The sequence below is a fragment of the Lineus longissimus genome, chromosome 7 (assembly GCF_910592395.1).
Source record: "Lineus longissimus chromosome 7, tnLinLong1.2, whole genome shotgun sequence".
NCBI lineage: Eukaryota > Metazoa > Nemertea > Pilidiophora > Heteronemertea > Lineidae > Lineus > Lineus longissimus.
In genome coordinates, this window is record NC_088314.1 from 3064345 (window position 1) to 4205178 (window position 1140834).

Consider the following 1140834-nt stretch of genomic DNA (forward strand, 5'->3'; position numbering starts at 1 on the left):
GCTATTTTGTTGCCAAGCTGAGTCAAGGATCAGGTGTAACCTTGAGACACTCCCTCAGGTTGGTTGGGAGGGTCGTTCTTCGTCATCCCAAAGGCAGCGACAATACCGAGACTTGCAACCTCTCACCTAAGAGACCAGTTGAACCTATAAAATATGGAATCAGAATGAGGCATTTCAATCAATCCTTAACAAGACGTCTTAAACGTTGCAGAAAAATCTCCAATCCGAGCAAGATGTATTAAATCTGGCCGCAAAATCTATGGCATTAAAATAGCAGACTGTCTGCGCCATTTTGTGGCCAAGTGGGGTCAAGGATTGGGTCTAACCTTGAGGCTTTCCCTCAGGTTGGTTGGGAGGGTCGTTCTTCGTCATCCCAAAGGCAGCACCAATACCGAGACTTGCAACCTCTCACCTGAAAGACTAGTTGAACCTATAAAATATGGAATCAGAATGAGGCATTTCAATCAATCCTTAGCAAAATGTCTTAAACCTTGCAGAAAAATCTCCAATCCGAGCAAGATGTATTAAATCTTGCAGAAAAATCTATGGCATTGAAATAGCAGACTGTCTGCTCCATTTTGTTGCCGAGCTGAGTCAAGGATCAGGTCTAACCTTGAGGCTCTCCCTCAGGTTGGTTGGGAGGGTCGTTCTTCGTCATCCCAAAGGCAGTGATGATACCGAGACTTGCAACCTCTCACCTAAAAGACTAGTTGAACCTATAAAATATGGAATCCGAATGAGGCATTTCAATCAATCCTTAGCAAGATGTCTTAAACCTTGCAGAAAAATCTCCAATCCGAGCAAGATGTATTAAATCTTGCCGAAAAAGCTATGGCATTGAAATAGCAGACTGTCTGCTCCATTTTGTTGCCGAGCTGAGTCAAGGATCAGGTCTAACCTTGAGGCTCTCCCTCAGGTTGGTTGGGAGGGTCGTTCTTCGTCATCCCAAAGGCAGTGATGATACCGAGACTTGCAACCTCTCACCTAAAAGACTAGTTGAACCTATAAAATATGCAATCAGAATGAGGCATTTCAATCAATCCTTAGCAAGATGTCTTAAACCTTGCAGAAAAATCTCCAATCCGAGCAAGATGTATTAAATCTTGCCGAAAAATCTATGGCATTGAAATGGCAGACTGTCTGCTCCATTTTGTTGCCGAGCTGAGTCAAGGATCAGGTCTAACCTTGAGGCTCTCCCTCAGGTTGGTTGGGAGGGTCGTTCTTCGTCATCCCAAAGGCAGTGATGATACCGAGACTTGCAACCTCTCACCTAAAAGACTAGTTGAACCTTCAAAATATGGAATCAGAATGAGGCATTTCAATCAATCCTTAACAAGATGTCTTAAACGTTGCAGAAAAATCTCCAATCCGAGCAAGATGTATTAAATCTTGCCGAAAAATCTACGACATTAAAATAGCAGACTATCTGCGCCATTTTGTGGCCAAGCTGAGTCAAGGATCAGGTCTAACCTTGAGGCTCTCCCTCAGGTTGGTTGGGAGGGTCGTTCATCGCCATCCCAAAAGCAGTGATGATACCAAGACTTGCAACCTCTCACCTAAAAGACTAGTTGAACCTTCAAAATATGGAATCAGAATGAGGCATTTCAATCAATCCTTAGCAAGATATCTGAAACCTTGCAGGAAAATCTCCAATCCGAGCAAGATGTATTAAGTCTTACCGAAAAATCTATGGCATTGAAATAGCAGACTGTCTGCGCTATTTTGTTGCCAAGCTGAGTCAAGGATCAGGTGTAACCTTGAGACACTCCCTCAGGTTGGTTGGGAGGGTCGTTCTTCGTCATCCCAAAGGCAGCGACAATACCGAGACTTGCAACCTCTCACCTAAGAGACTAGTTGAACCTAAAAAATATGGAATCAGAATGAGGCATTTCAATCAATCCTTAGCAAGATGTCTTAAACCTTGCAGAAAAATCTCCAATCCGAGCAAGATGTATTAAATCTTGCCGCAAAATCTATGGCATTAAAATAGCAGACTGTCTGCGCCATTTTGTGGCCAAGCTGAGTCAAGGATCAACTCTTACCTTGTGGCTCTCCCTCAGGTTGGTTGGGAGGGTCGTTCATTATCATCCCAAGGGCAGCGACAATACCGAGACTTGCAACCTCTCATTATTGATTATTAATTATTATTGTTATTATTATTATTATTATTATTAAAACATTTGTATAGCGCTTAATGTTGTTAAAACTTCTAAGCGCTTTGCAATTTATAATAAAACATTAAAACATCAATATAGGATAAAATAAAAGTCATTACTAAAGCAAACGTGCAAGTGGGATTTAAAAATAGGATTCTAAAGAAAAACCTCCCGATACCTGATATCTAGGCCTGCACTTCCAGTTGAACTGTCTGCAAAGATAGAAGAAAACAATCTCATCAACTGTCAAACTTTTTTACTTTACAAACTAATATCTATTCTAACCTTGTGACTTGCCTCCAAACTAGACCCTCCTTCGGTTGAAGAACCTCCTGATACCAGATATCTAGGCCTGCTCTTCCAGTAGAACTTTCTGCAAAGATAGAAGGGTAGAATTTCATAAACTTTCAAACTTTTTCACTTTACAAACTAATATCTATTCTAACCTTGTGGCTTGCCTCCAAACTAGACCCTCCTCCGGTTGAAGAACCTCCTGATACCAGAAATCTTTGCCTGCACTAGGCCTGCACTTCCAGTTGAACTGCCTGCAAAGATAGAAGGATACAATTTCACAAACTTTCAAACTTTTTCACTTTACAAACTTATATCTATTCTGACCTTGTGGCTTGCCTCCAAACTCCACCCTCCTCCGGTTGAAGAACCTCCCGATACCAGATATCTAGGCCTGCTCTTCCAGTAGAACTTTCTGCAAAGATAGAAGGGTACAATTTCATAAACTTTCAAACTTTTTCACTTTACAAACTAATATCTATTCTAACCTTGTGGCTTGCCTCCAAACTAGACCCTCCTTCGGTTGAAGAACCTCCCGATACCAGAAATCTTTGCCTGCACTAGGCCTGCTCTTCCAGTAGAACTTTCTGCAAAGATAGAATGATACAATTTCATTAACTTTCAAACTTTTTCACTTTACAAACTAATATTTATTCTGACCTTGTGGCTTGCCTCCAAACTAGACCCTCCTCCAGTTGAAGAACCTCCTGATACCAGATATCTAGGCCTGCTCTTCCAGTAGAACTTTCTGCAAAGATAGAAGGGTACAATTTCATAAACCTTCAAACTTTTTCACTTTACAAACTAATGTCTATTCTAACCTTGTAGCTTGCCTCCAAACTAGACCCTCCTCCGGTTGAAGAACCTCCTGATACCAGAAATCTTTGCCTGCACTAGGCCTGCACTTCCAGTTGAACTGCCTGCAAAGATAGAAGGATACAATTTCACAAACTTTCAAACTTTTTCACTTTACAAACTTATATCTATTCTGACCTTGTGGCTTGCCTCCAAACTCCACCCTCCTCCGGTTGAAGAACCTCCCGATACCAGATATCTAGGCCTGCTCTTCCAGTAGAACTTTCTGCAAAGATAGAAGGGTACAATTTCATAAACTTTCAAACTTTTTCACTTTACAAACTAATATCTATTCTAACCTTGTGGCTTGCCTCCAAACTAGACCCTCCTTCGGTTGAAGAACCTCCCGATACCAGAAATCTTTGCCTGCACTAGGACTGCTCTTCCAGTAGAACTTTCTGCAAAGATAGAAGGATACAATTTCATTAACTTTCAAACTTTTTCACTTTACAAACTAATATTTATTCTGACCTTGTGGCTTGCCTCCAAACTAGACCCTCCTCCAGTTGAAGAACCTCCTGATACCAGATATCTAGGCCTGCTCTTCCAGTAGAACTTTCTGCAAAGATAGAAGGGTACAATTTCATAAACCTTCAAACTTTTTCACTTTACAAACTAATGTCTATTCTAACCTTGTAGCTTGCCTCCAAACTAGACCCTCCCTCGGTTGAGGTACCTCCCGATACCAAAAATCTAGGCCTGCTCTTCCAGTAGAACTCTCTGCAAAGATAGAAGGGTACAATTTCATAAACTTTCAAACTTTTTCACTTTACAAACTAATATCTATTCTAACCTTGTAGCTTGCCTCCAAAATAGACCCTCCTTCGGTTGAAGAACCTCCCGATACCAGAAATCTTTGCCTGCACTAGGCCTGCTCTTCCAGTAGAACTTTCTGCAAAGATAGAAGGATACAATTTCACAAACTTTCAAACTTTTTCACTTTACAAACTAATATCTATTCTAACCTTGTAGCTTGCCTCCAAACTTGACCCTCCTTCGGTTGAAGAACCTCCCGATACCAAAAATCTAGGCCTGCTCTTGCAGTAGAGCTGTCTGCAAAGACAGAAGAATACAATCTCATATGGACAACAAGATTGATGTCAACCCTGTGCAAAAATCGGTCTGGTGTTTAGGAAACATCACTAGTCACTGGTGTTGATATTAAAGGGAGAATATAGGCAGCAGCTAGGCAGGCAAGATATAGTTACACAAAGCCGCCAATAGGGGCCTCTTACATCTCAAAGTAGGTCGAAATGATTCACGAGGTCAAATTGAATGGAAACGACCAATTTTGGGACCAAAACTTGTGTCCTTAATAGAGAGGTTGTCCTTAATAGAGAGGTGTTCGCTAACAGAGGTTCCACTGTATTTGGATGGAAAGCGTTCCTCATTAACTAAAGCCTCTGGGAAAAAGTTATGAGTGTGGCGGATTGTCTTTATTCAACTGAAATATGGCTTAGACGTTTATTACGGGTACGTTACCTAAAACATAACAATAAAAGACGATATTAATATGCGTTGGAGGTGCAAGGTCAAAGATGGAAGCCTTCGGTACATCTCCGCTTATTTGGTTCGAACCCACAACACGAGGCATGCATGCAGTGTATTGATTGGTATACACCGCAGTACCTTTAGAACATAATATTTCGGCCTGAAAAATCAACAGTGACTAAATACGCCTAATAAACAGTAACAAAGAACATCGTACTTACATTTGATCTCGCTTTTTGACAACGTCAACATGGTCTAACATGAGAAATCGGGAGTGTTTGTTGACCACGCAATTTCAAAATGCCCTGGCCATCACAGTGCCATTCCAAAGACATGCGCAAATGGGCTGATCGTGACATGGTCATGCGCAAAGGGGCTAATCATGGCAGGGACATGCGCAAATCGTCGAAGAAAGGGCAAATCAAACTCCACAAAGTGGTCGAACAACTTTCAGCAGTTGTGGCGCGTTAGCTCAGAGCATAGAGCGTCAGACTGGCATGACCTGTGTTGTGGGTTCGAATCCTACCAAGCGCAACTTTTATAATGCTTTTTTGCCTTTTTGGGCGACGATTATTTTTTGATGGTATCAAAGCAATTAGCATAAGTCCAGCTGGACCAGGCCGTGTCAGCAGAATCGTGCACTGGCCGCCTTCTCGCCCTTTTCAGGGAGTTGCAACTCCCTGAACCTTCCCATGGTCCATAACCGGATCTTGGGAGATGCAAAAGCTTTTGTGGTCAAGATGAATCTGCCATGTCCTTCACTGCTGACCAGGATTAGGACTTTCTCGATTCAGAAACATAGCAGGTGGTTTCACTGTCGTTTTCCGCCACGTGTCAAATAAAGTCCTCGGATAAATGTGGCGAGTATTTTCCGCAACCTAACTGGTTTAATCTATACTTACAAATAAACTGGCGAGACGCTTATAAATCACTCCGATTTTGTCAGCATTACTCCCATCAGTAACAAGTTTGTCTACATCTAAAGCCATCCTGAGGAAATCCGGGGTCAATGTTCGCTGTTCGTTTCTCCGACCCAACGAGCAGGGTCACTCGAACATCTAATTAATTGGTCATCAGGCGTCCTAAAGCACAGGCCAACATTCGACACTATTGACCGAGCTTGTGTACAGAGGGAGGAGGATGGTCATCGGGCAACAAAGTAACCCGCATCCTTAAAACACAATGTCGGACTGAACTAAGGACTGGCGTGGGTTAATACAAAGGTAATCAAGAAAAATATTGATTTGAATTATAGACTAGTATTCAATCTTTCATAAAATATTGATTTCAGTTCTATGGTCCCCTGAGTATTTTCAGGAGGGCAGAACCAGTAAGGGGTTCATTTCTGGAGACAAGCGGCTTGGAAAGTGAGAATCTGAGAACTGTTTTTCCAAAATAGGATTTTCTCTAGATTTTCGTGGTGAACCCTATACGCCATTGCAGTGAGGGATGTCCCAGTCCCACCCCAAGCTCAAAAACCACTTGGAGATGGCACTTTTTTCGATTGTTCCTCGACCAGACCACATGTGTACGGTCGGGGACGATGCCCCGCATCGCCTCATACCACTCTCGTTCCTAGGTGTGACCCGAATTTTTCAAAAATATTTTTAAAGTAAATTTTCCTTTTTTTTTCTTACCACCCCAAGCAAGGTAAATTTGGTGGTATCGGGCTATGTGGGGCATCGTCCCCGACCGTACACATGTGGTTTCGTCGAGGAACAATCAGAAAAAGTGCCATCTCCAAGTGGTTTTTCAGCTTGGGGTTGTAAGAAAAAATTAGAAATTTTACTTAACAAAGATTTTTTTTAAATATTCTGGTCACACCTAGGATCGAGAGTGGTATGAGGCTATGCGGGGCATCGTCCCCGACCGTACCCATGTGGTTTGGTCGAGGAATCAGAAAAAGTGTCATCTCCAAGTGGTTTTTGAGCTTGGGGTATTAAGAAAAAAAAATGGAAACTTTACCTTTAAAATATTTAAAAACAATTCTGGTCACACCTAGGAACGAGAGTGGTATGAGGCTATGCAGGGCATCGCCCCCGACCGTACACATGTGGTTTGGTCGAGGAACAATCGGAAAAAGTGCAATCTCCAAGTGGTTTTTGAGCTTGGGGTGGTAAGAATTAAAAGGTCACACCTAGGAACGAGAGTGGGATAAGGCTATGCGCGGCATCGTCCCCGACCGTACCCATGTGGTTTGGTCGAGGAACAATCAAAAAAAGTGTCATCTCCAAGTGGTTTTTGAGCTTGGGGTGTTAAGAAAAAAAACGGAAAATTTACTTTAAAAATATTTTTTTTAAAATTCTGGTCACACCTAGGAACGAGAGTGGTATGAGGCTATGCGGGGCATCATCCCCGACCGTACACATGTGGTCTGGTCGAGGAACAATCGGAAAAAGTGCCATCTCCAAGTGGTTTTTGAGCTTGGGGTGTTAAGAAAAAAATGGAAAATTTACTTTAAAAAGATTGTTTTAAAAATTCTGGTCACACCTAGGAACGAGAGTGATATGAGGCTATGCAGGGTATCGCCCCCGACCGTACCCATGTGGTTTCGTCAACAGGGTCAAAAGAAATAGTTTTTGGCGCCAACGATGTCGGCAATGGCAGATTTGAATTAAAGATTCGAGTCGATTCTTTTGAAAGCCGAAAGTGCGGATGCACAGGGCAATTGCATTTAGAAAGCTCCGCCGACTGATAGTCAAACCATTCCCTGGAGTGCTCCAAAACCTGGAATCAGTGTGTACTTCAGCTTGAAAAGTTCGTGGGTGAAGGGGTTTTCTTCATGATAATATTGATAATGATAATAATGATGATGGTCTAAGAGCGCTAGCGGATCCAGGAACTGGAAGAAAAGGGTGCGTGCACTGCATTTCTCATCAATTCAGTGCTGCACTACAGGTGTGTTCCAAAATTTCATGGTCAATTTAAAAGATTCTATAACAATCAGGGGGCGTGTCTCTGGTGCACCCCCTTGGATACGCGCCTGATAAACGTTCATGGATGAAAGTAGATAGAACGCCTTAAAAAAAACGATATAAGATTCGCCAGGGTTTGAATCTAATTCGAATCCGCGCCTGATAAACGTTCATGGATGAAAAATGGAAAGAAGACCTTTTAAAAAAACGAAAATATACATTCGTCGGGGCTCGAACCCGTGACCACCCAATCAAAGCGCAGCGCTCTAACCGCTGAGCTATCGGGGCGTTCATGTTTGACGTGAGATATTCGGCAATCTGAAGACAGGCCTTAGGGTACGCGCCATGATTGTGGCTAGGTCACGCTGGCGGAAGAGTTATTGGGTGCAAATAGTTCCAAGGTAACCGTATAACTCAATATTACTATAGATATTTCTTAATATATCGTATATATATAGCTCGGTGATTTTATTGAAAATGTTTGCAGTTGATTAAAATGTTTGAATGGTTTAAAAACTAAATTTTTAGAAGCGAGGTCAACAGGGTCAAAAGAAATAGTTTTTGGCGCCAATGATGTCGGCAATGGCAGATTTGAATTAAGATTTGAGTCGATTCTCTTGGAAGCCGAAAGTGCGGATGTTGGCCCTCTCTCAGCTGCTCAGAGCCATTTTCTTTGATCACAGATGGTGGCTCTGGGTACATCATACGTTAAGGTGTAAACTGTGGACGAAAGTGTGGACGAAAGTGTTCAGTGGTGCCGCCCTCTTGGATCAACGAAAGTTGGTCTGAGAGAGGGCCAACTATTTTTGCCTACAACTGAATGATATTGTCATTGTCATTGAAATAAAAGTAGTTTTTGTGAAAGAATATCATTTGGACTAGTTATAGAAATATCACAGTTTCAACAAATTCTTTGATAATTAGTCCACATTTGGACACTAGACCTCGCATTTCCCCGTACACAAAATCAAAGGAAACTGCGAAAACCTTCAAAAAAGGGGCTAAAAATCCTGTCCACTCATTGATCAAAATCACCCATCAAAATAATTTTTTTTCTTTTTTTCTTTCGCTGACCCATTAAAAAGATTATAATGCATTAATATTCTGCAATTTCTTTTAAATATATTGAAAGACAAAGAAATGCCAGCCCACCAAACTTAGAGGGCCGCTGTCCACACTTTCGTCCACACTTTCGTCCACAGTTTACACCTACCCCACTATGTGCGGTCAGTCTGGAAATGGGCTCAAAATACACCGGGTACCGACGTAACAAAAACTTTTGCGGAGTCAAAAATTAAAAAAAAAAGAAAAGCGGAGCACGAAATTTTCAATGATTTGTAGAAAAATATTCAGAATAAATCAATGAAATACGAAGAAAAAGAGATATGTCGGAACTCGATACCAAATGGCAGCTACCTCCTGTTAGACCTGGCAGACTTTGGAATGTTTCCAGCAGACTGGTGATAAGCAGTGTCTCGATATTGAGCAAAATTTGGGGAGGTCAGTTTAGACTTTTGCATGATTGCAGGAGAGGATGGAGGATGTTGACAACTCAGTGGTAATAAACATGATACAAGAATGAGTGACAGCATTTTTATTATTACACTTGCAGGTTACCTGAATAGTACCAAGACGCACAATGTGGAAATTCTCCATGAAGCTTTAGAACGTCCAGTAGATCAACCCTTAATCACAGTGTGCAATCATATGTCATGCCTCGATGACCCTGTTCTTTGGGGTAAGCGGCAGAGAGGTGAAAACCTTGACATCTTAAAATCATCCTAATTTAAGAGCCTTGTAGTTGTAGCCTACCAGCTCATACCGTCCAAGCAAACAGGGCAATCAGTAATTACCATTACTACACCACTCCTTAATTTGACTGTGTTTCGAGAAGATGAGGGCAAATGTTATCACGACCAGAAACAGGACTTGGAAGATTCAGTCAAGCCTTCTGTTTACTTTCAGGTATACTTCGATGGAGACATCTCCTCCTGCAGCCCATGCATCTGCGCTGGGGACTGGCCGGTCACGATATCTGTTTCACAAAGGAGTGCCATGCCTTGTTTTTCAGTCTGGGTAAAACGGTGCCAATCATAAGAGGAAATGGTGTCTACCAGAGATCTATGAATTTTGCAGTTGAACAACTTAACAAAGGAGATTGGGTGCACGTGTACCCAGAAGGTAGGTCAAATTAAATGCTAATAATGAGGAAGTAGACTCTTGATAAAGTCTCAACTAAAGTTCCATTACAGCGAGTTGTGGTTTCCAGCATTCTGCATGCTTTGTGGTCAGTTACAATAGCCGTGCCAATAACTTACATTGAATTTTTAATCCAATCAAATGCCTGTGAAAACCATGAATTTTCTTACGTTGCCAGCGGTTCCTGCAGTTGTGGAATCAGACCTTTGAAGCATGTCAAATTATCCACTTGAAATGTCTTCAAGTTATTTTTCCATATTTTCAGGGAGAGTCAACATGACAAATGAACTCATGCGATTTAAGTGGGGTGAGTAAGTTTGTTCTATATTCTAAATCAGTGGCATTTGTTTACAGTGCAAACAAGCCCTTGCACAGCTTGCTACACAGCCATGCTCCTACTGCAGTCCAAGTCCTGGACCTACATATACTTCTGGCGCAGCTCAATGTTCAGCAAGTATGCAAGAGACCCTTTTGTTTTTGTGGTCTTATAACCTTCACTTTTCCTATTTCAGGAGTTGGGCGTTTAATAGCTGAATGTAAAAATCTTCCTCTGGTCATACCATTTTGGCACATAGGTCAGTATTAAGAAAATGATCCTTGTGGACAATGCATAAGTCTGAGGGCCTACCTAAGGGGTCCATGCATGAGCCAATGAAAGCAAGATACCTCCCTCTCAAAAAGATATCCGATCACCCACTGACTGGTAGGGTCTGTGTGGAAGAGCCACCACAAAATGAATATGTTGATGCTGATGCCATGTCACATGAAACCTAATTTAAAATATCGAAAATAAGTGTAAATACTTTAGAGTTCATCTGTATAAGCTGGCCCCGCTTGAATGATATAATCATCACCCTTGGCTTAGATTTGTATTTGTTCATTTCAGGCATGGACGACATTCTTCCAAATTACCAGTATATGCCAAAAATAGGAAAAGTAAGAGCTTAATAGTCAGCTGTTGATGCTGTTAGTGCCCAAGTCAATTCGACTTGGGTTGCATCACTTCATCTTCAGTTGTATAGACACCTTAATTGGCTCCAAAAAGTAAACATTACACAGCATCACAGGAAAAACTATTGCAATCAGAATATTTTGTTTCAGTGGGCTTTGGCTGCTTTCTACGTATGTTTGTTATGTTCGTCCTGCTCAGCTAATTTACACTTTAATTGTTTATTCCAGAAAGTGACAGTGTATGTAGGGCAGCCAATCGACTTCAGGGAACAATTGAGAAATCTTCGAGAATCAAAGAAAACTGCTGTAAGAGATTTACCTTTCTCTTCTACAAATGTAGTGCCCACGGAACTGGTTGTTCCTTTTTGACATGCCAAGTTACTGCTATTTCAAAATAGTAGCTTTGATACTTGGAGTATGTTTATCCAACTTGGCAGAGCCACTTTTTGGATAATGAACTGTATACTAGCAAATGTCACATTGATTGGAAATAACCTGCATGGACCCAGGAGAGGAAAAATAGATTTCATGGCCATGGTTTCCATAAATGGAGGCAGTTATTCAAAACAATTTAACCTCTTCTTTTTCCTGATACAGATTGAAATACGGAAGCAAATCACAGACAGGATACAGGAGGAGTTGCACTCAATAAAGCCAATTGCTGAAAAGCTTCATTTAGAATTCAAAGCTGGAAAGAAGTCATGACGAATGGCATAGAGACATTTCATATTCTACAACTTACTACTGACTAATTTTACTCTTTGAGTCATTTGTCTGTTGGGTCAGTGATGTGCCATATACCAAGATTTTTAGGACTTGTGTGTCTGTTATTGGACAATTAGTGTGAGAAAGTGTGTGCTTAGAATTAAAGAGGATCCAACTACTAGAATAGAGGCCAGGAGCTTTCATGCATACACAAAGTGCCAGTGACATCTGACAAAGACTTCTTGGACTGGTTTCGTTATCTGTCCATCTGGAGGCAGTGGGATTTAGATATGGCAGTGCAGAGTCATTGTCTCGACCTATTCACACGGAGAAGACAGAGAGTATTATGTATTGAGATTTTATGTATTGTGTATTAATTTGCTGCGTTTGTGCATTTCTAAACATCATCTTGAATAAAATTATTTAATTAGAAAATATGTTCTGTTCTTGTTCCCCTTCTATAAAGTTGAAGAGGAAAACAACTAAAGAAAAAAGAAACTGAAATTCAGAAACAGCTACAAGACCAACACAGCAGTTGGTTGTGATGTCATTCTAACCTGGTTGAACACATTGTTTCCATCAGATTATCACATTATGATCAGCCCCTGACCTGTTGTGATGACTTGGTTTCTAGCACCTGATCTAGTTGTCACATTGTTTCTACTGTTCTAGCCCAAGAACTAACAAAGTCAAGTATAATCTAAATCTTGCGAGCAACTGGTTGTGGCATTGTAGTGTGACATTTTTTTGAACATTTAGCCTGGTTGTGAATCTAGTCCTGATTGTGGCGTTATGAGCATCTGACATGTGTGACACAGGTATTTGCGATTGTCTTCGGGGATGGTTGTTCCTCGGTCATGGGAGTGTCCCGGCCGGGGTGGAACTGTGTACCACGTTCGCTCAAACTACGGGAAGGATCAGTTCCACCCCGACCGGGACACTCCCATGACAGAGGAACAACCATCCCCGAAGACAATCACATTTTCGCGCCATTGTTTTACACAGGAAGTGATGACCGGCGGGCAGAAAATGCATGCTGATTGCATCAGTGGCAGGATCTTGGGGTCATTGCGCACGGATATGCTATGAACGGATGTCTGTACGGATGGGGGATCATCTCATTCAGCATACTTGATTACACAGTAGTATTATGTTTTTTTTAATACTTTTTCTTTATTTCTTACCACCATCTGTCATAAATGTATATTTTTAATAAATCTTATTTATCTTTGTGATGAACCCTATCTAATAGATGCTGAAGCATCCATGAGAATTCACCTTGACAATTTCTTTCTATTTCTTTGCGCCAACCATCTAATAGATCCTCTATCATCTTGAGACGGACCCCCATCCGTACAGACATCCGTTTATAGCATACGCGTGCGCACCAATCCCGAGATCCTGCTATATATAGATTGCAGACTACAGACCGAGGGTTTTCTCAAGAATCAACAGAAAAGGTCAGGAACTTAAGGGACCATTTCGTATACGATGTAGGACTAGGAGTATCAAAAACCTGTATCTCAGGATGGGAATTCCTGGCTTTTTCGAGGTAGCACATAGGCTCGATGTACAGCGTACCGGGTCGAGGCTATTTAATGGGCGAGCAATTAGCATGTATTTTCTGCCCGCCGAAATAATGACTATGAAAACTATCCAATGAGTGGTTCATTCTATTTTTAGACTGGTAGCAAACGTCATATTTATAATGATAACCAATGGCTAAGCCAGCATTCGGATAATTTGTTCATTGAAAGCATATCGCCGCGCTCAGATGAGTGTGTCTTGGATACATAAAATTATAGCATCTGGACTAACTTACAATAAAAGGATTGTAAGTAATTATTTCTTTGGAAATCAATTGCCATTATTTGTTTTTTTTAAGGATAGAAATAGAATGATCAAAGAATGATTATTATATTTGGTTGCGGGATAAAAGTCAAGTGTCGGGTGCGGAAAACAATACTGTATATAAAATCTGATCAAAGTGCATTTTCGATCATTTTCAAGAGAAGTGTACGGTTTAATTGTAACTTGCTATTAGTCATACCAAAACTGAGTGACTGGATTTAATGGCATTTGAAATTTCACAAACTGCTAAATCCAATCTCCACTCTTATTTCTCTAAAACGTCATCTTGAAATGTTATTTGGACCATTCATGTAAGAGAAAAATATGGTTGAAACCAAAAATAAATTTGGTCTTATCACTATGTACAGGTTTAGTATTTTAATTTATCAGAAACAATGTATTACTCTATTTCACTCTCAGTGCCTGTGATCGAATGAGACGATCGGAAATGACGTACCGGTACATTCTCAATTGTTCTACCCCTCTAGGATGAATTGAGGTGTGGTCGTAACAAATCGAGAGAGTTTAGGTCTGAAATAGCGGAAATAAGGGTTGATTTTAGGCAGTATTTGACAGGTATGTGTCTTAATTGTCTTCATGAGATACAGAGGAAACGTTAAGTACGCCAGTATTGGGCATATTTTGTGTAAATTCGGTGTGAACGCCCTTGTTTGGTTTGATTGATGAGAAGGTGTGACCTCTTTGTTGCAAAATCTGGCCGATTTCTTGATTTTTCGACCGTGCTATCTCGGCATTTCTGATGCAAGTGTGTCACTAACTGCATTAAATTGGTCATTGTATTGTTTATTTTTGCTAAGACGAGCTCATTCTTGCATATTATTGGTTTTGAGGCCTTCAATATAGGTGAGAAAACCCAGAGAAAATTTCCTACATTCCTCGACGGCCATATTTGATGACATCATGGTTTCCATAAGCTGTACATTTTGTGTACATAAGGTTGCACAATGTACTGTGTAGTGTATTTCATGTACACATTATTCACTAATATACCGTTCATAGCAGTGTAGGCCTATTCGTTTGTATAATAGTGCCAGGCAAGGATATGTAGGCCATGTAAACTAGACACCGCGGGGTTGCACACCACATGATCTTTTGTTCGTTGTGCTTCACTGCCTATATATTTATAGGTTTGTTCGGCCCCGCAATGACTTCCTCCACCTGGTGTAAACTAAAACGCCGGGTTTGGCATTTTGGTGAAGTCCTAATTAACTGAAAATATTCACAAGTTAGACACTGTCGCAGTGACACAGACTGAGTCACAGACATCCTGACTTATGGTTGTACTTGGTTATTAGAATTTGGTTCTGTTTGCTTGTCATCCGGATCCATTGAGAAGTACACAAGAACTCCTAAATCAGTAATGAGTAATGGCCTGCAATTGCCGAAAAAGTCTGGGCGTGAATGCCTGATTATGGGAATCGCATTTGTTTTTAATCAACGTGTGTTTCTTCTCTTTTCAGCTAACTTCAAATGGCTGCAATTAGGAAGAAATTGGTCATTGTTGGTGATGGTGCTTGTGGTAAAACTTGCCTTCTTATAGTATTCAGCAAGGACCAGTTCCCTGAAGTATATGTACCCACAGTGTTCGAAAATTATGTAGCAGATATAGAAGTAGACGGCAAACAGGTAAGTCAAAGATAAACAGCTTCTTCAGTCACATTAGCATTCTTTGAAATGCTTTGGCTTTGGGTGACTAAACTAAAGTGAAAAAAGCATTGGATTAGAAATTTGGAGTGTTTGACTAAACATGAAAAGTAGCCCTCAAACTCAGAGTCCAGGATGGCTACTGTCTTAAAATGTAGAGGTCAGTTAATGGCCCTTGGCCTTACAATACATGTATTGCAAATTGACCTTGTAGCCAGTCAGTTTTTGTACTTCTCTTATGTCACCAAGACACCAACATGTAAGGACTTCAGTGAATTCATTCAGTTCAGTGAACAATCAATGTTTTTACCTTATTCTGGCCTGCCCGTGAAGAACTTTGTATTATTTTTTGCAGTTCATCGTATTCAGGTTTATTTTCATTTTGAGTTGTTCATTATTCATTGATTTGATTTTTGTCATGATTTAAAGGTTGTGACAATGTAAATTATTATAGTTTATTAATCCATCAAAAACGAAGAAGGCGTGGCATGTTGAGGAATCAAATTGTGCCAAAGTTCTTCAGAGCTTTCTTGAGCTTGGCGGGAGTTCCATCAATTTTGGAAAGACTCAATGAGTAAATCCAAATGGAATGACAAAATAATCCAGCAGCACACTTTAAGGCAAGAAATCAGGGGAGATATGGCAGCCTGTTCTGATGGAAAAAGCCCTACTAGAAATGACTGGTTGTCAATAATATTATTGTTTGTTAAATTTTTCAAGTCATTTGCTTGAATTGAAGCATACTAAAATTGAAATGAAATGATTGATATCATGATACTTTGTAAATTTGTGTATGTGTATGTGATTGTAAGTATTGCAGATCATGTGTGGAATGAAATATATTTTGCAGCTTTCTATCTATCGGTATACCGGTACGCTGGTGCATGTGCCAAATAAATAAATGTGCAATAGTGCTGGTGCTGATAATAAACTGATCAGCAATGTACCACAATTTGATAGTGATTGTGCAGTGAAATTCATTGAGAATGATGCCTTCCTCAAGATGTGTTTTGTGACATAGTCTGTCGTGCTCCAAACAGTGATATTGTGGAATGCGTTCCTTGTTGTTTACGACGAGTGCCTCCGATCCGGCAATCACTTGGTGTCTCTGCGATCCCATCCTGCTTCCTGTCCGACCTTGGGCAACAGGCTTTTCTTTTGAACTATTTCTAATGGTGAGTGGACTTCAGTCTATGCACTGCATGCTTTCAGATCATTTCAGTTGTTTGTTTCTCACCAAATTCACATCAACTTTTGTGTTGTTCCTTTTTGCCATTTTTGTTCTTTCAGTGGCACTTCCACTCCAGCATGTTGTCAGTTCCTGTTACGTTTATTCCTTGTTCCGAGTTCTGTTCCTTTGCATGCGCTTTTCAAGTTAATCCACTTTGTTTTGATTTATGAATGATTTGTCTTGCAACGTATCATCCCATTCCTGCAAACTGAAAACTCCGTGTAGCCTATGCATGTAACACATAAATAAGAAGGATACATGTAGTGGATGGGATAGCTTGAAATTGCTTTGGGGTATTCAATGCCTTGTCGCAGCAGCCATAAGTGGGGCCTTATCTTTTTCCTCTTTAGAAAGATGTTACTCTCTCTCAGTAATTTGCATGACCATGGAGAGACAGATCTGGTCCTGTTCAGTTTAGCCACTGGATTTTTCTAGATGAGATCATAAAATGAGGAATACTTCCTTGTCCTTGAGTTTGCATGAGTGTGTATTGTCACTAACTAAATTTGAGCAGTGTATTTTTTGGTGAATTATAAAGATAATTGGAATTGACAGGGGCTCAGTGACTAACCTGTTTCTGTTAGGTAATTACTACATTATACTGGTGATCAATCAGCTGGAGCCATAGCTAAAACTCAAACTTAGCAAAATAAATGAATCAAAAGATAGCGGGAGTATTTTAACTGGATTTGGTACATAAGAATTGCATTGGTTTGGCTGGTCAGCTTCAAACTGGGTGGAGTACATCCCTGTCATGCACCACATATCAAACAAGTTTTCTCTGGCCATGCTTGTTCCTCTCGCTGTCAAGAGTCTCAGACAAGGTACATAGACATACCAGTCTCCTCCAAACATTTGAAAAAATGTAGTACTACAGAGGTTGTGTTTTACTCAACTTTAAGGCAAATCTGGGTCAGTGCTGTGACTCTTCAATAAGAAAAGCAAGGTGAAGCATTGATGCTTCTTTTCAGTGCCTTTTCTATAAGATATCAGAAGAACTTTCCACACAATACAATTTCATATTAGCTGACTTGGTATGTACATGTAGATCATACAGTCTACATACTGTGCAGTGTGTGTAATTAGAGGGTGGGGTCACCATGTCCATATTGATCTAGAAATGTGGAACAGCTGTAGGTTGTTTTGGTTTGAAATGCAGTAGAACCTCGTTAAGGACAAATCTTGATTATAAAGGCATTGATTGAATGGTGATGTCTATGTCACAGTAGGTGTCGCCACACCCATTGAGTCGGGGGGGGGGGGGGGGTTCTCAAAGTCAAACATATTGCTTGTCCCAGTTTAATTTTGCTGAATGAAAGTCACCAAGGGCAGGACTCATGCTGGTTTAATCTGGTATTTGTGGTGAGCTGGTACTAAGCTATTTTAGCACTAACTCACAATAGAAGTTTGTTTTTTTTGTCTTACAATCATATGTGTTCTTGGTTTAATTGGGAGGTACATTTGTCTATTTGATACTAAGCTAGATGTTAAGTTAAGTTGAAGTCTGTTGGGCTTTAGCCCGAGCCGTAAACGGCTCATCCGGCTGGAGCTTATCCCGGTTTCCGAAGCATTTAAAAGCGACTAGGCGTAGTATTCCCCCTGGAAGTGGAAGGTGTACAAAAATGACATCATGTGGTGTGGTATGTAAATTACTACTGTAGAAGGTTGAGGTGCACATTATTGGAAATTGCTGGCATCTTGTTCATGTTGTTGGATTGGGTGTGGTAGTTGTTGGAATCCAGGGACTTGTTGTTCTTCCTCTTAAAACTCGGTAGGAAAAAAAGGCATGGATCAATGGTCTTTGGATTTCAGTCTCTTTGAGAGGAAATCTGTGTCCTTGAGTTTTTGAAAATTCTTCAGCACTCATTCTTCTATGATAATGCTAAGGATAATCTATGATATTCTAATTCTATGATAGGGACTGGCATGACTAGGTTGTCGAACCAAAGTTATCATGGATGTCAAGGAAGGCTCTGCGATCACATTGACGTCATTGTATGATTTCTATAAGTCCCACGGTGGTGAATTTTGACTTCCTGGTATACTACTTTTAGATGGGTTGTCATCGAAAAGCACCTACTCACATTTTCGGGATCATAAATGAACGATAAATTCTTGATAAATTTTTGTCACATTGTCTGTCTGAAAGTTCTTGTGTTCTAATAATGGACTGATCCTTTGGTGATCATTCCTGTTATGTTCCCCTTGATGTTTACTTGCACTTATCAAATCTGATGTTCACTATGCATGAATTACAATACCAAATAGTCTCACTCGGTGACTAACTCAGCATTTCTTGTGTTAGGGGTTGTAAACATTTATGAAGTCTAACCCTTTTCAAAAATAGGCTTTTTAGTTGAGTCACTGTCACATGTATATACACACATACTATACAGTTACAATCGGGAAACGATATGGAAGACCCTTCAAATTTCATCCAATTTCACAAAAACAAAAACTTTCCACATATCCCTTGAACTTTTTACTAAGACCGTTCATAATGATATCTGGCAAAATATTCTTCGTTTCCCAACATAGTATAATATTGTAGTATGTGAGTACATACAGGTGTATAGTGGTTGAGTTGAAATCACAAAGCATGGGTGTGACTGGATGGGTCATGTAAAATTTGGCATGAAATTGTTCCGCTGTGAACACCTTTTAGTTGTTATGTATGCTATCAAGTATGGATTGATCTACTTGATTTTATGTGCATACATTAGCTGCGCTTACACCACGAAATATTGGTGGACCAATTGCACTTACACCACCACATTGCCGCGACAAATTGGTTCGGCAATCCATTGCCGATACAAATTGCCGAGCGAATTTGTCCCACCAAGCTTGATGGTCCAAATTCGCCCGGCTTGTGAAAAGCTCGGCTTTGTCGTGGTGTACGCGCAAATGGATCGGCAATTAGCTAGTTAGATGGTTCGGCTCCAGGCGGCGCTTTCGAAATGGCGCTTTCTGCGCATGCAATTTATTGTTTGCGCGCCATCTGTAGCCGGATTTTATAACTAGCTGCAGCGCTGGTGTAAGCGCTTGGTGGATTTTCGATGGTGCGGCATTGGTTCCCGAACCAAGATTGGTGGTCCATTTTCAGGTGGTGTAAGTGCGGCTAGAAATACTATCCTTGTTTGTTTAAGTGATAACATCCTTCCAATTTACATATGCCTTCACTGTTGATGTTATCGTATCTAAGCACACACTAAGTCCGTGTTCTGTGTGATGTAAACTATTCAGTGATATTTGATTGAAGTGCTTTGAAGATATAAATTGTTGAAATATTTTTTGATGACTTTGGTAAAAACACAGTTAGCTTTGTCATGTGGCTGATCTTGTGGCTCTTTGAAATTGTCCTTGTTGAAGATGATGCTCACAAGTATCTGCTGAAGAACAAAAAAAAATTTTGTTTCAAATAACTAGTGTTTGGATTTGTGAAGGCAAAAGACCCATTCTGGTTTGGAGTCGGTTCAGAAGAACCTAAAATAAAACTTCTTTTGCTGGTAGTTGTGTGTGGTCCCAAAGGCAACTTTTGAAAAGTATTTTTTTGGCATCCAATTTCATGTTGTCCTCTTTTTAATCTATTTTCAGGTTGAATTAGCGCTATGGGATACAGCCGGACAAGAAGATTATGATCGCCTGCGACCACTCTCATACCCTGACACGGATGTCATACTGATGTGTTTCTCCATAGACAGCCCCGACAGTTTAGAAAACATCCCAGAGAAGTGGACACCAGAAGTGAAGCATTTTTGTCCAAATGTCCCTATTATCCTTGTTGGAAACAAAAAGGACTTGAGAAATGACCCCAATACCATGAGGGAGTTGGCAAAAATGAAACAGGAGCCAGTAAGAGGGGAGGATGGCCGAAGTATGAAGGATAGAATAGGTGCATATGCTTATTTAGAATGTTCTGCAAAGACAAAGGAGGGAGTGAGAGAAGTTTTTGAAACGGCCACCAAGGCTGCTCTGCAAATGAAGAAAAAGAAGAAGCGTGGTTGCAAGATTCTATAGACAATCTGTCTAATGCGTTCATCATATAATATAATAATGCATAAGAAAATGCATGCTGCATCTCTGCACTTTCATAACGTGCCCAAGCCTTTCAAATCTACTGTGTATGTTACCTGTTGTTTTGGATCTAGTAGCTAGTCACCATGTCTCAGAATATGCATGTCTATTTTATATGAAAGGAAAACAAGCCACATGTAAATTTGAGGATCATTTACTATTTAGATGATTGACACAAGCATCATGAATAGGCATATTTTAATGATATAAAGTAATGTGTGTTAAAACTTCTTTTTAATGCCACTCTTTGAATATTCCATTGAAAACCAATTACCATGACCAGGGATATGTAAACACTGTTGATAGCCTCCTTTCAAGTGGATTATTGTAGACTTTGGCTCATGTCTAGCTATCAGAACCACTCATTAGCACATAAATCATTCCAGAATGCTTCTGGAGACATGACACTGGACCGGTTGGCTGTACAAAGATTGGAAGAGTGCTTATGATACATGTAAAGCAAAAAAGAGCTGGAAGTAAGAAAAGTCAAACATTTACATTTGAGCCAACTCTTTATAGAGGCTAGTGTTGCAATCAGTGCTTATGATTGTTTCCCAAGTTGTGTTAGGTTTCAAAATTAGCTAATTTTATGATCATAAATTTCTCCTCAAAACAGATTTTGAAACTAATGCATCTTAATTCAGAAAAATCAGACATCTCTTTTTGGGATGTGTTGATTTGTATATCATCCAAAGCCATTAATTTCAAAATTTGGAAGGTAACTATAAATTTTCGTTTTTGCTCAAATCTGAACGAAAGAAAAACTCGAAGAACTGTAGTAGTTGTTCTATAAAGAGTTTGCACTGTCATATACATGCAGGACTGATGAATTATCTTTGACTTGGAGGGCTATCCCTGTCTTTAAAATGACCAAACTAATCATCAACGCCAGCATTAATGAGGGATAAGTGGCGATGCTACAAATGTATTTCTGAAAGTATGCAGGATATTGACCCCTGGTCTTAGGCAAGCCATTTTTGGTAAGCCTTTGCTCAATGTTGGGGGTGGCATGATCATTATGAAAATGGGCAAAATGTTGTAGAGATCAGTCTCTGGTATCACCCTCATCATGGGCCCAGGACTCGTAAGGCTTGAGAAGGCTAAAGCTAGCTATTGATAATCTTTTTGGTGAAGTTTATAACACTGTAAATTGTTTTGTATCTGCAGACTTGAGCCTTGACTGTATTACAATTATATACTCTACAGTTGTAGTTCTGTGTATTGATGGTCAGCAACAATTATGTTATTAATTTAAAAGACAGTACTGTACATGTAGGTGGGCAAATGCTTGATCATAATAAGGATGGGATGTGGCTTTTCATCAAATTCTGTTGTACACTTTATACTAATCATGGCAGGTTGAAATGGCATTTGCAGTAATAAAATCTGTTTGTTCCCCAGGACACTTGCAGTCTTCACCATTCACATCTTCATGCATGGTAAAAATGTTATTGTTGACACTGTTGAAATTCAGTGAATGGGTACTGGCCGTTCCCTCGTTTTGCTTTGCCAAGGTATTAAACACCACAGAGTTGCTGGAGTCATTTTACAGAGTTGCCGTCTCGACCTTACATGTATAAAGAAAATGCACAATGCAAAAAGTTGGTGTCTGTGCTTGTGATAATCTTCAAACATCTCTGTTGTTTACTTTGGCAGGCAAATCATGCATGTACCAAACCTTTTAGAACTGGAGACCAATTTCAAAAGAAGAGCGTCACTAAGAAGAGGACCTCCCACTCCTACACTCACTCCTTGAACGCTACATTTCCATGTCAACTGCCACTGCATCCACCCGGCATGAGGTTCCTGATGAGCCGTCTGTGTCGGCCACTCTCTTTTGACCCCAGTGATACAGCATCCTCTAGTGTGTTCTCCGGCATTGTCCCCTTTGTCGTCTGCAACATGAGGACCTTAGAGTAGACAGTCTCAGCATGCACATTTCGTGATTGTGACACAGAACACTGCATCCCAAAATATTGCCAACAATTTGAGGCCTCTGGTTCTGAAGGGTTAATAATATTAAGAACACAGTTTATCAATAACAGCATCCTCAACCTATTTATTTAGTTTTGAACATTTTATATAATATTATTTTTTCATGTAAATGTATTAAAATCAATCATATTCCTCGGCTAACCAATATTTTTTGTATGACTACTGTATGCATGTACGAGTAGCGGCATCATCATTTGTAGAAAAGGCGATGTCATGTTATTTTGAAATTAAAATGGTGAGTGGTTTACATACACGTAACGCTTGTATTAACTCTGTGTTGACTGTGAAAATTTGATCCCTATTTTATTTTCATAGTATTTCAGATTTATGTACAAGTGCTAGTACAATGGAGAAGTGATAATATATAATAGTACTGGATTGAAGTAATGATGAATTCCAAAATATTGAATATTCCTGTTGGTAAAACCATTTGTGTTGATATCGGAAATAATCTTGGATTGTGTCGTAGCTCATTTTCTGACTACTGGTGAAAATAAGTGTTGCAATTTTTGTAATGAGCGTAAAAAGCTAAATTGATGTCTATGTATACAAATGTATGTTTGTGACTTAGTTATAGTGCCTTTTATTGATGTTGCATGCTATGTATCCCAACTTGTATTGGTTGTTTGAAACCAGTCGCTAATAGTTTGTATGAGTTAATAATTACCTTTTGAAGACTCCGAGCAACATTCTTCATTGGAAAAATTTGCAAATATTAAGAACTTGTTGAAATTTTTCCTCTAAGATGAGTATGTAATAATACTATTTGCTGCTTGTAATTGAACTTGCATCACAAAGTGCAAAAAAATGAGTGATTTTATAAATTCCTGAGTCTTCAGTTGGTTGAGGAATGTCAGTGGGTGCATTCATAAAAAACTTCCAAAAATATTAAAAACAAAATTAAGCTTCTGGATCAAATCTCCAATAACTTTCAGCATGCTTTGCTTTCGGAGTCTTGGATGAGAAAGTTGGTAGTTTATTATTTTATACCAGTTTCATTGGCTTATGCATGTTTTCCCTTCGTGATATACACTCCATCGACTTCCTCAATTAACTCATTTAGAAATACAGTTACAATTGGGGAGTATTCTTTCATAACCAGTCTGTTCTCCTCCAATGGTCGGTAGTCGTTATTATGGGTCAGCATTGAGCAGTTCGATTGTTCTCAACGTACACTTCCTTCTCAACTTCAGACTTTTAATTTGATATATTCTGAGTTGAGATTCTGTGACAAGTATGAGTTGTTGGTCCATGTAAGATGTTAGTGCTGCCACTGATCTGCCCCATTCCAACAGACAATCTGACTAACCTTGAGACTCCAACCCAAGTACAAGTATGTCTTTACAATCACAAACTGCAGAGGATCTCACTCTGTTAGACTTGTACATTTTGATTTGCTCTTCCCTTGCATCTTCATACAAATGATTATGTAGTGGAAATTAAACTAGCTTTCTTAATAATAAAAACCCATTTTACAAGCAACCAGTTCTTTGTGTTATTCTTTCATCTGCCCTTCAATGTATGTCTTGGTGATGGGTTCTTGCAAAGCTTGCCAGCCTCCAACTTGACATTCGTTTGCTCAACAATGTGAAAGTTGGCTGCTGTATTTCTACTGTTTTGATAGTGCGAGAACTGCTGTTCAGAGTTGCTCACAAATTCCACCAAACTAGTCTTGACAGTGACACTTTGTCGAAAGAAATTTGGGCAGAACTTTCACACTGGAAGCAATAGAGTGGCGGAGGAGACAATCTGCTTGAAAAGACATCAGTTTATGAAGAGGTTGCTTCTAATGAGGGGACTGTGCACATACTATATGGAAAGGAAGTAGCGTCACAGAGGCATGCCCAATGAACTTTCTATAGAACTTTGCTATAGCTGCTGATGGTGTTTTACCGTGTTTCAAATTTTATACGCCCATTGTAAAGTGTTACAGTTACGATGGTATCGACTTCTTGTAATCCAGAAAATAAAACATTTCGGAAATGATTGTCTCTGCCTTACGCTACACCTACGTATACCAGTTCAGTGTATAGTGCATCACTGGTGGAAATGGGTGGAGCTGTGTGTTTCTAGATTGCCTATGGTGAAAATCTTTTGATGGTATGATAAATGATGCCAGGGTATGGAATCTAGGTGTATAATTTCATAGGCAGATATATGATCAATGATGTAAACAGTGCGTTGGGTGTGTGTATATAGATCATTGGTAGACGTACAATATAAAGGCAGATTTGTTTGAATTTTTTTTGTCAATAATTTGTTTGTATTCTCTGGTGTTGTTGGGGTGGATCCTTGAGTATGTGGATGAGTGGGCGTCAATTCGACACAACACCAGCCTTCAAAGGATGGCCTAATAAGGCATGCTGTAAAAAAGTGATATTCCACTCTTCTTGTTGAGCCCTTCAAGAGCGGTCTACCACCACGTCTTTCTGGCCAGCACTTGTCCTCCGCAAGAGAAGAACAGATGAAAAGACATGTGGACAAGTATCCTAGTCTGTGATTAGAATGGCTCATCTCGAGCCCTGAAGGTGACAATAACGTCTCCCAAGCTTTTTGTCTTGAAGACAGGCCCCTGTTATGTGACTAGTCAAAGGTCTAATCTGCATGGCTTCAAACTCATTGTTCACCATGTAATAACACAATCTTGCATCGAAGCGTGTTTCAGGAGTACCCTGATGATGGTGATGATTATGGCGCTGACCAGTTAGCTTTGATCTCCTCAGATCAGAAGTCTCATGTTGTTCTCTGTTGATCTATTTTCAGGTTGAATTAGCGCTATGGGATACAGCTGGACAAGAAGATTATGATCGCCTGCGACCACTCTCATACCCTGACACGGATGTCATACTGATGTGTTTCTCAGTAGACAGCCCCGACAGTTTAGAAAACATCCCAGAGAAGTGGACACCAGAGGTGCGACACTTTTGTCCCAACGTTCCAATCATATTAGTCGGGAACAAGAAAGATCTTCGCAATGATGAAAACACGAAACGTGAGCTGATGAAGATGAAGCAGGAGCCAGTTCGCCCAGAAGAAGGGCGGGCAATGTCAGAAAAAATCAATGCCTATAGCTATTTGGAATGTTCTGCTAAGACCAAGGATGGGGTTAGGGAAGTGTTTGAAACAGCCACACGTGCAGCACTGCAGGTCAAGAAGAAAAAGAAGGGTGGTTGTCTGCTGTTGTAAGCTCTACTTATACCCACGGGTGAAGCAAGCTATGCATCACTCAAATGCACTTGGTTCTATTGGACTTTGTAAATGATTTGATGGTCACTGGGGACACTAGTATTTTGAAAGTTGAGGGGTTTGTCAGTGGATGCTTAAATATTGGTAGATGTGACGCAGTCGCCGTGTGTTTCCTGTCTTTTCATGACTTAGGAAAGATGTCCTCTTGACCCTGTGCATGCAATACTCATTTGTCTTTGCCCATCCATTGGTGTTGGCATTATGCACCTCATGAAAAAGGCTTCGACTATTACTCGGGCATCTTGATGTTTCAAGGGTTAAAATTCTCACAATTTTGATGTCCTCATTACAAATCGTGAATGTTAACCCTTGATTGGTCCAGGTGTTCTCTACGTGTTCCGTACATGTCTTGATTCATTACATAATAGGCTACAGTACAGACTGTGTTATTGTTTTTTGTTTTGTTACGTGTTGAAATGGGGCAATGTCTGGGTGTGTAGTACCTTGCATGAAAGCCAGTGTTCGTGTACCATACTTGAGTGTTTATAGTCACTAATTAAAGTTGACTTTCTCTCATTAGTGACGAGATGATAGGACATGCTCCTGCAGTGCTGAGCAAAAGTTACACCAAGTTAGGCACAGCAGCGGTGACTCAATATTGCACAAGTACTCTGAGACACTAGAGATGATAAAACCAGGCCATTGCCCCTTTGAACTGCGAAATCATTAGTGTTGGTTTAATGAATCGATAATTACTTGTCTTGGTTGTTAAGATATAATTTTCATGTTTGATTTTGTGATCATGAGTATTACTCTGAGAAAACAGAAGTCACTCATCCATTTCAAAATTCATGTACTACTCTAAAGCCCAGAAGAGAAGTTTAAACTATCGTCTTGAATGTCATTTGCTTGATTTAGCCTATTGCCTGTAATTATGTTGTACATTGTACTTCTACAAGGTTATCAAATTCTGTCATTGACTTGTGCCATTTAATGTGGTGATGATAAGTAACAACAGTGCTTTGTCTAATACTCTTACATCTGCTGTTGACAGATCAAACTTTGGGTTGGATTCAACTTTGAAAGTGTGTTTATTAGTTTAGGACACTGGTGATATATTCACCACCGTAATCGATTCGTTTGGCATTATGTAGAGTTTTGTTATTGGAACTTGATAATCATCTGATACCAGCATCAGTTCTGCTTCTATAAACCATGACAGGTTGTGTTGATTACGAGATGAAATTGGGTGTCCACCTTGTAATTAAATGTGGTTGGCAAGCTTGCTGTTCCTGTATTAAGAAGACCATCATCTTTGATGAGAGCAAGTCAAGTCTGTGTTTATTGTAAAAAACTAATGCATTTGATGTGAATTTATGTTTGTACCTTGACACTGATCTGTAGTGCTTTCGAACTGATAAAAAACTTGAAGTAACAATTGGTTAGGTTTGAGCTTTGAAGGACAAATCACATTGGTTTTGTGCTGATTCCTTCGCTGATGCAGCCTCTAATTATCCTAATAGTTAGAGGCCATCCAATGACATTCTCGGCTTGTTGATGGAAATACCTCTGACTCATAACCTTGTGTTGTGTTGCGTTGCGAGGTAGGACGCGTACATGTATGTCTGGAGCAGTTATTCGTGATTGACCATGACACGTAGGCATGACACGTAGGCATGAAATGGTGCCTATAATTTTCATTGCAAAGCCCCTTTTTCGAAACCTGGTGATGCCAGACCCTTTTCTTTTGGTAATGTGATCATTTATTGAATGAAGGTGATGGTGATTATGAGTGCTCTGAATTCAGTATCTTGATATATATGTATCCAATAGATTTAGCTCTAGCCATTAGATTCTTAAAGACAACAAATGCCTTGTTTTAACAAAGCATAGTTTTACAAGGTATATTCTTCATGTGTGTCTTTTATAGGTAAATGTGAAATAATCCCAAAAAGAATTGTGTGTGCTTAGCTGCTAGGTCCAAGATATTGAAGTTCAGAGAGAACTTGATAAGAGAACTCGACCCACCCAGTTTAAACTTTGTGTTTGTCACATGTGATTAATGACAGGGGAAAATATTCTGAGGAGAACAAAGGATGAATCTTTTTGCCTGAGAATAATTTTGTATTCCTTTTTTTGCACCATGCACCTCGTTTTCATTGAGTGGGTCACAAATAACTGTGGTTGTAATTCTTATAAAAACTGTAATATGTATCATAATTTATAACCCTTAATAGTGTAAAAATTGTATCCTTGTCATGCAAGTATAGCTTGCTCCTTAACACATTTTCTGTCAAAGATAAAACAAAGCAAGGCAATGATGTAAAATAATGTTGCTTTCTTTCATTTCAAAGAATATATGGAGGTACATGTAATGCTGGGTTGGCACTTACGAATCTTAGGATATCTCTGCATGCCCCTTTGAAGTCGATAAGGGTGTGGCTGCGATTTCAGTGTTTTGTTCCAAACCTCGTGCTTTTGGTGAATATGTTCAAAATCACACTATTGAGTAGACCAGTTTTCATCAAAGTTTACTGGTTTTCTCATAGTTTCAGGATGGGTTGATAACAAGAATAGCTTTATATTTGTTTCTAATGAATACACTGTAAGTGAGCCATGTGAGGCAGGATCAACAGTAACACAGCTTTCTTTCGTCTGCGATCAAATTTCTTAGTGATGCTTTAAGTTAGACCACAGCCAGTACATGTATCAATGATTTCATTATCACCAGTTGCCACGCGTCTCCACCCATGGGCGACCCCTGGTGGGTTAGTTCAGATCCTGTAGTGTAGTGAATAGATATATCGGTTGTATCACAATAAATTCACATTTTGTTTACTTATAGGTTTGTTTCCTGAATAAAGAAAATTTAAAATCAAACTGCAAAAACTTATCAATTTTATGTTTGCTTCATTTCATTTCATGAACTGGTATGAAGGGTTACACCCGGGTTGATGTTTTACTTTCACACCTACACATCTGATAAAAACTAGCATTCTCTCATGCAGTTAAATGTAAATGTATTGGAAATGTGTTCAAGCTTCTCTAATAAAGTTTGATTTGACATTATCAATTTCTTACTTCTTTTGTTGAAAATATATCTAAGAGACTTTGATTGTTTTCTTTATTATACTGAGATTAAATGGGTCATTGGAAGTCCCAGGGAGCGAATTGATTTCGATTTGGAGCGAAATGACTGGGGGCGAAAAGGTCAGGGAGCGAAACGACCGGATACCCCCGGTAGCTGGACAATCTCCCGGGCGCCGGGCCGCCGGGCCAAATGTCCAATTTACATGCACCCGCTGAAATTGTCACTGGCGAGCCAACTGTGGCAGAGACAGTAGGTCGAGTGAGACTTGGCGAGGATGATCAGCCAACTGTGGCAGAGACAGTAGTTCGAGTGAGACTTGGCGAGGATGATCACCATTGATGATCGCCATTGATGACGCTTTGAGAACGGTAGCTGGACTGTCTCAGCCGGGTGTCTTGGGGGTCACAACCAGGTCTGGCAGAAGGAAATATCAGACAAAAGCCTTTGGGAACATGAAATCAACGACAATGGGAAGATTTAGCATTATTTACGCCCTTACAATTGTCTCGTCTTCAAATCGGCTCCACCACTGGTTTGAAAATTGCCGCCCCTTCCCCAACTTCGCGGGTAGGTGTAAACTGTGGACGAAAGTGTGGACAGCGGCCCTCTAAGTTTGGTGGGCTGGCATTTCTTTGTCTTTCAATATATTTAAAAGAAATTGCAGTATCTTATGCATTATAATCCTTTTAATGGGTCAGCGAAAGAAAAAAAGAAAAAAAATTATTTTGATGCGTGATTTTTATCAATGAGTGGACGGGCTTTTTTAAAGGTTTTCGAAGTGGCCTTTGACATTGTGGACGGGGAAATGCGAGGTCTAGTGTCCAAATGTGGACTAATTATCAAAGAATTTCTTGAAACTGTGATATTTCTAACTAGTCCAAATAATATCCTTTCACAAAAACTACTTTTATTTGAATGACAATCACAATATCATTCAGTTGTAGGCAAAAATAGTTGGCCCTCTCTCAGACCAACTTTCGTTGATCCAAGATGGCGGCACCACTGAAGCCCTGTTGAAAGGTTACTGTAAGAGTAATTGGGTGCAAATAGTTCCAAGGTAACCGTATAACTCAATATTACTATAGATATTTTCTTAATATATCGTATATATACAGCTCGGTGATTTTATTGAAAATGTTTGCAGTTGATTTAAATGTTTGAATTGTTTAAAAACAAAATTTTTAGAAGCGAGGTCAACAGGGTCAAAAGAAACAGTTTTTGGCGCCAATGATGTCGGCAATGGCAGATTTGAATTAAGATTCGAGTCGATTCTTTTGGAAGCCGAAAGTGCGGATGCACAGGGCAATTGCATTTAGAAAGCTCCACCGACTGATAGTCAAACCATTCCCTGGAGTGCTCGAAATATTGGAATCAGTGTGCAGCTTGAAAAAGTTCGCGGGCGAAGGGGTTTTCTTCATGATAATATTGATAATGATAATAATGATGATGGTCTAAGAGCGCTGGCGGATCCTGGAACAGGAAGAAGAGGGAGCGTGCACTGCATTGCTCATCAAAATTGCTGCACGACAGGTGGGTTCCAAAATTTCATGGTCAATTTCAAAGATTCTATAACAATCAGGGGGCGTGTCTCTGGTGCACCCCCTTGGATACGCGCCTGATAAACGTTCATGGATGAAAGTAGATAGAACGCCTTAAAAAAACCCAATATAAGATTCGCCAGGGTTTGAATCTAATTCGAATCCGGGCCTGATAAACGTTGATGGATGAAAAATGGAAAGAAGACCTTTTAAAAAAACCAAAAAATACATTCGCCGGGGTTCGAACCCGTGACCAACCAATCTAAAGCGCAGCGCTCTAACCGCTGAGCTATCAGGGCGTTCATGTTTGACGTGAGATATTCGGCAATCTGAAGACAGGCCTTAGGGTACGCGCCATGATTGTGACTAGGTCACGCTGGCGGAAGAGTAATTGGGTGCAAATAGTTCCAAGGTAACCGTATAACTCAATATTACTATAGATATTTCTTAATATATCGTATATATATAGCTCGGTGATTTTATTGAAAATGTTTGCAGTTGATTTAAATGTTTGAATGGTTTGAAAAAAATTTTTTTAGAAGCGTGGTCAACAGGGTCAAAAGAAATAGTTTTTGGCGCCAATGATGTCGGCAATGGCAGATTTGAATTAAGATTCGAGTCGATTCTTTTGGAAGCCGAAAGTGCGGATGCACAGGGCAATTGCATTTAGAAAGCTCCGCCGACTGATAGTCAAACCATTCCCTGGAGTGCTCGAAAACCTGGAATCAGTGTGTACTTCAGCTTGAAAAGTTCGCGGGTGAAGAGGTTTTCTTCATGATAATATTGATAATGATAATAATGATGATGGTCTAAGAGCGCTGGCGGATCCAGGAACTGGAAGAAGAGGGAGCGTGCACTGCATTTCTCATCAAAATTGCTGCACTACAGGTGCCTTCCAAAATTTCATGGTCAATTTCAAAGATTCTATAACAATCAGGGGGCGTGCCTCTGGTGCACCCCCTTGGATACGCGCCTGATAAACGTTCATGGATGAAAGTAGATAGAACGCCTTAAAAAGAAAACGATATAAGATTCGCCAGGGTTTGAATCTAATTCGAATCCGCGCCTGATAAACGTTCATGGATAAAAAATGGAAAGAAGACCTTTTAAAAAAACCAAAAAATACATTCCCGGGGTTCGAACCCGTGAGCACCCAATCTAATGCGCAGCGCTCTAACCGCTGAGCTATCAGGGCGTTCATGTCTGACATGAGATATTCGGCAATCTGAAGACAGGCCTTGGGGTACGCGCCATGATTGTGGCTAGGTCACGCTGGCGGAAGAGTAAATGGGTGCAAATAGTTCCAAGGTAACCGTATAACACAATATTACTATAGATATTTCTTAATATATCGTATATATATAGCTCGGTGATTTTATTGAAAATGTTTGCAGTTGATTTAAATGTTTGAATGGTTTAAAAGCAAAATTTTTAGAAGCGAGGTCAACAGGGTCAAAAGAAATAGTTTTTGGCGCCAATGATGTCGGCAATGGCAGATTTGAATTAAGATTCGAGTCGATTCTTTTGGAAGCCGAAAGTGCGGATGCACAGGGCAATTGCATTTAGAAAGCATCGCCGACTGATAGTCAGACCATTCCCTGGAGTGCTCGAAAACCTGGAATCAGTGTGTACTTCAGCTCGAAAAGTTCGCGGGTGAAGGGGTTTTCTTCATGATAATATTGATAATGATAATAATGATGATGGTCTAAGAGCGCTAGCGGATCCAGGAACTGGAAGAAAAGGGAGCGTGCACTGCATTTCTCATCAAAATTGCTGCACTACAGGTGTGTTCCAAACTTTCATGGTCAATTTCAAAGATTCTATATCAATTAGGGGGCGTGCCTCTGGTGCACCCCCTTGGATACGCGCCTGATAAACGTTCATGGATGAAAGTAGAAAGAAGAAAGCTTTTAAAAAAAAACGATATAAGATTCGCCAGGGTTTAAATCTAATTCGAATCCGGGCCTGATAAACGTTCATGGATGAAAAATGGAAAGAAGACCTTTTAAAAAAACCAAAAAATACATTCCCGGGGTACGAACCCGTGACCACCCAATCTAAAGCGCAGCGCTCTAACCGCTGAGCTATCAGGGCGTTCATGTTTGACGTGAGATATTCGGCAATCTGAAGACGGGCCTTGGGGTACGCGCCATGATTGTGGCTAGGTCACGCTGGCGGAAGAGTAATTGGGTGCAAATAGTTCCAAGGTAACCGTATAACACAATATTACTATAGATATTTCTTACTATATCGTATATATATAGCTCGGTGATTTTATTGAAAATGTTTGCAGTTGATTTAAATGTTTGAATGGTTTAAAAGCAAAATTTTTAGAAGCGAGGTCAACAGGGTCAAAAGAAATAGTTTTTGGCGCCAATGATGTCGGCAATGGCAGATTTGAATTAAGATTCGAGTCGATTCTTTTGGAAGCCGAAAGTGCGGATGCACAGGGCAATTGCATTTAGAAAGCTCCACCGACTGATAGTCAAACCATTCCCTGGAGTGCTCGAAATATTGGAATCAGTGTGCAGCTTGAAAAAGTTCGCGGGCGAAGGGGTTTTCTTCATGATAATATTGATAATGATAATAATGATGATGGTCTAAGAGCGCTGGCGGATCCTGGAACTGGAAGAAGAGGGAGCGTGCACTGCATTGCTCATCAAAATTGCTGCACGACAGGTGGGTTCCAAAATTTCATGGTCAATTTCAAAGATTCTATAACAATCAGGGGGCGTGTCTCTGGTGCACCCCCTTGGATACGCGCCTGATAAACGTTCATGGATGAAAGTAGATAGAACGCCTTAAAAATACCCAATATAAGATTCGCCAGGGTTTGAATCTAATTCGAATCCGGGCCTGATAAACGTTCATGGATGAAAAATGGAAAGAAGACCTTTTAAAATAACCAAAAAATACATTCCCGGGGTTCGAACCCGTGACCAACCAATCTAAAGCGCAGCGCTCTAACCGCTGAGCTATCAGGGCGTTCATGTTTGACGTGAGATATTCGGCAATCTGAAGACAGGCCTTAGGGTACGCGCCATGATTGTGACTAGGTCACGCTGGCGGAAGAGTAATTGGGTGCAAATAGTTCCAAGGTAACCGTATAACTCAATATTACTATAGATATTTCTTAATATATCGTATATATATAGCTCGGTGATTTTATTGAAAATGTTTGCAGTTGATTTAAATGTTTGAATGGTTTAAAAACAAATTTTTTAGAAGCGTGGTCAACAGGGTCAAGAGAAATAGTTTTTGGCGCCAATGATGTCGGCAATGGCAGATTTGAATTAAGATTCGAGTCGATTCTTTTGGAAGCCGAAAGTGCGGATGCACAGGGCAATTGCATTTAGAAAGCTCCGCCGACTGATAGTCAAACCATTCCCTGGAGTGCTCGAAAACCTGGAATCAGTGTGTACTTCAGCTTGAAAAGTTCGCGGGTGAAGAGGTTTTCTTCATGACAATATTGATAATGATAATAATGATGATTGTCTAAGAGCGCTGGCGGATCCAGGAACTGGAAGAAGAGGGAGCGTGCACTGCATTTCTCATCAAAATTGCTGCACTACAGGTGCCTTCCAAAATTTCATGGTCAATTTCAAAGATTCTATAACAATCAGGGGGCGTGCCTCTGGTGCACCCCCTTGGATACGCGCCTGATAAACGTTCATGGATGAAAGTAGATAGAACGCCTTAAAAAGAAAACGATATAAGATTCGCCAGGGTTTGAATCTAATTCGAATCCGCGCCTGATAAACGTTCATGGATGAAAAATGGAAAGAAGACCTTTTAAAAAAACCAAAAAATACATTCCCGGGGTTCGAACCCGTGAGCACCCAACCTAATGCGCAGCGCTCTAACCGCTGAGCTATCAGGGCGTTCATGTCTGACATGAGATATTCGGCAATCTGAAGACAGGCCTTGGGGTACGCGCCATGATTGTGGCTAGGTCACGCTGGCGGAAGAGTAAATGGGTGCAAATAGTTCCAAGGTAACCGTATAACACAATATTACTATAGATATTTCTTAATATATCGTATATATATAGCTCGGTGATTTTATTGAAAATGTCTGCAGTTGATTTAAATGTTTGAATGGTTTAAAAGCAAAATTTTTAGAAGCGAGGTCAACAGGGTCAAAAGAAATAGTTTTTGGCGCCAATGATGTCGGCAATGGCAGATTTGAATTAAGATTCGAGTCGATTCTTTTGGAAGCCGAAAGTGCGGATGCACAGGGCAATTGCATTTAGAAAGCATCGCCGACTGATAGTCAAACCATTCCCTGGAGTGCTCGAAAACCTGGAATCAGTGTGTACTTCAGCTCGAAAAGTTCGCGGGTGAAGGGGTTTTCTTCATGATAATATTGATAATGATAATAATGATGATGGTCTAAGAGCGCTAGCGGATCCAGGAACTGGAAGAAAAGGGAGCGTGCACTGCATTTCTCATCAAAATTGCTGCACTACAGGTGTGTTCCAAACTTTCATGGTCAATTTCAAAGATTCTATATCAATTAGGGGGCGTGCCTCTGGTGCACCCCCTTGGATACGCGCCTGATAAACGTTCATGGATGAAAGTAGAAAGAAGAAAGTTTTAAAAAAAAAACGATATAAGATTCGCCAGGGTTTAAATCTAATTCGAATCCGGGCCTGATAAACGTTCATGGATGAAAAATGGAAAGAAGACCTTTTAAAAAAACCAAAAAATACATTCCCGGGGTACGAACCCGTGACCACCCAATCTAAAGCGCAGCGCTCTAACCGCTGAGCTATCAGGGCGTTCATGTCTGACATGAGATATTCGGCAATCTGAAGACAGGCCTTGGGGTACGCGCCATGATTGTGGCTAGGTCACGCTGGCGGAAGAGTAAATGGGTGCAAATAGTTCCAAGGTAACCGTATAACACAATATTACTATAGATATTTCTTAATATATCGTATATATATAGCTCGGTGATTTTATTGAAAATGTTTGCAGTTGATTTAAATGTTTGAATGGTTTAAAAGCAAAATTTTTAGAAGCGAGGTCAACAGGGTCAAAAGAAATAGTTTTTGGCGCCAATGATGTCGGCAATGGCAGATTTGAATTAAGATTCGAGTCGATTCTTTTGGAAGCCGAAAGTGCGGATGCACAGGGCAATTGCATTTAGAAAGCATCGCCGACTGATAGTCAAACCATTCCCTGGAGTGCTCGAAAACCTGGAATCAGTGTGTACTTCAGCTCGAAAAGTTCGCGGGTGAAGGGGTTTTCTTCATGATAATATTGATAATGATAATAATGATGATGGTCTAAGAGCGCTAGCGGATCCAGGAACTGGAAGAAAAGGGAGCGTGCACTGCATTTCTCATCAAAATTGCTGCACTACAGGTGTGTTCCAAACTTTCATGGTCAATTTCAAAGATTCTATATCAATTAGGGGGCGTGCCTCTGGTGCACCCCCTTGGATACGCGCCTGATAAACGTTCATGGATGAAAGTAGAAAGAAGAAAGCTTTTAAAAAAAAACGATATAAGATTCGCCAGGGTTTAAATCTAATTCGAATCCGGGCCTGATAAACGTTCATGGATGAAAAATGGAAAGAAGACCTTTTAAAAAAACCAAAAAATACATTCCCGGGGTACGAACCCGTGACCACCCAATCTAAAGCGCAGCGCTCTAACCGCTGAGCTATCAGGGCGTTCATGTTTGACGTGAGATATTCGGCAATCTGAAGACAGGCCTTAGGGTACGCGCCATGATTGTGGCTAGGTCACGCTGGCGGAAGAGTAATTGGGTGCAAATAGTTCCAAGGTAACCGTATAACTCAATATTACTATAGATATTTCTTAATATATCGTATATATATAGCTCGGTGATTTTATTGAAAATGTTTGCAGTTGATTTAAATGTTTGAATGGTTTAAAAGCAAAATTTTTAGAAGCGAGGTCAACAGGGTCAAAAGAAATAGTTTTTGGCGCCAATGATGTCGGCAATGGCAGATTTGAATTAAGATTCGAGTCGATTCTTTTGGAAGCCGAAAGTGCGGATGCACAGGGCAATTGCATTTAGAAAGCTCCACCGACTGATAGTCAAACCATTCCCTGGAGTGCTCGAAATATTGGAATCAGTGTGCAGCTTGAAAAAGTTCGCGGGCGAAGGGGTTTTCTTCATGATAATATTGATAATGATAATAATGATGATGGTCTAAGAGCGCTGGCGGATCCTGGAACTGGAAGAAGAGGGAGCGTGCACTGCATTGCTCATCAAAATTGCTGCACGACAGGTGGGTTCCAAAATTTCATGGTCAATTTCAAAGATTCTATAACAATCAGGGGGCGTGTCTCTGGTGCACCCCCTTGGATACGCGCCTGATAAACGTTCATGGATGAAAGTAGATAGAACGCCTTAAAAAAACCCAATATAAGATTCGCCAGGGTTTGAATCTAATTCGAATCCGGGCCTGATAAACGTTGATAGATGAAAAATGGAAAGAAGACCTTTTAAAAAAACCAAAAAATACATTCGCCGGGGTTCGAACCCGTGACCAACCAATCTAAAGCGCAGCGCTCTAACCGCTGAGCTATCAGGGCGTTCATATTTGACGTGAGATATTCGGCAATCTGAAGACAGGCCTTAGGGTACGCGCCATGATTGTGACTAGGTCACGCTGGCGGAAGAGTAATTGGGTGCAAATAGTTCCAAGGTAACCGTATAACTCAATATTACTATAGATATTTCTTAATATATCGTATATATATAGCTCGGTGATTTTATTGAAAATGTTTGCAGTTGATTTAAATGTTTGAATGGTTTAAAAACAAATTTTTTAGAAGCGTGGTCAACAGGGTCAAAAGAAATAGTTTTTGGCGCCAATGATGTCGGCAATGGCAGATTTGAATTAAGATTCGAGTCGATTCTTTTGGAAGCCGAAAGTGCGGATGCACAGGGCAATTGCATTTAGAAAGCTCCGCCGACTGATAGTCAAACCATTCCCTGGAGTGCTCGAAAACCTGGAATCAGTGTGTACTTCAGCTTGAAAAGTTCGCGGGTGAAGAGGTTTTCTTCATGATAATATTGATAATGATAATAATGATGATTGTCTAAGAGCGCTGGCGGATCCAGGAACTGGAAGAAGAGGGAGCGTGCACTGCATTTCTCATCAAAATTGCTGCACTACAGGTGCCTTCCAAAATTTCATGGTCAATTTCAAAGATTCTATAACAATCAGGGGGCGTGCCTCTGGTGCACCCCCTTGGATACGCGCCTGATAAACGTTCATGGATGAAAGTAGATAGAACGCCTTAAAAAGAAAACGATATAAGATTCGCCAGGGTTTGAATCTAATTCGAATCCGCGCCTGATAAACGTTCAAGGATGAAAAATGGAAAGAAGACCTTTTAAAAAAACCAAAAAATACATTCCCGGGGTTCGAACCCGTGAGCACCCAATCTAATGCGCAGCGCTCTAACCGCTGAGCTATCAGGGCGTTCATGTCTGACATGAGATATTCGGCAATCTGAAGACAGGCCTTGGGGTACGCGCCATGATTGTGGCTAGGTCACGCTGGCGGAAGAGTAAATGGGTGCAAATAGTTCCAAGGTAACCGTATAACACAATATTACTATAGATATTTCTTAATATATCGTATATATATAGCTCGGTGATTTTATTGAAAATGTTTGCAGTTGATTTAAATGTTTGAATGGTTTAAAAGCAAAATTTTTAGAAGCGAGGTCAACAGGGTCAAAAGAAATAGTTTTTGGCGCCAATGATGTCGGCAATGGCAGATTTGAATTAAGATTCGAGTCGATTCTTTTGGAAGCCGAAAGTGCGGATGCACAGGGCAATTGCATTTAGAAAGCATCGCCGACTGATAGTCAAACCATTCCCTGGAGTGCTCGAAAACCTGGAATCAGTGTGTACTTCAGCTCGAAAAGTTCGCGGGTGAAGGGGTTTTCTTCATGATAATATTGATAATGATAATAATGATGATGGTCTAAGAGCGCTAGCGGATCCAGGAACTGGAAGAAAAGGGAGCGTGCACTGCATTTCTCATCAAAATTGCTGCACTACAGGTGTGTTCCAAACTTTCATGGTCAATTTCAAAGATTCTATATCAATTAGGGGGCGTGCCTCTGGTGCACCCCCTTGGATACGCGCCTGATAAACGTTCATGGATGAAAGTAGAAAGAAGAAAGTTTTTAAAAAAAAACGATATAAGATTCGCCAGGGTTTAAATCTAATTCGAATCCGGGCCTGATAAACGTTCATGGATGAAAAATGGAAAGAAGACCTTTTAAAAAAACCAAAAAATACATTCCCGGGGTACGAACCCGTGACCACCCAATCTAAAGCGCAGCGCTCTAACCGCTGAGCTATCAGGGCGTTCATGTTTGACGTGAGAGATTCGGCAATCTGAAGACGGGCCTTGGGGTACGCGCCATGATTGTGGCTAGGTCACGCTGGCGGAAGAGTAATTGGGTGCAAATAGTTCCAAGGTAACCGTATAACACAATATTACTATAGATATTTCTTAATATATCGTATATATATAGCTCGGTGATTTTATTGAAAATGTTTGCAGTTGATTTAAATGTTTGAATGGTTTAAAAGCAAAATTTTTAGAAGCGAGGTCAACAGGGTCAAAAGAAATAGTTTTTGGCGCCAATGATGTCGGCAATGGCAGATTTGAATTAAGATTCGAGTCGATTCTTTTGGAAGCCGAAAGTGCGGATGCACAGGGCAATTGCATTTAGAAAGCTCCACCGACTGATAGTCAAACCATTCCCTGGAGTGCTCGAAATATTGGAATCAGTGTGCAGCTTGAAAAAGTTCGCGGGCGAAGGGGTTTTCTTCATGATAATATTGATAATGATAATAATGATGATGGTCTAAGAGCGCTGGCGGATCCTGGAACTGGAAGAAGAGGGAGCGTGCACTGCATTGCTCATCAAAATTGCTGCACGACAGGTGGGTTCCAAAATTTCATGGTCAATTTCAAAGATTCTATAACAATCAGGGGGCGTGTCTCTGGTGCACCCCCTTGGATACGCGCCTGATAAACGTTCATGGATGAAAGTAGATAGAACGCCTTAAAAAAACCCAATATAAGATTCGCCAGGGTTTGAATCTAATTCGAATCCGGGCCTGATAAACGTTGATGGATGAAAAATGGAAAGAAGACCTTTTAAAAAAACCAAAAAATACATTCGCCGGGGTTCGAACCCGTGACCAACCAATCTAAAGCGCAGCGCTCTAACCGCTGAGCTATCAGGGCGTTCATGTTTGACGTGAGATATTCGGCAATCTGAAGACAGGCCTTAGGGTACGCGCCATGATTGTGACTAGGTCACGCTGGCGGAAGAGTAATTGGGTGCAAATAGTTCCAAGGTAACCGTATAACTCAATATTACTATAGATATTTCTTAATATATCGTATTTATATAGCTCGGTGATTTTATTGAAAATGTTTGCAGTTGATTTAAATGTTTTAATGGTTTAAAAACAAATTTTTTAGAAGCGTGGTCAACAGGGTCAAAAGAAATAGTTTTTGGCGCCAATGATGTCGGCAATGGCAGATTTGAATTAAGATTCGAGTCGATTCTTTTGGAAGCCGAAAGTGCGGATGCACAGGGCAATTGCATTTAGAAAGCTCCGCCGACTGATAGTCAAACCATTCCCTGGAGTGCTCGAAAACCTGGAATCAGTGTGTACTTCAGCTTGAAAAGTTCGCGGGTGAAGAGGTTTTCTTCATGATAATATTGATAATGATAATAATGATGATTGTCTAAGAGCGCTGGCGGATCCAGGAACTGGAAGAAGAGGGAGCGTGCACTGCATTTCTCATCAAAATTGCTGCACTACAGGTGCCTTCCAAAATTTCATGGTCAATTTCAAAGATTCTATAACAATCAGGGGGCGTGCCTCTGGTGCACCCCCTTGGATACGCGCCTGATAAACGTTCATGGATGAAAGTAGATAGAACGCCTTAAAAAGAAAACGATATAAGATTCGCCAGGGTTTGAATCTAATTCGAATCCGCGCCTGATAAACGTTCATGGATGAAAAATGGAAAGAAGACCTTTTAAAAAAACCAAAAAATACATTCCCGGGGTTCGAACCCGTGAGCACCCAATCTAATGCGCAGCGCTCTAACCGCTGAGCTATCAGGGCGTTCATGTCTGACATGAGATATTCGGCAATCTGAAGACAGGCCTTGGGGTACGCGCCATGATTGTGGCTAGGTCACGCTGGCGGAAGAGTAAATGGGTGCAAATAGTTCCAAGGTAACCGTATAACACAATATTACTATAGATATTTCTTAATATATCGTATATATATAGCTCGGTGATTTTATTGAAAATGTTTGCAGTTGATTTAAATGTTTGAATGGTTTAAAAGCAAAATTTTTAGAAGCGAGGTCAACAGGGTCAAAAGAAATAGTTTTTGGCGCCAATGATGTCGGCAATGGCAGATTTGAATTAAGATTCGAGTCGATTCTTTTGGAAGCCGAAAGTGCGGATGCACAGGGCAATTGCATTTAGAAAGCATCGCCGACTGATAGTCAAACCATTCCCTGGAGTGCTCGAAAACCTGGAATCAGTGTGTACTTCAGCTCGAAAAGTTCGCGGGTGAAGGGGTTTTCTTCATGATAATATTGATAATGATAATAATGATGATGGTCTAAGAGCGCTAGCGGATCCAGGAACTGGAAGAAAAGGGAGCGTGCACTGCATTTCTCATCAAAATTGCTGCACTACAGGTGTGTTCCAAACTTTCATGGTCAATTTCAAAGATTCTATATCAATTAGGGGGCGTGCCTCTGGTGCACCCCCTTGGATACGCGCCTGATAAACGTTCTTGGATGAAAGTAGAAAGAAGAAAGCTTTTAAAAAAAAACGATATAAGATTCGCCAGGGTTTAAATCTAATTCGAATCCGGGCCTGATAAACGTTCATGGATGAAAAATGGAAAGAAGACCTTTTAAAAAAACCAAAAAATACATTCCCGGGGTACGAACCCGTGACCACCCAATCTAATGCGCAGCGCTCTAACCGCTGAGCTATCAGGGCGTTCATGTTTGACGTGAGATATTCGGCAATCTGAAGACAGGCCTTAGGGTACGCGCCATGATTGTGGCTAGGTCACGCTGGCGGAAGAGTAATTGGGTGCAAATAGTTCCAAGGTAACCGTATAACTCAATATTACTATAGATATTTCTTAATATATCGTATATATATAGCTCGGTGATTTTATTGAAAATGTTTGCAGTTGATTTAAATGTTTGAATGGTTTAAAAGCAAAATTTTTAGAAGCGAGGTCAACAGGGTCAAAAGAAATAGTTTTTGGCGCCAATGATGTCGGCAATGGCAGATTTGAATTAAGATTCGAGTCGATTCTAGGGTAGACGTAATAAAGGCACTGGAAAAAAAGGCACTGGAAAAAAGGCACTAAGTAAAAAAGGCACTAGGAAAAAAAGGCACTGGGTAAAAAGGGCACTAGGTAAAAAAGGCACTGGAAAAAAAGGGCACCAGGAAATCGCTATACTTGGTAAAAAAGGCACTGGAAAAAAAGGCACCAGGAAATCTCTAGGTTAAAAGTTCATTTGGGGTGCCCCCCCGTGCATTTCTATATGTGTAATGTGCTATGTGTAATGTGCTTCCAAGTCTTTCTCACCAATAAAACTGCAATGAGACTCATCAAGAATGTTTTGCTAGATGTCAATAGCCACTCTTGTGAAACTATTGTATCTTGTAGAAATAGGTTATTGGTGAGGGAACCCTGAATCTAACTTGATTAAACTACTGGACCAAATCGGATGATCTTTGTATTAATTTTTATAAGGATTCCCTGCCTATCCAAGCTAGTTTTTCTGGTCGGAGGGTACTGAAAATAGGCTGTTCCGTTTTTTGGACCACCCAGTATTCTGTTGATGTAGAAAAAACTACACATAGAAATGCACAGAGAAATTTTTATTTTTATTTTTTATCTATGTAGTAGAGATTTCTCAGCGATTTCCCATACATTTTTTTTGGTGCCATTTTTTCCATTGCCTTTTTATCCAGTGCCTTTTTTACCTAGCGCCTTTTTTTCCGTACCTTTTTTTCCAGTGCCCTTTTTTCCAGTGCCTTTATTACGTACATTCGATTCTAGTGGTGCCGCCATCTTGGATCAACGAAAGTTGGTCTGAGAGAGGGCAAACTATTTTTGCCTACAACTGAATGATATTGTCATTATCATTCAAATAAAAGTAGTTTTTGTGAAAGAATATTATTTGGGCTAGTTAGAAATATCACAGTTTCAACAAATTCTTTGATAATTAATCCACATTTGGACACTAGACCTCGCATTTCCCCGTCCACAAAATCAAAGGCCACTTCGAAAACCTTCAAAAAAGGGGCTAAAAAGCCCGTCCACTCATATTGATCAAAATCACCCATCAAAATAAATTTTTTCCTTTTTTTCTTTCGCTGACCCATTGAAAAGATTATAATGCATTAACATACTGCAATTTCTTTTAAATATATTGAAATACAAAGAAATGCCAGCCCACCAAACTTAGAGGGCCGCTGTCCACACTTTCGTCCACACTTTCGTCCACAGTTTACACCTACCCCAACTTCGCCAAGACACACATGAGTCATGACACGGTGTATTGTAATCTTGACACTAGAGGCGCTGATGTCGTTCCTAAGAATTTTAATTTCGGCACTGTGCGAGTTTGGGTGTATTGTTCGTGGCGATTGGCTATTGGATGATATTCCATACATGGCCGCAGCTGATCTGAGCTGGCTCTGATACCGGCGTTATATTCCATCAAATATCGGTAAGATATGAGTAGATTTTAACAAATATCGTGAGCCGTGTGATGTAATTTGATCAAGCGGATGTTATAGACATATTTGTAGCTTTGTTGGTTGCGAAATAAATGCATATGCAGTGAATATGGTGAATGTTGATGTTAAACATTTCTGTATAATGCATGGTTTACAATACATGTACACTGGACTATGTATACATTGTATATAGGTAATTTGTACAAAGTGGCTATTCTTACGACTAGTCGTAACTTAGGATTTATGCGATTTCAGATATTAAACTGAGGATCTAGGGAGATAAGACTAGTGTAAAGGAAGGGTTAGGGTTATGGTTGGCGCTAGGAGTAAGTGCAAGGGTCAGGGTGAGCGTCAGGGTTAGGATTAAGGCCCAAAAAGGTGAAAATGATCGTCGTAAGAATAACCAGCAGTTTGTATGTAAAATGCATTAGGGATCGTCGTAAGAATAGCCGCGGCCTAATTTGTTATACTGCTGTATTCTCAAGTCTTGCTCAACGCTTAGGCTGGATACTGGGCCCGATGAGCTCAGGAAACAAGTCTTGTTCTTTTAGCCTAATACTCGTACTACTAGCACGGTCGACCTTGTCGTTATGTTCAGTCTGTATGACCTTATTCCTCTACAACCATCTTTCAGATTCTCCAGTCACCATGGATGCGCTATGGAAACACATCGCCCAGTCCTGCCTTGTCCTGCTCTTCCTGCTCGCTGCTGGACAGAGTACGACCAAAATGAAGGAGAAGTGTGGCACTTGTCGTGACATCACTGAAGCCTTTGCAAAGGTATAACTAACTATGAGCATGATTCCCAAATGTTAGGTATAAAAGAACTTTCAATAGTTCCAAATGTTTAGGTGCCTGGTATGATAATATTTTAAGCAACCTGAATTAGTGAATATGATACAATTGCAAAGCATTCTTGAACAACTTAGGATCATAAATAATTCTGGAACTGTTTTGTTTTCAGGGCATAAAAAGAACAGAAAAGTCCAATTTTGGAGGCGGTAACACAAGATGGGAGGAAAATTCTCTGGGATCCTGGCGCTTTAGGTGAGTTGTCTCTTGGTCCAATCTAAAGGAGAGTTAAAGAGGTTGAATAGCGCCTCCAGAAGCAAGCAACAGCGCCACCCGTAGCAGAAATAAGCACTGCTTAGTGACGTCATGGTTTCCATATACGGCATCTCATTTGCATATTTTTACAACCTTATTTACTACGAGTTATAAATATGCCAGTAGCACGTGGATCATGCCGGGCGGCGCTGTCAGGTGTTTCCACTATGGGTTACATAATCGGCTACAAAGAGGCCAGTGTTCTAGTAAATGAAGTTAGCAATGATAGCAAAAGAATGTTAGTGTATGTTACGCAGTCAATAGCGATAGTAGTGAGTTGGAGAGAGGAGAAAATGGAAAATGGAGAGAATAGCAGTATGGATTTCGAGTCGCCGGTGGATTCTGGGCCGGTGGAGAGCGATGCCCCTGATTCGAACAGTACGGAAGAAATGGAGCAGCATATTATCCAAGACTTGTTTGACAACCATGACGACTCAAGATATTTGCCAGAATTGCTGGCAATGAACATGAGTGAAGAGGAGATGGGGCCATTCCAGCCAAGTGACCTGTCACTGCTCATGGCGAATGTCGGAGCCTCTAGAGACGCTGGTCTCGTCAGTACGCCAACGGCATTGAGGTGTTCCCGAAGGGTGGTGCAGACGCCAAGACGTGAGACTAACACCGGCGCGGTGACAGCTGTAGCAGATGGAGCCACGCCACTAACATTTTTCAAGCATCCGAATGGTACCTTACAGATCCGCAAGGGGCGCGTTATCGAAAATGTTGCAAAAATCAATAACGTGATCGTAAATATTGTCATATTTTTCAAGATGAGAGTATGTAAATGATACGCAAACGGTAAACCAATGAAAGGCCAGTATCTATTGAACCTTACAAGTAATTTGGGGGCCTTGAAACTCCTTATATTTATCAATGAAACCTTATTCCCGCCTAAGGTTTTGACCGGGCCGTCCAAAACTCCCCATTTTTTGGCGGGCCCTTCCCTTTAAGCACTTGACCTACTCTTCATAGAAAACCAGTTTTTGAATACCCAAGTAGCTCTCGTGTCTGTTCTCTATATTGGGTGCGTATTCAGTTCAACTAATCAACTTGCTAGTTGAGTATGAGCCTTTATGTTTCATTCATTGAATGGTGAGATGGATGTGACCTTGGTTTTCTGTCATTTGCTTTCCTTACTGAATAATCTAAATGTTAAAATTCTTTTCTTCAGCGAAACTAGATTTGTAGATATTCAGGAAAAGTTATGTGACGATATATCTGAGGAAAAAAAGGTAGGGTCATGGACAGTTGTCTTTTCAATAATGGTACTCTGCTACTGTTGCTTCTGACTGATGACTGATAACAGTTTTATGTTGAACAAACAGAATAACAAACTCCTTACCGATCTACAATTTTCTTATCCCGTCTTATTAGTAAAGTTCTGCTTTTGTCTTAAATAATTCTTTCTTTTTTGTTCAAAACCCTTTCTTATCACAATACCATTTTCTTTGCTAAACACTTCCAGCCTGTCATTACTTTACGAGGACGTACCACTGCCAAACTTGCTGTATGTAACATAAAATTCTTGGACCTCAATTGGTTGAACACCCACTTTTAAACTTCTACGGGCGATGAATTTTTTAAATTTTGTGTCAACTTCAGGCGTCCTCAAGTCTTCTAAACTTTACTTCCTACCCAACTGGTGGGATTCATCTAGTATGTAGTATATGACTTTTCTTTCCCTCATCTGTACATGACCAAGACTTTTAGATAGATTATATGTTTTGGAATTTATTTCATCCCATTCCCTCTATAGTCCTTGACCTTCTGTAAATCTTCTATATAAATTTTTCTTGTAAAGACCTGATGTTCCTTAATTCCATATTTTGGGTTATTCCTGATTTCTTTACTCTTCTACTTGCTTCTGCATTAACATAGTCAAAAAAGGATAAAGCTAAGAGTTACACTCAGGTGGGTCTAATGGTGATTGTTTTCATGTACGGTTCGCCAAATGATTGATATGATCTTAAAACCTAGTCAAATCTGTTGAAAGACCAGGACCTGGTTTACCACTGCCTTTGGCATTAGATTTGTTTCACAATACTGTAGACGACCAGGTAATTTCGTGAATGTTTTGTTTTTGCAATTTGGGAGGCATTACGCAAACAGTTGAACTGATGAAAATTTCATCTCTAGTGAATGAATCATTAAATTTCGACAGCTAACACAGAGTTTAGTCAGCTTTCAGGTGTTTTCAGAAAAGATTATTTTTTCGTTCCAGTGCCATGCCATGGTAGAAGAGCATGAGGAGGACCTAGAGAGTTGGTGGTTCAACGATTTCAAAAAGGGGACGGAAAAATTTTTATATGATCATTTATGTTTGGAGAAAATGAAAGGTACTATTAGTATTGATTGGCTCTCAAGAGAGTGATCAGTATTTGGAAATGAGGGAGGTCATCTTCAAGCCATAATGCCCAAAATAAGTTGTGTTGTGTGAGTTTGTTAAAAAAGACCAATTGACATAGTCTATATTATAAGCAAGATGCTCAGTTACTATTTTGCCATGCCGTGTGTCAACCTGATTTTCAGTGATATCTCTCTAATTTTCAGTATGTTGTGAAAACGGTACATATGGTGCTGATTGTTCACCCTGTCCTGGTGGGAAAGATAAACCATGCAATGCTCATGGTGACTGTGATGTAAGTTGGCTTTGCAAACTCCTCCGTTATTCAGATCCAATCAATATCTGCATATGAGATGTGAATAGGGAATGACCATTTAGAGCAGATGACCTAATGTTTTAACCTGACCAGCAGTTTGTGCTCCAGAGTCCCAAAAAGATACAGATGGACACTTTCAAATAGCTTCATGTTGTCCTATATCCTCTTATCAAGACCAATTGGAATTATTACTGAGGAAATTGACAACCATCATTCAATATCGAAGTGGTTAATACTATAGAAACCTATCTGATGCTTTTCAACTGATTAGCCTTGCTCGGGCTACCACCCAGAGTTAGCATACCACGGTATATAGATATCTTTCATTTCTTCTTGCAGGGTATTAGTACCAGAGGTGGCACAGGACGTTGTTTATGCCACGCTGAATATGCTGGTGACCAGTGCACGGAGTGTAGGGAAGGTTATTATGAAAAAGAGAAAAATGATACTTATTTAGAATGTGCAGGTACGTTATGGTTCTGACCAAATTTTCTTTCAGTATTCGTAGCTCATGAAATTTCAAGGGTGTGGACATCTAATCAATGCCCACAAAAGTGGATGCCGAGAAGTTCATTGAATGTTCAAAGATTCAAAAGTTTTGATATTTTCTTACAGATTGCCACGTATCGTGTAAAAACTGCACAGCTGGTGGTCCAAGGGACTGTATAACATGTCGCGAAGGCTATAACCAGACAGAGGAAGGCTGTATAGACTTTGATGAATGTTCTGTGCAACCAACTCCCTGTAAAGACAATGAATACTGCTCAAATACAGTAGGATCATTTTTGTGCATGGGTAAGTTTTTTGCACAACTTTCAGTTGGATAGACCACAGGGTAAGAGACTTTGGAGTTCGAAAGAATTGTAAAAACACATTTAGGCCTCCCTTTCAAAATAAGGTTAACCTTTAGAAAGAAGTGTTTTTTAATTTGTCCTTTCATAGTCCTCTCTCTCTTTCAGCTTGTAATGCAGCCTGTGATAGATGCCTCGGTGATGGTGATGACAAGTGTGTCAAGTGTAAAGATGGGTACGAGATGAAGGAGGGAAGATGTGAAGGTACGTTTTGAGAGCTTGAGAAATGGGAAGCCTGATTGAGGTTTCCCTCTGTGGCTAGAACATCACACTCACTGCCAATCTCTCTGTGGAATCAACTCAAAAGTCGTCAAAGTATTGTTCATTGGTGACTTCAGGCTCTGTCAATGTTGCACATTGTTTATCTGAAGTGAGACTAATCTTAATTCTTTGGTATGGGCCAACATCTGGACCACAGATTGTTATAGAATTGTTACCAAATCATCATCTTTTGCCTGACTTTGTATGATCCCTCATATTTCTTTTTGTAGACATTGATGAGTGTGAAGAGGATGCAACACTGTGCCAAGCTGATCAGCAGTACTGTGTCAATAAGCCAGGCAGTTATAACTGTGCCTGCAAGAAGGGCTACGAGTTAGTTGGGAGCCAATGTGTGCCAAAGTCAAGTAAGTCAAAAATTTTGCAATATTTAATCAAATCACTGGTGCTGGTGGTCTCAGAAGATGTTCTCATCTCACAGCATAAAGGAAGCGTGCAACAAGTTCGAACTAGAAAGTGAAAGATGTTGAAAATGTACAAGCGTCATTGAACAGCTGACTATTGTGAGGTGTCCCCTGATCAGCTGGATCAAGGTTGTCCAGAAAGTATTGGTCTGCCGTGTTTTGGGTTTATGTCCCTTTCAGGGAAGTGTTCGATTATGAAATTCTCTCATTAGATAAGATGGATGCATGGGAAGTTTGGTTTCCTTTCTGATGAAATTATAACAAAAATGCGGTGGCGGTATTATTGACACTGTTTTCAAATAAACCAACAAATATTTCATGTTCTTCCTCCAATTAAGCGTTCTGGTATGTCTTCCTGCAAGGAAGTGTGTAACTTGCCAACTTCCTCCAAATGTCAAGTCTTTTCCTGTACTGTAAATCAGCCTGTCCTTGAAGACGAAATATTTTGTTATCCTCGAATATGCAATGAAATTTACTGGATTTTCTCAACTTCCAGGTGGAAAACTTCACACAGGAACACGATTTATTCTGTTCTCTCTTGTCCCTTTGAATTAGCTTGAAAGCCCAGGTTAGAAAAAGTTATCTAATGATATTACCATCATCAGTTTCAGGAACCCAAGACCTTGCAGTTACAGCACAGATTTTCTTTAACAAATCTATTCTTTATTCTCACTAAACGTCAACAATGGCCCTTCTCTCTATTTTTCCCTTCAGTGCTCGACAATAACGAGAAAAAGAAACAAACCAAGAAAAAACAGAAGAAGTCTAAAGGCCTTTATGATGAAGCTCCCCCACACACCGACATCATCTATGGTGGTGTTCTAGTCCTCTTCTGTATAACAGGAAAACTATTAAAAGGCCATGTGCCAGGATCCATGTTGCTTTGTATAGCTATGGGGTTCATGTTCTTTAGAATGGGGTCCTACTATGGATAATTGACTTCGGTGATAAGAGCTGAGAGATTGAATAGAAAACCAGACAAATGTGCAGTCGATTTTGATAATTCCTGCATATTCTATGATCCGAAACATTTCAAATTACTCAACAGTTTAGCAATGCCAGTGGAATTAGGTCTGACTGAACTGGATCTGCTAGTACTTGGCACAGTCGGGTTTAGTCAGAAGCCTGAGGAAATCCAGAATCTGTGTGATAGACCACATATACTTTCTTTTCAATGTCTCGGCTGCTTTTAAATTGATGACTCGTTTATGCAATAACCCATCCTTTGAATAGTATTTCTTGTACATGTTCAAAACAAGAGCAAAACTCAATCTAAAATCTCATTAGAAGAAAAAATTAATCAAACTTAGTTGACCATTTTTACAGGTGTCCTCTTCAAATTTTTTTATTAGTATGCATTCCTCTCTATCTCATATAATCATTGAAACTCATAAAAAAACGTTGTTGAAGTCATTCATCTGCTACTTATAATCAAAATGATATTGAGTAAGGAAACGATCTAACCATCCAAATTTCCATCAGCCAGTCTATGTGTGATGGTACCCCAGATATTGTCATGAGACTAGCTGATGAAAATTTGGATGGCTAGATTTATACCGCTATGGTTTAATGAATCTACTCTTATCATAAAACCCATTGCATTTCTATTGTTTTGTTATATTTTTTGTTAGATTGTCATAATAGTTTGAACATATATAAATGTAGCTTGCTCATTTGTTAACAAAGCAATAATGACTGTAGACTATAATCTTTGACAGTTGGAATATGAAACTGTTTGACCTCTTTGTATCTCGTGGTTTGTTTGTGGCATGGTGGAAAGAGATTTTTTGGCCCAATTCCGTCAGCCCGTTTTATGTGGTGTAAATTATAATAAATTTGAAAACAAAGTCTCTGTAAAATTCTGGCCATTGAACTTCTTGTGTTTTGTGATGAACCAGGCTGTCGCTTCTGTAAATTGTACCCGGTAGCCCTCCCCTCCCTTGGGGTAGCAAACTAATATCTGCGCTGTTTGACTGTTATTTGTTTGCTGCTGATATGTTAATGGTAATACACTGTTTGCTAGATGCCTAACGTGTATGTCTCTCCTGGGCATTACTGTTTTAAAGTTGAAGACAAGTTTCATGTACCTTAGACTTACAGTCTTGGGGGTCAGCATTTCTATGCAAATATGCATGTCTACATTCCTTGGTTCTTTAATATGCTGAGTGGCTGAAATGTATAGTCAGTGAATTGAAACTAGAAAGTCCTTTGTGGTCATGAAGCTTGCCTTGAGATACCATTGTGAAACAATTGATACAGCTCTCATCCTGCTCAAAGCACGGGACAAATCTTGACAGCTATAACTGGCCTCACTTGACTCGCCAAAATAAGCAGCCGAGGTATGCCAACAGAAAGAGATTTTATACCATTTCGTAGAACTTGCCTCCACGACAATCTACATCCAATTTTTCTATTTATTGCCAGAGTGATCGATGTCGGGAGTGGTGTTTTTTAAATAAATTGATAAAACGATAACCATCTTTTTTAAGTTCTTCATGTTAGTGTGGCTGTGTGACATCAACCCCCCCCCCCAGTTCATTTTCAGCCTCATGCAATAAATAAATGAGACATATCTAATATAACATTCAAGCCGACTGTACTTCCTAAATCCATGAAATTTCCTTATACTGTTGACTGTGTTGGTTCTCAATTTTACTCCCAATGTGTTGTTTTGGCAGCTACTCATTGTTTTCGGGAACACCCTGTTTCTACTTCTTCCTCCTTATACCCCTCAACTTCTCTAACTATCAAACCTCTGAAAGTCAGTAGGATGCCTTGCATGTGCCTTATGTTTTTGTGCTTGTGCCCGGAATGGTCAATAATGGAAACTGGACTATTATAACTTGTGACAGTCCAGCTGCAAGTGTCCAAGGGAGGAGCAGACTGTGTCCATCTCTGGATGAAGTTAGCACTGTTCTTAAACCCAACTTTGTCTGCCTTCTGATTATTTGTGTGACAATTCATGTGTGTTTAAAGTAGACTTTTTTCAAAAGTGGTGGAAATTGTGATGATGAGACACAGACTTTGTCTTTGACTAAATTTCGACCACTTTCCTACTGAGTACATGTAAGTGATTAACTCTTTCTGTTTCTTGTAGTGTGCTGCTTCTGTTGGCGTTGTATGTTTTCATTTGGTGTATTGCTGCACGTTTCTGTTGGTGCCACCTATGGCAAGGATCTTGTCTCAGTGACTTTAGAAAGTACAGTTCTGGAATGAGTTTGGTTTCAATTAGATATGCCTTGTTTATTTCAGAAAAAGATGGTGACACAGAAGAGGAGGAGGAGGCTGAAGAGGAAAAAGAAATGGAGGAACCCCCTGGTCCATCGGCAGAAGATATGAAAATCGAAGCTGAAAAGGAGAACATAGACTCTGATGACAAACTGAAAGATGAATTATGATGTGGATTTTTCATAGTTTTAATATGTGCTAAATTTTCTGCAATGCAGTTGCATCAATTTCGTTCATTTCCAATGTTTACTAAGTCACTGCATCCAGAGTACAGGAAGACCTTGGGACGTCTGTTTTGGTTACTAAAAGTTGAAAGATGAATCCATTGGAAGGGTTTCCGAAGCTGAGGCCAATCATGACAAAAAGGTTTGGTTTGTTTTAAGTTGGTCCTTGAAATTTAATTTGTTGTTTGTCAGAATAGGTACAGGGTTTTTCCAGTATTATGTCTTTTCTAACTTTTTGAGTGCTAATTCATGCATCCACCATGATTTTCATAACTCGTCATCGAAATCATTAATGATAAGAACCAAAAGGCACTGAAGGCCAAGTTACAGTCAGAAATAAGTCTAGAAGCAATAGCAACTTTTCTATGATTAACATTTGTCGCCAATTACTTTATGAATGAACACTCATGTTAACACTTCCTACATGTTTTTGGAGAGTAATTGCAAACATTCTCGGTACATATAGGACAACTTTCACTTTCTGCTCAAGTTATTTCATGAGTTTCTAGATGGCAACACCTTCGAATATAAGGCGAATCAATGAAAGTGATGTACATGTACATGTAGATCCATCTATTTGTGTGTCATAGTTCACATAACAGATGAAGATATACTTAACTGTGGGTTAACAGGACAATATTGTAGCAGGACTAGAACAACTCTGTAATTTAGGTGATGGTTGATATCATAAGCACATTTGGTGTGCACCTTCCATTATGAATCTTTCCTGTCCAACGACTTTTGGTTGTTTGTCATCATATCAATTATTTTGGATGATAAATTATTTATTATAAACTCTTTTGTTACTTTTGTTTCTTTCGTTTTCGTTTTCATTTGCCATTTTCATTTATCCTAACGTCTTAATTGATTGATTAAGACCCTGTCCCAACCTGGTCCGAACATTTTCCAACAGTTACTCATTACCCTCAATTGGACAATAATCACAACGAGGGAGTGGCATTCTTAGAGACCATCTAATTGGACATCGCCACAACCTTGGATGGACATTCTCAAACATCACCGGGAAAGAGCACTACATGTAGTTGAACATGCACTTTTGTTCATTAGGGATTAGTCTGTTCGCATGTTTAACTTCATTTCTGTAGCGGAGATGAAGTGGCTTTTCCTTTCATCTTGTGTAATCCACACAGCTTTTCCTGGGCATGGGTGTCTGCTGGCCAGAATCATTGGCTTATATTCTGGTGCATGGGACAATCTGGTATCTGGCATTGGCATTCAGTTGTATGAGCAGTTGGTACCACTGGTTTTGCTGCAGGTGATCCCGGTAAATGTACTTCCAGTCATCCTGTAGCTGCCTCTTGTAGCATGGGATTGGGTTCTTTGAGGCTGAACACACCACATCTGTACAGGCATGGTGACTGGCTCGCCAAAAGGTGCAAGTTTTCTCCTACACTGTGTCTCAAGTACCAAACGGCCATAAAGACCTATAGGCTGGATTAGTCTGGATCAGACTCTAGCTCAAATGATTTGACAATGTTGCACTGATGGTCCACCTTTCCAAAGATTTGACCAGGACATCCACAGCTTTTCCATTTGACATATGTGGTTGTGTGCCTGACCAAGATGGCTTTTCAGTCCTGGCCATTGGTGTCTGCTGGCCAGAATTGCTGTTGCATATCCTGGTCCAGGAGACATTCTTGGAGATGTTCACTGGTCAATTCTGGCATGGATTGAGCAGTTAGTATATGTTTGGTACCAGTGGCATTGATACAGGTGATCTTGGTACTTCCAGTCATCCTGAAGCTGCCTCTTAGGCCGAAGTAACATAGACCTCATTCGTTCATTTACCACGAGTCGCTTTCCGGGTTTTTCTTTCATTCCTCGGTGCATTCACCGAGGAATGAAAGCAAAAGGGGAAAATGAGTCCTGGGAAATGAACGAATGAGGTCTATGTAACTTCGGCCTTATGGCATAGGATGGCTGCCTTTGAGGCTTGAGGCCTTGGCGTCCTAACCTACCAGTTGTTGAACAAGACACCACATCAGAACAAAGTAGTCTGTGTACTGGCATTTCGGCTGGCTGGCCAGAAGGTGCATGTTTTCTCCTTCACTATGGTCTCCACTCCCAAACTGCCATCAACAATCTGTAGTCTGGATCAGTCTCTTGTTCAACTTACATTAGAGTTGTAAGTGGCTCTTGGCCGATTTTACAGTGTTCCATTGATGGTCAATTCTTCCAAAAAATTCCACAACCTTTTCATTTGACAAATGTGGCTGTGTGCCTAACCAGGTATAAAAAATGGCATTTGATATTATCCCTCAGCTGCATGGGTAAGGAGCCAAGAGAAATAACCTTAATGACCCCAAAGCTTGTCTTCGATCAATTCCCATACATGAACATGATATATGTACTCACAGAGGATATCCAATCTCCTCTTGAGTCTCAATCCAAAGTCTCCTAGTCATGGATTACATCGTGTATGGTACTTGAGTAAGATGAAAATATTGAAGACAAGGTTTCATTTTACTATATGATCATTTATTTAATATCTACATAGTACAGTTCGCAGAATACACAAAATCATCGTTGGAGAAATTCAATATATAGTTACAGAAAGATATTCATGCATACACTCCAGTTTCATTCCCAAGTCGGTATAGTCTAAAAAAATATTTTTTCTTGGTACACTCATTGTCCATGTTTGAGTGAAGCATTTGTCAATGATAGTTTACTTGTTTTACTACAGTCCTTGCCATTGTCTCAACATGCAGTACAGCTCTTCCCATTTTGAACAACTTATTCTCAGTCTTACAAAATTAAAGCACCACACGATATCTCAGTCCTAAACCTACTGCTGTTTGCACTGATCGTTCTCATTCACTTGACTTGACACATATTTCACATTATGATGCACTTTGCCCTTGACCTTTGTCTTAGGCACATCACCAATGGCCCCCTCCCTCTCCTCCCCAGGAACTTTCTGTTCATGCACTGACGCATCATTAAAGCTCATTTCCTTCACGTCCACATCATCCGAAATGCTAACAGTTTTTCTGACAGTCAATTTTAACTTCGGTTTGTTTTCCTTTTCGTCGACTGTTTCTCTCTGTTGTTTCTTAATTTGCGGTCTGTCCACGAGTCCCTTGACTGGTCGGCGTTCTTCTGTGAATGTCACTGCTGATTCATCCGGCATTGGGATTTTCTCGTAATGCCTCCTTTCCATTTTCTTACCAACTTTTACTGAATCTGAAACAAAGTAGAAATGGTTTGAAAACTGCCACAACTGGCACCAGTCATTGTAATGTTGTTGAATTGCCAAGAGGACAATCAGGAGTCCACTACTTCAAAAGACTGCTGGTACTACACTTACCAGGCTCATATTTTAGTTTCAGTTCCTCAATTTTGAGTTTGAGTTTCGTGGTGTCGATGGCTGCCTGATCCAACTGTGTCTGCACTTGATAGGCCTTTTTTTCAGCAATGGCCTTACTGTCCACCTCCAGAAGGAGTTGGAGTTCTTTCTTCTGCAGGGATTCCTTTAGTCTGGTGATCTCCTCACTGAAAATCATAATGATACTCCCAAGTTAATTCCTCATTATCATTATGTCACAGAATGTGGAGAATATTTATGATGAATTGGCAGACCTCTCTCAGAGTCTTCTTCGGCTCTAATAATTACATTTCAAATCCTATGACTCCATCCATGACTCTATCTCTGGAAGAACTTTGATTTTCTTCATCTATCAAACTGGACATTGAGCCTACTATCCAGTCTTTCACCCAATCAAACAACAGCCATTTGTCCAAAGCCATAACTGACTAAAAAGCCTGTTAAAGCATCCTGATGTAGACTCTTAGATGTTTACCTTTTTACTGCAAGTAGGCCTTGCATGAATTCTGAGTATTCCCTGTTGTTCTTATCACTGTTGAACTTGGTCAATTCTTCACGGACTTTGGACTCGACTTTTTCAAGATCCAATTCAAGACGTCCAGATTTCGTCCTCAACATCTCATTCTCAGCCTTCACGTGAGCAATGCGTTTCTCAAGACTTTCCACATAAGCCGAGTCGCCACGTCCTACATTGGCCTGAAGCAAACTTGGTATCCGCATCTGAAGACAGAACAGAAGATGCACTTTGAGCTTAAGTCAAGAAAAATAACTCAGGTAGCAGGGAATGGATGCGAACAAAAGCCATTCTTGAGCTGCTTCTGTGGATATGATATTTATACACAAGACTGAGTGCAACTGATGTACAGGTTTGGGTGTCTCACTCAGTAAATACTCAACCTCAGAAAATGGATTGAGTTTAGAACCTATTATCATCTATCAATCATACTACATGTACCTACCTTTAGTCGGTGGAGCTGCTGTTTCAGAATCTCATTGTTCTTATGCTCTGTCTCATATCGTGACCTCAATGACTTCAGTTCCCTCTCCGCTCCACAGCGCCGGTCATCGACTTCAGCAAACAAGGAGTTTCCTTTTTTGTTCAGATCAACGTTTTGAGAACGGGCAGCATCCAGCTGAGCCTGCAGGTCTAAGATTTCTACTTTGAATTTCTGAAACAGAAGTTGAAAATTGCTTTCCAGTTTTCTCTGTAAAATACATACTGTTATGGAGATTGTTCAGACCAAGTTGAATTATAGACTGGAGAGATACCATCCGGATAAAGAGTTCCTTCATGGACATCCCACTGCTCTTTCAAACCAGGGACATCTCAGCTTCAAGTCTGAATGACAAGTAGGCACTTGAACTCCAAATTATTCACTTACCTCAATACTGTTTTGAAAAGAGCAGACTTGACACTCCTTCTCTTCAAGTTCTTCTCTGGATGATTCAAATCTTGCCTGCAGATGACGCACCTGCATGTCGTATTGTTCCAACTTTGCCTGCGAATCCTTTAGATCATTTGTGACTTCACACTACAAAACATGACAGAAGACCACATTAATTATCTCACTCTTTCTCATCCAATGTTCCACTATGCTGCAGACCCATATCTTTTTCTTTGGTTTCTATCATACTCGGGCCAAAAATACAACAAATATTTACACAAAGTGATTCTGACAGTTCACAAGAGAACTCCTTAACACAAAACCTGCCTGGATATACTAATCCTCAGTTACCTTTTCTTTCTGTAAATTAGCGACCTCAGACAATAGTTTTGCCATCTCCTCACTGCAGGTATCATTGAAGCGACTCTCCTGCAGCGAAAGCTGGGATCGTAGACTCTCAACTTCTTCACTCAGATCATTGATTTTTTCCAATGACTGCTTCTCTGACAACTGGGTCTTCTCTAACTCTTGCTGGAGATATCCATTCTGGAAATCAAATGGAATCAAGAATAAATACTTCTTAGATTTCTTTTTTTGATAAAACTCTATGTTCTGATGTGTCAGCTTTACAGGTCCTTTATATTGGAATGGATAGCTACATGTTTCTATCTATTTCTACCAATGGAAAATTACATACATCGCACATGTCTGGTCCCAAACTCACCTGTTTCTTTAGTTCTGCTAGTTTAACTTGTAGTTCTAGTTCCGCAGCAGTCTCTTGATTATTCCGGTGTTTCCTCAATTCTGCCTTCATCTTCTCAATATCATCAAGGTAATTTTGTTCCATGAAGTTCTTGCTTTCCAATTTCTTCTTGAGGGTGTAACATTCCTGGTTGATTTCCTGAAAGAAAACGTAAGCTAATAGAGCTGGCATACTTCTCTATACGTGCAACGTAATGGGGTCGAATTTCAAAATATATATATAATGGCACCTAGGACAGTTGCATTAGGTGTCACTGTCCTCGGTACTCCTTGATGGAGCTGCCCAGATGTTTTTTTTGTGCAAAGTCAAGTGCTCAAAGTCTGGCTGATTAAAATGATACAATTATAACTTTTCTGATTAATTACCATGGATGAGCCATTTCTAAGGTCCTCCCAGCTATCATCTCCTACATACTTTCATTAACTTACATCTATTTTCAACTGATTATCCTTCTGTTGCTTCTCCATTTGTTCCTCCAGGTCTTGATTGGTTTCGAGCAAGCACTTTCCAATTTCTGCAGCTCTGGCTACATCTTTCTCCTTTTGGGCTAGTTCTTCCCTCAGGAACTCCATCTCTGCTTTGTAGGCCTCCACCGACATTTTTGCTGATCAAGGTCCCAAGGAAGGACAGGTCGTAGTCAAGTAAGTACGACTACGTAGAGAATCTCAATGTATCTGAAATCAGAGACAAGTAAGACAGCATCAGTGGGTGAGTGTCACTGTCAAAAAGTCATCACTTTTTTGTCCGTCAAAGTTCAAATTTGACAATTACTTCAAAAGTTGTTGTTTTTTTTGGATACACCCTGTGTCAATGTAAACTCCAATGTTTTGTTCTGAAATCACCCATTTCAAATGCTTTGTCTCAGCATGATCACCATAAACATGCATTAATATTCAAGATTGCTTTACTAACCGACAAATGTGTGACAAATGAGTACAATATTTGCTAGATTTGTGGACGAAACTGCGACTTTTGTGAGAGATTTTTCGAAATTATTTTTGAAGTGACCGCCATACTGTTGTGGTCGTCGGTGAAGCAGATACATTCAGTGCTGCCATCTATGTTTAAAGATATCAGCTAAACGTTTGTTGAAGACGGTCATTCAGAACCATTTTGTCTGTCTCTGTAATTGAGAACTTGTTCGGTAGAAACAAACGACAGTTACTTCTCTTACATGTACTGTGCGTGGGAAGAGATAGTCATAAGTGACATGAGGATGGGTTGGGTGGGTGACTTGCATATTGAATACCACTACCAGGGATAAATTGGTTGATTGTCCCAGGGATGTCCTATGGCATTGCAACCTCAAATTAGCTTGAGATGATTTAGTGTCTTGTTCAAGCCCAAAGAATCTGATGATGCCTTCCCACAAACCAAGTTAGTGGTACTATCATTATCATGGTTCCAGGCCACGCGGCATCCTTTCCAAAGTCGGGACGGCTCTTAGCTGATTTTACAGTACTCCGGAGTCCGGCACATGGGTAATCATTTCTATGCCCGTTGTCACGCTCAAAAGTTACTTCATGCAGCGGGATAAAGAAAAGCATCCCCTATTCTAAAGGAAATTGTTTTTTCATTAAATAGTACCAAGAATATAGTCTTTATGAATTCTTGATCGTACTTCTGGCAAAAATTAATGCCCTATTTTTTTCTCAAATCCGTGTGTTCCGACCCGCCCGCCGAAGACGCCGCGGCGCTGTATATCGAATCTCCGATCATCAACGCGTAGATCATCGATTGACTCTGGCGCGTGGTACGTCAGAGTCAGAATCACATGCAGCGTTTATCCAGATACTTAGTAGTGGTATAAGCGCCAAAGACTGATGAGAAAGCATGGGCTTTCGTTCGGACCAGTTTCTTAGCAGTATTGACGACCAAAAGCGATGCAGTTTATGTGAAGGGGTTCTGGATAATCCTTTAGAGACACTGTGTGGCCATGTCTTTTGCTCGGGTTGCATTTTACCGTGGATATTTCGTCACCGGCAATGTCCGAAAAACTGCCAACCTCTGACAACAAGTGACCTAAAAAACAACTTGGATCTTCGTCGGACGATTCTAAATATGCAAGTAAGATGTAGTTATCATTCTTCAGGATGTGAAGAGGTGTTTACACTCATTAATTTGCCGGAACATACCGAGATTTGTCCCTTTAAACCGTCTCGATGTAGGAATATGGGTTGTCCTGAGGTGGTTGTAATTTCGGAGCTGTCGCAACATGAGACGGACACGTGCGAATTCAGACCTGTCGGTATTTGCGACAAGGGTTGTGGGCTGGTCCTCCTGTACAATTCAATGGACAAGCACAGTTGTTTAGAGGCCCTTAGGACCCATTCTACATCACAGGAAACAAGGATAGATAATTTACAAGAGGAGGTGAAAAGGTTGACGACGAAATATCTCAAGAGGGAAAGGTCCTATCTAAATCAGATCACAAATTTGCACAACAAGCTTCAAAATCAAGCACAGGAGTTTCAGAAAAAGTTGGATGATTATCGAATACAACTGACTGGATTGTCATCTAAATCATGTTGTTACAAGGTAGGTTGTCCTCAACTGCAGATTGTCACAACCAGCATTTTCAGGATGTCACAACCAGGCTACTTAGTTGTTGTTTCGCCCAGCCAAGCATTGTCAGGGTAATGTTCATTGAGTAGGTCCCATCATTGAGAGGCCTGATCAGTGATTTCATGATAATGTCTTTCAATGATCTCAACCTTCACTGTCTGAAGAAATCCTGGATGTTCCATTCATATCCTAATTGAAGGACTGAGATATTGTTCTTAAAATGAGCACAGAATCTGCATTGAAAAACAGCCTGTCTGTCATGTCTGTATACAGATGATTTCTAAATTGAGATATAGGCATTTGCCTTCTCAATAATTTCATTGCATTAGGTTGTGAGAAATATCTCATTTGTGTTTTATGAGGATGGACTTTATAATGTAAGTATGTCTTTAGATATCAACTCCATCATGCATCAATATTTTGCGAGACTTGGGGTCGTTATCATATGACAAGGATGCTTGAGAATCTGCTTTATTTGCTCAGCGATGGGAAATAGAAAGTTTTTTGAATACAAATATAAGTATAGGGAGGATGTACAGCATAGAAGTTTTGTAAGATGCTATGGCCATAGGGGCCCACTGTACATGAAAATAGTGCCTCATGCCAATGTGTAATACAGTGGATACTGCCTATTCCTATTCAAGAAAGCTGTAGTCACAATAGGCCTGTCTTATCAGTTTCTTGTTATATAAGTCCTGACCCAATGGATTCTCAGGTCATTGCATGAGAGCATCATGGGAGAGCATTGCACTTCAGTATGAAAGATCATTCTAAACCATTTACAATGTAGACCTTCTTCATTGGGTGGTTCTGCTCAGAATCATGTGACCTTACACATACAGATTTCAAAATGCCTCTGATATTTTCATTCATTCTCATCGTTTTTTTGTAGCACGAGGAACAGAAGCTCTCCATAATCCTTGAAAGGGATAAAGGATCACTTGGCTTTAACATAATGGGAGGATATTCTGTAAGTAGCCCAGGCCTTTACTCCCTTCTTCCCTGCCCAATACAGTATGTCTTTTTTATGTATCTTTTAGAGAGTCATAGCTCTGATTCTAGTCTCTCTAATCAGCCACATCAAAAAGGCATTTCTCCTAAATTGCTGCAGATAATTCAGGACTGGACAGAGCTTTGCCAGTATCATGAGACTTCAATTGAGGTCCTCCAACCCAGATCTGGTTGTAAAATGGACAAGCAAAGTTGGTCTATGCGAAACCTGCCAAGATTTTTTTGAGGTGATGGTTGCAGGTGGTACCAGTATCTCAACCCAACTTGCCTAGTTGAATTCACCTTAGGTATCTCTGTGTATTCTTCTGTGAAAAAAGGTTCATTTTACTGTTTTACTCTGGTTTATGCATTTATCCATGAAATAGATGGATAACAGTTGCTATCTGTTCAATTCTGGCATCCTTCGATACTTCACGGTGAAATCTATCACTCCTTTTTCTGTTGATGTTTCTGTTCCTAAAACTAACCATTGTCCAATATTGATTTTGAAAATAGTTCATTTTGTTCTGTTTTCAACACAATGGTAAAGCTAAACATTGATAAGTTGGAATCAAATATTCATTGACACAGTTTCTGTGCGTCTGCATTCTTTGAGAGGATAAGGGAATAGTTTAATTAGAGATTGATAGTAATTAGTGGATTTGGAGTTTTGTCCTCGGTTTAAGAGGGGTTGAGGACCATCAAACAGGCAAATTTAGTAGATGCTGTTTCAATTAAAATGGTTTTGCTTATTTGAAATGGTTCTATCCACTTCATTTTACCACTATCTGTTTTGAAATGTAGTTTACATGTACATGTATTCTGATTCATTACTCATCATCACCAAACTCGATTTTGCTTGTTCTTGCAATTAGATTGCTTGTTTTAGCTCTAACAATCTTTGAAAATTTATCCTTGTGGAAATGATTTGATTTAACTTGGACAAGGACGACATGATGAAAGTTGTTAGGACATATCAATTTATGTCGTAATGAGTTATCATATCCCCTTTATGAAACAGGTTTGATCCTGTCACATACATAAAAACCTTTTTTCCAGATGATGGGGGGGGGGGGGGCTGTTTAAGTTATAGAAACCATTGGCAAATCAAATGGAAATGATGGTACATTGCTCCAAGAGTTGTTTAAACAGGGGAAATGATCGAGTGAAACTTGGCAAGTAATGAGATCTAAATGATAGCATGCATCCCCCATCCCACACCTCGCCCCCCTCATCAACTCATTTCCCTCATCCAAGCAACAACGGAAATCGCCACAATGAGGCAATAGTGCCAACAAATCAAATTGACACCTTCAAAGGAATCGTTTCCGATCTATTCGGCCAACAGATGGTCATCAGTAGCGGTCGTAATGACCTGTCTTGAGGGAATCATCCTGGATGCGCAAAACTACCAGGGTGTGTGATCGGAGCAAAAGTTTTGCATCAAACTGCTTTGGAATCTTATGTTTTCTCTTGATGGTCATCAGATTACTTTCTAAGCTGTTTTGGATTGTTGAATGATGTGCAAAAGCAATCAGTCGAGCCTCTAAAGAGGAATTTTCATGTGAAGGGAGAAGGCGAAAGGTGAATGAATAGTGGGTTAAATTATGGATGAAACAACATATTTTCTTTGTGAATCAGAAGCAAAATTGTCTCATGGATCCTTCTGATGTACTGAGCAGGAGACAGGATGATGGTAGAATGGAGACTTACAAATGACCCCGCTGTCCCTTCCCAACCAAACACCTCTAACTTCAAGACTATTAGAGGCAAATCCAACAAAAGTCTTCCAAACATTTTGCATTGATTTACATCCTTTTCTACAAAAATATTTGGTTTACCTAATCCTCTTCATTTATGATTCATATGCTAATTCAATTTATAAAACATTCCAAAATTTAATCAAATTTACCACAGCCGACCATTCTGCCAAAAGGGAGTACTATGTCTGTCGTGAAATATGATTGAGACGGATAGTATGCATAACAAACAAAGACAAATTACTGAATTCTAATCAAGCAATAATTATTATGAATCAAAATCTGAAAATTATCATTTTGATCAGCTTTGCTTGCACAAATCTCAGCATCTTTAACTGAGGCTAAGCCAAGTATCTTCTTTGAATGAATAAAAGAAGTAGACATTGTGAAGAAAACATCACATACTGTACATTCACTTTTGAGCAATTCCTGACCTGTATTCTTGCATATTCTGGTTCATTTATGAGCTGTATTTGTGGAATTATTCATATTTTATTCCTTAACTTGAGACTCCCAAGTTAAAGTTATGGTAAGGCGAGTTTGTCCTCGTTAGCATGCATTGATTCAGCATGATAACGAGCTGAGTAAATTTTTCCCCTAATTGATATTGATAGCCTGAATAAATCAATTAAAATTTCATGAATGACGAGGTTAGCTAAGACATGCAGACAAATGCACAAATCTGATAGTGTTTATTCATCCTGAGGGATTATGTGGTTTATTATTCAGTTTGGTCTTTAAAGTAGAGAAAATGAGTTTGTTCAGATTATTAATCAGTTCTAGTCTTAAAGGAGAAAAGATGATCAGTTTGTTCAGCTTGCTACTGTATGGTTTAGATGATTGAGAGAAAAGAAAGTTTCCAACTGTCAGTGCGAATGCCAGCGCTATTTGAGTATCACAGCAAAAGATATACCTGCTAGTATGCATAAACAATTAGTATTACTCAAAATCAGCTAATTTTACGCATGTCACAACCTCCAGCCTCAGTCATGACAGCTTTTCTGATGATTGATTATCTGCATGGTCAGCAAATATCTCAGTTCCGGAGTCGTGACTGGGCTCAAATGCTGACAGCAAATCAGTCCTTGTGTATGACACTGAAGCCATACCTAGACAAGCCAGTGACTGGTGATTTGATGGATAACTCAATGAATCAGACACCAATGTCTCCCTGGATGTTGACTCAACAGGCTGAAAGGGTACCCTGAATTCTGAGTAGATCAACAAGTTCCGTAATCAGAGTGTTGCTGCAGTGTGTCCCTTGCAGTTTTGCCTGGGCAGCAGGGTGAGTCAACAGGGTTGAAGGATGCAGTGACATTCATACTCATAACTCTCCTTTTACTTGTGTCATTTGTGTGTGCCTGATTAAATATCAAAATCAGCACAACATAATTTGAGAGATGCTGTCCGATTTCAAACAGACTTTATGAGCAGCTCATCTGCCCAAGTTGTTGATGAATCAGAGGATGAACGAATGCGCAGAATACTGAACAGCTCAACAAGTTTCATAATCATCCAGCTCCTTGAGGGTCCCAATAGGTAAAACGGTTTAATCACCATGTTCCCAGAAGACGTTTTGAAGTTTAATCTATCCCTCAAGTAATCAATCATACCAATCAGACAATTCATTTGATATGGTAGGCAAGCTGTTACTTGACAAAGTCTTTTGGTACGGCATTGCTTTGGGGGAGCCACAAACACTTAAGGCAGAAGAAATATTACTTTCTTGAGCAAAAGGTCAATTTCCTTCAACACTGACTAAGAAAACCAAATTGAGCCACCCTAATATACTTGTCAACAGCAGGAATCACAACCATGATACTGTAATCCTGCTGACTTTCCAAGTATCTGAACTCCCGTCACCCGTAAAACCCTACCACCTGTGGTTATGAGACCAGCCAATCAGTTCCATTCTTAGCAATTGCTGGGAAACGGACCTTTCGCTCTTGGCAAGATATGGTGCAGCCAATTAGGTATGACATGGTCAACAAATTGCTTCTTTGATTAGAAATTGAGAAAGCTTCAGAGGTGGGGAAGTGCCATGCCAGGTTGATGCTGTTGATGCAAGGATGTGGTTTTGGAAAGAAAGCAATGGCTTGAAGAAGTTTTGGTTGGTCAAGAAATTGCTTCTATTACTGAGAAGTTCAAGAGGCAACAGTAAAAAGGCCAATGTTGATGCTGGTTTTGGTCTCTTAGAGCCTAGCTTGCATTGATGCAAAGGCATGGACATGGACAAAGATGAGAATGATCAACAGTTCAGCTTGCTATAGCATGCACCAAAGTTCCAGCTGATAAGGAACGAGGATGGCTTTCCCTAATGTTGATCTTAGGTCTTCATTCATATGCCACCCATGGACTGTTGATGATTACTGGAGTTGACAAGGCAATATCCTTAGATTTGTTGATGCTCCCTAAAGGCTTGTGCCTTGAATAAGGGAAAGAAGAAGCCGTACAAGTTATCTATAGTAGTTTGAGGGTATGTGAGCTGTGGGTTAATCATTGATAGTATTTATTCATTTATACACCTGAACTAAAGGTCCAGTAAAGGAACAGACAGAGGTGGTCAGAAGCAGCTATTAGGTCTATACGGTCCATTTCATGAGAAAATGGCCCTTAAATCTTTGGTGATTTCAATCAGAAAGTGTAGCACAGAAAACAGAAAAACTTTTCATGAAATAGTTTATAGGAGTGAATAGTCTAGGATGGCTGCTAATCCAGGCCATCTTGAAACAAATTTCAGCCCTTATTTTAGAGTATACATCCATCTGTACCATCAAAATATACCATCATCATCATCATCATCATTGAAAAATACAACAGAAACTGCAGAAAACGTGTTTCATCTACAACTCTACAAATATCTGTTTTGATTTCAAATTGACGGACAACTTTCTGATAATGAAACATAATTAGATGGTTCGGTAACATAATTTCATCGGATCCTTTGATCTTGGGCTATGCGGCATTCATTCACTACCAATCTTCGCCACCATACTGTGACAAATTGGCACAGTGCTTTTAAGAGGTAAGATTGGCACTCCATGCAGCCATTCATAAAAGCCATAAAATTTTAGCAGTATGACAGAAGTGTTGCATACTTTGATGCCCATGCTTGTGCAGACACAAGTCTTCTGCTAGTGCTGGTGCTATTTTCAGATAAAAATTTGATGTTCTGAAAATGAGAGTCTGATATGGATTCGGTGTAGTCGAAGGTCAGATTCCTTTGGCCATAACTTTTACCCATACTGCCCTCTGGTTATGACCCACACCCATTTCACTGTTGTCCGTCGACATCATGATAAAATGAATCTTGAAAGAGCCATTAATTTCATCTTGTTATTTTCCCCATCAGACGCAATGTCCACTTTTAATGGTTGGCTAGTTTTTGTGCATCTTTTGAGTCACGACCCTAAATCAACACAAGATTGGTCTGATTCGTAATAAATAACTAAATCTGATAACGAGTAGCAATTATAAGGGAGAATAAATCGGTCATGATGGCAAAAATGGACATTGCATCCTGTATGGTACCTTAGTTATTTGGTTGTTTATTTGTATTTATGTGATTTGGAACACTACGGATGTCAATGGGACATCAACGTTGTAACTGCCAGCCAGTGCCACTCCAGCTTTCCAAATATCACTCATTGCTTTCATTTGATCAAACTCTCCGGACTTTACCATCATCCAGATTATTCAGAGGAACCTTTCCCCAACCTCACCGTTTCTGCCAAGAAACTGCAGGATCATTTACAATTGATGAATGTTCTTTACGAATTGGATGTGCGATTATCTTATAAAAGATCCAAGCATTAGGAAATCATTAAGAGTGCCAATAAAAATATGCTGACTCACATGACATAATCTATTAGATGAATTGCTTGATGATAAATAATTTTCTGTGCCTTCGTTGACAAATGAAGTTGTCCAGGTTGTGTTGTGCATGCGTCCTGGTCAACTGACCTGATTGATAGCTTGACTTAACAACTCGCTGCCAGTAAAAGAAATCAATTTTGCTTTGCCTCTGGATGTGCTTACATTCCAATTAACACCATCTACGAGAGGATTTCATCAAAGCCTTTTAACTTGATATCTCAAGTTGTCTCGATGTCAATCTTCTTTTCTGTTTAACTGTACCTTTAAGCTTTTTTCTTGTGAAATGAAAGTGTTTGCAATGTTACTGTCAGTATCGTGCAAGATTTCCTGATTTACATCATTTGAGGGACTGGAGGGTTCCAAGTAACAGTAATCGACAATCAGGTCTTACACTGCCCCTGGACATGCTTAAATTCCTATTACCAACATTCAGCAAAGGATTTCATCAAAGCCTCTCTTACAGTTGACTCAAGCTGTCTCAAAGTGAGAGGATGAAGCCATGCATGCTGGTATACTTTGTCATGAGGTGAAAACGTAACATCAAGAAACTTGGCTGCGAACCCTCAGGGTCCTATCCTCTTACCCATCCTTTCAAAGAACTGACATTGCTTTATGAAGCGTGCTTGATGATGGGACAATCTAATCGTTAATTACAATTGTCTCGCTACTCCAGAATACTATCGTGATCGTTATTGTCAAGGTTACTGGTGTATGTTAGACACCTGGGTGACTTCCCACTACAAACATAGGGAGAGTGGCATCTCAAGTGATTTGTCCCTGGCCAATGCATTTCAATTTCATGAAAAAAATGTTGGGGAAAAAACAGTGGTGTTGACAAATTAGAAGTCGGCACTAAAAGTGATGCTGTATGTAAAGTACTTGCCACGCTTATCATCTGCGTCTAGCAGTATCTGTTTTGGAACTTCTCCAGAGTCTTGATTTGGGAATGTGTCCAGATTTATAAATCTGTCTCCTTCACTATACTTACTGGTAAATCTAGAGCAGCAATGTTGTCCACAAGGACCACTGACTTTCAGACCAATTCAACTTCGTTGACAAGACAGAAGTTGGCACTTGCACACAGGCTGTTGATTGCAGATTCATGCTTGGTGCGCTCATCGCCATGTCTTACATAACATAATATCTGTTTTGGAATCTCTCCAAATCAACGATTTTTGCACTGGAGTTGCATCCAGACTGGCTGTCTTACTGGATTAAATCATCGGGAAACCAGTTGAGAAACCAATAAAGTATTCATATGAGGAAATAGAAATGTTCACCTCTGTTAAAAGGGTTCAGAGCAAGTGCATTGACGCCTGCTTTGAGTTTTCTTCCATGTCTCCCTTCCGATATCTTAGTGGTATTAAAAAAGGTGCTTCTTTCACTTTTTGGGTTGACAAATATTTACTCGAGTTCTTTCAAAATCTGTCAAAAATACTGGAAACGCTGTGAAACAGGATCAGAGGTGAATGGCCTCACTAAACTTTCTCCCAGAAATACATAGTTTATGTACTTTATCATGGTTGACAGTTGTAACCAACTCGAAGAAGAAGAAACTGTATCACAGAAGATGAATGGCAGTCTTTCCTTCAATCATCCATTCATTTGTGTTCAGTCAGCACTTTATTGCTTGCCATGTTGTCAACTCGACATGCTGGCAGAAGAAGCCTAGATTGTTCCGTATGAGTCGATGTTGTACATCAAGTCATCGAAGCGTTAGATTTCTCGGATTATCGCCTGCAACAAGACAACGTGAGAAAACAAACCTTCATCCTCGTAAGAATGGCACAAAAGATTGTGTCGTGTTTGCTCGTCTTTTGAGCTTGATGTAACGGATGAATAAGATATTTGATAACAAAATGAAGCATTTGTTAAAGACGCTGCCATCTCTGATTCATTTCTAGAGCTTTTCTTGTGACTGACGGAATGATAGCAGTGCTTTTGGATGATTAACCCTCTTACTATCAACACAACATCACTAGGTAAAACAAATTTCTCTTTCACAGTTTGCCAAAAGGTCAACTGGAGATGATGCTATTAGGACATTTGCTTTCACTGAAGCGTGATCCATATGATTTAGTTATATGCCTGGGCCCCTTGCAAAGATGAGTTGGGGTGACATCAAAAAATCGATTTAGGTACAAAAACATGATGTGATGGTGGATGAATAAGGGTCAATGGCTAAGGTGTGGCGACGAGGCATAATGATTCCCCATTACAGCAACTATTATGAAAGCATGTACTGTCACTGAAGAGTAAAGAAATGGACACCTCTGTCACTTTTAAAAAGATGAGCATCAAAAGCCCAGAGAAAAGAGGATCATAACTTCCCCTTATTCTCCGAATGTGGCTAGAATGTATGTTTATGGCACCTTTCAACAGATGTGGCAGACCAGGTTTGCTTGGCAAAAACTGGACGGATTATACCCAAGGGGGTTGTGTTGCAAAGTCTTACTGCCACAGCCCCTGTCCAGCACCTGAGCCAAGAGCAATGAGTCACTGAAAAAATGACATCTTAAAAAACGTGCCACTCTCTTTGGGTTCGATTTTTTATGATTAGGGTATATGATACAGAGAAAAATGTGAATGGATATAACTTGTTTGGAAACATGTCATCTTTGGGATAACAAAGCGCTTTGAGCAAGGATTTGTCTTTGGAAAAGCGCTGTATGAGAATCGAACTTGAATATTTTTAATAGAACTGGTGGCTAAGAGTGTGGATCATAAGCCATTCCTTGATTCTTCTATGATTGATACACAATTGCTTTTCATGGTTGTCCATGTTGGCTGGAAGAGTGATGATAGCGATATGTGGTGTCAGTCGAGTACGAGTGGTGTGATATACGTATCCCAAAGGATATTCGAGGAAACAACGCATTCTGAGTGTGAACATGAAATATGACCACTCTTTACAGAAATTATGTCTCTTGTGAAGACATAATGCATCACTTGTCAGGAAAACATTGGCCATTCTTGGGATTGTCTGGTAACTTCTTTGTCTGGTTGGCGGAGGAGAGACATTTTGGTGGATTGACTTGATAAGACAGTGACCGTTATATGATATCGCTTTTGACAAACAAATTGTGAAAAAGACGATATGATATGATTGTTAAGCGAGAATTTTTGTGCTTTTTTTCTCGTGAGAAGTTAGGTTATCAGATACCTCTTGGTACAGGCAGTGAAGAGACTGCCTGTACCAAGTATACTGTATGAGGGTGGAAGGGGGTACCAGTCTTGTTATCCTGTTATTGGTCCAATGAGTAAATACGCTGGGTTATGATGTCTTGGCATGCCCTTCTTTTGGGGTTTAGTGTGTAAGAGGTGGCAATTGAAAGTCGAAAAGAGACCACACTTCCATCCAAATTGACCCTTTAAACCTTCTAAACCAAAGCAAGTGCCTAGATTTCATGAACTAAATTCTGTGAACTGATCCTTAAGATTTGATATTTGTAGTAATGAATAAATGAAAAGTGACCAAGGTCCACTGACCCCTCTTTGAAGAAGTAGAGACCAAGCAGAAGGTGACTCAACCTCCCAATTCCTTCATAAATGCATCAAATGATGTGGACAAAACCAATATCTTATCAAAGAATGACCCATAATCACTGCTGCCATATTTTCATCATCTTAACCGAAACTATCACAAATTAATCTTTCATAATGTCAAGGAATATCCATTTGTCATCACGATTATTGCAAAGTACATGAACCGTGCAAATATTCTGACGATCCTTGCAGAATGATTTTGATATTACTTTCACAAATTGAAAGATATTACTCTTGCCCAATGATGATGACTTCTTACTATATTCATTGTGTTTTTCAGCCAAACAACAATAATGAGACTGAAGGAATCATAGTGTCAAGATTAACGGAAACTGGGCCAGCTGATAAACAAGGGATGAAAATCCATGACCAGATTCTCAAGGTAAGAAATGTACCCCAACCTTTGGTTTGATAAAATATGGTAATTTTTTAACATTAAACCATCACATACCGTCAAGGAAGTGACCAAAGCCGGCATTATCACACAAAACGTGACAAAACACAACAAATGTCACAGAATGTTTTGTCCGAGGCATCAGTGAATCACACAACAACCAAAAGAGGAAGCAAAATAATGCGAAAAATCAAATCTAGATTGACAGGCACTTTCATGTCACATGATAGATCGTGACATAATCTCAACTTGGAAAACAATGGCGCAGACATCAAGACGGATAGATCGTTGCATCATCTGTCATTTTTGTCACGTTAGTCTGACATCAGGCGGCACGATATGACCGAGTTGACCTCTGTGATATCATGATCTGTTGGAAAATGGTGGCAATGAACACTAAAATAGCGAGTTATGCTGTGCTTGTAAACTGTAAAGCATCTCAAAGTGCGCTGTATGGTGAAATTCCATGATGGCTCAAATGTCTATCGCACATCCTGAATCTTTTACTCTGGCTTACATGTAGGGATAACCCTCCAGCCACCCTCTGGGTTGTCAGACCTAATTTGAAACAACCTGTAATCAGTATGATTTTATCTGATTTTGAGTCTGTCAGTCATGTTTCTCAGTAGGTGACATTTTGCATGACTTGGTTTTTACAGACCTAACAGAACCGGCTTTCCACTTGTAGCACAGTAGAAGAAGACAGGTTCTTTTTCTCTCATTCTCTGATCATAAACTATTCATGTGTGGTTGATGTACTAGCAGGTGCATGCAATGATGACAAAAATCATCTCCACAATGTTTCCACTCTCATGGGTCTTCAACAGGTTAGAAAAAAGATGCTTCTGAGGAGACGAGTATTGTCAGAGATTTGCTTTAGAAGGCTGAGAAGGCTGAAGAAGGTGGACTGTACTCAGTCAAGAATCTAAAGTTTGGATGAGTAATCAGAAAACAGCGGTTTATTCCAGGTATCTCCAATGGGTGTCTGTTGATTAAATGGTCTTATTCAAAGCACTCCAGGGGTAATTTTATATATCTTTAACATAGTATTTTCTTAAGCATCATGTTTTCTGCAAGGTGCCATTGATGCATAACATGTTTCTCTTTAGCAAGTTCTTACATGTAATGTCAGAAAAGCAACCCAGAACTCTGAATGTTAATTGCTATAAAATTTCATCGCCATTGGATTAAGTCGGGTATAGTAACTGGGAGTTTGGATCTATCCCGAGCAAAAGGAGTTTGTGATAATCACTGTCAATCTTAATTGATTGGAGTTATAACTTGATTTAAAAGTTCAAAATGGGAGTATCCACAGAGTTCCTAGAAGACAATTGTCTGAAAATTATCATAGATTTTAAGGTAGGAACTTTTATTCCATTCTGCTGTTAACATGGCTGTCAGTTTAAACAACCACCCAGGCAACGAGATTTGGTCGCAGAGACCTGCATTCATTATCACACCACTATTACTACTGGTGTCACTTTGTGAGAATCTTTTGTTGGTGATTCTAACATTTGAGTAATGTTATATCAAGCAAGTGATAATTGTAGTATTGTCAACGAAAATAACTTGTCCATAATTCACGGATTAGTCATGATTCATCTGGGATGACACCAGTGCCCGTGGATTGAAAAATATCGCATTACCCACAATGCATTGTTGTCCAAACAGACGCTGAATGATCTATTTGATAATCTTGGCATCGATATGAGCGATGATTTTGTAGATTTCGTTCATTGCGAATTATTCTTGTCTGATTATAAAATCTAGGCATGGATTATGTTATGAATCCATAGTTCATTCTAATATTGGTTTCTTTTCATTGAAATGCTTTCCCCAGTGAATAAACTCAGCGTTAGTTTTGCAAAAGTTAGTCTTTTTTTTAACTGATTGCTCTTTCTGAGGTTAAAGTATGATCCCTCAATTTTGAAAAATGTGACATGTCCGAGCTTTTGAAAATTGAATTGTTATGATATGTGGATTGAAGATTTATATGTGTGGGTCATGAGTCAATTTCTGAGTAGAATAATTAGAATTTTGAAAAGAATTTGGTGGACTTATTAGAAGTCAACAGAAAGGGTTCTATTTCTTGAACTGACTTGGGGGTTGAGAACCCTGACAGTTTCAATTCCTGTGAAATGAGTCACCACCATTGGTCATGACCAGACATGGACCTCGGTGACTTCCAGAGAAATCTTCATCTGAATGAAGAAATAACTAATTATTGCCTGATAATTGAGTTCAAATTGGTTGCTTTTTCTTCGGTTTGCTCGATGGTGGGCTTGAAGGAAACTCTGATAGTCAGCTTTTCCTGTTATAATCCTGGATGCACGTGTCCCTTAACTGGTGGGCACTGTTATTTTCAGTTCAGTTAACCAACTTGTGCAAAATGTCATAATGCCCAAGAAACAGCGTGCAGTGTCTTACAATTGGGATGAATTTCCACCATAGGATAGAAACCTTCAGTCTCTAGTGTAAACTGAGCCACCTCTCACCCCATTGAACAAACTCAATAATTGTTTGCATGACAGAAAATGCAAGGTGCCCAAAACTTATCCTTGTGTAATTACGAGTCAATATTTTACTTCTTTGATGTCGGTTGCGTATATTTCGTTGACCGATCGTCCGTTGAGGACAGCGATCCATCTGTGAAGATGAAATGAACAAACACAAGTTGAAATCAATATGGTGGATTGTTATGAGATCATGCGAGATGGTCTTGGATTTGTGAGTCACCGTGTTTGGACACAAAACATCGGGGACAAATTATGCAAAGTTCTGCCAGTCTCCAGCAGAAACAATACATGTAGCCAGCACTTAATGTGATTGCATCGTTCAGAGTTTTGATGTTAAATCTTGAAGTTGCTTCAGAGACAACATTTACTGAGATAATGAAGATCTGTAAAGTATGTATCATACCGTTCTAAAGTCTCACGAAACACTTTTTTCTAGCCAGTGAAGTTTTATCATCAGTCAGTCTGTTACATTTAGTACAGAATATTGAAATTTTATGAAAAAGCTGTTGACTTAGGGTAGATTTTCACATCACTTGAAATAAGTTTTTGAGTCATTGTTTAGCTTAAACTTGAAGACACTTGGCGTATGTGTTTTCATTTCTGAGTATTTCCCCTCAGGACTGAGAGATAGATTTAGACGTTTTTCTGTGTTTGCCTGTCTCTCTCACCATCTATCACTGAACAGTGAGGAACAACCACTGTTATTACACCAGACCCTCTCAAAAACAGACCCTCCCCCAATTGCCTTTGGAATTACCACTGCCTGGTTTGAACAAATTGTTCTTAGCTACAGCGAGCACTTCCGATGGCATCCCTGCAACCAAGTCCTCAAAGCATAAATCACAAATTGTCCTGGTGCCAACATGGTTAACCCATGCAATTAATTTGTCATCATACCAGCTTACCCCTAATCACCCTCCCTTGTAAAATAAATTACAGCATATGATTATTGAAAAAAACTTCTTGATTTATGTCCCAAATATTTATGAGGGTTTATCAAAAAGTGGTCCTTTATCTACAGGACAATATGAGATGAGTCGGTTATTCGGACGTAAAAAAGATTTGTTTGGACAATGGGGATATGAATTGATATGAGTTGATGTGGATTATGTACCAATTTTTCATTTCTGAGAATTAGTTTGTGGTGCAGGAGTTTAATGTGGTCTGGTGCTGTGTCAGGGCCACAGGATGGATTAGTTGTGTCTGGCTATCAGTGAGAAAAATAACGTCATTGCACCACTGGAATTATAATCGAAGTGATCCTTGAAAGAACCACTAACCACATTGCAGGGGGGTTATCCATGTTTGCTAGAGCCGGCTGAACATCAACCATGCCATCTTTTGGTTGGTCACCTAGGCCGGCCTATGCATTAGCTATGATAATGATCAAATGTTCATATAAAATTCGGAGGATTGAAGGTTACTAACCACTCAGCCATGTGTGCAAATTATGCAGGTAATTTCTGAGGGGAACTGTTTATAAGCCGCACTTACACCACCTGAAAATGGACCACCAATCTTGGTTCGGGAACCAATGCCGCACCATCGAAAATCCACCAAGCGCTTACACCAGCGCTGTAGCTAGTTATAAAATCCGGCTACAGATGGCGCGCAAACAATAAGCAGAACGCAGAAAGCCTAGGCAGAAAGCGCCATTTCGAAAGCGCCGCCTGGAGCCGAACCATCTAACTAGCTAATTGCCGATCCATTTGCGCTTACACCACGACAAAGCCGAGCTTTTAACAAGCCGGGCGAATTTGGACCATCAAGCTTGGTGGGACAAATTCGCTCGGCAATTTGTATCGGCAATGGATTGCCGAATCAATTTGTCGCGGCAATGTGGTGGTGTAAGTGCAATTGGTCCACCAATATTTCGTGGTGTAAGCGCAGCTATACTCAACTCTCCAAACGGGATTATGATAACCTGCAGGGGCCAAATCATTGCATGTTCCCCTGAAGTAGTCATCACTTATAATAACACCATCAACCGCTTTGCTACCCTTACCCTTCTCAGGTTTTCGATTGACACAAGCTCTGTCTCAGGTGGTCAGCAAGCGGGGCAGTAATTGTCCAGTGGTCTTAATCTGATTGGTCAACACCTCGGACATGGTTCAACGCTGAGTCAGTCGGATCCAAGGATTATGGGATCCGACTCACAAGCTTCCTGTGGTACATTAAAGGATGAGACTCTCCTTATCATGTTATCCTGTCTCCTGGTAATGACTAACTTGTTAAGATGTTATGAATATGTATTCACTGGTAATGGTCAATTATTGTTGTATGGATGTCAACTCTTCCTTCCTGATGGTGTAGCAGTGTCAAATGTTTCTTGATGAGCAAGAAAGCAGTGACACAGGGTGGTATCATCACACTTTCCCCTCAAAATTTCTTTCTTGTTATGTAGTGTTTTTAGCAGTGCAGATTTGTACTAATTTCCCCCTCAGTTTGATTCTGTGAACGATTTTGAACCATGGCAATAGTAAGTCATTGCCCTAAAGAAGGAAAATGTTTGCCGTCTCGCCAACTGAAAATTTTAGAATTTTTATCAAATCACCTTTCCATCATATAATTCGAAAAAAAACACCTTGGAAAGGCCTGCGGTGACAAAAATACAAACTTACTGTCTTGTATTACTTGATGGCGATGGGAGCATGGTAGAGATGCGCTGGGTCAGCAACATCCTCCTCCCTTCTGTGGGATGGCTCATCATGCTGAAAAGAAACAGATAACATGAAATTAAGCTACCATCAGTGAAATAACTGATGTAGAGGAAGTCATTCATTTCTACAACAGTGAGGTTAAGATTTGAATGAACTAAACGATCAACACCCGCCAGCTGCCATCATCAAAGCATGAAATTAAGATTTTCAAACAAATTACCCATTCTCTGGTCTAACCAAGGCGAAAAACTGAAAATTATGCAATTAAAAGTTTGTAAAGATAATCCCTTGTGTGGCCAGGAATAATTGAAGTTGATCGAAACATTAAAACATGATTTCAGAACAATAGATGTTTTATTTCGTTATTGTCAATGTTATTCTTATTAAGTGATATCTCATAAGGCATGACAACTTAATCCTAAGTCCCCCCACTGATTATTAGTCACATGGTCACAGAGAAGTCTATGACAATCAATGGTCACTACAAACAAGAGAGTTTTGTTGCAGAGACATGATAATCATGGTGAGGGTATCAAAAGCAAACAGAAGATTTGCATTGCACTTTCAGGTTTTATACTTAGCAACATTAATGAAAAAGGCCTTCCTCAGAGATTTTGGCCTGGCAATGATGAAGGGAATAAGTTTCAAATGCAATTAAGAGTGTGGGACCTCTTCATTAATTCTGGCCATTTTATGACCCAATGACCACACAGATTGGTCACTTTGATGTGCGTTAAAGTCGAGCGAAATAGACATTAACGCCCTGAAATGACAGTAACTTGGTCCATTATTGTCTTGTCATAGGCTAATTAGAACGCTGTCCATTGTTCGTTGTGTCCACTCTAGCATCTGGTCCCTGATAGGACCAGAGGGCTTAAGGGTTGTTAAACAGGGGTCGGTCACCGTTAGGGGTCAATGGAGCATGGGAGAGTGTGACAAAAGTCAACTCAAAACTTCATCGCCTAGTCAATGAAGTACAACAGGGGTGTTATTCGTTAAAATCTCAGAGGACAGCTTCTAAGATTCCTGTAAGGAACCTTGACTATTGATAGTAATATCTCGTGCAAGTCACTTAGCTTTTAAGGTAATGAATTACCATTATAGTTAGCAGGGAAATGTTGCGATGCCATGCCAAAAGTGGGTGAATATCCTCATTTTCAATTGGTGGTTGACAAAATTCAGCATGATCTACTAAAATCTTACGGAAGACAACTCTGACCATAATACCACCAAACATCGATAACATGATGACAAATAACACTAGTTTTGAAATGGAAATATAAATTAAAATCTCTGGAATTTGCAATCAGGCAATCTGGAATCTGCACCAGCCAGATTTCAACCAAGAAGGATTATCACAAGATTAACACCCAACAGTGTGATAATAGCAAGGAATGTTTTCCCTAAACATTATCAAAATTATGCAAATGAGATGTCATTTCTTATCTGTGTAGCATCGTTGGTGATGAACGCAGATCGGACAGTGATCTGATTTGGCGCAGTCGCACCGAATCATAATTAAAACTTGTCTAAATTTAGAATGTAACAATGCCCTGTGCAATAATTGTCAAACTGACCTAAACTGAAGACAAGGAATTAGTTCTCAGCAGAGAATCAGCCACATGGTCATCAAATTGGGCAGATAAATTTCTTGCTTGACCAACTAATAGTAGTTAAATGCCATGTAAAATGACAATGTCGATGGACAACCGGGGCCTGGATTTGTCTTGGAGGTCTCCCTTTTAAACATTTCATGTGCTCCCGAAACTCAATTTCATAGTGTAGCTAGTCAGGCACTCTCAGACATCCCATCCCTGTCAAGGGGTTAATAGTGAAATTACATCATTGACTTGACTAACCCACCCGCAATCCTACCCTCCGGCTGTTTCAAGACAATACGACATAGGCCACAACATCCTCTCATACTAATTAAGCTCCCCCGAGAATATTAAGAAAAATAATCAGCGCTATTTTTTTCATGTGGACCGGATCATCTGATTATGTGTAAGATACTTTATAGAATGCATGAGGAAGTCAGAAGCCCTGAGGGATGTAGTTGCAGGGAAGATTTTTGTCCGTCTGACTTCAACGAGAAAAAAATCTTTTTGTAATACCTTGAGGGACTGGGTCTGCAGGCTTCGGAAAAAGAGCATATCATATCTTACCTGAGGTATTCGGTTATCAAAAGGATGCTAGTGGAAGCATGTTGGCTTCTGGGGAGACCTAATGACTTGGAGATCTGACCTCATCCAAAAAGTTTCGTTCTTAGCAGCGTATTGGATAGGAAGACACTGACATGATAGCATTGTGTACACAGAAAGATTCACAAAGTCATGATATGAAATGAATCGAATGACAAGAGTAGTAAGACCATAGGAAGTAGCCTTGGGGTATTTAAACCTTAGTAATGCTGTTCAATCTGAAATGATGAATGCCATTGTTTAAACTCAACCAGGTGGGATGACAAGCTAGTTTGACTACTTTTAATAGTCATCGTTCAAAATTTACTTTTCATCATGTTTCTTAATTAGTCTTTTGGAGGCAAACAGAAAGCTAATGTTGAGTTTTTCTGTACCACTACAATCTTGAAAGCAGGTGGTTGGTATTGGAGAGACACAGAGGGCTGGTCCTTTCCCTTGAAATATCTTGATAGTTGACAACATATTTTGGTATAAACATGATAAAGTTCAACCAAAACACCTCCAAGCTGCTAAGGTTTTTTAAAAATATTAAATGTCCCTCAACCGAAATAAAAATCACTAATTCCAGGCATCAAATTTTGCACCTGTAAATACCTTTTTGTAACCATGGTAACTGAGAAACACTTTGATTGGCACTTCTCCTAATGTGAGTGCCCCGAGGGAGGGGATTTCATCGTTAGCCCCCAGGTCATTTATTAATATTTTAGTCTGATCAATTGTTCTTATCAGAGATGACAATTTTAACTCGTCTGCGGTGTGAGGCAGAAAAATGATGCTTAAATGCTGATGACTTGTCTGACAGTGTCCGTCATTGAGATCTTGGCACTTTGGGGAGGGGGGAGTTCAGCTGTGTTTTCCATTACACTGAACTGCTACCATTTAAGGTGCCAGATGCATTTCAATGTCTCTCCAACATTTAATCAAATATTTCACTGATGGCCCTGAATGATTAACTTGCCCATGGTCAAAATGTTAAGTAAGTTTTGCAAAAAGTCCTGCTAATTAGGTTAAGAAATTGCATAGAAAATGCTACATGAATTCAATAAGTCAAAGAAAATCCTTTTTACAAGAAAATTTTTCATCACCGGCACAGCATGAGGGTTCATTCTTTCTCATCATTGGTATTGTGTTAACCAAAAGCATGTTTAACGAAATTAAAAATGAACCCAACTCTACATTGTGTCAGTTAATAAGGATGCAAAAGATATTCCAGTTGGATTTTTTATTGCATGTTACTTTGGGTGATGAAATTTAATTATCATTGCTATTGTCAAAAATGTCAAGTTTCGCTGTAAGCTGATTGAATTCTTGCTGGTAACTTCCTTCGAGAAATTAATTTTTATAACCCGTATTTGAATAAAGATGAGAACAGTATTACAGTATGACACAATAACTAGGCAAGGTACAGAAACTATACTTCAAAGTGCACTGATCTGAAAGCAGATTACATTGTATATACATGTCCAATTGCAGTACCTGTGATATTGTTGGATTAAGTTCTGTGGTTAAAAATAATCCGAAAATGTGAGAAAATGTAGACACAGTTATTCCACAGATGACTGTACAGTGTAGACTAGCAACACATGTATGTGGGGGCCACATACACTAAATAAAAATCCAGATTAAAACATTACATCACAACAAGAACAAAACTATATGATCTATAAGTACCTTTGGTCAGTTTCAGCCAATCACTGTTTGTAGAGTCACCTTTCTATTATTCAAACACAATGCTTTTGTCTGTTCCACTGTTCCACAAATCAAACTCAATAAGAGGCCTTGGATCCAGGGCCCATATGACCATCCATGAGCATGAATGTATAGGACTGAAAAGCCTGTAAGACCTGGGCACAAGGTATTTTTAAAGTGGTCTGCATCCGCAAACCGTGCGTGATATAAGGCTGAAAATGCGGGATATTGATGATAGATACATAATCTGATAGATGTTAAAGCGAATTTTTTATATCAATGCTGGTTTGGCAGTAATTCTTCAAAATATCACGAAAAGATATTCCCTCTCAATCAACTAGACTTTGATGTTTTCACCCCAAATCTTGGTTCAGTACTCAGACTGACATTGTCTTTTGTGTCATCGAGAAAATTTTCAAAAAATGTTGCTATTTTGAGAAATATCAACTGCTATACCCAAGGTGAGCACATGGTCCCTGGACCATATCATTGAAAAACCATATCTGACACCAAATCTTTGTGATGGTTTCCAGGACAATAGCATTTCCCCGCTTATTCATGTGATTATTATGCCCAGCATGCGGTCAGCATGACCAAGCCACCTAATCAGGTCGAATAGGTCGAACCAATCTAATCCAGGGGATCACAAAACTTATTGTCACCTAATCATATTCCATATTGCCACGCCAATTCTGATATATTTCCATAACTTTTCACCAATGATGATATTACAGTGATAAGCTGGGTTAACCATTTCTTTTCTTGGTCATAGGAATGTTCAAAATGTGCAGCAGGATTTTCATTTACTTAGTATTTGATGGCGCGATTAGAAATCCAGGGATTTATTTATCTCAAGCCTGCATCCATAAATGAAGCACCCCTTCTTAAAGAATTACTCAGAAATGATTTTTCAGTCTTCACTGTTGATGTCTGCAATCAAGGCTTTGAATGCCATTATGATTGCCTGCTCAAATTCTAAACTTGAATCCAAAATGAGCGACAAATATGAAAAGCTTTCCTAAAGAGTTAGTCATAATGACATTCGGATTGTAATTCCAAGATGATTAAAGGTGTTGCAATTCTTACCTTTGGGCATCAGAAGATGATGTTGCTAATGACAAACTATCCTTTTCTTTTCGTGATCAAATTCCATTGCTTACACACGATATTCCAACCACCGGCAGCATGTCAGTTACCTATCAATTTGGCGATTGAATTACAAGTGTCTTTTCCGTTCATCAAAAAGCTATACGATTATCTGATGACAAATACGGACCTACTATTTCTTTCTGAATCATCAATGTAAAGGAGTTGGGTGTAAATGCTAGATGGACCAAACATGTTCTTAAAAAGAAGAAATTCTCTCTTTAATTGTTAAACTAGAGTGGAACCTCTCTTAACAGACACCTCTGTTGGCTGGACACCCTCTGAAAACACCGGTTTTGGTTCTAAACTTGTCATTACTGTTCAGGTTAACTTCTGTAATCAAGGCACCTCTCTTTTAAGGACAGCATATCATGTGACAGAGAAGCAGCTGAAATAATCTGCAGACATGATTGCAATAGGCATGAAAGTGCACTCAAAATCTTCACCTCCCCAATCTGCAATTTGACCCCTTTTGTTGATTGCATCCACTCTTTAGTTTCACCTACCCCTGGGAAAAAGTGTTAAAGTTCAGGAAGTGATGAACCCTTATTAACAGAAGGACCTTTTCTCTTACTCAGATGTCCCTTGATGAAAGGGATGAAGGGATTCAGTCGACCCCCTGCCGTTCAAAAATCTTTTTGCAGAGTCACTCTCCCTCTGTTCAACAGTATTGTTTACCATTATGAGTCATTTCCCAACTCGGGGAATAAGTTGATGTCTATGTTAATCAGATATTTTAAAATTGCCAGTAGGTTTTGGCATCTTTTGTCCATCGGCTACTGCTAAATGATATGTTCCTTGGCCAACACCAGAAAAACCCGACCAACGCCGTCCGATAGAGGCCGCCAGTGTAATCAGTCACGTGCCGCCATTGACGAATCAGCTCGCAGCAATCAATCACAATGGCAGCCTCAACGAGACGGGGTGTATTCAGAGAATTACCTTCTGTGTGAGGACACCTTTGAGAGAGGACAGCATTATTTGGTCCCTTGGTCTAAATTGATATCGTATTATACCGCGGAGACACAATGTACCTCAAAAGTACGGCTGACCCGCTCGCAGTATGTTTTGGCTAAACGATCGTACGTCTTGTGTTCGAGGACACAGGTGATCATAATCAGGACACCTCTTTATTTAGGACAGCGTCCCTGATGTCCTTGTTTGTATGCTCCCACCTGATATGACTGTTCACCAGAGGATCTAACAAATTTGCAATCAAATTACTGGAATGCCTACATCAATTTCAAACCTGGATGCCAACAAGACCAACCTCCACCCCACCCCACCCCCACCCCACCCCCACCCCCAAGGTAGGAGAGGCCAAGACCACAGTACACCCCCCACAAAATGCCCAACTTTTTTACATTAGACAATTAGATATAGGAAAGCTACCATCAGTAATAAACTTTGGGTGCAGGGAAACTGGACTCATGCAGTCATGATTAGCATGATCATCAAGTGAAAAATGAATTTTCAAACTTCATTTAAAATCTAGAGTGAAAAATTTAAATCTCAGTAGTATCAGAATGATGGTGTTTCACATTAGCATGAAACAAGCACGATTTAAAACTAGGTATATTGCATAGATCAACCCCCCAAGCTCCCTAGTGACCCCCTCGCAATGACCAATTCAATTTTTTGCTGTCACATCATTAAAACCTCCAATTTCGGCATGGAAGTGGACAAAGAAAAAAATGTTCCAAAACACCAGAAGCAGTGTTATTATGACTCTAGATGGTATTGCCCTCTCGCGGATCTATCGGCAACTAAAATATTATCGCTAGAAATGCCAGTTTTTGAGCCGTAAAAACGCCTCAAAGGCTTATTTTCCTGATTTTCCCTGTTTGAACTTCATCAATGCATGCAAAGCGGCGGTACAAAGGTGGACAAAGGATTTTTTTGACTAAATTCACTGAAATTTCGCACAGTATTAGCTAGACATTAGAGGAAACCAATGGGCTATCGGCAAAGTGCGTAATGCTCCCCACCGCCTGATTAACTCTTCTTTTTGAGATTGCCCTAAGCTAAGCGCACTACTGCGTTGATCGGCCGAGATGGTAATTAGTGCGCATGCGCAAGTTCGAGGTCGGGGATTTCTGGTATTGCTTTGTCTAATTACTAACCTCAGTAATCAAGAGGAAACTACTGTGGATGAGAGATGAGCAAATTTTTCATTAATTCACCCTTTTGTCTTGTCTTAAAACCTTTGTCTGTGACTATAGTTTGACATAGTTCAAACTCATCCTCTTCAGGGCTGTGTTGTGTATATAGCTCGAAGCCATTCGTCATATTGATGGGACTTGACACGAATGACAATGTTAACAGAATCTTTAAACCCCTGTCCAGTCTCTCCTATAGACTGAACCACAAATTGGACATGAATATGGCCGGTTATTTTTGAAAGGTATTTCTATAATGACATCACCAACATCTCAACCCAGATATAATGTACCATTTCCACACCATCATCAAAAAGATTATTGAACAATAGCCTACAGCTCATCCATTTGCCTGGCGGTCATGTTATCTGCCCGGAGATCACAACTCTTTCTGCCCAATGACCCCAGCCCGATGGTTGACAGAACCCAACCTAATGCAGCCCAATTTGAGTGTTTCGTCTTCCCATTGTGTTAAGGCATTGAATTCATTTGGTCGAATGGATTGCGATTTCTTACTCAGACTTATTGATCTCTTAGGTAAAACATATCGTTTTTAGGTAGTCGATTCGTTACATTCTCTGACTTCATAAGACATAAAAACAACTGTACATTTCCTACAGAATTGCACAGTGACATAGGTTCTTGTAAGGGTGACATACATGGAGATGTTAATGGTACCAAAGAGAAGAATTGATACAAACTGATTCATGCAGTTAAAAGACCAATTTCTTGCTTTTTGCAGGCAATGTTTAAGTGATTTCCTGATAGGTTCATTTGAGTGTGTAATTGGGAAATGGACATTAACCTCAACAAAATCAATGCTATGACAGTCATTTATTGAAAAGTTGGCATTTCTGCGCCCAACACAGCTCAAGAGTTGCAGAAGCAGGGAATCCTTCAAGAAGATGCTGACACTGACACTGACCTCTGTTATTGATCACCGAGGCTTTCATTTAGAACGTGGTAGAGCAAAGACAAATTGACGAAACTATTTGTAACTTTAAAAATGATGAACACTAACATATCACTCTAATTTCTTCGATTTATCACCAAGTTGGTCTGGAAATACATTCTTATATATGTGGTTTGCTAATTTTGATGCAATAACTTATTTATTCAAATATGATATTTCAATATCAATCTCATGGAAATCTCAAATTCAAAATCTCAATTAGAATGTATTTTGAGAAATATGAGAAAGTATTTGGAAACCAACCGGATAATAAACTGAAGAAACTAGAGTGACATGTTAGCATTTATTATTTTTAAAGCTACAAAAAGTTTGGTGAATTTATCTTTGCAATACCATGTTGCAAATGAAAGCCTTTTTGGCCAAATTGAGATTTGTACAGAATTGGTCCCAACCCAAGTCAAACAACCAATCACATCGCAAGTCACATATAAGAAGTATATTCGCCTAATTCAAGCATTTGACACAGACATTTAGGCACTTATGTTATTAGTGTGACGATATTGATGTTAACACACCCAGACACGTCTGGCAGAAGGTCACAGACTCAACTTGTCATATTCTTGGGTCAACCCGCTCAATGCTGTTAGAACAAAGGTTACAGCAGACTCATCATTTCTGACCTTATGGTCCCACGTACCAACCCATCACCTCACACCTCTGGCACTACACAAGTGAAGCCCAGAAATGATCGCAGCTGTCCCCCTCTGGGCTACACACCCTTGGGGGATGACAAACCAGTATGAAACCCTCAGGGCCAAACTCTGCCAACAACTTCACTAATTTTGCTTCATTTTGCTCCCTAAATGAGGTTGATCCTGGTCATTACGACTCACCCCCGAGACTCATGTGCCATCTCAAATCAGGGTGCATTATCCCTGTATTCAAAATGACAGTTAATTTGACACTAACACCTTAAATGCTGTAGTGACTTCAACTCACTTTTTCACAGTTCACTTTATGACTCTTAACTCCTCATATGTCTACTTGATTAACTTTAACCCTTTCAGGATTGGAATTGAACTGGCTTTCATTATCCCTGAATTCAAAATGAAAATAATTTGACACTAACACCTTAAATGCTGTAGTGATTTCAACTCAGTTTTTCACAGTTCATTAGCTCACCTCTTAGCAGAGGTGAGCTTATCCCATACCGTGGCGTCCGTCGTCCGTCGTCGTCGTCGTCGTCGTCGTCGTCGTCGTCCGTCGTCGTCCGTCGTCCGTTAGCAGGGCACGTTTCGTAACTGTTAGAGCTATTGAGTTGAAACTTGGTACACATGTACCCTTATGTAATGACACCTTGGAGACCAAGTTTCGGTCCGATTCGTTTCATGGTTTGGCCACCAGGGGGCCAAACGTTGAAAGTGAAAATATGCAATATCTCCCTTAATAGTAGTCGGGAAATTTTGAAAAAAATATGGTAGGTACTTCTAGCAAAGGTGCATCTTATATCCTCCGGGTTTTTGATTTGACCTCCTTTTCAAGGTCACAGAGGTCAAATGGTGTAAATTGGCCGTTAGGATGTAACGATGGCACGTTTCTAAACTGCAATGACTATTGATACCAAATTTGGTACACATTTACCCCTTAGTCAGGTGATCTCAGGGACCGAAGTTTGGTCCAATATGATTCACCACTTGACCACCAGGGGGCAAAATCCAAAAACCTTAAAAATGTGATTATTCCTTAACTTCTTGCCCGATTGCCACCAATTTGATATCATGGGTACATCTAACCACCATACAGTACATGTCACACAGGTTTTCAATTTGACCTTCTTGTCAAGGTCACAGAGGTCAAATGACGTAAATTCGCCGTCAGGCCGTAACTATGGCACGTTTCTTAACTGCAATGACTATAGATCACAAATTAAGTACGCATGTATCCCTTGGTCAGGTGATCTCAGGTACCGAAGTTTGGTGCGATCTGATTTGCCGTTTGGCCTCCAGGGAGGGGGCCAAATCCTAAATTCATCAAAATGCCATTATTCCTTGTAATGACTTGCCCGATTGGCACCAATTTTATATCATAGGTACATCTAATTCTAACAACCATTCAATGTGTCACCCGGGTCTTCTTTGATTTGACCTACTTTTCAAGGTCACAGAGGTCGAATGTACTGTAAATTGGCCATTTTGGGGAAATTGTAATTGCTTGGACCTACATCAAACCTAACACTACATGACACAATACCATGCTCTTCATCCATCTTTCCTCCACATGAGGTGAGCACAATGGCCCTGGCCATTTCATTTTATGATAACTCCTCATATAACTACTTGATTTAACTTAAACCCTTTTCAGGCTTGGAATTGAACTGGCTTGCATTATCCCTGAATTCAAAATCAGATGTAATTTGACACTAACACCTAAATGCTGTTGTGATTTCAACTCAGTTTTTCACAGTTCATTTTATGATAACTCCTCATATAACTACTTGATTTAACTTAAACCCTTTCAGGCTTGGAATTGAACTGGCTTGCATTATCCCTGAATTCAAAATCAGATGTAATTTGACACTAACACCTTAAATGCTGTAGTGACTTTGACTCAGTTTTTCACAGTTCATTTTATGAATCGTTACTCTTCATATAACTACTTGATTTAACTTTAACCCTGTCAGGCTTGGAATTGAACTGGCTTGAAACTGAATAGTCTGTTAATATGATAACGTGAAGTCAGCAGCAATTTGACTATAGATAATACAAACATTGCCATCTCTTCTGAACATGCTGAAAGGATTTCGCTGAAAGCAGTTCTCCCAGAGACCATAAAAGATAGTCCTTGCTGCCCAAAAAGAGATTCAAGGTATGGTTGTTCACCTAAAACAATGCTTTCAGTTTTTGACATGATGTCAAGTACCAAGTCAATCTCTTTTGATGAAATAGTAATTTTAAGTCCAAAACTGAAAGAAACATGACCACCAGGTTCTCTCTTTAACTTCTGTCCTGAGGCGTACATCTGAAGGAGTTCCCAGCGAAACCCCCCAAGCTCTCTGATGGTGCACCCACTCCTAGGCAAATCACTGCAGGGTTCCTAGCCTAAGGTCACAGTATACTTGCCTCGGGGTTGACTGCATGTTTCCGAGTTTGCTCAGCCAAGCTTCTAACATCCTTCAGACCTCCCCATCTTCCCTTTAACACAACAGTAGAGACATAGACACCTGTATTTTCCTAAGGTTTGCCATGGAGTTTCCTGTGGTGGTTTAGTTTAAATAACAGACAGTCAATAGCAATCAAAAGAAGACCTGTCACCCCAGGGGATGCTCAAAGGCAAGTCATAACGAGTCAAGAAACTCCCTCTTAGACTCCTGGATCCCCCAGTTTTGTAAACCCTCATTTTATGAGTGTGTGGGATTGACCATTTCCACAAGCCCTGTATGTCACTATTTCCCTTTGCACACTGCATCTTGCATCAGCTGGCATTGATGTATCTTATTACCGGAAGAAAGCAATGTCCCCTCCCCGTGGCAGGTCTATTTCTATCTCTGTAACCACCATCTTCAACTTTTTATTGAGCCAAGGCTATTTGAGGCAACAGGTGTGCGACCTTCGTTACAAGATGTGACATCCTGTCTCCTCATGACCATCCAAGCATAAAAGAACACAGCGCTAAGATTTTTGCTAGTGTGTGCCTCTTGCATACATATTGTCACTGTCTGTCGAAGTGGCTAACCCACTTTTGTCACTTTTGAGATAAAGCATTGACGCCTAATTGGAGGTTTTGGTTATCTCATCAAACACTGCAGGGATGGAGCTGAAATGAGGCGCGCCATTGTTTTGGGCAAAATGACGGCTCCGCCAGAGTAAGAAAACCATTATCAACAGAGAGTCAATTGCTATTCTAAAACACCTCAAACTTGACATTTTTTCGGCAAAAATAAACCAACAATCTGCACTCGACTCATTTGGACGATTTGCCCTTTGACTGTATACCTATCAGTGAGGTGGTGCCTGATCTATTGGCAAATGATGTACATCCCCTGATGAAAGAGACATGGCTGACCTAGCGAGACGTTAAAAAAAGGTCAATAAAGTCTGCAGGTGGAAGGTATACAAAAAAATATCGATGGGGTGTTGAAGTTAAGGCCCCACACGAGATATTGGCTATTTGGTATTGGCCATGGAAGTTGATGGGGAAAACGAGATTGGGAATCAGCGCAGCGATTCACAATTAGATACATTTTTACAATCCCAGGGAAGCTCTACCAAAAACAGCAGTAAATGATGGCTGAAATCTCCAAGGAAGGTAAAAACATGGCCCAGTAATGGCAATTTATAGCTCGATACTCATTAACAAAATTAGACCTTGCCCAATAGAAAGATTGCAGGTTGTCACCAAATTAGATAGAAATTAGGACAAGGGTTGAGGGAGCTGGAATTGGGTTATAGACGAGCCAAGGATGACTTTTTTGCCTCTCTGGGATTAGTGCTGAAGAAATGTAACATGGGAGTAGCCATTTGCTTCAGCCTGACTTGATTACTTTGCATAGAGAATGGCATTTCGTCACTAAATTGGCAGATCAGAAAAATGCTGTTAAATGTTTTTAGCATTTTCCACTGAGAGGTGCAATCTCATGGTGGCAGCATCCTTCCTAATCATGACACAATAGCACTAGTAACATTTCAGCTAAAGACTCCCAATTGCTTTTTGCACAATTCCGGCAGATTTTTAGCACAAGAGACTATTTGGTAGACAGCGAACATATAGGATTGGGCGACTTTGAGTATTATTCATTCAAGTCAGTGGACAAAGAATCTCAGAACAAAAGATAAAAATGAGATTATCTAGTTACATCTTGGCGATGGTGGATCCAGCCTCCCGAGGGGTATGGGATGAATATGGAATGAAGATTCCACCATTGGGTTCTCGATGATCCCCAAGACCTTTTAAGGAGTTAGTATGATCATTCAAAAAGGTTTCCGCATGAAGCATTACCATGCATGACCTGGAATGCATCATTTCACAGCAGAGTTGATTAACGCTTTCAGTGGTGTTACGTCTGAGGAAAAGTATCATGCAAGTTTTTTTTAGCGCAAGCAGGATCTTCATTTATCGATTAGATTTTTTCATGGTGTTCCTGTCTCTGTATCCTGTTATAAAAAAGGCCGGAACCCAATTCCTAGTTGTGAAGTAAGATGATCAGAAGGGCAAAGAAAAAGACTGGAATGATGAGGTCACACAAAAACTCACTCTTGTATCAAGACCGGAAGATGGCCACCGACAAATGATGGTTTGTTCTTTCATTCTTCAGAAATCTGTCCTATTTGACTTAAATCTACCGTGACTCAAATGACAATAAAATCTGACTCAGGAAACTGAAAAAACTTCATGGACCTTGATGCTGACAATAGAAGTGTCGCTCATGTTATGAGAAATGATACAACGACAGGGCTACTCCAGAGCTCCGAGCTTAGATGTAAATCAATCGATTCCTGGAGTTGATTTGAGACGTTGTCATTGTTCATTGTGAGTGTCATTTTACGAAGGTTCTTGTCTTTTTTATGAAACCACATTTTAATTAGGTCTAAATGTGTGGCTAGGTCACGTAATGCCTTTGGGAAATCTTTAGGATGCGGATTGCGGAATTCAATGTTTCTGCTCTGTCAATTTTTTTGACTGACATGGACAAAATAGATGGGATTAGCTAATTGTCTGGATTGCTCGACAGTTGTAGATATCAGATACTGATGTTTGAATCTTTAGCATGGCTTTGTAGTCGGGCAAACTCTCCCCAAGGGCATCTTACCATGGTCTCATTCGGATGTTTGGTCCTCTGTCACAATCTAGTCTTCTGTCTAAAGGGGACGAAAGTGATTGAATTACCCAATTGTGGGAACTACAGTGGAACCTCTCTATTGAGGACACCTTCGGGACTGACAAGTGCTGTCCTTAATAGAGAGGTGTCCTGATTAGAGAGGTCAAATTGAATGGAAACAACCAATTTGGGACTAAAATGAGTGTCCCTAATACAGAGGTTGTCCTTGATAGAGAGGTGTCCGCTAAGGGAGGTTCCACTGTACCTGACAATACAGGTACATGTAGCTGACACTGATGTTGAATCTCCTTTCCATGTGTTTGTGGCCAAAGAAATGTCCCTAAGGACATCGTTGTGAGGTGACATTTGTGCATATTGTCCTCAGTCACAACCTTGTCTTGTGATGTGTGTCTGAAGCGGACATAATGTGCCAATCAAAGGCATTGCATTACAGAGAAGGATGTATTTGCTGTTATAAGTTTTAGAGTTGGCAGTTTTTTGTCCCAAGTCATAACCTTGTCAGGATATTCATCCAAAAGAGACATATTCTGTCAGCCAAAGACATTGCTTGATAGGGGAGCAGTCATTTCACTATCATGTGTGGAGTTTCTTTTACTGTTGCTCTTACTCCTTCAATTTGAAAAAGGAAGCTCAGTCAGCCAAATTCAATAGAGTTAACTCCTGAGGCATCAAAACCTTCACGATCTTGATGTATACTTCTGACTGTACGCCACTCAACTTGCACTCATTATAAACTCTAGAATTCATTAACAAACTCCATTTCCTCTGTTGTGTTTTATCAAGAGTATGTAAACAAAATATTATGTTGTAAGATGACACTGGATCACCCGTATTTTCTATCATGCTCCACTTTATTCATTTGGTTGAGTCATCTGGCTGTATGCTAGGATGACAAATATTCACTCACAGTTTTCAATGTTTCCTGTTTTAATACTTCAAAAGCAGATACTTGTGTACAGCTCCCTGGTAATTAAGTCATCACTGCACTGGCTCTTGGGTTAGGATGGGTAGTGACATCTAAAAACATTTGTGTGAACCATGATATCATGAGTGCTGGCTTGATCATGTTCTGGCGAGTCATTGGGGTGACTCTCTGGTACAGAGTATGGAGAAGGCTTTTTTTATTGTTGGAAAAGTGTTGAACTATTGAAACCCTTCGGATAGAATTATTGTTGACATAAAGAATGGCATTGTATGATTTAATAAAAAAATCAAGTGAGTAAAACGAGAGATGTGATTTGAACACCAATTACTTCCAGTTCATTTGTCACCCAGCACTTGGTGACCAACGTAATTAGTACGAGGACGAGCCCTGATGAGTCTCAATTTTTCCAGCGTAGTTTACTCCTACTAGTGCACACCCTGCGGCTGGACCAAAATACTGAAATCTATAACTTACTAATTGGGACGGGAAAATGCCCAGTTTGTCACTATGAACATGTTGCTAAGCTTGAGAAAGGTCCTGGGAAATTTTCCAGTTGGTGGAAATAAAAGTGCAATTCTGCAGGGTATGCTTGCACAGCAAGACATTAGAAGCAGGGTTTCATTGTTCATAAAGGGGCTGGACCCTCTCTTGAGGCAATGGTGTGGCTTTTGCAATGGTGGGCACAAATTTCCGAAGGCATTTTTCTTCTGACTGTGAAATCAATTGAAGAGAGCAATTAGAAAGAAAGGATTGAGGTGTGTTTGGTGCTTGCTTTGTTGGAAGGAAGGGTTTGCAAGTTGTCATAACTTCCAATATTCTACTTCTTATCAACTAAAGTAGGTTAGAGTATATCTTGCAGACCTATCAAATTTCCGAAGGTATTTTTCTTCGGACTGTGAAGTCAATTGAAGAAAGCAATTGGGATGATGGATTGAGTTGTGTTCGGGGCTGGAGGACTGGATATTCCAGTCACCCAGCCCCAGAAAGAAACAACTTTGCCTCAAAATTACCCCAATGACCTGATAACAACCAATAACCCTGAAAATGCAAATCGAAATTTCGCTAAGTGACATGCATGAATCATCTTGTAGGGTATTAAAGGGATTCACTTCTACACAGCCCCTCCCCCCAGGGATGTGTTGGCCATCACCAGATGAGGGTAGGAACATGACCCATGGCAGCAAGTCCCTGGGGAGGGGGGTTTTGTCTGACAAGTACGCTGTTTACATTGCTGTTCATCTTTCAATAGTACTTGGGAGCTGAGTGGGGACTTTATTGACTCATCAAACATTTTAAAGTGGCTTTCTAAGTGTGATGTACAGGATTGACATGCTATATCAGTCCAATATCAGCTATAGGATGGCAGTAAACATAAAAAGGCTCTCTAGAATTTGGTCATATAGTTTATTTCATTTAGATTATTGTTTCTAACCAATTGGGTTAACCTTCCATCCCCCTTACAGGTATCTTGGTGAGACTCTTGATGGTCATGAAGGGGACCAGAGCGTAGGAGTGCTCATAGTGGTCTACACTGCTTTCATGTGGCCAGAGGCCAGAGTTAATCTCTCCCAACCTATCAATACCAAACCTACCAATTCTTTACAATTTACTCAAAAAACTTTTTTTCATCCAATTGGTTTTTGTAATGAAGTGGGTCATTTATTCTAGTAATCTGTACACTAAAGTGGGCTGCACTTTTTGCAATATTTTGTGATATTTCAGTAAAGGACAATACTGTCTACATTTCTGTGACTTTTAAAATATAATTTTTTTCAAGGCTTATAAAATTTTATGTTAAGGGCAGCAACATGGCCCGATCTTGGCCCAAGGTTGGCCCAGAATATCAGCTGAACCTTGGCTTGAGTCTGGCAAAGAAACATACTGCTGAGACTGGCCCGATATTGATCCCATGTTCCTTGCATGCTACCAGGTCCCATATATGGACCACTTCTCGTAATGAGCTATGACAAAAGGTTCAGAAAATTCAGAGATTTTAAAATGTTCAAAATGTCACTTTCGCTATCTCTCGGTAGGATCGGTGACAATACGCAACCCTGATGCAATCAGACTTATGACAACATCAACGTGACAACAATGCAAATTATGCTGCTGTGACAAATACCCATAATTCCACTTGATTCAAATGGACAGCGGAGATTTACCCTTGCATCCGTGAACAATAGAATTTACGGCACATGTCTAATTTTGGTAGGATCTCACCAGAGGAGAAGGAAGACCCAGTGAATCATCAGGATCCCGGAATGATTTTATTTCACTCGTGACTAATGTCACCAGTGTAATGAAACAATGATTAAGCGAAGACGGTCCCACCCCAGAGCAGATCTCAAATCGGAGCGACAGATCCACTTTTACTAGGTGTCACCTCATTTTAAACCTAATTTGTGGTCGTATCCTTATTGCATAACGAATTGACGATTAGTCGTTTATGGTCCTTAATCTCTCCTGGGTCCCCTAATGGTTGTCCCTTCCTCTTACGATTAAGACACAATAAATTTTGTGGCGGATCTGCTAATGAGCACAATGCATTCTTAAGATACAGTAATGTGTTTTTTCTTGCACAAAGCATTATACATGTAGTTTTCTTCTGATACACGAATTGCTTTTGCCATATGATTTATAGTTATAAAAAGGTATGTGGCCCCATCCTGATAAAAAATTCAGGTTTTTAAAAAAAAAGAAAGAAAAGAGGATTTTATAAAAGCTTTAATGATACCAGTATAGTCAATCACTATTTTCATTCTAGTTTTCTTTGTCCATATTCATTACATTTAAAAAACCTCATGTTTATTCAGTTCTCATTAGGTCATGGGGAGTGTGTTGCCTCCAGGGGTACAAGTTGCACCAGCACTTCCTATCAGTGTACCTCTGACATGTGTTATTCTTCCATTGTCATCTTCAACTAATGATGGGGTCGCTGATAGATTTCAGAAGATTTGATTGTCTGTGAGATTTTCATATTGAGACTAAGCTTGATAAGACTTTTGTTTAGTGCAGAGTGCCTTGATACCTTATAATTTATTTCCTCTAGACCTACCTCAATAGGTTTCATCTTGATGTAAATCCAGAGATCAATTACACTAATAAAAAATAAGGTCTATCCACAACCATCCATATCCAAGTATCGGCAATCAAAGTTCTTCGGTTGCCAAACAATAAGAAAGGAATTTCTTTCCATTGCTCATCAACTGATATAATTCATGCCACGTTTCTGGATTCATCTCTTCCTTTGACAGGTGTCTTGGCTATCATTTGTGATCAATTCACCAGAAACTAAAGATAGGACAGAAGCAGACGTCTATAATCTACTTGTCAACATTGACACTAACATTTTCGGTCGCAGCGGGCCATATCCGACCCGACAGAGAAACCCCCGCAGATGTCCATGGACACTGGACTCTCATAACAACTGAATAAGATTACCAACATGATAAAAAACTGATGCATTGTAAAGGGTCAGACACTGGAAATTGGCATCTCAATGTGTGATTATCATGGAAACTTAAGAGTCAGGGTTAAACAGCAACATTAATATTGAGATGGGCGTTTTTCAAGGCTATTAGGAGTTGATAAGTAAGAAGAAAACTTCAGGCAGGAATGTTTGCTTTGAGGTAGATGTTTTTAGTTCATCTATGAGCAGAACAAGTATTAGAAGGGTGTGATGCCCTTGAAGAAGATCATGTGATATGGGATGATAAGAGCTTGGAAGCATATTTGCAGTATTCTGACAAGACAGAGGTAATCACCATCTTGCCTAGCAATTCTTTAATACTCTTACATCAACTCTGAAACAAGACAAGATTTGCAGAATATTTTCTCAGCTTCCAACAAAAACTTTTTGTCATAAAAAGATATTATCTGTGCATGAAGCACCTGAATGCAAGGTTTTTCTAAGATTGATGATCCCGGCCCCAGGTCAATCCAAACAAATAGCGCTAGAAAAAATTCGCGCTGATCTTTCACCCATGTAGCGTTAAGATGGCATTGTTCGGTCCGGGGATGCTTCCTTGCATCTCTGATAATTGTATTGTTCCGCTGTCCACTGGTAGCACCTTCGGTGTTAATTTTGCCTCTGACCATGAGGCAAGATCATCTCAGAATCATCCTCTTGCCCTTAATGGAGGAAGGTCATTTGATAACTTAGCAGATGACCTGGCGACGATAGTGCCATGAGGCTAATACCTCTAATTATGCCACCTCGGAAAGATCAAAGACGTTAGCCTAGAGTACAATTCAGCCCAAATTTGAAAATGCATCTGTACATAGAAGTACACGATTGTGTTGCAGATTCTGTCAACATTGGTGAAATGCACCCTCATTGACCAATACAGGTGTATGATGTGATTGGCATACACCACATTGTGCGAGGCGAAGAAGATGGGTCAATTTGAACAATAGTCAATGTTTGCTGAGTTTTGCTCATGCCCAAAAAGGTTGATTTCTCTTCTTCGGGTACTGATGCTGGCTAAAGTTATGCTGGTCTTGGGTAGAGTTCTGCAGCTGCACATACAGGATTTTGGAACAGTAATTGGACAAGTGATATTTGGGGATAAATTCTCACCTTGTCTTGTCTTGAAAATGATAAAAAGTTTAAAAAGTCTTAAGAATAACAAACTCTTGTATGTTATGAGGAAGTAAATCCATTTGATGGCAAGACAGTTGAGTTTCTTTTCATGGCCAATGCAAACCTCATTAAGACAACACCATGAAAGCTTTTGGTAATTCATATTTTCAAATGATATCAAACGTCATTTCACAGGATGTTTCCATGTAATCAGCGAACAGGTCAAAAAGCAAGCAATTAATCACAATAATGATATGGATCTCTGAGAAATAATCGGTTTCACCTTAGTTCACTTTTCTGGTATGAAAACTGACCTCCTAATAAGCTCTGAAAAGGAACATGAGTGACTCCACCCTGAAAAATGCTTTGCCCACTATGCTATTGAGTTTATGTTCCAATGCCAGAGTGTGTTTTAACTCTACTCTTCGTGATATAAAAAGAAAAATTTCTGAACTTTTTGGGAATAAGGAAAGCTGGAAGGTCAGTAGGGTGGTGAATGATAACTGAAGTGCACAGTTTTGCAAAAATGAAAAAGGAAAAATAATGACAATGTTTTTGTTGATGAGAATTCTTAGCAAGGGAAGGTCTTGTTATTAAGTATTTAAGCCTAAATTATTGCTGATATATTTGCACATGATTTTTTTCCACATTTTTACCAACACTGCTCCTTGTTTTGGCCATCTATTCATTGGTGAATAATGAATTGGCTGATGAGTTAATGCCGATGTAGATTATTAGTGAAATAATGATGAATGGAGGTGAAAAACACTACTTGTATATATTCTGTCTCTGTGATCAAATTTTTCCATATTCGAAGCTGGAAACTCCTGATATACATGTAGTGTCGATTTGTTTGTTTCATGAAGAGATAGGTTTGTTTAACAGCATTTATGTCTTCTTCTGAAGATTCGTGTCCGAGAGCGTGTTCAATTTTCAGAGTTACTGAAAGGAATTGTTGGCCTTGTTCTGAGGCAAGTATCATCTTTTAAAAGGCATTTCCATTTCCATGCTTTAGTGACAGTTGCAAATTGAAAATATGTATCATGGTGTTTTATAAAGTTGTATGGTAATTTGTAATTGATTAACGTATCATTCATCTTTTTCAGGTAAGTGTTTTTCCAAGACCTGAAGAACAAGGCAGGTAAGACTGTTATACTCAAAACGTCTCTTTTATTCAAGCATTATAATACTAAAGATAGAAAAGAAGGCTTTCACGAGTCAATGCTTTTGGTGAAGCTGGGCTGCAGATTGAATTAATCAGTGCTGCCATCTACTCTCTTGGGGCTAAACTGTTGGTGATCCTGCCGCTGATGGTTATCGTAACATTTACGGGATAGCGCCAGGTCTTCATTATATTTATGCATGTATTGATTTGGTTGAAAAACTTTCATGATGTGGATAATGACTGGAAAGGATGATATAGGATCTATTAGATGGTTTGCGCAAAGAAATAAAAAGAAGTTGTTTAGGTGAAGTCTTATGGATGGTCCAGCATCTATTAGATAGGGTTCAAGACAAAGACAAATAAGATTTATTAAAAATATACATGTCTAAGATGTATGGATGATAGAGGATCTATTAGATGGTAGGCGCAAAGAAATAAAAAGAAATTATCAAGGGAACTGCCTTACAGATGCTCCAGCATCTATTAGATAGGGTTCAATCCAAAGATAAATAAGATTTACCAAAAATATACATGACTAAGATGTGTGGATGATAGAGGATCTATTAGATGGTTGACGCAAAGGAATAGAAAGAAATTACCAAGGGAACTGCCTCACGGATGCTCCAGCATCTATTAGATAGGGTTCAATCCAAAGATAAATAAGATTTACCAAAAATATACATGTCTAAGATGTGTGGATGATAGAGGATCTATTAGATGGTTGGCGCAAAGAAATTAAAAGAAATTACCAAGGGAACTGCCTCACAGATGCTCCAGCATCTATTAGATAGGGTCCAATCCAAAGATAAATAATATTTCTTAAAAATATACATGACTAAGATGTATGAATGATAGAGGATCTATTAGATGGTAGGCGCAAAAAAAATAAAAATAAATTATCAAGGGAACTGCCTTACAGATGCTCCAGCATCTATTAGATAGGGTTCAATCCAAAGATAAATAAGATTTACCAAAAATATACATGTCTAAGATGTATGAATGATAGAGGATCTATTAGATGGTTGGCGCAAAGAAATAGGAAGAAAGTATCAAGGGAACTGCCTCACGGATGCTCCAGCATCTATTAGATAGGGTTCAATCCAAAGATAAATAAGATTTACCAAAAATATACATGACTAAGATGTGTGGATGATAGAGGATCTATTAGATGGTTGGCACAAAGGAATAGAAAGAAATTATCAAGGGAACTGCCTTACGGATGCTCGAGCATCTATTAGATAGGGTTCAATCCAAAGATAAATAAGATTTACCAAAAATATACATGTCTAAGATTTGTGGATGATAGAGGATCTATTAGATGGTTGGCGCAAAGAAATAAAAAGAAATTACCAAGGGAACTGCCTCACGGATGCTCCAGCATCTATTAGATAGGGTTCAATCAAAAGATAAATAAGATTCATTTAGAATATACATGACTAACATGTATGGATGATATAGGATCTATTTGATGGTTGGTGCAAAGAAATAGAGAAGTTGTCAAGGTGAGGTCTTATGGATGCTCCAGCATCTATCAGATAGGGTTCAAGACAAAGATAAATAAGATTTACTAAAAATATACATGTCTAAGATGTATGGATGATAGAGGATCTATTAGATGGTTGACGCAAAGGAACAGAAAGAAATTATCAAGGGAACTGCCTTACAGATGCTCCAGCATCTATTAGATAGGGTTCAATCCAAAGATAAATAAGATTTACCAAAAATATACATGACTAAGATGCATGAATGATAGAGGATCTATTAAATGGTTGACGCAAAGAAATAGAAAGAAATTATCAAGGGAACTGCCTTACGGGTGCTCCAGCATCTATTAGATAGGGTCCAATCCAAAGATGAATAAGATTTACCAAAAATATACATGTCTAAGATGTATGAATGATAGAGGATCTATTAGATGGTTGGCGCAAAGAAATAGGAAGAAAGTATCAAGGGAACTGCCTCACAGATGCTCCAGCATCTATTAGATAGGGTTTAATCCAAAGATAAATAAGATTTACCAAAAATATACATGACTAAGATGCATGAATGATAGAGGATCTATTAAATGGTTGACACAAAGAAATAAAAAGAAATTATCAAGGGAACTGGCTCACGGATGCTCCAGCATCTATTAGATAGGGTTCAATCCAAAGATAAATAATAAAAAATATTTTTCATCTTTCAGAGTTGAATTTATTCAGTTCACAAGTTCAAAATTAAAAAAAAGTGTTTGGGACTGATGATGTTTCTTAATTTTAAGCAGAAAAAATACATGTGAAAAAAAATATTTAGACTTAAAAATTTTTTATCTGTAGCATGACAAATTTGCTGCAAAGAAACATTCATCTTCAGTCAGGATCCACTTATTAATGTCCACCAGCAAGAGGTCTTGTGGGCTGTAGGGCTGTAGGCTGTTTTATACCTTGGTTAGCGTTCAGTGGAAAGTTGTCAATGTCCTTGAGCAGTTGCTGATACAAGTACTCAAATTCAAATTCTGAGCATGATGGGACTGGAAATGTTTTCATCTTTCTGAGTTGAGCATGATGGGACTGTTAGGCTTTATTATAGCTTGGTTAGCATTCAGTGGTAATCTGTCGTCCATTGTCCGTCGTTGTTGTCGTCGTTCAAAAACCATGGACAGTGTGAAAAGGCGAGACTTTTTTACTGTCCACCAGCAAGATGTCTTGTGGGCTGTAGGGCTTGACTGAAAGGCTTTAATGACCATTCTCTGGAAAGCTGTCAATGTTCTTGAGCAGTTGCTGATACAAATACTCAAATTCAAATTCTGAGCATGATGGGACTGTTAGTGTTAGGCGAGGCTCTTTTTATACCTTTTTGGTTATCGCTCAGTTGTCGGTCGTCCATTGTCCGTTGTCCGTTGTCTGTCCGCTGTCCTCTGTTGTCCGTCATCCCTTGTCCGTCCGTCGTCCAGTGTCTGATACGTAGACACCTATTGGTCACTGTGCCCTAGTAGGTCAGGACATAAAACCCAATGTCGGTCATGTATCAAGAAACCGTCACTATGTGATCCTCAAATGTGCATCACTGATTGATCCTTAACATAGTGCTTTTAACAATTTGACCTTGACCTAGTTTCCAAGGTCAATTCAATTCAATTTATTCAATTTATAAAAGGCCTCCGGCCCATACAAATCTTTACACAAAAGCTAGTATACACATGAAACCATGATGGCTGTTGATGAGATCCTGCGACACGTAAAACATGATGGCTGTTGATGAGATCCTGCGACACATAAAACATGATGGCTGTTGATGAGATCCTGCGACACGTAAAACATGATGGCTGTTGATGAGATCCTGCGACACATAAAACATGATGGCTGTTGATGAGATCCTGCGACACATAAAACATGATGGCTGTTGATGAGATCCTGCGACACATAAAACAGTGTCAAGTGCACTAACATTAAGTACTAGTGCACAACACACTAATTTACATGCAGCAGGAACTCATCTCTCATCTCTCTTGCCTTATACAATAAAGGGCTACCTTTCTAAGCATAAAAACAGACCCAGATTGCATTACATTTGCCAAAAACTTCAAATTTGGTTCCACCATAGGTATACACATTCGCCCTACATCTTCATGAAACGAACATCTGCACAAAAAAGTGGAAGTCGTCATCCGGCTCTCCACTGTCAAAAAAATATATGGATTAGCCGCCTTCCCATTTTACTAATAAAAGTCCCAGAACGAAAACTGGCCAAAACCATACCTTAAATTGTTTGCCATAAGAACATTTGCATACAATACCGGTTCAAATAAAGATTTTAAAAGTCTATAGTGAGCTAATGATGGCGAGTTATCTAAATTGCTGGTCCTTTTCTGGAGTTCACAATCTCTTAGCCTTTGCTTGAAAATTTAAACAAATACCTCCTTACTTTCCACCCCCTGATATAACAAAACAAACTGAAAACCCAAATTACACAGTAAGTCGCAACCGCTGACGCCCAATTAGTCATCCCATCACGAAAATCATCAAACTGTCTTTCATGGGCCATCTTAGTATACCTTGTAGCTGGCATCTCTAATAATCTCAACCTATACTTAAGACCCTGAACCCGAGTATCACAAACCAACTACCACAGTCGCCCAATACTGCGGCATTATGCGAATACATTGGTACCTTCAAGTAGCGTTTACAGCAGTATACTTGAATACTTATATCCTCACAATACAATCAAACTCCCGATGACCCAAAATTTCCCTACCGTCACAATACACTTTATCTTAGTATCAAAAATCTCAAAAAACAAATGATGCATCAATGTAAGCGTGACAGAAATAAAAGAAGTAGACTTTAGTACATCATAAAAGACAATTTTTGACATTTTTGATAAAAAAGTTGACTAGACATTACTAAAACATTTTGAATAAATAAATACATTCATTCACAATCTCTTACTCCTACCCATCGTACCACAATCTTTCATTTTGTGCTACCCTACCATCTTTCTTTTGAAGACCATAACCTTTTTTTATTTAGAAAGGTCAAATTCTAAAATTTCACTAAAGGTGGTACCTTTCACTACTATTTGACACAGATTCTCCAAATTTTATATGTAGACGCCTATTGGGCATCTGTACAAGTTGACTTTATTTAGGTCAATTTTGTCCTAATTTTGACCTAGTTATCAAGGTCAGAGATCAAACTCTATAAGTGTCACTGAAACTGCCACATTTTGTCATAATACAAAGTCAATTTTTGAGCACAATGTTCCCAGGACATTTCAGTATAGTTTAGAGACTGATACTGATATTGACATGGTTGAACGGAGTAGCACAAGTTAATACCAGGCTGGTACTGCAGACTTCCTATACTGCAAACACCAAATTTTCACACCAATTTATTTTTTTTCCTATTTGCGAAAATCTCTCTAAAAGTCTTAAAATGTTCATTACTTCATTTTTACAGAATCCAAAATGTTGTTTGATTTCTCAATCAAGAGATTATTTCACAATCTTTACTTTTCCACAAACATTTTGCCGTTTCCAGTGTAACTGGTGCTTGGCCACATTCGGAGTAGGCCTACCAGCTACAACTTTGTGCTGCTCTCAATTCTTGTTTACTTTCCAGCTCTCCAGCAGGTTTGATTTTTGTCTCTTTTGTTAATGATTTGAATGATTAAATTGTTAAGTTTCTATTCTGTTCGTTCAAAAAGTTGTGTTAACTTATGTCCTACAAATGCCAAGTTTCAGTGAATTTGCATGCATGATAGTTCCCAATTCTTGTTTACTTTCCAGCCCTCCAGCAGGTTTGATTTTTGTCTCTTTTGCCAATGATTTGAATGATTAAATTGTTAAGGGTCTACTCTGCTTGTTCTAAAAGTTGTGTTGACTGATGCAAATCCTACAAATGCCAAATTTCAGTGAATTTTCATGCATAATAGCTGCACGATGGCATTGTTAGTATCTATTTTCCTGAACCGTAAGAAAATACAATGAACACAACAATGTAGGCCTTTAAGAGAAAGACAGGTTTCAGGGTGGAGAAGACATGTCGCAGAATCCACTAGAAGCTTAATCTTCAAATGATTGATTCCATTCATGGTAAGTCAAGGACATATTCGCCTGTATCTTTCCCCGATAATCTCGAGTCAATAATTATCATTTATGCCCCTAACTCGATCCCTTTGATCTTTTTCCAACTGATTAGTCATTTAATTATGTTTTAATTAGCGCTGTCAATGCTGGCCAATTAATGTATGGATTAAAGGAGGGTAGGATATGCGATGATGGTTGTGGCAGATTCTTTGAAATAGGTTTGTGCTCATTGTCACTCTCCATGACCCATAGCGTTAACCAAGTAAGGTTCATGAGCAGAAGCAAATTATATTAATACACTTGTTCAAGCGTCTTCTTTGATGATGAGCTTATTTAGGATGACATCAAGACCCAGTTTGAAGTTTTTTTCTCTTGGTTCCAGATCATTCTCACTAAAGAAGTTAAATTCCTTGCTTAAGGACACAGATGAATAAGAAGAACCTGTGCATACTGGACACGGATGGATGTGTTGATTCTGTGCATACTGGACACGGATGGATCGGTTGATTCGGTGCATATTGGACACGGATGGATCGGTTGATTCGGTGCATATTGGACACGGATGGATCGGTTGATTCGGTGCATATTGGACACGAATGGATCGGTTGATTCGGTGCATATTGGACACGGATGGATCGGTTGATTCGGTGCATATTGGACACGAATGGATCGGTTGATTCGGTGCATACTGGACACGGATGGATCGGTTGATTCGGTGCATACTGGACACGGATGGATCGGTTGATTCGGTGCATACTGGACACGGATGGATCGGTTGATTAGGTGCATACTGGACACGGATGGATCGGTTGATTCGGTGCATACTGGACACGGATGGATCGGTAGATTCAGTGCATACTGGACACGGATGAATGAGATGAACCTGTGCATATTGGACACGAATGGACGATATGAACATTTGAATATTAATGATAATAAATATAATAATGTCTATTATTTATAAAGCGCTACTCAGTACGCAGTGCTGTTTAAGCGCTATTTGTTAATTCTCCACTCATTGTCACTGATAATGCCTCTCGAATATTGGACACGGATGGGCGAGATGGCAATTGCAACTACCTGATTATTCTCAAACCACAGTGCATTACATGAGCAAAGTACAGGACTTAGTATGATAAGGGTCAGAACGGAATCTTGGTGGAAAAAGCAACAGAAAAAAAGACAACGGGAAAAAAGCCCGGTATAAAAGACAACAGGAAAAAAAGGCAACCGAAAAAAGACAACAGTTAAAAAAGCAACAGAAAAAAAACAACAATCTAGGTAAAAAAGACAATGGGTAAAAAAGAAACGAAAAAAAAGACAACCATCTAAGTAAAAAAGACAACGGGTAAAAAAAGGAACAGAAAAAAAGACAACCATCTAGGTAAAAAAGACAACGGGCTTGGTGCATGCTTGGTGCATACCACAATAATTTCATCCAATAGATGTAACCCTCCCCCTACTCAGGCGTGCATCTCAGGGGTGCTTGTAACCGTATGTACATGTACATAATCTCAGGTAACTAAGCCTGAGGGTTGAATAAAAGTTGTCAATAAGAAAATGTCAGTCATTAGTATTGTACTGGCATTGAATACCTGTCACCGTCGACCTCTTCATCATTCTAATAGAAAGTTAGTTGCTCCAAATCAGTTCAACCCCTGACAAAATTTCTAAATGAATTTATAGGGTCGAATAAGAATTCAAGCGTGAAAAGTTATTATTCCTAAATGATAGTCTTTTTTCCCATTGTCTTTTTTACCTATTGTCTTTTTTACCTATTGTCTTTTTTACCTATTGTCTTTTTTACCAAGATGGTTGTCTTTTTGTCCATTGCTTTTTTACCTGTTGTCTTTTTTAACGGGCTTTTTTTTCCATTGTCTTTTTTTCAGTTGCTTTTTTTACCGTATACCGTCAGAACTATGTCTTTTTTGCACCATGCATCATAAAATTGAATTAAAAAATAGTCGGGTCCTCATTGGAAGCCCAGTCCAAGAGATGGGTAAAACTTCACTATGAACACTAATTACTACGGAGTACCTATGCTTTGAATCCCACCCTCCCAGCAGTGTCGCGTTTCAGAGATGCAACCTGCCATAGTTTAGTTGCAGTCATTTTAAGGACAGTAGCAACATCCAGAATAGAAAGGTCCATCGAGACCTAATGAACCAGGCACCAAAAGCTGTGTTAATGCCACAGCACTGAGGTACACCAAATGAACCTTTTAATAACGCCAATTTAAATGTAACCAGGCGTGTGGACGCAGAGGGTGGTACAAGAATTGACAAAACCTTTAAAAAACCGCACCAATTATCAATTAATGTAAAAGAGATTTCTTGTCTTTGAAGTACCGAAAGAAAAACGTTCCCTCTGTGTGGGGAAGTCGCTCGTGCGATAATCTACGCAGATGAGATCGTCTAGAATTCACTGACGGGATATCGTCACCGGGATGATCAGACAGAGTGTCGTTGCCGCCGACGAACATGCCGCAAATTCAAGTGTCTGGAATTATTGGGTATGCGTTTATTGCTGCTTTGAAGTTCGTTACGAATGCCTTTGCTGAGTTGATGACAAAGTGAGTGCGCTACGATCACAAAGTGAGAGATTTTGGAGACCTTTGGCGACAATCAAAATTTTATCTTTTTTTTCTTCTTTCATGGACTTCACAGGGTTGGGGTTGATTTGCCACGACTTTGAGCAAGCTCTCATGAATTCGCATCAGCGACGAGTAATTGGTGTAGTATGCTGATGCACTTTCTGGCTTTCTCTATCCCTTGACTTGGTATTCAAATCATCCTGACAAGCTCCTTGAGCAGACAGTCTGATGTTTTTGGGCATTTGCTTGGTGTAGTTTTCAACTGTCAGAGAAGATCTTTGTTTGCCAAGATAAGAGGCTGCTGATCACCAGAAACTGTGATGCAGAGATAATCACACCTTTTGCTGAAAGTAGGACTAGCCCGCTATTCAAGATAGAATACCCCATTATCAAAATTTACTTGCCCACAGAGATACATGAAATTTCAGTCCTTTGTTGATATCTCTCAATGGCGAGTTGGTGACAGAAGCCTTAACGGGGACATAAACTCAACTTTACCTAAGTCAACATACAATCTCAAAATTGAGTTGTAACATTTGAAGCAGTCCATTAAAAAGATTACCCTAAAGCTTTGTCGAATGTCGACTTGTCGCAAGATGTTTGCTCGCTCTCTCATGTTCAAATGTTCAAAGTTTCTTTTTGATATATTTTCCTTTTATTGCAATCAATTGAATTCTGGTTGACATATCATATTTCCTGGGAGCGATCTCTCCCTTTTCTGTTAAATTTAACCTTGAAAGCACGGCTGACTCACTGTTGGAGAATCTCTAAATGGCTGAAAAAATACTGGTAATTGAATAATGGTCTTGAATACACTTTATGGGCAAACAGTTTAATTTTTGAGGCAACGCGCTACATTTTTAGAATGATTCAGACATCATGACATGACAATGAACGATCCTTCTACGTTTGTCCTCATTTTTCGAGTCCCATCACACACCAGTGTTCCGTAGATACTCTGAAATCAAAATGTGAATTATTATTCCCTGCACATGTGTGGTTTATGATTTTCACAGCCTCGAGGCATGCCCCATGATATCACAACCCGATGGCTTGGGGTTTGAAAATTCGCACAATGAAGTTTTAAAAGAAAACAAGAATTGTTCGTAATTTCTTTCAAAATGTTGGGATTAGAAAGACGAGTGTTGAGTAAACTTTAAAGACAATTGAAACCAGTGAATGAACTGATGCCCCAAAAGAATGTACAACTTAACATTATGCAATTTTCTAGAATGATGCGGCAAGGGTACATTACAGCGTAATGTTTTGATTGGTCGGATTGCCTTACGCCATTCATTCTCTGACAGAATTAGGTTTCATCAAAGTAAACAATGAGTCCGCACATCAAACGCGCCGCTCTCTTCTTTCGATCGAATCCTGAATAAATACAGATGAGAACAAGTAAGCTTTGATCGGATTGGATGAGAGTTACGCTATTGATTTGAGTTCTGCAAACATCTGCTCCTGTTTACCGAAATATATTCTCAGCAAATTCTGCTGCAAGATTCAAATGACTGAATTGGAATTCGATAGTTTGGTCTAATCATGAAGGTGAGTGTACAGCTACTGTATTCGTGGTGGTAGTCATGAACCACACCCGGTTTACAGTATGTAGCTAAAACTTGTCAGACAGCACCACACATCCCATATATTACAAAAACCAACTTATTGCTTTCTATTTTTTTCTAATTTCCTTCAGTCTGATGAGAATTATATGAATGCTCAACAAGATGTCTTGTCCCAATCAGTATTACTCATACGCATGCTATGGAACTCACTAATCCGATCGCGATGACAACTGACTTAATCACTGCTTGAAACAAAGTGTCATCTAAGCTAATATTTCTAAAATCCCGTTCAATCAGCGCCCAGTCGCCCTTTATCCTGGCGGTCCCTTTGATCGTTGCTAAGACTCAATTAAATCCCCTGACAATACATCCTCGAGTGGCCCAAGCGCGTTTTCGCAGACAGCCTCCATTGATTTGCCTGCCACTCCATCGAAGCCTAGTCATGGACCACTTGCCTCTTTAGTGTACGTATCACTCTTTCCAAAACTCCACCACCTCTACATCAACCATTACCATCCTATTACAGCATTGAGTCTTCTTGGGTTGAAATGCTCCCAGCTCTATCGATGCTCCAGGGCATGGCTTGTGGTGCAGTTGTTTCTTTACGGGTTCCCCAAAGTCGCCCTCGGCATTTGGAAGTGGTGATATCTGGAAACCATTCTGCCAAACCAAGCCTTACATGTTGTGAATTGTTCCCTAGAATGAGCGACCAACCTCCTCTAGGAAAAGATATTGTGGTTCCTAAAGTATAAACCTCCAAGGTATAATGATGTTTATCATTTTACCCGCTTATTAACACTTTGAGATGCTGGTGATATGATGCGTTTCAAGATTTATGCTCGAAATGATGCGATATGAATTAACTCATCGTGGCTCATATGTTTTCACCTAAAGTCACGGTTTTGGAAGATAATGGGAAAATACAATGTTGGTAAGGCTGAGAAGTAAATATAGAGATTAGCAGGGGAAAACAGTCATTGGTGTATGATGCTAACACCATTATGATCCTACAACTTGAAGACAGTGCCACATCTGTCTCCAAAGGTTTTTTTCAGCAAATCTTCAGCCAACTGGTGATGCAAAATATGATATGAGGAAATCATGAAAACTCAATTTATCAAGAGCTATTTTCTCAACCTTCAGGGTTACCCTTGGGTCAAGTCTGAAATGGCAAAATTTGTGAAGTTACATGGTCAACGGGCCACTTTTAGGGCACCATACACTGAGTATCTCCTCAAACTTAGAGTGGAGCTGATATTGAGACAAAAATGAATCCACATGCTAGCAAGTCTTAACTTTCTCTAGGGTGTGTCCCGTTTGGCTATCCAGGCTTGATCACGCTGGAGGGTCCTTTCAGTATCGTAATAGAATACTTTAAGACCTCCAGGCAGATTGTGCCAAACCTGGCGCTTTCTCCATGTCATCTTTTTGACGTAGCAGGGTAAAGGTTTGTGTCAAAAACATTAGCTATATCAAAAGTGCCATTATGAATGCCAGAGGACTTACCTTAGGGGCCGGTTTAATGAGAAGAAAAATTGATGAAATTTTGTCCAAACCGTTCACATGAAATGAAATCTAATGAAGTTTTCACCTGGTTTAGATTTCACAGCGAGTGGTAACGTACCCCCACATGTTACTTTTACTGTGGTGCCTCTCAACTTGGTCTTTGGATACCCTGGAGCAAGCCTAGAAGGGCAAGTTGCATGGAAATTTTGAAAAAGACTAAATGTAAAACATTAATGGACTTAAAAGTATGAAATCGAATGTAATATGAACCACAAAACCAATTATGGTGTAATATCATAAATTCTTGCTTTTGGGTATTATCTTGACCTGGTTGCCATCAGCAACATTTCTTTATTTGCCTCAAGCCTCAGTCCGAGAGGGTATGGTTAATACACAGTTTCTAGTTGGAACCAGTTCTGGCTCAATCATTGACCAGAATTTTGATGGCATCTGAAGTGTTTTGAAGTGACTTGCTCATGATCACAAGCAAACATGTACGCATTAGCCAGAAATTGCAGCGATACTGCCCAAACCAATCAGGAGGATGGAGATAATAACTATGGAAGTCTTTACCCATAATTGGGCCTCAGCTTAACAATAAATGTGGGCAGGTCAATTTTCTTTGCGAGTCTGTGTTTTGGCACGAGCTCATCGGAGCAGAACCAAAATTGTAGCTGCTCCTGCCCTGCGGCATTGACCTGTGGCGATTGAATATCGTACAGAATTCACTGCACGATTACACCATTGTTCCAAGAAAGAATGTTCGCAGAAATTGCGAAGTCCCGTCAGCGTAGAGAACAAAGAGACGGATCTTTCGATTCATTTGATGTTGGGATGAGATTTTAGTACATTTCTTACATAATGTATTATAAAGTTGTACATAATTTAACACAATTTAGGATGAAATCTGCAGAGCCAACCGATTTGTCTAGCTGAATTATCTGCATATGAAACCAGAAGTCATTATAACAACTGGAGAAAAGTTCAAGTCAAGATGACATATTGTTGGTTTCCATTTAGTTAGGGAAAGTCTACATGATTCTAGCAAAGAGGATATGAAATGTGTTCCTGATTTTGATCCAGTTCAAGATGGCTCAAATAGTTCTAAATTTTTGTCAATTTCATATTATGACTGAGTTGAGCGAACTTAATCTATAAGGGTTTATTGTTATTGTTTTTCTCCAATATGTCACTTAAGACATTTCATGTTGACTTGGCTGGGTTATAATATACATGTGTGTGTATATGTAGAGTAGGCATAATCCAATTCGACCTGAAACAGAGCATCTGATTGGTTCAAAAAAGAAGGGAAAGGCCATTGCTGGCACAGCTGCCAAGAAAAGTAATGATAAGGCAAACTTGTAAAAAATCATCCTTTCTGTCATTCTCAGAGTTGAAGAGTGACAAAAAATAGAATATTTTTTTCTGTTCGTGCTAAAGTGCAATTAGATGATTGTGTTAGGTGATTTCAGGAAGGATGCCTCTTTTCTCAGTCTTGTCTTTTGATGTTGTGGGGCGATGCTTCAGGCAAATCTTTCTGTTGCTGTTTTGCTATTTTGACAGTCTTAAATAATCCATTGAATGTTTTCTTGTGTTAGTGTCTGATTATCAAGATTGTTCTGACTTCTTTTTTGAAAGACGATGTCTATTTTTACAGTTGGATATGCTTGTTAAAGTTGATTGCTCCAGGCATCGTCTGCCCTGTTCTGCTCGTTTCTGTGCCAGTACAAATACTTTATTGAAAATTCATCAGTTTTTTAGGTGGTTGATTAATTTTTATTTTTGGAGAAAAATGACTCTTTTCATAGCTGGTTCATCTTGCAGAGATGGGACGTGGAGTGCTCTGGGCACTTTTGCCCTTTTTGGCTCACCGTAAGGGGAGTCTATACGATAGCGCTGTGTCCGTCGTCGTCGTCGTCGTCGTCGTCGTCGTCGTCGTCGTCGTCGTCGTCGTCGTCGTCGTCGTCGTCGTCGTCGTCGTATCCTAACAGTGGCACGTTTCTTAACTGCTAGGGCTATGAACTTGAAACTTTGTACACAGAATGCCCTAGGTCAGCTGACCTCTGACACTGATTTTCGGTCCGATCTGATTCTCTGTTTGGCCACCAGGGGGCCAAATGTCGATATCTAAAAAGTGTGATATCTCGCTTATTAGTGACTTGTTTTCGATAAAACTTTTGTTGTAGGTACTCATAGCAAATATACATTTTATATTATACGGGTTTTTAATTTGACCTTGTTTTCAAGGTCACAGAGGTCATATGGCGTAAATTGGCCATTAGAGTGTAAACTATGGCACGTTTCTTAACCACTAAAGCTATGAACTTGAAACTTGGTACATATAACCCCCTATATCACATAGCCTCTGGTGCTGAATTTTGGTTTGATCTGATTCTCCACTTTGCCACCAGGGGGCCAAAAGTGGATATCTAAAAAGTGTGATATCTCGCTTATAAGTGACTTGTTTTCGATAAAATTTTTATGGTAGGTACTCTTAGGAAGAATACATCACATATCTTACGGGTTTTCAATTTGACCTACTTTTCAAGGTCACAGAGGTCATATGGCGTAAATTGGCCGTTAGAGTGTAAACTATGGCACGTTTCTTAACCACTAAAGCTATGAACTTGAAACTTGGTACATATAACCCCCTATATCACATAGCCTCTGGTGCTGAATTTCAGTTTGATCTGATTCTCAACTTTGCCACCAGGGGGCCAAAAGTGGATATCTAAAAAGTGTGATATCTCGCTTATAAGTGACTTGTTTTCGATAAAATTTTTATGGTAGGTACTCTTAGGAAGAATACATCACATGTCTTACGGGTTTTCAATTTGACCTACTTTTCAAGGTCACAGAGGTCATATGGCGTAAATTGGCCGTTAGAGTGTAAACTATGGCACGTTTCTTAACCAGTAAAGCTATGAACTTGAAACTTGGTGCATATAACCCCCTACATCAGATAACCTTTGATGCCGAATTTTGGCCTGATCTGATTCTTTATTCGGCCACCAGTGGGCCATAATGGAAAAAGGAAGAAGTGCAATATGTTGCTTATTTGAGTGAATTGTTTTCGATAAAATTTTTATGGCAGGGACTTCTAGCAAGGATACACCACATGTCCTACGATTTTTGGATTTGACCTCCTTTTCTAGGTCACAGAGGTCAAATGGCGTAAATTGGCCATTAGAGTGTAACTATGGCACGTTTCTTAACTGCTGAAGCTATGAACTTGAAAGTTGGTACATGTAACCCCCTACATCAGATAATCTCTGACACCGAATTTTGGCCTGATCTGATTCTTGATTTGGCCACCAGGGAGTCAAAACTGAAAAAGTAGGACATGCAATATCTCGCTTATTAATGACTTTTTTTCGATGAATTTTTTATTGCAGGGACTCTTAGCAATCACACGATATTGATCTTGTTGATGTCATAGACAATTATTGGTTGGATCATAAACTTATATATACTGCCCTGTCTTATTACTTGACATCAATACACATCTAAAAAAAGTCTTCATGCCTGATTGTGTTCACCATATTCACCTCTAAACTAAGCATGATCCTGCCTACTAAAAGATGTATACGGTGAGCACAATGGCCCCTGGCCGTTTCATTTTGCTGGTGTCTTCTTTCTTCTGTAGCAATACGAACACATTATTGAAAAGTAATCAAAATGTTTTTTGGTGTCCGATCGTCATGGGAAAACGAACCATTTGAAGCGAATTACTGACAACTTCCCCCAGTCATAGAAGCTTGTTTTGCTTGCAGTGGCATATTTTCATAAAATGAACTATTGGATAGTAAATACCAATATATATTGTATGCGGCTCAGGAATATGGTATCTGGGCAGGTAACAAATTAGGCCTAATCCCAGAAAGAACGTGTCCCATCTTATGAATTACCAGATTGCTTACCGATAAAGCTTCTTTCTCATCTCATATCAGCTCTCCAGGAAATATTTTCTAATTTGCCCAACAATCTGCTCAAACTTCCCTTGGAAATCAAGAACAACAAAAGGCAGCAATTTCTGCAGCATTCCACCTGAATTATTCATCCCGCAAATAACAAAATCAAGTTAGCCTGCCTCTGACTCGGCTAAGTAGAATTTGTTGTTCATTCTATTGATTCTGCCTTTGACCTCTTCACTCAAGTAAAGACAATGCGAAGTAATGCTATTTAGCATTGACATGGTTCTTTCATCTTGTGTACGACGTTTCGGGGTGTTCGATGACATCACCAAAGTAAGAGTCATCCTGCTAAAATGGTTATCTCCGCCACAAACGCTGCTTTCCTTTTAAGGTTTACAACATACAGATTGGTAAAAGTGAGCAATCTCAAATTTTTAACCCGCAACTATACTCCCATTTCAAAAAGAAGGAGAGGTCTTATAAACGGAGCTAAACGGACTGATCTTATCAGCAAAATTCTGCACCTGACATTGCCCTTTAGAAATGGACACTATTTTTCAAACTACTGGTCAGGAACACTGTCCAGTAGCCAGTAGCAGCCACTGACGCTCTTTGTTGGATCGATGACAAAGATATCATATTGCAATTAACTAAGATAAAAGGTAACATAAAAAATGGGAAAAATTAGATTTCATGACTGCGTGAATTCGGACGCAGGAACGGGATTAACGGTAACAAGACGGTAACGCATAACGATTACTGCCTTCCAATGTAATCGTCAGAAGTACCTCCTTCACTTTGAAGTCCGTCTGGCTCAATCTTGCCTCAAACGTCCGACACCTAATTGACGTAAACTTGAGCCAATTTGTCATAATCGGTGGCGATAAAAACGTGGAGGTGGCGGAAATCGTGCTGTAAGTAAGAGCGCTAGGTCATTAGGCGATGGTCAGTTGGAACGCTTTTAATCCTATTCTCTATGGGGATTGGGGAAAAAATGTCAAGGGAAGTTATTGGACAAAGGATTGTGAGATGTTCGATCTTGGCTGAGTCAGGTTGACACTTATTGGATTACTTGGCTGAGCTTTACGAAAATTAATGGAAAAGACTTTGATTTTGTTTTACTGTACATTATTTATTCTTGTGCTGCTGTGCACTCATAAGACATCAGATTCAGTAAACTTCAAACCTAAAACACAAAATGCTGATTTCTGAATAATCTGTTCTCAACATATTTCATACCAATATAATGAGATTAAGTTTTTTTTTGTTTTCAAACCCAATTGAAAGGTCGGTCTAAATCAGTTCCTATGATAAAAAACCATTAAATACCAGCTAAATGCAACACTGTAATGAAATGATAAAAAAGTGAAAGAAATCCCCCTCCAATCAAATGATCATAAATCTTGATGTACTGACTTTTCCTTTCATTGATTTTGGCTGTAAATCAGGAGAGAGAACACTATCTCTCAATGGGGCTGTTGAACAAAACGAGAGGGGTGTTGCAGTGATCTTGATAATGGCCATTAGGGGTTGAGTTAAACTGTAATAAATAACTATCTTTTTATGTTCGGTTTGCATTGTCGGTCGAGGGATGTGTAAAGCTGTTTGAACAATCATTACAGTGAGTTTGCTGCAAGGGATTCTAAAGATTACTAAATTTAAATTTGCTTGCCTCCCCTTCCTTGTAAGGGGATCATTTTAGTCTGCTGATGTTTTTGAGCGCAACATTTTATAAAGTCCCAACCATGCTTATCACCACAAACCACCACCATACCATAAAACACACTCCTTATAGAAATTCAAAATTCATTCTAAAATGCATATTGTGCCATATGGAATAAACTAAATGGTTAGAATCCATACACGATTGCAATTAATTCGAAAGATTCTAGTGATTCAGCCGATTAAATTGTCACTGGCATGGCCTGAAGAGAATAACGATCAGTCATATCTGGTGTCATTGTGATGTCCTTTCCCTTTCAAAACACATAATTAGCAGTCACTTAGATGACTCGAGAAACTGAAGGGTTCACTGATGAAAAAGCAATGTTGGTACACTGAGTGCTTCGTGCTAGTGCGCCAGTGTAATTGTTACAACAAATACACAAGACCTGTAACAACGTGGCCTGAAGCGGTCCGCTGAACATCAAAGACACCCGACTGACAAGTTTATAATAGATCAGTTTCAAAAAAGCAGAAAATGTTAAATGATAGTGAATATATTGGAAAAGAGTGACGATGATGATTCACCTGGGTGACATGGTTAGAGAAAGATCCGACGGCTGTGTTCAAAGCGTTACAAATTGTAACCGATATCTGTGCTTTCGAGCAATTAGGGATTAGTTGTAATTACGATTTGCTCGTTGTTGAAATGTAGGCAAATATCCATTAGCTACTGAAATTGTTTGGAAAGTGTTGATTGCAATATGGCTAGTTTACACCACATCATGAAATTGTTTGGAAAATTTGAAATTGGGTCCGTTCCATATCGTCATGCTCCTAAACAAATTACCTTACTCAATTTTTTGGAGAAAGTTAGATATCTGCCTATCTCAACTCCCAACCACGTGATACACCTTCTGTAAAAATGTCTATCTCATTGGCAATATATTGGTGTACAAAATACATGGAATGTAAATTTTGCCTGGTAGAGATCATGACATTATGTTGCTGTTTCTGATAGGTCAGGGTCGGAATAGGTTTTGGTCACTGATTCAACATAAAAACAATGGCAGTATCAGCAGGCCTGTAGTTAGCTTTTTAGTGGTTAGTTCGGTTCCTTCATCAAGGGTCACTTTCTCCTTACAGACATCCATCTTTGAAACTGCAAACAAAATTCACATTCAATAGCGAATTTGAAACCACAATCCTACTCAGCAGCTAATCGCCTCCCCAACAAAGATTTACATTGACATCTTCACTGTCATGACAATGTTTGCAGAGCAATTGTATTTGCTTGTTGTGAGCCTATCCCGCCCCTGATTGTCAAGCACTTGTCATGGTGTCATAAAGTCAAGAACATGCCATTTCACTATCAGTTTGATGTGCAGACTATCTTTCCAAATTCTTTCAAAGCAAAGTTGAATTTGGAACTTCATGAAGTTTGCCTGTTTGTCTTTGAACAAGTATACATGTAGTTAAATATAGACGATGAACCATATGAATATTAAGTAAATGACAAACTAAGATCTCGCCATCAACTTCTGCAAAAACCAGCAGCACAAACTGATCATTTGTTCGATGACTAAGTGGGGATTCAGGTGACGAGATCAGATAGTGCTGCAGGGATAAATTTGTTTACCCACGATCCCGTTTCTGATTTGCCCTTGGGTAGATGTTCAAATTATCGACCAAGGACGAGGGTCTTGGGTACCTTACTTCATTAACTGTTGGTTATTTGCATGGTTGGTCGTGACTTCAATTTCCAGTGGCATGGTAGGTTGTCATGTAGTGTTAATTTTGTACGTTTCGTGTCCAACTTGAGTCAAAATGCACTTGTAATAGTTGGCGGATTAAAACAATTCTGCCAGTGCACAAGTAAAAGAGACAGTTACCCAAAACAATGTTTAAATGACTAAATCGGCAAATTTTAAGCGCCATTGGTGGAAAACGGTTGGCATGGATGGGCAGTTATATGTTTTAATCTCCATAATGAGATAATATCTGACCAAATCTTTAAGACAGTTTCATCAGTATCTCATCTTCCTATTGTTGCTGAAGCTGCTAATGAGGATGGGTAACTGGCCAACACAATGGATTATCCCCAATTACGAAGTCACATCATACTGGTATTGTCTCCTGCTTTGAAAAAAATCTGGACGTCTTTTGCAGGAAATCGTATGCAACTAAATCTTGCTGCAGGATGGGAAACCTTTTGTTCTTTCCTAGGCAGTACTACAAGAAAATGGGTCCTTGAGTTGGGTGATTGTCTACCATTAAGAATGTGTTGGTCTTTAAGTTCCCTTTGGAGACTCTTAAATAGGGATTGAGCAGTAGAGGAAATGAGCTGAGAAAAGTAGATGGATATCTCTTTTAAACTGATAACTTTGCCACTAACAATCTCTAGATAAGCCATATCTTTTCAAAAGACCGCAAGTGGGGAAAATTGATGGATTATTATTGAAGTAAAAAATATCCCAAATGTTGAGTATGCTTGGACTCATCTCCTATTAAGTGACTATTCTTTAGACGTGTCAGAGAAAATAAAATCTTGTGCTTGACAATAAAGGTATCTTTCACTCTTCTCGCATGTTTTTGTCACTTCATCCTTCAGAATGCTCATTTCTCAGGCCATTTTGTTTGGTTTCAGATAATGGACCAATAACACTAGATTGGTGATGAACGATGAAAGTGAAAGTTTTGAAAATGCATTGATGTTTATCCTTTGATTCGGATGCATTTTACGGCAGGCTTATTTCCACCAAGTGATTCTGTAAGCAAGTCAGTATCACAGTATAGCACTGGCAGTGGTGCATAAAAAACCCCCACAACTGTTATGCAAGTGTAGAACAGTTGCTATAACAGTTTCACATTGCTACAGCTATTGTGTTAAGTTTGATATTGCACCAACTGAACGTTTTTTTACCGAGTGTTCAAATTTACAGGACCTAATCCTTACCCATCACTTCGACACCTGGAACAATACCACCTCATCCAGACATCGGCTACTGTGTGGAGTAAATGCTGACATTTGACACATCGTGGATTCAACTGTCAATGGCGCTTCCATCAGCCAATGATCAGTCATTAGGTCGTATCGATTGGAATCCGCATGTAACAATGGATGGCCAGGTCTGATGGCTGTTTGACAGCTCAAGGAAAAACGTAGAGTGATAATGCATCAGGATGGCATTGTACTTTATAAGCAATCTTTGTCGATAATTCTCGCCTGTTTTCTGATCGAATCTTTACTGCGTTATTTTAGTATTTCTCGTAAAGTACGGAAATAGCTTGGACGAAGATAAGTTAAATGTCATTCGTTGATGACAGAAGTATTTCTCTTATCTTTGCTGATTGCTCCTTAAATATACACCCCCTCCTATGTAAAAGGTTAATGTCTGGCTTTTACCATATTATCAGCAGTATCAATGTGGTCTGCCTGGAAAGTCTGCTTCAGAGGCAGACCCCTTAAACTCCTCCTTTTCCAGAATCACCAGGGAATTTGAATGCTAAGAGCTGGGGCGCATCCTCTCTCTCTGAATTTTTGGTCCACTATATGCTGTTCACTATATGCTGTTATTCCTTTATAATGCAAAAGAATTGTTGTACTCTATTCTGAGGTTTGATATATTACAACTGTCATTGCATCCCACCATTGTTTCCCCTTGAGTATATATTTTCCAAGAAACTAAGACTGCCAGTCAAAGAACATGAACCCATTTCCTGAAGTCTGACTGATTCACTACTGACTTCAAGGCCTCCACTACCACCCCTTAAAGATGTCAAAGATCTTCCTCAAAAGAAGACAATTTGATCTGTCTGTACCATAACTATATTTTCCCCGTCTGCTCTGCGATTCACTTTCAAGATCTAACAAATGCCATACGACCACAAAGGATACGTACAAATTAGCTAGAGCGTTATCGCAACATTATTATCTTAGAGTATTACGCTACCCTGTGAAGTGACCATGCAAAGGGCAGCGTAGCATGAACACAAATCTGATGACATCATCATCATCAGTATTCGTTTCCGCCGAATCCCTTAACGTAGAATTTACATAACTGCTAGCGTAAGGCGAGCGTAGAACCCTAGCAGTGAGTGCCACCATAGGACCCTGGCGCTGCTATTCACTTGTCAGTTCATCAGTCTGACGAGCACATGAGCACACGTGGGAAGATTGGGATCATCAATTATTCGAAGATTCGGATGCTTTAGGATACGAATTATAAACAGGGTTCTGTATCTGCTTAGAATTCGCGGATCTTAGTCTTTGTCAGTAGCATTGATGTTGCATAATACAAGCATTTGTGCATTTGTTCTCCTATCTGTGGCCTCCGTCTATGTCAAATTCTCACTGAGGATTTTGTCGTTTTCCCCTCGCTCCTGAGGCAGCCTCTAGGACGGTGTAGTGTTCAGGACAAGGATCTGCATATTGACAACAGTTTCTTGAGTGGCTAGGGTGTATTCACCACACTTTGCATCCATTCTTTTCGGAGGAGACTGGGTTCTTTTATGTGACAATGCGAGATAATGGAAAGTTAGTGTGTCTGACTGACCCCATCATGGTGATTTCGGGACATGATTTAGATAATAACTTGAATAAGGTAGGAAGGGTTTGTTATACTTTTCTCGTCATTACGTCTAAAGTAAATATGTGGCAAGAAGAAATGAATATGGTATCTGCTTTCGAAACTTGAGGTTAGCATGCATTTTTGTTTTCATGTAAAAATTTGGTAAAATGATTACAGTTGATAGTGACCAGAAATGGCTAAGTATAGGACAGTCGGTGTTCTCTTTGGTTCCTACAGATAGGTTTCATTGAATTCTCGTCATCCTGCTCGGGACTGAAGGCAAAGTGATGTTTTGAACTGGCGATAATGTAACATGTATGTCCTGACGTCCCTTAATAGCATGCTGCGAATTTTATAATTTCTTTGAAGTTCTTCTTTTAAAGTCGATGATGGTTGACCCACAACCTTTCACTGAAGAATTTTACAAAAGTACCCAGTTCATTTTCTTACAAAGATAACCAGTGTCCTAATTTCTCTGAATCACCCACTGAGAATTTGATCATCTCTCGCACCAGACTTTCTTGACATGAAAAGTAGCCACTCTGGTCCTCAGTTCATTATCTGCAATTGACTGGTCTTCACGTCGTGATCAGTGGCCAAATTGACTTGTCCATCTTTTTCCCTTGCGTCCAAAGCAGCTTGGGGTCGGAATTAGATTCGTTGGTGCCAGTGATGTTGTTGTGTCTAGTCCTGGATGGGTGGAAGTACTGATTGTGTCAGTGTGTCAGTGGGTGAGATACCAGTGCCCTTGGTTGAATTGCAAACATTTGTGCAGGTGTTTTAGTTTTGTGAGTACGATTCAAACCCTTGTTTAAAGATATATTTGTTTTTGATGACCAAAGGAAAGAAGATTAACACACTGGATTGATTAAATCAAATAAATTTGGATATAATGGGTATTTAAAGACTTTTTTACTAAAAATTTTGTTGATCTGATGTAGGTAATTATGTTATCTGATGAGATACTGGTATGAGCTTCAGGTTGGTCAATTTTTCTACAGATTAGAAATAGATTGTTGTAATGGATTTAACACTGATCCATTGGAAAACAAGAATAGAATGACTTTTTTGAAACATATTTTGCATTCCTTGATGAGGAAGATAACTAACAATGTGATAATTAAAGAGAGAATTTCATTTTGAATAAAAAAGGACTGATTAAATTTGGTGGCCAGAATTCAAATGAGGAGATTACCTTGTCCGGAAAATTAAAAAAATGCCACAGGCGAAAAGTAGAACAATTGACATCAGCAGTTAAAATAACAGACTCACTTTCTCATTAACTGTGGTTACCGACATCACAATTGCGACGTCCTCTTTTATGCCCCACAATTTGCCTTTATCTGTTGTAACTGTTACTTTAACAAAAAGTTAAACAATCAACCTCATGAAAATTCCAGTTTCTATTTTAACATAATTTTGATTCAGAGAATTACAATAGGACCAGTTTGGTTTTGAAACTCTTTGGTATGTTGGCCAGGCAGTTTCATCACCAGGATTTCTATTGATTCGTGTTTGTATTTGAAATTAAATCTTGCCCAGCGCTTGATAATCTCGATTTATTGTGTATAATAATAGATCCAATTAATCGAACAAAGGCAAGCTGCACGATTGTCCAGTTGATTGAGCAGACGCTGGAGCCATTGTCCTTACTAGCGTTTGAATGAAGTTGTCGTCTGTTATCGTAAGGATTGACATTTGCTTAAGATGGTTGTCTCGACCTGGTGAAATCTGGTCATGAATGGCTCGGGCTTGCTTCCTGCTGCCTACTCGACAAACTGGAAGCACAACTTGCTCGAGGGGCCCAAAACGTTTCAAGTAGTTTGTTTTAGAGCTTTTTCTAAGAGGTTGTACTTTCAATTTCTGTTCAGTTCATCTATTCTGTTGGTAACGTTGTGGTTGTAATAAGAGTAGGGGACCAAAATGATTGAAAAGTGCTAGTTTTAGATGCTGTCGTGTTGAATAAGACTTGTTTTATTAAGTTTCAAATCTTCTAAGCCTGCAGTAATATTCTTGCATGTCTCGATGTGACTGGTCTTCCTACAACATCTTTGAAACCACCAGCCATCACTTACTAAAAATGGAAGATTTCGGAACCTGTTTTATACTGATCTTGTATGGGTCTGCCACAACAACTTGTCTAAATACTAGGCAACTAGTGATATTATTGAGCATCACCTGAGCCAGGAATGAGGCTGTGGTGTTACACGCTGACCAGAAAAGGGTTTTAACTCACTGCCCATTATTTCAGAGACAGACAACTTCACATCTACACCACCTTGCTCCAAATATCAGTAGACTTAGCAGCCAAAGGAGATTTCTATCCATGTATTCAGATCAGTGATTTTGATATTCCAATCTGTCAGAATGATAAAGATATAATCCCTAGCAGAACTGAATGCCTTCTGAAAACAAGGGAAACGTAGTCATCAGAAATTCATTGAGGAATTATCACTCTTCCTTCATTACCATTTCTTATTGTTTTTAAAGATAGTAAGGGAACAGCTAGTCTCAAACGGATATTTAGTACTTTAACCAGTCATTCTGCCTCCGCTCGGCAAGAGGTGATTGTCAAGCATGAGATGATACATGATTGAAAGTATGATAATTCTTGGAGAAAGTGACCCTTCTTGACAAGGGGCATGGGACATTATCAACAAATTTCCTTCTGCCTCGAGGGAACTGACCAATTATGGGCAGGTGTGGAAATATCCTGAAGAGGGAAGTGAGCTCGAGGGGCTTAAAGCACAAGCCGAGTCGATTCGGTTCAGCAGGTGTGACCTGATGGAAAATGCAAATTTTGATAATTCATAAAGGGTATTTGGGTAAGGGTAACAATGGGCACATGATAAGATGGTGCATTTCCCTGGTCAGACATGAGATAAACCTTGACCATGAATACTTCTTCTGTCGCAGGGAAGTTTTGATCACCAATCTAGGAAGTTTTCTTAGGAAGTTTTCTTGTTAAAGTGATTATGAGTCCTCACAGTAACACTGAACAGTACAGTAGAACTGTCTTTGTTCTTCCTGCTTCAAGCCCAAGGTATATAAAATATGTATGGTCAGCTTATTTAAGAAGAGTATGCAGGTCCTTGGAAAACATCCAATCTGACAGGAATGGTATTTTGGTGGACATACTTTATCAGGACATCACGAAACTTCAAATGTGGTAGTTTAGACTTGAAGCTGTGCTCAATCTCTAAATAAAAAAAAACAAACCACATTGATGATACAGTTTTAATTGGCAACATCCAAAGACAATGCTTCCCTGCAGTCATCCTTCTTTTGCACTAAAAAAGTAATTTAAAAATTGAATTATTTTGGAGCTCTTTGAAGTCCATGTGTACACCCTCAAGGAACTGAAGCCTTGATCGCCTTGCCATTCTGATGACGAACCAGTGTCCTTCATCGAAGAATGAAAAATCACAAGTTAACTCGATTATTTTAAAATAGTCCAATCCGCTCGTGTCCACCCTCGGGATGATGTGCGTCAAACGCAAACATTTTGATTAAAATCAATGCTGGGGGTATGGCCATTGTTGACAAACAATGTGAAGGTCAGAAGATTGGTGGTGTCGTCTGTGACAAAATCTGTCTGGCCAAGTCAACCAGGCTAAAAGTCCTTGATGACAAAATAGAAATTGAAAATGGATTCCACTTGTGTGTGCATCTGCCTCAAGTGAACCAGCCAACTGTTAATTTTTCATCTTCTTGTGAAAAAAGAATAGAAATGGACCTGTCTTTGCTTGATAAGCCAGTTGCATGGCCTTGAGCAACTAACTTAAAATCACTGCCTTTGATTACAAAAGATAGGAATGACAAGATGTACTGGCCTAATTTGGCAGATAAGCAAAGGATTACTTCTTGATCTTGACAAACTTGGCCTTGATTTCGACCTCATCAGCTTAAAATGGCTCCAAAGAATGTATCGAGCCTTTGTAGGTGAAAGAATAGATTCTGAAAAAGGTTCCAAAATTAATACACTAGGCCTTGCTTTTTCGGATAAACCGAGGCATCCTTCTTCCACTTGGCCTTGTCTTTGACCAAACCAGCTGAAAAATTCTGAAATTGATACAACGTACCTTGATTGGCTGGATAAACCGCGGAATCCTTCTTTGACTTGGCCTTGACATTGACCAAAGCAAATGAATACAAACTCTTCCTGTACTTTTGCTTTGAATCTGACTATCCAGCTGAAAAACCTCCCCCTTCAAATGAAAAAGATCCCCACTTGCATGGCCTGCCTCTGGGTCAGTTTACCAATTCGAGATGTCCTTCCGGACAACAAAGGATTTGTTTCAAAGAATTGTCAGGCTTATTACAAAATGAAAAGTGTGCAGCAATCTTTGATGCCTGCCTCTTGGCTGGGTTGCTCTCAAATGGATTGCCTTCGCTTGTAATCAAAACTATTGTTTTTGAAGTGGCGCGACCGTAACATTTAGGGAATGAAAAATGCAGGGTACATTAGCTCTGTAAGAGGGACGCAACCATCTGGAAGCGGCCTTCATGAGAAATCATGTTGCGTTTTATTTGAAGAAGAATGGCACAAGACTTGTGGCTTGATGCCTTTCTTTGCCATCATACTTAATATCAGGCATCAATGCACTTGCACATTTTCAATATTAGTGAACTGGAGGTTCACCTACCCTATCAAATTAGTAACTGACCGAAAGCGTATTAAAGTTATTCAAATGTGATTTCTACACAGTTGGTGGTCGGTATTACAAGGGCTCTTATACGGGTTTTAAATTTGGGACCTTTGCTTTTGAATAGTATGTCAAGCAGAAGTATATGAAAGTTTTCGTTTCATAGTTTTCACTTGAAAACTTTTTGGTGTGAAAATTAGACTGTGAATCGAGAGGATGTTGTTGCATCCCTTCAGATGTCAGTTAGGCAAGGTTCATCAATCACAACTCTTCTCAAAACTTTTGTGGCAAACCTCATCACATCAGATTATCTATAGTGACATCAGATGCTATTTGGATGTTGTGTTCTCAGTTTTAAGTCTTTCTGTTACAAACAGTAAAATGGAACAGAAAACTATAACCTACTTCGGGCTACACCAAACGGACTTTATTGTGGAATCAGCTGATGATAATGGATGATTATCACAGTTGTGTAAAATAGTAAAGACAACCTATGGACTCGACGCAATCATAATCATTCTTTCACTCACAATGAACACCTATGGTGAAAGCAATTGTTCCTCGAGCTTCTTTCCCCCAGGGCGCACTTGTCTTATGTAAATATTGAAAGTGCTTCAAAATCATAGCATGTCCCGTTGGTGCCTTTTGTGATGATGAATACAGGGATGGGGAACTACCACATGTCGATTCTTTTCTTAAAACAACAATTTTGATTAACTCTGAAGATTGCTTATGGATGGCTAGAGATTTTGACACCAGTTAGGTAGTGCTCCCAAAAGAGTAATTCATTGGCTAGGTTTTATGATATCCAAAATCGAGACACAGATGGATGAATATTGGGAAGGTACAGTGCCATGAGAACCACATGTCGACTATTTCCTAAAAATGAGAATTAGGTTCTCTTCAGGCATTACACTGCTTCGTATCATTTTAAAAGAACCGAACAATTCGTTATTGGTGAATACAAAAACCTTGATTCCATTCACGATATCTGTTCTCTTCTAAAAGAACCTAGAACAGAGACAGATATAGAATGCATGCATCCGTAGAAAGTTTAGTTCAACTTGACGTGACCTGGACAGTGCTTTGACCTTGAGATTGGAGTAACCTTGAAACAGGCTTCTGGTCATGTTTCCTCAGGTGGAGACCCTCCGCAGTGGATTTAGGATTTTCTGTCCTGCCCCGAGGCGTGGTTGTGGTATTTCAATCTTCCCGAAAGCGGAAATCGGCATTTGATTTCAGGAAAAGGCTCCAGGATCTATTGCCGGATACACTTTGGGTCTCAGTCTTCAAACGTTTCTAGGTGTTGCATTGACTCTCTTTGCCGGTCAGACTAGAGGGTGATTGTAATTAACTCCCTGAGCAGGTAATTATTTTGTTAGGAAGAGCTACGTCAATATGTGGTGTAGAGTTGTGGTTCTCCGTGAAGTTGATGAATCAAGTTATTACAGTGTTTTACTTTCTTACGCACTCTCCAGACACCAAACTCTGACAAGCCAAGCAAACAATAGGTATTCAATGTTGAGGCAATATTTGCACTGTTAAGACCTTAACACTGCTGTCTATTAATATGAACTTTCACTGTCTTATTACTGGTTTATCTATAAAAAATTATACCTTGTGCGTGAAAGCAAAATATTTCCTCCCCTGCAAGGCAACAGTAAAAAGGGCAAAATGGTGAACAAATGATGATGCTAGCAAAGAAAAGTTACAACGAGCAAAAATTTCATCATTTTCAGCATCAAATGAGCAGGATGAAAGTGTTTGTCAATTGGATTTGTGGGATCAAACCAAAATACCATGATTACTAATATTTCTCTGACCAACTCTTAATTTACCAGATGTTGAATCCACCAATATTCTTTCCAAACACCGCCGAGATGAAGACAAAATCTTCAAAGACAATGACAAAGTCGTATCAAAGTTAAAGTCTGCTTTCAAACACCGCAAAGTTGTGGACAGAGTGAATAAAAACAATGGAAATTTTCGGTGAATTTTATATTGAAATGGATGTTCGTTTCGCAAAAACTTGTAAGCTTGTCAACCTTGACGAGTTGCAAATATGCCGCTGGCAGAATGTAGACTTTAGGTATTAAGCTTTTGACTGTGTTGACAGGTTTGAACCTCACGATAATGCAGTTACAAAGAGGAGATGGGACACCACTCCATTGTGTTTCCAAAGCTCTTGAAAATCTCAAAATTTGCAAAATGGTAGAGTTTAAGGTGACAATGGTGCGGTGAGGAAGGTTCATAAAATGTTTGTGACCCCATTAACTGGAAAATTGAGCTCTTTGATAAGTTGGGACAAAGAAGTTGGTGCCATGTTGAAGATGTATCATTCAATACTCTCAATACCAGATTTGTGAAAGTCTCGCCCCTGGACCATATTCTACAACGAGACAGTCTCCTGCGGTCTGGGACTATGGGTCTCTTGAGGGAAGTCAGTCTACTGGTAGATGGTAGGTGGAGCATGCCCATCAAAAGATATTGTTGACCTTAGCATTGACTTCAGCATGTGGAGAGGATTGTGTTATGATGCAAAAATGTTAATGGGCAATTTCTAAATTGTCTCAACCTGACCAATGACAATTTTGTGTTGTTGGAAACAGAATTAAGTATATTCATGATATTGTGCCATATTTCAGACAGGAACTTGCCTGTGGGGTTAAATGGGCAGATGATGAGAGATGTGGAGCAGATTGCCTCAACCCCCACACTGTTCCCCAATAATGCACAAACAATGAACTCATCTGCATTGTATTACAATGAACTTGACACATCACCAGATCTCGTAAGCTGAGCAAAGTTGCTCCAAGCATGAACAGATCTGCTCTATGTCTGCCTGGATCTTCTTCTTTGAGCAGGCTCCACCCATGATATGTTTTGAGTGTAATAGAGAAGCTTCTCTGGATAAAAGAATGAGAGGACCAAATAAGAGAGGTTCTTGGATGAAGTGATCTGTTCTGTGATCATTCATAGCCAACTGAAATGGCCCCAGTCTCCCGATCTGGTGAGCTATTCAGGTATTACAAATCAGCAGTGAACGAATGCTAATCTAGAAGGGATATACCTTCTCCCTCTCTGCTGCATTATGTCAGAGCTGCAATGACTCCACATCCTTAACAAGCGAATATAACAAACATGCCAAGGGTAATGGGAAATTGACAATTTTCTCGTAAATACGGTTACAAAGGACGTGTATCCCAACTTCATTCCTAGCCAATTACAGGTTGAGTCACCACCTTCACTGGGTTACCTAGTCCACTCGCAGCGACAGCCAAAATGAAAGCAATATGCAATGTTGTCTGTAATTATCAGGTATTGCTTGGTTAGTTTTGAATCGGGTGCTGTGGCTGGATATATTGTCATATTGTCATCTGACGAAATCCTTGTTTCATTACTGTAATGCATAAATAAATGATTAACACGAACCTTTCCTTATAATAGTTCATTGAGAAGTATTGTTGGTAAAGAACTGTAAGGAATCATTACAGAGTGGTTTCGGGAATGGGTTTTCTGAAGTAGCCAGACATTCTTCTGCAATCTGGAGAATATGGAGAATAATGTAACTACATTTGTCAGTTAGTCATCCTTGGGAGGGATGACAATTTATATCATGAATAATACAGTCACAATTCAAATATTAATGATATACTTAAGATTTCTTTAGGGTAATCATGAAGGGGCTTTAAATTGCAGGGTAAGTAATCCCACGGAAATTAGGGATTCGAGGGGGGGGGCTGCTTTTTAAATATCGGAAGGATTGCATCCCTTGTTGATGTGGAGTAATATGTCTGTCAATGATGATGTGTCACAGAATCTAATCTGTATGCGGGGTAGTGGATTTCAATTCTTCCTTTGTTACGATGTTTCATTTTGGCCTACATTTTAGCTTCGCCATTGTGAATTTGGTGAGACACGATATTTCCAGGCCGGAATCAGTTCTTTAAATAGCAATTGGAGGGTAACTGTCTTTCGATGTACAGAGGGGGCCTGGCAATACTGTCATTTTTTATTTGAACTGAAAGTGTGCAGTGGCCAGTGAATGACATTACCTCATAGATGTTTCCACTAGATATCCTCTAGTCTTCAACTAGGTTTCAAGTCACTAAACCACCTCTCTCTCAAAAAATGACAGAAATCATGAATACGACAAATGTAACCCACGAGACATTTAAATTCATGATCAGTTCAGCATAACTGAGGCATTGCAAATGGCTTACTCATTCTAATTAGCAAAGATAAGTGTTCGCCAGAAGTTTTTTTGGGTGATTGCAGACAGAATAGAGATGCTGCAAATAAATGGCTTCACCTGTCCATTTCATTGGCCACTAATTAATTAAGTAATAATTGATTAATTATTTCCGAGTCTGACCGCTCATCCGCTATGAAAACCATGGGATGGCTTCTGTGTGGCTGACAGCGTTCATGCTTAGTCAATTGCACACGTTTGTATAAGTCTTGTTGTGATGAGCAGTAGACAATTTCGAATATAGTCCATTTCCCGAGAAAAATAACACTGCATGGAGAAAGCCTAGAATGACTGGAAAAATATGTCGGTATTTTGCTCTAAATGGCTCGTTCTCGGTGGTATATTGTCGGATTCTTGCTAATTCTGTTAAAAAAACCCACAACTTTGGACTGTGAAGTTTGAGATGAAATTCAATATTTTGTTTAACTGCTGTTGTAAAATCGACTTTAGTGGATCACCAAAAGATTACCGGACTTGCTAAATTGTGTTTCTAGTGAATAGTTCACAGAAGGTGTGCAACAACCACTTTCAAACCATGTACTGATGACATATCCTTCGTGCTGACTCGGCATCTACCAAGCCTCAGTGGAGTTCCTGATAGATCGCTACGGACTTTTACAAAAAGTCATTCCCTGAGTTTCTTTGCTAAGTAACCTGTTCAAGTCATTATGACTGTGGCTTTGCCATGCCACCATGGAGTCCTGATGGATCATCTGGGACTTCACAAGAAGTCATGCCAAGAGTTTCTTTGCTAAGTAACCTGTTCGATTCATTATGACATGTCAAGGGTGACTCACCTGTCTTGGATCCCATGTGAAAAATTCACGGCTTCATGATCTTTGGTGGAACGAGAAAAATTTGAAGATGATGTCACCAGTGTTGCACTTTGAAAAGAAACCACACTGTTGATACTTCAGAATTCCGTCTTTGTTGGCACCCACAATCTTGAAGAAACTAGCTACCCTTCAGGACTCGAAATTATATGACAACTGCATGTTTTTAGGTCCATGTTTTCAGTACTCTTGGTTTATGAGAATTGACGATGTACCGATGGGACTACCAGTAAAGCCAACTAGGAGACAGCTCTTTCAGTATACTTCTTCCGCATGGCACAGCAAATTGGGTTCAGTGACTATCTTTCAGAGCAGCTACACGTTCTGTCGTCATTGCGTTTGGCAAATTTCATTTTCCTTATTTTTGGTGTGTGTGCGCCAAGGAAATACCAAGGGAAAATTGTACGAACGCTTGAAAACTTTTTCAATGTTGCTCATCATCAATCATGTCCTTTGCTTCTCTTCAATGATGATGCATGCGGGAATTGCTCAACTATTTGATGTTTTTTTAACAACATCAAATATTCATAGTTGCTTCTGCCGATGACTTCTTGAGTTAGAGGACAATGTTTGCATATGAGAGATAGTTAAGCAGTTGGCAAGCCTCCAAGCAGATTAATAGGGTGAGCAAGTATATTTTGATTTTGGGCGACATGAAAGGAAGGTATTGGGTTGTTAAATGCACCTGTGAGTTCATTTATATATTTCAAATCATTTTCACAGGTCCCTGTTCACATGCAACGTGTTAACAAGTTCTCTTACGCATTTCATATCTCTCTATCAAATCACAGAGAGAAACTTTTGTGATAGCCTTTTATTGTGAGCATAGCAAGATGTTATTACAGACTCCCAGTGGTCTTACGGGCTGCAACTCAATCAGTGGAGATTAACTTTTTAGTGATGCAGTATTACAAGATGCTGTGACAGTGGGTTGCTGGACAAGTGACAAGTTTCTGACTCTCCAGATTTCTGTGTGCTTCCTTGTGTTATTCGTACAGTTACCAATACAATATCCATCCATTGATTGACAAGTCTTTCATTCTATGAGTCGGTTTTCGATGACCAGATTGGAGAAGATTTTGTCTGGCTAAATTTAACAATTTGATGCTGTAAGTTTATGGCTTTGACTAGTCACTAAAGGGATAACTGTTCCGAAGAGTTAATTTTGACCACCGTAGGATGTCTTGTGCAGAAAAAATTGACATAAAAACAATGCCAGGTGTTTTCTGCCACATTGGACATGACCATGTCTCAGTTCATGAAGGGAAACAAAAAAAACGGGTAACTGGGGTCTCGGGTTCCACATGTCGATCTTCACCCAATACTCGAAAATGAATCTTTGTGATTTCTACCTTCTTGATTGGCATGGATAATTTAATTCTACATTAGCGATCCGGGGGGTTTGGGACATCGTTTAGTATTGATTCTGATGTGCTTTGATCTTTTCGGCCAAGAGCCGCCCAAGGGGTAGCTGTGTGCACCTCTCGTTCCATTTTGCTCTTGGCTTTTGTCCCTAGGCACTCTCGAGAACGCATCCCAGAATCGCCAAATCACCCACGTAACGCGAACATCTACGGCCTCATTTTCTGAGCTAGTTAAGGAAACACATGCCCAAGGGCATTATGGGAGGAGCACCCGAGGCTTGCAATCCCATAATGCCTTCTGTAGCTTTCCCTACGGCAGCTGTCGAGCCTCCGGCCTGGATCGCTCCTGGGAGATCTGGACACACAGACTACACAACTACCTTTTCAAGTCTAATTGCTAAGATAGAATTCTGATAAAGCTGTGACATCATGCAACCCCAAAACCTGATACTCTTGACTGAATTGCATTACTGTTATATCCGTTAGAATAAAATCTCCTTCTGTAGTCCGATAATCTATTTGGATTGCTTCACTTCGACAGTAGAAATTTTTAACAACTGAAATTCAAAGAATTTAAACCAGCATGAGATACAATTTGTTCTTTGAGAATTTTTTTTGAAACGGATTAAAAATGCGATGTCTTAGGTTGCGTGTTTGCAAAAGTAAAACACCCTGTGTGCTAATTGGAGATGAGTAAGCACATCACCTGTGTATGTGTCCTTTAGTTTACGCAGTCATTCCTTGTTTAACCCCTCATTTCTAAAGCAGTTAAAGCTTCAGTCTGCTTAACTTCGATAATCCATGCACCGATTCGAATCATCCTAGGGGATTCCTGCCTTGAATGAACGTCTGAAATCTGTGAGTTCTTCAGTTTGTGTTTTTCAGGTTCAGGGGACTGCGTCCATCAATCTCGCCCCAAAGACTAGAACTGTTCACAAGCCAAACAAAAGACTGGCTGAGGGCGATAGTCTACTTGACATGTTTTAGTTAACTTTATCAAAATGAAATTGTATATTGGGTTTCAAAAGACGGGGTCGTTTTTGCTTAAATCCCTTTTAAAGAACATGAATACCCAACATATTTAGCAATCCCTACATCTGTACAACTTGTGCTTAACTCGTGACGAGGGTATTGGTCCTTTTCCCAGCTGGGATATTTTGAGTCACCCTTCCTCCACTTAATCATAAACTAGTCTGTGTTTGAAGACACCAAGCTATCTCTATCATCCTTGATACACTTCCAATCAACTTCTGACTCAAAAATGATAACAGTTCAGTTTGAAATAGCCGATAATCGTTTAAACAATTGGATGGTAATTGAGGTAATGACTGACCTTGAGCAATTTTGAAGGTCATGACTTCTCGCAGGATGACAAAGTGCACCTTCATTTCCTATGATAGCGGCGATAATTGCTCTAATCATCTTGAAGAGTTTAACGAGCAAAGGAAACTTCAAATTTGTTGGTAGTTATGGTCATTTTAATTAAATTGTACCACTGACAGTCTCCACAATATAAATGACTTGCGCTGGAAAGGAATTATATGTATTGGAGTGTATACTTTCTGTTTGCCATCAAAACTATATTTAGGAATTTTGACAAAGTACCAAGGAGAAGCTCCCCAATTGTATTTTCCTTGCAATCTGAGGAATGCCCAGAACTCGGGATTCTGTAGGCCTACCGAAAGCTTCTTATAAAACAAATAAAACATGTTTCTCATACTGAACTTCCAGCGGTATTGCCTCCGTTACCTCCTCGTGACTTGAACAAACACCGGACAAAGCAACCAACAAAACCTCAAATCTAACAAACTTTTTGAACAGGTGGCCTAAGGGTTTGAACTCTTCGAAATCTTCACTGACTTTCCCTGAGTGACACTGACGGGAATAATCGCCCTGGATTTCAATTGCTCTCAATGGCTTACCGGAGTCATTGAATGGACCTAAATGATGCTGAAGATGGCCTGCTTGTCATGGTGATGTCTTTGATCTGTGCCGACCAAGCAGATTTCCATTTTGTTTCTGTTAAAAATGATGTTAAAGTTAAATGTTACATTTATAGGTGGGATTTGGCTTCCAGGAGTTTTGGTGTAGTTTTCACTTTGGTAGAGTTCTAGAAAGCTTTCTAACAAATTCTCACATGTTTAGATTTCACAAAACCAGTTTCATAATCCAGATTGTTTTTGTGTGCCCATTGAAGATAGCGTGCAGAATATTTCCTGTGCTCCAAAGCTGGAGTTAGAAGATAAAACTTTCAGACATTGGCTTCAGCAAACATACCTTATGATGCATCAAATTATGTCGCAAAAATTACTGAAATGCCAAGACTTTTTAAAAGTAGAATGAGTCCACAATGCTAAAATAATCTGCTTTCATATTCAGTAGAAACAACATTCGACATAACAGGTGGATGAAAGAAAAGATATTCTATCATGGTACAACTGACAGCAATATTGTCAGCCAGTTGTAATCAGTAGGCTAAATTGGGACCGGACAAACACCTACGTAGAGGCCGGACTCCTACTTGTCTCATTTATCAAAAGTCTCGGAGGGGACAGCTCAGCAAATACGTAATGAGTGACTGTCCAGCCCTGACCATCTGCTACAAGGAGATATGACTTTGCCAATCATTTGTTTTGAATGGTCTTCTGGCTGATTTGAAGATGCAAGCTTTTCCAGGAAAGGATTCAGCTCCCTTTTAACCCTTATGCACGTGATCACCACTGTTATCTTGAGAAAAGCTATTTCCCAAAACATCCTTGGCCAGTTTTGGTGATTTCAAAATTGATGAAAAATTCGAAATCTGGGCTAATCTGCTGACCCCTTGACCCGCACTTTTACAGATAATCCGTTCTCATAGAAAATTCTTGCCATTATAATTCCGCTGCTTTGAAACAAGGCCGAAAATTCCCGGAGGTCAGCACGACTTGGGGAAATTAGTTTAGGATGACCGCTACATTCTCTAGGGAGATCAGGGATGACCAAGGGGCCGTTTGGACGTGCGAGTTATTCCAATATCTCCAACATGAATTTCCATTTGCATCGTATTAAGATGACTCAGGGTTTCCCATTCTTCTATATGCATTAGTAATTTAAGAAATTCCCTGATCGCCTGGACTTCACAATAGGGACAAATTTTTCATGCTTTTTTCACGACTGGTTTTCTATTTTGTTCGTTGGGTATTTTGCTGCCTGGATTATCTTGGATGCTGTTGCTAAACTCTTCTGACACGCGAAAGATGGTGTAATGAGAAGTCTCTTTAATTATGTGCTTTAGCAACGGACTTGTCATATTTGATTGCATGAGTAAAGAATTGTTGGGCAGTATCGATTATGGAATGTGTGTGTTGGCGAGGGGAGGGGAGGGGGATTGGCAGGCTATATGTATTAAAAACAAATTCATACATTGAATCATCCATGTAAGCAAACAACCTTGTATCTCCAACTTACGCGGTCCAGTTGTTAGAAAACATGATATTATAAGCTAACACGCTTTTTAACAGCCGGGCCCAGATTCATCAGAACAGAAACAAATTTCAACTACAGGCTTGGCAGAAAGAAGAAATCCCAATCATTACTTTACTTCTGGACAAACAAATTTCTGCTTGCAGTTATTTCTCAAGTAGTCCCCGTCACTCTGATGTACTGTAAACCTGGTCGTGTTCGCTTGAAGCCAATTCACTCTGCATATAAATAAATTAACACAAGATGACTGACAGCTCCTGTGTCATGACAGATGGCTCAGAATATACCTTCGTTCAATATCTCAACTGAAGATGGCGACACCACCTAGCATTGTATTGTCTCGTAAGTCCAATATTAATCAATAAAGAAAATCACATCTATCGACCGGTGAAAAGCCAAGTTATGGCTAAGCTCATAAATGGATAATTTTGGAGGACTACAGGCCCTAGATGAGGATACCCTTTCGGAAGATACGTCTGACGACACCATGGTAGGTGATGGGTTTTGTTGGGCGTTATCTGCAGGAACGTCTTTTGATCCTGGCGGTGATTTATAGGGAAATGATGTGGGTTTGACATGAATGGGACCTTGATGATCAATGCTGTGTGCTGCGTGCATGCTGCACGTTTATGTGCACTGCATGGTGGCATGGTCAGTTGATCTGCGTTAACGTGTCAAGAAAATGCAAAATACTTTGCTGTTTGATAAGATTAATGTTTCGGTGCTGTATGTTGGGATAGTTTTGTGAAACTTACTCTGAAATGCCACTTTAGTTTTCTGGCCAAAGAAAGAATTGATTTCATGCAAGAAGAGGGGTTGTATTAGGATGCAACATCTGTGTATTCCTGTCTTATTTAACTTCCATTCTTCTTAACTAAATGTAGTGTTTTTTCTCTTGTGCAATAGTTTGCAACCTGTCTTGGGTAAACCTGGAAAAGAATGTTCGAACTCAACCCTAGGAATCCTTAACTGAAACTATAAAGTTATTGATTATAATCTATAAAAAACCTATAAAAAACTCAGTCTACTTGTCCCCATAAGTTTATCAACACTGCTTAATAATCATTAAATCATCCGCCCCTCATGACATTAATGGCCATTTAATGCTTCTTATTTTCCGCATCGTGATATGTGTTGCACATGCTTGGGTTGTGGATGCAAGATTATTTCGAGACTGCATTTGATTTGGCTTTTGGGGTAAGGATATCGATTGGAAAACGATTTTAATCTTAAACAGAACAAATGACCTGTAAAAATATCCATAAAGTGTTGATTTCAAACTACATACAAGGTTGATTTAATTGCAGCACTTCTGCTATTTGATTCGGAGAATTTGATGGGAATTTGATCCCCCACCCATTCCTGCTTAAAATACATGATAACTCAGTTTCAGTAGTTAGAGCTGTATTTAAAATCAAATTGCACAATTTAGAACTCGTCATCAATTATTGATTTAATGGCAACATATTTCGCCCCTTCTGGGATTTGCACATGTCCCAATGTATCCAGGGCCTTTTTGTACACTATGCGCCGAGACAGTGTATTTTTAGCTCCTCAATAGAATTTAGGACGTCTCGCCTCGTGCAGGGGCTGTCGTGTCCTGTCACCAGGCGTGTGTGTTTGCATCATCTGACAGTCTAAATTTGCATTGTCCGTGTTAATATTGCGATGACGTTTTGGGGGTTCAGAAATCTTGCAGCCGAAAATAACTCTCCTTTTGAGATTGTCCAGGAAGAGAACAAATTACTTTTTTCAGTCTGAATGGTGGAATTGTCATGTTGGTGTAGTTCAAGCTATCTGTGGTATGGCAAGCACTATATCCCTTAATGACAGTACTGAACAAACCGCCCCGGTGATCCTGCCTCCATGCGATCCGTGTCAATTTGAGGTTAATCTGTCTGTCCACGAATATTCATGTTACAAACTTTTACACACGTTTGACAGAATTTGAAATGCAAAAAAACATCAAAGATAATACCCCGGGGTAACGCATGTGGAGCATCCTTGTAAAATGTGTGATTGGGGACACTTAAATCCAACAATGCACTGAGATTACCAAGACAGCTTCAAAGTATGTATCGAGATTTTATGTGAACTTTTCATTATGACTATAGTAAAAATTATATTACTCATGTAGATGTCTTTGGCACTAAAAGTCTCCTGCTATATACTCTGGAGGCAAAATAATTTACCATTTTGTATATTTTTGACTTATGGGGTACAGGACAATGCAAAAGATGTCCACTATTTAAGAAAAGCATGGAACTGCATAAAAAATCCAACATCAAATGACTCCATATTCATAGATTATGAAGGTAACTCCTGTCTCCATCAAAAGTATCTTGGATGAAAGATTGAATATCTCATACTTTCAATCTCAACTCGGACAGAAAACCATTGTAAAACAGAAACCTTAGAGGGACAGAAACTGGTACAGTTTTGATTAAATTATTGTTTCACTCTAAGATATTCTTCAGGAAGTGCTACTCCTCTGTACCGACAAAACAAAAAATGCATCTTTGTTCTTTGATTTAAAACCATTGTGGCGCAGTCTCCCTCGAGCAGACTAAACAAAGTGCTGTGATTGTCGACTCATCGCATCTTCGATTAAGAACAGGCCGAGGGCATCTCGTGAATTTTTTATGTAAAATGGAATAATCTTTACGGGTCCTTGAAACAAAGGATTTTGAATTTCAAAATGTGCTTAAATGTAGCCAGTAGCATTTTGGTTGTATTTTATTGAGCCTAGCTTGGCTGCACCTGCATGGAAGTTCTCCAGTAGACCATATTTTCTGTCATCCTTCGACCCCACCCAGGGGTTTTTCCCGGTGAAATGACACATTTTTGACACATCAAAGATTTTCTGCCGCCAAATTGAATTATGAGTTTGAAATGGCATTGGCATATTTTTTGCATTAACCTGGCAAATTCTAAGCAAATTTAAAAAGGTTTGGGGGAAATTTTGATGTTTTCTTTGTCACTGTTGACCCCAGCCAATTTAAGATGCTATTTTCAATGGATTTTCTGTTCACGACGTCTTCATGAGCTCTGCAGTCTACGCAGATGAGGAGACAGATTTAGTTTAGTTCAAGAGGTTCTTTGCAGACGTCACTACTTGTACTGATGGTGGTCGTAGCCCCAGGTGATGAATAATTTCCAGGGCTCGGAGCAGTTATGGGGAAATAATCAAGAGGTCAATGCCATATATTTCTATGTTTTATATCATAAAAAGGTAAAGGCACTGTTTCAAGGGAATAAATCAAGGAGGTGAATGAAAAAAAAATTGAAGCAGGCTTGCCTTGAGACTTGTAAATTTTAAATCATACAACAACAACAAAATTAATTCATTACACCACAGTTTCTATTTCAGAGCTGATACCTTTTAAATGCTGTTTCTGATATTTCTGGGTTTGCTATCATTAAACTCTGACATGTTTCTGTATTTTTTGTCTTCTTGCTGCTTGGATAAACAGGTAGGTAGTTCTTTCTATAAGATATCACTGTGCTTTCATTTAAAATTGCATTTTCACAGTGTCGCTTTGTGAGAGAAAATGATTGAATAACGTGGCCTTTATGTAAAAAATGGTATTATAGCACAAAGAAAGAATGATGAACACACATCAAAGAGTTCTCTGGCCTTCTCCTGCCATAGTGCGCTACGATTTAAATTTGCATCGTCATATTCTTGCCTAAGGTTGCAAAAATCTTCACAAATCTATGAAAATGTCCCACGTGTCTCCGTGAGACATAAGACACCTCTCCTTGCTATGCGAGAATAGAAGGTGGTGAAATTGGCCTAACGAGTCGATGATATTTTCAATAGATTCAGAATTTCTTTATTTCTTTAGAAGTTTAACACCCTTGACACCTTTCGTTCAATGAACTCGCACCTAAGTTCAATAATTACGAAAAAAGTGTTCAGTTTCGATTTTATCGTAATTGCAGGGTGCGAAACGCCTTTTCTCTTTGATCTGAAGAGCATCGCACTCTTTTTGTCAGGTTGGCGGAGTTGTGATACTGGAGAAGTTATGCTATCATTTAAAAAAATCTTGATTAATTATTTAAGCGATGCTATCTTTGTTTTGATCAGAATTTGAATATGCCCAGCGATGTGAATTGGGTGCAAATTGAGTTGTTCCGATCTCAGAAAAAAATCAATTACAAATTTTCATCACCTTCGAATTTCTTCTTCAAGAGAATTAGTCATCCAAGGTATGGAGCTAAATATGTTCCGACATGATACTAAGGCACCCAATTAATGATTTCTTTGGTAGACTTTATCAAGAATTTGGGGTGGGTTCGGTAAAAATTCAGCCTAATAAAAATTGCGGGTGTGATATAATTGATGTGTCATATTTGCTCATGTGGAAGTTGATCGAGAATGAAGGACAAGATTGTGCAGATAGATGACTCCGATTCTTTTGTAGTGGACCAGGTTATTTGCTGCAGAGCTGCACCTTCAAACCTTTGGAGCAAAGCACGTTACATGGGTGCTGGTTCCCAGATCTGTCGGCCTTCTCCAAGGCTGAATGAGATGTACAGCTAGACTAATTTAGTTAGATTTTGTATCACTTTGTATCAATTCTTGTATCATAGAGTTTAATCAGCTGTTTCTTTGTAAAAAGGAGTAGCAGAAAAAACTCTATTCTCATGAATGGCTCTGCTTTATCTAACATGCCAACACTACCATGACTTCCTGCCCACATTGATGCTGTTGTGCAGCATACGTCACACGGTCAAAGCATCGCTGTGAGGCATCATTTCCTCTTCTGATTGGCTCATTGGATTTCCACTCTCCTCGACGAGATTGTGATCAACGAACCAAAGGTACTTGCAACGATATTTCCCGTCTTCTAACGGAGCGCTGCAATTTGTGTTCCCTTGATCGACCCGAGATGATTCATATGGTACTAAGGATGCTGAATCCCCGTATCACAGAATAAAATTTAATAAGCCCAGAAATTACTTAATTTGCTTGCTACTGAGTGTTTGCATCTGTGCAACTCAGTTTCAATAGAGTTGTTGCATCAGTTTGGTCCAATGTGAGTTGGTCCGAAATGTCAGTGTACAAATACACTCTCTCATGTATAAAACGTGCAGCTATGTTAGCATGGAACTGAACAGTTCGTTTCATCGCAGAAATGCCTAAAAACAAGTTGCATCTAGACACAAATTTCCTGCATGACGTTGAGGGTGTTTTGGCAATGTTTGCATGAAATTTGGAATTGTGATTTGCAAGGTCTTAGCCTTAGGCTACGTGTTGATCTTACAAGGATGGCATCGGACTCCCTCTAGTTAGCCCTACATGGTAGAGGTAGAACTAAAAATGATGATTGGGAGGCAAGATAGTTATTCTGGGTAGACAAGGTTGTAGACGATGCTGATGAGGAACTTCTTGCTAGAGGCAGAGATTGTGTATGTTTAGGTTGTGTCGATCGTGAGGAATTCCTGTGGTGGTTGAAACTAACATGTATGTTATACACTTTCAACTGTTCCTTATATGTCTTTCATATCAAGTTTTGTTGATGGGCTGGTGACGTGTTGCTGAGAATCTGGTGTAGTCATGTAATGAAAGACAATATAGACCAGCCACCAAGGTGAATAGAGGTATCAGTTTTGTCAATAGTGGAAGTGACAGAACACTGGGTGCAAGAGCCAAATACAGAATATATTTATTACAGAAAGAAACACGATGGTTAATGCTACGGTGTGTGTCAAACCCTTGTAGGGGCATGTACATGTAGCATGATGATTCTAATCGCACACTTGGTTCCCCAAATTAGTCCACAATCTGGAGGGTCTCGTCGGAGGAGATATAGCCATGGGCTGAAGTGGTCTTAGGGATACCATCACTAAGCAACAGCTGTGTAAGCAACTAATTGGGCCAATTAGGGTCCCCTGCAACACCCTGGGTGCAAGGGTGAGTCTGGGTAATTGGTTTTAAGTGTGGATGTACATGTATGTCGGTAGGGGTTTGGCCATATCATTAGAGCACACAGAGTGTGAACCACATCACATTTGGGGATTCTGTGTTGTCAATCAGTTGGCACATTTTGACACGATCGAATTGTGGATGACCTTTCTGTGCAACTGTGGACATTGCCAAAACCACATTTCTGATTTTATCTGATTTTCCCATTTTGTTGGTCCAAATGTCAACATTGTTGAGACTTAAAACCTTTGGTTAATGCAATCTTCTCTTCATTGGACCTATATAATACTAGTACAGTAAAATAAAAGTAAGTGGACAGTTTCACTTTTGAGAACTTTTCCTGCAACTAAGAAAGAAATGCCCCTAAGTTCTCTTCTTTAGGAAAATATTGCTTTAATTCATATTCAAGGTAAGTCAGAACAGCCGATTTTTGAGATATTTCCTGTGTTTTGATATTTTGTTGTTGGTAATTCTAACTCATTGGCGGTTGTAGATCTGTAGTATTCCTTGTTGTACAGGTGTGATACTTGATTCTGGGTTCAGTGCCCCTTGTTTGGTACCTGATGCTTTGGTCACTGACCCCATGTTTGTGTTGATGGAAGGTCAGTGTACGTGGTGTTAGTTGTCAGTTGAACTTTCTTAAGTTCAAATTGCCTTATTTTATACCCTTGCTGAAATTGGAGCTACCACATTCTACCAGCAGTATTCAGCTGGGATTGTAAGAAATTTGAAAGATTGCCCATTCCTCTTTACTTTCGATCTATTCCCAAATCTGTTTAACAGCTTAGTGAGAGGCCTGCTTGACCTCTTGTGAAGCGCAGTGTTTCTCCTTTGGCAGAACATGACTCCTTCATAATTTTTTAACTATTTAAGTCTTTGATTTAAATCTTAATCCAAGGCTGAAGATGCCACCATCTATTAGTGTCACCATGTCCTCCAGAAGGCAAACATAGATAACCAGCTAGGACATAATTCATTTCAACCACTTTTTGTGCCCTCCAGCAAAAAAATCTTAGATGAGTAATGTGGAATAAATTCTTGTTGAGAATGAGTAATCTTGCCTGATAGGAGCGTGTCACCATATGGTCGGTTAATAATAAACTATCGACTCGGTGTTCAAATCGATACCATCTTGAAATTTTGATCAGCCCCACCCCAGGGGTATAACGCAGGAGATGTGCAGATCTGGGCCTGCTCCTCTGCAGCTGATGACATCACATGTGCATCGGTAGCATGACAAGATTTTGAAAGATATGGCCGACTCTTCCAATGAAGCTAAAGTGATATCTGCCAATTAAGTGGTAGATGTCGATTGTCTGAAGAACTTTGGTATTGCTGGCTTTTCTTAATGTTTACTCTGAATCATTATAATTTTTCTGAATGAAGCACCAGATCACAAGTTAGTGCATGCCTATCCTTCAGTTACAAACATGCCACATACCAAAGGTAGATTAATCTATCATTGCTAAAATCACTGATAGTTTATTGGAAGGGGCCTAGCTGTTGCTGATTCTTTGCTTCTCGAACAATCATAGATACTCCTGTCCCAGCCCTACTGCAATATTGACTACAAAACTTGACTCACACAGCCGACACAGCCTTCATATATTTTCTGTGATTGCCTCAGTTGACTTCAATGTCAAGTTAATTATCTTTTCCATGATAAAATGACGGTCATCAAAACTTAGGAACTAGATGGACCTCCGCATTGCTGCACATTTGTGTCACAGATTGCAGCAAGACTGAGTTCCCAGTGATGACACAGCCCTGCCCAATTCCCATAATTGACTTAATGGCCTTTCTGCCGGCCAACATCCATGTTGTTTGGCATGGGTTATCTCCAGAAATCGTAATGCACCTACCACATTCCTGCACATTTGTGTCGCAGATTTGCTCAATATTGACTCCAAATCTCTTCCAAATGATGACACAGCCGTCATATCTCTTCCTGATTCCTGCAATTGACTTCAAAGCCTTTCTTCCATCACCCATGCTGATTGGCGAGGGTTATCTCCGCAAATTGTAATCACCGTGCAGTTTGATGCATGTAATTGTCTAATTGTTGATGTTATCGGCTGGCGGTGGTTACGTAACACGGAAGGACTTGATCAGAGTCTTGGTGAATCACTCAGTGATTGCTAGATGATGAGCATGATGGGACTGGGATAGGGATTGATTCTCCAAGGTTGACCAGAATCATACTGATTGGAATAGCTGTAACTCGTGTCAAGGCGAGGTGAGTAAACATCACTGTACCTAGTAAGTTTTGTTTGCTTCCAAAAGATATTCTTGGTTTTAGTTTTCTTTCATACATTCAGAATCTTGGTTGATTGACAATGCCTTATTAGTCAGTTTATTGATGAAGGCTCTCATAAGTTTCATTGCTTGCAAATATTCTCAACCCTCAGGTATGCGAACTATTGCCCAAGGATATTCACCTTCTTCAATGGGTTTCCATTATTCTACTTGCTTAGTCAATGCTAAAGCAGTTAAGCTGATACCAATTTCTTCTTAAATTCATGTCTCAACTCCACCTTATCATCTGCCTCGTTAAATGTTTTTGTTGGTGTTTACATTTCAAGTTCATACTCTCTTTTAAATCCAGCAAAAAGATCACACTTTGCCTGTGGGTGTTTAGACTCTTCTGTTTCATTTGAATCTCACAGCAATTAGATCAAACTAACGAACATAGGAGGAAATAACGTGTTGCTTCTATGGTTGAACTTCATCAAATTAGAAGAAATCACTTGAGGGTATTTTTGTTCTGGACGGCCAACAGGTGCCTGTTGTTTCATTAAAGAAAATTGTGGTTTCATTCACAGACTATTTGCTTTATAAAAAGGATTTTCAGTATAATTGGTCAGATTGATTACTATCGGCAAGAGGTGCATACTGGTGCTTTTAAATTGATCTGTTAAAGAAATCAGATAATTGGGATGATATTTTTTACTCTTGACATCTAGTTTAGGTGCAGGAATGTTGTAAAGGTCCATGATAGTCTTTACTTTGATTTAGGTGCGGTTTTAAAGATTAAAGTTATCAGCAACCTAGCAATTATCTGAACAGAGTCATACCAATATTGCCAAGCTAACCAAAATGAACTTTTATCAAGTTAGATAAAGCCTGTGGGAATAGTTTGGTTTAGTTAAGCCTGATAAGAACTTTATAAATCAACTTTGCAGTTTTAAGTGATGTGCATGCAGGCTCGTGGTTCACCTTTGAGACCTTTGAAGAACAGAATAAAATGAACTGGTATGGTTCCTCTTGAGGTTGAATTTACGTCTGAAAAATACATGTAAATGTAAGTTCGAAGTACATTCTGACAGTATACGATGTGAGTTGCAGCCAGTATTCACAGATCAATACCAAGCAGGAGCTCAGCTGTAGCAGCCATTGGAGTCTGACGACGTCAGTTCTGCCGTTTTGGAACAGAGGGAAGCACAAGGCATGTTTTGTGCCGTACCAAAATTGCAGCGTTGTGCGCAATGAAGATTTCTGAATCTTGATACAGTGGAATTAGTATTTGTATTTTTAACTGCAGTTACCTCAAGTTATTTGTATTATTCCAAGGACTACAATTAGTCGATTAAACTTGATTTATTTGCAATAAAGATAGCGGACATTTGCCAGCCTCTGCCATAAGAGCGATACTGTGGTCATAATTACCCGCTCTTTCTCTTGATAAAAGTTTTAAAGCTCTTTTTTTGCTAGATTTATCAGGTTTTAGGCCAGGGTTGTGCACATCTAATAGAGATTTCACGTGTACTGTAGATTTGCAGAATGTTTATCTTAGGAATTTGTGGATGAGCAAAAAAGCATTGATTGATGGGCGAACTCATTTCAGCTTTTTGGTAGAAAGCTGGCTTCTGTTGCAAATAAGAACCCCACTGAGATGATAATGCATATCACTGTAATGTCCAATAATGCATTAATAATGCATAAATTAGGGTTAAGTCATTTCAATATAACTTTCTGGCTGCTATTTGCCTGTGGAATATCTCAGGTGTGGCCATTTCACTAACACTCATGAAATACAAGACGCAAAGTTTTTTTCGCACACCTCTGATTCTAAGCAGCCGACTTCAACAAGAACAATGTCATTAATATTCGGTTGACAAAGTCACATTGTTTACCCATTTTTTTCTTGGGCGGTAGCAATTTCTGTTGAAGAATGATTCAATCTGCAAACAAATAATAAGGCTAACATGCTAACCTTCACAGCTTTGATGGTTGCCATGATAGCTGCAGACCGACAATATCAACAACAACAACTAAACAATCAACAAAAGAAAGGTTGCAATAAAATTTCATGATCGAAGTTGCACCTGCTTTGCAAAAACTGCAGTTCAGAAAAAAATCAAGGTTCAATATTGCAGAGCCGCCAAACGAAGGTGAGAACCAGAACACCCAAAATATTTACAACAGAAATTCCCCTTTCGATATTGATGCTTACCACGATAGCTCTTCTTGAGAAGTGCCAGAACCAATAACCAGGAAAAAATCTGACAGAACCACGAAAATGACATTGCTTCTTAGTCTCGTTAATAATTTGTGTAATGGGTGTGAGAATATATTACATCCTCACTTAGTTGTCTGCGGCACATTAAGAGCATAAATCTCACAATGCTAACACATTAAGACAATCTGGTGCACGTTTCATCGGTCGTTCATGAACTCAATGATCATTTACAGTCTGTTCCATGTTAACTTAGACATGGAATCTACATGATAGACCGTATGTAATGCAAAGCTTGTCTAAGTTTATAGAGGGTTTATAGAGACTTACTTGAGAGGTGTGATATAGCTCACTGCGATTTAGAGGGAAAACTTGGGTGTGGGATTTAGGTGACCAGTATTTGCCTCCATGCGCCCTCTCGATGTAGCATGAGACTAATTGCTGATCACTAATAACGATTTCCGCAAGTGTTGTGAGGTGATTTTGGACATGTCTAGAAAATCTTATAGTTACATTCAGTTTTGGTGAGATGTTCGTTGCAGTCTGAAATCAGTGCGTGTTATTCAGTTTGTAAGTTCGGGTTCAGGGGTTTTCAAGATAAAAATGATAATGATAATACTAATAATAGTGTACATGTATGTACATGAATGAAGAAAAAAAGTAAATGAAGATAAAAAACGTTGAGGATACACGGGGAGTCGAACCCGTGATCACAAGATCGAAAGTCCAGCATTCCAACCGTTGAACCACAGAGGTTTGTTATGTTAGGTTGTAGATTTTCCTGTAATAGCCAAGCTATGGCGATATGAATCTTGTGTGAAATAGAGCGTCATTTTATTTCACACAAGCTACATATCACCATGATGTTGAATTCGTTCACCATTATGACCATTTTGTAGTAGTCTGTACTTGGTGAACCTTGGCTCACGATTTTTTCCCACAACAGACAACATCAAAAGAAAGCGGGAGTTTAGGAGAGAGTTAAAAAGGCGGACTTCACACTGAGACAGGAATAGCCGACCACTGGTTCCTTGGTGCGACAATCTGAGATTTTCCACATGATTTCTTTCTAAATGCAAACAGTCCTTTTATAAAGACATCTAAAATCAAATTAAGTTCATTATGCGCATGCAGCGGGCGATTAAAATTTTAAACCTTTGTCTTCTGGTTGCACTGTCAGACTTCACAAATTAAACAGCATGTTTAGCCTCTTTAGTGTGAGCATATCAAAAAGAATTTACATTTTAGTAATGAATTACGAGACTTGAGTCAAAGACCTGAAACCCTATGGTTTCCATGCTAAGAAAACTGCAGCAATTATCAGCAATCTTTCAACCTTTGAGTTGAAAGTGTCGCTCTTTTGATCGAGATGTTTCCATTGAATTTAAAGTTTACATCGGAACAAGAAGCAGATGCGAGTTTTGATGACAAAGTAAAGACTGAAAGTTGTCCATCAGGGGATCTTTCATGTTTTCTTAAATTTTGTAGATCAAGGAAAATAACAGGTTACCTTAATCTATATTGCCAGGGCCCTTCTTCTCATTGACCAGCCTCTTGGACTTCCCAAGACATCTAAAAAGTAGTCACTTTTTAGTTGGTTGAAGTTGAACCATTAGGCGACCTCAAAAACTCATAGGAGACCAGGTAACACGGTTTATTCATAATCCAGTGCAAGAAAGCTGTGGGTCATGACCATTTTACGACATTGGGCTGTCTGCCACACTTAGAAATGTAATCAAAATTATAATTCGAATTATCTGTACTATCACATATCTTTCTGGATGAATTCAGATCCCAACAAAGATGATGACGAAGCAGAACCCACCATCTCAGTGACACCGTTATCAGAAAATTGTCTCCTAATATCGCGACATTCTTTTTAATTTCGATCGGGTAACCCGAGGGTATATGATAGAAAACAGGCTGATAAGTACTCATAGACAAAGCTGTGGTGCTCCCGGAAGGAGTCTATGATTCATTCATATTGGGTAACTGAATTTGATATTGGCAGAGACAACATGATTACAAATCTGTGAACAGTATCAAAACAGAAAAACAGCGCTTAGGGAAAAGGATACAGATCCGTGCAATTGACTTTGTTACTCATTGTTGGTCTGTTGCATTAGAACTTTACTATTACACTCTGTAGATTTTCTACAGATTTTACATGAAATATACTGGTAAATTTAGATCTAATCGAAGTGTAGCAATCGCTGTTTCCTTGGATCATATTGTGAGTCCATTGCATTAGAACTTTACTGCAACATCCTGTAGATTTTCTACAGCTCTCGAGATGAAGTGTGTTGAAAATTGGAGCAATTTTAGTGTGGATCAAAATGTAGCAATTGTCGATTTCTTGGGTTATCAAGGTTATGCAGCAGCAGTGGTGCATGCCGAGCCTCATCTTCAGTAATCGATGGACTGTCTTGAAGATGCTCACTGACAAAGGCGTAGCTATGAATTTGATTAAGTTTTGTTTCAATGTTTGCTGCTGTCCCCTTGGGTCAGGGCATGGATTAAATTGATCAGATATGGGCGTCTTTCTGATGAATATGATCAATTATCTTGGTAATATCTCATGATCATGGTAGTGTCTTGAGTCAAAATGCATGCTACTATATACTTGAAGAAACGTGAAGAAATCCATTTCAAATTACATTAGATCAGTCTGAAAGAATCAGTGAAAACCAACACATTGGGCATTCCCGAATGATTCCACCTCCCCAACATCGTGATCACACATCTAACCCGCTGCTTCCTTTCAAATGAAGAGTAATCCCTCTCAGGTGAAAGTTCACCTGTCCGCGTGAAGAATCATCGTCAACTGTCATCGTAAACAACGCTGGCGATGTTTGCCATCTTATGAATGTTTCATGCGCATGTAATGGCAATTACGTTAACAAGGTATAATTCTTCCGAGTTTATCTGGCGGCTGCAGTGGGGTTTATTCCTGTCATTTGTCACCTATCGCAGTGTCGGGAGAGAAATTTGTCTATTAACTTTCACCTTGCTCGGTGAGTCATGGTTCATTTACTCGAAGACAGGTATGGTGTCAGAAGTCCCATAAATTCTTATTATTGTATTCCGAAGAAAAGAAGAAAAACTTTGAAATTGGGTTGAATTTTCATTGTAATGTTGACTAGAGGTAAAAATGTTGTAGTCTTGATGAATATAAACCTCTTCAGGTCTCAGTGAACCATTTCAAGAGAGAGGGCATTGAATTAAAAAATACTTACTTAAAAGTAATATCAGTTGCAAAGAAATCTTCTATCTTGATTATCCGGAAAAAGCCACTTGTAAAAAAACAGTACCAGGGAGATTTGCATACTCATCCCGGCGATGCTGAAAGACCTTGACCTTGTGACATCTGGTACGTTTGAGTCATCCATCAAGTCCAGCCTTCGATCTAACTTTTGACTCACTGCTTCCTTTGGAAAGAGGTTGTGGTCCACTAAGATGTCATACATGGACTTCATTTCTGTGTTTTGAGGTGATGAGCGTTTTAACTTTCAAAGGCCCTAGTACATAAGTTGGGAAAAGTACTTGAAGAGTGACACTGACTATATTTTTTCTTTAGATGAGTCCATCCTGATATTTAGAAAAGCTGTGCACGAAACAAAGTAAAATAATTTGCTAGCTCATACTTAGGAAAAAGGCTTTAATGGAGTGTCACACCTTGCTCTTTCATTTATCCTGATATGATGAATGCTGTCTCTACACGTTACCAACCTTTTTCTCACATTTCTATCATCATTGTTCATTGTTATATCTTCATCATTCTAATAGAAAGTTAGTTGCTCCCAATCAGTTCAAACCCTGACAAAATTTCTGAATGAATTTATAGGAGCGAATAAGAATTCAGGCGTGAGAAGTTATTGTTCCTAAATGGTTGTCTTTTTTTCCATTGTCTTTTTTTACCTGTTGTCTTTTTTACTTGTTGTCTTTTTTACTTGTTGTCGTTTTACCTGTTGTCTTTTTTACCTGTTGTCTTTTTTACCTAGGTGGTTTTCTTTTTTACCTAGATGGTTGTCTTTTTTTCCGTTGCTTTTTTTACCCGTTGTCTTTCTTACCGATGCTTTTTTGTACCTGTTGTCTTTTTTACCGTTACTTTTTTTACCTCTTGTCTTTTTTTTCCGTTGCCTTTTTTACTTGTTGTCTTTTTTCCTTTGCTTTTTTTACCGTATACCGTATTCTCCATTCAGTTGAACTTGGCTGGATAAGGGGAATGTAATCGATAGATACTGTGAGAAAACAGAGGGTAAATATGGAACAGGATTGAAGGTGGTGTCGACCCAAGGTCAAGAGGACAAACAGTAGTTGGTCAGCTGATGCCCTTCAGCCACTGACTAATTACATGGAGAAGATGACACATCAATCAATTTTCATTACTGTTGACTACTTGATACATTTCCAATTACATCCTGTTAAAGTCAGTATCACTTTATATAATTCGCGTTTAATCTCCTGGCTGTATTTCTGTGACTAAGACAACAGTGGCTGCATTGTGATGGACAGATAGCTAATTCTGTAATCATGCTAGTATTGAAAGAGTTCAACAGCTTTGGGCAGCTGGTAAGCTAACGTTGTGGCAAAGGTGTAGGTGACACATTCACTTGCTGAGAGTTACTTCTTTGAAGGCTTGTGATCTTGGCAGTGGCTTGAAGTCATCCAAGCATGTCTTCTCGTTCCTTCGTTTGCCATAGGCCAACTGATTGACGATGAGTCTTAGCTGTGATATGCCAAGAGAGTTTCAGGTTGAAATTGCTGATCTGTTGATATGACGATAGTGACACACTTATCCCTTATTCTACTGAGCTAAGCTAAGTTACTGTTCCATATTGATGTAAAGGTGACATCTGTAGAACTTTCAGGGCTCAGTTTTAGATGGACATCACCATCAACACACAAGACCAGTGAAAGATTAACAAGGGTTAAGCAGTTAATCTTTGACATGGCCATTATGACAACAGATGAATCAAGGTGTGAAGATCACCTGGCTAGGTATGACAATAGACCTTTCATTCATTGGTGCACATCACTGGCCGTTTCCCCTGCACCAGCAGCCAGTGCCTAATGGTAAATCAATTACCAGTGGTCTAATTGCTGACGAAGTGATTGATCTGTGTCCAGGATGAGGTTATAATGAGGGTGATTCATGGCTTAGTTGCCTTTTGCTGCTCAGAGTGGTTGGTCAGTTTGGTTGCAGGGCTGAGTTGCTTAACTGACCAGTACGCTGCCCTTTGACTCATCAATATTATAGTATTACCAATTCTCAAGTGACCCAGAGCCTTTCAAAATATCTAATTACTTATTCATATTACACAAAGACTAATTTTGCATGGTCGGGTAATAATTCATTAAGGACCATTACACTTAAATGATATCTGTGCATGGTCATTTGTTCTTGGAATTTACAACTGGTGGTCATATCAAAACTGACCAGTGGAGTTGGTTCATTTACTCTTTGGTGCTCTGTTTGACTGTTCATATTCCTGTTATGCCTCTCTACTAGGTCATGGTATGAATTTAATGAAATATGCAATACTGAGGCGCTGTGTGGTGCTGTGGTTCAGCCTTGTCCAATAATGTCTAGTCCTGAGTTTGAAAGGAAAAGAAGTCCATGTTCCCATCGATATTGGGTAGTTGTCTACTCTAGTCCTTTGACATCTCCTTCAAGATGTGCAAACAAAAGATATAAAAGTCTCGCTTTAACATGAAGAAAATGAGAAGTAATTGTATCATGTACGCTTTACGTAATCCTGCATCTTACTAGTTCCAGCCTCACCCGTAATCCACCCCATTTTCCATCTTTGTCGCGACTGGTATGGCATGTATAGGAGAGACCCTATTGGCGATTTCGTGTCACTTAATCTTGCCTATACCTGTCTATCTTGGCTGCTGCCTTTAGTCTCCCTTTATGGGTCAGCTAAAACTGGCTTGATTTTTTTCAATAAACCAGTCCGGACTGATTCCAAAAAGTTTTAATCCAGCTTAGCTCATTAGTGGACAATATTGAGGGGCAAGTTTGAGCTAATGACATAATCCTGGTTTGTTTGATCCTCTCATTATGTAATCAAGCGATAATTGCCATTGTTTAGTTCAAAGAATTTGATATGGTCATCAAAAGAAGGCAAATCTCATTGCCACCTTTCTCTGTGGGAAGGTTTCTCAAAAACACCCTATAATCGCAAACGTGACACCATATTGTTTTGGTGCCAATCGAATTTGCGTGAAAACTTTGATGTTTTGCGTCAAAGGGGAAGGGTCTAAATGGATTAGCTATTGCTTTGTTTAACAGTGTAATGTCTCTTTGTCAAACACGTGAGCCTTTTGATGATGGGGGGTTTGTGCCATCGATCATATACTCTTCTGAGGGGATGGGCATTCCGGATGCTCTTGGCACAGTTTTCTTTGAAAATCCAATTAAACAAGAACTGTTACCCAACTGGCGGAGGTGGTCTAGCTAAAAGTTAGTCATGTGTGCCTTTGCCAGTCAGGCTGTGACTTTCTCTGGCAATCACCCTGGTAAAACAAATCATGTGAAACCTTGGAAAGAATGATTTGGTGTCAATATAAAGGAAGAGAACTGATGCAGTCTCACTGCTGACATGACTGACTAATGTGAAATACTCCATCAATTTCTCCATCTCCTGTCCCCAGGTTGAGTGCCACTCTCAGGCTTCATGCGATTGGTTCCTTGTTTCTTGGTCTTCTATCTAAGACTTATGTTCAAGTTGGGTGCTGTCATCTGGCCATGTGTGGCCAGTTTCCTGTCTTATCTTTTCCTGTAATACTTACATCAGTCATGAAACAGTTTAAAATTAGTTAGGAAGGTTTTTATTTCTGAGTGACTGCAGTGGTATTGAACCCACGAAAGTTGAAGTTTGTGTCTCCTCCCAAGCCTGAACTCAAGTCCAAATGTACTGGTTTACACTATTTGCACCATATGGAATCTTCAGTTGTGTCATCAACCTGTGCAGATGTTGCAACAACCCACCTGCAGAAACTTGCTGATGTCTCCCTGCAGCAACCAAACAATCTACTTCGCCATCCTTCTGTGCCGTTATGTGATGGAGAAGCCTAATGATCGGTAGATAATGAGGTTCCTAAGACTGATTCACACAAGACTTTTTAATTGGATTTTTTTGATAAATAGCCGTATGGCAGGACATTGGGTGCATGTGCAGATTTATTGCATTTGGGGTGTCGTTTGCAAGCACACGATAAAATACCATTCACATTGAACGCATGTGCAATAACGAGTACAGTTTTGTGTTAAGGACTTTTGGGCCAACTTTCCTAATTGAAAACATTGCTTAATGTTTGCAGTTGTTGTCGCAGTCTAAGCTATAGGCTAGTTTTGGTTTCAGATTTGTTTCCCTTACTGCCGAGAAGGCAGATTTCAATTAAACGCTCTAATCGTCAAATTGATAGGACAAATTTATAAGGACACAGGCAGTAATAAAGTTCTTGCCCTAGCGGTATTCACTCCCAAGTATGCTGCCCTTTCGCTATACTTCTCAAACTATTGATCACTTTGATAACATTTTCAAACATTACAAAACCTTGTGTCAGTAATTACACTGTCAATATGCATTACCTTTCGGCACATGATTGGATCAACTAGAAGTGTTGTGCTGGTTTAAATGATGCAAGTGCCTTATTTCTCCTGATAAAATCTATAAGAAATACATTAATGACTATAAAGTTTCAGCCTGCAAAAGGAAGGTAGCTGCTCCAAATTTGATTTTGAAGAAGGATTATCAGTTATCTTGAACAAGTTGTGGTATGGGACGAACATCATGCAAAAGAATGACTTTCGTCATGAGTATCGGAGTTTGGCAGGTGTGCAGCTACTTTCTCCTTTCTCAGTGCGATATCAAAACACCATAGCTATGAGAATATTGATATAGTTAGCCCCTTGAGTGTCTGCCGGGTTGGCGGTCGACCAAAATAAACTTATCAATGATATTGATGTGAAAATTTGCGTGTTCATATACATGTTGTCTGTGTCAATGAGTGTTAATTATTAATTATGGTACGAATTAATTGGAACCCTGTGTAGCTGTTTTAACACACTGGAATATTCTGTACTTTGGACTCTATGGTGCTTCTCTGATTCAGCTGGGTAATAGATATGTTTTTCTAGTTCAGTTTTCCCTTTTGGGATGCAATGTCTGGATTGTTCATATCTGATTCCTGTGACTGATGTTGAATGTTTGGGAGTCCCCTTCCCTTGTGCCTGTATCAAAGGTTTGTAATGGGAACACTAGTAATGTCTTAGACAAACCAACTAAATTACTATGATGATTAGAAAATGGCCCCCAGTCCTTCGGTACAAAAGTACAAGATGATCTTCATGTGACTCATAACACACACTTCTCAGATGGAAACTTCATGGATTGATCTGAGTGATTCTAATTTCTGGGAGTTGGAAGATGAACTGGAGGTAAGTTTTTTGATACCCTAGCTAGTTTGCTACATTATTTCTTCTTTCCGGAAGGCTGGCTAAAGAACTATGAATATGATGAGCCAGAGTGGTTTAAAATATCCTAGGATAGTGTGTTTGGGGGAGGGGAGACTTAATTCTATTGATCTCGGATGTATTGACGTTATCCACCATCATACAATAAGGACCGACACTTTTCTTTGCGTTACATGTTAGTCTGCTGGAAGGTGACAGCCAGCATGGAGACAGCACTCCCTCACTGAGAAATTTCTGTGGCCACCCAGGAACAGCCAAAACAATTCACACACATAGTGTTGGATATTGATTTCTTCATAATTCAGTTAAATAGTCATGGTACTGCACCCAGAAAATAATTGTGACTGTATCCACTGAAACAGAAATGACTTCACCGACAGCCTGGCTAAAGGCAACCATTGTGACAGGTTTATCCATTAGTACAGGTGCCTCCCACCAGGGCGTCTCACTTGGTTCATCCATCCTAAAGCAAAAACCCTAGCAATCGTCTCCATTTCGATTAATGACTGAGCACTTTGTTTCCGCAAGTGCCCCATCACTTTAGAGATGGCTCAGTGTTAATTGGTTAAAAGCTATAGCATGTTGGTTCAAAGAAAAATAACTGATGATCTCATTGCTGATGGCAAAACTGTTGGAGCCCGCAACGAGCGTTTTCTTTTGCCGTCCAATGTCTTGTTTCTACCAGGCCTTTTTGCCCATGATGGCTGTACTTTCCATAAGATTTCTTAGGGATGAATTGTTTTCCAATCCTTTGTTGCCCTCTGCCTAGCATATGCTCAACTTGTATGAAAATGTTGTTTTGCTTATTCAACATTGTTATTCTGAATCTTGCTCCTGATGCTCTTGCACAAGATAGCTAAATATCTAGAAAAGATGTCCAAAGCAGCTTCTTCCTTGTCAGAAGGGTTGCGCAATAGTAGCTCCCAATTTTGAAAGTCTGTTTTGGAATTTTTTTCAAGATTGAGTTAACATTGACGTCGTTATCCTTTTTTTTGCTTTTGCCACAAACATTGTTATGCTTGAGAACAATGTAAGCCAACCTCAAGTGTTCTTAAGCACACTACCCCTGGAGTTGGACTGAAAACTACATCTTGTAAACAAGATGATGTTGGTCGTGAAAAGGTTAGCTTTGTTAGCAAGGTGGTCGTTTTAATGAGAACCTTTTTCTCAGTATAATTTGTGCCTGGAGCAGGAATCCCAGTGGTTTTCCAGTTACCCGTGGAATATGAGTTTCCATACTTATTGGGTTTCCTGGCTTTTCAAAATTAGATAGCTGAAGAATTAATTGGGGCTGGCTCCTTTCAAATGGACTGTCTGGATAAGTCCATCTGCTGCCTCAGGTATGCCTAATCATCCTTGCTTATCAATTTCAATCTGTCTTCCAAAGTAATAAATGCAAGTATTATTGAAGGCATCATGGCCACTCACAATAGGTGAAGCACTTGCTTTCTGTTCACTGTTTCTAAAGATGAGACCAAGACGAGCTTGGTAGCTTCCAGCAGTTTGTCTCAACATTAGTAGCTTCAGTTTGGCGGTTGGTTCATTTTGCAGAATTGGTGGCTGTTGTTTATCAATAATGAGATTTTTAGTCTACCAGGCAATTTATCATGCAATATTCCTATCAAGTTCTACTTGGTATGGTACAAAGCAGTTTCTTCCTGAAGGATTGTTGCAACAGTGTCACCCTGCTGCTACCTGTAGGTCTTCCCTCCTTCACCACTTTCTCAGACTTGGCAATCGCAACCTGTTCCCGCTGAGGGGAAAATTGCTTCAAATTGGTTGCAATATATGCTTCTGCCAATCACGTGAATATCCTATTCCAGCTAATTGTTCAGAGCTGCAGATATGTGCTCAGAAATATGTTTCAAAATAAGTTTGGTTGCATCCCCTGTGGATTCTTGTACAAAATGTATGAGAGATGGGCAAACTGGTGATGGAGTTGACTTTCTAACTAATTGCAGCTCAACTTGGCAGTACATTTCAATAGATTGATATATATATACGTCGAAAAAAAGTTATTTTGTTGCAGTTTGGATGAAATCCACTCGTGCTCATTTGCTGCCTTCGGCTTCCAAACGGCAGGTAATCTGTTGAGAAACTTGAAAACTGGGAACATTCTAAAGTTGCAGTTTGGAGTTTGGAAAGTTTGAAGGACGTGCCTAGTAACCGAGTTCGGGTCCTAGGCCTTCTGTCTTTTTGCCTCAACATGCTTCTGAATGGATGATTCACATTTGCGTTAAGGAGTATCTAGGCCTTTTTCGTTTGATTACATTTTCTCTGATCACGGGGAGTGCAAATGAGCCACAGCTGGTATGTTCGGAGGAGTTCGTTTAGTCAGGGACTCTTGGGATGACTTTTGCAAATTTACCATTACAACGTGTAAAGGAACAGCTCGAGGTCATAGCGGTAGTTTTGGAATTTCTGACACATCTTTAGTCACGGATAATAACTGACGTTTAAAAAAATTATAGATTATCAATGCCAGTGCTTTGCGCAGTTGCAGCTTTCTCGCACCAATTTGCCTTCAAGGACTTCAACATGTTGTTCTTCTATTTACGGACTTTAACTCTTGTTGAGACATTTCAAAATGGCTGAAAAAAACTATGTTTTTTTCATAAAAATGTGATGTGTATCAATTCAAAACATGGAACATCATACGTAACTCTCTCAAATTGTATTCAGACTTGCAAACCAATGATTTCATAAAACAATGCCATAGACAAATTTGATTATCAGGTTTTTTAACTTGCATTAGTTTTTGTCGATTTTTCACAATGTGAGGATCAGCATTTCATTTCCTTGTGTTACATTTTGGAAGAATCCTTGATGGATTGGCTGGGAATATTCACCTATTGTTTCTGTCGAAGGCCTAGATCTTGGCAGGTAAGGAATAGTTACTTTTTTGAAAATTTAGGTCAGATTCAGATTTGTCATTGTTTAGACATATCTAAAACCTAAAAACTGTAGTGGATTTCTCTTATTAAAAGTTCAAATTGAATGCTGCATCTTTTCTCGAAGAATCAAGAATCTAGTCAGACCTGATTCCTCTTAAAGGTGCCCTTCAAGGAATTGGCATCATTTTACTGATGGGGACTATCCACCAATGGAACGGGAGGAAAAAAATATAAACGTCAAGTAATTTCATTTTATTGTCTTTTGGCCAGGTTTTTAAAGTTTCAAATGCCTTCTGATTATAATATCAACTCACTTCCAGCTTGTTATTTTGTGCTACACCCTAGTTTGCATTTATCTACAAAGTCATTTTTGAAGGAAAAAAATAGAGCACATCAGGTATTCATCCAAGTCAGTGGTAGGCTAAGAAGGTTTCTAACTTTGAACATGTGTCTGTTGCTTTTTGGCCCACCCTCTGTGGTACAATTCTTCTCAATCTTTCACCAAGGTAACTACTTAACAAATTGGTTAAGAGCTAACATTTTTCTGAAAAAACTGGATGAATTCGGGTTCTTTCACTTCATGTAGTTACCTGTTGAATTTGGTACTAACAAAAGTGTTTCAATCTAGTTATCCAGCATCAATTTTGTGTTTTCCAGTAGTGTTTTGGTGCAAACCAGTGGCGTGTCTGGGTTAACTAGAGGTAGTTCACTGGTAGGTCCTACTCATTCCAAGCAAAATATTTGAAAATTGATTGTATCAAGAGAACAAATGTGTGATGTCAAGAAGCACTTGGAGAAAATAAAATACAACCACGTTGCTCCTCAATGTATATTAGTTATTCTCATAACAACAGCAGTATCTCAAATTATAATTCAATTGCCATTATTTAGTGAAAGTCAAGTTGCTCTTTCGAAGTAAAAGAACCTTGAAGGGGTTACATTTGTGAGAATTACACTTCAGGAATAAAGATGTCAAAAATCTGCCAAAAAAATTTTTCAGAATTTCTAAGTCTGGGTCTCTGAGACTTGAGACTTGATACTTGACTTTGACCATGCCATGGGAGGCACTTAAATGCAAATAGAAACACAACAGTTGTAGAAAACATCTTTCAGGGAAATTTCTATACAGTTCAATGACCAGGAATACATGAATTCAAGTTGGAACATTCACAGTAAACCCAGGGGCAAAATTGATCTTGACATATATCTAGAAAACACTAAACTAATGATATTCTAGTTCTGTGCAATTAATTCGGCACACGCCAGTCTTACTTTTCCTCTATGCAAATAAAGCGATGATATATGTACTTGATATAACTGAAATTGATATGCATGGCCCAAACTTGTTATACCGAATGCATGAGAATTGCCTAATTGGTGCAAAAAAACCCTTCAAATTACCCCCAATCCTTCATACACTAAATAATCAACTACTTTCAATTCCAATCAACAGTTGCAGAGGACCTAAATTGGTTTCCACCAATCTTGTCTCGTTTGTTACTGATAAATTATCATTCTGAGCACATCCATATAGTACCATTGTTTCTATCACTAGACTAATTTCACAACAACAGGTTTCTGCAAGATCTCGTTGACTTACCATTAGTTACCCTGACTGAAAAGCAGTGTTAGCATGTGCCTTTCATATCCAAGAACACACCCTGTAACGAAGGTTCAGGATGAGACCATATCATTGGGCCAAACTTTTTTAAAAGCATTTGAAAGTACCGCAGGAATGGAGGTTTAACATTAATTTCGGTAACTGAAGCACAAAACTTGCTGGAACTGTAATTGAAGCAGACTCCACAGTCCATTTGTTAACATGAATATTGACTGGCACCAATAACATAATCAGTGCTGGTGTGCCAGTGTGTTGACAATTAGTTACTGCATTCCTCTCATTAGAATCTACATTTGCATCTCCTTATTCAATCAGGAGTTTCAGATTCTGGTCTGACTTCACCACGGTGACCGCCACAGCACATTTCCTGGCAGGCAGGCACTTAGTACTCCCTGAAGTTCTGCTAGATAGGAATATTGCTTCAGACTTTGAAGGTGCTTGCCAATGCAAAATTAATATCAAAAGGTTTAACTGTGCATTGAATCTTCTCAAGTGTGATTGGAATGTTGACTCTATATGCAAACAGCTAGATATTTGCCACTCATGCCGTGACTTTGGTCAAAATATGTCTGGGTCACAAACAACTCACAAGAGGAAATAAGCCGCCAAGAGTACTTCTTGTCTGGTTTTACTCTAAAACCTGATGAGGGCAGTCCATTGGAACTAAGTACGCGGAGCAATTGCCATCTGACCAGAATACAAATAAGGGTCGGGACTTAACCGAGATAGGTAATGACGTTGATGTGTCATCCAGGTTAAATTAGGTACCAAATGATGATTTAGTGATTGTAATGGCTAATAGCTTGACTGTTAATCATGTAACTAGGAGGTGGATGTGGACGTTAATGCATGATATACAAATATTTCTGACATAGTACATTTATCTCCTATAAAAACAAGATATCTTGTATCACTATTGATCGTCACAGATGTGTTTTAGGTCTATGGAAAGAAGGATAAGAACAACAACAATCTGATATGCGAATGATATGTCCAGTTTGCTAAAAAAACAGTGGGATGACTGTCCTAATATAGGATGGCTTAAGCGCCCACTGAAATCAAAAAGTAATATCACTGAAATGGTGGTTGAATTCCTGCTGATGTCAAAAGCAATGTGGCTTTCTTCTGAAGAAATTTTTAATTTCTTTCAATGCTATTGCAATGCTTTATGTGAGTCACCCAGGGTGACCCTGAGTCCTTGTTGCAGCAGCCCTGCCGTAAACCATTAGAAAGAATACTGCAGGCTCATGCTGCCATCTATTCCAGTCTCTAATTTACTAGAACTAGGAGATTGAGAAAGCTTCAGTGCTTGATGGACTGACGTGATAAATTACATGTGCACTAAAAGTGCAACTATTGTTTGGACACTGGATAGAATCTTTACTTTTTGAACATACTTCAATGGTTAATTGATGGCCGATGTTTTTTTTAGAAATCACAACTTTGTGTAAAAAGATCACAGAACCAATCTGAAAGATGTGTAGCGATGTGTTTGCACTCTGCGGTCACTTTGAGTAAATGCTTTAATGAAGAGCATGGACTATCTGAGTATTTCTCATGGTGTTTGTTTCCTTAAATATCCTGAAGTCAGTGTGACTCCAATGATAGACTCCGACCAGTCTGAGACGAGTGTCAACAAAATAGCCTTACATCTCTCGAGTGCTAATAATACACTAATATGGACATGAAACGGCCATGTTATGAAGTGAACCCATAACACAGGAGCCCTTGACTTGCCCGTTTGGTAGCCATGAGCACAGATGCCCTTGTTGACTTTCTGTCAGCTTTGACAGATTTCATCGTTAGAAGTTTAATAACTGTTGGGCGAGCTCTTTGCCTTGGTGGTGGTTGAAGTAGTCCTTGACTCTGCTACTTGCAGGATGCTAGGGAATTGTTCGGGATCATGAGATACGGGCTTATTCCATTGGATGACTAAACCAAAAGCCTCACCCATCTATAAGGTTCTACAAAACTTTTGCTAAGGCTTCTTGCAAGCTGCTGTCTTGCCAAGCAGGAGTTGCAGAACCCACCTACTGCCACGTTATGTTTAGTCTTGTTCGGATATCATGTAAGAAACCCAAGTTCATCAAACTAGACACGAAAAATGAACTTGGATAATAAAACAATATCAAAATAAATTCCAACTTATTTTGATGGATGAGATATATTTGGATATCTATTCATTTCTATTGAGAACGACATGCGTTTATATCTATATTCTGCGCCTAACCAACCATATTTTTACTGATATCCTCCAAGAGCCTCGACATTCTTCCAGACAACACCAAAATATTGGTATCCATCTCGGAGCCAGCGCAGCATGAAATAGACATATTACTCTCGTTAACTCCAGCCGGTGGATGATTGAAGTCGCATTCTCCCCCATTATCTCCATGTTCCATCCGTGTGCACGGTAGAGAAGGTTTGGCGATTAAACTTGATGGGGAGAGCTTCTCGACCAATAAGTTGTCCGTTATTTGTCTTGCTCTCTGACAGGCAGAAAATGGATGGGTTACCCCGAGGTTTGACCATGATGTTAATGCTTGACATTGGAATATGAATTATGTTCTACTGATGGACATCAGCTGTGCCCTGGTGTGGTGACGTGTCATTGCAGCAATGCGTGCCAGGTCAGAGTCATACTTGGTTTGGATGGCCAACGTGGAATAGGGAGCATGTGGTGTGGGAGGGCAACTTGGGACAGGAGTATAACATTTTCCTTGTCTTAGTCAATGAGGATGAACAAAAAAATGGCTGTAATGCAACCATACTTGATGGCAACAAAAAAATGTTTCTTCATCATCTTAGATTCCACTTTCTAAAATTGGACTCCTCAAGTGTATATCATCATGGTTTTCCCTCCCTGTTTTCTCGCCCAGTTCAGCTTGTTTGAGAAGTCTGTCCGGAATTCACCAAGAAGACCTGGCTCTCGAACTCAAAGCTTAAGGAATGATGAGGATAATGTTGTGTATCTTGTTCACCCAGCCACTATCACGTACGCAGTGGGTCCTCCTCAATTTGTCTAAAGTTCACCCACGAGACCTGACTACTTTCAGAAAGCAATAGAATCAACCAAGATGGCTCCTCATCTCGTTTGTTCATCATTCACATCATCTAATGTCATATTGTGTCTTGGGAATTTCATCAACTTCTCATCCAACTTTAGATAAAGTTCTTTGATTGCTTTCTCATGCAAAGTTAAACAAGTCTACTTGGCCCAACTCTGCCCCAATGAATTTCACTGAAGGACATTCACAGCTCACTGGTTCCTTTATCAGGTTCAAGTCTCATGGAATTGTAGATCACTGTAGCTTGGACATTTTTAACCATGACCCATGGCGTGTTTGAATAAGAGGAGTTGAGTATTCCCTGAGCTGAATCTCGGGGAGGATTCTTCCCCAAAAGAAGTACCGGGTATTACTTGTAAAAATATCAGCAATTAGAACCCCCTCCGACACTGTTATGTGTGGCTTTCTTTATGCGCGTTGCTGATTTATGTGTTCGGAAAATGCAGTTGTGCCAGTGGTAGGAATTGGCTGTACTGATTTATGTTGTCAGGTACAATTATGAGAAGTACAATGGCTCGTAGTCATGCAAGGTCATGGCAATTTCAAATGCACCTGAGGGATTTGCACCAATGGTAGATTAAAATTATTGAATATCTTTCAAGGTAGAAAAACAAAAAGCACCGAGAAAACGTCGATGGCCTTGGTATTTTGCAGGTTCCGCCTTTTTGAGAAATAAAATCCAAAATGTATTTGGAAATGGGAGTATTTTCATTGCACAAAATGTTGCATGTAGTATGCGGCCAGATCACCAACGTCCCTGATCAAATTTTATCTGCTTATATCCAGCTTTTTTCTGCTTCTATCCGTTTTTGTGCAAAGCGTGCACATTTCGAAATACAACAGCAAGTATATCTAGGGAATATAATCAAGGGATATAGTCAACAGTGACAAATCCTAGCATGCTCCAATCAGAAGGAGACAAGAGATATAGTTCACTGATAGCCAACAAACTTAATTAAAATCGGAGGCGGGATTGTGCGCAATGTCATTCTTGTTATGGCATGAAATCCCTGTCTCTGACATGGCTGACACTCTTGTATACACAAAGGACTCAAGCCGTCACTGATATGTAACCGTGTCTACAATCATTTTAACCCTTTGAGTCTCATCAGTGTTACAAAGTACCAATTGCCTTTTCTCTTTCACATCGGAGTTCAAAATTGGAAAGTGCCATCTTGTTTTACTCAGGTTTCCGAGTATGGCCAGACCTGCATAAGTTCACCTCCTCCATAGTGTTCTTTCTTCACATCCTCAACTTCATTAGTAGTGAATTACGATGCTGCCGTAAACTATATATAGCCCCGGTCACGTCAGGCACATGCTAACAATATGAAACATGCATCAAGTTAATGTCTAAAATATTCATAAAATCACCCGACAACTGCACTTTTACCATGTTTTGATTTCATTGTCATAGCAACTGGATATAACAATAATTAATGAGGCTTGTTAATTGCCTGTGTGACCAGTGTTGGAAAGGTATCTAAGTCACTTATTCTCACTGTAAGGGCATTTAGCTGAAATGTACTGAAGATTTATGATTATATATATTTAAGTTGGCTCACAGTTTGTAGCACAGGTAATTATTCTGGAGCAATGCCACAAGGATGAGCTTTGCTTTGAAGGAGTTTCACCCCCCAATGTCCTTGATACTGACAGAAATCCTGCAATTAATTTTCACATCCAATGACTTTCTATACTTTCCCCATTTAGCTGAGAGTAATTGGCAGTTATTGATTGTGTTCTACACCTATAATTACAAAAGATAAGAACACTGATAGAAAATGTTATCCTAGTAATGACATCACTTCAATCAAACATGGCGAGATGAAATTTACTGATTTCTCTCTTCGAGCAAATGACATTATTTCTCAGTCGATTTCTTTACAGTTATTCACTTTATCAATTTTGATATTTGTAGAATTTCACAAAATCAGATATTTGGTGATGCTCGGAGTGTTTTAGCGATTTATTTGTTATTTTGATTAGATTTATTTGGGATATGACAAAAAACAACAAATTCTTGAACTTGTAAACGAAGATTTTCCAAAAGTTTTGATTCAGAATTATTTGAATGGCCAAAAGTATCACTGACTCAATCAAAAATCAAGTTGAAGATATTTCAGAATAAACACTGTCAGTTCCTTTAATTCGTGGTAGAATTTTATGACTTATGCTTGGTGATAACATGTGGCATATCAACAAGTAAGGCTATATCCTAGCATCATTCAGCAATGATGTATCATATCAAGAATATCCAATATGTGACTTGTTGGTGCCCACTTTCTATTCAATTGTTGCTGAGACAGGATCTGGTCAGTTGGTCATTTAAGTCTCTGCAAAGATGATGTATATGAAATTGGTATGTTCCTCTCTCTCTTATAACGTTCAAGTATGAAATATTGGTCATACTTGTACAAGTTATGTTATATCAAATCTTTGTTATGAACCAGATATCTGTCGCGGGTTATGTATCGTTTAGTGTTATTCACTTCCGTCCTGGCATTGACTTCAGTTGTTCCTCCTCAGATCTGAGGATGGTGAGCTGTCGGATCTGAGCGGCCTCTTCAGAAATAGTTGGAGTATGTGACTGGTGGTAACAGTCGTGCCCAAAAATATCTGATTACATATATGCCTGGATGTCATATAAGTGACAGAACCCATTTAAAGACTGGCCATTATAAGTTTGATATGGAGCTTATATCTTCGATAACACCAAGGTCTCTATGTACTGTACAATGTTTTCCATCAATGAAATATCAAATACAGGGAATGTTGGTGTCAAAATAAGACAGTGTAAGACAATAAAGGAGGCAGGTTTGATCACCTATCAAATATGATGGTCATTGGGCTTATGTCTTCATTCTGAAGGGTATTTGGTATTGTTTGAAACAAGTGATGTCTCGAGTTATCAGTTGTATATAAATCTTAGTCAAACTTAAAAAGAAACAGTAACATTAATGCAAGAGTGTTCTACAATGGTAAGGAACAAAAGCCTGGATGAATTAACTCAAAGTTGATACATTTGATAACGGAGTTATGAAAATTGTATTGGGAATCACTGCATTACTTGAACGATTTTAATCAAGACAACTTCGATATTAGCCAATTATGTGCTGTTGAGATATGAGAGCTGGGAAACAACGTGGGACATTTGGGAGCCATTGATTGTCATTTTGATGCTCCGTTTATTGATATAAGAATGGAATTTTAGAGCTGAGATCAGTTATTTTGATAGATATTTTGAGGCAATGTTATGAGCATTCATTCATACGTCAAGTTCTAGAGCATGATGGGTGTGAGTTTATTCCCGAGTATTGTTATGTAACGATGTGTTTGATAATGCAGAAGTCATCAGTGTTGCTGTCATTTAGGTTTCCGTATCGGTCAAACAAGTGGGTTATTGATATCGATGCAGGACGAAGAGAATCCTTGGAGCAGTTCTTCTTAAAGTTGAACAAACAACTTACAAAATCGACACATAGACTATTGAAGAAGCAACTTTACACTTTACCATTACCGCCGTGTGTTTGTGTTGTGAAGTAGGAGTGCATACATTTCTGATACCACAAACTGTTAGCTTTAATCTATCATCAATAGAACCCAAAAACTGTTGCAGCTTTTCGAATGTAAAAGCGTTTGAATATGGCAAGTGTTAGTATAGCCATAGCGTATGAAAACGGAGCCATCCCTTGGTAACCCGGCGGCAAAAGCTGTCAGTTTCGATCTATTATCAGCAGTCTGCAGAAGCCATCGCATGATATGGTTGGTGAGACCTAATGGTCCAAAACAAATGCTCGAGATATGAAGAACTCAACCTCATGGAATATGGTGCCAAGCATCAGAGAACCGCTTTTATGAAAGTGGCAAAATTTTGAGAGATTAGCCTGTCGAGACTTAGCGACCAGCCTCGAGGGATTGATATGTTTAGTAAATGATGTTTGGGGTGTCAGAGCAACAGCCGCTCTGGCCTTATCTGTCAGGTCTGACCTTTTCCGAGGTGTTATGATGACCACTCTGGGCGTATCTGATAGAAAGGTGGCAGGGGCTTTAGCACTTGTGCTTCCGACTTGTTTTAGACATCTCAATGTACTTTGAGAGAGGTTGTGTGTGTTGATGGTTCAGGTCACGGTTTTCTGATTGAAAGGTTGTAGTTTGGTTGCCTCATTCAGCAAATCAGTCATTTCTCCTTTAAAGCGGAACATTCTGCACCCATGGGTATACCAGAGAGAATCATGGAAAGTTACTTGCACCCAATCCCTAGACGGAGTGCAAGGAATCCGGCATTTGTCTAGCAAAGAATACCCCGAAAGCTCACTGTGCTGTGCTGTTTATATGCAACATCTCCTTTCATGGGGATAATATTCCATCATCACCACAACAGCGTGCTGCATTGATCGCCCTGATCATCTCGTTAATCATCCAACCTACCATACGAGATAATCACCTACACAAAGGGTTAACCGGGGGTCAATTACCGTGGTCCTTGGACACACTTCCTAAGATCCTTTGAGATCTAAGGACTCTAACCATTTGTTTACGTTCCTTAGCAACTTAATTGTCTTGTCTTGGTCGTGGATGCACTGACGATCATTGCTCGATTAAATTTTTCTGATCCGTATCTTTCCGTCAGAGGTGATCTTTATATAGTTGGTGGAAAGTGCGGCAACTGGTGGCTGTCCCGCACGATAATGGCTGATTAGTACCAGCGGGGCGAGTGAGGTTTATGGTACGGTGCAGCGGACAACTCCATGGTTCCACGCTGGGTGAAATCTATCAAGAACGACCTGTTTAATTCTGTGTAATGGATATATGCTGCAAGGTGCTGCAGATGGAGAACTATTTCAGGCTAGCGACTGCCAAGGTAGGGATTGAACAATCATCCTCTTTGCAATAATAATGGATATCAACTCCAAACTATTAAGTGGATGGGTATTTCTTGGGTTTTCCCCATTAATCTGTTTGTGCCTCTCAAATCCATTCAAATTATATTTGGTATTGAGATATCAGTAGGTTCATTTGAATTACCATTTTAATTTAGATGAGTCATTCAAAGCTTTATGATAATGAGAGAGCTGAGGGGCCATGTTGTTCTGATATTCTACATTAGATTAATCGTTTAAATGTAGAACTCCTTGGCTTCATGTTATGTGGCATAGTACATATAACATCATGTTGATTTATCGTTACTTTTACTGTTGGATTAATTTATTCTTCCTTTTCTTCCTTTAATTCAATATAAACTCTTAACATGGGCTCTGAACCTGCAAATTATGAGGAATACAAAAAACAGTCATGTCCTTGAGATTTTTATTGTTTTGAGCAAATCATATGCTACTAAATAATACTTTTTGCCAGAGTTATATAAGTGTTAACTTCGGCTTATAGTTATCCCATCATCTGTTGAGAAGTGTTGGTAATTATAGCTTGTCACTGTGAATTATCTTGGAGCGCTGATGAGGCGGTTTTTTGTTAATTTTTTGCTAGTTAATATTGATTTGTTGTGGCTTAATTGGTGTATCCTGTCATAAACTTGTTGCGTGATGGATTTAGGGACTTGGAGAGTGAGTCACTGATATTAAGGTCGGTCCATTGGTTGGTTGGATAGGGGAAGGGGGTACGGTTAGTCTCGACGTTTGGTCAGCGTGACATCTGGCACTAATGTTACAAGTAGTTTTCTGGTGGAATTTAGGGATCAGAATTGTGAGTCACTGCTAGTCCATGATGTTGGTTCATGAGTTGGTCATGTTGGTGGTTGCACAAAGCTGATTGAGCTTTCTGGTGGAGCAACAGGCTTCAGTTTGCCATTTGACAGTTTGATGCGAGGGGGATGAGTGACTCATATTGCATGGCTTTTGTGGGGTTTTAGTACCTAGATCCTCGGTTTGAGAGTTTGGGGAGCATGTTGCTAAAACGTTGAGGCTAAAGTGTTAAATTCTTTGGCAGCTGCCTCATCTATTACAATCCATTACATTACCCGCCGAGAAAACTATGCGCAAATAATTCAATTTTTCTGTCACGTTCCCAGTTGGTAAATAATAAATAACAACATCGATCAAGTGTTTCATCTATGTCAATCTTTATTACTGATTGTACAATGATCCACAACAGATAACTAGTCATTATAAATATGATCACATCAAGTATTCATGAATAAATAGTTAAGAGTACGGGTGTCCTTTCCTTGAGCATCGGATTGAAAGATCAAGTACTGAGAGCAGGGTAATGTTCACCACCACTATATTACCGGGACTTTTGCAATTTTGGAGGGAAACTAAAAAAAACCTCTTACCACATCAACCATTAACTTTTGTCAGCAAACACGGAATTTAGTGAAGTACAATTGAAAAATGAGCAAACTCGCTCACTTTGGGCTTCAGGAACATTACCTAGTTTACAGTAGCAAACATGCAGATGCTATTAGCAAAGCCCTAAGAGATTTGAATAAGGGTAACCTAGTTGCACCCCAAAGCAGTTTCAAAAGTGCTATTTTTCGATTGCAACTTCATATCAGATGAGACTGCATGCATATTACAAATATTAACTGTTCAGTGTTTATCTTTGAAATAAAGCACGTGAAGGAAGAAGCCAAGGACTTTTTCCAGACTATGGATTTGTGCTATTTTCGAGCCTCTCTAGAAAGAAAGTATTTGCTTCATGAGGTGACATGATTCAGATCAGCTTTTCCTCCTATTTCTAATAATGACTTTCTTCTCATTCTGGTCATGTCGTCACATTGTATGAGGTGTGGGATCGGTGTGCAACGAGGTAATGAAGATAGAAAGTTGAGTGTACCCTGATGACCGATAGAGGTGATTGAATAGCGGCTATGGGCTACATTGGTTTCTAAAGGAGTTTGGCAAAGTAATGGAAGAAAGATACACTGAATACGCAGACTGTGATTGCACATTCAGCAGAATTTCATATTCTTTTTCTGCGTTCGATATTGTCCATCCCATTGCAATTCTGATGGCAGGTTGTGGTCCAGGCAACTTTATCCACACAGCTTGGTCTTCAGCTCTGCTCCCTCTCATCTGACCATGTCTTTAGTCGCTGGGCTGGGAAGGAATGTGGGTTGGCGTTATTGAGCAGGACTATATCCTTACACAGAGTGATGAAAGTTAGCACCATTTCAAAGAGCTGGTATTTTGTATATTTGGTGGCCATCTTGAGTTTAATGCAAATAGGTGGAAGCCACAAAACTTACTTGTAAACTATTGTTTCAAGATGACAAATCCAAGACAATAGTCACGGGGAAAAATAACAGTTTCACACTCACCAAGTTGTTTCATAAGCAATCTTTCTGACATGTCTGACCCCAAATACAGCATTTGTTTTCAATGGGGAACGATTATTCAGTAACAAGTTATCAAAGCTGTATTTAAAAGTGACCTTAAGGTATTACTTGACCTTGGTGAAACATGATGTTGAAACTATGATCACCACCATGACCACAAGTAGAGGTTCTCATTTCCTAATAGATTTTACTTTGATGAGTTGACAGCCCATCCATGCAATAGGTCATCGTTTGTTTACATCAGAATTTGTCACAATTTTAAATGGATAAAATGTTCATTTCATAATTAGTTTTCTACCCCCACTTTGCCTGGCAAATCCCCTTATCAATTAACTTCGTGGGTTTTAAACAATGGACGTTGCCCAAGATTAATACACATAAATCATGAGAGAAACCATAAATCAGAAGAGTGTTGGTTGTTCTATTGATGAAGTTTCAAGACAGGTGTTGAAACTTCACATCTATTGTTTGCGATGAGAGAGCCATGGATGAAGGTTGCGCGTGAACTGGACTGGTTGAATGCACAAATGTATCACGTGGGTCGTAAAAAGATTTGTGTGATTTATTTCCAGGAAAATGCAAATAATTTGCAATAATTGTCCCATATATCAAAATATTTTCCAATTCATGCTATTGCCTTCAATAACTGGATTTGGTCATCATTTGTTGAGTCCATGGAGTATTGCAGATTCACATGAAGATTGTTAAAATTGTACTAAAGGACCCAACAGGGAATTAAAATCATCAGTGATTAATGATATATGACTTGATACAACGGATTTGGATGATTTAAAAACATTAGATTGAGGTAATAATATATCAACATCAACCTGTGAAATCCTCACAGGTTGATGTTTGTAAAGTGCATCAGCCAATTAAATGCTATTGATTTAACCGCTTGTACATTTAAAACATCATTCATATTTATATCAGGGAAATGTATTCATTATCATTACACGAACCTCGGGTAATTTAGGTTTCGTGCAAATGAAGTCATAGTAAGTAATGGTTACTTGGACGTCATCACATTTCCCAGTATCTACTGCAGGCACAACACTACTTTTTGACTTTTGCTACGGTCAGTCTTTAGTTATTTTTCTTTTCAGTACAACTTATGGTCAAGAATGGCAGTTTTGTTTACCATCTTACTTGGGCACCATATTGAGCTAGCTAGCATTCCATTACTAAACACATTCTGCAGGACAAAGAATATCACTATTTGTGATTGTCAGTTGAGATAATCTATGGTAACACTCACAGCATCATCATCGCCACAAATCGTGCTTCTTCTTGGGATACACCAGGTAATTGCCCAGCATCAGACTCTGGCGTGAATAGCCAATTTTCAATATTTCACCCCAAAGACCACTCACACAGCGACAATTGCCATCAAATTTCCATTCTTGGGAATAATGCTGGGATTTTAATGTTGTATCCTCTGACTCACGTGGTGTCTATGGTTAGAACCCAATCCAACATAACTTAGACAACATTTCCTGTACAAAAATATACTTCACACAATGTGTTTCTGAGCTTGGAATTGATTCGTGTCGCGCTGTGGGCATGCTCACTACACATGCTACTTAACTGTGATATATATCGTCAATTGGGTGATAAATATCCTGTCTGCTCAAGAATCTAGTGAATCAAATATTCTACTCGCGTCACCAAAAGGTGCAACGAAATAGACAAAAATGGTACATTTCTCAGACTTTATTGGCGCTCTGACACTGCACTGGATGAAATTGTCAGTGGTGAATAAATGGAGCTCACCTATTTGCAATACTGTGGGAATTGTGTAGAGTTGCAAAATGACACCAGTTAAGCAAGGATTCTTGAACAACGACTTGTCGTCAATTTTGACGACAACGCCTCAGAACTGGACAAGAGGAAGAAATCCTGGCTTTATGATGTCACAGTGAATGTGCCCGGTGGGTTATCCATATATGTCTGTTAATGCTGGCTTGACAAGCCAAGTTACTTGTGACAGAACTGCAACATGTCTCTTCAAACTTTCACTATGGCACCAATAGCATTACCTTGAGAACAACTCCCATTGACTCATCGTCATTGGTAAATTGGGCAATAAAATCTGATAGCATCTTATCCCGATATGTGCAAGTTCATTACAGAAATGGCGGACATGTGATAATTGCGTGTTAATGACGACATAATGGTGGCTAGTCTGATACTAATTCTTTAATTGACAAACCAAATGATTCATCCCTACAAACTACCCACAAACTACCTACAAACCTATACGAGGAGGGGAATTAGTCAGGGTAATTGAAGGAATAGGTTGAAAGTTAAAAAAACTTATTGGTCTGGCTCCAAGAGATCGAAGTTGGTTAGTGGTGCCTGCTGTCTCACTGCAAATCGGGAGTATTCACAAAAAAACACTTAACATCTTCTTTTACATTTGGTCATTGTCATCTCACAACATATATCATAGTAAAGAAATTATAAAAAATGTTGCTTAGGTTGGTGATTCTGCCAATATCAACCTGTCTCTATCAGCATCATCTTGATGATTGTTGCACAACTTAGGCATGAACCTTGATACGCATTCATCACTCAGATACACCCTGACAAATTGTCTCCCGGATGTTCACAGATTTAATCTCATCCTTAATGGCCTGTTCGATGTCACCACGATCGTCATGTGACATCTATCAACCCATGCAGCGGAAACGTGATGGATGTGAAAAAATGCTCGGTGTGTTTTTTGGCATTATTTCTGTGTATCTGGAAATCAACCATGAAGACAGGGTAAATTGTTTGAATTTGGTTACCATACATTTACTGCTAATGCACAGAATGGAAGTTGACATGCACATGAACAGATCAAGATCGTTGATATCCTGCACTGAGACTGAAATGAGTTGATGTCAAAGTACAGTCACAGTCTGTTTTGTATTATAACTGACAGAATTATGATATTAATTAAGAATTAAGAATGATGTTATGCCTTAGCAAAAGATGACAGACCTGTACAACTGCCTATCTGGAGAACACCAAGACTAGATGAAAATTGTACTTCTTGTTGTTATTTTGATATCTTGGCAAAACATTGAAACAAAGTTCTTGATGCTTCTTCATCAGCATGTACCTGCCACACTCCAAGGTTACAACCAACTGAACTTACATCATTTATAGCACTGAATCCATCCCATCTAATCTGTATATAATTGAAATAACTTACACTTTTTGGTTAGTCTCTAGCGAAAGTGACATGTGTCACTCAAGGCTCCAGCGAGTCTAGAATTGATTGGATCGAGAAAAAGTACTTGATGCGATCAGATCAAGTGAATGGAAAGCATTATCTTTACTCCGTTGGGATGGCTAAAAGTTGGGTAATGTTGTGCTCAGAGCAAAGATGGAGAGGGTAAGGTTTTTGTGGTTGTCACCATCAACAATAATTTTGTTGGTTGTGGTGGGTTGTACAGTTCTCTATGGAAGATGATGTCATTCTAGCCATGTTTTCAAAGTCATTCTTCTGTCACATTCACTGAAGGAAGAAGTTTAGGTTGTTGCATGGTCTGTCATGATTGGAAGAAGAGAGAACAATGATACAGTGTGTGAGACCTCTCTTGGGAAGATTCTGGCTCTGATGGTTCTTGCTATTTCAGAGTCATTCATGTGGCTGTGTGAGTTTGTCCATGGGTCGAAAATAGCGATGATGAAGACACAGACAAAACTAGTTTCAAAACCTTAATTTCTAAGTGTGAATATTATTTGTGTTTGGAAGAGATGCTATTGCTGAATCTTATATGCAGGCGTCTGAATTCTGGGACAACTCATCAACAACTTCTCGAATCAAGTTCCCACTGATGAATCTCAATCAATACCTTTTAAAACAACTCTAAAGTGTCTTAACTTTCAAGCAGTCCCCAGTGTAATGCCCATTCAAGAGACCAGTGCAAGAGACCCTCCAGCACAGCTTAGGAACTCTTAATCAGCATTAGAAAGCATTTAACTTTTCAAACCATTGCAAGATTTCCTCCTAAGGGTTTGTTAATTCCATTAACAGAATTTGGCTTCAAGCACCAGTTATTGGCAAATTCTGAATCCCATTGGAGAATTGTTGAAATGCTCATTTAACTTGTTTAAAAGGGTCAGATTGTGCTGAAATGATTTCATGATGTTTTAGTTTATTGAATTAAAAGTCGGAAGAAACCTGAAGGATTTGAAATTTGAATACGGCTTCTATAAGCTTCTTTAATCATGGGATGATGTTTTGTCTTCTGAAGCGAAATTAAGAATACCATGTCCATGCCCAGGATAAGATTATTTTCAGTCTGCGAAAATCATTTATCAATTTCTGTCTGCGAAAGTCAGTAAAGGTAGTAAAAAAAAGAAGGTTAAGGCCAGTTCCACTACAGAAGCAAAAGCAGGAAAGCGAATCACTGGCATTCTATTGTGTAAGTTCTTGGCTCGGCAATGGTAACTGACAACGCAGCCTCTGAGAACTGTAACCGTTACAGTTCTCAGAGGCCGTTACGGTAAACCTCTCCTATGGAATCAGACCTATATTGATAACAGGGTCCCAAATTGTTATGATGTCAGATGAAATACCCATACACGCAAATCTATCTTTCAAGAGGAAAATGTTGGGCTGTATTATTAACCATGATAAAAATTCCAGTATATGACCATTGTTCTTCGAATGCAATCCTATAAACATTTCATGTTGGTCTGATTGAGGATAGTTGAGAAACACAAGTATTTATTCATGTGTACAATCTTTTCATTCTCGCAACAGGGTGTCGCCGATAATATGATAAAAATAAAGACAGCTATTTCCATGTGAGCGATTCCCATGAATTGTTAAGTATGATTTTGCATGGATGTATTGTGGGGTGTAATCTATCAGATGATTCTTATTTCTGGTCCAGCTGAGATTACTGAGAGTAGGAATTCGAGCAAAATTCCTTGGGAATTGAGGCAAAAATAAACAAGGGTCCTTCAGGTGTATTTCTAGATGGTTGCATGACTGAGTGAGCAGCGGCAGTACCGATGTGAAACCGACAATGAGCTGTATTTGAAGAAGATGTTTGCAGAAAGATAACTTGACAACTCTTGGTGGCACTGTGAGAAATTGTCCTGCAGTTGCTGATGAGTATGATATGGAACAAGAGCCAACACCGTTGAATTGAATGAGCCAAAGCCTGGTGATTCTGCATGGAGTAGGCTGAAAATGTTGGTCAATCTTGCTGAAGGACATATCAGGGATATTGACTACCCCGGAACTTGGGAGTGTCTTTGCTACTTAACAACTGCATCATTGCTGATCTAAGATATCATGTCCAAATGAACACAACTTCCTCGGCAAATTCTGCAGCAACATCAACAACAAGTGATGTGCAATGATGCAAGCATGACAACATACTGCATCACCAGAACAGTTCTCATGTCTTTCTTGCTTGAAAGACTTGTGCGGTTCTACGTGTAATTCTCGTAGCACAACATTTCCTCACCTAAATGCTTCTCATTGGTCTAACCAGCAGTGTATGTAGCACTTCCTAAGAACAGCGTGTTGTATACAGTCCAGAAAAACGTCAATTAATCTGAAGCGTCAAACGAGCCAAGCCTTTTCTAAATCGATAGAAATCGAATCTCAAGATACAATATTTGATACATCTCGAAACCATCATACCAGCGACACGAGTCAACTTCCAGTCGCCAGACAAATGATATGATTAAAACCCATCGCTCCCTATCAGTGTCTCATACTTATATCGGATAGCAACTTTAAATTGCCTGAGTATCGTTGCATTGCTCTAAATTGAGTGTGTCCAAGTAATGAAGTTGGTTGTTAACCAGGATGGATCTGTAGGCATCAATAACACGGTGTTTACTGAATCGATGGTTGCGCAGTATCTTTGGCAAAATCAATGGTGGTTGCAAATGGAGGAGTCTTATTATTGAGGTCATTGTTGGTTTTCCTACTTTGCCAAGTCAAAATGAGGGAATTACCATTTGAAGAAATCGCAAGTTTGGCATCAATGACCATCATGTCTCTGTAGTATTGTGTTGCACCAAAAATCAAAAATCTACTGGAGTTTCTCAATGTTCATGTTGGAAATCCGAACTGTGACTTAAATAGATGGTGGATGGTGGCAGTCAACAAAAAACAAATCAATATGCATTGACGAGAAACCAAAGTCCCGAGGGGAAAAATTGGACAATCGAATGGCACAGAATAATGGCCTGTGATCGGATATTCCTCTGAGAAATTTTATGATTGGTTTGCTCTTGCAAGAAAATGCTACGAAGTTTACACAGACTCAGCATTGGACCTATCCACAGCAGACCTACCCTACCCATTTGAAATATAAAAATCTTTATCTCTCAGTTTCTTTTGACTCGAAGTTATCAAACCAAGAAACCTTCCAAATTACCTTATCTATTTCTAACTCCTTGAGTTTATTTTGATATCGCTGATGAAAATCTTTAATTAGTAACCCAGGAAAATCTACGACTTCTAAATCATGACTGTTGCTTTTTGAGCAGATGAACATTTACAACATTGCTAGACTGGTTGATATTTGAAACTGACATCTAAAATACTCAAATTGTCTTCTAAATACTAATGTCTGCTTGTGTTGTCTTTTCCTGTGTGTGAAATGACATTAATACGACCTCCCAGAGGAAGGTAGGATTTTGCCATACATTTCCCAAGTAAAAAAGCTAACTTTGATCGAATATCTCCCTAAACATATCGTCTTTACCACTTTACAATTTACCCTAAGCCTTGATAGAATTTGAAAACTATGTGGCTTACATGCATTATACAGCTTCATTCTTGACGTGTGCCATAATGCGTAACCAGTTTCCGATGCAACTTTCCTAATCATCTAATTTTCTCCGTTAATTCTTTTGATTAGTTTCCTGAATACCACACCACACTATAGGCTATTGACTTTTCGATCGAAATGTAGTGGGATGCGATGCCAATCTTAGGGAGATCGACTCCTTGTTTGCCTTATCTTGGACAGTCACCAGACAGGTCATGGTAATTTACCATTTCCTTCTGAGGATGTTTAAGAACTGTTGCGATAGTTTGGGATAATGTTGCAATGGGTCTCAATTCTCACTATAGCGATGCTCTGCCGGTTGCAATGACTAGTATAGTATATCATGTGGCCTCTGAAATAACTTATTGATGAGCAAGTTACAAGTTCAGCAGCTTCTTCAGCAGAGTTCACAAGTTTTTTTATGCTTTGGGAATTCTTTGCAGAATAATTTATAGATTCTGTATCTTGTTTTACGAGTTATCTATCTCTCACTTCTATGGAGCAATCATTGCTTGAAATGTACTGCCATGTTCCTGTCAGTACTACATAGCATTCTCCGACTGTTGACATGATTTTGGATTCATTTGCAATTAGGATCTATTACAAGTGGATTGATAACTGAAAGCACTATAAAATATCGCTTCTTCTTTCAAAAGGCGAACAACTCCGATCAAGTTGTGATAGTAGTGTTTGCTGTTTCAGTACAGCAAGGATTTTAAGGCAACGTCCTCACTCATCAGAGGATTGGTGTTACTCATTTCATGACTCCTGGGATACTCAAACCAAATTGGGTTGTCTTCTTTGATTGGGACTACTTTGCTCAGTTATTCTTTCTAGGAGCAGAAGCCTCAGGATAACCAAATTCCCAAGGAATTGCCATTTCACACAACATTGACTACAAAAAGGATACTTTATTTATAAATTTCTTTGGCAGTCATAGAAAGCAATTATCCATCAGTTGGTTTCGAAAATAGAATCTGCTGTAAAATACACCAAATGTCCTCTCTCTATAGTTTTACTTTTCCTAACAAAGCTGGGCTGTGTCTCTTTTTGGAAGGTTTGGTATAAGTTCAGTTTTCTTGGGTTCTGTTGGTTTGTTTGCTTTTCAAGAACGAAAAATGGGTTTAATGCGTGCTCTTCTTTGCGACTTGGCAGAAAAACACCGGATTATGCCAATCCTGAGGAATTGCCGTTGGCACTTACAGAAGGATTCCGCATTCTGATGTTTCTTTGCCAATCACGGAAAAATCCCATCAATCAATTAACACAAAACACAAGGATTTGGTAGGCGAACAGAAAAAGCACTATTTCACGCCACCAATGGATTTCTTGGCTTCTTCTGTGCCACCTTTGCATGATTTAGGAGTGTTGGGCAAAAAGTGGATTACTGGTTTCCTGTCTGTAGGTTATGTGCTGGTTATTCTTGTCAAAGGTCTTCTGAATGGTTGTTCAGATCTTGCAGAGACCCACCAGGTCTGAGTCTTCTGATTCATTTGCGCTTGGTGATTGTAACTGTGGTCTCTGGTTTTTGCTTGATACCCTGTATGGCCTGTCGTTCGGTATTTGAAATGCATTTTGAATAGATACTGGGTGTTCTCGTTGGTATTTTTTCGAAAAAGTAATTGGAATTACATATTCAACATAATTTTAATTTTGATGAAATGATCCTGACAGTATGCACATTGTGCATGCATAATACATTTCGTAGGTCATCATGGCAAGTCAAATTCAATTGACTGGCAAACTTCAGATGAAGTTTCCAGAAACCTTCAGCTCTGACCTGTTATTGCCAATGGGTGAACATCATCCATCACTTAGAACTAATGTGTGGATTTGCTGCAAGTTTAGCACAGATCCCTTGTGACCTCTAGCATTCTGTGCCTGCACTGGCAGAAAACAAGGAAATCATTGCATCAACCTCGGCTTTGAATTGAAGTTCATTTTAAGTATTAAACTGCTGTAGCTCATAAGATTGGTCTTCTATGGCTAGGAAAGCTGACCAAGGCCGAGTTCCTGCTCTTTCAGTCGGGAAGTTGCAGTAAGAAATTGTGCAGTCCTTTGACGACAGCATACCATGAGAGTTTCTTTTGGTTGTTTTCCTGAGTGGTTCCTCAGGAAAAAAAACCTAGTTAGTTCTAATTCCTGTGTTGCTGAATAGTGTGTGTTTGAGGAAGGAAGAGCATGTGATGAATCTGACATTCGGGGAAGCGCCCCATCAATCAATTACTTACTGAAACTTTTTTGGTAAAAGTAACGGAGAATGTTAAAAAACCTAAAATGTTCCGAGTTGGAAAAGTTCGATGCCTTTTAATAGCCCATCTGCTTGAGGGATCGATAGAATTGGACTAATATTATCTTGTTGTTGCTCGTGACTATAACGAAATTAGAATTCATGAATTCATGAAACCATTTTTGCCTTAGATCCATATGGTCCCACTGGTGATCAGGCACGAATACAACATGCAAAATTTTGATTATAATTTCTGTATTCTTACTTTTTTAAAAGATAGTAAAGTCTCAAAATTCACGAATACTTGTAATAGGGCTTCACCTTTGATGTCTGTTAGAAACTGCTGTAACACACCACACTGAACGAGGAGATGTGGCGTGGAAGGGAAATTGTTGTTTACGAGAAGTCACTTGGTTTTTAGCTGATTGCTCTTTTTTGCTTGATGAGGAAGCGAGGATAACCAGTGCTCATGAAGTCAGAAACAACCATTTGTCATTGATGATAAATTGTTTGATTGCCTTGGAGGAAAACCAAAACCAGATTACTTCCTAGTTTTGCTGTTTCTGATTGTTTGCGGATATTGATTGTCAACTACACATTGGATTGTTTCTTGCCACATATAGGGTACCAGCAATGTTTTGGCTGCATGTAATGGCACCGAGTGTCAATTTGTATTGCATTGTTGTGGCAGAAGCGTAACATCCATTTTGTTTGAGTTTTGACGTCATTTGGACACATACCTTAGTAAGAGTGAGCACAGCCTATTGGGATGCCAATACCATATTTCATTCTTGAAACTTATGAATATTGCCGTGGTGATAGCCAAAGCTGGTGTTTCCTGAATTAATTATTACTGACGAAAAAGGTTCATATTTAAGTTGAAACATAGAAAGTAATATGTTATTGCGCAAACGAGATAGTGGACTATAACAGTTCTCTAACCTCTCTCAATTGCCGAACTTCTTTACACATGTAAAATTACTTGGAAAACAATTACACAGCCAGCAGGAAAAATAAGGTGTTGCTGCCTAATGTTTGTGTTGTAGTTATTTGAAAGTTCCCTGCATCTCAAGGATAGGTTCCCCGATGTTGGTCATGCTATTCAATGATAATTGATCTGGATGGACAGAAGCAGCCTTGATGAATGCTGAATTATCTCATATGAGTGAATAATACATGTTGGCGGTCGACTTCAAACTGCTCATCGGGACAGCCCCTTGGAATAACCATATCATTTTGGTTGAGTTACAGCAACTCTCCCTTGGGATTTTTCCTCATTTTGGTAACCTCGGGCCCCTGGCTTTCCTATGATTTTTACCAAACTATATAAGCTGTAAGCAAGTTTTGTATACTTTTCTAATACCAGCAATAGATTACTGCTGCTAACATGGATAATAGCGGACAAACTGAAAAATATAAATTTAAGTCTCAATTAAAAGGATTATAAGACACTTCCTATCGGAAAAATAACTTTCTTGAGAAATTTGGATTTAACTCTGACGTCTTTGGCTGTGGTTGGCATATAGAAAATATCAGTATGAAGTCAATGAGGATTAAGAAGGTGAGTGATTGGTTTCTTTCGATTTTGATACTGAATTTTTTTACCATTTGATAATCATTCTGCTTTGATGATTGCTCACTCTGCTCTGATGATTGTACTGCCGCATAAGCAAGAAAGTACACTCACAGCAATTGCTGCTATGTGCTACATAACCTGCAGACATTGTAGTGAGTAGATTAAAAAAAGCAAACCTAATATCAGGCATTGGCTCCTGGCACTATTCATCCAAACGTCCATATCTTCGGCTCTTCCACGACATCATCACAACTGGATATGACTAAACCAAATCATAAATGATCATATACATAATCGTTATTGTCATCTTTGTGAATATGAAACCGTCTGACGGGGTTCTTGGTCAGTGGGTGAGGCAAACCAGGCACCCGACACCCTGATGAAAGTTTAATGTTTCAGCCCTGTCAGTTTATTTTAAGTGTGATCCATCTGAAGTGTGAATCTTATTGGATCTATTACCGTAGGATGATGTGATATCTTGTTCGTGATTGTGATCGATTAACCCTCTGAACAACATCCCTGATAAAACTATCATGAGTAAGCATCATCAGTGCCGAAATGATGATTCCACTGAATGAATATATATAACTAAATCAAGCTGGGTGAGGTGACAGATTTGCTGCTGCGTTTTTCGGCCATCAATCCCCAGCTCAAGTCTGCCATCTCACCACTGGTCCCCCTCACCCATGGTGGTTAGTTGGTGTTGTAAGTCAAGCCCATTAGCTTGAAGTTAGCAGGAATCTAAATGCGTAGGGTGATCCACCCAATTGGCAAACCATTACAGGAAAACAAATGGCACATTAGACGACCATTTTGTGTTTTAGTGCTGCTACTATATTCCTGGAAGCTTTGCCATGATTTGTTCTAGGTGGAAATTCACCAAGTCATGAAGATATATTCCCTTCTCATCCATCACTTGATTAGGACTTTTGTGATCCCATTGGATTTAGCTCCAGATCAAGATGCCATGTCTATGTACAGTGTCATGTATAGTATAGTAGTTGTATGTGTAATTGCATGTATTGAAAACAACGAAATGAGCTAATAGGGAATTTTTCTCCACATTGCAACTTAACAATTTTCATCATTTTCACAAAATACACTCATCAGTTGTGACATATCAGTCCTGGGTGTGTCAGCGTTGATGGATAATGAGATTCTCTTGAGTTGGCTGATTTTAACGTGATCTTATTCGATTTTCCCAGTCCAACATACATTCACACCGCAGGGGATGAATTGTCAACAATGCTTTGCTGATATGTAAAATGCTCATGATATGTAAAATGGTTCAGTGAGATTATGAAGGTACTCAAGATACTGTAAAATATCTAATTTCCTGTCAGTCCTATTTTCATGAACTTTGCAGTTTTTTAATTAAAGAAATCACACTCGCAAATAATGAAATTACCTGAAAGAGTTTCTATTACAACTTTTAGGCTGGTGTGAAAGGGCCAATTAGTAAATCAGTATATTACATTTTTGGAAGATGAGTTACAAGACTAGCTGTGCTGCATACTAAACCATGAAGCTACATAGGAACATGGCTGGGGTAGGGGAAACCCAGAGGTCTAACAATATTAGCGGCCCCTTTAAAATATCTCATACAGTTTCGTAGATATTCCTACTTCCACAGAAAAATCGAAAATACTTGTTCTGGCATTCAGATCCAGAAAGCATATGAATCATTCTTAACTCCAGCACCGCTAACGGCTGCATTATATGGTAATAGGGAAATGATGACAAAACTGGGAATTCCACGCAGAATCATAGTCGGGCCGGTTAATCAGGTGAGAGAGGTCTTAAATCAAACTTAACAACCTAGCTGACAGTCGAAGCTATCAACTATAGAAACGTGGACACGCTGTTTCCCGAGTGGCTTCATGGTAGCGTAGAACGACATTTCTCTGCAAGAATACGCCACACGGGACCCATGCCATCACTCCAAGTAGAAAACTCCATTTTCTGACGTTGCCGTACATAATTAGGTCCGGGATTGCGGCGGATCGTGGCATAAAATTCCCATAAATTTGTCATGGTTGTTCTCGGATACACCTTTAGGATGGTGTTAATAGTTGCGTCACAATTCTCGAAGGTAGTCAAACTCAATGAAACGTCGCTTTACAGACTCTTGTTTGGAGTGTGAGTAATGCAGGCTATCAAACTTGCAAGGTTGGGCATCATTATTCACTATTGTGCCAATACCAATATGTCTTGTGGAAATTGGTCTGAGATGTAGAGAAATATGTATGCTGGCTCAGAAGATATGAGAACAGCTGAGCTCTGCAGAGTACAAATCAAGCATTTTAGAAAGATGCCCGTCATTGAAACAGCGAAGTGATAAATGGGTTGGTCTAGGATGCACCTTTTTCAACACAGAAGGTAATTCAAAACACAGCAGCAATCCAAATACATGTAGATTCCTTTTGTAACAAGCCGAGACACAATGATTGGGTCAGGATAACCAACTGTTAATTCATATGTTATTCATAGAAAACTGCAAGCATCCTGGCAATTATTGAATTTGGTTAAGTTGTTCCGTTTCCATTATGTCTTCCCTGAACAGATAGTCCTTGTTATTTGTATGTATACGAAATGTAATTTGACAGTTAGTACCAGATAGCTGGAAAAAGTGCCACCCATCAGTTCTGACCATACATATGGTGCATTGTCATGATATGATATTCTTCTCGAATTTTGCACCTCCAACTTGCAACGATAATACTAAAAGGGCATCCCGCCTCTACTCTAACATGACTGAACAGTGTTTGCTCCCATTGTTAGAAACCCTTGGTGTCGGCTACTGATACTCCTGCCCTCTTTCTCATGACCAGTTATGTGGAAAACCTGGTTATGAACATACAATGTGAAGTAGAGCTCATTAAAATCTTTCAAATTATCCAATCTTCACTGAAAAGATCAAAGAATGAACATATCACCCTGTTATTAAATGCTTAATCTGTGTAACTAATTCAAAAGAGCTAGGTACTCATGTTGAACAAGCCATCTGGGTCGGATGAAGCGTTTGCATACAAATTTTCATCAACAGAGTCGGTATCTTCAAAGGATTACCCATCTGCATGAAATTCACGTCCCGGGAGAGATCGGTTGTTTGTCAACGATAACGATCTTATCAAACTGTTCAATTGTTATGGTGATACGATGCCAAAATTGTTGACAGTAATTTTTGCGAAAGGGTCGTCTTATCTTGCGTGAATTGTGTGGCATAGAAGTGTGGCAAGGGTCTTTTTGAATTGCAATATGCCCGCATGCGGCCATGTTTTAATTAAGGGCAATCATGTGGTGTGGTGATGGATTGACGACCCATGACGCACTTTGAGGCACCGTCTTTGATATCAACTGCCAGTCCATAAAATTGAAATTTGGTAAAGATTGCTCGGATGTAGTAATGTATACAAGCAGTTTTGAGAGTGTTGGGTGCCCCACTCACAGACTGAGAGTTTAGTAAGTGCTATTTGTATAGCTAACTTGGTTGTAACATATGTCTTTACAATAACTAGCCTCTCATCTTCTACTTCAAATGACTTTTGATTGTGATAAGGACAAAATCCCTCCAGCTGCGTTCTTTCTGAATTAACCATGTCAACAAAAACCTCTGCTGCACAAAGTACTGTTATGGTGCGCCCTGTATGAAAAGCCATAGTATGAGGTGTTTTGACTGTGATTAGTACAAACCCCTTCGAGTGTTTTCTTTCTGAATTAACCATGGTCATTGTCAACAACAAGAGGCTGGACTATGGAAAACCTAGATTGGAGAATTATGGTGCATATTGTCATTGACTACCGGACTGAACAGCTGTAGCAAGGTGGTACTGGACAATTTGCAATAATTATCAGATCTTTATTTCCCCATTTCTAAATTTGGACCTGGTGAAGATGCTCTCAGTTCTGATGTGCGTAAAACCTCAGGTAATGTTTTATACTGATTTCTAAAGTTATTTCCAATCCTCTGAAAACCTTAAATGTGGGGCTTCCTATCTCCCAAAATCTAATTGTTTGTATCTTGGTCAGCATACCCGCAATCACATGTCAGGTCTGCAGCCGTAAGGATGATAAATACCTTTTGCCATGTTTTTCATTGCACATATTGGTCATCAGTCATCTCTAATGACTTTATATATCTTTTTGTTTAAGTTTGAAAAAGGTTTTAATTAATGGGACCTTCTTATCAGTTTCGAGTTCGACGACCATCTGGTGGTGATTTGTTTAGTTGAATGTCTCCTAGGCCGGTTTAGTTTGCCCCTTCTTTGTCCTGTGGGTCTCGAAGTTACTACTTCTGAAAAAAAATATGAAGCTTTTTGCAAGAGCGGTAAGACACATTTTTCGAAATTAATGAAATTTGTCACTTCTTGCGACCATTTTTAAGTGCGGAACTACTTATGTAGCTATATTTCGGAGACCAAAACGGATAATTGGTGCAAAATGTCTTGCATATAATTAGGCCTATAATCCATCAAACTGCACAGAATCGTGTCACATCACCACGATCTCTAAATCCCTATCCTAACCAAAGTCAATTTGCATGCTCTGTTTCATGAACTGTCCGACCCCTCTTAATGAATTATCATGTTAGATTAATGATACCTATTGTTTAGGCATTCGTGCAGTGATTAATGCCACATTAATTGTGAAACAGTTGGTTTACAAATCTGGTCAGGGGTTTAAACTCTTTGTTGCTTTTTACTCAGATAACTATCATTAGGCAAACTGTGTTTGGGCTCGGTGATATTAAGTTTGTTTTGCTTGGGTGAAATAGGAACTCTGTCGGACTTGGGTCTTCATCATATCATTAAGGAATTGTCTTGCGGTAATGGCTTGGAAGTAATGTGAAAAATGAATAATGACCATCCTTGATTGAAAAGTTTAAATAACACGGTCAGCTCTGACTCGGTTATCAAAGACTTATATTTGATAGATTTCTTTCTTATCTTTCCACTATGTTTATCTATGTGGAACATTTGAAATTCATCAGTTGTCGAACTTCTTTCAACTTTACTCGAGCAGAAGAAAAAATCTCTGTTTCTGCTTTGATCCGTAGAAATTGTTGTATACCTGTAGTTCTTTTCAGTTGGGGAAACAGAATTTACTTCTTCCTGCCGGGTCCTGGTGTTGACAACAAGCTCATGTTTTATCCCTCTTTTCTCTTTCATATTTATGATCACCCATGAATCTGGAAATAATAGGTTTGTACAATATTCGATTTTTCGAAACTTTTTGTGTCAATTCTGGCTGTTGTGTGATTTTCATGTGATATACTTGTATAGTGCAATGCTAACTTAAAATAGGTCAGGTTAGTTCTGAATATTCAAAGGCATGTTCTTTTGTCTAACACTTGTTTTGCCATTGACATTGTCATGCTTTTACATGAATTAGTAAGTGGTTTCCAGAACCTCAAATGCATGACTTCTATCCTCACCAGCCAATTCAATGGTCTTTTCCACCCTATTTCCCCAACCACAAAAGACCAATGCAACATTTTCTTTACCATAATCACTGCCACTTGATTGGAGCTGCATTTTTCCTCGATTGAATTTTTCAATTTCCTAACTTGGAAGTTCGATGGCATTGGGCAATTGCAAACTTCCTGTGAGAGTTTCGAATTAATTTCCAGGAAATTGGAAAATCACGCAGTATTTCTTTTCCACATGATTGATATGATGGAGTAAATTTCGACCAATCGGTGTATCCTGTGATCTCCGACATGTGCCTCACTTTCATTTCCTCCCTCTCTTTTCATCGTCAATTCAAAATAATCAAATTTCTGTGCCGTCTGTCACATTTTTAATGATTGTTGTATACACTTGTAATTGAATGTAGTTGTGATTTTTTGATAGGTTGTTGTGCTAGAGTACATGGTAATATCATCTTGTTAACTCTTTTAAAGCTAGAGTTGCATGGAATGCCGTTGGGATAGAAAAATCACCATGTTGTCATTGTGATTATGTTCAAATCTGAGTTTCAAATTCAAACATAAAGGAGTTAAGTAAATTAGGAAGTCGAACATGGCTTTGACCGCTAACATGTTTGATATTTAGGAAGGCCACCTCCGTCCCTTAATCGGTCTGTTCATCTTTCGGTCCTGGCTTCATACATACCATGATAACAGTGTGACATGAAAACAGGATGACCAAGCCCCAATTAGCCCTGATGACATTGAGCTATGTCACCTTTGGCCAGAGGTTGACATTTCATGTCCAGCATCAGTGATGTTAGCCGTTGAGCAAGAGTATACCTTCATATCCATCACAATTAAGTCCAACCCAATCTTACTTAACTTGTGTATATCTACATATTGCTGTGCAAAATGCATTGTATGGATTTGGCAATCTTGGGGTGATATTGATACTAATCAAGCTAACTCATCAGATGGCCTGATCGGAGAACGGCAATCTGAAAACTGACCATTAAGGTCGTGTTGTCATCACCAATGTCTGATGCCTTATTTCCCTATTTATTGCTTTCTAATCCGTTAACTAGTCAATGGAACATTTATCATAATTTGTACCAATAGCTTGGCCAGATATACTTAACTACAAGTAATAAGTGTTGATAGGTCAACCGAAAACTGTCTCACAGTTCTCCCCAATACCAGGTCGATGGGAAGAAAGGGTAAAGGTTGTGGTTTATACTGTTGTTCGATATCAATAGCAGTTCACGTAATCAATCGACTTTGCACAACCTCGCCGTCTCTCCTGAAACTTTCCAGGGGTGCCGATTCTTAAGGAGCTACTCATGTACAGTGCTGTACAACTGATCCGTTCCTATATCAACCCATTCATACTCCTGGCTGAGAGCAGCAACTGAGGGGTTAAGCGTCTTGGTCAAGGATGCTGTATCAGTTAGTGTAGAATGAGTTGAACCCATGACCTGCGGGTGATAAGCCTGGTAGTAGTCTATGCTGCTGCCTGTACTCGCTCATTTCGCCCCAAGGTATTGCAGTGGCGATGCAGTGTTCAGATCTGGAACGACCAGGCTGATTGAAACCCTATGAACCACTCTCATCTTATTTGTGCATGAATTAGTGGGAATTAGGAAGCATATGACAGCAAGTCCCCTGATCATAAATTCATAGGATTAAAACAATTACACAGCAGGCTTCCTCTGCACCACAGTCGGATTATCCATTCTTTGCCTGAATGGATGATTGAATCGTTTTAACCCTGCATTTGGTAAAAATGTCTGTGAAATGGCATATGGAAATCATTTACTGAACAGACATATTATTTGATAATGGGACTTCTTAACTCCCAGCAACCAACGAGCCGCATTCAGCCGTTGCCCTCTTGTGATGGGTGGTAAACAACAAACCTTTTGAAGTCATGCTTAATACTTGATGCTGAAGTGATTCTCCAAATAGTTGGGTCCCAAAAATATGGGGCCCCTCATGTAAGGCACTTGTCTGCCCCCATCTCTTGAGAAGTTTTGATGGTTAAAATATACTAAGTAGGTCTCTAACATACAGTTAGATTTTCATTAATGTTTTCAAATTTGTCTGTCTGTGGACAGTGGTTGTCAAAAGGGTAGGTGTGCTGTGCTGTGCACCCGCTTGGTTCCCACTATCAGCTGCCTATAGCTTCCCTTGATGTCACTCTCATCAGATGTACAGCTCTGATCGCGGTGTGGTCCCCTCTCATCCATCTCAAGTCTGAAGAACTTGTTGAGAGCCCTTACAAAAACACTTCAGAAAATGTTCACTGTTATCATTGGTGATATTGCAAGTTAGGTTTTCTGTCATATTTCATGGAGTGCCTCAAAGTGTTTTCCTTTGATGTTGGGGTGGTCCTTTCTCACTCATTCTAATATCTGCAGGGTTGACATATATCCTCACCCACAATTTTCAAAGAATGAGCAATATTCCAATAATTTTGATTACCAACCATTGAAAATTCATGTAGCTCTCCGTGTGATACCTGTTGAATTAACTTTTATTACCGTAGTCTATTTGTTGTATATACATTGAAAGTCTTGATAACCAGCGAACCATGACATGTATTGGAAGTTGCTTAAGATCTAGATGCTGAATCACACTATTTCACACTGTCAAAAAATGATAAGACTGAAAATTTCGAGATGTAAATCCTTTTCGGTTAAAAAAATTATAATTGGTGTTTAAAATTCTGAAGGTTTCAGGGAGATCTCCCTGATGAGTTGTTTTAAAATTCATCAAAATGTCCAATGACTCATTTTCGAATATTATGATCTTGCTTTAATCGTTTCATGATTTTTTGGCATCAGATTCTTAGTGTGCCATAAATATCTTGAAGCATTTAACACCCAGGAAAAATTACTCATGCGAGTTATGGAGTGATCTGCTATGATTTGAATCCTTGGAAAATCTGACATAACGCAAAATGGGATTGCAGCCTTTGAGTATGATTTACAGATGTTAACCCATAATACTCAAACTCGATTATTAATTGACAGCTTTAATGTGATAAAATCTGAAGCGTTTTAAAAAAATCGATGAGAAGGTTTGTGGTACTGCTGGTGGTATCTTAGCTCTTTGAACCTTTTTGAGTCTTTGCTGGAATAGCTAGTTTAAAACCTAACATTTTGATTGCCAATTTCCTGCTGTTTCTCTCATGCTTCCATGCACGGAAACTAAAGACTCAACATTTTAGTTCCACTGTTTTCCACCAGGAACTGTCTTGGTCAAGTGACGCCTGCATCAATTCTACATAGCGATGCAGGCTTCACTTTACTAACTGAGGTGTTCAATTCATCTGTTCAACCTCAGTTGAAAAGAACTTTAACCAAAATTGTGGTCTCTCCGATCTTAAAAAGGGGGCTGATGAGCAAGGCAAATGCAAGTTTAGTCTCGTGTTCGTGAAACGATCCAGCGTTAGTTGAATATGTAATTATTGATTCCAAGTCCCCTACAATTGGTTCGAGTCCCGAGGGCTGATGAGAGTACCCCTACAGTTGATATCATTGTCACTAGGTTGTTTACACTGGAAATTAGGTGTTATTTTCAATCTCGCCCCTTCAGAAATTAGCTGATCGCAACTGATCGCAATTGGATGGAAACTATTGATAATCGCGATCGTGGTGCTTGTCTCGAAATTGATCGCGGCAGTTATCTTCCGCGGAGGCATGTCACAGTGATATCGCCCGGGTTATTTACAGCAAATCAACCATGATAGTGATTTAGAGTAGTTAAATTAACCCTTTGGTTGCTGTGGATGAGTTTGGCTGTCGTGTAATTGACAAGATAAATTTGGCGTCCACCTCTTTTTAGACCTGATTATGGCTGGGGGGGGGGGGGGGGGGGGGGTCAGCTCACATTAAGTATCATGCTCGGGTCACAGGTATGCAGGGTTCTTCCAGAGGTAAGTTCCCAGAGATAGGTCAGAGATGGGACTTGCAGAATCCCATTCAATTTTACAAAATATACTTGTGCCTATGGGCAAATGTGACACTAACTATTAATAAGGGTCACACTCTACTCTAAATGCAGATGGAGAAATACTGTGTCTGTGTTTGAACGAAGACTCTTCAGATCAATGAAGGGAAAGTGGCCCTAATGGTCTAGATGCATGTTATCCATCATTTGTTTTAGGTATGTATGCATGCATGAACTGCCTTTTATGAAGGCAGATGAAAAAATACCCTGTCAAGCCAGAGAAAGACGACCCTTTTAAATTCTTTCAGGCAAAGTGGCCCTAATGGGTCTAGGTGTTCCTGACACCCTTTCTCATCTGTCAAGCTGACAAAAAGAGGAAATATTGCACACAGCACCGACACGGCTAATGACTAGTCATTTATTAAAATCCGTCTCTGGCACTTAAACCAATTCAATTCAACGGAAATCATCCCAAGGTCTCGGTGATTTTCACCAACTTCAGGATATCATCGACAAAGGACGAACAGTCTTTGACATTGGTATTCGACGACCTTGGATGGCTCCATAAATGACCTCATTGATTCATTGCCTTAAAAGTCTTTGTGTCAATCCGAGATATCAATTAATATCTGCTAAGGACAGAACAGGTTAATTAAGAAATCAATTAGTATTATTTGTATATTGACAGATCAGCAGAAAGGGAGATTTGCAGCCATAATTTTCGACACACCCAGGAATTGCCTAACAACAATCCTGATGAGTTTATCTCTTGCACACAATCAAAACTTCGTCTTTACAGAAGTCAAATTTAAATAATGTGCCGTATTCTTAATTCATCATGCAGTTCCAATTTGATATCTAGAGTAAACAGAAACTGTCAGTGGGAGAAACTTTCAGCAGCTGTTATATTTGCATAATCCGTCTTAGAGGGAAGTGAATTAAGAAATGGAACTGATGACCAGAAATCTTAAGATGAATTTGACTTTCGCTTTGACAGTTGACATTGTATGAATGATGGTGATATTTCCAATCAGACATTTTGAGATCTAATGTCAACACATGACGGATGACATCTTGGCTAGATTGTGTGGGAACTATAATTGTCAAATAGAGTTTAGAACATCCGTCTCTTCCTTCCCTTTCCTGTACTCAGTTCATACAAGCTAACTATAGATACTGACATGATTGACATTGACTCCGTTAGTCTAGACTGAGAGGTGGATGAGCTGTACCCAGTCATGGTCCTGTTCTGCTGAACGACTTAGGCCTCCTCGATTATAATTCATCAGTTCATTGTAGTTAGTATATAATTCTTCTACAGGGATTTCAAGGATAGATTTTCGGGTTTATTTCCGGTGAGTGCCATTTATGGTTCGGTGTAAATGCCACATGAGTGGCTGGACATCAAGCCACCTGAGAGCACCTGGCTGCCATGAAGGACCCTCTCCAGTTCCACTTCATGGGCCAGGATATCCTTGTCAATCTGTTGACCAAACCATAGACTACTAGACCATCTGTCTGGCATTTTCAACTCGAAGGTCAGTTGAATCCAAACACAAGTACAAAATATACTTCAATCAAGTTGTTGTTACCTCGTCTGTGGAAGCCGCTGCAGCATCACCCCTTGTTTAACAACATCAACAAAAAATGATGGATATTATAAAAGTGCTGTCTGGACCAGTGGAACCAAAATAGTTTTAAATATAGGCTGGCCACACATGATTTATCTGAATATGTATATGACAAAATATTTTATGTGCCCTATTTGCCTTGTATGATTCTCGTGATAATTGCATCATTATTTGCTATTGTTAAACATGTTAAACTGTCAATCATCACGTTCTGTACTGAAAGCCTCAAACCCAATTGTTTCCTTAATAACATAATTAGAAACAAATCAAAAATCAGTGTGAGTACTTATGAGTTGTGTATTAATGTACCCCTATATTACAGAGCATTTATCGTTATTGAATGGTGCAAGTTTGGACAGGTTCTTGATATATTTCGGAAAGCACAATTGCATACCCAGAGCACATTTCTACGGCATCAGCTTGCCATTATCAACAAGGTTCATGAAACCATGAGAAATCTTTTGTTGAAGCGATCACTGTGGCATTTTAATTCTAATGACCTGTAATTACTAAAAAAGAGTCAATTGAATTAAATTCAATTTAAAAAGTTCAAACTACTTGTTTGCTCTTAAAAGTACAGATCGGATGAAACCAAGGTCAGAACCTAACCGCGCTACCAAGGGAGATTCGTTGATTCCACTACCATTCCCAATTAGGAATGACAGTTTAAGAGTTTTATACGGTGAAAATGTGGTCTCATGAAATCTATCTCGCTTCTGAGACATGTTTCCCCAATTGGGGTGAAAACAATAGCAATGCCCAATTAACCTAAAGAAACGAATTGTATGTTTTATATTTGGTATCACAGAGTGTTGTCATGGTATTGTATATTATTGTGGAGAGGTAGCAATTGGCCTCTGTAAAAAAGTGTGCAACCTGTGACCACACAACAAAACTCAAAAAAGGAGGGCATGTGCAAATTGGTATGCGTTTCGAGGGATTGTACTTCCTCACTAAGCCATTATTGATTACAGCTAGAGAGCACAGTGATATACATCAATGTTCCAGATGATGGACAAAGAGGAAGGAAAGTGCATAAGCTAATTAAAAAAAGTTGAAGTCTTCTGAAACTCGTCAGCAGGCTGTTGTTCTTCATCTGAAGGTCAAGTTTTGTTTCATTCTGCTAAGCCGAGGATGTCCTGCGCACTTGTGTAGAGGTTGTAAGCATAGTGCAACCCACAGCTCAGGGTGGAGCACAATCTATCAACAGTTTGACTATGACAGGCAAGAGATAGCTTAAAGAGATTTCAGCTGAAAAAATAGATGGTGGGAATAATAGAAAGGCTGGCCTGGTGTTCCCCACCTGCGAATTTAGTTGGCATGAAATAAAGCCCAGTCTACAGCCGCTACATGGTCTGAAACAACATAATCGTCCCGCCAGGGATATCGTTTTTCTTGAAGGTCATCTTGTGGTATTTGAGCAAATTGATTTTTGGATAAGTGACAATGGAGAGAGGATACAAGATTAGATCTGTCACTGCGGTCTGTAACGAAAGAAGTCAGGTCAGAGGCGGTCATCCTTTTGATTGTTGCTGGTGTCGAGGTGTTCTGAAGTGCTATGATATTTCAGTGAGAAATTCTGCTTGCGAGAAGTACTGTTTCAGACCAGGTAAAGAAGTGTTGCTTGACAACATCTACAAAAAAGCAGGTATCCCTTCTTCTACAACATTTCATTTGGTTAGATTTGACCTGTTGTCTTACTTTGCCCTATCAAAGGATGTCAATCATAGATAATTGCCATAATTGCCACAGGTTCGACTAGTTCTCCTTCTTCCTGCCGAAGGGTCACTGCAATTTCAACCCCTCAACAACTACCCCATCCCCATCCCCTCCCTTAAACCCACCAGGGTACTGTAGTTCAATGTGTAAGTGCTGGCCAGCTCCAACTGCTTCCCAAATAACCCAATATCAATTAATCGTGGATAGGATTTGGGGACAAAAGGCGATGGTCATTTGCAGGTTTAATATAAGTCTCTCAGATTGCCTTTCTAGTGCTTTGTTCCCTGATTAGAGGGGTCGGCAGCTCAAGTGACAGTTTGTGATACCCTGGGACTAGCACAGGTGAAAGAGGGCAGCTAGAACAAGGGAAAGGGACAAAGACGGGGAGTCAGAGGTGTGATGGGGTATGATTAGATTATCAAGCAGATGGCATCGAGTGACCAGTGGAGACTCTTGTTCGGTAACACCTTTATAAAGGCAGGGAAAGTGGGTCTTTGATGTTGGGATCATCCAGCTCCAGGGCAGGACGAGAGACGCTACTGCCCGAAGTTGGGGAGATATTGAATGAATTCAATGTCCTGGAAGAAAAAGATGAGGCTTCGATATCTCTGTTACTCTTCTACATGATGTATGTAGGGCGTGTCCATGTCGAATCTGGTCCTAGGGTGAAGATCGGCAGACAGTGAAAGGGAATGGGAAGGCTTTGATAATGGGCGACATTGCTGGCAGGCATATTGAAAGGTTGCTCTAGATCAGTGAGTGACTTAAGGATTTTGTTCGGCATGTCATATATTTGCTGGTAGGCTTCATTGTGTAGGTACTTTCATCAGTATATCATAACAAACTTACTGTGATACCCACTTATGATGATGTGGGGTCTCTGTAGATATAGAGACAGACATAATGCTATGACAGTACGTAAACAAATATGCGAAGAGTCATGAAATTTGGTGACAGCCACTGGTATCATATTTGTAAATATTGCATTTTCTCCGAATCCTGGCCGCATTGGAAAAAGCTACGAACGGGGCTTGAACTTTTAACCTATTGTTCGCAGCTAGGCCATTGGGATCGCTACCTGTATTAGTCTGTAAATTTTACGTTTCGGAGAATAGGCGTTAAAACTTAAAAATTAGCATCAGCTTATTTTTTTGTTTTGTCGATTTGCGGATATGCAAATAAGGGTTCACAAAATAATCTGCTGATATCCAGTTGATGTTGATCTCCAATTGCACGCCAGGGATGGACTGCTAATCTCAATCAACACCCAACAAAGAGATCGAAGTGACCATAAAGTAAAGCTTAATAATTACAGAGGTGCAAATTATATCATTTATACATTTGTTCAGACATTAAGGGTACCAGGGTGGGGCAGGATATGAGGGTCCCATTAGGACCCATCGGGAGTTGTTCCTCAGATTAATCTTGTTAACTATCAGGGCTATTAGGGGTTAGGACAATAGCCTTGTTTGAGACAGATGTTAGGGAAAGGGTCCAAGTACTGATGCTTATGACACCTATGGGAAGGAACTCCCAAGGGGGTGATCTGGTAGGAAAGTTTGCACAAATAGGGATTAAAGCAGGTCTGGAGTTTACTGGAAATTTCTCTTTGAGTTCGGGATAGGGGCATAGTATTTGGTCTTCCACATGTAACTCCCCCCCCCCCCCCCCATATACACCCTAACACAATCAGGTTGTAAACAACACCTATTTCTATCTAACATGTACCCACATATAAACAAATCACTTTCAGCTTAACTCAACCTGATTCTGTATTGAAAGATGGCAACAGATTTCAGCCTGTGGGGTAGAAATGTGATATATTGACAAAATTCATCAGGTGTCAAGATTAAAAAGTGAAAAATCTGATATCATGAGAAGTTACACTGACTGAATTCTGGTCTCACACCTTTACACCAAGCTTGGCTGGAGATAGCTTTACCATAACTTCTCCTTTCCTTGGTATCATGTCAGGCATATACACCTTCACAACATACCAAGTTGGAATGTTTCGGGATCGTATGAAGGTTGAAATAAAACATGGTCATTGCCTCATTCTTGGTTGCAGTTGAAGGCAGTGTGTAAGACAATGCTGTTTCCTTCAAGGAGACTTCTGTCTCCGCCAACTTTAGCTTTGCAAACATTTCACATTTTACAGTACTTGAAGAACTTGGAGAGGAACTTGTCTCGACTTCTGCCTGTTTTAGATTTGAGGGATCCTGAACCTACCTATCTTGACTTTCGAGATTCCCTAGACTTTAGGGTCAACATCTTTATCTCTCTGGTCTGCATCTTTCAACCTAGGTTTGACTTTTCAGAATAAGTGGTCATTATCAGTTATCTCCTTAATTATCAACTCCAGCACGAATATAAATATATCTTCAATATAGATAGGATGCTACAGGTGTTTGACTTTCCTAACAGATATCGACTGAACAAGCAGGTTGTGTTAAAACTTGCATGCTGAGAAATTTTAGAATCTTATCACAACTAAGACTGGTATGCTGCTGAGTTAAAAGAAAAAAAAAATCAAGTGGTGATCATATAAAGCGCCTGACAAAATAACTGACATCAACAATTTAGGGTCAGGACACTCACTTTAAATTCCTTGAAATAAGATCTAAACTCATAATGATAGAGTGCAGTGTAGCGTAAAAGCAAAAAGCACAGCGACAAAAAACTTATGAATTATGTCAATCTTCTTCAAGGACCTCGGCAATGGTAAACAGTCTATTGACTTGCTATTGAAGAAACTCTTAAAAACTAATCCCAGCTATCCCGTTACAAAAATATGAGGTCAAGATGTACTCAAGAGACAGAGAAATAAGAAATATTAAAACCGATGAAGATGGAAGGAAAAAATACCAGTAATGAAAAGTTGTCTAAAAATTACACTGGGCTGTTATTTGCCCTGTGGCACTGTCCCAGATGATCTTCTGAATTTCTCTCCTTTCTTTCGTATGAATTAATGCCAAAAACTAAACTGAAAATCACAAGTTTTTTTCAGTTTCAGTGTGACCTGTTACAATTATCTGATGTAAAATGCTACCAGCATCTCGAAAAATATATTCAAATCTCTTTGTTAAGTGGCTCAAATTTTCTATGTCACCATCAAGCTTCAGGCAAAGTCTGATATGTTCCATTAATACGTTGCCTCTCTTCCTCATCCGCCCATTCTTAGCTATAAATGAACCAGATATAATTTCATCAGTTTCTTTATGATATTCGTTCAAGGCCTCGGGCAATTCACTTTTGAAGTGAATGACTCGCATCAAAATCGCATCAAAAAGACATATCATTATAAAACAGAAAAAATTCAAATCTAGGTCTCTTTTGCAACCTGATCACATCTAATTCGGACGTTTCGTTGTCAAAGTCAGAATTTTCTCATTCCAGTTTGAATCGGACAAAGCAGTGAGGTTCCGTAAATGGGCGTCTTTGGGGTGTTCTGACACAAAAATGATCATAAAGGTTATTGTTCATATCTGAGGTATCATTATGAACATATTGAAATGTACTTTTATTATTTAGGTGGCATTACCAACTATTTTGAAGAGAATATGGTTGTTTGGTCTCCCACTACCTTGGACTTAAAGAAGGGATGTCGCCAGATTATGAAATCTAACATTACTCTATCAGGCAGTTACTGGGTCATTATTTTGAAACTTTCCATCTTTATTAGCATGTAGTTTTAGTGAATGGATGTTCCTCCTCTGGCCTTTTCAGTACTCACGTTACTGAATCCAAAGTACTTGATGCCTTGCACTTGCACTGATTGTCCTGTAACGGACCTATTACTAGTAATTAGACCTTCCAAATCAAATACCGGGAAATCGTAGTACACTTTGATTGTCTTCTCAGGCAGTGCAACCTGTAGCCACATTAAAGCACATCTTATCATCACCAGAGCGATGTTAAAGTACAAAGGGATCCTTGATGGCTCCACGAACGCTGATTGTCCTGTAACCTAATAATTACTCTTTAATGTCTTAACCTGTTTGTAGCGGAAAATCAAGATCCTTCTGGAGGCATGATCAAAGCATAACTTGCCGTCAATTCATCAGATCCCGGACTTGGTGTATATCACAGGTTTTTGTGGCTCCATGTCAGCTGTGATAAAGTCCTTTTGCTTGGCATTCGCTTCGTATAATTAGGCCTACGTATCAATACAATGATAATCTTGATTCTTGGTAGTATATATACTTTAAAGTTTCATTGGAAACGTTACTATTGTGCACGGCAGTTGTGATCTAAAGGTTCATTCGAGGCAAAGACAGGATATCATGGTAAGTTTTTCTTCAATTGTTTTATTGTCTTTATTCAATGATTAGACCCTTTTGATAAAAAATAGGTCTGGGATTAGGCCCTCCAGAATAATCATCTTGAGTCCAAGTGATATCAACTCGCTGGTTGTGGTGGGCCTAAATCAGTAACATATGCCCACAGCAGGCATCTTCAGTTTGAACAACATTTTCTGATGAAGGAAACAGACCCTCAGGCCTTCCTTTACTCATGCTTTCCCCTCATCAATTCTCTCGACAAAGAGTCCATGGAGAGATAGGATCCCTGTAATCCATTTGGGGTTACAACTTTTACCAACCATCCCATCAGTTGTACCCCCTAGCATAGCGAGGTCCAAGGATACGTGAGTTAGACCCCCTGTTCTGCACCAGTATTTGTGGTCGCATCTTCGCGCTATCCTCCCATCTGTTCAATTGCCCTTAAGCGTCGATTTCAATTTTCAAATAACAGGACCCTGAAAAGCAAAACATCCAGATCTTGTTTCATCACTGACAAATGTACTACTGTAGACATGACGTGTATCATCATGCGTGTATGTATGAAGTCGCGAAATGAGCTCCTTTTGGAATGGATATTGTCATATATCCCCTGGGCTACCTCCCAGCACTGCACAGTCTATAATTGAACCAAACCCTGGGTTTTTTCCATTGTTAATGCCGGCTACTCTAGTGTCATACTCAACTAATCAAAAAGTGAGGTGATAAAAAACAGCGCAGCAAGACATGATGGAAGAGATCCCTATTTACTCATTTATGCCTCAAACTGATCGCTCGCCCATGAAATTGTCTGGGCGAGTTTTTATTGGATCATGCCCGGATAGTGGGTAAAGTGTCCGTAATCGGCCTTAGGGAATGTCCCTACATCTCACCACTGCATCTTTGGCCTTCGGGGACAGGCCTTCCTCCTACCCATCTGCCGGGGACCCGAGATCAAAGTCGCCGAGCATCAGAGCTACTTAATCCTGAAGTTGACTCCAAGGCTTGTACGGGGTCTGGTACTCCCTGGGAACTTCAACAAGCATGCTTCACAGCAGTCCTGTGGCAGTAGGCTGCGGGGTCTGTGCTTTCCATTACAACCCCACGTCCGTCTTATATCGAACAATACCTTCATGTCGCGCTTGGGTTTTTGTCTCCAAATAACCAGAATTCATCAAGTTCCGATTAAAAAACCTCAGGAAGCTTGCACAGCACGATCTTTGCCTTTGAAGTGTCCGTATATTTGATATCATTTGGTGAGGAATTATTTGGAACAATCCGTAATAATAACAAAACGGTGGCTGGGAAAGGATATCACATGATTTTTTTTTCAACATGAAATATTTTTTCAAGAAATATATATCGATCGATGGACTTATTATCTCGATTGCTCGAGATAAATATATCTCGATCGCTCGAGATAAATAACTCGATCACCCGAGAGAACATCTCGATGGCTCGAGTTATTTATCTCGAGTGATCGATCGTGGTTGGATGTGAGGTGATAGGGGGCATCCTGGACTAACATCCCATACCAGTCGCTACAATAAAGAACTCGAATTTTTAGTTCCAGCCTCACCCGAAATCCACTCCATTTCCCATCTTTGTTGGTTTTAAAAATGACAATTGCGGGAAAAAACGGGATCTAAGGGGGACGTGGTTGGAGTGAGGTGATAGGGGGCATCCTGGACTAACATACCATACCAGTCGCTACAATAAACAACTCGAATTGTTAGTTCCAGCCTCACCCGAAATCCACCCCATCGAGATATCTCGAGCAATCGAGTTATTCATCTCGAGCGATCGAGTTATTCATCTCGAGCGATCGACATAATATCTCGGGCGATTGAGATAATAAGTCAATCGATAGAGATGTTTCCTGAACAAAGAATGTTTATATTTTGACGCTACGCACATTGGAAATTAATTTTGGTGATGGAATATTCCTGTCCTACTACTTGGAGAACAGAACCACATTATAGTCATCTTAGCAAGGTATTATGTGGCAATATCTTCATTGGGGCCTTCCACCAAAGAACACGTAATTGTGGCCTTAAGAACCAATTACCACATTCCGACAAATAGTTGTATCTTTTTTTCAGGCGTCCATGACAGGACAAGACCTCCATGACATTGGTATTTTGATATTACATTGTTTTCAGTTTCACTGACGCCAGCATCAATACCTCACGTCAAGTTTGGTTTAAAAAACTTACCATTTAATTATCTATCTCACTGTTTTGGGGGGGAGGGGGGGAGTCACAATTGTAATTAGTTGCCGATCATGGTAGAGTCATAAGGTATTCCCTTGCTCGAGATTTACCCGGGCTACAAATATACTATAGTCTAATGGCACTAAATCTGTAACTAAATGAACTCCTCGACTTTGGTTGCTACGACCCCCAATCATTTTCTCATTCCACTTCTTACGTTCTTACCTACAATTAGCAATGTATACAGTGTCGCAATTCAGCGAGATGACTGAAGGGTTAAAAACCTGGCATTCTATGTAACTCAATCAGAGAGTTTACCTGGGTCTTGTTTCCACAATCACCTTCTCTAGTGTCAACACTATCAAGGTATGTTATTGCTAAAACAATGCCAGCTGCACTCATGTTATGAGTGCATTGATTGCATCTTCTGCTATTATATCAAGGAGAAATTGACAAGCTTTGATTTCTGTGCTGTTGTCTGCTACGATAACACCTTTGGACACTGGGAGGAATCTCTTGGTGTGATGGACTTAATTGTTAGCAGAATCATATAAGTGTTTCGGAAGGGAAGGACACATGTTTGGAGCTGAATATTTTGAAGTTATTGAGGAATTAAAGAGGTAGTGTAGCCGAGGTTTTCACATTGTGTGTATTTGTGTCAGTTAATGTTGTTCAGGAAATAATGTCCACTTATTATTGGGCAGAAGTTACTTCTAGATTGCATGCATGACATTGTGTGATGCCAGGAAGCTTGCAAGAAGTGGATTAGGCATTGTCCAAATTATAAGGATATTATAGTGGTTTGTCAGCTCGTGTCTTGTCATGTGATAATCAATGGGGTTTCTAACCAACTGAAATGGTGAAATATCATCAATTAAAGACTCCATAGTGTGAGGTGGATTGTTGATTATAAAGGACATATGATCAAAGGTCGGTTTCCTTGAAGATTAAGATGGGTCCCAGTGGGTGATTGGCGACAGGTTGGTCGAATCTTGGCACCATATTGCACTGCTATCTCTCATCATATGCAGTGTATTATGTTTCTCATATTGTATTCATCAGCAAATTTCTTTGGCCAGCATGAAGGGTAAGAAAAGCTGTAGACGCTAAAGAGGATTGTGTCTGACGTTAGCTCCCTACTGTCTTGTCCTTTAGGACCTTTGTTGATTTGATAAGTTGAGTTATCAATCATCCAAATAGCTTGACAGTATGAATTTATAAAATACCCAAAGATAACCCGCATTGTTATGACTAAGTATTAGGCGATTCTCACTGTGGCAAATAATGGCAACCCTGATAGTATTTTGGTAATGTTCTCTATATAATTTCCTGGCGGTTCTAACTGGTGCACCATTGTTGAATTCATCCACTTCAACCCAGGAACATCCTCGACTCCTTTTGAAACTGATCGTCAAAGATTGCCGCCGGCGTCCCCTGCTGGGATCTTACAGAATGAACGACTGTGACTTGTTCATAAGTGATGTGTTTGGTTTTGCGTGAATGGGGGTCTTGGGTCGCGACCATGGGAAATTTGATAATGGTGTGAAATAGTATGAAAGGGACCACAGTTCTGAATGTAGGAAATTGTCAAAGAAGTAGGGTTTCGTTTCCGGAGTTGCAATCGTTTAATTCACCCCTGCTGGTACCTCTCCGATTTACTATAATTTGGCTGATTGGCCTATTTCTAGATTATTTTAATTTGAAGTTTTTAAGGTTGTGTTGTATTTCCGTTTGTTTTGACCAGAATAGGAGGATCTGAGAATCATTGATATTCTCAGTAAATTTCGTACTCGGCTGTTAAAAAACTTAAAGCCAGTCTCACTGCCTTTCAAAACTTCCCCTGCTGTACACGTCCGTTTGAAACATGATGATTGTATACCTTTGTAGATTCTTCAGCTTACCACCAGGAGGCATCCAAGATTTTTAGTTGAGTATTTCAACTGATCCTTGCAAGTTTCTCTCATCATCAAATTGACCTAGTGCATTACTTGGAACCAAATCAAAGATATTCCATCAATGGTAATATTATTTGGCAACTTTCTCTAAGAATTTTTTAAAGAATAAATTTGTACCTAATGCTAGTTGACACTTATTGATTTTTACACTTGTTTGATCCATCGGAAATCGACACCGTAAAAATCGACTTTTGACTTATCAACTGTTCTCCACACTGCCAAATCAAGTCATGCAGACCATAATACGCCATAAAAAACAAATTAAGTGCTCGTTATGAGCTTCGAATGGTTACAAATTAAGCCAGAATTTAATGACTAAGTATGGAACAGTGGAATGGCAATCCCAAGAGTCTGAGCAATACGATGCTAGTCTAGAACTTGAGCGGCAAAGATCGTCGTCTCCACGATCAAGATGTATGAGTCATGGTGTAATACTGGTCGTTGGCAATGATCAGTTTGCTCAGAGAAAGTCGGGTTCATATTGCTCTGATATCAGAGTGTTGCATATTTCTGTGTTGTTGAGTTGATGATGTAGGTATGGTGTATTAATCAGTATGTTCCAATTCTCTTGCTGTGCTGCTCAAAAGGATTGTGTAGAATTGTATGATGTGCTCGTTTTTGCATCGAGAAAAGGGGAAGAGGGTCCCTCTTTCGATGTCCCGTTGAAAGTGCCCCTGTCCTGATTCCATAGAAACAATTTCCGACGAATCCCAGTGCAGTCTGCTGTTCTCTAATCTCATTAAAATACGGGTGTAATTTTTGGCCTTTTCCGGTGTCCCGAAATTGACCATCTTCTTCGCAGTATTTGCTATTTAGAATACACCACTGACTAAAGACTGCACTAATTCGCACGATAACCTACCAAGGAGTATTCTGCTTCAAAACTATTTAACTGATCTGAAATACCCAGATCTCCATGGAGCAAATTCCAACGCTTTTGCTCAAACGTTCAATAACATCACCAATCTCCCATTGGCATTTTAGGTAACTTGTACCATTTGGCTTAGACAGCTCTCAGGGCCCCCTGGGACATTATTATAACACCGCTGAATCAGAAAGGAGCCGCAAGCTTCACCAGGGAAGTAGTCCTTTTCATGTGGACCCTTGGGACCACAGGATAAAATCTTTCCATCTGAGTTCAAAGGACCGGCTACTTATTATGATGTTCCAAATGTAAGCTTTTATTGACATATTGACCATCAAAACCCTCATAATGAATAGAAATAATTTGTAAATTTACACTTATTTTGGGTACTTTAGTTTATATCGCAAGAGTTAAGTCCAAAGTTGAACAGAGGTATTCTATTAATGAAGAGGAAAGGCAAATTACTTGATTCTTCCTATGATTCTGGCTGTAGTCATTTGTGTTACTCCCCCGGTCATTACTGATATGCTTTCGCTCCGTATGCTCTTTCGCATGATGTAAATTCTCAGTTCAGAAAGAACGTCTTATACTTGCAGTGGGTTAACTGCGATATCTATTCAGGTTTATTCACAGATATTTTTGTGTGTATTCATTTGATATTATCAGCTGATTGTAGAAGTCCAGCCGTGAGGCCATGGCCAATTTTCACTCATTCATAGTAACCTTTTGACCTCCACATGCTGCCATCTACCAGGCTAAAATGGTACCGTGTACACCATTAGCCATGGCTCAAATGTCTGCACGATTACCATATTACCCACGATGCTTGTGCATGATGAATGTGGCATCACATGCACGGTGTGTTGGGATGGGATAGGAGCCCACGAGTATGTAGGGTGCTACTAATGTCAAAATCGGGTGTAAGGAAGATTTAAAATCATGACTGGAACTTAGGATAAATTTATATCAATTCTGAGGGAGTTTGTAACTTTTCCTTTAACGTCGGCCTGTCCCATTCATAAGTGCGAAAAGTTTTTAACTGGGACCTTCTGATTGGAGGTTTCTGTAGGAATATATTTGTGATTATCATTAGGGATCTATGTGAATATGTACATTGGGGAACTAGATTGAATTGGATACTTTTTAGGATACCCTGGGATGAAATAATGTTGGGATACTCTGAGATGCTTCCCGGTCAATTCTGGCCTTTGATGACTTAAATAACAAATTGAAGAAAAATTACTACAATTACGGGATTTCTCAGCAATGGCGGATTTTATCATCTTAAAAGTAAGTTTTATTTCTTTCAGAAAGTTTTTCTGTATGTTTAGAGTCTGTTTATTATCTATGCGATTGTGAGATTAGCATAATGACATGATAATGTTGGCCCTTTCAGAATATCATAATGTACATTGGATGATTTGACTGCATTCATGTGGGACAAGGGTTATTCAGTGGTTAAGCAGAACACTGTTTAATTTCAACTGTTGACATGTTGTCACGCTTAATGATTATTTGCAAGTAGGTCTATGTCTGATTTGATAGGAATATTGTCATTGATGAATTACATTTAACAGAAAGTTCGCTTCCATGATAGCAGTTCACTTATTCTTGTATTTGGAATCATCGTTTGAATTTAGGGACAGTTCTTTGTATTAAGATATGCTCTCATAAATAATGCATGAAATTGTCACGGGGACCTACTGATGCTGATGTTGTCTGGTGGCCCCAAATGACTTATTACATTAGGCTTGTACTGTTTGTCACTGGGATATGGCAGTGAATTGTCTTGGCTCATAAATCATATCAATCTGCAGTTGCAAGATAACTGAAAAAACATTCTCGTAAAGTTTACCTAAGATGTTTTATTAACTATTTGTCAACTACAGATTGTGTAAGGCAGGATTTGTTCACTTATCAAATATTGGATACTTCATCTCCATTGTCGGTATTAATGATAATGGAATTATTAATTGCTATCCAATTGTAAAATTATCAAATGTGTCACCAATATTTATCACATAAACTTAGACTTCAAAGAAACTTCCTAAAATCACAAGGTAGTAATCCTGTCCTATGCCTATCAGCTGGGCCTTGACCTGTAGATAATCTAGATAATCTCTACAATTAAAACTAGGACGTACTTTGATAGTTGTAACAAGAGGCTTTTCGAAAAGTGTATCTGCTAAAATATGTACTATATAATCCCAAGCCGGAAATGCCCCAGGCCTTCTGATGTATCAAGACTTACTTGATGATTGGTGAAAACCTCAGGATCTCATGGAATTAGACGCAAATTTCAGTTCGTTACGATCCATTTCCAATGCTTTGTATTACCACCGAGTAAGAAAACACAATTTGCAAAGGCCTACTCAAATCATCTTTTAAAAATCTCCGAGACTTAGCTGGCCAGCAAAAAAAAGACCTAAAGATACTGACCATAGATATAGGAATAGTTATGTAGATTGTACCAGTAATGTTAAGGTAATTGGTCTTGGTGGAAAACAGCTCCTATTCGTCAGCTAGTCACTTTGTCAGTCTAGAGTTTTGAAGAATGCATGCAGGGTTAGCATATCCTTCAGCCCTCAACTTCCATGAAATTTCCATCAGCCTTAGGGTACACATTGCTATGCCATTTTACTACAAAAGCCTAGTCTAATTCCCATTGCTTGGAGACCTTTGTGATTTCCATAAATCCCGTTAAGGAAATAAGGGCCCTTTCAAGGGCTCCTTTAACCCCTGCAGCTTAGCATTCAGACCACTGCATTGCTGAGAGCTAACAGCTGATTTAAAAGCAACAGAACTAGAAAATGTCATAATTTGCATGTTGAGCAATTATTTTGGGGGTGACGATGTTGTGGTGATAATGTAGAAAGTATATACAATCTGCTAAAAATTATGATCTACTTCACTGGAACAAGCACGCCAGGTCAGCTGCTCGAATTATCATTGTTATTGTTATGAATTTGAGAAGGGAACCCCATGCCCCGGCTATCATATCAAAGCATGCATTGCTATGTGAAGAAAGCGGCTTTGGGATAGAACATCAAAGCTATGGTCGAACAATAGCAATTGAGAACTGTTTTTACTGGTATTCACTCCATGGACAAATAAGCTGTTATGAGCTTGGCACTTTGAATGGCCGTGGTTTAGCATGTGGTGCCCGGATACAGCTGGTCACTTGCCTGACTTGCTAAGACAAGAATGGGCGGGGAAGATGAGAGGATAGTGGACCAGATTTCATCCCGGCAGGCCTATTCAGAAATTATCGATTGGAGCAAAGTTGTCAATCATAGGTGATCTTTGATCTTTTTTATATATTCGAAAGTTATTTTTATTGCTGTTGATTTTTGCAGCTGGGTTTCGGTTACATTGTCGAAGAGATATTTTGGCTGTGGATGTCTGTAGACTTCCTCGTCAAATGATTCCTGCATGATCCACCTATTGTATTCTAATAGGTCATCAAAACGGAACCGAAGCTAACCCGAATGGTGGCAGGGGATGGAAGCCAAAAAGCCCCTTTGTGGACGCAAAAGCATGTTCTTTCATGCAGATTTTGGACGATTCGAAGACTAATTGAGGCCATTGGAAAGACGCAGATTGTACTAACTGATTCGTTAGACAAGAGTATCAAGTCCATAGCACAGTTTGCGTTCACTGAACCCATATTGTGAAACACACTTACTTTAGACGACAGAGCAAACAGCAAGGTTTACGCTTTTGCCAACAAATATTTTGTTGTTCACCCTTCACATTGATAAGACAATAAGGGAAGTAGAATGTCACACAGGTACTAACGTATTCCTGTGACAAGTATATCAAACCCCTATAGTACTGTTTACAATTGCTAAACCAAATACGTTTCTCACAAATATACCAAAATGATTGAACTCTTCAACACACATCAAAGAATAAATATTGAATAGCAATATTGTTGACCCATTGAGTGGTGCACCATATGGGTGATAAGCAAATGACAATTTCTGGTTACTGTCACCAAGACTTGAAACAAACATGACTGAACAAATCGATTTTTATATCCGTAAATGAAAATGTTGCAATTTCGTATGTAAGTTTGAACTCTTACCGAGTGCTAGGGTTTTGACAAGAAATATTTAAACTTTGTTCGGGGTATTTTATCTCCACTCCTTTTACACTGACTTAAGTGGAGGTCTGTGCTCAAATAAAGAAACAAGCTGCTATTTCTGTGTTTCTGAAGCAAAGCATTCAAGTCAATCTGAGTCGCGAAATCTAAATAGGTTTTTTGTGGCAAGTGTTTTTCTTGGCCCAAGCCATACCAAGTCTTTAAGTTTATTAAGTACCATAATATGACATTAAATTGCCAATTTGTTGACTTTTCAATCTATTTTAAACAGCTTTTATAGGCATAGATTATTGCAGGAGACACTCGGTGGCCATCAGTCTCGTTAGTTCTTGTGATATGTGTAGATAACGCATGAATGATTCGCCTTGTGCATAAAGTCATAATCTGGAATTAACAGATGAGAAGATCTTTTGATCTAGAATGATCTGCAGAGAAGATATTATAGGTGTAACATTTGTGCGAACTTGTAATATCTACAAGTTGTCTCGAAAAAAGGACTCGGAGTCAACCTCGAATCTGCACTTTTACAGGACGCGATATGCATACATCATAATCATGTGTAGAAATATTCTGAAGCTATAAAGTGCCATCTGGCATTGTTAGATGGTCCTGCAATTATCATCACCAGTTATTCAAGGGTAGCTTAGCCTTTGGCGGCGCATTGAAGCCTGGGTCTTGTTTAAGTTGGTTCCTGCATTGCAATGCTATTGTTGTGTTGATATCGGATACCCATGTGCCATTCCCGTTAACTGAGAAAAAACTTGAAATTCTCCCATCCTGAAATATGAGTGATTGAAGACCATATTTTGATTTTGCTTAGAATCCAATATTATTTGCAAACATACCCTTTCACACACATCTTCATTTATTCTACAGTTCTCTTCAGAGTATCCAAACTTGAACTAGTGCAAAAATAGAACCGTCAGATATTTTAACGGAAGATAGACATTGCAAGGCAGCCTTCTGTCTAGGTTGCTGGTAATGGGGTGAACCGGAGCAGAAACGTATAAGAAATCGAAGAAGTTTGATTTATTACTCAATCCGTTGGATTTCTTTTACTTGATTTCACCACTTAATCGGCAAAAGATGTCCGAGAGGCTTGAGTTAGTCGACTGTACATTCTGTGTTCGAGACCTTGTTAGAGTATAGATAGAGGTGGTAATATTAGAGTGGAACTTGGCTTTGAAATATGGTTCAAAAGGAGTTCTAAATGTTCTAGTTGGATTTACCCTGGTCTTATCCAGGCCTTACGATGTACACAGTGGTAATTTTTCTTGATCCCCCTTTTGGGTCAAATGAATAAGATACAACGGACTGTAGTTCCCGTGCATATTGTATTTCTGCGTGTAGTGCATCTCATAATGGAAGAGTCGTGTCTATTCAGTTATGTGAGTTCATGATGGTAAACTTTGGCTGCCCATCCATGGTCATCAAACCTCTCGTTTTGACTGCCAAACTAATAGGCAAATAAAAACTGCAATTAATGTAATTAGCAGAATAAGCACTCCCATGAGTTTCAGTCATTAAGTGCAAGAATGAGTGAAGAATTGAAAGGACATTTTGCGATAATAAAATAAATTATTTTCTGAAGTTGGAAGTATTTGGAAAAGATAAAAGTTTTGTCTGCGAGAAACTTTGCTTGTTGCATGTCTGAGTACAATCTACAGTTGTGAGACTACTTTGGATAGACCATGTGTGAGCGTTTCGATCATTTGACATTTCAAAGACACTTTCGACCACCTGGAAACTTACAACTCCCGGGCAAGCACGCATTTTATTTTTCGATGTTGAAAAACTTTTAAATCTGCAAATAGTTACATGCAAAAGTCCAATTCAGCTTAACTTGACTAAGATCGCTGTAGATTCCTATGCATTATCTACAAGTTCAAGGAACAGGTGATTCTCACAAATTCTGTTTAAGATTTACTTTATTTGCCGCAGGATGTGGATGGAAAAAACGATAGCGGCATGAGGCCCATGTTGTATGTCAACATTAGGCAAACGATACCCCAGATCAGAAAACATGCGGTGCATTTTTCTCAACTGTTAAGCAAAGTTGCATTCAACTTAACTATCCAGATTACCTGTGCATTGCAGATATGCAAAACTAGATTAATGCATCAGCAGTTCTTGTTCATATAGACTGGAATGGCCAACTGTTTTCACCGTTCTATCCACTAGCTCCCGGGATCAGAACTGCGGGTTACGGCACAGCTAACGAGACACGCATTGCTCACTATTAACCCGAGAACTAGCGCAGGTAAAACAAGTAAAACATCGTAGCCTTTGAAGTTGGAGAGTAATTCAGGAGAGACCTAGAAAGCTGTGTAATGTAAGATTCAGTTTGTACCAAGATTTCGGTATCACCAGATCATTCTCTGTACATTTCTGTACGGTAACATACATGAGTGAATGCAATTTCATGTTGGAGTGGTTGCCTCTGGCAGAAGTTGCCTGCCTATCTTCTGTGAACTATTAGACCCCCAATAGGTGTTAGGATTTGACTATTGCAGGTGTATTAACTCATCTTGGTAGTAAAGGAAGAAATGCAATTCAGAATATCTCGTCTTCATTAATGAACGCTTGGACAATTTTTCTTCATATTAACCCAATGAAGAATTTGATCTGAATGCAATGAATTTATGGCACCCTTGTTTTATTTGACAGTTGACAGACTGAACTATCACACAGTTACTATCAACATAACCAACATTTCCCTTGCCTAAAAGTGATCACGATCTTGTAACAGTCATTGGCAGTGGTTGGGTGTGGCCCCACTGCTGTCTCTCAGATCATGACCCCCGCCCCCTCCCCACCAGTGCTTCAGCAAAAACAACAACAGTTCAGTGCACTAGAATGTAGAGTATGCACTTGTCATGATTCTGACAAATACAAATGAACAACACAACTGGTACGCGCCATCACCCGCAATGTGTCTGCACTTAATTACCCTCTTTCTCGGCCTGGATTCCCAATCACTTGTTCAAAGTGCATTATTGGTTCACTGGTCGGGCCATAAAGCTCTCCATGAATTCCCCAAAGATTTCAATTTGACAACTGGGACGATAAATTGTCTTCCCATCAGATATGGCTCATTGATGGTGCAACTAAGGTGGCTATGAAATCAACATGCTTTGGGTGTGTTGGGTGTGCAACATGCACAGATTCGTCATCACGTGCATTGAGGGGCCGGCGAGGGATAATGTGTGTCTCGTCTGATAATATGAGTCCTGTCAGAAGTGGTGAAATTACACAGGTCTTTGTCATAAAAATTAGTCTGAACTTGCATGGATATACACTTGTTTTTGAATTCGGGTTAAGTTTTTATGGACTAGTCACAACACACTGTTTGTCCAATGAGCTACAGGGATTCGAATGGTCATGTGATAAAAGTTATTGATCCTTTCCTGAATGTGAAACAGTTAAATCACCAATTCTCAATTGCAACATCCCCAGCAGACCCGAACTTCCTACAAGCTGCCGATAACGCAGGGAAGCATGGCTCGTCCATGATGGATGACATAGAATCATCCTACTGTGCGGTCATCCTGGAATTGTGGAACACACCCAGCATGCCATAAACCATCCCGCCGGACACGACTTGGGCTATAGAGTAAACAACTTCCCAACTAGCTCCAGACATTTTTTTGGTTCTGTTTAGGAATTTGCACTTTGGCATGAAGTTGAAAATTCCCCAAATATTCTGCAGAAAACAATGATGTATCATATGGTCTATCTTTAAAAAAAAAGTAATTCCGCTCAATTATGTCATTAGCTGCATTCAATACCTTGCCTATGCCCGAGTATGAGAGTATTGATATGAGGGGGGTAACTAACCTCCCATGCAGCCGCCATTATACACTTTTTCAGTCCCAAGCTTTTTGCAAAAATGGTATTTTGCTGATAACTTCATGCTCTCTCTGCATCATTGCAATGGTTGCATTAAAATGATTAGTATCATGTGCTTATTTATTCTAGCAGGGTTGATTTGGGCAGCATTGAGCCAACCAGCAGCTTCCATTGATCACTCAGGCACACTATTATACATGTTGTATGGAGCTGCTTGTTATCATACCTGATCTTACACCTGAGGGGCTGGTTCAGAAAGAAGGCAAAGCCATCCCTCTGGTCATTGCAAACACATTACTAACTACATCTACAACTGCATCTACCTTTCAACAGGATTTCTTTCTTTTGCTTTGCTTAGGCTTGCTTTCTGCTACAGTTTGGCCTTTCAGCATTTCAGCCAATAGTTAAACATACTTCTGACCTGTTGACCTATTTTCCGAGCTGAACATTGGATCTCCTTCTTATGAAAAGGTGTTGAACAATATGGTAGTAAGTAAGACCCCATGACTTATCTCTTTTGAAAGAAGTTAGGGGTTGAGCCAAGTCAAAATAGAGGATGACAACGAAATATTGTATCAACAGTGGCACTGCGTCCCTTTCCGTTCCCCAAAAGTCCTGCATTGTGACCCCTTTGATTTACACTTTGCCTATAAGTTCTATGATGAAGTTTAGCAAGGTAGCATCTCTCAATTTCGTTTATGCGCTCTCACTCATTAATCGTGCCCCATACTGACAGACCTAACATCTTCTCCATCCAGCCATCTCAGCATGGATCAATCACTGTAGTCATATTGATAGAAACAGAAAAAGATTCTGTTTTATCACTATTTACATGGTTACTACTATTTTTGTTGACCATCCAGCTAGAAAATACTGTGCTTCTTTGCAATGGAGCATGATAGTTCAATGAAAGGATGTTTTTCTCACTTTGTTCAAATATGCGGCTACACTTCCATTTCCTAAATAAGAGGTGGTAGGTTTTAGAGCCTGGGATCTATTTGACCTATTCTTTGTCCTCAATTATAAAGTGTAAGACCATTGGGCTTAAGGAAACTAGAATATCCATCTAAAAGTCATAAGCCACCAAGAGCAAGTCCGAGGACAGTAGATGCACGCTGGGTTACTTGGGTTGATGAAATTATCAGCTATTGGCACAACTTGCCTGCAATCTAAAAATCTATTGCAATGGGAGAAAAAAACAGCTCTCGACTTTACATCAGATAAAACCATAATTTGACAAGTTGCAGTGGTTGAGTGACAGTTTTAATCAAACTTAAGAACAAATTGATCATTTCTGGATTAAAGCGATATCGTTGGAGATATCTTCGTACACCTAAACAACATCCCTACTGATTTCATTTCAGTTTTTTGGCACGTCTTTATCAGTGGGAGATTAGTTCTAATGTGGAGCTGGTGCAGCACGATGAACTTTGGAAAAAAAATTAAAATGTAATGAAGGCTGATGGTTGGAGTTGGAGGCTGAAACATTCTTCTGCATGTATTTCTGTGTACTGCTGGTTCAATCAGGCAATTTCTAACAGATTTGCCTTCGAAGTCATTCGAGCAGATTTTAACCTTGTCACCACTTGACATGTTGGATGCATAAAGGGGGAGATTCTTTTCCTGTATAGCTTAGTTTATATTTGTATTTGTTAAAGTGAGTTTGGCTGTCATGTTGTCAATTCTGAAAGTCATCTCCTCTAAACAGCCCATCCTGCTCTCTGTGACACCTAGTTCCTCGGGCATGTTGAGATAGTTCGCTGATGAAGTTATCAGTACAGGTCCATATTGCCACTTCATCTGCTGACCCATAACAAGGTTTGGTCAGGTGTGCTGCATGGTGAAGGTAGGACTCCCGCAAGTATCTCTCCTGAGATGTCATGCAGGTGTACATCAATGGCTAATTACCATCCCAATCTAGGATATTAAGATGGTAGAGTATTCTTTCCCTTTAGGCTAGTATTTCTGTTTGCTTAGTACTCCAGCCAGGACTATTCAAAAGTGATCCATAGCTACATTCCAAGATACAGGAATCCCCTTATCCAATGACGGAAACATTTGCAGTTTTGGGAATGTCTTCATTTCTTTGATATTTTGTGAATTTTACCACATTTCCAGATAATGATGAATCCAGTTACTATGGCTCTTGTTGTGGATTCACATTCAGATTGAATGCTCTTGGTTTAGCATCCATTAGGCCAGGTGTATGAATCAGGGGTGACTGGAACTTAACATACCTGTAGACTCCCAAGATTATGTGGGCTTTAAAGGGGTAAACACAGGACTGATCATAGCATCACGGTGTCTCATCGTTAGCTCCAATTACACCTGACCAAACCCATGTTATGGGTCATGAGTCTCCGATGGTCAAACACATGTAAATATTGATGTGAAACACTTAGCAAAGTTTACTTGTGAAAGGAATGGCTCCTAATTGGTTAACCAGACCAATTCTGAAATTGTGCAAAGATGCTGCTGCGGACGTGACTAGGTACAGTACATGATGCATCCATAAACCTCAAAGTCTCTGGGCTTCGGCTGGTGTCTATTTCCCCTCTCGTTGATCTTCCATTTTGTTTCATATCACAATGACATGGACTACTGTACAGTGACTGTACCCAGTCGAACACTCAGCCTGCCAGGACATACATTACACATGTATGCCAGCATCCTGATGACAACATAATGACAATATTACCAGGTACTTGATAAGACTTACAAGTGTATTTACCTTCCTATCCATTAAAGTCGAAGCTGTTTGCCGTCAGATCTATATATCACACTGTACAAAAATGCACAGTGATGATATAACAAATTACACTGCTGCTAATATCTACATTCATTTTCATACGTCAAGGATTTGAATAGATGCTTGTGAAACATCAGTTCAGGTGGTCAGAGGCGGGCGTTTGTTGACACACCTTGGGATGCGTCATGCCGGAAGTTGTACAATGATCGTTATTTACAAGTTACATAATTATTAGAGTGAAGTTTCAAATGAACTTTTTAAAATTGCTTTGTACATTATGAAAATGTTACTGAAATTAATAGTGCCAGAATTGGGAGCTTGATTGCAAGCGTATGTGACAAGCTTCAGTTTGGGTGATATAGAGTTGTATCAATGAAGTTATATACTTGCACTATAATATACTTGCAATGAGGGGAAGTGCATTTATGAGGCCTTAGCAGAAATGATATTGACAGCATTTAACCAGCCAACCAGCAAACCAACCCACCCTCTCCATCACATCCATCATTTCTTGATGATACAGAATTGAAATGGATAAGGTCCTGACATTTCCCAAGCATGAAAAAACACAGGATTTAATGAGACAACCACCATTATAAAACTTGAAAGTCAAAAGCTGTGTCTTTCCCCAAAGGTACACAACAGTCATCGCAATGCTCAGAAATTCTCTCAATAGGCAATTTACAACATTTTCCCTTTTTTTAGTGAGATGAACATAGATCTCCCTCTTGGCAATAAGACCTCGAAGATAATCCTGCAAGCGCTCATATCCCTAAAATCAAGTCCCATGTGGACGTGGCGTGTTCCAAAATGAGAAAAATCAAGTGGAGAAATTATTGAAGCTTTAATAGGAATTATCGTCATCGTGATGTTGTTTAATTGACATGGCATCACTTTGGCAGCATGTTAGAAAGCAAATGCTTGAGTACTCTTGTTATTGAGTAGTTGTGGTGCATGTCAGGCAATATGAAACATGCAGTGGGAGAAGATGTTGACCTTGGAAAGACACGAGTTCCTTCGATTTTTCCACAGTCTTGCTATAAAGGTGGAATTGTACAGCACGACTACGTCATGGCTAAATTACTTTTGTTAGAAACTCATATTAATTTTTGCATGTGTGACCTGGCCATTGAACGAATTGCTGATAGCGAATGGTCACCGGGTCCTAAATTTTATATTATAGCATTTGTTTTCGGTACCCCAAAGTTGGCTGTCGAGTGAAACTAGAAATCTTGCTACAAGATGACCTAGAAAATATATGGAGGTCAACATAAAATGACCCCTCGACCTTGGGGTACAAGAAAAAGGGTCTTCACAAGATTGTTTCACTGCAGAAACAACCCAACGTAGAACCTAGGACAGCTGAGGTCACACTCCACAACAAGGGTCCCAATTACTTTCAAGCACCCTGATCCAAAGTTAAGTGGCACTTTAGATCTTTACCGATATCCCACACCAAAAACAAAAGGGTAAAATACTTGAAAATAACATACTTATTTTTGTTATTTTTTGCTTAAAAGTTTACACCTGATTAAAGATCAAAGGCACCCGCTCTTAGAAATAACTCATAACATTTAAAAGCTATAATCTTTTCGGTATTAGGTCCATTAATGGCCTAGCTGCTTTGTGTTTTAATTTCATGCTTACTAATTAATCTTTTCAGTAATCATAAGCTTGTAGAATATTTTCCGTGGACTAAATCTCAGAGAACAAGGTTCTGTCCTGCCAAGCAAAGGATAAGGGTTGCTCTGTTCTCAATAGCGACACACCAAGTTGAGATGCTACTGTAAACTGCTTGTGGTTTTTGTAATAATGCAACAAATAAAATCATGCATAGCAAACAATTCAAAATAAAAGCTGTGAAATTTATGATTTTGGAAAACGAACGCAAACAATTGGCACTTCACAGTACGCTCTCATCAATAAAGTACAGCACATCACGACAGACATGCCCGATCGCCCAGTTTTCCTCAATATCAGTTACAATGATATAATGAAATAAGTCGATAGAGGCAGTTGTCCTTGGACTTCTTACAAAGACAATTAAAAGCACTGCAAATGAATGATTGGACATATTCAGACAATGCCAACTTTCCACCTAACTCGTTCATATTCATGCCATGGATCATGAAAATGAAAAATTGAAATATCGCAAGTAGCCTTAGGATTGTTTTGTGCCCGCGCCTGCAATATATCAGTTTCATTGTCAACATGAAAATTAATGACCCATGTTCCTTATCAATAAAGATTTAACTGCCGGTGCACATGCATCTGAGTGCATCTGAGTGCACGTGAATGTAAAAATCCGTCCTCGCAGGTTGCATGGACTGTTATGGTCCCCAAAGGCCAGGACGAATTAGTTCTCTGAATTATGTGTCTAAACGGGGAATGAGGGTGACGATATACAGGCCAGGGAGCGTGTTTTCAGTTTTGATATAGTAGGTTTGCAGAGATAGGTCAGATACACACATTGGACTAGAAGCCTGCCTTTTACTTTCAGACAATAGAAATTCCCTGAATTGAAATTTGAAATTATTTTTCCCTGGTTGCAGGCCTTGTGCAAGTTGGGTGCACTCATTGCAGATTGTACGCTACACAGGCAACATCAAAGTGAGATCAGCTGCGATCTGTTCACATGTTCACATGTGCATAGGCCTGATAATCGATTTAATTTGCTTTTCTGATTTTATCACGGTGGTAATTTGTCATTGTGAGCATATCATCTGGAGCTATTCTAATAAAGGCCTTCGTATACTCAAGGTTGACTATGATAACATCCTGTATCAATCATGGAAGACACGATAGTATTAGAATTGAATTTTACATGTGCAAAACCTCAGCGCATGGAGACATGTGGCTATTGTATGTTAAATGTTTCAGAATTACATCAGGCCTACTAGGCACCGTTTATTTGGTTGCCAACCAAACCATAAATCAGAGTATCTTAGTCGCTTTGGTCCCGACTGTACAATGCATGATACACTTGCATCCTTGGCTTGCATGTAATGAACAGCACAAACACTTGATCTTGTTCAGAATGACACTGTCATCACTTGGCATTTGCCCATTGTTCTGGCGGTAGGCTAACCTTATGCTGTTGTTTGCTAGTAAACTTAGCATGATAGGGGACCACCCAATGTAACAGCACAGTAAATGGAAAAAGGTGAAATTGACACTGGATGAATTCAAATTGACACAGGCGGTATGCGTTCTTCAAATTAACTAAAAATGACACAATGTAATTGAAAAAAAATTTGACATGCACCTGGGTGATAATGTGACACTTCCTTCAAAAGATATTCAAGATGTTTCCATCTTTTTTTGAAGCTTTAGTAGGTTTTTTTTATGACTGCCTGACGTGATTGACTTTGAAATGTGTTCATGTTAAAAGCAGCAAAATAAAGGAAAGCAGAACTTTCTCAATTTCCAAAAAGGAAAAAACTGTCATTGATACAATTGGAGGCAACTCCTCTTAAGTACCAATAGCGTCAATGAGATTTCTTTGTTGTTCGCTGCAACCATTAAAAAAGTAAAGCTAACTTTAAAAAGGCTTATATTACCAAATTGACTGTTTTCTTTTTTTCTTCTAAAATTACTGTTGATGGCAATCTAGATATGGTTAGAAGAAGACAATAAGCCATGTAGCAGCTAGGTCGACTGTGAATCAAAATATATTTTCTCAAATTGTATATTTGCATATCTATGTGATTTGCAAAATCCGTGAAAATGAAAAACTCGCAAAAATTAAGTAATTGAACAGTTAACATAAAGAACATGGACATAGGAAGGCATCAAATTGAGAAGATGGCCTGATATCACTTGCATTTAGTGTCAAACTGCACCATAATTGACCAGGCTCCATAACTGATCCAGCAAAGTGCTATTGTCTCAACACTGTAACTGAAATAGTGGCAGATGATCTGATACAATAGAAATGCCATGTGTGCAGTGGGTCGGAAACCAAATTATGGCACGGGAGGTCCATTTAGAAATTAAGCTCGATTGGGCGATAATTTAACTCGAAGGAAAATGAGTTGGTGATTAGGTATTTTTAGCGCATTTGAGTTCTTGTGAGATTCGTTTACAAAAAAACTTAACCGAAGTGAAATATATAACCAACAAAATTCTTTGCTCATTTACTTAAAATGAATCATTGAGATAACTGGAGGATAATGCTAGAAGTTTCCTGCTTGCCAGTACTTGGAAATAGGAAGAATACAGACATAAGCTACTCAAGCATGTTTCATGTTTTTGTCGCTAGTGTGCCTGTATGTTGCATCATATTATAACTAACTCTTTGCATGGGATGGCATTTGATATCTAATAACTCATACCAGTGAAAGTTCAATTAGCACCTAGGGTTTTACACCATGGGTTGCCTGGGAGGATTTTCACATGTCTGGGCAAGTTTGATGGATACCTCCTGGGACATTGAATAATCAACTTGCTTTTCATATGAGTCAATGAAAATAACTCTATGTGCAGATGACAGCTTTAAGCCCCACCTAGCTTCGTCAGACATGACTTCAACAAGTATTTCTCAATACTGAACTTGCTCCAAATAAGGTATTGTCACTTTTAAACATCACGCTGAAGCACCAACAAGTGCCTATTCTTCGGTATCTCCCCCCTGTTGAAGCATGTGGTTAAACAAACACCAACATAGATTCCAAACGATATTCAAGAACTCTTTGCAAACACAACATCCCAGTTATTGGCGATATCACTACATAAGTCTTTTAAGATCGTCATAAATGGACATCTTGGTGTGGAAGATCGAAACACCCTTGATCTTGGAAATGCACATGACTCAGAGTCTCCTCAACAACTCACAAAGTGGTTGACATGATTTTGCGTGTAGTTCTCTCGGAAAAACTTGCAATATACCATTATGCATCACAGTGCATCTCTCTTCAGCTAGTTTTTCCGTCACTGTAATTGGACTAAATAGCACTAGGTTAGCAATATTGATGGTAGTTGACTGGCCTTGTACATTCATAATGGTGTTTAGCTGATTTTGGAGCAAGATTGGCATGATTCAATGCAGTGAACGAATTGTGATTCTAAGTTTTTCATACGCAACACTTCAAGGCTGTGTAACGTTGGGGCAAGTCTGAAATGCTGACATCAGACTTCCATATTGATGTTTTGATTTCTGCGAACATGCATACCTTGAAGTCATTGAAGGCTTTTCAGAGCAGATTGTCTGACAGACCTTGGTTGTGATTGAGAGCCTGGACAGGGGTCTGTATTGCCCTGATTAGCCATGAATGAAACTGGAACAATCGTCAGATGTCAGAAGTACCATTGCTGTCTCTAGACCACAGATTGATAGCCCTAGCATCCTCCAAACAATAGCTGCTCTCTCCATGCATTGTTCTTGAGATCCTTTCCATGAAGACCACCATATGCCAGTCGGCAACACACACAGAATTTGCGGAAATGCACTTCTTGGTTGCAGATCGATTAGATTTTAAACCTTATCAGATGCTTGTTTTCTTTTGTTTGATTCAGAAATACACCAGGAATAGAAAGAGGGTGAATAAACTGACCACAGATCGGGTGATAGAGCATGTAGGACAAGTTTGTTGCCTTCTAGAGATATAAACAGCATCCATTTTGAGGTGCATTTTGTTTGGGCAGTGTCGGTCAACTTCAGCTGACCTTGATGACTGTTCTGTCACAGACAGTAAGCTATTTGGAGTTCTTAAATATTGACTGGTCTGGATACATTGAGGAATAAATACCAGGTCCTTTTACTGCCTATTCGACAACACTGGTTTTTCCCATCAAGTCAGAAAGTCCAGTTCCCTGCATGATATGTTGATCATTACAGAGTTCATTGAGCAAGTAGGCTGACTCAGTGGTCGTGAAGACAAAAATGTAAACAAGAATGATCATCATTTAACTGGGAATTTGGCATCACCACTGTCCAAACAAGTGGTTAACCACATTTCAAACTTGGTCCGAGATTGGTGACTCAGATGCAGGACTTGCTGCCCTGTCTCTGGCAGATACAGGAAAGTACGGAAGAATCTCTGAATGAGAATGATCAGCGCAGCGCAGCTTTTCTAGTCACGCACGTAAGAGATTGATCTACTATACCTCTGGATCATCAATGATTGTGTAACTAAACTTGTGAAAGGCAGTGAGATTCACCAAGGTAATCGTTTTTGTTGGTTGACACTTGCTCAATATAGATCCCTCGGTTTACTCTTCATTTTGTTCTGCTGTGTCATCCTTTCAGCTTCAGACAAAATTCTTATAAAAGCATCCCTCTCTTAAATCTCCCCAACGATCAACGGCCAAAATACCGCACAGGAAAAGGAAGTTCACCGTTTAGGGCTTAGCTGTCATGGTACCTAAATTGGCCTAAAATCAGACGCTAAACCGCCTCTTCAACCCATGTTCTGTCAAAGAGCTTTGCTCAATCAGTTATAAGAATCTAGAGAAAATCTCGAACTGCATTTAGAGAGAGACCGGTCCAATACCCTTTGATCGGTTTGACAGTATTCACTCGGATCAGTCCTTCAGGAACTGATTTAGGATGGACATCTGTCCCTTCCGACCAGTCCTGTCATGTTTACCATAAGTTAAAAAGAGTCAAGGGCACCCTCTTTAACAGCATTTAGGGAGTTTGGCAGTCGGGTCCCTTTGATCAGAGTGACAGTATCCCCTCAGCCGTGCTTGAGAAACTTGTGTTGTGGTCGACTGTGGATTTGTGGAGTTAAAAATCCAAGGACCATCTGTTCTGTCCACTTGTGCCCAGCGAAGCGACCAGCGACCAGGCTGGTCAGTGCAGATACAGTGAATGCGTTAATTAACTGGCCACTCCGTTGGATGCTCTGTACTCCTCCTGCGTGCATGTTACATCATGATTAATCAACTCCCTCGATAACATGCACCACTTCAAAGCGAAAGGGCGGCTCCTGGGGATGGACGGATGTCAATGGTAGAAGGGTCAAATAGCTCCTTGAGAGTTGGTGCAGTCATCGTGATTATGGCCTGTCACCATAACACCCTCAGGGGAGAGAGTCAAAGGTTTTCTGCTCCATTGTGACCCTAGGGATCCAAGGTGACTTTCAGAACCAGGATGTCAGTGAAAGCACGTCAACAGGACCAAGACTCAGCAGGGACCTAAATTGAACTCCGTTGATGCCAAGGTTGAAAGTAGTCTTAAAGAAACCATCGAGGAATATTTGCCTGGGTTAGAAGGCTTGGCACTCATTAATAATAGCTCAACATGGGAACTGGCCAAGGTGTACTGGATAAACGGCCAAAGTGTACTGGATGAATGCCAGTCCGTCCGATCAAACTGCTTGACTTAGTTTTGTCCAGTCAATATTGATACACCTGTTGTCTTTGATGTGAGACTCTTGTATTGCATGTCTTGCCTAAATGTTATCATAAATTGTGAGTTTTTAGGATACACCATGGGTATGGGTCAAACAGGGCTGTGAGATCATGTCAGTTTAGACTAAGTTGTTTTCCATGTAGGCCTATGCAGTCTAGCAGTTTTGTCTGTCATATCAAGTGTTCACAAGGTCTACAAAGCGGTGTCCATCTTGAACCTTCAGAAGTTAAAATTTTCATATATAGGTCATTCTGATTTGCTCATTGCCTTGGAAATGAGCAGATCTGTTCATGATTATGTTAACCCTTGAAGGGTCACGACGAGGGTTGTTGTTCAATACGGATATCATGTCACTTAAGTGGACGGTACTTTCTGACATTATGGTCCCTAGTGGTTAGGATGTGATGCACTGACATAAGGTCACTAATGTGTCCTTGAAAACGTCATTTTGGACAAATGTTATCATTAATTGTGCCGAGTGGTGTCACTGAGGGCATGCGGAACTGTCCCTAATCTTATGTTGTAACTCGGATATCCTGTTGCTTACTGGTCAGGAGAGGAAGCCGATAGGTGCAGCTGCATCTGAGAGAAAACGTTCTTAAACTGGACAGATTCCCTCTCACAGTCTGATTTGTCCAGATTGTTTGGTAGCTCTTCATCTATCTTGTCTCCCTTCGAACAGCCCAGGGCTACCAAGTATAAAGTATTTCTACAATTGTCCTACTTTTAGATTCCAATGAAAACATAAATGTTCCAGCCCTGTTGTCATCGATAGCCCACACTTTCATCTCGAGGCAAGATCCACAATTTTTTTATCACCTCTCTGTCTTTCTCACCCGGATTTTGTTATTTTTTATCTGAAGCTTCTGCTTTTCAATCTCATGGGACCAGACATCATAACATTGAAATCGCTTTGATGTTTCTTTGATCTGTTGTAATTCGCTCTTCACAATAGGATTGCCCATTTTTGGCTAGGTTTTGGACTACTGGCAAAATATTTGTCCTGTTAGCTCATGCCTGGATTAAACTAATCGACACTTGGATTTTAACAATGTCGTTAAGTGAAAACATATACTGTGTCTTTGTATGGCATTTGAGATAATATTCTGGCTGATTGGATTTTGAGTAGTTCAAACATTTTATTCTGTTTGAAATCATAGCTTTTTTAAAGGACTGGTGATGCGACTGACGCCGTCATCCCTTGTGAAAACTTGTAATCTCATTTCACTTCGGATGGAATCACAGAAATAGCTGTAGGCAGAAATTCACTGAGAATTCATTACAGACTATGTATTCAAAATGAAGTGAGAAGACCAGCTGCAGGTGTCTGGAGACCCTGCTCGAGGACACTATAAACCTGCCAAGGGTTGAACCTAGACTGAAATTCTCTAAACATTTGACCACCGGTTCACCTTGATTGCTATAAATGAAGGGAGATTGTTAACCCTCACGTTAATATGCATTAACCGAACTCTCAACACAAGCCTTGAAAAATTCTCCAGGCCAGTTAAAATATCTTGGTGTGCCAAGTGGCCAAACACACAGAAAGTAACTTTACACTTTAGAGGCTTTATTGTGCCTGACTTTCCTCAAAGTCACCTTACACCTCTTCAGTCTAGGAACAGTCAGAGGTAGGACTTTGAAAAGCCGATTAACTCAGCAAGTGATCGAAGAAACGTATTTGTTAACATCACAATCGAATCCACTCAGTAAAATCGTTTATTATGGAAAAGGTCATGTTATGATATTTCTAAGTCATACTTTTCATTCTGATTTGAACAAGCATTTTGCATGAAGCATACTGGGATCTTTTTGTGGTGAAATATGAAATACTAAATGACTCTTCAAGTGTCAAAGCACAAAGACCACCATTTCCGGCTCATTCTTGTGAAATCCTATCAGAACAGGTCCAACCCTCTACTTGATTTGAAAATGTGGGTTCAAAGCCAATGTAAGCTTTTACAAAAGACTTAATATTGAAGGACCAACTAAATATAGGTTGTTTTGGTTCTACACAAAAAGTTAGGAACACCTGATTTGGCTTTCTGTGAAGGATTTGAAGACTTCTTTCTGGTATTTTAGGCAGGGTACTTCAAATTCGAAGGCCATGTCCCTCATTACTTCTGCGTATTTAAGTTCTGACAAGGCAGGTGCCCTCTCCAAGAAATATTGATGAGAAACTTTTGTCTTTGTCAAAAGGATTTCGGTGCCCATAATCTGGATGAATTCAAGCTGACTCTTGGTTTTATACACCAAAAAACCTGCACAGGGCAGCCCAAGTAGGCCTATATCACTGGTGGGCTCACTAATTTTGGGCACCTCAGGAATTGGTTACTTATCCAGTTTTTATCCTTAACGAAATCCAAGACATCCAATATATTCATTTAAGAAAACACTTAACCTGACATCAAGGCTACAGTCACTACATCAAGTATTCTTTTGCAAGTCCAATGTCAATATTCATATAGAAGACCAACTAATACTGATGTTTTGTGAGTGATAGTAAGGGGCACTTTCGTATTATTAGAACATACTACATCTTTGGCTGAGTTCTGAAGTATATCTCGCACACTTTGATCTTAGTAACTACTTCACAAGTACCACATCTGTCGGTAAGGTTACAAAAAACATATTTTATTTGCTATGTGTGACATATTTTTTCTCTGCCTTAAACTGGCTTTGAAGTAACCGCAAGCTTAAAAAGGTGTCTGGACACAATGGGGTCTAACAGAGTTTGATCGATTTAGAGTAATCATTTCTAAGATCTTATGCCTAAAGGATTATTCTTCGATATCGGCACCTTAATCGAAGTTTACAAGGAAATAAAGCCATCATAAGATCATGGCAAGGGCTTGATCATAGACCCTGGCACTTTAAGGTGCCCCTGGTCAATCATTGGTGGTAACTGGCAATAAGAGAGACGATAACGTCAACAAAATCAGCGTTATTTGTCCACTGTTGTTCATGATCCACAATTTTAGTCCTACCTTATGTCAACGGAGGTTTGGGACTAAATTATACACCATGGTGTGTCAACTTGTCAACAGTGGGGAAAAACATAGAAAAGAAAAGTCTTTGGAAAGTGTCTTTGTCATGTACTTCAGAATTGATAAAAAAAGGCAAAATACATAGAAAGTGTCTTTTCTCAGTTTACTCTTAGGCATGTACCTTGCAATAACATGAAGATGGAAAAATGATTTAGAATTTGTGTTCGTGTCTGTATACTTAGGCACAAGTTGCTTGAACAATTAACATTGAAAATAAAAGTCTTGACTTTCGACTGCTCATGGCAAGAGCCTAACTGGACAATCTTGGCATCACTGTAGGCAGGTGTGTGTTAAGGTTGTCTTGTAATTAGGCGTAGTTGGACTGCATTCCCCAATGTTGAGTGCTTGGGATTTCAAACAATAGCCCCCCAATCTAGAAATAGAATTGGGAAATGGCAGGTGTTTCATGGTAAAGCGCCCCAAGTCAGTTCGTTTCACGTCAAATTTAAGTACTCGTCATATGATGGGAAACTGTGCATACTGTACATGATTGAGGCCAACAACTTTGATCAGGATGAACTCTTGCTATGCTAGTGCAGTATTGAATTGAACAAGTCATGAAAACATCAGAGTAATCATGGATAAAGCACCATTGTTGTTATCAATTCACCTTGAGATCTGAAACGGGAGGCGATGAAATCTCTGCCCGAGTTAAGCCCCACCTCCCAATCATGCAACCATTGTTGTGTATATTGCATGATTGTGTCCTGGCGATGATACTTCATCTTAGCATAACTGAGACAGCTGGGTGTGGAAATTGGATGTATTATGCAAAGTTTGGGACTGATTTTATAACATAACTTTGTTTGTGTTGGTTAAGTCATGCAGATGAATTCACCCTGATGACTGGTGTGACTTAGATTTTCAAATTGTCTGATCTGATTTTGCATCTGCAGTCATGGTTTTCTTTTGGCAAGTGCTTTGAGAATGAACATCGTTGAGAATCTTGATTTGTTAGTTGTGTCAGTCTAAAATGCGCTAGCTTATCCTTTTGTCACTGGCTCGTCGACTGGTCTAAATGCCACCCCGGCCCCATGTATGCGCCCAACCTCAGGTGAGTAATGATAACACCATTGTACCTGCCTGAGCCAGATCGAAGTTTCCAAGCATCTGCAAACCCAGGTGCTCACCGAACCAGTCAGCCCCATGGTGATAGATAGCATCCATGGTCACTGTGACACAACTTCAACATGGAAACATTGTCAAAATCAAGGCTACTACGACAATAAGAAGATCTCCACCTTTTCTGAGCACCAATGTCTACAAACCCCTGTCCACAGATCAACGGCTAGGATGAACATTGCAATGATAACTAATAATATAGACCCACCAGTGGATAATGGGGCCTACAGGGCCAAATTAATGGGGCCTGACCGTGCCTTTGTCCAGTATGTTTTGTCTCTGACACTTTGATGTCAGGACCATCGGACAGCTCTCTGTGGGATGCCGTGTCATCTTTGTCTGACCAGGACTGTACACAAGAAAGGTGGTCTCCGTTAGATCCCATAGACTCCAAGTAATTGGCATTTTGTGTCCAGGATGAGGTAAAGGGCAGACTAACCAGCCACTACAGCACTATAATTGGCGTTTGTCTCCTGAACAAACAGTGAGTGTCCTGATTAGCATGACCCTTGTCACCCTAGCCATAGAACTTGCCCTGGAAACTACTTTTTGGTAACGTATTGGTATTCTTCATGCCAGTTGCCATGGGTTTATTTTGTGGGCATATTTTGTACTTCAAGAGTAGAACCCATCCTAATGATTCCCCTTATCCTGTAGATGGGTCTCCCCTGACGTTATAGTTATCAGGGACCAAATATGGAGAGAGGACGAGGATCATTTTTTCATGTTCGTGAACCAAATTGCCAGTTACCAGTGACTTCACAAAAGAGGAGACCACAAGACATGATTTTAATCAAGACATATGCCTCGCTTGATCAGTCTTTGGTCTGGCCTGTCCACAAGGAGAAAATTCCTATCAGAGGTCATTAATGTGACCTACCAAGGGACCTCAAGGCAGACTAATTGACAGGAAACAAATTGCCTCAGCAGATATCAGAGTTTGGCTGCTTTTAGGTTTGATTTTTCCGATCCCGACCCACTCATCAAGCAAGAAGGGGTATAAATAAATGCTGTTCTCTTTCATTCTCGACAACACTCTTGAAATAATTGGATTCTTGGAACAATTCTGACACAATGTCTGTCGGGTGATGTGCCAAACTTTGGAGCAGAAGAGCCAATATCTTACAGGGAAGCGACATAGATGTCTCATTCTTGCTGCTAAGAAGTACCCTTGAACGGTCATGACAAAGGTGAAAGGTATGTGCTGGAATATCTCCTGGTGCCAGTTACTGCACTGAATATGAAAGACATGGGCAAAACAAGTCGTAAGGGACAATGCTATCAGTTGCTCCGAAGTGGCCCTTATTAGGTGAATGGGTGCTTGAGAAAGACAACAAGATGATCAATGATGATTAGTATCAGGCCGCATAGTTTTAGTTTTAGTCATTGACTTGATTATCTAAGATCTGAACATTCTCCATGATCGGCTGAAGACAGAAGGACAGAAGGAACAATACTGTCTTTGTGTCTAATTGGCCCTCATTAGGTAAAGGGGCTCTTGAAGTAGACAAGAGGTGCTGATTGGTATCTGTCTGTGTAGTTGGGTGCCAGTAATTATGGACTGTTTTTTTAACAACATTGTCGAACCTCGGCGACCAGTCACTCTACATGACTCTTACCCACAGAAGGACTGCACGTCTTGATTCTGAGGTGTGCTTCAATTCAAGTCGATCTAAAGCCTAATACATGAGGATTTCATTGAAAGTATGGTATTCCAAAGAGAAATTGACTAAACTATTTGTGTCTTTAAAAATAATCGTTGCCAACTTGTCACTCTAATTTCTATAGTATATTATCAGATTGGTATCAAAATAAATTCTTAAATTTCTCAAAGTCCCTTCTAAATTGATCCCAAATTTGAGATTTCACAGTTACAGCATTAGAATTGGCAAACCAAATATGTTAGAATGTATTTCGAGACCAAGTTGATAATAAACCAAATAAATTGGAGTGATATGTTAGTTATAATTATTTTTAGAGCTACAAATAGTTTTGTAAATTTATCTTTGCACTACCATGTTATAAATGAAAGCCCAGTGGTACAGTTCGGGGGCCAGTTCTTGAAATATGCTCCGTCTGTATCGTCCACATCTTTACTGTACTGATCTCTGGAAACTGGTGTCTGCAGAGAGTGCTCGGCTTCAGCCTTACTCGCGAATGTATCTTTGACCTGTTAGCTTTAAGCAAGTTTTTCAGAACCAAGTGTGCAAACTCGTTGGTCATGATCACTGGGCATCTGAGTGAAGGACTGGATTGGGTCTGGTGGAGCCCGGTGAATCAACCTTACACTACGCACTTTTCTCCTGAGGATGGATTTTCAGTTCCCATAACAGAGCTTCCTCAGTCGAATATGCAAATGCTTTTCTTCTCAGCATCACTTCCCCTGAACCTGCTGATATATCATAAAGATGTCTGATTGGCTTCATCAGAATTCCTCGGTTGTTTTTCTTCTTGACCCTTGACGTGTGTTGTTTTTGAACACCATGAAACGCAACTCATTGAAATTTAACGAAGACGTTAATGGGACTCAATTAAGGTTATTATCCTGCATGATTTCATTAGAATGTTGAATCATCACCAAATGGTAGAGACCAGTCTTCGGGAGGCAGACATTGAGTAAATACTAGTAGTCAAAATGGCTGTCATGCACAGCTGTCAGAAAGGACAATCTTGATTTGAAAGTAGACCATGGCTGCAATAATTGTACTTTGGTGTACTCCTTGCCAAAAATTCATCATTTTCATGGATCGGGGATGGGCAAGGAGGGCGAGTGGCGTAGAGAATTTGCGTACAGAAGCCTTTAGGAGGATATTTTGTGTGTTACACAGAGAGTCCAAAAAGTGAATGGGGCTGGGAAAAATCAGCTCCTGGGACCTTGATCAGTTAAGATTGGTTCCCAGAAACTACTTACAATTAACTGACCTTGCTTTATTTCATTGTTTTCAAAGAGTGTTACTATGATGCTCTGGTGGCTGATGGAATATTGATGGCTTTCAACTAGTAGTAGATGAACAACATTACATCCTTGGGCAAGATTTGAGATAAATATAGGAATGTGATTTCGACGTCTGCTGAATTTGAGAAAATGGAATATCATCCTGACCACTTAGCTTGGTTGTGTACCCTCGACAAAAGCTATTGTAGTCGAAAGTGCCTAGAAGAATGGGATCAACACGCTCAACAAGCAAAAACAAATAAAAAGCTGTCCCTTCTAAGTACCAATTAGATTGTATTTTAAGTGAACATGGTGTTAAATTCACGTCTGTTTGCCCAAATAATATTTAACTTTGTGAGGTGTATTATTCTATGGTACTGAGATAAGTCTGCATATTGTACTTTTTGAGTTTCAGTGGTTTAGCAGTAAGGATGAGCGGAAATGATTTAGACAGAACAAATAGTATGACATTATTATGGAATCTGATTTCAAAACCACAAACAATGGTCCATATTGAATATCAATGATTCAAGACTGATTTGCATGGTTTGAGGCATCAGCAGCAGTGTATTAGAGCAGTGAGTGATAAAATTGAATGCAATAAAAAAAGATTAACCACAACGTCACGAATCTGAAGGATAACGAAGGATAGAGAAAATAATTGGATTGTAAAAATGGACGATTTGACAAAGATTGCATTGAAAGTAACTGTCCTCAGCATCAGGTCATTTCCATCAGAATCATACAAGGGAAGGTGTAAATGTATGGTTATGACCCAGGTTAGTGATAATGGCGCATTTGTCTTCCTGCGCATGCAACATCGGACTGTTTAATGTAACATTTGAGTAACATTTGACGCTAACCATAAAATCCCCTTACTGCTACATTATGACCAAGGAATAGAAGGGTTAATTGATAATACAATAGCCTGTCACAAAATGGTGTACAAATGATTCATCATAGCTTCATATGATCATTATAATGTTAGGCTATACCAAATGTTATATCACTAAGTCAAACGTTATCTAATTTGGGTCAAGACACCTAATTAGGAACCAAATGTTACATTGAACGAGTTACTCAATGTCCGGTAATTGAGGCTACATGAAAGCATGACACTTCACTTACTAATTGTGTCCTCGCTAGATGCAATTTAACCCACTCCGGTCTCTCAGTTTCCATAGCAATTTGTATAAGTGATATGAAATGATAAAAAATCGCATCCCAGGGTAGTTGGGGGGGGGGTTATACCCCAACAAGTCCGATTCTTCTTAAAACTGCATACTTATGTGAATGTGGATGTGTCTCGCCCCAGCAAAGACTTGAGCTTGGCTCTCCACCATACAGAACTTTAAGGTGAAGCCAGCATTTTTAATAACCCACAGGCTGAAGTTCAGCATGCTCAAGTTATTGCGCATGTGTTAACGTCTGTCCCAACGGGAGCACTGAGAGAACACTGAGTCAACTCCTTGACTCTCCCTCAATGAGTTCGCCCTTCTCCAAGGTGACACCAGCATTTATCTGAGCAAGCTGCGAAAAACACTTGAAGCCCTGACAAAACAGACCATCAATAAGAAATGTCAGGGATCGGAAACTCAAGATGAAGAAGTTGAGAAATTGACAAGGAGTGAGGCATTAATGGTATTGACTCAGGAATGTAGCGGTATGTTGCACAGAGGCATGCTTTCCAAGTGAATGAAAAGTGCATCTTGTAGTACACTTATACATGTAGTATTCCCAAGAAAATCATGAAAATATAAAAAAGCGAATATCAGCATTTTCTGCAGGAATAATGCATGGTGAATGATAAATCATAGGAAATTAACAGTAAAATTCGATAGAAGCGGACAAATCAGTCTCCCCTGGGAGGTCATTATATCATTAATTTAATTCTGTTTGGATCAGTTATGTTTTTTTTTTTAAGATGATGAGCTTGCATTGGATATTATCAGTTGAACATATGTTCATGTAAAGGCTAGGTTCATGTAATGGACTGTACCATGTAGCATGGAGAAGTTCAGAACAGTGTCATCATGAAAATAAGATGTAATGAAGGCAGGATTGAAGTTTGACACTCTTATAGATGAGGGCACAGGAAAGGGGAGTTCAGACCCTGTATTGCGCCAAGAGTATTGCACTTTCGGTATCCTTATGCAAATTCAAAACTTACTTCAGCTCCGATCGATGTTTTCAATCGACTTTTTGCCTCTTGAGGAAGCTGACTAATCACTCTCCATTGCAATTTCATCATTAAAACTTCAAAATAATACAAACAAGTGCACCGGAAACAACTAATTATTGATTTTCTTGTCCAGCTATACATGTGTATGTGTTTCGGACGAACATTTTTGTGCCAGGGGTTATTATGTTTATTGTAAGTTGTGGCAGTTGAGTTCTGCCGATTTCGCCGGATTCAGAAAATATCATATATACCCAAGAGATAGTGTTGGAAGCTGTTAATTCTAAATCAAACATGGCTAGTGTTTGGTATTCAAACTCACCCTGGAGTATTGCATAGTGTCCCACCGAATCTCTGGACCCTATCCCTTAATTTTCAAGATAAGGCTTGAAGGTCATGTTGCAGTCTCTGCATAACATGTCTCATAGTGGCTTAAAATAGATTATGACTTGGAAATGAAATACAAAAAAACATTAACAGGATATAACTGCAATCGTGCTCCATTAATGTTTATACATCATGTAATTCAACTTCACTGAGTAAAACATCACTTATTTCATCAATAAAATTCTCAAGTGTGTATGACTCACTTCCTAATGGTTAGAATTTCTATGTTTGAAAATATGGATAATATGTCAAATTGTGACAATTATTTCACAATGACAGCTAAATTGGCTTTCGAACTTGTGGTTGACGGAAAAGTGTGTTTGTACCTGTCCGATTGCTAGTTTTCAACTCCTTGAAAGTTTATGATTAGGAATAACATGTGCTCATTGAAATGGAAGGAGTGGGTTACTTAAAAGGTTTTTTGGGAATATTCTATAAACAACCGTGAGCACCTTTTTGTCTTTTTCGAATGCGCACATTAGGTCGGCGACACCAAGTTGTCTGATGGTCATGACTTCATGTTTCAGCTATGCCTTTGTTTTTATGTTTTATTGATTCATCAGCTGGTCTTTAATCAGTGAAACTAGAGTATTTATCTCTTCTAAGTGTTTGGATCAGTAAACCTTAAAATAGTACTGGCTTTTTGCGCAGTTGGGTAAAAATAGGAAATAGGAGATAGCATCTAAAAGCTTTGGTCAGATGGTGGTGATTACTTGAATTGCTTACACACACACCTGTACCTTACATCTATCATTTAGGGGTAAACAACATCATAAAATGGGAGAAAATTGGCACATTTCTTCTGCCTTCTTCAGAATGTCATGAATGATAAAAGGTAGTAAGGACTCTTAGGTATGATTACTTTCCTTTCGATTTCTCTTTGATTCGTTTGTAATATTCATTTGCAATACCGTATGTATTTTATTGCCTCATGTCTATATATTTGTTTTTGCAGAACTTGTTTTTATCATAATAAATCAAGAATGTTAAAGAACCTTTTTCTGTTATCGACATCGTCATCGGATCAAAACCAATCATTCTATCAAACAGTCCACCACCAGAGCTGGTATGCCTATAGGTAACCTAAAAGCATAATAACTTGATGGGATGACTGTCAGTGTTGAATTCCTGCCCCAGTCAACCTTAGTACAAAAAGCAGTAACACATGCTGGCTTACATTTAACATTAGAAAACAAAAATTATTGGGAATTGCCATGGCTTTTGTTCCACAGCCTCATTTACCTGAGCCAAACAGATAGGATAAATCAGAAAAAGTAAAACACATTGATAATGTTTGTCAGTAGTTTCTGAAGGTTGGGTGAACAGTAGGCAGAAGCTTTCCACAGGTTCTGAATACTTTGATGTATTGCCTCTTCAAATTGTAAATTTCGCCAGGGCCGTTCCTGCGCCAATCTTCAGCTGCCTTTTCCTGTAGAACATGTCATGTCATATAAACATGATGTTCCTCTGCTTGTTGATGTTGCTGAAGTCATGATTAACAAATGTGTAAGATATTGCGAATTTTTGCCGCGTAACCTGTCGGCCATTACTCATTGACTCATGGGAAAAAAGTGGCAAGATCGTTCATGCTTGATTCAGTAAGTCACTCAGCCATCTACTTGTAACTCTGAAGATGTACACAGAGTGTCTTCATCATGGCTAAAACTGAGATGCTGTCATGATGGCAGTGGGGAGTAAAGTGTGTATACCACCGGCTCAATACCTTGTGCATTTTATCAGTAAACGACAGAAACAGACAGTGCTAGTTCAGAAATGGGAACCTGTAGGCGCTATTCCATATGCATCATTATGTATAATTTCATGAACTTGAAGTTACCATCGAAGTATGGTACAGTATGTCATTCCTGCCAGGCCTTTGCATTCTATAGCTATTCCCCATCAGGACACAATCATTGTTAACATGATTCACCGAAATCTATCTTGCATTTGCATCCCTTTGCTCAAAATGTAGTGAAGTCTTTGAAGATTTTGATATCAGGCATGTCAGCTGGCTTTCTTTTGATGACAAGACTTCTGTGAGGATAATGTAGAGATACATCCCTCGGGATGTCACGTCTTTAACCTGTGTATTCTGTTCTTCTTTGAACTTTGTCAAGTTTTATCATCTATTAGTTTCATAATCCCAAGATTAAGAAAGGTCTTCTTTTTATGCTCAAAAGACATTATTGAATGTTTTTGCTGAAACTGGTGGCATCTGTCCCATGAGGGGTCTGCCATCCAGTACCTGTTATAATGAAGTGAAAAACAGCTTTTGTTCTGTCTAAGAGGATTTTCCTCACAAACTATCTACTACATCTTGTAAACTTTTGTCCACACATTTTCAGTTCGGCATATTTCAGTGTATACGAGAAAAAGCCTCTTTAGGCCGGGTGAAAATCGCGAAATATGACGAGATACATAGGTGCATAGCCCAAATTCTTGTGCTTCTGCCTGTTGGGAGAAGTTGAATGTAAGCACATGTCAAGAAGTGCAAATACATCAAAAGTTAAGTCAAGTGGCAGAATTCTTCCAGGTCTTGTTTTCGCCATATGCTTTGGCTAGTATCGCCTAGCCAGGAACTTCTTGGGGCCTAAGTAGTGATCCCTGTGTGAACATGTACATAGGTTAGCTGCCGGCTGTTTTAAATACCGTCGAAAATCAATATAGAATGCACTTGTGACTTTCTGTGTCTTTGCAACTTTCAGAAATGTTGAAACATGTCAAGCATTGCAAACTTTGCCCTTGATTTTGACAAAAGGCATTTCCTTGCTGTAGAGGGCCTACTAAAGGTCGCTCTCCTTCGTTGCCAGATGGTGTCTATTTAGGAGCAGAAAGGATGGTCCAGAACTCTCTTTTTTGTTGTTTTGGAGTAGATTTTGGGTCATAAGCACTAAGATTTTTCAGTCTTTGGATTTTGGCAACTCTTCAAAGACATGCCTCAAGGCAAGCATTTTGTGAGCATTATATAGTACTAATGTCTTTGATCAATATTAGACAAATTTAAGTTCTTTGATGAGCAGGGGCACATTTACAGGCTTTGCCTCTTTTATTAGACAGCACAAATATGTGCTTTTAGCTAGCGTATAGTCCACTTCTGAAGGCTAACGTTTTTGACATACCATGAGGGACTAGAGTCAGTGGTGCGTTGAACATTGCTGTTCTGATACTGATTAGTCAAACTGTCAGAGAGAAGAAACACCAGCTCAACACATATCCTTGTGTGCATTCTAGGCGGATTGTGGTTGAAGCAATGCATTAGGGTTTAAAGAGATATAGTGGCCATATTCACCTGTACAACTTGCTGTAGATTCTACACCAGAATGTACAAGATAGCTGTGCTAAGTTAATTTGACCAAGACTTTATCTGGCATCATAAACATCTCTGCATTTTAGATGTTTGGCGGTAAATACTACCAGTTATTCGATATACCCATGCTAGCTTAGTCAGAACACTATTCCAGATTACTCATTCTCTGTTTTTGGTGAAGGAAGCATCTATCGAGAGGCGAGAGAAAAACTTAACTTGTCAGAACCTTATTTTTATGCCATTCGTCATAGTTGAGCTATTGGTGATCAAGTGATGTTCATTTCGTATCATATTGACCTGGATATGATGAAGATTTTTGCAGGGTGTAGTGAGGCAATGACTGCATGGTGCTGTCAAAATTGAGTTGAAATCTCTTTAGCGTTTTCTTGTTGATATCAAAACTTGACGCCAAAGCAGATTGTGACCGCAAAAGAAGCAACTGACATGTCTTGCTGTCTTCAAGACCATCATGTTTGACTCTGTTCAGCTGGGACGAGATCACTGAGTCTGCTGTGTTGGTCAAATTGAAGAGAAGTTGGAAGAATGAATCCCTCCCATTGCTTTTAATGCTGGCAAGGCAGTTTGGCATCCAATGTGGTCATAGATTCCTTGCTTGCTTGCAGACCAAATTCAGAGAAATTTGTCCAAGTATTGCTGCTTGATGTGCATCTCTGAGCAGTTTTAAAAATGTAGCTAAAGAACATTGATATTTACACCTCGAAACGCTCATTGTATCAGCAGGGTAATAACCATGCCTCATTTGTTAATTCATGATCATCTTTCTCCATTTTAACTTGTCTCTAAATGTCCATTAACGCCAGCTGATGTCAGCGCGAATCGTCAGTTATATGTATTGAAAGTGTAAGGGGGTGATTCCCTGGGGGTGTTTAGTAAAGCATGTTTAAGATACTGTCAGTGTTTTCTTGAAGGGTTATTAGGCATTCTGAGATTCGCATCCGGTAAGCAGCATGTGTGTCTCATTGAAAACTTTATCTGATTCTAATAAAGTGCTGGAGGGGTCTGCTGAAGAGGGTGGAGGTCAGCAGTGATTTATGTGAAAAACGGAAATTGCTAGGACTTTCCTTGACCACTCTCACCTAATCTCAAAACCAGGTGGAGCTGCCGTTTGTACCTAAATGTCAATTTGATTTTGTCGTCTCCTGTGCAGTCATCATCGTCCGTCAAGAGAGCAGACGTTCATCTCAAAAGGGTACTGAAATATTCATAGTGATCGTGGGTGACAAATTACGGAGTGGGACCAAAAGGCACGTGGACTATGTCGCCAAAAATGCTGATGTCACTTTGGAACTTTGATGATTAATGTCTTTTATAACTGATGAGCTTTACTGGAACAGTTGGGGAAAGTTAGGTGTCGGATGTCACATGTGATTAATTACCAAGGAATCGGTAATCTTATAGATTTTATCCATCTCAAACTTCTTTGGCATTGTTGGCAAAACTATAAGTTACTTCACCCATAGTTTCTTTGTGATGAACAAAATTCATTTTGTTGTAATATGGGAAAGTGAATATCATTGTGATGGTAGAAAACTATGATATTGTAATAACAATGCGTTTGAACTGATTGGTCAAGGACAATGATTAATGACGGGTTTGTTAACTTGGTGATCGTGCCACAAGTTATTTAACGATTAGGCTATATGACCCTGAAGCCCGGATTTGTAGTGGATTTGGTCACATTGGGAAAACAAGTTGATGGTTTCAGTAGCAAGGGACCCTATGGAAATCAGCATCTAAGATCAGACGAAGAAAAAAATATCTAAGATCAGACGAAATGAGCTTTGTAAGAAGTGCTAATCGTGCAGATGATGGATGACCTATTCCTTGATGAGAATTCTCCAGAATCCTGTAATCGTTGGCAGCTGTTTCGTCCCTGAATGCGTCCTTGGGAGACTAAGGCGTTATTTGCCCCTTCCTCAGTACATATTTGGTTAGGGGTCACCAAAACAAAGGCAAGTGAGCAAGGGTCTGGGAAACAATTGTAGACCTTGACTGGGACATGCATCATTCATGTAATGGTCTTTTCAGCATCAGGTTCAAAGGATTCTAGCCGATTGCCGCCGAAGCTACGACAATTAGGTGCATCGACTGTGTCATCAATCATTATTGAGCATTGTTTGAAAAGAGAGGTGGAAACGCATTGCGGAGAGTAATTAAAGGATCACTGGGGAGAAGACTAGTCACCCAACTTGTAATTGGTCATGTTTGCTACCGCTTCACGGAACATCGTAAACATGCATGAACACAAATTGATGACTTTTGAAATCCATCCAAAGTCTCATGTCAATATATCCTGCTTCAAAACAAATATGGAGGCTGCGGTAGGCTGTTTGATTATATGGCTGAATTTTCATAACTTCCAATCTTTCTGTCAAATTAAAGGTTTCATTCACTTGAGGGTGGCTGCAGTAACTTCTAAGAAGTGAATTCAGTTTTATGAAATAAGTGATATTGAAAACACTGCTATTATCATCTTCGTCTTTCTATTCAAAAGGATTAGAGATAGTGATACTCATGTAGTACCATCAACAGAGCAACAGGAGATAAAAATATATTGTTTGGTTTTTTACAAATGTCTGGTATTCATTCCTGAATGACGTGTCAAAACAGTATGGTTTGACGCCATATGAAATAATTCCCTGTACTGGCCAGGCAACATGATCCAGTATTCCACAAAAACAATGATATTTAGACCACTTTGTTTAGCCACGAGACCATACAGTAACTATTGTTTTCTCTCATAATTCAAATTCAGTGGTTAATATCCCCGAATGAATGCTGAACGTGCTTAATGAAAACTGATCTATTATCGTTCTATTTGCTCGCAGTGTTGTTTTAGGATCATGGAATCCGTTAAAAAATGCTATGAAAATATTGTAGTTATTTGCATGAGTGTCTGTACCGTTTCATTGGGGATTAGTAACTGTGCATGGTGTTGCATCAATACACTTCAAAGCTTCATTGGGATGTTATGGGTTACATTAAGAGAGATAAATGATTTTTTACTGAATTTATGATTGGCTCCCAATTTATTCACCAACGCAAGGGTCTATGAATAGCCAGGGGCAAAAAGGACCTCCTTTAGAGTGTGAAGTTTTAGTCTCATTAACTGGTGTAATGATTTCATTTTAAATTTGACGTACAGATTGATTTAGCCTCTGGCAGGTGGGTTGTCATACCCAGAGGATATTGCCTACCCAGTGGCTATTGAGATATTTGTAGGGGTCCTCCAATTGCGGAAAAGGGTCATAATCACTGGCGTCATGAATATACAAATGTTTTCACAGTGATTAATGATAAGGGACACAGGGCACCGTAGTCCCATGATTCTAAATCACCCAGGGATGATCAGGGCATATCACGTGCCAGTACGCTGCACCTTTCCTTTGTGACGGTCTTTGAGTCCCACCCCTTTTCTTTGCGAGACACGAGATGGCCATTTTGTATCTCCACACTTAACCACCTGCCTTGGGTTCCTAATGTGGTAGCTTTCTTGCAAACACATGAAATTTACCAATAATGTGAGTTAAGTCATTTTTCACCTTTAATGATAGCCGCGTTTCATTGCACCCTATGTCGATCAAAGATTCATGTGTATAAACTTACATCTGAGTGGTGAAATATGTTGAGCCACGGTTGAAACGACTCGAGTTGAGACAAATGATGATGACTATAATGATGATGATGATGCTGGGAGTCGCTTGTTCTTCAGTGCTGTAAATCATCTCGACTTACGCCCCTCCACCTTGAAAAGGACAATGGTATGAACTGTCATCAAGATCAATTTATCCTTCAGTTCAGTCATATAAATCTTGAGATTTCTCTCAGTTTTTGTTTGTTTGTGCATCATCTGAAGCAATTCATGGATGTCAAACGATATGCAATTTCATGTTCTCTTAAACACCTCTCTATGGAGATGGGTGTCACCAGAAATGTCACATGGAGACAGACAGCAACTATTAAGATGAACAACAAACAACCAAAGTAAGAGCAAGTATGTATTATTTAATCCATACTTGCTAAGAGCGATAGCCATTCTCCGTGAGACATTACAGCCAAGAAAACCTCAGCCATCCAATAAAACTAATGGTGTGTATCTCTCTCGTTGTTGCGCCAGACGAGCAACAATATCTCCTAAATCTCCCTTGGTGACTCCTGGGACAACCGATTTATCAAGACTTTATCAACAAAACAACCAATTGACGCTGTGAGAAGGATTCTTTAGATTCATGTTTGATTTTGTAGTTCCTCTATGCCGTTGGATTGTGAAGAGGTTCTAGATCTGGTGCGGCTGAGAGGAGAACGTCTAGAGTAGATCTATTGTTTTTGTTTATGATTTTGTCAGTTTACATGGTGCCAAGGGTACCATGAATATCTTGCCATCATCCCTGGTTCATGTGTTTTTAAATTATGTCTGATCTGAACAGTTGATTTAGTGAGGGATGTCCGCATGCACGAGATACTTCTTTAGCTTAACTATTTGATTAGCTTTATGATGTTTAATTTCTCGCATACTAACCATCTGCAACATTGGCAGGGGTCCGACTCAAGGGTCCAATTCCAACTAAGTCCTCAAGCTACCAGCAGGAGGTGTGATTTATGCCTCTTCTTGAGTTTTATTGGCCCTTTCATTGGCTATTATACTATATCATAGTGGACATAGAATTGGCAGTTGATGTCCACTCGCTCAAATTCCTGTTATAATCAGGTGGATAATTTCATTCGACATTCGATATCTATTCGCAGAAGTCAAGAGACAATTGGTTTTATGATACTAAGGGTGCCGTGGAATTTATGACTCCCTGCCACTTTAAATCTAATTGTAGTGACCATGTGCGAAACATGTCGCAGATAATATGCCTCAAACTTATCTTTAACCAAACCGGTAAAGTGTCGGTAAAATCGTTTTCATCATTGCGTTATTCACATCGTGAGTCGGAACGACAAAAACCGGAGCGAGTTAAACATCTCAGTGATCCTGTTTCTATCGATCTTATCAGAAAAACATGTTATCAGCCATTGCAGGTGAAATCAAAGGCTCGTGAGGGCAGTCCATTTCAACTGACTCTGCTGAACATAGTAATGTGTATGCATAGTGCGAAGTAATGTGTGATGGACTGATTAATGTTATCCAGCTCAAGGTGAAGTCTGCTTCAGAACTTTCGTGCCTTGGCTCCTTTGGATTCGATCTGTCTGTTTAAAATCGCCATCCCTCTGTTTAGTTGATATCAGGATGAACATATCGGTTATTCACATGCATTTGTATGCAATTCCCTTTTTGAATTGAAAGGAAATGTTGGTATTCTCAGGTAGGAGTGAACTACATGGTTGTACTGTGCATTCCAGCAATTAAGTCATTTGGGTTGGGAGATGGCTCCGCCGATATTAACCCTGAAGGTGGAGATTGGAAAGATTGTTGTTGCTTGCTGCAGGATTGATGCCAAGTGAGACAGGCAAGTTGTTCCTCTTGCTTGGGCTGCTTCGCAACTGTCAGTCTATAGTTTTGGCTATTGCTTAGAGGTGCAATAACCATAGAACTGCCTTACTGCACGTAACAAGGACATGTCATTGTTGGTGACTCTTCAAAGAGATGCCGCCCTCTAGTAAAGCTTGTAAGTTTATAGCCCTGATCAAGCACATAATTGACTGCCTCATCACCGCTTATTATCCCCTTATTGGCGGCAGTAAATGGTAGAGAGTGTTAGTGACCTCGTTGTGGGGTCAACAAAGACCTCTGCATCTGTGTTTACGTCTGAAAACCACTGAGAAAATCAAATCAGGATTTGAAGAAGGAATGTACGATCGAAACGAGTTGAAAATCATTTGAGTGAAATGTTTGAACATTTGTTCAAGTTTGTGGTCTAAGGTTCTCTCATTGGAAAACATCTGGTTACGCAAGTACTGTGGCCCACTTGTTCGAAGTTAAGTTCACATTGCTTTGACCAGCAGGCAGTTGTCCTGTGCTGTTTACATTGGGCCCTAAAACAGCAAATGACCTCCCCACTAGTGGTAGAAAATAACAGATTCCACCCACAACCTGATATGAAAAATAATTAACAAAATTTCCACTGAGGCAGATGCATAATATAAAATGTCCTTTTTGGATGAAATTGGGTGGGAAAGGCCTGCCCCGCCAGGCTGTCATCTGACTTAACGATGACGGATCAACCGTCCCCTTCAACAGATGAAAGAGAGTTATTGATAAAAACGACCAGGTCATTAATATGAGATTAGGGATTGGTGTCCGACAACATGAGGCAAACAAGGGACAGGTGAAGTGCAAAATTGATGACGGTTCAACTAGAGTTTGTACCAAGTCAAAGTGGATGTAATTTACCATACATTTGATTGTAAATGCACTTGTAATACTGGTTTACTTGGGAAGAATTGGACCACATGGCAGGACCTTACTCTTATCCCTTCTAATCAGTCGATGAGGAGTTTGTATCAGTTGTGCATTGGATGGAGACTTGTTAGAGGAACATCATAACTTCTTGAAGGTGCCTATGTTTATGTCCTTGTTGGATTTTGTAGTGTGAGAGTTTGCTTGTGTCCAATTTGGAAGTACAGTGATATTCTCTATATTTGACTTGGAGCTGAGGAAAAGGTATGATTTTCTTCATTTGATAAGATTTTCGCTTTTGCATTTCACAATTTCTATTACTGCAGTAATCAATATGCTTGAAATGTACTTATTTTTGAGTTATTATTGTCACCTCTGTGATTGTCTTATCTATGATTACTCTAAAACAAAGTGGCCGTTGTTCCTGATAAAGTTTTCAAAAAACTGTAAAAAAACTTAGAAGAGAGTAGTGTTTGTTCTGAAGTAAGTGCTAACCAGCTGTCAAGTGGCCTTAACAACTTTTTGCAAAATATTTACCTTTCAGGTGTAAACAATGAATTTGTCCAGGCAGGTTCCATTTGGTGTTGACATGGTTCTGGTCAAGTGTTATTAGTAGCAAAAGTATATAAGCGAGGGATTGAATGTAATGCAGTGCCTCGGATTATGCGTAGCATCTGCTAAACAATAGAACATTTTGATATCGTGATACCCCTGTTAAGTCTGGGGTCAATAACATCCTGAAGTATCATTTCTTGACATTTCCTTTGAATGAAGACCCTCGTTTATTGCCCTGTGGGTGTGCACAGAATGTAACAGGGCATATTTGATCGGAAGGCCCCAAATTTGGAAATCATGACACCAGAAGCAATACTGGCTCAATATTGTTTGAAGTAACATTGTCACAACCCGGTCCAGAGCACCTCTACAAATATAACGCGAGTAGACACAGGATAATGTTTGGGAATCCTTTTCTACAAAAAGTGGAGAAATAGAAAGAAAAGCCCTGTCCCAAGTTTGTTTAGGTTAGGAACCCATAGAGTAGGTTGACCAAGATGCTTTTCAAATAAATGTATCGTCCCTTCATAAATGAAACAGTTCAACATGAATTCCATATCGACTGGGAGAAGGTCCCTTAGTTCTTACTTTATAAATTGGCCAGGGTCCTTGGCTATATTTAGATCAAGGATGCTAATATTTGGTTTAAGATTATTAAGGTACCATCGGCCACTCTGGTAAGTCAATAGCAATAGGTTGGTCCGGTGTGAACAATAAGACAATGAGGGTAGATAAATCAGGAGTCTGTGATGTTTGCCGCCAACCTCCGCAGTTGCTTCATGTCCTGTAACAATGAATGTCTCGATATTTGGGGCGATCCCAGTGATTCAGTTGCAGCTGCTGTCTCTGTGAATATTTCTAAAGGCTTTACACAGTAGGCAGTCCTGTAGTACCTGGCACAAGGTGCTACTATTGCACAAGACCATCTTTTTAGTTAGGACACTTCCTCCAAACTACTTCAGTGCAGTTTTAAATGAAAAGGCACCACAAGATAACAGTAAAAGTAAAATGAGGTTTGTAATCCATTAATTTGCATACTGACACAAAGAGCAGCATCATTAGCACATTGAAGTCTTTGCGTTATGAATATGTATGTTGGAGAAATGTAGGACCGTGGGGAAGGGCTGAAGGTCCGCTTTGTAGGCTCATTAATCACCTCTTGACAAGGTGGTGAGGTCTTCTCAGGATGCTCATGGGTATGTAAGGTCTTCTCGGGATGTTCATGGGTTTGGGTTGACTTCCTTTCTGAAAATCAGAGATTACGCTATGAGCCTCTCTTCAGCCATAGACTGAAATGCCTTCTGTTTGAGTGGGTTAACCTGTTCTGTAAGTTTAAATTACCATTGGTAAATACCTGTTCAATATTTGTTGGCACTGTGACCACCAATCCATTTGGTTATGGAATCTCAAGAAATGAAAGTGTTTCCCTGTAAATATTGACAACATATAGCCACCTTTGATCTCAGCTTTGAAGTGGAACGCAAAACCAGCCTAGAAATATTGAATATTCGCTTGGACAATAGGTCAGGGAATCACGCCGTTTATTCGTTATTGATTTAGGAAGCTAAATCTTGCGGCCATATGAGCTAGACGATTTGTGATTGTCGCTCTGCCGACAAAGGGAGATGTCCTGAACGGTGTTTGTTATTAAGAAATTTTATTTTTCTTTCCCAGCATATTATTGGCTGGCAGATTTGAGAGTGTGAGATGATTTTATTTGTCAAGTGGTTTGGTGTGTTTTTGAAGATAGGCCCCGCTGGTTTTCTTGAGACGGTGACTGGTCCGAGTTTCTGTTGTTATGGTACCAATTTCCATAATCACAATCTCTTTGAGGTGCTATCCTTTCTTGAAATACTAAAAATAATCAGCCCCTCTCTGGTCGTAGGTTTGAGTCCCGGTCTGGCTGTGCACAGCTTCGTGAGATGGAAGACTTCTCCCTAACAACGTAGGTTTCCTCCAGAGTCTTTGGTTTGCTCCTATATAATATCACAGATCAGTCCAATGTCCTTCTTGAGGCTCAACTCAGTATCATAAAAAAACCAGACTAGATCTTGTTGGTGTATATGTACATGTAATTAGAATACCTATCTGTAACCCAACCCCACTATTCACCTCTTACTTGCTAATGTTTGTAGCTTGTTAGGATGATTTAGTAAACACCAGATGATGGAAGCCTTTCGGGAGATTGATGATAGTGTTAGGAGAAGTCAGTTGCAATTCCTGTTGCCCTTCATTTAAAGGGGATACTTGATGAAAATGCACCTTCTGTTCAACATCCCATTCCCCTTTGTTCTGGACCGTAGGCTTTCTCTAAATATGATGTACCGGTATTGGTAGTGGTGTTAAATTATGATTTTGTGGTACTCTAACAACTCAAACTCAAAATACTTATTGAATGAAATAATGAGCTAATTTCTGTAAATATCATAAATACTTCCCATCTTTGATTATCAGCCAAATGGCTTACTCGTGCAAGAACATATTGATTGGACAAGCCATTCTCAACATGCATCAAGTGAAGTGCGAGCAAGTACTTGTCAATGAACAAGCCTCATTGCTTTCATTTCTTTGGCATCTCGGTGAGAGTTGGTCTCAATAACGGGTTGCTCTTGGGCTGATCGAGCATCCCTGTTTGTAATAACCAACTGTTGAACTAATGAGAAAGCCCCTGAAAGTGATGTTGATATAATGATCATTGAGTGTGGAACTAGCTTGCTTGAGGCACCAAAGTGATAATGCTTCGACTCTCTTCCACTGCTTGCTCACAATGACTCATCCCACAAGCAAATAGTCGTAGATGTTTCGGTGGGGCATGCATTTCGTGCACATCAAACAGCAGACTCAAGATCGACACGAGTGTTTTTCTGCTTTTGAAATTTTTGAACAGTTGGTTGGTGAAAGAACATCTATTGATATGTTTTAACTCAAGTGACCTGCGAAAAGGTTCTGAAGCTGCATAGAAAATATACTGTTTTGTGTAGGAATTTGGGGCCAACTTAAGGCGGTTTAGATTTCGGTCCATTTCAAAAGAAATTAAGTGGAGAAAGTATCATTAACGTCAGTCTCTGCTTTGGACCACTTAGTATGGTATTGAGTTCATATTTGAAAAGTTACACCTGCATTTTTTGAAAGTTCACAACCTTGCCGCTAGGCTAGCCCTAACAAACTGTAATAGACCTAGCATGGGTGGAAATGATACTAATTGGACGGTATGGTATTCCTCAACAATTTGATATCTGTTTATGCAAAGGTCATCAAGGCTGGAAGAGTGTGGCAGTTTACCGATCTGAAATGAGTTGGACCTAGTTGTCAATATATCAACAAACGCAGTTTGTTATTTCGAACATGAATAGATCGATGAAACTGGAGTAAGTCTCAGATATTGGTCCAAAGTTTGCATCTGTATCCTTCTTATTTGGTTGTCTCTTTCAGAAAATGTAATTTTGATTGAAAATTTTTAGGTTGACCATGGAAAATGAATTCGTTGGTCAATTTTCATATCTCAGCACTGGTGGCACTGCGCTCTGACCATTCTCACATTCTAGTGTGCAGGTGTCAAATTCACCTGGCGAGGCTCCCTTTTGAACACCAAAAGGTTAACTGTGGCTGAGCCATCTTCGTAAATCTGTTGGAAGATGCGAGATGTTTCTCTCCATCTGCTGACCTCTCTGATTGTGCAAAGATTGATAGCTGAAGGAAGTCTACAGGAATCTGAAATGTATATTCGAACACACCTTCGGTCTGGGTACAGGTGAAGTGAAAGTAACCAAGGGAAAGTGGGGCAAATGGAAGATTTCTTAATGCAAAGATGCTTAGTTGCGCACTTAATATTGACCAAACTGATATAAGCTGGCCAAGGCTTTATCTGCATGGCCATAGACTTAGTGTGGATGGACTTCTCTTTGGGACCCCTTACCGATTGTGAAACTAGGCCATTATTTCCGATATAAGTCCTACTTTCTTTCTTTTTAATGGCATTCAACAATGTTATTACAAACCATTCTGCCCTAGGTTCGTAGCAGGTCTGTTGATCAAAGAAATGACGAATTCCCTGTCTGAAAGTTGCTGAACTGGCTTACTCTTCCTTTAAGATACTGATAGTCTCCCTTGTCAGATATGATCTTCTCAGTTCCACACATTAGCACTAGGTGGCTACCAATCCAACAGGAATGTTTCTGTCGATGTGTCATCAGCAGAGAGCTGTCAGTGAAGCGTTGCAATGAATTAACTTATTATAGACATAAGAATCTCCTAACTTTAAAGATGATTTGTTTGATTTTAATTGGAATTAATTTCCTTTATTGCCTGCTAACTACCTGTATTATACACCGGATCAGAACATTTTGGGTGGCTTATCAGAATCCGATAATACAAGAAGATGTTAGTAACCTGGCTGCTGTGCTATGTGACATTTCTAATACCAGTATACAAAGTATCGGGTCCACCTGCCACGCCTATTTTGTCTGGCTAAATAGTGACATAGACATAGCAGTCATTGTTTCAAACCTGACCACAACATAACCAGGCATATCTGGTTAACATAACGAGGTGGTCCAGTGGCCATTTATAATTCTCCACAGACCCAAATTGAAGAGGAATGACCCTTCGAATGGTAATTAACATTGGTAGCATTGTCGATTGCATGGACGCTATCCTAGTATTATATCCCTCATAGGGGATCATTAGATACCCTTGTGACGCTGGTTACTCATTCAGACTTTACACAAGCTGTTATTTGGTGTCAGTCGAGATGGTTGAAGTTTGATATTGATGTTGGGTATTACCTTCAGTTGTCAGGTCTGACCTTTGCGGTAGGTGGTGGCGGGGGGGGGGGGGGGGGGGAGTAATATGAATAGTCGTTGACTGGACGCTAACACTTTTTTTCGAGTGTACTTGGGTAAGTATGGGGGACAAGCTGTCAAATTTTGCAGTATTCCAATTGGCGATGAGACAAAGATCTAAGTATATCTTAGGTCATAAGCATTGGGCAATATGCAGTAAAAGTGCTTTTGATTGACTAGCTGCGACTGGTTGCTGGAAAAAATAGTAAATTGAGCACACTTTAGTGGAAAATTATGAATTATCCAGAGATTGTCACAACAAGAATCAATGCAAATACATGTTCTAATAATCCACTGTCGATACATCACGTACAAAACTCTTGACAACAAAATTGTTTATTGTTATGTCTCTCGTTTCCAATAACTGTTATTTGCAGTTTGATACTCTATCAGAAGCAACGTAAATCGTTAGTTCATTTGTGATTGGAAGGCAGGTACTCTGTCCCAATAAAGCACTGCAGTTGTATTGATTACAGTGACATTTATCAGGTTAATAAGGTTTATTTCGTGATACTTGGAAAATATTTATGAAAAACACAAACTAAAAGGTTTTGAATAGTCTGTGATTTGTAGCAGCAGTTAGTTTGGGCTGATGGCCCTTACAAATACAATTGAAGAGGGTGGGAGGTTTCTGAAAACATGCAGTAACATTGGTTGTTGTTTTTTTTTTACAGTTTTAGATGTATTTTGTGTATCACCCTCAAGGAATTGTGTACGACACATTGATGAACACCAGAAGTAATTTCCAACTGACTATGTGCATGTGCATGTACTTCATAACTATAACCATAAGATACCCTTCATATATTTATTAAAAACACATCAGAGTATGAACCGTATGAGTTAACTCATAAAAATTAAATCCATTATATCAAGCAAACCAGTTTATCGATTCCATAGGAAAAAATTAAACCTGTCATCCAACATCAATATAAGTATCTATATTCATCCCAATAATGTGTTTCTATAACTAGCAAGGACTCTTATTCCCAAACTGAAACAAGCCGATTTTCTACTCAATAAACCACTGAATTTGCAATATCTGTTGGATTTATCTGACCGTCTCTGTATATTCCACTGCTATTCATGGAGCCCCTGTCTGACCATTATGTATTTTACAAAAGATCCCTTTCAAAACATATCGATAATTGAGCACCTCGGTGCCCTGCTGTCGTCACATCGACCACCTACCCCACCTGTACGCGTTCTATGAAAGGATAACCAAGAGACCCCGTTGCCACGGTAACGAAGATACACAGCAGCATGGCTGCTTTCTCAGCTGTGTTGATCGCGAGTGGGGTTACCTGTGCTCGTAGCACGTAGTCAGTTCAGTACGAGCATGCAGTGAGTGCACGTCGTCGCACATTTCAAATTTAGCCATCGCGACATCCGTCTGTCATTTTCTGGACTATTGCATCCATACACTCCCACGATGTAATGATACTTTGCGTTTTTCATCAATATTTCACCCGCAATCTATTATTGGAAACTGCAATATAATGTGCATGTCTTTCATTGAGACCGGCAGTATAGTGATGCATTCAATACCGTGTGGAGGGACGTGCAAGGATGTGCTCAATGGACTACAATGGAGCCCTCGCCCTGTCCAGCCCTTAACTGATTGTGATTTGCGCGCTGTGTTACTCCTGATTCTATCGGAGCAGTGGGACTAGTCTTTTGTTGCCTAAGGTAGTTTCAGCATGTTACTTTCATGCCACTAGATCTTGATGTGGCTAGCTTGATACAATTGGACTGCTTGGACTGGTGCTTAATTGATGCTATAATATTCTCACTTGATATACATGGACTAACTTAGTTTGATATCATTTGGACTACTGGTGCTAACTTTATACTCTTGGATTACTTCCTCTCAGTTCCTTTGAGATTAGTGTGGCTCAACATTGATATTTGACAAAACAATATATCTCTACACAATGCCTTCCCAACATTCCAGTTGTCTAATTTTACAAATCCACATGTCAGAGTTACCGGTATGCTACTTCGGAAAGTTTAGGTCATGTGACCTAGCATCAGGATCAGCTGGTGGTTGTGCCAGCGTCTAGATTGTGTCTTTGTCGTTAGCCGTCTGATGGTATGTTTGGATAATGAGCAGTCAGGAGTCTAGCGATGATAGCACGGGCACACTCCATGCACCTAGTGATATCGAACTTGTGGTGAGTTTCCCTTACTTCTTTCCTTCTTTTCCCTTTCTCCCAAATTTTTCTAATAACCACTCCATTCAACAATGTTAAAGTTTGCTTTTGTAGAAAACTTTATTACTTTATCCGATCCCATAATCGATAGTACAAGAGTTGGGAAATCTTTTAATATTTGAACTACCATACGGTGCTCTCTTGGTGACAGGTCTTTGTTTTAGCCACTTCATGGGACACCTTTGACCTTCCAGAGTTGCTTCCAGCCTGAAAATCAAAATATGAAAAACTTCTTATGTTTGAATTCCTAAATGTTGCAACCTACTTAACAAACTGTTCAAGTATTCTTATGGTCATCATCTTTCCTCGGGACAGTTACATTTCTCAAGAGAGAAACCACCTGTTACAAAACTCATTTGTCTTGTTCCCTGACCAGACTCCCATCACCCTAAACGAACTACTCCACGACCATGTTTGTTGCTCCCAACGGCCCCCTAAAACCGTTGATGGAACTTTGATGGGCTTCTGCCTCATCAATACACCAGTGATTGATGTTAGGGCCATTATGAGCTTTGTTTAAGGATATACATCCAAATTAGAATCACATTCAACAACAGTGTGTTTAGCTATGCTGCATGATGATTTTGATCAATTTTCCTGGAGATCGTGGTCCATTGATCCAGTGAGTCAAACCGAACAGGCAATTTCATGGTGTGACTTCGACACGAATTGTTGATGTGTTTCAAATTGCATTTTGTGCTGCTCTAGCCCCCTGATTTGAAGTGCAGCTGAAAAGTCTGTTGATACTGACCAGTATGATGTTAGGCATTCGAAGCAGGGCACCCTCTCTTGATCCTTTTCTCTCGCTGACGTTGCCTGTCTCTGCAAGTGCTACTAAAAAAGAACATTTTTGGTGCTGTGTAAGAGGAAAAAGTGTAAGAATGTAAAAGAGTCCCAAGATCATCATTCAGTTTTCTTTGCTTCAAAGCCACATAGTCATTGTCTTCTTTCGACTAGTTATACTTGCCAAGAAAAAATGCAAATTGGTACAAATGCAAAAAAATATGAATCTCAGTTGTAAGGCTAATCGGGCGGAATGTGTTGCCGGGGAATGGCTCGCTTTTCACACATGTACATTTACTTGCTGGTGCTGACAGAAAAAGAAGAAAGAACCTTTCAGGTTGGGAAATGGGCCCCAAACGTATAAAATATAGATTTTTGCAGGGAAGGCGATGGTTATGAAGAGTTGAATTTCTCTAGGCAGTATTAAGTACAACATCAGGTTTATTTTGAATAGAACACAAGGTATTGTATCAGAAAACGGAAAAGAGCAGCAGTGATAACACAGACAGTGCCATGCCATCAACAGATCCTTTGTCATGATGATTTCAGTATCATGTTTTTCTTTCAGAAAAGCAAATGAATACTCCCTGTTCACCTGATCAGACTGTTTGTTTGGTTGACAGAGTACCTGACAAATTTCTCATAAGCCTCCTGAACTCCAATGCGACTGATGTGCTTGTTCTTATTATACATTAACCGCGTAAGATTGTCTTTTAGTTTCCAATGTGCCATAGCATATCATGGATGACACATTCAAACCACCAGGCAAACAAACTTTTAAATTTCACCGGGTTTATTGCATATCGGATTTTTTAGAAAAACTAAATCTCGTGCAACTAGTGAACATTCGCACAGACAATCAGGCAGCATTACGGATATTTTTCCAAACTAATTTTTCCCCTGAAGTTTTCTCGTTTTCCCATGACTCAGTGGTTGTCGAAAAGAAATCTGATATGAACCAGTATGGTCGTTTTTAGACGGATTCCTCCTGTTTCCATGGATATTCTATTCCATTAACCCTTATTTTGTTCAATTGAAATACTTGTACGTGAATTTGATTTTGCATCTCATCTGGTCCATCTCACACAAGATGACGTGGATGATGCTTACAGATGGGGCTGGGCTTGGTTCTATCAGTGCTCTGATCTGATCAGTACCCCTGCCCCGGCCCAAGTAAAGTTTAGCGAGCAGTATCAACGATGGATGTTCAAAGTACTCCAATGCAGATTATCAAGAAGCAACTGCTACATTCCTCCTCTTAAACCAAAGCTAAATGGCCACTCTTGAGGAATTTTATGGGCTCACTTTATCACTTAAGAAACCACCGGGGAATGTAAATCTTCATCGAAGGAGTTTTTGTCCCGTAAATTGCTAATAAATTTGTTGTGGATGTGGATAATAGATTACTGATATTTGCACAAGGTTGATGCATTTACAGCTATAAATCACATAAAACTAAGATATGTGTCAGCACAAGTGCTACTAATGAATCCATACTGAGATGTTCAGGGCAGGGAAAATGAGTTGGCATATATTCGCAGATCAGTTCAAAGATTTTGTTAACATCTTTGATACAGATTTTCCTTTTGGTTATCCATTGTCCAAAACAGTTCTAGTTTGTACGTAATTAGAATGTTAATTTTGAAATATACCACTATAGTTGTATTTTGCTAGCTAGGCGGACCTTCAATAATTGGCAACCTTAGTGTCAGTTGAGGTCATTGATATTCAGTTCTGGGAATAGCGTGATGGTTCCGGAAATGGTTAAAGCCGGATATAATACTGTTCATTTCAGAGATGCTGGGTAAGAGGAGACATATTGTCAGATTTGAGTGGGCTACTAGGGTGCTATTGATTTCTGTATTATATACTGACACTCACGAGATATACTGTGATACATTAGCAGCACCACGAGGGACTGTCAATAGTGTTGAAAAGACGTTCAAACCATGGAAAGATACGTGTGCATGAAGATATACATCTGTGAAAATAAAATATTGCAATATGCGTTCAGACTATTGAGTCCATTGCCAAAATCACTTGTTTCTGGAATTCAAATCAGATTGCTGGCACAGGAGCCTCCTCCTAGGATGAAACTTTCATAGGTCTTGCCACCCACAACTCGGATGTAGTCCGTCAGTTCATGATGTCAGTGTTCTTCAACATCGAACGGAGGAAATGTTTTAGCAAGTGTGGGCAGACATGTAAACATTACAATTGCAGTACAAATCATTGTGCATCAACAACCAGTTTTCTGCTTGGTGTGAAAAGAGACAGATTAAGCCGCTTTCTCACTACTCTCTGATGATCGTGTGAAGCCAACAGTTTGTCAAGTGATGTGTGTCTTCTTATTTATCATGAACCTCAACTGGTTTGGTAAACACTTGAAAAGCATGTCGAAGATGGATAATCTATTCATAAGAACATGAGAGAATGAGAATGTTAGCAAATTCTTGATGGTGTGTTTTGATATGAAAGACATGTATGCTACTTTATAAAATTGGGCCACCGACTCTTCCGGCCTATATTCATCCCTGGATGGTAGCTGCAGATGCTGCAAAAAGAAACTGTTTCCCTCCGGTCTAGCAGCTTTGGATGAACATTTGTAAACCTTTGTGTAAAGAGGATTAGTAAAAATCTTATTTTACATAGATTTTCGAATGATTTAAAAATCTTCGGTAGAATCCAATGCTGTCATTGTATCCACAGTTTTTCATCCTGGTACAATTCTGAAGGACAGGTCAGGCAATTGCATCATCTTTTTGCCTTCTGGCTGCATGCTCACTTTGTCACAATGAAACATCCAGCGGGGATACAATTAAGTGCCATTTGCTTGTACTGATGAAATAAAATGAACATAAATTTATTTTCAAGCTGTCTCAGCCAAAATAATCAACTTCGAGCCCCTGTAATGTGTTTAAATCGACTCCTCTTTGAGTTTCCACTTATAGAATTAAAATGTCTTTGATGCATAATTAATGGTATTCATGCTCTTAATTAGCTTGTTCTTTTGTTCGTCATGGCTGTAGATGCAAATTGGAAAGTGTCTGTATCAACTTTGTAGAATCTCGATATCAGTTTCAGCTGATACAGCTGAGAAGATCAACCGTATCATTCAGCAAGGAAAGGATGTTTGGGTGTTTGCTCCTCCAAGCAACCATCCCGTCAGCCCTTCTCTGTCGATCAGCACCATGACCAATTGTAAGAGCATGCTATCAGTATTTCTTTATCAACAACGTCTATTTTGCAACTAAGGGTGCTATCTCAGTCAATTTCTGCTGATACAGCTGAAATGATCAACCCCATGCATCAGCAGCGAAATGATGTTTGCTTCCCCTAGCAAGCATGCCATCAGCCTTTCTCTGTTGATCAGCAACATAAAATGTATAACTAAGGATGCCATCCCTGTCAATTTCTGCTGATGCAGCTGAAATGATTAACCTCATGCACCAAGTAAAGATGATTCATCCTTGGCAGGAACATGCTGTAATGACAGATTGGTGAAATCAGACGCCAGCACGAGTCCTAAGGTTCCTGCTTCCGTGCAACAGGAAATGACTGCAGCATCCCTAGGTTTCTTCATTGGCACATTCCATTATGACAAGCGGTCTCATAATGTTCATGCAGCATTAGAAGCCATATTTGCCACAGTTGAGCCCATTTGCAAGATTATTAGTAATTGTGGTGAAATTCAATGGGCAAGGTTCATGTTCAGGTTGTCATCAATCCAGTATATATATGATAACCTGTAAGCTTCTTCTACTGCCTCTTTTATACTATTCTTAAATATATGGAAGGAGTCCCAGCTCCAGCCTACACCTCCATATGAAGAAGTCTCTGTTGTTGGAGGGATGGACCAAAGGTGTGGCGCTGTAGATGCGCCTCCTTATTTCAGAAATTTGAAATCTACCATAAAATGTTAAACGTTTGTACGAAGTAGACCAGGATTTTGAGTTTGAAGTGTCCAAGTAACCCCATCTTTCTCTGAATCGTAGATCCGCGCCTGTCACATTCCACTTTTCACGAACTTATCAGTTGCCAATCAATATCAATTATACACTCTGAGTAATCTCTTTCTTCGCTAGGACCCATAGCCTGCGCGTTGAAGGATCGCTCAAGCATCTGAGGTTACTAGTTTTAATGTTACTTTCAGTCACAGATGACCACTTACCGTGTGAGAATGATTCCTTCCCTTCTCCTCGATCTCTCCACTCTCATCCTAGCGTTGCAAAGGGTATGACTCACAACTAGTAATACCCTTCAGACAGTGGCTGAGCCGGGCTGTTGGCACTTCTGCTATGCATGCAGAATGCCTGGTGGACTGACATGCTGTACTTAATGGTAGCAAATAAATACCGGAAATTTTTTGAAATGATGGTGGATAGGTTTGGTTATTCATTGTAAGTTCAGAGGAATCTCTGAGACAAGTACTCTTTTATCAAAAGCTTCATCTGAATTGCCCAGCTTCCATTATAAGGAACCAAATAAAACCTAAATCATGACGAGATATGTAAAAAAACAACTATGATTAATTTTCCTTTATGGTTCCTGTATGCGTTTCGATATCACAAAATTGAATTGCTTTAAAAACCACCTTGATGGCATATTAGACAAGACATTCGTTGTGTGTAGACTTTGAAGTGCGCTGTCTTGCTTTACCGTGTCCCTCTAATAAAGTCTTCCCAACAATAGAGAACCCTTTTGAAATTTATCTGAAAACTCGGAAATGTTCTTATGGTGCATTAGATCGCATAATTACATTTTTACCTAAGAAAAACACCTGATGATTTCATCTTTGATCATTGCCCGCTTTGGAGACAGGTGGTATTCTTGTAAGGATGCACAGCTTTTAAGGCTGTGCAATTTGACAAACGCACCCCTCGGAGATAATTTGTGGAATGGAAAGCACTTAAGGAAGATGGCTTGCCAGATTTGTCTCTTCATTCGTTCTATCTTCCAATCTTGAGTAATGTATTCTGGTATTTTAAGTTGGTTCCGGCTCTACTTGAATACATTACCCAAGGCACCGATACACTATATCATGTAGAGCTGTTAGTACCAGTTGAGTTGGAATGAACTTTAAGTGTTTCTTTTTTCCAATTGTGGATCTCATGTGGAGAGGATTTGAAATTTTATCTTGAACAAGTTTAGATTATTCAACAAAGTTTGGTTTCAATTTAACTATCATAATTTCAAAAGCGTTTGTTCTTCGAATTAAAGTATAAAAAAGGAAATAATTGCAAGCAATTTGTTTGCCATCTGCTGGATTGCATAATCTTTGAAGATCACAATGTACATAATGTATTCATAGGCAAAAGTTGCAAAATGTTACCAGCACACTTTGCATCCAGTTTATCATGAATTCTTGCCTCCAAGTCCCTAATAAGAGGTCAACAAAGTAGAACTATTCGAATAGTTCTACTTTGTTGACCTCTTATTAGGGGTTAAAGTCGGCATGTCTTCTGGCTTCCAGTTAAGGCTGAAGATGATGATAGATATGGGATGAGCCGTTGATTAAACCCAATGATTCATCGATCACAGACTTTAATCACAAAGACAATGGGTCTGTGGTTTTGTTTGATCTTGCGCCATCACGCTCTCAGATGATCAATCTGACGACACTCAATATGCTTACAGACCCCTCATTTAATTACACAATCATTTTCTCACAATTACATAGTCTTCAAAGGCTCCCGAGCCACTGAGTTCATTTGGCATCGCAAACACACCAAATGCAGTATTGTGTACCTTCGTTTTTGATCCGGCAACTGTTTTGCCCGTCTCAGGCCAAATTGCGGGCTCCAGTTTCAAGTTGAATGGCCGAGATTTGTTACACATCTGAAATATGATAGGTTTGGGTTGATTGGGCAGCTTTGTCGGTGTTTGGCATTGTCTTTCTGAGTAAATAATAGACCACCAATAGCTAATCAGTATGGGGCTGAATATCATGTTAACCACTCGCTCCTGATGGACAGTCGTAGAGTTTTGTAAATGCACAATGTTGGTTGGTGTGTGCAGTTATTGGCAAAGCACTGACCCCATAATTGACTTCTATTATCCTGTTTTGTTCTTAAAGCTGGGTGTATGGAATAATGCATTATTTGTTGCACAAGAAGAACCTCTCTCTCTTAAGCTATTAGAGTGAATGACATGTGATATGTGCATATATCTGCTCAGGTTTAAGCCAAAGTTTTAATATTCTTGAACTTTACATCGATTTTTCATCTTAAAGTCATGCTCCTGGGACACAAAAAAAGCAATCTGATATCTATGTCTGTTATCACTCTTAATTCCTATCGAGCTGGGGGGGGGGGAGGCTGGCTCTTCATCTCTTTCAAGTTACATTGTAAAATTTGTCTATATTGTCTAAAGCTGTTGCTCAGCCTCAATTGTATAGCTTTGATAAGTTGTAAAATTGCATTTGTTTCTCTTTACTCCTTTAAGAGGTCTCACTTAATTCATTCTATTTGTTATGGAAAGAAAGACAAAAAATGAAGCGGTAGAACATTTCGCTTAATCATTGAGAAACATGATGAACAATCACGCATCTCTTTGAGTGTCGTTTCTCAACCATAAATACCCCATCAAAGAATTTTTTCTCGTAGATGCTTCAAAGGAGACAAGCTTGTTCCATAGTAGCAAATGATTGTCCGTAACATCAGTGTCGTATCCAAAGTAAACGCATTGTCAAGGCACTGAGGGGTGTAATTATAAATACTTGAATCTTTTCGTGTACAAAGCCCGTTTGAATGCTTGAATAAGCTTGTTGATTGTTGTTCATTTGTATCATTTGGACGATTTGCCGACTAAACGGAACACAAGATGACAAAGTTAGCCATGGTCATGATCAAACAGTAGTGAATATAACCACTCGAATCCAATGGCAAATGATGTTCAATATTCAATATCCGCTTCTTTGATTGGACAAAGAGATTAATCCGCGTGCAGACAACGAGACTGGCCAGAGCTGATCCTCAAAGACTGATTTATATATATGAATGGATTACATGACCATCACAACAAATAATCCCCCCATGAGATGATACATTTATGTCCAATCAGCTACAGTTCCTGATTTGTTCCTTTCAGATTTGTTTACGTTGAGTAAACACAGAGCCTGGATGAAAGCACCCGATTTCAAAAGATTTGCTATAATATATAGAATCATGGAGTCTCTCCTCTCTCTCATCTTTCGTTCAAAGTTGACATCGAGTTCAAAATTTTTATAGATTTGGCAGCAGAGCTGGTTGGTCTCGTCGACGCCATCAACTAGTCAGCGTCAGGAAAGATTGTCGGATCTCTAGCGTGACTCGCTAGGGTCAATTGACTTGCCAATAATATTTCAAATGAGACGTGTATCTCTGATTTGTTGAAATAGTGATATTGCTGGTTAATCAAGTTGCTTTGAGAAATCAATATCTGTTGGTTGGCCATGAGGCGAGAATGTTTGAGATTTTGAACATTATCTTCTGTGCGATACCATTAAGGCGTGGTCATTTTTAAAGTCTTCGCAAGTCAAATAGTTAATTCAAAACAGGAGGAATTGCTCTGAAACTTGGCCACTTAGACCACTGAATCCAAAGTCGTTTAGAATTTTCCCAAGTCTGCCACGTTTTTCATGCTCAAAGGTCCATCCTACAAAAACCGTTCCCTCGACCCTCTCCGATTCCAAATCCTATCCACACCATATCTTTTCAAGGTCAAGTGAGCAATCTCTATGAAAAAGCACACAGACGACGCTTTGTGACACATAATGTATTTTCAATCCTGAAAGATTTGTATCCATGATCCATCGACATCGAGTCATCACCGGCAACATTTCATATCACGTTACAGATCGCTGTTGCAGGATCCATTTCACAAGGTCGTGTTGCATCGCCGAACCCAGCATCAGAACGTGCAATGTTGTCATCGCCAATAGCCATGGTTACCAGTGCTCTACTTTCGCGATGATGTCATCTTCAATAACTCTGAATCGGTGCCTAAGGTTCCAAGCTAATTCATCATCAATAACTCGAACGTTATCAAGTATCTCCCACCCATTCGCGATGATTTCATCACGATCTTCATACTTGATCTAAAATTAGTTTCATTTCAAGTTGACCTAAAGCAGACAGATTTTGTGAAAGTGTGAATTGATATGTAGATTTGTTGGCAAAGATTAGATGTAAGATCAATTTGAGCGTGTCCTTTGCTCTGAAACAGGAAAACAAGAAACCTGTCAGCGATGATGCTAAGTAATGTGGAGTCTACAACAACCAGCACTTTTGTATTGATCACTGACAATCTCCAATCTGTAATCTGTACTGCAGACATGATGGAACACACTTTTTCTCCTTCATTCACGCAAAATACACCGGTGGCTTCATGGCATCGTTTTTGCCCTGTGCCGCCTGTGTAATATGATGTTGGTTTGATATAGACAGCATCAGTCATACATGTAATAAGATCATGGTAATTCTCTCACAGAATAAAACTATTGTATACAGTTTTTATCATCCTTTCTGTATTCATCATACGTTGTATGAGCTTTTAGCATTTTCATTAAAAGGTGTAGTCTGCTGCCTATTTTTAAGGAAAGGTCCTTTTGGGGAATTTTTTAAATTGTCATTAATTTGAGAAGTTTTACTTAGGTTTCACCTCGCCGTTTCGAGTATCTGGCTGGCTCTGTACTCTAAATTGAAACAACCATGATTTGGTATCTTTTTTTAATCATTCAGCAGGGTTTGGCTGCATGAAGGGCCAAGCGGTGTGTGGGAGTTGTCAACCCGTTGGCATCACATGTCTGTATCTTGTGGTGAGATCAGGACCAAACGTTTTATGTATGAGTAGCCCCAGGCTTTTGGTAAATTCGATCCTGAAAGTGTTAGTTACACGTTTACAGATACCTGAGTGTGTATGCTTTTGTAAATATGCATGTTCTTTGTGATGCTTTTCGCCGAATGTTTGATGATAGAGTTTCAAGTTTAGAGGAAGGTGATTAAGTGCAAGGGTGTGTTGTGATGAAAAATAAGAGAGTATTCGGATTTTGCTCGCGGCGTACATGTAGCAGAATATCAGCAGGATTTGAGTTTGAATTATTTCAGGTGTAAGTGATGTCATATTGACCGTTAATGAAATTATACGAAAGAAAAGTCAGTTATTTCCACTCTAAGTTTCACCACGCATACTGTGATGGAGCCATAAAAAACACAAAATTCCATTTCCCACATATCAGACTTTATCCTTATGGACAAATCGGCACAATTCAATTTGCCAGTGTTATCTATTGCGCAGTGGCACCGGCTTCCTGAGCTAGATGGGTCTTACCACACACACAGACAGATAAATGACAAATTAGATCCGAGATGATCAAAAACTGAGTCAATTTACGTGTCCCAAAATTGAATTTCTGTACTGATGAAATTTGGTGTTGAAGCAACGTCTATGATCTGTGAGAGATGTAATCTTAGAGACTCCGGTGAGGTTATTAATATGTCTCAAAGCTGGCTGAAACATGTGCTGTGGTCTTTATCATTCTACACAGTTAATACAGCAAATTTCCAATAATGGAAACATTAAGAAATCATGGTGTTTGTACATTGTCATGATTAACTGTGCATGGAAGATTGATGTAGTAGATAGAGGTGGTTATTCGTAAGATAAGGCAGGCAATCTTAATGTGGTCAGACGATGTTGTCACTCTGGTAACCGTATTTCCCCAGGCTGAAAACTAATGTTGCCGCCTTGAAGTCAGTCTGCCACCAAGGATCTTACCTACAACCCCCAGAATCATAGGAGGCACACTAAAACCTTCCTTTGCAACCAAGAATGCGCTTACTTCAATTCTGTCGAACATTACGATGGGAACTTTAAATGTCTGTGTCCAAGACACCAAATTAGGCCAGACAAGCAAAGTTTTTGAAATGTTTGAATGAATTGCTGAACGCAATTTGCTCTGATTAATCCTGATTGGAAAAACAATCATCTGTGATCTGAGGCACACATTTTTTGATCGATACATTTTAATTAAAATGACTCAAGATTCTGATTGGATGACCCTTGAATGCAAGTTTGAGAAGAGTTTGAAGCAAGACTTCTTTGTCATTGTTTGGTTCTGATGTCAATGAGTATGCAGTACATCACCTCTGTTGCATCTTCACTCTCATACCTCTGTATAATGGCCCTTTATCACCCGGTGACGAGGCATCAGGTCCATTGTGAACGAGATTGAATGTGACCAATGTTATGTTGAATAGCGCAGGGGAGGAAGCATGTTATTGCATTGTGTCGGGTAGATGGGGACCAATTTGGAATGGGAAGGATGCAACAATGAGCGGTAATCGGTATAAAAGTGATAGCCAGCAACAGGAAATGATTTGAAGAATATAAGGTCAAGAGATGGTCAAAGATAACAATATGATTAACTTGTTCTTGATATTGATGAGAGGCTGTGATGTGTCATGTTGATGGCTTCTCCGTCAATTCCTCTTTTGATAATATTTCTATTTTGCAGTCATTTTGGGACTATTTCCTCCTGCTTGAGAAGTGTGCGTTTCAGACATAAGCGTATTCAAGAAGACAGAAACCTAATTCAGTTGTCGAATCACCCCACTTTTGGATGTGTGTGCAACATGTTCAGGGTGTTGTTTTTATTCTTGCTAATAAATTGTAAAAAATTCTCTAAACTTAATTCCTTTACAAGGTTGTAACTTCTGTAAAACTAAATGGTAAAGCCATTTGATTAAAACCTTCTGATCACGATGTCCTGATCACAGATACATGATGTTTCAGTGACAGCCCAGCCAGCTACATCTCAATCAATCTTAGTTAACATTGAATACGACTTGCTCCTCATATAGTCCCATCGTGTCCATATTGTCTACAAGATCATTGGTTTAATACCATCATCTGGTAACATCACGTCTACCAGAGTTGTCACCTTGTTCACAATCTCAGAGGTCGGTCGATCGCTTGGAGGGCTCGTTCAGAGAAGCAATTTACTAATTGACGTTGTGAACAAATTGAAAATGGATAAAGATGAGAAGTTGTTTCAGTGGATGCATTGAAGATCATGTTTGGGTGTTTAGACTGCAATGTTAAGAACTGTTTTAACTGATTGGGTTATGGAAAATACAAAGAAAGTAAAAGTGCAACTTGAAAATTGAATGTGTGTAAGAAAACCAAGTTTTGTCCACTTTGATACCTTGAATAATATTACTCATACAATTGCAAAGTTGATACACATTGTGTTCAGAGTATAAAAAACGAACTATATTTAGTCTTCTCTGTCTGAAAACTTTCGGATTGGAATTCGTGGAAGTTATGTTGCTTAGGAGAAGGCTTGTAACATGAATCACCGTGTATTGTGTGTGCCTGTCCTCGGGTGTCCCCATCCCTGTCCAAGAATATCATGTCCAGCCTGTCAAGTCGCATTACTTTAACAACATAATAATAGCTACATTTTTATCCATGACTGTGCTAATCAGCGGCTTAATGTACCATTTTCCGAGGGCAGAGGTTACTCCAGCATTTCTAACACTGACGTATGGATAATGGGGATAAGTCATATAGCGGTATCGAGTGATGTGGCACTTTTTTCCATTGCCTGTGGGTGACCATCAGTATGCGTGGACACTGGAACATAGTGTTATCGTCATGAATTTGTAGTAGGTGTGCTGTATGATTTTGTTAAGGTAACATGGGTGTAGTTGTGTACCTCTTCTTCAGCGTTTTTTTTTATCTCCATCAGTGACATTTGTTGTTCTATATAAACCTATAATAGTTTCTTGCATTCCTACGATTTCAAAGGCTTGTTTTATCAACAAACATTGAAAAAAATATTCAATCTCTGATAATCCCTTTGACATATAGACTAAATGATGTATGCATGATATGCCTCTAGCTTCTATTTTATCACTTTCTTTTGACTCATGAGCTTGCCTTTGAAATATGAACTCCTTTCGTAACTTATGAGGTGATATGAAAGACTCTTGTTTTTCAGAACAGAGCGGAAAACACTAATTCACAAACTTATGTATGAAAGCACTTACTTGGTTATCGGTTGGAGACTTTGTCTAGACATATTCATCCTACCAAGAGCCATCATTGTCCCCTGTGCCTTCTATCTCATATAGACAGTCTTTCATCTTGATCGAAGCCAATGTTTGTAATCGTGCAATCCTCTTGGACATCTGTGCCTTCCCACCACTCCAAATGAGTCTCAGCCTTTTGCATATTAAAGGATGAAAATTAAATCAAAGTACTCTTCATGTATTAAGAACTGCATGATAAGTGGTGATGAAGCGATGGAATGGGTTCCAGATTGCAGTTCACATGAGCTTCCTAAGACGTTTCAACTCAAGTTAACTCTCGATAACTTTCTTTTGGTTTATTGGCTTGTTATAAGTCCAAGAGAGCACTTTTTGCAGAATCTAATTTTCTTGCCGTTTGTGAACAATTTGTGTAGCAATTCTGTTGTGTTGGTCTCGAAGAAGTGCTGAATCAGGTTTGAGATACCCGGAGATGTGATATTTCAAAACCCTTTGAGCCTACTTTGAGAAGAAAATAGTCACCTCTAAAACGTCTTGTCTCCCGTTGGGGCAAGTCATTAACAATGTGCCCCTCGCCTTGGACCACATTCGTCTTGGGAGTGTGGTGCTTGTAGAAGCTTAAGCATACAGAAATCATTACCAAACCCTTTGGGGTAGCAGCTCCTCCACGAAAGAAAAAAAACTTGTTCTTTGCGTTAAGACAAGTACCTTGATACCTGTAGCTCAAAGTGTTCTTTCAATGGATGCCTTTTGTTGACGACTCTGTCTGATCCTCCTATCAGGACTTAGTGATGAGGGACAGAGGTCAAAGAGATTGTCTCTCAAGATATAGCTCGATTGTTCATTAGAATGAGTCCAAGTCTTAGATATGATATCACCATCTTTGTAGCTGCTCTATGTTGTTTGTGTGGCTTTGTCTGGGTCATTTAGGAGAGGTTCTGATTGCTCTTTGGAGAGTTGTGGGATCCTGATTGGGTCTTGGTGGTCTTGACTCATCTTTTGATATGGCCAGTTGGGATAGGGTTGTACTCCATGATGTCTTTGTTCCTGTTAGCTTTCATCATACTTTGCCTTTGGGTGGTCAATTAGTCCAAGCGAATGGGAATGGCTACTGCATTGCATTTTTCTCCAGATTCCTTCATTTTGATACAGAACACTCTTAGATCACGAGTCATTCTATCGATATCAAAGCATTGTCTGTTCAGGTGGGTATTGGATGGATTTCTCTGACGACCACAAAACTGTAGAATGGTTTGCATGATCTACTTGCAAATCAGTGAATAACTTTCTTGGTCAACCTGAAAAGTCTCGACCAGTCTGAAACTGACCCAAAGGTAGATGAAATACACCAGGGCTAGTGATGATATTTCCCTATAGCTTCCTCTGGCATGTATGGCTTCCATGTAATATATTACACATACTTAGAATTTTGCTGAAGTACATGGTGCAGCTCTAACCTGCTGTTGATGGAGCCACTTTGATGTGGTCTCTCCACTTCACCTTCTTGGATCGACTGACTTGTTGAGCATTTTTTGCATTTCAAGGATACCTTTGGCTGATCTGGCAAGAAATCACTTAGCTGGTGAAGCCCATGGCTTGGAATTTGATCATTTAAGGAAGCATACCGGTGATGGTCAAATCTGGTCGATAGACTTAGCTTAACCAGGTCAAGGTTGCGATGGTACACAAGATGTCGCTTATTCTAGCAGCAATCTGAAAAACGTTCAGCTCACAAAAGAGGTGCTCTATTGAGGGAACCTGGCAACATTCTATCGATATAACGTCTTTACCATTTTCTTGACAAAGACAGGAACATCTTTGCTACCATCTTGTCTTACCTCAAGGGTCTGTCAAAAATGAATGACATCAAGCCAGCTTTAGGAAAAGACAGGTTTAAGTAAGATTTTCCAAATGCATTGATGTCTTTGGCTTAGCTTTAGTCTGTTGATGGATGTTGACATTCCTTGACATCCAGGGTTCTTTTCTAAATCCTTATTGCAAGATGGGGAGATTGGGAAACACTTTATGAAATGCACAATATGTTTATGCTGTGCCACGGGGATAGGATTTAGGAATACAACATTTGTATTGTCTTTACAGTTTCGAATGGAAGATTTTCATATCATTTTTTTGGCACATAACTCTGTTAGTTAAAGGAGGAGAAAAAGAACCAGCTGAAGAAGTTTGTGCGTATTTCTATGTGCGTATTTCTATTTGTGCGTATTTCTATGTGCGTATTTCTATGTACAAACTACATTATTATAATGATACTGATACCATGGCTGCTCTTACTTAAAACCTTAAAATTCCTTTTTCGGTTTCTTTATCGCTCATAAAATAAACACTTGAAAACATGAAAAAGTGGTGGGAATTCCGCAAATCTTTCTGATCCGAAAATGTGGTGAAAAACTCAGTGTGAGGTATGGGATCTGTAGCTACATCCCCATGGTGCAATACCATCCCTAAAGCATCATCAAGCAATAACTTGAGTACACGCACCAACATTACTGGCATTCTTTCTCCTTTATTAAGTTGGTCATCAAGTAGGTGACCACCTGTATTAAATGATATACACTTGATCCTCTCAGTCTCATGATACAGTTAGAAAAGGAAGTGATACGTTAGAAAAGCAAGCAAAACTGGCCTGTGCTAAGATATTGAAAAAATGGAACCACTTATAGGTGGTAAATAATCATAAGTGTCACAAAACTTTGTTCTATACTAATCAAGAAAGTTCTAGAGAAATTATCTTTACACCACAACTACCACCAATCTTGTTTATACTTTGATCGCAGTCATGCTGATCAAGCCCAATAACAGCTGCGATTTGATTTTCTTTGACGAATGATCGCATTCGATTGCCATAGAATGAAAGATCAACACAAATTTGCCTCACAGTGACAAGGAGCTCCAAGCACTAATTATCTTTTACACTATTCTCTCTTATTATATTGGCATATTTCCTTGATCGCCTCCACGGTGTTTGCTTCCAATAGCATCTGTGATGTGATTTGCTTTGACAAATGAATGTCTTGAATGGCTTCCTTCTCATCCCGGCGATTCCTTCACACCTCACAATCACGACAACAGGTCGTTCCCGATTGATGGTGTTTGGATGATGATGATATGATTAGTTCAGCCTGCATTTCTATTGGTTCCTGAATGATGTTATACATTCTGTATTTAAACCGTTCATAAGTTCATCTATAAATGTGTCTGGTGTCAATCATGGATCTCTTTCGTTCACAAAGTTTTTTTATATTTGCTCACCTTTTCACAGAACTTATCAATTTTGCTTCTTCTCTTTGCAGGTAAGTACATGTGACAATCTCAGGGTCATTGAAGTCAAGGTTGTATCATTATAGAAGCTCACATTCAGATAGGATTAGTCTGATTATAGTTTAGTTAAGAAAAATGCTGCAGCACACAAAAAAAGGAGATATATTTTCAATCTTAAACCATCATAACTGAACAGTTGAACTGGGAGACACTTTACCTTCTCATAGCTTTCTTTACCCACTTTACCTTTCATCAACAAATTGCTAATAGGATCCAGACTGAAGAGCCAGTTACAGAGGCTTAACCTTTCTGCATCGATCCCTCTATAAAGTGACTTAAAAATGCAACAGACTCAGCCATGTTCCCATTATCCACAATCTGTAAAAGAAGTGGCTCTTCTTTAGGCAGTTTCCTTCAGTAATGGAAGCTTTTCCTTCAGGTTCTCCTTGTGTTTGTCTGTGGATGACAGGTCACCGAGACAAGCTCTTGTGTCAAGTGGACCATGATATATATAGTCTGCAGCCCTGTTTGATCTGCTGTCTCAACTCACTTTTATATTTTCCATGTCTGATAGAATTTCGAGTGAAAATGTCTGTTTGAAGATTTCAATAACTCTATAGCTCTTTTCAATTGCATTATTTCTTGTAAGTAAATATGGTATGTCTGCTAATGGAAAACAAGTATGTCTCTATGATTTCCGTTGAAAAACCATTAACATCAAAGGGAGTCTAGTTGGATGGGGTATGTGGAATGTCTCAGAAATTATGAAAAGTGATTCTATACAATATAGCAATGAAGACTCCCTTAAAAGCTAACAGAATGCCTCTTAAGGTGTAATGATCAGCTCTATTGAAAGCAATTTGAAGGGCAAACTTCAATAAAATATCAAAAAGTTATGAAATTCAAATGAAAAACCTACTTTGTTACAAGAAATGGTGTTATGCTGTCAATTAGCACCACAATCCACGTTAGATTTTTGACATGAGTGATATTGTGTCAAATTTATAATGTGGCCTACGATTTGATGAAATTGATACAGAATAGGGACACAGAACTTATATTTCTTTCATTGACAATGACAATTACGATAAGTTACAGTTAGAATTTCATCAACTGGAATCAGTTCTTTGATCATATTGTAATCATTCAGAGATGGTTGAAGTTACAAAAATATGATTCGCTGTCTCGGATTTCTCTGTTGTCTTATATAAACTTGACATCAGTGTCAATACGAGACCCTCCCACCACACTTTAGTGCGTGTATGGATTTTCACAGTAGTTTGAGTCTAAAAGTAGAAAATGATCTTTATTGCCCGATTTGCCTGATTTGCCTGATATCATTACCAAGTGTATCCAGATCAAGTTACTTATCATTCACTCATTAGTAGGCGAGGGATATAAATGTGCACTTCTATTTTAAGAATCAGTATTCACACCCACTTTGCCTCATTGTTTGTTTTACACTGAGACCATCACTAAGTAAAGTTAGACAGTTTGCATGTATGTGTCACTTGCATGTGTCAAAAAGGTGCACTAAATACACTTGGCACTCCCGACCATCCTCATCTAATAAGGGTTAAAAGACTATTGCGTATAGTGCACCATACTCCTTCATCACTAAACCCAATGACAATTACTGCCAAGTCCTTCTGACTCAGTTTATGCAAGCTCACAGGTAGATCACTAAGCACCTACCCCTAATTGAAATTAATGCGAAGCATAGCTAATAAGGGCAATTCCTATTACCGTCTTGCACCCCTTGTTTGTGCAGTCAAATGCATTGGTTGAAAATGGTGGCAGGTTTGGGATGGAACAGCAAAATGGGATGTTGATTCTAATGCGGAGGTTTTAGATACTGAGGCTGGAAATAAAAGTTTAACAAATAAGCAAAGATATGACACACCCGCTTCACTGTCTTTGCGTGGATGGATTGTGATTTCAAAGTAGGACAGTTTTGGTTGATGATGTCATTTGGTCAGGGTCTTCATTTTACTCCCAAAACTGACACTGGACACTGTGGATAACTGGGGTGAGAAAACCATAACTGAAAAGTACAGGGTCCAGATTGCAAAGTCCTACCAAATGATCTAAATCATTATTTCCTGTTTCTTAATCAAAATCTGGTCATGTTTTGGTAACTATCAAATATCAGCTATCAGTTAATTCATATGGATGCCATGTGATTTTATTTATCATCCTGTTAAATTAGCTAGTTTTATCCAGACGGTAATGGGAATTGCCCTTATTATATTAAAATCTGATTGACAGAGGTCAAGTCTATTGATTCCTGAGTTGATTCCTGGGCGAGTAATTATCGTGGAAACGGTCAATTATTTCATCTCCGATTCACTCCTGCCCCCGCCAAATGGTAGAAATTAACCATCCTATTTATTTGTCTTTAATTAACGTCCATGACCAGGGTTTATTAAATGTCCACTGAACACGGACAAGTGTCCAGGTCAGAGTGACTATCTGGAATTGCCGGTTAGATTTTCAATTTCCTATCAAACCTTATTTCATCTTTAATTAGCCTTTGCTTGACCCCTAGGTCTTGGAAGCAATGATTCAGCATTCTGTCTGAACCATCCAAGTAACTTCCTATCATTTTGTTCAGAATGACCAGTCATCTAAAATTGATCAAAGGAAATTGCGAATTGGCTATTACTGTAAGTTGAAGAAGAAAAGTCATCATTAAAGCTCATAACTGTACACATCACTCATCAACAGGCCTAGTCAAGTGGCTTGCCTTGATGTCACGCTGCCACAAGTTCACAGGTTTTACGCAAATTGAAAATGGAAAAGGCAGTAGTTCGATATCTTAAACCCTCCTCCAGACTGTTGGCAATGGCCTGTTTATCGAGTTAAACATATTTGTTCTGTCTGTGGCCTCTTCTTTCCTGACCACAAGTTTACATGCTTTGGACAAAGGGAGTAAGAAAAAGTCAAGTAGTTTGATGTTAGAACTTTGGGTTACTGACAGTTCCCTAAACTATTGACAATCAACACTAAATCATGGTTAAATATTTGCTCTAAATGTGACCTTCAATTGACATGGGACTATCGAATTAAGTGCCCTGCAAGAGTGATCGGTCCTGAATGTTGTCACCGAACGCCTTGGGAAATTGACATTATGACAACAAATGTGTATATGATTTGATCAACTCGTGTTCACACAAGTCAGATATCAGATAGAGTCGCAGCGGGATGCATCACATACAGATAGTGGCAAGGGGCAATATTTTATAGATTGGTCTCAATCATCATGTTACAATATTTGTGCCAAGATGAAATTTTCACTTCTTGGGATGTTTTCGTGAAATGTAAAAGCAAAAAGAGTTAATCATTGTACTGGGTTGATAAAAATCTGCGTGGCCACATGTTGATTCTTTTGAGAATAATTGACTGAGAACATACAACGCAGTGCTGACCGCAGCTAAAGTTTATGCAGGAAGCCAAATCGGCAAGAAAAATGCAACCTCTGCTAATGGCATGAGGCAGATCAGAGATACAAGATTTTCCTAACACTCCTTGAGAGCTTGTGCTGTCCTTGATGTGGTAACGGCAACATGTTACTTTAGAACTGCAAAAGTATTATATCCAGAGGAAGCACTCCGAGTGCTCTGACGAAAAGAGTTGGTTGGTTGTTGTCTTGGGAATGCTGTAAGGCTTGACCTCTTCTTTAGCTTTTACTAGTGGCTTTGTCAGAGTTGCAAACAGCTTTCTTTATTGTTGCTGGTTTGGGTTGGTTAAAGTTAGTAGCAACAGCCTTCTTTGGAACTTCCTTTAAGTTCGTTAGTTTCCAAAGCAGCAATAGCCTTCTTTATATTAGTATTGATGGTATGGTTTGGTTAAACCAGCAACATCTTTCCTTAGTGCTGATGGTGGAATAGCAACATCAACCATGCTTCAGCTTTCTTATTTGATTCTTCATGATGCAAAAACTAAAAAATTGCTCATACAGATCACGCGCATACTTTGATAAAAATTGCATGCTTGCACAACAGGTTCATACAAAGAATTGATTTTGTAGAAGAAGATGTGCATGTCAGATCCCCCAGGGTCGATATATGTTTTTAAGAAGATGAGAATATTTCTGAAGAATATCTCAAAGTGAAACTGCTTATTCTCCCGCAGTATCGTAGCTAAAAGGTTTATTGACACCATCTGTAAGAGGGGAAGGGGATGGGTTTAGTATGCCTTTATCTTGAAAGGTTGTGGTTTCGAAGTAAAATATCTTAAAGTTTTCTTTAAAGTAAGCTTATTGTGTTTCATCTTAAAGTTTTTTTGTTTTTTCTTTTATATCCAATAGACTACTAACAAATGGCCAAATACTTTTAGGTGTGAGATTTGTCTGTTAAACCTTCCTACTTTACTCTGCAATATTCTCATATAATCACTCTCGATATCCGTGACATTTGCCCTGATGACCAGTAATTACCAAAATCAATTCGAGATGGGAATCTGAAGATTGATTAACGATCACGCTTGCCCTGTAGTGCTAATTAGTACGGACATTTTGTCATATAAAGGCCAATTTATTGGGACATTAGGTGCAAACTTGTTGTGATGGGAAAGGTTGAGTAACTGCAGAGTAGGTATGCTTAAACCAATTAACTGTTGCTCTCATTCTAAAATAATCTGATGCGGTGTTACAATTGCTGCTGTAGCATTTGTATTATTTCATTTATGGAGCTGGGATCTCTTCCTTTCTTAAGCAAATGGTTAGGGTTATCACAAAGTTAGCAGCAGCGCCATGCCTCCACCTGTTGAGATTGCATCTGCTTGATTCTGCTGGTTCAATATGAGAACCACATCCAAGAATTCTACTCTACTATTGCCTGAAAAACTCTAGCCTGAGGTTGGCCTACCTGCTGAGGAAAACCTGAATCCCCATCATTAGAACTGCCTTGTTCTCCGGTTCAGGCACTGTGTCCCGAGGGCTTCTTCCCGCCATGAAATTTCTTCTGGAGCCAGAGAAATTAGTTAGGGATGCCACCTCGGTCGATTTCAGCCAGAAAGGTGTCCTCGGGCTACCAATCCATTTGAGCCCTAACCCGGCCTCAGTGGAGAATTAGTTTTTGGCGAACTATCATCAGCACAGTCAGTTCAAACCTGCATGGTTTGTATAGTTCAGGTGGTCCATAAATAATAAGTCTACTTGTATTCATGCTCTCGAATTGCTTATGTTTAAAACTATCATATTGTACTTCACGGCAAATCTTAGTATTTAGAGGAATTAAGCACCCTCAGGCTACTTGGGTTAAGTTCCTCCTGGAGCCAGAAATTATGGTTTATGCAAACTGTTTAGCAGATATACACTTACCATTCTACTTGAATAATAGCTAGGGCTTGGGGTTACCTCTGAGTCAAGACACCTTTTCCAATGAACTTCTTTACATCACAATTGCCAAAAGGCATCTGGTAGTCATCTTCAACATTTAAGCTAAAGACTATAGATTAACTAAAGATTTTCATGTCTGACCTTTTCAAAGAACATCACCGTCATTTTGAGGGATAATGGGTGTGACACTTCACACTTGTCTATCATGGATGTTCTACAAAAGTGCCTTCTTTTACAAACAACAGGGTTACAAATCATCCTTATTCCAATTGACCTTTACAAATTAACACCATAATGATTTTTTCTCATGCGGTCCAGCGATATGAGCTAATCCACCATGTCCATCTTCTTCATGTTGGCGAATAATAGGATTGTCTCTGAGCAGGACGTGAAAGTCTTGTCTGTGCTCAGCTTTCTTTAGGGATTACTCGACAAATACATCATACTTCACTTACTGCATTGTACCAGGATTAGTGCCTTGGTTCTGAACCTTTGAGTTGTAGATTTAGATGGCCTCAAGAATACAGGCACATCTTCCCTTGCAGAGATCTGTCTTGAGTCTGTTGGATTGACTCAAAGTAGATTGAAAGTGGAGCATCATATACAGCCTCATGTGTTTGAATGCCCCCTTGCCAGAAATGGCCGAGGTGTCCATGATTTGACCAGAAGTCACTGGTGTTGTCACCATTGGGCATCAGGTGATACTCGGGTATGAAGGCGACAATCAGAGTGATAGCCACAACTTTCATATCTCCTTTGGGAATGATCTTACTACTTCAGGCAAATGCTATAATGTTGTCCCACACTAAAATCTGACAACATTTGGCTGGTACGTTTTGTAGGTTTTTCAGAGAGCTCCAGTTTGGTCAGGGCAGGTCACTCAGACTTGCTTACATTGCCTTGTCTGGGGGTGGTGGATATTCTACCAATCTAGCTGCAAAACTGCCAGGTCAGCATCCTGACCTGATACCGAATTCAGATAAGCTCCCAATGACACTGATAAAGTTCTCAAATAATCCTTCAATCCGCTGGACCTAAATAACCCTCAAAATCAATCTTGAAAGTACAGGATAGTGATTTCGTTTGGATTGCTGTAAATGTGATAGGTTTCTTGTGGGAATTGAGCAAATGGTCCACGATGGTTATCACAATTGATACGGCCATGTTGATGATGCTAAGTGCAGGTATATCAATCGTGGAGATGGGCTTGAGTGCCTCTTTGATGTCAGTTGTTTCAAGGATGACCATGCTCAACAAGTATTAGGTTTGTAAAGGTTACCGTCCTCAGAGGAACTTTTTCTGGGTGGGCTTCCCTCAGCAGGAAAGGTTTCAGCACTTGACCAATTAAAGAAATGTGCTGCAAAACCAATTATCTTAACATTGGAAATAATTTCTTTGCCCACCCAAATGAGATTTCTGCAGGATAAGACTAGCTTATCATGGTAAAACGGAGCAAAATAACTTGATGTTGGTCTTCCATGACAACAAGGTGTTTCTTAAGGGTTCATGTACTTTTGCTTTGGCCGTCAACAATCCCTGTGTCACCAGTTGAACCGAAGTATCTATGACAATATGATGTTGATTACTTATCTTTGATAGAGTCAGCCCTGTGAGGGTTAAGGCCCCTACTTTCCCTAATGACCTCCCGGATTCCCTATTTAATATCCTAGATAAAGAACACTGTTTCTCCATTATCTTCAGTTCTATCAAATACCCCTGATGTTTTTCTTTCAAGAGTCCCTACGCATGTCCTGAGGGAATCGAATAGGGTTGATATTTGGTTGACCTCATCGCTCACACCCCCTCGTCTATAGGTATTGATCAAATCAATACCTTGCTTTGATCAGTAGTGGGAGATGAGAGGAGAACAGATGATCAAACAGGCCACATCAATCGCTCTAATGAAGAAGTGGCAGTTTGAAACAACCGGGATTCTATTAACCCATTTAGTTTTTTGTTCAGGTGGACCTGATGCAGTGAATGTGCCTTGGTTTAGGTGTGCCTTCTGTGTCTAAAAGGTGGACTGGGAAGGGGTGACAGCTATATGTTTGTATTCGTAATTGACGGAAGAGAAGATAACTCAAAAATACATTTTCGACACACTCGAAGTAAATCATCACTTGTTGAGTCCTGGTGCTCTACAAAGGTGGTCCAGAATCCAGTCGACGCTTGGCAGGTATGGTAATATTGAAACGATTAAACTCCTTCACACTTTTTGCATCCTGGTGCACTGGGAACCCGTCAAAACGTACTTGCATTGGTATGACGATAATAGTTAGATGGTATTGATCAATACGAGTCATGGTTCCCTTTTCATTTTTTTCTTGTGTGGATGTCACAATCTAATACCCCGTAATCCCTTTTAACTTGTTGCATCCTGGTGCACTCCAAGGGAGGTCCTGATCTTGTCATCATATCATTCTCATACCAATACCAGTGAAGGTTATTATTTCCCTTGAATATATCCTGGTACTTTGTCAATTTCTGGTGAACCAATGATCCATCAATCGCAACCTTAAATGTAGATGTTATATATTGATATTTTTCACAAGAAAGATTATAGCAATCCGCAACTTGGCATTCTTGCTGTTCAAAGAATGCACTTAATGACAGTATTAGCGATCGATACTGCGTTGCCTACATTGCCTCACAGCATGGACATATGCAGCAAATTCGTCAAGAATTCTTATACACAATTCATACTCTATCGATATTACCTAAGGCTGCGAATTGATTTCTTAGTGTGGGAATTTGTTCTCAGTTGTGTATAAACCAGGTTTGATCATTTTATATTGATGCTATATCATAGTGATTGACATGTCAAGTAGCTCATGTCGACTTGGAACAAATTTGATACACATTTGGTATATCATTTATGTAGTCTTCTGATCTTGTTTAGGCTGAATGATGGTTTCCACTACCTGTGATTGGTTAAATGTACATGTTTTTGAATGTCATTGTACTGTGTTCAGATCAATGAGGTGGGGAGAGGATCGTTGTAAATCAGTTCATAGAAAAGGGTAGTGGGTGCAGTAGTCTAGTAACCTTTAAAAAGCCATGTCTCGGCTATAAAACATGCTAGAGATCTGAATTAGATTTGTACATCGCTTTGTTTCAAGCTGCTGTGTGGTCTGGTAATTGCTGAAGAAAGAGAACTGATTTGAGGTGACTGTATCTCAATCTCTCTATTGGGCATCCTATCAATAAACTGCCGCTATCAGCACAAAGAATCCTGCCAACATTACAACTCCTCAAAGGTTGAAAGGAGTAACTTTTTTTCAATATTCAAGAAAACGATGCTGTCAGGCTGTAAAGGGTATAGTTTTTGAAGTGTAGATTTACTCATATCTCCAAAGGAAACATACAAAGTTCACCCTTTGAAGAAATTTGAATATTTCCTAAACATACAGAGAAGGTTTCAGGAATACACACCAGCATTACAAGCGATAAGCAACATCCCTACATATCTAATGGATATCAATATTAACAACATCGGAAGAATATTGGCAGGTCTTAGCACATTGAGTACAAAGGAACGAATGCACACACAAAACCACTCTCATGTTTAGTGCTTCTAAGCCTGTTGGAAACTGGTGTAGCTTTACAAGGCGACAATGGATCTGGGATAAAAGGCATATGAACCACAAAGGAGTGCAGAGTCTTTGAACACAATAATAGTGTTTCGTTGGTAATAAAAAACCTTCAGATGTAGAATGTTTGAACTGTGCCAAAATAGAGATCTGTTTTTGGTGGTGGGGATGGGGGTGATGGTTGGATGTTAAAGTGATCTTGCAGCAACGAAAATTGACAAAGTTTATAGCAGTCGTTGTGGAAAAACAACTCAAACTTAACTTCTCCTGGCCTTTTCCAAAGACACTTAGCATACACAATATCAAACACAGTCGTCAGTCAAAACAAGCATGGTTATAGCTGCCCCTCTCTGCCAATTAGCAGTGCATCCTTCCTAAAAGATAGCACCACATCCTCAATCTGTATCAGCTTGACAAATAAATTAGCTATTGCCGACCATGAACAGTCATTCAGACGATCGATCTTTGGCTCAACAGACGGTTATGAAGTAATTACATTCCTACTGTTTTATGGCAGCGTGGAACATAGAACTTTATCAGAAGATGGTGAGGCTTGAATGCGAGATGTTGTGCTTCTTTGACAGCTGTTTTAGAGGCTATGCGAGTTTGATAGAGAAAAAAGTGAAGGTCAGACTTGAGTAACTGATGTGACAGGGAAATCACTGGTACAGTGGTTAAGAGTTTGTCTCATTATAAGGAAGTCATGGGTTTGAGACCTGGAAGGATCATCACTGTTTCGTCTCAGGTTAGTGTTCTAAAGCAAGACATATCAATTGCTGCTCGCTTTGAGTGAGACGTAGAACAGAGGTGCCTGGCTGTTTTTATGCCAGGGGATCCAAGATGCTCGTCTAAGCGGACAGTAGCTTGACATGGAATCCACCTTTCCCTCGTGCCCAACCATAGTGGCAGGCAAAATGGTCTAAAGTCCCGACAGTGTGATACTTCTTGAAGTATCATTCCTCCTGGTAAGAGTGATAAATAGAGATAGAAAAGAATATGACAAATAATAGATTGTCAACCCATGCATTTGTCTGTCAATGACTTGCAAAACCTCCCGACTTAATTAGAAGCAGACTGGTTGTCCTATTCTTGCAATAAACCATCATTTTTCAAAATTCCATATACAGGAGCTTGCTATTTAGTTAAATAGCTTTTTAGAAAATTGAACTATTTCACTTGAAAATGGTTTTTAGATTACCTATCTTAAAACACCTGCTCAAATTTGCTACTCCATCACTCTCGCTGCCATCAATTATGTCAAGTACATGATCCAGAGTTAGAAATTTGCAAATTACCTTGTCAAGATTTTGATCGGGACATTTCAGGAATGGGAGTGGCCTGTCATGGGAAACACGGCACCAAGTTGTAAAAGACGATGAAAAATGTGAAAAAGATGTAAACTATTGCAAAGTCAGAATTTTCAGAATTGACAGATGGAAGTTTTATGCAGGTATGGGCATAAAAAGTGCCGCTTTCAGTGATTCTTTTTGTGGTAGATATCAAACTCAGAAAAAAATTATAGATTACGGGAATGATAAGGTTGCGTTTTTCTGGCGAGTATCAGGAATTACATGCTTGCAAGGTGCTGGAGTGGAGATAAAACTGTCATGTTTTAAGATTAGCGCTATCAAACTTTTCTTATCTCAAGTTTTAGTTTGAAATAATGACAATTTGAGTTCATTAATTTTGTATTGGAAATGTTTAAGGTTGATGGGTTTTCAATTTGAGGTGAGAGAGAAACCACCTGTTGTTTCAAAAAACAGGTTGGAAAAATGAGGTTCACGATGAGAAAATTGACTGTAGTTACTGAATTGTAGCGATGAAACGTTGTCATGTGTTGTGAGGTTTTCAGTTTCTTTTGGATTTCAGTTACCCAATACTATTTGATTAAAATCAAGGAATTTCAAAATGTTTTATCAAAATCGTCTACTGATCCCAAATGAAATTGCTGGGATATCAGAATTTCTAGAATGAGCAAGTGGTAAAATGTGTGAAAATAACTTGTGCTTTTTAAGAGTGATGTGCTGTATATCAACACACTGTCTTTCTTGCTCCAGTAAGCATGGTATACTGCAGACTTATTATTGAACCCGAGAAAGTACTTGCTGATCAAAATTCTGTGGCAAGAAATCAATTCAGGTCGCTCAAGATGTGCAGAAACGGGATATCCCAGTTCAGTGATGCATTGACTGCGTCAACCATTGAAGCGCACAAAATAAGATGAATGGCGATTTGCTGGAGATGATCGCCACGACATGTGGATGACGGAGGAGCACTTGTGAGCCATGCATCATCCTCAGGTACCTGCGTCTCGCCAACTGACTCGTGGGGCGTATTCCTCATCGGAAATTTGAATAACCTGTTTAACTATTCTAGTTCTAGTAAGTTATTGGAGTCTAGTCGGGCAGATAGGTCTATCGCCAAATAAGCGTTTCACTCAACGTATCATGCAGACACACTGAAGGGCTTTGTCCTTTTATGACACATTGCCACTAACCATTGACTTATTAAAACTTAACTTGAGATAGACCTTTTAAATGTGATTTCAACTGGTAAACATACTTGGGATGTCTTCTCAGGTACCCACTAACCTGTGTCACAGCCAGTTTCTATAATGGCAAGGTAATGTTAAATGTCAACATGAAGAAGAATGTGCTCCTCTCCATCCCTGCCCATTTCCTTGCTGAAAAATCTTCCATAAATACTGCAATCAGATGCTTCCTGAGCCTTCTCCTATTTGCCGGGCAGATGTCAATTATTGTTGGGCATAGCAAGATGGTAATCTTTCCTGATGAAATGTCGATGAAACCTCATCATGTTTGCTTGACAATCTGTGGTGTTGAAAGGCATAGATGTGGCAATGTGTGAGAGACATTAGAATACTACTGCACTTATGGTTATGTGCTGATACAATGACGTGGACTATATTTATTGACCACAAGCGAGATTGAGTTTGGTGTGTGAAAGCGGAATGATTCGTGAATATTGTAAGCAGTACTGGCTTGCTGAAGCTTTCCATTTTTGTAACTGTTGACATCGCAAGACTGCTATTCTCACGCCAGTTCAGTTGCTTTGTCAGCTTTGACTTTGATACAGAGGTTTTATCATGTTTGCTTGCATGAAACCTTTCAGGACATTCATGATAAAAAAAATTGGACGTGAAATCTTAACTCTTCATCCCGTGCTTCGCATTTTCTGGATTTATAAAAATATGTGCGTAGAATTCTATCAATTGATCTGCACATTAATTTCCCGTGTAACCTGCAGTCGTGTGGATTTCCTCTGCTCTAAAAATAGATTTCAAAGGGTTAATCAGATCATTGCTATGGTTAATTAAACACCTAATGAGTGATATGCATTGCCAGCAAACGCCTTAAGATACAGATGCTACTACTACTGTTATCAGCAGTGTACACTGCTGGTGGTATGCAAGTGCTAACTTATTTACCCAGCTAGCTTGGTTATGTAACCACAGCCTCTTGACCTGTTCTAGCATACCTATTGCCCTTGATATTGATAAAGGCATCAGTTGTGATTTCCAAGGCTCTCCTTGGGAATTCCTCTCACCATTCCATCTGTATTCTTCCTTCAGGGTTGAGGCCCATATTTCTTGTTAAGAGACAGTGTTGTTCACAGCAGAGCCAATCAGCAACTTACTTGATGAAAGCATTATTTCTTGTTTCTAAGATTTTACTCTTTCTAAGAGTCCCAAATGCGCAAATTCTTTTTCCAAGTGTCTCATCTGAATTGCTTGAAGATGACTAGTGTGGTGCTCATTCGATCTTTGCTACAAAACTGAGGACAAAAACATGGTCGTGGTTGCGAGCCTCGGCAAGTTCCAATAGGTACAGTATGTACACTACTTGATTTCTACAACATGGTTTCTGGATTTGGCTGGGGAAAATAACTTTGCAATAGTACTGTTGTCAAGTACTGCAGTACACTTAACGTGGGAATAGTACTACAGCAACTGAGAAATTGGCCTATCAATCAATAGGCCTGAATCCTATCTGGGAATACCTGTGGAAGATATCTTACTCTATCATGCTATAAGAATGGCTCATGGATTCCTCTAGCACATAACTTGGGGTAATGTTCCATGATAGCCTTCGGTATCATAGTTGCTTACAACATAGGTTATGTAAGGATGAAATATTGGTAAATAGGCCTTGCATTCTGAATGATAGTTAACAAGGCGAGGAGTAGGGAAACAATAGGTAGGATGTTCATGATGATATGACTGACATGGTTCCCTATTGTTGATGTAGATCCTTCCCTTTTCTTTCCTCACAAAAATGATCTTCCACTTTTAGTATCGGGAACATTTAGTGATCTGAACTATTTCTGTTGCTCTAATTGCCTTCGTAATGATCTTGGCTATTTCTCAAAAGTCTTTGTCTTTGTAATTTCAGGTGAATGGTCAGGATTTATCCAAGTCATCCCACGAAGAAGCAGTTGAGGCCTTTCGCACAGCCAAGGAACCCATCGTCGTTGAGGTTCTGCGGAGAGTGTCACCACCAGGCTCACAACCAAAGACCAACTCAAAGATGAAAAGTCGATCGCCAGCGTTGGTGTCAATTGGCACGCAAACAGATGAGCTCATTGAGAACGGAGCGTTTTATGGGTTGTCCAGGCCACCGACACCTCCACCTGCCTTATACAACTTTCAGGGAAATGGGTATGTATGAAACCAATTGGAAAACTGAAAGTATTCATCAACAGCTTCCGAACTGCTGGCGTTGACATTTTAAAAAAGAAATTTTGGTCTTATCAGTTTGCAATATATTCGTTCCGTCAGGATCCCAAAACTCTATTTCTGTCCATTGTCTTATCATTTCTCTGTGTATGTAGATGCATCATGGATTTTGGCATAAAACAAACTCGCCAGTTCCAATTAAGACATGCCTGTACATTCACATCACGTTACATGTATCTGTCAGAATGCACAGCTTCATGGCTTCTTGCGGCGTGAAACTGGATTTGAGTATGTTTCCTGTTGTTTGCTGATGTTATTTCCTTTGGCTTTTATTTGTTGTCTTTCCTGTTGCTGGTGGAAATATGGAATAAGAAAAGCGATAAAAGAAACAGGTAGAATTTTTGAATCACCACTTTTGAAATAGTTGCTCTGACTTCTAAGGGAGATCAAATCTGTAGTAGTTCAGTGGATATTCTTTCTTAATGCTCATATAAAAGGATGTGAAACTCAAACATGAGGAGAAGATTTCAACTCAATGGGATTGACCAGTACCTAGTGAAAGGGTGTGGGTGTCAGTTTGAGATAAGATGATAAAAAATTGAAATGAGGCAACAGGACTGCTTTGAATTCCTACCCTTCATCTTTGCTGTTTGGTGTACTTGACAGTCATAGACTGAGAGCTTTTGTTCTTAAATTAACTGGAAGACAAATTGGAATCAGTTCTGGTAACGACTTGAAATCTGCTTGCTGCGTTCTAGCTCTGCACTCAGCAATACCTTCTTTCTGCGCTCCTGACAAAAAGGAATGCACCAGGAATGCAGACTTGTGCACCAAGTTGATGGGCTCCAACATTTCAATTTCGTGTTTGTCATGATGTGGCCGTAAACAGGTGGATAGTTCACCACAGCGTTGTATTGATTACTTCAAGAAATCAAGGTAGCCATTGGCTAGTGGTATTGATACCTTTGAAGTCAGATAAGATTTTTCAGATTCCAAGAAATTTATGACTACGGGCATAGGTGCTTTGATTATGTTTGGTTGGCCATGAAATTCTCTTTCACACCTCATTCTCATACTCACCCATGGGTCAGGTCAGTAGGAGGGTTTACTTCTCTGATGACCCCAATATTAAGGCAGGTTCTTGTAGCATTTGTATGTAACAGTCTGAAGGTGGCTTGTCGAATATTGAACATTATAGCAATCATTGCCAGATCCAGGAAATGGACTTTAATTCTCTTACAATCGGCATGGTGTGTTTGCTACTACCATGGCACATTAAGAAAGCAGTTGGAAATGGTGATGTGAAAGTGACTTTGATGCCATATCTCCTCTCTGAGGAAGACCTCTTGTCAGTTGGTCTGTGGGGTTGGAAAGGAATGCTGAATTCTTTTCCTTCATCTAACCGACATAGCTTCATCAACAAAACTTTCCTTTGATGAAAATGAGCTAGCCATTTAACCATGTTGTGCAGCCTTTTAGCAGTGGCAGGTAAACTTTTAATTGGTGTTTTGCTGAAAAAAATCCAGGGGTTCTTTTATGAGCAATATTTACGTGGGAAGTATACGAAGATCCCACAAGCATTCAAAGTCAATTCCATGCCATCTCTGCAGATTCAGATGAACAATGATGTGTACATTCTTACACAGGTGATTTGGCTTTACCTAGGATGGACAGAATCATTCATATAATGCTCAGTTAGATAAGATGACGTAGCAATATGCTAGGAATGATGATCGCCAATCGACCATGATCTACCATTTAACAGAACTCTCCAGAGAAGATGAAAGGCTGACAAAGCCTTGAAGATTACCTGATTTTCTTGAACATCAGCAAAGGTGTTGAGTTCAGCTTTTGTATATACTACATAGGTCTAAAATGATACTGCAAACTGCTTAAGTTGGTTGAACTTGGAGGTAGCTGGTTCACTTTCGAATGTTCCTTGGGTGAAGTCAAAATCAGAACTTTCAAAATCAATGTCAGTTCCATGTGTGTTGGAGATATCATCTGTTCATTTTTCAGACGTTAAAGTTGGTGATTTGAAGAACTTTACTGGTGTCACTTGAGAACTTCTTTCATTTGACATTCTTGTGGACCTTGAAGAGTGCCAATTTAGCCAAGTTGAATCTGTTGTAGAGACTTGAAGTTGCCATTCTTTGGAACTTAAAAGTGGTTAGAATTTGTATACCTTGATGAATACTGGTCATTGAAGTACGAATCGGCTGTTCCTGGAGAAGTACAGCTGGCACTTCGGTTTGCTTTTGAGGAAGACTCGTTTGGCAGGTATTCCTTGGGATATACTATTGTGATAACAGGTACTTTGAATAGTGGCTGGAGCCATAGCCGCAATGGACAGGCCATGTACATTGGCAAATCTCTTGAGGTAGGTTGGAATGCTCTGGAGCATGTTTTCCCATTACTTTCAAGTGTTTTCTTGGTTGTGTTGGTGAATTTGATGCCTAGTTTGAAGGAGATGAGACTTTTTAGTTCGTTCATTGAAGTCATCAAAATTCCCTGCTCTTGTCTTGGTTGTTACGTTTACCTCCCTGTGTGCCTTCCTTCCTATATCCTACGTCGACTGACGCTGAGGGCTGCCGAAAATCCTACCTCGGCATATTGGTTTGTCCGCTTTTGTAAAAGAAAGGGATGCTGCAGTTTTCCAGTCTGTAGCAAACTGAGCCTCTGTTTAGTTCGTCAATTGAAACCCGGCACACTACCTTCTAAGAGATTTTCTTTATGAGTATCGTCATACGTAATGGGATCTCTGGTCTGTCTAAAGGCTGGATGATGGCTATTATCCATCTCAGCTAATGTGTTCCTTCCTTGAGAGGGCAATAATCAAGAAAGATTGACGGAACACAATCTGTTGGAATGGTAAGGAAGTACAATAATAAGTAATGATAGGCAGTTTGGACATATCAATTAGTGAAGGGTATTGGTGAAGTATGTGCTTCTTGAAAGATTGGATGACAAATCACTTGCTGTAAGTTCTTGGCTGCACCTGATTAGACTCTCTTAGTTGCAAGAAGCGCAGTGACGAAGTGGTTAGAGTGCGAGACATCTTTAAGAGATTGTGAGTTCGAAACCAACCGAGACGTTTTGTTTTTCTGCCAATAGAGTCAAAACATTAAGGGATACTTCTAGTCCCTCCCGGGAACTCTTCGTTGAATTTCTACACCTGAGTTCAACTTCACCTTCGATAGGCATACTTGTCACTTCAATAAATCTATCATTAGTCCTCATTCATCGATTTTTGAGCCCTTGAGACAGTACTAAGGATGGCATGATTTGAATGTTTCTGCTGTAAAAAGAGATGACTTCATCTGAAAGATAAACCCATTTCAGTCAAGACCGTGTAAACCCTACTTGTGACTATCTTAGCAGAATACAAGCCGTACTCTTATAAGACTTGGTATACATGTAATCTCAAGCTGACGGCAAGTTAATTCATTGCCCGTATACCACCTGAGGTATCGATTCACGAAAACTCCATCATTACTCTGACAACTTCTCTTGTTCACGGCTAATTTACTCAGATCTGGTGACAACCTTTTTCCACCCTGTTGCAGCGCGTCGGATTGCGCTGACAGTTTTGAGCATTGCGCTGCAGCACTTGACTGTTTCGCCACATGCTCAATAAAACATGTCCTCGGGGGCTAACCAGGAACATTCCCTTAAGAGCAATTATGGTTGTTCCATCAACAGTGTTGCCTCCATGGTAACCAAGCATCATCTCGATGGACACCTCTTAAATAGACTTATTACAATTAAATAACACCTCGGATTGAGCTTCTTTTGCTTAGCATTCTTTCGTCGTCGTGCGTGCTGTCATTGCTGTGAGATTCTGAAGTAATTTCTTGGTTACAAGAAGAAAGTGTCATTTTGGTAACAAAGACTGAGTAAGAATGACTTGAATGCCATGATACTATGACTTTATCAATTTGCCAATTCCCGAAGCGTTCAACTAAACCATACCAGCTCTCATGAAAACTGCATTAAGCAAGAACTACCCGTTCTTTGAGATAACTTCTAGTTATTTTTGAACTACCCGTTCTTTGTAGATAACTTCTAGTTACTAACTCTGATTGTGGTGCTCTGATTCTGATTCTCTGATTCTAAAATATCGCTGCTTGAGAAAGTGCATTACATACTACAGGATTTATCCCAATGGCTTTACAAAAATCACTGAACCATAAAGCTCCAAGTGTGTGACTGTTGTTGTTGCCTTCTTCTCTGGAACCAGGGATCAACTTGCCGTAACAAACCATTGTAATTTTTGATATCGCACACCATAATGTGATTGCTTTCCTAATACGCGTATGATATTGGATTGGGGAATGAACATTCGTGACAACAATCATGTACACTGGAAGCATCTCATTATCCTCTAAAATGTTGCCCTTAAACAATAATAGTTATGGTCTGATTCGAGACAAGTGTCTTGACCTAATGGGATGGAATCTTGCTTCCAAACAAATTTCTCTCTGGTCCCAGATAATGGATGGGTTGACATTTAATTCTGGCCATCTTAAGTAAATTGTTCCTCATCATGTTAAGTGCTGGGGGTATTTGACTGGTGAGAAAATTTTCAACTTTTGGTGTTTATGTTTAGATAAGATGTCAGGCTGGCGCCTTTGACTCTGAAAGCTTAGACACATACTTGAAATATTGTTTGGTCAACTGAAGAAGATAATGGGCAATTTGTTTATATCCACAAAAAATAACAGCTATCTATACTGATGAGACTTATTTTATCTGATAGTGGGAGTAAATAAGATCTGATGGTGCTACATACTTTCAAAAATGTTATTGAAATCCTACCTTGGCATTCCTTCACATGTCTTTGTGTATACTGGAGGGAATTTCGCTGCATCAAGTTTGTGTACCAGAGGGTATTTCTCTGCATCAGCTTCTAATTTCCAAGGCCATTTGCAATTATTTGGCAGATAAGGGGCATGATCAAAAGAAAGAAGTGGCATGTGATGGTATAAGTCCTGGGAATGCGCTGTATTGCAAGGATATCATTCCATGGGATTTCCAGTTCCAACTCCATCTTCATCTTCAAAATTCAACACCCTTCTTAACCACTGCTTGAGGCTTTCTTTCTTCACCATTCTTCAATTGATTAAGTGGTGCTAGCCTCCTGTGGACTCAAGCGCACATCTTTAATGTCCATGATAACACCCAAGAACCTGAAATGTTTTTGGCCTCTGGTACTTTTCGTCTTGGTAGATTCGTAAAAGCTTTCGTACAGGTATTTGCAGTGATTTGACCAGCTCATTGAAGCATGATACACCCAATATCCTGAAATGTTGGCCTGTGGTCTATTGCCCAACGTGTTACTCTAATGGTAGTAATTTCCAATGGTTTGACCATCCAAGTGTTATAGCAGTACCGTAGTGATAGTGAAGTCCGACTGTAGGCATCTCCTTCACCCTATGACCATTACAGAAGCTGCTAATTTGGTCGCTGTTGGCACAAATGAACATAGAGTTGTGATATCGGAAAAACGGGCTAATCTTTGACCATATGTCGAGTAGGAAATCTTCCCAGGTCGTGGCAAGTCTAGTGTTGTATGAAAGTAGGGCCTCGTGAACTTAAGCATCCATCAAAATGAGCAAGATGCATTCTGGTCAATTGCTGGACAAGAGATATTAGGATATTAACAGACCTGCTGTAGACCTGCTATGTTGCCATTAACAGAATAATATCATTCCTGCATTATGATGTTTCCCCCACCTCCCCAAAAGAAATCACAAAAAGTGATGTGTAACTATTGGTTTCTATGTTGATACCTGGAGGTTGGCCAACCAATTCGGCCAAAAAACTGTTCATAAACTATCTGTTTATCAATTCTTTCCACTGGTATGATATACCTTTACACCTCAGCAAATTGAGTGCATGTGCTGCAAAAGAAATGAGATTCCGTCTGTAAGCTTGGTTTAATGTTGCAGGATCAGTATCAGTGGAAAATGACAGGAATGTACTGGTGGTCTCATGCTATCATGCACCTTATAGTACATCATTTCATGCGAATGTGTCATTTTTTTATCTAGTTCACCTGGAATACCTAGTAATTAGTTCCTTGCTAATTTACTAGTTGCAATATTGCTAGTTAAACAGTGATACCAAAGCATTGTATTGTACATTTTAGGTCATAAAGATAATATCTATTTGTCCTTTGCCTCACTTAACCTTGTTGTATTTGTGGTTATGAAGTTGGTATACTCTTCAGATAGTTGTGGGAGAAACCATATCCAAATTAGTATTAACTTATGTTGGATGAGTTGCAAGTGACCTATCACATGCAGTGTGGGGCTAAGTCAGGCTCTAACGAATGTGTCAACTCCACTGTACCAAGAATGGACCTCCCTTCTCAGTTTTCAACATCTACCCCACCAACTAACCTTGTTGAAATCTACCATCTTTCAATGCTCACCATTCCCAGTGGTTGAAGTTGGAAGTTTACTCATAGCTTGCTCTGCGGTGGGTGCTGTGTACCTGTATTTATGTTGAGTCAGGTTAAAAAGCGCCACCAGAGAACCTGGCGTAGGATTGAATTCAGTTTGAAATGTTTTATCATTTGCATAGCCACAACATTGCTCAGTTACCGACCAGAAAACACCAGTGCACTTCTGAAAGTCAGTAGGAGTAGATGAATCCCGTATAGTGTTCTGCTTTCAATAACTTTCAATTTTCTTCAATAACTTCCAAGATCATGATGTGGTTTTTCCTCCTTTTTTTCATGCTGTTTGTACCACCCGCTTCCAAAGGTATGCCTTCTAATTATTGTCGGTCTACGCCCCGCTGGGTCCACCATCCAACAAGTACCTGCTCCACTGACAACTAAAAATACATCCAATGATCGTAGGAAGTAGTTTCTTAAGAACCTTTGGGTGAACACTTGCTAATGTTCAAACTAAGTTGCAGTTCACCTCAAGCTGTCTGTCAGTTAAACTTTGGTATTGTATCTGCCACCAAATTCATTACAAAGATTTTGAGTTGAAATGCCATGTTTGTACTCCATCTTTTGCTTGAATGTCCTCAGTGAATTCCTCCACAGATGAACATCTTGCATAATAGTCCTGTTTCAACATCACTACCTTCCTATTTCAACTGGTATATCATTGGGCAAACCTGAGTGACCTGAAGGTGCCTTCCTACATCAATCTAAAGCCTTGCCTTGATGTTTTGCGAGGCTAGCAAGTCAAGATGTTTTGCTAGGCAAGTTATCTGGATTTACTGGTGTAGTTGTCTGCTGCTTTATGATACGGTGGCTACATGTTGGTTAATACCTATGCTAGCCTTATTATAAGAGACTTAACTGATAAATGATTGTGACCTTCCCACAAACAGCAACAAAACTGCCTGCTTCAACCTCGTCAGTTGAGCCTTGGAGTAACCAGACTGGTTTTTGCGAACAAGCAGCTGTCAGAGAGTTCTCCTGGTACAAGTGTTGCACACCTACCAACAGTAAATGCTCATCAGTGACGTCCGGAAATTATCATTAGTGGAAGTTGGCAGTGTTTCATGCATCGTAACCAAAATGGAGGACCCGAAGTCACCCAAGTGCTTTCTGATAGACTGCATGTTTCCTGTGTGTTATACAGTTCCCAGTAAACGTTAGTCCCCTTGCAATACTGGCTAAACACGACAAGTGTACTTGGCGACAGATTTCCGATAATGAACTTACTTTCTTTCCACTTGATAGATACTTGTGTGTCTTGATATATTGACTGTGGTGGCAGGAGGTTGGAGAAGCATACTTCAACACCAAATTACCATCTAACTAGCAATATATATCCGGAGGTTAGCCCATTGTCCTTGGTGTTTTATTCAAAAGATGGGGAATGGTAATCTTGGTCAACCTCTTTTATTTCCTTCTGTCTGTTCAGTCTCCTTTTGGTAACTTTTGACTCGAGCTTTGTTTGCAACATTAAGGGTACAATACTGCCTGACCAGCAGTCTGAGAGAGAAGCTTGCAGAACCATGTGAGTCAAGATGCGGTATCATGAGGCTGTTCAGGAATGTAGTCTTTCCTTTACCTTCATCCAGTTGTCAAAGCAATATTTGATGCATACAAGCATACAAACTCTTTACCTTTCATGACGATATACATTAGCGATTAGAGCTACATGTACTCAGAAACTTGATAAAACTTCACACATCAAATTTCAAAAGTGCTGTATCTTTGTTGTGATGCAATCTCTCTTGGGTTTCATTTGTGCAATATCTTTATTGCTCTTGAACCATACCAGAAGCTAATATATCCCAGTAGTATAATGACTTCTTTTCTCCAGTTTGTTTACTCACAGTCTTGTTTATGATATATATTGCAGTTTAGTCTATTCGCTAGGGCCCTCTCAGGTCTTCCCTTATATTGATTCCGTGTTCAATGTGCTGGCAAACGTTGCTTGTGGTATAAACCGGTATTGCTGCGGATGGTAGGGATCAATGTAACATTGAAGCATCACAAATCAACACTAGTGTGGTTACCCTCAACTCCAAAGAACTACAAAATGCCTTGATGCATTGCTTATATTGAGTTTCAGTCTTTATTGCCCTCAACTTGTTGGTGGACACAACCCATACCCTTGAGACAGTATACTTCGCATACTTTCCACGCTATTACTATTGCCCCGCTCTGCTCACAGAGGCTGAACTGATTCCGTCATAAATCTGAATTCCTTTTAACCACTGGTACATCTCAATGCTCAATGGCTCAGAAAATTGCTACACAGTCTACGGTTTGCCCATCTTGACGCTTTCGTTCTGCCAAATATAGACTTGTAGCGTAACGCAGCGTCGCGTTCCACAGTGTCTTGGCGGTGAACTGAATGGAATTGTCGGTACACTCTGATAGATTGCTGGTTTATCGGGCTTAATGTAGTATATGGATCCGAGTAGTGGCTGGGTGAGTTTGTAGGAGTCTCATTATTTTCTATTGATTAAAGCCAATAAGAGGATTTTAGGTCTGATATGAAGTAAACCTTAGCTATTGCTAGGCGTACTGTATCATCATTATTGACTGTCGTATCGGCTGAATCAGTTCACTTCCTTTTCCATTATTATTTGCTAATCTTTGTTTTGGTGTCTGGTGTTGGTGCAGTTCTTTGTTGCCGTGATGGTGCCAGATAGTCTGGCTGAGGATCACAAAGTCTGGTGGTTCAGTGCTCATATGGTGACAGGGTGTGACAGAGGATCATACTTGAGGTTTTGTTCATGGGAGTTGTTTGTTGCCGGATGGTTTCAGGGTTGGACATTTTGATCTCTCCAGTTATTCTTTTGCCGTGTTCTTGGAAGGGTTTAGCCACACACCTACTTAACCATTCTAATTTTGTGTCCTATGTTATCCGGCTGCTCGTGAGCCAATTCTTTCCAACTGTGGGCTGCACATTTCAGGGCGTGTGTCTATCATACAGCCTAGCCTACAGTGCCTGTCCCACAGTCTAATCCAACTCCGCACACAACACAAATTAATGTCCTATGGTATCAATTTACTGTACCTCTATCACTGTTGACACAAATCATCAAAAAGTATCTGTACCCTACAATCAGCATCGGTGTCACTATACACCCCTGCCTCTACCTTTCATCAAAAACAAACCCAAGCCATTTCATTTCCACCAGTCTATAATCATATTTTTTCGAAATTTTCTGATGTCTCTAATTTGTGCTGACTGATTATACAAAATTGTTCACGGACATGCACACTTGACAAAGGCGGACTTCCGATAGGTGCTTTTGTGCACGGACCTGCGGCGTTTGATTAGCCCGGCATGACATTATCGGCCGCCGGAGCTTGTCCAATGTGACAAATAGATGGGGTAAAACGACAGTGTTTCGTCTCTTGGTATCAAATAAATTGGATCCAATGGGTTTGTTAGGTCAAGATGCAAATCCAGTTCTTCAAACCTCAGCAAGACTGAGCAAGTGGGGACTGCAACCACGTGGTTGTAGTCGCTGGCTGCAACAAGAGAGCTGAGAGCCCAGAGGAATACAAATGGTTGTCAAGCCAAATTTTTCCCATTTTGCCCCTTATCAATAAAGCAGCTCATGGGTCCTTAAGTGGTTAAAGCGCTATTCCCTTGTCTATATAGCTATCGGAGGAAACAGCTTCGAGTGACTCACAGCACAAACATGAAACATGCCTCTTTGAACTCTCTAACATCAAAGCCCATGCAGGTTGACAATCCCAGATTTTTTTTATCACAAGGTTTATATCTGTTGATATAAAAGGAGAAATAATTAGATGGACAGACAACACCCTGTAATTATCTCGACTATAGTTTCCATGTGTAATTCTGTAATGTGTGTGTTTGTCGGTTTTGCGTCGTCAACATCAAATGAAAGTTGTATTCATGGTATTATGCTTGATCGAGATCACAGGTCGAGTTAGTCAATCAAATGTGTGTGTTTCTATGAGAAGTGTATGATATACATTCGCTTATACTTTATTTGGTATAATTGTTTTGCGTGATTTTTCGAGAATTGCGAATGATTGGACTACTTTCACTTGGTAGCTGACAAATTAACAAGAATCAAGTGTTCATCTGTATAATTTGTTGGAAATATCATGGCGTGCCAAATATTTTACTTCTATATAGTTTAATGTGGTATAATTGTTAGCACTTAACTTCTTGATGTTGATAAGACAATAATTCCAAACCCATAGTCATATCTCATTTCTCATCATTACTGAGGGAGAGGTTCTTGAGATTGATACTGTACTAAAATCATGTACAATGCTGATTCTTATTTCTCATGGAAAGAGGAGGCTGGCTTCGACGTAACGGGGGTGTAGTTCTGTTTAAATGGGGGAAGCAATGAAACCCTGATTTCTGTACCCTAGCATTCATCCTGGGGTGGCAACTTGAACCAGCGCTCTCCAACAAATTGACGTTTCAAAGATAATGGGCTAGTTTAACATCATGCGCAAGTTCCTACGAACCTGGCAGGTAAAATCCTCCCAGATCGAAAACAGGATTACTTTCTTAGTCTTCTAATTTAGTTTGATTGCATCAATCAATCAGAGGACGGAAAGCAGCAAGGAAGTGTTCTCTAAAGGCGGACACATTAGGAGAACAATATCCATACCTCTGCAGTGTCATTTGGTGTTTTGTAAATCGTGGAAGTCGAATCAATCACTTAATGATCAAATCAGCTTGAGAAACGGTAATTTCTTGAATCGAGGGATTTATTTTGACTGATGAGGGTATTTTGTGAAGACTGAATGGCAGGTAGCATATGAATCAAAGAGAAAAAAAGAGTCAATGGTTAAGTTTACGTTACCCGAGTCATTTTCCTCTTGAGGGGAAAAAAGTTAGAAGAACTCTTAAAAGAAAGCTGTATCTCAGTGTTTTTTTTCAGAACTGTTATAATTTGTCTGTCAGCAGAGAACGACAGTATTATAGCCGGCAGTATTGGAATTCATCACAAAAGAGATGTATTCTAGCCACTGAAAATCTTTTTATGGACATCCCATAACTTGAACCAAACCACTGAAATGAGTACTGATTGAGACCTCAAAAACATGTTCATAGTTCTACTGGTTGCCACCAGTTGGCAGTCCCTAAGTCTTAACTTTCATTCGATTAAACCAAATATGGAGTATTCTATACTTGATTTAACTAATGAATTGAGGAACACCTGCCGATGATTTACACCAATTGCCATTCACGATATTTTACTCGATAACAAACTGGCATAAATTGCTATGAATTTATTTAATGATATTTCAATATTTATTACTATGATAATATACTTCTGGGCGAGATGCTACAGAAACGTTCAGCCTTCAACTATTCAATCCCATCCCCTTAACGTATAATACCAACTACTCTAATGTAATGGAACGTGAGGCATATAATGAATAATGAAATTAATTTCCCAATGCCCCAAAGCTAAATATAACATATTACTGCTAAAAGGCTTATTTTTCAGCGAGATGATTTTTTTGCGCTATCTCTTGTAGATTTATTGTCTGGTGTGTGCTGGAATGTTGCTTCAAACCAATAACGTGTAGGCAGTCTGTTCAATATGTTGTACATTGAATGTATTGATCAGGCGTGAAGGACCAAGTAGTCTCTGTCATTTGCCATTGCATCTTTGACATTAAACAGTTATGTTCAAGACGATGCTTGCAGATGGTGTTCGTGCCAAGGGAAGGAGCGGGAGGATTACAAACTTCGTGCATAACCCTTTTCTTTAGAAAGAGACAGGCGATGGGGCAATGGAGTTATGTGGTGATAGTAGAAACCCAATTATCATCCTAGTAGCCTTGGGTCCCTTTGCCAATAGTTTCTATGCCAGCCCAGGGGGGGGGGGCTCTAGGGCACTGGGATTCTACGATAGTTCAAGGGGTTTTTATTTCCAAATTTCTGTCTCTGTTTTTGTCAAAAGCCATGGGAGAGTACAGCCAATCCATGCATGGATGGTATCTCTCGAACCTTAAGAGTTAATTTAAGTTAGTATAAAGTTGATACTGCACTGAAGATTTAGACATGATTGAAATAACATTGATGAGATGACAATTATGTTTCAAGACTATTTGTCAGCCATTTTCTCAGAAGACATCTAGGGTAACAGAAACATCAGTAGCGTTACCCAAAAAAGATGCTTTGAGCTTGAGAAATTGTCATTAATAACTCCGGATGTTGTCACTCACCATTCTGTGCTGCCTGAGCATACTCTCGTTACCAAAGCAACAACAGATGCTTTGACGTCTTATGAAAGCTGCTGCATGATCATCAAATTTGTTGAAAAATCATTTATTTGATCATTTTTGGCCTCTTTCCTTGGTGGTTTGTGATGAGATGACAAAACCTGTCATTTGGAAGTGCTTTCACCGGATGGTGTTGGTTATTACTGGGATCTACTATATTCCCCTTTTATTTTTTAGCAAAGATTTTCAACTTGATATCAGTATGCTCACAAAAGCACAGGGTTTTGCGAGTCAGGATCAATTTAGAATTATCAATGGCACAGCATTCAATGATCCACGGGGACACAGTACATTCAACAACTTCAATTAAAAGTGCAGCTGCCATATTTTGAACAACTAGTCATACAAAAAGTCCTACTTCCAATTAAAACCAGTGTGGAGCTATTCCAACTCGCACAATAACAAATCCACCCTTGGCGATTTCAAATGCTACAATATCTTGATATCATGATTGACAAATTTCACATCATATCAAAGCGGCTATTATCAGTCATTTCGAAATCAAAGAGAGTGAACCAGGAACACTTCATTCAAGATTACAACCTCCAGGCACGCGATGTTGATCTGATCCGAGTAAACTGCAATGTAGATTTCATTTGTTTCAGGCTCCAGGCATCGATTCTTTGTCAATGAATAAATAGCTGCTGTGTTATGCGCTGAAGTGAAGTTCATGCACACATTGCTGGTCTGGTGAGAAATGTTTGGAAACAGGCATCAGTGGGACCACCGGTTTTGGCAGATTGCTTGGAATCTTCTTCAGGGAAGCTCAGTTGCTCAGATTATAGACCACTGGACCTAATTGGTTCAAATCCAAATCAATGCTCATTTATGTATTTCTACGCAGTCCCAAATTTATTTCAAAACCTTAGTGTTTTCGTGTTAGAACTCTTAACGCAGTATTGTCTTACCATGTTAAAGAACTATTTTGGAGAATGTGGGAAAACTGGGTGAGGTAGAACACAACCTGGTCCAGTTGACTTGGACTCGCTCTTTCCAAGCCTTCTTAGGAATATGAATGAGGGCCAACCCGACCACATCGAGCCAAGACGATCCACTGATCCTTCGCTGACAAGATGGATCACCAATATCCCATTCTCATCATATTTCAAGATCCTGAGAAATGACTGCCATGCGCAATGTGGTTGTGCAGTGATAAGCTGGGAAGGATCAACTCCCCGCCAGAGTGGGTGACTCATTCCTGTCACAGTGGATAACCACGCATTGTTTTAAGCTGCTTATGTTCACGTAATGTTCGCCTAATTCCATTTTCAATTTTGTTCTGGGGTTTGCCAGATTGGTCATCCATCTTGAATGATGTCATTTCTTTCTCTTTGGTGATGATTGATGTTGTTGAAATGCAACAGTTTGGCTGCATGTTTAATGTAGTTAGAGTCGCATGCTTCATTACTACAATTAGCCAATTTGCTTTTGCTAAATGCTTTGGAGGTTGTCTCTGAGGACAAAGTTCGATTCCTAGTCGGTCCTGGTACACTCATGTGACACTGTAGGTTTCATTCTTCACCCTTCCCATAGTGGATGATCGTAGATCTCCATTCCGTTGAAGAGATGAATCATGCAGTCCCAAGGGCAACATTTGGCCTTGATTTTAACGCACCGTTTTTCAAAGTTTCATGCTGATCATTTCATTTAGATTTGCTTATAGTTTTACATGCCATCAACAAAATCAGATGTAATCCCAAATTCCCGTGGATGCAGTTAACATTATCTCTTTGTTTCTTTTGCAATATTGGCCTTGTGAGTTTAATTTGAAGAAAAAACGTTTGAAGTTGACCGCCAGTTGAAATTTCTGAACAAACAATGAACCATGTCGACTTCCAAAAAGTTCAATTTCAACGGACCACACAGAGCTTCGAAGTAAACTACATGTACTATAATACTTCTTGTTGGTTTAGCAGTGCCTTCAACTTCTTCACGACCCCTTTTTGAGAGATATACACATAAGCGTTGTACAAACAGAGATTTTTCATCGTAGACACCTCAGTCTGTTTCTGATAGTGGCCCCTATCACCTCGAGTATCATGCTTTCCTTTGAACCTGCATGCTCTGATCTGATCTTTAAGGAACTGAGTCAGAGCTGGATTCACCTGCCTCCGGCTCCCCAACTGTACCGAATCTGTACTTGGCTTGTTGGAAACTGCTGTACAATTTACTAGTTCGTTATGTGAATCAGGGATGTTTTCATATCATTGACAAGGTGCTTCAGACCCCCTGTAGCCCATGCTATGCTCTACCAATTCAGAACTTAGCGGTTCAGTTTGAAGTTGAGAAACTGACTGGTCAATCCTTTGAGTACCTCTTCCCATCAATGGCCGTATCATCTTAAATTTACCATGAACAAGAGGCCTCAGAGTTCTGACCACCATCAGTGTTGATGCAAGGTGCTTTAGGCCCCCTGTATCTCCATCAATGAGTCGGCTATGACTCCAAAGACCCCCTGTATCTCCATCAATGAGTCGGCTATGACTCCAAAGACCCCCTGTTGCCAAACACCATGGTTCACCCATCAAGAACTTAGCGGTTTCGTTTGGTCTTGTGGTGCAGGGCAGCAGTGAGTATGGATACCGCAGTTTCCTGTTGATTACCTTGCCAGAAACCAACAAGTGTCGGTTTTGGGTGATAGGATGGTTAGTTTTGTACACCTAACGACGAAAACTAGGTTTTAGCCATGCAAGGCAGCTGATGTCACCATCAGTGTTTCGCTGGAAGTGTTGTGCTTTTGTGGTATCATGAGTTGTGAGCACGGATCAACAGATGGGTTAAATTCATTTGAACTGGCACAAAGAATTCTTGGTTCACAGTTGGCTAGAAAGAAAAGCATGTTTTGCCCCCTCTCTAATCTCTGTCTATCAAAAGAGTGTGATGGTATGGACTTAAGCATCCGACTAAAATACCTAGTGTTGTCGAGAAGACATTTTCTTGTCTAGCGGCTAGCAGGATGTTCCCTGTGATAAAAGACTCTGGTAATTGTTTTTAGCCCAAAGGTCGATTTAATGTATCATCCTGTGACATGCTGTAGGGTAGTTTCTTGATCCTTCCATAATTGCACCCCCTATTTCACCGGATGTTAATTGCGAGGTAAAGAGCTGTAATTGATTTGACTATAATCATGGATTCCTTTGAAAGTTGTTTATGGTCTCACTTTCAAAAAGACTGGCAGCAAAATCTCAATTTGTATCAGAATTCGAAATTTATCTTTGACTTTGGTCATTTGCTATAGGTGGAAGATCTCACTGAGACTGACAAAACATTACTGAATGCGAAAAAAGGTGTCTTGCCCCTTTCCCTCATACCTTGTTTGCAGTGCTCAAAAAAATATTATAGTATCCCCTCATGATATTGTCTTTATATATTCTACCTTTAGTTTGAATAACTTACAAATAAAGTGTCTTTATTCACGATATCCCTTTCTATATCATTTCAGTCTGTACCAGCCATCTTCAAGACAACCAGTAGCATTTTCACCAAGTGCAGAAATGGGTTTGACAGACATTGAGATGGCCAATGGCTGTTTTGATTACGACGACGCTTTTGAAGATGACAGGGCTTTCGACATGGAATATGAGGTTGGTGTTGAGTAACTCAGCATTAATTTGGCATCATCTTGTCTGTTGACTATAACGAACTCCGCGAAGGAGACACTGCAACACAACATTGTTGCCGATTTTGTAAAATCTCAATTAATCGTCATGTTTTCGTGGCTATGCACTCCGTAGATCACACCAACAGGTATGCATACTAGTCCTGGCCATTCCCTTCCCAAGCCCAATTCCAATCTTATAGTAATAAAAAGCTTCCGTTTCTCATGTGTTGTTCAATTTTTGGTAAATGAAAACAGAGAATATAACCTGGCAAATTCTGAGCCAGCCCCTACATGATCAGATGATAAGCAAACACCTTATCTTTGTACATGCCACATTCCCAATGTCCCAACTCAATCATATTTTACTTGTATTCTCCTCTTCACATGTGATATCTCCGCTGTATTTCATCAACAAGCATGAAACAATAATTTTAATTAATCTCGTGGAAAGTACCAAGGGAATTGAGGCGCAAAAGTGAACGTTCCTTGTGGGACAATTACAGGATAAAGGATTGGCCGTATGGGACAGCGGAGGGGATGCATCGAAGCCGATGAGATATTTCACCGAGTACATAGCCAGCATTTGTATTATTTAATCTAATTTGGATCGGTTCATTGAATGTTTCGTTGATACTCTTAGCAATAGAATCCCTTTCATTCATAGATTTCCCAAGTCCTTTGATGATTTCTCCTTGGAATAAGCTCTTATTCACAAAGTTTTTAGCATGGCTGGACGTTGTCTTGTCAATAGGATATTGGGTGTGAATTTTTTGAAAAAAATTATCAAATTTTTGCTTTCAAAGGGTGCTCACCAATATTCAATCCTTTCTCTAAAAAATGAACTCTTAGATTTTTCTTGAAAAAGTGCATGCTGGTGTGAAAGGTCCCAAAAGGTTCCAAAAGGTGCTTTTCGACTCGCTCTCGATCACCTAAACTTACCACCAAATAACTGTGATATATGTATTCCAATCTGTGAGTAACTTATCTCTTAATTTGTTAATTTGTTATCAAGTCGTATCAATCGGTTGATTTACACCCTAACTGTTGTATTTATGAGTCATATAGTGCCTTAATTCCCTATTTATTGTTGAGGGTGACCATAAATATCGACGAAATGAGCAGGACATATCCCTATGGGTCATGAAGATTTATGGCCCTAATAATTACCAGGGATTTAGTCTGGAGATAAACCGATCAATTGTTTTATGGACTTGGTGGTCAGTGGAGGATGGTGATTTATGAAGAAAGCTTTTTCTGGATGATGAGTTGGGATGAATTGGACATCTTTCAATCAATCGTACATTCTCCTTTTCAATGGTTCATAGTCTTTTGATGCTGATTTTATAAACAGGATTTCTTCGGTGATGGTGACTCAAGTGTGAGTCCATGGTAGGGCCAAGGCCACCATATGCTAAAGATGAAAATTCTCATCCAAAAGTACGAATCCTTTTAGTTTTGTGTACTTCCCAAACATGTTTCTTCTTGCTTCTTCATACACTATGTTCAATGATTGCCTGAACAATAATTGATGTTGCTATACATATGTCAACTCGAGCTATCTGTCTTCAATATCACGAAGTAAACAGAAAGGTCTCAATGTTTCTCAAATCACTCATAACCTTTCAGAAAATGAACTCCTCTAATTCTACGTGGCCCTTCAGGATCTAAAATCCATTTTCCAATTTGACTTCTCATTTGGTCCTGTCAAGATTCATTCACTTCTGCCATGTTCGCTGATTCTTGATAAGCAAAACGGAAACTGTTGTTGAAAAGATGCAGGAAAGTGGTTCGCCGCAGGGTTAGGGCAATTTATCTTGTTCAGTGTTTCAGGGTGTGGTGCTGTTAATTTTTGCAAAGATTTGATGGACTTTAACTCTGTAATACCTTGTTACCCTTTCAGACTTTCATGGCTTTTAGTCACAGCCTCATATCCTGCTCAACAGTGAGATACTTAATCGTAGTGAGGTATTTAAATGAGTAATTTGCCAGTTGGTCCGTATTTATCTTCAAGACAATGTAATTGTGCAACATGTCTAAAAGTGCAAGGACAGTTGTCATCAGGGCATTCCGGCTAGTCAGACCAAAGAACCCTTTGGTCTCATTCTCAATGAGACCTCACTAGGATGTGCCACATAAACACTGCTGATTAGGTTCATGCCTGCTCTTGGTATGTTGGGGATTAGCTCAATAGCGTAGCATCTGGGCCCGGTGATCCATCTCTCTCTCAGACATTTCTTGATTAAACCTGTGTTACTCTCGTCACACATCGGAATTATTTGATAATGTGACTTGTCTGAGTCTCTCGAATACATGAAATGCAAAACATTTCAAACAAATGTAGAGACAAGGAAAAAAGTCACTAGTTCCATTACGTCGCATTGGAAGGAAAGGAAGTTACTTCTTTGTTTTCCGCCATTTCTCGTATGATTGGTTGGAATCCCTCATGATCGTCTGCGGAATTAAACATTCCTACACCCTTGAAATCAACTTGGTGAGATTTCCCAACCTGATTTAATGCTTTAGTTCTCATTTTCCGCTGGGAGAAAAACGGTTTAGACTTGTTTCTGCTCGGAGGCGCATTCTATGAGATTAGAGAAAAAATCCTGCAACAGACAGATGAGATCTGTCGCTGTGTCGTGTCTTCTTTCTTTGCAAATTCAGATTGGTATTGTGGGGATCTTGTTTGTATGGACGTGATCATATTTTATGTTTCTACTTTAATTTCACTCAAGTTTCGGTCGAAGTAACATCAATTTTGTCACCTTAAAATGGGATTCAAAAGTTGTTGAACGGTGTTAGAGCTTATGAAAGAAATTGCTTATATAGGAAAATATTGAGGGATTTGCTGTAATTACATGTTATATTGCTAAGTAGAGTTAGAAGATCCTGTGAGAGAAAAACTATTACATCTTTAGATAATTGTGAGAAAAGCTCTTGCCCTCAAGTGAAAAACATTTGTTTCAAGTTATAGACATTTATGTTAACGTTAACCAAAATGTACTTTATCTCTATTACTCGGCTGCAGAGCAATTTGTTGAAGCCCAAACTCAACCAGTTTCTAAAAATAACCTTTAGCTCATTAATTTCAATTTAGCAATACTAGGCTAATATTGCGGCGCTAATACGTAATGATTATGAATTTCCGCGGGGACAAAAAACTTTTACTGTGACTTCCACTCCATTGATGAGCAATCACTACAGGGTAGAGACACATTAAAAGCTTTTTGTATCGGGTTGCCATTTAGCTATTATAGCTTTATGGGGTGTTGTTTTAGGTGCGGCACTGTCACGGCTTTATGACATAAAGTGCACTTTTAGCTGGTGCTATCATACCAGTTTCCTTTGCTCATTTTTGACAGAACAGAGAGAAATCTTAAACGGAAGTTCTCTTTGCCTCACATCACAAGATTTATCTGGTCTAAGGAACCTGTGAGCACTATTGCAATCATCAAGTAAACATATGCAGTTACTTGGATTTTAAATATCCTGGAAATATCCAACATTTATGGAAGGCTGTTTAAATTGTAAAGACCTTTGAAATTGGACATGATCTCTTTTGATATCTTCCTGTCAGTGCTGAAATTTCCGAGATGGTCCCGTCTCGCGTTCTGGGAACATGTTGATGTGGACTCGTCATGGTATGACACTAATTCGGGCGAGACCATCAGTTAAAGTGGTTTACGAGTTACAAGTCTGCGTGGTGACCCTTGGTGTATTCCAGCCATCAAATTTACTTGTGTTCCTCATTTATTAGAAACCATTTCTCAAACCCGTTGAGAACCATCGGCTCCACAATATTGACTAATTAAGTTTGCTATTCTCTGATGATTGGCGGTTTGATTGACAGCGTTCGCGTTCTGACGACAAATTGCTACGATACCAACTGCGTACATATGTGTTCGATAAGATATATTAGATTCTGATTGGCTGCCATGGATTGTTGCTGAGTGGTCTATAAATGCACCATTATCCTAACCATTCAGAGAAATTAGTCCTAATTTGATATTGTGGGTAAAATGATCATTGGTTCAATGTAAATTCATGTGGTGTACTTTATATTTCACATCACTTAAGTTACCGCCGGTCTCTCACACCCTGACCAGAATTATTTGTAAATTCTTAATGAAATATTATAACGTGACTGCACACAATGTCCAACTACATGTAACTTGTGTTGGAACACAGTCGACTGAGTTTGTGTTGAAACTTGTTGAATAAAGACGCCTGGTGATAAATGCCTGGTGATAAGTGTCTGTTGCTGGCAAATTGATCTGAGAGCCAACGTTTTGAACAGAGGGGCTGTGGTTCAGGTCTGTCTGTTAGTCACACTTGTTTCAGCCAAGTCATATAATTGCAAGTTCTTTGAACCGTCTCTCTCTGGGAGTATCCATCTGTAGAAAATGGCCGGTATCTTTCAAAAGTAGCACTGGGTTTATTCCCTTCAGAGTTCAGAATATGAATAATCTACATTGCACTATATAAAATTCAATTAGAAGTGGACAAACATCCATCAGTCAATGTCAGAATCGTTCAGGCTTCGGTCGATGGATGTGCTCTTCATGCTGGACCTACTGTCTGTGCTGTGTCTCATCGATCAGGATAGAGGATATCCTTGAATGGTAAGCTTTACGATTTACCAAAAAAGTATGGTGCGTGATGTGGAGATACACCATTGCTGTTTTGTCTGTGGTGGTATTGTAGCAAGGGTGGCTGTGAGGTTGTGGTAACAGTCGATCACAGCTTGTCAGCCATGCAAGATTTTCTTAGTGGCATCCTTGCAAAGGATTACACATGCAATTCACAGTCAATTGCGATTGGTGTGTCACGAAAGTGCCATGGCCAAAATAGCAATGGTGTATTCCTGGCCCTGATGTAATTGATCTCTTTTGCGTTCGTTCGTTCGTCTTCAGTTAGCTCTTCAACCTGTCTCTTTCTGTCATAAGTCCAAAGTCAAAGTTAATCAAACTCCAAGTTCTTGAGGTGAGTTTGGATCGAATCCATTTAATTTAAACTGCCAAATTACCACAGGCATTTTTTATTTTCGTGAATTTTGCAATCTGTTGCAATTCACAAAAACAATAGTCATGAAAAGGAATTTCTGCTTCATAATTCTTCAACGATTTTCTGTTAATTGCTGAAAAACCAAAGAAATAACAACCTGTCAGGGTTCCCAATACCCCTTTGAGTAATCCTCTTTGAAGTAACCTTGGTCTGTAATGATATATCAGTGCGTGACCATCCGTCACTCTAGATCATGCAGATTGATAGTGGTAATAGCCAGAAAAGACTGGTCTTGAGCAAAATAATTGGAGATCGCATGCCAACATCTCGTTTGTCATGTTCCATTGACCGAAGGGTTGGAAAAAGTCCAGGTGACAATATAGCCAGAGAAACCAGGGAATGATGAAAAATGAAAGCTTGTTATGATTTATGTTGATGGGGTGGTATCCTTGGGTCTGTGGAAAAATAATGGTGAGGTTGACATCCTGATTTATAGTCATGATGTTCTTTTCTGCTTTTGATGAAAATGATTCTTCTTGATGATTTATAGAAATGAGGTTCTTTTATGATGGGGAAATTGGTATGAAGTTGTGTTGTGGTGAATTATTGGGTATGGTCTTGACAGATGGCAAGGAATGGACTCTCGTCGCATTTGAGTGGGTGATAGATATGTGATACCGTTAGATAGGGTGGGTAATGTGGTCGGCAATGTTGTATTGCTTTATACTATGCGTTTTGGAAGAATTTGGTCACCTTTTGTGTTCAACTGAAAAAATGATTTGAAGTCACAACAGGAAACCATAAAAAATGTGGATATGATGACAAATACATTTTTGCATGACATTAGTCATCTCTTCATGTTAGTCCAAAGTATTCACACAATTGTCACTGTCAGATAAACAAAGGGGACAATTCTCAGAAACCATTTCCATTCTACTCGCACTCCCATTAGTCATGATGATATTCCATAGCTATATGAAAAAATACAGATAAAAGACCCTGGCTAAACTAGAACCTTGGTCATGGTGCCCTAAGGCAAGTTTTCTTAAAACATTAAGCTCGATCAAGGATGTTTTGGTTGACCTTGGCTGAATAGGTGTCCGAAAAAAGACAAAGGCTTTAAAAATCGCCCCTCAATGTTGATCGTTTTAGTGTAGGTTCAACTGGCGCTCAGACAGCATCTGTGCTGGCTAGTCCAACTGTAGAATGACGACAGCAACAAGTTACTTTCTTCCAGCGACGAATTCCTCTCCTGGTAAAAGCATTGACCAGAGAAAATACCGGTGATGTCAGATTTCAAACTAAGGATAGAGCTATTGTCTTTCACTAATGGTACACTAACTTGAGCCAGTCTTCTTGATCTTTTGGAGCATCAACAAATCTGGATGCTCGTTTAGCTAGCCATTAATTACTACACTTAAACTTTGTTGCGATCGCTAGCATTATGACAATTTAGCTGTAGGGCTAGTAGGGTCAGCTTGAGCCATTAGTGGCTGGTGTCTTTATATCATTGATCCTGCCCTTTTGATCTTGTCTAGTCTATATTCTGGCCATTTATGGAGACGGCAACATTGATTTGGTCTGCAGAGTGCTATTATAGCCAATATGTGAATCGTGGCTATAGTGAAGACAGGCACCCAGGGCGAGATTAGATACTGTGCTCTTTTCTGAATTTGGGCTTATTGACTAGTGTTTGTGTTTTTAATTGGGGATGGGATCTTAACTGGGTATAAGTTGATTGGTACTTGCGACATTTTTTATGGGGACCCTTTTTCATATTTTCAAGCGGGGACTCTTTTCAGTTCTTAATCCTCAAAGCAATTTCAAATCCATGTTTGGAGCTACACCAGTGGGTTCACCCTTAACTGAACAAAACGGTTGAAAAGCATACCTAGAGCTTTGCTTCCTGTTATTTTATGTGTGTATCTTTTCGTACATGTACATACATGTACATACATGTACATACATGTGAGCAATATATCATCACAAGATTCAAAAATGTCCTATAATATTATATTTAGACTAAAATTTCATTTTAAGCTCTTTGAAGTCGTCTTATGGCTTTTGTGGTCCATTTTATCAGGAAAATGTTAAAACCCTTGATCTGCGCTGGCGTATAACTCAACTATTTGAGGAGACTTTGAGATCAGGATGATTAGCCGCTAATTTCTAGGAGAATCTTTCATGTCTTAAGAAGACCGGCACAAACATTTTCCCTTAAGATATTTCAATTCTTGTGAATCTCAATGAGTATAAGAGTAGTGTTATTTAATGACAAAAATGTTGCAAGAAGGAAGAGTTCGAAAGTAAAGGTTTGTGTGATGTTTTGAACTGCCTTTGATTTGGCTTTAACTTTGATATGAAGCGGAGGAGTTAGGGGATGAGTTTTGGTTTGATGTCCTTGATTAGCAGGTCTTGTCATCCCTTGTATTCTTGGCTGTTCTTTTTGATCATATATGTGAGCTTTGCTTTGAGATATGAAAAGCTCTTTGGCATTCTTCCGAGGAATCTTGCTTGGATTTCATTAAGAAAGTCATGGACACAGTTTATGTCACTCAGGGAATCCCTGTACCAAATCCCTTGATTTGTTGTTCTGTATTGATATGTGGCTTTACATGCCAAACACTGCACATGTACTTTCACATTTAATGGCAACATCAGGGTTTTAAAGTGCCTTCTATTACCATCAATATCAAATGGGATATAAAGTTTCTGCTTATATCGGGTCCCAGCATGGAACATTTACCCCAATATTGACCAGACACCTAAATTGCTTGAAACAAGTAGGCAGATATTTCAAGTGTTACCTCCCTCCCGATTCCATCGCCCATGGTGCAACTCCAAGTGTCCTGATGGGATGTGCACCAAAGAGATCAAAGCAGTCAAGTAATGATTCAATTGTGGTGTTAAACTTCAAGCCCAATGTTGTGTGGATATTACACTCTCGTGCGGCGCGTCTTTGATGTTTTAATATGTGTCGCTGACGTTCCTGTGTGTGAACCTGAGTGGATATTACTCACCTCCTGCTGATTGGAGAGCTATACTCTGTTTCTCGTGGCAACTGGGTCCGCAGGCGTGGTACTTTATTAATACACTCCGTTCCAATCTCAAACACATTACTGATCTTGCCGACTGATAGTCTGAGGTGGGTTTAACAACTTCACTATGATGACTAGCATCCAGTCTGGTGCATCCTTACGTAGGGTACGACAGCCTGAAATACCAGTCTCATGATGCAAGATGTACGCAATGGCGCTGGTCATTGCTGTGAAAGACGCCATAGAAAGCTATCATGATCGTAATAACGTCATGAAACATGCTGTAGTGAAGCGGTTAGATAATAAAGCAATCACAATGCATTTAACTTTTTCATTCCTGTTGACAGAAAACTATGATGGATGAATATGCGTAAGAAAACCCAGAAATCATCTGCAGTTAAAGCCGGATGGTATAACAATGTTTTTTTCAGCTGCTCACAGTGCCAAGTTGATTCTCTCTGGCATGAAGAGACAGTCATTAATTAAGCCAGATGAATTTTGATTAACAGAAGAAGCCTATCCAAGTTCACAAGGGAAGCTAAATAAAGTGGTAAATGTCGTACCAGAGCTCACGAGACATACATGTAGTGGTTAAATATCAAATCACATTAGTGATATTACTAAATCTAATTGTACTGTTAGGGTATTCAATGCCTTGAAGACTTTAAGACAAAGGGCATCAAAGGAGGTGGAAGGGGTCCAGCCCAGGATCATGACTAGAAATGCCATGAAAAAAAATTTAATGCTACAAAAGAAAGACGTCTTGCCAATGCAAGTTCTAGGTGTCTTCTAGATTTTGAGAAGACAGATCCTGTGCTTGGTCATGTTGTTTGAAAGTTGTGCTCACGTACAATGTTGCAATTGTACAGTGACTATCATCAGCTTGTTATCACAAATACTCATTCACAGATAATGGTAAGCTTAGGAAGGGAATGATCAGTACCAATCTGAGCCATTGATATGACGAAATGAACAGACACCAAAAAATCCACAAAAATTGATCCTTTGCAATCACATTTTGATTTCTGATTGCGAGTATTCTTAGATGAGCTGATCTCTGCATGGTCTGGACACTTGGTCAGGAATAGCGACCTCGAAGTTTTGCTATGACTCATGTGCCTGCCCCCTGGTGCTGAAAATCGCCTCTTGGCGCATGTGGTGAAAAACGGGGATCTTTCACCCGCTGTTTGGGCAGGCTTCAGGAAGCAGCGATGTAAATTGTATAGGAACCCACGGGGTCTCAGAAGGCATTACTGGAGAAAGATCTATGTGTCAAACCCAGTCCCTTGGTAATCTGGCGAAATTGACTTGAAGAGGAGGATGACTAATATCACGATGAGAGGGATAGGGCATCTGTGTTAGCAAGTGATAACATCGACAGAGAAGACCAGGGTGATGTTGGCAAACAGAAATCTACAATCTGATGACTATCTTTGTGTTGTTTTTTTCTGCAGGTTCTGAATTATTGAACTGTTGTTTGGTCTTCCCCTGCAGCTGGGCCGTGGGGATATTGGTAGATGCTTGGGTAGAGGGACGCTTTCCCAATATCCTGGAATTGGAGAAACATGGTACTGGTGTAACAAAACGTTCTTCTGGTTCCATCCTTGAATCTACTGATCTGCTTATGTCCAAGACAGTACTATACCTGTCTTATTCCATCTGCTGATTCATTCCTTTGATATATGTACCGAGACGCATGTATTTTGCCATCTGGATTACCACAAGCGATACTGGTCATTATCAGCCATCTTGCAGACCACTATTAAGCTCATTAGGTCTGAAATGGCTGCAAAAACGATGATCTATTACTGTGATGGCAAGGAAGGAGTTGGCAGTCAGAATGAAGATGGATGGGCATTTCCTTGATACGAGAAGATAAGGGGATTGATGGTGTAGTGGCGGAGAGTGCTGCAGTCACACCTGGGAGGAATCAGGTGCAAGTTTGAGTGGGGCCAGTGCAGTTCAAGCCTGCTTCTTGCAGATCCAATAGTGGGCAGCAGCAGTAGCAAAAAAAAACAATGATCTGCTAACTTGGTGGCACAGAGGCAGTTGACAGAATGAGGATGGATGGATATTTCCTTGATTTGATAATAAGGTGATCGATCTTTTAATCGTCTAAAGTGAGGTTCGCATACTGAGGGTTTGGGGTTCCGGTCGCAGTTGGTCAATTCTGTTCTTTATTTGCCTCTTTTACACACAAGAGCTAATAGCTCAGATTACAAGCCCATAATGTATTTGGTCAAGTCTCAGCAGGGCCACTGCTGTTTGTTGTTGCTTTGGAACCATAAACTTGAAACTGTAATAGTTCTGTATGATGCAAGTTTCTCCCTCAGTTCAGTAGTCAGTCTTCTTTGCCTATGGTGATACGTGTTGAAGAATCTCGTCAAGGGTGTGTTGTCAAAATTCTTAACTATTTCTTTCACAAAGCATACCACCACATCGAAAACATATAGCTGCGGTTTTCATATCTGATAGTAGGTTGGAATAGCCTTACTGTGTTACTAGAAAAGCAGTGGTAACATAGCCGCTCAAGTCAGACAAGATATGGTTCCCAAAACAAAGTAGAGCTTCTTTGTGTGAAGCGAGTAGAAAAGATGCTGACTAAGTGATACTAGTAAATTTCTTGAATATTTGCTTGGAAACATGCAGGGAGAGAAGATACATGGAACCAAGCAGCTATATGACTTCCTTTATACTATGTTGTTCACAGTCTTTTGTTCTTGCATCAATCTTTTCAATCCATCATTAAAACATAAAGTGTTCTGAAATGTATAGGAATGAAAATGCATGTAGCTTACTATTAAAGATGACTGCCAGAATTCGATAATTTGATTCCTATTTCGTAGTCTTTGGACTAACAAATCACCATTGTCGTTGCTTTCATTTGCCATGAATGCTACATTTTCCTACCTTTGTGACTGCTGATCTTCCTTGCATCACTCCATTCATCACTTCTTCAATGAAAGATGAAGAATACCAATTGACTTCACAGCCCATCTCCCCCAATTTGAACAAAGAGGTAGTGTAAACTGCTGTAGATGATGACAATAATTTGGTTTCAGGTTGAGGTGATACAGAGTAGTCATCTTTCAAGTTATATTCATTGGTTGGTTCACCTTAAAAAGAACCAAAGCTCTTATGGAAAAGTTTTCAAAATGTGCATATGTCTTGGTACAGATGAGCTGGAAGCACTTACCATCTTTCTAATTTCTTTGCAATTTCTTTCATGGTGTATCTCATGGTCAGTTTCATTTCAGTCTGCAATACTCATTGTACATTTCATCTAACAAATGTGTGAGTTACACAGCAAGCTTAGGTTGTCATGATCTTTAGCAAATACGGTGATCTGAGGGTCTGTCACCATGGAGCATGGGTGATTCATATCTCTTGGCTCCTTTGATCCTCGCTGTATCATAGGTTTTGACCAATCAGAGGAAACCGACAAGTCTCTGATCCAGCACGTGGCTCCCCGCATCAGGAAGTTACATGACAAGATTTGTTCACTTCTGATTACGTATTTCTTTCACCCAATGTTGGCTATAAAATCCTATCAATAAGCACAAGATTCTTGTGAGCAATGCACTTGAAGTTTCTTTAATGTTTCTAGCCCATAGTTTTTTAAACTCTTACGAGAAATCTAAGAGTGATTGCTTCAATTTAGAGTTATCGTGCTTCTTGAGATGATAGTTTTGTCTAAAAAGCTATCTGAAAGATTTGACTTCTGAGGAAATTTAATTGTCATGCTCTTATTCTAATGTGTTTCTGGTGCCATCTAACACACATGTGACTTGACTAATAGTTCTTAAACGTGTCTGCTAAAGTCTGTTAGGTGTGTCTTTACCCATTCTTTCAGAAGCTTTGTCTTTGTGATAGCCCACCAATCTTGCCTCCAAGAATGAGCTATTCTTCTTTCCGTCTGCTCCTTAATTACCCCATCCTCATCAGAAAGATCCTGTGCATGACTCCACATCCAGCGCAAAGATCTATACTTCGAACAACGTGTTCTACATCAGAGTATCTGCGATAAGAGTGGCAAGGTGATCACGCTCTTTCTTCATAATGATGATTGCTTCTTGAAATGACTTTAATACCTTGAAAGTCTGTTCGAGGCAGGATCGTGCAATGGACTTTACAGAGCATACTCACAGCTGCTTCTTTGAATGCAATTTTTGGCTCACCGTAGAGGAGTCTATGATATGATTCTTTGATATGACCCCTTTCTTCTGGGCCCGGTTGCTCAAGTGGGTTTAGAGAAGAACTCTAGTACTTAGTGTCAGCTCAACGAAGCCTTTGACAGTACTGGACCCAGGATGTTATAACACAAAGTCTGCTGAATCGTTTGGTGCCTGATCCTTATAATTTTGAAGAGAGTGGCTTAGCTCAGCAATGATAAGGTCACAGCAAGAGAACATTACTTTTGTGAGAGTCTGGAATGTACATCTTCATGATTGATGGCGAATTCATCCTAGCGTAGATTACACCACGAAAGGTTAATCCACCGCTATTTTCCTTGTTTCTCTTTGCCATTAAAGAACCTTCACATGACTTTAAAGAGTGTTAATATCAGCCCAGCAAATCTATTGCTGATGATTAGTGGGATGGGGCACGTGTCCTTTCGGCAGTATCACTAATCGAAACAAACAAGTTCATTCTTATGCCCATTGCGTTAATGATCCCTTGGCCATTGACACTGATTGTTTTGGGCTAAGCGTCACTGTTTTATCTTGGGCAATGGAAATGTGGTGCTGTTATTTTCTTTTCATAGTTTATCTGGTTTGTTTACAAAAGGAATTTTTGTTGGTAGATGGAGCGGATGCATCACGATAGTGTCTATGGTGTCTCTCTTGGTCAACATCATTTGGTTGTTTGGCAGCTTTGTTACTAACTTTTGCTGCAGGTCATTATATTTAAAGTGGGAGTGCAGTGCCCTGTTTTGGTGATTTTCGAAGCTTGTTGATGGGTCATGTTTATACTGCACATTTCTGGATTCTTTACTGTGCAGAACAAGACAATGGTATTTGTATCCATCACTGCACCAAATTTAAACTTATCAGGACTTGTTTCAACAAAATCATTGTTACAGAGGAGCCAAAAGTGGATCTACGGATATTTACTGACACTACATTACTGTAACATTACTTATTGAGTCTAATCATCTATTGTCTCATTACAGGAGGTAACATTACATCGTGCCAACAGTGAGGAAAAAATTGGTTTGACATTATGTTATGGTGCTGCTGAGGACGAAGTCACAGATATTTTTATCAGTGAAGTAAGTCATTTTTAATAGTTTGAATGACGATATTTTCAAATTCTTCAAAAATAGTGATCACAATCCTTCTTAAACTCAACCTTACAGCCACAGCCACTTCTGGACACTTGCGGTTTGCAGCTGATTCAGGATATTTGACATCTTCCTGAAACTATTTCATGTACATCATAACCCCTTTAAGTTTTGGTAAACCTGTATAAGATAACAAATTGTACCTCTAATAACTACCATGTTTCGTTTATTTATCTCTCCCCTTTCTATTGCATGGGATCAAACACCAATTGAACCTTGATATAAATTTTGTATTAATAAACACATTAGCCGCAATAAAATAATCAAAGGTAGTGTTTATGGTTTTTGCATGTTCTTCCGCATTCAACATTGATTCATTGATCTTGTCCCAGATGGCAGCTGTGCATTGAAGCCAATGTGGTAGAAGTTTGCCGTTCTTTACCAATGCTGAAATAGCCTGTAACAGTAACAGCATCTCTTCTCTGACTTCTGATCGCAAATTAAATGTTCCATGTGTACAAGGTCTCCAATCTTCTGTTGTCTTTTTCCTCTGGAAAACGTAATGGACCATTTCCCCTGGGCCTCCTCCAAATAAAACATTTAGAACCCTGAAATTGACAAGGACAGAAATAATTACACCATCAGGTACTGCCACCTGGAAACTGACAAAATAACTGAAAACCACTTGCTGGATCGATATCTCTGATCATACGTGCTTTCCTCCAATATTGCAGATTGAACCGTATAGTATTGCTGCCCAAGATGGTCGCATCAGAGAGGGAGATCAAATACTACAAGTAAGTAAAAGCTTTTTGTCCATTTTGTCTTGATCTGTTGCTTTCCATGTTCATTTGAATGAGGTGCCGGTTCTATTCTCAAGGTGTAGCTGTGATGGCTTGTCAGATGATGCATGTATTTACGAGATGACAGTCTGTGGTGAGAGATCTTACCAGTGTACCTTACAGCAATATCCACAGCAAAGCATAATAATACTCCAGCGAAATAATACTCCATTAGTGTAATCAGATGTACCTGTGCGAGATGGAATTTCTTGTTGGTGGTTGTCAGTTAGTGGTTGGATTAAACCAAACTGACTATCAATATTTGATATTTGAAAAATGACTACAAACATACCAATTGGCTTCTATAGTGAATAGGGCAAACTTTGCCTCATCAAAGCAGTAATTTATCAATCTGGGTGTCTTTAATTGGTTGTGTTTTTAGTGGTGTTGTTTAAATGAAGAAGAGATCTTTCCTTGTGATAGTGCTTTCTCCTTTCAGAACTGCATCAGCGAACCAATTTATCGCTTTCTGCTTTTACCCTTGATATTTATGACACCTTCCTATCTCCATATGTCAGTGATGATTGCTTAATTGCGCTTATATCATTTTACCAATGACCTATCGTATATGAATACATTTGCTATTATGATTTATAGTGCTTACTCCTGATACCAAAAATACATATTGCTCGCTTATATATTTTTGTTGATGTCATTGGTTGTTTTTGCTGAAATCAACTTGGTATGGATTGAGTAAAATGATCTTACCGTATATTGAAACAGAATATGGTTTATGAACTGTGCAGGTGGTTACATGGTGGTAGGGTGAAATGTTTATATCCAGGTTACCTTGTTGTGTTGCTTTTGCTTGCAATTAGATAGACCAACTAACAATACCCAACATTCTGTGTTGCAGACAATATTAAGGTCTATGATATGCTATTTGACTGAAAGTCAGTTTACTCTGAGACACGTCAACCACGACTGACCCCAGAGAATCTCAAAGGTCAACAAGAAAAAGAATAGTCAAAACAGAAGAGGCTTGGCACCAAGTATGAAAAACAATATTGCAATATCATGGACCTAGGGGCTGGCCTATTACATGTTGTCTGTTTCTCCTGTTTCCCAATTCTATAAGTGTGTCTTCATCTATGTATGACCCCAAAGAAACTCGAAGATCAACAAAAACAAAAACAGCCAAAGCTGAAGATGCTTGGCACCAAAAATAAAAACATATATCTGTTATCGAGTCTAGCTTGTGGACATAAGGGGTTAAACATGCTGTCCATTACCCAATTGTGGCTGCCAGTTACCCAATTATGCATGTGTCTTCACCAGTGAATGACCCCGAAGAATCTCAAAGATCAACCGAAAGAAAGGATTGCCAGAGCCGAAGATGCTTGGCACCAAAAATGAAAACAACTTTCCCGGCAATCGAATGAATATTTTATTAGTGATTAGTCTGCTGAGGAAACTTGTTTTCTGCCCAGTTGGTTAACTCAATATCATGTCCAGTCCATTAAGTTGCAGAATTATAAATGAACAAGCAAGATTTCTTATAGAATTGTTTCAAAAGAGTAGGAAATACATCTTTTAGACAACAAAATCATCAGAGACGTGTACATAGGATTACTTCGGGAACTCAATAACCTAGATGTAGGAAGACACCGTGCTGTACAAGAGACAGGTGGGGGTGTCTGAAATTTTATGATCTGTTGATCTAGTTTCCATGGAAATTCCTCAAGGTTTTAGGTGGACATTAATTGGCATTTAACCCTCGTAGTTCTGATTGGTGTCGTTCTGCATTAATAACATTCTGTTTCTATGGTTGTATCTGAGGCAAGGTACATTTTGAATGCAAGATGTGCTGTAACCTGTGATGGTTTCAAGCATGTCTTTCTTTTAGTTTATCACTAACCCCGCTGTTCTCTGGAACTTGGGAGTGCTACATTTCATTCCTTTTTCATAAAACGGCTTCCTATATGTTTTATAATGACGAAAAACAAGTTCCTCTTGCCTTCCTCTGCGATATTGTCTCAGTCCTCTTGCTCCAAGGCTTACTTTGATGTGTCCCCCTTGTTGACATGCTTCCTCATCTCAAGGAGTGAGGTAGTTGGGCAAATCAGAACAGTCTCTAGCTCTCCTCTTGCTCGTCTTCCTGTTGATAAATCACCAGCATCCCCTGAAGGGTGTGACGTCGTCTCCTCTGGTCATCAGAACCTACTTTGATGTGTCCAGTGCTCAGGTGCCATGTGTAATTGGCTAGCCCGCTGACTTGTTCCCAAAGGAGGCACAGGGACACATACAGAATATTATCAATCAGGAGTGTGCCTCGGTCAATCCATGTTGTGGACCTGATTAGTAAATCTTTCATTCCTTAACCCTTCAGAGATATTCATCCTTCTCCTTCTTCTTCTTTGCATTTGACTGATCATACTTTTACACCGCCTCCCAAAAACCATTCCCAACTCTATTTGGCATATCACTAGTCTCCAAAGTCCTGTGAAGGGGAATTAGAATGTAAATTAAACCAAAAAAAACCCACCAGAGCCCATTAATAAGATAATATCACGTGCCTAAAGGTCACATTTGAGTAGACATGTGATTCCGGTGCGATTCCGGTGACATTCAGCAGGTTCTACTTTAAATATTTTAGCATCTGCAATTTTCTCTCAAACCTGACAATAGAGCAAAGGTTGGATGTGGCATGTTGACATTTTGATATCCTTACTAACTATCTATCACATATTTCTTAAAGATAAATTGACATTAAAAAGTTTAGTGTTTCTCATGGTAGAGTTTTTGCCAGACTGCACTTTGTGTAGTGGAATCCACACATGTCACATTGAGGTAATGTTGCAGTTGTATGCCCTGACAGAGGAGTTATGGTCGATATCAACGTTGGCAAAAACTTGAACATTATCACCCACGCTTTGGAAAAGGTAACACACAGGAAGCTGATGTGATATTCCAGGTAATAATTTAGATAAAAAGATAGCCGTCCCTTACATTTCACTGTTTGTAAGCAAAAGGGCATTATATTAGTACATACTAGCATCCAAACTGACAACTTTACTGTCTGCCTACGCTTTGCAATAAAACTCCCGTTGAATATTTAAAGAAAAATATTTGTATCGGGAATGACTCGTAGGGGGTGTCATGTTTGCTGAAAACATGATGATTGTGAAAAAGTCATGACTGGAAGCAAGATTAGTGGAATAAAGTCTACACTCCAGTGTTGGAAACATGTAGTTGTTTGAAATTCTGATACTTATAAAAAAGTGGATGTTTTCATCTGTAGTGCACTTATTTGTACTTCATGAAATTCGAAGAAGACTTTTGGTTAAAAAAAGGGGTAAGTAATAATAGTTACAACGTTCGGTAAGAAAGTCATTGACAGGTCAGTGACCTTTGGTATTAGTGGACATGGGGGAGTGACCGGTCGGAATTATTTTTCCTATGATGGCCAGTTATTGTGTCTACATCGTTATGACAAGAAAGTGCTCTTTCCGGCAGAGCTGTATATCATATTAAAGAGCAAACTCTTGGAAAAAGGGCATAACATATGGTCATCTTGCCTGCTGAGGGGTACCCTTTCCAATGAAGATGACAGATAAGTTGGTGCCCTATTGGAATAACCGACAATGGTCGTAAGGCAGAAAGAAAATACAGGTCATTGCAGGCTCAGTCGAAAACGAATTCAACAAAGTCCTATATATCGGTCATAGCAGAACAGTTTACAGCTGATGTAAGGTTTTTTATGACAGTTTTTAGAGATCTAAATCAAATACATGTACATTTTGTTCACATCTTCATATTTGTTTGTTCCATGTTGTCAACATTTGTCGAACCTTGACATTTCATTTCAATCATCTCCTCGCATCGATATCTGAACATGAAGTTGCTGTACCTGTCACCAATCAAGATTTAATTGGAATCTTATAGACTCATCATAAGGGCTTTTAACTTCAATTCATGCTTGCTGGTATCCTTGGGAACCACAGAATGCCATTGATGATTTCATAATTGGTGAAAAGGAGTCCCCATTTGTAGGTTCAGAGATTTTATGAAGTTGGCTATGAATGCACAATGTACCATAAGATCTTTCATGTCGTGATGACCTGATCTGGTGTTAATGTAAGAAAGTGTGGCAATGAAGCTGACCTTCTGGTTCGTAGAGTCCATATGGCAGGACAGCTAGATTTTTATCTTTTCATTCAAATGTTATTGCAATCAAAAACAAGTGACTTGCCAAGTGTTACTAACAACTGGTTCCAACAAGTTATCTGCCTCTTTAACCTACACAAAGCTGGTATCACGAATATAGTCCAGGGACCAAATTCAACGCTGACCAAAACGTCGCCTCACATTCCCACTAATCAATATTCAGTTATTGACTATTACAAATGGTCGGTTCATATGCACGCAAGCACCCTTCAATCGATCCGCCGTTGACCGACAGCCATTGCAGACTCCCCAGTCAAATTACTGTGATGGCCACATGGAGGAAGCTGTCTGGTCTGATGAGGTCATATCATTGATGATCCATTCCAATCGAGGTTTGGGTCAAATTTCCTGTGTATATTGTGAGTTGAGTGTACATCGATGTGCAAGGTTCAAAACCAAGTTAAGTTGAAACAGAAAGAGAAAGGATGCAAAACAATTCGCAAATTATCGGCATGATTATCCTGTATATTATGGAATGCAATCAGCAAAAATATGTGCGTGCTCTTGTCCAGCTATTGGTGAAATGAACAGACACGTATATACACCAGTTCCAACGAGAATAGGTCATATCAGCAGTATATATTTGATAGTAATGTGTGCATGGTACTATTGTTGAGTTGTTCCTTCATAGGTTGAAATCGATTTACCAACCATATGCTCTGACAGGGAAAAGAACTCCTAGCTAATTTTTCCGTTGTCTAGTCATTGCTCTCTTGTGATTCTTCAATAATGATCCCTGCCAAATATAGCCCTTTGTTTTACATACCTTGCCATGACTCTGGGCTTTGTCTGAAGAAGATTTGATGACAATCTCGTTCATGTTAGCCAAAACCTGTTGACTTGAGGAGAGGACCTCTTGTTTCTTGGCTGTGACAATCTTCTTCTTTCTCAGTGTTCACTTTATACTTGGAGGAGTTTCCAGAAAGTATTCCTCCTCCAAGACAGGATGGGAATTTTGTGTGTCACTGAAGTTACTCACAAATAGGGATTGTTACCCTGTGTTCAGCCGGAAGAATAACCAGTTTCAAGGATTCTCGATTTTAAGGCTGGTTGCAAGGAAGGTGTCCAAGTAAAGTATCTTGCTCAGGGTTGCAGACAAAGTGGCAGTGCCAGGAACCAAACCCACAATACTACCTCGTTCCAAAGTTCCCACAACACTACAGTCATGACGTAGAGCTGAAACACTGGACAAGGCCATGCCAAAGATCGTTATGCGCATTGTCTTATGTCTCAAGCCAGTCAAACATTTACTTTATAAATCTTGCTAAAACAAACCAAAACCTATCTGCTAAAACGCTCTAGCATATATGAAGAACACACAATAGAATACAAACACAACCACAGCAAACAATAGATGTTTGTCTTCCTTGATTGTGTCCATCTAAGGTTCCACTGCAACAGGAAGATGGTGTTAACATTTTCATTTAGTCATTAGCGATCCAGATGGATTAGATCCCTTTTTCAGGTATGTTGGCTGATGAGAATTTGGAATGGCCAGATGGTTTGCTGTTCCCTCAGCTGGTCATGGACGATGCTGGATGTTTTCTTGTGGTAGACAGTCATGGAGATAACCCTAAGTGAGGGGCAAAGAATAGTCGGACAGCATGGTGTTAACATCTAGCATTTGACATTCAGCTTCGTTCCTGTTAGCGTTGCCAGTGTATTTGGCAGATCTATTCACAAGGAAGTGGGCTGAGATTTGGGAAATGACCAGATGGTTTCACCTCCCTCTGCTGCTTGTCGTGGGCGATCCCTGACATGTTGATTGTTCAACTGTAAGTAGAAAGCCTGAAGTAGACAGTCAGCCTGGGCGAGTGACATGCAATTAACTAAAGGGACTTAAGGTGAAACCTCAAATGTCACAGTCAAACCTGGTCTTGATATTTTCTTCCGATCCCCTCCCCTGCCTTACATGCTCGTACTTTCCCCTTCTTTTTCCCTCCACCCAATGACCTGTATCCAATCAATTCCCCCTCGATATCATTTCGCGCTGATCATGTGAATGGCTGATGGCGCAGCTTCTCGCTAACGCTGACAGTCGGCGAGGAAATATCGACGGTACAGCAGACTTCATTATATCTGCGTTGCCACAGGATTCTGGCATATTTGGTGGAGTATTGGCCCAAGGTTCAGATCATTAGGGAGAAAAATGCCAGTGTTTATGCCGTGTTGATGTAGCATGGAATTTGTGATCTCTACGTGATTCAGAGGAGGATCGCTGATGGTGATAGCTGTTAAAGTATGCATGTACAGGAGTAAAAACTGCCTTCGTTTTCTATTCATGGTTCATTGGATTCCATATGTTGGTCATGTGTCAGAGGTATCTTGTTGCATTCCTACGCGTTTTGTCATTGAAAAGGTTGAAGGTTGAAAAGATTGAAAGCTTTGAATGAATTTGTCAACATAATATGAACAACTCTTTTCTTAACAGATTAAGATTATGTTTTTGTTCAAAACTTCATTTTGCACAAAATCAGCCAAGTTTGTTTGGTTTTTTCTCTTTTGTTGTGTGAATGATTGAAGATGTTACGATTTTTGACAAGGACTCTTTTAAGTGCCTTTGTTAATTGCAACGACTTTTCAAAAAGGTTTCTTTTTAGTGGATAGTTTTGGAAAATGTTGTTATTTAATTGTCTGTATGTCTTTCATTGTGAAAGCATAGTCAGCACTTTCGTTCGATGCATCTATTTTTGGAATTCTAATTTCTCAGCAGGTTTCGATTTTATCTCGACTTTCACAGCACAATTATTGATTCTCTCATCTCAGCCGACTGGTCGGGGATGTTGAAATCCTGTCATCCATCAAAGGCACATTGACTTGCGCGGGTGACTGACATATATATGTAGACATACTGCGGAAATTACGTGTCTGGATCATGTGAATTGATCTTCCGTCTTTGGTATTCGTGAATGTAACAGAGAGCTGTTGGTCTTTGGCATTTGTGAATGTAACCTGGAACTAGGAGTCAACGCCCATTGAAATATCAGACACTCTACGTTGGATGGATTACTAAATTGAGGTACTTTGTATATTTAACATGCTGACGTTTCAGGTGGCTGGATTCCCTGGATTGATCAACCTGCATTGGCATTTGTGAATGTTACTTGAGACCTGTGGAGTTAACGCCCATCTTAGTTTCACTACAATATCATATATATTTCACCTTCTGTGGATAAGAGAATCAAGGTTTTAGGTAACTGGCTTTGACATTTTGAATGTACCTTTATTTGTGAATGCTCAACTTCTCTGATAGATGATGATACATGCTTATTGTGAATCACTTGTGAATGAATGTTGCTTTAAACCACTGTTAACCATTTGACATTGAAGCTGGAATTGCTGGAAAACTGCCAACGAACTAGACTTGAATGTAATATATGCAGCACATTTCTTGACACCCGTTTGTTGTAACCATGAAGACTATGTTGACATCGAAGTTTGCACCTCTATTGTGATCAGTTATAACAATATTTGTTTGTGCATGTTTAGCCCCACTATTTCTTTGGAGGTATGACGTCTGACAGTATCACTCTCAAAAAAGGTATTGTTAAAACACTGCCCAATATCTGTGTTTTGTCGCACAACCTACTGATTATGAGCCCAGCTCTTCGACATGTCTGAAGACTGTGCCACGGATCTGCCTGCTTCTCAGCTAAATCTTCTTTTCTCATCAGTATCACTGTATGTATCAGATGGTGTGATTTCACATCACGAAATATCCTCTGTGTCTCAAGTCTATTCCCCGAAGATGTATGATAATAGCTGTATGTAGTGTTAAAGTTGCTTTAATTGCATTTTGAACCAGGAGGGGCTCACCCATTTTAGCACGGGTATGCTAAGCTTATCATCATCATCATCACAGCCACAACCAAATAAAGTTCTGAATATTCAACAAAATCAAGAGGCTCAGCTGACTGGCTTCCTCTATGTGTGAATTGTCAAACTATGAGACTTTCTAAAGTTTACGATGCCTTTCAGGGATATTCTACCTACCTTATCAAAAGTGATCTGTGGGAATTTCTTTTGGAGTATTCATTGAATCAAACTAGTAGTGAGACAAAAAGACAGTGAATCTTTAAGACGCTTGTTGCTTTACTCAAAGTATTTTCGTTATGGGGATGTTTCATCTCAAATGATATGACAACGCAAATCTTGTATTACACCGTCTGAAGCCTGAGGGATAATCGCGATGACATTGATGTGGTAGAATCTCATTCAGCCGCGGGCTCCATCGTAGTTTGAAGGACTTCTTCGTGGAGATTTTCGTGACGAACTCACACAAAGATACATCATTAAACCAACATTTCGCGTTATCGAGTGATGCGGCGTATAGCCTTCTGGGGAAACACATATTGATTGGCTGTTCCTGATTTAGGTCTGTGACTCTTGGTGTTGCGTTTGATCATTAAGTTCTTATTCTGTTTCGTCCCTGTGGGAGTAAGGACTGTACGGATAAGATGCTTGTGTCACAACATGTACCATTAAGTCTTTCCCTTACTTTGGTCACTAGGGTTCATTGTGTTTAGAAATCAGCTTTCTTTTCTCTTGTTTTCCTGCCACCCTTTGAACATGAGTGAACATCAGTGAACTTCAGTCACTATTGTCTATTCCTCTAACAACACTTCAATAGGGAGGTTGGTTGCATGTCCTTCTGGACAAAAGTGGCCTTTACATTTGAAGGCCCTTTTTGCTTTCTTAGCCAAGGCTAATGAAGGAATCCTATTGAATGCTTATAAAAACGTTTTGATAAGCCTGGTAAACCCTAGGGTGGAATAAGATCTCATTCATAAGCAATCTAGAAGAGTATCCAAATGTCTTTCAATGAATCACCAAAAAATCAACTGCTCTGTCTCAGTTTTGCACCCTTGGCATTTATGGCTAATACACAGACGTAGCTTATGGAATCTTCTCATATCTCCCCTCGACTGAGCATGTTGATATGAGACAGACATGCCAAATGCCGCCACTTTATTCCTTTATTCTCAAAAATATCATAAGAATGGCATCGGTGATTCCATCCCCATGGTTACAAGTGTTGGAAAAATAATCCCCTCAGCTTCTCGCTGTCATGTGGTGGAAAGCGCCGAATTAATGCGCCGCCAGGCAAACAATCATAAATGTCACATACCATGATGAGGACATGGCCTGAGAAAGTAAACCTATCCAAACATTATAGCCAAGGGATAGTCGGCTCACCCAGACAGCATGGTCATCTAAACAGTTGAGACATAGCCCAGATCCATTTAACCTTCTATCCAATCCACTCTACATTACTCACATTTTGTCAAAAAGATTGTTGAAAAATCTCAAACTGCATCAGAAATCGTGGTAAATATGAAATTTACTCAATATTGAAGCTGTGTCACTCTAACTGTATTTGAAAGGTTGTACATTGGTGTTTGTATCCATAAACAAAATCGAGCCTGTCAAACCTGATGTGAACTCGAGTCAATTCTTATTGAACAGGGATGTTGATACACTGCGTCAAAATCATTGAGCAGGAATCTCACCGTCAACGTCCAAAGCCTGAAGGAAGAACTTCTGTAAATATCACAGTTATTTATTGCATTCTGTCTATTTCATATTGTGGCATCTGGGTTTGCCTTGCGGGGAACAGAGTCGATGAGATGACGGTATGGTTGGCGGTAAATGGAGAGTGATGGCAGGGATTTATTGTATTGCTCAAACAGTTCTGTGCTAATCTGTTCATTCCGCTTTCTGCCAACATCCAGTGGTGTCAGGCTGAACGTGGTCATCATGTGTCTTTGGTTGTCTGAATCATTGTATCCTCATGTTTCGTTTGAAGTGATCTTCAAAACAACACCTTGGTGAACAAAACAAAAAAATACATCAGAAGAAGAGGATTTTTTTCATTAGGAGCTTATCCATCAGCTGTGTCAGATAAAGTGATTTTTATGCCATAGTATGAAACACTTATGTAGGTTTGTCAGAGGTCATGTTGCTGATACGTTGACTAGGTAGATTGTACATTGACCAGGGATCCAATGGGGGGCGGCGGCTCTCTCATTTCAGAAAATCCTTGGAATTCACCTGAGTGTACCTTAAGCCATCAGGAAAACTATGATGATATATCTTTCAAAACATAAACATAATGCTGTTGTCTGCCTGCAAACATGCTACTTTGAGGTAAAAGACACCACTGGAGTCGTAATCATTTTACTAGATTTCAAAACCGAAAACAGCTAACACACCCACCAATATCCAAACAAACATTCCAATTCCGCTCTGGGCGTTATTCCGTGATCAAATCTGCCACATCATATCTTAAACAATCACAATCCATTATTGCTAATTTATATGGTATATGGAACTCTGATACAAGTTATCAAGCTTGAAATGGAAACAATTACTAGTTGATACCCAGGAATATTGGCCCGCTGTGAGATGATTTGCATGCTGTCTCGATCCCCAATCATCTGTGGAAATAGACTTTTGCTCACCGTGGCTTAGCCAAACAGAAGCAGACTGGCCGTCTCGGGGATTTGGAATACGAGTCAGTTTGGTTGACTAAGTCTATGATATCCCTGTAATTGTGGATCAGTCATTTTGATGAGATCAAGGATATCAAAGATATTGAGATAAATCATATTGTGGTCGAAACCTTTCCATTAAGAAACCAGAGTGGGTTATACAATGCAAAATTTGGAGGAGTTTGGTCAATAATAGCCCATTCTTATCACAGAGGCATTCCTTGGTCAAGATATTGAAGATTTTGCCAGAATTTGGTAAAGATGCTTGTGTCTTTGCTATCACAGAAATAGCCCATATTATTACAAAAAAGGCTGAATCTAGCCCATGGTGATATTTCGAGAATAGTTGGTAAAAAGGCTAAGCCAGTCTGTTCTCTGCACTCAGCCCAAGTGTCATTACTGTGGTCCCTTATCCATTAGGAAACCATAGCTGTTCAAATTAGGATCGAGACGAAGAGGACAAGACAGGGTCGTTCTTTGATGTATTTTCATCGATCTTGTCTGTGTGTCTCTAGCCCCGCTAATGTAGAATCAATAAACTGGAACAATGACAAGATACAACACGCTGAATTAATCGCCGAGCATGGCGCAGGCATCTCGACAAGCTTGTTGATCTTTTTATAGCGGCTGTGGCAGATTTTTTTCCAACGAAGTCGTACGCGGTGAGCGTCAATGCCTAATGAGGATAAGACGTGATAGAGGTACGAAAAGAAACATGGCGGTAAATGATCAGACGACATGGTAAATGATCACATTGTCATCCGTAATTTATTCAAGACATGGCGAATGCTTTTTTGTTTTGCAATTTCCGGTTGCCGAATCGGAAGTGGTTTGCTTGCTCATTCCTGTCTTGTTCTGTCATTGGCCCATTACTTCCTTTCCTCACCCATCCTTCTTGAATTTCCAGTTGCCAGGATTAACACTTGTGTTCCCTTTTTCCACAGAACTATGAATGACCGATGTCAGTTCTTTATTTAATGATGAAATACACCATGCTCCTCGTTCCCATTTGTGGCTTCTCATTGTTCTTCCTGTTGTCTCTTTCTTTGCTCATTACTTCCTTACCTTACCAATCCTTCTTGTATTTCCCTTGGCCAAAAACAGCATTATTGCTTTTTTTCTTACGAATGGCTTGTTCAGTGAACTTTTTCAGTAATATAATGTTTCATTGCTATGTTTTGTAAGAAAGGTCACCAAATTCTGTTGTTTTTAGTCGCAGAGTCTATTTTTAAAGTACCATTGTCTGATTTACTTTTGCCACATTCTAACCTTTACAATTGGTGTTTACATTCGGTGATGAAGATAGTTTTTGCAAGAGGTTACATTACCGAGAAGGTCGCCATGGCTTGCCTATTTCTTCCATTTTTTCCCCATTTTTGAACAAATTCTGTTCTGTACAACCACCACCTTACCGCAAGGTCTATTCCTATGGCTCATATTGATGTCTCTTTCTTTCCCCCTTTTAGAAAGCGAGCAATCCCAAGAAAAGCTCTGAAAGATTGACTGTTTCATTCATAGTACGCGTTGCAGTGTTCAGTTGCGGTTACATTTAGTTTCCAGTCTCCAGTACCCTAATAGTCCCTATAAGAAACTGCATGGCAGAGTACCATCAAAATTAGTGTCTCTTTGTCTTCTCTCTCAACAAAATATGAAATGGTAATTTCATCAGCTGCAATCAAAATTGAAATTGACACAGCCTTTGAGTCTGTAATTGAGGATTCCGTTCCATTTTAATTCATCATGATAGCAAGTTTTAATCATGTCTGGGAGCTAGGTTTTATTCAGATGGTCACAATCAATCCAAGCACACCTTTTCAGAACTCTAGCAATTCAGGATTCAATACAGTCAAATTTTACTGTTAAACCATGATGTCCCTATACTTTTGAGTCTAGTCAAATTGATGATGTTTGGTGCCGGGAGTTATATCTTTTTGATGGTGCTTAGCAATCAAGCTGCAATCTTCTTGGCAATAGCCTAACCTTGTTTCTCTATTAAAGGTTCGCAAAACCAGTCTTACCAAATGATGGGTGCTTTTTTAGGAATGGAGCATTTTAGCAGCGTCTGTCTGTAGCCAGAAGCAGTATTCTAAAAATGTCGCTCGTGGAAGAGGTTCTTGTAGAAAGGGAGAAAATTACATTGTCTTTATAAGGCAGTATGGTAGTCTCATTTTATCAAGGACAAGTGTTTGTGGTTGAATCTTTGTGGCATTTTGTCACAGTCAGTTGACAGTTAAAAGGTATGCTGACAGTGTCGTCATGATGTTGTCACGAAACTATGACAACGTGACAGATATTCGTGCACACTGCCACATCATTAACGGATGTCGGAGCAACCCTAATTGGATTGTCGTTTAGTGGTTTGCTGTCGTTGCCCTCGTGTTTAGGCTCCCACTTCTTTTACGCTGGTTACCAGCATCTCTTGCACATTACTGTGCAACTAAACTCCATATAAACTCTGTGGCCATTTTCAAGTGTGCAAAATGAGCTCAGCATTCTTGCTAAGCAGGTCAAAAGAACTTGTCCACTTCTCCCAGAGTCGTCCCCTTGAGTACAGTACCATTTTGTCAGTTCGGTCAATGAAATGTAGACTTTTCTCTATGCGATGAATTACCAATTGGATTGGTCTCAAGAAATAAGGTAAAATGATTCAGTCACTTTTACGTCTTTTGCGTTGAAAAGCTCATGCCCTTCTATATGTTATGGCGTATATACAGTTGCATCATGAAAGGTTCAGAGAATGAATCTACGCAGTGCAGAAAATACAAAGTGAAACATAGAGGTTTGGTGAACTGCGAATGTTACAACTCACCATATCAAGGCTAAGTGAATTCCCTGTTGGCCGGATCAATCTGTATGCATATGTCTAATAAGCTAGAAAAAAATCCAGCATGGTAATGCATTTTAACCCGATATGTCTCCCAATTTCAACTCTGACACATGTTCATGAGGAATGGGATTTTTTTCAATTCCCTGCTACAGAAATGTCCTTGGGTTTTTTCGCACAAAGTAGAAGCACTCCCAATGCTATTAACAACTTGTTTTTGATGCATTTGACGGTGGAGGAGATATAACGTTTCCTTTCCCTGGTTAACTTAGGTGCTATCATCCATTATTGGTTTTATGTGTTCCCTATATCTATTCTTTTCATCTGGTTAAGGCAATAGCCAGCTCGGTGCGCCTTATGGGTTAGAAATGAACGCTGACTAGGCAAAGGTTAAAGACTTTGTCTAAGTATTCAGGCGTGGATGTGAGGAGGGAAGGGCACACCTCTCAAGCGCCCCATAGGAAAAATATTTGAAATCATCATGAATTTTAGAAAATTTGACATAAATACTCCTGGGCATTCTCTTCCTCAGACTCATTGATCCCCCCCCCAGCCCCTTGATGGTGATTTCAGTTGGTAAAGACAGGGCCATGAAAACTGTACCAATACACACAACTTCATTGCATGATTTTACAAAGAATGCCAGCAAGGTCTGGATTTCTTCATTACCTCTTCTGCATCATGATATATACAAGGACTTTTGCTGGACATTCGATCAAAAACCTCCCTCCTTTTGTAGTTGATACCAAAGGAAAACAAAAAGACTAATGTCTTTTGCTTTGCACTTTGATTTGGCCAAGTGGCCGCGCTCGCCATGGAGTATTGGGTGATCAAAAGATGGATAATGAAGGTATAAATATGTATGGAGGTTTGAGGGAGGCGGAGGACACGTGGCATAAAACACAGGCTACTGATGGGCGATGTGCAGCTGTCGTCCTCAAGTGTGACTAAGCCATTCTGTTTTGTCAACGACAGAAAAAAATATAATCTCAACAATTCTCCACAGCAACTAAAGAGAAAATTGATTCATGATACTGCATCACTGTGCATTTTTGTCTCCAGTTTAAGTGCGACAATCGACCGACAAAACATTGTAACAATGTAACATGTGACTCAACAAAATACAGATTTAAAGGGATTTTTAAATGATACGAGTTGTGTTTTGCTGTGAGGCTGACATCATTATCCATGATAGATGTGATATCATCATTTGGTGTCAAGTGCAGAGTCTGAAAGCATGATTGGGCTTCAAAATAATTTGTTTTCATGTCAGCAGAGATATTTCTACCCTCTGATAATCTGATGTAAAGGGGAATCGTTTTGATAGATAGTTCTTTTAACTAGAGTCGGCAGCAATTTAGAGGATTTCATTATATTCTGTTCGAAAACACGTTTACTTATATTTGTATTTTCTTCTATCTTCCAGATAAACGGCCAAGATGTACACAGTCGGGAACAGGCAATCTTTTTGTTCAGTCAAAATCGATCGGACATAACTTTGTTATTAGCAAGACCACAACTTCAGGTAAGGTGTTTTCTTTTAGCGCAGCCATGAGATATTGTAGCAAGTCCGCTATATAGGGACACAAAAAATCAACCTGTCAATTTTCACTTTTAGTGTAGCACTATCAACCATAGTATGTCCAAACAATACCAACTGCCGGCGTCTAGCATGACTATGTATGCCCACCAGGTCTCTCTTGATCCGTAATTTCATCTCATCGTATTACCCTGCGGCCAAATAGGGATTGAGCTTGAAAGCAAACAGTTGATAGTATGGAGACAGGCGTATGCTGATATGTCAACATTACTACATTGTACCTAGAAGGGGTTAAGGTTTCTTATAAGGGCTGCGGTCAAGCTTATATGGAAAGAGTTGTTTTCATTTGGAGTTTTTTGTTTGATCATGTTGTTGTCATCCTGCCGTGTTATCATCATATTATGCACCACTTCATGTATTCCCTTGAGCCAAATCGGGTTTTAGCTTGAGCAAACAGTTGATAGTTGTAGAGGGACAGATGCTGATATGTCGGTTTCTCTTGCTTCGTTAGTCTGGCCAAGTGATTAGTGTATCTGTATTGATCCTGTGGCCGTCTCTTATAAGTAGTATCGAGTATGTTAAAGAAGGAAAAGCACACGATGTACAAGGGACTGATAACGTGTCCTCGTTTGGTCATTGATTCGACTAGCGTTCAGTTGGTAATTACGTGGGGTGTGCTGCTCTCGGTCATGTTCTGCGGACCCGATAAGGGCCCTGGGGTTTGTTATCCGGTATTAGTGTCTATCTGATTAGAAGACGGAGTGTGTGGTCTATAATATGATTTTATGGAACAGTATTGGGTGTGTTCATGTGTCCTCAGTCAGTTCAGACCATGAACATCATCTTGTAGAGGAGTATGGATGTTGATTGATTATTGAATGCAGATTGATAAGTGTGCCGCACGAAAATAGCTCTGGCCGCAGTAATTGCTGTGGTCATTCTGGCGATTGTCTGTTAGCGAGGAAATTAGGCAGTGCCCTTATGACATAGCATAGTGTACAATGGTTCGTAATAGAAAAATAATTGGTCATTTAGAATACATTCAGTGCTTGTTATTCCCTGTAGCATAGCTGTAAATGGTATTCAGACTCCAGCAATGGTAGGTTTTACTGTTAGTTTGTGTTCCAACAATCATAGTGGCTTGTTACAAGAAGAATCTTCACCAACTATACTACACAGTTTCATACCAATTGGGCTATCTCCGTCAAACTCCCTCATTGAGCTAAACTGTGGTATTTCTCGGCATAGTTCAATCGAGGAGTTTCGAGGGACTGTCACCCGATTTGACAGCAACTAGCGAGACTGTTCAATATTCCCAAAGCGTTAACCAAATCAAGTGTTAACTCAGCTCTTACCACTACAGCAACGTTCCAAACAAACACAGAAACAGGCAAGTCATATTTGCTCACATCACAAGTAAAAAAGTCGTCAAGCTAATGAGAGGAGCTGGAGCACTTGTACTATACTTGAATCTGATTGCGATGCCAGTTGAGTAAACTCAGGAGATTTGATGCAACAAGGGGCCACTTGAACAAGACTTGATGCAAATGTGCAACAGTTTATACATCAGACTTTTCTCAGATGATTTACAGTTGTTCTTTGCTAGTTTTAATCATTTTGCTTCTCTCTTGCAGAGTGATGACTAACTAAAACGTAGAAAACATCGCCTGGTCATTTCAAATGCATCATCTCTCAATATTACTATGAGCAGTACTACCAAAGAGTAAAAGAATCATACCACCCAGCTTACACCATAAAAACACATTTTCGCCTCCAAATATTCACTCGCAGAAAGAAGTTAATTCATATGGCTCAGAAAGATTCCGTTTAGATCAAGCACAAAACCCACGAGACTCAGTAGTTATTCAAGTTTGCTAAATCATTGAGCATCTCGACCCAAGAGAAAATTGCTTAGACGATGCATTTGATTAGAATTATCGATTCTGAATCGATTGCTGTGAAAAAGACGAATAATTCGTACAAAATTTTGAAAAAATATTCATGGAGTTAGAAACTCTACATTGACATTTTCCCATTTGCAAAATAACTTGCTTATATTTTTTCGGGTCGCATGGAAATCAATGTTAGTATCATATCATGAAACTTGTATCAGTAGTCTGATGTCCATGTTTACTACTGATTTGTTCTTGCTCCAAAAAGTTTGTCTAATCTACGGTTATTTTCTGACAAAACATTCTGTCATAATTTTATCCATCTCGACCAATAGATTGATCAGAAATTGGGGTTGCTGATTGTCAAGTATTTTAGGGAGATGGCTGATATTATGGATTTGTTCCAAATTAGAAACAAATTGGTTTTGCGTAGCTAATTCATTGGTACTGTAAACAGCATTAAATTGGTAGTCTATTCGATTATTTTGCTCTGATAGCCTCAGATTTGGCAGAGCAGTGACGGGTGGGTTAAGGACCAAAACTTGTTGCATCATCTATTTCAACGCATTAGATTTATTCAGTCATTTTGCCTAGAAGTGGCTTTCTTGATTGGGGATATTGCGGAGTTGATTATGTTTATCTTTACTTGATTTGAGAGCTACTTATCCACTGGAGGACCCAACTGGATCCATTTGCCATTAAGACTTAGTTTTTACTCCATGAACAGCTGGTCTTCATCTTGATTCGTGCTTGGCTAGAATTTGATAAAAGCTGACAAAATTGGCCACTATAAAATGACTTAGCTTTATTGTGTCTGATTGTGTCCGGATTGTGACTTGGCTAGAATTTGCTGTTGGCTGCAACTGACTTTGTCTAGTGAAGGAATTGACTCATGTGAATTCATTTAAGTGAAAGCTGGGAAACTCGAATGCTCCCAGAGGTTGATAAACATGTAAAAGGACTTGGATTCACAAGTAGGTAGCAGTCTCAGAGATAGAAAGGCATCTGCACTGGATGCACTGCAGTTTCGATGAACTATATCCAAATTAGCTTCATTAAAAAGTAAGATGGATCTTCTCTAAACCATGCTAATCATTGCATCCAAGGAGGTGCTAATGAACATTGGCCAGATGACATAAACTAGCTAAAAACAAATAGTGAGGCAGAAAATCAACAAGCAGTACCTTAACCATATGGTTGACAAAACCTCAGTTCTCCAGTCAGCTTGATTCCAATTCAACATGACAAATAAGGTGTGTCTATTTTGAATCAAATGTATGTGTGAATGCCTATGAATCTGCGGCCAATTGGGGTTGGAAGAGGGTTGCTTTGTAGTTCACCTGTGCTCTCCTAACAAGATCATCCCTAAGCTGGGCAGGTTGGAGGGATCACCTGCTGACTTGTCCACAGTTGCCTCCACCCTAATCAGGCCTGAATCACATACACATTGGTCAAAATACCGTACATTTATGCAGTGTAAAACTTGTAAACGATAGGCAAGATGGACTGTTGATGTTCCTCTTTGAAGTGACCAGCATCCATGATCCTATCAGCTTAAGTAAACAAATATTCATTGGTTCACTGATATTTCCCAGGAGGGGGTGATTTCATTCATGGGTATGGTGCCTGGGCATAAAATTGGCAAGATTGCCAGTACCAAACAAAGTTTGCTTCAGGAACTCACCATTTTGCCAACAAAATAATGTGTTCAAAGACTGAGTGTGAATGGTAGTATAGTTCCTTTGTGGCTCTTGTTCGTAACTGGTGAAGATGGTAAGGTTTATCAATACCCATTTTGCATCCTGGCAATTACCATTGTACTCAAGACCTAATATCATGAACCCCTGGCCATAGCCTTTTAAATCTTTGATCTCTGATACATTTGTTCATCACTGGTCACAGATAATCTTATTTTCATCTTGTTTCAGAAAAAAGTCATGTTCATTGTCTGATTAATTGACACCCGACGGGTATTCTGTCCATGCTGTTGTTCTTAATATCACAGTTCTTTCATCTGAGTGGGCAATGGAGATTTTCGGAGAAGTCCACTTGTAGGTTGCTTTAGGTTTGCCTCATCCATACAATTACGATGGACCTGTATTAGGGTTAAAAAATCACTTAAGTGAAGTTTTCCCACAGATACCTGAGAAATTTGCAAACCATTCTTCAAGAACTCCCTTGAAATTTGTGTCATCTGATTGAAGTTCTGTCATTTTCTGCTCATAATTAGACTTCATCTCAACCAAACTGACACAAATGACCTGTACATAGCATACCTTTCTTTGTACAAAATGTATGTATGATTCGAGTCTTGTTCTTCTGACATGGTTCAGATGTGTTGATTTCCCTATTGATTTGGAGTAAATAGTCTGAACAGGTAGTGAAAACCATCATTGAACTCTCACCTACCTTAGCTCGGGGCACTGATTTTCCCACAAAATGTCTTGAGAAGTCAACCAGGATATCACAATAACATAAAAATGGCAAATCATCTAGATATTTTAGTTTAATTTTTTTTTGTGCATGAATTGGTGATGTAACTTTGTGTTGTTGGTTGCGGTGGATGATACATGGTTCAGAAGATCCTCAGATCAGACTCAGTTTTGCACCAATGCGATTGTGTGAAAAAGTGAAAATGAAGTAGAAACGCATCTATCATCTGTGTTGAGGGGGTGCTGTGGTAGATAACGTGAGGACATCAGCCAAACGAAAATCAGGTCAATACTGCGTCAATACTAGGTGTCACCTTAAAGTGGTGTGGCAAGTCCCTGATATTGTCTGTACATGTATGTTAGGAACTCGGCCCTTATTCATCAATACCACTTTTTCTCAGAATACATGAATTTCTCTGAATACAAGAAAGCTTTGACTGTCATCACTATCGCAAAAAATCTCGTTACAAGTTCGCAGTATCTTGATCAGTTCTCATGACTTTTGTGGGAAAGTTTCAAATGAAAGCTCTGTGCAGTTCAGAGATCAGGTGTAAAGTGTGCGCTACCTGTTCAAAATATTTGTGACTAATTACGCTAATCAAAGTCGAAGCAGTCCCCGACTGAGAGGCGCTAACACCTTTGATTAACCCATTCTGATCTTCTTGTGATGGTTCATTTATGACAATTGTCACGTTCTGGAATGTTTTGCTCTCCCAATATTTAGTCCGTTGGAATCCTGGAGACCGGCTGTGGACCTAGGCATAGATAGTGTAGATGCAATTGGCTTCTTTTTAAGGTCAAGGTCAAGATCCATATCTGGCACTTTGTGTGGTGTTTCAGTCCTCACCAAGTAAGATGGGCGTTGATGTGTGTCATTTGAGGTCAGGGCCATTCTGTCACACCTTTAGAGACATCATGATAATATGGCTTGGCGGACATGAAAATCATCAAAAATTCTTTCAAATTTTGCACATCGTGGCCCCTTTATCCATGCAGTCATTACATTTAAATTTTTTGCAACAATGCTCATACATCATGGCATCTTCGACATCATTATTCTTGAAAAGAGGTCCCCAGTGTGTCATTACCTGCCGAAGTGGAGTCTGACGGCTTATTGTTGACTCTGCAACAGTGAATACACAATATCCATGGTTGGGAGCAGCAAAGAATAATAACAAATGTTATTGTGAATAATCAACAAAATGCCTGGGACAGGGTGGGAGAATTTCTAATAATTTGGCGGAAAATTGACCGACTTTGGAACCCTTTGATGTGCGGTGTACCAGGATGTTATCAAAGGCTAGCCCATTTTCTCGCTAATTTGTCGCTTTATGAAAACACGACTGGAATTCTTGAGTGTTTTTGGTGAAAATATCCATAATTGTTACACTTGGGGTGGCTGTTTCAGCAGTTGAAAACGTCTGGCTATCGATTGAGATATGATGCACGTTTGGAGGCAGGTTATCATATTATTGCAATATCTGCACGCTTGTTTCTCTATCCATATCGCATTGGTCATGTGGCCATTTTGCACCCAGAAAGTAGTCCTGATCTTGGAGTCTTTCCTTTTGGTTATTGTTGACTATCCTATCAATCCCAGGCTGCTGTACATTATCTTCCCTGCCCAGAACCTGAAAGTTATGAGGAAAAATGGTTCAGATCAAAAAATAATTCAATCGGATAAGAAAATAGATTCTTGTTCACTCAAAACTTATCAAGCTTCTTCTAAAACATTTTAATCAAGTGTGCAAGAGCCATCCGCATTCTGAAAGGAAGATTTAATTAGTTCAGAACTAAACAGTACAGGTGTTTTCTGTCTCAAACCAGACCAAGGTCTCTCCTACACACAATGATCAAGTACCTTTGTACGGCCCTAAGGATAATCAAGACAAATAATTACTTTGAAATTCACGCTGGTTAGCGGAGACACCGCGCCTCCGCCATTTATGTTCTGGACGTTTTGGCGGAGCACCATCAAAGGGGATGCAGGCAAGATCAAAGGCGGGATAAAATGCTATCAAATTTCGCTATTGTAATAAGCAATGAGCTGTCATCAATATTGAGTGTGTTAATTGGCGGTTCGCTTTGTCAGATAACGACTCTCATTAACAATAGGTTGGATTTTGAAATATCGTTTAGCGTTTGCAAGGGGGTTTGAAAGCATTATGAAAATGGAGATATGGTTTGGTTGTGAGCTGAGTCGAAAAGCGTGACCGCATTATGAAGTTAATTACATGTTAAACTCTTTGTTGACAAAGTTTTGAAATTGATTTGTGGGTTGAAGTTTCTTTTGATGGGGCATATGGCTTCTCTTCTTCTGCCAGGGTAGTTACATGATTGGGTTCAGGATGTTCAGATGATAAAACTGAAAGATAGAAACCTAAAAAGTGCCTGGACTAAAGATAATGTGGGGATAAATCTTTCTTCTCAGTTTGATATCAACTGTTTGTGGCTGTGTTAACCTCTGGTCAATCTTACTCACTTCAGGGATCTCTGTCAGTGTAAATAGGCATCTTTTCAAGATTTTGACACTGAAAAAGTTCAAACAATTTAAGCGTGGCCAGAGAAAACTTTACCCAAAGATGTAGTAAATGTTTATAAAATGATAGTGAACGCTTCATGCTACATTCAAACTGGTGTTTTATTCTGCGATGAAACAACTTGCTGGTTGCTAAAGTCTCAGCAGCACTAAAGCCGATAAGATGCATATTACTGCCTTTGATATCCCTTTCTCGAAAAACAATTGGTTGCCATGTAAAATACTGTAACACTGATGTAACCATTACAATACCTTCTCTTGGATACTCTTCCAGTGATGCTGAGAAAGCTCCTCACAGACACAACAGTTTAGGAATTGCCCTAATCAGTTCCAAGCTATCTTTACATGAGTTTCATGTGCATCAATGTACTATTGGATACAGCAGAATGTATAGAGGATTATGTCAGATTAGCATGGAGAAGTAGGTAATTCTTTAATGTCCTTAATAAGGTTGCTGTGCTGGTAGCCCGACACCCTGCAGACAGAGGTGTCTGATTTTCCCCCTCCAGACAAATCTTATAAATTATTATAAACACAAGTTGGTATCCAAGTGTATGTAATTGTTTTGCTCAAACAAGCTTATATTTGCCCATTACTTAATTATTGTTACACAAAGTTGCAAAAGTTTTCCTAAAAGATTTTATAGATTTTGCACAATTTTCCCCAAATGTTGATTAGCTTTCACAGCTGACTGACCTTACTTCATGACAACCAAGATTCAATCTTGTCTTGACCTGATGGGGTTTCTCCAGGGGTCTTGAAAGTTATCAACTCCTATCCATTGATTGGAATTGACAACAAGAGTTCAGACTTGAACTGTTGTAATGGGATTTCACCTTTTCAAAAGCAAATGAGAATTTGCCCAAATGAGTATCAATATAAAAGAAAAAAAAATTAAATAGATTGTCAACATTGAAAAATATGACGTTTGCAACAACAATGTTATCTTGTGGAAATAGCAAAATATTCCACAGTTTCCTACAAATTTGAGAAATGAGATCATCAGTCAAAACCCGGAACTTGATTGTTGCATGATTGGTGAGTCTATTGTAAGACCCCAGGAAAAACCCTGGCTCCTGCAGGATTAAGCCCCTTCTCCATATAAGGCGCAATGTAATTATCCACAGGCAGCTGCCATCAGTTTATCGAGGGAACTTCAAAGCATTTTTGTGCGGACCCCATACACTTGTCTTGCCTTTGATGGAGCAGTGGGCATTCTATTCCTTGTTTTCATATGGCTATCAAGTTCCTTTGGATGACAACAGGCATTGCTTATTCAGTGGTCAGAGTGAAGTGTAGCTATTTGTTGAGGAGTTTTTGTGCAGATAGGTTGACTTTGTTTTGACCTCTCTGTTCCAGCAGGAACTGCACTGCCAAGAATATCATTAGTGTTTTTCTCCTCAGGACTTTCAAAGTTCTTGTTTCGATGACATTTAATGGTAGTTTTTCTCAGATGACAGGCATCGTAGTTTGCTTACACAGGCGCTACACCCCCTGGAGTTCATCCAATTTGTCACGGCCCATGCTGCTCAACGCGGAACTTGTCATTCATTGCTAGGACTTCCTTGGACTAAGGACTGTCAAACAATCCGCTGCCAACTTGAGTACATGCATCAAAACTGTGAGGAATGGGGTCGCAAAGTTCCTGCTAGGCCAAGTTCCCTTAATTTCCGCCAGGCGTTATAGGACCATCAGCATCTCTGTTTACTAAGTTGATCCAAGGACCCAATCCCCAGTAATCAGCTGGTGATTACCTGTGCTTTATGTGTTGCTGCCTGGAGCAGTTTACTTCATTCTTACCTGGGACTTCAGTGGACTAGGACTTAAACATGGAAGCTCTCCTGGGCTTTCTGTGCCCACAGTCAGACTGCAAGATGCCGATGGATAAACTCAAAGTCATGCATTTTCTCAATACCTTACACCGAGAACAGGTTAGTTTTATCGAATTGTATTTTGCTATTTTTTTCCAAATTAGGTCTTTTCTCGATTTTGATATACTCTGATCTGATGATAACACCAAACATTTTACCCCAGCACAGCAAGATGAGAGTGGATAAACTTTTATAACATCATCTAGTTTCTCATTGTTACATGAAGAACATACATTGTAGGCCTGTGTTGAGTCAAATCGTGGGAGTTTCACATTATTCTTACTGGAGAACATGATGGTCATTGCTTTAGATGTGCGACTTGTGTGCTATGATCTGATAATGACTTGTCATCAGTTGCTTTGAATAATCAGAGGATTTTGACCCCTTAATTGGATAATTGTGTATTGAAAATTGCCTTCATTTCCCAATTGCATTCTTTGCAAATTCTTGTCTTTTGTATTTTGAGTTGTCATGATGATAGTTACCAATGATAAAAAAGGGTTTGCTTTTTCCATCAAATGAGGTATTCAGGGAAATTAGTTTGTTTACAGTTTTACCAGGGTTTCTTATAAAATGTGTGTATTGCATGATCAATGATGTGATATTGTTGTGTTTTGAAATAGCGTTGATTGTCCCTTGGCATTCCATCACAAATTCTTGTCTTTTGTTGAGCACTGTCACAATGAGTGATGATAGGGAACTGAATAAAATGTTACTGCTAGATGGTATGGTAAAGACCTGACATGAGATCTCTGCTAACATGACAATATATCTACTCTCATAGCCATGTTTTGACAAGCTTGATGCTTGCTACCGTACATGTATTTCCTGTTATTACCATTCTGTTGACTCTCATAGGGTTAGTCATAGTGTCTCTCATGAAGAACCATGCTGTGGCACTAGGTTTGAGTTGCTGGGTCAGAGTAGGCCTACAACTTCCCATCTCCCATTTTGCCATCTGTGAGACGATTGGGTACCAATCAATTAGGGGCCTATGATTAGGCGTTACTCATTCATGACTAATGAAAATTTGACATGTACTTCCTAACCTTTGATCCCAGGGGGTATACGTTACAAAATAAATCATTACAGGCTCAACGTTTGCCTGAACATGTGAACACGAAGTGTCCACAAAAATTTGTCAACTGAAAGTGAAAGAACTTTTTATTTTCTGTGTGGTGAGCGCAATAGGGCCTGTAGTGCAATTGAGTGCAATTATCTGAATAGAGCCAACCCCGCCTTACAAATATGTTTCCTCTGAGACCTGAGCTGTCTTGCTTTCTCAACTTGTTCTTTTTTTACATTGTATCTCAGTTCTCAAGAACCCATTGACTTTCACTTGAGCAACTATGAGGTGATTCTGAGAACACTCCTTGCATTTCCTTCTATGACCCTTTCCCTCTTGCCTCCACTACCCCAGGGAGGCTCAGTCCCACAACATTAGCATGGTCTTTTGTTTGCATCTCAAAATTTAACACCATTTCACAGTGGGTCAACACCTCTTGAGAAAGGGTCCCCAGGTACAAGCCGCCCTGAGCATGTGGTCAGATTGTTAAAAAAACAGTCAATTTATTCCTGTTTTGTTTCATTCCTTAAGTTTCCAGCTTCATTTAACCTATTGTGAAAACCCACAAAATGTAACACTTGTCCCCAAAAGGCCAGAGTAATCCCCTTTGGTCATGACACCAAACTTGTGTAAGACCCGATTCCGCATTGTCTCTGTCATATTGTCCAGGAAACGACCATGAAAACCTTTTGTGCAGAAAACCAAAATCTCTTAAGTTTTCCAACCAGTGGCCCCTTTGATCTTTTTTCTTTACGACCCTTTCAGTAGCTCGTTCATGTAATGATCAGTTACCCTTAGTAGTTAGTTTTCAAGAAAAACAAAACATAACCATGACTTTTTGTATCACTTCACAAAAGTGAAATCTGTTAAGAAATCTGTCCTATGGCCCACTTTCATTCCCTTTGATGTATTGTGACCCTGATCCTTTACCCTGCCCCTTCTTGTAATGACCCCTCTTACTATTATCTTTGAAAATACAACCCTGGAGAACCTTTGTGTGCCAACCCTGAACCATGTTCCTGGAACCCTTTGATCTTTTTGCCCATACCTATTTCCCCTTACCAGAAATCATCTTTTCTATTGATATTATTTTAATGAGAACCAAAACAAATCTCAGGAAACCTCTACCTGGTTTCCTCACTAGCCTTACCCCAGGCTGTTGTGTATTCCATGCCCAGACTAACCAACCAACCCTGCATACCCCAATCCCTCCCCTCAGGTCTATATTTTTCCAAGGAATAATTACCCGGCTTTCACATGTGACCCTTCCTTGAACATATTTTTTCAGGGTGTTAATTGTTTTCAGTTGGGTTTACCCCTAATGAGCAATGTGTGCCTAATCCATTTATTGCTCCTAATTTCTTGATAGGTTTTTCTTAAGCGGGCAATTAGGATGTCTATAAACCATGATTCATGTTTTGACTGCAATCTCCATGGTACGTCTACTTATAAAACTGGAAATATCTGACTTCCTGTCATCAGTCCCGCCTTCTTTTTAAACAAATTGCTTTTGTCTTAAAGTTCGATGATATGAACATACTACCCCGCCCCGACAAAAAATAAGATTGCGGTGATCAGGCCAAAGATGTAGTCAATTGGTGAGAAAGAAAGTCAAATTGGCACCCAATCATAGTGGCACGCAGCAAGTGCTTTTTGAAGGAATTAAATCCTTCAAGCTAGCACAGATAGCTTGTTGACCATTCTTGTCGGATGTATCCTGGATCGTCTCTGAACTGGTGCCTAAAATTTGTTCTGATTCACTCTTGATGAGTCACAATTTTGTCCTCCTGTCATGTTAGTTATGAATGGACATCAAACCAACCCTGAAGAGTCCCACCTTCCATTCATGGAAACAACAATCCTTATATATCATAATCATCTTCTTTAGAAGAGGACAACAAGTGTAGGGGATTCCTGCTGTTTTCCAGTATGTTTTCCTTTCATATCATGTTCTCGAAAATTCGACCTAAGTCTACTTGATGTACTCATACAAGGATGTACAGTTCAAAGTAAATAATGTATTTGCTTTTCTGGTCAACATTTCTTTGGTGAATTTCGCTGTTCATAACATTCTTTTCAATTGCAGACCTCGAACTGACGTGATATATTTTGATAAAAGTACATTTTCACTACGTTTCATTCAGCGTCAAATAATACAAAATATCAGCATTTTGCGGAAAAATCTATTCTGATATAGATGTCATTCATAAGCGGAAATGCTTTCATGATGTGGTTGTTCTCTTTAGTATCACCACGATTATGATATTGTGTGATTTCTGAAGGGGGATGGGCTGAATTTGCACTTTCAAGTAGAAATAAGCATGAAATACAATAAGAGAGAAATAATGCAGGCATTGGCTCCAAGAATTCATGCTGGGTTCTTGCACTGGTGTCAACTTTGTCATGGAAAGGCAAACGTTAGGAAAACAATGTCTGCAGTGGGGTATACAGGATATCCAAATTAGATCATTAGTTCCTGTTTTGTGCAAGTGGAGTCAAGTTGCCTGAAAAAGCTGTACATATTTGATGTTAAGCTGTGCATTTTGTATGGATGGTTTTGGCTTTCTTTGTTTGAAAGTCATGACTGGCTGGACATGGGATTTTCAGAACCTGGTGACACAGTCATCACTTTAATCTTCTCTGGTCCAGCTCTAAGGATAACTTCACCAGGGCAGTGGTGATTTGGAGACAGTGTGTCTGATCTGGTCCCCCTGAGTCCAATAGCTTCGGGATGTTTTGTATAGCCTTGAGCAGCTTTAAAAGGATGAAAAGTTCCGTGCCTAAGAGTCTGGTGCCAACTCCTCAAGAGGTAAGAGGATTTTACTAATGTTTTGTGCACTTTTACAATAGGTCTCGTCACTGTGAATTAGGCTGAGCTTTGATGATGGTCCCGACACTATTTTGAGGGTTTTGCTTCTTGAAGCTTGAAAGACGTTGTTATTGGATTCTGAGCCCTGTTTCTTTTTGATCTGGTAACAATCTGGTTAATGACATATTTACAGAAAAATGCTTTGATGGTTTTGAATGTTAACTGTACGATCTAGGTACTTAGGATTTTTAAGATGGAGACACACTTCTTCTGACCTTTAAGGATCATTTGGTCATGGTTTGGAAATCTTGTCCTAAACCCTATTTCCTTTGAAGGTTTTCTGTGGGAAAAGGTGGGGGCTCAGACTAGATAATTTCAAGGTTTTTTATTTCCTCTATGCCTCAAACTTTGCATGTGGTGACTTGAAAAGGACAGGACAGGATGGTGGTCAGAATATCCCATTACTTAGAGTGAAGATTTTTTTCACAAATGACAGTAGATATTTGTCTTCTTTGCATTCCTGAACTAATTTGATTAGCTGCAAATAGCACTTTTCCTACATTCTGATAAATGCAGTGTTATATCAATACATTCTAAGAAAAACAATGCTAATGATACTACATGTGGGCAGAAATCTATTTGGAAAAGCTCCGCAATTAATCATCATGATATTTACAAATTGTCAACCCATGTATTTACTAACATGAGGCACTGGTGATACAGATTGTGTCGGTACCTTTGATCCTAGGTCAGTGTTACACCTGAGGCACTTAACCCTTTCTTGATTATGTTGATAATGTGCTGGCTTTGCTAACAACTGGTGACCTTTTGGCATGGTTGTTGTCAGAAAAGTTTCTCCATGAAAGTTTGGTGTGTTGGTTTGGCTGGGTTTGGGAATTAGTCAGAAGTGCAATTTTAGTTGCTGCGACATAAGACCGAACCATGACAACCACAATGTCTAGATAGTCTAGTTTAGTTGGAGTTGGATAGGTTGCTAAGTAACACATCAAGCCGTCAAGGTCAAATGATGCTCAGCAGAAGATAGGTTAGAATGTTTCATTAAAAACCTGTCAACTGTCTTGTTTACAAACACTGGCGGTATGCTTGGCGGCTTGTTTGATCCCAAGGCATGACTTGATGGCACCTGCCATACCTGAGGCGGAATGGGCACCAGGTCTGACCATGCGAGGTCATTATAAAGTCATTAGAGAAGTCTGGATTGGTCATTGGGAAAATTAGAACTAGTTTGTCAAAGACATTTCACCACTTTAGAAAATGACTTTTCTGCACTGATTTTCAGGTGAAGGACAAACTCAGTTGGGATGCAAACAATTAAACATTAATGTCAAAGTTAACTGAAAACTTCACCAATGTTTGTCCTACATTGTTGAAAAAGGGAAGTGGCAGTCTGTGATCAGAAGAATAACTATTTTCATTTCAAGTCATTTATTTTCGTGACTTATGAGAGAGATCATGATCACATAGATTAACCCACATAGTGAGTGATAATTGATATGTTGAATTATTCAAAATCAATTGTAGAAAAACTGACATATACATTTCAAAATGATGGATCTGTTATTCAGAGAGGTGGTAAGGTGGTGCCGAATTTCATAACTTTTTTATTTCAGTCTCAAGGCAGCCTTTATGATGAAAATACTTCAGGACAGTAATTGTCCCACATTATAAAAATCAGTTTATTGCCTGGATTAAAATCAATAAAACAATAACAAGTATTCTTTATTTGTATATTTCAGATGATGGACGATGGCTTCATGGATGGAAGACACTGCATGTTAGACGACCTTCACATGGAAATGTTAGACCAGCACCACCACAATGTTAACTTCCCTGCCAACCTACTTCGTCAAGTGAGTACAGGGGCCTCCACTGAACTCATCCTGAGACTCAATTTCAACCCATCAAGGGTTAAAGTTACGACACCCATTTTGGTCCCCGGTAAACCTTGATATTTCAAAAACGGATTTTCTTGAAACGGATGAACTTTTTTCCCAGAAGTTTTTCCAAGGAGGGTGTGATATTAGGTTGTCACGATGCACCACGTTACCCCACTAAAAGCAAACAATTCTGAAACTGGTGCAGCAATTTCAAATATTGACTGTACTAAAAATCTCAGACTAATGTGATTAAATCCTCAAAAGGCTTATATAATGCTGTTGTCCACCTTTCAAATGTCTGAATCCATTTAGTTGACAAACTGTTTGATGATAAAATTTCCATTGAATTTTATGCATTTGTTAGTCTTTTACAAGAAAATAGGATTTGGGGAATTTGATTTAGTGAAGTGTAAAATGTTTCTTTGGTTTATTCTTTGTCGGCTTGTTGTAGACATCCACCAGCAGTAAAGTAATCATATTTTATATGGAATCCTTTTCTCAGCAAATGAAAACAAGGACATGTTTCACTCTAAGTTACTCTATGTAAGCTTCATGGTTACTCGATGCGACATGCACATTTCATGTGCAAAATGTAAAACAGAAAAGGCGGATATCATGGCAATGACTTGAATAGTTCAAAGCCAATATTTAAAACCTTATCACAACATGTAGCTATATTTTAGGCAGGTTTTAAGTTGTACAAGTCAATGTCATAATGTTGGTGCAGATGCGGCCCTTTTGAAAACATTCTGTGGATAGTGGTGTTTTTTCAGCAAGAGGCCTACACCTGACAAAATACGAATTAGCTTAGTTGGGTTTTGCCCATGAAGTGCGCCTTGATACCATAACCCTTTAATTCTGAAGACTTAAATGAAAATCTCTGTAGTTCCAGGGGTCGTTTTCTGTAAATCTATGTTCAAGTAAACTACGCAGTATGCCATCGCCCTTTTAATAACTGACAATGTTTGTCACAACTTAACTTGAACCAGGATGGCTGTACAATGACCGCAAGAGCATCTTAGATTCTGGGCTCTATTCAACCTGCCCTTTTCCAAAGTTGTGGCGCCTTTCTTGTTAATATGCCTTATAAGCTGAAATGTGGGGCTATAATTTAATTGGGGAAGTAGCCATAGGAACCCTTGCTGAAACAAGCACACACGCCGTTTGTAGCTCATAGTATTGATTATAAGGGCAGCCGTAGGGGAGGTGAATAATGAGAGGTCACACCCTGTGGGTCCCCAGCTTGTCTTAAAAAGACTTAAAATCATTTCAATATCAAGACGTGTTAATTGCGGTGACAAAAAACCTCTGTTGTTAATAACATACATATTCCTTCCCAGTTCCTGCACCCCACTGAACAAATTAACCAATTACCAAAACTAAGTATTGAAAATAACTGAGTTGCTTTTGTGTAGTTATTCCAACAGTGCAAGTTATGCTCGTGCCTACGATATCCGGTATATCTCAACCTACCCACTGATTTCACATCTTGTGTTTCCAACATCGATAAGGATATTCTGATTTCTTCCCCACACCAAGAGAATTCCTCAATTTCAAATTTACATAAGATACACACATCTGTGTAAAGTCCGTGTACGGACTGATCCCCAACATAAGATGAAATGGAATTTATCAAAACACGATCTTGCCTCTTGTTAGCCGATATAAAGCGATTGGCTGTTATCAAGTGCTGAAACATATACCCCTAACATGGCCGCCCACGAAATTGCAGATACACTATTACAAAACTTAAATTGCAGTTACTGGAAGTATGGAATCCACCTTTTGCAGACAAGGTCTCTTCCAGTATTTTCGTTGTGATTATGGTTAACCAAATATGAGGACATTATTTGTCATCATCGAATGTTGTCGGGATAAACTTTTGATGATCTTAACTCTTCTATTTTATTGCGACAAAAGCATGTTACGCTGGTCATTTTCTTTCTCGTCTCATTGGCAAATTGACAGCTGAAGAAAAATTCTGTGTCTCGTAGATTGGGGGCGTTTCTCAGCATTGAAGTCAGAATAATGTCTTACAAGCTGTTCAGTAATCCATATTCTATCCGACTTCCTGTCTCCTCCTGCTACTAGTGTTTTAACCATGGATCAGATTGTGCCAAGATTTCGTCTGAATACACAAAAATTTCTTGAGTCATACTTTTAAATGAGAGAACAATGAGAGAAACCTTAGACGCAACTTTACTTAGTGATACATAGATGTTATATGAACTCCAGCCTGTGACAAATTTCCTGTCTTATTTGAGGAAGACTGGAAGTGCCAGTTATTAAACTATGTTTGCTTTATTGAGTAAATTTTGCACTGGGTTGCCAGAATTGGTCATACCAGTAGGCTATTCGACAGGCTAAACTTTCAAACCATTTCCGTTTCCTAATATCTGATGAGTTCAATCGAAATTCTTCTTTCTTATGCCTGCCATGCTATGGAATCATGGCTGAGCATTGACTCAATACAACGAAAAATATAATCTGATCAAAACAAATCATTAAAAACACCTTAAATTTTGATATAGAAAAGGTTCAGAAGATATTTATTTTGCCCTTAAATCTGATTAAGTAGAATAGGGAATAAGTATATCAAGAGCCTGGTCGGACCTGGCAATCTGCCTATCTGAACCCTTCATCCTGCAAAGAGACCCCTGGGTGAGATCCAGACTCAATGTTCTTGATCCCAAAATCCCTTTGGGTAACCCCATGCCAGCAAAATGATGCTGCATGATTTTCCTCTCCAATTATTCCTTCTGCCGCTATTGACTTGTTGTACCTGACCTTGGAGCTCTTAAATCCAGCATGTACCATAATATTTTGCTGGAACCTTCTGACAACAAGCCTCCTCCTGTTCAACCTGTTCTTTACCAATATCATAAAGTAGAGAGGGGAGGGGGCATTTGGGGCATGATGGCCCCACTTTATCATGGGGAATATCATTGATTTTTTTTTGGAAGTACAACGTCCAACACTTGGTAGCATCTGTAGAAAAAAGTGCATGTGCTGGTGATATTTGACAAGTTTCTTTTGTTGTGTCTTTGCAGAGGGTGTTAGATGAAGAGGGTGGCACCACGGACACAGCTACGACGGAGAACTCCTCTCACAAACATGAGAAAGACAGTGGAGTGGGTCGCACAGATGACAGTACTAAAAATGACGAAAGCTCCGAACAGGTCAGTTTCCCATATTAACTCTGATGAGACAATAACCGTGATAGTATCACACAAATAACAAGATGATGATGATGATGATGATGATGATGATGATGATGAGGGGGGGATGTGGGATCATGTGGCTATTTATTAAGAGGTTTCTAGATGAATGCATCTAAACAGTGTTTAAAACTGCTTAATGTGGGCCTATTCCTAGACTCGGCCAATTTGATGTCAGCCAGAAAGTCTGTGGCAAACTTTAGTGGCCTTGAATCACCATTGCAGTATATCACCTTTCCTACAGTTTCTATATTGATGCTAATCTTTTTCCAGGAACTGTTGGAGAATGAATGTACGTCACCAGCGACAAGTCACAAATTTCAACCCAAATGCAATCTGGGAAGTGGAGAGCTACACTACAGCAATGATAGTTTCACGTCAAATGAAACACATGAACAGGAATTTGCTGGGAATGAAATATCGGCAGAGGAGTGCGATAAATTCAGAGAAGTTTTGGAAAGTCGTTGTAGCAACAAGGAGAGTGGTGGCTCGGGATCGCCCGAGAAGACTTTGGCTAAGGTGGACTCACAGAGCAGCCTTGAGCGTGAAATCGCTGTGCTAAATAAGGAAATGGAACACATTCAATTCGAGTGCCAGGAAATAGTTGACTCTCATTTGCGGGAACAAACGAAATTAAAAACGCAGACAGACGTTATCCGTACAGAACCGCCATACCGTAGTCCACGCATGGTGCCCCGGATGGGTACGAGGTTGGAGTATTTGAAAATGTACAATCAGTCACCGCCACAAGACCCTGTGTGGGTAAAGAACGAGGTGAAGAAAGCATCTGAGAAGGAGAAGGACTCAAACTCTACTTCCAACACCAGCGCCTATAACACGGGGGAGAGCTGCCGAAGCACGCCCCTTATGACTCTCGAACTTAATCAGACTGAAGAAAATGGCAATGGACTGCAAGGCTCTATGCTATGCCTTGCTGCGAAGCCGTCGCAAAGTACGAGTGACTCTGAAAAGAGTACGCAAACAATTGGCAATGGTCACAAGCATCGATACAAGGAGAGAAAAGACAACGGACACATTCAGGGTGACAAACACAATGACAATAATGACCAACAGTCTCATATGTATGAAATCTACGATAAATATGCTAACGTTATGTACACGAATAAAGCCAATTTAGAACACACTATGAAGGTACAACAGCAGATTTTCCATCAGCAGATGATGATGAAAAAGGCCCAGTCTGGTGCCTCGCAACAATCGCTGGCGACTTTTGGGAAAGACACAGATTCAAATATTGGGAATGAGAACCTGAATGTGACCTGTTCGCCAATGCAAGGACAGCAAGGAGCTGCAGAACAACAAATGGAGTGGGTTGTAAAGCGAAGGGCAGATGGCTCACGGTATATAACCAGGCGGCCGGTCAGGAATAAACTTTTGAAAGAACGTGCTAAGAAATTAGCAGAGGAGCGATGTGGTATGACAACGGATGACGATGCAATGAGTGAGCTGAAAACTGGTCGGTACTGGAGTAAGGAGGATCGTAAGAAACATGTGGACCGTGCACGTGAGCATAAGAAGCGCAAAGAGTTGATGTTGCGACAGAAGATGGAAACACTGAAGGAACAGCATCAGGATCAGCCGGAGAAGAAGGAAACAAACATTGTCGAATTGAGTCATAAGAAAATGAACAAACATAAGGGGAAGAAAATGTTTGATGATTTCACAACGGTACAGGAGATGTTGGCCCATGGTAGCAAGGTACCTGATCCCAAGGGCGGATTTAATCCATTGCTGTCTGTGACAACTGTATGACAGGACAAACGTACAGTTAAGCCATGACTTTCCTGATCTCAATCACACGATCACCGCAATCACATGATCAGTCACATGATCAGGCAACAGCCAGAAGTTTTGTTCTCTAACTTGTTGTTGGTTTCATATGCTAATTATGAGAATCTTGTATTTGAAAATCTACAGACTATCAGCAAACTGTGTAAAAAGTCATCATAGACCGCTAGGAGGACTGAACATATAGTGCTGCACTAGAGATTATAATGTGTCTGTGTAAATTGGCTACCATGCATGCAGAGAGCTCATCGCCGGATGGTTCCTGAATACGGTAATGCTAGTGAGAAATATTTAGGCAGATGACGGTCTTTCTTCATTGACGTAGCCAGTCAAGATCCTTGGAATGCTAAGATGTGATCAGTCCTTCACCTGGGAGAAAAGACTCGTTTAACCGGTGACGTTGGTTTATTCCATAGGAACTGGGATGAAAAACTGTCCCATTTCAAATTATTGTGTGCCAAGAATAATCAGTGCAAAATGGCTTAAATATTAATAACTAGTTTGAAAATCAGTGTTCAAGACATTGTTTCTTATTGTATAAAAACATTTTACCGCCATTCGAGACAAGAGCCCTCTGTCAGTCATATGAGGAACTATAGTGTACATGACAATTAAGTGATCTTTTTTTATGATGTTGGTTCCTCCGCACCTGTCTGTTGAAAAATCATTTCAAACATTTTGAAAAGAAATAAACAAGCAGGTAGTTATTGGCTTGTTCAGTTTTCGCAACGACAGGGAAGGGAGGAAACAGACTGGCATAAGTGTTTAAAACCTGAATAAGTTTCATTATTGGGCAGTTCTGTGTGAAAAACTACAATTGTGAACTCAGGTGGTCCAACACACTGCAGATGAATTTCATTATTGTGCAAGTGGGCTTATGATATCGTTGGCTTATAGTTGTTGACGTAAAATAATGCTTCAAGCACGGCACAAACAAGGAATTTAAATTGCTGATACACTTTTAAAATTGAATACCATTATCATTCAGATTTTACCTTATGAAATTTTTGGAGAAGCGGATAACTAAACCTATTTGATGAATTGTGTGCTCAGGGTGCACGATGTCACACAAAGCTTATAGAAGGAGATGTCTCAGCTACAGAATACTGGGAGTTGATTAGGTTCTGAATGATAATTTGATGCTATTCAATATTAAGTGTATAGGGGTTTTTGACATCGAGTACTTTCAAACAACCAAGGCAGGCTGTCGTCACTGTAGCCCAGTGTAGGGTGTCACCCTGAGAATACCTATACTTCAGTGTACAATTCTGTTTGCTAAATTTGATCTAGTGAGGCATGGGCTTTCCTAGGTTAATAATGATGGTGTCATCGATTGCTTGGTTGGTTGATTATGCAGTTGCTTCCATATTTTGATACTTTTTATAAGCATTTTATAAGATCATGATAATGTTTGTAGAGTGAAAGGTTTTCTTGAATTTTTTCGATTTGCGAGGAGCGTACAACAGTTACTTTGGTCAATTTGTAAACATTAGGCTACACAATGTTATATAACATAAGTAATTGCATTGGAACAGTGTATCCAATAATTTGAATGGGTTAACCCCTCATGGAACAAGGTTGTTGTAACATTTGTGGAGTTGTTTAAATTTACCAACAATGGCAGATTTTGAGTTGTCTTCTACATTTGGGAGAGTGCCCCAAAGGTGTTATCAATGTTCCCTTTACCTAATCAAGTAATTAATTCTCCTTTAAAGTCATAAAAGAAGTATCAATTACTTGATTCAGTCCTTAAAGGTTAAGTAATAACCGCTGACATCCTTAAGGTCTTGTCAAAATTTTAGTTGTTATATCTTTAGAGAGAAAACAAGATGGATGTAAGTTCAATGGGTTTGACTTAGATAGCCTCCTTTGCGTGTTTCATTGTGAGCTTGGCTTTATTGCGATTTGACTCACATTGTCCTGGCTGTACATGATAAAAAAAGCACATATCTGCATGAAAAATGCAAATATTCAAAAGTCAAAAAGAAAAGGATGGGCACAAGAGCTTGGAATTGACGAACAAAGTTGGCAAAGTTTGTATGTGTCTCAAGGGAATGTACAAATGCACCTCGTAATGAATCACAAAGTGAATATATTGTTGCAAAGTCTGCACAGAGAGTTCTTAATCTGTGTTAAATTTAAACACTGGTGTTGTTTTTTGGTTCATGTATATATGATCATGTCCTCTTTGTAAATTGCTGTATAATGTGCATCGAAGACCATTGGTATAGGCCTACTGAGCAGTGATCAATCAGGGTTTGGGTGGTAAAGGGGATAGAAGGACTACGGATTGTACAAAGAGAATAGAACCTTTTATGTGCCATTTATGGTTATATACTACACCCTAGGGTGTAACAGGAGTGAACTAAAAGTCTATTTCAACTGGAATTTGTGGAATTTACATGAAAGGTTTATCAAAACTTTGCCAAAAATGTGCTAACTTTGCCAAGCCACGAAAAATAAGGGATATGATAATCTGTTTGTCACAACTGAAATTCTCTTTTGATAACTCGTATCATCTATCTTTTTCGCAGATATTTTGACAGTGGCAAAGTTGTAATTTTTACAGTATGTGTATATTTCATTACAACTCTGTTCTTGTAAAGAGAATCCAGACAAATTCGGAGTGAAATTGATTATGAAGGTTGTATATTTTCCTGTTTCTGTATAGGATAGGCTAGAGAGATGAAGTGTTTGAAAGCACACAGGTAATTTTTAAAGGTTGGAGCAAGGGTGTTCAAAACCCTAGAATACCACTGAGGGCAATGTTGTAAATTTTGTTAAGTGGAAGATTGTGGCTAAACCTTTGATGACTGATAATAATTATGTCTAGAAAGTAATTAAACAATATTTGAAGTCGAAATTAGTGCGCGCTTACTATGGCCGTATGGGTGATTTTCACCAAGCAATTTTTAAAAGCAATGTTTAGAACGTGTTAACTGACCTTTCTATTAATGATCATCATTTTCCCAGTCATTTTGTGGTTTAAAAGATGGACAAAAGAGGGTGAACATTAAAAATGTTACTTTTCATGTCATGTCAATTTGGCTTGAATCTGATATACAATTGAGTGCGGTGCAATCAAGTGATTTTTGACGCTGCAACTTGCAGTTGTAATTGTTGCTATTGTTGCGAATGAGCAATGTTGGTTGCCGGCGATAATTTGTAAATCTGCAAATCACTTGTCCGCAGGGCATTTAAGTGACAGAGATTGCATGCACTTACTACACAGATGAAGCCATTTTGGAGTGATATGGTATTTAGAATCTTGAGTTTAAAAGTTTTGGCATTGTTGGGGATTCAAGGAGCTGTCTATTCTCAGACTGAGCTCAATGTTTTTATTATTTGGATGCCAACAATGTCTAAATGTTGTTAGCGAGTGCTGGGATCAACAAAATTATAAACTTTGATCGATTTTATGGACTGGGAGCAGAGCAGCAGTATTCAAAGCTTTATGGTGTCTTTTATGAGCAATATCAGTATAAAACCTCCAGAAGGACTGACGCTGCCATATGCTGGCTCCTGACAAATGTTACAGTGGCTCCTGGTCCATAAGGGTCAAAGGTATCATCTGTACAGGGTGTACCAAAAATCAAAAACGTAGCTTTGCCTTCTACCAAATCTTGAGGGAAGTATCTCACAGTAAAACTTCTATAACAACTATCAGCAGCAGTTCTTAACCTTATGCTTGACTTCTTGATAAGGTTTCATGTTGTTGTCGGAATTTTGATATGCCCTGCTGTATGACCAGTGTTGGCAAGTATTCTCGCTTTTGGTGATCCAGTCATGTAAAAATAACCTGTGTAAAATTTGTAAATGTATATGTTTACAAGTATTTTTGTGCACTATTTATGCTGTAGTCTATGATGACAATCACCAACAAGATCTTGGACTAACAGACCTCAGATTTTTTATAAACCAGAGTATGTGTTTATGACAATTATTCAATTCAAGATACAGTACATATTGTGCACTGTGATGAAATACTTAATGATTTTCTGATTGATTCCAATTTTGCAGGGTCAAGTCTATTCTGCATGATCTCAATAAAATCTCTTCAGCAAATTCAGGTTAGTTTCAGGTGTGGATGATTATCTTAAATCCAAAGATGACTGGTAAAAGATCATCTTCAATAGTAATTGTTCTGTTAGAATGGATATGCCATTGAAACTTAATTGTCCGTAGAATAAAAGCAGAAAATGTTCTTTTGTGCTGGTAGAGACATCTTTTGTGTAGAATTGGAATCAATCAGCTGATATGTCGTTTAATTTTGAAATTTAGAAGTTCTAACTTATTCTGTATAGCTTGTCAATGTCATGTATGTGATCTTACGTATATACAGGGACTGTGTCAAAATGACGCATCTTTTCAGTTTACAGTACATAGTTGGTAAAAAAATGTGTCATGCCTGACACTGCTTATCAGTAGTAGATAAAAAGTGTATGGTATTTAAATAGTTACATGAGTAAACGTATAAGTCACATGACTAGTCTTCTGCATTGCATTGTGGGAAATATTGAATGATGTACAGTTTGAGAATAATTGTGTAAAGTTTATAAAGATAGAGATATTGAAAATATTGCTTGTGGTGTTTTCCCTCAAAAAAAGCAGGGTATTGTAAAATGTCAGTAAGGGTTTACCACATCACCTCTTCAATATTCCTGAAATGAACTCTACAATTGCCCTTCCCTGCAACAGAGGGTGAGGCTTAATTAAGGGAAATGACACATTTGCTGTTGTTTATTTGATATCTGTTCTTTCATTGGGGGTGGAGGGTGGGGGGAGGTCATGGAAAAATTTCAGGATATGTCCTAGGCAACATCTCTTGGGACACTGATCTACTTTAACCATAATTGAAATGAGATCAAATTTTGTGTCTATATACCTTGTTTGGTATAGTTTTTGGTTTACCTTGAAAGGTATGATTGAATTTTCATGACTAAAATGCCAAGGTGAATGACAGAAAGTTTATGATAACTCATCCTTGGTATATGTTTCGCGGTGTCATTTGAATTTGTATTTGTGGATAAAAGAGGCCTGCCATGGGTTCCGCCTTCAATCTGGCTGTCGTACTTTATCTCTATAAATTGGTTGTTGGTCATATATTTCCACATCATATTTTGCCGAGAGGATCTGGATGGCTTGAACCTCTTGACAGCATATCACATTAGATATTTTCTTTTCTGTAAACACAGTTGATCGTTTCACAAGTTCAGACCACACGGTCAGCCATGATTGTGTAGGAATAATTTGATGCCATTCTTCGGGCATGATGTTGCTAGTATACTGACCTGCTTTCTTCATGGTATGATTGTCATAATTGGGAGGGATCTCCTTAATAAATTATTGTTTTATATACATGATTTATTGTTTGTTTAGTGAGTTATTGTTCCTATACAACCTGCCCATATTCAATCCCAAAGCCTTCATCTGGAAACAACCTAGCAGAGTGATCGAGTGCTGCTCAGAGTGATGAAGGCCAGACAAATCAAAAAGGTTGTCTTCATTGATGATGACCTTTTCAATATTTCGGAGGACTGGGACGATCTATTGAGAGAATGTCAGTTGGACTTAAAGTGTCTTGGCCCCCCATTCATATATTCAACACAGGTGCTGCATTTCTGGTGGCTGTGAAAATGTACCAAGCAACTTCCTGTTCCTTCAGCATCAGGCTTAGTTTACTTGTCATAATCTGACCTTGTTGTAATGAGACAACAAATCTTCATCATTGCTGTGTTGCAATTTTCATGGAGATCCAGTGGTGTTTGATTATAATTTCCTGTCCCAAATGGGTGGGTCATTTGAGGACAAAGTCACAACCAATTACTTTGATAAGTTCACTTTAAAGGAGCATTCATTCATTATACTTTGACAAAGGACCAGCTGATCAAGTCTTGTCTCCCTCAGTGGTGGAGGGACCGAATCTTGACTCGCAGTCGTTTGACTTGAGGAAAGGAAGAAGTCTACGATTTAAACTAGATCATATCTGATCTTGTTGCGTGTGCCAAACTGCCAGTTGTGGCCCATTGTCACCACTTGTAGCAGAAACTGAAGGGCAATGACGTCAGCGGATGTGACCTCAGCGAAAAAACTGACAAAGAGGAAATTTGATACCGATGGCGCTCCATAGGCCAACAATTGTGATTTTATTCGCATATGGGGTTCCGTACAAAGTTCCAGGTCACATGATAACAAAATGGCAGACGATGCAGAAAGTTCTGAAAATGCATTTCCTCGAGAAAGAAAGACACAAATGAGGTCTTCAGCAGGCAGCATGCTTGATGATAATGTTGAGGTGGCAACTCCAAGATTAGGTAAAGGTTTAGAAGCCTCAAGTTGATTGGTGTAATTGTTGTGAAAGGCCGGCCTAACTAGTAACTACAGAATAGCCGGGACAGTAGTAGCTCTGTACATTATGTACACGCTGTCCCTCTGTACATTATGTACACATTCCTATTATTTAGCACAGACTACACTGGCTACAGACTAGTATATCAAATTGAGCTCGGTCCACTCTGACTCTTAAACCTTAGCTTTAGCCAGCCAGCCAGACCCTGCCTGGGCCTGGGGTGAGGCCTAACATAGAATAGATCACTCAAGAGTAGTAGCAGGACTGCCAGGAGGCTGGCAGGAGCATGGTGTGATCAACTATCCAACAATCCATATATGTTGTCAGAGGGGGGGGGGTTATCAGTCGATTTGGGAGTTATTGAGCTTATTTACAAGTGCCTGTGATCGATTGCACAAATCGGTTGATACGATAGCACATGACAATGATATTGATGATAGGCACGATTTTGTTGACGGTATCGTTGCTGCTGTTCCAGATAAGGAGCAGAGATGTCGAAGAATAAGAAGTTTGACTGGTTTCTGGTGAGTAATATTAGTGATAACCCTCTGAGCGCATTGAAGCCTGGAAGTACTATTAATTAATTATCTATAAAACTTCCGTGCTTGGCATTACTTTTCCAGCTGTAGGGGCCTATTTGTTCTAAAATATTGTCCTTTTGACTCTTGAGACGCCAGTTGTGATTTTACCAGCACAAGTGCAAGTAGCCCAATGATTTTTTTTCAATTGGGTGCCATACCAGCAAGAAATGATTTATTAATTGTTATACCGGCAATATAAACCTAATGTCCAATTGATGGCAAAACCCTTTGATGAACGTAAAATGTCCTTTATTTAACTTAAGGCTCCTTGGACTGACAAATAATTTTGCTTATGTGATAATGCTGAGTGCTGCCCACGACATTCTCGAGAAACAGAATGAAGAAGAATTTACAGCAATCAATGTAAGTGGAACTTTTTTTCACCTGACTATACATAAACAGTACACGTACATGTATATACTGAGTGATTATTTCATTGATTTTGTGCAACATCTGTTATAGACAGGTGATATCTAAGCATTTTATAGTGTAGGCCTATCTGTATACTACATCATGCCATTAATTTTGATGGTTGAATTTGACTCAGAATGTGGTTGCAATAGCAAAACCTTTTTATTTGGCTGGCGAACATAATTGATGCCTATTACAACAAAGTGGGTTCAGGGTAGTCTCATTATGGATATGATGGTGATGATGATGCGATGGTAAAGATGACAGAACCTACTTTCTCAGATGGCCTGAGTTCTTCTGAGCTTATGATAAGGTTTATTTCACTTTCAGTCTACAGCTATACCTCTGAATTCAACAATCACAGCTATACCATTATCACCAGCCCTGACGAATTCCACACCTGCAAACAGAACTCCTCTAGTAGAAAACTGTAATCCTATGAGCACTGGGGTAAGGCAGTGAGTTGACGAAGCTGGTTGTACAGAGGAACCTACCAATACATTTCCATTGAGAACGCTGCATTTAGTCTAAAATTGGTCGTTTCCACTGAATTTGACCAACTTATTATGTGTTGTCCTGACACCTTTAATTTCTTGTCAAACAAATTGATCGGACATGGCATATTTAAATGTTGACCACTTTCGTCTGCCTTAAAAAACAAAACAAATCTGATTATTTCCTGTATCAATGCATTGATTTCTTGACGTCATTTCATTTTGTGCTTTTTGGTCAATTTCAGGCAATTCTTCTGGCTGACATCCTTCCAACCTTGATCATAAAAGTGACTGCACCGTTTTACATGCAGTCTCTTCCGTATTGGTTCAGAGTGGCATTTTTGATAACCTTACCTGGAGTAGCAAGTTTCTTGACTGTTGCCTTATCAGAGACTGTGTGGGTCAGTCTTTTAGGTGAGTGACATACTGTCAATCCCTTTATTTCCCCAAGCCTACTGTTTTCCTTCAAAAGGGGGTGCAATCGCAAACCTTTGGCTCGCGGGTGTGAAAATAAAGGGTTTACAGTATTTGTATTGTTAGAAAGCAACAGCAATAAGCAATAGCCTATTTCACGTGAAAAATCATTTCATGAAAATATTTTTGAAGCCCTAATTTTCTCTCTTTTTCCAGGAGTGGTATTTGCCAGTATCGGGGCAGGTTATGGAGAAATCACTTTCTTGGCATTTTCAGCTCATTTTGATAAGTAAGTGTATCTAATGTTCATATAAGGTTACATCTTCGAGGCGATCACTCACAAGATCGTATTGAAAATCATGTAATAAGATATCGCTTCTAATGCAAAGACATTTGAGACCCATCCGAAAAAGCTTGTTTACCTGAAAAGACCTTAGGTGAATTTAGTGACTCTTTCATGTGAACTCTTCATATTCACCCAGCCTTGTAAAGTATGATTTGTGTTGACCACTTTTGTTGTTTCAAGGGATGTTATATCCACGTGGTCATCAGGGACAGGTGGTGCTGGTGTCTTTGGTGCTCTTGCATATGCTGGCCTGACGTCTGCTGGTCTCTCACCCAAGAATACCTTGTTCCTTATGCTGGTCATACCAGTATTACTTGCATTCAGGTAAGCTTTCATGCTACTTAAAACAGAAAAGAATATGGTTTGTCTGGAATTTTTTTACGTAACATCATCACAGGCTGCCTCCATTTTGGCAAGACAAGTTATTTCCCAGCACTGAGATCTGTTCCAAGATCACCAATTCTTTTAAATACTCGTGTCAGTTACTCTATTACTCATTTGGCAACAAGGAAAAACAGGCAAATAACATAACAGGATTGATTGATGATGAAGTGGAAACAGAAAAAATTGGAGGAGATACAAATAATGTTGTTTTCACTCATGCATTAGGTTATACTGTTTAATTTCATTCTTCACTTTTCAGTTACTACATCCTAATTAAAAAGCCTGATACCGTTGATCCCAAGTCATGTAAATGTGGAAATTCTAAAGAATCAACAACTCCCCTACTGGTTGATGAGGACACAGGTTGGTTGACATGTTATTGTAACTTGATCGTAAGATATTTGGTCATTTCCGCTACCCCAAACTATTGATCGGAATTTGTAAACAGGGCAAAAACAATTTCGAACTATTTGGAGTTTGAGGCCATCTGCTTTCTTGGTTTTAAGATCAGTGGGTCTTGGTATAGCAATGTTCTCTCTGTCGACCCTCTATTAAAACATTTTCACTTCCATGTTAGACCCTCCACTACAGGATGAAGTCACTGGTATGTAGTGTCTAAAAAATATCGCTTGCTGTCTGTGTTCGTTACACGCATGAAATGTGTAGTGGGTTACATTGAGGTATAACAGGTTCGTGAGAAACAACTCTTAAACAACTTGGTTAGTCTAAGACTAAATTGAATCTGCTTTATTATTCACAAACATATCATATACGGGTTACAAATACGTACAGGATGAATGCAATTACTCTGATTGGTTCAGAGAAAGGGATTAAAATCAGGAATGGTAATTAAGTCGTCTCATTGACTGCAAGAGGGAGGAGCTTAGCGGCAAGCTGCAAGTGGTATAAACAAGCATGGTTACATACATAATTAGCTGGCGGCGACAAAATGCATCTCGATTTTCTAACCACCAGCTAATTGTTAATGTGATCAGCTCTCTTCCAAGACTCCAAGTGGTAGATCTTAAATGTCTATTTTCAATGAAATGAAGTCACTGCACAATATAAAACCATGTAGATTCATACCTACAGAGCTACATGTACAACATTACCTCTGTTGTCAGGACGGAGTCTATTTCTAAATATATTTCAGAATCAAGAACTCATCTGTTACTTGATGATGAAGATGTGACTCAAATTTCATTTTCAAATTTGTTTTATTGCCTGTCTCCTTGACTTTTTTACGTTCTTTCGTTTTATAATACCTTGGTCTATTCCTTGTTCTATTACTCTGTTACTGGTTCTAAATCTAATTCTAATTGCATCACACATTTCAAACATTTTCTAGGCACGAGTGTGCTGTTCTTACATGTACACATATTTTTGGCATGTGTTATTCAGCATAAATATCTTTTGATGTTGCTTTTAATGTGCATTGATTTTATATTATTTTCAGAATATTGATCTGTAGTGTATCATTTGGAACGAGTTTGCAATCCCCGATCACACCCCAAAAAAAGGTCATCGGTTGACTAACGAAGCACCACTGTTCAATGGATTTATAGTTGAATGCGATCAAACTACGTCATTTCCAATCGGGGATTGTAAATTTTAACCTATCATTTGATATTACAGACTGTCAGATATTACAGATTGTCATGAAATGAAAGGCTTGACACCTTCAGCGCCGAACCACGTGGATCTACGTGGCCCTAATCCCCCCTCTTTGAGCTGGTTATCGGAGTCTCATGGACTTCATGAAAGAACTACGCCATTGCCATCTTCAGGGTAAGATTAGAACTGAAAAGATCAAACGGTCTTTTCAGTTCCTACCGTGCCCTGAAGATGGCGCAGTTCAGAACTTGAAATGACTTCATGAAAGAAATACGCCATCGCCATCTTCAGGGCAAGGTAGGAACTGGAAAGAGGTCTTTCCAGTTCCTACCTTGCCCTGAAGATGGCGATGGCGTAGTTATTTCATGAAGTCCATGAGACTCCGATAACCAGCTCAAAGGGGAGGGGATTTGGGTCACGTAGGTGTTAAGACATAAAAGATATGAATAAAAACTGAATCAGGAAATGGCTTTCAGAGCCCTTAGATCTGTATTTTGCATGACTCAAATTAGTTTCTACTACAGGTGATGGGCCTTCAATGGCAGCAATGGAGAGAGGAAAGCACTTGGGTGTCAAACAAAAGTTATTGTTGATAAAAGTGAGTGTAAATGAAGTATTCTTCTCCTGACCTACGAATATAAGAAGGTGTTGCATTGGATGATAGCCAGCTAGTGAAGTCCATGAGGGTTTTGTAAAGACGGAAATATTCACGGCAATTTTTTTGTGGTTTTTTTAAATTGAAACATTGGCATACTTATTATCGGTAGACAAGACAAATGCAAAACTAACAGGCCAGTAAATATTTTTAATTCCATTTCAGCCTCTTTTGAAATACATGATACCATTGGCGCTTGTTTATCTTGCCGAATATTTTATAAACCAAGGCTTGGTAAGGAGAAGTTTTACTTATTTCAGCAAATTTCTCAGTTTATGCAGAGTCTTTCTATACAAGGGTCTGGTCACTGGTTTCAACATCAAAGACACCGCCCGTCTCGAATATAGAAATTTTTTTATTGTATAGAAAGACTCTGGTTTATGATAGTAGTAGAGTTTCTTCTAGATAAGTAGAAGGGCGTTGCACCCTGCCCCTCAACTGATGCATTTTCTGATACAATTATGGAATTATCATAGAGGAGAAATGTTCCTGGAGAGTACTGGAGGAATATTCCCTGGAGATTATCACAGCAATACTGAAATTGAAGAACTTCAACTGTACCAGGAGGTCCAAGTGAGATGAACTTTGATGTCTTAGTCTGCTGTTACAAATTTATGTCAGTTGATTTATTTCTTCCAGACTGAATTGCTGTACTTCCCTAATGAAACATGGTTATCACAGAATGAGCAGTATAGGTGGTAAGGAAAATAGCTGTATTTCATTCCACTTTAGAGAGGAACCTCACTGCCAAGACAGTACACTGCTGGTCTACCATACCATACGGTATCGGGCTTGGTAGTAAATATGGGGAGAACCCTGATTTGTTTCACTGAATGAACTGGCCCATAGACTTTGCGGCTGTAATATTTCACCAAGGTTCTTTTTAACCAATTGAGTGGAGCCTCTCCGTCCATTTTTGACATGCTTTTGTTATCACTACTTGATCCAAGAGCTTGACACAGAGTCTTGACATCTGCAGAAGATATTATGACCAAACTGTTATCTATTTAGCAACAGTCTTCCTGTATTTCAGGTATCAAGTTATTTACCAACTTGGTGTGTTTTTCTCTCGGTCTTCCGTGAATCTTGTCAAGATAAACAAGTTATGGATCCTTCCTATATTGCAAGTAAGTTATCAAACAGTTTAAAAGACCTGACTCGTTACTGTCATTCCGTCATTTTAACCTTTCTTGTCTTAATTACTGAAATCTGCATTTTTGTTTCAGTTCCTGAACATAGTATTGCTGATGTTCCAAATCTTCTACCAGTTCATTCCTAGTATCTGGATAGTGTTTGTCATCATCCTGTATGAAGGTCTGCTCGGTGGTGCTGCATATGTCAATACATTCTACAAAATATCGGAGGAGGTATGTTATTCATATTTCAATATTTGACACCAACACATGACTTGTGACCTTGACAAGTCGCTTTACTTTTATTGACATATCCTTTGAATGAGACTAGCTGGGCAAGCAAAAGACCCCATCCAAATGATAAACATCAATAGCTTGTGGTCGCCTTGTCCTTACCGAAGACCAAGTTACTTCGTCAGCAATCTGAATGGTGCCCGACAGTATTGGAACACTATTAAGTTAAGCCAAAGTGCAAAGTTGACTTGCTTCCTCATCGCCTTCTATTTTGCCCTCGCCTTCGCTAACCCTTCAGATGTCTCCCTCCCCTCCCACCCCTAATCTCATGTTCTGTATAACGGGTATGATCGGACAATCACATGCTGCTAAAATTGAAGCCTTTTCTCAACGTCTACTTTTAGGTTGTCCACGAACACAGAGAGTACAGCATTGGTGTTGCAAGTGTTGGCGATTCCTTCGGTATCATGATTGCAGGATTTGCTTCCATCCCAGTCCATAACTTCTTGTGCAGTCTGTACAGATGAGCAAGATAACTGACGATATAACCTTTAGGAAACTTACGAGAGTAGAGATATGTGCCATCATGAGTTGTTTGTTAATACACCAGAGTGGCTCTGAGAAGAACAATGGCTAGTATAAAATGACTACGCTTATCTTCATAATGGAATGATGTATTTAAGATGAAAGGACAAAGATAAGTTGGCTGTATGAACGTTTATTTGGGATGTAGTATTGTTCTAAATCAGTCTGCCTGTATAATCTTTGTGATATATTCCCAAGAATTGATATAGTTATTTATGTTTTCTTCTTAGTATGTAGGAAAAATGTTGGCCATGTATACATATTCAAAAGATGTTTTCAAGAAAATGATAAATATATCTGAATAGGCATTGTCTTTCAGTTCTTTTGGTTCCTTTCTGACATCCTCTTTACACAGAAGCATGTGACTTGCCAAAACATGTTTGCAAGCCCTTGAAGACCTACTCCCAACACACTCTGTGGAATCGTTGCCTTTTTCACATCTTTGGAGCAAAGAAGCAAATGGAGGAAGAATGTCCTGGTTCTCAGGAGGAGGATGCTGCCTCACTCAATACAGCATTACTTGACAGGCAGTATAGTAGAGATCACCAGCCCAGCTAGATGGGGCTAATATCGCCATAAAAGTTAAATACTCTCCCAAACGCTGAAAATTCCTACAAAAAATATTCCCACGGTCTGAGCCAAACGGGCTGTAAGGGTTAATAAACAACCTTGTACCCAGGATCAAAAAATGAAAATTGTAGGTGTAATGTATAAAGAAATTTTAAACTTTTACCTAGGAACAAGGTTTTCATTAGCCATCTCATTCCGTTTGGCTCTGACCATGGGAATATATTATTTTTGCAAGATTTCTGCCTTAAGAAAAGGATATACCTTTTTCTCAAAATTACCCTCAGGAGTAGAGCATGGTAAAACATTTTACCGTCCCAGTTCACTATGGTGAAGTGCTGTCAGTTTACCATGGTGAATTGTGGATTTACCATGGCCGGTGAAATTGAGACACATTTTTCCTAAGGGTTCCCCCCCAAAGCACTGGCTAAAACATGGGGCTCCCCCATTCAACAGTTGTGTGAGTTCACTAGGGCTTTCACTTCACATATTATGTGAGGGATCCCTATTGGGGACCGTGTAACTTTATTTTGCTTGCCAAGCTGCTGCATATATTGTCCCTTTAAAGTACAATTGATAGGCAACAAATTAAAAAATTACACGAGACTTACCTGGTAAGTTGAAGTGTGATTGTGATTCTGTGAATCTCAGAATCACAAACGGAGGGATCACTTGAGATAGTGTACGCCCACTAGCTCCTCACTATTGAACGAAGCTGAATCCTCAGCTAAACAAATACGGAATGTCCTCAAAGAAAAAAGGATCACAGGGAAGGGAACAAACCTAGGGAGGGTGCGTGATCCCTCCGTTTGTGATTCTGAGATTCACAGAATCACAATCACACTTCAACTTACCAGGTAAGTCTCGTGTAATTTTTTAATTCTGTTTCATCTCATTATCACGTCACTACGTGATCACTTGAGACTTGAAAGACTTGAGGACATGAGTAACAATAAACAAACTACCTTAGTTACTGTATTAGAGTATGTAATAACTCGACTCTACTAGTACATATTATATGGTATGAAGTTGCATAAGTCACCAGAACACGACAGCAAACCACTATTTAGCAGGTAGCGCTTTAATTAGAGCCTGTCCAGCATTGGCATCATTATCAGATGTGTTAACCGGCCTATCATAGAATTTCGCAAAAGTTTTTGCATTTGCCCATCCTCCACAATGCAAGACATCGTCTATCGGCACACCAATTGCTTTCATTTTTGAGGTAGAGGCAGAACGGCAAGAATGTGGTGAAAATGATGTAATGTCAACACCAGAGTCTCTTAAAGAACACGACACCCAACGGGAAAGTGTGTCACGGCTAACCGCCTTATTAGGTTTCACATAACTAATAAACAGAGCACCATCCGTACAGGCATCATCTGTCCGTGAGACATAATGTCTAAGCGTGTCAACAATGCACAAATCAGGCCTATCCGTAAATTCTTTTAAGACAATGGCCTTCCGATGTCTGCCTGGCTTAGTTGTTTTTAGCAAAGAATCCACATAGAAACTGCACACACCAACTGAAAACTTGAGATTCTCCCTTTTTAATTTATGTAGTGTGTGTAACCTTTGACCTGTAAGTAAGGCCAATAGGGTAACTGTCTTTTGCGACAACTCTTTGATGGAAGAAGTGTCCACTTTTTCAAGGTAAAGAAGGACGAGATTGATGTCCCATGTAACCGTATAGCGTGGCAATGAAGGTCTTTCGTTAAAGACACCCTGGAGGAATTGACAAACTCTTTTATGTTGTCCGCAAGGCACATTTCCTGGAAAGATGATTATGGTAGACAGCGCTGATCTTGCACAATTAAGTGCACTATGTCCCAGGCCAGTCTTATATAGTTGTAGCAAAAAATCAAGCACTTTGCTCACAGATGGATGTCTTTGATCACACCCGTGCCTGAGACAGAAAGACTCCCATTTCCTGAGATATGAGTCATAACCGACACGTGTCCCGCCCCGCCAAGACCGTAAGATAACCTCGGCGGCCTCTGCAGAAATGTCTTCCTCTAACAACGACTCCCTGACAAGGGGCAGGCCAATAGCTTTATTCGTTTCCAAAGTGGGTGGAGCTTGTCTACTCCCGGTATTCGTAGGAGATGCTTCCTCGCTTGAATGATGTGGGGCTTGTCTATCAACAGCTTCCTCACTGTCGCATACCAAGGCTGAGTGGGCCAGTCTGGAACCACTAGGATGCCGGAGGCCTTGTCCTGGATGATCTTTTGAAGGACTCGGCTGATTATACTGAAAGGTGGGAAAGCATAAAATGTTTCAGTTCCCCAATTCAAGGTGAATGCGTCTACCGCCTCTGCATCCGGATCGGGCTTCCAGGATATAAATTTATCCAACTGATAGTTTTTTCTCGATGCGAAAAGGTCGAGCTTTATATCGAATTTTGGATAATGTTGCATGATATTCCTGAACTCATCTGGGTCCAACATCCACTCTGTTTCATGATCAAAGTGCCTGCTAGCCCGATCCGCTGTAACATTATCAACACCCGGAACATGGGCAATAGAGATCCACAAGTCTCTATCCCTAGCCCAAACCCAAATCTTTCTTGCCACTTCGTTGCATTGCAAGGAATGGCTCCCACCAAAGTCTCTTATGTACGCCAAGGTGGTCATATTATCAGTGAATACTTTTATATGTTTATCTCTTTCATGAGGGCACAGCGCCTTTAATGCAAACCAAACAGCAGTAATTTCTTTCACATTTATATGCATACCAGCCTCATCTGGTTTCCATGTGTCCCCATTGGTCACACTAATATCCGGTCTTGAGAAACCGAATCCAGCATCTGAAGCATCAGTCCAGATTGCAAAGTCTGGGTTGCCAAGGGAGAGTGGTTTACTTGTACTGTCAATGTTTATGACCCACCACTTCAGATCAGACTTCGCGAGGTCAGACAATGTCATCCGGGCTTCAAAGTTGCCATGGGAAAGCCGCAGTGCACTGATTTTCTCATTCTCAAGTTGCCGGTAATAAAGTTGTCCCATCTGCACACCCGGACATGCTGCAACTAGTTTCCCAGTGACTTCAGCCACAAACCTTATCCTGGGATTGGTTAGTTGGAGGAGTTCATTACATGCATCTTTTATCCCTAGTCGTTTATTGGCTGCAACTTTCACAACCATGCATAATGAATCGAGATCAAATCCCAAGAAAGTAGCTGTTTGCTTGGGGTGTAAAGATGATTTCTCTGGGTGGATTATGAAACCCAACGTCTGTAAGCTTTCAACAATTAGGCGAACATTGCGCTGGCATTCCGACGAGCTTCCAGCGCAAGTAAAAATGTCATCAATGTAGACTACCAGTTGTACTCCACTTCTCCTCAACATTGCCACAACAGGCTTCAAAAGTTTGGTAAATATACGAGGACAAGGGGCAAGTCCGTTGGGAAAGACCCTGAACTGATATTTTGTCCCTTTTCTATGGAATCGGAGGTATTTTCTGTCCTTCTCTGAAATGGGTACAGAGTAGTAGGCGTCTTTGATATCAATTGTCGCCATGTGACAGCCTGGTGTCATCATTTCAACAGCTGTTTTCAGCGATTCCATTTTAAAATGGTGGTATTCAACAAACCGGTTCAAATATTTTAGATTCAGGATTGTTCGAGACGTCCCATCTTTTTTGGGGCGGGTGAAGACAGTAGAAATAAATTCACCCTCCTTATTTCGGAAGAGTACCGTTTCATCACATTCTTCGATCACACCCTTTCTTAAGAGTTGCGAGATCTCTTTGTCAACTATTGCGCCCTCCTCCTCGGTGAATTTCGTCTCATGAGGGGGCTTAACCTGATATGGTTGTTGTATGAAGTCAATATTGTATCCCGACACAGCGTTTAAAATGACTGGGTCAGAGGTATAGTTTTTCCACCTATCTTTGAATTTAGCCACTCTGCCGGCTTCAAAGTTCTCAACTTCAGATCTTGAAATCTTAATTGTATTATCTACAAATTTCTGGTAGTTCATGCATGCAGAAGAAGGGAGACAGCAACTCACCACAGCTTTTGGAGAGCTGGGTTGCGGAGTGACAATCCTAGTTTCTACTTTCTGTCTGCTGTCCCGCTGCCGGGCTGCTTCTTCCATGATTGTCTGGGCCAGGGCTTCCTTGAGTTTCTTCCCCTGTATTGGTTGTTTCGATAATTCCCCCGGCCGTATTGGGGGTTGTAGCCTCCGTAGTTTTTTGAACCATAACTACGGTGGCCTCCTCTGTAACTGATAGCGGCATCTCTGCCGACATCATCCGTACGACCAACTTTTTTCAAGGTCTTTTCTATCTCGTCCCCAAACAGGTTTTTCGTGAGAGGGACCGTTTCGGAGGTCAAACCGGCATATTTGGCTTTTAGGCCCGGTTTGATCAATTCCCTCCGTCGCATTGAAAGGGAATAATTAGAATGGCCAAATAGCGCTAGAGCGTCGGTGAGCTTTCTAATGATCGGCTCCCGTTTGTCCTTGCTTATTAGCTTGGATATTTCTTGAGTTGCTTGAGCAACTGCAATAGACCCTTTCACCAGATCTTTTTGGCAAAACCCGAGCCCTTTGTCCTGGTTTTTCAACTCTTTGGACAGTTTGCGTCTTAGCTCCGGGTTGACCTGTGGGACCGTCAAAGCCTCACAGTTCTTTGGTTTTGCATAATTTGCCTGTTTTTCCTTGATTAGGTCAAGGGCCGTCGGTTCCCAGAACCGTTTATTTATAATTTTGGCAAGAGTCGCCCCTAGCTCAGGGCCACACTTCTCGGTCTCTACGACCTCATCTGCAATCGAGGAAAACGGATCATCGTCCTCAGATTCCTCATTATATTCGGCAGGGTGATCGTCATCAGACGATCCTGCCAGCAGGGCCTCAGCATCATCATCGTCGGCCATTTCAACATCATCGTCAGCACCAGCGTCTAGCGCTTCTTGTGTGACTTTTCTTTTCTTGGGCTGCTCAACAATATTTGCCTCGCCCATGCGCTTATCAAGGCGCTCTAATGTCTGGGACATACCCAGCAGAATTGCACCGAGGGAAGGTCCCCCGGCATCCTTAGTATCCGTGGCACCCTTATTAGAGGGGCCCGCTTGAACATCATCATCATCAATGTAGTCCAAAACTTCAGAATCCATGATAAAATCCGAAATGGGTCACAAGTGGAAGTAAAACAAAGAACGTCTTGCAAGGAGCGTAGCAAGGTCACAAGTGAGGAGCTAGTGGGCGTACACTATCTCAAGTGATCACGTAGTGACGTGATAATGAGATGAAACAGAATCCACACACAGAGGGGTTATCCTGACAGATTTGCAACGTACACATCAGACCAGTCGTGGTTCCCTCAGAAGTACGGCCAATTGAATTTCATCCTATATATAACACCTCGCTGGTAATGGTAACCGCCCATGTTAATGACCAGCGCTGCCAAAAGAGTCGCCCACTTTTGGTCTTCGGCTTGCTAGAGAATTTGACGGCTAGTGAAGAAAAATATAAAATTGTCACGACATTACACACCCACGGCCAATGTGGAAATGGTCCAGACTGGTTTATATCGAACAAATTTTAAAACAATCCTGAAAAGTAGCTGTCAAAACATCGTATTTATTGAATAACTCAGGTCAGATGGAGGAAGAAATTAACCTTCAAGATCAAGCACTACCAGTTGCTGATCTTGATGAGGACTTTGACCTCGATATTCCGCCTACAACTGCACAAGATTACCTGCGGCGTGTGTAGTAAGTTCAGTACCCTAACTTCGCCAGGTCCCTGAAATATGTTAAGTTCAAAGTTGGATCTGGATGTAAGGGTTGCCGGTTGGCCACTCTTGATTGATCTTTTTAGTGTTACTGCATGGTAGGCCTTTATATTTTTCTTTTGTATATTCAGTTTGGAAGCCAAGGACTGCCCTGCTGTTGTGGTTGCATCCATTGATCCAAGTTTAGTAAAAAAGAAACAAACATTCCAAGTCAGTAATGTAAGTAAGTTTTAAGTAAGTTAGACCTTCCTTTTCAGCATGATATAAAGTTCCATTCAATTACTTACATAATGCTGTTCTTTGCAATAAGATGTGTATCTGGGACAGGTGCAGTAAATCACAATGTTCTGTTGCTATTAACCTTGTCGCTGAACAGAAGTCAACTTAAGTTAGACAAACCCCTTCGTCATCTATTTCACAAACTTTCCTTGCGACCACCGAAGAGTGAAAGTTCATTTATTTGTTTGAATATCATTGGAACTAATTTGAAACCCTTCTCTTTTTTAGAGCACAGGCTGTTCTCCTTGCCCACTCGGCTTTGCTCTTAGTCAATCATGGCAGAGACAACAAGTGGCAGACTTTTCTGAAGTAAGGCAGGTGAGCCATTGATAGTTAAGCCTACTATGTACTTTGATTTATATTTGAATTGATAAGGAACTGTTTAGAACTTTTCCAACTTTGAATCAAAGGTCAATGACCTTCAAAAACGATTATTTCCAAACACAAGATGTAGAATTTGAATTTGTGTGGAGAATGATCTTCATATTAGGAAAGTGACTAGATCTTTATAACGAGAAAAGTGACTGGTTTTGGCTCCATTATACATCCATTTTCCTTTGATAACAGGTGTTGGCAAAGTGTAAATCCACAGAGGAAAAGTCAAGGAAATCGAGCCCGCCTCCTTTGGTAAGACAGTTTTTTTCGACCAAGTCCTTTCTCTTCTTGATAATTTCTCATGAAGGCCTACTGGATGTACTTAGAGGGGAGTTCAAGCTTATAATCATTATAGATAGAAACAATACTACCTTCTTCACTTCTGATTAGATGTATTAAGATACATGTAGAGTTTAAAGACAGAGTTGGTCAGCAGTTACATAAACCTCTATAACAATATCAGACACCTGTCTATTTCACAGTCTTCAGCTTCCAAACAAATTTCTTTTTAGTTGGATTTAGACGATGTTGAAGGGTGGTGTAAGCTGTGCTTTGGACGAATGGTGGTCGATAAACACAAAGACATATTACCAGATGGATCAGATGGAGAATCCATAGAACGGCCTCCAAAATTCAACTATGAGGATGGGACCCCTCCGCTTCTTAGTATCATTAGTAAAATGGACCAGGTAAGCAGTGTCTGACGTATTTCTGGAGACAACAACTGCTCCTCTCTGGTTTCCACACCACAGCAAGTCATCTAAGACCATCTAATCATTGTTTAAACATTCTGATGGGGTCAGTGCAAGTGTTTTCTGAGTACCATTTCCAAATGCTTTCAGCCGGCGGTGCTACAAGTTTTAGAATATCATGTTGACTGGTTTGAGGCTACTGGATTTACCACAGAACAGGTAAGTTGAATAAATCATGTTCCAAAGGTTACAAAATATTGTCTCGAAAACTTTGTGATTTTGCCCTGATGAATAACAGTAATGCTGTTTGAATGATAGCTGTAGCTCAAAGAACTTCAATGTAAGCTTTTGTTTGCTTATTTTTGTTGTACATTTATGCTGTCTTACATGCATATTATTACATCTTCCGTCATCTTTTCAGGGCCGATGGTTCTATGCCCTTCTTGCCAGTGTATCAAAACCACTTTCACCAGAAACGTGTTCATTACTTCGCAGGCTATCAAGGAATTGTTGGAATCTACGTGCAGTTTTAGTAAGTGGTCATTTGTGTCAAATATCAAGCATAGTTTGCTTTCAAAAGGGTTGCAGTGTGTCTGGCTTCAGCTGACTTTTGGAATCATAATCAAGGTTATTCTCTTCAGCAGTACCATGTATGATCCGCAAGACAGATTAAGAAATTTTTGATGTAATTATTAGGATTATCCTTGACATAACTTGTGTGTGATTACTTGTAAAAGTGTCTTCTCTCTCTCTTTCAGATAAAAGATGATCCTCATCTGATACCGCTCAACTTGCTCATCGCTTTAGTCGGCCGTTATTTTGATCAAACGGATATGGCAGATCAAGGATGACTCGGATGAATTCTAGTCGGACATTACATTGTTTTAAGTAGACTGGCATACAAAGGTCTTGGCCAGATTTTTTTATCCCAACCTCAGGATGTGCTAGTAAAGTGGATTCACCTCCAGGACTCTTCAGACTATTTCATCATGATGTCATACATATAATCACGTTAGATCTAAAAAAATGGATGAATGAAATGGAATAATAGCCTGCTGTAAGTTTAACTCAGATGTTTTTTAAATAAAAGTTTTAGTAAAATAATCTGAGTTGTATTTTTTAAAAAGCCCTATGACGTGTGAATAGGCCTTGTACCCACTGAATGGCGACATGAGGTCCATTACATGTACTTGATGGCCTGGTGACATAGCGAAATGGATCAGACTGGACTAAGAAAAGCTGTGAAGTCCTTTTTTGGCTCACTCGACACTGTCTGCTGAGCTCTTACATCAGCAGATGACATAAATATGTGTACTCTGCCAATAATGCCATGATGTAGTGCTAGCCTTGTGGGCAGGAAGGCGATGATTTTCATGTTGGCACCAGCAAAGCAAATTTTGTGCACTTGTGGACATAGTACTGTGACTTCCAAAGACTGACCAAGGTGCATGAGAAAGGACTGCTAATTTGGGGTAAGTTCATTGATATATTTGGCCTACGTAAATTTGCACTACTAGCTCTGACATTGACTTGACTGGTTCACAGTGTGAGAAATGGTCTTAAGGGTTGACCATAGGTACCGCCATTTTGGCGAGAACTGGAAATCCTCAAGTAATTAGAACTTTAAAACGTAGTGAATGCTCATTTCAAGGGCGGGAGTCAGTTCTTTGTTTTCCAGAGAACAGGGTTTTAAAAGAGCATTCAATTCATTTGGAAAGAGTTCTAATTGCTTTAGGATTAGGATGTCTAGCTCAACCCTTAAAGCCATGCAAAAAAAGTCTGACCAACTTGTAATAGTCATCATTATGGGCACCAAGTATCATACATGTATGTGGTTGGTGCACTGGCTTCCCAACACACTACTGATGCTTATAACCCCATCAAATAGGATAGAACAGTACAAATCTGACAATGTTCTACATGTATGGACACTTCTTCTCTGTTCTGGGGACTCTACCTCTTGTCAGTTCAATTACATTTTTGTATATAACTTCGTACAAGTTCAAGGAAGCTGTTGAGAGCCACAATAACTAGCAGTAAACAAGACAGTGTGTTATATACATGTATAGGTTTGTTTGGCTCTGAACAGCCACCTCTGACCATAGTCTAGTACCATAATGAATCATGCGTGTCCTCACTTTTGAGGCACTGTTATTGCCACCTACAGTGTACAGTGATAGCATTTCTTGACCGCCTCACCAATTCATGGTTCAACAGCAACCAGACTACTACAATAGACAACCATGTGTAAAGGCTCGAGCCAATAGTGAAACAGAATAACTAATGATGTTCCGGTTGCAATGATCCAATTGGTCACTAACCAAAAACCTAAATGTATGGTATTACATACAGCAGCAGTCACTGTCCCAAATGAACCCAGACCCAAGACTGCGGTTCTGTGCACAATCACTGTCACCTTCAGTAAAGACATGGCTGCCAATGTCACATCCACCGCAGACACCACCGTTGTCACATCCAATAGACGAATTCGAAGAAGACGAATCAGTGCCAAAACAAATCTAATGCACACACTCAGAACACGTCAGAAGGCCTGAGCCGACTTCGGACAATGCCTAGAGACACGGCGATCCTTTGTTCAAGGTGAAATGCATGACTGATCAGTGCCAAAACAAACTTCTTCTTCGAATTCGTCTTTGGAGACACATCTGTTGTCACAGTGTTGGTACAATACCTACATATTGTAATTGGGAAAGTTTAAGATCTGCATCATGCATTGACCTGTTTATAATCAAAATAAACTGTTTCCAGCATCAGCCCCTTGATTGAAGGCAAAGCACAAAGTCTCAATAAATGCATGATCAGGAGTAGACTCAACAACGTGTTCAACACATTTTTATTGTCGAGAACTTTCACTAGTTTCAGTAGAAATGCATGTACAAAATTCAACATTAATTCATTTTTTGTGAATAAATATTTCAGCATCTATATGAAGTAAACATCTTTTCATTTTCTGTGGTTTTTTTACAACTTTATATCATGGTGCTTCCCCTTTCACTCTTATTGTAAGCAACCTATTCAATAGTCCATTTCTGCATCCATGTCTCCCACATACTCGCATATTGAATCAAAGTCTAATTTCAACGCCTGGTCCCTATCGCTCAACAACTGCACAGTAGCCACACAGTCTAATTTGTCCTTGTTTATAATCTCTGCGAGCTGTCCGTAATATTTCCCGGTAACTATGACGATAAATGAAGGAATAGACTTGGGAATAACAGTCTCCAACATGGATTGTGAAAGTCCTTCTAGTAATTTTCCGTCATCTGTTTTACAAAGGCAAGTCTTGTCACCCATGACGTCATAAACCACAACCTGAAATTGGAAAACGGTGTAAATAAAGAACTTGGCAAGCTGAACCAGGTGAAATAGCAGCCAGAGATTTAACTTCACATGCAAAGCGCCACTACAGATCCCCGAGCCAGATTTCTGATCCCACTATGCAGCCTCTACCCTGTTCCTGATTTAAATTCTCATGGGACTTGGTCTTACATGGATGTGGTGGACGAAGTTGCACTATCACTGCAGTGACAATCGTTGACTCTTGCCACAAATATGTACAAAGACTAATCTTTGAGATCATTCTGATTGCAGTCAGTACCAAACCATGACGGTATATGGTACAGGCAAGGAATGAATGACTATCTCACCTTTTCCTTGTAGTATTTGCCTTTGTGATATTTCTTGTCCACAATTCTGACTCGACATTGTGGCCGTATCCACAGGCGAGCTGAACTTGACAATGATGCTGCCGATGATTTATCTCGTGATTTGCCACTGGAAGGAAGAAGAAATGATGATCGATGACTTAACACAAAACTTTTTGACATGTAGTGTCAACTCAAGTTCTGGAATATGGGACCAACTAGCTCTCACACACACAGGTATGAAAATGATACCTAAAATTGAACAAAACTCACCTGTCATCATGCTTCCGTTTCCGGTCACTCCTCTCGGAATCTCTCTCTGTATTCCTTTCCTTTTCATGCTCCCGAACTCTCTCCTCATCTCTATCTCTGGTCTTTCCACTATTCCTATCCCTATCCTTATCTCTACCCCTATCAGAGTCTCTATCTCTTCTACTGTCCCGATCTCTTTTGTCAGAATCCCTATTCCTATGTCTATCTGATTGTTTATCATCTCGATCACGTGACCGATTCCGAGAATGCTCTCTATCTCCGTTAGATTGATGAGTCCTTTCTCTCTCCTCGCGTTCCTTATATTTATCAACTTTAGCCTTGTTGATTATTTTCGAACTTTTGTCATATTCTTTCTTTGTCACTAAGCGCACTAAAAACTGTAACAAGTTGACCGTTTCACCTCCTATTGCCAATTTGACCATCACGCGGGAATTTTCTGTATCAGTGGCAATTATCTACAAAGAAATCGAAAGAAAAAAGATTGAAAATATAGAGTTTAGAAGAGTACAGGCTGCAAGCTCTTTCGTAAGACAACAACCTGATGGCCATTGTGGGCAGGATTGATGATTTGAAGCAAAGTTATCATGACATTATCAAGAGTATTCTCCAGGAATTGTACATCAAAAATGCCTTCTTCGAGATGAAATAATCTCAGCTTTAACAGACTGTTCTTACAAAACAACAAATCGCATCTTACCTGTCCATACATGTCCTTGTGATGGCCTGTCTGCACCTGGCAATAAGTCCCTTTCTTCATTTCCAACTCCTGCTCTTCCTCCGTCTTCTTAGACTTGTCATCCTTCTTGGCATTACTGCGGTCTGCTCCGAGACCAAGACCCTTTGGTCGCAGCCCAGGCTCGACTTGGTCAATTATCCTGCAAAGAAAAGAGCAGCCAAGATTGCTACAGACCTAATAACGAACTGTTTCTCAACATTGTGGAAACGCATTGTCCACTCTAAGCACAAGCCCACGTCCTGGCTAGGTCAATTCAAAACTCACTGAAAATACGTCAACATTTCAGATCTATTGGTTCTAACTGAAGGTAAAGCTAAGACTGGTGGGTCCCTTTTTCTGAAAAAGTGATATTCCATTCCAATTCATTGAATGAATGAAGTGACCTTTTTGTGTGTTTTTCAGATTACAAATTCATTCATAGACATACTTTTTATCTTTGCCAATTCCTTCTCCATCCTTCCAACCCATTCCTCTCAACATCGCAAAGCCAAAGGCTTCAACTGGAACTGCATCATAGTCAGTACCAGTAGCCTGAAATACATATCAATACGTCATCAGTTTGTTTATTATTATCTCTGCAAAGAATTGGAATGTGGATGGTAATCACACCATATAGCACATTACTTCAGAGAAGATCATTTCGATAATTTTTAAAGTAACTTGAGAGCTACCATTGGCAGTTGATCTACATTTAGCTTTCTGCCATTTTCCATTTCTGCTAGGTGGTGACAGCACATGCTGAGTTCTAAGGTCAGCCCAATACTGTCTACCTGGACATCTTTGTAGCCCCCCCCCCCCCCCCCCCCGATAACATAATCATTGAATTGAATTCTTGAAATGAGACACACCTTGGTTTACATATCTCTTAACTTACCGCTTCAGGTCGCAGGGAGACATCTAACTTTTCATCTGTTTCAAATCCCTCTGGTACCTTATTCTGCATGAGCAAGGGGATAGCAATGTCGGAATACCCAGGATCACCTCTTTCTTCCCAATCATCATTCCTTCGGCTCGCATCTAAAATTCGAATTAAAGTAACTTAACGACAAGCATGACTTGTAACAACTTAGGCACCTTTAGTTTATACTTTCTTGGGAAGGGTCCCCACACCATCCTTCATTTGCAAAATAGCACTTTCTGCACTCTCTGGGTCTGGCTGTGCCCCTTTCCCAAATTTCTGGATGCGCCAATCAGACAATACCTATTAGGGTTAGGCCATTATGCCAAAACACACCTGTAACAAGCTCTTTGATTGCCAAGCTGTCAATATCCTCTTTCTTCTCTCCGATCTTGATATCTTTTCCATCTACTTCTCCCTCAGCTTTTGTGGGTTCCGATTTACGCTTCTTGGCAAATCTATCTTCTCTGTCTCGCCATCTATTGGCCTCTATCATAGGTATAACAAGTGTCTTCTTCGCATCCTGATTATCATCCGAGCTGAAAGTGAAGCAGATGAACATATTTGTGGTACAATTCAATCAAAACCTGAATACAACTTTAATAAATTTGTCCCTTTCTTTCAAGGCCGGGGCCGCCACTGTGCACTACAGTACACCTCTAGCTGGATGGACATAAATTCAATTGCAGCGATAAATATCATCACACCACAGTCAGTCGGAGACGGAGTCCACACCAAAACAATACATACATTATAATAAAGATGACACAAACGAACATTCTGAACAAAAGCACAAGTGTGGTAAGCACCATCTTGATAAGGACCAATTATTCCAATGACGGTGAAAACCACATGGTTTCTTGCGTTCGCCGGCAGTTCCCGTTGTAGTGGAGAATGAAGCTTCAGAAAAGGACTTTTCCTACATAATGTACATTGCTTATTGAATGTTTAGTTCAATATATTACCGTAGGCAAAGTGTGGCGCTCATTTTGAGCAAAACTTGACTAATAGACAGACACAAATCCTTAATTTTCACACCTTTTTATTTCTTTCCCATCAAATGTGGCGACGAAATTGGTATCTTTGTCTACTGATTTCACCTCTTCTGCAATTGCACTCGTTTGAAGTTTCTTTGGAGCCGAGCTTTTGCCAAGTTTGAAGGCAAATTTGCTCGAAATCTCCTCTCCTGCCGCCATGATTACTCATTCAATAACGTACCTCCAACGCGAGAGATTCAGTTCCATGTTTCACCGCTCGACAACTTGGTGTCACTAGCGTAGGGTGTTGTATCCGTACAGGCGAAAAACCATTCGGTGACTAAAACGTGCTCATAAGGTAGAAGCGCGAAGCGCTTCGCACACGCACGCACACTCCCTCAAGTTTTCAAAAATAAGCCCTTAGATTTAAACAGAAAGGAAACAATTACCATTACCATGGTTAAACGACCCATGTGATGACTATTTTCGTAAGATGCAGAGTAAATCAAATGGATTTTGTGATGGGAGGCCCGCTCGCGAAAGTTCATGTGACGAGGTGCAAACGCCCCGTAAAATACCTGGGAACAAGGTGCTTAATGAAGATAAGGAAAGTAACCTTGTCCACCCGCTGCATCAAGCGCAGGTATGTCGGCGATCTACGTACATTCTACATGCAATGACGCTGCGGCATAAAGTATGCCAAATATGGGAAACAAAGTGGCGTCACCTGGTGTGAAAATAAATTTGATCTGATTGAGTCATTGTGGTTGATTGATGGGGGCAATAAACAGTTGCGTGCCGCTAGTCATTCACAATATCCCCTTGTTTTAGAGTGTTGATGGGATTAGTCTTACGAATGTTAACTCCTACACCGACTTTCCAAGTTGTCATGTGAAGATGATTCTTGGAAAATGGGACAATAAATAATTTTCAAAAGAAAATTATTTAAATTTTCTTTTCTTCTTTACTAGCCTGGTGGTGCTCCGACACTTCAACTGGTATTGTTTTAAATATTGTCATGCATTTAAACCAACAAACTGGTGCCCCAATGATGAGATGTTCAGCATGTGATACATTGAATGCGTTATCCCTTGTATGAATCCAAATCTATCATTTTTCTTTATTTCTTACCACCATCTGTTGCTTTGAGACTGGGCTAATATGCATCTACATTGTATATCCACATCTTGTAATAATAACTGTACTGAGAAAAAGCTGTCTTAAAAAGCTGTCTTACCTTGGGGTACAGACTGCCACATTTTATTGAATAACCAGACGAGTTTCACAGAATAATGTATCGACTAAAGAAACTACATGTAATTTGTCGGAGTATCCAATTGCTCTTGAAAACTGGTACGCGGAAAGATATGATTGTAATGTAATTTGAGGACCATTTTAAACTGGTCATCCTAAATGGCATCAACATACCATGATACAGAATTTGTCCTACCAAAACTACTAGTATAATAATGACAATAATATGATGTCCTCAACAGTCCTTCTAATATGATGTCAGTCTAATTTGTCTGGTGATAAATTACTGGCACATCTTCCGACACTTCGCCAAGGTCTTGAAGTTGTTGCCGTTCCCTCCACAACCACCATATATGAACTTCTTACACTTCCTCTCTGTCTTGCTGTAGAAGTACCTCTTGTGAGCAGCCCGGCACCTACCAGTGACCTTTTCAAGGTCACAGACCTCGGGAATTGGCTTTGCAGCGTCTTTCTCATCTACGATTGATAAAAAGAGGAAGACGAAGAAAAATGTGTGTGTTTAACCCACAATAAGTTACTGAATGTAATCGGGTGGAACGTTTGTGTTCGTACCCGTGTGGTACAAGAGCAGTAACGGTGCTGCTCTTGAAGTCGTGCAAATATTCCACAAAAGTACAATTTTGTGGGCTGTGATACCCCCCTCCACTTGTGCATCAGGTAGGCCTGATGAGCCAAACATGTGATGACCCCTATTGTGGCTGAAACACATAATAGCTGTCCTTAAAATGACAATGTTGCAGAGAGAGGGATTCCGTGGTGTTTGACAATAATTTCCATTTATCCCAAATCGGTCTTATTAAGACAAAGTCACAACCAGATGCCGAGGTAAGACCACTGTACTTTATGGATTCCAGGAGAAATGCTTAGATTTTTGGGGGTATCAGTCACTTACCTGTTTGCACGCCGGCGGGAACTTGACATGTGTGCCCACATCCGTTAGAGCAGCACATCGTGCCGTCAGGGCAACCACTTGATGGACACAGCTCCACACAAATACCAAAAGTCCCTGTTGGCACGGCTGGACACTTCAATTCCATATCTAGACAAACAGAGAAAGAGAGAGTCTTTTATCATTCCCGTTTAGGTAGGCTATAGGCCTAGACTAAAGGCTGAGCCTCAAAATTCACGTTACTGTCTCATTTCTGATTTTTAGATGAGGCAGTCTGTCATCCTGACCATGTCCTCGGCCTCGCTAGTCTATACATTCAAGACCAATCGTTCATTGGATGACGGCCTGAATACACGAAGTACATTGCAACAACCGTAAATCACACCCAACTTTGGCGTTGTCCCGAGATGGAATGCCACCCATTACATTCCTCATAACTTACCGGTACTTATTTTGCATCGCTTTTCGCATTTTGCTTTCGTCTTGAACCTATTCTTATTGCCCCTGCAGCCGCCATAGAAGAACTGTTCGCACCTGCCCTTCCTGGCATTGAAGTAGAACATCCTAATGGCAGCTTCACAGGGGCCGGGCCTCTTCGGCAAGCTGCATGGCGATTTCTTTTTCTTAGCAGCCTCAGCTGAAATAAGACGATGAGGACAGCGTAAGCCGAATTCATCCACCGACGCCGGACGATTGGCGTCTCTAAAGTCCGCGCACGTTCAAATTCTGTGGACACTGATGTAAAGAACGACGAATAAGCCGAACTCATCACCCTTACTCCGACGGGCAAGCATCGGCTGACGCCGATAGTCGCTTGTCGGATATGAATTCGGCTTAGCAGTAATTTAGTGTCCTCGGGCAAAACTGTCCTCCCGGCATTGTGGTTGAGATTTTGTCTTCAAACGACCTATTTACATGTAGGATGAATTGAATTACCGAAACTTCATGACATCTCCCTCCGTGCTACACTGAATGTGTCATTATAACCCCAGGGTGATTCTAAAGACCTTATTCGGACGTATTTGCTGGCTAGTCTCAACTAGAAAGGTAGCAGACAAACTATAGATGGTGCTCGAATAGTCCTTAAAGAGGGCATGGAGACAGTGTTGATTGAAATATGAGTGGAGGGGCGAGCGAGACAATGGAATTCGATAGTACTCATCCATGTTCGCAAATTTTTCGTCTTCTCGAAAAGTGGAACTCATATCAATATAACGGATTCTTACCTCCAGTCGCAATCACCAGAACTGCGGCAAAGACAGCCAGCAGCACAGACAGAGAGACGACGCGTAGACCTGCCATCTTTTCCCCTGGAAAGTTCTTGAATGATGCAGTACGTATTCACCCTGCCCTATTCGTGTCTCCTTGTACAATCTTGGTCAACTAATTCTTCAAGTATACCTGTTCCATACATACCCTGGTACGGATTGTTGGCACAAACCTAATGTTTACTATATACTGGAGCTTACTCGTGCTAGCGAATTTGGCGCAATCCTGGCAATGCACCAAACTTCATAATATTTTTAATACGATATGTCCACAGTTTAATGGAACGCCATGTTTGTCCCTTTTAGACTTTACTTGCAAGTTCAGCCATGGGTTACTCGCACAACGTCCCAAATTTTAAAGACATCACCAGAGGCAGCAGCAGTGTATGACCGTTAGCAAGATGGTCTTCAACGTGCGTTACACGCCGGACGCTGTGGGCCGGCCTTGTCTCAACCCACACTAAGAAAGTAAGACTTGGGTGACGAGTGGACTGCCCAAGGAGTTGACCTTGCGTATAATGAAAACTGAGAAGCACTATGACATGTCTTCTCAGTCCAACACGACAGAAATGTCCCCAGCCTGAGAACGACAAGATTGAGTAAAACCTGAGGTGCACGGAGGGAATGGGAGGGGCTCTGCGTTCTACCATCTTCTATAGGTGATTGGAGACAGTTCAAAGTACCAACCGCAATTCTTTGTTGATAAACGAAGACATATTCTAAAATAAATTATAGTTTTATTCAAGGTATAATATTATTTACATTTCAAAATATTTTCTGAAAGCACTAACGTTAGAAGATACTTGGCGTTCGTGATTTGACAGTGTCACTCTTACAGGGAAACTCGCATGATGACTAGGAACGAAACTATGGCGTTTGACTTGCCCCTTATAAAAATGAAAAAAAGAAAGATACATGTAGTTCAAGATGACTTTCCATCACATCCGTTTCTCATGGAAGCCTCCCCTATGCCAGATCGACAGCGCGTATACGGCGACAACGCCGTCTGAGTGTCTGTTGGTAAGACTTAAACTGGTCGCATAGATTGTCTTATTGAAAGTTACTGGTTGCGAACAGCAATCTTGCTAAACATCAGGCCGCAAGATTCGCAGAGAGGATCCAGGCAGCACTTGACGAATATGGTAAGAATCTTCTGGAAGAAGCCGATGTTGATGTTGAGTGTCTTGAGGCATGGGGCGAATTGCCAAATGTGCTCAAACGCCAAGCAAGCGAAGCTACATCCCCAGCAGAGTGCGAGGGGGAGGGCACAAATGGTGGTCAGGACGATGTAGCAGATCCTCTTGCCGCCCGTGAAGCATTTGTAGGAGTTTCGCCAGACGCAATCGATACTGTGTGCACCTTCTGGTTCGCCGAATACGTCTTCGAAGAGGACCTGAAAGATGAATAAGGACAGCCAATGAAGATTTCGCAGCCCAACGGATGTGAAAGCAATCATGAATGGCATCCGTAAAATCACTCCGGATGAGGAAAAGGAAATATAAAAGTGGTAAATAAAACCAGTAGGCCTACACATTCCTACCTTGACGTGATTGTTGATATCATTAGGATCCCTGTTAACCATATCTACTTCAGAGTCAGCCATTTTGGTAACTGGGGTGTGCTCTGACATTAGACTGGTCTAAGGCGCGTTAGAGATTCGAATGCGTCTTGTGCAGATATAAAATTGACATGCTATAGACTATTTACTGGTTGTCAAGTTGCGGCAAGGCAACTAATAAAACATGAGATAAAGACGATTTAATCCCCAAATCTCAAAAAGTCACTTCAACTCAAGACTTCAGTACAATTGGTACGGGTAACTATACCATTGCATTATCAGTTTTGACAAACGAAAAGTGAAATTGTATTTTGGGGACAATTTGCTTTGGTAACGTTGATATGGTGGTCATTGACAATCTAGGGACTGTTGATTATCTTGATCAAGATTTCGATATCGCGCGCCCTGGTTTAATCCGATTTACGCGAATGGCATGTTTCATGTTTGTATATTTGTATATCGTTGTCAAAGGTACAACTGAAAAATATCACTTGTCCTTATGCACTTTTTCTTTGATTGTGATTTCCTGTATTATCGTGCGAGCGCCATCGGCAAACTGGCAACAGCAACGCCATGAAAGTAAAAGTGCGCTGTCTTCAGCAAAGACTACGTTTCGTTTGATGACGTACAAAAGTCCATTCTGGTTGTAACTTTGTCCTCAAAGGACCAACCTGAATACTTGATGAATGAAAATAACGTTTTGCAATGTACACATCACAGAATATCTTTCCGTGCAATAGCATTGATAATGATGGTTTGTCATATCACTCAGCTAGACCTATTTTTGAAGGATCAGGAGGTAGTTTGGTTTCGTACGCAAAACTGAGGGATTATATCGGTAGGAATTATTACCCATTAATGTTTTGTTCTCGCGCCGACAACGAAAGAGACGACTATTACCAACTATAGATTAATCCATACTTGCTATCAAATAAGTTAAATCAGAGACTAGGTCCAGTTCTATAGGCTTCTGAGAAAATCGTGAACTTTTTCTGTATATACATGCAATTATCAATATGTTCCTTTCTGTGTCCTTGCCATGCAGGACGGCGTGAAAGAAGTGGTCCTTGAGCTGGGAATAGACGTCCCAGTCACAACTGGCTTTGTGTATTATGTTTCTGTCGACCTTTATCGAAAAATCCACTTTCATTTCGGTGGACTTGTTTTTATCAAACATTGAATTATTAGCTTACCTTGACATGGTCATTGATGTTATTTGGGTCCCTGTCGTCCATATCTAAGCCTTCTGCTGCGGACACCAGCTCAGCCTTGGACGCGTGGATAGATGACTTCTTCTCCTGCCGGTCAGTGCGCTCCATTTCAACTTCTTCCGCCATCATGCTGCTTCCACTTCAAATATCTTCCAATCTTACAAAGCAATGGCTCAGTAACTTAAGTTAGGCTACGTTGCTTTTAGTACAAATTTTGATCATATCATTTGTTTTATCATGTCACTAAACAACGTAACCAACATAAGATATCGCCTGAGATATTCAATTCTTTAGGTTGGACTTTCATTGAATTACATGTATTTCAACATGGTTTATTTACCAGATTAAGATAGGTGAAAGGGATTAGAGAATGACATTGACCTTCTTGACAGCTAGTGGCGACAGATCTTACCAGAGATACTCCGATGCTGTAAAACCAGGCTCCAACACGACGGTTGTTATAGTTCGGCTCCTGTCAAATCACAACCTGCTTGGTCCCTATCCGCCAGTTGTGACAGTTGTCTCCAGATCCAAAGATAAAGCAATATTACTGCATCATTCAGGTTCCAGTACGACAGACATGGTATATATCAGCAAGGAGGACACCCTATCCATAGATACGCAAATACTGAATACGAAACGAGGGCAATTGATAACGCCACCATTACGATAGTTAGTTGTGACAGTTGTCTCTAACGATAGACCAATACTAGCATTCATCATGATGCTCAAATACGACAGTTATGATGGGGACATGAACTGTGACATCTGTCAGACACCAATGGCACAGGTACAGTAATAGTGACAGCAGCCTGACGTTATGTCATTGTCTTCAAATATGACCAATATTGTATTTTTTAGTGAGACTCCAACGCGACGGCGGAACAATGGGGTAGACGTTCATTGGCGTTCCGTGGGCTTTCCGAAATCTCCGTAGTATTCGTGCATGTCTCGTATATTCATATTTGTCAAAATTACTAGCCATTAGCCTCATCTTCAGAAGACGCGATTGCTTTGTGGACAAATGTTCCACTATCAGGAAGTCAGAGACAGAATAATAATATCAATCATTTCTCAAAATATCGTATTTATTGGTGAATTAAATAATGTAGTGAGGTATATTTACAAGGTTTGACCCTTTCAGCACCATGAACGTATTTGTGTAGCTGCAACTTATAATAATGTGACCTTGTTGTAACCATGGTTACCATTTGGTACAAACGTTGAGATATGAGTTTTATTACTGAGGTATTTATGTTTTAAATTGTCTTCAACGAGCTTTTGCGCAGCTCGGAAATTGTCCTCGCTACTTGTATCGCTGCCGTCTGAATCTCTTCTTCCGTCATCCAGATCAACTGATGCTAACTGACCAGTTTCTTGGATGGCAACTTTCGATTTCTGCTGAGCTTCCTTTTTGCAATGTTCACTGATCAATTCCTCGATCGGAAATACACCGGAAAGTACCGACTGGTTTCCGACATTTTCCGAATCATCCTCGCCCTCCGACTCGGAAAGGTACACGTCATCACTGACCGTGCTGTGGAAGTGTCCACTGTTTTGATCAGAGCTGCTTTGGAAACTAAAGTTGGGGACGGGACGAGATGAGTTAGAATTTGAGCTTTTTACCGATTCTGAGGAAACATTAGCACTTGTTTGGTTTGCAGGCTTGTCTTGTTTATAAGTTTTGGACATATGCACAGTTAGGTCATCTAGGTCTTCGAGGTGTTTCCTTGACTTCACTTCAGAGGCCGCTAATTTCTCATTAGACAAACTCCGTGATCGTTTTCTCGACTCTATTTCAAGTTGTTTCAGTTTCAGTTTGTGAGCCTCGTTTTCCTTCTCCATGTCCCGGATGGCCTGTTTGATTGGATCTGCCGTCTGCTTGTCTTCTCTGACGCCATTGGTCACATTCAGTGCAACTCCTGCTCTCTTACCATTCACAGTAACTGCCGCTTTAACAGATACATTATCACATACAACCCCAGGGTTTTCACTGTCTTGTTCTTTCACCGTGTTCATTTTGATTTGGGCGGAAACTCTATCAACTGTACCGACACAGCTTCCTTTCAGAGTACCACTCGGATTGGTCATAGATATCTTGTGACCGTTCGGTAAGCTAATACCCCGCTTCACAGTCCGCACTGTCTTAGGATGAATTGGAGAGGACGCCAATGGCACATCCACCTCCTCGCCAGGAATATGAACATCAATCACAAAACTCTCATTGCTGGTAACAGTGTCATTGAAGTCTTTCGGATCCAGAGGTTTCCGCTGGCTTTCATTCTTGAAGACGTCTGCAATGTTCGTTTTGAGTCCTGAGGAGATGCGACCGGTCGGAAGACAATGTTTTAGCGGACGCGAGCGCAATGTCATTGGCGAAATCTCTTCCTCGGACATAAGCGCACTGATGACGAAACTATCGTCACTGAAAGTGTCCTCTATGAGTTTACAGTTTGTTTTCTTGTTGCGCATAGCCGGGTGGAACGCGGGAGACGCCCCGTCATCTGGTATCAGCACGTCCAACACAAAGCTATCGTCGCTATACGAAACGTCTGTCTGAATCACTTTATCACACTCAGGCTTCCGTGGACTGAAATCCCAAGAATCGTCGCGCGAACCAGAGTGCATTCGCTGCTTACACTGGTCACAGAACGACCGCGCCAGCATCTTATTTCGTTCCCTAAGTTTCTTACATTCGACCTGAGAATTATCGAACTGTAGCTCCAGTTCTTTTATCCTATCACTTAGCTTCACGATCATAACGTCCAATTTATCCTTGCAACTGAACTCGAACTCGCGAACCTTTTGTTCCAGTTCTTCCTTCTCTGTTTTCTCCTGTTTGTACAAATGTCTGTATTTCTTAGCAGCGTTGAAGAATTTGTTGGCTTCCTGTTTCACAACTGGGTCGACGCGAGGCATATGGTGCAGAGATACACCACTGTCGGACGACAGGCATTGACCGTGCTTGAGAGACCGCGAACTAGACTGTGGTGTCTCGAACTCGAAGTATTCCGACGACTCCCGCGTGTCTTCACCGTGTTCCGATTCGTCAATATTCACTGCCAGACTTTCATCGAAATGTTTTCGTGGCTGTTCGAACAGTTCCGGGAAGCTGTCGTCTGCTTTCGGTGAATTCAAATCGAGGCTGTCATGATCGGGCGAAACACACGAACGGGTCGACTGCATTGAATTCCTCCTCTCCAAAGCTTGGAGGGTGTATTTCTCTTGGAAAGCAAAGTCGACGTTTTCCTCGAAGACGGAGCTTGACTCAGTGTCGTAAGGGTCGGGCCGCTGTGCTTTGCAGTTGATCGAAGATGTTGGCGTCACGGAGAATGCGGGGGTAGTGTCTGAAAATCGCTGCTCGTAGGTCTCAAGTTCGAACAGGTCGAAGCCTCTGTGTGGTACGCTCCCTCCTCCTTTGTCGTTTCCGAGAGGCCATGTCTTCAGCTGGCGGAGTATATCACAGAAGGTTGGTCTGATCTGAGGAATCTGGTAGAGACATGCGTTCATCATCTGGTCCACAATATCTTTGACTGGATGGGGTAGGTCTTCTCTCCATTTGTAATTCACAATCTGGAGAAGAGAATGATGAAAATTGTTATATTTTGGTAATTAGGACATGGCAAATCGTCATCATCGTCGTCCTGTCCTCGTAAGTTGTCACTTCAATACGTTCACGAAGAACAATTACGAAATGTTCCTATCTTGGGGCTACTTAATGGATGACCATTAACTTTCTGAGTTCAAACTTTGTTGAGCAAACCGGCTCGAAGGGCAATCGTATTCTGTGCTTCAGTGCTTTGACCAGAACACCTGTGTCACATGAAATTCATCGTCTAACAAATGTGGGTAAAATGAAAAGGGGAAACGTACAAGTTAATTCGATTCGTTCATATACGTTTACGTGCAGGAAATTCTGTCAAATCAAATCCGCGATCAAATCCCATGACGACTGAAAGTGCACATACCTTTGACAGTTTGACTCCGCTGTGCAGATGTCGTCCCCCAGTAAAGAGCACCCACAGTAGTATACCGTATGCCCAGACGTCCGACATGCTGCTGGCTGTCTGTCCGTCAACGATTTCTGGTGGGTTGATCAAAACCTTGCTGGTGTAACAGGTTGGAATCTCTTGAAGGTCTTCCTCGAATCTGAAAAGTAATGATGCGCGGTTAGAGATTAAGGTTAAGAGCAGTCGGTTGAAGGCGTGGTGGATTCGGATGGGTTTTCCGGTGAAATGGAAAAGATTACTGAGAACGCAACTTCAGACTTTAGAACGTAGACAATTTTTGTCTTCTTTGATGGTGATCTCTTCATTTTAGCTATTTACCGTAGGAGTTCATAAAAGAGTCAGATTAATGAATAGAAATATGCGATCCTTACCTTGCTAAATGGAATCCTCCGAGCTTTACGGTCATTGACGCCCGGTCTAACCAACAGTTGTCGACCATCTGGAACACGAAGGGAGAACATAAATCAGATGCCAAGGATATCGGATAACCGTGGAATAAGTGCAGCATTAAGTTCCGTCAACGGTTAAAGTTCCTCTGGATGAAGAAGAGTGTACTGAGGAGCTTTCTTACGACATCTTGGCACTGGGATTTCATTCCATCCCCAGAATTCCTCCGTTCTGCTTTTCTACACAATAGTAGATTCAAAATCGAAGAGACGGCTGCGAATCTGGTAGTGACGCCGGGTGGGAGGGGGGATTCGCCGCAAGTTCGCTCGAAGTCGAAAGCATCTTGTTGGCCAATCTTTGAGTGGATTTTTTAAGATTGGACGTCGAAGTTGATAACTGGCGACCTTTACAGCATTTGTCTCGCTATCTTTCAAAGGTACTGATCATATTGTTTAAAGTATCTCACTTACCAGTTCATTATGGACAATGCCTCTCTTTTCCAAATGAGCCATGGCGGTGCAGATTTGCTTTGCGATGTTGAGGAGTTCGTAAGGCCGCTGAAGCAATATGTCAGTCGGAGTGCTCTGGAGATAACTCATCAGGTTTTCTGAATGTCAAATAGTTGAGATTGAGAATATGACAATTTACTGTGGACTCCTAGGTCTCTTTGGGTCAAGATGTTCTTCCACAAGTCTATCGTGATTCGGGTTGAAAAGTAGAGAAAAGATGTGATGAGCTGAATCGTTTACAGACCAGAGCTATGGTACAGCGATCGACATCGTCATCAATCCAGCAACATATGTTCTTCCCTTGCTTCATTGACCATACCATGCTTTCCATGGAACCAAAGTTTGTGGTTGCGTTGAGTTTGGTCCTCACATTGGGTTCTCGCCAGCAACCCATCAGAAATAGTAATCAGTATCCTGTTACATCTTCGTTACTTACCACTGCCACCGGTCTGCAGCATTACTGTGTACCGCCTTGAACTGTCACCAACTCCGAGGAGCTGGACGATGTTCTCATGCTGGAGGCACCTGGAATATACAGAAAGAAGCAAGTAAGATTCAGAACATTCTTCGACTTTCGTGGTAGGTGTGTAGGAATTGCTGTGACTGTGGCCCGCATGGCAGACCCGTTGGAAACACGAGGTTGCTAGTCGAGTACAGTTTGAGGACAACATCAAGACCAATTTACCACTCGACACTACGGCGTTAGAAAGAACCAGTCTAGTTCCAAAAACAAGCACTTGTTGAACATCGAGGATGCTCTTGGTTCGGTAGAAAAAAAGACAAGACAACGATTGATCAAATTTAAGAAGATTGAACAATAAGAAAAGGCCTCTTACATGAGCAACTTTGCCTGCCTCCTCAGCCAGAATTCATCCTCTTTCGTTGCATTCTTCTTTAGATACATCAGAGTCACATTCTGATCATCTGTGTTCTTGCCCATCCGGATGTGCCAAGGGAAGGGACTTGCGACGTCACGATGGGCTGTCATATCGACTTTGGTCAGGTCCATTTTCCAGTGTTCTGAAAAGTTTACGGGAGAGGATGTTTTGTGGACTCATGTTATTAAGGGCAGAGAACGGAAAGGACGTGTCAAGTTTAAAGAGATCATAGAGATGCCAACAAGATGGCCGAGTATCGGTTGGAAAGTGAATTGATGGAAGTTAGAGACACCTCGCACCAGCAACATGTCAGGATGGCCGAGCGGTCTAAGGCGCCAGACTCAAGGCATAGAAGCTTTACTCTAGAACGAGTGTAGAGTATTCTGGTCCACGAATGTGGGCGTGGGTTCGAATCCCACTTCTGACAATATTTTTTCCCGTTTTTTCAACTTCGTTTTCGTTTTTAAAGCTTACCTTCTAAATTGCGATGAGAAGGGAACTTGTCAAGTTTCATACCATTCACTGAAAGAATATGTAATGATAATCCATAAAAATTACATAACCAATGCTTCAAAAACTTTTTGTCACAACCATATGGCAAAGATGTCGCGGCTTCCCGATCTTTCCATCTCTCCTTATTTCAAACTGACCTTCGCAAGACATGTTAACGTGGCCTTGGGTAGTTACTTGATCAACCATATTATCCTGCACCAAATCTCCCAAGAGCCCACAGGCCTTTACGAGGAATACAAAACACAAAGTTTCTTAACTTTTTCAGCATTCCTTTACACCATTATCCACACCCATGCTTCTTCACCTTGTGACCCTTTCAATTTATCTATTCACTCACATAATACCCGGCAACACCCCCAAGTCGTTCACGCCAGTCTGATATATCATTAGAATTCAATGGCTTAGAAGGAACGCGAATTCAATGGTGTAAATTATAGATTTCCCAGCACAAGCCTCGGGGTGAAAGACAAATGTAATAGGTCGAGGGATTGAGTGAATTAGCAACGATATTCTGGTAATTTCATATCTTATCCGACTTCGTATTGATATTTGAGGTATTGGATTGAACGCCAAATTCCTGACATTTCCTTGCCCTTTGTAAGTGTCCATACGTCAAAACCCCTTCTCTGCAGCTAGGCCTACAAGGTCATGACAATCGCACCGAGGGTTTGAGAAGAATTCCTGTTGTGAACATGAATCCTACTGAACTTCACACGTGCTTTCATATTGATTACCCAAATACCACTTAACACCAATCCGGTAAAAGATTTCTGATGATGAATTAGGTTTACCTTCATTTCGCTTGCTATAGTCCAGGAGTTCTTGAACTGTGCTGAACCGTCTTCGGTTATTGATGTAGTAGCGACCACTCTCGCTCTGGTGTATCCATGTATGATGAACGTTACGTTCGGTCCTGAAAGAAAAAGAAAAAGAGTTAGTCAAACCCTCAGATTGGTTTTGATGGTTGTATAAATGCAATGATGTTACTCTACTCTACGTATTGGGCAGGTATTGTGGCAACGCAGGGTGGACAATGATGTAGCTAAGCTGGTTAGCCTTTTACATATACAGTGTAGTCTTCTACAATGTTACCAAACCTCTTGCCTACTTCTTACGTCTTCACCCTGGATCGTCATCTTGGCCATGATTTCACTGTCTCAGTAACTATCTAAAAAGAAGCTGGTCCTCAGAGCAGGAAATCAGATAAAATGTCTACAACTTACATGAACGAAATCAAATGTTTCTTCTTGTGGGTCCTCACTAAGAAGCTTCCAGGTCCCTGTCGCCTGAGTAGTGAGATAGCTGTGGCTTGCGACAGTTCTGGGTAGAACCAAGGCTCCTGACGCAGCTCTGTCATACGCAGTAATCTCCTTGATATAACACCATAACGCTCAGGACTGAAACAGATATTGAAAGTCATTGGTTAGTTGGGGACTTGGAGAGGCTTGGTAGATCTATAGAGTTCGCCGATTTTTGTCATCACCACGGCTTGATTTCAGTGGTCTGCTAGTATAATGTTGGCGAAACTTTCCGTCAATTGCCGGCGTGGTGCAATGCGGATGGGTTGGCTAACGAGGAGGCAGGTTTGCTGGCCTGTTCACATCAGCATAACCGCAACAGCTACATTTCACGATATTCCGCATTGAAGACTATGTGGATTCCAGTGACTTGATCAGATAGAAATGACAAAAAAGATTAGGAAACTCGATGTCAGCGAACCACTCGGTCAGAAATGCCAAAGAACATAAATTGGGTACCCCTGAAGAGCAATATTTTGCACTTTGTAATGTCATGTATATCCTCATAGGCTTCAGAATTGATGAAGACCAACTGGGGAACCATCATAAACGGCCCATCCGATCGAACGAATGCAACTGCATGATACGATTTCAAATTTACCATGCTATTCCTGGTTCAGACTGATATAAACTTCCTATTTATCGTGCGCTCTGAAAATATCCACCCGTCCGTTTATGCCTAGTAACAACATATCTATAATTTCTCGAACCTTTTCGTTCACAAGCACCTGCTAAATAAAGCCTGTTTATTCCTATAAGGCTTTTCCTATTATTTTCCATTATTATAAGAAGTTTTATGGTACAAAGCAAAATGTGTTATTATATACACCACTCACGATTCGTATTGTTGTTTTGATATTAAGTAAAACTAAATCACCCTAATCATTGCCTTTATTGAAGAAAATCGCATGCCGACACCACAAGCTCTCACGAACCCTGCGGGATTAGTCGGAATAAGGAGACCATGTGCAAAGGCTTTGTTAATTGAGTAGGCCTATGACCTTCAGTCACCAATTCGAGTACAAATGTCGTGGTCTTTCCGTCAGTGTTTTTTGTGTGATAAGTCTAATCACCATAATCTCAATAATAAAATTGAAAAATTGAAGCCAATGAAATGAGCAGTTCTAAGGCGAGAGTTCGTCATTTTCTCATGGCCGAAAAGAAATCACGCTGCGCAACATATGCAATCCTTTGAATCAATTCCAGGAACAAAATTGTCTGCAAGGACCTTCTACGTACATCTACTTATCTAGCTCCTCTCATTCGCCTTTCTCAATCATGAGTTTGAGTGATTTAAAAAAGGTCAAAGAGACTGATAACTTTGAAACATTGAAAAACAATGAACATTTTACTTACTTTGTTGCGGAGACTGCCGTCCAGTTGTCCGGATCTGATGTGTTTGTCACAAGCAACTGCTCACACTGTAAAAAGAAGAAAAAGAACTTCATCAGAAAATATATCATGTTAACAATACTCTTACTGATCTGAAACAGCCCCCGGACGAAAATGCAAACATTCCAGTCAAGTGGAGATAGTTGTAAACTCAGGTCCAGGTTCTTAACAACCACCGTGACCATGGCCATGGCACGGACTTGACCCAGAAGGGCCAAAAAAGTGTTCAATTTGGTGTATAAGTGTTCGGGACTTGGTTCTGAAATGGTACTTAGATTAATGTAACCACTTCTGCCTTCCCGTTTGGAATTCCAGGCCTTGACGAGATGATGACTTTGAAAGACGAATGTATACCGTTCTCGAATGGTATGATACAAATTGGCCCAATATACATGTACATGAGTAGGTATCGACAAAAATGGCCTACCATACGGTACTAGGCCGGCAGAATCACAACCATCTTTGGCAACCGCTTTATCTGTAATAGAATTGCTTGCTTACCGGAAAGAAAATGACGTGCTTCACTGTCGTCTGCTGATTAAAGTCTATGGTTGTGGCGCTGAACCCGTGGAAGAAGTTGGTTCCATTGTAGCACATCTAAAAATATAAAAGGATGATGGTAATTAGAATGAAATAAGGTCCTTGTATGCCTGCATGGCGGGCGGGCTAGCTGGTGATACGTTCGATAGCTTCTTGGCTGCGATGGATTTGAAGTTAATCAAACCTTTTAGAAAGTAATTACCAATTCTTGTAGAACATAGCTCAAGGCCATTGATCGCTTTTTCATCGGAAGGTAACAAACTCCACTCAAGTTTTATCCAAAATGTACATGTATGTATCAATCACTATTTCGACTTAATCATGCTCAATATGACTTCTCCTGTTGTTATAGCAAATTTTGCCATGAAGCTGCTAAATCCCACAATTGATATGAGTTGATCAATACCTATTTGAGTCGACTGACTTTTCTGGTTGTCATAGAAATGTGAAAAACACGCCTTGAACTCAACATTATTGTATTTCATCGAATTTCTAATAGATGGTTAGCAAGGGTGTCACGTGAACATATCTCGTGTACGGTTCGACGTACTTTGTTATCGTTTCGCTTTTTTTCGCAAGAAAATGACCAACAACATTCGAGAGCTTCTCCTACCAAAAGCAGCAGTCTTGTGCAGCCATTTTCTTCTAAATGACCATCGATTGCAATGTTGCACAGCAGATCAATAAAAACCATCTTAAATGATAACACACTTCTAAGGAGGCCACCCTCACAAGCTATGTACATACATGAATTTAGATCGATATCAAATACGTAAACACATGGTTTACATCATTATGAAAGAAGGGATGACATTGCTTTATTCAAACACGTTAAGGTCGGCGATTGTCGACTGACACGTACAGACATTAAGGAGAAGCACAACGAAGCGGAAACAAATGACGATTCGTGTAATGCTGATGGAATCACTTACAAGCAGAAGACATTGATGTTCGACAGACATCCTCGGCAAATCAACACACAGAACGTTTATTGACAGTTTCAGTTTCCTCCTAGCAAAATTCCACAGCTATGCCGCATTGCTTTTCGGACCAAAATACGCACTCTTCGGCCATGGCAAAGAAGACCTATGCCACGGCAGCTGAGTGGTACTCATTTACTCTTCGTATCAACCAGCGCAATTTGATTTAGGTCGAGTGGTACTTCTCACATCTTAGAGGGGACCCCACTCACACAATGATAATGTTCTTCATACATGTGTTATACTTTGATTTTTGCCGTTGTCTCACGCCTAGAAGTAAGATTCATGTTGGCGTTAATTTGGAAAGCACATCTTCTTCCAGATGAGTTTGAAAAGCTAATGCTCAAAAGCCTTTAGAGGGTCACTATGACAACACAAACAGAATCTCAGGCAGAATTGACGGAGACAGATCCAACAAGATGGCTTTGCCGCTGCTACCGAGAACGGCCATCTTTCCCCCGGAACCTGGTGACCTGCCCCGTTAAATTATTGCTGAGAAATTATAAATGTGCTGAATATTGTACAACTGCTGGGAAGGTTAATTGATGAATACCAAATCAAAAATTGAACACCACACAATAGATTTCATACCAGTCTCAGCAAATGTTTGGGATTATTGCATCAATATTTTAATACCTGCATTCCAATGTTCCGACATGATCAATGAGCCAAAGTAATCTATAAAACTAACTGTGCAAGAATTATCCTGCAAGTAACTTCTGGTCAGCATTGGTTGGCCCAAGGCCGAGACCCAGCGATCAAGGAAAGAATACCCCAAATGCAGCCCGTTCATCGTTGAAGACACATTATACGGAACGGATAAATTCGCCCAAACCATGCGAAGATTCAGCTTAAGTCTCCAAACGGTGAACATGATTAACCGTTGAGAACCTCTCATCTCCACAAAAATGCTTCAACCAGTACAGCGACCATTTTCGAATTCTTTTTTATTCTATAGTGTTTCAATTTCCTCGACACTCCAGATTATTGAAGCCCCAGCAACTGCTGATCACTCAGTCGTTTATGTGCGAAACCGGCATCTGGTATCGCGCCGACCAGAAGAGAACAACAAACTTCATTGTTTATCTTATTGACTGCGAGGACAAAACAATTTGATAGTTTGGATTGTTTAACCAATGGTTATTTGAAAGTCATAATAGAATTCGTAACGGTCGTTTGCCTAGTTGATATTATACGCGTGTGATGTGAACAGGCGTCACAGACGATACAAACGAACAACAAATTGGGCAGGCGTCAGTGATGTCAAGGAAGAGCACTTTTGAAAGCTTTGGATAACAAAATGAACATCGGCTTGATCGTGTAAAACATTTACTTAACTGCAATTTCTCGTTGCTTACAACTAATCCATCGATTAGCTGTGGCCGTGATAGTGATATATGAAATTAAACACGGGGAAAAACGTAATCATGCAGAGCAAACTGGTGCCCTGATTGATAGGTTGCTTGTCTTCTCAGGCCTGACTGATCAAAATCGAAATTTTCAAGCTAGGTTGTTACTCACCGAATGCACACCAAGATTATTTTCCTTTCCTTGCTTCATGTTGACGCCGACATCTAAAAAGACAAAAAACATAAAATTGCATTAGAGACCAGATTTTGATATTGTGACACCTAAAATTTGGCAATGCAGCATTTTAGACTCCCGGCAACAGAACATCATAAGTTACCTGTGAAGAGGGAAATTGAATGAAACATGATCCTTTGGGTTTCTATCCACTGCCCAAGTCCACCATCAACCTCCTAATCCGTAGTCCATGACCGAAATAATGCCCGGCCCTTATTCGGTAAGAATTCCTTGCCAATAATCCTCGTCAACTCGATATTACAAATCAGTTGACATAAGACAAACCAATATTGTAATAGCTACCAATTGTATTGGGCCAGATTGCATCCAAATCATTCGATTTCGTTCATATTTTCTATCGAACTTATGGGCATGTTTCCCCGATGAAAATAGATTTATGTCAATACTTAGTTACCTGAAAAATCGATTTGCCGGACCCTATTCACTGAGGTGCAGACCGTAATTTTGCGGAGACCTAACCCAGTACCTTCCTTCGCATTTTTGATTCAACATAGTCGTACATATCATACTAAAAGGCTGCAGTTGAAGCCTTAACCTATAGCTATATAGTGTGATACCACGTTATATCAAGATTGTCAAGTACTGAGCAAATAATCGCCAAGTGTGTTCAGTTCATTGTAATCAATCAAAGTCTCATTAACAACAGCAGAATGTGCTTCAAAGATAGCTCAAATATATAATATTTGTTTAAAAAATAATGCGCATGTTCATTAGCAACCTGAGGAATGAGTACATAAAAACATAATTTGTCCAAAAAAAGGTGACAAGCAAAAAACTTTGTCAGAAGTGGGATTCGAACCCACGCCCACATTCGTGGACCAGAATACTCTATACTCGTTCTAGAGCAAAGCTGTTAGACCTTGAGTCTGGCGCCTTAGACCGCTCGGCCATCCTGACATGGGGAAACCACATTGATTTTTTAGAACAGGTGCGTACGCAAGACTAGTGTATAGTCCTACCGCTAGGATTTAGATATTTGATAGGCCTGGTGTATACTAGCACAACAAGCAAAATAAAGGTATATATGGCTTGTTATTATTCAGCAAAGTGAAGTATGCTTAAAATATTTTAACTGAAATACCTTTTTTTTTAAATAAAAATAAAGTAAGAACTTTAAAGTAAAACGTTTGTCAGAAGTGGGATTCGAACCCACGCCCACATTCGTGGACCAGAATACTCTATACTCGTTCTAGAGCAAAGCTGTTACACCTTGAGTCTGGCGCCTTAGACCGCTCGGCCATCCTGACATGGGGAAAACCACATCGATTATTTCGAATAGTTCAGCTACGGGTGCGTACGCTAGACTAGTGTATCGTCCTATCGCTAGGATTTAGATATTTGATAGGCCTGGTGTATACTAGCACAACAAGCAAAATAAAGTCATATAGCTTGTTGTTATTCCAGCAAAGTGAAGTATGCTTAAAACATTTTAACTGAAATACCTTTTTTTTTTAAATAAAAATAAAGTAAAACTTTAAAACTTTGTCAGAAGTGGGATTCGAACCCACGCCCACATTCGTGGACCAGAATACTCTATACTCGTTCTAGAGCAAAGCTGTTAGACCTTGAGTCTGGCGCCTTAGACCGCTCGGCCATCCTGACATGGGAATACCCTGTGTATTATTTCGATCGGATCACATCTGACAGATCGACACATGGAGTTTGCAATTGACCCACATTTCTTTTATAATTAATTCATTGATCATTAATCATTATGACAGGCATACGTACGTTTTGTACAGGGTGAATCAAAATTACGGTACAGATGTCAGAATTGAGTTATACGCGCAGATCTACGTTTCATATAGTATCTCACTGAATATAGTGAGGATGAGTGGTTAATAAGCGTCTATCATCTGCCCTATCACCACATGATCGCTCAACGCGGCGTATATCGCCCGTAGCCTTTGTAATTTCACGCACTATTGCCCACGGATAACTAATGCCTTGTGCGATATACGCCGCTTGAAATGCTTATGTGGAGTTTGCGTTTAGCCAAATACACCAGAAATAAATGCATTTACCATCACAGACAGCCTCTATTCACTTCACTACAGCATCGTTACCGTATTTTGAAATACCGAACAAGAAAGGCCCCGCATGACGTACGCGTGTAGTGATAACATCTTATGTATTCCTTCAAGAATCTGAACATGGTCCTGTCTTCTTGAAAGACGCCGCTTGAATGCTTATGGAAAGTTAGGTGTCATCATGGAGAGGTCATCGTGTCTCTTCAATGGGAAGATGATATGGTTCAACTCACTCATATTTTCCGCACCAAGAATCTCCGAACATTAACGAACTTGCAAAACCAATTAAGTGACACTGGTTCCATTGAGGTGGGTGAATTAACCTGGATATTTGGTAAATGTCCATAACGTGCGATGTACTAACGATTGTTGATACTATGTAAGGAATGTCAATCGTTTATGATAAGCAATAATGTGTGTGACAACGAAAACCGAAGCGTACGCAAATACGTGATACCGAATATCAATGGCTGGACGATTGAGGTATCACAGCCGGCAAATGGGGAACGCTCACATGATTATTAATTCAGCAAGAATACATACGCCTACATCGGCTTCTTCTCATTGGCAATGTACACCACCAACGATGCCCCACAAACACTGTAAGCTTATAAAAAAAGCACAATTCGAAGGACACCAAATTATTCAAAAATTCTTCAAAAACACCGAAATAGATTGAACTGAAATAAAACTTACCCCTAAATACGTAGAGTGGCTTGTCATCAAACATGTCATAACCAGTCCGAAGAAACGACCAAATTGTTTTTGATATGACGCGTTAATCCAGAAGTCAATACTCGTTCAAAGTTCTTGATGAAATAGTTGTTATTCCCTTTGCAAAGTGATAATAATTTTCCTCCACGGTGTCTCCTTCTGAACGTCTGACGGGCTATATATTGCGTTGTCGGGTTTTGATGGTTCCGTCCCGATGCCCAGTGCTGTTCTGACGGTCCCCTACTGGGACAGCTGCCCAATGGCTGTTTAAGAAGCCTTCACGCTGCTTGCGCTTGTGGCTTGACACTTCCAACCGGGAAAATTGGTGAATGTTTTGACAGTAGAAATCACACGTGTGGCGGTCGGTAGGCCTGTGTTGTTTTACTCCAGCAGGCTTTCTGAAAGTTGCTCTGCGTGCTCATGTTAGATGCAAAAATTTACAAAAAATGTAAATGTCTGCAGTAGTTTCTGCAGTTGTCGGTAACTAGTACGACCTGTATGACAACCCGGATTGGCAATGACCTTCAGTGATGTCAGTTCCATCCACAGTTATGATATTTATTGGTATTTCAAGAGTTGTTACAAACAAGAATCGGGCAATATAATCAGCATTTTGGGGATGTCAGTACCCCTTTAAGGGTGCTTTGTCAGTCAAGATACAGCTGCGATTATTGATCAGTCATCAGCTTGTTTGTGTTCAGAGCCGAGATGAAAATAGTCAAATCAAATGTATGTTGAGGGAAGTCAAACTGTCCAGCTCTCATGTCTATTTTGTTTAGAGCTCCCATTAATTTGTTAAGACATGACAAAAGCCACTACAACTTGTTTCTCAAATAAAACAACTGAATCCTCATTTTATTTTGACCCATGGGGAAATCGTAACTGATTTTAAATATTTGACGTTACTTTGTTATTCCCTAAGGACCATCACGGATGTGTCAGGGCCCGTGACACCATTCTTCCTGGACCGTTCCTCCCGCCCTGAGTGTTGAGGGCGCTCTTGGGTGTTTCCTGGATCATGAATACCCCACGTATGGCAGGCCTTGTGCCTGACCGTTGCCTGCTGAGCCAGGACAGGTCGGAAATGGGCCGGTTTGTGATTGAGGGAGGAAAACGATGTGTTTGCATGTCAGGAAATACATGACACGCACCATGCGGGGTTATATTGTGTTGTTCATAGGAAGATAGAATCGCATTCAGAGTTGTTTACAAAGATCAGTGACCAATTTGAAGATGAATATAATTCTATCGCCATGGTCTATCAACTAAATTTGTTTATAATTACTTTTACTTGGGACACCTACCAGTGATGGCTTGGTGAACCAGATTCCCCGGACCAGATTCATTGGAGCGTTATTCAAATTGAAATCGATATTGTCCATCGTTGTGACAGTGCCAAGGTGATCAATACCACATTCTTCCCGAACTGTCAGATGGCCGAGTGGTCTAAGGCGCCAGACTCAAGGTGTACATGCCTTGATCTAAAATGAGGATATAGGCTCTGGTCCACGAATGTGGTCGTGGGTTCGAATCCCACTTCTGACAAATTTTCTCACCATTATGACACATGACTTTTATATTTTGAAATCTCGCGCATTCCACGTTTTTTTAGAATTGATGTGTCGGATGGCACTGATCAGCATCATCACGCGTATGCTAACAATAATTAAACATCAGCTAGTCTTATTTTTACTAGACTGTTGCCACAGATTGTGACTTTGTCCCAGGCGCATATCAGATTTGGTCTTCCCCAGCTGTCGAAGCTAGCAGTGTGCTTCGAATAGTATTGTAACAACAGAGTGTCAACGAACGTGTTTAAAAATTGTATTACCAGCACTTCGCAATATTCCAAGCATTATGAACAGCTTGCAATCATTTATTAATTAACACATTATAATTAGACAAAAAATTATATTGTTTACATCCATTCTATTGTACTAAGTGCATTATCAATAAAGTGCTAGCTTCAGTTAAGTTCGTATTATAATTGTGTTTGATTGGTAATGTTATTAGAACAATATTAATATTTGTAAGTATGCTAATTACACAACTCAGTTTGTTGAATTTATGTCAAGGTGTTACATACATGAGTTTCTGTGGTTGCGCTACATATTTACAGCTTTGGTCAATTTATCAATTTTTATATTATACAAAACATTTCGTAATCACATCAAACTGATAGTTTCGTCTTGTGACGAAATAAACTACTCGTCATCACAATACATCGCAGGGCAAACCTTGAAGTAAATAAACTAAATCTTATTTCCAAATATATTTTCTCATGCAAAATATGTTCGGTTTCCAGAAACATCGGGTTACAAAATCCTTCAGATTCGACAGACTTGTTGAAGTCGCACACCATTGCTATGAAAAGTTGTGCTTATAATTTGCATCTGCTGTTAATACATGTACTTCAATAAAACAATGATCTTTAAATGTTGAATTATAGGAGCCGCCAAGAATACCGCACTTAACCCTTCGTGGTCGGCAGATGTCTGCATTTCCATTATATTTATGAATAAAGGGTGATGAAAAGCAGTCAAAAAGCCTATTATCGGACAGAGGACGGGGCGCATAAACTGTAAACAATTAACCAGATTTTTGCAGACGTAGACACAATTAAAATAACTTTTAATAGGTTTAATAAAAGAAATAGAAACAAACTCCATCATTTAGCTTCGGGGTAATTAGTATGAATTAGGCCTACTGTGGTGAGAAGCATAGTCGCTGATCCTTAAATCACCCCATGAAACTTTTCCGAAGAAAGGGTAAATTAGTGGGTGTGACGTCCGGTGTTTTCAAAGAATACTTCAGAGGGTTTGGACTCACCCCACCAATGTAGCTTTGCCTGTGTTTTACCAGGGAGGTTTTAATTAAAGAGTTTCTTATAAGACACCGTCATCAATATCATCTTCACGATCATCAATTTGACCTCATGAAGGATTGTTTTCAAAGTGTCTATAGTCTGAAACTTGTCTGATATACATTTGGATTTACTCAACATATTCCTACCCCGGGACCGTTGGCAGTTACCATAGAATATTTCCCGTCCTTTGTCTTATAATGTCCTCGACATAGGCCTATGCTTTAACCTAAACGTTGAAATGAATCATGTGTAATTTTCCATTATATTGGCGTTCTTGAGCGCATTCCTTTAAATTAACCTTTCATCGGAAGAAACACCTCTGACCTTTCGCTCTGTCTTTACATGTATATCCAACACAGATCCGAAAGTGCTGTATTTACAAAAAGGTTGTCTTACGAGTTAAATTGGTTTTCTTTATCATGTTCATGCGCTAATTGATCAAGACGATAATTGTATTTAAATTACAAACTACGGGCGCCTCCTGGCGCTCAGATTACAATAAGGAGACAATTAGCGTTGACAATATTGTTTCAAAGAGTTTGTCCCTGTTGTCTCTCCTTAAAGTACTGTTTGGGCAGCAATTTTTGGTAATGATACATAATGACTGTAGGCGGCAAAGTTGTGAGCAATAAACCACAATTTCAGCGCTCACCGCGTGCGAATCCTAACCGACATACATGTTATAATAAATGCGCTTTGTTTTTCATGGATTAAACGTTATATTCTACATTGTTCTGAGGTATTCATGCCTCTAGACCAATTGTCTGTACGCATTTCTGACCAAACTTAATTATGTACTTTGTTTCTACTTTTCGCATATACTGTGGCGAGATGTGGCCCTTCCATCGTTTTCGAAAGTCGTGATATCGTTACATTGGTATTTATTTTGAACCAAGAAACTACCCAAAGTAAGTTGTAAGGTTTCTGATACTTGAAGCATAAAAATGTATGATTGTACATGTTGTTACATCACAAACTAAAAAATGTTATATTCACAACATTCTTCCCTATAGGATCCATGAAAGTGCTTGACCCTGGTGATTCAATGAAGAACTAAACTGCATTTGAACAAAGTGACACGCCAATTGAATTGTGTTTTATATTTAAAAATATCTTACAATAATTAAAAAAGATGTTGAACATGCTAAAAAAAAATGCGATGTGAAAAAATTGCGATGTAAAAAAAAACTTTGTCAGAAGTGGGATTCGAACCCACGCCCACATTCGTGGACCAGAATACTCTATACTCGTTCTAGAGCAAAGCTGTTACACCTTGAGTCTGGCGCCTTAGACCGCTCGGCCATCCTGACACGGGGAAAACCACATCGATTATTTCGACTTGTTCAGCTATCGACGAATCGATAAGTTAATTGAGCAGGGCAAGAACAGGTGCGTACGCAAGACTAGTGTATCGTCCTACCGCTAGGATTTAGATATTTGACAGGCCTGGTGTATACTAGCACAACAAGCAAAATAAAGGTATTATAGCTTGTTGTTATTCAACAAAGTGAAGTATGCTTAAAATATTTTAACTGAAATACCTTTCTTTTAAAATAAAAATAAAGTAAGAACTTTAAAGTAAAACATTTTGTCAGAAGTGGGATTCGAACCCACGCCCACATTCGTGGACAAGAATGCTCTACAATCAATCCAGAGCAAAGCTTGCTGGCGCCTTAGACCGTTAGGTCATCCATACAGCAATTTTGAGTCGTTGAAGGTGGCAAATGTGAGTGTGTTGCAAAACTACCATTCAGAATTTCATCATGGAGAGTGACATGCATTGCTCTCTCCAATTGTTTAAGCGGCACTCGGTCCAACAGTCAGTGATGACACAGGAAACTCATTCAATAAATGACTGCATGCAAATCTACAATCCTACTGGCATCTCTCCCAAACTACTGCCTTAAATTAAGTCAATTATCAGGCCCTTGGGCGGCCAGCGACAGTGTCGTGTCGCCTGCCTCATTCAACTCTTTAGATATCAAATTATGTTGCCAGGCATCGGTCATGTGTGGCAGAGATGTGGCGGAACCCCCTATCCTTATTAGAACCGGCAGCTGGCTCAAACCTAATCATTATCTTTCTGCGTGAAAACTCCTGACACCTCTTTTTGCACTCGGTCATACCCTTGTAATAGCAAACTGGCCCATCAATCTGATGCATAGCACGTCTTCGATTCAATGCGACGAAGATGGAGGAAAGAGTACTAATCTTGAATAGACAATACCATGACCACCAAGGTCTCATCAATGAAAATAGCTGATGTCTTTAGAATGAACTGATGTGATAAAAGTCACTCTGCGCCCAAAACAAATCGTAGAAAGTTTCACCAACGGATTACTTTTATAATCGATTCCACGGATTTCGTAAAATAACAACAATTTTTAACATCTCCGTGTTTGAATAATTCTTGAGGATAAAAGGAATGGCACAGCTGTTATGCTAAATCTGCCTCGGGAATTTCATAGCCAATGGAGGCTATCATTACATGATACTCAAAATAGCCCACAACTTCATTAAACTTCAGAATGGGCGTTGTCTCCATCCCTTTCTCCAATAAATCTAAGCTGCCACTTTACTTTTTGAAATTTTTAAATCACAGGATGAAAATAACTTGAAAAAATACCGGTCAAACTATTTTTGCATTTCGCTTTTGAACGAAGTTACAATGGCACAGAAGAGGTCAAATGGCAAGTTTAATCCATTCCATGATCCTTTTTAAATGAAAGTCGCCTCAGTCTTTTGCACCTGGGAAACATGGTCTTACTGAGCTGCAGCTTAGCCCATAGTGGCTGCAAAAGAGTATTAGAAGCTGACGCTGGGATGAAAAGGTGAATTATCAAACATTCTTCAAGTTTGGGCGTCTTTCGAATGCTTCTGAAATCCATCGAAAATGTGATACCTTCAAATATTTTCAATAGAAAAACCTTCTTAAGATCTCCATCACTTTTCCCTTTAAATTAAGGATGCAACATATGGCCATCATCAACACACTCCATTACCACGGTCTACTATCAATTTCGCAAAGGGTCCTTAGTTCTTGCCCCCATCAACCTTGACCCTCGTGAAACCTGATACATCCCTTTCATCAAATCCACAACAACAACCAAACTACTTAACAAATTAACCCAACCAAAGGTGGAGCACCCCATACCATATGCATACACTGAACAAATTTTCATTCTGTCAAAATCAAAATTCTTTTTCATTAACAGGCCAAAAATATCTAACCTTTGACATAATAAGCGAGACTCTGACAAGACCATTGTCCGAAATCATAATTGAAATTCGGAAATTTGGTGGTGAGTTTGATTACTATGCGCGAGTTGATAATGAGTTCGCCCGTGGCCAACCTCATGACCTGAAAGTCCGGTCTGGGGTACTCAATCCACGCTTGGTCATGAATGAATGGCGGCCGGATGCCACGGGATGCACAGTTGTGGTCCATTCTTGTCCGAAGAATACATTTTCGTCATTTACTCTGTATTTGAAATCGTGTATAGAGAGAATCGAGGTGAACAGTTTACCTAGCTTCCCGAACTTTTATTTTTGAATGGGCGAATCGACAGAAAACTTGTTCAGTTACCGTTAAATATCAGCATTCGCATCGTCAGAGTATCAGCAGCTAAACCAAACCCTGGTACAAATTTTTATTCAACGGCATCAAAGTCAAGTATCTGGTTCATGAGCGCAAGGAAGCATTATGAAGCTTCTCCATGATGACGTCACGATGCTTGTATCGGGTATCCCAACCGCGTCGCCTTGCTTTGTGAAAAAATAATACTTTCGATTGAAAAAGAAATGAAAGGAACCATATGCAGGGGAGCATATCCGATGCTCTTCTCAATGCTGTTGGAGGCAACATTATCATTTTCCATGGTTAATTACCAAGTTATTGGATGCCCCTCTTCCCTCAATGATGATAATGAAAGTGCAGACCTTTTTCTTTCATCCTTTACCATCCCCCGAAGAGACCGCACGCCCGAAGGGCACAATTTCAAGATTGAACCCGTCTTGAATGCGTCGCCAGTATCTCCCAGTTGATAATCTTAAAATGTTTGGAAACCAGCGGATCAGGAAGCGGAGATCTTTGGAGATTCTTCGTCGCCTCATCAACCTTTCTCAAAACACACAGAGCCATCGAAGAAAAGACCCATCACGATTTTGATTTGGGAGTTTACGAACATTTATAAAGGATTTCACGGTTAGGATGCGACCATTGTGATAACTCTGGAGATTACGGTTAATCAAAATGTTAAGGATGCAGCAGGAATTTCAAACTGTGGACTATATTGGCCATGGAATAACCGGTATCATGGTGCATGAATATTAGGAAGTTAGCGAACAGGATTGTGAGCAGCTGTGTCGTCTCACATGTCCAAAGATTCTCCATAATGATTGAAGACGGAAATTGGATGGAAAGTCTTCATCCAAAGAGATATTTGAGACAGTTGCAGCAATACATGTAGCAGTAGCAACTGTTTGTTCATACCAGAAACACTCAAATAAAAGAGAGAACATTATTCAGGACAGGCTTAAAGTTATAAATATTCAAAACAGCAATTTTGGCGAAAAATGAATGAGATGACCCGGAGACAACACTGGTTTGCACAACTTGAACCTGCATTATAACCAGGCAACACAGTAACCATGGTCACAAATCACATTTTTTCAGACTATTCCAGGCACAACATTTTACGGTGTTCCACCCTCAAGTGTTTGTTTGCTAGCGTTGTGTGTCATTGTCTTCGTAATGTGTATTGATTATTAATGTATACAATACAGCGTTGAGGAAGTAAGGAGGAAGAGGTAATTTAGTTGTTGAAACGATCTGAGTACTTTTAGTGTTAATGAGATACCATTTGATAGAATGGTGAGCATGTTTTAGGGGAATATACATGTACTTGAAAACGGAGGTTCTTTCATTGAGAGTTGTTGATATGTTACATGTACACTTTTCTGCAGTTGCCAAGCTCATAACCTGAGTATTGAGGTGCCCTGCTTGTAACTATAGCGTCAGATGGTCATGCAGGGATACTTATTGACCACCCAATAACTGAATTAGGAAATTCTAAAAGAAATAATGCTATATTGCTATATTGCTCTGTGAACATAATTCAGTCCGTTATTCAAATGATGCAGAAGGCATATTCGTGCATGAAGAACTTAATATCAAACTTTCGAATATACAAGTCGGACATGACACCACCCTGTCACGACCCAGCTCACACTGCCATTATTGGTAAAGAAAATATTAACATTCAAAATCTCGAATTCTTAAGCCGGTGGGTCGTTACAAGGTAAACATGCAAACAGTGAATCCTATAAGGCCGTGTTGATTCAAATGACGATGGGTCTTACCATTTCTCTGAGTGTCCAATCTACTCCGAGTTAAGTTTGCCGAAAACACACATGCTTTTATACAACGTACCAGCGCAGTCAAAACACGCGCGATTCCACCCAGGTTGAGATGAAAGAAAACTCTCTAGTATTTGAATTGCCGCCTTGGGTAATGGTAAATACTTCTGCAACCTTTTGAACTGGTATTTAGCACGGACACACTAATTCTTTCTGAGCACCTGTTCTCATTGAGCTATTAGACAATATTTAGTTCCAATAAACTTCTCTGGTAAGGGCGTGTTTTCATGTTTCCCTTTTCCCTCATTGTGCTGCAAATCAAATAGTTGCTGTACCATTTGGCCCTATTTTATGCTACGTGCCACAATGATTCTTTCGTGTAGATAATAAATTTTGAGGTCTTGGAATGTGAAGAGTCAATAGCTAAAGTCAGATAACTCTATTTGTGACCATGCAGTGTTTGTCTAAATAATTTAACGGTATTGATTTGTATTTTTGTATTAATCATAACATACTTTAACTTTGCAGTAATTTTCAATTTTGATTCAATAAATTTGTTGTTTTAGGTTTGAAATCAAATAAAACCAGAATTCTATGGGCACAGATGTACTAATACTAACTTGAAGAGCATGACTGAAATGTCGAATTGAGCCACAGTTTAGTCTCTCGACAAATGCAAAGTCGCTAAACGTCTCCTTCAGACTACAGAAAGACACCGTTGTCGTATTGACAACAATATGGTTACTCAAATCAAAAACAACCACACTACAGGCTTGGCAACTAGGGCCAATTCGCCGCTTGTCACTGTATCGCTTGTACTTCCATGTTCCGAGTATTTCCCGTCAAACATGCTCACCATTCACTCAAATGGTGTCCGGTTACACAAGGCACTCAGAATGTTACAACAAACTAATGCATCTTCCTCCTAACTTCCTCAACGCTGTATTGTAGACAACAAGCACATTACCAAGACAATGACACACAACACTATAAACAAACAATAGCGGTACAACATTGTAACAGTCAAAGAGAAAATATTTGTGGATTTTTGACAGGTTCTACTTAATTAATAGTATCCCGAGGCTGCGATTCCTATGTCAGAACGAGCAGTGTCAGTCACTCGGCAACCAAAGGTATTTCTGTAAGGTTGAATATTGCCAGACTTTTCTTGATATTCGCAAACCTGTAACCCTATTTTGTATGTATGATTCCATCGAAGTCTAGCAGGTCCTTCTAGCAACCAAGTACAGAAGACCAGTATAATTGGTTGGCTTTCAACTTTCTCGGGTCAATAATTGAGCCAATACTTTCAAATATCAAACAAAAATTGAATTTTCGTGCCTCTAGCTGAGCACAACGATCAGTTTTGTAATGAAAAGACATAATAACTCGATCATCCTCAAAAGTTCTGTGATCGAAAGAGAGAGGAGGACGAAGTCACAACCAGAATGCAGGAATAGGCTCACTTTAAGAACTCCAGTGCGCTAACGTAACCTGAGGATGATCTGATTACAGTTTCATTGTCAAACTTCTAATCACCACTCACGATAATTGTATTAAAGCGAAATACATGTATTTATAGGGTTTGCAGTGTGGATGAGGATACCTAAACCCCAGGGGTACTTATTGCCATTATCACGTCAAGTTGAAACGTAGCTGACTGGTGACAGCCTTGGTAGGGATTTCGGCCTCCTCTATCTCAAAGTACTCAACGTGCACGGCGTCCGCCAGAGACACGTCCAGGCTCCCAGGAGGTATATTGAGATTCGTCGGCTTTTCACATCTGAGGAAATGGGGACACCCCGGGCGTTTTTTTAGTCGGCCGTATAAAAGAAGCATAATTTACTTGACTGAGAACGCCTCTCATATCTTGCAGATGTATTCTCAAGTTGACATATTTGAATATGTGAAGTTGACACTATATTTTGGTATCCTCCCAAGGATTTCCCTACTGAATGAATACAATTAATAATTCACATTGTGCTGCCATTGATGAGCATAGGAGCATGCAACACTTTGAGAAAACGAAATCGCTTATGACCACAGCGGTTTCACCCTGCACGAAAATCATAACTCCATCTAAACTGACAAAAATCATCAAAAGATTTTTCATCATGTACAAAAATGTAAATCATGTGAGTGTTGTCAGTTGGGATGGACTTTTAATCTTCATTACCTGTGGTTTCACACGAAAGCTAAAAAAGAAGGGAGTCCATTGATCACCATTCGATTACTATGCATATTCACATTCGTCATCCAAACCAAAGAACCTATCTCTGACACAATTTTCCACTTACCCTCTTCGGTTTTCCTTATTGCATCCTCAACACAGCAACATCAACATCGACTTCAAAGTGTCTCTGAACTCTCCAAGCAACTGATTTAAAACTCTATTATTGTTTGAGAAGTTTTAAAAACCGTCCAACTCTTATAGAGAATAATCCTATACGTTTTTTAAGAATCTTTCATAACCTTGGAATGTGTCTACTTTATCCTGTCCAAAATATGATCATGATATCAAAATTCGACATTTATTTAGCGAATGTCGTTCTCTCAACTCGAAACTGCTCTGTGACTAAATCATTTCAATATTAGCCGCGCCACTGCACCGTAACCACGTGGGTTGCTTGTGGTTGGCTGGAGGGTTTCTATTGTAAGCTCAAGTGCGGGTCGTCGAATTGTGTTCCTTCATACTCCGTCCCCATCTGGGAAAGATGCCAGAGAGAAAGTGTAGCATCATTTATTTGTTAATGAATAAAGTGCCATTGACACTGCGATGTACATGTAGCTTTCAAGTTCAGGTCTCAATTGTGTAAAAAGGTGTAAAAAATTGTGTCAAAAGGTATTGCTCTGATGATTAGTCTGTTTTATCATTTCTGAGGATGTGAACTTATCATAACGGAAAGGTTTTTAGGTGACTAAATTGACTCTAAAGATAATGTCTGGTTTTCCCAATGGCGACTGAGCGTCTCTGTTACAGTGACACGATATTCTCCTATGCTTATACCTAAGGTCTTTGATCACTTCTGTCAACTACAAGTAATCTGTCATCAATCATGGGCTATCTAGTGAAAGACGCTTCTGCTTATCATCTGCAAAATATAACCAAACATGTCGTATTCTACCTTCTTTTCCGTCGTCAAATTTGAAATACATGATTTTCCTGATTTGCCGAATTCACTGGAATATCCCCGGTATACATTCAATTGAGGTATGCTACCGTTACCGAACTGGATTAATTTCTAATAGGCATATAACACCATGGGAAAGGGTACAAAGGCTTTCGAAAATGCTCCGATTTCTATGGAAATTTCGATAGGTCGGGAGTTGCTCGTGAGGACTCAAATCACAACAGCCAGGAGCAGGGTGTTTGAAAGAAAATCAAAGGAAAAGACCTTAGAAAAATAAACTGGTGAGAAAGAGGGGATAATGGAGTAGAAAAACAAGAAAGACGGACGAGTGGATGGAACGTATTGTACCTGGCAGCATCAATGTCGTGAATTGGGGTAATTATGCTGGTATTGTGTACGAAGAATGGGGTAAACGGATTAGGGAACTGCTTAAAGTGGGTCGGTCGCAGATCCGGGCTATCGGCTCAGTGTTGGTGACGGGTTTGATACATACGCTGCTTGGCAGTCATGATTGGTGGATTTGAACTGATTGAATTAAAATATTTGTTTTCCTGGTCACTAACCTCTTCCTCCATCTTTCTACATTTAGGGCGTCCGATTCAAGACCTTTCGCGTCCAGCGTATCTCGGTTTCTTTATCCCATATTTTAGCCTAAACCATGGGAGCCTACTTTGGCAAACCAATCAACCATTGCCTTTTCCCCGTAATTGTTACTGCTCATCGGGTGCGCATTAGGATTAACTCAACTGAAAATCTCAGTTAGCGTATTCATATTCATATTTATACAGTAGGTAGACACTACTTTTTGATATAAAAGAATGAAAAGAAAGGTTCAATAACGCTTAAGTGGGACAGATTCGACGAATCCTTGTCTCGTACATACATGATAGTATGGGCCCTACAAATGGATTTTATGGAGTCTCACACACTGAATTCCAATGACAAAAAATAAAACAGATATATACAATACAGATACCATTACCAGTCGGTGAAGGTAAGTGTGAATTAAAATCTTATTATCACACGGATATGTACAATACCGAGACCATTACCAGTCGGTGAAGATAAGTGTAAATTACAATGTATTTTGTAATTACACATATATATACAATACCGAGACCATTACCAGTCGGTGAAGATAAGTGTAAGTTACAATGTACATTTGTATTTTGCTATTACACGGTTATGAACATGTACAATACACAGACTATTACAGTAATGGCGGATAAGCGTAAATTACAATTTCAGTTATTACACAGACACACAGGAGAATGAGTTCAAAGCTATATCGGCTTTGACATGATGCACATGTACAATAATAAGCCAAACCGAAAATGACGATTCCAATTTAAAAATTACAATTCAGTGACAGCAGCAATTGGGAGATTCAATGTCCATTTCTATGGTTCTGGTCCGAATTGTCACCAAATGAGCGTGTTTATACACTCAGTACAAAAACTCAACACCATCAAGGTGGCAAATCTCATCATACTCATTGCATTGCAATACAAGTCTTGCTTGACCTTCTTCGTCAAAATTGAAACGATCGCCATTCAAAACGAAGTGTACAACTTTAAATGCTCTATTCGTGATAAACGGACTTTGCCCAAAAGCGTTTCGTCTTGCCTCAGCAACAATTTGGTTACGGAATTGTTCCAGATCATCAACTAGTATTATGGAATATTCATCTGGTAGACGGGTGTACGTTCCGTTGGCTTTCGTGTACGCGAATTGCTTTCTGTTCTTCGACGGCATTTCCCAAGTCATCGCAACATGCTTGTTCATAAATTTGTCACCGACTGTATAAACATGTAATTCTGAAATAGAAAAAAACAGGTTACGAACATTGTTCACCAATGAACCTAGTTATTAACGACTGAACATGTATATATGATACGCGTACGAAACATTTCAACCCAGTCACATTCTGACAAACGACAACTTTATTATGATATGGAGCGGTTTATCATCCTAATTTTGCCCAGAAGTTGAGATAAACGATCAGCCTATATCGGAATTTTTGCAAAGATGAGCATGGAAAGAAGAATAGACAATAAATTTTAAGCGACACAAATAATGTTCTCTCATCTACTGTCACAAAAAAACACACACTTTTTGTGCATTTTGACCAGACACTATCTGAAGAAATTCCATATTTGTGAGCTCTTCGACAACATGGTTAAGTCTCTCACAACAATCACGCCGTTCAAGTGCTCAGCATGCAGCCAAGGTTCTAGTACTTGTAAGATCAGCCCTCCCGGCCCGCGATCAGTTGTCTGACAATGATGTGTGGGTGACCGCGTATGCATGGTCTATAAGGTGCCACAGGGAAAAAGAAACTCTAGGCCTACTTACCTTTTGGGAGTCGATGTACATATACACTGTCAGGTGTAGAACAGGTGTTGTCGGATCGTACAATTACTGCTGAAACAAAAAGAGTGACTAATGACAAAGAGACGGGGATCACCTTCCCTTCCTCGAGATAGTTTTGCGAGGGCACGGACTGTGGGGTTTGGCTGGTCTCGAGTTCGTCTCTCCAAATACAACAATTCCACTGATCACAAACATGGTACAAACATGGATGGATGGGAATTGATGAGGGTCAGCGAGGATTGCTAAACGGGTCACTACTGAACCAAATTAAAGGAGCATGAAGTCTGCACGTCTGGCCAGTCCTCTTGTTGACTCAGTGACATGCAAACGACAAGATGGAATCTAAATGTGAGCGCAGAAGATTTTGTGTCCAGGAGTTTAGGTGTAAACTATACAGAGACAACTAAATATCGTGTATCTTTAGATGCAACGCAGTTAAGGGGTTAAGGGCAACGCAGTTCCAGATAATAATGCGACCTAACGTGAATTCTTACCTTTCTTTTCTCTACAACAGCAGCAGTATATCACCACGACAGCAATGATCACCGCTGAGATGATACAGGCGGTGACGGGGCCCCATACATCCCAATTAATTTCTGCGAACAGGTCCATGGCACCAAATTTTCTGACCGCAAGAACACTGTTTCTCTGGCTAATACTTATCTGGCTATTGAAAACCGAAGAAGATTTCTTGTGCAATTCTCAAGTAAGGTCGGGGAATTCCAGGGTTTACATTCGATTTCATGTCCACACGACGTTGTGATTTGTGCAACTTATGCAACTTATGCATATACATGTGTTTACACATTGTGAGTTAAATGCAGAATATGTAACTTTTACTCATTTTTTGCAACTGTTTCACAAATGTTTCATCAAACAACCAGATAAGGTCAGAGGATCTAATTCGCGGATTTATTTTCCCTCGGTAACGCGCCTGCAACAGCCAATGAAAACTATGCACGTTCCGCTGAAGTCACGCGACGTTAAGAATATTCAGGGGATTCCCAATTTAAGCATCCCGCTCATTCGCGAAACACCGCGCAGATTCACATAACGCATACATAAATGTGAGCTGGATGTTTACGAGAACTAGGAACGGCATGCAAATCAGCTCGATATTGATTCAAACTCACAGCACACGATTCAATGAATCTATTCTAGCCATTTGCTAATAAATATGCTGAAATATGTATTGAGGTCACCTGAACGGTACAGTCATACATATATTTGCTTGCTGTGTTCGTGGTATTTTCATTCTAGTATTAATATAAAGTTCATTTGATTTGCAGTCTTAACGTTGTATATATCGGAAATTCATCTCGGCCGCCCGACGGAACCAGGGCTGCCTACAAGGAAGACAAAACGACAGAATGCATCCTCTTAACGATGACTGAAGTCGAGAACAAGCGGGAGTCAAGGTAATACATGTATATATGTTACTTTTTGAAGTTTCGCTTCAGTTGTGTGTCGAACGCGCCAAAGGCCACAGGCAGGGAAGTATAGGTGCTCCATTTTTGTGAAATAGAGAAACATTGGGAAGTTTTTATTAGGCACTTCTGCTACTTCTTTAGAGCGTCTCAAGACGATTATTCTCTGATTACTCTCCACACTACTCTTTGCCCCGTCTCAACTGCAGCGAGCCTTGATTGCGGGGATGTTGTAAACATAAGTAAAGTTCCTAATGGTGTAAACATGTGTCTGTTTCAGAAAGCTCCAGCTCTCCCACTCAAATCATCTACAAATTTGAAGTGACACGTCGCCATCCAGCATGAATCGCTGGGACACTATGGGGATGTTGTTGGGCGCGGCCCTTGTGTTGATGTTGATGGTAATTTTTGGTTTCTGCTGGTGGAACTGGTCAAAGAAAATAAAGGCTCTCGTCAAATATCTTTGGGACCGACGCCATTACTGCCGTTGCCGTTGTCGCTATAAACGGAAAAAAACCAAAGGTATCCAATTCAAGATGATAGAAATGCTTGCAATGGGCCGGGCGCAAAACAGTTGCAGGGTTTTGCATTCCACGTCTCAAGTACATTACATGTATTGCAGCAGAGTAACTTCCTTTACACTTTACGTACAGTTTACTCAGTTGTCATTCAGTGCCATCTCGTTGCATGGGTATCCTAAAAATCGTTTTGCCCTCTGTATAGCTGAGCCGACAAAACTATAACATCGTGAATTTGAAAGCTGAATTTTGCGATACGGAGTAGAAACTAATGACAGAGAAGAAGTCCAATCGTAATGGATAAATCGTCCTACCATATTGGTTAGAAACACACTTGAGGTGTATGGCTATGAAGATTTTTTAAAAACATACAATAAAATAATTCAATCCCTGGACATTCTCTCCATGAGAGTCGGAGTTGGCTATCCCAATATCGTCCTTAAATTAATAAAAACTTTTCTACCCTTCAGATGACCTTCCCCGATGGCAGACCCCTGCTGAATTGCCGACTCGACCTAGGAACACGGCATACGATGACTCCATATCTACATTCGCGTTAGACAGGGGCGCCACTCGAAGAGGTAAGCTTTAAGTTCCTCTTAAATTATATACTTAATTTCTATAGACAGTTTGGATGGACAATGCGTTGGCGACACCAAGTCGTCTGATAGTAGATTTCGGCCGTCATATTCCGGCCTTTGCTTCGATTTCGCAGAAATTCATCTACGGTATCTGTACTGACTTCCACCTCAAACGGAAAGCAGTCACTCTATCATCCTTTTTTCTTCGCTAGGGTTCCATCACCATCACCATGTACATCCTCGTACACCAGAGGTTATTAATATAGGCCTACGTCGCAACTCGATATTGCAGAGTTGAAAACCCCTAACCTCAATGGAACAAATCTGAGGGAGGAGTTATTTCTCGTTGTCGCCTTGATACTGATACATGTATTGTGACTACATGTAGACAGACGACTGACGATCTCGTAACTGGATATCTGCAGAGTTGTAAAACATGTCTACCTTCTTTTAGAGTCTATACCTTCTCAGCCTACTACGTACTTTCCTTGGAACTTTAATTACGATAGTAGGCCTACCCATGGCCGCGGTGATGTTGAGGCACACGAAAGTTACAGCAACAGAACAAGTAAGTGAATTGGCATCACTGATCAAAGCATGCTATGACTTTTATGTGGCAGCTAACATTTCTTTTGGGAATCTAGGAGCTGTGCCAATAGTTGCAGCCCTAGGAGCCATTGTCTTCAGCTTTATCCAGCGCCCCTTTTGTAAATGGTGAAGACACACTGCGCTGTCATGTCTGTGCTCGCCCGTTGTATATATGTTGCGGGTCATCAGACAAGTGAGAGTATCGTTATTGACGACCAACAACGGACCTTAGATTAAAATGCAACTTGGCTTTGGACTATGCTGAATAGAAGTTTGTCGTTATGTTGTTGATGATGATGATGATGATGATGATGATGATGATGATGATGATGATGATGATGATGATGATGGTACGTTCTTGTCCATGTTGCAGGCGATCGGTTTGGGACAATCCGGTCATTTTTCTCAATAGAAAACGAGGCAGAGTCAGATACGTCAAGTACAAACTATGGGACAGTTTCACCTTCGAAGCGGGCATCTACCACCCAAAAAGATAGATCCCAGCTACGTAAACCGCAAATCGAGCCACTCAAAGTCAATGGGTATTTCATGAAAAAGCACGTGTTTCTCATGAAAGACCTACCACAAGACACAAATAGGTGCCAGTTTGCCTACGAAAAGGCAAGCAATGCATATGCAGAAAACTGCCTCCCTCGAACTTATACTATGATATTTGTTCGCGACAAGATGGTATTCAAAGACGAAATTGGCAGGGAGGCTGCGATAAAGACTATGAACTACGCGAAAGACTTTACGACTAATCAGAGTTTTTACACTATGACGTTTAAGTTGTTGCGGGATAATGAATCGTATTTGTTCAAGGAGAAAGGCCTACGGCAGCTGAGTCTGACGTGTAACGGGAAGCGCCAAATAGAACATTTGAATAAGTGCGTGGAACCTTTAGCCTACGGGTAATGCCAAGCGCCAAATGGAACATTTTAATAAGACCGAGAGACCTTTCTAGCAGACGCGAAATGCTGCCCCGCAAATTTGGTCAAACCAAAAAACATGTCAAACCCATGCGGCTTGAGTATCGCTGGAGGTTCAGAACGTTGTTGTGCGAGAAAAAAAATGTACGTGCCAAGTTGCCCCACCACCGAGACACATCAGTTTGCCGAGTTTCATCACCCCCCATGTGCATGCATTGCACTGCGGCACATGTTGGCGACTTACAGCCCTCCATTAACTTTATTCGGTCACCAGGGTTTAGTTTCGTCATTCCTCACTTTCATTTTATGAAAACACATATCGCTTCGTGCTTCACAACTGTAGTCTTTATATTTGCTAAAAAACTCATTGGGACAAAATTAAAAAATATGAATTGTATATATACAATGTGTATCTGTGTTTTATCCGTATATCTGTAATATTGTAAATTTTATTCGTATACGGTATACATGCATCTGTAATATTGTGGTGCTCTATTAACTAATTGAATCAATTTTAAATTCAGTCAGCGATGGTCAATGGATCCTGCTTTCACTCATGCAGTGGTGAATGCAATACTTTTACAACAAAACACTGAGTATTTATTTATCCACAGATCTGATGTAAAATACTTCGGATATATCGGTAGTGCTATCAAACAGCAAAATGATCGTTCCCTTAAATCTTCTAGTATTTTGTTTTGCTTTGTTATATGAGAGTTCCGAAGCAGCAAGCCACACTTATTTTTTTGCTAAGTTGTAGAGAGCGGGCATGAGCGAAGATGAATTTCTACGACTCCAGTCACCGTTACTGAATGAAATCTTCGAACATCACTAAAAAGAAAATATTCAAATCGATGAACCAAATATTTATCCACACGAATATTTGAGAATCCTATCCGGACCTTTGCATAAGAGGGTGAATGATTAAGTCGTATTCCAACTCGTAGGCCGCCGCTCCTAAATTGGAATACGACTTCATTATTTACCACTTACGTCCATTTAAAATGATCGTATATAGATATACAAGTAACGTGATTCATCATTGTGAAAGTGTTCTTCTATGTGACTAGAGATAAAGGTGAGTCGGAGTGAGCGTCGTCACTCAGTAACTCCGCCGACGGCCGGTCCCAGAAAGAGATTTCTTATACAACTCCTTGGTTTCTGTGGTATTTTGTACCCAAGTCTTACATGTATACTAAAGACAAAACAGTATATGAATGCCTCTTCCCAAGTTTAATTCGAAATCATTCACATGAAAATCAAAAGTTCTCTTAGTATTTGCTCATCTGTTCATTTATCCAGTTGAGATAGAACACGACATCGGCGAATATGGTTGGTTTTCCATTGCAGTTGGGCGTACCCCATGAGGTGGCTCCGGCAAGGGTGAACACGCCATTCCTGCGGCACACCATTGGACCACCAGAGTCTCCCTGTGGAGAATTGAAAAAGTTGATTAATTTGAATTATATACCTCACATATATCGGACAGGTGACCTCGATCATCTGGCTCTCATATACTCAAAGCATGTTGCTATTAAATGGATCGTTTCAACAAAGATGGGTGCAGAATCGTACTGGGTGCCTGTCCTACGAATAATGACAGCGGTAGTATGGGAATCTGTAAACCTGTGGATTTGCTGCTAGATGCTTCACGGACCACGATAACTTCTTGATGATACCATTCACAACAAACCGAGAAATCTGAATACTTACGAAGCATCCGCCAGTGGTTTGTGTGCCAAAACAGATCATTCCTTGGTGAAGTTCGGAGCCGTAATAGTTCGCACAGCTGCTGAATGTAAGCGCACTGCCTCCGACATGTCGAAGCACTTTGTCTTGATGATCTTGGGTTACAGTTGCTCCTGAAAATAAGGAAAAACTGGAGGTTATTGAAGAGTCAACAAAGATTCCAAGCTGACTCATTTTGTTATTCTTGGGGTATATGTCAGAGGCAACTTCCCAGGCTGGCGTGATAATTACTTATGGTGAATCTCGAACAAGATGTCGCATTCTCAACTTTCTTCAGGCAGCAATTTGGGACTTCCGGTCGGGCATTGGTCATGATTGCGTATATACAGGGCTTTTGATTGGCCAATACCTGACGGGAAGTCCACAGTTGCTGCTTGAGAATTGTGGCGAATGGAATCTTGAACAAGGATGTGTCTGAGAAAATAGATGTGTTGCAAGCTAAGGTGTCGCCCAGATGCATACTATTAATCGAAATTAATGTGTAATTAATCTTACCACCGGTGGCTCCCCACCCAGACATCCAACAGTCAGATGAACCTTCGAAGTTGTCGCCATATGTCGGCAGACAGGCTGGCTGGACGTAAGCGCTGGATGTGTCGACGTCTCTACTCAGCTTCATCACGGCGATGTCGTTATCTTGGGCCTGGCCATTATAGGATTGATGCTACAGGATAAAAAGGATATTTTTCAGTACTAGCACTTTGTTTTGTCAACTCCTCATTAACGCCAGCATTACTTATCTAGGGGACTTGCCTGCCGGCAATCGAATAGATAATAGTGGGCTGAGAGGGTGTCTCATCACCACCACCAGCATCCTAACTCTTCAGGCTATACTTTCACCAGCATACAAGAAGCATGGACAGTACAATGTCAGTGTGATCTGGAGGGGGGGGGGGGATTCTATATGTACTGACCTCGTTGCGTAATTTAGCTTATCAAGTAGACTGGACTTCACAGCCAAACGGAGGCTGGGACGAAGCGTCCTCTGCAAAGCCAAAGATTTCAGTCCGATCAAAAACTCGACACTATTACACATGTACTTTGTTTGTCCAATTCTAAAAAGAGTTTCCCTGGTCTGTTCTGGCTATTCTACTGACCACAATGATTCTTTCCACACTGTAATCAGTCTCCGTACCCTCAGAATACCTCTGGTCGTATTCACCAGTACGGACTCGGTAGCTGGCAGGATTTGTCGATCTGGAAAGAAAGAGAAGAAATCGGGAAGTATGACTAGTTGAGTTTGAAGTGATACGTGAAGCACATCATACTTTGGCCTACAATGTATATCAGTGTCCCGTTTAGATAGTCAGGCAGGCAGCGGGCGAGTAAATTTCAAGAAGTATGAACACTCATGACGTTTCTTTATCGCTACGTTACCCAGTGCCCTAATGGTGCGTATTAGTTGACTGAAGACGATAATTTCACAGTGGACCCCTAGCTTCCACTTTAAAATTAAACTCTCAATGCCAAATTTGCCTACATAAAAGTTCGTACTGTTTCATATCGGACTTACTGGAGGAAGCAATGGGCAGCTGATACAATCCAACGAGAGTTGACCAAGGTTCCACCACAGCCGTGGTTACCAGCGAGGAGGAGGGAGACCTGCCATGGATAGGCACCCTTGGTCGCTTCGCTGCCTCCGATCACACGGTGCAACAGGGAAGGTGGATAGCTTGATTTGCCACATCCTGGAAGAAGACGATCAAGATGAACCGCACTGACATCAAAACTGAGAGATGGTATGGATGGAAATGTCAACATTTGGCCAGAGGTGGCCGACACAAGGCTAAACTGACGAAGTTTTTTATAAGCTGATGTTGCTATTTTGAAAATGGAGAATGTTTTCAGGCTAAAAATAGTTGCAAAGCCACTACCTGCTACATTGCTCGTTGGAAAGGTTCCACTGGATCCAGAGGTGATTCCACTGCCAGTGCCGCCGGTACCGGAACCGGCAGTGCAACACACCTAGAATGAAAAAATGAGCAGTGAGAAATCTACGGACGCGACAGTTCTATGTATTTCTGGTTCAACATTATTATTGTTATAAACCAAAGAACAAAACATTTTAGTCATGAGATCAACATTTGATTTCTATTCACTCAAGATTTGTGTTGCTATCTGCACGTTTTTTCAAAACACGCGATTACAGCTGAATTGTTTTCGTCGGATAACCAGATATCATCACAGCGTTCGTGTTCCCATATTTTCAGGTGGCTGTGTTCCCACAGAAGTCAAGCAGCAGAGATAACAATTATAACATATCGTGATGTTTGATGTAGGCAAATGCCTCAGAACTGTACAGCGACTTACGTAGTTTTGGTATGGGCAGAGCTGATACTGGGAGCTGGACACGACCTGGCCGTTGCATGGGTAGTTGTTTGGGAGGCACTGTCCAGAATAGTGTGCTTCACAATAGTTCGCTGCACCTGCAAAAACACTGGTCGATTTGGTGATCCTAAACCTTAAAAAGACACCGCTGACATCAACTCGGTGGCTTTAATCGTTGCAGATAAAATTGTATATGGGACTAGATACTCTGGCACACTTTTGATAGCCTAAACCATCAAGTTGCAATTTAGTAAATACATACGTAAGTACATGTAGTTTATAACTAAACATAATTTATAGTATACTCAGCCTTTCTATATATTAACGGCGGGAAGAAGTCATATTTTCCTGCGCAGCAAAAGCAATCCTTACCTTTACAGCAAACATTTCCCCATGGGCACAGTCCTGGGTAGTTGATGATATTCTGAGTGAGGCACACTGGTATACATTGGCCTTGGTAGTAGATGGAGCAGTAGTTGGCCACTGAAACGAGTTACATCGTCAAGTAACGCAACGTAGTGATCTAGCATGACCATGCACCCAAGTGTATGAAAAAGCTTTCTGAAGACTATCGCAATAGGTTAGCAACAATGTTCGTCTGTTCTTCCTCTGGATAGTCTGCGATAGCATAATTCATTGGCATGGTCTCTGCAGCTAAAAATCCCTCAATAACCGATGAACGGATGGCTAAACCAAGGGACTAAATCTACTTGCACTGGTTGTATTATACTCACGGATTCCCTGCAAGCTCCCCAGGAGGACCACGAATGTTGCCAGGAACATGATTGCCGATTTTGTGTGAAAATCTGCGATCAAGGCTTTTTCGAATGGTTTCGGCGTTTCTCGATATCAATGTTACTAGCGTGTCATTTTAATGACTTCTTATGCAATGCCAATATTATCATGGAGCTGATATGTATTAAAGCCGAAATAGCTGAATCGCCTCTATTGATTCTGCTTGATTGTCAGCCATAATTTCTCTGTCATTGCAATACCAACGAAAAGGTACTGAAACATAGACATCTTACTTCACCTTTTCTCATGCTACTCTTGAGTCCATTATACCAAAGGGAAATGAACTCCTAGACTCCAAAAGAATTCTAGATTATCGAGGATAATTGGCTAGTTGCTTTAATATTGTTATCAAATTCAGCTGTTTTGTTCTCACGAAGATCATCCGTTACCTATGATTCTCAGTGCCAATGCCGAAAAGCAATTGAAATATATCGAGCTTCTTCTTGAAGTTACATGTACATGTACATGTACATGTACATGGAACTACATGAACACGTACATGGAACTACATGTACACGTACATGGAACTACATGTACATGTACATGGAACTACATGAACACGTACATGGAACTACATGTACACGTACATGGAACTACTTGTAATAAGTGTTTGGCATTAATCCGTTCCTTTAAAAGTGAATTTTAAATTTCTTTGTTTATATCATTCGACCTTCGTCTGCAATAGTCTACTCTGGTGTTTGATTTACATAAAGACACGGTTGAAAGTTGCCAGATGCTAGATGCTAATTCTGAATTGTAACTGCAAAGTACGCCGATAAGTGCACTTGCGGAGTTGTCAAAATATCAAACCTTGTCGATTGACAAGAGCGAGTATGTCACATGGCTCCGTGCGTATCAGTGGGTAGCGACAAAAAGATAATACAGAATACACAAAGAATCCAGTTTCTATATGTCCAGGACGGAAGACACCTAGTTTAATAGATAAACTAGAAATGAGCAATTGGCTTGGCCATATCAAACAGGTGTTTTGTATAGCCACCAGTTTACAGTGTCCTTCGTCATACAAATGCGCTTTCTTGTGATATTTGTTTTGTGCGGGCTGCCTATAGTCCTTGGGTGGAGAGGAGGCCGGCGTATCGACTGGAAATGGTGGGAGAAGTTGGAGACCAAAGTATTACAACCAAAGTGTACGTAAACTATTACTTTTAAGATCATTACGTGTATAGCCTTATTTACAGTTTCATCTTTTATGTCAAATGCTTTGGGTTAATACCTGATCCACACTCTCCCAAAGCAGCAATGTAGTAAAAGGAGCGTGTTTGAGAGTCAATTACTCAATATATTTTGCCAGACCATCAAAAATGTTCATCACTGTATGTTTCGTATCAGTGTGCTATAGGAGGCGTGGTTATTGCATCTTTGACTGGCGGGAGGGATGGTGTCCCGAAGGTTATGAAACCAGATGGAACCGACAATGTGGATATTATGGGGTTTGCTGCATCTTTCCGCCAAGACCCATAACGGCAGTACCACCAACACTAATAACAACATCTCCACCTAAAGTGACGGGTGAGTGGGCGCTTGAAACAGTTTGTTATCCAGCGTTTTCCAGGTTTCCGTCACGATGACGGTCATCTTAATTTCAGGCGTTTTCTGTTGCATGATCCCCTTCGATATGTGACAAAAGAGACACGGTTCCAGAGATATAGAATCATTCGAATCACTTTGATGATCTGCAAATTACATATTCCCACCATGTATCATCTACACTGCTACGCAATGATTGGATTTGGAAGTAATAGAGACGACATACTAACCAACAAGTAAGTACTTGCGTTTGAACACCTGCACTGCTTAGGAGTTTACCTACATTTTGTATCTTAATGCCTTGTTTCAGAGTTTGAATGTGGTGTTAGTAAATTTGGTGCCGACGCGATGAAGTGGCGGATTGTTGGCGGTCGAGACGCAGATCACGGTGAATATCCATGGCAGGTAAGAGTTGGAGAGCTCCTGGGCAATGGTTACTATTACATTTGAATTGTTTGAAATTGATACGTTATACTAGATTTTGTCTGTAGTTTCTGATAAAAAAGGCAAATTTCATGCCAATATCAAGGAAGAGCTTATCTGAGGCAAAAAAGGCAAAAGAAAATGTTTCGATATTTCATAATCCAATCAAAACCAAGTGAATGACTATGAGATAACTATGGATTTTATTCTTTCCTCTTCATCATGATAGGTGTCGATTTTGTACCTTGGTGTCCATTGGTGTGGTGGTACCTTAATCAACAGAGATTGGGTCATGACAGCTGCTCATTGCTTCATAAGGTGAGTTTTAGTATCTAAACTGTTTTGCCCCAACCCCTGCGACATAGTCAGTTTGACTCAGCTATCATACTGACTGATTGTTTCTCATGTTGTTGGTTTTGTTCTGATTCGATTATTGACAACTATAATGTTCTTTATCCTAGTAAACCTGCCAGAGATTTCTCAATCATTCTTGGACAGCATCGCCTAAACGACGACGATAAAACAGAACAGCATATTGGTATATCCAAAATCATCGACCATCCGGAATATCACTTCCATGACACCGAACACGACCTCTCATTGGTCAAACTAAGTCACGCGGGCACATATAATGATTACGTCATACCTGCATGTTTGCCTGGGAAAGAGGAGGTATTCGAGGGGATGTTCTGCACCGTGACTGGCTGGGGCCACACAGCGGAAAGTAAGTTTGATGTCCGACAAGCCTTTACATTGACCTAAGATTTTGAAGTTTTCAAACTGCCCCTCTTGTGTTCATCATGAAAAAACATAAATCTTAACACCGAGACGCGTTAATACCAAACTGATGTCCTGTATCAAAGACGACATAGTCGTATTTTGTATGGTGAAATTAACAAAGTCAGAAATCGGAAAACAGCAATACATGGTGTGTATTGAAGTAAGTATGAGACAGTAAGAAAAATGGTTTTGGTATGTTTCTTTTTGCAGATGGACTGAGGTCAAACGTTCTTAAGGAGGTTACCGTACCCGTGGTGACGCGGGATATATGCGCAAAGAGGTTAGAATCGAAGGGGGATGTCTATGGGACAAACATATGTGCTGGTTATGAGGATGGAGGGAAGGATGCTTGTCAGGTAGGATCATAAAATCTTTCTCAATTTGTTTTTTAAATTCCTCCCCCAAAGACGAAGATGGCTGTTCATGTGCACGCGGGGTTCTCGAAAACGGTCATACCGCAAACCTCCACCTTTGGTGGCTGGGCTCCAGCACAAGGCAATGGGTGTATGTCCATGGAGCCGTTTCCAGCTACGGGGTGACCTTTGAGAAGCTTTCAGCTGAGGAACACGTACAAACAATAGCAAACATTACATTATGGAGTTGCATTTTTCTCTGCAGAGTGATTCTGGTGGTCCACTGAACTGCCGCAAATTTGGCGAGAACTGGATGGTGGCAGGCGTTGTGTCTTGGGGCGATGGCTGCGGAAAAGCAGAGAAGCCTGGGGTCTACACCAGCGTAGCAGCTTACTCCGAATGGATAAAGGAAACCGTTGCAGCAAATTAGGGAAGCTGCTTTGACGCCGAGGACAGCACTATAAAATGGTCAGAAGTGATACCTTAATGAACAACAGACCATGCCACTCTGTCTATTGGATTCACTTGAATGTACACAATTCGCATCAACTACATCGATGTATCGTGGCTTTGTAAGCATATTAGCTGCATTTTCGAAACACCCTTTACTGAAATATTAGTATCAAATAAAACACGACTCCGTCACTCTACATGCACATCGTATCTTTTAAACAAGGACTTTGTTTGAGTTTCATTATACTAAGAACAAAGCAGTGCTTACGGCAAAAGCGTTAATCTAAATTTCATTGTTTCACATCGAACCAAAGTTTCAGCAGTTGTTGGCTATTATGGGAAATGGAATTCGACAATAATAGAAAAAATATTCAGAAATAAAATATGATAAAGAATGAAAGATAAACTTTGTTCCGAGGTCGGCCCTGGGTTTAGCAACGACATTGGCTTTTGTAATGATGATCAGTTCAGTATTCTGTTCACCACCTTGAGCAGTGTACTCTCATGGTTCCGTTTCTCTATCAGACATTTTAACCTGAGACTACACGATGGACAGTCCAACCCGACAAGCTCGCCCATTCAACATTATACTTTCCTCCGGCGAATTTGACCGGAAGTATTTCATTCTGACTGTGACGGTGAAGCAGAATTGGGGGTTTATGATTTTTTACTTGAGGAAAGATATGACTGCAAAAACGTCTTCAACAACACTGACATGACACTGCTTCAAGTTTTTTTAGCCGGTTGTTTAAATGTTCTTGTTAGATTGATGAATAATATTCGTGGAGCTGGTGTGTCCATCGACACTTACATGTAAAAGCTATACTCACTATAATCAACCAAACTCCCATAGACATGGATATTTTTCTTTTGCATCTTTAACGATTTCAAATCCGGCTACGTTTAAAGGGAGTATAAGTGTCGACCAAGATTGTCATACAAAATGTCACTACTTCAAAGCATGGCCCGTATCCGGTTACGCCGTTTTGTTATGTTCTTATTAGGCGGAAGTTGGCAAAACAGTCAGCTTTCTACCATGCTCAGGAAATTAATTTGATCTTTTCATTATAAAATATATGAAACTTCGAACTATACGCACACAGTACATAGTTCCAGGATTTAAATAGAGCATGGTTGTTTAATTTTGATTGCAAGGGTCAAGTGTTCGTGATGCAGTTCTCGGGTTTAGTGATAATCTGTGTTGTGCCTTTCAATTCTGGTAAAGGCTCTGGGAAAAGAAAACAGGACATCACAGTGGCTGTGTTCCAACCTGCTTATACTACAAATGAAATCAAAAAGGAAATATACCTCAGATATAATTTCACCAGGTCTCCAGTTGAGTGCTCTGTTCTCTCCCTGCCGGAAGAAGGTGTTTTTTATTTCGTCTACAGAGGAAATGTTTGCAATTTTCACAGAGATACCCCAGCCGCAATCTGTGAGATTGGACTGACGAGGCTGCCCGGTGTAAAATACATGAGAAAGAAAGTAAGTACGTGTTTGTAGTGATCAGGAAGTTGAACAATGGGATAGGCGTGCATAGGCGTTTCGGGGGCTTTGCGAAAACTCCCTATTGGTGATGTTGCCCCTGAATGATGTCGAGTGAGATGCATATTTGAGCGAATCAAATAACCAGGTAATCTTTCATATCGATAACCCTATTTTGATCATAAGTTTGCAGGCGAACCTTCTTGGAGTTTCACAAGTGAATTCTCAATGAAAGATATGAACTTTTTAAGCGTGTACGGAGGAGTATATTATCATTACTATATGAAAAGGATGATCATAGAATACCCGTTAAAGGGCGGCTGGAGATTTCAAGCATTCGAAAAGGATGAAGCAAGCAAAAGTTTTATTCTCAGAAATGAGCCACCCGCCCTGAGTGATATGTTGGATAGCATTAGGGGTGGCCTCGTCGAACACGGACTGATAATTTGGCAAAGAAATAAAGCCAAGTGGAGGATGAACTTATATAATATAGAAACGGGACAGTATACAGGGCGAATTGTATGGATTGATGCTTATAGAGACACTGGTGACAACTGCTTACAATATCAACCCATTGCTTTATTCTTTGTAGGGAAGTCGGCCATCGTCCGTTGCCCCATTACGAAGACATCATTCAGGTATTTCTTCTTCGACCAGTATAAAGAAGAGCTTCAGAGGGGTATGAGGAATATCGATCTCGGAGAAGGGATGCTTTTGCGCGAGGTTGGAGATATGCATCACCCATTGTGTGCCCGCGATGGAATATTTGCCATGGCGTACCAATCAACGAAGACCGAGATCAGTGTAGACGTCATTCGAGTAGGGGTGAAAGACGGTGACACCTCGCTAACAACAAATTTTAAGCTTAACCTTGATATTTTGGGAAACATGTACGGAACTGACGGCCTATGGCGAATTTACGTCATAAAGAACACTGTGTTATTGATATTTAATCAGTGTACTCCGACTAAGATTTTCGTGTACAATGTGGTTGAGAGAGGTACGGGGATGGATACTGTCATTGAAGCCATTCCATATCCCGGCAACCCGATCGTGACTCCGCTAGCTTTCAAGTATAGGCGGTTTTTTTTTGACAACGATGGAAACTACTATGATGTCATGATAGAGTCTATGACACAACCAAGACGCATTAGCACTGAAGAGATGCTGAAAGTGACGTCTGTTAAAATGTTCAACATATCGGAATTGGAGTTTTGAAGTCGTGAATATGTTTTGAATTGACAGGTAAAAAGTTGTTCAAGAACCAAGTGCATGTTTAAGTACATTGTATTAAGTGCAATCACAATCACGGGTACATGTACATTATCATCCGGTTTAAACAGAAAATACGTCAGTGGTTAAAAGAGATATAAAAAAAGCGTAACGTCAATCGTTGACACCCAGACGACACGACTATAGAACAGAACTTCCCCCGGTGTAAAAGTAAATCATGTCAATGATGATTGTTCAGGGATTTAAAACAAACAGAGACATGGTCTTATATCTCTGTGTCGTCGGCTGTCGTATCTCTTCCAAGTTCTTGATCACAGGACCAAGGTTGAAGCAACTCGGTCAGTAGCCAGCGTGGCACCTGTCTTGTAGTGGAATATACGATCTGGAAAGTCGCAACAGCTTATGACAAATATTCCATATAAAAACACGAGATAAATAATTGGGACACAAGCCGTCTCCTTGTTTCTTTTGCGATCATGACAAATAGCCGACATCCGTCCTCCCGGCGTCGTTTTCTGTCAGCTGATGCCACACGTATCTTGCCGCCAACAGCAAAACGAGTTAAAATAGTGTATCAACCATGTATCAGAAATGTTACGATGACACTGTTGAAAATGATGCTTCGAGTAGGCCCAAAACGATTTCAATACCATTCATATCACCATTCGTTCAGATGGTCTTTTTGTGAATTCGCTAGTGGTCGACTGATAGGTCTTATACATACCCAAAGTGAACTCGTGCAGAAGAAGACCTTCACTCCGGATGCAGTGGACCGGCCTTGTCTTTTCGCCTTAGATAAACGATGATCAGGATGACGAAATTGACTGCACGAGTCTAAAATGATACATCTTAGCGAGGCCATTACTGAAATGTTGTGTTTTATCGACTATAGCCAACCAAATATGGTCGATTTGATTGAACGCTGCAGGTCAGAGATGGTTACTAATAAAATCAATCGGTTGTCTCAATCATAATATCTTTTGGAGGAACATTTGCTTCATCACATGTGATTCGTTAAAGAAATATTGACGGTTAGAAGTTAAAATTTATTTCAGCCAGGTAACTATAACTGCCACCTTCTGGCAGAGAAACTCCCTCATCTTATGCTATGGTACAAAGTCTGCAATTAGAAATGCTTTTGATCTGCTACTAAACAGGGTGTAACGACTCCTGCTTGTGTTGGATCAAAAGCAAGTCTAGATTGTTGTCTGCAGCGCGAACGCATTTCTAGCCAGTTAACAGGGTTTTAAAAATGAGAAGAAGGACGACTAGAAATCACACTTTCACAAAGAAAATGCCACAATCCCTCATCATTCACACAGAGGCAGATGAAGTGGCGCATCATGTTTTCATCCAACCTGAACGCAAGTGGCTCAGTTTAAATTTCCCGCCTCACATACAGCTCCTCCAGCGGCTGACGGAGAACCGATCTATAAATAGATCCCTAAAAAGCGGTTGTATGTGCGACATCGGACAAATTGCGACCCGGCGAGTACGATTTTTGTACGACAGAATTCAGTCTAAATTCACGTTATTGGAGGTCTGATTTCTAGTCTTCGATATCCTGGACATGAACACTTAAGTGTAGCATATTTCTGCACTCAAAAGAACGAAGAAAGATGGCTTCTGCTTTAGAAACGTACGTCAATCGTATCCTTTACAAATCGTGCTCACAGACTCGGGACCCCGCTCCACACAATACACGTACACACCACAGTAGTCAGTACGGTCATCCTAAATAGCGTCCACCAGCACCCACCAGCGTCCACCAGGTTTAAAGTCGGATATAAAGTCATCGAAATAAAATTTAGTAGCCATAAACGAAATAAGTATACCATAAAACACACTTCATGAAAATTTCACGACATTTGGGTGTAAGAATTAAGATACTAGATAGGGGATCTATATTGTCTAAAATCACAAGGCTCCTGTAGTATTGGGAGGCCCTATCATTTCCTCCAAGTCAATCAGTATGACAACCCACTCTTTATAATATAATATTATTTGTCCTTAACCCATTATCAGGAAATGTTGCAATTATCACTGCTGACGGCCGAACTATTGTGGTAAGTTCTTCCTTAACTGTGACGGGTGGGTTGTGTTCCTGGAACAGAACAAGGAGAAAAGAGCTTTACAGAATTGCTGTTTTCACAACAAAGACCTTTCGGAAGACAGAAGTTGAATGGGATTTTTATGATGTACGCTTGAAGTATTGCTAATGTTTGTTGGAAGGACATGTAGCTGCCTACCACTAGGCACTACCAGGGAAACATTTCCAGGCCTGTTCATCGGTCTTTTTACACTCTAGGACTATGTACATTGCAAAACACAGTGAAATGTTTTAAAAATCATGCTACTACATGTAACCTAACTTATGCAGTTGACACCTTGCTGATTTACAGCACACTGTGACACCAAGAGTTCAACACATGGGTTGACTTCTGGACAGCTTTGATTTGAATCAAGTACAACAGTCAGTTTCTTTGTAAATGTTATTTTATTGAATTTTTCAGGGTGTACTGAAAGGATTTGACCAGACCATCAACCTGATCCTTGATGAGAGTCATGAACGTGTATACAGCTCTACTCAGGGAGTGGAGCAGGTCTTATTAGGATTGTACATCATCAGGGGGGATAATGTGTAAGTATGGGTTATGTGAGACGCTCCGACGAAGTGGGTGACAAAGGGGGAGAAGCGAGAGAAAGTATTTTTCTCAACATTCGCTTTTCTTCACGGAAATGTTTCTATAAGTCACATGAACATTCAAATCATTCTACAATTTACCAGGTTAGTCATTCACCTTCCATTTAAAATCTAGGTATATTATGTGTCCGTTTAGTGAAGGCTAACTATCGTTGGTTAGGGATTGCAAATTTTCAATAAATTCCTTTAATTTCAGTGCTGTGGTTGGTGAAATTGATGATGACGCTGACAGTCAATTAGATCTCTCAAAAATACGGGCAGAGCCACTTGGACCTGTTTCCCATTAACATCAGGACAGGAACAATCATATTCCAGTAATGTTGGTTGTGAAACGAGATGGAATGTGCTATGCCTATGTGAACTTTCTCCATAGTTTCTGCCAGTCTCTAACTGATGCTAAATGCCAAGGAGGGAGGACTGGACAAATTGCAGCTACAGATTGAGTGTGTTTCCGCATCACAGTTGGCCATGTTGATAAAAGGAGATTGCCGCAGTTAGCTCTAGAGACAGAAAGATGAATGTTCAAATGCTTTTTTGAAAAGATATGGACTCCTTTAACATTTCCTTTGATGCAAGTTTAAGAAACATATGATTTGCTTTGGACTTGTGTTGGAATTGTGTGCTGTAGTTGAAAAGTGAGGGATCATCTCAATGTACATTGAAGCTGAAAAAGGACAAAGTCATTTCGTCTTACAGAAGGAAGAGGTGTGGTACATAATCTTAATTGTCTGCAATTTGGTCTCGTCAGCATGTTTGTGTTTCTAAATCTTCAAATTCAAGTCACAAGGCCACTTTTACTTGTCTTTCAAAAAAGGGGAGGGGTGAAGTGAGAGACTAAATAGTTTTGTCTTTTTTATCTTCAGTGTATTTTGGGGTGATCCTGTACACTCTATTGCAATTGTGTGCATTTTATAAGGATTACACAATCATGTATATGTGTGAATCATCTTTTTATTGAAATAAAATAATGGTGAATAATGTAGTTATAGATTCTCTCAGATTCCACATGTAAGAACACAATATTCCTGGTCATGTGGTGGGACATGTACAACAGCTCAAAGCTTGGTTGTGACCAGATGTCAAATTGCATACACAGAGATGCAGCATCTTGTTTTCAGAAGTTGTGCTGGTTGTAACCGGAACATGTCCTGTTGAATATTCTGCAGTTGTGAGGATATGTTTAGGCTACCCAGATTGCTGTCCTTGCACTGTATCTTCCCAAGTTTGAGTGGTTGTAACTTGACACAGGTTATTTACCAGGAACTATCTCATTCAGTCTGTCTGCTTGTCAGTTCAGTTGTGTCCTACATGCCTGAGATGTGAAATTGGGTGTTGGCAATTGGGACACAAGCAATGGACATCTTCCAAGGAGGCATTTGATGGCCCCATACTCCAAAAATTGGTCATATGAAGACAAAGTCACAACCATATGGCTGGGATAAGGTAATACCGGCAAATATCACAATGAGTGATTTGACATTCCTTTTGGCAATATCAGACTGACTTCTGGCCAACAGATGTCGTAATGTTCGGCTTACAATCCATTTGGCAATGTCGAACTTCCAATCATTCCATTCTTATCCTACGCAACTGCTTTAGGTCGAAGACAGACGCGAAAAAGGGACTACCCTTGAAGTCGTCGTCCCCAAGAGTATCAAAGAATTGTCCGTCCACGCGACACTTTTCAATTCCTGTCGCAACTGTCTCTAAGCCGAAATATCTCATGAGTGTCACCAGTTGGTGCATGTCCAGCTCTGTGATGGGGACAGACGGAAACCCAGCTGGTCCTCCAGACGTGTTGCTCCTCTTCGTGGAGCTGGTGGTTGTGGCGTCTGATTCGATTGGGATCATTGGTACCGTGGGAATCTGCATGACTTGTTTGGTGGTTGATACTGGTATTGGTGGTGGTGGCCTCAACGATTTCGCATTCTTCCTTTCGGTTTCAGCACTCGATGTGACGACTGGCGGCAATGGCAAAGGTTTTGAGTGACGCAACTCAGCAGACGGTAACGTGGCCAGGTCATGTGATGACCGTGGTTGTTTGCCAGGGATGTCGCGTGGTGCAGGTGAGGGTTTCTTAGCCTTAACCTCGGGCCTCCGATCATTCCCTTTAGTTTGACTTGGGACCGGAGGTGGTGGTATCTTCTGCGATTTAACCTCCTCACTTCCGTCAGCGAAGCAAACGATATCAGGTTCAATGTATTCTTGCAAATACGAGTCATACGGCGTTGTCTCATCCGCCGTTTCGTTCGCCGAAATTAAGCACTCGTAGACAGCCTCGGCGGCGTAAGATTGGATAGATGAGCCAGCCGCCGGGAGTACTACATTGATGTCTTTGAAACAGTCCATGCTATACTGCGAGGCCCGCTTCGAGATCTGGTCATTCGTGATGGATCCAGGAGTTCCCGTCCCCCAGAGATAGAAAAGACAGTCTTCAAGTGGTTTGAAACCGTCGGTTTGTGCGGGGAGGAAGACGAAATTGACCTGACCAGTAGATTCGATGTTGTAATAGTGTCTTGGTTCGGTGCTGCAGAAAAGACAGCCTAGAGGAAGAGTGATAAGGACCTCGTGGACACACTCCTCTAACAGCATGATGTCGGTGGTCGGTAAGCCGGATGGTTGTGATTCGAATAGAACGCGCTGCGGCAGAACCCGCTGGGTGTTGTAAGTGCTGCGAATTTCTTCTATGGTGTAGCGGTTACTATCCTCGATAACCTTGAAGTCCCCTCTCGCTGAGAGTGGTACATCCACGGTCTTCATTTCATCAATGAAACGACAGACGACACAACCATCAACCAATTTCTTCAACTCCAACGTATTTCCTTTCTTTACGCTAACTTTCTTAACGGTGAAGGATTTGGTCGGTTTCACATACCTGGGACAAAATTCTAACAAATCCTTCATCAACGGGAAGATTTTCTCGCTGTCCCAAAAGGGCAAAACCTGAAGTCCGATTGGTTGTCGTTCCCCTGCTATCGCAATTGGTATCGTGTACTTCGGCAAGCCTTCAGCTCTTTTCTTCACCTCATCAACACCAGTACAGTTCTTGAAGCGCTCGTCGTAGGCGCATGCGGTCATCCGCGTGAAGCGCTGGACGCCAAGCGCAACCAATGGTTCATCCGTCTCACCTTGTAAGGCCTTCTCGGCTTTAATCAACTTCGGCCAATCGCTCAAATTGCAGAGTTCATCAATAGTATATTTATGTCCGTTTGCCTCGTTTACATCATTCATGTTCGATTGGCGTACGTTTTCCCAATCCATTTGTATGACTTCGACACTGATTATCAGGCTGTTGAACTGTCTCTAGCTTTATATCGTCGCTCTCGGTTGTGACCAAAGAATAAAAAACTCACAAACGTTATTGTCCCAGGATTTTGAAGACTGGATCACTTGACTGTTACACTGCGAAATAAATTGAAGACTGCGTATCTGCGTATTGTCCGAATATTTCGGACAGGAACGTCGTAATGTGAATGTCCTTTAGGTTTGTGTCGCCGTCCGGCTTGTCCACAAGCGAGTCGCAATCACTGGCTCAACGTCAAGGCTGCCGATTGTGTTGAAGTTGTTGTCACGATCGATATTCGTGAAATTTAGTAGTTCTCTTTGCTCATGGACTCCTAGTAATTCAGGAACAAGTTCGTATAATGTCTTCATTCGTATTTGACTTTGATCAATTAACTCGTTATGATACAGGACAACCGTTTACGTGATAACATATCAGCTGTTAAAGACCGGCAAGTTCATACTATCAAGAATGAGTCCGAGACTTTCAACCAATAAAGCGACGTCTAGCACGTCTGGAGTTATAACATTGGCTTTTGAACCTATTCCTTATCACATCAATAAAAAACCCGGTCAAAAAGTTTCACCTTTATGTCATCATGATATAATCACATTATCGAAAACATTTATGCGAATTCGTGATAATTCGTTCGGACAATCTTTGTGATATCATGAATAGATAAACCAATGGATTATTACCACCCATTTCATTTATTGTTCTGTTGTTGTCGTCGATGCCAATGAGCACAATGACCATTATTGTATGGAAAGACATAACGTATAACAATTATCATTCATCCCAAGTTAATCTTTTGACGACAAAGTCACAACCTGCAGAATTAATGCAGGGGAGAAGATCGTATTATTCGTGACATCCCATTGTTTGAGTCATAGAACTGCAGCGAGATGCAAACTTCTATTGACTAAGTCCGTGGTTCAAGCATGATGGTGTGTCCTCAGGTAGATGTGACCATGGAGGGTGATATGAATTCAAACTACATTTGTGAGTGTATTTGAGTTTTGTATATGCCTAGTGTAAATTTAAAAGAACTAAAGACTAGTAAAAGCATTTACTAGTCTTTATTCATATCATCAATTTTTCATGGATACTTGATATCATCCATTGTGTCTTTAATTTCGTTCAAAACGAATGGACGCTGCATGTTGGTACATGACCATAGGGCCCATCGCAACTTCGACACAGCCCTTGTGCCGAACTGGGATCAACATTCTCATTGAAGACACTGCGGCTGTGACCCTGATATACAATGTGCTTTCAAATTTTCTCATGATTCACGTGATTTATGGCCAAAAGACGTGGTATATAACCTCATTTTTTTCGTGGTGACCTAATCAGACCTGAAAGAAAAGCATCAGCATCCTGTCCTTGGTTAGTTCAAAGAATGTATCCGTTCTTCAAGTGAGGCAATGAAACATGATCCAGGACGTTCATATTGTTCTAAATATTTAACTGATAAGATCCAGGGGCATCTCACGTCACCCGAGCTGAGTCAGTTCTGAGGACAAGTCTGTGTGAGAAGCTTTGAAGACAGATTGCGGCTCATTGACATAAGGACATAAGGACAAGACTGAAGACGGACTGACAAAATGAACGCGCTACTTGCATTGACCGCAGTTGCGGTGTTAGGGTGTTTTCTCCAAGGAGCTAACTCTCAGTCCGGCGAACCAGAGTCGGCGCCAGAGGTAGAGCCGATGATGGGTAAGTCAAACATGTCTGTTTCCCGATAGTTTACACAAGGGTAGCGTAAGTTGTTCCCGGTGGTGACATAAGGGACCCTTTCATCCACGTGTAATAGTTGTAAATCGCAGAAGAGAAAGTGTCCGAGAACAGAGGATTCTATTGTGCGCTTTTGATTTCTGGGGTAATGACGGTTGTGGATCCCCAGCTTTAGATCTATAAAATGCTACACCGGTGTAATGTTTTTGAGTGTTTCTGTTTTTGAGTGTTTCACCTCATTGTTTGGGAACGCTCAAAAATAGATTGACGAGTATTTCTGTGTATCCCCCCTATTGAAAAGTCATGGTCTCTCTAGCTGCCTATTGTTTGGAAACACTGAAACATGGGGAACAACCACAGATGTTACACCGGCCTTGCCGCCGACTGAAATACGTTGTTCCTCCACATCATCATAGACTGATAGAGCAGGTCGTATAATATCATCCAAAGATTTACCTGAACGTCACTCCCGTAATAGGGATAAATATATGATGGCCATCCTCCCTCCCACCCTCCCAACCTCCCGGCCGCCTCCCTCCCTCAATTTAAATCTTATTACATGCATTGAACCCCTAAAATTATTCGTGTTGAAGACATGCATGATTATAACGATGGGGGTGGGGTGCTACATGACCACTTATCCGAAGATATAATGCCTATCCATGCATTTTCTTCATTCAATCGCTTGTCCTTTTCCATTTAGAAGTTGTCCCCGCACTTTCATTGGATGAACAAGTACAAGATCTGAAAAGAAACCTCACTGCCCTATGGAAAGTCGTCCGATTATTACAGGTAAGGTGGTCCTCGTTACCAATACGCATCCTAAGAGAAAATCTCCCAGAATAGGCCAATGTCAGAGTAGAGCGGATCGGGGTTCTCGCTAAATTGCCTGACCGGGAGTTTTCATCACTGATTGTGATCAGAGTTTGCCATTGTTCAAGAAGGCTCGTGACCTAGTAACACACAAAACTATTTTAGCTACTTGGTATCAACGTTTTCGAAGAAAGGCTTAATGAGTCTTATCTGTCAACAGAAGGCCTACTTTCTGTAAAATAATGATTATCCATGACCGGATCTGATAAGCTTCAACCAATCTAATATTTAGAACCCTGAGGCAGTCCAGTCGTCTAAACATACCGATATTAAATAGGCTGAACAGGACCGGCCCACTGCATCCGAAATGTCCAATGCGCTATCGGTTATTCCACACAAAAGAAAATTCATAAATTTACATAAGACACATGAGGATACAATTCAGTAATAAACATTGGTCACAATATTTTGGCAACAGAATGATGACAAAAATCATCTGGCCAAGTAGAAGTTATATAATGTTCTGAACTATTTTCCCTATCAAAGGCAGAGCGTATTCGGTCGTTTCGCAGGATTCTCGACAATCATATGCCTCGGGAGTTCGAGACACGTTACATACTATCAAAGTAGTGAAAGTTGTTTTTGGTTTGTTCTCTCCAGGCACAGGTCATTATCCGGAGTCATGACACCAACGCTCACGCCATCACCAACCCAGACCATTTGGATGCGGAGAAGACCAACCCTGGCGGCGCTGGCAGGAGTGTCCACGTCCACATGCACGAAGGCCACATGCATCTCCATGAAATCATCGACGGAAATCCCGCCAATGCTGATACTTATGATGACGATGTGGCACACAGCCATACCAAGCATGCCCACCGTCACGGAGACCACTATCATTTCCACGAGGACATAACTGGCAATCATCACCCCCAGTTAACCGGTTCTGGATCCATTGACAACGTAAATGAGGACATTGTTGGTATTGTGTAAGTGACCTTTTGTCTACAATTACAATGATTACACATATTTTTGATACCTAAAAGTAAACATCCTGAGAAAATCAGAGGTTGCCTCTACCGTGCAGACAGTAGAGCACTAGAAGCGAAAGATAACCCCATCATCAGTGTGAAATTCTGTGGTTTTATGTGATATTGCTTGCTGACCACTGGGTTTAATTGCCTCGCACGAAAATTCCTAATTATTTTTTATTCCCTATATGACGTTCTCTCCCTACGATGATGGAACCCAGGCCAAACTTGCTCACTTCTATAAAAACGGGGTTTAAAACGGAGACCAGCTCTGCGATCGCTCTTGAGCCGGCGACACAAGGTTGTGATTGTGACTTCGTCACGCGCAATACCCTTGGCCCTGACTTTGATTCAGGCTTTCATTTCTACTTTTTGGATCAGTTCCTCCAGTTCCTGAGACAACACCCGAGTTAGGACAGTCTCATCAATGCTGAGAATCGCTCCCGAGGACACCCATCTTCACGATGAGTGAGGAAAACCTCTCCAAGCGAAAGTACTCATGTCCTCTGGGTGGGGGCACAGCAAAAGGACATCCACTTTTATTGACTATAATGATAGTTAAGACAATTTGCTTGGTATTATGTAGTTTTTCATTCTTTTTAGGGATGAAGCTACCAACTAAATGTGACGGAAATTTCACATTACAATGCACACTTCCATGCTGTATTCAACCAACTGAAAGCTTCTGTGTGGAGGACGGACATCTGACTGACGTGTCTTTCTAAAGGAACGAAACCATGGCAGCAGACCAGAAGACATGTCTTGCGATATTATACTACGGTTATTATACTGACTAACTCCTTTTCAGACCCTCGCAAGTCATTCTCCTTTTCAGTGCATGGAACCCGTATAGTACGGTTGTGCGATGATATATAGTCAGGATAGCACACCCTAGGACTGTCACTAAATAAATTAGAAACACTTCAAGCGGACGGTATGGATCTGTTTGTGTCGTTATTTCCTTTGCCTTGTAGATGTATGGTCTTTAGCACTATAGATCCGTGGTTTGATCTAAGTTTACCCCGTATAAACATTGTGTTCTTGATACTCATCGTCCTGTTTACCAATTACCAATTGAATAGCCATAAACAAATGTGTTTATAAAACTTCTTTCTGTCTTTGTTTGTCCTGCCGAACGACCTGTCTTCAAAAATCGTATCCTGGTGGTCTCAAACTCCAGCCTTCTCTACTAATAAGTAACTATTGGTCATTGGAGACCACAGGAGAGACGATAGAACAGCTAACCACCGCCAGCTGGTCACCTGACATGTTTGTTGTCAGAGGCACAACCTGAAATCCCAAGGTTACCTCATAGAACAACCTAACCCCATCTGCTGGTTATCTGGTCATAGTTCTCTTTTAATCAGTTGCCATTCGGCATTGGAGACCACAGGGGAGACGATGTCACAACAACCAACCTCCGACAGCTGGTTATCTGGCCATGTTGGCTGTCGAAGGCACAACCTGAACATACCAAGGTTCTCTCGCATTAAGTTACCATTCGGTATTGGAGACTACAGGAGAGACGATAATGTCACAACAACCAACCTCCGACAGCTGGTTATCTGGCCATGTTGGCTGTCGAAGGCACAAACTGAACATACCACTGTTCTCTCGCATTAAGTTACCATTCGTCATTGAAGATTACAGAAAATACGATGGTACAACCAATCTCCACCAGCTGGTTATCTGATTATATTTGGCGCAGGTGTCCGAGGCACAACCTGACAGAGTTGGAACCGGACAGAGTCGGAACAGGCAGTGTCACAACCTTGCTAACGTGGTGACGGATATGAGACAGTAAAAACTATTTCGAATGGGACCTGGCAGCTCCATTATGCTGCCAACACGGAGAGGCACCCGAAGCAGTCACACCAACTTCGAATCGGGGGGTCTCACAGTTCGACTGTTGCCAAACCCTTGAGAAACTGAGACTGGGATAATAACAGAGTGAATGGCCGGCCTAGGACAAGTAGGGACACCGTGTTGTCAAAACAGTGAGACCAATGAAACAGTCACAACCAGATCAGTACCGTGTAGCCAACAGTCACAACTAGATCTGAATCGTACCTGGCCGCTCAGCAGTTGCACGGTTTTGCCGTCAAGCCCTGTGCCTTTAGTATTTGACGAGCCTTGCCACAAACGGTAAGAGGAACACTCTTGGTCTCAACTAAGTACTCTTTACTGAGGGTACGTCTATGCTTAGCTTAGCTTAGCCTAAAACCTACAAGGTTCTCCACCCATGCAATGATTAGGTATACGAGAAGGGCAGACGATGGAGTAACCGATCAACCTCCACCAGCTGCTTATCTGATTCTGTTGGTTGTCCGAAGCCCAACTGTATGGTGGGAATGGCCTTTTGTGGTGTCTTCAAGGGTTATTGATTGTCAACAGTTACTGCTGAGCATTGGAGAAGGACAGACGATGGATTAACCAATCAACTTCTTCTTCTAAAGGGTTCGGTTGAGCATGCAGATATCATTATCTGCAGTGTTGATGGACTGACAAAACGGGTAGTTCGCGTCAGGTCGTCAGCATTTCCCCACAGCTTCGTCTGGAGTGTTGTCTCGTCGGGCAAGAATTTCCTGCGTGCCAGCTCTAGTGTAGTGGGCAGGTGTTAAGGATGTGCTCTGGGGTCTGTTCTCCGTTGCCGCACTCGCAGTTTGCCGTTTCTCGGATTCCTAGTCGCTTCAGGTGTTTGTTAAGCCTGCAGTGTCCTGTCCGAAGCCGGCATATAATCACCTGGCTCCTCCAGGTCTAGCTTGTCGATGCTGTCCTGTGCTGTTCTGTAACCGCTCATTTCCATGCACTCCTATATGGACTGGGATCCACTGGACGACAATTCTCTTCGGCTTGAAGAGAAGGGGATCTAGCCTGTCTAGTGAGCTGTCAGTCAGTGTCTCGGCTTTCCCGCTCTCGAGAGCAGGAGGGCTGACAGTTAGTCGGTCATTAGGACGATGTTGTCTCCACACTTGGTACAGTTCCTGGCAAGGTAGTCAGCAGCGGTGGTGAGTGCCTGTTGTTCAGCTCTGTAGTTGGAACAACATTTGCCGGCAGAGACTGCAATGGAGTGCGATTCTCTGTCAGAGTGTTTGACAAAAATTCACTTCCTCCATTCCTGACAGCATTCTGTGAGGATCCGTCAGAGTAGACATGGGTCCATGCGTGGTTGGATTAACCGATCAACCTCCACCAAGTGTATGTTGGTGGGAATGACATTTCGTTGTGTCTTCAAGGGTTGTGACCATCTCTAGATTCGTTGATTGTGATAAGTTACTGCCAGGCATTGGAGAGAACTGACGATGGAGTCACCGATCAACCTCCACCAGCTGCTCATCTGATCCTGTTGGTTGTCCGAGGCCCAACAATGTACAGTGTATGTATGGTCGGAATGCCCTTTCCTGGCGTCTTCAAGGGTTGTGACTGTCTCTCGATTCATTGATTGTGACAGTTCCCATTTTTGTTCAAATGCTAAGGACCTGCTGACGCAAGTGCTGTTCTGTACAAATGCATAAAAACACATTCAGAAGTGCTGCTTGATGAGGAAGCAGGGCATAATATAGTAATGACAAAGACATGTCACATATTGTCTGATGCAGTCAATAAAGAAAAGACAGTAAAAAGCCAAACGAATTATGTGCAGAAAGTTGTATGTATTTAAATAGGTATAGGAATAACAGTGCATAAGGTATACAATACACTACAATCAACAACATCTAAGAGGACACACATCGGGGTTGCCCAGTCAAGGTAAGATTAGTGAAAGGAAAGGAAATAGTAGAGCTCCTCACTATCAATGTACATTCCAACCAAGTATCAAAGACACTGAGAAATGTGTAGAAATTTCCAAAGCACAAAAGTTCCAGAATTTCAATGATCAATCAAAGTTTTCAGAACAGTATGATGCACCACACGAATATTAGAAAAACTCACAATCTTATTACATGTCTTCATGCATTGTGATGGTTGTGACAGCATATCAGGTGAAGACAGACTTTTAGGATGTGACCCATCTTACTTTTACCCGCTGGTTGCTGCTTTGTGCACAATTTCGCAAGCAAACCAATCCATTTTCTTGACACAATGATCCTGCTAGCTACTTAAGGACAACACTACTGCAGGGACTACAATCCCATTCAGGAGGTCTGTCTATGCTCATTTTGGAATCACAACCAGAACACTAATACTCCAAGAAAACCTGTCCAACATAGGGAAGATAACCTATATGGACATCGAAGTCTGCCTTTTGGCCATAGTCTCTATAGATAGCAGAAATAAAAGCACAAACTCCTAATTTTTGTAGTATCATCTGCCTTTAGCAAGACGTAAAATCAAGTCTATTAAGTCTTTCCTCTTTTTTGACACGTATCCTGGCGTTACAAACTCATCCAGTGGAGATTTGAATGATTCCAGATATTTCATACAGAGACACTCAGTTACAGACACTACGTATATCCCACAGTCATAGCCTGAAATAAGGATATGAAAATGTTTTGAGAATTTGTGACAATACAGAAATATTGATTATTTTGAAACGAATGCACAGGGTTGATTTAGAATCAATAAAGACATTGCTGATATTCACTTTAGAACCAGATTATGATGTTACTCATATCAGGCGGTCCTCAGGATTGAAGACTAAGCTTTGAAAATTGGTTACATTCTCTGGTTTTACTTCATTCTAGCATGCTAATTATGTTCACACACGAACACTTGTGACAGATGCAGAGATTAACAAAAAGTTTCACCCCTCTCCCACATGGCAAATTTGGAAATGAGGTAATTTTAAACTAGCAACTCTGCTGCCCTCACTCCAAACTACAAAACCCCCAAGACCAAAAACAACTTGTCTGCAATCGAGCACAAGCACTCTTTGATACTCACAGTTGTTCTGTTGAGGAGTTAGAGCCTCCTGATACTCCACTTCACCATATGCTGAAATAGATGAACAATTATACTAAAAGCATGCAAATAAGAACAAGGTTGAAGGAGAGGAGATTCGTCATCGAGTCATCTCAAATTGCTTCTAGCTGATTTTAAGCAATTTTATTCAATTTTGCAAATTTAAGAGCAACTGGCAAGATTTTTCACTGCAAGGATAGACATGATAGAATGAAGGTTTTGACAGAGAAGTCCAAATCTTGATCATCAATCAGGTCTATACCATGATTATATCGGAAATAGAAAATGGTCTCAATCAATATTTCGTTTGGAGGTCCTTGGAGTTTCAATTGCACTGTCTGTAGCCTACTTACCCCGTAGATAAGGATAAATCTTTTTGGCAATACTTCTAGCAGCAGCTTCGTTGTAACCATGATTAGAATCATAATGTGAAATGATCCCATCTTTCCGGGAGAATACTAGAAGACTCCAATGGGAACCTCCTGCCTGGCTTGCATCGGTACTGTCATTAACTGCAAGGAAGACTAGCTTCTTTGTGTGTAGTTCAAGTTTGATAAATTGCGTGACATCAGGGCTGATGAAGCGAACATGGTGGCACCTTTCTTTGAAGCGGTCATTTTCAAAATATCTGAAATTGAGAAAGAGAAGGCACAAGTTGAGCGAAGACAGTGCCAGTGGCAGTCATGGCAGTGGTGGTGGATTGCTATCCACATGGACGATGTCTGTCTGACCAAGGCCAGGGTCCATAAATTGGTACAGCACTACTCTTGACTGAACCGCATTGTCACCAATTATCCTTTCAAAATGGATATGATGGCAGTGATGCTTTGACGAATCAACTGGAAGGCCAACAGGAAAGGGTAGGACTGATTCTACGGAAAGCCGCGAGATGGCGCTTTACTTGACACTTTCGCTTTGTCGGTCAATTTCAAAGGACTGAAAGAAGAAATTAAGGCCGATTCAGACCATGTAACTTACTCAAACGAAAACCCTATAAGTTTGTCATTCAGCCAGTGCGGTCCTTCCAGCAACGAAACGTCTGACTTTCTCAAAAGCGAGTCATGATAACTGAGAACGACCGCTTTTTCGTCGCTTTCGGCCATTGTTGTACGTTCTTTACGTTTACCCAAACTGCAACACTTTTAATTCACCATTTCCATCACTTTTAGTATCAAAAAGTTAGTTTGATACAAAATAATTATCATCATGCGTTTATTAGAGTTAACGAATGGTTAATTTTAATTTAAAAGCTAGTTAATTGGATAAAAGGGCCTTATATATCGAGTGGCCAATAAGACAACGCTTCTTGGTTTCCATCTTTTTTAACATTTTCTAGGAAAGTCAAAACTTATACAAAATAGGCCAAAGTCAGCCTCGTTCTGGATTCACCTAGTTTGTGTACTATCTAGTGCATTCCAGTTTCAATGCACTATGATCTCAGATAGTGCTTTGATAGCTGGGGTCATTATTTGAAATGACTCTGACACAGCCCAAATCTTTTTTTACCTCAATAAACATGCTTAATATTGTTATCCTAATGCAACATGTATTCCATTTAAGCACTTTTGAGAGCATAAAATGCATTTCATTGTGAGTACTGTCCAACACACACCCCACCCCCAACTTCTAATTGGGATAGAAAAAGTTTCTATGTCTAAAACAAGAGACCATTGATGGGAGACCTTTGATTGACATCTTGGCTGTGGAATTCAACCACTTTTCTCAATGAATATGCACACCCCTTGATGTATGAGGCTTATATGAATGGCTGGAGTCCATCCAGCACAGCCCCCTCCCCCTCAACTAAACTGTCAATAACATTCTTGGTGGTCAACTTGTGTATGGTATCATGATACAGTCTGGTACAGGGACCTGTCTGCTTTATTAATTACACACATTTGGGTTAATTTGTTTATACACTTGTCTGCTATAATCTCTCAAGCAGGCTGCTTGTTTGCAAGGCGGCATTTTCCTTTGATCTTGTAATAGGGATAGATTTTGTTTCTGATACTTCAAGTGCAGAAGGTCAATTCCATGGTGTTGACCATGTCTTACTGTAGTGAATGAGTACAATTTACACCATTTCTGGTCATCAACGAAGTGGCTATCACATTTTTGATGTTGCTTGTCCAGCTCATTATCAGCCGCTCATTAGCATATTGGCCTAGTAACCATGATGAAACACGTGGTGGTGAAGATCAAGTGCTTCCTGCCTTGTCAATTTTGTTACATCTTTCCTGGTTCCAGTTCTTCTGAACAGGTTAAACTTGTTTTGTTGTTCCTTTGGTGGATTATATTCTTACTTCTTTTGGATTATTAATGTTTCACATGTGTAGGCCTATATTCATTCAGTGACCCTTACTTTGATTTATATTTTTCGACCAAAAAAGGAATATGGAATGAAATAATTGTTTAGATATTTGGATATTCTTGATTCAATGGATTAGGAATGTTGGGAGGGTGATTTTATTTTTATTGTACTGCAATAGTGAATTCAATGCACATTTCAGATGGACAAACTCCACATTCCATGCATTGCACTATTAATGTTTACATTCCTAATATAGATAAACTAGGACATATTATGCATGAATCTATGTCAGTGGGCGGCCAAGTTTATGCTAACCAGGTATACTAAACCGAGGCTATAATCTGCTGAGTCACTTTGGATGGTGTATTCCTGTTTCGCCTATTCCTGTTTCGCCTAATTCCTGTTTCGCCTAATTCCTGTTTCGCCTATTCCTGTTTCGCCTAATTCCTGTTTCGCCTATTCCTGTTTCGCCTAATTCCTGTTTAGCCTATTCCTGTTTCGCCTATTCAAATGTATTGCTAACCTCCCCACAGACGTAGGAATATGAACCGTCCCTTACTGACCGACCAAACCCGAGGAGAGCTACATATGTACGCATTGACGAACGCATGTTACGCCTCAAAGAACAATACGTCAATGGAGAGAGGGACATAATGAGTTACGTTGATGCCATCAGTTACCTTGTCTGACATAATATCATGATATGTATTTTCCACCTTGTTTGACTTTATATGTGCTGTACCTACATGTATATTATGACATGGGTTTTACAGCTGATTTTGATCAAATAATTATGAGAATGTACAATATTATGTATTTTTATCAAAAACTCATGAATTCAGTTTTCATAAAACAAACGACTGCTTTACTCTACTTAATCTATTAGTTTTTACTGTGTGTCAGTATGGTCCTATGGTCCTATGGTCAAATAGGCATGGTTTGTTAACAAAGTTGATGCATTTGATTAGTCAAATTGTCATCACATCGTTAACATCATCCAATTGTCCCCTCACATTTTCCCCATAAAATGGACATGCATCCCTAAGGTTCTCCGTGGGAGAGTCGATTTATTGTAGGGGTACTGGAAAGTAGGCGAAGCAGGAATAGGCGAAACAGGAAATAGGCCAAACAGGAAATAGGCCAAACAGGAAATAGGCGAAAAAGGAATAGGCGGAACAGGAATAGGCGGAACAGGAATAGGCGAATCAGGAATAGGCGAAACAGGAATTTTGTGGGCGAAACAGGAATAGGCGAAACAGGAATAGGCGAAACAGGCATAAACCCTTTGGATATCAGTTACACTTTGGCTATACCCAGAGCACTTTGAAAACAAGTTGTTCGTTTGGAAAGACTGAACTCTGCGAGCTGTAGAATAGACAATGGGCGTTGTCGCGAAGGTGTGGAAAGTACGGGGACCTCTACTGGGCCATGTGAGCAAAGATGATTTCACCTTCCACGAGGAAACCTTGCCGGACCCAAAGGATGGAGGTAGTAAATATATATCATTTTCAATCTGGATTTATTAAAAGGTTCTCATCAAAACAGTTTGAACCGCGAAGGTTTCTTAAAAACCTCAAACTCTACGGTTTTTAATTTTCGTGAATAGAGGTAATCAAGAAAAGAAACATTTCGCGCGCAGGTTATTTTCGCAAATTTCGCGAGTAGGTCACGTACGCAAAAATATTCTGCAGCGAAAATGTCTCGCTTTTTACCACACCCAGACTGCTATAATCTCTCAAACTCAGCAGGCTGCTTGTTTGCAAGGCGGCATTTTCCTTTGATCTTGTAATAGGGATAGATTTTGTTTCTGATACTTCAAGTGCAGAAGGTCAATTCCATGGTGTTGACCATGTCTTACTGTAGTGAATGAGTACAATTTACACCATTTCTGGTCATCAACGAAGTGGCTATCACATTTTTGATGTTGCTTGTCCAGCTCATTATCAGCCGCTCATTAGCATATTGGCCTAGTAACCATGATGAAACACGTGGTGGTGAAGATCAAGTGCTTCCTGCCTTGTCAATTTTGTTACATCTTTCCTGGTTCCAGTTCTTCTGAACAGGTTAAACTTGTTTTGTTGTTCCTTTGGTGGATTATATTCTTACTTCTTTTGGATTATTAATGTTTCACATGTGTAGGCCTATATTCATTCAGTGACCCTTACTTTGATTTATATTTTTCGACCAAAAAAGGAATATGGAATGAAATAATTGTTTGGATATTTGGATATTCTTGATTCAATGGATTAGGGATGTTGGGAGGGTGATTTTATTTTTATTGTACTGCAATAGTGAATTCAATGCACATTTCAGATGGACAAACTCCACTTTCCATGCATGGCACTATTAATGTTTACATTCCTAATATAGATAAACTAGGACATATTATGCATGAATCTATGTCAGTGGGCGGCCAAGTTTATGCTAACCAGGTATACTAAACCGAGGCTGCAATCTGCTGAGTCACTTTGGATATCAGTTACACTTTGGCTACCCAGAGCACTCTGAACTGTAACCCTCACTTGAAAACAAGTTGTTCGTTTGGAAAGACTGAACTCTGCGAGCTGTAGAATAGACAATGGGCGTTGTCGCGAAGGTGTGGAAAGTACGGGGACCTCTACTGGGCCATGTGAGCAAAGATGATTTCACCTTCCACGAGGAAACCTTGCCGGACCCAAAGGATGGAGGTAGTAAATATATATCATTTTCAATCTGGATTTATTAAAAGGTTCTCATCAAAACAGTTTGAACCGCGAAGGTTTCTTAAAAACCTCAAACTCTACGGTTTTTAATTTTCGTGAATAGAGGTAATCAAGAAAAGAAACATTTCGCGCGCAGAATATTTTCGCAAATTTCGCGAGTAGGTCACGTACGCAAAAATATTCTGCAGCGAAAATGTCTCGCTTTTTACCACACCCAGACTAGCTAGACGATTGTTAGCAGACGTTATCTACTTCATCCGCAGCAACAGGTAGAAACAAAATGGCTGTCATGATGATTTCATTTCAAAATCATTTCACAGTGCCTTGGTATGTTTCCTTCCTTGGAAGTTTTCTCCTGTTTTGATAAACATATCCTGTTAGATCGTTCTTAAATCTTGATCATTTCGTTCATTTGAGACATCCAGTAGAATGGTCTGTTGTCTTCGGGACCAGACAAGAGGTCATTCCTGTGACCGATATGTCGGAGGAAAGACTGTATTATTTCCCGTTGACAGCCTTTGTGACTGGATATAATAACAGGTACATTATATATCGACCAGTTTTATGTGAAGCCATAAACGATGATTACATGTTGTGATTAAACTCTTTGACATACACGACTTGTATTGAAGCTTATGATTTGTGAATGTGAACGCGGTGACTATTTATTATAGTCCCCACATACAACAAATGTGGGGTCTATATTGTCTTATTGAGATTACTAGGAGAAGATACTAGGCTTCTGCATTCTTCCCAGGTTATATTATGGAGGTAGTCCAGCAAAACTGCTATTTGAACTGAAAAACTGTCACCCCTGTCCCATCAAACTAAACTCGATCTAGTGCACCTGGCAAAGATTTTTTCGAAATTCGGATAATTTTGATGACTTTGAAGCGTTTTTATGCGCCGATTTTCTGATTTGCTTTCAAATCTCCGACGCGATTCTGTCAATAACACGTACATTAGCATAAATGTAGGAATAAAACAAAGGAATAGCCTTAAATGCTTATCGATGATCCATCCTGCCCATCTGAAAAGGTTAGGGTGCTGTTTAAATGTTATTGAGCGTGTGATTTTGAGAAAGCGCGAGAGTGTTTGTCCGGAAATAGATCATCCGCGAAACGGAATAGACTTCACTCCTCCATACGTGTACCGTTGTGGGCCCGTAACTATCAGACGATTATGACAAGACTTAGAAGAGAGTTCTTTCAGTATTTGAATTTGTTTCCTTTTTAAAACAGTATGTCCAATGTCTGCATAATAAGTTATATCAGGGTATGTCTCAAGTATGGGTATGTCTATTGAGGCGATGCATGATCGTCCAAGTTTGAACCTACGTAAAGGGTGTTTTCGTAACTTGACGCGAAACAGGTTCACGCACGTAGGCGTTTGCTCTGGGTTGGGTTTTTTTGCATTCGCCAAGTGTGTACGTGTCACCTCGGTAAAAAAGTAAATGAACACTTGAAATTTCCCCATTATATCTCCTAAGATATACACTAACCCGTAAAAAATTTGAGATCCTCGCATCATTTGAGATCAGCATTAGTGTGATACTACAAGTTGCGGTTCATGGTGGAAAGCAGTATCAGTATCTTCCTGGCCAAGTAAATGCCACGCCCAAGTTGCCCCTTGAACAGACTTGAAGGTCATTACATTTGTTATGTACAGCAACAATCATGTTTTTATGTTCTTTCAGAGTTTCTCGCAGAAGCCGTCTACCTGACCGTTGACCCATATATGAAGTAAGCCAAAATCAAACATTTGCAAACCTGTTGAGATTTAAAGTGTTTTCAGATAGATCAGGCCAAAGGTCCTTGGCTGACCTCTTGTCACTAAACGGGAATAGTGGGATCGCAAATAGCAATGTTACACAGCACTGGGCAGTCAGTGTCATAGTTGACCGGCTTGTTGACACCGTGAACGAGCATTGGTTAGACCTATACCCTGAGAATAATCTAGTGTTGTGCCACACCACTCTCTTTTGGTGAATGTGATCTGGTCACATTCCTGAGGTTAACTAAGTACAGTGGGCGTGAACTATACAAAAAACACTTTATTCGACACTGGTATTAGTACCTATTGTTCTGGTAGAAAAAAACCTGTTCGCTCATCCGAACACGACGCTTATTCGACACAAGTAGTGACCCCTACCAGGGGGTTCAGACTTTACGTTGACCGCGGCTGCATATTCGGCTGAATGGAAATTGTGGTTTATCCACATTAGAATCCAGGTTGTTCGCCTTTCGTTCCACGTGGCTGATGAAGAGGGAGCGTAAATACACAGAGCGACATGAACACAATGATTGCTATAACTAGACTAAACTTTAATGAGTAACAATATCACACATACGGTATAGATACAAGATAAGATAATATGATTGGTTATCAAGACATGAGTAGGAGGAGCCAAGAGTCTTAATGTTGTGAGTGATGCTAAGAGGAATATGCAAATTCCGACAGAAATGGACAAGGGACATGAATAATTTACCCGCCTTACAATACATGGGCGCCACCTACGAACAGAAAGTGAACTAGACAAGTGATATTTGAACATCCCATGTCGATTCCACTTTCTGATTCAGATCACACAGTTTGATTTTTTCCTTTGAATTGGCGGTTGAAAAGAACTAAATATTAGTGATGTTTACTTTTAGAGGGTTTGGATTTCAACATAAGAGCGGAGAAGTGATGTCATCGATATATGGTGAGATGGAGCTGGCTAACCAAGTTGCCAGGTAAGTCGTCACGTTCTGATTAATTTCGGCAAAACAACAACTTCACCCTATAGATTTAAAACTTTTTCGTCATGAATATTAGTCAGTCTAATCAGATGTTGAAAATTTTAGATGCAAAAATGTAAAAAATCACATTGTCGCGGATGAGCCTTCTAACCCCAGCGACAATGGTGGGACAGATAATACCCTCTTATCATTTAGTCTTTCTTTATTCTCGAGGAACTGGAATATTCAATATATACAGCATGAATGACAAGATATATACACATCAAATACAATCCACCAAGTCAAACAATAGTTGGGCAGTTCAGCTTTAAAGATTCACTGACCTACACTACTAATATCTGGCTTTACTTTGTACTATAACATCCCTGGAGCTCCACACCACACCGATACGAAAATAAACTACCTGTGCACTACACATTTGACATACTCTTCTCTACAACCGCACACACAACTACACACACAGGGCTCTCTACAGTCCAATTATCAAAGACTTACACTACACCATGTACACTGACGTTCACTTCCAGACACGCCGAATCGGTAGATGTCGTCCTGGGTACCCCTAAAAGGTACCAAGAACGATCCTGGGTAACTTTTAGGACACTAAAAGTAACCCAGTTTGAAATTCGCGCACTTTTGGAACCTGCCGACGAGGTTCTTGAAAACGGTACTTTAGCGTTTTGCAGTGCACGAATTCAGCTCAGTTCATCAAGAAGGATGATCTGATGATCTGTTGAAATCGTATTTTTTTGCACATAAACGGAGTGAAATGGATTTAATACGGCAATATGATGATGATGGTGATGATGATGATGATGATGGTGATGAAATAGCCATCTAAATCATCGGCAGAAACTCGCATTTTGACCACGTGTGTTTTGACAGGTGTCAAAAATTCCAATGAATTCGTGCACTGCAAAACGCTAAAGTAACGTTTTCAAGAACCTCGTCGGCAGGTTTCAAAAGTGCGCGAATTTCAAACTGGGTAACTTTTAGTGTCCTAAAAGGTACCCAGGATCGTCCTGGGTAACTTAGGGGTACCCAGGACGACATCTACCCATCAGTGTTTCTGCCAGAAATAAATTCAAGTGAATTGGCCAAAACAGTCCTCCTCAAAATATTCTTACATTTCGATATTTGTACAATATTTTCTCCATAAATTGTCTTTATATTTATATGTTTGTAGCTGATTATATCGTTCGATTCACATTTTGAAAAAGACATTTGAATCGAAGTCAAGAGAATTAGTTTTTGGCGCCATGATGACGTCACCAATGGCGGATTTGCACTGGGGATCGAGTCGATTCCCTTAGAATGTGTAGTGCCGCTGCTCTTCTGTTGATACTAAACAAACAAACAAACAAAAAGATAACGTTTGAACCCTTCTGTTTATCATTCACATGACGAAATTTTACCATGTCTTTCAATTACAGAGTCATAGAGAGTAAGAATGAGAACTTTCCAGTTGGAACCCTCGTACTTAACTCACAAGGATGGAGAACTCATTTCGTCAGCGACGGAACCTTCGCGAGCATCGTACTGGACTTCGGAGACCTGTCACCATCACATGCCCTCGGTGCATTGGGAATGCCAGGGTAAGCTGTCCCTCAAAGAGTATTTAGTTCCCTATTGTAAGCCAAAGCCATCATTTTGGTCTATAATAAACCACATAACAATTCGGAGGAAAAGCTAAAAAAATTAATTATCATCAGCAAATATCTCATCGCATACACGGTAAGTGTGCTTGCCTCCGGATCCCTTCGTATTACACACCAGCAAATTTATGGAACGACGTCTCACTAAAATTGCAAGCTGATATATATCTACTGGTCACGTGTATTATTCTTCAATTTTGTACCGCAGTTCTGATTCCGAAACGAGGTGTGTCTGTTTTGTGGTGTTTTTGGCCGCCTCAGGTGTGGCGGGTCGTTGCTTGAATACGATATCATCCTAAATCAGCCAGAGAAACATGGTGTGATCAATAATATGTAGACGTAAATCCGAGTGTAGGCCAAAATGGGGTTCAAGCCAAAATCACCCATCCTGCTTCGGACTTTGCAGGGCGTATCTCTTACAACTCAATATCATATTTCTTATGGGGATGACCTAGGCTGTATGCGCTCGAAGGCTAACGCATTTCTGTCATTCTCGAAACGTGGAACCATGATAATTGAGAATAGAAAGTCAACGTTGGAATAAACATGTATAACATATTGTTCCTTGCTTAAAAACTACTGACCTCATTCTTTTCTTAGGCTGACAGCATATTGTTCTCTAATGGTTGTTTGCCAACTAAAAGTGGGAGAGGTTGTGGTCGTTAACGCAGCTGCAGGAGCTGTTGGTAATCTCATAGTTCAAATTGGCAAAGCTGTGGTAGGTATACTAGTAGTTTAAATCCATGCTAAATATCAGTCGCTTATGTTCCATCTGCTCATCAATGCATCATTGCTTCGATACATATAGGCAATGGCTTTATTGTTCAGTGTGCGCTCCACGTTTGGATTTTTTGTCACTTGAGAAGGGTAAAAACTCTAAATATTTCATGACGCTTTCTATTCTGAGATTTGTGTCCCGGTGTGGGATGATGCGAATGTTAAAGAGGTGGAAGAGCAATCATAGTAACGCTTATTCTACCACTAATTCAGGTAGTCCGGCAAACTGGCAACGCCGTAAACATTGAACGAAACTTTTCCTATTCTTTTCAACTTCTCATCAAGGGCTGCAAAATGATAGCATACGCGGGGACCGATGAGAAATGTGCCTGGTTAAAGGAACTCGGAGCTGATTACGTCTACAACTACAAGAAAAAAAACCTTGCGGACACTTTGAAAGAGGCTGCTCCAGAGGGCGTGGACTGCTTCATTGATCACGTAAGTAGCAGGACTGTTTACTACCTTGCGGCGAGGGGGAGGGGGAGGGGGGTGTTAAACACCGTAACTTCGCGGTGGGTTGTGACCCATTTACTATTTTTGACCAGGTTTCTCCATGTCTTATGATGGCAAAATGACCATCGCACTTCAAAAATCTGTACGGCTACTGATTGTGTTATACTTCCAGCAAATCTCGAGTCCATATGGCCATTCTATTTGTAGGTTGGAGGCACCACTTTCGCCACCGTCCTGAAAACTGTACGTAAGGGTGGCCGCATCTGCATCGTTGGTGAAATATCGCAGTACAACAAGACCCCGGAGCAAAGGGACAGAAGTGAGTATTGTAAACTGCTGGACGCTTTATATTGTTGTGCCCAATATTTCAGTGTTTCGACACGATAGACAGCTTTGTAGATCAAGAGGTACTACTCAGAGCTAAATGAGAGCCATGTAGAGTTAAAAGATACAAAATAGGGAGAAACAGAAAAAAGGGCCAATCGGCCTTCAGCGTTCCCAAACAATTAGGGGAACACTCAGAACGGTAACATCGAAAAATGCTAAAAAGACACCGCCATTGAAGGGTATAAACACATTTTTGTAAGCGTAATTTTTCCTGTACATACATGTACGCCATTTACCCCAAGTTACTTCTATGCGCCACCTTTCCGTTACACCTATACTTGCAAACTCCTTCTCCGTATATACATGTGACCTTTCCTTTAGAACAAGTAACTTTTAAAAGACAACTTTTCCTCCCCACCCGTGCCCTACTCATTACACAAAGTGACTCAAATAAGCCACCTCCTTCTCAATACACGTGCTCTTCATTTTATTGCAAGTGACATAGGCAATCTTCGCCTCAATACACCTGCCATTCCCTTCCGACCCAAGTGAGTGAGTGAGTGAGTGAGTGAGTGAGTGAGTGAGTGAGTGAGTGAGTGAGCGAGCGAATGAATGAAATTTACACTTCTATACCGCAAAATCCAAAAGAAATTTCCCAAGCGACCTCTACAAGCCACCTTCGCCTCTATTAACGCACCCTTCCCTTCACACAAAAAAACATCTTCACCTCCTTACAAGTAACCTTCGCTTTACACAAATTTGACTTCTATCAGCACCTCCTTCTCAGTGCACGTGCCCTTCCTTTTACTCCAGGTCACTTATAGAAGCCACACTCCTCTCTATGCACGAGCTCTTAGGTCAGACTCCCTTTAGAATGCTTGTTTATTTTTCAGTCGACTTCAACAGCAATAACATTATCGCTAATGAAATCAACATCAAAGGCTTTGTCTCATCCAGTTACCAGCAAAGAGCAGGTGAGGTAGTTGCACAAATGCTAAAGTGGAACAAGGAGGTAAGAGCAACGCGCTATTTCCAACTTTAACAATAATGCTTTTACATGTATTTACTTTGGCCTAACAAGGCCGATGGCTTGGGATGTATGAAAATTCTGTCACCATTTTGAAAGAAAATTATGTTACGAAATCATATTTAGGCTACAGGCTTTTAAAAAAAAATCAAACGTATTAAATTAGTTTTGTTCAAAAACAAGTTTCATTGAGTTTAATTTACAGCTTGATATCGACTGACGATATTTGTGCGTACGTACGCAGGTGGTGTCTGGGCGCTTGCGTACGCCTGCGATGGGAGGGGGAACTGAACAGTTGTGCTTAAGAAATAAATACACGGCCCCTTACCGACCCTGATCAATTTATAACTCTGATTTCAGGGCAAGGTGAAGTTCCGTGAAAGAATAGTGGACGGATTTGAGAACATGGTTGATGCGTTCCTCAGTCTCTTCACGGGTCAAGATAATTTCGGCAAGGTCATCATCAAGGTTTAGGAAGGAATGGCCAGGCTGATATGCGATGGTGCGCACAAAAAATTAATGCTCAATCATCTTTTTTACCACGAAATTTAAAATATGGCACGTTGTGTTTCACGCGGTGGCTATTCATATGTGACGGTAATGCAAATCCGGCAGGAATCACGTGGATTTCGGGAACACCCGGCCATCTTTGAAATTTCGGACTTGGGTATCGCAATTTCTTATGAAATTTCCATGACGTTTGCATGGTTGGTGAGCCGAACGCGAAGTCAACACGTCACTAAATTTAACTTTTGGGGTAACTGGCATTGTGTCTTGTAAATCTAGATGGACCTGTGTGATCATGATGGGAGGTACTAGCATGGAGGAACTTTCCTGGTACAAGCAAGTATGGATTAAATGTATACTTGCTACTACATGTACCAGGTAGTCAATTTAATTGGAAATAAAACTAATCTGATTGAGAACGAGTTTTATTCTTTTTGATCATAAAATAGACCACTGCAGACCAACACTGCGGAACACTGTACCTTATTTTTTCACTTTGAGCAGAACTCGAGGTTACAACAGTTTAGTGTGTTTGGAAATGTCTGGATGGGGTTTCTGTTCTAATGGACTCTCCACATTTTGGTCTTTCCCCTACTGATGATCAACTCCGGTGAATGATGTGAAAGTGGATCTGGCCAATACCGGGTACATCCATCTGTCTTGCTGCACTTTGACCACATTTCTGGGCATATTTCTTGGTGGTCTTTCTCGAGTATCTCGAATACACCTTTGATATGTATGATATGGATGGATCAATACCTCCGTCCGTAGAAGTCGGTACAAAGTTTCAAGATTTTGCATCTGGTTACGCAAGCGCACTGATAAGTAACCGAAGTAACTAAGCCGTTACCAAGGTGAACTAACTCATCCGCATGCATAACCGGATGCCATATCTGGAAATTTTGTCCGAATTTCTGCTGACCGTATGAGTGCTGTCATGTGCAGGACCTGACGCGCTCATTTCCCGACAAAAACAACACAAACAAGGACACCCGCGGGACTGACAAGTGCTGTCCTAAATAGAGAGGTGTCCCGATTACAGAGGTCAAATTGAATGGAAATAACAACTTTCGGACCACAACTAGCATCTTCAACAGAGAGGTTGTCCTTTTAAAAGAGAGGTCTCCGCTAAGGGACGTTCCACGGTATATCAATAACAAGAACTGGAGGGTCTTTAAACATGGTTTGCTGGTCTTATACAAGAAAAACGGGGATGCACCATGTGTCTTGACTGATGTTCAACATGTTCATTGTCACTGGCCAACAGGCCCTGGCCTTCGACCCTATTTAGATGATGATGATGATGATGATGATGAAATACCGGTTCCAGGCATCAATAGACTAGCTGGGCTCAATGGCAAATTCTCTTTTTTCGACGAAGGGTTTGAGGGAGTTCGCAAAGTAACTATTGTCCAGTACGATGGCACACAAAGTCAATTTGATATAACCTTGTGCCCATGTGAAAGCGCAGAAAAGCGATCTTCCAAATTTGTTGTGCCTAATCACTCAAAAAGGATCAAACGTGTCTTTTTAGTAGGTAATGCGTGCAAAAAGTGCATCCACACTGTGAACATGTTATCTAACTTTCTACATGAACAGTGTACACAGCTTCATGCTTATACAGTTCTGACTTCTCTTGGAATGCATGTTCGTGACACCATTAACACACAGTGCAAATAAGCTCAGCATAGCCCAAGAAGACATTTCTACAACGAGTACAAATGAACTGATTCCTGGATGCACTGCAAATTTTATGGGAAAATTCCCCGTAGTTCTTTGACGGTCGTGGTTCATACTTTGAGTGTGATACTTCGGGCATATGTTGCCAAGCATGGTCAACAAGGTGGCGAGGGGATTCGAATGTTTCATCGCAATGACAACCTCTAAAAGCTACCATCTGTCATCGGAGACAGGAGAGACGGACAAATGCTGTTTAAGCCATCTAATGCAACATTAGGTTCATATTTACATAGGAAATTGTTCCGGACGCGCACTTTCTCTTCCGGACGCGCTCCGGACTCACAAATTGTTCCGGACGCGCATTAGGTAGACCGGACGGACAGAGTCGGAACAGGCAGTGTCACAACCTTGCTAACGTGGTGACGGAGATGAGACAGTAAAAACTATTTCGAATGGGACCTGGCAGCTCCACTATGCTGCCAACACGGATGTCTCGTCGGGCCAGAACTTCCTGCGTGCCGGCTCTAGTAGTGGGCAGGTGCTTAGGATGTGCTCTGGGGTCTGTTCTCCGTTGCCGCACTCGCAGTTTGCCGTTTCTCGGATTCCTAGTCGCTTCAGGTGTTTGTTAAGCCTGCAGTGTCCTGTCCGAAGCCGGTATATAAACACCTGGCTCCTCCAGGTCTGCTTGTGGATGCTGTCCCGTGCTGTTCTGTAACCGCCAGTCTGCCTGCTCGAGCTCGCCTTGTAGCTGGCCTTTAGGAGGGTCTTGGACTCCGCATATGAGATCCTGTGTTGGAACTGCGGGAGCATTCTGCCTTACTTGGCTAGGTGATCAGCTTGCTCATTTCCATGCACTCCTATATGGACTGGGATCCACTGGACGACAATTCTTTTCGGCGTGAAGAGAAGGGGGTCTAGCCTGTCTAGTGAGCTGTCAGTCAGTGTCTCGGCTTTCCAGCTCTGGAGAGCAGGAGGGCTGACAGTGAGTCGGTCATTAGGAGGATGTTGTCTCCACACTTGGTACAGTTCCTGACAAGGTAGTCAGCAGCGGTGGTGAGTGCCTGTAGTTCAGCTCTGTAGTTGGAACAACATTTGCTGACAGAGACTGCGATGGAGTGCGATTCTCTGTCAGGGTGTTTGACAAAAACTCCGCTTCCTCCATTCCTGACAGCATTCTGTGAGGATCCGTCATAGTGGACATGGGTCCATGCGTGGTTGGATTAACCGATCAACCTCCACCAAGTGTATGTATGGTGGGAATGACATTTCGTTGTGTCTTCAAGGATTGTGACCATCTCTAGATTCGTTGATTGTGATAAGTTACTGCCAGGCATTGGAGAGAACTGACGATGGAGTCACCGATCAACCTCCACCAGCTGCTGATCTGATCCTGTTGGTTGTCCGAGGCCCAACAATGTAGTGTATGTATGGTCGGAATGCCCTTTCCTGGCGTCTTCAAGGGTTGTGACTGTCTCTCGATTCATTGATTGTGACAGTTCCCATTTTTGTTCAAATGCTAAGGACCTGCTGACACAAGTGCTGTTCTGTACAAATGCATAAAAACATATTCAGAAGTGCTGCTTGATGAGGAAGCAGGACATAATATAGTAATGACAAAGACATGTCACATATTGTCTGATGCAGTCAATAAAGAAAAGACAGTAAAAAGCCAAACGAATTATGTGCAGAAAGTTGTATGTATTTAAATAGGTATAGGAATAACAGTGCATAAGGTATACCATACACCACACAATCAACAACATCTAAGAGGACACACATCGGGGTTGCCCAGTCAAGGTAAGATTAGTGAAAGGAAAGGAAATAGTAGAGCTCCTCACTATCAATGTACATTCCAACCAAGTATCAAAGACACTGAGAAATGTGTAGAAATTTCCACAGCACAAAAGTTCGAGAATTTCTATGATCAATCAAAGTTTTCAGAACAGTAGGATGCACCACACAAATATTAGAAAAACTCACAATCTTATTACATGTCTTCATGCATTGTGATGGTTGTGACAGCATATCAGGTGAAGACAGACTTTTAGGATGTGACCCATCTTACTTTTACCCGCTGGTTGCTGCTTTGTGCACAATTTCGCAAGCAAACCAATCCATTTTCTTGACACAATGATCCTGCTACTTAAGGACAACACTACTGCAGGGACTACAATCCCATTCAGGAGGTCTGTCTATGCTCATTTTGGAATCACAACCAGAACACTAATAATCCAAGAAAACCTGTCCAACATAGGGAAGATAACCTATATGGACATCGAAGTCTGCCCTTTGGCCATAGTCTCTATAGATAGCAGAAATAAAAGCACAAACTCCTAATTTTTGTAGTATCATCTGCCTTTAGCAAGACGTAAAATCAAGTCTATTAAGTCTTTCCTCTTTTTTGACACGTATCCTGGCGTTACAAACTCATCCAGTGGAGATTTGAATGATTCCAGATATTTCATACAGAGACACTCAGTTACAGACACTACGTATATCCCACAGTCATAGCCTGAAATAAGGATATGAAAATATTTTGAGTATTTTGTGACAATACAGAAATATTGATTATTTTGAAACGAATGCACATGGTTGATTTAGAATCAATAAAGACATTGCTGATATTCACTTTAGAACCAGATTATGATGTTACTCATATCAGGCGGTCCTCAGGATTGAAGACTAAGCTTTGAAAATTGGTTACATTCTCTGGTTTTACTTCATTCTAGCATGCTAATTATGTGTACACACGAACACTTGTGACAGATGCAGAGATTAACAAAAAGTTTCAACCCTCTCCCACATGGCAAATTTGGAAATGAGGTAATTTTAAACTAGCAACTCTGCTGCCCTCACTCCAAACTACAAAACCCCCAAGACCAAAAACAACTTGTCTGCAATCGAGCACAAGCACTCTTTGATACTCACAGTTGTTCTGTTGAGGAGTTAGAGCCTCCTGATACTCCACTTCACCATATGCTGAAATAGATGAACAATTATACTAAAAGCATGCAAATAAGAACAAGGTTGAAGGAGAGGAGATTCGTCATCGAGTCATCTCAAATTGCTTCTAGCTGATTTTAAGCAATTTTATTCAATTTGCAAATTTAAGAGCAACTGGCAAGATTGTTCACTGCAAGGATAGACATGATAGAATGAAGGTTTTGACAGAGAAGTCCCAATCTTGATCATCAATCAGGTCTATACCATGATTATATCGGAAATAGAAAATGGTCTCAATCAATATTTCGTTTGGAGGTCCTTGGAGTTTCAATTGCACTGTCTGTAGCCTACTTACCCCGTAGATAAGGATAAATCTTTTTGGCAATACTTCTAGCAGCAGCTTCGTTGTAACCATGATTAGAATCATAATGTGAAATGATCCCATCTTTCCGGGAGAATACTAGAAGACTCCAATGGGAACCTCCTGCCTGGCTTGCATCGGTACTGTCATTAACTGCAAGGAAGACTAGCTTCTTTGTGTGTAGTTCCAGTGGCTGTAAGAATAACTCTAGTTCCACATGTGAACCAAGTTTGATAAATTGCGTGACATCAGGGCTGATGAAGCGAACATGGTGGCACCTTTCTTTGAAGCGGTCATTTTCAAAATATCTGAAATTGAGAAAGAGAAGGCACAAGTTGAGCGAAACCAGTGCCAGTGGCAGTGGTGGTGGATTGCTATCCACATGATGGACGATGTCTGTCTGACCAAGGCCAGGGTCCATAAATTGGTACAGCACTACTCTTGACTGTACCGCATTGTCACCAATTAGCCTGTCAAAATGGATATGATGGCAGTGATGCTTTGACGAATCAACTGGAAGGCCTAAAGGAAAGGGTAGGACTGATTCTATGGAAGGCCGCGAGATGGCGCTTTACTTGACACTTTCGCTTTGTAGGTCAATTTCAAAGGACTGAAAGAAGAAATTAAGGCCGATTCAGACCATGTAACTTACTCAAACAAAAACCCTATAAGTTTGTCATTCAGCCAGTGCGGTCCTTCCAGCAACGAAACGTCTGACTTTCTCAAAAGCGAGTCATGATAACTGAGAACGACCGCTTTTTCGTCGCTTTCGGCCATTGTACGTTCTTTACGTTTACCCAAACTGTAACACTTTTAATTCACCATTTCCATCACTTTTAGTATCAAAAAGTTAGTTTGATACAAAATAATTATCATCATGCGTTTATTAGAGTTAACGAGTGGTTAATTTTAATTTAAAGGCTAGTTAATTGGATAAAAGGGCCTTATTTACTACTTCTTATATCGAGTGGCCAATAAGACAACGCTTCTTGGTTTCCATCTTTTTGAACATTTTCTAGAAAAAAACGTTCTAACGCTCATTCACAGGTACTCGTGGGGTTGATCGTGATTCGTAAGTATAGAGAATATAGAATTTAACCTCTGAAATAATTTCCATTATTGTTTAGACAGCTACAGTGAGGAAAATATCAAATTGCAGCTCTTACGTAATTCTCCAGTAACAAAATTAAAGCTGAACTGTCACTCTCGACTTTACCAACTTAAAGCGAAACTGTAACCTCAGTTCCTCACAAATGAATTTATGTATAGAATGTTTGCACAGCTCACAAAACTCTTGTCCTACTCGGACGCTCAAGTCTCAATGTTCTTGGTCTTGGTGGCAAAATTTATTTGGTGATCTTGCTTTATTTCCATATTCTTCAATTACTTTTTTTAGACATCCATGACATTGACAAGGGGATTTGCTGCCATTGTGAAGACGCTTGGGTGGAGATTAGGAGGCTACACAAGAGTAGCAAGCTTTGCAGGCCGGCAGAATCGGCTTTTTTATACTGCTGGTGGTGAAGGCCCCATGTCGAGAGAGGTCAATGTCAAGCAAAGCCCACTTGTGGCTGTTTGTCAGATGACAGCGACATCCAATAAGCAGGAGAACTTTTCAGTTTGCAAGCAACTGATTGAAAAAGCTAAGGCCAGGGGAGCTCAGGTAAAAATGGTTGATGGAGAATTGAATTCCTAAGTGATGATGAAACAATTAAACCAATATGGACCTGGAGAGATGATGCTTCTGGAAGACCTCCTGCAGGAAATTTTTTAAATGTAGAATTTCAGACAATTTTTTAAATTAAAAATCAATGGTAAATAACCTACAAATACCAGGCTTTATACTGGGTAGTGAATCATACTACATTTCAATTTCAGATGGTGTTCCTCCCAGAGTGTTTTGACTTTGTGAGTGAATCCCGACCACAAGCTCTGGAATTTTCTGAAACCCTATCTGGTCCTCTGATAACTTCATACCAAGAATTAGCAAAGAAGCATGATATTTGGCTATCTTTGGGTGGATTCCATGAAAAGGTCAGTTTAATTTTGAAAACCATTGATTCACTCATAAATATGGCCAGGGCAATTTTGATTATTGAAGAGCGAAACAAATAATCAAAACTCCGGTGAGACATTCGAAGTTTCAAATATGCTGGTGACTCAAAATTTTTCCGGTAAAACATTCGAAGTTTCAAATATGCTGGTGACTCAAAATTTTGGTAGATTTACTTTGTACATGTAAGATAGTAAGCTGTTTTCCATAAAAGTGAGTGTGCTGGACAATTAGACCAATGTTCATTGATGATGATGATGCAAATTATTTAATTTTAGGGTCCAGAAGACGAACCATGTCGCCTATTCAACACCCATTTAGTCATCAACAATGAAGGAAATATCTCCGCCACATACAACAAAACGCACCTCTTTGATCTCCACATCAAAGGCACCATCAGACTTTCTGAATCAGACTTCACCGTTCCAGGATCTCAAGTGGCACCTCCTGTTGCAACCCCAGTTGGGAAAGTTGGTTTGGGAGTTGTATCCTTTCATTGTGACGATCATCACTAATTTTGCATATTTAGGTAAAACTTTCTGTAACTTAGATTTTGTGGGTTACTATTCCATACCAGTACCCTTTGTCTTGTTTTGCCAAATCCCAGCTGGAAATATTGCGAACATTCCATACTGTTTCATCTTCCTTAACCTTAACTCTTCAGTGTTATGATATGAGGTTTCCAGAATTTTCTGTGGCTCTTACCCAGCAAGGTGCTGAAGTGTTAACCTATCCATCTGCATTTACTGTACCAACAGGAATGGCTCATTGGCATGTAAGTGGCAGCTCTAATCTGCATAATCATGTTCTAGGTTACGAATTTGAGACCATTTTTGGGAACTGATTTTCTTGACGGTGATTCCTTGTGTCTTGTTTCGTTCTGACTGACCAAATATTTTTCATTTAGGCAATATTAAGAAGTCGAGCTATCGAAAACCAATGCTATGTAATAGCAGCTGCACAGGTTGGAAGACACAATGAAAAGAGACAGTCTTATGGACATGCACTGGTATGTTAAAAAAAATGAGAGTCCTGGCATGCTGTGGAGGAACCAGTAATCTTTACTCTCAGGATTGTTCATACTACGACATGTTTCCTTGCTCAGATTGTTACGAGAGTAACCTCAAGTCTTACATGTAGATATTCTTGTTATGCTATAAACTGGATAAAACTTTGCCATGAAATGTGGTGTCCCCATGATGGCAGTTCAGTTAACCAGTTGCCCTGCAAGGGATTAAAAAGGGGTCACAGTATTGAGCCTTTGTCATAAGTAGATTAAGAATGTTTGTGCTTCTTCTGTGCAAAGCACTGGTACTATACATCGTAGAAAGTGAGTAGGACACCAATGTGATATGTGGCACTTACATTGGGGTTTTACTTGCCAGGTGATTGATCCCTGGGGCTGCGTGGTTGCAGAGTGTCAAAATGGGACAGATATTGCCTGTACCGAGATTGATCTTGGTTACCTTAACAAGATTAGACAGGACATGCCTATGGACAAGCACCGGAGGCATGACATTTATGGACATATCGAAACAAGGAGCAATGGTAAGCAGTCTGTGCCTCTACCAACACTTTTCTAAAATTTAAATTGCTGAAATGGAAGGTTGTCGGCTATACATGTACGGGTAGGCTGTGTCACAGACCTTTCTGACACTGATACTGCAGTGAAATGGTCTGTTTCTGATTCTTTCAGTTCCTATTGACAGTGAAGCCAGCTACCAATTTGGACAGTTTTCAATAAGATCTGACCAGGTGTTCCACAGATCTAATCTGTCCATTGCGTTTGTGAACATAAAACCAGTGGTTCCTGGACGTATCCTTTTGACACTCGTGGAATCATGAAACTAAGTGCATGCATAACGACATGCACTGTAAACTTTTGCTATCCAGCCAATGCAGTAAATTACATTCAAAGATTGTCTTGGTACTCGACCTCAGTATCGCTGGTCCATTTGCCGTTTTCCATTCCAACCAAATTGTCTATGACCATTCAATCGGAAAGATGCATTGCTGGGTAATTGATTGGGTTAAATTGGAAAGTTTGTTGCTACTGCTTCAGGCAGGAAGTATTATTTTTCTTAACCATGACATAGATGTTTTAGTCTCACCCATCAGAGTTGTAGAAAAGTTTGCAGACCTGACACCATCAGAAGTGTCTGATCTGTTTAATTGTGTGAAACGAGTAACCAAGGTGATAGAGGAAGTCCATGGTGCTACATCATCCAGTGTTGCCATACAAGACGGGCCGGATGCTGGACAAACAGTTGCAGTTAGTTTATAATATTCATAAGGATAACATGTACATGTACTCTTCTCAAGTTCAGACCAGCCAAAGTTGCAGGGTCCCCATGCTGTTGTACTGAAACTGCAGCCAGTGATACATAACACCATGTCAAAGTCTAATACTGAAACAGTGTTCTGCAGTATATAGACAAATACTGAATTGTCACATTTTCTTTTCCAGCATGTTCATGTCCACATTCTTCCAAGAAAAGCTGGTGATTTTAAAGAGGATGAAGTATATTCAAAGGTAAGCAAGAAGACTGGGGTCGCAGTAACTATCTAAAGAAATACTTTCAGCTGAGTAAGACAGTTGCCAGAGATTTGAAGATGAATGATTGAAGTATGTTTAGATTTGTTCAATGTTTGGACTAGAGTCTACATGTACATGTATGTAGAATCTGATCATAATTCTATTGATGGTTATTACAAAGTTATAACACCACTTTAAAGACATTGCTAGAGAATAGGATACATTATCATTATTGAGATTAAAATCTCAATAATCTTCATTGCAGCTTCAAGATCATGATAAAAATCTACAAGAAGACATGAAGCAAGGGAATATTCGGACTGAGGAGGAAATGGCAGAGGAATCGGCAGGGTTAAGAAGGTTCTTCTCATGTTGATTAGGGAAAGACACTCAATAATAAGGACATTTTGTTATTCTGGACTGTGATTTTGGACTAGTTGTTATTGAGATGGGAGGGCAGAGGAGTGAGCAGGTTTACTGGCACAGACATCCTCAATGTGCATTATTCAGAGACAGATGCTTTTTGTTAGGGACGTAAAAGTATGTTATGGTGTGGCGTGTGATCTTGGACAGGAAAGATTGGGCTGATGATGATGAAAATTACGATTAAATAGAAATTTTATACTAACAATTTGTTGGAGTTATCAGTTACACTGTACTGTATCATGGTCATGGAGATTTAATTTCACTTTTGTTATTTTTTTCTTAGAACTGCCAATTAAAGATCTTCTATTATATAAAGTGTCTCATCAGAGGATCTAGACCTACCAGGTCACTTGTGTATCTTTATAGATTAGGGAAGAAATATATTTATAAATGGAATCGACAATTTAGTTTCTCCTCTCATTTGCATCTACAGAGGCAAAAGCAATTTCCCCCCGTCTTCACTGGCGGAGGTGACTGCAGTGGATGTGGCAGCTGTGGTGTTTCCAGTGGATGTGACTACAGTGATTGTGTAACAGTTTCAACAAGTTGATGCGAATTAGTTGTGCTGAAAGTTTTTTCTATGACTTTGCCAGTGTCTCATTAAGGTGGTATACCTCTCCTGAACAACGCTGCAATTTCCTTCATTACATCCACAAATGTAACATAGTTTTCACCTCGACCAGTTCTTTCAAGTCTATCACATTCTGCTTTATTTTCCTTTTCCATCCGTCTACTAATTGCATCGTAATCACTGAGGACAGAATCCTGAATGAATTCTGCCTTGATTGGTATTATCTGTTGCTGCATAGTCGGTACAATCATGTTGAATTTTTCAATTTGTTTATTCACCAATTTCATTTCCTCTTCAAACGTTTGACAGAACATAGTCCATCTTGATTCCTCTAATGGTGAAAAAGGGAGCGGTCCTAGTTTGTATCTTTTCTTTTCAAGTCTTTCTTTGGCATCTCGAATGTCTTTTCTGTGAAGGGAGATATTGAAAACGTTAATGTAAATCATCATAAATTTCGAGTCGGCACCATAAATGGTCTACTGAGGATAAGGTCTTGCTGATTTCTTAGTAGAATGCTTTTCTGTCCTTGGTTTGTTTACTTTCAAAAGAAGGTGTCAGTTTTTCGAATGCAAGTGCATGTGCATTGAAGTTGCATTAAAGTTTTAGAAGCAATATTTGTAAGTGTAATTACTGCAAAAAATGCAGTTGTGAGAATGGCCCATCAATGTGGGCTTACATGTATCTTGTTTACTCTAAGCCCCTAAAACACCATCTATTATCAGAAATCAACAATTGTTGCTGTACACACCTGAATTCTTTTTCTAAACTGATCCACTCTGGCACATAGCCATTGTCGATCAGTATTCGGTTCAGATTCTGGGTCGTGGTATCAACAAGAGGGTTGTGATAAGTTTGAGACAGTGGCTTCCCCTTTCCCTGGAGGTCCCGAAACTCCCCTTTTGCCATCGAGTCGAGGATTAAATCTTCAACCAAGCGATCCATGGTATTCCTGAAGCAAGAAGAGGATTTAATGACTATTAATAACTGAGCTAGAATAGTTCACGAATAGTTCCTGGTTGCAGTACCCTAAGTGTATTGATATCTATAAGAAAGATTATGACACATACAATTTGTATGCAAACTTGCCCCCTATCTCATCAGGAAATAAGATAATTTGTTTTTTACCTTATTTTTGCCTTGCTGGCCTCTCGTTTATCTTTCACCAACAAGGCGTCCTCGACTTTCCACATAATTTTCTCTGTCCTGTAATCCCGCAGATTCTCAGATGCTCTCATCACCCGATACTTCTCATATTGTTTCTGGCGCTGACGTGGCGTACCATAGCCAATACCCTCATAGTTCAGATATTGCCGATGTTGAGGTGCTGTATGTTTGATGTCAAACTCAAGCTCTCCTTTTTGTTGTTCAGCTTTTTGCCTGTCTTCGATTTCGGCCTTTTTCTTCAGGTGCTTCTGAAAAATTTGAAAGGACAATTTGACTATAATATAATCTTTTTTAGAAAGGCAGTTAGCTCATAACGCCATGCTGACATGTAATAATTTCAATGCACTTGTAACAACATGTTCGCATGCTTTCTAACAACTGGGCCCAGGTTGTGACTTGGTCTTCCTCAAGGACACATTTTGGCTAATCTGACAATCATTGGACAAGCATGCTGATTCGGCCCCACTAAAACCTCGTTGTAACATTTTCTTGGTCCGATTGTGACACTGTCTCAACTTTTTTTAATGATTTGTACCTCAATCACTTTGTAGGCTTCCTTTATCTCAGTAAACATTTGCGGATCAGCTGTTTTTGCACCGCTGTCTGGATGGTACACCTTTGCTAGCTCAATGAATGTGGCTTTGAGGACGCCTAGCTCAGCATCTGTTGAACAATCAAGCAGGGCATAGCTTTCTTTCAAAGTCAAGTGGCGACTTCCCAGAAATGATGACAGGGTTATTCTTCTGGCCTGCTGGCCACCAGATTTATTCAGCTGGCCACGTAGAAGTGCTCTAGCTAACTGAGATCGGCAAATGGAACACAGCTGCATCCTCTGCAGCATTCACAGACCTGTAAGTAATGAGGACCAATCAGTTAAACCCAATAACATCACAGGTAATCACACTACTGACAACTTGTCCAAGTGTGGTCCGCCTTTTGAGTTGGTTGTTCACATGCCCGATGTGCAGTAGCCAGACGTATTGAATTTTGTCATAAATGGCGCCCCATACATTATGCAATCTTTTATGAAAGCCACAAACTTCACAAGATCGGCATATTCCTTCCATACTAGCCCCATATATCGCACTCTACGGCTTCTAATATATAACGTTATCATAACAGATATCAAAACTAAGTAAGATTATCTCACACACTTTGGAAAATAAGGTTTTTGTCAGTGCAGAGAAATGCCTGTCAAAACAGTGGCGGCACCAAGCGGCGAAATGTGGCACCGAAACAATGTATTCTGCTAATCTCCAACACAAACATTAAACAACCGTTTAGAGGCCTATAATAAAGTCACATGTGTGTTTTATCAACTAGGTCAGTGTTGTAGTGGCTGTTTGTCACTATGGCTGATCAGGAATCGACTGAAAATGACAAGAAAAACGCAAAAGAAGAGGTAAACCAAAATCATGAAATGACTGACACTGACAGATGTCAAATGTCAAACTCAAGAAGTCAAATGCTGTCTCTTCTGATCTCTCTGACTGTTGAGTGTGCTTAGTTCTAAAATGTTGTTCAAATATTTGATGAAAATGCTGGAATTGAATGATTAGCCAGGTCAAGTTGGCCTAGGCTTCAGTCTATCTGTCAGATGTAGGTGGGGGCCGATCGATGGGTCTGGGAATATGTTACCGCCGTTCAGTCAGTGAGTCACTGTCTGATGACACTTCCCAGCAGAATACAATGTCCTTCCCGCCTCTTAACATCCAAATAGAATACCAACACTACAGTTATGTATGTGCCGAGTGATAAGCCTTGTTGTAGCAATGTAGGTCAATTACAGAACAGTTCTGAGGCACCTACAAATCAAGGACTCGCCACTTCTTTCATTTTCTATACAATAGTCTTTTATTGCAGCAAAAAGATGGCTCTCCCGATCAGACGGATGAAACAAAGATGCCAACAGATGGCAGCCCTGAGGAGAAGGGGGACAAACTAATCAAAGACAAGCCAAACAGGAAAGAGTCGCTATTGTCGAATAGAGCGAAGTATGTGATGGTTTAGGCTACCACTCTCATGTCACGCAAACCTACAAACTTGCTTATCCTATCCCTTTGCATGACCATGACCTTACTGAATCCATATGTAAGGCATCTTCAACTAAAAAAGTTTAGGCAATTGTGATCTTTGAAAAGACAGGACCTTAGATAACTGTATGCAGATCAAGTCTAAATCAATCTTTATGTTGTGACAGATTCAGTTTGCCTTTATTTCAGCAAACCTCAATTAACCCCTGAAGAGCAGGAGCTGGCATATGAGCTGAAAGCCCAAATGATGCGTACCATCGAAGTTCAGAACACCAAGTTAAAAACAGAGTTAGCTCTCCATGACAAGATGCAAGAATTGCGGGTAACGACACCTTCGCACAGGAACCGGATTGATGAGTGTAATTTGTCTAGAACAAACCTGGTGAAGCTCATGCGTTTATATGAGAAACGAGCAAATGAGGGTAAGTTAAAATATTTTGTTGCTTTATTACATAACTTGAGTTTAATTGTGAATATTACCTAGATGATGACAGGTCATTGCTTGGACACAGTTGGAAATGTTTACCTCTGGCAATGCGTCTCATTGCACCTTCACTTTGTATATATCAGATTGATCAGTTTTCGACAGGGACTGGGTCGGACTATGTAACAATGAGGCAAGTCACTTGACTGTTTTAAAGACTTGCTGGTTTCCCTTTGAACAAAGAATGGGGCCCCAACATCTCCATGACATTCTTTCGATGAGGCCTTGAGGAGTACTTTCGAATGCCTTCATTCTCTTCGATTCTTTTTTCAGCTACCAACAACGTAGTTGATCTAAAACAAGAACTCCAGAAGAGCCAGTTCATGACACAAAAATTTCAGAGCCTCTACGAAAGTGAGAAGAGGAAAAACTCATCTCCGGGACAAAAGACTTTGTTCTCAAAAGGTGATGAGCAGAATGAAATTAGTCATACCTGTACAGATTCTGAAACTGCATCAACTCAAGGTTCCCGTATGCGTAGACCATTTACACCTATGATGAGACCGCAGTCAATGGCTGGATTCAGATTTGATGATTTTCAACGAAAGAGTGAGGTAAGTTTAACCCTGATTTCATAACTGTTTGAACGCCCCATAGTGAAGTGGTTAAGTCATGCTTGGAACAGGTGGTACAACTTTCAAAAACCAAACAAATTCTGTCTTCCTGATTGAAAATCATGCAGCTTAGTGGTGTGATATCAGACAGCATTACAAAAGACAAATTGAAAGGGATAGGTAGCATTTCTTGATTGAAATTCTTATATTTTTGCTTTCTTGTAGTACCTGATCATGGAGAATGAGAACCTCAAGCAGGAAATCATACGACTCAAGAATGACAATGCCAGATTGATTCAACAGACCAAGCATGCTGAAAGTGATAGGGCAACTATGTGTGTAAGTTGATTGCTATACCCAGTGATGGCATCAGAAGCTGGATTTCAGTCAATGGGTACGGTATTGTTCTTCCCTTCCCTTGACTTGATGTTGAGTGCTTGCATGTAGCCTAGTTGTGGAGTAGGTCACATTCAGAGAGGCCATTGGACTAGATGGAATTCTATTTGCACATTTAGCAATATCTTCTTCTGTTCACTTTACAGCATCAGATAATCACTCGTGACATGTCCAGGAAACAACTTGTGAATAAATTAGAAAAGGAACGCAAAGAAGTGAGTATTGTTTATTTCTTGACACAAAATATTTCGGAAAGCGATTTGTACCATAGTTGCCTGAAATGCCATCTTATTCTGGATTCCAGCCTTTACTTGCCACTGATGCCTTTTTTGGAGCTATCCTTTTGAATCTGAGACCTTTCTTAACTTCCCTAAAAGTAATAATCTTTTCCAGCATCGTCAACTGAACAAAAGTCTGACAAGGCAAGCAGCAGATTGGCTGCAGCAGAAAAAGATGGCTCAACAGTTGGAGGAAGAAATGCGTTGGAATCAGGTAAGGATTTTATGTAATCATGTAGCAAGCATACATGTACATGTCAGACCAGTTTAACCAACCCACATTTCGATGTATTCGGCAATTCATATCATCAAGTTATCTCTTCCAATGATATTTTCAGGTTGGTCCAGTAGCTGTTCTTGGAGCTGAAGGTCGAACCTATTCCCACAAAGTAACAAAGAATGTCTACCAGCCTCACATGATGATGCCTGTCGAGAAATACGCAGGAACAACATCCAGCCACTTTTAATGTTACGTGCACTGTCGTTCAAATGAACAAAAAGTAAAAAATTTGAAGACAATTCATTGAGTCAAATTAATCAAAAGTAGGTGGATTAAATGTATTAGTGACAATCGAATAAAATCAAAATTTTACGTTGAGAACTTTTTTTGAAAGCGCATTCCTCAGTCCTAACCAAACATGTATATCAATTCTATTGTTGTAGATCAGATTTTATATATATACATAATACATGTACATGTATTGTAATAATGATTGCTGGATGTATCACTGTACATGTAGATGAATACATGTAGTAAACTGTGTTTCCATGCTGCTTACCCTGGTATAAGCTCTTACATGTTAGCGTGTGAAAGAATTCCAACAACCTGGGTCAGTTGCTGAAACAACGATAGCAGTACTACATGTACAGTTGTGATGATCTCGTGTTTTCTATCTTGAACTGACATGACCAGTAACTTTCAGTATAGATGCCTACAATGTACAATGGGTCTATGGTAAAGTGTATACGGTATTAGAATTTTTGTGCTAGTTCCAGAAATGCCATAAGTATGCCCAAATTTAGTTGAATCTCAACTTTTTTTAACCCTGAGTATCAAACGTAGTCCTTTGTCTTTCTTGAGATGTTCCTCTTTCTTGAGAGAAATGCAATGAAAGTGAATTTTTTAGATTGTTTTTCGCACATACGTATGTACGTGTAGTCATTTTTTCAACTTGTCAAATGGTTAATGATCAAGTAAAAAGTGATAGGACAGTTTTATATATCAATATTTGATGTTAAGCTTTTGCTGAGTAAAGATATCTATTTTGTTAGTAACCTCTGTCCATGTGTTGTTTGTTAACAGTTGTTATTATAATAAAGTTTTATGATTAGAAAAATCGACTACGTAGCTTGATTTCCTGGTCCCAGTTGCTCAATCAGTCCTAACGTTCCTTCTGTAAATGAAATACAGTATACTGAAGGAATCAGCCTTGTCCCAGGTTGTCCTATCATGAGGAAAGATATATAGGATGACGAATTGGGCTGCCTTTGGATGCGATACAACAGGTTGCTTGTTGATACCCCCACCACCATGCACACACTGGAAGCTAAAGTTGCGGGCTCTCACTTTGCTCATTGGACTTCAACACAGGATCATGGCATTCCATAGTCTTCACCCTGTGAGGAAAGAACACTCTTTAGATTGTCAAGTCAAACGTCACATCTAGTCTACCCTAAAGGTGGGGACCGGAGTACAAGCTAAGAATTGACAGTTATGTAGAGACTGTGCAATATAAGCACAGTGTCTCAGACTTGATAATCTCTTCATTATAATGGTAGGGCTGGATGTGATAGCGTTTGTCACACTAACCACAGCTGTTCTAAGGTAGATATGGAAATCCACAGTTGGACCACAAAGTTTTACCTTAGCTGTGAATGGGAAAGTCATCTCCAATTTCATCTATGTAATGTGTTGGACTTCTTAATGGCACACATGTACCAGATGACAGTGCATCAAATGCTCAAGGTAGTATCTTAGACTCCACTGCTGAACTGACTGCAATGAGAAGAGGGTCTTCAAAGGAGCTGGATGACACCTCTATGATCTATATCAGTTTCAATTTGACATGAAGTGATTGTGACAAGACTGAGAAGGGTCTCCAAAACGGAGGAGCTGGATGTGAACTGTCTACAGTGTCTGACCTTGGCATTTTCTGGTTGTGACTCTGGAGCAGTTTATAGAGAGACTAGGAAAAAAGAAGAGAACAAACTTTTCTGGTTATACCATTTCTGATATTTTGTCATACATGTACAAAAGTAAAAGAATATCTTAACAGTATGTAAATCATTACGCGGCCAAGGTGGATGATGCCAAATCGCCCTCGACATGTAATTCACCCAATGAAAGCTCAATCCCATCACGTGGAAGAGCTTTTAGTGATTAAACACTGTGTGCAAGCATATGCATTCAGGTGAATCAGGTCCAAGGAAATTATGCACCACACCTTGAATCAATATTCTAAGTTCATTAAGATCAGTTCACAAGAAGAATGTACAATGCTGAAGACTCCTACTCACTACAGTCAACATGATCAATACGAAAAAGCACTTGCCTCTTTAGACTCTACGGAGTGCCACAATTTAACAAAACATTGCCGCTTCTAGTCAGAAGCTGTAGCGGTTAGTTTTCATGAAAATTAGAAAATATATGGGTCATCTAAAAATTCTGTCTGGCCACCGTGTAGATTTAAGTCAAATCTTACTAACAGTCCACATGAACATCTGATGGTGTAATTGCTATAAACAAGAAATGCCACATGTACGCACTATTTCAATGAGGTAGGCCAGCTTGTCCCTGCTTTACAATTCAATACATATGCATGTATGTGCCACAAATATTAAGACTTTGAAATGGGACAACATTGCCTCGTTTACATGTACTGAATGAAGACAGACTTGGTACTTTTGAAACGACGGTTTTCAATGGTATCAATGAGGTGTTTAACAATCTTTGCTTTAGGACAAAAAAGGTCCATAGTTTAGAGAATAACAGAATAATCTATCAAAATTTGCTTTCCACTACATTCTAGTCAAAACCGATCCACGGTACAACATCATAAGTAAAATTAAAAGGCATTTTACAGGCAGTAGATGAATTCCAACAATTGACAACACTCTCTATCCAACCGTGGAACCCAGTCCACTTGATGATACACGTACATCCAATTTTCAATAACTAACATGTCCTTGCTGTTTCTGGTAATGCTCTGGCATACGTATGCACACACTACTGGTACATGCACATACTTCTAAAGTTGTCCAACACTATACATATAGCTACAAATGCACTCAAAAGTTCTACACATTTGAACTACCAATGCATTTACAGCAAGTCAGCAACTTCTCCTGTACAACCCCTCTCGTTCTGGCAGTGGTGCGATGCTTTGATGAGACATTTATTAGTATGAATGAGACGATGAAGAAATCTCATTTTTGTCCTTCCTATATTGATGTTGAATGCAGTGTGTTCACTCATCCAGTTGAGGCAACCAGAAACCCTGGGAAAGATAAGAATTAGGCTATCAGACACATGTCTATTCCTTGTAGTCATGAACGACAGTTACATCCTGACAAAATGACCAGAACTAGTGGCCCTGAGGGAGGAGTTATGGCCATTCAGAACAACCTGTATCCAGGGCTAGCTTCACAACTACGATGACCAGGACGAATTATGACTCTAGCATATTTCACTAGACCAGGACTGTCCTTCTAAGATTGAGAACACAAGAAGAACATAATGGTCTTTAGGTCACTTACCATGTTTACACAGGCACTAGCCAGCATCATGTATTTGGGATTAAACTGGACACACTGCACCGGACCAGAGTGCTCTGCATTGAGGATAGCAATACGAGACCCCGTCTCTGTATTCCAGCAATAGATCTTGCCATCAGTGGAGCCACTGAACACAAACTGAGAGTCGGGACTAAAGGATGCTTCAATTGGGATTCCCTTGTTGTTGGGTACTCCCTGAAACGGAAAAACAAATGGTGAAGCAAAAGAATCCACTCCGAGTCAGTGTTTGACATGCTGCAAGTCAAATTGTCAGATGACTCAGTGTTTGTTTCACCAAGCAGCTCCATGAGACAAATGTCAAAAGAGATCTTGTTTTTCTGATGAATCAAATAAACTGCTAGGGAGAGACACAAATTGTAATCTCCCAGTCAATTCTGGCTTTTGCATGAAGATGGCTGTATCAATGGTTTTCCCGATTGAAGGAACTTGACAAACAATTTAAGTGTAACTAAGAACTTCAAATATTTCTCTCGATATCTAAAACATCTCAGGAACTCACCATGAATGTTTGTAACGGAGAGCCAACAAACGCATCAATCACCCGAATTGTCGACCCATTCGTTGATATGAGGATAAGTTTACCATCCGGACTGAACTTCAAGCCTGTCCAGTCACAATCTTTGTCTTGCTGCAGTTTGAATGTTGCAAAAGGACCCTGTAAGTAAGTAGTAAGATGGTGTCAAAATATGCTTACAGCATCCAGCCAAAGAGATTTGTAGTGGAGAACACTGCTGGCATACTAGCAAAATCAAGGTTACAGCGACTGCATTCATGTTTCTGTGGTTTATTTCCAGCAAAATGGATCTAGAATTTCCTCAAGCAGAGGGGCCATTAATCAAGTTCAAATTTGTGCAGGGGTTTGCTGTATTTCTTGGCTTCAGCACCAACATCAGTATTTACCTTGTCAAAGGACCGCACATCATATAACTTGACTGCTTCACTGTTGATCCCTGCAGCAAAGATGAGGCCTTCAGGATCAAAGGCTGCCACAGGTCGTCCTGTCAGATGCATCAAACCCTAAAGAGGAATCGCGAGCATTCAATTATAGCTAACAGACCTTGATACAAAGAAGATTATATTTGAAATACTACAATAGGCAAAAACACTGTTAACACCAGAACAGTGATTATTTAGCTTCTGACTTCATTTCCATGACCTTCGAGTCAACTGTGACCGATTCCTCCGTGTCCTCAATTTTGCAATGGTTTGCAATATGATCCCAGGTAAGTGATACAGTCGAGGTAAATGCGTCAAGACTGAAATTAGTTGGACTTGAACTGACTCTTACAATCTCTACCAATGTTGGTGTTCATCATACTTGCATTCATATCATGACAGAAAGTAGCCACAGAAAGGTTGGATTCAGACGGTGGGGGGCGAGGGAGCAGCGGCATTCAATCATGCACAGTGAACACTCTATATTGTGTTTCTTGAGGGCGCATGCATTTTACTTCTAAAACATGTGAGGAACACATTACATTTCACTAGCCTGACTCCCCAGGTCTCTAAGGAGTTGAGTTGAATTTGGCATTTTCAAGGTTTACAGTTCACAACTACTATGTACACATGTTAAGTAGATTCAGTCTGTAAAAACCCTATTTTTCGGCACAATGAGAATGACAACAGTGACCAAACTTTAGGCACAATTATTGCAGAATAGCTATGTATTGTGCATTGTGCAACACTCTAAAATAAACGTTTTGAAAACTTATTAGACTTTTTCTATTGAGAGACACAGAAAGGAAATTCTTACATGAAAAGCTTCTTACAACATTGAGCTGAGCAACCCATTACCAAACAATCTCCCAAACCAACACGGCAAGGTTTAGTTTTACAGTCAACAATACGAATATTGTCAATCAATAAGGAGTTCAACTACTAATCAACAATTATAAGTTATCGCAAAGGAAAAGAAATAACTATTTCAGAATAAAATCAAATGCATCTTTACAGGAACAAAAATGAGAATTTTTAACTCAATTGCAACTGCAAAAAATAAAATATTTTTTATGGACTTATTTTGCTGATCTGCTTTTCAGGCTGATCATGATTTTGAATTTTGGGAATTCACCATTGAATTTGATATTCTATTTAATTTCATCTTCAGCACTCGTCACAATAAGCTTATTTGTCCCCAAATTGAATGACACCAAATCTTTTTCAAACACAGATAGCAAAAGGTTAGACCATGACAACGTGTCGCTATAGCGACAGTCGAAGCTCTGGTGCGGTACGGAGGCTGGACACGGAGAACAAGTCAGGATACATATACCTGATGCTTCTCTGCCCGAGTGTCCCATAACATCAACGTTTTATCCAAAGATCCGGACAGAATTTTATTGTCGATTGGGGAGGCACTTAAAGTCACTACTCTGCAAGTATAATGAACACAAACTAAATAAAAATTGGCAACATAAGTGAACACCTAGATGCACATCAGTGCACTGGGTGAAATTAAAAGCCTACCTGACAATTTGGTGACCGGAGATCCCATAATCTGATAGTTTTGTCCAAAGACCCCGACAAAAATGAATCATCCACAGGTGACATACATAATGAGACAACCCTGAAAAAATTTCACACAGAGGCATGAATCACATTCATCATAAGTTTATAAAATACCGGAGGTTTTAGAAATATTCTCAAAAATTGAAATGTGCAAGGCTTTTGTTTCTGAAGAACCATCATCATCATCTATCATGCTCTAATTTTTATTCAATATAACAGTATGCTGTTCATAGATTAAATCAACAAGAAGCCTAGCACTTCGTCAAAGAGCATCACTAAATTTAAACTTACTTTTTTGTGTGACCTTGGAAATACCTTATATATTTGTTGTCATGTAACGATAAATAACGAATTGTGTCTGAAATGATATGAAGAAAAGAAAACAATAATGTCAGTGTTACAACAATTATAGGCCTACTGTTGCAGTGGACAGCAAGTGTTCCTTATCACCATTTTCTCAGATTTTGTTGGGATGGCATAGTAACAACAAGTCCAACAACATGATATTTGTATTACTATACTATCAGACAAACTCAACTTTGTGAAATCTTTGTCCGATAGTTTTAGCTTCAAGTTTGCTTCTCAAGTCCTTGACCTTGAGCAATGGGCTACTAGAATAACTGAAGCCTGGCTTATTTTCTGGATTTGTACCTGGCACTAAAAAGTAACCAAACTTACCATCAACTTTTGTTGAACTGTGAATAGCTGCATTTGGTGCGTGTGTAAACTGGATGAGGTCAACTCCGTATTTTTTACTGTTTAGGGTTCTTTTCGGCCTGTAACACAATTGTAAACAAATTAGACCTGGAATAGACTCAAGCTCACTTCGTAGCGACCTAGTCGATCGTCTTTAAGTTTTAAGACTAGTCTTAGTACTAACTACTAACTAGTAGCGACCAATCCAAGGTTCCAATTAAGAAAATCGACAATCCAATGGCCAATGCAGCTACATTGACTTGTTGAGAGCTACACACTGCCTTCCATGACTTCAAGTAGGCTATCATCTGCGCATAGGCCTACTGCTAGACAACATTGATTTTAAAGATTAATGAGATTTCACTGAACCTAAATGCACTACAAAATGTACAGGCGAATGCACAAAGTAAAAATCCAGAATGTAAACACTGAAACTTACGTTCCGTTTTGACAGTCATAGATCACAATAGAATCATCATCACTACTTGAGATTAAAGTTTCGCCATTTGGGTTAAAGTTCATGTAATTGATGCGATCATTGTTCTCTCTAAACACTTTAGCGACACGAAAACTCCGAAGGACATGATCCGTCAACTTCATTTTCAAGATCATGGCGCAAGCGACGAACAGACAATGCCGCTTAATCGGTAGATGGCGCCTTTTTCGCACACCTGTTAACCCCTTTCGGGCTTGAACACGTGGCAGTTATTGAGCCAAATTAAGCCATGACAAACCTAAGTGCTTGTAAAAAATGATAAGGCGTAATCTATACTAAGTGGTTTAAGACTTTATTACGACCCGGAAATGATTAATTGAGATTTACAAATTTAATTTAATCTTACCTTGGCGCTCCGTATAGATAGAACTCCGCTGGAACTTTAATGACGTCATTTTAGCAACAGAGGTAATTCTTTGAGGTTTGGCTAATTTGCTACTGAACCTGACCCTTTATGACCTTTGGGGAAGCCCTTCTGGAAATTTTCACAAAATTGGAAAGTAGCAGAAAGGAAAATCAGTGCAGATTTCTTGTGGCATCCTGACAAATCAATTGTTTCATATATCTTGAAAGACGGATCGTCAATTGATGATATGATTGAAGAACAGCTGCCAATTATATGTAAATGTAATAATGGTTAATCAATGAACTAAAGTGAAGTTGACAATCGAATCAGTCAATCCCCACTCAATGTCAATCATCAATGATGATTCTTCAATGCCAATGTATGTCAATGCATTGACAGTGTTTTTACTCTTTGCTTTTAGACACAGACAATGCATTTATCTGAGAAGTGACATGGTCCTGTGGGCTAATTACTGTCAGTGTAATCAGTAATCTTTAATACGAATTCAAGAGACATGCAGTGTATTCTGAATAAATGCAGGCCTAGATTGAATGTGCTATCCAAATTAGGCCACTGGCACTGGTTCATGGCCATGGGCTTGTTGGAAGTGAAATCAGAGTTATGTGTAGTTGTACAGACCAAGTATACCATGAAAAATCCTTTTTTCTTCACAGGTTGAAGAAATTGTAGAATGACCATTAGTTTAACCTCCCATCAATGGTCTAGATGCCTCCACTAATGCTGCCAAGGATGTTTGCTGCACTACGGAAACCATTTCTTCTTTCGCCTTGCATTCTACACAGAAGTTATGCTGCAACAGTGTGGCCAACATCAACTACTGGAATAGCTTCCCTCTTATCCAAAAGTATGCCAGATGATAGCTTGAAGAAACATTGCCAAATGGTATTTGAAAGTGGTGTCAAGTCAGTCCTACCTAAACAAATGGTGTTTAACAATTTAAAGATAGAGGATGGTGTGATGACTGTTCAGGATCGTGAATATTCGCTGGAGCGTAACGTCTATGTTGTGGCCTTTGGTAAAGCTGTTATCGGAATGTGTCGCGCTGTGGATGATATGTTGAGGGAGCACATTGTCCAAGGAGTTGCTAGTGTCCCCTTGGGTATCCAGGAGACGTTCGGTCAGTGTGGAAAACAGTAAGTTCTTTGGGTTCAGGCTTGTACGGTGCAAGTTTTAGGGGTTCAATTGAATCAAATTCTCTATTACTTACCTGTGGTATTAATATTGGAGTATAGACCATCTGCAGTATCTTCAGTCAGAGCTTGCATGGCAACACCTTTGTTTCGCCTCACTTGATTGATCGCAAGAATTTTGCGCTTACTTTGTTTACAGACCACTTCTTAAATTGTTGTTTGAAACTTTTCAGAGAGTTTCTACTAGAGCCAGGGAGTAAGATTCAAGTTTTCGAAGGTGCTCAGAACAATCTCCCCGATGCCAACTCCCATGCCACTGCCATCAAGATCCACAAATTAGCCCAATCACTTACAGAGAATGACTTGTTGCTTGTACTTATTTCTGGTGAGTTGATACTTTCTGTGGTAGGATTGATTCTCGTGACTCTTGTTGGCCAAGACCTAAGTTTTAGGAGCCTTATCGCCCAGAGGTTAACACTGAGACTGACAATGATAAAACTTGTATATGGTTGAGAATGCAAAAATCTAATTGGGGGATTCCCTCATTTTCCAGGTGGAGGGTCGGCTCTGCTGCCTGCCCCTATTCCTCCGATAAAACTTGAAGAGAAGGCCAGCGTTACCAAGCTATTGGCTAAGAATGGTGCTAATATACATGAACTCAACACATTGAGGAAACATCTAAGTCTGCTGAAGGGAGGTGGCCTGGCAAATGTGGCCTATCCAGCCAATGTAAGTAAAAAAAGTCAGTTATCCTTACTGACTGAGTCCATTTGATATTCCTTTTGAAATTAAGTTGAGATGGCATTCCAAAGTTAGCAACGGAGATCAAAGGTGTGATACCAGTATATTGTATGTCTCATCATCCCCATATCTGTTACAGGTGGTGTCCCTGATTCTCTCCGATGTCATTGGCAACCCCCTGGACCTTATTGCCAGTGCCCCGACTGTACCAGACTCGTCAACTGCTCACCAGTGCCTTGATTTGCTGCAGACCATGAAACTGGAAGACTCCATCCCAGCCTCGATAAAGAAAGTATTGAGACAACAAGATGAGGCCGATCGTGACAACAGTTCTCTGCCACATTTAAAGAAAGGTGCTCAGAAAGTGGACTTTAGTCATGTACAAAATGTAATTGTTGGCAGCAATTCTATAGCTGTAAAAGCAGCGAAGAAGACTGCTGAAGGTTTAGGGTATACAGCCACAGTTTTGACAACTACTTTAGATGGCGAGGCGCAGAAGGTCGGAGTCATGTTGGCACGGTTGGCCAAGTTTGTCTGTTTGTGCCATAAGAATAAAGCTGCGCCTAATTCTGCGGGTAAAGAGCTGACAAAGAGTGAAATAAGTCTGTTTTCCTCTGGATTTGAGAAAACTTGTTCGAATGAGTTGGCAAGATTGGCAGCCGAGGCCGTCATGCACGATACTCCCATCTGTATCATATGTGCAGGGGAGACCACTGTGCAGGTACGCGGGAAGGGGGTGGGTGGCCGCAACCAAGAAATGGCCCTGGCAATGGGAATAGAAATGAATGAGATTTTCCCGCTGTCCAATTTGAGTGAGAGTTATAGTGTCGAATTCCTTAGTGCCGGCACTGATGGTAAGGATGGGCCTTGTGACGCAGCGGGAGCTTTTGCTGATCCAAGCCTGTACCGGCGGGCGGAGCAAGAGGGGTTAAACACCTACAAATATCTGAACGAAAATGATTCATATAACTTTTTCAAGGTGCTATCTAAGGGAGCTGACCACTATGTAACGGGTCACACTGGTACTAATGTAATGGATGTACAGATTTTGCTCATTAAGCCTGTGCAAACTCAAACTAATACGAAACATTGATTGAAAAAGAGAAACAAGTAAAACAGTGTATAAACAAAATACTGCACCAGTGTGCATATAGTAAAAATAACCGGGTTGTGAGCACTGCTTTGATAAAGAAACCGTGACAGCCCCACTGTTTCTGTGTGAGTTACTGAAAATTCTCTCCTCTCTCAAGCATGTCCCAAAGCGGGCAGAATTGTATCGGGAGTACCCAGGTATCCAAGGGTTTTACTGTGTAATCTGCTGGCCACTTTCATGTAGGCCACAGCTTGGTTTCTGTGCTTATTTAGTGCATCTTGCATTAACTCTCTGCACATTGTGCATATTAGTGAAAAGTTGTTCGACTGATGCATATTTACATTATGTAATCACTTGGAAAATGGAAAAAAACTGGGTGTATTGCTCACTTCAAACTTGTTAGTCAGGTTTGGTACCTGTGTTGTCCAATCTAGGGACATTATTAAGCGGCGTCTTATGTTCTTTGCCCTGTATCTAAGTCAGCTCTATCGGTATACTTGTAGAGCATTGCCATTTTACATAATCTACCTTTTGTTCTTCATGTACGCACAGCCACATAAAATGTGAGAAAAAATCTTATAAAGTTGTTTAGGCAGCTATTTCATAGACTTGTGGTGATTTTGGGATGATTTTATTTTTGTTATTGCAGTACTGTACCTTGTGTAGGCTTTGTATTCAAAATGTAGTTTCAGTAAGAACAGCTTTTCATGTTGTTGTCCCTTAGAATATAATCAGTTTAGAAACATCCAAAGCTGGTGGTGGTAATGACAAAGGCCAAAGTTTGGGCGAGGATGCCAGTGCTGCTGATGATGATGGAATACATACATGCCAGTGGCAATCGAGCACAAAAAACATTAAGTCCTACATGTTTCAATTTATGAATAATATTGTAAATATTGTTATTGTATTTCGAATTGATCAGTTTACCGCTTTGAAGGTTGCACGATGCAAGATAACTGTAATTTTAATTTGTTGCCTTCAATGTTGGTAGGCATTTGATCGCGAGCTGTATGCGATGACATTACCTCCTACATTTCTCATTTAAGAAGTGGGTGTTAAACATGGTCGATTCAAAAGGCCTAATACCTTGTGTTTTAAATGAGGTGGGCCTGTAAAAATTATGACACAAACTTTTCTGCCTTTCTGTTGATCATTCATTTCATCACGAAATCGGAAGTTATTTTGCCTTTCGATGGGGCCATGTTTTAATTAAAACCATGTACAAATGCATTCATGATATTCCACGGTCAGGCTTAGTTGTTAACTAGTGTTTAAAATATATTTTGGAGAGGCAGTTGATGTTATCAAGGATAGATAAAAATTAATCGACAAAATACAAATCTCAAATTATGCTTTCATATCTCGCGTCAGTGTTTTCTTTTAATGCCAGGAGTGAACAAGTCAAATGCAGCAGTTGCTTTGGCTCTGTCTAATGAATGCATGGCCAGAAAGTGGCAAGAAAGAACGCTGAATGAAGACAGCATTGTTACCTGACTTGGATCGATGCCCGAATGAACGTCCCCTTCCGGACATTTATCTAACAAAAGTCTTGGTGGATTCTTTCCATGGACTGGCTATCTAAAGCTCATTCACATATGGATGCATAATGTGAGACGATGTCATTCCGCTACATCATCAAAGGAATCCTACTCGCACCATGAGCAGTAGAACTATCATGCATGCCACAAGATCTGGATGGAAGAGACGGGCAGTCGCTTTGCAAGTGGGAAGAGGTCACTTGTCCACATTGCTCCAGGCAACATTCCCTTTGCCAATACACTATGAATCGGATCAGTGCCGAGCAGAGTGTTAAAACCTGCTCATGGAACAGCATTTTACAGATTGTGACACTGTCCTCGAGGTAGGTTCCTCAACTGATTGAGTGAGGTAAGGGTACAATGTTGCGACATAAATTTCTCAGCATATTTGAGCCCAGGTCTCCAAAATATAAATGGTCTTGGCAGGTTGTGAAAATGTCCCAGGTTGAGCCTAGCTGTACATTTTTGTGGGCTGTGACCAACCACTTCAGATTTCTTAAAGAATTGGCCGAGTTAAGCGCAATGACCACTGTTGTGATGGCAAATCCTAACAAAATCCTCCTTGTAATGACTGAGATGTGCAAGGATTCTGTAGTGTTTGATTATCTATTCAACTCAAGTACGTGTAAGACGTCACAACCGGAATGGTAGGACAAGTTCACTTTCAAAGCATCAACTGTATAGTTGTCTTGGTCTCTAGGTTGTACAGATTGTTTCAGTCATCATCTCAAGCTGGGCTGGAATGATTGGGAAGAATTGGTCCATTGCCTCTGGACACAGATTGTGACAACGACTGCTGTTCCGATTCTGGATTGAGAGGACAACGGTTGGTATCGGACTACGATACTACAGTATCACAATTAGGGGCTCACATTTTCAACATGCAAAATGATCATTCAGCCTTTTTTGTCAATTGGTGAAATTATCAAGCCCAGGAGCTTTATGGTGGCAAAGCATCACACATAACATCATGACCAGAGCATGGTCAGCCATGTTCGACCATTATGGAATCCTGCTCCCATCCCAAAGCATGGGGACTTATAATGCTGGATATTGAAACAAAACAATGAAATACTTATTGCCAGCCAATCATAATAGTTTATTATTTCGACATCAACAACAAATAAAGTACATCATACGTAGCTACATTTCTGGTCACCTCCATTCACTGGCTCTACCTTACCAAATAACCCAATAGCCTTAGAAATAACAATGATTCAGCAATACAAAGGATGAAGTGTTTTTGTAATGGCAATGGGTCAATATCAGGACTGGACAAAACCTGATAAGGCCAGTGAATGGGGCTGTAATAAGCGCACAATTAAGTTAAATACTATCAGCAACAATCAAGTTCCCACATAAATAATTACATGTAACAATTATAATATTCACTCATGTCACGAATAGGTCATAGGACTGATCCATGGGCAAGAACCTTGTGGGCCAGATTAAGATACACCAAGTTGCCAATAGGTGCTTCTACTATGTCACAGTATATCAGTACTATTTAGACTAGCAGTAAGCACTACATTTGATAACTGTGTATAAAAATGTCACCTAGTGACAACAAACTGGCCCCACAAGCTCCAGTCTATCATCAGCCCTGAAACAGTCGAATGGTATACAATTTAGTATCCATTCAATTTCACTGAGCTTGAACCAAAGAAAGAAAACATGCCTCCAATAACTTAGCAATCTTACAATAAACCAAAAGGAATGAAACACTTTTTAGATGAATGAAAAATACCTCTACCAATTGCTGTTACTGTTGTAGTTACGTCAAGGATAAAAATACTTTATAAACTCTTGATACATGTACATGTATACCTGTGGATCATAAGCAATCTTTCCAATTTTTTTCAATGCGGTTGAAAGATCCACACCCGCCTGCAATAGACATTGTTTTAGAATGTCACCGCTATATACTGTAGTATAACTGCTCATTGCACATACAGGGTGTTAATGGTGTACACTGGTTGACATTTTGATGTTCGCAGCACTATGTGATGATATTCTATTCTGTTTGATTTTGTAGTGGGGATTCCAAAATCAAATACGCTCTATCTACATTTGAACTACGAATTTGGACATCATTTCTACAAGGTTAGGCAGTAGAGATATCTTCAACTTGGGCCAGTACCTCATCTTTTAGATACTTAGGTGTCTGAGACGATCCTATCTGTGCGGTTATCTCAGCTAGGACGTCGGCATCCCATGAAAAAGATATCACTGCAGCCGGGGCAAGGCCTAACTCGGCCATGGTCTTATCATCAGCTGCTAATTTATGCCCCGTTGGAGCTGCCAAATGAAATGGTACCCAATCTCTATCGAGGTGTTCTCTCACAAATTCAAACAAGGCACTACATTTCTCTTGGGCTCTGAATGTGCCCTGGAGGATTATGTTATCTGGAAAACGAACACGCAAAAGTGTGTAGCGGTAACGACGCAGTTCTCTTTTTTCATCCGCCTCGCGCATGGCCTTTGTGCGCAACATGCCTAACTTTTCAACAGCCTCCGTACGAATCTGTTGCTCTCGTTTCAATTCCTCAGGACTGACGTTGTAAAATTCTGGCGGAAGATCATAAGCGCCTAAACGAATATTTCTTATACCATAGAACACCCGCAAACCTCGATCTAATTCTGGAACAATCGGTTCAGCATCCTGCAAAAGTTCTTTCGCCGATTTTAACTTCTCTTTATTGTTGGCTAATTCTTCATCCATCACATAAAAATCACATTCTGCATCTTGAAATGGTAATACTTTGCGAACGAATCCAATTGACTGCAGGAATTCTTCTGTTCCCTCCATGCCTTCGACACGCTCCTGAAATATCTTATTCCCAATCCGAATTTTACGGAACTTTTCTTCGCTTGGGTTTGCAATGAGGTTATCTAGGTATTTACACAGTGTTTCTATACAGACGCGCACCTTGTCCTTATTTTTGTTCAGGGTGTGGATCATGAGAGCAGATGCCATGTCAGGAACCTCTGCCAGTTGTAAAAGAAGAAATTCATGAATTTTTGCCTCCATTTCTGACTTAGTCAGGACTTCTGGACCCACCATTGGACACTTGAAGAAAACACCTTGACACTGTAGCACTGGTGCACTTTCGTTATAAACCTGCGAAGAAATTTATAAGATTTGAGTAAAAGAAAAGAATCTTACGTGTAGAGTCAATGATGCTGGTGATGATGATGATTACAAATACATAATGTAAATAGCCCCAATGGTCGAACAACTGGAAACTCACCTCCTTGGGCCCCGCCAAAGCAGCAGCTGCTGCCTGCATCTGAGCTGAAGCATTCTGCTCACTCTCTATCTGCCTGCGCACTTCAGCTTCTTGGGAAGAATAGCTACTAGTTTCTGTAAAAGACAAGAAAAGACTTAGCTACACAGAAAACTTCAAGACAGACTACACACAAATAACAACCCATGTTATGAATGATTATCTTATGTAGGATATGATGGTCACGACAGGCCAAATGTGCAACCTACTCACTCGGTCTAGAGGTTTTCGGTGGCTGTGTGAACCTTTCCAAAGCAGCCTCCCCAGCCCTCTGAGCAGATGCAGCAGGGGCCACCCGCACTAGAGCTTTACTACTTGACGCCTGAACCGTTGGTTTCTTCTCTTCAGTGAGGGAATGAGCTCCCCCCGCTTTCTTGAATTTTATGTCCAGTTTCTTTTTCTCAAAGAATCGCTTGATTGCCGCCATCCTGCTGAATTCGTAGATTGAACAATACCACAAATACAGTAATCAAAGTTTATGCAAAATCACCAAGCAATGATATGCATCAAATAGATTCCGATTTTAATTTTCACTTTGAGTAAATTAAATGTTCACCAGTTAAATTTCACTGGACACCATGGATTCTCCAAGTATTTTGCAATAATTCTATAATCTGTCCATAATTTAAATGATTTTGGCAGAAATTCCAATCACTCTCGATGCAGATGCTGATCATTCACTTTATTCGTCGTCTCATGGTTCACATGTGATTTATTCTCTGATGATTCCTGGTTGTCAGCTGAAGTAAAAAGGATAGAATATTAAAGGAAATAATCAGACCTTCTTTTTCAATGAATAGATGAGACTGTTGCCTTCCCCTTGCATGTAGGCGTCCTTTTTGCCAGGATTGGAGGTGCAGAGCCATTAATTGAAGGTGCCCACACAACTTTGACTTTCAATGGTTTAAGCTGAGGTTGCTCGGAGGACACAGACAACATGTGTCTCAGGCTGCACCTATAGAGTGGTTGCATGTGACATCATCACCTGCCATATTGGAGGGACAGACAACAAATCTGTGTCATGTCATGTCAAATCAGACATGTCACATATGACGTAACGGTATATTAAAGCATATAGACGAATTCGAAAAAGACGAATCAGTGCCAAAAAAATCAAATGCGCACACTCAGAACATGTCAGAAGGCCTAAGGCGACTTCGGACAATGCCTAGAGACACGGCGATCATTTGTTCAATTAATGTCAAGGTGAAACGTGTCAAGCTCAAAGTGAAACGTGCCAAAACAAACTTCTTCGAATTCGTCTATTGAGGTAGACAGAATGGAGGATGTCCTTACTTTGGCCCATGAACATATTTGAAATCCGTCCCCCATACACGCTCCATGAAATGCAAATCAGTACAATAATGGTGATCAGACAGGCCAAAAGAACCACAAGGATTTTCAACTGGAAAATGACTTCAGGATGGTGCAGTGTTTCAACATCAATCACATTTGACATCAAATTATCAACGTAATTGACAACTTTACTCTGCAAATAGGTTGTATCAAGCCATCCCCCATCTTCAACAGATTCGTTCATTACAGTTCTTGCTAATTTTTAGTGCAAAATGTTGTCATAAATAGGCAAAGATAGGGGTCAACCTGGAGACATTGACTTGGTTTCTTTTCAATTTCGATTTGGTTGTTCATTCAGGAATCACTTTTTTTGTTGGTTGTGTCGGTTTTCAATAACTACAATAAGGATTCCGTGCTAGCCGTGAAGACACCGCATTGGGGAGGTCCTTTTTCTCTCTCCAGCTCTACCACCATGTGTACCTAGAAAAATAATCATGATACATCATGGAGGTATCTTATTTATACCTCCATGGATACATGGACCATTCCCACACTCAAGCTGCACTGTGACAAACAGCATCTTATCAGCCTCTGCTTGCGCAGTGTTATTTGAAAAGTGTATGGTGAAAAGGAGTTGAAATAATACAGCCCTGCTAAATGGCAGTGTTGCAGCGATGGAACATCACGATATGCTGTTCTTTCCCCATCATCCATGTCATCCTCGAATACCAGTGTCGATGTCAGTTGCATGCTCCTCCCCTTGCACACATCACTAGAGGTAAGTACCAAGTAAAAGGCCCTCAAGCTCGGGATGAGTTAATGTAGTCCTAAGTATTTTCACGTCGCATCTTGACGAGGTCATTTTGTCCAGAGTCTGGGATTGAAAAGAATTCACACAAAGAACAACAACAAAAAAGATGTAAAAAATTCATATTTTATTTCAAAAGTGGCACACCTGTACAAGACAATAAATGCTTTTCTCACAATCTTCACAAAAAAGTTGTCTTTTAAAAACATGATGAAGGTTTTTCATTGAACATTTAACAGAGAAATTTGATGAGTTTCTCACCAGTTTACCAGCCCACCAATGAAATAGCAATGCAGTACCTTTTTATCTGTCATATAGTGTACAAGTGAGTAGTAATTTACAGCACGAACAACCAAATCTCAAAATGCATGATTCTTGGGTGACAAAATCCTTTATTATGGTTTGGAATATAAGACAAGTTACTGTTTCAATTTTCATGAAATGAAAAGACAATTATGTTGACTATGCATGTTATCATACACTGTAATGTTAAAACCGTGATCCTGAAACCCCACCCTTAAGAAATGTTCTACCAGCTCAATCATGGCCTTCAACCCCCAACCTTCTGAAGTAGGCCCCAACCCTGGGCCTGATATTGTCACAGTTTACAACTGCTGTACAACTCTTTTTCAATACATTTACCAGTCATTTTGAAATAACACTGAAGTAGGCCCCAACCCTGGGCCCGATATTGTCACAGTTTACAACTGCTGTACAACTCTTTTTCAATACATTTACCAGTCATTTTGAAATAACACTGTTGGAATGAAATTAAGCCCTACCCCCAACACACCTGCACACTGCATGTACACTGGCATTTAAGCCTACTGTAGCCTAAGTACATGTACAGAACATTTTCCTGATCTGATTACCTTTCCAAACCTTATACAATCAACCAATCATCGATAAATCAAAATATACGCAAACTGCAAAACCATAAAAATCAAGACAAATAGAATTAGCACATCATAAAATTAAACATTATTCCAACAGCAAAAACACTTCACTTTAAAAAGCCTTTCAAATGACAACATTTTTTCATTGATCTCTGGTTAAAATATGAAAGCTATTAAGACATAACAATAATATTACAATATTCAAAGTTGATTCACCCGCTTTAAAGATAGGGTTTTGAATGGCCTTGTGCAAAGGTGTAACAGGAATACATTCCAGATCTCATTCATCATTCTGAGCAGTTTTAAGGACACCAGAAGGTAGCAAGAACAGAAATGAAGCAATAACTTACAATCTATTCCATAAAATATTCACCGATAAGACATAGCAAGAACTGTAATTCGGCCAACTAAGTGACGGCCGTAATTTGGTTCAGCAAAGCAACAAATAAAACAACAAAGTATGTACTCACGATGAAGCACATTTCCACAATAGGCAATTATATCTAAAATATATATTTCTTTTTTTTATTACCAGATCCAAATAAACAACAAAATATCAAAGAATATTGAATTAGAACACAAAATTGGACAGATATCCTGCAACATAAACAAAAAGGCAACTTTGGGTTTTTCATACATGTAGCAACAGGCAGAAACTTCAAGGTCTGGTTTATACTCAGTTGGAGTTATCAGTAACATTAGTGTTTTAATGCCAATTGAGAAACTGAGCCAGAAGTAAATTAAAACATGATTTACAGAAAACTATTATGCTTCCGAGCTATATGTTTGGAGTTGATCTAAAAGTATCACAAATGTCTATTAAACAACTTGAAAACTGGAGTAAAAGTTCGATGATAGTTTGTTCCAAGTACGGTATACACAAGTTGGTCCGTTTTTTTGCTACTAACGAACGGCCACAACAAGACTGAGTGGGATCAAGAGTGTGTCTTGAAACAGATCTGAAATATGGCACGAGATTTTGTGGTTTTGTATTCCGGTTTTGTACTGGCATCAGGTCCATGGTCTCATTTCTTACAATGGAGTGTAGTTGCAGTGGACTATTTCGACAGCATCACTGATCATTGCATCTACGAATGACGCTGGTACAGAGGAGAGCGGAGCTGAAAATAGAATCAAATATGTGATAATGATATTAGCCTAAGTTTGAGACAGCACTACTAAACAGGTCATCACTTTCAGACAGAAAAACACTGTTAAAAGTGCTGGGGGTGAGTTTAACCCCTGACGATGAACATTTTCCAGTGCCTCACCAATTTTTCAGTTTTCTGACCAATGAACTTATTTCAATAGATTAGTATTTTCATCAGGAAAATCTTGGTTTTAATGCTGATGGAAGATGAATGTTGAAGGAAAACCGTCACCCATTTCCAAGAGGTAGCTGATGAGAACCATGAAATAAAATTCCATCGGCCTTTGTAAGAATTGCAAAAATTGGTTTGGTCAGTAGGGGTTTAATGCTGGAAACTATAAGGTTACACAATTTATCATAATCATTTGTGGACAGCACAAAGCGATGACAGCGAGTGAACCACAAGGCAAGTAGAATCATGCATGTAGACTAATGCATGATTACAATACTGCATGCCTCCAGTGCACTTGTTACACTGTGATCATTTGATCTGATAGACACAACAAACGTTAGTCAAGTTGAACTCGCAGCAAGCAGGAGAATATTGAGGAACCCTATCTCGAAGCAAGAGGGTTACCCTCTTTGTCACCTGAGAGAGGGAGGGGCAGTGCAAGTTATTGGAAAACGTGACTGAAACTAAAGGCTTATAGAAGGAGCTCAGAAAACCAACAAGAATATGATAGAATGCAGACTTGAAAGGTAGCTGTGGAAATGAAGATATATCTCTGAGGCTCATATCCTGAAAAGGACAAGTCTACTGTTAGATGTTTGCCTTTCATTAGTAAGGTCTGTTCATAGAATACATGTAGAATTATTCCATAAACACAAAACACTGACAACATGCTGCTGTGAATTTCGTTAGTATTTGTTATAATGTGCAAAAGTGCACTCATGCAGTTGATTTTAACAGCATACACAACTCATTAATTCTTTACCTGGGCTTGACATTTCCCTTGGCCTACGGCCAGGACCCCACTAATACCTGAATCTATAGGCTTTAAATGAAAATAGGTGGATTGTGATGGGTTAGAAAGTGCAAGGTATGTAACAGCAAGCAAAACAATCTCCGAAGAAGCTTTCTTAACCTCTCAGTCCCTTTTAAATGCCATCTCATATCAACAGCATAATAATCATTGTATGCATTGTAAGAAACTAATGTTTCTAGACTAAACCATGTGCAAGGAGAAGAAGCAGGACAGAAATTTTTCTTCCAAGTAAACTTGAGTCATAAAGTTGTACATTGCTCACTTTAAACATACTACACGTAGGACACTTTGCTTTAAGACACGAGTACAAACATCACAGAAGCCATAACAAATAAATCAAATGGTGAATCGAATCCAACAGGAGATGCATGAGCAGGTGCCTTTTCAGGCTCATACACAGCGTCCTGTGTGACGTCATTCGAGGTGAACGTCAGACAATGCGACATCAGCAAGTTCTTCTTGATATGCTATGCTGCATGTGTTTTTCATGATCGTTTCTTGATATGCTGTGCTGCATGTGTTTTTCATGATCGTTTCATTATGCCAGAGTCACTTGCAAGGTTGTTGATATGCGAAGCTATAACCAAATCTGTTCGTTGGTGTTGTTGTTACAAACTCCATAAGGAGCCTGAAAAGGTACTTGAATAACAGCGCCATCGACAGGGATCCATTAAAACTCCCCTTCCTCATTACCTGTGACTTTCTGTTGCTTCTTTTCTTGGTTTTGCGTAAAGTATTCAGCCAACATCTCTTCTAGGTTTACGACTCCAATGGCATTCCTCTGAAACGGCTTGATGGCTCCAGCCGAGGTGATCTTGTTCAGGTCTGAAGAAGAATTAAAAACGGCTCTCCTGAGACAGGTAAAGTGCAAAACCTACGACCTTTTGCCATCAATGGACCCAGGTGTTAATGCAAAGCCTCACCTCACTGTACCCTTTTGGCTCAAGCATAACTGCATAATGCTCTAAGCAGTAGGTCATAGTTCAACAATTTAAAGCTTACAATGTATCTTTTCCATTCTTGTTATAATGATAAATAGAAGTCCTAGAAGGCAAACAAGTCAAAAGGGACATAAATCAAAACTCACCACTGAGCATGATGGTGAATCTGTATGAAGAACAGTGTTTACGCTGCAGCTCTAACAAACATGGCAGGTATTCTTGCGCTGGTTTGGGATGCATGTCACACTTGTGCTTGGCAAGAAGCTCGACGATCCCCTCATTTCTATAGGTGGTGAGCAGCTCTAGGATGACTCGTGCTCTCTTGGAGATGCCGGCTTCATTGCTGAAAGAGAAAACTCATCATTAAAACATCGAACAGTCTGCTTTAAAAACAATTTGTATCCAGTGTTGTTCATCCAATGATTTGTGCAATATGTAACACCCTCTATTTATTCAAAGGAAAGGGGGTTGAAGTATTCAAGTGTCTACTTACTTCTTTGCCTGTTCTGCCAGTTTACAGATGACCTGTGAATGAACTTTAACACTCCACTCGTTGCCGCAGCGTTGCTGTTCTAGCATGTCTTCCAGCGCAGACTTCAAGTGATCTGCAATATTGGGAGAAACATTTAGGTCAGCGTTGGCAAGCAGTTTTCCTGTTGAATCTGGGTTCTCCAAGAGATGATGCAGTCCATGAAACCTACACTACTCCTGCTAAAAGGTAACGCATCCAAAACAAGAGTCCAGAATCTGACCATTACCTCTAAATTAAACCATATAAAGAGAAGAACTACAGTGTAACTTTTTGTGGCTTGAGGGGTCAATCCCTTGTGTTGTAAGGTTTCATTTCAGCAAGAGATCAAATCCAGGAGCCTATTTATAATACCAAGCAAGTGCAAGGCACTTTTTCCAAATTCCCAGTTTCGATGAAAGATAAACATCAGTCAGTTCTTACCTGGTGAACAATCCAACAGTATATCCTCATCAGGCACGACCATTCCTCCTTGACTAAACAATGCCCCTCTTCGATATGTGCCTTCCTGGATTTCTGATACATCCGTATAAGGACAGAAAACTACCTGTGGGTCTTTCTTTAGAACCAGAAGATTAGGGATGAGGTTGGCTCTTGGTATATCCTCTTCAAGGATGAAGACAAGAATTTCTGTGGTGACATCTTTTGGGTAAAGAGACTGGATGTTGTACGGATCAAATAGCTGGATATTCTGGCTGGTGAGTTGTTGCTGAAAAGAGAACAGATAAATCACAGTGAAAATATGCTAAAAAGTATTTCAGATGGAGAAAATGATTATAGCTGGCATTGTCCTTGGTTTCATTTAATCTGCTGCCCTGTTGACTCTGATAACGCACTGATCAGTTTTTTGGCAAAATGTTCTGAAGCAGCTATAATCTAGAAATATATAATAACTATAATTAGGAGATTCTGATATAAAGTAACTCAAGGGACATAATAAAAGAGAAACAAAGTATTTGAAGGCTCACCTTGACAAGGTCAGCAGTGTCATCAATGGTGTTGCACACATAGGCATAAGTCTTTGGCTGGTCAGATTCTGGACTCTTGTTTTGGATGCGTTGCCTTTTAGCAGGATTAGTGTTGGTTTCATGGACTGCATCATCTCTTGGAGAACCCATCAATTTCACAAGATCTGATGATCGTCTTCCATCAACTGATTTCAATGCCATCTTGTCTACCTTTAAATTTGTAGTCCTCCGAATTGGGGACCCATGCTTGACCGATTCTGTTCCAGTTGTCTCCATATTTGACCCTGCCACTTCAGAGTTGTCTTGGCTACTTCTTGTCATATCATATTGAGATTCGTTTCGTTCGATCTTGATAGATGCTGAAGCAGTTTCAGGGCTATCCTGAGAAGTCTCTGCATCCCAATAACCTGATGACTTCTGCTGCTCTAACTTTGTCGCTTTCTTCCTGAACGAGAATTTAATGGGAGATGGCGGCTGTGGCTGGTGCACTTCATTTGTTATCGTTATTTTGATAATTTCATTTCTTGCTGGTGAATGGACCACCTTAGCATCATCTACAGAGGACCTCTTTGCTCTTTCCCCTGACTGTCTTCTCGTGCTAATACTTGTCGAGTCCTTTCCTGTTTCTGATCTAGAGCTACTGGAAGGCTTCTCCGACCCTTCAGTAGAAGAACGTGGTCGTCCCCCACGCTTCCCTCTTCTCGTACCAAAACGAGATTGATACCGCCCATCAGAGTCCTTTCTTTCTCTTTCATTTCTATGACTTGAATGTTCATTTTTCCTGCGACTTCCGCTTGAGCTGTGGTGGTAGTTACTGTGTCGGGACATAGATTTAGAAGTAGAGGACATCGCTCTCTTCCCTGCCACAGCTGACTTGGTTTTCGGATCATCTGCAACACCATCGTCTGAGTCATCACAAATCTCACCGTCTTCCAACTCTTCACTGAAGGAACTAGCTGTAGATATTGTATCATAAACAGGTGGAGTAGCTGCAGCTTGTTTTGCAGCACACTTCTCTTTCTCAGCCTTGAGCATCATTTCAATACTTTTGGTGACATCCACTTTTACTCCTGTCGAATAACTTTCACCTGGCTTCGTAGAATCTTTGCTGATGTTACCCGATGTGTATTGGTAATAAGGACCTTCTGGTCTTGCATGATAGTCATATGGATCAATGGACCTGCAGTCACGAAGCTTTTTCAACTGCCCAGGGCTTTGGGTCCTAGACCCCTGACCAGGACTTCTTGACCTATTACGAGATGAACTTCTTGAGGAGTGGTGGCGAGGACTTTGTGACCTTGACCTGCTTGGTGGACTTCTTGACCGTCTGGTAGAGTAGCGTCTGGGACTTTTTGACCTTCGTGATGCCCGGCGCTGAGGACTTCTTGACCTTCTGGATTTGTTGTACCTGGGACTTTGTGACCGCGACCTTCTCGATTTATAATGCCTAGGACTGCGTGACCTTGACCGGCGAGATACGGAAACTCTAGAACTGCGTGACCGTGACCTCCTTGATGACTGCCTTTTTGAAAATTTTGATCTTGAGCCACTTCGACTCCTTGAGTCTGACCTTGATCTTGAATGTTTCCCAGTTATACGAGGTGGAGTTTTTGACCGAGAATCATGCTGCTGGAGAGATTGGTGCACCACGTTACGTGAGGTGCAACTGGCTGGACATGGACTTCCAAATTTGACAGGGACAGATTTTGATTCTGAGACTTCTCCAGGTTTGTCACCCCCACTTGGTAGAGACGGAGTATGGATAGATAAGCTTCGACTCTTGCCAATAAGTTCAGATTCTGCATGCTTATTTGGTACCGGATCAGTATTCAGGTAATCTGACTTCCCAGCTGCTGGTTCCAATTCGGTAGCAGAGGTTGATATGGAGCCCCCATCAGGTTCATCACCATTTCCTGAGTCAGAGGCAGAATCAAATCCTTTCCTTCGCAAGAACACCCGTTGTCGTTTAGTCTTCTGGGCTCGCTTGCTAGTGTTCCTTTCGCCACCATCCTCTTCCACATCATCCACTAAAGCCGAGACCACTTTCTCCACATTCGGCAAATCCTTGCATTTTTTCTTTATTGGGCTCTCTATCAGTGATGTGCAAGGAACTTGTTCCCTCTTCAAGGGCGCAACTTTGGATGGTGACAATACTCTGTGATCGCCAAGCACTTTTCTGGCATGCATGAGGATCTCGATATCCTCATGTTCTTTGTCTTTTTCAATAGAATCCGTTTCTGGTGTTCTCGACTTCTCAGATCTTTCTTGAGATCTTTCTTTGGGCTTTTCTTCACTTTCTGTGACTTTTTTCTGTTCCTCGGTCTCACTCATGGAGACATCTGTATCCGAGTCAAAACTGCTGCTTGAGGACACATTATCCTCACTTCCAACAGAGTAAGCAGAATGTTCAGGTGTACTGGCCCAATCTGATACATCACTCTCACATGGTGTGGTATCATGTATTGTAACTTGACCGTGTTTGTTATAGAGAGAAAGTGACATTTCAGATAACGCATGAAGGTGGGTCGACTTAGGAGTTGAATCTTCAGCTGTCTGTGTTGACCTCCTTGAGCTGCCAGAGGAAAGATTCAGGCCAAATAGGCTGTTCAAACTGTCATCAAAATGCTGGATCTCTTTTGATTTTGCACCGTCAATCACTTGCCTTGATCGTCCCCTGGAGTCACTTTCCGAACTTGGCGATCTTCTAGACCGTCGACGTCTGTCAGAACCAGGAGAATAGGATATCTGACTAGATTTCTCAGTCACAGAACCTTGTCGCTGTAACCTATCATCATCTCCTGCATAGCGTGGTGGGCGGTCTAATGTGCCTTCATGTTTATATGACCGCCGACTTCTAAAGCAGCGGTTAAAACGATCATGAGACTTCCCCTCTAGATGCTCATCAGCAGGCGTCCAGTATGATGGTGACAAAACCTCCCTTGATGATCTTCTAGTTGTTGCATTTGAGGAGGCTGAGGCAGGAGAGGATCCTCTGCGTTGTAATGAACTTCCTGGTTCTTGTCCTTCAAGCCTTTCCAACTCAAGCAACATCCTTGCCCTTGTTTTAGGAGGTGCAGACCCAGCTTCAGACCCAGTGATTTCTAGCCTCTCCTTCTCCAGCAGCATTCTTGCTCTCGTTTTAGGGGCCGAGGACAATTCGTCTGAGTGCCTAACAGGAGACTTTGACATCCCTAACTGTCTTGGGCTGCCCCTACATGTGTGTTCCTTGATAGAGGTGAAAGTGTCTTCTTGTGATTCTTTGGTAGGACTGCAGCTATGCGAGTGATGATATCTCAGTGTTTCAGCAGAACGATCTTTGGCACTTTTCATACCAGGAAGAGGGATATCTCCAGGCTTCATAGATTTGGAAGTCCTATCTTGCCCCTGTTCCATGCAGAATATATTGCAACCTGGAACTCCACCATCAGTTGTGTCGATGGAGTCAGTTGCAGAAAACCCTTTGACATTCTCATAATGTTTCCCGAGTTCAGCAAGACCAGCTGGCTTCTTTGTTTGCACCATCTGTCTAAAAGCTTTTAACAGAAGATTCTTTCCTTTCATAGGACTGGATTTCAACGTCCCAGCATTACTACATGTAACACTCTTTTTCTCTTCAACAACATCAGCATGTTTGTCAATATCGAACTCCATGTAATCATCTATCAACTCTGCCTTTGCCTCAGCTGCAGCTCTCCTTCTTTTCCTCTCCTCTGCATCCATGTCATGAGCCCTTCTCCCACCTCTTTTGGCAAAGTAACCACGACCTCGGTTACCCCGACCCTGACTTTGGTCTTGAGCCGTCAAGTTAGGATACCTCATTTTCAGCATGTCACCTAGTTCTGGACTCTTCCTCGGAATTGGGTCAGGATTATCTTCAACAACCTCCTCCGTGAAACGTTGCTTTTCTGGTGAAGCAGTTTGGTCTTTCCCAGGCTTAAAATCTAACTTAAACTTTGCTGGCAAGATTCGAGTACTTTCCCCAATCTGGTCAACTTCTTTGAAGGAACTGTCTTTCGTAGAGGACCCGGTGAGAGCTTCAGTGGTATCAGCCAACTTTGTGTCATGACAAGTCACAGTTGACTCATCAGTACTGCCTGACTTGGTAATGCTCACTTTCGGAGTAAATTCTGGTTCCTCTACGCTGAACATATCATTAGGATCTGGTTTCACCTCAGTAGCCACAGGTTTGAATTGACGAAGAGGCTTTCCTTCAGTACTTCGCTCTGCCTCACTGGCAGGCTTCATTACAGGCTCCTTCTCCTCACCGATAGGCTTGGATGCTGTAGGCCTGGCAAAAGTATCAGAATCAGATTCACTGTCTGTATCAGAGCCCACGATATCATCGCTATCAGTGATGTCATCAACAGCATTACCAGTATCCTGACTTGAGCGCTTTCTCTTGGCGTGCGTTCGTACCTTGGTTCGAGGAGGCTGAAGACTTTCTGCAATTGCCATCTCAATCTGGCTAAGAAGGTCAGACTCAGACTCTGAAGATTCATGTTTTTGGTCTGTATTCATCATGGCAATGCTGTAGAGGGCATGGCTTTTTCCTCTCACAACTGCAGAAGTATCTGGTAACTCAACCTTCTGCTCAGGGCTGTAGCTAGGCAACGATGAGTCAGAGATGCCAAGGTCATCATCATCAGTTTCAACAGAGGGTTTAACGATATCACTTTCTGAACTTGACACTTCTACATGTTCCCATTTGCTGTAACCATCAATATCTGCAAGCATACGTTTGACCCTTCTATCTTCTTTTGGTCCCTTTCTTTGAGGGCTCAACTCTCTATGCACTCTCGCTTTAGGGCTTTCTCGAAATCTACGTGTCGTAGAGGTCTCATGATGCATTTTTGCCTGGGGGCTCTCTCTGAATCTTCTAGGCTTTTTAACCCAGCTATCTTCTCGTAAGTAATGAGAACTATATTTCTTGGTAGGGCTATCCTGTGTAGGATCGCTTGGTGAATACATCAAGTCTGGTAAGGCATCAAACGTCGGGCCAGTGTCAATTTTAAGTGGCTGCAATAAGGACTCAGCCTCTTCTGTTAAATCGATGACAGCATTCTTAATTGACTCTGCAGTTGGACCAAGTGGAAGTGCTCCAGGTGTTGACAAACTATGTGGAGCCAAAAACTGTTGTCCAATAGGCATATTGAGCCAGTAAGAGCCGTTCCGTGAAGACTTTATTGGACTCGCTCGTATGGGAGATGGAATCTCTTGTTCCCATGATATTGCTTCCGTATGGTCTACATCTTCAAAGGCCAAGTCAGAGAGCTTTAGGAGTGTGTTGAATATTTCTCCTTGGACTGTCTTGGAGATGCCATCGATCTCATCTAATCTACGTTTCGGACAGAGTATGAGAGGTCTCAGATGGGGTGTAATCTCTTCTGGCATTTTTGCCTTGGGACACCAATAGTCTGGATCACTTGCAAGTGATCCGTACTCATTTTCCCAGTTCTGCAAAGCTTCTTCTTTGACAGATTCAATCGTGCTTCCAAGCGACCCACACCGATTCAGCTTATCATAGATTTCTTTCAATACTCCCTGGGTGACAGAATCAACGGGGTGCTCACCCAAAGAGCTCGTCAAATCTTTCTTGAATAAACTGTGCAGTGGACGGAAATGCGGAGATACAGTAAAATCATCATGAAGTCTTTTAGACACTGCCTTTTTTTCAGGCGAGGTGTTAGTCGAAGATATCTGAGAATCATAAAGACAATCACTTAAACTTGAGTCTAGTCCAATGGCTTGTGACTTCATGGCATCAATTTCAAAAGTGAATGAATCCAAACGATTCTTCACCATTTCCTCATCAAACTTCTCGTATGCAGACAGCAATACTTTATTGATTTCTCCAAGATTTCTAGCATCTTCAGCAAGAGGTGTGCGTAGCTGAAACAAGTGTGCCTTGCACTCATCACCACTCAAAGCCTTACCGAGCGCTCCAATATTCATAGTGTTAAAATTATAGTTGGTCTTCGAAAGCACTGCTCTCTCCATTTGCCTGAACCGATCCATTTCAGACTTTACTGTACCATGACTCTTATCTAGTTTAATTGGCTCTTTCTTTTTTGCCTCTTTCTTTGTCTCCTCAAGCTTCTTTGTGTCCTCACGTTGCTTGGTTTTAGCTATGAATGCCTTCATAGCCTCCATTTTCTTCCTAGCAGCAAATTTTATTGGCGACCCAGGCATACTAACTGCCCCTTTCGGCTCCTTTTCAGGACTCTCTCCAATAATGATGACGTCATATCTGTTTTTATTTTCCTGTCCTGGCTTACTTGAATCACTCTGACTGTTGCCACCAGTTTCATTATCAGTCTGACCTCTCTCCTGCACCATCACCGCTACATCACTCTTCTTACCAACAATGATGTCACCATCTGAAACTCTTGCAGGCTCAAGTCTAACATTGCCACTCTGCTGGATGACAACCACATCTTCGCAGTCCACTTGTCTCACTGCTGATGTAAAAGAGGTTGCTGGTGTGATGATCACATCATCACTCGGATGAGTTCTTTGAACAATAATAACGTCATCATTGTCTTTGGCCTGCTCAATTCTAATGCTATCACTCTGTTGGACAACGACAGTGTCCCCACTCTGAAATCCTCTGCTTGGTCTTATCACTGTATCACTTGTCTGGATTATGAGTACATCATCATCAGTATCATCTAGCAAAGGCGTACTGGAACCAGTAGATGATACAGTTACATCCAGGCTTTCTTTTATCCTGTCACTGTTTTTTCCCGATGGGCCAGGACTGGATTCATCCCTTCTGGATTGCCTAGGACTAACAGTCCTTGAATGGCCTGGACTTAAATCTTTTTTTCCGGAAGGACTGTGGTCTTTACTGGATTGTTTTGGACTGGGATTTCTGCCAGTTCTGTTTGCATCAAAGTCTTTTCTCTCAGGATTTCTTTCTCTGTTTTTAGATTCCAAAAGACTCAACTTTGAGTCCTTTCTACTTGATGGGTGGGGACTGTTACGACCTTCACGACCTGCACTGGATTCTCTCCTATTGTATTGCCGAGGACTGGAATTTCTTCCTGGACGACTTGGACTAGATTCTCTTGGACTTGACTTGCGGGGACTGGAATTCCTTCTAGTTCGACTTGGACTCAACTCATTCCTACTCTGGCGAGGACTAGAATTTCTTCCAGGACGACTGGGACTCGACTCTCTCCTACTGGACAGACGTGGACTCTGATTTCGGCCAGATCTACTTGAACTAGACTCTTCTCGATTTGGCCTACGAGGGCTACTGGAATCTTTTAATCCTGAACAACTAGGACTGGCATCACTTCTAGAGTGGCCAGGACTGGAATCATGTCTACTTGATCGACCTGCACTGTGACTACTATGACTTCGAGACATTTCTTCAGAATCAAATGCTGACATATTGAGGAAGTTATCACCCCTGGGACTCCTTGGGCTGAGCAGATCCCTTGGGCTGTGTCCTTCTCTGCTATTCCTCCTCCTTGGGGAGGTCTGGTCGGCTCTGAACCTTGGAGGAGTTCCCCGTTCTTGGTATCCTTTCACACTGGAATGCTGGTAATCGAAAACAATTGGCTGCTGGCTACATGTGTATTTTCCTTTGCTGCTTTCATCCTGAGAGGCTTCACTCACTGGGTACCCACCATATCCGGAACTGACAGGAGTAGGGTAAACCGCAGTGTCGACAAAGGGCGTCATGTTGAGATTCCCAATGCCAGGAATATGACTGGCAATATTTGATATGGAAGATGGGATGTTCTCATTTGGAGTAGAACCTTGACCTTGTCTGCAGTTTGGTTCATTTTGTGGCTGGTTGTCTCCCTGTAGACTTGACCACAGCATGGTCATTTGGCTTGGTGGCAAATCTAAACCACACTGCTTCAGCAGGTTCAGAGCATGCTGAATTTCAGTATTAGGAGCAGCACAATGGGCTCCCGATGGCATCGGTGGTTCCGTTTTGATCAGTGATCTGCTGAAGGGGACTCCCATATTCGGAGACGGATTAGGCAGCCTGCTCCTTGGATCAACCAATGGACCTGGTCTCACCCCGAGTTGCCCAATGTCTTGCCTCCCACCGGCAGGCCCTAACTGGTGTTGTGAATCCCAATAGGATGTATTCACCACAAACTGGTTCATATCTGGTTGTGGGGTCCTCACATTGACCTCGAGTGGGAAAATCGTCGGCTGGGAAGGCCCTGCAGGAATCTGCGGATCAAGCTGAGGCGAGAATAAATCTGGCACCATCTGTTCTTCTTGAGGTCTGGGCTCATTATCTCGACTTAAACAGTCATCAAGTCCCATCCTACTATCAAACAACTCTGCCTCTTCTTTCGGCTCCATTTTGATGATGGGTGCAAACTGCGGAATTTCATCTTCATCAGTCTCATCGTCCTCGTTATCACCACGTGTTATCGTGATCACCAGATTAGACAAAAGTGGGGACTTCAGATCCACCTTTTTCCAGCAATCCTCAACGTTGAATTTTGGTTTGCAGTAATCCTTCTTCTGACGGCGTGGATCCTGGTCAGTGTTGACTTTAGACTCTAGTAGAGTATCAGCAGTGACATCTTGATTTGCTTCATAGACTGAAAATAATGAAAAGAGAGGAAAGTTAGGAAAGAGCTGATAAATCACTTAATAGCAATTTATGAGATAAACAAGATGAAGCAAACGTTGTCATTTTGTACCAAGAAGGGAGCTGTCAAATAGTGTTCATCACCCCTCAAAGTTAAACTATTTCCAGGCATTCAGATAAACCAATCCCAAAATATAACATTTTGGTACTTATCCAACTGACCTTTCTCCCTCAAGTCAACATCAATCCTATGTAACCGGTATCCCTTTCTTCTCTCGCCTTCAGCTACACTCATACTTCTGACCAGATGTTTGTTATCTTCTTTCTCGGCAGCCGACGGGTCAGGGACACTCAGACTTCTAAACAAAACTCCACTGGACTGCTCTAGTTCAGGCACTGGTTCAGCTACTTCTCCACTGAACGCATCATCATCCAACTCCTCAGGAGTATCGGCTGGAGGTTCTGGGGGACGGTCACCTAGTGGTTCAGGGGGAAAATCAGCTGGCAATTCTGGATGCTTCGGTGGCCTACCAAGTATCCCACCACGTAGCAGCGCAGCATAGCTTTGCGTCGTCCTCTCGACTTCAAAGGAGTAGTCCTCTGGTTCCAAGATTCGTTCATTTGGAGGTTTCATCCCAATGACCTTCAACATCTTTTTGTCCTCAAGTGGGTCGTCATCACCACTCCAATCTGCAGAAGAGAATACTGCAGGTCAGACAGCTTAATACTGCAGGGGGTGACCCTACAGCTGTTACCCTAAAGTCCGAATATTGCCGACATGTCCCTATTTAATAACTGGGGCTCTTGGTCTTTCTTGGATGGATCACCCCTGCATCATGCCTCCCAAGATCGATTAGCAAGCCAAATTGGGCTGAGTGTAACAATGGGGGCTTTGATTTGGATTTGGCAACCTCTGAAAAGGAATAGCACCATGCTCTCTCGCGCAGGATATTAGGGTATAGGGACTCCAGTGGTTTGAGCGAGGTGATAATGACACGGTCTCTATCCAGGCCATGCAACCGATTCAGTACAGGGACAGGGTAAGACACCAGCTTGCTCAAATTTCAACAAACTTTGTCAGAGCGCATTCTACTACTAACCTCGCATCCCATCAGTGACATTGTATTCTAGCTGAAGAAGGATCTAGATAGAAAATACCTCGACTGTTTATCAATATCTTGACTATTTGAAAATATTTATGTTGTGGACTGAGGTGTAAACCACTCTGGATACAGATTCTGTATACTTTCAGATGTATGTATGGAGGAATTCTTCAGTGGTTGCAATGCCAGTCAATGTAGTTCTTTGCATTTTTCTTTTCCAACCCACGGCAGCATCATTACAATTTGATACTGAGACACCAATTTTCTAAACCACCAAAAGATCAAGACAACAAGAGCAATGACAAAAAATAGAAACTCCATTTTCTTTATTTTTGATAATTTCGAACAAAGTATTAGCTCATATGAGATTCAACAAAGCATAAAATTTCTGTACAAATTACTTGTGAAATTTTTCTGCTGAGCAACTAAAACTTCCTGCACGAAGACACCGACTAGTGGCCAGAGGAGAAAGGCAACATAGCATGGCATTAGTTTTGTATAAATCACTCTCTCCTTATCGCTAACTGCTAATTCCAGATCAATTCAACCCCATTGTTTACAAACCCTACAACACGACACGTCACATTCAGCCCGTAGTCACACTATTTACAAGGTCAATGAAAGCATACTGGTAATAAAAACAGAAATACTGTTTACCTGGATATATTTGTGGCCAATTTTTTTCCCAGTGTCATAACCTTTTGACAACTCAGCATAAGTTATTTTCTTTTTCGTGGCAAATATTTATATATACAGAAAAGGAAGGCACATAAATATATCCAGGTTTGCAGTAGCTGACAAGTATGGAAGCATATAGAAGGCAGGACAGCACACAGCATGCAGCAGATGTACAATTGAAGGTGCAAAATTCTACGAGGATAACTTTACTACTACTACTACTACTACTACTACTACTACTACTATTGTACAGTGGGGTTAGTCACAAAACTTACAACACACACATGTAAGCAAAAGTCATTTTCTCCAATTATACAATCATGCTATTAAGGATGAGGTTTTCTTGTTTATGATAATTTTCATTTACATGTACATATGTAGTTGGAAAAAGGTTTCGTGTTTCATGAAATTTCTCAACTGAACCTGAGGAATGATTTTCCCAGGATCAACAATATTGCTTTCCAAATGTGAATCAAAATGAGACAACAGTCATGATCATGTATCATTACATGTACATTATCATGTATCATTACATGTACATTATACACACCATCTCTCAGTTCATAACTTTTAAACATCAATAAAAGTAACTAAAAAACCTCCCAAAAAGTTTTTCTCGCAGATTACACCAGATAGTGAGATACCATTAGGCATGCTAAAAAAGTACCCAGCATCACCTCTACTCGACATAATTGCCTAATTTTCGAAGCATGAGAGAGCTATGTACAGGGAAACAAGCGAAGGGAGCAGCTGATATCAAAGTGACTGTGTTAAAAAAATGACCCACCTTTTCGTTTTTCAACAGATTTGCATATGCCATTATTTTGTCTGCCAACTATGTGCCTCCAATTTTCAGCTTTACAAAATATTTTGTCGAAATATAGCAATATATTGCTACATGTATGTCCTGGATTCTGATTAAAATGCTCAAAATTTCCACGTCTTACCGAAATTTGGCAAAATTATAAAATTATGCCCAGTGAAATACCACAGTTACTTGTAGTATAATAAGACAGACGAGTGAGTGAAATACAAATTCGCGAAAAACAAATTTTGGCAAGAAATGGAGATAAAATGTAGCAAGAAAGCAAATACTCTAAAACCAAATGCCACATGTACTGTAACAGCACACAAGAACAATCACCAGAAATTATTGACATGTACATAGATTGAGAATCAATTTCTTTTTCAATTATTCGAAGTTAGTGCATTGTTTTCAAAGCTCAACTGAGATTCTTGGAAGAACTCCAAATTCTTCTAAAGCTTCAATAAACATAAAGTTTATCTCAATTTAATCATGATAGGAATCAAACCACACTAGATTTTTAAAATAAAACTGTTATAATTTACTTTTGGTCAGCAGTGAACAGAACAGATAAAATATCCTCAATATATTTCATAGTCACAGCACATAAAATGTCCACGTTTTCAAGTAAGTTCTCCAATATTTTCTCATCACAAAAAATTACCATGAAAAATACAACACTTTCACAATCTTGTAACATCATATAGAGAATTAGAAAATAGGCAATAAGCAACAATGTACTTTTGAAGTGAAACTCCAGGCATACTGAGCCAGAATTTCAACTGCTAACTCTTGATTTTAAAATCTGCAAGAGATTTAAGTACCGGTAGTGCAAGCTGTTGACCTAGAATTGCAACACAATACTGCAGTACAAGTGCAACGTGTACAAGGACAAACCTTCGCCCACACAAAAGTTCTTCACACATGCTAGTTTCAAAACCACCCACTTTAGTGGCGAAGTTCTGCATGGGGAATGAAAATGACTTATTCTTTGAGCTGGCCACAGCACGCCAATGTGCTGACACGTCTCGAATACCAATCAAACAAGCCTTTCTATTCCTTCACAACACAGCTTCACCACTACAGAGGGAATAGTTACAGGGAGCCATGAAGGAAAGATACAATGAACTAATTCTTCAGAAAATTTTGACATATTTTCGTTCAAGCTAAAAAGGCTTTGATCTGTGACAATGTTTCATTGCTCAGTCTTGTGAGCAAGAAGTGAGGATTATTACCAGTTGTCAGCAATACTTAACAGTCCAATACACTTGATTTTCAGCCCATGTCAATTGGTTCTGCAATGTATCGGACCGCTATTACTGCCACCTTCTGGCAATAAAGTCCCTCATTGAGTAAAATGTGTCTGTCAGTCCAAGATGACACTGGTGACAAGAGTAAGGCCATGAATTTATCTTGACAATGTTCTGATGCATCAGCAACAGTAATATTCCGAAAAGTTCTGCAATAAGGATGAGCACAGAATGTCTTCACTTGTTTCCAATACGTTTTGTGAGGGAGGACAATGTCTTTCATTCAACAGTGTGATCCCCTTTACTGGAAGTCGTAGCCAAGATACCACAATGAATAAAACCAAGGCACATAACAAAAGCCTGAGAAACTCGCAATGAGTTAAAAGAAGTATGTGTGTGTCCATATTAACACAGTCACTAAAGCTATAGCTTGCCCTGGCTATGAAGAAGGCTTAACTTTACCCGATCCGTCTTTTGAACTGTTTCCTGCATCCTGTAAGTAGAGCAAATTGCATGAAATTAGGATAAAACTTCAGTTGGTGGATTCCAAGCCAATTCCAAGAGGCAGCCATACCCATGATGACTTGAATACTCAAAGGACAAGAGGCACAAAGTGAGAACTCTTCTACACATTTTGTGAAGACTACATGTATTTGCCCAGCGAAAAGGGCCACCCTCACAAAAAGCATTACGCAGCTGACAATTAATAATATTCTCTACTTGTGTCGCCCTGGATCCTGAAGACAAGGATACCAGAGGTCAGATGCCCAAGACAATTTGAAAATACCCAACATGACTTACAACAACTGATTCCCTATCATCATCATCATCATCTTCCATTATTTCAGCCAGCAATGCAGTTTGTGTCTTTCTTTCCTCAAAGTCGGCCGGCCGTTCATCCACAATTTCCTCATCTTTGTCAGGCTCATTCAGACTCTCCAAGTCGAACTTGCTGCGACTGAAACAACATTAGGAAACAAGCAATGGTTGGGGTCAGTGCCTCTCAAAAGAGCCTACACTGTCAGCAGAGGCCAGGGCTCGGCTGTGAGAAAGCGTGTTAGCTTTAAATACAATATACTCAAAAAACCAACTTATTTGAAATAGTTTTTCAGAAAAAAGCACAAGACTATTATCTGCAAGGATAGTATACCTTTCCGGATCCTCTGTAGATCGAACAAACTTGACGTCCTTGAAACGAGCACCCTTACTATCTTCTTTCACCAAAGAACGCTCTCCCTGTTCCCTTTTCCACTTGTACTGAGGTGTAGTCATATCAGATGTCAGTTCTTTCAGATTTCTGAAAATAGCAAGTGACATCACTACAAATATAGGACAGGGCAGAGACACCAGAACGCTGATGGCTAAATTGTCCTGGTCATGGGAATTGACATCTATTCCATAATTTGGTTTTGGTTTACATTTGGTTGAGTTTATAATAGTGGGTCAACGTGTCTGCTTTCTAATCTACGTCAGACCTGTCCACCATCAGATGGCCTTTCAAGAGAATAAAACCCTCAAGAAATACATTTTTTAGGCTACATTGTATAAATGTCTAATATTCTGACGATAAGATTGAATCCAGGGCCAGTTGTATGAAATATTTTCTAAGATTTTAACATGCTGCAAAATGACCACTTACTGATAAGACACAAAGGGAGTTCGAGTAATCGACTTGGAACTTGTCTCAGAGGACCTCCCATATGGATGATAGCGAGAAGCTTTGTCCTGCTGATGGTGCGATGATCCTGACGACTGAAAACAGAGATTATAAATCGGTTCAGAAAGCAGCAATATCGAAAGTCAATGAATTGTCTTGAATGGCCCCAATCTTCAAAATGTCAGCCCAAAGTATTGTCAAGGTTTCCCGAGCAAATAAAGTGTGATCTCAAAACTTGCCCCAGGAACACTGCCAGTTCTACTGCGTGTCACTTGCTGAGGGAACCTTTGGGGCTACCTGGTCAAGCTCAACAACAACACCATATTTAACACCCCGGCATCTCCATTGTTCTGCACCTCCTGACCCCGGTATTGATTAAAACCTATAATAGACCAGCTCATACCATTACAGCCAACACAACCACCACCGCAAACGACAACAAGGTGCAATTAGTACTGTTTTCATTAGTAAAAGTGAGCAAATACTACAGCAGAATCCTTATTGAACTCTGCTCACAGTAGCATTACCACACACTTGATTTTAAAGACAGTTGAGTACTGGAGGAGTTGGAGGAGAGTGAGAATAGTTGAGAGATAACTCTCCCAAGAGAAGGGATGGACCATTGAGGCAGCTACAAAAGTTCGAATGACTCCAAGATGAAATTAGTGTTTGCTGAAAAACAAGAAACATAAAGAGCAACATTTCTAAGATTATCTGTCGAGAGTATAGAAAAGGCTTTACGATAGGGAAGGAAGGAAAAGAGGACACCACCAAGCACCACACGCAAGCAATATTAAAGAGTAATATGGAGCTTACAGGCTCATGACCGCTAGATTCGGCATGACATTTCAAATCCTTCTCAGACTCGTATGCATTTTCACAGACTCCACAGCTAAATTCCTGAAAAGTTAGTTGGAACAAAATAAATGTAGGAGCGTTATTAAAGAGTGTAGGGGCATAACTGGATAAACAACAACCACCACCTGAAACTAAAAGACCCAGTGCAAAAAATAGAGGTTGTTTCATGCTTTCAAAAGACTCGTACACAATGTGAACGTTTTTCACTCCATCGGCCAGAAGGTCCCAAACGTGACAGCGTATCCCACACACTGCGGTCTTTGTTCCGCTGGCGTTTGAGTTCATCTTCATGAGCAGCAGGCTCACGTTTATGACCAGAATACTCTAAATGAAGGAGCAAGTTTCTTTCTGTGTAATAGTCCATAACACAAGATCCACATTGGAACACTTGGGATTTCTGAAAGATTTAGAGCTCGTCATCATTTCTACCTAGTAGATTTCTGTCATGCATCAGCACTGCCATCCACACGCAGATGATGCAAAGGAAAGTGACACGAATCCGACAAAACAAACATAGACAGATAGATTTTCAATAGAAAGCAGAATGCCTTCATGACTGCAGTACTGCCCACCATACATCAGGGTTATAATCATCTTATCTAAGCTAATCAGTCTGCTTTAGTATGTAGTAGACATGAGTGAGAACACTGTTAATGAGTCAATGTTCCAGTGATGTATCAACAAAAGGTTTGGATTTTAAATGCAACTGCCACTTACAGTGCTGCCTCTTACAGTTACACTACATACACTGCAGCCTCTTACAGTTACACTACATACATAAAACATGTATTATCAGCACCTTTACCAAATACCAACTAAGCACTGGTGCAGATGTTCCTATTCGAACAGATAACCCACCTTTTTGTCAGATTTCGATGACGATTGACTGGATGACTTAGAAGCAGTTGGCTGACTAGATGATGATGATGATGATGATGATGGTTTCTTGTTTGTTTTTCTGTTAGTCAGGGCAGTAACTTTGTCAGCAATTTTTTTTAATTTCTGAAGTTCCTTAGCTTTTTTCTGCTCTTCTCCCCTTTTTGTGGCTTCATCTTCAATTTTCCTGACGGTACTAACATCCTAAAAATTGCAAGAAATAATTTCATTTTAGAACTGAAACTTCTGCAATCAAGCCTGGCGTGATTGAAACTGACTTGTGGCTAATACTAAAAGTGATGTACTGCAGGTGGCTATGCTGAGTGAGAACCCAAGTCACTTTGGCATCCAAGCCTGATTGTCCTAAATTGATTTGACTGCAGAGTGATAAAATTTTACGCTATTATCATACTGTATCACAGCTTCAAATTAAATACATCAACTGGGTCAGCCCCATATACATGTAACTACTGGGCACCAATCCATGTCTCCCCCTCGAGTGATAAACTTACCGGTACAGAATGACCAGTATTCTCACGATGTTTCAGAAGCTCATCGCTATTCTTGAATGTATTCCAACAGAAGCCGCACTGGAGTTTAGCACCAGGTTTTGAGGAGCTCGGTGCAGCGTCCCTTGGCTCGGATTTGATAGTACCGACGATAGATTGAGGTTCTTTCTTGACTATTGCAGGAACAGCTGTTGATGATTCTAGGACTTTAGCTGATTTTAGCTGAAATGAAGCCAAGTGAGTGACATGATCAGAAGGCTTCAAGATGATATTTGAGTTTCAGCAGACAAGAGCTGAAATAGAGCAAGGCGGACTCAAAATCAGAGGTTTTTCAACATGTACAGTGACTTTCTTTAAAGTTACATGTAAATGTCCAAGTATCTTTCTTTAAAGTTACATGTAAATGTCCTGCCCAGGCAAAAGTAGGCACTTGGGGTCAATCAAAGACAGATATTGAGTTATTGGCATTGGCTGACTGCGCACAAAATTATATTCAGCTTGATATTTTTGACACTTGACAGTTGCCTGAGAATTAATTGAGACAGCACTTCCCCCTTTTCTTCATAGTGCATATTTTTGCCAGAGCGGGAAACACATCATCCTTACAGCACATGCATGTACACAAAATTCTACCAGTTAGGGGTAAGCTGTAATTCTACACAACGTTATACAGAAGGAAAGGTAGAGAGGATAGCATCAACAACCAGAGTAGCTCAGTTACAACAGTTTGACAACAATGAGGAGCAGAGTGGACTTATCATAGGAAATTTCTTTCTTCTGATGCCTGTGTGTCAACTTGAACTTGGCATTATCTTTGTTAGTATTATTAAGCCCATTTAACAGACTTGCAGCGAAATCAGAGGGACATGAACACTAAGTTTATGACTAAGAAACTTGTTATGAACAACAGGCTCATGCACAGAATTGACATGGCTCTACTGCAACCCAATGGCATCAGTCAGGAATAGGATTCAGTCAGGAACAGGATTCATGCAAAGGGTTGAAGAGTTGTGTGGAAGACCAATGCAGGCTTTTATACAGGACTTCATCAGATTGAAATTTTCAAAGAGAACTCCTACGAAAATGTAATAACGCCAGAGTTATTTCAAGGGGACAGACAGCAGGGGCTTTCCACTGGGACCAATTTTCAAACACTGTCATTCATGAGGAGAATATGTCATTGACACTATTTTCTTATCAGAGATGAGAATACTTATATTAGGACTTTCACAAATAAAATAATTTTGATTAAAGCCCAGTGGAAAACCCAAAGCAGTAAAAAAGTGCCTAGAGTGCACAATGTCACAATATCACGCAAGGACAAGGGTGAGAAAGTTACTGCCAAAACCAAACTGGAAAAGGACTTAGTTAATAGATCAGAATAGGAGTTACCACACCGAATCATTCACACAAATAATAGCCGAAAATCATTATACATGTAGATGATTATGCATCAAATACATATAGCGATATCAAATTCTTACATTTTTGTGCCGTTTACCATGACCAGTGCTATCAAAATGGTATTCTAAGTTTTTTTCTAGTCTGTACTCAAGGGAGCATGCCAGACAAGTGTACATGTATCGCTGAAATCAAGACAATGATTGATGGTTTTACTATTATTTCAAATGGTTTGCAGTTTTTCTGGTACCATGCACGTTCCAGGTCTTTGGGTCAACTATAAACCCCTTTGCAGTGTGATATATTTTGCGTTTGACACAAAAAAGTACATGTAATTGAGCAATTGGGGTCACTGCAAAGAGGTTAAGGAGGGGACGGAGGTGGCTCAATTCCCTAGCCCTTTACCATTAGGAGAAGCCGCAGCAGCAAATTCTTCCTCTCTCTGATCACTCATTCGATCACAATCCAGAACAACTTACTCTCGCTTTGCCATGCTTGGAGGCAACTTGGTGCCTTTCAAGCTCAGCATTTCCCTTAAATGACTTCCAGCAAAAACCACAACTAACTTTGCTCAAAAACCTCTGTGAAAATGGAGGGGACAGAAAAAGATAAATGAAAAGTTCGAAACAGAAATAGCAGACAATAATGGAGAAGACCTGGTTCGAAGAAAACTACTAAGTTTCTGTCTGAAGACATCAAGTAACAATGAATGTCACACCATGTCGATAATCCATAATGAGGGCAGGTATATTTCAAGGTTCAATTGGTTATGATAAGCATCAAAATAAGAACCAAATCTGAGAACTGAAGAAGAAAATGAGAGGGCTGTCCAGATGACATCTAATCTATCCCAGTGAAAGAAGCTTTAGGAGAGACAACTCACCTTGCCTGGTGGCTCGGTCTTGATTTCAGCTTCACTACAGGTAGTTGCAGGAACTGTGGATGTCGAATCGGCAGTCTTTGATTGACTCCTTGGCTCAGTCTGGATGTCTATTTTCATTTGCACACCATCTCTTGATAGCCCTGGGGTAATGAACTCTGGCTGTGCCTTGCCGGTCGATGCAACCGCTTCAGTCGGGACGTCCATAGCCCTAGGTATTGACTTCAGGTTACCAACGGCTGGTTGACTCTGCCATGACACACTCGGGACGCTGTTTGAGGATATGACAGTAATAGCGCTCGATGCAACAGTTGACACGTCAACGGCAGTGATTTTCTTTGGTGTTGAACCAAGTGTGGGGATCGTGAACACGCTATGTGTGACAGGCACAGAGGTAACAGGAAGAGTTGTAACGACAGGAACACTTGGTGCTTGCGACAAGGCAGTACGGTTCGAGAGAACAGGGATTGCACTTCCTGGGGCAAAATAGTGTACATTCTCAACAGGTGTTGTGACGGTCGGTGTTCTTGATACAGAAGAGGTCACTGCTGGGTCAGATTTTGTCTTCTCAGATGAATCTGTGGGCAATGATGAACTGAGTACTAATTTTATACCAGCTTTCTTTTTTAAGGATTTCTGAAAGTTGGCAAAACTATCAGATGAGGTAATGTGATGAGCAGATAGGTCGTGTGTGAGGATTGGTACATGGTCTACTGGTTCTTGCTTCAGTTTTTCAGGCTTCTCACCATTGTTGTTCGATTCACCAAGCTTATTCTTTTTCCTCGGCGGTTGATTCTGACTGTCTTGATGACTAGATTCTCCTGTTGACTCTGAACTGGCCCCAACACCGCATGGTGTCGTCGCAGCACCACTATAAGCCATCTGAGCTTGACTAGTCAAAGGTGTTATACCTTTCATTGGAATGTACTGACTAAGGGATACGAACCCAGGGGCTGGCACAGGGCCTGCTAAACCTTCGATATTTTGTCCAGGCATAGGAGAAACAACCGCGGACTCCGTGGACTGAACAACAGAGTTTGGTTCATTGTTTCTAATAGCACCAGAATTTGACAAGTCAATAGAAGTGTCCTGTTTTGAATGTTTAGGCACATTATTTTGTCCCAACTCATCTTGTCCGACTTTTGGCACAGCCTGGCTTTGTCCCATCGGTTTGTCTGTAGCAACAGGCGATTTCAGAGGCGCCAGTGAAGCAGACTTGGGTGCTGATAGAGATTTCTGTCCTTTTCCTGAAAGAAGAAGTTTTGATGAAGTAAAGGTAAACCATAAAGCATTATTTACTGAAATCAAGTTTTCACCTATCAAATGTACAGTAGGCTTTCGGAAGCGGGGAAGGGTGGAGACAGAGCAATGCTTCAGTATTCTTTTTTTCGTTATATGTCAACTGGGCCCAATGCCCAAAAGTAGGCAATGATATTGAATGCTTCTTCTGCTATACATATTACAACAAATGACTACTTCTTGAAGCAAGGACTCTACCTTTGTTAGTGACTGGACTCTTGGCAACAGCGACTTTCCTTTCTGGTCTAGCCTTAATCCTGTGCAGCACCTTCTTGACAGATTCTTCATTGATTTTTTCCATTTCTGAAAGTTCACCACGCTTGTACCGTCCAAGACTCCTAGAAAAAGAAACAAAGCACATGACTGCACTCACAAATCAACTGACACACAAATATTTGCTGCTGTCTCTCTATAAACTTTAGCATAATCAATTCTTACCCCGGAGCAAGGAGAGACACCCTCCAACAGACAATATTGACTTTGAATACAAAGCACATGACTGCATTCACAAATCAACTGACACACAAATATTTGCTGCTGTCTCTCTATAAACTTTAGCATAATCAATTCTTACTCCGGAGCAAGGAGACACCCTCCAAAAGACAATATTGACTTTGAATACAAAGCACATGACTGCACTCACAAATCAACGGACACACAAATATTTGCTGCTGTCTCTCTATAAATTTGCCTAGAACATTGAAACTTACTTGTGTAGTGCATTGGTCAAGCCGACTTCAATCAGTTGGTGTCGTGTCATCCTATTGTTGTTCAATCTCTCTGCTACTGGATTCCATCGAAACTCAACTTTCACATCAGTCAGAGAAGTCCCACATGCAACACCATGAAATTTACTCAGTTTCCTCAGCGGCAAATCAAGTCCCGATTTCAGTAAATAGTTGCCTTCAAAGTTCCCATGCTCCCTTGCAATTTTTGATATGAATGAACAATATTTATCACTGGAATGAATAGAGTTAGCATGATTTCCCATAGTCCCCATTGTGTCGTCTTTTTCAGTTTTTATCTTCGCGGTGGGTATGAGCGTGACCGGTTGTTGCTGTACGGACGCCTCAGCATCTGTTTTTGTCTTTGTATCTGCTGCAAGACCTGTTGCCGGTTCTGCTGAATCCGTTGCCCTGGGTAATGGTGACGGTACTGCTGTGCCTGGTAGGGCTGCGGCATCTGATGCGATGGAGGCTTGGGAAGGCTCGGCGTGGACGAGTTTTGATTCTGTTGTCCCTGTAACTGCTGGAATCCGTTGAATAGTTTCGTCATGAATTCCGCTTGCTGTCCCACCCGGTTGGCAAATCGGAATGTTTTCTGTTGGGAGATCTTGGGTGAGTTTTGCACCTTGATCTGCAAATGAGAAGTGCGAAATACTTCAACTGTATACTTCACAACCATCACAATGTATCACAAAGGAGTTTATCTTCTTCTGAAGTGAAAAAAAGAGAGTGATCTGAAATCACTTGCCAAATGGTTGCTGGATAAAATCTTTAATTGGGAAACAACTCCAAGGCTCTCTGTGGTTTAACAGGGGTTAAGAAAGGATAGGATTTTATTTGTCACATGAACAAAACCCAACTCAGATAATTGTCAATGCTCGGCTCAATTGCACAATCCCTCACAAATTCCCCCTCAAAAAGGTCATCATTGCCAAAAGGTTCTATGGCTGACCCTAACCAAAACCCCTGCTGGTCATAGAAGCATTTGTCAGGGATTCTGCAATCAAGGTCAAATATTCTTGGTAACATAAATAAATGATTGGCAACATCAGCTGAAGCATGGGTCATTGTTAGTTGAAGCATCATCTAGAAGGAAATAAGAAGCATCACCAGCCACATGCCAGTTGCATGTACACAACAATACTAAACAACCTGCTGTTTAAAAGTGAGCCCCGAAAGAAAACAGACAAGATACATTTCAGAAGAACTTATCTGTATCATGCAGACACCCTTTATTGTGCAAAAAACATGACTCAAAGAGAAATTGTAAACTAATCTTTATGATAATTCATTGCAGATTTTATGTTGGAATCTTAAGTTTCTGGGCAACACATTCTGACATACTGTGAGTATAACCTCCTTGGTAGGATTTCAAATCATAAGGGCAAAGCGAAATGCAACAGGAAATAGACATGAAAGTGGGAGAAACTAAAATCTACCGTATCTTGCAAGCACATATGGGATGCTAAAACGGGACCATTTAAAGGTTAATTACAAAGCTTTACTAATCGAAAGACAAAGTGCATTAATCAGAATGTCAATAGGTAGGTAGAGTTTTTGAGATGGGTAGGAATTCTTTCCAGATGCGCTGGTTCTCTGGGAATGCCACCATGAGCTTGACTTTTGTCAGTATAAAGCTAGGGGGAAATAAGATCATACAAATTTTGCCACACGGACTTGGGTGAGTTCGGGAGATCGAGGGTTGAATACAATAGCACATAATCAAATTCAAACTACTATACAAGACTTGCCTACAGATGAGAGGTGACATTATTCAAACATGGAAAAGTCTGAATAATTATCCACAAAGTAGTCAGTAAGCCAAACTATCAGCAATCCTGAAAGGCATGAATTGGGTATTCAAGAGTAAGTGTCAGGGTGGGGGGAGGGGGGAATTCCAATCTGTAACTTTGTTGTCACTTTTGGTGGGTACGATATACTACGAAAGTCAAATCAAGCAAAGATAGAACACCAACACCACACATACTGGCAGTGATAGTTTTAGGTATTAACAGAAAGGGGTTAAAATCACAGCAACATGCAGGTCAGCACTTTTTAAAAGAAATGGTTCAAACTAAAATCCAAACGCTAGAATTTGTCAGTAAGGACAGGAGGTGTTGATTGAAAGTGCATTTCACAGAGATGAGACCATGGAGCCCAGCCGAGACCAAACCAAAGAACAACTTGTGGACACAGGACAGGAAATGAAAATGTAAGTTTTATAAGACTGTTAATCTATCTTTAGCAGTATTTGATTCCTGTTTTGTTTGGTAACCTCAACTGCTGTTGAATAAAGGCATGTCCAGCCAAGTTCAATATGATTCCTTTTTTTAGATAATTTCGGAGTCACTGTAAACCTTTCAAAACTGATCTGGTGCCGAAATTTGTGATGACGTTTATCGCCAAAAGGCAACACAGACCTCATTATAACCTTACATACAGTGAAGCTGAACATCAATTCTTGCAACCTGGTTCAAATTCAATACCCTAAGTGAGATAACACTACAGGTACACAAGCTCATAGACAGAGCTGTTGAACAGGAGGCCCATTTGAATTTTTGGCAAATGTCAGCTAGAGTCACGTTTCCCCATGTTAATTCCTTCCTTTAAAAATGGGTTTAAACCGAATAAGAATTACTTGGTCTGTTGACAACTGAAAGCTGATCCTTCTATGATAAGCAGAATATAGTAGGGTTAGAAGAATCGTTATGATATTTTCTTTGGATTGTTTAATGGAGAAGAATTTTCGGATCTGTGGAGCAGTCTCATCTCTGGTATCCAAGGACAATTAAACTCACAGTAGTCTGACTGGGGCCTGCTGTACACGGAGTAGTCCCGTCTTTGTCATTGGCTGAAACGGAACCCCAGAAATATAATGGAATTCATGGATCTTTAAGATACTAATCATAACTATTACGTACTATTAGTCAATTCAGAGTAAATGCTACATGTAGTATTGTATTCCAAGATTTTTTTAGGATTGGGTATAAAACCATCGAGTGGCAGCCCAAAATGGAGTGTCGGTGAACAGTTTTACATGCCAGCTTATATGGGAGCACATCAAGGAGCTGACATGGGACAACACTTCAAATCAGATGGTTAAAATCCAAACAAAAGTGTTAAGCATGACCTATTCTGAGCTGTGAGAACTGCCAACTCACCATAAAGAAAGCCTATGAATTCCACCAGGGCTTACCAGAGAGCAAACACCAAAATAAAACAGAAGCCCATCTATTCTTTGTTCTGCACACAACGACGAAGCAAGAAAAAAGCCAAACCAAGTGATTCAATATAAATGTGCATCTCAGGATGGGAACATAACTGCCTTCCCCCATCCCCCCCCCCCCCAACCTTTAATCACTCAAACCATCAACAGCCACTTATTTTCTTTTCCTAATAGCATGATGTATGTCAGAAGGACAAGTTACATCTAAAATGTCATTCAATTAGTGTGTAAAATAAAACGGATAGGCTCAATCAAGCAGGAAACTGAAGCAAGACAGTCGGATACCAAGACAAGGCTCTGGTCTGAATAGATCCTCAGTACTCACCAGATGTCTCCAAGATGGGCTTGTGCACCTTCGATGGCACTGCCTCTGGAGGTTCATCATCGGCCTTGCGTTTGATTCTGTCGAGAGAGAAACATAGTACATGTCATTTGGAAACACACAGCGTACGAATATATCTACAAATTTATCAATTTTATACAATACAATGACCTGACAATGACAAATATCATCCCGTAGACGCGATATTTTGGCATGAAGTAGCACCGCGGTTTAGCCCTGCACAAGAGTTGAAAGTCCTGTACATAACGTACCTACCACAGTTAATTGCGTATACAGGAAGTTCTGCAAAAATTGCCAACACTGACTTGCCATGCTGAAATCATGCAGTCAGTCTGCAAGATCATTCATAGTCTTTGAAATCAACAAATTAAGTAATGTCATCTGTCTGAGATAGATTAGATAAACAAAGCTTGAGTAAAAAGTAATCGACAACATTGAGAAATAATTGAAAATAGATCAGATAATAGAGGCGGTACATGTAACAAAAACGACACATTTTGTTCTCATACAGAGAATTTTTGAATGTTAACACAGTTTTTAGAAAAGCCAAGTTTTCCTCGCCAACACAGTCCTGTGCATTTTCTGGAGGAGAGGACAACAAAAATATGCCAAAGAGAACAACGAAGTGAATAAACACTGAGTTACAAGTAAGGCCTCTGGATAACCATGATCAATGGCATGAAGAGCAACACAGATGAAATTGACTCGGACTGGCTCAGCCATCCTTACTTTACATGTACGGTAGTATGCCCAACAGAAGCAAGTTACCACAACACAACAAAAAACTTTGATGTTAAGTTTGATAGTGAAAATAAGACCCGACACCAAAACTCTAAGCCTGAATTTTAAGATCAATGACCTACATTGGTGTATATTACAAGTACAGTATTTTTAACAGACAGGTGATCTCATATTTATATGAAAGTAACTATTTTTTCATATATTTTATCATGAAGTGCAACCATGAAATAATTAGATTTACATTAAAATATTGAGTGAAACCACACCGTACTACAGATTAATGTCTACCTGGTAGGAATATACAACGGAATGTCTGTCTTAGGTGCATGCCACACCCACTTGGTCTTTGGTTTCCTGGGAGGGAGGAGAAGCAACTATTATCAATAGTCTTATGACCAATTACTACAACATCTCCATGGCGTTACATGTATTATGCTGGGGAAAGCATTTTACGGCTGCATTATGCTGTATAGCCACACATTGAAATGCAATGCATTGCGAGACCGCAATTTGGGCTGGTGGTCATTATCATATGTTGCATCAGACCAAAAGCCGTTAACATTTGGAGTTAAAATGGACTACGCAAGGCGTAGTGTAGTCCTTACTGCACAAAGAGCAAAATTTCCCCGCTCAGTTACATGTTTTTGATTTCATACACGTACACTTTTAGACAAGGAAGTAAGCATTTACAATGAGCCATAAATCCTGCACCTCGTCCAGCAATAAAACATGAAGTATAAAACAAGTCTGGAAATCATGCACATACACAACAAATGGCTGGACCAATTGGACCCAGACAGATCTCAAGCCACAGTGTGACAAACATCGAAACCACTTCTTACTGAGCTATTTACTTAAAAACACCGAAAACCAAGTGCTCAAGACACTTTTCAAAACATCGGACTTCAGATTAGCTCTTGGGGAAGTCAGATGAAAAACCACCCAAAACCACACCAGTCCAAACAATTAGTACATGAAGGCAAGCAGAAGCGATGTACCCCATGACATGGTTACCTGCTCGGTATATAGACCGGGTACAACTTGGCTGATTTCCGCTTTGATCTATTTCTGAACCTGTGCATGCTGAAGTAACATGAAGATGTCAATGGAGGGCTTGTGTGAAAAAAAGTCAGGGATCCACAAATTAATTTCAAGTTACCTTAGCTAAAGCCATCATTACAGGTGGTTATTAAGAAAAAATCATCTTTCTGTAAAGTTCATTGACACACTGAGTTGATCGGTTAGCCGCTTGAGGGGCATCTGTTCTACAAGGGCCTATTACGGGTAGACCTCGCCCGACAACTAGCTTAACCTGTTGGCACAGTTTGTGGCAGTTTAGGTAACATGCATAGCATCACACAACTTGACAAAGGCGGCTTTTAAATCATCATTCAGAGGGAAAATTCATGCAACCTGAAACCATACGACATGATGAAGTCATCAGAACTAAAACACACCATTTACACTCACACACACACAGAACAAGAGAACATTCACAGATCAGATGCCTACACTACCAACCAAGGGCCAAATATTTCTCTTAGCTTATTGTAACTTGGAGCCAAAAAGGTGAATGACCCTAGTGACCCTTTGATACACTGTTTAAGCCATGTACATGTACATGCTGTAACAAAAACAAAACCACACCTACCCAGCTTTAAGCGGCAGAGCCAGCTTCTCTGTTTTGTCGACATCTTCATTCAGGAATGACTTCATGCTTTCAACCGACTTGATTGGAGCGTCATCGTCCTCCATTTCGTAAGCGATGTCAATAGAAGCAGGAGAGCCAATAGCTGGAGTGGCAGTGGTGGGCTTTTCATTTCCTTGATCAGCTTTTGCCTTGTCTGAAACTTGGACTTGAGTTTCCAGTTGTTCATGAGACTTTGCTGTGACTGCTGACACAGGAGTCGGAGGGGGAAGCTGTACTGTTGCACGTGACAGTTCGAATGCAGATTTTGACTGCTTTACAAGTACACTTGCTATATCAGTCGGTTTGACCGGCTCTGCACCAGGGACAACAGGGATATGAAGCTTTTGTAAGAGGGACTTGGCTAGATCACTAGCCGACCGTCCACCAGAGTCCAGGACAGAGTCAAGCTTGTCGGACAGTGGCATAGTTGGAGTTGACTGAGATGAAGTGGTGATGCTTGTCTGCTGAGGAGCACTGGAAGTGCTGTAGGGACTAGAAAAACCAGTTAGAATACTCTGCGTCTTTGGTGAATTGAAGTGTTTCTCAATATCACCTGGAGTGTATGTGCTATAGAATCCAGTTTTTGGTTTTGGCGGCGCAGCCTTTTCTTCTTCTTCTTCATGTTCTTCAAGATATGGCATATCATTTGGAGAACTTGACCTTGAGTTTGGATCCATGTTATACAAGTCTCTTTCCGCTAAAGCCTGGTCATCAACAGGAGAAGACCCACCAGATTTGTCCTTGAGGGATGCGAGTTTCAATCCAGTAGAGGCCTCTGGTTTAAACTGTCCAGGATTGAATTTCTGCAGAATGCTTGTCAGGGTGGCAGTCGGCAGGATATCCTCAATCAGCAGGTTACCAAGAGGTTGGCTCGTGCCAGTCGAGTGCTGGCGTGCTGCTTGCGGTGGTACTGCAGATGTCAATCCTGTACCACTTGCAGTACTAGCCACACTAGGCTGCACACCAGCACTGCCCGGCCCTTCGCTTCCACTCCCTAAACTCTGCCGGAAACGAGGATCCCTACCAATTTTTTTCCCAGAGATTTGTGTGCCCCAAGGTTCTTTTGCATTGGCAGCACCAGAAGGTGAAATCGTCCCTTTGCTTGCTCCAGAAGGTGGACCATCCCTACCAGGCACGCGGGGAGTAAAAAGGGGCATAAATCCGAGATAAGACACTTTACTTCCTCTTATATTACCACCAGGGTATCGCACCAGTTCAAAATTGCGTTTATCCTGCACATGCCTTTCTGCCTTGAAAGTATTACTGAGTGCCGACTTCTTCAGAACGGCCAAACGTGGCATGTCAAATTTGTAGCCATCGTCAGGAAAGTCTACACCCATAGCAGTCACTCTCGTTGGTTTAGGCGGCTCTCGTAAATCAACATCATGTTGTCCCACAGGAGGTTCTGGACATGGTGGATGGACCTGATCACGAAAAGGTCTAGCAGCAGCTTGAGAAGGAGGTTGTGAATTCGGTGGCGCTGTCACAATTTTCGTGATTTGTGATATTGCTTCCTGATTGTCAATCTTGCCTGCTGACAGTTTATACACCAGAGCAAGTAATTTCGGGTCCGCAGATGATGATGAAGCTTTGGATTGAGCAAGATCATGTATTTTTTTGTCCCGATCTCCTGGAGTCGGCAGTAATCCTCTTTCTCCTGGAGTCGGCAGTAATCCTCTTTCTCCTGGAGTTGGCAGCAATGGAGGACGACTGTACTGCCGTTTAACCTTTGTACTGGCGCTGCTCGTCGCTCGGCCATGGTGGTCATACTGTCTTTCCGGTCCCAGTCTAGAATACAAGCTGTCTTCTGATGAAGGAGATTGATCGCGCCCGTGATCGTGGTATACTGATCCAGCCGGGGAGAAGCCAATGCGAGGTTGACCTGAAAGCAGACGAAAAGTCCTTGCAACAAAATTCCTCGGTTTGCTATTAGATCATAGAATACTGAGGTGTTTGCACTACTTAGCTCTGTACTTGACTTGAGTAGGCAACACTATCTGACATTTATGAACCTCAAAATGTGGCATTTTATTCTTTATTTCAATGAACAGCAACACAAAGGCAGCAAGAAATTGAGTCTAATTCAGATGGCTGCATCAAAACTGATGGAGATAAAGAAGAAACTACCATTATCACAAATGTTTGGAATAAAATTAGAGTGCTCTGTGGTTAAGAAAACATTTCAAAAAGGACTACAAACTACTACACTGAAACAAAAGAGAACAAAATCAGCTTACAGAATGAGGAAAGAGAGCAAGATAGAAATTATTTTGAACTCATAACACCAAACACCAAATTTTATGTTCTCCACACCTTTTGGGTAGGACTAGGAGGCTCATAAACCAGGTTTTAGTTACAGATTCCCATGTTGACCAAGGTGTGAAGGTAATGGTAATGGTAATGGTAATGGTAAACAGTTTGGGGGTTGAGGACAGCATCAATGGGATTGTCAAACTCTGTTCACAGGTGTGGAGAACACTGCAGTTTAGACAGATAGTCACCTGCAAATGGGACGTCATAAAATGCACGATAATCGACGTCGTGGGCAGTGCGATAATCCATGTCGTGATCAGTAGCTTGCTGCAAGAGACTACCATAGGGTTGAACACCCTCGTACGAGATTGGGTACGAAGAAGGTAAAGTGACTTGTGGGGAGCCCTCGTGTGAGACTGGTGTGTTCCACATCGATTGAGGTGTTAGAGGATGGTGAAAGACGTTAGGTGTTTGTGGAGTCATCGGCGATGAGTCTCCGGGACTTGTTAGTAGTGGACTAGAGAGGCTGTCAAAACCACCACCATAGGATTGGGTTGGGGATGATAGGACTGGCTGAGCTGTAAATGTAAGTGGTAGGAATGTGATTATGGTTTAGGTTAAAGGTTTTTAAACTTGTATGTTATGGAAGGCAGCTTATCATATCTATGTCTTGTTTCGGATGTGAAAGCAATAAGCATGAAAGATGTATCATTTTATATGCATTTAGAGGCTATCCTAACCTAGGTTCTAGTGTTTAGGGTTTTATGAACCTAACTTGCCAAAGACAAACCAAGGCTCTGAAAACCACACAAACGCTAGTGTCAACCCCTTTCCAAAGTGGCGAAACCTTGCTCAGGTAGCAAAGAGCACCACTATTCTAGCACAGAAGCATATAGAAGAAAATTAGAATAATTGTTAAGTTGTGAAAAAAATATGTGCCTCTAGGGTAATGTGGAAATGAAGATGAAGATACCAGCACACTTTTCAAATATATACCTCTGGAAGCTGCCAACCTGGACATCCTGGGCGAGATGAATATACAATGCAGAGATATCACAGGCAGTTTAGTTGAAGGCAATCCTGAAAATAAAGGAGAACGAGGTTGACAGGAGGATACAGGTTTTCAATGGTGGCTCAAGGCTGACTACCAGGTTTAGTTGCCACGGTGATTTGGGCCGAGTAGCTGACTTTTATATGTGTCCTCTAGGGTACAACATCATGGAATTAGCCCCCCCCCCCCCTTGGTTGATCCGATATCTTTGCTGAGGTCACCCCACAAATTCGTTGCTGAAAATCATCTATAACTGCCTGAAAAGTTACTGACTTACCAACTTTCACAGTCACATCACAGTCAGGAATCAGCAAGATAGTCACATCCTCCTCTAACTTTGCAATCAGAAACTGAAAAAGAAACATATTTTAAAAGATAGATTGAGAATTGAACGTAGGTTGTACAAATCACTATTTCCTTTATGAATCCCTTGATTAACAGGCCAGTGAATTAAGTCACAAGATGTAACACCCATGGCCAGCAAGTGACTGTCAACCTCACACTTTGACAAGTTGCCTGTAGGGAGCAGTGTCATTAATGAATGAGCGAGTGGATTCTGTCTGTATGATTGGTCCGACTCAAATGAAATTTGCCCAAATGGAGATGGCATGATCTTTAAACCAGCTGCTGCATGACCCTGTAAAGCTCAAGTGTCAAGGAAGATGATCCACCTACAAACCCACCTTTTTCTTCACCTCCAAAAACTTGACGAGTCTCTTCAGATTAGTTTCATCACCTTTCTGGGGCCGTATGTCACAGCAATTGTAAAACTTCCCATTGTATTTTTTCTCGTTCCCCTTCACCAGGCTGTATATGTTACCCAGGAACCGAGACTCCAATACACTCAACGGAAAGCTCGTGTTTATCAGGATTTCATCAGATCTGAAACAGGAAAACATTTGAACAAGTTTATACATGTACAAATTGAAACAAATTGAGGCATTTGTTTGTTTAACAAATCATTCATACCAACTTCTCTATCAGCAGCAAAATTGTCATTGGTGGTTTTTTTTTCGGATTTGAAAAATAAATGTGACCTGTGAGACAGGCCACACATATACAAGAAGACCTCACCAGATAGTTATCACACTCACATCTTTGCAGGCCTGACAGCATTGTTGAAGGTCACCAGCTCAACATAACAGGTCAAGGCGTACTTGTTCTTCAAGATGCCACTCCAAGCCACATAACCTTCACTCTCTGTGCACTGTACTTCTTTGGGTGCTGCAGCTGGTTTTGGGACAGAGACAGGTGGTCTTGAGACGGGACTGCAAGAAAAGAAAAGCAAAATTAATCTAGACACTTTCTAAGCTAGTTTCATAAAGCAGAAAACTATGCCTGAAACACTGTCACTGAATATGCCAAATAAAATCATCAAGGAATCAAGCCCCCCCCCCCCCCACCCCCACCCCCCACGTGGTATGCCTCAATCATGTCTATGTACGCATATAGCCTTATATACTAACCTTGGTTTTATGACTGATTTTAATGGCTTGGGTTCGCTGGTTGGCACATACTGGAACTGTAACACAGCATATTGACAGATCTGTCTGGGCCTGGCCTTGGGTTCAAAATCTTCATCATATTCATAAATGTAGAGCTGAAATAGATGAAGATACTAATTCACAAATGGGACTTGGAGAAAAGCCAGCAATTTTTTCTCGAGTTATTGTTTTCATGTGGCAGAACGAGTAACCTGCAGCAAGGATAATGTTTTACACCAAGAGTTCGATGCTAGGAGCAGCTTGGGAAGGGGCAGGTCAACTGAGTATGCTGAAACACTGTGCACAAGATAATCACTTGGGTTTATTACAATTTTAATACATGCCAGGCTTTGATTTGATACTCATAACACCACTGCTTGACTATCAAATTCACAAAATACCATAAAATATTTTTCAATTTCTACACTGTATTCATTCTGTTGTCATACCTGTGCTGATTCAAATGCTTGTTTCATTCCAACTTGAGACGGATCAATGCTGGTGGTCTTGGAGATATGGCAGTCAAAGTTAGGCGTGGGATCAAGTGGAATCTCACCCCGGTTCTCCACCATCGGTTTGACCTTGCCTTTCATCACTCTGAATATTACCAAGTTTCCTTTTACTCCAGTTGTAAGGGTAAAAGGTTTTAGAATGTCGGAGAAGCGACACAGAGTGACACCTGGAAAAAGTTATAATCATACTTTATTATTAAGCCCACTGTTCAGTTCTAAGCAGTTGCTGATTTTTTGTGGTTTTCTAAAAAGTTGTTAAAACTAAAAGGGCAGATACTCCAAGATATTATGATGTTACAATTGGACAGCTGCCTTGCAATAGGTTCAACTAAAGACTTCTACTTGTCCATATGGCAACTACTTTACTGAAGTAACTTTTCCATAAGAGGATAGTTGTCCAGGACAATTGGACAAGTAGGATAATCAAGCAGTTTCAACACGATGAGAGTGTCAACACATCACATGATCAACGAAAGAAATAATTAACCTTTTGTAGCATCACCAATACAAGACGACGTCACATTGCCAGCTCGGATCCCCTCCTTGCAGATCTGGTGTAGCTGAAACAGAAAGGAGAGAAATTCAGGTTAACCAGGAGGGCTTCCCGACTTCTTAACTCGGCCCGTTGCTGAAGATCTCCGATGCTGGAATCGGCAGCCTGGTGCCCACGGGTGGTTTTCAGGTGCCCCTTAGATCAACCTGCACCCTAGAAAGCTTAAGTAACACTCTTATCAAAATCAAAATGTATTGTAGCATAAGTGAAAATCTTCTAAGTTTTGGATGGGCTAGCGGCACATCAAATAATTGAATGAAGCCTAAACAGTCACGGCTGTCCACCTACCTCAATCTGATCAAACACAAGTAGAAATGCATAACTGTCGGCAGTTTCTTTCTCAGAATAACCATCAACTCGCATCTCCTTTCTCTTCTCTTGATACTGAAAAGACACGTTATATCCAATCATACCAGTTTCTTGGAATAATTCAGAATTTCTTCTAGTTTATAAACAACTTGAGCTCTTTGACATGAGTGTTTGAACGGTGAGTTGTGTCAAAGAAATGCTAGTGTTACCATGAAATTGCAGATGACTTATAAATGGAATAACAGCACACACTATGACTAAGGTCATGACAATAACTCGGTGAACTGATAATGATAAAAATCTTGTAGTTGTACCTCATCCATGATATTCTGATTATGAACGAGCTGAGCACTCTGGTACTTGAAGGCTTGGGTTGAACCTCCTCTGTCCTTGAAATTTTGCTGTATGATTGGCAGAATCTCATTTTTGAATTCTCTAGAAGTGAGTGTCAATTCTTCAAATAAACCTACGAACAGAAAAAAGACCTACTAAGGAGAGATAGTTTTATCAGCAACTGCATGATATGTTGATGTCTGGTCGCTACGGTCTGGTCCATACAGTACATCACTCCACCAATATCGTTATGCTATATGAACTTTTCTCTAGACTCTGACGATTGCATGTTGATCAAAAGACAAAATATGACAAATTCGAAATATTCAATTGCAATCCCACATCTAACTGAAACTGGCCTAAATACCTTTTTTCACCTTCTGTCTTTTTGGAATCGTGAATTTTTTCAATGTGTCAATATCAAGATCCTGGTAATCAGCAAATTCGCCTCGATCTTCTTTATCTTTGTCAAGTCTGACATTTTCAACATCAACATTTTGAGAATACAAATCCCTCGATGACACATCTCGCCTCCTCCCATGGCCAGCAGAGTTGTCTCTTTTACTAGCCCCTTGGCTGCTGGATGACGCAGACCGACCTCTTATTACAGGAGGTGGCACTTGTCCACCACCTGCAACAACCGTGGAGGGATGCGGCGCAGAGACTGCTGAAGAGGGCATACCAATAGCCACCTTCGCATTTCCATGAAAATCTGACTTTTGGCGATCATATTTTGGTACATTTTGTTCATGTGCACAAATTTTCGACCCATTCTTTTCATCCTCTTTGGTGTCCTTTATATTACTAAACAAATTATCAAAGAGATTAGCCATCCTGAAAGACTAATTTGGACATATTTTGATTGCAAAATCGTGAAAACTTTTAGTCAACACCATCATCCACAAAAATAGATAACTCTCATATTGTCCAATGAGCGAGTATGTGACAAACGTCTGACACTGTCGTCTTATAATCGTTTTCATTGGTCGCTTGAAATATGAGGCGCCGAAGCAGCGATAAATGCCAAGTGCCGGTGTGAAAGAATTTCTAGTCCTTCAAACTGCACCAATCATTTACCAGCTGTTCCATTTAAATTTATACCGGTATATCAAAATTTCATGTCCAAGTCTTCAGAAGAAAATATTCACCGAGAAAGAGGTTCTGCATGTAGAAATGTACAGAGCAATTTTGCGCTGCGACATATTCCTTAACGCCGAAAACTGGCCTGAGTTGAACCGACGGTCACTCCCTGCCGTGCCAGGCACTGGAACGACGAAAATGTGACTAATATACAAACAGCGCTCCATAATTAAGATCAAGTCTTGCGCAATTACCAAAAGGTTGAACATTTTTCGAATGGAAAAGAAGTGAACTTGCAATATCTGAAGTGCGGTGATAGTCGCTGTGTGTACACAGTACATGTGTATCGTGTGTGCCTTTTTCCGCAAAAAACACTGAAGTTTTCCATCAAATACTCCAAATCTGATATTCAAACTTGTTTTGAAATTGTCATAAGTTGGTGAGAAATATCAGAGTGTTAATTTTGCTGACAATTTAGCCATGTTTTCATGTAGATAAAAGCTACAGTAGGCCTAGGCCTATGATGAGTATACGCATTGATTACATAACATACTACATCAATGCAGAAAGTTTGTGTACATTTTCAGATGTATTCAAGAATTTACAGAGCAGAAAGCAGCAGCTTCACCAATTCTCGTCATGGCAACTGTAGTTATACACAAATTTCACTGACAAGCTCAAGCTCAAGCAGACACACTTGGTTATGCCATGCCCTCATGACGTCCTGAACGTCAGAGTGTAGGGGCCTATTAACAAAAGATCTCATTGTCGGGTTGATGGCATAAATCTTGTGGTACATTTCCTTTCTCTTTTACCAGGGTGCGAGCTTGGTCGTAATGCTGCTCCTTACCTTTTCAGAGTTCCTAGGTCTAGCATTGCCAAAATGAGGAAGATTCGTCTTTGTGAGGAAGACTTTGGGATGTTTGATGATGAGATCTCGCCGTCTTCCTATGAATACTTCCTGAAGCATAAAGATGCCTTCAAGAGAATGTGGCAAGATCAGGTATAAAAGAAAATGCTGGCATCGATCAATACAGGATTGTAATGTAGGAAACTCAAAGCTACATCCTTTAACCTTTATCAGATAAACATGGTGACTATGTTGCAACAAGCGCGAGGACACTCAGTTGGGAGGGCACAGATATTTCCGTCAATGCTTGCATCCCTCTCCTCCACGGCCTCCTCCAATCTCATAAGGTGTTGTCGTCTTCAATTTCCACCAATTCCCCAGAAGGAAATTACAGAATTACAAATGTGACATGCATTGGGACAATTTTCATGCAATGGTATCATATGACAAAAATCCATTTCTGCTTTCCAGGGACGCAAGTTCTGGTCGAGGTTTCTGTTTTGTTTCAAGACGTTTACTCTGACACATGGCGCTATGAAGGATTTCCCTGCGAAACCTGAGCACTATGAAGGCATAGTGGATGAGCTGTTCAAGTACATTTATGCTGAGTTTGTCAAAGGTATAGAGTGTGGAAATATTAACAGTACCGGTACATTTATCCTTAAAGTGTTGAAAGTTTGATTCAAAAAACCAGTCTCAGTACCTCGCTTGGTTACTTCTTTACATGTAGGTCCTCTTTAAGGATGCTTGAAGTATGCTTGTAGCAATATTAAGTTAGAAGGCGCTTTTAAAATCAATGCATTAAATGTACAATTCTTTTTCTAGGGAAATATAGCCAAGCAAAGAACCTAGTTATGGATGTAGTGGTTGTGGCACAAAGTAGGCATCTGATCCCACATTTAGAATCAAGATCCTTTGGTAAGTTGGCCTACTGTGTTTTAACTCCTTTGCTGGCCTGAGGCTATTCCATTGTTTGCAAGGGGGAGAAAGGGATACTTCCAGTGACCTCGTTCTTGATTATTGCATCCATCTTGATTAAATCAATCTCATTTCTCATCAAGCAATGACGTTGTCCTCATTTCTTTTAGCCAAGGATCCGTTTTATCACAAGGAGACCCGAGAAGTTTATCGCCGCCTGTTTGGACCCCCAGGAGAGAAAGAATCCCTGCTGAAGGTGAGCTTGAGAGAAAAAAAACTAGTATTGAAATTATTCACTGGTCGGCTCCAGAAGTTCATGTGGATGCCTAAAAATTTGGATCCTGTATTCACAAGAGCAGAACACAAGAACTGCATTATACAGCTTCATAAAAAGTGTTACATGTAGACTTTACTTGTTGTCTGCTTGTGATAATCTGAAAGTCATCTTCTTTTTCAGGTTTACTTCTTTCTTTCCCTGTATCTTAAATTTGGTGGATCTGTAGTGGAGTGTCTGCGGCAGTGGGTAGGAGCAGATTTATGTGCATCAGATGATGACATGTACTTGCATGGACCTAATATGGAAACCTCCAATTCACCGCCTGTTGTTAAAAAAACTATTTCAAAACCAGATATTATCAGCATTCTCTCGGAATCTTTTTATTTGAGAGAGGATGGTGAGAAAATGTTTCATGCTGAGCTGAATTATGGCGATACCAAGGGCCCGAAATTTATCTTGGAATGGGCGTACGGAGATCCACGTATTTTCGAGAATTCTGAAAATCCACTCTATGATAAGGATTGTGACAGGACTGAAGATTGGCGCACGGGTCTGAATAAGTTGATGTATATGAGGTTCTTGATCTTCGCAAAAAATTATTTGAAGAAAACAGAAACTGAGGCGGAGTCGTATGTCCGAATGATGACCCGAGGACAGGAGGATGTATCTCTGAATGGGATTGATATGAAACCAAAACAGAGAGTGAAGACTGAGGATTTAAAGGTGAAAGGTTCCAGTGATGTGAAACCGAAGAGTGCAACTGTGCAAAAGAATGCCCAGGTAAAACCAATGGATGGTACGAAGCCAAAAGCTGCGCCAGTCAATGGTAGAGCTAGCCCGTGTGGTTCGAAGGAATGTCTTCACAGGTCAAATTCTGGTAACTCAGATGGTACAAGGCGAGGATCTCCATCAGTCATTGTCAAGGAAAGAGAAGGTGAATGCTGTTCTTCAAAGAATTGTGTTTATAGGAAGAAATCGGATGCATCAGTGGGCACAGGTACCTCCGCAGATGCCACAAAGTGTAGATCACCACCAGTCGTTGTTAAAGGGAGGGAAGGAGAGTGCTGTTCTTCTAAGAACTGTGTTTACCGAACAAAGTCAGATGTGTCGACTGCCGCTGAGAAGTCACCACTAGGTATGATGGGAAGAAAAGGCATACCAGTTGCCAGTGGTAAAGAAAGTGTAGTACACGCTTCTCTGGGGACAGAACCGCATGAGAGTGCTGTGCCAAAAAACCCTGTGGGTAAGTCTCAGTCGGCTGCAGTCCAAGCTGGGACTATGAAGAAGAATGCCTCCACCCAATGTGGGCCAGAACCGAAGCAAGTGAAGAAACTTGGAGGAGACAGTGGAAGCAAGGGACCTGACTGTCGTCACAAAGTCGATGCAAGCGGAGACAAACCAGCTGAGAAAGGGTGTAAACCGAAAGAGTTCAAGTGCACTTGTCCAAAGTCAGCTAAGCCGAATACCAAATCTGGGGATTCTTCCAAGTCCAGTGAAAGAGCTCCATGGGATAAGGATTACAAGCTGGCCCTTGAGGATATTTGGAAGTTCAAGAATAAAACTGCAAATAAGAAGTCAAAGGGCAAGGGCCTCCAAAGTGATCTTCCAAATCCGCATGAAATTTCTTACGAAGAGGAAATGTCTTTGTTGGAGTTGTGTGAAAAGGCAAAATTTGAAGAGTATGCACTAGATAAGTCCATGCGTAGTTTACTGCCAGATAAGCTTGTGCCAGACGACTTCAAAATCGTCCACGCTGAGTTTTTGCAGTCCAACTCCAAGAAGATTGAGAAGCGTGTGAAACTCATCGCAGTCAGTCAGGAGGGCATGAATGGCAAGGACTTGAAACAGCTGACGTATACAATATCATTTCCCAAGCTTAAATTTGGCGCTAAACCATCTCAGCCAGAGGTTCGGGTTGATGGAGGCATAATGACCATTTCTGGACCTCGAGATGATGGTGATAAAGATGGTGATTTTGATGATCTGGATATGGCATCTGCAACCGTTGAAGTCAAACCACATGTGAAACCGGAAGCAACAGAGAAAAAAGGTTTGTGTAATTAAAATGAAATACTGAAATTTGTGAAGCCATGAGCCATTTTCAGCACTGTTAGTGTCGGCTTTAGTAAAGAACAGGCAAAGAAAGGAGCAGATCTGCAAATGTAAGATTAAAAATATTGGTGTATGTGTATGAAGTCGTTACTTTTATGAAAAGAGTGCCAAGTATTTGTAATTCGACTCAAAGCCCTGCCAAGTACTTGCTGTATCATATCATTCAAAAAAAACTTTGGTGTGTGGCAAAGTTACAGTGGAACGATACCATAACTACAGTATAAATGTAAGGTGAGCTTATACATGTATTTTTGGTTTTATGTTGAGATTATTCACTGCAGATCTGAAACCAGCAAGCAAGACTTTCCCCACTGCAAAGAAGACTTCTGCGAAAATGAAAGAAAAGTTCGAATATCCAGAGAAATTCTACATTGATGGCGGGAGTATGCATGATGTGCCCATGGACGATGGTTTTGACTTTGAAGGGGCGACTGGCGGGGACTTTGTGATCAATGAGATGGTTCATGTTGGAAAAAATTGTCGGATCTGCACCACGTGCTTGAGACCTGAACCAAAACCGAAGACTTACAAGAAATGCCAGAAGTAAGTGAATTTTCAAACCAAGTGCCAGGAAAGAACATTGTGATTTAGAGTCATGGTTCTAGCCACAATAAAGTCTCGCTTATTTTAGTAATTGATAATGCAGCTTTACCAGACTGTTCATATACTAGAATGGGTTCAAAACTAAAGATAATCTCAGCTCTTAAATGTTATGAATCTTATACCTTGGTCTCGGTTTTTTGGTCGATGTAGAAATGAGCCCAGATTTTCATCATTCCAGCTCTAGTCAAACCATGATCAGTTCTTAGTGTAAAGTATGTCTCTCTTGTGTAATAAGAGTTCTATATGTCCGTTACGAGTCTTTTCCATTGTTTCAGGTGCAAAGACCTGAATGTGAGTAAGCCAAGGTACTACTGTGGTCGTGAATGTCAAGGTACGTATTAAGCGGGTGTGTACAGTCACAAATTGGAGATACATGTAGGTGTACGATGTCTGTGGTGGTCTTTTAAACTTGGAAGCCAACTTGGAATAGTTCAGGTTGCGGTGTTCAAAACCACACAGACAGAGATTGCCAGAATAACAGACAGATCTTTCCTCTCCAAGGCATTGAGAAGATGGCACTGTGATTGGGCAGTGGCTAACTCTACAGAGTTTCAGGTCTGCAAGTCCTCTACCCATTCCAGTGTCGAAGTGGAATGTACTTGATTCATGTTCTTGGAATTCATTTTCAATTTCATTTGCAGCTATCGATTGGCGAGATCGTCACAAGAGGGAGCACCGGGAAGGATTGCTTATCTAAAATGACGACAAATCAAAGGAATTCGGTAACCTGCAAGAAAAGGGACTATCGATGTCGCAAAATACCCTCGGCCAGATCTTTTTATGTTGTTAGAAAATGTGGACGATTGCCAGTGTACCTCTAGTGAATGTGTTCTCTCAATCTCTGCTTGTCTCATTTTACAAATTTTGGGAATCTCCTTTAGAATATAAATGCCAATTTCACAGTATCTGCATGCACTAGGATATTTTCTGGTGCAGGAAACTATTTTATGTGTTCTGCTTCCTAGCATGGTCTTTAACAGTATTATTGTAGCTTAGAATTCACCAGCATTTGATTTCTATTGAACCTTTGAGTTATACATTATACATGTATGGTCACTGCAAGATGGCCATTTCCATTGTGGCAGGAACCGCACGTGATGAGATTGAAGTTTCTTTAACTTTCTGTTTCTAGTGCCATTTTGAAGCATTTTAAGCATATCAAGTATTTTGTAGTTAAATAAGAGTATTGTATTCTATAGTTGTAGCAGTATTCTAAAACAGTCCAGACACAAGGAACATAAAATAAGCAGACTTGTACAGCAATGAAAGATAGCAGTCACTCCGAAACCTCTTCCAGACACCAATTCAGTTTGTTCGACTATTGTCTATTCAATTGTTCTTCTTCGATAGTTTGTGTGACCTTTTGTGAGTAGATGTTTTTCTAATGGAGACTATTACTGTAAAGTTTGCCAGGGGCTGTTGCGACTTTCAAGATGGCGGGACTGTTTATTATTAGGGACTGCTTTATGTTTCGGGCAGTCTCATTAGCTCTCAACTTGAGTTAAAACATGAGAAGTCTTCTGTAAGGAATGGACAATTCTCGTTTTGTATTTACATGTACCTCAATTTTATTTTTACTGTCATCTTAAATACATCTTGATGAATAAACAGGTGTAATTCAAAGACATATGTTGTATATCACATTCTGCTACAGACCCCACGTCATTGCTTGTCGGCAAAACTGATCAACTCCTTCAAAATTTCCCCTTTCATTGGGGAGCACATTGTCTTGTGGACTCTCTCCCTGAGCAAGGTCTCCTTTAGCCTTCTGTGCATGATTGGCTTGCCCCCAATCTGTTCCAAAGTGTCCAGCATCTCTGATGGGCTACCTTCAGTGGATGCCCCTAATGACTTCAGTACATCCGGGGCAAATTTGGCATAATGAGCCGTAGCTGCGATGACTAGAGGTATGTCTCCCTGATTGTGACGACCTGCAACTGTCTTGGCGACGGCCGTGTGAGGATCAAGAAGCATACCTGTAATGGGAAGAGAAATGCTCTATCACAAATAGGAGGTGAACAATTCCCAATTTGCAGCTTGGCAAACATTTCACAGTATCTGGAGCTGCTACAGCTGCAAGGTTTTGGAACAATACTTGGTTCCTCTACAAAAGATGAAATTTCATCAACAAAATAGTGTCAAGTTCACACACAGTTGCCAACATTCCAATTGTTTACTGTGCTTTCTGCATCCACTTGGGTCTACTCTATCAATTTAATCCATTTTGGATTGAGAAATAAGGTACCCCTGGTCATACCTGTTTCCTCAAAAGTGCTTCTGATAGTCTTTGAACAATCGTCTTCCGAGCACCAATCTGCTACAACATCTTGTTGAAGTTCCTGAAAAAACTGGAGAAAGAGAGAAATTGGCAAGTTCGTCTTCAACCTTCGTCACAATTTCAACCTGCAGGAGATGATGGCTTATCAATGTGAGAATCATACATGGCAGTGGACGTAGCTACAATGTATGTCCCATAGCTTGAATTGCCGCTTAATCCAATGGCCCGATTAAAGTCCAACAGCAGAGAGTGTGCACCATACATTGGTTACGTCAAAACCAATCTAGTGGAGTTGAATGTGCACTCACACAGCAGTTTAGGACACATTCATCCTTGCAGTATTTCAGAGCAATAGGTGGGACACTGCCAGTTCAACAGTAGGCCTCTGCGCAAAGATGAGACAAGTTTGAATGATTTCGAAACCTTCTCCCTATGACAATGGTTCCACAGTCCGAGGGGATCCTCAGGATTTCGCAGAGACAAACATTCATTAGATTGTGTTTACCTGTTCAGACACCTGGAAGAATTTCTTCTCTCCTAATGCAGAGTAATACGCGTCCACATTCTGATGCCAGCCACCAGACTTGTGGAACAAGAACCTTTCCAAGTTGGATGACTTGAGAATGTCGATGGCTGGAGACATTGTGACTTTGAGGTTGCGGGATCGGAGGTCATAACAACCAGTTTGGAAGAACTCGGTCAAGATGTTGTTCTTATTTGAAGCTAGAATCAATCGCCGGATGGGTAGTCCCATTTTCTGTCAAAATAGATATTTAGTTTTATAACTAAGCTAAGAACATCAACAAGACAGTTAAAAGACAATCTCAACCTTTTGTTATGAAACAACCAAGTTAGCATGTACAATTTATCCTATGATGAACTGAAACTGATAAATTATTGTCCTAAATGTACCTGCCTTACATACAAGTGGTCATTTGAGTACAAGTAGAGGTCAAATGATGGTCCTCAGTATAGACAGTTGGAAGCTAGGTTGTCCCTGGAATGAAGTACAGACAATGCAATGTCACATCTCAGGTCGAATGAATTACAGGCAAACTCACCTTGGCATAGTAGGCAGACAGAATATTCCCAAAGTTTCCTGTTGGAATACAAAGGTCAATTTTATCGTCCATTGCGACCACTCCCTGCTTGACCAGATCAATGTACGATGAGACATGGTAGACAACCTGTGGTAGGAGACGTCCCCAATTGATAGAATTGGCTGCACTCAGCTTCGTGTTGAAGTTGGTCAATAGTTTGTTATTTATGGTGTTGTCATTGAAGATATCTTTGATAGTTGTTTGGCAAAAGTCGAAATCACTTTGGACACCTAGAAATAGAGGGAGTATTTGGCTTTAGTGAGAACAGTTCGCATGTTGCTCGACATTTTAAACCTTCCTGAAAAAGATGAAATAACTGTTAAGATGAATTGGGGTGAAAATGTATTCCTTTTTTAATTAAAATTGATCATTAATATTTGCAACTTGTTCTTGCAATGTGTGTCATTGATACTGATTGTAAAATGTATTGATTTTGGTTTTGAAATCCCAGGGTGAAATTGTACATTGATTTTATTGTATTTGTTGAATGAATTAACAGAAAGTGAGCACCAAAACATAGTGTTTATCACAAAAAGAATGGTAAAATACTTCTTAGCCCAGAGCATCTCACCATGTGACATTTGTGACTGCATTCACACTCCATGCAGTTGACTCTGTCACCGGAGTAGCACTGAAACTGTCTGATCAATCTATCCATCTCTCCCCGGAGACTGTTACAGCTTCCCCGTACGTCTATATTAAGCCAATCAATATTGTATCTGTCTAATAATAGATCCATTATGGATGGCGGTACAAGTGTCACCAAGGTGAGAGTCTGACCAGAAAGAATTGTGGTTTAACGCAATAACACATTTTTTGAGAGGGTGGATCTGATCAGTTACACAACGCCATGGATCGGGAAACAAGGTGAGCATAAATTTCTGGATATTCTTTAGGTATTTATCAAGTCAGACGTCTTTGTCTGACAGGTGTCGATTTGATGTATGGTTGTAAAACATTATTGATTGCGTTGCATTGGCAGTATCCATGTGATGTATCCGGACACTGATGTGACTCCAACCCACTAATGTAAAATCAAGATTAAAGAACTCCGAGTCTCTTTCCACCAGGAGCAGCTGACATTGTCTCTAGATACCTGCCTGTGCTGCTGATGCTGGTGAAATTGATTTGTGCACGGTATTGTGTGTGCAGTATTGTGTGCCATACAATGCCAACAGTATCTGCCATTTTCTTCTATTCTGTCTGCTAAAGTGACAGCGATAAAACTGAGGGGGAGAAAGGTCAAGTGTTGTATTTGACAATAGCATAACATCCTGACATAACCAGTGGTTTTCAATAAACAGCAGAACCTCCCTTAGGAGACACTCCTCTATTAAGGTCACCCTCTGTATTAAGGACACTAGTTTTGGCCCCAAATTGGGTCTTTCAATTCAATTTGACCTCACTTATCAGGACATCTCTCTATTAAGGACAACACTTGTCAGTCCTGGGGTTGTCCTTGATAGAGAGGTTCTACTGTACTAGCTACTTGAGAGCATTTTGAAGATGCTGCAGCTTCATTCCATTCGTTTTCATTGTTTTCCTTTGCAATGACCATCGCAAATGGGTGATTATCTTCGCAAGCAATTAAATCGCTTGTCTAGTTTGTGGGCACTTTATACACAGCTACTCCAGTCTCTAGTATAGCTGTAAATTAATTGATTTTCTAATTATTGTGCAATACACAAGGCACATAACTAAACTTAGCTTTGTAATTGTTGTTGATATAATAGGTTACACCCTTCCATGTATGTGATCAGGGAAAAATCAAAAGCTTTGTTTGTTTATGTCCTGCAAAAATCAATCAATTTTCAAAGCAATTCTTCAAAGCAATTTTGATATGTTGATATTACCAGTAATCAACTGATTGTGTACATCATAAGAGAGCAAAGTCTAACATTTCACAATGTCGATAATGGCAAACTAGTGGTTTGAGTATATAACAGTCATGTTCAGAGCTTAATAATGACAAAGCCTAAAATCATCCTTTAATTCTCACACAAACATTTGAAGCATATACCAATGGAAGGGTGAATTTAATTCCTGTCAGACATGAATACATGACATTTCTCACAGCCTATTGTGGTGTGCTGCAACTCAGCAATAACCTTTTCCTGTAGACATAAGTAACAAAATCCACCATTTCTAAAAAAGTTTGCATCATATGATATGTAGCTGGTTTTTTACATATTTTTGTTGTTCATCTGAATATCATCTTAACATCTTACTTAAAGGGCTACTGCCTTCTTCAAAAACTGGAAAACTGAACTTGAATTTGAATATGGTTTATCTGATGCAGAGCAATCTTGGACACGACTGAAAGGGATATAATGTCCTTGTACACTTTCGGATGTCACCCTGTAAAATACTCCACAAAGTAGGTTGTCACTTTACTATCGACAGCAGTCAGTAATTCACCCCACTCCTCCTTAGCATCTCCATCTAGCGAAAGATTACCTTGAAAAAGGGTAGTTTCAAAGGTTGCCAACTTTAAAAATATATCTTATGATGGAATACGATCTTTCAATTACCGCAACACCATAGACCTGAAGACTTCAAAGCTTTGATGTTTTATGTTACAATTGGAATATCAGCTGAGAATAGATAATCCTCATATTTTTTGGCTAAATCCTCATCGTTTACAACTGAAACATGAATAGTGAGTATAGGGTTTCTCAGAAAAAAACACAAACTTTGAACAGTGCAGAACAAAAAGAATTTTTATGCATTCAGTATACTTTGCTGGCATCTGGAGCAGTTTTTGGGAGTTTGAATTTCAATGTGGAATTTTATTAAGTGTATTCTAATCTGATTTGTCCTCTTGCAGTGAATTTTTGATCTAGCTGAGAGACCAAGATACATGGGCTAGAATCTACAAAATGAGGGACTGGCGCCTGGCATTGCTGGTCATCGGTAGGTCCACACACCCTGGACTCAATATCAATGTGTCATTGTTCCACTCTCCAATTGAAGTGCAGCTTCATGCCACTACAGACCAGTACTTTTGTTCACAGCGACAAGATGCACGCTATGGACCGAAATGTTGCTCCAATGATATCATATTGCAATGTAACATAACACAGGTTTTAAAACATCATTGTTGCAAGACGCCAGAGAAAGCCAAAGTCAGCCGAATAACATAGAATAACATCCAGTATAGTGAAGTGGTTTAAGACTGAAATGATGATACGACCTTTAAAGGTCAATAAAACATCTATAAGCCCTAATTGATAAACAGGCAATTTTTCTAGTTCACATGCCTCCTGTGCAAATATCATGTGACTTCTTTCATAATTTCAGGACTTCAATCTTGCATCTATCAATATGCCTGTGGACAGGAGATCGACCTCTTCACCCTGTGTCCATCGCTTATGTCAGGAATCCAAGTGTGTGCTGATAAATATATGCCAGGAAAACAGACGCCGATCATGGCCATGTTTGACCCAAAAGCAATTGGAAAAATAGATTTGAATCTGGGAAGTTTTAGAGAAATGTGCAGGTACAGTTTGTTTCAAAAGTTTTAGAAAAGTTTGTATCATTGAAATTATAGCTTGCCCATGTCCGTGTTATTCCTTAATAGTGTGAGAAACAGGTGCAAGTTTATCTAGCTTTGAGTAGATGTTGTTTGCAATAAGGCAAGTTACTGTTAGCCAGTATAGTTTGTTATGAGCGTTCAACTTTAAGGGTGTAATCATCTTCCTATAACCAACGATAGGTCAGGTGATAGGACAGATGATTTCTGCCTCCATTGCACTGCCAGTTTCAGTAAAATGAAGCACATGTAGTATGTGTATAATGTTCAAAGTGGCTATTCTTACGACTAGTCGTAACTTAGGATTTATGCGATTTCAGAGATTAAACTGAGGATCTCGGGATATAAGACTAGTGTAAAGGAAGGGTTAGGGTTAGGGTTGGCGCTAGGAGTAAGTGTTAGGGTCAGGGTGAGCGTCAGGGTTAGGATTAAGGCCCAAAAAGGTGAAAATGATCGTCGTAAGAATAACCAGTTAGTTTGTATGTAAAATGCATTAGGGATCGTCGTAAGAATAGTCGCGGCCTATAATGTTTTCTACCCACCACTCTTTATGTCTTCGTAATAAAAGCACATATTTCATATTGATCTTTTCAGTACAATGTCAATGATAGACCAAATGGAAAACCACTTCGTGTGTATCAATACAGTCTTGAACATCACCACCTGCCCCGCCCTTGGCCTTGACCTTGCAGACTTACTGAACCCCAACATGCTTGGGGCCATGAAAAGATCGTGGAAGTACACGTGCCAACACTTGGAAGGTATTGATTCTAATTATTTGATCATTCAAAAACACAGAAATGGGCAGATATGGAATACATTATCATGCCCATCCTTTGCACCCTACTCTAGGGGCTAATTGGGTTCGTTTAAGTCTTGTCAGTTTTGGCGGGTATTTTGGTTGCACTATTCCCCCTTTAAATCTTATGATTCCTACTTTACAGTTCTGGCAAGTGAAGCGGCACAAACGTGTCTGATAGAGACCAACAAACAAATGCTGAGATGTATAACAAAAAGGTCACGAGAGAAGAAGCTGAAAGATGCTGTTGAGGAGGCTACAGAAAATAACTCAAATCAACAGGATGTCGTGAAATTAAATAATTGCATGTAAGTAGACAAAGTAAGGTTTTGGGTCATAGACTGTTTCAACTTCAGTAGAGGTTATCATCTCATGACAATTAGTAGACTAGAACCTTTTTAAAGGGGCTATTTCAAATGATCAGTTAATAATGATTTTCAAATCTTTCTTTCAGAATGTATAGTTTATCATCAACCTGTTTCAAGAAAGCATTGGATTTAAAGGGCTGTCCACAGAACATCAGTGACGTCGCCTGGAAGTCGGTCAGTCTAGTGATCCCCACAGCATGTACGACTGGACCTTACGCAATCTATAACAAGTTATTTTCTGGGACAAGCGAAAACTCTTCAACCTCAAAAACTGTTAGCATTCTTCCTTTCGTGTTGTTGATATTATATGTTACTTTCCTAGATTGGACATAAACTCAATGTAGCTATACAGATTACCTAGTTTTTTTATATTTTACCAGGAACCGACAAATTGCTTTGGCGGTGTTCACAGTATTCTTCTATCTCCAAGATAAACGTTGTGTTTCTTCAAAAGAAACCAGGAAATCAAATTGAAACTTTCATCATGCAGGCCTAAAATGAAATAAGCTATGGTTCCAGTAATCACCAGACTAACACTCATTGACAAGTCGCTACAAATGTACATGTAACTCACTTACCCATGACTTGCACGTTCCTGCCTCTCACTGATGCCATCTGGTGTTTCTGAATGTCACTGATGCCCTCCTCTGGGTACAGCACCATCAGCTTTGTTGATTCAGGATCTGGAAGGAGTAAATTTAAGAGTTGAGATTATGAAATACACCAAATGCATTTGCCTTTGAACTTATTTGCTATTGTCCTGTAGTTTTGTCATGAAGAATTGTTCCAAAAGGTTTTTGTTTTTGACTGGCTTTTCAAAAATGACAATCAATCACTGTGCCAGTGCCAATGTTATCACAATTACATTTTAAGTCTTCACATTTTTTCACATTACAAATTTTTTTTTGTAAATTCGTTATGGTTTATGTTGCGTCCCCATGGTACCATACATTGTACTATGACTTAATAGGTGGATGAAACGAGGAGAGAGGATTGTTGAGTGGCCATGTGCTTTTTCAAGGCACCAAGTTCCTGTTGTAACTATATATAGCTGTTGTCTTTTCAATATCATATTAAAAAAAGACTAAAAAGGTTTTTCTTTCTTTATCAACTTGGGTATTGGAATTTCGAAATGAATTTCACAGGGTCGTGATTAGGAAGGAGGGTAAGGAATGAGATTGTCGAAGAGCAGAATTTGACAACAGTTGTGCGTACCTGTGTGCCTGATGAAGCCATCTAATACTGCACTCCCCGTGTCACCAGAGGTTGCCACCAGTATCAGGTACTTGTGTTTTGGCAGACCGTCACAACAAATTGCCTTCTGAAAGAACTGTGGCATCAACTGTAAAGCAAAGTCCTTAAAAGATGCTGTTGGACCATGAAAAAGTTCCATGACGTAGATATTATCTTTGAGGTGAATAGTAGGACAAACTTTGGCACAATCGAAGATGTCTTTGTTATAAGCCGACGACACCATTTGGGAGAGTAACCTCGGATGAAGGTCTTGAGGGGACAGCCATCTTTCCAAAAGCCTCTGAGCAAGATCCTTGTAACTGAGACCAATTAACCGTGACAATTCCCCACTATGTAAGACTGGTATGTCTCCGCTTGGAACATATAGTCCGCCATCTTGGGCGAGTCCTTCCCGCACCACGTCTAGGAATGATTTACGTTGTCCTGATGAAACCTCATGCGCCGATCGTGTTGATCTGTATCCATCTTGTGCCTGGTGTAATTTCAACTCTTTTAGAACTTTCTCTGCTGTCTCTTCAACTGTTTCATCATTTCTAACCAGAATTCTAATGTCGTGGACTCCCTCATAGAATTGTTTTCGATACTTCAGAGTATCGCCAATTGGCTGGCCGCTATATTCGCCAACAATTCTTAAATTTTTTAATATCTCAAGACGATCAGTCACAATTTTGTCATCGACATCAAGATACACCACTGGCCCTAATGACCTTAAGTGATCCTGTGCTGGCCGGTACATTGGATTTGAACCAGTCAGGGAGACAATATGGTTGGAAATGTTGAAATTCATGAATGCCTTCCCCTCCGCTTCCACAAATTTCCCATGCCCGACTTCTAGCAACTGAAATAGAAGACAATTTTTATTGTTTATAAATTTTGGGATGAAGGTAAATAACAGTTGCTGGTACCACAAGCCATTTCTATGATCCAGTTGATGAACACAGTACTTATTTGTGACTGAATTAAATACACAGAAGAGAAAGCTCGAACAGGGGTTAGTAAATACCTTCTGAGCAACTGGCATATTCCAGTAGGTCTCTAAGAAGTCATTGTCGACATCTACCACCGGCATTGCAAGCTTCTTTGACAATATTCTGCCAACCGTTGTCTTCCCAGATCCTGGGCTACCCATCAACACCACATTATCCTGAAGGTAAACAGAAATATGCACTAAAGATCTCAACCTACCACCTAATAACAGACTAAATCCAATCAGTTTGTCTGGAGCTTAATAGTCTTGCTGCAAACATTATCATTCATAGTCATTAAAGTAATGTCTCGAAGAAACATGCCTTGTCGCTCAGTGAACACGCATCTTACTTCCAGATAGAACCTTAGGCCAACAAAGTTGTCCAGCAAGACAAAACCACTCAACCCTAGGCGTTGTAGCCCATCACCCCCACTGCAGTGCATGTGCCTCTAATAAGGCCCAACTAGGGACTGACTAATGCCGCCCTTAACTACGAGTTGTCCAGATTACACGGACAGAGGTAAGATTAAATGAAAAGGACCAATTTGGGAAAAAATATCACTGTAGTGAGCAGATCATGCTAACAGAGATGTCTGCTAAGGGAAGTTTGTTCAGTTCTATGTTTTACAATAGATGGGCAGCCTTATTTTTTAATATCTCACCTTTTCTTTCCTTACACTGCAACCAAACAGTCTGATCTGTGAGTACCATCTTTCAAAGGGATGGGTTGCCCTCAGACATCGGGATAGGCCAATCCTAGACAGCCACATCATGACTGAAGTTCCTGAATTGAGTATTGACGGATGCGTCTGGGGTGGTGTCCTGCAGAAAAACATTTACAATTAAGTCCCAGTCATCAACCAGGCCTGCATGGGTCAACAATAACGGGTTGAAACGCATATACAACAGTATGCTCTGTCCCTAACTCCCGCCTAAGCTACAGATCATCAAAATAAAAACAAACCTTCCATGTCCGTGGAAAATGTTGGGGAGACCCCAAATAAAGCCGACACGTGGCGAATTCAAATTTCCCGCGCTACCGGCCATTGTGACTGAACGTGGCAAGGCAACACGACTCGGAGATGACCAGCTTGGCTGCTGCAAAATATCGGCTACCAAATTTCTCAACTAAGTCATCCATGAACTCTACGTCGTCATGTGATATAACAATCTCATATACCTTCCAGTTAAGTAATCCCGAAACGAACGAAAACTGTCGTCTGCTGCCCAATCAGCTATATCGTCACCGCACGGACCACGAAACTATCACAGGGTGCGCTGCTGTTATCAGGTCTTATCACCATGATGGGCGGGAACGTTTAAACTCATTTTTCGAACCGGTAATATCGACAGATGGAATCTTCAACATTAAACCTGGCCTATTCCCTAACGGTCAATGTATATGTCGGCAAATAGCTTGCCATGAAGACAATCCGAATGGCTCCTGGCCTAATTTACAGTAGTAGACCTATTCATTGATCTGGCGATTCGGCACGGTTTGCCCCCCCCCCGGACTGCATTATCTGCATCACAATCAGTCAAGCGTTCGTCGGACCTGGCCGATTTTACAGTGAAAGGGCATCTGTTTGGCTGTGTTACTACACTCCGGACGCAGTGAATTTGCCTATAGGATGACTATGGACGGCATCGCCGGGTAGTCTGCCACTGGATCTGTCCTTTCTGTCGCGCTCATGGCCAAGATGAAACAACAACCATTTCCTAATAATCTGATGAACATTTAATAGTGCATCCCTGGGCAGCCCATTGCACCATCCTAATAGGGTCTCCTTATGGGTGAGGAACGAGGCCGGTCCACTGTCCTTGCGTCCGGAGTGTAGTCAGTGTTGATTGACCAACTGGTCGAACGGAAAAAAGGGACTCTCAGCTTCTCAGTAATACTGTCATGATCATAACGCTTTTCCCAGCGTTTATTTTCATATCACTCTAATTAAGCGATGCGAACCTGCATGGGAGGCTACATGGTCGTGGACATGTTTTCCGTGTCATGTCTTGATTGGTCCATTATTGTCGCTACCTAGCTCTCAGTGGGCGTCTCACAAGGGATGCGAGGGTAATGTGCCAGGCGTGAAATGACATGCCACTCAACCGAGCTGGAATTGGTGCTAATGTGACCTTAGTAGGCTATGCTTTAAAGGAGATTTGATCACTGTCACGGTAATCAGCAGCATTTCCCGTGGCAACATAATGGATAGGGATTATTCATTAGGGCTGGAGTGGGCGGGGTGGGTTACCGGTTAAAAACGTTTCAAAATGTAAGTAACGTACACAAAAGGTAATATTATCTAAACCCGTAAATCGTTGCCTATACACCTTTCCAGAAATGGGGCGCTGAGTGTCCGAAATAGTGATGTCATAAGGGGAAACTAGGCCTCATGGTGGAGGGACAAAGGAGATAGTCATGGTTGACCAACACACTTGAATGCCTTTAATGACGGACAAGGGGGAAAAAGTTAGTTCCAATGCAAGCCACCAATTTCGGGAAGCATGTATAGGTTTATGTTTTCTGGCACTGATAGTTTATATTTGTATGTTATATATCATACAAACCTACTTTTGAATCAAGTTGGAGAGATCCCTATTGGCAATTTCGTGTACCTTAATCTTGCCAACCTGGCTTCAGCCTACTATATATTCTCCCTTTAACAGCTATGATTGGATTGAAGGTATGTCAACAAACTTGAAGGTTGTCTCACCAAGATATGAGATCAGAAGAGTTTGGCAGAATGATTGATTTTCCCCGATATCTAAAATTGAATTAAATTCATCCGTGGGCAAACATGATAAGTTTGACATGGTGCACTGGGCCGATTAGATATATATATTTGCGATGAAGGTCACATCACAGGCACTCGAATAGCCCATCAAAATGAAGGGGTGATCATGTTTGTGGGGTGTCATCTCAACCCCGGCGCAGCTTCAACTATAAGCGTCGCCTCGCAAAGGAGAATTTTTATCGCAGCGACATGTGATGATTTAATATCGCATCGGGATCCGACAAAAGTCTCTCGTTTTTGGTTGTCGCTGCTGATACCTGCGACAAGAATATGTCGATATACAACACTTCCGATTGGCGACAATACTTTACATAAAATGTCTCGTTGTAGCCGAGTGGCAATGATTATCCAGACTAAGTTAAAGAGTCTGTTCGTAGGATGCGCCACTCGGCTGCAACGAGACATTTTATGGAAAGTATTGGCGCCAACGGGAAGTGTAAAACTGCCGTTTTTTCAAGCGATCGAAAAAAAACTATGAAAATGGCCGCCTCATCCCGCCCTCCCGAAGGGGAAAACTGTGAACAGAATTGACCGCCGCTCCAGATTTAATGTAAAAAAATCGATCAAAGTCTCTGAAATGCTTTGAGAGGTCGTTCAGTATCTCAAATAAGACATTTACCACCCGTGGTGCACTAATGAATACAGTGAATGGTCATTTGCATGTTTGATTTCATAGCTGTGTGCCAATCAGAGCTAACTTGGCCCACTGCCGCGATTCCGGGGACGAATCAATATCTCCTCCTGTAGCATAGCTCAAGTTGTCCTCTCCCGGCTGTGCTTACAAGGAACACTCGGCATGCTAACATCTCATGTTGTATATATGTATTTTCTGTTAACATCATCAGTCTTTGCAGTGCAGGAACTGGGGAACAGAAGCCAAGACACAGCCTTGATCCTGTCTCTTTTATCAGCCGTAAGTTCGGGACAGTGCAAACCGCTGGTTGTTTCCTTCACCGCACGACAGAGTATATTATTTTTGAACGTTCACGTAGGAAGTCTCGAGGAAAGTGATAATTATGATGTTTAATGCAATTAGTAAGATTATGTCATTGTTGCATCGAACTTCTATTGATAGTTAGGTCTAATGACTTTCATGTTTGCCGTCATCCTCAGCATCATTGCTACGTTCTCGTCTTTGACATGTAAGTCGCATATTGGTTTCACTGATGAGCCCATTAGTGAAGTGAAAGACGAGACACACTACATATGTACTGATGAGCACGAAGGCCGTTGATCGTCTGCGCTGACGGTCTTCTTTTATTATTACGCGCTACAGCCAGTTTGAAATCAGGCTTGCTGTCCCAATGCCCACACCTATCAAATAACACAGAACGGCAATTGTTACGAATTGTCTGAGTTATAATTGATTTTCTATCAATGCAATGCAATTATGGCCCGCTAAGGGAAGCTGCACAAGTATTAAAGAAATGTGGCGATTCTGGTTGTCGCGAGGCCTTGCGCGTCAAGACGACCCTTACCGCAGGGTGATGGATGATCTTAAACCGTTACCTAAACGCATACAGGCCTTGAGGCAAACGCATAGGATTCTCTTAAAGGCCTCATGTTGTGGGATTCATCTTTTCTCTGAAAGTGTTATTGGTCATTAGTTGGACGGATGTGGCGGTGATGTCAGGAAACAGGTTCTGGTTGAAAAGCTCATCGTCTGCAGCTCAGCAGCCGCGCTATAAGGAATTGGCCGGGGCGGGTCAGAGCTAAGAGTTGGCCAGAATCTCTCATAACCGATAACGCATTAGCGAACGCTTAATGTCCATTATATGTTCCCATTAACTTTTTAAAACTCGAATTATTGGGTTAAGATGGCTCGAGATCATTGTAAGTATATAAATCGGCGCTGGATTTCGACAGTGGTTCCTGGCAAGTCCAACAGCCTATTTGGCAACAACTGGCAAACGTTTTGTAATAGTTACCACCACGCTTCTTGGTTATCATTTCTCGTATTCTGGCACATCCAACAAAGAAACGCGGGCGGAAAGACTTCCTAAGATTGATGTCGTTGCCATATTGGGTGACACTGGCGTGATATTTAATGCAGTCACCCGGCAAGATTAATTGACGAAAACCGTGACCTCACACCCTTTCTCTTGCGTCACTGACTCTACGATAGGATGGATCTCAGATGCGGGCACATAGATGAAAGTCACTTATACCGTTGGACGACGTTGGAGGCTGGAGGAGAAATCAACCTCTCAAAGACATACTCGGTTCCAATCTGGCCTCCTGGCCGAAGGTTTGCTCTACAAGTACATTCATAACGGGTTTTATTGGAGAAAAAACACTGACTGCTCTTTGAGATTGCATGTAGTACATGTAGTATTTCATCCATCATTGCCTATTTGTACAACTTTATAAGATGCAGAGGCTCTTGAGGCTTTCGCATGTTGCCACTAGATTGGTGTCTATTGATTCAATCATGCAGAATGACTGACAATCTGAATTGCTTAATGAAAAACCGTTACAAACTGTATTACGCCATATTTGCCGACTTGGGTCCTCAGTTGAAACAGCTATCACAACATCATTAGGACAGTTTGTTTTACAAGCCATCCTGCAGGACTTAAGAATGTTTTTTTCTGTCGCCGTTTGAAGACCTGGGTAGTGTTGTCTAATCTGGGTACATTCGGTTTGGGAAGGATTGTCACGGCCTGTAAACATATATACAAAAGGAAAACAGGATTCTGTCTGGCAAAACGATTTTATTTCAATTCAGTATGCTGACATTCGAGCGATATATAGCTTGCATGTACCAATGGGTTTTAAAAACTACGCGCCGCATCCTCAAACCTTTCAACCCCCGATCTAGGCTATTCACGAAATCTGGCGATTTACAACAAATGTATGTAGTCGTCAGCCTGAGCATCCCCAATACCGCTTATTGATATTTTCACAGCACCCGGGCTGTCTTACCACTCCTCAGCACTTCAGAATCAATAAACGTCCCACTACATATCTCATGAAAATATCATACAGAGACGAAGAGCATAATATACCAACTACTTGAGAGAACCCCATATTTGTCTACATCTTGTAACAAGCAAATACGTGTACCACGCTCAACAAGCAAAGATATGCTGCAATCTTGCTGTCAAAAAAGAAGAAAAGCGTCGACGCGCCGACATGAAAGGATTATGAAAAGAAAGACGGCAATGTCTGCTGGATGCTTAGTAGAAACCAACTTTTCTGACATTTGCTTGTGAAGTGTTACATCGACAGGGTCTTCATACTAGGATAATCGTTTTTCAACCATTCCTTGCCGAGTTCCGAATGCAGTCAGAAAATGTATGTAAAGCAAAACCCTTCCCAGCTGATGACGCCTTAGACGAATCCGACGAGTGTTTCATTTCATAGAAGCATCACCTTAGTTCATGATTGGGGATTTTTATCTTCTTTTCTCTCTGTATCTGGTATCAATTCATGATTATAATGCTCGAGTATGTCAGTTCAGCTAAAGAGTCTGCCATTAAACCAAATACTCTTGACTCATCTTTCAGTACATCATCGGTTTTATTGCGTTGTTATTTCTGTTTGTCTCCATGATGATTACCAACTTACCATTGTTTTGAGATTGCAGATTACATTAACAATGTAAAATCCCCTCTCTCTCATTCCTTTCCGTCATGCTGCTTAGATCTTATTTAAAGAAGATTGATTACGAAATTGCATCCTTATGTTAACACGACCAACTGATTTATCGCTTTCTTGAGCAGGTGATAAAGAATGCATTCAACTCAATTCAATCAACTCGATTTAATTTTGTCTTGAAGATACTATCGTTATGACAATGAAATCATCCTAAAGAAGCATTGTACCACATCTAAGCCAACACAGCAGACGACACAATGTGGCTTTGAATATGAAGCAATAACGAATAATGTGCTGATGATATACTTCCTATTTTCATCACCCCAGGTTGCGTTGCTAGTAAGCGAAAAGCATAATCCCCACCCGCGACTGGTGGTTATTGTAAGGTTATTACCAGGGACATTTACGCTAGCGTTTATGAGTGAGGCAACCCTTACTCTTGTCATTAACCTTAATCAGTCTATATCTTGATTAAAGAAGTCCCTGAGCGGGATATTGCTTAGCGAAACCATTAAATGGTGTGAAAATAGACGTGTAGAAGCAGCCCAGGTAGCATTATTGTCTTCTTCTTAACGGGTATCCCCCCCCCCCCCCCCAAAGACTTTTGAACTCAAGCAGTGAATAGGTACATGTAGGTAATCGCTGAAGTTGTGTCTCATCCGCTTGGCCAATGCTGCTTTGAAATATCATTAGCAGTACAAAGTGCTTTGCAGTGCAATGCAATGTTACATGTACGATCATGCATTACTGTGTGTAGCCCCGGATTGCCTCGCAAGGATGTAACATATTTGTACATTCGCCTTTGATACTGACACGGGGAAGATAACTAGGGTAATTTCAAAATACCAAGAGAATGACATTCTGTAAGCTCAATTAGTCATCAGATATTCTGCTTTTTCCCCCTGCTTGCCGGTGGCACGAGGGACTGACAAACGCTGACGGGCTGCACGGAGACGGTCGTGGGAAGGCAATACTAGTACATGAAGATCAGGTGATGCCTTACAAGATGGAACAGAGAATCATGTGGACCAGTATCAAACATGACAGGAGATGAACCAATCAGTCAATTACTTCCCTTTGCGAGCATCGTTCGTGTTGCAACCACTTTCTCGGGGCATTTTCCGTTTTGAACAGGAGGTGTTGTCAAAAACCTTCCAGCGTTTGGCAGCGCAAATCCCTGGACAAAATAAGCGGACAAAGTTACCGGTATATATATGTTGTACATAACCACATCAATTCCCCTATGAGATTTGATTGATATGCCGCTTGTTCAAGAGGAAAGGAAATCTAGTCGTTAGGACGTCACTGCTTCGTGATGGCACTTACATGTAACATGCCAATCAATGGCTAAAGATACCAGAGCCTAATCAAATTTACCAAACTCCGTCAGAAAAGTGTAATTGGCATTGGATGACGTTACATGTACATGTAGGGACTACAGCCTGAAGCTCAGGGTGTTTAATGTTGGTCCCCCGAACACGATTACTATCCTATTGTGGTTAATGAAGACGATGGTCGAATCATTAGGAGAGATAGCTCCAGGCAGAGCTCTCGTTAAGGCCATTTGGTTGGTTGATCTTGATGAGGAATCAAAGAAGCGGACGTGTCCAAGTGTTATTTAACCCGTTTACCATCAGACTATGTTAAAAGGAAGGGATGGATTATGATGCCGAAGAGACGTACACTCCTTGTCAAACACAGATTTCTCTCATGGAAGCTAACCGAAGACGTCATGTATAGCAAGGACGAAGCTGGAAGCGTGATAATTGAGGCGAATATTCTGAACATTTAAACGCTGCCAATGGCCAATCGAAGACACATTTATGCGCTTTCGCTGCTACTTCCCATGAGGGTTCGAATTTACTGATCCTTATATTCATGTGTGTTAAACGGAATGCCTACATATCGCCTATACATATTTTGCTCTTGCTCCTCTGTAATAACGAAATGGAATTAATACGAATTGAAATTGCGCAGCTCAGCTCCAGTGCCAACACTATACTCATCGTTCCTTTACACGGTATTGATGGTCACAATCACACTGATTTGGCGGCACATCGACCGATCTAACTAGACGATATTCGGACACAAAGGGATTCATTTGGCTCATGCCATGCTCTTGAGGCCACCAAGTGTATCTATTCTTCGTATCTTCCATACCAAAGATGACTTGTGACGCCAAGGGAGGCGGCTGTAAATTGATCGTGGAGAATTATATTTTGCCGTTGGGACCTTCTTGCTCTTGCTATGTGTAGAGGAATGGCAAAATCGAGATGGATAGAAATATTGGTATTCCTGATCAATTTGATGTCCAAGCATTCAGTTGCCTCTAAATCAATTGACTTTCACTATCACTTGCCGAATTATTCGCTGCAGTTAGCATTCATGGTGATTCATGGGTGCTAGGTCTTCTTGTCAACAGCCCATTACAATTGAAATTGCCTTTACCGAACCTTGATATGTGTGCTGAACGATTAAGGACCAGGTTACGATTCTCGTTCGTGCAGATAGTAGAGTTCACCAACCTATAAATGGGTGCTCCTTCAGTCATACTAGGTACGCCTGGTGATAGATCGTGTCCCAGAAGGCCAGCGATTACTTTTACTGTATCGATGCCATCTTGCTTCACCAGACGTGATCCATTTGATGAGTCCCATTGTGGCCCCCTAAACTGACAAAGATCCTTTTTACCATTTCGCTTTTTTTCTTGCATTATTTGCTGGACCATAGAAATTGCATATATTTGGTATAATCTCAGTGTTAATTCTCACGGGTTTTGGGCATGCCAACAACTAACATGTCCATTCCAAAGAATAGCCATACAGAATAACTGCTTTTAAGGGGCCAGGGACAGAATACCATGCAACGCCGAACTTATATTCACCTATTTTCTTGAAATACAACCTGCCAACTGATTCATTGCCTTGAACAGAGCACACATTCCTTTTCACATTTTCTGCCGACATCCTTTGCTAAGATGCTCAAAATAAAACCGACTATAAAAGGATAGGCTTAAAAAGCGCCAATCAGGAAATAAGGAGTCGATGGCAGAGCTGAGTTTGACGAGTGCAAGCTGCAAAACAACACGTTCGAAACCTCAGCGTTTCCTCCGAGTAATCTAAGCCCAAACTAAAACGATGGCGATCCTCCAAACCTCATCTCGAATTCCGGCAACCACTTGTGGTACACTCACCTAATCAAATGAAACCCGGTTCCAGATATCCCGTCCTTATTTTGCAATTTTGTTTTCCTCGAGACGGTTAGCGCTCATTAGATAGTTCTAAACATTTTCCGTGACCAGGTCATTGGTATGGATGGCTGGTAGCCAGGGCCCGCGTGCCCCGCTTCATCACCAGACGCCGTATTCTCGGGGAAAGCCACCATCATGGAGATGATTAATGCCTTGGTTTCTGGCCACATTTTGCGCGGCGGGAGTTAGAAAAAGGGGCGGATTTACCGGCATCAGCAGCGTAGTGATGACCAAATTAGATGGCTTGTGTTGTTTTATAGGTAACACAGTCATGACAGGTGACGTGGTTGGTTGGCTGTAAACCATGTTGAAATTGGTAGACTTTCCTTTCATGAGTCGGTCACGACTTGACCACAAATGATGAAGCATTGAATACTCCAGCCTTTTTTTATTATTTGCGTGACATCAACTTGCAAACAAAATAATTTCTTACTCGAAACCTATTTTTGGAGACCCTCCATGATCAGCAATACATGTATATGCTTTTTTCCTAAACACGCCATGGCTGCATGCTCATTTTCACGCAATTCCCATTAAAATATTCGATGATAGGCCTACTGCTCCTACAAATGCAGACGGTACATACATATTGAAGAAAACTTATCATCGCCGACTCTGTCATCGGAAGTCTGAGGAAGGAACGCGGATTCTGAAGAAAACCAGGAAGTGCGTTTTAAGGAACAAATCGCGCTACGCATATATATTGCTGATCATAGGATGTACATGCATGTACATGTAGCACTGACAAGGACGCTGATCATCATTCTTGATTTGCACTCATTCTCTATTTGCCCACGTAGGACAAGCCACCTCTACAGTTAAAGTTTGATGCGAATCTGTAACGCATCTTAACGAACATGACGAAGGCAATTTCCGCCAAGCATCAACTTATTGCAAAGATTGCAGATCGTCGCAGGATCTCAATATCAATTTTGTGTTTGATATTTTTCTTCTTGACAATAAAGCTGCCTCACGTGATCGGGCGACTTGAATTCAGTGTTGCACTAATTTTGGTATATGGCTGTGATCAGTAGTTGTTGGTGCAACATGTGTGTTCATTTCGTTTGATTCAATGAGACACGCGTGAGATTGATGGTGGATGGTTCCAGAAAGAGACCAGCTGCCTCTTACAGATTGGTTTACAATTATTGGTGTCCTGAGACAGATATTTTCCGCTGAGATACTTTCGTAGAAACTTTCAATGACATGCAGATGAAACGTGTTGGACATACTTACAGAGTAGGTGGCAGCAGAACGACGATCTGCTAGTTTTCACCAATTTCCGATAGCGAAATTTTACTGGAACTAACTAATCCCAAAATAGAAACATCCGATTGGTTCAGATCAACTTAGCACCCCGGGGAAGCAGAATTCGGCACTTAGTGATTGTGCTACACACCCAGGTTCTACTTTTGAAATTCGTGAATGGAACGGAATCTGCCATTACAAATTTCATGACAGTTTTCAAGGGGCGCATTAGACAGTAGCGGGTATCAACGTACAGGAGCAAAGGTTCACGTGTCTGAAATTATCTTTTTTGAGGCGCTATACCACATACATTGTAGAAGTACATGTAACCCAGGTGCTGCCAATGAAAAAAACCCTGATCGTCATTGGCTTCCTTTTACTGTTACCCAAGGCAACTATGGCTGCAAGTGGCGTTCTACTGCCTCTCAGTTGGTCATTTAGTGGGCTCGTTCTGGAGGCGATTTGCCACTGCGCGGGTATAGTCATGAATTCATCCGATAGTGTAACTAATCACACATTAGTGGCCAGCATATCCGTTTGAGAGTTTTTTAAATCTGGCTAACTATACTTCTCCGTGCAGCTAACAACACAGTGTAGGAGTTGGTTTCTGATTCATTGGCCGTTGTCCTTCGCCAACTTGAGCAGATAAAATTTCCCGGCTGACCACTGCTCGAGGTCTTCTTGGAATAATTGCATTTGTGGCGTTTGTGGGCGGTCGATATGCTTCAAACATGTGGATAGATGTAGACTGTACTGGAAGCAAAATTCGGTCCGCCAATGAGCAACCACTGTCTCAACGGGCGATATCTTCAAGACCTTTAAAGCTTTAAAGCTTGAAAAGTCACCCGTCAAGCAGGTTTTCCTATCTGCGCTCCAACGAACGCATCATGTTAATCAGTATTCTAAAGCCGGTGACAAACTTGCGCATGAATCAATTTGAGGGTAATAAATCTTTATTGAGACGCCATGGTTTGATATGCTAGCGTAAACAGCCGATATCGTGAAATTGAAATACTGAATTGCTCGTGTAGAGCAATTCAGAGGGATCAAGAGGGAAGCAAACCAAACTATGTAGAAGGCCAGGATGCGTTAGTTATTGGCCACACGAAAATAGCCACTGGCTGATTTGATTCAAAGAAGAGAATCAGTGCAAAAAGCAACAGTGCCAATGAAAGAGTTCATTCAATGATAAATAAGAAAATTGCATTCAGTATTATCACGACGACATCTCCACAACCAAAACAAGTTTATAAGTAGTTACGGCGGGATATCCAAGCTAAAGAATTTCGGCAATGTAAAACTCAATTTTGGCGAAGACATGGCGATTACATCTCAATCAGGGTTACTAGGGGTTTGGGATTCTCGTTTCACCTGATGAAGCGGTTATTGCCAAGGCTACCGCTGAAGTATCTTAACAAATGTGGCAGCTTCAGACCCTCGGCCCTGGCCAGTGCACCCCCACTCCTAAAAATGAAGTTTTTAAAGCTTTTCAGCCAATACAAATATGCAAGATGAGAATCTCATTCGATAGTTTGAAGCATTTATTAAATATCTAACATGTGGGACAGTTGCTGAAGTGGAGTTGACTAGAGCACATGTATTTGCAAAAACATTGGTATTGACGTGAAGACACAGATTTTTAACGCAGTGTAGTCAGAATGCATAGTGTCTACGTACAAAGGCGATGTTTTGTATGGAGTTGGCACAGAGGCGAGCTATCTTGCTTCCTAACAACTATACACAGTGGTCAAAATGCAATATTTCACGTTGCCATTGATACCTAGTTTCTAGACACGACCTCTAACAACTGTTGTTGCAGATGCCTTGCGACGATACTGTCAATGATTTATCCTTCAAGTTTCGGACTCTCGGACTTCATCACGAGATTACGCCGGAAAGTTCTTGTACGGAGGAAACGACTCGGCAGAATGCTTGCCCTCTTCAGATATCAACTTCAACATCACTTCACAAATGCCACAGACATCTTGTCTTATATTGCTTGTAACTTTCATAATTCAGTAAGTCCTGTTTACCATAGTATGAAGGTCAGGCGTGCAGACAAATGGTCGGGGATTCTCTTGTACTTCCTATCAATTATTTACACTATCATGTGTTATGCGTTCCTGGATGCATGATAACATGCATTCTACCGCCAGTGGCCTCAAAAGAAGATTTCTGAAAACGTTGACAATCAGCTACAAAATTCGACTTTACGAAAAGGAACGATAAATTCATGAACGTCTTTTGATCGAAGCGAACCACTTTCTGTCCCTGCCTTCCCGCCGCTACGCAGTATCCCTTCACGCCGTCGGATAGATAACAACATGATTCCTATTGATAATTCCAGTCGATTTACAATATCATCAGGCTTTCGCTCGGCTTAACACTTATTTCGCTCACCGTTTATGATAGACTAGAAAATCTATAAGGCGCGGGAACCCAGCCAGCTCAGAACACTGGCTGGACTTGTTTGTAGAGAATTGGAGTCGGTTTTGGTGTACGCAAATCATTATGGTCTATGGACCAAAATCTAGGAGAGGACCGACACTTGAAAGAGATATGCTTCATATATGTTATCATTCCTCGTGTCATTTAGCGACACGTTGGGCCATCTTTTCTCTGCCTTGTCTTCTTACGGATGTCATGAATGAACTTCAAAAACAAATACGTTGGGTTTGCTCAGTGTTTAAATATAAATCGGAATTTCCCTCTGGCCTACTTGTAACTATTTATTAAGCAGCTACATATTAACCGTTGATCTGAATAATCAGTCTGAAAGCAGAGTTTATATCAGAAATAGGCGAATATTTACACAGAGCCACTTCCCCATCAGTGTAGTGCTTTCTTCTTTATACGATGAGGAACACTGCGGATACTACATTTGGTCAAATCTCCTCTGTCCGGGAGGATGAAATTTACAAACCCAACGGCAGCTTTTACATCGCTTTCATAGACATGATAGAAGCTAATCCGCCTACGCGTCACCATCTGCCCAAGGCAATTAAACCCACTTAACAGAAGTGGATTATCAGTTGATCTCCCTTCATCTCATGGCAAACCATCAATCCACATCCATACCACTTAAGCATTTTTTAATCGAGCAAGGTCGCCATCAAAATAGGGGTCGATAATTTACTAGCCACCATTAAACCTTTAAACAGCTCCGATAATGTTCCGATAGATTCCGATACCGATCATTTATCTTCTGGTTGACTTAATTAGTTCTTTTATCGATTTTGTGGCAGTAATGCTCAGTTAGCATCGCGACTGGGGTATTGTCGTTGTCTTTGGTAGATTTCTCCGACAGCGAAGGCCAGATTCACTAGTGGGAGTGGTTTCCTTCTGCTCTTGCCATAACGACAAAATTGTACTTTGCCCGAGCGGGCTTTTGGTTATGAGTGCAGTTGGTGAGGACTGGAAGTGTCGGCAAAAGACGATCTCCGCACCAGCGGGTAGTTTGTAATTACCATATAAACACGAGAGTCAAGTGTTGTTTTGCTTTGGCGGCAACCAAATGGGAAAAATGCTCTTCTAGAATCGGTCCTCTAGGGATGTCTCTCCATTCAGTGCTAAGGTTACGGTTAAGATCCAGGACTGAGTAACAAGAACCGTCGTCAGCCACACAGGCAGTAAACAGGTGTCGAGTCCCACACGAGAACCTCCCCCACACGACATACATGTATCCACAAAAGAATCCCCCGCCTTGGTTCTCTTTATAGCCCCTCTTCATAGATGATCCGGTTCCCTTATCGGTAACGCGATCTCTTTACATCGTTGATACATAAACTATGGTAGCTCTGGTTACCAGCTTGGGAGGATGTATGTAGGCGTAACATCTGAAGCACCATTTTACAGCCAAATAACTGCTTCTCGTGTATTGACTCAAGATGAAAAAGGTATACAGAAAACCTTTTGCTCGAATATTTCCTCAATTTTCGTCGAGCTGCTCTGCCCACTTGATATAAGTGCCTGTAGCTATTTCGGGTAGACAGTGCCAGTTGATATGTCTAAGATGGTCATACTCATTGTCATACGCTATGGTGTATTTCAGTTTCGTAATGTAATGTAAAACAGCGCTAAAAACATGATTAGATATCCATCTAGCTTCAAATGTTGGCACTTTCCAAGTTTGTTAAATCTGGCTGAAGTTTTAGCACGAGGTTAAAAAAGACAACATACCAATGTGAAGAAGAACTCATGATTGGCATCAAAATGGTACACACCTCTTGCTCGTTCGATATACCCATAACCAAGACATGTCCCTTGTACCAGATCATAAATCCGAACCTCTCCAGAACGTTTCATCCCAATACAAATCGTGTTTGGGTGAACTCCTCAGATAGACTGGGAATATACTGAACTGGCAACCGACCCCAATGGCACGTACCACAGCAAATATATCAGCGCAGCCTTCGCGCGTAATCATTACTGACGGCGTTTTTTAGCATGACAAATATTTGTAGTAGAATCGTCTGACATGTCTTGGTAGAATCGCTTTCTTTATGGCTATGAACTGGAGTTCATGTACCCAGCATGATCAGTTTGTTCACTTCGTTCAATTAGTTCTTGCCACGTTTTATAGTCTAGCTTGAATAGACAAGATTTACTTGGATCCCGGTCATAATGAAAACGATTTTTGGATCAATCTGACGAGAAGTTGTATTGACCAGGCGAAGGGGTCATGATTATTCTGTAGGGTAAACCGTTTAGCGTCAAATGCCTTGGGGAATTCAAGGCGAGATTCTCGTATTGGTGGACTTTTTTTCTGTTTGTACAAATGTAGCATTACTCTCAATTCCTAATTGGTGCCGGTATTTTGTGGAATATACGACGCTGTTTTATATCACACGTTTTTCTGCTGTTCCTTTCAGTTAGGATCATTAGTGTTGTTTCACCATTGGTCAGTTTCAAAGTTTCCGATGGGCTTCTCGGCGTTTCCGTCAGAGATCTTTGGTACAAAAACAGTGATGCTATTTTCGCGACTATTATCTGGAGTTGGCTCTGCTGTTTGGTCAGGCAGATTGGACATTAAGCTGTGTGTTCTCTCTTGGATGTTATTGCAAGGAAGTTTGTTTGATGACAGCACCAGACCATATAAGCCAGCAGGGCATAACAAGACGTCTGATTCGGCGATGGCTGAATTGTACTGCGATTCCACGGCAAAATTGGAGAACTGTCAGCAAACCGCCCTCAAATAGTAGTTGTGATAACTCTGTGTCGCGTGTAACAGATGAAAACTAAGGAACGCCTAGCTCCGTCATATCAGCTAATGAAAAAAATCATGACGCTGAATTGCGAGGCATCTGCTTCTGGCAGCCATCAACCATATTTCAGTTCCATGGCGCCCCGTCCTTGAAACTTAACAACTATACACAGTGGTTAAAAAGTAATAATTCACTTTTCACTTTGCTGGTCCATCCGACTCAATAGAACTAATTTCAGCGCTGACGGCAATAAGACTTCACAGGATTGGGTTCAATAATTTCTCATTTTCCTTGAATGGCTTTCCTACCCTCCAGGCAAATCACTTAGGTTCGAGGTTAAACCAATGTGTGGCAGGTCGTAGACATGCCTTTAGTGACGGAGTGGTCGCCTGGAGTGTCGTGGGACCGCGAGTGTCCATCAGCCAAAGAAGAAAGTGTTATTCGAATAAGATTTTTATTTGAATAAGACTTTTCTTCGATAAGAAAAGGTTTGACAAAGCCTTATATACTTGATTCTTAAGGATGTGAAGAGCAATTATTTGCCTCTTCATGAGTTCATACGTACATTTATGCAACCTCGGGTGTCAAATCCCAGCTATTTCGGCAAGGCATTGTCCCAGACAGCGAAAGTGGTGATTGCCATTCTCCAGGCCGAGTGTTATCGGCTGAGGAAGAATGGCCAATCGTCCCGCTTCTGGTGTGTAATTTCCATTGGAATATCCAGTCGTCTGACCCCATTGTTCTCACACTGTGATCTCAGTCGGGGGCAATTGATGCTCTGTAAATAGAAATACCACGAAGGATCATTCTAAAGACAAAAAGTATACAAAATATCAACAGGTCAAGACACCACATGGTATATACAACGGGTGTTGTATTGTTCCAATGATGGCATCCCTAATGTTGTTTGCATGGTGCGTTTAATATATGGTAAATCATCGGGGCGATGTTTAACAAATGATAAATCATCCGGACGATGAATATAAAAGTCAAACCTAAAAGAAGTTTCTGACCATGACTACACTGCGAAGTGCTTTGAACATAGCTGAGATCGCACCAGGGAAATCGCGTAATGTATCTGGATATTACGCTGTACACTGATGTGTTTAGCCTGATCTCCTCAACCAGTTTTTATCACTGCAGTCCTATCAAGATGGTGAAATCGCACTTTTAAACAACAGCCCATCCCCTGATGGCAATCCGCGATCCTGGCTTTGAATGTGGCTGGCCTGGGATTTATCCCCAATGGGAATCACTAGAAGTTTAAACTGCTGCCGTAGAGTAGTGATATTGACAGATGGTTGTCAAAAGGGATCATGATCACGATAAATCGTGGGTGTTGGATGTCGAACTTATGGAGTAAAATTCAACGGTATAGACGTTTATGAGCCTACCAACAGGTTGTAAGTAAGTTGTAACGTTACATCTAACATGGTTGGGACAAAATTCAAATAATTTGAAAAGTAGGCCAAATGAAATTGAAGGGGTACCCCGTTCCTTAAACAAATTGTTTTGGCTTGCATTTGGCAGTTCTCATGCCCATTTACAAGTAGTTCCACATCAGGGACATTCAGCAACAGGCCGAGGAGAAGTGTAAAAGCCCTGCAGTATCTACTTCAAACAAAACTCTGTCTCAGCCTTATCATGTTATGTTGATGCAGGAAGAATAGTTATAAACTAAAAATGGACCCGTGGAGAAATACTTGTTTGAAAGGATGGAAAAGATGACCAGATAATATGGGGGGAGGGGGCAATGGCAAAGTAACCTGATTGATTTTGTTTGTAATCTGATAGTTTTTGTGTAATACGCACTCAGGATAAAGCGTGAAAAAGGAACAATCACGTTTTACGTGGTTGATCCTACCTGCCATAGGGTACCCTTAGCATCGGGTACACGTCGAGGTTCTAGAGATCAGTGCTACTCATTTGGAAAGGATTTCATTTAAAACGTGGTAATGCAAAGACAAGTTGACCAAACTGTTTGCATCTTTAAAAATAAGCAACGTCAACATATCATTTTAATTTCTTCGGTTTATCATCAGGTTGGTTTCAAAATACATTCTTAAATTTCTCAAAATGCCTTCTGATTTGGGATCGCAGATTTGAGATTTCAATGAGATTGATATCAAAATATCAAATTGAACTAAATAAGTTACAGCATCAAAATAGGAAAACCAAATATGTTAGAATTTATTTCGAGACCAACTTGATAATAAACTGAGGAAATTAGAGTGACATGTTAGTATTGATTATTTCTAAAGATGCAAATAGTTTGATCAATTTGTCTTTGCAATACCACGTTTTGAATGAAATCCTAGTGATACAGTGAGCACACTCTGGCCACTTCCACTTGAAGGTCCCTCTGGGGTCTGCGGAGAGTGTTCTGCGTTGGAATGCTGCCCTGGGTGTAAATGAGTACATCACGAACGTTCCCGGGTGCTTGGCGTATAAACGTATATCTCTTACGCGTCAAGGGGAGTGATTATACCATTAAGAATGGTCTCCGGCTCTGATCACTCCGAATGACATGCCATTAAACCGTAGCTAGTCACTGCACACTGTCCTACACATCCTTTGCAAAAACCTGCCTGATCTGATCTTGTCACGTTCATGCAGCAAGGAGAGATATAGATCTCATGCGCACTGTAGTCCAAATGGCATACCATTAAATCTTAGCAAGCCATTGCACACGTGCAACCTGACCGGCCATGCAATCTTCCCTCTTCCTTTTCTGACTCTGCCTGATCTTATCATGTCACGTTGACGCTGCAAGGAGAGTGGTTATACGATCAGGAATGTCAACTTCTTGTCAGAGCAAATCTTATTTGGACTTGAAGAGTTGGACGTTTATATCAATAAGTGGCTTTGAAGGTCAACCGATTACGAATCGATCGAGTAACCACAGCGTGTTTACGCTTTCTATTCCAATAAATTATTCCTTGCTCACTTAATAGTATAAAGTATGCAATGGTGGTGAACGATGTTGCCTCAACATATCAAGCAACAAGATAAAAGTTATTGGAAGTTAGGTTGAGTGTCTTGTGTTGATGGGTTAAATGGTTTGGAGTGAACGGTCACTTTGTGGAACGATCGCGAATTGTCTCCGTTAGGATTTCAGATGCACATTGGAAAACAGCCTCAAATAACTTGGCTCACTGTGGTGACCAATGATAGATTATATTTCGCTCTTACTTTAGTATGGTTAAATCTGCTCCTTGCATGTCCAATTTAACGACATACAAGTATAAGAAGTCCAAAAGCAGGAAACGTGATAATGATACTGAAAGACTGAGAGATCCTACTCTTCTTGAATTCCTATATTGTTACCCACATTCGTAGAAGCAAGTCAACAAATTGTATTTTTTCTCGTATCAACAGGAAATGACTCCGTTTGTTGCCTTTAAAATGCCTTTAACAGCAATCATTTCGAAATCTGAAGACCCCAACTCTTATAAATTAACAACAGGGTTGTTGTGAACCAACGACGAACTTTGAAGTGCCAACTTCAGAGTTTTTCGAAAGAAACATTGGGGATGGCGGTCGTATTTAAAACATTAAAGTTCTTCCTTCGGTGCAATGAGATTAACTGTGGGTTGCCAATCTCGTCATCAGTTCCCTGCAATCAAGGATGTGAGACAATGGGATGAGTGTTGATAAGATTTGGGAAGTGGGTGCAATACCCTCGAATACAGTGGAGCCAATTGGTTCGGCAATCCATTGCCGATACAAATTGCCGAGCGAATTTGTCCCACCAAGCTTGATGGTCCAAATTCGCCCGGCTTGTTAAAAGCTCGGCTTTGTCGTGGTGTACGCGCAAATGGATCGGCAATTAGCTAGTTAGATGGTTCGGCTCCAGGCGGCGCTTTCGAAATGGCGCTTTCTGCGCATGCAATTTATTGTTTGCGCGCCATCTGTAGCCGGATTTTATAACTAGCTGCAGCGCTGGTGTAAGCGCTTGGTGGATTTTCGATGGTGCGGCATTGGTTCCCGAACCAAGATTGGTGGTCCATTTTCAGGTGGTGTAAGTGCGGCTAATTTCACCAATATAATAAACACCTATATAATAAACACCCACTTCCCGAATCCTATCGACAATCTTCCCACTATCTCAGCATCCTTGATTGCAGGGACAACGCTGGCAGAGATGCCAAAGCAAAAATGATGGATGAATAGCAGCCACCTTAACTGACAACCAAGATGACTTCATTACGACAATGGATGACTGGACACGGAGAGGAAAATATCTTGTGCGAGGATTGACAGTCCATCGCGAGCGTTGAGCAGATATGGTCTTTGTTTCATTGCCACTCCGTTAGCGTGTGATGTGATCTTTGTATGGTTTCTTGTGTGCGTCAAAACCAAGATTTCACTTCTGCTGATGTAAGCAAGGTATAGAAGACACCATAGACAAAGACCAGTGCCTTGGTCTTCACACCGATGTTCAAAGGGACCCGCCCTGGTCGAGAGTATACGAACCACTAGACATGCTAGACAACAGCAGTTCCTCTCGTTGAAGCTTTGCTATGAATATCAAACTTATCTGATAAACATAGTCGGACTAAGTCTTTCTGATATATAATTGACTTTATACACGCAAAAAGTGTCATACAGCCTTCAAATCTTATTAGCAATGATAATCATACTAAAAAAAAGCATGAGAGACTCTTCTCGCCAAAACAAAAACTTCAAGCAAGTGCCAGATGTCCTGTACAGAGAGTATTACAACGGCCAGGCCGCGAGTCCAATATATATGTTTACTAGTGTTCATCCAGCTGTGGACAGGATCTCGAAGGATGTTGACTTTCGCTTTGATAATCGGAAACGAAGCCGGCGGTTTGGTATCGGATATATTTGCATTGCTTCCACTAAGTTTTCATTCAGTTTCAGCTGCTTCAATATCAATATCAGACTACCTTTAAGTTGTATCAGCAATTTATTGAAGAAACATGGTGCGAGAACCGAAAATTAATCCAGGTCAATTAAAGATCAAAGAAATCTGACCGGTAGTTCGCACCCCGGAACCCAAACCATGCGCGTTTTCCCAAAGAAATAAAAACGAGACTGGTGGGAAATCGATTTTAACAAACAGCACATCACACGAAATTATATTAAGTTTATCTCAGGATTCATAGATTCATGGTAAATGCCAGTTGAATTGACGAGAAAACCAAAACGCAATTCGACATTTGCTGAAATCGGATCGTTTATGAAATACAATTCCATTTTAATTGTATTCCTTCCAATCGCATAATAAACGTCTAACAACGAGATGTATATGTATTCATATACAGCTTTATTCAACGTGTTACAAGTTTCCTTTTGTCGTCCGTTAGGGAAACGGGCAGAAAAAGTAAAAACCACGATCACTACTTGATATGTTCATTCATCATATTTCGGTACACAACTCTTCGTCATTGGTTCTTGTTTCGTCATCCGGGACGAACACTCGGCTCATGTTGTCACAGTGCCTTTGCTCCTCCCTTAGGCAGCTCGGAAAGGTCTTGACATGGCAATAAACTTCATCTGGGAGCATATGTTCCTTCGTTCGCCTAAACATGCTCACACACATAAATCCATTGCCTTTCCACCGCGGATGACTTCTATAACTGGTCTCTCCATTTACCACGTCGACGTGTGCTCCTCGCCCTCTCTCTCTAGCGATGGCATCCAAGAATCTAGAAGCGAGAGTCATGAGATGGCTGTGAGGTAATTGTCAAAGTTTTGTTGGGACGAACTGCTCCCACCGACGGTACTTGTGCGGCTACTTCATGTGGTACAGTCATACCATTTGGCTAAAAACGGCTTAAGTCCTGTACATATTTCGAAAAGAAGTCGTTTGATTCAGAGAACTCATTGAACTACATGCTGAATCAAAAAGAAGATTAGTAGTTGCTATCTATTGGCCAATCCATCAGAGAACCACTGCTTCTGTTCGAATCCTTGCTGATAGTACGTCAGGTACGTACTTCTGTAATTCTGTAGTTCGGAAGATTTCAAAAATTGTGATGGGTATCGGCCCCGCGTCAAACCTTTCGACTACATTCTTAAGAGAATACGATCCAACTTCCAGAATAGTGGCGGCAGTTCTGAAAGGCTTATTGTTTGTTTTTGAATTTATGTTACCACCACTGCTCGCCATCATAGGTCTGGTTGGTAACTTTCTAAGCTACCGCCTGATGAAAAATGAGAAGTACAAATCTTCGACGACTTGCTACTACATGCGCTGTGTCTCTCTCGGAGACACTTTGTATATAACACTAGATGTTATTTTGTCTTACATATTATCTTTTGTGATGGAAGAATCTTTCCCATCAAGCGACCGGAGAGAAATCTGCTTTTTCTGGATATTTTGCTACACCTTTGCTGGCGCCCTATCGCCGTGGTTCCTTGTCGTGATGTCGATCGACCGCTTTGTGGCAGTAACATGGCCACTGAGAGCAAGAACGTTTTGCACGATTAAAAAGGCCTGGTTTGTAACTGGTTCGATCGATGCGATTTCAATCACATGGGCCCTTTTGGAGAATCTGAGGACATACACGCCTCACGACACGTACATTTGTCCTTATCTGCACAAGTATGAAGACCTTTACGATCTCATTAGAGCATTCTACGTGACCTATATCCCAGTAACAGCTCTTACAATCTTTAGTATCGGTACAGTCCTAGCAGTTCACCGAGCACAACAGCGCCGAGAAGCAGCATTAGAAACTTCTGAAAAATCAAACTCCGAAAAGGAATCCTCCATTACAAAGATGATGGTCCTTGTGACATTGACCTACGCCATATCAAGCATACCTTACCGCATTTTCCAACTGTACGTACATTTCTTCAAACCAGGGGAATTGACCGATTTAATGATACTACAGGTATCAGTGGCTTATAATATAGTTAAAATGTTAGACGGTCTTAATTTTACCATGAATTTCTATGTCTACATTTTAGGCTGCAAGCGTTTTAGATCGGAGCTTCGGGCAACAATATGCGGGGTGGGTCAGAATGGGTGATAAGATGAAATGTTGACACTGAAAATGCTCGGCCATTGCTGTGTGAGCCTGTATTTGCTCTCCGTGTGTGAGCGTACTGTCCACCCTTGCGAATGTACAAAACCTACATCATGGAGTTGTCGTGAGAGACGTTAAAACCTCTGGTGACGACTACATGTAGTATAGGCTTTTTTTCTCAAAATCAAAAAAAATCAAACACATGTACAATGTACAAAGCATATGAATCATTGGTGAAGCCTTTAATTCTACTGAATTTGCAGAATGCGCAATCTCCTTGTTCCTATATTTCATTTCACGATTTTATAGCCGATACACACACAGTTTCTTTAGATACATCAATATATTACACATCTCAAGTTACTACTTATTCAGAAACCTTTATAACGGTGAGGAAAATCTGAGCTTGCCACATGATACATTCATATAAATTTTTCGATACAAACACTTTTTCAACAAGTGAGCTAGCATTGTGGGCTTACCCAGCGTCGATTGTTCAATACCAACGGGAAAGGAGTACTGTTTAGTGTTAAACTCAATTTTTTTTAAAAGCACAAAAGTCATGCTATCCTTAACGGTTACGTATTGATTAGACGTTATCTCTTTCAGTTAATCCCATTAAAACCTTCACGTTAAGAAATAACGACTCCGTAAAAGGATAACGGGGTTTTGACAACCCAGCCCTGGTTGAGACAGTTAATGATACAACCGGAGAAGTATCGGAGACTACGTGTGATTGGCAAATCTCCCAACACTCTTGCCGAAATGCCCAGTGTACAAAATGTCGATGAAAAGATACCGTCATCAGGACTCCCAAGGCCTTTACATAGCCGCTGTTATATAGCTACAGCCTCGGTTAAAGGTGGTACAAGGCCTTAGGAGTCAACATGAAGGTAGGCCCAAACGTTGTTCCTGTCATGGATTTCGATTTACACTGGTCCACCGTGTAATCGTGCTTTCTTTCCGTTTTGTTCATGTTTTCACTGGCCCACGTATTAGGGACAAAAATCTGCTTCGGCTTCTCCTTGCCATATTGACCTCGCGTTACATGTCTGTCAGCTACAGTACATGTAAGTACGGGCATTTGTTTCTGGTCAGTTAAAAATTAGGTTTCTGGTCAGGTAATAATTGGCTGAACATTTCATCTAGCGGAAATGGCCATTGGTTTAACTGATCTGTATAATAATTCGGCTGCCGTAACCAACGGTACACCTACCACACTTCTCCTGGTAGATGTCCTAAAATCTTTACAGTTTATTTTTCAATTCGTGTTGCCACCATTGCTTGCTATCATTGGCCTGGTCGGAAACTATCTTAGCTACCGCCTGCTGAAAAATGAGAAGTACAAAACCTCGACGACCTGCTACTACATGCGCTGTGTCTCACTCGGAGACACCTTCTATATAATTTTCGTAATAATTTTGTCGTATGTGATGGATTTAAAACGGGGGGATATCGCGCAGTCAACGAAAAGGAGAGACATCTGCGTTTTCTGGATCTTCAGCACTAGTTTTTGTGGCGGGCTGTCGCCGTGGTTTCTCGTCGTGATGGCTATCGACCGCTTTGTGGTAGTAAGATGGCCGCTTAAAGCAAGGAGGTTTTGCACAATGAAGAAAGCATACGTCTTAACAGGGTTTATCTATGCAGTGTCAATCACATGGGGGCTTATGGTAAATCTGCGAACATACGTACCAAATGACAGGTACATTTGTCCCTACGAATACCCGCACGAAGACATATACGACCTCGCTAGAGGATTCTATGTGACATATATCCCCGTCACGGTTCTCCTGATATCTAGCATTGGTACAGTTATTGCATTGGGCCAAGCTCGTAAACGCCGAGAAACAATGAAAACGTCTGTAAAATCTTCAAACTCCGAAAAAGAGTCCTCTATTACAAAGATGATGGTTCTCGTCAGCTTAACCTACGCCATCTCCAGTCTGCCATACCGTATTTACCAAATTTACATGCACTTCTTTGCAGGGGAATGGACCGAACTAACCGTCCTTAAACTAACACTGGCTTACAACATCGCAGGCAAAACATTCGACGGCCTCAATTTCACCATGAATTTCTATATCTACATTTTAGGATGCAAACGCTTTCGATCAGAGCTTCGCGCATTGCTGTGCGGGGCGGGTCAGAATAGGTGAGACAAACTGTCAGGTAACATTGTGTACATTGTCTAAATGACACCATGCACCTTAGTACTTCGTCGTTCGTACATTGTACATGTAAGTGTTGCGAAACGTGACGTATATTCTCAGACTCTAGTTTAGTCAAGATATAGTCGCAGCCAAGATTACCTACCACCAACTAAAGAATGTGGTATGAAAGCTGCTGGTATCAACATGGTACACTGAGCAACTTTCAGTTATCTACCATAGCTTTGGTCAATCTATTGATGTCAGAATGGCATCTGGTCTACCGAATCTAACCTTTAGTATCTTCGTAAAAAAAATACCCGACCTATTACCGTATTCCTGCCAGATTAATCCATAGACTGTACTAGCTATAAACAATAAGCCTTTTCTTTTCAATTTGACCTCCATAATCAGGACACCTCTCCATATAGAAAGGACAGCATTTGTCAATCTCAAAATAGCTGAAAAACCGTAACGCTACGTCAGACCTATGTGACAGCTATCCATATTACACCGACTACAGCTTCTTTTTTTTCTGCTTTTTTCACCGAAGGGAGTTTTTGCAGCTGTCCGTCTGTGTCATTTCTTTCCTGACCATCATCTCCTGAAAGACCAAGCTAAAAGTATTCCCATTAATCTATCTTTCATTTCTTTCTATTTTCAGCTAAATTTTTTTTTCTCGGAAGAGATTGTTCGCGCAGTTCGCCTGTGACACTCCTTCCTTGACTATCATCCTGAAAGACCAGTGCGGCCCTGATTAATATCCATGTATGGCCTTTAAAAATACCAGTCAGTGGTCATTACTTCGTCAGCTATCAAGAAGTTATTCCTGTCATTTCTGAGAAATTGACAAATATCGAGTCTCGAAAAACCACCAGGTGATGGTTGACAGGTCTGATTGAAAGATATGTTGTCTTTATTACACCTAACGTGACTAAAGTGATGAAAAAACACATACCATTTCTTTTTGACGTCATCAGGGCTCCTTCAATTATCATGTGTACAAAGATAGGCGTGTGGTCATGCGAATTTGTCAGGAGCTAGGTGACAGAAGAGATCGGATGATTCGTTTTCTCTTAGTATAGGGCTATTACGGTGAGTTGGTGTCAGTCGTGTCGTGCACAAGAGATAACATGTGGATAGCCAGACCTTCCATTCTATTCCATTCGCAATTATCTAGCTTGGATGGGACTAGCTTCCTAACGCGTTAGCTTTCATCGATTTGACCGTATAGGCATATTCCAGTTGCACCTGATCACAAAGGCCCACGTTCAGTACGCATACGCTCACGCAGCCGAGGAACCAGACACATTTAGCATATTGTGTAGACATTAGGATATATGTATTTAAGGACACAAAGAGTTCAAATACTGAAACCGGATGGAAGATTTCTTATTCCTCTACTATAAGAAGTCTGACCAGTAAGTTCAGACAGGTCCAATGAGTACTGACTGATAAACAACCACCTGTACTTATAGTACGAATAAACATATATACAGCGAACGACCGATATCACCCAGCATCTGTTTTGTCACCATAAGAAATATCCTGCTTGCCATTATTCCCGAGGACCGCTCTTTATTCTTAACATGATGATCTCATTACTCCATCAGAAAATGACTTCTATGACTTGCAAGGTATTTTCAACGAGCCTTTGTTATCTGTAGTAACCCCTTTAGGGACCGTTCGGTACATCAATCTGGTTAAGTTCTAGGACTGATACTTTAAAACTTCGAAAGCTAAAGAAAAGCTCCTTAATAAATCAACGCGTTTCAAAACGACGTCTACCTGTTGTGTCAAAAGTAAAAACATCTCAATCTACTGAATGGCTTGCTATAAATAGGCAAGTAGTTTCGCGTCAACACATTTTAATTCTTCAGGCAACTGTATTTCAACAACCTGATGAGAACTCTGGTAATCGCAATGTTCCTGTATGCCTCAGAATCGTGGACGATGAATGCTGAGATCGAAAAACGCATCGCTTCAGAGCTCAACTACACCGCAGACTTCGGAACATTCCTTACACGTCTGCTACTACCAACATCCAGTACAGAGAGCTGGTCGTTCAGCACATTGGACGCCACGACAACCTGCTGACTGGCTAAAAAAGAAGACGCCGAGGTGGTTTAGCCACGTGGCAAGAGCGAAGGGAACCCTTGCGAACATAAGCCTGTAGTGTAGAGTAGAAGGGATATTCGGCCCCCCGCCAGCGGTAATGTCGTATCTGAAAATTACCCGTTTGTGTAGTTGGCGTCTTTGATGATACTTCCGCTTCCTACCAGCCGCAATTTTGAGCTTTTTGATGAGATTGATTTTTTTTGGCAATCTTGTGTAAATCGGGGATTGCCGCAGCTCATAACTGAATACAAATAAGACCACCTTCAGCAGCAATGCAAGAAACACGTGTCTGAGTTGGATTAAATGGACTTTCGCCTTTGGTAATATTTGACAACTTATTCGTCGATATATGTACCTTCAGATCTACGGTAGTGCACCATTTAATAATTTAGCAGCCAGTTTTGCCAAGAGGAACAGTCTTTGATGTTACGAATTTCAATCAACTGTTCAGACTCGAGCACAACATCGACATAACCGTAATAGGATTGCAATGTCGGTGTGGTAAGAAAGATATGTCCGTCGGATATAGTGCTCCAGGACAAAGGATCTTATTTTTACTTTTTTAGGGGACATGTAAAACTGTTCCACTGGTGACCTCCTTCTCCTTGTTCTTGTTCTTCAAATACATGCATATTGAACGCCATCGGCCTTGACGTAAAGGATAGTGTGGTCGAACCGAGAGACGAGGTAAACGATATTGTAGTCGAACAGAGGGACGAGGTATCGTTACCCTTTGGATGTCATCCGAAACAGGAAGCCCCGCATAACTACCCAGCTACTGAATGCAATATTGTATTGAAATCTCAATCATTGGCATTGATTTTCCATTTGTTGTGTTAGCTTGCTAATGAATTAAATTCATATCCATCTACTGTTAATAAACAGCTTGACCGGTGGCGTAATTAGTGTCAACGGTTTGTGGCCTGATGAAAAGGGGCCCCGTGCATTTCTGGTTTGCATTGCTGTGTGTAGTGATACCGTTAGAATGTGTTGCAACTGATGGAATGAGCATGGCAAAAATTCCTACTTCAACCACGAATATTACTCTCAAAACACGAATTCGTCATTTCTTATAGATTGATACGAATGTGACATTGATTACTTGATTGATTGCAATTGAGAAGAACAGCTGTAAAATGTAGACGTGCAATGAAATGGTGTCGTTATTTTTATTCCAGTAAATTGTGCTGTCGATTCCGTATAGGCTTTCACGTCCAACCATGGACCTGAAAGAAGTCATTTCTATTGAAGAAGCACGGGAACATAGAGAGGGAAAAAGAAACATAATGTTGCCTTATAAATGCCTTCTATCAAGAAGACTTTACAAAAGCCCGGTGCTGGTATTTCCGTATGTTAGTCGTGCACTAATAGATAATTTTCTCGGAAAATTGTTTTTTTGCGATATATCAGTTCTCCCTAACAGAATTATTTCCATCAACTACCCCACCCTTTGTAACAACAACACACGGAAAAAGACAGCAAAGGTTACATTGTACAAAAAGGAAGTCCATTACTGAATGAAAACCACCGAAAGGCGAGATGCTAAAAGTTTTAGAGATATCAAAATAGAAGATTATTATCTTCATTTCTTTCGAGTTAACTATAGGCAAATCAGAAGCAAAGTGCGAAGCAACATCACGGCAAGACGCTTGAAGAAGTTTTTTTCTGATGGAAACCCATTATAGATTACACGGTTTATAATTTTACAGATACGGGCGATATACCTACACTGCTTCGGGAGAATCGGTCTCAGTTTCCCTTCACAGTCTAGGCAATTGAATTTCTCCGCCGTTGACAACACAATTAACTTAGACATGCCATGAAGTCGTCAATAAATATTCGGGTTCCGGATCGCCAATTCCGGGTGTCAGTCTGCACCTAGGGAGATACGTGTCAGGGGTGCAGGCGTCGTGATGAGCAGGATCATTGGATGCCTACTTGATGGTGGATATTTTGATTGATTCTCCCAAATTAACCTCTGATTGGAATATTGACAGCGATGAGAGAGGCCTCGGACTTTTTGCACTAAGGGATTTTCTATTGCAGGCAAGGTTTAGTTTAAGAGAACAAAATACTGAGCTTTTGATATCGATTCTGCTCGGAGACGCATAATCACACGTAACGCCTCTCCAAAAAGGCGTTACATGTATGAGATTTAGAAAAGAGCATATTATACATACCACAGCTTGAAGAACACGAAAGTGAATTACAATACGTGGAAATTAATGTAAAAAATATCATGTGCTTTCTAAGTAATAAACTGTTGTACTCACTTAGTGAGACCCCTACGCGATCATGGATATTAGATTCTCATTGACTGAACTAATTTCAAAGAGAAGAGGCATCCTTGAAATAGATATTACCGCCAAATCAAAGACAATGTTCTCAGAGGAAGTAAGATCCACGCCGTAAAGCAGTAAAGGGTATACATGTGAACAACAGAAAATGAAATATCCTTTAGAGCGCAGGACCAACCTCTGTTCAATGTTTTACTCACTTCATCCCCTTACGCTGATCACCCTCCAGACCTAAAAGCAGAGAATATTCATATTGGAGTTATGAATATGCATACTTGTGCCTCCTGTTGTGTTACCGTAAAAATATTTTTGAAGTGTCGCAACATTTTAGAGATTTTCACTTGAATTTGATATCACCATGGTTACCCTGAAGATAATGCTGCCAGGCTCTGATATTCTCTAAACATGTTTTACCATTTTTCCCCAGCTTTACCGTGGCAATATCCTTTTATTTAGTAATATTCGTTGCCTTTGTGCATAAAGGCTTACGGCATAAGCTTATAATTCTTGACAAAAAAACTTTATTCACTGCAGACAACTTCCAACTCTAACTGCATTCAGAGGAAATGCCAAAAAAGGCATTATATATATAACGAGGTAAACGGCCTGATGATAAAGGCCTATATATCTTTCAAACAAATTGTTGGGGGTAATTCCATAAATTACCAGCAACGTTTTAAAATTTACCTCAGAATTTTCTTCTCTATGATAGAAAAGACTTCAACGGTAGTCTACATGTAACTCCATTTGACTTTTGGTGTCAGAAATATTTCTTAATTCTGCTCGCTTCAGAATACCACAAAACAAATCGAATCATCATGAGCCATTGTTTCATATGTACTGACTCAATACTTCTTTAAAAGAGTCCGAATGGTGTGTACTGCATGTGACACCTAGAATCGTGGACTCAGCAAAAGTTACATCCAATATGTGTATAGCAGAGACCATAAGATCAAAATGCATGCCGAGCGGATCCTCTCTGGACCTATCTTTACGGGAACCCCCCCCCCCCCCATGAATGTTAAGGTTGAGACACAGTAGATAATAAGTCACATGGGTGAACCGATTTGAATGAAATATGCGCCACATTACTCGCTGTAATCGACTGAGCACAATCTGACAGGGGAGAAATGGGGGAGAAATCTACCGAACGCATAAAACATTAAGAAGTATCACACTGAGAAAGTAGAGACAGGTCCATTATCATAGCATTAAAAGCACATTCAAATCATACCTTTGGACAGAAGTCGCACTCACATTGCCATTATCGAGTTAGGGCAATAGGGTAATTCTCAAAAGCTGATTATATGTATTCTCATCGATATTCATGGATCGCATAGTTTTGATGATTTACGAAGGTAAATGATATAAATCACCATTACCAGAGAATTTTGATAAATCAGCGCATTGTCGTGACCTTAAACTGATTTGGTGGGAACAAACCCATTTCTTTATGAAAGACACGGCAACACTTGCGATGAGACTGTTGCAACACGCAGGATATGACCGAGATTGTACGACGACGACGACGACGACGACGACGACGACGACGAAGATACGTGAAAGAAGATAAGGAGAAGATAATTTGGCCGTTTCCATTCTATGCGTTAGACCTCCAAATTCGTTTGATATCAAAACAATTTGAAATTCAAAGTTCACCCTTTTTAGTCGCTGGTCTAGTATATCTAATCCCTTTATCTCAAAACCAATCATCCACAAACTCTCTCTCTTTAAAACCAGCGACACTCTAATTCAATGAGATTAAACCCATTAGGCTTCGTGTCAGAGTGGTAAGACGTAAAATCCCATTTTTCGTTCGCTTGGCAACAGAGTCTTAGCATATTACTAATTTTGATAACATTAGGCCTATAGTCGGTTGTATACCAGCAGAAAATTTGAAGTAAATCAATTGCATTTTGCTTGGCCAACGCAATTTCAAGTATACCATACTTCCTTTACGTTTTTTTACCCACTCGCCTTAAAATCAGATGAAACGACTGAAGTCATGAAACTCCAGAATTCTGTGGCTTAATGTTGCTGTTATGTTCGACGGTCTTTACTCCGTTATAAATTTCAACATCTACATTTAAGTTAGATGAAATGATGTCATCATGCTACCGGCTGCGATAGACGCTATAATCATATGCGTGAACTCTTCACACAACACTCGGACATTATCCTCGACCCAATGACTTCTAGATCTCCAGGCTCTAAGCAATATCATAAACGAATCAGTCGCTGATTACTATTCTAATATGGGCCCCACTGGCCCAACTGGCCACCAAGCAATACCTGTCATCACAAATTACCTTACAAGATATAGAAAATATATCTGTATCACCTTAGCCAGTCAATAAATTACCACATCGCGTGATGGCGACGTGTTGCAACAAACATCCCACCGAGAGGGGCTAGTCATTATTGCCAATTGTCCTGTTTTTCATTGCAAAGCCACATAGGGGGAAGGGTAATGATATTTTTCTTCGCTTCTTACTTATTGAGATGTACGTGCGCTGGTTACAGATATACACCCAAGATTCAAATTTGCTTTTTGTAAAAGAAATGATCCAGAAAAAATGTAACCATGGTGACAAGAACATAGTTTGTCTGTTTTGTCCTCCTAAAATGACATCCGGTTACTGTATGTTTTTAACTCCCCTCACCAATGCTTTTTTGAATGCAGACACACAGTTGTAATGATGGATGGATATTTTTTCAAAGATGAAAAAGGTCAGTAGATCCCTTTCTTGCTCTAGTGAGGTATCATACCCAGTGGGTGTATTTTAGACACCTCAGCACAAATGGAATTTAAGAGAATCATTCTATCGAATTCCGGGGGCTATTTGCTTCCCATTAACAACCAGTGTAGGTGTAGACGTGTCTGGATCCCCGTAAGATAACCGTAATAGGCAATGACGGGATCAGTATAACATTTTCGAGTCTGAAATGACAACTGGGAAAATGAATATCTTCACGTCTTGCTCTTACAAAAGTGAGGTCATCCCAGTCAAACGTCTTACGGAAATGACTGGTAATTTTGAGTAAAGAATTCCCTCCTCCAATCACGCCTTCTCTATAACTACTTCTGAATGTGAAAATTCCAATGATATCGGAAAAGTCAGACTAGCTCTCCTCCAGCCGGTCAAGTAGTTGCTGGGCAAACGATAGGATGTGGCAGCGTTCCAATCTTGGCGGAAACTTGAATAAATCTGCCTACCAATTTAGAAGGAAATTATCATATCAATGACTGTTCTAAACTAGTAAACGTGCTTTATAGTCCCTGTTTCCAAGTGTTGCTCTACGATAGAACGACGAATTTGCCACAGTGGAGATACTAAGAACCCAAATTAAGATTCCTCCTACAACCAAGGAGAAGCAGAACAGTGAGTGGTATTCCAGCATAGATTTTGTAATACTGACAACAAAATCATAGTTCTAATATCCCTGGCGTCGGTAAACGCATCTAATTGTCGTCTTCTTGTAATAATTTTGATAAATCTGGTTACGAGCTTTTTCTTCTTTTTGGATATTGATTCGTCTTCGTCTTTTTAAGAATACTTTAGGTTTATTAGTAAGCAGGCTATGCCGTTGGTGCTTTTACTAACAGCTGTTTTAGTCTCCGACTGAATCACCATGCAGGACAAATTTAATCTGACAACCTCCACCGCCGTTTGAATAAGAGTCGAGCTCGTTGGTACGCATGTACCGCAGTGGTAAATTGATTTGGACCAGGTTTAGCCGGAACTCCACAATTTGCCATGTAAGGTCCTTCAGGTTTATGTAAATGATACCGCAGTTGACCGGAAAGGAAATCCAGAGTGGTCTCGTAATCATATTTGTGTCTTCGCGAGGCAGAGGGGAGGCCATCCTATAACAGAATCAAGGTTGTATTCTATGATGATATATGTCAGCATTGCTAAGTTATCACCCGTATCTTTTATATTGTTTTGTAATACCACTACGCAAGAAGGTTAAAAACGCCAGAAAGTGCATAGTGCATGTTCCTCGGACACTCTTTATAGCATAGTTCTCCAGTTTTCCGTTACGAATGTACGAGATGTATTGGCTGGACTCGTCACTGCAGCCGTTAAAACACAACATGCCACCAGTCCTGTGGTCCTTAGGATACATACCTGAAAACAATACTGTTGTTTTACACCAATGAATATTCTGGGTTGGTTTTTTATGCACTAACACAATCCAGCAATGCAGAAACTGTAGAAAATAATGGGTTAACACACACGCTATGCTTCATGTTGGTTTCTTTGATATATGACCATCCTATACCAAAGACGTATACAAAAGAGCCCTGGATTTGTAACTGTCGGTAGTATGTTACCTGATAATGTATACAACTTCCACTGTTACACTGGGACATGTGGAATCATGAGAAAGACTTGGTTCATTAACATGTATTTCCATACAAAAAACTTTTTATATCGAAGCTTCTTGGAATGCTGAATAACCATTCGGCCAAGGGAATGAAGACGGTGTCAGAGAGATGTAGTAGTGCTCTGAAGGCAACATCGATTACCGAAAAAGAGAGCGGATCCCTCTGGCCTCGTTTTCGGTACAGAAAGTGCGCAGATCGTTCAAGTTTCAACAATTTAACAGGTATTGTTTTATTCATGAGGTGTGATAAAATATTCTCCGATTTTGGCCGCTGTACTTTTTCGGCACCATCGCAGAAATTGATGAGAAGAGCCGGCGGAATTTTAATATGAAGATAAATCACGAAATCATTTAAGAGAAGACTGAAGAGATCATGAGAACTGTTTAAATTTTTAATGCCGGTCCATTAAATTGTCATTTAGGTGCAGTAATATATTGCAGTTAGAACGAGCTTATTAAATACACCGTGTTTTATTCTATAACTTCATGAATTCAGATAACAGCTTCAGTACTTTTTTATATGCTAGTCTGGAGTCCAAGGCGACGTGAACCTGTGTGAACGGAATATACACTGCCCAGTAGGCACGCGTTATCAACAAATACGTGGTCGGTAATGTACGCATGGGCAGTGCAGAGCATGCCACTCCGCAACACAGCTACATTGGATGTACATTTTATATTTACTCGTCTATTTGTACATTGTTTGCATTTATATGCGAACTCATGATTTTATTGCCATTTATTGTGTCAGCCTGGCAAATAGTGGCCATAAATATGGGAAGTTTACCGAATCACCTGTTTATAAACATTAGTACAACATGTCACATAGCTAGACATGGTCATAAATTAACACGTCGAAGTACGGGATGTATCAGATCGACCAGCCCATAAAATCCCTCGGCAGAAGAAAACGTAGCTCATTTAGTCAGCCTTGGTGGACTATAGGATTGTATCGTCATGGCATTACGTATTTGTATCAATAATGACGACGACGACGACGACGACGACGACGACGACGACGACGAAAAGATGAATGATGATGATGACGATGATGATGGTGATGAAGAAACAGATACATGCTGCATGACTGATTTATTCTTCCACGAGGAGCTACTAGCCGCCATAAATGCCGAGCGACTACTCTCTGTGTACCAAGAATAATATCTCTAAGCACTAGTTATCAAATTGACCTGCGTTTATCATGATTATGTTTGGCTAACTGAAAACAATAGCAGTAATTACTACAAGCACCCATTACACTAGAGGGAAGCTATTCAAACAAAAACATAGTGAATTTCTAGCGGTATTGTATGCGTAGCCTCCGACCATCTCTTCGTGCGTTACATGGAAGCTGAGCAATGTCAATACATTGAGGGTCAAGATGGCTACCAACGACCAAGCCATGTCTTGCTCTTTCTACCCCGGTGTAGTTTAGAGTCGGCCTCGGGGCAACTGCCGGGTGCCTCATGCGCAGCGGCGCCGCCTGTTTGGCAATCAACAATAATTAGTCACGAGGAAGGAACCAGTGTCCGAGGGATAATTTTGCCGCGGGGTTTGGGGTGATTACTCTGCGATACGAGTTCGAGTATATACATTGCTAAGATTGTTATTGTCATAAACTAATCGCTCTCTCATGTATTTCCCGAGTAGCGTGTTCCGTCACGAAGTCATAATGCTCTAAACCAAAGCATCCTTCTTCCTTCCTGGCTAAACGCAGGTCAGATGGAGCATGACACAATTAATCTGAAAGACACTCCATCAGTCATTATCGTCACCCAAAACTATCGATCTTAACAAACGCGAATTTTCTATCGAATGCCGAAAAACAAAATAGCTGTTCATTGAAGTGTGACCATCAAATTTTTGTTCATACCTTTAAAAACAAATTTTGTACAATATCCTCGATCGTTTTATTGAAAGGTTCGTGATCACGATCGAAATGGACATTCACGTAGCTTGAGATGTTTTCTGGTGCAAGATTCATCACGAGGAAAGGTTACATCACGCTGCATATGTTTTTTCTATGACAGTATCGAATAATCAGTTTCGGTCCTTTCGGTCAATCACACTGCATGAATATAGCACACTACCATCTGCTGATTAAAGTGGACTTTTTCCATCACGCAGAGTACAGGCTCAAGCACGTACTCATGTAACAATCAACTACAGGGCAGGGAATGTTTCCCGCGGCTCTAAATTAAATTCAGTGTGGGTTTTCAATTAATTAATTATTTTTTTGTTTTATTTTTTTCTCTCAAAAGCATTATGTCATTAGTAATTTAGGCTAAAAGGTGACATTTTGAGGGCAATACGCACCATGGAATAAACGGCAGTGTCGAACATCCATGCAGTCACTTGCATGTTCATTTTGTTAATCATGTGTCACGGTGTGGGGTTGTCGATACGATGTCAAGGGGAGATAGCACAGCATGCAGCACGCAATTTATCATTTAGTGGATGTAAGTTGTCAAGGTGGCTGTGTTAACGAGGAAAAAAACGTACACGCGACATACGATGATGTTTACATTATTGGAGACTTTCGTTGCATCAGCATCTCAGTATATTGCCGTATAATATCCTCTACGTCGGTGATTATATCCTAGAGTAACCAACCTAGGTTGGTTACACCTTTGGGATGGTTACTCAAGATTATATGAAGTCCGATGAGCACGGGGAAAAACGCTATTTTTCGTTATATTGTGTCAGAGCGCTTGCACCTTCATTTTGTAACATGGTAGCAGAGCGTAGTTTCGATCTACGCACGCTGCGGTACTACATGTAACGCATCGCATGTACATCCAATTCTGGCTAGTGCACGGGGCAAGTGCATGTAGTTACAAGTGCCGCTCTTGAGCGAACTACATATGGGGATATACTACAGCAGGATCAATGTCAAAGGCAGGCTGTTGGAAAGTTTTCCACTTGTAACATTGATTATTCTAAATGTTGGTGGGATGCTGCGATGTTTAATAACGTTTTGTAGGCATAAATTATCGTTCATCGGATGCGTGAAATGTTTCAGCTAGAGTATGTTACAAAAATAAAGTTTTTGATAGATGTGCTGGAAAAGGCTTATAGAAAATGACTGACATTCTTTCCAAAACGCTGCAAAGTTATGTCAGACCCTAAATGTTGTTGACCTCCGTATTTCTGTGGGCTTCAATATTCCGATCCAGTCAGCTCGGTTCAGTGCATTCATGTAATATAAATAGGAAAAAAAAGTATAAACTCCAAATAAGTTCTAAATTATCTCTATCATTTTACGTATTTTCGTGTTTCTTTTTGTCCATTCGCCTCCACCCCCCTTGATATATAAAAACATAATCCGAATTCACAAATGACAATCTTGCATTGCCTGCTTATTCGGATTGATTCGAAAGTAATCCCCTTGTATAAACTTGTCGAGGACTAGAAGATGGCAATAAAGATAACAAAAAACCATCAAAAACAATATCGAAGAAAATATTTAAAAAATCCCTACTTGTATCGATATAATATAAGTAAAGGCGGTAGCCGTTTTTTATTCACAGACTGGCTTATTGTGAACAACTCACGAACTGCTATCGACAAACAACCAGCAGCCTTTATTGCCAGTCTGATAAAAAAGCCGGTCACTAAAAATGCTAAGTGATATGTCTCAGCGCAAAAGACCTCATGAAATCCCTACAAGAAATACCCAAACGAAATAATGATGGATGGAAGAAAAAACTGCCTAATGCTGTATTACTGATGAGGACATAGCATATCTTTGGTGACATATCGGCTCTGCGGCAAATTATTTGGACTTAGTTTGGTTGTGCTAGTAATGCTTGTGGAATCAATTCGTCATCTTGTAAAATGTGTTGACATTCAGATAGACTTGGTTTATACCAATTATGGCTGTTTCTTTTTCACAGGCTAAACGTCATTGTGTTACTTTAAGGGCGGCATCGACAAATGTTTAAAGAAAGTTAGTTTTTCGACCAATATCAACAATCTGCGCTCATTAGTGCCTAGTCATTCGTTCAATGTCCGGGCGATACGCGAAGTCCAAGGTCTTTTAGTGGGCTAACGCCGATTGTTTTTGTATCTTGGTTTCATCAGTTTTTGCTTACAAATGAATAAAATTAGCATCACTGAGATGCAGGGCGAGAATATCATTTGTGCTTGATATAGTTTTATCCTAAACTGCTCTAATAAAGACAAAGTCATTGCCAAAGTGCCATGATAAGATGACTTACAAAGTCATGTCACAACGTCTGAAATGGCAAAGCTGAGATTCTCAATGTACACGATGACATCAAAGTATTGTTTCAGAGACGAGTGCCAGTGAAACTTGTGCTTGACTAACCAAGCCAAGCCGAGCATACCATCAGATTTGATTTGTCAAATTCAGGGAGGCAGAATAACGTTCAATCTAACCAACCTTCAGTTTCAGTTTGCTGTTTCTTTCAAAGTTTGACAGATCTCAGATACATATGATGATTCTGCTTGCAGGGTACCCAACTTGTCAAGATCTGGACGCCTTGCCCGTCGCCTTATTGAATTTCTGGCTCCGTAATTAAGTTGCTCAAGTACTGCGCGAAACACCTGGTACATTTTGACAAGGTCTGACGAAAAGAGAGGAGAAATAAAATTCATCTGAAGCAAATGTCAAAAACTTCCAGTTTTTTTTTGGCTGCATGTCATGTATTATCCGAAAGACCTTTAAATGTTGCTCAAGCTGAAAGACCTTTATTTCTCTCAGTATAGCAGGGTATAAGGCCACAGAACCCTTTGATAACTGGAAGCGAGAGCAAATGTGATGTAACATGAATATCGAGTATGCTATCCTATTGTCTCCATCATAATCCATCAAAAGGCTTCGATTCGATAATATCAAGTATAGACACCAGCTTAAAGGTAATACTTATTGTCTCAGAAACTTCTTCTTTCTTGAAGGATTTTTATAAGTCCTCATGAAAGAGTCTGATCGATGTCAAGTAATTCAAATTAGCAAAAGACCTTGTGAAAATTCGCGGAGAAATTAAAAACAGACGCATTACCCAGAGGTCTTCCGGCGGAAGTAGACACTGAATAGCAGACGACTTAGATTGATTGAATGCATTGGCAGAGATCAATAATCTGTTTGGATCGAGTTCATCGCCTCCGATTGAGATTTTATTGGCGCTATTCAAAGACTAAGTGTCGGGAATTTGCGCTATATTGTGAGACGCTGTGTGTGATGGTGACAGCATTCTTTGGGTTGTTAAAGGAAGACTACAAGTAGAAGTCAGTTGGGCCAGGAGTTGCACGGAGAATTCGTCGATATCTCTCCGCATACACAATACGTGCTAAGGATTAGTTACCGCAAAGTCAAATCTGACACAGTCCCAGGGCAAGGCATGAAGTTTTGTCCTCTTTCTAAATGTTATCTAACTGTTCATATTATAAAACCAACTCAACTTTAGTCTATTAAAAAATGTTTCTTCTAAAGTTTTTTTTTACACCGCTTATTTATAAAAGCTTTAGAATGAAAAATATACGAAGCTAAGTTAGCCAATAAAGTTTTCCAATCATAGTGCTACACTGGTTTTTGGCGAGTCTTCAACGCACAACTGCCATTGTTTTTGTTTTATCTGCTTACATGTACGTCTGGAGGAATTAATCGGCAATTCCCCAAACAATTCGAGGAAATTTATCATCCCATGTTGTCTGGTTATGCGTGTTGAATAACATGCATTGTTGCCCACATCAGTTGTCTGGTGGCCCACAGTGGCACTCTGAACCGTCTGCATATACGAACTCTGTGTGCCGGTGCATGAAACTGAGCACAAGCACGAGAAACCAAGCGTCAGACTCGGGAACGTAGCAGCTCGTTTTGCAATGACGTTCAATAAAATAACACCATTACTGAATAGAGGATTGGTTTTATGTCATGGATGGCTTGGGAGCGGGCGAGAGTGTATGATATTGAATTAATAGGGTGCATCTCCTAATTCGGTTTGGTTGATAGGTCGGCTTCTGGCAGTCAAGCAGCTCCATTTATCTTTTTTGAGGGGGTGCTTATTTGATTTAGATTAAAATAGAGCAGTTGATGTTTCTGCTAGACGAGCATAAAGAAAATGATGTTCAGAATGGTTGTTGTATGACGGAGTCTAAACCGTATTCTTCTTTACAGGTGAATGAAACTGCAAATTTCTTCCTCATTACAATTTGATTTAACCGTTTGATAAATCGAGGAGAGTAGATTAAATTTTCCTTTTATCATAAATTATTGAAACTCCCATAACAAGTATTGAAGGTGGGAGACACAGAAAAGAACAAAAATGAGGAAAAAAATTGTGTGAACAGTTTTTAGAATGTTAACGTACAATTTTTGCAAAATCACAAGCGTTTTACCGGCGTAGTACACAATGCGAGTACGTAAATTTAATTAATTAACAATTCATGATGAGTGAAATAAATCAATTTTCGCTATGTACTTTTGTACATGATATCATAGACATGTGTTTTACATTCCGGCTAGAAATTTAGACGATCAATCATGAGAAGTAATTGTTTTTGTCTAGCATCACATGTACGGCAGAAGACTACATGGTAAGAGTGTGTAATGCACTTATAGACTACCGATCCCGAAATGCCAAGTCTGGTTTAAGGCGTCCGCCTCGTGAACGCTAGTTGGATATAGGAGACAAACTGCCTTATCGCCAGACACCTGGCATTAGACATAGCAGTTGGAAATTAAAGAGCGTCTCTTATTATATATTAATAAGCCAACTTAAGAAAACCCTCTGGAGACGTTCCGACACCACCCCTGCTCATTTCTTCCCCAACCACTGGGGCCACTATACATCCCCCGGCCACTATACATCCATCATATTCACCAAACAGTGTACATCACATCCACAAATTAAGGCAAGTAGAGCCAACAACGGCAAGTTTTATTGATCCTCCTTGCCGGCCGCGGTCCCAAAATACTAGTTTCCCGATACAAGTTCCCTGCAACTCGCTGTACTCGCCGTCATGTTTGGAGATAGAGGCGCAACTCTCTCTCTAAGTTTCTATTGATTGAGTTCCGCGCCGTGTACATTGCAGCAGCGTGAACAGCTATTTGGCAATGTTGGTCGAAACACTAGAAGCTTTCGGATCTAAATTTTTATTGCAGATACTTTGAGTAACCAACCTTACTCTCGATCAGTGTCGATTGCTTGACGAAACCCGGGAACATGGTTGCGAAGAACCAACACGGGAACGCCGTTCAAGGGTTAGCCAAGAAGTGGGTTTTGAATACGTTCTGACAATTTCTTCGTCACGAAAGGTCGAGGACTGCATACTCATGATGCATAAAGTCTAAGCAAACCGTCGTTTTTTTATACGGTTCCGTAATTCTTATCTTTCATTCAACAACTTAAAAGTCGAGTCATCTGGCCCGTTACGCTTGGCTCAGGATGCGGTTAAACACCACGAGGTATAAGATGCGTACGACATTACCACTGGGACATCATGAGCAGCTGGTACCACTATTAACCCCAACGCTCAGGCTGCTGCAGCCAATAAGTATCCATTACGTGCCTTTTAATCAAAATTAGTTGGTGGTTAGTTGGTTTGTGGTGGATTTGAACTGCACGTGGTAGTAATTTGACGATTGATGTCTAAAGGAAACCTAACTATATTGTAGACATGTTGAAATCGATGTGTGAATGTAAATAATAAGTGTTATTAGTGTGTTTTGTCGCCGTCACTCAATCCAACAAAGCAGCAGAAATAGACGAACTGGGATAATCACAATAATAAAACTTCGAGAGAGAAAAAAAACATGCAATTTACGAAAGCAAATTAGAGCAGGATCGTTGTAAAACTTATGACCATGGCAATAAAGTTTGATTAAACTGGTCGTCAGAAGTGTCTGGTTCCCAAAGGTGCAATAAACATACAATCATGCCGATGTTCCTCCCGACGTGTTAATCGTTGTCCTCGCCGAGGAGACGGTGGTGGTGGCACTAGGACGACTAGGGCGTCATTGTGACAACTCCCACTCCAACAAAATTGAAGTAGATTTTTTGTCTGATGAAATCGATTGAATATGATTAAAATTCATTGTGCGATGATGACATAATTATACCGCCGACATTCACTAAAATAATTGCCTTTCACTGAAAGAGGACATCTGCTTGATTGAGAATTCCCCACACAGCCTAGTTCATGATTTCTTTTGTGCGACAAATTATTCTTTCGACAGTTTTGTGAACCATTTAACTGACATGACTGAACATCCAATTCCTTTCTGCTGATGTTGAAGTTAAAGGGAGACTTTGACGCCACAGTATAGCCATGTTGGAGAATACGGTTTCAGCAAGTAGCCGGAAGGCGACTCTACCATGTCACGTTACACTGTAACTACCTGTATGATTCTTTTCGAGGTGTAAAGTTGTCACTGGTCAAACTTACTTAACCCAGTTCCCTAACTGCGTGTATTGGTCACCTGGAAACCAGCACAAAGACAACCCCCTTCAATTAAAATGGAAGGTGCGACCTTTGGGTAAGATTAATGATTCAGTTTCTATTAGATGCACTTACTCCCAGTGCATTGAAATGGAAACACCGCACAGTACTATCTCTGATAGGAAACTCATCTAACCGTCACTTCCCCACCAATTCCACCAGCGGTATTAAAAAATGGGTAGGGTTAGATTTCTTGCACTGAGTAGATGATGCCGCAATGCTATTGTTATCGTGGCTATGATAACAGCTATCTTAGCTCTGTCACTTGACGTATCTTTATCCTAGCCAGATATCCTGGTTACGAACCGTGGTTTGGTTTCAAGAATTCACCAACTCATTAACGGGCTACACATGCCAAATTATATCGTGGGGTGTTCATGAATTATACTGCACTGCATCCTTTTCTGTTTACAGAAACAATGTCGATGTTCACAAAGGAGCCTTTAACCTTTAATATGGAATTCAAGATCTCCCTGTGCATACCAACTTAATGAGATTCGCGTCAAACACAGACAGTCTTCTGCAGGTCGTTTTGAATACTGGATGTGCAAACCCCACTGGGGAAATTTTAGTACCAGCAGTTGAATACTTCAAAATCAATGGTTTGCTCGGCTTGCACACGCTGTAGAGTTAGTGTGTGTTAATTTGGAATATGAAATTGACTCCGGGCTTCCTGTACGATTCTCCCAACTGCTTCAACTAAATGTGACTTTTTCCGATAAATGTTTATGAGATGTTAAAGTTAACAATACCGAGAAACTCTTCGAATTTATTGTGTTGTTGACTTGGGAAATCATTCCATGGCGGCCGTGTACAAGTATTGTTTTCCGTCGGGTTGTTGAACTCGGATTGGATGAAGAGGGCTGCACGTTATGTAAGGCTCATATAAAGATGGGTTGAGAAGTATTTAACATTCTGTTCGTGTCCCAATTTTGTTTAGAATTTCGAGACGAGAGCTTCGCGTTACATATAATGCATCAGACGATGTCCCTGTTGTATGGACCATAGTTTGAGAAACCTTGGGACCTGGAACTGCGTATAGAGGAAGACCGAAACTACCAGTTGGGCAGCTAGGGAAATCACACTATGACATTTTTGTAAATGAATTGGTTTGCACTGCTGGTGAAATGTTTCCATGCATACGTTATATTTATAAACTGTTTCATCTGAGGAAGGGTGCATATTTGTAGGATTACCAATCGGTAATGCATTTAGGTTGATTTAGGTTTTTCGGGTAATGTTTCAAGCTTTCTTTGGGCAATGTTTAAGTTTTCTTTGGGAAATGTGTAAATGATTCTTTTGGTAATATGTAACGTATCCATGCATTGATTACCGACATAATCTGAGAACAATCATCAGTATACAATTGTTGATTCTCCCTTCACTCTGCAATATGTCACGAAGAATGAGAAAATACAATGTTGACATACTTACTCTAAAATGACCTGAAAGCAATTCGACATGCACACCTACAGAAAGAACACATATTAACCACAAATCAGTGATGGAAAAAGAAGAGTAAAGCTAAATGTACAGACCTGACTTGAAGTCCAAGGTAGCTGTCGAGTCGTCACTACCATATGCCTTCTTTTCTTTAGTTCGTCTTCTTTCATCGTTCCGAACGGATCGTTGCAGCTCACACAGTGTAGCAGTTCCGAATCTTCAGGAAGTTGATCGATTTCCGAAGGATCACTAAACTCCCCGAAGTCGATTGATTTCCGAACGATCCTGATCCTAATCTGATTTTGCCGAATGAGACACTGGACGCAAATTAGCAGGGCAGTTGCCACTAAATGTACTCTCTTTGCTGGCAAACTGAATTTCGTGAAATCCAAACACGAGAAATCCATTTGATTCTCATTTGAATATCTCCAATCGAATTTTCCTTCCCCCTATCGCGCAAGTAATCCAATTTTCAGAATTTTCTTCCAAACTACATATATCAAGCTCCTTCACATAACACAATCGCAAACACAACTCGTGCTTATGGTAGCTTTCTTAGAGGGGGACATTTTCCCTTCCTTGGGATTATTTAGCTCTTCAAACCAAACTATTACCTGACTAAATACAAGTAACAAGGCCCCGGCAGGAACTGAGAGCAGATTCAATCTTTGGCGAAATTGGATATGCTTGTAATTGTCCGTTGTTGTTGCTGTGCAAGATGGTGACCAAGTGTCATTTAGATATACGAGAGTGACAACTGCGTAGCCATCTTCATGTCTGGTGTGAATACATGTTGACATGGCTGATAATCATTAAAGCAATGAAATTGGTTGTCCTAACGTAAAGTCCAATTAGCCTTGTCCTAACGTCTTGTATCCAATTAGCCTTTTTTGTTTTTTTCCAATTCTATCGAAATGGAAAAAAATGACAATTGACCACCTGAATGCACTGGCATCCTCAGTACAGAAAATCTGTAGTTGTATATCATTCTGAAAGATTTTGAATCAGAAGAAAAACAACTCACCTCTTTCTTTCTCACACACTTTAATTCAGCGAAAATGCATCCGGATTATTCTTGATAGAAAGTTCCAATTTATTATAAAAAATCAGTAAATAACATGTGTATATGCAGATGTAATGATAAGTATGTAATGTTGAATGTAATAGGAAGTAACATTTACATGAATATAAAAATAAGCTATAGCAGCCACCGTTCTCTTAGTCAGAGTCCAAACTCCTGAACGAATTGAAATAATGCTAATGAGGTAATCCTTAATCACAAAATGAATTGATAAGCATGAAGTCAATAGCAACAATTAAGCACTAGCAAACTCAATAATGTAGCATATTCTAAAAATCCTACGAGACGAATCCTTAGTCTTTGTGATTCCATTTCTTCATATCCACAGAGTTCTGTATCTTAGGAAATACTCCTAAAATCGTTTCTAGTCTGTATCCTTTGAATTTTTATACTTGAATTTTTATAATACCCTCATGAAAAGTGTTTTCCTAGAACAGCTCCTCATCATCCTCAGAAAGTCAAAACGTCCACTGCATGAGTTCACACATTTTCTTCCCTTACCCTATCATGATTTCAATCACATTTGAATTATCACATATTTTTTCAACTCTTGAAATACATTGTTATTACCACAAGTTGAATTAAGTAAGTGATAGATGGAAGCTTTGGTTAGATAGAGGCACAACATTCGTTAGCAAGGGAAAATGCTTTCTCACATCGCTTGCACAGTGCCAAAGGATGTTCGAAGTGTGTTCTTTGGTAAGATTCTGTTAATATTGGTCAATTCAGCGTTATTGGCACGTTTTCATTCGCATATCACCGTGCGCAATTCCCAGTATGACATAAACATGTACAGCGTAACTGTACGATATACATGCCATTTGAATCCCCATCCAAATTTATAAAAACCTTTTTGTGTTCAGTAGCCTAAGTGAAACATGTCCATCCAAAGCGAAAATCTATCACACTGTTAATACAGCTTGTTGGTTTGAAAATTCAACAAAGTTTGGACATTTTTGAACGCGCTGCACCATACATTTCGTACTAACAAACCATACTAAACCAAAATTACCGGTACCAGTACGACTTTCATCGAGCTAACTTTTCATTAAATTCTAATAAGGTCATAATTAAAACACCTGTCCACCCTAATGATGCGTTTGTATAACAAATAACTAAATAACGTCATTAACTGACGTAACTTTGAACTTCGATATAGGAACCATGTTGAGACACAGCACTACGGTTCCTTAGATGGACATAAGTGTAGGTACTCTTACAAGTGTAGTCCCTGATCGAAGATCAAGTATGCCAACAGGTTGCAGAAAGATATGCCCAACGTCATCTAAGATCGGTTTTAAGACTCCACAATTTTTAACTCATTTGAAAACCTTGCGTTTTCAGCCACCATCTTGGGGAATCGAAATACATGTAAAGACATTCTCATAACACATTTAACTCTACATGTATAATAGAGGTATGACTGTCCATATCGAACAAGCCTTAGTGTGTGCTTCTTCATAATGAAAATTTTACTAAAAAACAGCTGTTCAAAAAAATCTTTTCCGACTTGAATCAAAGATGGATGCCGTTCTTAACGAATGATGGTTCGAATTCAACCTTCGGGAGTGAAAATGATATTGAAACCAACAAAGGAGGCAATTTACGATAAGATCTGCTAACATGAAACCTAGTTAGCTCAGCTTCTCTCATATTGCCTTAAAGGTCATCCAGGTTATGTTGGCAAACTTCTCTGAAAGTTGCCTACTTCATAACGCAGATACCTTTTTGTGGTAATTATTTCCGCTGATATTATAACGGTTCAGATGGGTTCAGACACACTGAACCAAATGCCAAGTCACAAAAATACTTGTCAATATTCCAGATGGCCGCCTTGATGACATTTGAAGATATATCTGTCTCCCCGTGTACATACTTAACACACATTGAAATGCAATCAAGTACAAAACTTACAAGCATTTAAAGCATTAAACCAATCTTTACCCGCCAATCTGTACCTTGGTCTACCCTTCACACCGTCTTATCACATTTTGCCCCTTTTCCCCCGAAAACATGTGTTAGGCTTATTCCTTGCCTTCGTTGGACAATACGACCAGAAACTGTCAAGAGGAGCTCTGGGTACATGTACGTATTAGTCCAAATTCACCCCGCTTGAGGGTAGATCAAGATATTGATTGAAAGGTCTAATACAAAAGAAAGGAGTTATCATGACGTCGTCTGCCAAATTGAATACCGTGATATTTTCGTCTAACAGGAAAAAGTTCGCTGTACATTGCATAGTATACGGCTTACAACTAATTTCGTTCTAGTTACATGAAACGACTGACCCTAGCCTAAAGTTGAACAGTATGCAGATGCTATCATTAATTTAGTAAATGATGAAATGACAATCTTGATATGTAAAGGGAAAAATGACGATCTTTACGGCAACACCTAAACATTCTACGCTCCAATATCGAAGCATGACTATTAAGTGTCGTTGTAGCTGGTGCCTGGTAAAAGTGAAACTGCAGGGGCTACTTGAAAATATGCCAAAGAGCTTGATTAGTAACTTAAGAACTGCCCATGTTAGTTCGGCATTAACGTTGTTGCCGAAGTAAAACACCAGTATGAAGACGCCAAGTCGAGACCAGGTTAGATAACAGTTTGTTCGCTGCCAAACGTTGCTTCATTTGAGGACATAAGAGCTGCCCTTATTTGCTCAGTTACGTTATTTAATCACAAACGACAACGGATTAAGTATCTTTAACGCAAATATGTTTGAAAGGATGGTGTTTCTTGTCTTTGCAGAAGCCTGCTTACGGCATGTCAGGTCAGTGAAGGCAACATTAGTCAACACGATGCGGTAATCTGTATCGAATCTAGCTCTAGTCCACAATTGCAAACATTTGGTAATATCGCTTTGGAGAAGAATGCCTTCGAGTGAATCTGACCTAACCAGAAATAGAGATCTTGCTTAAAGACAATGATTTGATGTTTTTAAATGCTTTGACGATCTGCTGTTCTTTTTCAATTAGACATTAACAACCTGTATCGTTTTTTAAGTTTTGATAACCAAACGGCACAGGCTAGCTCTAATTTGGAAAATAAACTAACAGATCACTTCATAAACACAACGTTGTCTCGAAAGAACATCCATCTTCACTAATGGATCACATTTTCATATCAATGTAACACGTGACAATTTCTTTGCAGATTCAAGTCTGTAGAGCGATATCGCGAATATAAAAATATGCCCATTGGGGCTATTCAAATTGTGATTAAATTTCATTCCACATGAATGGCTAATGTCATCTTATTTGATGTATTTTCTACCATTACCACAGCGGGACTGATGCGTCCGCTCCAGTGACTAGACAAATATGATGACAGGAAATGACGTAGGCTTTGCCCGGATGTTAGCTTGGCATCTGCTTTGGGTGTTGTTATAGTGCCGGTAACCAGGATGTGACGTATTTGCGCTGTTTCCTGGCTAATCAAGGGATTGTGATGTTATAAGCCGCTTAGTAGGACAGGTTCTGCCTCTTTTTCTTTTTCTGCAGTACCAGCAGTGTTTTTCATCGTCATCCTTCAGTTGTGACGATTGATAAAAAACAGACGAATCAACCCTGAGGTATCCAAACAGAGTCGGCAACTTTTGAGATACCATTAGCTTAGTTTATTTTTTTGTGATAACAATTTATATTAGATATAAAAGTTAAAGGTTTTCAACTTCTATTTGCTGACACAGCGATATTGAAGCGACTGAATAAGTTTTTATGATCGGTATTTTTCGATTGCTTTACACCAGGTTGTTGCCTTCCATCGGTGTTATTGGCTGATGATGTTTTTGAAATCGGGTGATCAATAAAGCAGCATTTACATAGCTGTCTTTCATGCTAGCATAACTACCAAGAAGAGACCAACACACGACAAGACGTATTTTCGTCTCTTTCCCTCTATTCCCAACTTCCGTACGAGTGGGTTCAGTTGCAGGATTTCTATTGACAGTACTATGCAGTTAATGGCCGAGAAAATGTGATAGGGTTTCGTGGCAGCACAATAGGATTCTGGGCGGCAAGACACGAACCATTAGAGCGATAAAAAACAACACGAGTTATTAGGGAGAGGATTGTCTTTTTCTAGACAGTGATTTGCTTCTTTCGTAGATGGCCAGTGGATGATTTGCAGTCTTTGTGTGTGGAAGATTTGCAATCTCCGCATTTCCTTTTGTGAGGTGAAGGGCAGCAGTTTGATAAGGTGAAGTCGTTTTCTCTTTTTTACAGAGTGTAAACGGCCGACTCAGCTTATTAAAGCAAGCCATCCAGGGTAAGCCGTTGATGACGTTCCATCACATCAGTGGTAATAAAAAAAGAAGTTATATCCGGTTTTATTTTCGGAATAACCGTAACCACTGCCTATAATATTGACGATCCTAGTTACCATCAATTAGACCATGTCACTCAGTGCACACTTCCCATCCGTTTTTTTTTCGTACCCAGCAGGTGAATGAAAAGTACATGATTAACAAACAAACAGTTCCTTCTCTCCCGTCAGGTCTGCGCCAGTTCGATCAAATGATAATCAAAACATCTAACTAAATGAGTCACACGAGCGCATCCCATCACAGTTTCTTTGGCAAGAGTCTAGGGGAGTTCAAGCGCAGAATAAAATGTGATACATTGCTGTGAAGAGTTTGCTATGAGGCGAGGGAAGCCAACGACACCTCCAGCACATTAGATAGTGTGAATCCGGGGAGTTGTTCAATCTCTTCCGCACATTCTGTATACATGTAGTCTGTTTATGATTCATGGAATAGCCATAACCTAAGTACCCTTCACCGGACTACATATCGCCTTAGTCATAAAGAAACGCAACTTGACAAGTCTTTCGACCTCCCAAGAGATCGCATTCGTTGTCCCGGATCAACCCAGGATCCGAATGATGTCAGAATTATGCTTTGAAAGCACCACTTAGGGCGGGTAAAGACGACATATATCAGTATTGAAGGGTTTCGAAATACTGGCTGAGGTTCAGCCTTGAGGATAAGCGGCTTACCTCCAGACACCTTCCCTGAAACTGCGTCGGTTAAGAAGAATACAGTTCTGGTGAGCTGACCATGTCATTGGTTTCTTTGCAATTGAAAAGAAAACGTTTCTCTCTTGGAGTAACATATTTAGGAAGTGCACACCCGCTAAAAGAAAGGTTTGAAAGACGAAAAGCAACACTCACTACAGAGGGGAAAAGACAGGATTTATTTTGGGAGACAGTAATAGCCCCTCGACACAGCGGAAATCCATGCAGTATTAAGAGTTCTTGACGAAAACAATATCAACGCATCTTTACTGGAGTGATCTAAACATGTTCTTTGATCGTTAAGTGGAACAGGACTATTTTGGAACGGGGGAACAAGAGGTATTAGATGGAGGACGTTTGCCTATCATGCCATAACGACAGTGGCAGTTAACACTTTTTATAAGTAACAAGTTTATCGGGAAACAACACATCATGGCGGATTACATTGTTTCTGATACAGCACTACGTGTTAAGACCTGGTCGTATGTCCGTGTGGATGATTCTGATTAAGTGACCGCTCGGTCGAATAAGTCATTCGTAATCTTAAGAGTTGTAGGCGACCTCGGCAAAGTAGATCATGTAACAACAGGTAACAAGAACTGGTCCATTGGGAGTTGTAAAAGATGATTGCTATGCTACCATTGCCGTGGTCATGGTAGTTAACTAGAAATAATTGTTCATGCTGCGATTTGTTTTCGAGCCTTTAAATCTTTTTCCATAATGCAACCGAGCGTCTTTAAGAAAGTCCTGGTGAAGATTATGATTCAATATTCGATCTAAAAACCCTGTCTGCACTAAACACATCAGGACATCCTCCTCTCTCGAGAACACTATAACGGGCTCTATCCATTTATGAGTTTAATAATTGATAGAACATACCCTCTAAGGAACAATATAGTGTGTATTAGAATCTATTTGTGTAGACACAGGAGGTTAGTGCACTCTACAGGGGACGCCGCACTAACAAAAGTGCGCGGTCACTGAAGAATATCTTGTCCAATGAGATCATCAGCAGTAAATGCTACGTTTTAGTCCAGTATAATCACTTCTTCACTGTGGCACAAAGCAGCAAATACCGAGATTGCCTCTTAAACTTTCATGGACGAGGATGACAGACAATTGAGGGTAACCATCCTTTCTATTGTAGACTCACGTACATAGAATGACAAAGGGGATTTACTAAATAATGAAAACCATAATCGCTCAAAGGAATGACATGGATGATTTTCAAATATTTATCACGTCCGCAAGGAATACTTGCTCTCTGTAAACGAAGGCGATTTTTCCCTTTCTCGAACTGGCTTGCATGAGATGCCAGCCCGAGGAAGCCTGTTTAAACAAACTCCCCTGGGGCTAGTGTGATACAAGTATCACGACACAGCTCTACCGGTGGGACATACTCATCTGTGTGGGTAGTTAGTTAAAGCTGGACTCAGATTTTGGACTCTGGATGTTGGGTTTTACATCGTTGGATTACACCACCTGCATTCAATCAATCTTGCCTCCAGTAATATGAACCGCAGTGGGCCTCATCGAATTTGCGGAACGGACTGGACTGGAATCATTTGGGAGACTATAGGCAGGAGCAGAGGAGTTGATTTGGCCAACTTCAGGTGATTAATATACACTGTAAGGGCCCTGGGTCATATCAGACTCAGATTATTCCTCGTACAAGCGAGAAATTATTCATCTTGAACTGGAGGCGAGGTTGATAATGCAGGCAGTGCAATCCAATTATGTAAAACCCAGCGTCCAGCGTCTGAGTCCAGGTTCAGAGTTTTACCAACTACCCACCAGTGTGTAGGCCAATGTTGCCATTATTGGTGAGCTTTGTTTGTTACGTCAAAATCTGGAGGAAGATTACATTTGTCTGAAAGACACTTCGATTACCAATGGACGCCGTTCTATTGTATCCATGTAGGATTACATTCCCATACAGTCATGTAATAGATTAAGTCATTAAATACTAGGCATTTTCGTGAATGGGTTAATTTCGTTTCGATTGACAAATTGAGGGATTAATTTCAATTCATGAATAATCGGTCCTGAATTGAACTGGTGAATGGCTTCATGGCTATTTTAGGATTATTTGTTAGAAGAATATTGCTCAATCAACGAGTTAGTCATGATAGTCCAGGTTTAGTCCAGGTTTAGACCAACTACCAATCAGTGTGTAGGCCTACGTTGCCATATTGGTCAGCTTTGTATTGCATGTCATAGGCGTTGCGTTATCACCATCAGTAGAGCCCATAAAACTAACACACTCTCAATACCAGAAATGTTCAAGGACACCATCATGTGACTGTTTCCGCTCAGGTGAAAAAGGATCGATATGGTTGCTGTATACCACACCAAGTGATGTTGGTATATGTATATAAATTGCCATCTTGGAACTCATGTCAAACTACATGTACATGTATATATCGGGGGGGTGCTTACTCTCTCGACATCGTATTTTAACTACTAGTATAGTATCGCAGTGGGTGATATGAATAAAGACTAGCAAATGCTTTTATCTAAAACTCCATGTACATTTACACTAGGCCTTTCTGTACAAAATTGAAGTAAAAGCATTTGCTAGTCTTTATTCATATCGCCCAAGGAGCATCAGCCTCATGTCCGAGAGGTCGTGGGTTCCACTCACGGCTGTTCACACTTTTGTTCCCCTACTTTCCAAGCTCAAATTAGCGTTTTACAAAAAGTATAAAGTGAACAGTCTGTGAACAGTGGCCTTTATAACTCTCTTACTTCCTTATCACCATGCATGTTATCAGAGAGAAACCATTAAGGTTAGGCGATGCAGGTCAACAGTGATCATAACAGGACCCACACCGGCCACACACTGGTCATGAAGCAGTGATTACCATTAATAGGATTCCTATATTCTTCTATTAGCATGTCCAGTCAATTAATAGTCAGCTTAGACCTAAGACTTATGGCTTCTATATTCAGTGCCTTTCTGCTCAAGTTGGTGTCGGCGTAATGGAGAAACTCGCTTGAAGAGACATTCTATGACTTGATATGGTGAGAAAACAACACGATATCGAGAAGCTCGCAATCCGATACGCCCACGCCACGACTGATGGCTACGAATTATACGGTCTTTATTCCATCTTCAGACATGGAGAGTGAGAGGTGAAATAAATCAGAAGGGGTCATTTTGGAATAAGATCGGTAATTGTTGAGTGTCTTAGAGAATCCGGGGTCGCTGATGATGGTGGAGATTGTCTTGTTGAGCAGTCCAGCATTGGACAAGAGAAACCATGATTACAGTTTGCCATTCACGGGATAAGAGAATCAACATAATTTCATTGTATTCTCCAGATCCGCATTACAATGGTTTCTCGTATGTTACATCAAAATCTGGAGTGAAGATTACATATGTCTGAAAGACCTTTCGATTACCAATGGACGCCGTTCTATTGTATTCTCGTCAGATTATATTTCCATACGGTCATGTAATAGATTAAGTCATTAAACACTAGGCATTTTCGTGAATGGGTTAATTACGTTTCGATTGACAAATTGAGGGATTAATTTCAATTCATGAATAATCGGTCCTGAATTGAACTGGTGAATGGCTTCATGGCTATTTTAGGATTATTGTTAGAAGAATGTTGCTCAATCAATGAGTTAGTCATGAGAAACGAAATCTTGTGGATCATGTATCGAGAAATTCATGACAAGGGACAATCAAATCAATGACCGAGCACTCTCACTTCAAACAGTTTCATTACCAAAGTAACCTACACACTGAATTAATGTTTGAATATAAAGGCTTGAGACTCCGTCTTAGAAAATGACGTCAACCCGGCGAAAATTTTGAATAGAAAACAGTTAACAACGTTTAACCTAACCGTGCTCAAATATTGATACATTAGCCTTATATAAGCCACTACAGATGCACTGGTCAGCTACCGATAAACTTGATTAATTAACTATATCATCACATGAACACATTTCTACAATAATAACACACTCACGAGAACCATAGTGGCGGAAATCGGTATTAAAGGAGGGGGAAGTGGTCTGAAGGGTTGATTGGCAGAGAGCAGCTCAGGTTATCACACTTGGACAATGAGCAAGGTCATGGGATGTCAATAACGCGTTGATGATGATGACCGTGTTTTGCAAAGGTAGAGCAATGATAGGGTGGTTTCTTGGAAATAAATGAGGGACAGAATATGGCTTTGCCATTGGCATTTGGACATCCTTGCGGGAATACTGAGCACTCTGTAGTGCTGTCTGCCAAGACAACTGCAGTGGGAACATGGCCGATTTTACGCTCTGAAATGAATATTATGCCTTCCGGGAAAGCCCAACGAGAAAAAAACATGGCGGCGGTTTTAGCAGCAGCACGTGGCCACACGTTTCAGTTAATTAACTTAGTATCATTAGTAGAAGGGTCACAACAGAAGAGGAATTCCTGATGATGTGAAGCAGTGCTGTCAAGCAGTGCTGACAAGCATAATACGTCATAATGGTCGCATTATCAAAGCACTTTGTATCTAAATGTATTGCAAACGCATATCAATGTATAGCAGGTTATCTAAGCACACATATGTCACATTTAGATATGGCACCACATGTCTGGTGGGTCAAACCTATATATAGCATGGGCAGTATGATTTATTGTGACGTTTGACAAGCAATTTTTTTTTATTGGCACAGGCTGTAATATTCTCGACTTTTGACATTGTGTAGAATACATTGATCATCAAGTACAAACCAAGTACGAATATGATATACTGTAGGTTATTGTACATTTGCCAATAATAAAAGTTAATTCCACATGTAATGACATCAGTCCAAACGGTAAAAAATGTAAAGGTTTGTTTCATACGCCATGCAGACGGTTAGATTTCGATTGCATGATGCAGATGATGCTTGAAAACTGGGCAAAGCGTTCTGTAGCCAGTAATCACTATGTTAATACCTGGTTGACTGCATTAGTCTGGTAAGTGAATCTTTCTGCATATCATGGACATGTGATACTTAACAACAGCAGAAGATGACCGCCTGAAAAAATGTCATGTGAAGACAGAAGCTGTAATCTCATCAGAGATACAGAAATACCCTCTTTGAACAACCAGAAGCCTTTCTTCAGGCATCCACGATATTCTCCGTTTAGACGATGCGTGGACCGATCCAACAACTGGCACGTCTCGTTCACGATTGACTTGGTTTCAAAGACGAAAATCAGCCTCAGTAGAAAAAGGAGCAGGCTATTAACTACGATGTGAGGGGCAACTTCAACCTTTAAGTGGATGGGACTCTTTTCAAAGAAACTCTCGAAGATGTATTCATCAAAAATAGGAGACGACGTGATCAGACTGTGAAGCGATAAAGATGCGTTGGCGTATTCAATCAAAACATTTTCGATGACAGGGAGAACTCGAAGCTGACGAAGACAAAAATTGATGTTCTGTCATCTCGTCGAAAGAATGGCGGCCTAATAAGCTACATCATTTGTCTTCAAAGTAAACTAAAGGTTTGAAAGAAGATTCTTAGCCCCAGAAATACGTTTGCGGCACTGCGAGCGAAATCTGGTTGAAATAGTCCAAAGACAAGAACAGAAAGCGGGATAGACGATTTGTGGTTAGTATCGATATGTACGTCTACCCAGCAAAATACAGATGTGTCCATGAAATTCAAGGACTTGTAAAATTGAATCTCCTCATATTGTAGGCTTTCCAAGGCACCAGACATGTGGTCATAAGCACTTGAAGAGAAGACCAAGTCCTTTGGCAATATTTGAAGAACGTTGCACAGCTGGGCAAGAGCCACGAGGTGTTTGCTTGCATCGCCAATTGTTATTGGCTCTTTCTTTATGAAGTATGAGGTAAACCGTGAACAAAATTGATTTTTGATAACTCAATGCACAATGTTAAAGGTTTGAAAATATGGAACTAGCACTGGTAACAAATTCTGAATACATGCAAAACGTGTGCGCGAGTTCTGAAACTGATTCGCGAACCGATGACGTTAGTCCAGAGGACAAGTCAATTACTTAGGTATACATTTAATAAATCATTTCTAAAGGAATGAATGTGATATTTTAAAGCAATATATCAAAAAACGCAATCAACTGAAAGTGACTTGTAGTACTCAATGTACGAAAAGATTCTATACTCTAGCAGTCGGGAATAGACCACACAAGGGGCCTAATTGATACATTAAGTGCTTCTTCATCTAAATTGGCTGTACCATTGTTTAAGCTGAGGTAATGTTCTATCGATGTAAGCATGGGATTGTCAAAAAATCGATTACTTGTAATACATATTGATCTCCAACCATCCTATCTTTTTGTTGTGGGTATTTATTGATATCCCGGGGTGTGTTGTTCGATTGATTTGGCATGTGGGCTCATGGCCAAAACTGCTGTTTCCACCACGACTAGTTTATGATATGAGTTAACATATTGAATAGGAGTAGTTTTTCAACAACTTTTGCAATAGCTATGCCACTCTTTCCATAGTCTATGTTAGGCTATGTACAAGGTTGTCAGCAATTTACAAGGTTTAGGTAAAAATGCAAGTAATATTCCATTCTATCGAATCCGTCAGTCACGGAAAAAGAAAAATCGTGATATCATCAAGTTGGCCAAAACATTGGTTAAATGTAATAAGTATGAAATGAGAAACCTCAACAAATTCTCTTGAAAAGCCTTCAAGAATTAAGTCAAGAAATCACGGAGAAAAACTACCAGAATTTCGGATGGAATCGAACTTACCGACTGTGATCTGGTATATCTGCACAACACGAAGTGGAGTGAAGGCTATAAACCCTGGCAGTCAAATTGGGCGGTTCACATACCGCACTAAAAAAATTGAATAACTGCGATACCAGATTCACTTAAAGTAAGATTAGGAGCAATAGAATTAAACTATTTTGAAGTTAAGTTTATTGAGGAATTCCCGGTCTAATGGTTTTAAATGTAGTTTTCAGAACTTTGAAAAGGCTTAAATGGTGAGACGAAGCCATTAGAGCCATTGAAGTGTGCCACTGCTTGCGTACAGTGAATGAAAATATCAAGGCATTCTCTGATCTCCTACGGCCACCACATATACAAAATTCTAGGAAAAGGTTCAAGCAAGAACGTTCCTACAGCGGGTGTCAAAAAAAGGCAAAGAAACCCATATCCTTGCAAATAGCCTATCCATGCGTATATTTTGCCCCGTCGCTTCCTTCCTGGTGGTATTACTACAAGAGGCTGCCAAAGATAGGAGAATTGGGGGCGTTTGCCTCTCAATAAAGTCAAATTCAAAATTGATTCATAATTGAATGCCAGAGTATTGATAAAGAAGTTGTAAAATATTGATTTTCGAATTACGATAAGATCATGTATTTATCACTTTCCGCCTTAAGCGATCCCATAATGGATCGATTACTGGATCAATACGGATTTACTGATGTGACATTGCACGGCCGCTACGAGGTGAGAAGCCAATTCGATGGCCGCGACTAATGTACAGAAATCAGCTCAACATATTTTGCTTCTCTTCAAAGAAAAACAAACCAAGGAAAAAGTTGTTAGAATTTCTCGATAAAATTGTTTAAAAAAATATTTGTCAAATCTTTCCTATTTGCTCCTGGCATCTAAGATAATGCAATGGCGGAAGATTTCAAGACGGATATTAGAAATAATGCCCCAAGGCTGCGTGAGAAGCTATCAAAACAACACTTCTCATCATAAGGCTATTTTTTACTAAGTTGACATTGATTTCTGATTTTGTGCCTTTTTGAAAACAATTTCCGCAGATTGTGAATGTCGGATGAGTTGAAAGTGGAAGCGTATTTGATATCTTTTTACAGTCGCAGGGGATATGGAGAAGATAGGCAACCTTCTCTTCTTCTTCGAAGTTTGTTCGGAGACTCTGTACTTGGAAGAGTTATTTTCGACAGATTATTCCTCCTCGAAGTCGGCATGAGCGTGCAACTCGCCGTGATAGGCCTAGTGACTCGGACCTGAGGTCCTTTTCAACAGGCCACTGATCCCATGATACTAATGTCAGAGATTGGAAGCTAACAAAATGCCAGTAATACTATGACCTAGCAAATGAGTTCGGTTTTTTACCTCCCACACCCTAAACCCGCCCATGATTATCTGACACGTGCTAGCTTCGAGACGGTGACTAGAATGTCAAGCTGGTCAGGCGAGAGCTAAAAAATATCGGATGAATGTAACAGATTGCGGGTTGCACAGTACATACCACAATGGACACATCTAAAACGTATGCTTCAATGAATCATGAACAATAAACGAAGATTTATGTAACTGTATATCTCTATTATATCCATTAGTGGGCTATGACACAGATCTCGAAAATCTCGACCAAGCCTCAAAGGAAATAACAGTAATCCTCATTAATTCACCATCAATTATTAGACATTTACGCCCAGGGCACGATAATGTTTTCACTAAGCATTTGAAATATTAATCAGCCGAAGATTAGACACTCTCCTCTCAAAGTGGTAGCTGCCTTGTCGACAAGCACAGAGAGGGAATTCTGATTAGTCTATCAGGAAACTGGATCATGAGGGATACGGAACTGATTCTGACAGATTGACGTAATACGGATTCTTGAAATTCGAGTCTGACAGACATGATGACGCAAGCGTGTTTTCTTCACTTTTCTTGCTCGGTCTTGCAATGGCCTATCCTAAAAACGTCATCGACACTTTCTAGGAGGGCGTAGGCAGCGCCAACTGTTTCATGGAGAGGGTCAAGGGTACCAAGACAGGTTTCAAGGGCAGGAATCAAGAGCAGCTTATGGGCCCGCCAGATCCAATTGGCATTAATAACTCGACTCCCAATTTTTCATTTTACAGACACGAGATCAGACGTATTCGAATCACTCTCAATCTGAAGCGGTTTTAATTGCCAATCAACGGAAAGTTTCAATTTTCTCGCACCCCTGAGAAATCACCGAAGGCTGACGTCGGAATTACGTTGATCATGTCCCTACTTGTTCAGTATACTCAAATTCATTGCTATCCGCACACCAACCCCTTGCTACAAATCGACACACGAGAACTTTTCAGGCGGCGAGTGATGCAAGATTGGTCAAAATGTCGACCACGTCCAGTCATCTTGGGAAATCAATGACTGCCTTATGTTTACATATAGCGCCAGAAGAATATCAACTGCTAATGAGATTTTTACAGTCGGGAGATACTGCTTTATTGAGTTCATCCCAAAGATAGAATAGAAGCGGTTCACCTACTACAGAGCACTAGCAAAAACATGTTTAGAAGCTGTAGAGTCCATGCATGATTGAAAAATGGACATGCAACCGTTCAATGTAGAATTAACACGTTCACATGGTCAACATGGGCAAGGGCACTAAATGGCAAATCGGAGAAATCCATTTTTTTTTATAAATGTAGTGCTGCTTCCGGGTCGGCTTACAGCCCATATACATTCTAGATAATGTTATAGAATCACCTTGCTTGCTCCGATCTCTCGAATCAGTTGCACAATGGCGTTAGTATTTGTTCAGTACATTTCACCCAATCTCAGCTGTGATTGCATTAGAGCAGCCGTCCTCAATGTCAACATTCCTGCGGACTGCATGTATGCAGTTCGCAGGTAATATGCATGTACAAAAAAGACCCCCATAGATGATAATCGTATATAGCGGTGAGAAACACAGAACAGGCGGAAAGGAACATTTCATTTACGCCATTTACACATTCTGTGCACGTCTGTGAAATTACCGAGTAAAAAACAAAATCCGATGTGTCTTGAAAAAAATAACAGTGAGCTCCGAAGAACTTCAGGGCATATCAATAAATACGAAGCACTTGTCTAAAAAAAAGAAATTGAACGAAATTACTGTGGATGCTCACGAACGAGATTTAATGCATTCGGCATGATTTCAGTTGTGTGTTTGCAGTAGAAATACACCGTTTCTGCAGACCACGTATTGTATACAACTCCGTGCACCTTGCAATGGATATCATACTGTGCGGTGAATGTATATAACAGCTGTGATCACTTGCCATTTTGAACCTTGACCACAGCAAAGCTATACATCCGCGATTCCTACCAAATTCCATACCAGATCAGTGGCATTAAACTGCTAAAGAAGGTTGCTAGGAACACAATATTATAAAGGAAGTGACTACTTGGCAAGCCCGGCTTACCAAACAGCGACTTTTTCTTGTCCTGAATGGAGACCCGAACTCATTAATATTAAAGTAAAGTCTCCAGCTCGCCAAACAGGGTAGATTTTTTACCTGTTTGGCAAGCCCGGCTGGTCGAACAGGGTGGCTTTTTAGTGCTGTTTGGCAAGCGGCTCTCCAAACAGGACAAAAAAAGATGTCTGTTCGGCGAGCGGCTTGCCAAATAGACCCGGCCAATTATAAAATGGTTTGCACAGCTTACAGATTACGTTTCAAAACTGGCAGAGAGGCTGTCCGAAAAAGCGGTGGATGCCATGACAGCCAATTCTTTGGCAATCGAACGAGCCAGAAATGCAATTATTCAACTCAGGATTGTCACAGACCCCACCCAATTTCAGGTCTGATTGCATTGGAATAGTCAAGTCTTTTCAAGGCTTGGGATGGCGAAAAAAGCTGATATTTTGTCGGTGACTTCTACAAAGAATAAGGTTATTAGCAATCGCATTAACCAGGGGTAATGCCATTGCCTTCTCAGGTTGACTGCGGACTAGCTCTGGAGGGTTTGCGTGACCTTACCCGACCTAGGAATCTTGGGGAACATTATATGGGCGCAGTAAAGTTTTGACGAGTTTCAACCATTCTGATGGTTCACACACTTGATTAACGGATGACTTCTCAATAGTCGATATTTTAGGGCACAATTTAAACAACGAGGTAGATACTGGGATATGACCAGTGTCACCAAACGTATTAAGACGAGCTAAAGACCAGAAAAGCTTTAAAAGTTTTCCAAAACCTTAAAAACCTTATTTTCAAGTAAATTGATGATCGAGAGAAATTCTTCCCAACACACTGAAACCAGTTTTTGTTTTAACATTCTATACCCTGCCAGAAATGCACACCTTAAGAATCACAACAAGGAATGCAATTTTGCCGAACGTTAAAGATTCAGAAATTAAATTAAGTTGTCAAGTGATCCAAATTCTAGCGAGAATTCTTTTGATTAATTGAATAAAGGCTAGGAATGCTGAGGCAGCCTGTCAATGTTCAAGCATGATAGACGACGGGCGTGCAGAATCATCCAATCTTGGCCGGTGCTCCCCCGGGAACAAATCACACATTGTCTATGTCGCGGTTACAAGTAAAACAAAACCAGCGTAGCCGGTAATGCACACCAAATCGCCCAACAAATAACACGAATTCAATTTATCTTATATATCAAACTCTCGCGCAGCATGGCTCTAGATCATCTTAGCCTCCGAGGAGAATACTTTCAAATTAAACATTGGATGGAACAATACTGGCGGCGTTAATATCGCCGGCGATCAAGTTACTTAGTCTTGTCGCCATCTTGGGGCAGTCGCAGTTGCTTTCGATTTTTGTTTTATTCTTAGCGGGAGTCTGAGCCGCGAGCTGAGAGAGTGACGGATGAAGTACATTTGTGCTCCCCTGAGAAAACGACGGTTGGTGCGATATTGGGGAATATAGAAAAACCGTATGTGGTATCGCTGTGAGGAACTGAGACGAAATGAGCCAGGGCGATTGTGCTGGAGATCACCGAGGTCTTATGAAATATGAAATATTCTGTGCAGGCGATAACCTCACAGTAAGTAGTGGAGCAGAAATGAGGCCAGGCAGATGATAATGTACCTCAGTCTAAGTAACGATTGGTTTCAATGTGAAACACAGAACAAAACTGAGCCTAAACGATGTTGGTTATGGTTGTCTATGTAGATTGTGCCGTTGTTGTTATTGTCTTTCACAGGAGACAAAAAGAACTATAAAGCCAGTGTTTGGTAGACTTTTCTACAGGCAGCAGTCTCCGAAGTCTTAATACAATCGTATTTATTTATCTTTCTCATATAAAAGACCTTTATTTGCATTGTAAAGTATCAAAATTAGCTCTTCCCATCTGTCGTCAAGCACATTAGTAATTCATTTAGAAATAATCTGGATACCTTCATGCATCCGTATTAACCAGAATGCGCTTCAGCTCGAATAGGGCAGGCGTGAGGCTGAGAATTATTTATCGTTAGTCAATACCGTATACAGAGTCCGATATAGGAAAACCATTACCAGCAATTCTAACGCCAAAACTCACTTGAATGAGAAACCAGATCGAAAAACAGGAATACAAGTGTAGTATTACAGCGATACATGTATTGTAACATCAGCTGGTGTGGGAGGACTTTTCACAGAGCAGGCAAGCTATCTACCGAATCAATAACAGCCCGTACACAACTCTCGAGTATAATGAGGATACACTGCATTGTTTCAGTCCCGAGCCCTTGTCTGTGGTAGAAACTAATCTATATTCTGACTCACAGTCAAGTCGAAATGTGCCCCTTGACAAATCAGTTTACAAGTCTTGCGCATATAAATGGCAGTGTATCGCATTATTGTTGGTGGTGAATATGAAGATCAAATAACTTTCGCTAAGAGGCGAAGTGTTCCAGACATAAGTGATAATGTTTTTGATACAATTTCCCAAAATGATGTTTGTTTCTAAAGCAAGAGTGAGAACTTGCTAAAAGTGATCTTCTAAAGTATTGTTTTCACGCCGGGAAAATGTTAGGCAAATTGTAAATCGCGGACTGACTTGTTAAATATGGCGACGACAAGTGGCATTAGAAGGAATACATCCGCCAATCTATCCCAACGTTTAAAGTGAGCCATCGCAAACATCCAAGTACATTGACCTGAAACGGGACATCGAAACAGTTCCAAGAACCTACACTGTTACGGGGAAAAATACGTTACATGTACTTGGTTAAAGGCAATTTATTTGGATTGCCTTCCTCTCTTGTTGCCATCCTTCGCTATCAGGAGACACTTCCCCGGCGACGACCATAATTCGGTAACTTTCCTCACCCAGAGAAGTCACTCAGCATTGAAAAAATGTAATACGCTAAAGAACACGTTCCTTTATGGCTTAGGCCATCATCTATGTAAAATATTTGCCCGAGACATGAGATGCGTCAGTGTCTTGTCAGTGGTATGGAAATGGTCTGCAGGAATCGCTATCAGGCTGGGTATCCACAGACTTTCTGAACGTGGTTTCTCTTATTACTTAGGGGAGAATTTCCAGTCTATTTGGACTGAAGAACTGCGCAATCCGCAGACACCGCTATGTGTTTTACTTGGAATCTTCAACCAAATACAAAGGTTTTAAGACAGCATCCGCTTGGGTAACTCGATAAACAGTATAGCATGAAGATGCATGATATATAAACCTCTTCGTTACTTATGAATGATGTGTCGGTTGCTTACTTGGGAGCATTATGGATGGTACCGTGCTGGAATCACATACTACTTTACACTATCCAATACGTAATTGGAGTTGGTTAGTTTCTTCGAAGAGGAAAATGTCTATCCCTAAAGGTCCATTTATGTCTATTTACATTCCATTCGGTATGCGAATTTATAACATTCTGTGCGTGCGGTACTTAACGCATAGATAGTTCAAAGATATATTTCGTGCGATAGAATTTGTAATTGCGAACATTTTGTACTAACTTATGTTTATTGAAGTGATCGTATGCACAGAGTGAAGGAAATCGTAGCCATTGGAAGAGATGACCCGGTTACAACTGCCTTCCATAAAAGGGTTTCGTTCAGGGTGCATACTTTTACCGAAAAGTCATCAACTTAAGCCTGCCAGAAATTAAGACGTGCAAAGTAGGCTACTGAAACTTGCATTCAATCAGGCTGCCATCTTGTCACATTGATTTTTACTTCCACGCCACGAGACCACAATTCGCCTTATAACCTAGATAAACGACCTAACCCCTAACAATAATTCAGTATTCACTCTCTCTCCCTCACCTCATCCCAGGCGATTATGATCATAAATCACTCTTACCCGACTCCAGTCACAAACCCTACCGGAATAACTGGCCAAGATCATACTAGCCCGGTCCGCGGAGGGAGTACCAGGTTCATGGCAAGTGCCTTGTACTGATACCTCGTACTCCCCTAGTGCAGGGGATAACTTTCGAGAGTTTCACTAACTTTTTAATTTGATATACAGAGTATATATCATTACTTCTCTGTAGTGGAGGGCCAGTCTTAAAACGTAGCATGAAAATGCTTCGTAATCATTATACATGGACCAAACTCGATTCGCCGATTAAGAATCACGTGATAGCTTGGTCTTAACGGATTGATTTCTTTAATTGTTTTGGAACAGGGTATCCTCAAATGAGAGGGGTATGCTTGAATATGTCGTTCAACGTTCTGGACCAGTAGCCACGCAAAACGTTCCTTGGGGACTTTTCCCATATTAGACTTAGAGAAGTTTGCACGTCGTACTTTCTATAGTAAATTTCCTCAGATTTCATATCGTGTTTGACGGATCAATGCATTTATAGACAAAGTGATAAATGTTCTTACATATCTAATATTAGCTGGCACTTAAGTGCTTTCTCTGTAACCGGTCTCCCTTTATCGACAGAAGGTAATTAGTGAAGGATTGAACATGCATGCTTATCATCTAGTTTCATATCTACCATGATATCCTCTTTTAGGAAACGCTCAACCCATCTGCCATATTCATGTAGTACGTGAACAATACATGTGCAAAATGTATACATACTGACGAATGATACATTTCCCCCTTCGGTGGTGCATAGAGAGAATCCAAGTCTCTCTTGGTCTGGTAAATGGTATGTAAGCGCAGTTTGCCAGTTTATCAAACCAAGTTGTTTTCGAGCCAATAGATAGTGAATGCGGACATTCGATCAACCCATTTAATCGAATACATGCATGTAACAAAACAAATACAAATTTACTGTTGAATGAAATGTACTAGGTGCAAACTCGACTGCAAGAGGGAATAAGATCGGAAGCTGATAACAAGAGGGAATCACCAGCACGAAAAGGTTTTTTTCACATAGATCGTGCCGAAGGTACTTGAGTGACCTCTTGTCACTAAACTGTAATGGTGTGATCACAAATACTGATGTTGCACAGCCCTGCGGCAGCCGGTGTCAACGTCGACCGGTTTGAGTTTACACCGTGAAAGAGCTTTGGTTAGGCCAACCATCAGGATAATCTCGTGTTTTTACTATTTTTCGTAAATGTGATCTGGTCACATTCCAGAGTTGAACTAAGTACCTCTGGCCAGAACGATATGAAAAAAAAACTATTCAGCTCCATGAAAACTTCCAGAACGATTGTGTTTATTCTATTCAGATATCTAGCTGCTCTATGTCGATTACCAACAATGAAGGAAACGTGTTACCACATTAAACCACTCTAAATGATCTCACCGCACAAAGGAGGCAATGACTTTCATTCAATTCAAACTACTCTGTTCCTACTGTGAATGTGGATAGAACACTACATTCACTGGAATGTACGTAGCAAGCACTGGTGTGTGCATAATGCATGTAGTCTATTATGTCCACTCGACCAGCCATTAATTACAGATATACAAACTAGGGGTGGCATTAAAGTGTCCCCAATGCCATAAAGGTCTTCCCGGTGAGACCAACAGTTGATAAAATATGCACGCCATGATTTCATCCACTGGGATTGCAGTAAAATATTTATAATACCATTTATGAATCATTTACATTGCTGGTATAAATTTCTCCGCAGAGTTTAATTTCATCAGATACATCACTGCATTGGCAAGTAGCTGTGATAAGGAAAGCAAAGCCTATCTCTGTCATCCTTGGACATAAACTGAGCCAGGGGCATGTCTGGAATTAATGCCTAGCGTTCAACAACTGAATAAATCAACAACTTGATTGATTGTGCCATCATTGTGTTCCTTTGTCTGTTTTAATTTTTATGTTAATCATTCGATTGTTTATCTTATGTCTAAATATGGTGCTCAATAAATCTTATAAATTAAATTAAATCAATTGATTGACAAATAGCAAAAGCGATATCTCATTTACAAATTTGCATCGTGGGGCACATGAAGGCCATGCGATAAGGCGCAGCTTAGAAAGCGTTATAGATACCGCAGTGACCCCAGGCGCTCAGTCGGATCTTTATGTTGTCCAGGAAAGCATCAACATATGGAACGTTTGAAAAGTTAGATGCCGGTACTAGTATGTCATTATCCAATGGTGGAACGATCATCCAATAACAATGCGAGGTGCTCTCAATGGCTTCATCAGCAGTAGGTATTACATAAGTGCCATGCCCACAAATTGGATGTCTGAGGAGACACCAGGATTTTGTAATTGAGAATGGAATCAGCAACTGAGCAGTACAATACCTCTCCATTCCATCTTGACCTTGACCATGCAAGGCGTAAAACACCACAAAAATTAAAACCGTAACTGAGTAATGTAGCCGACCCATGTATTTTTAGAAGTTTTCTAAACGAACCCTAGTTGTGTTGCAGGTCGATTCAACGATTGCCAACTGATATATTCATATTCAGCCCAATATTAATCTCATTGAAGGGCATATCTAGTATTCCTGATTGATTGCAAGCTGGTGTCGCTACAGTACCAATCTACCCGAATCAGCATTTGAATATCAAGTATTAGTTCATACGTGATCGACATGATACAACTTTGCTCCACCTGTTGCTGTCATCTATTCTACATCACTGGAATAAGGTTACCACGACGTGGTTTCATAAAATGACAGTATGGCTTCTGCAAAGAATACGTTTTGATGCATTTTTAAAAGAAAACTCTGTTGAAATTAACATTATCTCCATTTCTCCGAACTGAAACATCTCTTTCACTCCCATCTGTTGTCATTAGTAAATTACCGACGCTGAATGGCTTCGGCAAAAGATAATGGCAATTCAGTTTTATTAGTTGAAAGCTGTTCGGTAGCACATGTTGAAGGAAGAAAGAACAATGAGGTTGCAAATCATAAATTTGATCATACACGGGGTCAATTAAAGGATTTGATCACTCTGACATAATGCACACCGCCATCAACACTAAGGCATTGCCACCACTCTGCTGTATGTTGTCGACTTGGACAAGGATGACGTAAGACAGTGTTGATATAAGTCCATGAACTGAGTTTTTTAAAACGAAGCAACAGTGCTAAAAGAACAGAAGTTATTGATTTCAGTGAATTGAAGGCTTTTCGAAAAACGTATTTTTGACACAGCACCAAAAGCATATAAGAGACAACGAGAGAAGACCATTAGATCGTTTCAAATAGCGGTCATATAAGTATTTGGTCAATCCTCCCTCCCATCACAAGCATCATTATGTTAGATAAATGATGTTGGATGCTCATTTACTGATGGAGCAGGCAATTACTAACAGTGACCTTCACAGGCGGGTAGCGCCCATGGATTGGTTAGGCTACCATGCAACTCTCCTTTACGAACTAATAGATCATAAGGAAGCGAGGGTATGGGATTCTTCGCTAATCCAAGCTGGTAGAAGTAGAAGGCTGGTACACAAACTTTCAGCTTAGTGTGAGGGGCTATCTCTTAGAACAAAAGTGAGTTTCTAAACAAAGATAAAGCCACTGCCAGTCATTTTGTCATTAACGAAAAAAATTTACACGAGATTGACAAAAACTGTTAAACTTGTTTTCCCATAAGTGCCATTATTCATGATGTTAAAATAGTCACGGTGTGACAAATGGGGAAAAAAATGTTTTAAAAAAATCCTAGAGATTTAATGTGGAATAGCAGACGGTGCACAGCACAATGTACATCGCACGCCACACATAGCACACCATACTGTCAGACAGAAGTGGGATGAAAAATTAATTTTTATTGAATCAAAATTATTTTTCTAGATCTTTAAAGATTAGTGCAATATTTATACGCGATGCAAACATTAGTCTCGTCATAGCATCTGACACGTCCAGTAGTTTAAAGCAATATCATGTGAACCGAATGATCTCATAACTCCATTATTAATGAAGGGTAATCGTTTCTACATTGTGTGGTCTGGCTGACTCGGCCTCGTTGACCATGCAGCATATGGTGCCTACGCACAGCATATGGGCCAACACCCCATTAACCTCTCACAAAACATTAATTGGTGATACATTTCCATTCTATATGATATGTGCTGATGTTTAGCTCCTGTGATGAGTAAATATCGATTAACATCAGATAAAGTTAAATGAAACGTCTCGCTAAAGATCGACGCACCATATACTACAAAAACTAAGCACGATAGTGCATAAAAAGGTGGTCGGTTGACCTGTTATGAAAATTGAGTAAGTAGCATTATTTCACAGCTACATATAGCATTCTCATGTCTAATGCGAATACCTTAAGGTTCACATGGCTGACTAAAGGGCCAGTATGAATTGAACATGGCTGTTCTAATGTATTTCCATACTTGTTAAGTTAACCAAGAATCATATTTTTATTCATTTTTTATTTGTCAAAACTACTGAATCTTCTGTCAGTATATCACTTCGTATACGCGGTGTTTTATGAGTACTGTATGTTGAAAGACCAACATACTTGTAGTTTCTTCGAACAATTTTGAAAAAAATACTTTAAAATCCCTTTCTGTAGTGAACTGATGATACACATCAACCAACAGTAACCACAATTACGTCATTCGTTTCATCAAGGATAGCTTGTTATGCATGTTGAGGAACAGGCAAAATAGGCAACACAGAAATCGTTTATGTACTTTCGGCTGAACAAATGATGATATTATGTAGCTTAGATACAATTACTTTACCATTCATGCTCGTTGGAGAACAAGTTACTGATGAGTGGATCGTTCTAGTATCTTGCAAAAAAATCAAATCAGTTCATAAAAAAGCAATTTTCTAAACGAGTTCAATTATATCGCAGACATCTTCTCAGCAACATCGGAAAGTCAGAATACAATCAACCAATTTCGAGGAATTCATGGGAAATCAATTGTTGATTATCTAAAGCAACCACGAAATCTTATCAAGAAAATCCTTTTAGGCGTCGTCTGACTATGGAATCAAAAGTATGCCCTGTCCTATTGCATATCTGACCAGGTTCAGTAGTTTTTCTTAAATAATTGAGACAACTGATAGAATTGGAAATGGAACACCATGACCAACTATGTTACAGGTCTTAATGTAGTATTGTGATGACCACATCTTCAAGAACATGCAGGAAACTTATGAATACAAGGGTTTGAGACTGGAGGTATTATCCTCGCAACTTTTTACTTTCAACTTTACGTTTTTCTAACGGCCATCAAAAATTCATTAACTTTATTTATTCATATATGCTGCTGGTAATATATTTGGATGAAGTGAGATAATCCCATAATCTTCACTGATTGAAGGCATCAAAGCCACTTGGCAGTTTAGAAATTAAGGAGAAATCCATTGATAAATGATCGATTCGTCCAATTCTAATAAATGGAAATGCATTGCAAATGGAAAGTCATGATAAAGTGAAAGGATGAATTTGGCTGACGACGTCATGCAGACAAAGAGGAAGTGGTGACATATAACGGGTCGCTTATAATGCTAATAACAAGTAAACATACTCCTGCGCAGGACACGGGCACAGAATAGCAGCTGTATCTTTCGCTGAAGGTCATAGTACCTTCATTAACCGTATCATGCTGAGGCTGTCGTGCGCAGGACTAGATAGGAAATGGAAAATGCGCCTGAATCGGAAGATCATGGAGAAGACATTTTAAAAACAAGCTCAGCTGACTATGGGCTAACCGTGAAAACTTTTGAAATATTCATGTTAGAAGATTGAAACGTGGCAACAAGATCGCCAAAATATTTACTACTAAATGTTGAATTTCTTTCAAAAGTATCTCAAAGAAAAATCCAATACCAGTTGACGATATTGATAGTGTTACATTGATTAATCTACAGTTTTAATTAAGAAGTATTTATCTATATCCGTTAATGAAAGTTATACTCGAGTTTAAAATTTGATATGTGATATGTTATAATGTTAATTATGAGTTTTTAGCTCTTTGAATATTTTAATCTTCACCATATGGTTGATAATACCCCCCATTACACCGTCTGTAAATTTTAAATCAGAAAAAGTTCAAACCTTGATAAGTCGTGTATCTATAAGCAAAACATTTTGTATAGAATCACTCAGTATCATTGTCCCAATTAATAATAATATATTTCTACCACAGGGACCATTAAACCTTGTTTGCAATTTAAGCGCAGTATAAAGCTTGTTGAGCAATGCACGGCTGTCAGTACTGATCTGCTATCAAATTCTATTGCACACGAGTAGAATTTATTACCATGAAAAAAAGACGAGAAGGTTAAAAACTTGGGAGACAAAAATACTAACTTAAACCATAACCATAAGAAGACAATGTTATTAATGTTAATGCTATTGATAAAATGATGTGATTGATTAAAATGCATATATCTGAGCAAATTACAAGTTCGTTTGCATGGTCAATGTACACAGGATGTATATCACATGTACACTCAATAATAGAAGCCAAAATTCACTTTGACTTAAGTTTAAACGTGTTCCAAGGTATAAGAAGTTAAAACGAGCATTCGAAAATTCCGAGTAGTTTAAATCCTGAATGTATATGTTGCATGTACACGATAAGTAAACGTCTATGGTTCGGAAAAAAAGACACGGTTACCTTTAGGCAACTGTGCGATTATCAACTATTCGTATAGAAGTTTGGAAAGACACATTGTACTAAGAAATAAGAAGTACGTACGTGCATCATTGTCCCCGTCCTCGTCCTGTTTTATGGGTATAGAATTTGTTGAAATTTTCGGTGATTATGGGAACAGGGATGGCTAGCGTAAGCACCCCAGCTAATGCACAAACCGACCCAATTAATTTACCCCAGAGTGTTTCGGGGTATTTGTCACCGTATCCGACCGTGGTCATTGTAATCACGGCCCACCAGAACCCGTCCGGAATACTTGAAATTTGGTCGTCCTGAGTCCCCATCTCGCAGTAGTAGATTGCGCTGGAGAAGAGCAGAACACACACCATCAAAGCCACAAGAAAGAGGCCCAGGCCCTCTGCACTGGCCTTGAAAGTTAGGACGAGAACTTGTAATCCAGCGGAATGTTTTGTTAATTTGAATATTCTGACAAGACGAATGACCCTAAGGAAGGCTAGCGATGCGCTTGATTTTGCTCGCTCACAGCTAAAGCTGAGGAGAACGTTAAACAGTGTAACATAGTAGGGCACCACCGCCATGATATCCACCCAATTTTTAAAATCCTTGAAAAATCCAAACTTGCTTGGGCAAACAACAAACCGGATAACCGCTTCTAGAGTAAACCAGGCTGTGCATATGGTTTCGATGATAAAGAAGGGATCGAGGAAGTTGGGACCCTCTCCTTCGACGCAATGAGACTCGGAGAAAGCAGGCAAAGTTTCCACGCAGAATAGAATGATAGAGATAACTGTGAATATCACAGACAAGATTGCTATGATGAAGGCTGCGCTTGAAGTTTCTGGGTATTCAAAAAGCATCCATATTGTTTTCATAGCTTCGTTTCTTGGCAAAACGATATGCTCCTCCGTATATCCTTCATTTTCCATATATTCTTTCACAACCTCCTTTTCTATTTGAAAGAACTCCACCTCGCTCAGGAAGACATCATCAGATACAGTTGGTGGTCGGTGAAGTTTGCCACCATACTGATAATAGTTAAAAATCGCCTCGAAAGTTGGCCGATGCCGATCAAAGAAATACTCCTTTCGTTTTTTATCGTAGTATTTCTTCCGTTTGTTGGGATCCCCGAGCAACGTGAGGGGGTGGCGATTGAATACCCCTACACGTGTCTCATAGTACATTCCACTTACATTCACGCTCATACGCTCGCACCCAGCCACCTTGCAGTCGTGGTTGGGGTCAATCAGTTGGTCACTTCCAGAACTTCCCGCCCAGGTTACAGACGGTTTCGAATACTTTCCCTTGTTTTTCACTTTGGAGTGAAGAACATGGTTGCTACTTGCACGCAACTGATCTGAATTCTGGTAAGCGACGTAATCGTTATCCTCCAGTCTGGCGTTACCGCCATGACTGCTTGGATGATATCCGGAGCCACCCCTGGCGCCAGACATGACCGCAGGTACGGCCATCATATTTAAGCCTTATCCATAGTTGCACTCCATTATGAATACAAACACTCCTCCTCAACCGTTTAGAGCATAGTCCGAAGCCATCTTCGTTGCTTGCCGCGTGTTACAATACTGAACAACACCCAATGCTATTCAAAGCACCACGCGCTGCTGTTTGAGGGGATATTGATTTGGTAGGCTGTTATACCATGTGCCTAATGCTTAATATTCATACTAAGACACTCGTGTTCGCTGTACTTGAATCCTGTGCACCAGTTGTGCTGCAAAATAAGATCATCCGTAAGTGGCCAGTTGCCACGTCCCAATCCCAAATTGCCAATTTGTGGATTGTAACAGTCGAAGCAATGACGTAAACTCCACTGATGAGGACTGATAAGGGATGTCGTCCCAGGATGGGGTAAATCTTGGCAAGTGTTTATTAAAGCTGGAGCTTGTTGAGACCCGTAAATCGTCCATAGAGCAGTGCAAGCGCAGCTGCGGCTTACGTAGTGATCCACTCTCTGCTTAGTGCTAGTTCCCAAATTTTAATGGAAATTATTCATGACGGAAACTGGTGATGAAATGCAGTGACGTTAAGGAGTATCTGGTATGCTGTGTTTAAATGGGTTAGACGACCGCGTACAGTAACTGACGTTGGACAACGAAGGTGCCAGAGCATCAACCTCCGGAATTGGCCACGAGAACGAGTAACAAAGAGATATCTTATGAGTGTGGATGGCTGCATGTTGAACTTATTGAAGTCAACAACGCAATCGGAACCAATTCATGATGGGAACAAGAATAATGCGATCAGAGATGTCTAATTACTGTCGTTAATTGCAAGGACTTTTTTATCGCAAAATGCTGGGGAGAAGAAACCAATATCACTCTGAAGAATATATTAGATCGGATGTCGTAGAGCGCAATATATATCACATTATAAATTGGTTATCAGAAAAACCAGCGGCAGAACGTTGATGAGCTGCTGAGATAGTGATTGAGACCAGCCCTTTTTGACCAGTGTAATAAAACAAGTTAATAGCACCAAAACGACAAGGTTACATTGTATGTCTTGAATTGATTAAAAACACTAACAGCTGTGAGATCACTTGCTTGGACGTTCTCGAACCTTGCTTCCCCGGAGCCCTCACGAATGTAAAGTTTCTCGTAGGAGGAACATATTACCTAATAAGTGTAGATGATCAACCAAGAGCCTTTGATGCTGTTGATGATCCACATTGACATTTGACCTTTGAACGTACAAACTGGAATCTGATGATACTACCTCACCATGTTCGCTTTGTTGTCTGTCAAAAAACGGCCAATTTTATCGTCAGGCCAGGAGTTACTGTCTGACAATTTTTTGAAATATGTCGTGATGAAACTTGCTATTATTGAGTATTTCTAAAAATCTAAATATTTTTAGCATTGCACAATTTTCTAATTTTGACGTCAGGTTCATGTGCGAGTGAAAGGTTTAAATTATCATACGTTTGTTTCAAGCTGACACTGTTGTTGATCTTTCAATTAGCAGTCACCAAAGTGACTCCAAGTATTCCGTGCTCAACCTTCAATATCTGATGGATTCAAAAGTTGGATGAAAGTGATTTTGAAAACTCAGCATGAATCGCAGAGAAACCATTTTAAAAATCCATCAGGGACACCGGTATATGCGTCACGCATGTTTGTAGTGACAAAATAATTCAAGCAACCATAGAAGCTGTTTCTAAATATGTTTTAAAAGTAGTGACAGTTCCTGGAATCTAACATTAAGCAAGCTATTTTAATAGTATATTTCTCTGTCGACGACTGACTTCAAACGCTTAGTTGATGAGAGTGTGCATATCCGATGACGCCAGGTGATTCGAATGTCAATCAAAACAGTGGGCTGAAAATTCCCTTGTGAGTGATTGACGGTCAAACATGTAGATGTGTGACGTCATTTTTGAAAGTGGCTTTTTGAGCGCTTTCAGGCTTTTTTGGTTTGATTATTAGTCTAGTCTCTTTAGCCATAATAGCTTACATGAGAAAGAACAGCTGCCTGTAAAATGTTACGCATTGCCCATTTGGATGCATTTTCCTCAGGACTTGACCTAACCAGGCAGGACAGTCTGTCTTATCAATACCCCACACCCTTTACCAATACTTGGGCAACTCTATGGTGAGGAGTCAAGCAGTTGATTAGATTAACCAGCAACCACCGCAGCTTTTATTTTGCAGAGGATTGTATCTGGTACATTTTCTTTTGAGTTAGAGTTTGCTTTTTTATGGTATTCAACGGTCACATATGTGCTAAGCATCGTAAAAAAGTTATAGTATCAACTCGAATTCCTCCTTCGCTCAAAACAACACCAGTCACCCGCCATCCCTGCGATCTCTATACTTTGTAATGGATTTATCATGACTTGGGCATTAAAGACTATAAACTGGTTCAACCACCCACGACCATATTGTGCGCTGACTATCTTGAATGCAACTGCTTCATTCACCCTCATGTTATTTCCATCTCATTTCCGAGTCACCAGATCATGGCCGGGTGATTTTTCACTGTCAAAAACTAGTTGATGCAGTGTAGGGCTTCCTAGCATAAATATGCTTATGAGGAAACATGAAGGAGACACAATGAGTCGCATAAACTTTGAGAAAGAACTAGGGGTAGTGTTCAGACGACGGACAATGGTTAAGACGCTGTGCGTTATATGTATGTTTCTAGCCTTAAGACACTTTTATTGATGATGGTTTCGGCAGTTTTCAATTAAACTAACCAACCGACCTACAGTTCTGTGTCGCGCTTTCCTCAAAAGCTGCTGGACGAATGCAAACATTCGCTACTGGTTATGTTCTATTGAATTTTGAACGAATCCGTATTTCAAATTGCAGCGCTGAGTGAACAACGCTCTAATTTCAATAGCGCAATGGAATCACCAAATAAAAATATCGATTTGGCAGACGACTTCACAGTGGTGACATATATGGGTTAGTTCTATCGTTAAGTAAACATAGTCTTGCGCACGGATGCCAACTGCTGTATTACCTCAACCACAGGAAAACACACTGACTGTCACAACTGGGCGCAAGACCAGTTTTCCTTGGTAAGAGGAGGAAGTGGGAACGATGCCGGATTTGAAAGGCAATCTCCGGAAGACGTCGGAAAAGTCAGTCAATCTGACAACTTTAGATTTAAGGCTGAAAAGCTCAAAATGAAAGAAACTTTAGGAAATATTTACTTTCATGCCATAGGACAAAATCTATGGCAAGATAGGCGAAGAGGCCAACATATCCATTACCGAAGTCAACATTATGACGTGAAACAAAAAGCATCCCTGACTTATTCAAGGTATTGAAAAAGTTATTGTCATAAGTATATATCTACAAGTTAAAATTCTAAACAGTTTACCCTTAATATCAAATACCTTTATTCGTGTGCAGTACTATAATGAAAATAATATGAGACAGTATATACAGTGGAACCCCGGTTGGCGACCACCCCGATATGACGACCAAGAATCGCCGGTCCCCAATGTTAAGATATTGATTGCGGCAAATTTGTCATGCTACAGATTAAAACAAATTCCAAATGATTTTTTCACTTGTTTTTTTCTCCTCAAAATGAAGAAACATCATCAGTCCCAAAAAAAATTGACTTTGAAAATTTTTCAGAATTTTGAACTTATGAAAAATTCAACTACGAAGGATGAAAAAAATTATGAGTTCAAAGATTTTTTTCACTTGTTTGTTTCTGCTCAAAATGAAAAAAAAAATTAACAGCCCCAAAAATCTTTTGGCTTTGAAAATTTTTCAGAATTTTGAAGTTATGAAAGTTCAATAGTTTTGGCAAGAAAACTTAATCATGCATTTTGTCCCCAGATTTTCAACCTCGCTAACGCGACCGCCCCGGTAATGCGACCATTCAACCTCGGTCCCGTGAGTGGTCGTGTAACCGGGGTTCCACTGTATGTACTTTAAAGTTTCACTGAAATTCATTATAGTATTTATTTCAAACATTTCTATATTTCATCGTAGTGTATTCGATGCTTTGCATTTTCAATTCTTGCACACATTTAAATATTTGCATAGTAAATATTAATACTGCCGGTAATTTCTTTCCTTAAGCGACGTACAATGAAAGATAAAGTACTCATTGGCGTTGTTTTGATTGGAGGAATATGAACTTGGCACAGAATACATTCTTTGAGCAAGGGCGCAGCCTACTGTCCAGCAGACATCGATTTGCTATTTTGTGTTCAACTTTATGTACATGTACAGGGTGTTAGAAGATAATATTGGCCACTTTGCATATTTGCATTCTTGAAATTCTAATACATTAACAACATCAGAAGGAGAATTATAAAAATACTTAAAAGTTTCGGCAGAAGAATGTTGTCGATGATATAATTGAATGTATGTGTTCTTTAAAATGATGCGAATGATCAAATGTTCTTGTATATATTACTGAGCAAATTAGACCATCGCATGTTTATGTCAATGCTTAAACACGCACAGTTCATGCGACGACGGTGCACTTCCTTACATGTTGCTATTATTAAACACCATGCAATTAGTTTCCATAGACGGAGGTAAGGAATGGTCGAATCCATAAAACTTGTTTTATAGATAAATCCTGAATGTATTTTGAAGTAAACGGTTATGGTTCGGATAAAGATGCAGTTATTGTGAGGAACTGCGCGAGAATCAAGACTTTGCATAAAGTAGAGAGCAGAAAAGGTACGCTATACAACTAAGAAGTACCTACGTGCGTTATTGCCCTCGCCCTCTTCCAGTTTTATGGGTGTAGAATTTGTTGAAGTTTTCAGTAATGATAGGTACAGGGATTGCCAGCGTAAGTACGCCAGCCAGGGCGCATAGCGACCCGATAAGCTTCCCCAAGGGTCCTGCAGGGTATTTGTCACCATATCCGACCGTGGTCATGGTAATCACGGCCCACCAGAAACCATCCGGAATACTCGAGATTTGTTCCTCGCCCGTCCCCATTTCGCAGTAGTAGATTATGCTGGAGAAGAGGAGGACACACACCATCAGCGCCACGAGGAAGAGACCCAAGCCTTCCGCACTGGCCCTGAACGTAAGGGCCAGAACCTGTAATCCAGCGGAATGTTTCGTTAATTTGAATATTCTGACAAGACGAATGACCCTAAGGAAGGATAGAGAGGCGCTTGACTTGGCTCCTTGACAGCTAAAGCTGAGAAGCACGTTGAAGAGGGTAACGTAGTACGGCACAACCGCCATTATATCCACCCAATTTTTGAAATCCTTGAAGAATCCGATTTTGCTTGGGCACACAATGAATCGAATGACCGCTTCTAGTGTAAACCATGCCGTGCATATGGTTTCGATGATGAAGAAGGGGTCGAGGAAATTGGGACCTTCTCCTTCGACACAATGTGATTCAGAGAACATTGGTAACGTTTCCACGCAGAATAAGATAATGGAGATAACTGTGAATATCACAGACAAGATTGCTATCATGAAGGCTGCGCTTGACGTTTCTGGATACTCAAAAAGCATCCATACTGTCTTCATAGCTTCATTTGTGGGTAAGATGATATGTTCGTCTGTGTAGCCTTCATTTACCATGTACTCTTTCACAACTTCTTTTTCTATTTCATAGAATTCGACCTCGGTCAGGAAGACATCATCGGAGATTGCAGGCGGCCGGTGAAGTTTGCCGCCATACTGGTAATAGTGAAAGATCGCTTCGAAGGTAGGCCTATGGCGATCAAAGAAGTACTCCTTTCTTTTTTTATCGTAATATTTCTTCCGTTTGTTCGGATCCCCGAGCAACGTGGTGGGATGGCGATTAAAAATCCCAACGCGACATTCGTAGTACATACCACTCACGTTAACACTTACACGTTCACAGCCAACCACTTTGCAATCGTGGCTTGGATCATGTTCTTCAGAATTCCCCGCCCACGTGACAGACGGTTTTGAGTTCTTGGCTGCTGCTCCACGGTTTTTCACTTTGGAGTGAAGAACATGGTTGCTACTTGTTCGAAGCTGATCTGAATTCTGGTAAGCTACATAGTCATTATCCTCCATTTTTGTATTATTTGAATGATGTCCAACGCCACTTCTTGCGCCAGACATTACCGCAGGTACGGCCATCATCACTAGGCCTTATCCGGATTTCGTTCCCATTATGAATAAAAAGGAAATATTCCGTATTTGTTTTAGCATCGTCCAAAGTCAACTTTGTTACTTGCCGTGCGGTAGAATAATGCCAACACCCAATAAATGCAAGTAAGGCACCGCACGCGCTGTTAGTTTGAGGGTGTATTGATTCTGTAGGCTTGGTTATGCCGAATGTATGGTACAGCGGCGCACTTCAACCCACTACAGAATTCGTGTATCGAAATCATGCTCACATTAAGTGGATTCTTGCCAAGTTTCCAATGCCAATTGCCAATTAAATTAGGGAAAGTTTCAGTTGGAACAACGGACATATAGCCACTTGGTAATGGAATACAATGAGATGCCGTCCCTGGAGCATCCGGGATACCAGCCAGTCCGTGTCTTCAAGTCGCAGAAGAATGGCGAACACGCCTGCAATGCAGATGCTATTCCACGGAGTAATAAACAGAGGCATATGTACACAACTCGTATGAAGTAGGTTTCCGTCACGCCCCCAAGTTCCGATTCAGCAATAATGAGACGAGAGGTGAAGAGATGACATAAAATCGTTGTAGAAATCTCTGTACAGTTGCCGCTAGCCGCAATACTTCATCATTAAGTGTGTGCATCTTATTCAAATGTTATACAAAGCCATCTGAGCTATGATTCAGAACTAGTTTTAGAGTGGAAATTAAGGCTAAGACTATCTAATTGCTAAGTTGAATTGATCTTCATTTTGTATATTACCGGGCACTGTGTGTGTCCATAAAATATGGACTCCACATACATTAAAATGAAATGTTTGGAGAAGCCAGTAAACACTTCACAACAAGTTGAAATGAAATGAAATGAAATGTGAGATGTTCGCATTCCACTGCCACCTTTCTCATTCATCGCTTGTCAAAGCAGACTGAGCTGCACTTGTTTTGAAGAGGTCCGCTTTTCAGTTGATTCATGCTGTATACCTTCGCTGCTGCTGTGCACTGTATTCGAAGTCCGCACATATCTATTTATGAAGACTATATCGGTATAGTTATTATGGTCTCGAGAAGAAAAGTAGGTAGGCCAAAAGTGGAATTCATGCTCCGACGCAGGACGTGCAAGTTTTTGTTTTTGGCTAATTCTACCTTCTCGGAAACCTGCGACCACCGTTGATGTTGACCGTGGACTTGACAGGATGTTAAGAGCTATCGCTGATGAGCATTTATCGATCAAGAACAACACGACATCGAGTGAATTGTGTTGATCTATGCATGTACCGGGTTATTAGCTAACAACAAGGTCGAGCTGTATTACAACTCCCTAAGCCAATGAAGACAGATTTATCTCAAAACAGTTCTTGTCCGCCCATGACTCCATACATACTTCGCGATCCTTCACTATCACACTGTGTCCCCAACTTGTGGTTACTGAGTATAAGTCTACGGTAAACCTGTGCCCAAAGCCCAATTCATTCCTCTGTGCTATATGTCCGTTTTGGTAAAAATTTTGTCGGAGTTACTTTTTGGACACCATCTAGAACGGGTCGTAGATCTACACTGTCTTTGGATCCCGGCCCCGATCGCGGCGCATAATCTAGAGCAAATAATCTAGAAAAGGGGAAACTCAAATAAACTTGATATTCGGAAAGCGTGCAAGATGACGAAACCTGGTCTTCTCTCAATCCAATTATTCGATCGAATTCGGCTCAATTTCACTCCGAAAGTTAAGAGGATTGGAATACACAGCACCCTGCCTAAACATCATCAACCAGGCCGTTATCTCACCACACGTCGATTCTACCAAGGTGAACAATGCTGGTAAAGGGTGAATTTTTTCCTTCTTCGAGACTGAAGAAGTGACGCAAGGGTTTGCTACTGGAGACCTGCCAGACGGCGGCTCGATAAAGTGCCATTTGGGGGTAGTGTTTCGTCTCGAAATTTTGCTCGTTTGCAGGTGATATGTTATCCTGATGCAACGTTATGTTTATTTTCGGAAATTTACTTCAGCGGAGCAGTAATGAGGGATTTTTAATCGGACACTGTCAATTCTCCTTACCACTCACAGAAGCCAAGTGATATTGCATTAGATTTTCATTGCAATTCAATCGATTCAAGGTATAGCCCATTTGAGCCTGCCTGCGCCACGGGTACAATGCTAGTATGATATATTCGACCTCTTGGACTCCATTATCATACGATATATACATGTAGGACCGCCATATCAGCTTATGCTGAAACCTGGCCTGGGGGAAAATCAACCGCCTGTTAGATGATCAATGCTGAACGCGGGAATAATGGCCCCCAGACGGACAAAGAACAAGAATCACCTCCGCTGGACTGTTATCATAGTATGCAACAAAGAAGATCATTGAAGGAAACAAAATTGCAAGAAGCAATTGACCAAACGGAGATCTCTCTGAGCGATTGATGCTTTTCCCTGCATGTTTTTGCCAGGGGCGACTTCAAGTGAAAAGCTGACTCAAATGGTCGACAGAATTCCTTTTTTGTGCCACCGAATGATCAGTAGCAGAACTACGTAATTCGTTCTAATACCTCAGTGATATTTCGCCTCAGTCATTGCACCGACCCTAATAGAGTAATGCCATGTCGGTACACGCTAAGAAACCCACTGCCCAGGGCGCGATGGACCAACAATTTGCACAGCTTGCATGTGGCAAAGGAAGTCCATTACTTTGATTTGCATACAAGTGGCAGTGGCTAGTGATAAGGTATCGTTATTTGATTCAGAGCCCTAAAGTCGATACAGAATCGTAGTTGTACACAGTAAACATATATTATGTCCGTCCCAAGCCAAGTTTTAGCGTGGGTGGAGGTGACCTTCAGCTGTACCCTCCTCCCCTTCTCGCCGATGTCACTTAGAAATAATAACGAACATTTCTTGGAAGAGGAGATGAAAGTAATCTCTATAATGTAGTAAAACCACTTTGTTTGACTGAAGCCATTATCGTCGCTGAAGCTGCCGTTTGTTAATACATAGATTAGGGACACAGTTTATTGTTAGCATCAACTCATATGCACTCAATGCTGCGGAAAACGCCCGGAATGTGGTCGTCATTTCAGCCATCTTGTCAACACAACAACCACACGACTTCTTCAACATGCCATGATATTGAATATGATATCAAGCGACATGTTATCACATTTACTTGTAAGGCCATTACATGCACCGGTGGTCATGTATTTATCCTGCCATTTTGCTGGCGTTTGATAGATGATAGAGGACGAGTCATCCTTTACCGGGTGGGTAATTCACTGTGATAAGAAGTTATTTTCTTCTTTCATATATACTAGACAAAGATGGTTTCTTCGAAAGGTGGTTGAACTCCTTATATTTTTTTAGTTACAAAGTTGGTTGACCTGGGCACCATTTGACATTTGGACCAGAATTATCGTTTTTTATCGTCGTCGCTTTGTCATGCCTTATATGCAAAGATTGTGTTTTGGCCAATAAATTTCATTTCATTTTCATTTAATTGTTACTGTTTACGTCCCAGCCACAGCACGTCTATCTTCCAGGCAATAAAAGTGTTTCTCAGTGCATTGTGAAAAAAGATCACATTTTCAACGTGATTTACATCCAATGCACTGCTTACGAAATGAACAACCTCGGTCATCAGAGCTGACAGCCAGAGTTAGGGTCACTGAATGGCTATGAAAGAAACTGTCAAGCCGCAATGAATGCCTTTCTAGAAAAGTCACATTCGATGTAGGCCATTACTGGTTCTGAAAAAGCTGCACAAAGCTTTCTGCCTCCATCGATCGACTTAAATTGCATCTTTGGCTGGCGGCCGAATTTTGTAAAATGGAATGCTGCGCATGTCATGTGTGCAGATGCGTAGTTGTACATCTTCACTAGGCTCTGATATGTGTTAGAGAAAATTATGCAGACTGGCCAAAGGAACTGACCATGATAAATAGGCTATGTGATTGAGTGCATTGGTTTGTTGTGAATCCTTTTTTCTTTGACGTCACTGAAGTACTCCGATCGCCTGCACGTAGAAAGGGTTACTGGTATATACAATAATAATCGGTCTTGAGATCAAGCACATATCCTACCATAGTTCTATCCAAGGTTCGTTCTCTTTACAAATTTTCAAAGTAGGCCTATGTGTAACTGTCGACCAACACTACGTCTGTAAGTTACCAACTAATTTCTCATTCCGTTCACGCCGTCATCATTACGACTTTAACCTTAGTTAGTATGCTGCAGCCATAAATGTCTCGTGAGAGATTCATTTATTGTTGGATAATGAACAATAATGGTGAGAGAGGATACTAAAAGTTACATGTACGATGTACGTCTCAGTTGTGAATGGTCATTGTATAACACAGAATTCGGAATGTACAAATGTCCACCAGAGTCTTTGGACACAACCGACAGGATCTCACAAGCATCTGTAATACATTAGATAACACGTGTTCCTTTGGGAATGGTTCTATTTTTGAATGAATATTCCTGTACGTCTTCAATATTGCAACTTGTTATCCTACACATGGTGCACCAGCTGAGAGGACAATTTTTTTATCTATATATGGGCAGAAGAGAAAACTTAGGTTAAGATCAAACTGGCTGGCTGCAATTTTGTTTGGACGTGCCAATACAGTTGACAGAAACACTAAAAGAGTTAGCGGTCTTACTCCTACTTCTTTATACATCGCCTGCCAATCAAGTCCAACCGATATATCATATTTACATATGGAAATACACACTGGAGACCGATGAACTGCCAGTGACAGTAAGTGCTTGTGGGCGACATCATCAGCTTATATACCACAACCCTTCTAAGCCTCGTCAAAATATTTGGACATAGATATTCAGTCTCAAATCGCCAGTTCTTGCAAGGAATGTTGACACTCTGAGTGTTAGCCTTAGTATGAAGCTTACTCCAAAACTATATTTTGACGCATTTCTACTTCCCCAAAACACAATGAATGTACATAAATTGCATGGGATACATCTTTCGGCTGTGAATCCCAATGTCGTTATGAAATATTTAGCGATTATTGGACAAGAGCTACTTTCTCCAAGATTTCCGTTCGGTATGTATAGCTAAGCGTTAAGTAATGTCGCCGCACTCTTTCCTCTCTAATCTAATTTGTTGGCAAAGCAAGCGGCAGAATTGCAGACATCGATCACGTTGTGGCGGAACTTTGGGATTTATTAAGTAAGCGCCGAATTCTAGACAATGACTTGGCACGGAGATATGGTGCCATCACTTCGTCAGGCCAAACCTTTTCACGTTGTTGGTTAGTAACCCGATTCAAAATCACCCGTCGATGCGAAACATTAGAATGACAAAGTTCTCAAGAAAGTGACTGTGGGCATTCTCGGTAAAAAAGTTTTCAAAGACTTTCTCAGTAATCATAAGTCCTAGCCAAGCCTCCGCTATAACTATCATGGACTGGCAACGTTTATATTTCTGTTCAAAGAAATAATTGTTACTAAGTTGCCCTCGATGACGTCACTCATGTGGGAAGCCCTTAAATGTGGCTAGCAGTTTATTCGCAAAGTTTCGGCGATGCAGATAGAGGCCAACATGTAGCGCAACAAATAAACAAGCCTGGCCTTGGTTTGGGACCAGCTCGTAGACAAAGACGCTTTAATCTGGATAGAGGCCAAGTTCGCGGAGAGAGAGCCGCTCTTATCTTGGCAGAGGCCAACAAGTAACCCAACGAACTAACAAGTCTAGCTTTGGGACCAGTCTAAGCGAATTGCTCTGGAGAGCGGCCAATCACCCAACAAGCTCAGCCTTGGGACCAGTTTTAGATAGAGTCGGCTGGCCTGAATCAGCGAGCAAACAAACTAGCTTAGGCCTAATGAGACTCACCAGTCTCCGATATAATTGCTCTTGGCCTTATGGATACCCCGCATGAACGCGAATTTGTCATTCAACTAACAAAGAAATAGTCTTAGGGCCAGCCTCTAAAAGAATGCGCTTCTGAATATTTCCCTGAAACTGATTGCGACATCCGCTGGCACTCCATACGATTCCCTCTAGATTTTCAAGAGATTATTTGCGAAACGGTATATTAATGACACTGCTTTGTGAATCCTTGACCATTGGGGTTTGCAAAATAGCTATGAATATCTAGAGATGGGACTTCATCAGAAACCAACGGAAATGAACAGCCAGTCAAGTCGCCTGATGACGAGCCTTTCGACAGTACATTCAAAACATAGGCAAAAGCTACTGGTTTAACAGAATGCAGAACATGTTGATTTTCGGCTTCCCTTGCAAGTTAAATGAATGAAGTTAATGTTGAGCTACACCAATTTACATATAGGGAAGACTTAATTCTACTCACATCATAGACCTGTTGTGCCGCGCAGATCAGATTGAGACACTTTTTAGTGAACAAATCTATTTAGTGCAAAGTCTCTAGTATATAAATTAACAGCAGAAATGTCATCCATCCATTTTGGCACGCCATAGTGGGAGTGGTTTCAAGTTCATGGCTTATTGTCATGTCATTTCCTCAAAGAAACCGATCCCCGTATCCCATCGGGCGAACAAATGAGGCCTTATTCTTTGCTGGTTTCATGAAAAAAGTGATCAAGCAAGCTACTTGCCATATACCTATCGGATTTCCATCTTTCACAATATTATCAGATTCGCACTTTGCATTCGGGATAAAGGGCGGAAAAGATGTTCTATATTAAGATGTAAGGGATCCTGTATGCGTAAATTCAAGACATATAATGCGTGGGTTGGTATTTTTCAAGAGAGAAACGAACAGCTTCGCTTGTGAGCGTATATGACGATATCGTATGTTCGCATACAAGTATTGAAAGCGTGCGTTATCCGCTCATATCCGCCGAATCTTAAGACAGTTTCGCAGCTCCATAATTGGATATCAAAGGTTATGGACAATACACGTCGAAATGATACATAAAGCTTAAACTTTGACTTTTTAATAACGCGTGTAGGTCTTCAGACATATTTGATAACGTGTGCTGTGTTGTTTGTATTTGGTTGCGATGTAAACAAAGGCATGCTCGGTGCATTTGCCTTGTTTTCGGTGTCATCTAAAAGCAGTTGCAGAGTTTTACAAAGAAATGCTAATTTTAGATATCGTCCAATAGTAGACATCGCTTCAATTTATTTCCATTGTAATCTGTTTAAAGCCAAAAAGGAGGACGGCCCTACATGGCTGATTTTTAAATTGGATTACCTTTTCATGACTATTTTCGTTTACCTCCAAATGGGAAAACCACTCTTTTTGAACAAATTCATGGACACACAGGCGGAAAATCTGACCACTGAAGCGTCACATCCGCTTCGAAGATAATTTCTGTGAAATTTCCTAGTAAATCATTGTTACTTTGTGCAAATGAATGACAGCAGCAGCCATTTATCTATGTAATATTGAAAAAAGCCGACATACCCGGTAATGTATGACTAGCTAGTCGTACTGGTACCTGTGTACTGCTGAGTGCAAGCGTTTTCATTCCCTTGATGTTTCGTGGATGTATCCTTTTTTTAAATGATTCCTAAGAACTATATAGATTCTAAGAAAAATCTATATTGATTCGTGTAAAAAACTATATTTCGTTAAGATAACGCCGTGTTGTCCCAGTACCCAAGATATTTCAGTTAGTCGTATTAGCATAACTTAGTACAGGATAATCCTAGGTATTATCCATTCTCTAAATGTAACGGCCAGCTTCCCTTGTCGCTATTTTTATCACTTCAAACATCTGGGGATGTTATGATAACTCTGGGTAATATGTTATTACTGGCGATCTTCTACAAACTGTTTAACATATCTCTTTGAAAATTGACGAGACACAAAAACCGCTACCTAGACACAAAAAAACAAGCTCAAAATCGTATTCTTTCCCGTCATGAGGGAATATAAGGAGTGTTGACAACTGATCTCCCAATAGCTAGGCCTACCTAAGATACCTCATATACCAGCCTTGGGTACTTAGGTACGTACCAGTAGTCCGTTTACGTTGCTGTATCAGATAAGATGACAAAAACCCGAGGGCGAATGTAATACAACATGGTATAATCTCAAGAATGCAAAGTGCCCCAATCTTGGCGATGCATTTTTCACAGAAGGTGCATTGTTCGTGTAGGCTACATGAGTATACATCCCCGTCACCTTTTTCCAAAAAATAATTGCGAAGTCTAGCATCGGGTGTACACACTGCGTGTGCAACTAACATAGCAAATTATGTAGAGGTTATATCATATGTTCCCGATCCGTACATGATCCTGACAAGTAAAGTGTCAATAGGTCTTGGTGCAAACTTTCCTCTTAATGCGCAATTGATGCTATACATCGAGACTACATACATTTTTGTACATGCAGTAAAGTATTTGGCCGAAAGTATGTCCACAAAGTATGTACATGTATTACAAAACAGACCGATGTATTGTTCAGTATGCATTATGCACTAGTAGATCTATTACAAGCATACTGATTATTTTGTGTAACTGTCAAGTGACGATTACAAGGTATGCTGATTTTTCGGTGTTACATGTGTTATGTACAATCACCAAACGTGCTCATTCTTGGATTATTTTATTCGTATAGATCTATTTCAAAGCACATTGATTTCGTTGGTAACATGTGCACATGTGTAACAAAGCATAGGCCTACTCATTTTTAGAAGCTTGTGGAATGTATGTGTATCGGTCATAGAGCACATGGATATTTTAAGAAACCTGAACAATGCCACTGTATCAGTTATGAATCTCACGGATTTTTTTAGAAGGTGCACGTAGCAATGCAATGTGTGTGTACCGATAACAAAGCATACTGTACATCCTCATGTGCTTATTGATTACAAAGCATGCTGATTTTTTTCTGAAACCTTTGTAATGTGCCATCGATTACAAAGCATGCTGATTTTTTTTTCAGAAAAATGTGTATTGAGTAAAAAGCATACTCAATTTTAAGATGTATGTTTCCAGTAGCCTACTGATCTTTATAAACCTGTGTTATGTGCATGGATCACAAATCTTACAATTTTTAAGAACCTGTGTAATGTATGTGACAGAATCTGAGTAATCATGTGTATTGATCACAGAGCATACTCACTTTTTGTGACCCCTGTATATTGTGTATTGATTACAAAGCATATGATTTTTTGGAAGTATGTACATGTTGCTGTGCAATGTGTTTATACCAATTGCGAGGCAAACTAATTTTTTAGAGACACCTGTGAAATGTTTAACACCTCTGCAATGAGTGTGTATCAATTACAAAGCATTTTTTAGAAACCTAATGTGTGTGTAGTGATTACAAAGCATACCAATTTTTTAAAAACCCTGTGCATGCGATTACAAAGCATGCGTATTTATTTAGAAACCTGTGTAATGTATCCATGTGTATCGATGATGAAGAATTCTCCATTTCTGAGAAGCTTGTTGTTACATACATGTGTATGGACCTACTTATTTTGAACTACCTTATGTGTAATGTGTGAATGTATGTAATGTCTTTGTTTCGATCAGGAAGCATACCTTTGAGAATGCTGTCAAATCATAGAATGTTTTTACAAACCTCTATGATTAAAAAGCATACTGGGTGATATGAATAAAGACTAGCAAATGCTTTTATCTAAATCTCCATGTACATTTACACTAGGCCTTTCTGTACAAAACTGAAGTAAAAGCATTTACTAGTCTTTATTCATATCACCCAATGTGTGTGTATCGATTACAAAGCATACCGATTGTTTTATAGTATCATTCATGTGTATCGATTACAAAGAATTCTATTGGCGAACCTGAGAGAAGATCATAGATGACAAGGCGCTACTTTCAAAGAAGGCCATACTGTCTCATATCACGTAAGGCAACCACTTCAAGGTTTTTATCCAAATCTAATTCGTGTCATCAAAAACCGTTAATGTCTAACATATTATAGTAATGAAAAAGTAAATGCACGACCAAAAATGAAGGAATACAATTGGCAGACGACGATATCCAGCGAGATATAATGGTCAGTGACATCCATGGCCTGCAAACTTAATGTCGGTGACAATAAAATTGGCAATGAAGTATATATTAATTCTCAATGACGAACGCAAATAATTTCCCTAGTAAATCGATATTCAGTTCGCTGATAATTAATATGGTTGACCACGTTTACAAATATTGTGACTACTATATTTGCGAAAGAATGATGAAGGATTGCAATATCATATTTGTTAAATGCAGCTGGATTATTGTTAAATGTGTTATTTATAATTTGGATATTTTGCGGTATATATCACTGAGTACATTTATTACAAGAGTTAATCAAATTCACTTTTATTTGAATATTTTTTATACCGAAGGCATCTTTTGTCATGTGTAAGCGACTCGAATGCGTTAACCATGACAACGAAGGTTTAAACTGGTTTTGAATTATTTGGAGCCAATATTTGTCGGGCAATGGACAGTGCAGCAAGATATGAGTTGAGGTGCAGCCATATGGAAGGCTAAATCTATTGAAATATGTCAAGACACACGAGAAATATTGTCAGATTTCAATACTATATGATGTTACGTACAAAAAATACAAACTGAAACATTTACCAGAGGGAGAATGTTGCTAATGTCAACAATGTAATTGAAAAATGATTGACATCCATATGATTGTGATTGATTGACATGATTGGCTGAGCAATTAACCTGTGTCTGTTGAATGATGATAAATATGTCTAGTCATATCTATCATCGCTATTGATTATATGATAACAAACAGCATTCCATTGGTGCGTAAGTACATATGCAAAGAACTTTGTTCGTCTCTAAATACTTTGAATTCCTGATAGATTTAGTCGAAAAAGACTGCGGTGAAACGGATATGGTTTGAAAGCATTTGAAATCCTCACCGCTAGGCGAGTGGGGTTCTATTGATTGACTGAAAGTGAGTTTGTACTAAGAATAGGACTTACGTACCACGTGTTGAGGTTATTTACCTCGCCCTCGTCCTGTTTTGTGAGTATAGAATTTGTTGAAGTTTTCAGTAATGATTGGTACAGGGATGGCCAGCGTTAGCACACCAGCTAATGCACAAATGGACCCAATGAGCTTACCCCAAGGTCCTTCGGGGTATTTGTCGCCGTATCCAACAGTGGTCATAGTAATCACAGCCCACCAGAAGCCATCTGGAATACTTTCGATTTGCGAGTTCGCGGTCCCAACTTCACAGTAGTAGATCGCACTTGAGAAGACAAGGATGCATACCATTAAAGCCACAAGAAACAGACCAAGGCCTTCAGCACTGGCCTTAAAGGTCAAGACAAGAACCTGTAATCCAGCGGAGTGTTTTGTTAATTTGAATATTCTGACAAGGCGAATGACCCTAAGGAAGGCAAGTGAAGCACTTGATTTAGCTCGCTCACAGCTGAAGCTTATAAGCACGTTGAATAAGGTAACGTAGTAGGGCACCACAGCCATTATATCCACGATGTTTTTGAAATCCTTGAAGAATCGAATTTTGCCTGGGCAAGAAATAAAGCGGATGACTGCTTCCAATGTAAACCAAGCTGTGCATATGGTTTCAATGATGAAGAAGGGGTCGAGGAAGTTCGGACTCTCTCCCTCCACGCAATGCGAGGTAGAGAAAACTGGCAACGTTTCAACACAGAATAGAATGATGGAAATCACTGTGAATATCACAGACAAGATGGCTATGATGAAGGCTGCGCTTGAAGTCTCTGGGTATTCAAAAAGCATCCATACTACCTTCATAGCTTCGTTTGTGGGCAACACAATATGTTCCTCTGTGTAGCCTTCATCCTTCTTATACTCATTCACCACTTCTTTTTCAATCTCAAAGAACTCCAGCTCAATTAGGAAGACATCATCTGGGACAGCAGGGGGTCGGTGAAGTTTGCCACCATACTGATAGTAGTTGAAAATCGCATCGAAAGTTGGCCGGTGACGATCAAAGAAATACTCCTTTCGTTTTTTGTCGTAGTATTTCTTCCGTTTGTGGGGGTCCCCGAGTAAGGTGTTTGGGTGACGATTGAAGATAGCCTGGCGTGTTTCATAATACATACCACTGACGTTGACACTCATCCGCTCACACCCTGCCACTTTGCAATCGTGGGATGGCACCGGCTCAATGCTGCTTGTACTACTCCCTGAGCTATCCGCCCAAGATACAGCCTGTCGCGGAGGGAAGAAACCCTTTTTCCTCACCTTAGAGTGAAGCACGTGGTTGCTACCTGAGTGCAGCTGTTCCGAGTTCTGGTACACGACATAGTCATTATCCTCCAGCCTGACGTTGGGGGAATGATATCCGGAGCCTCCTCTTGCGCCAGACATGACCGCAGGTACGGCCATCATATTTAAGCCTTATCCATAAAAGCGCTCCATTAGGGAGAAAGACGTGTACTCCTCATTTGCTAAGAATATAGTCCGAAGCCATCTTCGTAGCTTGCCGCGTGTTACAATACTGAGAACGACACCCGATGCTATTCAAAGCACCACGCGCTGCTGTTCGAGGGGCTATTGATTAGTAAGGCTGTTCATGGATTATATCCCGAGATCCAGAGACCGTTATCATACCGATTACTTAATATTCACACCAACACCTCCCACAACGGTGCTTACGTATCCGCCACTGAACGGCAATAGAACAAAACGTACGCAACCAGTTGCCGACTGCAACATTTAGTATCCAAATTGCCAATATTGGCAAAGGGAATGGTAAATTGACGCAGTATGTTGAACTGATCCCTATTTTAGCATAAATAGACAGCGGTAACACTTTAGAGTGAGTTAAATTACACGCCTGGTAAGGCAGATGGCGAAATACAGCTGGGAATACGTACCAGAGAACCCGCCTGCCGAGAGGGGCGATCCGTGTCCTAAATTCGATTTTTCATTAGCGGATAGGGACGATGTTGCGCGCTGACGCGGAATAGTCTGAGAAGTGTCTAAAAATTGGCGTGTCTTTTATATCCTCATCAAGAAAGTATATCAATACCGATTAAAACATCGATATTCAACAATTTACTTTAATCTGCGATCAGATATGGATTAACTTTAGAACTGCTTGTATGGTAATAAGATGCTATCAAAATTGGCTTCGTGCCGAACTGTTTCGTTTTCTGCGTGGTATTTTGACTTCCACTGAATCAGTTTCTCTTTGTTTGACAACGTTCAGGAATTACACAAAAAAAGTAACCTTGTGGGAGAAACATTTTCCGATTCGATAGACGTATTAGATTTCATTTCCCCGGCGAATTCAGATTAAAGTCACTTTTTATTATTTGCTCTCGTGGATCTCTGCAATAGGTTTATGCGCTGAATAGGAAAGAGCAAGCTGTACAGGGTGAATTGAAAGATGTTGGTAACAGAGCAAGGATTAAGTTTCTGAGCGATTTTTTGTCAAATCAATTATGAGTTTAACCTTAACTGGCTTGAAGTTATACTCTTTATTGAACCTAAAAAATTCCGCAAAAATTCTAAGATTTTGTAAAAAAACTGAACAAGGATTTCATGAATATTCCAATACCAAAGAGACCTTTACAGATTCTCCCGGGACTCATCCGTGAGACTTCTTTTCCGGTCGGTATCTCCCCGATAATCACAATGTATGCAAATGTACTCAAAACATCGCCAAGTTGTCAAGATAATTCCGACATGGCCAATATGCCATGTTCATGCCAGACAGCGAATGATGATATTTCCAAATCTTAACCGCTCTAGACTAGTCAGGGTAAAATTTGAGCCAGAGTTGTGAGGGCCAGATTGTGTTGCATGAACACAGAACGGTACACCACAAGCCGTTTATCGCTGCTGCCTTAAGTAACAGTCATCGGCTGTCCAAAAAGACTCGTATCCAAAAAGGTATTTTCGTGCGTAACAAAAAAAATCCTCATTCTGTGAATATGTTTCAACCACTGCGGTTTGTTTTAGGAGAAGTAATGTAGATGAAGTTCGAAAGTTCTTTGAATATCATCGGTAATTAAGTATCTACAATGAGCAAAATAAATTTTAAAAACGTGAGGGATGGAGACAATATATTGATGCATACATGTACATAATTGTTGAAAACATTATGAAATCTCACGCTTTTCATTCAAAACCTCAAATTAAGAAAAACCTGTTATTGCAAAATTAACACAATGAAAAGAGAATCATTCCATGACACTGTAATGACACCATGGTGACATATAGAGACATTGTAAAGGCCTCATGAATGTGTCTGTTGTGTCTGTCCCAAAGCATCTGTCGTCAGTAGATCTGCAACATAATCGCGGGACTGTCGATATTGGCACGGATTAATCTAAAGAGAGAGTGAATCCTATCATGCTATAGGCCTATACATTGAGTATCGATTGCGCTCACACTTGTCACATTCAATGAAACTATTTTTGGTCTTCTACTGGGCCTGGATGCTGGAGCGGCCTGGGACAGCTGTCACAATGCTTTTATGTTTCACAATAATAGATGACCTTGCCCTTCAAACTGTAAACATACTTAAGTCTGGTGTTGAACTGTACAACGTTAGGTTGTATGTGTTTATCAGTGTTTCCCAAGAAAGGTCAGAGGAACGCTATGTGCCTTGACAACTATGTGATAATAAACTACATTGATGTCCAACTGTAAACATACTGGTGTGTTGTGTAAGTGTGATATTCGGTGTTTTCTGTTTATCAGTGTACCGTTTCAGATTGTATTTGACTTGGGGGGAGGTGAGGGGGGGGTCGAGATAAAGACCCTTAAGGCGTTACTAACTAATCTGCCTTCGAAGGTTTCATCTTCTTATAGACATTGCCTGGCATACACTGATAGAAACGCGGGGCTGCCATATTTAATGAAATAGCGACCAGTTTGATATCAGCAATTGAATTACTGCTTCGGGTAATTCCGTTACCAATGCCAAATTATGGTTGTTTCCTTGTTTTGATGGGTTTTCGTATGGGATTTCTGTCAGTTGAGTAGGAGTGGGAGCGAATTTCTATCGTTTCTCCCTGCCATAGATTATCCCACGTGTACGTGCAGATCTTTAGCGTGCCGGTGTGACGTTTTCTTATATCCCCCACAATGTTTCCATCATACAGCTCTTGAGAGAACATGACCTTTAATAGGGGGAAACAGAGTTCAGAAACGGCAACACTCAAAAAAATTACACCGGTCTACTGCTGTACCAATTGAGAAACTTGTTCGTTCACCATCGACACAGTCACACACTTCAGCTGGGACCCGCATCCTGTTGCATCAGCCTGAACGGCTAGCTAAATCAATAAGTAATGTTTTAAAATGTTGTGTCTTGTATAATCCCTCCTCATTCAATTATTGCGATTGGAGTCTGCATTTGACAGAAAACCCGATTCTCAAACGATTTCGTGCGTAGGCGCCTTGAAAGAGATTGAAAGCAACACTTTGTTCAGGTTTCTTTTAATGGAATAAACTATTGCAACCGATGAAAGGATGCTGGGGCAAGAAGCTGGTCAACAAAATGAAAATTTTACCGTTTTGAGAAAGTGAGCAAAAACCTAAGGCTAATGACCAATGCTTTTAAGACAGCCAGGCTCGATAAGACACACTGACTTTTTGGACATGTAGACCTTTATTGTGTTAACAAAAAAGAAAGAAAATTACATACATGTAGTTATCAAAACTATTACATAAATGGCACCTAACCCCCTTCTTGCATGGACATCATTACTTTGCTGTACCCTGTATTGAGGGAAGCTTTCTATCTTTTGGTAGGTATATAATAATATTCCAAAACTCAAACGCTAACAAGATCTAGCAGTCTAAGCACGGTCATTGAAATATTGAGACGATATCAACCCAAAATACATATCGACAACTGAATAATAAATTGGTCTGCTGTTTCCTTCCCAATCAGGTTTTTCCTTGTCGAAATAAAGATAGATACCCCAGTCTCTCCAGTCGCACGAATCTCATGAGACGAACATTTCACAGCTTGGAGCGACTACATCAAGTATGTGTACGTTGATTTCGCTAGTCTCAACAGAATTTGGGTAAATAGCTCTAAGCTGAATGTGACTCTTGACTGCATCTAGGAGGAGGGTATACCTGGTAATATTGACAGTCCGTGTGTTTGACAGTCCGTGTGTGTCAAGGGGGACCAATATTTGCATACTGATTTATACATCATTACTATGAAGCCTCCTCGTCAGATCTCAAGAGAGGACGGTCAGCGAAATTGGCCCAATCATCTCCTTGGCGAGAGCGGGGCATGCGCTAATTGTCCAAAACCCAGGGCGCAGCACGACCAGATGGATACGCCGAGTTGTTGTCACATCGTCATTTATTTCATCAATTACACGCCGTGTGTAGAATACACGTGTTGAATCTAATTATGCCGTGGTCAGATGTGTCACATCAGGGAGATAAGGTGATTTGACGTAGTGTTTAGCCAGCCTTATTTGCCTAGCCTATCTTTGATCATCCAACATTGGCAGGATGTGTAGTCGCCAAACCATGTGACGAGATGAATATTAACGTTAACCATTTCGGTGGTCGATTGCACCACAGTTCCGATTAGCACAATACAGAGAGTGAAAAACTGGGTTTTAGTGACAAAAGCTTGAACGGAACAAAAGAAAATCAGCTTTAAGCTGGTGTTAGATCTAATTATGTCCAATGTGCGCGCCGCAGCTGTAATTGATATACCTCATAGTTTCTATTATACAAATTACACATAAGCCTCAAATCTATTGTTGTTCACCAATTGAATACTAAGCTCCCTGAAAGAAACCACGCCTGATTGGACGAACACTTAAATAACCATAATCGATAACAATTTGGCTTCCATCGGCAGATTCCTTATGCAATCCAAAGTAACTTCTTATGAGTATGGTGGTGCGAAATGATGTTCTACCCACTGGTACGTAAAATCCGACAACTGTCATCACGGCTGGTATTTGGTAACAAGATCACGAAGCACGTAAAGCTATGGCTTCAAGAAAATTGCCTCGTGATCATGAAATGCCAAAGGGTTACACTCAGATTACAGTTACAAGAAACCTACGGTGTGTTCTGGAGAACGAGCTGCCAACCTATCGGACTGCACGTTGAGTTCGGGCCAACAACCTGTCATACAGTGGTCAATGCGAATCCTGTACCTTCGGCTCTCTTGTCCATGTGGTCACCACTAATCTATACAAAAGTTAGTTTGTGACAAAGGCCAAACTACGTAGTTTGTGAGATTCCATCCAGTGATCAAAATTTGAGATTCTATCGAGGTCGTCACTTTTTTATTCATGCAAGAAGTACATGTAAGCTTACGATATATTCACCAAGTGTGTTTAGGTGGACTTTCTTGTGTAACGTAAGATGACCACACCAACAAATTATAGTCGATATTTCTTTCCTTCCAACTGCTTTCTACGTGAAGGTTCAGGACCACCAGGCATGCCAGAACTTTCTAACTATGCAGGCCGAAGTTGGTACAATGATGTACATGCTATTATACTGGTACACATTGTACATGTCATACGTGCTTGTCGCACGTATACGTAATCAATTTTCCAGCAATCCAGCATGTTTATCATCTCATGATGTTCTCAACAATTTCTAATGTTGCTATTGCATAAATACAACGTACGGATCCCCAAAGGTATTGCAATTAAAATTTCTCAAGGCCCACTGTCAATTATTTATTTAAGTACTATTGTCGGATTTCGATTTTGCTGTTGGGGTCTCGCGGTGATGACCGGTCGATCACTGCCCAATCCACCATATGTTTCATCCTCACCCCGGCATAATGAGATAGCCGGTCGTGGAGGGTTCATGCTGGCAACAGGGTATGTTTTGTAACGTGCATATTTGGGAGATGACCAACAGGAAACTCGTAACTTTCAGTCGGCTTGAACAAGACCCTTTCATTTTCCACGGTGATGGGATGAAAATAATGCCACCAATATCGCCATCTGTTTTAAAGCCTGGACATCATGTTACTAGTTGTCATACGAAGGAATCAAGAGCCAAAGATCTTTTTTGTATTGTGTTAATTCGCGCAACAAGGGAAAGTCCCTGTGCTCAGAGGTTTCTAGGTCGATAAAAATATTCACTGTGACTGCACTTATGAAAAGCAGCGCACTTAGAATCTACATTTACCAACTCTTGATCATGAAATAAAATGCAAGATGCATTTAGTTAATCTCTAAAATAAAATACTAAGGTTCCATGGCAAGAAAGTAAAAATTCATTCGATCTGAGGCGTTCACAATGGTCACCCGTAACGTGCAGTTTATTCCTACCGATGAGATTGATATCAGCTTGGAAATTATTCAATCACACATAGGGCAATTACTTCAGAACACAAGTGAACATGTACAAATATTTGAACGCGTGACAAAGGGAAAATAGGCTAGTGTCTATGTATCAATCATAACGAAACAGCAACCAATTATATTCTAACAAGGCGACTGTGAATGGAATATCATTCAGAATCGACTTATATAAGTTATGTCGCTTTAAAGATCGGCGCAGGCAAGTGAAACATCACGTCCGAGGCCGTGGAGAAAATATGAAAATCCATAGGCTATGTTGTTCCGTTCGCGCATTTTCTTTTTTCCACTAATTTGTCAGTTTTAGCGAAATGTGAAGCTTTATTCCAAATTTGAATGTCGCTCAGAGAACTCTGCACCAGGTAACGCTCTGGTATTCGTCAGGGATGGGTGTAGAACTTCCCTGGTTTCACCTGGCCTTATTTCGCCGGAGGCATACCTCCAAAAGACAATAAATGGATATGTACGGTGTCCTTTAGTAATAAAAAGAAAAATTCTAAGGGCGACTTAGCTTACGAGTGTCAGAAATGGTTTAAATCAGTCCCAAAATCAAGCGTGTATAGGGCTACACTGCACGTAGAGGCCATTGAAGGGCCTATGCCTGACTAATCTTCATTACTACTTAATAAAGGAAAGTAAAGTTTACACATCGTGTGTGTACTTGGTGACAAAATAGAGCATTGCGACATTGTTTGGCCATGCAAGTATACAAGGCCTATTCATACCAGCGACAGAACCGGGGCAAGGGTATATCAATACAAAGTTAATATGAAATGATTTATCCAAGGGCTTTATAACATGCAGTTGCAAGCATAGAAAGACATGAAAGATTTCGAGTGAAGTAGAACGGTGTAAATGAGAATTTGTTTCTAGATCAGGACAGTCTTATATTCGTATTCGGTGGGATAGAGCATTCATATCAGCAAGGATGGCAAATTAATGAGGATTCGTCACGACTTTGCCGTGTTACAGTGAAGGAACAGAGCAGTCAATCTCAAGCATTCGTCAAAAGTATGAAGAATAGAGTGAACTACATGGAAAAAGAGTGAACTATAGATCGTCGTTGCTGTCCGGTCTACCAAATGGACATATGGAGAAAAAGGCTACATGTGAACAAGATGTGATATCTTCTTCGTGCCAGCAGTGAACTTAATGTAAAGAGTACTCAAACGATACATGGAATCAAGAATTAACAAAGAGTATTCATTATTCGTTCTTTATGGTATCTACGTTGGAATTACCGGATTACACGTTCGACTGACCACGTAGAATAGAAATTGTCGGCCAAACAAAGTAGATTTGTTGACTCTGCGGACCAATGGAGCTTTCGGATTACCCTAAAGTCAATTCATGGTTTTCGACCATGTAACATTGTTTATAACGGTATCAGGCCTATATGCTTTAGCCCTGCATGCAAGATTCAAATGCGTTATATTCTTATTCTAGAATTATTATTTCCTATTTAAGGTCGGTTGTGCTTCCTAATGGTGCACATTGGACAGTGTTGTTGATAAAAAAGCGATGGATGACAAGGATTTGAAAATCAGGAAAACTCTCTCTTACAAGGATACTCAATGTCTATATACTGCCGCATGACTTCGATTTGAGGTAGAATTCTGCATCTAAAGTACGTACGAAGCAACTTGTATACTGTACTTGACTCTCGGTCAAGAGTGTGGTACCCCACCATATGCAACAACTAAACAATCTACAAGAAACAAGAAAAACCCGGGTCCGTATTCCTTCAGGAGTTGAATTTATTTCGGTTCCTTCCGAAAGATGTCGACTCCTCAGCGCCGCCGCTCAACCAGTCACATAGCAGACAATATTCACGGTCATGGAAGACCTTCGTGGCTTTTTCCGGTACCGAAGCCCCGGAAACAGTATACAATCGTGAAACTCTTCTGCTGGTCAAAACAGGAAAAGAAACGAGCGCTGATTGGTAGCGATATTGTGCCACTGTTGGAGGCGCATGCGCAGTTATATCAGAAGGCTCACAACTGTCAAGAGGCAGGATGTCAAACAATCAAAATAAACGTCGCAGGGCAAATATACGAAACGCAGCTGAAGACACTTCGAAGATTTCCTACCACGCTGTTAGGTAGTGCGGCCAAAAGGGAGAAATATTGGGATGTCGAAAGGCAGGAGTATTTCTTTGATCGACATCGCCCAAGTTTCGACGCTATTCTAAATTTCTACCAAAATGGCGGCATATTGCGTCGACCAATGGAGGTCCAAGACGACATTTTCCAAAATGAGATCAAGTTTTTCCAGCTAGGTGAGGATGTTATCAAACAGTATAGACAAGACGAGGGATATCTAGAAGAGATGATTCCAGAAATGCCTGATGGGAGTTGTATGCGATTCTTTTGGCAGCTCTTCTCTGGTACTCACAGTTCCATCCTTGCCCGTTGCATTGGGCTGTGGTCGATGTTTGTGACTGTTCTCTCTGTCGGTATGGTTTGCGTGGAGACGCTTCCAAAATACCACGCTAGGGGTTGCGATGAAAGCGTGGTTTCGGACTCTGCGATGGTAGGAGAACTGGCTACACTTTTCCTAATCGAAACCATGTGCGTCCTTTGGTTCTGTATTGAGTTAGGAATACGATTATGTACAGATCCAGACAAGAAAAATTTCTTCAAAAAACTCATCAATATCACTGACGCCGTCACAATCTTTCCTTACCCAGGGACGGTTATTGAATGGCACCACTACAGACTGTGCCTGGCCAAGAATATCACACAATACATGTTCTTATTCAGGATCCTTAAATTCATTCGGGTTGTCAGAGTATTCAAGCTCTGCAGGCACATCCAAGGCCTTCGCATTCTTCTGATGACCATCAAGAAAAGTACCGCGGAACTCTCCTTATACGTATGTTTCGTGATAGCCATGGTGGTCATGTTCGCTTCCGGAATTTACTTTGCGGAGATATCAAACCACGGGCCAAAGTTTACGAGTATTCCTGAGGCATTTTGGTGGGCAGTGGTCTCACTGACTACAGTAGGCTATGGGGACTATGTTCCACAAAGCACCTCAGGGAAGCTCGTGGGAACCATGTGCATTACCACTGGTATATTGGTCGTTGCTTTACCTGTACCGGTCTTGGTGGCAAACTTCACAAAACACTACAGGCATCAAACAGGAAAACTGCTTATGTGACACTTTTTTTGCACTGTGATAACAATGATCAAAGCGTCAAACCTGCGCTCTATGAAGAAGAACTAATTTGCATTAATTTATCCAACCCCTTGACCTAATTTGATCTGCACAATCTGACCTGACCTTTCAAAATTCAAGGCACTACGTCACAATGTTTACGCCCAGAAGATCCTATTTGACCGCGAGGCAAAGAAGAATAGAAACAAAACTTCAAAGAACTCCAAACAGTAGCTCGCGCTCCAGAGCCCAAAATGATGCGGACAAACCATTTACGAATGGACATTAGACCTATTCTCTGTGAGCTGCATGATATGAAGCTTTACTGCCGAAATAGGTAAAAATCAGTTCTAAAACTTTTCAGGTATGATTTCTATTCTGCAAAATGTGGGTAAAATGAGGTATAATGTTCGTGGCACGTAGAGGACAAGATCGAGAGAACTTAGACAGACTGAGGGGATGATAGAGCACCGCGTACCTTATCATCACGCGACAGAACTGGCATTCCATTAAAAACACGCTGATGAGTATACGCGATAAGCATTGTATATTTATGTCAATTAAATTGTTATTTTATTATCACATGTTCTTCTTTGTCAACATGTACTTAATAGCGTCGTCAATTTAGTAATTGGTGCTCAACGAAACCTCGGCAGATGGGCTTGGCACCGAAAAAACCCAAAAACCTCTTGCATAACAGAGATTGAAAGGAGGATTCCTGATAACAGCTGACGACCGTCACTTGGTACAGTGGTCTGGAAAGTTAATTAAGATAACGCTAAAAAGACCGTCAACATTTTGTAGAAAACCTTCTTACATAGAGGATATTTCAGTAAACCATTGTATACAGTATGTAGTATCAAAGTCTTGAAAGACTCTGATAGTACAAAGCGTGTTGACAACAAGAACGAAACAATGCACTTTTAAAGACTCGAGTCGCCTATAAAAGGAGGCTCACTTAGCCTGACATTTACTCCTTGTCTACCACGAGTTAATGTTCTCAAATTGCATCAGCATTACGTGTATTATCAAGTATTCATAAAGACGATGTTCGTTAGTAAGCCACCAGGATGAGTCATACGTTGCCACCCGACCTGTATTTATCAAGATTTTTCGGGCCATGTGTCATGACGCAAACCGCGCTGTGGCTATTTAGGGAAAGATTCAACAAACATACATGTATAACGAGACTGTCCACGTAAACAATATCATAAGCTGGTATACATTTTTGGAAGTGCGTATCCTGGACGAGTATGCATGTTTCCCTATAGTGCCTACCCGCACCCAAACAGCAAATGGCGTCATCCAGCATAGCCTGAGGGTTACAGCTTGGAATAAAATGCAATGCGCATATTTGGTAAAGTGTATAAATACCCTAGAGAAATTTTTGAGTATTGTCAAAATAAGTGCCTAGTGATGACCTATTTACTGGGTAATTTTATCCAGAGATCACTAGAAGCGCGGCATTATTCATGACAAAATCTGCGATGGAGACACACTCGGACAGCTGCTGCTCCGTGCAAGTGAGGCTCTGTACGCCAGAGCGAGGCTCCGCATCGCCAGCGGAACCAACAGATGATGATAACAATGGATGCAAAGAAGAGTTGAAAAGTTTCACACGGCGTTGTTTTCGGTGTTCGAACCCTTGTAGAGAGATGGGGACGTACCTTTGCCCCTGGTGCCTTAAGGAAGAATTCAGTTGGAGCAATTTAGGCCTAAATTGTGATAACCCATCGCTGTTTTTGACTTCGCAGGTGAGTTCTGTATCACAGAAAGATCTCAACTAGGCCTGTCTTCTTCAATGGGTGGTTACATGCCTATAGATTCACAATGCATGATTTATCGATTTTCGATGATATGCATCGATATCTCGCAGTTAAACTGTAGAAACAACAGGTTGTTGGTGTCACCTGGCCGACCGAAATGTAATGCAATAGGATTTATACTTCTGCAGTCTGAATCAGATAAGGGGTTGGTTGACACAAGAGTTAATTATTATAATGCGCTCCTTGGCCAAAACAAGTAGACAGCGATACAGAAGATGACTTCACCAAAAATTCGACAAAGGACAGTGGTCCCACTTGGCTCCATTCACTGAAACCAGGAAAAGTTTTCTGCGTGGGACTACTTCTATACATATAATGACCATCCAGCGGCATTGGCTAATATAAATGTACCACCTTCGATACGGTTCGTTCTGGTTCTTAGAGAGCTACCTTGGCGGGTTCTTCGGGTGGTTTTTAAGAGATACAACTCAATTGAATCTTCTTAAAAGAAGCACATTACTGGTATGTTATCATTCAACAATCTTTGGTTTTGTATCGTGTATTTTTTTTTATTAAACAAAGCAACGTTTCACAAATGGATACCAACTTGACCCAGATACACCAGCAACTTTTTTTCAAATTTTATGGAAAGTGAGGTTTGTACGTTTGTAATTGACAACAATGACTCATTTTCATATATACTGAAGATGACATTCATGGTCAAGCCATGCTTTTTTTCCCAAAGGAATGATACGAGCATCAGTTGAACAGCTGTTCGAAATGAAAGTGTTGTCACAATTTTGCAAATGTGACCCTTCACAGCAAAACCAGGCGCACGTCGCACAGAAGATGAGCCTAAATGACACCAGGAGATAATGGAAGAAATTGATGTGCTCATATTTCACAAAAGGCAGACAATAGAGAAATGAACAACCAGTCTCTCTCAACCTGCCAAGCTCAGAGCGACATTCGCCTGATTTTGCTGTGACGGGTCACAAATATTGTGTCAAGTGAAACCAAATTCTTCTTCATCATGAGTAATGTCAATTGTTTTGTATTATTGTTTCGAGACATGCCGGACATCAAAGACACGTTGTTTCATTGCATTTCTGACAATAGGCACCATATCATTTACTTGTTTTTAAAACTGTTTTTCTTCTCTTTCTCTTCAGTGGCCACGCTTTTCGGAGGGATGTTTTGTGATATACCGTGTAGTTCTAGCCATGGTTGTGACCGCCTGGCTGGTATTTAACATTATAGATGAGGTGCAGACATTTTATTATAATGACGTTAAGGTGTGGTTTGCATATGCTACCAACTGGGGATTCCTATTGCTGGGGATCATCCTCGTCCTGTTAGCTATTCAGAGCTTGGTCTATTACTGTTGTCAAAGTAAGTATAAAGAATGTGCGTTCCCTATTCGTACGGACTACGTTCCTGTCGTTCCTTAAAGTTTTGCCTCTGGTAAGGATCGGCCCATCATGGTCAAAGCTTCGCCTTCTCAGATTGGAAGCCAGTCGAAACGCTTGTTCTGTACAGACCTGTAGAAAAACTGCGACCATAAAGAAGTCAATTGCAATCAAACAGTGCACAGCTTCATCTTGGCAGTGCTGATTTCGGGCTACTGGAGATCAGTTGGTTGATCTAGATTCTATGTGCTACAATTCCCCTTCCCCCATCAAAACTTTCGCGGGTTCAGTTATAATCGAGCACAAGAATGCATTTTACTTATGAAGCAGCTTACCTCTTCACGATAGAACATATCGATTTATGCGTAGGTTTTTGTTGCATGCCACCAAGTATAGCAGGCCTATGTGCATTGTCTATTTATCTTGCAATGCCTTGCCATCTGGTATTATTCCCACGGCCCGTTGAACACCGGAACCAACATGCCCGTTAAGTTAGATATGGAAATTGTACTGGGGGAAATTGTACTGACAATAATAGAACATCAGAATAAAATGATAATAAGTCTGGTCAATTTATGCTTTAGTTTAAAATTTGATTCATTGAAGAATCGTAAAACTCAGAAATGAGTATGACAAATGGTACAACCTACGAAATAATCCCTTCAGACTGACTTCCGCTGATCCATTGGAAAAGTTCAGTTTAAGTTCAAGTGAGAAGTTAAATCAAAGTATCTATATTTTATGATACTTGTAGCTACATGAGGGCACTTTGTCTATGCGAGGCAGTAGCAAATATCTCTACTTGTACCAGTATAGTGTATTTTCAGTGCAGTTTTTACATGATACGGTATTGTATGACATTGTCTGTTTCGGGATTTTTATATAAGGACGTATGCATGTAAGTGTATTGGCACTTGCATGTACATGTACATGTGTTGGCAACTACATGTACATGTATTGGCAATTTGTGTAATAAATCAACTTAGAGATAATTGCAGTAGATACACATTGCTGTTGTTTACAAGTTACTTCAAGTGTGATTATATACGTCAAATAATAGTATTTTTTATCCTTGCAATGAAAAGGCCATGTTGAATACAATATCTAACAGTTGGGATGAAAGTCAACGAGAAATACGTTCTGACAGAGCAAGTCATGCGTATCTATTGACAACTGCTTCAAACGTACTTTGGGGCGGTTAGACTATATATTTAAAAACAAACACCTCAACATACCATTGTTGACATTGGCCATTACTTCAAAATGACACACAAATCTCCTTTTAAGTAACCTACTTAATCCTTTGTCACTCATAAAACATTGTAAAGATGGGAAAATGTCATGCTGACTGTGGTTTAAATACTCCCTTTAAACGTACAGCATGTAAACAAATATGAGATCAGACAGGAGTAATTGCGTTCATGTACGTGTATGATCTTGTGTGGCAAAAAAAAATACTGTACTACAAATGCACTCTTCGATGATTTGCTAGTGTTATAACGTCATCGCGCACATGCATTAACGGCCGTATCTTTTTCAGAAAAGCTTCCAAAAGATGGCTCACTTCCAGCAAACATCAAATTCACGTGGATGCTGTACAACATGGCCTCTAACTCCAACTTGGTCATCAGTATATGCTTCTGGGTCTTCCTAGTATTCATGGACAATTCATGTAAGTATGAAACCATCATCATCATTGTCATGCCGCAGTGAGTTCAACTTCAGTCAGTAAAACGATTGTTGAAGAGAACTCAATTTTATAATAACGCACCTGCGATAACTTTCAATGTTGAACACGTGCTACCCGCGCTTTATCAGACTGAGGACATCACAGCATGCATTTAATTCATGCAAAATTGGCGTCCAGGTTTTACCAGCTACCTTGTCCACAAGTTCAGAAAGAAGCAGCCTGTGGATACGCCACCTTACGGTCCAAACTGCTTCAAAACGATATGTACAGCCCTAATGGCCAATTTATTGGCCATTAGGCAACCATTGGCAATGGTTGAGACGAATGAAAATCTTTTCTGAAAAGCCCAAAGCTTGAAGACACAACATATGATAGAACAGTTTTCTATCCTTTCTGACACTGCCACTTTGCCCATCCTCTACCTCCATAAAACCGGTCAAGAATGAATATACCGGTTACGGGCCACACAGACGAGCTCAAGTCTTATTTCAAGGGAAAATGAAGAGGTGATTTCCGATAACAATGGACCCGTCCGATCTTTTGTTTCTGGTGAAATTGAGGTATGTAAAGGAGTGCCTTGCAACCCTCTAAAACTCGTTCGGGAGAAGATCGCGCGGGTCTACTGTTACTGGAATTTATTCCCCACTCTGTACAGTCAATCGATTAGGCACCTTGGCATCCTCAGTTTGTTACAGATTGTTTCCATCTGTTTCCACTCTTCCAGTTTACTTCGGATCAATCGACAGTGAGACCAAACACTCATTCAACTCAGTAGTCATCCTCATGGACCTGTTTGTAACGGCCACGCCCATTCGTCTACTGCATTTCATCTATCCAGTCAGCTTGGGCCTTCTATACGCCTTCTTCAACATTGTGTACTTCCTTATGGATGGACCTGGCCCAGACGGCCGCAATCATTACGTCTATGCTGTCATGGACTGGAATAAGCCTGGTACAGCTACCGGCGCTGTCTTTCTTGGCCTTGGTCTCAGTCTCGTATGCCAAATTGTTCTATTTGGTCTTTATAAATTGCGTGTATTTATTCATGACAAGTGTTATTCAAGTAAGGAATATGGAGACGAAATGAACAAAATTATAGAAGATGAGGATAATCACAATTACGACTCCATTCAGAAGGAAGATGATGAGACGACCCACTGACGGCATAAGACTCCTCTGCTTCCATATTACGAAGTGCCGGTGTTACAGTTATCAGTGTCCCCCAGGAATTTGTGTGATTCCCCATCGATCGATAGCGGATATGTTGCTAATGTTTTAGTTTGTGTTATTAATGCTTTGACCGAGAAAAAAATATCAAGTGAGGTTGTGGCAGTTTGTGATAAATTGATATACATTTCAAAATACGCAGACGAACGTTGTCAATAATCATGTACACATAATTGTATATCCTAATAAAGTACTATATTCGTAACTGCCGTGTTCAAATTTGTATATCTTAAAGGGAACTGGAACCGCCGAGCGATTTATTCAACTTTTCGACTTTCACCGCCCGAGAAAGTCAAACTTCCAACTTCCTATTCGAGTTCAGATTTGTTACTCCGCCCCCAGTGCCCGAGCATGCGCAGTTCAATTTGTTATTATTGAGAATCATGTGAGAATCACGCGAGTCATGCGATCTTTCATTCATGAGTTTTCTTAGTAAATTCCATAGTAGTGACGTCACTCAATGATTGACAGCTAGGCGCCATGTTTCATTCATGCCTCCTTCTGATCACCCGATACGCGGGAAATGAAAACGAGGTCATACGAACTGGCTTGGCGGTTTCAGTTCCCTTTAATGACGTGCTATATTCGTATTAGACTGTCGTGTTCAAATTTCGATCATACTGTTGGGAACTTTAGAGCTATCAAAAGGGCCACCCAAGCAAGTTACTGCGGTGTCTTGTGTCCATGGTCAAGACAGATATCCCGCCAACTAGAAACTACGCATTGCATTATTGTACGTTCAAAATTGCTATATAAAATACAGACTGGCAGTTCTACGTTCAGTTATTTCTCGGCAAGAGACAAGCTTGTTGTACCTCCGCCTATTGTGTATACTACTTTACTACCATGCATGCACGGCGCGTATGAGAGGCCAATGGGTGAGGTCAAGTCTCGAGTAAAGTAAAGGTAACCCTGAGATTTTTACCCTAGGGTAAAGATAACCCCCAGTATACCCGATATTTGACTTCTCAACCGGGGTAAAGTTTACTTCAGGTTTACCTAGAGTAAACTCTGGATTTGTGCAAAGTTTTACTCAAATTATACCCCAGGGTTTACTCAACCCAAGCAGAGCCGCCATCTTTGATAAAACTGAATTGAATAATGCATTAGGGTAAACTTAAACTCCTAGGAGTTAACTCTGAGTTTACTTGGGAAGAATTCAAGTCTTGAGTAAAGTTCTGTAGGGTGAAAAGTTGTCAGCCATGTTTTTTATGCCTGTCCTAGTAGCTCTTGCCGACCAAGAAAGACGAGAAAACTTCACCAGGAGGCCGGCCGGCTTTTAGCGACATCATTGAAAAAGTCAGTAAGTGTCTGGTGCCTCTTCGCTAGCTTGAACTTGTTATGGTTCTCCCTGAGGTAATTCAAACTGGACAGCATCTTCTCTTCAGTCCAACGAAATCTCGTTTTCCCCTTATCCATCTTCAAATAAATCTATTGAGTATTGTAGACAGTTCTGTGTGAAGCATGAAACTGGTATACTGCATGTAGCCTAATAATACATAGATTCTCAGATTCAGGATTCATGGAATCTGTTCCTGGTAAGGCAATTACTGGGAATTACTCCAGGGTTATATCAGGGTTAACTTTGAGTATACTCCGAGTTTACTCAGAGTTAACCTGAACCTGGGGTAAAGAGTTCATGTTAACTAAAAGTAAACTCAACTTTTACTCAATCCAATTTTACTCGAGACTTGACCTCGCCCAATGCCCTGTGTGGCGAATTGCCAATTTCATTTCAACTACACGGAATTTCCAATACTAGTAATAATCGGGGAATTCCCCATTCAACATCGCAACGAGGAAGTTAGTTACCGGGTATTGTTGCTTTCCTCTGTAGATCTATCATTCTACACCTGCATAATCAATCGGAAGCAGCTACTTGTTCAAATACCGCGAAATGTATAAACACGTTACACTGGCACCCTGGTATTATTTACATGTACTTGCTGATGCTGATACGAAGAAAACGGGTATTCCCATCTCAACACTGAAGATACTTGTACCCTATCGGCACTTTCGCAACGGTCTCACGAGAGTCAAACCTTATCATTTATTTAATGTTTTAAAAATACTAATTTACCAGAATAGAATTCAATAGTGTGCATTTTTGAACGAAACCGTTTATTGGCCAATAGTGTTCTGCCTGTAACTGTGACAAGTAAATTGGGTTTACTTGCTTACAAATACAAATGTTTAGAGACACCTTAATTCATCGGCCCAAATGAGTTCAAAAATTGAGATCAATTGTTCATTGCCTCTTATCGAGGAAACAAAATGCAAGATAGCTTCAGTGTCCATGCTTTGAAAGGTCACAACATTGATTTTCGAACGGTAAATTTTTCTAATTAACCACATTGACCAAAAATGAATGGGATCAATCGATCAAAGTGTTATCAACGAAAATGAGGAATGTCAAGTAGAAAAACACTCGAAGAGGAGGTCTTGACACAAATTTCTCCGCGAGTCCTACTTCGATAACATCGTGATAAAGTCACAAAAACCTGTTGCAACTTCCTCGATGTTTGCCTAAAGTTGGCCGATTCGGTTCCTTTCGAATACCGCGTATTGGTGCTACTTGGAAAAAGCCGTTTGCATCCGAGCGGCAGACTACTTAAACATCGCCAGGAGACACCGCGCACTACATCGAAGTGGCACGACATCGTAAACTTCATTACCTATACTGTGTATTCAGAGTATAATATCTACTGTCATCATTTGAACGAGCAAGCAGCTGAAAATAAACAGTTAACTTCATCATAATCATCAGCAACCTAAAGGATACAATACGCCAACTAATTTTACAGGCCTTTTACAAGAAGGTAAGTTAGTTTCGATTTATTCGCATCTTCCCTTCCCATATCCTGACTCATACGTCCTGAGGGCGGGGCCTTGTCAAAGACGGTAGACCAGTACAGTAGAATGCTGATAGCTGTCGGAGGAGAGAGATATTGGCCATTTTTGAGGGGATTCTTACACCCTCAATTTCACCAGTCACAGAAGATCGGGAGAGTTTATTGTTACCGGAAATTTATTCCCCACGCAGTACAGTCGTACGATTGGGTACCGGTGTGACTTGTATTACTTTTTTGTGCTTTCATGTGCGAGTGTCTCAATGAGACCTGAGATACATGTATGACCCAGAAGTATTAAGGTAGCAGGAAGGGTTGGGCGTTTGTGGTTTTTGAGTCTGAGGGGGTTGGTGTCTGTTGACTGTGCTTTAAGAGAGACTGGCATGGCGCCAGAGACTGGCATGGCGCCAGTCTCTCTTAAAGCACAGTCAACAGGCATTTGGTCTCAGTATTTGGGTAAGTACAGAATCAAGCCAGCTCAGAGAGCAATGATTGAACGATGCTGTGGACAAGTCCAAGGATACTGCATCAGTCACGACCAACTTCTCATCAGAAAGCGTCACCACCAGCATATTCAATGTTCAGTTCCAACCTGCACCAGTCCAATGCACGCCTGTCATGGTCAGCAGTGGTCAGCTTAGTGCGATATGGAACATTCTTCCGAAGCGAGGGAAGTCTGCTCATTAGCATATCTCGCGCACTGCTCTTTCTGGTCAAACATCGTAGTGAAATCGTAATGGAAAACGTCTGGCTTTCCGCCAGACTAATAAGTGAAGAACTAATAGGTAAAGAACTTCTACTTGCGCGAGACTGCTGTGATGAAATTATCATTGCAGAGACTCCGGTGACGTACACATATATTTTTTACGATCAAAAATGCCCTCAAAAGACGACATGGAATGATTATTTTATTGATATTTCCAACTATATACCTTCCAATTATCAATTTGGAACGACTTTAGAATTCCCGATCGGAAGTATAGGTCTAAGGGGCGAATGAATACCGAATAATGAACAAGTAGCCTAACCCTAACCCTAACCCTTTAAACCGATTCACAACTTACATAGTGCGGAGGAACATCCGATCGGTAATTCTAAAGTTTAGCCATCAATTTATACAAATAGATCGGCGTTAGGTCGCATGCTTTTCTTTCCTGGTGACACTATTAACCAAAATAGTTGCAACCCCGTAAATGCGCTATAAGTCCAATAATAAGTGACGGTGACCCGTTATAAATGTTTCGCCAGCTTCGCTTTTTTGCCGCTACGCGGCGCTTTGGGCCATTGCGTCTAGTACAATGCATGTTGACTGATCGTAGATTGCGGTCGATGCTGACTTATGTGGAGACTGGCATTTACAATAGCCGTTTTTACAGTCGTGCAGCGCGCGTTCATGCTTGCTGGATGCTGTTCCTTCATGCCATGGTAGAAGACTCCAGTGGACAAAATGACATATAAGGCATTTACTTGGTGACAAATACAACCCATAACATGTATTGAACTGCTTGGAATCCGCATTATCTTATGATATTGAAACCTTCCTGTCTTGCAGAAACGACAAAAGATGGCTGGCAAACAAGTGGTGCCCGTGATTTCCAAAGAGATTACCATCGACGGCGAGCTATATAGTTTGGAGATTGTTCCCAAAGCTTCAACCCAATTGGTCGTGAAGCAGAGGAATGCATTGTCTGCTGATCTTGATCTACCAGGACTGGTAGAGGATCTACAGAAACTTGGTAGTTTTGTCAGAGTTGCCTTCTACGGTGTTACCGGACACACTCAACTGCAGATCAAGGTCCAAAAACTTGGGTTTACTGTTGCAAAACTGTGCCAGGAGTCTGACATAACGGTCGTCCTTTTCAAGAAGGCTTGCACGGAAGTAATCGACACTCTCCAATCGACCTATGAATACCTTCTGGATGGCTTCGAGGATATTGCCGTTGATAACCTGAAGGCGTTAGCAGAGGTAGCTAAGAAGATGGCCGACGCTTCTGATAAGCTGACGAATGAGTTTAAAACGGCTACTGGTATGGTCGAAGCCACTCTCGAAGACACTATGACTGAGAAAGGGAATCAAGAGAATGAGAAGAAGAAGGCCCAGGACAAGCAAAAGGAGGAGGAAACGAAAGCAGAGCAAGAGAAGATAAAGCAGAAAGGCGCAGAAGAGGCCGAAGCGTGCAAGCGAGCAGAGTATTCGTCATCTGCGAGGAGAGAAGATCAAGCTGAATCCAACCTAAATGAAGCGATGAGGGTCAACCGTGATAGGTCCTTCTTCGACCGTATTTTCCGATCGATGAATGGGGAAATCTGTCAAAAACGTGACATACTTAAGGAAGCGAGGGAAGAACGTCTTAAGACCCTTCGAGAGATCGATAGACAGAGAGAGGAGAAGCTTAAAGCCACACTCGAGCTTAAGAACTGTGTCTTGAGGATGCAGCAAGCTAAGGCCGGGGAAAGTCTCTCCGAGGCCGCCATTAACGCACTCCACGGTGCTCAAAGTGCCTTGAAAGCGATCACAGTCATTATGATACAGGCGTCAAAGTTCTGGAGACTTATGCATGAACATTGTAAGCAGATGGGCAACGAACAGATGGTCGACAAGATCGAGAAGCAGATGAACAAACCGGAAGCGATAAGGTTGAAGCTGTGGGGATCGAAGCCGTTTATAAAAGAAGGCGTGCAGTGTTATGCAAAGTAAGTATTGTTGTACAGGGTCATTCAAGGTGTTTCTCAGCCTTTGCATCGTCTATTTATGCAACGTCTCCGCATCGTTCTTCTTCGCTAACCCCTTGAAACTTGGTAATCATTCGCCCGAGTTTCGAAAGTAGCGAGAATGTTTAGAAAAGTCACACCAACCGTTAAGAAACTCGACCAACAATTGGTATTTCAGGGAATAAAATGATGTAGACTGGTAAGCTACGGGAGATACAGATTCATCACAGTAAATCTGCCTCTCCCGCCGGCAACATTATTCTGTGTCAATGACGCAGAACTATGCTGAGTATTCGCGTTGTCAACTTAAATAAGAGGATTACTGTCGCTGTCGCTTTATCAGGAACGCGGTTCAACTACGAATTGACATCAGAAATCATGTGAGAATTGACCAGCTCAATGTTGAAATCTCACATACTGATCCGATGATCAAACGAACAAACAAAAAATTGCGCATAACAACTTATAACATCATATATTGTGTTATCTTTATTTCAGATGGGTCGCCCTTGAAGACGTTTGCACAACCTACCGGGATCAGATCAGGGGAGTGGAGGGCCAATTGTACACGTATCTGAAAGAGAACCCCACAACGGAAGAGGCAAGGCAAGAGGTCCCGGCGATGGCGATGGCTCTGAAGGACGATTTGGAAAAGGCTATCGCAAAGATGAACAAGGAGGCTATCGAGGATAAGAAGGAAATGAATAAGGCAAGCAAGGAAACTGAGGAAGAGAAGGAAACAGATTAAAACTGCGGGAAGGCTTCGGAAAGTTATAGGACACGTGCATATTCATTATAGTGTCTCATCTTGACTCTCGGCAATGCTTTCATGTGCTTACATGTACGTTAGCTTTCAGACAATGTGCGTCAAGCACGCAGTCGAGATATACATACTTATATACGGGGAACCTCTGAAAATTCAGAGAGTACAGAGCCTACGTGTATTACGCAGGTTAAAAATGGATGCTTAGGTCAGGTTTCAGTGTCAGCTTGGTATTGGTCATCCTGAGGAAATCAGGGGTTAATGTTTATTTTTGGAGAATTAGATGGTCTCAATTGACAGCAATTTTTCACTTGGAAATTTTTACTAAAAAACGAGTTTCTGTATATGCTCATTGTTAAATTAGAACCAATAAAGCTTGACAATCGTATACTTTTTGTGTGTCTATCAGTTTTGTCCGTCTGACGCAAAAGAATTCTTTCAAGGACTGCAGGTCCCCAGGACAGTCAATTGATGGAAATGAAATGACCACTGGGATATTAACTTTTCCTCAATGTGAACAAATACCTTTTAATGATCGCGACGTAAATGATAACCAATTTATGAAGACGAGATACGCTGCATGGCGTGATCCAGGAAACGGAAAAGAGGGGTCGGCGTGCACTGCCATCAAAATTGCAGGTGTGTTCCAAAAGATTTTCATGAAATACGGGCCACTTGGATCACAGGCACACTATGTGGCAACGCACAATGACCCCTGGGTAAACGAGGTTGCGTCAGATACGATATGTGGTGTGAAGAACACTCCCACTCCCAGGTGGCGCCGACTGCCACTGGAGAACCCATACTCCAAGCCTCGCCATTAGTATCAGTTGTCAAGTGATACTTACACCGTGTACTGACTTATATTCATCAGATGCAGGCGCACTACATTTCGGTTTTTCCGGTAATCATGTGCCAAAGTGTGGGAGAGGTTTTTGGCCTCTTCCGATTGGTCTCTTCCGGTATAAAAGGCAAATGCAGCGAGTCCTCTCATTGTGAGATTGGTGTGTACATGTTGAACGAGTGACACGAATTTGAAAATGACGACACGTGATATATAATAACTTAGTTTATATATTTTATCAGCAGTATAAGGCAGAAGACAAAATACACCGACGTAAAAAAATAAATACCGGTAACAGCCTTTAGATGCTATCACAGTTTAACAAAACTTTCAAACGTTTAGATATAAGATAACATCACAGACCAACAACCAATCAGGGCAGTCGGCAACAATTTTAACAGCAAGAATGGTGACGCTTACGATGTATAACCTTTACGGTGTGTTCCATTCTGAAAATAAGGCCGGATGCACAGTTTGCCCCTCCTGCCCTCTGCGCCCTGTAGACCTGTGGCTCACTGGAAATGCTCGCCATACATGTACGTATCTTTACAGGTGGCAGCACGGTATTGTAAATGAATGTTTACCGGAAGAAAAATTAAACATCCTCGAAGGTTTTTTTAAATTCCATTTTGCTGGAAAACCTCTTCGGATCTTCTTTTTCGTGTTCTATCGGTGTTGGCCCAAACAAGATTAAAGGCTTTCAAGACCTTATATTTTTAGCTTTTAATATTTTTAATAGATTTTAATATTTTAAGAGTGTACACGAACGAACAAATGGATAATTAGTTCACGATCTCTCTGTCAAGAAACCTTATTTGCCTGCCACAGAAAAAAAATATCTCTAATCTGACAACCAGGTGTCTAGAGTTGAAATCTAATATAATGGGAGTTGAATTTTGATACACCCCTTAGACATATGTGAGGCGCTTCCTGGTTTGTTCATCCGTGATGAACTGACCAATCAGAGCTTTCGATATGTGAGCTACGGTTTTCTCTACATTACAACCATGGGAATGATTGATGGGGTCACACATGACTATCAACACTTACTTTTTAAATACGTGCTACCCTGTGCTACCCTCAATTCATGTGACTTTAGCACCAGATTAGAAAATATTCACGTTCTAAATTCCATAAATGTTTTATGATATAAATACATATATGGGATGAGTTGGCAATAGCAATGATACAGGTCATATCGGTTTCATTATTTCGGTTCTTCGTACAGTCCTATTAAATGAAGAGACGTCATAGAACTGGAGGATCACAACCGATAATTCGCCATGATAAACCTGCACCCTTTCGTTCCTTTTCTATACCCCATTGCATGCGGTAGGCAAGGGGTGTTTCTAAGCCGGTTTCGCCGGCCGCATAAACTACTAGGCAACGCCTCCATCCGATTGTTGGTCTACCGGGCCTAATCTGAAAGGCCATATTTGTGCTTCGACGCTCTACAAAAGTGATCTTTCTCCCTGATATGAGATCTTAAATATTTTGAATTGGATATGAAAATCCTAAAACATGAGATACGCTAAGTGTAAAGTTTAAAGGCAAAGATATCATATTGACTTGATCTGTAGTCTGTTGTCACATCCAGCGTTCGTTGCCCCAAAGTTTTGACTTGAATTTATCCTCATCTACACATAGACTAGTATCCCAGTCCACTTCGTCCTCAGAGGGTGTTGGCGTGGACAGCTCACTCTGGCAGTACAATGCGGAGCTTGAGAAGTACCTCATGGGCACATCTTGCTGAGGTCTCCCTCGGTTCCTTTCCGAAATTGGCGGTCTTTCTGACGCATGATAAACAGGTCCATAGTCATGCGCAGCCTGAAACCCACTACAGCGCCGCGTAGCGGGTGGATACGTTTGTTGTTGCAATCTTGCCCCAAGGTTGTAATCGATGGGCGGTACAGACGATCTTCGGACGAGTGTGTGGTGGTCTTCAGATCTTGGTTTCTGATTGTAAGAATGTTTCCTTATTGGGAAATCATGACAGTTCCCCACAACGACAGTTGATTCTGGAATAATGTCTTTTGTGTCTCCGTTTACGGTCGGCGTTTTATAATCTGAAAGATGAAGAAGCGGATAAGTCAACGGATCAATGAGAATACACTGGCCTTCCATTAGACTGGTGCCACGCCCATTGCATAAAAACTCGCCCTGTGATGATTCGTAGTGCGCAGGCATGATCTTTTTCGCAAACAGGAAGCTGTTTTATTGATCAAATGAACACTTCCAAGGACTCAAAATATCCCTAGACCGGCAAGCGACACTATTTTTCATTGCTAATAAACACAAACATGTTTTGACCACAAAGATAACTGAACACAACGACGTTGCCAAAAGAGGTAACGCATTATTTTTCATTAGTGAATGCCCTCGGCATGGCAGTTAACCACATTTTTGTGTTTTCTACAGTGAAATGCGTGAAAAAGGAACAGGAAGAAAATTAGCCATACCTGATTTTATAAAACTCCATAAATATTTGACAACCTCATATCGGCGATTCTGCACAGCTTCTCTCATGACGTCATTACCTTGGTCGTTCCTGCTACGGGTGTTGGCGCCACCTTCTACAAGTCGCATGGTCGCCTTGAGGCACCCTCGGTAGGCTGCCAAATGACAGGGCGTGTCCCCGCTGGAGGTCCGGGCGTCAACATTGGCACCATTCGCTAGTAATATGCTGAAATGAAGGAGGTGGGTTAAGATTAGCTTGCATATCATTGGGTGATCATAGGCCTACAGTGTGTACTATAACTCACGATCATACACCACGATCATTATCTGATTATGAGGTTAAACGCAAACGTGGGTAACTCTGAAAACAGGGGAAACTTCACCCAAACCAACATGTTGATAGTTCGAGAGAAATCCTACCCACATCGGAAGCTCTAGAAACGGATAACGGACATTTTAAAGAAAGACTCCAGAAAGAGCTAACGCACATTGATTAGCAGCTCTAAACACTTCGTTAGAACTCGAGAAACAGCTACATGCAGTCTATATTTACGATCATACCACAGAAAAAGTTACGCTAATTTCAAAATACGACTCCAGAAAGTGAAAGATATTCTAGAAACAGCTGGTTGCAAGATATTGTTGTGACGGGTCTTCAAAACCTTACGCTTAGACCATTTGGTGACAGCTGTGGGATCCTGGTGACAGCTGTGGGATCCAAACAGAAACCAACCACGAACTAAAGATAGGTCGTTAGAATACTCACTCTACTATATGGTCATGTCCGTTATCCGCCGCCGCGTGGAGAGCCGTCCCTCCCCAAATAGTCGATGCCCCCACACTCGCTCCCAGCAGCAATAACACCCTGACCAAGTCCTCGAATCCCTTCGCCGCTGCCCAATAGAGCGGGGTACCATCCTGAGATTCGCCCTGGTATTCCAAATCAGAGTAGTCTGCCTTCGTTAGTTTTTCGTTTGCTAACTGTTGTCGGCCCATCTTGATAGCCTCCAACAGAGGCTCCGACGTACTTCCATGGTTTCTAAACATTTGCTGGTCTTCTATTAGGCCCATGTATCAAAATATTCCCTTCGCTACTTGTTTCAGTTTAGCCTACTGCTTCCTGGTCTGTGATAACTCTAGCATGTTCGAGTGAGATATGTCAGATTTATACCCAACGCTTGTTTATTCATGTAGCGAGGGAATTCCCGACCGATTGCAGTATCGCCCAATAAAAACGCTCCAGATAAATTCCATGTACATACAGTCCGCAATATGTCATTGATATTATTTTCAAAGCCAATAGCACAACAAGTAGGTCAATGACGTCACTATTTTTCAAGATACTGGCACAGCACTGCACGATTGTTACGTATTCTTCTCAGAGAAGACTCATTATAATGAGGTAAAAACCTTATTTGGTTAATCCGTCATAGTCATAGGAGCTTATTCTTCATATTCTTTGTTCGATTTTATCTTTCTGAAAATTGGTATTTTCGACATGATCGAAACCAACGCTGGTGCGTCATGCGATAGACCTATATTTTATTTTCATGTTATAACTTGATCCTTCAAAGCCTACTGGCGTATAAAGTTCAAACCTAGGCAATACTATTACGGACCCCCTCGGGACTTACAGGTACTGTCCTTAATAGAGAGGTGTCCTGATTAGAGAGGTCAAATTGAAGGGGAACAACCAATTTAGGACGAAAACTAGTGTCTTTGATAGAGAGGTTGTCCTTAAGAGAGAGGTGTCAACTAAGGGAGGTTCCACTGTATTTCAAGAAAAAAAGTATAGTGGTAGTAAAAAAATCAGGCCTGGCCCAATTGACACACGGTCATTATCTTTAAACAAATCCCGTTTGCACCTAGAGCTAAATTCCCATTCAGCCTTATAATAGGGTCATCAGGGCCAGTCTTGAAAACATCGATCCCCACGAACAGCTTTCAGGGTGGTCAATAGGCCTAGACGCACAAGGGCAAATAAACGATTTGGTTTAGTCGAAATCATTATTTGGTAATTTGCAAATACTTCCGATCGGCAGTGTTGTGCTCTTGACAAGGGATTGTCTATCTTATTGCGGACTACTTGATGTCGTGATGTTGCTCGGTGATGCGAGCTCGCAGTATTTCGCCCGGCGTGTTTTCTTGGTACGCAATGTGCTTGGAAATCCGTTCAGGTTCCAGACAATGTTGTATCATCCCGATCTTCCTCCCCGCCAAACTTGTACACTACTTCAATTTATCACCTTTTCCTTGAGTCGTAGACCGACACGCTTCCTCGTAGTTCTCTCCTTGGCTGATGATGATTAATATAATAGACAAACCGGATAATTTGAGCATCCGCCCCTCGATCCGCCCCCGCCTCTCAGTGTCAATATGGGTTAATTTCTAAAGAGGGGCCTACCAAGAACAGAATGAGACTCGGTCTAGCTTTAAACAAATATGTCTTTGTTATTGATATTTTATCACCGTTTAGCCATCTTGGTTGACCAGCTGAAAGATTTTGTCGTATAAACACGACTTATAGACATATATACTGTAAATCATCCTCCAGTAGCAGGCCTTTTGATCTCTCTTAAAAGTGTATTTTTGGAGTGATTCAAAGGCCTGCTTTGAGAGGATATTGATATATGAGTTCAAATATCCAGGTTTTTCCTGGAGGGTTGTGACTTTGTGCTACACCTTATCGTGGAAGCAGTATTTTTCTCGCTTTTCCCTTTCCAATCAGTTCAAAAGAAAATGAAGATATTTGCTAAATAACTCTCTTTCGAAACAACGTTCACGTGGCATTGCCACGATAATATAAAATCGGCAAATAATCAGCGTGCGCGTGCGAATTGGTACGACTTGTACGAAAGGGAATCAAGCAAGTCGTTAGAGTCGTAATCTCAGTTAACCCATGAGTTGTTGGTAAGACATTCACCCTGTTTCCCAAATGTCGATAATTGGACACTAGGCCCGGTTTACCCCTCTCATTTTCTTTTCCTTTGAGCGAGTCCCAGGCCCTGGCTATCAAAATTCTTGGAAACGCAAGGGACCTTCCTGTTCCCCACAGTAAAATTGATGTCCAATGCCCAATGCCCTAATTTTCAAGTGATATACATTTTAACAATGATATTAGCTTCCTGACCTGATTTGAGAAATCCCCTGCAGATCATTGCAAGAATGTTTCATTTAGTTGTAATATTGGATGGATATTGGGTATATTCTTTCTCAACTTGGACTCGACTGGCAGGACACAGGAAATTGCCTTGAGAATGACGGACGTACAGACCAATGCCCTTCCTTTGCTTAAAATAAGTTTGTCTAACATCCATTTTCATTCGCAACTTTATAATCAGCTGGTCAAATCAAAGGTGGACCTATTCGTGTGTATCAGATCTGTGGTGAACTGTCGGGATCCAAAAACCTCGTAGAGATGCGAATCCAACTGAACCTTCATCGGCATGGCTCTGAAATTTGGCTGACAATGTCAGCAGGGACCGCGTGCTTTTCATGTGAATGATGGATGATACTTCGTCATCAATTTTACGCAGTCATAATCACATGACCTCGCTCGTCTCACGTGGCCATGCTCTATATCCTCAGATTATCTTTGGACCTAATTATAAACAATTGCTGACCTTAGTAATATCAGCCTACAAAATGTGCATGTACGTAAGTATGTTATATTGAATTGTGCAAGAATTCTTACTAGTTTTGCATCAACGAGAGATGACCAGTATGAGGTTTAAATTTTCAACAAGCTTCCGTCAATTTGCGATCAGGACAGGGTCTCGACAACAACACTCGATTCGTCGTCAAAATAAACTCATGAAGAAAGTACATTGTAAATGTAAACACAAAACATGCGATCTGATGACGTCATGTGTCTTTTTGTGTCCTCTTTTTCTTGTTTGCCTGCGTTTCCAAAAACATGAAAAACGCACAATGAATGCAATAAAAAGAAATTTAGGTCAAGCCATGTAAGAGCGTCATCAGACGCCACGGTTCATTCATTGATCGAATGCCTATAAACCGCTCTCAACAGCAAATGACAGGCGTATTTAAAATACATGTAGGAAAAAAACGAGTCAAAATATCAACATAGCGCCGGAAATAATGGCAGTGGGCTGTAGGTGTTCCGTGCATACTTCGCATCACTTCGCTTTCCGAGTATATAATGTGTTATTCTTTGTTGGCCTAGTAGTTGGGGGAAAATAAGTCACATATCCAGCGAATAGCCCATTGCCAGCGCTTATCATAGTCGGTAAGGAACAATCTAACATAACATGCGTATCCTGGAAAGGGTCAAGCCTGAGGAAAGGATTACCCAAAGATCGGACTAAGAAGGATAGGAAGCGGCCATTCGTCCTATACTACATGTTAGTTCAATGTCTGGCGTCAGAAGCAATAGGTAGTTTTCGCAAAACCCCAAAACGTCAACTCAAACGCCTATCCAATTGTTCTACATAGTTATTGGTAGATCGAACAATGGGATAGGCGTTCACGTTCGCGTTTCGCGGGATTTGCAAAAACTCCGTTTCATACATGCAACGACTGTACGTGTGGGGTCGAACTATGAGAGGGTTTCGCCCCTCGACCTTTTAAACATTTTACTCCGTATCACATATACTGGCATCCCTTTTTTGTTATGCACTATTTCCACACTCGTTTTACTTCACACATAAATATCGAAGGTAAGAGAGCATTAACCGATACCGATATCGTTAAAATCGGACGGCACAACTGTATGAAAATGACAGACATGTACTTTATGATTAATAAAAAGTTCGTTTTTCCAAGAACTCCGTTGACCATGAGTATGTCAATCATCTCTCAACTATAACCTTTAGTTAAGTGAAACACTGAGAGGTATTCCCGTGCGGGGATATAGGTCAACTTTTTACTCACACTCGCCCTCGATGCGTATAGATACTATAAAATTATACGGTTATCAAGAAAAGAGTACAGACAAAGTCGCCCACGGGTCTGACTCCTGACAATTCCCGATGGTTGATGAATTGAGCAAATGGCCTTAATAACGTGATGTATTATAACAGCCACAGTATATTGAGTTATTTGCGATACCCTTTAGTTTCAGTCGCAGTATATAGGCCTATAGACCGAACCCGGCCCGCCCCATTAAGCGTATAGCGGGCTAGTCGCAGGAACCCACTGGGCAAACCCCGAGGACTTGAGTTTCAGTCGCAGGAACCCAATACCCCTAACATATCTTTTTTAAGCAAAAAAGAGCAATGCTGCAGGCTATACGTCTTGCGGTTTAGCTGTACAATACAATGTACATGAATCATAGAAAATGTTAAGAGGTTGTCATTTTGATGATATATACACCTGTAAATAACAAAAAATGAGTCCAGTCAGCTTTGGTGTGCTTTCTGATAGCGATAGAACATACTAAGTAGATCTTGATATCGAATCTCATAGCTTCTAGATCTTTAAAATCCCCTGAGCTTTCCGTATAGGGGTCGTGTTCCGTCCATAACAATGTACTTGGGCATGCACACGCAAATGCCTTTCTGTTGAAAAAAGCAACAGCATTCACGAAACATCCTCCTTTTCCATAATGTGCTCTTCTTCTTACTCAGTCAACGTCAAACGCTTTTGCACTCGATCGCGTACACTCGGTAAGGGTCTTAAAGGTCGTCATGAGTCTATCTTCGACTTGTGTTTAGGGCGTTGCTCAAGAAAACCATGTGATAAAATAGTCAACGCTGCATTTCCTTTACAAGATTTTATATTAAAACATTTGTACATCCTTTATTATACATTTTTACATTACATGAACAGGGAATCTTCCCAACGAGGTATGAAGCACTGGAAAAGTCAACATTTGGCAATGCTGACATATGTAGATTTATTACATGCAGAGTATATGTAGTATTTTATTCAGGGTAGTCATCGAGGGTGAAATGTTGATGATAATGTACCGAACAATAGGCCTAGTTCTAATATTGAGCCAATCGACACTGTGCAGGGAAGGGTTGTATGCCATTGGACGGTCCTGCGGATGTGGATATACTCGGCGGCGCACCGTATCCTGGGAGTGGCAACGTAGCTTTGTAACTCGTCGTGGAAGGAATTAAAGGGTAACCGTTCGATTGAGTGTCCTGGTAATAGCTGTTGTCGAAGAGAAAGTTAGATGGCGCTGATGTCGATGACGTAAGTGGCTGACGTATCGGATTCGGGTAGTGCAGGAAGGCACTGCGGTTCACGTAAGCACCATAGTTCTGTCCACTGGCCATATTCGTAACAGAAGAGGCAGTCGAAGTCAATCCAGACGAATCTAATGAACTTTTCGTCAAGCTGCGAGTTGTTGGATCCCCGTATGATGGAAGTGGTTCGAAAACACTTGCATCCGCTGAGTAGTAAGGTGTTCCTGTCTGGTACGGAGGAAGCCGATTGCAGTTGGTTGTTGTCGTTGGCGAAATGCGGCTCTGCTGGTACTCTTGTGTTACGATTGGTGGAAAGTACGGCACGTGACTGTTGGAATCTGTGAGTGATTGGTCGCTCCTGGTAACGGGAATCTGACTGTACGGGTTTATCGACGGCAGGAAGGGTTGGTGTGTTGTCTCGGGCAAATGATGCACACTGAAAAGATTGAAGTATTTTGGTCAAAAACATGATCGAAAACCCAATTCAGGTTTGCCTATAACAAAAGGAAAGACTATACATCTTCTTGAACAGCTGAGCTTTTGTAAGCAGTTCAACTTTTAGCTTTGGGGAATACTTAAAGATGCCCACTATACCCCCATTACAACCGCCTGCAATGGCTCCTACCGGTCTTAAGGGAACTTTACCCGGGGAACACTTATGACTGTTTCACCTCCTTTGCTAACGTTGGTTCACATGCACCATGGATACAATTACTTTCCTTTTGAAGTACTGTACATGTAAATTGAAAACACAAGACAATACGCCAACTAGTATTTCTTTTCGAACCAAGAAACTTACTTTGAAGACGGTAGCCTCTCATTCTTGGGCTCTATCGGGCTGATGACATGGTCTAGTTTAACACTACCGCAGGGTTTGTCGACCTTTTGGAACACCTGCTCCCTCATCCACAGCTTGTGGTCACTCTTGGCGTCTCGTTTGAACTTAGCGCGTCTGTTCTGGAACCATGTCTGCAATGGAATCAAATAAGAAGGTAAAGCTATGAATACGTTTCAAATTCTGTCCAATCTACCGCAGTCAATTCTTGATACACAGAGATTGCTGGCAACACGCTATGGTCGTACACTCTCAGTCCAGAAGTGGGCCAACCAAGTTGAAGTTGGCTACTCATTCCTTACGCCTGATTTCCAATTCAGCACAGTAGTGTTCGCATCGTGCGACTGAATACATGTAAATATTCAGCAGAAGGTTTCATTTTCCAGCATACAAGATTGCGTGGTACCGAAAGGATGTGACGGTGATGACACTGTTAAGTACATTCAGTGCAAAACATATCGATTCGTCTAGTCAATTGTTGGTCAATTCAATGTGGTCAAAACAGATTGTGACTTACTGCTATCTTGTCCATGGGAATTCTCATCTGGCCGCTCAGCTCCTCCAAGATGGATATATCTGGATACTTGGCACGCTTGAACGCTGTCTCCAGCTGCTCCAACTGGGGAAAATTCAATAAAGGGCATGAATATACAGACTGTACAAGTAAGACAGTAATTGCGGAACAATGGTGAGACTATTGTAAGTGTGGAACTGGTCGTATTGGCTGCAACATCTGAGGTATCCGACATTTTTGGTCGAAAATCGTTTAGAGAGTGTTGAAACTGATGTCAGTGAGATGAAGGAAATTGAATGAGTTGAGTAAAAACTGACCTGATCATTAGAGAAGATGATTCTGGACTTGGACCGCTTAGTCTTCACGGCTGGCATCTCAAATGACCAATCTGCGAGCGAAATAAATGGTATAATAAGTAATAATAAGAGACCCAAGAGGTAGGTGTAAATTCAAACCGCCTGATAAGACATAGCCATGCAAAAAAACAATAGTCTAACAGGAACCTGGCTCCTGGGACGATACGACTGTACGTGTGTGAGACGCATCTGTGCCAATCCCTCGGGGATTTTTATTTCATCAATTAATACGTGGGTTACAGGTAGCCTTCAAAATGTCAAAGGTTGCATAAAAAGGCGCTGTCAAACATTTTGTCTGTAGGCTACATACTTCTTTACCTCTATGCGTCCATTAACAGAGAAAACAGAGCATGATCTATCCAAACCCCTGGGGTACGCCAACATGATAAAGTTACACCCGTTTGAGAATATCAACAGATATGGTTCGGGGTCTTTTTTTTATTCATCCAGGGATCATCCAAAAGATGATATCGACAACGTCAGTCCATCGGGCGACCGCTAGGTAAAAATGTATGGCCAGGGACGACTTCTCGAGACATTGGAAGTGACCGACGCGTTAAATAGATGACCACTGACACAAAAAAGTTAAAAATATATAAAATATCTTACCTATATCTTCGTGATGACAAATATTACAATGTTTTCCTGAGTATTTTTCTTGGCAATTTCGAAGTGAGCGACGTCTCAAAAGTTCAAACATCAGCTATAAAACGCAACAAGTCTCTGTCCTCCGAATCGATGTTTTCTCGCTGATATCTCTAAGCAAACTGATGTGGATAGTAACTCAGCAGAAAATCAAGTGAAGCATCCGTAACCCTTCTCAAAATATAACCCTTGTAGTTATAGTGTCACAAGCTGACTTAGAGATGATGTCGTTTACTCATTTCTTTTGCGCAATTCTTCTGGATTTTGTGGAGGGTGGCTTGGGAGGGACCTGATTTCACCTAACGGCTCCAATTAGGTGTCCATGTCTTTTTAATTGCTTATTGCGCATGGTGGCAATTAAGCTCAATATTTCCGAGGAAGGCCCCAGCGTGGGTAAGCGGGATTCATGATTGGACATGAAATTACGTCAAACTTTCCACCGAGGGGAACAAATATTTTCATTGCGATATATTGATGTTTTTATTGCATTTTCATCTGGGGAGCAGAGACTCTATACTTTCACCCAGTTTCAAGCGTGTGACAAAATAAACTCTGTCAGAAAATAACATTACCAACCATTATGTGCTAAAAAAGAAATTTTCAGAAAACATTTCCTGAGACCTCGCTTTTATAATTCCTTCCTTAATTCATTTCTTCAAAAACGTCCATGAACTGATTACTGAGATAGCCCTCTTGATTGTGACTATGTATCTGTAGGCTATATTGAATCTTACCCTCGGTCACTGGGAGGGATATCCAGATGGTGAATATGTTCCTACAAGATTGGTTCAGCCAGCTTACCCTCTGCCATTTCCAGTTCCACGAGACAACCGGATTGTGACCCAGTCCTTGAAATCTGTGCGAGTTAACTCAATTGTGATTTTCCCTTACAAAGACAAGAAGACGAGACAAATCTTTGTAAACAGTTTTATTGCTTATCATTACATGTAGTTGTAAACAACAGTACTTTGGTCACAAAAATACTCCACTCATGGTATGAACTTTAAAATCAAAATCAGTCTGACGGTAAAAGTCACAGCCCTTGTACAGGCAAGTGTGTTGGCACCTGTACCAACAGCTCCAAGCCAAGTTTACAGTTATGACAATTTCTTGTTCGACGTAATACGTCAAGGATATCATTTATACATGCGTTTACTTAAAAGTTCTGATTGACGAGATACAGATTTATTTTGACCCAATTATAGAATATGTTCCCTTCAGATGACAATAGCAGTATTGAAAAGCAATAGGGCGATCAACTGGAAGGTAAACAGTGATCACGATTTCGCCACCTATACCATATCAGTTGAACTATTGTGTTCCATCAGGGAAACGGAGACGAAGTCACAATCAGCCGAGCCAGTGGCCAAGATGGATCACTATTGCGCCACCTACACCACATCTGTTGTACTAGGATGTTCTTTTAGAAAAGCGGAGACACGAGCCAGCGGCCTCGCTGGATCACTATTGCGCCACCTATACCAAATATGTTGCACTAAAAAGTCACAATCAGCTGAGACTGTTTTAATATCCGGCCCTTTTATTCTACAATATCTTATCCTGATCCCATGCCCAGAAAACTTTTGACATCTCTGATCCTGGCCTTCTTTATTCGTAAGATCTGACAAAAAAGGCAGAAAGGCACTGCTGTTTATTCATGATAAATACATACTTATTATGACAGATAACTATGCAGGTGGTCTTCATGGATAAATTACATCAAGCACATGTACCCCCGATATAAAATACCGAAAATACATTCGTTAACAAGTTTAAATCATGTAAAATTATAAATGCATTCCTATTTACAAAAGATTACAGATTTATAATGTGTGAAATTCAAAGTGAATTTACAGAGCTTGTCCTGAGATACTATTTTTATATATGCTTATAAATTAAAATTAATTTCTCCAGATACAATGCATAAACATCCCATAAGTGCTCATACTTCAATTGATAGCACAACAGTATCCATAGAACCAAGAAAACAATCCCAGGAAACTTGAAACACTTTTGCAAGAGTACTGACCATGTTGACCAGTATACCAGGAAGATAAAATATCATCAATCTTAATCGGCCAATCGAAGGCCAGTTCTGGTACCACTGAATAAAATTCCCGATATTGTTTATATGCCATAAAGATTTTTCTGGCCGTTTCTTGGAATACCACGAAAGAAATAGCTTGAGCCATTGTCATAAATATTCCACTTGTCTTTGATAATGATTTGCAACTCCAAAAGCATACCGCCTGAATGCAGATCAGATCAGTTCAAGGACAGAGAAATCTAGTCAGCGTTGTCAGGGGACTGATCTCTTCAGCTACATATTGGGACATCACTCCCCCCAGATATCAAAGTCTTTTCCTCTTTCTTCACACTCAGTGACTCACAGTCTTTTCTTTGCCTTCCCGATATGCCGAGGTTTCGGTTGTTGGTCCCCTGGTGTCCGTTTCCGGAACCCTCGCTCTCCAAGACGATGAATAATCGGGCTTTCTGGGACGAGATGTGAATTCTCAACCCGGCTCCTGAAAAATAGACGATTAATTTCATTCCACCCCACACATTCTTACCAACTTGGCCAAGTCGCATTCACATAAAAATGATCTTGAACAAATCAAATTGTAATGTCCAAAGACATTTAACATCTTTTCCAATTATTTGATTGAGTACACACAGAATGGTACAACCACATGTGAGGGCTTGACTTGACGCATCTTGACTTTTCACTCAAAGACCGTTGATCAGGAAAAATACATCAACAATGATTCAGATATTAGAGAACAAGAAAAGAAAGCTGTCCACTGACACTGTCCACAATCTACATGTAGGTCACTTTGGTATTTTGATCATGAATGTTTACTCACTTTCTTGGTGATTCTCTAACCACTGGTTGTGTATTTGATGCCGAAGGTTCTGGCTCAACTGATGGACGTTTTGACAGGGCAGGCCAGAGTTTTTCGATTTCTATTTCTTTACTGGGAATATTGTGGTTGATGTCTGGTTGGTCGCTTTCTTCCTCGTCAAAGTTATCTGAAAAATACATTTTGGTGGAGAGGCCTCACTCAATGTCATTGTGAACCATTTTTCTATACTCTAAAGATCACACAATACACGGTTACTATACTGTGAAATCAGCAATGTTTTGGTATAGTCTAGCATTTACCAACCAAATAACTACATGTGTGTAGTTTGGGTTTGGACATATCATAGTTTGACAGAAAATAAGAATGTACTAGACCAGGCATTTCGATCTCTAATTTTAGAAAAAATCTCAACAAAAGAGAAAGATGGCGACCTACCAATTCTTTGACTGATGGAGCCAAGCAGATCATCATCACTGTCTGCCTCCGACGAGCTGTCGTCAACGTAACCAAACCCATCAACCTGGTCCTCATCTTCAGCAAACTTCACAGCTCCAAACGCAGGTGAGTTACAGAATATACCGGCAATCAATGGCGTGATTGGTTTAGGGGCTGAAATCAAGGAGCTGGTTGGTGATGTGAACGGTGAGCGAAAACCTGCATGGTCCTGTTCGAATGTCTCTGAATAAGATTTCTTCTTTGTTTGTTTGGGTGTCACAAAACCAGTTTTGTCCTTTCTTTGTCTGGGTGGGCCGATTTCTGGAGACATTAAACAACTAGATTTTCTTGCAGCCAATTCAGAACCAGCTGCCTGCAGCTCTTTCTGAGCTTGAGAACCACCCAAAGACTCTGGAATATTCTCCTCTGACGAATCGAAATCATAAACATCCTCCGATGAACTGCCTTGTTCCGATAAGAAACTCTGAGACCCTGCAGACTTATTAAGTTTTTTTCCAAAACAAGTTTCATCAGTTCTTGGTCTCTTGTGTCTGGCTGATAACGTGTGTACTGGTGCAGGGTTCCTTGAGGTAGACCGTTTTCTTTTTCTACTAGGCGTCACCGCAGCCCTCAGAACCTCACCAGAAGATCCAGCCAGATCGTTTTGAGCACTTTCTGAAACTGCCCCTACAACAGCCAAAGACAGCCTAGAAGATCTATTTCTTTTGTCCTTATCCGACAGATCAATTGACTCTTCAGCGGTGGTATTCTTCCCCGAGATTTTCTTAGCAACAGGCTTGTTCTTTGAATCTCTTGATCGCCCTTCACTCTTCGACATTGCTGACTTGTCAGTCTCGGACCCAGAGCTGACAGCAATGCAAGACCGACGCGAGGACCTCTTTCCCCCAACATTGTCAGATAGGTCAGTGACCACCTTAGTGTTATGAGCCCCAGGTACAACGGGAACATAAGTCCAAAATTTGGATACAAGCTTTTTGGTCACCTTATATCTTTTATCACGTTTCAAACTTTTCTTCAGTGCACTTTTTTTATCAAAAGTCCCGGACACCAAATCTTTCTTGGGTATGTCAGACTCGGGCGCTTGCAAATTCATATCTCGGCATTCTGTCTTAGAAACAGTAACATTTGAACTCCCAGCACTGCAAGATCGCCGAGACGCCCTCTTCTCTCGCTCTGCACTTGACACAGCGACACCAGTCAGTTTAACCTCTTGATCAACAACAGGCAAATAAGTCCAAAATGTTGATCCCTCTCTTTTCCTCACAAGGACTTTTGACCTCTCTTTGCTGCTCAATCTTGATGGTTTCGAGTCTAAATCACTGCTTGTTTCTAGTGAAGCCGAGCCAGGACGTGCTTCTGAACTCACAGCACTGCGAGATCTGCGCGTTAGCCTCTTTTTCCCTTCAACATCTGAACCAGCAGAAAGATCAGTAAAGCTCCCAGCGTCTTGCACCATGTCTGTAACCATGGTCACAGTTGATTCAATGTCTCGTCCTACGGGAACGTAAGTCCAAAACTTGGAACTTCCCTTTTTCTTCGCTGAATTAGCATTTTTGTTTACCATGCTGTCACTGTTCCCGTTCACCCTGAGACCTTTCACCCTCCCCTCACTATGAGATCGTGGTGATGGCTTCGCATCTGACACTGCACTAGAAGAGCGCAGAGTGGACCTCCTTCTGCCTTCTGTGTCTGCTGGAGGTGGAGAATCTTGCACCACACTGGGGATGACTACCTCGTAAGTCCAAAATTTAGATGATCGCTTTTTGTTTTTCGAGTTACCATGATCACCGACTGAATAGTTCAACCTCCCTTCACTGCAAGAACGTGGAGATGCGAGATTTAAGTGCTTTATTTTATGTTCTGCAGTTGCACTTGAAGCCTCTGAACTCATGGTCCTAGAAGACCTGCGATTGGTCATTTGACCAGTACTTGTAGTGGAATCTTCATCTGCCACATGGCAGACTGATGGACCAACCCTCAAAGATCTTCGCCTTGGACTTTCCTCATCCAGAGTTCCGACAGGTCCCTTTTTTAAAGCAACATGTTCCTTTGGAATACCTGACAGACATCGAGTCATTTTTAGTGGTGCTTGCTGTCTTGTTTTTGTCCGAATTAAAGTGAACTGACCTGGTTGGGCATTCGTTTCCCGATCAATATTTGAAACATCTTCACTATCGGAGGTTGATATCATCTCATGCAAACTCCTACCTCTTCTTCTCCTTGATGTTTCATCCTTGAAACTATCTTCATCAATAATTACCCTAGTTTTTGAAACCGGCTTCAAACTACCGGTACTAGCGACATCATCAGCCATGTTTTGAACATCATTCAAAACTGGCTCATACGTCCAGAATTTAGATTTATGCCTTTTCTTCAACGTTGTTTCATCTGCACTGGTAGATTGGGAACGAGCACTTGAACTCTCACCATCACAACGAGCAGTCGCCTTCTTAAGCGGACTTTCATCCTTAGATGCAGACTTTCTCGATCGGCACAATTTAGATTCTTTGTTTTCTTCAGTTGACATCAGGCAGCCGTCTAGGTGATTGTTGATCGCCTCATTTGGGATGGGTGACAAACAGACAGGGCATGGGACTGAAAAACAAAGAGAAAGTTGATGAAGAGAAACCAAGAAACCCAGGGCAACATTTCCTGAATCTTCTCCGATCACCGTGAATTTAATTTAGAACTAATTTTTACCATTGTCATTTCCGACTGCACTCTCAGTGACCATCGACTCATCCTGCGAAGTGGCAGAAACATCCTCAGACTCGATCAAAGTAGAATAAGTCGATTCATCTCCCGACCGCACGGACACTTGGATCGATTCCCGAAATATTCTAACCAACTCATCAAGAATTTCATTCCTAACAGGCATATCTTCGTCATGCACTCTCTAAACAAAAAAGAAAAACATGTGATTTGGTATATAAATGAAGTAAGACTATGTTTTAGATTCTGATCAATTTAGATTTGCAAGAAATATATTCTAAGGGCATACGTGCACAAATAGTTTCAGATAATTAATCACTACAACCAAATTGCAAAATCTTTTTTTTCAACAAATCTCTCAGATTTTATGTTCATGATTGAGGCACTTTTCAGTTGAGAGACTCTAGTAGAGTCACCAAGTGGGCAGTTACTCATACTTACTTGACCACAGGTTGGACACTTCTCTACGCCCACATTCCCAGGTAGGCCTACACAACCGTAGCAAACTGAAAATACAAGATTACTTTCAATACAATTTTAAATAGTCACCGCACACCGCAGACCATTATTTTGAAGACAGAACTGTAGACTTACTCACTGATGACTGATGACACTTACAGTTATGAGAACAGCTCGGCAGAAGTACTGGAACTACGAAGAAATCCTTACAAAGGGGACACTTCAAAAGATCCATCATTTCCTGCAAAAACAAAGGAAAAACCTGAACAGTTTCCTCAGCAGGCTTAGCTTCCAGTCCACCATCGATGCCGATGGACCACAAGAATGATGATGATTTTATGAATAGGGCCATTCATATAGGCCTATGGCTATAGTAGGGCCTATGTCTGGCCAATAGCCATGGGCATGGGTGAGGCCGAGGGTGCCAAACTAAACTTTTCAGAAATCATTTTTAAAGCCAAAGGCAATGCCTTACTCAGTCAAACTATAATTAAGACATGCAAGAGCACTCTGTACATTGAGGCACATACATTTACATGACATAGGCTATAGGCTAGTACACTTGTAGCATGGTAGGCCTAACGTAGGCCTAACGTAGGCCTACAGCTATGACAGCATGACACCAGTGACTAGTCACACCAACAACATTTTGAGAACTGTTTTTATTTTACCATTATTCCTACCTCTGACATGACGGATGGAGGTTTTATCACTGATGTATCACAATTGCTGTTCATGATTGAATTGTATGTTGAAATCAAACATCAATTTTCGGGGAATTGCAGGGGAAATCCCTATTTAAATTGATTATTTTGTTCATAATTTTTCAAGAAATTCCCTTTTTGGCGGGTAGTGGCGAGGTGTCGATCTACGTGCATTCTACATGCAATGACGCTGCGGCATAAATTATGCCAAATATGGGAAACAAAATGGCGTCACCTGGTGTGAAAATGAAAAAATAAATCGCCTAGGGTCTCGTTAGGGAGTTTTTCCCAAATGTACGCGATGATGACGTGCCCCATTAACAGGACGTAACATCTATTTTAAAATGCGTTTCCAAAGTGAATGCACGAGGACAACCCATTTCTGTCGTATATCACTGGAAACGCTCGATTCCCCTGATTCTGCAGGATGTTAAATCGGGCATTTTATTTCTTTAAATAAATCATTAGCGTCGCATTTGCTAGCTCTGTTCACCATCCCAAATGGCACTATTGCCAATTGGGCCAGACAATCACGAAAAACCCCAAATATTATACATTTCTTCCTGAATAATTCTTACAGAGACCATTCTCCCATGAAAGACAGTTGCTTACGCTATACAAAAATCAAAAAAAAATCGAGGGTCAACCATTGAACTTTTGAGATATGTTGAATTTTGCACAAATCAGAAAAAAACGCACCAACTGGCACTGGACGGCATTTCAACACGGGGCCGACGCACATCCCAAGTTCAGTGTACACATACGTCGGCAACAACAGTATAAATGCGTAGTTTCTTGTTAGTCACCTATTATTGAGTAGCACTCTAGGTTTCAGAAACTCCAAAAAAACATGTCTTTGCCAAAACAACTGCTGAATCAACGCTGACGTACTGTAAGGACCGAGAAATCAGTGATTTTAGGAACTACGGTTAGGGCTTGGCCGCATGAATAACAAAAAAAACTCCCTAATGAGACCTAATAGGGAGCGGATAGAGGCTAATTCGTATTTCCCACGAGCGTTTTATTTTTCACACCAGGTGACGCCATTTAAATTTCTTCCCCATATTTGGCATTAGCGTCATTGCATTAGTCCAACTCGGGGATTTCTCAATGCGCAGACCATCTGCGCAATAGACTAAGTTTCATCATGGAAGAATACGCACGTGAACCTTGGTGAGGAGCTGATAAAAACACTGTTTTTTATAAGATTTAATGTATAAATTCTGAATCAAAAGCACGAGCACATTGAAGTAGCATCCAAAATAATTTTTGTCAAAAATCTAATAAAAATATCCATTCGATTATTAAATATTTGGTTACAAAACATGACCTTTTCGTGACCGATCTGCGTGCATTATCGATTATGCATGCATTGCATCGTGAATAGGTGATGCGTGTACACGTACAGTGCATAGAATGTAGTGGTTAGTGATGGCCATGTTTGTTGGCTTTTAACTGTGTCAGTGACATCCTCTTAGGACATGTAGGCCAACCACATACGTCTTAAGAGGAGCCTGTAAAGTCACTTTATCAGTGTCCCACAGCCCAGTAGTAGTTTAATTCTAGCACGGCCCACGCCCACGACGGCCATGGATATGGATGGGGCTGCACACGTACACAGACAGTGTTAAACTGTCACTATGGCGCGATTAGACTTTATAAATCTCAAGAATACAACTTTTCCAAACTTCAGAACTTGGGCGAAAGTTTAACTGGTATGTACTAAAATTGAATGTTTCTCTCTTTCAGTCCTTGGCGGATAGTTGATGACTGTGGTGGTGCCTTCGCCATGGGAGCTATTGGTGGCTCAGTATTCCATACGATAAAAGGTTACAGAAATGCTCCCAGTGTAAGTCATTCGGAACTCCATGACTAGCATGAACCTGTTGTATGGGTTACACCTTCAAGCTTTCGTTTCCCTCCAGTCTAATCGTGCTGGAGCCAGTGGAGGGGTGGAGGATTCTTCTGAACAGCTTCTAAAAGGTACATCAGTGATCATGGAGAGAGGCGGACCTCTTTATTCATGTCAGTCTCTGAGACCCTCTTTTAATATGTGCAAGTTGGAGACCTGTAATTGAAATTTCTTTGTTCTTCATTTCAGGGTCAATATAGGCGGTTATTAGGTAGTTTAATAGCTGTAAAAGAAAGGGCTCCAATCACAGGAGGTAAGAATTGGATATACAATCCTCATCAGGGTAGAAAGTTTCCAGGAATCAGAGAAGCCAAATTTCCTTCTTTTCTTATGACAGATATTTGGATAAATGTGTTCTTTTCCAAGTACAATGTAGGAACACATGTACTGTTGTGTCTAAAAACATTTACAGACAATAACCTAGTGATGTTACATGTAGTTAGAAAGCAAGTCCATTTTGGACATAAAAACTGTGTCATGTTTGACTTGCAGGTAACTTTGCTGTTTGGGGAGGATTATTCTCGGCCATTGACTGTTCTTTAGTGTATATTAGGAAAAAAGAAGATCCATGGAATTCTATAACAAGTGGTGCCCTGACCGGGGCGATATTATCTGTCAGAAGTAAGTCAAACTTTTCTGTTTGGTGTGAATCATTCTATGTCATGTTGAAATACTGAGACAGGTACGCTTCATTGATGGCTTATTGTCATCTTTTCTACCTTCATGCCTCTATTCCGAGTTGAATGATTTTCGTCTCCTTCTGATTTCACATTGGTCAATCTATTATTTCAGATGGAGCTGGAGCAATGGTTGGTTCAGCCATAATTGGAGGTGTATTGTTAGCACTTATTGAAGGAATTGGTATCATGTTCACAAGGTTTTCGGCAGAGCAGTTCAAACCGAGTAAGTATTGCAAATGTTGCAACACCATTTCTGACTGCAAATCGCTTTGTGTCAATCATCATTGCCACAGGTTGTATTCAGTTTAAAACATGGGTGACACTATGATAAACCCAATTTCCATGCCTAGACCTTGTAATCTATTGTACCTGTAGGATTATTGTATTTCCATGTTCTCTTTGCAGTGGACCCAACACAGCAGCCACCACCTGATGATCAGTTACCTCCAAAGCCATTATTTGGAAGCAATGTAGGCTATCAATGATGAGACACTTTAGCTAATCAATTTTTAACGAATCATGAAAAACACATGGGGTGTATTCATTTTGGAGACTTCTCTGATTCCATTAACATAAGTAAAAGTAAAAGTTTTAGATTGATAGTCTGATATCAACTATGTTATAGGTTATCATCTGACTTCACAGTTACACTTGTCTGTCCTGAAACCTTTCAGCCGTGGCTTCGTCAGTGGCTTCCTTGAAATTGTCAAGCCTGGGGGATCTCCATAGAAATTCTGATTATTTCTTCCCTTGAATTAGTGTTGATTGGATCAGAAAAGTAGGAAGTCATGTTAAGTTCATCATGTTTTTGAGCTTTAGAATTCCCTACATGTGACTAATATAAAATGTGACTAACTTTTAGGCATGTGAACATTTTGTTATAAAGTACATGTATTTATTAGAATTTGCTACTCACTTCAGTTGAGATGTTTAGCAATCTTGGCTTAGCATTGACATTTTGAGTCAGGGTTGAGAAAGTTGACACATTATTCTAGATAAGTCAATGATTAAAGATAATGAGCTTAGGCTGTGATGTAAATTTCTGCAGGATTTGAGTGCATTTTGCTACGTTTTAATATGAGGAGGGATCGGGGTGAAGCTAAAATGTAGGCCAAAACTGAGGCACTTTGCTGAAGTTTTGCGGTAGTCTTGAATTGTTAGGGGCCTTCTTGTATTTTTCAGATGACCTGATAATGGTTTAAAAGGCAAGTCTGCTGTATTGCAACAAGCTTCCCTGCTGTTTGGAATCGGTCGGAATTTCATTTCATTTCAAACATTGGGTGGGGATTTGAAAGGTTGTAAGAAATTATTGGAAATATCTAAGTACAGATGGCCTTGCATCTGCTACTAAATGTGTGTTGATTCATAGCCATCAGAGCCTCAAAGACAGAATGCTAAGCAGGTGTGTGTCAGGACTCGCATGTTTTCATTCTCGAGAGCATGACCAGACCTATCTACCAGATCACTAGGCTCTGTGGTTTGAAAACTGTTCAAGCTGAGTTATCTGTTATCATAATTGTATCTTTACCTGGATGTAGTATTCTTGGTCCTTTTTGAAAGAAGATCGTAAAAAGTTTTTTTGATGATGTAACAAGAACTTTGTGTAAGATATGATGTGGTGGTCTGATTTTGGATGATTGCCACTCCTCCTATGATGGAAATACATGTGTGACCAAGATTACCAATTCTGATAAAACTTTGCCTTGTCTGTCCATGTTTACTGGTGAAAATTTACTTTTGAGCAAAGCCAGTAGAAATCCAGTGCCCCCCCCAATTGAATAAATTGTCTTGGATTGTACATTGTATAGTAAGAATATTAGCTTATGTAAAATAAAGGTTTTGTCATTTTATGTGATTGTTCCTCAAATTACTGTTCGAACAGCGACATGTGGAGCGTTGTGACTGGAAAAAGTTCAAAAAGCCTCCCTGGTCAGCAACATTTGAGTTCCACCTTTGACCTACAGGTGGCAGCACAGTTTCAAAATTACCCTTGCATCTGAGCATATCGCCTACACTGAAATAAGCCGGTGGGTGGAGTATCATGTGGGCAGTATCTATTATTGACTTGCGCGTATGGTTATAACCAGGATTGCAGCAAGAACTGGGTGTTCTTATCACACTGTCCTCAGAGACTCCGCTGTGACAAACTTTTGGCTGATTGGTTAATCATACGATACCTTCGACTTGGCCCAGATGGCTAGCTGGCTATCATGTCATCAGGTTAGCCCCCAGAAGCATTCTGACTTGTGCTGCAGAGGAACATAGTCGCAAACACCAACGTTATCTAAAGCATAGATTGTGATCCTGTTACTAAGACCCATGACCTGGGGTGGTAGGGGCGCCTTGGCAGCAGTGATGTGGATGCATGCCCAAGTAGATCTGTCTTCGGCCTTCCGGATAAGTTGAGGTGTTGTGAGGGAGGTCCACTCTTTGATAGTGTTATCCATCCACGTGGACTGCACTGGTTGCATTGTCATACAGTTCTTTGACCACTACCAATGAATTCAAGTATACTAATAGTGCATATGTTCATAACCAAGATCCCTATATACGGTATCGCGACTATACTCTTGTCTTATCCGTGGGGCAACCCATTTGAAGACAGATCAATGCTAGCTCTTGGCGTTGGTTTATTGGGGGAACAACTCGTATTGAAGACAAGCACCTGTGCTAGCTCTGTATGATGGTGTATTAGGGGAACAACCTATCTTGAAGACAAGCATTAGTGCTAGCTCTGCTGGGTATGGTGAAATGGGGGAGCAACCCATCTTGAAGACAAGCATCGGTGCCAGCTCTGGGCGATGGTGTACTTGGCGACAAACCATCTTGAAGACAGATCAGTTCGAGAGCTCTGCTGGGCACCACTCTTATGGGGAGAAACCCATCTTAAAGACAAGCATCAGTTCTAGCTCTGGGCGATGGTGTATTTGGCGACAAACCATCTTGAAGACAGATCTGTTTGAGATCTCTGCTTGGTACTACTCTTATGGGGAGAAACCCATCTTAAAGACAAGCATCAGTTCTAGCTCTGGGCAATGGTGTATTTGGGGACAAACCCTCTTGAAGACAGATCAGTTTGAGAGCTCTGCTTGGCACCACCCTAATGGGAAGAAACCCATCTTGAAGACAAGAATCAGTGCTAGCTCTGGGCGATGGTGTATTTGGCGACAAACCATCTTGAAGACAGATCAGTTCGAGAGATCTGCTGGGCACTACTCTTATGGAGAGAAACCCATCTTAAAGACAAGCATCAGTTCTAGCTCTGGGCATTGGGGACAACCCCTCTTGAAGACAGATCAGTTTGAGAGCTCTGCTTGGCACCACCTTAATGGGGAGAAACCCATCTTGAAGACAAGAATCAGTGCTAGCTCTGGGCGATGGTGTATTTGGCGACAAACCATCTTGAAGACAGATCAGTTCGAGAGCTCTGCTGGGCACTACTCTTATGGGGAGAAACCCATCTTAAAGACAAGCATCAGTTCTAGCTCTGGGCAATGGTGTATTTGGCGACAACCCCTCTTGAAGACAGATCAGTTCGAGAGCTCTGCTGGGCACCACTCTAATGGGGAACAATTCATCTTTGAGGCAGATCAGTGCAAGATCTGGGCGATGGTTTATTTGGGGACAACCTCTCTTGAAAGCAGATCAGTTCGAGAGCTCTGCTGGGCACTACTCTTATGGGGAGAAACCCATCTTAAAGACAAGCATCTATTCTAGCTCTGGGCAATGGTGTATTTGGGGACAACCCCGCTTGAAGACAGATCAGTTTGAGAGCTCTGCTTGGCACCACCCTAACGGGGAGAAACCCATCTTGAAGCCAAGCATCAGTGCTAGCTCTGGGCAATGCTGTATTTGAGGACAACATTCTTGAAGACAGATCAGTTCGAGAGCTCTGCTGGGCACCACTCTAATGGGGAACAATTCATCTTTGAGGCAGATCAGTGCAAGCTCTGGGCGATGGTTTATTTGGGGACAACCCCTCTTGAAGGCTGATCAGTTTGAGAGATCTCCTGGGCACCACTCTTATGGGGAGAAACCCATCTTAAAGACACGCATCAGTTCTAGCTCTGGGCAATGGTGTATTTGGGGATAACCCCTCTAGAAGACAGATCAGTTCGAAAGCTCTGCTGGGCACTACTCTTATGGGGAGAAACCCATCTTAAAGACAAGCATCTATTCTAGCTCTGGGCAATGGTGTATTTGGGGACAACCCCGCTTGAAGACAGATCAGTTTGAGAGCTCTGCTTGGCACCACCCTAACGGGGAGAAACCCATCTTGAAGCCAAGCATCAGTGCTAGCTCTGGGCAATGGTGTATTTGAGGACAACATTCTTGAAGACAGATCAGTTCGAGAGCTCTGCTGGGCACCACTCTAATGGGGAACAATTCATCTTTGAGGCAGATCAGTGCAAGCTCTGGGCGATGGTTTATTTGGGGACAACCCCTCTTGAAGGCAGATCAGTTCGAGAGCTCTGCTGGGCACCAGTCGATTGGGTGACAGATCAGTGCGAGCCCTGGACAATCATGTCATTGGGTTTGCCCCCAGAAGTGGGTGTTCATAACACACCTTTGTCCACAGACTTGGCTGTGACAATCTCATAAGGCTTGTAGCTGGCCATCATGTCGTCAGGACTGCTGTGAGAACTGAGGGTTCATATCACACCGTCTTCAGACTTGGTTGTGCCAACTGTTTTGGCTTGCTGGCCATCATGGCATTGGGATTGCCACAATAACAGGTGCTCATATAGAAGGCGTGTTTTGGCGACTTGGTGACGACTTTTTTAGCTCACTGGCTATCATGCCCTTAGGACTGCTGCTGGAACCAGTGTTCATATCACACCTCTGTGTTCAAGACTTGGCTACCACAAACCACAGATGGTTCATAAAGGGCTGAATCGGGCCCGACAGGATCATGTCTTAAACCTTGGTGCTGTTTTTGATGCAAACATGTCTATGTCACAACAGGTGTCCCAAGTGGTGAGGGGGGTTTACTATCAGATCCATAGAATAGCAAAGATCAGACGATACCTGGACAATACCACCTGTGCCAGAGTAATAAATGCGCTAATAACATCTCGCCTGGATTTCCAAAACGGTCTTTTGCTCGGATTACCGGGCTGTGAAATCCAGCGCCTTCAAAAAGCACAAAATGCTAGTGCTCGCCTCTTAACCAGGTCCAAAAAGAGAGAGCACATAACCCCTATTTTAAAATCTCTTCATTGGTTGCCGGTGACATCACGTATCGACTACAAAGTTCTTCTCACAACCCACAAGGTCATCCATCATGAGGAGAGCCCACAGTATATGAAGGAACTTCTCAGTCTCCGTGCGCCCGGCCGCAGACTTCGGTCCTCGGATGACCCTTGGCTCCTTGCCATCCCACGTTCAAATGGGGTCTTCGGGGATCGATCTCTGTGTGTCCGGGCCGCGGGGCTGTGGAACGCCCTTCCAAGCTGGTTACGTGATGTCACTGTGCTAAACACTTTTAAGAGTAAACTCAAAACTCATCTTTTTATCCTAACATATTCAGAGTAGGCCATACATGTTTTAAATATTGATATTTTCCGGATGTTTTTAAACTGTTTTTTATCCTCATGAAATCACCACTTTTAATGTACTCATTTAATATTATGTACAGTGCTTAGAAAATGTATGCACCATTATTTTAGCACTTTAAATCAAATAAATTATTATTATTATTATAACCTGGATTTTGGAAATCTTCACGGACATTTGATGTTACGAATATAAAATGACTTCATATGCACATGTACCCTTAGCATTTCTGCACCAAACAGGATCCATGATGGGATGAGGCGATGTGCCAACTGTCCATCCAGTCTTGTAGAAGGCAATGAGTACAATTGATCATAGAATTGAGCATGTATTGCACTACTTGTCCATCACTCTGTCACAAGTGAGAAAGACCACATCACAGCAAACATAACTCTGGAATACAATGGTAAAGAACTATAGCAACTAAGTACTTAATTTTTTCAATTTTCATTTGAAACTAGGTCCTTTTATTTCTGGCAATTTTCTGTACAAATTCCTCATCATACAACACACATAATACCATCTGATAGAATAAATAAGACCACACTGAGATGGTCAGTCTCTTTCTATGTACACATTCTGTACAAGGCTCATTTCAGCCCATACTGTCCACTGCAATCAGGACAAGCTGACACAGGAAGGTTCAACTGTGAACCATGACAAAAGGAAACGTTTTGGAAAAATGAGCTTTCTTTCTTACACTTGATAGATTTGGCATTACGTTTTACTACGAAACTGAGAACAGTTGCAGTGAAGCATACGAACCGCATTTCCCCCTCACACCCAATAAATGACCAAGTGAACTTGAACAGATTATCAAGCGCACAGAACACACATTCTGACTACCTTTTAAGTCATAGCTGGAGCTTGTCACTCTGCCCAGATACAGGCGAGAGACCAACACCAACATCGACAGTTAAACAGTCAGCAAAAGTTTCCAAAAGACACGAACAGCAACATAGTGATAACACTTTACCCCACCCCAACCCTTTTTGTGACTCACCACACAAATTCTGACTGTTGACAAATTTTGCTGACACGCGACAATTTTACAACCTGGCATAAACAAATGAAACTCTTCAACTGTAATTTTCAACATTCTTAATAAACTATGAGAGGAAATTTCAAGTTGAGGTGCACCATTTTTGAACTGATAAAAATACTAAGTTGAAAACATCCGTTTCCCATAGAACATCAATCCTGGTTGTTTTCAATAAGACCCGATATTCCCATCAGTTCAAGAAGGGAACACCGCCAACATATCAAGAGGCATTTATGTACAAATATTTGGATGCAGCAGTTATAAAAGTCCAGATAATGAAACACTCAATTGAAACCAGCAAAATATCGGCGCTACTGGGGTATTGGTGACAGGCAAACAATGTCCATGTCTTATGAGTTTTGACGGCATTTTCTTGCATACTCTAGTGAAAAGGAGCAGCGCCTATTGGGATGCTGATACCCAATTACTCCAGTACAGATCTAATACTATCACAAACTGGCCAAAAATTTAAAGAAATTACACTGTACATTTTGTACTTTCATCTAGGTGGTCAGTAAATTTGAAACATAAATTTTGAAATACAATTTGATACTTCTGAACAACTACAAACAATATTCTCAAAACAATTTTGGTATTAAAGGAAAAAAATATCTAAATTACCATGTTCTCAAAACGAGATATTTTCACTTTAATCAAAGTGATCGGTATTTTTGGTATCGAGGAAAAAATGATAAATATTTTTGGTATTACATGTAGAAACACTTCCATCTGAGTGATCCAAATTCATGGTATTCGGGTAAAGAATTTAATATAATGTCTAAAAACAAATAACATTTCTTCAAAGATCCACATTATGGAGTAAGAACATACAACGCTATGATGCTCTAGATTAGCCACAAAACATTTCAATATTTTTTCATATCAAATCAAATTTTATTAAAGCAAGATACCTCATTTTGCTGTTTGACGGTTTAAAGCAGTGAAAAGGGATGATTTCATGCACATGCAGTACACAGCAGTGCACCAGTATGTATTACGATTCACTCGGAGCAAGTATTTCAAGTACAAAAGACCGTTTTGGTGTTGGAGCCAAACAGCTCACATTTGACAAACCCTTCCCTCCCGTATTGAACAAAGGATGCAACTGCATCCAGACATCATAATTATACTGAGACAGAGACTTGATCCAGGGTGTGATTGATATCTTCACACAGATGTAACTGCCTTTGCTGAAAGCCAAGGACAACCAGGTTTATTTTCAACATGATTGAGGACCCTAGAACGCATAAAACCTACACTAGCACAGTTAATAAAAGAAATCAAAAATAGCACCATTTCATGAACCCATCAGAAACAATAACTTCGCACTTGGAAGCGTCCAGGGTATCAATCATAATTATGCAATTACAATATCTGACCATTTTAGCTCAGATAGAGATTTACTATGTGAGTGGACTTCAAAGCCCGAACAAACTTAAAACATACCCGTTTTATCTATTTGAACATTCATTCATGACCTCTTCTCCCCCAAATCATTACAAGTGAATAATGATACTGAAAATCTTTGGCATAAAAATAAGATGATAACCAACATTCAGTATCGCTAGTAATTGGAAGAAGGCATAATTGAAGAGTTAAGATGCGAAAGCTCCTTAATCCACTTGAAGCTGTTTTGAGTCACAATACTGCCATGGTCATCTCATTTTTTCGGAACGGCTTATAGCGCCTTTGCATCCAACTCTTCAATTTCAAAAACAAAAGCAGGAAGTTGTGTAAAGTAAGGAAACAGTTCCAAAAGGTGGAAAACTTTGGCTGAGAGGAAGATTATGCTTATGTTTATGAAAACAATCTCCTTAATTTTGGCTTGAATACTTTTTTGACAAAAGATGTCATGAAAAATAACTGGCAATAGGGAAGAACAAGGAGGTTTGATCCACAAAACTATCAATGGAACTTGCAAGTATTAAACAAGTAAAATTTTAACAATTGACTGGCAATATTTGTTTGTGTTTAGACACCATTAAGCATGTATTAGAGAAGTGAGTACTTATTTGAAATAACACTTTGGCGGAGGAATATCTTAAAGCACTACTCACAACAAATCATCAGAGGTTTGGGGAACAGGAAAAATTCCATGGAAGAAAAATGTGTGCTTCAGGCAACATAAGAAATACTGACAAGTCATCACAGCAAATTCCACGACCTTTTGACATTCTTTAATAAATGAAGATCTAGAATTTCACCCTTGCAGAATATCCTGGCCAGAAAGCATCATACTGCTGCAGAAGGATCACAGATCGGTTCAATTTCTAACCTTCATCACCCAATTTCCCAAATGGACTCCCCTAATGCAATGTCGAGAAGAGTCCACACAGAGAGATTGGGGTTGAAAGGTTGGTATTCCAAGTCAAGGAAATCCCATGTGTCAGTCAGAAAAGTCTCACAACTGGATTATGATTGCACAGAAATTACAGCTGTCGAGTGCCAAAAGCTAGGATCGATCTAACAAAATTCCTAGTATCTACGTTTTGTAGAAAATGTTATGCCCGAGAACCAGAGTCAGTGGGGTTGGTGTGTTCTGACACATAGTTCACCAAGGATGACTTTATTTGCAATTCGGCCGACTGGCCTGACCTTGACACACTTTCAAGTAAATGCTCAGGCAACTGACAAAAGTTTTCAACAGCATGTTTTTTAACAATAGTGCAGTAGACCTTCATCCAGTAAAGCTTTAATTACAATCATAACTATCAAAGTGTTGCTGTATTATTTCACAGAAATTGCAATCACCAATACTAGTTAACGACTATGCCGCTCACTGATATCATCATTAAAACATCAACACTTTTTAACGAAATTCTATATCACAATAGCACCAAAAGCCTTTTTCGCGAAGACATAACTAAAGAAGTCATGTCATGAATTCTTAACCCCCCCCGCCAGGAAGACCTCCTTACTGCCTGTTGACAAACAAGTGTGAAAATTAGACCATGTTTATGTTCATAAACTGACAATACGCAAATTTTACCATTAAGGAGGTCTTCACAAAAATAACCCAATGGGAGAAAAAACTGTCAGCCTGATCATGTGAAGTTACAGAAACCCAAGTCAAATAAGACAAAATCCTTTAGGATTCAAGAAGAAGCAACAGACACAGAAAGAATGGCTCAAACTTCAGTTGAAATCCAAGGCTGTTGTGTATCATTCAAGTTTGGTACTGCCATGAACAACCTGAGATATGAACCCAGTCCTTTCTGGTCATGGGACATATCATCCCATGTTCCTGATAACACCTGAATATCTTTGCTGCAAGTAACGTCAATGCCCAGAAACAGCGTGACAATCACTCAATATATTACACGCAATCCTGTCCGAAGTCTCCAACAATGCAAGCAGTGATATACGTCCTGAGATAGCCAAACCAATACGATCCAGCGAAAATGAGTCAGCAGTGCCCTGCCCTCTATAGGCCGATGCACACATGACAAATACCCGTTTATAAATTTAAGAAGCAACAGTCTTTAACGCTGCATTTGTACACTACACATCGAATGTCCGATTTGGTAGCGTTTTATCACCCGTTGATTCCAACGGTAATGAGTGTCCGTTCGGAATGCTATGCAGTGGCGACACGGCACTGGGTTTATTATGATGAGACTCGAGTCCGTGATGAGTATTTACAGAGCGAGGAGGGGTGAGGATCAGCTGTGTTGTAGCGAGTGGAGACAATGATGAGCACTGGCCATGGTTGGGAAGAACCCCTGAAAGATGAAAGGACAAGATCAGTCGAGACCCAAGGGTACCAATAAAGCTCATGGAAGCTACTGTTCACAACACACACTCAAAACTTTTACCAAATTGATCAACAGAGCTACATCTGGAGTCGCAAGTACCCCAATGGGGAGGATGAAGTCATACTAAAGCAATCCAATTTCTGTCTTGCAGACTTGCAGACTTTTTAACTTGAGATTGGTTGAAGTAAATCATGAATTGACGTGATCAGATTCAGAAATGTATAATGCAGAAAGTTATAGATTGATTCAAACTATTTGATCTTGCATTATGTCAGTTCTTGCTTACCGTTGGAGAAAATTCCACCGTTGGCCGTTTGAGGTGATGTGGCACATTCAGATTCATGACTGGGGTGGACAGAACCATCTGTCGGTGATACTACAAGGAAGAACAAGTTCAATTTAGAATGAAATCAAAAGGAAAAGTTTGATTCAATTCATTTACCTCTTCTAAACGTCTCTTCAGATCAAATGATGAAAAGGTTTTATTTTTATTTGTACTCTTGGTGGCTTATTATGAAATCAAAATTTGTAAGCTACTCACTTGCATATATCCCTGGTGGTTGTGTGCCGTGATAGCCACCTAACGTTGATTGATCATTGTGCATTTGACATCGTGACGATGTGGGTGAACTAGGATATTGATGCACGTCGGCGACTGTTGATGGTGTGTCATCATGTGATGTTAGGAACGGCTGCGCCTCTTCTTGAGGATGGAATGTGGATGATACGGGATGCTGATCCTCGGGATTTTGATCAGTGTGATCAAGTGCAGAAATATTGTTTAAACTCGCAGCTGAAATCAAACATACTCTGTAAGTACTTCATAACAGGGTCAGCCTCTTCAATGCAGAAGTAAACAAACAACTACAGGACCATTCTCTTGGTTTGCTTTGCTCGTTTTAGGCAACAACACCAATTTTGTTTGGCACTACTCCATCTACGTCACGTTACTCTTGATTTTTGGCAATACAAAAGGCATGTGACAAGCTACAAATATTGCTTCCTCGTGACCCAATTTTTCAATCAGATTGTGTATTTTTATACAAAACAGGTACATGAACAACATCATCATCGAAAAGCTAAATCTAATCAATCAATCGTTCCAGAAGAATCAATGTCTACCTGAACGAGGATGAAGTGGCCGTGTCTCCTCGCCATCGCTGAGAGCCGTGGTTGTCATGTCCTCGAGGTCGCTGAGGTAACGGGCGACATGACCATTGCATATTGTCCGCCCCTTAGGTAGAGTATCCAGGGTGAGATTGTGACCCGAAAATGCTGCAAAAGAAATGAACATTGCGTCACAGTCACTGCTGACATCATCCTTTGATGAGAGTTGGAGACACCTAGTTGGTGGCCATAGCTGTTATGAAATGCCACTTTTCAAGATATTTTTCAATATCAAAACAACCGGGAAAAGAAATGAATACTCACAAAGTAGGGTGTGACTATGATGCCGCTCCAGTGAGTCTGGCGAGGGAGGATGCCCCTCGTCCTTCTCTGATGACTGGTACGAATTCCCGGTACTTGACGGATCGACCGGTAGAGTAATCTCATCCGTAGGCGTCGAGCTGTACTCTTCATGTTTCTTCCGTGTTTGGTAGATTATGATCACCCAGACGAGCGACGTCCCGACAACGCAACAAACGACCGCTATAATGATGATGCCGATGGTGGTGGACTGATCGCTCAGGCCACCCCCACCACCTAATCCAGTCTGCTGCGCGGTTTCTCCCCCGATAACTGTCACAACTGATGAATCACTCTCTGTACCTAAGGTATTTGTCATCTCGCACGTATATCTCCCTGAGTCTGACTGTTCCATTTGAACAATGATCAATAACTGTCCCTCTGCCGTAAAGAAATGCCTTGGAGTGATTTCCAGTGGTTTGCCGTTTTTTAGCCAGGAGAGTTTGGGTTTTGGGCTTCCTGTCGCCATGCATTCGAGGACCGCTGTTTCGCCAGCCTTCACCCTCTTGTCCTTCATCATTTTGACAAAAGATGGCGTTTCTGAAAGAAGATCACAAACAACTAAGTACATGTAAGACAAGTGCCAGTTGGTCATGATGAGAAGTGTACACACTAAAATATAAAATTTGCACATTACCAGGTACTTTCTAAGTCTCCACCCATTTCAGAGACATTTAACTGAATGAAAACTCCCACCTTTTCGAAAATGATGCCACTTTTAACACCTCTGAAGAAGGAAACTAGGGTGATTTTAGATTATACCTACCAAGAACTGATAGAGTAGCATTCGCAATGATAGTTCCTGCAGCATTCGTGGCCGTGCAGCTGTACATTCCCTCATCCGAACTCTTCACATTGACAATAAAGAAGACGTCATCGGTCGGCATCACATGCATGCGACGTTCCCGCGCTGCAGGGAAATCATCCCCACCATCTTTCTGCCAGGCAATCTCCGGTTGCGGCTGTCCGGTAGCGGCACACTCCAGTCGAGCAGTGCTACCAGACTTCACAGTGACATCAAGCGGCGTCTTCGTAAACGTTGGGAAAACATGCACGGTAATTTTCGACTTCTGGGAATAAGTTGTACCAAATTCGTTTGTTATGATGCACTGGTAGCGACCCTCATCTTCATCTCGGATATTCTTCATATGGAGAAGCGTCGTAAATTTCATGACCCTTCCGTCGCCAGTCGAAGCATAGTTTTCAATATCAGCGTCTTTAATGATAACGTTGTCCTTCCTCCAGGAGAACTGCATCGGCGAGTTGCTGCTACTTGCTACGGAACATTGCAATGTCACATTGCCCCCTCGGAGCGCAATCTGTGACTTGGGCTCAGTGATGATTATCGGCTTTGGAAAGTCATCTGAAAGAAGAATGAGACAAAATCAGACTATGAACAGAAATGCTGCGAGTTACAGTGAGTTTAATACATGATGAGATTATGCCAGGATTGACAGGGAGAATATCTGTATCAAAAGCTTCCTCCTTTGAGAAGTTTTTTACCCTGCTCAGTTTGTAACTTCAACCTCCAAAGCTAAGGAGGCTCGTCTCTTCAGCCGAGGTCTCAGGTTTCACTTACCACACTTGTAGTCGCTGGCCTTGATCTCGAAGATACTTTTGCCCTTCAACCACAGTGGATGGCCGCACTGGGCATTGACCGAACTCCGGAAACCACTCTGAATCAACCACTCAGCCAGCCATGAAAGATGGCAGTCGCAAAGGAGGTTTGTGGAGTTAAAGCGTCTGAAAGATACATATGAGCACTTAAATATAAAGAGAATGCATAAAGTAGATGGATTTTTACCAACATTTGGACCAGATGTATTTGAACAACAAAAGAACTGTCTTGACTTCAAGTCTTTCAGGTCACTCAGATGGCTATACACTGAATGTTTCAAATGCGCTTATATATTTTATCAATCTGAGAATTCAATTTCAATATTCTGCAACAATTTCTTTCAGCTCAAACTCTAAAAACTATTGATTATCAAAAATGAACTTACAAGTCCTGTAAAGACCTCATAACCTGGAACGCATTGCTCTGAATCGACGTAATATCGTTATCAGTCAGATGAAGTGTCTTCAACATATCCAAGCCAAAGAACGCCTTCTTTGCGATGGAAGTTATACGATTGCTATCCAGGCCAAGTCGAGTCAAACTGGTCAGACCATCGAAGGCTCCATTCATATCCTCGATTGTCCATGAAATCTCGTTGTTGTTCATCTCCCTGAAATGATCGAAAACAGACTTTTCTTATCTATACCATTTTTGGATTTCTCTCTTGATGTTGTGTCCTTCAAATTCTGACCACCTTCAAACATACCTCCACTGCTATAAAATTTGACACTGGGTAGGCTAGTTGTTAACGTAAGGGTCATTGTTTGATGTCCATAGAGAATATATGTGAGTCAGTCTGCCACCAACCTAAAATGCCCTGACACATGTGCTGGACTAGAAGTCTAGATTTTGCGTAACAAGCGGTGTACTTACAAGGCTGTGAGTTTAGCAAGACCTTTGAAGGCTCCTGTACCGATGTATGAGACTTTGTTGAAATTGAGGGAGAGCAAGGAAAGATTCTTCAACCTGTCGAACGTTGCTGTTCCAATACCAGTTATCCTGTTGTGGCTCAAATCACTGGAAAGGAGAAGGCACATTTTAAAGTACAAGCAGAGGCTAGCACAACAAAATTTCAAGAGATACATCCTCTTGTCACCAATTATAACACACAGTTAGCTATCATTACAAAGCCATTCCTCTTGGGGTAGCAAGCTTCCAAAGTAGTTAGTATTACTGTCCAAGTCATTAGACAAAGATGTAAATGACAATGTCCACTATACTGTGATGGTGAAGAATGCTGCTCAAAACATGGCTGTGATAGTAAATATCTCAACTTACAGCTCTAGCAGCAACTGGCAGAATTCCCATCCATCTGCATCAATCTGTTGGATATTGTTGTGAGCCAGAGACCTGCAAACAGAGAAGACACGAAATGATTAAACCTCAACCAAACAACAGTTAATTTATGTGCTTTCTCCAGTGCAGATTGTGCTACGATTCAACACGATGCAGTGCTGCCACTCCAAGGCAAAAGCATAAACTATTGCAGCCCGCACAAATGCAACAAATCACTTGGCAAGTCATAACAAGTGACTGGCCACTTCCAACTGGCGTGTGATCCATGACAAGAATAAAGGCACCGGTAGATTGCAACCAAACTGCACATACATTCTGTGGGCTATTTAGGGTGGAGCAGAGTCATGAACATAACTTGAAAATAAGCTCACTGCTCAAGTTGAAGCAATATAAAATATTTTTGGCTCCTCTGCTAGAAGTAACATTCCCGAGGTCAAGATTTATGATATATACAATTTAGGACATCCATACATTTCAAAACATAGCCCCAGCCACAGTATATTCATACTGATATTAAGTGCTAACATATTTGTCACACTAATTATACCCTGAATGGTGCCTCAGTACGGCACACTTGAAAACAGAAACAGTACTTCTACAAGGCGTCATGAAAATAATGATATTTTATTTCTTGTCTGCGTTCCGCAAAGATGATTCTGAGGAAGCTGCTTTACCTTGCAACTCTGATCAGCAGAAATCAAACTAAGTTAATCACTCGGGGCAGTATGCCTAACCCAATTCATGTTCCCCCCTCCAACTTCTAGTAGTTCTACCCCTACCCTCCAAACATACTTTGAGATATGTGATAATCACAGGATGGATGCACACAGTAGGCCTAAATTTAGAATCATTCAAACCTAAACCAACTACAGTAGAACTTCCCATGGACACCCATGGGAATGGGACAGACAAATGCCGCTCTAATAGGTGTCTGATTAATACAGGTCAAATCATATAAAAGTGACCATATTTCGACAAGAACAACTGTCTAAAATGGGTATTTTGCTTAAGAGTTGTTTGCGAAGGGAGGTTCCAGTGTGAATATGATGACATCAACTTACAGCTGTTGAAGTGAGGATAGTCCATACAGCCATCCCTTTGCTACAGTTGTCAAATTATTATTATCAAGCTTTCTGCAAAGAGAAAAAAAAAACATGGTTAAGATTACAAGTTACAAGGTTTGTGTCAGGACTACATTTGAGTGGGAAATACCAGTCAGTATGGCCAAGTAACACAAAATTTAACATGGTTTCAAGCTTCAAGAAACTACACAAGTAATTGATTATCGCCAATATCGGTCAGAAATCGTCCCGGATTCCATTTGTATCCGCAGTCCGTTCCTAAAGGGTTAGACGCTATGAAAACAAGGTCCCATAGCAAACACGCTAAACATAGCAGAAACCTGAACCCTTGGACCAGGGATAGTGCAGCCCGTATCAAGTTACAGGCATAATAGAGAGGAGACAGGGATAACAAAGGAACAATAATGCCAAGGTAATGCCCATGGTTGAAAGCAGGACAAGTTGAGTGTACTCAGTCATCCCGCACCGGGGCAACACTATACAAATTTGGGGTTGCTTATCACTGGTCAACAATATTTTTCAATGACTTTTAAATGGCATATAGCTCAAAACTTGGCATCCTCCAACAGCAGGCCTTTAACAATCAACTGTGCGAGTCTATTTTAGAAACAACCCAAAGGCCTGCTTATGGAAGGATGGTTTGTGGCTTTTTATTCTTTACTCCGTTTTGAAAGTATGATACCACACTATTTGAAGTCTGATTTTCTATTATTTGAGAGCCTAAGCCATGTATCATATCTGGATTTCGTCAAAATATTCAAGAAAGTTTTTTTGGCAAACTCTCCTCTCACAGTTGCACATGAAAATAGGTCGATGACTTATGATTTCCTCAATAACCAGCTTGTGGATGGACTCAAAAAATTGTGATTCAGATATTTATCAACATATGAAAGAAGTTCATCACCTACCCGCCACTCACGCATGTGTCAAAACAAAAGAAATTAGGAGATTTGTAATGATTTGCAGGTGGGCTTGTTACTGAATTGAATTTAATTGCCTGTGAGGACACAAATGGGGAACGTTTTTTTATCTTTGTATGTCAAAAGATCAGAAGTGAGTTGTAGCATTTTTACTTTTTTTGTGCCATGATGATATTTGGAAGTCACTAACCAATCCCATCTCTGAACTGAGCTAGAATCACAACAAACAAACCCCCCTTCTGAAATAAGTGTTATGACATATCATAAACATAGATAAAAATCAACTGACGTTTTAAAAATCCAGCAATGTAAAAAACTCAGCTTTTGAAAATATTAGTTCTAACTGACTCTGCATTACATTGGAACCCATCCCGGATAGATACCAGCATACATCTGTAACAAATTTCCCGGCAGGAGGGAAGTTTTTTACTCTTTATGACTAAGTGTCATCTGAAAGACATTCACATAATGTACCAGAAAGCCAGGACAAATTACTTCCATGCCTCCAAAGCTATGCCCAGAGCATTTTGGCATGCATCAGTGTCTGACCTCTGAACTAGTTTATGTACAAGGCAGTGAGAAATCTTACACCTCTACCCACCCAAGGTGTGAGGTGGCAACAGAGATGAATTGGTAGTCAGGAAGAGAATGACATGTTTTGAGTATGAACAGATGCGTTCTCCCAAGATACATGTAGATATCGTAAACAGGGAAACTCTTTCCAAGCCTGCTTCAGTAAAAGATGGAAAACTGGCACACTTACAACTGTTGAATATTTCCAAGTCCCCAGAATGCACCATCCATGAGTTGGGTGATGACATTACGACGCAACTTCAGCACGCGTAACTTCTCAAGACCGTGGAAGCTCAAACCCTCGACTGTACGAATACGATTGCGATTCAACTCCCTGCAACGAAAAGCACATTGATCAGTCACGATAATTTCAAAGGTGAAACAGCTGATTTTGTATTACTCATTTGTTCAACACACAGTAAGAACAGAATCGGCAAACTTGGCAGAGTGAAAGTAAAAGCCACCGCACTGAAGTATGGCATTATACCACCACAAGGCTACTACGTTTCCAATTGCCAATCATAAGCCTGAACAGCCTCAAAACGATGACTGAATCGAAGTTGGATCACAGCCGATTCTCAATCATATCCTAGTCACCTCAGTTACTGTTTATTCTGGCTCTTTTTCCATCAAGCTCAACTGATAACCCAACCATACCATCAACACAGCTGTTAAAACAATATCTCCACGTTATGCTTGTAGTAGGTGCCAATGCCGGTAAGTTTCCATTCGGAAATTTTTGCAAAATATGTATCGTTTGGCAGCAGGTCTATGGACTATATCACACCAAACTTACAAGAATTTCAAATTGATCATTTTCTGGAAAACATCTTTAGGAATGATCGACAACTTGTTCTTGTTCATCTTGAGATACTCCAAAGACGTCAGGTTGTCCAACGAGCCTTTCTCAAGCATTGCCAGTTTGTTGTTGTTGAGAAACCTAAAAAAATGACAAGAAAATATTACTCAAGCTGAACTGATCGGTCCCAACTTCTTCCAATCGAAAATCTAAAGATAAGTGACCGTTTTTGGACAAGGACCTCAGAGACTCAATACCTTTTTGAAGGCAATCCCTAATCAGTATTAAAATTCTTGAACTGACTTACAGCTGATGCAAGGGACAGTTGGCTGAGAATGTTCCTAAAGGTATTTCCGAAATCGCGTTGAAGTTCAAGTCCAGGGTCCGTAACTTTGGGAGGTAATCCAACGCGTCGCCGTTGATCATCTCTAACTGGTTGTGATGCCTGCAAAGTACACAAAATAAAAGAATATCACATCTCTGTCAGAGACATACATGTAGCTGGAAAATATGTTGTGAAAATGTGAAATTTCCAACCCTAAAAGTCTTTCTCTTTTAAAAGATTATTTAGGACAACCACAGAAAACTTCCGCAACTTCGGCTGGTTTTAACAATGTCCAACATGTGCCCTTCTCAGTCCAAAACCCAATCTCATTTTCAACAGCTGCTGTAGTTACACACATGCCAGTAAAAGCACATCAACAACTATACATTTGTCATACTAGCATTTGTATTGTGCCTCACGGGCACTGCAGGAAAAAACGACTTCCACCAGCTCTCCCGGTGAAAGGTCTCTTCAAGCCCTGCACGGAGATCTCAGTATTTCCTCACCCAGATCAAATAACGCTGTTTCATCTTGAACAGCTACATGAGGAGAAGTAATCAATTGACCTAATTATGACCCATCTAGAATGGTAGTGGTGATCAAATTACATGAAAACAGCATACTTCTACACATCTTTCCATTTTTCTCATGAAAATCATCAGATTCTCAACTTTTCTTTGGTTTTATTGCGAAGGCGACATTTCGGCCTTCTCACAGTACAAACATTGCAAAATTTATTCTGATGGCAAGAAACTACGAGATCATTGCCAAGTCTATTTAGGTCTGTGAGAAACTCAACCAATAATGGGGAAGACTCTGAATTTCAGGCTATTTCGGCTCTTAAAACGCAAATCCTCTCCACGTTGACCATCACCACTCGAGATTTTACAAATTCTCTCCCAGCTCTCGCATCCGCGCCCGAACAAAAATCCTCCTCATCCCCGCCACTAATTAAATTTCAAGTGCCTTCTTTACAGCGTGGCCCGTCATATTCCATGGAACTCAAAATACCCCGTGTTATGTAACACACAGCATTGTTCGTTGTGGGCTATTGTCATTTTGGTGGCCGCAATATTGCCAAGCTAAATCTGGTCCGAGGCCATCAGCGTGAAGAGATTGGAGCCTAATTTATTGATATTTTGTCTGATGTGTTGCATACTGAAGTGATCCTGCCTGGATAGCTTTGTCCTGCGCTTCAGGCGGATTTGCCCAATTAAATTTCGCCGAGATGTTTGATGATAGCTGGCAGAGTTGGGCTGATAGCCGTGACATCGTCATGGAGAATGAGTGTTGAATGTAAACTTCAGGCACTGGGTGGTGTCATTGGAAGTTTTCATTTGATCATTGCTACCTGTATTGTCCAATCTTGTCATTGGACCAGCATTTTGATGTGACGCCAATTAACTGTGCTACACCAGAGGGCTTTTTATTCTACAAAATCTGAAAATTATAAACAGGCCAGGCTTGTTTTTGTACCAGTTTTCACTCAAACATTCATGGGAATGTGAGATGTCACTTGGATCAGAGAAATTGTTTCAAGATCATGAGTAACATCATCTTTTTGAACACCAGTGTATACTGGCCTTTCAAACCACATCTGACATCCAGTACTGTAGTCTACCCAGTCTATAGATGCTGCATGCACAGAACTTGGTTTAGTTTCTCAATGTAGATGCGAAAGTCAAAGAGTGGGCCCTAAAGGGTGCACACGATGATGTGACCTACAGAAGGCATAGATCCAGTTTGCAAGTGGGACTTGTTTTAGGGTAAATAAACACATTGAATATCTGAGCAGGGCAAATTGGTCCAACCACATGTATGACAGCTGCTAATGCCAACACTTGTCAAGTTTTTAGCACACAAAAACAAACTAATGGGACAGAGCTCATACTGAACATTCTGTTTCAGAAGCAGAATCTTGTATCCATAGCAACTTACTTACACTGGCTATGAAAATGTGGCAGGAGTTTCCATTTCAAAATGATGTTCCAGAGGCACTTTTCAAATACTATCAAGTCGAAAAGTAAGAGCAGCCTCTCTTGTTTATTTTGGTGAATTCAAGCAAAACATCTGTGAGGGCTACGTCGGCTCCTTCTTCATATTATTCAAATGTTTCATGATTCAAACAAAACTCATGGAGAAAGGAAGGATATGAGGAGAAGTGAATGCCTTAGCTCTGCTGGAACATCTAGCTAAAACACTACAAGTGTAGCTATGCCAAACATACCCGATGGAGTCCTAGGCCTACTGCACAGTAATTTCTCAGGTTTCCAGCAGAACATTATTGTTTTATACCAAAGTTATGTTGCAGCACTTTTTCCCCCATCTTTCCATCTATCTTGGCATGTTTTAAGTGCGCCAAGGTGTAAGCAGAAATAAGCAATTACATCTCCTTTTTGACAAATGCTCATGTAAACACCGCCTATTTCGCATAGCCAAGGCATTCTAGGTGCGAAAACAACCACCGGCAACGTTGAGATGGGAGGGTATATCTGACTATTTGCTCTTGACTACTTGAGATGGTCTGCCACTTGTCTGACAAATGGAAGCAAGGCTTTGCTTCAACCTTCCAACCAGGCTCAAACTAATATCATTAATGGCAAGAACATAGGCGTTTCATGCCAGCGCAACACTTTTAGTAGTCTGACAGAGACTATCGCACGGCCTACTTGCTTGCTCTTTGAGCGCACGTTTCTGGTTGGCCAAGGAATGGGGTTCAGCTGCATTTCTTAAAATTTGAGTTTTGAAACCTGCCAGTGCACACTCAATTGTAGGCCAATCACCAACGCTCACAGGAGACAAACTTCGGGCAGAGACCTTTTTTAACCAACAGTTAATCTGGCATACTGGAAGGGCCAACTGGAGAGCGAAAATAAGCAAAGTGCCATTGAATACCACTGAAATGGTTCGAGACAGGTGTAATCCAAAAGGTAAGGCAGGAAACATACTTTTTTTCTTGTCCCTTTCAAGTCTTGTTTATTTATGCAGAGAGGTGCTAAAACTCAGAAGAACAGTGCCCACAATGCGCAATTGATGGCCTGTGTTCCTGAAGGTTGGAAAGAACAACTGCACAGTTTTACATGACATTTGAAACTGATCCAAAAACCTCTGTATTCAAAAACACTGACTGCAAGAAACCCGCAGTGGAGGAGGAAAAGGGGCATGCCTGGGAACAGCGGGCAGCGGTTCCTCGACAGTGACATGATCATGGGTCACTCCCAAGCACAACCTAGAGAGGACCGCCAGGGACAAAAGATGGAGGAGCTAGGGAAGTCATGGGCGTTGTTGGCCTCCTATGCTCTCAGTCAGAGGAGCTAAGTATTTTGCACGCTATATCACTCCCAAACATAGGCAGACTTCATTAGCGCCAGAGTTGTTAGCATTGCTAATGTTATTATACAGAACATAACTTCCGTTTCAGTTTTCACAGCGCTAACATGAGACAAGTTGGGAAGAAGTTAGCTTTTGCTAATTGGGCCGGAGAACATGTACTCGAACATCGCTTTAGCCTCCCGATTTTCTTTATTGGCGATTTCTCCAGTTACACCTCGTCTTCAACGAGCGCCTGTTTTAGCAGCACAAGGTAGAGAACTCCGATGGGAGATCCTGCAACATGCTCTAGGCCTACCCAAAGGCTCACACCTACGACTTGGAAAAATATAGAGAATCTTGCTTGTGGGCCGAAAGAAGATAAATTGGTTTATTTTTCAACAGTTTCTAATTCAACAGATTGTAGTCATCATCACATGCACCATGGTACACGTAGAGACTATGCATGTGCAAGGGTGAAGTTGATCCTCACCACAATATCAGGCAAACAGTATGGATATTTTGCATAAAATCATTCTCTTGTCAGGATTGTCAATCAAATTGCACCTGTACCCACTTTAATTGGTGAGTCGGATTTGGTGAATCAAATACTTACATAAACAGGTAGCTCAGGTTGCCTCCATTTTGGATGTAAGGAATCTCGGTCAAAAGGTTGTATGAAAGTTTTCTGTAACAAGAAGGAACGAAAACATATTGATGGTTGCAAATATATCTTCTTGGACATGTTTTTTTTACCGTTATGATTTATATGATGTGTCACATGTGTGTGGCACGCCAGCGTAATATTTGCCAAACGGTGCAATATTTGCCAAACAGCAGGGGTAGCCTTCATACATAACATGTTGAAGAGTGCGAACATCTCAATCAAGAACTTGTCAAAAAAAATCTTATCCCCCACCGTTACTATTCAATAGGGCCTTTCAATCACGCAAGACCCACCGGTGTTTTTCTTCTGATCAGAACTCGCACTATTCACTATGTATTTGATCAGGAACAGTCAACAAGAAATACTTGGTGAATCAATTTTACACCAGGTCGCGAAACGTTGTAATGAGGCAGCGATATTCCAATCACATTTGAGAATGTTGTCAGCTTGGTGTTAGATCAGACCGAGTCAAAAGACTTTGCATATTTTTAATGCTGTTGTCTTGGAATGCGAAATGGCTGTCAACGGAAAAAAACTTCTGTGGGTAAAACATTTTTTTAAACTGGAAGGACTGAAGAATCACAACCTGCTTTTCTCAGCCTTTCAGCGGATACTTACAGAGTTTTCAAGTTCGAAAGATGTTGAAAGATGGAACCATTCAATGAGCTCAGTTGATTGTTACTCAAGTACCTGCAAAGACAAAAGTTGGGGAAGAACATTACAAAACAATGCAATTTTTTATATCTCAGGAGCTTATTTGTTTGAATTTTTCACAAGTAACCCTCAAACGAAAGGAAATCAATTTCCTTATCTACCCCTGTACATAGAGAATACCGTGGAAAAAAATCAAGCAATCCAAAGCAAAACATGAGAACTACCCCTCAACCCCTGATTACATGATTAACAAATTATCCACTAAAACCTTTCTTCAGTGTGAATAATGAACTGAATTTTTCACCCCGAGGCCACATGTACAAGTCACGTAACACCCTTTACACACCTGGGCTGAATTCCCAATAGCGAATAATAGCATTTCCCTATGAAAGAGAGTTAGCCCAAAAGAACCCTCTGGGAAGTGTACACAGGTGTGCATGAGCACGTTGAGAACCCTGTGGAAGGTTTTGTGTGAGCACACTCCAAGCAAAGGGGTATTGAAAACGTTAGGGTATTTATACGCTAGCAATAGATCGTAAGGACCATGACAACTCATGGAATCTCAATGACTGGAGAGGTTTAGAAAATATCACTAATCAGGGACTTCGAAACTGAATGCCAATAGCAAGCTAAGATGTGTTGGTGAGAGAAGCACTGAGTGTTTCAAAAATACACCGATGCTCAGCAGATTGAAAGCAATCTGACAAACACCTTCGCTAAAAATGACACTTTGGCCAAGTGACAATTTACAAAGAGCTGGAAATCAAGAAGTATACTTCAACAACATTAAGAAAACCATTGTCCTCTGAAGACTGATCTTAAATTTCCCATAAATATGACACAAATTCAATAGCCTACTGTTTCACAAAACTATAGTAACTGTGGGTTTCAGGAAAATGTTTGCCTACATCTTGAGAAATGCTCTCCTGTTGCCATGGTAACCAATAAATTTCCCCAGCAAGGTAATTAGCATAATCCATATCAACAGCCAGGATGTGTGGATTCTCGCACATCTGACAAGCAGGCTAGCGCTAGCTGCATGTACGCTCAATCTGTGGTAGCACCTCAACCTCCAAGACAGCTCTGGCTCGTGGCTGACTCACACCAATTTGTTGATAGACATGGCAATACACAGGAGGGTGATAGCAAAGCCATTTGCCATTCACATCCAAGGGATGCGAAACCCATTCACAGCTTACACTTTGTAGGTCAGACATGAATAATTGTTGCCCATTTTCATTAATGTTGTCTCGGGTCTACCAGGAAATTCAGGTTTCGAGTTGACCATCAAACAGCAACAATTCTGACTTGTTGTGGCTGATTTTAAAACTTGAACCGATTCTTTTTTGGTGGGTGACACACTCACACACAACTGACCACTTGTTGAAGAGTTAGCCATTCTAGACAAACTGGCAATTTCCTCTATTCCATTCTCCCAACGTTTGCCTATCATCCAGACCAGCAGCCAAGGCAACCCATGGAAACCCCTAGTGCCTGTGTGGCAATGATAAGCACTGTTGTGCACTTAATCATCCAACAATCCATATTCACCGGCACGAACTCACCGCAGTTTATATGCATGGTCATGCATATTGGCCATCTGAATAACGCACAGGGCTCCCAAATCAGAATGTGGTATTTATGAAGACCGAGGGTAGACCTGGCTTCACCACTGTGCGATAGACCTTTTTCAGTTGCCAAACAGAACCTATGCATTAGCGAAGGAGTTAGTTTAGTCATGACAAAACACTGTTTGACTTGGCCCTTGTTTCTGTTGGAATAATTCATGAATATTGAGCTCAGACTCAGAGATGGATTTACAAACGCACTGTATAGAGTCTAGTCTTTCTAAATTATGCATTCATTTTACACATGAAAAGGATTGAAGATTTGGAAAAAGACTGTGAACGCTTCACAACACAACAGGTCAGCTGTCAACAATTTCAATACCCACAACTCTTCCAAACTCAATGCCAACTCTCAATGGCAGTCCTCCGAACTAGGTCAACCAATACAGGCACAACAAGAGAATGTCACATTCTTCACACCTTGTACCCTAGCCCGGTCCAGGTGTTCGAGATGGGACCAAGATAAGACACCCTTTCTTGAGATTGTCATAAGAGAAACATACTGGAAGGGCACAAACACAATGATAAGTCACATATTACATGTATTCTAAGCTTTTGACAAGGCATTTTTATAGACTCGCACTGATAAGACATGTTTCGCCTATCAAGTTTTTAGGTAACTTCAAAAGATTTATTTAATCACTTTGACACCTTGACTTTATTGGGCTATCTCTTGACATTATGACACTCGGTTTTATTGACTTTCAAAATATCAAAAAATGTGACAAATCGCATTTGTTGAGCATTTCATGGCAACGAGCTTAGCTCAGCAATTCTTCCATTTTTACTATGACTCTATATGTATAGTTCGATCCTTGATATCATAGATAGTAATTGCAATTATCAAATGGACTTAGACCTCCAAGACTTCGGAAGTCAAATTCGCTTGGAGAAAACCATAACATAACGTTTTTGCTAAACTTTTGATGACTGAACTCCTCACAAATACCCTGAGAACAGGAACAGTTTGAAAGGTGACCAAATGTTAGCTAAAAAGCATTTTGCACCGTGGACAGAATAGGCAGGCAATACCTTATTTGTCAAAACATACACATTGCTTGGCCCGTGTGTATGCAGAAAGCACTAAGACCCACTTTAATGAGCAAGTATACAACTTGGCAATCAAAATCTATCTAATGGAATCTAATACAAAATTTAAAGGCCACGGAACTGTCATGATTGTGTTGTGCTTGAATTCACTTTCAGTCAACAGCAAATAAATGAATGAATAATTGAACAAAGCAGATAAGAGAGGCGAGTCTCATGATGTATCTCACATTGCAATGATGGTGCCAGATATTGAGATAAATACTGACAGACTACATGTATAAAGAAACTTACAGTTCTTCCAGTTTATCCAGATTCTCAAACGCATCGGCCGGTATTTCCTTTATTGTGTTTGAATGTAATGCCCTGAAGAAGAGAAAACAAACAAAAATTATTTTCGATTTACTTCCTCTGGAATCAAGCCTTCAGGGAGGATTTATAAATAAGAAACATGGGGAGTACAATTTCATTGAAAATGATGTATAAACTTGTTTTCACGTGATGTAGTTACTGTTGTGGTATGTTGTAGGAGCAGTGTCCTCTGTTTTCAGAGTTCTTAGTCAATAAGTGAGGAATCAACACAGAGGAGTTTTATTTCAACAGACTTTACGCAACCCATGGTTTGGATAGCACTTTACATTGTTTTACTAGAATTTTAATATTAGATTGGAAACACTTTTTTCAACACACTGCTATACACTTTCCAGAGTACTCTAAAAATATTGTGTTGACAGCATTTTGGAATTATACAAACAATTGGTTATTTATAATTTGAAAGACGTTTGGAGCGAATCACCCTGTAATCTTTTTGTTTTCTCCAAGAGGAGGATGGGTTAATTGAGGGTGTTAAAATGAATTATGGTGTCATATTTTCCTTCACACTTTCAGGTGGCAGGGTTTTGCAAGCTAATGAATAGAGGTGCAATATACCATCTGGACCCTTGAAACACAGGGTTCCCAAGGGTCATCAAGAAAAAACAATAGTGTCACTTTTGCCTCCTGGGGTAGGCCAATAAGTTAATTATGTCAGTGTCATAAACCACATAATACGTGAACAGTTCATTAGTTTGTAGTAATTCTATTGTATTGTATCCTATTCAGTGATCTTTTATAATTTTATAATTATCATTTGGTCACAGAAAGGGCAGTTGGTGAAAAGGGATGAAGTGTGTATTAGGCAATCAATCAATGCTATCAATAATACCTATTGTTTGGAATTTGGACAAATTAGCAATCAAGGTTAACTAATTGGTGAATTGTCAAATTGGTGACCTCACATCACAGCAAATGTGACTCTTGTTCACAAAGAATTGCTTCTCTTTGATGTTCTTACAAACCATGCAATACATGTTAATAGCCACCCCAAGCTAAAGAGAGCTTGGTACAATTTCATGATTGGTAGGGGTACTGTACTGGTCCCAAATTTGTTATACATGTATTTGGAAGTCTCGTGTTGAGATGGGAATTGCGTCCAGCTAATAAATGTTTGTCACAATATTTCCTAAATTGGACAATAAAATGTTTAGAATAACTTAGTTTGGGCTTACAACCGATACTGACAACTCCACACCATCCATCACATAATTGCTCAACAACCCAATCTAACCTTTGCACCCATATCATGATATTCTAATTATTTATACTATTCAGAAGTCACCAAAAAACCCTTTTGAGGTTTAGTTTCTCCACACAGTCATCATTGGTACGGTACGGCCTTGCAAGGATTCACACTAACATTTTACGTTTCCTTTTTTTGACATCATATTCATATAAATCATATCATGACATTTGACACTGCTTCATGTGACTTTTGACATTAGGCCTACAAGATAGAGAGCAGTGGTCGGACTTCACTTAAAAACAAGGGTATTTTTCATGATGCTATGATATGAGTTAGCTCAGGCGGTTTACAAGGAAAACTGACAGCTCTCTCATAACTACAGTTAAAGAGTATAGCTGAACATAGCTCGCCAATGCACAGAAGTCGAGTAGAAGCCATGCACGCAATACACTACTATCTGTATACAATGTATACGCTTATCGTACAGTGGAAAAAGCGATAGAAAATGACGGGAAAACTTACAAGATTGTCACCCAGTTTGGCAGGTCCTTCGGTACTTCCGTCAGTCCCAGCTTACTGCAGTCCACCATAGATCCTAAACAGGAACAGCTTGACGGACAGAGTATCTTCTGAGATGCGACAGAGGAGAGTAAAAATCCTGCGAAGACAACAAAAGGTGCATAGAAATACAAAAACACTGCGGCCATATTGGATTTGGCCCGATGATAGGCCCCGCTCAAAACAGTTCACAAAATCCAAGGCTAGAAGCCTTCAGCGAAGAATATATCCAATGTAATGTTTGTAATTCATCACTGTAGTAGTTCATGATACTCCTGCTACACGATTATGATCCTAACTGCCATAGTTCTGTCTCAGAACTGACATAAATTCAACACTGCCATTCTAGCTACTGCGGCCGCTCATTTCGACACCCACGTTTTCTTAGGTCGAGTCCGTCAATTGTTACGAGGGTTGTGATTGGCGGAGCGCGCGCACGTGACTGGTATATTAAATTAACCGAACGCTTGCGGTGTCGTCTGCTTGCGTCGAAAAGTGAAATACACGCTTTCTTTTGCAAAGGAAACCACACACTTGAACCGATTTCATTTAATTGACATTATTTCTTGATTAACTACTACAGAATCAATAAATTGTGTCTTCAAAAAGATGCAACAATCATCTTTAGATTGGGTTGGGTAAACTTATTGGGCTTTTTGGGAGAGGTATCAATAATATTTTGGGGTATGTAACTTATAATTTCATCATGTTTTGTCAGCCGTCTGAACTTTTCACGCGACCAAAGTCATGGAATTGGCAGTAGATATTTGAAGTAGATAAACTACAGTATAAATATATATTTGTAAAAGTTGGTCAATTTGAGTTAACGCAACACTTTTTAAATTCCCAGACTGTCGATAATGTTTGTTCTTTTAATCAAATTTGCAGCAACTTTATAATTGATTTTTGGTTGACATTTTCAGTGAAAGTCGTTTGGCTGAGTTTTCCCCTGATGTGTACACAATTCATTTGCAAGATGGGGTTGAGGACTTGGTATGCGCTGCGTTGCTCATATAGCCGCGTGTTTTCAATGGAGTCTTTCTAACTTGGAAACCACTTGAACTCGATTAAAATATGATGCACCATGGGCGTACAGTGTATCTGTGTGTGGATGCATGCCCAGAAATGCTGAGGAATATACAAATAGTTTCCCCGGATTTCATTCACCCGTCCGACACATTAGCGAGGTTCCGACTTCATAGCTGATACGCGGACGTAAAATGAAAACGCAAACTTATTCCCGTTGGCGCATTTCTCGGTTGAGCTAATAATACGAGGAGTCAATAGTAAGTTAATGACTTATCAGGGGTATAGATCCTCGCTGAGTTATTCTCTCTGCTGAAATCCCAGATAAAAGTTCTACCATGAAATTGTCGTATATGGTTCTGCAGACTTATTCTGTCGGCAAACCGGCGATCCGGTAACCAGCTAGAGATTATCATGCTGACTATTTTGAATTTTACTCATAAGTTGAATGTCATAACAGGACAGCGGCAGCGAGAGTGTGGTCAGGAGCCCAGGCCACGAAAGACCATCTCGCCCTCAACCGGAGCGCAAATGAACTGAAAGATTGCCACACTCTGGAACGGGCGGGAACTTTGACCACTTCAATGGAAGCGGTTTTTCACGCAACGCTTTTCAGTTACTCAAAAATTTTTTTTTTGGCCAAATCTCGGTCTGAAACAGCGTGTCGGGCTTCATTGGCAATTTCCCGCCATTATCATCTTGAGTATGACTCATGCACCCACCGAGATCAATAGTGAGGGAGAGGGATCTATGTGATTGATCGATGGTCAGCCCCTCAGGGACAAATATCTGAACATCGTGCTGCATCAAGACCGAGACCGCCCGTACATCGCGGTGAAAATCCGCCGATAGAATCAGCGATTCGAGGATTGAAAAGCGAACGAGGGCAAAGGGCCCTCGGTGTGAGCCTTTGACAGATTGTTTCACATGTATAGTCATTCTGGGGCCCATGAACATACACGTACGCGGGTTCTTAGGACCTATCTGTAAAGACACTGTAAGAAACGGCGATTGAAAGAGTATGTTGTATGTAACTCAAATCGTAAGAAGGTGCGCAATTATCACGCCAGGTGCATAGAACAGCACCCACGAACATTTCCAACTCATGTAAACTTTTTCCATGCGTCTGTTGTGAGATCTTGCTAAATTCGAAACAGTGACTTGCGCGCGTGCAAAATAACCACAGCCTTCTTTAATTCACTGGCCGATTTAACTTGAAATGTTATCTATTTGCTTGTTGGAGTTTTCATAATTTTTTCTCCGATCCCGCGATTGCGGGAGTGATCTGAAATCATGATTGTCTTTTGGGGCGTGGTGAGAGGAGAACACCAAATGGACACGCCTGTTTAGAACTCCCGACGCACCTACACCAACACTCGGAAATCGCAACGTTGTTGGGGCGAGGTGGTCAGAATGATATCAGCTTCAATATCGTTCGTTACGAAAAAGATCTTTCTTGCATGTTCATGGGCAGGAGCGTCCAGAACTTCTCAGCTTCCGTTCCGGATGGCATCCATTCTCAAAGAGAGCTTCTACCCACGCGGTTCGTCCGGCTAAACTTTAGCTTTTAGTTTATGCATTCATTAAGCGTGAGATAAAAGGAAGATTGGCATGCATAAGCGTAAAATAAATTTCTGACTACCTATCTCTTATTGGTTGAACACTTGTGAAAACAGACCAACATGCCGCTTGGCTAATATCCCCCACTCGTTCTGCTAACGCGAGAAACTTCATCCTCCTTTCGTAATCAAAATCGTACAAAAATTTGCTTTATTAGCCGTATTTTGGTTGCAATAGCAGCTTGCCAAGATGTTGATGCGCTTGGCTTTGTAGCATCAAAGATACGCCCTTGGGGTATCGTTGGCGTAATAAAAGAGCTGTGTTAATGGTTGTTTTTGCCTGGTGTTTTTGCATCCCAGAATCCAAGTTTTGCCATGTCTTTTTTCTTCCTCGTTTTCGTCTTCTGCTGCTTCTTCTTCTTCGTCGTCGCCGTCGTCGTCGTCGGCGTCTTCTTCTTCTTCTTGCTGATTTGGCTTCGTGCGGTCTCGGACTATTCTGGAAGTGACTTTTTATCGAAAACGAATAACATAAAATATCGGGACAAAATTCCTAAAGCTAAAAGTAATATAGCGGTGAAGGAGTTTTTACCACGCTTTTCGATCTCAATATTTTAATACTTAAAAGTTATGTAGTATAAACTCTCTCGTTTCTAAATCCATTCATCCTCTAATTAAGAGCGTTGATCCACCAGCTATCGTAAATAACAACGATGGATCACGAAAGTATTCTGTAGTATTACAAACTTCAAAGATCGCCAGACTTCTAATCTAAATTGATCGATAATGGGCCATAAGTAACTGCGACGAGGATACAAAGTTGAACATCATTTCAGTGACATGAAGAGGCATACCCGTAAGAACAAAGAGGCGTTCCCATAAGATGACTGTTTATTGAAAATACAAGCTCATCGTCAATGGCATCCATACTAAAACTAACGAAAGAAGGTCGTCTTACTCGCTGGTACTGCCAAGAAGGCAGTTTCCTTGGTGATATGTCTATTATTTACTGGCAAAGATGGTCACCAGAGGGCATTTTCATTATGATACTGCCAAAAGAGGCCTTCAGACTTTTTCCAAGTGATGGGTGCATCCGATAGACTAAACAAGCACATGTATATATAATATAGTGCCGTTATTTCACAAAGAATCGATCCAGTATTCCCAGTATGGTTAGACACAATGTAGAAAGAACAATGCTTTACCATATCGCTGCCGACACGCATACATATATACCCTCATCAAAAGTATCTACACGATACAATATGAGGCCACTTAAAACTTTTATTCGCTGCCACTTCTGTTGAGGTGGCGAACTGCGCTCCGGCATATTCACTATCGAACACGAAATGAGCAGTTGGAGCGTTGCCTCTTATTGTCACAACACCGGACCGAAATGCCTACTCGACCTGAATCTGAGTTACCCGAAAAATAAGCATTCTCTGAAAAAAGACTATGTGAAAAAAAGTGGCCGTACCGTACTTTTTTATTTAGAATAATGGGAACTCGAACGGAATGGGGTTGTCCACATTAAATTACAAATTCTGGAAAAAAATTGGTCGGTGAACATCAAAATTTGACACGAAACAGCAACCTTTGGAAATGAGGTTCCACTTACTTCTTACGTTGGCCAGATATTAGAACACACCCAATTCAATTGGTTCGTTGAATTGATCTGAAGATGCCAAACCGGAAGTCGACATCGCTGAGAGTTTGACCTTGACCTCTATGATAACATTTGTGACTCGCTTGATCGCTTACCATCTGCTTTTGGTACTTGCCTATTTCCCCGGCGGCCTTCTGGTCCACCTGGCCTCTACCCATATTCTCGCTTCAAAGGGAGAATATGGTTAGAAAGAAAATGCGGGTAGAGGCAAGTATACTTGCTAGGAACTATAGGTGGACCAGCAAAATGCAACAAGGGTATGGTATTAATATGCGCTTAGCAACGAGGCGTGAATTATGACAGATACCACGTCCATATTCTTCTGAAACCATCGGGGGAAAAATAACTCATTGGCTTAAGAAACGAAATGGCAATTCAAGGGCGGCTGATCGTAGCCACCAGTGGTTGACCAGCTGGTCGCAAATCTTCCTCTAGGCTGATTACATGGGCTAACGAGCGTGAGGTTAGTCACGATGAGTCATATGGTAGTTATACCGCTCCTGTTGCCTTGGATCTTGCCATTTGGTGACGAATTCTGACCATGATGGATGGATAGTTAACAGAGAATGTGAATGCAACTGGTGGTATCTTTGTAATATATCATGAATCCTATCCTCTCTCATGCCATGGTGTGCATGGTCTCTATAAAATGTTTGTGTGAAATCTTACCCGTGATTAATGGGGTTTGAAGAATGGTTATGCAACTGGTGGTAGGTCTTATACGATATGTCTGCTCCATCAAATCTTGTCTTCCTGATCTCATGAAGAACATCACGTTCTATTTCGCTGAGCTTTTTAAAAAATCCGCCGCTTACGGATCACCATCGAATACCATGGTCGGAAATCTGTATTGCCCTTGCTTCTCCCCTCACGCATGCTATAGCTCGGTAAATGCCAAGTGAAAGGCCCTGAGGTTCTGGAAGCTTACTGATGAACTGCCACAGCCTCTTTGCTGAGGTTTGTAAAGTCGCTGACTTGTCATTTAATGGAGGTAAGCTTCTGGGACTTGACGGATGCCTAAAGGTTTGCTCTAAACCATTCATTTCAGGCGGGTTGTCTTGCAGCCGAAACGTAAGCCTTCAAAATGGCGTATTCCAACTGAGCTTCCAAACCTCAGATTCCGACATTGACTGGATTAGAGTAACCAACCCTTGCGCTAGTTCCTCGTATCTTATGTCGAAAACCAATGTGATTACGTATGCATAGGTCGAGACGCCTGCCGAATCCCCTCCAGTGACCGCTTTCCTTCAGAGAGCACTTACCTCGGACATTTGTTATAAACACAAACATGTGAGGAAGGAGGCAACAGAGATTGGCAAAGCGTTCGATGGTCCTTCAAGCAATGAAAACCGTGAATTCCTATCAGACAGAGGTTTGGCTGTCTCCAGTTTGGCCGAATAAGAATCTGCTTTTTGCTTTTTCTCCGTCGTCCTTGACATTTGCTTGGAACGCTTCACTAGAAAATGATTCGTTCTTCATTAATAACTGGGTCAAAGTGACCTTGAACGGTAGACGTGGTTGACTTGAAGCACTGTGGTAGTGGTACCCAAATGGTAGTTGATGTCCTTGATCAAATTGTAGCAACCGCAGAATAGGCTTCGATGGAGTAGTAAAAGCAATGGAATCTATCTTGGATGTTGGATTTACGTGGTTGACTGCATGGTTCACGACCTTGACCTTCAAGGTTGCCATTAATACTATAAATTGCGTTTCAACCTTGACCTCGTACTTAAACTGTAATTGTCACAGCCTTGACCTTTGATTGTACATGAACCAACAGCAGCAATAGCCATGAGAGAAAGGAGATTCCACACGCAATGGAAGTTTGCGATACATGTTGGTCAGTCTCGAAAAGCACAATAACAACATCAATATGCTACTCGGAGGAAATCAAAAACATGTCACATCCCAAAGACATTATCACACCTCAACTACTTTCCCTGGAGCCATTTGTCTTTCGTAATCACCTAGCCTTCAGGCTTGCACGTACCGACAGTAATAAGAACAATTCTCGGGGGTCACATTTAGCTTCAGAAGCAAACCTTTTTTTTCAAAACAGGTCATATTGCTTAAAGAAGATTGTCATAGAACATTATAAATCATGAACGATTCTTAAAGAATGTTTCGTTCTCAAAGTTGTCCAAAGAACCTTTATACCTGTTTGATTTAAATATTATTGTTTCCTTTTTACCACTCCCACTATAAATGAAGAAAAAAGAACCTCTTTTTTGCACTGCCAGCAGCCATGACCTGGAACGATTTCATCCCTTTCTCAAAAGCCTCAACAAGTGGTGCGATAAATTAAAATGAAATCGAAAGGGGCAGTCTTATTGGCATGCCACACCGCTCACTGGGTAGATACATTAATTTCTTTAGCCATCCACCGTTGGTTTATGATACAATTGGGACTTCAGTGATACGCTCTCGGCGTTTTCATCCGCCAAAGTCTCACGGAAAAAGCAAGGGGTATTATTTCGGTTTCATCAAGAATTGCTTGAACATTATTGTACGTCAATGCAAATGTTTCTATAGGTAATTCCACTAATCTTAGAGTGAATTGGGGGTTCTTGCGAGGCTTGGAGCCCAACCCTGGCTCGGTCTTGGCTGCTTAGCATCAGCGACGGTTTGCTTGACGCCGCCAGTGAGATCATTGGGTCGTTGTGCTTCCTTGTCTTGTTACTCGTATTAGACTCTGTGAGCCGGATTATACTTAGCTGGAGCTTTAATTTGAATAGTGGCAACCATTTCAACTATTACTTGCATTTCACAGGATGCCACTAATAAATGTGTTGTCCAATCAGAGGGACACGATTCTTGGTTCCCCGAGACTGCAACAGGCAAAGAACCAACAAGACTAGTCTCCTCGCAAGGTCATTCAGAAGAAATTGTAACTTCACATTCGCGTTGGCTGTTACTCTTCAAAAGGCTCGTAAAGCTTCCTTGAAGGGTCTGATAGTCCATTCAACGATATCAGCTACCAACCGACTGAGTCATCCCCTAATGGCTACACCAGCCAACGTAATCAGCACTGTCCCCAATTAATCCCCAATGACTGTGATATCTTTTAATGTTCCCAGCATCAAATAACTAAGCTATCGTGACGACTTTTTTCGATTCTGTAGTTTTCGGGATAGATAATTCAATGCTTGGCTGAATCGCAGAGATATTTTAAAATTCAAATCGACTCCTTTGGTCATGCTTGGTTTGTTCGTAATCTTTTTCACAGAGACCCAAGATGGTGACCAGGGTAATCACCTCAACAATTCTCAAAGGAATCGATTTCCAAAATCGGATGAACAACGCCGATGAAAAAAATATTTGGACTTGGTTCAGAAGAAAAAAATCTTTTTAAATTGAAGTTACTTTCTGTTTTACATTGTGTCGCATAACAAATTGTACTGAGCTTTTAGGATTTTAATCAAGTCAAAGCTGGCACCAAAGCCATCAACTCGGTGAACATAAATCCGCGGCTGAACCACTCGAAGACAAACCGAGCCGTTTAGAAGTGGGATTCCCTTCCAACTGGCAGGCCTGACTAATGAAATTCTCTACGGCATTTGATCTCAAGTGCTTTTAACTATTTGGACATTTTTTAAAGAAAAAAACATGCATTTTCTGGCAGCGTCTGTGGCAATTCTACTTCTAGTCAGGGTGAACTTTCCGTAATATATAAAGTTTAAAGGAAATGTCGAAATGCTTCGACATTTGAAACTTTGGTAAATATCCGTCATTGATCTTTCGCGGCCAATTGTACGAGCTGTGCACAGCATTTTGGTTGGATTTATGAGCTAAGCGCCGATAACGCAAATTAGCATAGCATTGTCGACGTTTAATCCAACAAGTCTATTGACATTGTGGAATTGAAATTTATTTTTATTTCAAATGAATAGCCAATTATTTGGTTTATGTGTTTTTTTTCGAATCGTACTAAGATCACCACAAACGTTACGCAGATATAACAAATCCGAAGCTCACACAGTAAACTCCAGAAACAATGACGTGTCTACGTCATTCCATAAACCTTATTAATTTCCAGTCTGGCTTCATCCATCAAAAGTTATAAAAAAAAGACGGAACAGATAATCGATGATCATTGCTGAAAGAAAAGAAAGTGTCTTGAAAATGAATGTACAGGATTATATAACGTTGACAGGTTTAGATCGTTCATAAGGATACGTACTACACTACATGTATACACATCTCGACCTAAAATTAAATAAGATGATTAATTATTCCGCCAAAAAATCGAAGGAAGCAACAATTAACATAAAAAACTTCAGCAAAGATTAGCCCAGAGTGATTTTTTCTTCTTGGGTGAATCATGCCACAAACGTTCGCGTGGCAGTTAAGCTACATTAAGGCACAGAGAAGAGCTATTTGTCAATTTTGATCCCTGCCTAATTGAACCATCTTTCACTTCCCGACGCATTCTTGGCTTTACATGATTGACACACCATCGGGCGGGTGAGAGCAACAAGCGCTTGGACTGCCATGGTTTCAGCCGAGGCAACGATGGTTGGTTCTTTGTTTCACCATGTTATGGTGAATTGTAAAAGAAGACTTCTACAATCATTGCTTGTGAGGAGAATGTGAAGAAAGCGAAAAAGAAATGTCTCTTGACTTGTTATGCTTCTTTTTGCCGGTGTTACAATGAGAAAGCTTAATTGTCCACAAAATCACCAACTTACTCTGGAACCGAAGTCACCAAACGCCAGTATGAGTTTCCTCTTTCATGCCTGTATCACAGTAATTGGTGTCGAGGTTGAGGCTGAATATTGGTAACTTGAAGAAGAACGTCGGTAAACCAAAGAACGTGTTTAGCAAAGTTAGCTTTGCCTGAGCAAAGCTAAAGGGCTCATGATCTATATCACAGAGTGCGCAATAGCAGGGCTAATGAGAACTTAATGACACCACTCATACGCCAACGGGAGTTATTAGCAACAACAAGTAATGCAAATTGACAAGTTAAAAGGAAAATTTCTTGTGTAAACTAACATGGTTGTCCGTTGTAACCTCTTCTTTGGGCCTTTGACTTGTGCCTTACCAGCAACAACATATCATATTACGTCTGAGTAACAATTTGCTAAAAATGCGTTAAAAGCATTTTTCCGTCTCCTGAAGTGTTTTCACACACGCACTGAAACCATCAATTTTCTCCACGTGGATGCGAATATCATTCGCACAGGATGGCGGTGTGTGTTACTTGTTAGACCAACAAGGTCCCGCCCATTCGGGAAATTTCCTGTATACGAAAGTAAAGAAAAGCAACTCTTGTTGGTGTGATAATCTGGTAATGATTAGATGAATTGTGTGGCCTTCACCGGAAGGAAGGAACTAGGTGTCGCTTTTCCAAGGACGCTCATCATATTTCTCATAATTGTATTTTGATGAGAGAGGGTTGCATACCACGCCCTAGCGATTTTGGAAGTGCTTCCATTACATTAATACAATATTCCTCGAGGCAACTGAAAACGGTTATATTCATCCTATTGATACTTATCCCTTGAAAGATTCATGCAGGATGTCCCTTTCATGCGACACAAGCAACCCTTCACATGATGGCCTCGTGCGCTATATCAAGCCAGGACTTGAATGAGAAGGGCCGGCCAAGAATGAGCAACCCTCTTGACACCTACATAACCCTCGGAAAGTATCCCAAGATGTCCAATTAGATCTCTCAAGAAAGGCTCGTCACAAAAGGACCTTATCCTCTTGATTGCTGAAATCGAATTGATGACTGGTGACTTGAGAAGTCGTTGGCAGGCGTATTAATTTATGTACTGGTAGAATCTTCGAGCAGCGTTTTAATATGTATTAAGATTGTGTCAGAGTTCGAGATTTCAAAGAATTCTTCCTTCTCTGTGACGTTAAAGACACAATGTCACAATGTAGACTGAGAAATTTGCTTACCAGCAAATTTGATGGGCCCCAGGATTGTGGAGGAAGCAGTGGTGCCTGATGATGGTATCCATATGCGTAGAGGGGGAGGGAGTTATGACGAGAGCGGAGAAATTACTATGTCCGGAAATAGATCATCCGCCAATCAAAAGTACCACGTACCCAGTGCAGCCAGCGGCCAGAGCCTGGAAGGCCGACGTCAATGGGCATGTACTAGGCCTATACTATAAGAAATGCACTAACGTAAGAAACCCAAAAACACTACTCGTTACAACCGTCAGGCGACCAAACACATTGATATAAGGACTACCAGGACTACAGGGAGTCTCAAACGCCCTAGTGAATCGATCAGGAACCAATCTATCAATGGTCTGCCCCGTGGCTTCAAATGCGCATGCGTGGACCGAGTAAGCCGAGTTATAAGCCGAGTTAAATGTTTTTATGAGAATGCAAACACTCGGATTGAACTCGGGATTTAGTGATGTCATCGAATCGAACTCGTGTTACGTGACGTCACCAAAACGGGCGTGGCCTAGTAGTAGTGATTGACTGAATCGCTTAGGAGATTTTCAAACTAATAAGAAAATCGGAACATAAAAACGCTTCAAAGTCATCGAAATGATCCGAATTTTGAAAAGTCTTTTGCGACGTACACTAGATGGGATTATGTTTGGTGGTGTAGGGGTGATAGATTTTTGGTTTATTTAGCTGTTTTGGAGAACACTCGCAATAATGTTTGTAAAATGTGAACAGAAAGAAAGAAACCAGAACATGAGTGATATCAATATGATATCAATATCAGACTGTGATATCAAGTGATATCAATACCAGACTGTGAGTCTGGAGCCCATAACTAGCTTCGTAGATTTTTGACAAATTGCTAAAATGAAACGTTTTGGCGATAATTGTCATTGGCGTTAACTTCAGATATGGCAGAGTTGTCAAATTCGACCTACTTCCCGTTTACATTGCAGTTGACAATCAAGCCACATCGATCTCCTTTTAAAGAACTTTCTAGAATTTGTCAAATTCCTGGCACAGGAATGGCATAATCGAAAAGGACGACGAGTCTCAATATGCCTTCGGTCCTCTGTGTCACGTCTCAGGGTCCTATTCTGGGAAGCTGAGCAAACTTTACAAATAGCAGAGAGGATTAGTAGAGGATTTGATGGAAATATTTGAAGAGGAGATGCGGGTGATATAAAGGGCCGGATCAGCTGCGGGGACAAAGGCAGACGACACGATATTTTCCCAGCCATTGCAGACGTGATGTTATCAAAGGAGGGCCACTTTGTGTCCAGTGAAACATTATGTAATAGACAAGTTATTGAAATTCCACGCCAAGGTCATCATTGGCTTCTTATGAGGCGCCGACGATATGAGCCTGGTTCTTATGTGTTCCTGACATGCGCTTTCACCAATGTATTCTATCCTCGAAGAAAGTTGTAGGAGCGAGGTACAGCATAAAAATATCCTAACGCCGCAATCTCAGTCCTAGGTGTCGTTTTAGAATGTTCCTGTTAGGCAAATGCACCGGTCTATAGCACGTTTTCTCCAACGGTTGAGCTTGACGCCGCGGCCTACATGCTCCTGGATCTACATTGTATTTCAGCCGGATTTTCATAGTGAAACACTACATCAATACACTTGGAAATCAGACAATCTTAGGATGACAGATTACTCTGGCATTGGCGAAGAAATCAAATTTATTTTTCACACCTGAGATAGCTCGGTTTGAATGATTTCACTTGAAGCACGAAGCAAATATTGACTGTTCGTCCCATTTTTCTCATTGAGCACATATTGAGATTTGATAGGTTTATTGTCGTCTGCTCTTAACCCGCCTTGCTCCAGTGAAATGGACTGGAACTTGAGGGGTACAGGTTAATGAAAAATGTACAATAGAAACATCTTCGCGTGTGCCTTTTTGCACAGATGGTGTATGCAATTGTCGACAAAAGTACTATCTTGTTCGGTAAAATGGACATCAGGTTGCTGCTAAATTGCCATTGCAGCAGTCGAATGTCGGAGGGCAGGTCACTTGAAAGTGAAACAAATTGCATCATTGCAGTTGTAATAGTTGTAGTTGTAGTTAAGAAAATGTCGCGGAGACGGAATCAGATGGACTCCAAGGTCTTTGAAATCTGGCAGCGTATTGGTAGAAGAATGAAGGATGAAGTGAACATGTGCAAAAAAGTTGTCAAGTATGCGAACCACTTTGGACGACATCGGTATCCTTTTTGGGGTATACACTAGAAAAACGTTGTTGCCTAAAGGAATAATACCATCCTCTAATATCATAACCTTGGGTGGTGTTGCAGTACTGATTGTCAAATGTAAAAGAAGTTCGTGAAATTTCAACTGTCTTCGAGGACGTCAAAGCAAACAACGCTTAAAAGCGAAATGAAAGTTGATATGGTTGTATCAGTTAGGCTCGGTCGGCAAGAGAATGGCAACGTCTTTGGTAAATAGTTAACCATTTATTGACAAGGGTGTGTTTAAAAGAAGAGTGGATAATGTACAGGATTCGTGCATTAAGACGACATTCTTCGCCCTGAAATGCGATACCGTTGAAAGAAAGCCAAAGAAAGAAGAGATAGAAACACGTTCCCCGGAAAGTAAATGTTGCCAAAGCGAGAATGGAACGAATATTTGCTCACCAGGAACCCCGATGTGGGCGACCTCGTCTTGTCATTATTACGTTACAAAGTGGTAATTTGGTGTCGAGCACTAAGTAACCCTTCGACTTTTTTCATGAGGCAACCTTTAAAACGGTCATCTTTCGACTGGTCAACCTGAGCCTTGCAGTTTTGATAGCTATAGATCGATTCAGAGGTAGACTTAATTCAAAATGGCCGCCAAGTCAGCCATCTTGAAGTTTCTTTGGGGCAGTAGTGATGAAAAAAGTGGTTGTCCAATGACAGGCAAGCAGATCGTAATAATGACGCACATGTAACACTTAAAGAATCGTTTTCTTCTCACTTTAAAAAGCGAACTGCTGTTTTTTAGGTTTGTCATATTTTACAGTTGGCTACTGTGGTCAGAATGTAGCAGAATTGAAACTGTTTGACCATTGATAAGAGCTTTCTCTGAAAGGTGATATTTTTACCAATACCACAACTTCATGGTGTGAGCTGCCAAGACCGACCGGGAAGCTTCATGTGTGTAACACGTCCTCCATGTGTTGCCATACGATATTTAGTCACACACGATCTATAATGAAAGACGCGGATATGTCCTTCCAAAAGACGCCTGTCAACTTGTCAATTTAGAAGGGTTGGCTGTGTGTCTTTGCTATGGACGAACATAATAACACATTGTCATGTTCAGGGGAAATGTCACGCTTTATGCGTTGCTTTGAGATGGAAAGATAACCACCAAGACATTGGGCCAATTGTCCAACGGATTAACTCTTTAGGAGGCCAGAATGACTTCTATCATTGACACGAATCACCGCTTGAATGAGAAAGATCAAAGCTGTTATCAAAACGGAAGCTCTTCTTGTTTGGCAATTGCTTCTTCGAATTATTTGTGTACTCAACACAGAAAACGGTTTCAACTGTTGATGTCGTTCATAATACGACGTACGAAAAATTGAGAACACCAACTGGAGGAAGACATTGTCCGTCCTCAAGTATATACGTCAGGTTATCTTTGGCTTTTGTGTTATCAAATGAGTTGCTGTGCATGGATTGCAAATGAGCTAATTGAAAGCAACATGGGAATTAGGTTTGACTGATAGCTGCTTTGATACGACCTTCATCATCATCATCGTCATCGCCATCGTAATTTTCATCGTCATCGTCAACAACGACTGAATAACAGGTGAATATACATTTGTGACATAAGACCAATGCCCTGTTCAAATTTTGGTAGAAAGTACACAGAATAAGGAAAGCATTGGTCTACAAAATGATTGCTTTAGATAGCTGTGCACTGTGCCATCACTGCATTGGAATTCTCTCCAACAATCGGCCAGAGTTGACTGAAAGGAGGATTCGTTAAGTCAACATTGGCGGGACTGTAAACAGACAAAGACAGGGGGCAAGCGCATTGTGGCCGATTCACCCGTAATTCAGCGCTCTCTCTTGCATCTTGTCAAATCATGACCGGGAACAACGTTGGCTCCGGTTCGTAACTTTCAAATATGCCCCAACAGTTTTTGTGCAAACATTCTCCCTATTTATTGTTGTAACTTTTTTCAAATTTATTCCGAAACCTGTCACATAAGTAAACAGAGTTAATATTGGAGTGGCTCCAGGATGGCTAGGCCGTTCAGAATCGGGAGAAGGCACGAGGAAATTCGGTACTCGGATCGTGAGGGAAATAATATATGCCCACAGTAACCTTACCCGCCGGCAGTACGGACACCATCCAGCAACACCAACAAAAACGCGCCGAATAGCTCAAATTGGTTGTCACGGGCAGATTGATCATATTCCTTTTAATTATATCAATTCAACTGCGCAGTAATACATTATATCAAGATGACAGACAGAAAACAACGATGGTAAACAAACAAGCCATCGCACCAGCCGCACCAGCTAGCAAATCTTTAGGTTCTTTTAGTTATTCTTCAAGCTTCTCGATGGCAGTGCCTTTTTTGTATCGAAGCAAGAAAATGGATCGTGCTGAACTTGATACGTACATCTAGTCGGTGTTTTTTGCCCGTGTGATCACCAATACAATAATCCAATAAGTCACGACTTGGCATTTTAATTAATCCACATGTTTGCTCACGAAATGAAATAGTTTACATTTATTTTGGAAAGCTATGATAATATTTTCCAGTCACACAGAAGACGATTGAATGCACCTGTGAACTTGTTGGGAAATAATAGTATTATTCTACCAAGTGTTTTCCTTTCTGGACCGACCGCATTTCAACAATGCCTTCGATTCTCGACGCGGATCGCTGTATTACTTTTGTAAATTAATTAAAATGCTTTTTTCACCGCAATCAGGCTTTTTGACACTTGTATACCTACTTCCAAGTCGCACCACAAATTTTAATCCTGGCAGCTGCTATATTAGACACATTTTACTGATAAATATTTTCTGTTTTCGTTTTGTTTGTGACTACCATTATTAGGAGAAATCATTACTAATAAAATGTTTTGCAATGCTGTTGACGTCCTCGGCCGCGATAAGCACTCTTTGGAAGGTCCATGTTTACCTTTCGAGTACTCTGTGGAATTTGGTTGATTGAAAATAAGACAAACTGTCTCTCCAAATGTTTTATTCTATTAATGGTTGTTTGGAAAAACTGGCGGTCAACCCAGTGACTGTGTAAATTCTCATATACTTCAGCAATACGGCAGTGAAAACTCCCTTGAAAGTATTGATTTGATCAAGAAGTAAACTTCAATTAATTAATTCCAATGTGCGGAGGTTTCTAGTACGTTTGGAATCTTCGATTGTATGCGGGTTTTGATATCTCCCTTTAAAGGCAGTCTATACTATAAAATTGTATAAATCCGAACCTGGTTTTGGCAATTTGCAAAAATCTATTAAACACATTAAATGTTCACGGTTTATTTTAGCGAAGCAGGAAATTTCTTCTGATGTTTAATAATCAAATGATGAAATTTCGCGAATTCCGGGAAAATAAACCCCCATGTAAATTTGGTGCTGTTACAGTACTTTAATAATGCAATCATATACATTGATCTCATCCCCTACTCATCTGATGAGACCTCCAGCCTTCAAAACAACTTGTGGCCATCTGCCAGCCCATCGACTTTATACTTCAATTGGAATGAAGTGGCAACAGCTTTAATATATTGTGTGCAATAAAGTTCAAATGCAGTGGAAAAGGCAACATTCATGTGCCACGCGCGAACCCAAAGCTGGTTCATTTCTCATCATTATTTATTTTCCTTTACTCGGCCCAACCATCAAGCCTACGCCTGGACATCATAACTTCCCTTTTGCCTTGGCCATGACCATCAAGCCTACGCCTGGATATCATAACTTCCCTTTACCCTTGGCCATGACCATCAAGCCTACGCCTGGACATCAAAACTCCCCTTTACCCTTGGCCATGACCATCAAGCCTACGCCTGGATATCATAACTTCCCTTTACCCTTGGCCATGACCATCAAGCCTACGCCTGGATATCATAACTTCCCTTTACCCTTGGCCATGCCCATCAAGCCTACGCCTGGATATCATAACTTCCCTTTACCCTTGGCCATGACCATCAAGCCTACGCCTGGATATCATAAATTCCCTTTACCCTTGGCCATGACGAGCAAGCCTACGCCTGGATATCATAACTTCCCTTTACACTTGGCCATGACCAGCAAGCCTACGCCTGGATATCATAACTCCCCTTTACCCTTGGCCATGACCATCAAGCCTACGCCTGGATATCATAACTTCCCTTTACCCTTGGCCATGACCATCAAGCCTACGCCTGGATATCATAAATTCCCTTTACCCTTGGCCAGGACCAGCAAGCCTAAGCTCGTTCCTTTCTCTGTACCCTTGCATGCCCAGGGCCAGCAATCCAAGCCAGGATATCATAACATTTTCTTTACCGTCAGCCTCCACTTATTTGAAGGGTTCTTCCTTTCTCTCAGCAAAGTGCCTAAATCCTATCATCGAAGTTAAATTCACAGTGGGTCAAATTCCCAGACTGGTCACCTGCAAGAGAATCCGGGCCTTTTTTCATTGATAGTTGGATGTAGTGTTCTAGCAAACACCATGCACCTGTGCAAGCATTGTGGACAATTTTAACCCACGTGCATGCCAGTGCATAGACTACCCAACCTGAATATTGTTTTATGATAGGCGGACGTGACAAACTTGAATTAACCGAGAAGGCCTAAACTCACTCTAAGCACGTTATCTGTTATACTGATGAATCGTTAAATGTAATAAGGCATTGACACATCTTTTAAGGCAAAAGAAAGGGGTCAAGTGGCCATCATAAGAATATTGTACTGTTCATGGAATGGTTTGACGAACAGATGAACGATGTATTGTTCAAATCATTTTGAAAAAATTAATCAACGCACCTTGAATATCACTTTTTTGTTCGCCGGAGTAAACAGGTTGTTAAAGGGGTCGATTGTAACAGAAAGTGATGGCTTGGCACTTTTTGCGACGACCAACGTACAGAGCAAATCGAAACGTTTGTAATGTTGGAATTATCTGGCCCCTTTCCATCAGCAGACTTGTTGGAGTAATGTTAAATTCATCCGAGTTTCCCCCTGACTTCTTCACTGGCCAACGCCCCAATTTCATTAGATTCTTTATTTATTTTGAATCATTCATCTGATGTTGCCAAGGCGATGCGATGAAACCCCCGAAAGCATTTGACGGATTATCAGCAATCCGGTTCTTGAGAAGCGAATTGAATGAAACGCTTTCAGAGAATCCACAAGGTCAAGAGAGCTGGGATGACATGATGGTATTCACTTGTCTCTGATTCCGTCTTTTTCGGGCTTGTCGCGACGCACCACCCTCTTTAATACAACCCTCTAAAAGGGCAGTAACGTCAAGTACATGTATCTGCAAACTACCTTGGCAGTTTGATTTGATGAAGAAGTAATCATCCTTTGGTAAAACTATATTGTGAATGAAGCAGTGGATGAAACATGCTTTTGTTTTTGTTTCATATTGCTTTTCTTAGGGAAAAAATATAACAGTGGGGAAAAAAAGGCCAATGTTTGTGATGGCTCGACTTGGGAGTACAAAAGTTGGGACAAATTTGTCGACGTTTTTTTTCTCTTGTGGTTCTTCAATACTCTGTGATATTTGTCCAGACGGCAAAGGGCAGCCACCTGGTTTAGAACCGTATAGGATATCCTAAAAATTTTCATTTCTGATATAAAATTACCCACGAACATCGGTATATAAGGGCCATTCACTTCACCGGCATTCACGGAACTGCGCATTTAGCAACCAAGGACAACGTTGGTGACATCCATGTCGGCCAATCAGAACAAGCGTTACAAATGAAACATGGGGCTGCGTGTCCATTTTGGAGGCATGATGAGCTCACAATATGGAATCTGCTCGGGGATGTCTCACTATCGTTTCCCGTTGCTCATTTTCCCCTTTCATAATCTAATAGCCAAACGTGTTCAATTGTGCGTTTTAAATAAACAAAATCCAAACACATTTTTCAAGTGGGCTTTCGAGAGCAGTAAACGTTCAACATTATTGAAGTAGTCATGCACATATGTTAAATGTTTTATAGTGATACATAAAAGTGAAAAAATCGAATGTTTTTTGTTGATGTGAACTGCTTTGTGGACAGTCTTGTAGCGTAGGCTTGCCAGTACAAGTATGTTAAGGGGTAAGCTGTTCGTAATTACTGGTGTTCCAGAATGAAATAACGTTTATGGGAATACGACAAAGCGTAATGGAGTCTCAACTATCGACAAGGACAATCTACCTTTAAGTGCACCGTCAGAATGACCATGGCCGACGCGCTAGAGTAGACATTCTAGTGTCTCAAATCTGCCACGAACTTTCACAATGTTTGGGGATGAAGTGATTATTTCCAGTACCCATTGTCCACCATCTTTGGGAATTAAAAGCCTGGTTAGGCAAATACAGCTGTAGAAATGTAATAAATTGCTTTGGGTGTTAGAGTACAAAGGCTGGACCATGTCTTTATTAGCCCCATTGCCCCTGATGTCTAAATCTATCCAGTGATGCATCCTGTCATCAGCCGGCAGTGTACACACCGGGGTCCAGCTATGGTGTGTGTCTATCAGATTCGGCCTGACCAGGAATGCCTCTGACGCAACGATCGCTGCTAATCAAACAAAATTCAGTCGAAGGATCGCGATGTTGAGATCTCACAGCTTTAGGCATAGAGATTTCGAAACATGGTTCGAACACTGCAAACTAACAAGTTGGTCGGGTTGATCGACTTCCGTTGTTTAACGACATGTGTCGTTTTTGACTAGGACAAGTTACTAATTTAGTTGTCATCGAACCAACCTGCTTCCTTGATCAGCTTGACACACCAACTTGGCCAACAAACCAATTGGCGTGAGTTGAAGTGGTGGATGATTTCCAGAAACTTCCAATGAAACTATAAGTGGAAAAGTAAGATCTTGGATTTCACAATATCACAACATTGGCCATAGGGATCGGCGCTACCGAGAATGTGGTTAGATGATCCCTCTTAGCACCCTGGAAGTTCACACGAAACTTGTCTTGGCTAATGAACACTTAACTCCATTTGTCTCAGTTGTAATTAACAAACACCAGCGCTAACATTTCAGAATCTTGTTGCTCTTCTCAAAGGGTACTTAGTTAATTAGAGTTGGCATTTCCTCTGTTAATCAATCCACGTAAGCAATGGAGAAGATACCTTGAAATGCGCCAATCAGACCATGGTGCTGTTTTTGTTTTCATTTCCAAGAATAGGTGATTGAGCAACCTCGACGAGCAGAAAAAGAAACAGAATAGAACGAGAACGGTACATAAGCATGCCATCAACAACAAAAACTGGTAGACGACGACGGCAAAAGTAATAAGAACATCATTGTCATTGCCATCAACATCATCATGGTCATCATGTTCAGTTGAAAAAAAGAGGTGCACCATTTTCTGGTAGGCGATACTATCCCGATGCATCTATCAACGATTGCTCATTTTGCGTTTGTACTATAACAATTGACCGAGCATTAATTGGTTCGGAAACGTTAGAAGGACCCCGGAAACCGTTTCACTTTGAATGTCTTTGAGTGTCTACTTCTGGTCACACCGCAAACAAAGCCCTGCCTTTCGTTTTATAGAGCACCCAAAGTGTGCTTATAAGATACACATAGCATCCGTCAATTTCGGTCGTCATCAAATCTTTTGTGGCAGCAGCGAGGAAGCGATCGTTCCTTCGGCAAAGGGACCTCCTTCTAAGGGCGTTTGAATATATGTTGGTGTAGAAATGAAATTTTTCTCCATTTGGAGGATAGTCCGACCCGATATCTTTCATTGGTGATTAGAAAAAGTGATATATTCAATAGACCCCTTTGTTGGCCCTGACTACAACAACTGGGCTGCCATATCGGGGACCACGCGTTATAACCAATACCACAACGGTGCTTCTATAGTGCATCATGCCCGTGTATATTGATCGTGTTTGAGGTTACACGGGATTCGCAAGGCCCTTCAAAAACGAGTATATTGATTTGAAAGTGTGGTAATTTTGTCACAATGATTTCGAGTATTTCCCCTCTACTTCTGGCCCACTTGAGACTTGAGACCATTGGGTTGATCATTTTGCCAACAATTCAAGAGATTCTTGAGAAATTTTGCCACATGGCTGGTATTGCCAGTGCCAACCACTTCTCTCCGACCCTGACGACATATTGCAATTAAAACACAGGGACTTGAATGCGAAATGAGGTACGTATTGGAATAGCATATGGTGTCACAACATATGGAAGCGAAAAACTAGTGAAGCAATGTGTTTGGAGCTCAACATTCTCTTCAATTTGAAATAACTGTGTGATTGACGTCAGTGCAAGTCCTCTGCAACCATCAGCCATCAGCAAACGAATTGGTTGTCCAAACGAATGCAGAACACCTCGTTAATTGCCTTCCTATACTTACACTATCTGTTTTCACGATCTAAATTTACCTCTGTTACAAAATGATGCAAAGCCCTAGCTTACGGATAGTTTTCCTAAGATACAATGTTGGTCAAAAATGCCATGTTGTATGCTCCTTCTGCTCTCCTATTTCGTTTTTGTATCATGAAAATATTTGCAGAAATAACATACCATATTATCGACTCTGTGAAACAACTTCAACTCAAATTGAGTACAATCAGATAATGCATTTCTTTAAGGTAATGTGCAGACGGGTCCAACGAACTTTTGGTGGGATGGACTTCAGGTTGTGTCCAATCTAAGTTGACAAGAATTGCACATACTTTAAAACGGATTGTACCAGTACCTGTACAAGTTTAAAAACCAACTTGACTTGATACCATCATGTGTAACATCTCATCTATATTGATAATCTCAGAGCAACAAAGAACGGCTGGATGCTGTATGTCGTACACTGTATCATCCCTTTATCTTGATGGAGGGGATTGTCGATCATTTTATCAGGTCCTGCATCTGCTTGTACAAAGGGATGCATCCCATCACTTGCATACTTTGCTAGTACTTCAGCTCTACAGTGGTGAAAAGCAGTAACTCCATTTGCTCATCGAAGAACAGACAGAACGTAAATGCCCACTCAACATTTTTAGTCATATCAAAACTCAAATTGGTAAAATCACCCGCGGTAAAAAGTTCCTTAGAGTGGCTGAGAACTGCTCTTATGTCATTGAGTGTGTGATAATTAGTCAATTTAGGAGTAATGAATCACTAATGATTCACTGGGTGAAGTAGGCTACTTGATCCTCAACAACTTGATGGTAGAATGATAATGCCAATCGGCTGGTGGTAAAAGGCAAATTGGCGCTGAAACATGTTGTTAAACACGAACCAGTCTGATTGAGCAGCCCACTGGGCTGCTGCAGATCCACGGAACCAGTTCGGTCAAAAAAGCATTACATAACCACACCGAAAGGAGAGTTTCGACGTTTCATTTCGTTTCGTTTGAGTCGGGTTTTATCTGTACTGTTTCTTGAAGAAGAAGAACCCGAATGATTGCCCGAACAAGCATGAGACAGATGGTAAATGCATGTGGTCCTTGTTCCAGGTGTTACGTGCAGGTGCTAACCAGATGGTTTCCGTCCAGAAAGAGCTGTGATCAGTCAAAATAAACACCAAATTTAGTAAAACGTCTCAATTCAGAAGAATAGGCGTATTTTGTGTTCTTCTGCGGTTACACTCTATTGATCGCCTCTATTCATATGCGGTTGTGAATAAGAGATGATCACTGAATAGAACTGAACCGGATTTAATGGAACGCAAAATACGCCGTATTGTTCTGACGGATGTATATCAATACTCATCAACCAACATAGTTTAGAATTTTCGTAAAATCTGAAGGTCTTTTTCTTTGATACAAAGGTAGTCCGATCCATTTCATTCATCCGAAGAAACTTTTATTTGAAAGAAGTTTCCAGCATCGAAAGTTGCTTTTTGCATCTTGTTTCCCCGCCCAACAAAAATATACGTCACGTTTTAACATCCATTAAGACGTTTGCAAAAATAATCACAGGTGTAGTCGATTCCAATACAACTTGAACAAGATCAAGTGGGCATCAATATACATAAAGTTACAGAAATGTGTAGAATATTCTGACAGTTTCTTCGTGAAAGACCGAGAAATTTTTCCTTTTTTTTTTCTTTGGTTGGTTTCTCGCTAATCTTATCAGGCGGTTATATCTTATGTTTCATAGAGAACACGCAGGTTCACACCTCGGAAGGTGAGTCACAGCCGCCAGGAAACAACTGGTGGATTTTTGGGTTTACATCCGCCAACCCTGCCATGCCATCATACCAACTAAGATGCCGTCCTCTTTTACAACAGTCAGTTCACACTGGAGTAGGTAGTGTCCATTGCATCAGTCAGCGAACACAATTAGTGAAACGCACTAGTCCGATTGCACTCGTAGTAGTGTAATAATAAGGAACATATCCGATTACACTGGTATCGTATTACAAAGGCAACTGGTCTGATTGCACTGTTAGGTTAATACAAAGAATGCTAGTCCGATGACACTGTAATCGTGCAATACAATAAGACTATTTTAGTCGGATTACACTACATAGTGTAATAAAAGAAGGGACGGTACTGTTTGCACCAGTCACACTAGTAGTAGAGATAGTCTTCATTGCAGCATTCAGGGAACATTAATGTTGAATGTAAAAGAAGTTCTGTCGGTTGGAACTTGACTGGCCATCAACTAAGAACATGAAAGCTGTGGCCTATTGGTGCGAAGTGGTATGTTCGACATACTCTTTCGCAGCTTGTTTCCAACTTTTTCCACAAGCGTGAAAGCAACACCATTAGGACACCTTAAGGGACCCCACATATGGCTGCCATCTGTTCCAATGTTCCTCACAAATACATGCACTTAACTGGCTTTTTTGCCAGATTTTTGTTCCTCGCCTATTTGTTTCGATGATGGATTCGTTAAGGCGAACCAATTGCGTATGTTGACGACTTAACGAGGTGCATTTGACAGATGCGTTCTTGTAACAAGCAACAGGAATCACAAACAAAATGTATCAAAAGAACCTCGAAACCAGAATGACAGAAACACCCCGAAGCATGCTGTTACCTGCACATTATTGCCATCTGAGGTGAGGTTAGCGGTTCTGCTCACAACGTCATCGGAAACTACCAATCAGCAATGCGGATTAGATTTCAAAAATGACATTAGAACAGTATGGCAAGATGCGTTTTACCTGTTGGTCTAATGCAATTTGTCAGTAACTAATGCCCCATTCACACCTTTCCATCATACTGTGCAACATCTGCTGAGGTGAATGTTCAGCAGGCATCTGATATTTTGCCCTTTAGGTGTATATATCTACCGGTAGCCCCAGGTTCTAATGGTGGCTTGGCTTGCACTGATTTCGAACCACTTTTACAAGTATAACACCACACTGCTGCAGCTGTCACTTGCAAGTCTATCAAACAGTTTCATTCTGGAGTCATCGCCACTTTTTAGATCATCATACCACTGTCTATTTCACTATTTCATTGCCATTTGGGACCTACTGGCCAATCGTTTACATGTACTTCTATTTTCATCAACCAATCAGCTCCTTGCAATGACCGGTTTTTTTCTACCAATCATTGCCATTCCAGTTGGCTATATCAACCAATCATCTCCTTCCTTTCACGTATTTAGCAACCAATCACTGCTTCTCTTTTCATTAGCTAATCAGAGCACTTTATTTATCCATTTATCAGCAAATCATTGCCATTACTTTTTATCTTGCCAAACTATTCATTTGCTTCATCATTGATAACCCTCTATGGCCACCAGTGACCTTCAAATATCGCCAGGACCTTAATTGCAGTGATGACGAAGGGTGTAGCTTCCACTCAGAGTAACTCGATCTTTGACATTACTTGGGGAGGGGATTTCAGCCAATATGGTGTAAAAAGATGCCTCGCTTCCCGGTCTGAAGGAGGACCAAGTAGGTCATTCAATCTGGCAGCATTCAAGAAGATAAATTCCTCATAACGTCGCCATGAATAGACATCAAATAGAGGCCTCGGTGAGATTATCTGAATTCGATAATACTGACTGCAAATAAGATTGCTTACAGGAACTTATACAGAAGGAAGCGTCCAAGTTTAATTGTACGATACTTTTCAGAAAGTTATTGCCATGATTTGGGTAATTTTAGCCGCCTGGTATACAGCTTTTATGGGGTAGACTGTTTACCACTGACTACTTGGTGAATATATCAGCTATTTCTTTCTGTGTGTTTATCGGAGAAGAGGCACAGAAGGAAACAGTACGAAATACAATACACACTTTTTATATTGACACTATAATGTAACATCTCCATCGAAATTTCATTGGCTACAGCGCTTATATACATCGTCTCGCCGAAAAACGATTTCTCCTGAGAGAGAATTTGGTTCCTCTTTACCATTACTCCCTATTTTCGCCTCGCTGGAGAAACAGCCTATCGGTATGACGTCACATTCATGGTAACCAATCACATGGCGATTGTCCAATCTTGCCATATATCTAGCTGTGTTTTTCATTTTTATCATGTCGTCAACCTTTTGATTAGCTGGTTTGTGTGTATCGACAACTGAGGAGTGTTTCTCGTCCCACCGACTACACTCTTCAAAACAAATTAAAAAAATTCGCCGGCTTTGCGATCGCCAAAAAGGAAAAAATATCTGACATTTCGAAAGTGCATATTCCACCCGTAATTCGATTCAACTGATTGGTTCCTTGACAGGTTCGATTCGTCCACCCCAGAAAAAAAACATTCGTCTTTTCAAAATGACACGAAAAGATTCTGTTTCTTCTGTCATGGTGTAATCTTAAGACGAGTAATATCATCAAAAGGGGATTAAACATTTCATAAACTTCTATAAGACGGGGTGACCCGGGTACGTTGGGCTGTGAACCGTCACTGAGTCACCACAAGAGACCACTCCATGTCACCAGCTAAGACCAAACACTTGAAAAATCAAGTGTTCGGAACTTGGGGAAGCCATTGAATTGGGACAGATCCTGTTACATCACGGTGAATGACCGGCTTTCGAATACATTCACATTGAGACGTGATACTTAGCAAATTTTTACGCAATGTCGAAGGATATTCTCTATATTCCCTTCATTTGCATACACCATACACACGGCGTGGCAAACCACAAGGCCAATGGCACCATCTTCAGCGCCACCCTCCTTATTTCATGACGTCACATCTTCTGACAACCAATTGGACGTTGGCTATCAGATCTTGTCAAATATTTCTCGTGGGTTTTTTTTAATTTGATTGACCCTCACTCCTGAAGAGTATGCCTTGACTGGTTTCAATACGGTGTCGTTGACTGACCTGAGCCTTACTTTGATAACCTTTAAAAACATTCATGACTTGGAGAAGTACAGTCACTATTGTGATGTCAGCGGGGGAACTTAGTTAGATGATCCTAACCGGCAGCATCAGGCTAATTACCTCGATCGGGCTACCAGAAGAAAGTACGGTGTTTTGCCTCTCGAGGTAGCAGGAAATCCGAACCCGTTCACGACAACAGTCAAACAAGGATCCATGTTGTTACAGCGCTTATGAAAACCAGATAAAATTCTTGTATTAACTTGATAAACGAGGGTTACTAGATCGTGCCAATTGCTCCTGTTCCGTAGTCCCTGCAACATACAGAGCCAACCTGTCATGGGGTGGTTTTGTACTAATAAGCTAATAAGCCTGGTGAGATATTAACTTTCTATTCCTTGGCGTTGCGCAGCGGGTAAAAAAGAATAGTTTTTTTGCCAGTATGATAGAGGCGTTCAACTGAAGCTTTTGAAAATTTGATCTAAACTAGATCCCAAAGATAACAGAAGTCACATTGTAAGCGAATTGGATCATTTTTTATACTCTCGAAATGGGCCGCAACAATATCGGGTGGTGTGCGTCATACACGCTGAAATATTTGAACACTTTGTTTATTGTTACATCACATTATTTTTGGTAGTGAAATTTCATGACAAATTTCCCGAACACGAGCGCCACCGCTCTGACCATTAACTTCGAAAACTTGAATGTGTCCAATTCGAAATCTCAGTAGGCATATTCAAATCTCGCATTCAAACTCAAACTGTTAAACTTGAGCAAGCGTTTATTTTTCTCACACAAAGAATATTAATATGTTACCAGTTCTTTTCTCTCAATGTTATTATGTCTGGTCACATCCAGGTCCGACCCCTACAGGTGCAGCCCCTTCAAGTTGGCCCCCGTCAATAATAACTGAGCCAAGAACATGTTCCTTTCCACTTCACATTCACTGATTTGGACACTTGGACACGCACAGCCTAGATTCACCTCAGCGGCCTATTCGCCACGTCACGGGAGGTGTGACTCCGCTAAATTTTAGAAAAACGTCGTGAGGCACCCTGAAGACGACGCAAAACACCGCGCAATGAAGAACATAAAGATGACACAAAGATAATTTCGCTGTTTGATTCTTGTTTTCTGACTTTTGACAGTTGCTTCATCTTGTGGGTGGGCCAGCACGAACGAATCGTGCCTTTCAACAGCACTTACAAGATGCACGTTTTTGGAGACAAAGCCGATGACTCATTACCTTTAATGGGCCTCACAACGTTATTTTCGCAACCACACGGTTTAAAGTTCACCTGTGGCATTATTTCATGACTAGGCCCCACTTAATTGTCAAAATTTGATTGACAGACATCCCAATCAAAAGTAAAAGTAAGGGATTATCATGGAACTTGTTTGGGTGGGTTCATGGCCGATCGATTCTAAAAGGCTAACTCTCAAGTGGTAGCCTGTCCGAGCGGGGTACCCTTGAGAGCTCTTCATGTCACTGTGATCACATGTCGTGGTGGACAATAACAATGCGACCCATGACATCTTCAAATTGACATTGTTTCCCAAGTGTAAACATTGTCTGAGGTGGAGACGTACAGTCCATGTGTGCTTCAACAAACTGCGAAGATGGGGTCGCTACCTCGTGATATGACAGAGACCCTAGCCACAACGACGGGAGAACAAAACTACTGGTCTGAAGTAACAGAAATCAGTGTCCCCTAAAAAGGTGTCCGATTGCGCGATGTGCACCATGGCCGTATTTTGAGAACAATTGGTGGTTTATTCCAGACGCTCTATCAGGGGACAGAACTGTCTACATTATACCGTACCTTACATAATGTTCGGATCAGGTATAATCGTAATAGCGACAAGTCATCAGAATAAGTGGTGGTTCCATTCGGCACACGTTGCAGAGGGTTGCCGGGCCCTAAAATAGAAGGCATTGGAGACAAGACTATTGAGGACAGTTGTTGACTTCAAGGGCCCCAAACTATGATAACATGCTGTTGGAACTCCTACTGTCAGGAATTGTCCACAATGTAACTGGGAGCCGGGGAAAGCTTTGCTTGAAATCCAGAACACGCAACGTGGCAGCACCGTACAAGACAGATGAAGACGATTGGCCGTCGCAGCGCATTCTGTATAGATGTCACCACCTACCTGAGAGACAAGCAAGTCGAACTGGTTGTGCCTTTGTCTTCAATGTCTCGTGATTACAGTCACCGCTGGTGGTACTTTCATGAGCTCCCGTGTGTACTACATAGGCTAACGTCGTATGGACTTCTCCACTGATGATGAGCTGTACAGTATGTTGTCACTTGTATGCAGAGGTGTGGTAGTACTGGGTCACCGCTTGTTTGTGTGTGTCCCGGCTTTTGCACAGTCAGTGTAATGTTAAAGAGGAATCCCGTCTTTTAAAAAATGACGACTGCCTCTGCCATTTTAAAGTTGCGATATTGGCTCTCTCGTCTGTGAAAACAGTAGTGAGCAGCCTCAAAGATGCATGAGCCTACGAAGGCGGATCTGTGAGACTGACAACTGTCCCTGCAATTGCAAGACGTAGGATAGGACTGTCTCTGCCAATTCAAAGTTGTGACACGGACTGTCTCCACCATTGCAAGATGTGGGAGTGTCTCTGTCATAGCTGGACTTTCTCGGTCATTGAATGAAAGCATATACTATCAACATTACGAAGACAAAATCACAGTATGTAGTTCATGTTGAAATCTACTAATGGTCAACAACAAGAGATAAAAGCAATTTCGCTGATGGGCAACTTGAAATAATTGTGCTGGTGACCCTTCATACTGAGATGCACCCTGAGCCATTGAGGAATTCTCTCTCTTACATCACATACAATATTGAGAGGCGGCATAACCCCTGGTTATTCGAGGATTAGATGGTGATCCTGATATGTGACAACTTATGCGTCACTTCTAAAGCAATGGAAACGATCAACCGTCTTTCCCCACGTCATCAACTTATGCAGTTTAAATATCGGGCCAAATTTCTCTGTGTTTGCATCGGTCAACCGGTTGCTAATTTCAAATTTCCTTCTTTGGAGCGTAACGCATCATTTCAAATTCATCGGGTTAAAATTGACGGTACCTGTGATCATACAGAGCTAGCAGAGTCCCTTGCCTGCAAGTTTCGGATTTTGATACTCTTCTTTTTTGTCATACTGCCAATTAAAAAGAATGGCAATACTCAGTTACAGATAATATAACATTCAAAATTCTTTACTGGGCAAAATCTAAATATTTGGACTATTTTAATGCATTTGAAACGGCGGTGAAAAATGAAATGCTAAACGGTACAATCTCTATTTAAGAAGATACCGCTCCTGCACAAGCATAACAGACTAGATGACACTCTGTAAAATTAGCACTATCTTGGAGAAATATAAAATTAATGAATACAAGAAAACACTTGGCAAACTATTCTTACATATTACAAATTTAACCATATAAAGCACTTTTTATATCAAATTTGACAAATATGAATAAAAAATTGAATCATTTCCTTTATATCTAAGAATTATTTTTGCAGAGGCAGTAAACAGCCAGTAGTATTCATACACTGGGCACTCAGGATACAGCAGCGATGATTGCGTGCATCATTCAGTTTGTTGAAGAGTGTGTTGTAGTGCATTATGTACATGAATGTACAGCTTCATTATAAATGCAATATTTTGACATGGATGGGGAAGATGTTGTGGGTTTTCTCACTAAATAATGAGTGATAACTCCGTTATTTGCCCAGAAAAAGGGCACACACCATCACAAGATTTACTAGAGACATTAAAAGCGAAGGACTCGTTGATACAAGTGCAATCGGAGCGGATAGTTTCGCTTGAACAGCAGGTTGAACAGTTGAAGTTGGAAAGAGATTCCCTGATTGCAAAGCTGCATCTCAACTCTAAGAAGCACACAGGAAAACTTCAGAATGGAAGGTGAGATTCTTTTGTTTCTTGATCTGATGTCGTGTTGTATATTCAATTGTGCCTCTATGATTTGTGTACTGATGACACACGATTCAGATCATGAGGACATATTGAGATTATGGTTGTATGGAGGCGGGGCGTGCGGGGGGGGGGGGAGGGGGGGGGGGCTTCATCCGGGCCAAGCCAGGATGTTCGGTCGGTCGTCCAGGTTGTTGCAGCATCAGTTTTGTTGTTTCGTCATGTGGAAAGGGTTCGCCTATGACATGATGGAGAAAAAAGTTATGTGGGGCTGTCCAGTCTTCCTGAATTGTACGGGCTGTCCAAACTTCCTGAAGTGTAATATCACATGACAAGGGACTTGTATTCATCATGAAGATTGCAAGATTAAATAAGAATACATCAGCCTGCCTACATGTATTGGTAGAACAAAATATGGCTTGTCAATTTAAAAATTATAAGAAGGAACTTGGATACAGTAGTGTACTACCGCATCTTGAAATAAAGTTCTTATAAAAATCAACCATGTGATGTCACTTATGATATACAGTATTGATAGAGCAATTGAATATTTATCAGTTCCAATGTAGAAATAATTGTTGTCATTTTTTGATTGAATATGAAATCTGGGGCATCCATTGAAATCTATGAAAATTACCAATTTATGACAGAAGCAGTGATTTTGGCCAATCATCATTACTAGACTTAGTGACTGAGCAGTTTTTGCCTTGGCAACTGCCTGTTAGGCTGGGCTTTGTTTACAGTACATGTTTGATAATCACAGTATTTGCTGTTGATAGGTGTTGTGGGGGCTTCAAATTAGTAAACTATATATAAAAATGCCGGGGAAAGGAGTTGCTGGGGCATCTTACAACAATGAATCCAAATTCCTGCCTTAAACTTTACAGGTTGGACCACAGGCCCTTCAGGCTTCACTATTCACATTACATTTATCTTTCACTACCCATTTGGCGGAGTGCTGGCTTGTCTGTTCGAACCAAACTGAGGGAACCAACACTCTACAGAAGGGAATACGTTTTTTACTTTTGATTTAAATCGTTTTTGCATAAGTGTGATTTGAGCAGTATTCTTAACATTATTCCTGCTTGTAGTTGACTTTTACGTCCTGTTTCCGCCGGTAAAAAGAATGCCGATTTATCAAATTACTTGGGCTTTACCTGATGAACTTTGATTAAAATGTAACAGAATATTCCACTTATCAAAGTCGAACAGTTCCCGATTGTATACATGCACATCACTAGAGAATAGGACTAGGAGTGGTTCAAGTATGGTGCATGTCTGAAGTACGAGCAGGGCTGGTGAGGGCCTACTACTAACAGATTGAGTGTAGGTATTGATGGCAATGATACATTCATGACATTAGTTTTTGCCTGTGACCTTGGGCAAATGAGTCAGACCAACCAAAAAATGAAATTTCTGTTTGAAAAATACATGATAATTGTTCTTGAAAATGCCTTGGCTGTAATGGGAATTCCGCTAGTCCAATGTGAAATGTAGCAAACTGCAATGAGTAATCAATTTAATCTCAGTCCTCGGGGAAGAAACTTGAACCCCAGGCTGCCGTAAGTGTAGGATCTTCATCCATCAGATCTAACATTCATACATTTCTGCTGAAAATCGATTGCAGTGGAAATGGACTGTTAGTTTTGTGATGGCCTTGGATGTTCTTCATCATGTTCTATGTATTTAGAGAAGATAATCCCCATGGTGCTTTGTCTACAGATCAAATACAATCTTAAATAAAATAACGATGCAGTTGGCTGTCTTATGCGCGCATTGCTGCTGTTTTTGAATAAATTATGACTTTTGCATGGGTGTGACTTTCTAATTTCTTGATGGAGAGATTTGATTAAAGAGGTCTCGTATAGTAAATATTTTTTGAGAGTATTGCCACTAGGTGTGGACACCAGTGACATGCATAATTTTCAATGTTAGCATAAAAACAGAATCTGTCAAATTTGAAGTTGACTTTTGTACCTTTCACTGCAATATTGGAATTTAAAGCTTGACAAAAGTTTTTCTTTCAACAGAATTTCCAATTGACTGAAAATGTCTATGATTCAATGCAAATATTCCTTCTTTTATCAAATTACATTGTTCCGAGCTAACTTCACTTGGAAAATATATCAATTTATTGAGAAATTGAACGATTTTATTTCAGTAGGACATTTCTAACAAGAAATCGAATCGGAAGCAACACAACACAACCTATTGGCATGAGTACAATGTTGTAAAAATATTGCTCCTGGCTCTGACACCACGCTCCGCCACTGTTTTTATCGCAGTCCCGTTACACATTGATTCTCTGTTATGTCATGTATGTCCGCCTTCTGACAGGGTATAGCTGCATCGGCATGCAGTAATCCTCTTGAACACGCTAACTCTTGTTATAATCTGTGAAAAATTCATAAGGTCGTTTTATTTCTGGCAGGCATTGTAATTTGTTTTCTATTGATTTTTATGGTAATCCAGACTCTGATGGATGATGACTGGCCGTTTGTTTTTTCCCTCATGTTGGAGAGAATTCTGACAATGTTTAGCCAGTTTGTTTTTTGAGTTTTTTGATGGAGTAGGGGGGGGGGGTCATCTCATGAAGAAAATAACAACATTTGATCAATGTAGAACATGTACAAAGTCGGGGGAGGGGGGGGCAAAATTGACCTAAATAGTTACAAGTTGCCAGGGCTGTAACCTGTGAAGTTTGTTGCTGGGGCAAAGGAAAAGCATGATGCTGTTGTCTTGGTCTCTTATGATTAGATTGGAACCAAAAGTAGTGTTACTGAGGATGGACGAACTGTGAAGCAAATATACAACAGAATTTCAATACAACGTCTCTATCTTCTTGAATGGTGACTCTGTCAATTGTTAATTGATCTTATTGGCAGTTAAATGGTCCCTGATGTAAGAACATGACCTTTTCATTGGAGATTGAAGAAGGAATTGCTGACTCTGCCAGTGTGATGAGTGCAATCATAATGGACCCATCATGCAATGTCATTGTTCTCGTAGCAGTGCTTGGGTCTCTCTCAGTCTCATGTCACAATGTTGCTGCTTGGTATTGACCCTGTAATGCAAGAAATCAATTGTTCTCGGCCATGAACTTGAGATGGTCCCTAGCGTGAAGGGTCCTCTGGGTGGAGTGACTCAACTATAGGATAATACAGTCAGAGATAATAGTGGATTGATCCTGACCACAAATTTAGTCAGATGGGTAGTTTGTCTTCATTATGCCATTATAATGCGGATTATGATAGAGTGCCTAGGCTATAGTTTTGAAACATGCATTGGATGGATTACATACATACCTTTTTTGAACTCAATATGCTTACAAGTCATGGCAGTGTGATATTTGGCTGGTTGAGTTGAAATTATGCATATATTTTCCTCAAAATTAATGGGAAAGTGTGTAATCCCCCCCCCATATTTTTAGGATTTTTTAGTGCCTATCAGTCTGTCCCAATTCGTTGATTATGTTGTCTGTGAAATTTTGTTATTTTTATCATGTGATGATACAAAGAGGGTCAACTGAGCACATTGTCATAGTAACATCCTCTTGAACTTAGGTAATTGTGGACAAATATTTATTTTGATTGGATGAATGAGATGTCCTTGATATCCTCCTTCAAAAGGCACCAGTCGTACCAGTTGGATGTTGATTGTGTGGGAGAATATATCTGACGCAAAACTTCCACATCTTATCCTGAATTTAGTGGGTGTTATCAAAAATCTCCTATGACCAAACAGTATGTCAATATGTAAATGTTGACACTAGAGCAATGCACTTGATGAACTGGAAAATGTGTGTAAATGTTGGCGGTTAACCCTTTCTGATCTGTCATCACATGCCAGAGTCGTTTCGTAATCTTGATCAGAGTCGCTGTTACTGACGGAGAACTGGCTGCCTTGGCTTACGACTGATGCGATATGGTACAGTTGTGGACACAAGATTGACAGGTCAGTTGCCTCATCTCGCCATTGCGTGGCTTCTCAAGTATAGATAGTCTTTTCCACCTTGTTCTTTGTCACTGCCAGTTCCAGCCCATGGTTCTTTCTCTTGTTGTGCGCACCAGTCTAGGACTTGTCAACTTATCACTAAGCAACATGACTTGTTTTGATAATTGGGAAATCTTACTGAAAACAAAATCATGTTCTTTGAAAGATCAATTGCAGTAAATTAGATTTCAGTCAGTGGCCAATGGAGATAACGTTTAGAAGAAGTATTCCAACTGCGGGCTTGATTCAAAGCCGTTTAAGTGTCAAGTCGTGTTGGTGGCCTTCGGCCTTTTATCCCTGTCATCTCTTTGGCTGAAGTTAACAAAAACAACAACACTTTGATTACCCTAGTTGTACACCAGCCCAGTGAGGGACATGTCTGAAGACCGTCACTTCCACTTCCTTTCTCTCAATTGTGTAATCAGTAGGGTGTCCATCTATCACCCTAATTACGTGTTGCATTGTCATTGAGTGGTGCTGTGGCGACATCCACGACTGTCACCTACTTGATGACGTCCTTGCCTGGTAGTGTTCAGGTACCTGTCATCGTGAACTTTCAGTTCTCTGCTACTTTTGGTCTTTCAAGACATCAGACTCGTCGAGCTCTTTAGCCTTTGGGGACAAAACACCTCTTTGGCCTTTATTTACTTCTCAGACATGTCAGAGAAACTTTTCAATTTGGCAGAAGTCCTAGTTCTACCAGAAAAATGAGTTGTTCGCTTCTCCTAATGGAAAACAACCAAAGACTGATGCACCATGCCTAAGTGCACACAAAATATTGATATAAGATATAACATTTTGTAATATTTCGAAGCCCGGATTATATGTTTAAATTTGGGGGTTCCCTTGGCTCTAGAACACTTTTATATTTGACTTCTGATAGTGAGGAACTTTACTTAGTGGATTTATGGACTACATAGGCACCATACCAAATTGGTGCACCCCTCCACGCTATACACTGCTTTTGTGGCTTATTCTGTGACTTTGCTTTAGATAGTTTTATAGTTGGTAAGATTCTATTTCCAGCTTTGACATAGTTGTGTGATTGTTCAGATTTTGAGCCATTTCATAGAGTGCATCATTACTCCATGCACTCTGCCATATTGTCTACGCCATGCACTCTGTCGGCTGGATGTTGGCAAGATTTTGCCGTATTCCTTTGCCTAGTTGTTATCCTTATATTTTGATATCACAAGGTTGCTCTATGCTCCGAGCTGAATCCAGGTGTACTATTTCCACTTGCAACATGTTGCTTCTTGTAGCATTAGAGTATGTTGCTGTAATCATGCCAGGTACATACACACAATTCCCATTGATCCAAGCCATGTAACATCTAGACTATAAAGTATGTATGTTACATCGATCTCCTCCCCTCCTACACTGCTATTCCTCACAACAACTTGCTTGTTTACATCAAATATTCGATCCTTATCAAAATAGGTCTAGCTTTGATTTAACCCTTGGCGCTTATGAGGCGCCATGTGGGACTTTAATTGTTTCCCTAAATTATTTCCAATAATGTCACTGTTTCAAACAAAAAATGAACAAATCAGAAATTATTTCATCCAATAAAGTACGTTTTAGAAACAATTATTTTGTATTCAAACCAGCGTTTTTATTTTTTAAACCATCGGTTTATTTTCAAACCAGGAAAACACACACAAATTGTTTCCATACCATAGTAGTTCTGCAAATCCATGGTTTGGAAACCATACCAAGTTGTCCTTTTTATTATTTCAAACCATGTGGATTCGCAAAGTCATTATTTCAATGGTTTACAAACCACGAATATGTGCGTAAAACATTCTTTGCATCCCATGAAAAATTGTATACGCTACAAACTTGTGGTATGCATATAATTGTTTTACGCAGCCACGGGCGCCATGTGGGAATTAAATTATTTGACGAAATCATTTGAAATAAGCAAATTATATCGAAATAAATGAGTGAACGAAGTCAAGATTATTTCCAAACCATAAATTTGCTTATTCCAATTGTATTCAAACCATTTACTGTTCCTATCGATATTGTTTCAAACAATGAATTTGCTCTCTTTTGATTATATTCATCCAATCAAACAACGTAACTTTATTGTTTTCAAATAATACATTTTCTGAATATCCGTGGTTCCAAATAATCAAACTGTCTCGAAATGATGGTTTGTTAAATAATCAAAATTAAAAAAGTCATGGTTTCTCAAACCAGGAAATTGTCCATTGCATTGGATGATAAACAATCACGCACAAAATCATTATTTCCAAACTATCACTTTAACAAACTAATTGTTTCAAATCATGAAAGTATGCACGAAATTATTTGTATACAATCTAATTGTACTCATCTAATGTTGATTATTTGCATCCCAGCAACGTTTTTTCAAACCATGAAAACTCGAACTCTAATTGTTTCCATCCAATCACTTCCAAAAGTCATTGTTTCCATCCAAGCAAAACTACGTTCATGGTATGCGCACATGGTTTGCGCAGTAGACGGGTTTGAGTTTGAACTTAATAAAACCCGTCTACTGCGCAAACCATGTGCGCATACCATGAACGTAGTTTTGCTTGGATGGAAACAATGACTTTTGGAAGTGATTGGATGGAAACAATTAGAGTTCGCGTTTTCATGGTTTGAAAAAACATGCAAATAATCAACATTAGATGAGTACAATTAGATTGTATACAAATAATTTCGTGCATACTTTTATGATTTGAAACAATTAGTTTGTTAAAGTGATAGTTTGGAAATAATGATTTTGTGCGTGATTGTTTATCATCCAATGCAATGGACAATTTCCTGGTTTGAGAAACCATGACTTTTTTAATTTTGATTATTTAACAAACCATCATTTCGAGACAGTTTGATTATTTGAAACCACGGATATTCAGAAAATGTATTATTTGAAAACAATAAAGTTACGTTGTTTGATTGGATGAATATAATCAAAAGAGAGCAAATTCATTGTTTGAAACAATATCGATAGGAACAGTAAATGGTTTGAATACAATTGGAATAAGCAAATTTATGGTTTGGAAATAATCTTGACTTCGTTCACTCATTTATTTCGATATAATTTGCTTATTTCAAATGATTTCGTCAAATAATTTAATTCCCACATGGCGCCCGTGGCTGCGTAAAACAATTATATGCATACCACAAGTTTGTAGCGTATACAATTTTTCATGGGATGCAAAGAATGTTTTACGCACATATTCGTGGTTTGTAAACCATTGAAATAATGACTTTGCGAATCCACATGGTTTGAAATAATAAAAAGGACAACTTGGTATGGTTTCCAAACCATGGATTTGCAGAACTACTATGGTATGGAAACAATTTGTGTGTGTTTTCCTGGTTTGAAAATAAACCGATGGTTTAAAAAATAAAAATGCTGGTTTGAATACAAAATAATTGTTTCTAAAACGTACTTTATTGGATGAAATAATTTCTGATTTGTTCATTTTTTGTTTGAAACAATGACATTATTTGAAATAATTTAGGGAAACAATTAAAGTCTCACATGGCGCCTCATAGGCGCTGAGAGAATTTATCATGAGCGTTTACTGTGGCGGTGGCGAGGTACCGGAGTGTATGTGCTACTGAAGTCTCATCCTGGAATACCAGGGTCAGTCACATGCTCCTCCCTCGCATTACATAAGCTTGGTTATTAGTGTCGAGTGTTGGACATCGTGGATCATGCCTGGCGATCATCTTTGTCATCTGATCATGTGGTAACATCACAGACTCCATTGGGAGCGAGATGGAGCACTTCTGATATTTAGGCTATTAGTCTACCAATAGCATCAGTGACATCAGTAACCTAGCTGCTGATCCTATCTCGGCCTGTCTCCATTGGCAATTAATCTTGTTAACCTCCTGGTGTATCCAATACACCCTAATCTCATTGTGGATTGTGGAGTTGATGACTTCTGGCAGGCTATGTATGAATTTGGATGCCGGGACGCTCAAACTGGGTGCTCATGTTGCAGAATAGGGCCAGTGGGCTGTTTAGGCCAGAATACAATAATGCTTGACATTGCAACATCAAAAAATGTTGATTTATCCATTGATTGTCCGATCTGACTGATTGTCATGTGTGTTGATTTGTTAGGCCTACAACATGTAGGTTAATATCTGCTCGTTAACGAGGATGCTATTGTCTCTTTGGAACGATTAACCCCAATCATGCTAAATATGACTACTTGTAAACTGATGGTGACCATCCCCAAGTTCCTTGTTCATCCACTCACCCCGTTGGAAGTAAAAAGTGAAAGTAAGCTACCTATATAATGTATGAGGACTATAGGCAGTGATGTCTTGGCCCTACATATCGTTGACCATCCTGAATTATCATGAGGTTCTGGGCATCTTCACCATCTCCTGGAAAAGATCAGATCTGAGTGACTGTAGCCCTAGCGGAGATGTTTTGGATGCCAAAGGCAAAGTACATTGGATTGGTTAGTACAGGACTGGTTCATTCAGGTACACAATGTGGCAGCACAGACATTGTATTGTAGTTCCCTATCAAATAATTCAAGGGTTAAACTACATGTATAATTTCTTTGTTTCAATCCTATTTGTTGGGCATTTAATTATAAAATATCTCTCCTTATTATTTTAGAGGACATGTGCAATCATGATAAGCGCTAATTTTTATCTCCCGATGATTTATGACAATTTGTGCATGACGTTTCATTTGATTGAGATTGATATCGAAAAATGTGGAATATTGGCATTTCAACTCTAATTTGTGTAGTCTTTATTATTATCAAATGATAATTGTCTGTGGGGAATTAGCATGAATGTTTTATTTTAGATTCTGGCAAATTCTTCACAGGGTGTACCAGGGTGAGGAGTCCATGCAGTTACCCTATTAGTTCAGGCCGGCCCAAAGATCAGCACAGAGTCAATGAGACAATGATTTGACTTTCCATTTCCAGGATGTACTGCTTTTCATATTTAACCATTGAACCATACGCTCCTAGTCCTAGAATGTCAAGCACATGGAGGAAAAAACAAGTGATAAAAGCCACCTTTTTAGAGTTGGACTTTTTTGCTGATATAAATGTCATGCTCTACTTCACTTTCGTGTGAAATGTTATCAAAGAGTTATCAGTGTAAAGAAACCAGCTGCAATAAAAACGACCATATCTTGAGGGGCAATCTCATAAGTAGCTAGTAGTTTCTTTGAAGGTCACTCTTTTTGAATCTTCACATGTTCAGTGGTTCAGTTGATGAGAGAGGATTCTGCCAAGTTTCATTTCAGTTGATCCCTTTACAAAAAGTAGATAATGAGAACTGTTGGCTTGTCCTGCTCTGAAATCTCAGAATGTGGGAGGTTTTGTCAGTGAATGAAAGCAAGAGGTTTGTTCGACAGTCAGAATAGTCTTGGGGTTCATGGCCAGATAGGCAGGGGGTCAGTCAGTGCGGGTGACTTTAAAACAAGCTGCCACTTTGCTTGACCAGTACTCTGGACCAGTGAAGAGCTAGCCTATCTCAAAGTTGCATGAGACGACCAGCCCACCATGCAAAGGCAATCCGGTCAACAAGTCTAAAGTTGAGTGTGAGATACTGTTTTGTTAACTCGCCTCCTAGGTGCGAAATCAGGGATGTCTTTACCCTTGTCATCTGGACCTCCCCCTCTGATAATGTCACCCACTGATTTCCTCACAGACCCAACCACGCCTCCGGCATAAGGAAATTATATCACAGCTTTGCATGCAACCCGGACAGGAGATAATTTGGGGGGATTTTGGACCCTTTGATCGTTCACCTCGAGGGTGTCTTACTCATCTTTAGACATCTTAATTTCTGCCACCGACATGTGACCACCCAGAATTTAAACCTTTGATAGGTTTTCGCCGGTCCCTTGGAAACTTTGCAGCTTGGCAACAGGGACATTAATGGTCAGTTTCTTCTCAGACAGATAAAATACCCAATTGATGAGGGATTTGACCGATACACATTAAGACTGGCCAATAAATTTGACATTAAACTCTATTTTCTTCAGTCGTTAAATCAAAGGTACATACTCTGGCCATAAAGTTGATTTAGGAATAGGCCACCCAGCAGCTTGATCCTCAAAGTTGAGACTGAGTCACTTTGCCTGCTATGACACTCTGCAAGGGAGTGGAGACCAGGCTCACCCCCATTGGTACTGCCTGAAATGTTTTTCGGGGAGGGGGAGCAGGGGAAACTCCTTTCCCATCACTTGATTCATGGGGTGTTCATGCAATAGTACAGCCCATGGATAGTCGCCCATCAAGCGTTTCATTGATACAATAATTTTTCCAGCCTCGCAATCCACTTTCTGACAAGTTCATCCCATTAGCCATTAGCTTCAGGAAGCAATGCCAGTGCCACTACCTCAAATTCATTGCCACACCATCCAAGACGGTGACATTTTAAGAGAGACTATTTCCCGCGTTCACCCAGACCCATTTTTTCACCAGTGTGTGGTGAATGGTGATACATCTGTCTGATGACTTTGGTCAGGCAGATGTGCCAACTTGTCCTCCAGCACCACCACTGCCTACCGACTTGGTTCCCTCTGCACTTCCTTAGAGAATCTCCTCCTGCAATGAAAGTTGAAAGTACAGCATAAAAGGACAATTTCATCCAGGTTACTCTATACACATCACCAATTAGCAATGTTATCAATTCATGCAAGATTCCATCGCTTAAAACATTACCATCAGAAGAGTCCCTCTACATGATTTTGGAAATAGAAAGAAATGACAACTGAGCCTCAAAGTCTTCTCTTGTGTGCAAAACTGCAACCTCATGTGCATTTTTGCCTTTCTTTTGATGTATCTTCTCTAATCTGATCGCCGCATACTCTTTTCCGTTGCAGGTGAGTCATCGCTAGTTCAAGGTGAAGGTCAAGGTAGGAGAGGAAAGGTCCTTTGTTCTATGGTTGACAACGACAACCAGATTAAAGAAGATCCAACTCAAGTTTGACCTACCATGATGTGGAAACCTGTGTGCATTCCTTCTAAAATGTACAGGGTTTCCGAGTCAGCTGAAGATGAAACCAAATTCATATGATTCCTACTTAAGTTACTTTAGTACTATGTGGAAACTGGTATACATACCTTATAAATTGTGCTGGGATTCTGTACGAACTCCAGATGAACTCATTCTGTCGCCATGGAGCTTTGTAGAATTGTGTAATGATGACAATTAAGGATAGAGCCTGGCACTGCAGCCGTTATCCTCTACTTATACATTAGCTTCCAAAAATCCTTTCTTTTGGAATTATTTCATGCCCTGTAGTTAACTGATTTTCTGCCCTTGGTGATATTTCAGAAACGGCTGATGTCTTTTTACCATATCCTCCAAGGTATTTGTTTTGAACAATAAGGGGAATATCAGGAGCTAATTATAAAATTTCGTTGGTGTTGGTACTTGCCATCGGTTCAATGAGGGATCGTCCATGAACATCAATGCGTTAGGGAGGGGGTAAAGGGCTTGTTAGGATAGCGATTTCAGTTAAAACATAGCTAGGTTCATCCATTAGAGTACCTTTATACTGGGTGGTTATCAGTGTTTTATGTTTGGGCCCAGGGAGGTGCATGGGGGGGGGGGGTCGAGCTCAGTACCTCCCAATATGAAGGTTTTTATACACATTGATGTTTATGGGTGATCCTAGGTTCATCTTGGTTGTGGCTACCATCAATAAGTGCTAGCATACTATGCTGGCAAAGGTACATTAGGGTACATCCCTTGGTGGTTGGTAATTAGGCGGGTACATAAGCCATGTTGCCTCGCTTATAATGAACTGGGATTATTTATTATAGATAACTCTGAATAATTTCAGGGAAACTCACTGCATCTGCTGATCTTGCAGGAATCCATTAAGTAGTTGTTTGTTTCTCTTTGTACCTTATTGACTTGGTACATGCTAGGATAAGTGTGGTTCAGCTGATCCCTAAAGCACGCACTATAATCACTGCTTGGTACTAGTTCGCCTTTAGAACTTGCACATCATTACGCACTACTGGGTATGCGATGTGTGCAGAGCATTGGATGATGTCAGCGCTTGACTAATGGAAAACACTTGGATGGCTGGTTCATTCAAGTGCCGAAAAGTGTCAACACAAGCTTCATGCAGACTCTCCAAGGTCCCCTGAAAGTTTCCTTGCTACAAGTATTAAGCAAGCTTGCTTGGCTACAGCAGTCCACAGACTTTGCAATTCAGTTTCTTCCAAAATAACCAGGTGGCACCAGAGTGTAAATAATGGTAACCATTACACATTGCATTTGCTTGATAATGCGCTGAAAAACTGTGCCCACAGGCTGAGCAACCCAAAGCTAACATTTCTCACATTCTTCCAACATTTGTATCGGCTAATCGTGCCTCTCCCTGGCTTCGGTCGCGGTTGATTCGGTGATTTGTGCCACGGCTGCATCGATCTTAGATAATCATTAATCTGTCACCTATTCAGCCACCAATCTGGTTGACAGCTATTAACCCTTGGGTGGCTGAATCAGTGTCATAAACGTTAACCACATCATTCTGTGGTCGAAGGTTCTGAAGTCTAATTGTCAGCCAATGATTTGTACGATTTCCCTGCTGTCCTTGCAAAAATCCTCCTCCGCTGGTTTAAAGATGGTTTCTCATTAGAAGGCAATAGCGGCTAGTGGGCATCCTATGGTAAATGTAATAATATGCCACCATGGTAACCAGCATCTTTATATCATCATTTAACAAAGACCTTAACCCTTTGGTGTGAGATTACTGTTGATTTGCCATGCATCGACTTTCCATTGTATTAAGTAGTTTTGGTTTCCTTGGGTGTATAAACATTGTGAAGATTTCATCATTAAATGGTGGGGCTATCAGAATGGTGCAGTGGTATTATATTCATAATGATGAACTTCTTATTGCTACTAATTGCTACAGCATATCATTGATAATTTCCTTGCTTTACAGTTGCTAACTTAAGTTGCCCTTTTTGCATTCTATTTCCTTGCTCGAGACACAGTCTAGGTTGAACATCAAAAGAAGCCATCCATGATTGCCATAAGAACACTTCACGATGTTACAATTGAGAACAACACCATGGGTGATATGAATAAAGACTAGCAAATGCTTTTACTTCAATTTTGTACAGAAAGGCCTAGTGTAAATGTACATGGAGTTTTAGATAAAAGCATTTGCTGGTCTTTATTCATATCACCCAATGTCCTGAACACCTACCACACACATAACACAACTTTTTTTCCCATTTTAACCCTTTCTAATTTTTTCCCATTCCAAGCTATGCGTGGTTACAGTTTACATATTAAAATGAGGTAGGCCCCAACAAAAATGTTGCATCTTTTGTGTGCTAAATTGTTTTTTTGTGTGCAGCCTGGTTTACGTGTTTTTCATATTTTTTTCCCTGTGTTGCATACAGTCTTGAATATATATGTTTAGTCAGCACAATTAATGATGTTTTCTTCAAACTATTTTTTCTTGTATTTTTATGAAATATCCTCGGACCCACTTCACTCAATCACTGCTTGTTGAAAAAGTGCTTGAAGTCTGTCATATCTTGTAATGATTGTAAACGTTTCTTGATGTATCACTTAGCTATTTAAGTATTAGTATGCGTTTGTAAAACTTGTAAGAGTCATGATACTACCAAACCCAATGTTTGATGTATGAATTGTGTCCAGACACCCCACCTCATTCAGGGATGTTTCCTTCGAATGTGCCTGTAAAATGTCTAATGGAATGACTTTTGAAATGTTATCTTGAGTTCAGAGTGCGTGAGAAATTTACTCCGAGGTGGTCCCTGATAACCGTTTTCTATTTCATGGTTTTTCCCTCAGGATTTGGAAGCTGTTTTAATTGGTGAATAATTTAGAGGAATTATTGCTCATTTTGAAATCGGGTAAAATTACAGAAGTCAATTTGTTACTGCCTTTGCATTCAAATTTTTCGTTTTTATAACCTTGAGTTTTATTCACATTACATGCCATGCAGCTTGTGTCAATAGTGACAATTTCATGATTGATGCATTTTGAACTTCTACAGCATCTTGATGGCTAACTTTTGTACAAATGTCTTACTTGAAGTCACATCATGTTTGTCCTTCGAGTGCCACTTACTGTTAAGTACACATGTGATGTATAGATCGCCTCTTGCCCGTTCATCTTTTTAAGTGAGCAATGCAATTACACTAAGTACTTCCATCTCACGAACTACATGCATCAAATTGGTGAAAGGATTGCCTTTTAGCTATACTTGGATCAGATGTTCAACACAAAGTTTAAATTTGAGTTGGATTTGAAAATTTAGAAATGTTGATGCACCTCTTTTGTGAACCCTTTCTAGAAACTAGTTGACAAGTATTAGTTTTTGCACTTCAGCTCCTTTCTATTTTCATTCCCAGTATTAGATAAATAGAACTAGATACACTGCCAACTGATACTAGAATCGATTCCTAAAAAAGGTTCTTAACCTGTTTAGTATAGGTATCAATTATATCATTATGGAGAAAGATTTCAAACTCAAACACCTCCTGCGTGAAAAGAGTGTATTCGTCATCTTCCGGCAGAGACAAGTGGGTGGTTGGCTGTCACATGAAAGCGACTGGCGTCTTTGTACATTTCTATTGCGTTTGTGAGTAATTCTGCGCTGTATTGCCTCGATGCGTCTGTGGGCGGATGTTGGATGTCAAAGAGGACCCTGGATAAAGGCATGGCAACTGATGATAAGTGACAGTCACTTCCATTGTATGCATTTTCTATTTCTTTACATCATGTTGTTGTGTCACTACAAGCAAGCGGACGGGAGTCGTGACAACTACTGTAGAACCCCAAAGTTCCGTGCATCTTTATTTTTTGGTTTTTCATGAAAATTTCTTTGCTGAAGGTCTCTTAAAAACAGTTGCTGGCACTCAATTGCCAAATCCACAATACAGTTATACATTTGCTCTATAGATGGCAATAGTTTCAAAACCCACCTGGCAGCCATCAAAAAAGTTCAGACGGAAGTTTTTGTCTTCTGATGATGTATTAATTGTCTGTGGGGAAAATGTCATAGGGTTAATGAGAGTGGGTGTATAAAAAGCTGCCGACATTACATCCAACATTGTAAGCTGACAAAAAGATGTCAATATATACAGACATTGATGATACTATATCGTAGGATGACAAGAAGGTGTTGATACAGACACTGCTGACACCATATGTAGGATGTCAAAGAAACCTGCCCAGTCAAAGGCCTATAGTAACATCTCATGGCCCATTAAAAATGCCTGCTCATCTTCATATTGAAATCTCATCTCTTTGCCGATAGTAACATGAAGTTTCTGCAAAATGTCATGTACTTTTGATCTTTTAGCTTCAGATTACCTTTAGTGTATTTCTTGGCATTTGCGTGTCGATTTCTGTAATACTCTAAGACTTGTGTCCTGTGAACAGCAGGGAGTTTCAGGGGAGTCAAACCCATGGTGAACAAGCACCGTGTATTAGGCCTAGTGGTTCATCAGTGAATCTGATGAATGTTTCTGACAGTAGCATGTCCTTGACTTTAGCATGTGGAGACAGTTATTGATGATCACTCCAGGCTGTATAACCACAGGCTCCCGCTGAGCACAAGCTAATTCCATTTATCCTATTGTTCCATTCTTCACTTGAGGCTGTCATGAATGTACATAGCTTGCCACCAATTCCTACCCATTTGATAAGATAAATTTTGACGTGACATGGACTGTCATGTTTTATGTTTATGCATCATCCTCAGATATGAAAAATATCTCAATATTTGCAATAGAAATTCCCCATGGGCAAAACTTTAACCGGCAAAACCAAATGATGCGTTGAGAATAATTGCAATGGCTGCTTTTGCTATCTACTGACAGAATTGATTGTCATTACGGAATCTGCCATTTTGTTTCTCAGAGCTGACCGTGTCATATAACAATGCTGTCTCATTGTGGTACGATTGGTTGAGATTCTCGTAATGGATGATCTTGATTAGGGGTATTGATCTTGAATGAGTAGAGGATGCTGTGTTTAGAGCTATACTGAGAACAATGGAGGGAAATGAGGCGGCAGATTATTCAGATGATGCAATGTAATGATATGGCACAAACAGCTTATGCAATCGGGTAAGTAACCCTTTGCGATCCAGTGCCTCGCCCAGAAAATCATAAAACTCATAAACTCGGCCCAAAGTACACGTACTAGTTTCATCAGAAAAAAAGGTGTGATTTGTACAAAATGTATCGCCATTTGCCTCAAGCAAGCAGCAAATGGATACTGGTATATATAGATGTAAACACTGCAGGTAGCATGCAACGATCAATACCACAAGATGTATGTTCATAGCTTTCAAGTATCATTATTACATATTTATGTCATCAGAGAGCTACTTGATATTGGTTTTATCATTTTATGTTTGGACTGTTGTCAAAATGATATATTTTCAGAGGGAATGGCTTATTTACGATCATCAATACTAAACAGGGGATAGTAAACACAGATGTGTGTCAAGAATCACTTGTGTGAATCTAAACAGCTTCAGTTGGTTTTGTTCTTGCTCATTTTGCTCTCAGTCTCAGTATAAAATAGGCAGTGCCGGTCTTTTGAAAAAACCAAGCTTCTGCTATGTTAGTTGCTGATCTCATGCACCTGGGCTGCCACGATGCTCAGATTACCAACATCGAGACTACGAGAGGTAAACTGTCAGCCAGGCATACTCGATGCTCCTCAACCATACTTTTGCAAAAGCTGTTGCCTCAAAATGGCTGATTGCCGATTACCGGTGCTTCGAAAAGCCAGATACCTCCTCACCCAAACTCCGATCAGTTGCCACTGGCAAATTCTGCTTTAGCTCCAGAGAAACTACATTATGATTATGATGTCACATCTTGTAAGGTATCGCAATATGATCATTATCTTGTCACACTATGTCATTGCTGGCAGATCTCGCGTTACAAATACCATCTCCGATAACTCGTGACAGTATCATCGACTACGTTCGTGCAAGCGCACATAAAATGGGCGATCAATTAATCGCTATATAATGATCAAGTCGCCCGGTAAACTTATCCCATTCAAAAATCCGCCTTAACGTTGCCGAAATAGTGAACATCATACACTAGAGGATACACATGAATAAATCAGCTTGAAATCGATGTATACCTAATGTCGAGAGTTGCATGCTTGCCATGTTGACGTTTACTGAAATGACCAATGTGTCCAGAGACCACATCAAGCCAAGTTGACCAGCAATTCACATACATTTTTGGCCGTATTTTCTTGTGTCAAAACTCCTCTATCACAAGGCGATTATATCTGACCCAGACATGGTAGCCTAGAGTCTGTTTGACCAATTACTGTATCATTACCATTCCCCATCCTCCTAATCATTATTAGTTATTGATGGTCATATTTGTGACCCTAATCTGACTGTTGATTTGTCAGTCTTGATCAGTATCATCATCGCGATGCTGCGCTTGTTGATGGGAATGGCTTGTGAAAATGTTGAGGGTATGTTATTTTCGTTCTTATCTGACACCCCAACCAGATTTCACCACCTGTTCCTCTGCCTAGATTCAAAGCACCATATTTTCTGGGGTCAATTTTATATTGAGTCATTATCCGGAAAAATCAAGTCACACATTGACAAATAAAAAACCCGATTATATCCATGTGTGACATGAAAATGTACTGGATTATCTCGGGTCATTGGGCCATTGTAATCCCCCTTCGGATTGGATTAAAGCAAGGGTTTTGAAGTATTTCGGCCATTTCCTCAAGAATTTTCCATTCAATTTTTAAGCAAGGCTCGGTGACCTGGGCCGATTTTCAGTGAGAGAAATGTTCGTGTGGTGTGTCACATTGAGTTTCGGCTGCACAGGAGTACATTTGGATGTCTGTGTAGCTCTCCATTTCCCATAAATTTCAACTAGGGTTGATTGTGAATTTGCTGCTGTTGGAAGATGGCTCCTTTGAATAGTTTCATGAGAGTTTGATTGGAGGTGGAAGTTGATCAATATATCCTTATACTACAAAACCATTGACTCCTCACTGCTGTGTTTTGTAACATAATGCCACCTCACAAAATTAACTATTTCGGCAATAAAAAACCTGTGGTCAGACAATGACAGAGTTAAACTTTTGTCTCATTGAAACCTCGGCGCATGGCCATCTGACAGGTTTCGGGAGGCCATTGTTGTCTGGAGTCATCCAATCTTTGTTCAATATTGCATCTGATCCAGGACAGCCAGGACACAACAACAGACGGTCCCCAGTCCCTGCCGCTGGTGGAAAATTATCTCCCGAGCAGTGCCGAACCAATCTTGAGGAAAAACATATCCCGTTATCAACCTCCGGTAAACTGATTATTTCATTCTTAATTTATTCGTGCCATCGTAATTTTCTGGTTCAATTTACTCGAAAAGTCTCCATACGTGAAGTCGTTGTCCTTTTCCATGTCATTGGAGAGTTGCGTCTACATCAGGACCATATGCCAGACTATGGTCTTGCATGAACCTTTCATTAGGTGAACTGTGGTTACTGATGCATGTACGAACCATATCTCCTTCTTTGTCGTGACTCACTTCACATACTGGTATCGTTGACAGTTGCCCTAAATTTTTACCATTGGTTCCAACTTCCTACATTTTGGTTGCATTCAGAAAATCACTCCTTTCATCTCTGTTGTGGTCTAAACGACCGTGGACCAGGATTTCGAATTTGTTAAAAATCGCAACATTTCATTATCTGAATAGCGTCAAAGTACAACTCTCATGATTCAGGATGGTCTAATTATCTCGTTGAACTCCAGCCTAATTGCAGTATATCATTCCAAACGTCTCTCCAAGCAGACTCTTTATTAGGGTGTAAGTTCAGTGCAGCGGCAAACTTATCCATTATGCATACATGTACACTCGATGTGTAGAGCGTAATAGTGCGATATATTATTAGTCTGTTGGATGCTGTACGTGGAACTCCTCACGCCAGACAAACGAGCATCGACGGGAATCTGTGCCAGATTCTCTTTTCTCACTGGCGTCTAGTCGAGATCAATGGACATGAAAGTGAAATCTTGGCATGGGGGTTCCTTTACCCTCCCCCGGAACATGCATATGGGGCGGAGTTCACAGAAGAAGAAGGCGATGAAGAAGAGGTAGGTCCCTTTATTAACCCTTTTTGTTCTTTGACTTGTTGTCTTTTTGCAGAGCCAGCCGCCTCAATTGAAAATGCTTCTTCACGGAGATCTGTTTTTGTTGACACTGTGTATTAAAGTCTGCAAGTGTTCGACTGTTGATTCTGCATTCATTGTGAACTGTTAAATGTCCGCGAAGTTATAAAAAGATGGTGAATTTGCTTAAATTCAGTCGGTGGTAGATGAAATGTATTTGCTGCCGAAATTAAACGACTCAAACGGTCAATGTATTTCAGTTGAACATTTGTGATTGTTTTATGTAAAGAATTGTCTTTTGCTTAGGTTGTTTTGTAAAGATATTTCAAAGGACAGAATTTAGTCAGTATGCATGTATCTTGATTTGTCGGTGATTTGTGTTAATTGATTTAGATGAACCCTGGCATTGTTGTTTCTAGTAGCGATTATGGGACTCAGGATGTTGTCCCGTGGGTGTTAGTTTGATGTCATAAGTCACACGCCTTTCATCAGCTCCTGAATGAATCTGGCTATACACCCCCCCCCCGAACTGTTGAATCATGATTAGATCCTTTTCTCCCAGAAATTGAATCCTGTCTGGTTGATTGGAGGGGCCCCTCTGGTGCCGTGTTCCTCCTCAAACTAAATTACATTTGGTCCTCATCAGTCGTCCTGAACATGTCCTCAAACCAGACAGAAATTTGAGATCGGAACTTGCCTGTTTTGACATGGGAACATGGCGCCATGTTACCCTCAAATTTCATGTTGTTTGGGATCGCTGACTAATTTTCATGTTTTGGTTCAAAATCCAACTGGACTCATTGGGTCCCCCTGAATGAAACTTGGAACAGCTTCCCTCTTGAAACATGTTCAAATGGCAGTGACGTACTTGAGATGGTCCCTCTTGGCCAAATCTGGCACTTAAGTCACTTCCAGGATGCAGGAGGAATGAAATTTGAGCCTGAAGTTGAAAAGTTGGAAAGTGCTTTGTGCTTGCACATGCATTGCAATTAGGTGTTGGAGAGGGTATTGTTTTGCATTGCACAAAGCTACGTTTTACAGTATTGCTCAAGTAAATATCCCTCCTAAAATGATAAATTTATATACAACTAAGATGACTTAAAAGACACTAACCATTTTCATATCCTATAACCTAAGTGGTCCAATTGTCACTCTTACTAGTCTAATTTCCTTTGGTTGTGATCACGAATCCCTTTTCCATTCAATCTTCCAAAAAGAAATCAGTGCAAAAAACATAAATGTTGGTGATATTATTAATAGGAGCATTGTTTCCAGGCAGTTTCATCTAAAAAATCACTCCCTACGCTCATACAAAAGCTACTGGAAACAAAGCATAATCTTAACAGCATCTAGGCCAGTGTCAGCTGCAGATAGTAATTGGTTCCTGGTAATCATCATAATATGCCTGATGCATGTTTCCACAGCCCTTAATTATTCAGGTTGGTCTGCCACATTGTCAATGATATGCACATATGTAGCCTACCTAACCAAAAAATGTCTGAATACTGACGTAGCATATGGTACAGCGATCTTTGTAGATATGTGAGCTGCGATATTAAAATTGACTTGATTTATTATGTATCATTGTGTATAGTGCTATTTTTGCATTGAATTATATTTGCCAGCTTCCAAATATGGGCACACAATGGCAGATATGAGTTGACATCTGCCCATGTTTACATTCATACTTTAGTTGGCCTTTTGTTTGTGCAGGGATGATCTATGGGGTCTTTGGAAATTTGCTGGATGTCATTCCTGAATTCCTTCCCCCACTCGAGAAATTATTCTCTCGTGTGGCGATGTTTTGATACCCACAATTCAGTAGAATACATGTATCCTGATCGGGACACAATCGGGGATGATGAACGAGCAAGATTAAGATAAAAGGCATTGGGGCATGTCTTTGTTATTCCAAGGGTTGTTTCTTAAGTGCCATAGAGAGAAAGTGTGAAAAATGGATGCATTCATCTTGGGTGGCTGTAGGGATCTCCCTTGGGGCTTGAGCTATGTGAGAGAATTGGGAAGTGGATGATGCAGGATCTGATACGAGAGTATCGTAGCTTCCATGTTTCTCCGCTGTTGGACATGGAACAGTTGAGATAACGTTCTGTAGTTGAAGATTCCAAGCGAATACTCAGAAAGTGTCCAAATGCTGGCAAAAATGATGATTGCCAGAGATACTATTTGACTGGGGAATGCTGTAAGTCTTGCGAATAATCTCGGATATGATTTGGCTCTTTATCTTGTAGCCTGCTTCCTAAATAGACTTGGCCAACAACAATTTTGAAACCTCCATCCATGACAGTTTTTCTCTCTCTTGCTGAATCATGAAATTGACCTCGATGAAGTGAAGTAAAAAGCAAGGGAATAGAAAAACTCTACTTCTGCTGGAATTCTTTGGATGCCTCCCTGTGAGTCATTGTGGGGTCCTAGCTGGATGCGTCCCAATGGGCAGATAAGGTTGTTTTGGTTGGTTGAGTCCCATGTTTCATGATTAAATGAAGTGGATTCTGACATGTTTTTATGCCTGGCTACTTCTTTGGCAAATCTTGTTGGTGCCATTGGATCGATGTGAAAACAGTCTTTTCGATGACATCATGCCCAGCTCGATGGCTTGATACTTTCCTCAGATCCAATGAGAGCGCTTTGTTCTGTATCAGGTAGTGAATTGCTGCCAACTAAAACTGAAAAATAATGATGATAATTGGGTAATCTGTGTGTTGTGTTGACTGATCACCCACATAATTGTCACTTGATCAACACTTTCATTGGATTCATCCCACATTCTGCCAGTACATTACCCTGTACTGTGGCCTCGATCCATTCATGTGAACCATTTCCAGAAAATTCCACCACAATTTGGCTTTTCCACCAAACAACAATAATTACTCATTTCGGTCATCCTGGATAATGCATACTTTGCCAAGAGCCAGGATTTGACAAATTCTATGGCAGATTGAAGGTCTTAATACCAGAAAATAAGCATATCCCACATTTCTTCGAAAAACCTGCTTTGATTTCCATGAAAGCTAAATCTGTCGGTGTGCAAAAAGTTCCATTAATGCTTGAAATAATAATATGATTTTAACCGAATACTTTGTACTCAGTTTTTCTATTGGAACCAATCGAATCGGTATTGATCTCAGTGAATGGAACTTGAAGCATGGACTATAGTTAGTCATAACAGCAATTTCCTATCAATAATTACAATGTTTGCTATAAATTATTACTGGTGTGGAATGTTTAACTGGATTGCCCCAGGAGACATTTCGAGCTTACACACTCAATTCGTCCATTGAGAGTTCCGGGTGTTGTACACTGTGATATATTGGGTAGGAGATTACTTCAATGAAGTATGCTACATGACCTTGGGGGAAAATGTTCATTTTTTGTTTGGTTGTAATAGCATTGTAATGCATGATAATTTGAGTTAACATGGTTAGCATGTGATGTATGTTGGCTGTGATTTCCATTATCATGACTGCCTTGTTTTGGCCATTTTGGTTCTGCTGATGTTGTTGAACTTCTATGAAATAAGCCAGATGTCCTTGGTGAATGCTGATCTTTCTGAAGCCAAAAAGAGTGCTATCAAATGTAAGATGAAGCTCAATCCTTTTCCGTGGAGGGAATCTTGCTCAAAGCACTTGAGCATCCCAAAGTCCTCTGAGAGCTGTTTCGGAGCAGCTATAGCCCACCTTCCTCTTACTCTATCTTGGCTCAGAATGGTTTCTAGCCCCTGCTGTTGGGCAGGATCGGGCACTCTCTCCACAACAATATCACACACCCTTTGCAATGAACACTGGCTTTGATTCCCAATCACCTGACAGCCTGGTATTCGGCCATCTTGATTGAACGTCTCTTTCAATTTTATACACCGCACAGACAAGCCTATCATGATTTGTTGGCTTGATCTAGACAACCCACACACAGACCGACCAAGAAAAAAAAAGACCAAGAAAAAGTTCTGCATCTTCGTTCAAAACAACAGTTAGAGGATATCAAGAAGGTAGAGGGAAATGCCGAGCTAAAAGAGCATCCAGAAAGGTGGAAAAAAGGAAGAAGATTTTCTCTTGGCAGCAGATAGAAAAACAGCCAATATTGCATCTTGTATGTAGAATACTAATACATCTTTGCTTGGAGGGAGGAGAGGAGGACTTAAGATTGAAGATCATGGTCAATCACTGACCTCTGACATCTTGACCCTCCAGGCCTTGGATCCATTCCGCCGACCTGGACCCCGTTGGGCCATGGGGGAAGGTAACGGACCGATTATCTCTAATGGTTCAGAATGGACCTTTGATGGTCATCCTCTCCACTGAAAGCTTTCATTTCTGCTCTCAGCCAGGTGAATTGCATCAACTCACTCTGGTCTTAATTGGCAAAATGCACCTGCCTAGAAACCAGCTTGATTGCTGAAAGCTTTGGTCATCTCCCTCTGGAGAATAGAGCATGGTTTTAAAGGGGAACAGGCGGGTGTGTTGTGTATTACAAGTGTGCTGGCAATTATCTGCAAGGTGTAGTTCGAAGAAAATCAATTTGATATGTTGATATGAGTTAGTTCCCAGTCTCCTTTGATAATGTTCTTATAAACTGGTTAGTGTCATGATGAAAGTGAAACAAACAGTAGAATTCTCAAGGCAAAATTCAGATCCAGTAGTTTTAGCCAGGTTGCGTTGTAGTAAAATCTCTTGAAATCCATATGCTTGAAGGAATGGCTCTTGACTTAAAGAATAGGCAAGAACTATATACTAGAGGTTGATGGCCATACCTTCAGCTAGACCTGTCTGGTAGCCCTGCCCTTTGAACACTCCATTTGAGGATCAGGAGTGGCAAATGTAAAATAATACCTTAAAGGAGATTGCTCGTCAATCCACGTGACTATCAGAGACACCTGCAGTGAAAATATTCAACTACTTCGGTTTCCATATAAGGGATAGTCATTAGCATATTTCTACTACAATGTTTACTATGAGTCTAAGCACGTGGGTCACCCAGGTGGCTCCGCAAGCGAGGTAACTTGACGAGGCATGGTGTTATACTATAATAGTACCTTACGAATCCGCATGGAGCGCGTTATCGATAATGGTCGCAAATAATGTCAAAAACATAAAAAGTTATCGTAAATATTGTTATATTTCTGGATATTGGAGTATGTAAATGATAAGGAGACCTAAACCAATGACAGACCAGTATCCTATGAACCTTACTAGTGATTTGGGGTTCTTGAAACTCCTTAGATTTATCAATGAAAGCTTATTCCCGCCTTAGGTTTTTACCGGGCCATTCATAGCACACCAATTTCTTAAGCGTTTTAACGAGAACTGTCCTTTAATTGTCACAATGGCTTAAGCAAGGTACACCTGTCTACATCTAACCATGATGAGAAGTTTAAACAGCATCCCAGCTTTGAATGTGATGTTCTACCTTGGCTGTGCACACAGGGAAATACAGTCGGTTCAATGTCGTCATTCATGCCAGGCCAGCCAGACAGTCAATCTACACAACACACGTGAACTATTGTTATTGCACGTGCATCAGTAGAAGTTTGTGGTTATGTGTTGTCTGTGAGGATGTTTACCCAACACCAGGCGAGTCCTTTTGCTGGCCTCTTGAAAGCTACTTTAGTGGCTTTATTGCATTAATCAAAGTTGCAAGATAGTAATATTGCCGCATGAAACCTGGTGCGGTGTCATTCATAGACCAGATGAATGAAGTTAGCCATTTAGTTCATTTTGGAAAGCACCACCAAACCAGTTAGCTTGCATGGAGTACGGATACTACGTTCAGGTTTTCGGGTGTTTTCTTTGCAAAGCAACTTGAGCTCTTTGATGCTTGCCCGGCAATATCCATGCAAGAATATTGGCTACTGAAAAAAACGATTTTCCCATTTTAGTTGAAGTTAGGTAAGATCTTAGCCAAATTATGCTAACTTGAGTAATGATTTGGCTAATTCGGATAAAAAGTTTGCCCAGAGTAGAATATAAAATGACTTTCTACTCCGAGCCATGTGAGAAAGCGATTGAATTAAGCCTTAATAATACACAAGCTGTGATTGAAAAAAGCCGAAATTGGCTAATGTTACTGCTAGGGTTGTAATGGTCGGAACTTATCAGTCTGATTAACCAATTTATTAATCACATAAGACTTTCGAATGTTTGCAAAAGAATTTGGAGCTCATTTTCGGGTTGAGTTACACTCAAAGCATGTCTTTCCTCTGTATTGAATATTATTGCATGGAAGTGAAAGGCATCAGGCTGTTGCATGATCTATTTGCAGTAAAAAGCATGTCTTCCTCAATATTAGGTAGTATCGATGAAAAAGCAAGGAAAATGTTACCTGATTTGTTTTTCTTCCATTCCATGTGCTTCTTATTACTCATTTGTGTTTTATGTGTTTGACTTTTGGTAGTTTAAACAGCTGGGCCCTTGACTTGGGAGGAAACATTTGTATAGACTAGAGGAAGTAGACCAAGTTTTTTAGCCCCGGTCACCTGTCTGTAGTTTACAAATTACATCCATGCTGGTATAAACTGGATAGGGAAAAACAGAAGCACCAAATGGTCAACTTGTCCTGATGGTGTTCCTTCAGTCTCAAACTGATCGAGTGTCCTCCAACCTGGGCCCTTTGACCTTCTGAAGGAGCAAAGCCTCATCACCTTGTACCAGCATAGCATATAAAACATGCAGTTAATGCATCTGGAATCTTTGACTGGGACCCTCTTACTTGATTAGGCTTACCAACAGTATGTGTTCCATTAGGAGAGCAATCAAGGCTACTATAATCTTTCCAAAAGACTCCTTGAGAGGGATCCTGAATCAAACCTCCATTGATGCTTGAGCCTTCTTCAAGAGGTATGGTGAAGATCCCTGAAAGAGCTAAGGCATGTTCAAGCCAGTAATACATTATAAATGTACCTTGTGTTGGGAACTGGGGTTATGTTCTTGACACAAAACCAAGAGTATTTGTTCCTTCAAGAGGGGAATCAAGGTGGCTGGTCTTTATTTGTGAGGAGATGAGGAGCATTGTTCTTACCTCACAATAGGCTTTGACTCACTCTGTCCCTTGTGTTTGGAGAACCTCGGGTAGCTTGACCAGACCCAACCAATGTTCCGAAGCTGCATGTATAGCCTCTGGTGATGCTCTTCCTGGAGTATAAGCGCAACAGGCCTAGTTACCAAGGGATACTCACAAGTACGACATCTGAATGTCATCCCATATCCTGAAATTGCAAGCAGCGAACCAGTCTTACATTTGAAAGGGGATTACAATCCTGTTTCCATGGTCTCAACAAGTCTGATAGATCTCCTCAGGGATTTGTATGGTAAGATTTTCTATTCCGTACAGAACAGATACAATAGCATCTATCGCCTCCAGATTCCATCTACTTGATACTATCGTTGTCATTATTTGTGCCCCTTCTCTAATAGATGCTATCATTGGCAACCTGGATGTCACCCTGCCTCTGGCACTGTCTGTGTGATGCAAAGACTGATCACCAATTTAACCCTAGTCAACGCTTGAGTCCCCTCTCTGGTCAACGACAGGCACTGTGTGTCGTATCTTGATACCAGTTTTGATAATCTAGGATTTTGACCGAGACAAACCAATTTATGAGATGGCACAGGATGTTTACCACAAGTCACAGCATTAATTTTAAAGCTAATTGTGGCCACATTAGGAGCCTGACAGTGCAACCCATCAGCACTCCTGGAGCCATCCGTGGTCAACCACAGAGCCAGGAAATTACCAGTTTCGAAAGAGCATGGCGAGCTTGACACTTGTTGGAGACTTCCGTATTCATCACTGTGGAATTTAACTCCTGCAGCAAAGTTCCAATCATTTCAGGACCCCCTCCTCTCACGGACTTCATGTCTTGCCATATAATTCTAAAGAAATTGGCCAATTTTCTGAATTTTCTTGATTCACACCAAACCCACATTCCTTGTTCGCATGATTGGCAGAAAAGCCAAGGGTGGTGTTCTGGACTCCCAAGCACTTTCACCTCTTTTGTCTTTGGTTTCATTCAGATAAGGCCCCCTAGCTACATCGCATGTCCTCGAGACTCTCATGCAATATTGATGCATCAAGCAATTGCTAAGTATGTCAAATTTCTGGCAGTCCAACAGTCGGGACAGTGTCTCTCTGTCAGTCTTGATAGGGACCCAATCTGCCCTTGACTGCCTTCCTTAACTGGGCCAGTTTCCCATTCCCAGTCCATCATCCTTTCATGCTTTAAGAGTTCAGACAGGGACATTCTACCTCCATCTTCGAATGTTTCCTGATGTTTGGCAAACTCCTTCACCCCATTGTTCTTTTTGAGGTAGATTCTGAAGGAAAAACACAATTGTTCCTGAAGTTGCGGTTTCCTGTTTTCCAATTATTGGTAACCTTAAACTATTTGGCCCTGACCTGAAAGACCTCTGGAGTTGATTTGGGAAGTACTGCCGGAATTGTTCCACTCTCTGTTGACAACAATCTTGAGATGCTTTCAACAAGTCCAAGCCAACCTTAGTTTACAAGATTGTAATGTACATCGATGTACAGAATCCTGTGTGCAATGCTACCACCTTTCTTCCAAGTCTTGAACTTCTTTGTGACTCGATTGGAGTTGGCGACTTGTTTAAATGTTCGATGTTATGACTGTCATAAGTTGATGTTTGTAAACGAAATGAGTCTGTGTATGAATGGAAACATTGTTGCTTTCAGATATCGGTTTTGTTATGGACTTGTGCAGAGACAACTCAAGCACCTCTTGTGAGAAATCTTGACTCCAATATCATGAGAAATATTTGTGACAGAATTTCTCCTGTGGCATTGGGAACCAAATCTAAGTCACTTGGTCAATGACTTTATAAGTGTGCATCATAGCATAGTTTTTGCTTTCCCCTGAGATCTTTGCCACATGGAAGAGCGGTTTAAAAACTATGTAGTGATTTACGCTTTTGATACTATTTCTTTTTGTTGGCATCATCTTGCTCATGTGGCATCATGGAACAGGCCAGTGTCCTCCTGTAATCGTTCAAGTTCCATTTCTCTTTGAGTCGGAAATGAGTAGCCCAGACTAGGCTGGATTCAAGCCTCTCAACCACCTTCACTCTGTTCCTGAAATACAAGTAACTCTTTGCTGCAAATTGCAGATTCTAACGGTTTAATCACATGGCCTCCTTGTCCAAAATAACGTTCAGTTCATTTCCAGGCAATCAGGGAACACTTCCTTCCATAAGTTGGAAGGTGCAAATATTTGAATTCTTTATTGTTCTATTGACCGGTTCACGAGTTTCAAATAAATCAAAATTTGAAAGAGTTGATGGGAAAATTTTGAACAGGTTGATGGGGATAACCGTTAAAGGTCGTTTATTTTCCCCTCTCTTAATTTCATGGGAGTTGCTCCGCCCTTGGCTAATAACCATGTTCCCCTCCTTCTTATCAGATTGAGATTTTGACCAGTACCACCCCTCGGATGATTCGATTTGCATCGCTTGTTTGTCTCTTAAACTTCGTTAGATTCCGAGAATGAGATTCGCATTCACCTAGCCGGAGGACGGTGTACGGCATTGTCGTTTTGGTGGCACTTGATTTGGGACCTGAGGATATCAAATCGTGAATGCAGCCCTATGAGGTGATAATCATCTACCTATTGAGCTACAGGGGTGTATTCACCTCATTCTTCATCACAAAATATGACCAATTTGAAATTGCTCTCTCATCCTCAGGTGCAAAAGTTCAGGGGGAAGGCAGCAGACCCTGAACAAAGGCACACCTGGCCTCCTGATCTCTGATTCAATGGTACCCCTTTCTTGGGCACCCTAACTGCTTGTTTGGAGGGTATTCTGATAGCAACATCTAGCTGCAGCCTTGACACGGATTGCATGATGTCAACAGATTTTCAGACCCCTCGTGGTTAGTGTGAAATGTGCTCTAAAGAGTGGAAGTACAGATCCTTTGATTTTCTCAGGTCAGTTTGGAATACGCTCGTGATTGAGGAATTTCGTGAGATTGTTTTTCTCTGGTTTCCTATAAAACCAGGCTGAAGTACTTGACCAGTTCGACTAAACCTGCTCAACTGAAATTTGGTGAAGAGGATTGCTGATTTTATCTGCCGAAGGACAATTTCTTCTAAATCTTGGGTCATCTTGGAGTATGTTCGTGTTTGATTATTGATTCCCGCCAAACTTCAGGGTGGGCCAGCTCATCGTGGTTATCAAGGATTTTAGTGTGATTTTGAAATGTTTACATTTGGCTATTTGCACTGGACTGAGGGCAGTGCCAGTTCTCGATGCTTTTCATTGTGATTTCATTTGAAATGTTTGCTGTTGGTTAACTTATTTGGCCTGGATCAAGTGGAAGTACCATATCTTGAATTGCTTCCACACAAGTAAATTTGTTACTCTAGGGAATGAGGATCTTCTGGAGGACGGTTCAGTGACTTCTCAAGTGAACCTAATGAAGCGTTTCAACCAGGACATTGTGGATGTCCCCATGGGTCATAAACCTATTCAAATTTCTCACCGGACATTTCCAGCAGTTTGTCACCATAATTTCAAGGGTTTGACCAATAATTTCCCTGAATGGAAGTACCGTTCACAGTAGCTTGGCAACTGTGCGGAACCAGTGTGATTTTCAGACAAATTACATTCTGGTGGGTTGAGTCTTCGTGATGCTGATCAAATTTGAATTTCCATTTTGATGGCTGCACTTTTGGGTTGTTTCATTTTATGTGAAATTGAATAACATCTGTGAATATTATTAGTCTCATTACTGCGGTCGTTGCCTGGTGCAAGTCAAATGCAAGAGTTTGGTAATTTCATGGTTCTATAAACTTGTGAGCTTCGTCCCTTCATCAGTCTATTTTGGCTTTAAACTTGTCGGGGTCTTGCGACCTTGGAGAAAAGTTATGATTCAGTCCGGGTCCAAATCTGGGACCTGCATTTTCTCTAGTCTAATGATGTTACGCTCTCATGCTAACAGATACGAAGACAAGCCACTTGTTAAGGAAGTGCTTAGTTGAATACGCACATATTGGAGAGACTTGAATTGATTTTGCCCTTAACTGGTTTTGACAACATCAAATTGTGACTATTAGTCACTGGGGATATTTTTTCTAGATGATTGGAGTCGCATCGCAAGTTACGTGATCTTGGAATTGGATAGCTGACAATCATCAGAAAGATTGAAATCATTGAGAGAAGATCAGTCGAGGATATAATTGAGGAAAAAATATTGCGACGAAACTGACATAGCAAGCTGTTTCAGTAGTGAGGGAATTAGGTTTTCCAATATTTTGAGTGACAATCTTTCAAAACGTGACGGAAACTTTACAGTGAAGGAAGTAAAAAACAACATCACTGGCTATTTGCCGACATTGTGTACCTAGATTTCAGAAATTGAATGTGAAACTGCTTGTGAACTTTCAAAAGGGAAGGATTTGGCAGGAACTATGAAATCCGGTTGTAATAAGATCACATGCCACAGTCATTGTAATTTGATTGGGGATGTGTAGAAAAAATGGAAAAACGTTTCTGCCAGTTATGAGTATGGGAAGTCCAAAATGCTTTTGCATGACAGGATGGAAAAAACACTCGAAGATTCAAGTTTCTGTTACTGAATTTCTCTCATGTTCGGTTTGAGTTTTCCTGGTTTACTATTTATATCATTTGAAGGACTCTTAATACCAGAGGTGGTCATTTGGGCAGAATCGTCGGAAGATTCAGTCAAGACTTTATAAATCTCCCTCAGGAAGGCGGATTCATTCATTTCGCAATTCGGAGGAGAAGTCTCTGCATTCGTTTCAAGAGAACCAGGTTTGTCATTGCTATTGTCTGGTAAGAAGAGTGGGTTCAACCTCCAGCTGTTATTACAACTGATATCTGGGTGCAAGCTTTTACCGTGTTATCATATCAGGTATGACCTTCTGTCTTCAAATATTTGGCCATGTGCACTGTGACTCATATTTCTGAGAGGGCATCTCTAGCGTAGGTTGTGCTTTTGTATGGCTTGAGGACAATTTATTTTGGGATCTAACGTCTATAATCACTGGAGTACATAATTGATGTGTTTGTGCAAGAACCCATTATCGTTATGTAATCGTTTGATGCATTCAGTGTTGTTGCATCTCCACCTTCATACTCATAGTTATTGGTGATTCAGGGACCTTTGGGTGATAAACGTGTCTGTCTCTTGCTTGTGGGTAGTGGGCATCTGCATGACTGAGAGTTGTGGCATCCATTGTGCTTACGCAATGCTTTGTGGAATTGGGTTCTTGACCAGGAAGATCTTGTGGTGATTCAGCCTTTGGCAATCATTTGTATTGGGTATTTCTTCATATTTTAGTATTTCTGTGAGCTGTGGACATCAATGGATTCAGTGCTTGGCATCCAGTGGATTGTTTAATACATGTAGGTAGGAGTAGGACAAGTGACAGCTGTCAGTCAGTATCTCATCCTTATGTATGTCTGGATGTTCCACCATCTGCTGGTCTAGAACACATTCCTTGATAATTTGTGATCAGCGGTCATTGTTCCACAGATTCTTCAGCGTGTTTTGATAGTAACCTCTCCGTGATAATGAGATCTGGACATCCTAGTGGACATGACCTATGACTCATGGTCTTCCGTGGAAAGGGTCGGGGTTGTGACCTGTGAGCTTTTGTTGCGGACGCGCCGTGGTGATTGTGATATTAGTGTACGGATGTATTGTATTGAACCCTCCACAATTTCAGGTTAGGTCTCGGATCAGTGGGTCTCAATTGACTGTTCCGCATATCGTTTCGAGGAAGGGGTCCAGCCTGCTGTGTGGATTGGGTGCAGACTTGTCAAACATTTGGAAGTACTAGTTTTGTCGATGGAGTCAATGGATGCATGAACTTTGCTGGGAGCCTCTGTTTTCTTTATAGAGTTTTGATTGGCCTGCCTATTTTCATTCATGTAGTCAATGGATATATTACTACTACTAGGAAAAGTATATGGGATACTGCATTACCCTGCATGCTCAAGGATTAGTGACTAAAAGTGACTAAAATCTTGGATATCTCCAAATCGACTTGAAATCTCCTAAAATCATGGGATTCCAATCTTGAGTATTGGATACCATTAGATACATTTTAAAGAGTTTCAGCACTGTATCGATTCGGAACTTAATATCAGTATCAGAGAGGTAGCTATGTTGTTCAAAGAGAGGATACCGACGATGACATACTATGCATCTGACAGGTGAGTCCATCATGCAGATCTTGATTGTGATGAGATTGATATCATAAGCCCCCACCCTCAGTGTTGACGAAAATCCAAATGGGAATATTTGAATTTGTGGTGGGAATACCCTCTAAGGTTCGATCACGGAGCTATGCAACTAATGAGTTTGTCCTCTCCATCAATACAGGTATCATGTTGTATAAGTCAAGTACATGTAGATGGCGTACCTGGTGCCACTTCACGCCATCTGTGTTATTGTTGCAACTCTTGTCAACATGTCGTGCTGATTTTGGCTTCTCCGGTTAACGACTTTGTTTTCCTTCATTGTTTTATTAGCACCTTTGGTAAGAAAGCTAATGTTGACACTTGATTCCTAACAGGGTGGCGAAGGTGAAGTCTGGCACACCCAATGGGGGGGGGGGGGGGGGGGGGGGGGCTATGAAACATACCTTGGTTTCTCTGTGAGGGTTTAGGCCTATACTTTATTATACTGCTGTTCAGTGTAACCCAAGACAAAGAACTGGAAACTCACACACATGTACTGAAAAGGTTTTCGGTTCAGGCTGACCAAAACAGGTGCAAATATATGCCTTGGGCAGCTGCAGTCGAATTGTCAGACTTAAAAAGTATTTTGTTTCATTGTTTTCTTTAAATTTCCTGATTTATTTGGCAATTAATCAAACTGAATTGAGGTTCTCCCCTCCAGCGGCCCAGCACCCATGCATGTCATTGGACAATGGCAGGAACACCTTAAACCGAAATAGGGCAATTATAACTTCACCTGTTCCTGAGCGCATGCACAGAGCATGAAATAGAAAACGCAGGTGAATATGCAGTCCATTTCGAGGTTCTCTAGGCAGAATTAAGGAAAAGTATTTTTAGCCACTGCATCAACATGCATGTCAAGTTTCTTTCTGTCGGTTGCTCTTTCAACAAGACATCGTCTGTGGTTGTAGTAAAAACGTCAGATGTTCTTTAAGTTCAAGATGTTTTTACCTGCTGATGGAGTTGACTACTTCCAACCTCAGCTCGCCTGCAAACTTTTTTCCTGAAGTTAAAAAAGGAACTACACATCTTCGTAGTAGATTTATCTTAAACTGAACCGGATGTTTTGGCGTTCATTGATCATCCCTCCAAACTGAATGAAAGTTGCTGCATTGAAGCAACATGTGAGGTTCAGTGTAGATTAAATGTAAGTTGAGTGTGGATGTTCCGACCTGGACACAAGGTTGTGATACCCCATGGAGTTATTCATGGGTACGTGGTTGGACTGATTCATACCCTTGCCAGACTGGAGTCTTGAGAGCACCTGCACGCGCTCGTCAATACTACATATGAAAATCATGAAAATTTGTTTTCTTCTGAAAACCTCGCACTCTGGCATGAGGTTTCTTGCCAGTTGGTTAAGGTATACAATCTTTGTCAATTCATTTTAAAAGTGGTTCAAGTTCTTATTCAAAACCTATAACAAAATAGATGAATTTTCAATAAGGTCATCAAGGGCCATTCAGAATTGGCCAGCAGCTGATGTTCCAGCTGGAAAATCAGGCCTGGACCCGAAATAACTGTTTGGGTGAAGTCAGTTTACGCTTTGGAATTTGTCACCAGGTGAACAACTGACCTGGAATTTTAGTCCTTTTATTCACTTTTGTAAGCAGCCCAGGGGGTTGAAGCGCGTTGACAAATAGTTCTTGGAAATTTTGAGGGTTTTTTTGAAGCGAGCATCTGTTATTGTTGTGGGCAAACAATAGAGGGCATCGTTCGCCTGCTGAGTTTGAGATGAGACTAAACAGAGATGAGCACGACCATACATGTAAAGAAGATAGTGAAATTTAGTATCATGCCCGGTTGCATCGAATGAAATGATTTGAAAAACTGCTGAGTTTTACCAAACAATAGCACTCATCTCTGCCCAGTAGCTGTGACGAAAATAGATCACTTTCAACGACTGGCTGTGATACAATTTCTTTGAGATGTAGTGCCGGGGTGATGTAAGCTTACAATAGATTGAATCATTGAGGCTAATTTGAAAAAAAGAGGGAGTTTTTGAAAGATTTGCGTCTTTTTGGCATAAGAACATGAGTAGTCACTTGGGGAGGAAGTGTTGGCCTATTTTAGTGACTCACTGTGGTGAGGGAGTTGAACATTTATGATCAAATAGTTTGTTTGTGGATGTGACACGTTTTGGATCATCTGGTAGGTAATCTTAAGCATTCTCTATTAACATTTCGCCTTCTCATTCAAACCTCAAAGAGTTAACGTGTGGTACTCCTGCAAAAATCTATATTCAAGGTCTGTTTACCCAGTGTTGATAATCAATCGTATTCCAAAATAGCATTACCTTGCCAAACAAAAAGTTTATTCATCAGAGTCCATTAAATTACATTTCATCCCAGTCTCCTCTGAGGTGGCCATTAATGATGACCAGTATCGCTCACTCATTCATTTCAAGCCACCAATCAATAGTCGACCGATAAAACAATATTTGCTGTATAACATCATAACGAAGTGGCATATTGGCTGCCTACAGGTTTTGCCGTTTCTCACCCACAGCAGTCAATTTTGAGATTTACAGAATTTTCACAAAAAAACCACTACACCAAAACCGAAAGTTGTCTGAGTTTCTCTCTTAGTCATTGAAGAAACCTTTCTCGAAATAAAAACAGATTGCTTTGGAAATCTCATTGGAATAACAGTTTTGCTTCCACAGGGGCAGGTAGCCAATCAGGTCATGTGACATTTGTACAACTGGGGCTATTTTTAGACTTGGAGCGAGTTCTCCGTGTTGAAGTGCTGCTAGCCTTAGCTCTGGGAGATCCCAGCATTTCTGTGTGCTTATCCTGGATTTACTGGTATACCGATTTTCCCCAATTTCATTTCAAATTGTGAGGTATGTATTTTAAATCAGTTGCATCAATTTTAATTTCAATTACATGTATATACATCATCATATAAAAAGTTTATTTTTCACTGATTGCCACGGTATCGCTAACGCAGCTAGCTATCAGCTACAGGTACAGTGCTAACTCTAATAGCATTTAGCTCTGTTCCTGTGGGAGCTAGTGATATTCTCAAGACTGTTCTGACAACTTCCATCACTTCTATTTTTGTTCCTACAGCAGTTGAGTTTGAGTTTTTTTCCACTTTCATGTATTCATTTCATCTTATATTTCTTGTCCAGTTCTTGCAGACAAATAATCTGTATTTTGCCAAAAAAAGCTACAATTATGATATCTGCATTTGCTTCAAGTTGATTGCTTTTGAAATGTAGGTCAGTATTTGACCTAATTTACATGTAAGAGGTTTTCGGCCTCATTTGTGCAATAAAGCATTGTATATTAGTATAATTGGAGAGTTCGCCTGATGTTGGGCTATCTGCATAGGTGGCAGTAGTGGTTTCCATCTAAAACACCACTGCTGCCTAGAACAGGCTAATTTTGCAATCTTACCACTTCTGAATCAGAATGCCTGCATCTGTTATAAATACTGTGGCCAGCTTGATGATGAATCAGGAGTTGTAAGGTCTTATCTTACAACCCGATTCCAACTTGTAATGCAATTTACTATCGTGACTCAATCTCGTAGCTTGTAGTAAGGCCGATTGATTAACAGGTTTTTACCTTGACAGCAGTGGTCAGAACTAACCTTCCTTGCCATGTGAAGCTTATTTATTCCAAACCCCTCTGTGAAGTTCATTGAGCGCAGACCCTAAAAAAAGCATCTTGTGTTACGAATTTGGTTCTCGAATATGTTGCTGCACACCGCAAGAGATGTTACTTTAGGACAGACTTGTTGGAAAGGCAATACTTAGACCTGTACATTTCAAATTCAAATGTTGGAAAGTGTTAATGCACACTTTATATCTATTATATTGACATGTTCTTAATCAAAAGTAAGAATGATATAACCTCATTCCTGCTTGTAATCAATTGATAAGCAGATTGCAAGTTTATTAATTATAGCCGCACTTACACCACCTGAAAATGGACCACCAATCTTGGTTCGGGAACCAATGCCGCACCATCGAAAATCCACCAAGCGCTTACACCAGCGCTGCATTTAGTTATAAAATCCGGCTACAGATGGCGCGCAAACAATAAGCAGAACGCGGAAAGCCTTGGCAGAAAGCGCCATTTCGAAAGCGCCGCCTGGAGCCGAACCATCTAACTAGCTAATTGCCGAACCATTTGCGCGTACAACACGACAAAGCCGAGCTTTTAACAAGCCGGGCGAATTTGGACCATCAAGCTTGGTGGGACAAATTCGCTCGGCAATTTGTATCGGCAATGGATTGCCGAACCAATTTGTCGCGGCAATGTGGTGGTGTAAGTGCAATTGGTCCACCAATATTTCGTGGTGTAAGCGCAGCTTATGACTCACAAACGCATAATTATTTATGTAATCGGGCAAGGTTATCATTATCATGTTTTTTGTACAAATGCGGGTGTCTTTAATTAGTTCTGGTTCTAATGAGTAACTTTTACTATGATGAGGTTTCCTAGTGACTCAAACCTGTAACTTTTAGTTTTACACATAACCAAGTTATCATTAATTAGGCCAGGTGTAAATGGCCAACAGCAAAAGATGAAAGTAATAGCAGTTTGGGCAACCTAATTAGGGGTTTTCCAGGAACTTTATAGTGATTACTAACTAAATTACTAATGATCAGTAGTTGGAAGAGGGGCTATAACAGATCAAGGTGATGAAGACCATCTGTCCAGTTTTACCCTTTTGTTGTGCTCTACTTATGTTGCATCTGCTGTGGGTGGGGCCCAGGAACTGGTGTGTGTTATCATTTTTAGTTTGAGGCCTAGTTGGGCCATGATTGTCTGTGTCCTGTCTCCATACAAAATACATACGTCTAGTGAGGGACTGAGCAATCATCACTTCAGTGTTATTACTTATTGGCGGGACTGTATCTTTATGAGATGTGGATTGGCTTAACTCATTTTAGCAGTGGTTTTCTAGAGATGCTATTTGCTAGAGGTTCTTAATGCTTACCATTTGATAGGGGTTATACTTATATCTGGATCTGACACTGTTTGCCACCTTAATTCGTTCAAAACAAATTCTGTCATTCATCGTTAACTTGAATGGTTCAGATGTTCTTTGAATGTTCAGAACGCTAACAGCAATGGGTTGTAGTATAGGTTATCATCGTTTCTAAAAATAAACACTTGTAGCATGCGCTACACAAATCATGCAGCGGTGAAGAGAAGTGGGTGGCACACCAAGTAAAAATATTTGCAAGTAGATTGGGAAAATGAAATGTAAAGAACAAGACAATGATTTCTGTTGAAATTGATTTGCCTTTCGGTAACAAAGTTGTGATTCATTTCTGAAGAAAGTCCGACCTTGGTGTTTAACCCTCTCTATCCCGAGAGCCGACAGGTAATGGTGGCTGCATGTTGACTCTTCAGGTGTTTTTGAGATACCGAACTTCTCCACAGAAAGTCAGTCCATTTCAAGAATATAAGCTGAAAAATCCTGTACATTTGTGTCCAGAATTGTATCAATGTACAGGTCGTGTCCGCTAGACTTGGGATGAAGTCAGTTTTGCAGTGTGTTCAGAACTTAATGCGATGATTTGAACTTCCACAAGAGCTATGCTGCATTAAATACTGGCTCCAACTTCAGACATGCACTTAATTTGAAAATGTAAACACCTGCTAGCCGCCATTTGCCGGCACAGATCGTGGAAAGGTCACGGAGAGTCTGCCGCCAGTGGGTGCTTGGAAATTCCATGAAAATTGGATTGGAATATTATGGGATTTTGTTTCCCAAGGGGGTTGGAGTTACTGAAGTTTGAGACCAATGGAGGATTGGTCGAGTTAGTGCAACCTAGGTGGTACATTTATCTTAGTTTTTTTGTTTATATCGATTGGTCTTGGCATCTATATTTACTGTATATAATTGCTGTCAATTATTCCCCAGCAATTTTAGGTATGTCCAGTTTCGTGGTAGGTACAGGTGTCATCGTTTCAGCATGGTTTAAGAGGAATCTTTCTAAAATCCTGTATCGGTTGGAGCATGTGGATGTCAATAAGGGCATCATGGCCCTGGCAGCTTGCCATAGGGACTTGAACCCTCAACCTCCAGTGTCCCACCCTTTATTGAATTGATAACAACGTATCTGTCCAGTCATTCTAGAGGTATGACATCTTAATCAACTTGATGAAAAATATAATATTAACATTTTATGACCTTTCTACCTTGGTATGGTATTTCTTGTTTAAACACTTGGGAAACTCACTTGACCTGGAAATCAAAGTCCACCTTCTCCAGCGCCTCGATTCGGTAGTGTTGAGGGCACTTTGGTGTGATAGGCCTGCATTATTTCGTGTGCATACATAGCCATAGGTATATATGATACTCGCTTTCATGTACTGTGTCTTATTTCTCAAGTTTGGGTCATCTCGTTCAGGGGACAGAGGCCAGTGTCATTAAACAATACATGATATCAGACATTGAATAATCAAAAGTGATATGGACAATTGGATATATTGAAGATAGAATGATGGAAGACTCAGCAGCAAAAGTTGGAAAGTTTCATTGAAGAGTGAAATAACCTTTGCTTAACACTGGTCTTCAGTGGGATTAGACAATGGGGAGGTACCACTTCCGCCAACGCAATGTGATTGTCCCAAGAAGAGGCAGGACCAGAAGGTCTCTCTGTCTCCCAACAAGGTAGGATCCGGCTCCTTCCAGCTTCCCCAGTGTCCTTCCTCATGGCTTTCTTCTTCTTCGTATCACTTCATCGCATCATCTCCACACCCATGAGTGATAGAAATGGCCAATTCTTGTTACTCTTTTGTAGTTGTTCCAAAGGGGTTAACCTTACATTATTGCCCGTCAAGTTGTACTTCGGACGAATCAATATGTTTTATGACGATATGCGAAATGCTCCTAACTACCTGTGCCCATTCAGTGTAAAACTTGTTGAGAAGTCCCAATCCATATCGCTGCTTCAACTGTTTATACCACTTTCATGTATACAGGTTTTGCAGTGGAAAAAAGCAGAAAAAAAGTAATACATGCTGTTCAAATGCACATGCACTCTGCTGCACGTAGGCGTTCCTTTACAACCCCCGTTTTTTTCGAAGCGAGTTGGTTCTCATGTTGTATCTGTAGGGTTAAATTGTCTAATCTATTCTTCCTAGGCCTATAGGAAGCTCATTGAATGCGAGATTTGTTATACAGAGTATGTTATGGTGGTGGTATTGTTCAGTGTCAGTGGCGTGTAGGTGCCATTTCATAGTCATTGAACAGGCCTATATGTCATTTTAGGCCAGTCATTTACTGGCTGTACTTCTGTGGACTTGAACGCAGGATTCGAATGTCATCCTTGCCAAGTCGGTCTAAAAAGGCCTCATTTGGTTGCATTTTGAGGGAGTTATGGTCTCAGATGGATGATATACCATAAACGCTTCCAAGATGATGGGAGTTGGTCTAAAATCGTTCATGATAAGGTAAGCCATTCGATGAAAAATGCGGCTGGAAATATCATGCAGTGATAGTTGGTGGAAGTCTGTCAGCTTCTAGACTTTTTCATCTCACTTGCCTACCCGGTTTTACAAAAGAATGTTGGTAGGTCTTGCCACCAAACCTATAAGCTTGTACATTATAGGCCTAGCGTTTGCTTAGAAAGCGGCACTTCAAACATAATAGAATGTCTTGTAAGCCAATTATCTATCATTTTGGACACAGTGTCTTGTGGAAAATGGTAAATCTCTTCAAAATTGCTAAGCTGTAGTTTTGGTGGTGGTGAGATCTCAGCATTTCCCATTGGCTATGATAGCTTTGAATTAGGGTCACCATGTGATGTTGAGGAGCACTCTACTTGTACAATAATGGTAAAGCTGCACTCTGCTTGGACCACAATGATGCCCTGAGCACTCTGCTTGAACTGCTCTGATGCTCAGCAGCACTCTGCTTGGACAACAATGATGCTCAACAGCACTCTGTTTGAACCACTCTGATGCTCTGAAGCACTCTATTTGAACTGCTCTGATGCTCAACAACATTCTGTTTGAACTGGGATGATGCCCTGCACCATGCAGCAGTTGGGTCTGATATTGAGCTAGAACTGTAGTATTACATCGTTTTAATGTCACAGAAGTTTAAAAAACTTTTTTGTGGCGTGATGGGGTATGACAGCCATTCAAAAAACATCCTGACATTCGGTATGGGGTCATTATTTGTGTAATGATAATTGCCGAGCCATGCCCTACATAGGTTTTTTATTTGCTCACAATATCAATGATATAGACATGATGAAATGAAGATCATGATATTCTTTTTGGTGCCATATGGCGTCTATTCATCTGAGAATTTAACTGCTGTACTATTATTCTGACTGCTGTCTTTACATACTCTACCACTCTTAGATGGCGGACAATGATTGGCAATTTGGTGGTTGTGAGGCAGCTACTGATCAGGATATGCTGCAACTGGCAGACACAATTTGTAAGCGTAGTTCCTGCCTGTTGTAAAAGATGATGGTAGCTTATGTAACTCTGTTAGAAATGGATGTTGTATCAATGAAGATATCGTTATCATGTATAAATGTCTGGAAATTATGATTGAAATTGGTTATTTATGCAATTTTATGCAAGTTTTATGAAATGGTAGTCTGTAGGCCTACACGTGTCATTCACGTGTGGCAGTGGAGTGTAAGGCAATGAGGGGCCCCCCCCAAATTGATAGGTGATTGCTAGTATGTTTAGGTGTTGCCTCTATATGACACACCATTCCAAGAAATATTCAACATCACAGGAAATCGCTGTCAATGACCCTGCAGGTGCTTTTATACACAATGACATAAACCTACAGAAGTATCCCTTATAGTCAGAGTTCACCTGCTTTGCTCATTGAAACAGCCTTCCCGCCCTTAATGCCAAATATCATAATGTTATGTGGGCGGCCTAGACCTGCATGTCTGATCTTGTGAAACTGATACTTTGATCCGGGTTTAAAACGTTTCCATTGGGCCTGGGATGTACATGTACCAGTCTTGTCTCATCACCTGATTCAACCATTACAATAAAACACATCTGTGCTACGAAGAATCAATACGTTCACAGAAATTCAGCATCTGATGTGCGGTGCCGAGCTGCCATATTGCGCCTATACAGAGCTTATCTATGACGGTTATGTATGTGCATGCCCTGGCTGTGTGACAGCGATATCTGTAGGATAACTGTACATTAGAGTATTGGTGCTGATTGTGTGGGCATGGTCGGACTGGTGTGACAGACATTGTTGGTCATCGAGAGTTTGGATATTTCAGTGTAGGATTCTGGTTTTAGCAGACCAGCAATGGACATAAACATCTATTTAGGAGTCCACTTGGCTGGTTGGAGCTGGTTTTGAAGGGGAACAAGATGAGGTAGGTCCAATACAGCTGTCACGTATTATATACAGACATCTTGTCACTGTTACTCTAGACCCAGGTTGAAGGGAGTTGGTTCTTCTGTTGTTGCCTTCATTTCTTAGTTCACTTCCTTACTGCCCCACTTGATCGGATGGATATCAGCCATTTGAAGGGTCCTCGTACTGTTTGGGCCTTGATATGAAGTGCGACCAGATATCTTGTGTTATGATGAAGGTCAGTTGCAATTTGGACAGTGTCACTTTACATGACAATCAATCGACTTCCTCCGGTTCCCACAGGGATTCTAGTTGCTTCATTGGTGAAGATATTCGATCTCCTGGATCCTTTCAGTTCTCAAAGTCCCTGACATAATGTCAATACCATATTCCAATCAGTGGTTGAAGTGTATTGGCAATGCAATCTTAAAGCGATGGTGTGGGTTTTACAACTTGGATGGATAAGGCTGGTATCTGTCACCCAGGCAAATAAGTTTCCCAGACTGCAGTTTCAGTTTCTCGACCCCAGTTTTTAGGTTATTCCCAATGGCAATTTTGCCTTGGTGATCATAGCTTAGCCAAATTGTACCCCGAAATTATGTTTATTCTTTGAACTGCTCTAGCTTGACTGCTTCTAACCTACACGTTTTACAGTTGAAATGCTTTGACTTCAGGTAAATGGGCTTTCTTAAGCGATTCAACAACGCGTTCTTGTTTGTTGATGTCTGGCGACTTTTAACAAATTTCTGGCGACCCATAGAACATTCTGCCAGTATGTGCAGTTGGCCTACAAAAGCTGTTGTGTACCTATGAAAAAAACTTCTATTTTAGCTATTGCCCATAAATTTGCCCACAAATAAACTCCTTTAGTTCAATGTACCACTTGGTGCTGATAAAATGTTCCCTGGTGCTGATAAGATGTTCCCCTGGGAAGGTTTGGGTCTGTTTACGCTAGATGAAACATCTGGCAATCAGCATGGCACCTCCAAGTTATTGACGAGTGACTCTCTTGGGTCGCATTGCCGGCACGAAGTGTAAGATGATTGTGGTTGATTGCAGAGTGATTCACGGGTCCCTAGGGGTGCAGGGTTCATCCCCCACAGTTACCAGAGACCATCACGAAGCTTAAACAATAATTTGATGCCAAAGTGAAATACACCTCCTTGTGCTTAATTTTTGAGTCAGGTCCCAAAGCCCCCACCCTTCGGTTCTCTAAGTGTATTCCCCTTTACCAAAGACTAGACACGCACAGCCCAGTAAACACACTTTTGCTAAAATTAACTAGATAAATACGCCAATTATGTCAACAGCATCATTGTGTAAGAAAAAACATATCTGCGGATCCCATGCTCCATTTATGACTGGGTATAGATGAATTCTCTTAAAGAAACTGCCAATTTATCAGCAAAACAGGAGCTTGCGTGTCATGCTCAATTGGTTTTCTGCAAGTAAATAGCTTCTCGGAGAGAAAGTTCCTAATGTTAGCAGCCATCATTACAGCAAAAACATGAGCTTGGAGTGTCATGGTCCATTTGTCTTCTAAAATTGATGCCAGTGGATTCTAGTACGTCTGGTACCATTATCTAAAAAGCTATTGTTGTGGGGAATGATAAAGTTATTCTCGATTGGTTTGGGATGGTTTCAGAACCTGTGTTCGGCAGATGATTTCATGTTAATAAGGAAAGAAAAGAAATACCTCTATCCTGTCACATCCATCCGCCCCCCCCCCCCCCTGACAAAATGCAAACTACAGCACACAAAGGGAAGGAACATGCAAGGGCTTTAGGAAAGTCAGTAGGCATGATGGGGCAAAGACCACCTGAGGATCACCAATTGCCACTTTCCATTGTTCCATGTTCATTTTGCACCAATTACCATGAGTCAATTTTACTGTTTACTTTTGTGACGTTTTGTTGTCAAATGATCACCTTATTGTCAACATCAGACCATGTTGATACTTAATCCTAATCCTATAGTTCTTTTGACCTTATTACTCGGGGATTATGACGTGGGCAGTTGTTGTGATTATGTTTATAGCACAAAATCCATAAATAAGTCGTTGACTAATGTCCTGTATTGTGTATGGTATGTGGTCACATATTTTGATATTTGGTCATCACAGAACTTTGTGTGTCAAATATTCGACAAGAACTTGGTAAGGTAGAGTCGCTTCTGAGGTTTGGTCTTTTCTCTTTGCCTCCCCATTGATTTATTTGATGTTAATTAGGCTTGCACTATTAATTAGACCAGTTCATTACCAAACAAAAGAATCTTGTACTCAAAAATTTGATTCATTATGATGATCTCTGAGCATTCAACAAGAAAAGTGATTAATGATAATTGCAGAAATTTGGTTCTTTATTTGATAGCAGTCGACCTTCCTGACTTTCTTCCATTATTTGCTGTCAATTTTTAAGAACCTTGAAAACAGCAACAAGCCAGTGAGCTGTAAACACTCTGGGTTCAATCGACATTTTGTACTTGTCCAAACCTACCAATACCTTTCTTCCAGAACACTGAACTTGTATAAAAAGGGTCTGTGCAGAATCGGGAAATCAGCCAAAAAACATTGATTAATGCAATGATCAGCTGATGTTTTGAGATCCATTTGACCCTATTGATTCAAAGTCTGTATTTCGAGTTGTGTCAAACCAAATCAAATTGTTAACTTCTTCGCATAGAGACATACATGTAGTTCGCCAAAACTGTTATTTTCTTGATACACACATGAAACTTATACTTCCAGGTGGCATGAAGTTTGATTCTCCTCAATTTTCCAGATAATTACAATCCACATTTAATTGTTGTTGCCACATATTTGCAGCCTAGTAAAGCTTGCCTCTGTTTTCTCATTCTAGTGAGCTGACAGCACTGCCCCCTGGTGCTGAGAAGTCACACCTGGAGAGGTCAACATCACTCAGCACCTACCCAAAGGAGCATAGCAAGCTGTCCAGGACCAGCCGACAAAAAACGGTCATCGGACAGACACAACTGCACCGGCAACACTCGTGTTTACATCCAGAGGAAGATCAGCGAGTGAAACAGTCTCGCTCATGCAACACGTATGAATTATCGCAGGATCTCCAGGATAAGCAGTTAGAGATGCTCGAGCGCAAATACGGCGGCCATTTTAGGACACGGCGGGCCGCCACAACGATTCAACAGGCATTTAGGAAGTATTCTATGAACAAGAATTTTGAAAAGTTACGCCATGCTAAAGCGGAGAAACGTATCTCTCGACGCTTTTCGGAGTATAATCGTAGTGCGTCTATGTATGATGAAATGGAGGAGGAGCTGGATAATGAAGGAACCTTGAAGGCAAATATGGGGAAAGGCCATTCGTTATCGCCAAAACAGCTCGGACGAGCGCATACAGTCGCTTTGGATAGAAATTATAACGCAAGCGGGGATTATGATGATAGTGATGTGTGTGAGGGTGGTGAACCCAGCAAAAGATTAGAAAGGTCTGGGCGTGTGGATATTGATGATAACAAGACCATGGACCAGTTACCGTTGTCAGAAACAAATAATAACCGGAACTCATACCCTGAATTGAATGACAGCAGTCCGGGTGAGTCTTCACGAGGGTCACCTATCTCTACTGAGGATTTACATAGTGTCAATTTCGAAAATTTGTTAGAAAGTCGTGAGACGGACATTCTTAATGACAGCTTTCACAGTGACGGTAGTCAGGACTCGGGAACGGGTGCCCACAGGGGTGGGAATCAGTCACAACGGTCTATACCAAAACGTGGGAAGAGGGGACCTCCTCCTCCCCCACCACCTAGATCAGACAGTTATAAAAACAGTATTTTGATGCAAAAATCTCAGTCACAATTGCAGAGGGAGGAACCTCTGTATGATAATTTACATGGACATGGGCATTCTGAAAGTGCACCAATCATAAATAGTGAAGTTCAAATAAAAGTAGACTGTGCCTCACCGACAGACGACCAAATGTTTGACCAAAACTCAAAACTGTATGCAAACCAGGAGGTAAAGTTCCGAAATCGTAAATGTATCTCAGACAGTGCACTCGGTGGTTCGGGTAAAACACCTGACGCGTCGCCAGTATGGAAACGAAAAAGTGCGCCGGCCCCTACTAATTCAACAAGTAACTATAGCCTAAAGTCGGACACGAAACGCATGAGCAACATCTCCGAAAATAGCGAACCAGAAAGTGTGTCTGAGGAGCAAATGCGTTACTCCACGAGTTCCCAAAGTGGGTCAGACACTGCTTCTATTGGGAGTAACAGTTTAGGTTCAGACTTTAGCGGCTACCAGCGCTCCATGGAGAGTATAGGCTACCAGCGGAGCGCTAGGGTTAGCATGGAGTCGCCACATATGCTGCTGCCGCCGAGGATAAGTGACAAGCAGCGGAAACGGGAGTACAGAGTAGGATTAAATCTGTTTAATAAGTAAGTATACATCTTGGTGAATCCTCTTTATGAAGACCTGCTTTCTCAGTCTGATGCTCCCTGAAAGTTCTTGGAGGAATTCTTTCAGGGCAGGATATGTCTCCCCGGGTCCGGAATCTTGGCCAGTTGAGCTTTGCTTGAAAAAATGTAGTGAGAATGATGCACGTCTTCTCCTGTGGGAAGCAACTCCTTTGATGGTTGGTGCTTGCATTCTCTGACAGAAATTGATGGCCACAGATTTAAGCGAGAGATCAATGGGATAAGATCTTATCTGCTCCAAGTGCAGTCCATGAGAGATTAAAGGAGAAGCCCGGTTCTCTGGCCTCAGTTGTCATTCTGCTAAATGATTCTTACCAGCGTGCGTGATAAATTGCATTTCTACGTGAAATTGGTCTTGGCAATGAGAGCCAATTTACTAATAGTATAATGGACTGTTATACGCATTTCGTGGCGGAATGGCCGGTTATTGGGCAAATGAGTTATATAAGCTGCCCCAGACATGTAAGTACATGCAAACTGCATAAAGTCTGGTCAGTTGTACACTTTACATGTATCTATGACAGTAACTCCTTCAATGGGGTATTTGACCCAAAAGATGCTGTCTGTCGGCCTAGCTATCTGACTGGCTCGCTGTCTTGCACCTACAGCAGTTGTCTTCAACTGCTTCCTGCCCATTTCTTTGCACACCAGTATCTACAACATACTCTACTGTTCAATACTGATAGACGTACAAGGAGGAATTCACCAACTGAAAATCGTGAAGTCCATTCCCTTGGCAAACAAAAAACAAGATGATTGGTCAGATGTAAACACTCCTCCTCTTTGTTAATGAAATTAATTAGGACACATCTTGTCGATTTGAATTGTTGTATGGCAGTTGGTGTGGTTGATTGAATGAGTAATTGTCCCGAAGTGAATGGCCCTTGATGGGATTTACTGATATACAAGGACAAATTGTGTGTACTTAGCTATTGAAAAATGAGATGTCGGGGAAAGGGTTGACATGTGGCCATGTTTTCATTGAGGGTGGTATTCAGTTGGTGAGTGCATTGCTAATCACTGGTAGTACTACATGGGCGGGCTTCAGATTTCATGGAACCGCATTCTTTCAGAAGGTATTTTGATTATTTACTCGATGTGATGCAGTCTTGATCAAGACATTTTGCTAGTACAGAGAATTTGAATTTGACACAGTGGCTTCATGCTCTCAGAACACTGCACTATACTAGGCCATCGAGAGTGATGAAGGCTGCAGTGACAAGATCAGCAAATAATGAAATTATTGGTAGGTCTCGAGTCCGATCAAGTTAGATGCGAATGGAACCTGAACCAACCCATATCGATTGGACGGCTCATTCCATAAACCTAATCATGACGAATCACTCATCAGTTATCCATCACATCAGCCAATACACCAGCAAGAAACAATCTTTCAGTGTCCTACCAGTATCGCCTAACTGTTGCCTTGACGTCATTACAAAGTATCATGTGATTGATTTTCTCGGCTTTTGTGTGAACAGCGATCTGTCCTCAAAGATATGTCGATGGTGCGTCTATAGGAATTTTCTTAAGGCGATATTGCGTTGGCTAAAGGTCATAGAAGCTTCCATCTGAGGAATGACTTTCTTACAATGCCAAAAATTTGTCTGCCCGAAGATGGTTCTAGAGAAAAGTGTTCCAAAGAGTTCAGTCTCAAAAAGACACCGAAAAAGTACTAGATCTTGTAGTAGTGTATTTTATAATCGAATTCTGAGTTATTCTAGCACAGCACGATAATCACAAAGCATACTCTTAGTAGTGCAATCTATGACTCCCAACTCCCTATAGGACGGCGCCAGCTACATCACCAATACATTACATGGATCAACAGAGATCCTTTCACTACTCAGCTGTCAGTGTCAGTATCACGAATCCGTCAATATCGGCGACATGGCAAATCATTCAATTGATTTGCTTGTGACGTCAAAGTGATGTCATAAAAATGCTTTAACGCGATACTTTTTTTGAGCTTGGAGGCAAATTGACACTGTCACATCTATTGACAACTCAATTGAAAGACATCCTACGCATCCTAATGGTTGTTGATGTAGGCAGATTGAGAGCCATTTTTCTTGATTCTAACATTGTTAGTGTCAATACATGTGAAGTGGTACAGCAACGTGGGGCCATGTACGCACATGACTTATAGACCTTTGGAGGACGATTTTTTTGAGAATTTATTTCCCTAGTCTCGGGGGTATTATTCAGTCATATAAGGTTGCCAGACTTTATATTGGATTCTTATTTTGTAACTTTATAATCTTTTGCTAGTACTTGAAATTCTGTTCTTTGCCCAAACAGTGTAGGTTGATCAACATCTAAAAGTTTTAACAAGAGTTTTATTTGGTTCATGGAATAATTGCCAACTTGCAGAGTGTATTGACATATGACTGACAGCCTCAGGGCTGAGGGCCTTGGTTGTGAATTGTTGTGAATTTCTCCAAACTCAAATGATTACCTATGATTCTTTAATATCTGATATATTTCTTCTTTTTCTCACCAGAAAACCAGAGAAGGGTATCTTTTTTCTTGTCCAACGATGTTTCATCGAAGACTCGCCACCAGCCGTTGCCAAATTTCTCATCACGCGGAAGGGTCTGAGCAAACAAATGATCGGGGAATACTTAGGGAATCTTCAGCTTGCCTTTAACATGGAAGTATTAGAGTAAGTATTGGGACCTTGGGCAAGGCACTTAATCATTTGGGTTAACTTAACTCCTCCTGATAACTGTGTGAATAGGTTAATTCAAACATGAGGGCAAGTTTTAACTCTGATATCACTATGCTACTGTCTGTTAGTCTAAACCACATTATGGTGACAATAGGGCCGTTTAGACGACAGGCGAAAAGACCGCATTCGGATCGAATCTGGATGAATCCGGATTAAAACCACCCAAGGCGATGGTACCTTTTTAGTCCGGATGCAACCACATTGATCCGGATCTTTTTGCGTTTACACGACGAAAAATTAATCCGGATTCGGGACGCATCCGGATTTTTTCGCGTCGTCTAAACGGCCCTATTGACTGACTGTCATGTGTGGGCAGACACAGCCTCCTGTGAGGCAAATAAGTCATCATTATCTTCTCAGTTCAATATCTAACTTACTAGTAATATATCAGAATTAGTATAAGTTGGTGAGTTGGGCTGGAGGCTTAGATGAAAAGCTGATCCCCTTTCTAAGGCAGGGGATTATGCTGTCTGGCCAATATATATTTTCTTTGAAGTTTTCCTGTGGTATATCTGGTATTCTTTTAGTTCTTGGTTTGATATACCGGTTTGCAGGGATGTTACTTGAGTATTATTTATACGATATGTTTTAAACTCAACTGTTAATGACAAGGTCGTTTTTGTCTTACCCTGTTTACACCATTAACGATGACCTCTGTTCTGTCTTTCAGTTATTTTGTTGATGAGATCGACCTCTCAGGTTTACAAGTTGACGTAGCTCTGCGGAAGTTCCAGACCTACTTCAGAATGCCGGTAAGTGTGATGTGATGTTCGGTCATGGCAGTCAACTATTCAAACATTGAAGAATCCACCAGGGCGTGTTTATATCGAGTTAAATAGAATCTGAAGGGTTAAAATTCATTGTCAAGATAAGGAAATAATCTACATAGTGCATACTCTTTATCTTTCATTCTCTATTGTGATGCTCTGAATAATTAATGGATCTGTGGACCAGACAAATACATCATCCAGATGGCTAGAAAATTTAGAGATTTCATGGAAAATATCGAGGCTGAGAAGGTCCTGTTGAAATACAAATATTCAAGTCCTGTTGAATATAAATATGGTGTCAATATTGTAAGACAGAAAAAACTATCTTTCTCAGTTGAAATGTTAAGTGGATAAGAATTATCGATAGGCTGTCATAGCTAGATACTTGCAATGTAACAACTTTCCAGATAATCGATGTCAATTTCATCTTCTTAGGGAGAAGCCCAGAAAATTGAGCGTCTGATGGAAGCGTTCGCACACCGCTACTGTATATGCAATCCAGACCAAATCAACAAGTTTTCCACATCTGACACAGTGTTCCTACTAGCGTTTGCCATCATAATGCTCAACACTGATCTACACAATAGTAGTATAAAGAATGAGAAGAAGATGAAACCGAATGACTTCATCAAAAATCTTCGAGGTAAGGCTGTGATAAATGCAACAATCAATGGGTGTCTTTTGTGCCCCTGCTCAAGGGTACAATCATTATGCAGTTACGAAAAAACCTCAGAAGTCTTCTGGTAAAACTACGACATTAGATCTCGACAGTCAAAACATGATCAGCAAGTATTTTGACAAGATTTCATCCTGGTTACAACATTCTTTGGGAATCGTTGTGTAATTAGCCTTATAAAAGGTTGGGGGAAGTGCATGAAAAACCCACATTATTACTTGTGCAAAATATTGCCATCTGTCAACACACTGAAATGAGAAAAAGACTATATCAACAACATATCAACGTTAAGATTGTTACTGTCACAAATGTGCACAAAATGAGCCAAGTTGTCATCCCTCTGATCTAGTTTGTATCAGTCTATGTGCAGATGGCTCCAGGCTGATCTTGTTCTCATAGCTGAGAAAGAAATCGACTTTGAATTGAGATCGATTCAGAACAGTTTGACTGCTGCAAGATAGCCCTCCGATTATCTTGAATCAATATGTGCTTATAGTTGTACAGACATAATCTTGACCATTCTGAATATGAAACGCAACTGTAAGCACCAGAATGATCAGTGTGGTAAATGTTGACTGCTCTTTCTGGTTTAGTTGTATTTATAATAGCCATCTATGATGTTGAAATTTACATGTTCAAATCTTTCATCATTGCTTTATATCATATCATAAAAAGTTAGATACTCTGGGCTTGATGGAGCAGCTCCTGCAGTGTGCCATAGCCAACCCACCCTTAACCTGCCCTGCTTGACAAAGCCATGACCCATTATGGGGAAGAGCCAATCAGTTGATTTTCATATTGTTCATTCTCATCTCCAGGTATTGATGACAGTTCAGACATCGACCCAGATCTTCTCTTTGGAATCTACGAGCGGATAAAACTGCAAGAGTTCAAGGCGGGCGTCGATCACGTTATGCAGGTCATGAAGGTTGAAAAGTCAGTCGTTGGCAAGCGACCGGTAGGTTCTAAGGTATTTGTAAATAGCACTAACTCATCCCTCTCTCGCGTGGTAGATAATAGCAAGAATTGATAAAGATTATCGATTCTTGATGATAGTCATCAACCCATCGTCTGTGCATGTCCCCCTCGATGTTGTGACCTTTCTAATCCCCTAAAAAATCTCATTACATGGACAATCATCTAGAAGAAATAACAGCACCTTCAGTTATGCTAGTCAAACTCATGGTGCCAGTGTCCTTTGCATTGATTCAAGTTCTTTGTGGCTATGTGTTCTTCTGTCTCTGATGCTTGACCGGCTGCTGTGAACTTCTGGGAGTTCTGCGAGCCAGGACTCCTTCTCAACGGCTGACCCAATTTGCAACTCATTTCAAATGATGTTTTTACCCCAACTTGTATGGTGACTTCCTGCATGCATGCATGAGCTATCTTTTCCTCTGTTCCAAGCTTATTCATATACGGTAGCTCTTTATACTGATTGGGTCTGTCTCAAAGCACTTTGAACTTGTTGTACATACATGTAGAACTGAAGTGACTGTGGTATTTCGTGAGGCTTGCGACTAAAAGTGATCGTTCTTCTGTTGCAGATCCTTGCCCTGCCCCATCGACGTCTCGTGTGCTACTGCCGTCTCTATGAGGTGAACGATCCTAGTAAGAAAGAGAAGCTGGGACTTCATCAGAGAGAGATATTTCTTTTCAATGATCTGTTACTGGTAAGTTGGATCAATAGGTCAAGGCCATCCTGTCCACTTCAAAATCAGCAATAAGTTGAACTATCAGAAGTTGTGGTACAGGCTTTTAATCTCAGGTTTTCAAGGAATGCAGGACTTAATAGTAATATCTCTCTTGCATTCATGATTTCAGGTTACCAAAGTGTTCAGCAAGAAGAAGGGTTTCATCACGTACAGTTATCGCCAGCACTTCATGCTCTGTGGGATGCAAGTCTATCTCTTTGATACAAGTCGTAAGTCTGTTATTTTATGCCTATCATCTATTTCATGGATAAGATATTCAGTGTGAAGTAAAATGAGAGTCCTCAGAGTGACTCCGTGGTGTCACACTTTGGACAGTAAAATGTCTTGTAACAAATCTATTTCTATTGATGCAAGGCTCATGATGTGATGTGATGTGTGACTAAAAATCAAAGAGCTTATACAATACAAAAAAAGTGTTTACTCACAGCACCATCTAGAGAATTGACCGTCTAACTTATTCCTAATTTCAGACTACCAGTTTGGTGTGAGATTAACAAACCACATAGACGGTAAAGTGCTGATAACTTTTAATGCTAGGAATGAACATGACAGGGCCAAGTTTGTGGATGATCTCAAGGAGTGCATATTGGAGGTAAGGCAAAAAATATCTCCTTAGAATTAGCTTTGATCATGATATTCCTTGTCCAAGCTTAAAACAGGAAAGTGTGAAGAAGTGCTGGAATCATGGTCATTGGTTTCTGCAACATATGAAATTGACCAGCTTGGTTTCTCTCCCATCATATCATGATTGACTCTCGCCTTTTCAGATGAATGAAATGGAGGCACTGCGGATAGAAGAAGAACTCCAAAAACAGAAACACACGCAGAAACAGTTGGAGTTGAATCGTATCAGCAGCGACTCAGGGGTGGTCGATGTTGATCTGTTACGGCCGCTGGACTCCTCGTGTAATCATCTTTCAGCTACCGAATGTGGAATGAAGAAGTCTGCATTATCAAATTCATTGATAGATCTCTCTGATTGTAAGTTATCGAATATTTTCCCAAGTTCTGTTAAATAGTTCATAGCCTCTCTTAAAGATCAGTCCTAGTATTTTTGTGCGCAACAGAGTGCATCATCAGCGCTGGTAGATTTGAAGACTTAGGTGCCATCTCTAAACTTGCTGCAGAACTTGAGCGCCATTTCGAAAGCGCCGCCTGGAGCCGAACCATCTAACTAGCTAATTGCCGATCCATTTGCGCTTACACCACGACAAAGCCGAGCTTTTAACAAGCCGGGCGAATTTGGACCATCAAGCTTGGTGGGACAAATTCGCTCGGCAATTTGTATCGGCAATGGATTGCCGAACCAATTTGTCGCGGCAATGTGGTGGTGTAAGTGCAATTGGTCCACCAATATTTCGTGGTGTAAGCGCAGCTTTGGACAGCATGAGTGGGATTTGAGGCAGCCCTGTCCACTGAGCACCACTTCATACAGTGATTGTGAGCAGTATGCTTCTTCTATAGAATTCACCTGAATCCAACCTTGTCGCTTCCTTAAAGATTCATCCTCTTGAATTGTGACGCGATTCATGATAAGCTGCATCTGGCATCTTTTGAAATCAACAAATATACCACCTATTTCTGTCCCTGCATCTACCATCCCAATTGCTTGATGTTTATCGTCATCTGCTCCTCATTTCAGCGGGTACATTAAAACCACAAAGGAGAGGTAGTGGGGGATCTCTGGATAGTGGCATGGTAAGTACATGATTATGATGCCTACTTCAACCGTGTTATTATTGGTGGGGTGCAGGTTACATCTTTAAGGTTTAGCAATTGAGTTGAAATCTCTGTCCTGTTAGGCGATCTCTCATCTACCCACATGTCTTTGTTGATCAATTCACGAATGTGATTGTTTCTTGTCCATTAAGTGTTGTACATACAATGTGCATCAAACTAAAGGTATGGTTGTCCTGTCCTGATGCATCGAGTTCTTAAAGATGTAGGATTTGGGAATGTTAACTTCACTGTCTGTTCATGTCCATGTATCAACTTGGGTTTTCTACATCTGTTCTGATGTTGAATTCTTTGTGGCAAAATTGAAAAAAACCAGCACTCAAGTCTATCAACCTGTATTTTCTGCTTTTCATTTTTGGTTGAATTTGATATTTCTGTATCTATCAACCATTCCATCAAGATCCCAAGCTTAAAACCTCGCTTTTCAGATCCCTTACATTGGATATGATTCAAAGTAAGATGAAATGCAAAGTAGTCGTTGATTTGTAGATGGTTTGAGAGAGGAGATGTGACTGCTGTACTTGACTTTCATCTTACATTGAATGTTTTTAATTTGACCATTTGGCAATGTTTTACGACTTGGCTCTCTTAGTTTTTTACTCTGTTGATGAAATAAGTTCTCTTTTCCTCTTGGGACTGGTTGTCAATTTCTTTGATTCTTAATAACGCTCCGCCGCAGGCCCAGGCGGACAGCACTCCCAACTTCACCAGCATCACATTTCATTATTTCATTTGTCGCATCTTTAGAAATATCACAATAAAGATCGTAGATTCTCAGAGATGCCGTAAGTCCTTTAAGTTCTGTTTTTCTCTCATATTTTCACAAGACATATTAAAGTTACATTTTAGCTTTTCATTCTCCTCATGTGCACAACCCGAGTTTATTTTGACGTAGGATTTATTTGATTGAGCATGACAACAGACATGACTAATTATGTAGATCACCTTAAGTTGAATGCATTTTGTTATGCACTCTTATGTGAACAGCATGACTGAGATTAGGTCTTGTGTGGTCACTATGATCCCATTTCCTTAAAGGGACTATATCCAAGTTCCTTAAGGGACTAACTAAATGCGAGGTTCCATTATACTAATATACTCATGTATGTGGAATTGTTATGAAAGATTTAATGTTATGCACTGTTGATTCCAGGGCCGGCTCATCTTTTCAACTTAAGGTGAATGTCACATTCGTACCAGACTTAGTTGATAGTTGGCTGATGTCCGTCCGTTTGTCTGTCTGTATGGTGCATCTGTCCGTTCGTGGTGTTGTTACATATGATGACTTGTTCAGTCACGTGTCATGTTAGGAGCAGCTCTGTCAAACCAAATTGTCATGTTAGTGAGCACACAAGGCCAGGGTGGGAGGGGGTTAGTTCTCCAACAGATCACCAGGAAGGGCGTAATTAGAGACCATTATGTAGTTGAGTGGCCTTAATGACTACTGAAACTTCTAATGGACCTTGTGTCCTGTTTAGTGAGAAAAATCTTCAAGGAAATGCAGGACTTCACTTGTCATCCAAATGACTCTGAACAAAATCCACTGACTTCCTTCTTGCGATATATGATATTCCTGTTGTTGAATTAGGTGCTGGGCCTGGTCACAATTAAAAACAACTCACCGCTATCCGAGATGTTTTATTGAAGTAGTGCTGTTGGTTTTGGGCCTTGTGTTATGCAGAGTGTAACCCTGATTAACATATTTGAATATCGAGTGTACCGTGACGTGATCCTGTCTTGTGACTTGTATAGTTGAACTTGTTTAGATTCAAATATGTTTGACTGAAACAATTTTTGTCTCACTTCATCTACCTTGTTTCCCTTGAAATCAACTGATCACCTAGGCCCAGCATGAGTAACATTACAAGTTGTCATTGCCCAGCTGTTTGCAGTTCTTGTCTTAGTACTGGTGTCTTGTCCCCAAGACTGAGACATTTGTGAATGTTTGTCAAAATGATTTGTTACATCCATTCTGGTCTCCTCTGTGTCATATCTCCAGTGTTGTTTGAAAAATCCTGACATTTCAGCCGAGCTAGGCCTAGATGACATTTCTGAATCTCAAACCCCCGGACTCCAAAGTACAAGTGCCGATCTGCTGCGGCAAATAATATCTTTACACCACTTGTACAATTTATACATGTTTTGGTATCGATTGTTTCAGTCAGGTTTGATGCATTTATCAATTAAGTAAAATTTTCAAATTTCAAAATTTCAAAACTTTAAAACTTTTATCAGGTATGATATCTTCTCATTCTTCTTTATATAACTCCTGCTGGTCACAATGACTTCTTGCTGAGGTTAATAACTTTATTCAAGTTAACCCTGGTGCTGGCTTTGCCCGTTTCATTGTTTTTTTCATTCAAGATTTTTTTAGAAAAGATTATCAGTCTATTCAGTGGGTGCGCTGTAACCTAACAACTTTTACGATTTATTAAAAGCCTGCGACAGACTAACCTTTCCCTTTTCTTTTCTACATTTTGGAAAACCAGGATGTGTTATCCTACCTGCCTTTGAACATTTTTACAAACATTTTAGACTATCTTCAATAAGCTCAAACACTTCGCCAAACATTTATAGCTGTATACAATAGTTCATCTGCTGATCGATAATTTGCTTTTTTACAGCAGAAATGTACTGGACTTCAAGAGTATAATGCAGCTGTTGAATTTTAAAACCAAACGGTTCAAATATCGTGTACGGCTGCTTTCTATGAATCATAACAAACTCCTCATTTTCGTTGCAGTGTATGCTCCAATCCTCCACCACATCTGTCCGAACTGCCGCTAGTCAGGATGAAGCACCGGAGCCAAAAAGGCCCCAGCAAACTTCCTGGGAAACTTCCACGCCGATCCAAGTCAGTGGGGGCCACCACAAGAAGCACAAACAAAGGAGCAAAGGCCACGTGAGGGTGCTGGACTCGCATGGCCATGCATCTGATATCTGAAGTTATACGTCAAGAGAATTCGTATCGAGTTCGTTCCAACACAAATTGTGGGAACATGCCGGTAATATGCAGGTTTTTTGTTGAGTTTAACAGAGGACGTACATGTACATGTAGCATACTCAGATGAGACAGACCACTGCACTTTTGATTGTACATTGTTTGTAAAGTGTTGCTTGGTTCTTGTTTCATCCGAGACATGTTTAGGTCGCAAAACGTCGGGCAACCTACCCCAGTCAATGCGGTTGTCCAAGATCTGCCAAAGCACAATGCATGTGTCTACAAGAATTGACTAACATTTCTTGCAAAGTTTGTGCGGAATTCAAATGTTCGCATGGTAATCAGGAATAGACTCTGGGAAGGTGGCGCCCCCAGCGGGATTCTGGATGGGTGGACCTTACGAACATTGCTGGTTATGTCCGACGACAGGGAACTTGTAAAGTGCGCACCAATTTGGTACGCTGTTGTTAAAAGTGCCAAGAGTAGTGCAGTGGATCGTAGAGACCATGGCCCAAATTCATAAAGGGCGTTTAGCTCAAAACAGCGTTTAACTACTGAATAAACAGGTTCAGGTCCTTCATGTAAATCTTCACAGAATATGAATAGGCCCTGAAACTGATTAGAGAGAAGTTACACAGGTCTAACCCTTAAACACCCTTTATGAATTTGGCCCCATGTGTTTGCATGGTGCATTTAGATGGAGTTGTTGTTGTTAGATTGTGAATGTTGGCAAAAGATTTCACCTTGCTTGAAATCATGCAGCTTTGGTTGAGGACAGACTACCTTGGTTAAAGGGAGAGAAATGTGCACAAAGATAAGATGATGTCGAAGTTGGTGAAGTCTTGTCATTGAGCTACACCAGAGACATCAGACTTCAACCATGAAACTAGTGAACCAGATCATTACTAACTTTCTCGTGCAACGTAGAAGGGAGTGTGTCATCAGTCCCGTAGGGCTATCAATGTACAACAATTGTAAGGGCTATAAACACTTATACCAGAAATATTAAAAGCTCGCCTTTTATATTTTTGCCATCACCCATAGACAAAACCTGGAGTATATCTTTACATGTACCCTTGGTTGCTTTCAAGACCCTCAAACCAATGTGGTAACTGTATTTTATAGTGGTCTGTAGTAAAAAAGTGTCATTTCCCCCGGGGAGCTGTAGTTACATGTAGAAGCAGACTTGCACTGTGCATCCACAAGACATAGCAGGAGAGACAAACTGGCTTCAAGAATCTTTTTGTCTTATCCCACGTGGAAGAGGTTTATCATGAACTTGACCTGTCAAGCTGTAAATGTGTGAAAATAATCTGATATCCTAAGACCTGATGTGGTACACACAAGACTGGTGTCAATTCCAACTACAAATGTAGGTGTTTTGTCAATTAGGTAATGTATGCTTAGATTTATTCATGTGGTTTGTTTATACTGCCTAGGACAGGGGGGGGGGTCAATTAGAAACCTTAGTCCTAGGGATCGTTGTCACACTTGTGACATAAGAATATGTTTATAAACAAGAGTCATTTTTATAGGACGGTGTCATTCTGCATGTTCTTTTGTGATTATTTTGTGTACAGAAACAGTATTTCATTACAGCTAGCTAATTTATTTCTGAAAATTTCTTTAGTGTACGATAGAGTGCAAATGGAGAAAATGTAAAAAGCTTGAGAGCACTGTAGATCTGGATAAGGAAACCCCAGCAGACATCGAGTATATCTTTTGTACATTAGTTAACTTAGAAATTACGTCACAAGACTCAGTCACTAGACTCGGTCACTAGACTCAGTCACTAGACTCAGTCACTAGACTTCTTCTTGACAACTATGCAGAATGATTATATCTAAGTCGGCGCAAAGACATTACTCTTCCATAACTTTTTCTCTACTAACTTCAGTTATCATGCAAATTTTACACCTTTTGTTAATTTTATACGACTGTAGTGTAGTTGTATCTGAACTGAAGGTCGTTTGGCTGACCTCTGCGCTGCGGTGCTGCCCCCTATAAGATTTATTGCATTGGGAGTTATGATTTTGGGGTTTCAAGTCATTTTGTGGAGACCATCATCATACAATGTAGTGTTTACTGGTTGCTTGGCACTTCCAAGCTGGTATGATAAATCCAGATAACTGATTTTTGGTCATATTTCATGACCAAAATGAGTGACAAATTACATTTTATTTAATTTTTGAAAGAAATCACGTCTAGGACTTGAGTTTCTCTTTCACCGGCTGGACTAATTTGGAAGTGAGTTTTATATGTTTCTAAAGCAAAATTTTTAATGAAATTGCCTGCTCGTGCTTGAAGAAGTTCTGAATGAATTGGTCCTCAGAGGATTAACTAATAGTTTCTTATCCTAAATTATGAAGTATTTATGGTTTTGAAAGTTATTGATGTATAGGTGAAATTGTGACTTGTTAACTTTGGTTGTGTACAGTTGAAAATGGAAGTTGACTTTTGTAAATGAAATTCTTCTCACTTCTATGTAAAAAAGGATATTCATGTTTTTCTGTATAAAACTTAAAATAAATGTGATTTGGGTTATAATGTACCTGAATGAAATTTAACTTGTACATGTATAGAAAATTAAAATTTCATAGTGAAATTTTTTTTCGGTGTCAAGTACAATAAGTCGTAATGATGACTTGCATAAAATAAATTAGATGGATGAATTTTGTGAAGTCACAGTGTTAAAGTATTGGATGTTATGTGTCATTTTTGAAACTACCTGGGTTATTTTGAACTAAAAAGTGTCCACAAATTTTGTCAGAATGTCAAAATGCCTTATTGTAAGAATTAATGTTTAAATATTCATATTCATTTTCTTTCAGTCATATATGTTAACTGGATGCAATTTGATCTCCACGAGTCTAATTTGGGTGACTAGGGATGAGAATTTGATTCAAACTATTTTTTTATTTTTTTTCTAAAAAGCATCGACTTTTTGAATTATGTGTATAAGTTTTTTTGTAAATTTTTTTCCAAGATGTCATCAGAAAATTTTAAATTTCAAATTTCAGAAAATTTGGTCTGATGACTATGGAGATATGTTTAAATAAGTAAAACTCAAATTCATTCAGTTTAATTTAAATGGGGATTGTTCAGCTTGGACTCTTAAAGAGTATCACTTTTGAAATGTAATGAAACCCAAATTCCCTTTAACTTGTTTCAGCTAATTGGCAGTGTTTGCTTGGGGTCATTAAAGTTTTTGCTACAATGTGCTTGTTTATGCCTTCTGCTTTGCCTGAGCAACATCTAGACTAAGAGCTGTGGTATACGGCGTTGTGTGTCTAGGCTCATGCTTGCATTGATCTGATGGCCATCTCATTTTTGTGTGTGAAGTAGATGCCAAGTTCGCTTTAGTAGCATCAAAGGAATGTAGAGATACTCTGTCCACACTGTTGAGGTGCCAGATTCACAGAGGCCTATTACACGTGTGAGAGGCTTTTTGTACAGGCATCTCTCAACCAGGTAAATAGTGACAACACAGTAGGTCAGTTAGAAGATGTAGTGCTGAATGCTTGTGTGATTCAGGGGCTTCAATTCAGAGGTAAAAAGATCTTGTGTCATCCAACTCACGTGCATTTGAAGACATTGGTCTCTTAGCAAGGCTTGGTTGTTCAAAGTGTCCGGTTTGAAATCTGAAACTAATAAGGAAGTGGTTCAATTATGATTCTGGAACTATCATTGCCCCTACAGTGTAGAAAATAGTTGGCAGTACATGAGTTCACTTAAACCTTTAAGAATTGTAGTACCAAGCAGTTTTTCCAGCAAAGTAAAGAATCATAGTCACAGGTAACTACTAAACTGTCTGAATACAATAGTCAAAGTGAGAGAAATATCCTTTTGGGTGGTCTGTGTCCACTTTTTGACCAATCAGCAATACCATAAGCCATAGTTGATGTCGTACCTGTCCGGGATGGCCATTCAAAGCCAAAACAACCCTGGATGTAATCACAAGGAGTAAGAGAACATGTGGTATGCAACCATGTTGTTGTGACTCTCAGTGGCTTCCTTGGCTAGTAGGATGTCAAATAGGATTGGCATACTGGTACTCTCCTTATCCCGTTTTATTGCCTTCGTGCCTTTAAATACTTTACTCATTCAGAGTCTCCTGAATTGCCGCAGCCCTTCAAATGCTACACACAGCCTTGCAATATTTTATAAGTTCTGAGTAGTATGAATGCAAAATTATTATGTACTTGTATAATTATTATTGTCATAATTATTATAATATTAATTATTATTTCATTGGACAGCAATAAAACTTGTTATACAAGTAAAAGATGTGTTTACTTATCTGTTGTCTGGCTAAATGCCTTTCACCAATGTCCATTTGACTCTGCAGAGTCCAAAGAATGCTTTCGTTTCTTGTTTACAAGCTTCTTCAACCTCTGCCAGCTGGTTAACCGATTAACTTAAAAATACCTTAGTTCTCCAATAAAGGCATTGGTGATTACAGAAGAGACGAAGGAACAACCAATCTCTGCCAGCTGGTTATCTCATCTTGTTGGCTGATGGAAGCACAACCTAAAAATACCATGATTCTCCCAATTTTAAGCTCTCATTTGGCCTATGAGACACCAAGATGGACGATGTAACAATCAACCTCAACCAGCTGGTTATCTGATCAGCTGGTTATCAAAAGGCATTGGAACCTGCAGGAGAGACGATTGAACAACCAACCTCCACACATGGCAGTTGAGTTATCGAGGTCCCGTTCGGTCTGGTTGTGACTTTTTCATGACTCATTAATCTCACAGCTTTGGTGAGATGGTGGAGCTGTCTAGCCTGATGATGCCTTGTTGTGACTGTCTCATATCTCTAACCGTGATAAGACAGTGGAGGTAGCCAGTTCCATTCGGTATTCTGGTTGTGACCATATCTGGGTATACGACACTTCAGAACTTCAGTCCCCGTCATTTCCAAGACCGAAGATCAAAGTGTCTTAATATCCTGATTGTGACAACATCCAGCCAGGTTCCATTCTATCTGGTTGTGATTGGCACATCGATCTCATCATGTCAGCAAGACGGTCGAGTTGCCCAGCCCAATTTGATCCATTTGTGGCAGTCTCGTCTCTCAAAGGTTACATGTAGGCGACGGTGGAGCTGCCTCGCCCAATTCGTCATGTTACGAATGTTTTATCTCTCTTCCCATGCTTGTAAAACAGTGGAGATGCCACTGCTATTTCGGTTTGGTTGTGACTGTCTTATCACTGTCACTGGGTAGGCAAAACGCAATCATGTTGACAAGACGGTTGGATAGCCAGGTACTCTTCGGTCTGGTTGTGGCAGTCTCCTCTATGTCGCCGTATCGGCCTATCAATTTCCCCTGGCCGATTCGGTCTGGTTGTGACAAGTCTATCTCTCTCCCTTTGTTGGCATGGCGGAGGCGCAGAGAGGCCAGAATCTGTATGGTTGTGGCTGTCTCATCTCCCTCACCGAGTCGGCCAAACAAATGAGCAACCATGCCCGATTCTTCTGGCCGATTCGGTCTGGTTGTGACATGTCCATCTCTCTCACAGTGTTGGCATGACCGAGGCGCAGCCAGGCCAGAATCTGTATGGTTGTGGCTGTCTCATCTCCCTCACCGTGTCGGCCATGCCCGATTCTCCTGGACAATACGGTCTGGTTGTGACTTGTCCATCTCGCTCATCGTGTTGGAATGACCGAGGCACAGCCAGGCCAGAATCTGTATGTCCTCACTGGGCCCCTCTTGTCCAAATCATTAGCTAGAACTAAAATGTTTTCAAGATTGGTTGTTTCCCCAACACATCATTGCCTGCAGTACGCACACTTTTCTGTATTTCAGATGGATTGTTCCCTCTGTACACCATTGCCCAGAGCAAGCACTGATCTGTCTTCAAGGTAGATTGTTCCCTGGTTCACCACCACCAGGAACTCATACTAATAATGTCTTCAAGACGGATCGTTTCCACCAAAACATCATTGTCTATCATGCCAAATGTATTAGCTAGAACTTATCTGATCTTTCACCGCTTTGGCAGCCAGGTCCCGTTCCCGCTCTGGACCAGTCTTTTAGGACAGTTATACCTGGTTCTGGTCAATTGAAATGCAAGTATTTCATCGCCAGATTCCCTACAGTGACAGTTGAGACAGTAGACCAGCCTGGTGCGCCTTGTCCTCAATGATGTGCCATTGCTCTGGTCTGCAGGATGTGTCGGGTTCTACATGGTTCATCATGTCTCTTCTTGTTGTGCCCTCTCCCTTCATAGTGCACCATGTTGCTACAGGGTGTACCAAGTCTTTGCCAGATGTGCCATGCCCCTTTAGTAGGCGCGCGTTCTCTGTCTGATCTCCCAACAAAGTGACCATGTTTCTACAGGGTGGACCATGTCTCTACTGAATGTATCATTTTTTCCTCAGGGTGTGCCGTGTTTCTAATAATGTGCTATTGCAGGGTGTGCCATATGCTACAGGGTGTACCATGTTTATACTGGATGTGCTCTGTCTCTGTCTGCAGGGTGTGAAATGTAGGTACAGAGTATACCATGTCTCTGTTCGATGTACCATCTTTACTGGGTGTGATATGTCTCTACTGGACGTGTCATGTCTGTACAGGGTGGCACTAGGTCTTGTTCGGATGTACTTTCTCTTGACATGGTGCACCATGTTTCTACAGGGTGTACCATGTCTCTGCTGGATGTGCCATGTCTCTACAATTGTGTTCTTTCTCCTCTCGATGTGCCATCTCCCGACACAGTGGACCATGTTTCTACAGGGTGGGCATCTACAGGGTGTAACATGTCTCCTCCAGATGTGCCTTCTCTTCACACAGTTTGTTAGTCCTGGTCTGACAACAATGCAGCAGATGGGGACTATGATCCTGCTACTCCAGAGCATGTGTCTGTCACTTGGCCCCTGGGAGGCATCTCGAGAACTAACACTGGCCAACTGAACAAAGTAAACAGACACGACTATTCAGTTTATATTCTTTTGTTTTATTCACATTTCTCTAGTAAATATTACTAGCTGTCTTGGGTGTGACTTGTGTATTTTTAGGATAGACTATATACAATCTAGGTCCCTCTGGCACCCCTACGCGAACCACATTCATTTCATTCGAAGTGTATATATCTTCTTCAAAATGCCCATATATATTATTAGAGCTCATCTGCCCTCACCTCAATATATCTTTTTGGAGGAACACAATCTTTCTTACATTCCCCCCCTTCTAAAATTGGGCACAAAGTTGTTGATTAGTTTGATTGGTTATTTCCTCTTTTGTTGTCTACACGCAAGTGAAACGAATGTCTCCAAGTAAGAAGGTTACCATCTTTGGTCCGTTACCATTGAAACTAGCACCAGTCATCAGTTCAGTGGTGCCAGGCGCACATTAGGTTGTCAGGTTATCAACAGAGGCAGCAGTATTTTCTTTCAATCAGATGCTAGGGTCGCTAAACATTTCAAGTTGTCCAGACAGGGCACTTGCTGCCTCATCGTTGGACCTTGCATGCAGTCTCTTGCTTGTAAACAAGTGCTGCCATCTGCTGAAAACCTGATAAACTAAATGTCCACAATTCTGGCTGGATGGACTGGTTTAACCAACGCCACTGTCGTCAGTCATACACGCAGTTATTATGACCCTGTTTTGTAACGCTTTTGACCAGAATGTACTAGAATCAACTGTGTATGACCGTCACCAGTGACCAAGGCCTTGGATTTACCAAGTATTATACAGCACCTTATTTTATAGGCCATGCTATGGCTCATTGAAAATTTCTTCATTGAATTAAACTTCTAAATGATAGCACATAATCTTGATATTATCATGAAGTCTACATTACAATTATTTTGTGTAGAACTATAAGTTTTTTCTTCTTCAGAAATGACTACATATTTGTGTATATTGCCAAGCAAATTGGACTCTTTAGTGAACAATAAAATTTTGCTGTTTTTTTTTTTACAAAATTATGAATAGCCTTAACAATTTTGGCTTCCTATCTTTATCACATAATGCTGTCTATATAAAATCGTCAAAATATACATTACATTTTAATAGCAAAATATAGCAATAATCTAAGAATTAGCTTACATGTATGTGTGCTTAGATTTAGGCCTCTGTGTTTTTATTCTATAAATTTGACCTATGTACATGTATTATAACATTATTTGGCACACACTGTACATCGTAAAAATGAAGCAGAGAATATGCCAACAAAAAAATGGATACTTTAGTAGAAGTAATTTGGAAGCTCATAAAATTAATACAATTAAAGCAGAACATTACATAAAACTGACAAATTAGGACACCTATCAATGCCATGATGATTGCATACTTGCAAATTGTTACTGCTTGGCTGGCCTGATTGCCAGTCGATAAAATAGGTTTGTGAATGTTGAAGTTATATATTTAATTGGTCCAGGCCACAAACATTTTGACCTCTTTTTTTCGTTATGCAACAAGAGCCAGCACAGACCACTATTGTCTGTTTTAACTTCACGACGTAGTCGCTGCAGACCACATCCTGGTCTTTCCGTGGCGATAGTCTCCCTGACCAGACAATCGGCTGACCTCTTTGTACTCCATCAGAGCATTCAGACTCAGGGGCTCCCAAGTACTTGTGTATTTCCGTAGGTATTCCTCTTGGGTGAGGGGCGGGGCTGACATGGACTGGGGGTATCCTAAAATAAAGTCATGGAAAGATTACACACATTGCCAGCAAATAAGAACACCAAAGCATGATGTTGTTTCCCAGAAAGATAGCATTGTGGTTACCTGGATATAGGGACATTTGTGTCATCAACTCCCACTAGATGGCAGCAATCAAACAAATTCACAGCCGACTTGGGAAATGCAAAGGTCACACAAATCAATTCCTTGATAACATTTCTCAATAGACTTTCACTACGCCGGCACCTCATCCGTAGCAGCCAAAATGTCCCCCTTGATACCTACCTCTGTAATGGTCCATAGGTGAACTTTCCTTGTCTCTGGCCGTCTCAGATTTTGGCTTGGCGCCATCGAATGCTGTCGGGATACCCTTTGACGACTCCATCTCTTTGACGCGCTTCGAAAACTGGCCCTTACAGTGCAGGTCTCGTTCCGTAACGAAGTGAATCTTCTTTTGTTTTGGCTTCGGTTTCTTCTTGACTAACATAAAGTCCCACTCCTCTAAATCACCCTCTTCTTGCTCATCGTCAAGCTCTTTGGTCTCCCGAGGAACTGTTTCCATGGCAACCATGACATTGTTAGCGGGTGCTGGTACATTACGATGGTTCTCTTCAAGGTCAGAATGCGATGAGGCTGATGGAATTCTCGTTTCATTTAGCGCAGAGAGCCGCGGCCGAATCCATTTCTTGTAGCTGCGTTCTGTCGATGTGTCCTAAAAATAGAATGGTGACCCATCAGTCTCCACGCATGGGCGAAATTGGATGTTCTAGGATGGAGGGTATTCTGATAGGCACTCAGGATGATAAATGACTGCACTTTTAGAGAATGGTGATGGGTATATTAGAATGCAGAGGCGTGGATATTAAGGTGATGGATTGGGATAGACCACATCAGGCAGTTGTAATATCTCTAAGGCAACAGCCAAACAAACAGGATCGAAAAGGATAATTGATGCCTTATGCATGTGCCTTGATCCTAGGCATGAAGAGGACTTAATAAGTATGTGGAGCTGATGGAAGAATATTGCTTACATCATCAGGCGCCCAAGATGGAAGATATCTATCTATGCTCTCATCGCCTTCCATGTTGTTGAAATCAGGCATCGGGTTATTATGGCTCAAGATTTTGGCGCGATCTTCGTTGTTCACGGATGATCGGAACATGAGCTCGACCTTATGGCGTGTGTCTTGTGTTCGCCTGATGACAGATTGGTCCATCAGGACGGCGATGTCTGGCACCTGGAAAGAGACGATCAAGGTTAGACTAGATGCTCTCAGAACAACCCTCTCTACTGGGAATCTCATACATCACTGGCATCCTCGGGATTTCCACTAGTCCTTTCTTGAGGCAAATCAGTAAAAATGCTTAAAGAATGACACTGCTCACTGACGACCCCTTTTTAAAAGCTGGTGCATCCTTTCAGATCTTTGAATCCATCAGCACTGAATCTCTGCTCATTATTTCACAAAACAACCTCAAAAGTCCCAATATTTGTACCTGTGAAAACCCCCACAAACATGATTTTTCTTTTTATGTGCTGATTTAATAGCAGTTTGCTGCAACAAAATTGCACGTTTGCAGGGCACTATAATTGACAAGATTTTCTTTCTTCTACTCATGAAAGACAATCCATGCCTCATCCGAACTGGCTTGAGCAGTTGCCATGGTAACAATTCGATCCACAAGGGCATGAGTTAACTGCCTTATTATGACCATTGAAAGTTGGATGTCCCGGGGTTGGGATATTGAGTTTGTTACGCCCTGTTCAATCTTTGATGGTGATTTCACAGAAATGACAAGCAAAACACAAGATGTCCCTGGCCAAGCGTGTGAGGGCCAACAAAAAGTGACATTAAACCTGTTAAGGGACTAAATGCGTTGCAAAACCAAATGTGGGATTAAAAAGAATAGTACCACAACCCTATTCGTTATCATGTAACGGATGAAATAAGTATGACTTCATGATAGGAATCAAGTAGTTAAAGTACCCAATACCATAGTTATGGGAAGGGTTCTGAGGACTCAGTGAAGTGGGGGTCTATAATTCAAAAAACATTTAAGAAAGTAACACTGCATAGATTGTATTTACTTAACAAGGGAAGCTTCTATATTTACATTAGCATAGAAATGATTGAGAGGGCCTATCATATTTTATACATTCTTGAACAGATCTACGTTTTTCATGTGTGCGAAAAGTAAAACTGAACCTATTTAAAGTTGAAAATAAGGCAGGTTTCTTTCAAATAAGGTTGGCACAGTGAAACTTTGTCAACAACGCATCCTCATTAACGCAACCATCCAACCTTGGTCCCATACTGGTTGTATCACCAGAGTTCCACAGTATAATCCTATAAAGTCATCACACGCTGACTGGTGGCAGCACTGTTGCAAAATAGTGCCAACTAATGGAAGAAAATTAACATAATTATGCCTTGTAAGCACTGGATTGATTAATCGTAATGAGGTGTCCCGAAGATTGATGGGAAAATAGGAAACTTATTACACATTTTCACCTTGACAAAGGTTGCATCGGGCGTGATTAACCACGTCATCGCTAAGGGCAACTAAAATTTGTTTGGCGACTTTATATTACAAAGCAACAAGCTTTTCAATGGGGAACAATTTCTTAACATTATTCTGGTATCAAAAAGGATTTGACTATTATTGTAAACCTATCAAATATGTTTCTCCCCACATTCCTGTGAGTAAGAAAATAGCGAAGCCAAAGATGCATAATTGTTAACCTAAATAAAGAAATTCAAAGCATAATTAAAGGAATCATGTAAAACAGTGAGTTTCAACTGCTGCATTCACATCAGATTATAACAATACTGTATAAAATTCAGCCTTATTCTCCAGTAGAAGTCTATAGACAAGCAGTCTCACCAATACGTCTCCTTTCTTCGGTGTTTGGTGAGGCAACCAATACCTCAAATTTGGTATCAATTCCTTAAAGCTAATCTGATGACAGCAGTTGAAATCATCGCATGCAGGAAGGGTTTGAAGGAAAAGGTGGAATAGCAAGGCAGGATCGCAAATGCATCTGTTTAGTCCACTTACATCCTCCTCAGCATAAAAGTTACGCTTGACTGGGACTTGGTGTCTGCCAAGGGACTGGCGCACAAAAGCACCATATGCTGCCTGCAAATTAAAGTATGTACAACACTCACACAACAGTTTGGGACAAACACACATAACACAACAAAGGCACACATTCAAATGAAAGCAAAACATTACAGAAGTCAAAACTTCATGTCATAATTTGTCTGCCCAGGGAAAATCCAGCTGAAATCATAGCTGCAGTCGTATGACCCAAAATTTTAATAACCCTTACCATGGTATATGGCATAGATTGAAACCTTAACCAATATTGACCCATACTCATTTTGTAACCTTATCGGCCAATCTCCAGCAGAAGATATGAGAGTACATTATTGAAACACCAATGCACATACATTTAGGACAGATGAACAGACAGAGAAGAAATTAGCAAACAAAAACAGTTTGTGATAATTTACCTTTAAATCTTGCGATATGTTTGTATCTTCTTTCAAGAGACGCAGTTTTGAGTCCTCTCGTAACGTGTCCCACAATACATCAGCACCAGCACGTCCTAAAGCAAGACCAGGGAATACAAATACAAGTTAGATATGCTGGTTTAGAACACAACTTGAACAGAAATAGTTTGCTCAGAAACTGTGATAAATAGATCAACAATTGTGACAAAGACGATGGATGTTTGCCGCCCCTGCCTATGGGAACAGGCTACTAATGCTGTAAACCAACACATTTTCCAACCTATTTTTTACACATTGTGTACTGAGGTGGACCAATTCTTCATTATGAGAGTTTATCATCATAGTTTTTTAACTGTTTGAAAATCTGACTGTTTTAACTAAAAAAACACTTTCTTATGACTGAACAATGTTTATGGAATCCTGATCAGCCAACATTGAATCAGAATTATAACTTCTCTCAGATGCCAAAGGTGAACACTTTGAAAATCAATTCTACCACGGCTCATAAAAATCTAAAGCGCGTTCTCTAAAAATAAAATAGGAGACACTCTTGAAATGTCTCAAGGGAATTATCAAAATAGATTTGAACAGTGAATGTCTCGGTATTTTAAGGTCATGGAGAAGAGATAGGAAAATAGCTTTATTAAATTGTCTCTGAGAGGTAGAAAGTTTGTACCAACCATAAAAAACACCATAAATGGAAAACTCATAAACAGTCTCTTTGTCTCCTCAAGTTTACTGAGAGACTGGACTATATCATTCAGACTCAAATCTTTCAGGTATTTGCTCTTCTAGCAATTTTCTGATTCGCCTACTACACCGCCAAAACCACACAAGCCAATGATTATTCCAAACCAAATAGCAGATTATTGGCAAGAACGTAAAAGCAACGAGTCTTGAAAACCTGTAAGATCGAAGTGGGATTCGGCCAAGTCAGGCAACATTATCTAAAGGATTACGTATCACATGTATAAGTAAGGGAAAAGTCAAACCAAGGTCATGCAGGATATCATGTTTGGAGGGTTTTTTAATGCAAAAAAGGTAACACTTGGCGGGAAGGGGATTTAGACAGGATAACAAAATCTGACAGATGTCAGATTGGAATAGTTCCACATCATAGCCCAGGTTGACTATCGAAGAGAAGTAGGAATCTTTCTTCAGGGCGGTCACGTCTACAAAGCCCACATCCTCATGCCTTTAGCGCTTTAACAGTAAAGTGCAAGGATCGGATAAACAAAATACGGTGAAATTAGTGAGTTAGTTTATACACACCCTTTTTACTCTTACCCCCCTGACGGCGTAATTTTGGATTGATCGTGGTGACTGTTTTGTGTTCCATTTTCGGATAGAGGTAATCATTCGCTTTTTTGCCGTAAAGTTTATACAACTGGATGTGATGCCAAGGAAGATTTGCAAAGTCTTCTGTTGTCAAGACGAATGATCGGTCTTCCTCTTGAGTACGATCATCGGGCATTCCTCCACCCTCCGGGACTGGTGATATACTATGAGGCTCTAACATCTCATTGGTTGATATTCGCCGGCCAGGAACGTTGAGCATTTCTTGACGCAAGGATCCCCGCCGGGAGTCCGGTTCGCTTTTTCGTCTTTCTGGCATGGGCGATTCAACTTTTTTCATTTGGCTGGCTGCGCGTACTTCTTTGGCTTTTTGGCGGTCAGACTCTGCAAGGAATCAGAAATACATATGGCATCTTTCACTAACTTTATACAGAGCCATTCATGACCAAGTTAGCCTTAAAATAAAATAACAAGTTGATGACTTGGATATTTTTAAATAGCACAACACAAATAGACGAAAACTACCAAATCGAATTAAACTGTTCTCAAATGAAAGCTGTTTCAAATGTTTCTTCACTCACCAAGTGACTCCTTGCATATTTTCAAGAGAGCCTCTTCCCGTGCTTGCTTGCTATCTCTGGCAGATTGGCGAAGCTACAAGTAGAAAGAAACATACATGAACAGCAAGTAACGAAGTTTACATTTTGTGCGCATGGGAACACAGGCAACAGGCGATGACGTTGTGACTTGAACACAATGTCCGACTGACAAGTGGCATGACTTATGGGACACTGATATGGCTCTAAATAAAAAATTGAAAAAGGGGTGAACAAAAGACTTTGACAGAAAACTGTGTTGAATACATCTATGCCTGATCTTGCTAGTTTCAATATGATTATAGTCATTTTTGTGCCTCTGCATGAGTTATGATCTAGATCATTGCAAAATTAAAGAGCACTGCACACATGTGAGTTTGATCGCAGAGACGTATACTTTTATCTCGTCTTGTCCAGACAATTAGCTCAGTCATCCATTATGGCCGGATTAGTACCAAGCTCACTACAATGTCAAACAAGTCAACAAAAACTGCCCATGAAAAACCACATGAACCATGACACATGCTTTCACATATCACTCCAGGGATGCTAACACCAGCGCTAACACTTTCTACTGATAGCATTAGCGGTCGTTTCTATCTCATTCTGGGTAATATTGTTTAGGCCGAGGGGCACTTAGACCGTTGCTATCAAGCTGGTGGTTGGGTAATTTTCCTATCTTGTTGGGGAATTGAGAGTATTTGAGTGACCTTTGGAATGTTCCGAAATGCACATGAAAAACTAACTGCAGAAAGCAGGCCTACTATGGGAATGTGATGCTCACATCTCAAATCAATCAACTGGACCTTAGCTGAGCGACAAAGTGATAAAATCGCATGGACATACATGTACATGAAATAATGATTTTGATTAATTACTTTATTATGAGCGCTGATTCATCAACTTTTATTATTGTGCTTTAAAATTTGCCATACTTTGCTGCTGACGTGGTACATCATCTGCTACAGGCTCAAGCCGGCGTCGCCCTGATCTGATTAAGCAGCACCACCTATCAGCAAGATCTGCATCATTCATTCGTATAGTTCATGCTGATTAGAATCAGCAGGACTCATCCAGATGTGATGAGGATGAAGATGACTATCTTGCCGTGGTGCGATTAATTGGCTGGGGTTTTGTCTGATGGCAACTAATTCTGGTGACAGATGGTTATGGATGAGTGTCACAGCTAGGCCAGCGTGATTCCGATTTCTGATAAACTGCACTCCCGGAAATATTTGCGCGCTTTAATCGACAGTTTACACATTGTGTGGGAATTTCATATTGTCAGATCTCCATTCTTGCAGGATTATGCTTATAGGTTTTTCCATTCTAAGATGCATTGCAAACAACTTTAGAACTTCGTTCAACCGAACCCATACTTAATCCAGATTTAGTGGACTTTCTGGACATGTTTTTTTCCGACCAAATATTTCTCATGTTTGTGAAACTTTATTCAGTAAAGAAAATAAAATGAAATTTATCAAAAGGTGATTCAGACAGCAAGGTTGCCTGTGATATAACACCGAACTGAGGTAGGAGGCATTGTACGGTGCATGCAGAAATCGCATTAATGGCAACTTTTTTTGGTGGATTTTGACTGGCACCTAGGACTTGCCAGGAAAAGCTGCCGACTTCTGTTGGTAGTTGTTTTCTTATTTCCCTTCAAAGGTTCCTTTTCGAAAGTTGTTTTCCTCATCTCTGGTAGAAAATGTCATTTCTAATGAACTGATTTCAAATGGTGCTAGATATTGTTAACTCTATGCTACAAATGAAACCAGTGCACTCGAAAAACTTCATCTATAACTGACTTTGAGTGGAGCGCTTTTGCAGTACTCCAAACCACTATCATACCAGTAAAACCACTATAAAAACCTTACACTACTCTAGCTAATAGCAAAGATGGCATACTGTAGCTACTTGGACTCGGCCTAATAAAAGTAATTTAAATGAAGCTAAAGAGAGAAATAGGAAGGTAACTTTCAGAGTTAGCCTTGGCCCACTTTACTATACTGAGTGGTTAAGAAAGACCCTGATTGTAACTGAAAGATCATGGAATACATGTAGACCTATCAAAATAAAACTAGCTATGAACTTAATCGTATTACTCCTGAGAAATGTGTCCTGACAAACAACTCAGTCTATATCCCTGCAAATTTAAAGAGAAACGTCCAAGCACTTGGATACATCCCTCAAATGAAGAATATCCCAGGGAATCCAAAGTATATTTAATTGGTATTCTCAAAACTGCACCCACACTACAGAAACCTGACCTCACTGCTCACCTAAGTTGCCAACCAGCGGGTGGGGCTCTACTGGCTATTGCTTGGGTAGTGACCAAAGTATTTAAGGGCAGAAGTAGAGCACCAACAACAACAAAATAAAGCCTATTTGAATTATGCATAGGAGATTATTAGAAAAATATGAAAAGAATTAACAACTGGTATAGTTCCCAACTTCATTGTAATTGCCCATTGCTCCCTTTCCCTATGGCTACAAACAATAAAAATTGTTAAACCACTAATCTGAAAATCTCATAAAACTATTAACAGCTGGAGGTAACCTATTGTACTGGGTCCATTGTCACTAGTATTGCATTACATCATCACAAATGCTTTGGAATTGCATTTTGGTTACGGTTTGACTCTAATCCTAATAATACGCTTTAATATTCTCAATTTTCACCTTAACCAGAGCCAATATTTCAATATAATGCATGATGCAATCAATCTACATTTTGTTATGTATTAGGCTGTGTTGATTCTCACATGCACCAAAATAACCTTCAATAGACCCAAAAAAGTGGGGTCATCAAGTGGCCCAGTCTCCATCACTCATTCTGATCAGCCAAAGTTTTTCTGCAAAAAGCTAAATGACCCTCCAGACTCAAATTTCACCAGCTACAAGGTCTACCCATGATAATAATTTAGAGTGGAACCTCCCCCAGGGACACCTCTCTAGTCCGACACTGATGAAATAAGATTTTTTGGCACTTTGTTCTCCTGGCAATCAGAAGGAGTTTCGAAGTTGAAATGTCATAATGCATGGCAGGTATGTGGAATTCTATGTCAGGGAAATATGTACACATTTCACCAGTGTACTCAGCCTTTAATATGAATGGTCAATGAGTACACCAATGTTTTTCTCACAGGTTTTTCTAGAGCCCATAAAAAGCCCAGGGTTCATTAATTTGTGGCAGGCATTAGTTTCGGCCAATCACAATAAATGTAACTTGCTCCCAGAACACATCAACTATTTATAACACCACACTAAAATAAAATTACTCGGAATTCATAAATTAGTGGAAAAGCATTGTGAATAAACATATGGTTGATGCAGACCAAATCCTCTGGTTTCCATATGGTCAGAATTGACAGAACTAGGCCTTCCAGACTCTTGAAGTTTTCATTACCTTTACATTACAAGATTTCAACTCAAACTAACATAACACTACCTATGAAATTGTCCAAGTTATTTTTTTCGTAGATTGTGAATGAACGAGCCTATCATCCTCCAGTATGTTTGAACAGGCTCGGAGGAATCTACCAACATGTTTACACACTACTCTAAGAATGTTCCAAGCCCGCCGCCTTACTGTCCCACAATCGATCGGAAGGGAGGGACAACAATTTAAAACAAACACGGCACTTCATCGTATCTTGCCATCTCATCATGCTCTGTTTTCGAGGCTGGTGTCCGTGTTGGTGTTGCCTCATACTTTTCCTTGCAGTTAGAGGGCGAAGCAATCTCTAGACATGGATCAGGATGGCATGTGGTCAACTGGTGGACAGGGACTGGATTGTCTAAGGCTCAAACGAAAACAAGGATCCGTCTCCACCTTGTGCTGATCTTTCTCCCAGTCCTGGAACTCACAAGAAACCATGAATGCCATCGCCGAGAAAATAAGAAACTCTTCAAAAAACCATCACCGTATTTCGTTGAGTGCACAGAGCATTGATCCTGCATTGTCGGTCGACTAGCAGCGCACAGCAGCACTGATTTCAAATGGTGCTAGAGGCTTTGTTTACGAGTCTATCCACCACTTAAAACCAGGCTCCTGAGGCTTACATTCTGTGACATCATCTCGTTGAAGGAGAGGAAAAGCGTCGTACTATAAAATACCGAACCAGAGTTTTATCTAGAAAACTAACACCGCATTTAAAGAAAACATGTAACTGATGACATTTTACAATTTTTTTAGGCCTGATCATCTTTGAACAGTTGATGGAGATTACCACAAGTAATATTTTATAACAGAATCAGTGAAATATACACCCTATAGTATACGCCCAAAAACACACTGGCATAAAGTTATTAATACAACATATAGTGGGATTATATCAGTAAAATATTTTATGATGACTCTTCTGAGGGGATTTCAAATTTTCGTCACGGATACATAGATTGATTGATTGCGCATCCAGGTAATTATTTTGTGTTCGTGCATGGCTTCTGTTTTACGCATTTTTTGTAATTGACACTGTCAGTGCAAAAAGGAGGTCAAGTAAAGATTACAGTATGTTCCTCTTTGAAAAGATCTAACAATAGGGAAAAAAACTGTCACCAAATATCGCTCATTTTGTCTCATGGATATCACCTAAGGTTACATGGCATGAGACAGCATGAGCAATCACTCAAAAAGGGTTCGTTTGCTGGGTAAGGGTTGCATCTCTTCTCTCATTAAGACTCAACGTGAAACAAGTTAAAAGTCTTAATTAGGAAAGAGAGCAAGTTATCGGTAGGGTGGAAAGAAAACATGCAAAGATAATGAAATTACCTGGTAACGAAGTTACAATTTCATCTAGAACCAAAAAATTAAAGAAAGATTCATGAAAGAAGGTCCAAACACTACGACATTTAAACAGATGACAGATTATATGTATCAATATTGTCTGGAAAGAGTTAATTTGTCATGTCCGAAGTCTGTGTACAGTCTCCACCTCCTCCTGATTGAAGAGTGTGAGATACCGAGAAAAATCAATCAGGGACGAAGGATGTTCTTATTAGCGTATGTGAGCAGCGCTTGCCGATGAGATGGGTACACATCTGTGGGGTTCTGATACCTGCAGGGTGGATGGCGTGCGGCCACTTGGGAGACTGGAGCAATGGCTCAGTAGCCATCTCACTACCCAAATGAAAGACGGTGCTGTTTGTTCAGGGGATAGAGCAAAACAGTGTTATGTTATTCAAGGCAAAAATTAGTGCCCTAGCTTTCACCTTTTGTTGGTACCAATGCAATCCCAATATAGTAATGCTGATTCATTTTTCAATTCAGTAGGAAGCAATTTTTTAATTCGACTCTGTAGAAGATGGGACAATAGCACTGTCCCACCAAATTGTGGATCATGGTCCAACATAGTTTTCATTGATCTTGATTGTTTACAGCGAAAATACTAAACTGAATTGCAATCACAAGAGTACAGCCTTCTGTGGTTGACTTTTAAAAATTTGCCATTAGTGCAATAGCGAGCGTAAAACAATACATTGTATAGAAACTGTTTTATGCATCACTGATGTAACATCCATCAATCAAATAATACAATAGCATATGCCATTAAGCGTAAGTGATGATGCGGTGTAGCCAATGAGGACACACACCATACAAAGCGTACTCCACAGACTGAAACTTGACTCTCGCTCAAAATACCCTTCTCGTTTATTCATGCATAAATAAATTGATGAATCAATTCAGCATTCTAGTACATTGACTCCCTCCGCAACAAGAACACTGCAGGGAGGTGGAGAAATCAATATGGCCGCCTGCAGTTGCCATGGAAACCATCAACAGTCAACAGGAACTATCCAGACACGCATGAAAAATGCACTGGATGGAAAAAGCGTTGATAGATATCATGGTTTGCAAAGTATGAGAAGTTTATTGAACGTCCACTTGTGTGACGAGAGCCTTTTTTGATGCGTCATTATTGCCGAGCGTTTATTTTTAACCCAAAAATACCAAGGGTAGCTTCAGAGCATCCACTAGAAGATGGCTAATCGCTTTGATTTTGACAAAGCAGAAAACCCGAACACCAGTATCCTGTGAGGGAAAAACCTATGCAGTCTACTCACTAATTAAAAAATTGTAATGTTCCGGAAGCCGATATATCATATGAGTTCTGCTTGATTTCCCTAGCCTCATCATGGCATCGCCTAATTGATTTATGGAACCAGCATTTTCCATTAAAAAAGTGCAACTCGTCCCGTATAGGAGTTGCAAAAACATCCCAATCTAGCATTCCAGAAAAATATTTGAAAAGCAACATTTTAAATTCATGTTGTTTACTTCAAATATTGATGCGTATGGGAAAATTCTTTCACCAAATATCAGAAACATGAGAGATGGAACTGCATTTTTGCAGCTCCCATGAGTGTCTGATAGATAACTGATTTAAAGCACTCGGAGATCATTCCCCACCCACCTTAACAGGCAGGCAGTGTATATGGCTGTGGGCGGTGTCATCTCAAGGCCTTTCGTGTCAAGATGCTTTGAGATGGAAGTCTGTATGAAGCACCTGAAGGAACCCCCCCCCCCCCCTTGCCAGCAGTAATGTTTGGTCAGTCTAAATCGTGGAAACCGGAAATCAGAAATGTCAACCTTTTTTAGCCTCAAACGCAAACGAATGTGATCTGAATTGAAGCTCACATGTGTTGACCTTTTGCTGTGATGCTATATCTGCTCAACTCTGAGCAGTTTTCAACATGTGAGAACCAGGAAATTCACTTTTTCAGGATCAGTGGAACCAAGCAATTGACTACATCCCAAGCGAGCAATCAGGAATAGCAGCGCTGTATATAAATGGTGGTATGTCCTTGAGGTTTAGGCGCCGGGATCAATAACAGCCCGAACATGGTATATCATAGTACATGAAGACAAAATAGCGGGATGATATCACTGTTCAAGCGAGGATACGGTATAGTGACATTGCAACAGATGGGTTGCATCGAGGAAAATGAAATATTCAAAATATCATTATTTCGCTTCATCTTTATTTCCCACCATACTGGAACCAAACTTACACGTACACAGACTGCAAGTAACCTTCACCAATCAAGAGTACAATGCATAATTACTTCATTACGAATTCAAAATAATTTTGCATCGAATCTTCTCAAAATATTTGATTCGAAGATATTTTGCTTAGTATGTAAGATGACAAATGGAATCAACAACAACAGCAAAAAACGCCCTACCTTTGAGAAGACCGAGAAAATGACTGTCTGGACCAGGATCCCGAAAGCAGTTCAAACACACCCTATACCTCCGACAATCATCAACCTGTGCCAGTACTGTTCCGTAGTTGCTCCCAGCAGATAATCGGCTGCAAATCTATCACGAAAGCGCGGATAGTTGTCATGGTACATAATTGCCGATCAGAGCGTCCAACAATCACAACTATAGTCCGTCTTAATTCATTATTGAGCTCGAATGCAGTAGCATGCTATCCCGTTATACATATTGCCACTGGGTAACCAACGTCATCAATGATCGTCCACGCTACCAACGAACAAGAGAAATAGTGCATAATGCATATTGAAATTCTGCATACTGGCACTCGGGATCAATGCGGCAACTGAATAGCTTCGGAACGGGAGGTCACTGAGAAGTGGTCTCGGAACCGACGAGAAGCAACGTGCTGGGGTAGGAAATTGAGGTGGGAGGGCACAAGCACCCAATGCTGGTATGATGCATAGTCTATAGCTCTGATCTCAATGAACGATGTTGAAGGAAAGGGCGACTGTAACATTGGAAGTTCAACAAAAAATCCAGTCAAGATGATAATGATATTCTGAAACATATGGAACTACCACTTTTTGTCCAACAATCTGCTCATCTTCGAGTTGTCTTGTTTCATGAGATTCCTTCACAAAAGCCCAACACGATAGCTATCTTTGCAAATACCTTGAGATGCTCTGGCAAAATGACAACATCTGAGGTTATTACCTTGAACTACTCGACAAACTAAGTCGGACCTAGCATTGTCCCTTAAACAAATTTCCTCACATTCCAGGCATAACCTTCATAATCTCATTCAGTCATTCTTAATGCTGCTGAAATTTATACCAACTCTGCCTTCCCAGTCATCTCTTGCTGGCGGAGAATTTGAATATTTCGATCCCCGATCAACAGGGTACGCCATCTTGGCTAATTAGGAACGGTTTCATGTCTCCCAAGAGGGCGCACCACTGATGATCTGCATCATACTTGGCACAGTAATGTCGTATTTATCATGAGGGTGAGGATGGTGTAGCATTTTATCAACAGATATATACGAATGTTCAACTGAAGTATAGTTGAAATGGGTGTACCATCTCTGTACAGCAGAGTCTTCAAAGACTGATGAAACAGACTAGATAAAGCAGAAGAAAGTCAAAGGTTGCCATTTCTAACCAGGTGGTCGAAAAAGCCATGCAACACCAGAGACTGAGTCTGGTACCAGGATCTCCCAGCTAACGACTAATTATCTCTGCCATAGACTAGATATGGCATGACGGAAAAATCTGATCTGGTAGCTTTGCCACAATCCGAGATGTCACGCAGAAGCTTCGATCAATGAAGAAACTGTCAATCAGGTGAGAGCAGCCAAACTTCTAATAGGCAAGTATGATCAGGTCATGACATTTTGGGTCGAGTTACTATCCTTCAATTTTGCTGATGTAGGACTGTGTCTGGTTTCAATGCTTATCGATATTTGCGTGGAGAATCTAAAGCATCACGCAAACAAGTGATTTTTGTAACTGTCACTTGCGATTATAATCACTGCTATATACAATGTCGTCAACGGGTTAGAACATCAATTGCTGGTGTTTTATTTTGATCACAGCTAATTCTATCACAAACCAGCTAACAGCCAACTCGGGGAAAGTTTTGTTCTCATTTGGAGCAGGAATGTGCATAAACATACTTACACTACATAATAGTTACTAATAAGTTAACCGGGATCCCATTCAGTGTGACAAATCATGTGAAATACTGGCTTCAGTATTAGGAAAATCCATTATGATAAGCAACTCAAAGACCCCTGGGTTGGCTCGGACAGAAAGTTCACATTAAGTGCGTTTACCGACTTGGCAGATGTCCAAATACGTTCAAAACAAGTACACTCAGAAAGATTATTGATGTATACCACTTCTAATAGCAAGGCACTCAAGAAAGATTTTTGTTCAGATTTAACTGGTGTCATCACTGTCACGAAAAAACCAACAAAATCTCTTTCACATACCTTCTCTTGTTCAGATTGCTCAAATTCGCGTAGTTTCGTTGCATAGTCATCTTGGGCACGTATCAGCTCCCTCTGGAGTGCAAGCTTCTTCTGCAGATGGCGGTGTTCTGTTTCTTTCTCTTCATTCTTTATCTGCTGCCAGTACTTGTAAGTCTTCTCGTTATGCTGAAAGGATATACAAAAATACACATTTTGAGTTATTTATGACATATTTAGTCTGTTTGGTTTCTTCACCGGTATCTCTCTCCACTTTCGTTGCCCATCGCAACGATAATCATCACAGGTCTTGGCAAAAAAATGTCTCGTGTAACATTAGTTAAACAGCTTGATCAGCCCCATTGCCAACTTTTACCATTCATATCGAAGGCAGTGACGCTCTCACCTAAAGACTAGCTTCGAGTTTTACATCCTGGAAGGAGACACGAATTGGCCCCTTGACAGATAGATGAACTGAAAAATGCCAACACTAATCTTGATTCAGTGTCTCAGTTTCATGGACGTGAATATCTCCAACATACTCTGACGATAAATTCATTCTAAATTGTTCCCAGATCTTGTGTATCTGTAATCAACTCTATCTTCGCCATATTTCATGATGATGCCACGATATCAGTTCAAGGTCATTAGTCTCGATTGCTGAAGCCACCCCCACCGAAATATTCATGAGTGCCGCAATTCGCCGCGGGCTAGTTGAAACAAATACGATTGATTCCTCTGGAGCTGACAGATACAGAGGCATACTACATGATATGGCAAAGTTATATTAGGTAGTATTTCGTGTGTTCTTTCAGAATGGTAACATCCCCATTCAGGAAGACACAATCCAAGATTGTGTGAAGGATGTACAGATCTGTTCATTAAAAATGTGAAATTCTTTGATTTGCTCTCACTATATATATATATATCAGGCAATGCTAAGCCTTCTCTGGAACATTCTGTAATGGGCAAACGTCCCAAAGCTAAATCATTATTTGAACATTTTTCAAAAATTCCAAGTATTGTCCACAAACCTACCATTTGTTCTCACCACAAAGCAATATTATATAACACAGCAAAAGAATGTCTCCAAATCTGTGCAGGCCAAGTCATGTCAAGTCAAAAAATCAAAGGAAAATTGGCTTTGAAATCATACTAGGTAGCTGTGTAGATTACATAACATGGCAATTGTGATAGTATGATCTGTTGGGACCTGAACAAACCTATCAAGGCTTGACTGGTCTTTTTCAGATCACAGATGGGCTGGGAAAGATCGAACCGTACCATATGATGTAGATGATGATAATGAGTGCCAGGGAGGATGCAAAACAGAGAGAATGGCTAAACTTCCCCATGACCCTACACTTTTCAAAATTGTTGTCAAATTCTAAGATTTTTTCAAAATGTTGAAATTTCATGGTGAATTTCAAATATATTTCTAAGATTTGGGGGAATGGGGCCCCTAGGGCCTGCGCCTGTGTAACATGAGGTGGAAGCAAGGCCTGGTCGTACGGCATGCACACACACATTCTAGTTGGTCCGAGCAAGGGCCGACTTAGATTTCCTCATATTGCACACATTTTACCAAAATGAGGAAAAGAGCTCCGAGAGCTCAAACTGCAAAGAATGATGAGAAAAATTGGCAACCAAAAGGCATGATGAATTCTCAAAAAGAGAGAAATTCGAGAAGAACCTACCTTAAGTTGAATGTGGACCTCCAACGGGTCATGGGCGATCCTTACTGGCGAAACATCAAATAATCTACACACAGCTATGTTGATAGTTACTAAGAGGGACACAATTAATATGCAAATTGTAGCGTTTGACGCAAATTACACAAATACACTAGTGGCTACTTATTACATAAAACTTACATAACGAGCCCAGTGTATTGACTTGGTACATGTTTTACTTTCGTCATTCAAAGGAAACAAAGAAAATACCACTTTTCCATTAAGTAAGAAACGTCATCAGGACCACCCTAACCAGACCTAAGCTATCAGTACAATTACTGTACACTTTTTAAACCATTTTTGAGCATAGTTGACTTTAGAATGATCTTACAATTGCCTGGGACAAAATTCAAAGGCTCTCCCCATTCTGAGCTTAAATCTCTGGGCAAGTTAAACCTTAAAATGTGACGATGCATGAGAACGTCCATTACAAAAAATCTTTTCATCTTCAAAGACTTTCTTATAAAATGTTTGTGGATGCCTATTTGAGATACACCATACAACAACTCATGGAGGGGTTTTCAGTCATTTTGTTGAATGTCATCATTGCTGAGACATGGCGAGGTCATGTTATCTCAACAATATCCAATCAAAAATTATCCAATAATCTTGATTTAAACTTAGAGAGAGTTCAATAGTCCATCAACATCATAATTTAAAGGAGTACATGTCACATGAAGCTTGATATTCAGAGCTCTGATCTACAAACTTAACAATAAACTTGCAGTAGCCATAAATAGAAAAGAGCTCAGAGGCAGAAAAATATCCCCTGCATATGCCCACCGGACAACAATCAGTAGAAACCCTTTCACAGGTGCCCCTCTCATGATATTCCAACAAAGCAACTAATTACCAACTCTTTATTTTCTTTACAAGAGCATAATTAGTGAGGGAAAGGGTCAACAAAAGCGACCAACTGGATAGGGTCCAAACCCTTCAAGTGCTTTAACTCTTTAAATACTGGAAAATTAATGAATAATGCAACGAACAATGAAAACTTGTGAAATGTGTTTTTGAACAGGTGGCATTGGTTGTGCATTCATCATTTCTATAGAAGTAATATAGAACTTGTAAATTGGTAATTGCGCATAATTAATAACGTATGAGACCCAAGGACGTCAGGTGGTGCGTCACCGACAGCGATATTTTTTTAATGTGTGAATTTTTACACCATGGGCTTCCTTGGTAGACATCGAGCTGCAGTTGATTGTATTCAAAATCTTAGAAATGTTTTGACCTTTTTCTTAATTTAGTTCTTCACACTGCAGAACATGGATATCGATAGAATGCATAGAACTGAAGTGGCTTGGCCTTTGCATTATAGACAATCTCCGCACGCTACAGGTGTCTGCCGTCTCCATTTTCAAGAGAGGAACATAGTAAAACTCTGTACTGTGCATGAAGGTCTTCTTCAAATCAATTTGTTCCATCCTACTTTGAAAGCGGGTAGGAATTCACTGGCATTTTCATTGAAAAGTTAGGTGAATAAAAATGCTCAAGAACAACTGATCTAGATCATACTCCATCCATTTGATATAAATCCAATAGAAATAGTTTGACTATAAAGTCGCCTTTGAGAGAAATCAGTCACCATGCAAATTAATAGGTCATAACGTTACATTGACTGAAGTTTTCAAAAGACTGTTTCTGCAACAATTGATATGAAAACAGACAAGAAAGTCCAGTCTAAGCAAGTTTCATTCTGATTGATTTTAAGTCTGTGAAATAAAGTGTACCCTTCACCGTGTACATTTGTATGCGATAATGCTATAACAATGGCCTCCAACCAGCAAGGGTTAAATTATTACCGACATTAACAACGTCATTAAATATTTGCGGGATAAAATCTGCAAGCCTTGCCCCGAGCATAATCACAAATCTATTATTAGAACATGGAGTAGAATTAATCACGAGGCTACTCAAACACATTCTACACCCCGAGCTATTGGAAACATTAAACTTGCTATAAACCCCAGATTTGCAACCTTTGAAAGCGTAGATCACAATTTTCCCCATGCCACAAATCCTTAAAATCGTTACCGCGATGCTTGCCAAGTAACCTGAATACGAAATCCGAGCTGTCATCTTCAAACATTCGTAAGTGTTGAGATAGCCTGGAGCTACAATGGGATAATATGATGATTTATAAATCGACAGTAGCGCTAGCTAAATGGGGAAACCACCCTCATCAAGACACAAATACCACAGAGGTACATCACATTAGCACAGAATATTAAAATGCTCACACAAACCTTTTAAAATCTGCACAAGAATATGAAATTTGACGCAGCGTTCCGTTGAGGCATCGTTTTATCCGCCATGTCTGCTGACGATGTTTGATCCATTGATATGATGATGCCATGCGGATGTGCTGGCTGGGCCAATAAAACGAGGAATTCTATAGATGGTTGATAAATATGCATATCTCATCAAAATAGAATGTCACGGAACGGACCGGGACAATGGAGCATAAGGTTTTGGAGTGCTGGTCACGGCATCTGAATTCACGCGTTCTGAGGCCACAAGAGTATTTTTCTATGATTTAGACCCGAAGGAAGTACAAATGAAAAAAGATGTTTTACTACGAAACACATTCAAATATATTCAACTTCTGCGAAAGCTTCTGAATCTGATTGGTTACTGAGGTTCCAAATTTTCACTAATTTTTTCACCTTTTTTTCTTAAAAATTCTTATTTTTATTGCAATGCATAAAAAATGGAGCCAACCGAAAACATGTATAGCCAAATGCTTTAAAGGAGATAGAGACCTCTGAAAAATCATGACGTCCTTCAAACAGTAATGCCTTGAAGTTATCAATATACATCTGTGGGAAACCAAAGGGGTCTCCCTTGTGGTGACTCGACCAGAGTGACCTGCATTATAATCATCAGTCCAATAAGCAATAACAAAATCACTTGTCGCAGATTCATCCAAAGTCTCCTACGCTCACTGAATCGAACGTCCTCACTATCTTAAAAGAACCAAGCAGAACCAAAAGGAAAATATGGTCTGGACTCAAATTCAAAAGAAGAAGATGAGTTGTAGACATGGATAGCTGAGTGAATGACCATCATGATTGAAAAGAAAACTCAATGGGACCATGAATGGGGCCTCACAATAGTGAGACTCATTAGATTCTTGAGGGATTGGCCTTGTCTGAACTCAATACCATACACGCAAAATGCCCTCAGAGCAAGTTACAAGAAGATTACAATATTTCACTTTCCACTTTTAGAAACAATTAGCCAGATGTATTTAGAAATTAGAAGGTGCATGAGAATTACTGATTTAGAAGTTTTTTAAAGAGCAACAATCTCGATAATTTTGGACAATGATTAGGCAGTTTAGCATTAATGAGAATGCATCGTTATCCCCGAATTTTGAACCTTTGATGCCAAATTACCTGAAATGTACTAGTACGAGACCAGTCCACAACACCAATGGTGCATCGGCGGGAATTCTTCACTTCACTTTCTTGTATAAAAGCATCACAATTTCCAATCAGAAATTCCTCAAGTATCACAGATGTAAAGACATTACCCCTGGCCCTCGTTCAACTCTCGGATAACACCATCAGCGCAACATAATTCCCACAAATTCACAACAGCCAAAAGTGTGTCTTCAGATTCGGTTGCCATGGTTACCAACATCGTTGTGACCTTGAGTCTGTTGATTGGAGGAGGCAGCCCATAGCCCAGAGAGGGAGAATTTGTAATATTCAGGAATTTACCCATATTTGGTCGATGGCGTATCTACTAGGTGATGTGAGTGGCATAGAATACAGTGTCCATTACCCATGGAGGTATAAATTATACCTCCATGCATTACCCAACTGCCCTAAAGATGGCGACACATGTTAGTGTATAGTTCTGAAAGGTAGTTTAAAATATCCAGTCAAATTTTACTATTTGAAACATTTAAGTGCATGTAATGCATTCTTATTGAGTTCGTTGCCCTCTAGAAACCCTTCTATCAATTTCACTTTCTTATTTTGGAAAAAAGCTTGCCATTTTGTAGAGGGTTAAACAGCTATAATAATTTGTGAACCGAGTGTAAAATAAGAGAGGAAGTCCAGTAGCGGTATGAAAGCAATTTCTATGGAACTCCTGCTGATGCCTGTGTGACACAATATTTCTCTACGATTGATTGCAAATCGGCCCAGAGTTCAGAAATCACAGATCGATATATTCGCTCATTTATGTTGCACAAACGTGAATAAACATATTATATGTTAGTGGCGTATTATATAATTTATTACGACTAAAGGGAACAAGTGGTCTTATAGAATTACGCCATGTTTTCATACACTTGTGTCGAGCAAATAATGGTAAAAGGGTTCACAGACCTTTGTGTGACCAACTAATCACCAAGTTAACCCTTTAAAGGTCAGGCAGCACTTTTTCGCTACAGAGTGCATTAATACTGACATAGATCAAGTTGGTGTTGATTGAGACGGCCCAATAATCACAACTAATTACCTAATTTGACCTCTTTCAAGTATGATATCAGGACACCTCCCTAATAAGGAAAGCATTTGTCCGTCACAAAGGTCAATTTGAAGAGAGGTGCTACTGTGTTTATTACACCAACTTGCTAAATAAGGCTGTTGTTTCTGGGATGTTTCCAGCAACTTTTCCTCGAACTCAAACTTGCTCATGAAAGGGTTAACGTGAAAGAAAATGACGACCACGCATCCCAGAATGGCACACCTGACATAAGAGTAATCGACAAGTTGCGATCTCGTTAGGAGGAGTCACTCATTAACTTAAGAACACAATATCACCTGTAAATCACACTCCAATTCGATCCATGATTAAGGATCGGTTACCATAACAAGAATAATACATATCTACAGGGTGTAACAATCAAATAAAAAAACTGAGGTTGATATGAAAAGTGTAATAAAACGCGGGTAGTTCTGACACATTCAAATCAAAAAGCCCAGGAAAAGTGTGAGAGGCAGGGGTTACCTTCCCCCCTTTACATTTCGTCATTTGCAAACACGGTTTGATTGTAAGAATCTTAACCTCTCTATTGTGTCCAAGGCTCATGGTAAAGTTCATGCCAATTACATGCATATGCAAATGTCACATTATCATGAACGTAATGAAGAACTTCTTCATTCTAGTTGAGATGGGTCATAAAATTGTTATTGAATGAAATGAAGGCATGTACCGGGTGACTGGCTGTGAAAAATTGATGAAGTCATTCAGTGATGCAGCAGTGCAACATCACTTCGGAATCATTTGACAATTAAGATATGGATCTTCATTGATCCACTAGTAATGATGATTTACAGTCATTGAGGCATACACAAGTCATATAACTGGTTGAAGACAAGAGAACACATTGTGCCCATTTTTATGATGCTCTATTCTGCTACCCTAATTTTGCTGTTTTAATCAGAAATCAATATGTCCCTCTCAACAGATATATGTCCTTCCAAATGGCTCAATGAAAGATATCTGCCCTTAAAAAACAATGACACTAACCGCATCTTGATTTGACTGATGCCTTGCCTGACTGCGTAGGGATGAGTTTGTCTTTTCTCGGGGCAGCTCCTGGGATCCTTGGGGCTGAGGATGAGGCTGACTGGCAGCTCCTGAGGATTCCTTCCTCTGCACCGGCCTGGACGGTTCCTTGCTGAGGGAATGCCGGGGGCCTCGGGACTCACTGCAATTAGATGCATGAATTGTTTTCATTTATTACTTTATGGTGTAGGATTGTGGTGCACATGGTTGAAGACAGATGATACTATCCAATTCAAAATGCCATCTTTTTCCCAGTTAGAGGGAGGATTATTGCCCATTTGACTGAATTTAATAATGTTTAAACATATGTTTAAGTTGACAACGACATTAGATTATTTCCTGATATTGGATTTTAAATTCATTATCATGTTTTCCCCACTAACTATGCTCTGACTGCAACAATCCAACATTATGCACCTTCCTCGCCCCTGCACCTACAGCCTCATCAACATTGCGCAAAATGTGTGAATTTTCCTGGCTGGGACAATTACGTGAATTGTGCATACAAATCGTAACAAAGGTACAAAGTTTCATTAGCTACATCGCTCACTGACTCAACATTTGCGTTAATTATCCTGGTCCATTCAGCCTATTTACATATTTCAAAAGTTGCAGTGTTTATGTTGTAGTTTCCATACGGTTACTAGGCAACAAGAAAACACTATTAGTCATTAATGCATTCAGGCGAGTGCAATATTACTATAGTTTTTGACCAGCGTGAATAGAACTCAATACTAGAGACGATTTCATGGGGAGTTTTATAGTGAAATGAATATCATACAGGATGTTTCATGCAAATCTACATGATTCTCAATTTAAAGGGAAATTGTATTATTTTTGTGACACGAGTGTTCAAATAGTTTGAAGGAAAGCTAGAAAAAAATATTTCAGCTAGATAAAAATTCCAATGACGAATTCATTGATTCAAAAAAGAATGTTGTTGGGGAGGTTTGAGATCAAAATCGGCATCTTTAATAGAGAGGTGTTTGCTTAGAGAGGCTTCACTGTAATTAGTGATGTACATGTATATGCATCAGATATTGTTAAGTCATTACAAAGGAATCATTTCAAAATTTTGGTCAAATATCAGAAACACTGGATCTGATTGAAGGCACTTACCTCCCTACCGGAGCCAACACTCAGCCCATCCGCTCGCCTCAAATGTTTGTGCAGGAATGCCCCAGCCCATGCAAACTGACAATTATCTTTGAAAAGGACATTTCAACACCAACGTGTTGGACGGCATATGTCACCAGGACAATTTGTTACACCAGCTTGCAACAATAATGGGCTTCGTCGCTAATTTTTATTGGAAATTGTGCCATATTTGATTAGGCTGGCTGAATGTGCACTGAAGATATCGATGTCATTTTCAGTATTGAGTTTTTAAGGTTTCTAAACTGAAACTTCAAAATTATGAATATAAACAGACTATGAATTAAACTTTCTCCATTAGAACATAACCTCCTATTTAGTGTTGGGGGCAAGCGGAGGAGCATGCAACTGACCCTAGTCTGCGATGATGAAGGTGCATTTATTTTGTTCAACTAACTGAATTGAAAGATGATTGATAACGATATATCCACACTTATCATTTAGAGAAAATGAAATGAACATAATCTAAATATCATTGAGTCAGTTTTTAGCCATTATTGACTGGCATGCAGGGAAACATGTTATTATATGAGCAGAACTGATATATAAATGATATATAATTTCTTAAACCTCCCCTAAAATCAATACCCCTCATATGGCATAATTCCACACACTCACAGCAAATTAAATTTTGGTCGGACGAAGTGACTCCATCTGTAGCAAATTCATAGAACTAGGTAATAGTGGATTTTATAAAGTTAGCCAGATACAGTGGAGCTCTCTTATTACAGCGGCCTGACGGATCAACAGCACACCAGGAACTGATTATCTATCTGCCTGATCAGAACCTTTCAAATAATTGAGCTGAAGCTGATCAGAGTTTTCTGTATCAAAGTCGTCCCACAAGGTTATCAATAATAGTACTTGCCTTCCCACTTGTAGTAATTCAGTTACTGGAAGTTCTACCCAATTTTCAAAACGATATCATATTGAAGAAGAAAATTACTGTCTAAAATTGCCACAAACTATATACACTGGTTGCATCTGGTACAAGAGTGATCAATAATTTCACAATGCAAACACCATTAGACAATAATTATACCAAACTGTATCACAAACCCAGGAATTGATTCAAGGAACAGTTGGCTCACAGACCACCTGTGTCTCTTTGCAAACAAACCAACCGTTGGCAGAACGCTTATCGTAAGTCATAAATTATTGGCATTCCATGGAAGCTGGGGCGACAGATGTGTGTGACGTTTTCGTCTGAACATGCCAACGCATCAACAGAGAATTCACACAGCTGTGTTTACAACATCTGGGGCAGTATCCAGATGTAAAGTTTATATTCTGTATGAATTCGATTTTTTTTTCATTATTTTTCAATACAACAGGAAATTGAACTGCCATTTTGATATTGAAGTCCCAAGTTGTTAATCTGTGTGGCTTCTATATATTCAGCGGTTTATCGAAAACCATTTAACTTCTGAATCCTCAGCATCTGCTTGTAACAATACAAACAGGCCTAATAACATAGCACCCTACTAACAGTTCAGTTACTGAGTGAAATTCATCTCTGAAAGCGTTATTTTTGAAGCACTTTTTATTGGTGGATTGCTGATTTCGACACATCTTATTTCAGCGTCCTACCTAGCTGAAAGCCTAAGTTGGAGTCATCAGGCCATGCAATAACCCCAATTGGGGCATAACTGAGGTGGCACACATAAACGCTGCATCTTGCATTGGACAACAAATTGAATACACTCTTAGAGAAGGACTCCTCCAAGTGCAGAGGGAACACTAAAGAAGAAGAGCCATTGAACTGGACTAATTGCTATTGGGAGCAAATTTCAGCCATTGACACTGCAACAGTTATAACTGCATTTATGGACACACAAGCTGGTGCCATCTCTGCCACCTCGACATACATATTATCGATTTACATCCAAGGTATATCCATGTGGGGGGAAATCAAATATATGTGGAAAGTCACAGGGGAAATGACTGGGAGCAGATCACCAAATCCTGCAGAAATTACCAAGGCTTGATGGGATAGCGAAAAGATTATATAATCAGATAGCATATATGTTGGGTTACCATTGGTAGAAGGTTGAGGATTGAGTTAGTGGTTGGGGAGGGGAGGGGTAGTGTCATGAGGGTTCGGGCATTATTACATAGACAGCGTGACATAACCAGTAATGATCAAAAGTAACAGCTAACGCTGCATGTGCACGCAGAAGCATTTCAGAACTCTGCAATCCATTTTGTTGCCTTCTGCCCTCTTTCTTACAAGTCATCCACTGAACAGAAGGGCTCAAGGTTTTTGAAAGCCCAATCCTTGTAAAAACAATGGTTGCTAGCTTGATAATACAAACTCAAAATCAAAATCAAGATCAACATTAACACTACATGGAGAATTGCTGTATGGTGTCAATAGGAAATCCTTAATTTCCTAATGCCAACATTGAACCTAAAAATACAGGGCCAAAATACCAACGATTATTTAAGCCAGTCCAGCTCAGAAATTCCCCGTTCTAATAGGCCTAAGTCATTGTAAGCCTATTTGCGTTTTAAAGCAAATATTTGCCACGGACTGTAACAACCTGGTAAGAATGGCTCAAGGATCAATGCAGGAACTCACCATGTTTAAGTTAGGGTTGAGGAAATATCACCAAATCAATGGCCAACTAGAAAACAACTTTTTCCAAGACAACCCACCCATTTTCACACACGAAACATGTCTTCCCTTCCAAACCATATAAACAAGCAAGTCCCCTTTAGCTGAAAACAGCTCCCCAACCTCCCCTCCCATTCACAACTTGAGTGGGATTTCCAATGACATTCCAGTGGAAGTTCCATTGAGCAAGCCAGTCCCAGGTTCCCAGCCATTCCAGTTAAGTTAGTCAGTGTGGTGTTGATTTAAAACCCACTGACCAACTGAGTCCCAATGGCAACCCGGTGGTAGCCATGAGATAATGAGGCCAGTGGTTTGTAGCCAGTGGAATTCCAGTTGCAACCAGCAGAGAAACCAGTGGTGATAGAGTTTGCAGCCAGTGGTGTCTTATATACCAGCAGAGTGACAGAGATGTATAGTACCCCAGGTATATGGCCCAGTGCTTGGCGCGTTGGCCCCAGAGTGGAAGTTAAGCAACGTTGAGCGCGGTCAACCTTTGGATCGGTGACCGGCGCGTACAATACAAGAGACAACAGCAGAAGCAGCAGTAGCTGTGGTGTTTCTTAATTTTTACTGGTTTTGCCGAAAGACGATCTGAAAGAAAAATTGGATTGCGGGAAGGGGAAGGCAGGGTGGTGATAAAGGGGCATTGTCACATGCCAGGCTGTTACAAGTATGGTGGAACCTCCCTTAGCGGACACCTCTCTATTAAGGATAACCTCTCGATTAAGGACAACCTCTCGATTAAGGACAACCTCTCGATTAAGGACAACCTCTCTATTAAGGACAACCTCTCTATTAAGGACAACCTCTCTATTAAGGACAACCTCTCTATTAAGGACAACCTCTCTATTAAGGACAACCTCTCTATTAAGGACAACCTCTTTATTAAGGACAACCTCTCTATTAAGGACAACCTTATTAAGGACAACCTCTCTATTAAGGACAACCTCTCTATTAAGGACACTACATGCAGTTTTGGTCTCCAAGTGGTTGTTTCCATTCAATTTGACCTCTGTAATCAGGCCACCTCTATTAAGGACAGCACTTGTAAGTCCCGAGGGTGTCCTTGATAGAGAGGTTCTACTGTATGAGGTATTCAGTCCCGAGGGTGTCCTTGATAGAGAGGTTCAACTGTACGAGGTATTCAGTCCTGAGGGTGTCCTTGATAGAGAGGTTCTACTGTATGAGGTATTCAGTCCCGAGGGTGTCCTTGATAGAGAGGTTCTACTGTATGAGGCATTCTGCATGGAGGCCTGCTAGTTAGGCCAGGAAGAGAAAGATATAGTGGAACCTCTCTATCGGACACCACTCTATCCTACCACTCACCTCCCTTGAAGGATGTCCTTGATAGAGAGGTTCTACTAAGGGACACCATACACATTCTTTTATAATATATGACACATGGGATATCCGTTTTGCAATCAAAAGACTAGTGACAGTATATTTATAAAAGTATAATTATATTCTATGTCGGTCTTCAGCCGAAGTCTTCAGTTCTTCCTACCTTAGAGTAACCCGTCTGGTTACTCCAAGTTCCTACCTTCTCTTTGGTTCATATTCAGGCAGATATTCCTTGAGAACCGGTGGCAAAGTCTCTCCCTGGGCGTCTACCATCTCAACTGCCCTCAAATGCCTTCCATGATTGTCCAAAAAGATGATAAATTTGTTATCTATTTATGCGATCCTATACAACGGCCATGTGCCATAGGTAGAACATATACTGAACATGGCCTATTTAAATCTCTGGGTGCTATAGCAACGGAGCCACGTGGTGTAACCAGTTTTCTTTTGGCGGGATTTCGAATGATTGGCACATGCCACATGCTGGGTGGTTGGGCGTGACGCATGTTTAACTTTCATAAAGGGCTGCATATTCACCAGGGACATTTGACTGGCCTCTTCATTGGACGGTAGTCTACTATTAGGTCTAAGAAGTGTCGCCTGCTGGAGATAGCACCCAAGATTTATAGCAAATGGGCTCAATTCTGTTTCTGCGACCTACAACTGCTGCTCTCTTGCCCTCATTACAATGTCATACATGTATGGGTGGTCTACCAAGTGAAAGGTTCTGTAAGTTATCTTATGGCTCACTAGCTGTGCAGACAACTTTAGGAGTGACCCAGCGGATAAGGCCAGAATAATCCATTCCCTGGATCAAGTTGCTCATTTTGGCAAACCCAGTACATGTATATATATGTGGCCAGTCAAGGTCCTTAGGCCAGCCAGTTAAACTTATTACAAGTCTTATGAGGCTCCTATAACTCATTTCACTTGGCTGATTTAGTATACAAGCACAAGATGCTACAATGTACCCGACCAGACCCGAGTCAAAGGCACATTTAATTGGGCAGACACATTGTTCCACAAGGTTATCTTCCGAGTACTCATTTAACTGGGCAAACATAGTGTGTTTGCTAAGCAGGGTTCTAATGATCATTTAACTGTACTGACACAGTAGGAAATATGAAACAAAAATGAAGACACAGATGCAAAATCTTTCTTTTTTATTGATACATAACAAAATGTAAATAGGTGTGTCAATCGGAATAGATCTGGTACATGTGTATGTACACTTTGCCTGGTTTCTTTCTATCACATTATGTCTGATTAAATGAGGGTATATTCATTCAGAGGCATTCATACAATAGGCCTTATACAAAATCAGAGTTCGAAAATACCAGTGGACGGATATGTTTTCATCAGGGACACAGTAAAAACTTTACTTTCTTATTCATGTATAATTATTGCAGGCACTAGAAAATTTAAGAATATCACATTTTTTTTCAAAACTGTCACAATGCACTTTAATACTGCCCTTGGCCCCAGGGGGCAGTAGAACGAGAGGTGCCACCCTTGCATGGCATGTTAGTGACACAGTCAATGTTATAATGTTTACAGTGCTATGCCTGTTGTGGAGATATCGGTGGTAAAACTTTATGTCTCTCCGAGCCAGGTCTATTTACAGACCCAGGCCGTGATAAGGCCTGTTCCTCCTCTGTCTGTTGCATCCCATTTCCACCAGACGTCATCATTTCTATCGGATCCATCATCTCCGTTGGTAGATTATTGCTCGCCGACAATCCATTTGCAACTGGGGACTGAAGATCTGTTGTCCGATGTAAAGACGAAAGCTGTGAAAGACTCGTGCTTGCTCGAGAATTTTCTTTACTTGAGTCGGGAGACGTTGGAAATTGTTCTTTTAGACCTTCTGGCTCTGGCGGTGTCGGTTTTGGATGAATTTTCTGTGTCGGCGAGAGCGTTGTCACTAAAGGATCTGGGGCTGTATGCGGTGGAACCCTGAAAAGTTTGATAGAGTAATAATAATTGATTGATTTACTTTTGGCTTATAGATATAAAACAATACTCTAATTTACTCATATAGCCTATGAAACATGGATTGGATGGCAGCACTTCATTGGCAGGTGATTCCCATCGAATTCCATTTAGATATTCGTGGCAGCTTATAAATCGAAAATATAAAATTACTTGCAGGCCCAGTAACGGACTATAAGTCATGAAGAAGTCGCCTTATTCATTTCAGCTAGTTTACCTGGAGGTCATCTGTGGATAAAGGGTTGGAGACACATATCCTGCCACTGCTTCCTTTGCTGCGCTGTGTCGTCTTTTGATTGAAGCCTCCTCCTGAAGAGAAACACACTAATTATACCCTGTATATACTGGATAGAGGATGAAATGTGGTCAAGTTTTGCCTGATCCTTTTTAGTTTGACTCATCAATTTTTCATACCAAGAGTCCCTTTTCTGTACTTCTCATATAAAAAGACCAAGTGCCATGTGAGAATCAGTTTCCTGTCCTAAATAGTACGAAGACTAGAAGTTTATCATGAAAGAAGTTGTTTTTCATCAATGGGAGAAAAATGACTGGGCAGATATCCTAGCCTAGGACCAGTGCAGCACTGAATTCTAAACCTGCCCCCTTCAGAACTCTGAGGGTATGATACATACCAGAACTCCAATTCCTTGCACCAGGGGAGGTACCGGTGACATCTGGGGCTTCTTGATCGTACCAGGATACTGCTGAGTAATGCTCTCTGGCAAGCTGGCACGAGACCAAGCTATGGAACCTGACGTTGGCTTGTTATTCGCAGGAGTTGTAGCAGAAGGGTCAGACCCAGGTGCATCAGAGTTCTCCTCCGGGTCGGCGGGTTCTGGGGTTGGCAGATTAATACCCAGGTAGTCCATGACAAGGCGACGAAGCCTCTTGTATGCCTCAGTTATCTCATCTGTAAAGATAATCATAGGTTTAGCGCACCAAATTTCCACAGTGGGATGCAAGAGCTTCTTCTTCACTTTCAACTGAAACAAGCCAGTCTCTTCAGATTCCCATCTTCACTTTGTCATTCTACCTACCACTGTTGATGTACATATCAAAGAATCCTGGATGTTCTTGGTTATATTCCGCATAGACGTCTGCTCGTTTCAGGGTCGTCTCAATTTGTGGTTCCGAGTACAGCCCTCGTTCACGCAACCTCCTCTCGTGAGCTTCTTTCGTTATTGGCATAATGTAGACGTAGCGTGGCTCAAAATATGTGTTTTTCAGAGTTAGAACCCCCTAGAAAAGAAGTCGGGTTTTTAAAACATTGGTCTTCGCAACAAAGATATTGAATTCTTATTACAGGCCTAGAAACAGCTGAAAGAATAAGGGAGGAGATGGTACAGAAACTAGTGGTTTCCAAAAAGGTTGTCAAAAGCACATCCAACTCTCACTGCCATATGCAGTACAGACTGAAGTATAACTAAAGTGCAAAGAGGTTTGGCCTCCTAACATAACTTCAGTTGGTTCTGTAGATGTCAGATCACGAATTATCTCAGACTGACTTTAGCAATGTCACACCTCTAATTCCATGTGAACTATGCAGGCCAGCCCTTCCTTTGCAATGCTCTCCACAGAGTCCAGTGTCAGGCCATACCAGTTACCAGCATACTGGTAGGTGTAAAGGAAACGACCCTGAAGACAGAACAAGAAAATGGTAAATTGACACAAAACAACTTGGCATGATACTATGAGAAACTCATTATTCTGATCAATAACGGATCCAATCTGGATTTGAGATCAACAGTTCACAGCGACAGGAATATCAACCGCGTGCATCCTTTACTTGTACTTACTTGATCAAAACAGTTTTATGAATGCTTTGTTTTGTTATTACATTGATGACAGGAGTGTCAGTAAGCAATGGTTTGACTTACATATCGGATTTCTTCCTCAAATTCATCAATATTAACAAAGTGGAAATCCTTGTCCACTTGTTCATTAGGATGGGGTTTACGGGTTGTGTGTGTGATACTGAAATACAAAAAAATACATAACACTCGAGCATCAAGGAAACTGCTAATGAAGGAAACTTGAATTGTTACTTAAGTCTGCAGGCAGACTCCAGAGTTGGGCTTTAACATTTGGAGTACAATTCAAAGCTACACTAAGAGTCTCCTGCTAAATCTCCTATGTGGTGGTGGAGATAATGGAAAGTACTGCAGAGTGCACAATCTTTGGCCACACTAGAACTAGAATTTATTGCAAACTGTCACTTACCCATAGCCAAAATAATCAGGGAATTCCTCCACCAACTTTAGCGTAAGGTCTTTCTTGCCAGAGCCTTGGGGTCCAACCAGAACCAGCATTGGGTATGGTGTCTGCACACTTGGGAGTGTACATTCAAGAACTGTGCTGGGTTGGAGGAAGGAGTAGACCACATGCATGATGTGATCTCTGGAAGCCACAACCTCCATTGGTGGGGAGAACATATTCACAGATGCCACCTGTAATAGAGTTAAAACCTTGATTGGAAGGATTAACAAATGCGACTTACAATACACAACACCAGAACCATCTTCAATGGACAGCAGATATAACTGCATCGCAGTAATTTTTGCCTTCTTTAACCACTGGAGTGAATGCATGAACGAATGAAAATTTGTTGCTCTATGATGGAGAGATTCTGGTTCTGTATCAGTGGGTTTCATGCCAATATTTATGCGATAATCTCCCTACCTTCCCCATTGGCATTGCAAAAACATCACCTAATATTACTCTGTTCCAATACCACATCTCCTGACAGTGGAAGATATCGGTTGATCATGGTACTCTGTTCTCGGTGAGTATTAGGTCACACAGCAGCCTCTTCCTGAATACTAGAGTAAAGCTGTGTTTAAAATTCTAAAACCGCATACCTTTTCTTCCACATCAACCCGCTTTCTGTCCAGCTCCACCAGTTTCTGAAGCCGGAACAGGATGGAGAGTCGATAGTCCGGTAGCTCTTGTATGGGGTTCCTCATCAGGTTGAGGAATCTTAACATGGGTAGCTCCTTCACAAACTCTATCTCAGCTAGATCAATCACCTTGAAGAAAATGTGAGAAGGCTGAATAACAGACTGACAGACAGAGGATGTTGGAACAGAATGAAAGATCATTACATGAAGGTTACTTGGTAGTATAGCCTTGAACCCAAACTTATCATCATACAATTTGTGTCCAGGATGGATGAAAGAATCTCATCATTTTCAATAGTATCACAGTGAGTGATGTGTGGGTAAAAATCAGGTTCCTGCTAAGTACAAGATCCTCTGCAACTTTTTATACAGTAGGCCGACACTTCAGTTCCTTTTACTGAGATACTGACCTCATTGTCTTCAACGTTGATCAGTTCCAGGAAGGCATGATCTTGAAGTCCTTCCAGGCTCCGGATCTTATTCCCCATCAACACAATATGCTGAATTTTGTGGAGTTTCTCAAGGTTTTCCACTTTCTTGATTTGATTGTAACACTGAAAGAAAGAAAACAAAGTTTTCAGAAAATAGATGAAAACAATTGAGAAACTGCAAACACACTGGGAATTATTACTTTGTTACCACGACAAGGAGGGTACCTCAAACGAAACGTCTTTTAAATAAGCCAATGTTTGACACCAGGATAGATTGATAAGCTCTGAAGTTCCCTAGTCCTGTGTTATAAAGATTAAGCAGTTGAGAGAAAACTCACCAGATCAAGATAGACAATGGGCAAATCATCTAAACCCTGGATGCTCTTTATCTGGTTATGCGCAATGCTCAATGTCTTCAATCTCTTGCAGTTCTGCAGGCCACTGATTACTTCTATTTCGTTATCTGTGTTCAGGTCAAGGAAAATTTTTGAAACTATCCACATGGTATAGAACCCGCTATGCAATTACTCATCAACTCATGATTCACAGACAGCAAACTCAATCTGCCTATACTTAACTCAACATTAGGTTAAAAGGATACGATCAAGTATCAGACTAGAAAGACAATGATGAGCAGACAGATCAGTCATCTCCGTAATCTGGTTGTAGGAAAAGTCCACAGTCTTCAGGTTCTTGGGTGGTACGAAATCGAGAAGAGTTTTGATTTTGTTGTGAGAGGCATCTACTTCAATAAGATGCGGCATGTTGCTGAGAGGACTCAGATCTGTTACCTCATTATAAGGAAATTCAAGCTTCTGAAGATGGACGTAGTCGCATAGGATGTCCATGTTTTTCAGCTCGTAACCCTGGAAAAAAACGATAAGATAATTGCTTGCGGATGTTAAGATTACAGCGGAATAACCAATGAGAATTTAGCTTGGCATCTTTTGTACATAAGAAGTAAGAAAAGATTGCTCCTCTGAGCACTGCAAACCAGACAGAAGACAATTTTCATAATTTGTTAAAATATTTGTATTGGCTAAGAGTTGACAACTGACTACTTCATTAGCCCCTGTAGGAAGATCAAGAGAAACCTGTGGGTTTACAAAACAAAATTTGACAAATCATGACTTTCAACAACACCAGACTTCAATTAAATACTTACAGGAATTTTCAAGTGGAGATACACTTGCATGGTTCCGTCAGCTGATCTGCCAAGATTCGAGATTCCTCTAGCAATGGTGCGCTCATCAAGGATCCCATCTGGAGACAGCTGTAACAGTGTAAGATATAATGAAATATTCACAAACTGAATCGATGAAATGCAATGCCCCCATGGCCATGCCACAGTTTGATCATCATCATCTCTTGTCTTACATGTATGTTACTACGTATGCACAGTGATTGCATCGCTCTTCACTGATGACAAAATAATCATCATATAGCCTTAGGCATGCTCATACTGTGGCTGTGGCGCGAGGCTAGCACAGATGCCGTATCCATCTCTAGCAAAAGGTGATGATGACGGCTCAGACAAATCACGAACTTGGTCATAAAGAGATTTCTGAACACTGACATGACTGAAACAGTGTGAAATGGGGCTGGCATGTTCTGTTTAGTACTGTCATACCTCTGCATCCTCGTCCCCATCCTCCTCATCAGAATCTGGAATGTGATCTGGTGCGTCCAACAAATCGGGGTCGTCTACACCGATGTCCTCTGGATTTAGTTCATCAATTTGCTCGTCATCTAAGTTTAGGATGTTAGTTTCACCACGGAGTAGGTGTGATTCATCGTAGAGCCCCTCCATCTCCACCCCAGAGGAAACATTTCGCAGAGAATTTGTTTTCGACGAATTTCGCTCGTCCGCCATGTTTGTTTTGGTTGGAGACCTAGGTTCGCAGTCATTTGCTGGCAAGGAAATAATTGAATAATAATGGTTTTCAACGTTACTGTGTCAAAAGCAGAGCAACAACATTCAGTTTATTCAGTAAGAGACAAGCATACAATTTTTGCTAATTACTTGATTTAAATAGTCCATTTTACGAAAACAATCCCAAATTTATTGGTCACGTGATCCATCTTTTTGTGCGGAACATTTTAGCGAAATGGGTGAGTGCGGCACGTGTTGTCTACAATTTTGCCTTAAAATCATCATTTGTGAGGTCTCTTGTCAATTGTCAATGTACACAACGAATAACGAAATACTCCACAAATATCTTAACTGCATAACTAGTAGCATATTTGACTGAACATCGTAAAAGATCCGTGGCAAGTGTGGTATCGAAAAATAAAATGGCCGACTGGCTTCTTCAAACATGTACAAAATGTACATGACGAGTGCCTATCATTGCTCTGTTCATAAAGGACGGAATGTATAGGGTTTTCTGTTCGCGATAACCCCTAACTAACGGGAAATACCCAGGCCCAGAAGCTGGGCTTTTCTCTACACTCCTCTGGGTGATGATGGATCTAGTGGCACCTCATTTTGATTGCGGGTTGTTAATTTTGTCATTTATATGTCAAATTTCTATTCGCTTTGATTTTTGGGGAATTTGTTATTGTATTCTCAAGCACTTGATTTGTCATTCTGCGAATGTCTTATTAGCTACATATTGTTTTTCCTGATTTCAGGTAAACCAAGTGGGTTGAGGACAGCTCGTAAGCTCAGGAACCACCGCAGAGACCAGCGATGGGCTGATAAGACCTATAAGAAGGCCCATTTGGGAACGAGATATAAAGCCAATCCCTTCGGAGGTGCCTCCCACGCCAAGGGAATTGTGCTTGAGAAAGTGTAAGTCTTGCAAATGCTGTTATCCAGAAACAGCGGCACAATAAATAGCATCTCAAAAAAAGCAACTGTTTCAACTCTGTAAATTGTTCGATTTTAGAATGAAGAAGACTTCTGGATCTGCTATGGCATAAGATGGAAATGGGGCAGTATTCTTAATTCTTGATATATCTTTTTTCAGTGGTGTTGAGGCTAAGCAGCCTAACTCTGCCATCCGTAAGTGCGTCCGAGTGCAGCTCATCAAGAACGGAAAGAAGATCACGGCTTTCGTACCTCGTGACGGTTGTTTAAACTTCATTGAGGTAAGGCTGGGCCATTGAAGAAGCCTGGCATTGCTGCCATTTTATTCCAGTGAAACAAAACCGCACTACTGTCCATAACATAAACTGAGTTATGATGGTCTAGGTATCTTGCAGACATTTGAATCGTTCTTTAAAATCCTGGGGTGATCTACTAATACCATTTCAGTTCAACATTTTCATGTTCTGTTTTGTCTTTCAGGAAAACGACGAAGTACTGGTAGCAGGATTTGGTCGTAAGGGTCATGCCGTCGGTGATATCCCTGGTGTCCGTTTCAAAGTTGTCAAGGTTGCCAACGTCTCGTTATTGGCCCTCTACAAAGAAAAGAAGGAACGTCCTCGTTCTTAAGATGTAAATTAACATGTAAAAAATAAATTCTAAAATAACAAAATATGGACTTGGTCTTGCTTATCACTGTACAAAGAAAATGGGTGGCTCTTCGAACACACATGATGCTGTTAGGACACTTTCAGCCATATCGCTGAGTGTCTTAACAATTTCACCCAATTGGGAATTGCAGGCTCCATATGATTTCCGTTAGACCAAGTATGGATTATCTCCAATCTATACCTTGTATGATGGTTGTAGCTGTGGGTGGTGATGGTATAGAGCACTCTCTATCAATGCCATAATGCAAGGTTACCACAAAGCTGATTCCTTGAAGGAATGCTGTAACTCCCACCTCCATGACCTTGACTGGATTCTGTTGTCCGTCTTGGATAGTCTGGAAGAAATAACTAACCCAGTTGTCTTCTCTGGTGTTGAATTCTCGGGACCGTAATCCACCTGGAAAGTTATCTGCGACTTGGCAACAACATGCTAAAAAGTTGGTTCCAAATAAAAAACCATGTCCAGATGATGGGAGTCCTCCAGTGTGATGGCCTCCATCACCGTCTTTGAGGCCCCGTCTTATATTTGGTGGAGGAGCAAGCTACCGCAATTGTCCAAGTGGTCTCCCATCCACATTCCTCCTCGGTGATGGAAAACCTTGGTATCTCTAACACAAGCAGCCAGTGCACTACATGGAATCTGGTGTACCTCAAACATATTGTATCCCCGAGACAACATCAGGATCCTTCTGCTTTTGGTAGGTTGGTGGTCCTAGATGAGACCGTAGTGACGAGACAGAACCATTAGCACAACTCTCCATTAAAGACAATGTTGGTGGTACCAGATGTGACTGTGGTGACAAGACTGAAGACACTATTGCGGTGAAAGGTACGAGATATGACTGCCCAGAAAACAAGAATGTGTGGCCACGACCACCAGTGGCACACACCAGCAGACCAACTGTGGTTATGGTCCTCTGATACCAGTGGGCCACTGCCCCACCACTCGCTCCTCTCGCTTGCCACCTGAGCTTAGACCCGCTGATGACCAGCGTGGGAGACCGGAGACTAAGTCAAGTTGGAAAAGACATAAGGACTATCCCTCCTGTGGCACCAGCCACTCGTTGTGATCATGACAGAGAGGACTATATCACCGGTTGTGAAAGACCAGAGTTTATACGTCCTGTAAGAGGTAGCGGACTTGGCCTCCTCATTCACATGATACAGCTTGTAAGACACAAGGGACCAAGCTGTGAAAGACTGGAGACTATTCCTCCTGCTTGACCATACAGCGGTTGCAAGAAACACGGGAATTTACAGCCAAATGATCTACGAAAGACAGGGAACGACCAGTTTACCCTGGCTAAACAAGTCCACTGGATGTGAAAGACATGAGACAATACCTCCTACTACTTCAGCCACCGGCGACCAAGTTGTTAATGGCAGGGGCTCTTCATGCTACACCAGCCACTTGTTGTGAAAGACAAGCGACTAGACCACCAGTTGTGATAGACCGGGGTTTATATCTCCTGCTTCACCAGTCACAGGGTGTGACAGACATGGGCTTATCCCTCCTGCTCCACCATATAGGTTGTGAGAGGAACGGGTCCTCCTCATTCACCAGATACGAAGTGGGAGTGATAGATGACCAAGCTATGAAAGACTGGAGATCAACGATTCCTCCTGCTTTACCATACAGCGGTTGCAAGAGACACGGGGCTTTACAGCCAAAGGTTACGAAAGACAGGGAACGACTAGTATTAACTGGCTACACCAGTCCGTAGTGAAAGACAGGGGACTGTACCTCCGGATTCTGCTTCACAAGCCACCAGTTGTGAACGACAGGGGACCAATGAAAGTTGTAAAAGACAGGAGCTATTCCTCCTGCCACAACAGCCACTTGTTAAGACAAGCAACTAGACCATCAGTTGTGAAAGGCGGGGTTTATACCTATCTCCTGCCCCACCATATAGGTACGAGTTGCGATAGACAGGGGACCAAGCTGTGAAAGGCTGGAGACTATCATACAGGTTGTAAGAGACACAGGACTTTACACTCAAAGGATACGAAAGACGGCTACACCAGTCCGGAGTGAAAGACATGTGACTGTACCTCCTGCTACACCAACCACCGGTTGTGAACGACAGGGGACCAAGTTGTGACCGACAGCAGTGTTAGGGAGCCATTCTTCCTGCTACACCAACCGTCGTTGAGGACAAGCGACAAGATCACCAGTTTTGAAAGACCGTGGTTATACCTCCTGCTTCACCAGCGCAGCCTCTGGGTGTGACAGACAGGGGACAATACCTCCTGGTTAACCATATAGGCTGTCATTAGCGCTTTACTTCGATCTGCTTTGCCAGATACAAGTTGTAAGAGACAGAAGACAAAGTTGTGAAAGACGGGAGTCTTCCAACTGCGGTTATGAAAGACTGGGGACGACTAGTATTTCCTGGCTACACCAGTCCGTAGTGAAAGACAAGGGACTATACCTCCTGCTACACAAGCCACCGGTTGTGAGAAACAGGGGACCGAATTGTGAAAGACAGGTGCTATTCCTCCTGTTACACCAGCCGCTTGCGAGATCGAGGACTATACGTCCTGCTGCAATAGCCACAGGTTGAGAGGGACAGGGGACCAAGATGTGAAGGAGGGGTTGTGGGGGGGGGGGGGGGGGTATTATACCTCCTGCTTCACCAGCCACAGGGTGTGGAAGACATATACTCCTGCTCCACCATATAGGTACGAGATGTGATGGACAGAGGACCAAGCTGTGAAAGACTGTAGACTATCATACAGGTTGTAAGAGACACAGGACTTTACACTCAAAGGATACGAAAGACGGCTACACCAGTCCGGAGTGAAAGACATGTGACTGTACCTCCTGCTACACCAACCGCCGGTTGTGAACGACAGGGGAACAAGTTGTGACCGACAGGAGTGTTAGGGAGCCATTTTTCCTGCTACACCAGCCGCTTGTCGTTGAAGACAAGCGACAAGATCACCAGTTTTGAAAGACCTGAGTTATACCTCCTGCTTCACCAGCGCAGCCTCTGGGTGTGACAGACAGGGGACAATACCTCCTGGTTAACCATATAGGCTGTCATAAGCACTTTACTTCGATCTGCTTTGCCAGATACAAGTTGTAAGAGACAGAGGACCAAGTTGTGTAAGACCAGAGTCTTCCTACTGCGGTTATGAAAGACTGGGAACGACTACTATTTCCTGGATACACCAGTCCGCAGTGAAAGACAGGGGACTATACCTCCTGCTACACCACCAGCGACTGGTTGTGAGAAACAGGGGACCAAATTGTAAAAGACAGGAGCCATTCCTCCTGCTACACCAGTCGCTTGCGAGATCGAGGACTATACGTCCTGCTGCAATAGCCACAGGTTGCGAGGGACAGGGGACCAAGATGTGAAGGAGGGGGGAGGGGAGGGGGGAGGGGAACATGAGCCGATATGTAAGAAGAGATGTGACTGTTTTTGAGCTCCATTGCAGACAGACGTTGATGGACTGAGATGTGACTCTGGTGTGTTGAGACTGAATCAGCATCACAACTGCCAAAACAATGTTGATTGTCCAAATGTGTCTTTCACATCGGAGCCCACCCAGAACTGTATAAAGACACCTCGAACAACACATGTGCCAGATTGTACCTCATCAGCAGTGTGATCAGCTCTGGGAGGTCCTTTGGACTGTCACAATCATATCACATCTCTACTGGACCGATTTTCAGGACTGTCACATTCGCATCTCTGTCCGCGTATGATTGGAAATCAACAACCAGCTATGGGAGGTCATTTGGACTGTCACAATCAGGTCTCTAGTAGGATGTGCTGGAATCAATGAAGAACTCTGGTCGGTCTTCAGAACGGTCACATCCACTTTTCTATCTGAATGCGATGAGGAAATTGGTCCCGATAGTGTACATTTATTCTCCCTCTTGTCTTTTGGTTTTGATCAGCCAGCGATACAGACAAACGGGCAACCAATCATTGTTGAATTTTACAATTTTATTCCAGTTCTGTGTTCCTGAACACTTTTTCATTTATCAGTGTCAATACAAATTTGGGATAATATTGAATCATTTGACAAAGAAGTAAAATATCATTGAATGCACCATGACTGTGAAGGTTAATAGTTGTCATCTTTTATAGATAATCCTTACTGATCCACTAGTTCAAGTCAGAAATCAACTGAAGAAGTATGTCTTGAATTCCTGCATACCAAAATTGTGCGCCATTTTTTAATTTCCTTCAGTTCGAGCAAAGACTCCTTGAAATCATGTTGCATCCACTAACAATATAAGATGCCACCTGGATTTCTGCATCAGTGAAAGCCTCAAATAGACTATTTAAAGTGGTATTTACATATCATTACATTATAACAGTGAAGGAAATGCAACAATGAGATAATGACCTAATCATCCCCATCCTAAAATAAGGAAATTCTAAAACAATAAACAACAGCTACTCTCCCCCTCCATTATCCAAAAAGCTGCCATTTTAGTTCAGTAGATTTTCTCCTGATTTTTAAGCCAATTGTTATTATATTTATATCGTACTGATTCCGACTCTCATTCATTACACAGTGGGTTATACAAATCTAAGTTACATTTAGGACATTTTACCACAAATCTAGCAGATCTCTCAAACTCTACTCGACAACCAAGAACTGAAAATAGTTATCATGACGTTGTAAGGGCCACATCAACACAGCGAACATATAATTATGATATTCCTGAGGTAATCATACGGTCAGCAAACAATTGGGAAAATTAACGGCATGAAGAAACACAATCTGACACCAATAATATGCCACTGTGACAATATTGATTATGGGACATATTCCTTACCAAAATGACCGCTTTTCACTTTTCTAGGCCGACAAATCCTACTTGTTGTGCTATTTCCTAATTATGAGATACAACTATGATATCCCCACATTCCCTCGTATACATGAATGTACCTAACTTTATCATCAGCACAGCCCCTCTTAACCATTATTAACACACCTTGACCTACATGGAGAAACATTCTCGTAATAAGGAAAATACAATCAACATATGACTGCTTTGACAAAGTACTGAAGTGAAAGATACATTTCAATCCAGAAGAATTTAGATAAAAATCACATTATTTAGGACAACTCATTAAACAACGGCAATCAAGTCACAGCTAATGTATAAAGTACTTATATCAACCCCGATGAACACAACTGTGTGGCAGTGTGTACATTTCACACAATGGTTTACAGTTGAAACCTGTCACGAAGTCCCCCCAGTATTGGAGGTTTGTTGTGACAAGATTTGACTGTAAATTAGTTCTCGTTCTACATAATAATATGACCATAATAATATGTACTAATACCCACAATCAAAATGGCTGCCACTTTGAAACATACACTATCGAAGGGGACACAATGCTTCTTTCATCACAATACATGATTTATGACCACTAACAACAGCTTTGTCAAAAGGTTTTATTTAGTAATTCAATGACAACAAAGTACTTTCAGACACGAGGGTATTTTGACAGAAACAGAAATGTGAACTTTGCTGTCAAAATACCCACATGTCCAGAAACAGAATGATAACTTCTTGGTCCAGCACTGTCTTGAAATATTGCCTAATAGTCCCTGAAATCCCGTCGCCCACCCCTGTAACCCCCACCACCTCCTCCCCGTCGAAATCCACCACTATTCCGCGAATCTCCATTACTCTTCCCCCACGAGTTATCGTTGTAACCACGACTTTTGTTATATCCTCCCCCGCCTCCATAGCCACTTCGCCCACCTCCATAACCACCGCCTCCACCTCGGCCGAAATTCCCTCCTCCGTAACCACCACCATAACCGCCCCCTCCTTGGTAACCCTCATCTAGTAACTCAGGCAGTTCAGTGGCCTTTGTCAGGTTATCGAATTTCCCATCGACCCAGCGGTCTTCTATGACGTTGTTGTGTTCTGATGGCAGGTCAAATGCACAGCCCTGTTGAAATAAAATTAGCAATTGAACAAATGTAGATGAAATATCTGCCAGCTCTGATTGTCTCTCTGGCACAGACACCGTGTACAAGGAATTTTTGATTTATGGCTCATTCAAACAAGCAATCGAAGTAAAGCAGTGTGGTCAGAGTATGGTTGTGCCGGGAAGCATATCAATGACCCCTTGATTTCAGGTCTCGACCATTACCACTAGATCCTGCCATTCCTCACTCACAGATTTGTTTGGTACACTTACCATTCTATCTTTGGTAAACCTCATTCCTTTTATCTTCTCCTTGACTTCCATCGGTATAGACCGCTCTAACGACCGCCAACAGTAGCCTATCGTGTTCATCACAATATTTGTTGTGAATAGATAAGTAGTATAACCCTGGAACAGAAGGTAAATAGGTAAATATTAAAGGTCCAGTTGATGAGATAACACTCTTGCAGACTTGTTTATGAATTGCTGAATATCATACAACATCAAGATTCATCAGGGTAGGAAGAAAGAGAGAACAGAGCTGTATTCACAGCCTGATCATTCCGACCCTATTATTCTACACACCTCTTGTGAAGTCAAAATCGACCTCGTCTTGATATCCGTGCTCCCTGAAATAAGTGCTAAAGCAGCCGACAGTGCATTGACAGCACCTCGATCCTCTATCACTCGCTCCGCAGCCCCTTTGAAATGTTCTAACGTAGCCGGTGGTACAGAGTCCAGTGACCGTGCGGCATCATCTGAAGCCGATTTTATAATATCTGCCATTGTCGGGGCTCCTATTCTTTTGAACTTGATACCCTGGAATAGACCAAAAAGGGAACATCTAGTCTTTTCTCTTGAAAATTGAAGGGCATAGTACCAAATAAGAATTGTGGACGTAAAAAGTGAGATTCTTGAGGATCATTTGAAAGAAATCACGTTTCAACTTACCGCTTTCTGTTCGACCCAATAGAGGGCATTATCTTCCCTAGGTTTATAGAAGCAAACACAGATCCCTTCTCTTCCAGCCCGACCAGTTCGACCGGCTCTGTGAATGTACGAGTCAACGTCCTGCAATGAAACGCAAAACAATGTTTTAAAAGTCATAGAAAGTTCTGTGAAGCTCAAGTTAGTTATGACAGGGGAGTCTCAAATAATCAGCATATCATGCACATCACAGCATAATTGGATGATTTCCTTAATGATCCGAAGGTTGAACTCTCCCTGGCTTCAATTTTTTGTAGCGTGGGCCACTACTTTTTTGCGAATAACTCTGTATGGAAAATATGCCCAGAACATCACCTTGAGGCAAGGCAAGCTGCCCATCAGCAGGATAACTTCTCATTCTAATCAACAGTTTGTGACCTGATTCACTTCTCTATATTGAGTTTCTGAGCATGGGTCTTACCTTTGGTGGTGCACACTGAATAACCAAGTCAACCTCTGGAATGTCAAGACCACGTGCGGCGACATCTGTAGTTACCAGGCAGCGGTATTTACCTTCACGGAATTTCTGAAATGGTAATAAGAAGCGGGGTGTCATTTGTCTGTCCTTCAAATGAGACTTATACTGGAGGTTCCTTATATCATGTGCCTATGCCAGGGTGAGTAAAAGAACAGAATAACTGAATACGGGAAATGACACTTTAAATTTATCCTCTTGTTGCCATGCTTACTTACCTTCAATACAATTTCTCGTTTTGGTTGTGGAATGTCTCCGTGTAACACATGTGTGTCCTGTTTGATAGCAGTTCCGCATGCAAGTTCATCAGCATCTTTCTTCGTCTGACAGAACACCATGGCTCGGCCATGACTCCCACTGTACACCTGAACGATGTCTCCGATAGTTGATCCTCTGTCTTGATAGCTGCATTTGATGGCATAATGCTGAAACAGAACTCAATTATGTAAGAGATTTTCATCGTATTGTGAACTTTGCAGAATTAAATCGTTTCAGTGGAAATAGCGCAACTGAACTTGAAAGGCCAGGAATGAGTGCAAGAACTGGGTCACCAGCACTTTCCAAGAAATGGGAGTTACTGGTATCATCTTGGTCAACAGACTGCCCTCTTTTGACTGCAATCATAATCATTGATTTTTGTATGGCATGCCACTTCTCTAGATGATTCCTCAACTTTCAACTTACTTTGACGGTGGTAGAAGTTTTCATTCGATCGCGACCGACCATGTCAACCCGGACTAAATCGTCACTCATATATTTCATGGCAACTTCATTTACCCACTTGGGCACGGTCGCTGAGAATAACAAGGTCTGAGGATTCTTCTGGGATTCTGGAACAAAGATTAGTTTGTCGTTAAGGGTTGAATAACAGGCTTCTCAATTGCACGAAATACACACTGCTTAACAGTGTGTAACCAAGTTATAGGGGAAGGGGTTGATCCTCCTAAGCGAGTTCTGGAGGTTTAAATGGTCAACTAAAAAATGCCCAAATCAAAGAAAGCAGGTTGTGTCCCAATGGATGCAATCGGGTAGTCAAGTAAAATTGAGACATATTTTTTGGCAAACAAACCTCGGTTGTAAGCAGATTTAAGGATTTCCTCCACATTATCAGCAAAACCCATGTCCAACATTTGGTCGACTTCATCAAGGATGACATATTGCAGCTTTGAGAAGTCAAGAGTGCCCTTTCTCACGTAATCAAGTATTCTCCCAGGGGTCCCTATGACGACATCTAGACCATTCCGAATGGCAGTCTCTGGAGAAAAAAAGATTACAAATTACGACATGCACTGTATCATATACATTCTCAGCATTTACATCCTTTTTGATACTTGCTGTTAAGCATTTTGTTTTTTCTCTCGGCAGAAGGCTTGTTACATGGGCCATTATCTTTATTTTGAAACTCACACATGTAGAGCACACTTCTGAAATACTGTACTGACCTTGCGGTATGTATGATGTGCCACCGTATATGCACGTCACAGCGAGATCTTTACCAGCAATAGCTTCAAAGTCATCGTGAACTTGCTTTGACAACTCTCTAGTGGGTGCCAGGGCCAAAGCTTTCGGCGGCTGTCCCCTTTTACATGTCTCCTTCCGTAGTAACTCAACCAATGGGAGTACAAATGATAATGTCTTTCCACTTCCAGTTCCTAGAGGTAAAAAGATGTCTTGTCATAACACAAAGTAAACTTAAAGAATAATTTGAGCACAATTTTAACACAAAGTCTAACCATGGAGTTGAATTCTTGTTGGTAGTTTATCCAACCCTGCCAGGATATGCTGGGCCAGGATGGAGCTTATCCTAATCTCATACAACAATGAACCTGCCTGCAGTCTTCTTAACAGAGCTAATTTTGTTATGGTTCATGAAAAACAAAATTGATTTGAACAAGAGCTTTCCATAAACATTTTGACACTCAAACATACTCTCTTGAACAAAAGAGCCTAAACTAAACTTACTCGCTTGTGCAATCATGTCCTGTCCAGCTAACACATGGTCAAAGGTCTTTGATTGAATAGGGAAAAGATACTGGATGCCTTTAACTGAAAATGAAGAGTAAAATTATAACAAGTCCCCACTTAAAATCACAGGAAGTATTCAGTGAAAACAAGTTTAAAACATGGCTAGGAAACAAAAGGTGACGTCCATGTTATATTTCAGCTTTTATTCTACAATTTTTTCTCCTTCGTTTGCTGTTTTTCTGCCCTTGGCCCCTTGGGCAGGCTAATGCCAAAGTGCTAAGATCGGCAATTCGCTTTTCTCAAAAAAGTCTGAGGGTGGCAAATGTCTAACCTTTTAGTCGCTCAATGACAGGTTCTGATAATTTGAACTTCTCAAACGCGCCATCAATTTTCTGATCTTCTGGGTCAATGTCGGCATCATCCATATCAATCTTCTCTGTTTTCTTGACTCTCTTTGGCTTTGGTGGTTCGGCATACTCGTCATCACTGCCTGCAGACTTTCGTTTGCTGGTTTTCTCATCCTATAGAAAGAAAACAATCGGGAACATTTAGACATTGACAGGATCTGCCACCTTGGGCCGCCAGGGTCAAAGACTAAGAGTAAGGACACCGGTCTGGACAGTCAAGGATTGGGCATCGATTCGGAGGGTCGGGAAAACAACAAAACAACCAAAATTAAAAGCCAAAATGTTTTGAACTCTTCCTGACACGATCGAGCCAATGTCTGGCTTCTTTGCCTGTGAATTCTGAAGATCTATTCTAAACTATGCGCCATGCCATAACGCAACACGTACATTGTACAATGCATAAGGCCCTGCATGGCCCATGGCAATCATGGCTTCCATTTCAATAATCATGAAAAAACGACCACAAAAATCACCTTATCTTTCTTCCCATTCTTCTTCTTATCCTTTTTCCCTAATTTCCCTTCCATCTTGGACTTTTTCTCCTTCTTTTCTTCTACGCGACTTGGCATAAGTAGCTCATATAACTTCTATTTTTCAGGTTTTATTCAATCAAAATTTTAGGAAATTCACAAAATGGAAATGCACGTGCGGACTTTTCGTACCTCCACTTTGGAAGATTGAGTTGGCTAAAAAATACGGAACCGAAACTCAACGAAATGCGAAACGAGGAAACTCGTTCCCAAGTGGTGTCTTCAGGATGCCACATTTTTTGGCTAATAGGAACAGTGCACTGAACAGCTGGTTGCTACCGACGATGTTCAAAGACAAAAGTCACAATCAGTACAGACTAATCTCGTTTCATGTAGTTCCTTTTTACTGCGGATGTTTCGCAAAGTTAATGTCAAAACACAAGGGAGATGCTCAGGCCCTCGAACACAGAACAAACCTGACTTGGGCAGGGAAAGAATTATAACAACAACTTACTTAAGTATAATAGCAGTGTTATTCACAAAATCTCACAATAAGTCAGGTTCATATGATATGAACACATGCAATGCCAAACAAGATGCAGTTACTATTTTTTGAGATGCCTAACATTGTAATTTATTTTTTCATGACATTTTTTTCTAATACATCTTAACATGATCATTTCAGACACTTTCTGCCAACTAATGTTATGTCGCAACATGATTCAACAAACTTTTAATGTGTTTGATTACTGGTGCGGCACTGGGGTGAACATCAGATCTCTGGCCTTGAAGATCATCAACATGAATGCTCCGACACCAGGCACAAGTAAGAGGAAAAAGAGCCCCATTTACAAATTTGTTACAAGGAGTAAAGGGAAGTAAGGCAGGCTCTACAATATATGTTTGTTAAAGTTTTATTAGAAATTAGTTCAGAAAGTCAAATACACACGTCTAAAGTTTAACACACAGGGTAGGAAATCATTACTTCAAGCACACAAGAAATATGACAAATTACGGTATACCAGTTCAACCTTCATAAGTATTGGCTCCCCAAGCATCCAACGGGGAAGTAAAATGTTTTCTCCAAAAGTAAACAAAGTTAGTAAGCAAAGTTAGATCTACATGTGCATGTAAGCATGAATTCTATGAAGTTTTAGGAAAAAATTTACAAAGCTGCCCTTCGCAAAATTTTGTCAAAAATCACCTTCCCTCCCATTTGATTCATTTGGACGTCTTAACTTACCAACTGAGAAGATTCACACAATAAAGAACCAAGGTATGAGTCCTCCACCTTTCATGTTGCATTGATTAAAATCATTGGTTATAACTTTATAATTACACACTTGATGACTTTTGTGATCCTCTAAACAGGTCAAAAATCTTCAACTGAAATAACACTTCATGTTTCATTTTGTACTCCTCTGCCGTGTCCAAGATAAACCCATCTCATACATGTTAGTAATTATACACATGAAATAGTCTTCAATTGAAGTGCTCAATCAAGCTATTTGAAGTGTTTCTACATTGTATTTCACATTGGCCTATTACAGGTAAAATAGGTATTTTGAACAGGTGCCTCTCAACCGGCTTGATTACATCGACAGAGTTTTTTTGAAACTCCGCGTGAAACAGTCCTAGTATTCCAAAGTGACCGCCTTTGTCTTCAGGTACTCATTCAAAGCTTCTTGACCTGAAATCATAAAATAACCATAATCAAAAATAGGAAACATAATTTTTGGCTTAGTCAACAAGTATCAATTTCCAATCTGCGCACTTGTGGTCAATGGGTTGAAACACGAGTTCGCAGTGTTTTAGAGAAAAGTTCGAAAAAAAGTTACAATTAGAAAAACTCACCTAAATCTTTTCCAAATCCAGACTGCTTGAATCCTCCAAATGGTGAGGCAACATCAGTCTTGTTGTACGTGTTTACGAAGACGGTGCCAGCTTGGATACGATCTGCCACCCGCATTGCCTTGCTAAGATCATTTGTGAAGACACCAGACGCAAGACCGAATTCTGTGTCGTTAGCCCGTCGAACAACCTCATCAATGTCACTGAAATGAGAAGTGAGGATTGAATATCTTGTGGAGTATCTATAGAAGAGAATAAATACCATCATAAGAATACCCATGCCACCCATTGAATGACCTAACTATTGATAAGGAACAGTTCACCACAAGTGGTGACTTGGAAGATCAAGGCAAGGTACACTTTAGAGGTTTCATTCTATGGTAATGACACAGATAATATGCTAACTTACTTGTGGTTGAATTTGGAGATGATCATGATAGGACCAAAAGACTCTTCAATGGCGATGAAATTGTCATCTTCGACATTGGTAAATACTGTCGGCTCCAAGTAAAGACCTTGAATAGAAGATAAGTGATGAAAGACAATGCTTAGTATTAGTCTAATTCACAATAATAGTTGCCCAGGTCCCCTTGATCCAGAAACACCATCTTTGAATTTGACCATAATAACTAAGTCTTGTATCTGCCCCTGACCCAAGATATGGTGACTTGAGAGAGGAATTCTAAAAGGCCTTAGTCACAGTATATCATTGTTTCTAATACAAAATACATTACGCCTCGTTTTGATCGGAGCGGTCTTGGTATCGTAACCAATGACCGCCTGGGTAGGTATAAAATTCTGAATTTTAGCAGACGAATTATTTTCACCAAGAAGCAACGACTCAGCCCCACAAAACAATGTCAAGAACACGAGATTTTGAAGTATTCCCCGATATTGGGATTTGTGAAGTAGGGAGGATACCCGAGGACTCTTTCGAGGTCGTCAGTCAGGATTCAGAAGAGGTCAAAGACGAGGAAATGGTAGAAATCGAGCTAGCAGACTGGGAATTCCCTTGCTGCGTGACGTCATCTTCACAAGCAACAATATGGCGGAGTTCCGGACACCAGGCTGGATCATTCTTTGACGAAAACGGAACATATATACCTTTCAAATCGTATTTAATTTGTTTAATTTTGAAACCTTTTAGAATAGAAATTAATACCTCGCTGTCGGTCATTGGTTGTATAATCAAGACCGCTCGGGTAGACCTCAAATTACGTCCTTAAACCAATAACAATACTTCACCGGTGAAACCTGCATGTTGAGCCTCGCACAACATGATCGCCTTCCCATGATATCAATTTCATTTTTCTATGAACACTTCCAAGTTAAAGATACCAAATATGAAAGCAATGACTTATCTGAAGCCACTCACCAGGCATGTCACACTGTTTGCCACCATAGACAAGAGTAGCGCCTTCCTTTACACCTCGGTCACAATAGTCCAACAGACCCTGCAAATGAGCTCTGGAAAGAAAACAAAGACCACATGTAACTTCAAACCTGGTAAAATCAATCTGGTCAAAATGTCATGGAATTCATGTGAGGTGAATTGCAACAACCTTGCCTGCCAATATTTGAAAAGGAATGGCCTTGCTCGACATGCCGACATACCTGTGATTCTGAGGTCCGTGATCTACAGATCTGTCCAGAGGATTTCCAATCTTCATCTTCTTAACCTCGGTGATCACCCGTTCGACGTACTCATCATGGATAGTCTCATCCACGAATATCCGACCAGCGGCAATACAGTTCTCACCTTTGTTGAAAAACACACCGTTGCATCCCTGTTACAAGAAGAAGTTTAAAGATTTGAAAATTTTTGTCGGCCCGGGCCTAAATTTAACTCAATAGGGTAAACATTGCACTGATAGGTAGGCAACCTATGAATTAAAGAGATTGGAATATCAAATGAGTCCAATCTCCAACGAGTTAGAAGCAAAGTGCAGAACACAAATGGCAAGTAATTCGGTCAAATTGGGATACTCCTATTTCAGGCAAACCAGGGGAATACCAAAAACTTACCATTCTGACAGCCTTTTCGAGATCACAGTCGGCAAAGATGATGAGAGGTGATTTGCCACCAAGTTCAAGTGATACTTTTTTCAAATTACTCCTTGCACAACTGAAATAGGAATAGCATTTGTAAATGAATCCGAAATACAAATGAACAGTTTCAACATGTTACTCTCAGCCGATCTTTGGGGCAGGCAGCTCCTTGATATCCAGCGTACCTCGGTGAACGCTATAAATATAAAACCTCAGTGTTCTAACTCACCTTTCCATGATAGTTTTTCCCACAGGCGTTGAGCCAGTGAAACCAAGCTTCCTAACCAGAGGATGGTCAGCGATACCCTGGCCAACCACACCGCCTGAAATCAAATGAAGTTGATGGATGACAAAGAATCTGTGGACACATTCAGTGGTTTCTCGCGACTGTTTTGAATGTGTTGGGTCAGAAGGTGTAAAATACAGTGCTTTAGCTTTTCTGTCTGTACTAAGTTGATGAACAGTTCTAAAAGTGGTTGAAATCAAAGAGTATGCAGTCTAGGAATAAGACATGAAGACCAAATGAGAAGTTATTATTATTATTATTATTATTAAAAACATTTTCATAGCGCTTAACGTTGTTAAAACTTCTAAGCGCTTTACAATTTATGATAAAACATAACATTATGATAGAATAAAAGTCATTACTAAAGAAAACGTGCAAAGGATTCAAAAGAATTTCTTAAAAATATGAGTTTTTAGTGCAGTTTTAAAAACTGTTTGTCGACCAAGCTTGAGACCAAGATAACAGAACTGAGAGACCCTGGTAGGAAACTTGATCATTGCTCTACCTCCATACCCAAACAGTGGAAGCCAATTCTCGAGCTTCTCTGTCCCTTTTACTAAGGAGGATGATGATCCCCATCTGACAGGCCCCTCAATTACACCAATTACACACTGTACATTGGTGTGTATAGGGAAGGGAGGTGACGTGTGTGTTAAAGGTCAAAATTTTAAAAGCTTTGCTCCATGAAGACCAACAACACCAGTGAACAGTAACAATAAAATTTTGACTCTACCTCCGCCAGATACAATGTTGACGACGCCTGGAGGGAAGCCAGCCTTCACAACAAGTTCACCAAACTTGAGTGACGTCAATGGAGTAACCTGAAAAGAGCCAGAACACAAAAACTCACATCATTTGCCACAAACTTTCTGCTATCTAAGTTTTGGGAAATGGGAAATTTGTCAGTGATTGTCCTGTACAAAGCCAACCAACGGCCCTGGTTTGAGCAATTTAAACACTTTAAACTTCTCAAATCAAGTGGCATTCTAATACTTTTGAGTTTGAGCTATGATATTTACCTGAGCAGGTTTGAGCACAACTGTGTTTCCAGCAGCCAAACAGGCAGCCATCTTCCAAGCCAACATCATGAGGGGGTAATTCCATGGAGTGATAAGACCACAAACACTGAAAGAGAGTACGAAGAACATCTGGATTTGATGTCGTACATGTAATACGAAAAAATGCTCTTAGCTTAACTTACTGAAATTTCTTTTTAAGCCAAGCATTCAAGTGTCTAGTGATGAGTTTCACAAATTTAGCAACATTGTTCCATCATTACCGGCCTGAAAATCAATCATGCATCTAAGATTTTAAAGCCCTTTTCCCGACAACTGATATGTTATCAAAAAGCAGCTTACCCAAGGGGTTCCCTCTTTGTGAAGGTGAGATTTTTGTTTGGCCTGGCGTGGTTGATAGGAATGGTCAAACCCTGAAATGCGACAATAACAACAATCATATAAGCTATACAGTGATATTCACGGGGGACAGAAAAGATGGGAAAATCTTCTTACCAAAACAGAATTTGGCAGAATAGCTAACACAACGGGCAACACCCTGATGCACTAGAGTATGATCACTCACATTCTCAACTGCCATCTACAGAAGCTTGAAAACTGAAATTACCTGAATTTTGTCACAACATCCAGCGAAGTATCTGAATGTATCAATGGACATGCCAATATGTGTTTTCAAGGCAAGTGTGTACACGGCTCCAGAGTCGATACTCTCCAGTGTGGCAAGTTCCTCCTTGTGCTGCTCCATCAGATCTGCGAGTCTGAAAGGATAAAAGACTAATATCTAATTACCAGCGTTGTAATAGTATCAGAGGTAAGTGAGAATAACTCAATGAAGAAACGATGTCGATTTCTCCTCACCAATGCGATGATCCCTGCACGGATAGTTTACTCCAGTCCAGTTGGAATTTGAATCAGAATAGCATGACCACTCGGTCAGATTTTGAAATTTTCAGGTTCATGTGCAATTTGATTCTGGCAACTCATAATGCATAGCAACGGGCAATGGCTCCTTGACTTACTTGAACATGAGATTTCCCCTATCACGAGCATTCATTTTGCCCCATTCACCTTCCTCGAAGGCGTACTGAAACAAACAGTGGCAAAACAGGTTACACAACATCTACCTGGTACCGAACAGACAAATATGTCGACAGTATTTTGAACACTCTTTCGAGGATCTAAATAACCTCTAACCTCTCCTATTAGCCAAAGAAAATAAACAGGCATCAACTCATTTCTGTTCTGTACTGAAAACTAAAATTGAACATCCGTTTGATGGATTACAAGATGGAAGTGATTTGTCATTATTTTCGTGTATTGATTATGTTTGCGTCTGCCCATATTCCACGGAACTTACATGGGCTGCATCCACTGCTAGATCAACATCAGCACTGGTACCCTTGGCAACTTTACATATCACCTGGAAAAGAAAAACATTACACATGTGAGAAGACGATATTTTTTCAAGTTCTAGTAATGAATTTCAATTAGAAATGCCGCTCAGTAGCTCATCAAAAAGGATTTCTTACAAGACCCAAAGACTTGGATATCTATATTGGGTCTGGACTTCTTTTCAGTTTGTGATTTATCAAATACGAAATCAGTAGCCAACAGCACCACTCCCTTAACAGCATACTCACAGATTCGTCTGCAGGATTGATGGTGTCAAATGTCTTTCCGTCTGAGGAGTCAATAAACTCATTGTTGATAAAGAGTTGATTGGGGAATTTGATGTTCATGTTGTTTACATTCATCTCCACCTGAAAGGAGAGAGAAATTATTCAGATAAATATATATGGCTCAGTGAGTCTTATTCAGTTCAACAGAGCGTAATCTCCTTAAGTAAATTTCAATCAAAACAGTAGCATTAGGACTTAACACCAAAGTCACTGCTAGCGCCGACTGAGCTAACAGGCCCTGATCTAACCAAATCAAACCTCTTTCTGGACAGTAAATCTTGCCAACTTACTGCATCATACTTGAACTCCTCCTGTCCGACACCACGTCCCTTCAACACGACAGCCTTGATAAAGTCCTCCAGGGTCGTCGCCATGTACACTTCTTCAGTCTGCAGGCTGATGCCTCCACATTTCTCCTTCACCTCTTCCACGAGACGTGTAACGTCCATGGAACCGGCTCCCGACTTGAAGAAATCTGTCTCAGATGTGACATCATCTCTGGCCAAAATGCCTTTCCAGATGTTCTGTAATTGTAAGATATGAAAGAATGGTAAGAAATTTGGGAGTATATTACATACGCCATCAGACCAAACCTTCTTATTAATCTTTAAATGCCAGAGTAGATTCATTGGTTACTTTACAGTATCTCGTCAATTTTCAATAGAAAACTTATCTTCAAGTCATATATTGACTGGAGTTATCTCTGAAACACATACCAGGATAGCTGCTTCCATTCCCTTCTCTTCAGGCGTCAGTTCCAAGCTCTCCGCTTCACCACCCTCCTTGCCAAACTTCGATGCCTTGATCATCTTGCCATCTTCAAACTGGAGCTGTTGCACGTTTAATTTCTTGTCGTCATTTCCAAATAGGACCAACCCGCCTTTGTGAACGACTCCGGGACTGCTCATTCCGGGAATGTTCATCGTATCACCTCTTGGGGTTGGTCTATTCCACAGTGTTGACCCATACATCGTGACTTTCTGAAACAAAATGTTAGGTAGAGTGCTGAATCTTGGCAGTGAGGTCTGTCGGGTTCAATTCGACCATTTCAAGAAGTGATCATAATAACCACTGAAGATGGACGGAAAGAGTAAATTTCCATTTTTGTCATGCAAGTGTTTTCTGGTGAGCCTTTTCTTCAACAGTCCAACGAACAGTAGAATGTTCTATTGGGCATCTGACATTAATTTTATTGCCACGCGTTTTCTTCTGGGTGATTAGCAAAATTTCCATAGTTTCTCACCTCGCCATTGATGTCGGCCCATGCGCCGGGTACCTTGTCGTTTCCTCGGATAAAGTTATGAAGATCTTGAGCTGACTGGTTCCAGTTGATCTGAAATGAAGAAGAGTAATATGCGGAGAAAGTCAGACAGAGAGAGAAATGGATGACAGTGATTACTGAAGGCAGTTCGGTACTTTGAGACTTGGTCAAATTTGGTAGTAGGTCTCAACCTGACATTTGATAAAAAACTATTTTCAAGAGGCTGAATGCTGAAGACAAGGTGTCAGGGGCAATCACTTCTGCCATACGAACCTGAACAGTTTCCTTTTTAATCATAGGATCATACGTAGCACCTTCTTCTGACTGCACGATCTTGGGAGCAGTTCCATTAGCAACCATTTCAACAGCTTCACCCTGAAGTAGAAGGCAGTCAAAAGTGAAAGGGAGCAACAAATACATGATACATCTCCCAAAACAAGACGAGACAGGCCAATCGGAGGTCAAGATTCATGACCTAGGCAGTGTAAGGATAGTAGTTCTCTGGTGGGCGACTCTGTCGTAAGTGTGTGCTCTTGTTACTCAAAGTGAATGCACATCATCATGTAAATTGTGTAATCTATATTGGTAAAACGACACGAAGAGCAGAAATCTAGTGCTGCTCACCATTGCTTTGATGCCCTCTGGGTAGAGGAAACGGTTATAAATGGAGTCCACGGTGTCATCTCTGTCAACGCCTGTGGACCTCTGGAGCAGGATAGGCCCAGTATCTAGTCCATCGTCAGCCCAGAAGATACTGAACGCTGCCTTCTTATCTCCTTGAATCAAAGTCCTGAAATGCATGACATTATGGTGTTAAGAGTTTAGACTAATACTACCACAACTGAATGCCTTGGTAAGACTGAGAGAGAGCCTTTTGAGAACTAAGACCACACAGTTAACTCTCCACAGCAGACGAGAGCAATTCTAAGTTCTGTGGAGAAGTTTAGTTCAGGCTCAGCAGTGAAGAAAGACTAGTCATTATTTACCAATTTGTGTGGCTCACAAAAAACAGGTGACTTCACTGTATTTTGAACATGTTGATTTGCATAACGATGATATATGACAATATACTGCGTCGATGCTATTAAGCTGGTTAAGCCGCATCTGTCACGGAATGACAGCCACTACGGCTGATAAGAAACAGACCAGCATGAGATGGTCCTCCCAAACACACTCACCAATTGATGGCCGACGCACCCCTGTGCCGCGGTAAGAGAGACGGATGATAGCAAATGGACTGATGTTTTGGCATGTTGATGACATCCATTGGAATAAACTGGGAGCAGAAGGGCAGGACGTTCAGGTCGGCCCCGACTGACTTGTATTCCTGGAGAACTTCTGGGATGGATTGACCTTTCTTTCTCCATCTTGGATATTTGAAGACTTTTACACCATCAGTTTCAGCTGCTTGGGCTGTAGAAATGTGCAGAAATATCACCATGAGACACAGACTTTAAAATTAGCAGACCATTATATTATTATACTATTGGTATTACATTAGGTCTAGTTCTTCACATGCAAAGGATGGGATTCAAAGGTTAATATAGTTTTTTTTCCTCATGATATTCTCAACGACCATTAAACTGCCCCCAAGAGTAAGAGAGAGAGAGAGAGAGAGAGAGACAGTCTCACTTTATAATGATATTGCGTAGTTTGAATACCCAGACAGTTATCATGAATTCATTCATGAATAATGGATACAGGAAAAGCACATGGGTCGTCCCAACTAATATTATATACATCTAAATCTAATTATATTCACTCGCTTGATCTAATATTTGGCACAAGTATTGTAGGCCTAGATCATAAAATTGGGAAGATAGAATATTCCGCCAGCATATTGTGTGAGGTACTTGTATTATCTCATATTACAGTTTAAAATGAAAGCCATTATAGAATAGTTGTCCTTCTCACATTTGCCATGTTGCATGTGAAATAATTCCATTCAGAACAAAACCCTAGTTTTCGCCAAAATAAATAGGTCAGTTCTTGGTATGGCCTTAAATGTATTCAAATAGAGATAGATAAGAGAGGCCTCTGATTTAGCCTAAAGTATGTATTTATTTTACTGACTTAAAATTCCATGCGTGTTAACTTAAAAACTCAGCAAGTTTTAAATAATTCAATTCAATCAAGTGTTCTACTTAGATGGTGGCACTGACAAGCAACAGTTCAGTGTAGAAGATATTGCCATACTGGATGGTTTGAACAATAATCCTAAAGATATCTTCTCATCAATCAAGATTAGTTCCAGAGCGAACCGGTCAATCCTTGTAATCAGATATCAAACAAGATTTTTCAAACTGGATTCCAAGGAGGAAATGTTCAGTTCATTTTATCAATTACACTCAATGACACTTATCTAACCTTACACTTGATAATGAAGTAGAAAGCATTGGTAAAGATCTGATGTTATAAAATTACGTGCACTTGACTCGCTTATCAACTGGCTTGACCTGTCCATGAATTAGAACTACCACTAGGCCCTATGTCAAGTATGTCAAACTACAAATATACCCAATTTTTTAACAGGGCAGATTTAACTTATTTGACTGGACTTAGCAATTTTAATCATGCAGATTCAGGTTGACATGATCAAATTTTCTCACCTGCCAGGGTAATTCAAATACTGATTATTGGCAACAATAGACTGATCAGAAAAATTTGTGTCAAAGGCAAAGGTCCCCAGCTTGCACACCAACAAGTTACCTACCAAGTGGATCTGCTCTCCCTTGAATATCAGGGATGGTGAAAACACCGACTACTTCATGGCCATTCTTGCGGACAACTTTGTAGACTTCTGCTCCAAACTGACTCTGACCAATAATGGCTATCTTCAGTTTTTCCAAGAGGGACTAAAATGGAGGAAAATGTCATAGTACTGTAGTCAGAGTACTTAAAACAGAAAGTGACATTGCCAATGGAGTTCACCAAGTGTCAACAGTTTTATTTCTCTATGCCGCCTGCTGTACAGAGAGCATCATACCTATGGGCGTGTGCTGGCCTACGCCCATAGACAGACCTGGACCGACTAGCGACTGGGCCATTGGTGGCATGGGTAAGCCGGCCAGCAGGTACCACGTGCAATGCCGACACATCATGATCATGATATCATGATCTTTCATGGCAGAATCAGTGACCTGACCAGACTCCTGACCTCATTGGCAGCCTCCAATCACAAATTGTGTCTGTGAGTGTGATAAGATACTCTATTACTCATCCATCCAGGTTCCCCTCCGACCTGAACATATCCTCCCAAAACAAATAAAATGTAACATGCAATCAATCCATGCAGATCAAGTCAATGGCATCAAATGACATAAAAAGTCAACATTATTGATCTACCCTGTATAAATGCATTTGTATGCACAATCTGTACAACTCAGTACATCTGGATATTTCATAGTTCTCATCAGCATAAAAATCACACAAAGAAACATTGAAAAACTACAGCAACAAATGCAAAGCATTTACCTGAGATGTTGAAAACCTCCTAACGAATTGATGAGCGGCAAGCATCTTTTGATTAGTAGATATTCAGCAAAACTTGAATGGAAAATTTCAGTGCCGACCACGAAACTTGGCACATGTACCTTGGGTGCCTCTGAAATGTGGAATCGCAAGACGGAACGAATCCACTTCAATTGGGACGAGGTTGGGAATTGTCATTGATTTCTATGTATTTTGCATTAATTGTTCAAGTACTAAGCCAATAATTGGTTGATCAAGTGCAAATCTCTGTTAATTTGTTTGCCAGAAACATGCTTTTGATGAATCGGTCAGATTTCTTACAGAATCCGGTGACTGTTCACTGTCTTTTTGACAGCTTTTGGAGGCAACTTCGTCCCAGGGTTGTTTTAGGACTGAGGTACTCATTTGTGCCAAGGGGATCATGCGATAAAAAGGGCCATGTTCATGGAGATCAGCCTCCAGCATGACAGTTAAACCTCACATGAAAAGGTGCGCTTCCATTTCCTTTGCTGGATAGACATGGTGTTCTTCTTTCAACAAAAGATGCTTCACAGGCCAACTGGTTCAGTTGGCCTGGCCTGGCCTGGCCTGGCCCTAGCAGAAGACATCAACAACTAAAAGAGTCATAAGATTCACTGCACTACATATCACATTTATTGATGATAAATTACTAATTTGTACATTTTCATTTCTACAATACTTCAGCTGAGGTTGAAATATGCACATGGGTGCTTCTGGACAGCATAAACTGACATTTTTGTAGGAATAGTTTTTAGATCAGATACTCTCTACTTACAATCTAACTTTGATGAGTTGACAGATCTAGTAATAACCTTAAAGAGAACATCAAGCCGTCACAACATTGGAATAAATGTGTCTAATACAACCGTTGGGTTATCTATATTCTGTATTTACAGAAGCTTGCTAACATGAGTTTTTGGAATGTAACACAGGTTGACACTAAATCTAACATTTTGTCCACTGACAAGTACATGTAGCGAACCGTCTAGAAGACGATACACTGTATTGTTCTTATTGGGCAAGAAAATAATGACAAATAGCTACCAAATTTTCGAGTTTGTTAAAGAAACGAGTTTGCCATACACTTGGATAGATGCTTTAAACTTAAAGGGAAACTACAGGCAGAAACCAGGTGGTCAGATTAATACACACAGTCACACAGAGGTCTCTCCTCACACAGTACATCAAAACCATTTGCGCTTATGCAAGGATCATATTCATGGCTGAATCAGACATGATCCAGCCCCAACTGCTCATATTAGTCACCTGAAGACCATCAGTTTCAACTACAAGCTCCTGCCTATGGCCCCCCGTTCCCCTTTAACACTGAAACTGTTTGTACATCTATGATAACCGATGTCAAATTGATCTAAACAGAAGCATTGTTATTTGCTATCATCTGCTGTCACTGTTATAGTCTTTCCTTTAGGATCATCAAATCTATCCTGGGTGTTGATCATCACCATCATATACATTCCGAATGATAAAATTCCAATCAGAAGCAACATCGTAACGAGACCAGACCAGATTGGAATGGTGAAGAATCCGATACAATCGTTCGCATATCCGAACTTATTTTTCTTCAGGGCAATTGGTTGAATCTGAAAATAGAAGTGGCGAGATGACATCACATCATATTTATAGATGACAGTTATTAAACGGAGATAATAGGTAGGAGTGAGGAGGTCCAGGTTAAGTTACACAAAGTTGTTGACAGGTGTCTCCACGATCTCAGATTATGCCACAACTGTCACCTGCTCCAAAGTATGATCTACTCACCTGAAAACCTTCAAAGACTAGATGGGCACGACTGGTATCGTTGCTTCGCTTGTTTTGCATGATTTTGGGAACCTTGGTGCAATGGTATGAATAGCCCTTCCAAGCAAAGATTTCTTTCCCATTCATCTCAATGCCGGACAGGCTCCCGTTCTGGCTTGTGTATGAGAGTAGCATCTTCGTGATGAGCCAGTAGCCAGATTTAGTCGAGTTGAACGCCATACTGTAGAAGAAAAAACTAATTAGTGTTTAAACCACTGGAATTTAACTCACACAAGTTAAAGAGTCAAAGACCTTTATCATTAACCTCCACAAAGAGGGACAGAATAGGGAGTTATTGACACCACCCAAGATTGGGTTGACTGCAAGTTGTAAGGACAATTGAAATAGTTGAAAAGGACTTGGCACATTCACAGTGTCACATTGACATTCTTAATTGCTGTGCAAAACAACCAGGAAGCACAATTTATCACATTGTGACATGTTTGAACGTGTAAATCTGGAATGAGTGTAAGATCAATCGATGGCAAGCCAGAAATATCCACTTACCTGATAGTTATATCACTGACATTCTGTCCCTGGTTAGCCCAGGTCAGTACCATGATGCTGAAAAAAGTTACAAATATAATGTGAGGAAGTCTGAAGTCTGAAGGTTTTGGAATAGGTCAACCTAGCTGGTATCAAGTACGGATTTGATCCATACCTACTGGTATGAATGGCTGCTACAGCTCACTTTCGCCACACAAACTACGGCCATGCTGTGCAATTTAGAGCCCTTGCTGTTCACATAGAATTGAATTTCATACTTACTTATTTGCAGTGGATGTATTGCTACATTCTGATTTAGAACTGTCCGGCTTTCCGACAAGTTGTGTCGTAACAGATTCAGTATTTTTTGTTCCTGCTGGAATGAGAGTGATGGATGCCTTTTTGTAGTACAGCAGCATACAATCCTTCACACCGACGACAGTACCAGTTTCATTCTTCGCAGCCAAAAGATGGCGCCCTTGTGCAAAAACGGCTCCATTTGTAGACATCTGGAAAAGATGATTTGAAATCGGAGTGAGAAGCTGGGCACAAGACAGACAGTAAACACTGGGTCAAAGTTTTCAATTGCAATCACAGTACAAAAAGCTAAATTACGTTTTATAAGCTCTGTCACCAGTAAAATATTTCAACAGTTTTCAAACAGGAAAAATCTCACTCAAATAGGGAATAACCAGTGTTAAGTTAGTAGATTAGTGCTAACCTTTGACGATTCTCTGGCTGTGTACATAGCTGTGTAGGGGACACCGGCCTCAGAGTATCGCTTCAGTATACGGGAAATGTGGCCATCTGAAGAGAGAAGAACGAATTCAGAAACAAATATCTATATGGTTTGGAATCACAACTTACAATAGACCATGTCAAGAATTGCCCCCATGGCAAAATATTTTTCAAATCAAAAAAAATTCCAGCTTTGTTTTTTTTCTGTCAAGGATGCCCTGAATCTGTCTCAGTTACAGGTTTATTATTGATTGCCAGACTTTCACCATGAAATTTCCATCATCCCCAATCTCACAGGCATGCACAAATCCTCACCATTTCCCTTGAGATTGTTCTCCACACGTCCACTACCGTGTGTATCAGGTAGATGCACCACAAGCAGATTGTTCGACCCAGCAGGTTTCACCGACGAAACATCATCCCTTGGTAGGTGGACCTCTCGAACAGTCTCAAACTTCTTCTGGAGTTGATTGATGGAATCAGCCGGTAGGTGTACCGAGGAGAGGGTCAAGGAAGGGTGCGATCCCATGTACGACTGGAAAATAGATTAACAGTGTTCAATGAAACTGGAAAACAAATTATGTTGCACACTGAAAACCAACATTGGCCAGGTTACCTGCTTTTCTCTCAATTTTCAATCAAAAATTTTAATTTCAATGATAATCATTATCAATTTCAAACAAAGAAATTGCACTCTGTACCTTAACATTATGGAAAATGCCACCTTCCTCTGTGTCTTCAAAGACATGGCCATAGTGGGTGAAGTCCTCGACACTCAACTGAAAAAGGACACCTTCGATTACACAATGGAATTTGGAAGTCACATGATACTGAACAAGCAGAGACATGAATCAGAAGAGAAGTTAATGTTACTGTAATGCCTAGCCTACTGCCTTCCTAAGTTTTGGTCATCATAGTGACGCTTGTCTATTTAGAACATTACGATGTTAGCCCCAAGGGTGTTCCTAAAAGAGAGGTTCTACTGTATTTGCAGAAATTAAGATCAAAGACCTCAGAATACTCTGCATTTACAGATATCTCACCTTGTCTTGCACAAACACCACTAGATTTTTCTTATCACAGTTCTGGCAGGGTGTCAGCTTCTCAAGGTAGTTTTTCTGGAATGCATTACTGGAAACACTGTGTCCAGCCAATGGAATAGGCAGCGAGGAAAGACTGGAAAGATGAAAATACGGAATTCAATTAGGTCATTGGCAAAGAACAGAATACTAGACAGAACAGAAGCTTGAGACGAGGGTTCAAGTTTGAACTTAGGTTGCACGTTGGTAAAGCGCATGATAGTGTACTGTACTCATCGTGAACATACAGGATGCTTTGCATTGCCGTGGATGATGACTGATGCTCACATACATAGTCATAGGCTATGTAGGCCTACATAATAACATACATTACACATGCAAAATCGAATAAAATCTTTGGGTTTTTTGGAGCGCATATTACGGATCAAAACCGGTAAAGGCCAAAAAAACTTGGCTCTAACTGGTCTTAAATTCAATAGTTACCTCTCTGACCCCCATAGGAGTACAGGAACGGAGGATTCCACCCCCAATATTGCAAAAAGTAGAAAGGAAGAAATTATCAACATTTTCAGGGCCGCCATCTTGAACAAGTCATGTGATCCTGAGTCGTCAGTTCGTTCCACATCATTCCGGGAGATGGAGACACCATCGAACTATCCTAATACCATTTTGGCCCCACGGGTGGCGCTGATTGGTGTAATGTAGCAGACGACTATCTGTAATCAGCTGCTGGTAACAGCTACAGTAACCTGTCTCTGGTTGTTCAAAACAAGTTTTGTCACTAACGCTGCTGTCTTTACTTCCCCCTCTAATTAGACTCCTGGGGCAGTCCATTGCGTCATCCTCATTGGATCTGCATTGCTTCAAATAGCCTACCTCGGGATTATTCACTGGAATTTTATGGGGGTGTCTAAGTAGCATAAACCAATAGTGATAATGTGGAATAATTGAAGGTGTGGCACAGCCATCTCGTCGTGAAAGTCGAGACTGCTCCTGGTCAACTTTCTGTTCTGAAGATCCATCAGACGCGTAGTGTCCAAATATTTCGTTCTGCCTTTAGGTCCAGCACGTGCTATTTGGTTGAGGCGCCATACCATATCAACGAAGTCAAAATAATCAGATTATTTGAACACTGTGTCTCTTTCATTTCGTTTTATGCCACATCACCCATTACAATGACTTATTCTGTAGTTCCCTACACGCGCAGTTCACACCGGCCTTGACTTCAGGCCATTAAAATCTAGATAATTTATCTGACCAATAAATATCTTCTAGATATTATTAAATTTAATTTGTTTATCAGCCCGAGACACTGTAATAAGACGGGGTGTCTTTTGCTTATGGGTCAGAATAAATGTTTATGCGGTTTGAGCGTTATAACTCAGTGGCGTTCGTTGGTAGAAAAAAACTCAAAACATATCGGGGCCAAGACAGACATATCGACTCCTAAGATATAAATGATCGAATAATTTGCCGTAAGAAGTAACATGTACATGTATAGAATTATCAAGTTTGACATGTGTACATCACTTTCAGTGCAATAAAATGATGCAAGTTGAGTAGGCCTATATGTGCCTGGTTACTCTAAGTTGTGTGCACTTGCAGCAAACGAAGCGTTTTCTAACGCATCTGATGAAAATCTGAACGACTCAGATTTTTCTCTTATCAACGACGCGATAGGATTGATCATTGCCTGATAATCAGGATGTAGGTAAATTATGATTTGTCGAATAAATTAGTAGAGGCAACGACACGCCTCGCTCGGAATCCGGCACCGCACGGCTTTCCGGCGTCACTGCCAACAGCTCAGAGAAAGCGATAGTGTTTGCATTTCGTAAACGGATCACAATCACTCCTGGATTCAATTCCAACTCAACTGTAACTGAAATCCACGAGCATTGATCTAGATTTCCTTATGAAATCTACACGTTATTCTTGTAAAGGTTGCCGTAAAATTTGCTACTCCATCGTCGTATATTACGTTACCACCTCAAACAACCTGACGTAGCTTACCAAAACATCATTATGAAAAACAATACGCGAGATGTGAACGTTATTGGCCAACTGCGAGGTTTGGATGCCTCTGCAGACATACCCAAGACAGACTGGAGACGGACTCGAGGTGGGAAAACATACCAAAAATACTAGAAGAGCACTTTTTAAGGCGGGGATCAATTAATTTCCATATGATCATAAGGTGGCCTTGCTGCTGATAAACGGAAAAAAGCAACACTAGCTGGGGTGAACGATTGAAATGCAACCACTGCTGGTGGCCGGTAAGCAATAATTGCTGGTGAAGACACAAAAAATGACCATTGCTAGTAAACGAATGAAAAGCAAATATCGTTGGTGAAAGAATACAAAGCAACGATTGGTCATGTCGGTAAAGGACGGAAAGCAACCAATATAAGTGAGTAAATCAATGAAAAGCAACCATTGCTGGTAAACTAATGAACAGCAACAAATGCTGGTAAACGAATGATAAACAGCTATTGCTGGTAAACGAATGAACAGAAACCATTGCCGGTAAATGAGTGAAAAGCAACCATTGCTGGTAAACGAATGAACAGCAACAAATGCTGGTAAACGAATGATAAACAGCTATTGCTGGTAAACGAATGAACAGCAACCATTGCTGGTAAACGATTGAAAAGCAGCCATTGCTGGTAAACGAACGGAGCCATCCGTTTATGATTGCCAGCAAATATCATCAAGGTTTGGTCTCTTTAGTGGATAAATATTTCTGTTCGTTTCCTTTTCTCATTTTGTGAAGACTTCGGTTTCTCCGACAGGTTCATCTATATTGTCGACAGACCTGCAGAATGAAATATCACGGGACTAATTAACAAGACTCATTAAGGAACCGTCCCCCAAAGCTACGACAATTAATCTGTGACTAAATTAAGTACTGGGGCTTTCAATGAGGAATTTGTAAAATCAACGATTGCTGCCCTGCAGGCGGTATGGGACACTCCACCCGCATCGTGGATCAGCAAAAGCATCATCTCCTTCTGTTGGTGGGTACGAACCATCCGTGCAGACCCCATCTCGCCACCTCACGATAATATTTAGCTTATTCATTGATCATCGCCACTCGGTTTTCCTATTCGGTCACGCCTGCGGTAAATGTCGGAAGACGAGTCCTACATGGCACTGCTACAAAAGATGAAAGAAATATTGGATTTTATTTAAGAATTCTTTCATTGTCTCTATGATTACTAAACTAGATAGCAATTTGATACCCTGAGGCGGAAGATGTAGGGGATTTATCAAGGACGCCATTCGTTTTGAACTGGTGAAATATTGACTCCATCTTGCCACTACATCATAGTCCGTTTGCAGAAGTGCTATTTGCTTCTCGAGAATCATGAGAGCTCGGGGTCAAAGCCCAATACAAAAGGCTGCATTAAGTCAGCAAAATATTTGCCAACATTAACAACATTCGAATGAAATATTCCAGTTTGAGCGCAAAAAGTGTAGTTTTTGCGTCTGCTGCCCTTGGGGCATAACGGTTGCTAACAAGGATGAAAAGAGATAACCACCCTTCATTTTGCCCCTGATACCAACATTAAGACAAGGAAAGCCAACATTTCCACCTCATCAAGCTAAACGGTAATATATCGTGATACTGGCGGTAAACGGGCTTAAGGTATCTCAAGTTAACCTGGCTTAAATCCCCGTACATCCACCCTATCCCAGTATGCAAAACTACACTAGTTGAACAAGTAAACCTCAGGTGGAAGATCCAGTATTTCGATCTTTAATGATCCCTTTTGATCATGGGAAAAAGATAAGTACATATGTTGAGTATCAGTCGTTAGCGCAAGGGTTCAGTTCACCTGACTTAAGGAGTCAACCAGGCTTCGATCCTTGGCAGCAGGTATGTGAATTAAAGCTGGATTAACTCCTTTGCTAGACGTGGGCGATCTGCATGTAAAGGGAGAGGGATGCCTCAACATATGAATAGCCTCAGGTTCTTCTTCTGTTGGTTGTACATTTGACCAATAATAGATTTGTGATTTTACAAGAATGAGCCATGCACTGGATATTTCGTATGAAAACGTATTTTGTCTGCTTACACTATGACATCTTTCGGACCAAGGCAGGGGCGATAGAGTTCGTAAAGTTTGTGTTCAGGTGTTTTCTTCACGATAATAATGATTATGATAATGATATCAATAATAATGATAATAATTTTAATTCTGAATAAATTACAACAAATCGAAGAGAAAAAAAGAGAAAAATTTAGTGGAATCAGGGAGAGTCGAACCTGTGACCACCAGTGCGATGGTCCAGCATTATAACCATTAAACCACCAAGTCCTTTTGTTTGGTTGAGTATTTTTTTCACGTTTCATAGCCAGTTCATAGTCATTTTAGTTCAAGGTTATATCACTAATTTTTAAATCTGCTATATATTTTGATTAGAAACTTCCTTATTGAGACAGGGATAACATTCGCCTGCATCCTGCAGTGACTAATAACCACACAATATAATTGGATGCGAATAGAAAAATAGATTTTTCTCCACAAATTTGATTGTGTGCATAGCAAACAATGACTGATCACTTTAGGAATACTCGTAGGGGCCGTTTAACTGTAATAATTTCATTAACACCGAGTAATTCCATGTAACATCATCAACATTTGTTATCGCCGTGGCAGTGATATTCAGCAGACAACTGCATGAATCATTGGGTGGTGTTTTATATCCACCCACAGGGAAAGCAGACGACACATAATTGGGATAAACAATGATATTTTACAAGGATTACTTAATCAACAGTTAAGCAAACATTTGTAATGTCATTTCGTGTTTCGTGGACAGAGTTGGCGTTAAACGCGATCTCGAGATTATGGAGTCAATTATTTTGTTTTATTGCCGATGGAAAATACAACAGCATATTGGATTGCTGAATGTATCTCGGTATAAAAAACATTTAGCAAAGGGTGTGGTGAGTTTTTAATAAACACATCTATGCAAATATTTTAAAAGTCAACTCAAAGACAATTGACATTTCCCTTTACATCTATCTGTCATGTATATAAAACCAATGCAAATTGTATTCTATGGGGAAAAATAAAATGGCATCGTTTTCTACTCTGAAACCGTTGGAAATAATGATGATCACCTTCGCTCAATAACAAAGCCACCTGCCAGAAATCCTCAAGAAAAGCAATGGAAGCATAAAACTCGAGTTGAAGGGACATCCATTTTATGACATCACCTAACATGTCGACTGCTGCTGTTCCGGATTCAAACGTCACAAGAAACAATATGGCACCGAGTCAGACTGTGATGATTCCTGGCATTGTCCATCTATCTATAGGTCTCGTTGTCCGATTACATAAAAACTCCGCCTCACTGATCCCCAAAAGACCTAGTTGTCTGGCTCAGTTTGACCCCTGAATATTTGTTTATCTAAATACCCCGAATTGAAAATCACTGTCATCCTAGGACCATAATAACAGCAGTTAGTTGAGTGAAAAATTGTTGCTTTTATGCACTGGCGACTCCGTCCGGAATTCCGCCTAGGGCAATTTTCGGGTCTCGTAATTCAGCCAATCACAGGAGGTCGACAGCGGTAATTGCGGGCTTGTTATCAGGCCAGTGTCAACAGGCGTCGGCTGGCTGCTGGTGCTACGTTTCTTTTTCTTATGTTGTAATATGACAAAAGATTGTGAAAAGTCAAATGATAGAATGGACCATTCGGGCGCCCACCTCATCATTTGGAAAGGTTGATGCGTTGCTGAAATCTTTGAAGTTTTTTTAGAAGCGCCTATGTATATCGTCAGCTGTTGTCAACCTGGAAAAAGGCCTCCGAATTAAAAGGTCGTACATGTACATACCCATTTGAACAACAACTGTAACGCACTTACACAATATCAGCAATATACAAGAACCCATACTCGTTTTGACCCGCAGGCCCTTACATGCATGTTTTGGAACCAATTGCTTTGGTCGTTGCATATTTTCTTCTCTGCACCTATTGTTTTGAAACATCAGGATTGCTTTCTCCGTATCTAGACAATTTGAAATGTGGTAAGCTTCTTGAAAAATATTGTTATTTTCAACATTCCGGGCCGTTTTCAAATTGCCTGTCGAATTGGTTCATAGCAAAAAAAATGGAAATTATCGTGTTCGCGGAACATTGAAAACACTTACAACTTTTATTTAGTGTCTGTTCTTACAGATCCATGACGGCCTGGAATTCATCCTATTGTCTAATAAAGTGTCCCAATCACAGTAACCTGAATAAGCAACATGACACCTTGTCGCGAAATATGATATCAGACCTAGCAATAATACGTTAAATGATACATCTGGCTCGTGTAACGGGTTGCCGATTTAACAAGAAAAACACTCCCACCTTCCATAGTTTCACACTTTCTGCAGAGTTTCAACAGAAATTAACTAGTTTCTGACCTTTGTCTTTTGTGGTTATCGATCCACTATCTTCATGTAAAAAACACGTTGCCACACATAAGTCTCGGTTTTGTGTACCTCGCTCCCGTTTGAATAAGCCATGGCGATGCCATAACCTTGAAGATCCTTGAAGGTCAAGACAAAATGCAGAATATCAGAACCATATTCAACTGAAAGATTCTCTGCCCGATATACAATGTATGCTTAAGTATAGTTTTTCTTTAAAATTAAGATTACGTGAGATGGGTGCAAAAGGCTATAGTATACCAGGCTTGAGACTCAGACGGCCCAGAAAAACTGGTCGAAGTGACCCTGCCCAACTCTAAAGCCTAGGGGCATCGGTAAGCCATCGCAACCAATGATAAAACAACATGCACAATCTTGGTATCGAATGTTTCACTCCGATGGAAACCGATGTTAGAAGAAAGTTTGTTGGGGGCCGTCTGCGTCAAGCAAGGATCGGATCTCAGCAAACCAGCCGACTTTGGCAGATAATATGATAATTGCAGACAGATAATGTAGCTATTGCACCGCTCGGCGCCGGTTAATGCGGCGTTGGACCGTTAATAGAGCGGGCAACAATGTCACTCTTTGTTGCCGCCACGACCAGTGAAGACAACTATTCTTTCTGACCAGCAGCCCGAGCTTTTCTTGATGGATCTTAATTCCGTTGAAATGCGCCACAGAAATCTTTGTCTCATAAAAAGCCATGAAATTTCATGCAGTGTATTGACAGTTACTTCACGTCATTATGACTTTACCCCACCTGTTTGCTAATATCGAAAGTCGTTACAATTTCTATCCAGTTTCCTTATAGTACATCATCTTTAACCTAGACTCGATAAGAGATACCGATTTTACGGAAATCTAACTTAGACAATAACAGAATCAAAAGTGTAACGAAGTAATGGACTGCGTATGCACAGCAAAATTCCTCCTGCTACTTAGTGAGCAAGAGCTGGTATTGCTCCTTGGCAGATAAAGGATAGGGCTGTTCATCGTCATCGACTGGGTGTAGCAATCAAGGGCAAGTTTTATCTGGCTGTGAAATCGTCAGGACCAAAGCTAATTTTCACAATCATGAGATTCAGCCCCACATCGTTCTAGAGGTCCTCGTCTTCCATCAGTCACAAACAGACAACTATCGACCAACAGAGAAACCAGCTTGTTTAGCAAGGTGGCGATGACAACTGAAGTGTAGAAATAAACTGGCTGATCGTGTGAAAATGAACTTTATGATCGCTTTGTCGTCTGCCTTTGCTCTGTCGTCTGCCTTTGCTCACATAGTGTATTCTGAACGTCACATTCCGGATTCTGTAAGAACACTTCACACTCAGTGGCCACTTAGCCAAGGCCCTGAATATCAGGCGGGCGAGGTAGGGACCGAACAACTGTAAAACATTTTGGACATACTGACAAATAATAAAAATTAAATTGATGCAAATGTAGTTATAAATGTATTTTATTGATACGGAGCACAAGTTTACCACCAATAAATCACTTATATACAAATAATATTAATATTCTCCATATCACATTGATATGACATACCACCAATTCTGTAACGTGACAGATTTCATTCATTTGTATAAAAAAAACCCATTTTGGGGATTCCTTACACCAGGTAACCACCTGACCAAACTAGACGTTAAATTATTATGTACAGAATGGACACAGCTAAATATAGCACATGGTAAAACATTACAAATAGATAAGAATCGTTTCAAGACTGAACGAAGGACAACGCTAAATTCTTCTGTAACGACCACGGATGTTGATCTACAGAAAAATCAACGGTGCCGCCAACACCGAAATCGTTTAAATCTTCCTGACGTACGCTCTTACATGTCCTAAAAATGAAGGCCTTTGAACCTTTGAAACACCTAACCTTTGAGGCTTTTTCACGCACCTCTTTGAGGTTTTTCATTTCCCATTTTTCATTTACATAGGAACTAGGGGTGCACACCTGTGCCAGCCGAAAACCTTTCGGAAAGGCGATTTTTTTAAATTCAGAGTGTGATACGCTATTTTATTGGCGTCATACTTTCAGTCTTTATACGTTTCTTGAATTATTTACATATATGTCTAATACTTGTCAAGATATGAAGACTAGCTTCAGCCATCGTCATGGATTTCTCTAGTGCAAAAACAACATCGTCCCTGTATTCACTGCCTGCTGGATAAAGAACATATACCGCCAAGGCTGGGTTTACAAAGAGCTCGTGTTGAATTCTCCAATACAAGAACGACCCGCGACAAGTGACAACGTAAACTGTGTGTAAACCCATGCTGTTGTTTTTTTTTATTTGACTAAAATGTTGACTGAAAAATTGTCTACCGTTATCTTTTATAGTCGAAGAATTGGAATGTTTGGTAAATCTAAAATGCCATTTTCATTTGGAAATGTTAAAGCTTTTTGCGCTTGAGATGACTTGGTATGGCCAAAGATAAGCAAAAAACCGTCGCAAAAGTTAGGAAGACAGAGACTGAACTACGGTTAAAAATTTATTCCAAATGTGAAAAATAACACTTTTAGTATTTCTCATTTAACCAAATTTTGTCGAAATGTAAAAAATCGCACTTTTGAACTCAACCGACCACTCTGGGGGCGAACTCCCAGAATAAAAAAAAGTTCAAATTCTCATCAAGAAGCGTTCTCTCTGAATTTAATAAGGTGTGGTATTCTAAGTACAGGGGTATGATAAAATGAAACAGAGACAGGAAGAGAACTATATACGGCAGTGATAAACCATGACCTGTAGTATAGTGTCGCAAAGTGACTACAGCGATAGTTACCCAATAGCGGGCCTAATAGGGACTGCTTTGGACAGAGCGCCAGTCATGCCAGTATTACTGATGTGGTCGATTCTGTCAAGTACGACAGGTCATCCTCGATTAAATCGGTGATGTGCATCAGATTTTCGATCAAATGAAATGAAAATGATACTACGGCATTAACCGAAATGCCATACAAATGTATTCAACTACATGTATGACTCCAAAAAAATTTAATACATGTATATGCATGTACAACAAAACGATCCCACTCAGTGTATGAGCATACATGTACGATAATGAAATGAACACAAATGGTAACTTTTTAGTATTGGTCCAGTCAATAAACTGATCGAGGCAAACCCCTTGCACAGTCAGGCAAATGTTATGAATATTGATGAAGTCCAGTGAAAAAAAAACACTGGACATTGAATAAAAATATCTTATAACGCCTCACACCCAAGTGTTGAATGATATTAGCAAATCTACACGTGCTAAAACTGAGTTACAGAGTTGTCACAAAGAATGGGGAATAAGTAATGACATTCCTTGAAACACGTCATTATTTCAAGATCAAAATGTCGTCACTCTATGGTAGAAACGTCAACATTTTATGAGTTCCTTTCAAAACTGACCACCATCTTATGAATAAATTATGCAAATATCCGTAGCGGGTTTTAGTGTTCCTTTGACCAACGTCTATCATGCCATTGCTGCCCCCACCATCGTCGTACTTGTGGATAAATTTAGTCCGGCAGAGGGTAACGTAGAAAATGAAGAGGAGAGACTAGAAGGAAGTGACGTCAGTGAGGAATGGCCCAATGAAAAGTTGTTCAGTCCACTGTGGTTGAGTCCGTGTGAGAAACCACCGTGATGTGAAAGTCCACCATGGTGTGTTAGACCGGACATACCGGATGATAGTCCGCCCATTTGTGACGACCCGTGATGAGAACCGTATGAGCCGCCCATAGAGGGCATGTAGGTCGGCATGGGGTTGTGCATGGCTGGGCTGAGGTTTGGCGGAGAGAATGTCGAAAAAGGTTTATCCAAAGGCTTTAAAAGATCGCACATTGATGTTCCCTTCTTCCCCTTTTTACTTTTCGTCGACATTTTTCTGTTCCGCGTTTGGATGCCATCTTTTTTCATGGTCAGTGGTCGGGCAACCTGAAACGATAGATTAAATGGAACATAAGGACGGTGATGGATGATTGAAGCTACAAAGAAATGACTGTTTACTGTCAAATTGCTTTGACATTCGGTCGTCCAAGATGTATCTATACATTGTGTACTGTAAATTTAATGTACCTTTTACCATTTTCACTGTTAATGTGCGGAATTTATAAAAGGGGTAATTTTATTCAAGGTATTTGGACTTCCAAATAATGCAGTGCAGTGTAGGCCCTATTTATGTGTCAATCAAAATTCTCAGCGGCGTTCCTTGCGGCGTCTCGCGTCAGGTTAATCTTGCGACTCGGCGCCTAATCGAGTTAACCCGGCTCAATTTGGAGGCGACACCGCGTACGGGGTGACCATTGGGGCGGACAGAGGACCAAAGCGGCACACAGCAACATCGGATAACGTACTGTTATACGAAGACTGGTTTTCAGGGCTAAATCCGAAAATTGTCTTAAGGTTCTATTCAGTAATGCATTGAGTAACGACCATAATTTTCCATTGGGGGTTACAGGGGTACAATGTGTCGACAGGAGCGGTGCGGCGGTCTCAAAGGGCACAGTCACCGACCCCAATTCGCCTGCCCAGCGTCTGCAGGTTGACGGGCCCACTCCCTGACATAACCGGCTCCTGCTTTTGTCCATCGGCTGAAGCGAGCGGCGCAGGGTCTAGCAGTAACACGTTGATACCTAAGTCTCAGTTTACGGTCTTTGTACCCCTTGGCCCTTAGGGCGATATTGGCCATCGCTAGCCTATTCTACCTATAATTATCTAAAGTGCCCCCACCATGGAAAGGGGTCAATTTAGCAAAATGATAAGATTGTTCCATACAGAAGAGTGTACACAGTAATCATTGTAATGGCGTTATTTATGGTCTTCCTTAGCAATTAGAGCGAGGAATCGGAGGCCATCTTGAAAATCCCGGAACAGTCTGACAGCTCCAGCGATGCGCACTTCGCCACCGCCAGACGGTCATTGCGTTCAATCACGGAGCAACGGAGACGTCCACAAGAAAATCTTCAAAATACTCTTCTCAAAAATAACTTTCTTACTTTACGTATCTCCACTGGTGGTTTGTCTAAATGATTGTACCTCGGTTATATCAACGTTAATTATATGGGTGCATGCTTTGAAAGCCGTCTCGATTTTAAAATACTACGAAAATTATTTGACGCCAATATGCCGGGGATGCGCCCTGGACTAGAATCGTCTGCCGTCACAGGTAGTCGGGTCCTCATAGGGGCTTTTATACTGTCATTCAACCATCCCGTCGCGGGTGAATCGCCGCTGCCAGCGCATTGTCCCCGACAATTTTATCAGGTCTTCCGATCTACGATGTTTGAAAACCGCGTCACGATTTATATGTGAGATATCCTGCATTAAATGACCGTATAATGTTGAACAAATACCAGAAACGATGTGATTGGTTGCACTAAATCTGATATGGCGGGGTCACAATCTGATTTTGTTAAACACAAATCAGAAAGTGATTTTACATGGAATTTAACTAGAATTGTTACAGATGTCTGATACTAGGGTTAAACCAATATTGTAGATGTCAGATAGTGGTTTCGTTAGGGAAATGTATGTACTACTGGAATATTATCTTGTAAATTTAGCTTTGACAATAAATAACCTACAACCCGGCGTGACATAATGAGGTCCAATGACGCCAGTACATCAGAAAGGTTGCGATGTTTTGCCGTACGTTTACAGTGGAAGGTATGCTACAGAATAAACTGCCTTGACATAGAGGTTTTCGGGAAAATTAAATGCCCTAAAAGGTTCTGGAGTTTCGAGTTCACTGAAAAAACCCCCAAAAGGTGCAATGCGTTTTATTCTTAGAGTTAGAGACTTATTTACCGCCAAGATATTCAACAACAACAGTTGACCACATGAACGATGTATAACTGAGCCTGAAGGAGGCGTATCCCCAACGGGCTTACCTCGTAATACCCGTTTACATTGAAGACCCAACCAGCCAGACGCGGCCCCTCTGATCTCCCTTTGATCTTCACCAACCCCCAAGACAAACTAAGTTAAACCATAATCCTACAAAATATGTTATTGCTTAGTTTTCGCTGCTTAACCAAGAAAAGTGGACTGGATAAACATATTATGGTACTTAAGTGTGATTACTGACCCTGATAAAGTGGATTAGAGGTCGCCTGTCAATTTGTGGTCAGTTTAGCCCCCCTAATTTTGTTATTTTCGTGGGTCTGTCTGCCATTCCTCGAGACTTCCGATCCACGCGTCCCCACTCAGTCGCGCGACGACTTACATATTGGTCAACAGAGGTGGCACGGGGAGCTCGGTGGTACAACAGTTTAGCGGTGGCCTTGTGATCGGGAGGTCCCAGGTTCGATACTGGCCGGTGCCGATATAGGCATAGAGGCTTCTAAGGAAGTCATCTTATACAACCTCCTAGTTAGGCACTATACCAGCACTAACTTCCAGGGATGTATTGGGGAAGGGTTATCAATTTCAGACCATCAGACAAAGCCAAATTTTAAGACTACCAAACCTTGGATGTCATCGATTTAACCAAACCTTTTGACTGTCATCGATTCAATATGGTACCAGTATCGCTGTAAAATAGTTTCAGACCCGCTCTTCAGCAGAACAAATTTTCGGCCTGATTTAATTCGATTGACAACACTAAAGTGTGTCCACTGAGGAAACACTAAATATTAAGTAATCTACAAATAACTATACAAGGAAGTATTCTTCAAAGGGCCATACGAAGTCGGACTCCTTTGATGTCTGAAATGATTTCAAAGTCTGATTCGATCCAACTTCCGCCTAAGTCCAGCACCGCCGAGAAGTCTGGCCCGTCTAGGGCGCTCTTTACCCAACTTAACTCACTTGCTATGTGGATTGGGCAAGACTGCATCATCTGTAATGATGTGCGACGATATTGCCAGTCTTGGTGGAGACCAAGTAAACCCTTCAGTGGATTACTACTTCTCTGTTTTGACATAATCATAACTATTACAGAATTAGGCCTAATAGGGCAGTTTAAGGCTTTGTCGAACATAGCAAGGAGCAGTGGATACGCTCATTCAGTGATTATCTCTTCAAAAAACCACAAGAGTTGAAAAGGGCCGAAGTTCCTAGACGCATTTTCGTAGGTTTTACGTGGTTTACCTATTAGGCTACTATATACACTGGCAAAATGCGCGGAGCACAAGCCGAAATGGCGCCATCGGAGTAGTTTAAAACTTTAATAAGCACAATTTGGGTCATTATGAGATTTTGAAGGGCTTTTTTCCAAGGTTCAAAACCAGTGTTAAGAACTGCATGTTTCCTGTAAGAATCCGTGTGAACTGTCTTGAAACGTTTTACGTGGTTTAAGCGTGGATATAGCATGGATAACACGTAGAAACAATGTAAATTTGTGTTCAAGGTAATTTTGCATTGTTGACCATAATGCATTGTTAATAATGATACATGAAGATATGACTTAAGAATTACTTCACAATAAAATGCTTTAAAAACGGCAAAAATACAGAATGGCTATGAACCTGATTATCGTTTGTTAAATACTGTGCATGACTTGTGTATAAAAACTGCCTCTTTTAACTTCCATTGCTGAAGTAGCTTTTATCTGTCGGGTCATTCATTCTGCTGTCTCAGCAGATTCGTATAGGTTGCCAGGATTCAACGCTACCATATAACAGATTAATACATCATTTTGACTTTTTGGTTACAAAATGACCTGCATTGACGTTTGCAAGGAAAGTCACTTGGTGAATACCTGGAGCCCGACCTGGAGCCGCGTAAGTGCCCCAAACACCGGTCCCGGGGCTCTGGTCTGCCCCGGCTTTCATGGTCAGCCAATACGGCCAATTATGGATCAATGAGATTTCGACTTGTCTCCGCAGTCTGCTATCTATCATTGTCTCCGACCCTGCCTCCATTTGAAACTTTTCAATGCCCCGTTTGGTTTTCTAACTGAATTAACTACGCCTTGTGAGAAAGTAGAAAGGACTCGAAGACTTCACTGGCCATGACCACACTCGCCTGACAGCCGGTGTCAGCTTTTTTCTTTATCGAAGACAGTCACGGTGTGTCTGCGAGAGTTTCAAGTTAATACATCGCAGTTAGGGTTGAGAAGGATATTCCACTGCACAAATTATTCTGACAAGCGCTAAGTTGGTTTTCTCGGCAAATTCTTGAGTATCGCGGCAGTTTCTTGAAATGATTGGTACAAATCTTGGTTGGAATGGCCTGGCATTTCTTGGCTCATGGTTTTCACAAGTGTAAGTCAGATACAGTTGTGAACAAGTCAGAATCGCCAAGATGATATTTGCACAAAATGATTGTTTAGAATGATGGAATACTACTTACATTGTGTAATTTGTAATAAAGTCCACAGGCGTTGCAGACAGGATCACCGTTCTGGTTCCGCCGCCATAACGTTGTCGTAGAAGTGCCGCAGTTAGCGCAACTTGTACCAGCTCGCCTTGCTGCTGACTGCAAGTGAAAAAACATCACCAAGTTAACATTATTTCATTGAAAATATCACAAAACGAAAAAATGGTTCACTCTTGACCAGCCACGCTTTTTAAAATCAATTTACCGGTACTCGCTAAACTTGATGTTGACTTTAACTTGACGTTAGGTCTAACGCTGAGTTCAACGCCAGCGACTATCGGTTAACTCGTTTTGAACAGCCGGATAATGGATCTATTTGATTTGACACATTTTATTTACATTTAAAAAAAGGCTGTACAAGAATTAACTTATCATTGATATAAGTTTTGTCACATATTAAATCAACGAAGAAAAAAATGTTACTGCGAACATTCGCACATTTTCCCGGTATAATTGAATCTACATGTATTGCCAGGGAATTTGGTTTGCAGATGTTTTGACGCCAACTTGCTCCAAATCATGTGTATACAGACAGAAGCAGGTCGCCGAAGGTGCACCCTTTTCCAAAATATTTGGTAAAAGGAGCTGCCTTCTAATTGGCATTTGGTTAAAAAGAACTTGCTTCTAAATGACGTTACGTTTCCTGTATCAGGAAGACCAAACCAGTATCAATACAAGTGAATAAGTGTGGCACCAATTACATAAACATTTGTCTAAAATGCGGCAAATTAATGAAGTTATACGACGCGTTATGTAAACACCAAGGAGGAAGGAAACGCAGTCGTGGCCCCACCGCGCAGCTGGTCTGCAGGATGCAGTTGTTTTCTAAATATGGAGACACGCGCCCGATGGTACCCATCAAAAAGAGGAAGTTAACCTCGCTTCAATGTTGCCGCTTTCTACAAACAGTTGTATACTAATTAATGCAATAGCTCGAAATGGAACCGAGATTGAACATGAAGGTACAAGGGTTTTGGCTAGTTGAAGGAGGAAGTTTGAGCCTCATGTTCAAGAGTGGCACATCCTCCCCGGTGGTTATGCTAAAAAAGTGGCACCAATACACGGATCACAGAAAGCGCGAAATGTGTCAAGTGAAACGTGATGTTATGATACTTAACACAACATGTGGGAAACACATGTCAAATCAATAATAAGGCACTTTTTTATCTTAAAACAATGCTGTGAGTGAGCTCTCCATATAAGGCCACATTTGAAGTCCAGGATTCCCAATTTCAAAATGGCCGCCAAAGACACCATGTTCATCTCGGCGCCATATTCAAACCCAGGATCCTAAAGCCCCAGGTCCTGAAATGGAACTTTTACTCACCAGTCTTCTTTTTGGCTTGATGAGTGGTCGGTTAGCACCGTTCATTTTGTGGTATAGTCCGCAGGCATTGCACAGGTAGTGTCCCGTTCCGTCACGACGCCACAGCGGTGTTGAGGTAGCTCCGCAGTTGACGCACTCTCGTCCCTCTGAAGTACACATTGTAAGATTGGTGTCATTGCATTGGTTAAACCACACGTCCATCGTGGAGACTAGATAAGTACAGAGAACTTTCAGTCATTTGAGGGCACGGTATATGATTTTCAAGTTCTGATACAACATCAGCTAACATCATCTCAATTTTTGAAATGTCTACATATATGAATTTATCTTCTTGCTCCACAGAAAAAAGCACAACATATAAGGCTATTGCATACGTTGAACATTTCGAGATGTTTTTTATCTTTAAAAAAAGTATTGCTCTGCAATTCTGTTGCAGTTTAAAAAGTGAAAGGTTATCAAAGGGCATTTTCTTTGCTGAACCATGAGCTATACCGTGCCGTCAACTCTGCTACTTATTTTTGTTAGTAGGTATCAACTAGGTTGATATGGAGTTATGAATGGGGAAGGGGGTTAGTAACCGAAGAAAAAAAATATTCTTAAAAAAAGAAATCTACGTCTTGTTATATTGTGATGGATTCAGACAACTAAACAAAAGTATCCACAACTAAATTGAAAAAAAACACCCTTGAGACATTCTTGTTTCCCGACTTCAGTCAGTCACCGGCTTTACAAATATCTTGGTAGATAAATTCAATATAGCATGATATATGCACAGTCACATACTGGTATAGACTTGTTGAGTTATTTGCATTTCAGTAAATTAAACTTCTACAACCGTTAGATTTCTATTGTCCGGATCCGCCGCCCTATTTTTCTTCCTGAGTTTGCTTTGTTCTCGCGTTGTTCGGAAGTGAAAATCACGTGACCCCTAGACAGGAAGTCTCTACTAGGCCCAGGAAGGCCCTAATGAGCTGAGAATCGTCGAATTGTATTAAAAAATATGCTGTCAAAGTTATCTCTAAGATCGCAGATGGCTTTGAACCATTGTATTGAAGTGGTCTCTCAGATCATAAAGTTTTTAAAAGAACATGAATTATTTGTTATTGTTCATGTACATGTACTTTCATATTTGATCAGACAAGTACACTGCACGTCTGTTGTCGTAACTCTTTGAGATGGAACGCCTTTTAAATGATTATTAGAGACTACAGCAATAGTTCGCCAGCGAGAGATCTAACTCAACGCATACTGATGATATGATATGAATGAAATTTCCCCGGCGAATAGGTAAAGTTGGGTACTCGAAGGACGTCAACAGCAAGCCCTAATTTTTACCCTAACCCTCACTTCAACTCTAACCACATCCAGTGAAGCTTTTTAACAAATTTCAATAATATTTGGTTGATATGCGCGCTTATTGCCAAGTTGTCTGCAAAGCGTTGACGACAGTATCTTCAGGATCAGAAAAGTGACGCCAGCCCCCCTAAAGACAGCATCTCGGGTTCCTAAAAAGGAAAGTTTGCCCAGAAAAATATTTTCAAAACACTGGGTTGATTAATAGCTTTCAAAATGCGTGGCCGGCCAAGATGACAATTCAATGGTAATACATACTTTAACACGGCGTTTTACTAAACCGCGCCTGACAGCCTAGGAGTGCGTGGGGAGTTTTGAATTCGATCCTAGGTGGAACTTGTCCTCGGGATTTGATGGGCCAGTAAGATAACTGAAGATAATGCAGTGATGGTTGTCGATAAAAGGCTATCGGTGTCAGGGCGGCCATCTGGCCCGGCAGTGTGGCTAGGGCCCCGGCTAGCGCGGCAGCTGCCCGGCTAACGCCCCGTCCAACGGCGAGTTGCTGCCAGAAAGCCAAGGCGCCTCGCTAACTCTTTAAAAGAAACTTCTAACAGGTAATCACAATTTAAACTCCATTAAAATATGTTCATTCCAGCGTACAACTCAGCGTTATTAAATGATTTTATCTAAAAATATCATTTTTCAAAATGCGATTTCAAATGATAAAGTTCTAATACCAAGTTTTGCACTGAACTTTTTTCTTATCTCCAATCTCCTTTGGTTTGCTACGAAGCAGTATTCAGGGTAGCGTCTTTCAGCTTAATGGCTGATGTTTGGGGGTAATAATAGACCCCATGATTTTCTCTTGAGGGTTCTGTTTATACCCATTGGCACTTCTCATGCGTTGATAACACAGCCATGTAACAAATGTCCTCTAATTTCCCTTTGCTACAAAGAAAAACCCCTGCAGCAGGCGATAATTTTGAAAGGGTTTCAGCAAATATGCCATTAGGTTGTATGCGCTGCGTTACCTTTATTTATGCCTCATCTAAAGGAACCTTTAAACATTGTTGTTAAAACATCAACGACAATCATATTTGAAACTGTTGCAAACAAATCGAAACAGTGAAGAGATGAAGCATGTTCACGACCTTAGTCGCAAATTTAGCCTGAAGTTCAGATTCGAACCATTTTGTGTTTATGACTGTTTTATCAGAGTATACTGGTGAAAGAGTCTTTTACCACTTAAGGTTGCCTTAACCTATCAATTCCCCCAAGTTGTCTTATAAATAGAAGATTTCCTAAGCAAAATGCCTTTGGAAGAGACATACGTTTCTATCCATCTATCTTCACCGTCACCCTTATAAGGGAAGTTGTGGCATTTTCTTCTCTGCAATATTTATTGGCAAGCCTCGTATTTTGTTCAAAACCGATCTACTATGGAGGCCCCTATGCTGATGACATAGGTCTTGGCTTGTGTTAAGGTTGCATGAACGACAAAGAGACGATGCAACGAGCAGTCCAATACATAGCGTAAGTAAAGTCGTTATTTTAGCCCCTGAGGGACAACAGGGACAGCATCTGACCGCTTGTCAAACACGAGGGGTGCGTGGGGAGTGATAAACACCAGAACCCCGCCCCATGCATCAGCATCTGAAGGAACTTGTTGTTACTATGGCTTTAGAATATGTCTCATCGCCTAATGGGCCGTAATTAGCTATAGATACGGCCAACACACGACATTGTCGGAGCTGATCCATTCGCTTTGTCAGCGGCAGCAGTGGTGTCAGCTGGGAGAAGAAGCAACATTTTGTTATTTTGAGAGTTTTAAGCACGTTAGGAGATGTGCAAGGCAGAAGTGTCAATAGTTTCAGTGGCAACATTTTGATGAGTTTAAGAGCTTAAAGCACTATGGAGATGATGCAGCAGCAACAGTGCAAACGCAAAAGCGCTTTTGGAGATGGTTACAAATACGATTGTTTTCTCTCGTGCCACAACTTAATTCAGAACAGTATATCATCGAAGTTTGTATAAGATAAGCAGTTGCTGAGAAAAAAACAGCGAGGGTTCACGAGGCATTTACCTTGTTCCGCTAAACACGATTGGAGATTAAAGTGGCGACGGGTTTTACTACCCGCTTTACTCAGACGCTGTGATACCAAAAAACAACGCCACACGGTATCAAATGCACTCTATGGCTGCTTATGGGTTATGCACCTCTAAAACGCTGTGTGTTTACAGAAGACACTTTAGCTCGAGATTCTTGGTGAAAAGGACTCTGTCATAGGAATTCGTTCACTTCTTCTGGATTGTAGCGATATCATCAGAATCGCCGTAATTAACTGCATTTGTTACCTTGAAGCTCCCGACTGGCGCCGCCCCACATAGCAGACGATCAGGTCGGCCAAGATTGGGAATTGTTTCAGGTTTACCTTACTCTATGCTAACAAGCGCGCGGTAACTAAGGTAGCTCACGGAGACTGGTCTCGCGCCAGCCGTCATGGCAGTCGCTTAGGCTAATTTCAACGGTTGGTTCGACTGTATTTGAGCGTGAAAATGGCGGCTAATGTGGCAACAAATTGTGTTGAATTTCACTTATTTATGATTGATAGTGCACCACACATCGGTGGTATGAATTCAATGCTTTTTTTTATAAAATGAGCACGCAACGTCTGCAGAAGAACTTCCGGGAAACAAGAATGTGAAATCAACAAAAAGTTACTATCAGACGAATCATTAGATTAGTTTTTCTCGGCGTAACGAAAATCCAGAATACTTCCAACAGCAAAATAAGTGATCTAATGTTACTTACGTTATTCAAAAATCTTTTAATATTTCATAGACGTAAATCATAAACTAACCTGAGCTAGATCGTTTGTTACTTCTTGCCCGAGCCAAAGTAGCTGCCTTGAACATACTGGCTGCTGGGTGGAACCCGAGGGAACTGGTGTAGTCGGGCCCTGTCATGTAAGCCGGGTACGTGGCCATTGGATGGGCTGTCGGGGTACACGCACTGAAAGAAAACCCGGAATCCATCGACGTCGGGTTCGTGTCTTTGGCTGGCTTGGTTTCTGGGCTGTACTCTGTATTGTTGTTGTTGTTGTTGTTGGCGTTACCCGTCTCCGGCGTTCCATCTTTCGGAGGCGTAGGGGGAAAGCTGAATAAATGCGAAGCGTTTTGGGAGCTGTTGTTGTTTATTGAGGCCCCTGCGTGTACTGAGAGTGGTCCCGATGTGTGTGGATGCGTCAGACCTTTGCTGAAGGGAGACATCCAGTTGGAATGGGCGTGAGGGACCATGGTTGGTTTGGTGTCTGTGATCCAATGATGGAGAGGTGTGTGGAAGTGAGGTCTACACACTTGGCTGCCGCCTGAAAGAACACAAATGCACCAAAAGGTTAGATATTTGGAGACATTTCTTGCATAAAAATGATAAATATTACAAGAAAAGACTTGGAAGACATTTCTCACTTTATGATCGAATGAAAGAAATCAGGCAAGCCAGGAAGGAATGTTCATATCTATCCTAAAATCTGGTCGTATTGAATAGCATCACGGAAAAAGAAAAGGTGTCGAAAATGATATTTAAAAAAAGAAAGGTCATAAATATTGCTGTCATTGTATTCGCCTGTGATTTGCCGTAACTTAATCGAATCGAGAGCAAACCATTTTGAAGTATTACGTGTGTATTTCTAAATTTGTTGCATCAATGCTTCGATAAGTATAAAAAAAACTGAGTTGACCCTTTGAGATATTTGATGGTTCATATAATGCTTACTTCTTCAGTTTTTGCTTCAGCTCTACGGTTTAAGTGCGTCCCACTGGACTTGACAACAAGTGTGAAGGGATCCAAATATTCAGAAGAAGCTTAAGTTATCAAAGTGTTGAGCAATGTCGTTCAAATCGCTTACATTAAACGATATTAACTTTAAATGATTATGGTAAATTAGATGTTTAAAACGAGAAAAATGAAATATCGTATGAAATATTAACATGTATATAAGCATAAATTCTTAAAGCAAAGGCATAACCTACCGAACTCGTCTCCAAGAAGTATCATATTGACAGACTAATACTGATCCCAATACAAGAATGATACTGTAACTGATGTCGATCACTGAGAAATTGTCCTTGAAATCGACAAACTATTAATTGGTTGAAGATGGAACGTAAAACGAAACTGCGATAAAATCCAGTCTTTGATAAAGGAACTAGTGGATGCGTCTGTGAGACAAGATCACAGCCCGAAGTCACAACCTGCACAGAGTCTGATTCGTTATAGAGAAGTGGACAAAGTCAATCTGAATAAATTCAGCTCATGAGCGTCCCGATCTTATCACGGAGCGGATCTTGAAGCTACTGCCAAGAGGCTGATGATAACTCCAATTGGTCGAGATATAAGCCGTGAAAAATTCGATGCGGTTAAGATACGGCGGAGACAGATTCACTGGGAATGCCAAGCATGGCGATATTATTGTTTTTACTCGGATATGATGAGTGCTGGAGCCGCCAAGTCGCGGTATACGCCGGCAGTCGACCCGAGGCCACCTTATGTACACATCAGAAGACAAGTTTTACACGAATACAATATTTCTATATAACTCAGGTAAAGTTGTTGGTATTAATAATTGCCAATCTTGATTGATTTAATTGACAAACATGTAGTTATTGCGGTGATAAGAGGGAAAGGCAACCTTTTTGCGGGATATCTGTAACATTTGTTTAGTTTGATAAACAAATTATAACCTTGTTTGCACGCACTTAAAACTGATCTCATCGTGTTAGGCAGCAACATTTTTTAGTAAACAGAGTACAGTATTCTCTCTCATGTATTTTTGTAAAAAGCGGAGGCGCGTTACTACGCAAAAACAGTCATATGGTGACAGAAAGGATTTGGAAGTTTTGCTGAGACTTTGAAGAATCAATGTGACATATAAAAAAAGAAGATCCTCTCGGAGTGTAGTTAATTCCATATCAAAGTCGTCGTGGCCGACTTCTTTCAAAATATTCACCACTCTCCTTTATACTACTAATGAAAAAGAGAAGATTGCCATGACTGTTATAACTGTGGAAGGGAACTACTTAAATGAACTGTAATCAGTCATTGACCAGTTGAAACGTCTTCTAAAAAGGACATTTGCAGGTTTTATGAAATGCGCATAAATGTATACAGCTTGCACTTTTAGACATAAAATGGACATTTTAGAAAGTTTTTTCAACCATATGTTGTCCTACACGTTAAAAGCGTCAGGAGTACTGGCTAAACAGACGACATAATTTTGCTGTTAGAAATGGGTTAACATGATCTTTGTCACTGCTGCCAAATACGAAGGGATCGTTTTGGATATTGTATTTAAGTGAATATAATGGTGGAGACAGTACGGCGAAGATGAACCAAGAACTGTCAACCGTGGTATTGTTGGGTGGGACGGGGTTTTCGAAGTGAGTGAACCAAGACGCCCGGGACGATTAGATTTATTGGGCGAAAATAGCTGAACTAACTTCTATTCATTGCCTGTTCATTAGACATAGCGTCTTGGGTTTTAATACGCGGCTGCAGGGGCCCACCGTGGCTTATTAGGTTAATAACACCCAATTCATGTCCCCTAGTATTAATTCGACCGCTGCTTGTCCTGCCCATCCGTGATTGTCATTTGTCTATGCGACTCATCGTGATGGTATCTGTTTGTTTAAGGATGTGGTATAGATAATGATGCTCCTTCAGATTCCCAAGGCATTGTCCGATGACAATAGGCCCAAAGAGGGCAGGGCCATTCTTGGACAGCCTGGACAAGGTGCCGACCCCAGTATGGACAAGATACTTAACCATAGCCCCATAAAGACAACTAAAGGACCTAAGCACCTCTTTTCCGGGGCATTTAACGCTAATTATGATATTTCTTTTCAAGTGTGGTGATCATTTGAGGTTCGTGACTTGAAGTCCGATACGATGGGGGTTGGAGTGAATTGATACTCGAATCAGGGGGATGAGGATGATTGGGGTATAAACTCAGAACCGCCTGCTAGGGAACGGTCAAGACACTTATTAATTGTCTTCCCTGAAATGATGAGAAGAGTTAGGGGAACGAAAGAAGATGACGGAAAAGAAAAAGATTGAGTGAAGAAAAGCGAATATTCTGACAAATGATATGTTCAATTCTGACAAATTGAAGTTGAAATCGGTTGAGGTTTTAACTATCTTCTTCTTGCAGCACCAGTGCTGTTCAGAATTGCAGCTATCAAGGGTGAGTGAACTCAATTCGAAAACCCAGGAAGTCGAACTAAATTCTATCTCAAGTTAATATCTAGTGATATACAGAAGTATGAAATTAAAGAGACCAATTTAGATAAAATCTTGGTCGAGAAACCGAGGTCAATTCTCCTTGAAGAAACGAGGCCTTCGCGTGCTTTCAGGCAAACCAGATTAGTATTCCAGCAAGGCCTATGGAGCTATGTAAACACACTTATATACCAATATAGACCTATACTATCAAAACTTATTTATGGAAATTTAATATACTGTAAGGATTTTGAGTTTACTCCATTTGAGAATGGATTAAAATGATTTCTGAATGTGTTTTGTCCGTTCTCTTCAAGAAGTGAACAGTCACATTGTTCACAATTTCAGTTAGATTGAACTCCGACGATAGATTGGCGCCATGGACGTCCCAAGATGAAATCCGAGTTCGGCATAGACAGACGGGTTTTTTCTTCGCGTTGGAAATCTTTCCTTGGCGGTTCTTCTTGAAAATCTTTTGACAACATGCATCAAAAGTTTGGCTTGTCGACGGAATATCTATCAGTTGAATGCTCTGAATAAGGTGACACAAAACTACCATCATGAACGTGACTTCTTCATACGAAAAATCACCTAATCGTTCAAAATTAAGGCTTATATATATATTAAAGTAAATCCGTCTGAAATTTCGTGGCTATATTTACAAACTTCAAATCAACAGTTCCGATTAACATATGTCACCTCCTCACCAATCCCGGGCATTTTTTACACATTTTCCTGAAGCCTTTTCGTTCCTAGACATGTTCTTAGCGTCTAGTTATTGAATTCTGATCCTCAAGTTGTCAAATATCATCAATGCAGGTGCCTTCTACCTGCTGACCCACACATGAACTTGAGGCTAGTTTTACAGTTACCACAAGAAGCAAGTTGCAAACATGTAAACTGGCTTGTTGAGTGGAGCACAATACATGTTAAGTTACAGGGGTGCTGAGGCAGCGACCAGGGTGGCTACTTGACTTGTTTGAGATGACGCCATCTTGGAACCACCCTGAGAGGCTGGCGGGCGGTGGACAGGGTAGGCCTACTCGAACGATCAACGCTTGTCATCGCGAAGAAATTCAAATCCAAGACTTACGGCGCTGCACTTAAACCAGGGACGCACTGAGCTACTTCATTCTCCTTCCCATAAACATCTGAAATAATGCCAAATATTCGGGATACCAACATACCAGTGGGATGGTCTGGTATTCTCTAAAAATTCTCTTAGATTTTCCTCGTTACAAAAGTTTAAATGCACTAGAAACCATATCCATAAATTCTGATAAATCAGTATAAAAATGTGTGTAGCTAAGTTGCTAATATATTGATGAAAAGCAACGGAATAGGCTTAAATAACAGAACTTAGTAATGCCCGTAAATCAATCACTTTGTTAATTCAATAATTAGTAACAAACAAACGACAGCACGTGACAAGCCACACAACAAACCTTGGCCACCGGAAATTGACATCATGACATACCGCAGCCATCTCCGAGGAACCGAGGCTGCGCACCACACACTACCAGCAGTGTACTGCTGACACTAATAATAACTGTTAAACAATTGACAAGGGACGCCGCAGTCGCCTCAATCAGATCTGTATTTTGTCACTCACTAATTAGATAATGATAATTAAATCCGCTACTGTCGCAGTTAAAGCAAATTTTCATTTTTCACTTGAAACAAGCCGTATAAGTGACATTATGCTCAATTTAGCATGCCTGTCATAAGTTAATATAAAACACACTGGTTGTTATTAGGTTCATTACAAGCAGTAATGTTGTTACTACATCTGTTTTATACAATTATGATGGCTAATCAGTGTGGAGATCAGATCTGTGGAATTGGCCACATCATGTAGCGCTACTTCATCAAATATTCATCAAATGTTCATCAGTAGATCTTCAAGGTGCAGAAATGAGGTACGGAAGCGAACACGAAATTGTTATGGTTGATGTGCGCGTTCGAAAGGCTTTTGAGACAGTGATGAAGGAGGATCGAAAAATAGTATTTTAAGTTGTTGGTTGGTGTCATCATGACAATATTGTTCTTTGTTTGTTTAACACGAGTGTACGTGAGGTTTCTCTCTCGTTGGTCATGAGGTGTGACCTAGTCTTCAGCCGGAGAAAATAACTTGCTGAGTATATCAGTTCCGCATTATAACAAATCGACCGATGTCAGCTTATGACGGTTGACGTATGTCGTAACGCTTAAACTTTGGAAGATATCTTGCGCGGACAAAGACAAGGTATGGTTACATGAGACTAAGTCTCACCACAGATGTTAAAAGCATAAAAAGGTGTGACGAAGGAGACGCTTTAACTTCGGTCGCGGAGCGGGTCAACACGAACCCAGAGCTTTGTTGGTTGCTATCTTCGGTCAATCAACACCGCGTATTGTTCCAATGCATCCCTTTTTATTCAGCGGTATAGTAATTATATATCCCGGCCTAAATGAAGGCGCCCGGGATTGTTTTTCAGTCCTTCTTCGCCACAGGCGCTGCAGACGAGAGGCCTGCATGGACGGACATTGCCACTTTTTGCTCCCGAAAGAATCAGAATTGCAATGCGTTTTAGTGCACTGATGTGCATTAGAAAAGTTTTGGTTAAGGTGGACGTGACTTCTTTCTAAATGCATCAAGCTATTAACTCTATATCAAGTTACACGGACGAGCTTCCAAAAACAGTCAGCTACTTCTTGTGTGGTATTTTGTGGCATCTCGGGCCCAGTGGAACCGCCCAAGCGACAGACGACCCGACTATAATGGCCTGGACAATGACATAATGAAGAAAATGGGCAGCGAGAAAATTTTAAACTAACAAGTTGTGGGAACGCTGCAATAATGCCATTGCTACATATTGAAGAATGAGCAACAATGGTGGTTTTCGAAACTTGTAATCTTCCAGAGAATAGAAGATGACTTCCATTTTCTTATGAATTGTTACTTTCAAAGTTAAGATATCAAAATCAAGAATTTGTTCTGTGACCCATCATGGGAAGAAATCTTTCCTATATGATCACCATGCCGATTGTAAAATCAACATATCATTTGTGAGAAAGGGATGTCAAGGAAGGGAAAGGACCTGTGTCTCTATAAATCCGAAGGTCAATGATTGATGCATTTTATAATAACAAAACGAAGAACTGTCACTTAATATGCCACAGTTTGGAACAAATTTACTGATAAATCCACTTTCGGTGCGTACTTTGAAAACCGCCAAGCTATCAATCAACACCCATCAATGATATTGAGAGGAAAAAAAACATCAGCAAAGCTGCATAAAAGCAAGTTCAAAATTCTCAAACAATATTTTGAATAGTATGTATGAAGATTATCCATACTTGATATAAATGGTGTATAAAATGGTCAATATAGATGACATATATCATTTTTTTCAATCAAAAAATGTTCTTTTACGATCAATACAATATTCGACAATGAATTACCATTTATTACGTCTGATCCAAATCGCTGATCTGATGTGATTTATCTCATGCTCTCTAGCGTAACATGAATTACATGTTAGAAGAATAGGATGATTTTGCTGTAGATAGGTGTTATATATACCAGCTTCCGGTCTAGAAGAGGTGGAACCAAAGCACAATATTTGAATGTTACAGCTGTGAGTCTGTTTTCATGGCTTTGCCACTTTTTGCGATTGTATCTGATCAGAATCTTCCCGAATCATTGAACACAACCAATAGTCATAATGGAGTACGCGTGTTTCGCATTTACGTGTTTATCTTATAATCCGAGGCTTGTTCGTTTCGCGGCCGTGTTCATATTTAAGGATCAACCAGTGTCGTCTGGTGGCGCTAATCCATAGATGCAGATCATCATTATCAGCTGATACGTCTGTTTCTTTTACATAGAAGTGGTGATGATGATGAAGGGCTAAATGAACCTGATTTGTAGCTGTTGATGTTGTAGATTAGCCATGTCTCTCTTCATGTAAACACAGGCCTTATTCGCACGCACCCAGAATTAGCCCCGATGAGTCCGGTGGGATAATTGTCTAGATAATCCAAGAGAAGTGTAATTTACAACTGAAGTATATGCTGCTTTATGTACCTTGCTACCGACTTCAGATATCCATGCTCAATGGAGTAACGTACGTGTAGCCCAATTTAGTTGAACCCACTTACACCACTTGGAGCACCTTGAACCCCAAAACTTGGACATCGTTTAAACTTCTTCTTATACTGGTAACAGTTTATAAGAGCAATATAAAATAAACGCCCCAACTGCTGATGCTGGTGAAGGTTTTAGGTAGGATAAATCTATGGAAGCCTTTTTACATTTGATCGGTTTTGCCCTTGATGAGTTAAACTACAATAGTAGGTCATCATTATAGTCTAAAGCATGTCTAACATATCAGGAGACATTTTCCTTGTTGGTCGAATCAGAAGATAGATAATTAGACGAACAGGAAACACAAACACTTCAACAATTCATGTTTGAAATATAATACAACAATGATTATGTCGCCAAGTTGCGTATAACTTGATTTATTGAGGTTACAAGCTTCCCAAGCATAGCGCAAATGTAGGCCAATAAAAGTGTACACTGGACTTAATCAATTTTGTAAATCTTTATAGTCCAGTAACTTACAATGTATCTGACGATTTGCATGAAGCCAACAACACAGCATAACGGACATGTGTATCTTAATGCATTTGCTATTACTCTAATAATTTTAGTAAGATTTAATCAGGAGGACTGAAAAATCAAAAACATTGTTTCTTAATAATAAGTGGAAAATTCTGATTATATTACTCAATCGATACTTTTCATTTCAATCATTTGCGTGACGACTCTTTTGGCAAATGATTATAAAAATCCTGATGGTGACATCTGCAGTTGTATGTAACATTCATTGAAAAGAAGTCTTTACAGTAAATAAATCATAATAATTGTCATCAACGAGTACGATATTGGTAAACATTGTAACCAAAATCCACTTCAACCTCTCAATGAGAAGTAAATTACCTATGACAGCCCGCCTGTAATTTGAACATAACCTGGCGAAGTGCAAGCAAGTGCTGTTTCTGTTGGTAATGTTCTCTCGGCGCAAGGTGCATCATCGATGCCGGCAAAGATTGGTACCACCTGTGACAAGGTGAAACAAGACCTGGTCCACTTGACTTGCTACATAAATTGCTGTGTTGCATTTGTACAGTGTATTAACCCTCAGAGTTCTGTTAGACTCTTCGATTTTCTTTTTTCAAAGGATGCAGTTATTTCTAAACAAGTTTTCGTGTTGCCGGTCAATGCTTTCTTTTTGAAGAAATTTCTAAAAATATGCCACAGTGAGTCAATAAGAAAATATACTCGTGCATTGATCGACAATTTCTTATAACTGTATCACTTATGACAGTAAACATTAATCTGTGTTTGTATACGCTAATTTCATGCTACTTAATGTCCCGAACGTCTTGCCGCGAGCGACATAATATTCGGCTGCCTTTGGAATCATCAAATTTCTCATAAAATTGTGTGAGTAAGTTTTAGCATTGAACTATCAAACCTTATGGATCTCACCGCTAAATTATAAAAAAACCCACCAAACTTTGTAATCCTGCGGTAAATATAATTGTAAGCTCAAACTATATTCTCGATATTGGCAAATCTAAATAGAGAAAAACGCATCCGGTTACAAACTCCTCTATTTTCTGCTTTGATGTAGAAGTCCGCTGACTGATGAACGTATTCTCAGTTCGCGATTTATTAACAATCTGTTCTAGTGGGTGTCCCGCGAAGTGCAATCCGCCCCCTTATCGATTTCATATCAGAAGGCGGACACGGATAACATCAGCCGTGGAAATAATCAGAATTAGATAAATCGGGGCGTATTATAGCAGTCAGTGACTCATATTTCTCATGTTCTTGATCAGCAAGTTTGCTCAAAGAAATTCGTCGAAAGTGAAATATTAACTGTACCATCAAAATTAAAAAGGGACCTTTGGTTCCAAGAATATGATTATTGTCTGCTCTGCAAAATAATATTTTCACTGAGAAAGAAATATTTTGTAAACAATATTTTGCAATTAATTTTTATAGCAGTCAATTTTTCATATTTCGCGATTTGGCTAAGTGTTGTTAAACAGAAGGGAATTCTACCATCAGGATTCTAAACGAGAATAGACTAGCCCATTAAAGCATTGATTTAAGTCAATCACGCCTAATTCATTGATTAATTATACACTAATTTATCTGTACCAGCTGCGACTAACACAAAAAGATGCGGCAAATTCGAAAGGTACGCGCGACATCGTCAATCCGAATATTCGAAATGCTCATCTGCACATTCACAATCTAAAATTGCTAGTTATTAATAATGAAATTTAACCTTAGTCTTGACGCAAGAAATAGAAAAACACTGCAGCCTAAAAGACTTATGTTTATTTTCAACTGTCGATTCTTATTTGTAACGTTTGAGGGCCTACATCACAAGATGGCGTATTTGCAGTCCTTATATTGACTTCGACGAATTTGACATACTTTTCAGAAATGCCAGAATATTTAGAAAAAAGAAATCTTGTCAAGAAGGTTATGATACATCAAATTGTTATGATATGAAGAACAGAATTTGTTAAACTTTAAAACCATATCTGCCCAGAAGAAAATTTGCAACGTGCAAAGCAATTGGTTCCGAATTGGTAAAAGGGCCTAAAGAGCCGTACTTGAATTGCGTATTTCGAGAAACTTGTGACAAGTTATTTTGTTAGGCTCATTGGTGTGCAATTTATATTCTGTGCTCTATGCTCTAATGTACTTTTGTTTGAGTGAAAATATGATGTGAAAATTGTCTTACTATTCCAATCACTCCTGGTGATATTACTGCTTATTCGTAGGTTCTTCAAAATCTCACAAGAATCAAATATTGCGTTTTCGTCGTACATAATTATTTATGGTTTCTTGAAAATTAATGTAGTCCACGCACTCACCGGCTGCAGCAATATATTTTGAAAATTGATAAGACTAGTCTTTATAAATAGTCTTTTAAATCATACTCGGTTCATGATACTGTATGTGAGACGCATGATTCCGACGTATGGCGCCAAGACGCTTTCGAGAATCGTTAAGATGTAAATAAAACTAAATTGTTTAGATTGATTGAGTGTCAGTGAAAGCTGAAGAGGCTATTACATAACAGCAGACTGTTAGCCAAGAGTAGTATTTTACTTTTCCTGATTTAGTTTGGTATCTGCACAGTGTCATTATATGAAGCAAAGTGAAAGCACAGTCATCGGTTGAAAATGAAGCGTACAAGTTCCATGCAAAATGTTACTGGTAAATGCATAAACGAGAATAGGGCCCGATAGAATTTGATATACATGTATATGAACAAAATGTACATGCTTGTTTAAGAATGTTTCGTAATTGGTGTTTAATTGAAGAATAAATTCGGGACTTATGAATGAAACAAGAAACTAAACGGATTGTTAAGTGATGTTCAGATGTACTTTCACTTACCATGAGTTGGCGGCCTGTAGCTGTGGACAGCCGCCCGAGCAGGACTGGAGTAATAACTAGCAGGGTTCATATGCGAGGAGTTGCCATCCACCGCAGAGTGGAAGAACATATCTGGGACTTCTTCTGCAGAGAGCATCCCGTTTGAAGTTTGATCAAGTCCGGTTGGTGCTCGTGTGTCCGGGCGAATCCAGGTCGAACCTTGGTCTCCTCCAACGTCCATATCAGTTTAGTAATCTCCTACTGCGTGAAATCACGAATATAAATCGTTGTCAGCGGGGTTATCTGGTTTATCTGAAACAACACAACACATACACCCTTGTTACTCACTATGAAACATAGAAAACATAAATGAAAAAGTCATAACATTGCATGAAAGCCAGACCATCAATGTAATCATAGGCGTAGATTAAAATGTAGATATCTAGATATTTCACAATTGTTGGGTGAGAATATTGTCGAGACAGGCTACCTGAATGTGTGATGGTCAGATAAGGACTAGCATGAATAAAGAACATGTGCCCTTTTATCAGCCAGCGAAGTTCAAGCAGAAATGATCAGATGACCTAGCCACGTGCTAAAGTTTACATTGGAGCAATGAATGAATAACCCAACCTGAAATTCCTAGAAGTCAAGATGTCGATTTTATTCCTGAGTAAAAGGCAAATGATGAGATTTTAACCGTTAGAATCCGTCTTTATCCAGACTTGTCTGAATCCTGTCCCATAAGTTTGTAAGTTAGCCTTGCAAAGGTGTTTGTGCGATTCCCCGTTTCGGCACATAATTCTACCCCTGGCGCCAGCCTGCTGGCTGGCGCAGACAGAGCTGGCGCGACGAACGCATTATAGCCAATCGACGTGCTCGTTACAACGACCGGATTGATACAATGGCGGCGCCATTCTTGTAAGCTCCGCCTTGATTGGTCGCCTTCAATACACTTGATGATTCGCTAATTAGGGTCTTGTCAATCACGGCTCTCTATGGATAAACTATCGGACTATCGGAGTTTGTTGATGAGTGACTTCATGACTGAATAACTCAACAAAACAGAACGGAACTTCTGTGAATATGTCGTGTATTTATTGATCACTTGGCCGGTAGTGGCGTTCAAACACAGATGCTCAGTAAAGCGACTAAGCTGCTTCGGAATCTGCGATGGAATCGACTCATCATTACTGATGCACGAAAGATACATTCACTATGCAAAAGAAATTCATTCTCCTCAGAGATTTTAGTGTCAGTCATTCAGTGGCGCTTCGCTTACTGAAAGATAAGATTTTGATTCGCAAAAAACACGTTTTGTAAGAATGAAAGGTCGCTTTCGCATCTAATCACTAAAGTTATCACAGAAGGTGAGAGTATGCTACCACAGAGATGATACTGACTTATCTAATAGTTTCTGACATTGTTTACTTTGCAATTTTATGTCCATCAGTGGCGCTGTCGACATAACCGACACAAAACTGAACGAAAACAGTATGGCAGTAATGGCCGATACATTACCGATTATGAAGTTAAGATAGCAACTTTGAAGTTGGCGAAGGAATGCATAGAAAAGATACACAGAAAAAAATCGATGTCATCACATAGACCTATTAATAATCAGGTTGAATGATACCGACTCAAGCTCAAGAAACTAAACAACTATGTACATTTGATATATCAACACTTCAGTTGTTCCCATCTCTTGTGTTTACTTCTTTTTTTTGCACTTAATGCTCTTTAGGTCGTGGAACTGAATGGGAGTTTCATGAACAAGTGGAAGCCAAACACTGAGTGACCTCACAACAGGCTTCAGGCTCCGGCAGACGACACAATGTGACACTCACAGATGATGTTTACTTTTGCTATTAACATTATGAAGGAGGTGTCAATGGGCTCTCCACGCGTCACTAATAAGGCAAACTATGTAAATGTTGAGATCTTTATCCAAATGCAGTGAAACCTCTCACCCATACATCTCTCTATTGACAATCTATTGTGCGCGGCAAAGGATCGAGAAGGCAACTATCAAGTAAAACCAACCGCAATATTTTGAGCCTATTTTCCATGTTCACTGAAGATCCACTTGACATCGCAGCCATCCGCGGAGAAGAGGCTCTTGAGTTTGGGTTTGTTGCCCCTGTATGACAAGGCTACATATGTTTATGAGCCGCTGCAAGGTTCCCTGCTGTGATGGTAAATGAGGCCAGAAACTCAACCGCGGATTTCGATGGGCAACAGTATGGGACACTGCGACGCCGGGTCGCGGTGCCGCGAGGCAATTGCCAGCCTCATTCCCACTATCACACCGAGCATGCATTCTTCATACCAAAGTATGCATTGTCAATCCCTGGGTACGCTTCAGCATCTATCCAGGGGGTACCTTTTTGATGCGGGGACGTGAAATTGCGTTCCTTGGTTAACGGATAGGGAATAATAGGGTCGATTTGGTAACCAGGAAAAGACAGACCAAATGGCACGCGGCGATTTCGGATCTAATTGCTTGCGAATGATGCTTTGTTTATGCACCATTGTTGAAATATTTTGAAAATGTGGTTGAATGCATGGACAAGTGCTGTCTCAAATTATTTCATTTTCAGCACAATTAAAAGAAGCGTAGACTGAGTTTCAGATTTTTTTCATTTTGGGTTGTTTGGTATTTTCTTTTTAATCTTATATCTCTACGGGATATAAAAATGTGTTTTTATTCGAGTTTATAACATTTTTATGCTGACGCTTGCACAGTCGACGCTCACTGGCGCGCAAGACTAATAATCTCAAAATATCGTCAACTGTATCAAATCAATTACAATCACGGAGCTGTTATAAAGTTGGGGATCGGACACATAAGCATAAATCGGATCAGCGCAATATGATATCATAACTGAATGACGACTAAAATTGTATGCCTACAAAACATTCATATTAATTTTACACGGATAATATTCCTCCTAACCACGGATCATCTCCTTGAAGCACTGAACCTTATCGGCGGTTGTCACTGAATATTCCTATAATGGTAATCGACGGTGATATTTGGAAAGTTAACATTTTATTTGGAGAGATGGATAGATATTGCACAGGAGACAAAGCCCACAGCCCTCATCCCACGAAAGTGGAAAGTACACGATTGCCATCTGTGATCGAACTGAGGAACTGGAATCATTTGGTGAGATAGTCAGTTTAACATTTCAACAACAGGGGACACTACCTGCAAAACTGACTCGAAAGTGGCTTAAGATTTAGGTTATTACACACACAGAGATACCTTAATTGTGTGAATATGAAGATCGATAGAAATGCCTGCTGTGGGGGGCGCCAACTTTCAGAGAATAATGAGAGAATATAATAAGCTATCTTCACAATATTGACTGACAGAAACGACATTCAATTTCTCATATTCAGTTTCGGCGAAAAATCTGTCTGAAATGAGGCGGCGGGGGGGGGGGGGTGATTTTGATCACGATTTGCTTGGATTTTCATCGTATAATTCATGCTTGATTTTTTAGATGTTTCTTCTGTGATGCTGTGTATGATGATTTGTACGACGTTGCCTTCAAGAAACTTACATTTTCCACAAATGCGCTTTTGTGGGCAGCCTCTTCAGTTTCTTAAGTGGGCCTTGTCATACCCTCCAGACCACTTAAATCATATGCGGACTGGATATCTGCCTAAAGACGCTGAAAGAAAAGGCGACTCTTCGGTAATATGCGCGCACAATGAGCTCTCATGCTGCAATGAGTGCGCCCTAATCCCTCTCTAGACGGGGACATCTTAAGTCATTTACGTCCGCCGCTCAGCGAGGAGATTCTGACAGCATTACTGCAATAAAATCTACATTACCGCTTTTTATATAGACACGATCCTCGAGGGATCATTTATTAATAAGCCATGGTGCCAACTCGGACAAATTGGGAGGAGCCACAGAATCCCCCGAGATAGGTTTTCGCGCCTGGATGCTTTTCCTCTAAACTATGTGAAATTGATGCTCCGTCCTGGGATAGGGTCCCTTTTGAATGCCCTCCTGCGGCATCTGGCCAGGCTTTAAGAACACATCCACTGCCCAGGAATCACTGCCGAAGTGGCCAGTTATCGCGGCATCATCGTCATATTTTATGCTTTAGTAAACTTTGAAATTTACAGCGTACGCTCGTCGAAATGACCGCCATTGTGGTGGTATTAAGCGATTTTGCACGCGAGTGACTTTGTACATTTTTGAAAAAAAGCACTTTGTCTGGTGACACTTGTCCTCCGATGACGAATAGCACTGTGTGGATCAGGCATTGTTTTCTTATGAAGAAATTTTAAGACTTTGCCCATTTTAAGTAAATGCGTGAAGTGGACTATGAAATCAGCATTACAAGGCTTAACTAGAGAGCTGTCCCGATGTTTGTCTTAAACATACTGGAACAAAAGCAGGGGGTTGTCACTTTCTCTGCAAATCCTCACGCCACTGTTCCTTCGTAGTGAAATATCTCAAAATTCATAGAAAATATTTTCGAACGGATACTGTTGAATTGCTTAAATTCTAATCCAAGTTAAAGAACACGTGCAAAGCAAATTGACTTTTACTCTGAGCAGTGATTTGATATTCAAGTTAGTAAAATTATAACTACGGTAGTATGTCTCTCGAAACAGAAATACAATGTATAAAGATTTGATATGAAAGAAGATAAGGAAAAAGTCCGACCACAAAATGAAACCGAAGAAACTACGATCGAACCAAAAGCTATGGATAATGATTTTTTTCACGATGACTAGAAAGATATAGAAAGAAGAGACCGGTGGTACAAAAAGATACCATATGAACCAGACGTATATAAAAAAGCCTAAAAAGAAAGAGGCGATATTTCATGAAAAACAATAAATAAGTAGACGAAGATAAGATGAAAGATGACCAGTAAATGAAAACACCAAACATTCTGTCGATATATTGGACTTCATTCAGCCTCACCCATCTGGTGAAGCATTGAACAGTTTGGTCCAGCTTGGCGGAGGTCAGATGGACAAGTGCTCTTTTGCGCATGAATGAGTCGACCATCTCCCTGGCAGAATACGAACAATCTGGCTGTAGTTTTCTAAGGAATAAGCTGCTTGGCCGTTCCCTGGATATGGTCTAGAAGGGTACCACCAGAAGAACCCAGGAATGCAACCCGAAAGGTACTCTTATGAAGAAATAAACTTTAATTTGGTTTCCGTCAAGCTGGACTCTGTATAAGGACAAGCATTCTTTGATACTATTACCAGAATCGTTCGTTAACATGACTGAGTTTGCTCTTACCTATAAAATATGTCACTTAGCAAAAGCATTGTCTATGTTTCCTCGATTCAATAATGATTCGACAAACTTTATCGGGAATCTACCCAAGGAAGTCACTAAGCATGAAATAAGGAGTTAAATATCCATTGAAAATGATCAAAATGTTCCAGTTATCAAAAACATTATCTATGTTATTTTAATGCGACAATCAAAACTTACAATTGCTGCCTTGGTTATCTTCAATGATAATAGCTATGGCAGAAGGTTGCGAAATTGGACCAGTGGGCATGAAATAAGAAGCTAAATGCCCATTGAAATGGTATCAATGTTTAAACCTTATGTAAAAAGTTAACTACCCGTTCAAATGACTTTTAGTGTTCTAAAGTTTAAAAGAGTGTATGGGTCATTAGAAGTGTATGATAGAATGCATGGCTGGAGAGTGTTTTAAGGTTGGCTGGAGAGTGCGTGGGTGGAATTGACACTTTAGATGGACCAGTCAGATTAAAAATCTCATTAAAGATTGTTGAAGTAAACATTAGTCGATGTTAGATAGACAAGTTATGCATATTTGATTGTAGTCCGCTAAACAGAAATCATACCGTTATTTCGGCAGGAAGGTCTTCTAATAACAATGTTACAAACAACGTATTTACTAGGATATTTCACGCATACTGTATTTTGAGTAGGAAAAATCTAGTAACAAAAATATCATGAAGAACATATACGAAGATTTTCCGTGAAACATATTGTAATTATAGCAAGGGAATGTAAAATGTTCGGCCCATTTTATGACACAGTAGTTCTTGCTGTCAAACTAGGCCTATTTTGTTACTCAACCTTGTCGCCTGGTATTTCTGCCGCAGGACTTCAATTCATAATATTTTATTTTTAAAACTCCTTATTTAACTTCTAGTGAAACTGGTATTGCAGTTACATAAGTTTAGGTGTACATGTATAAACCGGGTCAAAGGCCTGTTGGGCATTCTTTCCTTCCCTGCACTTCGTGTTGTCTAGATGTACCCAGTAAGAGTTGATAAGGTAGATTCCATTCGAATTTCTGTTCATTCATCTCCGTGTTTTCTACAATTCCATCTACATGTAACTGCATGCATTGCTACTGTCAAGATGTTGCATTATTTCATAAACAGATACCTATTATCGTGCCTTAAATAAATTTCTTGTCTTAATCGTGTCACTCCATTTACTAGTAATGACTCTTCACAAAAAAGTATAAAAGATTATTGTTACCGACAACACAATGACAATATTATAAGAAACAATTAACCTTGTGAAATGAAATCTTGTCTGAAGGTGTCAAAATATTGTCAATTTATTTCCTTTCGCGTATGATGGCGTTAGCCTTGAACATCACACCCACGGTGGCACGTGGAGAGGAAATCACAGAAATACCTCCTTTTCATGAAATATCATATTGACGGCCTTGGATGCGTTTCTTGCCCTTTGTTGGCCCCTTCACAGCGCATCTCGGTGTTTGAGAACGCCCAAAATCGTTAACTGCCCCGTGAACTAGGGAAAGAGAATTTATTTCCAATGTCTGGCGCCTAATGAAGCGGGCCAGGCAGGACCTGCAGATAACGCGTGAACGTGTACGGTTCATTTCAGTCAAGTTATCCAGATTCCATCGAACAACTCATAATGGATTATTTGAATCTGAACAGGTAATGCAGGCAGAGTTAGGCTGGAATTGAAGTTAGTTTTCATTCCAGGTTAGTCTGCCGAATCGTTTGTGGGTAAAGAAAGAAATGGTGTACACTGATGTACAGATGTACCAGCAAACTTGAACTGGACTGAACCGTACGCTTTTGGCACCAGGGCACGCTCAGGCACGAACGGTTGAGGTGCAAGCCATCGAGGTGAAACAAAACGTTTCTGCGATCTCACGGGCTGCTTGACTCGCGCTCATAATGACAATATCCGACCGGGAATTCACCCAGGGCGGAAATAAGTGCCACTGTTGGAAACATTAATAACCAATGTAGCAGAGGGTGGAAATCACCTCTTCAAGAGTTTTTAATGAGTTGATTCTTTAACCTGATTAGTTAATTAATGGCCATTCGTCGGCGTATTATTTAATCTCTGGTTCTTGACTCGAGAGTTACCGGTGCAAATGGCAATGGCTGTCGCTTGGGGCTGAGGCATCATCCGCGAAATGTCGCTGTATGTGACTTTAATAATCATACCCGAAAAGGGTATACATTTATACAAAAACAAATTAATACCATAATCAAAAGTTAATATTTCACGCTTGGAATACCTATGCAAATCAGAACGTAAACTCCTATGTCAACCTCTTTCATCCACACAAATAACCAATACAAGTCAGAAGTCATCTTTGAAGAAGTACCCCTGTTGTCAACGGGAAAAACAGCCTGAACAGCAGTTTAACCAGACTACTATGGGCCTAATACAGCACTACATGTATTTCGGGACGAATTTTAATCGGGCGAAAGCCGAGATGTTTACCATAAAAACCGGATTCCAAACATATTCTCGTGTGAAAAATCAAGTTGATATTCACTTCGGTCTTTGAAAAGTGACAGATAGATATAATACTTTAGAGAACATATCATATAAAAAATCATTATCCAGTCTAATGTTGAAATTTGATAGCCGAGTAGGTGGTCGACTTCCGGAATATTTGAATAGACGAACTCCGGGAACATGGTATTAGAACATTAACAAATAACTAGAAAAAAGTCAAACAATGTAAAAAAGGTGCAAAACACATCTCTTTCAATATATTGGTATTTCATACAGTTTTGTATTGACTAAATTGTAAAAATAAGATAAAACCAGTGTGCTCATCAAAATATGCCCACGCTCGATTCAAAACTGCCCCGTTCAGATTAGCGCAATCTCCACTGAAAATCTGCCTAACTTTGCCCGGGATTTCTGTAACATTTTTATACAAAATGTATATCTTTTTTTTCGTTAAGTTAACGTGGAATGAAGCCACGGAAACCTGCCGAGAAAATAGTATCATATTGTATGACAATAAATTCATCAATGGAATATAAAATGTTTGATTTAGTTCTCGCTGGCAACCATTGTTCGGAATATGAAATAAATACGCTTTAAAATACTCGGAGGGTGGAATTTATTTTGCGTGTGCGCAGAGATAGCTACGGGAAACCGAACCCACGGTCTTTGGTCGCATCGGAAAATAAACTGATAGTTCAGCACGCGTTCATTAATTAGCTAATTAAATTCCTCATCCTGGAACACGTGTTGCTGTTGATGTATTCCAAACGATGTTAATTATTTACGGTAAGAAATTCTAGAAATGATTTAAAAATATTCCTATCGCGATTACAAATTATGATAATTATAGCTAATGAACAAATCTCGATAGAAAAAGTTTTGAGTTTAGTTCTTATTCAGAACGGATCACAGAAAGATATAAATCATTTAGTGAATAGTATTAAGCAGATGCGTTTGAAAGCTTGATTTGAGTGGAGAGCGTCTTGCTCATGAGAACGGAGACAAACCCCCCACGAAACCAAAAAATTCCAAACATGTAAATGAGAATCGAAATATAAGAATTATAGAAATTTACATAGAAGTACCAAAAGTAAAAACAAAAAAGCCCGCAACTCAAGCTGAAAGAAGTTTCCGTGGGAAAATTTATCGCCGCTTACTGAGAAAAAAAGCAAGGGTGTGCGGTCATTCAAACGATGACCTGAATCAGCCGGAACGCAATTCGATGTGAATTCTGCAACATATGACCATTTATAAATCAATAAGACCAACACCCGGAAAAAAACGGGCGAAAATTTGACAAAGAATTCCTTCATGACAAGATTGAAGATGATTGTGATATATTAGACTTGCTTGTTCGGTTAACCGCGTAGTATCATCGACACGCGCACATCGGCGCAACTGCTGGTGAAAACTTCCAGTTTCACCTATGTTTATCAATTTTAAGCATACAAATCTCCGCCATGCCTTTATCCGTGGGAAAATATACGGCATGGGAAATTACTGAAGAAAACAAAATCGCACAATGGTGCGAAATTGACCAAACAAATGACTGAGCTATTATAGCAACGAGCGCAACGCGTGCGCCATTCATATCACACGTCAACGAATAAAAAGCAGTTTTGCATTTAAATACTCCGCTCTCGTCTCTAAATGATAACAGTTTTCTCGGGTTGTTCTGGATTCATTTTATCATAGGAGATGATAAATAACTATTAGGAGATACATATGACAATGAAATTTATATTTAATGGAGCAAATCGCCATGTGCGCGCGTCAGCCCAAAAAGACGAAGATTCGTGTGAAACGCTGTGATTTCGTTTTTCGGCAGATCTGGATAAAATAGTTAGAAGCCCCTGCTTCACTTAGCCGAAGGTCTAAACCTGTAACCAAATGGCGCGTGGCTAAGATTTGGCCGCGTCTGGCCAAAGTAACTTGACTCGAAAATCAGAAGTTGAAATTCGTATGTGAAATGTCATGATTCCTAGAAATAGGGAGACGGAACACTGCACTCTTGGAGGAACAGAGGAGTGAAGTCGCACTTTTGTGAAAAGATGACGAAGTCTTTTTTAGAAAGTAAAAGATTATTCGGGCATCTTAGAATAACACAAAAAGAAAAAAAATATATAAACATAATAATTTTTTTTTAAATTGTCAAGTTATTTCATGTTGGCTTACTTTGCAGCAATCGTACGTGTATAACGTTTGACATTTTTGCAAAGTTTTGGCACACATGCTCACGTAATCATTTATTTATTTCTAAGGAAACATCAGAACGGAAAATTTGAACGATAAGAGCGTCCAAAGAAGGGGAGCGGTGTCACTTTAGAAAATATTTTTCAAATCGTCGTCTTCAAGAAGGTCGAGCATAATAGTACATGTATTCATTTTGTCATTTTGTCACCAAGAACGTCACTTTAAAAGCCGTACATGTATTTTACAATCTGTATGCACATCAATATCATCACAAAATATTTCAACGTATGATTTTTTCCTTTTGGTTGTATGAGCTGTGGGCTGACCGGTGGAGAAGGATTCCGTGCAAGCATTCTGCGACAGGTTTCCATTACTTAGCTATACTTGTATGCATACATATTATAACATCCGAAAATAACCCAATGAGCCCGACTTCTGCCAATGAAGGTGATAATATTGGTTGAAAATGATAAAACTACATAGTATATTGGCGAAAACCTCAACCTAAGGTGACATTCATTTCATAAATTACGATTGACATTGTACACCATCGTCCGACATCAACGGGTTTCATGACAATTGGTAAGTACAACATCATACAAGCAGAAAACTAAAAACATACAACAATAAGATAACACTCATCATAATAAATATAAAGTATCGTCACGATTAAATAATCCTGATTTGAATTGTTGACTGTCAGAATTCTGTTTCATCAACATTTTTTTTCACATCGCCCAAGTTTCGCATATGAAAATTAGTGAAGTTACTCAGGTGAAAAGATTATAAAAATACAAGTATCTTTGCGGATTGAATACGCAAGGCTGGTTTCATAGTGACAATTTTCTAAGTCCCTGGGTGTTGCTCTCCCCGGAGTCGAGTTGTCACGGCATCGGGACGCGCTGGGCTGCTCCGCTGGTGACAACCCGACACCCGATTGACGGGCTTCCCCCAATCTCACGAAATCGTGTAAAAAGTATTATCCTGAGAACACGAACAAGTGCCGGCGAAATCCTTGGGTGATTTAGGAGAAGACATGAAATATCTTCTCTAACAAACCCTCAGTAAGATCCCACTATGAAATATGAGAGGCATCAGTCCGTATCGCTGCATCACCAACTGATCAAAAGCCAAGAAAAAAATCGGAATCCCTCACCGCGGATTTGTAAAATCGAAACCCGAAATCCGAAAACCCCACCACGTAGAAATTTGGAAAAGTATAATAAATATACTTTTTATCTTGTCAGGGATGTTCATCATAAAATAGCATGTCGTGGTAGAGCAGGGGATAATCATGGTCTATCTTAATCTGGTTTATCTGCCGTGGCGATAGCGGGCCGAGCCCAGAGAAATGAGTCCAACGAGAGCGAGATAGTCAACTCAATCTTACCTTATCAGCTCCGCGCACGTTGTCGACTAATTCTGCCGAGTAAAATCGCGCTGATATGGCGTGACGTTATATACAGGCAAGGCAAATTAAATATGTTTATCACTATTCTAATTTAATGATCGATCGCAAAATTAATATCTTTGATATGCATCTTTTGAAAAAGCCATTTCCACTGCGCATTAATAACAATTCATTCGGGGCCGTTCTACGCATGCCCCGGGCTTGATAATGGCCGCCGAACAATAGATTTGCGAAAGAGGCGGGAACTAACCATCGCGAGGCTGCCGAGATCTATGAATAAACAGCACCAGCGTTGGCTCCGATTTGTGCTTATCAGAAACTCCCAGAAGCCGCGCAAGTGTCACATCTAGATGCTGAGGGCTTTAGATCTTGGAGGCTGATGATCAGTAGTATTGGCTGTGTGTGTGTGTGTGTGTGTGTGGGTAGGATGGCAGTGCTATCACGCGACTACTTTAATATCCGAGGGTTTCTGGATTAGAATTAGATGCTGGTTATTGCGTAATCAGAATAAAAGGATGCGACGGTGTAACCTGATTGAATGAAACGCAGCCAAAAGTCAGATTACATTTTATGTTTATATACCGATCAAATAGTCAAAGACTGCGAATGATGATGTAGACGATATTTCTTATCAATGTTTTTAGAAGTACTTGACACTTAAGAATAGAGATAAGTTCTGCCACTTAAAGTACATGTATCTGCAGTCCTCTTTGTCATCAATCCAAGTTCCAAGCTACATGTACTTAAGCTTTGTAAACGGTCCTTCAAAAAATCCCTTCTCTTTAGTCACGTTGGCGACGTGGTCGAATACATGTAGATTCTCTCAAACTGATAAGAACCCTGGTCAATGATGGTTGAATCTCGTAAATTTCACGCTGATATAGGTTTGGATGTGCTGCTGAGGGAGAATCAAATCGACAAAACGTATATTCTTGAATGAGGTGGTTTGTCATTTCCATCATGTATGGTTCCCATGAAGTGTCTCTTCGGAAAATCGGCAGCGGCACCATCTCATGCCGCATCAGCGCCTTGTTCCCGAGAACGAAGAGGCCGTATCAGTCTCCTTAAAGAGAAACCCTCGCACAACAATATCTGACCATTTGGGGTTAATCTGAGATTATCTGTGATTATGGACGATAAACGCTGTCCGAATTCGTACAAGTGCTCGAGCCGGTTTCGGATGACTATGGAGAGAGTTGTGATAGGGATTCGCCTTTCATCATGGCACGCATCGTTAAATAACTCGCACGGAATGGTCGCAGTGATTTTACTGATTCAAAGGAGCAAAACGACATGCATGCATCTTCATAAAATCGCTTCAATTCGTATTTTCTTGAGAGTATGATTTAAGGACTGTGAAAACATATTGGTCAATGAAAAGCTATCGAATTCTGCACACCCTGCACTGTTTCCATAAACAAACCAGTTGCAAGTCTGTTACATGTACTCCCGGTCAATTTTGATGTTCGTAGCAAAATGATGCGATTGTTTTTCATTTAGTGAGATATTCCCCAGATGACTTTGTGCCGGGCTGTTTTTCGCCAAGTGAAGTCATCGTGGTACGTTGTTCTCGAGAGCAAGAAGTCTTTCACTTGTCAAAAGTTGACCACACTGTCAATGTACACGGATATACAGTTCGCTATTAAAATGTCATCCACCCCTTGAACGCGTCTCAACAATGCCTTTACCCCGGCTCGTGCCTGGCTGTACGAACCATCACAATACCCCACATTGTTACAAAGTTCGAGTTGAATGAACATGAAAGCTATCTAATTCGCAGCAACACCTCTCTCATCCCTCCCAGCTATGATATATTGATACGTAGATTCGTATCAAAATCTGCGGTAGATGTAACTCTTGATTCCATCATTTTGAAATGTAATTCCGTCAGATTATGTGGTAGGGAAGTTGATTCTATCAATTCTTTGGTTTGTGGATAAGATTTTGTGAAGATAAGTGTAACATCATATACTGCGTTTGCGTGTAACACTGTTAATTCATACAGTGCAGCAGACTGTGTATTCATACACTTGCCGTTGAAATCTGTTGAGAGATTTTATGTTTAGGGATATGTGTTGCTGAAGGCTTTTGTCACCATACCTAAATTTCTCACTGCCTAGAAGATGCAAAACCTAGTCTCATGAGCATTTACTCAGGCTCGTGTCTGGCTGTATGATCCATCACAATACCACTCATTGTTACAAAAGTTCAAGTTGAATGAACATGAAAACTGTCGAATTCTCAGCAACATCTCTGTCGTGCCTCTCAGCTATGGTAGATTGCTGAAGAGACATAGATTTGTATCGAATTCTGCGTTAGATGTAACTTTGGTAGATGTGCCCTTGATTCCATTCCATAAAATGTGATTCCGTCACATTTGTGAACGTGTTGTCAATTCTATCAATGATATAGTTTAGATATAGGCTGTGTACCGTCGTGTGTGTAATAAAGTACATTCATGAGGTGAATAGTATATTAGTGCATTGTCTGTCGAGATTTATTGAGGAATTGTGCAGATCATAGAAAAACATGCTACACGTATGAAATATTATGCAAAATGCATCATATGCAAACTGTCATATGAGTCATAAGCTGGATCCTCAGGCTTATGACTCTAAGTATTTTCAAGGAATACATGTACGTACAACATCTTTGGAGCATAAATGACCGAATTATTGCTCTCCTATGGTTTGTTATTCTTTTAGGTATCTTCGAGAATCTGGTAGAATACCTAATGAGAAAAAGAGGAAGAAGAGGGGGAAATAGAAGGAGAAGGCGAGAAAAGAAAGAGACGAATAAAAGAAGTAAAATGATTTGAGTATTCCTGATTTAATGACCTTAAAGAGATGGCTACTGGTTTCGCTATAAGTGGTTACTGTCGTATAAAACGCAACATGTCGATGTGCCATCTTAATCATCGAAATCAACAGCTCTCGGAACTTGAGACAAACTAGTTGAGTTTCATTGACGCAAATGCCTTGCGATCAATATCAATGAAAATGAGAGTCACATCCCGATCAGAGATATCAGATGAAGATGTGCAAAGTTCCGTCGATAATTCCACAGGCAATCAGAGTTATCTCCAGAGTTAGATGTCCTTCTGTCGATATTACGTCAATCAGGATCTGGATCTTGATGGGGTCTTCCCCTGATCAACAAGTCACCAGAGCCAACATGACATGCCCTGATGATATCGGGAAGATACCGCTGCGATGTCATTCCGTTTGGGTTGATAAATACGCCCGATACCATCGCACACGCCACAGATTGCGGCTGATCTGGTGCGTCGTGTCCCTACCCGATGATGACCCAATGCCTATCGCTGTAAATCTCATTTCCCGAACAAGGTTTTGCCAAAGTCTGGCTTCCGATGATCATGGATAACGCAAAGGGTGGTAAGCTGATGAAAAAGGGTCCAACACAATTAAGTGCACTTTCTCTGGCTTTTCTTACTTGTCTCAAAGAGTACACCGTCTTTAACGGGTATAGAAGGGCTGAACTAATCAGAATGGGCGTCGCTGACGGCAATCGTGTCCAATTTAAAGCCACCTCCGAATAATATCACAACACTGGCCAGGCTGCGTCATCTTAACTTCAGATGGAAGTGTTGTAAACATGATGTCAATGCGATAATGTCAAGACGTATCATGTATGTAGATGTAGATTTGCCAAATATTGGAATGATTTTGTCCAAGTTTTAGAGGCGCTTCCAAAGGACGACCAGGAAGAGTAGTACTTGCGCCTTGCTACAGCGGACGTTGCCTCAAGGCATTTGTTTTCTTTATGACCGGGTAAGCCTAAATTTGAAAAAAACTGGAATTAGTCTCTACCCCCTCTCCTATTAACTTCCAAAAGACTCAAACGAAATAAGAGCTTACATCAGTGTCGGCACCATAAGGCTGACGTGTCTTCCTTCAAGAGGTATTTTCTCAAACAGAGTTTCTTGGTCATTACTGCTTTCTGCGTCTTTCCAACGCGATTCTTTGGTCATTTGTACAACTTCTGTAATAGCTTAATGCAATATGATAGCATAACAATGCAGCTAGATGGTTTCTCTCACGCAGGGGATCATCCTGCTCGGTGTAATTAGCCCGTCATCAATTAGCCAGTTAGGGATAATTGAATGTGTAGGGACCTGCGTTGCGATGATAAAAAGCGCCGTGCTAAGGATTCGGCCATTTTTATGGGCTAGGAAGTCGGAAATCGTACGGTTCTGTAAAAGGAGGGCTGAGACTAAGTTTCAAAAATACGCAAGTCAATATGTATTTTTTCCTCGAACGCCTATCAGGTATCATCATCTGGTATAAGTATAATCATTATTTCTGACAGAAAAATGACATCACCAATAAGTCAGATGCTGTGTGAATGGCATGGCTGCATTGAAAGAAAAAATACATGTACGATGAGAACTAGAATGAATCGGACCCTACATGTAAGTAACTATCTGGCGTCAGTTATAAGATACGATGTCAGATTCATGCAGCTGCGTTGTTTTGCTTTTGCGGGAACGGAGTACACCGCATCCTTCAACGGCCTGATATCGCGGTATTTTGATGTTGTGGATGCGCGCAAAACCATCGTGCAACGCTATACTATTGTGCAACGCTATTGTGTACGACCTTATGGGAATGTCATGAAATGCCTGCCTCCATAAAATTACAAAATAATGAACTTTCTGACCTGAATATAAAATAGGTTTTGTGTTCGGTGTTTATGTTTAAACAAAATGATTTGAGCAGTTGTGTCGGTTACAAAAGAGTAGTCATTTCACAGCCCAGGCCTTGTTCATAAATTCGATTTACTTTACTTTTGATGGGATTCATTCCACAGGTGTGTCCTCTCACCTCCGCCTAGTTCAAATCTCTCATCAAAACTATCATTTACGCTCAGTCATTGTCATAACTCCCATGTAAAAAACTCCCAATCACTTTTCCCACAGTCGAGAACACTGATACATTTCGCAGATTTTTAAACAAAATGACAAACAGTGGTTTGATATCAATAAGAGAATAAAGGAATGAGAGCTATGGTCTTGATTCCTTTATTATAAAAGGCATTTAAAGCGTTTTAAATTGAAGTTCAAAACAGCTGTTGCAGAATCAAAACTGAACCTGGTGCTCACGTGACCACGGTAGCCAATTACAATGACTGCGATGGATGGCCGCTTAACTAAGCTAATGAATGGTTTCAGGTTTCTCACTGTGAGCTCGTTACTTTAGTATACAATGTTTAATTGTAAAATAAAAGGAGCATTCATTACTATGAACCCGGTTACGCCTTGTTGTTTATGATAAAGATATTCAATTTCACGCCAACATGGTGTCTTTGAATCAATGTGCGCATAGATTCATTGAAGTCATATTTCTTTGGTCACTTTTTGAGTATCATCAGCGACGTCTCATCTTATGACAGCCGCCATGTTATGTAATTAACTTTATGACCTCACCTTATACATGTAGGTTACCTCTAGAAGAGGAAGACCAACTTCAACAAAAAATGCCTCAATGTCGACACTAAGGTGTTACGAGTCGACACCTTCCAAGGGGATGGACCTCCGAGTGGAAATGATCTGATTTATGGCCAACTCTTGGAGAGGAAAGAAAGAACGAAATTGCATTCGCTACACGTATTTCGGACCGTTTGCTTAGTCTAAGGTCACTGTTTGCGGTTTAACTTGCTTGAGTGGCTTATGTGTCTGTGAATGAGAACTTATCAGTCCCATGATGGCGTCACTGTCACATGATAAATCACGAACAACACATAATAAGCCTAACTCCTGTCCTATGTACCCCGCTGGTGACTGCAACAATCCGCCATTGTGTTTTGTGCGCATCCCTGCACCAAGTTTCCGGCAGTTCCGGGCTTATCTCCGGTGCAACAGGCACTGAGCACTGATGGCGCCCATATCAGTAGGCTGCATCGTTATGTCCACAACCCTCTTCAAAAAGTCTGCAAGGTGTTGTCAGATATCGAGACTTGATATTTCATTGCCATTCACCAAGCTCAATCAGATATCCATTCGGTAGCACAGCGAGAATCTTTGACAAACTAATTAGAAAATTATCAGATTTTGCAATCGTGTTTATGCTGAAGCAACGTGGCACCGATGTTTCGTATCGAATGGTGTGCAATGATTGATAGGCCCGGATTCACAACCTGGCCAGATCGAAACCTATGAGATAACCAATCGTGAAATCACAGTATTCAAATCAGTCGTTTTTCTCATATCTGACTGTTAGATAGGATTGTGTTTTGGCCCGGACAGGAAAGTAACAGGTTTGACTTGGCATGTGTTCCCGTCAATTTGACAGCAACAGCTTAATCAGCATGTTGGCTGGAAACTCACCACTTCCCTATCATTTTAGTTTACATGTTAGTACAAAAAAAGTTGAAATGAAACATTTGATTAATCAAGTTATTGTTAGCTGGTCAGATCTGGTTTTCTGAGAACTCAAGTTATTTGATACCCATAGCAAAGAAATTGGTTGATTTAAGAAAAATTGTTTGCCAATTCATCAAGAGTAATATTGCCACAGATAGACCTGGAAAAGTAAGTTCTACTTGAAAAGGAGCAAGGCGTCCGATTGGCGAGCTTCAGATCTACGGGGCTCGGTCATGTGGTAGCAGGGCGTAGTATTCGAAAAATTAGGGGGCTCGGTCATATGGTAGCAGAGCGTAATTTTCAAAAAAATTACTGGGGTCGGTTATATGGTAGCAGAGCGTAGTTTTCAAAAATATTAAGGAGCTCGGTTATATGGTAGCAGAGTGTAGTTTTCAAAAATATTAAGGAGCTCGGTTATATGGTAGCAGAGTGTAGTTTTCAAAAATATTAAGGAGCTCGGTTATATGGTAGCAGAGCGTAGTTTTCAAAAATATTAAGGAGCTCGGTTATATGGTAGCAGAGCGTAGTTTTCAAAGATATTAAGGAGCTCGGTTATATGGTAGCAGATCGTGATTTTCAAAAATATTAAGGGGTTCGGTTATATGGTAGCAGAGCGTAGTTTTCAAAGATATTAAGGAGCTCGGTTATATGGTAGCAGAGTGTAGTTTTCAAAAATATTAAGGAGCTCGGTTATATGGTAGCAGAGTGTAGTTTTCAAAAATATTAAGGAGCTCGGTTATATGGTAGCAGAGTGTAGTTTTCAAAAATATTAAGGAGCTCAATTATATGGTAGCAGAGCGTAGTTTTCAAAAATATTAAGGAGCTCGGTTATATGGTAGCAGAGCGTAATTTTCAAAAATATTAAGGGGCTCGGTTATATGGTAGCAGAGCGTAGTTTTCAAAAATATTAAAGGGTCGGTTATATGGTAGCTGAGCGTAATTTTCAAATAAATACAGATATCTTCGTTTTTACATGTGCAGCTTAGTGTGATGTACTAAAAGATAGTAGATACACCTATTGGTCGCTTTTCATCATGAGTCTGGCTCTGCCTATACGCTACCTTTTATGCTTCGTCCGTTTATTTTCCGACTGAGAGGCATTTGGGACGCTGAGCCTAGCTGTATAACTGATAAGAGAGGACGATAATAGAACTATTGGATCGAGCAAGATAAGGATGCGTGTCTCGCTATACCAGTCATCAACTCGGAGGCAATGCAATATTGATAGGATTTTGATGAATTTGAGAATACATCAAATGCATTTCAACACAATGATTGCTGGCAAGGACTTTATGATATTGCGAATTAAGGGATTTCCAAAGACCTTGCGGCTGTATTCGATGTGATCTATATATACGGACAAACAGATAGGGGATACAAAACATGGGGTCTCTCCATGACAATATAAAGTTTTTCACGGGCAATGTCCGTGTTACCTGATACGTCGCATCTCAAAGGATATTTCAAAAGAGGTTGAGGAGAATGGTAAATGGCAATTGCGTCTTTGTTTACAAACGCTGCAACTCGTGACAAACAAGAATCAAAAGACGAAGAGCCGTGCTCAAAATTTGAACAAGACAACCAAATTTCGCTGAAGGTTTGCATAAACAGTTGCAATGTCTTACTCCGGCGTGTGCGCGTCTTATCGAAGGGATGCAAGGAGCGGCGCGCACGCGGGCTCGCCACAGCGAGGTCAGAGGTCAAGCGACTCCGTGCTCGAGCATCCGACCTTCGGCACGATCTCATCTTCAAAACAATACGACTGCCTCGTTGAGCTCTGATTGCTGCGCTTTCAAACCAACAATACTTGCGTTAAACATATGACAGTTTCAATATTGTCAATTAGCGTATGGATTTGATTCATGCCAAGAAAATGCTAGCCTAACAATTGTACTTTTGAAGACACCTCAGCATAAGTGCGAAACATGATTTGATGCACGAAGAAGGCGTAAGTCGCAATAATGCCCATTCACGCGTGTCTGGAATCGGGCAACCGTTGATTGCACTCAGCAAAGATGCAGCATCTCACCAATGGCTCCGGATAAAGGATATCTCAAAAATCCATTGCACTCCTTCACAAACTTCTTCTGCAGAGTGGAAGGGGACTGGGGAGCCGACTGCTAGGTCATAATTTCCTTGACATGAGTCGGATGGTCCTCGAAGTTTCCGCTGCCATTTCTTCCCAAACCCGCAGCCAACAGACGAATAATGATTTTGATAGCCGCATTCGTCATCCGTCCGCATTGCTGGTTCCATCTTATAGCATTGATTCTATCATCTCATCAAGTCCGAAGAAGACATAACGAGACCGACTCTCCAAGATTATCTTTCCGCTTGAGCGTGCATCTTACTTTCACCAGGACATCTTTGGTGTCTGAATCTCGTGCTTCAGCGTTTGATGGTCCCCTCATTAAACAAGGTGATCAACTAATGAAATCCCTACAAGTTTCATCATCCAGAGGCTTCATTTTCTTAGTGTTTGCCCGCTAGCCGTGTTTAAGCACGCCGTATTAAAACTAATAAGGTAATTAAGTGATACCATAACAGAGCAGGCTAGCGCCAAATGGCGCTTTATGGAGAAAAAAGTGGCCATGAGTTTGTTGGATTTGCTGATACGATCTGTGTGTTCGTATTGGAAGTGAAGATAGCAACGGTCCAATTTCACGGCTTCTGTCCAAACCAACAAGATTAAAGACCACGGCGACGATAAGAGATGGTTGGCTAACCGAATATGCCAGGCTGTAATGCAGAAGTATGGCTGAAAAGTAAGCTGAAGTAAATCATTTAGGAAGTATAAAAGATTTTCGATTATCTCTCTGAGACTGGTAGTATCCGTGGCCATCTAAGACAAAGGTAAAATGAGTTTCTCTGACATCCAAGATGTTTGAGCAAGTTTATGACTAGTTTCACTCCAAATTTCAACCAGAAGGGACCTCAACAGATTCGCAGATAATATGCCGATTTCTGGTTAAATACCCGTGACGACTCGGCTATCTTGCAGAATTAGCTAACACATTGATAACGGTGTCACCCGTCGTATGAACCGTGATGGCCTCTCAATCACGACCATCACAAACCGGCTCGAGCATGCGCACTAAACAATTGGCGAAGTGACAGAAGGTCGTCATGGCCGAATGGCAACAAGACACTCAACGTCTGAGCAGCCAGTGATTTCTTACGCTCCAGATGGAAACATCAACTGATTTACTCCCGATATCTTCCAGTTTTACCTCTCGTTAGTTTTCAATTATGATTTGCTGCTTGCTGGAACGTTTTGTTCGCCATGCGTTCTGAATGTATTATGTCATTTGACGCAACGGCAGCTACTTTGGGTACAACAGCGGCATGCGGCCCTCCGAAGCAGAAGAGATGCCGTCTGTCCATTTTGAGTCCTACCGCATTGGAGGAATTTTGTATTTTTAACTCAAAGTCTATACTCCAATCCCGTTACTTCAAAGACGAAAGGAAGTGAAAGCAAAATCTGCAATTGGAGCTAGATTGCATGACTGACATCAGAAACACAACACATAGTTCTCGACAATTTCCACCATCCCGATTCTACTCTCGGACATCGAATTTCATCGAACGACTTGACCCCTCAATTGGCGGCTGGAGCCCTTGATTGCTGTCAAGCCTGACACCACTGTCGTTTCTTTCACCATGATATGTTGAGTAGGTGATACTCACTGCTTTGTTAATTATCAGACAATACCTATTTGAGATTAACCCAAGGCGGAATCATGATAATCAAAGGCCATTCGAAGCTGCCCTATCTTCATCAAAACATCATTCATTACATTGTTTCAACTCCTCCTGGTATAGTTACCACCCGTGGTGTTATTCTTCGGAGGCTAACAGGTCCTGCCAAAGTGGACAATGCCACCTGATCGACTACCACAATGACGAGATCTCGCCTGAAGTATGGGCATGCGCCCCGCTAGGGCGCCATATTGTAACCAGAGCCCCCTCTCGAAGTGAAGCCCGATAGCTACTCATGTTCATTCAGTTCATTCAGCCCGATTGGGACCGCGACAAAGGTTGTACTCAAATGATCCAGTATGGGCCACAGGTCCGCCGTAGCCGTATGAAGAAATTACAATGAATTTAATGACTGGGAAATGAGTGGAGTGGTTTTTAAATGACCCCCTTTCAAAACGATGATGGTTGTCAGGCTCTTCATGGAGAATAGGATGAACTTTTTAAAAGACAGTCACAAGGAGATATTTATGACTGATACGGTCCGAGAACACTGTTGTTTTTCGCCAACAACCCAGGCAACCCTTTTTTGAAGCGCGTTGAACAGCCAGCCTGCTCCTTCGGGAATTCTTCAATTGTTTAATCAAATTTGGAGCGACAGCTCAACAACAACGAGCGCCTATAGAACCTCTGGGACGGAGAGAGCTTTCACAGATAATTACTTTGCCATATTTGTCCGAAGTCTGCACGGAAAACACCACCGTAGTTCTGTTAGTGCGGTGGTGCTTACACTGTAGGTATATCTGAACTTCCCTGGCCTTATTTCGACAGCCTGCAGTGGTGCGGATGGTACCGGCTCAAGGTCTAACGACCAAAGGCAAATAACTGAGAGCCTCAAGAACCCAGAACTGCCAATAACTAAGCACAACTATCTATTCAGACAAAGTGTCATGCTGCATTAAAGGCTCATGTCACACCAACCCTGTGGCGTCCAAAGTACATTTACTCGAGTAATGTTCGGGTCGACAGTAGTCAGGAAGATAGGATCAGCCATTTTAAACTGCTAACAAAGCTGAAGCCAGAGCCACATTGCCCTTTTGGCATTTCGTCCGCCGCCGTCTGGTCGTTTAGCATTTCATATTAGTCCTACTCGTCTTCTTCAAGGAACAATACCCCATTATACGGTGATCTATGATTATTTTCTATAGTAATTTATCATGGATGGACAAGAGAGGGCTGGTGCCGCTCGCCAAGCTTGTGTCTGAATGCGAGAAACTGTTGCCGGGCCTCCGGCCACACGCTTCTCACGGTGGTTGTCTAATCGTGAGGAACAGGGCTTGTGTATTGCATGGTGCTGTTTAACTCACTGTCAGTAACACCAGTGTCAGCAGAAGACAGGGGCTGTAAGGGTTCATCGTGATCGATAGGGGTTTAAATGACGATGTATCAATGCCCTCCACCTGACCCTTAAATTAGCTCATTATCATGGATACGCAACTTGTCTCAATATGTACAAGTTTGACTGTCACGCGTTTCATGCAAATTCATTGAATCGTTCTGAATTTTAACCTACATTGTAGTTTGTAAATAATAAACGGTTGTCATGTTAGACTGTAACAGCTTCTCTGCTTCTCTGACAATGTGCACCTCATCATCCCCTTGAAAGCCACCATAAACTGATAAACTAATATCAAAATCAGAAATCTTGTCATAAGATTTCCAGCGTTGGTCAATGAAACTTACAGGTGTTTCCAACAAGGAACATGAAAGACCTAGCTTATCTGATATCGAAGATACAGCACACCTGAAGTGATCATTTAGCTCATTCTAAGGGCTCTATAATGACCACTTATTCATTGTATACTTTCATGGCGGAAGGGTCTAGTTATTTGGCTCATTGAGTCTGGAGGTACTTAGGTCAGATGCGCAATGACCTTCGCAATATGACGGCGTGAGAGGGTCAGCGAAGATGCTAGTCATTTCTCACCGGTCATTGTCACCTTTGGCACCTGGGTCCTAATGACCGTTCGCCCGTTACAATATCTACGATATTTATGATGAGCTAATTACGATTTAAGTTGGCCTCTTGTTTGGGGCACGTGTAACGGGACCAGGTGGGAGATTCGGAACATCGGTCAAGACGATTGTTTGCGCGACTGACCGCAAGCAGTCGGCACCCTGATTCATTGACCCATTGTCCGGCAAGTGTGCCAAGGTTTGGGCCAGTTTTTCCGAAGTGCTTAATATGGTCATAACACTTGTTATTGGTACACCATTGGATCATCAATGGTATCATAAACTACATGTAAGTTCAATACCAACATCTTTATCACATGTAGAAATAGATTTTGATATAGTTATGGCTGTGTAATGTTGAAAGTCTAGACTACGTCCCATTCCAAAAAGACAACAACATGTACAAATTGGTTTAATAGGGACGCAGATTTGAAGGGTGGAAATTTAGTAGCACAAGTTCAAGTATTTATGTGCACTTTGTAACAGTACAGTTGATACCAAAATTGCCAAAATAGAATCTGAGATGTGGTTTTCACGGTTTTTCAGTTTTCTGGCTCAACCAGAAAACAGCTCACTCTTATTTTCGGGATTGCTCGTTTAAAAAAAAGAAAGGTTTTTGCCGTAAATCAGTCAAATTTGGAAAACTCTGCTTCTACTATTTTCTTTCGTAAAGCAAATTGTAAAATCCGATTTCGGGAAAGAATGGGATCTTGGTTCTCTTATCATTGAGAATATCTAATAATTCCTTCACCCAGGCAAACCGCACTGGAGGACTTGCATTACAGATCCGTATCTTTCCATTAGCTGCTTTATAAAATAACCATTTATAACTTAATGCCCGATATTACAATGGGGAGAAAGAGGATTTCGCCCAGATGGAAAATCATATGATTCGAGGCAACTTTTGATAATGTGGCATGAAGGTCGCAGTAATGAATAGCCTTGCCTTCAAATAGCACCCTGATATCAGTGAGTTCTGGCAACAATGGTTAAGAATGACTGCAGCCTTATTTCTTTGGGTTTCTCGCATTCAGTTGGTATTTGCTGAAGGGCGTACTTGTCACTACTCTCTGAAGGGGCATGGTGTGAAATGAAAGGGTCTCCTTCCTATCTGTCTTGGGTTACCTTTTGAGCGGGGGCCTTGAGGCGGTTCGTGTGGTACTGGGCCACCCAAGTTGAAGGGCGGGCCGGAAGAGGCTGGTATCTGCAATGCGATTGCAGGTTTGGTTATTTTAACTACATTGCGTAAACTTGTTAATGAAATGCCCATGAAGTATTATAATGCTGAGAATATTTCTGGCGGTCTCTGCATGCCCAAAGAATTCACCGATCAAAACCAAATTTCATTACATGTATCAGTCTATCTGGAACTAACAACAAATTATTCATCCAATTGTCTACAACCCGAAAAAAATCAGACAAGGTCGTTAAAGTGCATTATTCTAATTTTCCAAAAATATACGATGATCTCATATTTGATCAGATACAATTTCGACATATTCATCACGCGCATTTCAAGGTTGTCATCCCGACATTTTTAACCAATCCGAGGCAAGCTTCTCGCCGCGCAGGTTTAGCTGCCTAATCACGCGAGAATCAGTCATCGATCACCCAGTTGATATATTACAAAATTTATGAAAATGTACATTGATTGCTCAGGCTGTCATTAATAGTTTAATACTGATGTATTCTCTTCTGCTGATGACTGGGACACCGTGAAAAGATCCTATCATCGTGCTTCTTTCCGATCGTATCTCGACCGGTTTACTCAGATATTGCTCAATCTTTCCGCCCCGATGTTGGGCTATTTTTTTCTCCAACTCCTCAATCGATTCGTTAAGATTCTTTCGCTGATACATGGAATATGTATATCAATCCAACTCGTCACTCTCTTCAACCAAAAATTGGGAAGCTTCCGCTTAGGATATTTGCCATCAGAAGCCATGTAAGCATGGTGAGGCCCATGGCGCATGACTTCCGAGCCGAACAAGCATGTCATGTGTCTTCTGATTGGCCAATACCTGATCGAAAGTTCCAAACTCCTGTTGGAGTCATCTCACTGCAAAGGGTTAACCCCAATAAAAGTGACACTCTTCTCAACTTTCACTTCAAAAGTCTAATCTACAACCTTAAATTTGCATCAAATTACGGTTGAAAAGGATAGTGTCTGAATCTTTCTAGATCCCCGCATTCAAAGTTTACACAACATAAATCAGTCTACGGCAATCATGAACTTAGCCAAAGCAGTTATGGGCACACTTTATAACTTGCTCACTTTTGACTTTCTTATCGCCATGTATCCAAACGTCTTAAACAGCACAAAGAAGATATAATAATGAATAAATTCTATTGAAAGGAAGAGGTTGCTTCTTTGATAAGGTTGGAGGGGATGAACATTAAATCCCGGTGAAGCAACGCGAGATGTTATAGTAACGGGATGAGGACGGGTGCTGCGCTGGGGCGCACGTGGATTCGGGACTAAACACAATATGAGTTGAAAAGAACACGTAGAGCAGTTTATTGCTAAATAGGAATATAACATTGCATAATTAACCAAAGCTATTCATCTTAATTTGCCCAAGTTTTGGCGCAAGTTATCAGGATCTCATTAAGTTTCATTTCCAACCCGTCATTATTTTCACTTTTTTGTCATTGGGCCCTCAATTAGCGGGCTTGGGCGGGCGGTTGCAGCGCTACATAATTCGAAGGTGATTATAGATTAATCATATATGGAAAGCTGGTGCTGACACGCGTTCGAGACGCAGTCCCGATCGCGCGCACCAGTACAGAAAAACGAAAGGACGAAGGCGCTCGGAGCGGAGCCACGCGGCCATCCATGCCCCGAATACTAAAACCCAAGACCCTCGAGGGTAGAAACAGAACAACCCTTTCCAATATTGTTTCCCCACTCCCTTCTGATAAGAAATTAACAAAACAAAACTTATGATATTTTACCCGTGCGCCGCACACCGCCTACTATCCCCAGCGCGCGTTAGGTCTGCATTCGATCCTTTCAATCGAGCATGGTGCCCGATTCATCGATGCTTTCGCGCAGAACAAAAACAAAACAAAGGAAGCTAATTATTTTCTCGTGGATAATAAATATAAGCACAGTCCCCTTCAACGTTGACAAATCATCCGAACATCCATCAGACCTTGCACAATGCCTCCAGACTGATTGATATCGTCATTGTACTGTTTAAGCCAAACGTTAACTATTTAAGAAGAATATGAGCTTTCGGTGCGATGTTAGAACTTTTATTTCTTACGCACAACTGCTATCAAATATCGTTTTAGCGTGCATTGTCATATGTTTCCACTCAATGATTTATTTAAAGTTTAAAGTGTTAATTTAGCTCGTTCGAGTGTGATTTAGAAGTTACTGAACCAAATCCTATCAAAATTAAAACGCCATTGCAAGGTGTAAACTTTGTCATCCGAAATGATTGTCTGAATGTGCTGTTAGTGCGGTTCGTGCAGTATATTTCAGAGGTATAAGACAAGAAAACAAGCCCATTACACGCGGGGGTACTATCAGTATTTTCAGGTGTTTTGAAGAAAATCTGTAGTCGCGTAGCGCTTACAGAAATGAGGCGTTTTGTTGCTATATTTCAACACGACAGATTGGACAACTGTCAGGAATAGTCAACAACTCTAATATGATTTTCGCCACCCATATCGGTGTGTCAATAGATTACATCGCAGTCTCCAAGGAAAGCAAGGTTTACTCTCTAATGCTTCCAACTGTGCACCTAAAATGAGTCAAAATCAGGCAGAGTCGAATCAGAAAATCAAGAAATCAATGGTCTATCTTTACCAGCCGTATCTGTATCAATAGATAACACTGCGGTCTCCAAGGGGCGGGAGGTATACTGTCTTGATCGAGATGTTTTCGATGTGGATCAATGGTGGTCCCCGCAGGTAGAGTGTGCAAATCAACTGATAACATTTATAAAGGAATGACATAGATTAGATTAATTATCGGCGACACTATTTCAGCGGGTGGATCCGTACTGATAACGCCCGATGAAATGGAGTCAGTGTCGAAACGAGAAAGATGGGCAATGGTGGTTTTGAACGCGACCAACTCAACAACGATATGCTGTAAATTGCCTTCGGCGGTAAGACGCCGTAACCCATTCAAAACAATTCGCAAGTTCAACAAGAACGGATATGGCATTCCTCGATTTTTATGGTATTTTGTCAGTATTTGTCCCAAACGTATTCTGCTACGAACGCGTTCACCCTTAACACATCGAGTATCCTGGTTAAGTACCATGTTGGCCATGGCCCAGCATCTTCAACACAGTTACCTTCTCTAGACTGGTTGCCGACCATGGCTAAGGACTCCAATGTTGCCCCAAACATACCAAAGCACTTGAAGGATAATCTTACCCAACTCGCACTCTTCCTCAGCCTGACACCATTCAGTCCCCAACAATCACTTCCTCTCCCAGTCTAGTGATGATAAATCAGAACAGTATCGATTAATAAAACGCTTCATTCAAATGCGCGTAGGCCCATAGAATATAAAATATTTCAAAGATAGTAAATCAAGCATATTTTACCATAATATCTACGCCATGACTTCAAGCATACAAGCCTTTGCCAATATAGTTGCGAGATTCGGATCTTTTGGACCAGCTGACACCAGGGCCGGAGTGATCATAGCAGAAGATAGAACACAGATTGTAACCGGGTTCGATCGCGGGGACTGGGGCTTTTTGATTGTGACTGATGGAAGATTAGATATCTTGGTTTGACGGATGGTTGGAAACAACTGGCTGATCAGGACTACTGACAAGGATGCAACAGATTGGGACATTGTTCACTCATTCTGACCGGAATTATGAAAATATTTTTCAACAAAATCCTAATCCAGTCAGAACAGACTTTCCTTCTTGAAAACGTATTGAGCTGAGATTATTTTTATTGATAATATTTAGTCAGTTAAATGCTCTCTAAGTCCGAAGGTTTCAGTCACCAGTGTGAACATAACTGTGTCATTGGAAGCTTGTAATTCAAATCCATTCATCACCTTAGTATGTCAACTAATCTAGTCGCCTGCAGCCAGAAATACCTCACTATGAAACGGCTTACGGCTCAGTTGTAGCAAAGATCTTTGGTTGTCAGAAATTCCCATAAGCCTCAATCACCATGCCACTTAAATAATTACTACCAAGAGAGCACACTTGCCTCCCCAGTTTATATCTTTACGAACTCTGCACGCTAAATCAGATTATAACATGTGCTTTCAGAAGAATCAGCAAGAAGTTTACATGTATCATCATGAAAGTTATGTGACAGGTTGACAAGCAATTTAGGAAAGTTGTCAACATTGTAAATATTTCTAACGCTTTATCAGTACTCGATACTTCTCTTAACCCATCAATACGCATTTATTCACTTCATGCAACATTACATTAACCCCCGATAGGTTAGGAAGAAATTCTCAACGAAATCGAAAGCCATCAAAATCAACAGAACGCGTCACGTTATCAGCAACTAGAGTATTAAGATTAGAAGACTTTTATCCCAATTTCAGCTGGGATTCGGGATTTGTTGGCAAACTAATAACCAAAATGCCTCTCAAATGAGCCTATTAAGAAGGAATCAAGTAGAAATAACCTTAATATGCGGAGAGAGTTACACTAAATGAGCTGTTTTTGAAGATTTAATAACTTGGTAAACGAAATGACAATTTTATTTAGCTTATCTCTGCTTGTCGTGTCATTTCTGACAGTTGCGACCCGAGCAATGTAAGCCCCGGAGAATCGCTAGCCAAACACGGCTACAACCACTTATAGCAAGCGAGGGGCCAGATTTATCGGATGGGAGAATGGCAGAAATATTCATGGAGGGCGGCGCAGGTTATTTTGACTCGGGATCTTATCTCAAGCGTCCCCAAGAGAGCGGTGAAACGTCGGTACACGGCGCTCACGGAGTTCTTCCCCAATACCAGAAGTTGGCAATTACGCCCCAAAGCTTAAGTTCTCGTGGAAGCTCTGCTTGTGGACATTGCATTAAGATTTCAATTTGCGATCAACCAGTCATTCTCAGCTTTCCATTTTCCTTCCCATGTTATCATAATTGAAAATCTAGGTTTTCAAAGCCGCTGTCCCGGCTGATTCATAACGACTGAGATAAGCTAGGCGAATAAATCGCTGTGCGATCCTAGCTTCGCCGTGTAATTATTCTGCATGTTAAATGTCAAATTCGGTGATAGGTCTCCCTGTGACCGTGTTCAACCTCGTCCCGTCGGACCAGGTGAATTGTGATGTCACCCTAACATGCTATACAGATATGTATAATGTATTGTAGATGCAGTGCAGCGCATCTTGCTCAAAACCGAATGAATGCAATGATAAATGACATGCTTCCTGGCGAGAACAACTCTTGTAGATTGTTGTAAATGCACAACGATAAAGTTTCACTGATAAAACGCTGATGTATATCGTAGGTCTCATCACAGGTTGGATAAGATACCTGTACACCAACTGTACACAGACTTCCACTGCGTACAACGATAGTACTTTAGTAACACAGTGTTATGCACTTCCGGTGAACAAAATGACGTCTCGCAGGATCCCTAGTGTTGTGTTGACGACCTTATCACGTCTGCCTTGCCTTAAAGAACAGACTCTTGGGCCATGTTTTGTGTAACGGTTTACTTCTGCACTTTTTCTTGGGTTCTGTCGAAACTTGCTGGCTTGTGTAAGTAATTTTGTTGAATCCCTTTGGTCAAGGAAAAGTTCTGATTCTGTAAGCATCGCCAACTCCCACCATAATTTGACATGTATCAAGCATGTTATCAGTACCTGGACAATCAACTCCATATTAGATTCTTTTCCCAGGAACTCCTGTGATTGGTTCAGTGGCAACGAACAGCGTCTCGGTGACGCTGAATTCGGCGCCTCTGATTTGCCAACAGAAAGCTTTAAAGACGGAGCTGGAAGTTCTTCAAAACCATGTCTACCTCTTAACTCCAAGTTGGATTTTTTTGGGTAATGTTGCTCGTAGCAAAGAGTAAAAAGCTCAGCTCATCATAGCCTCTAAACCTCCAGTCGCCGATTCGAACCATCCTCGACGCGGCCTGGCCAACCCCCAGCTCTGCCAAGGGTTGCTGCCATGCTACTTCGACATTTCATCGAGGCAAGCTTTCGTAACAATTTAACTTTAAATTGTTCCTGTTATCTTACAAATCAGAATTTATTAAGAACGAGTGTACATCGGAGTCATTGAGTTGTATTTTAGCACCTTTTGTGGCACTTCGGCGATCCATTACAGTCGCCTGAATAACGCCTTTGTTTAGTTTAGAATGACAGAGATCCCCAAACTAGCTCATGACTGCATAATTACTCATTTATAACTGATATCATCGCCATCTCCAGTGTTTGGTGATTGTCCGTTTCTGTATCAGAATATGCAAAGTGACACTTCATCTTATCATGGCTGAATAACGTCTTATCTTGGACGTCTTTCCATCCCTTTCACGCGCGTTCTATGACGTATACCCTAGAACAGCTATTTCCTCGCTTTTGTCGTTAATAATTGAGTTATTTCGAGTCGAGCTGATTATAAACATGAATTCAGATCTCGTGCCTATCTCGGAGGCGATCAGGGGCCGTTCCTGGCTGTTTTCTGCACGTTTCACCACATTAGCATAGCTATCTCTCGTCGGTTGACTACAACCCCCTATTCTGATAAAACCAACGTTATTTGAATATAGAATCATTCGCTTTCTCTGGCATATATGACTCTGGCTTATCTCGGCAATATTCTGCCGATTTTCTTGCCGAGGTGACTCATTAATCACCGAGTTTATTTCACATCCCCGATTCCCTAGGACATAAATCCCTACTCCTGACGAAGAGAGATAAGCAAGAGCATGCCAGATAAACATGATGAATCGTCTCCCAAGAAGGGTTTCCCAGTTCCACAGCCACATAGATAGTGTACAGAAGAAGATTTACCTAACGAATCTAGATATAAAATAAACCGTAGAGATCGTACGCAAAAGGATGGTCTCCACTGATAAAATTTAAAACAAAAGCTCAATAAAAGTATATAAATACATTGGCGGTTGGTTGATGCCGCAGACGAGACGTTATTCCGTCTTCTTGTTGGGTTTGGGCATGGGTTCTGCGTGGGCCGTGATCAAAGCACAGAGGGTGAGGGATTAAAACTCCCGTCAGTTCCCAACATGTTGACGCTGTTTCATCAGTCTGGCTTCACGAAGTAACAAGACATGATTTCGCCAAATTGTCATGAAATTCCAAGATAGAATCCGCTGATGAATGTGTGTGTCCACAGAACGAACACCATCATGTGTATGATCAAATTGGGTGGATGCGTATTGGTGCTCGATTTTCAAAGCAGATTTAACCGAAATGTGATAAAATATATGTGAATAAGGATGTAGGAGTGAGTGTTCTAATTTTGGCTTACAAAAGCCTTAGGATTCGAAAGCCGCGATGGTGCCCGTTTTACGTATTTTTCGAAGAGAAACCTCGTGAAGGTCGTGTATTTGAGATGCAAAATGGAAAAGCTGCGCCGGTAGGATTTAAATATGAAATTTGCCAATACGGAACTGGATATGTGACATTGTCTTATTCTGACATGGACGATCGGAAAGTCGCTTATTTCAAAAATTAGTGAAGGTATGTAATGTCGACGTAGCTACTTTTCCCTGCATGATCTCTCCCTCACTCACTCGTCAAAAATACACTCTTCCCAGGCACCTCAGTCGTGAATCACATCGAAAAATGGGCCGACGTGTAGTGGTACCCCAGTAACGCAGGCCTTTATCAATTGTTTTACGGCGGCGTCATGGTTTTATTCTGAAGAAAATATCCTCATATATCATGAGAAGGACTTAATTCATGTTGTTTTACCTTATTTGCATTTTGAGCTAAATTTTCTTGAATTTTGTTTTCTAAGTTACGCGCAAACTCTCCAGTCTCTATTTGCCTCACAGTTTCTCCAAAGCCATCAAAAATATTTAACGGCTGCTCACAGAAGTATATTTGCTATATATTTCCCTTCTAAGACTGTCTCAAAATTAAAATCAAAATGCGAAAGCAATGCTAAATAAAAGACGTGATTTACAAAGTTTCTCCGTCATTTCTGACACAAAACACGCTGTAATAAAACGAAAAATATTTCGTTGCGTGCACGTGAAAACAATTACCATCAGCTGGAATGGTTTGTGCGAATTCTGCTAAACGTAACACGTCTTGCGATCCTTACATCACATCAAAAATATTCTTAGAATAATATTTGTGGTGATATGAGAGGACCCATGTGAATCTCAGCTTCAGTTTGGTAGCTTCAGTGAGTTGCTGGCGTTCCTTATCACTGAGCAATTATTATTTGTTTGTGTAGATGGGGAGTTTAAGTTTAGTCGGCAATTAAATTGTGCTAAGCGTAACACGTCTTGCGATACTTATATCACATCGAAAGTGTCATTGGAATAATATTTGTGGTGACACGAGTGGACGTGTTTAGATCTATAGCTTCACTTTGGGAGCTTCAGTGAGTTGCTGGTGTTCCGCGTCACTGCGCAATTATTGTTTGTTGGTTTGTTTACATGTAAAGGGGGAGTTTAAAGTTTAGCCAGCACCTCAGACTCATTTTTTTCATCATTGGTGAATGACCTAATGTGCATGTAACTTTTAATAAAGAATATTAATTGCATTCACGGAGTCACATCAATTGTACGTACGTTGAATCTGAATCATGCCGAATCCTAATTCAACTTTTGTCTCTACTCCTACCACAAAGTGTAAAGGTATGCCGTTGCATAACCTAGATACGGTTGTGCGTTTTATCAGGGACCTGCAAGGAGCTGCAATCAAGAGATAACCGAGTCCATACCGCCCTAGGCGACTGACAAGTCGCAGTCAAGATGATTGAAACCGCACGGCCCGTGCCCTCGCCCGCTCCGTCCGCGTGTCACAACCGCGGCGTCTATTGACACCGGACGTTTTCATAACGCGCATTCTTTATCATATTTCCCCAGTCCTCCGGTTCATAATTACTTCAACGCCAGTGAATTTTCTACATAAGAAATAAATTGGCGCTTTTTCTTTGTTGGATTAACCGAACACGGAGCAACAATCGGGTAGGAATACGTTGCAAGGGCAACACTAAATTACCGGGAGGACAATATTGTTATTCTTTCGCGCTAATAAGATTTTGACGCGGACAATATGAGATTGTTGCGAGCGTCCGACGGCCCATCTCTGCCGCTGGAGAGATAAACGCGGATTAGTTAACTTCAGTGGACTCTTCACAATGTCCCGTATGAATATTGATAGAGACACGGGTCTTGGCTACGCGCTTGTCCGAATTCTTTAGAGCTAAGCCCATATCAGTGTTGCTTTCATGTTTGGAAAGTTTACTCAAGGTGGATCACCGTTAATCACAATGTTCTACAGAGAATAAAGATAATCTAATTGTGGCGGGGTAACTATAGAGACATAGCAGAAAGAAAATTTAGTCCCCTGACGAATAAGTCCTTACCTACTGTCTAATGCAAGATTGGCTGGTGTACGGTTTTAAAAACCTAAGTTCCGATACATCATTACTTGAAGAGAGCTTGGGACAGCATCACCAAGTTCTCTCTACAGATATTTAGAGCAGCTGCACTGTAACGACCAAAGGATTAAAATTGACAACATCTTATTAATGGCCGTGCAAAGGGTGGCACTCATGTGGTAAACCAAAAGTCCTTCAGTGTTGCTAAATGCATGTACTTGCTTTAACACGAATAAAGGTTTCAAGAACAGACTTAACAAAGTCAAGAGGTTATTTTTTTATTTTTGTAAAAAGGATGACAAAAATTATTAATGACTTTATAAGAAGAATATCCAAATCAGAAAAAGGTGTGAGGGGAGTTTTACCACCTGTTCAAAATGCTTTAGAATTATTACTCAAGGCTGCTGCAAGAAAAGGGCCATCAAATACAACACTTGAAAGTGACATTCAAAAATAGAAATAAAATTGATGACTTGCCAGATTTTGAGGATTTTTTTCTTTTCAGCTGAAAAAAAAATCATTATAAGATTTTTATCTGAATAAAGTTAACAAACTACCGCACTCTCAAGTTGTTTGTTAATGCAAATCATTTTAAGTCCCATTAATTATTTTTCTATTTCATGGCCCTAATTTCAAAATCATTTTGAGCCATTGTGAAACAAACCATGCTGACAAAGGAGCCATTTATACTGGCCTAATTAACTCCTTAATAGATATGAAATCAACCAAACAAATATTAATGAAAGTGTCTTAAATATTTTAATGAACGAGTTTGGAAGACGATTTTGACAGTTTAGTTTATCTCGTGGTTTGAGTGAGTAATGACTTCGCCGTTTGTCGAAAGAGGTGGGTTGGCTGTGGAGCTTTTCAGGGACACTCTGTAATCAACCAGATTCGGAGGGAGGAGAAGTCTCTCGGTAGGATTACGATATCGTTTGATATTGTTTTCCCTGTATATCGACATGAATACATTCGTATATCTATCTCTTCAGGTTTGATAGTAGTTGCTTTGTCCTCCCTATTTTGTTGCCTGCAGCGATGTTCTATTTCAGATTTTCTTCAAATACTGGTATTAACTTCACCCTGTTTCTTTTATATTTCCAGATTCCTAACAATCTGTGGACAACGAGGTGGCATACTGGGAAACGGAAGTGACCGAATTTTGGCGAGACTGTGAATTAACGAGACAATAGAATATTCAATATTCTATTATTTTGAACTTGACAGTCATTAAAACGTTTGCCATGTCGATCAGCTGACCAGTCACGTGTGAGCATCGCGCTTAAACCACATCCGTCAGAAGATGACATCGTCATGGTCGGGCAAATCTCTCGATCGTCGTGTGTCTCTGGAGGAACAAACGGCACGTTTTTCTCATTGTCGGCCATGGATGGCAGAGAAAGCATGCACCATTTCGTTCCTAAATGATTCCTACTCTATGAACTGGCAATTCAAATAGTCTGGAATTCAAATCATTTTGCGCACCAGTCGGCCGTGTAGGTATTCACAAAGTGAAATTTAAAAAGCATTTGACACGTCTGTCATCAGATCAGTGTCTCTGTGAATTCAAACCAAGAGTAAAGATGAGGTATTTAAAACAACAATGAAAACATGAATGAAAATTTTAGTGTCATTATAGAATAAGAGTGGAAAAGGTACATTATATACCACGAAAAAAAGACCCTTTATTTGATGTACTTCAAATAGATCCTGAGACGATTTTGCTAAAAAGCTATTTCAAGACAGGATTGAACTACATGTGTACATGTAGTATCAAAACAAATTTCTGAGAGTTCATATGGAAGAAATTTTGCTTGATATGGCTGTTCAATCACTATATCGGACCAGGACAGGGGGACGGGTAGCCCCATGTACACGACTCGCTGAGAGAGATTGTTGCCTAGTTCCTTCACGCGACCTCGCCAACAGTTTCTGTGCAGGTTTCAATTTGGGACGTGTAAAGTACTGTTTTATACCGTTTTATAGCAATGACAGTTCCCAGGAAGAACGGTGCCTTCAGTGATGTCATCAGCGACGGATGCCGACGCCAACCAATGAAATGATGTGCCTTCTTTCACATTGATGATTCAACACTGGCGCTTATCTCTTTTGGATATCTCTATCGTGAGTCAAAGTTACTGTTACCGGGTGTAATCAGCTATGCAAGAGATAGCGAATGCTCAGTAAACGTCAGTGAATTCGACATAACTTTGATATATTCCCCGAATAATACGAGGGATGTATTAGTTTATAGTGTTGGGAAGGTTTGAATACAAAATCTAAATGAATCCATCGATTTTTCATTGTTGTGTTTGTGATTTTAATGGCCTAGTATGTATATACGTATATTCGATTCATTGAATTTTTATACATTTTTAACCACTTCGTGTATATAAATGTAAGTAAAATGAATATGCATTTGGTGATAAAAACCGTCAGTCAGGGAAAACACAATTACTTTACAAAACTATTGGCCAAATTAAGGGTCGTACGGCAATGAAACTATACGCCAATCACCAAAGGCTTGAACCTTACCTAATTAATTCTCCCCTGTAATCAAACTGATAAAAGTCGCATTTGAAATAATACTAGTCGTAGGAATTAGTCGGGATAAAAGAACAGTTGTTACACTTGGTGATATTTTAAAACAAGGAGTTTCCTGACGACAGCCGTTGGATGACAATAGGCAAGTGATGGGCCCTCTTATGTTCTCCCTAGTAACCACGCGTCGGTTTCGCTGTGAAAAACACCAGAGTCCTCGCTTTGAGTCAATAAAAGCAATTACGCGAGTTGGGCCGGCCGCGGTTATCATTATGTATTGTTATTTCTGAAAGATAACGAATAATGTATTGTTTCTCCAGAATATTTATTTCAAATGTAATTATATTTTGGTTAAATTTTGGGTGACAAATGGGTGGCTGATAACATCTAAAATGTGGAAACAAAGGTGCAATGTTGATGATTGCGGGCTGATGTATGCGATGGGAGGTATTCTTCAGTCTTGTTGCCAATCCCGAAGTAGGAAATCCGCATCACAAATGTATGTATGAAGTCTTTTCCCCTATAGTATTTGCCTCTAAATATTATACATGTACATTTCCAGCGAATACTTGTTTTAGTGTCAGTGTCAGTTGTCACAGCTCTCATGCCCTTACAAACCCTAGGTTCGCCAGGCAACAGCATATCACTATAGCATCATCCAAGTGGAAAATTGTCTCCAACAGGATTTAGGCGATTTATGCAGAGACGCGGGTTGATGTTACACCTCTAGGTTAGCAGAGGCGGGTTGGTGTCAAGTTCGAATTGTTCTAGGGACAATGCGTTTACCACTTGAGAGTCGGGATGAAGTGACAGAACAAAAGGTTTGCTTGAGATAATTCGGCCACAAGTGATGCAGCCTGGAGGCTGGAGGATTAAGGGTAGCGACATCTTCCGTTACCCAGCTAAACTCATAGCGGTGATTTGCGACGATCGAAAATGATGGCACTTTATAATTTCAAGAGAAGAGAGACGTGAGCTACTTACTGTTCTCTCAATGAATCTATGTCTGCTCCTGAAACGGTATCAAGGTCGACCAGAACCTTAAGAAGAGTCGTAGTCAAAACGATCTGGCCACAGACCACAATTTCGGAGTTTGAAGTTCAGACAATTCGGACAAATGAACCAACCAATTAATGGCCTGTCACAATATTGCAATTAAGTTCTATCATCGGACAACAATTGTAGCCCACGAAGAAGCTGGACGCGATCACAAATTATCCTCACCCACTCGCGGTTTAAGAAGTAAACATTGTTTGCATGTAGATTGACCGCACGTCCATTGTAATCTGACCATTGTCCAGTCGGATCATCTCGCTGGTGATTTATGAAAACCAATGCAGTGTGTCAATGTAAATAGACAAGTTTATAGCTCATCTTTGATGGCTTGTGATTCTGGGTGAACGTACGGTCAGTTTGACGATATTTCATCTCTCTTGTCGGTGATCCGTCGTCGAGGACTGGGTTTCCACGGATCCCGTGTTTCATCATTATTTCGCGTGACTTCACGGACTACTCCTCAAAACTATCTGGTTTTGGCAAAATCAGCAATGATGATTTTACTCACTTCGGAAAAAGCATCATCCGAAAAAGTATTGTACAAAAACGTGCCGAGTGATACTGACATACCTGCATAACACAAGAATATGCTTAAAATCCTCTTTTTCCGGCAATCATGTATATCATATCATTGTACGCCTTCACACAATGTTCTTCCTTTCTTTCTCACCAGGGCTGTGTGGTTGGTATTCTAATGACACCTATCGCAGTCAAAGCAGATGATAGGATTTTAATCGAACTAAGAACTAATTAGCAAAAATTTATTAAACGCCGCCACGTATTTCTTCAAATCTATTTCCGCGCACGCGTTTGTACGGTAATCTGCAGTCCCAGTTTCACAATGGCCTCGGCGAGCACAATGGGATGCAGCTTCTTAATCTTATTGTCAATGAGGAAAAGATGGGAAAAGTCAACAGTTGGCAGCAACCGCGCTTGCGACTTTGTGGACCGTCTAAATCGTATTTCCGTTTCTCATGGCGAAGACTTGCCGAGCGCTGATTTCAGCGCTGAAAATATTGAAGGAGAAAACTCACGGAATCGAACTCGAGAAATCTCGAATGGACATCCAATATATCCATTGGATGGAAATTTAGTCATCGATTGGATATATATTAGGAAAATTTGCCGGTAGTACTCTATCGAAACAACGGTGTAGCAGTCTGAAGAGAAGAAAAATAACTCCGATACAGCTCCGTGGACCCGCAGTTGGACGGGTGGAAGAATCCCCTCGGCGAATCATTTTCTCTAATGTGCGTTGTCCCAAGCTATAAAGTAATATTGATAATTGACCACACTGTAAGTAAATCCTTGTTACTGTCCCTGCTGTGTCATAAAGTTGGTAAAATGTCTGTGGTCAGACTATTTCCAAATCGCCGAGATTTCAGAGAGCTGAGTCTCATAATAGGCGAGAATTCCTATTCCAATACGTTGATGATGGAAAACTAAAGCTTTGAAAGACATGTACATGTAGCTGTTTTGAAGACAGCTTCATTAGCTGACCAATATGATAACCTCCCAAAACACTGATCCCCTCCTAATTGGACCATTTAATAACCTCAATTAAACCAGCCCCTCCCTTTGCATGGTTTGCAGAGGAAACAATAGATTTATGATCGCACAATAACGCGAAACGTCATAAAACTTTCTCAAAATGGCTCTGTAACAACGATGCGTGTTTATGGCCATAATCCTTAATAAGTTGATTTTCGCTCAATTATACCAATTATATTTCTATGATAATCCGTATTGTCCACTAGCAACGAAATCACCCAAGTGAGAGAGAAACGGTAGCAAAAGAAACTTTACATCAAGGGTGGAGTTGGCCATCTCGCGCCAACACTCCCGCGAGAATTTGCGCTTATTTGCATAATGAGGTCATACTTCTGCTTCAGCACCGTGCTAGCAATCAAACAGCAAAACAAACCACTTGCGTATGGTAATTGTTTCAAAATGATATGCGCCATGTCAAATGGAGTGAAAAGTGTACTTAATCGGGCTCCACTGCCACAATCTCTCAATTGGAACTGCCCTACATGCACCTCGGATTCGGCTCCCAGCAATGGTCTCTCTTGGAATGATTTATAGGGATCAGTGGCATAGTGGCCGCTGTAACGTTTTGAACGTTTCGTTTTCCGAGTGTTTCCTCTCATTGTTTGGAAGCGCTTCAGTTGTTGACCATCCAGTGTCGCGTGCTGTCCGCTCATGCACTTGGTTGTGACGGAGCTTCCTATTCAAAACCACTCTTGGATATGTCACAACCAAAAAACACGTCCAGGTAGTTTGCTCCATGCTGCCTGATGATGTCCATGACCTCTGTCGTCCTGAAAACCGAAGAAAGAATTTTAGTGAAACTGTACACGCTATTGTAAAGAAACCAATCAATGAATTTATCAAGGTGTCACTGCACCTTCAGAACATTAGTCATATCAAGAGTAACAGAACCATTAGTAGATATCTAATAGAACGCCACGCCACACATCTATAGATTATGGACATTTTATCAGTTTTTGGAAAAGAAACTGTCTTTCTGTGTTATCACTCGCTGAGTCCTTCTGGTGTGTTTCCCTTGCATAAACGACCGCTTTTCCGCACAGACCATTCATTTGTCTGTAAATTGAGACGGAGGAGAGGACACCGCATCATGCCTGCAATGATGAGCCAACGTATTGTCTGTTTCCTCGTTTGCGTAACCGCCCTCACTGCAGCAGACCCTACAGGTAATAGTTAGAGCTAGTTAGTTGGGTACAGTTAGCAGCGTCGGTTCTACGTCTGCCGTCCTTCTTCAGATGTATTAGAACGAATAAACGTGGAGGCGCACCGATATGGATTATTTTTGCTTTTTCAGGTTACCGGGCGCCTCTGTGTGAGATTTTGCGGTATGGACGATGTCAGTCCTATACGTCGCCCTGCACAAACACCAAATGGGAAATAGCATACTGCCCCAGTGGACAAGTCTGCTGCCAAGGTAAGATTTTCGTTTACTTATATACGGCATTTTCAAAAGCAGCATATGGGGTGATAATTTCCCATCTTGTTGTCAAAGGAGAAGTGTTAAATGCTACTGTCATCAAGAATAAGCCCATCACAAGGGTGCTTCTCTTTGACGATATCTGTAGGGCCTATCTCTTATTCCGGTGTAGAAGGGGAAAACATCCCCTTGAAAAATTGCCCGGTGCTTTGGTTTTTGTTGAGTGTTTTCCTTGATTGTTTTGGAGCGCAGAAATATCGATTGACAGGTTTTAAAAAAGTTTTCCATAATTTTTGTATTTCAGACACCACACCAAAACCGTCTATCAACGAATGCTCCAGCTTTTTCGGTGGTACCTGTATGTCTAATGATAGAAACAAATGTGATAACTTTTTGTCTACGCCTGGGGCGCCGTTCTGTCCGGAGAATCCATCTCATATCTGCTGTCTAGAGCTGAGAAACGAGGGTACGCCTCCTCGGACTGACATTGGATCTGGTAAGCAAGCCACGGATTCGGCGGATTTGACGGATTGCACGGAATGAGCTCAAAGCAGCCTGCATTACTATACGTAGCCTACGGTCAGTTTACGCCCGGTCCCTTTCTACTATATATAACATGCCAGAGCAAGTATGAATCCATGGGTAGACTATATACCATCTTGCTCGTCTGATACTTAATCATGACGCCCTACGTATAGTGGAAAGAGACTTTATGAATGCGAGACTGTCCGTTTGCCACCAATCAAAATGTGAATTCAACTGTGAAACGTCGAATCCTGAAAGTAACGTTAAACACAATTGACTCTATTTCAGTTTCGGGATGTGGGGTTCCAATCAATCCGGCAGGTTCCTGGCGTGTTGTAGGAGGCACAAAGGCGCAGCATGGGGCCTGGCCGTGGCAGGTCTCTATTCAGATCGCCGGCAATGAACACATATGTGGCGGAACCATCATCGACAAGCAGTGGATTCTCACCGCAGCTCATTGCTTTCCGGTGTAAGTAGCTCTATACGTTTCACACATCAGCCCAGTGCCTCACTTTTACGGGAGACTATAGACAGGAACTAGGAATGTCTGATAAAGTTATACGATCGTGGCCTGTCAATGAAAAAAGCCCTGGAAACATCCAGCCAAAACAAAAAAAGCGTGACAGCGCAAGTGGCATCGATCAATAAAGAGAAAACACCAGCTGGTCCCCTTCTTGCCAAGACCAAATCTGCCCCGCAACACTGGCGAAATCCTTTTCGCACTGCATGTACATGTGGCGGCGCGTGATGGCGAGTAGGCACAGTATATCCTCAGCCCACCTTAATCCCACGCCAAAGTTCTCCCTTTAATTTAACACCATAATCGGGTGCACTTGTGGCATCTTGCCGATCTCCATTTGAAATAATCTAAATTCTTTGCAGGCAACGGTCGCCCTTGTATTACTTAGTTCGCGTAGGGGAACATCGTCTTCATCTTTCGGACGGCACGGAGGTCGACCATTATATTGCTGAAATCATCGTGGTGAGTGTCAAATGTCCGCACACGGCAACTATACTTCTCCTTCTACGGCGCATGGTTAGAAGCCCAGGTTAGAAGTCATTCAAGATCCTGAACCCCGGGTCCCCAATCAACCGATCCTACCTCGTTCCAGCTATCGCCTGCCTGCAGTGAGGCAAATATCAACGAAGGTTCCCATCATCGCCCTATGGTTTGCGTCAAACCGCGTGAAAAAACTTCATCCGAGTGGTTAGACGCTCATACAATGTACGTTCATCGTTGGGAAAAACTCGATGGTCGTCATCAAGACTGAAATCGTTGCATACAGAAACCATTATTTCTCATTGGGAAGACTCTGGACATTACATGTACTACTCCTGCATTAGCAGATGCTTTGAACGCCTTTGAGTCATTTTCTAATTCGATTTCGACTTCAGCATGAGAAGTGGCTCGGCAACACACCAGAGGATCCTGACGATATTGCGTTACTGAAACTAGTGAAACCGGTTACGTTCAACGACCACGTCAAGCCTGTTTGCCTGGCCACTGAGTATGACGAATTCGAGTCCCATCAGGATTGTTGGGTTACTGGTTGGGGAGAAACGAAAGGCAAGTTGAAAATACTCCGACTCTATTGAGTGAAACGGCTCGGACCTCTGAACTAAACTACAACGCCAACTGCCTGCCACAGAACTACAATGCCTGCCACAGAACTATTAATGTCGTGTCGAGATATGTATGGAAGGGCGTCGAGTTTGCGACAACGCAACTTAAGACAAACGCACATCGTCCGATTCCATGACCCATACCAAAAGAGTGCCGAGTGTCGCAGTAATATTGTACATTTTTATGAATTCTAGGTACAGGAGACAATAATTACTTGCAGCAACTCCAGTCAAACATGGTCAGCAATAGCGAATGCAACAGAAAGTACTGGATCGGCGATGTCAAGGAGGGAATGGCTTGTTTTGGGGAAAGCGCCTTTGGGGCATGTGTGGTAGGTGAAGAAACGTAACCGTTCACAATTTTCTGGAAGTACCGTTATGGGAGTGATTTTCTCCGACGCCATTCATGTCGTACAGGCCTATCAAAACCACTGCAACATTCCTCTGCGCCTGCCTCTACGTAGGAAGCATGAAAGAGAAGTTCTTATTGGCCCGTAAGACAGGAAGTCTTAGAAATTCAGCTTGAAGAAAGATGTGATTAAGCCGCTTGACATTGTCGGGCTAGTCAACATCTCCTCACAAGGATTCAAGAGACTTCCGGTTCAATCTTCAACAGCCAGGTCTATTTGATGCGCGCAATAACTATCCGAAACAGACAGAACTTCTTCCGTTTTCTGAGTTGTAATTTCTTATTTTTAGGGCGATTCCGGAGGTCCGTTAGTCTGCCGCCGACAACAGAAGTTCTACCAAGTTGGCGTGGTGTCGTGGGGCAGCACTTCATGCGTGGAATACGGAGCTTCAAGCGTCTTCACACGAGTGGCACATTACTTGCCATGGATTCAACAAATGATAGCACGATACAGCTAATCACTTGACATAGCAACGAAAACAAATGCAGCCAGATAAGAGTAGTAATTAAAACGTTAAAATAGAGAATCTTGTCTCTGTGATTTCAGATCAGTTTAAAAGGTGGCACCAGAATTTACAACTGAGAACACTGATAAAGAACAACAAATACTCAGTCTAAAGTGCTTTATTGTGTAGCAATATTATTTTTCTGAATGAGATCACGTGTCATAGTAAAATAGATTTTACATCTCAACATTTAACTTAAAACATGAACGTAAATTTCTGAAGAAATGTCAGTAGTTTTTGAAACAGGTGGGCCAAAATGATTAAATCAATTGAGGTACATCTTTCATGACCTTTAAAGAACAAGTTCACTTGAAATTCTGTCCATGAAAACTAATATGTCTCCTAATCCTAATCTCCTGAATTTGACCTGGGGCATCTCTCCAAAACACTTACACAGAAAACAATGCTGTGTTAGTGCCATCGAATGGCCACATTTCTTTATTCATAAGCAAAATGCCCTTTATCCCTTGTTCTTGCTGATATGCTTGGATTATGGAACACATTAGTGTTCATGGACAATCCATTTGAAATAGTATTTCTGAAAAGACACTACATTTACATGTATCATGACCCATCAACCGCCCTACATACAGATGACAGATTTACATATACATGAACTTACAGAAGCCACAGAAATAAATAAGAGTCACAAATAAAGACAAGACACAGAATTCAAAGACAAAATCTCGAAATGAATAAATTACTTATAAACATGCTTAGGCTCAACATAAATATGACTAATTACTCTTCTCATCTAAAATGTAATTATGTATAAAATCTAAAGCTAATCAAATTGTTTTGGCAGTATAATGACTGAAAATTAGAGAAAATAGCAAACAGCTAAAGAAGTATTATATCTAGAGTATAACTTTACCAGGGCACCGAGGCACAACCTCACAGACTTAATTTCCCGTCCTGTCCTGCATCGTATGATCTGGACTATGCATCCATAAGTCTGTGCCCCATGTGAATCTTAGTGTTAATTGACAGGATATAGGATTGAGTAGAATACATGTATGATCTAATGGTAGGACCACTATTATGCCTAACATACTACATTTGTAACTTTCATGTAGCATTTACAGTAATATATAGATGTGTACAAATTAAGTAGCACTGGTTAAATCAAGGCAATTTCCTACATTTTGATATAAGATAACCGGAAAAAACAATTTACACATGAAATATATTTGGAATAATAAATAGATAAGCTTTAAGATTGAATGGAATGTGCTGAAATAAAAGCATGTTTTTTGTGTCTGCACTTTAAAGTACATGTACACTGCATACAATGTACATTGTGGTATTGACAATACACTGAAGCGGTAAGGAGTGTGTCTATACAATGGTCGACCAGCACTACACCCAGGCTCTGAAAAGAGGGCAGTTGTAAAAGAACTGATGTATCAAAAATGAACAGAAACATTCTACTGTTTGTCCACATTTTCAGATCTGATGGATATTGTTAGCATTTTCTACAAAGGAACTATATAATGGAAGTGCTGGCCTGCCAATATCCTGGACAGGTCTCCTCTAAAGTTATTGGAATGTGCATAGTTACAGTTCTAAAGGACTGCAGAGTATGGGCTGGAATAGATAACAAGGTGAACCGACATGAGCATGATTCAAGTGTTGGAATGTGCAGTATCAACTAAAGTACCAAGTATACAAGTTTAAATTTCTAATCTACACTTTCTAGTATTAATAGAATTGCTATAGGTTTTGGACTAGATGATTTGTAGCTAAATCCTCAGGAATGTAACAGACATAAGTCATGAAGTGATATCAGTGGAAAAGTGGATAATAAATGATGATGAGTTTTGGTATGGTTATGAGAGAGTTGGTCTCTCTCATACATCATTATCCATTACACATGAAAACACATAGGGAGCAGCACATACATGCACATGGAAGACAAGACAACAGTGTGCGGGGATAAAAATTTCCATTACAATGCTAAAAGAGCCATCACTTACAGAATGATTGAAGATATAGAATTTTGGCTTGGAGTTTTGGCAGGATTAAGAATTATTGCATGAGTTACAACCTAACACCATGAAAACATGTAATTTCACATATATTCAATCACAAATTTAACAGCTTCATGGACTGTCACGATTAGCAGCAAAACTTACACCAGGAGCTCTAATTGCAATCAGAAAACATTCCACTGTGTACTGCGAAGTTGTATTTGATGTCCATTGAGTGCGCACAGCCACCAAGCATTAAGACTTTTCACTGAAGGCAATAGCCATGTAACATTCACATTTCAATATACACATGTACTCGTAAATATAGGTCGCATACCTACTATACACAGTGCTACTTGGGGGATGATCAATGTGCACAACTTATGACAAGCACCAACTGAAAGGAAACAATTTTTATCATACAAAGTTAAAGGGAGACTATAGGCAGGACCCAGTGGGCCAGGTGAAGTTGCTGGCAGGTGCTTCTACTATCAAAATGTACTATTCATGCTTGTAGGAGAAACATTTCTCTGTGAAACCAGTTCCAGTTCTCTAACTGGGCATATGAGCTACCAATTACAAGTAGCTCTTTCCTATAATCTCCCTTTATGTAGCAGTCAAATATGTATCCAATTTTTTTAGTCAAATATTTTTTTTTTTGGTGATTATTTCTGAGTCTCATACTTTGTATTGCCTGTTAGCCGAATTCAAGCCATCTGTATTTAGGCACCAATCTGTCATCACAACGTTTGTCAAAATCTCACACTTTCTGCTCAATACAATCAACTTACAAGTTTCTCACATCAAAGATCAAAATGATTGTATATGAATATAAATAAATAACTCAAAGGTAAATCACTTGCCAGCCTGCAAAACAAAAGACCTAAAACTTCCTTAAATCATCAGCAGTTAAAATAGAAATTTATTAATAAATATAACAGAATGCTGATAAAATCAATTGAAATGATCATGTTCACTCAATAGTTTGTGTATGTTCTGATAATTTTGGTGGGATATATGCACTGACATGCACTTGCTATTAAAAAATGATGTGTAACATACGATCCCAAACTAATTCCTCTTTTGGTCAATGAAACAAGGCTTTGTCAATGCTAGAACCCATATTCACTGACTGGCAAATACAGCCAGCTTGAACTGGACATCACTGAGCACACAACCAAGGCCCCATTTCCTTTCAAAATGCCAAACAGAATTCACGATTGTTCAGAGTCACGTCTCACAATACTTCAAAATCACATCAGTAGCATGTTTTGGAAAACATACCACGTCCAAAAGATTGAAGAATGTTACAGGTTCTTCAAAATGACTGCAGTCTCCTCAAACAGTCTTGTGGATTGTTTTTCCATTCTTTTAGAGTAATGCAAGATTGTTCGAATCCATCCAGACCAGCCTGGATACAAGCACCAATATAGGCTGCGTGATAGCGGTGGGGAGAGGCATGAACCTGTCAAGAAAACACAAAACATGTGAGGATAAGTTAATACAAGTTTAAATCTCGTAGAGTTGACGAAGGTTCCCTGAACTGAAGGAGAGGACAATTCTGGTGTCTTGACAGGGTGTTGAAACCTACAGAATTCACCGGCAGCGTCAGAAAGAGCAACCATCAATCTCAAACATTAAGCTTGTGTATTGACAAGGTAGTCTACACCAATGCCTACCCTTCCATTTACAACAATATCAGAGCAAACAGATATTCACACAGTATCACATACCTCAACAACACATGACTTGGGCACCAGAGTTTCCATTAGAGTTTTCAGTCGCTCAGCAAATCCAGGAAGCATCGTGGTCCCTCCACTTAAGTAGATACTCCTGAAACAAGACCGGAACATTGATTTTCATGTCTTTCATTGTTTAGCTCAACAAGGAAAAGAAGCTCGGAATGGTTGGAGATGATCACTGTGAATCATTGCAGTGATGCACATCCACTGACCTACATGTACATGTATATGTATATGAACATGTAGGTCACTGAACGCAGAAGCGTTTTTTGACAGAAGTCTACTTAAAATTGCCCATACCTGCACATTTCCCTTCGTGAATCCATAGGGCAGTCCTGGATTGCTTTGTGTATCGCTTTATGTAAGAAGGGAGTGTCCTGCCCATAGAGCTCCGTATCAAACAACCCTTCAGCAGCCCGGAACCGCCCACTGTCACAGGTCAGCTCGCTGTAAAAAAGTTAAACCCTTTCAGTGCTGGCAATGTTTGAGATGCTGAATGAAATCTGAAGCATTTGACAACAACCCATCGCCATCTCGTGGTCACAAGCGGAACTGAACTCCACTTGGTCTCCAGCCAACGCTATATGGTATACGCTATGAACGAGACAGAATGCTAAGTTATCGCTATGCAGTATGAAGAAGACACCTGATCTTTTGTGAGGAGATCCGAACAGAGATTTCCTACGAATACTCACGTGAAAGTGTCTTCAGGCAGGTTGTACTTGCCGACATCAATATGATGAGTGAACGGTTCCCTGTCCCTGATGCACTTCTCATTGTCCTCATTGAAATTCTGACTAACATAGCACGCCCTCTCTAGGACAAGTCGAGTAAACAACTTCTCAACGTCGGTGTGGAAGCGGAACTTGTGCTCGGCTAAGTTTTGATTGAGCAACTCCGTGATAGCTACAGCACCATAGGGTTGTCGACTTATACCCGCAGTCATAAGGAATCCTGAAATGTGGACACATGATATGGATAATAGTTTCAATCAGCCCTTTTCTGCACCCATCCTCACTGAGTGCTTTCAAAGCATTCTGTTGAAGAGCCCGGGCTTGAGATACTGTTTACAAAACTGGCTGGGTTTTTAACGTTTGTCATGAAGTCGGGGAGAGAGTTCCGTAGGCCAGGGGTCAAGGCAAAAGACTCCCCAACGGAAAACCGTCAGAATCAATTTCTTAGTACTGGCAAGAGAAAGGATTTCGGGAATGCTGTGTTTTAGTCTTACCATCAATAACAGGCACAACATCACATCGTTCACCAATGTCCACGACTACTCCTGACGTGGCGCTGTAGGAGTAGAGCGCCATGATCGGCTGGTAGACCATGCTGAGAGCTTTCACCTGGAACTCCTCTAGCATACTGTCCATCAGATTCGACAGCGTCTTGGCGCTTAGGGTGTGAGGAGTGCTCAAGATTAGCTGAAAAGAGACAAGATTTAAGTGAGGTCATGGACTCTCGTACCCTTGGTAATTTCCTAACTTGCTACGATTGACTCCCTGAAGTGATATGAAAATGGTTTGTCGTAGCAGAAACTTACATGATACATAGTCGGGTGTCGCTTCAGCTCATTGAAGACTTTTTTCAGCAGTCCTGGAAGAATGTCTTTATCCAGATTCACCTACAACAAGAAAACATGAGTTCAGCTCAACGTTCATCTGGACTATCTTACCCCAGTAAGTTCAATCCCCACAGTTGTAACAGACTATGGATTATACCCATCAGTGAACGTTTAAGGTACGGTCATGACGGTGCTTTGTTCTTGATACCAAAGAGTGCTTCTATTCTGTGGAGACCTAGCCAATAGTTTTTGGGGTCACATGATCCATTCCTCACCTTGTCAACATGTGCAGACTTGCGCAGAGGGAATATCAAGTTCGACTGACTTCGAATCTCCGGTTTGAAGGCATCAAAACCAAAGACCTTCTCGCCAGTTGTTTTGTTGATAGCAACCACACAGGGGAAGAACACTTGAGGAAGGGAAGCTGAAAAGGAGATGGTTTTAGATAATTCTTGATATACACAGGGTGATTCAAATCGCGTACAAGGATATACAGTTACTAGTTATGCCTGATGATAAGGGCCCTTGGTTCGAACTTCTCTACGTTCTCCTGATCTTTGACTTGAAATGCTTGCTGACCTGGTTTTGTTTCTGTAGATAATTAGATAATTAAAATGGGTTTTCGAGTTACTTACGCTCCATGCCTATGACACCGCCTCTGACAGATGCACCACCAATGTCGATGATCACAACTTTCTGAAAGAAAAGATGACAGAGAGGCTTGTACACAATGAAAGATGCATATCATTAGATTTCGGTACAGTATGAATAGATAAGTAGTGGTGTTCAGGTATGTACATGGAGTGATCATCATTCCATCCAGAAGAAGTAATACTCCTAGTCATGAACTGCTGCGAGAAAAGTTCTTGCCTGATGAGCCAGACGTTTGACTTACCTTTCTGAAGTGTGGCTTAGGATTGATCGACGGTTTCACATACAGTGCCATAGGGCTGGCCGAGACTTGCGAGTTCAATGCAACGATCCAGTCCTGGTGCTCCCGATCTGTGGGACATCTCAGTAAGCAGTAGTGTCCTCGCTGAAGGAGAATATGATCATTGCTGAGTATCATCAAATTTTGATTCAGTTGCAGAATACTGTCAACATCTTTTTTGCGCTAGCCCTTGGCCAGATTGGGCTGCCATAGACAACCTAGGGGAATGACCAATCTGACCAACAATGCCAGGGAGATGACACTTGCTCAACCCAACACGTTGGCAAGAACTGATGCATCAAGCTTACCCCATCATCTATTCCAATCATTCTGTTCTCTGCATCCTCCACCGAACCACCCAACAACTGGATGAAGCCAGTCGGCTTGTCACTATGGTTACCCTGAAAAACAAGATGGATAATGTATACTACAGTTGTGGCTAGGATTGGTGGAAATTACAGCAGCGGCTAGTATTTTCAAATCGAAAGCTAAAAAAAAAATTCTAGCTGGTCTAGACTATAATGCCTGCTGCCTTAGAATAACAGCAATTTGAACAGAAATCAAGTCAAATGCTTCTTGAAATGGACAATCAAAATCAAAAAGTCTGTTAATCATGCAAAAATCTATAAAATGTGAAAATTTCGTTGTCTGTGGAAATGTGCACAAGACATCATCATTGCAAGCACTGACTTGTTGACATGTACAAAATGAACATGTAACTCACCACATTACATGTGCCAGCATAACAACAGTAGCAGTGGGAACATTTTGAGTGACAGACGTCCAAAACAGACTCAATACCTACCTTTAAGTCTAACTATTGTAGGCCATTAAAATATCATGAAATATTTATCAAATTTAATGGCGCAGACACAAAAACCGTCTGTACTACAACCTAACTGATGCAAAGAGCGCTTATTTTTCAAAACAATCTACAGTAATGTTGTACAGTACACTATATGATAACTCAGGTCACTGAGTCACGATTGAAATAGCATTACTGAGGTCGACAGCCTGTCAAAGTGACCAGTTCTATCTGAGTTCTTCTCAAGCCAAAATAACCATTCCTTTCCAAAAGGCTAAATTCTGGGCCAGTACGCCTTAATGATTATGATAATAATGGTGTAACTTACATCGTAGTAAAATAAGTTTCCATCCTTGGCTTTGAAGTAGCGTCTTTTCCACGTCTTTAGCATTGTTGCTTTCTTCTTATTCATGGGCAGCTTTTCCATGTAGCCAGCCATCTGGATAAAACTGCTGGAAAGATCATCTGCATGCTGAAGTAGAAATATACATGTTGACTTTTTTCATTACAGCATGTCATGACCTTGATGTAATCCACCCTCCCTCCAGTTGGGAACATCACCCTTGGCTATCCCAGGGAGACAAACAGATAGAGATGACCAGTTTTTCACACACAATGTTTATGACATTGTTGGTTACTGATTGTCACTGTCAGGTAAAAGGTTAAAGACTCAGAGCACTGGACATGCAACATGTACATGTACAAGGGCACGAGACAATCCCCTCTTGACTAGGGGGACTGACTAGAATGCACCAAAGGTTTTCATTGACTGTTAAGTCTCCCACATGCTAGGATCAATCGATGGCGAGGTCCCAACCCTTCAACTGTGAAAGAGGATTAGAACTTACATCTTCTGCTTGCTTTATTTCATAGAGATCGTCTAATAACTTCACCTAAAAAGATACAAAAACACAACTTCTATCAAACACATTACATATTTCGATGATCAGATACTTCTCGGCTGAAAGACTGTGACTGTGGCAGTAGTCTGTTGCAGCCTGGACATGGATTCCATCCTCCCATAGCAGGCCTGCCAATGTCCAAGAACAGGACCTCGGGCTACTAGCCTACTTTGTCAAAAAACATTGACAGCAAGTAAATGTAATCCTGTAAGAGTAAGCGGATTAGCTAAACTGCTGCTTATCTTGATGTTGGCTTTCACAGCTATTGAAATATTGCTTTGTACATGTAGCTAAATTTAATACAGACGTACCGGGTCCCAATGCAGCAGTGTTGTCCTCTCCTTGACTAGTTCCTCATCGACATCTTTCGCATCCTGGCCCTGATATTCCGCCATTGATACAGCCTCTGTCACACCGTTGTCATCCGGAATATCAATACTACCCTTCAGGTTGTTATTATCACTCTTATCCTTCTTGAACGACGCCATCTTTCCTGTCTGGAACTTTGCTAGAATAAGAAAGTCGAAACTTCATAAAGGGAAATGACAAGACACTCTCAAATTCAAAGTAGATATTCTACAGTTAAACTATAGACAGAACATGCAGGATGATAACAAAATCAATTGATTACAACCACTTGGCCACCAACTGCATAAAAGTTTCAGAAAATGATTGAATGAAACCAGGAAAGTCTTGTTACCACATTTTTCAGCAACTCACCATCAGAAGAACACGAATCTTTTTCAGTTCCCATTTGTGCTCCATCATTTTTTTGCTTCCCATTTATCAGTGTTACTTGCAGCACAGAACAAGATGACCTCGCACCCTTTACCAGTTTATCTGAATACCCACTGGAGTTATCCAATCTTTCCAGCACTTTTTCTGAAGAAAAACCTGCATCTCTACCCTTCAGAGTCTGCAGCCGTTCCCCATCCCTCAAAATAGTCACTTTCTCAATTTCGGATGGTTTTCCCAAAGAACTTGCCTGATCCCCACTTTTGATACTTCTCAATGTAAATGTCTTCACACTAGAGCACTTAGACGCTTTCCCATTTACTCCAACTGGTTTCTCAAAATTTGAACGTAAATCCCTCACATTTTTCAACTGTGTCTCCGACTTGGCAGGAAGGGTTAAAACCTCCTTGGAATCACTTTTATCATTTTTCAGTTCACTCTCACTGCTTCCCTGTCTTGAAATGACCCGTACTTTCCCAGCTCTGGCGTCTGTGACGTTAATTCTTGATGTCGAGACAGATACATTAAGATGGAGATTCTTCAGTTCTGACTTGCAGGCCGACATGGTGAAAACAACTAAAGCCAATGGCCTTCAAAGTCTCAGTGCTTGAGGCCGTGTTTATTTTAGGAACCCTATGCTGTGTAAAGACCTTGTTTGTTTAAACTGCCAGTCAGCATGTACAAGACTTTAAATAGTGCTTGGATCAATTTTAAGAGCACGTCTAATGATCCAGTAAATTACTAACCCCTTGAACAGTTTGTGCAGTAGGACTAATTAGGCATGCACTAAACAAAAGACTCAGGAAAAGTGCTAATCTATTGTTTGGCAAAATGTAATTTGCATGGATCCACTACTTACATTTTTAAAGTCAAAGTGTACTGATACTAGTACAGTGAGATACTGGTAAGACATTGATCAGTGAAGACTGTTGTTACTCATGTTATGAGACCTATCTATCTAGACAGGACAACTTACCAATTGGGACAACTAAAAGAATCCCATTAAGAAGTCAACGAAGAAAGTACTTTTTCCCTCTATGAACAGACAGTGATCATATAGTACTATCACAATGTACATAAAATTCACCACAATTTAGCCATTGAATGATGGAACATTTACCTCTTGCCTTAGTTTCTTCAATTGTAACTCAGGGGAATTCAAAGCAGATGACAAACACACACACCAGATGATATGCTACCAACAACAGGGCATACTGGAATTGGAGGCGGCAGTCTACACCCGCATCTCAAATTGATAATCCAGCGCTAAACCAGCTTAAGGGATTAACATCCAGGCTCTCCACAGGCGGCAAGCTTTGGAGGCCAGTAATGATAAAAGATATATGTGACATCACATGAAGTTTGGATTTGTACGGTGGAGGCCAGTCCCACATTGCTTGAGGCAGCAGTCTACAGTTTACTCTGCGGCTAGAGCAAGAGGGGATGACACACGGAGGCAGTGAGCATCATGCCAAAGGACAAGCTTTCCCTATCCCTCACATAAATGCAGGCTTAGTCCTACCTGGTGCGCCAGAAAAGAGGGATCAGGACAAAAATGATATAATGACAAATGGATTTTTGTGGCTTTCAATTAAGATTTCTTATTGAACAATTCGAACAGTCTACTGGCATTGACTGCATGGCCATTAAAACACACTCATAAGGATTCAATTCTGATCGGAGTACTGGTATCGGTAAACACACGAAGATATCCAGCTGACTGTCAACTGTTGTCACAAGAAGACCAACTAAGTCAAATACATGTTCCTTGTAACCACTTGTTGAGTGGACGTTTTCTTTGAATGAATGTTCGAATTTGGCCCAGTGAATTATCAGAGAAATGTCTTCATTTTATCTGCTGAACCAAAATGTTCAAAACTTTCAACGAAAAAGGCATTGTGAATAATATTACACAAAATTTGCTTTGGCCTTTGAAGCATAATTAACTTCCGTCAAGGGAATTTCAAACATCAATAGCTGAAGGTTCTGCAGTGAACCTTCAACCGATATAGTTCTGTCGTGGATCAGAGAATTCGCTCACACTTAATACTCCAAGCAACAACTATTAACCAATAAAGGTTGACCTTTTAAATTAACCAAGATGTAATGTAGTGGATAACCAAGCTATTAAATCGAAAAAAATTTCCACAGGTCAAGGAATGACAAAGTACCTTTTTGCAATGGTGGCTCCACCTAGTCAAACCCAAACTTTAATCATGAGTACAATCAAAGACGCAAAGATGATTACAATCTGGGGTGCAAAGGCAACTAAAACACATGACAAGTGATAACAAATTTAATCAATCGACAGCCGCTTTCCAACCACTTGTCACGTTGTCATGGTTGCAACGCAGGTCGCAGCAATAAAATTGCATGACGCTTAACACTCCAACAGGGTCGAGCATCAATGCCAGCGGTTAACAGTAGTATGAGAGAATACATATTGAACATGCAGAACTGGTATTTTTATTCTTGGGATTGTGGATTTTTGGAGCAGGATTACATGCAGTCAAGACATATTTGAAGGTGGGTTAAGGACATGAATGGAAGAGGATCTGCAATGGGCATATACTACCACTGTTTCATATCTAAAAAGAAGTTGATCAGGACTTCGAAAAAAATATTGCAGTGATTTTTTTACAATTCATTATTTCTAAGAATGACAACAGAGCGTTAGAATGGACGAGACAGATTCACAACAACAAGGATGTTGATGTTACTGGGTGGCTAACATTACAATACCACAGGTATGGGTGGGTCCCATTATTACAATCAAGTGTTGAGCGAAAATGATGTACATTTAACAGATAGGTGTTATGTTGTAACAATCTTACAACCTGTTATTTTATTTCCAAGCATTGCAATAATGGAACCATTCTCCTCAAAAGAAACACTCCACATACCTTTTACTGTCACACTCCCAATAGCATAATCCATCTCCCTCTCATCCCTCATCATATCTTCAGCTGAGACGTCAACAGCATAGTGGCCACTCACCCGACCGACCGTCACAATCCGGCCACCTTGGTTAGTTTTCGACAAGGTCTTCTCAGAGTGACCATGTGTCAAGCTCGCACCATTCTGAAGCACTACTGAAGCACCAGAAGCAATAGGAGCTGATAAAGTCTTTTTGACCTCGTTCTTTTTCCGTGGGATGACTGACACCATTTTGCCTTGCATAACACTGGAACTTGATCCGTTCTGTGATGGAGATGAAGCCGCACCAACTGTACCCAGTTTACCCTTTGCTGGTTCGCTTGAATTGGGTGGAGGCGGGAGGGAGTTTGGACGTACAGTCACAGTCTTTCTGTCTGGTAAACAACTTGACGCGCTGACGCTGTGAGTTTCAAACATCACCCTTCTTCTCTGAACAGGCTCAACTGAATCATCGGGAGAATCATCTTGCAGAGTGATTGGCTGACCCGTGATTGGGTCAATAGTTTGTTGTAGAACAACCGACGCCACTGCCGGCAGGGATTTAGATGTTTCTGTGGTTGTTCCATTTGTTGACTTCTTCCGGGGAACAACAGACACCATTTTACTGCTCTTTCCAGCTACATTAGACACAGGGCAAGAAACAAGCTCCATGTCTCTATCTGCAGAATTACCAACAGTAGGGCCAATGGTTTTAGACAAATTTTGAGAAGCTACTGCTATACCTGCTGGAGAAGAATCTGAATTTCTCCCAGGTAGTTGAGATTCTGATCCAGTGGTCGATTTTGAATTGGGTTGAGGTTTCACTGAGGCAGCATGAGAAGGGGACAATTCAGATTTGGGTTGAGGAGGGGCAGAGGGAGCTCGCACAACAGTTGCAGCGGAGGAACGTGTCACAGGGGGAGGAGAAGCAGGGAGCACAGGCGCCACTTCATCGTCATCGCTGATATCAAAATCATCAATATTTGTAAAGGGAATGGTTGGGGAGATTCGTGCATCGGAGACACCAATGATAGGGACATTCGGCTTATTTGAGGGGGTTGTAAGAGGTGGTGCAGGTTTGCCATTTACAAAGTCCAATGCATCATTCTCAAAACTGACATTAGCATTCTTTTTAAGGGTGGGGGACTTCATGTTGGAAGATTTGGTCGCATTTGGTGGGAAGCTTATCACTGGTGGGGTTGCTTTAATTTCATGACTCGAAGGTGGACTACCTTTCAGGGTTTGTACTACACTCATCTTGTCCGTGCTCATGCTATTACTACTACTACTGGCATCTACTGTGCTAGGCGAAGATTTCTTTAAAATGCTTCTTGGGGTCTTACTGCCATTCCTGGTGTCGTTTGGGACAACAGTAACTGGGACTTGTGTAGCATTAACTTTAGGTTGAGGTCCTTGCTTCTTGGGGTGAGGGTCTTCCATTTTAGCAGAAGCAATCATTACAGGTGGTTTGGCTGGGCCCGACTCCGGCACTTTGGAATGAATAGCACTTTTGTCCATCACAGATTTGCTTGCTTTTTCTGTTGCAGTTTTCTGAAAAAACAAATGCATGTTTCTATTGGAATTAGGGAAGTTTCTTTTCAATTTCAGTTGTGTGAGGCCCATGACGTTTCTGACAGATGAAGTTACCACTGTTCAATGAAAGCTCCAAAATCAGTGTCGGTGGATTATAGTATACTATTATGATGCTATTGATGATCGCCAGAGTAACATAACAAAGTTAGAAGCTAGGGAAGAAATTAACCAACTCGGCAACTGAATGAATTTATTCAATTATCTTGAAAGAATTAGAAGCTACAGCATTCTGGACTTACAGCATTAAAACATTTCATGTTCCTCTGCATAAGTTGGCCAATCTTCTCCTGAGACTTGACTAACTGCTCCGATAGGGCAGCATGCTCAGCACCAGACTTATTGGGAAGTTTTTCAATCTGGTTGTGGATAGTGGAGAAGTGTTGTTGTTCAGCTATCATGGCAGCCTGCAGCTTGGAGATGATCAACACTAGTTCCTGATGAGAATAAAACAACTTTTAACCCGATTTCTAATACCAATGATTCTGTTATCTAAAGATCTCAAATTCATGCATCACTGACTGTATTGTACTTATTATTGTCTCGCTTTAGATCAATACAACAAAAATATGATCTTGCTGCATATATGTTATGTGTACTTCATCTGTTGAAAACCATCCTTTATTTGAAGCATTCTCAGTTGTCCAATCATTAGTCAATTATGTCGTGGTGAAAAAGAAAAAAAATTCTGCTGACCCAGACATTTGAGACCAAGCTGAGACTGTATAATCTAATCACCTTCATGTTAATCTCCTGAAGGGCTCTGTCAAACTCCTCTTCGCTGCAGGATATCATCTTTTCAGTATCACAGCTCATCTGCAATAAATCAAAGAATCACCAATCACTATATTACATGTATCATCAAACCTGATGTCACATGTCACTAGCTAATGACCCTTCAATTCAACTTCATCCTCTACTCTAGTGCGCATCGACGCAGCATTCGGGCATAGCCTTTGATTGAAGTTAATAAATATTGCTATCTATATCTCATCAAATATCTGATCATCTTCAGACTTCATGCCAACTAGGAGTTAAGATTGACACTGACAGGGCGGTACACCACCACCACCAAGAATATGGGTGGTAGCGTAAACGGAAAGATGGTCCCTTCTCGACAAATGCCAGTGGTTTTTTACACGGTCACCCTGTAGGCTGTAGGGCCTACAATGCATAGCACAATGTTGTTACAATACATTAACAGATACATTGCACTGACAGCACTCATATCCTCAACTTTGGCCGTTGATTAAGCCATTAAGATTCAATTAATTTGCACCAAACTGTACCTTTGGTGGTCTGTCAGTTACTACACTCTACAAACATAGTGGCTATTTAAAGATCACATTCACAGAAAACGACGAAATAGGGAGTTTTTATGAGACAGGGCAAAAACCTCCTCCGAGGGCAGTTTCCGAGTGTTTACACACTCTCACCTGCAGGGATCCTTTCAGTGGTACATTTGTACAGTAACGATACACGTAGATATACAAATTAAGAATTCCTGGAGTTGAGGCTGAAGAAAGGGTAAAAGTAAAATAATGACTCAAAATAATCATAATACTGGCATTTCGAATTAAGTATCTTAATACTTAGATAAAGTTTACAAAGTATTTTATGCCTATTATAAAGAATGTTAATTTACTCAATGGCTTATATGCCTAAAATTATATACTCTGACCTGGCTATTCGATAAGCATAAAATGAAATAGTAGGGTCCAACCTACGCAGCTGGCCCGAATTCCACTTTTTAGGAAAACACGGAAATACGTCACACGCTGCCGCCATCCACAGCCTTTGTAAAAATGGAGAACAAGGAGGATATTTTGGACGCTTTAGATGGTCAGTTTCTCCCAAATTACGACGATTTTGTTCGCAAATGATAACTCATAAAGCAACACTAGATATAATTCTCAATTTTTACGTCCATTTCAGTGTTTGAAAAGAAGCCGGCCAGTGAAATTCCGCCACTTCTTGAAGAGTACCTTTGCCTGATCGCCAGAACTGGTGAAACGCTGTGAGTTTACTGTACATTTTGTACTTGCGACCAAATTTCGCCATGTCCCCATATCACTTTTCAGTCTAAAATATTTTGCCTTCTTAATTCTCAAATGAATCAGTTTTGATTTCATTGATCATTGACGATATCACCAAAGATTATTCTGTATCATGGTGTATGCCCCTTGCTGAGTCTGATGTAAATTAATAATTAATAGGCGCCAGGCGGGATGGCGATACTGCCTGACAGAGACAGAGTGACAGTGACACTAGTGACAACCTAGGCCTAGCCTAGCGCCACAACAGCTGGGTTGCTAGCCTGTGACGTGCTGACACCTTCTGCTATCTTCTTCTTTCCCCTTGATGACGTCAACCAGAGAAGAAAAAAGCACCTTGTTCTAATTGTTCTAGTAGGTTCAAAATCTGAACCTCTCTATTATTGTATTACCTCATCCCTCTTTTGTAGGTTCCCATGGTCAAAATTAAAGCCCCTTTTTATAAAGAAACTTGACAAGACTATGTGCAAGTTCTTCGAAGAAGTCCCAACTGATAGTCTGCCTCCCTATCCCAATGTAGAAAATGTGAAGTTTGAAGACATGCGGAAACGGATCCTGCAGTCTGTTGAGGTCTTCACTGGGTAAGATGACTTCCATTTTGTCTGAAAAGTTGATAAACAGCGTATTTATTACATCTGCATAGTTAGGCCGGTAATGAGCAGAGAGCAAAAGTGTTTTAGTCTATGAAAATCTTCTTCCAAAGGAGTCGAGAGTTAATCCTCTTCATGTATTATAATCCGTTTATAGGTTCGTTTTTCTTTCTCTCCAGGGTGCCTTTCACTATCCAGCGGTTATGTGAACTGGTGACCAATCCAAAGAAACATTACAAGAGGACTGACAAGTTCATGAGAGGAATTGAAAAGGTAATGGGAGCTGTACATGTACACTGCACTACACCAGAAAAACATGTAATTTTGTGGAAAAGTAATTGACCTCCAAGTGCCCCCTATAACTGGGAAAATATCTGGGGGAAGGATCTGTATTTGATCATTTGAATCTGATTCTATGGTTTCTCCAGTCCACATCTTCTGTGATTGGGTGGACTGTTTGACGAAGTACTTGTATAAGACAAAACTTCTTTAGGGTACTCCTTGTTAAATCATTTTTTTGAGGAAACACAACCTAGCCCATTTCAGAGCTGAATTAGTTGTGTTAGTCATCTAAAACTTTTTTCCTTTTTCAGAATGTAATTGTTGTCAGCACTGTCGATCCCTTTGGCAGGAAGGTCAATAACGAGTCGAAACCTATGATCAATGGCATGGATCCCTCACCTAATAATTCCTACCAAGAAACTGGAGCATATAATGTCAATCCATCGTCACCATTTGCTCCGCCTTCATGGTATGCTCATTCAACAGCGCCACCACCGAACTGGAATGTTAAGATTGACACTACGAAGGTGACAAATGAGAATGGCGTCCAGGGTAATGGTGATGCTGTTGAGGGTCATCCAAAGACAGAATCTGTAGCAGAAGAACGATCCTCGACCAGTGCAGAGGAGATGCAGATGGGGGGTCAACCAACTGACCACCCACAGTCGAGTGTTGCTGAAATTTTTCATGAAGGCAGTAAGGCAGTTGGAGAATCACCTGCTGAAGTTGTTCAGGAAGACCAAAAGCTTACAGAAGAGGGCAAAAAAGTAGTGACTGAGACATTAGAGATAAAACCAAGCTTAGATTTAGAGGCCAAAGAAGTAATAGGAGCTGAGATAGAATTACCAGTTGAATCAAATAGTGCAAATGTACGCAGTGATGAAATGAATATGGACATGACAATGGAAGCAGCAGTAGCCATGGTAACAGCGGATGATAATTCTAGTTCATCTTCAAGTGCAGATTCAGACACTGATGCTTCCTCCTCTGGTTTTTCGGCCCAATCTGACCCACATGATTCGCCACCTCGTCCTGTGGAGTCAGATGAATCTCTGGCAATTGTACCATCTCAGGAAGACGTCATCAGGGCAGAATCAGCAGCAGCAGTCGCAGGTAGGTTGACCAGAGCATTTTTGAGGTTCAATGGATACAAGTATCTAGAATGTATTTACTGCCTTGCATTAATGAAACTGTTCAAAAAATAAAAAATACCAGCACTCATAATATTGGATTTCCAGCCAATAAGATATGCTAGAGATAATTGTTGAATATTTGTCATGGTAGTTGAGGTAAAATTTCAGCTTGCATTATAATGAAGTATGAAATAAGAAACTGATATTCACCTCTTTGTTTAGGGGAACCTCCGATATCAGAATCTGGAAGCATTGATGGTGAAGATGACGGGCCTCCAAAAAAACGACTCAGGGAAGACAGTCCACCAGCAGAAACATCTCAGTGCGAAGTTCAGAAAGAAACAAAAGAGCAGCAATCAGATCATGAACTTGAGGTGGCAGTTGATTTTGCTGAATCAGGTGTGTCTGAAATAGCAGAAACGTGTGCTAAAGAAGAAACAAAAAAAACTGATGAAGTTTTACCTGTTGATGATCCAGTGGTACAAAATGAGTCCGAAGTCGTAACTGAAATTGTAGTTTCTGATAAGGTTGAGGAAAGTGTAGTTGACGGAGTTGTCGATGAGAAAATTGAAACACATGTCACGCCTAGTAGTGAGGCAGATTCGATTGTGACCGAGGTACAGGTGGAGACATCTAGTGAAGTTGTAGACGGTCCGTCAGAAACGGTGTCGGCGGATTCTGATGTAAATGTTGAGCAAGAGGGTGTTGTGTCGCAATCTGATATTAAAACGACTTGTTCGGTGGACTCTATGGAAACGGTGAGCACTGATTCGGGGTCAGGTGCAGTTGATAGCAATACAGACTCTGCTGAAGCAAGTGCTGGGACTGTGTCACCTCTTGCAGCTGATGAACATGTTACTTCATTAGAACAAGACTCTGAAAAAAGCTTGGAAGAGGCAATGGACCAAAATTGATTTTACATTCAGATCTCAGTGATGTGCATAATGACAGAAATCTCCAAAAGTGTTGTTCCCTCAGGGTCAAGGATTCTGTCTGAGAAATTGAAATATTTTAAAAACGTTTTACTACTAGATATACAAATATTTGTACTGACTCTGGGTTGTCCAGTTAAAGAATTATTGAATGAATGAATGTACCTTGAATTTTGTTACACAGAGAAAATACACTGTTTGTAATTGTTTTTCATAAAAATCGTGGCTGCTATTTACCAGCAGAAATTTCTCGGGCAGAAGTCTTAGGATTTAAATGGTGAATATAGATTTCTGGTTCCACCCTACCCTGTCTGTATATGAAATAAATGTGTTTTGCTGGTTTGTACCAGTTGAATTTACACTGCAATACTCTGGTGACATTGTTCCAAACATTGCACAATTTTTATCAGAATCATAGGCATAGCCAGGATTTACAGATGAGGGGTCATTTTCTAGGAAAACAAGGGCAATTCATGGCGACTGAAAATGAATTTCAACTCAAAAGGCTTTTCTGGGTAAAATGTCAACGATATTTGCTACAGTGGAGGTTGTTCGCATTGCATCTGGGTCCAGCAATGTCTTGACAAAAAAACTGCATATAGTTTTAATCACAATCATGTCATTGTAAATGTTTGATTTTGTAATGTGTAAATTATTTGAAGTGTGTTTAACCTGCCATGCAAATATTCATTGAAGTCCATTTTCTGGGGCTTTTAGTTGCAGCAGAACCTCTCTTTGAGTGGACACCTCTATTAGCAGGACACCCTTTGTAATATCCCTTTTGCTGTGGCAGCATGGTTGCCATCAACAGTATTCGGGTCAGACTAATATTTCTAGCATGCATTTGGCATGTTCAAAGAATTTGAAGCCGAGTGCTGATAAATTATAGTGGGGTATGGCATGTTATCATGTCATGGGGACATGTCAGTGAAAGGGTTAAGGAAACTTATTGTAGTCTCCAAGTAGACATGTCTATTCAACTCTAAAATCAGGATACCCCTTTATTAGGGACACTGTTGTCCTGTCAAAAGAGTTTCTTCAATAACTAGAGGTTCCACTGTAAATGTAATTGTGTGGTTCATTAATCTAATACAAGTTATCACATCTTCGTAGGTTCATCTTGTACATATCTTGGAGGTGAATAAAATTGTCTCGAGAGAGATTTTAGATTTAAAATTAAATTGTTTCTTTCAACATTTTTTCTCCAAATTGACGTTGGATTCGACTTGGAATGCAACTGTATTGACATGCTTGCTAAAGTCACCTTTTGCTGCTTAAACCACAATGGATTACTCGAGATGAATGATTTGTTTGTCTCTCCTTCAGCTTTGTCACTAGAGGAGGGGCATGTAAATGACTCCATGATGGCCCCACTGAACGTGAGTTCCTGAAATATCCTCTTGCCGTGTTACTGAGGGTCTCCCATGGAGACATTGGCGCAGCCTACCTGGCTCGAAATGGTTGGATCATCCTTGCTATACACTGGGTGTTTTGGGAGAAAAAATGTTTGAATGCGATTTAGGAAGTTGATCATCCAACACTCATCTGTACAAGACATTACAAGCCTGTCGGCGACACTATTTTTCGTGAGGTATTCAGTTCTACTGAGCAAAATAAAAATGGGATAAAAAAGTCTGTAACTTGGGGGTTACAGTCTTTTTTGATCCCATTATTGCTCAGTAGATCGGAGTTGAATAAGTGACGTGAACCAGTATCGCCGACAGGCTTGTAATTGACCACGACTACACTCCCGACGCAGTGGACCAGCCTCGTCCCCTACTATAATGAGATCCAATTAGGAAGACGCAATGGCCTGCCCCGGGAGTCTACCCAGGACGGTGTTACCGTTCCTTGGTGTCTCTTAGCTAGTTTTGCAAGTTTTGCAATCCGTACAAACGATGAAATACGAATGTCTGATGTGGTGTCATCGAGCCCTACGTCATTTCATTTACGCGACACTCGTAAGCGTTACTTTATGTAGGAGGAATCGGGGAAATAAAAAATCTATAAAATACATTTCATTTCACGCACTTCATCGTTCGCCTACACTCCGGACGCATTGGACCGGCCTCGTCCCTAATTGTAAGGCGATCCTATTAGGATGACGCAGTGGACTGCCCCGGGAGTCTACGTTCGCCGAACTCCTTATATTGCCTTTGAAACCAGCCTATTGTCGCTTCCCGCGGAATGACGACTTGGCATGTCTTGAGATGTGTCAATTAGACTCCGTCGACAGCCCATTGCGTCAACCTGTTAGTATCAATCAGTAGCACCTGCCTCTCCATGCCTGTCCTACACTCCTGACCTACAATCCGGACTGGACGCATTGGACCGGCCTCGTCCTGTCGCCCGATTAGGATAACAATGACGCAATGGACTGCCTCGGGAGTCTACTCCATCTTTGCCCCATTGACCAAACTCACTCCATCCTGAGGAAATCAGGGGTTATGGGAGTACCTCGTCGCGCTTCGTCGTTCGTACTTGATGCACCAATCTTGACAGTATAGAGCCTAGGCGTCTGGGCGTCTAGACAATTGAAATAGGCTCCGTCTGCAAGCTCCAACTTCTAAGTGATGTCAAAATTGGACGGGTTACCCGGTCCATCATCTGGCGCGTCAGACGATGGACTGGCTGACCCGTCTAATTTACTTGGCCGCGGCGCCGTCTGCTGTGCTTTATTTTGGTGACCACGCCTCCGATCAGATCGAGTGCGGCGAGTTCGCAGCTCTTCCATTTTGTAAAATTTCTATAATTTTGTTGACATTTCTTCATTTTTCACGGTTCAGCTCTTTAGTTAGACCTAGAGTATATTTAAAATTGAATGGATTTCACTGGATCAAAGTAACTTCTGATTTCTTTTTGCGTTTTCACACTAAATCAACACCAAAATGACGGCGCGCAGCCTCCTTGGTGCAGTTGCACTTTGCTTCATTTTCATTGGCTCGTTGACTCACAGTTACTTGATTGGCATGTCATCCGATATAGGGCGTGCCGGGCGGTCACTCCCGCAGTGCAGAAATGGATTTCAACAAGTGATGGTCTTTGTATTTTTTCGAGGCGGGGTCGTAGCACGTGGTGAACAGTTGGGCGGAAGTGTGTGGTGTTTGAACGATTTGTCAATTTGTTACTGATTGGAATGGACTTTGGTGCCGTCGAGATGTCATGATATATTCAGTTTGGAGATATTTTGTGGATAAATTAATTGATCGGAACTCATATCGTGATATTATTTGTTTGTCCGATTTCGGTTTCTCTATTTCTGCATCGGGCTATATTCATCAATGGACTGCCGGTGGGATTCTTCAGGAGGAACCTAGTCCTTGTCCGGATGTCCCCTCGTCTCAGTCTGGTGGTTGTGACGGTCACAGTGTTCTCTCAAAAGGATGGACGAACTTGGTAAGCATTGTCTTCAATTAAAGGACCAACTTGGGTGTGAGATTTGTTGGTTTTTCGTCCAAAAATGGCTTCCAGCAGGAGAATGACTCCTCCAAACAGGATAATTGACAAGTCATTGAACTGCAATAAATGTAGAACGGGGTGTAATCGTAGGCCGGCCTGAAATTTACATGCCGTGTCCAAAACTGCCTCGCAACACTGTCGAAAATCACAATTAGGCCTAGAACTCGGCATTTTAGTGTGCTACTACAAATGGCAGTGCAGGTGGGAAGCAGGCTGGCCAGGTAAATACCACGCCCAAAAGTTGTCCCTCCGTCAAGACACCCCTGTCTCACGACATTTGAGTGTAAATATAATTGCAAGGATGGCCAACACGGGGGGGGGGGGATTCCGAGTAAAGTCCAAATTCATACCAAGACTGAAGATTAGGCGGGCCTGGCTGCGAATTTTTTTTCCCTCAACCTTTGGGGCACTATAGTGTACATTTGTACAGGGACTTTCAGCCAATCAGATTTCGACCAATAACATGACGTCAGAAGTCTTAGAAACTTTAGAGCAGGTGGTAGAGCGCTCGTCAGAAATGGCAGAATACGATGTTCGATCCAAAGGTCGCGAGTTCGAATCCTGGTTGTGGACAACATTTTTCTTTTTCTTTTTTATTCTTTAAATTATTTTTTTATAATGCGTTTCTTTTCCCTTGTTATTTAGATTTTGGATATTTGAGTTATTTCTGCTGCCTGCAACATAACTACAGAAAGGACAATAACATAACAATAGCCCATCTCCAAGATCCATTAGGGATAGTCCTTCAGATATTATATTGAGGATGAATATACAATGAGACTTGTCTTATGAGAATGGTCTTAATTCCTCCAGTATGAATATGTTTCTATTGTGTATCAATTGTGCGAGGGAAGATAATTCTGGGCCACCCTCCCTATAGAAAGCGATTACTGATGGTGTAAGAATTAGGAAACTTGTTGATTTCTGCACAATAATGAATTTAAACAAAATCAAATTCCAGCTTCCACTTGGCAGCAACATCGACAATAAATGATGGAGGCAGATGGATTCAGGATGGAACCATTATCTCAGACAGAGGATATGGACTAAGGATATGGACAGTCTCTCGGAAATTGAGGATATAGAAAAGTAGGGTATGGACAAAAATACGGTAGGACATGGACTACATAATTGTTGGATGAAACATCATTATAAGGTAAGGTAATTAACACCTCTTTTCCCCCACTCGCACAGGTAGGTCAGACTGCAAAAAAGGGTAAATTTGACCATTTGGGCCAAAGACTCCCTCAGGGTGGAGAGAGCAAATAAATTTGAGTATTCTGTCTGGGGACTAAGAGACTCAACACCAACAGCATAAAAAAATAGTCATTAGCAAGACGTCATTGAAGTGTAATAGGCCGCTGATATCATCATGCAATAGACGCCGGCTGATGAAACTAATGTTAAAATTTTCCATTTATATAAATGTCCCAAGCATGATAATGCTCCCATGCTCTCTTTTTCTGGGCAACATCGAAACAGAGGAAAGAAAGAAAAGGGCTAAATTCATGTCATTTAAGAGGTGAAATTTTTCAAATCTTTCAATCAAATTAGTTCTTGTCTTAATAAAAGGTCTAATGAGCTCTAATTTGAGACATTCAATGAACGCACATTTTGCACCCGGTGCAGATTTTCAGCACAAAGGCAAGGGTAGTTACTAGTAACATGAATTATATAACTACTCCAAGAAGGAGGTTGTTGTTCAGGGCTTCCCATATTTATCATGATGTCACAGATATCCACGGCTGACTGACTGTTACGTCTTTACGACTTTTACAACTGTACATGTTTCCTCTGTTTCATGGTGGCCCTTTTTCTGGTATGCCCACTTGTTTTTCAGTTACACCACCAAAGGCAGGAGGAATGAGTCTAGACAATTACTTTGACTTTATTTAAATGCAACACATTTGACATGAATTGCCAAGTGGACCGGTCACATGACGATCTCGGAGATGCCAGATGCCAATAAGAACTGAGCATTCTTTGACAAACAGTATCTTAAAAGACTCATTGACTTTTGCTGGTACCCAGAGACGGTGCCACACTGACAAAATCATAACTTGACTAGGTTAGATTTATGTGAAGTGTAAGGGAATAGTAGATGAATAAAGTTGGATGAAAATCTTGATGTCTCTGTTTGTTGTCTTCATCATTGTTTATATCTGTTCTATTTTAAGACTAATAGTCAATATTAGGCATAAATGTCATAAATAAAGTTGGATGAAAATCCGATGTTTCTGTTTGTTGTCTTCATCATTGTTTATATCTGTTCTTTTTTAAGACTTAGGCCTATAGTCAGTATTAGGCATAAATGTCACTTGACGCACACCTGAAAGTACATATCCGTCTGGCCTTTTGTTTCCCTGGCATGTGCTTTTTGCTATTGGTTCTCCAGCGCCTTATAGTAGCCTACTGGCCATCTAAAGTCCCGTTACTGAACCAATCCATTCAGCACCGTTTGAACAGGTGTCGTTGAATACAACACAGTTATGATTTCATGCTTGGCCTATTCAGCCTAGTGAGACGCGGTGGCGCAGTGGTAGAGAGTCGGACTCATGATCCGGAGGTCGTGGGTTCGATTCCCGGCTTAATCGTCACTTTGTTTCTCCTACTGGTCGAGTTCAAGAATGAGCGCTTTGTAGCTGCTCCTTGAAACCCCAGATTGACTTCTGTGGAGACCGGGATGATGATAGTCCCAAAGCGCTTGAGAATACCCAGCTATTGAGTAATTCGAGCGCTATATAAGCGCCGACTATTATTATTATTTATATATTATATTCATTGAAATCATAGACACTTAGTAACTAAATTATATTTAAAATCACATTCAGATTTGCTTCAAACTATGCAAATACTGTCATGTAAGTACATGTGGTTTCATTTCAGGTAGGTCAGATTCCAAAGAAATTTAATGATGTCGAGACTCCTTTGCGAAGAGAAGCAATTCAGAAATTGAGTAGCCTGGAGACAAAGATATCATCATCACCAACAGCATCAAGAATTGGTCATCAACATAGCCATCGACCACCGATGTCATCAATAGATGGGATGTTATAACAATGTTAAAATACATTTCTCATCAAATCAGTTTCATCAAACTGTAAATGCATTTGTCTATTTTGTGATAGGTTTTTGTTTTCTCTGAAAGAATTGTTCTCACTTATGTTGGCATCTGTGAATGGCACTGATGGGTGGTTTGGGGTTTAACTTAAGTCTTCTGAGGTTTTTCAATACCATTTCTATTTTTTTTGGTCATATCTCAAGAAACATTCACTCTAAGTGAGATCTTTGAAAATATGTCGTTTATTTTAAATCGGATCAAGCTTAACATAGTTTTTGAAAGATTTTGACCTTTACCTAATTTCCTAGGTCACCTAGGTCAAATTCTATGTAACTGTAACAGTAACTATATTCCTGTCATTTTTGACCACAGCTGAGCACTAGCCATTTTGATGAATCGCAATTTGTTTTTTCCTCTGGGGGACACTCAGGTGTTATGATCTTTCAGTTCACCTCACCTGGTGAGGTCAGATCAGTTGTTTTGTCCACTCTGATGATTTCATCTTGCACACCACCTGGGGTGCAAGCCCCTGGGTCAGGTCAGGCTAGGTTACATGGTTTCCCTGCTGGTTGGACCGGTTATCCACTGGTTGCCTCTGAACCAGTCCATGCACCTGTTCAGGTCAGGCTCAGGTCAGATCAGAACAGGTGCCCGGATCACATGCAGGTTCCTTTTGAATATCTTCGGGTTTTCTTTGGATTTGCAGTTTTCACTTCAGGATCAGGTGAAGCTTTTCTGTCTATATAGTCAGGTCAATTGTCATAAAATACTATGGGGGGGGGTCACTCTGATGTCTTTGTCTTTCACGCAACCTGGGGTGCAAGCCCCCAGGTCAGGTCAGGCTAGGCTCCACGGTTTCCTTGCTGGTTGGACCGGTTATCCACTGGTTGCCTCTGAACCAGTTCAGGTCAGGCTCAGGTCAGATCAGTCATTTTGTCCACTCTGATGTTTTGATCTTGCACGCAACCTGGGGTGCAAGCCCCCCAGGTCAGGTCAGGCTAGGCTCCACGGTTTCCTTGCTGGTTGGACCGGTTATCCACTGGTTGCCTCTGAACCAGTTCACCTCACTGGTTCAGGTCAGGCTCAGGTCAGATCAGTCATTTTGTCCACTCTGATGTTTTGATCTTGCACGCAACCTGGGGTGCAAGCCCCCAGGTCAGGTCAGGCTAGGCTCCACGGTTTCCCTGCTGGTTGGACCGGTTATCCACTGGTTGCCTCTGAACCAGTCCATGCACCTGTTCAGGTCAGGCTCAGGTCAGATCAAAACAGGTGCCCGGACCACATGCAGGTTCCTTTTGAATATCTTCGGGTTTTCTTTGGATTTGCGGTTTTCACTTCAGGATCAGGTGAAGCTTTTCTGTCTATATAGTCAGGTCAATTGTCATAAAATACTATGGGGGGGGGGGGGATGGCCACTCTGATGTCTTGATCTTTCACGCAACCTGGGGTGCAAGCCCCCCAGGTCAGGTCAGGCTAGGCTCCACGGTTTCCTTGCTGGTTGGACCGGTTATCCACTGGTTGCCTCTGAACCAGTTCACCTCACTGGTTCAGGTCAGGCTCAGGTCAGATCAGTCATTTTGTCCACTCTGATGTTTTGATCTTGCACGCAACCTGGGGTGCAAGCCCCCAGGTCAGGTCAGGCTAGGCTCCATGGTTTCCCTGCTGGTTGGACCGGTTATCCACTGGTTGCCTCTGAACCAGTTCACCTCACCGGTTCAGGTCAGATCAGTCATTTTGTCCACTGATGTTTTGATCTTGCATGCCACCTGGGGTGCAAGCCCCCAGGTCAGATCCGGCTAGGCTCCACGGTTTCCCTGCTGGTTGGACCGGTTATCCACTGGTTGCCTCTGAACCAGTTCACCTCACCGGTTCAGGTCAGGCTCAGGTCAGATCAGAACAGGTGGTGCCCGGACCTCATTCAGGTTCCCTTTGAATATCTTCAGGTTTTCTGCATACTTTGGATTTGCGGTTTTCACTTCAAGATCTGGTGATGCTTTTCAATCTCAATTTGTGTCTATATAGTCTGGTATCCAGGATCACGGCATTTTGGTGGGTAGGGAAACTAAATTGGCCATAGCTCAGCAGTGGAACATCCCATGACTTATGACCAATCACACCCAAAATCTAGCACTTTTCATGAAGAAATGCTTAAAAGTTTATAGAAATTTGTTTGGGTTTTTTTTTGTATGAGTGTCTTGTAGAACACATGTCAATAGTTCAGGAAAATTTTAGGCCCGGAAAGGGTCAAAATGTGATGTCAAAAACTGGATGGCATTCACATCATATTTCCGGCTATATCTGGCTTCATATTTGACCTAGGATGAATATTTTGGTGTCAAGTTATAGGTTGTAGGGGTCAAGGAATCTATTAAGACTATTGGTGAGGTTTTTGGGAATTGCATTATGGAAAATCCAAGATGGCCACCATGTTGTCCCCCAAATTCAGTTATTGGTCATAAATCGGTCCACATTCATAACATAGGCTGACAAATTTGGTGTCTAGCCATAGGTTTGAGGGGTCAAAGTATACATTAATACTATTTTTAGGTTGTTAATTGTTATTTTTAGGTAATTGCATCATGGGAAGTCTAAGATGACCACCATGTTGACCCCGAAATTCTGTTATTGGCCATTAAACTCGATCCAATCAATCAATCAATCAATCAATGTTGGCATTTGTTCCACAGTTTTGGAGCAGCTACCACAAAGGAACTGGGTCTGGCACAAGGGTCTGGCACTTGAACCGAGGAATCTCAAGAAACATTGCAGATCCTGATCTAAGGCTTTGGCGATCGATCCTTTAAATAAAACTATTTTTGTCGGTTGTTATGCAGTTGCATCATAGGAAATCCAAGATGGCTGTCTCTCTGGACCCAAATTCAGCAATAACTCGGTCCATGTTTTTTTGCGTGGGGGAAGGGTTAATAGCTCACCAAATATTAGATTAGAAGCGAGTAGCGGAGATCAATTTATTCCATCTGGTCTGGATTTCACTCGTCCTCCACCAACCTTCATTCACTCACCTCACTCACCATGCAGGCAATGGACTTTGTGACAGTGGCGCACAAATGAATAGTGGAGTAATTAACGTGTCCCAGCTACAATTCGTTGATATTTATCCTTCGGAACATGGTGAAGACACAGTAACAGGAGCTTGTATTGTGTCTAGATCATGGTCAGTAAATTCGTCTTTCACCCTAACTACATAGTTGTCACCCTGGCAGTGAGTGTTTATCTAGGCCTCCTCTCCATCCAACCTTTGTCATTAAAAAGTTCTTTGACTGAGCACTCTCAAATCTTCTGATAGTGCTGTGTCTGCTCAATCCATGCCTACTAGTCACACCACAGACTAGTTTGGTCTTCTTGGTTTCGAGTCCTCGCAGAATGGCATCTGGTCTTTAAAGGTTGCCAGGTCTTAGCTGGGTATGAATTATGTACATTTTAGAGCAGATGTCCATGAAGAAGCCATATACCCTCTTACATTGAAAGTTTAGCCTCCTACCCAATAATCCTTAGAAACAAACTAAGGTCTCAAAGCAGCTCTTCCCCTCCAGCAAGCTGGTTTGCTCCAGTGATTCAGAATGAACGTTACAGGGATATCTTTCTGCAGCATCTCTATCATCTAACCCCACATTGCTCTGTGTCACATTATTGTCTCATCCCAGCATTGTCTTCCATCCATACTTAAGGGCATATTTGAAGGCCGACTTGCTCCAATTGCTTGCTGCAAGACTTGTCCTGCCTTTCAGTCGACCACTCATAGCAGATTTTGGTATCTCCTCAGACAGCACCTCCCATGTCGTGATGACCTTGCGTCGGATTGATATCCATCCAATGCAATGATATTTTGATAGTCTTTATACCTTGCTCCTTTTCCACCATGAAGTTGCCAATTCTCCCTGTCCTGAGGGTAATACGGTACCCTTCTTTTTTCTGGGTCAATTCTTCTAGAAGGCGTTCTGGTTCTGGTATATAATCGACAATCCACCAACTGGAGTTTGACGTCGAGGATGTGGACTTGCTGGATTCATTAAATCAATGAATTTCAGGCCAGTGCCATCACGACGGCAGGTTTCAATTTCCCATCATGCAGTTGCATTACAACCACATGAATGATTTTATAACAGATTTATTTACCCCTCAATGCACCAAAATTGTCAGCCTGTATTATAGACATGGAAATGTTTTATTTATTTTAGGACTATAGTCTCAATAAATTATGTTGAAGTTATGGCCTGTGAACAACCATCGGGGCTCATCATGATGCAATTCCCCAGCAACCTCATAAATAGTGAATTGTGGCCCACCGCCGCAAAATGGGTCGTGTGTCGCGCAGAAGATGAGCCTAAAATGACACCAGCACATAATAGAAGAAATTGATACACTCAGATGTCACAAATGGCAGACAATAGTGAAATGAACAACCAGTCAGTCTCAACCTGTCAAGCTCGAAGCGACATGCGACTCATTTTGCTGTGGTGGGTCACAATTCCTTAACCACTAGAAACTATGGCTACACACCAAAACTGTCAGCCAGTGTTTAATATGGACCGAGTTATCACGGCCAATAACTGAATTTGGGGGTCAATATGGCGGCCATGGGTTTCCCATGATGCAATTCCCCAACATCCTCAAAGATAGTCTAAATAGAGCAGATTGAATATCTAAACATTGACCTGTTCCCCACTTTGGGATCGGTAGCATTCAAAATCACTACAACTCCACGCATACGCCTGTGCGCATGCAATGTTTTTAAAACTTGGTAAGGAGTTTGCAGCGTCGACGCACGTTTTTGATGAATGTCATGTCATGTTTGACTTGGGGATGATTCAAGTTTTTTGGCGGGAAATTGTTGAAATGCAATTTGGAATGGCTTGAGTCTTTTGGCTCTAGAATCTAGAATCCAGACCAGTCAAACTGCCTTAATAGAAGTGCCTTACCTAAGAACCAACAGAAGCGTTGGTGCCAATGAATTTTCCTTCCCCGTTATAGTCAGTGGCAATACACTCTCCCGCTCGACATTTTGTAAATGACGAGAAGTGAAAAAACCCTGATTCTGGGGATGCCCCCCTAACCTACTAACTTGACCAAGACCTGTCCCCCAGACCAGACCCCCCCCTCCCAAAACCATGACCTGTCGACTAACCCAAGACCTGACCGCCCCCCCCCACCCCCCCCCCCCCTGACCAACAGCCTGAGATTTGGGCTTTTTTTATTCCTACGTCATATACAAAACCTGAGAAAAAGCATCAAAATCCACAATTCATTGGTACCAACGCTTCTGTTGGTTCTTAGGTAAGGCACTTATCTGTCACCTAAAAGGCAGTTTGCCTGGTCTGGATTCTAGAGTTTGAACAGGTTGCACCTGCACTTTTAATTTCACGCCAAAACTGGGTTGCATAATCCTAGCAGAGGTTTTTACACGCCTGTCTCAAGACATACTTATCATGGTATGGGCCTGTCTGACTGTATGTATCAGACGGGACGGTTAGTCTCAGAGTGCGGAGCGATGGGCGTATATTGCCGCCGCTTTGAAGAACACTTGTTAAAACATCACATGCGCATACGTGTATTGTACGCGTGGAATGGTAGTGATCCCGAGTGCCGACGACTCCGAAGTCGGGAATAGGGCAATGTGAAGCAATTCGTTTTCTCCTGAATAGATTTCTTGACCTCTATAACATATGACTTTACACCTAAATATTCATCCAGAATCCCGAGAAAAAAAATTGCACTCTGAGGCCATGCAGTTGAAATGCACACAGAGGTGCATTCGGATTATCTATAAGTTTCCTTCTCGTAATCTGGGATACAAGGCTGAGAAATTAACATTGTGTTTTGTCAGGTTGATATTACTGAGATCTCTGATATTTCAGCCAAAAGCATTGCCATTCACTGATGCCATCAGACTCGGAGGGGAAGAATTTTTCAGAAAAGTAGAAAATTTGTTGCAAAGTTGGCAAAATTAGTCCCTGACATAATAATGCTCTCCTTTTCTGGTACGATACCAAGTCTTTTTCAGAATTTCCTGAAGTTTATCTTCGGGACTGTTTATGTCATCAGAACAACCATACCAGAGGCAGGAGGAATGAGTCTAGACAATAACTTTGACTTAATTTGAATACAACACATTTGATATGAATAGCAAAATTAAACTCATCTTACAGTCTCGGGAGTAGTGCCTTGTCAATCAAACTTGGCTCAACTTGGTAGCAATCTTGTCAGAATAAGATATGTAGTACAATGATGATGGATAATGAACAGTTGACAAGAGAAAACTCCTGTTGCGATCTTACTCGCTTGACAGGCTGATTCTCAAGTACAGACCAAGTCTACAAGATGTTGATGTTTCGAACTGTTCGAACACTGAAACTTTCTTAACACCAAAACCAAATTTTACATCAAGCTGTCACATGTTCATCACAATATTCTATTAATATTTTCTCACGTGCACTTGTTATAACATTTTAGTCCTATAAACAAGTGTCACAGTGAAGGAAAAAAAACAGCAAGGCAACTCTGTATAAACTGCAAGACACATTAAATATATTCAGAAAATAGAGAGGTAGAGACAATTAATATGCAACACTACACAACACAACACAACTTACTTTGTCTTTAATAGTGCCACATGTTTCATTTCATATTTTTTTACTTTGCAGCTAAATAAAAGAAGAAAAAAAAGAGATGAGATGAGATGAGGCAACAGGGTACCATGACAAAGGACAAGAGGAGTATAAATTTGAAATAATATAACGCACCAATATTCTATTAATATTTTCTCACATGCACTTATTATAGCAAGTGTCACAGTGAAGAGAAAAATCTGCGAGGCAACTCTGTTTAAATTGCAAGACTCATTAAAGATATTCAGAAAATAGAGAGGTAGAGACAATTAATATACAACACAAGACAATACAACTTACTTTGTCTTTAATAGTGCCACATGTTCAATTTCATATTTTACTTTGCAGCAAAAAAAATGAAAAAATGAGATGATCCAAGTAACAGGGCACCATGGTAATATACAAGAGGAGTATACATTTGAAGTAACATAATGCATGAGTAAAATAATTAAAATAGTAAAAAAGGAGCAATTTAAAATGAGTCGAAATACTCTTTAAAAAGCCTTTTAAACATGTTTTTTGAAGGAGTCTGTGCTTGTGAGATCACGCATGCTTGATGGGAGGACAAAACTTTTAAACTGTGTATGAACCAAACCGTTCTTCATAAGATCACGGCCTCTAGAACTCGAGAGATCTATAGTGTGACAATACTCCACAAAGAAAAGAAGAAGACCCTGAAGTATAGACCCTGATGGTATTCAGGGAACCACTATGCTTCCAGTGATATATTTATAATCTCATATTAGTTTTACTTTCAGATTCTAATATAGGAAATATTTAAAAGCTCGTATTAGTTTTACTTTCAGATTCCAATTTAGGAACTTGGTCCATGGTGTTGGAGAAAATCAATGGAAAGAAGACTGAGATTTAGCACAGGACACAGAATTTGTCAGGTTTGTATCACTACTTTGTATCCACAGATAAACTTTCAGAATTGGTCTACAGTTTTCGTTGAAGGAAGGAAGGGACACAGGGGCAATTTTCAAGAAGCAGGAGAGATGACGCTGCTATATTTTTTCGCTATTTTTCATGACGAAGGAGGTAAACAGAGAGATTGACTCATTTCTTGTCATTTTCGAGAGATGGAAAGGAAGAGAGATGATGCTGCTATATTTTTTCGCTATTTTTCGAGAGGAAGGACATGCAATTTTCTAGGAGAAGGACTGAGACTGTTGAGGTTTTTGTCACTAAATCTTATTCACAGTTGTAGTCGGTCTTCAGAGTCGAGAAGGATTCCTTGATGGAAGAAAGGGACACAAAGTGCAGAAGCCGGACAGAGACTTTGTCAGGTTGGTATCAATAATTTGTATCCACAGTTCTACTTTCAGGCATCAACTTTTTCTACCGAGGTTGGTATCAATAATTTGTATCAACAGTTCTACTTTCAGGCATCAACTTTTTCTACCGAGGTCGAGGAGGTTTCGTGTAAGGAAGAAAAAGGACACAGGGGCCCTTATCAAGAAGATGGACAGAGACTTGGTGGGGTTTGTATCAATATTTTGTGTCGACAGTCTTACTTTCAGATATCAACTAGGTCTAGAGTTGAGAAGCATTCGTCTAAGGAAGAGAAGGACAGGGACCCTTTTCGAGAAGATGGACAGAGACTTTGTGATGTTTTAATCAATGTTTTGTATGGTATACTTTCAGACATCAACTTGGTTTACAGGGTCAAGGAGGATTCCTTGAAGGAAGCCACACAGGTGCAGCTTTCAAGAAGCTTGAAAGAGACTCAGGTTTGTATCAATAATTCGTATCTACAGTTATACTTTCAGACTGACTTTGTCTAGAGAGTTGAGGTTTCCTTGAAGGAAGGAACTGGGACACAGGTGCAGCTATCAAGAAGCAAGACAGAGACTTTGTGAGGTTTGTATCACTAAATCGTATCTACAGTTCTACTTTCAGACTTCAAGAAGGAGGATTCCTTAATGGAAGTGACACCAGGGACCAGCCGCCGGTTTCATTGAGATTGTTTGACTTGTTCATTTGAGGCAAGCATTCAGTTTTGTTGTCACCGGTGACTGGGTAAAAAACAACACGAGACTGGCTCATCAAGATGAATGAATTGAGTGCTGATGGAAATTGGCTGGCTGCACACTAAGACCTACATTCAACCAGAAGATGTGGATCATATCCAGAGAGGGTTGTATGACTTGTTGATTTTAGCAAGCATTCGATACTATTGAATCCGAGACCGGAAGTCACACAAACGAGGACTCTTTGATTCCCAATAGATAGGATAACAGGCCAAACAGAATAATTTCAGTTATCAGTTTCAATGGGGTCGTAGGTTGATTGATGCAAGCAGTCTCAGAGAACGTGAGCGATAACCAACTACCATCAAAATTAGTAGAAGGCAGATTCTCAATGGATAGTAAGCCAAGCAAAGAATTAAAAAAACGTTATCAATGTCAAAGTTAGAAACATGGATTTCCTCATTTGATCAGATAACCAGCAGGCAGAGGGTGGTTGTTCCATCGTCTGTCCTCCATTGGCCTGATCGTGTTAACTTGTCAGAAAAACTTAAGTCTTTTTTGGTTGTGTAAGGTCTTCCAACCTGACAAGATAACCAGCTGGCAGAGGGTGGTTGTTCAATCGTCGGTCCTCTAGTCTCCATTAGCCTAATAGTGTTTACTTGTCAGAGAAACTTGGCCTTTTGAGGTTGTGTAAATGTCTTCCCACCCTGATCAGATAACCAGCTGGCACAGGCTGTTTGTTCCATTGCCTCTCCTTGCCTGTGGCGTCTTTGTAGAGTTGTCCATTAAACACTCCCGTCTCCCGGGTAAATCTGGAGAGGAAGTCCCCTGTGAAAACCTAGTAACGCACTCGAAAAGAAAGAAAAAGGGAGCTTTTTTACAAGAAATAGTGTAATTTTATTCACATCATGTTCCCCTTGTCTTTTTGTTCCAAAACGAGTAATGTATGTAAAAATAAAATGCTTCAATTTCAGCACCATTGCTCATGAATTTAACAGTGTCATTTATCAAACTTCAACACGGTCTCATTACAGTACAATATCAATATTTCAAAATGTACAGGTTTTACTTTATTTCAAAGACGAAACTTTCATAGCACAAATGTACAGAAGTACATAAAATTCTTACAACATCATACAGCACCGTCCAGAAGTAACTTGATGTTCCTCACCACATGCCGGATTGATGCAACACTGTAAAGACACAGCTTTACCATGAGAAACAAAGCTCTACTTTACACCATAATTATTTAAGATAACACCCCCGGCGACAGCTCAAGCTCAGGACCGGCCTTGCACTGTACCATCGGTCAAGAGGCGTCGTGAAAGTTTCCAAAACAAAAGGTAGCCATAGTACATGCAAATCATGTAGACTCCTTCAACTTTTAACTCCCCGATAAAAACTTATCCTCCAATCCAGTTCGAGATGGGATGGACAATAGTGCCTGGAGGTCATCCAAGTGCAAATGTAGCAAAAAATTACACCATACCCTACAATCGGCATACCAACACAGCACACTGTACATCCACATAAAAAGCCAAATATGCACAGTACATGATTATCTTCAGCGGCAGAGCCATTGAAATCATTCAAGCATGGACAGTGACAATGATCCCATTGAATACGGATTTTGCCCAGCAGGCATGCCATGGATGAGCAACCAAGGCTCCATGGCGACACGCAGACACAGGGCAGGAATTTTCTGAATGATAGGGAACTTCTGTTTGTTACCAGGCAGTTTTTCACATTATTCGGAATTCTCATTTTAAAATGAGAGCAACTGACGTTGTTGAAGAAGGAAAATATAGGTGGACATGATCACCAGACACGGTTTAGAATTTATAATACCATGTACCAATTTATTCCTCTTGATGGGCAACCACTGTCATGATTGGAATACAAGACTAGAGTGACCCAATCTTAGTACATTCACTAAGACATAAACGACCTAGCTCCTTAACTTTGGACTTGGATGTCACTACATTGCACATCTTGCTAAAACGATGTTAGGACACCCTCTCTAAAAGACACTTGTTACAGAGTATTCAGTTGTAGCTAGCATTGTCTGTGAGGACGCCTTTCAGGACATCATCTGTGTGCGGCACATGTAAAGAAGGGGTCCCTGGACTTCCACTCTATTTGGTTGGCCCAGTACCACTGACTACTTCTTATGCCATAGGCCCAGGTTCAGAGTCCGCAGACTAGGTAACTGCATAATAAGCTCCAGTCCAACAGTTGTTATCTTTGTACAACCATACAGATCGATGCAGGCAAGATTGCGTAAATTCTCCGATATCAAACGCAGGCCCTTGTCTGTCACCTTGTTACACTGTCCGATATTCAGTGTTGATAGTTCCTGAAGTCCCTGCACCAATTTTTCTATTCCTTCGTCACTAATGTTACATGCACTGAGACTGAGATTATTTAGCCGATATAGTCCTTGTGAAATATGAATAAGCGACTGGTCTCCGATTCGTTCACAGAAACTGACGTCCAAATTGGTGATTTTAGATCCACCCTCCGCCAGATATCCAACACCGATGTCACTGATATTGTCACAACTTCGAAGGTTTATTTCACACAATGTTGGCATTTTGGACAAAAAACGTAAGCCAGAGTCGGTGATGCTGCCACAAAAGCTGAGATTTACACTCCTCAATGTAATTAGTCCAATGCTGACATGTTTCAGGGCTTGGTCTGTTAGTTTTTGGCAGTCTTGCAGACCGAGATGTTCCAGTGCCAAAGTTCCAGTAGCAGTATGCGAAATGTTACCAGCCAAGTGTCCGATCCCTTGATCACCAACTTGTCGGCAACTCCGCAAATTTAACCGGCGTAGTTTACGAATGCCCCAGGCACATAATAAGAGGCCAGTGTTAGTAACATTAGTGCAGCCTCCAAGTTCTAGCACCTCCAGATTTTTTAACCACTGGCAAATCTTTGCTAGGCTGCTGTCAGTTATTTGTTTACATAGGCTCAGATTGAGTTCGATAAGGGAGGGAATTTCGTGGCTAAATGCATTAGCCAATGCCACATCGGTTACATTATAACAGCCACTGAGATTCAGGCTTTGGAGGTTTGGGATACCAGCAACGACGTCTTTCAAACTCCGCCGCAAACTGAGGATTTGAATCCGAGAAATCCCTCTGCGAACAAGACTTGGAAACAAAGAGGGATTGGCGCGACGCAAATGCAGCTTCGCCTCTACTCCCCTCCATACGACACGGTGATACCCTGCATCCCGCCAGGCCGTACAGACCTGCACCGCACGTCCCTTTTCCTTGACGTCCAAATATGTGAAGATTATAGCGAGAATTTCGGGAAAAAGACACGAAATATGCACGGAGTGTCTTTCCGCGGAATCCATTTTGAAAGGTCTTCAGTGAAGAACCCACGTGATTTCGTTGACCTATATGCGTATACAATGTATAGCGATAGCGTAGTGTATTGTTAGCTTCTGTGGGTTGGTTCATTACCGGTACATGGCATTGGCACCGGAAATATGGCACCTCTCCGAGGTCAAGAAAATGAGGGAATTTGGGCCAGTGTCATGGATAACGTGCCTGGAAGTGTCCTCGCAGGGTGCTACCGGATGCCTGCACGCGGCAATGAAGCTCCTCGACTCCAATGACATGTTATTATCAAGACAATTCATTTAATTTGCATACTTCGTCGGAAGAGTCCAATTCATACAAAATCTGATAGATGGCGCAATCGGGTTCTGCGGCTGTTCTGGCGGTGAAAGCAAATTGGTCCCTCGATTTAAAAGTCGTACCCTATTGTTGAATGGATGTAATTTTCAACGGGCCTATCTTGATAGATTGTGATCGTGCAATAGAATATTTGTTGGTCCAGTCTCTTACTTTGTCGCTCAATGTTTTTGAGCTTCAAAAAACCTTTGATGCAAATTTGCACCTCGGGTGTCCTATGCATGCTTTTAACCCGAAATTGGTGGCTTGCATTGGAACTAACTTTTTCCCCCTTGTCCGTCATTAAAGGCATTCAAGTGTGTCGGTCAACCATGACTATCTCCTTTGTCCCTCCACCATAAGGTCTAGTTTCCCCTTATGACATCACTATATCGGACACTCGGCGCCCCATTTTTGGAAAGGTGTATAGCTGTGTCCATTGCACATCTTTCGAGAATTTAAACATCTAATCATGCTCTTAATCGGGAAGGTTTGTTAAACTGGTACAGAATCTGATCCCGATCAAAGTACACTCCGGACCTGTGGGTTATCACCCCCCCCCCCCCCCCCCCCCCCACCGAGGAGGTATGACATAGAGTCGCTTTCATCCGGTTCGTTCAAAATTCCCAATTTCTTTCGCGTTCCCTGGGAGAATTCCTCATACGAGTGCTGACTAGCCTTTTGTGTTGTCACTAATCAGGATTGTAATTGATGGACTGCCGACTCCAGCATCGATTTCTTGTGAAGAAACGACTCACCTGAGATACTAGGGAATTGCGCAAGGACAATCAATCAATTCAAACCACCTAAAGGCCACACTTATGTTTTCCGGTGGTTTCTTCTCTGCGCCATGCCGTAATCCCCAAATAAGCGTTTTGCGCAATGCGCTGCCTGACAGAGTATAAGTTTGAATATTCAGTCGCGCAATTCCGATCCATACCACTGCCAGTGCCAGAAGAAATAAAAAGCATCAAATTACAATCCGCGTTGATAAACGCGTGGATTATTCTTCCGCAGTGTTTGCCCCTTCCAAAGTTTCACAGGTAGGTTTTTAGGCCGGTGTAATAGTCTTAAATACCCACCTTGAAAACGTGTCCTTCCCAATCGCATGGTGACAGAAATGTTTTGTTTTTGTAGAGACTAACATTGGATACCTCCGATAGCGCATTGCATTGTCCGTCAGGACTTGTCAGCGTTCGACTTGCCTCTACGGTTGGGCGCTAGTTGTTTTATTGAGCCGCCCTTCGCCGAAATTTGATTGCTACTTTTTTGAACAGCCACACTGCGAACGTTCAGCACTGATTTCTGATGATGCGGTCCTGAAATGTAATCAGAAAAACCTTAACGGCAAGACCATGCCCATGAATCGATGATACCACTCGCCTTGGGAAAAGATGTTCATATCCAGTTCTGACAAATCCAGCGGATAATCGCCGATAACTCAACCAGCAGAATGGTTTTAATGACCATTTTACACATCTCTTGACAATAGCCTCACCGGGGAGTGCGCCAATGGATCTGAGATGTAGAATTAATGAACTGGGCGTTAGCAATGGCATGATCCTCTGAGGCGGCGAAGTCATAGTGAGTAACGCGTTAGCTCCTTTGAATCATGCCTCTCTCAGGAGGACTTGAAATGTTGAGAATGATGCATTGTAAACTGCCATGTGGTTCTGCGTCATGTTGGGACTTTTACCTCAGACTTGACAATTTCTCGGAATCAAGAAGAACTTGTGTGCCTTTTTTCGATGATTGTTCAGATCGAAATTAGACTCTGACAAGTCGGATTCATTCAGGAGACCAGCTGCTATTGGCCAGCTCTGCGGGAAAATCTACCCTAGGATCCTTACCACTGTATTTTGAGCCAGGCAACGTCCAATTCTAAGTGTATACATACGTCAGTCCGATCAGTCGGTCAAAGGGACGTATTTGCCAATCGCTGGGACCTAAGAAACTGCCCATGTCAGCAACAGAGCGTAGGACACTTGTCTTTTCTTTGGTAAGTTGGCGTTGCATATTGTTTTTCTGTGTCTTTTCTCCGGTATGCTTAAGGAATTGGTAATACCACACTGCAGTGTAGGCTGATGGTCACGGGAACCACTGACTTCGCGTGTCGCCGTCTTAACGCGTACACATCAAATGTTCTCCAGCACTTGTCATGTTGTGAATGATGTAGCGAGTGTCGCCGTTTCTGCGCGCACCACATCGAATGTTCTCCTTGCACTGGTGGAGAACATGTAGCACGTGTCACCGTTTCAGCGCCAACACATCAATTTCCCCCCCCCCCCCTGCACTGGTCAGGGACAACGCTTGAAACCGTCAGACGTCGAATTGTTCTCCCTGCTTTGCCATAGCGCATGCCGCTTCTTCAGCGCGGAGTACATCGAATGTTCTCTCTGCACTGGCACTGGTGAGGGATGTAGCGCGTGTCGCCGTATCAGCGCGCAACACATCAAATGTTCTCCCTGCACTCGTTCGGGATGAAGCTCGTGTCACCGTCTCGATCAGCGCGCAACCCATCCGGCCAGTCGGCTGTCTCTGCACTCTTGAGGGATAAAGCGCGTGTCACACAACCCGGGCGGGGCTGCACATCGGATGATTTCAGCTCCTGCTATCGTATATAGCACTGATTGGCTCACCTGATCATCTCAAGGGCCCTAACGATTTCCGCGCAATTGTTGTGAGGTGGTTTTGGACAGAGGCTTTAATGTGAGATGGAGGTTTTCTTCGCGTCTGATAGCCAGGCTATGGCGATATGAACCTTGTGTGAGATATTAGACATCTTGCATGTATTTTCAAAACGTCGTTGTTCTTTTTTTAATAATCTAATCCGATCAGTTAGTTGTAGCTGAAAGTTTAAATGTAGTTGTGGTAGACTGTCTACTTTACACTTTGTAATGCGCTTTGGTCTGTAGAAAATTTGCAAAAAAATTGTTATTGACCAAAGCTGTCAGGCTCGAGTAACGAAAACTACGATCAAAAAGGTCTTAAGTTGTCCAATGTGTTACTCTTAAGTACCGTTCGTGCTCATTTCTAAAAAAATGTGTCATAAGCCCTGTTTGGTCTTCTATTTGCCTCGACATAATCTCCTTCAAACTAAAAAAAAGCATGAAGGATTATTTAATCGTTCAAACTTAATAATGGAAAATTTAATGGTCTTTAAAAAAAATTGTTGGAATCTCGAAATAACCAGTGTGGATTCGAAAATTGCAGTAAAGCACATTGTTGTTTTGGTGCAAGCTCAAATTTGGAAATCCGTGCGATTTTTTTTCTCGAAAAAGCTATGGGCTTTATAATGGATTCTGACTGAGGCTTGATGAGATGATAACGATGAGGACGAGGACGCGGACGCGCACGCCGCTGACGAGGACGGCGAAGATGCTGGAGATTAGTTTTACCCAGTTGACTGCGGAGACGAATACGAGTGCCCTCGTTATGATTCCCTCCACAGGTCAAATGATCCATTTCACATGCATGCTGCATGTTCATCTTCGATGGCCGTGATAATGATTGACAGAACACAACAGTAGCCGTCAGTTCAGCAAAGTTCCAAACAGACTTTTTTCGCCTATCAGAAAATCGTTATCTCCGGTCAATCTGGTTTTGTATGACAATAAACATAGTATAATAACATTAGTGAACAACAGAATGTTTACCCAGAACTGTTAAAACAACTCCCCCAGATTCCACGCGTGCTCCACCTCAAGGAAGACTGGTCCAAATGCTAAAGGTGAAGGAACCTTGCGGTTGCTTGCTACACTGTTTTATTGTTACTAGCAGACGGCGTGGTGAAATTAATCTAGTATATGATAATATGATACTTTGTACCGCAAAATCTCAGCGTGATTTTGATTTTAATTGTTTCCCGATATGTTTTTGATTGTTCACCATTGTTGCCTTGGTGTACGTTTAACATAGACACATCTTGAAGCAGCACAGTCAACATGGTTTCGCTTTTCGCCAAGAACACTCGTTAACCAGGTTGCCTTTGATATCTATATATTTGATAAAAGTCGTTGTGATCCAATATCATGCTCCTTGCGAGGTTCTTCTGGGATGCGTGGTGGGTGTGGGATAGTAATCCTCTGCATGGTCCATGACATAGTGTTCAAGTATGAAATCCGTCTCGTGTTTCTCACAGGCTCTGATGAACTTGTTCACTCTAGGCATCGTGAAGGCGCCCCATCCGGACCCCTGAAAACAACATAATGTATCAATGCCTAATGTGGCTAATTATTCACCTAAACAGCCCAGTAGTTGTGTTATCGCGTTTGTTGAATACCTGCCCGTCTCAGTATATTAGTTTCCCCACAGTCGGCGAAAACTTCTTCAGATTTTCAAAAATGGCCAATGCTCCTCTCGACACGGTGACCTTGTTGTCGTTTCTAAAAGCTAATGGTTCTCTGGTGAGTAATGGGAAGGAACGAGTAGGGAATTCATTCATTCCTTCTTGGAAATTCTTTGGAAATTTACCAGGTCCAAAAGCAAAGCACGAAAATACTGTTGGATTTCTACATGACACATAAGAAGTGCTGGAGAAAATTGAAAATAACACTAGATTTTTTTGAAGAGCCTTCCTGACTGTTTTTGTGACCTTCGAAGTAAACAAGATTTGAAATCTAATACATGTATACATGCATATATGTACATTTTAGGACGCCAAAATAATAGTATATATAAGTAAGCGACCAGGAAACGGTCTGGTATCCGATACAAGCTCTATCTCGGTTACGTGGTTCTATAATCCAAAATCGCCAATCTGCGAACATACCTCGTCATTAGGTGATCTAAGGCACAATCATAACACCGAAGAAGGTTATCAGATATAGGCAGTGACACCAGCAGTCCATCGTAATGAAATATCAGTAACAAACCTAGCATGTTAACAGCGATAATAAGGATTGCTTGGGGAAAACTTTGGATAATTGGATACAGCTAAGGTAATGATGTCCTGGTAATTGGGTAAGATAAAGGAATGGCATTAGTATTGTCACCCTTGCGTGAGTCTCGATTAGCCCCGAGATATAATCTCGTCGGCGATGATTATGCCAAGTGACCGGACACTTTCGATGATGAAACCAATAGGGTAATAGCAACACGAAGTAGTGACATCAGACGAAACAACAAAGGTAACTTTGAGCAAAGATGGACAGTTGGTGGCCTGATGATGAAACTAATTTGAACTATACGTGCATAGTAGCAAAAATACATAAGCGAGCCGTTCTGAGGGTAGTCAGTGCTACCATGAACACGTGAGTACCATATACACACTGATGGTACCATCGACATTCCAATGTATATAGCATGCTAGTAACTGGCACATCAGTTTCATGCCGTTTTTGGTGACGAAGTGGTATGATCAAAGGTATTTATAAGATAAAACATGACATCTTCCTCGTTTCATCATGAGTTTTTAACACACTCCGCCTCTGGATATTTCTGTACATATGACGTACAAATGAATACAAACACACTAAATCGATGGATTCTTATGCTTCCACCTTCCGAAATCCAATTCTAGAAAGTGTATTCAGTGCATCCTGCTAGCATTCCTTCCTATATCAGGTATCAACAATACACCCATTCGTTTGTTCATCAACTGCAGATTAAACAACCGTAACACAAACAGTTGTAGCAATCTGTCAGAGGCGCAACAACTGCTGCTCAACATGATCGGTTGAACAGAACAAAAAGGTATTCATTTCACTAATGACTGCAAAAGAAAACGTTGACTTTTCGGCAGACGTGCCAATTGCATTGTCCAGTCAGAGGCAATGAACGGCTAGAGAAAGCCTGGTCGTTCTGTCCAATCAGAGACAAGTGATGTTGCTTCACCGAAAGATACCTTGCCATTTTCTCAAATTAGATGCAGTGAATTCTGCTTTAGTTATTTTTTTCTGTAACACATGATGCCATCAATTTGCTTAGCTTGTCATCTTTTTACAACAGCGCTAATTTTTATCACACTCGCCTGTTTGTTCACTGTATATCCAGTTGGCGTTAGATTCGTGATTTATAGACTCGCTGTATACAAACTTGTCAATATTTGCTCTTCAAAAATAATTTGGTGGTCTTCTACTCCATGATCCCATTCTTCTTCTTCTTCGTCTTCTTCTTCTCCTCCCCTTCCTTGTTCCTTGTTCCTCATCTCCCTACCATATTCACGGTGCTATAATGTAAGTGAATCAACTAGTAAGATAAGAAACGTGATGCTGATGCTGTTGATGAAGATGTTGAAAAACGATTTTAGATTCGCTTCAAAGAATATTTTCGTTCATGGCAAAATATTAAAGCACCCATGAATAAGCACACGTTGTCCTGCAAATAAAATAACGTGTGAATCGACAGTAACCGCCAAATAAATAAAAAAGCTGAATGCCAGCAGTAGGTAAACTAAGGTGCTTTCCATCACCCTCACGCCTGTTCATTTCACATCAGACTGGTGGGTTTATGGGTTGGAATACCGTGTCCGCTTGCTACACGTGCAATACGTAGTTGTACCTACGTATCCTCCGGAATAGGCTCTTCAAACTCTCCAGAGTTTCTCTCAACTTGCCAATGTTGGAATTCTTGACCCCTTCCCAGTTGTCTTTTCTGAACAGTTACAGTTTCTTTGGATGAAATAGGATTTTCTTTAATGGAATGGGACCAGCACTGAAATAATGTGTTTTTATGACGTATTTTTGGAGGAGGCGGAATAACGTATAGCAAAAGGTCCAGGATGTAATTTTTGAAATAGGTATGTATGAGAACACCCCATTTCAAGTACTTGTCCAACAATTCTTAACTTTGTCACCACTGCAGGGAAGTAATAGATGGAAGAGAAAAACGAAAAAAATACAACAGCTTAGTTTTTTCCCTGGATTTCGCTTGAAATTGACTAATATGTGACGTACATGTACTTCAATTGTTCATTACGCATCAAATCACAGCCCTATCCCAATGCTGCTTTCCCAACTTTTTACTCGAAGATTTTAACATTCTCTCGTGTCCTTAAAACGTTACAAAGCGTAGATATGTCGGAGAACTGATGTTCAAAATGAGCACTTTATATAGGCGTTTGTAACCGGACTGTGGGAGTGGACATATCACTTAAGATACTGACTGTGTTTTCATTGAGCATTATGAAAATAAATTTAGTATCTCAGGTGGGCAATATCATCATTACAAACATTATATAGGTACTTTTCATTAAGTATTGCGGATTTGCTTCATTATTGTACGGCCGTGTTCTTTCGACGGGTCAGCTGGTGGAGAAGGACTGTATAGACATCCTATAGAAATATGTGCAGTGGCCATAGCTCTACGGTAAAAAAACGCCGGAAACCGTTACATCTCGTCTTGTTGCAGAAAGATTTTATCAAAAACAAAATTCATGAAATTTACAGCACCCCCTCTTCATTGGAATACGATGTTTCGACTGATGATTGTGATTATTTTCTTAGTATACTCGTTCGAAGGAAATACTTTTCTCCCATATATTTTCACGTAAATCAAGTTTCGCTTTTCCCAAAAAATATCGACCCCCCCAAAAAAATATCAAAGATTCTTGCAAAAAACTAAATAATAAATATGATTTTGTCTATTAAGCTCGCGGCTACGTCGAATTGAAATCTTAGTTTTAGCTTCCCCATTGAAAATATACCAATTGAAGTTGCATGGTAAGCTCAAGCAGTCTATAGTTAGATTGTATTGTGCTGTGTATGCATCCAGACTTCCAGTGAAGCCGGCTTGACTTTTTAACACTTCACAGCACGCGTTCTCCAACTGCTACCCAAAACCAAAGATCTGATCTCCGGCGAAACCTCAGCGCTTCTCCCAACAGTCAATGTACTTCACCTATCGATAGGACGAAATTACAAACTTAGCTTTCGCTAAAGAGAAAAGGCATTCGGAGAAACTGTAGAGAGCCTCTTTGGGATGTTGTGGTACCCCGGTGCGACTGAATTACCCACTCACTCGAAATAGATACTGTGGAGAATTCCTCTCATGGGGCGCACTGCTCGGTGAAGTTACCATTTAACGAGACTACTGGGGTAGCCTCCGTCGTTGTTTCTCCTCTTGAAAATTGCTTGTTTATCATTGGCAAATGCTAGACGAAAGTACCACGCGGTGAAAAGGTGGTGTAATCGCTGAATCTAAGAGGTTTAAAGGAATGGTCAGTTTCTGTCGATTTCTCAGATCTTTTCAATGGATTCTACAAGACCTTGAAAACTGCGAAGATCTATCCGCCAGCAACGGGTAGGCTCTGATAATCAACTTATGAATTTCCCATGTCTAAAGGAGACTTTAATGTTTTGTCGAGAGTAACGATGGCATCTGATAATCAACTTCATTTCGAAATGTCTTAGGGTTTATGTCAAGTGTACAACTCTTTGGTTTTGTTTGAAGGAAATTTCTCCTCGACGACCCTTGCCCTCCAAATGGCATTAGGCTACATGTTGTTGCGGGCTTTTAGTTCTATCCTTATTGCACTCGACTCAGCTATTAAGTAGTAATTCAAGGGGGATTTGACAATATCAAAACATGCAACAAAATGCGGGACAAAAAGGGGCGGCGAAAATCCACCAAGAATTTCTTTCACCATTGTGGGGTGCAATGGTATTTATTTCTATCATGGTGATCGCCAATTCAAAGGATATTAACTAAATGGACTTCGAGAATGTTGAACAAGTGATATCAAAATAAAATTAAACCTGTTTTGCTTCGAAGTGAACTCTTTTGTCAGCGGAAGTCTTAGACTTAGTTTGCCGTTTTCAAAATGGCCGACGGGCAACTGAACTGGAAGACAACAATTCAAGCGAGTGTATAAAATGAAATGCGCTGAAAATATTATGTTATTGATTTACAGACATGTACTCATGGTTTCATTTAGGCGTATCAAATCACCTTAGGCGATTGATTTTGTTGTACTTGTGGGTGTTAGTGCGTCAATCGTGTTTTGTTTCACTATTCACGAAGTTTAATACCATGAGTTTGTCGAAAAGACACCAAATTTGCTCAGAACCATTACATGAAATGTCACTCGTTTGGGGATAAAATAAGTCACAATACTCGAATAATCTAAAAAAATTATTTCCTGATTTTGAAGTAAGCAAAAAGTGGAGTGTTGTCTGCTTCTGCTACAGTGGAAACATCCGGCGAACGCGCGACAGTCTTGTTTTCTGTCCCGATTGATGATTGCAAGGATATAGATTCCATTTAAGAAAAGTGCCCTCTAATAAACTACATGTAATTTAATTAAAAATGGAGTGATTTCATAATTGACAAAATCTATAATATTATGACATATGATGGAATGAAATGTCCGGTTTATGAACCTTTAAGCTGTAAATGTCTGAGTATTTTGGCGATAATTGATTTAATCAGGGAAGAGTCCAAGATCCGTATTTGACAATTTCGAGTATTTTGGAAGTAATGACAGTTCATTCAATGTCTGAAAGAGTTCCAGTAAATATCCAGAGGCTACAGTTAGAATTGGTACGCAGTCTTTCACCAAAAGTATGCCAGAATAAACCGGCTTTCCACCTCGAAAGGTAAACTAATTACCAAAGTTTTCTGCTGCAAAACATATAACGCGTATTACACGAATATCTCTGGTACACGCATGTTGAATATCTGCACTTCAAGGCAAGTCAGACTCGAATAGTGGGTAAGAAGGGAGTTTAAATATTTAATGGAACCTTCCTCTTTTTGCCCAATAAACCACCACCAAAATGGGCGTTTGTTCAAGGCGTTCGTCCGGAAACAAAATACTGGATGTTTGGAGGGGCGCCTTGATGATAACGTATGGCATAAATGATAGTTTCATGTGGTACGATATACACATTTGCAGTTTCAAATATTGACTGGACGAACGGAGCGTGGAAACAACTGTGTTAACGTCGTCCCCAAATGTGCATCGAATATCGCCAACTTTTTTTTCTGGGGTCACCAGTAAGTGGTCGTGGTTTTGTATGTTTAGTCATACGGTGTCGAAAATTAGCGGAAAGTTTAACTTCAATTATGCAAATGTCACCAAACATTGTGAGCAAATGGTCCAAACCTCCGCAAATATGGAACAAATTCGTCAAAGCATCTATCTACGCATGCGCAGGTTAATTAACATAATTGGTCACTTTATGTAATTGTTTAAATGCTGCCGATTTATCAGAACGCGTCGTTCTGCTAATGAGGGAAACAAATTTTGGTCAAAGTCATTATACAATTAATAAGCAATTTCTAGAAAAACAACCCAGGTTTGTACACCAAGTGTACATGAAGCATACACTGACATGTTCACATCTATATTGTGTGGACAATGGCTCAAGAAATTTGTTTTGCTGATCTGTACTTCAACTCGATCAGTATTAAACACTGACGATAAATTAGATTTTGCTATAGAGACCCTGAGAAAGTTCTTGTTGTTGGTTGAAAGTTGTAACATTTTCTTAATTAAAATTAGTTGCTCTAAAGGCATCTAAATACTTACTGCTTCACATATTAATTTGTTATTTGCATTCTTGATTAACAAGGTGTGGGATCGCATGCCCTTTGAGATAACAGAATCGCAGCAAAGGTGAAAGGGAGAATGGTAGCCTTTGACGTTAGTTACTTGTAACATGGCGGTACTATTAAACTAGAAACTTCCTTGCTTGTAAGCAGAGCATAAGAGACCATGCTACTGGCTATATTCACTGCTGCAGAAGACGCATCAAAGTATCAAACCGAAACATCAATGAGCTCGTTCTAATTTTCTAAAAAGTATACCATATGTCCCCTCTCCTCCCCACCCCATCATTATTTTAGTTTTCCTAGCCATCCCTCCCTCTTCGACTTGCCCATATTTTATCTTCAGGAAAATGTGTCATCATCAGATTAACATGTTCACCTTTACAACTAAACAGCCCACAGGAAGGATCCATGCCGGTCGGTACGGACCCTTTCTTCACATTATAGCCTAAGAAAGCAAATTTTCCACACAATTACCAAAACCTTTAGACCCCCATCCCAGGATTTTCCACTCAGTTTGACAGGAAAAGGAACTTAGCATATTCGGCTTTAAATCTGCCAGAATAATTTTCTCACACTCTGTTGGTCAGTGCAGTGCGAACTAAAGTCTCTTTTTAAACTTAAGTTTGTTTTACTGGTGGCGAAGATTTCTGAACAAAAAAGGAATCTACCGCACTATTTCAAAAATGTGATTTATATCTCTTGTTTGCTGCGGGCGTATTCCGAGAAAGAAATCTCTCGTAAATGATATAATCTATCATCATCTACCACCTTTGATGTTGAACATAACAGATTTAGTTTTTTTTTTCTTCTACTCACTGCTACTATTATACTGTACTATTTATTCTACCGATTAAAACATAAAAATATGCGAATTTGCTCAGCTCAACTCGGCAATTCTGTTGTCCCATACAATCTGCCGCCTCTATGATAAAAAGAATGAACGATGTTGGTTGGCCCATGTGGATCCTTTTTATAGACCTTGGGAAAAATAGCTTTTTACTATCGGATACGACATTCATACCCATCTGCTCCCCTAAAACCTCCATCCGTTTGCCGATTCCCAACTAGAAAGATTGACTGGTTCGGCATTTCTTTGGCTGATATCATTACTGGGTAACCAGCAAGAGGACATCAGTAAAGTGAGGTCTGTAGTAGTTGCGAGATATTTCAAGAATCATGAGGTAGGCCTATACAGTTTATTATTACAGCTTCAATAGGCGTTACATGGCAAAGTCTAGCATCTGTTTTGAAGAGGTGTACGCTAAGATATGAAAATGCCTTTTGCTCATCAAGGAACGTAAATGGAACGACTTGAAGATGACAGTAAGATTTCCCACCTAGCCAGATGGGCAAAAAGTAGCAAGCCTGTTGAAAAAAGATATGATGTTGACTAGACCATTAGTTCCAACGACATCTGCGAAATCAAATAGTTAAGAGATGAGTGTTCTTAATGTATGCACAGAAGGGTTGCATCTTCTTGTGAATTCCAGAGTCTACATGAGCTCTCTGAAAACTAAGAGGTCCAAGTTCTCGGTTTTAAGGGTCTCTTACAAAACGTCACGATTATTACAATACAGCGTCGCCTGAAGTGAAATTCTGAACTTGTCCCGTATGATAAAATCACTCTTTAAAATAGTCAGCAGGGGTGGTACGCCATTGTGCCTTTGACAGTTGACCTGACCCTGGGTTTGGATGCCCGGGGGTACATCAATCTGTTTCGCTGAGAACTCTATCGCCTAAGGTCTCAGACTATGGCTGCCTTCAAGGCACACTAAAACTGGAATGACGTCTCGAGACAATGCAGCATGTTTCGTAAGGTGGCAACGCCAACGGCCAATTATTTTAGCAATTACTTTTTCAATTTTCAAGTAAATGGTGTAAAATGGTCAAGTGTCCTTTCTCATCACTTCATCTTCTTGCCTAAACACTACAAACACAAAAGCAATGACAGTTCGGGGAGATGGTCCATGCAGTTTCTAAGGCTTGAACAAGGGTGTTGGAGGGGTTACCTGTACTCTCTCATACCATGAATCTATACCAGGTCAGGAGGATGGTGGTTAACATCCTCCGTCACAGTTTTAAGAACTGTAAAATGTTTGGACTCTTCAAAACTCTCAAAATGTCTTAACTGAAGTAAACTAAAAGGTGTTAACTTCGAAAAGTACATGTGTTTATATGTTACACGAATAAATCAATATGGCGTGTAGGAAATTAGTGTTTGATATTTGAAAATCAGTTCGTCATGAGAGTGAGTTTCGCTATCGGTAATACCATACCACAGCATGCAGCCAATCAGAGCGAAGTACTAGAGAGCTCGCCCAGTGGGCCATCATCGAGCGGGGAAAAAGAGTCATTCAGTCAACGCGACCGCCGCACATGGAGTACCTTTACAACCCCGCGGCGGACTACACGTTCTAAACCACTGCGGATTCTAATATGATATGATAATCAATAAGATGTAGTCACTTTGGATATTTCTTGTGATTTCTATAAACTTTTGCCATGTGTTCATGACGGTGTCTTGTTATTTTTCCTAGGCATATGCGCTGGAGGATTGTTGACAAAATGACGCACTTTCCTTGGAGGAAATATATACTCCCGCTGGCTGCGGCTCTGTTGCTGCATGTTGAGTTGACGGCTACCTTACAAGCAATGTGGTGGTAAGTAAATATATTAGATCAGTTTTATCTTCTGTAAGTGTTACACGTCTTGCATCGGTGCCCTATTCTTGTGACAACAAAAGTTTGCAGTAAGTTACAAGAAAAAATATGATATGATTTATCATACTTTCTTTGTAGCATTATGTCGCAACTGTTGGTCTAATCCTCTTGCCGCCTTAAGTTAAAGGACATCAGTATCATGGTAGTAGTCGTCTATTCTTCCCCTTGGCACTCCTTATGATATATTGCCTTGAATATTACGATATCATAACATTTTAATGAACAGTATTTCAAAATATTCACCTTAAAAGTATGGACTCAAACAATTGTTACCTGAATCACTAGACTATTGTATACTCAAGTGAACCTCTTATGTCCTTAAGTGTAATTATTTTAACAATTTCTATTTGAATAATCGTGTTTGCAGATGCCTCTTCTTAGGTTAACACGGGTGCCAGTCTGATATAAATTGTTCAGTGTGTTTAAATGCAATACTCTTTGCAAATGGTTCCATCATTGTGAGATGGGCATTTTTGATTTAACGATTATTTGAGTTATCAAAAAATCAAAACAGTACATATATTTGGTATTTGCTTAGTTTTGGGTATTAAGTTTACCTTTCGACCTTTGTCTGTAATCCTTTATTTGACGTATATAGAGTCAAGTGCAGCCATATCATATCAGCCAAATCGAAGAAAAAGTTCACACAACAATTTAAGGAAAGATTTGGACACATATCCGATTTCTGTCCTGATGTATTGTTTCATTTTTTTACGTGGTTGCTCTCCGTTGTTAAGGTTTATTTTTTTAATGGAGACATTTGGCATAAGTGCTCTCAAGAGGGTCGTGCACCGACCAGCCCGGGGTATATCGCCACAATGGTGCCCCAGATTACTTAAAAATTGTAACATTAGCTAATTTCTAAGTGAAATATGCAAATTGTCAGATAAAGCGCATATCGCGCTGGTTGGAATTCTCCGTCGAGAAAAGTCCGAAATAGGCATCTTTTTGGCTTTTCCCGGTCTGCTCTGTTCATGACGGGAATTTGCATTTACCTCCAAGAATCCGTCGTGGTAGTTTCATCTAGTATCGGACCAATTGCAGTCTGTAATTCGAAGTATGGGCATTGCAGTTACATTATATAATAGGTGCTACACTGTTTTTTACCTCCTGTTTATGGTCGACATCGCAATGAGTATGCCCAACCGCGCACTAATATCCTGCTAGGCCTTCAACGTCACTTCCCCGGCGGCTCAACGTGGACATCTATGAACATCTTTAGATATGTTATAGCCAAGTTTCAATAAATGATAAGTTATTTTTACATTGAATGTACCGTTATATTACATGCTGAGATGACATGAGGTGCACTTAAACTGCACTTGACGGACTATAGTATTCTTCGTTAGTTTTTAGTGCTTATTCTCTGAAATGGATCGGAATTTATGTTGAAAACTTGGTTGAAAGCATGGACTCGTATTTGTCTGATACTCTATACGAGATATCAGGGTACTGTACGTCAATCAATCGAAAGATAATGTGTACGCATATCTATTCTCACAATTTCAACGACTTGACTGAAATCATAACCATAAAATCCGGATTTTACTTTCCTCTACCAACAACTGCAACTGTTAAATATCCCGTTTGTGATTTATGAGGCCTTTACCAAAATCACACCTGTTCGGAAGTGTAGGCCTAATTGGCTAATCATCCTAATAAGGCACTAATAGTTCGCAAATAGCTCTTGTCTAACCATTTGGTGACCAGTAATGGCAGGCAAGGTGTCTGCCTGTACAAATCTATTATCGAAATTATTTGTCGCTAATTGTCCAAACTTGATTGAATGGATGGAATGTTATGGCGAAGAGTTCATTTCACCCAAAGTCGACAATATTTTTTTAGACGAGGGTCATTTGATCTTCCTAGCCGTGCAAGGCGTGGGACTGATGATAAATTAAGGCGACACCCTATTGGGCCGAATTTGACCACGATAGCTAGAAGGTGGACGGTGGCTGAGCACCGAACACACAACTTTGCCTGATCATTCGCATTATAGACATTTATATACCACCAGCCTTTTTGTATCATTGGAATGCCAGTCCGCGTGCCAGTACTAAAAGTATTTGTAGAAAAAAGCACCCCCACAGAGTCCGACAACTCAAAGTGTACTCACATCATAAAGCATAAATCTAACACATGTTGTGACGATTCATAGAAAGTCGCCACGAAGGAAACACAATCATTGATGATCTCATAGCAGTTAAAGGGGATTACCATTGACGAATTGAACATTTCATGCTATATTCCGCATCTTTGAGTTCTTTGAGCTAACAAGACTCATGAGGAATCGCCAAGCGTATCATGATGACTTCAGTTAGTATTTCAGCAATGACAGAGCGTTGTTTTTGTGGCATTCATTTATTTAGTTCACAAGTTAGGTATTTAGAATTCGAATACTAGCTGTCTATAATATCTCAAAAGCAGTGTTCTTTAATATCGAGATGTCGTGCTTGAATGACCCTACCGCAGATATTGTCAACACCAACTCATAATAGAGCTAATAGTCCTAATCTAATCATCGACAGAAGGTGCCACACTTTTCCCAGGACCTATACACACTTGGGCAGTGACAAGAGAATAAGTTTACTTTCTTTGGTCCTTGTTAAAATAGATGACATATGCCTAAGTACACGATAAATACAACGATGATACGTTGTCCGTTAACCCACTTTTCCCATTAGTGTTATTTTAACCAAGATCATTAACCATGTATCACCCTCGTTGTTACTGAAGAGTAATGTCTGAATTCTAGCTGCCTATCATTGGCGTGACCGCTTGATCTGTCAGGTTTACTTAACCTATGGGGATAATTTGGGAAGTTTTAGTTACAGCTACTGCTCACAACATTAGCAGCATCTTGGGACAGCATACTGGTCATCATCAGCATCATCATCATCATCATCATCGTCATCATCGTCGTCGTCGTCTACCACTGAAGCAATCTTGCTTTGTCTCAAAAAGGGTCTACTCTAAATAATTGAAATCAAATCGTATCTCAGCATGTATTTTGGTATTCTTTCGCTATTAAACATCAAGTTTAAAGATGATCGCATGAAAACTTATCGGTGTATCTCAACATGAAGATCGTGCAGTAAACACTACTTTCTTTGATTATAGATCTGATGCTATCACATGATACATCTAGAGTAAATTAGCTTATTTATCATTGACCTGTCAGATTTACATCAAAATATTTTACCACTGAAACGCAGCTTCTTAGTCTTGGTGTCATCTATCTGGCCATAATGGTAAACATAATCTTAGTAGATTATCAATTTCAGATGTTATCTTATAGCCATCTTATCAATCTACTGCAGTTAACATTTCAAACACATACCCTACTGTTTTCTACATTAGACTTCCCTTCGATAATGTAATTACATTCATATCCATCTATCATTCATTAATATCATGGCATCCGAGAAAATCAAAGCTTAATCCTTTAACAATCATTTTCCGGAAGACCAAATTCACTTCCACATCGTACAGATCCAAATGATGCTCTGTTAAGAAATCTCGCTCGATGATGATAAATCTTAAAATCATTGAAAGTACACGAGTTTCCAGAGAGTCCCTTGAATTATAGCTGTTATCACACTCTATCTTCTGCAGTGTCAGCGGCAATAAACAATTAGCCACGTTACGATTTGGATGTTTATAAACAATTACTTAAACGTAATTCGCTGTAATATTAAACAAACTGACCGATAACGCCTGATAAATTTTACAATGCTTATTTTGTCGAAAGCGCCGACCTAAGAATTCCTCTCCCGGCCTTGTAATATAATCTACGAGTTACTGTGATATACAAACCATGTTACATTCTGCGTACAAATATTTTCAGTATCATTTTTCATTGATTGTGCCTATCTTATCTTGGTTGGTTAATGTTGCGATAAAATTTTGCAAGTGCCTTGCCTGACCGATTAATGACCTACAGCGAAATGTTCATTGTCAATTATATTGATGGCATGAGAAAAACCACGGCAATTCATACCAGTACACTTAAATTTCCGAAAGCAAGGTTGACTGGAAGCCTTCCCAAAATAACGGATTGGCCCGACTCCTTGTGATAGGCACATTTCTAAGTTCTACACTGGTGAGGCCGAACGCAACTTCCGATTCGCCAGTCCAACATGATTTCTCCAAAAATGTTGATGTCTTAAAACGTTTCTTCCCCTTCCAATCACGCGGGCATTACTCTACAGCTAACCTTTCTAACAAGGAAGACCAACAGCTAAAAGTATTGGGAAAGCTATGATGCTTCACAACTGCTGCTTAGGCCATTAATCAATCGTCCAGCAAGAAACTGAAACCGTTTACTAACACCTATGGGGGGTTGAACCGTCAGAAACTATTACGTACGATATACTCATTCATTAACCTAACTTCATGAGTAAACAACAAAGCACCGATAATTTCTGATGATGAAGCTGGAAAATTTAGTGAACTTCCTGTTGCGATGAATGTAAAAATTCAATAGAAATCTTATTTGACCAACATAACGTACATGTATATCTAGCCACAGTTTCGGAGGTGCTTTTTTTGCTTGCAAATAATATGTCTACATCATCCTGTTTGAAAGAAGTTCGTCACTTTCAGAAAGATCGTGTTTGGTATAGTGTCCTGCGAAACTGTCCCGTACTTCTCAATATACAAAAACTGACCCATCTCTTTTGCCTCTATTTTCAGGAATTTAGGTGTAAGCGGACTATTTCGAAATCCTCAAATGTTTATTCTCGGAGCACAACCAATCTGCCATCAGTTACCGGGACTTTCGCCGGGACAGAAAAAATTGTGTATGTTGTACCAGGACCACATGCCCAGCATAAGCAGGGGCGCACGAGTGGGAATACAAGAGTGTCAGTGGCAATTCAGATTCAGGAGATGGAACTGTAGTACAGTGGATAACAGATCTGTTTTTGGATCAGTAGTAGCAATAGGTAAGTTGCTACATGTAGATAGAGATATAAATATTGTGAGACAATGGCTATAAAGTTTTTTCTTGCTATGTCTGGCCAAGCGCCTCGAGGGGAAGCTTCAATGGTACGTTATGTTCCTTCTGTTAAAAATAATGTGAGGAACTGGCCATAATATTCAACCCTGTCGTATTCCTGTCTTCAACTACCTATCGGCCGTTTCTTCTGAGTGAAACAAACGATTGATACTGATAGCTACGTTGCAGTCCTCTAAGCATGTGCGTCTGTTAAACCATGTTTAAGCGACACGAACGAATCTCTGCTAAGGCACCCTATTTTGTGAGAATCTTGCAAAGGTCTAACATTAGGGTACCGAACCGAAGCACCCAGTAACGCAGTAGGCTAGTGCTCGTGGTTAGTTCGTCGTTGCTTGAGGGTACCATTCACCTCGAGTGCGAACCCGCCTAACTCTTGTCCCCTGAGGCGGTTTCCTCGTCCACAATAGCACGTACAACACTTCAAGTGCCACGCCGGAGGTTAAAGGAAACCACAAAAAGTCCGCTTTGCTTGTTGATTTGAACCGATTCACTCAATTCAAACGTCTTGGAAAGGGGCTGTTCGGACTTTACTAAAATATAGGCAAAGGTGTTTTTATAAAGATGATCAAGTGTCAATTATTTTAAATTTTTTTGCCTCAGACTCAGACGAAGGCAATAAGAAAAGTGGAATGAAAGAACATTCCATAACATCATGCCCAAAACATATTTTTTAATTGTTAAAATCTCATTTGCTTGGGAATTTGAAAGTAGAAGTTTTCTTTGACACGAGAGACTAAAAAACGTGTGGTATACGACGTTTTACTTGGTATCTAACCCGAAATATCCGTCACGTCTCGTCATCTTAACGCAGTGATGAATATGATAGTTAGCGGAACTAATTTTCAGTTGAAATCAAGCGTAACCCGCGGTTGTTACTAAAGCCCACAATCCGACACACCAATTTCTCTTCTGTCTACAATATTCTCCATAACAAATTTTACCAGGTGCTAGTATCATCAATGTTTGCATTTCTTGCATTTTCATCGCTGGCCAGTGTTTCTTCCCGGAATTCTAGACAGTGTTAGGAAAGCAATATGTTTGGGGAAAAACACCAAGTTATGAAAAAATTCATGGTTGCAAAGAGATTGACTACAAGACTATAATTAAGCATGTTGGGAAAAGCAACTTTGATTGAAAATACCATAAAGCTGTGAAATATTTATCATGGTCGAAAAAAGATGGACGTCTCGACCGTAAATGGAGTTTGGAAAAGCATTATAGTCCTATTTTGGTCAACGGTACCAAACTCTGAAAAATTTATCAATGCTGGTAGAAGAAAGGAAAAAAAATCCTGATGTTTGTATTGGAAGTCAAAGCATCATACTGAACGCAACAAATCGAGAGAAAAAAAAAACCTTCACCATTGATATGTTTGTAATATAATATTACCTGCCCTGCAAAACCATCTCACATCGGAACGTAAGTTCTATTGCCAGCCAAATGTATGTAAGCATTGCTCTTTTAACAGTCCAGCGAGATACACAGTTCAACATACACACAAGTTGGATTAGATTTCGCCATAAGCATACTCAAAAACCCTGTACACGCACAACGTTAATGCATATCAAATTTACTTCTACTGACTTCTGAACTATATTGTATAGTATCAGATTTAAAGTCCATGCTATCTTGATCCAACAAACTTGCACAAATACGCAGACAGTATACATGCAAACCACACTGGACCTGTTAAGTTTGAAAAGCACTCCACAACACTTTAACCTCAAGTCTTCTTAATTGCTGACCCTCTTTTGACAATGATTTCATTACAAAGCCTCCGATATCTTTCAGAGAAAGGCTTGACACCATTTTGAGCTCATTTCTTCATTTTCAAAAGCTCAAATCTTTCAGGAAAAGTCCTTTTTATCGCCAAGCCCATCTCAATGGAGTGCCGGGTTTTTACTAAACCAAATAGAACTTGTTTTTTAACCCCATGCGTGCGATTTTATTATCTCAATCACGATATTGTGATGTCCAATGGTGAACACGTCGCCCCTCCTTTCGTTAAGCTTGCTGCATGCTCACGAAAATCTAACAGCCATCGAGCAGCGATTGAATAAGTCCAGGATTTTCAAAAAGCAGCACATTCGGTCACACATTGACCATTCAGAAGGACGCCGTTTGCATCATCGGTGTAAACATGAAGAATACGCCACTGGTGATATTTGGGGACATCTTGTGGATGTTGCTGGAATGGAAAGCATGAGAGAATGAGTAACTGGTTGAACCATTGACTGCGTTCGCTATCGTTTCCTTTCGTGCACTTTATTGGCGGCGCAGTTTCCCTGCTCTCTCCTTCTCTCTGTAGGCTTTGTCCACGGTGAATGACACACTATGGGGGCCAATCTGCTGCCACATGAAATGTACTTTATTCAATCATTGTGAGACAATGCCGCAAACGCGACACATGCCCATGCGACATCGTCGTTTCCAGGTAAAGATTTGTAGTAGACAAGACATTGGTAAAGTGATGGTCAAGACTTGCATGGACAAGGTTGATGTCGTCTACATCTCATTCGCTGCACATTGACTCTGTGAATCCTGTGCTATGTATTTCATAAAACATACTGCATACATGCAATGTACGCACGTTCATTGAACCAAGCGTGGAGTGCAACCAACTCATGTCTCGCGTGTCTGTACCCACTGAACCTAATCAATTCTCAATGAAAAACACGAAGCCATTGAAATGTAGCACAGATTGTTTTATCCTTGAGATTGAGTTTCGATCGCACTCGGCTTCCTTGAACAGGTATGATATATGTCATTCTAACTAGTATCAAAACACTTGTGTAATTAGTATAGATAATACACTGCACCGCGATCTCATATTAGTTTGAATAGCTTGATACAAAAGGTAAAAACGATCGATGGGAAATTGAATGGGGTGAATATCGCCCTCCCACACATTGCATATATTCTATCATTATTCTATAGATAATTGATGTAGCATTTAATTGGCTTCATTTGGCTCCGTGTGATGGACCCATTGCGGGAATCATCAGGTACAGGTGAACTGTGCAGATGATTTGTTTGTGCACTATATGTAAGAGCAGTGGTTCAAAGGAACTTCACACAACATGAGAACGGATTCCGCCAAAATCTCCGCACAGGGGCGCGTTAGTCGCTATTGTTGTCGTCGTCGTTTATAGGAACGTTCCTTGCCAAATAAAAAGAACACCAGAAAACCCCTGAGAAGGAGGTTGGTTTCCGCCATGTCGTTGTCCTCTGAATTATGAATGGACTCATTGGGACTCGGAGTGGGCAGGATAGACAGCGGATTCAGAGCACCAGTAAAGCATCGGGATCAGTCAAGTTAATGCCATGAAAACTATGATAATTTATTAATAATCTTTTGAAAAAAAGATCATGGTAACATGAGAGTCGGTTCGAGCTGAGGTATGAAAGATATGCCGCCATTGCAGAAAAAGAACCACGGGTCTTCTCGAAGAATGAATGAACATGATGTGAAATGCTGTTCGTAATGTTTACCAGTGATAGAAACCTCTACATATTACATGTAGATCCAGTGAAACAGCGCGGCGGCCGGGGTAACAGGTTGGTGGAGATGCCCCCGATAGGCGCCATTTCTCTGCCGGAATCCCCTGAACGCAGCCTGAGAGAAGATTTCTGGAACGATGCCTTCATTCAGATCAAATTTGCCAATTTTCGTATTGTATGAAGTTAGTTTTAATGTAAGGTGATACCTAATAGCTATGTCGACTTGAAGTGTTGAACGGATTTGATACCTACACTGTTCATGTGAAGATCCAAACAACGTGTTACGAGATCAAACTCTGGCCTACTCAGTCGAAAGGGCCAACCTCCTAATCAAGTGAACAAGGTTACACCAGGACATGGAAGAAGCGGTAGCGAGATATCGGCAGCTGCTTGGGGGAATCTTTATTCACTGGTTATCAACAAAAATAAAAACTAGACAACCTTTTTGGCAATCATGAGAAATTGTATGACATTTTACAGTCTGTCTGTAACACAAGCAACAACTAAAAGAGCATTTTGTTGTCTGGCACGTAATTGTAAGAGCAAAAAAGGTTGAACACAGTTTTTCATGTTTTCTTTGTCAAAATGGCTACCAGGCCGGGGCGGTATTCTCGTAAATCTTACACCTTCCCAAATCTTGACAGGGGGAGGCAGAGCGGAGCTTCAATACAATGAAAAAAGTTATGACACTTAGGGAGACGTTTTAGATGAACTCTTTCGGGCCAAATGATCCGGACATCCTTCCAGTGAAGCGTGTAACTATGATTTATGCTATGTAACGCCCATCATTGAAAAGACCAATAATGCAATCTCAGCAATGATATTCGATGAATTAACCTTACAGGCTGTTCCATATCATACTTATTACTAACCACTTTTCTCGCCTAGCGATAAAATTCATTTTCAGAATTCCTACTGCGTCCTGAAAATCAGGACACCTTTACCAAACCTTGCACATTTGTCAACTTAACACCGTTGACAAGATTCGGGACGAGATTAAAACTTTACCACCCCCGGCCCATTTGTCAACCAAACACCGCTGAAAAGATTATGGAACAGCCAGTAACCGCATAAAAAAACAGACCGGCGGCCATTTTGTGATGCGTCTTTCTTACCTCCAGGATGCTTTACAACAACCCAGTTCCGCTTTATGAGGGAAGGACAAAGAATTTAATTTATAAGAATTGGTAGGAAATAACTCATGCGGTTAGGTCCAATTTGAGCAAAAGATTCACTTAGTATCTGTTATGTTCAACACTATCCTCTCTGGACATGAGTTATGAGCGAGAGATAGGGACGTTTCTAACTTTATGTGGACGGAATTATGGGGAATGATTGCACATCTCAAAGGTTACCTTTGCGCATCAGACAACCAATGCGATACGCCCAAAATCTCACAACTTTTGGTCGGTTTCCTAAGGGTTGGTCTGTCTGGTGAGGCTTTTCTATGCGATATATTGTCCCACTTTGGACTTGAAATGTCATTAAGTCGAGCTACTTGGGTAGAGAGTTGTTAATTCGAAAACTACTTATTTTCGCTGTGAAAGCCTACACTATTCGGATCAAAAGTAAGGGCCACAGCAATCATCTGGTTTGTCAATCTGTGGGAAATACATGACAACTGCCTCGGGCATGGAGAAATATTTTTATATCTCTCAATCAAGTGTACACCGAATGTGCACCTCCCACTTTCAATTAATGAATTACACGCTTCAAACATTTTCGATTTTCCTTAAAACCTCCATTCTTCTTTGGCATGGCTCTGGGCGACAGGAACTATTTCATTTTGGCGAGTAACTTAATTTGCTAGCAAAAGTACCCAACAGTCACTCGGTGCGCTCAATCGAAGATCCGATAATAGGGAGGTTCAGAAATTGCTTCGAAGACGTTGTCTGTGTACGGATGGCCTTACTGTACATGATGTTCGCACTTTGTACAAAATTACTCTCTGAGTAACCTATCGATTAATGTATGTAGGCCTACACATACCCCGGCGCAGACTCATCAAAATTACATCTTATTAATCTCGCTCAGGAAATATCTCAATACCAAAATATATTAATCTTCGCTTCGAAAATACGTATCATTTGCATGGCCAGTCTAATTACCTGCAGCATAGAGCAGTCCAAACATATTCGACACATCCAGGAGTTTATTTGAACCAAATAAAACGAAACAATGCCATATTTTTCTTAATCGGTTCGGCGTGAGCAGGAGGTGTGAAAAAAGCCAAGCTGATGATGTCAACTCCAATGATCTCAGTTTGAAGTCCGGCCTTGATTTAGCTGCGGAAGGAATCTCACGTTCCCCATACTTGAGCTAAACATGGTAGCAGAAGCGGTGTGCAAGCAAATTCCAGTACACGATGGTCCTCGGTGTCACGGCGAGGTCGCAGCATGGTTCCAGTCCCAGTTGGGGGCAAACTCTCCTTTGACGTCTTATAAATTACTACCATTGAAAGCGAGCAACTACCCCCGGGGTCCCGGGTTCAGACGTGGCCTGGGGCTACCCGTCTTTCTGAAACATTCCAGTGCTATTTAGCTTGGTCAATCCATCAAACTAGTAACATACATGTACATGATAAAAGCATCACCAACAAGGTGCATGATACTTAACACACAAATGTTACTGTAATAATTTGTTTCCTGTTTAAAACAGTGTTCTTCAGAAAATGGCAGTAAAGCCTATCAATTCGATAAATTATGGCAATAATCCCAAGAAATTCCATTATACGGAGGAGTCTCTATTTTTAAAGTTTGCCTTGTCCCAACGCCTCTTCTTACAAATCGTAAAAGGTAACACTTCAGGAACCAGATATGAATAGTGCCAATATTTTCCTTTTTGCATTAATTTCACACTGCAAATGACAGACTACAAAACGACTGTCAAATTTTCAAGCAATGATGAAGAACTTTCAAGCAGTGAATGGGCCATCATTCTTCGAGTGAGGAAGCGTTAGACATTCAACTTTTGATAATAGCCTGCTTTCAAAATATCGCCGGTTTTGTCAAACTTTACAAGTGATGTCAAAGAAATATCAGACCGGAGGTTATGAAAGGCGAACCGTCATTTGTCGTTTGTTAATCTAAATATTTTCATGTGAGGCTGTTGTGGCAAGCCAAAAGTAATCATCACTCTTTCAAAATGAGAGCCTTTATACTCATTGATGGAAGTGTTAAAAATTGAACGAGAGCTATAAAAAAAAGTAGAAAAAATGATTTGCTTCGAACCGAGTCGAACCAGTGACCTAAGGATTACAGTGTGTAACCTTCTGTAGTCCTCCGCTCTACCAACTAAGCTATCAAAGGAATATGGAAGGCACTCTCGATCATTTTAGTACTTAATGGAATTTGCCTGGTTTCTATGAAGAAGGCCTATTGTCCAGCTCGACCAATAGTTGTATTCAAAGAGTTTGCTTTGTTGACACCCGTCCACTTGCGTATTCCGTTTATTATATAAATATTTTCATGTGAGGCTGTTGTGGCAAGCCAAAAGTAATCATCACTCTTTCAAAATGAGAGCCTTTATACTCACTCATTGATGGAAGTGTTAAAAATTGAACGAGAACTATGAATAAAAAAAGTAGAAAAAATTACTTGCTTCAAACCGAGTCGAACCAGTGACCTAAGGATTACAGTGCGTAACCTTCTATAGTCCTCCACTCTACCAACTGAGCTATCAAAGGAATATGAAGGGCACTCTCGATCATTTTAGCACTTAATGGAATTTGCCTGGTTTCTATGAAGAAGGCCTATTGTCCAGCTTGACCAATCGTCGTATTCATAGAGTTTGCTTTGTTGACATCTGACCACTTGCGTATTCCGTTTATTATATAAATGATAATGTTATGATGTACATGAACATAGTAGTTTCATAAATGGAAATACAGGATGCTTCAGAGTTTTGTTCCTCTGTTTATACCTGAATGAGCTTCAACTGGTTCAACGTTTCATTTCATAATTACCTGAATGAGCTTCAACTGAATGAGCTTCAACGTTTCATTTCATAATTAACGTTCCATCCATTTGCAGCTTTAGCAAACATTTTGTTTTGTCATGTAGTTGTGATATATTGACACAAACATTACAAAATTACCCGTGATATGATAAAGAACGCTGAAAATAGACCAACAGCCTCAGGCCTGGTTGTATTGGATTATAATGCAGTGGGGGTGTCTTGCTCAAGTTCCTACATCGCAATACATTGCAGCGTCCTTTCTCGCATCATGATACTCCTTCGTCATATCGAGAGGCAGTGTATATTGAAAACCACCAGTGTCAAGATGCCTCAGCGTAAGAGAATCCCCATTACATATAAAGATAATATTAAAGCCGATTATAATGTGAACCTTTGAGATATTAAGCCAAGCCTAGCTTCAGTAGGGTTCACGAATGGACCTTACTACTTTATTTCATACTTTCACAGTCACACTGAAATATTTCTTTTACTTTTCCAGCGAGTAGAGAAACAGCATTCACACATTCAATATCGGCAGGAGGGGTGGTACACTCGATCGCCCGGTCTTGTCGCGACGGCGAACTGTCGCGGTGCGGCTGCAGCCAGGCCCTGCGGCCTAAGGACTTACACAGAGACTGGATATGGGGAGGTTGTGGGGACAACTTGGAATACGGTTACAGATTTGCTCAAGGATTCGTGGATGTACGGGAAAGGGAGAAGAACCATCCGCGGCACTCGAGGGGTTTAGCGCGGATGATGATGAATCTGCATAATAATGAGGCTGGTCGACGGGTGAGTATGATTGTGACCTAACGTTGGTTACTTCCCAGGGCGAACCTCCTGAGGGCGTCAAGGTGTTCTCGACAAGTTGAGGAATTCACCACCGGTGCTGACATATCTATTTTGTGCGACAAAGCAATTGATACCGAAAAAACCCAGAGGAATAACATGGTCAAACATCGAAACTATGACCAATACAGTACTACTAAGTTGCCAAGCGAATAATTAACCTGAATTTACGTGGGACGAGACTTTAGTTTCGCTCAAGAGTTTTCAGACGACTTTTCATGACACCTATGACAACATCAAACACTCATCTGTCAATTTTTCTCGGAATCCTTTAACGATACTGGCTCGGGTATTGAACTCCTTTCAGAACGTCTTGGTGGCTCTTGGCCAATCTCACGTCTGGTATGTCAAGAATGTAGTTGGTAACCTGGCGAAGTAACACTGGTAGCACTGGCCACATTCTGACCACATTTTTCTTGACTGTAAATATGGTTGTGGTTGTATCCCGATCGTTGGGAAAGTACCGCATTGTAGGTTCAAATGTACGTGTATTCTTGTAGTACATCGTACCTGCATATCAAATTCTATTGCTGAATTTTCTGTCGAAAACGTTATCAACGAAACACAATTCCTTTGTTCCGTAAAGTGTCTCCTATGACATGGTCAATTTGACATCAGTTTGAAATCGATTTTAATTATCTCTGGGTTATTAGATAGGTGATGAAGCCTGACCAATACCCACAAAACCGCGAGAAATAACCCAACATTAATTGTATTATCCTCAGACCATTAATTATTGGCAAATCCATTAGAAATTGAATCATCATTAAACTACACTGTTGAACTTAATACTTATATTGTCTCTATTCAAGACAGTGTTTTTGTGGTGAACCTTGAACCAGGCAAACCCCTCAGAGTATAGTTTCTATGTGCCAGTTAGAGCTGATGATCAGGCTTTAGTCCTGTTTCACCATCGGCAAAGCAGACAAATTCTCGTATCGTGCACAACACATTTGTATCGTCGAGGGTGGCAGGACAAACTGCACGACGCGTCAGGTACCAAACACTCCACAGTGTCTGATTTCGACTCTGACAGAACTGTCCATTTGCCCCTAGACCACACATTAAACACTCCACAAAGCAGAAAATATCAGAAGTTGACAAGTGACAAATAACGCCCATCACTTGTCCAGTGATGATGGGCGACCCCGACCGCGTCGAATACCATTGTCGAAATGTTCCCATCACCACGGGACCCCTCTTCAACTGTTTGCCGACATCCAGGCCATTAGGGCCAATCTCACTTGAAATCTCCCAGAACAACATGTACTTATAGTGCAGAGAATCATAGAAATGCATTATAAATTTCGGCAAAAGTTATTGAATGGACTGAAAATTTGCTCTGATAGTCACTTCATTACTCCGTTATGTTCACCTATTCGCCAAAACTTTTGCGCAGTTGACAGTGCTGCGCTTTACGTTGCAATATCGCGTTATTATCACGTTATTTCAATGAATGAAAAGCATGCATCTGAAGAAAGAATGGCTGGTTTTGATATCAATTAGGCCGGAGACGAGAGTCATTCTCAGGCGACCAACCAGTGAGTATTGATAAACTGAGGTTGATGAATGAAACCTTTTTCAACAAGGCTGTGAATATTACTCATGATGTCCCTCATTACATTTCAAAATATTCCAATACGTCGTGTCGTACACATATACCCCCAACGCACTGCACCTGCGCTGCCTTATGCACGTGTAGAATGGAGGGCGGGGGCAGGGTGTGGGGGTCAGTTATGAGATATAGTGGAGACCAAAATATACACGCCTACATTCTGACTTATCGACAGGAAGTTACGAAATTGTATATAGATACAAAAAGCGCATGAATACTTAAATTTCGTAGAAACTTAAATGTCCGACGAAACGTTCGTCAGCAGTAAATTGCGTTGAAGGAAATTTAGTCAAAAAATACTCAAAAAAACATCAGTCTATAGACTTTTGCATTCTTGGTTAGTTAGACAGTGTGCTAGCACCCGGACGTGGTACACCCGATGCTAACAGAATAGCACCCACGCTAAGCTGTATCAACAGGTAGAACCCCCTGCTGATCTTCCCGCTTCGTTCTGACGATTAAGCAAAGCACCATACGAACCATTAAGTAAATTAATACATTTCTATTGTTTTTGTGGTAAAGGCTATGGTAACTTTACGGTATGTAAAGGGAACATTGTCGTGTTCCTACCTGGGTGTACTTATAATTGATGATGCGGTGTTTCTCGAAGAAAATGTCATCGAATATAAGGTACCTGAAAGACAAGATGGCCGCACCACGTATATGCCACGCGTGAACGTAACAGTGCGATATGGTAGGCTTGTTACGGTTGGCACGGACTCTACTATCCTGTCACGGGTCCAAGTCACTAAGTCTTCGATACGAATATATGAGCAGAATGTTTTGAAAGATGTCTTGATTAATGCCTTGGTCGGCCTGGGTGATCATATCTTAATGATAGGTTTAGGTGTTCGAGTGAATCGACGATGATTACGGTTTATAAATGGATGATTGCAATCATTCAGGCCAAAGTGTCATCTCGGCTCAACGCATATTGCTCCCAGAGGCTATATGCAAATTAAAACCTCAAAGCAGGATATGATAGATGAAGGATAACTTGAATAACGAAAGCCAATTCAGTGTTAAATGTTCTCATCAGAGTAGGTCTGGCTTAGAAATGACTTAAATGATTTCCGCAACAATCCATCATAACGTTCATTTGATGAGATAGTAGATGCTATTGGAATCTTAGCAAATCGTGCGATCGCCATCTTTTGAATTTTGTTCGATGTGTTAGGCTTTCACTTGATTCAATGACAGAATGGAGAAAGTTTTTCTGTAAAGGTTTGATAACTTGACAGACCTGATGAAAATGATAACGAGCAAATTTTCGCCACCCACCAACGCTGTCTTGTGCGTCGAATTTCGAGGCAAAAGGCTATCACCGGAAGACGATAGTTGATTGTTTCTCTCTTCTTCTTCACAAAAGACGTGTTCAGAATAGCTGCCAGGTGTAGTTTTCCTCCTGTCAAACTTTTATGAAATTATCGCCAAATTCCCTGGCAAATGTTACTTAATGGAATCTATTGAGACGTGAACCGGTCTTGGCAATTGAGCATTTTATCCCAAAGAATACTAACATGCTAATTGTTCTCTCAGTGAATTGATAGCATCGGTGGCTGATGGCTGATTGGAGAGATAACCTTCAGTACCTGTCCATCAAAGCCCTGTGAGTGATCCCGTTAACCCCGTTGCACTTCTGAACACGAACGAGCAACAATCAACCACTTCGTTTTGTGTACGTGTGGTCCAGGGATCGAGTTCTGACACGATTTCACTGTTAGTTTGATCCAAATACGAAACTACGTCTAGCTAATTGCAACTATCTTTAAGGCAGAGGTACCCGGACGTTGGTGCTAACACCCGGAATTGTGAAGCACTTGTCTGATGCTTGAGGTCAGCGCGTGCGGGGTTCCCTGGACTTGACACAAGTCAAAGGAGTTTTCAAACCTGGGCCACCAACCGAGAGGAGCTTTGCAATGCTTGTTGCGACTTCCAAACTATTGATATTTTGTATATTCTTTGCGCAAAAAGTGGGTCACTCGATCAAGGTACCAAGAGATTCGCAGAAAATACTTAGAGCTTTTTTGGCAGCAATCAGTACACACCGCAGCTATTTCCGTTCGTTGGGGTTATACAGGACAAAAATAAAGAAGCCTCCTCTAAAAAAATACTTGATCTAATATCAAATTTGTTGGGCAGCCGCACATTTTAGACTATTTCTGACAGCATCTATTCAATACACCCTTTCTCTGATGTTGACTTTAGTTTGTTCCTGATAGAAAGTTCCTTCAGAACAGGAGCGAGATGGTCGCCGTAGATCTCATCTCGCAGCATGAAAAATTGCCTCCTGCCTTGCTCATGGCGACACCTTGCACTAGTAGGAAATCTTGGCCCAGGCGGAAAGAACTCCAGTAATAGAAACAAACCTCAAGAGTCTCCAAATAAATGTTATCTAACAGCATGTGGGGACTGACCTCGAACCACTAAAATCCGCCTTTTTACCAATGGTTTTCCTTCCATTGCGCATCCCACAATTTGATATGGCTTCCTGGAATAACGGTACCTAGGGCAACCATACCCGACCTCTTACCAGACAATGGATAAAGGTGAAGCCACCTCTCTCCACGGTTGTCCGTCACCCGGGGCGGCCGAACGATTCCTATTTCTATACACTGCCAGGTAGGCAACGATTGGACGATCTGATAGACTTGCGGTTGATGAAGTCTGCGGTTGAGAGGTTGTTGCTCTTGGATTGCCCCTGTCGATTTCAGGAAACGAATTACTAAATCTGTCTGTCAATCAACATTGTTTAAAGTGCTTTTTTCATACGACTGCAGAGCCTTTGTTTAATGTATGATCAATTATTTGGGAAGGTTCTATATTTCTGTAGGATTCTAGATGGGTTCTGTTCACTAAACTCTGTGAGCTATTATCTGCTGTACATTTTGTAAAGACTGCACATACACAAAAAAGGAGTGATAAATCAAATTCTGATTAAAAAACATGTTAGACACATCTAGCCTGAATCAAAAACACCCGATGTCACACCTCAAGCTGGCTGAAATGAATCTAACACAGGCCCTCACCATCACACTGCGACTTAGTATTCCCATGCCACTGCCAAACAGCTCACCAGCTGGACTTCTTGTGAGGCTGTAGCGCTCAGGTTAATTTCATGTGATTTGAAATTCGTTTTTTTTCCAGCTTTGAAATATCACCATGAATAGTGTTTTATGTCGCCCTTTTCTCTCTTCAGGCCGTCTACGAGCTAGCCAAGGTCGCGTGCAAGTGTCATGGCGTCTCGGGGTCGTGCAGTTTAAAAACCTGCTGGCAGCAGCTGCCTCCATTCAGGGAGGTCGGTGACCGCCTGAAGGAGAAGTACGATGGTGCTTCAGAGGTCTCATTCAACAGACGAGGAACCAAACTCGACCGGAAGAATCCAAAGTTCAATAAACCAACAAAAAATGACATGATGTATTTGGACGAATCTCCGGATTACTGCTCGCCGAATTTTGAGACTGGTTCGCTCGGTACCACTGGGCGGCGCTGTATTCGCGATTCTGTGGGGACAGAGAGTTGCGGTTTGTTATGCTGTGGACGAGGTTATAATACGTACAAGCAGACGATATCTGAACGCTGCCATTGCAAATTTCACTGGTGTTGTTCTGTGAAGTGCCAGACGTGTAAACACGTCATTGACGTCTATACATGTAAATAAAAAGGCTGGCAGTGCATGCTTCAGTGCAATGTTGCAGAGTGTCGGTGGATCTAAAAGATGGACTTTGGGCTGCATTTCAAAACCGTTCGAGGCGATGTTGAAAACGTGTTGTTTTGATCTTATATTAAAAAGTGGAGGCCATACAAAGGGAAAGGCGACCCGGAATCGATTTCATTTTGATTCATAACCGGAATTGCATTTTAATGCCGGAAGAAGTTCGTTGATCGGGGAACTGGTTGATTTATTAGGACTCGCTCATGTCGGGTTTTGGCCGTCGGGCTGCCATGTGAACTTGTCCTTGACTTACCACTCGGGCAAATGCGAAATCAAAATCGGACTTACCCTACTAAAAGTATTCGTCTATCAAAAAATACAATAACAGTATTCGTTGCGTAGTAGTAATAAGGGCTGGTGTCGCTTTAGCTGTAAGTGTTCGTTGCCTTAGAAACTGTTGTTGCTTAAAAAACAATGACTTGTTCATTGACCGAGAAGCTTTAGGTCCCAGGTTACTGCTGCGTTATTCCCAGCACCAGGTCATGTAATGTCTAGGTTCTCAATGCCCTTTGTTTGTAAAATGGACAATGTTTCAAGCAATATGCCCGAAATTGCTCGTGCTGAGAACTATACTAGTATTTGTACAGACTGATATTGTCGATAGAAGCATAATAAGTATTAAATGTAAAATCAAAAATATATCGGACGTTAGATGAAGAAAAGAAATCACAAACAATTTATTTAGTGAGTCACAGCTTAATTCGAACGATAAATGCTACGTGATCATATAGGCGTTTTTGCGCTGGATTGGGAAATCACTTTATCAGAAGAACGAGAACGTAACGTGAGCTTAACGGTGAACGTGACACTGAGTAACGTGCCGGGAGGTGGATAAGAGTTGGTCAGAGGATCACTTGCATAACGCTGTGTCGGTTGTCGTATCTGAAATCTCAATTCCCGAGTTCTTATCTGGTCGTTATTTCAATCTTCGATTTATGTTTGTAAATATACTGTGGTAGTTTTGCTGTATATGTTATTAAATCGACTACGTCATATTGTATTTAGCGGAAGTTCAAATTAAGAGGTACATGTAGACACCTTTTCAGTGATTTAGAGATGAATAAACATACATGTTCTTATACTGAGAAGTGAGAATGGCAACTTTGGAAATGAGGTATTACTGTAAATAACTTTGAGGAGTGTTGCTGCATTGACCTGAAATACCGAGTAGACCTACACACGTGAATAGTAGAAAAATGCATAACATATTCCTATTGTCGATGAAGTTGTTGCTGTTGCCAATCTTGACCAAAACCTTTACAACAATATTCTTTTTGACTCGGATATTAGTAGAGCTACAATTGTTTCACAACCCAACACGAAACTATCGGTATCAGTGTAACAATCCAGATGGCACCAGACCATTCTTGACGAGATTCATTCTCCGAGCTGATCGAAGAATAGTCTCTCTGCCATTAGTGATTTCCATGATATCCGAATAGCTATCGATCAGTCCCACCAAACCCATATCATGCGGGGCCCTTGACCCTGAAATAAGCCAACGCCAGTGTTTTCTCGGTGCCGATTTCAAGTCACGAAAACACCACCATCTGCCGGATCGTCCTGTAACTTGTTGATCGTGATTTGAAAAGAGGGCGCAGAGCTTCGAAGATTGAGCTACACGTGTGTTGCACTAAATCATGCTTTCCTTCGCAAAGTCAGTTGTCACGTCGTGTGAAAACCCTAAGCAAAATGCGGTGATTCTTTTAGACCCAGTTTGTAGGTAACTTTCAGTGTTCTTTCGCCAATTGTTGTATATAAATATTACTTTGAGCATTGGTGAGAAAGTTCGTGTAGCATTCAATTTAATTTATTGTGTATAGAGCTATAATTGAAATAAACTGAGCTTCACTGTCCTTAAGTGTTACGGGTTATTTATTGCCCTGAAATCTTCCCCCGGTCGGTCGTTTCCAAGCGGTTAAATATATGGCTTTGGGTCTATCTAGATTTAAAAAAATAACACCGCATGGGCTGGCGGGTATCTGATCAAGGCTTTATGGAGGTATGATGCCAAATACAGTACTGGAAGAGTAGCCTTCTCGTTCTAACGAAATAGCTTTATCTTTCTAACCAAGCTGTGTACCCCTTACCCCCAGCCTTACCCCCATCCTTCGCCCCTAGCCAAGACTTTTATTTCAGAGATACCTGACAGCGATAAATATAGCATCATTCTGCGATGGTTGTCAACACAAATATATACACATGTTGTTTCGAGAGGTCCTAATACTCCCACATTTATCCAGGAATATGTAGGACACTCGTCTGGAAATCAACGCCAAGACTTCCTACGCCTCCTCCATTGTCTTGCCTCCCCGGAACTCAAACTTTAACGTGAGTTAATTGTAATCTTACTCTCTATATACCAAAGTGATTAACCTAGGAATACAGTTGCACTTCACTGAAAACTAATGATGTGTTGATGAGTTCAATGAATCCTTCGGGACAATCTCTTCCGAGTGGTAATCTGTCCAATTGACCACGACCAAGTATCTGATTTATAGTAGGGGCCTATATGTAGACTAGGCCTGTGGTCTACTGGTATGACCCATATTTTGGGTATTGTAAAATTGTTATGACAAATATATTAAAAAAACTCTTACATAAGAATATTAATTGGTGTAATAGGTATCTATCGATAAAATCAAGATCACTTTAAGGTTGATATTTCTTGAGATGAAAACGAAAGAACATATTAGTGAAGGCACATTAGCAAAACCAAAATATTGATCTTTCAGAAATTAGTTAGGTATCAAACTTTCGTTTATCTGCTCAACGTTTTGAAGTGGTCGTGATCGCGTTGTAGACGAACGCCTGCTGACCAAATACTCGTAGCACAGTGACATGTGCATATCTTTGCTAATTTTGACTATTTTGCTATACAGCCATGTATATGCAACATAGTTAATTTATTCTAAGATATGCATGCATGCATGCCATGGTGACCAATATTGAGGATCACCGATTGTTGATGTCTGGGGCATGACCTATCCTCCCATACAGCCATTGCATGCCCCTACATCCTCTATATAATGGTACCGGTACTGTTTACATCAGTCAAGGAGACACATATTGATGGATACCATCGGTATGTGGTCTTGAGAAGCCGGTGTAACATCTGTGGTTGTTTCCCATGTGTCAGTGTTTCCAAACAATAGGCAGCTAGAGAGACCACGACTTTTCAATGGGGGGGATACACAGAAAAACTTGTCAATCTATTTTTGAGCGTTCCCAAACAATGAGGGGAAACACTCAAAAACAGAAACACTCAAAAACATTACACCGGTTCCAATGACCACTCGTACTCTGGAAAGAAGCTGAGATTGCTCTGGGACTCGCAAGTCCCCACGGGCCCGGCTATAAAACACCGGCACCCCGACATGCTCGTCTTCTATGAGAAGGAAAAGGAGGTCCTAATCATCGAGATAGCTGTCAGCTCCGACAGACACGTCCTAGCACGTGCGGAGGAGAAACGATCGAAGTACTGTGGCTGTGACTATCTCATCTCTCTCATCATGTTGTCAACACGGTGGAGCAGCCAGGACTGATTCGGCCTGGCTGTGACTTCCTCATCTCTCTCACCATGTTGACAACTTGGCAGAGCAGCCAAGACTAATTTGGCCTGGCTGTGACTGTCTCATCTCTCTCACCATATTAACAACTAGGCAGTGCGGCGAAGACTGATGCCGCCTGGCTGTGACTGTCTCATCTCTTCACCATATAGACAACTTGGCAGAGCAGCCAAGACTGATTTGGCCTGGCTGTGACTGTCTCTCATCTCTCTCATCATGTTGACGACTTGGCAGAGCAGCCAACAAGACTGATGTGGCCTGGCTGTGACTATCTCATCTCTCTCATCATGCTGTCAACACGCTGGAGCAGCCAGGACTGATTCGGCCTGGCTGTGACTGTCTCATCTCTCTCGTCATGTTGACAACTTGGCAGAGCAGCAAAGACTGATCTGGCCTGCCTGTGACTGTATCATCTCTCTCATCATGTTGTCAGCACGATGGAGGAGCCAGGACTGTCAAACAGTTGTGTGAGCTCACTAGAGCTTGCACTTACATAATAGTGTAAAACTAAAATTAATATAATATATATTGCGTTATATACCATTGTCACGTAAATGAAGATTAGTAAGTAATTTGATATGTATATTTACTCCACCTATCTGAGACAGCTTCACTAATTAGTACGACGAAATTGACACCAGGAGAGTCTGTAACATGAAACTATGATTATCATGATTATCATTCAACTCGGTGTCGCCAGCCCATTGTCTATCAAAACAATTGAACGCTTTCAATGGCATCAGAGACCATGCGCACAATATTTAATATCTTCAAAAATGGTCCTAGATCGACGAAACGGGTTTAAACATCAATTTTTTGCATCTCATTTTGTACATTTTGTTACTAGCCTTTATTGATATCACCACGAAAAAATAAGTAATCGACCTTTATTCATTCTTGATAACACCTACTGTCACTGGTGTGTCTATCTTAACATCCAGTGTTGAGATGACGCTCGACTGTCATCTGAAATGGTTCTTTTATCAAAAGTAACTAAAATACAGACACAAAGTTTATGAAAACTGTTTTTTCTTTATCAACAAAACATTTAATCGTATTTACATCGATGCCTAAACTTCATTACGTATTAACATGTATTGGTCAGTCAACTGTCTAAAGGTACATGTACATGTAAGAAGTAATCTTAACGTATATACATGTAGTAATCTTACACTCACATCTCAAAACGTGACAATGACGACCGAAATAAGTAAGAAACGTCATGCATCAACACTCTGAAATGTGTTAATACAGTAGGCAAAGTGGCACCTTTTTTAAGACAAGCACTTTTTGATACTTTGGGCATTACGTTAGCACATCATATCGTAGATCACTTTCGGATTGTTAATATCATCGAACTGTTCAGATGTTAACATTTGGTAGTTGTACACCAACATTTAATGTTAGTTCTAGGTCATTTGAATTAGGTATAATATGCTGTACTGCAGAAGACGTCCAGCTGAACGGTGTTTCCTTATTTACGGCTTCACTGATCGTGGTTACAGACGTCTGGCCGCGAGCAGTCCTCACCATCCGCGGGAGCTCGTTCACTTGGTCCAGATATAAATCATCCGGGTCTCCCATGCGGAGAAATTGAAGAAAGTCGATACCAGAAGGCATGCCTCCCAACATATTAGATGCATCTGGAAAGTTTTCCTCTGCAGCATAATATGAAGTACCGGGTCCCATCTCGTCGTCGACACTACTACACCAGGATTTGAAAAACGTCCACCTCACGCGCAATTCCTCTTTAACTTTCGTATTTTTGAATCCGTAAATAAACGGATTGATGACGAACGAAACATAGCCAAGGAAGCTTGCCAGGGTACGTATATAAACCGGAATCGATGAGCCAACCGGGAATAGCATCACAACGTGTATTACAAATCGTGGTCCCCAGAGTATTGAAAACGAACCGATAACCAGAAGCAATGTTTTTAATGTTCGGCGGTGTATATTCACGTGGTCTCTGAATTTCACTCCGTCACCGCGGTCTTCGGTAAATACTGCATTCACTGCAATAGATAATGGTTCATCTCCAGAGCCAAGCCCAGAGTCCAACGGCCGAGGATCGGACATTTCTCCGTTGATTTCAACGGTGGAACAAGTCGAGGGTCCTTGATGCGATGGTTGTAAAAATAAGGAGGGTTCTGGACGAACTTTTCTTGCTGAAGCTTCAGCGATTTTATAAATCCCGCATGAGATAAACAGGAGACTCAAGAGTGGTATGAAGTAGTTCCCAGTTACCACGATGAGGGTGAATGCTACACCAGTTCTGTATGATGGGTGCACTGTGTACGTGCACATATACTCTGCTTGGTTGTAACTATACCGAGACAGTCCGAAGAGTGGAAGTGAAGCCATCAAAGCGGATGAAACCCATACAGCGAGTAGGATGAACATAACTTTCTGTAAGGTCATGTTCCCGGCGTGGTGCATGGGACACTTGATTGAATAATACCGCTCAAAGTTCACAACCATTGTTCCTAAGATAGAGGTACTGGTAAGAAACATGCCGATAAATCCGTAGACTGAACAAAATGCTGGATCGACTGTCAACGACTCATCGAGGAATGCTCTCTCAACAAATGGTAAGATGATTAACGACGCTCCTAAGTCTGCGAAGCACATATGTAAAAGTAGAATGCTACTGAATTTAGTACGCAAAGCATGGTTGCACAGGATGGTGAGAATCACGACGAAGTTCACCACAACTCCCAAAATGTTGCACAGTATCAATGTTGCTCCAACAACAACCGTGAAAGCAAAGTGTGCGCCTTCGTCCTCCATTTTAAATAAGGTGACGTGCTAACTCGCAGAAATGTCAAAAGGTTCTCTTGGTCTCATACGGCTTGCATTGAACGTCGCCTCCAAACCGAATAAAACCGGACTTAATCAAAATCCTTAAAGAAAAGACGACTGGTTCCATCCTCGGGGTGACGTCCTCTTGTTTCGGATGTTCTTGATTCGGATATACCGGTCGAAATTAAATTCTTTAAAAGACGTGCCAGATGTTTCCGTACCAGTATATCTGTGCTTTTTCTTTGTTTTGATGATGCGAGGGTTTGGGGGTCTTGCCACCGGAATGTCTCAGAGAATCCCTGCGGATCTGAAGCAAATGACAGCATCGTACAAATGCGTCACTTTATATAGAGTAGTTGCGACTATAAACTCGACTGGTGACCTTTTCTCTGATATGTTTAATTGTTGTCATGGTGAACCGGGTGGGTGCTGACTTTCTTATGCCAGCCAATCAAAGACAACATCAGCTGTTCCGAGTTTAATTGAACTGTCATGCCATGAGGTAATACATGTAATCGAATTGGCGCACGGAGAATCGCAGTACGATTTATAGGCGAGAGATAGTTATTCATAACATTAAAAGGTCGTCACATGTTAGCCTACATGCATATGAAAACAAAAAATAAAAAACCGTTAACAGGGTGTTGATTTGTTTCAACACGGCTGGTGAAAAAGGTGCATCATCGAGGAAAGGCGCGATATATATCAATACCCATTCCAATTTTAATGATTTGGATTTGCTGTAAAAGGTGTAAACGGTAAAATCAAGCTACATGTACATGTAGTGTGAAATTTGAAATCAGTTGATAATGACTAGAATACAAAATTTACGGCCACGTTACATGCAGCTTTGAATCCGCGGTTCAATGAAGAGGATGCAATCATGGCAATGTTACAATGTCTTAAGTCTGCGGTTAAATGAAGTGGATACATTTATGGCCATCTCACATTTGGTTTAAATTTATGGTACAATGCCTACATTCATTGTAACATTGTTACAAACCTGTCGTAGATTGCGTTAACGACCAAGCTACCTTTCTTTAACCAACATAGATTTTCTAAAAGCCGAAAGGAATTTCACAATTATTCACCTTAAATTGAAACTCATGAAAATAACTGTCTTTAAGAATATTTTCGCGAATCTTCAAATAGAAAGGCGCGAAAATTTGGCTTTTTACAGTCCCGTCATTAACACATACAATCAATCATGTACATCTTTAAACACTGGGACTTTTCTGTGCTGCACCCAATACGCAATGGAAGAAAGGATACCCTGGTATCGTTATTATGATCTGTAAGGTGTCAACAAACCAATATCGCCCGGATTGCCTTTCGATAGTATATAATGCCATGAAGATCTATTAATAGTGACCAGGAAACACACTTGTGCCAAGTCACGCGCCCAGGTTTGAAAGCCAAGGTCGGCCTGTACTTCCGCAAGTGCGGTGGGCACTAACATATCAGAACAAAGGCGGTTCGATAATTAATCTTTTTTGGAAGTGACTATTTGGCAAGCCCGGCTCACCAAACAGCGCCTTTTTTCTGCCCTAGATGGAGAGCCGAACTCATGCATATTCAACCATCCAGGAGCTCATTATCATTCGTGGCAACACGGTCAGCAACACTGGAGTTACAGTGAAACGCCTTTAGAAATGCACACTAATGCATTTAACATGCTTATCAGTCAAATCACGTTTATGACTTTTTTTGTAAATCCATACAGTCATGTACATGTACATGCTTCTTCATGGATTATTGACCAAACCCCGAGTTTAGTAACAGAAATTGAATCGAGAGCAGGAAGTCGGCCATTGTTAAATATGCGCATATAAATTCGAATATGACGTCACTTTTCTCTGATTGGCCAACATGTTGTAACCTCTCCGGCTCGCCAAAGAGGGTAGTATTTTTGCCCTGTTTGGCAAGCCCGGCTTGCCGAACAGGGTGGCTTTTTAGTGCTGTTTGGCAAGCGGCTCTCCAAACAGGACAAAAAAAGATGCCTGTTCGGCGAGCGGCTTGCCAAATAGACCCGGCCATTTTTTTAAAGGTTTATGGTCAAAATATTTTCTCTAGCCTATTCAAATACTTAAAATGGAAAATTAAAAATCTGACTGAATTATCATGCTACTCCGATGTTAATCCCAACTGAGGCCTCCGTACAGATAATTTTGTGTGGATGAATGCATGGACACGCGCTGCCTGGAGCTCATCATCTTGGCACAAATCGATTACCCCGCTACTGCAATGACAATAAAAATGGCATTGCTTTGTACTATCGGGGTGACGTTCGAACTCGGCGACATGCACGCGCTGTCGCGAAACCTTTTTTCTTTTATTCGAATTTTGTTATCCATTTTGTCACGTGAGCTAAGGTTTTCAAGATACTTTGTCATCTGACAGATGGACAGAACTAATAGTGGTGTAATTTTGTACACAGTTTTATTAATTCATGATTTCAAATTGAACAAATGAAAATTTCACAACAAACAACTGGTTTTACTGGGTGTCGGAAGAAGGGTGAATTCCAGGTTCAATATTCACATTTTTGAAACAAAATGTATTGCATGATGCGTGAAGGCCTCTATCTTGTGCATCCGTGGTTTTGATGGGAATTTCGTTATATTCAGAGGACTTTGTTCGTTAATTACATTCTATATTGTAGTATTCAAACTGACATAATTCTGAGTTTCCAGAGATGTACAATTTTCACAGGTTGTGATTCAAACCCTTAGGACTGAATGGACGAAAAGAACCTGCCATTTTAAAGCACAGAAGTCTCCCTTTCATAAGTCACATACCAATGTGATTCTCTATGAAAGCTCAGCCCAGTTCCCTACTGATATTGTCAATGAAACCGCACAACTTGATTTTTGCGTGTCATAGCACAAAATCTAGACCTGTCACAGCCTTTTTCAGTTACCGAAGAAGAGTACAAAAACAGAATTCAACTTAGGTTAAACCTATCCTTAACCCGCAACACTATCTCAAATTTTGCAATCGACTTTCTGAAAAAAAGATTATTCAGTGCCAATGACTTGAAACTCATGGCCAACGCTTGATAAATACCTGAATCAGCATGATTTGAAAATTATGGAACTGACCTCTATTTTTCGAAGGAAATACATATAGTGACCTTATACCACCATTATAACACACTTTGCATTAAAGTAGGAATTCAGGTGAGTACAAAGATCGACAATCAGCTTCGCGTTGTCATGGACATATACTGTCAAAACAAACTGTACACTGTCATCAACTTATACACATGTCAACAATGTCATTATATACACAAACTATACAAGATACACTCTATACAAAGAACATGAAAACATATACCGTAGCTTTCCTTTTTAAAAAGCCACAGATTTGGATAACAATTATTTTAAAAGCGTCATTTACATCCTGGGTTAAACAAATTATATACAAATAGATATTTTACAATGAGAGTATCAATAGAAATGACACACTTTAAAAGAATTGACAGCAGATGTTTATTTTGCAACACCCTGTAAATCTGGCAAGCCTTTAGGACTGGTTTGGTTGGGAGGATAGTGTCTTTACTTAATTTAACTGTAGATTTTCCAAGTGTTCAAAAATGAACAATACAACCACAGATTTTTAAAGAGCATAATTTTTTTATAGATACACGCTGTATAGTAGTATTATCATCAGCATATTATACTATCATCCTCGTAGTACAGTTTCGATATACTGACCTCACGGGTAACGACAGATAACAGTACCGGCAGGGGACAGATTACCATGTTATCGTTTTGCAAGTGTGAAACAACATAGTCGTCAGAAAACTCCAAGCACCAGAGGGAGGATACCGGAACTGCATAATGTCGGTATTGATAACGCGCGTGAAAGGAATAAAAAAACGCGGAATTCATCGTACATTGTACCGTACCTTCAGTCTTTCACGGACACTGATAAGACGTCATTTTGGCAATTCGATTATGAGGTATAACATACTATACATTTAAATGATGCCAGTGATGAAATCCCCTTTTTCTCTGGTACAGATGGAGGACTTAGGCCTCGCAGTTATAAAGGAGTTCGTTCCGGGCCAAGCTAGTCAACCCGTTATTGTAGCGACGGTGAACATACACCTTCAGTTTGGATGATTTTTGAGAAGATTTAATACAGTAGAAATCCCCACTGTCATTACACACAGGAAATCATCCTGTCGCATCATCACAAATTATCACACACTCATGATTGTACTTCAAAAACTCTTCTCAATCGTATATACAACTATATACAGATGATTTTTTTTCTTCATATTTTGGATAGAGACAAATTTTATGTTTTTTCTCATATTTTTTATGAAATTGCAAAGAACGCCTGAACAATGATGATACTTAATAACTAATAGCTCCAGTTTAAAAGGAATTACTATATGTACATTTTTCCATATTAACATCAATGTAAAATTAAACTCTCCGCAATGCAAATGGCTCAAAAATACACTCTTAATGTCACAATAACTGTCTATACAGCGGTCAATGCGAACCTTGTGTTATGGGCTCTGGAGCGCAAACTACTGGTCGGATTTCTCTGACACAATATTAGTGGGGATACATGCAGAGGGTTTGCATTAACTACTGCATTAAAAAAGCAAGAAAGAACCAGATTATTCTACCAACACTATCATACACTCGGAATTCATGAACTCACAAAAAAACGCTTTTTTACTCATATAACGGAAATGCTGTTAGCACGGGTAGCGCATGTGTAATCGGATTTAAAACGCCATGTGTTATGATGGGGCGGCGGCCAATATCGGAGTGGATTGCGACGAAAACTAAAAAATTATTTTTACTTGCCTGCTATATCTCAGTAGGTAGGTGTTGGTGATGGCAAGCGGCAACAGACAGACTACATGCATGACGCATGCTTCCCTGGTCCTCTAATTTTTAATGCACCATCAGTGTGGTAATTCAAATAGTTACGGGCCGCAATAGACTTGCCGGAAATCTTCGTGGCTGGTGAAACCGATGGGCGATAGGAACTGAAAGGAGTGCCTTTCGGTGTCAAATCGAAAGTGTACGTAGTATTTTTCAGATAGATCTCGCCAAAGGTACTTGGCTGACCTCTTGTCACTGAATTGTAATAGTGTGATCACAAGTTACACAGCCCTGAGTAGCCGGTTTTAGTTGAGAGCATGAAAGAGCTATACTCTGTTTTTTCAGCATTGGTTGGCCTGTGCAACACCTTTTGGTAAATGTGATCTGGTTACAATCCAGAGTTCAACTAAGTACCTTTGGCCAGAGCGATATGAAAAACACTCTACCGGTTACGGCCCACAATAGACCCGCCCGCCTTTTTCTCCAACGAATTTTAAAGGGGAGAAGTGCACTCTCAATTTCACCAGTCACAAAAGATTGGACTAGTCTTTTGCCAACACAATTATCTTCTTACGCAATAATGTCGCGTCAATTGGTTACCGCCTTGGACGTCCGCCAAAGGATTCCGGGCGTGACTATTTCCGGCTTTAACTGCATGGTATACGAACTTGAATCACCTCACAAATCATTGCACGCGCTGCAGAGGACGAAAGGGTTAACCGGATGTTAGTGGGTGTTTGAACTGTAGTCGAACTTAATAACCCGTCCATGGGTACAAGTCACTTCACGAAACGCATGTTTTAAATCATTCAAAGGAAGAATTTATTTTTAAAAAATTTAATTTGAGAGGAGAGGAGGGGAGGGGAGTGAAGACCCAAATTGATCAATGCTGCGAAGGAATTAACATATATTTCCTATATTTAGGGAGACAGGAAGATGTGGGAAGACAAAATTCATGATTTAATTGGGATTCTTGTCGCCACTTTGACAAACCAATTTTGCAGTCATTTGAATTGAAAATATCTTCAAAGTGTCTAGTTTCATACTGGACTGCGACTCAGTTTATTTCAATTTTCAGTCATGCCGGTCACATGTATACCAATTGGTTTTCTTTAAACGAAATACATAACTGAGATCAAATAACTTAACGGACACCAATAATTACAACTTCTGCTACCCATTCATGGAGGTGTCTTAGGAGGTACATTATTTAGGGGATAGTCAAAAAGAAAGCTGACAACACCATCCCTGAAATTCTAAAATGGCAACACGGACCAGTGCGAGGAAGAAATCTACATACAATACACCCAAACTTTTTTACATTGCATAATTATAAATTTCATTACAGTGCAAAGAGTAAAACTTAAGATACATACATATATGAACATGGTTTTATGAAAACTCCTAGTTTGGCATCGGTTGGGTTAAAAAAATGATGCATGCATTCACGACAAAAGATTCATTAGCTTAGTCTTGTCCATAGTTGTACTTATTCACTTTGTTTGGGTTAAAATTAACGGCAACATGATTCAAGATTGGCCAGTAGATTGAGTCAATTAACTGCCAGCTTGTTCAGTTTAATAGAAATAAGTTTCACACCAAAATTATGCAATGAGAAATACCCACACACTATCAACTCCTTTTCGCAGATTTTTGCCTCGAGGCCAACCTGTAGGTATTTTTCACACCCAGTGACAAAAATCTGTCAACATGTACTGGCCTTGGAATTCCTTATCACATTATCGCACAACGCTTCACCAAATGGTGCTCCATAGGAGGTAACCATGCCATTACCAAACTGCACACCAGAAATGATCATGACTAATCTATTTGGCAGGAATTAGCTATCACGTCTCACGTAGGGATATGAGTGCCAGAAGAGAAACGAAGAAGACGATGATGAAGGACCCGCGTACGTTCGAACAAGCACCACAATCCGTTGTATTTTCCTGAAACAATAAAGGTTAATTGATTACGGTTAATTCAAAATAGTAGTGAGATAAGCATGAGGAAACCAGCCCTGTAAAATATTTGGAAGTGACTATTTGGCAAGCCCGGCTTACCAAACAGCGCCTTTTTTCTGCCCTGGATGGAGAGCCGAACTCATGCATATTCAACCATCCAGGAGCTCATTATCATTCGTGGCAACACGGTCAGCAACACTGGAGTTACAGTGAAACGCCTTTAGAAAAAAAAGATGCCTGTTCGGCGAGCCGCTTGCCAAATAGACCCGGCCAAAATATTTAGTCGCCCTCCAACTTCAAGCACCCCGTTGGTGGGGGATGGTTAGGAGATAATTTTTACAGGGCTGGTTTCCTCATGGTCTCTTCAAATACAATTCCGTTACATCCCACTTCATGGATATTTTGGCAATGCAAACATGCAAAATGGTTGTTTGGAAGCGGAAGTATTTATTATTACATACATGTACACCTGCAGCAGATAGTTTCGATTCCAAAATACCGGTAATCGCTGTTTATATGAGAAAACAAAGTACGGTGGAGAAAAACAGAATAGGTTTGGTCTTTTACTGTCCTCTTCCGCCCGTGCACTCGTGGTAATGATGGAACGAGCGATCCCCTCCAACAAAACAAAGTACATGGGTCTTTTAACATCATTCTGCGCAACGACGCTCGTGATGTATCCTTTGGTACCAACGCTATACTTACAGCAGCATCCCAGCTATGGCAGTCCCCTGGCCTCTTCCTGTACCGAGGACGCACCTTGCAAATATCAGGACCGCCATGTGATAACAGTTAAGGAAAATACAACCAAACACATGCTAATGAAACTAAGTGAAACAAAAAAGAGATTCTCAAGGAATTTTGAAGGAAATATTTGCTTACGCCAACCTAGTCCAGGCTTTTTTTGTAAGTGTGCAAGGGGGTGGGGCGTCGGACAATGTTTTAGTTAAGTGGTTTACGTCAGTTTCTTAAACCAGCTCAATAATTAATTGGTTGAAAAAAGATATCTTCCTTTGGAGCTTGAATAGGCGGAATATGCTGACATTCAAAGCACTCGGGCTCGGTGATGACTAACATTAAGTTAGTGTTGAGCAGTCGAGCTGCATAATATTGCCTGAAAAGGAAGATAGATGATTGTATATGAACAGAAAACGATTAACGAAGGATTAGAGCACCATGCAAATGGCACTGGTATCTCACGCCAAAATCACATTGACAACACATTTTCTAACACCTACCATGATATGGAATTGATAGGACTTACCTCGTGCAATTATCACATTCAATGGTAGACTGGTAAATGTTATTCCCCAAATCTGTGAAGTAATAGTGCGCCCCTCTGGTGATGCAGCTAACATTGTCTGCTACTTCTTCATCCATGTCTGCTGCATAAACACCTGGACGAATTAATTCAGATCAAGCAAAATTGATTTTAAAGGTATCGAGTCACAGAACAAAATATGTATTTTGATATTTTTTGGGTTATCAGGATGCGTGTAGGCAGTCAATCATTCGACTAAAGAAACCATGACAGAAATTATCCATTCTTGAGCTAACGGAGCTCAACTGAGATCACTAGATCCTGTTTCAGATTATCACTCGTTTCATCGTGAGCTGCGTAAATATCTTATTCCTCGGAAATATCCTTTGGTTATGTTACCAACAGAGGCCCTTGTATCTGTACCACATAGTATAATCACTTTCATCTAATAGAGTAAGTTATGAGGATGTTGTTGAAAGGGTCAATTTTGATTTGATTGATACATTGCGGATCAATTCCAATACATAAATATTCGGTCACATCCCAAATTACCTCGGATGGTGAACTGCGGATATACATTAGCAGTTTATTGCAGGGTAAGTAATCAGTTTGATATTTGTATCACGTGAATTCATGTTTTGAAATACGACCCAAAGACATTGAATCCACCTACCTGTATACATTAGATCTCCAAATAGCCAACTGAAAATAAATTATTTCAAATTATCTTTTTTGATTATTTGAATATTGTGGATATATCGAGTGGGCTTTATGTGATGAAAAAAAACACAAAAATACAAGTCGCAAGTCAAATTTGCAATTCCGGGAGAAGTTGTGGACATGGCATGACCAGACTTGGTTAAATATCATAACACAAGCCCCCAAAGCCTTTACTAAAACACAGGACGTAAATACGTATAGAATACCTTATATAAGATCAACCATTGTATATTTGTTCGCCTTTTGATCGTCAATTTTGTAACTATGAATATTCGCTTGAATAATTGTGAGCAGTGAGACGGGAACATATATGGAAAAGGAGAAAACTACGAATAAACGACATCGTTATTTTTTACTTAATAGCGTTTGAGCGTAATGATTATTAAAAATATGCCATTAATACTCACTTATACACATTAAAACTAGCATATGCCCTGGAAGAAAACAAAATGAAACTTCTTAAAATGAAAAAGAACGCTTGTCAAAATCAACCAGCGCGGTATACAGATGAAACAAATTCAACGATCTTCTTGATGTTGGGTTTCCATTACAGAATTTTTTTCTCGTTATGTCTTATTAATTTTCCTTTTCTGTTCACGTGTAATAATACTTTTACACAATATAAGTCTTACCATGCTACTTTGCTAGTCCACCAGTTTATGGACAGGAGTTCAAAAAATGGAATGGAGGGCTGAAATAAAGAAAGTTAAATTATTACCATTTGCTTCCTGGAGGACAAAAAGCGCTATTTGAAATTCCCTTATACTTTGATTAATCCAACAACATGACAGCTTCTGGTCATGAACACTTTAAACACTTTAAAATCTGCAGCCTTGATCACCATACCTATAACATACCAGTACTTACAATAAAAATAGATCTTGGACCGGCGCTAGGTAAATCATCTTTTTTAGGACATGACGCTTGGTAATCATAGTGAATAACTCTGCAAATAAATCAAAAGAAATTAATTGCAAAATCTACGAAGATAAAAAAATACTGGATTTGATGACACTACAATCTATTCTGTTACTCACCTATCAAATACACTTTCATTATAGAGAAAGGTCATCAACGTCGGGTCAACTTGACCTAAGAACTGACCAATCTGGAACAAAGATAGAAAGATTATACACATTTCTTAAGATAATGTAGTGCTGCAGTGCACGAACCAACCGACGCTGGTTTCATTGCCTCATCAGCTAACACAATTTAGGCTTCTACATGTACTAACATGGTATAAATGGTGAGCAGCTGCATTTTTTTGGCAAACCAGCTTCCGATGTCTGCAACATTATATTTCTAAAACCTGTAGGAGGCGAAGTAGCGTAGGCTTCACTCCAGACGCAGTGGATCGGCCTCCTTCCCTCCCGTGAGAAGGCCGATGAAAAGGAAGACGAAAAGGACTGCCGGGCGAGTCTAGTCAAGGCAGGCTTAGGTACATATTTACCTTCATCTCCTTATCATCCTGGTTAGTGGCGACCATGAAACCACCATTGTCAATGAGATAACAGACAGTCTTGTCCTGATCGTTGCAGTATCCGACGGTGTCTGACAGCAACATTCTCTTGATCGTCTCACTCCTGATTTTAATACCCGCAGCGGCTCCTTTGAACTTTTCCCTAAAGAGAGTGGCAGCACGTACGGCCATTATTGCTGGTGCTGTTGCATTTGGATCTGAAGGCACTGTAAAAGTATGACAAAACGATCATAATCGTTATCGTGATGTGATGTGAAAGGAAATTTAGAATACCCTTTACTAGGTCACCATTTTATGGGAACAGGCCCACTAGTACCGGTAGCTTTCTTTTAACTATATTTGCATTTATATCGGACAAATCGTAGTCAAAAGTTTTTTGTGACGTCTGGGAAAGAAGGGGCAGTTGCCCTCTCCAGCTACGGTTCTGTAAATTGGTCGTACATGGAAATGAGCTCTATGTAATGAGTTAATGTGTGATAAGCATAGGTAGGACAATTGAGAAAGGAATGAAATGGCCAGGACCATTGTGCTCACCTCATGTGGAGGAAAGATGGATGAAGAGTATGGTATTGTGTTATGTAGTGTTAGGTTTGATGTAGGTCCAACCAATTACAATTTCCCCAAAATGGCAAATTTACAGTACATTTGACCTCTGTGACCTTGAAAAGTAGGTCAAATCAAAAAAGACCCGGGTGACACATTGAATGGTTGTTAGAATTAGATGTACCTATGATATAAAATTGGTGCAAATCGGGCAAGTAATTAAGGAATAATAGCATTTTGAAGAATTTTGGATTTGGCGCCCTCCCTGGAGGCAAAACGGCAAATCAGATCGAACCAAACTTCTGTACCTGAGATCACCTGACCAATGGGTACATATGTACTTAATTTGTGATCAATAGTCTTTGCGGTTAAGAAACGTGCCATAGTTACGACCTGACGGCCAATTTACGCCATTTGACCTCTGTGACCTTGAAAAGTAGGTCAAATTAAAAACCTGTGTGACATATACTGTATGGTGGTTAGATGTACCCATGATATCAAATTGGTGGCAATCGGGCAAGAAGTTAAGGAATAATCACATTTTTAAGGTTTTTTGGATTTTGCCCCCTGGTGGTCAAGTGGTGACTCATATTGGACCGAACTTCGGTCCCTGAGATCACCTGACTAAGGGGTACATGTGTACCAAATTTGGGATCAATAGTCATTGCAGTTTAGAAACGTGCCATAGTTACATCCTAACGGCCAATTTACGCCATTTGACCTCTGTGACCTTGAAAAGTACGTCAAATCAAAAACCCGTACGATATGTGATGTATCCTTGCTAGGAGTACCTACCATAAAAGTTTTATTGAAAACGGTTCTTTAATAGGAGACATATCACACTTTTTATGTTTTCAGTTTTGGCCACCTGGTGGCAAAGTAATGAACCAGACCGGACTGAAATTCAGTGTCAGAGTACCTCTGACCTAGGAGGTCATGTGTACAAAGTTTCAAGTTCATAGCGCAAGCGGTTAAGAAACGTGTCACACAGGATACGGACGACGACGGACACAGGGCTATCGTATAGACTCCCCTAACGGTGAGCCAAAAAGGATTGAGGTTTCACGTATGGTATTAAGAGAAGTTCTAATGTTCTCTTACCTGAAGTACTATATGGTGGTATGAATAATGTTAATTCTGGATCGTCCAGAATGCGGTGAAAATATGCTGACTTGTGCGGGTCTCGGTAGACATCATACTCCCCTGTTGCACTATGGAATTAAAAAAGAAAAATTGATAATCAATCAGACCTGCGGGCGGCGGTATGTGATTTTCTAACGAGTTGACTAATAATTTGGTAGATACAGGGTTTAGGTATTTTATCGCCTTACAAGATATTCTACCATCCATATATTGAGTACACTTCCTGGTGTATATCTGCAGCGTCCGCTGTACAGATGAAACCTGTTAAATACTGAACAGTAGTTCTCGCCCAGCTTTCTGATTATTTCGTGATACTTCTCCTTCAGCACACTTACTTAATCGGGTAAACCCTCAGGAGACCACCACTTGTTGCAGCAAAGAAGGAATCTATCTCTTTTTCACTGAAAAAGACAAACAGCACAATAAAAACACAAATATAAATGCTGACAATTGATGATTTGATAAATCAACCAGACACAGCACTGAGTAAAACATTTAAAATACTCCAACGATGTTTTATACACCCTCTTTCAATCATACGTTATGTCAAACTTACGCCTGACCCCGAAAGTTCAAATACAAGTGATAATGAAATGACCTTCCTTTGGCCAAGGGAAAGACTTCAAAAAGTTCTAGTTCTGATTATGTATGAGCTGGAGGAATTTCAACATGACCTTTAAGTCAACTGGAAAGTTAAAGAAATGCTCACAACTTATCGTTATCTTTCCAAACAGGCTCCATTCCCTTGGTGGCCATGGCATCCCAATAGAGATGGCGGAGTATGGGGGAGTCACCTGGAAAAAGAAAACATGTAGAATCTATTTTCCGAAAATACTGAACAGAGAAAGAAGAAGTGAATTTTCAAGTACCGGGTATCTATTATGCTGCAGATTTGTGTGCGAGTATGGTGATAATGCCTGAAAAGGAATATGTTATCAGGTAGTATCAGTTTAACAGTCATAATTATGGAGAAGTAGGCCTACATGTACATTCTCTAGACTATATCATGCTCTTGATTTTGGACAAGATATTGTGTACCTTGGTCCGCTTGTTCAAAAACAACTCACCGGTAAGTTACTAAAATGATGTTACCTTAAACATGTTAAAGAATACCCCTTCACTAATTTTAGTAACTGCAACACCAAATCATTACTCGATGCCTCTTTCCTCAACATCAGTAAACGTAGAAAAGTGGACGGCTTTAGATCAATTTTGATGTTGGTTTACACGAGTAGGAGGCATTTTCCAACTTGCACATCATAATGGCTCAAACGTACTTAGTCAAGGCATTTACTCACATTTTTTCGGTGTATCATTGGTAGCATTGATGAGAATGTCCACCGCATCCACCCCATTTGCCTCAAATAAGGACTTTGATATATTAACACAATAGTCCCTGCAATTCAAAAACGGGAAAGTTCATCTGTTGCGCTGGAGTCTACTGAAATATCATGCACAAGCATGGCTAATAAAAAAACAACATTACACTGAACTTTCAGTTAAAATTTGAGTCAAAACATCTCTTGTAACCCTTTTATTTATATAAATTTTATAAAATTCGGGCTTATAAGTATGCTTTTAAAGCATTCATGTAAAATTTACATATAATTAGACTGAACAAGCATTGCCTTGAACAAGGACAAAAACACACCAAGTATTTTGTATTAAAATATATTTAATACGTTACAATATCTTTCGTAATTCAATTTGTAATGGTGTGATTATAAAAGAGTCGTATCATGAAAGTTTGCAGTTTTCATTCGGGTGGAAATTATTTCGACTACTCACCACGGTGCGATGAGTATCCCTGCATCATTGGACACCAAGTACTCGGTGCCGTCTGGTATACTCTTTCGGATTGTTATGTATTTTTCATATCCTTTTGGAGTTACAATACCAATACTGAAGTGAGACATGGGAGGACACAGGGTCAAGAAAGAGAGGAAGAAAATAAATTACAACCAATGAACATGACCATGTAACTCACAGTCACTTATTTTCTGGTCCATTAAGTGCATTAATTGTACATGTACAGGACTTTTTTTGGCTGTACCAGTTTGGTAGAGCAAAGTTATTGGAATATATGCAAGCCTACCTGAATGTTGTGTTTGGGATAGGTTGATGTGTGTAGTATCGCTGCTTCTTACGTATATAAAGCTGAAAGTGAAAGAAAGGTTCATGAAAAAAGCGTCTTTTTATATAATTTTTTTCAGGCCACATTCATTTCACCAGCCTTCTTGAGTAATGTTTGACCATCTCAAGAAATATTACCGGTATCTGTTTCTATAGTTTTTATCTTAAAAGCCAACTGTATTAGTGTTTCAAAGCTGCATACCTCGTCTTTTGCAATGACGAATGTCTCAAGAAGTTGCTCCCCCGCCTTAGCTTGGATCATGTCATTACGAAGCTGAAAAAACAATAAAAGTCAGATAAGGAGGTAAGCTTGACCAAAATCATTCTCTCATCAAGTGCACTAACACGAGTATTAAACATGTAAGCAGCTGCTTTTTAAAGTTGGTGGTGTTGAACCCGATAGAAAGGTGAAAATAATTACTCAGAATGATAACCTTCTCACCTCTTCCTTTTCTTCATTTCCCACCTCTATTTCGAGGAAGTCAACATTGGGAGGGTCCTTCAGCCAGCCTTTCTGGGCCTTGAGATCTGGATGGAAGACTATGTAGCCATTTGCATTGATTGAAAATCCATAACCATTGGGTCCAAGCTGAAATATTTTCATAGGTCTCGATTAGCTTTGAATAACAATATCGACAAAACGTATGCTACATTTCAACAGTTTTTGCGCTCTATTTTTATATCATTCCATTTACACACTTTTCTGCCATTTTGCCATAATCAGACCACACATTGCCAAGAACGAGCCATATACAGCAATTAATGACCAATTTCATCGAGAGTGGGACTATAGAAACCGCAAGTAGTGTGTTACAATTGGTTTCTTACCTTTTCTATTGGAACATGGGCCTCCATCTCTTTCGTAGTGACATCAATACCCATCACACCCAAAATGGTCTGATTATTCTGAAAGTGAACAAGTATTGCCAAGAGTGAAATATCTGAAATGTCCTTGGAAACAGACTTTAGATGTCAGCATGATATGATTATCACTTGCAATTGTTTTTACATGTACGAAGATATTACACTAATTCTTCATGAATGAAAAATGTTTTCAGTACAGGTGTATACGTGATATTTACATCATTGAAAAGAATCTATTACAAAAAAAGTTTACTAGTATTGCAATGATTTTGCAAATGCTATACATACAGATGAATTGCTACCTCTGTCGTAGACTGGTAAGGTAACGGTGGTCATCATGCCCAAGCCCTACGGACAAGAAAATGATAAAAATTACATAATATTCCTAGAAATATAATAGAAGAATAGAATTCATTTTACCTCCAAACATTATTCATATTACGGCCTTCCTCGTCGTCAAATCTTATGGCTGTCAAGAGTCGCGCAGTGGTAAGACTGAGATTCGAAATTTACATCAACGCCTATCACCACGGAGGTCGTGGGTTCGACTACCTGTCGATAAACGTGTTTATCTGATACAGACAACGACTCTCTTTGACAATGAATTTAGTTCTTCAAATTGTTGTATCGAAAACAAGAATGCATTGAACCGAATGCTGGAAATCAAGATTTGAAACTCGAAGTTTTAATTGAATACTGGAAATTGTTGATGGAAACTATGAATTTTTTCAATAATTGCAACTCAAAAACAGAAACCTACAATTAAACAATGAAACCATCAGGCGGAATGAATACAATTGATTAGTGCACTAAACACAAGACTAACAAATCCACATCTCTGGCTGAAAACGGACATCGGTGCAATGATACTTTGATGCAGAAATCAATGTAGTTTATGCAACCATGAAAACAATTCCATTCCATTTCAGTTATAGTTTCTTCTGTTAATCATGCAACAGTCCATGCGATCGGGAAGAAAAATCGGCAGTTTATTAGTGTTAAGCATATGTTAGGGCAAGTAAAAGCGTAGCCTGTTTGCATATCATGCATGCCAAGTTTGATCGCATTTGCGGGAACGATAGCTGCACCGAGACACATGCAATCAATGTGCAGAACGCATCACGTCTTTAGATCGAAATAGAACATTTTATATTTGTGAAGAGATCAGATACTTGGGACCAGTTTCTTATCAGTACTCTCTAGATCTTTATCGAACTTTATCGATCCGTTTTTGAACAATTGTTTTCAATAACGCTGGCACTGACGAAACTTGGGAAGAGTTATGAATGACCAAAAATGCTGCGGGGTGTAGATCTGCGACATGTAAGGCATGCTTTATGTTATGTTTATGTGCTGACAACCTCTAATGTTTATAAACCCATTTTTTACAAATCACTGATAGAAACTTGGACATGTCATAACGGACCAAAACGTGCAGTGGTACATGTGCTACAAAGAATGTGTGCATCATGTAATATTTATGTGCTGACAAACGCAAATATTCTAAAGTTAATTTTCTTCGTAAATTACTTGTTGAGAAACTCGGTAGAATTATGAATGACCAACACATGCAGCGAAGTATGCAGACAGATGAGGCATGCTTTATACAATGTTTATGTGCTGACCACCGCTACAACAACAACAAAAAAAACAACAACACCTTATGTATTTTCGGATGGGAACTTACGGAGTTTCCTTTCTTTGAGGAATGATGCTGCATTTTCGGAAGCGTTAGGATAAGGGCACAAAAAAACGCCAACGCCGTAAAATGTACGCAGAAAAGCAATGAGAAATAGATGCGAGATTAGTATGGGAGTTATGTACAAAGTTTCAAGCAGAGTTGAATTCATGCAGTTTTTGCAACTAAGGTTTGGCATTCATCTTTGGGAACCAAAATAAATGTCAATTGAGTGAGTCTGGCAATAAAGTTGTCTTCAACTTAGTTTTGGACAGGTTGTCGTCTCGACCATTTGTAGACTGAGCTATTTAAGACGATGCATCTTTGCACTCAGTCAGAGAAGGAACAAAATATAAAACTTAGCGAGCATGCAAACATTATTTTCTATTGTAGTAAGTTACCAGTATCATATTTTCAGCAAGGATCCAAATGGTCATCGAGGATGTAGATGATGTGATTAATAAATTGTTTTTGGTGCTGTACATATAAAAACATTTCCGCCCAACACGACGTGTAAAGCATATTCAACCACTCGAAATAAAGATTGAGTGAGGTTCTTGACGTAAGACCATAGTCATTCTAGAACTCTTCAAAGGACTTGGTCGTTAATCAAGAGGCATATGTTTCACAGCACGAGTTTGGCAGCGTAAAAACGTTGTTTCACTCACAAATGTTCATAGTTTCGGGTCAACACAAGGTAAATGTAACATATCCGTATCACATCAAATGTCACATTAAAAATCATCTTCCGTCTCCTTGTTAGGTGTCAATTATGGAACAACTTTATAGATTACCAATGGAAATTCTATTTCAACTTCGATACATTCTCGATCATTACTAATGGTATAAGTTCATGTGTTAATGTTCCAGGCAACGTGGTATATGCTCTCACCATTTTATGTCCTTCTGAGAACGTACTTAAGAGAACACCATCTATCAAGCAAGTCACAGTTATCTGATCTACTGCTACATGCAAAACAAGTCTCTAGTTACATATTGGCCAATATAGCATTTGCCACAAGGAGCAGTTGTATCTCTATAGATCCTTATATCTCGAAAATAATAAATATTTAACTTGTCCAAAATAACTACTCAGTGTGTTTAAGAGAAACAGCATCGAAATAAAAGGAATTGGCCGTAGTAGAGTCTTTTTTTTAAGGAAATAGGTTAGGATAGACAAATTACCTTTCAAAGGCCCAATTCAGCCAAAATATTAAATTAGTACCAAAGTCGCCACAGGCCTGGGTACTTTTGGAAGGCTAACGTTTTCCTCTTATTAAAGGGAAAAGAATTATTAATAACTTCTTTTTTAGATTTGCATCCAAGATTTCGAAGAAAAGTGCTGATTTCAATATAAAGATTTTCGGTTTTCGTATACGACTGCTTCTTGTGACGTTTTGGCCGATAAAAACATCTTAATTTTGGATCAAATCAATAAATCTATAATAAAATCATCTCAAATCTGAAACGAAGAAATTTAATCAACTTTCATTCAAGATATGATGAGGCTTCTAAATTGAGCGTGTTTACCATCAACGCAGTTCTTCGTCAAAAGTAATTTCATTTTGTAAACCAATCCAAATAAAACTCTTGTAAGCTTCTTGGTTAAAAAATGGTTAAAAAATCTGAAAAGAAATCTATTACGAAATAAATGGAAATGGAAAATTTCCATAGAAATTTTCATAATAGTTATAAATAATTCAAAATATCTTGGCCATATAGAATCCATATCAAATCTATCAAAAACCTGTATGATTTCCTTTATAAAATGTGTATAGAAAAATCCTATATAGGACCTATGGAATCTCTATAGTATTCTATAGATTTTGTAAAGCCATATTCGTTTATGTTTCTGTAAAGAATTTTGTTGTTGTCTAGGATCCAATAACAGAGAAGGCTAGAACTGATAAGAAGTTCTATGCATTGTAGTTTATGACAAAACATTTGGCATTAATCATCAGGAAAGCTTCAACAAGGTAAGCATAGAGGGATAGACAAGAACGTGAAACATGTCATATGAAAAACTCAATCGGACATTTGAACAAAATAATGAGAAAAGAACTTGAGGCAACCGAAGAAATTCACTTCAAGTTAGAATTACAGGAACGAGAGACACGTCGGACAGATATGAGGGGCCAGAACTTGCAACATGGATTACCTTACCAGAACACACAAACTATGCACGAAGAATGGATTTTGAAAAGTACGGAGCAAATCATGAGGGTTTTAAAAACATGGACGATTTTATTATGGGCCAATTATGGGTTATAACATATGCCTTTCAAATGTGTGGTAATGATGGGTTATAACATTTGAAATATGGATTTGTCATTGGGTTATAACAGAAACATAAATCTACGTTGATGGTAATTCATAACGTTTAAAAAATTGGCAAATTGTTACGTGGAATTTGGACTGAATCTGTTCAGAACTTACTTTAGGATTTCTCTGAATTAGAAGAAACAGACAACTGCATGAGAAAGATAAACAGCACCAAATCTATAACAGTGATTAGTTTAAAGGACAGACAGAAAATCTGGGACTCGATATCCCTGAGTTGCTTTCTGTTTTAGCATTTGTGTTGGAATGGATACCTTCGTTTCGAATTGCCAACAAAATCGAATGGGTGCGTTCTCGAAAATGCTGAGGATTTTTGTCGGATAAATCAGGAAAAAGTTAGTGAAACGTTAAGAAGTCGGAAAAAGTCTCCTACTAGTTTGGGGTAGAGTACTCTATAGGCCATTGGTCTCTTGATGCGATTTAATTATTACAGTCACCAACAATGAGTTCACCACAAATTGTCGGCTACAGAAAATCGCATTGAATAATTCAAGATCGGCCGTAAACCGACAACTTTTGCCCTTCAACATTTGCCATTGGCAGGAATGGACTACACGAAATTTTAGAAAATCCCTTCAGTTTTCATTAGAAACAACAACTTTTTCAAGATTTATTTTTGATAATCTCAGTTATTCGCGAGTGTCTGTTTACAGTATGTCGTCATCACAAGAATAAAAAGGTTGCAACATTTCTGCTAAACTTGATAAACAAGTGGTCAGTCCAACTAGAAAGTTGGACTGAGTTCCTAAACTTGTGAACGCATTCAAACTGATTGCAGACTATTCTTGTAGGCACAGACCATTCCTGTAGTCAAAGCAAATGTAAGTATTGATCAAAACAATACCATTTTGGGGCTGGATAATACAGTAAAGCAAGAATGAAACAGCATATTCATTATACATTTAAATAAAGGTAAGATATTTTAGTGTCATCCTCCCATAGCAGGCCTTTGGGGTCGTTTCTTATAGACACTCACACAATTTGACGATTGACTCTATTTTTCGAACGATACAAAGGCTAGCTTTCGGAGGATGTGTTTGTTGTATTTGGTGCATGAAAATATATACCAATGACTCCAGAGAATAGCAACATTGATTTGAAGTGTGTTTTTAGATTTACGAAAAAATGTGAAGCTATATTCGGTTTCGAACTACATATTGTAATGGAATTGACAGTGCTCTAGACTATTTCACGGTTGCATTTGCTTGTTAGTAGTGTTTGCAAACCTGAAGAAATGAAAGAGTGATTGAACGAAAATGATCACACTCTATTCTATAAGGCAATCTAATGGTAAGAAACCCCCCCGTATCAGCTAAAGACAGAACGTGTTAAATAATTTTTAACACCATGCGCTCTTTATTATCAACTTGTATGAGCTGCCAAGATCATTTAATTTAATCTTGTGAATTCCGAGTTATTTTGCACAAAACAAAGTTCCTAGATTCGTAAGAAGAACTGAGGGTAAGAAGGCCAATAAGGGGGACATCACACTCTGTCTATATAATATGCAATGAAAATGTGGCTTGTTTTATAAAGAAAGCTGCAGTAATTTGAAACATTGGTGTGAATATTGCTTCATAATAAACTTGATAAATGTCGAAAAAAATATAAAGAAATAATGAAAGCATCCGTGAAGGACTCATCAAACAGGCCATATTTCTGAATCGGAGCAATGCTGGGCAGTCACATGCACTTTTTACAGGAGATTCTATCCGAAAATCCTTCTTTAGACAACGGTACAAGTAGACCTGCTTAACCAGAGCAAATTTGCATGGGTTCCAAGCTGACAACACAATCTACATAACGTACAATGTTTTCACTCAGGTTCTTTTTTAGTACATGAAATCCTCATGAGGTTCCCCAAAAGCCGACCGAGAATAAAGCACATGCTCATTGGGTGATCCTTGCAGATTCACACTAGCGAAAGGTTCTTGAGGTCTATACCCCAGGCTACATCTACTCTTTCTTCTAAAGTCGATTCGTCTACCGATAACAATAGTAGCGCAGGCTAATGTCAAGATAATTGTTACTACCAACAAGTACTTGCTGGGGTTCATGACCTGGCGGCAAATACTCCCGCTAGGGGTGGTGACCGGGCGACAAAGAATCAACAATCGCGTTAGCCTCTTATGATATAGATAACGAAGTGGTAAAAAATAGGACATGAAACCATTCTAGACAGAAGTTCACCGAGTCGAGTGTAGATAGCCTCTGAGTAAAATGAGTACAAACTGATGATAAAATGCATTTAAATCCCAGCAACCAGGTTACTGAACCTGATTATGAGCACACCACCACCAAGCATAGATATTTACACTATATACATTTTCACAAGAATCAATCAAATGATATCAAACTGATGATGCCTTTACTTACAAATGAATGTGAACTGCCCTGCATTTTGAAGAATTACGACAATGGTGAGCGCAGAATTATAACCTGTATTTAGAAAGTAAAACAGCAGCAGGGAAACCTGGAAATCATCAGTTGAGAAAATCTCTTTCTATCCGTATCATACTAGCACTCAGTTTCTCGTTAACATTTAGGTACACATAACAAAACGGTCTTTAAGCATAGCTGTGCTGAATGCGATGCAACTTCGGTATTTCATTAGCTTCAGCAACCAAACTCCGAATGCACGAATTTTGGTTTCTTGTAGCTTGCCCACTTTCAAGAAGAGAGAGATCTCATGAAGAGTTTTCCAAATTTGCCTGACTCCATCTATGCAATAATCTAGAAAAAATATAGCCGACATAAAGAGATGATCTATACCACCTAGTCCTACATGGAACGATCACTTACAGTGTGCTAAACGAACGATAACAAAGAGGCATGTCAAAGCAGAAAAACTGCAGCGGTTGCGAAACATTAACGACTCCTGATTCTGACTTCAAATTTGATAGTTAATTACAGTAGTCTAATGACAACTTTGATCGAGTTGAACTGACTGATCTTTTTTCTTATGAACTATATTAACCTGCACTAAAATATCTTAATTCCTGGACAGGACCTACGCATAAGACGAAAATAATAAAAATCACATTCCAAGTCGGCATGATTGCCTATGACTCAGATAACGACTTCGTCATAATCGATCTCATCGAGCCAGAATGCTGCACTGATCAAATTTGCTTTTACATTATTAGCTTTTCCTCAAGTGCTGACCACGTCACTATCATGTTGTTGTTTTGTAGTTTTGTTATGAAAAAAACACACGGGCAACACCTTGAACACAGCACCGACTATAATTTACAGTTGTGTATATACACAGCCTTCTACATTATCAGCACCTTTCGTCAATCGCTGACCACGTCACTATCATCATGTTATTTTGTAGTTTTGTTATTAAAAAAAGCTTTCATCAAAACAGCTGCCATTAAGTACCAACAGCAATTGCTGAATATAGTTTTTACGTGTTGGAAAATGTGAACCAAAATGTTGAAAGATTATCTGGGCGTATAAGTTCGAGGTAAACAGATTACCTTACCATTTGCTGTTTGATCGCTAAAAGTACAAATGTCATGCATTTTGGTAGAAGCTACCAGTACGAGTCTTCACTTCAACCCAAGGTTTGGAATTTGGGGTTAAACTTGAATGCATACCGGTTCATTTTCAGCAGACCGAAATGCACACAAAAAATATGCCTATGGATTAGACGCTTCAGCCATAGAAAGCACTAGGAATCCCGAAAGCAAGACTTGCCAACTGCATATAAAAGGTATGAAAAATGGAAGATCTCGAGATGATGAAGCAAGATGAATGTAACATAGAATGCCGTGGATGAGGACTATCAAACTAACTGCAACGATTCATTTATTGAGAAAGAAATGAAAACATGGTTCACTTGCAAGCCAGCTTCTTTTGTTCACAATCCGAAATTTCCATTTAAATTCGAGATTTTCCACGCAATTACGAAAATAAATTCCAATAACGCTTTTGTATAGACCGATAAACAAACACAATACATGCCAATTTTCGTTTCTAGTTACTGAAATACAACGGTCATGGTAATTGTTAAAAATTACTAGCGAAATATTTTGTTAACAATGCATATGTACATGAACGAACTACGAATTTAAGGAACACTTTTCCCTTCACAAAGCCCTGCCTATAAAGACCCAATACTTCTTCTAACGTTTGAAATAACACCATTTTACCATCATTGACATAAAAATGAAAAGTAGGTCAGGTCAGGTCTGGGTGTTTGAAATAACACCATTTTACCATCATTGACATAAAAATGAAAAGTAGGTCAGGTCAGGTCTGGGTGTTTGAAATAACTCCATTTTACCATCATTGACATAAAAATGAAAAGTAGGTCAGGTCAGGTCTGGGTGAGGGGTTCATTGCATTGAATAGTGTGAAAACTGCACAATGGCTAACAGTCTTTCTAGCAAAAACGAAGCATATATATCAGGTAAAAATGATCCTCAAAGTTGAGGTCAATCTAAGTTGTGCAGAGACATTTGTGTAGTATGTAAAATGAACAGAAGCATACACGTTCGAATGGAAAACATCATACGTGACTTGTGCACACGGTGTAAGTGAACATACAGATGGTGAATGACATTAGAACACTGAAGTGAAAAATTAAATTAAAAAGAAGAAGATAAATTTATTTCACATAAACATGTACTGGTACGCACATCACAATGTCACAAAACCATAGGATCACAGCAGTAATTTTCTCCCTTAATAGTATAAACATCAACAGTAATTATTTACGTGTATAACTGATATTTTCGCACAGTTTAATCTAGTCTTTTGGTTAAGACATGGGATATCATGCACGAAAGTAAATTATGTATGGTCCTTAGTGACTTGTTATTGAAATAATGCTAAGCAACTGCGGGTGTGTAAATATTTGGATCCGCATGTTTTAGGTGTCAAATATACGCCGGGTCTATACGTCAAGACTAAATTGGGTTTCAGATGCTTCCAGGCTGACAGAGTACCCTCAACTGACCTCTGCAGTGTCTAATAGTTGCCAGGAAATACTTTTCTTCACCCGAATCAATAGGGCTATGACCCCTAAGTACGAAAGTATGTGACAAATATTCAATGGTTTCTTGCAATCAATCATTAGCACTGAGACTGACGGGGTATGGGTACCCCTCGCCGCAGACATCACAAGGGAAGACACTTGTGACCTACTCTGGCGAAAGGAGTCTTTCTTATTTTCTGCCCAACTGGAGTTTTTTTCAACTTTCTGAAGATCTCACCATGGAAAAAAAACTGTAGGAAAACAGAGTGCATGGTGTAGCAATTACATAGACGTTAGATAACAACTTCAACGCAGGTTCGAATTTGAGAGGTAATTTGCACACACAGTAAGACTCAAATTTGAGGTGCATGCATTTTGAAATTCAATTGTTCACAAATTTCTGAATATGTATCGGACGATACATTTTATTTCCGACATCGTTCAGTTCCCAAAAATAACTATACCGTGCGTGTTGTTTTGTGTCATAACTACATCATGCACTTTGACAATTAAAGCGTGCTCCATAAAATACGCCGAGACCTTTTTTTCTTCAAAATGTCAAATCATCACATTTCGTCAACTGCTATTTTCTATTAAGTACGGGTCCTTTGAAGGCCGATTCACTTGCAATTTTGATAATTCCATTGCACGCACATTGCGCGCCTCTGCAACTTTGATAGGGATATGATTTTATCAAGGGACAAAACAACATACACAAAGGTATTTTATGAGGCAAACTCTATAGTACAGTGAACGTTGATGACATGGTTTTGTAAACGGGAAAAACAGGCATGCACGCGGATAAACAGGCCTGTCACAAGGTGTTGCTGCGGTTTTTATTTGAACACATCAGAGATTGGTTCTCATATTCTTCTATCATTTTCCCAAATCAAAATCAGCAAGCATTTTTTGTCAAGATAAAAACTAAACAAGAAATGGTTAGTAATGTAGAAAAAATGTTAGCTACTGTACTGTAACTATAATCACTCTTGTGACTGACCTGATATTGATGTATATTATAACATAAATTGTTAGGTGGGACCATATATCATACCGAATTTGCAGCCAACTTAATATTTGTCCATTTTATTGTGTTGCTGCTGTTAAGAGCCATAGGTCTACCCAAAACAGGCACATATTCCTTGCGAGCAAAACATACAAAAAAAGCCAACGTTATAAACAATAAGAAGAGAAGAGGAGATCATATCTAGAGACAGAGTGGAGGGATAGATCACAAGCTAACACATGGGCAACACCAAGAATGCTGCTCAGAAACCTTTCGAATCAACCATAATCATCACCATTTGTGAGAGTAAAGAGAAAATCACCAAAAAAACGGTGATGACTATGGATGACCCTTCGATCATGAGAAAATCAAAATGAAAGATTAGTAGTGTAAGTCGTTGATTATATCAGATGAACGTCCTGAAATTGGAAGGTATATCAATAGTGTAGAGAAACGTACGTTGGAAAGTTCTACAGTTTTGTTATGTTTAAGCGCAGTGCTTTCAGGCAGTTCAATTTTACAGGGGAGTTCAGACCAATTAAAGTCACCAGAAGTTATTTTAGTATGTTCATAATATTAGTGTTAGGAGTTCATGCTCATCTATTCTTAGGCAATCTAGAAAGTTCAGGTTTAACGTCAGGGAGTTAATGCTGGTTGTGTTGTATTAGTTATGCATAATTTGTAATAAACGGTCATTTAATTCCGCTCTACATACATGTTTTGCCCAACTCGACTAGCAGGTTCAAGCTAGAGTTACTTTTTTAAATTCTGTTAGTAGGTACAGGCCAGTTCAACAAGTTTAGGGTAATTAAATTCTGTTAGGGGTTTCAGGCAAATCTGAATAGAGCTACCAGCCTGGGCATCTGTGTATGGGTCGGCCCAACTTGCCCCATCTGCAACTTGGGCAAGAGCTTTCGGCCGAGATAAAATTTCAAGATATTCCTGCATACGAGAATAAAATCAATTAAACTAAGGCATCAGAATTCCTGAATTTCTTGTCTAAATGCTACGTAAACTGGAATTTAACATTTAATAACATTTTTATAAGGCAATGAGGGGGGGGGGGGTTCTCTACACTATCATGGGTGACCTGCAATATAGAAATTGTATATGAATAAAGCTAAAAAATAGTCAGAGTTAGCGCAAAATAGAGTAATGATATGTGAGGTGAGAAAAATGCTTTGTGCTCTCAGATGAAATCTGGAAATCTAAACTATGGTAGTTGGCCATAAGAACTGAACTGGTACTAATAGCCCTTATAGAGAAAGAGACCTTAGAATTGACTCCAAAAAGTGCAGATTTCTACTAAATGTACTTGTGAAAATAGACAAGACATCGACAAGTGCAGTGTTTGCCATAACCTTTTTCTTTCGTCAAAATTGAACTTTTTAAACTCATTAAAAAAGCGATTTGAGTGCAGCTTGTGAAACCCATGACAATTGGACACCATAGTACTAAAATATGTATAAGGACACATATTCTACTGAAAACCAAATACATCTCGGCAATATCAAGCTGTATTTCATTTGTCTGGGTTTATGATTTGACATTGAAACGTGCTGCTCACTTCGGAGTTCACACAGAAGTGTACTAACACTTCTAGTTGGTTATTCACTGATTAGTCAACTGTCCCAAATTTCAGTAAGAACACTAAACACTTATGCTCAGAGTTGCTGTTCCTGCAGTCATGTGTAGACACCTAAACAAGTGTTACGGAACAGAGCTAAATAACGACATACCAGGCAGTGGGGATTAATTGTAACTGAGTTATCGTAACACCAATATTGAACAATGGTTATCTTTATTAACAAACCGTGACAAAGTCTGAGAGTTACGACTCACATCAACTTGAGTACACATTTTCTATTGGTCACTAAAAATAACCATCATTGCTTAATCTATTGTTGAAAATCCAAACTCGACTTCAATTGTATACCTCCACGGCCTAGTAGTAGTGTCGTAAGCGCATCAAGGCAAAATGCACATGACCCAAAACTTGAATAGTCTGCACTGAAATAAAGAGACCAGGACATTTATATATATCACAATAACCAAAAGGATAGAGCAAACACTTAAACACTCGGCTATCATGCCTCAGATTTGTCTACCGTAAACCCACCACCTGAACAAAATGGTTGACGGCATGCTAGTCTCCATCGAGGACCGCCATTGGGAGCAATTAAGATGAGAGAATAAGATCAGGTTCACCGAATAACTCAAAAACATCTTAGGCGATTTTAAGTTTGCAATTGTGCAAAATCTGTTGAGATGATAATGTATTGTACATCGCTGTGTAGTTGTTAAGCGAAGTATGATTACTTTTATTAAACGTTCTCTTAACTATCATTAAAATCACTATTGATAAGGTCAGCCCAAGGGCGATATTTAAAAAAAAAACCGGACTGAATCAACTCCTTTTCCCGACTAGACTAGAAACTTGATGAAGCAACCTCTCCATCAGCAATGACGATAAGACACTTGGTACATTCGGGAAACACTCCTGCACCAGGTGTTCTTTTACCTGTTGCGCGAAAAGACACTTCGCATTTTTCAAACAAAATTAAAAAAACGTCAAAAACTTTTAGAAAATAGTTTACTATTAAATGGAAAAGGAGGAGAACAGACACATTGAAATATTAATTACGCTTTGTCATTTAAAAAAAATCCCACTCGGCTAATACCACCTCCATTATCTCTTCAAATGCACTTCCTTCCCAACATATTACACAAAAGCAAAGTTTCATCAAGAAAATGAAGCTTTCAGAAAGCATGAAAAATAGACCTGCCACGTACTCGTCATCCAATTTTTCAATTTAGCTTCATTTATTCAGATTTGTCTTTCATCTCAAAGAAGTACAAAGTGGATACCAGCATTGAAATGAGAGAGAATTAAACAAATGGAAACTTTGTCATTATTATCAAGCAATCAACACGGAGGTTATTCAACCGTGTAAAGTACCCCAGGTAATTGAATGAAAAAGGCAACGTTCTGCTTCCGATGCATGATCTCCCTTTGAAATGCAAGCTGGGATTGACGAGAGTAAATCTGGCGTAACATAATGCGTCACTTTGATCTGGAGTCTTATATGTTGTAGTGATGGTGGTGTGAACACATTTTACTTAAGAAGAGAATTTGAAGGCTAAGTTTATTGGACATACCCATGGACAATAGGGGCAAACTATCACTGCTACTTTCAAATCCAGTTCAAAGCAATAATCGCACGGGCCCCACATTTGGGTCTCCAATTTATAAGTTAAAAAAAACTGCTATACTGTTTTATTCAAACATATGTTTGAATTATCATAAATCCACGTAATCATATCATTTTTAACAAATACTGTCCTCGATCAACTCGATGTACAATACACGACGGCAAACGCTGAAACTACATCTATCTCATTTACTTCACTCCTGAATCTAACATTACAAAAATTACAGCTTATTAGCTGTGCATCAAGGACAATTATACAGCTAATTAACTGTTTATTCTGTACTGCTAGATTATTTGATGCTCCCAATGGATTCCTCTAATGAGAGTCTGACGTTCTACCACCAAAGCTTCGCAAGATTCGTAATATACCGTACCGAGAGCGCATCTGAATATATATTACTCCAATGGTAGTAGCGTGAACCTGCCAACACTAAGGGTCTGGCAACTACTGGCCCATAGTCCTTAAAAACAAAAGGTTGAAATTCAAAGTCTTACTCTTCGGTAAAAAATCGACCTACAATAGACAAAAAAAAGTGTCACTGAAAATCGAGGACATTGAGTATCAAACAGTCACTTTCCTCCCGCAGGAATTCGTGAACATCGAGAACTATTTCCAAAGCTTTTTCACACGGAGTATCAAACAGTCACTTTCCTCCAGCAGGAATCGTGACGAGTCGAGTAAAACTGGTTAATCAGAAGACACCAATCATGCTTCTTCAGCCAGGACAGCATCGTCATAATCGAGTACAGTGCTTGTGATTGACCAACACGCTGACGGAAATTCCAAAGTGCGGCTTGGGGAAAGTTTCCTACACTCAATATGCAACATCCCTTTGCTGCAATTACCTTTCATACAACTTCGTTTTTTAGAAACTTCTCAAAGCATCCCAGCTTGAAAATTTCGGGCAATAGCCACGTTCAGGTTCAGTGCATGTAAAGGAAAGTGAGTTTTGGTTGACTGTAGTATGCTGTGGAGTACATGATGTTCGAGACGGTCAGTTACATTTCTTTTGTCTAATTTAGGTTTTATTTTTTGTTTTCGGGTTGCCCAATGTTTGCTCTGTCAATAGAAAAGGTACGAAGATATATTTTAATCACCTTGTTAAAGGACATCATTTAAGATGGCTTTGGATCCCCAAAGTAACCAAAACAGTCAGAACCCTATTATTGATACGTCGTCTGAATCTGGACGAATCAGTCACCACAAAACACCGAGGTGATTTTGTTTTACTTAATCACAAATTAAAGTCCATGACACGAAGGTTAGCAGGTACCCTTTAATAAAGTGATTACTAAAATGGCAACAAATGATAATTCATTTAAATAGAACGTCCCTGAAAAAAATAGTCATGGTTGCATTCATGTGTCAATACAAATAAAAACTGCATGGAATGAGTAAACAAATTCACTGATAGGTATCAGCAAGAATCAGGCATTCTTAACCTGAATCATTTGTGGCAGAAGGATTTATGTCTGGTGTGATAGCTTGAAATATCCTAGGATAGAATATCCACGAAACAAAGGATTCTGCTAGCATGTACTTTCACTATCTGAGCTGTTGATCACCATTGTGTCTACAGAACCATATACCATTATCCACCGTCAGAAAACAATAGGTCCGAACACTTTTTCCAGGAAGCCTGTTTTCTGCTACACTTGCCTAAGGTCATCCACTAACAAGGATAACACTCATTGAATTGCAGATTCTTTAAGAGAAAATTGCATGTAAATGCCACAATAATGAAATATCATATCAAGCACAACTTGTCTTTCAACAACAATAGTGTTATTGTTAACACCAAATTTATCACGAGAAGGAATTAAAGAAGGGTTTCTATTCAAACGGAAATATTAAAAAATACTGGTAACACTGTATCCATATTGAACGCTGTGTTAGCATTTTTGCCAAGGCTTTCTGTCGACACTTGATGTGATTTTCCATAGAAGACTATTTGGTTGCATAGTCAAAGCATATTTGAAGAGAGGATTACAAACAAGGTTATGTTAACATCTGTAATGAATTGAGTTAGCACTGCTGATTCGTAATGAAACAGAGAAAATATGCAGAATGTCTGCCTCCGCATACTGATTCAATGGGTTTTTGGTCCATTTCATAATACGGCCATAATAGTTGACCTAAAGTGTATCATTCTGTAGCGTACACCTTTCTTAATATCATTGTTCACGAATGGCCATGCAAGTTTAATTTCCAGCAACAAAGAAAATCGGGGAAAAAAACTTGCGGGTCGTAGAAGAGAACTTTGGGGAGTCCAAGCACAATGTAAAATTTCAAGGAAGTCAATGAGCATGGAATTGAACAAGCATGGCCGTAAGTGTGATATAACAACCTCTAATTGTCAATTAAGACTCATCAGATTTGACACTTACTTGCACTTTTGTTCTAATGGCACCCATTGCAGGAATACGTGAAAAATAACCTGAAACAGGGTAAGAGAAAGTACAAAGTATGAATAAGACTGCTGGGACGCACTATGAAATCAAATGGGGTACTCACAACTGAAATTATATTTCAGAACTCACCACTATGTCAAACAGACAAACGAGAAATGCAAGAAAATTTAATCCATCAGTAGATAAGTTTGATCCTGATTTTACATTTAGTCGCCTAACATTCTGCACTTCATATTCTCCAAATAAAATATTAAAATGTAATTCCCTGAAACATCTACCCATGGACATTTTAAATTGGATCATATTCTCATTAGAACTCAAGTATTGTGTATCAAAGAGATATTACTTGCTAATAACCAACTTTGGGGAATTTATAGCATTTTTCTCCGTTGCGTACATTCAACGAAAATACTGTTGGTCCTTATCTTTTCAATTATACGAGGTCAGTTGAATGAAGACATAAAAAACCCTCTGCACTGCATTGCTCACAACTTCTGTAGCCCAATTAGTCCCTCCTTCCCCGACACTAGGCCTGAACCTCCTCGGAGCAATTTATTCATGTAGCAAGAATATGATACCTGGGGATAGTGACTTTTAAATAAAAGTAAAAAATCAGTACATGTGTTTGTTAAATCCAAAAGTTTTTCTCTTTCTTTGTAAATTCTTGGCTAAACATGGTGCATTCTCAAAGTTCTTGGTAAAACCTCGTCTGAAATTTCAGTTTTTTTACTAAAGGGCTCCCCCAGCATAATCTGGTCACGCTTCCGTACCTCTATTTGAACATGCCATCCACTTCACAGCAGCCAGTGGAGTGGCTGTTGGACCGACAGCGTATGTGAACACTCGAACCTGAAATGATGCAAAAGGATGAGACTGATAATGTCTATCAACAATAAGAATTTGTTCCGCAAATTAGGCCTAAATCGAAAATTTAATTCATTCTAACTGAGTCCAGTCTAGTAGTTCTAATGTGACTTGAAGAGATTTTTAAAGGGAAAATAGTACATGTATATAAGTATCGTCCTCGTTAAAAAAATCCGGTTGTGCCATCAGAGAATGTGCATTCTTTCTATCGTAAAAACATGCTTGCACTTCCGTCAAGGCTTCAATGATTTCCACCTTCCTTTGACAAGTAGCTACATCCATCGAGTGATACAGCTACCGAAACAGTTATGTAGTAACCAAAAGGTAAATTTAATAATATGGGGCCATATAATCCTCAAGAAAGTGACAAGAACGGGAGAGATGGCTTTTCTTATGTTACTTGGTAAAAGGACAGTAGGAGAGAGTGACGATGTATCACAGAATATAGATGGTAGGATATGAAAGGGATATGGTTCTAGCAGATCAAAAGTTTCATAGTCCACCGAGGGTTTTTTATTTAGTCACATATACAGGGCAAAATTCAAAAGAACGCAATTGGAAGATAGTATTCTTCACAGATCACCACAGATAAAAATGAAAAAGAAAAGAAAAGGAATTGTTCCCAGCCATTTACCTGAGAAAAACTCCTCAAGCACCAAAGTTTGGAAGTTTTGAACAAGATAATTGACTTCATGCATCCAATCGAGAGTCACCTCCATAGACAAAATCGCAAACATCTAAGAATTTGAAATTCGGACAGAAGGCTCCAAATGATACAGGATGGTTCTCATGCCACCACCACCTTAGGTGAGCAACTCGTGTTACCTTTGCATCATTACTTTTATGATTTTGTGCAGTCTGTAACCAATACAAATGAGAGTGCATGAAGACATGGAGAAAAGTCTACTATAAACCTCGTCAAACAGAGCAGAATCAGTTACGGGTCGTATAGTGCTCTTCAATGTTCTATATCTCCAGGGTTTTTCTGTTATGGAACGATTGTTCCAGAGAACACTCAACTCCTAAAATTCATGTATGTACCGTACTGGCCAGACGAAAAATCCCTTTTTCAAACAAGCTATTTTATGCACACACTACTACACATCTTACAAGTGGTGAGACTGTTGGTGATAGGCTGACATATTACGGGCATTGTAGGTCCAACAAAATAATTGACTGCCTTTTCTAGACCTGAATTCAGGGTCAAAGCTTGCATCTGAAACTCTATTCTATCCTGTGACATGACAGTAAGTACAATAATGATGTGTTTTGTGATTGTAATGTACAACAAGGGATGCTATCTTTGAACACTGTAGGCCAATGATTCTTAGATGGTAACCCTGGGTGATGTTATGAATGGGCAACATCACTTAGTGCTTTACGAACAATAGACCAAGCTATTGTAGTGTGTCATATAGCTAAGTTCATACACAACAGGTAAATAATCAAAGCAGAACATACAATATAGCATCCCTATTCTGAACAATAAGGTGTATTGCGTGCTTTGTATCTCAGTCAGGCTATTTTTGATCGACTCTTTCCAGAACCGGCTTGTGAGCAAACAGAGGGTTGAACCTGATGTGTCTGAGGAAAACACTGAATTCATCCACTCTGGTTCAAGGTGCATGCCCTACTCCACGCAGTGAATCAAAGACGGATCATTTCAGAATCCAGTGTATAGACGTATTTTGCCTTTAAGTGCAGAACACCGTGTCGTTTCTGTTGCAATGAGATAAACCTTCCTTCCACTCTCTTAACGATACCACCAATGCAACCTCCCTGGTAAGGTCCTAACTTTACTCTGAATCAATATAGACAATCAAGAGAGCATCTTGACCGGATCCAAAAAACAATACATTTTCAAGCTGTTTTTTCTGAACTGGGACACGTTACACTGATCAAGGGAGCGGCACTGGTGATTTCTAAAGTGAGTGAAACAGGCTGTCATTATTTGCAAGTGCCACCATCAATCTAACGTTTACCCTGGCATCTTTGCTGTTGTGAAGGTACGAAATCGAAGCATTCTGTAACATTACCAATCAATACAATGTTAATTTGAATCAAAAGTATTTGAAAAATGACATGCACCTTTTTAAGAATTTTATACCTGGTAACGAAGAAATTATCAAACTACGCCCATCACGATGTGCAGCTAATGTGTCAAGCATCTTTTCAGAAAAACCACAAAACGTTGACCTACTGCTTGACTAAGCCACTATTGTCTTATCGGCAAGCTTTGCAGGACAGGCCAAGGCTACCAGGGATGATTATCCCGAGATAAGTTGTACAGGAAAACATAACCTGAGAATCGTTTCTTGGCGCAACATTCCTGCAAAGGATATATTACCCCAAAGAGAAGTCGCCCTTCAAGTTATTTGCATAAAACAACATTCCTTGAATCTTACATCCATTTTTGGCCAGTTGTACTTCTTGAAGACGTCTTCTGGCATCTCTGTACCACCATCCGTCAACAGCATAATGACTTCATTGCACTGTGCTCCCTGACCCTTGACAGCTGTCTGACGGAACTAAAACACAAAAAAAATGTTAATGCTTAAGGACACAGACAGAAGAGGGTAAAAGGAACAGTGACTGTATTCAACATAATTAAACACAGTCAACAGGCCTCGTATTCAAGTTTTCCAACTATCCACGGAATTATCTAAACAACCATATGAAAATGCGACTACCACGTTGCTGGAATTCGATTGAAGACTGCGACACAGAAATATCCTGATCTTTGTAGCCAAGAGCCTCATAGCTAAGTGGTTAACACTGCTGGCTTACATGCATTAGGGCATGGGTTCGATGCCGGGCAGAACAAAGCGTTGCTTTCAAGGAACAAAAATTCCTGGCTCTCCACAACAAGAGGCTAAATATGAGATAAATTAATGAGGGTCGGTCGAATGAGACTTAAAGCTGTGGTCATTGAGAGTCTATATCATGCCAAGTAAGAGAACCCAATCAGCTCGACAGTAACCAATAGAGGATTTCTTACGTCCAGCAAAATTAAATAGGGTTACGACGCCGGTAACGATGATTATGGTGATGATGGTGGTCAATTTTTGGTTCCCTTTACTGGTCGAGTGCAAATGAGCACTTTTCAGCAGCTCTTTGAATTCCCAGAATATATTCTGGTAAGATAATGATGATAATTATATAACAGTGCTTTTAGCAACTTATGTACTTCACCATTGAAAGGCGCAGCTACAAAAATTATTAATAAATTATTGTTGCCTACCTTTTTAAATTGTTTAAATGCAAACTCAAGAGCTTTGTTGTAGCTAGCCATTTCTCCAGCCGCCAGTGAATCTATACGGACATTCAACAACTGAAATAAACGACACAAAGACTAAATATTTGGGGATATAGAGCATAAAATGTGGGATGGCGAGCGTGTAAATAAAGAACACCTGAACGGGACACCAAAACGACCCTGAAATGCCAGCATTCTTATCATAAGTTCTGCCTCTTTCACCGAGTAAATAACCTTTACGAGACATTATTTTCTAAGATTGGCAAATATGAATCAATTAGATTTTTGCGTGTGGAGGCTTTTTCAGACAGCAATTAGTCACCAAGTCACGCACACATAACACCTACGCATATCTTGGCGATATCTTTTCTGCAGGCGAGTCAATCATATACTTGAATAGATGAGACAGAATAATTAGATGACACCCAGGCTGTATCAGCAGATATAAGATCCATTAAAATAATGGGCGCTTTCAGCATTTGCTATCTGATATATATGTCCTAATTTATCATTAGAAATCATCCACATCCACTCCTATCTTGAAAAAAAGTCATTTTAACCAGTACAAATCCAACAAGCAAATCTAAATTTTAAATTTCATTGTATCCATTGGGAGCTCTCAGGCATTAAATCCAGACGTATCGATCATTTTGCTGATGCCATGATGCGTCTTCTACTAAGTTTTACTGGCAGCTCTTTGCTGCACTTTTTTTTTCTTATTCCGATAAATTTTGGTTGATTATGCCAAATGTTTAACTATCGGGGAAATTTGGAACATTTAAGGCAATAGCGATGATGTAAAAGCTGTAAAAGACAAAGTAAGTACGTTACTAGATCGAAAATCAAAACTCACCTGTTTATTTCTGTGGTTTGCCTGAACAAATGTATCAAAACATGATATGAAGTGGACTTCTTTGTTAAACTGTAACGAAAAAAAGAATGTACATATATTTATTCAGTACAGGCAAGAATTCCAACTTCTGGTTATTTGAAGAAAATTGTGATAGAACAGTACAAGTGGCTTTTTTTCCGTTGCCCCTATCACTGTCTCTCTGCTTGAAAACATTAATCTAGAGAGTACAAGGCGAGGTGTTGATGACAAGAACAAATCCGGAAAAACAGAAAGTGATAAATACAAAGCATAGCTACCCTACAAAGCAGTATTTGCCATGGTTTATGGTCGTTTCTAAGCATGCTATTCCGGCCCCAGAAATCCGCCTATCCCTGTAGCCGATTTGTCAAAGAGATTACCCTGCACCATCTAAGGTAATGATTAGAGACCTCGCAGTGGGAGAGACCATGATTTGCTATAAAAGGCAATTTGTTCACAAGCCGCAGGTGACACCCAACGGGCAGAGCAATTTGTAGCCCAGGTAATGATTAATGCAGCTCCAACGTCATGTGATATCGAGATATTCGGAAGAAAGGGGGACCAAAGCATGGCTCAGATTGCCGATTGGTGAATTTGAACCCTGTTGACTATATGTAGTCAGTATATTGGGCCATGATAATGACAATGATTTATTTAGCTTGTGTATCGTGTGACAGGGATAACAATTCAACCTTTTGAAATACATGTATGGGAAGGACTAAGCGGCCATTATTTCATTGGATACATCTGATGTCATATGATACAATATTGGATACAGCTTATGAAGTGTGGAAACAGTACAGCGTACTTACACCATCAATATGGCGAACGGTTTTAATACATTACATTTACCCAATACAAGAAAAACACCCATATTTGACTAAATACGGCCATAAGTGATTGCTTTGCAGGTTTCATTCATAGGCGTACTTACATAAGCAACATTGACAAAATCATTTTCTCCAAGTGTGTCCAGTAATGATTTAACAGCCACCTTCATCAGCTGTAGGGCTTGACCGTGGACACTCCCACTCCTGAAGCGAGAAACAAACGAAAGGTAAGCCTATCTACAATCACAAGTCTGGCTTAAAGCCCCTCTCCTCAAAGCACTGACTAAACAAGATGAACTAGGATGTATATTATGTACATTATACGCAGGACATGGACACAGATGATTGTCTCTCTTCAGTATATCGGTTCCCCCTCCATTTTTTAAGAACACATTTGCTCATACGTCTTCTAATCCAAGCCTTGAATCGAGTCAAGTCAACGTTATTCCATCATGGCAGTGTTCAACTAGTGCCCATCGCAACATAATTCACCGACTAACTGGAGTTTAATTGGAGTAAGAAGGGGATAGTTAACACGTGAGTATCACTTCCGCCAATCCATAATCAAATCCCGTCACATATGTTCCGGCGGGTGGTTAATCAGACTCCTAATAAGACATGTACATACAGCGATCATGAGCAGCAGCCCAATCAACCGCCTTGTCAGGAGTACGCAGCGGGATTCTTAAATTCGACGGAACATGACCGCAATGTGTCCACTATAAGGACACGCGCTAAGGACTGAATATAACAATCTGCTGTAGGGACGTGCGGATTTGCTTGCACTATTTGCGACACGTTTTCGAAAGGGACTTTCACATTGAGCCTATCCCTCGAAATGGCTTACGTAAAGGCTTCATTAGCATCTACATGATGACTGAAATATACGCCACTCTCGTCAAGCAAGAATTCAAGACTCTAGGAGGACTTGGATGACGCCAAAGTAAGAAAATATATTCTTGCGAAAAGTGGCGCTTTATGGAAAACAGCAGTTCCAGACATTAACACTGACGAAACCGCCATCCAACTTCAACATCTCCTGGCCGTTGGAATTTACGTGCATCACTTACGTGTCAATGAGAATGAGCATATCCTTTGGTGAGCTTGAACCTTGTGTGTACCTGAAACGAGTCAAAATGAACGAAGTTCATGTCCGCCTTTTGGCCTCTTCGGACAATACATTTTAGATGGTAAATGGCCTCACTATCATCAACACCAAGAGGGTGTATACAAAACCAAGACCTAAGACATAAGACCTAAGACCTAAGATCCCCGAAGTACAAAACTAAGACCCAGGTACAAAACTAAGATCCCCCGAGGTACAAAACTAAGACCCGGGGAGGCCAATTCCAAACTAAAATTTTGAAGAAAAAATATCAGAGTCTTAGTTTTGTACATCAGGGGATCTTAGTTTTGTACGTACAAAACTAAGATCCCCCGAGGTACAAAACTAAGACCCAATTCCAAACTAAAATTTTGAAGAAAAATATCAGAGTCTTAGTTTTGTACATCAGGGGATCTTAGTTTTGTACGTACAAAACTAAGATCCCCCGAGGTACAAAACTTAGATCCAATTCCAAACTGAAATTTTGAAGAAAAATATCAGAGTCTTAGTTTTGTACATCAGGGGATCTTAGTTTTGTACGTACAAAACTAAGATCCCCCGAGGTACAAAACTAAGACCCAATTCCAAACTAAAATTTTGAAGAAAAATATCAGAGTCTTAGTTTTGTACATCAGGGGATCTTAGTTTTGTACGTACAAAACTAAGATCCCCCGAGGTACAAAACTAAGACCCAATTCCAAACTGAAATTTTGAAGAAAAATATCAGAGTCTTAGTTTTGTACCTCGGGGATCTTAGTTTTGTACAAAACTAAGACCCAATTCCAAACTGAAATTTTGAAGAAAAATATCAGAGTCTTAGTTTTGTACATCAGGGGATCTTAGTTTCCAAATTCTGCCCCTCTTTCGAATTCATTTTGATGTAGTAATATCACCTTTGAGATGCATGCAGTTGCTCCATCTGAATAATACCTCCATATGCACTATGCAGGCACGACCGGTCATCACTCTAGCATATACTCTAGCATATACGGCCTCCATCCAGCTCCACAAAAAGTGGCGAAACCGGTGCAATACTCCTTTGAGTCATTCAGAGGAGCGCCGCCATCGGAAGAGTTGGAAAGAGTAAAATATGAACGTTTTCTTATCCATCAATTACATACTAACCGAGTCAAACAACGTTATTGCAATATAGGCAGAGAAGGAATTGGGTCTTAGTTTTGTACCTCGGGGGATCTTAGTTTTGTACGTACAAAACTAAGATCCCCTGATGTACAAAACTAAGACTCTGATATTTTTCTTCAAAATTTCAGTTTGGAATTGGATCTTAGTTTTGTACCTCGGGGATCTTAGTTTTGTACGTACAAAACTAAGATCCCCTGATGTACAAAACTAAGACTCTGATATTTTTCTTCAAAATTTTAGTTTGGAATTGGGTCTTAGTTTTGTACCTCGGGGGATCTTAGTTTTGTACGTACAAAACTAAGATCCCCTGATGTACAAAACTAAGACTCTGATATTTTTCTTCAAAATTTTAGTTTGGAATTGGCCTCCCCGGGTCTTAGTTTTGTACCTCGGGGGATCTTAGTTTTGTACCTGGGTCTTAGTTTTGTACTTCGGGGGATCTTAGGTCTTAGGTCTTATGTCTTGGTTTTGTATACACCCACACCAAGATTTGAAACCCGGCCCTGTAACTGCTGAGCAACGTTATGCCATGTCCAGTGTTCTCCGTGTGTAAAAGGAGTGTTAATATTCTTCCAAAATTGGCAATATGAAGCCAACCCTGAAGTGCATCCTCTCACTTCATCACCCTTTGAGCAACAAAAACGTATGCAAATCCCCCCGAGTTATAACATATCGTTGTTGAGCATTTTCCATGTTGCTTCGATCCTCAAGTATTTTACAAACAGATACAAAATCGTTGATGAATTGTTTCAAATGAAATCATTATGTATGTGCTCACAATATATCTTGTACTTTTCCCTTGGCAAACCGATGCAATATCTAGGCCAGACCAAGGCAATATACAGTATTGTAGATGGGATCGTTCAACACGAGATGAGAGGTCTGTGACAGGAGTATGAGGAATGCAATACAGAGGTGCTCTAGACTGCCTCTATTGTTGTACTATTCGAAATGCTGCAGATATTTTGACAGTCTTTGGATTAGGGCTTTGTAAAGGGAGCTCACATTGCAACCTTCTTACATACAGATAAATGGACTTGTAGTTTCTCCCCAGTAGTCAATGCAAAACATTCTTATATTGAGTAACACTATTTGCCTCTTTTAAAGAAAAACGTGCCATTAGGTTGCATGAAAGTGTCACCTTCTGGAGTGGTGCAAGCTTTTTCTGCTCCGTCACGAGGTATCTCACGAACTATAACCACCCCAGTTAATAACTTATGCATCGAGTATCTATTTCGCTAATCCCGACGTACAGATGCAGTATCTAGCGGGCGAAAAGAATCTCTTTAGCGACGGAATCAGTTATACTTTTTGCGCGCATTGAGCGGGAAATTAACCATTGCGATTTTCATATAATGGGGTCGCGATTCCCTCTTCTGATCACCACCAGCTGCAGTTTCGATTATATATCCAAACTAGAATCGCAATTACACACATATGGGGTAACTTACCAGGTTCTTCTTCGAACATCATACAGGTCAACACCTTCACCTCGCCATTTGCTTGCTGAAATGAAATGGAGTCAAATAGTTAAGGAAAACTGACAGGACAGCTAGCTGTGCCTACCCCACATTGAAAAGGACCGTAACCAAAACAATTACACAACTCTTCAAATGTTATACCCATATTTTCCCGAAATTAAATAGGTAGGAAAGTAAATGTATTGCACAGACAGTGTGGACGGACTTTTTTCTAGGAGGGTTAGGACTGCTTCACCAGTTACAACACATACATGTACCAGTACATAAACTAAGCCCTCTGGTGGGAAATATTTTGTACCCAGAATTTTCCACAGGGTGAAAATGTAGAATTGCAGTAAATTGTAGTTCTAGATTTTGAAACGATAAGTAAAGGTTTGATTCTACTAGGTTGTTTTCCGCTGCGATCGTCGACCGATTTCTGGGAAGCACGGTGACACAGTGGAACAGCGCCATACAGATCAGAAAACTTCGAGTTCAAGGCAGGACCAGTGCAACTCTAGCTCCGTACTTTCAACTGGCCAAAATTTCACGAATCCAAAAAATAAGTATGAAAATTTCAGTTGGTGAGTAACAGAAGTATCATCAGAGAACGCCAATCCAACTGTTTTGCATAAAATTTTGAATTACCAAATCACTACTGGGGTCGATCAGAGATTTAATCGCGGCGGAAAAAATCTACTCGTAAAATCAGAAGAGTTTCTATTGAATGTACCTCCTTATCCCTATTTACTTACCTTCATAATATGGTACATGCCAATATAAGCCTGTATCAGTACACAGATGAGGGAATGGGTTAAGTCTTTTATCAATAATGTTCACTCAGATTTAGTAACACCAGTCTATTTAGTGTGATGAAACCATCAGCATGATCTTAAAACTGTTTCAGCAGAGGCTTGTCCTGTAACTCGCGTAAGCTTATATGTACAGAGCAATAGCGCATAAAGTAAGTCACCAAGCAAAAAAAACATCCAACTGATTATGACACACTGATCTTCTAGGTTTTTTTTAGTCAAGAACGATTCTATTAGACCCAACGATTATGATAAAGCGTGGGAGCACAAAACAGAGCCTACTCGAGATGATATTAGGTTGAAATCGAGCAGGCAAGATGGAACATGTTCCTCTCAATGAGCCATATCGACCACTATATCAAGGCACGTTAACTTCCAGAGGTATTCCTTCCGCCTCTACCATACACCACCAGTCTTCTCTTATGGTGTAATGTAGATGTAGCGTAGTGAAGCCTAAAAACTGTGGATCCAAAGAGATCAGGGCATGGAATTTTGAAGCCCACTTGTAAGCTTACTTCTGTGCACATCCTACGTGCATTGCATAAACTCACTGACGTCTTCCTAAGAAGTGGTTTATTTGACCCAAAAACTGACTCAGATTGGCAACTACCGGTAAGAGATATTTTCTTGTGGGCAAACCAATCCGTTATTGATCCACCTCCGCCTCATCATTAGAGGTCATCGTTAAAGCCACTTAAAGCACCATTAATTAGTCTAGGGTATTATATTTCATTAATGGATGACTGGACCAATTACTGTCATGTTAGTTATAGATTTGAAGCAGAAAGCAGACTTCTCAATCAAGGGTAATTTCCTCCCACAAAACATTCTACTGCCTCGCCTATTCGAGCAAATTACGTTCAATTATTTAACCATCAAATGATAGTCATTTTAAGAGGTTCAAAGGAGCCGCATAACTTACTCATATACAATGCTGGCTACCACTCAATAAGGATTGTATTTCTGGATGAACTGGCATGGCTTTCACAAACTTCCTTGCTGTTCACAACACGTCCAATATATAAAATATTCGAGCGTCTGTTGGATGAGACGAACAGCCGTGGTCTCTCGTGTAACCAGAGCAGGTACAATATCCCACATAGGGGGACAGTAGTCTATAGTAGACTTCATACTAACATCGACCCCCACAAAAAACTTTTCAGTGTGGTTAATAGACCTGAATCTGCAATTTCAATTATGGTTTATTTCGCTGTTTACCTGGCAATGTTCTCATGAATCCCGCTTGACTGCCAAAGTATTGCCAAAGGAGTGATGGATCTTCTTTTCTGTTTGCCATCCATATCTCATCTAAGTGCGCCGACCATTTCAGGCCATTCAGAATTTTTGAATCTGAAAAAAGAGAAAAGGTAATTAGAATCGATCATCAAATAAAAGGTTTGGCTATACAATCATAGCCCCGATGCAGTTACAGCCTATCTGTACATTAACATCGATGTCATATCTCTACCCTGTGAAGTTAGATTCTAATACATTTTCGTAGTACAGGGTCTAACATATTTTTCAGTAAGTTATTGTGAGAGCTTTTTTCTCGATGTGTCTTATGAAACATGCAAATATTTTTTAACCTCACCTAGTTCGTAAAAGATTTTGCTTGCCTATTTTTCTTAACGATTTCACAGCGATCAGTTTTTTTTAAAATAGATAAAACAAACTTCAGAGTAAAATATTAGAGTCACACTTAAGTTTGATGAAATATTTTGCTTTATGATTATCAAGATGATGGTATTAACAGAGAGTAGAGGAACATTTGGCGTTTCAATGCACAAACACTTTTTTTCATTCTGATCAAACAACACGTTCTATATTCCCAAAGTACCATCTCTAAGTGGTATGAAACCTACTGGAAATAATTCGGCCTATTTTGATTAGATTACATTACCACCATTGGGTACGATTGGAGAACATTTGTATGCTATGCAAGACAGGAAAATCAATTCAAGTTTGAGAAAACTGGTGGAATGACACACAGAAATTGAGCTCTCGGGAAAGAATCAAATAGCCTGTCTCAGCTAACGACTCTGTACAAAAAAGGGCACAGGGCAATCAATATTGCCATCCTTTGAATAAGTCCTCAGGAATCATTCTTTTACCACAGAACAAACGATTAGAGATACCTCAGTTATTTCCCATTAACCTTCGGAGACGAAGGGGGGGGGGGGTAATGGCATTTGTCTAAAGGGTAATGAATAGTTTAAGGCAATATTCTCAAGACCACCATTAACAACTAACTGAAATTTGCACCTGGCCGTTGCTTTGTAGTTATTTTGCGCTCTTTTGCATCTGGCAAGGATTTGCCGCACCCTATTAATTGGAACCTACCACTTCATTACGGGCTTGTCGTTTCCGTTAAGTTACATTTTAACTGCATCATAAACATCACGTGGTAGAATTTTCACCGAAGCATCAATCACGGTGACTTTTGATTTACGGGCAATCAAGAAAACTAGTGGTGCATGGTTTTAATGATGGAACATGGTTGATTTGTAATCAAAAGGGTACACTAGCTAATGATCTTTCAGAATCATAAGAACAACTTGAATTTTGAAATTTTCCGCTGTGTAAAGTTTAGTTCTCGATCAGTCAAGATAAAATATTTAGGTTACCATTTTTTTCTACCCATGATCTGATTATAAATGAGATACTCATCAGTTAATATTACCTCCTTCATATATCTCCACTGGTATATGGACACTGGAGAAGTTTTCAGCCACTTTTTGCTTGAACTGCGGACTAAAAGTGAACCTTGTGTCATTAGCACTGACTTTCTTGGCAGCAACATACTCCACATCGGTGATCTGAAAAGCAGTTTTAATGGATTAATTGATTAATCTGCATCCTTTGGCAAGTCAAATGAGATAAGAATATAAAACATTGTTGACCGCACAAGCCACAGGAGGTCTCCTATAATAACTTAGCTCATTGAAACTAATGTTGTTCAACATTGTTGTTGAAACCAATGGCTAGATCGAGAGTCTGCTTTACAGAGTTAACCGTCAAAATATTTTTAAGATTGATTGTTAATCATGTAGATGGAGGGTTCGTGAGAAGGTATAGGTTACTTTGTCTTTGGTGAGTCGTGACAAATGCAGCCAGCAGATTTCTTTCTTACCTTTAATGAATCATTGGTTTTATGAGCTGCTGCAAATCTTTCTGCTGCTGCCACATTTTTCTGGAAAAAAAGACAAGAAGTTGGTTGTGAAGCAGCTACAGCCAGAAATGAACTTTCAAAAATATTGTTAACAGCCAGGTTAGATCTCATAAACAAACACCCTGGTCAACCTTTCCCTTTATTTCAACAACCATTGAGATGATCTGCAAAAGAACATAAAGGAATTTTCCGTAATGCTCATCATAAATTCATGCACGCTTCAACGCGTTTGCCCTTTCATGATCAGACAGTCCCTGCAAATGGTTGAAAAAACACGCTATTTCTTTCATTTACAATCCAAAAGACAAATATTTCCACTTAGTAGCAAGGCAGGCAGGTGTGTGCCTCAAAACCATAATGAGAAAAATCAGCTATTAACCTTTTACCCAAATCTCAATTTACAATTCCTAATGGGTCACTCGGAAAGAAGATACCAGTAAAAGAAAATATTGGCCATAGTAGCAATCGTTTTGTAGTGCACGGTGATGGGATTGTCAAGGAAGCCACGTGAAATATGAATCACCAAAAAAATCGCATGCACTTAACATCTGGACCCTTCCTTGGAATTAATCTCTGTTTAATGGACTTGTGTAACGTCAGACACACCTGGTGAAACTAAAAGGATTCTGATGAAAGAACTGGTAAAAAACATACGACAATCATCATTATAACTTCGATGTTTTTTCCTTCTTCTTCTCCATCTTCTTACACTCCGTGAAATAATGGATGATTGTCAAGAATGAAAACGGTTTTAACAAGGTGTAATTGCGAGACGAGTGAGAAGCACTTTGAAAACTTTTCGGATACTTATTTATGTCTGATCAGCTATGATTGCTGATAAAAAATTGTTTTGCACACGGATGATCTTCTATCTGAGCAGAGCCATTTTGTTTCAGAATAAACAAATAATTACCTTTGGAGAAAATTATCTCCATTATAGAATTTTCGAGACTTGATGATTCCGATGATGTCAACGACCATGTGACGACCCGTGCGTTTAGAAATATGTTTATACCTTGTACCAAGTCAAGTCTTGCTGTAAATTTCTCTTCAAATATATGGAACTACATGTATCTTCGAAACTATTTCTTCATTCTCTTCAGGGATTCACAAATCGCATGTAGATTAACAAGTAAAGGAAAGTATCTTTATTTCATTTTATGGTGATCATGGCCATACATTTCAGCCATAGTTATCCATACGGAACTATCGTCTTCATCATCCGAGGACTGGCCTATAGATTGAGACCAATAGACAGAAATGAGCAAGAATACATTCGTCTGAGATATTTTTACATTGCTTCCAACAACGTGAATCATTCTGCTGAAATGATCTACAAAATTCCAATCAAACTGCAGAATAAACTGAGATACTAAGATATGACTGCTATCCCTGGATACCCATTTAAGCAACCCACTCACGGTCTAAATCATCCGTTGAAGATATTCTGATGAGAAGCATAATTATCTTCAAGGTTACAGCCGAATTCACATTTACATCTAACTTCTTATCAAAATGTTCAAGTCTAATTTAAAAATAAAGTCTACCGAATTACGTAGACGAATACACCAGTTATACCATTGCAATAGGATTACTTATATAGCAATAGCTCTGTGGTTTTCTTGGAGTGGGAACGTTGCCACATCCATCTGCGCTTCTTGAACAATAGCAAATTCCAGCTACTGAGAAACGTGATCAGACTATCTGTTTGGCAGATGATTGAACCTGTTGAAGATTGAAATAATTGAAACGCCAGTGCGAAAAGGTGATGCAAAAGGTGGCTACTTTCATTTCGAGAGAACAGGCAAAAACCACTACGAGGCATGGAACACGCATTGCACAGCAAAGCTTCAATGCTTCACACTGGCATTTAACTCCGACCAGGTGAAACTTAGTTGTCGATATGTTAATAACTTAATCTTGATAAAAATGACACTTGACCACAATCTTGCAATAACATCTTATAAAATCAGCATCAGTATCTTATAAAATCAAACATCATAAATCCGCGTACAACTATTTTCTTTTTTTTTCTCATGAGACTTGAAATAATCATGCTTCGCTAAAGCAACCAAATGCATCTCATATCGAGAAACAAGATCACCTGGCTTTGTACTCTGAAGATGAGTGGGCTTCAAAAGCAAACTCGATTTAAAAAACTAGCATATTTAAAACTTCATCCTGAACTTACATAATGGCTTAAATAGAGTTAACCACAAAGGAAATAGAGGTAGGGCTAAAAAGGAGGAAAAATCGATGTGTTTACACATGCGCATGGCACTAAGAACTCTTATCATGAGTATACACAGCAACATTAACATCAACAAGGTTTTTGTGTGGTCCGTGTGCTTACGATATTCTCATCAGAAGATCTCGTCCTTCAACAAACGTGTGGGGAATTCGATAAAAAAGATTTACTGAAAAAGTGTGGTTTATGCGCACCACACCGGCAACCTATCAGCAAACGCGGTCGTTTTTCCACCATCAATCGGGTCTTCTGGTATCTGGAGGTGACAGGGCAATTTTCCAGAGATCTCTCCACGCATTAAGGTGCTGTCATTACCACTCAAATAATAGACATTGCCATTCTCCTAGAGACATATGTACTCGGCCTCGCAGTATTCAAGGAACCAAGTGAAATAGGCAATAGAGAACGATGATACAAACTCGTGCAATGGGCTCACGTTCAGCTGTGATTCTATCTGCCGTCATGATGGTTGTTATTATGTGTTTTATAGCACGTCATGGTTTTTGCCATGGCCCACTCGATCTTGCTGGCGATGCTCTTATTCAGAAGTGATTCTGATCTCCTGTTGGTTATTAGCAGTGTGTTGTAAAACATACGGTTGATGACATGACCAGTGAAATAACTTATGCACTCGGGCCATGTTGGTATTCAAGCAACCATGTGCAACGAGCAAGCAACAACACTAATGATAATTCCAACAGCTATATTTGGTAGTTGTGGATTTGAATCTACGTAGAGCTGTTAGTATATATGTGAGGTTTTTGTTGTTGATTGAGTGGCCCAGTTTTGATTATGCCTCAAAATATGTCAGTAAGGATTTCAGATTGCTATGCTTAATGGACACCCTATATCAAAATCAACTGTAACTATTACCAATTTCAAGGAGTGATCTTACCCCCAGCGGTATTAGAAAGATTGCAAGTGTTATGGACATGATATTGCTGTTCAGCCAGGCATATGTCATGAATCATGTCTCCGCCCTCCGAAATACCAATTTCACCTTGTAACAGGTAGTTAAAGCAGTATTTGCGACTGCTTGAGGGAGCCAGGTCAGAGATTAAGACCAACAGAACTGAAGGCAACTGTTAATTGTGCTTTATGGTAGACTTCTGTGCAGATTATGCCAGCATGTTTTATGGTCCCATTCAGACCTAATATGCTCTTATTACTAGATGAATGAAGAGAAGTGCTGATAAAACACAGGGAATAGTTGTTTTTCTGAATGGATCAGGCGACATTGCTGTGATTTCAGAGTAACGGACCCATCTTGATGACGAATCAAGAAGAAATTATGGGTATGAGTGAAGTCACACTAGGTAATAACTATGCTGCTGTTATATTGTAGTTATAGTAGACAGTACCCAAGTCGAATTCCCCGACACAATCTGTGTCTGTGAAGATGTATCAGACAGACTGATGAACAAAAGCTTGCCAACAATAACTGAACAACATATTGTAACACTAGCCAACAAACACCACTGCCACAAATGCACCACTTGGCAAATAATCCACCATGCGGTCTCGACTCTCTGAGCTAACAAAAACTAACATGCAATCCTTCAATGTATCCGGCTTCCCCGTGCTGCCATAACCGGTAAATGAATAGCTTGTCTGGAGTAGGGTAGGAAGAATGAAGCTATAGCTGAACGTGGGGTATTTTTGTTGAAGCAAAAATAGCAGAAGAAAGAAGAATAGAGTACTGCACTCCATTACTCTACTTCATCAAGTCATAATGCTGTTTGTTATCAATTTATTTTGAACCATCTTTGGTTAACGGGCCAGAGCAGTTAGTAGTTTAACATACTGTCACAGCTGTAGGTCTTTAACAGTTGCACACTCATTTATTAGTTCCATCTCCACAGCTTTAATCTATCCTGTGCTGCTGTCACCAGCAAGTGATTAGCCTGTAAGTAGCAGGGGTAGGTAGAAGTCAGAGAAACCCAGGGGCATGTTCTATGGTAGCAAGGATATCAAAGGAAAATAGCTTTCGATTAGAGTGAGTCAACTGCACTACACTGACCTAGGCGCTGTATCGTGACGGTTGTTCGTTTCTTTCTTTGTCATATTTACAGCTTTAGCTAAGGCATACCACCACAGTTTCATAGGTGAAAATTGAATTGTGTGTACTTGTATACTAAACTATTATAATAATCGTCTTGAATATTCAACAGCAAAATCAACAGCCAAAAAAAATCATTATTGCAGAGGAGCTGTTTACGAAATATCGTAATATCGTTGTGACAAGCTATCGGAACCAATCATTCACCCAAGAAAAACTCCAACCTTCTTGGAATATGCAGCTCAAGCAGAAACAAGTTATCGGCAAGTATCAAGCACTAACGTCCATCTAAATTGGTCTTGTCGGATGCAATACTGGTAACTATAAAGCCTCATGCTTCACTGAATGACACCACCATTGGACGAGTGGCATTGCCATGGGGTAATGTTAGTAATGCGTCAGTACTGATTGAGCTGGAAAAAATCGAAGATTCGGAAAGCATGGCCTTTAGAATATTTGCAGCCGAAATTGGCATGCATAAATTCGCGTTGAGAATGGTAATACGTCTGCTCAAGCTTGCCACTGGATCCTACAGAACTGTCTTGGAAATGCATAAGTGGATTGTTTCAGTTCTAGTATCATTCCGCTCATCGAGAGTTACAACACCAGAATCTGTGATCCCACCTTTTTTCTTCTGGGATTGATCATGATGGTTCCACAATTCAGTGATAAGGTCTTTTGTATTCTTACCTACAATTGATTGCACAGAGTGCAAAGAAATAAAAATGGATCGAGGTATTGTCTCTAACATTATCAATAAAAGTACAACGCCACGAACAGAACTCCAGAATACTCCAGAATGTATCATTCTGCACTTTATTAGCGTTACCCTCATTTGCGAGTTACAGATAGCCCAACGTACTTTACTTATTCACACCACAAAGTTGGCTTTCTTTAGTGATATGAGTGAAGAGTGAAATAATGGAATGAGATTTTGTCTAACATGGATGTCGCGAAAGTACAAATGATACAATGTGGCCTTAGGTATCTGCAACTAGTATAAAATTGACGTTAATGGATATTGCAAGCGTGGGAAGGTACCAGGGGCAAGAAGTTTCTGTGAGCTAGCTTATGTCCAAGTATACAAAGTAACAAGAAGGAACTGGGCTAGCGATTTGGCAAGCAACATCACTTGTTCCATTAACAGTTTCAAGACCAATTGACTCGAACATTACTTGCACCATAGGCCGAACAGCAACACCGCCCACTATTACCTACCACCACTACAACTACCACAGGAACCAGGCGACAAAGACAAGCAAAGCAAGCAAAATATTGAACGAGATTAACTGATGCGACGACGTTTAATACGTGACTGCTAACACAGTCCGTCATTCTGGGTCCGCTACTCAAAGACTCGTGGAGTAAACACCGGTGAGTGACGATACCAGAATCAAAGCAATCGATCAACATCCGAAATATCTGAACTCACAACCAGCTAACTGATATGTTGATTCTGATATCATATCGCGACTGTGCCACATCCGGGTGTTAAATGAATCTGTTTTGGCAGAGAAAATACATAAATTGAGCACCCTTCTGATATCCACTGCGACTTCATCTCCGAGATGGAATTACAGATATCTAGTTATATATTCCATTCAATTCAATCAACGAACGTTTTCATATTGGTATTCAACCTGCGTTTTTAAAATAAAATTCTGAATTTCAAATAAGGCATGTGCATAAGACGGATATAACAAAACATTATTCGTTTTCCAAGTCGTAGTCTGTCACCACGACTTGGAATACGACTTTATCATTTCCGCCTTATGCACAAGTCCGATCCGGAATTTGAAATATTATTGTGCAAACATCGTACTTCTTGGCGAATGATACTGAACTTCACCCCTCGAGTCTGAGTTCTGACCATGAAAGGTCTCGTGGTACGTGAGAGACGACACATGGTGTTATGAAGTTAAGTCGGTGCAGTCCGCTCGACGGCCAATGATAATACATTCGTCACATAACCCGATTGGTTTTTTCTCAAACACTTTGGAAGCAACTGCTATTACGTGTGGAGAGTACTCGTGGCTTCTTCAGGCCAAGATGGTACGCTTTAAGTACCATTCATTTAAATGATTCCAATACCTAAGTGGTTTTAGAGATCCTGCAGGGAGTGTGACTACACGTGTAACCACCAATTAAATCCCCGTTACACGAATGTATTCGTTTCATATCGCCAAGGCTCGTGTCTAAGCATACAATTATTTCAGAAGAGGCCAGAATGATATCTTGGAGTTATTCTTTAAATCCTCGGAGGTTGCTTTGAGTACATTAATTCTCTTTTTGATTGGATTATGAATCCACTCTGCTGAAAAATTCACTTTGTAAACCAGGATACAAAAGCGACACTTACTGTTGTTTGATCGATATTTCATTTTGAAGAAACAAACAACTGCCCTACATGGTTTCAACAGAGACACCATCTTGTCACACGTACATGATGATGATTATATCTTGACCACAGTTAGTGGGTGTTATGGGGTCAATGATCACGTCTTAAAGATGTATGAAGAGTAATGACCAAAGCCATATAGCACTGACAAGGCCCATTATGCCCGAGGGAGTCTGCCATGATCGAACCTTTTTACTGGACCATCTCCTCATGTGTTATTAATAACGTGTTCTTTCAAGGTGGCGTTGACCCCAGGGTGAGCATAGAAGTGATAAATGGAAAATGGAAGCGTGTCAGAATTCCTCATTCTTGGATGCACTGAAAGGGGAAATATTACGGGAGGGCGAATATTACGAGGCAGGCAGGAGCTAAAGGTTCAATTGGTAACCTCAAAATGATGAGAAGTTTCCAACAAGTGATAATCACCTTTTATACCTCACCCTCGGCGTGATATGTCATGGTCCAATATATTATGGAAGGTAATGCATAATCAGAGGGCTGTCATCAAGAGCTTTTAACAAGGGGGTCATGTCAAAATATTCCGTGAGCAGTATACGTGATGGGTGGTATAACAATGAAAGATCTCCGAAAATGAAACAAAAATATCGAAGTCGTCCTTCCCAAATGAGCACTACTTTAGCTAAAGTAGTCGACCACTAGAGAAACATTGACGTCTAATTCGTGTTTACTTGCGCAGTGCCACTCAAAATGTCAGTAGAATATCATTTAGTATGCCTGAGCTAATACATCAGAGGCAAAATACATTCGTTCAAAACAACAACATGATGACAGGCTCTCAAAATTAGCCTAAAAGCTTAACCCTCTAGGTACCAAAAAAACGCAAACAGGTTCCCTCAAGGTCGTTTGAACATATCCACTGGTCAAAAATTAAGCTGACTTTATCAGTATACATGTATTTGAAACTATTTTCATTGTCTCTCAAAGGTGCAAGGCAATTATTCATGGATAGAGGATAGAGGTTCAGTTTGAATTGAATGGGTTTAAGTATAATACAAGAATATATCACAACATATTCATACCTCTGAAATTAGTTTTCACCGTCGCTGATGATTAGACATGGGCGCTTCCTATATAGAAACTGCATACCTCCTTGATGACCACATGTCGTTTAGATGTCAACGGTAAGATTTTTAATCATGTGTCCAACACTTCAAGGTTCCAGGGCTGCCATTCTAAATCTCACTCAAGGCAAGGCCAAGCGTGTTAATTAGACTTTACAAGGAATTCAGAAATTCGAAGAATGATATTGAAAGGTTTTAAACTGACCAACAACTTTCGTTCTTCAACATCTGTTTCTGACAGCCTTGATTCTTAGCTATCGCTACTGCAGATCCTCGAATTGCGAACACAGATGAGTTTTCAACATGACAAGTACTGTAGTCGTCGCCTTCTTTAAAGATTCATCAGCCATAACATTGATCCTGGAACTAAACTCGATGTCGAATCTAAGTGGTAACTACGAACATCTGCCATTGGCAGCGTTTTCCGATTCTGCAATCCAGAGATGTCGATGGTGCGGAAGTGATGAGAAAGCCATTCCACCAACAAAATGGGCTTAATATCAATACCCGGACGTAAAAAGTCCCCATTTTACCATATGTTTCTGACAGGTTTTTCTGATTCGTTTTCGGATGATTTGATATGGAACTTGGTAATGACACTGTGGCTCATTGTATGAGCAATTCCCATCAATAAAACTGGCTTCGTAATGATATAAACGGAAAATAGGTTGCTAGGTTTTGGGAAGCTGCACTTTGAACAGTCTGACATCGATTACTTTTGTTAGGCGTTACCAATTCTCATAAGACGGCAAAGTATCCAGGGTAAAATGGATTCTATCGTGCACTTTTAATCTCTTGTGCATTGGTCTCTTTACTAACATATATAATCATTCGTTAACATACACTAGAAAAAAATTGACAATGATCCCTGCATAAGGCAGCTAAAATTGTATCAGTAGAACTCGACCTGGGCAAAGTGATACGACGTAGCAGTTTCTCTTCATTATTGATAATGTACCTGACATTTTGATCAGAATCATATAAGGGACACACCCACGCGACTCTCAATTTTGCTTGTTTAATCTGATTGACACCCACGGCACTGGGCTACAGAAAACAATCCAATTTCATATTTCGCCCAGCAGTTTTAACATGTCCTTCATGGCCTTTGTGTCGCTTATTTGAATTGATAATTTCATTATTGGCTCCAGCCACACATAAGCTGATTACGTTGAGAGACCTACTAACGTGTCGTGACACTTGCCATGTTTATTGACTATTTTGACTTTAACATCGGTTATGGTCTTTTTATCAGAATTAGTAATGAGCATAAAACAAAAAGTTTTATTGCAAAGTAAAAATGTAGCAAACCAGAGTCCCCGATGTTTCACATAAGTATTCACGACAATATCGAGTTGCCTTACACATCCTATGAAGGAATTTAGGGGGAGAGTATAGGCAAGTGTGACGAGGATCCAGATACGTTTTTGGACTACAATGGTGTCGTCCTACGCTTTTTCAGAATAAATCGGAACTCCACAACAAATCAGCTTAATACAAGGGCAATCCCATTTTCGCATTATTGTTGCGATACCTTAATTGAACTGCAGTAAAAAAACCACATCGTATCGGCCAGCAAGAAATCGATAAAAATGCCCTTCCACGACTGAATCAAATTCACAGCTGATGAAATTACCTCATTGAAACTGATTGATAGGGCTCGTTTGTTGTTAATGACACCGAACAAAATTGAAAATCTGAAAGAATGAAAGAATGAACCATTTGTTATTCAAAGCCTACGTTTCATTAGCAAGGCTATCAATCGTATGAGAAAATTTATCAGCATTTGAGTTTAGCTAGAGACTCAGTTGCTACTGTGCAGCATGCTATTATGACAGGCACATTTTCTCCTTGACATTTCAAATAAAATGGATTGAAATCTAACTATATGCAAATAAGTATATGCGTTCAATTCAACAAGAACTTGACGTGTATTATCTGAAATAGCCTTTTACATGCCACCAAGCTCCAGAGTCATTAGCCCTTTAAAATACCTGACTTCATCACATTGATGACAATTCACGAAAGGAATAAATCCCTAACGGCAATTTGTTACTGCTGTCATTACCTTTATTTACCCTTCCTGGCCTAGGCCCGACCAACCCCAATAAAAATCGCTTTTCTAATGACATCTTCGAACTGACAAACCCCATTCAAATCGATGACCTACATGTACCTCCTCCTCAGTAAAACTTTCAAATTTCGGATCGGACCTGTGCGTAAGGCGGAATTGATAAAGTCGTATTTCAGGTCGTGGTGATATCCTATGACTTGGATTACGACTTCGTTATATCCGCCTTAGGCACAAGTCAAATTTGGAATTTCAAATATTATTTAAAGATGCAGGAGGAATATCAATATGAAAAGGTTTGTGAATCAAATTAAATTGAATGTATCACGAGATAACTGCAGTTCAACTTCGTTTAAGTTTAAGTAGGATTTGAAGTCGGTAGGGGCAAAACTTCTCTTATCATCACGAATGTCGTCGTAATATATTTAGGATCCACAATACCCAAGAGTGACATCTCATCCACGACGTATTGATTCAGTGAACTGTTAAGCCAGGGAAACTCCCAACCAAAACAATGTTACAGTCTCACATGACACCGAAGCAAACTTCAGTCAGCAGTAGAGATTCCCAACAAACAATGTACCAAACTGCTAAAATCGACCTCGCAGTTCCAATTTCCTGGTATCGATAACGTCATGTCCTCGACAAATCTTCTATCAAGGAAAAAGTCATCGCTGGTTATTGGAATTTCGACATGTCTTCATAGGTAGAGTGATAGCTATCGATACTGCTCGCTTGGCTTGCATATATGGAAGGAGTATAGCGCTACAGCATGTCACCCCATGGATACTGTGCACTGAGGATGAGAATCGGCGTCTAGCTCGCGACAGGCACCATCGAGGGGTCTAGTGATGCACTGCGGTGACGTCAATGGCGATCATGATGAGACAGATTTGATACCATGATTACAGGGGCTGGATGATTGAAGCTATATTAAGCATTTTCTGACAACGATAGATCTGTTGGCAAAACTTTCTGTACAGGTTGATCGGATAGGAAAGAAACGATTAGCTGCCAAGGATAACCAAGTATATGTAGCACTGTATATGGTTTCACGTTGAATACATGCGACTCGTTGAACATGAACTCTGAGAATCTGACTTAATTGTACAATCTTGGTAAAACAGTCAGAACTACCAGAATCTTTAGCAGTCTATTCATTGATAAATCAAGTGCGTCCACCAACTCAACATTGTAGGAAGGACACTTACCTCAAGGAATTGCATCTTTCTATGTAAAAGTTTTTGCAAATCACTGGCTACTTGTTTGGCTATCCCCTCCCTGTCCACGCGAGTGAACCGAGCATAACTTTCAAATTTGTTATATTCCTGAAAAATATAAGATATTGGAAACTATTAGAAAACAATCAGAATATATTTTTCGAGTGAGATAAAATGTGGATAGAAAGAATAGAAGTTATCGTACCAGACCTCCCGCCAGAGAAGCAAGAAGTAAAGAGTATTTTCTTCAAATGTGGACAGATGAACTTGCTTCAACGAAATTTAGTCGTACACTGTATGCCACCTTACCAAGCACTGACCCCAACTGACAGTGCAGAGGTTGCGCTGGTCCATTTTCAGTTTTTCTAATTTAATTATGTAATCTTATTTCTAATTTCTAGTAACGATGGTGGTGGAATATCAACATGAAAAGATTCGTCAATCAAATTAAATCAAACATATCAATAGATAACTAAAATGTAATAACAATGAGAGTCGAGTAGGTCTGCAACATCGTAAATAACTTCAGCTGTGCCGCTTTCCCATGCTCACAAAGGGCTATATTAGAAGAAAAAAAACGATATCTAAAAACATTGATACAAAACTCAACTGCTTACATTCACCAATTTTTACTTTGAATTGCCATTCAAAAATAATATCAAATTACATTATGCTATAAATCTCATCAGAATTGACACCATTGACACAAAAGTCCAAATTAGTATTTATAAGAAATTCAATATTTCCGAACCGAAGATTGCCTTATCAAAAACAATTTGACATTTTTCAAATTTGTTTTGGCAGGATTACGATTCGAAACAAATTAGGATTGTCACTTTGTTCACTTCCATTATCTGAATTGGAGTTTATTTGTAATGAAATTTCAGCGCATAATGTGAAGAGTTCGAGGTGATGTGGACGGAAAAATTATAGAAGAGAAAAACTTCAATCATCGAGTATAAAAACACGGAGGTTTTGTCCACATCTTATCAATCTCTTGGCTACAGTCTAGAGGGTGTAAAGGCTAGACCCCTTTGTCAATATTCACATGAATTAGTCATGAGACAATCCGTTATGCAAGATAGCCAAGGAAACACATATATCTTCATGAAAACGAAGAAAAAACAAGGAAGTACAATCGCCTTTGTCGGCAAAGCTCGTAGCCAAATGTATGCAAACAATGGGAAGTAAAAAAAAAAAACAACCCGAAATCATTCTTTGTGCATCTTGTGACAGAGCATGGCTTCACCTTAACTGACTTTGTGCTGCTGGTTTCAACAAGAATATAAACAGAGTATAAAAACACAAAGGTTTTGTCCACATCTTATCAATCTCTTGGCTACAGTCTAGAGGGTGTAAAGGCCAGATCCCTTTGTCAATATTCACATGAATTAGTCATGAGACAATCCGTTATGCAAGATAGCCAAGGAAACACATACATCTTCATGAAAAAGAAGAAAAAACAAGGAAGTACAATCGCGCTTTGTCGGCAAAGCTCGTAGCCATATGTATGCAAACAATGGGAAGTAAAAAAAAAACAACCCGAAATCATTCTTTGTGCATCTTGTGACAGAGCATGGCTTCACCTTAACTGACTTTGTGCTGCTGGTTTCAACAAGAATATAAACAGAGTATAAAAACACAAAGGTTTTGTCCACATCTTATCAATCTCTTGGCTACAGTCTAGAGGGTGAAAAGGCCAGATCCCTTTGTCAATATTCACATGAATTAGTCATGAGACAATCCGTTATGCAAGATAGCCAAGGAAACACATACATCTTCATGAAAAAGAAGAAAAAACAAGGAAGTACAATCGCGCTTTGTCGGCAAAGCTCGTAGCCATATGTATGCAAACAATGGGAAGTAAAAAAAAACAACCCGAAATCATTCTTTGTGCATCTTGTGACAGAGCATGGCTTCACTTTAACTGACTTTGTGCTGCTGGTTTCAACAAGAAGATAAACAGAGAATGGCTGAAGAAACTAATATTATTGAATAAGAATTCAGGGATGAAAGAATGGCTGAATACGAATACAGAGGTTGAGGGAATGGTTGAACATGCAAGGTGATAACTCAAAACCGCATTTGACTAGAAGAGAAGTTAAAACGAATCCTGATATACATGAACATATTTGAGTCTTGGGATACCAAACATAACCTTAACGAACTGGGGAGTGGGATTTGACCAGTTGGTGAACAAAGACAAAAACTAAGTGACATCACATGGTTTGTTTGGTTGGACTATACTTTCAGCTTTTCAATATCAAATTTGATCGATTCTCCGGATCCAAAGCCATCAAACTGCCTATCTTAGTGACACAAATATTTTTACATAACTTAGTCACCCGATGTGCCAGTTTCATTTTCACCTGGCGCGTTCAGACAAGTCAGACCAGATAATATTGGCATTACTGATCACAATGTACTTCGGCAAACGCAGACAGACCAAATTAATTCAGACGTTTACCAATATCAGATTGCATGACGCGCACCGAGATTCCTCGACATTGATTCTCCGAAGATACAGGAAATAATTTGGCAGGTTTGCGCCAACACCTGATCTCTGCCTTTTGATGATAGATCAGGTGGCTTATTACTGCGATCACACAGCGTACGATCAGGCGATCCTCTTTGGATTAGCTGTCTTCATACCGAAGGAAATTAAATGTGACTTTGTTTCTTGGGAGTTGGAACAGGAAAATGTCTCCTGGGGTCAATCCTGCAATTTTTGGCAGTCTGATAGTGTTAGTCGAAGAATAAAGCGACTCTTTAGATTTTAACTTGCAATTTACAACACTTACAACCATTTTGTTCATAGTTTCCTCAAAATTTGTGATCATTTATCTAAACTTTATATTGTTTGAAGAAGAAAACGTCTCTTGTGAGTTGAAGTTACAATTTAAAGCACTAACAACCAGTCTATCATTCATTTTCCCTAACATTATTTGAACAATACGTACTTCTTGCTAGAAGTATAACGGATAAAATTCCTCTTGGAATTGAACGTGCAACTTTCAAACTAATGAACAGTGAAATTTGAGCTTTCGAAGAAAATTGTTGAACTGATAGCTGATTAGTTACATGTATCTCACTCCACACTCCCGTGACTATGCTCTCATCAAATATTATATCTCGTTCTATGGAGAATTCGGATCATCAGTTAGCCGTTTCAGGCCAGTTAAAGGTAAGTGATTATACGATCCTTTTGGAGAGTACCGTGAGGTAAAATTCATTTTTTAAATATAATCATCTCGTGTTCAGGTGATGGTTAAATGTTTTAGGACTTGAAAATCAAATCAGTTTATTCGGATTTTAAAAGTTACCAACGTTTGCCCAAAAACATTAAATTACATTGAATGAAGTTTTTTTTCAAGTTGCCACAATCCAAACACGGAACCTGTTATTGGTGCAAAAGAAAGAAGGAGTCTCAGACTTTCTTCTAAGAGTCGGAGAGTTCATCGAAAAATCTAAAACAAACACGACACAATTAAATAACTACACCATCACACCGAATCCCCTATTGGCCAAAACCGCATCCCTTCATTACTGGGAGACATTGTCGTGCCAGCTCGTACGCAGTTCAATTGTATTCCCACCAGGTAATCTCCTTGACATATTCTTTGCAACGAGAAAGATAGCATAACAAATCAATTTGTGATATTGGAGTAAACCGACGGGCAACTGTAACGCAATGATGAAGAAGTCTCTCTTCGCAAAAGTAGATTAAAGGTGTTGCGCAAGTTATACATCTTATAGAGATATCATGAAAAGGATGTTAAGCATTAGATTCTGCAAGGATGTCTTCTGAAGAGAGCTAAATATCCAAATAGCAATCACTCAGTTCGGATATATCCAAACATGCAAAAATCATTATTTGAAAAAATCTGCTGGGACACGGAATTGACAATGCCAGAAGATTGTCTAGAACACACCTACTGCTATATAAAAGCAGTTTTTCGAGTAGATAGGTTATATAGATAAGGCATTGACGTCATGATCGCAATTCCTGGGGTCTTATTGCTAAGTTCAGGCATCGCTGACACGCAGACTGCGCTTAAAAGCACGGGGTAGTTAAATATGCTTCCAATAAGTATGCTAATGCACTGAATATGATTTCAATAAAAACGAGGAAGGCTCGTACCTATTTTTCTAACTTTACACTGTACAGCCGGATATCAATTAGTATTGAAGAATAACTAAAGCTGGAGAGAGATTCCAAATACAGTGCTGGAGAATTTCTGAATTTAGACAGGTGCTGTAAATTAAGACCTTTTTTCTCATTATTTATGAGTCCAGATTCAGTAATCGAGAACGTCTGATATTGGTCATATGTTACAAATTATGATTTTCTTTTTCTAAGTCGGTCCAAAATCAGTATTGAAGAATTACTGAATTTAAATATCGATTCCAAATTCAGTGATGGAGAATGTCTTAAATTGAACACTTGTCTCAAACTGTGATCCTTCTTTTCTAAGTTCGCCCAAATTCAGTAATGGAGAATGTCTGAATTAAGACAAGGGTCTAGAATTATGATGACTGAACACCACCAACCAAATACCAAACGCGAAAGATGAAGTAGTTAGAAAATCATTCCATTAAACACGCTGTCGTATTTGAGTCTATTATTATACATGATAGCAAGAAGTCATATTTTCCTAACTATCCCTGGCCTTTCTACATCAAACTTTGTCTGACAGGCAAAGGAACTGCTCAAGGCTTAAAGTCCCCTGTATCAAGATAATGAATCTTGATATGAAATAATTACGGCTTGCTGTACACTATTTATAACACCATAACTCGATAGAGGCGGAAATTTTCAAACTTGGCCTGTGGGGACGAGCCATGAACTGTAGTTGTTCCTTCCCGAGACTTCAAACAGTATGAAGATTCTGATGAGAAGATTGTATTTAATAAGGTTCCTTCTTCTTGTGTCGCTGGCCTCGGGACTTTGCTTCATCAATACATGACATGGTGGGGCCTTATTTTTCCCGATGGCATATCCATGGTAAGCACAGTGTCCTTGAGCTTACATGTGGACGGCGCCAAACTGAGACTGCAACTTCTTAATCATGGATTTTTATTCACTACTAACCCAATAGAAAACTTCATTAATAACCCAGCTAAAAATCAGCCTTGGGAAAACATCTTGGGTACCATGGTTTGTTGCTGTTGTGTTGCGTGGTCTGTTGCTGTTGCGCTGCGTCTGGCTAGAAAATTAGACAATGTAATAGCATAGCTGAACAGCCCTATGAACCTTGTTATAACTATTTTTGTCAGGCTTATTAACCTTTCGTATTGCTATGACCACATGGGTCCATGTGAATATCATCTATCATATGCTTGATCGGTAGCGAAGGTCCTGGAATAACCCTTTCATGGAACTTGTCACGGTTCCCAATCGACACGACCGTATTGCATAGCGAATACATTTCCGGTCACAATAAAGACCAGGGGCCGTATTTACAAAGCCCTCGCATCTTTGCGACCCCGCAAATCTATTGTTCACCTGCATACACCCTATTGTTCACTGACTGTCGGACAAAAGATTAGCGTGGTCGAAAAGTTGCGAGGGCTTTGTAAATATGGCCCATCTTCTGTGACTTGTGAAATTGGGGGGTGTAAGGCGGGGATTAAGTCAGACGATTCTATTGTTGTCCGAACTGCTACTTTCATTCGATTGGACACTGCGATTATTTCTCCGCATTGTGCTCGACTCCGACATGCTTGACTTGTGACATGTGTTTAGTAACATTCTTGGAAATGATGGCATAAGTTTAGGCCTCCGACGTGGATGGCACGGTGGATTTCTAGAGGTTACGAGAACGATTATCTAATTTGATCCCTAATATAACACTGCTCAGTTTTGGGCGCCAGGCATTCCGTCAACTGCTTGGCGGTCGTGCTTTTCAAGACTGTCCTAACCTAGCGAAAATACACATCATTTCGGCTTTGTATAAACTCTGATTTCTCATTTGATGACATTTCTTTATTTATCAACTTTATCGCCGATTCATCTGTACCGTTCATACATTCAATGCACACCTATTTTTAACATTTGTGTTTTACATGTACTTGTTGAAACGATATATGAATCTATTTTGAGAGAATAAACGTCCTACATACTGAAATCATCATGTCATTTTATAATGTGTCCCACAGTGTCAAACTCTTCTATGGTGTACATGTACACATACAACAGTTGACATGTTTTCAGGATTTAGCTTTCAGGCATCAGGGACTTCTGAGACTAAACTTTAGCAGCTCATAAAAGGTTTTACCAATAGCGTTATGTGCCTCGTAAAAAAATAGCTGAAGTCTACGTACACCACTAATTCACATATGGCCCAACAAACAGTATATCATATGAGAGCATAGAGTTACCAGGTAGGCGTGTGTCACTTCCACTATTGAAGACCGTCATCTTTGACTCATCAAAGCGGGATTTTTTTCAATGATGGTCATGGTGTTGGGCATACATGTATTTTCAATTGCTGCATTTTTCTGATGTCAAAGCTTTCAACCACACAAAGAAATCCTTTGAAACTTCCACATGATTTCCCTGACATTTCACGACTTAGGAATATCTTACTCAAATGGCTTCGCTACATCATTTGACATTATCTATTCCAAGACTGGGGGTATTTTGGCAGAAGTCGTTTTTATAACTAAGAGAAACTAAATATTGAGCCTGAAGACTTCAGGTGGACAGCTTTTCCGTCTTGAATGCGATAAGCATGCAGTGCTTCAGTATGAATAGTTTCGATGTTATCAATAATGGTTAGCCAGTACCAACGAGCAAACGATTTACTGCAACAATGAAGGACACGTCAAATGTTCACAAAAGAACATCATACCGATAGTTGATTTAGATACATTATCCGTCGCGTGTTGACGGCTTGGCATATATCAGTGAAGATCCAATCATGTTTGTTTATAGAGAAAGACACCGTCGCATGAGGATGGATAGGATTGTTCGCTTTAGTTGTCGAGACTACAAGGCAAAGCCACACAATCATGATATTGAGGTTTTGGCCCAAGATTGCCTCAGCATTCACTTCCTCACTGGCCATTTTTACAGTTTTCCTCTAAATGACGAAGTAACCGCGCCCAGGCGACGCTCTTACATGTGAAGATAAGCGAAAACACACCAGGGTTGGGTTGTTCAAAAGAGGCTATGTTACTAATTTGACCTTTTGCGACTCAAAAGGCCTGCACTTCTTGATTTTCTTCCCCTATTCATGCATTTCATTTCCGTATTTATTTTAGGCGTAATTATAATCAGTGATAACAGAAATAACCATGACTCAAAATGATACTCAGAACATACCGAAGAGAAGACAACTGGAAAGGTTAAGGACATTTCAGTATGCGCGAAAGTGAAAAATATAGCTGATTTGTTACTATTTATTCTTTTCTGACACCCATGTGTCATCTCTGGTCTTATGTTGAGGAAATGATCTGACTTACAGAAGTAATGACTAGCACTGATGGCAAATGGGTGAGGCGTGACTAAAAAATTGCAACACTGGATCTGCAGATTATAGAGCAACACATCGGATAAAAACGCTAAAAGGTTTGTACGTGATGACAACAAGCTAAAATTGAGCATGAAATCTTTAATATCACATAAACCTTGTAAAAACTAAACTGCCATTTTATTTCTACAACTATTTTCTGAATCCTTCTTTAAGATATCTTCACCAGGCGAATCGACAGATTTAAACAATTCTGTTAATAACAGCGACAGCGAAAAGGTCAACAGTTTGCATCACCAAAAAAACGTTCTTAAGTGATGCGAAGTAAGATAAACTTCCTCTTAAAAAATCAATTGTTAGTAGCACGAGTGCAGTTTTTAAATCGAGATAAATGAAAACAGCAAGAAATAATTGATATTTAGGAAGTGAGAAGCTATATTGCGGATTAATTCAAGAACATGAATACATGATGATATGAGAGACTATAAAAAAAACTTGTCACTTGACGAGAGAGGACAAATCGGATAGGAATATGAGACATCGTAAACAACTTCATTGAACTCGAGAGCACAGCAGGTGTCGAGCGAGAGACAATTGCCCTAGGGTCAATTGCCCGAGTAATTCCCGGTGGCATACCTTTAACCCTATTTCTATCACGATAGCGGCAGCAAGCTCTTATCAAAGCACTGTCTAAATAACAAATTCTGTCCAAACCATCTCTCGTTGAGTTCACCTGGGGAGCTGGACAAACAAAATGTCGATTGATGAAGATTCAGCTATTGTTCACTATCGAGTATATGCGTGTTGTCGAATTTTATTCCACCATTCGAATGTCTCTTTGTCAACATCCGGTAAATGGTTTTTAGATATCTCACATGGGTGTCTCTGCATCAAGCATGTTTGTACTTCGATTTGCATGTCAATGTGCAAAGAATGTCAATTGCAAAACCCATTATCGGTGTTTGAAAGGAAGTGGCGCAGGTGGTGGATGCATATATACTCGAATAAATAGAAAACTTCATAAAGCAAGTTTATGGCAACAGCCTTGTAGGTCATGGTGGTACAAAATCCAGTAAATACAATTTGGCATTTATGTTTGGCATCTGAAACAACAGTGTGAAGAACAATGCCGCAAAATACCTACTGACTGTACGAAAACAACTTGATATTCAAGATACGCTAGATTCGCCCTATTAAAAATGGAAATAGAAACACTTCAGTTATCAACCACATTCGAAATTTTCCCCGACATCGGTTAGGGGTAAAACTTCGGAAGAAATTCATCAAGCAGATTTCTGATAAGCACTAACACTATTTAGTATGAAAATGACATTGCCGAGTTACAACACATTACTTTCTTATCTTGAAGATATATGGCTGCCTTGATCTCTTAGGAACCTGAAAGTCTTGGATGAAAATTTAAGACGTCACGTTTTCTATGACGTTAATAGGAGATTGATAGGCCATTCATTTAAGACGACTTCCGACGAATATCAGTCCGATTTCTGATAGCCATAACAAAATCATGAATGGAAATGAGGTTGCGGTTGTACGACATGTTTTATTCTTATCTTGCCCGCCTGATCTTTATGGTAGGACTGGCGAAAATCAAATATTAAGATGAGCTTTGATAAAGCCAGGCTGTTGTGGTGCCTGCAATTGTTGCCACTTTTCACTTGATGTTTTTCAGGATATATGTCAAGATTTTTCACCGAATCCTTCAACGAACAGTGCATAAGAGGTCCAGACGTAGCGGAATATGTGAGCTGTGCATTGGGCAGAGTGTAAATGGAACCAAGTAGTATGAATAAGACACCATATGGCGGTTTTCAGTCTAATTGTTCTTGACTAACAGGCAACCGAAAATTTTTACCTAACCAAAACCATCTACATATAATTGAATTTTTTTAGATAACAGTCACCTCAGCTACCTCAAGTCTAGACAAACATTGCAATGCATAGAACAATGGCTAGGCCCATAAAAGCCACATGTTACGAACTATTAATCTGATTTAGTAGACAGAAATTGATATTTCGTTGAATATTTTGGATTTCTCATGACAAAAGCGAACAAAAAGCCAATTAGGGGCCGTTCGTTTGGTACATGTAGGTACGCACAGTTCCTCGAGTTTTCAGTAATACCCGTAGAAAATGGTGGCGAACTTGATTGGACCAAGGCTCGGGAGTCACATCCTACATAACGGCATCTTCACAAAAACATTCCAGCTAAATTCCACCCAGTTAATACAACTCGGATTACCATAAATGTCCGTAAATGATGAATGTGCTAATGTCACCAAAACTTATCTGTGGCCCAAGTACCCCAGGGCTCCCGGTGGAATGGGAGATCATCATGTCCTCTCTATCGCCATTCAAAGAACGCTGCAGGAGCAAGCCTTACAATACGCGCACCATCATGGAGTATTGATCGATGAATCCAGCTCAGTTTTGCAGTGCTCAGAATAGTCTCCTATAATTGATTCATTGCAATCTGGATCTCGATTCAGCAGTCTCGTTTCTTCGAGCAGAGCCCTGATATGAGGTAGAGGCAATCTGACGGGAGGCGGGATGCAAATTTTGACAAAGGAATAACCGTCGTAACCATCGACCACATCTGTAGATCTTCATGTTTTATGTTCATGATGCAATGTAAATTCGATTGTGGCTATTTGCGACTGTGAGCCCATTCTAATCTCCTGCCTGATGGTAAATGATCAAATATCCAATTCCTATTTTATTGAAAACCCCAACCAATGTGTATAAATCTTCATCCAATCCAGATGTCCCCAAAGCCCCCATATGACCTGGAGGCCATGTAAGAGGAGGAAGTTACTGAGGAGGCAAACTTTGAAACGGGAAACACAAACCCAGAGATATAGGCAATGATGATTTTAATCCTTCTTATTTGAGGATCCAAGCGCGTATGGCCTCGCGACTTGTTGATAGTGGTCATTGAAGGTCATTTCTGGGATAGCTATGCTACTTGGTAGTTTTTTGTCAAAGGCGAGACCAATTCATACCAATAACAAGAAAAGAGAATAACCGCATGACCTATTGTTTATAATTTTCCAACAGCCACCACATGGATCTCTTCTCAGAAGAGGGACGACGCCATTTAACACATTCGACAAATTATTCAACCGCCCGCTGAGAAATACCATCTGCAATAGAAATGGCCATCCTTTCAATTAAATTCTGAGTGCAAAGCCAGATCCACTTGATGACTTCTAGTTTTGTGCCTTCCTTTGCAGCAGATGCTGTTCTCCCATTCTAGGAGTAGAGGCATTGTGACTAGACTTCAAAGTAGACGACTGACCACAGGGACATCAAAGTATAAACCAGACATTGGGTCATCGGATGCTGCACAAAGCGTATTGGCATGATTGGTATTAGCTAGGTGATAGACCTATCGTCTCATCTTTACTAGACGAAGCAGGCTAATGGATTCCTGAGAAATGACCATTTGCATGGTTCAGTCTGTCTTGTCAAATGCAGCGACCTACATATTCTATGCAGTTCTTCATCATTTTGACTGACTTTGCTAAACGCATAGAGTACATCACTGTAACACATAATCAGAACCACTTTTAGCTGGCTAGTTCAGTCTTTTACCATGATTTCTGATGAGAGTATTTTCAAAAAATAATTATGACTGAAGCAAAATGTTCCTCCAAAGGATTTAATTGACTGGACAAGTGAAATGGGCTTCTTCAATAATGCAATCGATCTCATGGCAGGCTCAAGTGGCCCTAAATGAACCACGTTGCCTCGCCTCCCACTTCAATGATCAGCTCACTCTTAAGGACGGCTTCGTCAGCATTATTACTCACCTCAAGGCTATATGGGGCGAAGTGGACCACAGATAGCCGAGCAACTCATAAAAAAGATCAGCCTACGCCTCAAGCAATGATAGGGTGGCTTCATCAGCAAAACCTCATCTCAAGGCCATATGGGGTAAAATGGGCTAGAGATTGCCGAGTCTTCCACTTGAAAGGTCCGTCTATCCCTCAAGCTATGATAATGTGGCTTCATCAACAAAACCTCATCTCAATGACATATGGGGTAAAATGGGCTAGAGATTGCCGAACAAAACCTCATCTCAATGACATATGGGGTAAAATGGGCTAGATATTGCCAAACAAAACCTCATCTCAATGACATATGGGGTAAAATGGGCTAGAGATTGCCGAACAAAACCTCATCTCAATGACATATGGGGTAAGATGGGCTAGAGATTGCCGAACAAAACCTCATCTCAATGACATATGGGGTAAAATGGGCTAGGGATTGCCAAACAAAACCTCATCTCAATGACATATGGGGTAAAATGGGCTAGAGATTGTTGAGTCTTCCACTTGAAAGGTCCGTCTATCCCTCAAGCTATGATAGGCTGCCTTCATCAGTGAGCATAACCTTATTTTAAATGGGACGGAATGGCTGCAGATCCCTGCGCCTCTCTCTTGAAAGGTCATTCAAAATCTGAAGCTTTTTCGAGACCATAGATAACAACCCTATTTTCAACCAAAGATCCGAACCCAACTAGAATTGCCAATCATTACCCCTGACCAAGAGACAAACTCCCTTAGCATTGGAACCAATCACAGTAATTCATTCCAAATCCCCTAGTACAGCCTGTCGAAATCCATCTCCACAAATTACTTTTGAATAGTACATTTGGCATTGTGGGCAATTTTCAATCTCGTCGTTAGGGGATGGTCATTTGCTAGATTAAATCTCGTGGATGTTGGTATCATCATTGTCGTATTGCAAATAAGTCTAGATTTCGTTACAAATCGAACTTGAATGGGAATACAGGTGCTGCACATGCACACAAAATATTGTTTTATTGCTCTATTCCACCAATTCACCAATGAGAAAAATTAATTGATTGTTTCAATTACTTTTTCGAACTTGGGTCCAAAATGCATATAACATATCGAAATATTAACTTTTACAATCCACACAGCAAGTATTTAATGAAATTTAACAGAGGCTAGAGTACATATGTATATGTCTACATACATGTATTCTTGAGTCAACAGCTGGTGAAATAAATCCATCGTACTGTGCTCGCAAATATGTAATCAAGTCCTCGCGAGTGCAATAAAACAGCGTACAAACTCGTCAACATGCAATGTCGTCATCATGTTTCTCTTTTATAAGCAATACGATTTCAATTCTTGAACGACATCATGTCCTGAGCAGACAAAACATGCAATAATCACACTAATGTACAAATTAGGCAAAATGAGATATCTCGTTCAAATCATATATTTCGTTGTGTGGGACACGTGATTCCTGGGTCTCACTTTTTTCGAATGAATGTTGATCGGAACTTGTTACGACTAAAGATGGCAGCGTTCATTTCAATGCATTTGCAGCCAGTTTGAAAGTGACTCTGATTCCTGATCAAGATAACATGATGGAAAGGACGGAAATAATCTACCTAGTAGCACAGCCGTTGGAAATGCATCATCGCATTGTTGGGACTTCCTTTGAGATGTAGCATGATACGTGCATTCTGACTGGTCAATACCTAATCCGAAGCTCTAAATAATTGCTTGAGGAAAGTAACCGATGCAGATTTATCATATTGGTACGGGTCGATCTAACTCCCAAGATACCAAATGAATCGAAGGCATAGAAATACTCGACGTACACGTAGGGCAGACTGAACGAAATGTCTTATTTACACCACGACTGGGCGACGTGTCCTGGTCAGAGAATGTAATGCTATACAATAAATGTTATGGCTAGCCACTCACGAAAATCTTCTTATTGTGATGTCACACATGATACTGCAAAGAGAAATACCACTGAGAGCCCGTTAGCAATACCGCAAGTGTGATTTTGCTGCCATCTTGGCATTATGGAGTCATAACTTGATGGGCAGGGATAGAAAGTAAACGCGCAAGGGAAAAACCAAACTACAAAACCTCGTTACTATTGATACAACATCAGGATGTCATGTCCCACATGATAATACAATCACAAAGACACTTCACTGAGGTCATTCGCCCCGGATGACTCTACAGACGTACATACGTCTAACCAATGATATACTGTACTAGTACTAGTATTCACCATGCCAATCATTCTGCGATGACACTAAAAATAGCACAGAGTTCATTTCCGCGGCAACCCTATAATTTGACGTTCCTGATTGCGAAGATTTTGCATGGAGATGGAGGGACATGAACGATGGTGGAATGCAGTAAAAACTTATGACAGTCAATAGCATGATAGTTTCTTGTGACAAAATTTAAATTCACTTTTTTCCCAGATTGTATCCAGCAAATCAGAGGTGTGTGTTTTTTTCATCTATCATATAAAATTGGTGCCGAATACTCTGAACACAGAATTACTTGGTTTGGAGCAGAATATATATTGTGATTTTTTTGGGTTGATATGTAGAATCCCTATCGAAAAGAGCAGAATAGCGAAATCAATCACAGTCCTTTATAGATATATTGCAGATGGCAATGGCTCATTTATCTCAAAATGGGAAGAAGCACTTCAACATAACTATAATCAGACAGTAACCTGAACGTCATTGGGCTGAAAATGTACTTTAGTTGGCTTCACCCTAACCTGATCAAAATCAGCCAAAAACTAACACAGAAACAGTACAGTTACCAACAACCAAGCCAAATTTAGACACGGATGTTTCAGTATTGTCAGACTCCCTGAGGCTATTCATTTAAGCATAAATTAATACATTCGACTTGTGAGAGAGCCGCCCCGGGTTCTTTGATTCTACGATTGTTGCCTTGTTTTCCTCTATTGAACAAAGATTGAGCGACATATTTGTTGATAGAAGTGGATACCAAGAGCAAATATCAAAAGGGGCAAACCTTTATTAATTTTAACCCTTTATTTTTTCTGAGAACTAAAAGTAATGCAAATAAATCATACCGCTGAAGGTCGAGTGATTGTCTACTGTCATTTTTCTAATAATACGAAGGTTGGGCAATACTTATGTCTCCGACTTCTACTTCAACTTTGGGAGTATCTTATAATGTACTCGATTGAATTTAATTGACGAACGTTTTCAGGTTCATATTTCACTTGCATCTTTACAATTATAGTAACATCCGAATCAGACCTGTGCATCGGGCGGATATAATGAAGTCGTATTCAAAGTCGTAGTGTTGTTTACGACTTCGTTATATCAGATTTATGCGCAGGTTCCATTTGCAATTCGAAATATTTTTGTAAAGTAGCAGGTGGAAGATCAGCATGAAAACGTTCGCCAGTCAAATTGAATCGAATATAACAAACACTGTGCCAGAAACATCTCGTAGGGAATGGTCACAGTATCCGGGAACGAGAACCAGTCTGGGTATGACAATAATGCAAGCAAAGACTGTCAATACGAGTATTACATGACAATGGGCTCTGGTGTTAAATTGCCAAGTGAACTGTTAAGACTGATTACTCAAATGAGATATATAAATCAACTTTAGTTCGAATCGGAAATATACCAAAGTTGGAAGTAGATGCTTGTGTCAAAAACTAATTTCGTTGCCTCCGACACGACTATTGCGCCGCTGGGTGTTCTAGTAAAGTCATTAAGAAGATTCGCTCAAAACATACATTCACCGATGGCCATCCCCATAAGAAATCTACAGAAAGGAATTTCATCTCACTAGACAATATGGTAAAGTATTTGTAATAAATTGGCAAAACGATGTACTGTTCCTCGCCACGCTCCAGGCTTCAACTTTCTTTTGTCATGCGGTGTGGAAATATTGATTTGCGGACGAGTAATGTATCACGTAGGAGCCAGACCCTGATCAGGAAACCATCCATAGTTCTCGCATGACAACCGATTAACTGGCTATTTAGTGATTTCCAGAATGTCCGGGGAGAGATTGAGAATATGCGATCACTGTGTCAGACACAGGGGACATGGTCGCAATGTCAAGATACAGATTAAAATGGGACTTTGAGGTTAACTGGCACTCTTAGAGAACGATCAAAACTTCTTGCATTATGTTTTACTGTGTCCGTCTGTTAGGTTTTAACAGTGCAATTCTGGGATATCAAGTGTATGGCTGCCGTCATTTTAGCGCTTATTTGACCACGCCCTGTGAATGATAAAGCAGCGACCAGATCGGGTTCGATTCCGAGGCCTTTGGATTGAGTGTTAGACATCATAACACACAATCAAGAAGGCGAAAGCCAAGACAAATGTAATATATCTCAGCACTGATCATCCTTTCTGCACTACCACATCCCCAGCAATCACATTTCACTGACGTGAACAATTGGGTACAGTAATTTCCGGCTTCTTTGATCTTACGAGCCAATGTCTTGTTAGAGCAAAGATAACTATTAATGAGCATGAACATTTGTAATTGGTCATTACCGGGTTTTCGTACCAACCAAAGGTTGTCATCATCACCATCATTGACATGTTTTTGATTAATAGAACTCCAGCTTCTTGATCTTATCCAGTCCATATCAGATTAACATGAGGCCTTGCTAATTTCCTCATGAGAGTTAATATACCCTGCTACCCTCCAGCATTCTGGAAAGCATCTCACAGAAGATTATAAGCCACCCCATGTAATTCTCATCTTAGTCTTCTGCATCAGGAGTGCATTCTCTCTATGATAAGGAACTTTTACATCCAATGAACCAGACGGTCTAAGTCGGCTTTGGTAACCAGTGCTGTAGCAGTATACAATATTTCATACACGTACATGTGACATGCTCTTGAGTCGTGCTCTTTATCACTTCTCCTAAGGTCAGTCGAGTTTCCGACAAAGTATCCAGCGCAAAGATATGCGTGCGCTGATTTACATAGCGTGCGTGGGTTACTTGTCATCAATGTTTGGCCTGGTATTTCATAGACCGTACATGTTTCATGCATAAAGAAAATGGCACGTGAAATATGAATATTTTCTTCTACTCTCATCAAAGTAAAAACAGTAAATAGGTTTTGTTTGTGTACAGATACCCCCTCCAATGATTTCATAATCCCATACGTGTTACGCACTGTAGCATGTCAGTACATTACTGTACTTTAGTGCAGTAGCGCAGTTCCATTCATCATTTTCCTATCTTTCCAAGTTATGAAAGATGGCTGTATGGTCGCTTAGGGAACAGATACCACTCATTAATTACAGCTTTTCAATTTTAAAAACTCGTAACAACTACAAATGCGAACACTGCAGTGATAAAACAGTTGGCTCGAAAGAATAGAGTGCTCTTCTGAATCACAATAAACCGCCAAAAATGTTTTTTCACAAATCTGACACCATGCATTTTTGTGTGCATCTGCGCCTAAGGATTCATTAGTGATCGCATTAATTGTTTATGATGTACGCTTAACCTAATAAGAGGAGTAAATTACCAGGAATAACAAATTGCCTTCTGGTCCTGTCCAATTCATACTCCTTGTATGAAAGCCAAAACACCAATGTTGGCTGCGGCTAGTGTTTGCCAGATATAGAAGAAATACCGCAAATCAATGCATGTACGTCTAATCCGACTTTGACAGGTTCCAGTTTCTCCGTTCTGAAGCTAAAATATTCGCACTTAAGCAATAACGGGTGCCAACATCGATTTCTCGTGAAAAGGTACAAAGCAAAATTTGCAGTTCATAGTCCAATGTGAGCTTAGTTAATCCATCAGTTTGGTTGCGTCAGAACAAATTCCGAGGAAAAAAATGTTTGACACTTTATTTTACATCACCATTTTAAGCTGGAGCGGACCGTAAACGTTGGTTGTAACAATGCTACTTATGCTCAGCCTAAACTAGCCCTTATACATTATACACACCAAAAATATATATCCCTCGAATATTTTTGATAACACGTACGAATGCTCTATGTATGTCAAATGTCAAGCAATTGTGACCATTGCTCAATAGCATAGCCCTTGTCTAAGCCCAAAGCCCTTGCAATAAAGACAGAAAAAATCATCACTGTCACTCTCCGTATCGGCATCTTAACTAACCCAGTACATACCTTCTTTATTTACAAATCCCTTCCCACACCTAGCAGCTTTAGGACAAGTGTATATCACGTTCCAAAAACAAGATTCCTTTATTAAGACTCTTACAGAAGGTCTTTGATTTCTACCCGGGCTCAAGAAAACAATAGACGTGCTCCAGGAGATGCCAGAAAACAAAAGACCCACTCTAGACCTAAAGACGCATCAGAAGACACTACACTGAAAGTTAAGATACTTGTTTATCACGCTCATACAATATATTCCTGTTTTTGACTCGATTCTTCCATAGATTTTTGTAGAAAGGTTCTGGATTTCGCCATGTCATCCGATCACTAAGAGCTGCCCTTGAGATGCTGCTTTAAAATGGCCTGTGTATATGTAAGAGCTACTTCTCCTCCGACGTTTACCAAGAACTACAACAATGTGTACATAAGTAATGACCAAACTTATAATCATTCACAAAGCTTTTTAAGCTTTTTTGCTATGAATATTTCCAATAATATTTGCAGTCAATGAAATTGGAACCTTTTATTCTAGACTCACGCTTTCCACTTACATTCCCACAGGAGAATTCAGTTTCATCAACCCAGTGAGCAAGTCAATTCCTTCTGTCAAATGAAATGCGAATCGTTTCTTCTAATTTCTAGTAACAAGAATACCCCCAGGGAGCCTCTGGATAACTGGGATATACAGGGCCAGGATTGGAAGGAAATGTATCAAATATCTGATCTGAAAATCCGACAACCAGGAAAACCATCCCTGCACTGGCGATTTCCCTCTGGTCTTCCAAGGTTTTTATTTGGAAATAGTCCTAAAATAATCATAAATCACTGGATATTGCAATAAAATCGTTTACTGCAGTATTTCTACATTTTATCTATTAAGAATCTCAACTGATCAGATAGTCGTCTGAGCACCACCCTGTTCCAAAAGGTCAAATGAATTAGGCAAGAACATTATTTCTCTTCATGGTGTCTCTTAAGGCTTCACGATATCTTGTGGGCAGAAACCTTCCCTGAGAGCTAAAGTGGCTTAATGCACCGCTCTTACCTCACAAGTAGGTTCGCCATATCTCATCAACGAGCCACTGGCCACTCATCTATAGGTTAGAGATTCAAGACAAGATGTTTGCCCTCGGTAAAGCTTTTATTATCGCGAAAGAGCCGTGCTTCAACCAGGGGAATATTGCGACAAGAGTGGCTTGTTGCATATAGAGTTTTTGTTTGCATAACTGGATAATTTGTACTGACTGAAGGTGGGGATTGCTTCAAGATGGGGGAGGTCAAGATCAAGTGTTAGCTTGAAGGTTGTCCCAATGTCAAGTGTCAATATTGCTACCATATAGGTTTTAGGAACAGGGTTATCGTTAAACTTAGTTGACAGCTTTGAGCTTCAATAGTTTAAGATCTGATGTTTTTCAAAGGTAGAGAACAAGGCTATACCTTAACCGTCAGTGAAAAGACAATCGATCTTTACCGTTCAATATCTCAATCACCAACCCCAGGTGAGAGTCCCAAGATTAGCTATTCAGCTCCTTATTACCGAGGCAAATTAAACAGCAGAAAACTCAATTACCGCCACTAAACCCTCAAATCCAACCAACGTGATCAGAATCCACTGAATTTCCCTAAATGGCTTTTTGCTGATTGCTAAGCTAGGCTTGTTCAGATATCCTTATTTGACTTTGAGTTTTTTATGCTCAGGATCGGATTTAGAACCGTTAACAAAGTGATGAAGTCCATTAGGAGAATACCTGATGACTGTCAAGTTTGACTGAGACGCACCACTTATCATGTACTCTTGTTGCTTGAAATATTAGGCTTTGGCGAGAATAATTTAGGTACGACTGGATTGATTACTCCAAGGTTACACAGAAACAAATTGGGTCAGAGTTAAGACTTGGTTTTATCATGGAAAAAAAGACGACAAAGAAATTATGTTTCCTGCCAAATTCCTGTGAAACTGATTCCCCGTACAGAACCTGAAGTGTTGGCCCAGACAACATTACCATAACAAGACAAGGCCATCACCGGGAGGAAACGGATGATAGCCAGATGACGATAATCAGGAAACAATTTGTCTCTAGCTCAAGCCCTTGATCCTGCTGTTGGACAAATGATAATAGGAATATTAGGCAGGAATGGCCATTCTAGTTCAGATACAATGGTAACAACATCCTATATGGGCTCCTGAAAGATATCATGGAGCAGCTTTCACGACAATAGAAGACAAGAGTGGCCTAACAGCAACGCATTGCTGTGAATGACAACATATAATTCTTACTGTTTCGCCTTCTTGACGCTTACGAGCTCACCAACACTAGCCCATGTTGTATTTTGCGCGACATTTGCCAGTATGATGACATTGCACTGTGTCTTCTGTAATGAGTGCCAATCCTGAGAGGTTTTTCGGAAAATACGAAAACACCCTAAATGTTTTTTGAGATATTCTAAGACCTCGAAGAGTTTCTATCATGTGTTTTTCATCTCGGTGAGAAACCTCAAAGTGTGCATATTTCTGTTGAAAACGAAAAACTGAAACCCGTTAGGTTCTTCAAAACCCCAAAGACATTGAGGATGCTTATTACTATCTAAGAGTGCTCTGTACCAAAACCAATAACCTTACATAGCGAAAGTAAAATCCACCCAAAAGGCTTGCGTGCAATTAGCTAGCAACTAACAATGAATACATTCGCATCACTCTAAGCTGGCCTCAACACTGTGCTTTGATCTACACAATCTGGTGTAAACGTGTCTTCGTCAACCTGAACAGAATCAGCCTCCACCTCTAATGGAACAATCACTTTCGGTGAAGAGGTGGTGAAAAAACATCACCAGCGACATTAATGTGTATAATTGAAAAGCCCAGGGTGATAGCGACGACAATATATCCACGGGCATTTCCACTTGTTGCCTATTTATTACCAAATGATTACATTGCCATGGTAACGGTTGTGTCCTATGCTGTATCCATGGAGCCGCCATGCCGTCGTGGGTAGTTCTAAATAGCGGAATCAATCATTGATACGCCCGAGTGAATTTTTTGGTGGCTGCTGGCAATTAATATGACATATATTTGGAAGTTAACCTGATGGATGTGGATGAGCTAAATGCACAAATTGATTTCGAAGTCATTGATGTATTTCGTTTGTCACAATCAATAGCCGCACTGAATACTTCATGTGAAACCCCCAATAATCAATGACCGCAACGGATTGAAAAATCCATCAAAGTGTAAAAAATAGATATAATGGATTGTCTGGGATGTTGATTGATTGGTGGAGCGGCTGAAACGAAGGCTTTTCCATTACACGATGGTGCTTCATAACTGTCTCTTGTAAGTCAGGGATATTACCTGACAAGGCATCGTGCAGTACCCCATAAAGTTCATAAAAGGGTCAATTAAGTACATTAACTATATCGAAAGAAAAAACTTTAAGTAGTTTTGCAGCTGTAAGTTAGTTTATTGATGCTCTTTCAATTTATATATTGTAGCCCAAGGTTATTTTTATCTGATGAGGCGACGTATAGTACACTAAAAGGCCAATGAATGCGCTTAGCACAAAGGGAAAAAACAGTTTGATGTAGATTTCAGTGAAGCGTATATATGTATATAAATTAATATGACAGAGAATTGTCAGTGATCATAATACCAACATAATAGACATCCATCTAACTGCCCACCCAGAGTTCTGGTCCATTTGACGCATCACTGCTTCACCGATGGTGCATGCTGCAGGAGATGAAATCGGCCAAGCAATAAAATTGTAGAGAAGCCGCCTCTATATTTAGCATCACGGCCGGGAAATATCAGATACATCATGGACAAGAGAGATATTGTCATTAGAAAGCGAAAAGACAAAAAAGATCACGATCGAGGCCAACAAATCATTAAAATATCAAGTGTTAACGGCAGGGAACAAAATGGTTATGTGAACTGTTGACCCAAAATGCATTTCAACAATGAAAGAAACAACTTACCTGAACCAATTTATCTATCCCAGAATTCATGCGTACATAATCCGCCAAACTAAAATCCAAAGTGTCAGCCCATCTTCGAACCCTGCAAAGATAAAATCTTATATATTGTTACTGTTGCCTAATAATGAATCGCACAAAAATATGCAAATTGAAAATTTTGCAGAATTAGAAGGATGAAAAAATTTCTGATTACAATTTTTTTTTTAACTCGTTTTTTCTGCTTAAATTGAAGAAATATCGTCAGTCAATTTTTTTTTGAATTTTGAACTTAATTTTTGAATTTTGAACTGATGAAAAAATTCAACTCTGAAGGATGAAAAAAATTTTAAGTCCAAATATTATTTTCACTTGTTTCTTTTCTGCTCAAAATGAAGAAACATCATCAGCCCAAAAAAAATGTTGGCTTTGGAAATTTTTAAAAATTTTGAACTTATGAATAAGTTCAACAATTTTGGGGGAAAACCTAATCATGCATTTTGTCCCCGGATTTTCGACTTCACTAATGCGACCACCCCGGTAACGCGGCCATTCAACCTCGGTCCCATGAGTGGCCGTGTTACCGGGGTTCCACTGTAGTTTGTTTGTAGGTGTACGCACATTTGGCTGGCAACAAAAAACTTGCCGCACTTAATAGCCAATAAAAACAATAGCTCTCCTGAAGAGGACTTTATAGGGGCAGAATATACATGTATTTCTCATTAACGGTATTAACAGTGTCCCCGTAGCTATGATGGAATCGTATTACGTTTCTAATCAGCAACACTTAAGCTAGATCTAACACTTGTAAAAGGTCCCCCGGGCTAAAACTATCATAGAATTATTTCCAATTACTTTCCAGATCCAAACCCAAAATGAGGCACAAGGGACAGGAACACCGTGCATGATTAAGCGGTCAAATACCACATTCGCCACTAGGCTACCATTCAACTGACGTTGTTTATCTATGCAGCCGGTAACTGGTTCTTATGCTCGCGCAGACAGGAGTTTTTTATACTTGATACGTCAGGGATAACACAAAGTGTGACATACTCTAACATAAGCTAGGTATAAATACAGACTATACGTGTAGTATCATATCTTCAATACATGTACAAATTCACGAATACTGATGCTCACTAGATGTAGGTCACCTCTTTCCATTTTTACACGTTTCCGGATCGGACTTGTGCATAAGGTGGAAATAATAAATTCGTATTCCAAGTCGCAGTGATAGCCTACGACTTGAATAGCGAATTCGTTATAACTTATATCCACCTTACGCACAAGTCAAATTTGGAATTCAAACTATTACTGCAATATAATTATTACAAACGTTGGTCAATCAAAATGGATTGAATAATATATAACGAGGTAACTGCAATTACGTCTCAGAGACGAAGTCAGAATGGGAGTCTGAAGTGCGGGCAACATCTGTATTACTAAAATGTTACAGGCTATCGCTTAAGAGGGGTCCTTTAAGCCAGCTTTTGAAATAAAATGAACATCCTTGCTTAGTTGACCGACTTGTTATCATCAGTTAATAACGTCACAAAGAGAAAACAATATAGCTAAATGAAGCCACGTGTAAATAATTCATGAGAAATCCAGGGTAACTGGTAACATAATTTGCAAATAAACCACAAGGCTTTTTTTAATGTCGTTTATTTCTATTTTGATGGCAGTCAGTTAACAAAGGCACCCAATAAATTTCAATTCTATATCCACTAATTTATTCAACGGTTTACTGAAATAGCTGCTTTCAAAAGCGCCAAGGTCTTATTGTGTTTAATGTGTTATATGTAATATTCAGACACTTACAAATGAAAGAAACAACCATATATCATTTCAGATTGAATTTGTGAGCACTTCAATAACTGACTGGCTCGAAAGTAAATCCTATAGATAGAAGCCTATACTTGTGTAACAATTTGAAATGTCTTCTTACCTATTGTTCGATAGAGATCATGACTTCACGGATTACAGTGCATAAAAGGATCGTTTGTATTCCCTTACGCTCTCCCAGGTCATTTCAAACTTTTCAAATGTTCGAATTACTGATGACAAAAATATCAATTTGTTAGAGTGAAGCCATGGTCGGTATGTCGTAGAATTACTCGACCTTTGAAGAAATGACTTGCCCAAACATATCACTACTCATATCATGAAGGAATGATAATGAGATAATTATCAAGACATTGCTGAGGTAATGAAAAATTAACGTTCGCATTGCGCAATACCTCTATGCACGCCTCGTTGATTTATTAGTCATCAGTTAAAGTGTTATCTCCATGAAGTATGAGATCAATAGATTTATTGTTCTTCCATGTTGTGAAGTCGATAGGAATCTGGTTAGAGCGGCCTGGGGAAGTGACTAGATATTGGATCAGGAGCCATTTAGTGGTTTAAAAGTTCACGACCGATATTGAGCATCGTCACTTAAAGGTCAAAGAGTATTGCACAACAAGCATTAATAACAGAAGATTCTTTTTCTGGTACGGTTTCAACAAAAAAGTTATGTTCATGACTAGAAATTACTGCATTGTGTATCACGAGCAATTAACACCTTCTCGAATTACAAAAAAAACGTTACCCATTAAAGAGATTAAAAAAGACATCACGCCATAGGCAATTTTAAAAACCTCGTGCATTAAGAGATTGAAAAAAATGTGCGCCATGGGGGTTAAAAAACACGTCGTGGCAGAGCATACATCGCTCATCTTTCAACTTGGGGAATGGCACAATACAGCGCTGGGACAAGGGCGCTGTTTGTTATATCACTATGATCACATATGTACCGTAACCTCGAAAATATTATTCCTTCTTCTTTGTTCTAAGAAATGAGTGTCGATCAATGCAGTGTCAGGCCCAAAACCACACAGGTCCAGAACTGCACATAGGATCACAGCAGATGAAAAATAGTGCTTTGTTGAATAATGTTGCCACGACTACAGTGAGAACAGTTAGAATAGTGCATAAAATCACGGCCATAAACACAAAACCTGTCGCATCACATCATATCACATCTAAATTACAATTTAGAAAAATTGTTATAACAACATTTGCGGATTCCCGAATATATAGCACTACACTCCAGAGCAAAGTAGTTTCTAAGTTGATTAATGGTACTAGAGAGTCTACTAAACACGGCGTTGACTGAGCCTGATCATGACCACAGCTCCCAAGTGCGAGGCTCAATTGCACGACCATTGATTTCGCAGCCCATGAGGGCTTTCCTTGATATCTTAATTACAAGGAATGGACGAAATACTAGCCAGTTAATCTATTCTTCTACCCTCTTGTAACGATAATTACAGGAGTGTTGAGACAAAGCAGTTGTGAATGTGATACCTTGGTGGTTTAAGGTTCTCCGGGAAAACAGAATGAAAAAAACCATTTCCAAGAACAACAGAAAAGGATATCAACTCTGTGAAAGATCTAAACGGGTTCCTCTTAAAAGAGTTCACTTGTAAGCCCGTGAAAAACCATAACTTGAAAAACCTTTATTTCTAAGAATGGGCTGATGGTATGATTTGGTGTTCATGCTGATATGAAATATAAAGTTTTGTAGACCATTTCTGTAGACTTTCTGACTCTAAGTTGAGTCTGTTTTCCCTTTCATTTATTCGCAATACGACAAGGATGTTTTTGATTGTAGTAACTAGGAGGAGGATATCAACACACACCACACTACAAAAGAAACCTTCTGCCGATTGCCAAGAAATCATGTAATCATGGAATTTCGATGCTGAATCTAATGCTATGACGTCTGAAAAGGAACAGACGTAATTAGGGTGATCTACGGGTTTTACATGTAGAGGAGGTCCCTGGAACTTAATGGAATGACCATGTGGGGAGATTGTGCACAAGGTGAGTAGCAGAGTTGGGAACGGTGAATGAACGGGTTTGACTTGATCCAGTCAAACTGACGGCGCTGGAAGCAAGTTATCTAAAGCTTAAAATAGGCAGCTAAGAAAACCACTTGCAAAATACTCACTGCTTCTTGAAGCCAAAGAGCCTGAAAATATGTCACTGATTTATTATACAAGGATACAGTCATGAATGTTGTTGATTGGGGTTGGAAAGAGTAGCCTACAGTTGGATGATTTATATTGGTATCTGGTGTCAACTTCATACTTAATATCAAGGTACAACTGCCGGCCATCTCCATTTCAAACAAAGCATCGCTAAGCGCTACCTCCGAACAACCACCGTTGGTCAGTTCAGATCTAGAGTTGCAAAGCCATCTGGTCAGGGATGTCAGGCGATATAGAATTTTGCTCATGTCTCGCAAGGCTTTGACAAAAGTATTGTCATTCTGAGCATTACATCTTCAAAGGTAGCATGGTTTCCAATAGCCGCTGGCCATCCGACATTAGTTAGCATGGAAAGTAATCTCAAAAGGAGTCAATTTCAATGTAAGTAAGCAGTGATTGTGTAGACGGATGTAGCAGTCTTCAGTGAGTCACACTTCGTTGTCCTTTTTACCTCCTCGAGTTGTTCCGTAAACTGATACATCTCACAGTGGATATTATGTTTGTTATTTTCTAACATCAAACCTGCTTTCCTTCATACTTTTTGTCAGAAGATAAGAAATCTCTCACAAGGGATATACTGTACAATCACGTTTCAGGCCAGTATCTATTGATTCGGCACTCCCAATGATTGAAAATATGACAAGTACGTTATTAAACGCATTGGTCACAAATGGACGAAGCCCTTGCTTGGTCTCATTTCTGACATTTGTACACCAGACCTCTTTTTCTTTAATGGTTATTTGTCGAATGATAAGAATCATTCACAATGACAGTACAATGTATATACAGTATTCTTGTTTCAGGGCTGCCAGAGCATTCCAGGTAATGAAAAGATGATTTGACTGCTGAAACGTATTGGTAACGAGAGGACAATGCCTCCTGCTTGGTCTCACTCTTGACATTCAGGAACAAGATCATAGTCATGTCTGGCATCCAATGTTAATGACCACTTTGACAACTGGATCAGAAATGATCAAGTCTTCTAGTGTCCAGTACGATTGCTTGAACGGCAAGAGTCTCATTAATGTTACAGGAGATGTGCGAACACCTCATTCCGGATTCTTCTTTGCTCACAGGGGTAGAACGATAATGATGTAGCCAAACATTTTTTTTTCTGCAGGGGTTACCCGTACTTGTTTTTCTGCCAACAAAGATGGAATAAATATGCATGTGACCATTACAAACTTTTCTTTGTTCTTGCACATTTGTTGCATGGTGTGTACCACTATAATTTGAATTTTTGAAAGGACTTTGCAAAACCTGTTTAAAGGCATTCTGCAAGCCATCATCAGCGAGGTAAAATCGGCCATTTTTATTCTATTTGCTCCGAGTTATCCGGCATTGCTTCGTTATTACCTGCCAGCCGGGCTTACAGCTCTTATCCATCTAGCTTTGCAATTCAGATTTCAACCAGGTTCGAGGCACTTTAGACTATGAGCTATTTGGTTCTCGCTCGCGAGACAGAAAAACAGGGCTTTCAAGATTTGGATGGAATACAGTGATGCTTTGATCAGTTGGCCACGACAGATAGTGGGCTCTGTCCGTCTTGCTTTGCAATTGTAATCGCAAGTGAGGTTTGACGCACTTCAAGCTTTGAGCAATTCGTGGTCTGTCATGTTTGTACTTGAATACATTGCTTTGATCTCACAACTGCACCAGAGAGATCAGATGGATATGACAAGCACGGGTCTTACAGAAAATGGCCTCCTTGCTTTGCAGTTCTAATCATAACCCAAAGCTAGGTCTGAAGTACTCTAACTTTTGCGCCAGTCTTTGGATGTCAACTTACACGAACATATTCAGCAAACTTTGATCTCAGAATCCCGATAGAGAGAGATCAGTTGGCTGTGACAGACAGTAGACATACAGAAATTTTAACAGAACCAGATGACGTTACCCCTTGTCAAAAAATGGATAAAGATAAATACTTATTCTCAATTGACTATAACGCCAACCCTAATCAATGTGCGGTGGACACACAGTTAATGTATCCATACAGGGTTCGAATGCTTATTACTAGTTTTCACTTATCCGAATTGATTTTATGTCAGATGGAAACGGCAGCGCTGCTGATATCTCACCAATATATAGCCTCTTGCAAATGTGGCTACCCATGCATAGCATTGCCGGATCACACGATGATAGGGTGAACGCTAACCGTCCTCGCTATTGTTGCGACATGATTGAATGCATGCTGTGATCACATACTGTAATGCTGATGAACAATAATATCTCGAGTTTTTCTCGGCCGGGTGGAATTGGTAAGATATTTATGAAGACGAGGACAATGTGTGGGTAGTCGCGAGAAAGAACGAGGAGGAAGTAGTGATCGTTGCACGTTATGCAGTGCTCGGTGATGTAGTGTAAATTGATGCTGGTGCGTGTGTCAGACTAAAAGGCAGGGCCATCAAGGCAAGTACTGCCAAGATGAGGTTGACATCTTCCTTACTCCGTTCACAAGTGTACTCGCAACTGACCTCAATGATTCACTCCAGAAACGATCATAGACTATTCACCCCAATTTCACTTCAATGTTTCTTGGTTACTTTGTACCCTTAGACACGAAGTTTTTCCAGAATATGTTCTCATTATACTCCTTAATGTTGATGATGACGACGACGACTACGACGACAGACCACAATGGGTTAAAGAACCATGGCGCTTACTCAGAAGATGGTGCCTCTCATAGATTACCTGGCACTGATGATTGATGAATGAATATCTCGGAGACATTTCGCCGTAGCAATGAACTCAACTGGAGGAGCGATTTAATCGGACGGCCATATTCTAATCGGAGTGTGTACAGGATATTAGTCTGATAGTGTTTACCGTCAGTCTCGAGAGTTTGTTAGAGCAAAACAAAGGTTTGCTCTCTTCCTGTCTCTGGAGTGTCAAATTCATCAGTCGGAGACGAACAAAGATTATTAGTCCTTCCCAAGGATCCAGGAGGATGGTAAAGGATCTGCATTTATAGCAAAGACAAAGAATGCATCGGCCGACATCAATTTTTATAGTTCCCTTGGTTTTCAACCGAATCTCGTACGAACTTGATGCTGATGTAACGATCCAGTGTCGTTTGTTGCATCTCATTCTGTATTTGTGATGTAGGAACCGATTTCAATTCCACGCCAAATTGGTAAGTCCCTTCCGACTTGCTGGGTTTGGTTTCGGAGTATCTTTAACCAGATGTCTTGCCATACAAGACTAACGAGCGACACCAAACCAGGTTTTTTGGTCGGAGTGTTCCTTCCCCTAGTATAGTTGCCAGCTAAGGAGGCCAGACTCCCCAAAGTTGACATACACATTTCCTCCCAGGGTAAAAATGCCTGTCGATACCTCGATTTCCGAGCAAATCTCTGCCAATCGGAGTGTTTACAGGATATTAGTCTGAGAGTATTTACCATCTCCTTCAAGAGATTGTTTAAGAGCAACCTCAGTTTATATGAATATCCTACTCGTGTAATCGGAGAGGTCGTAGGAGACATTGGCTGAAGCACCAAGTTGAGTAAGAAAAGCCCAATAATACCTCTATCATAACCAAGAGGCTATGAAGCCTTCTATATTGCCACCGTGTCAATTAAATGAGCTGCATTGGCCACTCAAATTCGAAGCGTTTTACTGTTAACTGATTAATTGTTCACTGACGCTTACTAAACTGAATCGTATCCCATAATATGGAAGGAAATAACCTTATTATCTAATGGCGTGACATTCATGACAATGACTACACCCTGAGAACATCTCCGGAGAACATGTCTGCCCAACAGACGAGAAGAAGTGTCGATTCAGCAAAAGAATCCAATCGACCAAGGCCCCCGTGAGGACCAAGTCTAACCCTTCCATCGAGTCTTCTTCACAAGTTTCGACTGAGAGAAATGAAAACGATAGCAGTTGGCTAGTTCCTCCTCCCCATTGTATTTTAGCATTCGACCAGTAGTTGCTCGCAGTCCAAATAAGAAGAAAAAAAACGCCTCCTAACCGAGAGATCATGGTTTTTTGGCCCGTGCTGAAAAAAAATACCAGCGTTCATCAAGTAAGAGCGCCAGTAATCAGTTGATATATGGCCAAACTGATAATTGGGAAATTGGTTGACGACTTTCATTGTCGATCAATAGAATTCGAGTGGGTGATACCACAATTTAATACCAACTTTATGGAAATTGTAGCAACGTGTCTGACTAGATTAGCCCTGTTGATGTGATGTGAAAGTGAGACAGTTACCGATTTAAACATTCAAATGATGATTAAGTTATTTGCACTAACTTTTGCAAACTAGTAGCCTTCCTACAGGAAAGGCAATAGGTCACTTGCACTCACTGTCTATAACTTACAAGCATTCATACAATAAAAGGCCACTGGGCCTTTGCACTCCCCGTCTATTACTTTGAAATATTTATACAAGAAAGACAGCTGATCACTTGCACTCGCTTTCTATAACTTGGAAGCATTCATACAAGAAAGGCAGCTGGTCACTTGCACTCACTGTCTATAACTTCGAAGCATTCATACAAGAAAGGCAGCTGGTCACTTGCACTCACTGTCTATAACTTCGAAGCATTTATACAAGAAAGGCAGCTGGTCACTTGCACTCACTGTCTATAACTTCGAAGCATTCATACAAGAAAGGTAGCTGGTCACTTCCACTCATTATCTACTAATGAGAAGCCACCACCGTGTCCATACCCCAAATTTATAATCTCCTAACATTGCACTTCACACATTAGAACCATCACTTTTATTTTTCACTCGGAAGCATCAGCTTGCAAGACACGTCCACAAGTTGTTTTATGGCCCGAGTTTCTCAAGTGGAAAAGAGACTGTCGCTGTTAGTTTGTGTGCGATAAAGGTATCGCTTCGGAACAGATGGTGTTGACATGCAGTATGCATCAGCGAGGATGCAGTTCTCTGGTAAATTATTTTGATGCGGGCGTTTTAGGTGCGGAAGCTTTCACATTTTCTGATGCATTTTCGTAATAAAAGTATTTGCTTGTTTGTGTTCAGCGCTTTCTTCATGTGAGTAATTGGTCAAAAGGATGAGGATCGATAGTTTCCCCCATGCACATGTATTTACACATCGGAGGCGTGACTTGATATATATCTGAAGCTGATAGCAAGTTTCTGGCTCATTTGTTTCTATTAATCATATCAACGTAATCTTGGAACTGAAAATAAACCGATTTCTGACTAACGTCCTGTAAGACGATTTTTCCCATCCCGAGAGTGGTTCCTCTTAAATTTTTCAAATAAACGTAAGGGTATTGGGTCATTGCGAAAAACTGTAATTTTCAAATTTGGTGCAGGTATTTTCCTCTCATCTTCTTCTTTTCCTTATCGTGGTTAACAAGGCATTCCATTGTTTAAACAAAATATGCAAATTGTCTATTCAGATTCATACCAAAAAGGGTACAATGACCCCGAGAAAAGGACATCGATTATCTTCTAAAATAGAGAGCACTAATGGGAAGACCACTTCCCATTTGATATATTGGATCGACCAGGACAATCGAATCCAATCTTGGAAATGTTTTATCCAATTTCAGTGTAAGCCCCCATGCAGGACACAAAATGTAATCATTCGAAGTGTACCCTATGAAAAATGCATAAGATATCCGTGACAGTTTAGAATACAGATTACACGAGATCGTTTTTAAAGCCATTGTTGAATTGGACTGGATAATAAGATACTGGGATGTAAGAAATGCAGTAGAGAACGGTGTACTTCTAAGATTACCAAGTAAAATCCTCTTCACCTGTAGAAATAGCGCTCTGGTGTATCGTTAAGCGGTATGAACATGATGAAAAGCAGTAAAAGTAAAGTCATTTCGACTTTTTACTTGTAAAGATAGCGCTGTTGTTGAAAGTAAGTATAATAATGAAATGATAATTTAAATCATGGTGGCCGTATGGAAAGAATGGATTTTGTTGACTCACAAGGTTTTGAGATTACAGCATTTTCAGCAATACGCCTACACTCTCACAGAAGTGCTGCCTGGTAGGTAGGGTGGGGGTTGGACATCTTAGGTAAAGTTGAGAATGGACATTCCTCTCTCTCAGGCGGTGAAAGGGTAACCTATTGGACAGAAGTGCTGATGAAGAACAATTTGCTTTGCTTCTGATGTTAGCATTGTTAATGTTATCAACCTAATAAACTCCCAGCAACTACCGAACAATGCCGAAGATAGGGAAAATTGTTGAATGTTGAACCGAGTGTCAACGAGGACATTATCAGCTCGGTAAACAATATTTGGTGTTGACATTATTGGCTTTATCAACAACACTTGGCGATTAGTATGTGACTGTAACATGGTGTTATCATGCACAAGGAGTACAGGTGCTATCCTTGAGGAAATATTTGCCACTTACAGATCAATCTGATACAAACAAGCCAGTTTACATACTTAGATAATCCGCGCTATGTACCCACATTGCATTATTAGTATGAACCCACCCTCAAGCACTAATCGTGTTGCGATATATCAACTGTGGACAATATGTGGACAATACTAAAAGCATTTGATATCCTGATAAGTCTATCTTTCATCATCTAAAGATTCGAGGCTCTTGGGTTTTTTAATTGCATTCGGCGTGTAGATTTATGGCCCCGATGTATGTAATGCTAATGAGAATTGCTTAGTAACAGAAGACCCGAGGGCTCAATTTACACATTGTATGGAGTGGTAAATTCATTCTTTTTGTCACGGTCTCCTTGGCGATGTGATGGCTACTGTGCCTAATTATCAAGCTCATCCAAGTATCTGGGACAGCTAAATGATCGAAAGTGGGTCGTAACAGCCCAAATAGTTTAATGATTTGTAAATCTAGCTGACCGTGTGGTGAGACATTGGCCTACTGTTTGTCGGAGTCTCACAGAATGGGATAACATTGTCCTACTTCTGACCTGAATTCCGGGCCTGTCACCAGATTGGCATAGCATTGTCCTACTACTGCATCCCAAAGCATAAGATAACACAGTTCTTTTGGTACATCACATAAGAAGTTAAGCTCGCATTGTCCTGCTGTTGCCCTGCATTCCAAAGAATAAAAGACCACTGCCCAAAGCATCAGGAAATATCATCATTGGGAAGCATTGACCTACTTTCGGCCTGCATATCAGAGAATGAAATAACATTGGCCTTCTTTTGACCTTCATCCCAAAGCAACACTGCCATGAAGAAGCACTGTTCTACTCCTGGCCAGCACTCGTTTGAAATATCGAGAGGAGGAGTATATTGAAAATCACTGGTCATGTCAGGATGCAGACCTCATGGCATGAGCTGACACTGCCCAACTTGTGGCCTACACCTGGCCTACTTCTGTGCACTAAACAAGTCTGAGCATTGGTGGCAGCTGGGTTATTGTGTTTTAATGATTGCGGCAGAGGATGACCAAAGCTACAAATCAACCATTAAACACTTAGGATCAATATCACATGTACATTATGATACTATGGTACCAGACAGTGTGATTTAATGCTTGGCCGTCGGCGTCTACAATCTACAGTCAGGAAGTTGCAGAATACATGTAGCTAGTAAAAAAATATGTCACAACCATAACTTATTGAGCAGCTACCCGGTACGATTACTAATCCTGGGTTCAAATTAGCCCTCACACCCACAAGGCTTAACAGGATAAGGCTATTTGGGTAATCGAATCCTTGTTCTCAATTAGCCTGTCACAGCAGAGACAGCATACTGATTGGCCCATCAGCCCAATCAACTTAGAATCGATAATATCGACTGCCCAAAATCAGGCTCGCGTCGACTATTACTCTTCCCAGAATCACATTCAATATAGAGCTTCTTGCATTTTCTGGGTATAATCAGATTTTGGGCTCATTGCATTTTCGGATTAGCCAGTATCCTACACGACTAATAACTGTAAGCCATTGTGCACGGATAGATATATGAATTAATTCAAACTTAAGTCAGCTAAAGGCTAAAGGCGCAGCAAAATAAGCACAGAGTGTATCTGCCGTCTTCATTCATGCTGTGATACAGCACACCGTTATCATCATTTAATGACAGAAACTTCTGGCGTCAGCGAATATCTGCTTATTGCGAAAACGCCTCTATTTAATTTGAAAAGTTAATTCCTTGGTAATAATCATTTCATGGCAAACGCTCTTGGAATAATGAACCACTTTTTCAACCGAACAGAATCAAATTTCAATCGATTTCTTCTTCAAATGCAATACCAAACCAGAATCCCTTGAACGTGTCAACGCTGGTTGCTGGCTTCAGTCTTGACTAATATAATAAAGGCACAGCCTGGCGTTCAACGCTTCATTTCAAAATTATTAAATTCGCCAAGAGGATGCATTGAAATGTAATAATTTTTATTCGGCCATGTTGATTCAGACAAAGATAGAATGCTCTGAACGAGATTTGGACCGGATGGACTGATGAGCTCACTCGATCGATTTTCACTAACCCAAGGATAGAAACAAATTGATTCAAGGGTCAATCACCTTGAAGTAAACCATTGTAAACAGACAGTTTATATAGTGTTTAATCGTGGATCGAAGACACATTAAACACGTCCTGAAAAGGATCGATACAGAATAGCGTATCATTAGCGGTTTGTCTACAGTGTGCAAACGCCCATCAAAGGAGCTCTGTTAAATTGAGGGTTGGGAAGATCCGGCTTGTGGGTAAACATGGCAAACCTGTGTGATTAGCTTTCTGTAAATATGAGGCTTCTTTCCCTTTCATGAATTGGATGACTTAAGGGGCAGGTCAGAAAAATCGGTGGCGTCGATGATTAGAAAGTTTTGCATTTTGCTTCAGGCTACTTCAAGCGTTAATAAAGCTCCTTTCATTCCTTGGAGGCCATTTTGGCGAGAGCTGGAGATATGAGGTACAGAATGTGCGCAAGCGATGATTGGAACTTTTACATTTTGCTCCAAGCGCTCTAACCAAGATACCTCCCTTCATTTGCGGCCATCTTGGCTCTCCTCGAGACACAATCGCTTGATCAATTGACATCTAATGACGGGGGACAGCCAATATTGGTCAAGGGCATTAGAGGCTATAGCAGACAGGTTAATGGCGGAAGAACCATCACGTCGGTTTAGTTATAATGAAACTTGGTGTGTCAGTATTGGGAAGCAGTGCCAGTCCCTGTTTGGAGGGAATTTGTCAACAGTTTTTCATCCAACCAATTTTCTTATCAGTGTTTCGCAGAAATGGAGCAGCCAGCCTATTTGCATATCGGGGCGAATTCCAGTCAGCGGAAACTTATCTATATGCAGTTTTTCCTCAAACCAATTTTCTTACCTTTTTTTTTCGAATGCATATACGTGTACTGTAGTGCCGGGCGAATTCCAGTGATATTCTATAACTGGCCATGATTCGGCTCATCCATTAATTGCCTGCCTTTCCTGCCAATATCGACTAAAGGATTGATAGATATGTGATGAATTTGAAATTAGATCAATATGGACTTGTGGCGAGGAATATTCCAAGTGTATTGATTAGCGAATTAATCGTGTAAGCCCTGGCAGCAATGTTGCTTGGAATAGTGTGCATCTCGGTATGTGGTTGGTGAATTTATGCTTGGCGATAAAATAATTAGTTTATGGAGAATTTATGACCTTTAGCACATGTAGGGGTCGTTAAATAAATGTCATTTTTTGCTCAAAGGTGGTGCTATATAGTTGTAGCATTAAACGAATAGCCAGAGCTGTCAGTGATACTTCTCGGGACCGAAGACACTCTGTTACAAAGGAAAACGTGCAATGGTGCACGTGCAATCCTGCTCTGGTATCGTATGCACCGCAGACTTATTCTCAATACTAAATAGGAGCCACTAACCCGAGGTTGAGAGGGATAAATTTTAGATTAGAAAATAAACAAAGAAGACTGGCACTGCCCAATTAGTACCTGAAAAGATGTCGCGACCGGTTTCAGCACAGCACTCTTTCCAACATCCGATCGCACTATTTACTTCGCTTACACCAGAAGACAATTTCAGTACAGCTACAGAGCGAATAATCAATCCACAAAAAGCACGATTGCCTTGTTGCATGGCGCATTTCTTATATGTCCGCCATGGAGCACGGATGCAATCTAAGGAATTCTTACAAAAGATCTATTCAATCCATCTATCATCTGCAGCCTAATTGGTATCTTTAATAAAAAGGCACTGACTTCTGACTGTCTTCGGACTTTTAGTCTTTTCGGCCTTCTGGCCGACTCCAAGATAGCAACCGAGCAGTAACTTGGTCTGCCAAGCAGCTAATAGCATAAGTGACCAGAGAGGTGGACCTGGGTTCAGAACAAATTGGCTGAATTTAACCACTTTGATACTCAGGTCAATTCGAGGATGACAACAAATCGTCAAACCTTGTCTGCTGAGCTGCTGGTTGTGTAACAGGTTACAATAGAGGTCGACTTCATCATTCGCATAGGCTTCCCCTAAATTTGCTAAACCGATATTTTCGAAAGCAAATCCAAGGTAAGAAGGTCTTAATGAAATCCTAGTAAAAGCCTCAGTGCTGCGCTGATGACGCACAAGCCTCCGACTGAGATCGCAAACACTTTTTAACGTGCTATATACCAAGGGACTGCCTGTTTGTATGAAGGTGAGGGTTGAACTCATTGGGGCAAGATGGCTGGCTGTGCTGTAAGGTGATTGCCTAAAATAATAAGGCGGATTTGTTCACCTCTGCAACAACATCATTTCTCAAATGCCATTCCTTAGAACACCACTCGTCTCTGTTCAGTACATAGTGATATGTTCCATGGAGTCAGTTGTGAGTGGAGCAATCCCGTAAGGAATGATTCAGATAAACTACAAACAGTTCATCAAATGTTTATTGCTTTTTCGAAATTTATCACTCCATCGAGAGAGACAGACTTCAAATGAATCTGCTGCGCGACACATCGTTCTCCAACTGAACCATTTCGGGACAAATAAACGCTCATATTGTGTGCTTCTGCAAGACAAAGATTTGATGCATGGTTATATGATAAGATTAATCGGAATGCGAACCACCATTTCCAGTTAATCATATGTAGCCTACATATGTAGCCTTCGAGCAAGATCAACGATCAATCAATTCACAGCCACGGCTTCAGACTACAATGAAGATCTTACCAAAACTGAATATTACTGTTTACCTATCTAAAATTTGCAAGACATGAGTCCAAAACCACCTCACAACACTTGGGAAAATCATTATTAGTCATAGAAGTGATCAGCATTTATATATTAGTCTGCTGCTACATGAGGAGGCGCACGGAGGCGAATAGGCACTGTAGTGTGATTAGAAATGACTTCATTTTTGCATCGTACTCAGGCGTGTGTTTCAAAATAATGACACAAAATAAATGGTAATTTCACAGCACTTGACACAGATGGCTTGAGATAAACGTCTGTTGCAATGCAATTCTAGATTTTCCATTACTAATACACCAACTGCACACCAGACAAGTTTATACATTTTGTTGTATTATGCTTTCACAATAGGCCTTTACAGAATGCAGTTATCCGGCACGCAAATAAATGATTCACAGGTCATGCAGGGTGCATTAGTAAGATTGCAATGGAGAGTGTCTGTCAGCGACTGTGGCTGCGTAATATCAATATCATTATTAAGGTTAGGTGGAACAGTACAATTACTGCTCCTGCAGGCATAGAACCGGGGATAGGACTGTACCACCTACTACCTTATATTAAAGTTAAATTCAGATATTTGCCCGTAAACATGGCATTCAAATAAGTATAATGGTGCAAACATTACTTGTCCTTTTAAGGTCCCCTTGCCTGCGCAATGCCATATCACAAGGTATATTTTATTAACAAAATTGAAACGGTAATCTTGTCTTATGTAGTCCAGCCAGTAACCTGGGTGTGATGGCGTAATAAAATCGTTTAGTTTAACGACGTTGGCATTTATACGTGGACTTCCTTTGTGATAGCCATAACCATCAATTCATTACCTTAATTATGATATGATTATTACCAAACGAATCTAACCAAGAATTATTTCACAGCAATTAGGGATTAATTGAGACCAATTAAGGCTTAATACCATCCCTTTCATGTGAGATCCACTGGCAGTGTGCACGCACACGAAGTGCTGTGACAACACAGATAATGTACTTGACAACCAGGATTCAGACATCCTCCCACTGCGGGCATTTGTATCTTTCTAAAAAAAACGAAATCTTTGTGAGAGTGTATTAGGCGTATTACGTGAACCAATCAAGAAATCTAAAATATATTAGCCGAGACATCAGAAGGTATAAACGAAATATCAAAATATGACTTTTATATCTTACCCACCTGGATGAGTATTTTTAGCTGAGCTAGGCAAACATATGAAGGTATATGCCTGCAGGTATTAGCAGCTTTCGCATGTGCTATGTGAGAATGCACTTACAACGAGCTATGTGTATACCTCGGCTAACCTACCAAGTTTTAACCCCCTTTTACCCATTTTGTGTTATTATAGATTCTGCTTGAGCTTGAATATCAGCACTGATTGTTAGGTGGCCAATATAACTTGCTGAAGTAAAGGAGTCGGAGGCAGATACTGTTCCTTGCTTTTCACGGAACTTTTCCAGATCTGATCAATAGCTCTTCAGACAAAGCTTTTGTCAAGGAAGCTGCTTCCACTCGGTAACAGAACGATTGATATTTTCTATTGTAGGCCACATTACAGCCTTTCTGTCTTTTCAATCAGATGCCTCACGATAGGCATTGACTGCATTATTGTCATTACCGGAATGAATGGAAAGTTCACAGCGCGCCATTACGCCAACTAACCAGCACATCGTAACGAGTAGGGTCACCCAACAAGTTAATTATACGGGAAATCATTAAAAACATGATAAAGTTTTTATCAAAATCTGCTTGATACAACTCATACACGTGTTGGAACAGAATTATTCGGCCTATTTCAATTTACCAGATGTCATAATGTCAAAATGTATACATATATGTACAAAGCATTATGATGGCCATGTGCTGTTGACATAAATGAGAGGACATGCAGGTACATGTACCCGATACCACACAATGCCAATACAGTCAATATGAACTGGACAATTAGGCCCACATCGATCACAGTACAAGGCTAAGCACTGTAGATATCACCAGCAGATGAGGTAATATTGGCTCTGGATCGGGATTTGAAGAAAAAAAAGATTTCATATACACTCTTAGAAATGAAAGTTTTTTCAAAACACCTAACTTTTCGGCCATTTTTAGCCAAAACAAAGGATGATCAGCGAAGTGAAGAATATTTAAATGTTGTCAGTATCTCAAAAGATGTTCCCAATTCACAGAAATTGTAATGATTTCTCACCTTGACTAGAGACAATTCCGTTATCGAAGGGATCAGATGTCAGCTTTACCTCATTTTTCGGACAGAAAAGAATTTTAAAGATTTTTCTATGATTATCTTACAATTTATTTCGTTCCTTATACACAACAATGGTTATAGTGACCCATCATAATATGCTGTCAAGGAAGGAGACCAAGGAGACGATATCTATCTCCCGTTTGACAAAACTTATGAAGTGAAAAACTCCATTATATATACAAATGAACCATCTATACCCAGGCTAGTCTGGTATGGTCAGATATCGAATTCCCTATATCGCTCAATATAACCCATACTTACATAACTGTTCCTATAGCTTCATAGATTATACAGCATACCAACAGGATACAAGATTTGAAGTGAAACACACATGGCAATAAGAGTCGACAACAACACATAAAATCACCGATTAAACATTTCCATTGGATAGAAATATGAAAATAAATGATACTCACTCGACAGGATTCGAAGGAAAAGCCATCAGATTAGATATTATTCCAAAAAATATTCCGCAAAACGCGAAACACAGCGTCGCTGTGAGCGCCATTTTCGACTTCTTGACGTTAACTGATGAACGAGGAATTCCCAACCTCGCTCCACGTAGACGGCACCACTCAGACAAGGGATTATCGATGCCGGTTCACGCGAGTCAATTTCTCGATAGCCGATCCAATGCTAGCTGTTTCTTCGGGATCTTTATATAGAAACTATTGATTTTGGATCTATGGGCGCAGTTGCCATGGCGCGCTCCGCTGGGTAGATTTGTGCTATGCCAGCTATCTGAGGGAGTTCAGGTGAGCATGCCTAGCTGTGCATGCCTGGCGGTTGCAGCTCTAACCCCCGAGAAGAGTGGACCACTCCTTCCCGGATTCCTGGAACAGATGTGACATTGTTTGTGTGGATGTCACTGAGGATTGCGTAACTTGATTCTCCATTATTTCGTCTCTAAACATATATACTGTCATGGACATACATCGAGTCGCCATAAGGGCACGTAAGCAACATTGTTAATCACCGATGCGTTAAATTGGGTACTATGGTAACGCCATTCTTTGTTTTTACCAAAAATAGCTGCAGCACTGCATACCGAGCGAGGCGGACGCAGTCCTGGCAATTAGAATAGAAGGTCAAAGTTTACGACCATATGGCTACAGCTGCTGCCCATGAGACAACACGTGAAACATTATCTTTATTCGGGCATGACAGTAAATTCCGCATAGCCAAACGGCCAAGAAAAGGGGAAATTGGTGTAGGAACTTGACACTGAAGGACGGTTTCTATTTTTGACAAGGCGGTTGAGCGCAATTTAGTAGCGAATCCATCTTCGATTAGGTCTATGCATGTACAGTACGGTGTCGTATAAAGACGAAACTGAGAAGCAGGGCTTTGCAATGCTTCTCCCCATCTCTCAGCCGTCCAACTCGCCACTAATCGGCTCTCTGTTTATTACTGAAGAACCGGTATTGACTCACCTGGCCCGAATCTCGAGCGCCACGTGCTGCTTTGAAAGGTACCACAACTGCTCAAGTGGTTGGCTGTTTGAGCTTACTATTTCCAGGGCGCCGTATCATACACCGCTAGGTATCATCAACCACTCACAGAATGAACAAGACCTCAATCTTGTACTGTAACATGAGACGACCATCCCTCGAGTGAAATTGAACTTCCTCAATTATCGTGTGACCCAAATCAAAGGGTCACAGGTGGCCCGACGGGACCTCATCGAGTTGGGTTGACCGAACGAACATCACTGCACTGGAACGAGCTGGGACGTCATACATCATGTTTCGATTTAATACTTTGGATATTTTCGGTTGGGTATTTTGACCCTCAATGTATTGACATAGATCAGCTTCTGGAGAAGTGCGGAGGCTACGCAGTCAACACCGTTCAGTATGGGGGATGTGTAGTTCGTAGTGGTCATGGGTTTATGGTTGTGGGTATATTTTGGTCGGTGAAGTAGTGCTTGGTCAGAATTTACCCGAAATATCTCGACCGATGGATATTATTGTCTCGAGCGATCGAGGTACGATATCTCGGGCGATCGACTTATTTATCTCTGCCTCAAGCGATCTGTCATAGGTTGGTTGTTATATTCTTTTAGGTCGTTGACTGACGAGTTAGGGTGAGCCATTACATTGTAGAATATTTTTAAATGAATGCCCGTATAAGCATAGAAAAATGGAAGTAATTGCCCCTGATGCTTCAGTGAAAATGTCCACCCGCAGCCCCGCAGTGTTGAGTAACTACTAGAATTTATGATGCCCTCGTGCCATTCAGAGGTGCTCCGCCGGACTAGTCGTCCTGCTTCTTGTTGGAATACTGTGCCGAAAATATAGAAATTAAAAGTCAATTTCAGCCGACGAGTTTATTTTGGACTGAATAACTGTTGAAAAACTTTTCTTAGCTCGGTGAAATCTTTGAAAATTGTTTCTGGTATAGCTACATGTATTACGTGAGGAGTATACTACCTTAAACAATAGAACATGTATCGTTGTTTAACCCAATAGAGTGTGAGACGAAATAAAGTAGTTTTGTGTCTGAAGAAAGGATATACTTTCCCGAAAAATCTTCCAAACATCTACATGTAATCATAGTTCAATGCACCATCTGCCGCAGATAAATAAAGTTGTAAAATATGCTGGGGCCAACATTTCTTTCAGCATTTAAAAGCTGGGTGTTTGCCTAATTAGGCGATGATTGCGTTTGAAAAAACGTCCATCTGCAGGTCTAGTGCTTTTTCTTTCATTTATCCCAACCTATATAAATTCCGCTTGCCAATCATTGGATGGCTGCGGGAATGACGCAGATTTAATCCGAAAGTTTTTACCCCTTTTTGGGCGATGAATCAGTGGCCTGTGTTGGCTGTTCAATTGCATGTGTTAGAAAATCGAAATGATGGATGTTTCACTTTGCACAGCAGTCCTCAGCTTTTTAAATGGACAGTTTATGTCAGTTATCGTGAAGACATCATCTCTAGAATTAAATGTTCCATTCGTATCCACCTTTCCATTATACTATTGCATAATTCGGGAATAGAAATGATGACTGCAAGCCTGCAAATAAAGAAGATTCAATCCTTTAGGCCATGCATATGTTTCAAGGCCATATAGCGTTAACTACATTGATTACATAGACTTGTATTAGCTTTTTCGTAAGAAAGCCATTACTTCTAGCGAAGAAATCCATAAAATGATACACATGATGTTATTTTATAAGCTGTCTCTGTAGATATATATGGTTGATTACCGGTGAAGTGCTAACCAGACAGATATACTTCTAACATACGTCGATGGATGACAGCGACATATTTGTCAGCGTTCCTAAAGAGTCCTAAAAATAAAGGCTGATAGAAGAAGCAGTATATTGACTAAGAGAAACCCAAGAGGCCAAAAAAGTCAAATAAGAGAGAAAGACGGAAACATTACATTTACTGCTATTAAATGCACACTGCTGTAAGATAAGGCGAAGTTGTCCGATGCGGTAAACAATCCACTTGATCGCCTGTTTAGTCTCTTAAAAGCTGGGAATTCTAAAAAGCTAAATATATCTGCGCGCTACAAAGGGAATTCTCACCAAGGTAATAGTGCTGTGACACATGATTTCGACGATATCGAAGCTGTTCCTCTCATCATCTTTAGGAACTGTTGCCGAAGTATCTCTTTTCGATGCTGCACCTTGCAGTCCGCTGGTGTGAGATCCGTGGTTGGTTTCAGTTGGTCTCGGTAGTCAACGCAGCAGTATCGCTTGTTGGCGAATCCGCAGCATAGACCGTACGGCTTGCAATCTACCGCTGGCTGCCAGTGGTAGGTTGCGTTGCAGTAGCTGGAGCAAACCTCGCCCAAAGCTGAAAGGGAAGCAGAGCTGCCTTATTCAATGATTTCCGATAGTAGGATGCCCCTCACCAACTCCAGGAGTTGGTGAGGGGCAGTTATGACCAAAGACGAAGTATCAAAATATACTGATTACCTTGTGTTGCCATTCCTAGGAGTGTGCCAAGAAAAAAGATCGGTCGTATTGTAGATGGTTCCATTCTCAGCCGCTGCAACCGTTTTGCAGATCCTCCTTAAATGACGGATCTGCGAAAATGTGTAAATTCTTTGAGGACGATATTGAACATTTTATATTAGTTCCGTACACGTTATGTACTAGAGTTTATTATGAATATAAGTGACACATCGATATACATGTTGTTACAGGGGCTTTACTTGGCTTTATCATAACATTCGTCAAAAGGAAAAACGGAGTAATTTCGCGATCTTGACCTTGTGGGGGCACCAGGGCATGTACTACGCCTTTCAAGACTAAATCTGACTGGTGACATTTTCAGATTAGTTTCAAAGTTGATTTTAGAAAAGACCAGCTGGGTATAAGTGCAAAAGTGAGCGGATTTCAGTTATCTTACGTTTTGTTACTGTATGCAGGCCTATGCGCTTAAAAGGTTAATGAGCAGGTCGAGTTCTAAGGTTAAACATGAACATAAAATGGTATTATCTTTACAGAACAGTATACTGGTAAAAAGTAAAGTACTGTTGCAATATTAGAATTGACTCCTGACGGCGTTCAAGTTCCTTTCTTCAACTGAAGATTTCGCTTACATGAATATTGGTTCATGAAAGACAAATAGGTAGAAGAAAAAGAAAATTTAAATGCAAACTTTGTCTGAGAAAAAGGTCAAAAAACGATACCTACGTATATTTTGACCAAGCGACAACGCCAGACACACGGTTGCTGCAAACGTTGATCTGGTTCGGCCTGGACTCAATGCTTTTCAGTACAACAAATTCGATGTCATTGTATCAATGCTATATAAATATAAATGTCCAAATACACAACTTATTCTAACGATATTTTCTGAATACATATCTCGTATGCTTTTATATGGTATTTCCATTAGCATCCGGGATACGACATTCCTGTCTGTTTATTCAAATAACAAAAAGTTTAATCCAAATTCACTCTCACTAGAACCCCGAGGCAATAGGCGCTTTAATTCGTGAGATATTCTTTCTAAATTGCAAAATATTCCCAACGATCAGGTGCGACGCATGATAATTGGGCCAAGGTCGTTTTTAGCAAATGAAATCCCAGTGCTTGATGGAGACAAGCATTTAACGGAACCCATCAGACTAGTAACTCAATTCTTATATCCAAATGGCCAGCTAATTTTTCATTGTAAATTTGTTTGATCACTTACCAGACGGTTCAAACTCAATGCTCATTTCACCAGTGAATCTGGGTCCAGTTGTTCAAAACATGTTAGCCAGTTTATAACCTGATCTTGTTCAGTTGAGTCTAATTGGAAGTCAATTGTTGGACTTAACTGAAAAGGATAACGCAACGTTGAAGTTATAGCGTAAAGTTGGTGGCCAAGCTACTTTTAGAACAGCCGGGCCCGACATCGTCACAGCAATAGTGTGCGGAGCTAGATTTGGGGCTATAGTAGACACGGGTTACACAAAAATAAAAATAACGCTGAGAATGATATTTAAATAAAATATTTATTTTAGAACAAACAAATGGTACATTAAAAAACAATATATATAAAATTTATAGCAGTTCAAATCAATAAGTTCCGTCGGTCCTACCGAAACATTACAGTTCTCCCGGTGTAGAATCTCACTTTAGCGACTTCAGCAGGCTATAAAACAAGAGCAGGCAGAAAGCACACAGCGTGCCTCGACAACGACACAATTTCTACCGAACTCCACGAAATGTCGTATAAAGACGACACCCGTTACCGGCGGTACTTCGACAAACAGTCGGACACTCTCCAAACAGCGGCAGCAATGCCAAGATCGACCAGCACTCAGCTAATCCAAAACGTCCTCGCACAAAGCCGGATTCGGTGGCAGAAATGCCAAAATAGATAGACCACCACACAGCTGGACCTCCAAGTCCTCACACACAGCAGGATTCGGTGGCAGCAATGCCAATACCGCTTCACAGCTAGTCTTTAAAGTCCTCGCACACAAAGAGATCCGGTGGCAGCAATGCCAAGACAGACCAGAGAAAAGCTGGTCTGAAACGCCCTCGCGCACGACAAGATTCGCTGGCAGCAATGCCAAGATAGACTATCACACACCCAGTTCTAAACGTCCCCGCAGGCAAAAAGATCCGGTGGCAGCAAAGCCAAGATAGACAAGTCGAAAAGATCCGGTGGCAGCAATGCCAAGACAGACCAGCACAAAGCTGGTCTAAAACGCCCCCGAGCAAAACAAGACCCGATTGCAGGAATGCCAAGATAGACCAGCACACAGCTAATTCTAAACGTCGCCGCAGGCAAAAAGATCCAATGGTGGCAAAGCCAAGATAGACAAGCCAAAGAGATCCGGTGGCAGCAATGCCAAGACAGACCAGCACAAAGCTGGTCTGAAACGCCCCCGAGCAAAACAAGATCCGATTGCAGGAATGCCAAGATAGACCAGCACACAGCTAGTCGAAAGGCCCTTGCACACAACAAGATCCGATTGCAGCAATGCCAAGATAGACCAGCACACAGCTAGTCTAAAGGCTCTTGCACACAACAAGATCAGATTGCAGCAATGCCAAGATAAACCAGCACACAACAGATTCCAAGCGTATCCACACACAGCCTTCTTCGTCGACGACATGTCGTAGTACACACAGCACCGTGCACCACTGCTGGAAGCCTTGGACTGCCTGTTCCAGCCAATACACATCAACACAAACAGTCCCAAATCAGTTACATAAGTCCCATTAATCGTTTCGATTGTCCCATTCATAAGGTCGATCTTTTGTCAAGGGGTTTTCCCCAACGCAAGCCCATTCCAAGCTACCCAATGGAGTGTGGCATAATGAATCACAATAGCCTAGACTCTGTTCGTTGACTTTAGGTAGTGTTCGAGGAACTATTATTGATGCCTCACCGCAACCCTGAAATATGACAGCAATTGTAGGCCTTGGTTTCAATCGTCGGCTGATTAGCGCATTATACTTCGAAACTCACTCTAGTGGGCTCACGTGAATGACAAAGTTTCAAAATGTCTAGCAGTATTCCACCTCTTTTATGAAACATTTTTCAATTTTTTTGAAAACGTGTTAGCCATAATTTGAAAACAAGTTAGCCGTAATTTCCGAAATAGAGACATTTGTTGAGTAAAAGCTATACTTGGTTAATTATATGCATAATTGGAATTTGTTGATAATCGGCGGTTATACGGACATGCGCTAGGAATGGCTGCGTCCTTTCCAACAGAGTATGCTTCGATGCGACATAGCATAGGTGATTTTTTTACCTTCCCCAAAAAAACATTTTTCTAGGTAATCCAGAAATACGATCCAGTTATTTTGGGGAAAAGTTCACTTAGATGTTTCATGCGTAACGTACCGTACCATAATTTTTTTTGATTCATTGTTATCAATGAATTATCACGAGTTGAAGTTGGGCAGTTTAACGCCACGCATGAGTATAGATCGACCTTTAAGGGATTAATACCGAACTGGAGGTATTGGTTGTCTCACCCAAACCGCGAGGATGGAGCAAAAATGTAGACCAAAACCGAGGCGTATAAAGTCGTATTAAAAGTCTTGGTGATAGCCTACGACATTGATAATTGTTTCGTTATATCCGTCTTATGCACAGGTCCAATTTGGAATTTGAAATATTATTTAAAGATGCAGGCGGAAACGTTCGTTCATTATGGCACCGGAACCAATACGTGTGCGTGTACTTGTATTTGTACATGCACAAAGTACTGTGAACTGTACATGAATCGATACGTGTATATTTACGTGTAGGTACCCAGAATGTCATCAACCATACTTTTAACTGACTCAATGCCTGTTGTTCTGTAAAGTACACTAACGAAAACTAATTGTGCAGGCAAAATAAAACATTAACTGACTTCCTCTTGAAAAACAACAATGAAAGTCGAAAGTTTTCCGTCCAACCGAGTTACATCGATATAACCATGGTAACTAAGAGTAGAGTGGTCGTTACGTGTCCGCGGTTTGATGGGCCCACTGTTCCCCATGAAAGTTTAATATATTGATTTTGGGAAGTTTTACATAGTTTCGAAGCGGGAGTCCATTGCCTCAAACAGGATCCCTCGAATCAACAGTTGCCTCTTTCGGAAGAATGGTGTAGCCGTTTTCAAAATGGAAGGGAATTTTGTGATATTTTCATTATTCGCTGTGATCTTTTTACAACAAGGTAGGTTACTTTCGTGATCAAAATGATGTGCTCTATAAACTGTTCCGGTATTTGATGCTACGTTAATTAAGGCAAATACCGGAATATGGAATGGCTTTTTTAAAGTTTAACGTTAGTTATATGCATAAAACCAATTTAAGTTGGTGCAACGGAAATGAAGCTGCCGGTATAGAGTGCTGAATCATTGAAAATCTACATTGCATGTACCATTTGGAAAAAAAACACCACAGTCATCAGATGGTCTTCATTTTCGAACAGAAAGCGTTAAGTTTTTGGGTGCAAAGTCAATGGGCTCGCATTTTTCATTTCAGTGTCCTCCTCGAATGCGTGCAGGATCAAAGACCTGAGTCCTTACCCTTGTGAAGACTGCCAATGTGAGAAGGGAGAAAATGCATGTGAGAAGTGCAGCGCCCCATGCGTGAGGTAAAGGGAGGATTCATCAGTACCTGTTATAACAGTCATGAGTTATGGCGTTGGCGACATGGCGGCACACCAAAAGTTGCACCCTACACTCTTGACAGGGGTGCAGGGCTTCAGTATAATTGGCAGTCACTGGTTAAGGTTCATTGCGGTTCCTCTCTTCCCCTATGGACATGATGGAAGCGTCAATTAATAAATGTTTTGATCTAGTTTTGTACTCGGGAAGGGCTAGTGTAAATGAACATTGAATTTCCAGTAAAATTATTCACTAGCCTTAATGCATATCCTCTACTGTTCGGCAAATGCAGCAGTAAAGGTACCGATCGGATTTCTGTTAAGCGCACTCCATGCAAATTTCCAATTTCGAGTGTTTATATATAAAAAAGCAATGGTAAATGCCTTGGCAGATATCCAATACCAGTATACACTTTGATATGCCCGGTCCAACAGCTTTTGCGCATGGAGGGTTTCAAAATATTCAGAAATCAATGTTTTTTGCAGTGTACTAATTTCACAATTTCATGTCCACTAATTTCACAATTGTTGATGTCTAATGGCGCACATAGTCCATTCTAGAAAGTATAGGCATTAATGATGGGACTTATTTATTTATAACGACGCATCTCGGGTTAGTGTTCAATAACGTATTATGTGAAGTATATGCATGGTGCAAGCTGATGGACGTTATTGACAGGGAACTCCCTCCTTCCGGGCAATTTTGCGAAAATGACACTTGCGCTTTTTTAGAAAATGGCTTTAAACCTAATATTGCTTGGGGAGAGACGAACATCTAATGGCCTAGAAACTGCCTTTCAACGCTGTCACACCGAACGCCCTTCTTATTCAGTTATCGAGAAATTCCCTGTGAGCATGGTCAGTGTATTGCAGACCAGTGTTCGTGTGACCCTTGTTGGGCTGGAGATGGATGTGATATGCAAGGTAGGTACACGTTCATCTCGATCCGAAATCCAGGGTAAGGTTCTATGTCAGCGTAAGTTCAATAATTTAGATGGCCGATGTTCTTTGTCATCGCCCGAGATTAACTGGTAAAACGCCGACATGACAAATTGACGTGATGCGCTTCGGGACATTTCAACGACCACACTTGAAATGGACAAGTCCTTCGAAAAATCAGATTTAGGATTTACTAAACATTTCAGGAAATCACTTTGTCTTGATAAGGAAAATGTTTAGAGGAGCTGCGAATTCGAAAATGGGAAACAAAACTTGGTATCCATAGTGCATTATGTATGTCTGGTCAGTGCTAACAGTCTTTTCTTTTTCTGGCAGAAAACAATTTCCCTCCGCAGTTCACGAAAGATATCTATGAATTCTTTCTGAAGCCTCCAGAGGAAACAACCCTTCAGTCCATCACGGCGTTTGACAATGATGAGACGAGGTGCTCAGCAGAAGACGAATGCCCATGCGCAGTTGTGAACTACGTCATCAAAAGTGGGAACGACGCAGCACTTTTTGTGATCAACGGAACCACTGGAGATCTCACCTACCATCCAGAGAATGGCTTCACTTCAGAAGCTAACCTGACCATAGCTGCTTTTAACCCTTTCGATCCTTTGCTTGAATCCTCAACAGAAGTTGTCATCAACTTCCAGGAGCAAGGACGGATGTCCCCACTGGCAGACGACACTGTACACGCTACTAATCGTCGTCTGCTTCAAGATCAAGAGACTATGGTGCCGGGGTTCGGAAGGGATGCTGCTGACTCGAACTCAGCGGCACCGAAGAGTAGGCACAAGAGAGCTGTGGTAACTATCCAACAGGTTCTTTCCCAGGTTTTAGGCCGGCTCTCATTCTTTAATTCTTTTAAGAAGTTCATCTGCTCTCTGGTATCAAGTGTTGTATTTTATTTCAACGCAATACGTGTACACACTAAAAGAGGCATAGAACTTCACTTGTCACATGTAAAACTCGATGAGGATTAGAAAGGTCATCAAAACATTGGTCACCGATGTCCTTTTTAAAAAATTTCGTTCCCTTTTTTTCATAGACTTTACCAACGGATGTCCAGTACACCTTTAAAAGAAGTGACGTTAGCAAGACAACTTGTAGCCTGGGCGATGGTATTCACTACTCCTTGGAAATCTTCATGCCAAAGGTCAAGTATAAGATAAAATGCGAATTGTTCACACCACGAGATGCGAATAATGATGCTATTTTCGTCCTGACTCCACCAACAACCACCATTGGGAAGAACTTCATGATCAGAGAAGCTTCGGTCCCGTGGAGGCTGAAAGCATATAATGGAGGAGATAGGGTAAATTTGAAAACATTATATAGCGCAATGTCGGTAGTCAAACGATTCTAATCTGTTGTAGACCTAAATATCAAAAACCATGTTTTTAAGTCAATCAAAATTGGTAAATTTACATACCTTGCAGGCATCATTCCGATAGGTTCTGACGAAACAGGAGTGAAGTTTGGCGACCAGTAGTGTTGGAGAAACTTTTCAAAGTTTCCACAATTGACATCAGTACGCTATTTGAAATATCTATTTCGTATATTGCTGCGTCATTGTGATCAGATTCAAGAGTTTGTACACGCGTAAGTGTACATGAGTTGTATAGGCAAAATATTGCAGTCCTCTGGACCAACTAAACCAACCTGGCTGACAAGAAATCGGCCGCAAACTTGCAATGTTCCCTTTGTAGTACGACCACGCTAAAATTGACCTCGGGATAGTGCAGAACTACAACAATGACACGACCCTCGGCACCAGCAGCAAGATTACATTCGATTTCTCTGCAGTAGTCACGAAGCAGGTAGTAAAGGACCAGTTGTACCACGTCTCTGCCGGCTGCTTATATCACGATAAGAAGAAAGTTTGGGTTGGGCAGGCCATGTGCAAAGGAGTTGTCGACAATAAGGAGGTGAGGTGGCAGGACGTTGTTGCCTTGATACTGCCATGGATGTAGAGCAAATATGCTCTACATTATAATATAATTGTCCCAATAATCCTAACAATATTATTGTGCAGACACACGTAGTTTATCAGTTCGAAAACTTTTGTCAGTTCAGTTGATTCGAAGTTGTCATTCGACGACTGTAATTCGCTCGCAAAGTTTAAATCCGAGTTGGAGTTGTGAATGATTCATAACTTCTGTAACATCTGTATCGGGTTGTTATGTTACTTAGTGTTTATAAAGACAACGAAGTTTGCAGCCGAGTATCGCCTCTGACATGGTGTCTAAAAAGATGTGCTGGTAAATAAATTGGTGATACTTCTCTGAGACAGCTTTTAGCAGCAATGGAATTTATTTTACGGAGATATACCCGTCACGTTTGCATTACGAGCATCGATTTGAGAGTTACTTCATATTTTTAAAGACCTTGTTCTTATCTCTTCTTTTTCAAGCCTAAAAGCACAACACCTCCTGCCTTTAAGATAGAAGGCCCCACCGAGGTCGCTAAGAATTCTCCCGTGGTCTGTACCATCAGCATGACTCTGTACGACATGTATAATGACGTCAGCTTACTAGTGGAACCAAACCCAGCTCCTGCTGCCATGATTAAACTTGTGAGGGTATCCGTGGCAAGCGTAGGTGAGTTGCACTCCCCCTCCCAGGCACGGACAGACAATAGACCACGCGTAGGCATATCAATGCATGTGATGACAGTAGATCGATAGCGTACGCATGGTACGCGGCTTGTGTTTCACTCTTTTTCTATCCTTTAATGTTGCATATCGAATTCTTAGTGTAATGCATTTCGGCGAACAGTATGCATTGTAGGGACTTACTGTGTAGTTGGTCCTTTATAGAGTATCGCGTACGCAAATAATGTATCTTGTCCTACTGATACATCAATATAAATATGGTAAGCTCTTACGTACGCTGGTGACGATTTTCATTAAAAATCCTAGAAAGTCGTGAAATAGCAGTATGAACAATACTGGGCTACACTAAATTTCAGCTTAGAATTTATGCATTGAATAATGACACCATCCCGATGATAATAATAAAAATGATAATGTTGACGTTATTCGTTACAGGGGCAAATTACGCTAGTGTTTTACTGGACAAGGCCAGCCTCAACGAACATCCTACCAATTCGACTATCATGTTGAGGCTGGGCAAAATCTTTAATACTGGTAAGTGGAAGAAAGGGAAAACCTTGGACTACAGAATAAATAAGAGTGGTGTACCTTAACCTTGCACTACAGAATAAATAAGATTGGTGTACCTTATTAGTTTTGGTGTACAAACGTACCGGTAATGGTATTCGTGTCCGAAAGTCTTTTCATTGTTACATGTGAGATGTTAGAGATTTCCCACGTTTTAAAGCGATAGTCTAACATAACACATTGCTCGTCTCGTGATAGGTTTTCGTCGAGGAGACACCAACGCAACGCAGAATACTATCAAGATCTCCGTTTACGGGTATCTGATGGACTCGGACGATGTGGTTATTGGAACCAAATACAGCATAAATGCTGCTGTCCAGGTGGATGATAAGAGGATATGGGTAGCAGAGAAGAAACTGACAGCAAAGGAGGCGAGCACTACGTCCTGTGTACGTAAATATAATATGTTTTATTTAGATATCCCACCTGCAATAACATTCTAAATTCCAAATTTCACCTGTGCATGAAACGGATTATAGCAAAGTCGTTTCAAGCCATCGATGTGCCTTGGAATACGACTTCAGTGTTTTCGCTTTATGCACAGGTCTGATATTTTGTGCATGACGGCAAAGCAAAAAAACCACTACTTTAATCTCATGATGCCACTTAGCATGTATTTCCGTAAAACGTAACACACCAGCTGCAGTCCAAAGATGCCCTCCTCATCAGGTTCTATAGTCATGAAAGGTACTTTTTTTACTTTTATATTTCCGGTAGACGACCAAACCGAGCTTCACCTGTTCTCTCTCACATGCTGAAGTAGTACCCGGAACTGTGATCGCTACTACTGTAAATATCACCACGCCACCCAGCAGTGTAGGCAACTACACATACCTTGCATGCATGCCGTACAATTCCACCAGCAAGATGGCCCTTGTCGACAAGATCTTTAAGCTGTCCTACATTGGATCCAACCATGCAGGTTTCGAGGCAGATTCTTCAGCAGCAGTCCTGACATCCGAGGTAAATATAACTACGAGTTGAGTTTGAATCATTAGACAACACATTATTTATCTGATTAATTACTAGTACAAAAATGTATTTGTTAAAACCCATCAAATTTGTGTTATTAGAAATCCTCTGGAATAAAACATTTACTTGAAGAACCAAGTTAATGAGCTTGAGATTTACGACTTACATGCATACAAATCCCTCAGGAATATGATTACGTGAGAATGCACCTGAAATCGACTTCAAATGCACTGGTCTTGATCCGTAAAGTAGTCGGGTCAATAAAGGAAAAAACTACCAGAAACCATTTAAAAAACCTTTTGCTGCAATTTTGTCCGGGTTTATCGTATATTGACCCGACTGTAGGGTCTAAGTGTATTCGTATAGCTTGTGAAACTTAACTCTAATATTAATTGTATTTTAAGGCCAATAATGATATCAATGACTGCGTTGAGTGGCCCCTTGGAACCATCCGTAACTCCGGCGAGAAATCTGGTAAAGCACACAATACGGTCCAGATCAGAATCCTAGCTAAACTGCTTTCCACCGATGATGATATACTTTGGGTGACCGTCGGAGTGAAGTATTGTGAGTCATGGTTATGGGTGGCACAGATTAGGTTCAATGTTGTCCAGGAATTGCCTTCATATGTTGAACCAAAGGTACGTACACAAACTGGTAAAACGTGTTGATACAGACTAGGAAAATAACTATGTTTTATAAGTACAAATGGAGCCCAAACCTTGCCCTTGATTTCACTTAATATATTTGTTACCATGATCCTACCCCTCGACGGTTGCAGCAGGAAATCATACCTTAATACATCGTCTTTCAGTTGATTAACTTTGTCGTCCGGAGCCCGATGCGCCGGGCTGACATCTACGAAAATGGTACATACGTCTACTGGCTAGATGTCCACATTCCGCCTGGAACCCAGTACAAACCACTCAAGATCGACATCGCTGGACCCTACTACGATAAAGCCCTCCTAGAAGTCTGTGTAGCAAAGATTATGCACGTCGGTGACAAAATCAAGGGCTTTAATGCTTCGAACTTCAATCCAGATTTCGTCTCCACTGGTGGGAACGATATCAACGACCGGGTTATATTTACATTGGGACAGCTATCGAATGTGGGGACGGAAGACGCGGACGAGTTCTGGATGTTAAATATTGTTCGGGTTCAGGTAAGGAAACCGTGCATTAGTTAGTTTGCCAAATATATGTTCGTATAACATGAATAAAGTGCGGCGACAGGTATCGACTCATCAATATACGCTTCACATCAGCGTCTCAGACCCCCCCTCCCACCATTTTGAGAGCACTTCGTTTGCTTTGGCCTACTGCTAAGCATAGTCTTAGTCCTACAGTTACGCATTTACAACGCTCACAATATCATTAAATTGACGAAAACCTGGTAAGCACAAATTCCTCCTTCTCCATACATGTTCCCTTCTACTTTATCATCTGACACTTACTCTAACGAAGCAAAGACAAACTTAGAGGCTTGCATTGGGTTTTAAGGTACCTGTTTAGGCAATTGAAATGAATGTACATGTATACGTATTGTATTTCAATTTGCCTTGATCAATTTTTCAGGTGGTGGTTTCTATGACTGTGCACAATACCTCAATTAACTATACCAAAACCAGCGCCTCGCCGTACTGCGTTGCTTTCGGATGTCGCTACGACGCCAAGAAGCTGTGGGTAGGGAGCACGTGCCTAGAGCGGGGCGACATTATGCCGGATATCGAAAAGGTCAGTCAAATTCATATGTTCTTCCGAAATTTATTCAAACAAATTCATCAGCTTCGCAGTTCAGATGGAACCCTGATGACATTAGACCAATAGAACTAAGGTGGGCCGGAGTGTAGTGATTCAACGCACCAGCGCAATGGAAATTGTCGTGTGGAGTATCTTTATATCAGTCTACACTATTTTACTGTTAAAGTTTATATGCAATGCCTATTTACATAATTTAAAAAATATCAAATTCAAGATCAAGTTCAGATTAATTTGAACGACCTTACCTAGTCTGTAGAATTGATAGTAATGCGGTTGTTTTTCTGTGGAATCCTGAGGGATCGTGCCGAGTAATTCTTTCTATGTTTGATCGATTCCTTTTTGCTAATCATAGTGAACTATGAACCATGTTTCATGATTCAGGGAGAACCAGAGCCAAAGGTCGAACAAGTGGAACTGAAAAGTTCGCCCAAAGTCAAATACGGCGAGGCGTTTGGCTACGAGATTGTCCTGCTGGTTCCCTATGGGACAACTGCCGTCTATACCGTGAGCTCCTTGACGTCAAGTGCCATCCTCAGTGTATGCAGGATTAGAATTAAAAAGCAGGGAAGCAATATCCCCTGTCTGCCAGAGGTTTCAAGATTGCCACGATATATGAGCTTTGTGAACCAAACCACAGTTGACATGGTTCAGCTAAACCTTGGAGCAGTCAGTAATATTGGTAAGCTATTTCTTCACAACGCAAGTGTGCAATGTTTATCCATTTTCAACACTAGTGAGCAGTGTTTATTGCCATTTGCATCACTTAGCAATGTTTATTGCCATTCGCACAACTAAGCAGTGTTTATTGCCGTTTGGAACATTAATAAGCGATATGTTTTGCAAATCGAATCACTGCTTATTGGCAATCGCTTATCTGGTATGTTTTTTTCTCAATTCACTGTAAGGAGTGCTCGGTGCAAAGATTATTACACTATTTGACGACTTGACTCTTCGTTTCTTAAGGTTACGACATTAAAACCAAGAACGACACCAAGATGAATACTGTGACCATCATTACTGCTGCCTACCTCAAACCAGAGTTGAAGGATGATCCGAATGGGGCTGCTGATACCAAACATTGGCTTGGTAACGCTATCAAGATATCAGACAAAAGAATCTGGATTATGTCGGCACCGAAGTCTCCAGACATGGCTGCTCCAGCGACTGTGAGTTAGATAGTGACCTAGCGTGTCCTCCCGACAACTTCTGAATTTGACGACACCAAGACAAAAACCCGGACGCGTATGAACTGAGTTATAACAGTAAACGTTTGCAATAGGGCCTCCTTATACATGTAGTTCTATTTCATAAGTTTTCTAATAGTATTGTTTTGTATCAATGCTCTGAAATATCAATCAGTTTATTGACAAATCACGTTATCCAAATGGGCATGATTCATCTCCTCCGGAAATTGGTGATTTCTTGGTGAATTTATTTTAGTCAGCACTGCGGTGTACAATCTTTAGATCGGTTTCGTCATCTATTTTCATCCTCTTGTCACAGGACTGGACCGCCACTTTTGTCACTGGGACTAGAAATGTCGGCGACAAAGTTGTGCTCGGTGGTTGTGTTGTGATGTTTGTCAAGATCGATATTCCCGCTGGAAAGTCGTCAGAATTCCAGGTTGATGTCTACACTGAAGAGAACCAGAAAGACAAAATATCCATCTGTGACTTCCGCTTGATATCAACTGGCTACAACTTACCATGCGTGAACGGAACCGGAACTAAATTGACAAAGGAGTCGGACAATGATAACAAGACTTTCCACAAGGCCAGCCTCGATCTGGGTTGGGTAAGCAACATGGTGGAGACTTCTGATACAGAGAGTGATGATAATCAGGTTTGTATGTTTGTTTGGACTCCTGAGAGGGAATTTTGACATTCCTCACTTCAGAATATCACAGAATTTTTACAGAATAATTGTAACCACCAGATGGAACATGATTTATTTTAACTAAATTATAAAATGGTGTCTGCTTTATCATTTTTCTTGAATCGATCCAAGTTGTCGAGTTCCCTCAGCTGTAGAAGATCACTCTTTCCTCCGAGTGCTCCCTAAGGAAGGTATGTGGTGTAAGGTATTGATTACCTTTTACTATCGTTACTATCGTGAAAGTTGTACACTGTGAAGAGGTTGATTTGAAAAAGGTAATCTTATTGGTTTTGATAAATTAGCCTGCCAATGAATATTTCGGAGCGTATCGTCTTCGATAGACACCCTCGAGTATCAAGATAGCGGCGATGCTGGGAAAAGATCGTCATCCTTATTTTCTCAAATATTCTATGCCAGATGGTCTTGGAAGCAGTTTTGTGTGTGAAACGTGACCTGGAAACTGTATCAGGGGATAAGATCAAGGTAGCTGCCGCGGCGAAGTACGCAGATAAAGGGACCATAGTCGTAGGCTCCCCGGTGGAGATTGAAGTCACAGACACGTTACTGTACGATGAGGTTAGTGAGTACTGTTTTAAACCATTAGATTCAATTGTGTTACAACGTAGAAGAGGACATGAATAGCAACATTTTGCGAGGCTCAGCTTGACCTGGTTCCCTTTGCGATATCGTTCTTCGTTTGCAGACGGCATATCATGTTCTCATTTGTCCATTTGCTCGGCTGGTCCATAGCAAGTGTTGCCTAAGACATGTGAACGGGCAAGGATTGTTGGTTTTTCAGCCTTGAATGCTATTGATTTACTGGAGGCAATTACGCACAAAGCCACACCTAATGTACATTTATGCAACGATGCAAAAATCTCAAACCAAATAATCTTACTTGGAAGAAAACCATGAAATATTTTTTGGGTTGTGTTTCGACTCTTTACAGAAAGACCGGCATCAAACTGCCCGTCTCTACCCCCTGGACCACACCCCGACTGTAAATTTCAACAACCGTACAGTGTGGAGCATCAACATCACGTTGACCGAGATGACGGCTGTGTACAACATCATCATCGAGACTGTTCCTTCGGGCACGAAGGCCTTGGTCGCTATAGACCGGGTCCGTGCCCATTACTTTGGCATTGGAAACTGCGGGATCGATGATGTCGGATTTAAGACTATTCAAAACTCGTCCGTGGCTAAAACGACCCAGATCACCAACGTTAGTCTTACAACGTGGCCTGTAACTAATACACGTGAGTTTCAAACAGTGAAGTTTGATTTGATGCGTGTGATACTTTTATTTTCTGATAATGATTATTGTCACCCCGAGACTAACTTAAGTTTTACACTAAAAGTTCTTATACTAAACTTGGCACCGTGTCTTACCTTTTCGTTAGGCTGTTTATAGATCACGCCAGAAAACATTTACCTATATCCCAGACATTATATGATGCCTTCCAGTGACTTCTGCCCGCGATCAGTGGAGCACGCCACGCAAGAGCGACAGCACGTTGACAATATCTTTCGAAAGCGTCATCTGCGAAGACTCATCAGCTCTCAAGAACTCCCTTGTCAAGTTCCTAGTCAATGTCAGTCGCCTAGGAAAGGAAGTCGCAACATTCGAGAGACACTTCAAGAGGGACATTACAAAGAAGACTCCAAAACTGTCACTTAATATCAGCGTGCTAAACAATGCGACGGAGGCAGTCCGAAGCGGGTAAGTGGCTTCACATGGTTCCGAGGCATGTACAATGTATTAACCAACTGGAATAATTGTACAACTAAATGCACTGTTTTGTTTGGCGCTGTCGCAGCCTCAGAAAACCATGATAATCTCGTAGAATCATATTGGTCGTTGTTGATCTATCACTGATATGTATTAATTTCTTGATGATAAAGTGAAGCGTTCTGTGTTTTCCTTCCTGCAGTCAGACCCTCAGCGTAGAGGTCGCAGTGAACCACACAGCTGCCTCCAGCGCATGGGCAAAAACCGTTATCATCACGGTCCTGATTCCGCCATTCCTCAAATACATGAGTGTAATCACTTCCAAACCCAAAGCAGTAAATGGCACGGTTGTAACAGAAGGGATACAGTTTAAGGTAAGAATATTTCAGTGCACTCCTGGATGAGTTCGTAACTTCCAAAAGAAAAAATCAAAGTCTCTCTGTAATCTTAATAATCAAGGCTTTGACATCGCCACACCTTTCGTCAAGGCCAACATTATTAAGCCCCCCTCTTAGGAGGGGCTCTTAAGATACACGTGTGTGCGGGAGTATATAATGAATAATTAGAAATAAAGAGAGTAAATATTGTATATCCTACAAACAATTTTTTTTGGTATTTTTCTGAATTAACTCCGTTGAGTTTACCGATTTCTCCGCGATCTTCCGGTGGTGGTTGCTATCCCATTGGTTGAAATTAATTTAAATCTTCATGGGAATTCGCTACATCATATGCCTAAGAAATTGGCCAATTATATTAATGTTTTTATCAGAGAAATATCCGTCCTAAATAATGACAGAAAAGGGTGGTTTATTTCAATTTTGTGTCGACATGATCGAGGTCACGTGACATAAAAACAAAACAATCGCACACACCCGTCCAAAAAAGGCACTTTAAGAAAAACAAATACGTTTTTCCAGCTTAAAACCACACTGACGACTAAGTTATATTGGTCTACTGCCCAAATCTGAAGTATCAAATTGAATCACAAACTAGAACTAGCTCTATTTAGCTATAGTTGCGTGAAAAATTCGGGTGAGCGACGTACATTCTGTACCCTAGCGGCCAATAAATAAACTACTTTCAGCCGTCTGCTCCGGTCTCGTTAGGGAGTTTTTCCCAAATGTACGCGATGATGACGTGCCCCATTAACAGGACGTAACATCTATTTTAAAATGCGTTTCGAAAGTGAATGCATGAGGACAACCCATTTGTGTCGTATATCACTGGAAACGCCCGATTCCCGTGAATAAGGTCAATCACAATGTATTACATTACCAAAACAAAAATGTGTCGGAAGGAACTATATGGATGGTCCCATCGCACCCCCCCCTCCAGCAGTATGACACAGAAGGGCTAGTTGACTGTTCACCGGGGGGGTTTGGGGGGAGCTTCCCCCCCAACGCACTGGTAAAAACCTATGTCGACGGAGGGGGGTTTGGGGGGTGTCCCCCCATTGTAACAGCTGTAGTTGTTAGAGCTTGCACTTAACATATGCTCGTAGGGGGGTTCGGGGGAGCTCCCCCGACCTAAAGGGGGGCTCACTAAGTTCTTGACTTTACATATTAGGGAGTTTTCGCAAAGCCCCCGAATTATTAGGGCGAACGCCTACTTTACATGTATCTCAGGTTTCAACGTCCTAATGACGATGTCGAGAAATGGGATGGACGTTCACTTGGGCGCCTCGGGGATTTGCAAAAACTTTCTATCATTAGCAACATAACCCACCAAATAATTAACTCATTTCCAAATATTTGCATCTTGTTAGTACAAAATCGGGTCGAAATAACATTCAGGCAAGTCGCGCAGTCTGAAACAGAAAGACATTTCCACTGTAAAGACGAGGCTTCATTCTTTCAGATTCCATTGGTTTATTTTGTTGACACCTACAAATGGACGTTCAACTTGACAGTTGATCCGGACAAATTCTTCGAAAGAGGCACGCCAAACAAGACTGTCACTCTAATAGCCGATGCAGTATATAAGGGCAGGACGGCTACTTCCTACGCTACCGAAATGGCGTTTGCCAAATTTACGCTTGAGACAGAAGGTAGGCTAGGCTGAATGTCTGTGAGATGCGCCTATGCTAGGAAACTAACTAGTCATGAGATCTCAGCCAAACTTCATAACAAGTTTCGCTATTCGCTTCGTCACTTGACGACGTGTCTGGGCGATTCTTACTGCCTCTGTCAACTATCACACTCCGGACACTGCGTCGACGAAATTGTTGTGGCCAAAGTCTGTTTACAGGGGGTAAATGCGATAAGGTACTTGGTAACCTTGGTTTTGATGCAGTATTCAACTTATGGTTGAGTTTCTTCTTTCTTCTTTACTATTCAGAATGTAATGACATGCTTGGCTTGGAGGACAAGACCATAAAGGACTGTCAAATTTTCGCCTCGACATCCATTAGTAACAGCGCCCGATTTGTCCGTCTGAATACAGAATCCGGGTCGCAGGGCTGGCAGTTCCTAAACCGGGGACCAACTTTTGAAGGACTTGAGTTCATCCAGGTAAGGTATGGTTAACGAGCGAACATTAGATATCTAGTGGGGAATCCCACAAATTCGTCTGTTCGATAATGCGGAGACGTATACCTTGATATCTGATGAGTCAAGAACTGTCTCAGACCGATGTCCGATATTCAATATTTTGACAATTAATCAAGAAGGTCACTTGCCCTAAGTCGCTACTTTCTGTGAGAGACTCATGCAGCTTTCCAAAGAGAGTATCGCTGGATGGTCATCAGCCAGTACCGGTATATAGGTCGAAGTTTGTAATTTTTCTCTTCAACTCGTGAAATGATCCCAGTACTGGTACGGTACATTTTCTTTTATAGTTGTTCCCCGCTTCGTCTCATGAGGACAAAGTAACAACCGAAAGGATAGGATATATGATGACGCTGATTGTCCATATTGTTTCATCTTCAGATCAAAATCGGTAACCAGGCACTGATAACGGGTATCAGTATTCAGTCAGCAGCAAATGATTACAGTAGTTACCCTACTACATTTAGAGTTAAGTACAGTGAAGAGAGCATGTTTTGGCAAGATGTCATCAACAGCACTTCTGGGAAACCAAAGGTGAGCCAATTTCTTTAGCACGGAGAAAGTCACAGCCACTTTCTTTGCGTCCAAATACATGTAAACTCCAGCGACAAGTTCAATGATGCACATAGCAGCACTCTCTTCTATCTCGGTACTGATCATTTTCTCAAGCAGCCACCTCCATATCATCAGGATAGCGGATTTGAAACCATACCGCACCTCATTATCAAATGGAACATCTCCTTCAGTAACCATTCCTGCCCTTTCACAGTTGTTTACGGTAATACTGGGGGAAACTCAGGACGCTGCCGAGACAGCTTACATTGACCTGGGCGAGGACAGTTTCAAGGCGCGCTACGTCCGACTGATGCCCGTCTCCAACAGCAAGTCGTCCGATAGGTTTGTGATGCGAATGGAGCTCCATGGGTGTTTGACAACTGATGATGTCAATGCGACGGGTGAGTGTGGACTCGAGCGGCTTTGGTTGACCAAGAATCGCTCGCGCGCATCGTCTTTGGTAGGCAGAAGTTTCGTCCTAGTAATCTACTCCGACTTGTAACACTAAGTTGTGCTGCCCTTACACGACCGTTAGTTGGCTCCAGGACGACGGCTCCTAACGGGCGGTGGAGAAATGTATCCTCAAAGCCAAGTCAAGTTCTACAACATCATATCATGACAACCAGAATTAATAAATGGGCTCATGCTGCTTTAGTCATCGAATATGAAAATCTTTACCTCTATTTGCCTCATTTTACCCTTGTTGTCAGAGGTGTGCAAAGCCGATACTGCCATCACTTATCCATCAGACTATTACGAAAGAGGTTATATTGTTGACACCAGCACTTGCCATCTCTACGTCTGTGCCATTCCTGCAGCAGGGTAAGTCTAAAACCGTTGGGTTGGGCTGCCGCTTGCTATCGAGTAGACAAGACACGATTACACTCAGGACCCGGACTCAGGACCAAGTGGACCGGCCTCGTAGTCCCTACCTACCCCCAATAGGCAGATAGAGTGGAGTCTCAATAACATGTGGTCTTGTTCGTGATCAATCAGAGTGTGCACTAAAAGAGAAATGTGATTCAATAACAATATAACAATACCTCACCATGTAGCTGAAAACCGTTAAATTCATCTCCTGTCTTCAACTAAATTAAATTTGGGTTTTTACAATCTTCTTTACAGCCAACTACCCGTGTGCTCGTTCACTACAGACAAGGGAAAATCATGGAGTCGTAAGTTGTTTATGATTGAGGCTTGTTGATTGCGCTTCTTCACGATTATGACTCATTGGTGGTTGTGACGTATGTCGTTTTCTGCCAGGACGTGGATAGCTTGTTTGTGTAGACCACCAATTTTGAAGCCGTAGTCCAATAGATCCAGAAGGTTAGGTATTGAAATACAACTTTAATCTCGCCGTCTTATGTCGAAATAAAGTTGGAGTCGTAAATGTCGTGCAACCTCTCTGTTAATGATCTATGAGATCTAGAGTGTCGGCTTCTTACGAATTGACAGTAGGGTATCTTTATACCACCATCTTGATAATATCCCAATTGTTCCAGCAATTGACGACAGCGTCATCAACATCCACTGCCTAGAAAACGCCACAAAAAGATTGGTCGGTCTCAGCAAGAATCTCAAGAGTAGGGTCATGAGCAAGAATGGGGGTGAGACGTGGAACGCCCACCCGGATGCTGACTGCTCCAAGCTGAACCAGCAGGACTTGATCCGGTCAAAGCCCTTGTCGTATGAGAATTCATTCACGGATAAACCCGGAGACAGCCCAGAAAATTGGAATTGTCCGAGTTTGGATGTCAAATGGGGTGGTAAGCTTTGATATAAGCCGTTCCTGGTGTACTGTAAAATATTGTCAGACTACATGGCAACGAAACCAAACCCCGGCCAGCGAAGACCTCTTCATCACTTTTGTCGTTTGACAAGTCACTCTCGATTTGATGATAAGTCGGTGGTTCTTTGGAGTTGTTCTTGGTCTCAGTCAGCTAAATGCCTAAACTGGTCATGAAGGCACGTCCCCTCTAATTGGCACTCTTATGGTTGACGCGAGAGACAATCGGGTTACTTTTGGCTAGTGCCGCAGACAAAGTCACAACCTGCGAATTCGCCGTCACGTCTTTGATGCCGCAGAATTGTCCTACAAGGCCAGGATGTTGAAAAAAAATCGTGTTATCCTCATCGGTTACTTGACGTTATGTCTTTCAGTTAACCCCATTACATTTTTCACGTAAACGCAAACGACTCCAATAAAGCTAACGTAGCATTGAACAACCAAGTCCTGCTTCCTGCGATATCATTATCCTTGAAAGAATATCAATGATCTTCAAGTCTTATTAACTACGCATACCCATTTCTTCTTCAGTCACAAAGAATGGCCTGTATGTGAGTGAGAGTGGAAGCTGGTCGCAAACATGTGTCGCATCTTTCGGAGTACCGTGCAACTGATATGGATTTTTAACTTGTGTGTGACAATCCATCCAAAGTTGAAGCTGTCCATATAACGTATTAGCGGAACAGATTTATGAACTTATAGGAACTTACTCTCGCAGTGTTTGTGAACGGTACAAACTAATATGCTCTATGATTTTGTGTTTTGAATCGAATTAATTTCTTTATGTCCAAGTTCGGACTGTACCTTTGAATCCTATGTATTTTTCACTTTATGATCGTTAGTGTTAATTCCGTCCGCTGTTAATTTTATTGTGTGATATCACCATCATGTGTGAATAAAGGATACAGAAATCTCGTTTTTCGTGTTGGTCTTTTTCACAACGCGAACTTCTGACAACGTTGGGTACAATCATATCCCCCTATCACCAGTCTTCAGTCAGATAATGGATACCTCAGTTAGTTTCTATTCCGAAACACTGCATGAGATGACGGAGTTGAGTGACTGAGATATTGCTTCTTGCAAGGCACGAATTGGCCCATAACAAGAGTGTCGGTAATGGAGACGTTCTAGATCGTAATGTTATTCTTCTTGAACCTGGAGTGGAAGCTCCCGAGGCAACCGATTTAGTCACCCTGGGTTTAGTCCTTCAAGAGTGAATTGTCGAATCCGCTAGGTCCGTGTATAGGAGTATAGGAGGAGCGATGCAAGAAGTGGTGTTAGATTCAGTCACATCTCTGAAGTTCGTGATCGTCCACCTGACAATTGTTTGTGTCCTCGAGTAGGGTTTGCGACGAATGCTCTTGATCTGATCAAATAAGGGAAGACCAAGGCACAGCCATGCAGCCAAAGACACAACAGCCGTTTCTAGAAACAAGAAACAGGCTTATTTCTCCACCGATCCGATATGTGAGAAGACATTGGCACAACATTCTTGATCTGATCAAATAAGGGAAGACCAAGGCACAGCCATGCAGCCAAAGACACAACAGCCGTTTCTAGAAACAAGAAACAGGCTTATTTCTCCACCGATCCGATATGTGAGAAGACATTGGCACAACATTCTCAAGAGACTGGAGAATACTTCACGGATCAAATAAGAGAAGACAAAGGGACAACCATCGAAAGAAAAAGGTCAATTTCTCCACTGATCCGATATGAGAAGACAAAGGCAGAGCCATTTCTCTCCACTGACCCAATAAGAGAAGACAGGTGCACATCCATCCAAAGAAACGAGACAGGCCAACTTCTTCACGGATCCAAAAAGAGAAGACAAATGCACAGCAGACGACAAAGGAACAATCATTCAATAAGAAGCAGCTCTGATCAACGAGGTGAAGACAATGGTACAATCATCCAAAATAAGACACTGAACACTTTTACCAGAGCAGACAAAGGCACAACCTCTGAAAAAGACACGCATGAACCAATACATAGAGACAAAGGCACAACAATCCTTTGAAGACAAAAATACACAGCCAAACGAATTCAAGGACAAGAGACATATTTCTGATGTGATATTTACAGAATTTATTAGCAATGAATACATTCAATTCAACAAATTTATGAGCTACAAATTGAAAATTCTCATTATTGAAAAAGTGAAAGACATCAATTTAACTATGTTTAATTTAATACGAATATTCTTAAATATGAAATTTTCATACAATAACATTACAGGTCGAATTGTAACTGTCCCTAATGGAGAGGGTCCCCTGCTAACAGAGGTGACTGTTAAGGGAGGTTGCACTGTAATCTACAATGCCCAAGATACATACTGAGCAAAAGGAAATTATGACGAGCAGCTCACCCGGATTTGCTTTGCCCAATCAGGTGGAGCAGCAGCATACCCAAGTTCTTCTGCCTCCGGTTGCTCAGTGAAAGGCTTCTTAAGTATTTTTTGTACAGTTTCCAAGGTATCAAAATTGTCTTTCCGGACATCCTCTATCACAGCTTGGGCAATCCAATTCCTCAGGACGTACCTGGGATTATTTTTGTGCATAATTTCTGTTCTTGCATCATCCGTTATCTTGGAATTTTCAATTCTTTTCAGGTATTTTTCTGCCCACTTGGAGAATTTCTCATGAGAAGAGACCCTTTTCAATGCCCAGAGATCATCAGAGATCTTCCCCTCCCTCAGCTCATCTATTGTTACATCCCCCAACTGTCTGAATGTCATGGTGAAATCGGTTCTGGTTGTTTTCATCATATCTAACAAGGAATTGATCAGTTTTTCATCCTTGCTATCAGTACCCTGTAAGCCCAACTTACCCCCGAATACTTCCAAGAAAGCCTTATCATAATGCACCTGATAACCCCTCAGGATTCCATCAACCTGCCTGGTCTGTTTCTCACTGAGGACTGCCCGCATGACATGACCTAGTTTCTGCATATTAAAGAAGCCTACATCTGGCTGTTTCTTGTAGCTATACCTACCATCATCATCAGACGTGTTTGGGATGAAATCTGGATTGTACTCATCCAGGAAGCCAAACGGACCATAATCTATAGTTATACCTAACAAACTGAAATTATCTGTGTTCATGACTCCATGAGAAAAACCTACACTCTGCCACTGGGCCATCAGTTTCGCAGTACGCTCAACGACATCAGCCAAGAATGTCAGATATCTGTCTGAAGCCTCAGGGTCAATTTTGGGAAAGTATTCCTTGATTATATAGTCCACAACTTGCTTGAGAAGATTTTGTTCCCCACTGTAGGCTAGGATTTCAAGGGAGCCAATCCTAAACCAGGATTGAGCTAGTCTCAGCACCACTGCACAACGTTCGAACTTAGCACGGCCATTGTAGAACTGGTCTCTCATGATCACATCTTTGCTGATTACTAGGGATGCTGCCCTACTAGTTGGAACTCCTGAAAAATGAAAAAGTTACAGAAAGTTTTGATGGCAGGTTCTAACATGAGCACAGGGAAAGTCTGGTTGGTGTCTATTAGACAGTATTTTTCAGTTTTTAATGTGTCTTAAGTGGAGACTCAATGGCATTACTGTATTTCGAATTACCTAGATAGTACATTGCTTCGCTGCACAGAAACTCTCTCACTGATGACCTAATCACAGCCCTTCCATCAGCAGTCCTGGAGTATGGGGTCAAACCTGATCCTTTCAACTGCAGTTCCCATTTTTCACCCTTGCTGTTCTTGTATTCACCAATCATGATGGCTCGACCATCGCCTAGTTGTCCAGCCCAGTATCCAAATTGATGTCCACCATATCTGTGAGCCAGAGGGCTATACCCAGGCATTGTCAGCAACCCACTTACAAACTGCAAATGAAAGATATATGGGATGACCTATGTTAAGTTCTAGCAGATATTTGTAGGCCTATGCCACAGAACAGGTGTCATCCTTCTGGCATGACTTTAACTCATTCGGCATCAAAAACTGCCAATAATGGCAAAATGACAGACTGTCTTGAAACATACATTTCACTAAATGCTTGAATGACATGAAAGACGGTTTTGTCTTCTTTCTAATTTACATTGGCTGAGAAAGGCGTCGACCCTTGTGATCTCCTGAGATGATATTGATATGAAATGACAAGAAGAAACAAAGCAACAAGGAAAAGGAAAAGCAGGCAACAGTCAAATAGTGACGAAGATGACGCGATTAAGTCTACCTCCAGAAAATCCTTTGATCTCCCCACTTCGACATCAAGATCAAGAATGTCAACAAGAGCGTCAGCAGACGTGCCAGCAAGTTTTACTGCCGTCTTCATCGGAGTTGGGTCCGTCTTCGAAAACACAGCATTCCTGACTTGTCTCACATAGTTTTCATTTTCTGAATCAAGAGGAAAAACCTCAGAGAGTCTCTGGATTTCATTATTTTTGTGTTGGAGGGCAACTTTTTCAAACCACTTTTGGAGATTCGGAAACAACATTCTTCTGTACATGTCTTGGGCGGGTTCACTAGAAGTACATTTCTGAACGTTGTTTTCTATCGAACAAGACGCGTCGTCTGAATCATTAGGAATGTTAGAAAGTGTAAATTTCAGGAGAGCAAGAGCCGTTATTATGTACGCAGAGATTTTGGAAAACTGCCATGTTAACATTTTGGTACTTGTTGCGGTGTCAAAGCATGAAAAAGACCGATAAAATTTCACTACAATTTCTTTTTTTTTGAGAGTTTAATGGACTGACATAATTGTTTTATTGTCTGAACTGTTGACTTGTGAAATGATCTATGTTATTCCGAGAAAAGATAGCGAGAGTATTGAATATATAGTGGAAAAAAGAACACATTTAATGCGAAAAATTTCTTTAGTCGCTTCCCGCAATAGTGACAGTTGTGATAGCAAAGTACCAACCACTATTCTCGCGCATACATTGCACTGGTTTGTGCGTAAAAATGTACAATGGTTATGTTTAGCGTTGCTTGAGAGTTTAAGAATTAACACAAAAAGCTGATTATTTGTTCTGAGATTGTTTTGATTCCTGCTGTAATAATGTCAGTTTTGAAGGAAGCAATAGAAGAGAAACTTCGTGGGAAATTGGAACCAATCCACCTGGTAAATGACTCTGAAAACTACTGTAGAAACAAAAAGAAAAAAGAAACAGACTGAGACTCGCTTATTGCTCACCCTCACGTGACCCTGCTCACTATAGTCATTTATTATCAACTCGATCGCTCATACAGTCCATAAATCTGACTCTGCTGAGTTGCAACTAGTGGGACGCTTTTCTTTGGTTACCAACCTAATATTATGGTTTGACTATATATTTTTTCAGGAAATCGAGGATACCTCCGGTGGCTGTGGGGCAAGTTTTAGCGTCGTGATAGTGTCAAAAGAGTTTGCTGGAAAAGCTTTACTGCAGAGGCACCGGTATGTAAAAATACAGGAATATCATATTCCTCATGACAAACAGAATGCTTCCCATAAACAGAGAGAGCGCTTCATTGACAAATATGTTCATGTATAACTATAAGACAAACCGTGGTTTGATGCTGGAGATAGTGAATGCTTGACCACCTCCTATCATACTTTGCTCACCATCACATCTTTCTTTTCAGACTAGTGAATGAAATACTCGCAGAGGAAATAAAGTCCATCCATGCTTTCCAACAAAAGACATTAACTCCAGAACAGTGGCAAAAACAGCAGGACAAATAGATGCAATGTGATGATGGTCATGTGACATTTTTATATCAAGACTGTGATACCAGTGTGACATTCAAATTAATACGCCAGTAACAATCTGCTCTGGACTCTACGGAGTTTATTTAGTTTCATTATGGAACAAGAGGTTTTTAGTCTCAATATTCAAGTACATGTACTTTGCGATAGACAATTGCTATATCCAGATTATACGAGATATCTTTCATATGCATGTGTGTGGAATCTTCGACAATAAAAAACATATTTCACAGCATATTTTCTCTTGCAATTACTGTGTGAATCATTGATTGAGCACTGTTAACTCAGTCAGGAACAGTCACATCTTTCCAGGTGGAAGAACCTGTGTTGGGCAGGGCCTGCTGTCATTAAGATGTGACAGATCCTGGTAAATTTTACAGTTGGACATGGAAAGCTACTTTTGCATTCAATCACAAATGTACACATACCGACCTCCAGCAGTATACACAGCATCACTGACTTTCATGACTAGACCTTGTTACAGTCATTTGACATTCAAAGCCCGAAACTTCGAACAGAATGGACGGTGAAAAACATGAATGGGATAAGATTGTTTTTAATAGAAGAAAATTAGGATTCGTCACAAAATAAGTACTGGTGCTGAAGTTCTGCATTGTTTTTGTAATTGTGACCGATCACACAAAAGCCCTTTCACAGACGAATTAATGACTAGGCATCATAAACTATCATTGGCACAAACAATTCCTCAAGTCAACATAGATTACTGGTCTTGTTAGACAGTGTTTACAATCAAGGTATTGCCTCAAGTTCATCTTGCAAACTTGAAGTCCTCTGATTTTAAAAGTTCCTGGCTCAGTAATATATACACCGGATTTTATGAAATGGAACCACACTTGTCTCCGTGTCATGTTCGCGTCTGTAGTCCCATAAGTAGTTGTCCACAAGGATGGTGTTCAGCACAACATCAGACATGGAAGGATCTTTCTTCATCAGGTCTTTCAGCTTTTGCGTGAGGAGCTGTTGGTGAAAAAGATGAGTTAACCCTTTCACTGCCGGTAGCTTCTAATTTTTAGCTACCTCACCTGCCGGTAGGTTTCTTTGTTTTAACATGATTTTGAGTATGGATATTTCTCCACCCTGTAGAGAGAAAGCCTCTGGAGATAGAGCAAAACAATGTATATAAAAGTTGTTCAGTGTTGCCTAATCTTCAAAATGGGACCATAATTTGCCCTAATTTGCATACCGCCATCTTGAATTTATAATGAGGACGACAATTTTTTTGAAAAAACTATGTAATTGGCAAAACACAATATACACACTCTCATTATCGCTAATTTGTTCATCATTTACATCAAAGTCAGGATCTAAATCATCATCATCGACGAACTCCTCACCAGAGTCCGAATCGTTCACTTTATCCAGCTCATCAAGGACCTCAGACACAGTCAGTTTCTTCTTGGTCATTTTGGCTTCAAATTACTCGATAAACTTCCAAACATCGAAATATAAAACCCTCCGCCATATTTTGCTGAACCATCTATACTACCGCGCCATCTATCAAACTTTAAGCTAACCACGCTCAATAACGAAATTTCAATGGTTTTATAGTGTATGGATAATTGTCGCAGAAGTTTGCATAATTGGCGGGTACATTCCATGCACGGAAATAGTGCATTATTTTCCTCTTCTACATTTGCTCTACAGACTACTCTTGCATGTTTGGTCACCTCCTCCATATGCACTTGAGAAAAACTGAGAGCTTCTTTGCTTTTTAAAGTCTGTGAAAACATGTCTTTTTACCTCAGTTGCCCAAATGCTGCAGCCTCTAATTTCGACCTCGTCCCTGTCGCCAGTTTGAAACATAGCACCTGCAAAGGAAATTTATTTGTATATTGCTGATGTTTGCTTAGGGAAACTGTATGAAGTGGCATGCTGTGGGCCAGGCGCTTATTAAGGGAGTCTGGACTGCTAATACAGTCAGATTTATAATTTTTCCATTTTACATGTACATATGCGCAATTTGATGATGGGAGCGACATGTACTACTGTAGAGTGGAAGGTGACTGGGCAGCTAACAGCAGCATATCAATATTTCCACAAGTACAGTACAGGATTGGCAAAATACTCTACCCTAGCAACTTTCCTGTGATCAGGAAGTGCTCAGCTTCCAGTTCAACTGTAAACTCTGCCCTATGTACATGGATTATAGCTACTGGTGGATCTTCTCTTAATACTAACCTTTGTTTATTTTATTCATCAATGAACTGGAATACTTGAGAATACCAAAGTAATTCAAAATCTGTGGAATTCTGGAAATATGATAAGAAAAGAAATTGACAAACATGACTATTTCAGTCACTTCGTGCTTTCTCCCTTAATGTTGTAACTGGAAGTAATTGTACGATCATATCAGATACCTAGTTTAATAAATACCAACAAGCACTGGCTAACCTAATGTTGACATACCTATAGTCCGCAAACATCGTGATTGTATCTATATCATCAAATGTCCCAAGACCTTGACCCTCGAAGCAGCACCATATATCAGCTATTAGAATCTGCATCCTTTTAAAGATACCAACTGAAAGCATAGGAAAAGATTTCTCTTGAATATCAAGCTAATAACTGGGGAGGGGGTCTACATTTTTCAGTGGAACACAAGCTCTTCAGTTTGACATCGCTTAACTTTTATCAACACATTTACCAACATCATTTCCTCGTTCTGTGAATAAAGTCTTGGACAACACCTGTTTCAATAAAACATCTGTCATTCCAGAATGCATTGTGATTGAATATGATTACCAACACATGTGTTTTTAAAATTGCACCCAACAGCTGATTTATCAGTTGCACAATGTGACAGCAGATAAATGGAGATCAACATACCTTTTTGTCCTTGGAATGTGGTAACATCATAAAATGATGGAAAATCTGTGGGTACAGAATCGATCATCTGCCTGGCACTTTGGTTGCATTGTTTCAAGCAGTTTGTAAATTTACCATTATATTTCTGTAAAAAAAAAAACTTTTACAGATTGGGATGAAATTTAGAGATTTTTTCTCACTTTTTAACAGTCTGCCCCCCACCCCTTCCTCCCTTAGCAGCAGTGAAGTTTTTTCCTATAATCGGCTCCATTTCACGCCACATGCTGTAGGTTAGGAAAGGGACTATCAATCAAATATTCAAGAAAACCCCAGTGTATTTGACTGTTATTGGGAACAAAACACAGCAGTCTCAAATAAATTGAATTTACTCCTACCTCAACAAGACATTTTCCTGCCTGATGAAGACACTGGAGCCGCTCTTCAAACATTGGTATCTCATGTTCAGAATCTGAGCGGAAGATATGTGATAGCTGCTGTCTGGTTACATTGGCATAATATGAGGGACATGTGATTGGAATTCCCTCCTGAAAACAGAAGGAAGAAGACTGGCATAAAACATAATTACGTTTTGGAGACAATTCATCCACAAAACTGCAAAAGTTGACAATATTGAGACTCTTTTTTCAGCAGCACTAACAATGGACAGGACAATAGGTAGTCTGTAGTTCACAGCAATCTGTGAAATGATGCCGCTTATGCAATATCTACGCCAGGAGGGACAGTATCTAAAAGAGGCATCCTTTGAAAAGAACAAAACACTGTAATGAACACTTACATCAGAAGCCCTCCTCATTGCTGCACACATTGACCAATAGCCAGTAAATTCCTTGCCCTTGTACTTGACCACATACTTCTTACTTTGGTCCTCGGACCAGAAGGAGAAATTGAGAAGATCACATACAAATATCCTTAAATAGATCAACAAAAATAAAAATGTAATGTCACAATGACAATATGACACAAACATGCATTTATTTCTCCTTTTTTATGTATTAGACCCAAAGAGATCAGTATGCAACTCGAGCCCTGGTATGATTAATAGCAGTAGATGACCTAAGCCCCCCCCCCAGAGGTTTTTGAACCTTCTCCTGGCACTTACACAGAATAAAATCAGGAGTTCTTATAATAATATTGTAAACTATAGTTTGTTTAGCAAACATTTAGGAGATTAGACAGTAGGTCTGTACAAGGATCAGTCAGTCCAAGAACCTATTCTCTATGACCTATAGATATAGGCCTACTGACCACTCTACAGCAGCTTCATCCATGACTTTAGGATTTAGTTCATGTTCTTTAAAACTCTTGATTCCAAACTCCTTCCGTTTGAGGCTTTCCAGGAGCTGAAAAAAGAAAACATAGTAAGGCAAAATTGAAATTCTGTGTAGACCTGTACCTTATGTCTTAAGGGCATTGTAAAGGCATAGAAAGTACGAGACCAGTAATACCAATGTTTACTGTTTCCGCCAGGACATAACAGGCCTTTTCCAGATACACCACTTGTAATTGGGAAAACAGAAAGCCATGTCATTCACGGTCTCATCATGACATTCGCCACACAACGGGTCTAAAGACATTAAATTAGTCAAGTCGATATCCTTCTTTTTTGCTCCAAAGACATTAGGCTGCCGCCCCTACCAGGCCTACCCATTCTACCGGTCAAGTACTCTAGCCCCTTTGCATAGTTGCATGATCATCAAAACTTGATACAGATATGTAACAGGGAAATGCCCTTTGGACCTTTTCTGAGACACCCTGTAGCTAGTTGGTGGCGAGCTGGTAGGTGTCTGATTCAATAGTTTTGCTGACCTGAACTGCAACTTCTGCAACTCTGGCATAATCAATGGTAATGTCAGAGCTGTTTTCAGCAATAAACTGCCCAGCTTCTCTTGGGTATAACATAGTTTCGATATGAGTTCTGCTAAGTTCGGTCTGCTGGCTAATTGGATAATTGGGTCAAGGTCAGATTTCACCCTCGCTCCAAGAAGCAACAGAGTACGCAAAATGTAAATTGTTGTGGCCGTGAGAAAAGTCTATGTACATATTGTACTAAATTCAACCTCGTATCCATCCGTATTAACGCAACGACGTTCATGGCTATCGAAAAACTTTTGTCCTCGTCTAAACTAGTAAATTATCGTAAACATCTCCCCTCAGCTACCAAACCCAGTTAGCAAAGTCTTCTAGAATACATTAGGGACTCGAAGATTTTGCTATTCCGACAATATTTGGTGGGAGCTAGGAGAAATTTAGCGTGACAGCTCGGTAATTTTTCTATTATTATGATATAAATTTGTTGATGTGCCCCGCCCACATGTGATATCATCAGAGCCTGCTGGTGGTTCACCTGTTACTATAATTTGTAGTGCTCGGCCTTTAGGCCTACATTATGTGCATGCTGTGGAGAGAACAATATACATATGAGGAAGCCCCCCTCCCCCCCCCCCCCCCCCCCATCCCCCCTCCCCCGGCCCCGTTAGCTAGCCTACAGAGAGTTACTGTTGCCCTGTCACTGACTCGGAGACTCGACGCGGATGATGGGGGACCTATGTGCATCTCAAAAAGTGCTGGACTTGCGGTCATGCCAAAAAACTCAATTTAATTTAGCCTATTGCAGTGCTCAGGAAGTACCATTGAGCTATAATATAGGTTGCCCCCCGCCAGTTTTGTCACTGCTGGTGTTGTGTAACCATGGTAACACACTGACCCACTGTCGATCGACCCTTTGTTCCAGATGAAACGCATGACCAGTCAGTGCTCAAACTAACTTCATCGAAGTTGTCTGTTGATTCCCACTTGTAAAGATGACTTGCAACACTGTAGTGCTAGCTCTTTGGGTCAGCCCTGACCTGATGAAAGATCCTGGTGAGTATACTGTCCTTTCTACATCAGCACATGTATTTCTTTTCTGTGATTGTTTACTATTTAGCAGTCCCTCTGTCTGGGCTTTGAATTTGCAATATACAATGTAGCTGAGTTTGCTCAGTATTACATCCGAAGGGGGCACAGTCACAATAGATTTATATCTTCTAGGTGTGAAAATAACCTTTTTAAATGGTTACCCCCTCTATCTAAAACTTTCTACTTTAAATGCAGCATTCAATGAGGATCTTCTCAAGATTGGTACCATCTGTGTTGGTGAGGTGGCATCCCGTCATGACATCGATGTAGGCAAGGGTGATCGAAATGTTATAATTGTTGGCAAGGACAGTTCGTAAGTGTTTTTGAAAAAAGCTTATAAGGCTAGTCATTATCAAGTAGAAATTGAAACATTGCTATGTTGTGAGAATTGTTGCAAAAATTAATTTTGAAGAGTCGGTGGGATTGGTGGTCTCCTAGGTGATAAAACTTTAATAGTACAGAGAGAGAAACCAGTGAAAGAGTCTGGCCTCACCAGGTGACACAGCAGATTCTACAATTTAGATGTTTTGGGATAACTCCCATAAAATGCACAGAAAATTAGTGCAATATTCAAGTTGTGGTGAAATCAACTTATCTACTTTGTACTCTTCTTTCCAGCCATGTGAATATGCGTCTTTATGTCAGCCATGGACTTGTCACCATTGACATTTACTACATGCACGAAACAAAGAATGGCACCGACAAAGACATGAGTGTAAGTGGAGGCATTATAAAGGTTTTGGTCAGTGTCCATCTTTCATGTGGTTTGCATGTATACGAAGTTGTTGGCACAGCTCTGGCTAGTTTCCTGCAATTAACACAAGACTTTAACATCATCAACGTTGAAAGGTCATCAAAAATTCACAAAGCTCAAACCACCATTAACTCACGGACCCTGGGTTGAAAAGGAATGACTCATTCAAGTAGCTTCAAGTACATATTATATTATTAGTACCATATGTGTACTACCACTGATGCACCAAAGAGCAAATAATTGGTTGACCTGTTTACTTCGACTTTTGTACCCCAGTTGGGGGTTTGAAGATCCACAGGGCTCTCTTGATAGTGCATGGTGATGCATTCTGCCCCTGAGGGGAAGGGTAGCTGCACATTTATTCTTGCATAACCATACAAATTTGCTCTACCAACATCTATTCTCTTATTCTATATATATACTCATCAAATTTTTTTCAGTGACAAACTCCGAAGGAGTTGTATAAACTCTTGAATACGAGAATGATACGGGTGAACTTATGAAAGTGAGAATGCTTGAGATCATTCCCTTGGTTTCCCCGGATTTATCTTGGTTATGGCGCTTTGCAATTATTGTTTACTATTATTTATTTATTCATTCATTTATTGAAATAGAGATGTGGTGGCTGGTATTTAGTTGTAAGGGCATGCACCTGTTGATGAGAAAAAAAGCACATTCAAAGATTTAATGATGTACATTTATGATTTGCCAAAATGCATACAGTATTTCTTGCATCTTAACACTGCTTTAGTGTCTCCCGTCGCTCCACCATGCAGAAGAGGGACATGAAAATACCGTCCTTCCGTTGTGCAAATCGAAAACCAACCAAAAGGATGATTGAATCAATTTTTTATTTCAATTAATTTTTTTTCAGGAGAAAACTCCAAGCGAGTTATTGCATATTGCGGCATGCTGTCCAACAGCAGGAGTTGTTGCCTATGAACGAGTGAGAATTTCTAACCCCCAGCGTGACTTAACCAAAGCCAATTTCTTGAGACAAGCTAACCACTTTCCTGTGAAAGTGTATTCTCTTTGCATGTTGTAGAAAGGGCACAATCCTGGTGGTAGGGAGCAAGGTACATGTGGCGAACTGCAGAAACAATGACCCATGACTCATAGAAGCAGGAGAGTCCATTTCTCTTGGTCTTTTCAATACCCCTGACTACACATAGCATAAAACATAACAGCTCTGGGCAAGCATGGACAGATTTTCAAATGCTACACGATATCTCTTTTAAAATGTTCTCTAACCTTCATTTCTCCCATGGTGGCACTTCGTATTTTCCAGTTTCTTACCAACTCTGTATCTGTGTGAGGCATGGGCACCTGAACAACCCTTTTCATTTTAGGTTCCATGGGCAGATTTTCAAATACTACACGATATCTCTTTTAAAATGTTCTCTAACCTTCATTTCTCCCAAGGTGGCACTTCGTATTTTCCAGTTTCTTACCAACTCCGTATCTGTGTGAGGCATGGGCACCTGAACAACCCTTTTCATTTTAGGTTCCAAAGGTTAAAAGGTACTGCTGCAGACTTTGTAAAACTTCTTCAAAGCATAATTATTTCAGTTCTTTTTGCCCGCTTCTCAATAAGAAACACCTCAACATCACACCCTACATATTTACCCGTGGCGTAGCGGGATTAGTGCAGTGTCAGTGCTTGTTTACTGACGAAGTCACAACCAGAATTACTGGATAAGACTCAGACTGCTTTAAGATACTTTTATTGTCACCATTTTAAAACTTTCTTAGTTTCTTTATGAGAATAGATTAACTCAATATATTCCCTGTGTTTATTCCTCATAAGCTAGGTCACAATAGCCCTGTCGGCGTAAGGGTCACCAGTGATCTGCAAGCCCAAAGTTACCTAGGTTCTGCAAGCCTAAGCAAATATCTTGAAAGCTAACAATCAAAATTCATTGTGATCACTTTTCAGTTCATCACTGTGAATCTCACAAACAAGATAAAGGAATATCTCGGCAAGAAATGTGTGCGTTTCGAGAGGTTAGTTCTGGTTAAATGGCATGCTCAATAATTTTTCGGCTTTTAGGTCCAATACCATCACCATCAATGTCAAAATAGTGGTTGCGTTTATGACCCCCCTTATTCGGCCTAATAATATCAACCATGCTCCTCTACTGTTCTATTCTGGTAAAAGAAACATCATTCATGAGTCTAATTCGCTAGTCAAAGGCCTTTGCCAGACAATGACCTTGGAGCTGTAATGCACCCTTATCATCGTCTGGCGAATCATCAACGGGCACTGCCACTGGCATCCGTCAAAATTAAACAGGTGGTACAAAAGTGTCCGCAAATTGTTGTTATTCAGTCAACTTCCGGCTTAACAAGGTAGTTGTCAACGCAACTGCCTTTTTAATTAATTGTTTTGTTTCATTTCACAGTTAATCATTTCTACACAAGGCTCAATAATTTCTTTTGCTTTTCCTCTTTTTTCAGTTAATTTTTATTCAATGTCATGTTTCTTCTTATAATCTACTCGCACAAAGCCATTCATTTGCACTGTGGGTCCACCTATTGTCAGATTTCAGTTGATGGAGGAGGCACTGTCAGAGCACACGATCTTGAGCATACTCAGTCACAGGTTTGCACTTTGCCATTTGATGTATAGTTCACCGGCCGCTGTATCTGAATAGTGCCATTGTTTTGCAGTATGCAGTGGTGGATCCACAAATTGGGGAAAAGTGGGTACAGCCACGCTGCCCAGGGAAGACTGAGTGTGCAATATTGAGAAGAAGGGGATCTGTGTCCCCCAAAGAAATTTGGAAATTTAAGTGCCAAATGTGCACTTTCCAGTCATCTGAGAGCTGAAATATTAAATAGTCTTTGCTTCTTGGGGAGAGACACGCTAAAAAATTATTGCTGTCTGACGACATTTAGGTACCCTCCAAAAATGATGCAGGACCCTAGAAAATCCAATTTGTGAGGTTCTAAAGTGAGTCCTATGTAAGCTTATCCCTATTTGGCTTTTTTTTCTGGCAGCATGCAGACTCCCATTCGTCGGGGCGACACCGTATGGAGATACTTCTCAACGTCAGATGAACGTTTATGGGAAGCAAACTATGATGAACTTGTCTTTGAAAAGGACTCTAAATGGCAGAATATTCGAATTTATCACTCTCCTGAGTATGGCAACACTTTGCATCTGGACTTGGATGTCAGTAAGTATATATCGGAAATAAAGTTTTCGGGACAGTTGAAAATGACATACTCTGGCAACTGTGCAAAGTTTGATGTTAACAAGAGGACAGGTTGTCATGGCCGTCATAATCTTGATATTTTTGGATGCCTCATCATGAAAATGATCTGCATGGTGCAAATCATGTCTTTGCAGTGTTTGCTGAAGGTGACACCATCTACTCGGAAACGCTGTTGGGAGTTGGAAGTGAAAGACGTATGGACTACACTGACAAGGAGGTCCTGATTCTCGGCGGAGGGGATGGTGGCCTCATCCACCTCCTTAGGCAGGAGAATTGTAAAATGGTGACAATGTGTGAGGTAAGACGATTACTTAGTAACACAAAATAGATGATATAGTTTTGATTTTGATTTGTGTTATAAGCCAACCGATGATATAGCTGTTATGTCTGGCTTGTGGGTGTTACCTCTTTGCATCAAAGGCTTTTTACTTCCAGATTGATGAGGAGGTAATAAATGCGTGTCGCACTCATTTGCCTAAGGCGTGCTTCGACAGCATGGATGAATACGAGGGCCCTAACCATAAGATTATAATTGGCGATTGCGTAGAATTGCTTATTGATGACGTGGCGACTGGAAAGAAATATGATGTTGTCGTTAATGACTTGACAGAATTTCCGGTTGATATAAATGAAAGAGGTAAGGGAGTCCGGTAAACCTTGAGATTTTAAACCCATGATAGAACTAGGGTGAAATAAATGTGTTAGAAAATGTCCCCTATTTACGAGCACTGGCCCCACTTACTAAATTTGGTGAGTGGTGAGGGGGGTATCTTATGAAAAATTTATTTAGAGCAGATGCGTAGTCTTCTGTATTATTTTCCAGTCTGTGTTTATGACTTCAAAACTGCAGCGCTGATCATGGAGATGTCGCTGAAACTGCTTAAACCTGGTGGGAGGTACTTGGCAAGGGTAAGCAACATGTGAGATGTCTTTGCTGGCTGTGACTTTCCTTAACTTAATCAATTAAACTTAAGTTGAGAGTCTCAAACATTGATCTAATGGTGGCCTTTCTTGGCAGACACAGAACAAGTGTCTTTACAGAGAAGAATAAACCATCCTGAGAGACATATCATTGATATCACCCTTGCACATTTCAGAGGATTCTAATTTGAAATGAAAATTATTCCATGTTTTTTAGGGCAATTGCTGGGGTGCCAAAGACTACCATGAGCGCTTCATCACAGACGTGGAGAAACTTGGCTGTAAATGGATCAGACGTTACCGAAGAGTTCCATCCTTTGCTGAAGAGTATCCTTTTGTATGAAAAGTTACATAAAAATTAATTCATGGAAGATTCTGATGATTCAGCAGTTTTTCTATTGTTTTCTGAAAGTTCATACTGTGACATTCGAATATTATTCCAACTCTGAATGTTAGGGGGTTAAAGTAACCATAGTTGAATTGAAAAAAGCATTATCGATGTGTATTTTTCTTGACCTTTTCCACAGCTATGCACATTACGAAGTATGGATCCCAGAAATGGAAGAAAACCATACATCATGAGGGCCACGACGTCTGTCCGCGGGTGATCAACAGCTGTATGCACTGGGCTATTTATATTTGGTTGTGGTGTGAAGATGGAGACTTCGAGGTTATTTCTGAAAATGTACTCTCACCCAAAGAAGAAACATGATGACTCAAAGTGAGGTTGTGTGGGCTAACATATAGGATGTTATAAACTTGTAAGGAACTTGTTAAAGGCTGAGGTGAACCTGCACTATTCAATGGCTTAAACAGTAACTTTGTAATAGTTTTGCTAAAGCAGACAATGCACTATTTACTCTTTTACCGGCAATCATCACTGTAGCAACGATTTAGTGATTACCGGTGAGAACATTGTAGGCCCAGTTTTTTGTGAATTTTTCATCGTTTTTCTCAGCGGTTTTAATTCTGTAAATAAGATTTTACTCTATAGTCTCTAGTCATTCCGATAGGAGAGCTTGCTTTAATTGTTTAAACTTCCTCTGATATCACCAAATAAAGTAAATCGTCCCAAGTTACTACGGTAGGTCTAATATAACTTTACTCTTACCTTGATCAGTTTGATGATGGTATGCAACACCTAGGATTTGAAAAACCATACTATTTCAATACAAAACCTGCCTTGCAAGATCTTTTCTTGCAAAACCACCACATTACTTCCGAACCTGATCTTTGAGGACTCTAAGGTCATATCATCCACTGAGGACTGTTTAGTTGTCTCATTCCATAGAATTGGAAAGTAGCATTTTTGACAATTTTGTTAGCAATATTACAGGTTGCATTCATTCTGGCCTACCCTGTATAATGTACAATGGTTTTTATTATTTTCTTAAATCTTGACTTTTTCACTCAATTTTAAGTATGTGTTGAAAATAAAAAAGATCTTAAAAAAAATTTAGCCTCTTCATTTTATTAATTATCCAAGCTTTATAATTGAGATTTGCAGCAAATTATCAACAGAAATGGTGCTGGGACTCCAGTGGTATATAAGCAGGTTGTGACCCTGTCCTTGATCCCATTGTTAATTGTCCACTGTTTTCCGAGAGATTTCCCTCAGAACAATCCTGCTCTATAAGAGCAATGAACAAATAAGGAACCTTGTATACCCATACTCCATCAGATGGGTTGTGGTATGCCCCAACTGTTTCTAAGGATAGGCGTAGTTCTGCTCTGCTCGGAGACGGGAACTAAGTTGCAACTCTCCATTGATAGGCCTTCGGCCTACTCTGTCCAAAGACAGGGACGCTGTTGTGACTCTCAAGGATTGGCCATATAGACCTCCCATGAATGGACAGTGACATCGTTGTCGATCTCCATGGATTGGCTATGAAGCTCTGATCCCCAATGACGGGGACATGGTTGTGACTCTCCAGATTGGCTACAGGTCTACTCTGTCCAGAGAGTGGCATGGCTGTGACTCTTCAAGGGTATGCTACTGGCCTGCTCTGTCAAGATGGGGGACGTGGCTGTGAACTACCATGTACTGGCTACAAGTCTTCTATGTTCAGAGACGGAGACATCGTTGTGATTCTCCAATCTACCTTCTTGTCCATTGGCAGAAACATGGTGGTAAATCTCCATGGAGAGGCTATATAGCTCTCCTGAGACTGGGACATGGGTATGACTCTCCAGGGATTGGCTACAGGTCTATTCTGTTCAGAGACGGGTGTTCACAGACGGGGACATGGTTGTGACTCTCCAAGAATTGGCCATAGAGCTCTACCTTGTCCATGGACAGTGACATGGTTCTCGATCACTTATAAGCCCCCCTCTTAGGAGGGGCTCTTAAGATACACGTGTGTGCGGGAGTATATAATGTAAATGAAGTGAAATAAAGAGAGTAATTATTGTATATCCAACAAACAATTTTTTTTGGTTTTTCAAAATGGCGCTGAATAAATAAATCAGACCAGTTGTAGCGCTGAATTATAAATCAGACCAGTTGTAACAGGTTACGAGAACATCTAATTTAAATCTTCATGGGAATTCGCTACATATGCCTAAGAAATTGGCCAATTATATTGATATTTTTATTAGAGAAATATCCGTCATAAATAATGACAGAAAAGGTGGTTTTATATCAATTTTGTGTCGACATGGTCGAGGTCACGTGACATAAACAAAACAATCGCACACACCCGTCCAAAAAAGGCACTTTAAGAAAAACAAATACGTTTTCCCTGCTTAAAACCACACTGACGACTAAGTTATATTGGTCTACTGCCCAAATCTGAAGTATCAAATTGAATCACAAACTAGAACTAGCTCTATTCAGCTATCGTTGCGTGAAAAATTCGGGTGAGCGGCGTACATTCTGCACCCTAGCGGCCAATAAATAAACTACTTTCAGCCGGCTGCTCCGGTCTCGTTAGGGAGTTTTTCCCAAATGTACGCGATGATGACGTGCCCCATTAACAGGACGTAACATCTATTTTAAAATGCGTTTCCAAAGTGAATGCATGAGGACAATCCATTTAAGTGTCGTATATCACTGGAAACGCCCGATTCCCGTGAATAAGGACAATCACAATGTATTACATTACCAAAACAAAAATGTGTCGGAAGGAACTATATGGATGGTCCCATCGCACCCCCCCCCCCCCTCCAGCAGTATGACACAGAAGGGCTAGTTGACTGTCCACCGGGGGGGGGGGGGGGGGGGGGTTTGGGGGAGCTTCCCCCAACGCACTGGTAAAAACCTATGTCGACAGAGGGGGGTTTGGGGGGTGTCCCCCCATTGTAACAGCTGTAGTTGTTAGAGCTTGCACTTAACATATGCTCGTAGGGGGGTTCGGGGGAGCTCCCCGACCTAAAGGGGGGCTCACTAAGTCCTTGACTTTACATATTAAGACCCCCTTTAGGAGGGGCTCTTAAGATACACGTGTGTGCGGGAGTATATAATGTAAATGAAGTGAAATAAAGAGAGTAAATATTGTATATCCAACAAACAATTTTTTTTGGTATTTTTCTGAATTAACTCCGTTGAGTTTACCGATTTCTCCGCGATCTTCCGGTGGTGGTTGCTATCCCATTGGTTGAAATTAATTTAAATCTTCATGGGAATTCGCTACATCATATGCCTAAGAAATTGGCCAATTATATTAATATTTTTATCAGAGAAATATCCGTCCTAAATAATGACAGAAAAGGGTGGTTTATTTCAATTTTGTGTCGACATGATCGAGGTCACGTGACATAAAAACAAAACAATCGCACACACCCGTCCAAAAAAGGCACTTTAAGAAAAACAAATACGTTTTTCCAGCTTAAAACCACACTGACGACTAAGTTATATTGGTCTACTGCCCAAATCTGAAGTATCAAATTGAATCACAAACTAGAACTAGCTCTATTTAGCTATAGTTGCGTGAAAAATTCGGGTGAGCGACGTACATTCTGTACCCTAGCGGCCAATAATTAAACTACTTTCAGCCGTCTGCTCCGGTCTCGTTAGGGAGTTTTTCCCAAATGTACACGATGATGACGTGCCCCATTAACAGGACGTAACATCTATTTTAAAATGCGTTTCGAAAGTGAATGCATGAGGACAACCCATTTGTGTCGTATATCACTGGAAACGCCCGATTCCCGTGAATAAGGTCAATCACAATGTATTACATTACCAAAACAAAAATGTGTCGGAAGGAACTATATGGATGGTCCCATCGCACCCCCCCCCCCCTCCAGCAGTATGACACAGAAGGGCTAGTTGACTGTCCACCGGGGGGGTTTGGGGGGAGCTTCCCCCCAACGCACTGGTAAAAACCTATGTCGACGGAGGGGGTTTGGGGGGTGTCCCCCCATTGTAACAGCTGTAGTTGTTAGAGCTTGCACTTAACATATGCTCGTAGGGGGGTTCGGGGGAGCTCCCCCGACCTAAAGGGGGGCTCACTAAGTTCTTGACTTTACATATTAAGACCCCCTTTAGGAGGGGCTCTTAAGATACACGTGTGTGCGGGAGTATATAATGTAAATGAAGTGAAATAAAGAGAGTAAATATTGTATATCCAACAAACAATTTTTTTTGGTTTTTCAAAATGGCGCTGAATAAATAAATCAGACCAGTTGTAGCGCTGAATTATAAATCAGACCAGTTGTAACAGGTTACGAGAACATCTAATTTAAATCTTCATGGGAATTCGCTACATATGCCTAAGAAATTGGCCAATTATATTCATATTTTTATTAGAGAAATATCCGTCCTAAATAATGACAGAAAAGGGTGGTTTATTTCAGTTTTGTGTCGACATGGTCGAGGTCACGTGACATAAACAAAACAATCGCACACACCCGTCCAAAAAAGGCACTTTAAGAAAAACAAATACGTTTTTCCTGCTTAAAACCACACTGACGACTAAGTTATTTTAGTCTACTACCCAAATCTGAAGTATCAAAATGAACTAGTATTGGGCAATTCGCCTAACAGCAAATTGCAGACCATATCCCTGGTGAAAGTATTTTGTCATGTTGAGAAATTAGGTTTGCACCAGGATATAACCAGATAAATCAGAGGCAAATAACCCTGAATAACCAGCTGAATTAGGTTGTGACAGTAGGTGCATCATAAATACTAGAATTAGCGATGGTTCTGGGACTGCAAAAACTCAGCATATGGATGGTCAGAATCCAGCAGACAACAAGCAAATGTAATCTGAATCTCAACATCTTTCGTATCTTTTGATGAGTTTTCTGGTCGAGTGAGGGAAACCAGTTGGCCATCTGATATGGCTGGTGGGGATGAAAGCTCCCAATGTTGGGACGACCAATAATACATTGCATCTCCACAGTATTTATATTATAATACCTCCCTCCATGCACACATGGTTCTGCTGCCAATTTTTTCTTCAAATGATCTAGGTGTCAATCATGCACTTGTGGGTACTGGCACCACGTAGGTAACTTCTGATCTTATCTTAAGTGGCAGGTTTTTGGTGCTTTGTCCTGGTGCTCATTTTTAAGATGACAAAACACTATCACCAGGGATATGGTCTGCAATTGCTGTTAGGAAAGTCACAATCTGGGGACAAAAAATAAATGTGATTTAGGCTTCGCATTCCTTTGAAGTGTAGGTTGCAACATCCCAGGCCATTGATGCATGCATGGTCACAACATAGGGGCAACCGGGAATCATGGCAAGGATTTTTACAACCATTCTGTTGAGGTGTAGATTGTGATGCGAGGGAAGTGTCTTGATCTCTACATAAAATTCCTTCGACATGGTGCAACAAACCAGTCCAGTAGATATATACATACATGGTCATAGCATACGGCATCGAGACAACCAGTATGCAAGGTTACAGCCAGGCCCAAGGGGTATGACCGATCAGCACTAAGAGTAAAAACGTAAAATGCAATAATATCTTTTTAAACTAACTGCCACAGTAGGTTTATTTATTCAGTCTTTTTGAAGTAAAAGTATTACAGTGAAAAGAACGAAATACGGCTGGAATATTATACTGGTTTGTCTTCGGACGGCAAATTCAGCACTGCACCGATGTCAAGGTTAAGACGGTTATACGACTTTGCCTCATCAGCTCCTCGTGGTCAAGGCCCCTATATCCGTGACTGATGCGGTCGCAGAACAGAACAGATGCTGATCATCCCCGTCACTGCGTCAGGCTGTAAAACAGAGCGAGGAAATATTTTAACTTCACCAGAAGTTTTATAATAATAATAATAATAATAATAATAAGACACTGACTACCTGCTAATAGTCTATGAATTTCATTGTCATAATTCAGAACAAACACTTATCACCTTTGCTGACAATATTTTCAGAAGGTGTGTACATTCGTGTGTCCATTTACACTGCACGTGTATACGTGCTTTACTGTACATTTCTACAGGAGTGAGCAGGATGTACAGAAAAACGATCTCCAAAACTGTTGCTTTCAGCACTCGCGACACGTTAAGCGAGGTTTTAGCAATTATTTTCAGTGAAGGTATATCTCATGTGTAGAGTCTGGGTGATTTTGAGACATTCTTAGGTGTTTGAGGCGCACAGTTTGATGAAACTTGCCCGAATTCGTAATTTTTTGGATGAATGTATATCCGCCATTGCGGGGATCTGGAAACTTTCGGATGACAAGTTTGCCTCAAAAGATGGACGTGCTCCCTATAATCACCCAAACTAACAGCGAATATATATTCTTAAGATCCTTTTCTTGACCTCTGATGAGTTAATTTTGTCTGATGCAGTGTTTCAACACAAATTTGAGGGCGATTACAATCACGAAAAATTCACACTCACCCAGTCTAGAATGCGTAGACGAAATGTCTGTTGGCTCTTCAATGTAGCGGGTATCCTCCCACCTGTTCAGGTCGGGACAGATCAACGTTGAGCAACTTGCCTAATCGGTAAAAACGCGGGAGGCAGTGCTATTACCGGAACGGTTCAGAACCGGCGATTTTCATCAAAAATCACCCGAAAACTAAAAAAGTAAGCAACGGCTGCAAAAATAAAGTACACGTTGTTCGTTAGCAGGTTATGAAACGTAACCTAACCAAATTTCAGGTCGTTCCGTGCGGCAGTTTCGGAGATACGTGTCGAAAACCACATCCCTCGGGTCCTGGCGATCGGCTCAGTAAAAACAATAGACCATATCCACGGAGTTGTGGATATGGTCTAATTACAAACTAGAACTAGCTCTATTTAGCAAAAGTTGCGTGAAAAATTCGGGGGAGCGACATTCTGAACCCTAGCGGCCAATAATTAAACTTCTTTCAGCCGTCTGCTCCGGTCTCGTTAGGGAGTTTTTCCCAAATGTACGCGATGATGACGTGCCCCATTAACAGGACGTAACATCTATTTTAAAATGCGTTTCCAAAGTGAATGCATGAGGACAATCCATTTAATAAGTGTCGTATATCACTGGAAACGCCCGATTCCCGTGAATAAGGACAATCACAATGTATTACATTACCAAAACAAAAATGTGTCGGAAGGAACTATAATTACTATATGGATGGTCCCATCGCACCCCCCCCCCCCCTCCAGCAGTATGACACAGAAGGGCTAGTTGACTGTCCACCGGGGGGGGGGGGGGGTTGGGGGGAGCTTCCCCCCAACGCACTGGTAAAAACCTATGTCGACGGAGGGGGGTTTGGGGGGTGTCCCCCATTGTAAAAGCTGTAGTTGTTAGAGCTTGCACTTAACATATGCTCGTAGGGGGGTTCGGGGGAGCTCCCCCGACCTAAAGGGGGGCTCACTAAGTCCTTGACTTTACATATTAAGACCCCCTTTAGGAGGGGCTCTTAAGATACACGTGTGTGCGGGAGTATATAATGTAAATGAAGTGAAATAAAGAGAGTAAATATTGTATATCCAACAAACAATTTTTTTTGGTTTTTCAAAATGGCG

General features: G+C 40.4%; 61 protein-coding genes, 2 long non-coding RNA genes and 6 other non-coding genes across 130 annotated transcripts; 31 read left to right on the plus strand and 38 right to left on the minus strand.

Annotated features, from left to right (window-relative positions):
• Positions 1-9024: 9024 nt before the first annotated feature.
• On the plus strand, positions 9025-11998 carry LOC135491060 (tafazzin-like). Of its 2 annotated transcripts, none has more exons than XM_064776706.1 (8): positions 9025-9208; positions 9321-9461; positions 9674-9889; positions 10173-10214; positions 10420-10482; positions 10794-10843; positions 11087-11164; positions 11456-11998. In XM_064776706.1, the coding sequence occupies exons 1-8, from the start codon at positions 9094-9096 to the stop codon at positions 11561-11563; spliced, it is 813 nt and encodes a 270-aa protein (XP_064632776.1). In that variant the 5' UTR covers positions 9025-9093; the 3' UTR covers positions 11564-11998. The 2 variants fall into 2 exon arrangements, with proteins under 2 accessions (XP_064632776.1, XP_064632777.1); XM_064776707.1 differs by having other exon boundaries at positions 9321-9446.
• Positions 11999-13272: 1274 nt separating this feature from the next.
• LOC135491155 (ras-like GTP-binding protein RHO) lies at positions 13273-28638 on the plus strand. Of its 3 annotated transcripts, none has more exons than XM_064776846.1 (3): positions 13273-13397; positions 14896-15061; positions 19905-23861. In XM_064776846.1, the coding sequence occupies exons 2-3, from the start codon at positions 14906-14908 to the stop codon at positions 20325-20327; spliced, it is 579 nt and encodes a 192-aa protein (XP_064632916.1). In that variant the 5' UTR covers positions 13273-13397; positions 14896-14905; the 3' UTR covers positions 20328-23861. The 3 variants fall into 3 exon arrangements, with proteins under 3 accessions (XP_064632916.1, XP_064632917.1, XP_064632915.1); XM_064776847.1 differs by lacking the exons at positions 13273-13397; positions 19905-23861 and adding exons at positions 13849-13990; positions 25143-28638; XM_064776845.1 differs by lacking the exon at positions 13273-13397 and adding an exon at positions 13849-13990.
• A 14293-nt stretch (positions 28639-42931) lies between these two features.
• On the plus strand, positions 42932-52552 carry LOC135491259 (cysteine-rich with EGF-like domain protein 2). 4 transcript variants are annotated; one of them, XM_064777002.1, is made up of 12 exons: positions 42932-43001; positions 43646-43791; positions 43976-44058; positions 45290-45350; positions 45721-45774; positions 46340-46454; positions 46669-46757; positions 47118-47244; positions 47394-47573; positions 47738-47833; positions 48121-48255; positions 51565-52552. In XM_064777002.1, the coding sequence occupies exons 2-12, from the start codon at positions 43660-43662 to the stop codon at positions 51708-51710; spliced, it is 1218 nt and encodes a 405-aa protein (XP_064633072.1). In that variant the 5' UTR covers positions 42932-43001; positions 43646-43659; the 3' UTR covers positions 51711-52552. The 4 variants fall into 4 exon arrangements, with proteins under 4 accessions (XP_064633072.1, XP_064633069.1, XP_064633070.1 ...); XM_064776999.1 differs by lacking the exon at positions 51565-52552 and adding an exon at positions 49027-51542; XM_064777000.1 differs by lacking the exons at positions 45721-45774; positions 51565-52552 and adding exons at positions 45997-46029; positions 49027-51542.
• Positions 52553-54351: 1799 nt separating this feature from the next.
• LOC135491533 (protein Spindly-like) lies at positions 54352-56629 on the minus strand. The gene is made up of 5 exons (XM_064777499.1): positions 56496-56629; positions 56073-56282; positions 55589-55833; positions 55096-55280; positions 54352-54971 (listed from the first exon to the last, which is right to left on the minus strand). Exons 1-5 carry the CDS (start codon positions 56589-56591, stop codon positions 54574-54576), a joined length of 1134 nt encoding a protein of 377 aa, XP_064633569.1. The 5' UTR covers positions 56592-56629; the 3' UTR covers positions 54352-54573.
• A 205-nt stretch (positions 56630-56834) lies between these two features.
• On the minus strand, positions 56835-58264 carry LOC135490903 (protein Spindly-like). Its single transcript, XM_064776482.1, has 4 exons — positions 58174-58264; positions 57690-57935; positions 57223-57399; positions 56835-57044 (listed from the first exon to the last, which is right to left on the minus strand). The coding sequence occupies exons 2-4, from the start codon at positions 57858-57860 to the stop codon at positions 56835-56837; spliced, it is 558 nt and encodes a 185-aa protein (XP_064632552.1). The 5' UTR covers positions 57861-57935; positions 58174-58264.
• An 830-nt stretch (positions 58265-59094) lies between these two features.
• LOC135490636 (E3 ubiquitin-protein ligase PDZRN3-B-like) lies at positions 59095-343632 on the plus strand. 7 transcript variants are annotated; one of them, XM_064775914.1, is made up of 11 exons: positions 59095-59799; positions 60719-60796; positions 70279-70380; positions 272943-273208; positions 289390-289531; positions 302761-302859; positions 303606-303668; positions 318622-318720; positions 333102-333215; positions 336293-336421; positions 336734-343632. In XM_064775914.1, the coding sequence occupies exons 1-11, from the start codon at positions 59095-59097 to the stop codon at positions 338231-338233; spliced, it is 3297 nt and encodes a 1098-aa protein (XP_064631984.1). In that variant the 3' UTR covers positions 338234-343632. The 7 variants fall into 7 exon arrangements, with proteins under 7 accessions (XP_064631984.1, XP_064631991.1, XP_064631990.1 ...); XM_064775921.1 differs by lacking the exons at positions 59095-59799; positions 60719-60796; positions 70279-70380 and adding an exon at positions 117557-117597; XM_064775920.1 differs by lacking the exons at positions 59095-59799; positions 60719-60796; positions 70279-70380 and adding an exon at positions 132555-132611.
• An 835-nt stretch (positions 343633-344467) lies between these two features.
• Positions 344468-351787, plus strand: LOC135490637 (battenin-like). 2 transcript variants are annotated; one of them, XM_064775922.1, is made up of 15 exons: positions 344468-344583; positions 345097-345142; positions 345463-345562; positions 345941-346060; positions 346350-346518; positions 346735-346807; positions 347045-347188; positions 347508-347611; positions 347826-347852; positions 349387-349460; positions 349683-349751; positions 350157-350215; positions 350551-350644; positions 350744-350884; positions 351289-351787. In XM_064775922.1, the coding sequence occupies exons 1-15, from the start codon at positions 344523-344525 to the stop codon at positions 351409-351411; spliced, it is 1404 nt and encodes a 467-aa protein (XP_064631992.1). In that variant the 5' UTR covers positions 344468-344522; the 3' UTR covers positions 351412-351787. The 2 variants fall into 2 exon arrangements, with proteins under 2 accessions (XP_064631992.1, XP_064631993.1); XM_064775923.1 differs by lacking the exon at positions 347826-347852.
• Positions 351788-353072: 1285 nt separating this feature from the next.
• On the minus strand, positions 353073-356779 carry LOC135490622 (uncharacterized). The gene is made up of 2 exons (XM_064775894.1): positions 356047-356779; positions 353073-354286 (listed from the first exon to the last, which is right to left on the minus strand). The coding sequence occupies exons 1-2, from the start codon at positions 356131-356133 to the stop codon at positions 353099-353101; spliced, it is 1275 nt and encodes a 424-aa protein (XP_064631964.1). The 5' UTR covers positions 356134-356779; the 3' UTR covers positions 353073-353098.
• A 794-nt stretch (positions 356780-357573) lies between these two features.
• Positions 357574-360222, plus strand: LOC135490625 (gem-associated protein 2-like). Of its 3 annotated transcripts, none has more exons than XM_064775897.1 (8): positions 357574-357752; positions 357904-357991; positions 358280-358369; positions 358619-358678; positions 358939-359115; positions 359269-359337; positions 359540-359650; positions 359877-360222. In XM_064775897.1, exons 1-8 carry the CDS (start codon positions 357640-357642, stop codon positions 359967-359969), a joined length of 801 nt encoding a protein of 266 aa, XP_064631967.1. In that variant the 5' UTR covers positions 357574-357639; the 3' UTR covers positions 359970-360222. The 3 variants fall into 3 exon arrangements, with proteins under 3 accessions (XP_064631967.1, XP_064631968.1, XP_064631969.1); XM_064775898.1 differs by having other exon boundaries at positions 358280-358360; XM_064775899.1 differs by lacking the exon at positions 359269-359337.
• Positions 360223-361956: 1734 nt separating this feature from the next.
• Positions 361957-365887, minus strand: LOC135490621 (G-patch domain and KOW motifs-containing protein-like). Its single transcript, XM_064775893.1, has 8 exons — positions 365729-365887; positions 365027-365229; positions 364667-364809; positions 364220-364323; positions 363754-363931; positions 363057-363511; positions 362787-362913; positions 361957-362451 (listed from the first exon to the last, which is right to left on the minus strand). Exons 1-8 carry the CDS (start codon positions 365884-365886, stop codon positions 362155-362157), a joined length of 1665 nt encoding a protein of 554 aa, XP_064631963.1. The 5' UTR covers position 365887; the 3' UTR covers positions 361957-362154.
• A 1024-nt stretch (positions 365888-366911) lies between these two features.
• On the minus strand, positions 366912-369240 carry LOC135490626 (BPTI/Kunitz domain-containing protein-like). The gene is made up of 4 exons (XM_064775901.1): positions 369058-369240; positions 368274-368468; positions 367835-367981; positions 366912-367398 (listed from the first exon to the last, which is right to left on the minus strand). Exons 1-4 carry the CDS (start codon positions 369131-369133, stop codon positions 367205-367207), a joined length of 612 nt encoding a protein of 203 aa, XP_064631971.1. The 5' UTR covers positions 369134-369240; the 3' UTR covers positions 366912-367204.
• Positions 369241-369847: 607 nt separating this feature from the next.
• LOC135490627 (caveolin-3-like) lies at positions 369848-372054 on the minus strand. 2 transcript variants are annotated; one of them, XM_064775902.1, is made up of 2 exons: positions 371851-372054; positions 369848-370492 (listed from the first exon to the last, which is right to left on the minus strand). In XM_064775902.1, exons 1-2 carry the CDS (start codon positions 371995-371997, stop codon positions 370160-370162), a joined length of 480 nt encoding a protein of 159 aa, XP_064631972.1. In that variant the 5' UTR covers positions 371998-372054; the 3' UTR covers positions 369848-370159. The 2 variants fall into 2 exon arrangements, 1 of the variants encoding a protein (XP_064631972.1); XR_010447745.1 differs by lacking the exon at positions 371851-372054 and adding an exon at positions 370640-370742 and having other exon boundaries at positions 370408-370492.
• Positions 372055-372974: 920 nt separating this feature from the next.
• On the minus strand, positions 372975-387007 carry LOC135490620 (uncharacterized). Of its 2 annotated transcripts, none has more exons than XM_064775891.1 (13): positions 386707-387007; positions 383897-383949; positions 381357-381452; positions 380820-380884; positions 379389-379562; positions 378957-379078; positions 378127-378174; positions 377611-377794; positions 377211-377299; positions 376736-376872; positions 376250-376317; positions 375837-376017; positions 372975-375441 (listed from the first exon to the last, which is right to left on the minus strand). In XM_064775891.1, the coding sequence occupies exons 1-13, from the start codon at positions 386738-386740 to the stop codon at positions 373042-373044; spliced, it is 3651 nt and encodes a 1216-aa protein (XP_064631961.1). In that variant the 5' UTR covers positions 386741-387007; the 3' UTR covers positions 372975-373041. The 2 variants fall into 2 exon arrangements, with proteins under 2 accessions (XP_064631961.1, XP_064631962.1); XM_064775892.1 differs by lacking the exon at positions 386707-387007 and adding an exon at positions 386005-386147.
• Trnal-caa (transfer RNA leucine (anticodon CAA)) lies at positions 377961-378079 on the plus strand. Its single transcript has 2 exons — positions 377961-377998; positions 378034-378079. It is a non-coding gene; the product is annotated as a tRNA-Leu (tRNA).
• On the minus strand, positions 384759-384877 carry Trnal-caa (transfer RNA leucine (anticodon CAA)). Its single transcript has 2 exons — positions 384840-384877; positions 384759-384804 (listed from the first exon to the last, which is right to left on the minus strand). It is a non-coding gene; the product is annotated as a tRNA-Leu (tRNA).
• Trnal-caa (transfer RNA leucine (anticodon CAA)) lies at positions 385109-385227 on the minus strand. The gene is made up of 2 exons: positions 385190-385227; positions 385109-385154 (listed from the first exon to the last, which is right to left on the minus strand). It is a non-coding gene; the product is annotated as a tRNA-Leu (tRNA).
• Trnal-caa (transfer RNA leucine (anticodon CAA)) lies at positions 385464-385582 on the minus strand. The gene is made up of 2 exons: positions 385545-385582; positions 385464-385509 (listed from the first exon to the last, which is right to left on the minus strand). It is a non-coding gene; the product is annotated as a tRNA-Leu (tRNA).
• A 1144-nt stretch (positions 387008-388151) lies between the features above and the next one.
• Positions 388152-388270, plus strand: Trnal-caa (transfer RNA leucine (anticodon CAA)). The gene is made up of 2 exons: positions 388152-388189; positions 388224-388270. It is a non-coding gene; the product is annotated as a tRNA-Leu (tRNA).
• Positions 388271-390781: 2511 nt separating this feature from the next.
• Positions 390782-390900, minus strand: Trnal-caa (transfer RNA leucine (anticodon CAA)). Its single transcript has 2 exons — positions 390863-390900; positions 390782-390827 (listed from the first exon to the last, which is right to left on the minus strand). It is a non-coding gene; the product is annotated as a tRNA-Leu (tRNA).
• Positions 390901-398926: 8026 nt separating this feature from the next.
• On the minus strand, positions 398927-401262 carry LOC135490628 (uncharacterized). Its single transcript, XR_010447746.1, has 3 exons — positions 400947-401262; positions 400435-400503; positions 398927-399896 (listed from the first exon to the last, which is right to left on the minus strand). It is a non-coding gene; the product is annotated as an uncharacterized LOC135490628 (long non-coding RNA).
• Positions 399008-405165, plus strand: LOC135490623 (uncharacterized). 2 transcript variants are annotated; one of them, XM_064775896.1, is made up of 6 exons: positions 399008-399073; positions 401742-401870; positions 402160-402401; positions 402868-402978; positions 403433-403546; positions 403940-405165. In XM_064775896.1, exons 3-6 carry the CDS (start codon positions 402221-402223, stop codon positions 404479-404481), a joined length of 948 nt encoding a protein of 315 aa, XP_064631966.1. In that variant the 5' UTR covers positions 399008-399073; positions 401742-401870; positions 402160-402220; the 3' UTR covers positions 404482-405165. The 2 variants fall into 2 exon arrangements, with proteins under 2 accessions (XP_064631966.1, XP_064631965.1); XM_064775895.1 differs by lacking the exon at positions 399008-399073 and having other exon boundaries at positions 401509-401870.
• Positions 405166-405722: 557 nt separating this feature from the next.
• On the minus strand, positions 405723-408005 carry LOC135490906 (chymotrypsinogen A-like). The gene is made up of 5 exons (XM_064776485.1): positions 407758-408005; positions 407342-407441; positions 406740-406908; positions 406209-406357; positions 405723-405925 (listed from the first exon to the last, which is right to left on the minus strand). The coding sequence occupies exons 1-5, from the start codon at positions 408003-408005 to the stop codon at positions 405767-405769; spliced, it is 825 nt and encodes a 274-aa protein (XP_064632555.1). The 3' UTR covers positions 405723-405766.
• A 2314-nt stretch (positions 408006-410319) lies between these two features.
• Positions 410320-416965, plus strand: LOC135491314 (serine protease 27-like). 3 transcript variants are annotated; one of them, XM_064777093.1, is made up of 8 exons: positions 410320-410515; positions 410718-410897; positions 411226-411320; positions 411568-411656; positions 411800-412062; positions 412329-412474; positions 412737-414409; positions 414596-416263. In XM_064777093.1, exons 1-7 carry the CDS (start codon positions 410395-410397, stop codon positions 412899-412901), a joined length of 1059 nt encoding a protein of 352 aa, XP_064633163.1. In that variant the 5' UTR covers positions 410320-410394; the 3' UTR covers positions 412902-414409; positions 414596-416263. The 3 variants fall into 3 exon arrangements, with proteins under 3 accessions (XP_064633163.1, XP_064633164.1, XP_064633162.1); XM_064777094.1 differs by having other exon boundaries at positions 415002-416263; XM_064777092.1 differs by lacking the exons at positions 410320-410515; positions 410718-410897; positions 411226-411320; ... (1 more) ...; positions 411800-412062; positions 412329-412474 and having other exon boundaries at positions 412905-414409; positions 414596-416965.
• A 134-nt stretch (positions 416966-417099) lies between these two features.
• LOC135491315 (U6 snRNA-associated Sm-like protein LSm8) lies at positions 417100-419374 on the plus strand. Its single transcript, XM_064777095.1, has 4 exons — positions 417100-417292; positions 417668-417708; positions 418156-418283; positions 418543-419374. Exons 1-4 carry the CDS (start codon positions 417262-417264, stop codon positions 418631-418633), a joined length of 291 nt encoding a protein of 96 aa, XP_064633165.1. The 5' UTR covers positions 417100-417261; the 3' UTR covers positions 418634-419374.
• Positions 419375-423122: 3748 nt separating this feature from the next.
• On the plus strand, positions 423123-426316 carry LOC135490864 (uncharacterized). Its single transcript, XM_064776425.1, has 4 exons — positions 423123-423348; positions 424070-424158; positions 424840-425168; positions 425814-426316. The coding sequence occupies exons 1-4, from the start codon at positions 423237-423239 to the stop codon at positions 425830-425832; spliced, it is 549 nt and encodes a 182-aa protein (XP_064632495.1). The 5' UTR covers positions 423123-423236; the 3' UTR covers positions 425833-426316.
• Positions 426317-428869: 2553 nt separating this feature from the next.
• Positions 428870-431360, minus strand: LOC135491207 (sentrin-specific protease 8-like). The gene is made up of 4 exons (XM_064776930.1): positions 431091-431360; positions 430466-430740; positions 430095-430145; positions 428870-429679 (listed from the first exon to the last, which is right to left on the minus strand). Exons 1-4 carry the CDS (start codon positions 431213-431215, stop codon positions 429516-429518), a joined length of 615 nt encoding a protein of 204 aa, XP_064633000.1. The 5' UTR covers positions 431216-431360; the 3' UTR covers positions 428870-429515.
• Positions 431361-434876: 3516 nt separating this feature from the next.
• On the plus strand, positions 434877-443031 carry LOC135491470 (prostaglandin reductase 1-like). The gene is made up of 9 exons (XM_064777368.1): positions 434877-435110; positions 436822-436867; positions 437780-437860; positions 439300-439461; positions 440122-440239; positions 440584-440736; positions 440959-441070; positions 441972-442090; positions 442466-443031. Exons 1-9 carry the CDS (start codon positions 435002-435004, stop codon positions 442577-442579), a joined length of 1014 nt encoding a protein of 337 aa, XP_064633438.1. The 5' UTR covers positions 434877-435001; the 3' UTR covers positions 442580-443031.
• A 2949-nt stretch (positions 443032-445980) lies between these two features.
• Positions 445981-448474, minus strand: LOC135490764 (sentrin-specific protease 8-like). Its single transcript, XM_064776223.1, has 4 exons — positions 448249-448474; positions 447591-447904; positions 447221-447271; positions 445981-446804 (listed from the first exon to the last, which is right to left on the minus strand). The coding sequence occupies exons 1-4, from the start codon at positions 448371-448373 to the stop codon at positions 446641-446643; spliced, it is 654 nt and encodes a 217-aa protein (XP_064632293.1). The 5' UTR covers positions 448374-448474; the 3' UTR covers positions 445981-446640.
• Positions 448475-448571: 97 nt separating this feature from the next.
• LOC135490761 (nitrilase and fragile histidine triad fusion protein NitFhit-like) lies at positions 448572-453014 on the plus strand. Its single transcript, XM_064776218.1, has 11 exons — positions 448572-448668; positions 448993-449259; positions 449475-449630; positions 449928-450134; positions 450314-450424; positions 450557-450658; positions 451035-451197; positions 451346-451465; positions 451746-451921; positions 452117-452182; positions 452451-453014. Exons 2-11 carry the CDS (start codon positions 448999-449001, stop codon positions 452559-452561), a joined length of 1473 nt encoding a protein of 490 aa, XP_064632288.1. The 5' UTR covers positions 448572-448668; positions 448993-448998; the 3' UTR covers positions 452562-453014.
• On the minus strand, positions 453008-455584 carry LOC135490762 (dnaJ homolog subfamily C member 28-like). Its single transcript, XM_064776219.1, has 5 exons — positions 455501-455584; positions 454882-455195; positions 454308-454594; positions 453931-454131; positions 453008-453590 (listed from the first exon to the last, which is right to left on the minus strand). Exons 2-5 carry the CDS (start codon positions 455185-455187, stop codon positions 453212-453214), a joined length of 1173 nt encoding a protein of 390 aa, XP_064632289.1. The 5' UTR covers positions 455188-455195; positions 455501-455584; the 3' UTR covers positions 453008-453211.
• LOC135490763 (uncharacterized) lies at positions 455231-459374 on the plus strand. 2 transcript variants are annotated; one of them, XM_064776222.1, is made up of 8 exons: positions 455231-455481; positions 456210-456340; positions 456569-456801; positions 457137-457417; positions 457643-457756; positions 457960-458028; positions 458207-458305; positions 458430-459374. In XM_064776222.1, exons 2-8 carry the CDS (start codon positions 456249-456251, stop codon positions 458556-458558), a joined length of 1017 nt encoding a protein of 338 aa, XP_064632292.1. In that variant the 5' UTR covers positions 455231-455481; positions 456210-456248; the 3' UTR covers positions 458559-459374. The 2 variants fall into 2 exon arrangements, with proteins under 2 accessions (XP_064632292.1, XP_064632290.1); XM_064776220.1 differs by lacking the exon at positions 455231-455481 and adding an exon at positions 455585-455748.
• A 935-nt stretch (positions 459375-460309) lies between these two features.
• Positions 460310-465705, minus strand: LOC135490822 (WD repeat-containing protein 82-like). Of its 2 annotated transcripts, none has more exons than XM_064776363.1 (8): positions 465530-465705; positions 465073-465170; positions 464686-464752; positions 464159-464258; positions 462787-462903; positions 462386-462541; positions 461848-462060; positions 460310-461588 (listed from the first exon to the last, which is right to left on the minus strand). In XM_064776363.1, the coding sequence occupies exons 1-8, from the start codon at positions 465700-465702 to the stop codon at positions 461559-461561; spliced, it is 954 nt and encodes a 317-aa protein (XP_064632433.1). In that variant the 5' UTR covers positions 465703-465705; the 3' UTR covers positions 460310-461558. The 2 variants fall into 2 exon arrangements, with proteins under 2 accessions (XP_064632433.1, XP_064632432.1); XM_064776362.1 differs by lacking the exon at positions 464159-464258 and adding an exon at positions 464353-464452.
• Positions 465706-466043: 338 nt separating this feature from the next.
• Positions 466044-470275, plus strand: LOC135491446 (glycerate kinase-like). Of its 2 annotated transcripts, none has more exons than XM_064777337.1 (5): positions 466044-466213; positions 466607-467086; positions 467317-467468; positions 467637-467812; positions 467964-470275. In XM_064777337.1, exons 2-5 carry the CDS (start codon positions 466659-466661, stop codon positions 468915-468917), a joined length of 1710 nt encoding a protein of 569 aa, XP_064633407.1. In that variant the 5' UTR covers positions 466044-466213; positions 466607-466658; the 3' UTR covers positions 468918-470275. The 2 variants fall into 2 exon arrangements, with proteins under 2 accessions (XP_064633407.1, XP_064633408.1); XM_064777338.1 differs by having other exon boundaries at positions 466044-466207.
• Positions 470276-471536: 1261 nt separating this feature from the next.
• Positions 471537-475379, minus strand: LOC135491461 (UBX domain-containing protein 6-like). Its single transcript, XM_064777356.1, has 4 exons — positions 475039-475379; positions 473956-474482; positions 473707-473819; positions 471537-473576 (listed from the first exon to the last, which is right to left on the minus strand). Exons 2-4 carry the CDS (start codon positions 474167-474169, stop codon positions 472560-472562), a joined length of 1344 nt encoding a protein of 447 aa, XP_064633426.1. The 5' UTR covers positions 474170-474482; positions 475039-475379; the 3' UTR covers positions 471537-472559.
• A 579-nt stretch (positions 475380-475958) lies between these two features.
• On the minus strand, positions 475959-515317 carry LOC135491368 (uncharacterized). Of its 7 annotated transcripts, XM_064777185.1 has the most exons (33): positions 514786-515317; positions 514400-514551; positions 514065-514160; positions 513711-513783; positions 513161-513390; positions 512694-512827; positions 512322-512495; positions 511911-512109; positions 511505-511577; positions 511173-511256; positions 510425-510754; positions 507885-509805; positions 507248-507316; positions 505475-505551; positions 501909-502554; positions 501397-501536; positions 499903-501146; positions 499103-499204; positions 497622-497840; positions 497092-497313; positions 496192-496275; positions 495358-495470; positions 494869-495015; positions 494520-494676; positions 494181-494211; positions 490105-490572; positions 481317-489892; positions 480772-481057; positions 480313-480424; positions 479966-480162; positions 479572-479703; positions 478828-478887; positions 475959-477863 (listed from the first exon to the last, which is right to left on the minus strand). In XM_064777185.1, the coding sequence occupies exons 1-32, from the start codon at positions 515249-515251 to the stop codon at positions 478868-478870; spliced, it is 16974 nt and encodes a 5657-aa protein (XP_064633255.1). In that variant the 5' UTR covers positions 515252-515317; the 3' UTR covers positions 475959-477863; positions 478828-478867. The 7 variants fall into 7 exon arrangements, with proteins under 7 accessions (XP_064633255.1, XP_064633252.1, XP_064633251.1 ...); XM_064777182.1 differs by lacking the exons at positions 478828-478887; positions 507248-507316 and adding an exon at positions 506522-506587; XM_064777181.1 differs by lacking the exon at positions 478828-478887.
• A 505-nt stretch (positions 515318-515822) lies between these two features.
• Positions 515823-521883, plus strand: LOC135490926 (uncharacterized). Its single transcript, XM_064776506.1, has 9 exons — positions 515823-515937; positions 516357-516501; positions 516820-516967; positions 517174-517266; positions 517437-517522; positions 517724-519593; positions 519937-520198; positions 520534-520589; positions 520900-521883. The coding sequence occupies exons 2-9, from the start codon at positions 516382-516384 to the stop codon at positions 520953-520955; spliced, it is 2691 nt and encodes an 896-aa protein (XP_064632576.1). The 5' UTR covers positions 515823-515937; positions 516357-516381; the 3' UTR covers positions 520956-521883.
• LOC135490927 (threonine synthase-like 1) lies at positions 521828-531814 on the minus strand. The gene is made up of 9 exons (XM_064776507.1): positions 531737-531814; positions 531219-531378; positions 530593-530733; positions 529551-530427; positions 528914-529018; positions 523598-523866; positions 523042-523293; positions 522516-522606; positions 521828-522234 (listed from the first exon to the last, which is right to left on the minus strand). Exons 2-9 carry the CDS (start codon positions 531327-531329, stop codon positions 521921-521923), a joined length of 2160 nt encoding a protein of 719 aa, XP_064632577.1. The 5' UTR covers positions 531330-531378; positions 531737-531814; the 3' UTR covers positions 521828-521920.
• LOC135490929 (uncharacterized) lies at positions 524335-529391 on the plus strand. Its single transcript, XM_064776508.1, has 6 exons — positions 524335-524503; positions 526464-526549; positions 526937-527135; positions 527763-527929; positions 528113-528275; positions 528422-529391. Exons 2-6 carry the CDS (start codon positions 526516-526518, stop codon positions 528666-528668), a joined length of 810 nt encoding a protein of 269 aa, XP_064632578.1. The 5' UTR covers positions 524335-524503; positions 526464-526515; the 3' UTR covers positions 528669-529391.
• Positions 531815-601360: 69546 nt separating the features above from the next.
• Positions 601361-608779, minus strand: LOC135490907 (uncharacterized). Its single transcript, XM_064776486.1, has 2 exons — positions 607485-608779; positions 601361-602708 (listed from the first exon to the last, which is right to left on the minus strand). The coding sequence occupies exons 1-2, from the start codon at positions 608777-608779 to the stop codon at positions 601361-601363; spliced, it is 2643 nt and encodes an 880-aa protein (XP_064632556.1).
• Positions 608780-619702: 10923 nt separating this feature from the next.
• LOC135490909 (potassium voltage-gated channel protein Shaker-like) lies at positions 619703-621149 on the minus strand. Its single transcript, XM_064776487.1, has one exon. The coding sequence runs from the start codon at positions 621147-621149 to the stop codon at positions 619767-619769; it is 1383 nt and encodes a 460-aa protein (XP_064632557.1). The 3' UTR covers positions 619703-619766.
• Positions 621150-627874: 6725 nt separating this feature from the next.
• Positions 627875-630795, plus strand: LOC135491656 (potassium voltage-gated channel subfamily A member 2-like). The gene is made up of 2 exons (XM_064777629.1): positions 627875-628278; positions 628547-630795. The coding sequence occupies exon 2, from the start codon at positions 628859-628861 to the stop codon at positions 630239-630241; it is 1383 nt and encodes a 460-aa protein (XP_064633699.1). The 5' UTR covers positions 627875-628278; positions 628547-628858; the 3' UTR covers positions 630242-630795.
• A 931-nt stretch (positions 630796-631726) lies between these two features.
• On the plus strand, positions 631727-636535 carry LOC135491040 (protein rolling stone-like). Its single transcript, XM_064776675.1, has 4 exons — positions 631727-631992; positions 633177-633396; positions 634954-635085; positions 635828-636535. The coding sequence occupies exons 1-4, from the start codon at positions 631894-631896 to the stop codon at positions 636262-636264; spliced, it is 888 nt and encodes a 295-aa protein (XP_064632745.1). The 5' UTR covers positions 631727-631893; the 3' UTR covers positions 636265-636535.
• A 2295-nt stretch (positions 636536-638830) lies between these two features.
• LOC135491482 (uncharacterized) lies at positions 638831-643047 on the plus strand. Its single transcript, XM_064777380.1, has 3 exons — positions 638831-639149; positions 640732-641873; positions 642390-643047. Exons 2-3 carry the CDS (start codon positions 640744-640746, stop codon positions 642637-642639), a joined length of 1380 nt encoding a protein of 459 aa, XP_064633450.1. The 5' UTR covers positions 638831-639149; positions 640732-640743; the 3' UTR covers positions 642640-643047.
• Positions 643048-643710: 663 nt separating this feature from the next.
• On the minus strand, positions 643711-647132 carry LOC135491475 (26S proteasome non-ATPase regulatory subunit 10-like). The gene is made up of 3 exons (XM_064777373.1): positions 646722-647132; positions 645958-646181; positions 643711-645564 (listed from the first exon to the last, which is right to left on the minus strand). The coding sequence occupies exons 1-3, from the start codon at positions 647024-647026 to the stop codon at positions 645086-645088; spliced, it is 1008 nt and encodes a 335-aa protein (XP_064633443.1). The 5' UTR covers positions 647027-647132; the 3' UTR covers positions 643711-645085.
• A 4627-nt stretch (positions 647133-651759) lies between these two features.
• On the minus strand, positions 651760-653694 carry LOC135490910 (paired box protein Pax-6-like). Its single transcript, XM_064776488.1, has 4 exons — positions 653677-653694; positions 653463-653564; positions 652910-653079; positions 651760-652546 (listed from the first exon to the last, which is right to left on the minus strand). The coding sequence occupies exons 1-4, from the start codon at positions 653692-653694 to the stop codon at positions 651904-651906; spliced, it is 933 nt and encodes a 310-aa protein (XP_064632558.1). The 3' UTR covers positions 651760-651903.
• Positions 653645-666097, plus strand: LOC135491442 (mitochondrial import inner membrane translocase subunit Tim17-A-like). 3 transcript variants are annotated; one of them, XM_064777315.1, is made up of 7 exons: positions 653645-653896; positions 663405-663504; positions 663757-663820; positions 664060-664188; positions 664360-664470; positions 664653-664717; positions 665430-666097. In XM_064777315.1, exons 1-7 carry the CDS (start codon positions 653793-653795, stop codon positions 665436-665438), a joined length of 582 nt encoding a protein of 193 aa, XP_064633385.1. In that variant the 5' UTR covers positions 653645-653792; the 3' UTR covers positions 665439-666097. The 3 variants fall into 3 exon arrangements, with proteins under 3 accessions (XP_064633385.1, XP_064633384.1, XP_064633387.1); XM_064777314.1 differs by having other exon boundaries at positions 653650-653896; positions 664653-666097; XM_064777317.1 differs by lacking the exon at positions 653645-653896 and adding an exon at positions 662799-662828 and having other exon boundaries at positions 664653-666097.
• LOC135491024 (uncharacterized) lies at positions 655422-661815 on the minus strand. The gene is made up of 7 exons (XM_064776647.1): positions 661635-661815; positions 661111-661192; positions 660934-660998; positions 660481-660676; positions 657760-660375; positions 657325-657490; positions 655422-656985 (listed from the first exon to the last, which is right to left on the minus strand). Exons 1-7 carry the CDS (start codon positions 661686-661688, stop codon positions 656847-656849), a joined length of 3318 nt encoding a protein of 1105 aa, XP_064632717.1. The 5' UTR covers positions 661689-661815; the 3' UTR covers positions 655422-656846.
• A 4137-nt stretch (positions 666098-670234) lies between the features above and the next one.
• On the minus strand, positions 670235-692477 carry LOC135490793 (leucine-rich repeats and immunoglobulin-like domains protein 2). The gene is made up of 18 exons (XM_064776296.1): positions 692069-692477; positions 690280-690351; positions 687275-687346; positions 686606-686677; positions 682663-682800; positions 682353-682496; positions 681747-681890; positions 680043-680114; positions 678964-679035; positions 678559-678702; positions 678071-678295; positions 677647-677810; positions 676834-677430; positions 676032-676607; positions 675723-675875; positions 675142-675393; positions 674887-674976; positions 670235-674567 (listed from the first exon to the last, which is right to left on the minus strand). Exons 1-18 carry the CDS (start codon positions 692251-692253, stop codon positions 674347-674349), a joined length of 3393 nt encoding a protein of 1130 aa, XP_064632366.1. The 5' UTR covers positions 692254-692477; the 3' UTR covers positions 670235-674346.
• Positions 692478-721385: 28908 nt separating this feature from the next.
• Positions 721386-782649, plus strand: LOC135490603 (IQ motif and SEC7 domain-containing protein 1-like). 12 transcript variants are annotated; one of them, XM_064775833.1, is made up of 13 exons: positions 721386-721661; positions 766226-767785; positions 770328-770489; positions 771226-771307; positions 771761-771968; positions 772820-772971; positions 773546-773671; positions 773823-773922; positions 774184-774305; positions 774481-774694; positions 775356-775411; positions 776198-776235; positions 778194-782649. In XM_064775833.1, exons 1-13 carry the CDS (start codon positions 721444-721446, stop codon positions 778354-778356), a joined length of 3201 nt encoding a protein of 1066 aa, XP_064631903.1. In that variant the 5' UTR covers positions 721386-721443; the 3' UTR covers positions 778357-782649. The 12 variants fall into 12 exon arrangements, with proteins under 12 accessions (XP_064631903.1, XP_064631902.1, XP_064631904.1 ...); XM_064775839.1 differs by lacking the exon at positions 776198-776235 and adding an exon at positions 732972-733005 and having other exon boundaries at positions 721549-721661; XM_064775838.1 differs by lacking the exon at positions 776198-776235 and adding an exon at positions 734927-734960 and having other exon boundaries at positions 721607-721661.
• A 2685-nt stretch (positions 782650-785334) lies between these two features.
• LOC135490801 (uncharacterized) lies at positions 785335-814374 on the minus strand. Of its 2 annotated transcripts, XM_064776310.1 has the most exons (10): positions 814210-814374; positions 808859-809039; positions 801657-801821; positions 792424-792496; positions 791819-792226; positions 790547-790641; positions 790089-790169; positions 788060-788266; positions 787314-787740; positions 785335-787039 (listed from the first exon to the last, which is right to left on the minus strand). In XM_064776310.1, the coding sequence occupies exons 1-10, from the start codon at positions 814281-814283 to the stop codon at positions 786855-786857; spliced, it is 1896 nt and encodes a 631-aa protein (XP_064632380.1). In that variant the 5' UTR covers positions 814284-814374; the 3' UTR covers positions 785335-786854. The 2 variants fall into 2 exon arrangements, with proteins under 2 accessions (XP_064632380.1, XP_064632381.1); XM_064776311.1 differs by lacking the exon at positions 790089-790169.
• A 782-nt stretch (positions 814375-815156) lies between these two features.
• On the minus strand, positions 815157-821196 carry LOC135490805 (leucine-rich repeat and guanylate kinase domain-containing protein-like). Its single transcript, XM_064776322.1, has 13 exons — positions 820961-821196; positions 820496-820603; positions 819932-820196; positions 819669-819793; positions 819310-819453; positions 818861-819028; positions 818223-818449; positions 817880-817976; positions 817524-817637; positions 817040-817241; positions 816635-816912; positions 816220-816311; positions 815157-815966 (listed from the first exon to the last, which is right to left on the minus strand). Exons 1-13 carry the CDS (start codon positions 821138-821140, stop codon positions 815570-815572), a joined length of 2397 nt encoding a protein of 798 aa, XP_064632392.1. The 5' UTR covers positions 821141-821196; the 3' UTR covers positions 815157-815569.
• A 212-nt stretch (positions 821197-821408) lies between these two features.
• On the plus strand, positions 821409-822812 carry LOC135491083 (small ribosomal subunit protein uS12). Its single transcript, XM_064776730.1, has 4 exons — positions 821409-821442; positions 821965-822124; positions 822303-822423; positions 822623-822812. The coding sequence occupies exons 1-4, from the start codon at positions 821439-821441 to the stop codon at positions 822767-822769; spliced, it is 432 nt and encodes a 143-aa protein (XP_064632800.1). The 5' UTR covers positions 821409-821438; the 3' UTR covers positions 822770-822812.
• Positions 822813-826748: 3936 nt separating this feature from the next.
• Positions 826749-833234, minus strand: LOC135491486 (nucleolar RNA helicase 2-like). The gene is made up of 12 exons (XM_064777381.1): positions 833030-833234; positions 832481-832670; positions 832147-832230; positions 831627-831836; positions 831254-831439; positions 830869-831014; positions 830403-830609; positions 830131-830235; positions 829674-829793; positions 829308-829541; positions 828996-829130; positions 826749-828743 (listed from the first exon to the last, which is right to left on the minus strand). The coding sequence occupies exons 1-12, from the start codon at positions 833123-833125 to the stop codon at positions 828384-828386; spliced, it is 2073 nt and encodes a 690-aa protein (XP_064633451.1). The 5' UTR covers positions 833126-833234; the 3' UTR covers positions 826749-828383.
• A 306-nt stretch (positions 833235-833540) lies between these two features.
• On the minus strand, positions 833541-844782 carry LOC135491681 (cytosolic 10-formyltetrahydrofolate dehydrogenase-like). The gene is made up of 22 exons (XM_064777677.1): positions 844643-844782; positions 843882-844023; positions 842347-842581; positions 841793-841958; positions 841442-841543; positions 841151-841240; positions 840624-840887; positions 840198-840431; positions 839869-839988; positions 839586-839648; positions 839248-839312; positions 838836-838986; positions 838571-838641; positions 838232-838337; positions 837946-838033; positions 837156-837249; positions 836903-837002; positions 836492-836664; positions 836253-836344; positions 835287-835392; positions 834881-835080; positions 833541-834716 (listed from the first exon to the last, which is right to left on the minus strand). The coding sequence occupies exons 1-22, from the start codon at positions 844685-844687 to the stop codon at positions 834661-834663; spliced, it is 2763 nt and encodes a 920-aa protein (XP_064633747.1). The 5' UTR covers positions 844688-844782; the 3' UTR covers positions 833541-834660.
• A 493-nt stretch (positions 844783-845275) lies between these two features.
• On the minus strand, positions 845276-849323 carry LOC135490829 (V-type proton ATPase subunit S1-like). The gene is made up of 9 exons (XM_064776370.1): positions 849226-849323; positions 848746-848878; positions 848404-848481; positions 848018-848237; positions 847686-847771; positions 847247-847473; positions 846986-847042; positions 846440-846659; positions 845276-846261 (listed from the first exon to the last, which is right to left on the minus strand). Exons 1-9 carry the CDS (start codon positions 849321-849323, stop codon positions 846046-846048), a joined length of 1335 nt encoding a protein of 444 aa, XP_064632440.1. The 3' UTR covers positions 845276-846045.
• A 7321-nt stretch (positions 849324-856644) lies between these two features.
• Positions 856645-891221, minus strand: LOC135491682 (transcription factor GATA-3-like). Of its 6 annotated transcripts, none has more exons than XM_064777679.1 (6): positions 891189-891221; positions 879865-880155; positions 868975-869481; positions 864821-865029; positions 863467-863592; positions 856645-859107 (listed from the first exon to the last, which is right to left on the minus strand). In XM_064777679.1, exons 2-6 carry the CDS (start codon positions 880082-880084, stop codon positions 858646-858648), a joined length of 1524 nt encoding a protein of 507 aa, XP_064633749.1. In that variant the 5' UTR covers positions 880085-880155; positions 891189-891221; the 3' UTR covers positions 856645-858645. The 6 variants fall into 6 exon arrangements, with proteins under 6 accessions (XP_064633749.1, XP_064633752.1, XP_064633751.1 ...); XM_064777682.1 differs by lacking the exon at positions 891189-891221 and adding an exon at positions 891031-891100; XM_064777681.1 differs by lacking the exon at positions 891189-891221 and adding an exon at positions 890858-890920.
• A 28802-nt stretch (positions 891222-920023) lies between these two features.
• Positions 920024-923486, plus strand: LOC135491744 (chymotrypsin-like protease CTRL-1). Its single transcript, XM_064777854.1, has 8 exons — positions 920024-920156; positions 920285-920404; positions 920712-920903; positions 921221-921401; positions 921815-921914; positions 922328-922499; positions 922751-922887; positions 923255-923486. The coding sequence occupies exons 1-8, from the start codon at positions 920081-920083 to the stop codon at positions 923420-923422; spliced, it is 1146 nt and encodes a 381-aa protein (XP_064633924.1). The 5' UTR covers positions 920024-920080; the 3' UTR covers positions 923423-923486.
• Positions 923487-923572: 86 nt separating this feature from the next.
• On the minus strand, positions 923573-938040 carry LOC135491742 (uncharacterized). 4 transcript variants are annotated; one of them, XM_064777851.1, is made up of 17 exons: positions 937912-938040; positions 937361-937438; positions 936865-937059; positions 935020-936583; positions 931693-931889; positions 931328-931372; positions 930808-930951; positions 929983-930075; positions 929639-929779; positions 929379-929439; positions 929019-929167; positions 928723-928803; positions 928411-928603; positions 927878-928136; positions 927483-927629; positions 927174-927273; positions 923573-926905 (listed from the first exon to the last, which is right to left on the minus strand). In XM_064777851.1, exons 2-17 carry the CDS (start codon positions 937436-937438, stop codon positions 926759-926761), a joined length of 3594 nt encoding a protein of 1197 aa, XP_064633921.1. In that variant the 5' UTR covers positions 937912-938040; the 3' UTR covers positions 923573-926758. The 4 variants fall into 4 exon arrangements, with proteins under 4 accessions (XP_064633921.1, XP_064633923.1, XP_064633922.1 ...); XM_064777853.1 differs by having other exon boundaries at positions 936376-936583; positions 937319-937438; XM_064777852.1 differs by having other exon boundaries at positions 936265-936583; positions 937319-937438.
• Positions 938041-938418: 378 nt separating this feature from the next.
• On the plus strand, positions 938419-942783 carry LOC135491477 (serine/threonine-protein phosphatase 4 regulatory subunit 2-like). The gene is made up of 6 exons (XM_064777376.1): positions 938419-938464; positions 938558-938639; positions 939087-939257; positions 939446-939539; positions 939860-940661; positions 940904-942783. The coding sequence occupies exons 1-6, from the start codon at positions 938428-938430 to the stop codon at positions 941593-941595; spliced, it is 1878 nt and encodes a 625-aa protein (XP_064633446.1). The 5' UTR covers positions 938419-938427; the 3' UTR covers positions 941596-942783.
• A 14838-nt stretch (positions 942784-957621) lies between these two features.
• On the minus strand, positions 957622-960096 carry LOC135490799 (F-box/LRR-repeat protein 14-like). The gene has a single exon (XM_064776306.1). It carries the CDS (start codon positions 960094-960096, stop codon positions 958894-958896), a length of 1203 nt encoding a protein of 400 aa, XP_064632376.1. The 3' UTR covers positions 957622-958893.
• A 1946-nt stretch (positions 960097-962042) lies between these two features.
• Positions 962043-994145, plus strand: LOC135491352 (protein Wnt-5a-like). 3 transcript variants are annotated; one of them, XM_064777160.1, is made up of 5 exons: positions 962043-962417; positions 973450-973572; positions 978328-978578; positions 986610-986902; positions 991774-994145. In XM_064777160.1, the coding sequence occupies exons 2-5, from the start codon at positions 973454-973456 to the stop codon at positions 992233-992235; spliced, it is 1125 nt and encodes a 374-aa protein (XP_064633230.1). In that variant the 5' UTR covers positions 962043-962417; positions 973450-973453; the 3' UTR covers positions 992236-994145. The 3 variants fall into 3 exon arrangements, with proteins under 3 accessions (XP_064633230.1, XP_064633229.1, XP_064633228.1); XM_064777159.1 differs by lacking the exon at positions 962043-962417 and adding an exon at positions 966869-967157; XM_064777158.1 differs by lacking the exon at positions 962043-962417 and having other exon boundaries at positions 973281-973572.
• A 6935-nt stretch (positions 994146-1001080) lies between these two features.
• LOC135491687 (voltage-dependent calcium channel subunit alpha-2/delta-2-like) lies at positions 1001081-1093223 on the minus strand. Of its 8 annotated transcripts, XM_064777693.1 has the most exons (39): positions 1093055-1093223; positions 1079230-1079250; positions 1075257-1075338; positions 1053830-1053946; positions 1042722-1042781; positions 1042272-1042407; positions 1040810-1040941; positions 1038771-1038825; positions 1036142-1036192; positions 1035176-1035275; positions 1034224-1034292; positions 1033356-1033445; positions 1032520-1032642; positions 1030940-1030972; positions 1030021-1030099; positions 1029227-1029276; positions 1027213-1027299; positions 1020013-1020030; positions 1015306-1015332; positions 1013907-1013966; positions 1013583-1013660; positions 1013197-1013343; positions 1012957-1013028; positions 1012717-1012778; positions 1012410-1012523; positions 1011920-1012017; positions 1011331-1011415; positions 1010957-1011022; positions 1010580-1010689; positions 1008906-1009141; positions 1008493-1008563; positions 1008323-1008401; positions 1008088-1008146; positions 1007863-1007889; positions 1007409-1007437; positions 1006739-1006871; positions 1006480-1006588; positions 1006180-1006254; positions 1001081-1005459 (listed from the first exon to the last, which is right to left on the minus strand). In XM_064777693.1, exons 1-39 carry the CDS (start codon positions 1093144-1093146, stop codon positions 1005358-1005360), a joined length of 3234 nt encoding a protein of 1077 aa, XP_064633763.1. In that variant the 5' UTR covers positions 1093147-1093223; the 3' UTR covers positions 1001081-1005357. The 8 variants fall into 8 exon arrangements, with proteins under 8 accessions (XP_064633763.1, XP_064633767.1, XP_064633769.1 ...); XM_064777697.1 differs by lacking the exon at positions 1079230-1079250; XM_064777699.1 differs by lacking the exon at positions 1030940-1030972.
• Positions 1093224-1095478: 2255 nt separating this feature from the next.
• Positions 1095479-1097389, minus strand: LOC135491679 (uncharacterized). Its single transcript, XR_010447860.1, has 4 exons — positions 1097292-1097389; positions 1096569-1096678; positions 1096176-1096446; positions 1095479-1095655 (listed from the first exon to the last, which is right to left on the minus strand). It is a non-coding gene; the product is annotated as an uncharacterized LOC135491679 (long non-coding RNA).
• An 8814-nt stretch (positions 1097390-1106203) lies between these two features.
• LOC135490911 (uncharacterized) lies at positions 1106204-1108622 on the plus strand. The gene is made up of 6 exons (XM_064776489.1): positions 1106204-1106299; positions 1106713-1106949; positions 1107123-1107473; positions 1107886-1108044; positions 1108453-1108575; positions 1108608-1108622. Exons 1-6 carry the CDS (start codon positions 1106204-1106206, stop codon positions 1108620-1108622), a joined length of 981 nt encoding a protein of 326 aa, XP_064632559.1.
• A 1165-nt stretch (positions 1108623-1109787) lies between these two features.
• On the plus strand, positions 1109788-1117415 carry LOC135491476 (uncharacterized). The gene is made up of 13 exons (XM_064777375.1): positions 1109788-1109913; positions 1110364-1110522; positions 1110896-1111205; positions 1111414-1111669; positions 1111881-1112052; positions 1113536-1113725; positions 1114016-1114188; positions 1114606-1114758; positions 1114994-1115180; positions 1115490-1115601; positions 1115905-1115954; positions 1116282-1116545; positions 1117097-1117415. Exons 1-13 carry the CDS (start codon positions 1109875-1109877, stop codon positions 1117177-1117179), a joined length of 2148 nt encoding a protein of 715 aa, XP_064633445.1. The 5' UTR covers positions 1109788-1109874; the 3' UTR covers positions 1117180-1117415.
• A 1228-nt stretch (positions 1117416-1118643) lies between these two features.
• On the minus strand, positions 1118644-1121552 carry LOC135491075 (protein adenylyltransferase SelO-like). Its single transcript, XM_064776720.1, has 3 exons — positions 1120761-1121552; positions 1120146-1120407; positions 1118644-1119997 (listed from the first exon to the last, which is right to left on the minus strand). The coding sequence occupies exons 1-3, from the start codon at positions 1121190-1121192 to the stop codon at positions 1118916-1118918; spliced, it is 1776 nt and encodes a 591-aa protein (XP_064632790.1). The 5' UTR covers positions 1121193-1121552; the 3' UTR covers positions 1118644-1118915.
• On the plus strand, positions 1121538-1122462 carry LOC135491078 (bolA-like protein 2). Its single transcript, XM_064776722.1, has 3 exons — positions 1121538-1121648; positions 1121869-1121963; positions 1122152-1122462. Exons 1-3 carry the CDS (start codon positions 1121586-1121588, stop codon positions 1122249-1122251), a joined length of 258 nt encoding a protein of 85 aa, XP_064632792.1. The 5' UTR covers positions 1121538-1121585; the 3' UTR covers positions 1122252-1122462.
• Positions 1122463-1122815: 353 nt separating this feature from the next.
• Positions 1122816-1127067, minus strand: LOC135491076 (queuosine 5'-phosphate N-glycosylase/hydrolase-like). The gene is made up of 9 exons (XM_064776721.1): positions 1126929-1127067; positions 1126368-1126462; positions 1125898-1126030; positions 1125497-1125646; positions 1125123-1125246; positions 1124703-1124817; positions 1124475-1124545; positions 1124037-1124104; positions 1122816-1123253 (listed from the first exon to the last, which is right to left on the minus strand). Exons 1-9 carry the CDS (start codon positions 1127019-1127021, stop codon positions 1123089-1123091), a joined length of 1014 nt encoding a protein of 337 aa, XP_064632791.1. The 5' UTR covers positions 1127022-1127067; the 3' UTR covers positions 1122816-1123088.
• Positions 1127068-1127205: 138 nt separating this feature from the next.
• On the plus strand, positions 1127206-1134315 carry LOC135491398 (spermine synthase-like). Of its 2 annotated transcripts, XM_064777241.1 has the most exons (12): positions 1127206-1127384; positions 1127854-1127984; positions 1128216-1128333; positions 1128639-1128735; positions 1129649-1129720; positions 1130711-1130778; positions 1131775-1131953; positions 1132127-1132290; positions 1132428-1132629; positions 1132816-1132901; positions 1133131-1133240; positions 1133441-1134315. In XM_064777241.1, exons 2-12 carry the CDS (start codon positions 1127924-1127926, stop codon positions 1133493-1133495), a joined length of 1212 nt encoding a protein of 403 aa, XP_064633311.1. In that variant the 5' UTR covers positions 1127206-1127384; positions 1127854-1127923; the 3' UTR covers positions 1133496-1134315. The 2 variants fall into 2 exon arrangements, with proteins under 2 accessions (XP_064633311.1, XP_064633312.1); XM_064777242.1 differs by lacking the exon at positions 1129649-1129720.
• The last annotated feature ends 6519 nt before the right edge of the window (positions 1134316-1140834 follow it).

Excerpts from the sequence above, each read along its gene's own strand:
- LOC135491060 (XM_064776706.1), top strand. The coding sequence starts at position 9,094 with ATGTCGGAACTCGATACCAAATGGCAGCTACCTCCTGTTAGACCTGGC. Across the intron at positions 9,209-9,320 it reads ATTGAGCAAAATTTGGGGAG|GTTACCTGAATAGTACCAAG; the intron begins GTCAGTTTAGAC and ends TTACACTTGCAG. Across the intron at positions 10,483-10,793 it reads CATACCATTTTGGCACATAG|GCATGGACGACATTCTTCCA; the intron begins GTCAGTATTAAG and ends TGTTCATTTCAG.
- LOC135491155 (XM_064776846.1), top strand. The coding sequence starts at position 14,906 with ATGGCTGCAATTAGGAAGAAATTGGTCATTGTTGGTGATGGTGCTTGT. Across the intron at positions 15,062-19,904 it reads TAGAAGTAGACGGCAAACAG|GTTGAATTAGCGCTATGGGA; the intron begins GTAAGTCAAAGA and ends ATCTATTTTCAG.
- LOC135491259 (XM_064776999.1), top strand. The coding sequence starts at position 43,660 with ATGGATGCGCTATGGAAACACATCGCCCAGTCCTGCCTTGTCCTGCTC. Across the intron at positions 46,758-47,117 it reads ATGCTCATGGTGACTGTGAT|GGTATTAGTACCAGAGGTGG; the intron begins GTAAGTTGGCTT and ends TTCTTCTTGCAG. Across the intron at positions 47,574-47,737 it reads AGGATCATTTTTGTGCATGG|CTTGTAATGCAGCCTGTGAT; the intron begins GTAAGTTTTTTG and ends TCTCTCTTTCAG.
- LOC135491533 (XM_064777499.1), bottom strand. The coding sequence starts at position 56,591 with ATGCAGGTGCGTCATCTGCAGGCAAGATTTGAATCATCCAGAGAAGAA. Across the intron at positions 56,283-56,495 it reads CTTTTCAAAACAGTATTGAG|AAATTCAAAGTAGAAATCTT; the intron begins GTAAGTGAATAA and ends CTTCTGTTTCAG. Across the intron at positions 55,834-56,072 it reads AGCAGCTCCACCGACTAAAG|ATGCGGATACCAAGTTTGCT; the intron begins GTAGGTACATGT and ends TTCTGTCTTCAG.
- LOC135490903 (XM_064776482.1), bottom strand. The coding sequence starts at position 57,860 with ATGTCGGTGGAGGCCTACAAAGCAGAGATGGAGTTCCTGAGGGAAGAA. Across the intron at positions 57,400-57,689 it reads ATAATCAGTTGAAAATAGAT|GAAATCAACCAGGAATGTTA; the intron begins GTAAGTTAATGA and ends GTTTTCTTTCAG. Across the intron at positions 57,045-57,222 it reads TAGCAGAACTAAAGAAACAG|AATGGATATCTCCAGCAAGA; the intron begins GTGAGTTTGGGA and ends TTTGATTTCCAG.
- LOC135490636 (XM_064775914.1), top strand. The coding sequence starts at position 59,095 with ATGGGCTTTCGTTCGGACCAGTTTCTTAGCAGTATTGACGACCAAAAG. Across the intron at positions 70,381-272,942 it reads TCCATGACCAGATTCTCAAG|GTGAATGGTCAGGATTTATC; the intron begins GTAAGAAATGTA and ends TTGTAATTTCAG. Across the intron at positions 303,669-318,621 it reads AGGGAGATCAAATACTACAA|ATAAACGGCCAAGATGTACA; the intron begins GTAAGTAAAAGC and ends TCTATCTTCCAG.
- LOC135490637 (XM_064775922.1), top strand. The coding sequence starts at position 344,523 with ATGAGGTCTTCAGCAGGCAGCATGCTTGATGATAATGTTGAGGTGGCA. Across the intron at positions 347,189-347,507 it reads CCAGTATTACTTGCATTCAG|TTACTACATCCTAATTAAAA; the intron begins GTAAGCTTTCAT and ends TTCACTTTTCAG. Across the intron at positions 349,461-349,682 it reads AAAAGTTATTGTTGATAAAA|CCTCTTTTGAAATACATGAT; the intron begins GTGAGTGTAAAT and ends ATTCCATTTCAG.
- LOC135490622 (XM_064775894.1), bottom strand. The coding sequence starts at position 356,133 with ATGGAAGAAGCAGCCCGGCAGCGGGACAGCAGACAGAAAGTAGAAACT. Across the intron at positions 354,287-356,046 it reads CCAGCTCTCCAAAAGCTGTG|TATAATCAGCCGAGTCCTTC; the intron begins GTGAGTTGCTGT and ends CCCACCTTTCAG.
- LOC135490625 (XM_064775897.1), top strand. The coding sequence starts at position 357,640 with ATGGAGGAAGAAATTAACCTTCAAGATCAAGCACTACCAGTTGCTGAT. Across the intron at positions 358,679-358,938 it reads AATCGAGCCCGCCTCCTTTG|TTGGATTTAGACGATGTTGA; the intron begins GTAAGACAGTTT and ends ATTTCTTTTTAG. Across the intron at positions 359,116-359,268 it reads TCATTAGTAAAATGGACCAG|CCGGCGGTGCTACAAGTTTT; the intron begins GTAAGCAGTGTC and ends AAATGCTTTCAG.
- LOC135490621 (XM_064775893.1), bottom strand. The coding sequence starts at position 365,886 with ATGGCGGCAGGAGAGGAGATTTCGAGCAAATTTGCCTTCAAACTTGGC. Across the intron at positions 364,810-365,026 it reads AATCAAAGAGCTTGTTACAG|ATGCGAGCCGAAGGAATGAT; the intron begins GTGTGTTTTGGC and ends TTCGAATTTTAG. Across the intron at positions 362,452-362,786 it reads GCAAATACTACAAGGAAAAG|GTTGTGGTTTATGACGTCAT; the intron begins GTGAGATAGTCA and ends TTCCAATTTCAG.
- LOC135490626 (XM_064775901.1), bottom strand. The coding sequence starts at position 369,133 with ATGGCAGGTCTACGCGTCGTCTCTCTGTCTGTGCTGCTGGCTGTCTTT. Across the intron at positions 368,469-369,057 it reads TCTGGTGATTGCGACTGGAG|CTGAGGCTGCTAAGAAAAAG; the intron begins GTAAGAATCCGT and ends GTCTTATTTCAG. Across the intron at positions 367,982-368,273 it reads GCGATGCAAAATAAGTACCG|ATATGGAATTGAAGTGTCCA; the intron begins GTAAGTTATGAG and ends CTGTTTGTCTAG.
- LOC135490627 (XM_064775902.1), bottom strand. The coding sequence starts at position 371,997 with ATGATGGCGGAAGAAGTTGAAATGGAGCGCACTGACCGGCAGGAGAAG. Across the intron at positions 370,493-371,850 it reads ACATCAATGACCATGTCAAG|GTCCTCTTCGAAGACGTATT; the intron begins GTAAGCTAATAA and ends TTCATCTTTCAG.
- LOC135490620 (XM_064775891.1), bottom strand. The coding sequence starts at position 386,740 with ATGTTTGATGACAAGCCACTCTACGTATTTAGGG. Across the intron at positions 379,563-380,819 it reads ACGGCAGTCTCCGCAACAAA|TCCTGAGCGTTATGGTGTTA; the intron begins GTAAGTAAAATG and ends TATCTGTTTCAG. Across the intron at positions 377,795-378,126 it reads TTCTCATCGCAATTTAGAAG|AACACTGGAAAATGGACCTG; the intron begins GTAAGCTTTAAA and ends TAAACTTTTCAG.
- LOC135490623 (XM_064775896.1), top strand. The coding sequence starts at position 402,221 with ATGAATCGCTGGGACACTATGGGGATGTTGTTGGGCGCGGCCCTTGTG. Across the intron at positions 402,402-402,867 it reads TAAACGGAAAAAAACCAAAG|ATGACCTTCCCCGATGGCAG; the intron begins GTATCCAATTCA and ends TCTACCCTTCAG. Across the intron at positions 402,979-403,432 it reads CAGGGGCGCCACTCGAAGAG|AGTCTATACCTTCTCAGCCT; the intron begins GTAAGCTTTAAG and ends ACCTTCTTTTAG.
- LOC135490906 (XM_064776485.1), bottom strand. The coding sequence starts at position 408,005 with ATGTTGACATTTCCATCCATACCATCTCTCAGTTTTGATGTCAGTGCG. Across the intron at positions 407,442-407,757 it reads GCTGCCCATTGCTTCCTCCA|ATCGACAAATCCTGCCAGCT; the intron begins GTAAGTCCGATA and ends CTTTCTTTCCAG. Across the intron at positions 406,909-407,341 it reads GTGTGGAAAGAATCATTGTG|CATCAATCCTATAATGGCCA; the intron begins GTCAGTAGAATA and ends TTTATCCTGTAG.
- LOC135491314 (XM_064777092.1), top strand. The coding sequence starts at position 414,095 with ATGCAGTTCTCGGGTTTAGTGATAATCTGTGTTGTGCCTTTCAATTCT. Across the intron at positions 414,410-414,595 it reads TAAAATACATGAGAAAGAAA|TTTGCAGGCGAACCTTCTTG; the intron begins GTAAGTACGTGT and ends TTTGATCATAAG.
- LOC135491315 (XM_064777095.1), top strand. The coding sequence starts at position 417,262 with ATGGCTTCTGCTTTAGAAACGTACGTCAATC. Across the intron at positions 417,293-417,667 it reads TTTAGAAACGTACGTCAATC|GAAATGTTGCAATTATCACT; the intron begins GTATCCTTTACA and ends ACCCATTATCAG. Across the intron at positions 418,284-418,542 it reads ATCATCAGGGGGGATAATGT|TGCTGTGGTTGGTGAAATTG; the intron begins GTAAGTATGGGT and ends CTTTAATTTCAG.
- LOC135490864 (XM_064776425.1), top strand. The coding sequence starts at position 423,237 with ATGAACGCGCTACTTGCATTGACCGCAGTTGCGGTGTTAGGGTGTTTT. Across the intron at positions 423,349-424,069 it reads AGAGGTAGAGCCGATGATGG|AAGTTGTCCCCGCACTTTCA; the intron begins GTAAGTCAAACA and ends TTTTCCATTTAG. Across the intron at positions 424,159-424,839 it reads AAGTCGTCCGATTATTACAG|GCACAGGTCATTATCCGGAG; the intron begins GTAAGGTGGTCC and ends TGTTCTCTCCAG.
- LOC135491207 (XM_064776930.1), bottom strand. The coding sequence starts at position 431,215 with ATGGCCGAAAGCGACGAAAAAGCGGTCGTTCTCAGTTATCATGACTCG. Across the intron at positions 430,146-430,465 it reads GATTTATCCTTATCTACGGG|CATATGGTGAAGTGGAGTAT; the intron begins GTAAGTAGGCTA and ends CATCTATTTCAG. Across the intron at positions 429,680-430,094 it reads AACTCCTCAACAGAACAACT|GCTATGACTGTGGGATATAC; the intron begins GTGAGTATCAAA and ends TCCTTATTTCAG.
- LOC135491470 (XM_064777368.1), top strand. The coding sequence starts at position 435,002 with ATGGGCGTTGTCGCGAAGGTGTGGAAAGTACGGGGACCTCTACTGGGC. Across the intron at positions 437,861-439,299 it reads CTGGCTAACCAAGTTGCCAG|AGTCATAGAGAGTAAGAATG; the intron begins GTAAGTCGTCAC and ends TTTCAATTACAG. Across the intron at positions 441,071-441,971 it reads CCCGGAGCAAAGGGACAGAA|TCGACTTCAACAGCAATAAC; the intron begins GTGAGTATTGTA and ends TTTATTTTTCAG.
- LOC135490764 (XM_064776223.1), bottom strand. The coding sequence starts at position 448,373 with ATGGCCGAAAGCGACGAAAAAGCGGTCGTTCTCAGTTATCATGACTCG. Across the intron at positions 447,905-448,248 it reads CTTATAGGGTTTTTGTTTGA|ATATTTTGAAAATGACCGCT; the intron begins GTAAGTTACATG and ends TCTCAATTTCAG. Across the intron at positions 446,805-447,220 it reads AACTCCTCAACAGAACAACT|GCTATGACTGTGGGATATAC; the intron begins GTGAGTATCAAA and ends TCCTTATTTCAG.
- LOC135490761 (XM_064776218.1), top strand. The coding sequence starts at position 448,999 with ATGACATTGACAAGGGGATTTGCTGCCATTGTGAAGACGCTTGGGTGG. Across the intron at positions 449,260-449,474 it reads CTAAGGCCAGGGGAGCTCAG|ATGGTGTTCCTCCCAGAGTG; the intron begins GTAAAAATGGTT and ends TTTCAATTTCAG. Across the intron at positions 450,425-450,556 it reads CAGGAATGGCTCATTGGCAT|GCAATATTAAGAAGTCGAGC; the intron begins GTAAGTGGCAGC and ends TTTTTCATTTAG.
- LOC135490762 (XM_064776219.1), bottom strand. The coding sequence starts at position 455,187 with ATGCTGCAGAGGATGCAGCTGTGTTCCATTTGCCGATCTCAGTTAGCT. Across the intron at positions 454,132-454,307 it reads GCCAGCAAGGCAAAAATAAG|GAATACCATGGATCGCTTGG; the intron begins GTAAAAAACAAA and ends TTCTTGCTTCAG. Across the intron at positions 453,591-453,930 it reads AGTTTAGAAAAAGAATTCAG|AAAAGACATTCGAGATGCCA; the intron begins GTGTGTACAGCA and ends CTCCCTTCACAG.
- LOC135490763 (XM_064776220.1), top strand. The coding sequence starts at position 455,698 with ATGGCTGATCAGGAATCGACTGAAAATGACAAGAAAAACGCAAAAGAA. Across the intron at positions 456,341-456,568 it reads CTATTGTCGAATAGAGCGAA|CAAACCTCAATTAACCCCTG; the intron begins GTATGTGATGGT and ends CCTTTATTTCAG. Across the intron at positions 458,029-458,206 it reads TAGAAAAGGAACGCAAAGAA|CATCGTCAACTGAACAAAAG; the intron begins GTGAGTATTGTT and ends AATCTTTTCCAG.
- LOC135490822 (XM_064776363.1), bottom strand. The coding sequence starts at position 465,702 with ATGATCTTGAAAATGAAGTTGACGGATCATGTCCTTCGGAGTTTTCGT. Across the intron at positions 462,542-462,786 it reads ATGTGCGGTCCTTTGACAAG|GGTCCTTTTGCAACATTCAA; the intron begins GTAAATACTGAT and ends ACTTACTTACAG. Across the intron at positions 461,589-461,847 it reads CTAGTGCCTGTGTAAACATG|GGTTTCTGGTTGCCTCAACT; the intron begins GTAAGTGACCTA and ends TATCTTTCCCAG.
- LOC135491446 (XM_064777337.1), top strand. The coding sequence starts at position 466,659 with ATGCCTCCACTAATGCTGCCAAGGATGTTTGCTGCACTACGGAAACCA. Across the intron at positions 467,087-467,316 it reads TTCGGTCAGTGTGGAAAACA|AGAGTTTCTACTAGAGCCAG; the intron begins GTAAGTTCTTTG and ends GAAACTTTTCAG. Across the intron at positions 467,469-467,636 it reads GTTGCTTGTACTTATTTCTG|GTGGAGGGTCGGCTCTGCTG; the intron begins GTGAGTTGATAC and ends CTCATTTTCCAG.
- LOC135491461 (XM_064777356.1), bottom strand. The coding sequence starts at position 474,169 with ATGGCGGCAATCAAGCGATTCTTTGAGAAAAAGAAACTGGACATAAAA. Across the intron at positions 473,820-473,955 it reads ACCGAAAACCTCTAGACCGA|AAACTAGTAGCTATTCTTCC; the intron begins GTGAGTAGGTTG and ends TGTCTTTTACAG. Across the intron at positions 473,577-473,706 it reads CTTTGGCGGGGCCCAAGGAG|GTTTATAACGAAAGTGCACC; the intron begins GTGAGTTTCCAG and ends ATTTCTTCGCAG.
- LOC135491368 (XM_064777181.1), bottom strand. The coding sequence starts at position 515,251 with ATGGCTAATCTCTTTGATAATTTGTTTAGTAATATAAAGGACACCAAA. Across the intron at positions 514,552-514,785 it reads AAGACAGAAGGTGAAAAAAG|GTTTATTTGAAGAATTGACA; the intron begins GTATTTAGGCCA and ends TTCTGTTCGTAG. Across the intron at positions 513,391-513,710 it reads TATTGGTGATGCTACAAAAG|GTGTCACTCTGTGTCGCTTC; the intron begins GTTAATTATTTC and ends AACTTTTTCCAG.
- LOC135490926 (XM_064776506.1), top strand. The coding sequence starts at position 516,382 with ATGAGGAAGATTCGTCTTTGTGAGGAAGACTTTGGGATGTTTGATGAT. Across the intron at positions 516,502-516,819 it reads AGAGAATGTGGCAAGATCAG|GGACGCAAGTTCTGGTCGAG; the intron begins GTATAAAAGAAA and ends TCTGCTTTCCAG. Across the intron at positions 519,594-519,936 it reads GGAAGCAACAGAGAAAAAAG|ATCTGAAACCAGCAAGCAAG; the intron begins GTTTGTGTAATT and ends TATTCACTGCAG.
- LOC135490929 (XM_064776508.1), top strand. The coding sequence starts at position 526,516 with ATGAGGGACTGGCGCCTGGCATTGCTGGTCATCG. Across the intron at positions 526,550-526,936 it reads CCTGGCATTGCTGGTCATCG|GACTTCAATCTTGCATCTAT; the intron begins GTAGGTCCACAC and ends TCATAATTTCAG. Across the intron at positions 528,276-528,421 it reads GTGAAATTAAATAATTGCAT|AATGTATAGTTTATCATCAA; the intron begins GTAAGTAGACAA and ends TCTTTCTTTCAG.
- LOC135490927 (XM_064776507.1), bottom strand. The coding sequence starts at position 531,329 with ATGATGTGGCTGTCTAGGATTGGCCTATCCCGATGTCTGAGGGCAACC. Across the intron at positions 529,019-529,550 it reads TGGCTTCATCAGGCACACAG|ATCCTGAATCAACAAAGCTG; the intron begins GTACGCACAACT and ends TACTCCTTCCAG. Across the intron at positions 522,607-523,041 it reads TCTTCCAGGTGTCTGAACAG|TTTTTTCAGGAACTTCAACA; the intron begins GTAAACACAATC and ends CTCTTTCTCCAG.
- LOC135490907 (XM_064776486.1), bottom strand. The coding sequence starts at position 608,779 with ATGGAGGATAATGACTATGTAGCTTACCAGAATTCAGATCAGCTTCGA. Across the intron at positions 602,709-607,484 it reads AAAACTGGAAGAGGGCGAGG|GGGTGGCTCCGGATATCATC; the intron begins GCAATAACGCAC and ends GTCTGGCGCCAG.
- LOC135490909 (XM_064776487.1), bottom strand. The coding sequence starts at position 621,149 with ATGATGGCCGTACCTGCGGTCATGTCTGGCGCAAGAGGAGGCTCCGGA.
- LOC135491656 (XM_064777629.1), top strand. The coding sequence starts at position 628,859 with ATGTCGACTCCTCAGCGCCGCCGCTCAACCAGTCACATAGCAGACAAT.
- LOC135491040 (XM_064776675.1), top strand. The coding sequence starts at position 631,894 with ATGGGGACGTACCTTTGCCCCTGGTGCCTTAAGGAAGAATTCAGTTGG. Across the intron at positions 633,397-634,953 it reads GGTCTATTACTGTTGTCAAA|AAAAGCTTCCAAAAGATGGC; the intron begins GTAAGTATAAAG and ends TATCTTTTTCAG. Across the intron at positions 635,086-635,827 it reads AGTATTCATGGACAATTCAT|TTTACTTCGGATCAATCGAC; the intron begins GTAAGTATGAAA and ends CCACTCTTCCAG.
- LOC135491482 (XM_064777380.1), top strand. The coding sequence starts at position 640,744 with ATGGCTGGCAAACAAGTGGTGCCCGTGATTTCCAAAGAGATTACCATC. Across the intron at positions 641,874-642,389 it reads GGCGTGCAGTGTTATGCAAA|ATGGGTCGCCCTTGAAGACG; the intron begins GTAAGTATTGTT and ends TCTTTATTTCAG.
- LOC135491475 (XM_064777373.1), bottom strand. The coding sequence starts at position 647,026 with ATGGGCCTAATAGAAGACCAGCAAATGTTTAGAAACCATGGAAGTACG. Across the intron at positions 646,182-646,721 it reads GGACATGACCATATAGTAGA|CATATTACTAGCGAATGGTG; the intron begins GTGAGTATTCTA and ends CCTTCATTTCAG. Across the intron at positions 645,565-645,957 it reads ATGGAGTTTTATAAAATCAG|ATTATAAAACGCCGACCGTA; the intron begins GTATGGCTAATT and ends TTCATCTTTCAG.
- LOC135490910 (XM_064776488.1), bottom strand. Across the intron at positions 653,080-653,462 it reads TTCCCATGGACAAGATAGCA|ACATGGTTCCAGAACAGACG; the intron begins GTAAGTCACAAT and ends ATTCCATTGCAG. Across the intron at positions 652,547-652,909 it reads GAGAGGCTACCGTCTTCAAA|TGTGCATCATTTGCCCGAGA; the intron begins GTAAGTTTCTTG and ends CAATCTTTTCAG.
- LOC135491442 (XM_064777314.1), top strand. The coding sequence starts at position 653,793 with ATGATTCTGGACTTGGACCGCTTAGTCTTCACGGCTGGCATCTCAAAT. Across the intron at positions 663,505-663,756 it reads GTTACAGAAATGCTCCCAGT|GGTCAATATAGGCGGTTATT; the intron begins GTAAGTCATTCG and ends TCTTCATTTCAG. Across the intron at positions 663,821-664,059 it reads AAGGGCTCCAATCACAGGAG|GTAACTTTGCTGTTTGGGGA; the intron begins GTAAGAATTGGA and ends TTTGACTTGCAG.
- LOC135491024 (XM_064776647.1), bottom strand. The coding sequence starts at position 661,688 with ATGAACAGCAATTGTGATACATCAGTGATAAAACCTCCATCCGTCATG. Across the intron at positions 657,491-657,759 it reads CTCCATCAGTCAAAGAATTG|ATAACTTTGACGAGGAAGAA; the intron begins GTAGGTCGCCAT and ends TGTATTTTTCAG. Across the intron at positions 656,986-657,324 it reads GTTAGAGAATCACCAAGAAA|GAGCCGGGTTGAGAATTCAC; the intron begins GTGAGTAAACAT and ends TCTATTTTTCAG.
- LOC135490793 (XM_064776296.1), bottom strand. The coding sequence starts at position 692,253 with ATGGCCGCAGTGTTTTTGTATTTCTATGCACCTTTTGTTGTCTTCGCA. Across the intron at positions 679,036-680,042 it reads CTATCCTCACTTCAACAGCT|GTCTCTGGCTCACAACAATA; the intron begins GTAAGTTGATGT and ends CTCTGTTTGCAG. Across the intron at positions 675,394-675,722 it reads GCCACTTCATCCTCGTTCAG|CTGCGAGTTTAAACAATATT; the intron begins GTAGACATTGAT and ends GTTTGATTTCAG.
- LOC135490603 (XM_064775833.1), top strand. The coding sequence starts at position 721,444 with ATGAGTGATAACTCCGTTATTTGCCCAGAAAAAGGGCACACACCATCA. Across the intron at positions 773,923-774,183 it reads CTATCTCTTTGATACAAGTC|ACTACCAGTTTGGTGTGAGA; the intron begins GTAAGTCTGTTA and ends TCCTAATTTCAG. Across the intron at positions 774,695-775,355 it reads ATTGATAGATCTCTCTGATT|CGGGTACATTAAAACCACAA; the intron begins GTAAGTTATCGA and ends TCCTCATTTCAG.
- LOC135490801 (XM_064776310.1), bottom strand. The coding sequence starts at position 814,283 with ATGGTAGACGCCCAGGGAGAGACTTTGCCACCGGTTCTCAAGGAATAT. Across the intron at positions 801,822-808,858 it reads ATCAGTCAAATCAAGATGCG|CATAACGAGAAGACTTACAA; the intron begins GTTAGTGTCATT and ends ATATCCTTTCAG. Across the intron at positions 787,741-788,059 it reads CATCTTGGGCGCCTGATGAT|GACACATCGACAGAACGCAG; the intron begins GTAAGCAATATT and ends TTCTATTTTTAG.
- LOC135490805 (XM_064776322.1), bottom strand. The coding sequence starts at position 821,140 with ATGGAGGGGCTCTACGATGAATCACACCTACTCCGTGGTGAAACTAAC. Across the intron at positions 817,242-817,523 it reads TAGTTCACATGGAATTAGAG|GGGGTTCTAACTCTGAAAAA; the intron begins GTGTGACATTGC and ends CTTCTTTTCTAG. Across the intron at positions 816,913-817,039 it reads TGATATGTACATCAACAGTG|ATGAGATAACTGAGGCATAC; the intron begins GTAGGTAGAATG and ends TTATCTTTACAG.
- LOC135491083 (XM_064776730.1), top strand. Across the intron at positions 822,125-822,302 it reads GGAATTGTGCTTGAGAAAGT|TGGTGTTGAGGCTAAGCAGC; the intron begins GTAAGTCTTGCA and ends ATCTTTTTTCAG. Across the intron at positions 822,424-822,622 it reads GTTGTTTAAACTTCATTGAG|GAAAACGACGAAGTACTGGT; the intron begins GTAAGGCTGGGC and ends TTTGTCTTTCAG.
- LOC135491486 (XM_064777381.1), bottom strand. The coding sequence starts at position 833,125 with ATGCCAAGTCGCGTAGAAGAAAAGAAGGAGAAAAAGTCCAAGATGGAA. Across the intron at positions 831,440-831,626 it reads CACATCATACATACCGCAAG|AGACTGCCATTCGGAATGGT; the intron begins GTCAGTACAGTA and ends TTTTTTCTCCAG. Across the intron at positions 829,542-829,673 it reads ATTGGGTCGAACAGAAAGCG|GGTATCAAGTTCAAAAGAAT; the intron begins GTAAGTTGAAAC and ends GGTCTATTCCAG.
- LOC135491681 (XM_064777677.1), bottom strand. The coding sequence starts at position 844,687 with ATGCTTGCCGCTCATCAATTCGTTAGGAGGTTTTCAACATCTCAG. Across the intron at positions 841,959-842,346 it reads GGTGCGTCGGCCATCAATTG|GACTTTGATTCAAGGAGATA; the intron begins GTGAGTGTGTTT and ends CATGCATTTCAG. Across the intron at positions 838,642-838,835 it reads GATGTTGTGACAAAATTCAG|GGTTTGACCATTCCTATCAA; the intron begins GTAATTTCAGTT and ends GTCGCATTTCAG.
- LOC135490829 (XM_064776370.1), bottom strand. The coding sequence starts at position 849,323 with ATGGCGGCCCTGAAAATGTTGATAATTTCTTCCTTTCTACTTTTTGCA. Across the intron at positions 848,482-848,745 it reads TGGTGTTTGTGCAAGACAAG|TTGAGTGTCGAGGACTTCAC; the intron begins GTGAGATATCTG and ends GTCCTTTTTCAG. Across the intron at positions 847,772-848,017 it reads GAACAATCTCAAGGGAAATG|ATGGCCACATTTCCCGTATA; the intron begins GTGAGGATTTGT and ends TTCTCTCTTCAG.
- LOC135491682 (XM_064777679.1), bottom strand. The coding sequence starts at position 880,084 with ATGGACGTTGGAGGAGACCAAGGTTCGACCTGGATTCGCCCGGACACA. Across the intron at positions 869,482-879,864 it reads CTACAGGCCGCCAACTCATG|GCGGCAGCCAAGTGTGTAGA; the intron begins GTAAGTGAAAGT and ends GTGTTCTTTCAG. Across the intron at positions 863,593-864,820 it reads TCAAGCCAAAAAGAAGACTG|TCAGCAGCAAGGCGAGCTGG; the intron begins GTGAGTAAAAGT and ends TTTCACTTGCAG.
- LOC135491744 (XM_064777854.1), top strand. The coding sequence starts at position 920,081 with ATGCCTGCAATGATGAGCCAACGTATTGTCTGTTTCCTCGTTTGCGTA. Across the intron at positions 920,157-920,284 it reads CACTGCAGCAGACCCTACAG|GTTACCGGGCGCCTCTGTGT; the intron begins GTAATAGTTAGA and ends TTGCTTTTTCAG. Across the intron at positions 920,405-920,711 it reads TGGACAAGTCTGCTGCCAAG|ACACCACACCAAAACCGTCT; the intron begins GTAAGATTTTCG and ends TTTGTATTTCAG.
- LOC135491742 (XM_064777850.1), bottom strand. The coding sequence starts at position 937,438 with ATGAGCTGTGATACTGAAAAGATGATATCCTGCAGCGAAGAGGAGTTT. Across the intron at positions 931,373-931,692 it reads CACTGCTGCATTGGGACCCG|GTGAAGTTATTAGACGATCT; the intron begins GTACGTCTGTAT and ends GTATCTTTTTAG. Across the intron at positions 928,137-928,410 it reads TGTTGTGCCTGTTATTGATG|GATTCCTTATGACTGCGGGT; the intron begins GTAAGACTAAAA and ends TCCACATTTCAG.
- LOC135491477 (XM_064777376.1), top strand. The coding sequence starts at position 938,428 with ATGGAGAACAAGGAGGATATTTTGGACGCTTTAGATG. Across the intron at positions 938,640-939,086 it reads GCCAGAACTGGTGAAACGCT|GTTCCCATGGTCAAAATTAA; the intron begins GTGAGTTTACTG and ends CCTCTTTTGTAG. Across the intron at positions 939,258-939,445 it reads TCTGTTGAGGTCTTCACTGG|GGTGCCTTTCACTATCCAGC; the intron begins GTAAGATGACTT and ends CTTTCTCTCCAG.
- LOC135490799 (XM_064776306.1), bottom strand. The coding sequence starts at position 960,096 with ATGGATTCCGCGGAAAGACACTCCGTGCATATTTCGTGTCTTTTTCCC.
- LOC135491352 (XM_064777160.1), top strand. The coding sequence starts at position 973,454 with ATGCGCTGGAGGATTGTTGACAAAATGACGCACTTTCCTTGGAGGAAA. Across the intron at positions 973,573-978,327 it reads ACCTTACAAGCAATGTGGTG|GAATTTAGGTGTAAGCGGAC; the intron begins GTAAGTAAATAT and ends CTCTATTTTCAG. Across the intron at positions 986,903-991,773 it reads ATAATGAGGCTGGTCGACGG|GCCGTCTACGAGCTAGCCAA; the intron begins GTGAGTATGATT and ends TTCTCTCTTCAG.
- LOC135491687 (XM_064777693.1), bottom strand. The coding sequence starts at position 1,093,146 with ATGGCGCTCACAGCGACGCTGTGTTTCGCGTTTTGCGGAATATTTTTT. Across the intron at positions 1,011,023-1,011,330 it reads TGGAAAGATAACGATAAGTT|TGAAAAAGAGATAGATTCCT; the intron begins GTGAGCATTTCT and ends TGTCTTTTTCAG. Across the intron at positions 1,006,255-1,006,479 it reads TTCAAGCTCCAAAGGAAGAT|GGCGGTCCTGATATTTGCAA; the intron begins ATCTTTTTTCAA and ends CTGTTATCACAT.
- LOC135490911 (XM_064776489.1), top strand. The coding sequence starts at position 1,106,204 with ATGGCCCTTGTCGACAAGATCTTTAAGCTGTCCTACATTGGATCCAAC. Across the intron at positions 1,106,300-1,106,712 it reads CAGCAGTCCTGACATCCGAG|GCCAATAATGATATCAATGA; the intron begins GTAAATATAACT and ends TTGTATTTTAAG. Across the intron at positions 1,106,950-1,107,122 it reads CTTCATATGTTGAACCAAAG|TTGATTAACTTTGTCGTCCG; the intron begins GTACGTACACAA and ends ATCGTCTTTCAG.
- LOC135491476 (XM_064777375.1), top strand. The coding sequence starts at position 1,109,875 with ATGGTGGAGACTTCTGATACAGAGAGTGATGATAATCAG. Across the intron at positions 1,111,670-1,111,880 it reads ACGGAGGCAGTCCGAAGCGG|TCAGACCCTCAGCGTAGAGG; the intron begins GTAAGTGGCTTC and ends TCCTTCCTGCAG. Across the intron at positions 1,114,759-1,114,993 it reads GCACTTCTGGGAAACCAAAG|TTGTTTACGGTAATACTGGG; the intron begins GTGAGCCAATTT and ends GCCCTTTCACAG.
- LOC135491075 (XM_064776720.1), bottom strand. The coding sequence starts at position 1,121,192 with ATGTTAACATGGCAGTTTTCCAAAATCTCTGCGTACATAATAACGGCT. Across the intron at positions 1,120,408-1,120,760 it reads GATCAAAGGATTTTCTGGAG|TTTGTAAGTGGGTTGCTGAC; the intron begins GTAGACTTAATC and ends TTTCATTTGCAG. Across the intron at positions 1,119,998-1,120,145 it reads CGAAGCAATGTACTATCTAG|GAGTTCCAACTAGTAGGGCA; the intron begins GTAATTCGAAAT and ends TTCATTTTTCAG.
- LOC135491078 (XM_064776722.1), top strand. The coding sequence starts at position 1,121,586 with ATGTCAGTTTTGAAGGAAGCAATAGAAGAGAAACTTCGTGGGAAATTG. Across the intron at positions 1,121,649-1,121,868 it reads AATTGGAACCAATCCACCTG|GAAATCGAGGATACCTCCGG; the intron begins GTAAATGACTCT and ends ATATTTTTTCAG. Across the intron at positions 1,121,964-1,122,151 it reads GCTTTACTGCAGAGGCACCG|ACTAGTGAATGAAATACTCG; the intron begins GTATGTAAAAAT and ends CTTTCTTTTCAG.
- LOC135491076 (XM_064776721.1), bottom strand. The coding sequence starts at position 1,127,021 with ATGTTATACCCAAGAGAAGCTGGGCAGTTTATTGCTGAAAACAGCTCT. Across the intron at positions 1,124,818-1,125,122 it reads CACATTCCAAGGACAAAAAG|TTGGTATCTTTAAAAGGATG; the intron begins GTATGTTGATCT and ends CTATGCTTTCAG. Across the intron at positions 1,123,254-1,124,036 it reads GCAGCATTTGGGCAACTGAG|CTCCTCACGCAAAAGCTGAA; the intron begins GTAAAAAGACAT and ends TTTCACCAACAG.
- LOC135491398 (XM_064777241.1), top strand. The coding sequence starts at position 1,127,924 with ATGACTTGCAACACTGTAGTGCTAGCTCTTTGGGTCAGCCCTGACCTG. Across the intron at positions 1,130,779-1,131,774 it reads AAATGTGTGCGTTTCGAGAG|CATGCAGACTCCCATTCGTC; the intron begins GTTAGTTCTGGT and ends TTTTTCTGGCAG. Across the intron at positions 1,133,241-1,133,440 it reads GTTCCATCCTTTGCTGAAGA|CTATGCACATTACGAAGTAT; the intron begins GTATCCTTTTGT and ends CCTTTTCCACAG.